The sequence below is a fragment of the Hyperolius riggenbachi genome, chromosome 3, assembly GCF_040937935.1.
Source record: "Hyperolius riggenbachi isolate aHypRig1 chromosome 3, aHypRig1.pri, whole genome shotgun sequence".
NCBI classification, from domain to species: Eukaryota; Metazoa; Chordata; class Amphibia; order Anura; family Hyperoliidae; genus Hyperolius; species Hyperolius riggenbachi.
The window spans coordinates 177,546,518-178,699,950 of record NC_090648.1 but is presented as its reverse complement, the minus strand read 5'-3'; the positions used below and the strand labels follow the sequence as shown (position 1 = coordinate 178,699,950).

The window sequence follows — 1,153,433 nt, the reverse complement described above, 5'->3', positions numbered from 1 at the left end:
GGCACATTTGACTCATGTAATAGGTATCTTGTCCACCACTTTGCTACTATACTCACTCCACTGCACAAAAAGACTCTCCTTCTTCCTCACTGGAACAAAAGTCCTCCTCCATTCATAAAAAGTCTTTCTTTCTCATACAATACTCCATCCTTATTACATAATAGGCCTGAATTACAAAGCTGAAGGCTCTTGTATGCCAATCCTGATGGAGGGGGTTTGACTTGTGGAATCTTCAATAAGGGGGCTTCCAGATAATCATCAGCCCAAAGGGGTTTGGTATAAATATAGAAGTACATTATACTTCTTGTCCATTTCTGTAAATAGGTACAAGTTAAAAGACAAAACAATGAGACGCTGTGGATTTTTTAAATATAGTTTTTTCCTAGTGTCTGTTGCCATTATCCATGTCTAAACTGCTGTTACAATCATTGTAACCCACCAGGTCTTTTTAAAATCTTGATTGATTACAGTACTGAAGAAAGCTTAGTAAAAGCCATAGAAATTGCCCACCAATAAGCTTAAAAATAGCATCCTAATACTCAGGCCAATTATTTTAACACAGCAGACAAGTTAGAAATTAGCCAGCTTTTACAAGTGTTAAACCTGTATAATTTTACAATGCAAAACTGCTAATTTTTGTCTGTTTTACGGGATCACAACGGATTGCAAAAACTCACAGTCGGGGGATCCCATGTTATTAAAGTGGACCCAAATTAAAAATACAAGATTTCAGAAAGAAAATCTATTTTCTAAATTATAATAATAAATAGCAGACTTTTTTTAGCTGCATGATGACAAATATAAAATATTTTACATTTATTGGAGGAACCCCTCCCTTCCTTTCATATTGCCGGGACAGAATCCGTCAAACTGGTGGAGTAGATGGTGTCCGGCAATGGAGGAATTGCTAATGGCTGCCCCCAGTATAACCCTAGCTATGAAAAGAGAAGGGTGAAAAGCATGCACTGAAATGCTCATAGGATTGAAGGAGTGTTTATTTATCTATGTATGTGACAGAGTGGTGCAACTAAATATTTTGAATTAAAAACATTTTTGGTTTAAGTCCGCTTTAATGGGATCTGTTGACAGATTACTATTAATTACTGCATCAGTAACAACAACACAGAAATCCAACCTGCTTAATTTTTCCGGATGCATTTCTCACAGAAGGCAATGGTGGAAACGCATCTGCTCTGGACTCTACCGGACCACAACGCACCATTAGTGAAGAAGCAATGTGAATCTGTGGATGTGTGGATACACCTTGAGACAAGCAGTCGTTTAACAACCTGACTGGTTCTTGGACAAGCATCAGGTTGGTAACTAAACAGGTTCTCAGACTGGCTGGAAACATTATCAAGGTAGGCACGTTCTCTGACAAGCAAAGGTTTGGCAACAAAGCAGTCTTCAATACAGAAATGAAGATCTACTGTATAGTGTATTCTATTACTGTTTTTGTTTGTTTGATTCTTGCTTTGTAAGTGACTATGGGGTGTATGCTCTAAACTGCATTAAGCAGTAGAGCATGTGTAAAGTCTCATTGCACAATGGGGTGTATGCACTAATCTGAACTAGGAATAATTATGTGCATAAAGTCTTACCCCTATGATGAGTAGTTCAGAATGCAATACATTATATGCAATGCATTACGCTCTACTGATCATACATAATACTTTTTCCACCCTGTGTTGTGCACACTGCATACTCCCCCCTTCATTTGTTTTCAGAGGCGCTTCAGGTCCTGTTTAGTTCCAATACCAACTCTACTGGCCAATAGCAACCTGCATGGTTTTTAATACTGGAGGTATCTTGTGGATGTGTTGTGGGAATGGGGAAAGAGGGGACGAGAAGGTGGCCAATCTTTCCCCTTTGCAAAGCACAGCAGTCCACATTTCTGAACCAAAACCTGTTTTTGCAAAGACTTAAACTGAAAAAATAACATAATAAATCATACTTTTTCTATAATCCAGTGGTGCAATCCTCATCTATTTCCCAATAATCTTTTTCTTTTCTTCTTCTGATATACTCTTGCTTGTCTGGAGAATACTGCATTGCCGACCATACTCCATGCAGTCCCCACTGCAACTGACTGGGAACCCTGTCAGCAACATATTTAAATTTGCCACCAGGACCTGTCATTGGTCCATCTGTCTGGAGTCTCTGGACCAACAAGAATCCTTAGACAAATTCAGATAAGTTCTGGCAGAGAATTAAGAAAACCTTTCATATTGGAGATAGGTTGGTCACTAATGCAAGTAATGGTATTATTATTACTAATAGTCATGCTTACAGTATAATGCTAATAATAGTGGGAATAATGTTATCAATGTTGTCTACAATGTGCATGCTCAGACTACTGCTGCTTATAATTGTGTTAATTATTTTAATAATGGAACCACTATTGCTAATAATGCTGATAACAACTGTAATAATGCTAATAAAAGCGGTATTAGCCATCAAAGTAATAATGCTATTAGGAAAGCCGTAGACACACAGTAAATAATCCTCATTCAGGATAATCGCTTTGAACTGTCTAGGCTGAGAATCTAGCATGTGTGCGCTGCCCCATCATGTCGTTTAGTGACACCATGGCAGATTGCTAAATGATGAATGTCGAACAAGCTGCATTGTCCTCTTTGTTTACCACCTAATGTCCCTCCTCCCCTCTCCACAGCACAATGCACACCACTCAACTGTAGAGAGCATTGTGTCATTGCAGCATATTCCCCAAACTGTCACCATGGCGATCAATTAACGGACATGAAGACAAGGGGAAAAGAAATGTATGTATGGAGCCTAAGGGGGGTTTTCCACTAAGAGGCGCAACGGCGCTGCAATGCGATCTCGTTTCTTCTATTTTCCGCTACTGCGATCAGCTGTGTTCCCTCGAGTGTATGGCGCAATTGAAGAGAATTTGTGATATCCAACGGGAGGAAAAATAAACATCCAGGAAAATAATTTGAATCACTAAAAAAAAAAAGTCACACAGCGGCGCAATTGCTATGCGATATTGCTGCACCCCTAAACTTTCTGTGCACAAAAAATGCAACAATGCAACAGACGTGATGATTGCAATTAAGGAAAATAGTGTTGCAAGCAGCACACTAATGGAAACATCCCCAAGCAATTTTTATTAGCAAAAGGAGTACTTAGCGTCGGATCGTAAGACACAATTAGTGGAAGAAAGCCCTTAAAGAGAAACCATAACCAAGAATTGAACTTCATCCCAATCAGTAGCTGATACCCCCTTTCCCACTATTTTTTTCCTCAAACGAATCGTTAGGAGCCTCTGTATGGATGATTTTGTGGTGAAACCCCTTACATAGTGTGATGTCAGCGCCTCACAGTATTGAGGTACTGACATCACATTGTGGAATGATTTGTTGCACATTGTTGCATTGTGGGAAATAACAGCTGTTTCCAACTGCCAAAAAAGCAAGCAGAATCTCCTTCCACTGACATCACTTGCCAGCAGTAAAAATGTCACATGTGATAAATGTGAGAATGTAAATCATGGAGTGGAAAGATTTTACAATGGGCAAACACTGACTAAATCATTTATACATAATTATTGTAAAAATTAAGCACTTTTTTATTATAATATTTTCACTGGAGTTATGTATATGTATTTGCATATGTATTAGTAGGCTGCCGGTGAGCTGGGCGCAGGGTGAGCCCTCAGCCCAATGACGGCTCACCTTGCTGTCGCTCAAATTCCCGGCGGTGTTAAATACTATTCCCCCTCTGAGTCTAGATAACTTGGAGGAAGATATAATTTGGGGTCCGGTGATCGCCGGAACCTAGAATTACCCTTACGTGCCCCGCGTAGTATAACATTACTGCTATGGCGGTGCCTAGTTTCAGTACTAAGCATTTAATAAGCAGCCTCCCGCACCAAAACGGATGGAAATGACGGCGGAATCCCTAGCGCAAGCGATTCGTTAGGCGGCAATATTGTATCCTATGGCAGAGTTTCCCCGCGCAATTTGCTTGCGGAGAAACTCTGCGGAATTGGCATGGAAACCGCGCCAGTGGAAATGGGCCCTTAGTGGCGTGTGCCGGAACCACCTGCTTTGCTTAAGGTGCCCACTTATGAAGCAATCTTGATTGTACAATCTTACAAAATATATGTAATAAAAGGGTAAACTGAGTGACTATACCTTGCACAGATATTTTAGGTAGTCTCTCATATTACATAGAAGTGGTAAGATTGTACAATCAAGATTCTATCATTAGTGGGCACCCTAAAGGGCAACTGAAGTGAAAGGTATTTGGAGGCTGCCATATGTATTTCCTTTTAAGCAATACCAGTTGCTTGGCTGCCCTACTGCCTCTACAACTTTTAGCCATAGACCCTGAACAAGCATGCAGCAGATCAGGTGTTTCTGACCTTATTGTGAGATCAGACAAGATTAGCCGCATGCTTGTTTCAGGTGTGATTCAGACACTACTGCAGCCAGATCAGCCGGGCATCCAGGCAACTGGTATTGTTTAAAAGGAAATAAATAAGGCAGCCTCCATATTCTTCTCACTTCAGTTGTCCTTCAAGAGCAAATCATTTTGTTAATGATAATAATTCTGTAATTAATGTCAATAACAAAATAATAATCAAATACCACTGTAAATCATTTAATAAGGCAAATATCAATATTTCTTCTAATAATCTTTCTAATTTAAACTGCAAGCCAAGATAATCGCCATTACTAATGCCAATAATTGCAGGTCACAAGCAGGTAATCATAATAGTAAAGTTAGTAACGCAATACGGTGATGATTAGATTGTGAGCTCCTCTGAAGGGCAGTTACAGACATTCCTATGTGCTCTGTAAGATGCTAGCACTATATTAACAATAATAATACATTGTTTATAATTTCTTTCATAATGCAAATTTTAATTACTGCACAAATAAATATAATTATAGCACTAATATTGGCAATTTGTTTTTGAATAAGGCTAAAAAAAAGTATGAATTATAATATGGTTATAAAGATGGTATTAATACTAATAATCACAGTCATTTGGATAGGAGTGCCAGTACAGTATTAGTGTTATTTGTGACATTTTTTGCATCATTACGCTTTTTTGTGTTTTTCCTGCCATTATTGCCATCGTTGATTAAATTCCACGCACTAATAACACTATGATTAGCCTAATTATTAACAATAATATCATTAATAATGCTGTCATAAGCGCTATAGATAAATTTATTATCACAAAATATTACCATTATTATCAAGTTTACTATACTTTTAACAGTATTAGTAGCTTGAATATTAGCATTCATATGACTACTAGCATAACTGATAGTATTGATAATGCCATTATTAACAGTAACATACATATTAGCAATATCAGTGCTATTACTAATGTTAATGCCCATTTCCTAATATTTCTTATTTTAGTTCTGAATAGTGAGAAAAGCATTTATGCTGGGAATACACGGTTCGTTTTTGCCTTCGTTTAAACCTTCGATTCGTTCGGTAAACGAATCGAGTGTTGAAAACGTATGTGAAAATAGTCATAATCTCATTATAGTTTCGATTAATAGACCCCAAAAACGAACGACTAGTGATCGAACATGTTTGATATTATCTCTCTTTATCCATCTAATCGAGCCATTGGTAGGCTTGATGGCTGTTCAGATCGATTATATATTCGTTTATGCTAGTCCGTCCCTGTAAAAAAAGATTTTCGTTTCGTTTCTTTGCAGCCTTCGATCATTGGAAAAACGAAACCATCAGAATCGAAAAAAAAAACGAAACCGTGGGTGGTGATATTAACCGTATGACCGATTATTTCGGGATCGAAAAGGACAAAAGGCACAATCGAAACGAAGGTTTAAACGAAGGCAAAAACGAACCGTGTATTCCCAGCATTACTCTCACATAGGACACTCCCAATGGCCAATGAGACCACCAACTTGTACAGAACTCTCATGTACTTATTGTTATATCTCTTAATCCATAAGTGACATAGCTTAAGATCTTCGGATCTCAATGCAGAATCTCTGGGCCACCTTCTGAAATTTGTGAGCCCCATACCGGGCAAACTTACTGACCCCCCTCACTCCCAGTGCCCTCCGCCCCCCCAAAAAACAGTGTTCAACATAAAAGAAACATGATATCAGTACTATATAAATACATAATAATAATATGGTAATACATTAGGCTATGACTATGGTAGGAATAAGATAGAGAGCTCCTCTGAGGACAGTCAGTGACATGGCTATGTACTCATTTAAGTGCTGCAGAAGATGTCAGTGATATATTAATACATAATAATAATATGGTAGGGCATTAGACTATTACTATACTATATAAATACTTATAATAATTAAGGTGACACACTAATGGAATTCTATTATAGAGGGAGATATCAAGACGAATGAAAGGAAAAATAGGGTGAGAGAAGGACAGAGGATAAGAGAGTGTAAAGACCGGGGCCCCTATGCAATTTACTTTTTCTCCTGAGTTATCAGTGGGGCCATCTATCTATATAACCTACAGTGTGGCCACCTATCTATCTAACCTACAGTGGGGTCATCTATCTATCTAACCTACAGTGGGGCCACCTACCTAACCTATCTTACCTACAGTGGGGCCGCCTATCTATCTAACATACACTGGAGGCACCTGCTTATCTAACCTATACAGGGGGAGCCTACCTATCTAGCCTATACTGGGGCCACCTATCTATCTAACCTATACTGGTGGCAACTATATGGGCTATACTGGTGGCAACTGTAGTGGAGGCAACTATGCCTGGCTACCTATACTGGGGGGGGGGGAACTTATACCTGGGGGCAAATTTGACACCCTCGCCCTGGGTGCAATTTAGTCTAGAAGCTGCCCTGCCCTCCCCCCGCAGTGTGCCAGCTTTCAGTACCTGCTGCCTCTGCACTCAGACCTCAGATCGGCGGCGACCAGACAGGCACATGCTACCCGCGGACACGGAGCACACAAGGGGCTCGATTCACAAAGCGGTGCTAACAGTTAGCACCCTGGTGAAAAGCCCTTTATCATGCCTAAACTCAGTTTAGGCATGATAAGTTTAGGTGTGATAAGTTTAGGCATGATAAGTTTAGGCGTGATAAGTTTAGGTGTGATAAGTTTAGGTGTGATAAGTTTAAGCCCAACTGCGTTAGCACCGCAGTGCACAGTTGATCAAAAGTTTTACGCTAGCAAAGACTGGTGCACTTCGTATAAAGTTTAATGGCGCTGCTTTGCGTGCGGGACTTTGCAAGTGATCTAAACTTATCTAAACTTAGCATGCCTAAACTTATCACACCTAAACTTATCATGCCTAAACTTATCACACCTAAACTGGCTTTTCACCAGAGTGGTGCAATGGTTATCATGCCTAAAGACTCTAACTGGGTTAGCACCGCTTTGTGAATCGAGCCCAAGGTCAGCATAACCGCCAGAGTACAGCACACAGGCCAGCCAGCCAGCCAAAGACAAGACAGAAGCCAGGTGAGGGGCTTATTTATGTGAAATACTATAAAATGTAGAGAACCGAGAGCCCAATATAGTGTAGTATGTTAAAACATAAACGAAGTAAGGCAAATCATTGAGAAGAATATACTCACAAACGTGGGTTACCACACAGGCAACCACTGTATAAGCAGATGAGGAGATTAGACCTGTCCTCACTCAGGGCTAAGAAGTCGCTCTCTGTAGATGAGAAAAAGGGGTGGATCACCCCTCCACCAGGGGTGGACACGATTTAGCAGTAGGAGAACAGAGGCGCCAGCAGAATAAGAGTGGATAAAACCGTTAAAATTTGCTAGGAGGAAGTGGTGGACTTACCTCCATAAAGCAGACACGAAAGACTGTCTGAAAAGTAGCAATCACATTTATTATATAGTACCCCAAAAGTGCAACGCGTTTCGCAGGCCAAGCCCGCTTCATCAGGCAATAAACGTGGGGACAAAACAGAATTTCAGCAATAGCAGGTGTAGCGCCTTATGTGAAATACTGACTATTTAATATATTTAAGTTACACTACTGCTATGTGCATGTACATTTGACCCCACCTATGACCATGCCCACTTTCCAGTGATATGACCACTCCCATTTTTGCCACGGCACGCTGTGCATGCCGCACATTCATTCCCTCTTGGTGTGCGGGGCTGCCCCAGATCTCCAGGACCTGTACCTGGCTACCTATACTGCAGCACCTATAGCTCACTACCTAAATTGATGGCACCCCCTGTACGCTATATCATTTGTTAATCGGGAAATACCTGTATTCTGCTAGTATTTGGTTCCACCCACATCACACCTTGGCCACGCCCGTTTTTCGGCTTTTGTGTTGGAGCCACAACCATCTTTTTGCCGTAGCTAACTTTGGGGATGGGGGGGGGCTCAAGTCATGGGCTGCTTGGGGCCACCAATACCTTAGCTGCACCCCTGCTTCCTGATTACCAGGAAGTAGAGCTTGTATAAGTGGCAATGCAGATGGAGGAGATCAGCAGCAAGTGAGCGGCGATTAGAGTGAGAAGGGAGGCGAGTTGCTGATATGAGGCTTCTCGCTGCGCTTACTCTGCAAAGGGGTGGGAGCACAGAAGGGAGCCCTATTGAGAGGGGAGGGAGAAGTCAGGCTCCCCTTCCCGCAGCTGAGTCCCAGTGAGGAAGCGGCTCCCCCCTCCATCACTGCGCCCCCCAACAGGGCTCAGGGTCAGTCTCCCTCCTGGCTGGCCCCTAGAAATGGGGCTGGTATTAGGTAGCCATGTGGGCCTAACATTTAGTAGTATTAGGTAGTTGTGTCTTCTCCCCAGATATCAGTATTAGGTAGCCATGTGAGGCTTTCTCAGATATTAGTATTAGGTAGCCATGTGGGCTCACCATTTAGTAGTATTAAGTTACGGTGACCATACGTCCCGCTTTACCCGGGACGCGTCCCGCCTTCGGGGGGCGCTGTCCCAGGCTGCATGGGGTCCCGGGAAACGTCCCGCTTTTAGCAGCGGGACGTCCCGGCCTCGGGACTTTGGCCACCGTACAATGAACTAGCTAGACGCTGCGCTAGTTCATTCCCAGCAGCCCCGCTCCAGCCTGCAATGTTCTCCTCCGGCAGGCACAGGCAGAACAGGTCTACGGGAAGATGGCGTCCGGAGGCGGAGCCCTGTATTGGAGACTATTTGTCTCCAGTACAGGGCTCCGCCTCCGGACGCCATCTTGCCGTAGCCCTGCTCTGCCTGTGAGAGGCTGAGCGGGAGATTGAAGATCGTCCAGGCCAGGGGCCTGCTGCGTGAGGGGACGTCTTCTGCCAGGTGAGTAAATGCTTTTTCTTGCAGGTGAAGTGTTTGCCCACATTGTGTTCATTTTGTACTGACATGTTTGCCCGCAGTGCATTTATCTTGTACTGACATGTTTGGCCGCATTGCGTGTATTTTGTACTGACATGTTTGCCCGCAGTGCATTTATCTTGTACTGACATGTTTGGCCGCATTGCGTGTATTTTGTACTGACATGTTTGCCCGCAGTGCGTTTATTTTGTACTGACATGTTTGCCCGCAGTGCGTTTATCTTGTACTGACATGTTTGCCCGCAGTGCGTTTATCTTGTACTGACATGTTTGTCCGCAGTGCGTTTATCTTGTACTGACATGTTTGGCCGCATTGCGTGTATTTTGTACTGACATGTTTGCCCGCAGTGCGTTTATCTTGTACTGACATGTTTGGCAGCATTGCGTGTATTTTGTACTGACATGTTTGCCCGCAGTGCGTTTATCTTGTACTGACATGTTTGCCCGCAGTGCGTTTATCTTGTACTGACATGTTTGCCCGCAGTGCGTTTATCTTGTACTGACATGTTTGCCCGCAGTGCGTTTATCTTGTACTGACATGTTTGCCCGCAGTGCGTTTATCTTGTACTGACATGTTTGTCCGCAGTGCATTTATCTTGTACTGACACGTTTGGCCACATTGCGTGTATTTTGTACTGACATGTTTGCCCGCAGTGCGTTTATCTTGTACTGACATGTTTGGCCGCATTGCGTGTATTTTGTACTGACATGTTTGCCCGCAGTGCGTTTATCTTGTACTGACATGTTTGCCCGCAGTGCGTTTATCTTGTACTGACATGTTTGTCCGCAGTGCGTTTATCTTGTACTGACATGTTTGGCCGCATTGCGTGTATTTTGTACTGACATGTTTGCCCGCAGTGCGTTTATCTTGTACTGACATGTTTGGCAGCATTGCGTGTATTTTGTACTGACATGTTTGCCCGCAGTGCGTTTATCTTGTACTGACATGTTTGCCCGCAGTGCGTTTATCTTGTACTGACATGTTTGCCCGCAGTGCGTTTATCTTGTACTGACATGTTTGTCCGCAGTGCGTTTATCTTGTACTGACATGTTTGGCAGCATTGCGTGTATTTTGTACTGACATGTTTGCCCGCAGTGCGTTTATCTTGTACTGACATGTTTGCCCGCAGTGCGTTTATCTTGTACTGACATGTTTGCCCGCAGTGCGTTTATCTTGTACTGACATGTTTGCCCGCAGTGCGTTTATCTTGTACTGACATGTTTGCCCGCAGTGCGTTTATCTTGTACTGACATGTTTGCCCGCAGTGCGTTTATCTTGTACTGACATGTTTGTCCGCAGTGCGTTTATCTTGTACTGACATGTTTGGCAGCATTGCGTGTATTTTGTACTGACATGTTTGCCCGCAGTGCGTTTATCTTGTACTGACATGTTTGCCCGCAGTGCGTTTATCTTGTACTGACATGTTTGCCCGCAGTGCGTTTATCTTGTACTGACATGTTTGTCCGCAGTGCGTTTATCTTGTACTGACATGTTTGGCCGCATTGCGTGTATTTTGTACTGACATGTTTGCCCGCAGTGCGTTTATCTTGTACTGACATGTTTGGCAGCATTGCGTGTATTTTGTACTGACATGTTTGCCCGCAGTGCGTTTATCTTGTACTGACGTTTGCCCGCAGTGCGTTTATCTTGTACTGACATGTTTCTCCGCAGTGCGTTTATCTTGTACTGACATGTTTGCCCGCAGTGCGTTTATCTTGTACTGACATGTTTGCCCGCAGTGCGTTTATTTTGTACTGACATGTTTGCCCGCAGTGCGTTTATTTTGTACTGACATGTTTGCCCGCAGTGCGTTCATTTTGTACTGACATGTTTGCCCCCATTGCGTTTATTTTGTACTGACATGTTTGCCCCCATTGCGTTTATTTTATGCTGACATGTTGCCCGCAATGTGTTTATTTTGTGCTGAAATATTGCCCATTGCGTTAATTTTGTGGTGTCTGGGGTAACTGTTGCTGCATTTATTATTTAATGGTCATAGTTGGCTGTGTTTGCTGCTTTGGGGTTATGGCATACTATTAAATAGCATCACACAGTTTCTGCACACCTATGATGTGAATCCACGTTTGACCACATCACGACGTAAACACTGCTGTCTTATGCCTCGCTGTTGCATCATTCTGTTAGCTCCGCCCATAGAATGTCATGACCACGCCCATTTTTCGCGCGCTCTGCAGACACCAAATTTTTCGGCGCGCCGCACCCCCTATTTTTCAACGTGGCGCGCAGCCTCCCTCCCCCCCCCCCATTTCCCCCCCGTCCCAGGTTGAGCCTACAAAAATCTGGTCACTCTAATTAAGTAGCTTTGTCTGCCTCTCAGATAGCAGTATTAGGTAGCCATGTGTACCCCCAGATGGCAGTGTTCAGTAACAATGTGAGGTCTCCTCAGATATTAGCATTAGGTAGCCAAGTGAGGCCTGCCAGATAGTAGTGTTAGGCCTCTTTTACACTATATGCTGAAAAATTGATGCATTTTAACTTCTCATAGCAGTGCATTGTGAAAAAGCTTTCAGTTAAAACCCATGTAGTAGTAACTGATCCATAGGAAAACATGGACATTTCTTTGAAAATCATTTGTCGTTTCAGTTATAACTGAGAGCAACTAATTACGTGTAAGAAGACCGTAAGGCAGTCATATGGGACCTTCCAGATAGCAGCTTGTCTTTGTAAATTCCCCCTCCCCATAGCCTTTGTACTCAAATAGCACTGTTAGTATTAGGTAGCCTTTGTGCCTATCGGAAAGTGGCATTACATAGCCCCTTCCTAATGCGGAGTAAGTGCAGCGAAGTACTGTAAATAAGTGAATCACTCTATGCTTCTTTTGCTATGCTGCCTCCTTTAGTTCATCATTATGCCCAAACCTCCTGTGACTTCCTGTTGATGACCGTCTCACTGCTTCCTAGTGGCATGTATGATATAATGTCACACACTGGGCAGTCATGTGCGTGGCTGCATGGGGATCCATGAAGATAAGATGCTCATCAAACGAGGAAGGAGGAATGCACAAACAGGACAGGTGAGTTACCTCTCCAGTATGCACTAATCAACATTCTGAATGGAGCCCTGCACAGGTTTCTCCCTAGCAGCACAGGCTCGGCTGCAGCTGTGGCCTCTGATCCTACCCCAGTGCCACTTAGAATGTAAACTTAAGAAGAAAGGTAGGGCTCTCACCCCTACTGCTGTGTAATGTGAGTACATATTTTCCACCTTTATATATACCGGTAATCCATTAGTGTTCTCCAAAGGCTCTTTTAGCCGGGTGCTCCACCCGGCTAGTTTTGATGGGCACCCGGCAGCCATCGGCTCACCTCCTCCAATACTATAAGCAGGGTTGCACACAGAAGCACCGGCCCTGCATTTCTCACATTGCCCCACCCGGCTACTTTTTCATGCCACCCGGGTACTATGTCATGCCACCCGGCTGGAAAAAAAATTCTGGGGAGAACACTGCATTAGTTTACGTGTTCCGATTTGTATTATCTGCATCTCGCCACTGTTTTTATATCTGAAAATACTATGTATTGTACAACACTATGGAAGACACTGGCGTTATAAAAAAATATAATAATAATATTGGGAACAGAAAGGGCTTAGACACACTATAAGGGCTTTTCTGAGCGCTTTTTGGTCTCTAGAGCTTTCTGAGAGCTTTTTTAAAAAACGCTCTTATTGACTTCCATTAAAATCACTGGAAAATTGCGATCACAGCAAAATTGCGGGATTTTATCATGATTTTACAGCGATTTTACAGGAAGTCAATGGGAATGTTTTTTTTTTAAATCTCTAAAGGGCAAAAAACGCTTAAGGGGAAGGTTCAGGGACAGTTAAAAAGAAATACAAATCCAAATCCACTTACCTGGGGCTTCCTCCAGCCCGTGGCAGGCAGGAGGTGCCCTCGGTGCCGCTCCGCAGGCTCCCGGTGGCCGACCTGACCTGGCCGGCGGCCAGGTCGGGCCTCTTCTGCGCTCCATTGTGCGTTCCACGCCGGCGCGCTGACGTCATTGGATGTCCTCCGGGCTGTACTGCGCAGGCTCAGTAGGCTCAGCATAACCCTCACTGATTAGTAATTATAGCCATAAAATACTTTCCTTTCAGTAAATGGCTTCTGAGAGCAGAAAAGAGATAAAAAGGGTCAATAATTCATCGATGTGAGCTCTGGCATTCAATGAAGGTGTCACTGAGCAGAAACAATGAAACAGTATAAACTTAAAAACTAGATTTAAATATAAAATACAACTTTGGGATATCTAAAAAAGTCATTTTTAGGAGGAGGATGGATACAATTATTTTTCTCATCAGTTTATTTTCACCTCGGATGTGATTTAAGAACAATAAAAAGGATTATTAACATTACTCATTATCATCATAAACACAATTGCTAACATTACTATCAACATTAGTAATAAAGCATTATGTATATTAATGCCATTATCTACATTACTGACATAACTAATAACCTAATAAAGCTTATTTGGCAGGGCCCTCCTCCCCAGGTGCTCTTCTCTGCCACCATATGGACTCAGTGACATCTGCTATACTTTGTTTACATCACTATTTTGTGCAAAGGTGGATCAGCGCATCACCAGGCCGCCTCCGAATGGCCACCAATCAGAGGTGCGCTGAACCCCCCAAAAGAAACTACAAACGCAACTTGAAACAAAACAGAAGCTCTGCATAAACATCAATAAGCAATGCTATTACATGGGAGCAGCTGACCAAAGTTACTTACATTTGTACATGGCAAGGAAAGGAACAGCGTTACTTAAAAACAGATTGCATACTTATGACTACCTGCTTGAGAGTGCAAGCCCCACTAGTGGGATAAAATACACACCCAGCATTCAAATAAAATGCACCTGTCTACCATTGGAGGATGTTGGTTTCCGTAATAGCTTGCATGCAACTTATTAGGTGCTCGTCCCGCCCACTGCGAAGAAGTCATCCCCCGTGGGAGGGGCCCTAACACTAACTAATCCTAAATTATGCGTATGCATAGCCTGGGTGCGCTACCAAGTAAAAATTTTAAATTGCGCAAATGTGGATCAGCGCATCACCAGGCCGCCCCTGAATGGCCACCAATTAGAGGTGCGCTGAGCCCCCCCCCCCCCATTTTATTTGAATGCTGGGTGTGTATTCTATCCCACTAGTGCGGCTTACACTCTCAAGCAGGTAGTCATAAGGATGCAATCTGTTTTTAAGTAGCGCTCTTCCTTTCCTCGCCATGTACAAATGTAAGTAACTTTGGTCAGCTGCTCCCATGTAGTAGCATTGCTTATTGATGTTTATGCAGAGCTTCTGCTTGGTTTCAAGGTGCGTTTGTAGTTTCTTTGGGGGGGCTCAGCGCACCTCTGATTGGTGGCCATTCTTGAGGCGACCTGGTGATGCGCTGATCCACCTTTGTGCAATTTTAAATTTTTACTTGGTAGCACACCCAGGCTATGCATATGCATAATTTAGGATTAGTTAGTGTTAGAGCCCCTCCCATGGGGGATGGCTTCTTCGCAGTGGGAGAGACGAGTACCTAATAAGTTGCATGCAAGCTATTACGTAAACCAACATCCTCCAATGGTAGACAGGTGCATTTTATTTGAATGCTGGGTGTGTATTTTATCCCACTAGTGGGGCTTGCACTCACAAGCAGGTAGTCATAAGGATGCAATCTGTTTTTAAGTAGCGCTGTTCCTTTCCTCACCAATCACTATTTTGTGTACTATTGTTAAACCCCTGTAATGTCCCTGTGTTAAGGCTGTCATACACTGGTCGATTGCCACCAGATCGACTAACAGATACATCCCTCTCTGATCGAATCTGATCAGAGAGGGATCTATTGGCTGCCCATACACTGCACACAGATTTTGAATCGATTTCAGCATGAAATCACCTTAAAGAAAACCTGAACTGAACATTAAATGTCAAAATTAACATACACAAGTCATACTTACCTCCTGTGTAGTCTACTCCTTAATCTATTTTTCCTCTCCTGCATCCTGTTTGGCCACTGTGATCAATAGAATTCTCCGTCCTCCATTTTGAAAATGGCTATTACCCCGTAACAGCTTCCTGGTCAGCACACTGTTAAACTGTAACATCGCCCACTTGAGCCATAGGGAAACATGGACACATCAGTTCTCCTCTCAGCTGTAACTGACAGCAACTGATATATAACTGACAGCAACTGATATATTTCAATTCTGACAAAATGTTGTCAGAACTGGAAGGGATCACTGTAAGAAGAAAATGGTGAGCTTCTGAGAGGAACTGATGGCAAGGTAACTATGTAATGTTCATTTGAAGTTACCTCATGTGATTATTTTAAATAATTTTACTCAGTACAGGTTCTCTTTAAGGCTTAAAGAGAACCTGTACTGAGTAAAAATATTTAAAATAAACACATGAGGTAACTTCAAATGAACATTACATAGTTACCTCGCCAGCAGTTCCTCTCAGAAGCTCACCATTTTCTTCTGACAATAATCCCTTCCAGTTCTGACAATATTTTGTCAGATCTGAAATATATCAGTTGCTGTCAGTAAAATATCAGTTGCTGTCAGTTATAGCTGAGAGGAAAACTGATGTACCAGGTAATGTCAATGTTTCCCTATGGCTCAAGTGGGCGTTGTTACAGTTTAACTGTGTGCTGACCAGAAAGCTGTTATGGGTAATGGCCATTTTCAAAATGGAGGATGGAAAATTCCCTTGATCACAGTGAACAAACAGGACGCGGGACAGGAGAAAGACACTGAGGAGTAGACTACATGGAAGGGAAGTATGACTTGTGTATGCTTATTTCGACTTTTAATTTTCAGTTCAGGTTTTCTTTAAGGGCGCGTTTCCACTTGAGCGGAAACTGCCGCGAATCCGCAGAGTTTCCCCACAGGCGAATAGTGCGGGGAAACTCTGCCATAGGGTGCAATGGTAACACCGGCCGAATCGCTATCGCTAGCGATTCGGACGGCTTTTCCATCCGAATCGGCGCGGGAGGCTGCGGATCCAATAGCCGTGCATGGCACGGCTGATGGGTTTCGTCTGCTTTCCCCGCAGACCCGGAAGAGCCGGCGCGTGTCTCGCAGACGCGCGCCGCTCAAGTGGAATCGCTCCCTAAGGCTCCCTGCACACTGCAAATCCGATTTGTGATTCCGATTTACAATTCCAATTTTCCCTGGATACTATCAAAAGAAAAATGCAGAAAAAACGCAGCATGCAGTACCAATTAAAAATTTGGAAATCGGAATTGCAAGTGAAAATCGATTAAAAATCAGAATCGTATGTAGTGTGCAGGAGGCCTTATGCTGTAATGTCTCTCCTATCTACTGTACAGCGCTATGCAATATGTTAGCACTTTATAAATAGAGTTTAATAATAGCTGTACTACCACAATTATAAGGAATACTATTAGCATTATAAATGTGATCATTTTCATTAATAATGCTATTGTTAATGCTGGGTACACACTATGCAATTTCCTATCAGATCGACCGGTCAAACCAATAATTTCCATTTCCAACATGTCTGATCTCCTCCCAATTGATAACGGGCTCGATATTCAGATCACTTTTACACAAAATTGATCCCGTTATCGATCAGGAGCAGATCGGACATGTCAGAAATTATCGTCTCAACATATTGATATAATGGAAAATTGCATGGTGTGTACCTTAGCATAATACTAATACAATTATAACCCTGAATAACTACATTTTTAGGATTATAAATAGAATTATTATCATTGTTATCACCTGTAGGCAAGAAAGAAAATGATAAATGATGCTGAAAAGAAATAAGTAAGGACAGTAATGACTACCAAGGACAAATATGACTAGCATAAAGGACTATAGGGCCTGAGAACGGGCGTGAGCCAGAAACAGCAGTCCGTTGCCATTAGCCCAGCAAAGCTTTTTGACATCTTGCTAATGCAATACAAAAAGCATAAATACTTATTGGTGGCGCCAGCCTCCATCTTTTTTCTGGATCATGGAGTACGAGGGTCTTTTGGATTTTTTGTGAGTGCCACTCCACTCCACTGTTTTTCAAATGAAAAGAACTGTGGAAGAAACAATGTCAGTACTGTATAAACACAATGGGCTCATTCACACTGCACAGCACATGCACAAATGTGATTTTGTACGCATGCGTTTTCGACGCATGGAATGCACTTCATGTGTTACAACATGGACGTCACGATCAAACTTGGGATGGGAAACCACTTGCGTCATTCGCTAAGATGTTCCCCTCCGCATTACAATACAATGTGTGGGAACGCACGCTTGTACTGTGAATGGTAACATGAAAGTCTATGGACTTTCATGTTACCATGTGCATCTTGCATAATGCTGTGTGCATCATAACTAACAACAACGCACAGCGTAAATTAAAAAGAAAACAAAACTAATGAGCACAATAACAAGTGAATAGGACAACCTCACAGGATATGGACAAATGAACCCATGTCCATATCCTGTGAGGCGAAGCAAGCCAGTATAAACATTGTGCAGGTTGCCACCTGTGTTATCATGTGATATTGATGACAGAACTAGTGGGTAGCAGAATCCTGTGAGAGAGGAAACTGCTGCCGAGGGCTCATGTTCCCTGAGAAAAAAATGAAAAGAGAGCCTGAACTGAAAATAAAAAGTCAAAATAACCATACACAGGTCATACTTACCTCCTGTGTAGTCTACTCCTCAATCTCTCTCCTCTCCTGTGTCCCATTTGTCCACTGTGATCAGTGGAATTCTCCATCCTCCATTTTAAAAATGGTCATTATCCCATAACAGCTTCCTGGTCATCATCACACTGTTCAAGGGTAATATCACCCACTTGAGCCATAGGGAAACATGGACATTACCTTGCACATTCAGTTGTAACTGACAGCTGCTGATATATAACTGACAGCAACTGGTATATTTCAGTTCTGACAAAATCTTGTCAGAACTGGAAGGGATCACTGTAAGAAGAAAATGATGAGCTTCTGAGAGGAACTGACTGTGAGGTTAGTATGTAATATTCATTTGCAGCTATGTCATGTGTTTATTTTAAATAATATTAATCCCTTCAGGCTCATTTTAAAAATTGTACAGACCACACATAAGAAAAAAAGATAGCAGTCCAGTCTTTAAAATCATCCATAATATAGCTATATAAATTAATAATAATTGTGTATGCATGCAACTTCTTGTTACACAGGTTTGCTTTCATCTTTTCTGAAGATCACAGTGATTGTATGTGAGCCTTGTGAGGCGGTAGGATGGACTGAGCTAGTGAGCTGAGTGAGCTCCGTGTAAGGAGGAGGAGAGCTTTTTTCAGTGAGAGGAGGGAGTTTTGTGCGGGGAAGAGGAGGAGAGAATGTAATGGGGAGGAGGAGGAGGTGGAAGTAGGCTGACTATGTCTGGCCGTCCGCTTGTGTCTTCTGGCTGATCTCACTGTACACAGACACCCTAACAACCAGCTTCTCTGTGATTAGTAATTTCCCCCCTCCTCGTTACAGCTGTAGACTGGACCCACAGATGACAGGATGTCAGTGGCAGGACTAAAGAAGCAGTTCCACAAAGCTAGCCAGGTAAGGCAATGCATGGTTCTCACATTCCCCCTCTCCTACAAAGGAGTGGGGAAGGAGCATACATGGAATTTGCTAGTAGCCACCCCCATGGAATCCAAGTGCATCTGTATACAATGAAGCATCTGGCTAGTGTAAATCAGAGCTGGTACAGAGTGGAGCTCCATGCTTAATACTATGCTGTATGGCGTTGTGTAGTCACGTATACGCAGCTCTTATTTTTCTGCCAACAGTTATAAACAGTTTTGTTTCCACTTTTACTTTCTTCATTGTGATTGCTGAAGCTTTGTTATGTAAGTCTGACCATCTCAGCATTCTGTCCCAGAAATCTGCCTGCCTGATTAATGTTAATCAGTGGTCGACTATCTCCCTCTGAAGTCCACATGTTGTATATTATAAGCAGGGATTGTTCTTGTCTAATGTTATTGTATACAGGGCTACAGGCTCATATAATGCATGTGCTGTACTTTTGTAGCGACAATCATGTATGCATGATCAGGCTATGAGCTGCTGTAAAGGTACTATGTTGTGTCACTGTACAGACCTAACATTTTTTTTAATAAATGACCCCTCTGTTCAGAATGAATCTAATACAATTGACTAATGAGTGTAATTACAGAGGGCTTCCATTAAGTGGTTAAGTAACTGAACATTCTGTGTCGATTTGTAAAACTGGAGTGTTGTCTTATTTACTCAAATGTCATTGCTTTAGAACAGGGTCATCCACAGAGGTATAACTATTGCAGCTGCAGGGGACCCCAGGATTATGATGGTCCCCAGCTCCTTACCCACCACCTCGCTGCCTCCAATAAGGGGCACCCCTCGCAAAGCAGGTGTTGTGACCACACTTCTGCTTATGGGTGGGGAAGTCGTAGTGGTTGCACTGTTATATGGGGAGGAGAGGGGTTGTGAGGGCCGCACTTATTTAACCCTCGGCATCTATGACCTCTGAACTGGCAGAGACATGAGAAGTGAGGGTGTGTGAACTGGGGTGGCATCAAAAGTTTGCAGTTGGGGGGTCGCCGACTACATCTATTTGTAGTTATGCTCCTGTTATTTGTAGTTATGCCACTAGTTACCATTTTTTTTTCAGGGGATAATGTTTACTATTTGTATGGGAAATATTGAGGTGTATACAGTTTATGATGAACCTACCTAACATATAGACTTTGTATCTGTGAATATATAACCAAAATGCTGCTATATGTCAGTAAACAGATGATTAAACTGACATGTTATATGTGAGTCAGTGACTACTACAATACTATTGGAGCATGAGAGCACTATGACCATGTGACAGGAAGCTGCATGACCAGTGCCATGATACAGGAGGCTAAGTGACTATAGGTAATTAACAGAAGAAGGGCCCTTTCCCACTAGCAAATGCATGCACAAACCTGATTTCACACATGCAGATCAATGGTGCAAGTACTAATTAACTCAATGGGAAATCAATTGCATTGTGCGATTAAATGTTCTTGGTGACGTTACATCGCAACGAACACTAACTCATTTCTAGATGTGAAAGGTAGAATGAAAGTCTATGGACTTTCATTTTACCTTGAAAATCGCCCATGATACATGTTGTGCCAAAATGGGCATAACCATGCGTGGTGTGAAAGGGCCCTTAAATAGAACCCTAGGTGTTTTTTTACAAAAGCTAATAGGACACAGAAGCATGTGCTCCGTACAATGACATGCCTCTGTGTTGTTACTGCGCGCTGCTAGTCCCCCCTGAAAATAGCGGCAGGCTAGCGACAATCTGCTTGTCTCTAGCCTGCTGTTTACCTTGCGCTTGTCAGTGGCTGTCTCCTCCGCCGCCCCCCCCCCCTCTATTGCATTGCTTCCCACTTCTTTCAGCTTTCTCCAATCGGAAACTAAGCCACGACCCAGGAAGTACTACATTTCTCCTGTCAAACTCAAAGCGATTGCGAGGCAGCCACTGGAGTGCACTCAGCAGGCAGTAGCAATGTAAGGCCTAGTGCACACAGAGCGGTTTTTGGAGCGATCCGCCGGCCGAATCCGCCTGGAAAAACGCTTGGCTAATGTATTGCAATGGGATGGTGCACACCGGCGGTTTGAGTTTTTTGCCAAGCCGCAAACACGCCTCCTGCTGCGCATTTGCGGATTTCGGAAGCGTTTCGTCCTCAATGTAAAGTATAGGAAAAACGCAAACCGCTCTGAAAAATGCTACTTCAGAGCGGTTTGCCAGGCATTTTTGTTACAGAAGCTGTTCAGTAACAGCTTTTACTGTAACAATATGTGTAATCTGCTACACAAAAACGCACCCAAAACCGCTAGGTATGTTTAGAAAACCTCTCTAAACATACCTAGAATCGCTCTGAAATCAGCTCCCAAAACCGCTAGCGTATTGCGGATCTGCTAGCGGTTTTGGTGTGCACTGGGCCTTAGGGAGACTTGCCCTACTGATTAGGTGCTGGCTTACTGAACAGGAAGAGATGAGATTCGAACCCTGGTCTCCTGTGTCGTGTCAGAGGCAGAGTCCTTAAAGGGACACTTAAGTCAAACAAAATAAAATGAGTTTTACTCACCTAGGGCTTCCAATAGCCCCCTGCAGCTGTCCGGTGCCCTCGCCATCTCCCTCCGATCCTCCTGGCCCCGCCTGGCAGCCACTTCCTGTTTTGGTGACAGGAGCTGACAGGCTGGGGACGCGAGTGATTCTTCGCATTCCTGGCCACAATAGCGCCATCTATGTTGCTATAGCATACATCATATACCATATAGCAGCATAGAGGATGCTAATGTGTCTGGGAACGCGAAGAATCACTCGCGTCCCCAGCCTGTCTGCTCCTGTCACCGAAACAGGAAGTGGCTGTTGGCGGGGCCAGGAGGATCGGAGGGAGACGGCGAGGGCACTGGACAGCTGCAGGGGCTATTGGAAGTCCTAGGTGAGTAAAACTCATTTTTTTTTTGTTTGACTTAAGTGTCTCTTTAACCATTATGCTGGGAATACGCCATGAGATTTTTTTTTTTTTTTTGCAGATAGATGGTTCGATGGATAATTTCTGAAAGGTCCAATCTTATTTTCGATTGTTCTTCTGATCGATTTCTCATAGAAGTGAATGGAAATTGATTAGAAAAATGATCAGAAATTCGATAGGAGAGACGATTGGAAAATCGTTCAGAGAGTAAATCTGCTGAAAAATCTCATCGTGTATTCCCAGCATTACACTAATAACAATAATATTTATATAGTGCTTTTCTCCCTGGGGACTCAAAGCGCTGTGAGAGCCTTGAATGTCAGCAGGCAGATCTTAAAATTGATTCTCCATTTTACTGGCAACCAGTGAAGAGTTTGCAGTACTGGGGTGATGTGTGAGCTGCGGGGGGCATTGGCTAGGAGTCTGGCTGCAGCAGAAAATCTCATCGTATGTACCAGGCATAACACATGATAGCAACTGCCATAATTAAAGGGACCCTGAGCAGTGATTAAAAAATGAAACTTCCCTGGGGCTTCCTCCAGCCCCTGTAGCCTGCGAGGGCCTTTTGAGTCCTCTGGGTCCCCTCCGTGGTCCCTCTGGCAGCTCCGGTGGATGCGTGACTTTGGCAAAAGTCGTGCATGCGCAGTACAGAGATCCGGCCGTCCATCACCTGTGGCATCATCACACGCATCCCCATAAGGGTCCTTCGTATGTGCGGTACTAGAAAGACTGTACTGCGCATGTGCAGGACCCTTACAGCCCCATAGTCCGACACTTTATATTCAGCTAGCACATGATAGAACACTAGTCCTTACCACGGCCGTCATTTTTAAGGTGACCAATAACGGTACAGTTTTTTCAGATGTGAAATTTTTCATCAGATAATCAATCTTGTTCAACACAATTTTTCCAATCATAAGTAATCGGAAGGTTATTATCAATTGTTCCCATAAACAAGATGACTAGGGCATCGTAAAATCCAACATTCGGATTGATATTTTCTATTTCAATCGCCCATAGAATGGTTTTACATACATTTTTGCCACACACTGTACAGTTTTCTGTACAATTCGGTTTTAAAAATTGCATTGAAAGCTCGCACCTGAGGAAAAAAAAATGGTACCAATAATGGACACCTATAGATAGCCGCCGCATCTCGAGTCCTTATTTCACCTTGCATCAACTATTCCCATCTGCCTCATGAGTCACTGAACTTCGGCTTCTCACAGCAAACCATGACATATGGTAACTAGCCTAAGTGGGAGGAGCCAGGTAGTGGCTCCTTGACCATGTGTTGGGCAAGCTATATTTTGGTGAATTGATATGTACAGGTATGCATTTATCAGTGTAGTTTGAATGCTCAGCGTAGTTTGCCTTCTTAGAACAGAAGGTATTTGCTATAATTCAGTTTGTGAGCGACTGTGGTCTCCTACAATGCATCGCTACTGAAAATGCAAATGATCTCTTTATGCCCCTGAAGCCATGCTTACATCCAGTCTCGCTGGTGCATAGCAAGCCTGTAGCTTTTATTTACAGAGCCACATCAACCTAACATGCAGACTGCCTGTTCTCGGCTGTCTGCATGTTGTGTAACATGTTGTGTAAGTAGGCACCTTTAGTACTATATGTACCCGTTTTCTCATCATGGCCAATATGCAATTTGCTTTTTCTCCTGAGTTTTCTCCTAGGAGATAATTTTTTCATCTTTGTTTTAAAATAACTTTGTATCAATTTGACGTGGAAAAAGTACCAAAAAGTTGGTGGAAAAGTACTATCAAAATTATTTTGAGCATTTGTTTGCTTGGCAGTGGTTTTAAAGGTATATTATTGACAAGTTTGAAAATCTCACTTAGGAGAAAACTCAAGAGAAAAGGTTAATTACATATGGGCCCATGTCACTGTTAAGCATACTTTAAAAGTTAGCTAGCTCCTAATTGTTGCCAATGGAACAACCTCCTAAAATGTCCTGCTGATTCCTGAATTGGAAGATGAAACAACAATATTGCACAGCTTAGGCGTATATTCATATCTTGGTGCAAACATAATAATGTGATGAGTATTGACTGACTGGCTGCCAAGCAAATGCATTGGCCAAAGATTGCGATTAGACAAGCGGCTGTAATGAACCCAGAAGCCGTGGTGATGCAGCAGCTAACCAGAACCAGGGCTGTGGAGTTGGAGTCAGTCATTTTGGGAACCTGGAGTCGGTGGTTTCATAAACTGAGGAGTAAGAGTCGGATGATTTTTGGACTGAATCCACAGCTCTTGGCCACATTGTGGGACACGCGATGTAATGGGATGCTGGATTGGTGCGATCCCTTCTTGGTCTGGTGCTTTTTCTAAGCGCTTGTGATTTGAAAAGCTCTTGCTAATGTAATGCTAGGCGTTTGTTCTCACTTGAGCAATGCGATTTTATAAAAATCACCCATAGCATTGCATTAGCAAGAACCTTTCAAATCACTAGTGCTAAAAAAGCTCTTGCAGTGTGAACCAGGCCTACCTGCAATTTGGGCAGCAGAGTAATTGTTATCTTTAACACCACAGCTTACCTTTCATGACCACAAAGTTGAAACCAGGGAAGGGGTATAATTGCAGGGTTTGTGAAGTGTGGCTGTAGTAGGGTGTTAAGCAAAGAGGTGCTCCTTAACTTGGTACATTTTTTTTTTATACCAATACTAGTAAAAAGCCCCGCCTGTTAAATAATGGCCAATAGACGCCTACCGCACACGTCCACAACCCACGTCCGTGTATCGCCCTGTGCCTATCCCGACCACTGCCCAAAGCCCGCCCATGGCCACGTGCCACACATGCGTGCCGGGCACAACGCACGGACACAGGAGGATGCAGGGACGGGGTTTATTATATAGCACTAGTAGACCAAAGCCCATTTAAAAACGGGCTCTAGGTCTGTGCCAGAACGCCTCCTCCTTCCCCTCTCCTGTCCTCCTTCCCCTGTGACTGCCGCCACACGCCCGGTGGCCCCCTGGCCTGTCCTGCTGTGGGCAAGCTAAGCAGAGCTCTTTCTTGAAAACTTAAACTCATAAATCCCATTGCATGTGACATGTAAGGGATGTTATAGATGTAGCAGATAACTTGTGATTGTCCAATATTTGCTGTATCAACTACAGCAGAATCTTGTTAAAGCAAACTCTGATATAGTAAACCTCTGGCTATAGTAAACTCATTCCCCAGGTCCCAGCAAACGCACCTGTATTCATATAAAACGTACGACACATTCTGGTGTAGTAAACTACTTGCCCAAGTCCCTTGAAGCTCACCATAAAGGGATTCTACTGTATAGTGACTTTTAAAAAGGACAACTGAAGCAAGAGAGATATGGAGGCTTCCTAAACTTGTCAGATCTGACAATAATGTCAGAAACACCTGATCTGCTGCGTGCTTGTTTAGGGTCTATGGCTAAGGGCCCATTCACACTTGAAAGCGCAAAACGCCGGCGCCTACTGTGGCGATTTTTTCCGCGATCGCGTTTAGCACTTCTATAGCACTGAAAATGGTGCAGGCGACGCTTTTGCGATTTGCGGCGATTAGCGCAAATCGCCCTAGTAAGAACGGGCCCATAAGTTTTAATTACACTAGCGCTTTCAAAAGCGCTAGTGTTTGAGCGCTTTGCCAAAATCGCCGGTGTGAATGGTCCTTAAAAGTTTTAAAGTCAGAGGATCGGCAAGATAGCCAGGTAACTGGTATTGCTTTAAAGCCTCTTTGACAGTGCAACGTTAAAGTCGCACGTTAGAAAATGTTTCAACGTGGACTAACGCACAGCAATACTAAGTCTGTGCAACATTCACAGTGCACACGTTGCGTTGTGTGTAACGTGTAGCAATATTTAAAGAGTGCTGCATGCTGTGCGTTTAGCAATAAATATGCTGCATTATGTGTGTTGCACATGCTCAGTAATGTTTCTTTTTTTTTTTTAAATGTAACGCATGCGCCGTTTTCGTTTCATCAGTATGCAACGAAAACGGCGCACCAAGAGACACAACGCTATGCAAAATAACGTCCAGTTTCATAACCTACATGTGCTGCATTAGGGGCACATTGTGCGACTTTAGCGTTGCATCAAACGCAACGTCCCACTGTGACAGAGGCCTAAAGGAAATAAATATGGCAGCCTCCATATCCTTCTTGCTTCAGTTGTCCTTTAAGATGTTAGGTTCTTGTTTATCATACTTTGACCATGATCAATTATTTGTTTGTAACAAAGTTAGATGACTAGTGGTAATCTTGAACCGTGTAAGCAGAGGTTGTAATATACACAATTTACTAATGTTCATAACATACCTGATGTGTATGCCTGCTAATGTCACTGGATGACAGACAATGCTAGCAAGGATAGTAGACTGCACTCAGAGTATCCAATACTCTATGCAGCAGCCTTGGAGAGTGAAATTACCAAAAGATAAGATTGTTACCTCTGTTGAAGTGGACCTGAACTCTTGCAGGGGACAGATGGAAAACATATATAAATTCCCCTCTGTGTATTTAGAGAGTTTAGCCTGTCTAATTCCCCCTCATCTGTGACTAATAACAAGTGTAATTCGATCTCTCAGCTGTGACAGCTGGCTGTCTCAGCAGAGTAGCTAATTTGTAAACATAAGATGTTAACAATATGTCGGTTTCCATGAAAGCAGGAAGTAGACACACTGCAGATTTATTGCAGGATTTGTATCAGCTGTAACAAACACATTTTTTTAAAGGCCATTATGTTTTGCTTATCTTCTAGAGCAGAGAGGAAGTTTTTGAGTTCAGGTCCGCTTTAAGAGACTTTTTTGTTTTATGCAATAAGAAAACATTTACAGAATTGGAGGCAAATGATTACGTATAATGTTTATGAAAGCCAAACCAAAGCCGCATCTATCAGCAGTTCTGTAAGAACAATTGGTGCTCCTCTACAGCAGTAAAACACAGTCTTGCTTTTATTTATTGTCTCTTTCCTGTACAGATTTCAATTTGTTCAGTTGTTTTCCAGCACCAGACTCTGTGGATGGACCACCATGTGGATGGCTTGGTCACTGAACGCTTGGTTACAGAATACCCCAATAGCTCAGGGTGTCCCAGAACCACTAGGAGAGTATAGGGGGCTAAAAGAGAACGAAAAACCCTCCTACTAATAAGCAACCCCTGAAGCCAGACTCGCATCCAGAACCGCTGGTGTATAGCAAGCCTATAGCTTATGAATTTTACATTGCCACAACAACCCAACATGCTGACAGCCTGTATCGGACTTTCTGGTCCTCATCACAACATGTCAGGGATTTATATGACTCTATGGGATAGGGGCTTGGACCAGTACTAAGGAATACCCAGATAGCTCATGGTGACCCAGGAGCACATAGTGTCCCTTCATTTACTGCAGGCATTATATGACATATATAGGAGTACATTTGAAATCGGCGCCGGTAGACTTGGGCGCAGGATACAGCGGTATATAGCTGATCCTACTTCTGCACAAGTCCGGGCCGATTTATTTACTATTCCCCCTCCAGGCCGCCATGGATAGTGGGGGAATGAAATAATTCGGCTTCCAGCGATTGCTGGAGGCCGAATTATTATGTTTTTAAGCAACCTCGGCTCCGTCTGCTGACAGAGCCGATGTTACTCACTGAGCGCTGCAATAGGAATGATTCCTATTGTAGTCTGTGGAGGCGCCGGCTGCGCCCAAATCTAGCAGCGCTGAAAAGCACTGCTCCGATGTATAGGGCTTATGCAGATAAGCTCCTGGGGGCAATTAGTGGGGCAGTATATGTTCCAATGGATACCTCCTGCATGCTGCCCACAATGTTTGTTGAACCCTGTGAGCAGTAGTGTGGCTCTAAATGCACGCTAGGCAAAGTGTTGTCTATGCCTACAGAGAAGTAGTCAGTTAGCTTGATTGACTCACTTGGACTTTGTTTTTTATTGCTAAAGATTGACTAGATCAATCTCTCCATTATTCATGTGTTAAGTAATTTATCTGAACACAATAAAGGACTTCCATGCAGTTGCACTCCTATTAAAAGCATGTTTACTGTCTGATCATCATGAACAGTGTCAACATTGTTTGCTTGGTTTAGAGGCTAGGATAAGTTATCAGTCTGATGCTAAGTACACACATGCGACAACGATCGTTCGTTGATGACGAACGAACTTTTAATTGATGAAAGAACGACCTAAGTAAAGTTAGCTTTAAAAGGTGTGTAACGATCTGATCGTTAGAACGAACGTTACATCATGTAAAGCAACTATTGCGCCTGCGCATAAAAATGAGAAGTTTCATGGAGAAATTGTGAAATGCGCATGTCAAGCCTAGTACGAACGACCGTTTCCAACGATGTACTACTTTTGCAAACGATCGTCGTTGGTTAAAATCCGCCGAGACAGAACTTTTTTTTGTAGCGATTTGGCTCGTTCGTCGTTTGCCTTAATAGTCGGTGGTTCGTTTTTTGTAACGATCGTCGTTGGTAAAGATCGGGGAACGATCGTTACAAACGACTATAGTTGCATGTGTGTACGCACCTTCAGTCTAGGGGAGACTTTCCATAGCTATAGGGTAATTCAATAGTGAAGCATTATCACACAGTTGAGAAATATGCTTATTCGCAAGTATGCTTGTGACTTGGGAATTCATTGTGTGATTCCTGGTCATTGGCACTGAGCTTCATGCTGCGTCTTCCAGCTGATAGCTGAAGATTCTGCTTTTTAAATATGCATTTTTGTCATAGATAATACTTATAAAATATCTTTGCGATGTTAGCATTTAATATTGTTTTAGAAACATTTCTGAAAGCATACCGCTAGATCCCCTCCCCAAGTTAGCATATTTAACAGCCTTGCAGGTTGTGCAGCCAAGAGGGCAAAGCTACAGTGTGGGGCTCCACCCCTTGACTGATACTAACTCACATGGCTTTTACCATTCCAGAGATCTTGCAGGGGGAGCCAGATAAGAAGTAGGTTAATGCCCCCCCCCCTCTATTACTGTAAAGAGTTAACAATATTTTAATTCGTGTTTTTTTTTTAAATGGTGTATTACAATCCAGTGCCATAATCCACACGTATTCTTTTCTCCTGCCTTGGTTGGTTTCTTCTGCCTTGGTTGCAGAACTGTCACCACCGCCCGCCCTGCTCTGTCCCATGAACACTTGGACTACGTTTCCACTAGTGCGGTGCGATTCCGCTGTGAAAAATGCGTAAACGAATTTGCATGCAAATTCGTATGCGTTTGTATGCAAATTGTAATGCGAAAATGCACACGTTTTCACATATTTTGTAAGTATGCGGTTTTAACCATGTCAGTGCCTGTGTGCTTTTACATTAATTTTACACGTCAACTTACTTGAATTCGCATGTAAATTTGCATGGCGAAAATGCATGCAATATTCCTATTACATTACAGGCGAATCGCACACTATGCTTGTGGTGTGCAAATTCTGATGGCTCTGCTGTGCAGATTTTGTTCTGCACAGCCCAGCGTGCAGATTTATTTACGAGGGGAAACAGGCCCACTGACTTGTATTGGTATTGCGAATCTGCATGCAGGAAATGCATGTGAATTTGGGCTCAGCCACACTATAAGCGCTTTTCTGAGTGCTTTGTGATAGATTAGCGCTTTCTGAGCACGTTTTTAAAAATCAATCCCATTCACTTTCATTAAAATCGCGGTTAAAAAATGTTTTACCCAATTAGCGCTCAAAGTGCTAATCAATCACAAGCGCTCAGAAAAGCACTTGTGTGGCTGAGCCCATAGAAGGAGAATTTAGATAAGAATATCTGAAAATAGGCGTGGGTTACTGCTGCACTGTCTTTTGATACCTCATTTTTTAACTATTAACCCTTTATGGTAAGTAAGTTTGTGATCACAAATGATGTCTTTTACCTATTTCTGCGGGTGGGGCTGGGTTTTTGATCGCCCACTTACTAAAGTGTGAGCAGATAAGACCATATGCTCCCCCATTCGAACACCTCCTTTTTGGAACGCATGAAGGCAGGGAAGAGCCTCTTGTCCCCAGCATGTGAACATACTTTGCCAGGGTACTGTACACATCCCTTGCAAGGTACCCCTTGAATTGTACAAGCCATGGTATTGGTCAGAGGACCTTTCACTTTATGGCTCTGCCTTTTTAGCCATCAAACCTGCATGGGGAGGTAAGGGTTAAGACCTTCAACACACAGCTCATTCTCAACTGCTCAGTTCTTAAAGTGGATCCGAGATGAACTTTTAGGGATTGTTTCCACTGTAGCGGTGCGGAATCGCCTGGATTCCACCGCAGAAGAAATCGCATGCAGGTGCGTTTTTTTACGCGTTATTTTACGCGATTACGCATGCGATTTCGCATAGGTTAGGCTATGTGCGTTTTTAACCATGTCACTGCCTGTGTTAATTTACATTGGTTCCTATGCGGAATCGCATGCGTAATCGCGTAAAATAACGCGTAAAAAACGCATGCGATTTCCCTATTAAATACATTAGCGGCGATTCGCATGCATTCCACTAGCAGGCGAATTCGTTGGCTCTTTTGTGCGTTTTTTCACCGCTCATAAAACGCACCACGCAAACGCTACAGTGGAAACAGGTCCATTCACTTGCATTACATGTGCGAATCTGCATGCGTTGGACGCATGCAGATTCGCGATAGTGGAAACGAGCCCTAACTCATTGCATAATTGTGTTCCTTTCCTATTGTTTATAGGGCATTTCTCAAGCCAAATACTTTTTTGTTTTGTATTAATACTCTAATTACCTATAAACTAAACAAGCCTCGCTAACAGCTTTTCAGAGTGCCTCTGGGCAGGAGGAGGGGGAGGTATTACTAGCCAGAGATTTCAAGAGGCAGAGAGAAGGAGGAGGATGATGAGGATGAGGATGATGATGATGAGGAGGGGGGATTAGGTTTATTTCACAGGCTGAGTGCTGAAGATGCAGATAAGCTTGCCTGTGTGTAATGTTTACCAACAATATGGCATTGTATCACAGAAAGAAATAATCTCATTCTATTGAAGCTGTTTGCAGCTAGATTTGCGGAGTAAACTATCTAAACTTTAGATAAAATATATAGACAAGTTACTTGTTATAGTTAGTTTTTCATCTCTGATCCGCTTTAACCTATTTTCCTATTTCCAAGACATTGTACTGCAGGGCAGCAGCACATTTATTCCATAACTACTTCATTTAGCTCTGCAGCCAGGCTGTATGATGTCCAGCAATGAACATGCGCCTATATGTAAATGTACATGTGCATATTGGAACTCCTATGCATTTCGATGTGTCGCAGCCCCTTATGTACAGATAGCCACAGCCTTGTGTGGTTTCTGCACATCCTGGCTGCACTGCTGCATGGGCAAAGTGTGATCCTGTCCGCAGCAGGCATACTAAGCTAAAGGATTACAAATGACAATCCCGTGGCTTACTAAATCAATGTACTCTGATACTTCCCCTGATTGCTAGAGAATGTAATCAGACCGGTAGCTTTATTTTACCTAATCCTTCAATACAGTTGTCTATTTTGTTTCTGCGTATGCCACAAGACTCTAGTGGGCAAACCATTGCGTTCTCGCTTTCCATTATTTTCAATGAAAGGAACTTTATAATACATTTTATGATAGTCGGTGTATCAAGTGTCAACACCTTTTTTTTTTTTTTTTTTTTTTTTTTTAATTTTTAGGAATTTGGAATTTTTCCTGTATTATAGCAATTTTTCACATCCACAGTATTCAATGCATATCAATCTATTTGTGTTTCTCCTTTATTTAGGGGGATAGTTCATACTGGTCTTATTTATTGGCCTGACTCAGAATCGGGTATTTATAATATCTGAGTTACATCACTAGGTAAATATGGGAAGTTTTGGTGAATTTTGTGAGTTCTGCGTACATCAAAGCTTGAAACTTTTTCCCTCATGATGGCCAGAAATTTCAGCTTCACAATACTGTTATATCAATATATATGTATATTTTGAACAAATATTTGAGGCTTGGGGCGTTAGGCATGCTGTTTGGATTGTATAACATCATGATTCAATTTCCTATGGTGCTCATAGGAACATCTGCATTGGGGTGTGACCTTTGGCTGTTTATTATACTTTTTATTGGGCTTGTCAGTGTTAAACTGTAGTACTTAACATTCCATCATGTTTCTCCAAAATTGCTTTATACTCAGCACAGTACGACCCAACTGCCTATACACACACAGAATATAGCAATAGGTAACACTAAATGGGGGTAATTTACTAAGCCTTAAGGCTTAATATGATTTTTTTTTTCAAATGACAAACAATTTTTTTTTTTTTTTGTGATGTTGCACAACATCATTTAAGAAAAATTAGTTAACTGATGTTTCCTGATGCACGCCACCTGCTGCGATCATTCGTTTTTGAACGACGGAGGGTCGTTACGATCCTCATTGACTTTCGTGGGTTGTCGCGATCGTGTAAATGATCGTTTACACGATTGTTAGTTCACGACGGTGTCAATGACGCTGACAAATTAAAGCCATATGAATCGGAAAACGATGGTTTGGCAGGGATCCCCGATCCATCTGGCCGTGGGGACTTAGCTCTACGGTCACCAGAAGTATCTCTGGCAGGTTGCTTGCATTATTTATTAGAAATATATTGCAACAATGCATTTCAAGGCCTGGTGAGCACACTTTCAAATGCTTCCAGATGCTTGTGGGCTCGCCCCACTGGACTATGCAATCCTACATGGCTTTCAGCATCAGGTGGGAACCTTGGGAGTGGGACGAGGGCAAAAAACCTCTCTTGCCTCGCAAAGACACCTTGTCACATTGAGGAAGTGGTTCTGCAGTCTTATTGTGCTCTCTGGTTAGCGCCCCGAATAAGGTAGCCCCCCCGAATAAGGTAGCCCCCGGCCATGTGAAAAGGGGTTATCCTCTGAGCCTTTTTTTTTTTTTTTTTTTTACAGATGACGGTATTATATTTTACTGTTTTAAAACACACACTTGTTGGGCTGAAAGTTCATTATTGCCTCAGAAAAGTGTTTTTTTTAATGTATGCATTCTTGCTTTATTTCCCTTCTGGCCCTCTAAAAGGCTAATTAGTGATGATGACTTCACTGCAGCAGACAGAGCATTGCCGTACAGTCATTTTAATATTTATCCCTTTCCAATCCTGAATCCCTGATTGATCATCACACCAGTCTCCTTCTGCTTCCATAGCAATCTCTTCCTCCCACCCCTATGGTTATATGACATAATTTCACAGTCAGGTTGGGAACTGGTGTAGAATTGGAAAGAGTCTGGTGCAGAGGAGTGTGGTGATTGAGACTCTTTTTATATTGTCGTATAGTAATATTTTTGAAATGAAGTGATGTTTTTTTATTTAAAGTCTAGAGATAGCCAATGAATGGTTGACACTTCCTCCATGTGGACAGGCACGCATGTTTGGTTTTTATTTTTGTAAATAATGTAATTGAGATTTTACTCCCATCAATAGCCATCACTGGTCACTGCAGCTTTAGTGAATCACTATTTACATGGCTGCTATTAAACCACACCGGTATGTGTATGATTTCCCTGCTTGGGGACATTACCCAGCTTGTACTATACACTTAACAAGCTGTACATTTTAGCATACGGCTCACTGTCATCGCTTTTTATGTTGTGAAGTTTAAAGGGAACCTGAAGTGATGGAGGCTGCCATTTTGTTTCCTTTTAAGTCATACCAGTTTCCTGGCTGTGCTGCTGATTTTCTGCCTCTAATACTTTTAGTCATAGACCCTGAACAAGCATGCAGCAGATCAGGTGTTTCTGACATTATTGTGAGATCAGACAAGATTAGCTGCATGCTTGTTTATATGCTTGCTGCCAAATAGACCAGAAGGGCTGTCAGACAACTGGTATTGTTTAAAAGGAAATAAATATAGCAGCCTCCACATACAGTGGCTTGCAAAAGTATTCGGCCCCCTTGAAGTTTTCACATTACTGCCACAAACCTGAATCAATTTTATTGGAATTCCACGTGAAAGACCAATACAAAGTGGTGTACACGTGAGAAGTGGAACGAAAATCATACATGATTCCAAACATTTTTTTACAAATCAATAACTGCGAAGTGGTGTGTGCATAATTTTTCGGCCCTCTGAGTCAATACTTTGTAGAACCACCTTTTTGCTGCAATTATAGCTGCCAGTCTTTTAGGGTATGTCTCTACCAGCTTTGCACATCTAGAGACTGAAATCCTTGCCCATTCTTCTTTGCAAAACAGCTCCAGCTCAGTCAGATTAGATGGACAGCGTTTGTGAACAGCAGTTTTCAGATCTTGCCACATATTCTCGATTTAGATCTGGACTTTGACTGGGCCATTCTAACACATGGATATGTTTTGCTTTAAACCATTCCATTGTTGCCCTGGCTTTATGTTTACGGTCGTTGTCCTGCTAGAAGCTGAACCTCCGCCCCAGTCTCAAGTCTTTTGCAGACTCCAAGAGGTTTTCTTCCAAGATTGCCCTGTATTTGGCTCCATCCATCTTCCCATCAACTCTGACCAGCTTCCCTGTCCCTGCTGAAGAGAAGCAACCCCAGAGTATGATGCTGCCACCACCATATTTGACAGTGGGGATGGTGTGTTCAGAGTGATGTGCAGTGTTAGTTTTCTGCCACACATAGCGTTTTGCATTTTGGCCAAAAAGTTCCATTTTGGTCTCATCTAACCAGAGCACCTTCTTCCACATGGTTGCTGTGTCCTCCACATGGCTTGTGGCAAACTGCAAACGGGACTTCTTATGCTTTTCTGTTAACAATGGCTTTCTTCTTGTCACTCTTCCATAAGAGCCAACGTTGTGCAGTGCACGACTAATAGTTGTCGTTTGGACAGATTCCCCTACCTGAGCTGTAGATCTCTGCAGTTCATCCATAGTCACCATGGGCCTCTTGACTGCATTTCTGATCAGCGCTCTCCTTGTTCGGCCTGTGAGTTTAGGTGGACGGCCTTGTATTGGTAGGTTTACAGTTGTGCCATACTCCCATTTCTGAATGATCGCTTGAAGAGTGCTCCGTGGGATGTTCAAGGCTTTGGAAATCTTTTTGTAGCCTAAGCCTGCTTGAAATGTCTCAATAACTTTATCCCTGACTTGGCTGGTGTGTTCTTTGGACTTCATGGTGTTGTTGTTCCCAATATTCTCTTAGACAACCTCTGAGGCCGTCACAGAGCAGCTGTATTTGTACTGACATTAGATTACACACAGGTTCACTCTATTTAGTCATTAGCACTCATCAGGCAATGTCTATGGGCAACGGACTGCACTAAGACCAAAGGGGGCTAAATAATTACGCACGCCCCACTTTGCAGTTATTGATTTGTAAAAAATGTTTGGAATCCTGTATGATTTCTGTTCCACTTCTCACGTGTACATCACTTTGTATTGGTCTTTCACGTGAAATTACAATAAAATTGATTCATGTTTGTGGCAGTAATGTGACAAAATGTGGAAAACTTCAAGAGGGCCGAATACTTTTGCAAGCCACTGTATGTCTCACTTCAGGTTCCCTTTAATATGTTGGAAAGTGCAGAATTCCTCAGTTTTCTTTTTTTTTCTTGTAGGGTAAATTTAACAAAAAATAATGTTGCTTCCATTCTGAACACTTCAAGGTAGTCGGGTTCTGAAGACTTCATAGGGTGAATAATGAAATTATACTTCTCAGGAGCTTTCACAGTGAGCTGTGTGTATTACAGGCTGTTATGGAGAAGTCTTACTCAGCCAGTAGGATTTTTATTGCATAACATGCATCACGTGAACTGAAATTCCTGCGGCACCAGGAACAGATGATACATAAGATATGTGAAGCCTCTGTGTGATTAATGCTTAATTACAGGCTTCCGTGTTTTTTTTCCTGTGCATGTAGACCTATGATTACCTGACATCACATGTAAAGTACTTGGTCAGGTGACCAGACATAGGATGAGCATGCATGCCTACCCTTGCTTGTATTATCAGTCTGTGCCTGGCCCCTAGAAGAATGAGGCCCTGTTCACAGTTACATAGTTACATAGTTATTTTGGCTGAAAAAAGACATACGTCCATCGAGTTCAACCAGTACAAAGTACAACTCCAGCCCGTCCCCCACATACTCCTGTTGATCCAGAGGAAGGCGAAAAAAACCCCACCAGGCATGGTCCAATTAGCCCCAAATGGGAAAAATTCCTTCCTGACTCCAGATGGCAATCAGATAAAATCCCTGGATCAACATCATTAGGCATAACCTAGTAATTGTAGCCATGGATGTCTTTCAACGCAAGGAAAGCATCTAAGCCCCCTTTAAATGCAGGTATAGAGTTTGCCATAACGACTTCCTGTGGCAATGCATTCCACATCTTAACCACTCTTACTGTAAAGAACCCTTTCCTAAATAAATGGCTAAAACGTTTTTCCTCCATGCGCAGCTCATGTCCTCTAGTCCTTTGAGAAGGCCTAGGGACAAAAAGCTCATCCGCCAAGCTATTATATTGCCCTCTAATGTATTTATACATGTTAATTAGATCTCCTCTAAGGCGTCTTTTCTCTAGACTAAATAAACCCAGTTTATCTAACCTTTCTTGGTAAGCGAGACCTTCCATCCCACGTATCAATTTTGTAGCTCGTCTCTGCACCTGCTCTAAAACTGCAATATCTTTTTTGTAATGTGGTGCCCAGAACTGAATTCCATATTCCAAATGTGGCCTTACTAGAGAGTTAAACAGGGGCAATATTATGCTAGCATCTCGAGTTTTTATTTCCCTTTTAATGCATCCCAAAATTTTGTTCGCTTTAGCTGCAGCGGCTTGGCATTGAGTACGATTATTTAACTTGTTGTCGATGAGTACTCCTAAGTCCTTCTCCAAGTTTGATGTTCCCAACTGTATCCCATTTATTTTATATGGTGCTAGACCATTGGTACGACCAAAATGCATGACTTTACATTTGTCAACATTGAATTTCATCTGCCATGTATGTGCCCATATAGCCATCCTATCCAGATCCTGTTGCAATATGACACTATCTTCCTGAGAGTTGATGATTCTGCACAATTTTGTATCATCTGCAAAAATAGCAACATTGCTCACTACTGCATCTACTAGGTCATTAATAAATAAATTGAAGAGCACTGGACCCAGTACAGACCCCTGTGGGACCCCACTGCTAACAGTCTCCCATTTTGAGTACGATCCATTGACCACAACTCTTTGTTTTCTGTCCATTAGCCAGTTCCCTATCCATGCACACAAACTCTTCCCCAGTCCTTGCATCCTCAACTTTTGCACCAGACTTCTGTGGGGAACAGTGTCGAAGGCCTTTGCAAAGTCCAAGTATATCACATCTACAGCATTCCCAATATCCATATTAGCATTCACTACCTCATAAAAGCTGAGCATGTTAGTCAAACAGGACCTGTCTTTAGTAAACCCATGTTGATGCTGAGAAATAAGATTATTTTCTACTATGAAGTCATGTATAGTATCTCTTAGTAACCCCTCAAATAGTTTGCATACAACTGATGTTAAGCTTACAGGTCTATAATTTCCTGGATCAGATTTTTTGCCCTTCTTAAATAATGGGAAAACGTGGGCTGTACGCCAATCCACTGGGACTCTGCTAGTTGCAAGAGAGTCACAAAAGATAAGATAAAGGGGCTTAGCTATAACTGAACTTAATTCTCTTAGGACCCGAGGATGCATGCCATCCAGGCCAGGTGCCTTGTCTATTTTTAATTTATTTAGTCTTGCCTTTACTTCTTCCTGCGTTAAGTATTTAATATTACAGTTAGAAGATTGAGACTCTTCTGCCTCTGTAATTTGCAACAGTGCTGTTTCCTTTGTGAAGACAGAAGCAAAGAAAGCATTTAATAACTCTGCCTTACCTTGGTCGTCCACCATTAAGTTCCCACCCTCATCCTTTAGGATTCCTATACAGTCAACCTTTCTTTTTTTAGAGTTGATGTACTTGTAAAACTTTTTTGGGTTAGATTTGATATCCCTAGCGATTTGATTTTCAGCTTCGATCTTTGCCAGCCTAATTTCTTTTTTACAATTTTTATTGCACTCCTTATAATTGCTTAGTGCAGCCTCAGTCCATTATGTTGCAGAATAATTCTGCATTACACCTCACTACCCATACAATTCTGTGGGGCTGTTCACAGTGCTGCATTGTAACTGATCGCGTTATTCTAACTGGCTGCATGCAGGCTTTGTATTAACCTTCCTGGCGGTAACCCCGAACGTAGTTCGGGGTAAGCCACGCAGGAGGTTATCTCCGGCCCTGCTGGGCCGATTTTCTTAATTTTTTTTTGCTGGACGCAGCTAGCACTTTGCTAGTTGCGCCAGCACACTGATCGCCGCCGGCCTGCGCCCGATCGCCGCTATCCGTTGCGGCGCGCGGGGCCCCCCCCGGACCCCGTGTGCTGCCTGGCCAATCAGTGCCAGGCAGCGCCGAGGGGTGGATCGGGACTCCCAATGACGTCACGACGTCGGTGACGTCATCCCGCCCCGTCGCCATGGCGACGGGGGAAGCCCTCCAGGAAATCACGTTCTTTGAACGGGATTTCCTGATCGGAGATCACCGAAGGCGATCGAAGAGGGCGGGGGGATGCCGCTGAGCAGCGGCTATCATGTAGCGAGCCCTGGGATCGCTACATGATTTAAAAAAAAACAAAAAAAAAAAAACTGCCGCGCTGCCTCCTGGCGGAATTTTTCATACCGCCAGGAGGGTTAAAGGCTATGTCCAGTCTCCATTGCAGTTCACAGTCATTATAACACATGCGTTATGCAACTGACCACTGTGAACCCAGCCTGAGCCACCAGCAGCTTTCCTATCAATTATATCCATGAGTGTCCATCAGTGTAAGAAAAAGTATTTGTAGTTAAGACTTTACAGATACTTTGCTTTGGCTTGGGACAGGCACTATAAACAAGACTGGACAACTCCCTGTTGTGGTCTCTTACAGTGCCATCCAAACGTGGTCTGCCAGAGAACCCCAGTTTGGGCGGCTGCATTCTGACAAGTGTCTAAGTGCTTGGTGGCTTTCTTGAGTCCCATGTTGCTTTTTATATGCACTAGACTTAAGGCCCATTAACATAACTGGCGTTAGTTCTCCCTCACAAACCCCCTTCCACTCCTGCCCCTGTCAGCGCGCATGCCCACCCTGTCCTCCTCCTGTCCCAACGGCTGCCTGCGTGCCACGCCTGCACAGTTCAGCAAAAGCAGGGACACAGGAGGAGGACACCGGGGTTTTATTAGGTAGAATAGCATATGATTTTTCACCAAATTGTGGTGTTAAAGCCTTTCTTCTTTAAAGCACACCTGAAGTGAGAGGTGTGTGGAGGCTGCCATATTTATTTCCTTTTAAACAATACCAGTTGTCAGGAACACCTGATCTCCATATGTTTGTTCAGAGTCTGTGGCTAAAAGTATTCGAGGCAGCAGATCAGTAGGCTAGCCAGGCAACTGGCATTGCGTAAAAGGAAAGGGGCATGGCAACTTCCATAGCCCTCTTGCTTCAGTTGTCCTGAATAGCCCTATCTGATTAAAGTTTTTTTTTTTTTTTTTTTGTTAATCCCAAGTGCTTTGTTGCTGCTCACATTTTGCACACTATCGTTGACCACTGTCTATTTGTGTGGGATTACCTTCTTCTTACGATAGCTAACTTAATAGGAACCTCATATATGGTCAGCATGCACTCCAGCTTTGCGTATAGCTGCAGCTATATGCCTGCGTCACATAGTTTGCCTGTGTAGGGACATTTCAAGGGCTAATAGACAGACAGCACTTGCATAACCATGAATCGGATGAACCCCCACAGGTTCTCTGCAAACCAGGGCTGTGGAGTCAGTACAAAAATCATCCGACTCCTCCGTTTATGAAACCTCCGACTCCAGGTACCCAAAATTGCTCCTCGACTCTGATTCCACAGCCCTGCTGCAAACACCTGTTGTACAGGTGTTAAAGGAAACAGCGCCCTGATACCTGCTACTCTGTTACAGTATACTGTCATGATATAGCAGCTAGTTATGATGTTGGGATAATACAGAAGCCATATTTTCACATTTTCTGTCTGCTGTGTATTATGTCAGATGTGTATGGCGGCTGGCTTCAGGGTATAATTGGTCACCTAGCTGATGGAAGCTGCTAATGTGAGTTTCTGTATGTCAATGTAAATGACATTTCCATTCAGTGTCCAGCAAGGAAGCTACCATTGTCTGCATTGAATAGACCAGTTACATTGAATAGGCAAAGGAACCTGGACATTTAATTAGACAATGTCTACCTAGCCTCTAACAAGGAAACGCTTAATTAGACAATTACCCGACCACTTTGAAGCCTATACAGGTGATCGGCTACCTGTTGGTCTGAATATTGGGCTGGAAGTGTTTGAATTGCTTTGAAGTCTGTACGTGTAAACAGGATACTTGTTGTTCTCAAAATACAATCGGACTAATTGAGTCTGCAAAGTTCAAAGTGGGACAGGAAAGCATTGGAATTTGCATGTCACAGCTAGCCCAGATGTGACAGGGGGCTCGGCAGACGGTGATGTCACACTTTGGGGAAAATTGCATTAGTTGTGGGGCTGAGCATCAATTGCCTCGGGCAACAAATCGGCCTATAAGAGCCAGCATAAGACCTTCACAAATCATCTTCTCTTGGAGGTAGCGCATAGCTAGAGATGATCCTGATCGAAACAGAAATTTGTGTCTTCCCACGACCAAGTTAGACCTCGTACTGGTAACGTTTACTCCCGTTTTTTATTTTTGTGAACTGTCTTGTGTGTACAGTGATGTGAAAATCTATTTGCCCCCTTCCTGATTTCTTATTCTTTTGCATGTTTGTCACTTAAATGTTTCTGCTCATCAAAAACTGTTAACTATTAGTCAAAGATAACATAATTGAACACAAAATGCAGTTTTAAATGATGGTTTTTATTATTTAGTGAGAAAAAAACCTCAAAACCTACATGGCCCTGTGTGAAAAAGAAATTGCCCACTGAACCTAATAACTGGTTGGGCCACCCTTAGCAGCAATAACTGCAATCAAGCATTTGCGATAACTTGCAACGAGTCTTTTACAGCGCTCTGGAGGAATTTTGGCCCGCTCATCTTTGCAGAATTGTTGTAATTCAGCTTTATTTGAGGGTTTTCTAGCATGAACCGCCTTTTTAAGGTCATGCCACATCTCAATAGGATTCAGGTCAGGACTTTGACTAGGCCACTCCAAAGTCTTCATTTGTTTTTCTTCAGCCATTCAGAGGTGGATTTGCTGGTGTGTTTTGGGTCATTGTCCTGCTGCAGCACCCAAGATCGCTTCAGCTTGAGTTGACGAACAGATGGCCGGACATTCTCCTTCAGGATTTTTTAGTAGACAGTAGAATTCATGGTTCCATCTATCACAGCAAGCCTTCCAGGTCCTGAAGCAGCAAAACAACCCCAGACCATCACACTGCCACCACCATATTTTACTGTTGGTATAAAGTTCTTTTGCTGAAATGCTGTGTTACTTCTACGCCGGATGTAACGGGACACACACCTTCCAAAAAGTTCAACTTTTGACTCGTTGGCCCACAAGGTATTTTCCCAAAAGTCTTGGCAATCATTGAGATGGGTTTTTTTTAGCAAAATTGAGACGAGCCTTAATGTTGTTTTTGCTTAAAAGTGGAAGTGAGGTTTCCCTGGTTTGCGCCTTGGATATCTGCCAGGCAGGCCGTTTTTGCCCAGTCTCTTTCTTATGGTGGAGTCGTGAACACTGACCTTAATTGAGGCAAGTGAGGCCTGAGTTTTTTCTCTGCGCTCTTGGGGTAATTTTGGTCGGCCGGCCACTCCTGGGAAGGTATCACTGTTCCATGTTTTTGCCATTTGTGGATAATGGCTCTCACTGTGGTTCGTTGGAGTCCCAAAGCTTTAGAAATGGCTTTATAACCTTTACCAGACTGATAGATCTCAATTACTTTTGTTCTCATTTGTTCCTAAACTTCTTTGGATCTTGGCATGATGTCTAGCTTTTGAGGTGCTTTTGGTCTACTTCTCTGTGTCAGATAGCTCCTATTTAAGTGATTTCTTGATTAAAACAGGTGTGGCAGTAATCAGGCCAGGGGGTGACAACAGAAATTGAACCCAGGTGTGATAAACCACAGTTCAGTTATTTTTTAACAAGGGGGGCAATCACTTTTTCACACAGGGCCATGTAGATTTGGAGTTTTTTTTTTTCTCACTAAATAATTAAAACCATCATTTAAAACTGCATTTTGTGTTCAATTATGTTATCTTTGACTAATAGTGAACGTTTTTTTGATGAGCAGAAACATTTAAGTGTGACAAACATGCAAAAGAATAAGAAATCAGGAAGGGGGCAAATAGTTTTTCACATCACTGTATATTTGTTTCTTGTATTTTGTAATTTTTACTTTGTTTTGTAAATCTTTTGTATATATTCTTGTCTGCACTGTTCCACTTTTTGGAATATTAAATATTTATTTAATAAGCCTGACTTCTGATGTACTAACAGCTCATAGCCTAGAAAGAGACTGCAGTGTAATTTGTGTTACAAGTTCAGTGCCTGATTGTGCCTTGCTACTGTGTGTGTGTGTGTGTGTGTGTGTGTGTGTGTGTGTGTGTGTGTGTGTGTGTGTGTGTGTGTGTGTGTGTGTGTGGCGCGTTCCCGTATTTGGCCTAAGCACGAAGCTGACCCAAATACGAAAACGCTGGAGTGCAGACCACTCGACAGCAGAGTGGGAATTGTCAAAGTGTCTAGCAGCAGCTAGTGGTGGCAGTGAGAAGTGTTTCGAGGGGCAACAGCCTTGTGTTAGCTTGAATAAGGCTACTTCCCCTCTCGATCTGGTCAAACCCGCAGTCGGGAACTGTATCTGCAGGCGTGCCGTGGAGCCGGTTCCTGACATATACAATTATTTATTTTAATTAGGTCTGGACCTATTAAAGCTGTCGTTTGGAATGCTATGTGTAAGTAAAGTGTCAAGGAGCAATTCTGTGTACTCTGCAAAGCTCAGTATAAGATATGAATGCTACATATATTACAATATCGTATACGGTAATAATAAACACTTCTGTACAGCGCAGGAAACAATGAGATCTTTGGGCAGTTTATATGCTAATTGCTATTGCAGAACACTCCATAATAATCTGAGTGGGAAAGCACCTTTTTATAAGACCATTCAGCTTTCGTCCGGGCTATGATATGAATGATGGATTGTTCAATTTTACTTAATGGTTCTACTTTATAGAGAAATTTAATTAGCAAGGCAAGTCACATCATTGTACCACGAGTTTCTTCAGATCTTGAGGTGATAGAAGAACACCTTTTTAAAAGAACAGATCTCGACAAAGCGAAGCTAACACTGAACATCGTGTGTTTTTACAACCTGTTAATACGTGACTGTCACTAGGCCTGTTATTACAGTCACCACAGCAAGACAGGAGCGCATATACTGGGCTTTTCTCAGGGCATCATAGTCAGTGCATTCACACATCAGGGATGTGGCATCAACTGCTATTCATTATTAACAACTTGGTGTCATCACATGTAGAAATCCAGGCCTGCTGAAAGCTTGCGTTTTTTATGAATGTTCATGGCAAATTGCTACATTAACAAGAGTCTCCATTCAGCAGCTGTTCATCATGGCTTACGCCTATCTTCTATTCAGAAGGGTTTTTAATCCTCTTTTCAGCCCCTGTGCATATATTAAAAGCAGGAAGAAATATACAGAAGAAATGGCAGGCATGATTTTTTTTTTTCCTGCTGTGACTGTTTTAGTTTGTTCTATAGGATAGGAATGCTGTTATTGGTTTGGCAGAAGACATCACAGAGGTAATACCGAACACAGAACCATGGATTAATTTGTGCTGCCTTAAAAATGAATAAAATGTGTGTTGCATTTGGCAGAGCTGCCTGTATTGTTTTTCTCTTCACATGCTGGTGCTGGAATATTGTATAAAAGGAATCTCCCAAGGGACCAATCGGCAGGAAGCTGCTCCCTCACTTGTCCCTGGAATGCCTCTTGCCAAGGCTAAATTATTACTTTTTCCACATCTTTGCCAACTTTATTGAGGCTCCTCTTTCTCATGCTGCAGCCCCCCCCCCCCCCTTTCATGTGTAGCCCCCTCTTATGTGTGTAACATCCATGTACAGCAGCTTCGGGGATTCCCTCCCCTCCTTCATGTGGTGTTCCCCATTTGCCGGGTGACTTTTTCATATGCAGCAACCCATCTTCCATGCCCAGCTGCCCCCTTTTTTTGCAGTAGCCACCCAAGGCCCAGGCCTGTGTGGCATTTTCCAGAAAACCTTCTCTGCCCCTTGCTATTCTGTCTCCAAACATGTCCGTTTCTGTACTAAGTCAACACTGTATTTCAGGATTGTTTGAACAGCAGAACTCTTCAGTATTCCAGAACCTCCACATTCTGTGACTGGATCACATACAAATCCATGGAATACACATGTGCTCAGGTTTTTATTATTGCAAAGGCAAGGAGCTGTCATGTGACTTCTCATTGCTAGGCACAGGTAATTTAGAAATCTCACGATGTAGGTAAGGGGAGTAGATCCCTCTCTGTTATCAATGTCTCTGTGAGTGAATGTATTATTATGCATTCATATAACATTGGAAATCTTGGTCGGATCTAATCAATTTATTAGAACAAACTTTTGCTATCTGTAGTTTCATCCCACTTTAACTCCCCAAAATGGAAAAGTGTACTAGGCATTTCAGGTATATACGGTAATAGCTGACTTCCAGCAGAGGAGTGAAATACGTGTTCCAGTGTAGATGTCACAGGAAACCGCTGCCTCCCCTCCCCCCCCCCCCCCCCCCAAATGTAAGTGTGTAGAAACGTTCTAGGAAACATCATAGGGAGCCTCATTTGTCAATATTCCTTTAATATCTGCTGCTCCGGAGATGGCAGTCAGACTGAACATCCTGCCTGCCTTTCCATTCAGGCACGGTGGAGACAGTAGAGCCACCCTTTCACAGAGAACTGTTGTTCTACAGCTAATGTTACTCTGTGCTGCCTTCTTCTTCCAGCCATGTTTTTATGTTAGCCTTTCAGCAGAAGCATGGTAAAGGAAATAAGGGAGAAATGATACACATTGTCACTAGATCTATAACCTTATTTTCCATCACTTTCATGTCCACTGACCTGGATAAAGCACAATTCAATGATCAAAATAAATGATTTCATAGACGCCACAAACATCCCCATGTTGCATTGCAGAAACCACTCAGTATGTTTAACATTTCATCATGAATGTACACAATATATGTGATAAATTAACATCTGTAAGGAGAATCATTCCTGTTAGAAGCAACAGATGCTTAGCAGATGGTTTGAAAACTGGAGAATCGAGTGTGGGTTTTTTTTTTTCTTTTTTCTGCGTACTAGACTAGGTGGTAGCGTTTACAGCCATCTTGATTTTGAAAGATTTTCCTATTGAGGCTATAGATATCTCTGTTCCACGGATGTATGCAGATTCATACAGAACTCCAGGCAAAGCATAAAAATACTTAATAATGTATTCCTTACAATTATTAAAGGTGCTATTCCAGGCACAGGTGTTTTCCTAGATCTGTGTGGGTGTTATGCTTGTTGTCCCATCTGTCCCCTACTCGCACTGCCTCGGGTTCTCTTTAAAACAGAGTTCTTGGTATGTATATAAAGTGGGGTATAGAACCATATTAGCTAAGCCTATTTTTAACATTGAGTCTCAGGCAACCAGAAAGCACACTTATCCAGCACCAGCCGATCCCCACCAGTGCCTAAAAGTGACTCTACTGTATTATGTTATCACCTCAATGCGGAATAGTTTTGGCAGTGGCAATGTGATCGCATTCATGATTGTGGCTAAACGGTTGTGTTTTCTATGGTCTTGCAATCGCATCACAGTCATGTTTGTTGCTTGTGGAATGTTCTTTTATGAAGACCCTTAGGCCTCTTTCACACCAAGACGTTGCGTTTTAGGGGATGTTAAAGAGACTCCGTAACAAAAATTGCATCCTGTTTTTTATCATCCTACATGTTCCAAAAGCTATTCTAATGTGTTCTGGCTTACTGTAGCACTTTCTACTATAACAGTCTCTGTAATAAATCAATGTATCTTTCCCCTGTCAGACTTGTCGGCCTGTGTCTGGAAGGCTGCCAAGTTCTTCAGTGTTGTGGTTCTGCTATGAACTCATCCTTTCTGGCCCCTCTATGCACACTGCCTGTGTGTTATTTAGATAAGAGAGAAGAGAGAAGCTGCTCTAATCAGCTGGATAAATCGTCCTCTGAGCTGGCTGGGCTTTCACATAGGGCTGGTGCACACCAAAACCCGCTAGCAGATCCGCAAAATGCTAGCAGATTTTTAAAGTGGTCTAACACCCAGCATTTCAACTTTGCTTTAAAAGATTGCTTACAGCTTATAAACTATTATGTCAGATTTTTTTTTTTAGCAGAAATTCACTGAATGGATTAAACATGACATTTTAGTGCTGCATTTAGCTAGAAATGCTCCTCGTGCTTGCTTGTTTAGTTACAAATGTATCTATCTACAATGTAACAAACAAACACTGCTCTGAGAGAACAAAGAGGGCTTCCCCGGCAGGCTTTTCAAAGGTCTATTTGTATTACAAATAAAGATACATTTTGTAACTACAGATAAGAACGGATGCGGATTCCTAGTTAAATCCAACACTAAAATGTCATGTTTAACCCATTCAGTGAATTTCTGCTTAAAAAAAAATCTGGCATAATAGTTTGTAAGCTGTAAGCAATCTTTTAAAGCAAAGTTGTAATGCTGGGTGTTAAACCGCTCGCTTTTTTTTATTTTTATGAGGCGTTTTGCTAGCGTTTTGCGGATTGCTGCTGCGGTTTTCAGTATAGTAGATTTCATATATTGTTACAGTAAAGCTGTTACTGAACAGCTTCTGTAACAAAAACGCCTGCAAAACCGCTCTGAACAGGCGTTTTTCAGAGCGGTTTGCGTTTTTCCTATACTTAACATTGAGGCAGAAACGCATCCGCAATCCAAAAAATTCCTCACCCAGGCATTTTTCGTTTCTGCAAAACGCCTGCCGCTCTGGTGTGCACCACCCCATTGAGATACATTGACCAAGCAGATCCGCAGCCGCAAGCGGATCTGAAAACGCCCAAAAAGCCGCTCGGTGTGCACCAGCCCATACTGAGGAATTACAAACAAGGGCAAAGCTGTTTGCAAGAAGAAAAGAGCAGCCTGAAACTTCAGTGCATGGGGGAAAGAAACACACAAATGATCTCTTGAGATTCAAAAGGAATGCTGTATACAGCCTGCTTATGTATGGATGTATTTTCTATGTGTGGACATACTGTACATCAACCTACTTCCTGTTTTGGTGGCCATTTTGTTTGTTTACAAACAAACTTTTTAAAACTATTTTTAACCACTTTTAATGCGGCGAGGAGCGGCAAAATTGTGACAGAGGGTAATAGGAGATGTCCCCTAACGCACTGGTAGGTTTACTTTTGAGCGATTTTAACAATACAGATTCTCTTTAAGGTCGCAAAACGTACCCCTAACGCAACGCCTGGTGGTGTTGGAGGGGGATCGGTTGAAAAGGGCGCCCGAGCTGCCTGTATGAAAAGGGCGCCGCCATAGACATCAATGTTATTTCTGGAAATATGGGCTACAAGGTGTAGAAAAGGGCGCCCGAGTTTTGATATAGGCTACAAGTGGGCTCCCCTTTTGTAGTCCATATTTTTTCGGCTACAAGGTTTTCGGCTACAAGCGGGCTCCCCTTTGTAGCCCATATTTTTTTCGGCTACAGTAAGGTGCCCCTCTGTAGCCCATATTATTGACCTTTTTTTGTAGCCGAAGTTTGTATATGGGCTACAAGCACTGTAAGCCGAATTATTTCATTCCCCCACTATCCATGGCGGCCTGGAGGGGGAATAGTAATTAACACATCCCGGAGTTTTTTTTCTAGCCGAAGTTTGTATATGGGCTACAAGCGCTGGAAGCCGAATTATTTCATTCCCCCACTATCCATGGCGGCCTGGAGGGGGAATAGTAATTAACACATCCCGGAGTTTTTTTGTAGCCGAAGTTTTTATATGGGCTACACCAGGCACCTTGTTTTTTTTTTGTAGCCGAAGTTTTTATATGGGCTACACCAAGCGTCTTTTTTGTAGCCGAAGTTTATATGGGCTACACCAGGCGCCTTTTTTGTAGCCGAAGTTGGTATATATATGGGCTCCACCAGGCGCCCTTTTTTACCGGCGCCCTTTTCATGTAGACCCGTTGGAGGAGAACGCCAGAGTGAGCCACGTTGTGCAGCTGTTGATGCGCCTTTTTTGTCTGATACTCTGTGGGGACCACGTGATCGGAACACTCCGCATCACATGGTCCTGCCAGCCAATCAGCGGCCGCTCCAGGAAGTAAACACTGCAGTAGTGATGGGAAGTCCAGCTCTTTTCAATGAATCGATTCAATGAATGGAGCCGAACTTCCAATCACTACACTGCAGTGCAGTGAATATTAATTAGCCATGTGGCTAACAATAGCGGACTCTCCCATCCTCCTCTCCTGCTCAAAAAATAAAAACGCACAATACTGAGCATGTGCAAACAGTCTAACAGAACGCACAGCATGCTGCACTTTCAAATAACGTGCAGCGTTACACTGTTACGCAACGTGGGCCCTGTGAACAGCCCATTGATTTTTCATTACTGTGAGTTGGGCTGCGTTACAGGCTGCTCTAACGTGCGCCTGTAACGTCCCAATGTGAAAGCAGCCTTATAATCTTGGAAGCTTTCTTAGGCCTGGTGCACACCAAAAACCGCTAGCAGATCCGCAAAATGCTAGCAGATTTTGAAACGCTTTTTCTTATTTTTCTGTAGCGTTTCAGCTAGCGTTTTGCAGTTTTGTGTAGCGGTTTTGGTGTAGTAGATTTCATATATTGTTACAGTAAAGCTGTTACTGAACAGCTTCTGTAACAAAAACGCCGGCAAAACCGCTCTGAACAGGCGTTTTTCAGAGCGGTTTGCGTTTTTCCTATACTTAACATTGAGGCAGAAACGCATCCGCAATCCAAAAAATGCCACACCCCGGGAGTATGTGTTTCAGCAAAACGCCTCCCGCTCTGGTGTGAACCACCCCATTGAGATACATTGATCAAGCGTATCCGCAGCCTCAAGCGGCTGCAGAAACACTGAAAAAGCCGCTCGGTGTGCACCAGCCCTTAATGATGGGAAATAGGAATCACAGTGTTCCAAAAATGCAATGTACTGCTGCAGGAGTCCAATAGACAGTGTGTTTCTAGTACCCGCAACAGACGTGACGGATGCTTGGAACGCAGTGTTGTGCATCTGTCCTAATGTGAACGGAGACTTACAGGTCACTGTGACCATTTTAATGGGTAATGCCCACGGCTTTAGTGCATCTTATTTTCTTCACATTGCAGTCACTCTTATGATCATGCAGATGAAAGACAATAATGCTAAATTTACAGCACAGGCATAAAAAAACTTCACTTTACCTAATATAAAATTACGCTCACTTGCAACAGGGATAACACAATTTTACTGTAAACAATGCATTAACTAGTGCCGGGTTTATTACCATGAATAAAACTTCATGCCATGACTTGTATAGACGACAGTTATACATAATGTACTGTATTGTTTAGTGAATCAAGGCCAACGTTTCTGAAGACAGACATTGTGTTTTTATAGTGATAAAGCAGCGTGTTTCTAGGAATGATTACAGAATGCAAGAAGCAACACAGACAGTACATGATAGAGACACTATCCATACAACATACCAGGACTGAGCTGCAGATTCTAGTACAATTATTGAGCTCCTCCTCATTCTACTTCTACTAGCAGAGAGGAGAGTACATTATTTCCTCTGCAGGCACAAGACAAATCTATTGGTTTGGTGCTGTTCTGCAGGGAAATCATTGTGCTAGGCCAGTTACATAGCTTTCTGTTTGTGTGTTGGATTTCTCTCTTGTTTCTTGCAACATGTCATACAACAGCTGTGGATCTGAAACATGAACGCAAGCTTGGCAGTGTTGGATGTCAGGGGAAATATGGCCTACTTACTATTCCTACTAATCTAAAACAGGATTGGGGCCAAGGAGGAGCAATCTAGAGAGCAGAAGCATTTCTTCCTGTGCACTCACACATGGCACATTTTAAATGATTGGTTAATCGGTAATCATTCACGTGGGTCTTTTGCCATAATTGTTAGTTTAAAGTTGCACTCTCCTGATTTATTTTATATTTGTGTGCATTATACAATGTTTTTTTGCAATCGATAGGGATGGTCAATGGGATGCAAAGAATTCTGAGTTCATGCAGGGTTGTACAAATTCGGCATTAATTGTATGCAGTTTGAAGACCAATCAGATCCTGTCAAGGTGGAATTTAATTGGTCTATTTTCAAGCTGCATATGTTGGCATACAGAATTTGCAAAATCTTGAATCATTTTGTAATTATTTGCTTCCTGGTGACCATCCCTAGCATTGAATTTTTTGCATTTCTTCCAATTATTTGGCTGGGTGTGTTTGCATTGTTGACTTCCTGTATAGGAAAGATGCTGTTAGTCTGAGGGCTCATTTCCATTATAGCGAGGGATTCGCATAGGCAATACAAGTGGATGGGATTGTTTCCACTTGTGCGTCATGAGGGTGCGTTTCCGTGTGCGGGGAAAATCTGCACGGCAGAGCCGTCAGATTTCGCGTGCGGCAGGAATGCGGGCGAATCGCCCGCAATGCTTTTAATAGGGAAATCGCATGTGGCTTTGTCATGCGGTTTTCCCCGCAGTTTCGCGTACGATTTCGCATGTAAGGCTATGGAACTCACAGGCAGTAATATGGTTAAATTCACCTGCTTCCTAGCCATACGAAATCGCAGGGAAAACAGTATGCGGAAACGCATCCGCATGCGATTTCGTCCGCGGTGGAATCCAGGCGATTCCGCACCGCAACAGTGAAAACGAGCCCTGAGACATCACTTCTCCCGCTTTCGTATCGCCCATGAGTCAGGCCGCTTTCATATGGATGGCTGAACTGCAGACTTATTGATCAGTTCAGCTTTCCATCTGCTGACCATGACCACCACCTTTCGGTTGCAATTTAATGCAGCTGATTGGCAGCGTTTTTAGACCCATTCCTGTCAGCGTCTAACAGGAGGTGTAGTTACCTGGCAAAAAAAAGCAACTTGAAGCATCTGAGCAGGGCCACACTCAGATGTGACTCTGATGGGACCACATCCCATTTGCCCTTACCATGTGCAAGGGTGGAGGGGAGCAGCTGAAAGGCACCTTTAAACTCTCATGTAAAGGATGTCTAACTCAGGAGCAAGGAAAGGCCACTAGCTAGTCCTTTATTGTGAGCATAGAGGTGAGCACACCTACTTCCACTTTATTCCTAATGAGAATGACTCTTTGTAGCCAGCACTGCAGCTACAACTCTACACATCTCCTCATAACTTCTGTCTAGTTCATCCATGCTCAGTGTGCAAGCATTTACCTTCCCACGGCATCCCCAGTGTGCAAGCATTTACCCTCCCACAGCACCCCCCAGTTTCTTATTGAAAGCAGATCAGGGTGATTAGAGCTTCATGTGTACCTTTTTATAACCTCTATATTACATATTAAGCAGGAAGAAACCTAAGGCTTCTTGTTTATAACATAAACCAGCTGATGGAAGTGTCAATGGATTAGTACACCTATTGAAAATATGTAACAATGGTGGTTGTTCTATGCAGCTAACTACTCATTCAGCAAGGTGAGAGTCTGTGGACAGTCTCATGGCAACACTACTCCTAACAGAATACAGCTAGCATGGCTGAAAAAAAGTATGTATGGAGCATACTGCCAGTGCAATAAGCTCTTACCTTGCTGTAAATTGATTTTGCTTTTATAGGAGGTTTTAGGGGGGCAGAACATCACAACCGTGCTTTTGTCCTGGTATGCATAAATCTCCTGGGGGTCCCCTTTCAGATGCTGTACCATTGGGGTCCTCCACAAGCCTCTTGAAATCTTCCTAGAAGCCTTAATCTATTTTCAATTCAAAAGCTGTGCATATCATACTTATTATATAATTTTTTTTCTAAATATATATTACTATATATATAATATAATCTTTTTATAAGCATTCTGTTCCTTATTTCTTTATTTTTGAATATTGGCATTCAGAATCTCTTCAGGTCTTTTAACGATAAAAAAGGAAGAATATAGTGTTGGGTAGATTCTCAGAATTTTGGTAAAATTTCTGAGCACACAAGAAAAGCACATAACATTTACTGGGCTTTATGCAATCTACATTATGCAGATATCACTCGCGTTATACCTGCCACGCCTACATTTGCCAGTTATACAGGGATTGCATGTATTGTATAATGTAATTTGTGCAGAGCCTGGCGAAGTTTATATGCATGATCTGCGTAAACTTTGTCTGCAGATAGTCCATATATGCCATGTTGCTACCATACATGTAGCATGATCTGTCAACTTGTATGGGCCAAAAGCTGTCATGAATGACTCAATAATACCAAATAAGTTAATTTATGCATGGTTTTATTGTGCAAATGTTTGTTTATGTGCATAATTAAGCACAGAATCAGTGGAAATAAACACCTTTTGTCATGTGTATTTATGTAAAGGAAACCTAAAATATAGTTAGACCAACATCTAAAAATAGGGTATAAAAGTGAAACTTTACTGAATCTAACTTTTTAACTATAACTTATTTATTCAGTGTTTATCCATTTTAAATTTACCATTACCCAGAATAACATTATTGATACATTCTTCAATGTATCCGTAATGCTGGCATCTTTACTAATGACAAGATAAGCCACTGTGGCATGATTGTTTTGTTTTTTTCGCCACCATCTGAGGCTGCACATCACATGATCTACCAGAGTGCCCTGGGGCAGAAGGCACAGTGCCATCATAGTCTAGTCTAAGCTTCATACAGTAATATATAGTTATACACAGCGTTTCTGATGCTGAAACCAAGATTTTTAGTGTAAATACCGATATCCTGACTCATAATGTTCTGGTATGAGTTGTTACATGTCCTCTTTAAATAAGCTATTGTAAATCCATACGACTTCTTGTGGCAGAAGAGAAGTATTGTGGGCGAACAGGAGTGCCTGCTCTGCCACAACTATGTGTTGCATTGCCATTTTTACATTTTCTGATCTTCTGTTAATGGATATCTTTATTATACAGTTTAATTTCTCTATCCCCTGAATTATTTAGGTGAGCCCATCATTAATAAATAATAATGCAATAGTTATTAGTACAGAAGACGATTAGTGTGGTGAGGGAAAGTGAATTACATTATACCTCATACAAAGCTTCTAGCAGGGATTCTTGTCCAGCAGAAGAATTTGAGGAACGTGTGAGGAGAAGCTCTGGCAGCAGCCTTGGAACACACATATCTGTGGGAGCAACAGCAGGGAATGGATACATTGTACTGCATCTGAACTTTAGCAAATATTGTATTTCTCACTTTCTATACTAAACAAGTAAGGTTTATTTGCCAAATTCATAGTATTGGAACACCACATTCACCGCAAACTGAAAACTGCCCCCTCCTTCACCAGACAGTCAACGCAGCTCTGGTCTAAATATCGCTATTATCTGCAGCTTCAATCTCAAACCTCACTCATGAATGAGATTTTCTACAACCCGGATTTTGTACCAGGCCTTAAACAGCAGCCTTTAAGTGGTGGTTAAAGTGGGACTACGTCACAGTAAGCGATTTAGTCACCAGTTTCTCCATTATTTTGCATGCCCAATTTGTGCAGCACCACCATCCCCTTTCTGTTGAGTTATTCCGCTCCTGGCAGATTTTCAGTTTTTTGGCCTCCTTTAGAACCACTGATGAATTTTTTACTCCTGGTTTGAGTCCTGGTGCTAATCTATACACTTGGAGGGAGGTCTGATCTCTCTTCTGTACCGATCCATATTATGCCCCCCCCCCCCTTCCTTTATAGATCCTTGTCTAGTTTTTATTAGTAGGTAGGAAGAAGAAATGGGCAGCTCGCTTTCTCCAGCTAGATGGTCAAGGTGTTGTTTAAAGTAAACCCGAGGTGAGAATGATATGGAGGCTGCCATGTTTGTTTCCTTTTAAACAATACCAGTTGCCTGGCAGCCCTGCTGATCTATTAGGCTGCAGTAGTATTTGAACAACACCAGAAAGAAGCATGCAGCTAATCTTGTTAGTTCTGACAATATTGTCAGAAACATCTGAACTGTGTAAGCTTGTTCAGGGTCTATGGCTTAAATTATTAGAGACAGAGGATCAGCAGGATAGCCAGGCAACTGGTATTGCTTAAATGGAAATACATATGGCAGCCTCCATATCCCTCTCACCTCTAGTTCAATTTAACTATCTCAAAAGAAAGAAATTACTATTTCATGTTTGGAAAATTCAGTTACATTGTTATACTGTGTATCCATTACTCCCTTGAGGCTCCACCAGATAGATCCCACCAACTTCCCACTCTGTTTTAGGGGTTGTGGGAGTCTGGGCTCCTTGTGGCACACTTGGTGGACATGTCCTCAGACTCAAATGTTTGGCAAGCAGTATGGAACAAAGTTCAGCCTGTGGTGGGCCTGACCCTACCCCTCAGTCCTTACATAGCTCTCCTGGGTGACAAACCTGATGGAGTGCAATATCCGCAGCACAGATTGATCCAGCATATTGTTGGTCTGTTTAGGGTTCACCTTGCCTCTTGTTGGAAACTGCCCTCTTTCAATCCAACTGCAGTATGCTCCAGAATTATTGAGGTAATGCTAAGTGAGAATATCCTAGCCAAAGTTAATGACACTATGCTCAATTCCCAGAGGACTTGATCCCCATAGATTATCTCCCTTAAAGGACAACTGAAGTGAGAGGGTTATGGAGACCGTTTATATATATATATATATAAGCAATACCAGATGCCGGCTTTCCTGCAGATCCTTTTCCTTTAATACTTTTTGCCATAGACCCTGAACAAGCATGCAGCAGATCAGGTGTTTCTGAAATTGTCAGATCTGACAAGATTAGCTGCATGCTTGTTTCTGGTGCTATTCAGAAACTACTGCAGCCAAATAGATCAGCAAGGTGGCCAGGCAACTGGTATTGTTTAAAAGGAAATAAATATGGCAGCCTCCATATTCTCACTTCAGATATCCTTTAAATAACCTAGAGCATTGGGTCTACTCTGTTTTCTTAAACTTCCTAGATGGTGAATCCTTTCTCTAACCTGAACTAACTTTTCTCTGACTAGGACCTGAATACAGCTCTGTGTGGTCTGTTGACCTTCTGTCTGAGATTATGTTCAACTATCTTTGATAGATATGTCTTGAAGCTTTTCTGCGATTTGGTGTATTATTTTCATATATTAAAAATCCTTGTAGGGATTGCTTTTTGGAAATGTCTGTATTCATATTGGTAGCTCTCCTCAATAAAAATCTTTGAACCTAAACGGATGTACTGCTCCTGTATTGCACAATAGAGATATTTCACTTTAGGTGCTGAGCTGTGTACAACTGGCCACATGTAGAAACTGTTACTGTTTTTAATATTGTAGTGCCGAAGCCTGATGCTTAAAGTGAACCTCCGGACTAAAAATCTACTCAGCAGAACTGAAAAAAGGCTTGGTGTTTCTTTAACAGTTCCACAGCATCAGAACTTTGTTTTTCTTACCAAAGCATAATTTTTAGCTGTATTTTTAGCTAAGCTCCACCCATCAAAGAAAACTGCCCGGGCTTTTTTTCCCCTGATGCTGTGCAAAGCATGATGGGATTTCCTATGTTATTCATGTTGCCTAGCAACTGGGAGGGGTGATCAGCACACAGGACAGTTGGAACTGTGTCTCATGCTTCCTGTCACCTCCTTTCAACCAAAAAGATGGCTGCCCTCATGAAATCAAACATTTGCCTGCTCTTTTAAAACAGGGTGGGTAAGAGATTGTATTACCGATCTATTTTAATTAACATAACTAATGTAACTTAATGACAGTATGTTTGTTTAGGCTGAAGTTCCTCTTTAACTCATACACAGGTCCCAACAATCTGCCCAACCATCTTCTAAACTTGGTCTGCTGGAAGATAGTTGGGTGTGTGTATGGCTGGCGAACAACCAGATGACCAACTGATAACAGGTTGTTTGTCAGATCCAAACGGGATCAACCTGCTATCATGCAGGTTAGAACGTGTGTACAAGACTTTTGAACAACTGTGTTGTATTTGAGTGCAGACATGTGGTGCAGTTTGTTGTTTAGCTGGCGTGCATACTATTTAAGTGAGATGGTTGTTTAGTTGGTTGGCGCATGTTTACTTGTCAGTTAAACAACTTGTTGTGTGGTTGGTCATGTTGTACGTGCGTATGAGCCTTAAAGAAAACCTGTACTGAAAATAAAAGTCAAAATAACCATACACAAGTCATACTTACCTTCCATGTAGTCTACTCCTCAGTGTCTTTCTCCTGTCCCGCGTCCTATTTGTTCACTATGATCAAGGAAATTTTCCGTCCTCCATTTTGAAAATAGCCATTACCCCATAACAGCTTTCTGGTCAGCACACCGTTAAAGAGAAACTCCGACCAAGAATTGAACTTTATCCCAATCAGTAGCTGATACCCACTTTTACATGAGAAAAATGATTTTCACAAACAGACCATCAGGGGGCGCTGTATGACTGATTTTGTGCTGAAACCCCTCCCACAAGAGGCTCTGGTACCGTACGGTACTCTGGGCAAACTGTCACAATGTAACAATGTTCAGACAGGAAATAGCTGTCTGTTAAAGCCAGACCAGCTAGAAACAGCTCCATAATCTGCCCACAGTAACAATGTCACCATGTAATACAAGTCAGAATGTGAATCTGGGAGAGGAAAGATTTTACAATGAGCAAACACTGACTAAATCATGTATACATAATTATTGTAAAAATGAAGCACTTTTTTTATTACATTATTTTCACTGGAGTTCCTCTTTAAACTAACATCGCCCACTTGAGCCATAGGGAAACATGAACATTACCTGGTACATCCGTTTTCCTCTCAGCTATAACTGACAGCAACTGATATATTTCAGATCTGACAAAATATTGTCAGAACTGGATGGGATTATTGTTAGAAGAAAATGGTGAGCTTCTGAGAGGAACTGATGGCAAGGTAACTCTGTAATGTTCACTTGAAGTTACCTCATGTGTTTATTTTAAATATTTTTACTCAGTACAGGTTCTCTTTAAAGCTCACATGAGGTAATTGTTGTCCTGAGATGGCTTGCTTAGTGAATTCTTGAGATAAGTTTCTGCCGTGTGCTGACCTTGTTAGTTTGAGCTGTGTTGTCTCAGTAATGGAGTATGGTGCAGGCTTGATCCTCACTGATGCTGTCAGATGCCGTCTTGTGGCCCTCTCCCACATGTATACTGCCTAGCAATCCCTTTGTAGAGGGTCACCACAAGATAAGTACATCAAGGTACTTAAACTTTTGTCAGTTTTCAAAAATTAGTGGACCTTTAGAAAGCGGCGCCGTATGCAGCTAAAAAACATATGTGAGCTTTATTACTTATCGGAGATTTATTAATTCTGTTCAGTGGGAGACATCTATCAAGTGCCTGAGACAAAATATTAAGGCAGGGAACACACTTGACTTTCAGTTTTCCGTGCGCGTTTTCCTGCATACTTTTTCTGCACATTAAGTGTGTTTCCATGCAGGAAAACGCGTGCGTTTTTTCACAGCAGCTGATGTAATTGATACAGAAAACTGCCAAAATGTGCAGAGTCATGATGCAGAATGTCAGTTTTTTTTTCTGCGTGCGAGCAACACATTAAGTGTGTACTAGCCCATTGATTAACATGAGTTCTCAGTTTTTCTGTGCAGAAAACACGCACGAAAACAGTCAAGTGTGTTCCCTGCCTAATAGGTTTTTAGAAGGCCGAGCAAAATTGTCTCAGACATCCTAAGAAATCACTAAACAGTGCAGATTGAACTTAAACTGTTAGGATAAGGAGGAGTTAGGAAGTTCTCTCAGAAAGTGCAGTGTGTGAAGGAAATTGCTGTTGCTGAGGTAACCAATACATCTGCTGTATTGTATCAATGCCCAGCACTGGAATGATTAAGCACAAAATAGCTTCACAGGACACCTGGCAGCAAATGGGAGGAGCACTTCAAAAATCACGCCTAGCATGCACTGCTGCACGATCTGTAGAACTGCTATTCAAAGGGATCGCTTGCACTTTTTAAAAAACAAAAACTGCCACTTACCTGGGGCTTCTATCGGCCCCCTGCAGCTGGAATGTCCCGCACCGTCGTTCCCCGGCACCGGTGTAATTATTTGTCTTATTAGATAAATAGAAGTGCGGCTGTGCAGCCACGCACGCTCTCTACCGCGCGCATTAGCGGGAGCTTGGGTAATGGGTGATCGGAGGAGGATGGCGTGGGACATTACAGCTGCAGGGGGCCGATAGAAACCCCAGGTAAGTGGCAGTTTTTTGTTGTTGTTTTTTTAAGTGCAAGAGGACCCCTTTAAGCACTTCTTATTCTGCAGCAGTTTAGGGATGGATTTGCACTTAACTGTAGTGCAGCTTTAGAAATCCACACTCAATGGCCGCTTTTACGTAGGATTTGAGAAGTTTCTTATCATGCAGAACTGTCCCTCTGCTGGTTAGAACAGTTTAAGAAGAAAAAACCTTGATAAATGCCTTGATAAATCTGGCCCAGAGAGTCTCTCATTGTTCATATACCCCAGTCACACTGCATGGCCAGGCAGTCTAGGGCCAATTTAGGGGGAAGCCAATTAACTTATCTGTATGTTTTTGGGATGTGGGAGGAAACTGGAGTGCCTGGAGAAAACCCACACAGACACGGGGATCACATACCAACTCCTTGCAGATGTTGACCTGGCTGGGATTCGAACCGGGGACCCAGCGTTGCAAGGCAAGAGCGCTAACCACTATGCCACCGTGCTGCCTAGTGGGATATTAAACCTGTACTAAAGTCAGAATTAAAAAAGAAAAAAAAATGAAGCAAAAGTAGGTGCCGCTGTGGTGCTCAGTCACTGTGTTCTTCCACCTGGGACCTTTTTTTTAATATTTTGGGCAACATTTGAGAGAATAGCAGCAGGCAGTGCGGGGGTCTGTACTACTTCATGCACTAGATGTAGCATCCCTACCTGTCCCGTGGGCAATGTGTTTCCTTGCTCTTTACACACAGCCTTCAGTGAGTGAATGTGCAGAGGAGCAGGGTGAGTAGAGAAAATGATTGCTGTGCTGCACCTGGGACAGTAGCAGGGAGAGGTGGCAGGATGTGTTTAGTGCTTCAGAAGTTGCCTGTCATTAGTAGCCAGGTGCACTGGCTGCTGTAATACCAGAGTGCCATAGACTATTGATTTTTTTTTTTATCCTGATCAGAGTAATTAATCAATAATGCAGGGCAGTTTGCTGTTGCCAAAGCCAGTGATACAGGTGCTGACAGCCAGGTTATGTAGTGAGCAGAGAAGCAAGCTCCAGGCAATTTAGGTTAGCTTGATTTCAGGTTATCTTATCTCCTTCCCCCAGTTCCCACTCCCACCCTGTTGTCTTCCCCATGACCCTTTCCTCTCTTCAGATTTTAGTGGCTTCTTTTAAAGTGAACTAAGCAGCTCCTGGCTCCAAATAGCTGCAAGGGCTGCCATTGTTCAGAAGCTCAACCCCTGCTGTTTTACAACTAGCATTGTCCAGGCTAGGTGTGAAATTCTTTAACTGTAACTGATGTTTTCTGTTTGAAGTACAATGGGGTTTGTTTGTGGTCAGTTAAGTCTAATGAGGTGATTTCTTATCTGTGTTCCACAATCTCCTGCTCAGCGACCTCAGGTCCTTGACGGACAAAGTGGCTATTTTAACCCTTAGATGTAAAAAAAATGAGGTAAATTGAAAGGTTTTTTTTTTAATAATAAACCACATTTTTAGAATGCATTTTTAATTTGCTATAGAGCTGGGTGTTAAAAATGATGCTCGGTTAACTTTAACAGCATGTCCCTGCCAAATAGCTGGTTGTGTCTGCAGTCCTGGTGAGAGGTCTTCATGCCATTTCTCCTCCTACCAGGCTCTGGCTCTCTGTCTTGTGCCTCTACCTCTTTATCCCTATGCATCCCCCTCTTTCGTATCCCCCCCCCCTCCTTTTCTGACTGTCCTCAGAGGAGCTCACAATCTAATCATACCATAGTCTGTCCTACCATATTATTTGTATTTATATAGCACTAGCATTAGTATTTATATAGCCACTATGCAGCTATATTTATGTATGTTTAACAATCCAATAAAGTAATTTCTGACAAAAGAGCTGTGCTGGATCATCTTGGAGGAATTTATATAGCACTGACATCTTCTGCAGCACTGTATAGAGTACAGTTTCATAACGGTTAGCTCCGTCCAACATCCTGATGACCCCTTTTCACCTAAAATCCCCCAAAATTTGCAGTGACACGCTCGGCACCCCAACCAGTCAACCCTCCCATCAAAAATATTGGTTGCTTGGGGGAAGGGGGGGGGGACGGACGGACGAGTGTGTGTGTGTGTGTGTGTGTCTGTAAATCAGCACCTGGTGTTAAATTCCCTAGGTACGCCACTGTGTACTGTGTGTACAGTGGGATGTGAAAGTTTGGGCAACCTTGTTAATCGTCATGATTTTCCTGTATAAATGGTTGGTTGTTATGATAAAAAATGTTAGTTAAATATATTATGTAGGAGACACACAGTGATATTTGGGAAGTGAAATGAAGTTGATTGGATTTACAGAAAGTGTGCAATAATTGTTTAAACAAAATTAGGTAGGTGCATAAATTTGGGCACCAAAAAAAAGAAATGAAATCAATATTAGATTGTCCTTTTGCAGAAATTACAGCCTCTAAACACTTCCTGTAGGTTTCAATGAGAGTCTGGATTCTGGTTTTGGACCACTCCTCTTTACAATACAGCTCTAGTTTATTCAGGTTTGATGGCTTCCGAGCATGGACAACTCTCTTTTACTCACACCACTTGTTCCTCTGCATTAATGCTTTAGTGGATTTTGAGCAGTGTTTAGGGATGTCTTTTTGGATGATCCAGCATTGGTGCAGATTCAGCTTTGTCACTGATTCCTGGACATTGGTCTCCAGAATCTACTGATACTGAGTGTAATCTATGCATCCCTCAACTTTTTGACAAGATTCCCACTACCTGCAATGACCACACTGCCCCTAAGCATGATGGAATCGCCACCTTATTTTACTGTACGTAGCAGGTGTTTTTCTTGGAATGCTGTGTTCTTTTTCCTCCATGCATAACGCCCCTTGTTATGCCAAAATAACTCATCAGTCCACAGCACCTTATTCCAAAGTGAAGCTGGCTTGGCCAAATGTGCTTTAGCCTACCTCAAGCGGCTCTTTTTGTGGTGTGGGCTTCCTCTGCATCACTCTTGCATACAGCATCTCCTTGTGTAAAGTGCGCCGAATGGTTGAATGATGCACAGTGACTCCATCTGCAGCAAGAGGATGTTGTAGGTCTTTGGTTCTGGTCTGTGGGTTGACTGTGACTGTTCTCACCATTTGTCGCTTCTGTCTATCTGAGATTTTTCTTGGTCTGCTACTTCGAACCTTAACGTGAACTGAGCCTGTGGTCTTCTATTTCCTCAGTATTTTCCTAACTGTGAAAACAGACAGGTGAAATCTCTGAGACAGCCTTCTGTATCCTTCCCCTAAACCATGATGGTGAACAATCTGTCTTCAGGTCATTTGACAGTTGTTTTGAGAGCCCCTTGTTGCTACTCTTCAGAGAAAATTAAGAGGAGGGAAACTTACAATTGACCCCCTTAAATACTCTTTCTCATAACTGGATTCACCTGTGTATGTAGGTCAGGGGTCAGTGAGCTTACCAAGCCAATCTGAGTTCCAATAATTAGTTCTAAATGTTTTGGAATCAATAAAATGACAACAGTGCCCAGATTTATGCACTTGCCTTATTTATTTAAACAATTATTGCACACTTTCTGTACATCCAATAAACTTACTTTCACTTCTCAAATATCACTGTGTGTGTGTGTCTCCTATATGATATATTTAACTGACATTTTTTTATCGTAACAACCATTGATTTATACAGGAAAATCATGCCGATTAACAAGTTTGACCAAACTTTTGCATCCCACTATATATTCTACCCAAAGGATGCATCTGAATATAGCCATAGAACCATGGCTGATGTTGGCAGTATGACCTACTCCTACTCCAATATGTCATGCAAAATGTCATTGTGGCACCATAAATGTGCTCCTTCAGGTGTGTGCTGATCTCTGGCAGACCCAGACTATGCTTTCTATTTGGGTCCTTTCACACTGCATCAGTTGCGTTGCAGGATGATTCTGCATGTCACTTCATTCTGCATACAATTCTATGGACCTGTTTACATCTCTGCATTATAACAGATCACATTATTCTAATTCACTGCATACTGGTTTTGCAAGTAATGTGCACTCTCCATTGCAGTTCACACACATAATGCAGTGTATACCCAGCCTTACTGTTTTTGCACTATTGAAAAGGTCTTCTGATGTCTATGGATGGATGACTCTCCAGCCCACATTGGCAGTATAGCGAAGGGAGAGTGGCTGCTCATGTCCTTAGATAATGAATGACTGCAACACTCACATCTTGTAAAGTGGAAGGAGGGTGAGTGACTTTACACACCACACTCCCTCCAACAAGGCATTGCTGTGATGATGCTGCAGCTCACCTCCAGAAGACCCTAGGGACCAGGCTGGAAGAGTCCAAATGACAACACTATGGGACTCTCCATTTTGTGAGAATGGTTTGGTTTTATTCTGGTGAAGGGGAGGTTTTTTTATTTGTGGGGGAGGGGTATCAGAAGGGCTGGCTTCAAGCTCACCAATCCTGACCATCTGCTGTCAGTGCCATACCACTGCTTATTCACTGGTAGGGAAAGGACTTGGACAGTGAACTGTGGTGTCCTCTCCATATCTGTTAGTCTCATGTTTCTTGCACTGTCATTGTTTATACGTTTGCTTCTTTTTATGTTGGGACCAATGATAGACGCAAGGGCTGTATGCAGCTAAAGAGAATATATATTTGTAAGCAGGGTACAACATAACATTTTAAAAATAGTTTTAATCGCTAGATTCTTTTATTTTTTTTTTTTTCCCCTTCGGTTTCCTTGGTTGAATGTTATGGTTTATATCTGCTGGTTATAGAAGTTTATATATTGTTGACAACGTTTGTACTGGTATGAGGATTTTCTATATAGGGTGTGGTACTGTAAGCTTGGCTTGTGTTTAATGTGTTCCTGCCAAACCTCTGGCTTGTTTTCACCCTTGTGTGTCCTGATTATTTCTCAGAACATCAAGGGCTTATATATAACACATCATCCAAATCGTCTTGTAACAGGTTGGAGAAATGTATGGTGTTATTTATATCTAGGTCCTGATGAAGGCCTCTTCCCCACCCACACACTTATGCGCAGGGCTGTAAAGTGGGTGACAAAAAAAAATCATCCGACTCCTCAGTTTATGAAACCACCGACTCCAGGTACCCAAAAAGGCTCCGACTCAGACTCCTTGACTCTAACGCCTTAGTTTAATACTTACCAGGGCTGTGGATTTGGTACAAAAATCATTTGACTCTGACTACTCAGTTTATGAAACTACCAACTCCGACTCCGGGTACCCAACATGACTCCAGCTCCTTAGTCTAATACTCCGACTTCACAGCCCTGGTTATGCGATCAGCAAATACGCAGATGCCGTGCGATGCCATTATAAATGAATGATATAGCGACAGCTTCGGGGAGCCACCACCTGCGGCGGCCACCTGCATCGCATGCAGCGTGAAAGTGAGGAAGGGGCCTTATAAGGCGGTACAGATAAAATTGGCACACAGCGCCGGGAAAATAGAAATAGCCGCATTGACTTCAGTTATATAACGCTATTTAGCGGTATAAGTGTTAAAAAATGGCGCATGCAGTGTTCCTTACACTTATAACGCTAAATAGCTTTATATAATCTAGGTCAATGCAGGGGGCTAGTGTTAGGCTGCGAGAGTCGGGACAGAGAGGCATCGGGACACTGGAGGGAGCATGTGCATATGCATAGATTACCTTGTCCTGGCCGGTGATCGCTCCTTCACTCCACTCCTTCACCTCTTCCGTTAGTTTGCTGTAGTCCTGCATCCAGCCAATCACCATGTGGCTTCAGTCCCCGCATGGTGATTGGCTGGCTGCAGACCTACAACAAACTAACGGAAGAAGTGGAGGGAAGGAACGATCGCCGGCTGGGACAAGGTAATGTATGCATATGCACACATCCCACCACATAATCCTACACCGTCCAGTGTCCCGCTGCCTTTCTCCCCACCTCCCCTCCCTGACTCCCACTGCCTAAAACTAGCCCCCCTTCATTTTTTTATGGCGCACCGGTTTGCCAGTAAATGTAACATAAAACTTTATTTACCGTTTGAATGTATTTAACAATGTATTTACATTTAAAACGGTAAATAGCGTTTTATTCTACATTTATCGGCGGAACGGTGCGCCATTTTTCACCCTGCTGCATTTTTAACTGTACGCCTTATAAGGTACTCCAAAGCTGAACACACTAAAGGTACAAGCTTGTATATCCGTATTTATCATTTCATTATTGCAACAAGGGGGCCTGGCTTCTCATGCAAGGTGGCCTGGCTGATGCTCCAGCCCTCAGCCTATGTTAAGTATATCACTTCCACCATTGCACACTATGTAAATCATCATGCTGGATGTGCCCGTGGTAGCTCTTGGCTGTTCTGCAGGCAGGGCAATGCTTTAGATGTATACGGCTCCTGAGGAAGAAATATTTCACTGTGTGATATCCAGGGCTTTCAATTTGTGCACTCACAAATTGTAGTAAGTCCCAAGTTATCCAGCATTTATAAGGGGGTAAAAAAACATATATAAATAAATAAATAAAACTCTTGCAGCATGCAGTCACATGGTTTCTAGTTTACTAACTTTTCAGCAGTCCTGGCTGTTCAGATACTGGACTGAAGGCTCTCTCCACAGGTCTTCAGCCCTAAAGAACCATACGGTCAGGATTATAATTAAACTGCTTTAAATGGCATGTGTTGATTGTACTCAACTAGTTAATAGAAAAATCACATAAAAACTCCCGTTGAGCCAAAGGAAGTTGAAATGCTCTTAAAAAAGGGGACCGCTTTACAGTAATAATAATAATTAAAAAAAAGCTTCTTGCCACTGCATGGCAATTAGATAAACACTTGGTTTTAATTAACATTCTACTATATATTCTGATAAGTGTAATAAGCCCTCTGTATTTCAGCTCATCAGGAAAACATCCATTTTCTTTTTGAAAGTACTATAGCTGCTAGAACCGGTTTGGATTGAAGGCTATTCTGCTGTCCTCTGATCTGGGGTATTTTTATAACAGAGTGGTGCAAGAGGTGACACCATTCTTAGTCAGGATTATTGTTTCTAATGGCTCATATTATGAATAATGGTCACAACTTGGAAGGCTGCTTCTCACTTCTGAATGGTTGTATTACATTACCCCAAAATTCTCTCCCTTAGATTTTCCTCCTTACTTTTCACCAGGCCGCCTGGCCCTCAGACTGCACATTGTGCCTGATGCCACGGGGCCTTATAAATGCATGGATTAGAACACAAGGATTTATGCAAGCAAAAGTTTGAATATGCAGCAAAAGTGTCTTTCCCTGCATGCAGTTTGCCCCCCCATGGTTCCGCTGAGGTTGATGGGTCAAGGCTCAGAGGCCCCAGCATGTTGTGTCTCTGTCATATGAATGAATTAAAGGATACCCGAGGGGACATAATGAGATAGACATGGGTATGTACAGTGCCTAGCACACAAATAACTATGCTGTGTTCCTTTTTTTTCTTTCTCTGCCTGAAAGAGTTAAATATCAGGTATGTAAGTGGCTGACTCAGACAGGAAGTGACTACAGTGTGACCCTCACTGATAAGAAATTGCAACTATAAAACACTTTTCTAGCAGAAAATGGCTTCTGAGAGCAAGAAAGAGATAAAAAAGGGAATTTCTTATCAATGAGGTTCACACTGTAGTCACTTCCTGTCTGAGTCAGGACTGGGTCAGCCACTTATGCTTGGGCATACACGGTAGGATTATTCCTTATCAATCGAGCCACTGATGGCTCGATTGATAATTTCTGACAGGTCCGATGACCTGCCGGATCGATTCCCCGCTCGATCCCCGCGGGTGGACAATAGCGGGGAATCGAGCGGAAGATGAGGAGCGCCCGCGGGAATTGATCCGGACGGCGGCGGGGATGCAGCAGGAGTCGATCCGGCGGCTAATCGAGCTGCCGGGTCGACTCGTGTATGCCCAGCATAACATACCTGATATTTAGCTCTTTCAGGCAGAGAAAGAAAAAAAGGAACACAGCATAGTTATTTGTGTGCTAGGCACTGTACATACACATGTCTATCTCACCATGTCACATGTCACTTTGGGTATCCTTTAAGCAAGGTGGAGAGAAGACAAGGAAGTGATGCTGCAGACCTGCACTGGCAGCCATTGCTGGCTGAGTGATTGCAGGACTCAGAACAGAGTGATGGCATCATGGCAACGAGGCAGGGGTGTGTGTCTTTAATTGGTTTAATTGGGGAGAGCATAATGTAATGGGATAGGGGGGGAGGGGGGGGGGGAAGTATCTAATGCTGATAAAATGTGTGAGGAGGAGGGGGGGATTAAATTGGGGAGCAGAGTGCAATATATTATGTATGGAGGTGGTGAGGGGGAGATAGGTTGGGGTGTATTACATGAAATAAGTGTATGGAAGTGAGGGGGAAAGACATTGGGGAGCACAGTGGAATATGGGGAGGAGGGGGTTGGTACACAAGTGTCCACATAACTTTTTTTTTTTTCCCCCGCAATGCTTTGGGGGTGGGGGCTTTCTCTATTGGAAAAGGTTCATTGTTCTATATCTAAAAACTAGTTCATTTATAGACCTATTTTAAATACATTTCAAGGTTGGCCCGCAACTTCGAGTTTTCAGGTTCAGCCCAATGTGTATTTCAATGTGACATCTCTGCTCTAGAAAGTTAAAAAGGTTACTTCTATAGCAGCAGACCCCACTTGTCCTATAGGCATATCCTCTCATCACATGCAATTTGTGATTTAGCTGAGCTTCCTATTCTACTTTACAAACAAAATAATTGTAAAAGTAAACAGCCAACTTCCTATGGCTTGCCATATAGAGGCTGTCCTGTGACTGTGGACAGAATTTAAAGCTCACTGCCTCATCTGCTAATCCCTTTGTATACTCCTCCAGTGTCTCCAACCCCACTACCATCTAGACCAGGGATGGGCAAACTACGGCCCGCGGGCCTCAATCCGGCCCCCCGAAGCCCGCCAAAGCCTGCAGCATGATTTTTTTTTCCAACTCAATCTGCCCCCGGAGTCTGCAGCGTGTTGCACGCACTCCACCGGCCGATCTGCCTATCCAATCAGACAGGGGGACTGAGGCGGCCGGCCGTGGCGTGCCCTGGTGCGTGGCTCTGTCACGCTGCTTGACTCCGCCTGGAGCCATTGCCACAAGCCCGCTCTGCACTGCCCGCCTGTTGGAGCGAGCCGAGCTTCAGCGTTCTGTGTGCTGGGGCCTGGGGGACCTGCCTGGGGCTGCGGCTGCCTCTAGGAGACATCACGCCATTGCCACCTGCCTGGCTGCTGCTGTGGAGGAGGAGTAAGAGACAGGTCCTGAGAGGAGGTTGGGTCCAGGTCGCCAGAGGAGATTACAGAAGAAGGTATTACTTTGCCTGCCTGCCATTTGGCAATGTGCTGCCATTAAGATTGCATTTGTGGGGAAATGTGCTGCCATTAAGATTGCATTTGTGGGGAAGTGTGCTGCCATTAAGATTGCATTTGTGGGGAAATGTGCTGCCATTAAGATTGCATTTGTGGGGAAATGTGCTGCCATTAAGATTGCATTTGTGGGGAAATGTGCTGCCAATAAGATTGCATTTGTGGGGAAATGTGCTGCCAATAAGATTGCATTTGTGGGGAAATGTGCTGCCAATAAGATTGCATTTGTGGGGAAATGTGCTGCCATTAAGATTGTATTTGTGGGGAAATGTGCTGCCAATAAGATTGCATTTGTGGGGAAATGTGCTGCCAATAAGATTGCATTTGTGGGGAAGTGTGCTGCCATTAAGATTGTATTTGTGGGGAAATGTGCTGCCAATAAGATTGCATTTGTGGGAAATGTGCTGCCATTAAGATTGCATGTGTGGGGAAGTGTGCTGCCATTAAGATTGCATTTGTGGGGAAGTGTGCTGCCATTAAGATTGCATTTGTGGGGAAATGTGCAGCCAATCTCATTGCATTTGTGGGGAAATGTGCTGCCAATCTCATTGCATTTGTGAGTAGATCTGCTGCCAATAAGATTGCATTTGTGGGGAAGTGTGCTGCCAATAAGATTGCATTTGTGGGGAAGTGTGCTGCCAATAAGATTGCATTTGTGGGGAAGTGTGCTGCCAATAAGATTGCATTTGTGGGGAAGTGTGCTGCCAATCTCATTGCATGTGTGGGGAAGTGTGCTGCCAATAAGATTGCATTTGTGGGGAAGTGTGCTGCCAATCTCATTGCATTTGTGGGTAGATCTGCTGCCAATCTCATTGCATGGCCACACCCTTTCCTGCTATGTCACCGCCCACATCCAGGCATGGCCACACCCTTTTTTTGTTGCGGCGCACTCCGGCCCCCGGCCCATTTTCAAATCTCAATGTTGCACCTTGACTTAAAAAGTTTGCCCTTCCCTGATCTAGACTGTAAGCTCGCAAGGGCAGAGGCCTCCCCCTTTTGTTTCCGGTTTCTGTGCAAATTATCAAATAAACCTCTCAGTATTGGAGGTGATATTCAAACTACACATCAGTTGTATGTATCTGTACTTGTCACTGGTTGTCCTGATTGTGTAGCATGTTGAACTGCTCAGGAATCTATGCTCCCCATTGTTGTATGTTTTGCATGTTGTACAGAGATACGCAATATGTTGGTGCTCTATAAATAAAAATAATAATGTGCCATTATGCCAGTGATCTGCCGCTTAAACAAAACTGTGATACTGTAAAAATCCATACTTTTTCCAGCCCTGAGGGGAGGACACATTTATCATATCCATCTCATGTAAAGAGTACATGCTTATGACAATTTATTGGTAGGAAGACGTGTGGTCACTGTAGCATAACTCCTTAGCAGCATTAATACTCTATCATGTTAATCATATCTTCATGAGGGAAAGTAATAAAAGAAACTAGGTGTACACTCTGTAATGTCTTGCTACACGATATGGTGGAGTTATTTTTTGTATTACACATAATTTTTCATAATTTTTCTATTCATGAAAAGCTAATTGCAGAAGTTATCTTGCAATGTATACTGGATCACCCCTAATTTGTCTGCTTATTGATAATACATTTATATTGTTACATTGCCAATTTTGCCCTCCTGAACAGTCCTAAGTAAGGGCCTGAGCCCACTAACGCAGCTGTGTCCACTTCTGTCTGCTTTTCAGCATCTGTAACATTGATGTGTAACTGAAAAGCGGACACATCTGCATCAGTGGGCTCAGGCCCTAACCTCTGGCTGAACATTTTTTCAAGTACTCCCAACTACTAACTGCACACTGTTAGTCTATCAGTTTTCTCTGCCTCTCAATGTACCCTGATAATAATCTTATTTTTCCCTTTGGTTGTGTAGGGCTGCATTACTTAGTGAGCCCGAGGTAAGAGTGATATGAGGCTTCCATATTTATTTCCTTATAAACAGTACCAATTGCCTGGCAGTCATGTTGATCTTCTGGCATCAGTAGTGCCTAAGTGACAACCCTGAAACTGGCATGGGGCTAATTTAGTCAGAGTTGGATCTGAGCACCTGATCTGTATGCTTGCTCAGGATCTATGGCAAAAAAAGCAGGATCAGCCAGGCAACTTACCACATCGCACTCACCGTCTGATGTGGTCATGTACAAGAAGAGAATATCAGACTTTATGGAAATGTCTACGATTTTTATTTTTCTTCTAAATTTCTTCTAAATTCTGAATTTTGTTTTTATTAGAAAAGCCTTTGTGGAGTTCTCTGCTGCTTGCTTTCAGTGATGTTTTCTTGAAGCAGATTAGGATACTGAAGAGCTGCTATGAAACTCTATACACTAATTGTGTGTCAAGACCAGGCTAACTGCATTGTCACTAAAATGAAAACCAGACATTGAAATCCTGTGTTAAATAAACAGTTCATGAGATTGGGATTATGCTGCATCTGTACTTGACGTAACAACCTCTTATTAATACAGGCTATTTGATGACACTTCAGGCACTATGAAAGCCAAAGTATGGTTTGTTTCACCAGTATGTCAGTCAGTGACGGCAAACTTTATCTTTACGGATTAAATGCTACAAAAACTGCAATAATCGCCAGGAAAATTAAATTAATTTTGTAAGTTTGATAATTTCATGAGCAGAGTCTGTTGCAGACATTGGGTAGGGCATGTACAGATGTATGATTTGTTGCTCAGTCTTGCCGTACGTCTCCAATAGGATTTAAAGTTAATGAGAGAAAAAAACGGACAGAGTATAAAGTCCCCATCTGTATTCCCTTGTACTGAACTGCAGCTGATTGTCTGGCATGCTCAACTTTCAGATTTAATAGTGTCTGAGTCACCCCCCCCCCCCCCCCCGAAATACAATGCGAGGTTGATTCATTACACATCGGTAATGTTACCATGCACACACAGCACACGTGACTGTAGTAGCAGCCGCGCTATTAGACTACCGCAGGTCATGCTACTAGCCTATCTCGCGGTACTAACACGAGAAAGTAGCAATAATATTGCCATCCATTAAGCGAGGACAGTTTTGTGAAATTCAAACCTGTCCCGGAATATATGGGGTGGAGGGGGGGGGGGGGGGCATAAGCTGCATCAGAGAGGATTAACTTTCCCCTCTCCCCCTGCAATGTATGCTACTCTCTATCCTCCCGACAATTTGGGAGGATGGAGCACAGTGTACAACACAGTGGCGAGTGGTGGCGACATGAGTAAGATAACCCTCTCTGCTGCAGTGCGCACCCTCCAAACACTCCAGTACAGTTTTGCTTTTTGTGAAATTAATCTCGTTCATCCCTGGCTAGAGCTTCCTAGCCTACTTATATGCTTTTGTTCACCTCATGTGGTTGATATGTGAGTGTTGTCACTACGGGCAGCTTTACATTAGCAATAAGGAATGTAAATAGTAAAAACACAATAAGAATATAAATAGCAGGCAGGTGATCTGAAAGTGTTAGGGCACACTCTACAAGAATGCTAACTATGTTAATACCATTTAATGGTTGTCATATTGAGTACATAAACTGTGTAAAGAAAACCTCACTAACTGCTTAAGCAGGCAATGTCATTATACTGTATTATATCTGATTTTTAACGTACACTGAATGAAATGGAAACACCTTTTTTTTTTAAGTTAAAAGTAGAACTCCCAGTTTCATTAAACATGTATTTTTTTTTTTTTTTTTTTAAATCTTTTTTACATGTAATAGACACAAACCTTTCAGTAGGACTACTGCTGCCGCTCATGAACGTCTAAAATTGTCCAGAAACAATTTTTTTTTTTAAATTATAAAATCAGTATATCTTATGGAGTACTTTCTAAATGCATATAGATATCTTTGAATGAATTACTTGGCCCAGAGATCAGCTTATAAATAGTTTCTTCTTGATATGGGAAAGTGTAAACTTGTATTTGTAGAATGAACTGAATTCACAGACAATGGCCTCAATTCACTAAGCTTATCTCCTGTCTTTAATAACTCTTCTAGAGTTGTTACCATGGTGATAAGGCATGTAGTATTCAGGAAACATTTTACCTCAGGCAAACCTAAAGTTAACTCTTCTGTCTTTAAGTTAACTCTTCAATCCTTAAAATAACTCCAGAGGTAAAGACAGGCTGTTCATTAACTGCGTGTGAAAATAACTACAGAGGAGGTAAATTAACTACAGAAGAGGTAACGTAAGGAATGAAGAGATAAGATAACTCTCTTACTGTGTGGAGGTAAGTTTTATCTTGCCTTATTATCTCCAGCATGATCTTAGTGAATTGAGGCCAATGGCTTTCAAAAGTGTTCCTGGGCCCATGCAGGGGTTTCCATCCTATATAATAATTTACAAGTGTCCCTGCGTCCTGTCCGTGTGTCAGTGCTTTTGTGCTACTGAGCATGTCAAGCACAGACAGCCATTGGGACAGGATGTAGTGCAGGCCGGCCGAGCACCGTGGGTGCGCGCGCTTTGACTGGCGGCGGTGGCAGCATGACGAGACCTAGAGCCCGTTTTTAAACTGGCTTAGATCAACTAGTTACAGAATAAAGTTTATTGTAATGCAGTGCTTCCTTCTAGATCATGGCCATCCAGTATTGGCTTTCATCTGACCATTGCAAGAGTTCTCCTAGTACTCTGAATCTTTTCATGATATTATGTACAGTAGATGCTAATCTACTGCAGCATGGTGGTGTAGTGGTAGCATGCTTGCCTTGCAGCACTGGGTCCCTGGTTTGAGTCCCAGCCAGGGCACTATCTGCAGAGTTTTTTTGGTTTTTTTTGTTTTTTTGTTCTCCCAGTGTCTGCGTGGGTTTTCTCCAGGCACGCCGGTTTCCTTCCCATCCCAAAAAATACAGATAAATTGGCCCTAGACTATGATTGATACATGCATACATACACTACTCAATACATGAATAGAACATATGACTATGGTAGGGATTAGATTGTGAGCTCCTCTGAGGGACAGTTAAGTGACAATATATACTCTGTACAGCGCTGCTGAAGATGTCAGTGCTATACAAATACATAATGATAATGAACCCCCCAAATCCTTTCCAATTTTATGCTGACATTTTTTATTCATAAATTATTCCACTATTTGCTTATGTTGTGTTTTCCAGAGTGGTGACTCCTCCCCATCTTTATTTCTGAGAGACTCCTCTTCTCTGGGGTGCTGATTTAAGGCTCAATCATCCTATTGACCTCTTGGCACATAACCTAATTACTTGTGCGATTACAACAGGTGGGGGTTTCTCATTAGCATTACCCAATTCTTCAGTCATGGAACAGTTGCCTCTGTCCCAATAACAAAATGTCCTTCAGATATCTGCCCCCTACCAGGGTAATGAGTACAGGGTACATTAGGACCCATTCCCAGAAAAAAACTGACATAAAATAATTATTTAGGGCGGGTTTCCGCTGAGCCGGCATGCGTCTTGTAGTGATGCCAGTACGCATCTGAATGGCTTAGCCATTCCATGCACGGCTATAGTGAAGACTGGCCTTTATTAACCATTTCTATACCAGCAGTCTCTGCCCCCATAAGGATCAGAAACTGCTGGTACTGTAAAAAGCCACCTCCCGACGAATCGCCACACATACCTGCCAGTCACGACGCTGTCCCATCGGCGCAGGTTCCTTTCTCTGTCATCTCTATGACGGCAGAGCGATGTCAGCCGGTCAGGAGCTGCTTTCATTGGCTCCTGACGCTATCTATCAATGTAAGCCAATGTGATTGGCACACAGTGATCACACGATCAGTAGCCAATGAAAGCGGCTCCTGACCTGCTCACAGAGCTCTGCCATCTTATAGACGGCAGTGCGAGGGAATTGCGACAGGTGTAGAGCAGCGACATCGGCGGTAGCGCAGAGTGCAGAAGCAGTAGAATCTACGTCCACTCAGAGCCGCAGCACCACCTGCTGGACGTAAATTCGTACTGCTTCGGTCCGGAAGCAGTTAAGGGGGCACTATGGTGAAAAATTGTAACATTTAAAATGTGTTCACATATACAAATAAGTACGTTTTTTTTTTTCCCAGAGTAAAATGAGCCATAAATTACTTTTCTCCTATGTTGCTGTCACTTACAGTAGGTAGTAGGAATCTGACAGAACCGACAGGTTTTGGACTAGTCCATCTCTTCATAGGGGATTCTCAGCAAGGCTTTTATTATTTATAAAGATATTACCTAAAAAGGATTTAAACAATGATGCTGGCCAGCTTCCCTGCTCGCTACACAGTTTTTTGGCAGTTAGACAGAGCAACTGCCATTCACTAAGTGCTTTTGAAAATAAATAAATTCCTGAGAATCCCCCCACGAAGATATGGACTAGTCCAAAACCTGTCACTTCTGTCAGATTTCTACAACCTACTGTAAGTGACAGCAATATAGGAGAAAAGTAATTTATAGCTCATTTTACTCTGTAAAAAACATACTACTTGTTTGTTTGCACATATTTAAAATTTTACAATGTTTTGCCATAGTGCCCCTTTAAGAAATGACACACAGTTGAAGAAATCAAGGCTTTTTTTTTAAATTCCATAATCAAGGTCAGACCGTGCTTTCCCAATTGTTGTAATCATCTGGGCTCTTCAAAAATCTTTTGAAGAAAAAAAAAAGAACTTTGAGTTATGTTAGGGTGCAGATAGATGGGTTCTGTGTGTTTCTTTAAAATATTTCAATCCAAACTACTCTGAGCTATAGATCGATAGATGGGATATTCAATATACAGAAAAATCTATCTGAGTTGGTGTTGAGTCACACATTTAACAAATATCTTCAAAAATCTTGACTAGAGTCCTTTTAATGCCTGTCCAGACTTCTGCAGCATTACAGTAATGGTAATAGCTGGATAGCTTACTGGTTAAAGCTGTTGCCTTTGATGCAGGTTTAAAGGGACTCCGAGCAGTGCAGAAACTATGGAAAGATGCATATCATTTTAAAGCTCTCTTTCTCCTCTTTCCAATAATATATAAACCGCCACCCTACGCCTTTTAGTTTTCGCTATTTTCGCGATTGAAATTGCTGCGGCCGCGATTTCAATCGCGAAAATAAAGAAAACGAAAAGGCGTAGAGCGACGATTTAGGTGTCGCCAGAAAGAGGAGAAAGAGATCTTTAAAATGATATCCATCTTTCCATAGTTACTTGTATTACACAGGACGACACTTTCCCCAGTGTCAGCAGCTCCATTCAGCAGAAAAAGTCGGCCTGTGTAATACGATATAACTATGGAAAGATGGATATCATTTTAAAGCTCTCTTTCTCCTCTTTCTGGCGACACCTAAATTGTTGCCCTACGCCTTTTAGTTTTCTTTATTTTCGCGATTGAATTCACAGCCGCGGCAATTTCAATCGCGAAAATAGCGAAAACTAAAAGGCGTAAGGTGGCGGTTTATATATCATTGGAAAAAGGAGAAAGAGAGCTTTAAAATGATATGCATCTTTCCATAGTTTCTGCACTGCTCAGAGTCCCTTTAAGGCTAGGGCCACACTAGCTCCGGGTGCGGGACGCATCCGCGGTCCTGGCTCCGATTTTCAAAAACCGGAACGCAAACTGATCCGTGCTGCCTTTTTTGCAGCACACGTTCTGGATCCGTTTGCGTGTTTTTTTTTTTTTTGGTTTTTTTTTTTTGCTAGAGGGGGTAGCAGCCAGGACGGGGGGCTGCGGGGAAAGCCGCGACCAGGGGGGTCACACCCCTCCCTTGCTCACCTGGGTGCCGCACATAATGTAATAAATTGTACCTAAGGAAGTTTGGCGAGCCGGGCACTTCCGCCCACACCGCTCGAGTCACTTCCTGCAATGCCGCCCTCTGTATTTCAGTGGGCGGCATCGCAGGAAGTGACTCGAGCGGTGTGGGCGGAAGTGCCCGGCTCGCCGAACCTCCTTAGGTACAATTTATTACATTATGGGGGAGCGGGGACGGGGGGGCACATTATGGGCAAGGGGGGGGTGACTCCCCTGGCCGCCGCTTTCCCCGCAGCCCCCCGTCCTGGCTGCTACCCCCTCCAGCATGGCGGCCCCATCCTTCACCAAGGGACACTGGAAACTGATCTGTTTCCAGTGTCCCAAAATGTCAGTGAAGAGGGAGGCCCGTTTCTCCATTGATTTTCACTACCCGTACGTGTATACGGGTCCGTGAAAAATGCTGCAAGTCCGGACTCTGTGTTCCGGGTTTAAAAACTTATTCCGCGGATCGCACGCGTATACGTTTTTAACTTGTGTGTACTGTTCCTATTTTTAACATTGGTATCCGTGGCTCAGTTTTTTTGTCCGTGACAAAAAACGTAGCTACGGATACGTTTTTAAAGCAAGTGTGAACTAGCCCTAAGCCTTTGACCAGAGTTTGAATCCTGGCTCAAGCCAGTATGTAAAACAGTACAAGGCAAGGCTCTATGATGATCCGCCTGTGGAGTGTGCCCCAAGTGGCCGCAGCCCTGAACCGCTTTGAGTCTATCTTGTCTTGTCTACAGAGGAGAGGATTCTGGGCATAAGCATCTTTTAATTCTCTGCTGTGGTTTACTTTCGGGCTTTTTATCTGGACAAGTGAGACTTTTCAGCAATGAGTCCTCACTTGATTTGCTTCATTAGCACAGACAACAGCAGGAAGGGTTATTTATAGAACATAGATCAGACCTGACTACAGATCACAGAACGGTTAGTAATGCTTTCACAGAGATGGGCAGCAGTAAGGGAATTTCAGGGAGAGGCATGAAGGCAGGTTGCAAAGATAAAGAACAGATGATATAAAGGCTGCTTTGGAGAATAGTTTGTACATGAGTGTCAGTGGGTCCCCCCATCTATTCAAGGCCACATAATCAGTAATGCATAATAATATTGATCAGGAAGGAATTCCAAGCAGATTGGATGCGTCTATATTGTAAATGCACGTAAGCTTACCTTTCAATATGTCAAGATAAGTGTTAAAATCTGATTCTCTCATTGATCCAAAGTCTGCCCCCTTTTATGAGACTTAAAGGGACACTGTAGGGGGTCAGGGGAAAATGAGTTGAAGTTACCCGGGGCTTCCAATGGTCCCCCACAGACATCCTGTGCCCGCGCAGCCACTCCCCAATGCTCCAACCCGCCTCTGGTTCACTTCTGGAATTTCAGACTTTAAAGTCTGAAAACCACTGCGCCTGCGTTGCAGTGTCCTCACTCCCGCTGATGGCACCTGGAGCGTACTGCGCAGGCCCAGTATGGTCTGTGCCTTCGCTGTGCGCTCCTGGGGAAGCGAGGACACGGCAATGCAGGTGCAGTGGTTTTCAGACTTTAAAGTCTGAAATTCCAGAAGTGAACCAGAGGCGGGGCCGGAGCATCAGCGAGTGGCTGCGAGGGCACAGGATGCCTGCTGGGGACCATTAGAAGCCCCAGGTAACTTCAACTCATTTTCCCCTGACCACCCTACAGTATCCCTTTAAGTCGATTCTTGACAAATGCTGCAGCTCTGCTGTTATATTTGAGACTGCTGAATGTCCAGTATAAGGCCTCTTGCACACTGCACGCGATTCCGATTCAGATTCCGCTTTTTAATCAGTTTTTACATCCGATTCAGATTCCGATTTGCAGTGTGCAGGAGGCAAACTGAAAATCGGAATCTGAATCTGATGTAAAAACTGATTAAAAAGCGGAATCTGAATCTGAATTGCTTGCAGTGTGCAAGAGGCCTAAAGGCCACATAGGCGACACTTATGTACTGCCCAGGTGAGTTGTTATATTCAATATGATGTATGAAAAGTTAAAATCCAGATATTCCATTCCTCTGAGCTACCGATTATGAAAGCTGTTGGAATGTGTAGCGCCTCATACACACGGTCCAGTTTACCTTCAGATCGACCAGTGATCTGATAAGAAATTGCATCGTGTGTAAATGTCCAAATTGTTTCCAATCGATTTTGTGTTTAGATCGAACCGGTCGGAAATTATCGAATAGATCTGTCGATCTGACGGAAAATTATACCATGTGTACCCAGCTTAAGGTTCGGTTGTGTAGGAGAAAATTCTATGAAAATGTGTTTAAGCTGAAATAATTGTTGGAAGGTAAGAAAGTGTATCTACTCTAATGAAAACATATCAGATACATTTATTGCTTGTTCTTCTGCGTGAGTACCGGTATTACTGATTGTGATAGGTAAAAGTGAAGTACTAGGTGCAAACTTTATGAGAGAGAGAGAGAGAGAGAGAGAGAGAGAGAGAGAGAGAGAGAGAGAGAGAGAGAGAGAGAGAGAGAGAGAGAGAGAGAGATTGATTTAATTGAGCAGAGCCGCGGGGAGACCGGACACCGTTAGCCCATACTAAGCCCGGACAGACGCTGAGGCCTGGCAGACCCCGCTGTTGGCCCATTGATGTGCTTGATACACTACTGGAGATGTGAGTGAGCAAAATATAATGCAGGTGGCTTATTTTTTAATAACGTTTTATGCTATGGTTTGTTTTTTATTTTATTTGGCAAGTGACTGGATTATTAAAGTAAAGATTTGAAGAGCCAGTGAGTGTTTCTTCATAGAGTGCGTGGTCGAGTACTATTTACCACTGACTGAATTGGAACAGTGTGACCACGAACCCACTGTGTGGTTATTGAACTGTAGTGGTATCAGTTGGCGCAGCCTGGTGTTTGAACAATAAATTGTGTTCAGCAGTTTGTAAAAATCCCATAGGCCTGGGGCCCACTAGCACCGGTTTTCTGAGCACTTGTGATTTTAGAAATTCACATCTCTCAAGTGGAATCACACCCATAGCATTACATTAGCAAGAGCGCTCAGAAAAGCTCTGCTAGTGGATCCCTGGCCTATATACTCATATACTCTGTATCTGAACTACTATTTCTGAGCCTGTCTGTAATAAAAACAAATGACTTCTATTTATTTCATATTGATTAGCAGCACGTGAGGATAGAACAGGTCTTGCTGACTCATGATGCCAAATGCGGCACTTAATCAGATGTGCTGGAAAGTGCTTACTGGCTGCTACAAGCAATCCAAGATGACATCCACAAGGTGTGTGTTTGAGATCTTGGATCTGGTACACGCCATGCAGCCTGTCAGTTGTCAGTGACCAATATCTTGCTGCTGGGGGTGGGTGGTCATCAGCTCTTAAAGAGGAACTCCAGTGAAAATAATGTAATAAAAAAAGTGCTTCATTTTTACAATAATTATGTATAAATGATTTAGTCAGTGTTTGCCCATTGTAAAATCTTTTAAATCCCTGATTTACATTCTGACATTTACTACATGGTGACATTTTTATTGTTGGCAAGTTATGTAGCTGCTGTATGCGGTTTTGGCAGTTAGAAACAGCTGTAAACAGCTATTTCCCACAATGCAGCAAGGTTCACAGGCAGGAAACTGCCAAGAGTACATACTTGTCTTGTTTCTTGTGGGAGGGGTTTCACCACAATATCAGTCATACAGCGCCCCCTGATGGTCTGTTTGTGAAAAGGAATATATTTCTCATGTAAAAGGGGGTATCAGCTACTGATTGGGATAAAGTTCAAATCTTGTTGGTCGAAATTTCTCTTTAAGGGGTGGTGTACTATGGATTTTTATTACATTTCATGATGAAATGGTTAAAAATCAATGTGCAGTGTATGGAAGATGCCAGTCAGAGAGGGATTTGTTACTTGGGTATGTTGGTGAAGGTCTGCCAGTGTATTGCAGGCTTAAAACAATCAATGTCAGATCTGAATATGGATCAGATCTGTTGCTCGGGTAGAATCTGAAGTGAAAATTGCTTGGTGTGTACCAGGCCCTGGAGATGTACATATTGTAAGCTAGCACCGAGTGTCCTGGTAATTAAACACTCTTGTTGTATTTCCAGTTAGAAAAAAAAGGTGGGTGCACAGATGGGAGTGAACTCATTTGTGCAGGTTAGGCCTCGTTCCAGGGGCGTAGCAATAGGGGGTGCAGAGGTAGCGACCGCATCGGGGCCCTTGGGCCAGAGGGGCCCTGAAAGGTCCACCCTCTATCACAATATTAGCTCTCTATTGGTCCTGTGCTGGTAATAATCACTTCTATAGATGCTTTGAATAGTAGTAATCCTTAACACACTGTTCCCCATCCCCTTCTTGCACCTCTGACACTGGGGTTGTCCTTGGCAGGTTTTGGTGCGCCGTATCAATTGTTATGTATAGAGTGCTTGGGGGGGCCCCATGTAAAATTTGCACCGGGGCCCACAGCTCTTTAGCTACTCCACTGCCTCGTTCACATCATGGCCGTTTCTGTGCGCTTGCAAGTTATTCATTTTCCTATGTAATTGAATGTGCCTGGCTCACATCTATGCGCTGCAATGAGCTGCGTTACAAGAGCGTAGTGTTGCATGCATTTCTGTGCGTGGAGCTGTAAAGCGCACATCAATGCAAGTGAATGGGTGCGCTTTTTTAGCGCATAGAAGCACATGCAGTTTTTACCCATTATTGGAAAAAAAAAGTTTCAAATGAAAGTGAGTCTTTGACAACTGCTACAATAAGCAATACGTGCTGAAAAAACCCCCGCGTTTAAGTGCATGTAGATGCATGGGTCCGCCTAAAAAAAAGTGGAATGCACTGAAACGCACACCAACGTATGCATTTTTTTTTTTTAAATCATGCGCTTTTACACGTTTCTGAACGCACCCAATGTGAACGAGGCCTAACAATCCGGAACTCCAATGCTGCTGTACAGACATGTTGCTTGGCAACAATAGTTTAGTGGGCTTTTTTTTATAATGTAGTCTTTGAAAAAAAATGTATACTGTGTTCCAATCATAAGACTTACTAACCAGTTCAGGCATTTTTTTTTTTTAACAGAAATCTTTTCTTAGCCATTACAGTCTTCTGGAAAATCTGTTGCAGAAGAGGAGGGATTTTCACTGTAATTCCACTTTATGTAAAATAGTAGACAGTGGGTTGCATGGGACTCTTCCTCCATCATCGGTTAATTTCATTCAAGGCCAGTCTCCAAAATTCCTATGAGTGCCTCATCTATCTCTTGTAATTAGCTTATCTGAGCAGCTGTTCAGCAGAGGGTTCTGTGGGCACTGCCTGATACTGCCACTAGAACATCTAAAAATCTGCATCCTATATAATAATTCCAGTATTTGTATAGCCCTATACTGTTGGACTCAAAGAGCTTGTGAGACAGCCACTAGAGCACACTCACTAGGCTGTAGCGCAGTGTTAGGGAGTCTAGTCCAAGTACTCCTTACTGAATAGGTGCTGGCTTACTAAAGTAGGGAGAGGCAAGATTTGAACCTGGGTCTCCTATATCAGAGGCAGAACCCTAACCATTACACTAAGTAATCTCCCTGTCCTGTGTCCTCCTGTGTCTGTGCGTCATGCATGTGCGGCTTACAGACGGACTTCAGCCAGAGGAGGGAGGATGGGTGTGGGTGGTGGTTATGACTACTGGGTCAGGGCTGTGCCAGTGTTGCTGGTCGAGGCCTAGCGCCTAATTTTTCAATGGGCGGGCCTTTCTACTAGTTAGAAATAAAAAAAAACAAGCTGGCAAGGCCAAGAACACTAGTTAAAAATTACTTGCAGATAAAGTTTATGATAAAACTTTAAAATGAGTACAACTGAAAACACACTATTGTATCCCTAGCATAAGCCATTACAGGTTACTTATCTCACCTGTGAATCTATTATGTCAGTAAAGCTTGTCAGCTTGTGGAAACCGTTGGCATTTATGAAGGCAATAAGCTTTCCTTGTATTCAGTGCAATCCTGTGATCATTGCTTTGTGTACAGTGTAATCCTCTCATGAGCACTGCACGCATTCTTCATTGGCTTGCTGTGTTCATTGATCTGCAGACATAGGTTTCTCTGTGTTTTTACTATAGCTTTATAGTAAATATGGTTTGCTGTATAAAGGCAGCCTGAGGTGACATGTGACATGAGATCCCAGCGGGCGACAGTAATTGTATGCGTATGCACCTTTAGGGCTGGTGCACACCGAGCGGCTTTTTCAGCGTTTCTGCAGCCGCTTGCGGCTGCGGATACGCTTGGTCAATGTATCTCAATGAGGTGGGTCACACCAGAGCGGGAGGCGTTTTGCAGAAACGCATACTCCCGGGGTGAAGCATTTTTTGGATTGTAGATGCGTTTCTGCCTCAATGTTAAGTATAGGAAAAACGCAAACCGCTCTGAAAAAACGGCAGTTCAGAGCGGTTTTGCAGGTGTTTTTGTTACAGAAGCTGTTCAGTAACAGCTTTAGGGCCCGTTCACACTTAAAACCGCAGAACGCCGGCGATTACCGCCGGCGTTCTGCGGGAGTGATTTTCCCGCGATTAGCGCGGAAAAATCACTGGACACTGCGGCGGGTTTGGAGCGATCGCGATTAGCGTGCTATGCACGCTAATCACAATCGCAAATTGCGGAACGCTTGTCGCCGGCAAACCGCTGCATGCAGCGCGGTTGCGGTTATCGCTAACCGCAACCGCAGCAGTGAGAACACTGCCACTCGCTACATTGTGTAGCGCCGCTAGCGGTTTGCCGTGAGCGAGAATCGTGCGATTCCCGCTCAGGTGTGAATGGGCCCTCACTGTAACAATACATGAAATCTACTACACCAAAAACACTTCCCAAAACCGCAAAATGCTAGCTGAAACGCTACATAAAAATAAGAAAAAGCGTTTCAAAATCTGCTAGCATTTTGCGGATCTGTTAGCGTGTTTTGGTGTGCACCAGGCCTGACTCTCACTGATCATTAATTAGAGCATTGTGGCAGAATGCCTACAATTTTAACAAGTGTGAACCCTGCCTCAATCAAGATATTTAACCTTCAGAATCAAAACGCATCTATGGGAAATGTCCTATTTAGGATTGGGACCATAGATACAGTTGTTTATCTCATTGGTTTATTTTAAAGTACACTTGAATCGAAAAAAAAAAACAAAAGTTACATACCTCAGTAGCAGAAAGCCTCTGGCTGGCCCAGAGGCATTCCAGATCCTCCTGCAGCCAACCAATCCTCACCAGCACCCTCTATACTGGGGTGTCAAACCCAAATTAAAAGTGGGCCGAAACTGAACACTGGGACCAAGTTGCCGGCCACCCTCGATGTCTAGTGACCATCTCCCTCCCTTAGAAAGTTCCCTGCTGTCCAATGTCCTCCCTCCCCTATACACTTCCCTGGTATCTAGTGCCCCCCTCCCCTATACAGTTCTCCTGTGTCTAATGGCTCCCATTCCCTGGTGTCTAGTTCCCCCCCCCTCACACCTCTAAACAGTTCCCTAGTGTCTAGTGATCTCCTTCCCCTATACAGTTCCCTAGTGTCTAGTGCTTCCCCCCCTCCCCCATATGGCTTTCCTGGGGATCTAGGGCATCACCCCCAATATAGTTTCCCTGGTGGTCTAGAGTGGGCCATACATAATGCAAAGTGGGGAAACTTGATGGCTCTGAGGGCCAGTTTTGGCCCACGGGCCAAAGTGGCCACACACCATATAATTTGTAAAATATCTTCTCAATGTAAGAATTGCAATACATTTTTCTGACTCATTGTAACATTTAAAAAAATCTGACCATTGTACCACAAATTGAAAACCCTTATATATATATATATATATATATATATATATATATATATATATATATATATATATATATATATATATATATATATATATATATATATATATATATATATATATATATATATATATATATATATATATATATATATATATATATATATATATACTTCCAAGCAATCTACCACACACCATTCAGTTTTCATAAAAAAATTGATCAGAAAAAATTCAGCACTCCCAATTAGACTTTTATCGAATAAAAACAGGAAATCTGATCGGATTTCTTGCTCGAATTAAAAAAAAAAAAAAAAAAAAAAAAAAAAAAAAAAGCTTTGGATTTTTCGGCAATTGCCGTAAAATCAAATCATTTTATAGTATAGTGTGTGACCATCTTTAGAGAAAGAGGGCTGAACATTGCCTATGCTGATGCTGGCTAGGTGGCTAAACATTTCTCATTGATCATAATTCTATGAATTTGTGATAGAAATCTGATATAGATTGGCTCTTGTTTCAACCTTTGGGAGGCAATATGGTTCTTGGCCGCCACTGCAGTAAATTGAATTGCCTTATAGGTGCAGGTATATGTCTTAGCAAGAAAACTTTGGGGTCTTTAGAAAAAGGGGACTGAAAGAAGTTTGATAGTAGGTTGGAGAAAACAGTTTTCACATCAAAAACAGGAGAGAGGAGATAGAAGTATGTTGTGGATGTCTCAATAGGAAATCATGCTGAATTACAGCATAAGGGAAATAAATGGCCCGATAAGAGGGAAACAGCTGTCTGGGAAGAATACTGTAAATGACTTCATAGTCAGGAAAGACAAGAATTCCATGTATATCACAAGTATTGGGACTTGACAGAGTGAGCATGATCTGTAGATGTTATGTTCAGCAGAAAGGTTACAGCTAAGGCAGTGACAACAAAAACATAACACCATAGTGCTGCAAATTATAAACAGCTCACGAACAGAAATTCAAAAAATCAGGTTGTCAACACTTCTCAGTGTTCTCCCCAGGCTCTTTTAGCCGGTTGCTCCTCCAGGCTAGTTTTGGTGAACACCAGACTGTTATCGGCCCACCACCTCCTGTTCAGTTGCACACAGAAGCCCCGACCCTGCATTCTCTCTTCTCGCCCCACCTGGCTACTTTTTTAAGCCACCCGGCAGGAAAAAAATTCTGGGGAGATCACTGCATCTGGTAGTCCATATGATTGTACAGAACATGGATTCGTAAACCTCTGCACATTGAATGCAGTCATTCAGAATCCTGAACCAGGAGCCAGAATAAAGTGTTACCTGTTATCCGCTCTGAGAAGAATTTAAAGCAGTTTCGAGTAGCTGAATGACAGAGCTGGCACCACAATGACTGGTGCTCAAATCAAAGAAAGCTAGTGGTGAGACTACACAGATGTAGCAATACATTAGATAGAGCCTGCAAATGTTTTTGCACACTGTGCACACTCCATTTATAGACAAAAGTTTGCCTTTTTAAAACAGAAGGTATTTGCGATTATTCAGATTGGCGTGAACTCTGAGGTGTCCCACAATGCATCACTGCTGAATATGCAAACCGTCTTTGTTGCCCATGTAATCAATTTGTCGTTTCTGGAATGCCTTTGTCACCCCTTTGTTGTCCCAAATAATCCCTTTGTTGCCACACCTCCAGAACCAATGGATTGCAATGATGTAAAATAGTTGTACAGAGCCACAATACTCCAACATGCATAGAGTCTGTTTCGGGTTGGTTTATCCTCATCAGTGCATGGCATGGATTAATGTGGCTCTGCTGGGTAGCAGTTGAAGCACCCACATTTACAGATTACCCAGCAACTTTTGGTTAATTGATAGGTTGTATTGCACCATTTGCAGTGCAGTTTTGTTTTCCATAGTTCTTACCTTCATAAAACATCTCGTTATCAGGAATGATGCTATACTTTCTATTGTTTTCCGCTGAGGAAGTGTTCAGAGGATTTATCAAGCCAGATATTCACTTGCTCCTGTGCCCTTGACTGTACTCCGCTGCCCTTCCATCTCTGCTCCTCCTCAGCTATAAACGTGACAGAGCAAATCGCTATCGATCACATTTTTAGTAGCATTATTTATTCACCTGCCATGGGAGAACTGTTCAGTAAGACAAAATACAACCCAGAACTATTAGGGAAGAGGAAACCGTTCTAAAGCTGAGGACCTGTACAGAAGTAGGAAGCTTTATTTATAAAACGCAACATAACCGAGAAGTTGTAAAAACAAATAGACTTCTGTGTTCATAGACATCAAAAACCACACACTCTACAAGAGTTACATAACCTCCAATAATAGGCGTCGGCTCCATGTTATAATTACCAGCCAGTAATAAGTACTTTTGGTATTATGCTCATATCTAACATAGTAACCATAAAAACAATAAGGCATGTTTGTAAAGCCGTCAAAAGCGATTTTCATCACTGCCCAAATAAATATTGGTCAGATTGCTGTGGTAATCAATACATACCACTTTGTATTTTCATGCAGCCACAAAAAACACATGTAGCCACCAATGCCAGTTTATAGCATCTGTTTGCTTAGAATAGCACATTCAGCCTATGTGCTACTGGTTGTAACATATGCTTACCTAGTTTGATATTCACACTGCTGCAGCAGAGCCTTACAGCCTGGAAATCAAGGTGTATTCCGCTAAATGCAGGCCTGATGCACTCATGCTCTTTAATGTCTTTGACGCTTGTTTTATTTCAGTTTTTAGAATTTTCCTTACTTACATTATTTCATGATTCACGACACAACACCCATGGGGAAAGCTTTTCTGTAATTGTGTGCCTAATTGAGCACGTAAATGCATATGCGCAAAATCAGAAATAAGTGATCTCACTCCGTATTAAAAAATGACTCATGGTGCGTACGAGAGAGACCTGGGCACAATATACAGCCGGTATGGCTTATCCTGCTCCTGCACAAGTTCCCGGCAACATTAAATACTATTCCTCCTCCAGGTCGACGTGGATGGTGGGGAATGAAATAATTCGGCTTCCAGCAATTGCTGGAGGCCAAATTATAGTGTTTTTATACGCAACTTCAGCTCCGTCTTCTGACGCCGCTGAAGTTACTCACTGCTGCGCCCAAGTCTCCTGCGCTGGTATAAAAGTGTTCACTCATGGCAGTTTTTCATTTGTTTTACATGGCTCACTTAGGTCTCTTTCACATGGGAGGCTGAAGGCGGTGAATCCACTGCCTGCTAACTGCTCCGAACGGGCACTTGCTAGCTAACATGCATACAGACTGTTTCGGACTGGTTGATCCTCATCCTACCCCATAAAGCCACATTAATCCATGCCATGCACTGATGAGGATCAACCAATCCGAAACAGTCTGTATGCATGTTGGATTATTATGGCTCTGCACAATTAACAAGCTGACACTTCATTGCATTCCAACAGTTCTGGAGGTGTGGCTAGTTTACAGGGACAACAAAGGATGATTTGCATATTTAGCAGTGATTCATCGTGGGAGACATTCTAACTCCTTGGAGTTCCGGTTCACCAAGAGTGTGCTGGGAAATCTGTAGCTGCAAATGAAACTATTCACATACATGTAGGAAAAAGCACTGAGGCTTCATCATGACTGCTGAATATGCAATTCTGCAACAGGAATTCCTCTGGGAACAGAAGTTCATCTGAACTATAAATCCCATCATCATATCACACAGTACTTACTTCACTATCTGCAGTCACAAGGCAGCTTCCTCTTCACATGTCTCAGGCATTAATCATCTCTATTACTACTGCACACAGCTCCACCTAATGCTTATCTTCTCCTCTTTCTTGCTATGCTCACACAGTGATTCAGGTTCACAAATGGGAAGTACAGTAGGAAACGGGTAAAACTATAGTGACTATCTATAACAAACAGTTTACTGGCACTGTGCACACCAGAAATATTTACTGTGCAAAACATGGAACACGTTTATAAATCATACATGTCAAACTTTAGCCTGCGGACTAAATCTGGCCTGCAGAGCCATCAAATTTGGCCCGCAAGTGGTTTCTCCACTTTGCATTATGTTTGTCCCACTGTAGACCAGCAAAGCTACTGTATATTGGTGGTGAAGCCCTAGAACACCAGGGAAGCAATAGACACCAGGGAACTGTTTAGGGGTGCAGGGGAGCATTAGACATTAGGGAACGGTTTAGGGGTAGTAGGGAAACAACTAGACAATCGAGATGGGGGTCACTAGACACCTGGGAACTGTATAGGGAAAGTAGTGAGGACCACTAAACACGAAGTGATTGTATAGGGGAAGGAGCACCTCTAGACACTAGGAAACTATGTAGGGGAAGTAAGAGGCATTAGACACGAGGAAACTGTATGGGGGGGGGGGGGACATGAGACACCAGGAACTATATAAGGGAGAAAGATGACCACTACACATTGAGGCTGGCCCGCAACTTAGTCCCAGTGTTCAATTCCAGCCCACTTTGTATTTAAAGAGACACTGAATATATGATATGATTTGTATGTGTAGTACAGCTAAGAAATAAAACATTAAGATCAGATACATCAGTCTAATTGTTTCCAGTACAGAAAGAGTTGAGAAACTCAAGTTTTTATCTCTATGCAAAAAAGCTATTAAGCTCTCCGACTAAGTTAGTCGTGGAGAGGGCTGTTATCTGACTTTTATTATCTCAACTGTAATTGAACTGTTTACTTTTCCTCTGCCAGAGGAGAGGTCATTACTTCACAGACTGCTCTGAAAGACTCATTTTGAATGCTGAGTGTTGTGTAATCTGCACATATTATAGAATGATGCAATGTTAGAAAAAACACTATATACCTGAAAATAAAAGTATTAGAATATTTTCTTTGCTTCTAATCTTCTAGTAATTATTCATAGTACACAACCAATTCATTATATCATATTTTTTTTTCGCTTCAGTGTCTCTTTAAGTTTGACACCCCTGCTTTAACAGGACAAAGCTGAATATTATATAAGACTTACCTACTCTGATACCAGTATTAATGTTTATTAAATTACATTTTGAAGCCATACCCTTCCTTTTCTTATCTAGTTATTACCCATAATTTTGTTGCCATAGAGACACCAGGGAAACAGAAAACTATTATACTCAATAGCAATTTTCCTTTCCTTGTGTATCTCTATGGCTGCATACAGGCCTTCCTAATTGTTGGTGGCTTGTAATATTAGATTCAAATACTGGGATCAGAATCCTATATAATAAAATCCGTCACTGTGTCCTTCTGTGTTCCTGTGCCTGTGCTTTGTGCCTGGCGCGCATGCGTGTCACGCGGACGAACTGCAGAGAACAGAGGAGGATAGGCTGGTTGAGGAGGGGGGTCTTAACGCCCGTTACGAGGCTTTTTTTTTTCAGTTGGTAAGCCGAGGCCCGGATTTACCTCACAGGAGGCTATAGGCACTGATGTCCTGGCACCTTAGACTTTGCCTTCATGAACCTAGATGTTACTTCCTCCTTAGGTCTCTTGCCCGTCATATGTAGATACAGGTGCCCCTTTGTATTTGGTAACAAAAGGTACCCTCAGTACTAAGTAGCTATTGGTGCCCCCAAGTATTAGTTAGCTAGAGGAACCTCAGTATTAAGTAGGTAGAGGTGCCCTTGATCGAAGGGAGATCACATAAGGGGAATGCCAAGAGCAGGGCGAGTAACCTCTCATTTACACTGTCATTATAGGGTAGGAGGGAGAGGGCACTGGGGGAGTGAGCCGCCTTTGCATCATCAGGCGCCTGTAGGCATATGTGCCTACAGTGCCCTATGGTAAATCCGGCCCTGGGTGGGCCTTTTATCTAATTGTATAATATTGAGTTTGTCCTGTCAAACAAGGAAGCGGAATATCATATGAGGAAGTAGAATATAATATTAATATTGCCCATAGGTGTGTTGCCATGGAGACAGGGGCGTAGCAATAGGGGTTGCAGAGGTTGCCACTGCATTGGGGCCCTTGGGCCAGAGGGGCCCCAAGGAGCCCTCTCTTAACTGCAGTATAAGCTCTTTATTGGTCCTGTGCTCATAATAATCACTTCTATTGATGCATTGAATAGTGGTTATCATTAACAAACTGCTCCCCATCCCATTTTTGCATCTCTGACACTGTAGTTGCTATTGGCAGGTTTTGGTGCGCTGTATCAATTATGTATAGAGTGCTGGGGGGGGGGGGGGGGGCGTTAAATGTAAAACTTGTATCAGGAGCAACAGCTCCTTAGCTACTCCGCTGCATGGAGATAAACCAGAAAAGGAAAATTACCATTCGCATTTCCATTGATTAAATCTGTATAAGTAATAGTCCTCTGCTAAAACTGGTTGTGCTCTGCTAAATTTTATGCTCAGTTTTTTAATTATTGTCTTGCTTATCTCCAAATACTAATATAAAGGAAGATTATTGATACTGGTGTGATTAGAAAAATTAAAATAGGTTTTGCTCATTCTTCACGGTGTGCCTGTTTGTAGGTGCGATAAAAGGTGTGGCTAGAGGTGTGATAAAGGTGTGACATAGGCATGACTAGAGGTAAGATATAGGCTATCACACATGCTTGCAGTGCATATGTACTTCAGCAAGGATCGTATTGCACTAATGGTAAAGTACTGCAATCTACATTATAAAATGAGTGTCCCTGCAGCTGTCTACATGCATGCACCCTGCAAAATGCGGTTGAGTCACATGGACTGAGAAAAAGACCAAAGTGACTATGTTGTCCTATATGCCTCTCCTCATGTTATGAAAGCTGGATTGGGTCGGGTCATAGTTTGTACATGCTATAAATTTGTAACTTTTACTGCCTATTATTTATTTTACAGGGTAGCATAATATGTTGCTCTTTTTGAGTAAATAAATAACCAAATATCAATAATATTCTAGATTGTGAATGGAATTAAAGGATTAGGCCAGGGGTTTCAAACTCGCGGGCCATTTGCGGCCCTCGATACAATATTTTGTGGCCCGCGCCGGCAAAAGCTTCCTTATAGTTCGCTTCAGTGCTCCCAAGTAATCCGCCGCATCCCCGCCGCTAAACGAGGGCTGCAGAGCCCCCAAATCGCCCGGGGGGCAATCCGTTGGCATTTCCTGGAAGGAGCAGAGCTTTCAGCTTCAGCTCTGCCCCTCCTGACATCAATCGCGGCGCATCGCCGCCTCTCCCCGCCCCTCTCACTCTTCATACGCAGAGAAGGGCGGAGAGAGGCGGCGATGCGCCGCGATTGACATCAGGAGGGGCAGAGCTGAAGCTGAAAGCTCTGCTCCTTCCAGGAAATGCCGGCGGATTGCCCCCCGGGCGATTTGGGGGCTCTGCAGCCCTTGTTTTGCGGCGGGGACACGGCGGATTACTTGTAATGGGAGCACTGAAGCGAACTAGAAGGTAAAATAGGCAAAATAGTTTGCTTCAGTGTGAATTTGATTTTGAAATAAAAATTAATGCAAGGATCGGGGGGGGGGGGGGGGGGGGGGGAGCTGCTGATTGACTTTTTTTTTTTTTTTTTAATCCCTTATGCGGCCCAGCCTCATCCTGACTTTGCCTCCTGCGGCCCCCAGGTAAATTGAGTTTGAGACCCCTGGATTAGGCCTTGTTCACATTACATTTGTTGCTGTCTGCGTGTGGGAGGCCGACACGCACTAACATCAGAAGTGCATAGACTGCACTGTCTGATGTTCACATTGCATGCGTTGCGTACCAGTGTGGTGCTCGAACGCATGCTGCACGCATTTTTGGGCAAAACCCGCGGCTGACCTGTTCACTGCAGTGAATGGGATCAGCCATGCAATGCATAGAAACGGAGATGGCGTGCAATTGTACTTTTGCCTTTTTAATAAGGGTTTTGCAAAGAATATACATGACCATTGTACAAAACCATTGTCGTGTAGACAGCAGCACTGGTCTGTGGAGGATGGCTGCTCACAAAGGATAATTCAGTTATATTTTGTGCTGTGCTGCAGTTCTTACATGACCTTGCTTGTTTTTGTCCTCTTGTATCACTCAGCAGCAGCTGAAAGGTTAACGTGCATTGTGGAACTAGAGGAAACTGGGACTGAGGTGCAGCAGGATATGTGAAATCTTTGTAGGACAGTAAATAGGAAATACATGTTGTGCAGGGGATGTGCAGAGCCGTGATCTCATAGCACAACAGAGATGTATGAAGCCACCCACTACCCATATCACTGTCGCTTAATATGTAGTATGATATTCAGAACAGATGATGTATAGGTGTGTGTATTAATGGTGCAAGCACAGCTTTGACAATAGGTAATGGAGTATCAGTATTCTGTCCAAAAAAATGAGACTGAGCTAGAGAACAGGTAGCCATAATTTTCCAGCTGTGACATTAATGCGGATCTGAACTCAGAACTTCAACTCTGCTCTAAAAGATATGCTAAAGGCATAATAACCTTTAGGCTGCTTTCACAGTGAGACGTTACAGGCGCACATTAGTGCAGCCTGTAACGCTCCCCAACGCACAGCAATGTAACTGCAATGGGCTATTCACAGTGCCCACGTTGCATTACATTGTAACGCTGCACGTCAATCTAAGGTGCAGCATGCTACGGCGTTAGAGCGGCTTTGTCGCGTTAGCCTGCTTTCACAGGCGCAGTGATTAGCCACATGGCTAATTAATATTCACTGCACTGTGCTGATGTCACTGGCGGGACCACGTGATGCGGAGTGTTCCGCTCACGTGGTCTCCACCAGTGCATGCGTACTATAGTACGCATCACGGACACATCAAAGAGCTGCTCAACGCGGCTCTTTGCTAACGTCCTCTGCCACCACCACCATGCGTTGCGTTAGGCGCACGTTATGCGACCTTAACGTAGCACCTAACGCAACGTCTTAGTGTGAAAGAAGCCTTAACGAAAAACATTTCTTTGTTACAAATCCTGCAGTAAATTTGGAGTTTGTCGACTTCCTGCTTTCATGGGAGCAGACATATTGTTTCAAATGAGCTCTCTGCCGTGGCAGTCAGCTGACACAGCTAAGGGATTAAATTACAACTTGTGCTTAGTCACAGATGAGTGGAAATTAGATAGGCTAAACTCTCTAAGTTCTTACAGGGTGCATTTCTCTGTTTTCCTTCTGTTCAGTGCAAGAGTTCAGGTCCACTCTATCTCTGATTGTACCCATCCCTCAGTGTGATCATACTTATACCCGGGGATTGGCCGTGTGTCATGCAGTGGACCGGAGGAGGGGCCTGACATGTAGAACTGAGGGGTACTGCAGATTGGACATGTACATTGACATAGGACATCACATTTGGAAAGCTGTCACTGACAGTTGTGCCAACTGTGTTTATTTGTAATTGACAGGGCTGTGGAGTCGGTCCAAAAGTCCACCGACTCAGACTCCGACTCCTCAGTTTAGGATTCCTCCGACTCCTCTAATTTGCATATTACAATTTTGTTGATTAACAGTATGCAACGTGAAATTCGTCTCTTAACTGCCAACACTTAGGAATTTTACGAGACAACTGAAGTGAGAAGGATATGTAGACTACTATATTCATTCCCTTTAGACTAAAACTAGTCCTTGGTAAGATTACTTGTAAAGGGGCCCATACACCTAACGATTTTCCCGCCGATATACAGCCGTTTCGATCACAGTGATCGAAACGGCTGTGAAATCGCCACTCACACCGCTGACAGAACGATCGATTTCCGTCCGAAATCGATCGTTGCCGTCGACCCATCCGTGCGGAAGATTTTTCTCGGTCGCCGGCGGGCCGGGAGTGCTTTGTTAGCGGCGTTCGAATGCCCGACGACCGACGCAATACAGCGGGTATACATTACCTGCTCCGACCGGCGCGAATCCCCGCTCACTGCTTTCTTCTCCGCTCTGGTCTGGGCTTCGGCATGCTTCACTTCTTCCTGCCCGGCAGGAAGTTTAAACAGTAGAGGGCGCTCTACTGTTTAAACTTCCTGCTGGGCAGGAAGAAGTGAAGCATGCCGGAGACCAGACCAGAGAGGAGAAGACAGCAGTGACAGCGGGGATTCGCGCCGGCGGAGCAGGTAATGTATGCAGGGGGGGGGGGGGGGGGGAGCGGCGGCAGCACCATTACCACAGATTGTGAACAGTTTCAGGCTGAAATCGGTTCACAATCTGTTTGCAGTAAAGGTGACTATACAATCCCTCTCTGATCAGATTCGATCAGAGATGGATCTATCTGTTGGCCGAATCTGATGGCAAATCGACCAGTGTATGGCCACCTTTAAAGGTACAGACCGGAATAAAGAACATCCATCAGGCCCTAGGCAATGTAACTGTGGGTACATGTAAGAATGATGTGCAGGTACTCTGCAGGGGAATGAGGATATTCTTCCTCTATTACACATCTGAACATGGATCAGGCCCTAGGCAATGTGACTGTGGGTACATGTAAGAATGATGTGCAGATACTCTGCAGGGGAATGAGGAGATTCTTCCTCTATTACACATTCTTCATGCACAATCTGAACAAGGTTTATGGGTGATAGACAACACCTCTGTGTTCAATGTGCACAACATTCTCAGTAGATTCCCTGCAGCTCTGTGGGTAGTGCATATGTAGAGTATAGTACTACTGTGTAACAAAGTAAACCTGAGACAGATGAAATTAAAGTTTTATACATACCTGGGGCTTCCTCCAGCCCCCTTCAGGCTAATCAGTCCCTCGCTGTCCTCCTCCGCCACCTGGATCTTCTGCTATGAGTCCAGGTACTTGAGCCAGTCTGGTGTAGTGCGCATGCACACACTCCGCCGCCGGGAGCGTACTACACCTGCGCAGCACTATTGCGCAGGTGCAGAATGCTCCTGGCTGTGGAAGCGGCACGTAGCCAGACTGCTCTGACTGGCTGAATTACCTGGACTCATAGCAGAAGATCCAGGTGGTGGAGGTGGACAGCGAGGGACTGATTAGCCTGAAGGGATTTGGAAGAAGCCCCAGGTATGTATAACACTTTTTTCTTTTCATCCGTCTCAGGTACCCTTTAATTTGTAGTCCCCAAACCAAATTTGAACAACATATCAAATTATTTGATTTCATGAGCAAAGAGAGTGCATACATTTGCATAAACCAGAATCAACGCAGAATTATTTCCATCTCATTGACCATCTCTATTAGTGACACTGCTACACATCAGGCTTTATACTTACAGCATAGATGATATTTCGTATATATGAGATTCCTGTGTACACATCATATATACTGTACAGTCACAATCAGATATGTATATCTGACTTTAAAAATACGGGGACTGCTTTATTGAAGCAACACAAGTAACTAATTTTGATTGGTTTATTTCATTTTTGTGGACTGAACACCGCTATTACTGTATATATACTGTATATATACATTGTTTTTAGTGACTATTATCTGAGAAATAGAACATTTTATCATATTTTCTATTTTAAATAGTTACAAATTCATTAGGAGTCGGAGTCGGTGTATTTTTTTCCGACTCCAGGCACCCAAAATTGCTCCGACTCCACAGCCCTGGTAATTGACCTTTTTTTCGTCCGTTCAGAATTTCTTTACATACATCTATGTTGATTGTTTGAGATGCTTTTATAAAAATTGGCAGACTTATCTCTGATTATGCTGGCGGTTCCATGCTGATAAACTGGTTCTGTTCAAGATTGTTGTTTTGTAATTAGAATTGTTTACAAGTCGAGTTATGTGTTATACAAACCGGAACGTGTGGATAAATCATATACTAACTTGGACATTGTATATACAGTATATACTGTATTATGAGCAAAGTTTTTGCTTGTTTTCTATTCTTTAAAGGAACACTATCGATTAACATGTTTTTTTAACCTGGAATTGAGAGAGTTCATGAAGAGCTGCTAAGTAGTGCTGTATACATTTCACTTGCTTATCTCTGTTTACTGTAACAAATTCATTTCACTCTTAAAGGAGTGATCCAAGCACTTAAAAAACAAAAATCCACTTACCTGGGGCTTCCTCCAGCCCGTGGCAGCCGTCCTGTGCCCTCGCCGCAGCTCCGGTGGCTCCTGGTCTTCTCGCCAGGTCGGGTCCAGGGTCGGCTTCTTCTGCGCTCCATTGCTCTCTCCGACGTCATCAGGACGGCACTGTGTGTCTCTCTTAGCATGCAGGGAGGCGGGGGAGTGGCAGGAGGCGCAGCCAGGGGGAGAGAGCTGCCCAACGGCAGCTCAGGAAACCCTGCAAGAACGCCCCTGGCGGGTATTTTAAACAGGGAATTCCTCTCCCCTGTGTTTACCTCCGAGTTGGCGACAAATCTTGTCGCTACACTCTGGGGCCTAAAGTGCGGAGGCGGTGGCAGAGAGCGGCGGTTGGAGGACGCAGAGCCATGTCATTAGGCAAAGAACATGGCTCTGTGCCATATCTGCCCCCGAAGATCCACCTCGGGTTCTCTTTAATATGTTTGAAACAGTATATTTTATACAGGAAGACAACTTTGTAAGTAGTAGAGGTTTGTAACTCAAGTTGTTTGTAAGTAGGGGATTATCTGTATTGGTCAGCCTGCGCTCCCCCACCTATGAGCCTGACTTGAGCTGCATGTGATAACTGAAAGCACAGAATTACAATCGTGAGTGGCAGAATGCCATGAAGTGAGGTCACTTTGTAAGATTGTGGACATTGTCATTGTGATGTGGTGAGTGGAAGGATGACCTATGGACATTTGGGCTGTGTTTATTGATCTGTCTCTGTAGTTTCATAAGACCTATTGAATGCATGTAGCAATAGCTAGATATTTGTTTACTGCTCTCCATCATTCCACCCTGTGCAGATACTACAGAAATACAGAAAGTGCTGCTACTACGTGAAATTTTTTTCTGCTTTTTTGTGAGCCTATAAAATTATGGCAAATTAAACTTGTTCATAGTAATATAGTTAGTTTGGTTGAAAAAAATGTGCATCAAGTTCAACCAGAAAGAAACCCCGCTCCTATCCCAGTTGATCCAGGGAAAGGTGAAAAAAACCTTACAAGGCCTGGGCCAATTGGGTCTGAGAAATTAAAAAAAAAATCCACTTACCTGGGGCTTCTTCCAGCCCCTGGCATCCATCCTGTGTCCTCGCCGCAGCTCTGGTGGCTCCCGATCCCCTCCAGCTTCCTCTGCGCTCCAGCATGCGGCTCACTGATCGTGCTGACATCATCTGGACTGTACAGCGCAGGCGCAGTAGTTCTGCGCCTGCGTTGTACAGTCCAGATAATGTCAGCATGACTCTGAGAGCCGCTCAAACAGGCGCAGTAGGAATCCTGCGCCGGAGGGGACCCAGGACCACCAGTGGTGAGTGGAGCTGCGGCGAGGACACAGAATGGCTGGTAGGGGCTGGAGGAAGCCCCAAGTAAGTGGATTTTTTTTTTTTTTTTTTAAATTGCTCGGATGTGTCCTTTTTAAAAGGGAAAAATTCCAGATGGCACTCCAGATGGCACTCCAGATGGCATTCAGATAAATTCCTGGATCAACTCTCCCATCAATTACCTAGTAATTATAACTGTGGATGCCCTGCAATGCAATGGGCCAATTGTCCCAATTGTCCCCTTTACCTCTATGACAGCTTAAATGGAAGGTTCAGGGACTATTAAACAAAAAAAAAATCCGCATCCACTTACCTGGGGCTTCCTCCAGCCCGTGGCAGGCAGGAGGTGCCCTCGGCACCGCTCCGCAGGCTCCCGGTGGCGCGCCCGACCTGGCCAGGCCGGCAGCCAGGTCGGGCTTCTTCTGCGTTCCAAAATGCGCCTCACGGCGGCGTGCTGACGTCATCGGACGTCGTCCGTGCTGTACTGCGCAGGCTCAGTAGTTCTAAGCCTACGCAGTAAAGCCCGGAGATCGTCCGATGACGTCAGCGCGACGCCGTAAGGCGCATTTTGGAACGCAGAAGAAGCCCGACCTGGCCGCCGGCCTGGCCAGGTCGGGCGCACCACCGGGAGCCTACGGAGCGGCGCCAAGGGCATCTCCTGCCTGCCACGGGCTGGAGGAAGCCCCAGGTAAGTGGATGCGGATTTTTTTTTTTTTTTAATAGTCCCTGAACCTTCCCTTTAAGCACATACTGTGTCCGCATCTTCAGTGTCCCTAGAAGTGTGCTGCAGTTTCACAGTGTCTTACATTAGACATTTATGTCAGCAATCACATTTGATTAGCTATACCATCAAAGTTCCCAGTATGCATTCCTACCACACACATTACACAGCACACAACACAAGTCACACTAAACAGTATTCACATGTTACAATGCATACAGTGATCTACAATTAAAGGAGAACTGTAGTGAGAAGTATATAGAGGCTGCCATATTGATTTCATTTTAAGCAATACCAGTTACCTGGCAGCCCTGCTGAGCTATCTGCCTGCAGAATCACACCAGAAACAAGCATGCAGCTAATCTTGTCAGATCTGACAAAAATGTCAGAAATGCCTGATCTACTGCATGCTTGTTCAGGGTCTAGGGCAAAACGTATTAGAGGCAGAGGATCAGCAGGATAGCCAGGCAACTGGTATTGCTTAAAAGGAATCCAATATGGCAGCCTCTATATACCTCTCACTACAGTTCTCCTTTAATAAACGTTATGGTTGCTTGGCATTGTGCATATGACCAACACAATTTAATTACTACTTTAAAAAAATAAAAAAATGCACAGAGGCCAAAAACAGCTGAAAAATGTAAAGGACACATACAAACAAAATAACACTTACTTGCCCAGTCACAAACTATTCTGAAGCAGGTACTGTTGATCAAAGCTTATATAGGCAAACAGCTGACAAATGTTAACATTACGTGCATAAACTTCTACGCGCTCAAAGTAATTCGTGCCATCTAGTTGAAGCCACGCTGTGTATCCCCACTGTGCTTTGTGTAGTTATACCACGCAGAAAGTTTTACGCGCGCAATAATGCACATAAGTCATGCAGCACTATAGCACTATTAAAATGTTTAGTGAATCAATCCCCAAAAGCTCATCTGCCAAGCGTTTGTGTTGCCCTCTGATGTTCTTCTACATGTTAATCAGGTCACCCTTCAGTCGCTAGGCAATTCATGCTAAATGAGGTAGAGTGTGAACAACTCAGTCATATAGTGAGTTGAAGGCATCACCTTGGTAAAGACAGAGAAGTAAAGCAAGCATTTAAAATGACTGCTTTAACAAAAGGACAAAAAGCTCATCTGTCAAGCTTTTATGTTGCCCTCTGATGTATTTTTACATGTTAATTAGATCTCCTCTAAAGGTGCATACACGCCTTAGTAAGTGGCCTGCTGGGCATCGGAAGCTTGGCATCGCTGGGCCGGGCTGCACAGATGCAGCTGTGTAGCAGACTATGCACTGTGTTGCTATGCGGGGTGGTGTAGGGATGATGAAGCATGTGAATGTCACACCGCAGGTGGGGTGTGGCGCACACAAAAGGGTCGTCTGTCTTGCAGCAGGTGGAGGGTGGAGGGGTTGGCATGCACAAACTGATCGTCTGTTGCGTGGGGTGAGTTGATCCACTGAATGGATCGCCGGTCAGGGGCTGGTGTAGACACGCCTGATTAACGGCTGCGGCGCTCGTTATCAACGCCTCAGCCAACTTTATTCAATAATCATGAGTACAAGGCTTTAGGTGTCTTTTCTTCAGACTAAATAAGCCCAGTTTATCTAACCTTTCCTGGTAAGGCAGACCTTCCATCCCTCTAATTGATTTTGTTGCCTGTCTCTGCACCTAAAAACTGCAATGTTCCTCCTGTAATGCGGTGCCCAGAACTGAATTCCATATGTGGCCTTGCTAGAGACTTAAAGCGGACCCAAACCAAACCTTTTTTTTAATTCAAAATATTTAGTTGCACCACTCGGACACATACAAAGCTAAATAAACACTCCTTCAAGCCTATGAGCATTTCAGTGCATGCTTTTCACCCTCCTCTTTGCATAACTAGGTTTATACAGGTGGCAGCCATTAGCAATTCCTCCTTTGCTGGACACCATCTACTCCACCAGTTTGCCGGATTTTATATTTGTCATCATGCAGCTGAAAAAGGCTGCTATTTATTATTATTATTATTATAATTTAGAAAATAGATTTTATTTCTGAAATCTTGTATTTTTAGTTTGGGTCCACTTTAAAGTGAACCTTAAGTGTCCAAAAAAAATTGAGTTTTACTCACCTGGGGCTTACCTCAGCCCCCTGCAGCTGATCGGTGCCCACGACGAGTCGCTCTGATGCTCCGGGTCCCGCTGGCGGCCACTTCCGGTTTCGCCGTCAGGACCCGTCAGGCTGGGGAACGCGGCTGATACTACGCGTTCCCAGCCAAAATAGCACCCCTATGCGGCCATATGTCCGCATACGGGTGCCTATGCGGACATATGGCCGCATAGGGGTGCTATTTTGGCTGGGAACGCGTAGTATCAGCCGCGTTCCCCAGCCTGACGGGTCCTGAAGGCGAAACCGGAAGTGGCCGCCAGCGGGACCCGGAGCATCAGAGCGACTCGTCGTGGGCACCGATCAGCTGCAGGGGGCTGAGGTAAGCCCCAGGTGAGTAAAACTCAATTTTTTTTGGACACTTAAGGTTCACTTTAAAGAGGGGCAGTGTTATGCTAGCATCCTGAGCTTTTATTTCCCTTTTAATGCATCCCAAAATTTTATTTGCTCTAGCTGCAGCTGCTTGGCATTGAATACGATTTAACTTGTTGTAATATGTCACTAGCTATTTTAGTGATGACAATTCTGCATAATTTTGTATCCTCTTCAAAGATGGCTACATTACTCTGTATTCTGTCTATTAAACCATTAATAAATTGAAAAGAATTGGACCAAGCATTGACCCTTGTGGTACGCCACTGCTAACAGTTTCCCATTAGGAGTATGTTTTATTTAACACCACCACTCTTTGCCTTCTTTCCCTTAAAGACGTTCCGTGTGTGTGTGTGTGTGTGTGTGTGTGTGGGGGGGGGGGGGTTGAAAATAAAAACTGATACTCCCCTGGGGCTTCTATAGGCTCCCTGCAGCTGTAATGTCCCACGCCGTCCTCCAACAATACTCCGTTCCTCAGCTTCTGCGCTAAACCCATGCTGTTAAACGGAATTTAGATTAATCTGTGCTACATAATGTTGAATAGCATCTCTTTGGATATCTTCAAACAATTTACAAACAACTGGTATTAAGTGTCCCTTCTTGAATAAGGGGAAAGCATCTGCTGTATTCCAGTCATTGGGAACTAACTGACCATATTTCACTTCATATATGTGTTAATTTCATACTTGGCTTTTTCCATGTGTCTTTCAAACTTGGCTGTGGATACATTCAGAATCAGGTCAAGTTGCCAGATATTACCATAAATGGCAACCTTCTGTGTGCATAGCTACTGGCTTGACACTGAAATTACATTTTACTTTGCAGTAACAGTGTTTTGTGTGCCTGCCTGTCACTATAATGCTGCTGCATAGTCTCAGAATTGCACAACACAAGCTGTGTGCCAGAACTACTGCCTTTGTTTCCTTCTCACTACATTTTGTTGAGATTTTGTACACAGTTGAGGTTGGCTGAGACAAACCCATGTGTGCAGATTTGTGTCAGCAGTTAAGCCACTTTCACAGGGCCAGCACTTTCCAGATGCAATTTAATGCAGCCAAATGTCAGTCTTTGACACGTGGCGCGGTTACACAGCAGTGAGAATAAAAGCCACCGCACTCAAGTGTGCCTCCATGGGATGGACACCCCTCCACTGCTCTTGCTGAGATCATGCAAACACCTGGCATGTCCACAGGGGCAGCAGTCTGCCAGGGAAGGCATCACCTGTAGTTGCTCATGTTAAGGAGGTCTTAAAGAGACTCCGAGCAGTGCAGAAACTATGAAAAGATGCATATCATTTTAAAGCTCTCTTTCTCCTCTTTCCAATGATATATAAACCGCCACCCTACGCCTTTTAGTTTTCGCTATATTCGCGAATGAAATTGCTGCGGCCGCAATTTCAATCGCGAAAATAGAGAAAACTAAAAGGCGTAGGGCGACGATTTAGGTGTCGCCAGAAAGAGAGCTTTAAAATGATATCCATCTTTCCATAGTTACATTGTATTACACAGGGCGACTTTTTTCTGCTGAATGGAGCTGCTGACACTGGGGAAAGTGTCGTCCTGTGTAATACAAGTAACTATGGAAAGATGCATTTGGCGGTAGGTAGCCTTCATTCAGCAGAGACTCGGAATAATAGAAATTTTCCACTTCCCACTATACTGCAGAAAATATGCACCTGAGTAGACTGCCTACTTTGAGAGACTCTGCTCACATCCCAGATTTCACCTCCACAGATGAGGTGAGGAAACGCTATGTCCTACTGGAGGAAGGAAACAACAGTGCAAATAGCTGCCTGATGTGTAACTGCCTGCCATTAACTAAGAGCAAAATGACACATCTCTGACATCATGCCCCTCAATCAAACAGCACACTTACTTCTGTCCGATTGTCTTTTAAGTGACAACTTTTGTTGAATGATTTCACGCTAATCTCATCAACAACTGACAGCTGACAAAAAGCATTTAGTTGTGCATTGCCTCAGGTATGACATGCTTCTAATAAGGAAAGCTTGCTTGTATTTTCCAGGGTCTAGTAAGTGAGGCTCTGAAGCTTCTTCCTAAATTGGTGCACTTAGGATAGATGTCATGCCTGCAGCTACCAACTCTTTCCATAATGCTTTTAGTAATAGTTTTCTGTGCTTGGAGAATTGCAGATTACTGATAGTTTTATTGGTGGTTTGTTGAATATGACATAGACTTTGACATACGTAAAATGTACTACTATATTTCATTGCCCAGGTCGTATGTTTGTTGTGTATTAGGTGCCGTTTCTGGGTTCTTGGTAAAGCATTATTGTCTACAAACCGCTATTTACTCCTGGACATCTGGACTGGCCCTGTATCAAGCTGGGAGACAGTAGACGAGTGTGTGGAGTAAAAGAATTGGGGAGAGGGATTCAATGTGCCTCTGCATGTTTCTCCACAACATTCAGTCAGGCTTTCACAACAATTTAGGAATCCTGCAGAGAAAAGTATATAGAGCCTGCCATTTTCTTCCTATTTTTTTTTTTCAGGACAGCCTGCTTGTAAAACAAAAGTTCTCGCTGTGGGAGCATGCCTGCAATCGCACAACTGCCAGTTTGCTAACCTCTCTGCAGTATTAGGTTTCAGTATAGTGAAGGAGTGGGCAGCAGTCTTTTGAGACATACCATAATAGTAGTACCAAACATTAATTAAAAATATCTTAACTAGATAACTTATCTTATTTGCTGGATCACTTCTAATGTGCCTGTTGGAAATCTAAAATCCTCTAGAAATTATTTTTAGTAAACCAGGCCTGCAGTGTAATGCTGGGAATACACGGTACAAACTCGATTGAGCTATTTAGTTGCCTCGATAGAAAATTTCTGACATTTCTGACATGTCCGATCACCCGCCCGATCGATTCCGTTCTCAATACCGCATGGGGGACAATGGAAAAAGATAAGGAAAACGAGCAGAAAATAAGAGAATTGCCCGCAGGGAATCGATCGTGCGGCATAATCGAGCTGCGGAAACGCACCGTGTATTCCCAGCATAAGGGGCCTTTTACACTTAAAGAAAATCTGTAATGAAAAAACCTCCCCTGGGGGGTACTGACCTCAGATGGGGGAAGCCTCTGGATCCTATTGAGGCTTCCCCCGTCCTCCTCGGTCCCACGGCGGCGGCGAAAATCCTCCAGGAGCGGCGGCGATGTAAATATTTATCTCTCGGGCTCCAGCGCAGGCGCAGTATCCGCTCTTCCCACGGAGATAGGCAAGTCGCCTGCGCAGTAGAGGGGACCCGACGGAGATCGGCTATTTTCGACTATCTTCGTCAGAAGAGCCGCAACAGCGCCCCCACTGGAGCCAGAATGTGAGGATCCGCTCGGCTGCCTGCGCAGGCAGGCAGTTTTTTGACCACTGTTCAGGTCTGCATTCTGCAGGTCTCTGGAAGAGAGACCTTTTGTCAGTTTGGCAGCTTGCTGCTGAGGAATTTGCATACGTTTGTCATGCAGATTGCCTAGCCACATCCTTTGTAGGCTTGCTCTATATATACCATGTGATATCACAGACCTGGGCTGGTCATAAGGATTTAGTCCTGTGCAACACTCCTGGAGTATCAGCCTTGCTCATTGTTTGAAGATTAGCTTAGAGTAATTCCTGGGACTGCACTAGGCAGGTTTCCCTAGTGCAGTTAGGATTGCTTATCTGTTTTGTTTGTCTGTTGCGATTGTCCTGTCCCAGCGGTGGTCGACAGGAAATCGTTCTGTGTGTCTGGGTGCTAACCTGAACAGCGGTTGTTACTGGTAGCCCCTTCTGATCTGTCTTGCCTGGATCGCACTCGCCTAGCGCTAGTGCTGTGGATCCTTCTGTCCTGTCTTCCTGGATCGCACTAGCCTAGTGCTGTGGCTCCTATCTCTCGCTTGTTCCTGTTTTCGTGTGTCTGTCTTGTCTGCTACGAACACTTGCTGGAGGCTCGGTGAGGTAACCGTTAAGCAAGTGCTCGCGTCCTCTGTTTCATGTTTGTCTGTCGGAGGTTAGTTAGGCGTGCTTGTCTCTGTTGTGCTTATCACGCGGAGACCGCGCATAAACGCGTGCACTGTTGCGAATGAGTGCGGTGTTCGCGTTTAGCTAGCGTTTGTTATTTTCCTTATCTTCTCATTGTATGATTTGCTGTGCCTTTGCTACTCTCGTGCTCTGCCTTGCTGTAGCCTTGTGTCACCTCTCGCAATCGCCTCTCTCGCGATTGCGTTCCTACTTCATAATCTGCTGTTGTGTATGCACCGTCGCGGGTTGGCGACTAGTTTGGTGTACACACATACAATCTGTCCCTGTGCTCATCCTCTTTCGCAATCGCTTCTCTTGCGATTGCGTTCTTACTTGGTTTCCTTTGTTGTATGTCCGTCGTTGCAGGGTGGCGGCTAGATTGGTGGACATATATACATACATTCCTCATCTGTGCTTATTCAGTCTTGTGTCGCTGTTAGCAATCGCCATCTCTGGCGATTGCCTTCTCTCCTGTTGTTCATGGTTGTGTATGCACTGTCGCGGGTTGGCGACTAGATTGGTGCACACACATACCCTCTGTCGCTTTGCTCTCTCTCCTTCAGGGCTATCTTGCCCTGCGTTTCTTCCCTTCGTACAATTACTGTCTGGCGTCTGTGGCAGGGCAGAGGAGCTGTTCCTCTGCACTCCACAGCTCCACCTGTCGACAGGAATTTCCCTCTACAGGTGCATTGCACCTTTTGCTGGGTTCCTTCAAATTACACGCTTGTGGAGGATTTCCGCAGTGTCAGCGCACGTCTTGTGCGCTGATCACGGAGGGAATGCCACAATCGTTACACAGAAAAGGTAAATATTGCACAGGCCGACAAATTGTCGGCTGTGCATTCCGTGGGCTGCAGCATGACCGCCGTGGGACACAGGACGACAGGGGAAGCCCCGATAGGGTCCAGAGGCTTCCCCCTACCGAGGTGAGTACCCCCCAGGAACTCTTTTTCAGTACAGGTTTTCTTTAATGCTTTTTAATGTGTTGCTATGCATTGTGTTTCAATGCGTTGGTCTTTTTTTCTCTCCTCCATAGCAGTGCATTGAGAAAAAGCTTCAGTTTTTCAGCATATAGTGTGAAAGAGGCCATAGGGAAACCTGGAGACTGGACTGCATATCATTTGTCATTACAGTTACAACTGACAGCAGCTGATATAGTGTAAAAAGGCCCTAAAGGTGGCCACACACCATACAGTTTTTTTAATATCTGTTCAATTCAAAAATAGCAATCCATTTTTCTGACCGATTGTAACAATTCAAAAATCTAGCCAATGTACCACGCACACCTACGTTACATTTTTCCACAATCACAAATAAAAGAATTGAAAGATCAGAAAAAAATTGATTGGAACTGTACATCAAGTAACTGACAATCAATTACACACCATACAATTCTTGATAAAGTCTGAAATTTCCAACATGTCCAATCTCCAAAAATTGAAAAAAAATGGGAAATTCGATCAGATGTATCAATCGAAAACAAAGAAAAGCTCTCGATTTTTCAGGACAACCGATCAAAATTATCGAATTGTGAAAAATTGGATCTTTTAATTGTATGGTGTGTGACCACCTTAAGGCTGCTTTCACACTGGGGCGTTGCAGTACACTGTGGTATAATGTGCGCATGATGCAACTGTAAACAGGCTGGTAGCTCACTTGTCTGTAAACTAAGAACCGGTGTTAATCAATGGGCTAGTTCGCACTTAAATGCATTTTTTTGCATGCAGAAAAAAAACTGACAACAGTGCAGCACTGCTGTGTACGGTACATTCTCTACCAATTACAATAGCTGCTGTGAAAAAATGTGAGTTTTTTTCCATATACAAACACACATGGACCCATATGCAATTAACTTTTTGTCCTGAGTTATCCCTAGGAGATGAATTTTCATCTTCTCTTTAAAATACATTTTCAGCATTTTACTATTTAAACAAGTACTCAAAAGTGAGTGAGAAGTACTATTAAAATTAATTTGAGTATTTTCTTGCTTGCTGGTGGTTTAAAAAGCATGACATGACGTAATTTTATAAACAAGGCGTGGAAATATCACCAAGGAGAAAACTCAGGAGAAAAAGTGAATTGCCTATGGGCCATGGTGTGCTGAAAATGCATACAGAAAAGTGTGCTCCCAGCACTAGTGTGGTGTGAACTATTCATAGACCTTGGCTCACATCACTTTACTGTGCGCAGTGTGTCCTTCTTCTAAAAGTATTCTGAGGGTAGGAACACACTAGGCAGTGAGGGAACGTTTTGGGAGTGTTTTGCTGCATAAGCGTTTGCGTTTTTTTTTTTCTGCACATGCATTTTTCTTTCGTTTTGCATGCAGTTGCGGTTCATATATATAAATCGCATATGCATTTTGTATGCGTTTTGCATGCATTTTTTATGTTTTATGCAAATTACTGGGAAGTCAACAGGAAGGGGGAAATAAATCATCAAAATATTTTTTTCTTAAAGAAAGCATACAAATGCATTAAAACGCAAAACCTCTGCATCGCCTTTGACTTTCATTATGTGCATTTAGATGCTTTAAAAACGCACATTGCAGAATGCAAGCATATGCGTTTTTTTCATGCAGCCCAATAACTTGCATTAATATGCATTTTCTGCAATGCTAGCGTTTCTGCCTAGTGCATTCCTTGCCTGAAAGTATTGATACAGTCTGTCACTACAGACATTTTCCTATCTGCATATTGTATGGTGGGCTGCCATCACCTGAGAATCTGTGTGCTAATTGGACAAATGCACATAGCAATGCAGAGTGTGTTTGTATATCAGCAGTGTCAGCCAGCACTCTGGCAGCTGCTATCATTTTCCATCATAGTAGTGCTGTATTACTCACAGAACTAGACGTTAACTTTTATTACTGTGGAAATTATGACCACTCCAATGCATTTAAAGCCAATGTTTAAATTATTTGGAGAGGGTGGCCGGATAGTAAAATGGTCTCCATAGCAGAGAATCTTTCTGAGCTCTTATTACTGGCTCTCGGCCTAACCCCCCCCCCCCCCCCCCCCCCCCTCTTCCCCAAGCCAGTTACCATACTTAACTGGACGATCCATCAAGTAATATGGCAGGCAGAGCTGTAAATTCACTTCCAGAGACTGCAGGAGACTTGTGTCATTTTTGTCATAGTGAATCACTTTAGGACTATCTGAAGCCTCCTCCAGCAGAACTTTAAAGCGGACCCAAACCCAGGACTTCCTCTCTGTTCTAAAAGAGAAGCAACCGCATAATAACCTTTACAGAAAAAATATTTATTTGTTACTGCTTACAGCTCTCCTCAGAGATGGTGCAGAGTTGTTACTTCCTGGTTTGCTGGGAGCACACACAGGGTTAAACCTCCTGTAGCCTCTGAACTCGGTACTGTGTAGCACAGATCGGAGAGAGGTGTTAGCTCAGCCTTTCTCAAGCTTTGTTACCAGGGAGGAACCCTTCAAACTACTTTTGGATCTCCAGGAACCCCTGCAAACAATGTTTTGATCTTGAGGAACCCCTACATTTATTTTTCAGGAGGCGTGGTCTTTAAAAGTAGGTGAGGCTCTTTATTTCCCTACCCCATATTACACTGACACTCATTATACTGTCTCCTTTTCCTAGTGCTTTTTATTAATGCTCTCATCATTCTGACCCCCAATTTGGTGCTTATTTTTACAGTACCCCCTATTATAATGTGCTCTGTCATACAATCCCCCCCCCCACACACACACAATTGGGGGTAATGCCAAGCGACCTCTGCAGAGTACTCAAGGAACCCTGGTTGAAAAAGCCTGTGTTAAATCAAATTACAGTGATTTATTACCATGAAGATTTATACAGCTTGTTTTCTCTAAATGCAAACAGGGTTAGGTTTTTCTGTGTTTTTCCTTTGTTCCAATGCATACGTTTAGGTCTTCTTTAATCTGAAGAGGCCTACACATCTCCCTCAGCCACAGCACACACCCAATCTGGCTCTGGCTGAGCTCTATAACATGTGATCTCTATTGTTCATCGGTGCTGGCAACTATACAAAGAAATAACGCACTTTGCAACAAGTGGATCATAAACACACTTTTCTTCTAAATCCAGTTTTTGTGGGGAGAGGGAGAAAACAGGAAATCGTGATTCTAATATTTTCTAAAAGGCTTCATATGTTTATACACTATTGTTCTGTTGGAGCTGATGCTATTGAAGAATTCACAGTAATGGTCATTGTAATTCAATGCAGATGCTAGCTGTCTAGAACTGAAATAATAATAATTTCTCCTGTATGCTGTGATCCTGGCATGCTGCCATTATAGAGCAGACTGTGTTCAGATAATATGTATATGATAACATGCAGCAAAACAAAATAGCAAGTTAGGGCTTGTCAGAATTCAGGCTCACGTGAGAGGCGGAGTGACGCTATACATAACCTGCCAGCCTGGCAGCAGAGGTGCCCTTATTACAGCACACTCTGGCTGCTGCATTCATTCTGCAGGTTTACCATTTCAGTAGATTGCAGAACGCCGGGATACATTCATTAAAACTATTCCCCCCCCAATTCTATCAGTTTTGCGGTTCATTTTCATACATCCTTCTCTTAGCAGCAAAAGCAAATTAACTAAATAGGCAGGAAAAAACAAGATACAGGTAGTCCCCGACTTATGAACGACCCGCCGATACGAACGCGTGGATTCTGTGTTTCCATGGGAACAAGTAAAACATTTTTTTCAAATTGGACTTGTAGCTTTTGAGAAAATCTATTTTAAAAAATTAAAAGAAAAAATGGGTTTTAAACTTGTATAAGCAGGTACAGAGGGCAGAAGTGACACAGTGAGGGACACTGGAGGCACAGGGGCACAGAGGAGGTACAGGGGACAGGGATGGCACAATGTTCCAACTTAAGAACAGATTCAGGTTAAGAACGAACCTACAGTCCCTATCTCGTTCGTTAACTGGGGACTACCTTTACTGTATTGTAGAAAAAGATTCTTTTTTTTTTTCTTTTACTGATAAATGTATTGAGTTTTTTGAAAACGGGTACATACGGATAATACAGTCATAACCCCTCCCCACCACCTGTGTTGCACCACCTCCAATTAGTCAAGAAAAAGATACAGATGTCAAACCCCCAGCAGTGGTCTAATATTAACCCAAGCTGTGCCTTGATTTTCTATGTAAGGCCAGCCATGGGTTCTGAGCTCCTCAAACTTCGAGTGGCAGTTGTGATGTAAGTAAACTAATAGAGCGTTGAGGATTGGCTCTCCAAAGCCATCCACATATCAAATGCGATTGTTTTACCCAGTGCAGAACTATGCCTTTTAATGTTACGGGTAGTGGAAAAATCTCCCTCAACAACCACCAGGAGTAGAACTCTAGGAGAGGCGGGATCAACCCAGTATCTTGCTCAGTACATCACTGATCTGAGCCCAGAGAGGGCCAGTTCTAGGACAGGACCAAAACATTTGTAGATAGGACACAGCATCCTTCAAACATCTAGGACAGTGGCTGTCTTTATCAGGAGATATGCGATTAAGCTTCTGAGGAGTAAAATGCAAAGATTGTTACGATGGCTTAAATTTAAAAGGACTTTTAGTAGAGGCTTTACACTTATTGCTATGATAACAATGGTTATAGCAGTTTTGTTCATGCAAAACCTATTCTGTTGTCTTGGGAGAAAACCTTTTCTAGGGTGCCTTTCACTAAAGACAAGACAAGACAAACAACATTTATATCGCGCTTTTCTCCTGGCGGACTCAAAGCACCAGAGCTGCAGCCACTAGGACGCGCTCTATAGGCAGTAGCAGTGTTAGGGAGACTTGCCTAAGGTCTCCTACTGAATATGTGCTGGCTTACTGAACAGGCAGAGCCGAGATTCGAACCCTGGTCTCCCATGTCAGAGGCAGAGCCCTTAACCATTTCACCATCCAGCCACTAAAGAAAGAAAGGAAAAAAAGAAAGAAAAAAAAATATTGCCAAAAATTCTGCTTGCCACTACTGTATTGCCATATTTGTAAAAGTGGGAAAGGTTTTTTTCTGTAGTAGTCAGGATTTCAGAATTTCTGTTGTGTAATTACTCCAAAGCGGGATCAGAAGCTCCATGTACTTGAATGGAGTAGCTGATCACCATTTGTGAACATTAGTTTTCCTTGTGACTGTTATTTTACAAGCAGCTGTAAACGGCTCATTGACTTTCATTGCAGCAACTTGCCCTTATTTCTTAAGTGACAATCTGTGTCAAAAGTGATGAAAAGGGTGTAAAACCTGTAGAAGCAAACAATACCATTCTTCATTGTTTCCTGAGTGTTCTCAGGAAACAAGAGGCAGACTGCCACAGTGCCTATTGGTGTTCCCCTTCTACTGTACTACCCTCTTATACTGTTTACAAAACACAAGTGACCCCCTTTTTGTCTTCCCACAAGTGCTTGCCCCCTTCCTTCTTCCGGCACAATAGAATGGCCATCTATCCTGGCAACTGGCTGTCGTGTTTATAGTCTTCTTTGGCCTCCATCTGTATCCATCACCTTGTTGTGCTGTTTTCCCAACTGCATTACTCTGCATTAGAAAAGTTAGTCAGCCTGGGACAGATATCCAAGATTCAAGATGGTAGGTACAGACCTGGTTGTCTACATACAGTATCTGATTCCCATGTAAGCAGGTAAACTGCTATGATTGTGGACAAGACATTACAAACAGCTAGGCTCCATTATGGACTATTTTTGCACAGCACGTATATTTACACTGAATGCACTTTTTTGATTCCCCTGATGAAGCACCACTGTTTGGGGTAAAACATGTCAGGTTATCTGATGGATAGTTGAATATAGTATCTAGAGGATAGTATGTATACTCATTGACAATAGCTTATCCTTTAGGCAGGCCTGTGGAGTCAAAAAGTTGGAGCAATTTTTGGGTACCAGGAGTCAGAATCAAGTGGTTTCATAAACTGGAGAGTCGGAGTCAGATGATTTTTGTATCCTCGCTGTAGCCCTGCAAGGGCTGTTGAGTTGGAGAAATTTGGGGTACCTGGAGAGGAAGTTGGTAGTTTCTTTAACTGAGGAGTTGGTGTCAGATGATTTTTTTGTACCGATTCCACAGCCAATCAGCCATGCCTTTAGTTCAGGTCAGACTTAAGTGTGAGCTGTGTCCATAGGGATTTTAATATAGACTACAGCCCTGTGATACTGCATCCTATGCATTACATTGAAAGTCTTGGTACTTGACTGAATATCTAGCACTACCTACTTGGTTTCTCCCATACAACCCTGCACCACATCCCATGATTCTCTGCAAGATGGTGGAAAGCTGCTGTAGCCCGTCCCCTTCTGCCTTTCAGAAATGAGAGGGAAGATGATTGGCTCCCCACATAGTGAATAGCAGCAGGCAGTGTAAATTACAGCCTCCAGTAGATCCCAGGGATTAAGCTGAAGCTTGAATGATGTCACATGGTCTTTTGCATTTTGCAAGCTGCTGAAGCATCCTTTTCCTCTAAGGTACAATTTAGACACTATGCTTACTAAGCTGATAGTTTGTTTAAATCTGTATTTGGAAATTATGCTCCAACACATTTTGTGTAGAAAAACTAAACCAAATTCAGTTCTCAATTTCAAATCCAGCCTTAGAATGGGAGCAATTCTTTTTGAGCAAAGAAATGGAGAGGAATGCATTACTGATTCTCTGCTGGAACTAGGGAATTCCATTTACTGTAACAATTTTAATGTGTTTGGCAGCTGAAATAATAAATGATTCAGCCTTGTGAAAGCAACTTCAGGAGGGTGTAGTTTTCCATGAAATGCTACACTTTGCCATAGAATATCATAGTGAATGTGTATTCCACAGACCACAGCTCATAGTCTTTCAGACATTCATGAAGTTTATAAAATAACGATCAACATTCTCTTTCACAAAAAATAAATAAATCACAGATTAGCATTAGTCGATAATAAACGGTGAAAAAAAAACATACAGTAGATAATGGCTACATGGTGATTGATGTCCCAGAACTCGGTAACGCAGCTTTCAGTTATTGCCGGTTATTGCACCTTGATGCCTTTATTCAGGCTTGATTTATTTACAGATTTTTTTTTCCCATGCCAGGCATTGGGAAAAGAGTCAGCACTGCTGGTTTTGTGTCCAGGCTGTATGAGCCATTCTGGCTCACTTCCCACAGAGATTTCCAAGGTGCTGAACATTATCAACTCAGAAGGGACACAACAGCATGGGGGTTCTCATTACCAGCCCACCTGACAGCAGTGGTGAGTTGCCTTGCAAGTGAGGGAACCAAATCCCCTCCCACCTAACAAAGCACCAAGCCTACTGCTAGTAGATATAGACACACTTAATCCCTCCCACTTTGCCCAGTGCAGTTCCCGGGTAAACTGAGGTGAGGGCTTATGGTACTATTCTGTCTCCTCAATAGCAGGGATCAGATATACACCCCTGTCTAGCTCTCTTTTGCCTATCGATATATCCCATTTGTGAAGTATGATTGAATAAACCGTACAGTGGTTGTAACAGGTTTATTTTTATTGTCAATAGAAGTCTTCAGTGTCCTATTCCATTTCACTGCCCAGTATCGTCTTCCACGTTGCTTGCATCTAGTGCTCCTCCAGTATCTTGTCTGCATGTTTAAAGTCTGTTGTGTTGCTTGAAGAGTCACTGCTAGCAACATCCATAATCTTCCAGCTCTGATATTCAACTGATATACCGTAATTAATCCGCCATTGACATACAGTAACTAACTACATCACTCGAATGCCTCAGCCTACTAAGTTTATAAATGTAGACTAGATCAGTCAGACCACATCAATTGAGTGGAAGAGCTCAAAGAGGACAGGCACTGCTGGCAGAGTCTCTTCATGCAACATAGAGAACTTCAAGCAGACACCACAGAAGAGGAGCACCAGTTGCAAACTCCAATGCTTAGATTATGTAACCCCATCAGCCCTGCCTATATTTATAGATCTAGCAGGATGATGTGCCTAGGTTATATCAGAAGACTTAAATCCATGAACGGGCAGCAGATTAAGATGATGTCCCAGACAATCACCTAAAAGACTTCTCTCAACAATATAGCAATGTGTGGTTTATTGACTGCTACTTCACACACAAGGCAAATGGACAAGGGATATACTGAACGATCCTTGTAGTTAGTGTGCCAGTACAGTACACCACTGGCTGGTAATAACTCCCTTTCTCATCAGTGGTGGGGTTGCTGCTTTGTGTGCAAGAAGGCTTTATCCGCTTCCCCCACCTTTGCACTGCACCCCCCTCAAACGCACTTTTTAACAGTGGGTGGTTTTTTTTAAATTTGTCCTGAACAATTATGTATTTTGCATAAAAACGCCCAAGCAGGTCTTAATGCGACACAACTGAACAAAATGCCATGAATCATTCAGTAATACTAAATGAGATTTATGCACAGTTTGGTATAAATTGTGTTCATAATTATGGACTAAACTGATTCAAAACATTTTTCAGAGGTGTTTGTTAGTGAATCATTTGATGAATCAACAAAATACTAAAATAAAATTGGATAAGAGACAAGTTAATGGCACTAAAGACGTTTAGTGCATCAGGCTTATACCATATAGCTGCATAAAGAACATACAGTAGATTATTAACACCGCAAACTAAGAGCAGCTTTTGAAATTGGTATGTTTTTAAGGTGGACCTGAACTATTGCAGAGGACAGAAGGAAGACAGAGAAATACATACTGTATGTATTTTTAGAGAATTTACCATGTTTAATTCCCCCTCATTTGTGTCTAAACACAAGTTGCAGAGATGGCAGATAAGCTTATTTGAAAGCACAGGAGGTTAACAATATGTCTGCTTCCATGAATCAGGAAGCAGAAACAGTATAGATTTAGTTTAGGTTTTGTATCAGCTGTAATAAAGAAATGTTTTTTGTTAAAAGGAATCATCAGGCAAATAATAAAAAAAAAAAAAACTTTACTCACCTGGGGCTTTCTGCAGCCCCTTGCAGCCGACTGTCCCACCGCCGTCCCCGTCTCCGCGCACGGAGCAGAGGCAGGCTCCGAGGTCGTCCTTACTGAACTGCGGCTTACTGCGCAGGCGCAGAACTACTGCGCCTGCGCAGTAAGCCACGTACAATGAGGTTTTGACAGCCTCGGTTTGCGCAGGCGCAGTATGGACGGCCTCAGGGTCGGCATCTGCACCGTGCGTGGAGAGCGGAGCTGTCGGTGTGGGACAGTTGAGCTTTTTTTTTTTTTTTTTTTTTTTTTTTTATGATTTGCTTGATAACTTCTTTAACGGTTATTATGCTGTTGCGTATCTTTTGCAGCTGAGAGGACATTCTGAGTTCAGTCCGCTTTAAAGTGAAACTTTAACAAATACACATTTTTAATTTTAAACGTGAGTAGGCTAGAGTTTGAAATGCTGCCATGGTTTTACTGCAATATTTGCCCCATATTTTCTTTACTTTCTGTTCAATCTGTCAATATAAAAATAAGCACATTTCTCCGATAAATAATTGCTGTTCCATAGACTGTGACAACACTGGTGTCCCTGCAGCTTTAACAGTGTGCTGCACAGCCATACAACTTAGCTCACAAATGAATCTTGCCCCCTTTTCTTGCCACCAACAGAGGTTTCTGTTGTTGGAATCTGATTACTGCTGCAAGGTTTTTTTTTGTTGTTTTTTTTTTTTTTTCATTTTTCGAAAAAAAGGTTTTTTTCCCCCAATAATAATTTCTTTTTTTGTTTTTCCACCCACACTCCCTCCCCCCCGAGAGCCAATCAGTGTGATAGTCTCTCATAGGCATCAGCCTATGAGAGCGATCTGTTTGTGAGTCTCTCCTGGGGACAGCTCAGTGACCGAGTTCTAGATCGCAGTGCTGTACATGTAATTTCGGCCTTTTTTTGATTATTTATTTTACAGCCTGTCAGCCGCAATTGCGACTGGCAGGTTGTTAACGGAGCTGAGCTCCCTAACACACCTGGGATGTGATCCCAGCTAATCTCCGCCCCCAGGACTTGCCGCCGATTGGCGTTAGGCGGTCCGGGGGGGAGCCACCTTCCCGACGCCTATCGGCGTTAGGTGGTCGGGAAGGGGTTAAATTCACTTTTAAGCACTTTACAGTTGAAAAAGAACCCAAAACATGGTAAAAAAATATTATCAAAATTATTTTGAGTATTTTCTCGCTTGTTGGTGGTTTGAAAAGCCATTTTATGACAAGGTGTGAAATTATCACCCAGGAGAAAACTCAAGAGAAAATCTGAATTGCATACGGGCCCTGGGGCTCTTATTTAAAGAGAACCCGAGGTGGGATTTTATTATGTTACTGGGGCACAGAGGCTGGTTGTGCACATCACACTAAGACCAGCCTCCGTTGCCCCATGGTGTGCCTCCATGTGCCCCCGAGCGCCGCTATAACCCCCGCAGTGCTGGCGACACGCAGCGCGTCGCCAGCACAATGTTTACTTATGCGCTGTCAGTCAGCGCTGATCCCCCGCCTCCTCTGCATCGGCACTACCCGCCCATGTCCCTTCCCTCCCGCTGATAGGAGGGAAGTGACGCGGGCGGGTAGCGCCGATGCGGGGGAGCGGCGCTGACTGACAGCGCATAGGTAAACATTGTGCTGGCGACGTGCTGCGTGTCGCCAGCACTGCGGGGGTTATAGCGGCGCGCAGGGGGGACATGGAGGCACACCATGGGGCAACGGAGGCTGGTCTTAGTGTGCTGTGCACAACCAGCCTCTGTGCCCCAGTAACATAATTAAATCCCACCTCGGGTTCTCTTTAAATAAGAGCCCCAGGGCCCGTATGCAATTCAGATTTTCTCTTGAGTTTTCTCCTGGGTGATAATTTCACACCTTGTCATAAAATGGCTTTTCAAACCACCAACAAGCGAGAAAATACTCAAAATAATTTTGATAATATTTTTTTACCATGTTTTTACCATGGAAGTGGATCAATGAAAGGAAGTGCATTTGATTTTGGTTTCATCCCTCTCTTTCTTTGTGCTTGCAACTAGCGGCTCTCACAGGCAGGACCTCCGTGCCATGGCCTTGCCGACTGTCTTGCACTTTTATTCTAGATCTCCTACTGGATATACTTAATCACTGTATATTATCTGTATTACTTTTCTTTGCATCATGTCAATGTCACTGCAATTGTTATGCATCTCTGAATATGCTGGTGCTCTATACATATATAATAATAATCGGGTCTGTGCTTTCACATGCTGAATTAGAGCCACCCCTATGGGTTGTGTGATGAGAAAACTGGATAACAATGACTTGCGGATAGAATAACAATTTTAGATACATTTGCTGAGGGTAGGTATTGAGTCATTATTCTTTATTAGCACACAAATGAAGTTAGGCTGTAACAACTGGCTTGTCAGAAGTGAAATGCATGCAGCCATTATGCACGCAGAGGATGGCAATTACAAAAATTGGAACAAAGTGTTTATTGTGGTGCGTGCGCCTGTGGTTTGTGTGGACTGAGATCCTTTGTTGAGTAGAGTGCTGTCAGCAGTAAAGTTTATAATAGAGTCGGAATATTTATGTGACGTGTCCCTGCCAGGCGCACTCTGACTCACATAGCGAATGATATGCTAAGTGGATGCCTAACGCCATTCAGCTGTAAACAAAGATTTCTTTGCAGTGTCACAGATAAATATCAAATAAATGCACTGGAGACATCATGTTCAAAAAGCAGTAATCCAGGTGTGACCATAACCCACAGGTTGCTATTAAAGCGTTTCTTGTAAACTTTAGAACAAAGAGAAAAGCGGATAATGGTAGGAAACCAGAGAATGACATGTAAAGTGACACACATGCTACATGTAGGGTACACATCTTAGATTTTCAGCACTTGAAACAATTATTCATAATTGTATTGACTGCAAATATACAGTGTATACAGTAGGTGTACCCAGATGTCATTAATGATGTGGATTTAACCGTGCATTAATGATGGTTTTAACAGAAAAGAAAATTCCCAATCTCCATCGTGGCTAGCTTTCTACATGGCAATAGCAGCTGATTATGATGTTCTACAGCCAAGAAGATAGGAGCACAAGCGTTTAGAGTGTGCTGTTGCTGCAATAACTGGCTGCATTAACTCCAGCAAGGCATCAGACGTAACCTGGTAGTCAGGGCTGTGGAGTCGGTACAAAAATCATCAGACGACTCAGTTTATGAAACCACGACTCCGACTCCAGGTACCCCAAATTGCTCCAACTCAGACGCCTTGACTCCGACTCCACAGCCCTGCTTGTAGTTGGCAAACTTCTTGGACTACTGGCAAAGTTCATGCTGATACCCCATGTTTGCAACAAGCTAAATCCTCTGCAAAGCAAAGGTTAGCACCAAGTACTTCCAATGATTCACTCTCGCACTTGCTTCCAGTATTTCCAACGCAACTGGCAGTAATCCTTCTGGACCTGGTCAGTATTGCAACCATCAGCTGAAAAGTGCCATAGAATATCATAGTGACTTAACGCTCGCTCGTGCCTCTTGTCACTGAAAAAAAGTAATGAATTGCACACCAGACTTTACATGACTTCCTGTATTCCCAGAATTCAGTGCACAGGTGATACGTTGTGTAACCATTACATTTTTCAGGTAGCAAAATGCCTGGTGCAGCTGTCTGAAAAACACTACCAACTGCACAGTAAATGGCTAATAATCACCCGGAGAACCTCTGTATCTGCTTTACCAAACCTTGTGCTGGATTGCCTGAAGAGTGTGAACTGCAATGGACACTGGTCATAGACTCTAATACAAAGCCTACATACAGCGAGTTAGAATAAAGTGATCAGTTGCAACGCAGTGCTATGAACAGCCACATAGAATTGTATGGGCAGTGATTTGACATGCAGAGTTATTCTGCAAAGCACCTCAGCACTGTAAACTAGCCCTAAACCTATCAAAATACCCGAAATCTTCATAAATGAGGAAAAAAGAGCAGATCTTACCATTCCATTTTCCTTTTTTTACAATATGGCACTTTCACAAAGACTGGGGCATATTTGTTTCTGTGCATGCCACTGTGGCTATAGTGATTCCCACCTCACTCGCAGTGCTAAATCTCAGCTTCCAATCTTTAGTGGGATAGTATTTGCATGGAGTTTGGATGTTGCTCTCTTGTTTGTGTGGATCTCCTTGAAGTACAGCAATTTCCTTTTACAAACCACAGTGATGGGTGATTCTCCTTGTACAATGGATTCTGGGCTGCTTCACACTGCAACAGCTTTTTAAGCGCTAGTGATTTGAAAAGCTCTTGCTAATGCAACGCTATGGGGGATTTTTATAAAAGCACATCGCTCAAATGGGATCACACACATAGAATTACATTGGTAAGCGCTGTTAAAATCACAAGCACTTAGAAAAAGCACTTGCAATGTGAACTAGCTCTTTAAACTGTTGTAGATTGTGAGCCCCATAAGAGGATATATAATGGTGTGAGTGGTTTTATACTGCTCTGTTGTTTCTGTTCCCCATCTTGCTAAATTTCAAGCTCTTCACCCAGTGTTCTATGACCACAGTACAAACTACTCCAGAATCTCATTGCAGCGATGTATGTGAGTCACTGTGACATTTCATCTATGCTGGAGCAGCTTATCATCATTCCTAGCTTTAGTAATGCATGATCCTGACTCCATAGAATCATAGGCTTGTTAGTCTGCTTCCTCATACTGGGGCTTGTTAGTCTGCTTCCTCATACTGGGATATTTGTCTATTCATAGTATTGAGGTGCTTATCAGTGCCATGTGCAAATCTGTATGCTTAAAGTGCCCATACATTACTTGATTAGCAGCATCAATATCCCGCAGATTCGATCATAATTATCGAATCTGTCAGAGATCGATGCCACAACATTTCCGCCCAATGTTGTTTCAATCAATCCAGTTGAATTTGATCAAATGATCTGGCATGTTGAAAAGATCTATTTGGAAAGGGCTTGGTCAGGTGCACCTCTGCTTTGTCTTTCCCCTTTGTGTTGTGGACCCCCCAGACCAGTGGTCAGAGTTGCAGGGCAGCTTTGGCTCAACCATACACTGGAGCGCCTCCTCCAGTGTCCCATGTCTTCTCTCAATTTGGCAATAGAGATCGCAAGAAAAAAGAAAAAATGAGGGTTTTAAGTCCACAATCCATAATACAGTGATAATAAAACAAAACGTTTAATTGGTCATTGAGTAATAAACAAATATGGCAAAAATGGTAAAAATCCATATGTCCCGTCAATATGCTGTGATTGGCCTGATGCACGTTTCACTGTCTATAGAGCCTCTTCTTCAGAGGCAAACTATTAGAGTTCAAAGGCCATGACATGAAGCAGTTAAAAACATCATCAGAAAGTGCAACATAGAGTATGGATGAAATCCTCTTCTATGCATCAGATATCCATTTCGTCTAGTTCAGTGGTTCCCAACCTTTTATGAGGTATCGCCCCTTAGGGGAAGACGACTCACCCCTGTCGCCCCCCTTCTCTTAGTACGATATACCCTTACGTCAGGTGGTGGTGCCAGTGGAGGGGGTAGCGCTGTGACCTTGCCAGCTAAAAATAGCCGGTGACTCAACTACTTCGCGCCAATTCCCTTACCGGTGTAATGTCAGCTATTGCAGCCCCGCATGCGCAGTAGGAGCCTGCGTCCCATTAAATTGTGCAGCCACGTAAAATGTCCTAAATATCTCCGCTTCCGCACCACGTAGACTCCCGAAATTTTCAGGGGAGGGAGGGGACCCCCAGATCTAGCTCTGTGCCGAATTGCAGCCCCCGAGCCCTCCTGGTTCCCGAGACTGATTGCAGCAAACCTATCTCGGGAACTAGCGGGGCTCGGGGGCTGCAATTCGACACATCTGGGGGTCCCCTCCCTCCCCTGAAAATTTCGGAAGTGTACGTGGTGCGGAAGCGAAGATATTTCAGGTAAATAATATCTAACTTCCCACTGAGCATGCGCGATACTCAGTGAGGAAGGCTGCTTACGGGCTGCAATATCTGACATTACACCGGCGTGTGACCAACGAGCCCTGAGGAATTATGCAACTCTATCATGCACACTTGCATATTTATACAGATCATATTTTTTGCCCATAATTTTCTTAAAAACGAGTGACACTGCGACACTTTATTTTTTCTGCCTTTTCATACTGATCGCCCCCCTGTCGCCCCCCTAAATTTACCGCCCCCCTTAGAACCCAAATCACCCACCTGGGTGGGAACCACTGGTCTAGTTAAACCCGTTGGACAAATAAACAGTTGCCCAGCATAATCACTGGGTTGGTAAATGTATGTAATTAAGCAAAACCTACTGAGCCAGCTCCATGTGTTAAATTCTTTCCAACCCTTGCCTCCTGCTCTCAAGTCTTTGTTAACAAGGCTTCAAAATGAAGACTCTTTTAAGAGCCATGTTTGTGAAGCTGACTCTAAACTCGTTATGGAGCATGTCGAAAATTGCCTCCAGGGATTTTATCTGATTGCCATCTGGAGTCAGGAAGGAATTTTTCCCTTTTGGGGCTAATTGGACCATGCCTTGTGGGGTTTTTTTTCGCCTTCCTCTGGATCAACAGGGGTATGTGGGGGACGGGCTGGAGTTGTACTTTGTACTGGTTGAACTCGATGGACGTATGTCTTTTTTCAACCAAAATAACTATGTAACTGTAACAAGATTGCAAAACAGCAATCACAGGCAAGGTGGCCAGCCGATGTAAATGAGTGTCCAGGGTCAAGGAGATGTAAAAGTCTTCCCTCAGTTACTGTTGGGGCACCTATACCCCATGACCTGACTACAAGTATGAGGACACGCATGTGCCACCACATTACAGGGTATAGGTGTCCCAACTGCATTGAAGAGAAGACACAGAACAATGGAGGAGGGGGGCTGGTGGACAATTGAGCCAAAGCTACACTGCAACACATAGCACAGTTCCAGGGGGTACACATTTCATGGAGTAGGCCAGGGGCTCAGAAGGCACATGGGACCGCACAGATTTTCAATGCATGTCATGCTGGCAGTGGACTGGTATAAATAATTCCCTCTGATCAGATTCAATCAGTGAGGGATTTATCTGATGGCCATCTACAAGTAAATGGGCACCTTTACTTTCTATTCTACCTTTGTGTATAAATGCTGTTGCAATAAAGCATCATTCTGAACTGTATATTGCTAAGTACTGCTTTTTCCAACTATGGCTTTTCAACTCATGGAAGCGCTGCAATGTGGCCTTCAGCTTTTATTTAACAAGTAATTTAAAATGCAAAGAAATACATGCTGTAGCCATTAATGTGTGGCGGTAAATAAAGATATTGTTGTTCCTCCCTTTTATCTGATTTCTGGAAAAAATATATTATTATATTATACAATTCCTGCAGTTAGTTCCTGCAATTCTACTTAATCCATTGACAACCCATGGCCAGCATAGTTACAAACTGACATCAGCTATTGGTATTCAGTGTTGCCATGGTAACACTGAATCCAACAGTCATTTGTATCAGGAGGCATCGTCAGTCTCTTCCAGTGGCCCTACTACTGGAGAGTGCAGCACTGAGAGTGTGGCATTGGCCATCATAAGCATAACAGCTGCTCTAGTGCTCAGAAAGGGTCCATGTTTGTCTCTAACAATACATTAACCTTTTTAATTCATGTGTTATTTTGTGTTCCTCCATCCTCTGACCTCCAGACACCTGGTACTCAGAGGGGGGTCGTGCAATGCACAATTTTGCAGTATTAGAATAGGGAAAATGAGTGGATGGTCACAGATCCAGAGCTAGCAGGGAAGCGGTGTTGTAGCATCTCTCCTGAACACTCAAGTTGAATAGCATAGATTTATCATTTGCAGAAGAGGTTGTTATTTTTAGCGGTGTGCATGAGAGAAGTTCTCCAGCACAGCTTTCTTTCAGGCTCTGGATGTTGGCATCTGTTGGCTGGGGAGGAACTATACATGACTGTCTGTGCATTGCATATAACTGTATGCTGCCATGCCCATTCATATTCATGTGGGAAGGGAAAGGGAGGACGTTATTAAAGCTGGGGGTCTCTTCCAAGCTTTTGAACGGCAGGTCTAGAATATCATCAGGATTAAGGCTTGTACAAACGTCCAACAATTCCACCCTATTATCGTCTGCATTTGGTCTTTTGGAGGACAATCAGGTGTGTGTATGGGTGGCAAATGACTAGACGAGCAGTTTGCCCAATCCATCTGGCAGATCAACTAGCGCGACTCTAAGGCTGATATTGTGCAGTTGGCTACGTGTACAAGTCATTTGAACAACGTGCGTTTGTTTTGAATGCGGCCATATTGCAGTCCGTCATTCCGTTTCCACACACAGTATGCAAATGAGTTAGTCGTTCAGTTGGTTGATGCGCGTAAAATACAAGTTGTGTAATCGCCTGAATTAATCACATTGTTAATGAATCCTATTTAACATTTTCTGAATTAAATACAGTGGATTTCATCATGAGATTTAGACATTCAGTTTTATCCCCATTCTTCATGCCTAGTTGTCAAACTCTGTGCTATATTTGTCAATCGCACAGCTCTGAGAATAACACATAGACATTGTATGGGGAACTCTATGATGGATTGTGCGGTATGCTGAAAAGAAAATCTTTAGGGAAAGATCATCAGATGATCATTCCCTTCGTCATGGTTAAGAGAATATTGGTTAAACCCACTTAGACCCAGTGCACACGAGCAGTTTTAGGAGCGATCCGCCAACCGCATCCGCCTGTGAAAACGCTTGGCTAATTTATTTCAGTGAGATGGTGCACACCAGCGGTTTGAGGTTTTTAGCAAACCGCAAACGTGCCTCCTGCTGCACGTTTGCGGTTTGTAGAAGCGTTTCGGCCTCAATGTAAAGTATAGGAAAAACGCAAACCGCTCTGGATAAACGCTACATCAGAGCGGTTTTCCAGGCGTTTTTGTTACAGAAGCTGTTCATTAACAGCTTTTACTGTAACAGTATTTGTAATCTGCTATACAAAAACGCTCCCAAAAACGCTAGGCATGTTTAGAAAAAGTCTCTAAACATGCCTAGAATCGCTCTGAAATCTGCTCCAAAAACCGCTAGCGTTTTGAGGATCTGCTAGCGGTTTTGGTGCGCACTGGGCCTTACTGCTGCCTGTTGCTCTGGGTGACAGAATTATCTTTTATTTCTGTGCTTTGCTTCCTGGTCATAAAGCATAGACAGAAAAGCAATGGAATGAAGGAAATCGTGGATGGGGTGTCTTGGCACCCTATAGGAAAAAAAAGATACAGGAGACAAAAAAGGAAGCCCGATAGTGCAGTATGTTAATAGTAGGTGTGTGGAGAAATCAATTGATTGAAAGGGCTACTCACAAAGGAGGGTTGCAAGGGGGCAACCGACCACAGGAAGCAGGTGGAGACCATAAACCCGACTCCACTCGGGGTGGTCCTGGACGGACCTGGTTGCGGTCGCTCTCTTAGATGAAAAAGGATGGACAAAACATTAACCGTGGTAAAACAACGGGTGTTCTGTCACCACCCCTCGGACAAACATGTACGGGGGTATAACTATGCACAATAAGGGAAAGGGGCGCCCTGATTTGAATAAAAGCTTTTAAAACCAGTTTAAAAACGAAAAAGAAAAAGAAAAATGAGGTATCTTACCTTAATGACGAAATCTCTGTAAACTTACAAAAGATTTTTATTTGAGCACAGGCAACGCGTTTCGCGGGTCTGAGCCCGCTTCCTCAGGCCAATAAATGTAGCATAGGGAGGCTCCTCCCTATGCTACATGATTTCTGTCATTTGGCACTGTATTGGCCTGAGGAAGCGGGCTCAGACCCGCGAAACGCGTTGCCTGTGCTCAAATAAAAATCTTTTGTAAGTTTACAGAGATTTCGTCATTGAGGTAAGATACCTCATTTTTCTTTTTCTTTTTTAAACTGGTTTTGAAAGCTTTTATTCAAATCAGGGCGCCTCTTTCCCTTATTGTGCAATGGAATGAAGGGGCATTTATCGTACCTGACGTGAAGTGATCATATCAGGGATGTGAGCATCGCTGTCACACACAGCAGGCAAGCATCAGATGGGATAGAAGGGAGAGGCATGGAGAAAGTGTCAGAGCATTAGACTGCAGCCAAAGCACTGCTGGGTATGAATGAAGACTGCTACCAGTGAAGCACAAGTAAAAAAGCAGACAGGAAGTTTTATAGTTTTCAATTGGGGCAAAATGAATAATGCTTTACAATTTCATTTTGGATCATGCAGTATCTGAAGCTGATTTAGTAAAGTGAGGGACACATTACTTTGAAATTAAGGAGGCAGGGTGTCCAATGCCAGAGCTAGCAGGATCCAGTTCCCCTGAGGGAAAATTAAATAGTTAAATGTCAGCAGTCATTTTCTAAGGGGCCTTGGCTACCTGGTTCCTGGAATTTCGACAGCCTTAAAGGACCACTATTGTGAAAATCAGAACATTTAAAATTGGTGTAAACACATTCAAATAAGAAGTACGGTACCTTTTTCCAGAGTAAAAGGAGCCATACATTACTTTTCTTCTATGTTGCAGTCATTTACAGTAGTTAGTAGAAATCTGACAGAACCAACAGGTTTTGAAGTAGTTAATCTCCTCATGGGGGGGGGGGGGGGTTCACAGGGTTTTCTTTATTTTCAAAAGCACTTGGCGAATGGCAGTTGCTTCGTCCAACTGACGAAAAACTGAGAAGCGAGCAGGGAGACTGGCTAGCTTCTTTGTGTAAATCCTTTTTAGGGAGTGTCTTTATACGGAATAAATGCCATGCTAAGAATCCCCCATGAAGAGATGGACTAGCCCAAAACCTGTCGGTTTTGTCAGATTCCTACTACCTACCAGGGCTGTGGAGTCGTGGAGTCGGGCAATTTTGGGTGCCTGGAGTCGGGAAAAAATGCACCGACTCCGACTCCTAATGAATTTGTAACTGTAATTAAAATAGAAGTAGTTTTGAAGTAGTTAATCTCCTCATGGGGGGGGGGTTCACAGGGTTTTCTTTATTTTCAAAAGCACTTGGCGAATGGCAGTTGCTTCGTCCAACTGACGAAAAACTGAGAAGCGAGCAGGGAGACTGGCTAGCTTCTTTGTGTAAATCCTTTTTAGGGAGTGTCTTTATACGGAATAAATGCCATGCTAAGAATCCCCCATGAAGAGATGGACTAGCCCAAAACCTGTCGGTTTTGTCAGATTCCTACTACCTACCAGGGCTGTGGAGTCGGAGTCGTGGAGTCGGGCAATTTTGGGTGCCTGGAGTCGGAGTCGGGAAAAAATGCACCGACTCCGACTCCTAATGAATTTGTAACTGTAATTAAAATAGAAAATATGGTAAAATGTTCTATTTCTCAGATAATAGTCATTAAAAATAATGTATATATACAGTAATAGCTGTGCTTAGTCCACAAAAATGAAATAAACAAATCAAAATTAGTTACTTGTGCTGCTTCACTAAAGCAGTCCCCGTATTTTTAAGGTCAGATATACATATCTGATTGTGACTGTATATATGTGTACACAGGAATCTCATATATATATATATATATATATATATATATATATATATATATATATATATATATATATATATATATATATATATACTAAATAACATCTATGCTGTAAGTATAAAGCCTGATGTGTAGCTGTGTCACTAATAGAGATGGTCAGTGCGATGGAAATCATTCTGGGTTGATGCTGATTTATGCAAATGTACGCACTCTTTGCTGATGAAATCAAATAATTTGATATGTTGTTAAAATTTGGTTTGGTGACTACAAATTAAAGGGTAACTGAGACGGATGAAAAGTAAAGTTTTATACATACCTGGGGCTTCCTCCAGCCCCCTTCATGCTAATCAGTCCCTTGCTGTCCTCCACCACCCGGATCTTCTGCTTTGAGTCCTGGTAATTCAGCCAGTCAGCGCTGTCCGGCCGCATGCCGCTCCCACAGCCAGGAACATTCTGCACCTGTGCAATAGTGCTGTGCAGGTGTAGTAGGCTCCCGGCGGCGGAGTGTGTGCATGCGCACTACACCAGACTGGCTCAAGTACCTGGACTCATAGCAGAAGATCCAGGTGGTGGAGGAGGACAACGAGGGACTGATTAGCCTGAAGGCAGCTGGAGGAAACCCCAGGTATATATAAAACTTTAATTTCTTCTGTCTCAGGTTTACTTTGTTACACAGTAGTACTATACTCTACATATGCACTCCCCACAGAGCTGCAGGGAATCCACTGAGAACGCTGTGCACATTGAACACAGAGGTGTTCTCTGTTTACAATCTCCTCATTCCCCTGCAGAGTACCTGCACATCACTCTTACATGTACCCACACTTACATTGCCTAGGGCCTGATAGATGTTCTTTGTTCCGGTTTGTACCTTTTACAAGTACTCTTACCAAGGACTAGTTTTAGTCTAAAGGGAATAAATATAGTAGTCTACATATCCTTCTCACTTCAGTTGTCTTGTAAAATTCCTAAGCGTTGGCAGTTAAGAAATGAATTTCATGTTACATACTTTTAATCAACAAAATTGTAATATGCAAATTAGAGGAGTCGGAGTCGGTGGAATCCTAAACTGAGGAGTCGGAGTCGGTGGATTTTTGGACCGACTCCACAGCCCTGCTACCTACTGTAAGTGACAACAACATAGGAGAAAAGTAATGTATGGCTCATTTTACTCTGGAAGAAATGTACTTATTTGTGTGTGTTTACATGTATTTAAAATTTTACATTTTTCGTGATAGTTGGTCCTTTAAAGCAAATCTGCCGCGTAAATAAACTAGAGATATTGTACGTGTAATACAGATAATAGAACACAAGTAGCAAAGAAGAGTCTCCTATTGTCTTCCAGTATATGAACGTTGACAAACTTGAGTTAACTATGCAAAAATTGCTTCTCTGAGCTAGTTGACTAAACGTGCCCCCATACATGTTGCAGTGATGGGCAGATTCAACCAACAGACAGATTTCTCCCTGATGGAATCTGATTGCAGAGAAATATGTCAGCTGCTCATTCACCGCAGGCTGATTGACGATCAATTTCAGCATGAAATCTCTCAGGAATCCGACTCGTGACACCTCATCTGCCGCCACAGTCACTGCCCCCTTAGTGTAAATGTGCCCCCCTGCCGTGCATTTATACTTTACCTGACCGCTGTCGCCTGCTGCAGTTTCCATCTGTCTTCAGCTTCCTCCATTTGCGCCTCACACACATGCCAGTGTATAGCACGGACAGGTTTGCTGAGTCAGTTGTGGCGTCCCAAGTGATTGCTGAATCACTTGTAGCAGCCATTTTACTTAGAGACTTGCAAGTACTCCAGGCCAATTTATTTTGGCACATTTTTTTTTATTTCTTCTTTGTTAAATTTCCTTGCTTCTAATTAGTACTGCTGTAATATGTATTTATGGCCAGTTGTCACTAGGGGGCAGTGTGAGACAATAACAGAGGATGTTTGCTTGCAGTTTGTATATTTTATTTTGCTAGTAGAGAGAGATCAAAGCCTGCCATGAGTTCTGCCGACTGAGGTCTTATGGCCCATACTCACGAGGGACTTTTGTCGCCTCAACACGCGGCGCGCGCGTGTTGCGGCGACAGGTCGCCCGTGAGTATGGGCCGTTGCCCGCGCGCGCACCCCAAACTGTCGCCCGTCGCTCATGTCGCCATGCGATTGAAAGTTTCAATCGCATGGCAACAGTCGCCGCCGCACCTCCGCCGCAACTGTCGCTAGTCCGCGTGAGTACGCGGACTAGCGACAGCAACATGATAGTAAATAAACGGCGCTTCCGGCGGGGGGAGGGACAACGGCGACAGCTTCCGTCGCATCAGTTGCCAGGTCCCTCCGCCGTGTGTATGCGGAGGGACCTGGCGACTAGCTGTTGCCAGTATGTCGCAAGCACGCTCCCGTGTGCTTGCGACATGCAAAAAAGTTGCCCGTGAGTATGGGCCATAAAGCACTGCACTTACCTGAAACAAAATACCTCTGTTAAAGATGCTAATGAGTTCATAAACCAGGCCCATTACTGCATGAATACATGTGAGATTTAAACTTTTCAAGGTGTTCACTTTGTTTTCAGTTTTGAAGTGTGTTTTAAAGTGAAATCTTCAGAAGTACTGCTGAAGAGCTGCAGCGTTTACACAAAGTATAGACCTGGTTCTGTAGGTTGCGAATTTCACTGTTAAGTACCATACCATTCACATAAACCAGGGTAGCCCGACCCTTCTGTGCTAATTATTGGATTTTATTTCTTCTTACAGCTTTTAAGTGAAAAAATCAGTGGGGAAGAAGGAACAAAACTCGACAATGATTTCCAGGATATGGAAAGGGTAAGACTGAATTATTTAGCATGGTTTAAATTACAAAGAAATCTAGATATCTGCATTGAAGTTAATGTTTATATCATTGACATAGGGTGAAATGCATCTGTGGGTTTTGCACCACATGTACTATCCAGCTTATGTATATGACAGTTGAAAAGATTATCTGCAGATCATTGTTAATATAACAATCAGCTATGCAGAGTAAGATATACTCACAGCACAATCTATGGGCCAGTGCACACCAAAAAACGCTGGCGTATCTGCAAACGCCAGCGGTTTTTCAGAGCGATTCTAGGCATGTTTGGATCGATTTTTATAAACATGCCTTGTGTTTTTTTTTATATATATATTTTGTTACAGTAAAGCTGTAACTGAACAGCTTCTGTAACAAAAACGCCTGGAAAATCGCTCTGTTCTAGTGTTTTTCAGAGCATTTTTCTATTTTCCTATACTTAAAGGGGCACTATGGCAAAAAATTGTAAACTTTAAATATGTGCAAACATACAGTGGGTTGCAAAAGTATTTTGCCTCCTTGAAGTTTTCCACATTTTGTCATATTACTGCCACAAACATGAATCAATTTTATTAGAATTCCACGTGAAAGACCAACACAAAGTGGTGTACACATGAGAAGTGGAACAAAAATCATACGATTCCAAACATATTTTTTACAAATAAATAACTGCAAAGTGGTGTGTGCATAATTATTCAGCCCCCTTTGATCTGAGTGCAGTCAGTTGCCTATGGACATTGCCTGATGAGTGCTAATGCCTAAATAGAGTGCACCTGTGTGTAATCTAATGTCAGTACAAATACAGCTGCTCTGTGAGGGCCTCAGAGGTTGTCTAAGAGAATATTGGGAGCAACAACACCGTGAAGTCCAAAGAACACACAAGACAGGTCAGGGATCAACTTATTGAGAAATTTAAAGCAGGCTTAGGCTACAAAAAGATTTCCAAAGCCTTGAACATCCCACGGAGCACTGTTAAAGCGATCATTCAGAAATGGAAAGAGTATGGCACAACTGTAAACCTACCAAGACAAGGCCATCCACCTAAACTCACAGGCCGAACAAGGAGAGCGCTGATCAGAAATGCAGTCAAGAGGCCCATGGTGACTCTGGACGAGCTGCAGAGATCTACAGCTCAGGTGGGAGACTCAGTCCATAGGACAACTATTAGTAATGCACTGGAACTTTGGCCTTTATGGAAGAGTGGCAAGAAGAAAGGCATTGTTAACAGAAAGCTCTGGGGATATATGTGCATGTGAATCACCTGTGAGGATCAGAAACACTCGTTTTGGCCATTTAAAGTTTACTGTGTGTACATGGCTTATGACTGTGGAACGCACATTTGGTTTGTAAGCTCATTTGGAGTGAGGGCTGATGTGATTTATCTTTTATGCTGTATAAATACAGCAGGTCTTCATTTTACACAGTTCATTTACATACATTAGAAATAACACAATATGGCAGATAAATAATTTGATTTGACATGCTCAGTAGTAACATACGCTCTGCAGATGTAGCACATCCATGGCATTTAGCTGTAGTGAGACTAGTGCCGGTAGTCTAATATTCCATCCATTTCCCCATCCTGGTGTCTGTACTTAGGCTTTGTGTTTTGTGGTGCCTCACTCTGTGCCCGCTCACATTTCATGAGGAAGGATAGCAGACTCTTCATTATAGTTCCAAGCAATGAAATGTATTCCCTACAAAATTGTTGTAAGCGAGTAAGGAAAATGCACTAAACCTCAGCCAATGGCCACAAGCACAATTCTTATGCAATATATATAACAAAAAATGTTGAATTATATTAGCTTTGTGTTCAGTACAGCTCTGCACAATCACCTTTTAACACTCAATAGTAAGTTAGTCCCTGTTGCAAGAAATGAAGTGCAAAACAAAAATTTGCTTTTTTTAACCATTTACCAGCATTCTAACGTATTAAAACGTCATGTTTTAGCCTGTTAACGGCAACATGACATTTTAATATGTTGCACGTTCCCGCCGCCACTCCGCACATGTGCTCGCTGCTCCTGTCGCCGTTTCCGTCGGGATTCCGCGTTGAGCGATTGGGGAAGAGGACCGAGCGGTCCTCTACCCAATCGCAATGCCTGGAATGAATGGACGTGACCGCGATCAGCGACCACATCCATTCATAAAACAGGAAGCCGTCACATCGAGCAGTGCAGAAAGAGGAGAAAGAGAGCTTTAAAATGATATGCATCTTCCCATAGTGTCTGCACTGCTCGGAGTCCTTTTAAATGTAGGAAAAAAAAAGTGAACACTTTCTATAACGAGGAAAGTGTTCACGAGCTCCATCTTTTGGCCAAAAAGTAATAAATGACACATACAGACACATACTTAACCAATACTAATAAAATAAATAACTTGCAATACCAGAGCCCCTCCCCAATAAAAAAAATCAGTTAAAAAAAAATACATAAATAGTTGCCTTAGGGACTTTAATCTATATTTTATGAGGGAAAATTACTTTTACTTTACTACATAGGGGCTTGTAATTATGGACCGGACAAATGGAAAACAAAACAGAAAAATAACACCTATATTTCAAAATAATATATTGTCACCATACATTGTGAGAGGGACATAATTTAAACAGTTTAATAATCGTGACAACTGGTCAAATAAAATGTCTGTTTGATCCACAGGAGAACGTTTAATTTTAAAACTATAGAGGCCGAAAACTGAGAAATATTTTTTTTCCATTATTTTCTTATTTTTCACATTAAAACACATTTAGAATAAAATATTTCTTAGCAAAATGTACTACCCACAGAAAGCCTAATTGGTGGCGAAAAAAACGATGTATAGATCATTTTCATGTAATAAGTAGTAATAAAGTTATTAGGGAATAAAAGGGAGGAGCACTGATAGGTGAAAATTGCTCTGGTCCGTTAGGGTAAAAACCCTTGGGGGTTAACTGGTTGAAACAGGTTTTGCCATTATTCACATTGGAGTGGGCATATGATGTCTCCCATGATGCATCACTGCAGAATATGCAAAGTATCCCTGTTTTTGTCCCTGTAAGCTAGCCACACCTCCAGAGCCACTGGAATGCAATGATGTGTCAGCTTGTTAGTTGTACAGAACCACGATAATCCAACATGCATACAGGCTGTTTTTGATTGGATGATCCTTATCGGTGCATGGCATGGATTCATGTGGCTCTATGATTTAGGACTTCCTCTCAGTCCCTTACACACTCCTAGGAGTTCTGGTTCACCATGAGCCTGCTGGGTGATCTGTAACGCAAGAAGTAAAGTTTCTTTTTGATTTCCTTGGCGTTAACAGCTCCAGTACACAAACAGATACAGTATATTCACTGTAGAATAATGTAATCATGGCTTCATAAAATAGAAGACATTTTAAAATGCCCAGCTTCATATGAACAGGAAGGTACTCCCCTAATGCATCACTATATTGTTAAGAACTAGTTAAAGCAAATAGTAGCTGTGACTAGAACTCGGTACATACTAAATGGAAATTCCAGCAACAGTAACCGGATTTACCTCACAGGAGCCTGTAGGCACAGATGTCCTAACACTTTAGACTTCGCCCTCCATGAACCTACAACCCCCCTCCAAAACGCACCGCAAGTGGGCTGGCTGGCTGCCACTTCTCCCTTACTTTCCTTGCCCATCATAGGTAGCTACAGGTGCCGCTTCGTATTAGGTAGCCAGAAGTACCCTCAAAGGAGTTATCAGGGAAATTACCTAAAATGAGCTTTACTCACCTGGGGCTTTCTCCAGCCCCTTGCAGCAGATTGTCCCACGCCGACCGCTCTGCTCCCCGCCGCTATTCCAATCTCGCTGCTCTGTATTAAGACCGACCGCGGGGTCGGCCTTACTGTGGCTGCGCAAAGCACCGCTGTCGATCATCGACACGTAGGCCACGGTGAACTGCGCAGTATCTGTTAAACCTACAGATAGAAATTCACTTCTGCACTTTAAGAGCTTTCATCCACCATCTGTCAAGCTTGCGTTTCCCACCGGCCAATTCAAGCGCGTAGAAAGAATTGTAACCGACGATAACGTGTTGGAGGAACAAAAGGTAGTCTTAAAAAAAAAAAAAAAAATTTGAACAAAGCCTCTTACCCAAACGACGTAATTTCCGACGTGACCGGAAACCGCTTCGTATCCCATTTGTGTTGACGTATGACACGTGTAGTGAGTTGGTCGGTGGAGTAATTCGCAAGAATTGGCATTTGTTGCAAGAAGCGTTCCCAAGAATACCTGAGTTTCGGTATCCACCCTTACTGTCTTTTAAAATAGCTCCCACCATACGGGATAAAGTATTTCATCACCATGCCCCCAAAGATCTACTCCCTAGTGATAAAACTGGCACTTTCCCGTGTTTAAGCTGCCATCTTTGTAGCCACATAGTTAAGGGCGGTTTGTTTACGCATCCTTCGACGGGAACTCTCTTTTTTATTAAAGGTCGCTACACATGCGACTCTAGCTATGTGGTTTATCCTATTAAATGTCCATGTGGCTTAGGCTACGTAGGTATGACAACCAAAGCTTCAAAAGTGAGAATGTCTGGCCACAAAACAGCAATTAGGAATAAAGATCTCACCCAGGCAGTTTCAAACCATTTCACAGAAGCTAGGCATAATCTGTCACAATTACGTGTGCAGGTGATCGATAGTGTTCCTATAAATTGGCAAGGACGACTAAGCTCAGCTGGATGGTGTAATGGTTAAAGGGAACCTTAACTGAACGGGGGGTAAAGAGTTTTACTTACCTGGGGCTATTACCAGCCCCCTGCAGCAGTCCTTTGCCCTCGGCGCCGCTCTGGAATCCTCTGGTCCCCCGCTGTCACTTAGTTTCGTTTTTGACGACTCACCAGTCGCCGGCCGCCATGCGTATTATTGGACGCATTCACCGATGCAATTAGCGCTATTGCGGACCGCAACGCGTACAAAAATGCATTCCGCACGCGTTGATATGCGGCAACGCGTATTTTTGTAAGTATGTATTATGTTTCTGTAGTGGGTGGTGTAAATACCCCCATTTTTTTTTTTTTTTTTTTTTTTTTTTTATATATAGCCGTAGTTGTCGATCACTGTTAGTATGACGGGAGATCTTTTAGAGCGCACATTGGCCTTGTCTCACTGAGGGTGCTAAGTGTTGGCGCGCCAGTCAAGGGGCACTTGGGACGCGAGGACGGCCGCGTCGCATGCTAATATGCGCGCAGGCGTTTGCGCGCATGAAGGTTTTGGGTGCGAGGGTGCAACATTTTGCACGCTCCAACTTGGCGCGCGATTAGTAACCGTTTCAGTAGTGCGGACTACTTAGCGCCCTGGTTTGTGCCTCTGGAGCTTTTGGGCGTGCTGGATTGGTTGCCGTTTTTTGGGGGTTGGGCCCAGTGTGTGCGTTATGTCATATGTCATTTCTGTGTACTTTTTTTTGCTGGATATTTTGATCTGGCTTTGTTTATATTTACGCCTGTTGTCATGGCGGGTGGGATTTTGCACGCAATTGTCAGCATCAGATACGTCTGAATTGACGCATGTCTGATGCACCAAAGTCAACGCACATGTGATGCGCCCGAATCGGCGCACATGATGCACCTGGATTGGCGCACATATGATGCACCGTGGTTAGCCTTTTTTTCTATTGGCTGCTTGTACATTATGCTGTGCTTCCCCAGCCCCTCCTGACATCACTGCTGGTGATTGTTGCAGTTATTCAGATGCTCTTGCCTTGCAGCAGTGGGAGATGCCTAATTGGCTTTTTATTTTGCAGGTGTTTTTTTTTTTTTTTTTATAACCTAGTTCCCCATCAGGTCCTCTCCTCCTCTATGTGCTGGGATTGGCTATTGCCTTTTTAATCTGATTGGTTAAAGGATACCCCAACTGAAATGTGACATAATGAGATAGACGTGTGTATGTACAGTGCCTAGTACACAAATAACTGCGGTGTTCCTTTTTTTCTTTCTCTGCCTGAAAGAGTTAAAAAAAAGGTATGCAAGTGGCTGACTCAGTTCTGACTCAGACAGGAAGTGACTACAGTGTGACCCTCACTGATAAGAAATTACAACTATAAAACACTTTCCTAGCAGAAAATGGCTTTGGAGAGCAAGAAAGAGATAAAAAAAAGGGGAATTTCTTATCAGTGAGGGTTACACTGTAGTCACTTCCTGTCTGAGTCAGGACTGAGTCAGCCACTTGCATACCTTCTTTTTAACTCTTTCAGGCAGAGAAAGAAAAAAAGGAACCCTGCATAGTTATTTGTGTACTAGGCACTGTACATACACATGTCTATCTCATTATGCCACATTTCAGTTGGGGTATCCTTTAATATGATCACTTGTGACTATATAAGCAGGTGTGGTTTTGATTGTATTTAGGCTGAGTGGCTTGAGAAAGAGCTATGGAAACAGCGGGCTGTCGCCGGCAAAGCCTATTTTTTTGACTATTATGTCATTTTAATGGCATTTCAATAAAGAGCTTATTTTTATTCTGTGGTACCAGCCCTTTTTGTATGCATGTTGTAAAAATTAAGGATTTTTTTTATTACATTATTTTCACTGGCGTTCCTCTTGAAATGTCTGTATGTCGAGACCATATTTAGCCCTTTGGAAGTGTGCTGTATTAACAGATAATCACACCTTGATTTTGTGGCCATCCTAGCTATCATGGACATTTGTTTTTGTAGCAGAAAGATGGGATATATACTATTTTTGTTATTCAGAAATAGGGAAAAAAATGGCATAAGCTATGGAAGAATTTTTTTTTTCTTATTTTTTTTCCATTTGTGTAGAATATTGTGTTATCAAATATGTGCATTTTTATTACATATCGCTGGATTTTTATGACCTAGATTCCATCATTCCTATTCTAGGAAGGAAGAGCAATCTGTACACATGCTCAGCATTACAATGCCTTCAAACAGTGATAAAATAAAAAATGTGGCAGCAACCCCAAATCTCACTCGACTCGACTGTTCACAAAAATAGACTTTAAAAAATGTAGTGTAGCTGTCACTAATTGCTCTTCAGTGTAAGGCCACTTTTTTGGGGTGGGAAAAGGGGGGGGGGCGCAACAAGAGATACCAATTCACTTATCAGCATGTTTATGGAATATGAGGGAAATTTGAGTGCCCAGAGAAAGGACATGCAAGCACATGTAGACCAAAATAGCATTTTGTCGCTCCTCCTTTTATTCGCCAATAAATTTACCACTACTTATCACAACAAAATGATCTATATATTGCTTTTTTCGGCACCAATTAGGCTTTCTTTCGGTGGTACATTTTACTTAGCATTATTTTATTCTAACTGCATTTTAACAGGAACAATAAGAAAAATTTCTATGTTTTCAGCTATCATACTTTTAAACTAATCCATGCTTCTGTAATTAAAACCCACATATTTTAATTTGCCCATTTGTCCTAGTTATTACTGTTTAAATTATGTCCCTATCAGAATGTATGGCGATAATATTTTATTTGGAGATAAAGGTGTATTTTTTCAGTTTTGCCTCCATCATTAATCACAAGCCTTTATTTGCAAAAAACCCCCCTGTAATATACCCTTGTAACATACATTTTAAAAAACATTGAGTCCCTAAGGTAACTACTTGTGTATTTTTTTTTAAATGACGCTTAGTTTTTATGCATATGTTTTATTTTTGTAACTATAGGGGTTAATTTTAATGTGAGATATATTGTCGTGTAATGTGTTGGGTTGTTGTTTTAATATCTGGCCACTAGATGTCTGCACATCCCTTCCCTGCTAGTTTTATTCCTCCAGTGTATTGTGAACAGAGGAGAAAGTAGGCCCAGTGCACACTGGGCGGATCCGCCGGCCGCATCCGCTTGAAAATCATTGGCGGTTTGAGGTTTTTAGCAAGCCGCAAACGTGCCTCTTGCTGCACGTCTGCGGTTTGCTTAAAACCTCAAAACCGTCGGTGTGCACCAGCCCATAGAGATACATTAGCCACACGGATGCTGATGCGGATGCGGCCAGCGGATCACATACAAAATCCGCTCGGTGTGCACCTGGCAAATATCGGCTCTCTGCTCCCAAAACCACTAGCGGTTTGATGATCTGCTAGCGGTTTTGGTTTGCACTGGGCCGTAGTGTGTGGATGTTTTACTTTCACTTTATCAATTACCACATCATCTCATTAATGCTGGTGTCATTGATCACAGGCACTTAGATCAGTGAATGAGAACTGTATTCCCATTCACTGATCTGTGCACTAATAGGCGGTGACAAGAAGTGGTGCGAGAGCGCGCACATTGGCGGTGGGAGACTAATATCTACGTTCCTAGGACTTGAGATGAAGTCCTGCGGGAAGTAGATATACAGTGGAATGCGAAAGTTTGGGCAACCTTGTTAATCGTCATTTTCCTTTATAAATCGTTAGTGGTTACAATGAAAAATGTCAGTTAAATATATCATATATGAGACTTCCAGGGCAAAAAAAAAACCCACAGTTGAAGCTGCATTTATTATTTGTTTGGATATTTTTATAAGTCCTTACAAACTTATTATGTAACTGTGAAAGTCTTGCACTACTAGAAAATTACTAATGGAAGTAGGTTTGCTGTATTTTCAAAATGTATAATTTATTTTTCAGAAAATTGACACCACCAATAAAGTTGTTGCTGAGCTTCTTTCCAAAACCACTGAATATCTGCAACCAAATCCAGGTAATGACCTCCCACACACATTATCATATGTTTGTAAGTTGTGCTTATAAAAGAATTTCTCACCGCTATCTCCTGCTCACTATGCTCCATTGCCACAAACAGAGAAAGAGTACACACTTGTTCATGTTTCCTTCTACTTTGCCAGACAGAGATGGCAAGCTGCCTGCAAAACTTATTCAACCGATGGACAGCCTTGTCATTTTTTGAAGAAGCACTGTTTTTTTAAGCCTTATTAACCAATTATCTCCATGGTGGCAAATATTGTCTATGAAGTCTGGATCCCACCAAACTGCGCCAGAGCAAAACCAGCCCCCATGGATCATAACACTGGGGGGGGCTTACCATTTACATGCCAGCACATGCACGGTGGAGGAAGAAGTTGGAGCTTCCATATTTCAACCAGCAGATGATTCTATAGCAAATGTTTCACAAGAGTGATGACTAAATATAAAGAAGAGACAAAAAGCAGCAGACTTTATACACCGTAGGAAAGCCATTTTGTGCACACTAATGTATAGTTTGCAGTCTGTAATTTTTAGTAGAAAGATCTGAAGTCCGTAATCCCTTTATCTGACGGACGGCAGAACTGTGTGCTTGTCGGGCATTTCCGCCTCCCGTCTGCTGGTCACCCGAAACAGCCAAATGACACTGTTTGTAAGCCCTCCCTTGCCAGCATTTGATACACGGTGGTGTTACGCAGTGGCAGAAAAAGTATCATGTTGTGTCTGAACATGGCTGCGGCTGTGCTCAGATATAACTCAGTACTGCGGCTGCCTTTCCACCACCCATGCTAAGCACCAGCAAGCGCCCAGCAGGAGGGTCTGACAGGGTGTGAATTAGTCTGAAAGAGACCTGTGCAATATCTACAAAAGATGGATCTTGGTCAAGGTGTCCATTCAAGGCCACTTCTGCCGAGAATCTACCATGTTTACAGTGGACACTGATCCCCCTGCGAAGTGAGCAATCCTTTTTATGCATAGTACACTAATGAAGGCAGTGTTATGCTCCGCTAACTTTTTGTGAGCTTAAAGTACATGTAGTTGTGCAACATAGACCGTGCCAGTTTGTTGAGCTTTCTGATTTTCAGAAATGAGCAGGCATGAGCTTCCGAATTCCGCGGAAGCTAAAATACCGAAATTCCGCCGGTATTGGGGTTTCCGCATTGTTCCACGGAATCCGGAAATGTCAAACCGGAATGTGGAATAATGCGGAATTCCGGCAAAATCGGAATCTGAATGAATTGACCAATCAGGAGATGCGGAATGAGTTGACCAATCATTACAACAAGCTCATGGACGCGAAATTCCGCCTGGGCGCCACCCCCCAAACAGTGCGCATATAAAAAAACAGCATTTCTGTAAAAAAAAGGCTGAAATTTACGAAAGTACACTTTTCAATCACGTTTCCGTAATATACAACAACTTTATTGATAATAGACAACATAGACACAATCATTCGAAGATTACGGAAGTCCGGATAAAAATTATGGAAAATGCATGCGGAATACCGCGGAACACCACGGAATGTGCCGGTATGTGGAATTTCAGTATGACGGTATGCAGAATTGTCCCGGAAACGGAAATGGGCTCTTCCGACCATGCCTGGAAGTGAGTAATCAGCCTGGCGGATTGTCTTGGCTTAGGGTATTTTTCTCCTACTCACTACACCTTCTCCGAGCTGCTCCATTGTGCGCCATGGCGACAGCCCTCCGCTCCTCTGCACAGCAACAGAATGTGTCTCTAGTCCTGAGGCTAGTGATGCATTTGTATAGCATTGGGTCTCAAACTGTTGCCTAATGTGTTGAGCCCTAATCCACGTAGAGATTCATTTTGTACACCTTAAAGGGACTCCGAGCAGTGCAGAAACTATGGAAAGATGCACATCATTTTAAAGCTCTTTCTCCTCTTTCCAATTATATATAAACCACCACCCTACGTCTTTTAGTTTTCGCTATTTTCGCGATTGAAATTGCCGCGGCCGATGATATCCATCAAGCCATAGTTATATTGTATTACACAGGACCACACTTTCCCCAGTGTCAGCAGCTCCATTCTGCTGAATGCAGCTGCTGACTTTGACAAAAAGTCCCCCTGTGTAATACAATATAACTATGGCTTGATTGATATCATTTTAAAGCTCTCTTTCTCCTCTTTCTGACGACACCTAAATCGTTGCCCTATGCCTTTTAGTTTTCTCTATTTTCGCGATCGAAATCGCGGCCGCGGCAATTTCAATCGCGAAAATAGCGAAAACTAAAAGGCGTAGGGTAGCGGTTTATATATCATTGGAAAGAGGAAAAAGAGAGCTTTAAAATGATGTGCATCTTTCCATAGTTTCTGCACTGCTCGGAGTCCCTTTAAAGGACAGATTTGAGCTAAATAAAAAAATATCTACTTACCTGGGGCTTCCCTCAGCCCCTGGCAGCCTATTAGTCCCTTGCTGCAGCTCTGCTCCCTGCCGGTGTCCCGGGTTCCCCTCCGTTGCCGATGTCTTCTGTGCCTGCGTGAGCGTGTGACTGCGCAGAACGCTTCAGGCTATGTGAGCTCAATCGCGAGCGGTGCCCTCGCGTAGGTGCAGAAGATACCAACATGGCGAGGTCGGTATCTGCAACGAAGGGGTTCCCAGGACACCAGCTGGAAGCTTCGCTGTGTCGAGGGGCAGATAGGCTGCCAGGGGCTGCGGAGGTCCCAGGAAAGTATTTTTTTTTTTTTTTTTTTTAAAGCTCACACCTTGCCTTTAAATAATTGTACTGCGTATAGACAGTCTCAATAGTACCATACCTTCATTTAATCTTTTTTCTTTTTTTTTTATATATATGCAGCATATCGAGCGAGATTGGGAATGATAAATACTGTGTCAAAAATCAGAGGACAAGTTAAAAATACCGCCTATCCACAGACTGAAGGTTTACTTGGAGACGCTATGCTGCGGTATGGGAGAGAGCTGGGGGAGGAGTCTGAGTTTGGTGAGTCATCACCCTCTTTGCTTGTCATACTGCTATGAATACCAGAAAGTGACAAATTTGACCAACAGTGCTTCATACTTGTTTGTACAAAGTTATGCTGTGGCAACACACCAGATAGCAATTGCTCTTTGCTAAATTATATATGTGAATAATTATACTATGTCCAAAGGTACAAAACACTAATTTATTGCTTAAACTCCCTGGCGACACAGGCAGCCCAGCATTTACTCACCTCCCTGGGATCCAGTTCTGAAATTCTCCCTCCGTCCTCCGGGTGGCACTGTAACCCTTTAGTGAGATCTGTCTGTCATCATGACGACAGGCGGCGATCTTAACAAGGGATGCAGAGCCTCTGAAGACAGGAAGGAGAATGGCTGCCTGTGTCTGGATCCCGGGGGAGGCGAGTTAAAACGCCCGTTGTGCATAAGGCACTGCACAAGCCTCCCGGCGGCTACCCAAAGTCGGGCTCAGGATTACCGCTCCTGGCTGCTTTTTCCCATCCCAAGCTTGACTTGGAGATACTGCCGGGGAGGTTAAATTATTCTTAAAGGACAACTGAAGCAAGAAGGATATGAAGACTGCCATATTTATTTGCTTTTAAGCGATACCAGTTGCCTGGCTATCCTGCTGATTCTCTGCCTCTAATACTTTTAGCTATAGACCCCGATCAAGCATCCAGCAGATCAGGTGTTTCTGACATTATTGTCAGATCTGTTAAGATTAGATGTATGCTTGTTTCAGGTGCGATTCAGACACTACTGCAGCGAAATAGACCAGCAGGGCTGCCAGGCAACAGGTATTGTTTACAAGGAAATAAATATGGAAGCCTCCATATACTTCTCATTTCAGTTGTCCTTTAACTATTATGGCTTTGTTTCAATTCATTACAGCATGTCCTTATCCATTGGTTATCCCTAAATAATTACTTTCTCCTACTTGACACCTAGCTTTAAAGAGAGTCTAAGCTTAAAAAAATGACCTCTTTTTAATAGCCAGTCCTGTTCAGCAATAATGCCGTAGCTGAAATGGTGCATTCCTGCAGCCTTAATCACCCCGAAATCCTGTGACAAAATTCGGGGTTCCTTCCAGGTAGAGGCAGAGCTTTGTGCAGTAGCTCTGCCTCTACTCGCGTCAATCTTTGCGGATCTCTACCTCCTCAGTCTTCTTTCGCTGAGAGGGGCGGGAAAAGGCGGTAATTGATCCGACTTGAAGCAGAGCTACAGCACAAAGCTCTGCCTCCCCTGGGCAGCAAAATCCACAACCTGAAAAGTCGTGAATTTTTGACCCGGGATTTTGGGGGGACAAAACCTCATTCTGCTGCGGGGATGCGGCGTTTCAGCTATGACATTGCTGAACAGGACTGGCTATTAAAAAGAGGTAATTTTTTGGGCTTCAGACTCTTTAACTTCCCCACTGTACACCCCTTCTAAATGCCTAATCTAAACTCCCACACCCAGTGGAATCCCCTGCCTGATGCATAAAGTATACCCGAGCTTACATGTGACATGTGTATGTACAGTGCCAAGCAAGCGGAATTTGCCATAAGGCACTGTTGGCATGTGTCTACAGGTGCCTGATGGTGGAAAGGCACCGTCTCTCCAGTCAGGACACAGACACACTATAATGTAACCCGTGACTATAATGTAATATAGCTTCTGAGTGCAGGGGATAGATTATAAAAAAAGTCAATAGTTTGTATATTTTAGATCTGGGACACTTGAAATACTGTAGTTAAGCAGAGACATTCAAACATTAAATCTACTTTTACATTTTTAATCTTAAGTTCAAACTGTAGGATAACTAAAAAAAAAAAAAGTTATTTTTAGGGGTAGGAGGGTAGATACAATTATTTATCTCATCATTTCATTATTTCATCTGGTTCCCTTAACGCTAAGTTCCCCTCAACATAAAACCCTTTCTAATGCATACCCATAAATGCCCTCACCATTAAAGCACAGAATAATCACTATGATCCCCATAACAGATGACTAACTGCTGTTTTGGAGAGATGAACACTGACAAGAAAATTGTCATATTGCGCTGCTCTTAGTCCCCTTGCAATGCAAATGCCTAGAACCTCGGGCAGCTCAGATAATGTTCCGAGCATGAGCATTGAAGGGGTAGAGACTGGCAATATTATACTGAAGATCCCTTATACTGTGGCTAGAGCAGTGGGATTTCTTGGTGTTAGGGAGGCATTCACATTTTGCTACAAGGGCCTCAATACACTAAAAGCAGTTTGGTAAAATCATTTTGGTTGGTAAAGCACCATATTCGGTATTTTAAACTTTTTTCCAAATTCACTTAAGATTTTCCGCATGAGGCATACGTTCAGTAATTTACTATACAAACATATTATATTCGAGAACACAGGCGCCAAAAGGATAAAAACAATATTTAAAAGTTTTAAAATTGCTTAGGAGGCAGTGGTGGACTTACCTCCTACAAGCAGTCACAATAAACTGTGTATTCAAAAAAAGGTAAATTTATTGGTACACTCCAGGGGTAGATTGCAACGCGTTTCGCAAGTCAAGCCTGCTTCATCAGGCAAATACAGGAAGAAGTACACAGCAGCATGTCCGGGTAGAACCTGGCGCCTCAGGTTCTACCCGGACATACTGCTGTGTACTCCTTTCTGTATTTGCCTGATGAAGCGGGCTTGACCTGCGAAACGCGTTGCAATCTACCCTTGGAGTGTACCAATAAATTTACCTTTTTTTGAATACACAGTTTATTGTGCCTGCTTGTAGGAGGTAAGTCCACCACTGCCTCCTAAGCAATTTTAAAACTTTTTTTAAATATTGTTTTTATCCTTTTGGCGCCTCTGTTCTCGAATATAATACGTCTAATATCCACCCTTGGTGGAGGGGGATACTCCATCTTTCTTCACATCTACAGAGAGCGACTTCTTAATCCTGAGTGGGGACAGGTTAATCTCCTCATCTGCCTATACAGTGGTTGCCTGGAGGTAACCCTGGTTTGTAAGTATTTTATTTATACTCCTTCTAATTATCCTCCTGCCTGTACATACTACACCATATTGGGCTCTCGGTTCTTCTTTCTTTCTCACTATACAAACATGCTTACATTCACTAAGCCCTGCTCGTTAAGTGGCACCAGCTGTGGAGCAAGTCAGCCGTGAGGCAGGAAACTGTGTGTATAAATTGGGGGTTATATGTCCAGTGCATCCCTGACATCCCTTTAGATGTGTTGCAGCCACCAGGGGGAGCACTTCTGTATAACAGTATACAGATATTCCCATCTAAAGTGTGTAGAAAAGCCTCATGAAATATCTTCTTGCCCTGCTCTGCCAAAGTGAAGTCCCACCTTTCAGGGCATCAGACCAAATCACAGTGTGGCTCTCCCTATTGGCTTTCTGCTACATCGGTCAATATGTTACCGCATGGAAAGAGTGAGTTTTCGGCTGGTCAGAGCTGGAAAAAAATATCAAATGCTTTTGCCAGATTTACTGAATGCGTAAATCTTTGTGAATTGCAATTTCCTGACAGCTTCTGAGGCATTTATTGCACAAGTCGGTAATTTACCTCACTAGTCAGTAATTCTCATTTTCTGTGCGGTAACAGGTTTAGTGAATTGGAGTTTGGGAAGGTGATCAGTAAAATCGTCTGTTTTCAGCATTACCGAATGTGGTAATGCTTAGTGAATTAAAGACAGTCACTTATGTTATTTCGTACCTGAAACTTGGGCCTCTACTGCTTTTTGGGACTTAAGAAAGACTGTAAAGATGTCCTCCAAATTCATCATAATTAAAGGGATACTTAAGCCTGTTAAAAAAAAAAAAAAGTGTTTCACTTACCTGGGTCTTCTACCAGCCCCCTGCAGCTGTCCTGTGCCCACGCAGCCACTCGCCGATGCTCCGCTCTTCTGCCATGGGCTAGTTTCGTTTTTGCCGACTGGGAGTTAGCAGGCCACTGCGCCTGCACAGCTCTGGCCACGCGTATCCTTCTTTGCGTTGCTGTCCGCAATAGTTGCTGTCCGCAACTGCGCAGGATGCTATTGCGGACGAGAAGGATATGCATGGCCAGAGCTGAGCAGGCGCAGTGGTCAGCAAAAACGAAACTAACCCGCGGCAATAGACCGGAGCATCGGTGAGTGACTGCCTGGGCACAGGACAGCTGCAGGGGGCTGGTAGAAGCCCCAGGTACCGTGAGTCTTTTTTCTTTAACAGGCTTAAGTATCCCTTTAAGGCCCAATATCTACAATTATGCCTCTTGCAGACCCCTATTTTTTGAGTGTAGTGCGGGGCCCTCCCGAGAGGCTACTTCTGCGCTACATCACATTGCAGACATTCAACCCTGCTGATTCCTAAAATATGATATAATAAATGTTCTAATGGTCTCTGGGCCCTAGATAAAAAAATATGGCGTTTATACTTTATTCATGTTTGCATGGGGTTTCTTCCACAGCCCAAAACATATTAGAGGATTAACTGGTTACCCCAAAATAGTCTCTAGACTGTACTTTGCATATTACGTTGTGAGTCCTTTGAGTGATAAGTGATAGGAATTATTTAATGTACTTTTGTAGTGTTACGTGTTATGTTGGTACTATATAATTACAGTAAATAAATACTGTAAAAAGAAAAAAAAAGGAATGTCGACAATTGAAAAGTCCTAAGTACAGTATTAAAAGTCCTCCTTTTTTACCCCATAGTTGAGCCCTAGGAACTTTGTTGTAAGAGCTTCTAATTGTGGAGATCAAAGAACTGTAAAATGTAGAAGTATAGTAGTGTTATCTCCATAGTTACATTATGAGGTATGCCAGTATTTGTTTCTATTGTTTGTAGTCTAAGCTGATTGTCAATAAAATCTCCATTTACACCAGGAAGCGCATTGCTGGAAGTTGGGGAAAGTATGAAACAAATGGCAGAGGTGAAAGATTTTCTTGATATCAATGTTAAGCAGAACTTTATTGATCCTCTACAGTCTTTACAAGACAAAGATTTGAAAGAGATTTTGGTAAGTATTTATTTTCTCTAATCTATCATTCTTTCTGGGAGAATTGTAACAGTTCATGAACTGCCTCAGTAAATTACTGTTAAAACGCAGTACATTATAAGTCTACATATCAGGAGAATTAGTTTAACCTGGGTCATAATGTACTGGTTGTGCCATCCTCTCTTCCTCATACAGGCAGTGCTCACTAGAAAGTTCTGTGCTTGAATTGCACTTGGGTTGCCAAGAGAGCACTTTAGTTTCTAAGTGTCCTATATACGTTGTAGATCAAATACAAATGTGCTACAGTACTGCTGAAAAACATGCCATGAAATGGAACTGATATGTGGATAGACTGCCCTGGAAGCCTTATTGGTTCCATATAAAACTTATAGCCAATGTTTCGGAGTAACGTGCTCCCGCTGAGTACACATCGTTCCGCGCAAGTGTCTAGAGGAGTCCTACTCCCATTAACCCCACAGGAGCTTGTTTACAGCAGCAGACAGATTTTTGCCCTCAAGCAAATTGTGCCTTGACAAAGGGGCCCTAGGTGGCTCCGAAATGTTGGCTATAAGTTTTATATGGAACCAATAAAGATTCACTTTGGATGTGCCAGCTCTTTTAGCTAGAGCATTGTACAGGGGGCTTCATATCCCTCATTTTCCAGCTGCTGCACTCCCCCTATAGATAATGGGTTTGATACCTTATGCTGGGCATAAATGGGTCAATCCGGCGGCCAATTAGCCGCCGGATCGACCCCCGCCGCATCCCCGCTCGTCCGCGCGGATCGATTGACGCTCGTCCCCGCCAGCGCTTCCTTATCACCGCTCGATTCCCTGCCATTGTCTGCCGGCGGGAATCGAGCGGGCACGGGTCGAGCGGCATGATCGGGCCAGGTGAATATGATCAGCTGGTCGGATCAGCTGGTCGATACACGGTACAGAAACGTACCGTGTATCCCCAGCATTAGTGTGTGCGAGACAACACAATGGCCTCAATTCACTAAGCTTTATCAAACACTTTATAAAACGTTTAATAATTTACCTCATGGGTAAAATATAATTTTGAATTCACTGTGTTATATATTTATTGAAAGTTTTATCGATTACACATTTGATAAATATATAACCCCTTAGTGCATTCAAAATTAGCTTTTACCCATGATGTAAATTATGAAACGTTTGATAAAGTGTTTGATAAAGCTTAGTGAATTGAGGCCATTAACTCTTATGCCCTGGAAGCCTGCCATGTGGAGAACCTACAATAGCATCCTGCTTTGTGGAGAGGCTAGTAATAGGTAATCGAACTTGACTCAAATGGCTCAATCCTCAGTCGGGAGAGCAGGTGCCGGTGCAACTCCTCCAGGCAGGCACACCACCCCTGCTCCACACAGTGATACACAGTATAGTAGAAGGAGGCACTCCACAGGCAGGTACTTGCGTTCAGTTTTATTACATGTCGATGCACACTACGTGTTTCGGGCTCTGCCCTTGATACACCTGATGAAGGGCGGAGCCCGAAACATGTAGTGTGTATCGACATGTAATAAAACTGAACGTGAAAGTTCCAGCCTGTGGAGTGCCTCCTTCTACTATACGGTGTATCACTTTGTGGAGAGGCTACCCTAAGAACCTGCTGTATGGAGACTCTTAGGTGCTTAGAATGTAAAGAAAATGCCCCAACAGACACAGCATTGGGAAGTCTTCTCTGAGAGAAAGTGCTGTGATTTCAGCTACCCAGCAACTTTTTTCTCTTTTCACTGGAGCTGGGAAGCGGATTGTCAGACTGATTTTTGAAGTGCTTACGCTCCACAAAGCCGGTTGTGTCGCATCTCAGCTGTACTATAGCCAGCAATGTTAATTGTGGCTGTGATGACTCTGTAAGCAGCAAGTATTAGGATTTTGCAAGCGCAAGGAACAAGCTAGTTAGTGTTAGGTGTAGTGGAAGCAAGGTTGGTGTTAGCGGTGTCCTGTTAAGGTGCCCATGAACTGTACAATTTTTTTCATCAGATGTGATCTTTCAATGCACTTTTTACGATTGAACTGTACAGAAAACTGAGCAGTGTGTGGCAGAAATCGAAATGATTTTATGCTCGATTGGAACACAAAATGTAATCGTTCTAAAAGTTGTATTTTGCGATCATATCTGAAGAGAGAAAATTTCCTAATTGACCCATTTATGGGAACAACCGATAATTACCTTCCGAGTTGAAAGATTGCATCTGATGGAAAAATTATACTGTTAATGGGCATCTTAAAGTGTAGCTGCAGTGAGGTTAGTGTTTGGTGCAGGGGTAGTAGATGTAGCAGCAGCAATGATCTGAAAATCAATCCTGTCATTGATCTGGAATAGATCGGACATGTCAGAAATTATTGTATCGATCGGTGAATCTGCCGGGAGGTCGCATTGTGTGCATCAGGCATAATGGGTCTGTCACAAAAAGGATATTTTATTTGGGGAGGGGAGGAGACTCTGTCCCTAAAGAGCTTGTCACTAGGGGATATGTGGCGCTATATAAATACTAAATAATAATATGACACAATGGGTGTGACTCAAGTGGGAGGAGAGGTGTCTGTAATGATAGATCTTTATTACCACAGGCCAGGGTGCTCTGGGGCTTGGTCACTAAGGTGCTCTGTCATCAAGAGGATCAGTCACTAAAGTGTAGAAAAGTAAAAAAAAATCAACAACTTAGATCACATCATTGATCAATAGGCATGAGTGAAGGTGTGATTATAATTTTCATTTAGTGCCATAACGTAAAACCATTATTAAGCTGAACGTGATGTTAAGGAAACGTTTTCTAAAAGATGGAAGTGAGGTGTTTAGAGAGGGACACAATTTCTTCAGTGTTTGCATAGGCGCCATTTCCACTGGATGTGCCACTGTGGACACGCATTCGCATTTCTCATAACTATAGAGGGTAACGTGCACTAGGACTATTCTACATGCCTCTGACACTATTCTCGTACTACACTGAAAAAAATAACTGCTCCATTAACTCTGTCAGTGCTAAGAAGAGTTTCCTGTTGGATTTTCGTGTTATTCTGATGCTACTCAGGTTTCTGAATCCTGTTTCCAATTTGCTTGTGGTTTCTATTGTTTCTGAACTAATTATCTTAGTTTGCGGTCCGCTGGTTCCTGTTACTTTTGTTTTACTTTGCTGGTAGTTCTCAGATCTTCTGGCTGCTTCTGACAAAGTTTTTGTTGGTTACTAGCAATTATTTTCCCTTTGTCTATTGCTTATCATAGCTCTATCTTGCCTAGTTGTCTTTGATGCTGCTTCTTTCAGTTTTTACACATGAAGGACAGGAGGTTAAACCCAAGGGCTGCATCCTGATCTCAACTTGCAGATACAAAGCCTATCCATCACTAGATTATAGAGAATACAATAATTCCGCTGTTTTATGCTGGGTACACACGGTGCGTTCCTGCATTCGATTCCCCGCTCGATTCCAGTCGATTCCCGGCCGCTCGACTATTTCCGACATGCCCGATTCGCGTTTCGATGGATCGTTAGGTCGAATTGGCATACTTTACATGAGAATCATCAAAACGCGATCAGAAATAATCGAGTGGCTGGGAATCGAGTGCGGGAACGCACCGTGTGTACCCAGCATAAGGAACTTCATGTCATCTGCTGATGGCTCTTGGATTTCACAACATCCATCGTAGGCTATATCCACCGACCTGGTCACATGTGTCCATTGTTGCCTCTGCATAGGACTTGTGTATGAAACCAGGCGTACATGTAAAAAGTGTGCTGAGGAAATTTGGGCACCTGAAAATCAGATAGTAGAATGTCAGTACATTTACCGATATTAAAATAGAAAAAACCTAGAGCCCAATATGGTGTAGTGTGTTAAAGACAATTGGTAAGTGGTTTAGTGAGAGAAATTATACTCACAAACCTGGGTTACCATGCAGGCAACCACTCAATAGGCAGGCGAGGAAATTAGACCTGTCCTCACTCAGGATTATGAAGTCGCTCTCTATAGTATAGAAACAAGAAAGGGGGTAGCACTCCCCTCCACCAGGAGTGGACACAGAGTATTTGTATGTAGAACAGAGGCGCCAGCAGGATAAAAGTCAATAACATTTTTAAAAATTGCTTGGAGGAAGTGGTGGGCTTGCCTCCCAAAAGCAGACACGAGATCCTGACTTCATATAAATCAATACATTTATTATGGAAGAAGGAGAAGGAGCAGGAAAGATCGGCACTGCAATGTACATTTATTCTTCAAAAAGTGAGGCACAGTCCGAATGCATAAATACAAAACAGTTTTGCAGTGCCCAGCACCCACCGTCACCATCACACCTCTGAGCACCGGTATGTCCATGTATGCTGCACAACTGTTTTGTATTTATGCATTCGGACTGTGCCTCACTTTTTGAAGAATAAATGTACGTTGCAGTGCCGATCATTCCTTCTCCTTCTTCCATGTATGTACTTCCCTTGGATCAGAGCACGCAAGTTACAACACTGTGGGTGAGGTGTGTTTTACCTGCCTAATCCCCTTCCATGCTGACTACACACTGCTGCAGTGCCAACTGCCTTTCTACTTGTTAATACATTTATTATACGGTACCCCAAAAGCAGTGCAACGCGTTTCGCAGGCCCAGCCCACTTCATCAGGCAATAAACGTGGGGACAAAACAGAATTTCGGCAATAGCAGGTGTAGCGCCTCAGTGCTAACCCTAATAACCCCCCCCCTCCCCATGGCTATCCTTTACCCCATGCCACAGCTAACCTTAACCACCACCAGTATGCCTAAACTCCCCCGCCCCCCCCCCCCCCCTCCCCCCCCCCCCCCCCCTCCCCAATGGCTAACCTTGAGTGTCCCTGCCACCACCATTCCGCATAGAAAACCTGCAAAAATGCAAATGTTTGGGCCCCGCCATAGGCACTCATACAAAAAAGAAATCAGCAATTGGAGAAATTTAGGCTCAGGTTACCTGGTATTTATCGGGTGCCACAAGAGCCCAAATTTCCCCCCAAACTTCCGCCACTAGCGGGCGCCCAAATTTCCAGTCGCTGGAAAGCAGTTGTTAATAGTGCTCTTGAATATTTCACCTGCAACAGCATCCACACATCTCTACTGAGAACACTTTTATGAATAATATGAAGTGGCTAAGCTGAGTGTATTGTAAGTTTACACACCTCCTGTTTGTTATAAATCAAATTATATTCTCTTTTCCAGAAGATGCTGCTAAGTCAGTGCTATAACATATTGAGTTATTTTCTAGCACGTGCAGATGTGCAATACTCCTCTGAAAGCAATCCGCTCCAAGTTCAGTCAATATCGCACCTGTGAGATTAATGAAAACAGATGACTGATTATACGCTGTCTGTTTGTGTGTCTATTTGTGCCTCACACTTATCAAACTGCAATGAGTCACACATCACCTGTCCACTTACAAATGCAAAATCAGATCAAATTAGGTGTGTGTGTGTGTGTCTAAAATTCCTAAAGCAGTGTTAATCTATTTGAATTGATTTTACTAAAGAAATATTTTTACTCATAATCAGTCTGTCCAATAAAGCGCTTTTTTTCATTAAAAATTGATTGGCAGCATAGTGGTTATCAGTCTTACTTTGCAGAGCTAGACCCTTCATTTTGAATCCTGGATAGGATATTATCTGTATTGACTGCATAACAGAGAGGTGGCTCAGCACTAGATTTGGTTGAGCAGGGCACAGGCACGCAACTGATTCCCCCCCCCCCCCCCCCAAAAAAATTGAAGTCTATCTCGCCTGCCTTGCCAGGCAACTGGTGTTATTTAAAAGGAAATAAATATCACAGCCTCCATATCCCTCTTGCTTCAGTTGTCCTTTAAGGAAATTCTATAGTGCCCCACCCAGCCCATAAATCGTGGGCCATCAAACTTCCTTCTGTCAAATAATTTCATCAGGAGATCCAGGTTTCTTGATGCGACACCCATTTCTATGATGGACACACCTCGCCACTTCTACAGCAATGGCACCTGTACCCTCATCCATGAATGTGAAAACTGTACATTTGCATGGTAGCTATATGAAATTATTATGCCAAGAAATAGCAGCATATCCCTGTGAATGTAGATAAGGAAAATTCTTTATTCCACCCTTACAGATCTTTTCAAAGTGCTATTTGGCTGATTCTACTTCGACAACCAAAATTGTTCCAATCTAGAGCTTTCTTGTCTTTGGCTGCATGTTGGTTGTGTAGAGCATTTCCCGATCTATATAATTCTACTAAATCCTTTTGAATTCTGTTTTCTGTGTTCATTTGCTTCTTTTTATTTCCAACAAGTCAAGAAATACAATGATTTCTGATTGTCGTTAAGAGTTAATATGCTTGATAACCATGTGCATACAGAAAAAAAAACAATTGTATGGCAGTGTCAGTCTAATCTTGCTTTTGAAGATATTTTTACTTTTGCTTAACAAAGAGAGTTATAAAGCACCATTTGCTTTTTATTCTAGCTTGAACATCTTTAGCTCCCCATTGAGGCTAATTCACAAAGCTTTTTTGTTTAATTATCTCACCATACGTATTAACTCACAATTTATTTCTCCTTAAATGACTTGTTTATCTCATACATTAGCTCTCTCACCAATTTCTCCAGTCGTTTTACAGCCGATTTGATCGCTCTGATTGAATTGGTTCAGCATTTGGCCTATTCAATGAAACGATTGCGTAATTTCCAGCAGAAATCACTAGATTGGTCTGGGGGAAATTTTCGATTCGATTGCGGGCGGATTAAGGTTTTGTTCCCAGCGGCATATGATTTGGCGCCTGACAAGGTACTCTCATCTGTCTGCCACACAGTTCCAGTAGACTGGGTCTCTGCTTCATCCCGGCGTCGTCTTCACTTTTGTGTCCCCGGGGTGCCTGTGTGATGTAATGCAGGGGATAGACACTAGGGGCTTCTAGTGATCACAGCACTCCTAGTGTCTGTCCTCTGTATTACATCACACAGGCTCCCAGGGACAGGAAGTGAAGAAGATGGAGCAGCAGGCAGGGACAAGCAGAGAAAGGGATGGACCGCTCAGCGGACAGGTGAGAACCTCACAACCCAGGGGGTCCCATCAGGAACACACAGATTTTCAAAGATTAGATGACATGCTGAAATCAGTTGAAAATCTGTGTGTAGAGGGAAATCAAGCAGATAGATCCCTGTCTGGTCAGATAATGATCAGAGAGGGATCTATCTGCTGTCCATATGGACCGTTACAGTTAAGGTGAAAAATAAGTAAGCTTTGTGAATCAACCCCCTTGTCTTGTCACACTGCCCAAGTAGCTGGAGTCCAGACTCTCTAGCTTCCTCATTACTTTCAGGCTACCATCTATATTTACATTTATTATCATCTCCTTTGTATTTCTGTTGTTAATCTTAGGGCTCGTTTCCACTAGGGCGAATCCGCATGCGGGCACTGCATGCGGATTCGCATAGTTAATGTTAGTGGATGGGGCTGTTTCCACCTGTGCGGCGTGCGGGAGCGATTTGGCGGCGGGCCAAATCTGCACGGCGGGACCCACAGTTTTCGCCTGCGTCGGGAATCCGTGCGAATCGCCGCTAATGTATTTAATAGTAAAAACGCATGCGTTTGTTACATGCGTTTTTACCCGCGATTTCGCGTGCGATTTCGCACCCTTCTCAATGTTATTTTGCCCTGGCAGTGTCATGGTTAATTTCGCATGGCACCCTGCCATGCGAAATCGCACGCGAAATCGCGGGTAAAACGCATGCGGAAACGCACCCGCATGCGTTTTTACAAGCGTCGGAATGCCTGCGAAATCGCGTCGCACTAGTGGAAACGGGCCCTAATCCCATGGCAGTTGCTTCTCCCTCTTCCATGTTGTTTATCTCTGAAACATTGTGTCATTGCTCAGATGTCATGTGGGAAGTTCAAGAAAGACACTGTATCTACTTTCTATTTACAGAGTCACATTTTAAATGTTTATTAATACTAAAAGCAGTCATTTTTTTGGGGGGGGGGGGGGTTCACAAAGAAATCAATTGCCGCTTGTGCACTTCTCCTCATTGCTGCATATACAACATTTTGCATCCCCATGTTTCAGTTTGATTTTAATCCACACATTTACTAAAAAAATAAATAAATAATAAAAAGTGTTGCCTGTGCTAATGAGCAAGCCAATTATAGAGCGTACATGAACTTGCATTGCTGATCAAAACTTGGATTTTGCTTAGTACTCGTGTGGGAGAAAGGCCATGTCTGATAATTATATCTTCTTTATTTATGCTGTTTAAATTACAATTTAGCGTTGTAACAAATAGTTGTAACAAATTTAGCATTGTAACAAATAGTCTTACAAGTAATATCACATATTTATAGTACAAAAGGGTCACTTTAAATATAGAAAGAGATGTTTTTACACATTAATGGTGCCCATGCACGGTTCAATTTTTTATTTTTTTAGATCAGAGAAATTTGATCCATTATTCTGTTTGGTTGAATAGCTTTTAAAATACTTTTTGAGGTACCATACACGAACGGTAGATTTCTCCGAAATTCCTAGAAAAGGGGTTTCTTATACAACCTAAGCAGTTATAAATCAGGATTATACAATCGAACAACCAGATTTTTCCAACATGTCCAATTAGATTTTTATCCAATTAATTGAATAATCGTTTGTTTACTTGAAAAAAAATATATATATTTTCGATTTTCACTCTGTTCAATCATTTTGGTCAAATGGGGAAATCGAAGGTTTTAATAGTATGGGCACTATAAAACATTTATAAACAATACATTTTAATAATGAAACTGATTCATGTTGAAATGAAGTGTCAGAAGTATTTTATCACTGTACTACTAACACATATTATGTCATATTACAATGTTTTAATGTTACTCTTTTACCAGCTTTTCTGTAAAGCTGTAAAATATCCAGACTTTTAATGAAGCGTTTTTTTTTTCTTAGTATCATCTGAGAAAGCTGGAAGGCCGCCGCCTAGACTATGATTATAAAAAGAAACGACAGGGAAAGATTCCAGATGAGGAGGTTCGACAAGCTGTGGAGAAGTTTGAGGAATCTAAAGAAATAGCTGAGAGGAGCATGTATAATTTTCTGGAAAATGATGTAAGTATGCAGCAGTTGTGGGTGAGAGCTAGTTCTGTGCTGAAGTGAGGAATATATGCTGTGTGTCTTGTCAGTTGTGTGTAGTTTCCTCTGCAGCAGCCCACATTGATGACACAGCCATGTACAATGCAGCTTAGTAAAAAGGAGAGGCGGAGAGAAGAACAGTGTGATGATGCAACAGATGGGAGATGAGATGACAATGGCTGTGGGGGAGCAGTGATAACACCTCCATGAAAGAGAGGTCATGCTGTGGATTCTGTATTCACTGTTTAAAGCCCAACTTGAGAAAGCGTTTGTATTTTGATAATCAAGTATAGGGGTATGATCAGTTTATAATAACATACGTTATTGCCAAGACCTTCAGTTTTGTAAAAACAAGTGCAATATGGAGTGCTGGGATTGCTTGTTAGCAGTGTTAAGGTGGCCATGCATCTAGCGATGATGGGCAGATTCGACCAAGAGACAAATCTCTCTCTGATCGGAGAGAGCTCTGTCTGCTGCCCATACACCTCATGCCGATTCCCGATTGAAAACTTGCGGGAGTCGGCCTAGTGATGCTGCCTCGCTGTCCCCCCAGTGTAAAATGTGCCCTCCGGTGACCCGTGCATGAATACTTAAGATGTCGGTGTACGCCGCTGCCTCACTCCTTTTCCTCACACACGCCCCATGTGGTTGCTGGTGTAATGTGGGCGCGTCTGTGACACACACACACACGTTATACCTCCAACCACATGGGGCGCGTGTATGTGAGGAATAGTGCCGAGACAGAGCCAGAGGCGCACGCAGACAGGTAAAGTATTCATGCATGGGTGCAGGGAGGGGCGCATTTTACACTAGGAGGGACAGCGCTGGGGCTTCCGTCACATTCGTAACTCATCCCGATATTGCAAGCTGTTACCGCCGGGCACCCAATCAAACGCGTCGGCCTGTCATCTTGCAGCATATACAATCAATACATGTGACTAATTTTGGGCTGAAATTAGTTGGGCATGCAAGGTCCACCCTAAACTTAAAACCCTATGCCTTTGTAATGCGCGTGTCTCATCACATGACCTGCCAATATGCGCCGGCACAGCACAAGCTGATTGCTTGAATACCGAGAGGTGAGTAACCTTGCACCGCAGCCCGGAGGGAAAGGGAGCATCCGGGAAGCATCCTGCCGGAGCCATTGTGCATGTGATGCTCAGGTCAGAGGCTGGCCCTGGTGAGGGAGCACACTGCTGACACATATGTGTTGCGGTATATGGACAAGATTATATATGCAGGTGTGTTAACAGGTAGCTTAGTAAGTTAGAATATTACTCCTCACTACTTGTGACTTTAGGTGGCCATACATCTAGTGATGATGAGCAGATTCGACCAAAAGACAAATCTCTCTAATTGAATCTGAGAGAGAGATCTGCCAGCTGCCCATACACTGCAGGCAGATTACCAATCAATTTCATACTGAAATCAATCTGGAATTGGCCTTACGACATCAGTATGATGTCATACACGCGCCCCCGTTACTCCGGCAACCACGTGGGGCGCCTGTATGGACAAAGGATTGCGCCCGGACCCAGCGGAGGACAAGTTGCGGCCAGGGACAGGTAATGTATAGTGCAAGGGGCACTTAAAGTGAACCAGAGGCGAAGCACCGTTATGCATTTTACCATATATATCAGTGGGAACATTAGAGAAAACACCTACCATGCACTCTATTTCATTCTTCACTGCTCAGCCTGCTTCTAATCAGCCTTGATAAAATCCCCGACTGAGCTTTCAGTCTGGCTCTGCTCAGGAATCATTATAGCTGAGTCATCATAGCAAAGCCAGACTGAATGCTCAGTCGGAGATTTTATCATGGCTGATAAGAAGCAGGCTGAGCAGTGAAGGATAAAACAGAGAGCAGGAGGGTAGGTGTTTTCTCTAATGTTCCCACTGATATATATGGTAAAATACATGAGGGTGCTTCGTCTCTGGTTCCCTTTAAAGAAGGGGGGGGGGAGTAGGGGGGATTTCACATTGGGGGGGCCAGTGTCGGGGGTTTTGTTGCGTTCGTCGCTCGTTCCAATATCATTCGGTTACTTCCGTGCACCCAATTGAGTAAGTCGGCCCTACATCTTGCAGCATGTCCTACCGATTACTGTGACCTATTTCGGCCCCAATATTATTGATATGGTGAGACACTTACATTGATTCTAATACTCTTCCCTTTTCTGTGCACAGAACAATGAGGTAATTAGATTACACATCCCTAAATAGCCTTGAATTGCATCCATAATAAGGTGTTTTTTTCAGGGCGGGCACATATAATTGTCAGCCTGCCAAGAGCAGGCTCAACCTGAGTTACATTTAATCAGGTGGTTTAATTTAAAGTGGTGTGAAACTCAGCATTTCTTTTTGCTCTAAAAGATTATTTACAATATAAAATCTATTACCACAAAAAAAAAAAATGGTTGAAGGACAGCATTCAAACAGTTAAAGGAGAACTGTAGTGAGAGGTATATGGAGGCTGCCATATTTATTTCCTTTTAAGAAATACCAGTTGCCTGGCAGCCCTGCTGGGCTGTTTGGCTGCAGTAATGTGAATAACACCAGAAACATGCATGCAGCTAATCTTGTCATATCTGACAAAAATGTCAGAAACGCCTGATATGCTGCATGCTGGTTCAGGGTCTATGCCTAACAGTATTAAAGGCAGAGAATCTGCAGGTTAGCCAGGCAACTGGTATTGCTTAAAAGGAAATGAATATGGCAGCCTCCATATACCTCTCACTTCAGTTCTCCTTTAAACAGCATTTTCTTGATCAGTGGGCAGCTTCTGGCTGCATCCAAAGATGCGATAATCTTATCTTTTGTTCACTAATTGTAGCTCGTAAAGGAATGTAAACGTTAGCAGTTTGCTGGAACTGAGCCGCCACACATACTGTAGTACAAGTAGAGACAGCTGAGAAATGTTCACTAGATATTTTAATATATATATATATATATATATATATATATATATATATATATATATATATATATATATATATATATATATATATATATATATATGCAATAAAATGCACTGACAGCTTTCAGAGCAGATAAACTGTACTTTGGGAACTTGTAATTTGCTAACAGACAATATTACTTTTGTACAAAAGTGAATATGGTATTTTTATGGGTAATACAAATTAGGAAGACACATTTTCATTTAATGTTATGAGTTTTATCCCACTTTAAATGAACCATTTCATAACACCCTTGATGAGAAATGTGTTGTTTTTTTCCCTAGTAAGTGATTAATAATAATAAGTGTTATAGTTTCACTACTATTTCCCTCATATCCTCCTGCTCCCACAATCCAAAGCACTTTTAACTCAATCCCTCCTTCAAGCTTACCAGCTGAAAACTGAAAATTTTGCACCATACTTTACTGAAAACCTTTACAAAATCCAAACTGTATTTTTCATTCAGTCCTCATATTCCAGCCCCCAAATCGACTGCACTCCATCTGCCCTATTTACTTAAAAAGGCTGTTGAAACACCACTAATCTTTAAATTCTTTAGGCAATGCTTAAAAATGCACTTTTTCAGTCAAGCATACACTCTATCTTAGGCCATTTCCCTTCAGCCTTTGGTCAAGTTGTGCTCCTTACTAAAGATAACCTAAAAACACACTGCCTCTAGGTATACATATTTGTATATTATACCACCTCTTGATTTCTTGTTATTTCTTGAAATCGTAAGCTCACAAGGGCAGAGTTCTCCCAACCTTTTGTGACATGAAATTTGCTGTTCATAGTTCATCATGTTACATTTGTCATTTTAACTAACTACTATGTTTACCAATTCTGAATAATGTACCATTGCCTATATTTTGTGCATACCAGTTCCTGCATTATGTACCCCATTTTTGTTTCTTCACCCAGTACAGCACCACAGAATGTTGGTGCTTTTTTATAAATCAATAATAATAATGAAACTAAAGAGGTAATATTTGCTTGTGGATTGACAACTTTTATTCTTGTAACAAAATTAACCTAAACATTGCCCCCTTATGGACATTATTTGAACTGCTGTGTTTGTTATTAACCGAGAACTTCAGGGTGTGTTCAGTTAAAGTATCTATCTAGTTATTATTATTATTATTGACTTATAAAGCACAAACATATTCCATGGTGCTGTACAAAGTAAGAAACAAACATGGAATACATAATACAGGCAATAGTATACATCAACATGCAAAATACAGAATTGGAATTATGAGAATATGGATACTGTAATTGTAAAGGTAGTTGGTCATTTATTTTATAATACTCATTTTTTTTTTCTTCTGCGATGATTGTACTCCTGTGATCGTGGTACTTATCTGTATTTTATGCATTACAGAAAGTCTATATTTTCTGTGTATGGCAATTTTCTATAAATGATAAAAAAAAAAATATAGTAACACTATGAATAAATTGTATAATACATTTTAAGATACAAAAGGGTGAGAGTTACGTCATTTAATCTTTGCATATTGTTTTTCTCTTTTATATAAATGCTGTGAAATGATTGTGAAAACAGCATTTCTGCTAGAAAAACACTGTATATTGAATGATTTTTAGGTAGACTTCCAGAATGTGGTTTATTTTTACCACCCTCTGGGTCAACAAATGGTAAGCTGCCACCCCCCTCGCTCTCCCAGCCAATTATAGTGTTTAAAGGGAACCTGAGATGGGGGATTTGCAATAAAATATACATACCTGGGGCTTCCTCCAGCCCCCTTCAGCCTGATCGATCCCTTGTCATCCTGCTCAGACTTCTTGATCTTCAACAATTGGCCCCAGAACTTCCTGTGGTCCAGGGCCAACTGTGCATGTGCGGCCGCACTCCCGTTGCCTGGAGCGTTCTGCACCTGCGCAGTACACTCCCTGAGGCAGGGGTGTACACGCGTCCGGACTGTGCCTGCCCAGACTGGGTGATTTACCGGGGCCAGTTGCGGATGAGTCGGGTGGCAACTGAGGACGACGAGGGAGCGATCAGACTGGAGGAAGTTTTAAGGCCCCATCTCGGGTACATTTTAAAGACAATGCTGCTGTCTATAAAGGTGTAACACAAGCAATCTGTTACTATGTTTTTTATGGGACACATGTTATGCTGGTGAGATGGCCATCAAGCTACTGAGTGTTTAAAACTTGTACAACTAAAAACTTTTGAAGGACAGTAACTTTTGTAAAGGGATACATTAAAATATTATTAGAAATATTATTCTAGTTTAGTGTCCAGTCCATTTATATTTCATAGAGTCCTCCTTTAAATTGAGCACAGCTGGATCAGTAAAATATCATTATGTGTCCTTTTCCAACATGGCAAAGCAATGAGAATACTATTGCAGACCAGTATGCATGTTTCACTGTTTGTCATAAAAATCACTATCTCATTGCCGCTGCTCCTCTCTCCTTGACAGATTGAACAAGTTAGCCAGCTGTCTGTATTGATAGACGCCGCATTAGACTACCACAGGCAGTCAGCACAGATCCTGGAGGACTTGCACAGAAGATTAAACAACAGGTATGAGATGTGGATTTAACAGGTACAAAAGGCAAAAATGGGCATTGACCATTATTACGCTTACTTGCACTTACATTAAAAAAAAAATATATATATATTTGAAGCACTCCTGCATTACCTACATAATGTAGAGTTTTTTTTTAGTGCTGAGCACTGACCGGTTTTGATTCTGCTATACTGTACAACTGTCAGTTCTGAGTTGAGAATTTCCGAAAAAGTGAAGAGAATCTGGCACTGGCATGGGGGACTTGGTGCCAACAATGCCATTCTGTTTCTATATAAACTTTCCTCTTGGCAGTACTTAGTGCTGGTGGTTCCTTTCAGCTCTGTGTTGTGCCTAGTGACCCCGTTGTTCTAAATCAGTGGTTGTAAACATTTTTACAGCATTTCACCAAGTACCCTGTGTTTTGAATTATGTCAACCCAAGTACTCTTTAACACATGGATGTCAAACTCAAATGCAAAGTGGGCCGAAATTGTACAGTGGGACCTAATCGTAGGCCAACCTCAATGTCTAGTGGCCCTTTCCCTCCCTTGTACAGTTTCCAGGTGGCCTGCAAACCCTCCCCGATACTGTTCCCCGGTGTTTAGTTTTTTCCCCCTCCCTCCCCCATATCTCTTTTCTGGTGATCTAGGGCTTCACCTCCAGTATAGCTCCCCTGGTGGTCGAGAGTGGGCCAAACCTAATGCAAAGTGGGGAATCCACCAGATTTAGCTCGCGGGCTGGAGTTTGACATGTATGCTTTAATACATGTATATTTGTTAGGCGTGCAAAATATTTGTGTAAAGTTTTTTTTTTTTGTTTTTTTTTTATCAAAGCATTCCTCTACTCTAATGAATTGAAAATACTCATTCAGGTTTGTTTATATATGATTTATATGTGTAGTCTGGCATGGGAAATGGCTGTTTGGGTAAGGTGTCAGCAGTTTTGTCATACATTTCACTGAGCCAGAGTCTAAGGTGTGACCTGGTCTTCAGCAGAGCATTCCTGATAAGATGATGGCTCCAAACTGGGCAAGGAGGCAACTTTTCTGCCAGTCACTTTCAAGTGGCAGTTAAACCAGCTTTTTGACACTGAGACACAGGATGGTAAATGGCAGGGCCAGCCATAGACTTTAAAGTCAAATCAGATACCAGAGGCATAGCATCATCCAAGCTGAGCCAGTCAAAAGCATGGCGTGAACAGAGCCAGGCCAGTTGCTAGAGGATCAATACCAGGATGAGACGCTGAATTATTTGGAATACAAAAATCAGGAAGACCAGAGTTGAGAATGGAAGATCAGGAAGACCAGAATCAAGAATGTAAGTCATAATATCAAAAACCTTGAAATCAGAGGATTAGGAACACAACTGGCACAGTAATGCTATCTGTCACTAGGGTGCTACTGATCTGTGCATTTGTTTATGCCTTGTATTTCTGGATGAGCCGGACTGCTTCCACCGTGCCCTACATGACATTATATCAACATAGAAAGAGTTGAGCATCATATTTATTCCTGCAGAGCATCAGAAGCGCAATCTAGATCCATTTAAAGGGGTATTGTCATCACATTTCATCTATAGTCTAAACTAAAGCATTAAAAAAAGCATAAAATGAACAGCTACAACCATTTGATTGGTTTTCAAGGGTTAAAACTCATGCTTTACACTTTAACATAGCTGCTAACTGATAAGCCTGCCAGAATTTTCAAATTGTACTGGAAGTGTCTACATTGTGTAAAGAAGGCAGAAATGTTCCTGCTGTATCCCGGGGGAGCACAAACACTTTATACTAATAAAGAAAAGATTGGGTATATACAAACAAAAACACTGGGATTATGCTAATCTCTCTTCGCCCTTCTCATTGGTACTATAGTACCTAAAAGTAACTTTTAGTAGTAAACACAGTAAAATTGGGCCATTTGAAAACAACAACCAGGAACTAATAATGGGGGATAGATACCACATGTATGCAATATGAAGTAAAGTGATTGCAAAGCACGTTGCAACAAATATGTCTATGCAAATAATGCTTAAAATGTAGCTGCTTTAGGTGTTAACTGTATACCACCCACACTATAGCAAAAGGTAACCATGCAGTCACTAGGTTGACCTATGTATTCAGATGTGGTCTAAAATAATGTAGCCTGACTGCACAATAAGTGTCTACCTTCACTAACAGTACAGTTGGAATAACACACCTTAAAGCGGAATATAACCCTGCATTTCAACTTTGCTCCAAAATATTATTTACAGCATATTATATGCAAAAAGCATTTTTTTTTACTAGACCAGCATTGGAAGGGTTAAACACAGAGGTTTAAAGTTCCGTGGAGAGATATGCAGAAGTTCAGATTGTTACATTCTATTTAGTTATATGTATCTATTGATAAATGTTACACACTCTTTGGCTGTCCTCCAAGCTCCTTCTCAGTCAGAGAGTGAGTCACATTCAACACTTAGATACATTTATGTAAACAAAATGTATCTATTTCAGCTTCGGATGCGTCTGCAGAAATCTCCAGGAACTTTAAAGCCCTGTGTAACCCTTCCAATGCTGGTCTAGTAAAAAAAATGCTGGTTGCATATAATATACTGTAAATAATGTTTTAGAGCAAAGTTGAAATGCAGGGTTATATTCCGCTTTAACCACTTGAGGACCCACCCTTTACCCCCCCTTAAGGACCAGCGCTGTTTTTTGTGATCTGTGCTGGGTGGGCTCTGCAGCCCCCAGCACAGATCAGGGTGTATGCTGAGCGATCAGATCGCCCCCATTTTCTCCCCCCTATGGGGATGATATGCAGGGGGGGTCTGATCGCTCCTGCTGGCTGTATTGTTGCGGGGGGGGGCACCTCAAAGCCCCCCTCCGCGGCAAAATTCCGCTTCGCCCTCTCCTACCTCGCCCCCTGGTGATCGGGGCTGCACAGGACGCTATCCGTCCTGTGCAGCCTGTGACAGGACGTCCCCTGTCACATGGCGGCGATCCTTGGCCGCTGATTGGCCGGGGATCGCCGATCTGCCTTACGGCGCTGCTGCGCATCAGCGCTGTACAATGTAAACAAAGGAGACATACGTCTTCTACATTTATATTTAGTCTGCGAGCTGCAATCAGCGGCTCGCAGGCTATTCACGGAGACCCGCTCCGTGATCTGACAGGAAACGGCCGCTCACGAGAGCGGCCTTTCCTGATTAATTAGGGAGGCACCTGGCGATGCAGAACTGCGTCGCTGGTCCTCCAGCTACCACTTTGCCGCCGCACGGTATGAGTGTGCGGTCGGCAAGTGGTTAAAGAGAGCCCGAGGTGGGCTTAACAAAAAAAGTAGGCTACCTGATCTGGGGAAAGTGTTTCTGCCACAGTTGTCCTGAGTGGTTAGAAGATGTGGAGGAGCTCACCATTGGGGTTTGCAGGTGACATGCCTTGGTCCGTATGTCAGTACCCCAGAATATCAGCAGTCCATAAACAGCTGTTAAAGTGAACCTGAACTCTTGCATAGGACACAAGGAACGCGAGAAATGCACCCTGGGTGTTTTTATAGAAAAGAGCCTGTCTAATTCCTCCAAATTACACTTGTGATTACATGAAGATGAGATCTATCAGCTGTGTCAGCACAGACATTCTGCACTCCTCGGCAAACAGCTAATATGTAAACACAGGATGTTAACCCTTTGTCTATTTTCATGAAATCAGGAAGTAGACACACTACAGATGTATGCAGTGTGTAAGCTGTAATAAATAAATGTTGTACTTTAACCACTTCAGGACCACAGTGCTAAACCCCCTTAAAGACCAGGCCATTTTTTACTAAAAGGGCCACTGCAGCTTTAAGGCCAAGCTGCAGGGCCACACAACACAGCACACTAGTGCCCTTTACTCCCCACCAACAGAGCTCTCTGTTGGTGGGGTCTGATTTCCCCCCCCCCCCCCCCCAGTTGTTGTTTTTTTAATAGCACCAGGTTAGTGAAGTGAAACGGTTTGTTTTTAACGAATCTTCAGTTCCGCTTTAAATACAACTGTCTTATTGAACAGGGGAAAGTTTACATTTAATAGAACCGAATAGCTTGTTGTACTACATTCAATAGTACACTAGAGAATTTTAGAGGTTTTTAAAATCAGTAATTTAAAGCGGATCCGAGATAAAAAACTAACTATAACAAGTAACTTGTCTATATATCTTACCTAAAGTTTAGATAGTTTACACAGCAAATCTAGCTGCCAACAGCTTCAATAGAATATGATTATTTCTTTCTGTGATACAATGACAGCAGCCATGTTTGCAAACATTACACAGCGGCAGGCTTATCCGTATCTTGAGCACTCAGCCTGTGAAAAAAAACCTAATCCCTCCCCTCTCCTCCTTCCTCCTGAAATCAATGGCTAGTAACACCTCCTCCTCCTGCCTAGTCTGAGCTCCCATGAGCCCTTGCTACTGCCAAGGCTCTCTAAAAACCTGTGGGCGTGGTTTATTTAGTTTATAGGGAATTAGAGTATTAAAACAAAAACAAAGTATTTGGCTTGAGGAATGCCCTATAAACAATAGGAAAGGAGCACAATTATGCAATGAGTAAAAGTTCACATTGGATACACTTTAAAGGGAATCTGAAGTGAAAATAAACTTAATCTATAATGAATTGTATGTGTAGTACAGCTAAAGGTGGCCATACACTGGTCGATTTGCCATCAGATCGACCAACAGATAGATCCCTCTCTGATTGAATCTGATCAGAGAGGGATCGTATGGCTGCCTTTACTGCAAACGAATTGTGAATCGATAAATTGCAAATATTACAGAATTATGCAGTGTTATTAAAAAAAAAAAGCTATAGATCTGAAAATAAAAATGAGACCATTTTCTTTGCTACTAATGTTCTATTAATTATCCGTACAACACATACAATACATTATATCATAATTTTTTTCCGCTTCAGAGTCACTTTAAGAAAAAGCTACGTGAGTCTTGTGAGCATTATTAGCAATGGGCCAGGAAACCCATTTTAGCTACTGGCATCTGGATCTGAGATGAGAACTTCCTCTCTGCTCTAAAAGATTAGGGACAGTATCAAAACAATCAGGGGAAAAAAATCTTTGTTACAGTGCACAGAATAAAAAAAAAACAAAAGCCCTGAAAATTTACTGGATGAACTTTCAGGGAGCAAAGGAAGGGTTAAAGCATCTGTCTTTCCTCTACAGCTAGAGTCAAGCCTACTGATTACACACTTGTTACACTCAACTGTAACTAAATAAACAAATACAACTCTGTGCTGCTTATTTCTACTGCATTTCTATGTGGAACGAATACTTTTCAGTCTGTTGTTTGCAAGAGCTCGGGTCCACTTTAAGATTGCCTGGACCAGAGGTAGGAATAATCTATAGATAATTATTCAATGGAAAAACTATCTGCTTCAGTGGACCATGCTTCTACTGTCTTCTGTTAATTAGTCTCTGAAGGTGACCACTAATGAACCAAGTTGGCGGACGATCAATCATTGCTGATCACTGATATAATTGATCAGAAATGATTGCTCTTGCACACCTCCCCAATGAACCAACAAAGCCATGTTGGCTGATCCGATTAGATTAATGAAGTTCATTGGAAAAATCGGATCAATCCCACTAATCTGATTGGCCAACATGTTTTCGTGTTAGTGTGCAGAATTGATTGTTTCCGATTGATTATATTGGCGATTGGAAACTATCATCCATCAGATTGGCCACCTTCAGCTCTTAAAGTGGGCTGAGCATATACCAACTAGTCATTCTGATGGTTTCAAGGGATACCTGGGCTTTATATGGAGGCATATTTAAGTGTACATTCCGGCATTCTAAATTGCTTCTAATAGTTTATATACAGTTAAGGTGTGAACCTAATAAATGTATATGCATTAAGGTGTAATTGTATAATTTGACCTGTTCCAGGACATACATGTGGCTTTTAATTCCGGACCTTGGTAATTGAAATCTATGCCCTGTTGGGGACCAGTTATCCCTGCCAGGGTGTAGATTTCAATTACCGTGCCGATCTCCCACCGCTACAGCCCACTCGCTCTGCTGTTGGTATGACAGCAGAGCTCTATGAGCCTGTCAGGAGCCGATTTCATTGGTTCTTGACCCTGTGACCACTGTAATTTGCTTACAGGGTCAGGTGCCAATGAAATCTGTTCCTGACTGGTTCACGGAGCTCGGCCGTCATACCAACAGCAGAGCGAGTGGGCTCCAGCAATAAGAAAGCACTGCGAACAGCAAGAGAGACTGGTCCGTGCGCCGTGACGTCGGTGAGACCCTTTTTCTGACCAGTCTCTGGTCCTTAAGGGGTGCAGATACTGCTGCTCCGGAAGCAGTTAAGAGGGCATTTACCAAAATATTATTGAGAAACAGTGGTCTAACACTGATGAGAAGGTTTGTTTTCTGCTGATATGTGTTGATACAGCAAATATAGCAACCAAGTGAGAGTAAAATAGTATGAAGAAATACTTCATGGTCATTACCGGGTGAACACAGCATGTTCAATAGTAATAAAAGCTTTTAATGCTGTTTGATAGTCTGTGAATTATATGCCAACAGCTGGCTTGATCAGTCTTGACCTGATCTTTTCTGTTGATTTGGCTTGTAGAAATGAATAGCAAAGATGTGTTATCAGGAACACCAATGAAGACTTTGTTGTTTGTTTTCGTCCTTCTCAACCAACATTTATTTCAGAGACTGATTACATTCTTCTTACAGTAAAAAATGTTGAAGAATGCAGTTTGGTTTTGCAGAGCAAGCCAGAATTACAGGTCATTTGAACACATTTACCTTCTTGAACTATAAGAACTAGGCATGGTCAATTCGATGTAAAAAATTCTGAGTCGATGCAGGATTATTCATAGTTTTATATGCAGCTTGAAAATTATCCAATCAAATCCCACCAAGGTGGAATTTGATTGGTTTAATTTCAAGCTTCCTACATTTGTATAGAACATTTGCATCAACTCGGAAAGATTTGCATCTCATTGACCATCCCTAATTAGAACATATCCACTTTTGCTTATCATTAAAGTGAATGGGAACCGCATTTAAAAAAAATGAAGCAAATAATTACCTAAGGAGAGGGAAGGCTCTGGGTCGTATAGAGCCTTCCATCTCCTCTCTCGGTGCTCTCTATCCTGTGCTGGCTCCCCCCCCCCCCCCCGTTTCAATCCCCTGCCAAAGGCTATTTGGAAGTCTTGTGTGGCAGTGTCCTCCAGAAGACGTGGGGCTCCATACTGCACAGGCGTGAGCGTGCAAGAGAGCGTGCTTGGGCGGGCGCAGTACAGGGCCACCCTTCTTCAGGAGCACTCTGGCTCCCTGAAGACTTCTGAAGCCTCCTTTGGCCGGTTAAAGCAGTATTCGACTAATTTAGTCAAATACTGCTACTGGGCGAGCCAGCACCGGAACGAGGGGACCAGGAAAGAGCGGGAAGGCTCTATACGACCCAGAGCCTTCCCTCTACTTGGGTAAGTATCTGTCTCATTTTTTTAAATGCGGTTCCCATTCACTTTAAGAGTTGTTCCTATAGTACTGTACACGGTTTTCCTCAACCTTTCAGATACAGTGATGGATTGTGAGCAGTATCGGTCTAAAACTACAAACTGATATCAAACTTTAGACCACCCCCATCTTTTACGGTTGATTTAAAGGATATCCGAGTTGAAATTTTTGCCACAAAAGAAGTCCATACATACTTTAAAATAAATATGAAGTGAGGAAGAAAAAAGACCTGATACTTTCCTATAGACAAGGAAGGCTCCAGATCCTATAGAGCCTTCCCTGTCCTCTCTTGCTCCCTTCGTTCCAGTGTTGTCACCACTGTTGTGTGTATTCGACCAAAGACGGGCGGCTCCATACTGCGCATGTGTGAGCACGTGTGAGCACGCAAGTACATGCTCTCACACATGTGCAGGATGGAGCCACACGTCTTTGGAAACACAGGGACCTGAGTGCTTCCAAAGCCTCCTGAGGCAGAAAATGTAAACAGGGTTGATGGTGCTGGAACGAGGGGAACAAGAGGACGGGAAGGATTTATAGGATCCAGAGCTTTCCCTGTCTATAGGCAAGTATCATACTTTTTGGCTTTTACTCCCTTTACATTTACTTGTGTCAAGTAGTTGAACTGCGCTCTCCACTTTCCTATAAATCAATAGACAGACAGTACATAGCGTAATTCCATAAACATACAGTGTTTCACAGACAGTCAATCACCACTGTGACAAGTGTGCTCTTGCCGCACTCGTGATTCCACTCCCAATTTAGATTGCGCTCACCAAATCACAACCACCTCAGAGCCAGGTGGATCTAGCGTAATTTTCACAGACAAGCTCCAGGCGCTTTAAAATCTTCAGTTCTTAGTTTAATATCACTCTCCGGACTCATAAAATATAAACATATAAAATATCATAGTGTACACTGCATAAAAATTGAAATAGCCCGCGCAATGAATGCGCACTCACTTATGTCTTCTTGAGATATAGTGCATCAAATATACTGGCGGCAGCGAGATCTGTCCTGGCCTCCGGGCATGGGGTGAACGGCGTCCCGTCTCTCTCCTGCTGTCCCTTTCGCCTGGTCTGCGCTGGCTCGCGTCCTCCACGCTATGCTGTTACTCTACCACTTCCTAGTGCAGTGACGTCAGACGCGCCGGCCGTAGCTCCGCCCTACACGTTTCGTCTAGTCAGACTCATCAGGGGCTGACGTGTTTACATTTACTTGTCTCCACAGCAAACTGCGCAGGAGAAGAATATCCAGAGTTTACTGCAGGGAAATTCTTCTCCTGTGCAGTTCACTTTTTTAAACCGCTCTGGCCGTGCTCAGATCTCAGCGGCGCCCCCCGCTCTCAGTGCATGTGATGCCAGGAGCACAACCAGAGTGGTGTCAAAGAGCACATGCCCAACAGAAGAATATCCGGTTCAAAGGTTGCAAATCACCCTGTCATCGCTGTCTGCCACAGGACAATCGCACCACACCATGTGTGAAATTAGCCTAAATGCCAGCAGGAGGTAATCAGCCAAAACTGGACATGTTTGGCCAATTGCTTTCTCCCATGGCAGCTCCTGCATCTCCTCCCACTCCCCTCACCCCACTCATAAGTGGCCATTTGTGCTATTTAGGCAATTTACCTGGGTATCTTCTCTTTACAGATTGAGTTCTGCCTCAAGTCGCCCTAAGAGAGAGCACCAGAGGAGATCGATAATGTCAACACTAGATATAAGTGAAAAGCTGCATCATAATGGGATCGCCTCCAGTTCATTGACCAAATTATCAGGTAGATATTACCTTTTGTCTTACTCACAACAAACCACATTTGTATTGCTGAATATAAAAATTCATGTTCACTGCCTATGATAAATAAGCAAATAAAGCAAGTGTAATGGTGAGCGTAGGTCCACAAACCCTTGAGAGCCACCTCTCCATGCTTCTATTCTCCTACCTAGTGTGCCAAATGCTAAATCTGGCACTGAATATAGTAACACATCCACAGCCCTAAATAGGACAAAGCGGTAGCATTCATGTAATAAACTTGTCCTAAAGCTGCACTGAAAATAAGAGAATTCATGCAGAACACCTTACATATAATAGCAGAGAGGGGTGTCTGTACCCCACCCAACCTCCTAACTGTTGCCCAAGGATTTGCATCCTAATCCTTTGGATAACAGCCATTGTGTATGTGTACGTACCTTTAGGGAGAGGTATCGGTTTGCTTTGGAGTTGAACAATGAGGAACATTTTTTTTACTTCTATAACAAGCTGATAATGGTGATCTCAACTTTGGCTCAATAAGGCTCACCCAGCTGTGTTGGCCTTTTTTGATTGCCATCAGCCAGACCCTGCAGTGGAATGTTCATGCCCCCTCTGACCCAGTCTCAAAAATATGGGTATAATGAACTCACCAAAATGATTATGGGATGCAAAAAGCTCCTAGGATACTATTCAAGGAACAAACGAACTATCCAACAACATTGTCTCCAAGAAATAAAACCTACAATTGTATTACAACATATTAAAATGTCTTTAACCCCCCCCCCCCCCCCTCCCCCATATTGGGGTAATTAAACAACCTCTTCATAGTGCACACTATTTCAAGTTCAAGCATAAGATCTCAATGTAAATTATTATTATTATTATTTATTAGATTTTTATAGTGCCATCATATTACGCAGCGCTGTACAATAAATAAGGTTACAGACAATAACAGGGGTTACAGAACAATACAGGTAATAGACAATAGATAGAACAATACAGGATACACAACACAATGCAGACAGTAGTACAATGCCAGATCATAAACTGTAGAAGTAACAAGTTCCAAACTCTGGGTAAAGTGCACACAGTCAAGTATGATACACAAGGGGAGAGGGCCCTGCCAAAGACTTACAATCTAGAGTGAGGGGATGGTGACACAAAAGGAGGGGGTGCAGCAAGAAGTTATTGGCAGAAAGGATTAGGGCAGTGTTGAGTTGATGTAGGCCTCCTTGAAGAAGTTAGTTTTGAGTGCTTTTTTGAAGGTGGGAGCGAGCCTGATGGGCAGTGGGAGAGAGTTCCACAATTGATTGTATATGGTCAAAATGTCCCTGTCTGATGCCTGAAGACACAATCAAAAATGAAAGTTTAAAAATCTGATATCTAATATTATATGTTCCAACAAAAAGTGACAAACAAGCATCCGCTAGAACAGGGGTAGGGAACCTATGGCTCGGGAGCCAGATGTGGCTCTTTTGATGGCTACATCTGGCTCCCAGACAAATCAGTACGGGTTGATTCATTAAGCTACACTGCTCAAGCAGCATAGCTTAGTGTGGCAGGGCAAGTAAAATTTTCAAAGTAGCGCACACTACTGCTGTAGCATGCACTACTAGCTTACTGCCCCCCCTCCCGGAAAAAAAAAAAAATCGCCGCTCCATTTGTCTCACCCAGGACCCTGTCCACTCCGGTGACTTTGTAGGACGAGATCCCAGCACTTTGATTGGCACAATAGGCTGCCTGTCACTTGACAGGCAGCCTATTGGGCCAAAGTGTGGAGATCTCGTCCTACAAAGTGAATCAACCCCCAAGTCAGCTGGCTAATTGTTCAAGCTGTTAGTCTGTATTTCTCCTGTCTGGCTCTCTGGGAAATTGCTGATGTTGCTGAAACCCAAGAGAAGCTGAAGATTTGTCTGACCCTTCCGCTGCCCAGAGGATCAACTTTATACACATCTCCATGGCAACAGGGACAGTCCTCTGCTGTGCATGCACACTGTCCCAGTTTGAAACCTATTGTATGGCTCTCATGGAAATAATTTTAAAATATGTGGCGTTTATGGCTCTCTCAGCCAAAAAGGTCCCTGACCCCGGCGCTAGAATGTCCCTTGAATAGCTTTATGAACTCCATACTTAGGAAACAAAACATAGGATAATATGAACCTTGCAGCCTTATTCCAAAATGGATTCAATACATTTTTTTCCTCAGAATACTACACACAGCACCCCAAAATGGAAACATAAAAAAAGTGTACTAGAGTTTTGCAAATGTATTAAAAATAAAAACATTGAGAAACCACATGTACGTAAGTATTCACAGCCTTTACCATTAAGCTCAAAATTGAGCTCAGGTGCATCCTGTTTTCCCTGAAGATCCTTGAGATGTTTCTGCAGCTTTATTGGAGTCCACCTGTTGTAAATTCAGTTGGACATGATTTGGAAAGGCACACACCTCTCTATATAAGGTCCCACAGATGACATTACATGTCAGAGCACAAACGAAGCATGACGTCAAAGGAACTGTCTGCAGGCCTATGAGACAGGATTGTCTCGAGGCACAAATCTGGGGAAGGTTACTGAAAAGTTCTGCTGCTTTGAAGGTCCCAACCGGTACAGTGAATTCCATCATCCGTAAGTGGAAGAAGTTTGTTACCACCAGGACGCTTCCTAGAGTTGGCCAGCTATCTAAACTAAGCGATCGGGGAGAAGGATCTTTATAAGGGAGTGACCAAGAACCTGATGGTCATTCTGTCAAAGCTACAGAAATCCTCTGTGGAGGGAGAGAACACTTCCAGAAGAACACCCATCTCTGCAGTAATCCACCAATCAAGCCTGTATGGTAGATTGGCCAGACGGAAGCCACTCCTTAATAAAAAGTACATGGCAACCTGCATGGAGTTTGCCTAAAGGTGCCTCAAGGACTCTCAGACCATGAGAAACAAAATTCTCCGGTCTGATGAGACAAAGATTGAAGTCTTTGGTGTGAATTTTGTAACAGGCGCCAATAAAGTGTAAAACATGCTTTAAAACCAGTTTTGAAATGGGGCAATCAAGGTGGACTTACCTCCCCACAGATGTCACAATAATATGATTTCGATTTAAGAAGTAACATTATTGTATTTCTTACTCTAATAAGTAAGAGTTACCGTATGCTCGACTACAAGTTGAGAAATGTAGGTCTGATCTACTTCTGTGAAGTATGGGGCCACTTGCAATCGCATCAGACCTAAATTTCTGACTTGTAGTCGAGTATTAAGCATCCCTCTGCTGTCCCTCCTGTCACCTGTAATGCTGCCCGCTGGCTGCAGATTTTGCCCCCCTGCACTGTTCAGCCCCCTGGCCACTGTAATGTCGTCCCCCCCCCCCCCCCCCTCAAGCTGCGATCCCCATTCTGACAGAATGATGCTCCAACCCCGGTGGGCTGTGGGGGGAGGAGCCGCTCACTGTCCCCGTTACCAGAGCGTGAATCGGCTGTGGGAGGGGAGCCGTTAAAAATCCCCCTTCCAGCCACCAATCATTGCCGCATGCAGCATTAACACATCGGCCCGCAATTGAAGCTCCTCCCCCCGCCAGCAAGTACAGTGCCCAGCCTTTTGGAATCGCCACTCTCCCCGAAGTGTCAGCTCTGCTGTTACAGTGAGAGAGTTGCTATGCAGCTTTGGGGAGAAAGCAGAGTTATAGGTATCCATCCCAGCCAGCACTGAGGCAAGATACTTGGAGAAATTAACCCCTTATGATCTGCAAGCATGTTTCCAACACTGTGCTGCTGTTAATGTTATGTACTAACACATTAACAGCAGCACAGTGTACGGAAGATGCATGGAGATTATAAGGGGTTAGTTGCTCTAGGTATCTTGCCTTATACATGTAAAACATTAACCTATAAAAAATGTACAATAATCTCCTTAGGATACATTATTGCAAAATATATTTTTGAAAAAGGACGACTACTGTCTGTGTGGGGAGTTGTACAGGGGTTGACTTACTAACTTGTAACTTGATACTTGAGTAATCAAAAAATTCCAGCTTAAAAGGGACAAAAATTGGGGTCGACTTATACACGAGTTTGACTTCTAGTTGAGTATATCGAGTATATACAGTAAACGTTTGTACTTATTAAATTGAAATTATATTATTGTCCCCCCCCCACAGTGTTTTAAAGCTGGTTTTAAAACATAATTTACACTTTACTGGCACCTCTGTTCTCATAAACTTTGATTAACTACCCTGGTGAATGAGTGTTCTCTTGCCCTTTTTCTACGGAGAGCGTCTTCTTAGCCTGAGTGGGGACAGGATGATTTCCCCATCTTGCACACACAGTGGTTGCTTTGGAAGCAAACCATTCCAGTAAGTAATTTATTGACTACTATTCCAAGCCTGCTTACTAACAATACTACACTATTTCGGTCTCTCGACTGTCTTCCCTTTTGTCTTTGATGTGAATGCCAGGTGTCGAATTTGGAGGAAATCAGGCACCCCTCATCACCAGGACAATACTGTCCCTACAGTGAAGCATGATGGTGGCAGTATCATGCTGTGGGATTTTTTTTTCAGCAGTAGACATTCTGGATGAAAACCTGCTCCAGAGTGCTCTTGAACGCAGACTGGGGCAACGGTTCATCTTTCAGCAGGACAACAACCCTTATCACACAGCCAAGATATCAAAGGTGTGGCTTCAGGACAACTCTGTGAATGTTCTTGATTGGCCCAGCCAGAGCCCACACTTGAATCCGATTGAACATCTCTGAAGAGATCTTAAAATGACTGTGAACTGATGCTTCCTTTCCAACCTGATAGCTTGAGAGGTCCTGCAAAAGAGGAATGGGCAAAACTGGCCAAGGATAGGTGTGCCAAGCTTGTGGCATCATATTGAGGCTATGATTGCTGCCAAAGTCGAGTCCATCCCTGCCAGTACCACAAGGCGTAGGATCAACTTTTTCCCCACGGCTGTTAGACTTTTGAACTCTGCCCTTTCCCCTCCCATAGCTGTCTGCTGATTGCCATCTGACCGCGGCCGTTGCTGCTCTATTCTCTGTTTACTGTCTTGCTAGAGGTTGTACTAGTATTACTGTTTTTATATTTTGTAACACGTTGCTGCCTCTGTAAATCTGCATTTTCTTACTTCTAATGTTGTCGTATTACTTTCACTGTGCCAAATCTCTCTGCCAAATCCAGTTCTGGGCAGAGCCCAGCCGTGCTTGGCGAAATCTATTCTGAATCAAAGGTGCATCAACAAAGTATTGAGCAAAGGCTGTGAATACTTCTGTATATGTGATTTCTTAGTTTTTTTATTTTTAATAAATTTGCTAAAACCTTAAGTAAATTTTTTTCACATTGTCATTATGGGGTGTTGTGAGTAGAATTCTGAGGAAAAAATTAATTAAAATCATTTTGTAATAAGGCTGTAACATAACAAAATGCGGAAAAAATGATGCGCTGTTAATACTTTCTTGATACACTATAAATATAAATAGACTCAACTCATAAAATAATAACAAATTTATGGCATATTTTTGAAAGAATTGGTGCAATACAGCCAAGTTGTTCCACTACCCCCATTAGTCTTGTGCTTACCACCAACACTACTACCTAATGATAGATACATGAAACATGCAAAGGGGAGCTGTTATTGGACAGAAGTTTGTCTGTTTTTTGGGGTTCCTAGCACAAACTCTGCAATGAATCTTCAAAGGAAAAGAAAAAATGTTTTGTTCACCGTCAAGCTCCAGGGAATTCTATTCAGGGGTTACAGTGATGGCAGACAAAACGGGCATCCCCTGAATACCTAAGGCTTTGTGTCTCTTGGGTACCTGATAGAAACTAGTGGGGAAAATCACCCTAGCAGGACATGTGTAAAGTTTCTTGGAAGTTGATCTAAGCTGTGACAATTAAATAGAATGTTAAGAAAGACTAATTGAAAGATTCAAAGCAGATTCAGAGTAAGCAGAGGCAGTATAACAAAACATGATGTCGGGATGCCTCGCAATGCCCTCACTGCACGGAACAGCTTGTAATAAGCTGTAATGGCAAAGGTTTTTGTCAATGGGCTTCGTTAATTTACCGCACTTCTATGGCACCTGCAAACATTTTTTATGAATTAGTACACAAAAGTCTAAAATACCGAATGCGGTATTTTCCCGACAAGATTTTTCTTTCACACAGCCTTTTATGAATTGACCCAGTGGGTTTTTATTTACTGCATTCCTGGTCAAGTGCATTCCTGGTCTCCTATTTTGCAACATAAATGGTTGGGGCACACTAGAGTGATGAGCCATTTCTGAGAGTGGTTTCAAACTGAGGATTGGAGGTATTGGTGCAGTGCAGCCAGAGGGACGCACCACTAAAAACATGACTTTAGGGGCCTTCGGGGATTACCGCTTTAGTACGCGGTAATCCCCACCTGGAATCCGGCCAAGCAAGAAGTGATGATCACTTCCTGTGGCTGAAGCGATCACGAAAGCATGCACAACGAGAATACTTGCGGCGGACATTTTAACCACTTGAGGACCGTGGCCTTACACCTCCTCTAGTGACCAGGCTATTTTTTTTTTACAATTTAGGCCACTGCAGCTTTAAGGCCTTGCTACAGTGCTGTACAACTTGGCACACAAGTGGGCTGTGATCGCTGCTGGGATGTTTATTTTTTTTATATTTATTTGCTGGGTTTTTTTTTTTTTTTTTACAATGAATGTACCCTGTTTTTATTTCCCTGTCTCCACCTGCCAGCCAATCACCATGATTGGCTGTCATAGGCATCAGCCTCCAGATTTAAAAAAAAAAAAAGAAAAGAAAAAAAATCCTGCATGCTGCTTTTTTTTCTCCTTGTGTTGCTAGCATCCAGTGGTAATCGGAATTGCGATTTGCAGTGTAAAAAAGGCTCAGTTAAGTAAAAACTACAAAGAGATATAAAGTATTAAATTTTAAATAAAACTTTTCAGAGTGCAATGAAAACTTCTCATTCGGTTAAATGACAGAGAGGAATGTCAGCTGAGGCTTACGAGTGGAGAACAAAAAAAGCATTGAAAATTGATTTCAAGGTTAATTAGTTATGAAAAATGTAGAAAATCTCCACCTTTCAGTATTAAAGAGGATTCAGGAAGGATTGAAAATGCCATTAATATCCCAAGGCAGATTTAACTTGGACTACCTAAGGTTGACACAAAGGGCCTTCTTATTTGTTCATGAATTGTATAAATTCTGTCTAGGATATTTGTCATACTAATCTCTTGACACCTGGAAGCCAGGCATGCCCACTCTCTACCTTGTTTTTAACCACTTGAGGACCCACCCTTTACCCCCCCTTAAGGACCAGCGCTGTTTTAGCTGATCTGTGCTGGGTGGGCTGTGCAGCCCCCAGCACAGATCAGGGTGCAGGCAGAGCGACCAGATCGCCCCCCTTTTTTCCCCACTAGGGGGATGATGTGCTGGGGGGGTCTGATCGCTCCTGCCTGGGTTTGCAGGGGGGGGCACCTCAAAGCCCCCCTCCGCGGCGAAATTCCCCCCCTCCCTCTCATCCCTGTCCCCCCTGGCAATCTGGGCTGCACAGGACGCTATCCGTCCTGTGCAGCCAGTGACAGGCTGTCCCGTCACATGGCGGCGATCCCCGGCCGCTGATTGCCGTACAATGTAAACAAAGCGGATTATTTCCGCTTGTGTTTACATTTAGCCTGCGATCGGCGGCCCGCAGGCTATTCACGGAGCCCCCCGCCGTGAATTGACAGGAAGCGGCCGCTTGCGCGAGCGGCTGCTTCCTGATTAATTAGCCTGCAGCCGGCGATGCAGAACTGCGTCGCTGGTCCTGCAGCTGCCACTTTGCCGACGCGCGGTATGAGTGCGTGGTCGGCAAGTGGTTAAGGCAGGGGATGGGCTTTTTGTAACTCACCAACCCCAGCATCCAGACGCTTGCACCCTGTCTTCTTTCTGTGCTCGGGAGGCTCTCTATCCCTCGGGAGAGATTGCCGTTTGTCACATGACAGACAGCGAATGTCACCATAGGGGTAAAGCACCTCTGAACAGACAGGAGATAGAATTGCAGCATTGGATCCCTGGAAGGTGAGTAATGTGCAAGGCTGCAGTATGATTTTTTTTTTCCTCCCCTGCTTTTAGAGTCTAAAAGCAGATGGAAAAATTGCGCCGCTTTTAGACCCTACAATGAGGAAAGGATCATACCGCCAGGGAGGTTGAATAAGATGATATAACTATGATATAACTAGCCATGTTCTATGTTGATGATATTCCCTTAATAATGAGAAATAAGTCCTTCACAGTCCATAGAGAAGAAAAGTCTGGCACTATAAAGGCTTGTATTCTCCAAAGTGCTGGTGCATAATTAGCATAGCAGCGCACCCCCGGCCATCACCCAGCACTTCAGAGTTCATAAGTAAATTGATATCTGCGATGTTTGCTATTGCAGAAGTGTATGGACATACACAACGCTTTTCATTGAATGTCATGGTGCCTGCTGTGCTAATTATGCACCAGCACTTTGTCAGGTTCCACTGCAAGAGACTCATTAACAGTGTGCCTGCTGGGGTCTTCTTGTGTGAGAAATAATTCCTTGGAGCCTGTTCACACCTCTGTGCTCTGCCTCTTCTCAGTAACTGCTCAGTCTACTGTCTTCACTGACTCGGCACCATTCATAGCATAGACTGTGCCAAGCAAAAAATGCTTCCAGAACTATTAAGTCTTTTTTTTGTTTTCTGTACGTCTTACCTTTGCTTTTCTTAGTTATGAAACAGTTGGGGCTTACAGAGGAGCCTGGAGCCAGCAGTCCTCCACAGTACAGCGCATGCTGCTACTATTATGCTTTCTTAGAAAACTGAGAAGGTAATTTGTCTTATTCAGGTGCCCCATGGCATGTTCCTGGATCTTAGACACAGCTCTCGTGTCTGAGGCCACACGTTTCAGATTCATTTCAATGCTCTCCATTTCCCCTCTCGCTCTGTTTCATACATAAGTCTTCTCTGAGTGGCTTATAGCTTTGTTTTTGAACTGCTTGTTAAAAGGCGTCCGGGAGATAATTGTTTAGTTGGTTTGGCAGATAACCCAGACTTGGTCTGAGGTTCTGTCGACTGTACAAGTTATTTTCCTGTGCTGACAGTGAGACTAACTGCCCTGCAATAATAGTCATTCACCTCTGCTTCATCTCTTTGAGACACTTCAACATTCAGTTACTGAAGAGACCTTACTAATGTATGTCTGAAAAAATCCGTCTCTCAGAGCTTGAGAGAGTCTTTACTTGTATGGCCAGCTGTAGGGTAGAATCAATCCTGGCTAAATGTAGCAGCCAGAATTCGAATGACAAAGTAAAGTAGGGATTGGCTCATTTAGCTGCTGGACTGAAGACTTGGAAGAGGAATGCTAGATTCATCCAGCTTGTTTTGGAATCCATTTTCCACCTGAGTAGCTTAGGTGTATTGCCCACCTAGTCTAAACAGCTTCTTTCAGTTCAAAGGAGCAAAGGCAACACTGGAAATTAGTTCTTAAATTAGTGCATTTCTTGTATTAATGAATTCAAAGGAAATGGTGAAAATAGCAAATCAAATGCAATTGTTAGATTTCTCCCATTCCCTGCCTCTGGGAGGACTTCCATGGAGGATTATGGCCTTAAAGGATACCAAAGCTGAAAGAGGTATTTAAAACTGGGGGAGCAGGCATGTATTGGAAGCAATCCTCATGCCCACTTCTTCCCCCATTGTCATCCGTCCCTGTCCTTTGTCACCTAAATCGTTGCCACAGCTCAGGGCAAGCTTAGTCCTGGTTGAGTGATAGTGCACATGCAGCCTGGAGCGCTCTGTGCATGTGCACAATGGCAACATGATGTCACTATGCAGTCAAGGGCGTGAGCAGAGTGCTCCTGGCCACAGGCGCCTGTGCACTACCACCCGACCCGGGCGACCAGACTGAGCTGCAGCGACGATTTGGGTGACAAAGGATAGAAATAATAATAATAATAATAATAAAAAAAAAGAATAGGCCCTACCTCCTTTTGACTCGATTCAAAACAAACAAAAATCCTGGAATTGGGGTCCAGAAAAACAGCATGGGTTACTTTCTAAGAGCTAATAACTTGACATGCAATGCAAGCAGATATCCTATGCAACGTAACCACTTCGGGACCAGAAGTCTTTGACCCCTTAAGGACCAAAGACTTCTGGGTAAAAAAAAACAGGGCTCACCGACATCACGCTGCATGGACCTGCCGATCTCGCTGCTCTCCCGTCGCAGAAGCCCACTTGCTCTGCTGTCGCTGTGACAGCTCTGTGAGCCAGGAGCCGATTTCATTGGCTCCTGACCCTGTGATCACTGTTGAGTCACTGCTGCTTAGCATTTTGTCATCAAGCATCTTTGTATGCAACAGTAGTGTCACCTTCGTATTTGTATTTTTACTTAAAGAGAAACTCCAACCAAGAATTGAACTTTATCCCAATCAGTAGCTGATACCCCCTTTTACATGAGAAATCAATTCCTTTTCACAAACAGACCATCAGGGGGCGCTGTTTGGCTGATATTGTGGTGAAACCACTCCCACAAAGAAATTCTGAGTGTGTACTCTTGGCAGTTTCCTGTCTGTGAACCTTGTTGCATTGTGGGAAATAGCTGTTTACAGCTGTTTCCAACTGCCAAAAAAACATGCAGCAGCTACATGACCTGCCAACAGTAAAAATGGCACCATGTAATGTCAGAATGCAAATCAGGGATTTAAAAGATCTTACAATGGGCAAACACTGACTAAATCATTTATACATAATTATTGTAAAAATGAAGCACTTTTTTTATTACATTATTTTCACTGGAGATCCTCTTTAAAGAGACTCTGAAGCGAGAATAAATCTCGCTTCAGAGCTCAAAGTTAGCAGGGGCACGTGTGCCCCTGCTAAACCGCCGCTATCGCGCCGCACAAAGGGGGTCGCTTCACCCCCAAACCTACCCCAGCACGACTTGGTCGTGAATTTGGTCGCTCCTGGAGGCAGGGCTAACGGCTGCAGCCCTGCCTCCAGTCGCGTCTGTCAGCGGCGCATCGCCGCCTCTCCCCCGCCCCTCTCAGTGAAGGAAGACTGAGAGGGGCGGGGGAGAGGCGGAGATACGCGCTGACAGACGCGCGTGGGGCAGGGCTGCGGCGGTTAGCCCTGCCCCAACCAGGAAGCGCTCCCCCGCATTACGGAGGGGGATGTGGGGTGAAGGGACCCCCGTTAAGCCGCGCTATAGTGGCGTTTTAGCAGGGGCACACATGCCCCTGCTAACTCTGAGGTCTCTTTAAGTGTAATAACTGAGCTGATGCTTAGCACCATTTGCACATTAAAGGTAATTGCTAAACTTTACAGTAAGGAACCTTTAAAGTTATATGAAGGATGAAAACCAGTGCTGTAATGCACAAAGCAGTATTATTACAACTGCTTTATGAATGGTCCTTCTGTATTATGTAATGTTTATTTATATCCTGTGGAGAGGAGAGATCAGTGAGAGGGCACAGAGAGCCACTGCCAGCTTATATAAGCAGCAGCCAAAACATGATTTGGAGCTCTCTGCTGGTGGCACACTGGCCCCTCCCCTTGCTCGTGCTCTGTTAGGGAAGACGCTGGATGAAAAAGTACTTGATCCACATTCTCTAGACATTAACTTATTCTGGCCCGCATTGGTTGAAATTGACGTTCTGCAGGTGGCTGTGTAGCTCTGACAAGACGTGCATTTCAACTCCTACCACTGATCGCGTTGCTCTCTCCCCACCGTAGTTCACTTGCCCTGCTGTCTATATTATGGCAGAGCTCTGTGAGCCGGTCAGGAGCCGATTGCGTGATCAATGTGAGCCAATCCCATTGGGGTTACATTGATGGATAGGGTCAGGAGCCAATGAAAGCAGCTCCTGACCAACACACAGAGCTCTGCCTTCATAGCAACAGCAGAGAGAGGAGCTTGTGTCGACTGCTGGTATGCAAGGGGTTAATTTACCCCATATGCACATATGTGGTTATTTACAAACATATACTTTTGTTGTGATTTGAGGACAAATCTTTAAAAACTTCGCTTTTAAACAAAACAAAACGAAAAAAAAAAAATGTATTTCTCAAAAAGCTTATTCAAACTATTAACTCAAAGGACAACTGTAGTGAGAGTTGTATGGAGGCTGCCATATTTACTTCCTTTTAAGCAATACTAGTTGGCTGGCTATCCTGACGATCTCCTGCCTCTAATGCTTTCAGTCATAGACCCTGAACAAGCATGCAGCAGATCAGGTGTTTTTGACATTATTGTCAGATCTGACAAGATCTGCTGCATGCTTGTTTTTGGTCTGATTCAGGCACTACTGCAGCCAAATACGGTAGACCAGCAGTGCTGCCAGCTAACTGGTATTATAGTAATACAGAATGCGCACACCAGAAGACCAATGTGACTTCTAAATTAATATATGCATCAACCAAGTCCAGAGTATTCGCTATCATTAGTCCACAAAATTGCCTCAATGTCTATAATATGACAGCACTCCTCTTCTTTTAAAGGGGAACTGAAGTAAGAGGTATATGGAGGCTGCCATATTTTTTTTAATCAATACCAGTTGCCTGGCAGCCCTGCTGATTTATTTCTCTGCAGTAGTATCTGAATAACACCAGAAACAAGCATGCAGCTAGTCTTGTCAGATCTGACTTTAAAGTCTGAAACACCTGATCTGCTGTATGCTTGTTCACGGGCTATGGCTAATAGTATTAGAGGCAGAGGATCAGAAGGGCTGCCAGGCAACTGGTATTGCTTAAAAGGAAATAAACATGGCAGCCTCCGTATACCTCTTTCTTCAGTTGCCCTTTAAGGTACAACCAGATGTAGTCCACCTCAAATTTCAGGTGGGTCTATCACATAAATCAGTCGGCCATTGACTTAACAGCAGTAAACATCCATCGGCTTTAATCCAATTTCCACTTAAAAATCACAATAAAAACAGCACATAGTGTAAAACCATAAAAATAGCTGCCAATGCCCTGCGCTGAATTGCACTCACGTAGTTGAAATGAATTAAGAGCATATCAGGCTCAGAAACAGCCTAACGGTGTCACCTCCACTGTGGTTTCGGCGTCCCGTCTCCACTGCAGCGCATCCGCTCGTACAGCAATCCCGACTGGCTCACGTTCCCCAGTCTGCTCTGTGACGTCAGGCGCTCCAGGCTCCGCCTCTGCTATTACCAGTCTAAAATGGCAGCAATTTAAATATTCCACTTGAAAACCAACAGGTGAATTTTGATTGGCTATTATAGAGCACCCACTTCCCTGAATATTAATATGGGCAAAGTTTGGGAACCCTGCCATAAACAGTGTAAGACTGGATGCAGTTTTCATTTTCCCAGTGAAATTTGTTTTTTGCTCCGCCCACTGTTTGTAACCTGGACACGCAATCATTCAGTGACCAAGTTTGTGAGCTTTCGGGTCCTTGGCATCAATAATTTGTATTTTCCCATGAAATGAAACAAATCTGATTCACTGTTTGTGGCTCTGTCCCCTTTTCTGAATTTGAACCCCAGTGACCCAGTTACCAACCGTACCAGGTTTGAAGCTTGTGCCATTAACAGTGCAAGAATGGCAGCAATTTTAATATTCTCCTTGAAAAGCGACATGTGATTTTTAAATTGCCATTTTTAGGCACCACCCACTTTTCTGAATATTAATCCCAGTCACCCAGTAACCAGCTGTGCAAAGTTTGAGAACACTGCCATTAACAGTGAAGAAAGGCTGCAGTTTACAATTTCCCAGAAAAATCTGTTTTTAACTCCACCCACTTTTTGTAACCTTGACACACAGTCACTCAATTCACTAAGCTTTATCAAACACTTTATCAAACATTTGATAATTTACCTCATGGGTAAAATCTAATTTTGAATTCACCAAGGTGTTATAGTTTTATTGAACATTTTATTGATAAAACATCTGATAAATATATAACACCTTAGTGAATTCAAAATTAGATTTTACCCATGAGGCAAATTGTCATACGTTTGATAAAGTGTTTGATAAAGCTTAGTGAATTGAGGCCAGTGTCACTCAATGACCAAGTTTCTGAGCTTTTGGGTTCCTGGCATCAAAATTTTGTGACTGGAAGCAGTTTATCCAGCAAAGAAATCTGGCTGTTTTTGGCTCCGCCCATTTACTGAATTTGAACCCCAGACACTTACAGACGAACTGTAGCAGGTTTGAGGCCTCTGCCATTAACAATGTAAGAATGACTGCAGTTTCAATATTCCCCTTGAAAATCAATAGGTGAATTTTGATTGGCTCTTGTAGGCTCCACCTACTTTTCCGAATATTAATCCTAGTCACCCAGTGACCAACTGTGCAAAGTTTGAGAACCCTGCCAATAACAGTGTAAGAAAAGCTTCAGTTTACATTTTCACATGAAAAAAGTTAGTAGTTTTTGGCTCCACCCACTATTTGTAATCTTGACATAGTCACTCAATAACCAATTGTATGAGCTGTGGGGTCCTTGGCATCAATAAGTTGCATTTTACCCTTGAAAATAAACAAATCTTATTTGCTGTTTTTGCCCGCTCCCTTCAGAATTTAAACTCCAGTCTCCCAGTGACTGACTGAATGTAGCAGATATTAGGCCTCTGCCATTAAAAGTGTAAGAATGGCAGCAATGTAAATATTCCCCTTGAAAATCAAAAGGTGAATTTTGATTGGCTGCTGTAGGCTCCACCCACTTTCCTGAATATTAGTCCCAGTCTGTGACCAACTGTGTCACCTACCCACCCAGTTTGAGAACCCTGCCAATAACAGAATGGCTGAAATCAATCTAACAAATCTGATTGGCTATTTGTGGCCCCACCCCTTAAGTGAATTTGGACCCCAGTCACCCAATGACTGACTGTATCAGGTTTGAGGCCTCTGCCATTAACAGTGTAAGAATGGTAGCAATGTGAATATTCCCCTTGAAAATCAATAGGTAAATTTTGATTGGCTGTTGTAGGCTCCACATACACTTCTGAATATTCATCCCAGTCACCCAGTGGCCAATTGTGTCTTTGGGAACCCTGCCATGTTAAAAATGTAGTTGGCACCGGCCACTTTTTGTAAACTTGACATACAGTCACTCAATTATCAAGTTTATCAGCTTTGAGGTCCTTGGTTTCAATACTTTGTATATTCCCATTGAAAAATAAACAAATCTGGCTGTTTGTGGCTCTGCCCCCTTTCTGAATTTGAACCTCAGTCACCCATTGACCAATTGTACCAGGTTTGAGGCATCTGCTATTAACAGTATAAGAGAATGGTAGCAGCTTAAATATTCCCTTTGAAAATCAAAAGGTGAATTTTTATTGGTTGTTGTAGGCTCCACCCACCTTCCAAAATCTTAATCTCATTCACCCAGTGACCAACTGTGCAAAGTTTGAGAACCCTGCCATTAATGATGTAAGAATTGCTGCAGTTTATATTTTCCCAGTAAATGTTTTTGACTCCGCCCACTTTTTGTAACCTGGACACACAGTCACTCAATGACCAAGTTTGTGAGCTTTCAGGTTCCTGGCATCAAAAATGTGTGAATGGTAGCCGTTTATCCACCAAGGAAATCTGATTGGCTGTTTGTGGCCCCGCCCCTTTAGTGAATTTGAACCCCAGTCACCCAATGACCGACTGTAGCAAGTGTGAAGCCTCTGCCATTAAAAGTGTAAGAATAGCAGCAGTTTAAATATTCCCCTTGAAAATCAATAGGTGAATTTTGATTGGCTGTTGTAGGCTCCACCCACTTGCTTGAATCTTAATCGCATTCACCCAGTGACCAACTGGCAAGTTTGAGAACCCTGCGATTAGCCGTCTAAGAAAGGCTGCAGTTTACATTTTCCCATTTAGAATTAATGGCTGAAATTTGATTGGCTGTTTTATGCTTTGCCCACTTTTCCTGGATTTGTAACCTCGGTCACCACCTGTGCCAAGTGTGGGGACTCTGGCTTGATTACTGTGAGAATGGCACCCATTTACATTTTTTCCATTGACTTGAATGGGTGAAATCTGAGTTGCTGTTTTTAGCTCCGCCCACGTGTGCAGGGGGGACCCGAGACCCCCAGAACATATCATCCCAGGTAGTAAGGGATCCGCATACCAAGTTTCGTTCAAATCGGTCAAGACACGCACGCACGCACACACACACACGATTTTATATATATATATATATATATATATATATATAATGGCATTCAAAAGTATCTTTGCATATAAGTATGCAGATTGTTAGGCCTCGTTCACATCTGCTGCGCTGAAAAACATGTTAAAGCACGTGGTAAAAACCGCATGCGCTTATGCGCGCTTTAGTGCGCGGTTCTGTACGTTGCGCTGCGCTTCTTTAAAGCATGTTTTGCTTACTGTAGCAGCAGCAGTTGTCAATAACTTTGTTTTTGTATGTAAATGTATTTTTTTCTCCAATTAGGGGTAAAAAACGCATGCGCTTGTACGCGCTTCTATGCGCTAAAAAAGCGGACCCATTCCCTTGCATTGCTGTGCGCTTTACAGCTCAGCGCACAGAAATGCATGCAACACTACGTTTTTGTAACGCTGCTCAGCGCAGCGCATAGATGTGAACCAGCTACATTTAGTTACATGGAAAAATCAATACCTTGCTGATCGCACAGGGTAGTGCGCTGTGGAAAGCGCACAGAAACGGCCCTGATGTGAACGAGGCCTTATGCATGTCTAAAGCACCAGTAAGCTCAAACAGTATTTTTTTTCACAACTATAGAATCAGCACTTTTTGGTGCATTTTCTGTCTGCACACATGTTGCTCTCCATCCTGATGTACTCAGAAAGCCATCATTTGTAGAATACGAACAAGAATCCTACTTATCTATTAGTATTTCGCTATCCATCTTTTGGGCGGAGGACAGTGTCTGGTTTTCCCAGATCCTCCCTACCCTATGCAGATACTTCGAGCATCAGGGAGGATACTCTAGTGCAACGTCTGTATGATACTTTGGTTTTATCTCCATCTTCATGGATATGGTTTTACATTAGCAAACCGCAAATGGATTAAAACGCACACAAAACACATCTACGTTAAAAAAAAAAAAAAAAAAAAGGTAACGCAAAACACACCAAATACGCGGTAAAAACACAATAGAAAAATTGAAACGCACCATCCTTAAACGCTACTTTTTCATGCTTTATCACATGTCAACCCAGCCTGATACAAAATCTGACAGGACTACTCATTCATGAAAGGAGGGGGGATTCCCTCACTCTGCATCTGTTAACCCTGTGTGTGAGAGAAAGCTCTCACTGCATGTCTCTGATAGAGATGTTAGGAACTGTTCGCTCGATCATGACGTCACGCACATGCGCAGAGAGTGCCCGGCAACAGGAGCGCGATATAGGACGCGCTTCGCCGGGCAGCGCAGGCGTACTACTCCGGTTCAGAGCGACCTGGAAGTAGTAAAAGCCCCATGTATTCAGAGATGTTCGCCGGCGAACAGTTCGGGAACCGTTCGCTACATCTCTAGTCTCTGAGTGATCTGTAATAAGCAGAGGAAATGTAACTTGTTTTGAATTGTATGTGAAACCTGACACCCCTTTTTATATGCAGTCTGACATGCAAAAAAACAGTGTAATATTGAAGCAGACTTTTGCAAATGAAACCTTCCAACTGAACTAAAATCTACACACAATGAATTTTGCCTCTGATATTTAACATGAAAAATAGGGAAATGTTTACATTATTTGCACTTTGTCATTTTAGAAGAATTGGTTTGATACTGTTCCTTTAATGAAGCTCTGCCGACAAGCAGTTTTACAAATGTTATTTTGAGAATGTACAGGAAATATTTAAAAAAATTACTTCAGTACTTACCAACGCCTAACTTTTCTTTGCACATTGTCTAGGTTCCACCATTCATTTGGACCAGCCCTGTTGTAAAGCTGTGTATGACTTTGACCCAGAGAATGAAGGAGAATTAGGATTCAAAGAAGGTGACATCATTACTTTAACCAACCAAATTGATGAGAATTGGTTTGAAGGCATGGTCAATGGGGAATCTGGTTTCTTTCCCATTAATTACGTTGAAGTTGTGGTACCTCTTCCACAGTGAACAATCCACTGGAACCCCAGAAATTGTTCAGTCATGATTACACAGACTCTTAAGAACTTTTGAATGTGGCATTCTGTGAACGCCTTGCTACTTGAGTGACTTAACTTTTATGTGTCATCTCTTTTATATGTATTTATTTTGTATCAATTTTATTTTTTAAGAAAACATTGACACTGCTACCCACAGACATACAAGAAAGAATATATATATTTTATTGTCCTATGAAAACCACCATACTGTATTGTTTCATATGTGAACTTTGTGGCTTGTCTGTGTCAACTATTTTTAGAGTCTTTTTTGTTTTCTTTTTAACGTTCACTAAAAAGTATTTTAAAACAAATAAGTATAGTCTGTTTACAAAGGTAACTTGTTTTATTACTTCACTTTACAAATAAATCTTTAACTGTGAATATTCTAATGTATGTTGCACAATATTTGTCAACAATGTCATTATAAACTTGTGGTAAGTTGTCAAATATAAATTGCTGTCTACATGACCAAATATAATAAATATATTGCAAATGGCTTCCTCTATTTTACTGCTATAGTACCTAACCATTGATCTATAGAAAGGGAGTTGTTGTAAACCCCACAGTCAAACATGTAGGGGGAGCTCAGAACATGTATTCCAAGTCTAAAGGAACCTCCAACGGTTCTGGAGGTGTGGTTAGTTTACAGGGACAACAAAGGATGATTTGCATATTCAGCAGTGATTCATTCTGGTAGACATCATATGCGCACTCCATCCTGAATAATCAAATACCTTCTGTTTTAAAGAGGAGCTGCCAGCCATACTATCTCAGAAAAAATAATCTAATGTACCCAGTAATGATTTCTGAGCAGTGAATCACAAAGACACAAGATAATTTTATCACCAGTTCTGATGCAGATCTCCCTGGGAGCTTTCTATTGAAAGAGGAGCGGTCAGCCATACTATCTCAGGAAAAAAAACAACAAATACTTGTTCTACTTACATATGTATTGCACTGTCCACATTTTGATTTTAGTGATTTTTCTATAGTAAAAAGAAAATTCTTCTTAGGATTCTCCATTTTAACTGTCTATCTTGAAGCCAATCCTAATGTAATTTCCTCCCTTACTCTTCTCTGCCTGATTGTGTATGCATTGGCTGCCCCCCTCCCAGTCTTTAGGCACTCCCACCCAGCTCTGCAATAAAAAGTGAATTGTCTCAGCATGAGAAATATTGGCCAATCAGAGAGGAACAGAGGTGTGGGAGGGGAAAACAGGAGGCAAAGAGGCTTCAGCCAATCAGGCTGCATTAGTGAAGTTTGAGAGGAAAGTAAAGAAGCGAAAAAAGATAATACAGCATGCCCCGCAACTTCCTTTGTGTGGCAATGTACCAAATAAGTCGGGTAAACTTGGGAATGATAGTTTATCAACAAGAAAAGTACTAGTGTTTTTTAACTTTTGGATTCCCTAGTTAGCGTCCTTATTACTTGTTTTGATTCTATGCCCAACAGTTACACTTTCAGAATCCAAACTTATTTTTTGCTTTGCATTTTAGTAAGAGGCCTTCCTGGTCCTTTGTAGTCCCTTATACACTCCTTGGAGTTCTGGTTCACCATGAGCTTGCTAGGTAATTGGTAACTGTAGGAGTAAAGGAAAAAATGACAGGTTTTCAGCCACCTGTGAGAGAATTCCTATAGTACCTGCAAAAAAACAAAATGGAGAAGCAGATCCTAGGTGTAACCTAATGGTGAATACACACTCAACTGCTAATACAGAACTCCTAACCTATAGAGAAACTCCGACCAATAATTTAAACTTTATCCCAATCAGTAGCGGATACCCCCCCCCCCCCCCCTTTAAATGAGATCTATTCCTTTTCACAAACAGACCATCAGGGGGCGCTGTATGACTGATAGTGTGGTGAAACCCCTCACACAAGAAACTGAGGACCCGTGGTACTCCTGGCAGTTTTCTGTCTGTGAACCTTGTTGCATTGTGGGAAATAGCTGTTTACAGCTGTTTCCAACTGCCAAAAAAGCATGCAGCAGCTACATCACCTGCCAACAGTAAAAATGTCACCATGTAATAAATGTCAGAATGTAAATCAGGGATTTAAAATATTTTACAATGGGCAACCACTGACTAAATCATTTGTACATAATTATTGTAAAAATGAAGCACTTTATTACATTATTTTCACTGGAGTTCCTCTTTAAACAAATTTCATACAGCAGAAATCGGCAAATGTGCTTGTACTGTATATATCATGTAAAAGTTACCCGATGTAGGAGAAGATAGACCTTGGTGGAAGGATTTTCTGTGGTTCTGCCAGGATCATAAGGGAAGTCTGTTATCAGACATCAATGGAGCTCCATAAGTAAATAGAAGGTTGTATTGTGCAGTCAATAAAAGGGAATTACAATCATGAATGTGTTTTATGAGGGTCACCCGTGCTTTTTTCTTTACCATACCACAGTATCAGTATTTGTTTTACAAATTAGCTGTACAGTTTGTAGTGTATGTATTATTCAGGTTACACACGGAGCACCTCTTTCCATTCCCCCCCAACCCCCCCCCCCCCCCCCCTTAGCTAATGTATTTATGAGTTCTGTTCCCAATAGCTTTCATTTTCATCCATGAGTCTGATTCTGAAATTAACTAGTTTTGGTGATTTAAAAAAGAAACAAAACACTGGGCCCGGTATACTTAAAGCCAATGGTTACCACTTTAAAAATAAAAAAGTCAGATACTCACCTAAGGAGAGGGAAGGCCCAGTCCTAATGAGCCTTCCCTCTCCTCTCCCGGTGCCCTCGGTGCTGCGCTGGCTCCCCCATTCGCGTCCGCCGCCACAGGGACTTCGGAGGTCTTCAGGAGCACTCGGGCTTCCGAAGACGGGCCACTCCATACTACGCACGCGTGAGGCTTCCGAAGGCTCCCTTCGGCTGCGGAAGTGGCAGTATTTGACCGAACTGGTCGAATACTGCTACGGGGGATCCTGCGTGGGACTGGGCACTGGGAGAGGAGAGGGAAGGCTCATTAGGACCGAGCCTGCCCTCTCCTTAGGTGAGTATCTGACTTTTTGATTTTAAACTGGTAAACATTCAGTTTGTCTCATGGTGCCTCTGTACTATTGGCCTGGCCACGCAAAGACAGAAAATATCCACAGCACTGCAGTGATGATCTGTAACAAGAAGAAGGCACCAAGAAATCCACGAGTCAAGCAAAAACGGCGCTGGAAATTTGGGCACCTCCCTAGGCTATAATGTGAATTATGGTTATAATTGTGAGCATAATTGTGATTAAAAACAGCAAATTAGCCCGCCAGCAATAGCTGGAAGTCGAATTGCATCTTTCCCCAGTGTCAATTGCGGGCTGGAGGGGAATAGTAATTAGCACCACTGTTTGAAAGTATGTGCAAGCTTTATTTTTGTTAGAGCTTTAAATGTCACATCAGCTTTGTAACAGTCATTTCATGTGTTTTTGAACTTCAGCTCTTGAATAGAGATGGCCCGGTTCGCCGGCGAACGGTTCCAAGCGAACTTTGGGTGGTTCGCGTTTGCATGCGATTGCGAACTTTCCCTAAAGTTTGTTTTGCCCCCATAATGCTCCATTAGGGTCAACTTTGACCCTCTACATCACAGTCAGCAGGCACATTGTAGCTGTGCATCAGGCTACACTCACTCCTGGAGCCACTCCCCCCCCCCCTTATATAAGGCAAGGAGCGCCGGCCATTACACTCACTCTTGTGCCTGCTATAGTGAGAGAAGGGCAAGCTGCTGCAGACTGTTTCTCCTAGGGAAAGATTAATTAGGCTCTTGGCTTGTTAGCTTGCTCCTGGCTGATTCTTATTGCTATAATAGCACCCCACAACAGCTCTTTTGAGAGCTAATCTTGTTCTTATGATCTAATTTTTTTTTCTGTATGTCCCACTGATCTGACACTTGTGCTGCATAGACAGCTTTTGTAATTCATACTGTGTGTGTGCCACTGCCAGGCCCAGCACATTCAGTGACTACCTGTGTGTATAATAGGCAGCTGCACATTGTAATAACCATTACTGCATATGCCAAGCTGTTGTGTTGAGTGAACCCACCTCATCACTGCATATACCTACCTTTTGTGTTGAGTGAACCCACCTCATCACTGCATATACCTAGCTGTTTTGTTCAGTGAACCCACCTCATCACTGCATATACCTAGCTGTTTTGTTCAGTGAACCCACTTCATCACTGCATAAACCTAGCTGCTGTGTTCAGTGAACCCACCTACCTACGTGAGTGCACGCAGTGTGATATACCACTCCGTGCATACCTGTTAACTGCTGCACCTGTATGACTGCTCTTTGTATTAGTCAAATCAGTGCATACCTTTCACTTTATCCTCCCCGATGTGGACAAAACAGGTAGCGGAAGAGGTAGAGGCAGACCCAGAGGAAGGCCACCCGGAAGGTCTGTGCGAGGTCGTGTTGATGTGATTTTGTGCGGCAATGCTCAGAAGAAGGCACGTCCCATCACCTCCCAAGATTGTCAGGACGTGGTTCACTAACACAGAACACCTCATCTTCCGCAGCCACCAGCGCTACTACAAGCACCACATCCGCTGCATTTGACACTTCGCTGGAGTTATTTGGTGGTGAAATCACAGATTCACAGCCACTACTGCTACAACAAGATGAAGGCACTATGCAAGTTACACCACCTCATATGTCTGAGTTAGGTGGCGACACTATGGACGTGTGACAAGGAGGATGATGAAGTATCTGCTGTTGGTGCCGTTTTGGAGTTGTTTGAGGCAAGCGAAGCTGGGCAGGATGATTATGATGATATGGATCCCACGTATGTTCTCAATAGAGAAGATGAACAGGGGGACAGTTCAGAGGGGGAGTCAGAGAGGAGTAGGAGGAGACGAGTTCCTGAAAGAAGCAGAGGGAGCTCGTCCTCAGAAACAGCTGGTGGCAGTGTCTGGCGCCATGTATTGCCACCTATGGACAGCCAGCCAACATGCCCTTCAACGTCAGCTGCTGACGCTACCATAGTGCCCACACCCCAGGGTGGCTCAGCTGTGTGGAAATTTTTTGATGTGTCTGCCTCAGATCGGAGTAAAGCCATCTGTTCTCTTTATCTCCAAAAATTGAGCCGTGGAAAGGCCAAAATTCCCTTAGGGACAAGTGCCTTACGAAGGCACCTGGAGAAAAGGCACACACTGCAATGGGAAGAGCACCTGAGCAAAAGCAGCAAACAAAAGAAAAGCCACCCTCCTTCTCCTCTTCCGCCTTCAGGTGCAGCATCTTCAGCCGCTTTCTCCCTTGCACTTTCACAACCACCCTGTTCCACTCTGCCTCTGCCCTTGAGCGGTTCCTGCTCCTCTGCCCACAGCAGCCAGGTGTCCATGAAGGAAATCTTTGAGCGGAAGAAGCCAATTTCTGCCAGTCACTCCTTTGCCCGGCATCTGACAGCTGGCGTGGCGGAACTGTTAGCTCGCCAGCTGTTACCATACAAGCTGGTGGACTCTGAGGCTTTCCGTAAATTTGTGTCCATTGGGACACCGCAGTGGAAGATACCAGGCCGCAATTATTTCTCTAAAAAGGCGATACCCAAACTGTACTGTGAAGTAGAGAGGCAAGTGGTGTCATCTCTGGCACACAGCGTTGGGTCAAGGGTCCACCTGACCACGGATGCCTGGTCTGCCAAGCATGGTCAGGGTCGGTACATTACTTACACAGCCCATTGGGTCAACCTGGTGACCACTGACAAGCAGGTAGTACATGGCTGTGCAGCGGACCAACTTGTGACACCTCCACGGCTTGCAGGCAGGCCTCCTGCCACCTCCTGCTACATCCTCTTCGCTGTCCTCCTCCTTGGCTGAGTGGCAGTTCAACTCTACTGGTGCTGCCATCTCCTCTCCAGCTACACAGCCCCACCTCCCCAGAGCCTATGCTGCATGCCAGGTACGACGGTGTCACGCCATCTTAGACATGTCTTGCCTCAAAGCGGAGAGTCACACTGGAGCAGCTCTCCTGGCTGCTCTTAACAAACAGGTGGATCAGTGGCTGACCCCGCACCAGCTGGAGATCGGCAACGTGGTGTGTGACAATGGCAAAGGCATCTCCTTTCCGCTTTGAATTTGGGAAAGCTGACACGTACCCTGCATGGCACATGTGCTGAATCTAGCCGTTCAAAGATTTGTGTCAAAGTACCCTGGCTTAGCGGATGTCCTGAAGCAGGCCAGAAAGTTGTGTGGGCATTTCAGGCGGTCTTACACGGCCATGGCACGCTTTGCGGACATTCAGCGGAGAAACAACTTGCCCGTGAGACGCTTGATATGTGATAGCCCAACTGGCTGGAATTCGACCCTGCTCATGTCCGCTCGCCTGCTAGAACAGGAGAAAGCCTTCACCCAGTACCTGTACAATAGAGTAGAACGGTAGAAGAGCACAATCTGGGGAGATGGGGATGTTCTTGCCACCGAACTGGACACTGATGAGAAATGCATGCAGGCTCATGCAGCCGTTTTGAGGAGGTATCCAACCTGGTGAGTCGCAGTAAAGGCACCATCAGCGACTTGATCCCCTATGCTTACTTCCTGGAGCGTGCCGTGCGTAGAGTGGTGGATCAAGCTGTGGAAGAGCGTGAAGAGGAACAGTTACGGCAGGAAGCATTGTGGGATCAATTCACATCAGAACCAGATGTTTCCTCAACATCTGCGGCAGCACAGAGGGGGGGGGGGGGGAGGAGGAAGGAAAAGAGTCGTGTGCGGAAGGAGTCAGACTCAGATGATGTGGAAGATGTTTCTGTGGAGGAGGAAGAGGCGGCGGCAGAAGTACAACCGCAGCAGGCTTGTGCTATTAAATCCCGTGGTATTGTTCATGGCTAGGGGAAGGAAGAGGACTTGCATGACGTCACTGAGGAAGAGCAAGAGGAGATGGATAGTACTTCTGGATCCAACTTTGTGCAGATGGCGTCTTTCATGCTGTCCAGCCTGTTGAGGGACCCCCGTATAAAAAAAAAAACTCAAGGGGAATGAGCTGTACTGGGTGGCCACACTACTAGACCCTCGGTATAGGCACAAAGTGAAGGACATGTTACCAACTCACCAGAAAGCAGAAAGGATGCAGCACATGCAGAACAAGCTAGCAACTATGCTTTACAATGCGTTTAAGGGTGATGTCACACCACAACGCAAAGGTCCCACTGCCAGTAATCCTCCTCCCATGTCCACGCAGGAAAGTACAGGATGCTCCAGTGATCTCATGGTGATGTCGGACATTCTTTAGTACAACGCCTTGCCTTAGCCATTCCAGATCCACCCTCCACCAACGCCTGGACCGGCAGGTAGCCGACTACCTGGCCTTAAGTGTGGATGTAGACACTGTGAGCAACAATGATGAACCCTTGGACTACTGGGTGCACAGGCTTGACCTGTGGCCAGAGCTGTCCCAATTTGCCATCCAACTTCTGTCTTGCCCTGCCGCAAGCGTCCTGTCAGAAAGGACCTTCAGCACAGCTGGAGGCATTGTCACCGAGAAGAGAAGTCGCCTAAGTCACAAAAGTGTTCAGTACCTCACCTTTATCAAAATGAATGAGGCATGGATCCCGGATGGCTACTGCCCGCCCCAAAACTAAGTCAGTCCCCACACACAGCATCTCTGCCTGCACGCCGTGTGACTGACTGCCTGCCCCAAGACTAAGTCACTCCCCACACAGCATCTCTGCCCGCAGGCCACTTCCCTGCCTTCTCCGCCACCACCAACAGGGTCCAGGACTCCAGGTGGATTCCTGAATTTTTAAGGCCGCTGCTAGCAGCGGCCATTATACTAATTTTTCTGATGCGTGTACATGCCTGCCTAATTTTTCTGGCTGCACTGCAGCTGCAACAACAAAACAAAAGGCATGTACATGTGCCAAATTCCCCTTCGTGATCATTACATTGCCGCGGTGAAGGGGCTTGCGTATCACAATGAAGCAATGACCGCCGTCTATATGAGTGTCTCGGGGGTTGGCACACCAAAGATAAGGTTGTGGCTTCATTGTGGTCAGACCAAATTTTATCAGCTGGACAGTCACTGTTCTGTCATTCAGCTACCTCAGCCCGGCGACCAGATGGGCTGGAAAGCCGAGATTACCTACACTCTTGTCATGTTGCGCAATAGTCCAGCATGGCCGTCACTACACAAACAGCTGTTTGCGGTGCGTTACACAGTGAGTTTGATGTGTCAGTGTGAAGCAGTACACTAATTACACTACCTGATGGATGTATACACATGCAAGATGTTTTAAAGCACTTTAGGCCTGCTATTTAGCATTCAATGTGATTTCTGCCCATAAAACACTGCTTTGCGTCAAAACCTGTGTATGTCTAATAATTTCGATTTTTTGTATTTGATCACTTTTGCTTTCTTGAGCTTCCTATGTAATAGTGTTAGCACCTGAGTAACATTACAGACATTATTGTGATTGCTATTGAATTCTGGCTTTGTTTGATCACACTTTACTTCCTGGTGGCTGGCCTGCAATTTCCATCAAAGCCTGTATCACATACAGATCTGTTTGAACTTGCAGGAGACAAGCCCACCTCTATTAATTAGCATATTGTCTGCCAGCTGACCAGGCCTTCCTGATTAGCTCTGTGTATCTAAGGAGAGCTCATTCTTTTGTCGGTTCGCCGACAAATAGGTTCGCTTTCTAAGGGCAGCTTTCAAAGGGTGGAAAAAAACAAATTTACCCGAATTCACCAGTAATTCAGCAGAAATAAGCACCACATCAAGATAACATTATCTTTGTTGTGATTTACTTGTATTGCTGAACACTATTGCTGTCTAACTAGATCATCTCTGCCTTTGAATCTGAACTGCACAGCCCACAAGCCACTCCACCAAATAAAAACAAACATGAACGATTGCAGGACTTCACCAGGGCTGCCCCTACTCTCTGGAACTCACTCCCTCCAGCCACCAGACTCGCCCCCACCTTTAATACCTTCACACAAGCTCTCAAGACTCACCCTTTTTTTTATGCTCGCATACCCCCCTACACCAGCACCATAATATGTTCTGTTAGACACCCTCTCAAAAGATGCACCTATTGTCTCCACCCCCACCCTTTAGATTGTAAGCCTCTGACAGGGCCCTCTCCCTTAAGCAGGCCATACACTGGCTCGATTCCCGGCCGTTTCGACAGCAGATTCGATCCTGGGATCGAATCTGCTGCCAATTGTTTGCGGTAAACGCAGCCGCCGATCCGATTTCCTCCCGAAATCGGATCGGTCCGTCGATCGCGCCGTGCGGGAAATTACCCTCGATCGCCCGCGGGTAAAGTGCGCGTCGCTAGCGGCGGCCGATCAAGTATACATTACCTGAGGCTGGCTCCCGGGCGTCTTCTCCACGCTGCACGGCTCTGTTCCGGCTCCATCCATCCCGGCGCTTCCTGTGTCACTGCAGTGACCAGGAAGTTCAAATAGAGGGCGCTCTATTTGAACTTCCTGGTCACGGAGTAACACAGGAAGCGCCATAATGGAGCCGGAACAGAGCCGTGCAATGCGGAGAAGATGCCCGGGAGCCAGCATCAGGTAATGTATACGGGGGGGGGGGGGGGACAGGCGGCAGGAGCAGCTCAGCAGATGGTGAATCGGTTTCAGGCTGAAATCGATTCACAATCTGTTTGCAGTAAAGGCAGCCATACGATCCCTCTCTGATCAGATTCGATCAGATAGGGATCTGTCAGCTGGTCGATCTAATGGCACATCGACCAGTGTATGGCCACCTTTAGTGTTTCCAGCTTGATTATGCAATCTTACTGACAATCACCCCTTTTGTGGACTAGAACAATCTCTATTTTGACCTATGACACTGTATTATCAAATCATTTGCATGATCTTGTTTTGTTGTTAGTTTCCTGTATGTCCTACCTTGTATGTTAACCCTTTTATCTATTGTGCAGCGCTGCGTAATATGTTGGCGCTATATAAATACAATAAATAATAATAATAATAATAATAAACCAGATGTTTCCCTCTGGACTTTTGGCATGTATCCCACTCTGTCATGCCCCCCTGCAGGTGTTAGACCCCTTGAAACATCTTTTCCATCACTTTTGTGTCCAGCATAATTTTTTCTAGTTTTCCAAGTTCACCTCCCCATTGAAGTCTATTGTGGTTTGCAACAGTTTGCGCAAACCGAAATTTTGCGGAAATTCGCTAACCCGGTTCGCAGACCGAAAATCGGAGGTTCGGGCCATCTCTACTCTTGAACACCAATTGCTGTGCAGATTAATTATGACCACCCAACTCTCCCATCTGCCTTGTGCAGCAATATGTATAACAGAAAGGTCAGAATTTTCCCTCATAGACTTTTCATTATACAGCAGAATCCCTTTATAGTAAACTCTGAGGGACCAGGAAATGTATTTTACTATAACAGAATTGATCATACATTGTATATTTATACACACGCATTTGCTGGGACCAGAGCACTGAGTTTACCATATCAGAGTTAAAGGTAACGAGATTCTACTGTAGTTTCATGAAACTGATAAAACATATAAAAACATATAAAGTGGCTACGGTCTCTTTTGCATTATTATGCAAATGCATATTTCAAAAACTTAGTACAACACTATTAGTCAGTTAATATAGCAATAGAAAACACTGCAGCCTTTTATGATATAGTATCTCATGAAAGTGAGTACACCTTACATTTATGTAAATACTAGTAAAAAGCCCGCCCATTTAAAAATGGGTGCTAGGCCACGCCCCCACAACGCAAGCACAGATGTGTCCCGCTCGCCCGTCCTCCACCACTGTCTGCAGTATATGCACAAAGGGAGATGTTGCTTGCTTGGCAGTTGGAAAAAGCTGTTCCCACAATGCAATGAGATTCACAGACAGCAAACTGTTAAATCTGGAAGCAGGGACACACGCACACACAGAGACAGGACGCAGAGACACGGGTTTTATTAGGTAGGATATTATATCTTTTTCTAAGACAACACAGTGGTATCCCATTAAAACTATATACTGTATATTTACAAAAATGTGAGAAGTGTACTCACTTTTATAATATACTGTAAATAAAACAAATTATATTGTGAATGAAGGCTGTTTTATGACTCCTAATCTTGTTATGAGGAAATGGAAATAATTTGAAAGTACCTGCAGCAGTACTCTGACACATTGTAAAAGATAACCGCGTTGTGAAATCTGGGAGCTGGTTACCTAATGATGGCCGCTGAAGTCATGCTGTGCTTACTTTACACATCAAATCGTGCTGAGAAGCCCTTATTTTCTAATAACATACACTGAGCTTTGAAGTGAACAGCGCTTTTCTCCATTGGTAAATCCCCCCCAGTGCTTTACATCCTCCCCATCGCTCATACAGCTTGTGGAAGCTATAATTATTTCAGCTAATATATGCTGACTGAATTTAACCTATTAATATCCAATACCACTGACTACCTGCATTAGCATACCGTACTATACCATACCGGTCATTTGTAGCTGTCCATCAGTGGCGTAGCAATAGGGGATGCAGAGGTTGTGACAGCACTGGGGCCCTTCTCAACCACACATATGAATGGTTATGTATAGAATACTTGGGGGCCCAATGGAAAACTTGTACTGGGGCGTCACGGCTCCTCAACTACATCACTGTTGACCACAATATGTTTATATAAAAAAAATACTAATATCTTTGGTAAGTATACATTTTATCTTACTTAGTAGAACACAGTAGGAGAAAGAGGAAGCCTCTGCTCTACACAGCGACACACAAGTCTTGTTCGCGACCAGAATGTTCAACAGTGGCCTAAATTTATGACTGGTTCAGGGGAATAGCTAGAAATCATGGGGCCCCATAGCAAAATATTGATAGAGCCTCCTTCTAAAGAAAATAACGCACCCTTGTGCCCCAGGTAGTCCCCAAGTATAGGAAGCGACAGATAGTTACCCAGTAAAGGTAGCCCTCCAAAATATAGGTAGCCAGATTAGCCTCCAAAGTACAGGGAGTGCAGAATTATTAGACAAGTTGTATTTTTGAGGAATAATTGTATTATTGAACAACAACCATGTTCTCAATGAACCCAAAAACTCATCGATATCAAAGCTGAATATTTTTGAAAGTAGTTTTTAGTTTGTTTTTAGTTTTAGCTATTTTAGGGGGATATCTGTGTGTGCAGGTGACTATTACTGTGCATAATTATTAAGCAACTTAACAAAAAGAAAATATATACCCATTTCAATTATTTATTTTTACCAGTGAAACCAATATAACATCTCATTCACAAATATACATTTCTGACATACAAAAACAAAACAAAAACAAATCAGTGACCAATATAGCCACCTTTCTTTGCAAGGACACTCAAAAGCCTGCCATCCATGGATTCTGTCAGTGTTTTAATCTGTTCACCATCAACATTGCGTGCAGCAGCAACCACAGCCTCCCAGACACTGTTCAGAGAGGTGTACGGTTTTCCCTCCTTGTAAATCTCACATTTTATGATGGACCACAGGTTCTCAATGGGGTTCAGATCAGATGAACAAGGAGGCCATGTCATTCATTTTTCTTCTTTTATACCCTTTCTTGCCAGCCACGCTGTGGAGTACTTGGACGCGTGTGATGGAGCATTGTCCTGCATGAAAATCATGTTTTTCTTGAAGGATGCAGACTTCTTCCTGTACCACTGCTTGAAGAAGGTGTCTTCCAGAAACTGGCAGTAGGACTGGGAGTTGAGCTTGACTCCATCCTCAACCCAAAAAGGCCCCACAAGCTCATCTTTGATGATACCAGCCCAAACCAGTACTCCACCTCCACCTTGCTGGCGTTTGAGTTGGACTGGAGCTCTCTGCCCTTTACCAATCCAGCCACGGGCCCATCAAGACTCACTCTCATTTCATCAGTCCATAAAACCTTAGAAAAATCAGTCTTGAGATATTTCTTGGCCCAGTCTTGATGTTTCAGCTTGTGTGTCTTGTTCAGTGGTGGTCGTCTTTCAGCCTTTCTTACCTTGGCCATGTCTCCGAGTCTTGCACACCTTGTGCTTTTGGGCACTCCAGTGATGTTGCAGCTCTGAAATATGGCCAAACTGGTGGCAAGTGGCATCTTGGCAGCTGCACGCTTGACTTTTCTCAGTTCATAGGCAGTTATTTTGCATCTTGGTTTTTCCACACGCTTCTTGCGACCCTGTTGACTATTTTGAATGAAACGCTTGATTGTTCGATGATCCCACTTCAGAAGCTTTACAATTTTAAGAGTGCTGCATCCCTCTGCAAGATATCTCACTACTTTTCTGAGCCTATCAAGTCCTTCTTTTGACCCATTTTGCCAAAGGAAAGGAAGTTGCCTAATAATTATGCACACCTGATATAGGGTGTTGATGTCATTAGACCACACCCCTTCTCATTACAGAGATGCACATCACCTAATATGCTTAACCACTTGAGGACCTAGGGCTTTCTACCCCTTAAGGACCGGCCACTTTTTTTCCATTCAGACCACTGCAGCTTTCACGGTTTATTGCTCGCTCATACAACCTACCACCTAAATGAATTTTGGCTCCTTTTCTTGTCACTAATAGAGCTTTCTTTTGGTGCTATTTGATTGCTCCTGCGATTTTTACTTTTTATTATATTCATCAAAAAAGACATGAATTTTGGCAAAAAAAAATGTTTTTTTTAACTTTCTGTGCTGACATTTTTCAAATAAAGTAAAATTTCTGTATACATGCAGCGCGAAAAATGTGGACAAACATGTTTTTGATAAAAAAAAAAAACCCCATTCAGTATATATTTATTGGTTTGGGTAAAAGCTATAGCATTTACAAACTATGGTGCAAAAAGTGAATTTTCCCATTTTCAAGCATCTCTGACTTTTCTGACCCCCTGTCATGTTTCATGAGGGGCTAGAATTCCAGGATAGTATAAATACCCCCCAAATGACCCCATTTTGGAAAGAAAACATCCCAAAGTATTCACTGAGAGGCATAGTGAGTTCATAGAAGATATTATTTTTTGTCACAAGTAAGCGGAAAATGACACTTTGTGAGAAGAAAAAAAAAAAGTTTCCATTTCTTCTAACTTGCAACAAAAAAAAATGAAATCTGCCACGGACTCACCATGCCCCTCTCTAAATACCTTGAAGGGTCTACTTTCCAAAATGGGGTCATTTGTGGGGTGTGTTTACTGTCCTGACATTTTGGGGGGTGCTAAATTGTAAGCACCCCTGTAAAGCCTAAAGGTGCTCATTGGACTTTGGACCCCTTAGCGCAGTTAGGCTGCAAAAAAGTGCCACACATGTGTTATTGCCGTACTCAGGAGAAATAGTATAATGTGTTTTGGGGTGTATTTTTACACATACCCATGCTGGGTGGGAGAAATATCTCTGTAAATGACAATTTGTTAATTTTTTTTTACACACAATTGTCCATTTACAGAGATCTTTCTCCCACTCAGCATGGGTATGTGTAAAAATACACCACAAAACACATTATACTACTTCTCCTGAGTACGGCGATACCACGTGTGGCACTTTTTTGCACCCTAACTGCGCTAAAGGGCCCAAAGTCCAATGAGTACCTTTAGGATTTCACAGGTCATTTTGAGAAATTTCGTTTCAAGACTACTCCTCATGGTTTAGGGCCCCTAAAATGCCAGGGCAGTATAGGAACCCCACAAATGACCCCATTTTAGAAAGAAGACACCCCAAGGTATGCCGTTAGGAGTATGGTGAGTTCATAGAAGATTTTATTTTTTGTCAAAAGTTAGCGGAAAATGACACTTTGTGAAAAAACACAATTAAAATCAATTTCCGCTAACTTTTGACAAAAAATAAAATCTTCTATGAACTCGCCATACTACTAACGGAATACCTTGGGGTGTCTTCTTTCTAAAATGGGGTCATTTGTGGGGTTCCTATACTGCCCTGGCATTTTAGGGGCCCTAAACCATGAGGAGTAGTCTTGAAACGAAATTTCTCAAAATGACCTGTGAAATCCTAAAGGTACTCATTGGACTTTGGGCCCTTTAGCGCAGTTAGGGTGCAAAAAAGTGCCACACGTGGTATCGCCGTACTCAGGAGAAGTAGTATAATGTGTTTTGTGGTGTATTTTTACACATACCCATGCTGAGTGGGAGAAAGATCTCTGTAAATGGACAATTGTGTGTAAAAAAAAAAATTAACAAATTGTCATTTACAGAGATATTTCTCCCACCCAGCATGGGTATGTGTAAAAATACACCCCAAAACACATTATACTACTTCTCCCGAGTACGGCGATACCACACGTGTGGAACTTTTTTGCACCCTAACTGCACTAAGGGGCCCAAAGTCCAATGAGTACCTTTAGGATTTCACAGGTCATTTTTGTTTCAAGACTACTCCTCGCGGTTTAGGGCCCCTAAAATGCCAGGGCAGTATAGGAACCCCACTAATGACCCCATTTTAGAAAGAAGACACCCCAAGGTATTCCGTTAGGAGTATGGTGAGTTCATAGAAGTTTTTATTTTTTTGTCACAAGTTAGCGGAAATTGATTTTAATAGTTTTTTTTCACAAAGTGTCATTTTCCGCTAACTTGTGACAAAAAATAAAATCTTCTATGAACTCACCATACTCCGTACGGAATACCTTTGGGTGTCTTCTTTCTAGAATGGGGTCATTTGTGGGGTTCCTATACTGCCCTGGCATTTTAGGGGCCCTAAACCGTGAGGAGTAGTCTTGAAACCAAATGTCGCAAAATGACCTGTGAAATCCTAAAGGTACTCATTGGACTTTGGGCCCCTTAGCGTACTTAGGGTGTAAAAAAGTGCCACACATGTGGTACCGCCGTACTCAGGAGAAGTAGTATAATGCGTTTTGGGGTGTATTTTTACACATACCCATGCTAAGTGGGAGAAATATCTCTGTAAATGACAATTGTTTGATTTTTTTACACACAATTGTCCATTTACATAGAAATTTCTCCCACCCAGCATGGGTATGTGTAAAAATACACCCCAAAACACATTATACTACTTTCCTGAGTACGGCGGTACCACATGTGTGACACTTTTTTGCAGCCTAGGTGCGCTAAGGGGCCCAACGTCCTATTCACAGATCATTTTGAAGCATTTGTTTTCTAGACTACTCCTCGCGGTTTAGGGCCCCTAAAATGCCAGGGCAGTATAGGAACCCCACAAGTGACCCCATTTTAGAAAGAAGACACCCCAAGGTATTCCGTTAGGTGTATGGCGAGTTCATAGAAGATTTTATTTTTTGTCACAAGTTAGTGAAAAATGACACTTTGTGAAAAAAACCAATAAAAATTAATTTCCGCTAACTTTTGACAAAAAATAAAATCTTCTATGAACTCGTCATACACCTAACAGAATACCTTGGGGTGTCTTTTTTTTCTAAAATGGGGTCACTTGTGGGGTTCCTATACCGCCCTGGCATTTTACAGGCCCAAAACCGTGAGTAGTCTGGAAACCAAATGTCTCAAAATGACTGTTCAGGGGTATAAGCATCTGCAAATTTTGATGACAGGTGGTCTATGAGGGGGCGAATTTTGTGGAACCGGTCATAAGCAGGGTGGCCTTTTAGATGACAGGTTGTATTGGGCCTGATCTGATGGATAGGAGTGCTAGGGGGGTGATTGATGGGTGTCTCAGGGGGTGGTTAGAGGGGAAAATAGATGCAATCAATGCACTGGGGAGGTGATCGGAAGGGGGTCTGAGGGGGATCTGAGGGTTTGGCCGAGTGATCAGGAGCCCACACGGGGCAAATTGGGGCCTGATCTGATGGGTAGGTGTGCTAGGGGGAGACAGGAGGTGATTGATGGGTGTCTCAAGGTGTGATTAGAGGGGGGAATAGATGCAAGCAATGCACTGGCGAGGTGATCAGGGCTGGGGTCTGAGGGCATTCTGAGGGTGTGGGCAGGTGATTGAGTGCCCTAGGGGCAGATAGGGGTCTAATCTGATAGGTAGCAGTGACAGGGGGTGATTGATGGGTAATTAGTGGGTGTTTAGGGTAGAGAATAGATGGAAACACTGCGCTTGGGTGGTGATCTGATGTCGGATCTGCGGGCGATCTATTGGTGTGGGTGGGTGATCAGTTTGCCCGCAAGGGGCAGGTTAGGGGCTGATTGATGGGTGGCAGTGACAGGGGGTGATTGATGGGTGGCAGTGACAGGGGGTGATTGATGGGTGATAGGTGATTGGCAGGTGATTGACAGGTGATCAGTGGGTTATTACAGGGAAGGACAGATGTAATTAATGCACTGGCGAATTGATAAGGGGGGGGGGGGGTCTGAGGGCAATCTGAGCGTGTGGGCGGGTGATTGGGTGCCCGCAAGGGGCAGATTAGGGTCTGATCTGATAGGTAACAGTGACAGGTGGTGATAGGGGGTAATTGATGGGTGATTGATGGGTAATTAGTGGGTGTTTAGAGAAGATAACAGATGTAAACGATACATTTGGGAGGTAATTTGACGGCGGGTTTGCGGGCGATCTAATGGTGTGGGTGGGTGATCAGATTGCCCGCAAGGGGCAGGTTAGGGGCTGATTGATGGGTGGCAGTGACAGGGGGTGACAGGGGGTGATTGATGGGTGATAGGTGATTGGTAGGTGATCAGTGGGTTATTACAGGGAAGAACAGATGTAATTAATGCACTGGTGAATTGATAAGGGGGGGTCAGAGGGCAATCTGAGCGTGTGGGCGGGTGATTGGGTGCCCGCAAGGGGCAGATTAGGGTCTGATTTGATAGGTAAAAGTGACAGGTGGTGATAGGGGGTGATTGATGGGTAATTAGTGGGTGTTTAGAGGAGAGAATAGATGTAAACAATGGATTTGGGAGGTGATCTGATGTCGGATCTGTGGGCGATCTATTGGTGTGGGGGGGGGGGTGATCAGATTGCCCGCAAGGGGCAGGTTAGGGGCTGATTGATGGGTGGCAGTGACAGGGGGTGATTGACAGGTGATCAGGGGGATAGATGCATACAGTAAACAGGGGGGGGTGGTCTGGGGGGGGGTCTGGGGAGAATCTGAGGGGTGGGGGTGATCAGGAGGGGGCAGGGAGCGGGGGGGGGGGGATAAAAAAAAAATAGCGTTGACAGATAGTGACAGAGAGTGATTGATGGGTGATTAGGGGGGGTGATTGGGTGCAAACAGGGGTCTGGGGGGTGGGCAGGGGGGGGTCTGATGGGTGCTGTGGGCGATCTGGGGCAGGGGGGGGGGGGGGAGAAATCAGTGTGCTTGGGTGCAGACTAGGGTGGCTGCAGCCTGCCCTGGTGGTCCCTCGGACACTGGGACCACCAGGGCAGGAGGCAGCCTGTATAATACACTTTGTAAACATTACAAAGTGTATTATACACTTTGTATGCGGTGATCGCGGGGTTAACATCCCGCCGGCGCTTCCGTATAGCCGGCGGGATGTTGCGGCGGGCGAGCGGTGACAGGCGCCGGCGGAGGATCGCGTCACGGATGACGCGATCGCTCCACCCATGCCCTTAGAAGGACCGCCGCCTCTGTGGGTGAGCCGGTCCTTCAGGGCTCCACTTCCCGGCCGCCTCTGTGCGTTAGGCGGTCGGGAAGTGGTTAATTGGTAGTAGGCTTTCGAGCCTATACAGCTTGGAGTAAGACAACATGCATAAAGAGGATGATGTGGTCAAAATACTTATTTGCCTAATAATTCTGCACTCCCTGTATATGTAGCCAGATAAGCCCCCAAAGTACTTTCTGCAAACGGCAGCCTTCAGCCGCTGGTGGCATAGTGTGCTATCTGATGTGACCTCTCCTCTTTAGAGTCCAGCTTGCCACCAGGTGAGGTGGGGCACTGGCAGGGACAGGAGGCAGATAACTGAGGTCAAATGAAGTTAGGCTGAGGCTCACAGCAAAGAACATTGTCCTGCTGAACAGGGAGTCCCACTGCAGCTCTGTCTGTGCATTCCACAGCCACTGCCCTCTCTTCCAGGTGCTGTGACCAGTTAGACTGGTGAAAAGGGGCAGGGAAGCTCATCTGGCACCATAGCCAGGAGTGGGAGGGGCAGAACGACATGCAGAGCTGGGAGGAGGGTAGGAGCCACAACCAGCACTGCTTTTCTGTGTCAACATGCAGAGAGACGGCAGGTATAAAAAAAAAAAAAAAAAGTCCCATTTCACCTGCCCGTGCCTCTGCAATAAGGGGTAGTGGGGGGGGGGGGGGGGGTTAACATCACTCCGGCAATCCTGGCCAACCATGGACCCATGACAACAGGACAGACAGGCCCCCTGTTATGGCTAAGGGCTGTAGTCCCCATTGCAAAATGCTATGGTGATATCTATATCCCCCTGGACTGGTTTCATCCTCAGACTACTGGTTTTCTATGGCTAGTGTTCTGGCCTGCATGGAGGTTCTTATTTCATTTCTGATTTTTTTTTTTTTTTTACCCATTCAGGTTCCGTCGTTTTCACGTGAAAAATGTTCACCTTCCATTCATTAGCCTATAACTTTTTCACTACTTATCACAATGCACTGATCTATATCTTGTTTTTTCCACCACCAATTAGGCTTTCTTTGGGGGGTACATTTTGCTAAGAGCCACTTTACTGTAAATGCATTTTAACAGGAAGAATAAGAAAAAATGGAAAAATTCATTATTTCTCAGTTTCCAGCCATTATAGTTTTAAAATAATACATGCCTCCATAATTAAAACTCGCGTATTGTATTTGTCCATATGTCCCGGTTATTACACCGTTAAAATTATATCCCTATCACAATGTATGGCGACAATATTTTATTTGGAAATAAAAGGTGCATTTTTTCCATTTTGCATCTATCACTATTTACAAGTTTAAAATAAAAAAATATAGAAATATTTAATCTTTACATTGATATTTAAAAAGTTTAGACCCTTAGGTAAATATTTACTTTTTTTTTTTTTTTTTTAATTGTAATGTTTTTTTTTATACTAAACATTTTATTTGGGTACTTTTGGGAGGGTGGGAGGTAAACAATAGATTTATAATGTAAATGTGTGTTAATTCTTTTTGTTTTGTTTTTTTCAGGTGTAGTATTACTTTTTGGCCACAAGATGGCGGCCATGAGTTTGTTTACATGACGTCACTCTAAGCGTAGCACGCGCTTAGAGTAACGCATCGGGAAGGGGACGGCCAGAAAAAGCTCGGCTTCCGAGAGAAGCTGTCGCTTTTTCAGCGGGGGAGAGGAATCAATGATCGGGCTCTATAGCCCGATACATTGATTCCTTGGCTACCGAATCCGCGGCCGGGAGTGCGCGTGCACGATCGGCCGCAGGGGCGCGCATGGTTCCTGGACGTAGAAACTACGTCCAGGAACCAAAATAGGTTAAGTATAGTTATTAGGACACAAACAGGATACACTTAGAGCAGGCATGGGCAAACTTAGCCCTCCAGCTGTTAAGTAACTACAAGTCCCACAATGCATTTACCTTTATGAGTCATGACTGTAACTGTCAGACTCCTGCAATGCATTGTGGGACTTGTACTTTCATAACAGCTGGAGGGCCAAGTTTGTCCATGCCTGACTTAGAGGGACAGACATACCTATATACACAAATAGTATAGTACTGTAAAGAAATGTTTCAGGCTGTAAAGTAAATACGCTTTCAAAAATTAAAGGCCTCTTTCACAGTGCGACGTTTAAGTCACACGTTAGAAAAGGTTTTAACGTGGATTAACACACAGCAATACTAAGTCTCTGCAACATTCACAGTGCACACGTTGTGTGTAATATTTAGAAAGTGCTGCATGCCGTGCGCTTAGCAACAAATCTGCTACATTGTGTTGCACATGCTCAGTAATTTTTTTTTAAAAATGTAACGCATGCGCCGTTTTCGCTCCATCACTGTGCGACAAAAACGGCACACCAAACGCAGGGCTAAATAATGTACTAGAACGTCCAAGTTATAGTCTTTCAATGCGTTGCATTAGGGGCACGATCTGAAGTCTCCCTATAATGAGGTTTTTAGTTTTAAAACCTCAATAACATAGTCCGGCTGAAAACCACCTCGATCACCCCAAACTCACGGGTGTACACAGAGGCAATGTCTGCATAGAGGCAGCGCAGCTCTGCCTCTATGCACGTCAATCAGTGCGAATTGCCATCTCTCCCCCACCCCTGTCTTCCTTCAGATACGTGCTGATTAACACACAGAGGCGGCAGCAAAAGTCACAACCAAGAAAGTCGTTGATTTTGCCTGCCCTGTTCCCCCATGAGTTTGGGGTGATCGAGGGGGTTTTCAGCCACGGTTCTGCTGCGTTTTAGGTCGGACCATAATGTTAATGAGGTTTTTAAAATAAAAACCTAATTTTAGGGAGGTTTCAGTCTCTTTAACGTTGCATCAAGCGCACCATCCCACTGAGAAAGAGGCCTAAATGAACAGATTAACAAGGCAGGTATGAAGAATAGTTGGCAGGCATTCAGCAACCTCCACAGTAGATTCCAGGTTACCAAGCACTTGGTTGTCTACTCAATCACATCAACAGAATAAAATGTCTTCCATTGGATTGCAGTTGCTGAGCTGTTGGAAAGTGTTTGACATTTAAGAGGACTGGCATTTAGAGGAATTGAAGCAGAATTCTTTGAGGAGGAAATGGCAAAATGGACTTGAGGGAATAAGGAGAAGGTATGGGATGTAAGCAGTGCTTGCTCAGAGGATGTCTGCTAACAGGATGCTAAGGGTCCTTTTACACTTAATCCGCTACATTGGGCATGCGTTTGCATTAGTGTGCATTTTTTTTCCCCAAATGTAATAAAAAAAACCCTGTTTGTTACAATCCCCACACGCTGGCATAAAAGAGTACTTTTTTTGCAGATGTGGCGATCGTAAAAAATAGGTTTTCTATTACATTTGGGGGAAAAACGCACACTATTTGGTACAATCTCCACATTCCGGCATCTGGAAAAAGAGAAACAAAAACAAAAACAGTACTTTTTTTTGCGGATGCCAGCGTGTGGGGTTTGTAACAAATACATTTTTTTTAAAATTACATTTAAGGAAAAACACATGCAAACGCATGCCCCACGCAGCGGATTAAGTGTAAAAGGGCCCATGGCATCCTCAGAGGAGGGTGTCTGCTAACAGATATGCTAGAGCAGGCATACCCAAAACAAGTCCAAGAATTGGCCACATAGGCAGTATTGCTTTTGCATGCACTACATTTGCCCTGTGCCCTCAGATATCAGAATTCAGCAGCCACATGCCTCCAGATACTGGTATTAAAGAGAAACACTAATGACATGGTTTTAGCATCAGAAACATTCAATTTGAATTTGCATCTCATAGACCATCTCTACAAATCACATTCAATAATAGTAAAATGCAGTTTAATATTGAAAAACAAGGGGAAAATCTGAACCTAGCTTTTAATTCAAATAGCAATATAATTATTAAGTTACATAGTTATTTTGGTTGAAAAAAGACATATGTCCATCGAGTTCAACCAGAAAATAAAGTACAACACCAGCCTGCTCCCTCACATATCCCTGTTGATCCAGAGGAAGGCGAAAAAACCCTTACAAGGCATGGTCCAATTAGCCCGAAAAGGGAAAGAAATGCCTTCCCGACTCCAGATGGCAATCAGATAAAATCCCTGGATCAACATCATTAGGCATTACCTAGTAATAGTAGCCATGGAGGTCTTTTAACGCAAGGAAAGCATCTAAGCCCCCTTTAAATGCAGGTATAGAGTTTGCCATAACGACTTCCTGTGGCAATGCATTCCACATTTTAATCACTCTTAGGCTACTTTCCCACCAGGACATTGCGTCTTAGGGGACGTTATGGTCGCATAACGTGCCCCTAACGCAACGCCTGGTGGTGTTGGATGTGGACGTCAGAGCGAGCCGCATTGTGCCGCTCACTCTGGCGTCCGTGATGCGTACTCTTGGACGCATGCGGCATCACGTGGTACCGCCAGCCAATCTCCGCACAGAGAGGTCGCTCCAGGAAGTAAACACTGCACACGTCACAAAGTGCAGTGAATATTAATTAGCCATGTGCCTGGCTGCTCTCCCCTCCTCCCCAACATTACTGAGCATGTGCAAGCAGTCTAACGCGGCTTAGCCACGTATAAAGTACTGCATGCAGTACGTTGTCTTGACGTCTTGCGTTACAATGTAACGCAATGTGGGCACTGTGAACAGCCCATTGATTTGTCATTACTGTGCGGTGGGCTGCGTTACAGGCTGCACTAACGTGCGCCTGTAACGTCTCACTGTGAAAACAGCCTTACTCTAAAGAACCCTTTCCTAAATAAATGGCTAAAACGTTTTTCCTCCATGCGCAGATCGTGTCCTCTGGTCCTTTGAGAAGGCCTAGGGACAAAAAGCTCATCCGCTAAGTGATTATATTGCCCTCTGATGTATTTATACATGTTAATTAGATCCCCTCTCTAGACTAAATAAACCCAGTTTATCTAACCTATCTTGGTAAGTGAGACCTTCCATCCCACGCATCAATTTTGTTGCTAGTCTCTGCACCTGCTCTAAAACTGCAATATCTTTTTTGTAATCTGGTAAAAAACAAAATCATCTTTAGGAAGCATTCTAAATAAGATGTCACATTTTACCTAGGAGGGGAAAAGAAAGAAAAAAAAGCCCTATTCAATAATGCTCCATTTTTTTTCTACTAATAGTGAACTCAGATATTCCAGTGGAAATAGGTCTGCAACGCAGAGCAAGAGCTAATGCCAGAGCCTTGCAAGTCTTGATCGCTATTAGACATTCCCATAAAAAAGCCCAAATAACCAAGGAATTGATATGTGAAGAAAGAAGTGGATTAACAAAAAGGAAAAAGTTGAAATTCTACACTACTTTATGAATAGTTATTACAAAATCAGCATCACCCAGAGTATATGCAATTCATTTTTAGAAGTAAACTTTGTAATCCAGCTAGACTTTTTTTTTTTTTTTTAAATCGCATAAAATTAAAAAAACTGGTACAGATTACACTTTTACAAAAATTGGGTGCAAGATGTAGAAAAAGGTCTATGCAAATGAATGTATATCTGCTACAAGCTAGCAAATGTTAGAATGTCTCTCTGGACTTCAGAAATGCGGGTAGCTCATTCACCTCTATGGACGATGTTAACTGGCGATTTTCATGGTTTTTCCCCCCACATCCAGGTGCAAGTATTAACAGGTATCTGTATTTAAGGTGTACTGATGCGCAAATTCATGGGCATAGATGTGGGAAGAGAAGATGTTCAATATACTATAGAATATGTGCTGCTTGGGTAAGAAACTAACAATAATGGCCATGTTTTTGTAAAACCGAGAAAGCTTCAGTCCAACATTTTAAAATAACTTAGTTTAAGAAACTTAGCTTTGAGCTTGTCTTAGGCGTCTTTTCCTTGAGCATCTAAAGGCAGTGAATTCACCACCTGTCAGCTGCTCCCATCCACCAGCCAGACACTTGCTAGCGCTGGGCACAGGCAGTGGACAGCCCCCCTCAGATCAGCAGTCTGTAGAAAAGAGGCCTAATGCTGGGTACACGATACGTTTTTCTGCTCGATCTTCCACCCAATCATTTTTTCCGCTCGATTCTGCACTCAATTCTCTTATCTTCCGCTCGTTTTTTTTTTATTTTCCATCCACTTCAATGAGAAATCGAGCAAAGAATCGATCAGAAGGAATATCGGACATGTCAGAAATGATCTATCGAATCCATCTATCAAGAGGAAAAACTTGGTGTACCCAGCATAACACAGGTTGATAATGACCCAATATGGCTAGCGATCAATCACTGCTAATCAATCTTAGGCTCCCGACAAGAAAACAGAGTAAAGCTGAACCACATAGACCAGTTGTGGGAAACGAGGCCTAGGGGTTTTTACACGACACACGATTTGCTGTGATTTGTGATGCAATTTTAAGATGTCCTGCATGTTGCGTTTTCTCCTTGTGTTCCTCGCATCAGAATTAGATTACGATTTGCAGTATAAAAAGCAGCAGACTGGCAAAAAGTGATCTGGGTGTTTTTTGTTTTTTACTGTATTTAATGGCAGCAGTGACATGTCATGTACACACTACTTTTTCACTTCTCAAAATGATAGTTTGTGATCATTTTGGATGAAGATCTGTTGAGTGCAGGTTTCCCCAGTGTAACCGGTCTAACCTCCAGTGAGATTATATTGCATCCTACACAGCTGAAGACCAGTTTACACTCTGCGCTGCAGCTCCTACCTTTTCTCCCTTTACCCTCTCCATAGGGCAGAATGGTCTGTTCAGCAGAGAGGAGAGCAGCACATTTGTGCACTGATCAGGGGTCAAATGTCATCAAAAACAAGGTTTACAAATTGATTTTAGCATGTGATACACATCAGGAGTCACCAAGTGTCAGTAATGGCACCAATGGTCCATCACTGTAGTCATTACTGTCACTCAGGCTTTGTGTTGGCAGACTGATGTGGCTTTCGGCATTCCTTCTTAATGGGAAATCACCTATAAACTTCAAGTTTTCCTTTTCACTTTAAAAACTGCATCCATCCTTTCCAAGTAGGTAAACGAAATACAGCATATACTCCAAATTGTGGGTCCCAAAAAGTGGGGTTCTTGGCTTATACTGGAGGAAGGGACAGTGTGTACTGAGTGGTGAGAATCCGTGTATTCCTATATCAGGCTTTAGATACATGACTATGTGGCTCTACATTCCTTGCTTTATCTTTATGCCAGCTTAAACTTTGCAACAGGAGTTCTGTACATGTCTATCTCCATTGTAGGCCTATGTTCTGGCATATTATTGCAATCCTCTGAATTTATGCTGCTTTGTTAAAATATCGTTGTGGCCGGCCATGGCTTTGAGTAGTATTGTGGCATTTCCAGAACCCCACCCCCACCCCGCCGGACTTATACTCCGTTCAAACATTTTTTCCAGTTTTTTTTTTTTTAAAGGTAAAAGCTGAGGGGTCTATTTATACTTTGGTCAGCTTATAAGAGTATACGCGGTAATTCATCCCTTGATGCCCACAAACAGACAGCGATGCTCAGTCTACCTGTTGGCACCACAACAAACAAGTTTATGAAAGTAAACTTTATTGTGTAATGGAAAAAAACATAGCATAATACCCTGTGTATCTACCAACTTGCCTGGAGACCAACATCTATAAATAAAAATGAGCAAATTGCAGTCTACTGCCAGTCACTTTAGTGCAAATTCCGTCTACAAAGCCATTTACACTGCCTTGAGAAATGTACAGTTTTATTATAAACAGGAATTATAAATATATTAAGCAATATACAGCGCTTCCAGTGAAGTTCTTTTCTCCTCACACTTTATGAATATGAGCAGCAGACATGGAAGGGCTACATATTGTAGATAACTTTTAAACAGAAGTATCCTCCAGCACTTGTGCAAATTAACACCCCGAACAGTCTCCAGCCCATTTGAGAGCAGAGCTAAAGCTAAATTCTGGGCTCAGAAAGTCTTACCTCACATTACTCACATCCCATTTCTACTGATGACAAAATTTAAACCCCCTACAGTCCTGTTAACTGAAAACTAAATGTTGTGGTGATATGACTGCTGATGATGAGACTTTCAGCCCTTTGATCTGCCTCTCTATAGCAAACCCAACACCGCTGGGCAAGGCACCCCCCATCTTGGATGACCTCAGCATTATGTCACATGTGAAACGATAAAAGAAAGTAGCAGAATCAGCAGTCATGACAGCAACTTCAAATATTTTTTTTTTTCAATCTAAAAGACAGAAAGGGAAACATAAGTGGGTGGGGGTAATTCTAGTTAAAGTGAACCTGAGGTGAGTGATATGGAGGCTGCCATATTTATTTCCTTTTAAACAATACTAGTTTCCTGGCAGCCCTGCAGATCTATTCGGCTGCAGTAGCGTCTGAATCACACCAGAAACAAGCATGTAGCTAATCTTATCAGTTCTGACATTTTCAGAAACAGATGATCTGCTGCATCCTTGTTCAGGGTCTATGGCTTCAATTATTAGAGACAGAGGATCAGCAGGACAGCCAGGCAACTGGTATTGCTTAAAAGGAAATAAATATGGCAGCCTCCATATCACTCTCACCTCAGGTTCACTTTAACTTTAGTGAATTTGAGTGCAGAATTAAATATTTTATACTAGACCACACTTCTACATATCTTGTGGGTAATAAGGAGGTCTAAAGCTAGCACTCAAAGATTAAGGCAGTTTACCAAGTGCATCAAATACAAGAGCTACAAAAACTGAACAGAAATCTTCACTTGGAGTTGCAGTTGGGTCCGGCTCTTGATTCTATTCTCCAACTGATTGGATTACATAACAGAACAGCTGGGATCCACAGTTTGACGAGACTAATAAAAATGAAAAAAACAAAAAAAACAAACACATGAGGAAATCCCAAATATCAAAAATCTCTTAACCCTTCGCACTCTCGCATGCAAATGTTCAAACAAATGCATTCACAGATTCACTCATCCAGGCACCACTATTATCCCTACAGCCAAGTTAAAAGCCGGGGTCTTCGTTCACAGAAGAATGCATTCTTATGCTTAGTCACCTATACTGCGCAGAAGTACCCAGGTAAACATAGGTGTCCTAACTCTGGTCCTGTAACATGCATAGTGCAGACATGCAAACATTCATTGCATCAAACCTATCTAGGGATTAGGAGCACATCCTGACGTCCTCTCCTGGGACAGATAGTGCATCTTACCAATCGCACAAGGGAGCTAACGCAATGTATCCATGCGCACCATGCACATACACCAGCATAAGCTGTGTGCATGCTGACAAACACATACAAGGGGAGGAGGGAGTGCACTGAATTAAAACTCTAGCCACAGGGGTCAGTAACAAGAAAAAAAAACAAAAAAAAAAAAAAAAACACATATCCAGGCACATCGCCTCTAGTTAGGACATGAAATAAGTTATTAAGGAAAGGGAGGTGCTGAAGGGGGTGTGGCCAGAAAACAGCAAAAATCTATTAACCTTTCGCACTCGCGTATGCAAATATTCAAACAAGTGCATTCACAGATTCACACATCCAGGCACCACTGTTATCCCTACAGCTAAGTTAAAAGCCGGGGTCTTAGTTCACAGAAGAATACATTCTTATGCTTAGTCACCTGTACTGCGTAGAAGTACCCAGGCAAACACAGGTGTCCTAACTCTGGCCCTGTAACATGCATAGTGCAAACATTCATTGCATCAAACCTATCTAGGGATTAGGAGCACACATCCTGACGTCCTCTTCTCGCACAAGGGAGCTAACGTAATGTATCCATGCGCACTATGAACATACACCATGCATGTTACAGGGCCAGAGTTAGGACACCTATGTTTACCTGGGTACTTCTGCGCAGTATAGCTGACTGAGAATAAGAATGCATTCTTCTGTGAACTAAGACCCCGGCTTTTAACTTAGCTGTAGGGATAACAGTGGTGCCTGGATGAGTGAATCTGTGAAAGCATGTGTTTGAACATTTGCATGCAAGAGTCCGAAGGGTTAATAGATTTTTGCTGTTTTCTGGCCACACCCCCTTCAGCACCTCCCTTTCCTTAATAACTTATTTAATGTCCTAACTTGAGGCGATGTGCCTGGATATATGTTTTTTTTTCTCGAAAACCCAAATATGACATTCCATAACCTCAATGTGCATATCCACAAACTCATAACGCGCGTCGGCAAAGTGGTAGCTGCAGGACCAGTGATGCAGTTATGCGTCTCCGGCTGCAGGCTAATTAATCAGGAAACACCCACTCGCGCGAGCGGCTGCTTCCTGTCAATTCACAGTGGGGGGCTCCGTGAATAGCCTGCAGGCTGCCGATCACGGCTCGCAGGCTTAATGTAAACACAAGCGGAAATAATCCGCTTTGTTTAGATTTTTACAACGCTGCTAACAGTAGCAGCGTTGTACTAGATCAGCGATCCCCGGCCAATCAGCGGCCGGGGATCGCTGTCACATGACAGGCAGGAGCCTGTTAGAGGCTGCACAGGACAGATCCGTTCCTGTGCAGCCTTGGATCTCCGGGGAAGGGAGGGAGGAGAGGGAGATAGGGGGAATCCTGCCGTGGAGGGGGCTTTGAGGTGCCCCCCCCCCCCCCCAACCCACACGCATGCAGGAGCGATCAGACCCCCCCCCCCCAGCACATCTTACCCCTAGTGGGGAAAAAAGGGGGGCGATCTGGTCGCTCTGCCTGTTATTTGATTTATGCTGGGGGCTGTAGAGTATGGGCACTTTTACTCTTGCTATACATACTGCTAGACTAGTCTACAACACGCTGTACCCTGGGGGCTCACCATTTGGGAGCATTCTCCAAGCTACAGGCTGTAGTGTGTGAAAGACATTAACATGGCTATTAACATGGGGTTTTGCCGAAACAAGGCAAAACAAAAACTGGCCAAACAGTCTAGTACGGTCTTCTTAATTTAGACTGAATTGTAACTGCTTGTAGCTAAAAAAATGCAAGGTCACATGCTAATACAGTTTTATAAAAATGTAGACCATGCAACAAGTGATATTCGCTTTAGTAAAAATAAAAAAAAAATAAAAAAATCCACTTTCCTTTCCATTCTACTTGCATGTTATCAGACGTTTTTCTATTTCAGCTTAAGGCTGGCTATGAATTTTGAAAACTGTAAGATGCTGCACTTCTATGCAGGCATGGAATCGTTCTCTCAGGAGCACAGACGGCCCAGAATTTTCCATCTTTCTGAATGGCTAATAAGTTGTACAGTTTGCATTTGCCATTAATCCTTGAAGTCCAAAAGTGGAGTTTCACAAAGTACAGTGCATATTATGCAAATATTCACCACATTTGCAAGCTTTTAATAATCTGAATCCCCATTTGACTGCCATAACAGAGGCCACTTACCGCTGACAGAAGGCTGTATGTGTGTTTTATTTCACCTGTTATCAGTACAGGAGTCCAGAGTGTCATCTCCAGCCTAGCATCATTAAACATAAGACAGCCATAAAAAATTACTTTTCAAAATGAATGTTTGAAAGTTTATTCTTTTTTAAAATGCAAAAGGAGATTGAGAAGAGCAGGTTATCAGTAGGGATGTCAGTAATCACTGTAGAGCGTTCTGTTAATTAAGCTGGTATTCACAAGGATGTTAAAAAAAACAGGCAAAGCAGGCAAAACGTCACTTAAAGAGCAGTTCAGAGTGGGGATTCAAATTATTAACATTACAGTATTAGAAAGCCAGCAGCCTGCAGAGTTTCCTTTCACATAAATGAAGCTTAGAAGCTGTAAGATGGATTTCTGTAAGTGAGGAAATCCTCATGCTACACAGATTCATGCATGTATAGTACATGCTCAATAGATGAGCCATGCTTACTTTGCACACTAGAGGGCAGCAGCATGCACACCATGTTCCACCTGAGTGGCCTCACCTGACGGAGATCGCTTCCTGCATCAGGATAATAAGCAACATTTCTTTTTCTTTCGCTTTGGCTGACCCCAAAGAGAAACAGCATGGCACATAAGAAAATGCTCAAGACCAGAAATGAAGCCTGAACATAAAAAAAAGGAGCTGCTAACTCACTTTGACATGATATTCAGTGATTTCCTCTTCCAGGTATTCATCTTCAGTTTCACCCTCTTCTCTCCGTATTCTAAAAAGGGTCCGCTCAGCACATTCCTTGAAGAAATAAAATATATGTGTAACAGCAAGCACTGGATGGAAGCAATGGTAATATTCTACATCAGCGACAACTGCACAGTGCACACAGTTCACAAGCTTCACAGCACATTTCTCAATACGCAATGTAAGGGGGCAATGAGATCTACTACAGTGACTTGCCACTCGGGAGTGCTGTCTGCTATAATTTAGACCCCCTTCACCCCCTCCTCCCAGCTGATCACAGCAGCCATTAATGTCAATGTGACATGACACACTGTCTGCAGTGAAACCTGATATGATGAAAGTAACAGCAGTAATGCAGGACCTGCATTGCATTATAATGTGTCATGCAACTTTTCGGCTGCGGTGTGATTGTTCCAAATCACACCACTGCACACCAACGTAAAAGAGGCCTCAGGACAAACTGATGCCTGTGCCTTGTTAATACAAATTGGCTGTTGAAACCAAAACAAGCCAAACTGGGGACTAACAGGCTCAGAGCTTCATTGGCAAGAGCAGCCTATAATGCTGAGTTAGTAATGGCTTTACTACAGACTCAAGGCTGGTTCAAACTGCAAAAGCTTTTCTAAGAGCTACTAATTTGCAAAGCTCTTGCTAATGTAATGTTATGTAGGTGTTCTCACCTAAAGCAGAATATAACCCAGCATTTCAACTTTGCTCTAAAACATTTACAGCATATTATATGCAACCAGCATTTTTTTTACTAGACCAGCATTGGAAGGGTTACAAACAGAGCTTTAAATTTCCGTGGATAGAAATGCAGATGCACCCCAAGTTTAGATAGATACATTTAAGTAAACACAATGTAACAAGTGAGGAATGTGACTCACTCTCTCTCTGTGTCCGGGAGCTCCTGCACAGTCAGAGTGTGTGTCACATTCCACACTTGTTACATTGTGTTTACTTAAATGTACAGTGGAGGAAATAATTATTTGACCCCTCACTGATTTTGTAAGTTTGTCCAAAGACAAAGAAATGAAAAGTCTCAGAACAGTATCATTTCAATGGTAGGTTTATTTTAACAGTGGCAGATAGCACATCAAAAGGAAAATCGAAAAAATAACCTTAAATAAAAGATAGCAACTGATTTGCATTTCATTGAGTGAAATAAGTTTTTGAACCCTCTAACAATAAAAGACTTAATACTTAGTGGAAATACCCTTGTTTGCAAGCACAGAGGTCAAACGTTTCTTGTAATTGATGACCAAATTTGCACACATTTTAGGAGGAATGTTGGTCCACTCCTCTTTGCAGATCAGATCTAAATCCCTAAGGTTTCGAGGCTGTCTCTGTGCAAATCTGAGCTTGAGCTCCCTCCATAGGTTTTCTATTGGATTAAGGTCCGGAGACTGACTAGGCCACTCCATGACCTTAATGTGCTTCTTCTTGAGCCACACTCCTTTGTTGCCTTTGCTGTATGTTTTGGGTCATTGTTGTGCTGGAACACCCATCCACGACCCATTTTCAGTTTCCTGGCAGAGGGAAGGAGGTTGTCGTTCAGGATTTCACGATACATGGCTCCGTCCATTTTCCCGTTAATGCGATTAAGTTGTCCTGTGCCCTTAGCAGAAAAATACCCCCAAAGCAAAATGTTTCCACCCCCATGCTTGACGGTGGGGAGGGTGTTTTGGGGGTCATAGGCAGCATTTTTCTTCCTCCAAACACAGCGAGTTGAGTTAATTTATTTATTTATTTATTTATTTATTGTACTTATAAAGCGCCAACATATTACGCAGCGCTGAACATTAATTTAGGTTACAGACAATATTTAGGGGTGACATACAGCAATATGACAATACAGGATACAAGAAAACCAGATCACACACCATAGTATGAGTACCAGGTAATGCTTAGTCAGTCACTGGATGGAGCATGGAGATTAGGCAAGTTAGGTTCACTCAGATGCATATCATGGGTTCACAGTAATGGAGGTGCATGATCAGGTAGGACACAAAAGGAGGAGGACCCTGCCCAAAGGCTTACAATCTAGAGGGAGAGGTAAGGACACGAATGGTAGGGGACCAGAGTTCAGCTGTAGGAGTTAATGCCAAAGAGCTCTATTTTGGTCTCATCAGACCACAGCACCTTCTCCTAGTCACTCACAGAATCATTCAGGTGTTCATTGGCAAACTTCAGACGGGCCTGCACATGTGCCTTCTTGAGCAGGGGGACCTTGCGAGCCCTGCAGGATTTTAATCCATTGCGGTGTAATGTGTTTCCAAATGGTTTTCTTGGTGACTGTGGTCCCTGCTAATTTGAGGTCATTCACTAACTCCTCCCGTGTAGTTCTAGGATGCTTTTTCACCTTTCTCAGAACCATTGACACCCCACGAGGTGAGATCTTGCGTGGAGCCCCAGAGCGAGGTCGATTGATGGTCATTTTGTGCTCCTTCCATTTTCGAACAATCGCACCAACAGTTGTCACCTTCTCTCCCAGCTTCTTGCTAATGGTTTTATAGCCCATTCCAGCCTTGTGCAGTTCTACAATTTTGTCTCTGACATCCTTGAACAACTCTTTGGTCTTTCCCATGTTGGAGAGTTTGGAGTCTGCTTGAATGATTGATTCTGTGGACAGGTGTCTTTTATACAGGTGACTAGTTAAGACAGGTGTCCTTAATGAGGGTGACTAATTGAGTAGAAGTGTCTAACCACTCTGTGGGAGCCAGAACTCTTAATGGTTGGTAGGGGTTCAAAAACTTATTTCACTCAATGAAATGCAAATCAGTTGCTATCTTTTATTTAAGGTTATTTTTTCGATTTTTCTTTTGATGTGCTATCTGCCACTGTTAAAATAAACTACCATTGAAATGATACTGTTCTGAGACTTCATTTCTTTGTCATTGGACAAACTTACAAAATCAGTGAGGGGGCAAATAATTATTTCCTCCACTGTATCTATCTAAACTTCAGATGCGTCTGCACTTCTCTCCACGGAACTTTAAAGTTCTGTGTGTAACCCTTCCAATGCTGGTCTAGTAAAAAAAATGCTGGTTGCATATAATATGCTGTAAATAATGTTTTAGAGCAAAGTTGAAATGCAGGGTTATAATCCGCTTTAAACAATGTGATGTTTTAAAGGAGAGATCAAAAACACACAAAAAAAGTCAGACGTAGCATTACATTAGCAAGAGGTTTTTAAATCACGGGCAATTAAAATGCGCTGGTAGAGTGAGCCAGCCCTTATCGTCAAGTAAAGGAAGTAAACCCATTACAATGTTATTTTGAAGCTCAATTCCAGCCCCGACCTTTTTTGCCAGGTCTTTTGCTCCATTCAAGACCACACTGAGTAGCATTTCTCTCCACCTTGCAGGGGTTACAAAAGACAAGAAATGAGATAAATTTCTTCAGTAGTGACACAGACAGCAATAAACTGACAACTCCGCCCACTCTGTCTAATGGTAAAAGTATGTTTTGACCATAAACATTTCACTATACATATTCTTAAGAAAACAATGTATATCTAGAGGTAGTTCCTGCTGGTTTCATCTCACCTCACCAGTGGAATCCAGAAGAGTTACTTTAACATCGTCTCCTGTTCCCCAGGACTTCTGTGATTTCCAGACCAGGTCAGTGGGAGGATTGTGCACAGCTCCGGATCCAGCAGCCCATATCTGCCAAATATATATAGATTATGTGCAAGTGTCCCCATGAAACCCTACCTCACTGTCTGCACACATTCTACCACACATGTACCATACAGATGGAGAACAAAGCAGAGTTATACAATACAAAACACAACTGGGAATAAATGGTTCTTGCCATAAAGGAAATCTGTAATGAGGGAAAAAAAAGAAACAGCCCCTGGGGGTACTTACCTCAGGAGGAGGAAGCCTCTGGATCCTAATGACTCCCCATCCTCTTCAGCCTCCTGGATCCAGTGCAGAAAGCCCCCGAACTCCACGCATGGCAATATTACCTCTTATGCTGCAGCGCAGGCGCAGTAGAAGCTTTCCCTTCTGGCTCTGGCGGAAACAGCCAAGCCCTATCTGGCTCACTATACTGCACATGCGAATCGCGCCTGTGGTGTAGAGCAGACCAGATTGGGCTCCTTCGGAAATAGCCAAGCCCTATCGGAAAGCTTCTATTGCACCTGCGCGGGAGCATAAAAGGTAAATTGCTGCGCAGTGCTTGTAGGGGGAATTTTCGGGGGAGCCAGAGCTAGATCCCCAAGGCTACAGAGAAGGGGGGGGGAGAAGGAAGCCTCATTATGATCATAAGGCTTCCCCCTTCTGATGCCCCCAATGGGTTTTTTTTTTGTTTTTGGTTTTACTTGAGCTAAATGTGTGGCCAGGATAAATTATTGCACATCTACATCTTCTGTGGTGCTTAACAGATTTTTGGGGGTGGAAGGGAAGGGGTGTTGGAGTGCTGCTGGGGAGTTGTGAACAAATTAATCCATGTGTATGATTTAGAGAAAAATGCACACAAACACAGGGAGGACATATATTCTCCATGCAGATAAAGTCCTGGCCCAGAGACCCAGCAATGCAAGATGCCAGTACTAGCCAAACCACCATCATTTTATACCTTCACCAGAGAAACATTTACCAATGGGAGGACAGCATAGTCACAGCATATACCATGGTTTAATTATTAGCCAGCATTTGAAGAACATTTTACACCTCGTACACATGGCAGATGGTTCGGGGCCGAGGGCAGTCTCTGCTGACAATCTAGCATATCTTCAGCAGTCTAGATGCTCCCCAGATACCTTGCTAAGAGATCTGGAGTGCCGGATCATTTTGGCTGAGTGCAGGCAGAGCGCATTAGTCTCCTCCTAACCTATCCTGTGTCACATGTTGTCCCTCCTACCCCCTCCAGATAAATGGTCACTAGTCTCTAGCGACGCGTCTGTACAAAATTTGGCCATGAACTTTCACCAGAGGGATAGAGTCTCGATCCTTGTGGGCGACACCAACTGTGCGCATGTATACACCTTTAATTAAGGGTTTGACTTAAAGCAAATGCCTATATACAGGATCTTCTCAAAAAATTTGCATATTGTGATAAAAGTTCATTATTTTCTGTAATGTACTGATAAACATTAGACTTTCATACATTTTAGATTCAAATACACACAACTGAAGTAGTTCAAGCCTTTTATTGTTTTAATATTGATGATTTTGGCATACAGCTCATGAAAACCCAAATTCCCTATCTCAAAAAAATTAGCATATTTCATCCGACCAATAAAAGAAAAGTGTTTTTAAAAACAAAACAAAAAAAGTCAACCTTCAAATAATTATGTTCAGTTATGCACTCAATACTTTCAGGTCGGGAATCCTTTTGCAGGGATTTAAAGAAATTTTTTTTTTTAAAAAAAAATGTGTGGAAGCGTATTTTTACAATATGCTTCTGTACACTTCCGCATACCCCGAAGCAGGAAGTGACCGAAAGCACGCGCCACTTCCTGCTTGGCCCAATGCCAGATGGTTCCACAATTATCTAGCGCTCTGGTCAATAATATAGTACTTAAAGGATACCACAACCGAATGGTTGTGGTAAAATTGATTGCCGCACTGTGTAGGGGGTGATTAGCGCAGACCTGCATTTCCTCCCGCCTCCCTCCGTCTGCCGCCGTTCATACTTTATACACTCCGGTGTGCGGCGACTTGCTTGACCTCTGCCCCGGACATACTGCGCCCTGTGTGCGCAGTATGTCCTTCCCCCTTCGCTTCTGGCCGGCGCATAGTGCCAGGCTCAGAAGCACGCTGTCCCCTTTTTGCTGCGTGTGCGCTCCATTACACCGAGCGTCACATGCTAATCATGTGACGCTCTGTGTATTGGAGCGCACATGCAGCAAAAAGGGGACAGCGTGCTTCTGAGCCTGGCACTATGCGCCGGCCAGAAGCGAAGGGGGAAGGACATACTGCGCACACAGGGCGCAGTATGTCCGGGGCAGAGGTCAAGCAAGTCGCCGCACACCGGAGTGTATAGAGTATGAACGGCGGCAGACGGAGGGGGGCGGGAGGAAATGCAGGTATGCGCTCATCACCCCCTACACAGTGCGGCAATCAATTTTACCACAACCATTCGGTTGTGGTAACCTTTAACCTAACCACCAGTGGGTGGGCGATACTGGTAATGGCGTGGCCTAGAGGCTAATGTCATCTGAGAGAACATACCAGCAACCAGCAGCTACAGCTCAACACGCTGCTTAGGCGGCTGAGAGCGGCAGGGACGCGGCGAGAACACATACAGCGGAGAAGCTGAGCGTGGTGGAGAGCCAGGGGAGGAATACTGTTGCAGCCCATGGAGGTGGTGAGAGCCCTCTCGGGAATAACTATAGTGCTGTGCCTCCAGCAAAGCAATTTTGGACTTGGCTAAGTGCGCAGTTGGGAAACTCCTGTGATGTATATCTAGATGGAGAGAGGCCTATTGAAGCAACTGTGACTGTATAGCCAATGAGTTCAAAGCTTATATATAGTAACTAAGCTGATGCTGTGGGAATGAACTGCATTTTAAAATGAGACTTTGCAATAGCTAAGGGCAATGAACTGGCAGCTGCAGAAATTGAATTGCTCCCGGAAGTAGTGTGAACTTTCAGGTTGAGTGCGGTGTGAAAGTTGAGTAAAGTTGAGTAGCTGTGTGCGCAGCCTGGGAGTACTTATTGATGGGAAATTAAGCTTCAGGAATCAAATCTCAGCTGTTGTGAAACATTCCTTCTTTCACCTAAGGAATATTGCAAGGATTAAACACCTAATTCCTTCAGAGGATCTTCCAACCCTAGTTCATGCCTTCGTCACATCAAGGTTAGACTACTGCAACGTCCTCTACACAGGCCTGCATAAGAAAGACTTACGCCGCCTGCAATTAGTACAGAATACCGCCGCAAGGCTGTTAACGAGCCAACCCCGCCATTGCCACATAACACCAACCCTGAGCTCACTCCACTGGCTACCGATAAAATGGAGAATTCTGTTTAAGATTTGCTTACTGACATTCAAATCCTTGCACAATCTGGGCCCTGGATACCTGAAGGACTTGTTGCAACTACATCACACCCCCCACAATCTTAGATCAAAAGGACGTAACACCTTGGTCACCCCCAGAGTCCACCTCAAAACCTTTGGAGACAGAGCCTTTTGTCATGCTGCCCCTACACTTTGGAACTCCCTGCCACACCCAATCAGGACAGCCCCATCCCTGGAAGCATTTAAGTCTAAACTGAAAACCTACCTTTTCAGTCTGGCATTCATGAACATCTGACTATCTCCTCTGTAACACAACCCAGCCTGAAACCCTGTATTAATCTGAGACACAGCTATGCGCTTTGAGTCCTATGGGAGAAAAGCGCTTTACAAATGTTATTGTATTGTATTGTATTGTAAATGACACAGCCGGCTGTGTATGGCTCCAAAAGAATACAGCCCAATTTAGGCCATTTTAATGGGGGTTGAGGGTACTTGTATGCAGAATGTGCAATAATAAAGATTTGTATTTATAAGCAGACATCGGTGTAAAAATTTGATATAGTATACCAATGCCAGATGGGGAATACCGCCCCAAAGGCCTGTTTCTGGTGATGCGGCAGAAGTGACGCACCGCATCGCTGTCGCCAGTTTACAGTGTGAAACTGGCCTCGGGGTTAAGGGATTGGAACTTGTGCAAATACAGCAAGAACTTCATTATTTTCCTAAAACACATTATTTTCCTAAAACACAGACTAAACAGGCCAGGTTTTTAAAATTGCTTCTGTTCTCTCGCCATAAAAAAACTTAATAAAATCAAGCCCATTTTTTAAATAGAAGATCTGACTTCAATTAAATACAACAAATGTCACCAATTGCTCATTTTTCCCATATCTGTGTAAATGCTTACAGATCTGAATGGTCCCATGACAGCAAAATGGGTGACCCCAGCCAAGTTTGGGTTTCAGTAAAGCTTGGGGTGTTTCTACACTGAAGTGCACTCCAGGAGCTTCCCATCCGTTGGGTGCCCCTCATGATTCGCTGACGTGGAAAAGCAAGCAGCTAGGGAAGGCCAAGTTCTGAAACGCAGTCCTGTATGCTTGTTTCAGGTCCGTGACTGAGGCTTGGTTCACAAATAAAAAGGTGTCCACTCCTGTCCTGTCAGTTTTTGACACTTGGCATCCGTTTTTTATACGTTTCTATGGGTGTTCACATAAAAGGTGTACATTTCAGGTCCAGTCAGGTAAAACTGATAGAAAACTGATGAAAAACTGACAGGACTGGAAATTTTAACGTGGCCATACATCCAATTGCAGATTCGACCAAGAGACAGATCTCTCTCCGATCAAATAGAGATCTGTCAGCTGCCCATATACTGCAGGCCGATTCCCAATCAATTTCAGCAAGAAATCTTGTGGAAATCGGCCTAATGACACCACCAGCTCAGTCTCCGCACTGCTTTACATGCGTCCCACATGGTTGTCGACCTAACGTGGTTAACGTGCCCACGTTATGCCGGCAACCACATGGGGCGCGTGTATGTGAAGCAATGCGGAGACTGAGCCAGCAGCGCACACTGGGGGTGGAAGGGGACACATATTACACTAGAGGAGACAACACTAGTTCAGTCGATTTTGCACGCCGTTACAGCCACGCACAAGATTAATAGTCGAATCGATACATGCAATTGCACCATCGATCAAACAGGCTATTGGCACCACCGATTTTCATCCGATTCCATTATGATCATCAAATCAAAAGGTCAATTGGCCGCCAAGTTGCCTGGTGTAGGGGAACTTTTATGTGTCAACTAAGCCTAAGATGCCCCTACATCAGCATGAAAAACTCAGAGCATACGTTAGAAAAAGAAGGCAGCTATTGCAGCACTCCTAGAATATTTTCAGATTAATGTTAACTTTGGCAATAAAAAGAAGAAAAATGGAATGGACAGAATGACCCACTAAAGCTCCAATCATAAATATCTGTTAACGAGTGGAATTCCAATTGTTCGCTTTCAGTTTTAGAAAGACTGGAAGGGTTAAGAGAGCAGTGCCTGTAAGAGATATACATTTACATCTTTTGGTGTTACCAGAGGGGGGGGGGGGGGGTTGGGTTATCCCTCTGCTGTAGAAAGCTTACAAAAGTTATAACCTCCTAGTGCTTCATCTAAAACCTAAAATCGTTAGCACTGAGGTGGGATAACGTGCCAATTCCCTGTAGGTCTACTTACGGTAACATGCTGGCCAGCTTTTAGGGTGAATCGACCTGGCAGTTTAAACCCAATTTCTGGCAGACTTCCATGCTGTCTTTTGATTGTCCAGCCACTTAGCTGATGATCCTACAAAGCAGATTGTTTTATGATAAATATTTACTGAAACAGGTCTAAAATAGCCAGACGTATGCTATTACAGGGGTTAGTTCAAGTAATAATAAAAAAGAATATAGACTACCCAGCAAGCTTATAATGAACCAGAACTCCTGTGTAAGAGGCTACAAAGAACTAAAAACTAAAATGTTATGCAAAACAAGAAAAAGTTTGCCTTCTTAAAACAGAAGGTATTTGCGATTATCCAGATTGGAGTGAGCATATGATGTCTCCCACAATGCTTTACTGTTGGATATGCAAATTATTCCTTGTGGTTCCTGTGAGCTAAACACACCTCTAGAACCGCTGAAATGCAATGATGTGTGAGCCGGTTAATTGTACAAAGACATACTAATTTAACATGTATACAGACTGCTTTGGATTGATTGATCATCAGTGCCCGGCATAGATTAACCTCCCTGGTGGTAAGCCGCCAGGAGCTCACTGCAGAGTATATCGCGCAGCGGACGTTTTTACTCACCTCCCGGAGGAGCGAGGAGTCTGTAGCCATTCTCCTTACTGTCCTCCGAGGCTCTGAATTACTCTGGTGAGATCACCGTCAGAGATCTCACTACAGAGTTACAGTGCCACCCGGAAGAGTACAGAGGGAAAGTTGCAGCACCGCAGCCCAGGGAGGTGAGTGAGAGCAGAGGCTGCAACAGGCATTCTAGCGGCATTATTTTTCCCCTGACTTTAGGGTCTGAAACATGCTGAAAAGACCCTGAAATCCAGAAATAATCATACATCCAGGGAGATTACTATGGCTCTATGGGGTAGGATGAAGCATCCAGAGTTACAGATTACCCAGCAAGCTCATAGTGAACCATAACTCCTAGGAGTGTTAAGGGGCTACAAAGGACCACAGCATTAGAAAGCAGCACCACAGAATGTGAAAAAAAGTCAGCCACCACTTAAAACTCTGGCCTTAAACAGCTGTGGCTCTTGTGATATGGCTGAGGTCACTGGGAAGCAAGATACGATCCATCTACATCCCAAAAATACTTTGTTAGCCTTTCTTTAATAACTTGTGGATGTAAATAAAAATGTGGATCGTATTTTTACCTCCTAGCGAGCTGCGGCCTCTCTTGTTGCTTTTTCGTTTCAATTGTTTTTTATTGAAAAGTTTTGTAGGTAATACAGTTCAATTTTCAACAAGAACAAGTTTTAACATCAGTGAACAGAAACAGCATAAAGAGTTAACAGTCGACTCATCTTAACCTGAGCAAGTAAAAACCAGTATGACACTAGTGATCTCAACATATTGATCTGTGGGTATAGCAACTATTACAGTGAATAGTCAGACAAGAAGTTCCTAAATGCTGTCTTACAGGATAGTCCATCTACCAACTCTAACCCATAAGGGGTCGGGAGAGGACTAGTCTACAATACCTGTCCAGTACCTATAGCTATGAAACCTAAGCTCCAGCGAGATAGGTTTTGCTAATTGCCTAGCATAAGCTAGGATCAGCTCATTAGGTTCTAGTTGCAACAAAAGTGCCAAAGTGTGCAATAGAAAGAGAAATACATTCGCATGCAAACAGATTCACAGACATAGTAATGTAAAAGTCTAGTGTCTTAACAACTGCAATGCTGTCATAAGTAAAGACGAGTTGAAAGATAAACCATGGCTGTATAGGAAATAGTAGAAAGTAGAGGAGGAGAGAGTTAGAAAGAGGAGAGAAGGGATGGTAGGAGAGGGTTCCAGGGACGAGGGATGGTAAATCTGGCATATCATCTTTACTTGTGCGAGCGACCATGATCAATTCATTGATTACGCACCATAGCTATTTGTTCAGGAGTTAATAAGTAGGATATCAATGGGTCCCAGATTTTATGGAATTTTTTCATGTTATCATTCATACGGGCCCTCAATTTTTCAAAGAACAGGATATTTCCGAGCCTATTTTTGACCGCCTCAAACGAGAGAGATTGAGTATTCCAAGCTGCTGCTATTTTAATTTTGGTTACTGTGAAGATGTAGTTAGTGAGAGCATTTTGGGCCGGGGAGAGTGATGGGTACGGACAACCTAGGAGAACATGGAGAGGGTTCCGCGAAACTGGGGCGTTGATCAGGGATGAGGCCCAGCTGCAAACTCTAATCCATAATCTACGTACTTTTTTACAATTCCACCATATGTGAGCGAAGGATGCTATCATTTTGCACCCTCTGAAACAGTTCCCTGAACATTCTTTATTGTTCTCTTGTTGCTTTTATGTACTACCTGCATTTGTCCAGTACTGCCATGGATGGGAATTGGGGTCCAGTACCACACATTATGGTCACATTGTGTCATACAGTTAATAAAAAGTATGCTTCACTTTTACTCTTAACATGTGCATTTAGCTGTAACAATGAATACAGTGCTTTCCCATACCACAACCCATTATACCGCAACACTACTGCCGCACTGTGAACGCCACCATTGGTAGTGCATTGCAGTGCGGTGCGGTAAGATGCGTAAAGCTGCAGCCATTACAATGCACCACTGAATGAAGCCTTAGGCATGTTTCCAACAGTTTGAAGGTTTTTTTTTTTTACTTCTGGCGTGTAAAGTGCAGCAGTGCTTTGTAGAGAACAAAACCAGTACATAAAAAATGTTCTTCAATAGAGCTTTGAACAAAATGTCCTTACCACAAGCCAATTTACGGCCGTGATGGTGGACTAGCACAGCCACATAACACAATGGTGCCATCCAACATGGAATAAACTAAATACTCTGAACGTAAGCTAGAATGTATCAAAGTGTTACCTCATCTGAAGTGTTCACCAGTCTCAGGTACCTCCCCTCTGGGTCTATTTCTTCTACAGATACAGGTCCTGAAGAGGAGGCCTCCTGAACAAACTTATATCCAGGCCTGCTTGCCGACCTCTCACCCGCTTCCAGCTTCCTCTTCTTTCCTCGCCCCATCCGGCTTGTTTGACTTGAGCTGGTCCGAGAAACTGTACCCCTCTGAGCTGGGCTTGGTGACAGTTTCAGCCTACATTTGAATGCAGATATTAAAAAAAAGGTAAAATTTACTAACTACCTTGGCTAAAGTCCTGGCAGCATTAACCTCCTTAGCGGTATTGACGGTTATACACGTCCATACAAAACATGCTGTGAACACGTCAATACTCTCCTGCACTGTATACTAGACCCTTGCTTGACACATTTTGGTAAGTTACAGGAAAAAAAAAAAGTTATGAAAATTAATTGGATCACTTTTTGCATAGAAATCTTTGGAAATTAAACGCCAGGGAGGTTAATGTCGTAATAAACACATTCATACTGTGCACAAAAGGCTTTTATAGAATTGGGCGGAAAGGTGGGAGGGGAGAAAGGAAGTATGCATCCTGATGAAGTAATGCCACACACACAATTATTTTATCAATTTGACCAATCAGAGGGGCAGGCACAAGTGCTGTAAGATCAATTGCAGCATAACTTTCTACAACTGTTGCACCTGACAGTGATTGCTTACTCAGATACATGAGCCACAGAGTCACACGGTCACCTTAATTAGCATAGTACTTCTCTAGGCAGTACAAAGCTATGCAGCAATTGAGGTGCACCGCTCCCACCTATGTCCCCCCCTTTTATTGACTAAGGTGCCTTTAGCCTTACCAGACATCTCATTCAAAGTTATTTTACCGAGCTAATGGCACAGAATCCACATTTTCTGATCACCAGCAAAATAATACACGGCTTGCATCACCGTACACTTGCCTTTGCTCTTCTCCTTCCAGCATTTTCCTGTAGGCATTTATCTCCATATCTAAAGCAAGCTTCACATCCAATAGCTGTTCATATTCTTCCAGCTGTGCTTGTAGTTTGTGCCTCATATCAGATACTTCTCGGTCTTTCTCATTCATCTGTCTCCTGTGCAAATCCCGTGAGTGGTCCAGCATCTCCTGCAACTCTCTCACCTTGTTTTCCAATACAGAGTTCTGTCAAACGAATCCATTAGAACATGGTTATCCTTTATTACAACTATGAGACTCCTGCAGTACTGCTGTGCACTTATAGACTGGCAAGCTGAATTGAACCAGGTAAGATCATGCTGAAACAATGTAAAGTGGTAGTTTGTACACTTAGTCACCCTCCAGTAAGAGGAATATAGAGGCTGTCAGTTATTTTCTTTTTTAACAGTTCTGATTGCCTGGCTGTCCTGGTGGTCCCTGGCTTCAGTAATATCTGAATCACTCACCTGCAAACAAGCATACAGCCAGGGCAGTCACCCGATGTGCATACCTATTCTGGGTCAGTGGCTAAAAGTATTGCAGGGAGAAGGTCAAGAGGACAGCGAGGCATCGGGACCTCTATATCACTCTCACTATAGGATCACTAAACTACTGAAATGGTGGAATTTGTCTTCTTAAAACAGAAGGAAATTTGCAATAATTCAGCTATAAGTGAACATGTGTAGTTACCCACAATGCACCACTACTGAATATGCAAATTATCCCTTTTTGCCCCTGTAAGCAAGGCAAGCATCTAGAACCGCTGGTGTATAGCAAGCCTATAGCTTTAAATATTACACAGCCACACCAACCCCACATGTAGAAAGCCCGTTTCGGAGTTTTTGGCCCTCATCAGTACATGGCAGGGATTGATATGGCTGTATGGGATAAGGAAGGCTTGGACCAGTACAACAGTAACCAAGCAGCTTGGGGTAAACTATTGAAAGGAATTAAAAACAAGACTACTGAATACTCCAACGCATCCTGTATAAATGATTCTCATTGTCTTGTAAGATACAACCATATTTACTACCAAATAACCAAATTACAAATATATTCCAGGAGTAGCCCATCTTCAACACGCGCTAGATCTCAAACATTCAATATATATGCTGATAACTCTAGAGGTTCAACTTAAAGTGACAATGAAGTGAAAAAAAAAAAGTATGATGTAATGATTTGTAGGTGTAGCAGGATAATTAATAGAACATTAGTAGCAAAGAAAATAGTCTCATTTTAATTTTTAGATATACAGCATTTTTTCGAACATTGCATAATTCTCTAATATTACAAGCCACACTTTGTATTTTAACCACTTGAGGACCGCCCCCAGCCGATGGGCGGCGGCAAAGTCCGGGCCCAAACGACCGCAATACGCCAATCGGCGGGGGCGGCTGCGTGGGTGGCTATGCGGCGATCGCGTCATTCGTGACGCGATCAGCCGCCGGGGACTGGCTCCGCCCACCGCTCGTAGTAACCCGCCGGCCGTTCGGAAGCGCCGGCGGGTTACTAGCACCCGGATCGCCGCATGGAAATAGTATAATAGGCTTTGTAATGTATACAAAGCCTATTATACTGGCTGCCTCCTGCCCTGGTGGTCCCAGTGTCCGAGGGACCACCAGGGCAGGCTGCAGCCACCCTAGTCTGCACCCAAGCACACTGATTTCCCCCCCCCCCCTGCCCCCTGATCGCCCACAGCACCCCTCAGACCCCCCCCTGCCCACCCCCCAGACCACTGTTTGCACCCAGTCACCCCCCTAATCACCCATCAATCACTCCCTGTCACTATCTGTCAACGCTATTTTTTTTTATCCCCCCCCCCCTGCCCACTGCCCCCTCCTGATCACCCCCCCACCCCTCAGATTCTCCCCAGACCCCCCCCCCCCGTGTACTGTATGCATCTATCCCCCCTGATCACCTGTCAATCACCCGTCAATCACCCGTCAATCACCCGTCAATCACCCGTCAATCACCCGTCAATCACCCGTCAATCACCCGTCAATCACCCGTCAATCACCCGTCAATCACCCGTCAATCACCAGTCAATCACCAGTCAATCACCAGTCAATCACCCCCTGTCTCTGCTACCCATCAATCAGCCCCTAACCTGCCCCTTGCGGGCAATCTGATCACCCACCCACACCAATAGATCGCCCGCAGATCCGACATCAGATCACCTCCCAAATCCATTGTTTACATCTATTCTCTCCTCTAAACACCCACTAATTACCCATCAATCACCTATCAATCACCCCCTATCACCACCTGTCACTGTTACCCATCAGATTAGACCCTAATCTACCCCTTGCAGGCACCCAATCACCCGCCCACACGCTCAGATTGCCCTCAGACCCCCCTTTATCAATTCGCCAGTGCAATATTTACATCTGTTATTCCCTGTAATAACCCACTGATCTCCTGTCAATCACCTATCAATCACCCCCTGTCACTGCCACCCATCAATCACCCCCTGTCACTGCCACCCATCAATCAGCCCCTAACCTGCCCCTTGCGGGCAATCTGATCACCCACCCACACCAATAGATCGCCCGCAGATCCGACATCAGATCACCTCCCAAATCCATTGTTTACATCTATTCTCTCCTCTAAACACCCACTAATTACCCATCAATCACCCCCTATCACCACCTGTCACGGTTACCCATCAGATTAGACCCTAATCTGCCCCTTGCGGGCACCCAATCACCCGCCCACACCTCAGAACGTCCTCAGACCCCAGCCCTGATCACCTCGCTAGTGCATTGCTTGCATCTATTTCCCCCCTCTAATCACACCTTGAGACACCCATCAATCACCTCCTGTCACCCCCTAGCACACCTACCCATCAGATCAGGCCCTAATTTGCCCCGTGTGGGCTCCTGATCACTCGGCCAAACCCTCAGGTCCCCCTCAGACCCCCTTCCGATCACCTCCCCAGTGCATTGATTGCATCTATTTTCCCCTCTAACCGCCCCCTGAGACACCCATCAATCACCTCCTGTCACCCCCTAGCACTCCTATCCATCAGATCAGGCCCAAAACATCCTGTCATCTAAGAGGCCACCCTGCTTATGACCGGTTCCACAAAATTTGCCCCCTCATAGACCACCTGTCATCAAAATTTGCAGATGCTTATACCCCTGATCAGTCATTTTGAGAAATTTGGTTTCCAGACTACTCACAGTTTTGGGCCCGTAAAATGCCAGGGCAGTATAGGAACCCCACAAGTGACCCCATTTTAGAAAGAAGACACCCCAAGGTATTCTGTTAGGTGTATGATGAGTTCATAGAAGATTTTATTTTTTGTCACAAGTTAGCGGAAATTGATATGTATTGTTTTTTTTTTCACAAAGTGTCATTTTCCGCTAACTTGTGACAAAAAAAAAATCTTCTATGAACTCACCATACTCCTAACAGAATACCTTGGGGTGTCTTCTTTCTAAAATGGGGTCACTTGTGGGGTTCCTATACTGCCCTGGCATTTAAGGGGCCCTAAACCGTGAGCAGTAGTCTAGAATCCAAAGGCCTCAAAATGACCTGTGAATAGGACGTTAGGCCCCTTAGCGCACCTAGGTTGCAAAAAAGTGTCACACATGTGGTATCGCCGTACTCAGAAGAAGTAGTATATTGTGTTTTGGGGTGTATTTTTACACATACCCATGCTGGGTGGGAGAAATCTCTCTGTAAAAGGACAATTGTGTGTAAAAAAAAAATCAAACAATTGTCATTTACAGAGATATTTCTCCCACCCAGCATGGGTATGTGTAAAAATACACCCCAAAACACATTATACTACTTCTCCTGAGTACGGCGGTACCACATGTGTGGCACTTTTTTGCACCCTAAGTGCGCTAAGAGGCCCAAAGTCCAATGAGTACCTTTAGGATTTCACAGGTCATTTTGCGACATTTGGTTTCAAGACTACTCCTCACGGTTTAGGGCCCCTAAAATGCCAGGGCAGTATAGGAACCCCACAAATTACCCCATTTTAGAAAGAAGACACCCCAAGGTATTCCGTTAGGAGTATGGTGAGTTCATAGAAGATTTTATTTTTTGTCATAAGTTAGCGGAAAATGACACTTTGTGAAAAAAAACAATTAAAATCAATTTCCGCTAACTTGTGACAAAAAAAAAAAATCTTCTATGAACTCACCATCCTCCTAACGGAATACCTTGGGGTGTCTTCTTTCTAAAATGGGGTAATTTGTGGGGTTCCTATACTGTCCTGGCATTTTAGGGGCCCTAAACCGCGAGGAGTAGTCTTGAAACGAAATTTCTCAAAATGACCTGTGAAATCCTAAAGGTACTCATTGAACTTTGGGCCCCTTAGCGCAGTTAGGGTGCAAAAAAGTGCCACACATGTGGTATCGCCGTACTCAGGAGAAGTAGTATAATGTGTTTTGGGGTGTATTTTTCCACATACCCATGCTGAGTGGCAGAAATATCTCTATAAATAGACAATTGTGTGTAAAAAAAATAAAACAATTGTCATTTATGGAGATATTTCTCCCACCCAGCATGGGTATGTGTAAAATACACCCCAAAACACATTATACTACTTCTCCTGAGTACGGCAATACCACATGTGTGGCACTTTTTTGCAGCCTAACTGCGCTAAGGGGCCAAAAGTCCAATGAGCATCTTTAGGCTTTACAGGGGTGCTTACAATTAGGCACCCCCCAAAATGCCAGGACAGTGAACACACCCCACAAATGACCCCATTTTGGAAAGTAGACACTTCAAGGTATTCAGAGAGGAGCATAGTGAGTCCGTGGCAGATTTCATTTTTTTTTGTTGCAAGTTAGAAGAAATGGAAACTTTTTTTTTTTCTTTTTTTTGTCAGAAAGTGTCATTTTCCGCTAACTTGTGACAAAAAATAAAATCTTCTATGAACTCACCATGCCTCTCACTGAATACTTTGGGATGTCTTCTTTCCAAAATGGGGTCATTTGGGGGGTATTTGTACTATCCTGGAATTTTAGCCCCTCATGAAACCTGACAGGTGCGCAGAAAAGTCAGAGATGTTTGAAAATGGGAAAATTCACTTTTGGCACCATAGTTTGTAAACGCTATAACTTTTACCCAAACCAATAAATATACACTGAATGGTTTTTTTTTTATCAAAAACATGTTTGTCCACATTTTTCGCGCTGCATGTATACAGAAATTTTACTTTATTTGAAAAATGTCAGCACAGAAAGTAAAAAAAAAATCATTTTTTTGCCAAAATTCATGTCTTTTTTGATGAATATAATAAAAAGTAAAACTCGCAGGAGCAATCAAATAGCATCAAAAGAAAGCTGTATTAGTGACAAGAAAAGGAGGTAAAATTCATTTAGGTGGTAGGTTGTATGACCGAGCATTAAACCGTGAAAGCTGCAGTGGTCTGAATGGAGAAAAAGGCTCTGGTCCTTAAGGGGCGAAAAGACTGTGGTCCTGAAGTGGTTAAACTATAACACAAGCAGAGCTAATGACCCTTTCAACTTCCCAGGAGTACAAATGTTATATAAATCTGTCCCTGAATCTGATGTATAAATGCTCCAGAAAGCAACAACCAAATACAGTAGGTTGTGAAGCTCAGATAAGCTCTTTTGTATAGATAACTGAAGTTTCTTAACTCTTCCTGTACTGGAAATAATATCTGCGCTGCTAATGTTCTACAGTATTTTTTAGATGTACTACACAAACTATATCATAAGTTTATTTTCACTTCAGAATCCCTGAAGAAGCAGCGGGGACTGTTACAAAGCACATTATTAAGAGACCACCAAATCAGTGTAATAGCTTATACTATACACACTGGGGTAGACATACCGTACTTTTTATCTTAAAGAGAACCTGAGGTGGGCTTCTGACAATGCTATCTGCACACAGAGGCTGGGTCTGCCTTTACTGCCCAGCCTCTGTTGCTATACAGTTCCCCCCTAAGTTCCCCCTGCGCTCTGTTGTCCCCCATAAATCACAGCTGTGCTGTCAACACAGCGTGTCGCAGCGGGCTGCGTTTACCCATGTAGTGTCAGTCTCGGCGCTCCCCCCCCCCCCCGCCTCCTGCATAGCTCATGTCCTCGCCTGCGCCCCTTCCCTCCCCGCGAGCGGGGACCGTAGCTATACAGGAGGCGGGGGAGCGGCGAGTGTGACAGCTGCAGATGTAAACACAGTCCGCTGCGTGTCGACAGCGCAACTGATTTATGGGGGCCAGCAGAGCGCAGGGGGAACTGTATTGCAACAGAGGCTGGGCAGTATAGGCAGACCCAGCCTCTGTGTGCAGATAGCATTGTTAGAACCCCCACCTCGGGTTCTCTTTAAAGTGGTATTGTCACCATAAAAATCAAATTTCAACAGCAACTGGTCTGAGTGTATTAAGTGATAAAGATGCTAATCCTGCATTCAAAACTTGCAAAACTTTTTCTGCTGTTATGGTTTGTAGTTATCACATACTTTAGAAGCACTGGCCCTAGTGCCAAAGAGTTGAATGCTGGGAGTTCTTTTTATCTAGAATATATTCCTCCTCTTCCATTTAGTTCCCTGCCTAGCTGCTTATCAGAAACACCCTCTGATTACTTGTGTTTACAAGCACGGCTGAGGTGACTCAGTGATTGGATGTGTAAAAAAAATGTTAGTATACACCTCAGTGGGAGTGTCTGAAGACTCTGGGAGGAGGGCAGCTAATGAATACACAATGAGCAAGAGAAGGGAGGCGGGAAAACCAGAGTCAGGGAGGATATGAGGTCAGTGTTAGCTTGGCAAGATGGCTACTGCCTAGAATAGGATTTTCTGCTTTTCCTTTATAAAATTCACAGGAATCAATACATGGATAGCACAATACATCTGTTATGTAAGTAGAAGTAGTATTTATCTACTTATATATGTGTTTTTTATTTCTAGGTTAGCATGGGTGTCGCTTGTTCTTTAAAAAAGGAAGTATATTGATTCGGGCTACGTTTCAAAACACACTTCAGTATCCTATATAACTAGTGACCTTAGCCCGTTTAAAAAAAGGGCTAGGTCTGTCAACACACACACACACACACACGGGATGCAGAGACACTTGGGTTTTGTTATAGAGGATAGTCAAGTGTCTCTGTGTCCCTGCAGTGCGTGTGGTGTTTTGCGCTACTCCGCATGTGCAGGGATGGACAGAGACACTGAAGAGCTGAGGGAGGACGGGGCTGGAAGGGGCAGGCGTGTGCACGCGATGTGCATGCACAGTGGGTGCACACGAGCGGGTGCACGCAGCAATGTGGTGACAGACCTAGCCAGTTTTTAAACGGGCTAAGGTTACTAGTAAGTACATAAAAGAAAAAAGTATTGTAATCAAGATACTTCGAAATGGCCAACTAAAAAAGACCTCTTTACTTACGGTAAAGTCTTTTCCGGTAGTCATGAGGACAGCACCCCTGGATGAGACCCATCTCCTTCCGCACTGTGGACAGGAAACTGTTAAAACAAACATTTGCATAAGCAATAGGCAGCAGTACATAAGATACATTCAGGCCATAGTACCTCAGTTAATACAAAAGATGACACGGACATAAATCCTGCTTACACAAATACTTATCTTCTTTTCCACCCAATTAAGGGCGGGTTGCAGGGGTGCTGTCCTCATGACTACCGGAAAAGACTTTACCGTAAGTAAAGAGGTCTTTCCCAGAACGTCATTTCGGACAGCACCCCTGGATGAGACGATATACAAGAGATAAAGGTTTAGGGTGGGACCACTGCTTGCAACACCTTTCGCCCAAAGGATAGATCTGTGCTTGCAGAAACGTTCAGACGATAGTGCTTCACAAATGTATTGTGACTTGCCCAGGTTGCAGCTCTACAAATCTGATCTATGGAGGCCCCTGCCCTCTCTGCCCAAGATGTTGAAATACCTCTGGTAGAGTGAGCCTTAATAGTTGTCTTCAGTTGTTTTCCCTGAAGTTGGTATGCTGAAACAATTGTTTGCCTAATCCATCGTGCCAACGTAGTTTTGGAAGCTCTATTACCTCTGGATTTTCCTGCGAACAGAACGAAAATTGCCTCTGTTTTCCTCCAGGAAACAGTACGCTCTAGGTAGTGAATAAGACACCTTCTGACATCCAGATTATGGAGCTTTTTTTCCTTGTCATTCGATGGATTCTCACAAAAGGATGGTAGGAAAATTTCCTGATTCCTATGAAACGAAGACACTACCTTTGGAAGGAACAACATATCTGGTCGCAGTGTTATCCTATCCTCAGAAATCATGCAGTAAGGTTCCTTTATGGATAGTGCTTGTAATTCCCCTATTCTCCTAGCACTAGTAATTGCTAGAAGAAAAATAGTTTTAAGCGTTAGATATTTGTCTGAAATCTGCTCTAAAGGCTCAAACGGAGACTCACATAAGGCTTGAAGGACAGTATTCAAGTCCCAGGCTGGAACTCTAGATCTAGTTGTAGGTTTCAACCTTTTTAATGCTTGAAAAAAACGGATCACCAGATCTTCTTGTGCCAATCTTCTTTCCAAAAAGACACTTAGGGCTGAGACCTGTACCTTAAGTGTACTGACACTGAGACCTTTTTTGTACCCACACTGAAGGAATTCCAGAATAGACTTGAGTGAAGATGTATTGGATGATCTTTCCAAACACCAGTTATTAAACACTCTCCATGCCTTTTGGTAAATCACACGGGTAACCTTCTTTCTACTTTGTATTAAAGTCTGTGATAATTCGTCTGAGAAACCCTTCGATTTTAACATCTCCCATTCAGGTTCCATGCTGATAGGTGAAGGCGACCCAGATCTGGATGGACAATTGGTCCTTGTGTCAATAGATTCGGTAAAAGTGGAAATGTGACTGGTGCTGATACTGCTAGTAATTGAAGACCTGTGTACCATGCTCGTTTCGGCCATAGAGGAGCAATCAGTATAACCTGTGCTTTGTCCTGAATAACCTTCCTTATTACTCTTGGGATTAACTGAATTGGGGGAAATGCGTACATTAATGCATTCCCCCAATTGATCGTGAAGGCATCTATTACCCAAGGAGCATCCTCTGGGTAAAGGGAACAGAACCTTGGACACTTTGCATTGATCCTTCTGGCAAAGAGATCCACCTCTGGATGTCCCCACTGAGCAACAATCTCCTGGAATATCCCTTGATCCAGGGACCATTCTTTCTGGTCCAGCCTTTTTCTGCTGAGACAGTCTGCCGTCTGATTTGACGTCCCCTTCAAGTGTACAGCAGTTAGAGAGCTGAGGTTTGCCTCTGACCAGAAAAGGATCCTTGCGGACTGCTTCCATAGACTCCTGCTCCTCGTACCCCCCTGTCTGTTCAAGAAGGCCACAACACTCCTGTTGTCCGTCTTTATTAGGACATGAGAATCTCTGATCTGTGTACTGAAATGTTGTAAGGCCCGCCATACAGCCTCTAACTCCCTGTTGTTTGAGGATTGCAAACTTACTTCCGTAGACCACTGACCCTGTGCTGGTAGGAAATTCAGGTGGGCTCCCCAGCCCCATGAACTGGCGTCTGTTGTTATTGTTGTCTGAACTGGGTAACTCCAAAGGCGTCCCGTGGATAGATGAGTGTGGTTCTGCCACCACATCAAAGACACTTTTATGCTGTGAGGCACTAATACCTTCCTGTCTAGTGCTGTAAGTGACTTGTTCCAGGATCTGAGGATCCACAGTTGAAGGAACCTGGAGTGGAACTGTCCCCACTGGACCGCTGGAAAGGAAGCGGTGAGAAGACCTAGTAGAGCCATAGCCTTTCTCAATGATATGCTTCTTGATTTCTGAAATGAAAAGACAGTATTAAAAATCGTGCATTTTTTTCTGGAAGGCAAAAACAGTCTTTCCTCCCTAGTAGATACGTCAAACCCCAAAAATTCTATAAGCTGGGAAGGGATTAATGAAGATTTCTCCCAGTTAATAATCCAGCCCAGATGCTGTAGGAGGTCTATCGTAGTTTCAATATGCCTGTTAACCTGATCAGGTGAACTACCCCATAATAGGAAATCATCAAGATAACCAATAATGTTAACGCCTTTCTGTCTAAGAACTGCCAGGACCTCAGACATCACTTTGGTGAATAACCATGGGGCTGAAGATAATCCAAAAGGTAAAGCATTGAACTGGTAATGTCTTACCTCTGTCTCCATCTGTATAGCGAACCTTAGGTACTGCTGTGAGGATAGATGTATTGGCAGGTGGAGATAGGCATCCTTTAGGTCTAGGGATGCTAGATAATCCTCCCTTTGTAACACACGAATTACTGACTGGATGTTGTCCATCCTGAATCTCCTGTACTTTACTGATTGGTTCAGATTTTTTAGGTTTAGGATAAAACGAAACTTGCCCTGTGGCTTTTTTACTAGAAAAACCGGGGAATAGAAACCCTGTTCCCTTTGGCATCTTGGAACCTCTCGAATTACTCTTTTCTGTAGAAGGGAGAGAACTTCCTGTTGCAGAGCAAAAGCTTTTTCTGGATTCTTTGGGCGGGGAGTAAGACAGAACTGAGTTGGGGGCAGATGACTGAATTCTATACTGTAACCCTCCAATATTACCCTTAGCAACCACTGGTTTGAAAATAGAGGTTGCCACAATTCGAAGAAGTTTGCAATTCTCCCCCCTACTGGGATCCTGGCGTCATTGTTTATCTGGCTTTTTTGAGGGAACAAAATTGGATCTGGGCTTTTGTGGTCTATAAGGGGCCCATCTTTTACCCTTAGAGGACCTGGGATCTGGCTCGTTTTTGGGTGAAGGACGAAAGGGACGTTTGTTCTGAAAAGGTCTCCTTTTAATTGGAAAATTTTTCTTTTTATCTGCTGTTCTGTCCAAGGTATCATCCAACTTTGAGCCAAAAAGCAAACCTCCCTCACATGGGATGCCGCACAACTTTGACTTTGAAGCAGTGTCACCATTCCAAGTTTTCACCCATACTCCTCTTCTTGCTGAATTAACTAAAGCTGTAGTTCTAGCAGTTAACTTAACTGTATCATCTGAGGCATCAATCAAATAATTAGAAGCATTCAAAACTTTAGGAAAGTCATTTAAAATCTCCTCCCTAGGTACTCCTGAAGCAATCTTGTTCTGTACCTCCAAAAGCCAGGTCCTTAAAGATCTGCTTACAGCTGTGGAGGCTATGGCAGGCTTAAATGTTAGAGAAGAAGATTCCCATGCTCTTCTTAAGATATTGTCCATTTTCTTATCAATTGGATCTTTAAGATTCCCAAAGTCTTCAAAGAGCAAATCAGTCTTTTTTGACACCCTTGAGAAAGATGGATCCAACTTAGGCGGAACACCCCAAAACCCCTGGTCCTCCGGACTGAAAGGGTACCGTCTGGACAGGGATTTGGGCCAGAAGGCCCTCTTTTCAGGGTTATCCCATTCCTTTTGAATCATAAGCTTAAGAGTATTATGGACTGGGATAAACCTGGACTGGGGATCCGCCAAGCCTTCATACATCTCATCCAGAGGTGTCAATGATTGCTGCTCAGACCTGATACCCATCGTGTCATGCATGGCAATTAATAAGTCCTTCATTAATTCGGGTGAAAATGCAAACTTAGGTTTATCTGGCCTAGATAAATCATCCTCCTCATTAGAAATCTCCTCAAAAGGTGAAATCTCCCCTTCTGATAAACCCGAACCCTCTATATCGCTCTCTCTTCTCAGTCTCCTAGGAGGTACGGAAGGAACTACAGGTACCTCTGGAGAAGACGGATTAATTACTATAGGTATTGGATCTACAGCAGTACTGGTTCCAGCGATATCTGAAGCAGCTGAAGCGGTAGAGGCAATGGCTGACTCCTTAATTTCTTTAATTGCTGAGGACATCTCGGCCCGCATCCAACCCATTAAGTCCTTGAATATAACAGGAGACTCCTCCTTAACAAGCTTATCTGTACAATGTCGGCACAACTTCTTAGTAGAAGAAGAAGATATATGGCTGTTACAAAAGGCACATTTCTTATCCGTCTTGCTAGATCCATGCTGGCTGGGATGAGCAGAGGATTTGTCAGACTCTTTAACTTTATCACTCTTATCTTGTCTTTTAGGCTATAAGACATAATAAGAAATAACCAGCCATTAGATCATTCCCTCCAGATATAAATATGTATATCAATGTATATCTAGTTAAGTAGAATATCATTATCCATCTACTTGCCAGAGAGGGTTCCTGGGCAGTCTTAACAGATTGTGTAGAAGCTGACCCAGCGGCGTCCTCCATGATTCAAAGTCACAAACCAACTGAATCATGTCCTGATATGCTTTAAATAGATGCTGCTTACCTCCTTAATTAAGCGGCAGCTGCCGCTCATTGTATGCAAATATCGCCTCCAGGAAACAGCTGCCTGCTGTTTCAATCACCGCCGCGGCCCCTGCCGCATAGCTCAGACCTCAGATCACGCGGGACGCCATGCGCGCGACTACTTCCGGTTCAACCGGAAGTGACCTTTCTTCCATGCGCGCGCCTGTGCGCATAAATCCGCTGCCACCAATGGAGAAGCCTCCTACACGCTGCAGGGCTCCAGACTGTCTCCCTGTACAGCTGCACCTGGAGCCCTGAGAACGCTGCCCCTGCCGCCTGACATGGATGGCACCTCTGGAGACATCTCCCCACGCATTCCGTCCGGGACAGGAAACTAAACTGAGGTACTATGGCCTGAATGTATCTTATGTACTGCTGCCTATTGCTTATGCAAATGTTTGTTTTAACAGTTTCCTGTCCACAGTGCGGAAGGAGATGGGTCTCATCCAGGGGTGCTGTCCGAAATGACGTTCTGGGAAAAGATTCATAATGGTACCTTTCTAATCTATTCCTTTTGGTATACTTACGGATGAAAGGTGAGAGGTTTGTGCCATCTTCTCCTTACAGATGCAACTTCACAAACACAAATCAGAATGTTTACAATATATCACTGCTTGAAATGCCTCTCCTGCTCACAAGACACTTGACAAGCAATACATTGTTTATGACAATCCTTCTATAAATGTGTGTAATAAAGGGTTTTGGAGTTTGGTCTGGGAAATACACAATACCAAACAACCCATCTTTCATTAGCAAAATACCATACAACCCGTCTTTCATTATATTCTTTATGAACTACATCTCCCTGACATTCCAGGGCAACTGCCAACCACAGTTTATAAATCAACTATGAAAACAAAAGCAGTACCTGTTTCTGATACTGGCTTAACTGTGAAGCCAAGGTGTCTATTCGGAGCTTTGTAGACATGATCTCCTCCCTGGTTGCACTGGCATAATCGCTGTTCTTGGCGGCTGAAAGCTGTGCATTCTCCAACTGTGAAGAGGCCATAATACACCACATTATTATAGTGAAACAGAATTATAGTGAATGAAAGCTTGCACAAGACCTTCTATAAGAAAGTCAGGATTCACGGCTATAATGGACCACTGGAAATGATCCAAGTCTCTTAGATCAGTTTTTCGTGACCTTATTATTATAGCATGCACTTCTTCATGAATACCCGTTAGACAAGGATCCCCAACAGTAGGAAAAATAATTGTTGACATTTGATGTACTGTATTATTGTGTATAAAATGCCTTTCAATCAATCATTCATGATTTTAAATTTCCTACAAATACTATTCAGGAAGAAAAAAAAAAAAAAAAAAAAAAAAAAAAATTGGCATGAGAGGCCTCCCAATGCAGGGAGGAGGGGGGGGGGGGGGGGGGTGCAGAAAGGGATACAGTGGTATACTGGAAGTATCCCCAACAGTAGGAAAAATCATTGTTGACATTTGATTTATGTACTGTATTATTGTGTATAAATGCCTTTCAATCAATCATTCATGATTTTAATTTGCTAAAAATACTATTCAGAAAAAAAAGAATGGCATGAGAGGCCTCCCAATGCAGGAGGGATGCAGAAAGGGATACAGTGGTATACTGGATCAGCACATACACACATAGAAGGACTGAGTATTTGCATTTTCACCTACTACAGACAGTTTTCGTTACATTTGAGGAGTGTTTTCTGCAAGGTCTACTCTAGTTCCCTGCATGTGCTCACAGGTCATAGAGCGGATTAGGGACCGTGAGTGAGATGCAAATAATTCCAGCTGATGCAAGGTTATGCAATTTTTTTATGCAGAATGAAAATGGACAACATCCCTGCTGAGGTAAAATTGGATTGGTCCATTTTCAAGCTAAATAAAATGTGTATACAGCGTTTGCATAATTCTGCATCAACTTTGCATATTTGCATCTCATTGCCCACCCCTAGTGCTAATAAAGACCTGTACTTGGCACTAAATTACAGTGACACAAAAATTCAACACACTTCCTTACAGTAACCATATGGGAAAAAAGCTCCATCTTCATAGAAGAAATTGGGCCAAAATGGATTTCCCCCTTTACAATTAGGTTGCTATGATTATGTAATTATATAACAAAGTGAGTCTTTTACTTTAAAGTACCACAGTACAAATAGAAAGCATACTTCTGTTGTATAGCACTGCCAGAACTATATAGGGCCACCATCATCTGGTACTCTCTGTATGCTCCCATTAGGAATAGCTTTCTGATGCAATGGCGGGAGAGCAAGGACAGTGTCAGCCCCATCATACAAGACAATACCCCATCCTCTTCATGTTACTTCCCTGTCCCTACGGAGATAAACACTAAAGCCTGGTACACCCTTTCAATTATGGTGGGTCAATCACGGACCAATTTTACCACCTCTGGTAGTATGAGGGTCAATTTTTCATATCCATCCCAGTGGATCAGATCCCCAGAGGATTGTTCGTTAAACAAGGCGTGAAAAGAACTAAGTAAATAGACTACAGAAGCATTTCTTGGTTCTTTTGCATGAACTGATCTTTTGCATTGCAGGTGTACAGAATCTTTCGAATGATCAGTCTTTCCAATCTTCCTGACAAACCTCATGTGTGTACCCAGCTTTATTTCCAAACAACATTGCTGAATTCAAAAGGAGGACCTTTAAGTGGCCCTGAAGTAAATGTAAGCAATATAAACTAGCAAAGGATTATAGACTACATATTCAGGATACCTACAGTAAAAATAGTATGCCTATATGTTTAGCACTTTAGAGCATGAAGCAGATGTTAACAGGAGAATAGAAAGAGCTACACTAAGCCATCTATTACATGAAAAAAGACCAGACAGGAAGCAAAAAAGGTCAAAGAGGAAGGACTTCCTCCAGAGAGAGTACGTGTCCCGAGCATAGCTGTATACCATTACTATATACTGGTTTTACTTCAGGGTAAGGCATGTAACAGTCTGCAGACTCCTTACAAACACTAATATTAGAGTCCTATCAAAAAGGACTGAGGAAGCGATTAGACACTTTGGAAAACCTTAACCAATACCTAACCCTTACACTACCCCTAAAAAAATCCACCTCTGAGTGTGTGCACAGTTCCACCCAACTCTCTCTACACAAGGAACAGCTCATTTACGGTAAGCCAAATGCACTGTTAAAAGCCTATAATTAAGGTGTCCTGAGGACAACTGAGCCAACAATCTAGAAAGTTTAGTCTGCATAAAAGATTGGCAGGCAAATGCCTAGCACTTACCTAATATCTACAGACCAGCCCACAGAGAAATGCAATGGAGTTTGCTATGGATATGTAAGGCTACACTAGGACACACACACTAGCAGAACCCCAGGATTAACATTACTATACCAGTCTGCATGGAGGGTAAAACAAAAGAAAAAAAAGGCACCATCCCCATCCTAATCTGAATTCTATGTTTTAACACCAGAAGTAGGCAGTAAAGGAGACAGGTAAATTAACCTGCATTGCTCCCCCAGTTCTAGTAACTTAACTGCAGTGCGCTCTTTGTGCATGGCAACTTTACTGCTGTGTAGTGCATCAAGCCCATGGGGAGGAGGAACAGTCTGCATCCTGCTGTGATGTGAGAAGTTGAGAACTATAATAGCAGTCAGAGGATTTCCAGGCCATGGACTGCTGCAGATGAAGTAGACATGGCAGACTGTCACCCAGAACTAAATAAGAGGCTAATTTTTTGGTTAGTGAAATTGTACTGTGTGCACGTCTTTCCAATCTAGCCATATTTCAAGCAAAAGTCACCTTGGCACAAAAGGTCTTTTCCAGCTGCTCCTTGTAGTCCCTGATTTGTTGCTCATGGTCACTCCTGAGCTCCTGAAGGGCCTCAGCCAATTTGCTCTCAAATTCTATCCTTCTACCAGAATCTATTTCCACAATCCTGGAATCGTGACGCTTCCTCATCTCACACAGCTCCTGCAAAACACAGACAAAGGGGAACATTTTCTGTGGTCATTCACATAATGGGCCCAATCCAATTCCATTTTTCTCCCAAGTTTTCTTTTAGGAGATAATTGTTATCTTTTGTTTAAAATAATTTTTCAGCACTCTAGTATTTTCTTGCTTGCTGGTGGCTTAAAAGGCATTTTACTGATAAAATGTGAAATCTCACCTAGCTCCTAGGAGAAAACGGAATTTGATTGGGCCCAACAATCCTTATTCACTTTGCATTTTCTCCTAGGAGATTTTTTCCCCACCCCATTAATGAAATGCCTTTCAAGCCACCAGCACACAAGAAAATGCTATGAATAATTTTGACTATACTTTTTCACCTACCGTACTTTTTCAAATGCAGCGTGCGGAAAAGCTTTGCGAGTCCTCCATGACATCTCCCCTTCATGCAAATGATATTGATCACCCACTTCACATTCAGATCTTACTTCCCACTTATGGACCTGAGCAGTTTTTAGCTATGTCCCTATTTAATCAGCAATAACGTTATCCCTGCTTATGACATCTAAATGAAATCTATATCTTTTTTTCAAAACTAACTAGGCTTTCAATGTATGTTATTTTTTCCCTCTAACAAGTATGTTTTGTATGCATTTTAATAGGGAAATTTTTTTTTAGTTTTACCAATTTAAAAATAAAAAGCGCTATTGTAGATTAAAAAAAAAAAAAAAAAAAAACACACACACCCCACAACATTTTGTTTGGCTATTTCTACTGTTATGTTCCTGTCACAATTTATGGTGAAGATATTGGATTCTGAAATAATGCCACTTTATTCTTCACTATGAACTGAAAAAATAAAAGTATTTTAGACGGTAAAAATCAATCTTATTGGCTCAGGGAAGATATATTCTCTTTCAACAATTAGTGCTGCAGCAGATAGTGCCGGAGGTTTTGCACAAGAGCAAGTCCAATCGTGCACAGCTGTGCTTCAGCGACACGACAGATCTACGTCCTAGTGGCTTAGATGACGTCACAGAGGACGTAGATATACTGTAGTGGTGGAAAAAGTGGTTACTAGAACCTCTCCCTGGGTATATAGCTAGACCCCTCATTACAGCCCCAGTTCTTAACCAGTTTACATTCCGCATACAGTATAATCACGTCATTGCAAGTGGCTCCTGAAAGCCACATGACGTGATTATAAGTTGCTGTCATTTAATGAGCACAGCGGGCGTGCTAGCACGCTCCTGGGCTCATTAACCCCCCTCCCCCTAACTACACTGGCATCCCTTCCCGGGTCTCCGATCCCCCCACCCGATCCTCTGTAATACCCCCCTCCATGCTGCGATCGGGCAGCATGGAGGATTACAATGTAACAATCTTTACCTGACCTTGTTTCTGCGCCGATCGCGATCCTCTCCCTGTAGTCCCGCTGTCAGCCTCACCATGCTGAGTGAATTGGGTCCCGGCTTGAGGAAGGGAGGAGATCGTGATCGCCAGTGGAACAAGGTCATGTGAGAGATTCTTACTTCTAATGCTTCCCTGCGCCTAGCTCTGCAGAGGTCGTGGAGGGGACACAATTTGAGGAGATAATATATCTTAAAGGGCCAACACCTGGCTATCCATGGGGGGGGGGGGGGGGGAGAGATACAAATTAAAAGGGGCACACAGCTGGCTATAAATGGGGGAGGGGGAGGCATAAACCTGGCTATGAATGGGGGGAGGGGGGTAATAAAAAAACACATCTGGCTAACTATGGGGGGGGGGGGGGGGGATAAACAGGCACGTCTGGTTTACTGAAGTGGGGGGGGGGGGGTTACAGAGGCACATCAGGGGCTGGGGAAGGGTAACGGGGCACATCTGGCCAAGTATGGGGGAGGGGGGGTATAAAGGAGCACATCTTGCTAACTAGGGAGCAGAGAGGATTAAAAAGTGCCACAACAATTAAAGAAAAATCCAAAGCCGCAAAATGGAAAAAAAATGCACCTTTATTTCCAAATAATATATTGTCGCCATACATTGTAATAGGATCATACTTTAAACCCTGTAATAACCAGGACAAACCGGTAAATCAAATGTGTAGGTTTACTCTACAGTACCACTTATTATTTTCAAATTATAGTGGCTGAAAACTGAGAAATAATTCCTTTTTTCATTTTTTCCCCCCTTATTACCATTAAAATCTGTACAAAATTAAATAATTCTAAGCAAAATGTACCACTCAAAAAAAAGCCTAATTGGTGGCGAAAAAAAAAAACAAGGTATAGATCATTTATGTGTGATAAGTAGTGATAAAGTTATTGGCTAATATATGGGAAGAATGTGAAATGTAGAAAATTGTTCTGCTTTTTTAGGGGGAAAACCCCAGGGATGCGAAGTGGTACGAAGAGTACATAGTTCACCCAGAAATATTTTGTATATTACACATATTTATATCTAAAATTATACCAGTGTGGGAAGGGAAATAAAGCAGCAGTCCTCGGTAAGTAGCTCGGCCTTTCTCTCATCGTCCTCTGAGAGAGCTCCCCGAGACCAGCAAGAAACAGATCTTACCTTAGGGAGGGATAACTGCTTGAAGCATTTTGCAACCAAACGCTTGATCCTGGCTTAACAGAAATTCGACCCAGTACAGTATTATCTCGTTATAGTAAAGTAAACTCCAAGGGACCAGGAATAGTGGTTTACTATAGCAAAAATTGTCCTAGAAATGGCCCAGCATGCCCTGGTACATTATCTGCTGCAAAGGAGCAACTCTGTCCTCCTATCAGGGCCGGATTTCTGAGCAGGCCCCCAAGGACGGTTCCTAGGGCGGGGAATTCTTGGGGCGACTGGGGAGTCACTTGTGTCCCACTGTCACCTCAGTTCCATCTGTCTGTAGCCGCCCGCACTGCTTTGCACATTGCAGCATGTTTGTGTGCTAGGTGGAACACCAGGGAAGTTAGCATGATCAGATGATTGCAGGCAGCGGCAGCATAGAGGAACAAGTGCTGCACGGAAGTGTCACCATACCACTGGTGCAGACATACACGAGTCAGAAACCCCAGGGCACATGCAGAGAAGGAGACAGACCTCTGTGCACAGTGACAGCAGAACTTATCAGGACAGGAAGGCCATAGCAGCTTTGTGTATTATGTATACACTCCCTCCTTTGAGTCCCGATAGCAAAGCACGGGGGAGGGAGAGAGTGCTGAAATCATCCGAAGTACTGCACGTTGGGAGAAGCTGAAGCAGGACTCTGTACAGATTAGAGGTCAGGAAGCTGAAGGATCGGGTGCCTGGCTAACTTCTGCTGCAGACAGTGACTTCAAACCTGTGTGAGTACCTGGTCCTGACCTCACACCCAGGAAGCAGCATTAGATGGTGACCCCTTTGTCCCCTCCACCCACCATAGAGGCACTACAGCTCATAGCATGCTCCCCTGTATAGAGGCACTACAGCTCGCAGCATGCTCACCTATACAGAGGCACTACAGCTCCCAGCATGCCCCCTCTATAGAGGCACTACAGCTCCCAGCATGCCCACCTATACAGAGGCACTACAGCTCCTAGCATGCTCACCTATACAGAGGCACTACAGCTCCTAGCATGCTCACCTATACAGAGGCACTACAGCTCCTAGCATGCTCACTTATACAGAGGCACTACAGCTCCCAGCATGCCTACCTAAACAGAGGCATTACAGCTCCCAGCATGCCCCCCCTCTATGGAGGCAGTACAGCTCCCAGCATGCCCACCTCTACAGAGGAACTACAGTTCCCAGCATGCCCCCTCTATAGAGACACTACAACTCTCAGCATACTCACCTATACAGAGGGACTACAGCTCCCAGAATGTCCACCTATATAGAGGTACTACAGCTCTCAGCATGCACCTCCTTCTCCTCATAGTACTGGGGTGTCCCCCATGTCCCCAGAGCCAGCTGGTAGACCCCTTCCCTCTATGTGTATAGTCGTCCATGATGCCTTTGCGGAGTGTTCGCAGCGGAGTACCCTCATCTGTCCCTCTGACGCACTCTTCTGGGTGCCTCAGTCTTCATCCACGCAGACGCCTTATCTCCATGACCCAGGTGCACATGAGTAATGTACATGCTGCCAGGTCATGGAGATGAGGCATCCACAAGGATGATGCACACAGACTGAAGGAGGAGCATGCCGATTGGACAGGTGAGTGCGCCCTGCTGTGAATAGTCTGAAGGGCACTGCAGACCACTATACACATTGGGGGATGGGTTTTGGCAGCCCGCTCTTGGGCCCTGGGGACACCTCAATACTATATGGAGGAGGAAAATGCTGGGAGCAGTGGTGCCTATATGGAGAGCTGGAACATGCTGGGAACTGTAGTGCTTCTATGGAGGGGCAAACTGGAAGCTGTGGCGCTTCTATAGGTGGGAGGGGGGCGCATTCTGGGAACTGTTTGCCCCTATGGAAACAGGGGCCCTGGCTAGCCCTTCAATTGTTACCATTCCCTACCCTGGCTGACTTATTTACCATGAACACCCCCTCAGTTCTGACTGCCATTCTCTTTTTTCTTTATCCTTTCTTACCTCACCCCAGCCTGACTGATCTCTCCTCACCATGACCACCTCTTCAGTTTTAACTGCCCTTCACCTACCTTACACCAGCCCTTCTGACCCTTATGCCTGGTACACACAATGAGATTTTCTGGCAGATTTACTGTCAGATCGATTATCTCCAACATATCCAATCTGATTTTTTCGATCGATTTTCCATAGCCGTAAACGGATAATTGATCAGAAATCATATTGGACATATTGGGAATAGTCAATCATACAGGAAATCTGACAGAAAATCTCATTGAGTGTACCAGGCATTAGTTCTGTCCCTCTGCATGCATACATCTCCTCTAGTTGACCTTCCTCAGTTCTAACTGCCTTCTTCCATACAGATGCACACACACATACACAGTTGCAGTGCTGGGTCCCTTTCTGGTTCAAAAGGTTTCTTCAGTGCGCAAGCAGGGACTGTGGCCAAGTGTATCTGTACTGTGCACGTGCAAATAAGGTTCGCATATGCTCAGTAAAATGAAATGCTTGTGCATGGAGGAAAAAAAGCAGTACACAAGTGACTTAGTTCTACTGAGCATGTGCCAGCTTTACTTGTGCATGCCCAGTATGGACACACTCGCCTGCAGCCAAGCTCGAACACTGCAGAAAACCATTTGACCAGAGAGGGACCCAGTGCTGAAACGGTGGTGTGTAAGATGATTTTCTACAGTAGTTTCAGTTAAAGTTTTGTGTTTGCTGGGGGGGGGGGGGGGGGGGGGGGAAGTGTGTGTGTGGTGAGGCTGCTGTTAGAGATTGGGGGGGCTGGTGGACAGTGGGCCTTGGGCGTCAAGAAGTAGAAATCCGGCCCTGCCTCCCATTGGAGGTACAGTACTAGCACCTGCAGATTTGGTGGATTCCAAGGTTAAGTATACCCTAGGGCTACATAGCCAGGCTGGACAAATCGCTAGCACAGTATCCAGGGCTCCTTAAAAATGGCAGCCATCACTGAACAGCGGCAGTCACTAGCCTCCTGCGAGTGGCTCCGATACCTCTGTGGGCAGGACTTGCAGCAAGTGCCCTGCAAAAACTTTCTGCTTGCACTTGAGCCAATCATGAAGCTTCTCTTCGAAATGGAGCCAATAACGATAAGGCACTCACATCTGTTATGCAAGTGGCTCCGATACCTCAACCTGGGTGACTTAGCACTCTCCTCTCTACTCAGTTTTGCAGCAAGTAGGCCCCGCTAATGATCTGCACTACAAGTGAAAGTAGCCTGTACTCCACAAGTTACCAGAAGCGTCATCGCTAATAAGGGAAGAGATACCCGGCAATGTGTACAATCCTGTGGGAGGACTGTGACAATACTCTTATCAGTGATTGCAAAATAGACATTTTGTTTACGTTCACATTATTACTCATTTTCCCCAGGCTGCACATTTGTACAGTATATCCAGCACCGGTGCCATTCTTCTTGTCTTACAAATGTTATCAGGCATCAAATCACTTGCAACCAGCCAGAAGAGAGCATGGGTTTCACAGTAACATATGATGCAAGCGCCACCCACTGTTTACTATTTACAGAGTCAGCATTACGTAGGGGCCAAAAAACAGGTTTACTATAACAGAAGTTTTATTATATCAGTGTTTACTATACCAGGCATTGCTCCCATAGACTTATAATGCAGATTGGCCGGGACCTGGAGAGGTAGTTTACTATACCCAAATGTTTACTATAGCAGAGTTTATTATAATGAGATTATATACTGCAATGCTTCACAAAGGCTGTGTGTCCAGACCACGTTGCAGCTTTGCATATCTGGTCTAACAAAGCTCTGGATCTCTCTGCCCAAGAAATTGCCAAGGATCTGGTAGAATGAGCCCTTATATTTGTAGGTATATTACTACCTACACTCTGATAGGCCAATGTGATAAGTTCTCGGATTCATCTGGCTATTGAATTTTCTGAGGCATGTAAACCCTTACGGCTCACCGCAAATAAAACAAATGACTAGATCTTCTCCATGGTGTTCTCTAGAGGTAAGTAATGACTGCTTTCCTGACATCTAAACCTCCCAGCTTTCTTTCCCTCAATACGTGGGTTAGTGGAAAAGGATGGTAGCACCACCTCCTGAGGTCTGTGAAACTGTGAGGCTACCTTAGGAAGGTAGGTTGGGTCTGGCTTAAACACTATCCTATTTGGATGGATCCTTTATGGATAGCCCTTGAATATCACTCACCTCTCTCGCAGTTGTAATCGCTACCAAAAAAAGCCACTTTCAACGTCAGTAGCTTAATAGGCACATCCTGCTAAAGTTCTAACTTCTCTGACATTAAGAAATCTAATATCACTAAAGATAAAATCCCATGGGAAAATACTTTAACTGAAACTGTCTGAGCCCTGGCAACTGCCCTCAAAAATGTTTTTACATGAAGTTTCCCAGATAGTGGTCTATTTATAAATACAGATAACACTGAAACCTGTACATGTAGCATACAGGCAAACTGCAAGAATTCCACAACAAATTCAATCTCATGCCATCTGATATTCTTCCTGTCCTACTTTACTGTAAATGTTTCTAATACTTTTTTTCTGCATTTTAGTAGGGTAGCTAGGACATTATGCAAAACCCTGTTCTTTTAGACTCTGTGCTTCAGGATCCATGCTGTTAGGTTAAAATGAACTGGGTCGTCATGTGCCAGGTCCCCCTGTTTCAACATATCCGGTCTGTCCCTAAGTACCATGGCCCCCTCACTTTTAGGGTCCGCAGAAAAGGGAACCAAGCCCTTCTCGGCCACCACAGGGCTAAGAAGAGCTTGTCTGAGAAATCCAACTTCCTGAATTGGAAATTGAAGCCGGGATGTTTTCCTCCATGAGGCTTAAAGGTGCAACTACTCTATTACTCTATAGGTGTGATCTGGATTCCCTACAAAAAAAAAAAATTAAAAAAAAATATAATAATAATAATAATAATAAAAAAAAAAACAAGCAGTGTGACCACGGGTGAGAGGAAACAATGAAAGAACTGGGGATGTAAGGAAGGGTCGAGCTCTATACCCAGGGAGAGGTTAATTGTGAATCACAATCTATTAAACATTTTGATTTGCATGCATTTCCATATGGGAGGGACCAATGTTACTCTCAGGGGGGCCTTTCCTGGTGGATGAGAAGAGAAAGATTTTAAACAGATGTTAAATGACCCCTTAGGAGAAAACGTGACTTGAATAAGGGCCAATGTGTCTTCTTGGAAAAAGCAATACAGAAAAGAACTTCTCTACTTATATTTGCCAGTGTCACCAGCAGATGGAGAACTAACAAGACAATTTATGCATTTCATATTTTCTTAAACCCCCCCCCCCCAAAAAAAAAACTGATCATTGTATTTTAGTTCTAAACATAACCAACATTAAATATGTTACCGATTGCAGTCTGTCATACTTGAATAGGAATTAAGGTAAATTCTAACAGAGGGAGTAACACTCTGGAATAAATATCCAATTGAGGTTCTAACCCCTCACCGCTATCCAAAACCTACAACATTTATTTAGTTAACCTTTAATACTCATTTATTCCCAAAATGTACTTTACCTGACTATGTATGTTTTTTTCAAAATCCAGCTGCTCTTTAAGCGTTTGCATCTTGTTTTCCAAGTCCACTCTCCACAGCATTTCATCGTGCAGCTGTTTTGTTGTGTCTTGTAATGTGCACTCTAGCTACAGAACACAAAACACATGACAAAGGTTTTCAATTACACTTTACAAATAGTTAGAAATTCTACTAACCAAAACAAACAAAAACACAAACAAACACTTTCCTAACCTCATACAACACCTTTAAGGCAGCTAGAGAGCAAAAATGTAATCAAATATATTGATCCAGCTGAACTAAGGGTCAAATTTGAGATCTATGGTCTGCTGACATGTATGATCAGAGCAACTTAAAGAGTAACTATACCAGTTGCCTGGCAGCCCTGCTAATCTATTTGGCTGCAGTGGCGTCTCAACAACACAAGAAACAAGCATGCAGCTCATTTTGTCAGATCTGACAATGTCAGAAACCCCTGATCTGCTGCATGCACCATAGTCTATAGTTAAAAGTATTAGCGGCTGAGGATCAGCAAGATAGCCTGCTTAAAAGGAAATAAACAGGTCAGCCTCCATAGCCTTCTAGTTACAGTTGTCTTTTAAGCCTTGTACACACGTATGAGGCATGTCATCCAACTGGTATCAAGATCTGATCCCTCCGACAACACTGCAGGGCTGAGACTGTACTCCTGCTAAGGGCTCTTTCACACCAGAGCTGATTTCTGGCATTTTGATGCAAAGTCAGTATTTTTTGTTTTCCAAGGTAAAATGAAAGTCTATAGACTTTCATTTTACCTTTGTTACGGTGTGACACACCCGGGAGAGCTTTGAATCGTCCGGCACTAGCGGTTTCCCGTCTGGTGAATTATAACTACCGCCGCTAATCAGCGTTGCACCGCAACTTCCCAATGTCACTCAACACGTGCAGGAACTTGAGTTTGTGCATGCGTTGACTAACGTGAAAGAGACCTAAGGGATGACACACACTTGCGTTTTGCGCTGCTGCGATTATTCAAGTGAATGAAAATGTGGTTTTCAAAACCTGAACACAGGGCAAACACAGCCAGTGTAGTGGCGGGAGGGGAAGGGCGGAGAGGCAACAAATGGCACAGAAGTGATGTCACACAACCAGCAGCGAGGTGAGTGGGAAGAACACTGCTCTTGGCCGGCGCTTGGTCGAATTGTTTTCGCCTGGCTTCGAGGTCGCTGTACACACGCTAGATCCTTGGCAGAAAAACATTCAGCAAGAAACCTATTCCAAGCCCAGCCCTATGGATCATGGTAAGGCCACAGAGAGACAAATGAGCACAACATATCCCAGAAGGTTGTCCCACAGAAGAGAGCACATGGCAGTATTCCAACATTTCCCCACTAGAATACAGGAAGCGCTCTGAAATACCATTTCATGTTTGATATATCTGTTCCCTCTTTACATACTATTCGGCTATTTCCTATAAAGACTGAGACAATACCAGAAAGTAAAATCTCATACTCCAGCTATCTGTGCCTTCAGATCCTGGATCTCCTCTTCTAAATCTCTTTTGGCGCTCAGAATAGTGGCGATCTCAGCGTCCTTCGAGTTCAGCTTTGATCCCGCCTCCCTCAGCTGGTTCTGAGCAAGACTTAAATCAGATTCTTTCTTGGCATTCCTGCAAAAAAATTACACATAAACTATTAAACATTAGGTCATCAGATAAATCATACTCCGCATCAGCCATCAGTTTGGGCTTTAGTGACAGCAAACTTGGGCTGAATTTACAGTGGGGCGAAGTTATCGTACTGCAATTGGATGTCTGTGCAAAGTTTAGAGTGCATCCGCTGTGAAGCGATCCAACGGGCTCCGATAACCCAATGCAGTGCAAGCGGTAACAGTGAGGCATACTTTTTATTGACTGTATGCAACACAACACTGGCATACCATGTGATGCCACTTTTCCCCTCAATTGGGTTCTTGTTTTTACAGGAAACACAATGCAGTTCCCACTGTGCACCTATCCTAAAGCAAAATATAAGGCCATTTTATACAAGTTCCTGTGCAACCAAAAAAAAGTAACCATTTCTGAATTTTTTGGGACCACCATTAGCAATAATTAGGCCAATAATCCCTGACAGCTGTATTAGATAGTGAGCTGTGGAGGTGTCTTACCATGCCTGCTCTGAGGTGAAATTATTTTATGTTTAATGAGATGCATGTGGCATAAGGTGCTGTCATATGCACGGTACAGCAATACTTTTAATTGTGCGTGAATCAAGTCCATTATCCAATAAAGTGCCCTCCTCAGAGATACTGTGAGCTCTATCACATTGGCAGAGGTAGAGATGGACAGCACTCCTGTATGTAGATACAATGATGTGCCACGGTCAAAGAGTCAGGCAGCACTCCTGACTCGCAGATCCAAGTAGTATAGAGACCGGCACCATCAATATGTAATTATGCTCTTTATTAGATAAAAAGACACATAGACATAAGGCATATACTACTACTACTATACTACTACTTGTGAGCTCTTTCACAAAAACAAGTATATATACAGTCACAGCTATTCCACGGCATCAGATGTACTATACTGCCAGTAAATATGTCCACATTTGACTCAAAGGAGAGGTGTTTGGAGTAAATGGCTCACGATTTGGCATAAAAATTGGATGATCCCGGATATTGATCTCCAGCTTACCCAGTACAAGACCACTGCTAGATGGTACATTACCCCGGAACGTATACAAAAATTTTCCAAACAAAGAGAATTGTGCTGGAGGTGTGGGCAGGAGGACGGGTCCGAATTGCACATGTGGTGGGCATGTCCCATATCAAAGACCTTTTGGGATAGTATAATAAGCTTTTGTAAAAACCTGCTAGAAGGGGGCTTTAAACTTTCTCCAAGTGAAGCTATTTTTGGCATATCTGAAGCAGGCGATAGTAAAGAAAGTGCTCTAATTAAAGAGCTAGGAACAAAAGTCGCAAAAAGAATGATAGTAGAAAAATGGAAAGACTCGACTCCCCCCCCCCCCCCATCTCGATGACTGGTTGAGCAGAATGGATCGGTTGTGTGGCAGCGAAATCAACGGCGACACAGCAGATCACACACCTGACTTAGATTGTACTCAGTGGGTCAGATCCTATAGGGATACCTGGCTGTCAATTACAAAAAATTATATGGATAAGCAATAAGTATACATATAATAAGATGGGTTAGGGGCTACGCTGTATAACACGAGTGGGGGTAAGAGTGGAAAAGTGGGGTGGTCAGGTGGGTTGGGCCAGGTTAATATGGATGGGTTATGGGTTAAGGAAGGGTATGCTTGGTTGAATGTAAGAGTTTCTGAATGTGTATACATACTCGGTTGCAAGAACAACAGGTTATTACACCTCCCTTTCATTTAAGATATAGGGGATACAGGATATGGTAAGACATGGTTAATTCTGGAATGGGGAGGGTTGCGTAAGGGAAGGGGGGAGTTTATGGTTTTTGAAGCACGCATAGACATAAATATAGTGAAATAAAGTTTCAACTATGTATGGCTCAAACAATGATGAAAGCATTTTTCAGCGCTGGTTTGGGCGTCCAAGCGACTAGACCATAAGCTGATAAACTTCCCATATCAAAAATGCATCTGAGTTTGAAAAAAATAAAAAAAAAAAATTAAAAAAAAAAATAAAGGAGAGGTGTTTTTTTACTATATTTGTAGGAAAATGGTATTTAAACCTCTTCTGTGTCAGTAAAGCAACCCAGCACATTCATGCACTGCCTTCACATCCACCCAGCCCAACTGCAGGATTATGCCTTAATTTAGAATAATTTGGAAAGTTGTCAGAAAACTTTAATGGTTTTATTGCAGTCTGTGTCTCTCTGGATGGAAGTTTGACTTCCTGTCCATGACACCTCGATGGAGCTTTGTGACTTTACTATGAAAAATGGTTGTCTGGTAAACAAGAAATGAGGGACAATGAAAAAATACAATTAAAAAAGGGCAACAGAGGAGTGTCAGTAGATTTACACTGCAGATTGATAACTTTTCAATAGATTGCACACAGATTTTCACTAGATTTCAGTGTGCACTGAGTAGGAGGATTCAATCCCTGTCAAATTGGGTGGCAATCTATGTGTGTATGGCTAGCATAACACAGATGCAGATTTGCTCACCGCAACCTCTGTATTTAGGTTATCAAAGAATTACCGTACATATTTATTTAGGCCCCATTTAACCACTTGAGGACCCACCCTTTACCCCCCCTTAAGGACCAGCGCTGTTTTAGCTGATCTGTGCTGGGAGGGCTGTGCAGCCCCCAGCACAGATCAGGGTGCAGGCAGAGCGACCAGATCACCCCCCTTTTTTTCCCACTAGGGGGATGATGTGCTGGGGGGGGGGGGGGTCTGATCGCTCCTGCCTGCCTGGGTGTTGCGGGGGGGGGGACCTCAAAGCCCCCCTCCGCGGCAAAATTCACCCCCTCCCTCTCCTCCCTCCCTTACCCGGAGATCCGAGGCTGCACAGGAACGGATCTGTCCTGTGCAGCCTCTAACAGGCTCCTGCCTGTCATGTGACAGCGATCACCGGCCGCAGATTGGCCGGGGATCGCTGATCTGGTACAACGCTGCTACTGTTAGCAGCGTTGTACGACTGTAAGCAAAGCGGATTATTTCCGCTTGTGTTTACATTTAGCCTGCGAGCTGCGATCGGCGGCCCACAGGCTATTCACGGAGCCCCCCGCCGTGAATTGACAGGAAGCAGCCGCTCGCGCGAGCGGCTGCTTCCTGATTAATTAGCCTGCAGCCGGCAACGCAGAACTGAGTCGCTGGTCCTGCAGCTGCCACTTTGCCAACGCGCGGTATGAGTGCGCGGTCGGCAAGTGGTTAAACAAAGGTTTTCTTAAAGAACAAGTGACACCCATGCTAACCTAGAAATAAAAAACACATATATAAGTAGATAAATACTACTTCTACTTACATAACAGATGTATTGTGCTATCCACATAATGATTCCTGTGAATTTTATAAAGGAAAAGCAGAAAATCCTATTCTAGGCAGTGGCCATCTTGCTGACATCATATCCTCCCCGACTCTTGCCCCCCCCCCCCCCCCTCCTTTGCTCATTGTGTATTCATTATTAGCTGCCCTCCTCCCAGAGTCTTCAGACACTCCCACTGAGGTGTATACTAACTGCACTTTTTTTTTTTTATTTACACATCCAATCACTGAGTCACCTCAGCCTTGCTTGTAAACACAAGTAATCAGAGGGTGTTTCTGATAAGCAGCTAGGCAGGGAAATAAATGAAAGAGGAAGAATATATTCTAGATAAAAAGAACTCCCAGCATTCAACTCTTTGGCACTAGGGCCAGTGCTCCTAAAGTATGTGATAACTACAAACCATAACAGCAGAAAAAGTTTTGCAAGTTTTGAATGCAGGATTAGCATCTTTATCACTTAATACACTCAGACCAGTTGCTGTCGAAATTAGATTTTTATGGTGACAATACCGCTTTAAATGCCTGGAAACCAACATGTGGTTTCTCAGGCGCTTGCAAGCTGGGTGGCAATATTTGAGGCTTCTAAATCAGGTGCCTGGTGACATAACAGCACTTCCATATTAAACTCTTTAGTTAATAATTATTTATAGAACGCTGGCACCTTCCACAGCACTTCATAGACTATATAGTCTAAATGGTCCCTCAAAAGGAGCTTATAATCTAATCCTACCATAGTGATATGGCCATTATAGTCTAGGGCCAAATTTCAGGGGAAAGCCAATTGACTTCTTTTTAAGTGTGCAAATTCCTTGCTCACTACAAGAGACAGGCCGAGAAAGGCCATGCCTAGGCAAGCATATGTAGCTGAGGGTAGTTGGTGTTACAAAGAAGCTGCTTCTTCTGAACTGCCCTTAATGCCCCATAACCATGTCTACATGTTTCTGTCTATAGGTCAACACTGCTGCATTTTTGTCAAGGAAGAAAAATGTTTTTCAAAAATGTACGTATAAATCAAGGCCATACATACAGGCCATGGTTGGGAGAGTTTCAGAAAGTCAAAATAACAGGCCATCAAGTGTTGTACTAGTTTTATAAACAGAGCAGTAGGTATGGTCAATGAGATGCAAATAATTCAGAGTTCGTACATGACTATGCAAATTTTTATTGCTCAAACTTTGACCAAATGAAGCCAAGGTTGGATTTAACTGATCCACTTTCAAACGGCATTAATTTACATAATTCTGCTTGAACTCAGATCTGCATTTTATTGACCATCCTTACACAACAGTAAAGATATTTTAATTTCAACTCAGTCGTTTCTATTGCTCCAGAATGAGAACCATTTCCCTGGGCCAAACATGAACTTAAGATTTATACCCAATAGCTGATAATTCAGATGTCACAATCAATCATCAGCCTTCTGAGTCTGATTAGTTACATGCAAAGTTCCAGCTCAGCCCAGAGGAGCATGGATGGTCAGTGAGATGCAATTAATTCCAAGTTGGTACAAGAACCTGCTCCAGAGTCAAATCTGTGGTCTCTATACACCAGCACCAATGTCATAAGGGTAGGTTTCCACTAGGCATGCTTTATGATTACAAGAGCTCCATATTAAATTGTGAATCAAGCACATAGCTTCCACTAGCACAATCTGAATCTTGCCAACATGCAAACACATTGCAGGTTTCATTCCAGTGCAATTCGCATTTCATTCCCATGCAATGTAATGGAGCATGATTTGCAAGTGTACAAAAAATGGCACAGCAAGATATAAAAGGGCGAGGAAAAAAACAAAAACAAAAAACGTTTGTGCATTTCCTGTGCGATTTGTGATAGTGGAAACCCTACCTTTGGTTTCTAGGGGAACCCAAGTGAATTAGAGGCGATGTAAGTGGGTTTACACATGTACAGCTACTTTCCAGTGTTTTTGTATACCAATGTAAACCTATAAAGATGTGAAATTTAGGTAGAGATGGGTTGCCACATATTAATGAACTCATCCCCAGGTAAGCCTAGAACCACACAGCCTGGCACAGTGTAAAGAGGGGCATGAAAGTCTGTGCACACGCACAGGGAGGGGTGGGCACAGGTGAAAGGGCCTAGGTGTCTGTGGGAGGGAAAGGGACAGAGAGATGTGTGCACAGGATGTAGGTGACATGTAATAGCACAGGAGAAGGTAGATGCCATAGCTAGCCTGCAGCCTGGCATTGCTCCTGCGGGCATTGAGCGTGCAATGACCTGGCCTGCAGCTGCCGGTGCTCCTCCCGGATCTTGCCGAGCTCCACCTGCAGTCGGGCCCTCTCGTTAGCAGTGTGGTCCAGCAGCTTGCGGGCATCTGCCAGTTCGGTCTCATAGAGCAACCTGAGATTAGAGACCTCCCTGCTGGTGACCTCCTCCTTCTCCTCCAGCTGCAGCTTCAGCAGAGACTTATCCGCCTCCAGAGACCTCACCCTCTCGATGTAGGCGGCCAGCCGATCATTGAGATGCCGCAACTCCTCCTTCTCCTGCAAGCGGGAGAGGCGGGTCGGGCTGCCCGGGGACTGAACTCCTGCTGGCGGAGTGCGTGGTGTGCTTCTAGCGGTAGTAACGGGAGTGGAGGCGGCCATGTCTAGTCCTCCCTCCTGCGTGCGGCGGAGTAGCGGAGGCCGAGCTGCGCCCCTCTATATCAGCTCCCCCTGGAGATCGGTGCTGCCCACCCAGCGCCTGTACCGGCCGGAGGGAGGAGGAGAGCTGCGTATACCGTGTCCAGCCTGCTGCTATCTACGCCACACTGACCTACGCACACTACGTTATGACCCTGACACAGGCTGCCTGGCTCAACAACATGCTACACTGATAACTGCTATGATGACCCCATCACAGGCTGCCTGGGTCAGCGACATGCTACACTGATAACTATGCTATGATGACCCCCATCACAGGCTGCCTGGCTCTGCAACATGCTACACTGATAACTATGCTATGATGACCCCCATCACAGGCTACCTGGCTCTGCAGCATGCCACACTGATAACTATTAACTATGGTATGATGACCCCATCACAGCCTGCCTGGCTCAGCAACATGACACACTGATAACTACTATGCTATGATGATAATAATAATAATCTGATTACCCCATCACAGGCTGCCTGACTCAGTAACATGCTACACTGATAACTATGGTATGACCCCATCACAGGCTGCCTGGCTCTGCAACATGCTACATTGATAACTATGCTATGACCCCATCACAGGCTGCCTGACTACGCTAAGACCCCCATCACAGACTGCCTGGCTCTGCAACATGCTACACTGATATCTTTGCTATGATGACCCCCATCACAGACTGCCTGGCTCTGCAACATGCTACACTGATAATCAGTGGTGTAGCTAGAGATTATGGGGTCCCCATAGCAAAACTTTCATGGGGCCACCTGTCCCTACCCTATGCATAGGAGTTAATTGGGCAATTGACATTCTCATGCAATCTACACTGCATGTGTGGGCCCTGAAACAAAGTCAGAGGGTGGAGGAACACAAGAAAGTTAATAGTGAATACATTAAGTACTGCCTGGGCCCCCTCTGCTTCAGGGCCCCATAGCAGCCGCTATGGCTATTGCTACGCCCCTGCTGATAACTTTGGTATGATGACCTCCAACACAGGCTGCTTCGCTCTGCAACATGCCACACTGATAACTATGCTATGACCCCATCATAGGCTGCCTGCCTCTGCAACATGCTACATTGATAACTATGCTATGACTCCCACCACAGGCTGCCTGACTACGCTATGACCCCCATCACAGACTGCCTGGCTCTGCAACATGCTACACTGATAACTATGCTATGATGACCCCCATCACAGGCTGCCTGGCTCTGCAACATGCTACACTGATAACTATGCTATGATGACCCCCATCATAGGCTGCCTGGCTCTGCAACATGCTACATTGATAACTTTGCTATGACTCCCATCACAGGCTGCCTGACTACGCTATGACCCCCATCACAGACTGCCTGGCTCTGCAACATGCTACACTGATAACTATGCTATGATGACCCCCATCACAGGCTGCTTCGCTCTGCAACATGCCACACTGATAACTATGCTATGACCCCATCATAGGCTACCTGGCTCTGCAACATGCTACATTGATAACTATGCTATGACTCCCATCACAGGCTGCCTGACTACGCTATGACCCCCATCACAGACTGCCTGGCTTTGCAACATGCTACACTGATAACTATGCTATGATGACCCCCATCACAGGCTGCCTGGCTCTGCAACATGCTACACTGATAACTATGCTATGATGACCCTTATCACAGGCTGCCTGGCTCAGCAACATGCTACATTGATAACTATGCTATGACCCCTATTACAGGCTGCCTGGCTCAGCAACATGCTACACTGATAACTATGCAATGATGACCCCATCACAGGCTGCCTGGCTCAGCGACATGCTACACTGATAACTATGCTAAGATGAACCCATCACAGGCTGCCTGGCTCAGCAACATGCTACACTGATAACAATGCTATGATGACCCCAGAACAGGCTGCCTGACTTAGCGACATGCCACACTGATAACTATGCTATGATGACCCCATCACAGGCTGCCTGGCTCAGCAACATGCTACACTGATAACTATTAACTATGCTATGATGACCCCCATCACAGGCTGCCTGGCTCAGCAACATGACACACTGATAACTATGCTATGATAATAATAATAATCTGATGACCCCATCACAGGCTGCCTGGCTCTGCAACATGCTACATTGATAACTATGCTATGACCCCATCACAGGCTGCCTGACTCAGCAACATGCTACACTGATAACTATACTATAATGACCTCCAACACAGGCTGCTTCGCTCTGCAACATGCCACACTGATAACTATGCTATGACCCCATCATAGGCTGTCTGGCTCTGCAACATGCTACATTGATAACTATGCTATGACCCCATCACAGGCTGCCTGACTACGCTATGACCCCCATCACAGACTGCCTGGCTCTGCAACATGCTACACTGATAACTATGCTATGATGACCCCCATCACAGGCTGCCTGCCTTAGCAACATGCTACACTGATAACTATGCTATGATGACCCCCATCACAGGCTGCCTGGCTCAGCAACATGCTACATTGATAACTATGCTATGACCCCTATCACAGGCTGCCTGACTACGCTATGACCCCCATCACAGGCTGCCTGGCTCTGCAACATGCCACACTGATAACTGCTGTGATGACCCCCATCACAGGCTGCCTGGCTCAGCAACATGCTACACTGATAACTATGCTATGAAGACCCCCATCACAGGCTACCTGGCTCTGCAGCATGCCACACTGATAAGTATGCTATGACCCTCATCACAGGCTGCCTGGCTCAGCGACATGCCACACTGATAACTATGTTATGACCTCATCACAGGCTACCTGACTCTGCAGCATGCCACACTGATAACTATGCTATGACCCCCATCACAGGCTGCCTGGCTCAGCAACATGTTACACTGATAACTATGCTAAGATGAACCCATCACAGGCTGCCTGGCTCAGCAACATGCTACATTGATAACTATGCAATGACGCCCATCACAGGCTGCCTAGCTCAGCAACATGCTACATTGATAACTATGCTATGACCCCTATTACAGGCTGCCTGGCTCAGCAACATGCTACACTGATAACTGCTATGATGATCCCATCACAGGCTGCCTGGGTCAGCGACATGCTACACTGTTAACTATGCTATGACTCCCATCACAGGCTGCCTGACTACGCTATGACCCCCATCACAGACTGCCTGGCTCTGCAACATGCTACACTGATAACTATGCTATGATGACCACCATCACAGGCTGCCTGGCTTTGCAACTTGCTACACTGATAACTATGCTATGATGACCCTCATCACAGGCTGCCTGGCTCAGCAACATGCTACACTGATAACTATGCTATGACCCCTATTGCAGGCTGCCTGGCTTAGCAACATGCTACACTGATAACTATGCAATGATGACCCCATCACAGGCTGCCTGGCTCAGCGACATGCTACACTGATAACTATGCTAAGATGAACCCATCACAGGCTGCCTGGCTCAGCAACATGCTACACTGATAACAATGCTATGATGACCCCAGAACAGGCTGCCTGACTTAGCGACATGCCACACTGATAACTATGCTATGATGACCCCATCACAGGCTGCTTGGCTCAGCAACATGACACACTGATAACTATGCTATGATAATAATAATAATCTGATGACCCCATCACAGGCTGCCTGGCTCTGCAACATGCTACATTGATAACTATGCTATGACCCCATCACAGGCTGCCTGACTCAGCAACATGCTACACTGATAACTACCGTATACTATAATGACCTCCAACACAGGCTGCTTCGCTCTGCAACATGCCACACTGATAACTATGCTATGACCCCATCATAGGCTGTCTGGTTCTGCAACATGCTACATTGATAACTATGCTATGACTCCCATCACAGGCTGCCTGACTACGCTATGACCCCCATCACAGACTGCCTGGCTCTGCAACATGCTACACTGATAACTATGCTATGATGACCCCCATCACAGGCTGCCTGCCTTAGCAACATGCTACACTGATAACTATGCTATGATGACCCCCATCACAGGCTGCCTGGCTCAGCAACATGCTACATTGATAACTATGCTATGACCTCTATCACAGGCTGCCTGGCTCTGCAACATGCCACACTGATAACTGCTGTGATTACCCCCATCACAGGCTGCCTGGCTCAGCAACATGCTACACTGATAACTATGCTATGATGACCCCCATCACAGGCTACCTGGCTCTGCAGCATGCCACACTGATAAGTATGCCATAACCCTCATCACAGGCTGCCTGGCTCAGCGACATGCCACACTGATAACTATGCTATGACCTCATCACAGGCTACCTGACTCTGCAGCATGCCACACTGATAACTATGCTATGACCCCCATCACAGGCTGCCTGGCTCAGCAACATGTTACACTGATAACTATGCTATGATGACCCACATCACAGGCTGCCTGGCTCTGCAGCATGCCACACTGATAACTATGCAATGACCCCTATCACAGGCTGCCTGGCTCTGCAACATGCTACACTGATAACTATGCTAAGATAAACTAATCACAGGCTGCCTGGCTCAGCAACATGCTACACTGATAACTATGCTATGATGACCCACATCACAGGCTGCCTGTCTCAGCAACATGCTACATTGATAACTATGCTATGACCCCTATTACAGGCTGCCTGGCTCAGCAACATGCTACACTGATAACTGCTATGATGATTCCATCACAGGCTGCCTGGGTCAGCGACATGCTACACTGTTAACTATGCTATGATGACCCCATCACAGGCTGCCTGGCTCAGCGACATGCTACACTGATAACTATGCTAAGATGAACCCATCACAGGCTGCCCGGCTCAGCAACATGCTACACTGATAACTATTAACTATGCTATGATGACCCCATCACAGGCTGCCTGGCTCAGCAACATGCTACACTGATAACAATGCTATGATGACCCCAGAACAGGCTGCCTGACTTAGCGACATGCTACACTGATAACAATGCTATGATGACCCCATCACAGGCTGCCTGGCTCAGCAACATGCTACACTGATAACTATTAACTATGCTGTGATGACCCCCATCACAGGCTGCCTGGCTCAGAAACATGACACACTGATAACTATGCTATGATAATAATAATAATCTGATGACCCCATCACAGGCTGCCTGGCTCAGTAACATGCTACACTGATAACTATGGTATGACCCCATCACAGGCTGCCTGGCTCTGCAACATGCTACATTGATAACTATGCTATGACCCCATCACAGGCTGCCTGACTACGCTAAGACCCCCATCACAGACTGCCTGGCTCTGCAACATGCTACACTGATATCTTTGCTATGATGACCCCCATCACAGGCTGCCTTGCTCAGCAACATGCTACACTGATAACTATGCTATGATGACCTCCAACACAGGCTGCTTCGCTCTGCAACATGCCACACTGATAACTATGCTATGACCTCATCATAGGCTGCCTGGCTCTGCAACATGCTACATTGAAAACTATGCTATGACTCCCATCACAGGCTGCCTGACTACGCTATGACCCCCATCACAGGCTACCTGGCTCTGCAACATGCTACACTGATAACTATGCTATGATGACCCCCATCACAGGCTGACTGGCTCTGCAACATGCTACTTTGATAACTATGCTATGATGACCCCCATCACAGGCTGCCTGGCTCAGCAACATGCTACACTGATAACTATGCTATGATGACCCTCATCACAGGCTGCCTGGCTCAGCAACATGCTACATTGATAACTATGCTATGACCCCTATTACAGGCTGCCTGGCTCTGCAACATGCTACACTGATCAATATGCTATGATGACCCCCATCACAGGCTGCCTGGCTTATCGACATGCCACACTGATAACTATGCTATGATGACCCCATCACAGGCTACCTGGCTCTGCAGCATGCCACAGTGATAACTATGCTATGACCATCATCACAGGCTGTCTGGCTCAGCGACATGCCACACTGATAACTATGCTATGACCCCATCAAAGGCTACCTGGCTCAGCGACATACTACACTGATAACTATGCTATGATGACTCCCATCACAGGGTTCCTGACTCAGCAACATGCTACACTGATAACTAGGTTGACCACATCACTTTACATTGTAGACTAGAGTCGCTAGTTGCCCCTAAAAGGGTCTCGCTATTTAACGTCCTTACGTCTTTCTATTGTCAGTTGTTTGGGGAAGTCTACTAGTCTGTTTTGGGATGTAAGAAGAAACCCATGAAAGCATGGAAAGAATATTCAAACTCTATGTATAATATTGCTCTGCTGGGGTTGGAAACTGGAACAGTAGTGGTACAAGAAAGAGTGCAGACCACATTTCCACCATGCTACCCAGAAAATGACTTGTTTAAAAGTAGCGATGGCAGGACCACTTGCCAGACGAACAGTTGACGTTTGCCAGCTTGTCTTTGTGGTAAACAGTACAGGTCATTTGTGTCTGTCCTATACTTTCCTATAGGGCTTTTCTTTGACCCTTGAAGTCAGGTGGGACAGGACCGTCAATCTGACCTGATCACCATCCGGGCCACTCACCCCTCTAGAAAAGGCACAATTCTGTCAGCCATTTTTATTTTCCCTGTAGTCAGTGTAGTGTGAGGAGCTACTGCTTCAGATACAGGGACAGGCCCATTAACGGTACAATTTTTTCACCAAATGCGATCTTTCGATGCAATTTTTATGATAGAATTATATTGAATATTCAATGTTTATAAAGGCAATCGATAATGATTCTTTGGTTGATTGCTAACTAGGATAAAATCTATCCGAAAGTTGGATTTTATGATCGAATTTGAAGAAAGAATCATTCAGTAAATGTGAACAATCGATAATTGCCTTCAGATTACTTACAATCATTTAAATCGCACCGAAAGATGGCATTTAGTGAAAAAATTGTACCGTTAATGGGCACCTTTAGATATGCTGTACTGTGATATTGTACTGTGTAGTAGCTGCTTCCTAGGTGCACCAGGTGGGGACCCCCGAGACTCATCCTGACCCAAAATGTAATTTAGTGTACTAACATTGACCCTCCTGTGTGCTGTTGCTGTACAGATATTTTCCAGTGGTGCTCGTATGCGCCCAATCACGGATCCGAGTAATTCCGATCACGGCAGTATCGGATTCCGGATGAGCCGTGATTGTGATTCTGACTTGACTCGTCGTAACGGCCATGATTCCAAGTGAAATCCGTGATCATGGCCGTGATCTGGAATTGACTTTAAAGAGAACCCAAGGTGGGTTCTAAGAATCCTAATAGGACACAGAGGCTGGGACTGCATATAATACCCAGCCCCTGTTGCTATACGGCGTCTCTCCATGGCCCCCCTGCACTCTGCTCTGCCCCCCATAGATCAAACACTGTGCTGGCGACACGTAGCGTGTCGCCAGCCGGCTGTTTATATCTGCCTATCAATCTCGCCACTCACCCGCCTCCTCTAGGTCGCCACTCCCCGCCTGCGTCCCTTCCCTCCCTGCTGATTGAAGGTACCATTTTTTTGCAGCGACAGCAATGACATGGCAGCAGAGTTGTCCGTGAACCCTTGTGGTAGGAACACAGACTGCAGGAGGGAAATGCGGCAGCAGGAGGACTAAGGTGTGTCATCAGCACTCAGCAGCTGCACAGAAGGCCATGGCACCAGATGGGTGGTACCACAGCATGAAAATGCCACCCAAAAATTACATCATCCGTGGACCCTGGCGGTGGGAACACAGACTGCAGGAAGGAAATACAACAGCAGCAGCAGGAGGACTAAGGTGTGTCATCAGCAGCAGCACAGAAGGCCATGGCACCTGATGGGTGGTACCACAGCATGAAAATGCCCCCCAAACATTACAACATCCGTGGACCCTGGCGGTGGGAACACAGACTGTGACAGACGGTGCAAGTACTGAAAATAAGACCTGCTGTCTACAAATACAGTCACGCTGTATGTAGGAACAAGTGAACTACACAACAGTTCACACTGTCACACTACAGGGCGTAGCAGATTCAGACACTGACAAGGGGACACAGTGCTGGGCTGCTGCTGCTGGATAATAGTAGAGTAGTGTGACAGACGGCACAAGTACTGAAAAGACGTGTGTCTACAATTTAAATACAGTCACGCTCTATGTAGGAACAAGTGAATTACACAACAGTGCACACAGAGTCTGACTGTCACACTACAGGCAGTAGCAGATTCAGACACTGACAAAGGGACACAGTGCTGGGATGGTGCTGCTGGATAATAGTAGAGTAGTGTGACACTACACTGAGTACTAACAGTACACTGACTAACCCAATCCCTAACCCTACCCTCCATACCTACAGGCCTAGTGCCTGCCTGCACCAAGCACAGCTAAGCTACTGCACACTACAGTACAACTCTGTCACCGACTACACTGACTAGTGACTACAAGTTCTACAACTAACTTAAAGCACAACTGTAGTAAGAAGTATAAGGAGGCTGCCATATTTATTTCCTGTTAAACAATACCAGTTGCATGGCAGCCCTGCTGATGTATTTGGCTGCAGTAGTGTCTGTCTGAATAACACCAGAAACAAGCATGCATCCAATCTTGTCAGATCTGACAATAATGTCAAAAACACCTGATCTGCTGCATGCTTGGTATATATATATATATATATATGGTCTATATATGGTCTATAGCTAAACATATTAGAGGCAGAGAGTCAGCAGGATAGCCAGGCAACTGGTATTGCTTAAAGGGAAATATGGCAGCCTCCATGTCCATCTCGCTTCAGTTGTCCTTCAAGTAGTTAAGTTAATCACTGGCTGGCTAACTAAATACAAGTATCAAATACAGTAATATTGCAATACAATGAATTAAAACGCTGTGTTTTACACTAAAAGCGCTCTTGCTGTGTAAAAATATGGTCTGGAGATGCTCTCAGTCCACAGAGTCTAGCAAGGACGGAGCTCCTGCAAGGGCCGCCGCTTTATATACAGGAGGGGAGGGCAGAGCCTCCTCTCCTATGATTGGTTGCTAGGGCCTAGGCTGGGGGCCTCTGATTGGCCCAGTGACGTCATTTCCCCAATCACGGATTCCAAGTCGTGATCACGGCTAGAATTCGAGTAATACCGGCTGAATCCGTGATCAGAACCCATGATTGCAGCCGATCACGGATTCGGATCACGATATCGGAATTGGGAAAAAGGCCTCGTGATCATGGCTATGCCGTGATTACGAGGCCGTGATGAGCACCACTAATTTTGTTGTTGCATTGTGGTGTAGCAATACCTGTATACAGTGTAGTGTGCAGTTGACTGTGTCACAATTCTATCATGCTGTCACTAACTGTCACCTAACTGTGCGTTACTTTCAGTCCTATCAGTCAGTGCGTGGTAAAAAAAAATGAATTTAGTGTTCCGCACATTTTTGTTCTTGCTTACTGATTGTTGAATAGCATACGTAGTTACAGAAACACTCCTTATTGTGCAACTGTGTATTACTTTCAGTCATATTAGACAGTCAGTGTGTGGTAAAAAGAATAATACTCATTTACAGTGTCCCGCACATTTTTGTTCTCTGTTAGGGCTGGTGCACACCAAAACCCGCTAGCAGATCCGCAAAATGCGCTAGCAGATTTTGAAACGCTTTTTCCTATTTTTCTATGGCGTTTTGCTAGCGTTTTGCGGATTGCTGCAGCGGATTTCAGTATAGTACATTTCATGTATTGTTACAGTAAAGCTGTTACTGATCAGCTTCTGTAACAAAAACGCCGGCAAAACCGCTCTGAACAGGCGTTTTTCAGAGCGGTTTGCGTTTTTCCTATACTTAACATTGAGGCAGAAACGCATCCGAAATCCAAAAAATGCCTCACCTCAGCATTTTTCGTTTCTGCAAAACGCTCTGGTGTGCACCACCCCATTGAGATACATTGACCAAGCGGATCCGCAGCCGCAAGCGGCTGCAGAAACGCTGAAAAAGCCGCTCGGTGTGCACCAGCCCTCAGTGATTCTTGATTGGCATACGTAGTAAAATCTAGAAACTATGGGCTTGATCCACTAAACCGTGATAACTCATATCATGGCAGTTTTCGCATAGCCAAAACCGAAGCCATTTTTGTGCGAAAATTCGTGATTGCGCACAAAAATTTGCGATTGCACACAAAAATTAGTGATTGCGCGAAAACGCACGCGAAAACGGCCATGATATGAGTTATCACGGTTTAGTGAATCAAGCCCAATATGTGATTTTTGGCATTTACACATGAACAGAAAGCCTTTGTGTAAAATACAATATTTGCGGACTATTTAGCCCTTGATCCACCTCCGCCATGCCACTGCTCGGGTTTTGGTACACTTTTCTTAAAAGGGAAGGTGCGAGCTGGATAAAAAAAAATAAGATCTACATCTACTTACCAGGGGCTTCCTCCAGCTCCTGGCAGCTTTTGTGTCCCTCGCCACAGCTCTGCTCCCAGGCTGCCAGGAGCTGGAGGAAGCCCCAGGTAAGTAGATCTTATTTTTTTCCAGCTCGCACCTTCCCTTTAAAGAAATTGTGGCTGCAGAGATGCCAGAAATAAAGGTTCCAGAAGTTTGCATGCAATGTTAGTTATGGAAGAGAAATGGAATATAACCAGTTAACTGTACTGTGGATATGCTGAGGTTTTTCCATCTTTAGTTACCATACATACTAGTTATTAACTTGATATCTTATCAAACCGCAGGAAACATTAAAACTTGAGGCCGCTGCTGCCATGCTGCTCCACAGCCACACCACAGCTTACTGGGTATATCGCCTCTTCCTTTTTACTGTGCATCATGCTCTATGAAGAGCCAGTGGAATAAAGCTATTTTACTTGTGCAGACCAGCCATGCCCAATCAAATTTCCCCTCTGCATGTAAATGCCATTAGAACTTGATTATTGTTCTAATTGCTGGATGTCATGCTTTTATTACATTAATTCACACTATAACATTTTCTTTATATTATTTTAAGGCTAAATTCAACCCATCTTAATCTTAGTGAGTGGCTGACTAGAAACTAACATGCAGGACAAGAATTTGGGGCTGGTTCACACTGGGCGATTTTTCAGCGCTTTGCTGATCGCCGATGATCAGAAAAGCACTGCTACTAATGTATCCCTATGGATACATTCACACAGCAGTGTTTGTAATTTCGACCAATCGCAAATGCACTGCATGCAGCATTTCAAGGGCGATTGCGCTGTGATTCGCATTCTATTGAACGGTATTCACAAGCGCAAATCGCGCTGAATTGCGAGACTTTGCCTGTAAATCACGATGGCGGAGCGGAACATGATTGCGGGCAAGCAGCGCTCCAAACGCCGAGTGTGAACCATCCCTTAGAGTTTTTGGACTTCACTGGCTACATGCTTGTTCAAGGTCAAGTGACTTACTAGGTAGATTGGCAAGGAACAGGTTAGCTGCCATGGAGCCTGTACCAGGAATTACAAATATAATCATGGCAGATCCTGTAGTTTAATCTTCAGATTACTGATAGTGTGATCACTCTGTGTACAAAAGACAAGGCTGAAGGTTAGAAGTGTTACATATGCCTAATGCTGACTGCATCATGTTTATAGCAGCAGTAGTATATAAATAGCAGATTATATCATGATGGGAATAAACTGGGCAAAGGCATCCACTAATTTCAACAATAGACTACACTGATAAAACAAAAAGTTTAATGGCCTGTATAGTTTGTACCATCTACGAGTACATAATAGTTATTGTTGACTAGATGCAAAATCTGGATTTTAATTAAACGTTATCGCAGATGTCCATTTTAAATATTTGTCTTCCCACTGGTGATATTTAAAGGGAACCTAAACTGAGAAGGATATGGATTTTTCCTTTTAATAATACCAGTTGCCTGACTCTCCTACTGATCCTGTGTCTCTAATGCTTTCAGCCACAGCCCCTCAACAAGCATGCAGATCAGGTGCTCTGACTGAAGTCAGACTGGATTAGCTGCATGCTTGTTTCAGGTCTGTGATTCAGCCACTACTGCAGCCAAAGACATCAGCAGTATGGTCAAGCTACTGGTATTGTTTAAAAGGAAACATCCATATCCCTCTCGGTTTAGGTTCCCTTTAAAGAGTAACTGTTAGCATTAAAATACACAATTAGTTCTACATTGCAGGCTGATATATTAGTAAAAGGATGTTAATCAGGCAATTTAAAAGTTTAAAATCATTCCTACTTTTTTTTTTTATGTGCAGTTTCTCTCTCTATGCCCCAAGGCTCTAAGAGCGTACGCACGGCCGCAGAAGAGAAGTGCCAGGCTGAATCAGCCTGATTGGCTGATGCCTCTGTCACTCACTTCTCTGCTCTTTGATAGGCCCCCTTGGTCTCCCCTTCTCTCCGTTGTCCAACTGCTGTAAGAACGCAGGGAGGGGGGCCAGAGGCCATCTACTGTCACTGTCCTCTGCCCCCTATCCTCCAGTAGCATGTCCGCGCCCCCCCTCAGCCCTTCTGCTGCCGCCGGATTCTCTCTCTTCCCCGCGCTGAACTTCGAAGAAGGATAAAGGTGACGCACACAGAGTGCCTGAATAATGGTTCCAGGCACTGCAGTATCCTTTTATACTCTCTGCACTGCCTCCGGTGGTAGTGCAGAGAATAGATGGTGAGTTTTTGGCTGCTGCATTTATTCCTCTCTGCTGTGCACAGAAACAGTGCGGGGGGAGGGGGGAGGGGGAGGGAAGGATCCAGCCGGAGGATACAAGATGGCCCCTGCCAGGAACAGGAGTCATCTAATTTTACAATTCAAAAAACACAGGAATAAAAACGTGGACACTACAATACATCTGTTATGTAAGTAGAGCAAGTATTTATCTACTTACATATGTGTTTTTGGCGGAGGGCATTTTTTAGCTAATAGTTCTTCTTTAAGTAGTTCAGACCATGCTCCAGAAAGAAAGATAGAACAAAGTACATTGTGGGACCTAATAATAAACTTTATTTTACAAGCCAGGGTGAGTGATAAATGAAGAGGACAATTTAAATCAAACACCACCATTATCTTGTACTTCTATCGTATATCCACAGAATTTTAAAGACAGGGTTCTATGGGACTGTGGGGTTTCATGTCATTTTGTCATGCTATGGTTCCCCTATTGCCACAGGACAAGATGGTCCCACTTCCCGGTTTCTCAAAGCAGCTAAAAGGGGTGTGTTAGATTCTATTCTAAATCACCTTACTTCGACACCATCAACTTCTTCTAATTGCGTCTCACAGACTGTGAGATAACTTGACTCTCAACTTAGCAAGCAGGAGATAGACTTTACCCAGGCTTCTTCAATGTTTACGGAGTTTATTCAGGAAACAGAAATACAGATAGATACAGATCATCATATCCTAGCCACGCCAATCTTCATGTTGCGTTACAAGCTTCTTGATTAGACTTCCTGCTGAAGTCAATCAGGTACTTCTTTCTAACCTACGTTACACTAAACTACCTATGTACAGCATACATTATATCAGATTACAGAAAGGAATGAACATACTTAGAGGTCCCAGTCAGCCTTGCGAGCTAGTGCGAAACTAAGAAGCAGAGTGAGCTCCCATAGCTCACTCAGATTTTAATACTGACTAGGAAAGAGTTAAATATGACATCATCTTCGCCATCCCCTAGATCAGACTATTGGTGGACCCACTCGTGGTGTCATCATACACACCTACTCGATTAATATTCGATGAGGCATTTGACATACATACAGGAATGTGGATATTTACAAAACATGGTTGATGTTTATTGTTCTAGTGGCGGTACATGCCCAGGTCAGGGAGACCTGTGGCCTTGTCCATAGAACAGCTTCTTGGTATGTTCTAGTTCTGCTGACAGAACTGCAGATTTTCTCTCTAAGAGAAAATCCCCTTAAAGGGCAGGTCTGCTCCTCAAGCCTTTTTGACTAACTCAGTCCAAATAACTGAGGCCTACTTAAATTATAACAATTTCCCCTAAAAAGGCTTGACCCGCAGATCCCAGCTTCTGAACCTAACCGTACCTGGTTTCTTTCCTTTATGTTTCACTTTTCGATGTTCGTGTTCACACAACTTCTCTGCTCTCGGCGGTTATCCCTGGAAGAGAGAGAGCAAGACCTCTTGGTCTTCCTGTAATCAGGCTCTCTGGGGAGGCCCTACTTCTAAATCCCTCTATACCACATGCTCAGCATTTGCGTCACTTGCTTATCACTCACAAACTTGCATGACCACAGAAAAGTGAAACTCGTTTGTTTGTTACTTAATGGAGCAGTGCTAGGTGCCTTCTAAAAGAGCGCCTTTATACAATCAACTCCATCATCGGTACTACTAAACCTATACCCGTAACCCTGTATATCCCTTAATTTAAAAATATTGGTTCATGAGATTGTTTATGAGGCACCAATCTCTTGACCAGGTTAATTTGTTTTACGTAATTTTAACACGCAACCTCACCTGGATAATGATGCCTAAAGTTGTCATCCCCATCCAGACGACCAGTGGGTGTAGGAAGAACTTTTGAACTGCAGAGGCCCAGTCCGAGTGTCCCTGGAACATCACCGGAAACCTTTTCCACCAGGTCAGACTGGAACTCACCTGCTTATTTTTGTGTTCTACCTCGTTAAGATCACCTGGATCATGGTGAAATCTTACCTCTAACTTAGTGTACTGTTTGTTTAACCGTCGTATCAAAGTGTGGTCGTCTTGGATCAACCCCTGTTCCCCTTCGTCCCATGTCGTGTTCTCTAATAGGACGGGAACTACCCGTGAAACTTTGACCTTAAGAGTTCTCTTAACCATTTGAGAAAGAACGTCATCAAACCTGGATGGCTGGATCCATATGGGATCTCCGCTCACCCAATATGTTCCCCTTGACAGATCCCCCTTATCGGAACCATTATGAAAATGTACCTTGAATGTGTCCTTAGACATAATGCTAAAAAAACAAACCTTTCCTTCAGCCACCGGGACTATCGGTTTGGCTTCAGGGTGGATCTTTTGAATGGTAGCCTCGCATTCTGCATTATTGAGCCTGCAGGCTTCTTCACTAAATTTGACTTGCCCCGGCAAACACAGGTACCTCTGGGAGAATTGCCCGCATGAGGACAATTCTACTCGTTTCACCTCCCCATCTAGCACCAAAAACGGTTGACCTCTCAGTTCATGGTGTAAGACATGTGTTGAGGTGGGAACTAAGGAAGTGGCAGTGCCTAAAGGAATGTTGCACCGTTTCCATTTGTTCACCCAAACATCTTGAAGCTTCCATGCAAAAGATCCTTCTCCAGAAAAATCGATATACCTCCCCTTGTCCAATCTCAGTTGGACAGGATCTTTAAGCATCTCCCTGACAAAATATGTCCCCAACTGTCCTGATTGGACCTCTTCCCCCCTTATGTCCTGAGGCACAATATGTACCAGAGGTTGGGAAGACTGTACTCTCTGCAATCTTTCAATTAAGAGTACCTCTTCACTTACCCCACTAGCATGAGGATAAGCGGCTGCATATGGACTGTGTAATATCGTCCCCTGTTGTGACCCGTGTAGTGTGGATGGGGTTCCCTGTGTTGGCTTTCCCTCCCCCGGGACCGCTCTCCCCACCCTCTTTGTCACCTGGAAATGTGGCTCAATCTCGATTTTTACTTCTTGTTTCTAGAACCACCACCCCTCGGCATCCCAGCCTTTACGTGTGTATAGTTGTTTCAGAGGCACTCTCTGTTGGTAGTTCCAGAGTGTGATGTTGTCCCTCGCGTTTCTCCGGCAGGAGAATTGACGCCTCCTGCTCGTTCCTCTCCAATCTGGAACCATCTCACTCTGGATAACCAAGACAAGGTACCCCTGAATCACACACTCCACCTTTTGCATGTACCCATTGTACTGCAATGTACCTTTTAACCAAACTTTGGATCGGTGCATCGATTCTGGGAGTGTGGCATTCAATAGCAGATTTACACTGCCATTCAATTCCCACTGCCCGCACACCTGACCCTTCAGACCTTTCACCCACCTTGTGCCATGAAATTTGTTTTCACCTGGCACAAGTGCTCTTTTCCTCCGTCCCTGCATGGTCCATCTGTGCCAAGCGGAGGGAGGTGTGAAAGGATTAGTACCTTTGTCACCAAACATTAACATGCTTGGGCCTTGCATTCTCATTAACCCCTTATTATACATGAGAATGTCCTCTCTTCGTTCTCCTAGGACGAAATGGCAACCTAGGATCACCATCAGCACGGTACTCTTCATAATAAAAGCACCACCTTGGGAAAGAAAAACATTAGCAATTTGCACTGTGCTTTGCTCAGTCAGTTTTTTTAGACGTTTTCCGATCTCAGGAATCTCGTGTTTTAGTCTCTTTCCAATTTCAGGAATCTCGTGTTTTAGTCTCTTTCCAATTTCAGGAATCTCGCTGTTCTCCAACCTCAGATTGGCATCTGGAACCTTTCGCTTATTCGACTGACATCTCCATCTTTGCTGCCAGCACTGCAGCTGTCTCGAGTCCATATTGCCAAACTCCTGAAATCGAAATACAAACAAATCAATTCTTATTAATGATTTGGGATTCGCCCTGCGGCTTGTACTCGGTACACTTTAACTTGATCAATATATGCCGTAATTGATCTCGTTGCTTTATGGGTCTCATGAACTCTGTTTACTCTTTTTGGTAGATTGGAGTTAAACCTCTCTCCCCTACCTAAGTACTATCCAAAGTACTTACCTGTGTAAAATATGCTCCCGCGGACTTCACCTTTGGAAGCTCTCACCTCATTGCAAGCTCCCTCCACATCCCCCCCTATCTGTCCATGCGTGGCCGTCGCATGCACAGATTACGGATGCCACACCTGTTGTTGCTTTGCCAGTGAGCCTGCAATGCTCTTACCCATTATTGCATTTACTTATCTAGAACCTCATTGCGATACCAACTCTGCTAGAAGTTCTGTGTATTGTACCCTCTGACCCATGTTTGCCGCGTTCCCGGCCGCAATAGCGCCTTACTTAATGCTATTGCGGCCGGGAACGCGGCTAATTAGCCGCGTTCCCAGCCTGTCGGCCGGTGACGGCCGAACCGGAAGTGGCCGCCGGCGAGTCCAGCTGCATCGGAGAGACACGGCGAGGGCACCGTTCAGCTGCAGGGGGCTGAGGGGAGCCCCGGGTAAATACAAGTCATTTTTTTTAGGACACTTAAGTTTTCCTTTAAGAGGGCGCACACTTGTATAGGGAGCTACACGGATTGCACTTTTCATAAAGTGGGCCACATTTAGAGGGCACACAAGCTACATCTTGTCAAAAGGAAGCACAACAGTTATTACAATGGCATAAGGGCCACACTTGTGACAGGCATGTAGTGTACACTTTTATGTAGGAAAATTGTTAACTGCACTTGTTACATAGGCATTATGACTGCTGCATTTGTTATTTAAAGGTAATGTTTACTACTTTTGTTATATGGGGGTGATATTTGATGTATTTGATATTCAGGTGTAATAATTGCTGCATCTGTCGTGTAGGGGCTTATGGTTGCTGCATTAGTCATTTGGGGGTTTACAATTGCTACATTTGTCATTTATGCCCTGATTAATGAATATGGTAAGATTGCCATTTGCAGGTAGAGCACGGAAATGCATAACAATTTTGCTGACTACCTAGGGCAGTGTACTTGCCTAATAAGTGCAACCCATGCTACCTAACTAACATGCGGAGCAACGCACGTTAACCCTAACATTGTGAGCATTACTGCATAATGTGGGTCATGCTAATTAGGCAATGTGCATTCATTGCTGTCATCTGTATTAACGGTAAAATTGCCATGTGCTGCCTGCATCATGAATCAGATCCTTGGAGGCATTTATCGTTTGGGGACTCCTGATTACTGAACAGCAGGCTAACAGGCAAAAAAGGTTGAATAAGCTTGTTTGAATAATTGAAGTGTTAGCTGTAAGCGTACACTCATAAACTGGCATCTGCAGCTCTCCTGTTTTTTAATAATGTCTCTTCCACTGTATAAATGTTATTGAATGGAAAGAATGATCAAGAAGTTAAGTTTGTTACTTAAAATACCGGTAGTCCACATGCAAGCCCCAAAAATGTGCCCAAGTGAATGAAACGTCTGACGTTTCAGCTACAGTCTGCTGCCAGCTATCTAAAGTGGTGATTCAGATAGTGAATTAAAGTATAACTTCTCAGTAGTTTATGTAACTATGAGCAGGTTTTAGAACAATATCTACAAATTATTACCTGCATGACTAAAGGAGAAAGGACTTTCAGGTGTTCCTGTTTGGCAATAGAGGGTGTTTCCTTGAATATCAGCAGGAAGAAAGACTGCATCTGTACTGGCCAGACAAAGCATAGGAGCCAAGTTTTTTAATAGCAGTTTTAGGGGCCCTTTTCCACTCGCAGTCGCTAGCGTTCACGCTGAACGCTAGCGACTGCTGAATCGCAAAGGTAAAAAATTATGGGCGATTTCCCGACGTTTGCGGCCGTGATTTTGCTATGCTATGCACTGCATAGCAAAATCGCGGCAAATATCGCTCCGCGCCGCGATCGCGTTTCAGGCAGAAACGAATCGCGGTAGTGGAAACATCCTACCGCGATTCCTATGTTATTTAGCAAACCCTAGCGATTGTAAAATCGCTAGCGGTTTGCGGTTTTGCGCTAGTGGAAAAGGGCCCTTAGGTCTATATCTGTGGAATCAAACAAACACAAGTTACTATAAATTTAGACTGAAACAATTACTCCAGGGAATACAGCAAACAATGCTCAATTAATTCTGTTGAGAGTTGCATTTTAAAAAGGAATTATCTAAAAAGATTTGCCTGAAGAATAAAAAGTTACCAGATTGAAGCTAGTTTACATTTTCATTGGCTGTACTGACAAATGAGAACTTGTACATTAATATTTAAAAAGATTGCATTATTTCTCCAATAGATGTTTGAAAATTCATATTCAATCTAAAAATGTACAAAGCCTACAATCAGACTTCCATTTCTCATTGAGGTCCACTTATTTCTCATTGTTTTGTCCTCTCTTATGATCAAAAAATATATTTATCTTATTGATTTGATTTATTATATCAGTGCGTTCTGTTGTCATTCTGGTATTGGTTCAGGAACCAGCAACATTCTGTAAAATAATAACAAGTAATGTTATCTTATGTCTTTCTTACACGTTAGTATTACATGTCAGAAAGTATAGCATCTGTTCAATAGCATCCAAAGGCTCTGAAACAATATCAAGATAAAGAGTCCAGACCTTTTTTACCTTGAGAAATTTAACCTCATGAGAAATCCTATTCTGTTAAAGTCACATTGTAATATAATCTATTTATTTTCATGTTTGTTTACCTTGACAACACATTATTAGAACATTTTGTAAAAATGCAACCGATGATCATCTTCAGTATAGTCGTCAGCCTAGGTCACAGTCAAGCATCCAGTGACTACATCAGGCAGCTCATACTCCATCAGTTTTTTTCCTGGACCTCCATTTGCTTCTTCTGCTTGGTTCTTATACTGTTAAAGCGTTATTGTCACCATAAAAATCAAATTTCAACAGCAACTGGTCTGAGTGTATTAAGTGATAAAGATGCTAATCCTGCATTCAAAACTTTTTTTGCTGTTATGGTTTGGAGTTATCACATACTTTAGGAGCACTGGCCCTAGTGCCAAACAGTGCCAAAAAGTTGAATGCTGGGAGTTCTTTTGAATGCTGGGAGTTCTTTTTATCTATAATATATTCCTCCTCTTTGTGAGAAAACGCGGAAAAGCCGCCGCATCTGCTGAAAGCAAGGCGGCTGATTCCACATCCAACGCGGCGGTTTGCACGCGTAGTGTGGCAGAGCACGGAAAAGCCGCCGCATGTTCTAAAAGCAAAGCGGCTGTTTCCGCGTCCAAGGTGGCAGTTTGTACGCAGCAGCGTGCCTTTGGAGTGGCTGGATCTGTTAGTCCACATAGATGGATGAAGAGCGTGCGGGCCAGAAGTCAGGACCTTTATACCAGCAGGGGAAGTGTCAGCTGATCAGGACGATCAGCTGATTCCTGCTGGACTCATGATTGGCTGAGTGGCTCGGGCGGGGCAGCAGAGTTCAGCTACTAAAATATTCTGCTTGCTTGTCAGTTGCTGGTTGTCTGCCATTGCAAACACTTTGTGGAAGCATTCAGACCATAGTCAGATCATTATAGTGTGTCTGAACCAAGAGGACTTGGGAATTCACACTGAGCTAGATTACCTTGCACTGTTTATTTGTTAGACCTGTTCCAGGGTGTTGAGATCAAGGCCCTCACACCCCAGACTAGGAATACTGTGTATCTTCTGTGTATTCTCTAGCATAGTTCCAGGGTGTTGAGATCAAGTCCCTCACATCCAAGACTAGGGAACTGTATTGTCTTTGTGTTATATTCCAGACTAGTTCCAGGGTGTTGAGATCAAGGCCCTCACATCCAAGACTAGGGAATTGTATTATCATTTATGTTATATTCCAGACTAGTTCCAGGGTGTTGTGACTATGGACCTCACACCCAGACTAGGATTGTGCTATTACTGTATTACATTAGCCCAGTCCAGGGCAATACCTTTCATATTCGCTGCAGGGCTTCCTGAAACCCAGCCTCAATCCCTCGCCCAGGGGTCCACCGGCTACAGGAATATCACCCACAGTTAGGGGTGAATTCCTCAGGAGTCTTAGGCCGCCAGCTCCTCTGGTGGTCTCCACTCAGAGTTGTTACTGTTACACCAAACACTTTCACATTCTGGTGTCCAGAGGTTAGTAATACATCTGTATTATCGCTGATTCTGCAGATCATCGATAATCAGGCGTATATCTGCATTCTTGGTGGTGCTGCAGATCGCCAAGAATCAGATTCTCTCTGCGTGCTGACACCAATCGTTACACTCTTCCTTTTATTTCCCTGCCTAGCTGATCACTTGTGTTTACAAGCAAGGCTGAGGTGACTCAGTGATTGGATGTGTAAATAAAAAAAAAGACTCTGGGAGGAGGGCAGCTAATGAATACACAATGAGCAAGAGGAAGGGGGGGGGGGAAGAGTCAGGGAGGATATGATGTCAGCATTAGCTTGGCAAGATGGCCACTGCCTAGACTAGGATTTTCTGTTTTTCCTTTGTAAAATTCACAGGAATCATTACGTGGATAGCACTATACATCTGTTGTGTAAGTAGAAGTAGTATTTATCTACTTATATATGTGTTTTTTTATTTCTAGATTAGCATGGGTGTCGCTTGTTCTTTAAGGTCCTCTATATCTCTATCCCATTATGAGTTTGTGCTACTTAGAGGACAATGCTAAGAACTCATCTGCCTTGGTACTGGTCCTGAAGGGTAATACATTTTTAAATCTTCACAAACTGACCAGTGTTTAACACTCTTAGGTATGACTATGTTCTCTCTCTCCTTGCTTAACCTGTTTGTTTGATGTTTGCTGATGTGGCAATTGCAGGGAAAGAGTTTCTGGGGAAGTGATAGATGATGTTGCTGCATTCGTATATCCCAGGATTTGTTATTTTAGCAAATCCACTTGGTATTTGCCATTCTCTGTGAAATAAGTGGTCAGGTGAGATTGAAAAGCTGATGTGGTCTGTCCAAGCAGTCTGTGTGAACCACTGCCTACTGTGTGAACCACATGCATGTGGTTGACTGAACAAAAATGTAAATGGATTTTGTACTGTTCATTTCTACAGCTAAGCTATGCATTGAAGGAGATAAACCATCCCTGGCCATGTTTGCTTTACCATGTGTTAGTTGTATTTTGCCCCAAAGCTATTTACATGGTGCAGTAACAGGGTCAAATTCACATTGCATGTCACATGGTCGTGCAGGGACAGACTTCTTGGAGAACTAGTATTGCCCTATGAAGTACTAGAGGTCAATAGTTGTAAAGTGCACAACATCTAATATACAATACACGTGAAGAGACCTCCCCACATGAGTCAGTGTTGGAGGCTCACATGCCCCACAGGTGTGCTCGGGTTCTCGCTGATCTCTGACTTGGGCTGTTGCTGCTGGGAATTTTGTTGGTGGGGGGGTCTAATGTCTCTATTGTATATTGTTGCACTGTACACTATCTTTTCCTGACAAAGCCTTTCGGGGTAAAACATGTTGAAACTGGTGTCACTGTATAAATGTGCACCCTCTTATGTTATTCCCTCAGTTTAGTGAGCAGTAGACTTTGTACAGGGCCTTGTTGTGTCCAATTGGGGCAGTTATCTTGGTTACACTGACCTGCATCTGTCACTGCTCAGCCCTACATGTGTGTGAGGTAGCTACACCCCTGCTGACAAATTCACATATTAGGGAGGTGGGGGATCAGCGAGAACCCGAGCACACCTGTGGGGCATGTGTGCCTCCCACACTGACTCATATGGGGAGGTCTCTTCACGTGTATTGTATATTAGATGTTGTGCACTTTACAACTGTTGACCTCTAGTACCTCATAGAGCTGTCCTTTGGACTTAGATTAGTAGTATTTTCCCCTGGTACTCCATTCAGAAACGTTTGCAGACATAGTATTGCCTGGGCATCTGGTATGGGAGAGGAAAGAGGGGTGGGGGGTACAGCACAGGTCACAAAGTGATTGATAGTCAAGTCAATCAAGCAAGCAGTACGGCAGTAGGTAGGAGGAGTAGGTTTGAGTTGACCCACACATGGTCATCCATTTTAATGGATCTTCAACATAGTTAGTTTGGTTGAAAAAAATACTTCAATCTTTTAAGTTCAATCAGAAACAAAAACACTTTCCTGAACCTGTACATATCCTGGTTGATCCAGAAGGCAAAAAAACCTTACAAGGCCTGGGCTATTTAGCCTTAAAGGGGAACAGTTCCTTCCCGACACCAGCTGGCAGTCAGATAAATCCCTGGATCAACTCTTCTGGGAATTACCTATTAATTATAGCGGTGGATGCCCTTCAATGCAAGGAAAGAACCCAAAGCCCTGTTTAAATGTGGATATAGAGTTTGCCATAACTACTTCCTGAGGTAAAATATTCCAGATTTTAACCATGTATTGCTGCATGTTAATCAAGTCACCTCTCAGCCGCTAGGCAATTCATGCAAAATGAGGTATAGTGGAAACAACCCAGGGTCATGTGATGAGTTGATGTTTTAACTTGGTCCTCCACAATCAAGTTTCCCGTCTGATCTTGTAAAAGTCCTATATTGTCTACTTTCTTTCTTTTTAAGTTTATATATTTGTAAAACTTTTTGGGATTAACGTTATATTATTGTCCTATTAAAGGACAACGGAAATGAGAAGTATGTGGAGGCTGCCATATACAGTATATGCATCCTTTTAGGCAATACTAGTTACCTGGCTGTCTAATCCTCTGCCTCTAATACTTTAAGCCATAGACCCTGAAGAGGTATGCAACAGATCAGGTGTTTCTGACATCAGATCTGACAAGATTAGGTGGATGTTTGTTCCTGGTGTTATTTGAACAGTACCACAGCCAAATAGATCGACAGGGCTGCCAGGCAAACGGTATTGGCAGGGCCGGATTTGTACTTCTTACCGCCCAAGACCGACTATTACCAGCCGCCCCAACCGAAACCGTATCCTACCACCTCTCCACACACACACACACACACACACAAAATTTTGGGCCGCTGGTGTCCACTATTGCGGCTAGTGCCGAGGTCTCCATGGCAACATGAAGTGAATCAATCACGTCACACGGGGGAACTGGTCAATAAAACGATCTACAGGTGATGGGTGTGGTGGGAGCCATCCACCACACACACATTGTCAAAAGTGGCTCACAATTGGACATTGGGTGGGGTCAGCAACACGTAAAAGTGAGTCCTGTACCCACTGCTGTCTCCAGGGTAACAGCGCTGGCCAATCAATAATTAAGAAATGGGTACTGTGAGAGGCTGCCTTCAGTATTCTGTACTATTTGCTGGTGCTGTCCCTGGTCCTTTCATCCCCCACACCAAGTGCGTGAGACCCGGCCTTCTGTAACTGCCTGCAGCTGCTGCTATGTCATTGGACAAGGTCTGGCTTTTTGCTAGTCACACACTCTTCACAAACATTTAATTAATGGACTGCAGCTGCCTGTAGCACTGCACAGGCAGATGCCAGCTAGTACTAATAGTGCAGTTATCCTGACCCCTTTCATTTGTTTGGACACTTGCAAACAATGCCCTGCAAATAATGCCCACTGTCTGCAGGCCGCCTCTTGTTTATCTGGTGCCCTAGGCCATGGCCTATGTGGCCTTGCCAGAAATCCGGCCATGGGTATTGGTTAAAAAGAATTAAATATGGCAGCCTGGCAATAGTATTATATGCAAAATTAATCTTTTCACCTTTAAGAATCCCATCTGACAATACCCACCACACAGTGAAAGTCTAACTAGCCAGGCCAGTAAGCAATATCCTTTTGTGGTAATATGGCCGGTTTTTAAAGGCCCTGGGCAAGGTTATGATCAAACATTCAAGAGGATTCCTGCCACCACAAAAACAATGTCCGGGTTCCATTTGGAAAGTCGGGTCTTTCCTCATACAGGATTCCATGCTCCTGCTGATCTTGCTTGGCCCTGCAGACTAATTAGCTGCTGTGTGGCTTGGTGCATTATAGCTTTGCCTGCGAAACTCAGTAATGCAAACCTTGCAGATTTCTGGTTCTAGATTTCCAAACTAGAATCTGCAATGTTCTTAATAAATATAAAGTTAACCTGAACACTGAAGGGGATGGAGTTTATTGTTCAGTGCACTAGTTGCCTGTCTGTTATATGTCATATTCTGTTGTTTTGTAAACAATTGTATGCACAAAACAGCAATAAAATTTACCTTTAAAAATCTGAACATAAAGAGGTACCCCTAATAGGTAATGTTACTCGTTTCATTTTTTAATTTTTAATAGAAATGATACATGACATATTCATTTTGATACAAATGGAACATAATACAAATGAATTGCAATGTGTGCTGCTTCCACTAGGTGGTGGTATACAACCAAACACTGAAATCTATGCATGTAGTTCCCCCAGGTTACGCAGTGCAAGCATCTGAAGAAATCATTAGCCATTTCTAAATATATTGAAATCATTGATCACTTTGTCTCATGGCGGTTGTAAAAACATTAAGGCAACTTTAAGCCTAAAGTCTTTGTTCTTCTGGAAAATGATGTGCATTCTTCATCTTTTCTTATCATACCAGTGCGGCATCTTCTATTACAAAATATACTACTCCACTTATGTTTTGTTTTTTTTATAAATCTGTTTTAAGCATATGATAATATTCTGGCAATTTGGAATTTTCTTTCATTAGATAATTTTGCACTGGATTCATTAACGCAAACTCCTCTAAAAAAAAACCTTGTTTCCATGTATCAATCTTGATGTGCTGATGAAAAGCAAAAAAAGAAGCGGATAGAAGTGCACTGTTTGCGTTAAGGTTATGTGTTCTGGTTCATGGTGACCACAAAGTTCATTTTAACTGCATCTCTGCTGGCTGGCTGGGGGCACCATGACATTTTAGTGACATGTCATGAGTTAAGTTATGTGGTTGGCCATATACTTTCTGATCTTTCATCAGTAGTTGGGTGCATGGGGAACATGTCATTAGCTCTGTAACCATGCAGCTATAGGATCATGGGTTCAATACCTGCCAAGGACACAATCTACATTAAGTTTACAATTGAACTGGTTTCCCGAGAACTGGCCCTACTTTTATGTATATACCATACAATAGATTGTGCGCTTCTCTAAGGCACATTTACTGATATGAATTCTTGAATTTGTTGTGTAGTGGGGTTGTAAGTTGTAACTATAGCTCTAACAGCTGATAGAAGGTCCAGCAGCAGGAATATGGTGCACACACATGCCCAACTCCTGCCATCTGCATTGAACCGATCCCTTGGGCGACAGTGCGGGGCCGAGTGTTGTGTAGATACTTTGTTAGCCTACACTCTACTGATGCATTTTGTTGCTATGGAGAGGGGGAGGAGGGTCAAAAGGGAGCGGTGTGGGGTGAGTAGGGAAATAATGGGCTCAACCTGCACTCAGCGGAGACAACAATGTGCCAGGGATGCTGTATACACACTAGATTTTCGGCAGAGGTGACCCTCGGCTGAGAATCAAATAGGGGCTCCTTTGCAATTCACCTTTTTCCTAGGAGATAATTTTCATATTCTCTTTAAAATAACTTTTAAGCATTTTACAATTTGAAAAGTAACTTGAAGTTGGTGAATTAGGCCCGGTTCACACTTGCGGTTGTTTGCCAAACGGACCGGATGACCTGACCGGATCCGGACCGGATCCGGATCCGGTCAGGTTGCATCAGGTGTTCATCAGGATGCGATCCGGATCCGTTTGGCAAAAGTAACGTAAAAAACAAAAAAAATGTTGGGGTCTGGGAGGTCAGCAGAAGGGGGACCTGTGGAATCAGGCCCTCTGCTGTTTAGCACTCACCTCCACCTGCGACATGCTGCCAACATCTCCGGATCCGGATCCAGCTGTGCTGCTCCACTCCAAAATGCTTGCCCATGTGTCCCCATCCAATATCGCCGCAACAATCCGCATAGGAAGTGGGGTAGAACATCCGGATTTCTCAGCCAGTGTGTTGTGCGCTCTCCGGTTCCCATTGGTTTGTATTGGCCGGATGGTGCAGTCCGGCTCCGCCCCGGATACGGCTGCCGGAGGAGCCGGATCAAAAAATAGCGCATGTTGGCTCCGGTCCGGCAGAACGGACGCATGTGAACGGACGCATAGGCTTTCATTGCTATGCCGTGCGTCCGTTCCGTCCGTTCTGCAAGCGGTGCGGCTCCGGCACGGCGATTCCGGACGGCCACCGCTAATGTGAACCGGGCCTAAGTCCTATCACAATTATTTTAGTATTTTATTACTTGCCGGTGGTTTTAAAGGCATTTTATGACAATATGTGAAAATTTCACCTAGGAGAAAATTCAGGAGAAAAAGTGAATTACATATGGGCCAGCGAGTGTAAAAGGCTTTGCTTGTTTATCCTTTATCTTCAGAAAACCTAGGGTAAATAAAGAAAGCCTGTGACAGGACAACGAGAAAGGGGTTACGATCTGGAAACTTATCTTAGTACTGGGAGGCCTCTGGATGGTCCAGAGGCTTCATGGATCCTCTTCTGGCCCTCCATTGCTGCCCAGGACCCACTATAACAGTGGAGTTAGTATATAATAAGGAGCACTGTAACAGAGGGCACTGTAAGGAGCACTATAGTGGGGGGATTTAATGAGGAACACTCAAATATGGGTTACTATAACTGGGAGAGTAATAAAAGGAACTATACTGGGGACACTATAACAGGAAGTACCATAATGGAGAACATGAAATCGTCACACTGTAACGGACAAATGGAGAGTGGTCTAAACGATGACAAAGTATTTAACACCCACTTTTATAACCATGTCTCCTGCAAAATAATTTCCTTTCCTACAATATAACTGTTATGCTTGAGGTCGCTGAGATCCTAATACTATTTAATGTTGAGAAGTGGATGAAACATTCTAAAAATGCCACAGAGTTAAAGAGTCACTTCAAAGAGGAACTGCAACCAAGGAACTGTAACTGTAACCATTTGAATTTTATCCTAATCAGTAGCCGATACCCCCCTTCCCAGAAGAAACCTTTACCTTTTCTCAAATAGATCATCAGGGGGGTCTGTATGGCTGATATTGTGGCAGCATGGCTGTAACAATCACCCCGGCGGCCCCTACCATCACAGGGGGCCCAGAGGCTTTGAGGACCCCCTTCATCTCTTTCCTCAACCGCAAGTGCAGCCAATTAGCAATAAACTTCCCTGTTTGCTCACAAAAACCGTGTGCAGGAGCGTGTATAATTTTTTCCTGCTTCCAGACGCTGCTTTACAGGAGAACACTCTGCTGCCAATCGCTGGCTCCCAATCCTGTGACCCACATGGGGTTCGAGGACCAAGGGGGCCCCATGCTATTAATCTTGCAGGGGGTCCCTATTAACCACTTAAGTACCAGTGGTCTCTGCCCCCTTAAGGACCAGAGACCGCTGGTACAATAACGATGGAATCCCGATGAATCACCGCATATACTCGCCACACGCCGGGATCTTCAGGAAATCCACTCTGCCGTCTCTATGACGCCAGAGTCATGTGAACCGGCCAGGAGTCGCTTACACTGGCTCCTGACCGTGTCTATCAATGTAAGCCTATGACAGTTGCTTACATTGATAGACACGGCCAGGAGTCAATAAAATCGACTCCTGACTGTCTCACAGGGCTCTGCCGTCATAGAAACAGGCAGAGCAAGTGAGCTGCAACGGGACACGTCAGGGATTCAGTGCCGGGATCGTCGAAAACGGCGGATGCGCCATGCAGCGGTGAATGAAATCTACAACCTGCCAGCCAGGTAACCACCGAAACAGGGCATAGATTTCAATCACCTTGGTCCTAAAGTAGTTACACCCCTGTGTGGCAGTTGGTGCTGTCTGTTTTTTTTTTTCTTGTCTGCCTGTAGTAAAGATGATTATGTGCAGGCTGATTATGGATCGAACAATATGAACAAATTATATGGCTACGTATTATCCCATCTGGAAAGATTGGCAGCTTTTTGTTAAAGTTTTGTTTGACCCCCTAGCTAGATCTAACCATTTTTGGAAAGCTGAAAGTCCCAGCTTTACTTTGCACTGGGTCCCGAGTCAATGTGATGCCCTATTCCCAAGTTAGGGGGACGGGTGTCCACTGCACTTTGCTGCAGAGAGCACAGTGGAATTAAGTCTCCTGCCCATACCAGTAAGTCAGAGAGGAGACAAGGGTGCATAGCTGCGCTGCTCCTTCATCTGTAATGAGAGACCCAGGGCACTTGACATAAGTTTTGAAGACACAGATTTATGCTGCGAAGAAAGAAGAAGACCTACCGGGTGTGCTGCTTATCATCATGTCGGGTTCATCCCGTACTTCTGTAATTGCACTTTCTGCAGCCAAGTTCAGGGGACACCCCTCCTTCAAAACCCCATAACTTGGGAACTGAGCATCATACCAACTCAGAACCCAGTGCAACAGAAAGCCGGGATTTTTAGCTTTCCAGAAATAGTTAGATCTTTCTGGGGGAGCAAACCAAACTCTAACAAAAAGCTGTCAAACTTTCCAGATGGGATAATACGTAAGCACTGGCTAATATCAATCATTTACTGATCTCTTTTTTATTTTTTAATTTCTTACTTTGCAAAGTATTCATTTATTTTTTTCCCTTTTCACTACAGTTTCTGTTTAACATCGCTGCCAGGTAACTGACAGCAGTTGGTGACTTGGATTAACCAACACATATTCCAATTCCTGGTTAACTAGAGGCTTGCATGTTAGAGGAATTGTCTGCTCGTCCATGGTGCTTTCTATCCAAGACAGACAGAAATAGTGTCTGCAGTGAGATAAAGTGTACTTCTGCAGAACCAGCTCTTCAAAATAATAAAACACTCGAAAGTACATTCATTTTATAATTTAAAAAATCTGTTCCTTTATACCCCAAGAGGTGTTTCTAAAAAATATTCTTGTCTGATCCTCCGTTTCCATCTGCTTTGGGTCAAGAGGGATGATGGGAATCCATGTGCAGCGCAGAAGAATTTTCCTTACTAAACAGAGACATTTCACATGTCTAATATTAGACAATATGAGCACTACGCACCGGGCGACACAAAATGTTAGCCTTAAAATAAATGTTGGCAAAGCGTGGCTAACAACTGCAGGGCAATATCCAAGCCGTACAACGTGTTGTGACTCATTTACAGAGCTCCGCTCTCTCTGGTTAAAGGAAGACATGTCAACCATGAAGGTGTTTCCTTGGCCTTGGTACAAATCTCACATTTAATACTTTATTATTAGGCGAACTGAGCGAGAGAGTGGAGAAAAGTGATTTATCAAGGTTCCCCCTGAGATTGTGGCCAATAAAAAACAAGTCCTTTCTCGTACTCAATTTCCATGGCAAGCATCAGCTATTTCCAAAGGCAAATCAAATTAGCTTTACTGCTTGGTGAAACTCTACTACAGTACAGTAGCATATTGCTATAACATCCCTTGAAGGCACAATGAGTATAAGGTTCTGTGTGGTAATTAATTCAATCATTTAGAAATAACACACAAGTAATCACTAAATCCGTAAAGGTATCTGCCACAAATCCATATTTTTGAAAGGATGTTGATCTTCCTTGATCCCCAAATTACAATTCTTTGCTTCTGCCTCTATTTTTAACTGTACTGCTAGTAATATGAAGTATGCCATTGCTGATCTTCTTTACAAAGGCTGCTTGTCCGGACTGTATGCTGCTATATTTTGGCTTTAATTGTTCAAAAGTCAAACAACCAATCATGTATAAGCCTCTGCTCATAGCAGCATGTTTAAAGTCGCCATAAATGCATTGCACACTTATTTGAATGGTTTATTTATTTATTTATTTATTTATTTGTTGTATTTATAAAGCGCCAACATATTACGCAGCGCTGGACATTAATTTAGGTTACAGACAATATTTAGGGGTGACAAACAGCAATATGACAATACAGGAATACAAGAAAACCAGATCACACAGCACAGTATGAGTACAAGGTAATGCTTAGTCAGTCACTGGATGGGAGCATGGAGTTAGGCAAGTTAGGTTCACTCAAATGCATAGCATGGGTGCACAATAATAGAGGTGCATGATCAGGTAGGACACAAAAGGAGTGAGGACCCTGCCCAAAGGCTTACAATCTAGAGGGAGAGGTAGGGACACGAGAGGTAGGGGACCAGAGTTCGGCTGTGGGTTTAGAGCAATTGTGAGGGGTGGTAGGCAAGAGTGAAAAGGTGAGTTTTGAGGGCCTTCTTGAAGGTGATGGTTAAAGTGTGTACCTTCTGTATGTATTGTAATATGCAAAATAATGTAACCCTTTTCTCCCCTGAGACTGAATTGTATTTACCTTTGTTTAATTTATTGTGTTGTGAGTTTAGTATTTTATCCTTTTATTTAAATAGGAACTTTACTGTATACAACTTAATGAATAGAATTGCTTATTTTTACAATATTCATTTAGTGAATTTTATTGCAAACGTTTTTTTTTCCATTTATTATTGGCATGCTGCTTTATTATTAACTGAATTGCTGCACTTTGCAGCTTTTATTAGGCTTTTCACTACTTATGTCATTGTTTGTAATATGAATTATTGGCTTGTTCTGCAACTTTGCACAATATTGCAAGAGACACTTTAAATTTAATGACTTATTGATTTGCTTGAGTATGGTAGCGGTCAGTAATTATTTAATCTGCTTGGTAGCAAATAATCATGGAATAATGTAGGCTTACTGATCATTGGTGTGAACTATTTATGTATGAATTTATTTTCGTATTACGATTGATCAGTTTTGGGCGTGGCAGTGTGCCCCTCATTTCTTTCAATTGTTTTTAATAGATTTTGTGTTCCTCAATACATTTTGATTATCTAATTTATAGATAATATATATCTATAATTTTATAGATAATTGATATATCTAATTTAATTTGATTATCTACTTTATCTATTTATAAGCTCAATAGCTTTGGGTCTTCATGGACATCTTGTTGTTGGTTATTACTTATTCAGTGTTTTGCATAATGTAAAGTTTTATTTTACCATAATTTATATTCTTAAAGAGACACTGAAGCCAGGCTAAATTCCTTTTTTTAACTTGTATTTATGTTCATAACTATAACCCAAGCTAAATCGCCGCTATCCCGCGGTAAAACGAGGGGTTAATACCCCCAAATACACCCTGCAAAATCCACAACTTTCTTGGTCGTGGATTTTGCGGCTCATGGAGGCAGAGCTTACGGCTGCAGCTCTACCTCCATGCGCGTCAATCGCCGCACGGATCTCCGCCTCTCCCACGCCCCTCTCTGTGAAGGCAGATTGAGAGAGGCGGGGAGAGGCGGCGATCAGCCAAGATTGACGTGCTGAGAGGAACAGCTACAGCCATTAGCTCTGCCTCATTCAGGAAGCGCTCCCCGGACTGAACAGAGGGGATTTGGGGGGTATTTACCCCTCGTTTTGCCGTGGGATGGCGGCGATTTGGCTTGGGTTATAATGATGAACATAAATACAAGTTAAAAAAGGGAATTTAACCTGGCTTCAGTGTCTCTTTAAGTCTATCAGATGCCAACATTTTTACTGCTGGCAACTTGGCAAGGTGAACAATTGTGTTTTGTTTTTTTCCTGTGACGTGAGCAGGAATATTACTTAATCTCCCAAAGTGGTCTTGGGTAGAAGGCTGCATAACATAATCTGGGCTAAATATCAATGGAAGGGTGGGGTTACAAACCAATATGCAGCAAGTTATACAGTAGTTATAAGAAGCAGTTCTGATGCAAAACCAGTTTAATTAGGGTAAAGTAGCTTGAATGATTAATTACAGTGTACTATATGTCATTACAGTTCCTGTTTAAAGAGACTCTGAAGCCCTCAAAAGAACCCTGTTTTTACTTCAAAGTCTTCTTTAGCATTAATGCCCTACCTGAAATGAATCATCCCTGCGGCTAAACTCTCAATTTAAACCCCCCGAAATCCCCAGGGAAGATTTGGGGCTCCTTCCGTGTAGAGGCAGAGCTTTGGGCAGTAGCTCTGCCTCCAGTCCAGTCAATCAGCGCTGATCGCCGCCTCTCCTGGCCTCTCTCAGTGAAAGAAGACTGAGAAGGGCAGGGAGAGGCGGCGATCAGTGCTGATTGACGTGAGTAGAGGCAGAGCTACTGCCCAAAGCTCCCCGGGGATTTCAGGGGTATTAATTGAGAGTTCAGCCGCAGGGATGTGGCGTTTCAGGTTGGGCATTCATGCTAAAGAAGACTGAAGTAAAAACAGTTTTTTTTTTAGGCTTCAGTGTCTCTTTAACTAAAATTATTGTTATTGTGTGTTTGTGAATTATTTCTTTTATGTTATAATATGTTTTGATAGACTGGCTGTGAACGTTTAAGTACTTTCTGAGCAAAACATAAGTACCTTCTGCGGTATGCAAACCACATGTTGAAAATGAAGGTTCTTTCTGACAGACAATGCTTCCTTTAGCCATCTATCCTTTCCAAAAAGGTATACGTGGCATTAGCCACTTGCCTATTAGTGAGGAATTCCAATTCCTATTAGTGGGGAATTCCTAGAGTTTAAATGAATCAGGATACCTTTTTGTGTACTACTTTTTGTATATGGTTTGCATATACAGTGATGTGAAAAACTATTTGCCCCCTTCCCGATTTCTTATTCTTTTGCATGTTTGTCACATTTTTGTTTCTGCTCATCAAAAACCGTTAACTATTAGTCAAAGATAACATAATTGAACAAAAAATGCAGTTTTAAATGATGGTTTTTATTATTTAGTGAAAAAAAAACCTCAAAACCTACATGGCCCTGTGTGAAAAAGTGATTGCCCCCCTTGTTAAAAAATAACTTAACTGTGGTTTATCACACCTGAGTTCAATTTCTGTAGTCACCCCCAGGCCTGATTACTGCCACACCTGTTTCAATCAAGAAATCACTTAAATAGGAGCTATCTGACACAGAGAAGTAGACCAAAAGCACCTCAAAAGCTAGACACCATGCCAAGATCCAAAGACATTCAGGAACAAATGAGAACAAAAGTAATTGAGATCTATCAGTCTGGTAAAGGTTATAAAGCCATTTCTAAAGCTTTGGGACTCCAGCGAACCACAGTGAGAGCCATTATCCACAAATGGCAAAAACATGGAACAGTGATGAACCTTCCCAGGAGTGGCCGGCCGACCAAAATTACCCCAAGAGCGCAGAGAAAACTCATCCGAGAGGCCACAAAAGACCCCAGGACAACATCTAAAGAACTGCAGGCCTCACTTGCCTCAAGGTCAGTGTTCACGACTCCACCATAAGAAAGAGACTGGGCGCAAACCACTTTTAAGCAAAAACAACATTAAGGCTCGTCTCAATTTTGCTAAAAAACATCTCAATGATTGCCAAGACTTTTGGGAAAATACCTTGTGGACCGACGAGACAAAAGTTGAACTTTTTGGAAGGTGCGTGTCCCGTTACATCTGGCGTAGAAATAACACAGCATTTCAGCAAAAGAACATCATACCAACAGTAAAATATGGTGGTGGTAGTGTGATGGTCTGGGGTTGTTTTGCTGCTTCAGGACCTGGAAGGCTTGCTGTGATAGATGGAACCATGAATTCTACTGTCTACCAAAAAATCCTGAAGGAGAATGTCCGGCCATCTTTTCGTCAACTCAAGGTGAAGCGATCTTGGGTGCTGCAGCAGGACAATGACCCAAAACACACCAGCAAATCCACCTCTGAATGGCTGAAGAAAAACAAAATGAAGACTTTGGAGTGGCCTAGTCAAAGTCCTGACCTGAATCCTATTGAGATGTTGTGGCATGTCCTTAAAAAGGCGGTTCATGCTAGAAAACCCTCAAATAAAGCTGAATTACAACAATTCTGCAAAGATGAGTGGGCCAAAATTCCTCCAGAGCTCTGTAAAAGACTCGTTGCAAGTTATCGCAAATGCTTGATTGCAGTTATTGCTGCTAAGGGTGGCCCAACCAGTTATTAGGTTCAGGGGGCAATTTCTTTTTCACACAGAGCCATGTAGGTTTTGAGTTTTTTTTTCCTCACTAAATAATAAAAACCATCATTAAAAACTGCATTTTATGTTCAATTACGTTATTTTTGACTAATAGTTAACGGTTTTTGATGAGCAGAAACATTTAAGTGTGACAAACATGCAAAAGAATAAGAAATCAGGAAGGGGGCAAATAGTTTTTCACATCACTGTATATGGTTTGTATGCTATAGTGCTGAACAGAGACTGGGGTTATTAAAACTTGTTTGATCACACCAATAGCTTTCTATAGACTATAGTTGGCCATGATAGTAATAACTATGGATGGTAAACGAACTGCAGAATGTTCCAAGTTCATACAAGATTATACAAATTCGGTATGCAAATGAATGTTGCTTGTAAATAAACCAACCAAATCCTTGCAAGTCAGAAATAGATTGGTGCATTTTCAAGCTGCACACAAAATTTGCATAATTCTGAATGAACTTAGAATTATTTGCATCTCATTAACCATCTCTAGTCATAACAACCTGCAAATGGTAGGTTGGCAAGCACCTATAGCCGTCCACTACCTTCAGATTCACACATGACAATGCATTGCAATATCTTCGGACACACTGCTATGTCTATGAAAATAGGTTGTGTTGTCCATATTTCTTATGATAAAGGGTGTAAAAGTGGATAGAGCTCTCACCTTGCAGCCCAGCTCTTGACCTTGGTTTGAATTCCAGCACTATTTACTATCACTATCATAGGGATTAGGTTTGGAGCCGCTCTGAGGGGCTGTTAGTGACAGGCAGAGCCGGGCCAAGGCATAGGCTAGAGAGGCTCCAGCCTCAGGGCGCAGTGCAGGAGGGGGCGCACAATTCATTCAGCTGTCATTCCTAATTGTGTATGAAGCAGAAATAAATAAGAAAAGGGGATACATAGCAGTGACTGCAAGCCAGATAACTAGATATTAAGGTGTTGGGGAGGTTGGGGGCCCTGTGGCCCTCTTAGTCTTAGTCTAATAGCAATCAGTGTGTGACAGCTGGGGTTGTAGGGATGGAGGGGCGCACTTTGGTGTCTCAGCCTTGGGTGCTTGAGGACCTTGTCCCTGCTCTGGTGACAGGACTATATACTCTGTAAAGCACTGCGAAAGATGTCAGGGCTATATGAATACTAAATAATAATACACTTCAGTGAGAGGTCTGATGATACAACAATCTGTGGATTTAATGCTGGGTGAGGTTGCTATAGAAATAAGATGCCAATCCATTGTTTGGACTCAAATGGACCTTTGCCAACAGATCTTTCACTTTGACAAGATTGAAAATTATTTCTTGCTATGAATAGTTTGGCCCAAACAGCCTGTATCTGTTTCAGCAGACCAAAGTGTCAGTGTTCACGTACTGCAGACCTCAACACAATTTATCTGCAGTAAGTATTCACACAGTCTTCTACATTCAATTCTAATGTATGTAAGATCTGAAATACAATTTATCGTGAACTGAACCTGAACTGAAAATTAAAGGAATACTGTAGGGGGGTCGGGGGAAAATGAACGAACTTACCCAGGGCTTCTAATGGTCCCCCACAGACATCCTTTGCCCGCGCAGCCACTCACCGATGCTCCGGCCCCACCTCCAGTTAATTTTTGGAATTTCAGACTTTTTAAGTCTGAAAACCACTGCGCCTGCTTTGCTGTGTCCTCGCTCCCGCTGATGTCACCAGGAGCATACTGCGCATACGCAGACCATACTGGGCCTGCGCAGTACGCTCCTGGTGACATCAGCAGAAGCAAGGACACGGCAACGCAGGCGCAGTGGTTTTCAGACTTTAAAGTCTGAAATTCCAGAAGTGAACCGGAGGCGGGACCGGAATATCGGTGATTGGCTGCGCGGGCACAGGATGTCTGTGGGGGACCATTAGAAGACCCGGGTAAGTTCAACTCATTTTCCCCTGACCTCCCTACAGTATTCCTTTAAAAGTCAAAATAAACATACACACATTATACTTCCCTCCAGTGTAGCCTACTCATCAATTTCTTTCTCCTATCCTATGTCTTGTTTGTCCACTGTGATCAATGGAATTCTCCATTCCTCCATTTTGAAAATGGCCATGACCTCATAACAGCTTCTTGGTTAGCGCACTGTTAAACTGTAATATCGCCCACTTGAGCCATAGGGAAACATGGACATTACCTTGCTCATCAGTTGTCCTTTCAGCTATAACTTACAACAACTGATATATAACTGGCAGCAACTGACATGTTCCAGTTCTGCCAATGTTTTTTCAGAACTGGAAGGAATCATTGTAAGAAGAAAAGGTTGGACTTCTGAGAGGAACTGACGGCGAGGTAAGTATGTCATATGCATTTGCTGGTACATCATGTGCTTATTTTAAATAATTTTACTCAGTTCAGGATCCCTTTAACCCTTTCCACTCTGAGTTCTTTCCTAAAGGGAGTTGTTTCTGCTCGGAGTTTTTTTTTTTACAGAAATGCACTTTCCCTCTTACTCTCTCTCCCATTTTAACATGGAACGTAACACAGTAACATGGTATATCTTATTTTAAAGAACACATTATAACGTTTAATTTGATACCTTATTTGGACAGCTTGGCATCTTCTATTGGCTGGTAGCAGAGGAGAAAGCCAAGGTATGGTAAATTATAAAACAGTTTCCTGGGTGTAATCCAGGCCTGCGTGAGCAAGTTTCACAATAATAGGTGGTTTTATGCCTGCCACCCGGGTGCTTACTGTCCCTACACACAATGGAATCTTTGGTATTTCGATTGGGCATATTAGCAATAAAATACTGGCTACTATTTACACTCTCCCCCAGTCCATTCCATAGGATGCCATTGATTCTCTATGCAACTTTGCAAGCAATCTGCAGGAAAACTGCAATGTAATCTGCAAGTATGTTGCATGTAATTTGCAGAAAGGAATCTGCAAAAAGGAACCAGCAAGGAATCAGTATGTTAAAAAAAAAAAATCTGCAAAAATTCTGCAAGACAGATGCAATTAAATTTCATTGCATCTGTTACTTCCTGGTGCGCCAATCACGCTCCTCCGGTTTTCAGGCAGGGGGGTACTGATTGTGTGGGCATGTAGTTTTACATGCCCACTAATAGCCAGGAGAGGATCGGGCATTGCGGGGGGTCCTGAAGCGCCGCAAACTGCCACACGGAAAATGTCCCGCATTGCGGGACATACGAGCGCAAGCGGAAATTCGTAATGTCCCGCTATGCAGGACATACGAGTGCAAAGGGTTAATGATAAATAACAAAACTGTTACAACAACTGAGAAAAGGGCAAAGAAATTCCTGAAAGGTGATTCTTGCAAAGTACATACATTTTTCATTGATATTACTGAAATTGTTCATTGGATAATACCAGTAGTGTTAAGCTTTTGTTGTTGACTGGTAGATAAGACCCCTTCTTCCTTAGTGTATCCCAACTCCTTGTTGCCTCACAGCAGGTTACTTATCAGTAGTTATTCTTTAAAGCGGAATATAACCCTTCATTTCAACTTTGCTCTAAAACATTATTTACAGCATACTATATGCAACCAGCATTTTTATTTTTTACTAGACCAGCATTGGAAGGGTTACACTCAGAGCTTTAAAGTTCGTGGAGAGACATGCTGCCCGCAGCCGAAGTTTAGATAGATACATTTAAAGCGGAATATAACCTTGCATTTCAACTTTGCTCTAAAACATTATTTACAGCATATTATATGCAACCAGCATTTTTTTTTATTAGACCAGCATTGGAAGGGTTACACACAGAGCTTTAAAGTTCCGTGGAGAGACATGCTGCCCGGAGCCGAAGTTTAGATAGATACATTTAAGTAAACAGAATGTAACAAGTGGTGAATGTTACACACTCTTTGGCTGTCCTCCAGCTCCTGCACAGTCAGAGAGAGTGTTCGTGGAGACACAATGTAACAAGTAAGTAATGTGACTCACTCTCTCTGACTGTGCAGGAGCTGGAGGACAGCCAAAGAGTATGTAACATTCACCACTTGTTACATTCTGTTTACTTAAATGTATCTATCTAAACTTCGACTGCGGGCAGCATGTCTCTCCACGGAACTTTAAAGCTCTGTGTGTAACCCTTCCAATGCTGGTCTAGTAAAAAAAAAATGCTAATATGCTGTAAATAATGTTTTAGAGCAAAGTTGAAATGCAGGGTTATATTCTGCTTTAATAGTCATATTGGTTGCATTATATTCAGCAATATGCTGGTTACACAGCATGAACGTCTCTCCTGTCTTCTGCTGCTGTTTTCCTCCCACTACATTGCTATCGGTTGTACTTAATAACATTACAGGCTGGAACCAACAGCAATATAGTAGTAGAAACTAGTACTTGAGAGTAGAGGTGGCCAATGAGATACAAATAATTCCAGTTAGCACATTTCAGAGCAAATTGTGTGCAGCTTGGAATTGGGCCAATAAAAATCAACAGGAAGTTAATTTGACTGGTTCTATTCCAAGCTGCATTACATTTGCATGCCAGACAGAACTATTGGCATCTCATTAAACATTTCTACTTGAAAGTAGAGAAGAGCAACAAAATGCAAATATTTCCTACTTGATGCAAATTTTGTTTCAATTATTGGAAATGATTACAGCACAATTTATACTAAAATGTTTCCATTAAGTATGGCAGAAGGGGTGAGGGGTAACAATGGTCTTACCCCCTCTCAGAAGGCTATGCAGTGACACAGAGCCTTGCACCAGAACAGACTTCTGTCATACATTCACAAATACAGTACAGGCTCCCCACATTACTGATTCTTTATAGCAGAGTGTACTGGATTATAGCACCTCTGAATAAAAGAAAAAAACATTGAAATAAACATATATTCTAAATACTTACCTCCCGCAGAATCAGTATGGCATCCTGCATTGTTCCTGCCTAGTTCAGCAGCTGTCCGGCTCCTTCATTTTAAAAATTGTAACTGCTTCTGTGTCAGTGTTTTCACGTGCAGCGTCTATGCATCTCGCCTATCTCTGTGCATTGAGAGCTGGAGACTTGGGAGCAAGCATGAAGAGGGCGTAAACTGGGTGGGAAAGAGGTGTCAGGTTGGATGGCCTGGGCGCGTATATAGGAGGAGGACCATCTCTTCATCCTTGTCCATATTCAACGGGCCTACCAGTCGAATATTTAAGAGGAGGATTGCAGGAACCCGAGGGGGCGCACAGAAGTAAGGAGGTTGCTGTGAGGTGTGTCATAGCACTAACTTCACATGGATATATTTGCCTGCAAATAATCAATCTTGGTTCAGGGGTGCTTTAAGACAAACCTGAGAAATTGACATCAAAAGGATTTACACTTACCTGGGGTTTCCTCCAGTCCTTTGGACTCCCTCTGTGTTGGTCTGATCCCTTGCACTCTCCTGCTGTCAGCCCTGGTAGTTGGTGAGTTCTGCGCATGTGAAGCCTATTTGGTCTCGCTCCCTTAGATTGGAGCATTCTGTGCCTGCACAGTTAGTTAAGGCCTATAACTGCTAAGGTGCAGAACGTCACCAAGGAAGGACGGGACCAGAGCCGCACATGCGCAGTAGACCCTGACTGGCTCAGTTGGGGACTTCACCAGAGCAGACAGCGGCAGAACAGACAGGAATGGACAGGCACCTAGGGAGCCCACAGATTACAGCAGGCTGGAGGAAGCCACAGGTAAGTATAAATCCTTTTGATGTCAATGTCTCAGGTGCACTTTAAGTAAGGCAGTTGCTACTGTATTGACCAGAGTGGGATGTCTCCTGCACCATCCGCTCTTCTCTCCACTGACTGTTGCTTACACACTTCATCTGAAGACTTCACAAAATATCATTTGGACTACAGCTAATAACATTTCAAAGACGACATTTAAATAAGGATGAATTACAAATGCAATTCTCATTTAAATGCCCAATCCAATGAAAGTTAACTAAGCTTTTTTTAAATGAACTTGTTAACAAAATTGCCTGCTAGTAAACTGGCATCTCCAGCTCTGGCGGTAAGCAGTTTTTCCTTTTTCACATTCTAAAATGTCCCATAAAAAAAAGCAAATGAGAAATGTAATTACATATGATTGATATAATAAGAAGTGCACAAAGTGCTGAAATAAACTTGGGAAGCTTGGGATTCCCCTCTCTAAATAGAAAATGTAATTTTAACATTGCTTGTGTCATTAATCTTGTTTTATCCTCTTACGCTGCTATATTTGTGATGATTGTGGAAATGTCACAGCATGGCACACTAAACGTCTATTCATTCTCAGAGAAAGGCCCTTCTCCTGTTGCCAAAGCACAAATGTCAGCTAGGTAACATAATGGAAAATACCCTGCCCAGCCTTATAGGTCACAAATGTCCCTCATGTGGAAGGACAGCCCCCTCTCTTGGGACCTAATTTAGTTGTCCATCTTTCTCCTTCACTTGTCTCTCATTTGAACTTACACATAGTGCTAAATATACACATCAGTCACAACGTTAGTACAGTAAAGTCCCTGGTATCCGGCACCGGCTGGGATCGCCTGGTGCCGGATTCACGCACTTGCCAGTTGCTTGAGCAACTGGCCTGAAAAAGCAAAAACCTCCCTCCCCATGCTAAATCCAATACTCACCAAGTGCCCAGTGACGTCCTCTAAGCTTCCTTCTCAGTCGTAGCAGCTTTCCAACGTCCTTCATGCACTGCTACCGGCGTGCCACCTGACCCGGGTTGTGGCACATGACATGTCGTGAGCCATTCACGGACGCCGAAAAGCCACTAGGATCGACAAGAAGGTTAGAAGACAGTGCTGGACACTCGCTGGACTCACTGTGAGTATTTTAATCACTGCACCCCCCCCCCCCCCCCCCCCCAATACAGTCCCAGTTATCCCCTCAGGCATGCCGGTTAGTTGTGACTTCCGGTTGCCTTAGTTTTAATGGGGACTTTATTGTACCATTGACAGACAAACTCAGGAAATGTGCTGCACCAATCAAGTCACTACAATACATGCCATGTCATAAAGAACGTAATGCATTGAGAAAAGAGACAAGAATGGCTCATCAGCACTGCCTGTTGTATAAATGTATAACAATATTTATTAGGTCTACAAAATCATACATATGTAAAATCACTTAAAATGACAATTAACCTGTATCCTCCCCTGATATATCACTTGTATAACTTATTAGCAAGTGAGGACCTCTATATAATTATGTACTTTGGATAGGTTCAGTATTGAGCCCCCCAGTATTGAACCTCCCTAGTACTGATCCTGTCAATTCAAGGTCGGTCGGCACACCAGTTCAAATTCCCAAGCACATTTATTGAATGCACAGCATGACAATTGTTTCGGGGCCACGGAGGGTCCCCTTCATCAGATAAGTGCAGACATATGAGTGATACAAGATACAAGCACATATATATATCAAAACCAGCAGTGATCAATCACCTGGCATCTAAGAAACAGAGCCTCCCCCTTAATTACCATTCATAATCTAATTATACTGCATCAGTTCCACAATGAGATCTATAATCTTTACCCCATGACTGACCTGAATAAACAGTAGCCTCCAATCAGAGTGTGCATCTGCCCCATCATGTCCACAAACCTCATAAGATCCATAGCATAAATGTTGCAAACTGTAAGATGACAGTTTGCAGCTAGAAATCCGCGCTATCCGCATACCCGGAAGTGCCAACGGCAACCTGACAAGCAGGTCGTCATGGCCAATCAAAGTCACTACAATACATGCCATGTCATAAAGAACGTAATGCATTGAGAAAAGAGACAAGAATGGCTCATCAGCACTGCCTGTTGTATAAATGTATAACAATATTTATTAGGTCTACAAAATCATACATATGTAAAATCACTTAAAATGACAATTAACCTGTATCCTCCCCTGATATATCACTTGTATAACTTATTAGCAAGTGAGGACCTCTATATAATTATGTACTTTGGATAGGTTCAGTATTGAGCCCCCCAGTATTGAACCTCCCTAGTACTGATCCTGGGTTCAAGAAAGTGCTTAAGTGCTGTAGAGCATGGTTCCCCAACCCAGTCCTCAAGGCCCACCAACAGTACATGTTGTGCAGAAAACCACAAACATTCACAGGTGAGGCAATTAGTGTCTCAGCAGAGCTGATTAACTACCTTTGGGGATTTCCACAAAACATGCACTGTTGGTGGTGGGCTTTGAGGACAGGGTTGGGGAACACTAGAGCATATAATCATATAATTTTCCATTGAATACAAAACAGTGAAAAGAGTACATATGAAACATTTATATGACACCAACACATCTACAAGGGCTTGTTAACACTAAGGACGTTTTTGCCCTTTTTTAAGCGCAGGCGATTTTCAAAATCGCCCTAAAAATGCTTGTGCAATGAGAGAGTTCGCATCTGAACGGTTCATTTCCGATGCGCTCAGCAAAGAGCTGCCTGTACCTTTTTTGAAGCGATTCTGCCTCAATGGAAGGTAAAGGAAAAACACAAAATGCTCACAAAATCGCTTTGTGCAGCGATTGCATTCGTGTTTTTAAGAATAAATACATTGTATTTATTATTTTCCGGGTGAAAGAGTTCACTTCCTGACTTGCGTCAGGGAGTGAATTAAAAAAATGCTCTGGAAAAGCATTTAGAAAAGCGCTTTTAACAAAAACACACAGCCCACCCAGGCGCCGGGAATCGTGCAAAAAAATGCCCAAGCGAACGCTAACGCAATCGGAACGCAATGTGAACAAAGCCTAAATCTCAAAAACCATCAAAAGCAACAACTAGTGCTGAATACAATTGGACAGCATACAGATGCATAAGGGCCTGTACACACTGCTGCGCTTTTAAAATTGCATGCGATTTCTAAATCGCAAAGCCTTCATGAGAATAGAAAAATCGCATCGCACCAGTGTGTACAGGTCCTCACGATTTTCATGATTTTTCAAAAGACCTTGCGATTAAAAAGCGCATGCGATTTTAAAAGTGCAGTGCAAGCGTAGCAGTGTGTACAGGCCCTTAGGTGCAAACTAATGTGCATGGAGATACAACTCCTCCTCCCAGACGATTAAATATTAACCCCCTTGGCGGTATGAAAAATACCGCCAGGGGGCAGCGCAGCAGTTTTTTTTAATTTTTTTTTTTAAATCAGCGGCATCCCCCCGCCCGCTTCGATCGCCTTCGGCGATCTCCGATCAGGAAATCCCGTTCAAAGAACGGGATTTCCTGGAGGGCTTCCCCCGTCACCATGGCGACGGGGCGGGATGACGTCACCGACGTCAGCGACGTCGGGACGTCATTGGGAGTCCAGCTCCAACCCTCGGCGCTGCCTGGCACTGATTGGCCAGGCAGCGCACGGGGTCTGGGGGGGGGGCCGCGCGCCGCACCGGATAGCGGCGATCGGGCGCGCGGCGGTGGCGATCGGGGTGCTGGCGCAGCTAGCAAAGTGCTAGCTGCGTCCAGCAAACAAAAAAAATTATTTAAATCGGCCCAGCAGGGCCTGAGCGGCACCCTCCGGCGGCTTACCCCGTGTCACACACGGGGTTACCGCTAAGGAGGTTAAGCATTAGTATCAGTATTTAAAGGCACTGCTCTCTCAAATTCCAACATTATGCAAAAGTTCTCTTTTCGGAAACAGTATTGCAAGTACAGTTTCACAAAGTCCAAACATACTTTATTCAGTGTTTTTGGTTTTAAAAGGTCCAACTTACTAGACCATGCTTCAGTATTAAATAAAACCTGAACTGAAAATTAAAAGTCAAAATAAACACACACATCATACTTGCCGCCTGTGTAGCCTACTCATCAAACTCTTTTTCCTAACCTGCATCCTGATCAATGAATTCTCCATCCTCCATTTTCAAAATGGCCAATACCCCATAACAGCTTCCTGGTCAGCACACTGGTAAATTGTAATATTGCTCACTTGAGCCATAGGGAAACATGGACATTACCTTGCTCATCAGTTTTCAGTTATAACTGACAGCAACTGATGTATAACTAACAGCAAGTGATATATTTCAGTTCAGACAAAATCTTGTCAGAACTGTGAGGGATCATTGTAAGAAGAAAATGGTGAGCTTCTGAGAGGAACTGACGGTGAGGTAAGTATGTGATATATATTTGCAGGTACATTATAGAGTCAATTCATCAAGCATTACTGCATTCGGTAATGCTAAAAACAGCAGATTTTTCGGAGCATTTTTAGAAACTGTCAATTCATCAAGCCTGTTACCGCGTGAAAAGCTGAAATTACCAATCAGTGAGGTAAATGACCAACTTGTGCAGTAAATATCTCCAACACATGTCAGCAAATGTCAATTCATAAAAATCAGAGCATGTGGTAAAGCCCAGGAACATGTTCGCTAATTACCAGCAGCTCTTATCTATTGAAAACCAGCTTCGAATGCCTTCTATGTGGATATCCCCAAGATTGACAGGAGCAGAGAGCCAATAGGGGACAGCCTGTCTCTCCTGCAAGTCCCTGTGATAGGACACAATGCCTTCTCAGGAGGGTGGAGCTTTTCTACCCCCCCCCCCCCAGGCAGCGCAGGAGAGATTCAGAACAAAAGAGGTTTCCCCTGAAACTGTTCTGTCCATTTAACCCTTTAGGTTCCTGTTTGAAGAAGCGTAGGAGCAAGTGGGGAACTCACCTAAACATGGCACGTGTAATGTCTTTCGGAAGTTCATCTAAGTTGTGGCAACAAAATAAAATGTTAAGACTAATAGACAGATTCAGAGGGAGCAGAGGCAGTATAACAAACATGTACATTCTAAAAGGATGTCTGGGATGCCTTTTACTAGAGGAATGGGGTCACTGCAGGGAACAGCATGTAACAAAACAGATAACTCCACACTGCTCTGCTGTTACCGAACAGGTTTTTGTGCATTGAACCATAATATTTCGGTAAATTAGTGAACTTCTACCGCACCTGCGAAAATATTGATGAATTAGCAAAAAAGAAAAAGTCTAAAATATTGAATACGGTATTTTCCGACTTTTTTTTTTCTCGCACAGCCTTTGATGAATTGGCAAGTAAATACTTTTACTCGGCCCAGGTTCACTTTAACTAGTATTTTTTTTTGTTACTAAACTATATCCTATCTATAGATAATTACATCATTTGTTCACAGTTGTGATAAAAGCAGTTTTATGTCTATATGAATTATATTTGTGCATTATATTTCTTATTTTTTTATGAACATTATATAATCATTTCTGGCTGTGAATATGAGATTTGGTCATGGATTTTACATGTAAGAACGTGGCAAGAAATGTGTTTTTACCTTAATATTTTTACATTGATAGTTGTCTCTCTTCCCCATCTCACAAAGTTGTGAGGCAGCCATCACTGTGCCCGAGCATAAAGCAATCCTGCTGTGCTGCAAATTACCTGCAAATCATTTTTCTTTGTCCCTTTTTGTCAGCTGGAGGTTAAAATGGAAAAATGTAAAGAAGCTGAGATGGAAATCCGTCAGATCAGGTTGCCCCTGGGCCTCTTAAAGTCTAAGAGCTACCAGGAACCCTGCCTTTTTATTTTGGCTTCAGCTACTGTATTACAGGAGCATGTCTGTCTGCTCACAGCTGCTTTTCCACAGGGAACCCTAAAGCTGTGCCTCCCTGTACTTCACTAAGACATCCAGTAGGTGGTGCCAACCGGCAGCTGTCGGCTTCTCCTGTGTCACCGAGAGACCTGTTGCATTTTCATTCAGCTGCTTGACTGGTGCAACGGGCAGGCAGCTTTCAGCTGTATCCAGGAACTGTGCAGGTCTCCCGCTGTCATGATAATGGTGCCCTCTGCTCCCAGCCAAATCCTGGTGGATCCCAAGAGCTCGTGAAGAACTGAACCCCCCCCATTGCCCCACTTTATCTGTGCACTTTCTGGACATTGTTTTTCCTCTTTAGCAGATACATATAGATTTATGTGGAATAGACGTGGGAGAAAGTTCTGAGGAAGGTGAGTTGTCAAGATATGTCACTGCAGAAAAATGTGTCCGTACAAAATAAAAATGTAAGTAACTTAGCTGAGTTCTTTTCCAGCAATGCAGGGAGTTTATACACTGTGACAGATCCATTGGCAGTTTTGTATTTTTGTTGTTTATGTGCAAACATATTATTTTAAAGTTTAGGGCTGCAGCCAATTTGAACCTGCAGTAATTCATTTTTTTTATAAGTTGAGTTTCTAGACTGTATATGCTGTGTGTTAAGGTGCCCACTAATGATACAATCTTAATTGTACAATCTTACCATTTCTATGTGATAGGAGGAACTACCTAAATTATCTATACAAAGTATATTCACTCAGTTTACCCTTCTGCTACACACAAGTAGTAAGATTGTACAATCAAAATTGTATTATTAGTGGATACCTTTATTCATGTGCCAGTGCATGGCACAGTTTCTTGCCTATATCTCTAGCAGGAGCAGATAGGTGTTGGAGGAAATGCAATCAAAGCTGGGAAATGAAATGATATATGAGTAGGCTTTGGGATCCTCTACTGTATATGCTGTGTGTGTTACTGGTGTGTCAGTGCATGGCAGAGCTCCTTGCCTATAGGTGTAGCAGGAGCGGATAGGCTTGTGTGCCGGTGCATGGCAGGGCTCCTTGCCTATAGCTGTAGCAGGGGAAGATAGGCTTGTGTGCCAGTGCATGGCAGAGCTCCTTGCCTGTAGGTGTAGCAGGAGCGGATAGGCTTGTGTGCCGGTGCATGGCAGAGCTCCTTGCCTATAGCTGTAGCAGGGGAAGATAGGCTTGTGTGCCAGTGCATGGCAGAGCTCCTTGCCTATAGCTGTAGCAGGGGAAGATAGGCTTGTGTGCCAGTGCATGGCAGAGCTCCTTGCCTATAGCTGTAGCAGGGGAAGATAGGCTTGTGTGCCAGTGCATGGCAGAGCTCCTTGCCTATAGCTGTAGCAGGAGCAGATAGGCTCATGTACCAATGCATGGCAGAGCTCCTTGCCTATAGGTGTAGCAGGAGCGGATAGGCTTGTGTGCCGGTGCATGGCAGAGCTCCTTGCCTATAGCTGTAGCAGGGGAAGATAGGCTTGTGTGCCAGTGCATGGCAGAGCTCCTTGCCTATAGCTGTAGCAGGAGCAGATAGGCTCATGTACCAATGCATGGCAGAGCTCCTTGCCTATAGGTGTAGCAGGAGCGAATAGGCTTGTGTGCCGATGCATGGCAGAGCTCCTTGCCTATAGCTGTAGCAGGGGAAGATAGGCTTGTGTGCCGGTGCACGGCAGAGCTCCTTGTCTATAGCTGTAGCAGGAGCAGATAGGTTTGTGTGCCAGTGCATGGCAGAGCTCCTTGCCTGTAGCAGGAGCGGATAGGCTTGTGTGCCGATGCATGGCAGAGCTCCTTGCCTATAGCTGTAGCAGGAGCGGATAGGCTTGTGTGCCGGTGCATGGCAGAGCTCCTTGCCCATAGCTGTAGCAGCAGCAGATAGGCTTATGTGCCAGTGCATCTCAGAGTTCCTTGCCTATAGCTGTAGCAGGAGCGGATAGGTTTGTGTGCCGCTGCATGGCAGAGCTCCTTGCCCATAGCTGTAGCAGGAGCAGATAGGCTCTTGTGCCAGTGTATGGCAGAGCTCCTTGCCCCTAGCTGTAGCAGGTGCAGATAGGCTTGTGTGCCAGTGCATGGCGGAGCTCCTTGCCTATAGCTGTAGCAGAAGCAGATAGGCTCATGTGCCAATGCATGGCAGAGCTTGTTGCCTATAGCTGTAGCTGGAGCAGATAGGTTTGTGTGCCAGTGCATGGCAGAGCTCCTTGCCTATAGCTGTAGGAGGAGCAGATAGGCTTGTGTGCCAGTGCATGGCAGAGCTCCTTGCCTATAGCTGTAGGAGGAGCAGATAGGCTCGTGTGCCAGTGCATAGCAGAGCTCCTTGCCTATAGCTGTAGCAGAAGCAGATAGGCTTGTGTGCCAATGCATGGCGGAGCTCCTTGCCCATAGCTGTAGCAGGAGCAGGTAGGCTCATGTGCCAGTGTATGGCAGAGCTCCTTGCCTATAGCTGTAGCAGGAGCAGATAGGCTTATGTGCCAGTGCATGGCAGAGCTTGCTGCCTATAGCTGGAGCAGATAGGTTTGTGTGCCATTGCATGGCGGAGCTCCTTGCCTATAGCTGTAGCAGGAGCAGATAGGCTCATGTGCCAATGCATGGCAGAGCTTGTTGCCTATAGCTGTAGCAGGAGCAGATAGACTCGTGTGCCAGTGCATGGCAGAGCTCCTTGCCTATAGCTGTAGCAGGAGCAGATAGGCTCGTGTGCCAGTGCATGGCGGAGCTCCTTGCCCATAGCTGTAGCAGGAGCAGGTAGGCTCATGTGCCAGTGCATGGCAGAGCTCCTTGCCTATAGCTGTAGCAGGAGCAGATAGGCTTGTGTGCTAATGCATGGCAGAGCTCCTTGCCTATAGCTGTAGCAGGAGCAGATAGGCTCATGTGCCAGTGTATGGCGGAGCTCCTTGCCTATAGCTGTTGCAGGAGCAGATAGGCTCATGTGCCAGTGCATGGCAGAGCTCCTTGTCTATAGCTGTAGGAAGAGCATGTAGGCTTGTGTGCCAGTGCATGGCAGAGCTCCTTGCCCATAGCAGTAGCAGGAACGGATAGGCTCATGTGCCAGTGCATGGCAGAGCTCCTTGTCTATAGCTGTAGGAAGAGCATGTAGGCTTGTGTGCCGGTGCATGGCAGAGCTCCTTGCCCATAGCAGTAGCAGGAGCAGATAGACTTATGTGCCAGTGCATGGCAGAGCTCCTTGCCTATAGCTGTAGCAGGAACAGATAGGCTCATGTGCCAGTGCATGGCAGAGCTCCTTGCCTATAGCTGTAGCAGGAACAGATAGGCTTGTGTGCCAGTGCATGGCAGAGCTCCTTGCCCATAGCTGTAGCAGGAGCAGATAGACTTATGTGCCAGTGCATGGCAGAGCTCCTTGCCTATAGCTGTAGCAGGAGCAGATAGGTTCGGGTGCCAGTGCATGGCAGAGCTCCTTGCCTGTATGTGTAGCAGGAGCGGATAGGCTCATGTGCCAGTGCATGGCAGAGCTCCTTGCCTATAGCTGTAGCAGGAGCAGATAGGCTCATGTGCCAGTGCATGGCAGAGCTCCTTGCCTATAGCTGTAGGAGGAGTATATAGGCTCGTGTGCCAGTGCATGGCAGAGCTCCTTGCCCATAGCAGTAGCAGGAGTGGATAGGCTTGTGTGCCAGTGCATGGCAGCGCTTGTTGCCTATAGCTGTGGCTGGAGCAGATAGGCTTGTGTGCCAGTGCATGGCGGAGCTACCTGCCTATAGCTGTAGCAGGAGCAGATAGGTTTGTGTGCCAGTGCATGGCAGAGCTCCTTGCCTATAGCTGTAGCAGGAGCAGATAGGCTCATGTGCCAGTGCATGGCAGAGCTCCTTGCATATAGCTGTAGCAGGAACAGATAAGCTCATGTGCCAGTGCATGGCAGAGCTCCTTTCCTATAGCTGTAGGAGGAGCATATAGGCTCGTGTGCCAGTGCATGGCAGAGCTCCTTGCCCATAGCAGTAGCAGGAGCGGATAGGCTTGTGTGCCAGTGCATGGCAGAGCTCCTTGCCTATAGCTGTAGCTGGAGCAGATAGGTTCGTGTGCCAGTGCATGGCAGAGCTCCTTGCCTATATGTGTAGCAGGAGCGGATAGGCTCATGTGCCAGTGCATGGCAGAGCTCCTTGCCCATAGCTGTAGCAGGAGCAGATAGGCTCATGTGCCAGTGCATGGCAGAGCTCCTTGTCTATAGCTGTAGGAAGAGCATGTAGGCTTGTGTGCCAGAGCATGGCAGAGCTCCTTGTCTATAGCTGTAGGCGGAGCATATAGGCTTGTGTGCCGGTGCATGGCAGAGCTCCTTGCCCATAGCAGTAGCAGGAGCAGATAGACTATAGACTTATGTGCCAGTGCATGGCAGAGCTCCTTGCCTATAGCTGTAGCAGGAACAGATAGGCTTGTGTGCCAGTGCATGGCAGAGCTCCTTGCCCATAGCTGTAGCAGGAGCAGATAGGCTCATGTGCCAGTGTATGGCGGAGCTCCTTGCCTATAGCTGTTGCAGGAGCAGATAGGCTCATGTGCCAGTGCATGGCAGAGCTCCTTGTCTATAGCTGTAGGAAGAGCATGTAGGCTTGTGTGCCAGTGCATGGCAGAGCTCCTTGTCTATAGTTGTAGGAGGAGCATATAGGCTTGTGTGCCGGTGCATGGCAGAGCTCCTTGCCCATAGCAGTAGCAGGAGCAGATAGACTTATGTGCCAGTGCATGGCAGAGCTCCTTGCCTATAGCTGTAGCAGGAACAGATAGGCTTGTGTGCCAGTGCATGGCAGAGCTCCTTGCCCATAGCTGTAGCAGGAGCAGATAGACTTATGTGCCAGTGCATGGCAGAGCTCCTTGCTATAGCTGTAGCAGGAACAGATAGGCTCGTGTGCCATTGCATGGCAGAGCTCCTTGCCTATAGCTGTAGCAGGAGCAGATAGGTTCGGGTGCCAGTGCATGGCAGAGCTCCTTGCCTATATGTGTAGCAGGAGCGGATAGGCTCATGTGCCAGTGCATGGCAGAGCTCCTTGCCTATAGCTGTAGGAGGAGCAGATAGGCTCATGTGCCAGTGCATGGCAGAGCTCCTTGCCCATAGCAGTAGCAGGAGCGGATAGGCTTGTGTGCCAGTGCATGGCAGCGCTTGTTGCCTATAGCTGTGGCTGGAGCAGATAGGCTTGTGTGCCAGTGCATGGCGGAGCTCCTTGCCTATAGCTGTAGCAGGAGCAGATAGGTTTGTGTGCCAGTGCATGGCAGAGCTCCTTGCCTATAGCTGTAGCAGGAGCAGATAGGCTCATGTGCCAGTGCATGGCAGAGCTCCTTGCATATAGCTGTAGCAGGAACAGATAGGCTCATGTGCCAGTGCATGGCAGAGCTCCTTTCCCATAGCTGTAGGAGGAGCATATAGGCTCGTGTGCCAGTGCATGGCAGAGCTCCTTGCCCATAGCAGTAGCAGGAGCAGATAGGCTTGTGTGCCAGTGCATGGCAGAGCTCCTTGCCTATAGCTGTAGCTGGAGCAGATAGGCTTGTGTGCCAGTGCATGGCAGAGCTCCTTGCCTATAGCTGTAGCAGGAACAGATAGGCTTGTGTGCCAGTGCATGGCAGAGCTCCTTGCCTATAGCTGTAGCTGGAGCCGATAGGTTCGTGTGCCAGTGCATGGCAGAGCTCCTTGCCTATATGTGTAGCAGGAGCGGATAGGCTCATGTGCCAGTGCATGGCAGAGCTCCTTGCCTATAGCTGTAGCAGGAGCAGATAGGCTTATGTGCCAGTGCATGGCAGAGCTCCTTGCCTATACCTGTAGCAGGAGCAGATAGGCTCATGTGCCAGTGCATGGCAGAGCTCCTTGCCCATAGCAGTAGCAGGAGCGGATAGGCTTGTGTGCCAGTGCATGGCAGAGCTCCTTGCCTATAGCTGTAGCTGGAGCAGATAGGCTTGTGTGCCAGTGTATGGCGGAGCTCCTTGCCTATAGCTGTAGCAGGAGCAGATAGGCTCATGTGCCAGTGCATGGCAGAGCTCCTTGCCTATAGCTGTAGCAGGAACAGATAGGCTTGTGTGCCAGTGCATGGCAGAGCTCCTTGCCTATAGCTGTAGCAGGAGAAGATAGGCTCATGTGCCAGTGCATGGCAGAGCTCCTTTCCTATAGCAGTAGCAGGAGCGGATAGGCTTGTGTGCCAGTGCATGGCAGAGCTCCTTGCCTATAGCTGTAGCTGGAGCAGATAGGCTTGTGTGCCAGTGCATGGCAGAGCTCCTTGCCTATAGCTGTAGCAGAAGTGGATAGGCTTGTGTGCCAGTGCATGGCGGAGCTCCTTGCCTATAGCAGTAGCAGGAGCGGATAGGCTTGTGTGCCAGTGCATGGCAGAGCTCCTTGCCTATAGCTGTAGCTGGAGCAGATAGGCTCGTGTGCCAGTGCATGGCAGAGCTCCTTGCCCATAGCTGTAGCAGGAGCAGATAGGCTTGTGTGCCAGTGCATGGCAGAGCTCCTTGCCTATAGCTGTAGCTGGAGCAGATAGGCTCGTGTGCCAGTGCATGGCAGAGCTCCTTGCCTATAGCTGTAGCAGGAGCAGATAGGCTCCTTTGCCAGTGCATGGCAGAGCGCCTTGCCTATAGCAGGAGCAGATAGGCTTATGTGCCAGTGCATGGCAGAGCTCCTTGCCTATAGCTGTAGCAGGAGCAGATAGGCTCATGTGCCAATGCATGGCAGAGCTCCTTGCCTATAGCTGTAGCTGGAGCAGATAGGCTTGTGTGCCAGTGCATGGCAGAGCTTCTTGCCTATAGCTGTAGCTGGAGCAGATAGGCTCGTGTGCCAGTGCATGGCAGAGCTCCTTGCCTATAGCTGTAGCAGGAGCAGATAGGCTCATGTGCCAGTGCATGGCAGAGCGCCTTGCCTATAGCAGGAGCAGATAGGCTTATGTGCCAGTGCATGGCAGAGCTCCTTGCCTATAGCTGTAGCAGGAGCAGATAGGCTCATGTGCCAATGCATGGCAGAGCTCCTTGCCTATAGCTGTAGCTGGAGCCGATAGGCTTGGGTGCCAGTGCATGGCAGAGCTCATTGCCCATAGCTGTAGCAGGAGCAGATAGGCTTGTGTGCCAGTACATGGCAGAGCCCCTTGCTTCTAGGTGTAGCAGGAACAGATAGGCTTGTGTGCCAGTGCATGGCAGAGCTCTTTGCCCATAGCTGTAGCAGGAGCAGATAGGTGTTGGTGTTGTGGAGTAGAGAAGTGTGTCCTTCACATGGAGCTAGCTGCTAGCCTGCCTTCCAAAAGGAGTTCAACTCATAGGAGATTTCATCAAAGCTGTGAAGTGAAATGATGAATATCAGTAGTCCTGTCACCGGCTGCCTGTTTGTTAGCTTGAGGAATTTCCAAATGATCCCTTGTGTTTTCACATCAAACATCTTTCAGACCTAGCAGTCTATCAACATTTTGTGAATGGCACATAAGGTGCTGGAACATGTCTCACTGCAGATGCTAAATTCAAACCAGTGACTTATTTACACTCGTTCATAATGTGAAACTGAGGAAAATATACCACATTCTGGCTATTCGTTTGGCACTGGGCGTCCTTCTCAGCCCATAGATGACCGTGGGCAAACTTTGTTTTTCCTCTGAAATATGCATGCAGGTCTCAGTCTTAAAGGGATACTGTTTTAGGCAGAAATCCTTTAGTTTACCAGCTTTTGGGCATACTGTGGGACTGATTTGTGGAGACTGGATCAAATAAAGGGGGTGCAGTTACCCCTATCAACCAATCACAATCTCTGTTTCTTGACTGGTTGCTCAGAGCTACAGTTTTGTTTCAGGCTTCTCTGCACCTGTCTTGCTCAATCATCCTGTGTTTGCCGCTACCAATCCTCAGTCTCAAGCCATTGTAATGGCTTGAGACTGAGGATTGGTAGCGGCAAACAAGATATTTTAATTAGAGGAATATCAAAAAGATATTTTAATTAGAGGAATATCAAAAAGTGCAAATGTAAACACAAGTGATGATTCTGCTTCTTAAATTGTACTTTATTTGCAAGTTTAAAGAGGATCTGTAGTGAAAAATAACATTATGAATAACATCGCTTTTAGTTTAAAATATTCATTTATAGATTATTTAGTCAGTGTTTGCCCATTGTAAAACCTTTACTCTCCCTGATTTACATTCTGAAATGTATCGCAGGAGGTGACATCTTTAGTTCTGCCATGCAATCTGTACGGAATGTTCGTTACTGAGAGTTCTATGCACAGAGGGCTATATTGCTTGCTTGGCAGCTGGAAACAGCTGTTATTTCCCACAATGCAATGGGGTTCACAGACAGCAAACTGTCAGGACCATGGTCATGACCTCACACTGTGGGAGGGATTTCACCACAATATCATCCATACAGTCCCCCCAAGATGATCTATTCGAGAAAAGGTAAATTTGTATTGAGGGAAAAGGGGTATCAGCTACTGATTGCAAAGGGGGATCAGCAACTGAATAAACAGAGGTTATATACAGGTGGAAAAGATTACAGACCAGCCCAGAAAAGGAACTGGTCAATCAGCAAAGGTTCCAGCAGAAAAGAGTCAGCTGACCAGTGTGTCAGCTGACACCCACTAGACCCGCCTCTTCAACCTATAAGAACTGCTCTGGGAGAGGCACTTCCCCCTGGAGAGGCTGGAAGAACGTACATGCTGAGTCACAGCCGCAGGGGTGCTGGGGATGCCGCTGCAGAAATCGGAAGCTTTCTGCAGCAGCCCAGTGCTGCCTGAGCCCTTGCTGGAACCATTAGCAGGTAAGAGCGTTACAAGCATGTTGAGTCATCCCATGCCTGATGGGACCTGTGCTGATTTACATATATGATAAATAGAACATAAGTAAAGTAGTATGGAAAATATTTTTGTTTTCAGTTTTATAACTTTTATTTTTAAGACTGCCTCTGGCTGTCACTGTTGCTGTTTAGAATCCACACTCTGCTTTGTTTAGCTGGGGGAAGGAGACGCCCCCTTTTAACATCATCCCCTGTTTTGGCCAACACATGCGCAATTTACTTAGTCCATACTGGAAGATTAATACACTGTTTGGAGCCTTGGATTATCACTCTACCATTCTGGAATTGCTCAAGCTTTTATGCACCACTTTATAACGTGGGTTTTTTTTTTTTTTGGCTGATCAGCCTTAACTCCTATATTTGGTGATGATGAGCATGCGTTTGTAATACCTGAAGATATCACATGACAGAACAGTAGCATGTTGAGTCATCCTATGCCTGATGGGACCTGTGCTGATTTACATATATGATAAATAGAACATAAGTAAAGTAGTATGGAAAATATTTTTGTTTTCAGTTTTATAACTTTTATTTTTAAGACTGCCTCTGGCTATCACTGTTGCTGTTTAGAATCCACATAACCATTTGATCTTTCCTGCAGTAAAACTTCATTAGAATCCTTATCTCACTGATGTTGCTCTGTTTTGGCTTCTATCCACTGTTCAGGAAACTGGGCTAAATTTGACAAGCTGTCAAAAACCACTTTTTCATAGATAACAACTCAACTCTTGCTGTACTTTAAAACAGAAAGGGACTTCTGGTAGTTTCTTAGTGGGGATAGTACTATATGTGTTTATGTTTATCTCATCATGTCACATGTCACATCAGGTACGCCTTAAATTTGTATTCAAGTTCAAACTAGCAACTCATTCATCATCTGCAATATTGTCTCCAAAGGAATTATCACTTACCGTATTTAAAAAATATTTATTGAAAATAAATTATGTCTGCAAAAATATGAAAAACTAACTTTTACAAGAAAACTAAAATCTGGAATTCAGAGCCCTTTCCAATGCCTAGTCACATGCCTATTGGTCAGCGTCTCATACTGCCAAACGCTATCATGGAGGGGATATTCAAATAGAGCAGGTCTGACAACAGCTCCACCTGAAAAGCCTCCTGATGTCAGTAGCCCACAATTCATTGCATTGTATTGGGCACACGAAGTGTGTGTTTAGGTATCTGTAGGTGCTTGCACTGCATCAAGACACACAGCAGATTCTTCAGATACACTATAATACAGCTGTTAAAACCCTTCTGCAGACAGTTTTTATTAAGGTAAAGTAAAGTCCATGCAGAGGTAAGTATAGCTCAGTAGTTTAAATAAAAAATGGGCACAGCCAGCGCTGAGGCCAGCCATGTGCCTCCTCATTGCGTCCCCATGCATGGTATGCAAAGTACAGGGAAAATTGCTACTGCGCAATGGGAGCTTGATCAAGGTGTGAGCGGCTTGGGTCTCACATGCGCAGTAGCCTCAGACTGGCCAAAACAGGCCAGCTTTAGGGGGGTCATCACTGCTTGATGGAGGATTGCGGAAGGACAGCACAGGCACAGGATAACTGCGGGGGGCTGCAAGAAGCCCCAGGTAAGTTAAACTGCTTTCTTTTGAGACTTTGAGGAACTGTAACCAAGGATTGAACTTTATCCCAGTCAGTAGCTGATACCACCTTTCCCATGAGAAACCCCTCCCACAGTGTTATGTCAGAACCAGGGTGCTGACATCACACTGTGAGAACCTTGTTGCATTGTGGGAAATAAGCTGTTTCTAACTGTCAAAAATTCATCATATCCTTCCACAGACATCACCTGTTAGCAGTAAAAATGTCGCCATGTGATAAATGTCAGAATGTAAATCAGGGAGAGGAATGATTTTACAATGGGTAATTATTGATCAAATCTTTTATAAAATAATTATTGTAAAAATTAAGCACTTTTTTTCATTACCTTATTTACACTGGAGTTCCTCTTTAAGTACCCCTATAAAAGAGACATTTATCAAGAGTGTCTGAGACAAAATATATTGGTAGGTTTTTAGAAATCCGGGCAGAACTGTCTCAGACATCCTAAGAAATCACTAAATAGTGAAGATTCCTTCTTAAACTGTTGGGAATAGAAGGAACTGGGAAGGTCTCTCAGACAGTGCAGTGTGTGAGGGAAATTGTTGTTGCTGAGGTAACCAATAAATCTGTTGTATTGCATCAATGCCCAGCACTGGAAGGGTTAAACACAAAACTGCTTCACAGGACATCTGGCAGCAGGGGGAGGAGCCCTTCACAAATCATGCCTAGCTAGAGATGTGGCGAACGGTTCCCGAACCGTTCGCGGGTGAACATCTCTGAATTCCTGGGGGGGTTTACTACTTCCGGGTTGCTCCGACCTGGAGTAGTACGCCTGCGCTGCCCGGCGGAGCGCGTCCTAGATCGCGCTCCTGTTTCCGGGCACTTTCTGCGCATGTGCGTGGTGTCATGAACGACGTCACGCTCATGCGCAGAGAGTGCCCGGCAACAGGAGCGCGATCTAGGACGCGCTCCGCCGGGCAGCGCAGGCGTACTACTCCGGGTCAAAGCGACCCGGAAGTAGTAAACCCCCCAGGGATGTTCGCCCGGCGAACCGGTCGCCACATCACTGTGCCTAGCCTGTGCTGCTGCACAATCTGTCGAACTGCTATTAAACGCTTCTTAATCTGCAACCGTTTAGGGATGGATATGCACTTTTCTTAACTGTAGTGCAGCTCTAGAAATCCACGCTAAACTGCCGCTTTTATGTAGGATTTGAGAAGTTTCTTATTTTTTATTCAGAACAGTTCCTCTGCTGGTTAGAACAGTTCAAGAAAAAAAACTGTCGGTTATCCCATATATTTAAAACCCCTGTGTCTCTGTGTCCTCCTGTGTCGCTGCTTCCAGACACGACCGTTTGCTGTCTGTGAACCTCCTTGCATTGTGGGAAATAACAGCTTTTTCCAACTGCCAAGCAAGCAACGTCTCCCTGTGTGCATATACTTCGGAGAGCGGTGCGGGATGGGCGAGAAGGGCGCATCTGTGCGTCCATTGGGGGGGGGGGCATTTTTACTAGTGCATTGATGAATCTGGCCCACAGTTTCTACTAAATCACACCTATAGCAAGCTAATATTTTAACAAGCTATATTATTCGATATTCTTATAACTGCTCTTGGTCCACTTTTATGTTGCACTGCGATTACTTTCTTGTCTTCCTAGCATTAGGTAGTGATTGTGAATGATCTCTAGTATCCCGTCAGGTTTTTTTTTCATGGTCTGTGTAATCAAGAGGCTGAACCCAGAAAAAGGGAAGGCAATGTAGGAGTTGTAAAGGATGTGTGAAATTTTACTTCCTGCTTTGTCCTGGAAACTTTCCAAGACAAACTCCATTTAAAAACTGATAGGTCACTGTGAAATCAGTCTAAAAACAGATAATTCATCATTTAGTGAGCCTTGGGCAGAGAACTAATGATTCATCGTTGAGTGAGCACTGGTCTGAAAGCTGATAATTCATCAATCACTAAGCATTAGTAAAATAAAAATAGTAATTCATCGATGAGCTATCATTGGTCCAAAACTCAACAATTCATTATTGTGGAAGCACTGGTCTGAAAACTGACAATTCAGCGTTGAGTGAGTGTTGGTGGGTTAGCACACGTTCTCTTCTTGAAGCAGTAGAAATTAGCATTTTAACCACTTTCCCCACTGCTACAGTATATCTACGTCAGCTGTGGCACCCTCCAAGCCACAGCGACGTAGATATACTGACCTCCTTGCAGCCCTGCTGTGCACGGTCGGGTGCGCTGCAGAGTGCACCCTCCGGCACTGTCAGCTGCATTACTAATTGGTGGAAGGGAACATGTTCCCTTTTGGCCAATTAGTCCACCCCCCTCCCATGAACGATCGCTGCAGTAGTGAACTGCAGCGATCCTTCATCTGTCCCTCTCGGCGCACAAATAGTTAATAAAAATGCACAAGCAAGCAGCCACACTCACCTACCTCGGTCCTGCGACGATCCTGAAGCCTGATCCTCCGATCACCGCTCTGAAGTCAGCCGCATATTGCCGGAAACCCGGGTCCCGGCTTGATGACGTCATCAAGCCGGGACCCGGGTTACCGGCAATATGCGGCTGGCTGCAGAGCGGTGATCGGAGGATCAGGCTTCAGGATCGTCGCAGGACCGAGGTAGGTGAGTGTGGCTGCTTGCTTGTGCACTTTTTTTTAACTATTTCTGCACGGAGGGGGCTGCCTGGTGGTGGTGGGGGGGGGGGATCTGGCTATGGATTCTTGGGGGGAGGGGGGGATATGCAAAGGGGGGTATACAAAGTTACTGGGGACATCTTATTAACAAAGGGGAGGGGGGTTACAAATTTTGCACATCTGGGCACCTGGGGGGGGGGGCCCATAACGCAATACTGGGGGCACATTTGGCTATAATGGCGGGCAGCACTAATCCTGGGGGTACATCTGGCTATAATGGGGTAATCCTGATGCCGGGGACACATCTGGATATAAAGAAGGGCACTATTCCTGGGGGCGCATCTGTCAATCTATTCTAGGGGTGGCAAACACAGGGGACTCATCTGGCTATGCTGGGGGGGCTGATATTAGGGACACATCTGGCTGTACGGGGGGGGGGGGGGTTGATACTGGGGACACATCTGGATATCTATACTGGGGCGACTTTAACTGGTGGCACCGTTTTTATGTCAATCGCAATTTTTATTTTTAAACAGAAATTGATCAAAATTGAGAAATAATGAATTTTTTTTATTTTTCCCCCCTTTTTCCCATTAAAATGCATAGAGGGGAACATTTTATTTGGGACCAAATACCCCCCAATGAAAGCTTAGTTTGTCTTGAAAAAAACGATATATAGATCATTTAAGTGGCACGAGTACAGGTGAAGTTATTGGTGATTAAACAGGGACACCGCTAAAGCGTAAGAACTGCTCTGGTCAATAAGGGGAAAACAAGGTCTGGATGCGAAGTGGTTAAATGGATTTTGGCTCTTCACTAGCTACCAGCAACACAACAAAATGTAAATGTCAGTTTCGGTTGGAGTTGGACTTTACAATAAAACCAAATAATAAACAGGGATGGTTCTAGCTCCAGCGGGGCCCCCGGGCAAAAGTAACTTGGGGGGGCCCCCTTGACACCCTGAACGATTCCACCCCTGCGCTGCCGTAGGTAGCCCCCCCCAAGTATAGATAGCCAGATCTGTCTCCCAGGATTAGACAGCTCCTCCAACTATAGCCAGATGTGCCCTTAAAGGATACCACAACTGAAATGTGACATAATGAGATAGACATGTGTATATACAGTGCCTAGCACACAGATAACTATGCTGTGTTCCTTTTTTCTTTCTCTGCCTGAAAGAGTTAAATATCAGGTATGTAAGTGGCTGACTCAGTCCTGACTCAGACAGGAAGTGACTACAGTGTGACCCTCACTGATAAGAAATTCCAACTATAAAACACTTTCCTAGCAGAAAATGGCTTCTGAGAGCAAGAAAGAGGTAAAAAAAGGGAATTTCTTATCAGTGAGGGTCACACTGTAGTCACTTCCTGTCTGAGTCAGGACTGAGTCAGCCACTTACATACCTGATATTTAACTCTTTCAGGCAGAGAAAGAAAAAAAGGAACACAGCATAGTTATCTGTGTGCTAGGCACTATACATACACATGTCTATCTCATTATGTCACATTTCAGTTGGGGTATCCTTTAAGGGTTTTTTAGCCCCCCAGTATATATAGCCAGATCGGCCCCCAAGGATTATGTAGCCCCCCCTCTAGTAAATATAGCCAGATGTGCCCCCAAGGATTATGTTGCCCCCACCCCAGTGTATATATAGTCAAATGTGCCCCCATGCATTAGGTAGCCGTATGTCCTCTCTGACTCCTCTAGTGGCACAGTAATAAAAGGCACCAATAGGGGGCAGCAGAGAGGAGACACTGAACTCTGTGATGGGGAGAAGACTTGGAGAAGTTCCCGGAAGCGATGGCAGGTGAGTTGTAATGTTGTGCTTCCGCTCACATCACTCTGCATATGGGCAGGTGAGGGGGGACACTCAAGGAGACTCTTCCTCCTCCTCCTGCATGCCGCTGCCTGCCCAACTATGGCCGCGGTACCTGGCAGCCCAGCTGTCTGAATTACATTTAGAAATGCTGAAGATGGGACAGGCTTGGGCCCCCCCAGGCCCTCCTTGCCGTAGTGTTAGCGCTGGCCCTGATAATAAAAGCAGCCCAGCTCTGCATACAGTCAGGGCAGGCCTTAGGTTTCACAGCGCCCTGAGTGTAATCAGATTTTGGTCGTCGCCCCCCCCCCCCTCAATTTATCCTCTTCGCGTGCACGCACACACACCCGCCCATGTGCAAGATCCCTTTTAGTGTATATAGGCAGAACCCCCCTTTATTATATGTAGGCAGATCCCTTTTGGTGTATATAGGCAGATCCCCCTTTAGTATATATAAACAGATCCGGCTCACACAGATTAAGCAAGAGGCAGCAGGTTCCTGGAGTCTTCGCCCCCAGCGGCACCAGGGGGGTGGAGCTACCACTCCCAGCAGCCACAGCCAGCAGGTAGAAATGCAGCCAGGGCCAGTTGAATGAACATCACGTGCGCCCCCTAGAAGCTGGCGCCCTGAGTGACATTTAGGCAGTGGTTTATGTAATAAATAATAACATATGGATGCTGACCTTGGCTGGGATTGAACGCTGGTCTCTCACGTCAGAGGCAATGTTCTTAACCGCTATGCTATAGCTGACACACAGTCAGGATGTTTTGCTGGTTAGTACTGGTTACTCAGCTGACATGTATTGCCACCCGTGTCAGCTGATTTCTCTCTCAGCTGATACTTAAACAAGATTAATGCCTGCATGTGATTGGCTGTTGTGTGCATGTGGCCTGCCACTGATTGGATGCTGTCAGTATTTAAACCTCGCTGTGACAGTTGCATGTTGCCCGTGATAGCTCTAGCTTGCTGGGTGCTCTGTACTGCGTTGCCTTGTTGGATTACCTGGATTTTGACCTCTGCCTGTTATTGGACCTTCCTTGCCTGCCGCCTGAACCGACCTCTTGCCTGGATTATCGTTACGACTGTTTGCTGCCTGGTTTGACCTTGGATACGTTTTTGACCTCTCTTTGCCTAACCCACCTGTACTGCAATATATCTGATCACCCGTATATGACCCTGGACTGTTACTGGACTTTGCTGATTCTGAATCCTTGTTTGGCCTGGAAGTTTATTCGCTCACCCTGCGTTCAGCTCCAATACCTTGCACACTAAAGGCCTGGGTGTAACCGAAGTTGGGTAGGTGTTGTCTCCTCACCTCCCGTTCAAGCGGGGACGCGCCACATAGGGTGAAACGTGTGGAGGTAGATTGGGGCATTGGAGCTGATTCATGGGTGGATATTCCTACAGGCCTGACAGTAACAATGTGACTGAGGATCCCATGGGTGTACACAGGTTTGCTTTAAAAAATGACAGTGCCAGGCTATGTGGCACTTGTGTCGCTATCATGTACCTTTTTTGTAACTTTGTGGAACTGTTTTTGTAACTTTCTGGAAATGTTGTCAGCAGGTAGTGCTAAATGCTGTTTAATTATTGCTTGTTGAAATGGAAAAAGTGTTGTCCACTGCTTGTACTAAATGCTGTGAAAAGTGTTAATAGAATCTTTTCAAAACTCCACTATATTCCATAAACACAGCTGTTCCGCGCTATATCAATAGATTACATCTGAGCAAGACCAAATGTGCACTGGATATGTATTACAAGGTTTGGGACAAGTTCTAGAGTTCCAGAAATATATAAAAAATAGTCCATCCTGACAGCCAATAGAGGGGTATAAATACTGGAAAGAATAAAAAGAACATAGATCCTGCCTTCTTTTCAGAAACCTGAAAATTGTACATACATTGAAAAAGGGGGACAGCATATTGGTCAAGTAGTTACATGGTAATCAGACTTTATCAATAATGTGGACATAACAGGGCTGTGGAGTCGGAGTCGTGGAGTCGGGCAATTTTGGGTGCCTGGAGTCGGAGTCGGGAAAAAATGCACCGACTCCGACTCCTAATGAATTTGTTACTGTAATTAAAATAGAAAATATGATAAAATGTTCTATTTCTCAGATAATAGTCATTAAAAATAATGTATATATACAGTATATATACAGTAATAGCTGTGCTTAGTCCACAAAAATGAAATAAACCAATCAAAATTAGTTACTTGTGCTGCTTCAATAAAGCAGTCCCCGTATTTTTAAGGTCAGATATACATATTTGATTGTGACTGTATATACAGTATGATGTGTACACAGGAATCTCTTATATATACTAAATAACATCTATGCTGTAAGAATAAAGCCTGATGTGTAGCCGTGTCACTAATAGAGATGGTCAATGAGATGGAAATAATTCTGCACTGATGCTGATTTATGCAAATGTATGCACTCCCTTTGCTGATGAAATCAAATAATTTGATATGTTGTTAAAATTTGGTTTGGTGACTACAAATTAAAGGGTACCTGAGACAGATGAAAAGTAAAGTTTTATACATACCTGGGGCTTCCTCCAGCCCCCTTCAGGCTAATCAGTCCCTCGCTGTCCTCCACCACCCGGTTCTTCTGCTATGAGTCCAGGTAATTCAGCCAGTCAGCGCTGTCCGGCCGCATGCCGCTCCCACAGCCAGGAACATTCTGCACCTGCGCAATAGTGCTGCACAGGTGTAGTATGCTCCTGGCGGCAGAGTGTGTGCATGCGCACTACGCCCGACTGGCTCAAGTACCTGAACTCATAGCAGAAGATCCAGGTGGTGGAGGACGACAACGAGGGACTGATTATCCTGAAGGCGGCTGGAGGAAGTTGTTACACAGTAGTACTATACTCTACATATGCACTCCCCACAGAGCTGCAGGGAATCCACTGAGAATGCTGTGCACATTGAACACAGAGGTGTTGTCTGTCACCCATAAACCTTGTTCAGATTGTGCATGAAGAATGTGTAATAGAGGAAGAATCTCCTCATTCCCCTGCAGAGTACCTGCACATCATTCTTACATGTACCCACACTTACATTGCCTAGGGCCTGATAGATGTTCTTTGTTCCGGTTTGTACCTTTTACAAGTACTCTTACCAAGGACTAGTTTTAGTCTAAAGGGAATAAATATAGTAGTCTACATATCCTTCTCACTTCAGTTGTCTTGTAAAATTCCTAAGCGTTGGCAGTTAGGAGACGAATTTCATGTTGCATACTGTTAATCAACAAAATTGTAATATGCAAATTAGAGGAGTCGGAGTCGAGGAGTCGGAGTCGGAGTCGGTGGAATCCTAAACTGAGGAGTCGGAGTCGGTGGATTTTTGGACCGACTCCACAGCCCTGCATAATAATAACTTTAGTCAGGGGCGTAGCAATAGGGGTTGCAGAGGTTGCGACCGCATTGGGGCCCTTGGGCCAGAGGGGCCCCAAGGGTCCTCCCTCAAATGCAGTATTTAGCTCTCTATTGGTCCTGTTCTCATAATAATCACTTCTATAGATACTTTGAATAGTGGTAATTATTAACAAGCTGCTTCCCATCCTCTTCTTGCACCTCTGGCACTGTAGTTGCCATTGGCAGGTTTTTGTGCGCTGTATCAATTGTTATGCTCGGGGGCCCCATTGTAAAACTTGCATCGGGGCCCACAACTCCTTAGCTACGCCACTGACTTTAGTCAAAAGCTCAAGACAGTGGTGACTTTCCAGTGTCACCTTAGTCAATATGTATCGTGGCCATTACAGCATAATGATGAGGTAGAACAAACGCGAAGCCCCAATGGTGTGACAAAGTGGGTATAGAATTCACGATCCATAAGTGTCTTAATATGTTTTTGTACAGCTTCCCAAAAGGGAGTTATGAGTGGACAACTCCAGAAAATATGTAGAAACATGCCACTTTCTAGACCACATCTCCAGCACATGGGATCAGCTGTCGGGTACCTCGTATGGAGGTTGTCTGGAGTCAAATACCATCTACTCAAGATTTTAAAGTTTGACTCCTGTATTCTAGCAGAAATAGATGATTTCTTATTTAATAATAGTATTTTTGCCATTGTTTGTCAGTAAAAGTGTAGCCCAGGTCAATCTCCCATTTGTTCCTGAGTTGGCATGTCCAGGAGTCATCTGATCCCAGTAACTGATACATTTGAGAAAGGGGTCTTTCCGCCCTACCGCTTTTCAGGCATAGAGACTCAAAAGGTGTGAGTTCACGAGACAGCTGATCCCTTGTGCCCAATGATCTTAGAAAATGTTGGAATTGGAGAAGACTCCAGTAGTCTATAAGTGGAATTTTTCTTGAAGAGCGTAGAGCAGCTAAAGGGGTCCAGTTAGATTGGGTTATTCGGTCCTTAGCTCTGAGCAAAGGGCCTTTTCTCTACTGCTGATAGCCCTTTTGAATACAACCAGGTGGAAACATAGGATTATTCAGGAGAGGGATAAGCGTGAGAAAAATGTATCAGCACACCGGGTTTGATGGTGTGCCCTCCAGAACCTCCTTCTTTGAGAGGGATAAGCGGAGACGGCCAGGGTGAGATCTCAGGTATATGGCGTGCTTTAGCAAGCGATAAGAGTGTGGACTGTATTGAGACAAAGTTAGCAGAGACTCTAGAGAAGGACCAAGGAAGGGCCAGTAAGTCAGATCCCAGCATATCAGATTCCAGTTGTACCCAGCGTTTGTGTTCAGCATGTCTGTGCCAGTCAATTAGACGGACCAGAGAGGCTGCGCTGGGGTATCTTTTAGGGTCAGGAACAGCTAATCCATCCTGGGGCTTTGGTAGGGTTAGTGCACTATATCTTATTCGAGGAAGTTTTTTTATGCCAGATGAATTGCGTAAAGTGTTTTTGAGAACTTTAAAATGTTCTGCAGGGGGAACAATGGGAAGGGCTTGATATAAGTATAATAGTCTGGGCATTATATTCATTTTGATAATATTAATTCGGCCTAGCCACGAAAAATGTGGGTGGTCCCACCTTTGGAGATCCTGTATGATTGTGTGGACCAAGGGAGGCAAGTTCAACTTATATATAGTTGAGGTGGTGGAGGGTAGTTGGGTCCCTAGATATGTAATGGGGCGGGGCGTCTACTTGAAGGGAAAGTTAGACTGGATGGTAGTACTAAGGGGTTCTGGTAATGCTATGCCTATAGCTTGGCATTTATCAGGGTTAATTTTATAGTTGGCTAGGTTTTTATAGATCTCTAACTCTTTCAATAGGTTCGGGAGGGAGATGTGGGGGTCTGTAAGGAAAAAGAGCAGATCATCTGCGCAGGCTGCCACCTTGTGCTCCGAGGCTGTGAAAGATAGTCCCGTGATATCATGGTTATTACGAATGGTATGCAGACAGGGTTGCAGGGTCAGTGCAAAATAAGTGGGGATAGAGGGCATCCCTGTCTGGTACCATTGCTGATAGGCAGGGGATCCGATACTATCCCGTTGACCCTGACACAGGCTGTGAGCTTAGAGTACAGAAATAGAATTGTCACGAATGGGGCAGCTGCCTGTCTGCCTTATTAGTTGCTGAACTTCTGCCTGATTACTGATTACTCTCTTGCCTCACGATTCTGTACCGATACTTACCTCTCTGTTGCTGAACCTCTGCCTGATTACCGATTACTCTCCTGCCTCACGATTTTGTACCGATACTTACCTCTCTGTTGCCGAACCTTGCCTGTCAGACCATTCTACTCACCAGTGGGCCCTCGCCACTGGTGAGGTGCTAGCTTCACCAGCTCCTCTGGTGAAGTTATTCTTTAGTGCAGTACTGTTTGCGTTTTCTGCTCCTAGGCTGCAGTACACTCTGAATCACCTTCTCCTTTTGAGATTCGGTCTCTTCAGTATTGTATCTCCAGCTTGCTGGAGCTTGAACCCTATTACACGGTCAGTGTACCGATAGTACCTCACCAGCCCCTCTGGTGAGGTCTCATAAAACTATTAAAGTTACGGTTGCACCAAACACTACACACTCAGCTCTTTGTGCTGCTATATTGGTATTATTGGTGATTCTGCAGATCACACATAATCAGGTATAGCGTCTGTATTATTGGTGATTCTGCAGATCACCAAATAATCTGACATCTGAGTTGCAACGCCCAACCGTTACAAGAATCCATTGCAACATATGGGTGCCCAAACCTATATGTTTAAGATTATGTGTGAGGAACCCCCAATCTACTCTGTCAAATGCTTTTTCAGCATCTGTTGACAGAAGCAGAGTGGGGGTATGGGTTGTGTGTGCCCACTCGATGAGATTGATTGCTCGAATAACATTGTCTCGGGCCTCCCTTCCTGGAATAAAACCAAGGTGGCACATAAAGTGAGAGAATCTGTTTGCAAGAATCTTGGCAAAAAAATTTAGGTCAGTGTTTAGTAAGGAAATAGGCCTATAGTTAGAGCACAAGGTGGCGTCCTTTCCCTCTTTAGTAGGGATAACAGTGATCTGTGCCAGTAGCATGTCTGTAGGTAGCTGTGCCAGTTCAATGTCTTCTGGAGCTAGGCTATTGAGGGCTTTTGTTAAAAAAAGGGATGAGGTCATTTTTGGGAGAGCCCTTTATTGCTAACCTGATTTCATCTTCTGAAATGGGCTTTTCTAGTTTCTCTAAGACCTCTGTTGACAGGGTGGGCATACCTGAATCAGTAATATATTGTCTAATCAGTTGGGTTTTATCAGCATTGGGTATAGCTGTATGGGGGGGGGGGGGGGGGGTAGATTATATAGAGATTGATAGTAGTCCCGGAAGACTCTCGCAATTGACTCATGTTTATTCCTTTTATTTCCTCTAGAGTCTTGTATACAGGAAACATGTGTAAGGGCTTGTTGATCTCTTAATGCTTTCACCAGGAGTCTACTACATTTATTGCTGTATTCGTAAAAGCTTGCTGGTCAGGGAGCTCTTACCAGTGTAGTTGTCCCAAGATGGATCAAGTACAGCATTTAAATCACCTCCTAGGACTAAACTTTCTTCAGCAAAAGAGTCTAGGGCTTCGAGGGCCCTGAACCGGAAAGGCAGGTTGCCCACCATTGGGGCATAAAAAGTGCCTAATGTAAGCTTTCTGGAAAGGTATTCTCCTTTTATGAAAAGGAAGCGACCCGTAGAGTCCTTACATTCCTGCAGGAGGGTGAGAGAGACATCTTTTGAGAGAAGAATAGTTACTCCTTTAGATTTGGAGTCTGGATTATTGCTATAGAATACCTGTGGGAAGTGTTTATTGGATAAGTTTGGGTGGATATTCCCTTTGAAATGTGTCTCCTGCAGGAATGCTATTTGAACCCCTTGTGTAGTTGTCTAAGCAAGGCCCCGTGCTTTTCAGGGATATTGAGGCCCCTGGTGTTCAAGGATTGGATTTTAAGGAATGTTATCAAAAAAAAATTCCAGCAAATATGAGGATGGGGGGGAGCTGGCAGGGGTGTAAAAACAAAAAGAGAGAACAGGAGAGAGAAAAACAGCCAGGAGTAGAGAGTGTAGTATGTTGCCTGTCCCAAGGCAACCAGGTTCTGGTAAGTATAGATATCATACCTAAAACAAAAAGATTTATAACACTGTTTATAGCCCGGTAGGCCATCGTGGATCGGGAACACAGTCACTGCATGCAGAGCCCACGAGCCCAGAGGGTCTGAAGAAGTTGCTGAATATATGTAATATGAAATAAAGGAATGGACAATAAGCGAACCGCTGCAGTCATATCCTTTTAGTGGACTGTCTAGGCTTGTGCGACACTGATGCAAAAGTATATTCTATATAGAAATGCAAACATTTTCTGAAATATACGATAACTTAGAGAAGAACAACATAACGGTAAATATAGGTGGTAATACAACTTAGATCCATCCGGGATCAGTAAAGGGGGTAGCCCGGCCATATGTCCCTCGTTTAGTGCCTTGGTGGTAGGTAGAGGGTGGCTTAGTAAATGTTCCATAGGTGTCAGGCTGACTCGGAATGTCACGCTCATCTTTATAGCGTATATATCCTGTGAGGTAGAGTCAGACATAGAAGGGGTAAATAGGCAGTTAATGATGGGATGAGGGACCCTCGTGGGGAAAAGAATTGGGAGCCCCTCGGACTGGAGGGCACTACTGGTTTCATAGAGTCGGCCTGGTTGCGGGATATAACAAAAGTACTCACGGATCAGCGGGCCGATTTGGGTGTTCTCGCCAAGGCTGCTGCGGGCCTTTGATTAGCAGTAGGTTCGGGTCCCAATCAGGGAGGCCAATTACTGGCAGGTCCATCTTTGTGCGGAATTCAGAAATATCTTCAGGGTTCCGAAGGATCGCCACTTGCGCGCCCTTTTTAGCATGAAGATGAAAAGGGAAGCCCCATTTGTATATGGCTCCGGCATCACGTAGTTGTTTCAGGAGAGGGTGTAGAGCTCTACGTTGTGCTAATGTGAACGGGGCAAGATCTTGGTACAGGGCGATTTCTGCGCCATCGAAGTCCAAAGTACCTTATTGTCTGGCCATGGCCATGATGGCGTCTTTGATTTCAAAGTAGTGCACTCGGCATATCACATCTCTGGGTGGGGCATTTCCTTTCGGCAATGGGCGAAGTTCCCGATGCACTCTATCTATGCGGACCGGGGGACCTTGCGTACTGTTTAAGAGTCTACCAAAGATGGCTCTTACCGTGTCCCGAAGATCTTCCTGCCGCAAGGCCTCAAGTAGGCCTCGGATGCGCACAGTGTTGCGGTGGCTCCGGTTTTGTAAATCCTCTATGTGTGATCGGAATACTGCGTTCAGTGAAGCTTGTCGCTCTTTTGCAGCCTTGAGGTCTTGAAGATCTTTCTGCAGGTCAGAGACGCCTGTCTCTACTGCTTGGACTCTCTGCCCGAGACCTATGATGTTGTCCTGCAGCGCTGAGATTTCCTGCCTCATGGTGGTGAGTATCATATCTCTTTGACTTAGCATGTCGGCTTTTGTTAGTAGGCCTCTTAAGAAGTCCCAGATAATCTCTAGGCTTTTCGCAGAGGTATTTCCTGCTGGAGTATCTTCTATTTGCTTAGCAGAGGCCTGCCGATCCGACATCTTGTCCGTGGCGTTGCGGGTCTGGGGGCCTGTGAAATACTTGGAAACGGAGTTCACCGCCGATCCTGAGGTCCCAGGTTGGGTTTGCCGGGGTCCTCTCTTGGTGGTCTTTGCTACCGTGGTATCAGCAGCGGGGTTTGGTTGAGTAGTTTGGTCCATATTAGCTCAAATCTGTGGTTAGGCTCGGAGCTCTGATGAAACACGTCTTTACAGCGCCATGTCCAGCTCCGCCCGCACCAGAACATTTTTTGAATGAAGTATAAACCTAGGGTAGAAACTTAGTCCGTTATATTTAGCATCTCCATATCACTTTTCTGGTTGTCTAGTGGCACCTATCCTCCATATAGCATTCTCTGGTATCTAGTAGCCCCACTTCCCCTATGTAGCATTTTATGGTGTCTACTTCCACCATACAGCGAACCTTATCGATTTAGCTGCAGTAGTGTCTGAATAACACCAAAAAACAAGCAAGCAGCTAATCTTGTCAGTTCTGACAATAATGTCAGGAACACCTTATCTGCTGCATGCTTGTTCATGGTCTATGGCTGAAAATATTAGAGGCAGATGATCAGCAGGATAGCCAGGCAACTGGTATTGTTTAAAAGAAAATAATTATGGCAGCCTCCATATTATATATGTATATAGAGTGGGGTATAGTACTGTATTGGTTAGGCCTATTTTCAATTTTAAGCCTCAAGCAACCAGAAAGCACACTTATCCAGCCTCAGCAGTACTAACATTTCTACAATTGTATTCTGACAATATGGAGAACAGGAAGAACAATCAGTAGCTGAAAACAAGTTAGCTCAAGTGGCATTGTACATGTCATGTCCACTGTGCATGTTTGCTCCAAGAATAGTTTTCTGACCCTGGAGGGAATAATGCTTACACAATAAAATCCATACTTACCTACTATGAATCTTCTCTGGCACTGCTCATTGTTTTCATACTGTTGCACAGCGGCCAGGGCCGGCGCTACCATTAAGGCAAAGGAGGCAGCTGCCCCATGGCCCTAGAGCTTGTAGGGGCCCCCAGTGGCTACAAGAGGAAAACAACATTTTTTCAAATCGGCCTTATAGTTTTTGAGAAAATCGATTTTAAAGTTTCAAAGGGAAAAAAAAAACACATTTAAAAACCTGCCGACTTTAATGGTTAATAGCAAATCCACCTTAAATGCTAGAAATCCTAAATTTACAGGATATGTTAAGGAGATCATTAGGAATAAGAGGAAAAAACAATTTTTCAAAAAGACCTTATAGTTTTTGAGAAAATCGATTTTAAAGTTTAGAAGGAAAAAAGTATAGTTTTAAATGCGGTAAATGTCACTTTTAGTAGCAAACCTAACGGTAGTGTAATTTTACATGCATCAAACGAAAGCGCAATAAATTTCCTGACGGGGTTTCCAGGGGGTCTATACGCAGTCGCAGTGCTTTGGCCAGGGATCGCTATACAGGCGCAATATGGCTGTATGAAGATCCCTGGCATTTTTTCCTATTTTCCCAATTTTTTTTTATGTTTAGAGTGTGGGAATTAAAAAAAAAAAAATTATGTGGGGTCCCCCCTCCTGAAACTTTTTAACCCCTTGTCCCCCATGCAGGCTGGGATAGCTAGAATGTGGAGCTCTGACCGATTGGGACTTCACACCCTGACTATACCAGCTGCAAAAAAGGTCCCCTAATGCCGATTTTTGTTCCGGGGTATATGTTGAGGGGGGCCCCCCAGGTTTATTTTGCCCTGGGGCCCCATTGTTGCTTAAACCGGCCCTGACAGCGGCATCTGGTTCATGGCATGCTCTGCAGCTTTGCCTGCTACCATGACCACCATTCTGCCTGCACCCTCTCCACACATAACTGCACATCTACCCTCTGATTCTGTAGGCTGGGCTGAACCACCGATAAGCTGACAGCACCATGCCTTCTCCCACACATCATTACATTAACGTGTACACACAGAGGATACCTTAGGATATAGAGGGGGTGCTGGGGTAAGAAACGTAGTGACTGGAGTAGCACCACACACAAAAAACAGTACCATTGGATTCCTTTTCTCAGTTGACAATTCTACTTTCACACCTACGGTAACAAACTTAGTCAACAAGCAGCTGCAATCCTTTTCTTCTCATCTATAAAGCCTCAAAGTGGTAGCAGATGTAATTTTCCACTTGGGATGTGACATATCCTCTGACTTTAAGACTGAAGCAGTGTTTTTGTGGTCACATACATTATTTTTTTTCTCTCTTTTTTTAATGAGAGTAGGGAGGAATTGTCACACAGTTGCAGTTTCAGTGTTCATTTGGGCACGTATAGCCTTCTAAAACACAAAAATGAAGTGTTATCAGATGAGTAATAAGAATCATTCCAGATTGCAGATGATCATCGTCCAGTTTTGCTCTCAGTGGACCACCCAACCTCCTTATTACTTAGCTGTTCCATAATTGTCTAAAAGCTCCATATGTCTGATTACATAACAGATTGCATCATCAGCTGTTTGTACTGGTCATGTTTCCCTAAATATTTCCTGAAGTCACTTATAATGGAAGCTGTGATGCTTCATTCAGCTGCCAAGAAATAATAGATAACTCAGGCAGGGCAAACTTTTATTCTCATCTTTAATGTTTAGTACACTATTTTGCCTGGATTTGATTTTTTGTGAGGTTTAGTTGACTCGTTTAAAATAAATTTGTATTAAATTGGCCTGATTCATTTGCAGTTCAAACAGCAGCTGAGAGAACTGCTAAAGGGGTCCTTTAGAAGTTAAGAAACTCTCCCAAACTTACCTTGGAAGCAGAATCCAGTACTCGTATGGTATACCCGCTTCCACCGCCCACACTAGTTTTCAAAATCTTTTTTATTTTGCAAAAGATCTGATAAAATAATAGCATTTTGTTAGCAAGCATGTAAGGAACATATCCATATTACTTCACAACGTGGTAAAGATAGCACAAAACAGGTATGGAAGACACTGAAATATACAGAACATCAATCAAAAAGAACATAGATTGGTCAGCAGGTGTCAGTAATCAGCAGCATATAACAAATACTGAAGGACTTACAGTGGGATGCGAAAGTTTGGGCAACCTTGTTAATAGTCATGATTTACCTGTATAAATAGTTGGTTGTTACGATAAAAAATGTCATTTAAATATATCATATAGGAGACACACACAGTGATATTGGAGAAGTAAAATGAAGTTTATTAAATTTACAGAAAGTGTGCAATAATTGTTTAAACAAAATTAGGCAGGTGCATACATTTTGGCACTGTTGTCATTTTATTGATTCCAAAACCTTTAGAACTAATTATTGGAACTCAGATTGGCTTGGTAAGCTCAGTGACTCCTGACCTACAGGTGAATCCAATAATGAGAGAGTATTTAAGGGGGTCAATTGTAAGTTTCCCTCCTCTTTTAATTTTCTCTGAAGAGTAGCAACATGGGAATCTCAAAACAACTCTCAAATGACCTGAAGACAAAGATTGTTCACCATCATGGTTTAGGGGAAGGATACAGAAAGCTATCTCAGAGATTTCAGCTGTCTGTTTCCACAGTTAGGAACAAATTGAGGAAATGGAAGCCCACAGACTCAGTTCAAGTTAAGGCTCGAAGCAGCAGACCAAGAAATATCTCGGATAAACAGTAGCGACGAATGGTGAGAACAGTCAGAGTCAACCCACAGACTAGCACCAAAGACCTACAACATCATCTTGCTGCAAATGGAGTCACTGTGCATCGTTTAACCATTCGGCGCACTTTACACGAAGAAATGCTGTATGCGAGAGTGATGCAGACAGGGGAGGACTGGCCCAGGGGGACGGGGGGCAATTGCCCCCCGGGCTGCCCGAATCTTAAGTAATTAGGGCTGGCCGCTGCTATACGCAGCGGCCGCAGACATACCACAGGTGACAGGTTCGCAGTGGGGATCGCAACCTCGCGCGATATTTCCCGGCAAGTTGAAGTATTCAATCAAAGAAGGGGCTGAGGCGGCCGGCCGTGGTGTGCCCTTGTGCGTGGCTGCGCCTGCGGTGGATGTGAGCGGCACAAGGACACAAATAGCTTAGGTCCTCTCCGGCCAGGTGGGTTGAAACTGCTTGACTCCCCCCCCCCCCCCCCCGCCTGGAGCCATTGCCGCCCGCAACGTGCTGCTGTGCCTGCGGTGTCATCGGAGTGAGCTGTCTCACTCTTCAGCTTTCTGTGCTGGAGGCCTGGAGCTGTGGCTACGTGTGGCTGGCTGGAGGAGTCGGACACAGTCCTCCCCTGTGCTGCTGTGCCTGAGGTGTCGTCGGAGTGAGCTGTCTCACTCTTCAGCTTTCTGTGCTGGGGGGGCTGGGGGCCTGGAGCTGCGGCTACGAGTGGCTGGCTGGCTGTCCTGGCTGGAGGAGTCGGACACTCTTGGGGCTGGGAGTTGGAGATGCCACCTATAGCTGCTTGCTGCTGTGGAGGAGGAGGAGGTGTAGGACTGAGGAGACAGGAGGATAGAGGAGGTCGGGTCCAGGTTGCCAGAGGAGAAGGTGGTTTTTATAAATTTTGTTTCTGTACTTCTTCTCCCTTCTTGTCACTGAGTTACTCACACTTTGCTGCCTGCCTGCTACTGCTGTCAAATTCAATTCTCTGCCCAGGCCAGTGCCCTCTGAGGTTTTTTTTGTGTGATAATCATCCCCATTCTGACCCTGGCCTGAGGGGGAACGTTTTTTCTTCTTGTGGTGTGATTGGCGGCAGGGGAGGGGGGAGGCAGGCAGTTAGGCACTGTCAAACAGGTAGTTGGAGGGGGGGGGGGAGTAGGTGTCAGACAAGTAGTTTGTATGGTGGGTGGGCAGGAGTGGGGTTAGGCATCACCAGGTAGGTAGGTTTGTGTGTGTGTGTGTGTGTGTGTGTGTGTGTGGGGGGGGGGGGGGGTTATTTAAAGGAGTTATCAGTGCTACTTACCCGGGGCTTCCTCCAGCCCCACGCTCCCAGCATGTCCCTCGCCGCAGCTCTGCAGTCAGCCATTCGCTGCCGCTGCCTCCCAGTCCTTGGCGATGGCACCAGTCCGACCTGGATGTCGGCCTGTACTGCGCCTGTGCGAGCAGCACTGTCAATCACCGCCACTTGGACCGGAGTGTACTGCGCAGGCGCAGTAGTTCTGCGTCTGTACAGTACGCTCTGGTCCATGTGGCGGTGATTGACAGCGCCGCTCGCACAGGCGCAGTTGGCCTGACGTCATCGCCGGGGGCTGGGAGGCAGCGGCAGCGAACAGCTGACTGCAGAGCTGCGGCAAGGGACATGCTGGGAGCTTGGGGCTGGACGAGCCCTAGCACTTATTTTCATTAAAAAAAAAAAAAAGCCTGATAACTCCTTTAAGGTTAGGCATCAGACACAGACAGGTAGATTGTGCGGAGAAATGGGGTTAGGCATCAGGTACATAGTGTGTGTGTGTGTGTGTGTGGCTGGGGCTGTTAGTCATCACAATTTGAAGATTTGCACACAAGAAAGATATGGCTTTGGGCTGGGGATGCCGTGAAACGGGCCTCTAGTTTGTGTTGTCCCCCCAGGCCAAAAGGTCCCAGTCCTCCCCTGGATGCAGAGGACGCCTTTTCTCCACCCACAGCACAAACAGAGACGCTTGAGGTATGATAAAGCACATTTGGACAAGCGAGCTTCATGTAACGATCGATGTCAGCAACCAGAGAGAGAATTTGATCCTTGGTGATCCGCAGTATCCCCAAGAATACAGATATACCCGATTATTGAGGATCTGCGGAATCGTCAATAATTAGATATGTCTAACCTCTAGACACCAGAGAACGTGTAAGTGTTTGGTGCAACAGTAACAACTCTGAGTAAAGACCACCAGAGGAGCTGGCGGCCTATACTCCTGAGGAATTCACCCCTGAGCGGTGGGTGATATTCCTGTAGCCTGTGGACCCCTGAGCGAGGGACCAAGGCTGGGATGCAGGAAGCCCTGCTGCTAATATGTAAGGTTTTGCCCTGAACTGGGCTAACGTAACACAGTAATAACACAACCTAGTCTGGGGTGTGAGGTCCGTATTCACAACACCCTGGAACTAGTCTGGAGCATAACATAAATGATAATACAGTTCCCTAGTCCTGGATGTGAGGGCCTTGATCTCAACACCCTAGAACTATGCTAGAGAATACACAGAAGATACACAGTATTCCTAGTCTGGGGTGTGAGGGCCTTGATCTCAACACCCTGGAACTGGTCTAACAAATAATACAATTCAATTAGTACTTTAAGCTATCAAGAATCTGACTCAGTGTGGATTCCCAGCTCCAGACGGTTCTGGCACACTGTCGGGTCTAGCTAAGGTCTGAGTGCCTTCACGGAAGTGTTAGCAATGGCAGACAACCAGCAACTGACAAGCAGCAGAATATATATAGTTGCTGGACTCTGCCACCCCGCCCGAGCCATTCAGCCAATCATGAGTCCTGCAGGAATCAGCTGATCTTCCTGATCAGCTGACACTTCCCCTGCTGGTATAAAGGTCCTGAGTTCAGGCCCGCACGCGCGTAGCTCTCCATCTGCCTATGTGCACTAACAGACCCAGCCACACCAAGCGCATGCTGCTGCATGCAAACCGCCGCGTTGGACGCGGAAACAGCCGCTTTGCTGTCAGGACATGTGGCGGCTTTCCCGCATTCCACCATACTACCAGACGCGTGTCCATGCGTGCAAACCGCCGCTTTGGACGCGGAGTCAGCCGCCTCGCTCTTGGCATATGCGGCGGCTTTTCCGCGTTTTCTCACACTTAATTTTGGAATAAGGTGCTGTGGACTGATGAAACTAAAATTTAGTTATTTTGGCATAACAAGGGGCATTCGGCATGGAGAAAAAACAACACAGCATTCCAAGAAAAACACCTGCTACCTACAGTAAAAATGGGGGTGGTTCAATCATGCTGTGGGGCTGTGTAGCCAGTGCAGGGACTGGGAATCTTGTCAAAGTTGAGGGGCACATGGATTCCACTCAGTATCAGCAGATTCTGGAGACTAATGTCCAGGAATCAGTGACAAAGCTGAAGCTGCGCCGCGGCTGGATCTTTCAACAAGACAATGACCCTAAACACTGCTCAAAATCCACAAAGGCATTCATGCAGAGGAACAAGTACAATATTCTGGAATGGCCATCTCAGTCCCCAGACCTGAATATAATTGTAAATCTGTGGTGTGAGTTAAAGGGAGCTGTCCATGCTCAGAAGCCATCAAACCTGAATGAACTAGAGATGTTTTGTAAAGAGGAATGGTCCAAAATACCTTCAACCAGAATCCAGAATCTCACTTACAGGAAGCGTTTAAAGGCTGTAATTTCTGCAAAAGGAGGATCTACTTAATATAGATTTCATTTCTTTTTTGTGGTGCTCAAATTTATGCACCTGCCTCATTTTGTTTAAACAATTATTGCACACTTTCTGTAAATCCAATAAACTTCATTTCACTTCTCAAATATCACTGTGTGTGTCTCCTCTATGATGTATTTAACTGTCATTTTTTATCGTAACAACCAACGATTTATACAGGAAAATCATGACAAGGTTGCCCAAACTTTCACATCCCACTGTAATTGAAGGCAGGGACTGAATAGGCTAATGAATTCATCAAGTGATGAGATAAAAATAACCTCCTAATATAATCCTCTCAGCATGCACCATGCCAAAGAGTAAACAGAAAAACCAGAAGAAAAAGGATTGGTTCTTGGGTGCATGCTAAAAAAATTACTTTATTAGATAGATCAATAAAACCAGTTAGTAAAGCAATATAATCAGAAGACATTAAAAAGCCACACACAAAAAACGAAAAACACAATACCAAAAACAAAAAAAACAGAAAACCCACTAATCCATGTAACCTTTAAAAGGTCCCCCCTCCCCACTGTACCAATGCAAAAAAGTGCAGTGAGGCTGCTGTCCTCACTGGGTGCATTGTCCATCCGCTAGACCATATCAGATAGAAAAAAGCACAGTCACTATCCTGGAGTGGCCATGTGAATCCACCAAAATAGCAGCAAGCAGAGACCTGACGCAAGTCGCCACAATTAGCCAATGAGTTCAGAGAGATGATGAACAGACTTCTGTGTCTTTGGAAGATATATTTTCTTTTTTTGAGGGGAGAATGTGTATTTGATTATGTAGCAACCTATGAAAAGTACAGTATATTTATAGGCATCCCCTATACAAAAAATCCAGTAAATATTTGGAGTTTTATTTCTACTATTCCTTTCTATTACACACCCTGAATAGGATCTCCACTAATACAGGAATAGGAACACCACTAAACTGCAAAATGCATACAAATTCACTTTACCGTCAGGTACAGGCAGGTCTCAAACTGATCAGTAAATTATGTGCTAACATACCCTCAGATTTCCATGAGAATAGCGATTTTCGGTAAAATTAATGCAAATTGCCACACAAATTACCGGATAATTTACCGCATGAGGTAAAACGTGACTAAAATCTACCAGAATTGCTACATGTCACTACTGCATGCTGTAAATTACCGTAATGCATAAATTTGCTTGAAAACCCGACCAGAATTGAAGCCATTGGGTTTGCTTTCCAATTGACAGTGTAATCGCAACCTATTAACCACCTTGGCGGTAATGACGAGCTTAGCTCGTCCATTACCGCCGTGGTGGATTGCTCAGGCCCTGGTGGGCCGATTTTCAATTTTTTTTTAAAACACGCAGCTAGCACTTTTCTAGCTGCGTGTTGTGATCGATCGTCGCCGCCAATGTGCATTTACCTGCCGCGTTACAGGGCCCCCCCCCGAGACCCCTTGTGCAGCCTGGCCAATCACCGCCAAGCTGCGCTATGGGGTGGATCGGGACTCCCTCCGACACCATGACGTGGATGACGTCATCCCGATCATCGCCATGGCGATGGGGGAAGCCAAACAGGAATGCTTGCTCTGATCGCCGGAGGCGATCAGAAGGGGTGGGGGAATGCCGCTGCACAGTGGCTATCATGTAGCTAGTGCTAGGCTAGCTACATGATTTAAAAAAAAAAAAAAAATGCTTTTCCGCCACCCCGGCGATTTTAATAGAACGCCAGGGTGGTTAATAACATAGAATGTGCTTTGGAAAACACTGCGTTTTTTACAGCTGTGTGAACAGGCCTTTTGGGAAGTATTTCCTCTAAATGTGAAGCAATTCTGTGGCATCACAGAGGAAGAAAAGCCATAATAACTTTAAAATTTCTCATGTTCCTTGTGTTGTAGCCCTAGAGCCATAGTTTGCGTCAGTGGGCCGTGGAGAGAAGAATCTGGGTAATGCACTGTTGGTGTGGCCATAACCAGTATGACTTCACACTGAGCTGTTATAATTTGAGTAGGAACAGGTGAGCTGCACTTATAGCTGTTTTTTCCGACCCAGAAGGAAATTAACTATGCAGGCACTCTAGGAAACAATACCTCTCATTATTTTTCTTGTATATTTATTTTTTCTTTCATAATCCACATTTTGATATAATCCTTTTAATAAACGCAAGTTCTGCTCCAGTCCCTGAAGATGATCTCCTGTGAGCAGCGATTAGGGGGTATGATAACTTCTTGACAAGTTGTTTTACTTATTGAAGAGTGACCGCTAAGCTCATATGTTTTCATTTCATTTGTCTAGACGGCACACTTATCTTTTTTTTCTCTCCCTCTAAGCTCTAGACTGTGCGAGAATTCTTGATGACCATTTTCCACAATAGTTAGGGTGCAAATAAAACGCTGGCGGAGCTGTTAGCTTTCAGACTGGTGGAATGTTACTGAGACGAAGGAATAGTGGATGGCTCTGTGCAGCATTAACCAGCTATGTTTGGCAGTCTTCATTTTTCTGTTATTCATTAACAATTACTTTGCATGTGATTAAATGTAGTAATGCTTATGTTAGCCGTAGTCGGGAGTGTGCTTTCTTTGTACTGCTTTGCTTTCTGTCTTTTACCTAGACTCCCCCAATAGCAGAGGCTGGATCATAGACATTGTGGGGAAAGGGAAGAGGTACGATTACTGAAAACCTTGACTCCCTCCTGCTTTGGCGGCATACCAGGGCTCTTCAGAGTTATTTAACAGATGCCAGGGAGACGTAAGGTGTAACATTTAATTGGGAAGGTTTAGTAGAAGTTCAGGTCTGAAAGGGGCAAGAATGTGTTTTATGTAATCAAATAACGTGATGATGGATTTCCCTAATCAGATTACAGTTAAGTGAAGAAACTGGTTGTGGGTTTGAACATACCCACAATTAGTGGGATATAATTGAGGAGCATAAATGTTTGAGGATAAACCAAGTCTGATTAATATCACAATAGGACAGGTCATTGATAGCCTTGCTCACATGCTAGACGGTTTTTAGCTGATTATGTACAGTGGTCCTCAATACCCCTCAATGTGTCAGCAAGAGATGTGCTTGGTGGATCTTCCTGGCCGAGTGCAGGTTGAGGTAATTTTTTTCTATTCTACTCACCCATCCCACTCCATGCCACTCCATCATTGGCCCTCCTCATCCCTCCTTAGCAGCAGAAAGGGTTGCTAGCCTGTAGGCAAGCGACATGACTGTACAGCCCCAAACTATCAACCGAGGGACCAAGTTCCCATCCCTGCCAGGCAACATTCCCCATACATGTGCATAAGGCTTTTGTTAAACAAAACCTAACTTAATAAACCTGGTTTATTAATTTTTTCTTCATTAATACAGTAGAATCTCATTATAATAAACTTTGATATAGCCTCTGGATTTAGTAAACTCAGTCATTAGGTTCCAGAAAATGCGTCTGTATACTGTAAATATATACAACGTATGACCAATTTTGATAAAGTAAACTACTTTTCCTGGTTCCTTGGAATTTACTATAAAGAGATTCTACTGAATATTAATTCATTAGTCGGATAAAACCTGCGCTTACGCCTCTCACAGTGGATCTAGGTTGCACCAAAGACCTTAAATTGCACAAGTGAGTGGGAGTGGTGATGATCTTGTATGAGAGATATCAGTTAGAGTTTAGTTAACATGGAACATGTAATACTACATTCTAGCACTATTATACCTTGGAATAGGAAAGTGTCTCACTGAGCCTATTCCTATTTTGTAGAATATATCTTAATTTAGGATGCAAAAAGTTTTCTGTACAGAAATCATTTCTGCATCTTTTTATTACCTGGCTTGTTGGGTCTGCATTGCTACCTGTGCTAATGTCAGATACCATTTGTTTAGCCTTAACAGCAGTCCGTGCACTGCCCAAACTCCACCCCCATCTCCCCATAACCAAGAGAAGGTAGTCAAGTAGCAGCTGGGAAGGGACACCATCCTGTCTTCCACTTTGAACACAGAGGTGACCCTGCCCACAGGGGGGATCAGAAGGAGAGGGTGGGTAGGGTCAGGTGATGGCTCTGTGTTGAGGAAGGAACTGCCACTATTGGCAGCTCCATACTCTGTGCACTGATCTCTGTTCAGGTGACTTTTCCAAGAGATATATCTCTGAAACCGCTGCATTAAATATAAAAAATTGTGAGTAATGATATAGTCCCAGTTCACTTTTATTTACGATGAAATCTCTGAGAGGATGAACTAGGGCTTTAATCCTGGTTGTTGAAAAGGTTGCTTTGCTCTGTATTGTTTTACAGGGCAAACTACTTTCTTTGACAAGTCAGGATTTCTTACTGTAAAAAGTGTAAGTTGCTTGCCCTAGACTGCAATATGTGCTAGACCAAAGTTCTGGAGGCAGGAAATTTGGGCGCATGAGGCAGGTGGACAAAAAGGGCGCCGCCATTCACTCCCATAATAAATATAGTTTAATGGGCGCCCAACAGGAAAAAAGGGCGCCGGAGAAAAATAACATTTTACAAGCGGCGCCCGGAGACTTTTAATGTTTATAACTGTTTCTCATGATTACACATTATTTAATGATAATTTTTTAAACGAAAAACAGTACTATATTTTTTAAAACATTATTTTTAAACGAAAAACTGCACAATATTTTTTTTAAAACGTTAATAATGCTTATCACAGGGGGGTCTTAGGTTTAGGCACCACCAGGGGGGGGTCTTAGGTTTAGGCACCACCAGGGGGGTCTTAGGTTTAGGCACCACCAGGGGGGTCTTAGGTTTAGGCACCACCAGGGGGGTCTTAGGTTTAGGCATCACCAGGGGGGTCTTAGGTTTAGGCACCACCAGGGGGGGTCTAGGGGTTAGGGGTAGGTACAGGGAGGGTTCTGTGTGAGAGTAGGGTTAGGTATATTTTTAGTAAAACTCTTATTAATCTTATTAATCTTTTATAAAACGTTATTATACATTTCACTTTTTAAACAGGGAAGATTAACGTTTTTACAATTGCTGATTTCATACACTTTATTTAATGATTTATAACTTTATAAAACATAATTTTTAAACGAAATATAGCACTATTTTTTTTTTAAACGTTATTCATGCTTATCGTTTAAAACCCTGCACCCTTTTTTCCCGACGCCCTTTTTTAACGTACGCCAAAGTTCCATGGCAATATTCCCGCTGCTGAGAGAGGTCTCAGTTGCTGTGGTGAGTAATTTGTGAATGTACCTCCCCAGCCCCTCTGAGCCCTCTTCACACACTTTCTAAAGTTCCAGCCGCCCTACTTGTTCATCACTGACATAATGGTCATGTGACTATGTTGGGGTGTTGAACGTATGAGCTGAAGGCCGAAACTGAGAATGGGTGTATGACAGATTAAAGTGAACCTCTGGACTAAAAATCTACTCAGCAGAACTGAAAAGGCTTGGTGTTTCTTTAACAGTTTCACAGCATCAGAACTTTGTTTTTCTCACCAAAGCATCATTTTTAGCTGCATTTTTAGCTAAGCTCCACCCATCAAAGAAAACTGCCCAGGCTTTTTTTCCCTGATTCTGTGCAAAGCATGATGGAATTTCCTATGTTGTTGTTCATGTTGCCTAGCAACTGGGAAGGGTGATCAGCACACAGGACAGTTAGATCTATGTCACATGCTCCCTGTCACCTCCTTCCACTTTAAGAGGAAATAGAAAAATCAAGCAGATAGCCAATGTCTGCAAGGAGTGTTGCTCCATATTAATAAGGAGAAATACAATTATGAGCACTATAATCAGGGGGGCAGAGTAATAACAATCATAAAAAACCTAATCCCTTATCCCCACATTAATGTAAAAGCTTTATGCTGAGGTTCCTTGAGATCTGAAAATTATTTGTAGAGTTCCTCTGGAGAAAAAGGCTTGCTAGACTGTTCACCTCAGTATATGCTGGTATACAGACTTGTTCAGACCAGCGATGCAGTGTATTACTTAGCTCTTCATTTTACACTACACGGGCTTCTCTGACAGGCTTGTCTCTCTGGATGAGCGGAACTACCATACACACCCATTATGAGTAAGTACAGGTGCAGACATCTACCATCAAAATCATACTAGAACGTGCCTTTGTTAAGGATAGATTCCCTTCTTGCACTTACCCTTAGCACTCAACTTGACCTTTCTGATATGACATGCAAAACTCCCAATTCTTTATAAACCAAACCTGTAGGCGTGGACTACTAATAAGCAGAATATTTGCTAGATTTTAGCTGGAGAGTTCAGCATTTCAGTCAATCCTGGGTCATCAATTCAATTCCCTCAGTCTCTGGCTGTTCCATCCACTACCGCTATCTTTGTACAACCCCAAACGACACACCATAGAGTCACGGATCTAACTTAAAAGGAACCTAAACTGAGAAAGATATGGATTTTTCCTTTTAAAATAATACAAGTTGCCTAACTCTCCTGATCATCCTGTGTCTCTAATACTTTTAGCCACAGCCCCTGAACAAGCATGCAGATCAGGTGCTCTGACCTAAGTCAGACTGGATTAGCTGCATGCTTGTTTCAGGTGTGTGATTCAGCCACTACTACAGCCAGAGAGGTCAGCACGGCTGCCAGGTAACTGGTATTGTTTAAAAGGAAACATCCATATCCCTCTCAGTTAAGGTTCCCTTTAAGAACCTTAAGGATTCCCCATAGAAAATCTATTGAGGAGCTATTGAACCACAGTGTTGATTGGACATCTTAGGGCATAGATTTTTGGCAGATTCCCTCAAACTGTATACAGTAACAAAAAGTGATACACAGCTGACATTTGAACACTGTTGATGCATAAGGCATAAAGGTTTGTAAGGCACTGTTCACCTCTCTGTGTGGAAAATGCATATTTCTTTTCATGCACAAATTTTCTGTGTTAAAACTTATGTTTTGCCAGAGTAACTACATGATTGTTAATGAGAAAATACACATGGCGTGTAAAATTATACTGCCGCATGTGAAATAACGCATTGGTTGTGAATGAGCCCATTTACTTACATTGGTTGTAGGTTCTAATGCTAATTTGCACCCTGCCTTAGACTGCACATAGATTGTAGACCTTCTCCTCCTTGGTGAAATTGTTCAATCTAAGAGCCTCTAAGAGCTTTTTCCTCCACTTAGGTGTAGCTGGATAGTGTAATGGTTAAGGGCTCTGCCTCTGACACAGGAAACTAGGGTTTGAATCTTGGCAGTTCCAGTAAGCCTGCACCTATTTAGTGAGGAGACCTTGGGCAAGATTTCCTAACACTGCTAGTGCCTATAGAGTGCACCCTAGTGGCTACAGCTCTGGAGCTTTTAGTCCACTAGGAGAAAAGCGCAATATAAATGTTCTATGTCTCATCTTGTAAATTTTCCATCGTGTGTAGCAGAAAATCTCTGCGAGTGATAATAATCTGAAAACTATGCAAACTTTGCAAGGGTTGAACTGTATCTTTGCCGCTGGTTATGATCATTCTGACTCCTGATTATTTAACCAGCAGTTTCTGAATCTGATTATCCCTCAGCAGTATTATGGTTCAACCTCCACAAATTCCAAGTCTGGTCATATAAGAATTTAGCTATTGCCTGAATTATGTGCCTGGTGACTGATCATGGGTACTTTGGATACTCAGGTTTATCATATAATACTGGACTGTTTTGCAATGTTAGTAGTAGGTCAGTCATGTGGATGTGTAGCCCAGGGTGTGACCCAGAGACCCATAATAATGACATCACTTTCATCTTCTTCTTGCAGCATCAGTGAGGATGAGGAGGAGCGCTCACAGCAAGCTGCCCCTTGGAATGCTGGCCGTGTGGATAGTGATATCACTGACTGCTCCACCTACAAGATATCAGGTCAGTGAAATGATTCCCGTGCGCACTTAAGAACTATGGACACGCTACCAAAGCAATTACTGCAATAATTCCTGGATACTGAAGCATATTCATCACATTCATTATTATAGGCAATGCATCTTCTCTACAAAAGTGAACCAGACAGATAAAGTTATAACTTTAACCGTCTGGTTCACTTTTGTAGAGAAGATGCCATGCCTATAATACTGAATATGATGAATAGGCTGCATAATATGAAATGAGCAGGAGGCATTTTCTTTAGCTTTGTGTAATATGTACAGCTCTCTCAGCTAGGCTTCCAGAAAATATAGCTTCCAGGAGCCAATAGACACAGTTCTCTGCCATATCTATGTGTGGCAATTTCATTGCTGTCCTTTAGGCTGGAATAACAGCCAAAAAGAACAGTCTCTAGCCACATTAAGAGTCTCCAGCTGTAATTATAGACAAAGCTAATTTTATGCTTGGCGTCTCCGAACGCCGAAAGTAGAAAATGTTTCATATCAAGACTATTGAGACGGTGTAGTGTTATCGCAATAAAATCCTTTCGTTGGCTTTGTCTGAGCTCCAGCAGTGCCCCTCCTTTGACCATGTTTGATGTTCATGCCAGCTCTTGACTGGGAAAAATACAAGTTTCACAGTGTCTTTGCCACATTTGCTAAATGTTTAATCCAGCAAGACGTACATACCATATCTCGAAAGTAAATAAAGACCTTCAAATGACACACCACTAGAGACGCTGCCATTAATACGTTGGTTTGTAAACTTGTGTAGACTGGTGATAGGTGTATTCACAACCCAGAATTCCAGTTAATCCATCGTATAAAAAAAAACTACAGCAGAGACAGTAAAATGACTATGGACATTGTCAGTGGCGTAGCTAAGGAACTGTGGTACCCGATGCAAGTTTTACAATGCCCCCCCCCCCCCCCCAAGCACTCTATACATAACAATTGATATGGCGCACCAAAACCTGCCAATGGAAACTACAGTATCAGAGGTGCAAGAAGGGGATGGGGAACACTTTATTAACCACTTGCCGACCGTGCACTCATACCGCGCGTCGGCAATGTGGCAGCTGCAGGACCAGCGACGCAATTCTGCGTCGCCGGCTGCAGGCTAATTAATCAGGAAACAGCTGCTCGCGCGAGCGGCTGTTTCCTGTCATTTCACGGCAGGGGGCTCCATGATTAGCCTGCGGGACGCCGATCGCGGCTCGCAGGCTAAATGTAAACACAAGCGGAAATAATCCGCTTTGTTTACATTTTCACAACGCTGCTACAGTAGCAGCGTTGTAGTAGATCAGCGATCCCCGGCCAATCAGCGGCCGGGGATCGCTGTCACATGACAGGCAGGAGCCTGTTAGAGGCTGCACAGGACAGATCCGTTCCTGTGCAGCCTCCGATCTCTCGGGGAAGGGAGGGAGGAGAGGGGGAATCCTGCGGTGGAGGGGGCTTTGAGGTGCCCCCCCCCCCCCCCACCACCCACAGCATGCAGGAGCGATCAGACCCCCCCCCCCCCCCAGCACATCATCCAAAAAAGGGAGGCGGTCTGGTCGCTCTGCCTGTCATTTGATCTGTGCTGGGGGCTGTAGAGCCCACCCAGCACAGATCTGAAAAAGCAGCGCTGGTCCTTAAGGGGGGGTAAAGGCTAGGTCCTCAAGTGGTTAATGATTACCACTATTCAAAGTATCTATAGAAGTGATTATTTTGAGCACAGGACCAATAGAGAGCCAATACTGTAGTTGAGGGAGGGCCCTTCGAGGCCCCTCTGGCCCAAGAGCCCCGATGCGGTCGAACCTCTCCAACCCCTATCCTTGGACATTGTTTAAAAATAAATAAGAATAAGTATATTCTGGCGTATAAGACTACTTTTTAACCCTTGAAAATCATCTGGAAAGTCAGGGGTCGTCTTATACGCCGGGTGTCATTGATGCCAGGTGATATCCTGTTACCGACTCTCAGATCTCGCTGCTGAGGACTGTAGTGAAGCGGCCCAGACGTACATGTGTGAGATCTGAGAGGCAGAGAAGCAGGTAAGTAGGGGTGGGCCAGAAGGGTGAAAGAAGCGTGTTTTATGGGCACAGCACAATCTATTCTTCCATGCTGCTCTGATAAACAGGTAGACAAGGAGAGCTGACCAATCCACTTAGGGAGAGGGAGAGTTGACCAATCCAACCAGTCACCTATATACTGTCATGTACTGGGTACCACATACAGTACAGCACCAGTATCTGTTCATCCATAGCACCAGTATATGATGTTTTTTTAATTTTTATTTGGTGTGTATTGGAAGAGGTGTTGTCTTATACGGCGAGTATCTCCCAAACTCTATATTTTAACTGGAAAAGTTGGAGGGTTGTCTTATACGCCCAGTCGTCGTATACGCCGGAATATACGTAAATAACTTATTCCCCATATTTGTTTGTATGATCCTTTCTAGCATTATTTTTCCTATGTGAATGCAGTTACTGGTACTACATGAGGGAATGAGAGCTGAGACAACAGCTGTCCCAATGATTAACAAAGATGGTTGGAGTCGCATGTTTGCCTGACCAGACTAAACTCGGTCTACTCATGAGTAGTGTTGGGCGAACAGTGTTCGCCACTGTTCGGGTTCTGCAGAACATCACCCTGTTCGGGTGATGTTCGAGTTCGGCCGAACACCTAATGGTGTTCGGCCAAACTGTTCGGGTTCGCCCGAACTGCTCAATGGCCGGCCGAACAGGGCCCTGTTCGGCCGAATACGGCCCCCCTATGGGGTCGGTTAAATAGTACCGGTGGCTGGCAGTGGAGTGAGGAGGAGGAGTCCGAGTAGGAGAGTGACGCGTTGAGGCCGGGCAGCGGGCGGTTCACCGGTAGTACCCTTGTGGTACTTCCGCCCTTTCTCTGACCTCACGTCCTCTACGTGATGACGCATACGAGGGTACGCGTGACGCGTACCCTCGTATGCAGAGGACGTGAGGTCACAGAAAGGGCGGAAGTACCACAAGGGTACTACCGCTGAACCGCCCGCTGCCCGGCCTCAACGCATCACTCTCCTACTCGGACTCCTCCTCCTCACTCCACTGCCAGCCACCGGTACTATTTAACTTGCATTAAACTTTTTTTATGGGGAAGCGGGCAGAGGGGGGAGCGCTAGCGGAGGGGGTGGAGGGAATTTCCGTCCCCCCCCCCCCGCGCGCGATCGGGGCATGCTCCCCCCTTATGCCTGCGACCCCATAGGGCCCCCAAAATGGGCATGTTCGGGGGTCCCATTGACTTCCATTGAGTTCGGGGTTCGGGCCGAACATCCCGAACATCTGGCCCATGTTCGGCCTGTTCGGCCCGAACCCGAACATCCAGGTGTTCGCCCAACACTACTCATGAGTTACCACCTTCCACAGCTCTCCTTGTAGCCTGGAGTGGGTTGGGTACTGACAAGAAAGGCTTACCATTATTTCATAGGTTAGTTGTTGGGCAGCAGTCACAACTATTGGCAGGTCAGTGCGGCATTATCGTAAATATTACTTTACTGCTTTTCATGAATTGGTACAGACATCTCTGATAAGCCTATGGTGGCCACTAGTGATCCAATCTTTTTCATACAACCTTACCATTTCTATGTAATATAAGGGAACTGCCTAAATTATGCATTCAATAGATTCACTTAGTTTACCTTTTATACCTTATATACTCACGTATAAACTTAATATTTCAACACAAAAAAATGTGCTGAAAAGTTACCCTGACGGCTTATATGCGAGTCAGTGGAGCAGAACAGATGGTGGAGCAGGTTTTAATACTGGAAAAGGAGCGTTGGACCTTGCACTAGCTATCCTGCTCTTGCCAGCTGGCTCCCTGCTGTGTCCGTGCCCCCATCCCCTGCAACATGTGCAGAGTGCACTATTCAAGACTACCTGTGTCCCCCGGCTTGTCGAGTGGAGCTTGCAAGCAACATGTCAGCGGTGCAATGATCAGGGATTCTTCCTGTGTAGCAATCGCTGTGTCTCATATCTGTGATGCCATCTAGTGGTGTCTTGAGACACAGCTGTATCATCCTTGAGGCACATCTGGCTATGGGGGGCTGACGTGTACTGAGGGCACATCTTGCAACTGTGAAAGGGGTGTTATACTGGGGAGGGGGCTAATACATGAGTCAATCACTTTTTCCTGGTTTCTGAGGGGAAAGTGGGTACCTTGGCTTATATGTGGGTCAGCTTATATGCAGGTATATACAGTACTACATAGATTTGGTAAAATTGGATGAAAACAATATGGATCATTAGTGGCCACCTTTAAAAGAAATGTCAGGCAAAATACCCTCCCCCCCCCCCCTCTACTTACTGGGGCTTCCTCCAGCCTCTTGTATCCGACATGTCCCACGCCGCAGCTGCGCTCTCAGCCGCCGGTACACAGGCCGTGAACACTGCAGTGCACCTCTGGAACATTACAGCCTAGCTATCTGTACTATACAGATACATTACCGGCTGCAACTGCCTGAGCCATAGTTGTGGTCAGAGCAGATGCTTTATTGACAGTAATGAACAAGTGAGAGTGGATCATGAATACTTTCTTAGCTGTCAGTTATGTGAACAGGTTTTAAGTATTTCAGCATTAGCAGAGTATGAAATAGAGCTATAACAGAAACCGCTTACAACAAAGTGTAGATCCAATAAGCGATGAAAGGTACAATGGTTATATTCATAGGCGCTGAAATAGGTTATCTAGATGCTGAAAAAGAAGTATAAGTAGATATTTCAATGTGTTCTTCATTTGAAGGTACTCTTTTCCTTGAGTGTCTTTGCTGGAAAATATGTGACAGTCGAACAAAATGTTGTTATCTGTACAGATGTCAGAAAGGAATTCTTTTACAAATCAAGCATAAGTAAACAAGCCATCTATAAACAGCTCATTGTAAGGTTCTGTCAAGGACTGCTGGACTCCACCATCTGCTTGGAAAAAAGACCAGCATATGAAACAAAAAGCACATTTTGATCAGTATCAGAGGGATTTTGTTTTGACGTTTTTTTGAGTCTGTTCTCCTCCCCCACCAATTGTTGACTGTCTGAGTTTCAGCATCTGACATCATTTTCTTTGAACGCTGGTAGAAAGGCAGACTTTTTCTGGTTGGTTGGAGAGTTGAGCTTAGCGGAGCCCCAGGATAACCTGCTTGCTGCTCAGAACAGTATCCAGATATGATGTCATAAATTGAAATTGCAGGCGGTATGAAACTGAAGAGCAGAGGCTAATGAGAGGGCATACAGAGTTAAACAAAAATGCTGTGATGAAACCGACTTTGTAGCACTAGGAGCCATAAATTGCCCATGTGCACCTGCTCCTGCTCTAATCTTTGCACATAAATCTTTAACCCCTTAAGAGCTGCACACATTGCGAATGCCTTCACTGTACCCATCCCATCCTTTCAGAGCACCCAAAATAGATCTTTATAGGAATAGGTTACAGTCAGGCTTTGCACAGTGAAACAATGAGCAAAGATGGAGACACAGGCTTTAGCCAATGGCCACAGAGAAGCAGACCATGATAGACTGGGAAAGACCTTCAAAGGCAGATAGACAGATAAGATGGAGATTCACAAACTGATATTACCCATGGCAGGCAACACACAATGTATGGCCAGATCGACCGTTAAATAGATCGCCGCCCATGTGCTGTGTTTTTAAGTCTCGCCTCTATGCTGGCGCAACTCCTCTGCTCTTCGTGGTGTCCATGGTCAGCGAGAGCATCGGTACATTTTGGGACGTCACACATGTGCCAGTGCCACGTGGTACAGGCATTTGCAGGGGCGGTGGACACCGGGAAGGGCAGGAGTTGCGCCAGCAGAGAGGTGAGATCGGAAAGGGATTGAATCCCACCATATGCTGCACACGGATTTTCAATGAAATCGTGAAATCTACTGAAAATCTATTGAACTGCAGCATTACACTGTTTAATTGAGTGCAATGCTATGGGCCGTTGATCTACCACCGCTTCTCTGGGCGGGGTGCATAAGGGGTGCGATAGCCGGACCCCGGAATACTTCTCAGCTGCAGCAGAATGAGCCATCATTCAGCTCACCCTGCGCCCAGCTCACCGGCAGCATACTAATACATACGCCGCTCCCTCGCTGCATGATATGTTTCAGTAATTGTTTGTCTTGTGCTCTATTGCTTTATTGTGTATCTCTGAGTAACATATTTGTGCGTTATACATAAATGATAATAAAAATGATTTAATAACAATGATTCTTGCATATTTACAGGCGCCTTTAGCATGGTCTTTACAGAGAACTTTAAACCTTTTGCCTGAAATGTCCCTCGCCCAGAACAGGTTGATCCAGTACCCGCAGAGTTTTGGCACTGGATCTGTTTTCAGTGCTGGGAGCTCCATTCAGTTGAATGGAGCGCCAGACAGCTGAGCCACAACAGACCTAGTGCTATCCACTTTAAGTAATGAGTGTTGGACCTTTTACACTGTCAAACCCTCATTCTCCAAGATTACATTGCCGTCATAAGTACAACCTCGGTCCTGATTAATTCCAGTATTATGACATTTTTGTGCCAGCTTCTGCGTCTCCAAGGATAAAGCCAATGAACTTTTCCGTTAGGTGAGTATCTCGGAGATTTTAGGTGTTTTTCTTCTTTGAGTTTACGGGGAGGTTAGGGCTGGTTCCTGGACGGTAATGCAGTGGTATAGAGGGGTATCAGTACTTTTCCGTTTGAATGCTCTGGGTAAGGGGTAAATACGAATTTATGGAGAAGAAGGGTGTGGAGGGAATAATATTTTTTATTAGGTAGTAGTAGTATCAAACTTTGAGGTAAGAGAATTATTGCTAGATTTCGGGGAAATTAATAGTGTATTACTTTGGATGGTTCAAATAATTAATAGCCTTTGATAATATTCACTGCAATGCTCAGGAACCAAAACCAACAAGTGGAGCTGTCAGTGCCCAGCCGAGATCTATATTATTATTATTACTGTTTTATAAAGCGCCAACATATTCCATGGCACAGTACAGAGTAAGAAACGAACATGGGGTACATAATAATACAGACAAATGGCATACACCGATATACAAAATACAGAATTGGTGACAAAATACTAAATCGATACAAAATACAGAATTGGTAATTACACCGACAAAAGTAACATGGTGAATAAAATGTATAGTGGAACCTTGGTTTGCGAGCATAATTTGTTCCGGAAACATGCTTGTAATCCAAAGCACTCTTATATCAAAGCAAATTTCCCCATAAGAATTAATGGAAACCCAGTCGATTCGTTCCACAATCCAAAAATAGTTATGTAACGATCGGTGTAACAGAGAGGATCTGATTACCGGCGATCTGCAGTATCACCGAGAATGCAGATATATACCCGATTATAGATGATCTGCAGTATCACCGATAATCAGATATATCTCTAACCTCTGGACACCTGAGTAATATATGCATGGGCGTAGGGCCCGTGGTCGCAGCGGTCGCCTTGGCGACCGGGCCCGGCTCCTGAGGAGGCGGGGGAGGGGCCCGGGGGGCCCATCTCCGTTTGGAGGGCCATGCGACCGTGCGCGCTGGTAGGAGGGAGCCGCAGCCGCGGGGAGGGCAGCCCGACCTCTCCCTCCCTTCCTCTCCCCGGGGCCCCCCCCTCAGATGCAGAGTGCAGCTCACGGAAGCGCTGTAGGCAGAACTCACCTCCCTGCGTTCCACTCGCCGCTGATCTCCTCTCTGGCTGGCTCTGCATAGATGTTGTTACACACGCAGCTTCCGGCTAAACAGGAAGCTGCGTGTGTAAGCATCTATGCAGAGCCAGCCAGAGAGGAGATCAGCGGCGATTGGAACCAGGGACGGAGGTGAGTTCTGCCTACAGCGCTTCCGTGAGCCGCTCACTCTGCATCTGAGGGGGGGGGGGGGGGGGGGGCCGGGGAGAGGAAGGGAGGGAGAGGTCGGGCTGCCCTCTCCGCGGCTGCGGCCCCCCCCTCCATTATGGGGACGGGGCACCTACCTACCTGCCCTATCCTGGGGGGCAGCTACCTAATCTATCCTGGGGGGCACCTACCTAATCTAACCTATACTGGGGGGCACCTACCTAATCTATCCTGGGGGGCAGCTACCTAATCTATCCTGGGGGGCAGCTACCTAATCTAACCTATACTGGGGGGCACCTACCTAATCCTGGGGGGCAGCTACCTAATCTATCCTGGGGGGCAGCTACCTCATCTAACCTATACTGGGGGGCACCTACCTAATCTATCCTGGGGGCAGCTACCTAATCTATCCTGGGGGCAGCTACCTAATCTATCCTGGGGGGCAGCTACCTCATCTAACCTATACTGGGGGGCACCTACCTAATCTATCCTGGGGGGCAGCTACCTAATCTAACCTATACTGGGGGGCACCTACCTAATCTAACCTATACTAGGGGGCACCTACCTAATCTAACCTATACTAGGGGGCACCAACCTAATCTAATTTATACTGGGGGCACCTACCTATCTAACCTATACTGGGGGCACTTACTTATCTAACCTGTATTGGGGGCACCTAGCTAGCCTATACAGGTGGCAACTAAACTGGCTACCTATATTGGAGGCACCTACCTAACTAACCTATACTGGGGGCACCTACCTATCTAACCTACGCTGGGGGCAACTATTCTGGCTACCTATAATAGAGGCACCCACCTAGCTAACCTGTACTGGGGGCACCTATCTATCTAACCTATACCGGCGGCGCCTGCCTATCTCACCTATACCGGGGGCAACTATACTGGCTTACCTATGCCTGACTACCTATACTGGAGGTACCTATAGCTGGCTATAGGGATTTTGATATGTGTGTGCATCCGTCGGGTGTTGCCGGGGGAGGGGGGGCTGTTGTTGCCGGGGGGGCCCACATCCAGATTCCGCATCGGGGCCCAGAGGTTTGTAGCTACGCCACTGAATATATGAGTGTTTGGTGCAACAGTAATACTTTGAGGAGAGCACCCTACAGTGGGAGCGAGGCAGTAGGAGGTACTGCCCTGAAAACAGATTCCTTCCAAGGCCTGAGGCTCCCCAAGGGGCGGAGCCAGGCTGAGAGTAGAAAGGATCAGAGAGTGAGTGACACCAAAGGTGAAGTGTCACTGACAGGTCTGTGAACTATTTCCCAGCAGGAGAAATAGTTCTCAAAGTCGGACAGGCCAGGTCGGCAACAGACTGACAGATCAGGTACAGAGACAGGAGACAGATGCGGAATCCTAAGACTAGCCGAGTTTGGCAACAGAGTATCAGAATGACAAAGGTACAGAATCAGAGATCAGAAGAATGGTCAGGAAAGCAGAAGGTCATAACAAATAATCAGCAATTCCTAGACTAAGGTGTGAGTTCCATGGTCATCAACACCTTGAAAACTGGTCTAATATAACACAGATACTGACAGGGTCTGAGTGCTACCACGTAGTGATCGCAACGCCAGACACCAGAGGAATGACCAGCTCCCAGTATATGTACACCAGCGCTCTCCAGCGCCTCCCCTAAGTGCTGGACCAATGAAAACTGAAAGAATTGTCAGCTGACCGGCCTAGTCAGCTGACACCCCTCTGACTGTTATAAATGCTCTGCCTCTCCGCGCGCGCACGCGTCCTTCTGAACCTGTGTGGACTATCAGTCCCAGCCACACCAGACATGTGTTGTAATGCCTCTGCTGTTTTGGATGCGGAATCTGCCGCACCGCTGTCTGAGTGTGCAGCGTTTTCTCCGCGTTCAGCAGTACAGACAGGAGTAGGCCTATGCGTGCAAACCGCCGCGTCGGACGCGGAATCCGCCGCCCTGTTCTCTGGGCATGCGGCGGTTTCTCCGCGTTCCGTCAGGCCAGTACTTGCGGCGGCTTTTCCGCGTTTTCTCACAAGTTATAGTAAAATAGTGTAAAATAAAAGTGTAAACATGACTTTCATTAAAACTAACAGAATCATTGCCATCTGTTGGCTCGCACCAACTTTTTTTCTTCGTGTGTTTTTAACAAGGAACTTATCCAATGACAGTTACTTTTGAGGATTTCATGGAAATGTCACTTTGCACAGTCTCTACACTAAATACAAGTAAGTACAATTCTGCAGCGCCAAAGGGAGAAGAACTATCGGATCAGCTGTGATGACGCGACACATTTATACTTTTCTGCTTGTATATCAAGTCAAAATTTCGCCAACATTTTTTGCTTGCATAGCGAAGATTTTACTGTATAATGAATTCCAAGACACAAAAAGAGGAAGAGAGCCCTGCCCTTGCAGGCTTGCAATCTAAAGGAATTGGGGGGAAACAAGAGGTGGGGTAGTATACAATAAACATACCTAGAGGTGAGCGCTGTAATAACAGCGCATGAGATTTGGGCGCAGTCGGCACAACCATAGACCAAAATAGGAATTACGGCTGTAGTATCGCACAGTGAGTAACCTCGGTGCCATCAGAAGACGGAGCTGAAGTTACTTTTAAAAAACTGTAATTCGGCCGCCAGCAATCGCTGGAAGCCGAATTACATCATTCTCCAGCATCCACATGGGCCTGGAGAGGGAATAGTAATTAACGCCGCTGGGACTTGTGCAGGAGCAGGGTTAGCCATATAGCAATTATATCCTGCGCCCAAGTCTCCCGGCGGTGATGTCATAGGTATGCATCTAAAGGCAATGTGTTTTAGGATATCTAGTAGGAGTGCAACTTGGCCTTAGGACAAAGGAGAAAGAGGAAGTGGCCTAAGGTAGAGCATGCAAAAGTGACTTTTGAAAGAGCATTTAACCACTTGAGGACTCAGCCTTTACCCCCCCTTAAGGACCAGCGCTGTTTTTTCCATTCAGACCACTGCAGCTTTAACGGTTTATTGCTCGCTCATACAACCTACCACCTAAATGAATTTTGGCTCCTTTTCTTCTCACTAATACAGCTTTCTTTTGATGCTATTTGATTGCTGCTGCGAGTTTTACTTTTTATTATATTCATCAAAAAAGACATGAATTTTGGCAAAAAAATGATTTTTTTAACTTTCTGTGCTGACATTTTTCAAATAAAGTAAAATTTCTGTATACATGCAGCGCGAAAAATGTGGACAAACATGTTTTTGATGAAAAAAAACCCATTCAGTGTATATTTATTGGTTTGGGTAAAAGTTATAGCGTTTACAAACTATGGTGCAAAAAGTGAATTTTCCCATTTTTAAGCATCTCTGACTTTCCTGACTACCTGTCATGTTTCATGAGGTGCTAAAATTCCAGGATAGTATAAATACCCCACAAATAACCCCATTTTGGAAAGAAGACATCCCAAAGTATTCACTGAGAGGCATAGTGAGTTCATAGAAGATTTTATTTTTTGTCACAAGTTAGCGGAAAATGACAGTTTGTCACAAAAAAAAAAAAAAAAAAAGGTTTCCATTTCTGCTAACTTGTAACAAAAAAAAATGAAATCTGCCATGGACTCAACATGCCCCTCAATGAATACCTTGAAGTGTCTATTTTTCAAAATGGGGTCATTTATGGGGTGTGTTTACTGTCCTGGCATTTTGGGGGGTGCGGAATTGTAAGCACCCCTGTAAAGCCTAAAAGTAGTCATTGCACTGTGGGCCTCTTAGCGCAGTTTGGCTGCAAAAAAGTGTCACACATATGGTATCGCTATACTCGGGAGAAGTAGTACAATGTGTTTTGGGGTGTATTTTTACACATACCCATGCTGGGTGGGAGAAATATCTCTGCAAATGACAATTTTTTGATTTTTTTACACACAATTGTCCATTTACAGAGTTATTTCTCCCACTCAGCATGGGTATGTATAAAAATACACCCCAAAACACATTGTACTACTTCTCCTGAGTACGGCGATACCACATGTGTGGCACTTTTTTGCACCCTAACTGCGCTAAGGGGCCCAAAGTCCAATGAGTACCTTTAGGATTTCACAGGTCATTTTGAGACATTTGGTTTCAAGACTACTCCTCACGGTTTAGGGCCCCTAAAATGCCAGGGCAGTATAGGAACCCCACAAATGACCCCATTTTACAAAGAAGACACCCCAAGGTACTCAATTAGGAGTATGGTGAGTTCATAGAAGATTTTACTTTTTGTCACAAGTTAGCGGAAAATGATTGTTATTGGTTTTTTTTTACCAAGTGTCATTTTCCGCTAACTTGTGACAAAAAATAAAATCTTCTATGAACTCACCATACTCCTAACGGAATACCTTGGGATGTCCTCTTTGTAAAATGGGGTCATTTGTGGGGTTCCTATACTGCTCTGGCATTTTAGGGGCCCTAAACCGTGAGGAGTAGTCTTGAAACCAAATGTTTCAAAATGACCTGTGAAATGCTAAAGGTACTCATTGGACTCTGGGCCCCTTAGCGCAGTTAGGGTGCAAAAAAGTGCCACACATGTGGTATCGCCGTACTCGGGAGAAGTAGTACAATGTGTTTTGGGGTGTATTTTTACACATACCCATATTGGGTGGGAGAAATCTCTCTGTAAATGACATTTTTTTGATTTCTTTACACACAATTGTCCATTTACAGAGATATTTCTCCCACCCAATATGGGTATGTGTAAAAATACACCCCAAAACACATAATACTACTTCTCCTGAGTACGGCGGTACCACATGTGTGGCACTTTTTTGCATCCTAACTGCGCTAAGGGGCCCAGAGTCCAATGAGTACCGTTAGCATTTCACAGGTCATTTTGAGAAATTTGGTTTCAAGACTACTCCTCACGGTTTAGGGCCCCTAAAATGCCAGGGCAGTATAGGAACCCCACAAATGACCCCATTTTAGAAAGAAGACACCCCAAGGTACTCAATTAGGAGTATGGTGAGTTCATAGAAGATTTTACTTTTTGTCACAAGTTAGCGGAAAATGATTGTTATTGGTTTTTTTTACCAAGTGTCATTTTCCGCTAACTTGTGACAAAAAATAAAATCTTCTATGAACTCACCATACTCCTAACGGAATACCTTGGGATGTCCTCTTTGTAAAATGGGGTCATTTGTGGGGTTCCTATACTGCTCTGGCATTTTAGGGGCCCTAAACCGTGAGGAGTAGTCTTGAAACCAAATGTTTCAAAATGACCTGTGAAATGCTAAAGGTACTCATTGGACTCTGGGCCCCTTAGCGCAGTTAGGGTGCAAAAAAGGGCCACACATGTGGTATCGCCGTACTCGGGAGAAGTAGTACAATGTGTTTTGGGGTGTATTTTTACACATACCCATATTGGGTGGGAGAAATACCTCTGTAAATGACAATTTTTTGATTTCTTTACACACAATTGTCAATTTACAGAGATATTTCTCCCACCCAATATGGGTATGTGTAAAAATACACCCCAAAACACATAATACTACTTCTCCTGAGTACGGCGGTACCACATGTGTGGCACTTTTTTGCATCCTAACTGCGCTAAGGGGCCCAGAGTCCAATGAGTACCGTTAGCATTTCACAGGTCATTTTGAGAAGTTTGGTTTCAAGACTACTCCTCACGGTTTAGGGCCCCTAAAATGCCAGGACAGTATAGGAACCCCACAAATGACCCCATTTTACAAAGAGGACATCCTAAGGTATTCCGTTAGGAGTATGGTGAGTTCATAGAAGATTTTTTTTTGTCACAAGTTAGTGGAAAATGACACTTGGTAAACAAAACCCAATAAAAATCATTTTCCGCTAACTTGTGACAAAAAGCTAAATCTTCTATGAACTCACCATACTCCTAATTGAGTACCTTGGGGTGTCTTCTTTCTAAAATGGGGTCATTTGTGGGGTTCCTATACTGCTCTGGCATTTTAGGGGCCCTAAACCGTGAGGAGTAGTCTTGAAACCAAATGTTTCAAAATGACCTGTGAAATGCTAAAGGTACTCATTGGACTCTGGGCCCCTTAGCGCAGTTAGGGTGCAAAAAAGGGCCACACATGTGGTATCGCCGTACTCGGGAGAAGTAGTACAATGTGTTTTGGGGTGTATTTTTACACATACCCATATTGGGTGGGAGAAATATCTCTGTAAATGACAATTTTTTGATTTCTTTACACACAATTGTCCATTTACAGAGATATTTCTCCCACCCAATATGGGTATGTGTAAAAATACACCCCAAAACACATTGTACTACTTCTCCCGAGTACAGCGATACCACATATGTGGCACTTTTTTGCACCCTAACTGCGCTAAGGGGCCCAGAGTCCAATGAGTACCGTTACCATTTCACAGGTCATTTTGAAAAATTTGGTTTCAAGACTACTCCTCACGGTTTAGGGCCCCTAAAATGCCAGAGCAGTATAGGAACCCCACAAATGACCCCATTTTACAAAGAGGACATCCCAAGGTATTCCGTTAGGAGTATGGTGAGTTCATAGAAGATTTTATTTTTTGTCACAAGTTAGCGGAAAATGACACTTGGTAAAAAAACCCATTAACAATCATTTTCCGCTAACTTGTGACAAAAAGTAAAATCTTCTATGAACTCACCATACTCCTAATTGAGTACCTTGGGGTGTCTTCTTTCTAAAATGGGGTCATTTGTGGGGTTCCTATACTGCTCTGGCATTTTAGGGGCCCTAAACCGTGAGGAGTAGTCTTGAAACCAAATTTCTCAAAATGACCTGTGAAATGCTAACGGTACTCATTGGACTCTGGGCCCCTTAGCGCAGTTAGGGTGCAAAAAAGGGCCACACATGTGGTATTGCCGTACTCGGGAGAAGTAGTACAATGTGTTTTGGGGTGTATTTTTACACATACCCATATTGGGTGGGAGAAATATCTCTGTAAATGGACAAATGTGTGTAAAAAAAATCAAAAAATTGTCATTTACAGAGTGATTTCCTCTACCCATCATGGGTATGTGTAAAAATACACCCTAAAACACATTGGTCTACTTCTCCCGGGTACGGCGATAGCACGTGTGGCACTTTTTTGCAGCCTAACTGCGCTAAGGGGCCCAACGTGCAATGACTACCTTTGGGCTTTACAGGGGTGCTCACAATTTAGCCCCCCCCCCACATGACAGGACAGTTAACAAACCCCACAAATGACCCCATTTTAAAAATAAGACACCACAAAGTATTCCATGAGGGGCATGGTGAGTTTATAAAAAAAATTCTTTTTTGTCACAAGTTAGCAGAAAAGGATACTTTGTGAAAAAAAACAAAAAACAACAATTTATGCTAACTTGTGACAAAAAACAAAATCTTCTATGAACTCACCATGCACCTCACGGAATACTTTGGGGTGTCCTCTTTCCAAAATGGGGTCATTTGTGGGGTCTGTCCTGGCATTTTAGGGCCTCTGCAATCATTACATGTATGGCCAGTATTTCTGCTATACTCCTTATATTGGGCATACAGGTAGTGCATTCTGGGCTGAAAGGAAAAATGAACGGCAAACATCCCTTCATTCGCATCGATCAATGTGGATGAACAAATATCTGCCAAAAAATGTGAAACAAAAAGAAAAGAAAGAGAGACATAGGAGCTGCCACCCCAAAAATCCAAACCCACCAGCTCGTATGCCCAGGCAATCCTGATTTATTCATCCACATTGATCGATGTGAATGGAGAAATCATTGCTTGAGTTCTTTTTTGATACAAAGTGCTTGCCAAAGCATATGAATCCCCAACACCACACCTTGGCCCATATGCCTCGGCAAACGTATCTTTTTTACTGTGGAGGAGAAATCTCGTCCTACAGCGCTGCATGCACCGATTTTGTGTAACCTGACAGAAGCGCAATGCTTCTGTCAGGATGCACCATCAGTGCTGCAGCTGATTGGTCGGTCGGTCGGTCGGTCGGTCTGGATAGAAAAAAGAGAGAAGAAAAACGAAAAAAACAAAACAAAAGGAGGGGAAGGCGTCCGCCTGGACATAGGAGCTGCCACCCCAAAAATCCAAACCCACCAGCTCGTATGCCCAGGCAATCCTGATTTATTCATCCACATTGATCGATGTGAATGGAGAAATCATTGCTTGAGTTCTTTTTTGATACAAAGTGCTTGCCAAAGCATATGAATCCCCAACACCACACCTTGGCCCATATGCCTCGGCAAACGTATCTTTTTTACTGTGGAGGAGAAATCTCGTCCTACAGCGCTGCATGCACCGATTTTGTGTAACCTGACAGAAGCGCAATGCTTCTGTCAGGATGCACCATCAGTGCTGCAGCTGATTGGTCGGTCGGTCGGTCGGTCTGGATAGAAAAAAGAGAGAAGAAAAACGAAAAAAACAAAACAAAAAGGAGGGGAAGGCGTCCGCCTGGACATAGGAGCTGCCACCCCAAAAATCCAAACCCACCAGCTCGTATGCCCAGGCAATCCTGATTTATTCATCCACATTGATCGATGTGAATGGAGAAATCATTGCTTGAGTTCTTTTTTGATACAAAGTGCTTGCCAAAGCATATGAATCCCCAACACCACACCTTGGCCCATATGCCTCGGCAAACGTATCTTTTTTACTGTGGAGGAGAAATCTCGTCCTACAGCGCTGCATGCACCGATTTTGTGTAACCTGACAGAAGCGCAATGCTTCTGTCAGGATGCACCATCAGTGCTGCAGCTGATTGGTCGGTCGGTCGGTCGGTCTGGATAGAAAAAAGAGAGAAGAAAAACGAAAAAAACAAAACAAAAAGGAGGGGAAGGCGTCCGCCTGGACATAGGAGCTGCCACCCCAAAAATCCAAACCCACCAGCTCGTATGCCCAGGCAATCCTGATTTATTCATCCACATTGATCGATGTGAATGGAGAAATCATTGCTTGAGTTCTTTTTTGATACAAAGTGCTTGCCAAAGCATATGAATCCCCAACACCACACCTTGGCCCATATGCCTCGGCAAACGTATCTTTTTTACTGTGGAGGAGAAATCTCGTCCTACAGCGCTGCATGCACCGATTTTGTGTAACCTGACAGAAGCGCAATGCTTCTGTCAGGATGCATCATCAGTGCTGCAGCTGATTGGTCGGTTGGAAAAAAAGAGAAAAGAAGAAAAAAAAAAAAAAAAAAAGCAAGCAAGCAGCAAAGCACTTCAATAACATTAACTTTTTAAACTTTATTAAATATGTTCAAACCAAACAATAACATTGGTAACCAAATATTAACTTTTTTGCTTACCTGTTTTGTTTTTTTTTGTTTTTTTTTACCTGCGAGCTGAGGATAAACTTCTCCTCCCCCATGGGTCAATGTGCAAAGTGCAAATCGCACAGATATGTGGCGAAGTACATTATGCATTCTGTCCCAAGTGAAAGGAGAGGTTTCTGGCAGGCCAGTGTATTTGGATCTCTCAAAACCTGATGTTTGGGTTCACACTGCATACTGGCCTATCCGGTCGGTCGAGCCCGCCGCACCGTCTCGCCCAAAATAGATCTTCAGGGAATACCACAAGAGTAGCATTCGGCCTAGTAATTAACTGCGTCGCCGTAGACTAACATGACTTCCGGGCCGACCCAAATTGCCGCAGAAGCCACGCAGTAACGTAGGCATGCACTAGCGTTAAGTCAAGCACTTCCGGCGTAGGGGGGGACCGCAAAGTGTGACTTTTGCTAGGCAATTTGCCCTAACGCATCGCGCCAGTGTGAAATAGCACTGAGAGACCCTTGTGTGCCTACTGCTGTGTCTGTAGTTCCCTAGGTTCTAAAAGTGTGCCTTCTCATGGTACCTCTCATAACACTCCCCTAGGCATAGGCCAGGCTGGTCAGGACAGCGGGGACAGTAAACGGGGGTGTCATGCCTTATTCCAGCCTTGCTGCAGACACGACATCTTTTTCTGGGGTTGCGTTGAGTTGGGGTACTGGGAATTGGGTAGGCGTAATGCCTTCCATGCAGCCGGCTAGTTGCATTTGGGGGTTGGGCTCTGTCACCTTCTGGATAGAGGAGTGCCGAAACAATGTCTTCCTGGAATTGAAGGAAAGATCCAGTTCTCCCAGCCTTACTGTAGAGAACAAAGCTGTTGTACATCGCCAATTGAATTAAATACACAGACACTTTCTTATACCAGCGTCTGGTTTTCCGGGAAATTAAATAGGGCCCTAACATCTGGTCATTGAAGTCCACCCCTCCCATGTTGGCATTATAGCTGTGGACGGCGAGGGGCTTTTCAATGACCTCTGTTGCCCGTGTAATTTGTACTGTCGTGTCTGTGTGAATGGTAGACAGAAGGTAAACGTCCCTCTTGTCCTTCCATTTCACCGAGAGCAAGTCATCGGTACACAAGGCGGCCCTCTCCCCCCGTTGAAGTCTGGTGTTAACGAGCTGTTGGGGGAAGCCCCGGCGACTAGGCCGCACGGTGCCACAGCATCGGATTCCTTCTAACTTTAAGTGCTGAAAGAGGGCCACACTTGTGTAAAAGTTGTCCACATAAAGATGGTACCCCTTCTGGAACAAGGGTGACACCAAGTCCCACACAATCTTTCCACTGCTCCCCAGGTAGTCAGGACATCCGACCGGCTCCAATTTTGAGTCTTTTCCCTCATAGACCCTAAAACGAGATGTATAGCCTGTGGCCCTATCACAGAGCTTATACAGTTTCACCCCATACCGGGCGCGCTTGCTTGGGATGTACTGTTTGATGCCAAGGCGCCCGGTAAAATGTACGAGGGACTCATCTACACAGATGTTCTGTTCAGGGGTATAAGCATCTGCAAATGTGGATGACAGGTGGTCTATGAGGGGCCGAATTTTGTGGAGCCGGTCATAAGCTGGGTGGTCTCTTTCATGACAGGTGTCGTTGTCATTGAAATGCAGGAAGCGCAGGATGATCTCAAATCGCGTCCTGGACATGGCAGCAGAGAACACGGGCATGTTATGTATTTGGCGTGTAGACCAATAAGAGCGCAATACATTTTTTTTAGTAATACCCATGTTGAGGAGAAGGCCCAAAAAAATTTTAAGTTCGGAAACTTGGAGTGGTTTCCACCGAAAAGGCTGGGCGTGGCAGCTTTTCGGATGGGCGGTTATAAATTGTGTGGCATATAGGTTGGTCTCAGCCACAATTAAGTCAAGGAGATCCTGGGTGAGGAACAGTTCAAAAAAGTCTAGGGCCGATCCTAGTTCAACTGTCTCCACCTGGACTCCAGACTGGGCGGTGAAAGGGGGCAGTATGGGTGCGGCGGGATCAGGGGAATGCCAATCAGGGTTTGCCAGCACCTCTGGAAAACCAATGGGAGTACGGGCCCGTCTACTTGGTGGCTGCGGATCGGATCTTAATTCACGTACCACCGAACCAGTTTCTACTTCCAGGATGGTGTCCGCCACTTCATCAGGGTCTTCTGCGGAAGTACTGGTGTTGATAGGCCCAGGAGATGCTGCGCTGCTGGTGCATGCCTCACCAAGAAAAATCAGATCAGCGCCACTCTGCTGCCCTTGAGACTGATCTTCCGCCACCTGCAGTCCAGTGACATGGGGTGTGGTACGCCTGGCTCTAGCCGGGACCTCAACCTCGTCATCGGAACTATCGGTCTGAGAGCCACTGCTGTCTACAGGATCGTACTCTGAACCCGAAGATTCGTCGAATAAGTCGACCCAATCATCCTCATCCGACTGGTCCATGTACCTGTAGATGTCTTCATTGGAAAACCTCTTTTTTGCCATGGTGGCCTGCTAAATTTAGGAGGTATTCCTCTGAGACTACCCAGGAAAAGAGCACCTACCTAGCGAAAGGGAGTACTTGAGAGGTAGAAAGCTGTGGTCACTGAGTTTAGATAAAAAAAATCAAAACTGATGTTTACAGTGCCACAGCTTGTGTAGTGTTTTTTGCAGTGATCAGAAAAAAGAAATTTCTGTCACTGCGGTGGGGCGGGCTGAACGCAGTGCAGGCGAACGATCAGGTCTGATCGGGCAAACACTGCGTTTTTTTGTGGATCCTAGAGACCCTAATATAGATCTGACTGTGATCACTAATAATCACTTACAGATACTATATAGTACCAATGCTGATTAGCGACAGTGATGACGCTAATTAGTGACTGTGGTGCAGTGGGCTGAGCACTAACTGACACTAACAACCCTTTTGCTTAGATAACTGGCCTAACTGTTTGTTACCACTAGTGATACTAAAAAAGTTTTTAGATCACTAGGATAGTGATGGTGAGGGGGGGGGGGGGGGGGGGGGGGGGTTGGGGATCAGAGAGCAATCACAAATAATCAAAAACAATCACGAGACAATTACAACACAATTACAGCGATCGGCGCAATCAAAGCCAATCACGGACCAATTGAATCCAATAACGTGACAATCAAAAACCAATTACGTGACAATTGAAGCCAATCACACGACAATCGATGCTAATCACAGGGCAAAACAGCCAATCAGTGGGCAATTGGCACAATCAAAACCAATTACGGGCAATTGAAGCCAATCACGCGACAATCGAAGCCGAATTACGTGACAATCGAAGCCAATCACACGACAATCGATGCCAATCACAGTGCAATTGAGACAATTGTAGCCAAACAAAGCACAATCAAGCCTTACAGACAGGAGATAAGATACACAATGGCAGGGGGGAGAATATACGCAATCAATGAACTAGGACGGTGTGGGGAGGATCGGAAGGGGTGGGGGGTGATCAGATACCCCTAAGGGGTAGTTGGGGGTCTAATCTGATGGATAGGAGTGACAGGTGGTGATAGATGGGTTATTGACGGGTGATAAGTGGGTGTTTACAGGGAAAAACAGATGTAAACAATGGACTGCTGATGTGATCAGGGGGGGGTGTCTCGGAGGGATCTGAAAGGGTGGGTGGGTGATCAGAAGCCCCTAATGGGCAGTTGGGGGTCTGATCTGATGGGGGGCAGTGGCAGGTGGTGACAAGGGATGATTGACAGGTGACGGATAGGTGATTGACAGCTGATCAGCGGGCAATTACAGGGAAGATAGATGCAGTATACGGGGGGAGGGGGGGGGATCTGAAGGGGTGGGGGGTGATCAGATACCCCTAAGGGGCAGTTGGGGGTCTGATCTAATGGGGGGCAGTGACAGGTGGTGACAAGGGATGATTGACAGGTGACTGATAGGTGATTGGCAGCTGATCACTGGGGAGATAGACAGATGCAGGGGAGATAGATAGGTTCAGTATACGGGGGGGGGGGGGGGTCGGGGGGAGATCTGGAGGTGTGGGGGGTGATCAGATACCCCTAAGGGGTAGTTGGGGGTCTGCTCTGATGGATAGGAGTGACAGGTGGTGACAGGGATTGATTGATGGGTGATATGGGGGTTGGTTGGGTCTGATCTGCGGGCTGCAGGGGGGTACAGGGGGGTGTCTGATGGGTGCTGCGGGTGATCGGGGGGTCTGTGGGGCTCCTAATGTGTGCGTGTGTGTGTGCTTACTGTGCCTGCTCTCCTCGCTGGTGGTCGATCGCTAAGTGTGACCACCAGCGGGAGGCAGGCAGTATAATACAGTTTGTTACGTAAACAAACTGTATTATACCTGTTCTATTGGCCGATTTGAATTTTTACAGCCCGCCGGCGCTGCTGATTGGCCGGCGGGCTGAAGTCACATGGGGGCCGAAGAGTGTGACGTAGCGATCGCGCGGCTACAGCCGCGCGATCGCTCGTTAATTAGGCTGCAGCCGGCGACGCAGTACTGCGTCGCTGGTCCTGCAGCTGCCACTTTGCCGACGCACGGTATAAGCGTGCGGTCGGCAAGTGGTTAAAGGTGACAAAGGTTGGAGAGTGAGGGATGACTCTCTCTCTCTCTCTATCTCTCTCTCTCTTATATATATATATATATATATACAGTGTATACACTCCTAGTGGAACTCACAATCTAATGCTCTTACACAGACAAATATGAATTTCCATCTGTAAAAAGTCAGCCCATCTATATGTTTTGAGGTGTGGGAGGAAACCAAAGTACCTAGAAATAGCCCAAACAAACATTTGGAGTATATTCAAACTCCACGTAGATAGTGTCTTGACCAGGATTAAGACCTGGGACTAACATGAGAAGGCAAACCACTTAGCCACTGTGCTGTCCATAGTATTCATGGCCTTTTCTAAATCCTAAATACCAAGAGCTGTAATTAATTTAGAGTGAATATTCATCAAATGTGGCTTAGTGCCCAGTAGGGGCAAAACTGCATTCTTTTCAGCCTTACCAACCTTTGTGCAGAGACTTACCATCTTTGTGAACAGCCTTACCAACCTTGTGAAGAGACTTACCAAGCTTTGTGCAGAGACTTACCAAGCTTTGTGCAGAGACTTACCAAGCTTTTTGCAGAGACTTACCAAGCTTTGTGCAGAGACTTACCAAGCTTTGTGCAGAGACTTACCAATCGTTGGGCATAGACTTACAATCTTTGTGCAGAGACTTACCAAGTTTTGTGCAGAGACTTACAATCTCTGTGCAGAGACTTACCAAGCTTTGGGATTAGATTTACCAATCTTTGCGCAGAGACTTACCAATCTTTGGCATAGACTTACCAAGCTTTGTGCAGAGACTTACCATCTTTGTGTACAGCCTTACGTACCTTGTGCAGTGCTTACTTGTAGAAAGGCTTAGTCAGGTGGCTGGGTAGAGGTGTTGCCACAGCCTACAAACCGACACCATTAGCTCAGTGAAAACACCGTTGTTTGCTTTCTACAGCATTAGTGAAGGACTAGGCAGGTGGGCAGTAGTGGTGCTCAAATACCCCTTTTCAAAATTCGAGTTAGGTCGAATTCGAATAGTAAATTATTCGAGGTCAGTCGAATATTCGAGTCGAATAATTTTTACTATTCGATTCGACCTCGGAATTCGAGCTCACTATTCGAGTCGGTATTCGAGCTCATTATTCGAGCTGACTATTCGAAATGGCCTTAAATAGCTTCCAACACTTGTTTTGAGGGTGAATGATGCAAGAAACCTCTTTTTTTCCAAGTAACAACAGCAAGTGATTATGTGGGGATGTTCCTTTAAAAAAAAAAGTTGAAAAGAGAAGTTGTGTCCAGAAATTTGTTCAGTACTGTATATACTTCTTCTTCTTTATCTTCTATATCTTCTTCTTCTTCTATATCTTCTTCTTCTATATCTTCTTCTATATCTTCTTCTTCTTTTATATTGTCTTCTTCTTCTTCATCTTCTTCATCTTCTTCATCATCATCTTCTTCTTCTTCATCTTCTTTTTCTTCATCTTCTTCATCTTCTTCATCTTCTTCTTCTTCATCTTCTTCATCTTCTTCTTCATCTTCATCTTCTTCATCTTCATCTTCTTCATCTTCTTCATCTTCTTCTTCATCTTCTTCATCTTCTTCATCTTCTTCTTCTTCATCTTCTTCATCTTCTTCTTCTTCATCTTCTTCATCTTCTTCATCTTCTTCTTCATCTTCTTCATCTTCTTCTTCTTCTTCATCTTCTTCATCTTCATCTTCTCCTTCATCTTCTTCATCTTCTTCATCTTCTTCATCTTCTTCTTCTTCTTCTTCTTCTTCATCTTCTTCATCTTCTTCTATATCGTCTTCTTCTTCACTTATTTCTCTTTTCAAATTTTTTTTTTAAAGAAATGCAGCTATTTTTGAGCGTAACAAATAGCTGGTGGCGCACGCATGTTGGAAGCGCCATTGTATGTGCTCCCTGGCAGTGGAAACACACAGACAGCAGGAGGTAAATTCAGCAGCAGGAGGAGGAGGATGAGTGTGTGGCAGCAGGCAGTCAATGAGGCAGGCAGCGTGACATAATAGCCCTGGTACCTAGCGGTGATACCAGGGCTGTAAATAAACACAGCAGGCAGGAGGTCCCAGACAGCGGTCGTGCAGCCCACATTGTGTCCAATACACAACTGGGGACAACACAGTTTTCAACCCGGGCACCTCAGAAAAATTAAACCTTTTTTTTGGGGGGGGGGTTTGTTTTGTTTTTACAACAAATTACACAGATATAGCTATTTTTTGACGTAATAGCTGGTGGCAGAGTGGCAGCAGAAGGTAAATCTGTGTACCCTGGCAGTGGGAAACACAGACAGACAGCAGCAGCAGCAGGAGGAATGGAGGAGTAATTATGTGTGCAGCTATTGTTTGACGTAATAGCTGGTGGCAGAGTGGCAGCAGAAGGTAAATCTGTGTACCCTGGCAGTGGGAAACACAGACAGACAGCAGCAGCAGCAGGAGGAGGAATGGAGGAGTAATGTGAGCAGCTATTGTTTGACGTAATAGCTGGTGGCAGAGTGGCAGCAGAAGCTAATTCTGTGTACCCTGGCAGTGGGAAACACAGACAGACAGCAGCAGCAGCAGGAGGAATGGAGGAGTAGTGTGAGTGTGGCAGCAGGTAGGCAGCGTGACATAATAGCCCTGGTACCTAGCGGTGATACCAGGCCGTAAATGAACACAACAGGAGGTCCCAGACAGCGGTCGTGCAGCCCACATCGTGTCCAATACACAACTGGGACAACACAGTTTTCAACCCGGGCACCTCAGAAAAATTAAACCTTTTTTTTTGTAATGGTTTTGTAGTTTTGGTTTTACAACCAATTACACAGATATAGCTATTTTTTGACGTAATAGCTGGTGGCGGAGTGGCAGCAGAAGGTAAATCTGTGTACCCTGGCGTTGGGAAACACAGACAGACAGACAGCAGCAGCAGCAGGAGGAATGGAGGAGTAATTATGTGTGCAGCTATTGTTTGACGTAATAGCTGGTGGCAGACTGGCAGCAGAAGGTAATTCTGTGTACCCTGGCAGTGGGAAACACAGACAGACAGCAGCAGCAGGAGGAATGGAGGAGTAGTGTGAGTGTGGCAGCAGGCAGGCAGCGTGACATAATAGCCCTGGTACCTAGCGGTGATACCAGGCCGTAAATGAACACAACAGAAGGTCCCAGACAGCGGTCGTGCAGCCCACATCGTGTCCAATACACAACTGGGACAACACAGTTTTCAACCCGGGCACCTCAGAAAAATTAAACCTTTTTTTTTGTAATGGTTTTGTAGTTTTGGTTTTACAACCAATTACACAGATATAGCTATTTTTTGACGTAATAGCTGGTGGCAGAGTGGCAGCAGAAGGTAAATCTGTGTACCCTGGCAGTGGGAAACACAGACAGACAGCAGAAGGGCAGTACACAGCAGCCCACTGTAGGTGTAAAATGTGTGGCTGCAGGCGACGTAATAGTCAAAGTGAACCAGGCTGGCTTAGTGAGCAGGAGCCAGGAGGTGGTAAAGGGTGGTAAGGCACATTAACGATGGTTCTTAGCCAGTTCATGTCCCCCTCTCGCCGACAACAGGGGCCAGGAACTCGCCTTCCACCCACGCCTGGTTCATCTTGAGAAACGTCAGTCTGTCCACAGACTTGTGAGACAGACGTGAGCGTTTCTCGGTGACCACACCACCAGCTGCACTGAAGCAGCGCTCGGACAGCACGCTGGAAGGGGGGCAGGACAGCACTTCCAGGGCGTACTGCGCCAGCTCACTCCAGATCTCCAGGCGCTTGACCCAATACTCCATGGGATCAACAGGGGCATCGCTGTCAAGCCCGCTGTAGGACCCCATGTAGTCCGCCACCATGCGGGTCAGGCGCTGGCTGTGACCGGTGGAGGATGCTGCTGCATGCACCTCCTCTCTAGTCACTGCTGCCGGAGCCTCTACAGTCCTGTAGAGCTCGTGGCTGAGAGACAGCAGGTCTGTGGGGCGCTTGCTGCTGGATGCAGGCACCTGCTGCTGCCTCTGTGCTGGCTGCTGGACAGTGGGGGTGGAAGGCTGGGGGAAGGCTTCCTCCAAGCGCTCAACAAGGGCCTGCTGCAAGCTCCTTATTTGTTGCGCTGGGTCTCCTCCTGCAGGCGGCAGGAACTGGCTCAACTTCCCCTTGAGGCGTGGGTCCAACATCATGCTGATCCAGATGTCCTCCCTCTGCTTCATCTGGATCACCCTGGGGTCTCTGCGCAGGCACGTAAGCACATGTGCGCTGCCATTGGGAAGAGGCGGGCCACGTCTGCTGGCACATCGACGGCAGTGCTGCTGTCCTCATCCTCCTCCTCTGCCTCGTCAGCCTCATCCTCTCTCCACCCCCGCACCAACTCAGCTGCACTGTGCTGCTCCCCCTCATCAGCAGCAAGGTCAGGGACCTCCACCAAGTCCTCCTCCTCCTCCCCCTCAGAGGTGGACTGTGCAGCTGCTTGCCGCTCCTGCTGGTCCAAGGCTGCCGCTCCCTGTTCCAGCAAAGCATCGAGGGCCCTGTTCAGCAGACAAACCAGGGGCACCCACTCGCAGACCATAGCATGGTCCCTGCTCACCATGTTAGTGGCCTGCAGAAAGGGAGCCAGCACTAAGCACACCTGCTGCATGTGCCTCCAGTCATCATCGGGGACGATGGACGGGATGTTGCTGGTCTTGTCCCTTCTCTGAGCGGCGAAAACAGTGGCCAGGGCAAGGTACTGTTTGACAGCGCGCTTCTGTTCAACCAGACGCTCCAACATCGCCAGGGTGGAGTTCCAGCGAGTCGGAACGTCAAGGATCAGCCGATGGCGTGGCAGATCCAGCTCCTTTTGCACGTCTTCCAGGCTCGCACAGGCTGCAGCCGAGCGCCGGAAGTGACGCACAACGTTCCTTGCCGTTTCCAGCAGTTCGCCCATCCCCTGGTAGGTGCGCAAGAACTTCTGCACCACCAGGTTCAGCACGTGGGCAAGACAGGGGATGTGGGTCAGGTTTCCCCTGTCTATTGCGGCAACCAGATTGGCCCCATTGTCGGCCACCACCTCTCCGACTCTGAGGCCTCTGGGGGTCAGCCAAATCCTCTCCTGCTCCTGGAGTTTGGCCAACACATGGGTTGCCGTCAGCTTGGTCTTCCCAAGGCTGACCAAGTGCAGCAGCGCTTGGCAGTGGCGGGCCTTCACGCTGCTGCTGAGGCGGGGGGTTTGGCCAGGTGTGCCGGAGGATGGCAGAGGATCGGAGGAACCTGCTGCAGTTCCCCTGACCCTGCGGGGTGGCACCACCCACTGTGTTGCTGCTGCTGCTGTGCCCGCTGCTGCTCTCCCATCCTCACCCCCTTCCACCAAGCTGACCCAGTGGACAGTGAAGGACAGGTAGCGGCCTGTCCCGAAGCGGCTGCTCCAGGAGTCCATGGTGACGTGGACCCTTTCACCAACCGCGTGCTCTAGCCCTCGCTCCACATTGGCCATCACAAAGCGGTGCAGTGCAGGAATGGCCTTGCGGGAGAAAAAGTGTCTGCTGGGGAGCTGCCAGTCTGGGGCTGCGCAAGCAAGCAGCGCACGAATGTCGCTCCCCTCCTGCACGAGCGTGTACGGCAGGAGTTGGGAGCACATGGCCCGTGCCAGCAAGCCGTTCAGCTGCCGCACGCGACGGCTGCTGGGAGGCAGAGCCCTAACCACCCCCTGGAAGGACTCGCTCAAAAGGCTCTGGCGTGGCCTTTTGCTGGCACGGGAATCAGCAGACACAGCGGAGGAGGCCACTGAGGACTGGCTGCCAGAACAGGCCTCAGTGTCGGCGGCAGGAGTTGCAGAGGGGGGAGGAGCAGTGCGTTTCCGCACTCCTGCTGGTGCTGCTGGAGGAGCAGGAGGGCGGGTGGCTGCTGTTGCTGCTGCTGCTGCTGCTGAAGGCTGTGCAGTGATGGGTGTGGTGCCACTGCCAGCACCAGATGCCTTCAGCCTCTGGAACTCCTCATGCTGGTGGAAATGTTTCGCAGCAAGGTGGTTGATGAGCGAGCTGGTGCTGAACTTTAAGGGGTCTGCACCTCTGCTCAACTTCCGCTGACAGTGGTTGCAAGTGGCGTACTTGCTGTACACAGTGGGCATGGTGAAATATCGCCAGATTGGTGACAGAAACATCCCCCTACGGCATGGAAGCGCTGCTGCCTGTCTCCCTGTGGTGGTTGGGGGGGGGGCTTGGGTGCGGCTGGTGGTGGTACTGGCAGATGCTGCTGCTGCTGCTGCTGAGCCTGAGACACCAGCAGGCTGTGGGACCTGCCTACTGCTGCCAATGCTTGCAATGATGCGCCTCCTTGCAAGGCCCACAAGCGCATCCTCCTCCTCCTCCTCAGAGCTGCTGAGGACGACATCCCCTGGAGGTGGTGGCACCCAGTCTCTGTCTGTCACCGGGTCATCATCATCCTCCCCCTCCTGAAACATGTCCTGCTGGGATGATGACCCCCCAAACTCCTCTCCTGATGCATGGATGGGCTGCTTGACTGTCGCCACAGTCTTGCTGTCCAATCCCTCATCCCCCAAAGTGCCCATCAGCATCTCCTCCTCAAGATCGCCAACAACAGCAGACAATTTACTCATGATGCCTGGGGTCAAAAGACTGCTGAATGACAGGTCGGCGAGTGACGGTGAACTGGCCTCCTCCCCAGACCCTGCTGGGCGGCTGCTGCGAACAGGGGTGGTGGTGGTGGTGGTGAGGGTGGAGGCCTCGGATGCAGAGCTGATGGCGGGCTGCTCATCCTCCGTCATGAGTTGCACCACAGTGTCTGCATGCTTTTCCTCAATGGGACGTTTCCGACCCGGCTGGAGGAAAATCGGAGCAGGTGCTACACGCTGCTGCTGCTGTGTCTCTGCAGCGTGAGTTGCAGATGCTCCTGCTGGGCGGCGCCCAAGGCGTCCACGGCCAGTGGCTATGGGAGGAATGTTAGCCACTGACGCTGCTGCTGCTGCTGCGGAACTGTGCATGGTGGCGTGGCCGCGGCCTGCCACAATGCTGCTCCCTCTCCTCCTGATTCCCTTGCTGCCCTTCCCCTTGCCCAAACCGCGCTGGCTGCCACTTCCAGACATCTTCGATGTTTTGGGCGTATAGACAAAAGTTTTTTAAAAGGGCGGGTGAAAAGTGGGGTACTTTAATGGAGTGGGTTGGTGGGTGAGGTGACTGAGTGAGTGTCCCTAGTACAGTAAGTAAGTAGTAACTGTCAGGAAGTACAACTAGCAGTTACAATAATCAGTAGTAATCACAAGTAAATTTAGTGTGTGTACACTACAGACAGTGAGTGCACGCACGCGCAAACACACGCAGGAGCTAGCCTATGAACAGTGACTGAGTGAGTGTCCCTAGTACAGTAAGTAAGTAAGTAGTAACAGTCAGTAAGTACAACTAACTAATTACAATAATCAATCAGTAATCAGAAGGAAATAGAGTGTGTGTAGTGTGTGTACACAGACAGTGAGTGCACACACGCAGGAGCTAGTAGCCTATCAACAGTGACTGAGTGTCCTAGACTCCTAGTACAGTAAGAGTAAGTAGTAACAGTAAGTACAACTAACTAATTACAATAATCAATCAGTTATCAGAAGGAAATAGAGTGTGTGACTGTGTGTAGTGTGTGTACACAGACAGTGAGTGCACACACGCAGGAGCTAGTAGCCTATGAACAGTGACTGAGTGTCCTAGACTCCTAGTACAGTAAGAGTAAGTAGTAACAGTAAGTACAACTAACTAATTACAATAAGCAATCAGTTATCAGAAGGAAATAGAGTGTGTGTAGTGTGTGTACACAGACAGTGAGTGCACACACGCAGGAGCTAGTAGCCTATGAACAGTGACTGAGTGTCCTAGACTCCTAGTACAGTAAGAGTAAGTAGTAACAGTAAGTACAACTAACTAATTACAATAAGCAATCAGTTATCAGAAGGAAATAGAGTGTGTGTAGTGTGTGTACACAGACAGTGAGTGCACACACGCAGGAGCTAGTAGCCTATGAACAGTGACTGAGTGTCCTAGACTCCTAGTACAGTAAGAGTAAGTAGTAACAGTAAGTACAACTAACTAATTACAATAAGCAATCAGTTATCAGAAGGAAATAGAGTGTGTGTAGTGTGTGTACACAGACAGTGAGTGCACACACACAGGAGCTAGTAGCCTATGAACAGTGACTGAGTGTCCTAGACTCCTAGTACAGTAAGAGTAAGTAGTAACAGTAAGTACAACTAACTAATTACAATAAGCAATCAGTTATCAGAAGGAAATAGAGTGTGTGTAGTGTGTGTACACAGACAGTGAGTGCACACACGCAGGAGCTAGTAGCCTATGAACAGTGACTGAGTGTCCTAGACTCCTAGTACAGTAAGAGTAAGTAGTAACAGTAAGTACAACTAACTAATTACAATAAGCAATCAGTTATCAGAAGGAAATAGAGTGTGTGTAGTGTGTGTACACAGACAGTGAGTGCACACACGCAGGAGCTAGTAGCCTATGAACAGTGACTGAGTGTCCTAGACTCCTAGTACAGTAAGAGTAAGTAGTAACAGTAAGTACAAACAACTAACTAATTACAATAATCAATCAGTTATCAGAAGGAAATAGAGTGTGTGTAGTGTGTGTACACAGACAGTGAGTGCACACACGCAGGAGCTAGTAGCCTATGAACAGTGACTGAGTGTCCTAGACGCCTAGTACAGTAAGAGTAAGTAGTAACAGTAAGTACAAACAACTAACTAATTACAATAATCAATCAGTTATCAGAAGGAAATAGAGTGTGTGTAGTGTGTGTACACAGACAGTGAGTGCACACACGCAGGAGCTAGTAGCCTGTGAACAGTGACTGAGTGTCCTAGACTCCTAGTACAGTAAGTAGTAACAGTAAGTACAACTAACTAATTACAATAATCAATCAGTTATCAGAAGGAAATAGAGTGTGTGTAGTGTGTACACAGACAGTGAGTGCACACACGCAGGAGCTAGTAGCCTATGAACAGTGACTGAGTGTCCTAGACTCCTAGTACAGTAAGTAGTAACAGTAAGTACAACTAACTAATTACAATAATCAATTACAATAATCAATCAGTTATCAGAAGGAAATAGAGTGTGTGTAGTGTGTACACAGAAAGTGAGTGCACACACGCAGGAGCAGCTAGTAGCCTATGAACAGTGACAGTGAGTGTCCTAGTACAGTTACAGTATATAACTACAATACTAATACAATCAGTAGTAAAGGACAGCAGAAATACTGGTATAGAATAGAGAGAAATAAACAGAGGACAGGAGGACAGCTGCCCACACAGGCAAGGCCCTGAGGCCTAAAGCTGTAAGCCTGCAGCAGCTGGCCTGTCTCTATGTAACACAAAAGCTACTAACTAAAATACAATGTCTAACTAACAACAATATAGGTGTGTATAGGAGGTGTATGTGAGCAAAAACGCTAGGTAAATGACCACAATAGAGCTCTTGCTAAGCCAAAGCACAAAGGAGCAACTCTCTCTCTGTACAAGTCTCAGGCAAGCACGGAGAAACCTAACATGGCGGCCGCTATTTATAGGGTAGGGGCTGGCCAGGGTCCCCCTCTGTGATTGGCTGCCGTCAGAGGGCCTGGGAGCCCTCTGATTGGCTCTAAGGACATCAATCTGGGCTATGACGCTATTCGAGCTCGGTACCGAGCTCGAATAGCGCCGTTTTGCTCGAATAGCTCGAATAGTGAATGGGCTATTCGAGTGTACTCGAATAGCCCATTCGAATAGCTACAGCTATTCGGAGCTCGAATACCGAGCTCGAATAGCTGGAAAAGAGCTCGAATATTCGAGCTACTCGAATATTCGAGCTCTGCTGAGCACCACTGGTGGGCAGAAAGGTGTGTTGCTTTGTGAGGAGGGACCTCTTTAGCCTTGCACCTAACCTTATCTTCTTAATTTCCAATACTTAGCTTCTGTACAATTCCCTTTTGTCTGTGTGGGGTATGTTACACAGGAACTTTACTGAATATAACAATGAATAAAATTGCTTAGTTTTTACAATATTTTTAGTCAATATTGTAAGATTGTAAGATTTACATTCTTACATTTATCAGAGGTGCTGGCAAATTTACTGTTTGCAAGGTGGATCACTAGGATTTTCTTCCTTATCTCTGTAGAGTGATGTAAGGCCAGTTCATCTCCCAGACTGCTGTGGGGTAGAAGGTGGAATGACATCAAGTCTAGGCTAAACATCACTGGAAGGGCGGGACTACATGCTCCTATACAGCAGTATATAGTTATGCAAAGCGTTTCTGATTCTGAAAGCAGTATAAAGTTAAAGGTAAAGATGGGTACCTTGAATCATTTTGGTATGAGTTGTTACAGGTGCTCTTTAAGCCATAGGCTGTGCCCTCCACAGTGTCAGACAGGGTGTTCTGCTTTTTTATAACCAGTGTTTTATTTTCCCTTGGAGATTGTGATCGCCCGGCAGCCCCCTCATCTCCTACCACTTTTAATCCTTCAAGCCAGTCCTGCTGCCAAACAATTGATTAAATTTAGACATGCTGTCAATTTTAATAACATCTGTTAACATCATCTATCTCTTTCAGAACTTATATTTATAGCAGACTGGGAACTTTCCATTATACACTTTGCTTCTGCCTCTCTAGCACTTCGTTATTTTCTTCTGCTATGCATGGGAATATTAGGTCTTATCAGCCGCCTAAAAACCCCAGCTTTGAATAGAATAAGAAAGTTCAAAGCTTCTGGTGACTTTTGCTATAACAATTATGAGTCTCCCCATTTCAACTCTCTGTGGTGTTTTTGTAAGAACACACTGACGTTCCCCCATATGGACAGTATAGCAGTGTTTATATCATTAGCTTCTGTTCTGCTAAAGCAGTAAGAAGACATGGAGCCCATGTGGTATTAGGCAGTGCATTGCTTTCCGTCTCTCTGATTTCACAGCGGAAAGGCTGCTGTTTTTCCCTGTGTGCTCTGTCCTGGCCCCCTTCCCTATGTCTTGATATATAGGGCAAATGCATAAAAGAAACACACTGAGAACAAATTTGCAACTTTTAGACCTGTTATATTTTTTTATGAGACTGTCTCGTCTTGTTTTAGCTACATGTGGTTTCTTAAAACAGCCTTTACATGTTAACTGGTAGACGAGAAAGATTTCATCTCAAGGCAAGGTCTTGCTCTTCTTTAAAGGACAACTGAAGTGAGAAGAACATGGAGGCTGCCATATTTATTTACTTTTAAACAATACCAGTTGCCTGGCTGCCCTGCTGATATATTAGGAAATACATATATCCAGGCACATCGCCTCTAGTTAGGACATTAAATAAATTATTAGGGAAAGGGAGGTGCTGAAGGGGGTGTGGCTAGAAAACAGCAAAAATCTATTAACCCTTCGCACACTCACATGCAAATGTTCAAACAAATGCATTCACATATTCACTCATCCAGGCACAACTGTTATCCCTACAGCTAAATTAAAAGCCAGGGTTTTAGTTCACAGAAGAATGCATCCTTATGCTTAGTCACCTACACTGCGCAGAAGTACCCAGGTAAACATAGGTGTCCTAACTCTGGCCCTGTAACATGCATAGTGCAGACATGCAAACACATTCATTGCATCAAACCTATCAATGGATTAGGAGCACACATCCTAACTTCCTCTCCTGGGAAAGACGGTGCATCTTACCAATCGCACAAGGGAGCTAACGTTATGTGTCCACGTGCACCATGCGCATACACCAGCATAAGCTGTGTGCATGCTGACAAATACATACAGGGGAAGGAGGGAGTGCACTGAATTGGACCCTAGCCACAGGGGTCAGTAGTAAAATGGAAATACATATATCCAGGCACATCGCCTCTAGTTAGGACATTAAATAAATTATTAGGGAAAGGGAGGTGCTGAAGGGGGTGTGGCTAGAAAACAGCAAAAATCTATTAACCCTTCGCACACTCACATGCAAATGTTCAAACAAATGCATTCACATATTCACTCATCCAGGCACAACTGTTATCCCTACAGCTAAATTAAAAGCCAGGGTTTTAGTTCACAGAAGAATGCATCCTTATGCTTAGTCACCTACACTGCGCAGAAGTACCCAGGTAAACATAGGTGTCCTAACTCTGGCCCTGTAACATGCATAGTGCAGACATGCAAACACATTCATTGCATCAAACCTATCAATGGATTAGGAGCACACATCCTAACTTCCTCTCCTGGGAAAGACGGTGCATCTTACCAATCGCACAAGGGAGCTAACGTTATGTGTCCACGTGCACCATGCGCATACACCAGCATAAGCTGTGTGCATGCTGACAAATACATACAGGGGAAGGAGGGAGTGCACTGAATTGGACCCTAGCCACAGGGGTCAGTAGTAAAATGGAAATACATATATCCAGGCACATCGCCTCTAGTTAGGACATTAAATAAATTATTAGGGAAAGGGAGGTGCTGAAGGGGGTGTGGCTAGAAAACAGCAAAAATCTATTAACCCTTCGCACACTCACATGCAAATGTTCAAACAAATGCATTCACATATTCACTCATCCAGGCACAACTGTTATCCCTACAGCTAAATTAAAAGCCAGGCTTTTAATTTAGCTGTAGGGATAACAGTTGTGCCTGGATGAGTGAATATGTGAATGCATTTGTTTGAACATTTGCATGTGAGTGTGCGAAGGGTTAATAGATTTTTGCTGTTTTCTAGCCACACCCCCTTCAGCACCTCCCTTTCCCTAATAATTTATTTAATGTCCTAACTAGAGGCGATGTGCCTGGATATATGTATTTCCATTTTACTACTGACCCCTGTGGCTAGGGTCCAATTCAGTGCACTCCCTCCTTCCCCTGTATGTATTTGTCAGCATGCACACAGCTTATGCTGGTGTATGCGCATGGTGCACGTGGACACATAACGTTAGCTCCCTTGTGCGATTGGTAAGATGCACCGTCTTTCCCAGGAGAGGAAGTTAGGATGTGTGCTCCTAATCCATTGATAGGTTTGATGCAATGAATGTGTTTGCATGTCTGCACTATGCATGTTACAGGGCCAGAGTTAGGACACCTATGTTTACCTGGGTACTTCTGCGCAGTGTAGGTGACTAAGCATAAGGATGCATTCTTCTGTGAACTAAAACCCTGGCTTTTAATTTAGCTGTAGGGATAACAGTTGTGCCTGGATGAGTGAATATGTGAATGCATTTGTTTGAACATTTGCATGTGAGTGTGCGAAGGGTTAATAGATTTTTGCTGTTTTCTAGCCACACCCCCTTCAGCACCTCCCTTTCCCTAATAATTTATTTAATGTCCTAACTAGAGGCGATGTGCCTGGATATATGTATTTCCATTTTACTACTGACCCCTGTGGCTAGGGTCCAATTCAGTGCACTCCCTCCTTCCCCTGTATGTATTTGTCAGCATGCACACAGCTTATGCTGGTGTATGCGCATGGTGCACGTGGACACATAACGTTAGCTCCCTTGTGCGATTGGTAAGATGCACCGTCTTTCCCAGGAGAGGAAGTTAGGATGTGTGCTCCTAATCCATTGATAGGTTTGATGCAATGAATGTGTTTGCATGTCTGCACTATGCATGTTACAGGGCCAGAGTTAGGACACCTATGTTTACCTGGGTACTTCTGCGCAGTGTAGGTGACTAAGCATAAGGATGCATTCTTCTGTGAACTAAAACCCTGGCTTTTAATTTAGCTGTAGGGATAACAGTTGTGCCTGGATGAGTGAATATGTGAATGCATTTGTTTGAACATTTGCATGTGAGTGTGCGAAGGGTTAATAGATTTCTGCTGATATATTAGGCTGCAGAAGTGTCTGAATAACACCAGAAACAAGCATGCAGCTAACCTTGTCATATCTGAAAATAATGTCTGAAACACCTGATCTACTGCATGCTTGTTCAGGGTCTATGGCTGAAAGTGTTATAGGCAGAGGATCATCAGGGCTGCCAGGCAACTGGTATTGCTTAAAAGGAAGTAAATATGGCAGCCTCCATAGCCCTCTTGCTTCAGGTGTCCTTTAAGCAAGTAGAAGACATTCAAGACAAGGAACAGGAAATTCAATATTTTCTGTTCTGATGTTAAAGATCATTTCAGTTCAAAAACCAGTCTGGTTGTTGTTTACATCAGGGGTCCCCAACCTTTTTAAGCCCGGGGCCTACTTTCCCGACCAAACTTTTCTCTGGGGCCCCCCGGGAAGTGGGGGGCGTGGTTAGTGGTCGGCAGCAGCCCCCCCCCCCTCTTTTCCCTGATTTTACACAGTATAGCTATTACAGTTAGCCCAGTATAGCAAGTACAGTTACCACAGTATAGCAAATACAGTTACCCCAGTATAGCAAGTATAGTTAGCCCACTATACCTAATACAGTTAGCCCAGTATACCTAGTGCAGTTAGCCCAGTGTAGCAAGTACAGTTACCACAGTATAGCAAGTACAGTTAGCCCAATATAGCAAGTATAGTTACCCCAGTCCCCAGTATAGCAAGTATAGTTAGCCCAGTATACCTAATACAGTTAGCCCAGTATACCTAGTGCAGTTAGCCCAGTATAGCAAGTACAGTTACCACAGTATAGCAAGTACAGTTAGCCCAGTATAGCAAGTATAGTTACCCCAGTATAGCAAGTATAGTTAGCCCAGTATACCTAATACAGTTAGCCCAGTATACCTAATACAGTTAGCCCAGTGTAGCAAGTACAGTTACCACAGTATAGCAAGTACAGTTAGCCCAGTATAGCAAGTATAGTTACCCCAGTCCCCAGTATAGCAAGTATAGTTAGCCCAGTATACCTAATACAGTTAGCCCAGTATACCTAGTGCAGTTAGCCCAGTGTAGCAAGTACAGTTACCCCAGTATAGCAAGTACAGTTAGCCCAGTGTAGCAAGTACAGTTACCCCAGTATAGCAAGTACAGTTAGCCCAGTATAGCAAGTATAGTTACCCCAGTATAGCAAGTATAGTTAGCCCAGTGTACCTAGTACAGTTAGCCCAGTGTAGCAAGTACAGTTAGCCCAGTGTAGCAAGTATAGTTACCCCAGTATAGCATGTATAGTTAGCCCAGTATACCTAGTACAGTTAGCCCAGTATACCTAGTGCAGTTAGCCCAGTGTAGCAAGTACAGTTACCCCAGTATAGCAAGTACAGTTACCCCAGTGTACCTAGTACAGTTAGCCCAGTGTAGCAAGTACAGTTAGCCCAGTGTAGCAAGTACAGTTAGCCCAGTGTAGCAAGTACAGTTACCCCAGTATAGCAAGTACAGTTAGCCCAGTATAGCAAGTATAGTTACCCCAGTATAGCAAGTATAGTTAGCCCAGTGTACCTAGTACAGTTAGCCCAGTGTAGCAAGTACAGTTAGCCCAGTGTAGCAAGTATAGTTACCCCAGTATAGCATGTATAGTTAGCCCAGTATACCTAGTACAGTTAGCCCAGTATACCTAGTGCAGTTAGCCCAGTGTAGCAAGTACAGTTACCCCAGTATAGCAAGTATAGTTACCCCAGTGTACCTAGTACAGTTAGCCCAGTGTAGCAAGTACAGTTAGCCCAGTGTAGCAAGTACAGTTACCCCAGTGTAGCAAGTACAGTTACCCCAGTATAGCAAGTATAATTACCCCAGTGTAGCAAGTACAGTTAGCTTAGTGTAGCAAGTACAGTTAGCCCAGTGTAGCCAGTAGTTACCCCAGTATAGCTGCCCCAGTGTAGCTAGCAGAGGTGCTGCAAAGAGGAGAGCCGTGGCTGAAGGAATATAAGGAAGGAAGCGGACGCCCGCTCATAAGGTAACAGGAGCGGCGGCCGCGGGGGGAGAGGGAGAGGCCGCGGCCCCCCAGAAATCTGCCCAAGGACCCCCAGGGGGCCGCGGCCCCCAGGTTGGGGACCCATGGTTTACATCACATTCTTTTTTCCTCCAGGATGAATTAACTGGCCATCCTGTGTTGATGCAGTAGCTTCCCAAATCTTCAATGACTTTTTATATATATATGCTGATTTAAACGGAACCATTAACTGAGAGGGATATGGATGTTTCTTTTTAAACAATACCAGTTACCTGGCAGTCCTGCTGATCTCTTTGGCTGCAGTAGGGGCTGAATCACACACCTGAAACAGGCATGCAGCTAATCCAGTCTGACTTCAGTCAGAGCACCTGATCTGCATGCTTGTTCAGGGGCTGTGGTTAAAAGTATTAGAGACTCAGGATCATCAGGAGAGTCAGGCAACTGGTATTATTTTAAAAGGAAAAATCCATATCCTTCTCAGTTTAAGTTCCTTTTTTTTAAAAAAAAAAAATGTTAATAGCCAAAGCAGGTCTATTTGTTTTCTACAGCTTTGGTGCTGATTACTGATGAAACGTTTATCAGCAGGTGTGTATAGCCCATGCCACTAACCAAGAAATTAATCAACAGGAGCATGACTAAACAAGACATGTGTCGGCCCACCTCACTAAATGAACAGGTATCACCTGGATGGATAGTAGATTTTGTGCTGAAGGGAAGACAATTAAAAGCGAGTATCAGGATATGGCATCAAATAGCATTGTTAAAGTGCATACACATGCACAAGTACTGCCGTCTGCTGGCACCAGGATAAATCTTGCTAGCCTGTAGGCTAGCGAAGCATACTGTTATTATTAATCAGGTAGAAGGAACGATGTACAGTACACAACAGAGTGGTTGGGGGAAAGAGGTAAATAAATGCCTTTATATGCCATAAAGGTGTTGCCGTTAGGTTGGGGGATTGGGTTCGGTTCAGGAAGGAGTTAACAATAACGGGATTAATAAAAAATGTGTTAAAAATAGTGTTTTGAATGGAATTCAAACCTGAGACTGGAATATTACAGGGTGACGGTGCTAACCATTTATCTACCATGTTACCTAATAGCTACAGTAATCCATTCCATCACACAATCACAATCTATTCCATATTATTATTATTATTGATTTATAAAGCGCCAACATATTATGTGGTGCTGCACCTGGTAAGAAACAAAACATGGAGTGCAAAACCATACAGACAATAGTGCACACCAGTGATTCTCAACCTTTTCAGCACATGTACCCCTTTGTGGTTCATCTTTAAGCAAATTTACTCCTTACCGAAGGTGAAAAAAGTGGGTGTGGCCATGACATGATGTGGGTGGAGCCAAATACTAGCGAAATACAGGTGTGCTAGTCACGCAGTATAACAGCACACACAATGAAAATCTATGGGCCTCAGCAAGGAGAAATATTGAAAAAAGAAAAATTGTACACGTTTTACGGTAACAACACACACAATGAAAATCTATGGGCCTCAGCAAGGAAAAAGATTGGGAAAAAAAGAATAGTTTTTTTCCACTCCCAGCCTATCTGTCCACTTCACTATTAACACCCCTCCTTCTCCTAATAATAGCTTTTATAAAAGCTTTTGGGAGTAGTATTTTTTGTTAGTGAGAGCTCCCTCTCACACGTCCAGCCACATACAGCAACAGTCTGCAAATGGCGCTGGACGGAAGATCCTCTGCCACCTCCATTGCCTTCCCCTCCCCTTCCCATGGCCTGCTCCTCTGCTCAACTATCCTGAAAAACTATATTTTCCATATACAATATACATACTGTGTCTGCAGCACAGTTTAGAAATTATTATCCACTGTTAAATCTCCCCGTAGCGCCACTATGCTCCATACACAGGCGCTCATGGGGAGATGTGTAGTTGCCTAGCAAGCTCTCTTATTGGCCCAAATGCTGCCTGCCACAGCAGCGGCTCTAATTGGCCACGATGGTGGTGCGGGCGGGTGTACGCGCTGCTGTGACAGACAGCATTTGGGCCAATCAGAGAGCTGCTAGGCTACTACACATCTCCCCATGAGCGCCTGTGAACAGAGCATAGCGGCGCTACAGGGAGATTTAAGAGCGGATAATCAATTCTAAACTCTGCAGTGGTTCTCCGCCATTTTGTCCACGGCCCCTGGGGGACCCCCTGACAGGCAACGATGTACCCCCAGGAGTCTGCGGACCCCAGGTTGAAAACCACTGGTGTACATCAATTTACAAAATATAGAATTGTTAATTACAGTGACAAAAGTGACATGATGAATAAAATCTATAACAAATTGCAAGACACAAAATGAATAACAAATTATAAGATACAAAAGGGTCAGAGAGCCCTGCCCTTGCGAGCTCATACTGATAGCATCTCCAGCCCCAACCCTGTGGAAAATTTCAGTCCTCCCCTCTGCCTCTGAAATCTCTGGCTAGTAACCTCCTCCTCCTCCTGCCCAGACTGAGCTCCTATAAGCCCTTGCTACCTGAGACTGAGTGCCAAGGCTCTCTGAAAAGCTGTGGGCGAGGCTTGTTTAGTTTATAGGGAATTAGAGTATTAAAACAAAACAAAAAAAGTATTTGGCTTGAGGCTCTATAAACTATATGAAAGAAACACAATTATGCAGTGTGTAAAAGTTTATCTCGGATCCACTTTAACCACTTTGTCCTCCTTGACGTATAAAAACATCAAGGAGGACAGGCGCGCTCCCACGGCCGATTGCGCGCGTGCACGCGCACTCCCGGCGGCAGATTCGGTAGCCACGGAATCAATGTATCGGGCTATGGAGCCCGATCACTGATTCCTCTCCCCCGCTGAAAAAGCGACAGCTTCTCTCGGAAGCTTCGCTTTTTCTGAAGCTATGTCCCTGTAAACAAACTCAAGATTGCCATCTTGTGGCCAAAAAGTAAAACTACAAGTAAAAGTTAACAAACATTACAATACACAAATATTTCCCCAAATAAAACACTTTTATATCCCACCCTCCCAAAAATGCCCACATAAAATGTTTAATAAAAAAAACAAAAAACATTACTATAAAAAAAAACCACATAAATATTTACCTAAGGGTCTAAACTTTTTAAATATCTATATAAAGATGAAATATTTCTCCATATTTTTTTTTTATAAGCTTGTAAATAGTGATGAATGCAAAACGGAAAAAAATGCTCTTTTATTTCCAAATAAAATATTGTCGCGATACATTGTGATAGGGACATAATTTAAACTGTGAAATAACCGTGACAAATGGGCAATTACAATACGTGGGTTTTAATTATGGAGGCATGTATTATTTTAAAACTATAATGGTCGAAAACTGATAAATAATGAATTTTTTCATTTTTTTTCTTATTCTTACTGTTAAAATGCATTTACAGTAAGGTAGCTCTTAGCAAAATGTACCCCCCCAAAGAAAGCCTAATTGGTGGCGGAAAAAACAAGATATAGATCAGTTCATTGTGATAAGTAGTGATAAAGTTATAGGCTAATGAATGGGAGGTGAACATTGCTCGGATGCATAAAGTGAAAACGACTGAGAGCTTAAGTGGTTAAAGTGAACCTTAAGCCAGAAAAAAAAAATGTTTTACTCACCTGGGGCTTCTACCAGCCCCCTGCAGCAGTCCTGTGCCCTCGCAGTTACTCACTAATCCTCTGGTCCCCCGCTGCCAGTTAGTATCGTTTTTGCCGACAGGCCCGTCAGGACTGGCCACGCGTAGCTTTTTCCGCATTCCCGACTGTAATTAGCGCTATTGCGGGCCGCAACGAGTACAAAAATACGTGTTGCCGCATATCTATGCGTTAGGAATGCGGCAACGCGTATTTTTGTACGTGGTGCGGCCCGCAATAGCGCTAATTACAGTCAGGAATGCGGAAACAGCTACGCGTGGCCAGTCCTGACGGGCCTGTCAGCAAAAACGAAACTAGCTGGCATTGGGGGACCAGAGGATTAGTGAGTGGCTGCGAGGGCACAGGACTGCTGCAGGGGGCTGGTAGAAGCCCCAGGTGAATAAAACTCATCTTTTTTTCTGGCTTAAGTGTCTCTTTAAGTTGAAATGGGGCCCTAGGCAAGATAGCAGTTTTTGCCCACCACTGATGGCCATCTAGCTTTTTTTTAGTAAGATTTGGTGGGGGCTAGCATCCACCAGACTCCTAGACTATCTGCAGGCCCTAGGTAATTGCCTATAATTGCTTTGTGGATGATCCAGCTCTGATGTTGGTAGGGAGCATAGCTGACTGGCCGAGAGGTGAGTGAGAAGGTAATTGGGGTAGGGCTTCTGTTAATTGGTACATCCATGGGCGTCCGCACATACGGCAAAACCGGGCATCTGCCCGAGCCTGGCCGCCCACTGCCCCCCCCTGGCCGCGTGCCCGTGCAGCCAGAAGGAGGGAAGCAGCGCAGAGAAGAGAGAGAGCTATGGGCACAGTGGGGAAGGGCGGACGTCTCCCCCCCCCCCTTCCCTCACCTTAGGGGGCTCTCTCTCCCTCGCTGTCCCCTCCGGAACGAAGTGTGCAGCGGCTGGCAGCGGGCGGAACTTACCTCGTCTCGCTCCTGCGCCGGAAGTTCTGGTGCCGCACTCTGGTCTGGATCAGACCAGAGTAGCGGCTAATCCATCCGGCGCGTGCGACAAGAGGAGGTAAGTTTCGCCCGCTGCCAGCCGCTGCACACTTCATTCCGGACTCCGGAGGGGAGAGCGAAAGAGGGAGGGAGAGCCCCCTAAGGTGAGTGCCCATAGCTCTCCCTCTTCTCTGCGCTGCTCCCCTCCTCCTGCACACATGGCCACTTTTTTTCTGGGGACATATACCCCTGGCTACATATACTGGGATATATCCCCCTGGCTACATATACTGGGACATATACCCCTGCCTACATATACTGGGACAGATCCCCCTGGCTACATATACTGGGACATATCCCCCTGGCTACATATACTGGGACATATACCCCCTGCCTACATATACTGGGACATATACCCCCTGCCTACATATACTGGGACATATACCCCTGCCTACATATACTGGGACATATCCCCTGGCTACATATACTGGGACATATCCCCCTGGCTACATATACTGGGACATATACCCCCTGCCTACATATACTGGGACATATACCCCTGCCTACATATACTGGGACATATACCCCTGGCTACATATACTGGGACATATACCCCTGCCTACATATACTGGGACATATCCCCCTGGCTACATATACTGGGACATATCCCCCTGGCTACATATACTGGGACATATCCCCCTGGCTACATATACTGGGACATATACCCCTGCCTACATATACTGGGACATATCCCCCTGGCTACATATACTGGGACATATACCCCTGCCTACATATACTGGGACATATACCCCTGGCTACTTTTTCAGCTGTCACACACTGATTGCTATTACACTAAGAGGTGCCCCAGGGCCCCCACCCCCCCCCCACCCCCAACACCTTAATCTCTACTTATCTGGCTTGCAGTCGCTGCCATGTATCACCTTTTCTTATTTCTTTCTGCTTCAAACACAATTGGGAATGACAGCTGAATGAATTGTGCACCCCCTCCTACACTGCGCCCTGAGGCTGCAGCCTCTCCAGCCTCAGCCTTACTAGTGGGTAAGACAGATACCTACTACCATGCAGTGTGGTTCATGGTCTAGAGGGTAAGACAGATACCTACTACACACTAGGTCCTGGGTTCAAATCCCAGCTATGGTATATAAGCATGCTTTTCAAAAAGTACAAATCCTTAATCATGCTACTTTTTCTATCGAATTGATCATAATGGAAGTATGGTTTATGCTACCGCCAGCTTTAGCATGTAGTGTGGGTCATGGTCTAGAGGTTAAGACAGATACCTACTACACACTAGGTCCTGGGTTCAAATCCCAGCTATGGTATATAAGCATGCTTTTCAAAAAGTACAAATCCTTAATCATGCTACTTTTTCTATCGAATTGATCATAATGGAAGTATGGTTTATTTATGCTACCGCCAGCTTTAGCATGTAGTGTGGGTCATGGTCTAGAGGGTAAGACAGATACCTACTACACACTAGGTCCTGGGTTCAAATCCCAGCTATGGTATATAAGCATGCTTTTCAAAAAGTACAAATCCTTAATCATGCTACTTTTTCTATCGAATTTATCATAATGGAAGTATGGTTTATTCTACCGCCAGCTTTAGCATGTAGTGTGTTTCATGGTCTAGAGGGTAAGACAGATACCTACTACACACTAGGTTCTGGGTTCAAATCCCAGCTATGGTATATAAGCATGCTTTTCAAAAAGTACAAATCCTTAATCATGCTACTTTTTCTATCGAATTGATCATAATGGAAGTATGGTTTATTCTACCGCCAGCTTTAGCATGTAGTGTGGGTCATGGTCTAGAGGGTAAGACAGATACCTACTACACACTAGGTTCGATTTGACTACCGGAATCGGAATTAACCTAATTCCGGCCGGAATCACGGAATTCATAATTCAGCGGAATTTGGCCAGCATCCCTAGTCTTGATGGGGGGGGGGGGGGGGCCTCATGATTGCTGAATTTGTCTTGTTGGGGGTCACATGATTGCTAACTACGAGACTATGGAAAAAGCTGAATCATCATCATATGAGACAATAGCATTAAACCTACTTTTTCCGCTTTTTAAAACAGAAAATGAAACTGGGAGGTTTTAAAAAAAAAATGAATAATTTTTTCAGGAGTACGATGGATGAAATTGTTTATCTTCACAGTTTATTTTCAACTTAATTTTCCATAATGTTCATGTATGAGTTAAAACGTTTGTATTTAGTTTAAATTGCTGTTGGCACTTTGTGATAGTAAAGTGACTTTGCAGTTTGGACACTCGACCTCCAAAAGGTTCGCCACCACTGTCCTAATCTAATGTCCCACCATTGCTTAGTTCATGTAAACTTGTCTCCACCCACGACCACACCCACATTCTGGTTCATGACCACACCCATTTTTCGGCGTGGTGCGCTACGCGCGCCGCATGACGTAGCTCCATTTTTTGGGTACATCACCTATTTTCTCTTTCTATTTATCGAACCTTTAACTTTAGGTTGTAAGCTCACAAGGGCAGGGCTCTCTCACCCTTTTGTGTCTTGGATGATGTTACATATTTATTCATATTAATTTTGTCACTGTAATTACCAATTCTGTATTTTGTACCGATTCTGTATTTTGTACCAACTTTGCATTTTGTATATTGGTGTATACCAGTGTCTGTATTATTTGTACCCCGTGTTTTGCTTCTTACTTTTTATAGCGCCATGGAACATGTTGGTGGTTTATAAATCAATAATAATAATCAAACACTCCCAACATCTTTACAAAACTGTAGATAATAATTTGGTAAATATTTTATGACGTCCATACAAAGTAACTTTGCCCAGACCTGAGCGTTGAGCTTCCCAAGATATGTGACAGCAAATTTTATTTTGAAGTGGACCTGAACTCTTGCACAGGACAGAAGGAAAACAGAGAGACATGCACCCTGTATGTACTTAGAGAGTTTAGCTTGTCTAGTTCCTCCTCATCTGTGTCTAATAACAAGTTGTAATTTGTTTTTTCCCGTGTCAGCAGACAAGCTCGATTGAAAGCACAGGATGTTAGCAATATGTCTGCTTCCATGAAAGCAGGAAGTAGAAACACTGCAGATTTATTGCAGGATTTGTATCATCTGTAACAAAGAAATGTTTTTTTCTTAAAGGTTATTATGCTGTTGTGTATCTTTTAGAGCAGAGAGGAAGTTCTGAGTATAGGTCCACTTTAAAGACATAACTCTAATATCATCTATAATACTAACGGCTACAGTTTTTTATATATAATTGTAAAAACTAGGGCCCCAAATTCATGCTTTATTCTGACATTACCAATAAGCAGCATGTCCAAACATTGTTAGTTGCTGGCAAAGATCTTTCCTAAAAGTGTTCTTTATGCAGAATTTCGTAATTGTATAAGGTGTCTGTTTCCGTGCCATATAGTAACACGGTGAGCACGTAATAACTGAAAAGCATGCTTGTAAGTACATGTAGCTGCTGACAGTCTGATAACAGATTAATACTTTAGTATCAAACCAAACACAACACACAGTACTTGGCCTCACTATTTTGTGACGGCCTTTTTCCTGTACTGTGAAGCTGTGCCACAGAGGAAATACTTGGGAAAAGGGCTCAACTCAACTGAACATAAATCTTTCGCAGTTGGTCACAAAAACACAAATAGAGAGTTCCTCGGCCTGGTTTCACATGAGAGTAAGGTCAGCAGCTGAGTAAAGCATAACTTCTCTATCATCTGAAAGTTGGAGATATTAGGAAATGCCATTTCAAAGAGTGCCAAAACATAACAGGTTCTTGACTCCCTCCTCTAATTTAACTCGTCTGGGGAAGATAAATCCACACTTAGTGGAACAGAGTGCTGCTTGTCTGCTTCTGAAATCCATCTTCACCTGTTTGGTTTGTGTAAATATACAGAAAAATGCCATAATTACAATTCTGAAGTAGTTTGTTTTGAGTAACTATTGCAGAACTTCTCATCTCAGTATTGCCATGAGGACAGTTTGGCCCGGAGATAGATTAAGATGTAATGGGACCCTTGGCAAGGTAGTAGATTTGGGCCCCCCTTGTGGTCTTTTTGGTAAGCTGAAGTGGAGATGGGCCAGAGAAGGTAGCTGGTGGCCCCCTTGACACTCACTAGGCCCCAGGCACCTGCCAACGTGCCTGGCGGATGATCCTGCTCTGGGGAGGCCTATTGGACCTAGTATTAAATTTTCTACTAAATACATAAAGTCATTTTTAATCTTAAGATACAAATTCAGTGTGAATTCTGCTATTTCTACATAAAAGGAAAAATTAAAATATATATGTATATATTTAAAAAAAATGTTCAGCTTTTTGTTCTTGTTAAAAAAAATCCTTAGGTTTCCTATAAAACAATGTAAATGTGCACTTGTTTTACAACCAAGGACATCAAGGATGTACTAGATAGATGTATCCTTTATTGTTTTGGTTACATATGCTGTGGATCTTTTTGAAGAGTGATGTAAGTGTTACCCTCTCAGTTAAAGTAACATTTAACTCCCTAAAGTATCTACTCTTAGGTACATAAAAGAAGCATTCCCTGTGTGTAAAAATGTTTATTTTCAATGCAGAGAATAGTAAATATTTGTAATCTCTGCTAATGTAATAATTGCCGGCTAGAATGTTACTGGTCTCTTCACTTTGTTCCTCCTCTCTTCTCTGCTGAAGTGACTCAGGCATTGCCATGGTGATGTGTCTATTTAGTTGAGGAGGGAGAAGAAGCTGAGTAAAGAGACCAGGCAGAGAGCTTATCTTGGCAAGCAATGATTACATTTGCCAATTCGCTTTGAAAGTACTGCTTTCTGCATTGATAGTAAACTTTTTTACACAGGGAATGCTTTTAAATGTTCTGTTATGCACCTAAGAGTAGGCACTTAAAGGAATACTTAAGGCAAAAAAAAAAATGACATTTACTCACCTGGGGCATCCCTCAGCCCCCCGAAGCTGGATGGTGCCCTCGCAGCCCCGCTCCGATCGTCCTGTCCCCGCCGGCGGCTACTTCCGGTTCGGCGACAGCCGCCGACAGGCTGGGAACGCGGCTGATTTTCCGCGTTCCCAGCCGCTGCTATCACCCTCTATGCTGCTATAGCGTATATATAGACGCTATAGCAGCATAGAGGGTGATAGCAGTGGCTGGGAACGCGGAAAATCAGCCGCGTTCCCAGCCTGTCGGCGGCTGTCACCGAACCGGAAGTAGCCGCCGGCGGGGACAGGACGATCGGAGCGGGGCTGCGAGGGCACCATCCAGCTTCGGGGGGCTGAGGGATGCCCCAGGTGAGTAAATGTCATTTTTTTTTTTTGCCTTAAGTATTCCTTTAAATGTTAGTTTTGGTAGTTTAATCCCTCTTTAAGGCTACTTTCACACTTGGTGGGATGCAATAGTCCTGCTGCAGGGTAGCCCGGGGCAGGGCCATTGCACCACACCATTGGTTGCTGATTAAGCATGCAGATAGTAGGGGGAGAATTTGGTGTCAGCATCGTGAATTTAGGGCACTTGGTGGTGTGGGATATGATAGAATGGACAATCTATAGCATAAATGTACAGCGGACAAAACTGCAGAAAATGGATGATGCAGTCATATTCAAGAGCGTGACTAGAAATCACTGGGCCCCCCTGCAAACATTTGGATGGCACCCCCCAGGCCTGCTCAGGGCCGTTTTGGGGGGGGGGGGAGGGGGCGGAGGGGTCACAGCATGAGGGGAGAACTTGGCCACACATCAGCAGGGAGGGGGGAGAGTCGTCCCCCTCCTCACCTCTGTCTTTCCCCTTAGCGCTCCCCTTCGGCATCTATCAGCAGTAGCAGAGCGGGCAGGAACACATACCTCCATCCATCACGGAGGTCTGATCTCTAAGTGCCTCATGCTACTTCCTGTTTAAACACTTAGAGAGAGGAACCTCTGGCGGTGGAATGAACGCATGAAGGTGTGTGTTCCTGCCTGCCGCCTGCTACCTCTGATAGATGCTGGAGGGAAGCGCTGAGGGGAGAGCCCGAGGGGAGGGAGGGAGGGGGGGACTGTCCTCCCTCCCCGCCGATGTGTGCTCATGCTGTGACCCCTCCGAGCCCCCCAAAGCGGCCCTAGAGCGGCCCCAGGCCCCCATTCGGGTGCATGGGCTGCAGCCCCTATTGTTATGCAACTGGTAATATTGACATAGACCTGACTGACCTCAATGCCTCTTATTCTGTCTTTGCTGATAAATGAATCAAGCCCATAGCCTTTAACTTTCTTGTTTCACATATTCCTGAAAACCAGTTTGCAGAAGTGACAGTTTTACGAGTGTCTGTGAAAGAACACCTGAACTAAACTTTCCTCCCCGTGATTCCATCTCTGCCATGCTCTACATACCCTAAATAGCTTTGCTTTATTAGTGCATACGGTCACCTCATTTTGCTGGCAAGTGCTGCAAGATCTTCTTTCTCTGTTTTATGGGGGCTGCCGTTTTTTTCTCAATTCAGGCAGGAGTGAGTGAGTGAGTGCTGAGAGTGGCAGCTGAAATGAAGGGGCAATGCTCCCTTGTCAGAAGTGTGTTTACATTTGAGTGGCAGAACAGGGTCATATGGTCAGGCAGTCCTGTTGTCCTTGCAGAGGCAGTGCAAGAAATAAATCCTACTGAACAAAGCTGCAGCTAGGATAAAAAAAAGTGTTTGTATTTCTTAGGAAAGTTTAGCCATATCATCTGTTTGCATCAGGATTCCTGAGTTCAGGGACGCTGTGGTGAAGGGGATATCCTATTTAGTTCCTTTGAATGGTGCCAGTAGCCTGGCTGCACTATGGATCCCTCTGGCACCAGTAGTATCTCACCACTGAAATAACTGTGGGCCGCATGCAATTCACTTTATCTCTTAAGTTTTCTCCTAATAGATACATTTTCATCTTCTGTTTTAACTAACTTTTCTGCACTCTGCAATTGAAAAAGTAGTACAAAGTTGGTGAAAAGTACTGTTAGAATTATTGTACAGAAAGGCAGCCCAGGCACTGTCTCTTTAACTGCTTTATTTCCCATGGATAGCCACGCTTCATGTAAACACATTATTATTATTTATTGTATTTATAAAGAGCCAACATATTACGCAGCGCTGGACATTAATTTAGGTTACAGACAATATTTAGGGGTGACAAACAGCAATATGACAATACAGGAATACAAGAAAAACAGATCACACAGCACCGTATGAGTACAAGGTAATGCTTAGTCAGTCACTGGATGGAGCATGGAGATTAGTCAGGTTCACTAAGATGCATAGCATGGGTGCACAGTAATGGAGGTGCATGATCATGTAGGACACAAAAGGAGGAGGACCCGGCCTAAAGGCTTACAATCTAGAGGGAGAAGTAGGGACACGATAGGTAGGGGACCAGAGTTCAGCTGTGGGTTTGGAGCAATTGTGAGGAGTGGTAGGCCAGAGTGAAAAGGTGAGTTTTGAGGACCTTCTTGAAGGTGTTGAAGGAGGGGGCTGCCCTAATGGGTGGAGGTAGGGAGTTCCATAGTGTTGGAGCGGCTCTTGAGAAGTCTTGCAGGCGTGCATGGGACTGGGTGATGCGGGGGACGGTCAGGCGAAGTTCATTGGAGGAGCGGAGTGAGCGGCTTGGTGTGTATCTCTGAGTAAGATCAGAAATGTAGGTTGGACAGGTTTTGTGGACGGATTTGTAGGTCAGACACAATATCTTAAATCTGATTCTGGACTGGATAGGAAGCCAGTGGAGGGATTCACGGAGGGGAGCCGCCCTGGTGGAGCGATGGGAGGAGTGGATAATTCTGGCTGCCGCATTCATGATGGACTGCAGTGGGGCTATTCGGGTCATAGGGAGACCAGACAGAAGGGCATTGCAGTAGTCGAGGCGGGAAATTATGAGGGCATGGATGAGGAGTTTGGTGGTGGCAGGGGTCAGGAAAGGGTGAATCTTGCAGATGTTATGAAGGTGGAAGTTGCAGGACTTTGTGAGGTTTTGGATGTGGGGAGTGAAGGAGAGTGCGGAGTTCAGGGTGACACCCAGACAGCGGGCTTGAGAGGTAGGGCGAATGGTAGTGTGGTTAACAGTGACCTGCACATCTGGGAGGTCCAGGGATGACCGGAGTGGGAAGATCATACATTCCGTTTTGTCTAGATTTAGTTTCAGGAACCTAGCGGACATCCAGGAGGAGATGGCAGATAGGCAGGAGGAGACCTTGTCCATGATAGTGGTGGATATGTCAGGGGTGTGGAGATAGATTTGGGTGTCATCTGAATACAGATGATAGTTAAAACACATGGAAGAGATAACCTTGCCAATGGAGGATGTGTATAGGGAGAACAGTAGGGGGCCAAGGACCGAGCCTTGGGGGACTCCCACTGAGAGGTGGTTGGGGCTGGACGAGGACTCATTGAAGGAGGTCGTGAAGGAGCGGTTGGAGAGGTAGGATGAAAGCCAGGTCAGGGCGAGATCGTGAATGCCCATGGATTGGAGGGACTGGAGGAGTAGGGGATGATCTACTGTATCAAAAGGTGCTGAAAGGTCAAGGAGGAGGAGAATGGAGTATTTACCTTCAGCTTTAGCTAAGGCAAGGTCATTGACCACTTTGGTGAGAGCCGTTTCGGTTGAGTGGGCAGGCCGAAATCCAGATTGCAGTGGGTCTAGTAGTTAGTTGGCATTGAGGTACTGGGTCAGGCGTTTGTGAACCAGACGCTCAAGGAGTTTTGAGGTGAAGGGGAGGAAGGAGATCGGGCGGTAGTTGGAGGGTAGCGAGGGGTCGAGGGAGGGTTTCTTGAGCAGGGGCAGTACTGTAGCCTGCTTGAAGTCTGAGGGGAAGGTGCCTGTGGATAGGGAGAGGTTAAACAGGGTAGTGAGGACTGAGGCCAGATCCGTGAAGTGAGGCTGAAGTAGATCAGAAGGGATAGGGTCAAGGGGGGGAGGTAGTGGTATGGGAAGTCTGCAGTAGGTGGTTGACTTCCTCAGTGGTAGTAGGAGTGAAGGAGGTGAGGGGAGGATAGGGTGGAGGAGGAGTTGGTTGTGAGCGGGTGGGAGGTGAAGATTGAAGATTGGACATTTCCTGACGGATGGAGACTATTTTTGTTGGTGTTGGTGAAGTGGGTTGCTAAATCTGTGGCAGATAGGGAGGAAACAGAAGGTGGGGGGGGGGGGGTTTAAGTAGGGAGTTGAAGGTGCCAAAAAGACGCCGGGGATTGGAAGCTTGTGCTCCGATGAGCTTGGTAAAGTATTCCTGCTTCGCATGAGTACAGGTATTGGGAGAACTGGCAGGCACTCGGGGTTCACTGAATTGATAGGTGACTGTGCTTCATCACCCAGGTTACAAAACTATGTGTTCAAGACTGAAGCAGTACATTCAGCATAGTCCAAATGAGAAAGAGAAAGTCTGGCACTATAGTTTATTAGCAGCAAACGAGGATACAAAAACTTGTGCAAAATGTTGCAATACAGGAAGCAAGTGTACAGTGCAAAACTGACATGCATGAAAAAATCATCTGTTAAGTGAATCCAATTGCTGTACCTAGGAGGTGGCAGGTGTGGGCGCCATTGGTACACCTGCTTCGCATGAGCAAGGGCAGTGTGGAACTGCAGCAGGTTAGTCTTGTACAGTAAGAAATCCTGGTTTAGTCGAGTTTTCCTCCATTTTTGTTCAGTGGCACATGTTTCCCTCTGGAGGTTGCCAGTATGGGTAGTGTGCCAGGGCTGGTGGTTAGGGGTCGGTTGCGGCGTAATATTGTTGGAGCAGCTTTCTCTAGGGCTGATGAGAGAGTTTGGTGATACTGAGCTGCAGCAAGATTAGGACAGGTTAGGGTGGGGAGAGTGGAGGAGAGGCCATGGAGGGAGTCAGCAAGGACGCCAGGGTTGAGCTTGCGTAGGTCTTGCTGCCATCGACCAGATGGGTGGGCGGGTAGTTTGAAGGTGCCTTCCATGAGGAGGTTGAAGGTGAGAAGGTAATGGTCTGAGGGTGGAAATGGTGCGGTGTCTAGGTCTGCAATGGTGGTGGATTTACTGAATATAAGGTTGAGAGTGTGACGTGCAGTGTGAGTGGGGGTCGTTGGTGTGTTGTACAAGGCCATGTGAGCTGGCTATGGTGAGTAGCCGGGTCACAACAGAGTTCTTGGGTTCAATGATGGGAATATTGAAATCCTAGAGGATGATGGTGGGGAGGTCAAAGGAGAGGATATGTGGGAGCCAGGAGGCAAGGTTGTCGAGAAATTGTCGTATGGAGCCCGGAGGGTGGTATAAGACTGCAACAATGGCTGGGAGCGGATTGTAGAGGCGGATAGCGTGGGCCTCAAATGATGTGAATTGTAGGGAGGAAGGTGGAGTGAGGACACGGAATGTGCAGGATGGGGAGAGGAGCAGACCCACCCCTCCCCCTGGCCTGTTGACTGGTCTGGGGGTGTGACTGAGGTGAAGCCCCCCGTAGGAGAGGGCAGCCTCTGCGGCAGAGTCAGAGGGGGTGAGCCATGTCTCAGTGAGTGCGAGGATGGTGAGGGATTTGGAGAGGAAGAGGTCGTGGACTGCTGTAAGCTTGTTGCAGACGGATCTGGCATTCCAGAGACCGCAGGGTAGGGGGGGCATGTGTTTGTGGGTGGGATGGATGGAAATAAGGTTGGGGCAAGGATGGATGTTGAGGTTATTTGTGGACAGAGATCTGTGAAGCGGGTCAGCAGGGGATGCTTGTCTGGCATCAGGCTGTGGCCCAGGATTGGGTGATATATCACCAGCAGCAAGTATGAGTAGGAGGGAGAGAGTAAGCAAATGTGAATGGGATTTGAGGCCTGGTGCACACCAAAAAACGCTAACAGATCCGCAAAATTCTAGCAGATTTTGAAACGCTTTTTTTTATTTTTCTATGGCGTTTTGCTAGCGTTTTGCGGATTGCTGCTGCGGTTTTCAGTATAGTAGATTTCATATATTGTTACAGTAAAGCTGTTACTGAACAGCTTCTGTAACAAAAACGCCTGCAAAACCGCTCTGAAGTGCCGTTTTTCAGAGCGGTTTGCGTTTTTCCTATACTTAACATTGAGGCAGAAACGCATCCGCAATCCAAAAAATGCCTCATCCCGGCATTTTTCGTTTCTGCAAAACGCCTCCCGCTCTGGTGTGCACCACCCCATTGAGATACATTGACCAAGCAGATCCGCAGCCGCAAGCGGATCTGAAAATGCCCAAAAAGCCGCTCGGTGCACACCGAGCGGCTTTTTCAGCGTTTCTGCAGCCGCTTGCGGCTGCGGATCCGCTTGGTCAATGTATCTCAATGGGGTGGTGCACACCAGAGCAGGAGGCATTTTGCAGAAACGAAAAATGCCTAGGTGAGGCAGTTTTTGGATTGCGGATGCGTTTCTGCCTCAATGTTAAGTATAGGAAAAACGCAAACCGCTCTGAAAACGCCTGTTCAGAGCGGTTTTGCCGGCGTTTTTGTTACAGAAGCTGTTCAGTAACAGCTTTACTGTAACAATATATGAAATCTACTATACTGAAAACCGCAGCAGCAATCCGCAAAACGCTAGCAAAACGCCATAGAAAAATAAAAAAAAGCGTTTCAAAATCTGCTAGCATTTTGCGGATCTGCTAGCGGTTTTTGGTGTGCACCGGCCCTAAATGTTTGTGAGGTTTTTGAGCTGCTGGAGGGAGAGAGAGATTTCAGGAGAGCTAACAGTTCATGAGAAGCTGAGTAAGGTGAGGAAAGCAGAGCAGGTGAAATGAATATGGAGTGAGGTACACTGGGAGGATGCATATTGCAATGCAACTTGTAGATGTTTGCAGATAGGCAGAACATAAGAAAAAGTGCAGTAAACATGGTAAGTATCAATGATTATCAGCAGGAAATTTCCAACCCCTAAACAGTTTATATGAATATGCAGTTAGTGCAAGCAAACCGGTGTACATAAAGAGTCTACTTGGTTGTGCAACATATGTCCAGCAGTGGCATTTTGAGCAACAACATTGGAGGCAGTTCTGGATGCCGAGTAGTAGTTTCCAGCAGAGTCCTTTGGCTGTTGAATCCTGTTTGAATTCCTGGGTGAATTCTTGGTAAATTTTTGGTAAGTTGTTGCAAAGCACTTTGTAATAAATGGCACCAAATGACCTAGGTCACAAGTGACCTTCTTGCAGTGTTTTAATAGGTATGATAGCTGCCATGGCTGAAATGGAAGTGATTCTCAATTAGAAATTGAGAAAACAGTTCAGCTGGGGATGGGAGTGGCTACCAAAAAACAGGCCTGTAATAAATAATTGGTGGTCACTGGGCTGGAACACAAGGATTCACAGGATGTAATATGGGAATTTACAAACATTCCTGAACTACTTAAATTTATATTAAATAATTTTAGTAGCAATGTATGCAGCAAGCGTACCAATTAAACGTGGAGATAATGATTGCAGTCACAAATTGTAAGGCAGAATTTTGCAAGGAATTAGCAAGCGTACCAATTAAACATGAAGATAATGATTGCAGTTACAAATTGTAAGGCAGAATTTTGCAAGGAATCAGCAAGCGTACCAATTAAACATGAAGATAATGATTGCAGTTACAAATTGTAAGGCAGACTTTTGCAAGGAATCAGCAAGCGTACCAATTAAACGTGAAGATAATGATTGCAGTCACAAATTGTAAGGCAGACTTTTGCAAGGAATCAGCAAGCGTACCAATTAAACGTGAAGATAATGATTGCAGTCACAAACTGTAAGGCAGACTTTTGCAAGGAATCAGCAAGTGTACCAATTAAACGTGAAGATAATGATTGCCGTCACAAATTGTAAGGCAGACTTTTGCAAGGAATCAGCAAGCGTACCAATTAAATGTGAAGATAATGATTGCAGTCACAAATTGTAAGGCAGACTTTTGCAAGTTTTGCACATAACAGCATACTATATTGGATGAAACCTGTATTGTAGATCGTGCAGGGATGATTATGGTGAGGTGACCAGGCAGTTAAAGAGACAGTGCCCAGGCTGCCTTTCGGTACAAATGTTCTAAAGTGTGTTTCATCTCTGTTATCCGGTTGCACGTCATCTTGCCAAATCCCTGAAGCCATCGTGCTTTTGGGTGAAGTTTGATTGAATGTTTAGCTACCAAGGTGTATTTATAGCCTTCACCCCCAGCGTCGAGTGCTGAGAACCATCTTCTTTGTGTACTTAACTGTTAGAATTATTCTGAATATTTTCTTGCTTGCTGGTGGTTTAAAAGCCATTTTATTACTAAGATGTGAACATTTCTCCTAGAAGAAAACTTTGGAGAAAAAGGGAATTTCATATGGCCCAATGTGTTTAGTGTCATCAAACTTCATTCAGAGTACCTGATCTGCATACTCGTTCTCGGTTTGTGCTTAAATGATTAATCCCTCAATTCACTAAGCCCTGCTCGATAAGTGTCACTTACCAGCTGCAGAGCAGGGCAGTGGCCAGGCAGGGAGCTCCGTGTATGACTCAGGGTTTTCCTTCCAATGCATCTCTGATATCCCTTTAGATGTATTACTTACAGACAGAAGTAACCAACGGTAACCTGCTCAGGTTAGGTTATCCTGAGTTGCCGGTTCTCGATCCTCCAGTGGGTCACCTATCCACTTCAAGTAATCCAATAAACAAGGGAAAAGGCACACAACAGGCTTTTCAACTTTAGCAAATACATGACATGTTTCGGGGTAACCCCCTTCATCAGGTGTACTGGTATTGATTTACTGGTATTGCTTTAAAAGGAAATAAATATGGCAGCATATCTATCGCCCTTACTTCAGGTGTCCTTTAAAGACCAGGGGGAAGAAAACTAGAACAAAAGTGCAGCAGTTGTAGAGATCCAAGTCAGAATCCATGTTTCTTCTGACCACTAAAGTGAATGCTTGTTCTTGGCAACTGCCCCACTCACTTTTGCTCCTGTTTTCCTTGTACTAGTCATAATAAATCAGCCCTATTGTGCTGCTGCTTCTGTGTTTACACACTTCTCTCCTCATTCCTTGAGTGTTCACACAGGTCCCTCCCCCATACCGTGCTTCAAGAGAATGGGGTGACTGACCTGATGAAGGGGGTTACCCCGAAACATGTTGTGTATTTGCTAAAGTGTAGATAAACACAAGTTGAAAAGCCTGTTGTGTGCCTTCTCCCTTGTTTATTGGATTCCTTTAGATGTGTTGCAGCCACCAGGGGGGGCTCTTCTGTATGCCAGAATACAGATTTTTCACATCTAAGGGGATGCAGAAAAGCTGCTCTGCAACAGTGAAAGACCCACTGGAATCCCTGTCGCATCAAATCAGTGGAGAAGCAGGGCTGTGTAGCTCTCCCTATTAGCTACCTGGCTCTCCCTATTAGCTCCCTGGCTCTCCCTAAAGGCTGTCTGTCAAGTTACTACACAGAGATCATGGAAAAAGTAAGTTACCGACTGCAATGAGCTGGCGAAAAACATTGCCAGGTTTTGCCTGCTGGTGGCAGTGTAAATGTGAACGGTGGTGGACTTCCTCTGCCCACCAGCAGGTGACCTTTTCAAGTTTGTGGACTAGAACTGCTACTCTCTGTATCACCTGCAGGTGGCATTTGGAGCTCAGAGCCACCGTGAGCTCAGTTAGTTAAGCACCATCTGGAGATCTTCTTTATAAGGGTTCATTTTACAGTCAAACCTTGCCAGAATATAGTGGTTTAGCCCTGAGTGTTGCTGAACCAACTTTACAGCACTGTCTCTGCAATCTGACTTGATCTCATCTGTTTATGATTTTCGGTCCTGGTCTTTGCATTCTTCCTTATGACTTCACTATTCTCTCCCCACACTATATCTCCCTTCCTTGTATATGGATTACAATCATAGTGAACCAGAACTCCTTGTGTAAGGGACTGAAAGTGATCAAAAAGCCTCCTTACTAAAATGCCATGTAAAGCAGAATTTTGCCTTCGTAAAGCAGAAGGTATTTGCGATTATTCAGGTTGGAGTGAGCATTTGAGGTGTTGCACAGTGCATCACTGCTGAATATGCAAATCAACCCTTTATTGTCCCTGACAGCTAACGACACCTCCAGAACCGCTGGAATGCAATGATGTGCCAGCTTGTTAATATTACCGAGCCAAACTAATCCTACATGCACACAGTCTGTTTCTATGAACATATTCAGCATTGCTGACATCCTCTTCAGCGTTCCGATCACATGATATGACATGTAATCATAACACAGGGGATAGTGACAGCGTTGCAGCACCGCCCAGTGTGGAAGAAGGATGATGGAAGAGTCTCTTTCATCACCCCTCTTCCACCACCAGGCGGCGCTGCATAAAGTATGTTTTAAAGCAGCCTGAATAGCCTCATTGAAATTTTTCAGAAGCTTGAGAAATATGTAAAAAAAAAAAACCCAAAACATTAAAAACCTAGACACTTCTTTCAATAATCACTCAATGCAATGCTTTGTCATGCTACAATGATATATATGCAAATCAAGGTGACGCTGAATCCCATGGGGTGAGAACTCTGTTGCTTTCAGTCAGTGGCGTAACTGCAATTCATGGGGCAACACCAACAAAACTTTGATAGGATCCTCCAAATGTTCACACCCCTTCCCTTGCCTCCCCTTTATGGCCTCTGATCCCATCTTGCCAGGGTCATAAAACAAGCATGGCCATAAGGATCTTCACACCCATAACAAGTGTAGCCACACAAGCACCTGATCTGAGGTATAGTCCCCTGTATTGGAGGAAGGGAAGGTTAGTAGTTGGGGTCCGCCACAGCTCTGGGCACCCATGTGATCGCAGGGGCTCCTCCCTTCTAGTTACACCTTTACTTTCAGTATGAGGTGTTGGCCGTGCACATAGGCCTTGTTCACATCTAAAATCGAAATTGCTGACACCAGTGGTTGTGCAATTTTGTTTTAGTGCCTCTCGGAGCTTACCTGCATGCTGGGATTTTTTATAAAGCGCTTTTCTAAGCACTTTTGCAGAGCGATTCTGTTTTTTCAGTTCCTGACGTCAGTCAGGAAGTGAACTCTTTCACCCAGAAATGAATAAATACAATGTATTTATTCATGAAAACGCTGGGGAAATCGCTATACAAAGCGTTTTTTCAAGCGCTTTGCGATTTCCCTGTACCTTCCATTGAGACAAATTGCCTCAAAAAAGGTACAGGCAGCGCTTTGGAATCGAACCGCTCAGATGTGAACACTCTCATAGTGAATCATTGCACAAGCACTTTTAGGGCGATTTTGAAAACCACGCTTAAAAAAAGGTGAAAATGCCCTAGGTGTGAACAAGCCCTCAAGGAATATTTTGCTGGCCAAGCACGTATCTGTGGCTAATCACTGAAGGATCTAGCTTTGAATGAAGCAGTAATGATTTGTCGATGCCTGTGTGAATTAACGTCATGATCAGAATGGGATTCCTGCAACTACATTGTATGAAAGTGTCACGTAAACAACCTTGGTTGACCTTAGTTTCCATAGCTACCCTTATCCATTAACAAGAAACTAGTTCTGCTAAAAGTGCACTTACAAATATAATTATACGAATGTGTAACAGGTCATGGTAAAAAGAGAGTAACGGGAACAAGTTATATGGAATGATTAGAACAATGATCATATAAAAAAATCTGTGAAACAGGATGACAATGAAGACAGAATGTAGCCCTGAAATTGCAGCCAGGAGCTCCACGTCCTAAGAAAAACATCATGAATATCAGCAATGCCACTATTCAGTTTCTCGTTAGACATGATGTAATTTAATTTATTTGAACTAGCGAGAGCTGCAGTTGAAGTCATCGTTTGGTAAGGACAATACATGTGGCTAAAAAAGCCCATGAATCAAATCTGCAGCTAACATGGGTACAGATATTGTATATAACAGAAATGATTGTTGTTTTATGTCCAGGAAAAAAGTGATACATTAGGACCCTGCTAAGAAAATATTTGTTAAACTATATGGATAGTGTACTGGTTAACAGCTCTGCCTCTGACACAGGAGAGCTGGGTTTAAATCTCGGTTCTTCCTGTTCAGTAAGCCAGCATCTATTCAGGATGGTGAACTTGGTCAAGACTTCCTAACACTGCTACTGCCTACTGAGCTCGCCCTAGTGGCTGCAGCTCTGGCGTCTTGAGTCTGCCAGGAGAAAAGCGCTATATAAATGGTCTGTGTCTGTTTAGTACGGCGGTAGTGAGGCGTTTTGTTTTGCATGGTAATTTCCCATAGAGAATTTGATGACCATAAGATGGCTAAAAGAAGCTGCAAATAGCACATAGCCGATGTCCATCGCTAGTGTTAACCCTAATGCTTTCACTGATGAAAACTCTTACATTATCTGCAACCTTTTACCTTTGCTTTTATCCCAATCTTAACCCATTCTGCTCAGTAACTAGTTAACCCTAACCCATTACTTTACCTAACCCTAATCAGTAACCTTATGCCCGGTACACATTGTGCAATTACACTTCAGATTAACGGGTCGAATCGATAATTTCCGACAGGTCCGATCTGATTTCCGATACTCGTCATTCTGATCGATTCTGTACAGAAGTGATAGGAAAAACAATTCAAAATTATCGATTCAACCTGTCGATCTGACAGAAAATTGCATGGTCTGTATCAGGCATTTCATTATTTGACCCCAAAACTGACCTTAACACTTTCCAAAAACACTACACTAACATTCACTGGATGGAACTGAATTGCCCTTCTCAATCCCAAAAAACAGTGATACTTATTTATCAGCGTGGTGACTACTACAATACTGTAATGTCCCTGGGGGGGGGGGGGGGGGTACTGTAATGATCTCAGACAGCTGTTTGACCATTCTTTAGGTCTGAATGCTACAGGTCTCTGGAAAAGAGACCTGTCTTCCCATTGCAAGTTTCAGAGTATCTGCTGGTGAGGAATTTGCATACACCTGTCATGCAAATTGCTTAGCTGATTCCTCTGATGGCTTGCAGTATAAAAAACATTTCTTCCCAGAATTCCTTGCTGGTCATGATGGTTTGTTCCTGCTAACTCTCCTGGAGTATCAGCCTTGCTATTGTTTGCTAAGATTATCTTAGAGTAATTCCTTGGGACTGCACTAGGCATCCCTTCTAGCGCAGTCAGCTCGTATTATCTGTTTTACCTTGTTCTGTCTATCTGTTGCGATTGTCTTGTCACCAACGACGGTCGACAGGAAATCGTTCTGCCTGTACCCTGTCTTAGGGGTGCTAGCCAGAGCAGCGGTTGCTACTGGTAGCCCCATCTGTTTGTCTGTCTGGATCGCATCCGCTCGAGGGGCAGTAGCGGTGGGTCCTTCTGTGCTCTGTCTGGGAGTGTAGGCCAGAGCTGCGGTTGCTGCTGGCTGCTCCTTCTGTCTGTCTTGTCTGGTACAAACGCTTGCTGTAGGCTCAGGTAACCGTTTAGCAAGCGTTCGCGTTCTCTATTTTGTGTTTGTGTTACTTTGGTTAGTTAGGGTGGCACGCTTATCACTGGGCGACTAACGCGCGGTGATCGTGTCTTAAACGCGTTCACTGTTGCGAATGAGTGCGGTGTTCGCGTTTAGCTAACGTTTGTTATTTTCCTTGTTGTTCTGATCGTTGTTTTTTGCTATGTCTTTCTTGCTACACTTGTGCTCTGTCTGATTCGGTCTTGTGACACTATTGGCAATCGCCACTCTTGCGATTGCGTTCCCACTTCGGTTCCGTTGTTGTGTGTTCACCGCCGCTGGGTGGTGACTAGATTGGTGGACACACATACATTCTGTCTTTGTGCTCTTTCTCTTTAAGGGCTATCTTGCCCTGCATTGCTTCAACTCGTACAATTCCCATCTGACATCTGTGGCCGTGCAGAGGCTGTGTTCATCTGCACTCCACAGCTCCATCTGCCGGTGGGAATTGCCCTCTACAGGTGCATAGCACCCAAGCTAGGTTCTGTCAAATTACACGCTTGTGGAGGATTTTCGCAGTGTCAGCGCGCATCTTGTGCGCTAACCACGGAAATAATTCCGCAATCGTTACAGATACCTACAATAAAACAACAACCTCAATCTACAACACTGAGCACACCAACAGCATTCTTGTAAGCATAGGAAAGAATACATAAAGGTTTAGCTTCATATGTCTTTTATGCAATACCAAGTTTGTCATATTAGTACCACCCAATCATCCATACTTTATGGCAAACTAGCTTCAAAATGCCTTTAATAGAAGTGCAGGGGATATGCTCATTTACTTTGTACCCTTGTTCGTGTTTGAAGCTTTGAACCTCTTCTGACCTCAGGGAAGTTGATTAGTTTAGATGAGCACGCAATATGTACAAATTCTCCTGCTCTTCTGGAAAAAAAAACTCTTGTGCTTTGTAGTTTCTGCAGTAGCAGCCAAGTCACGTGAATGGTTATAGCTGCGATTGATAAAATATGGAGTAAAGACAATGACATATCATGTTTCTTTGGGGCAATAACATAGAAGGTTTACTTGCCAATACTGTAAGCAAACAAACTATCATTGGATAGAAAAGCAGTACTATATATATTTCTCTGTGTTAAAGAGGAACTGTAACCAAGGATTGAACTTTATCCCAATCAGTAGTTAATACCCCCTTTCCCATGAGAAATCGTTACCTTTTCTCGAATGGATCATCAGGGGCCTCTGTATGGCTGATATTGTGGTGAAACCCCTCCCACAGTGTGATGTCAGCACCTAGGTACTGACATCAGGGCTAGTACACACTGGGTGCTTTCAGGGCCGGATTTGTACATTTTACCGCCCAAGGCCAACTATACTGTCTGTATGGTTGTTATCTCTCTGCGTGCCCCAATGAGAATTCTACTTACATTCCATCATTGGATGTCACAGACAATAACTATTTTAGTAATACATGTATAGATTATAAATTATGTTTTCCTTAAGAACAAGCACTTATATGCTATGTTTGCCATCTCTTTAGTGATGGACCCATTGTGTCTCCATGAGAGTTAGGCTGATGTGTACCTGCTGCAGGATAGAGCTTGCAGGGACAACACAAGTACAGGACAGAGAGTTCAAAGGTTAAAGCTGTCTTTGTAGATGGCTGCATAGAACAGCTTTACTGCCCCTCACTGAGCCGCCCCTACATTTCTGGTGCCCTAGGCCATGGCCTATGTGGCCTTGCCAGAAATCCGGCCCTGGGTGCTTTGGCAGTGCATTGCTGATCACCGGCGATCAGCAAAGTGCTGCTGCTAATGCAAGTCAATGGTAGTGTTCACACTATAGTGATCGCCAGTGATTAGCGAATTGCTGAAATCTCAAACATTGTGCATGCAGCATTTTTGGAGCGATTGCATTTCAATGTTGAAGAATCACAAAACGCAATCACTCTAAAATCACTTTCATGGACAGTGAAATACAGCGTTTTGCTGATCGTTGGCAATCAGAAAAACACTACCAAAGCGCCCATTGTGAACTAGTTCTCACAATGTGGGAGCCTTGTTGCATTGTGGGAAATAACAGCTGTTTCCAACTGCCAAAATAGCAGGATCTCCTTCCACAGACATCACCTGCCAGCAGTAAAGATGTCGCCATGTGATAAATGTCAGAATGTAAATCAGGGAGAGGTAAGATTGTACAATGGGTAAACACTGACTAAATTATTTATAAATAATTATTGTAAAAATTATGCATTTTTTTCCATCACGTTATTTTCACAGCAGTTCCTCTTTAAATTTACTGTGGAAGACAAACTTTTTAAAACACATACTGTATCTTCATTTAACTTTTAATTCTGTAAGAAGCATATATATGTTTCCTTGTGAACCAGTTATCTGTAACTTCATGAAACAAAATAGATTCAGAGGAGTGTCATGCTAATGCTTAAAGCCACACCCAGTGCTTACCAAATTTTTGCCATGTGGTTTTTTTAATGCAATAACTGCATTTCTATGAAATGCAGAAATATAAAAAATTTGCATGGCCTTGGGATTGGAAGGAAGGGAACATATAACGTCATGAAAACCTATTGCTGGTGTCCTTCAGAGATATAAAATGTTTGCTGCAACCCATCACCTATAACCCTTAACTTAAATACTGCTTCTGACTAGACTGACTACTTAACCTTTTACCACTTGTCCTTTGATCATGGCAGTCACATGATAAGAAACCACAATGCGTGGTCCGTGATTAGTCGCTTCAGTCACGGTGGTCACATGATGAGAAACCACAATGTGTGGTCTATGGTTAGTCACTGGTTGCTTAGGCTGTAAGCTGTAATGTGTCCTCAGAGACAGGTTTCCACTTTCCACAAGGGATGGCTCAGTGCACAATGGCAGTAAAGTAACATTCTTGCAGTAGGGAAAACATGCTGTAGAAACATTAATTTGCTGTAGAAACATTAAATTACTGTGTAAAGAATGCAGGGATTAAAACCTAACTTCAGTTTATTAAAAACGGACACAGGGGGTTCTCAGTTTATACTAGTTTTGTTTTCTTGGACAAAGGCGTGTAAGTCAAATTTTGCATACTGCAAGTCAAATTTTGCATAACTGCTTCCCATTGAACTAAATGGTAATTCCTATATATGTGTTTCATGAGCTCTCTTTAGACCTCGTTTTCACCATATAGATGGTATTTTGCTCCTTCCTGCAGCAGTGGAAGAGGGTGGAGGGGTAAGGCTGCTTTTTTTACTGTGACATTACTACATCTTTTAATGTGCATAGCAGGAAGTACACTGTGGTGTGTTCCTACTTGGCCTTGCTCTGTGGAAGCTCAGACAATAGCTTCCCTAAAGAAATTGACACCACAGGAAACAAACTATTTGAACTGTCTTTAAAGTGTCAGAGACTTAACTGACAGAATTGCATTGTCCATAGATGGCATTAACATCCACACCATGGCACTCTCAATGTGTCCACAAGTGGGTGCAGTCATCTTTGTGTGGAGAGTGTCATTATTCAGGGGAAAACCCAGGCAGCACCACACCCAGGAACCACATTGGACCAATTCACTTTTCCACCTGAGTTTTCTCCTAGGAGATCATTTTTCATCTTCAGTTTAAAATAACTTTCCAGCACTTTTCAACAAAAAAATTACCAAAAAAAGTAAGTGAAAAACTACTATCAAAATTATTTTTAGTATTCTCTTGCTTGCTGATGGCTTAAAAGGCATTTATTGACAAGTTTAAAAATATCTCCCTAGGAGAAAACTCAGGTGAAAAGTGAATTGCATATGGGCCATTGTGTTGTGGACAACTACTTTCACAGAATGATTCATGTTATTTTAAAACCATGAATGTTAAATATAAAGAAGAAACAGTATTAGTTTTCTTTTGATGAGAATTTGATTATATATATATATATATATATATATATATATATATATATAGCGATCCAAGTCATTTTATTTAAGTGTTAGAAAAGACACCCTCCTCCAACTTATGTTTGACATACTGTATGTTATTGTGGCTTGAAATGACTAGAAATATAACCGGCTATTGTGCACACCTTCCCATAATGCTTTGAGAAGTCCCTGTATTTGGCATTGGAAGGATCCTAGCAAGGGAGGGTGGGATAAAATATGCTTCTCCCCTCAAAACTCCCCTCAAAATGCCTAGTGCCAATGGGCAAAATTCGTGTGTGGGGGATTATGTCATAACTGCCTGCTCCCACTTCATCAATCAATTAGCAACCCCTTCCCCAGTGAAAAGTTACAGTGGTCTTTTGTCAAATCCCATAACCACTCCTCCCCGCCCCCCTCCCCCCCCCCCCAAAAAAAAATCAACTTCAAATGTTGTAAATGCTTGACATAAAAGCAGAACAGTGAATCACATTACTGTTATAGACCTGTTTATAGTAAGAGGAAATGTCTTTGTTTCTGTTCAGAAGATGGTTCACTTCCTGTCCCATAAGTAGGTTCACTTAAAACAGGAAGTTCTTATTACAACTGTCAAGGGTTGGGATATACAGTATTAGGCAGCAAGTTTGAATTTGCCGTGGAGCCCATGCTGCCCTGGTGCACTGCCTAACATAACTACATAGGGCATGTGGGCACCAGGACTGCACTCTACAGTAATGGAAGAAGGTAACCTGGTCTCATGAATGACATTTTTTATACTACAAATTCAATAGATCTTGACCTGATCGAACCTTCGTGGGAGGTGCTAGAAAAGGAAGTGGGATCTATGAAGGCCCTCCCTCGCTACATGCTGCTGCCACAGGATGTAGAGTGGATTGCAATACTCAGATGGGCGTAATATGTCGGCGCTATATAAATACTAAATAATAATAATAATAATAATGGGCGAGAGCTGTATTCTGGTGGCATAAGGTGGACCCACATAATATTAGGCAGTTGCTTTTAATGTTTTTAATGAATTACTTATTAAACAAATTAATTGCATTATTATTTACTTATCATTGCAATAAGATTCTCTTTGATTTAGAGCTACAGTACAGTAAGAAATGGAAGACATTCATATCTGTGCATCGGCAATGGGGTCCAAAACTACTAGGTTTTAGCAAGAACGGTATATGAAGACAGTGATATGGACAACCCCATGTGAATCCTCATTCAGTGAGTTTTCAGCAAGGGAACTGTTACAGGTCCAAGAGCTTCATTATTAAAATAGAGTCCCTGTTATCCAGAACTCAACTAACCAGCAGTCTCAACCAGCCAGAACAAATCACTGACAGTACTCACAGTGGTGAAGGCCAACTTCATAGGCTGTTTATGGGTCTGGCTATGCTTAAAGACTGTATTCCATGGCTCCCCCAAGGTTAATATACTTTCAGTTACTGTATTCTAACATTAATACAGAGCTCCTGGTATGTATATAGAGTTAGGAATAATGTTGTTTTAGCTAGGAATATTTTTAACATTGACTCTCAAGCAACCAGAAAGTACACTTATCCGACATCCATCCGATCCCCGTTTCTGCCGGATAAGTGAGACTCTACTGTAGTAATTACTCCTAGCCTGCACTCTGCACCATTTTCAACTGCATTAGAAGACGCTAAGTGAAACTATGAAGTGTAAAAAGTCAAGTCAAGGACAAAAGATTAGTTCTGGGTGGACGTGGCAGTGAAACAATATGTGTAGTGATTGTGTAGTGATTGTTTTCAGTTTTGTTTTTTATTTGCTAGGCCTGCTAAATTTTAAAAGTTCTTATCTGAACTAAACAGGAAAATATTATAATGTCTATCCAGTCACAGAAATATGACTGCATTGCTTTCCCATATCCTGAATTTTTGATAAGCAGTTCATGAATGGGTGTCCTTTGACCTGCCTGAACCTGAATCTTGCCTCGATAGACACAAATGCTCCTCTGCATTCACCTCTTTTCATTATCTCTTGACTATGCATCATCTTTATTCTTTATAGCTACTGTATTTTAGTTTATTTATGTAATTTAAATATTTTTGTACACAGTTCAAGATGAAATTTAACTGTAATTTGCATAAATTATACAGTGTTTAGACTTTTTATTTAGGGCTCATTCACACTAGTTAGTGAGTTGTAATGCATTCAAATACATGATTAAAAACTCACTGTTCAGCAACTCACTGTTGTAGTGTGAAAGACAATGAATTTTCATGTTACATGTTTCATGTAAAATGCACACTATGTTTCATGTAAAATGCACACTATGTGCAGTGCGCCTAAACTCACTGCATCTCACATAGTGTGAATTAGCCCATATTCACTAATGTTTTTACCTCAAACATGCATTATTTACCTTCTGTGGGGGTGGAATGGGGTGAAGTAAGGGAAACAGAGCCCTGTCTGCTGGTTTAACTAAAGGTCCATACACATGCCAGATGAAACTCGTCCGAGGTGGGCGATAATGAACGACTCTGTCAGAATACAAAGTGTCTACTGCACCCCCGATGCCCCATGACTGGCGGATTACTTCGGCCGAGCGATGGGGATAACATTGGTTTCCCCCACTTACCCCGCCCATGAAACAGCACTCCCCTGTCATTAACTCCCCCCTTCACCCCCATAAAGCAGGACATGTTGCTTGAATCATCTGGACAGCCTTGGTCCTGCAATGTTGCCCAAGGTGTCAGGTCCAGATCCCCATTTGGCGACATATGATTGTGAGTGTGTACGGCCTTAACATGATCTGTACATTCATGAAGTGCCTTGTTTTACTGCAGTGTACATTGATTACGATAGTGTCCAAAGAGATCATTGGGGCCTAATTATCAAACACAGTGAATGGTCATCTAGCAACAGCTCCATGATTGTTCACTCATTGGCATGTGTAATCTCTAATGACCACCTATGAACAGCTGTTCTGATTGTTCATCATTTGCCAGAGGTCATCATGAAAAGTTGATGTGTGTGTGCTGAATCTGACAGCATCATAGAGTGAAATGTCCCGAGCCCACTCACCGGTTAATTCAGAACTAGGAATACATCACTCCTTGTATGCTTTCCATCAATTGTTTATTGCATGTTGTTAGTCATGGATGAATGTTTTGTCTAATGAAGTCTATACATTACAGCTAATGGAATAAATGATGTTCATCCTCTGTCTGAGGGAACATTAAAGCCCCAGTTCAGGCTTGTGTTTTTAAAGCATTTTATGTGGAATATATTATGATTCTCTCACAAAAGTTTATGAATTGTTTGTAAACCATTTTTGCATTGTGCAGTCTATGAACTGTCGAAACGTCTCACTTCATCACATCAACACCCCACATGAGTTATTGTAGGGGTAAGCGTATTTAAAGAGGCACATCAATGACATATAGTAAAATATAGTACATCATTCAGGATACCCAATTTTATGTTAATTATCCCAGTTTTGGCATCAGAAACACTTCCTATATGTATATATTTGTAAGGGATCGCTCCTCTCGGCCACAGTATGGTCTGAGGCGGCGACAGAGGTAGAGTCAGCTGACACTTAGGCAGGAGTTTTTGTAATAAATAGTAATATATGATGCTGACCCTGGCTAGGATTGAACCCTGGTTTCTCACGTCAGAGGCAGTGCTCTTTACCACTATGCTATAGCTGACACAGCTGGTTACTCAGCTGACATGTATTGCCACTCGTGTCAGCTGATACTTAAACGAGATTAATGCCTGCGTGTGATTGGCTGTTGTGTGCATGTGGCCGGCCACTGATTGGATGCTGTCAGTATTTAAACCTTGCTGTGACACTTGCATCTTGCCCGTGGTAGCATCTAGCTTGCTGGTTGCTGGTTGTGCTGTTACCTGCTGTTTATATTGGATTATCTGGACTTTGACCTCGGCTTTGATTACTGGACCTCCCTTGTCTGCTGCCTGAACTGACCTCATGCCTGGAATATCGTGACGACCCTTGCTGCCTGGTTTGATTTCGGAAATGTTCTTTGACTACTCTCTGCCTTGCCCTCTGGTACTGTGATATTTCTGCTTACCCGTGTATGACCCTGGACTGTTGGTGGACTTTGTTATTTGGTATCCTTGTTTGGCCTGGAAGTTTATTTGCTCACCCTGCATTCAGCTCCAATACTTTGCACACTAAAGGCCTGGGTGTAACCAAAGTCGGGCAGGTGTTGTCTTTTCACCTACCGTTCAAGCGGGGACACGCCACATAGGGTGAAACGTGTGGAGGTAGATTGGGGCATTGGAGCTGATTCATGAGTAGATATCCCTACAGGCCTGACAATATTGCTGTATATGGGTATGTAAATCCACCCTCACAATGAAGTCTAGCCTCGATTGTATAGTTATGCAACCAGGTGTTGTTTCTGCTCACTTTGGAACACACAACAAACAAACATTCCACAGTGACGTTCCTTGCTAGTAGTGAAGTTGTCGCCATCTGTTATAAGAGTATAAATCAGGGTGAGGAAAGATTTTACAATGGGCAAACATTGTTTCAATACTTTATAAATTAGTAATCTAAAATGTAAGCAATTTTAATTTTTAAGTTACATTCAGTAAAGCCACTCTTTAATTGGCCAGCTGATTGCCTGAATCTAAGCTGAGTACTGCTGTAATGGACACAGAAGGAGGACTAGACAATGAAATGTAATGGACTGAAATGCATTACTGGGGCGCAGGAAGAGACTAGTGAACTTGTGTGTATTGCATACACGTACCCAACATCACTAAAATGGTAGTGTCATTTGCATGTAGTCTTTAAGTATGAAATGAAAAATATGCTTGCAGTCTTCATACAGTCTCTCCATAATCGTGTGAAACTGGGAAGTCAGAGTTTCTCAGCATCTGTTCTTATTCCTGTACCATAAAAACACTTTTTATCAGGTGCACCAGACCATCTCTCTTGGCAAGATGCTGACTCTGAGCAGCCATACAGGCTTCTCCCTCCAAAAAGATATAGAGACAATAAAATTTGACATATTTGGTTCTTATGATGTCTTTGTATTTTACTTTACAACTTAATCTCACAAGTTTGTAGTTAAATTGGCATATTGCCTGCTAGAATTTTAGAATGTAGACAGTCATAGCTGTTACGGAGTCCAGAATCTTTTCATAATTTTATATACGCCAGAATAATATAGATGATATATTTTAATAGTGTTACCTCTGTATGGGTCGGTATACCATGTAAGACAAACCATTTTCTTCCCTGGTTCGTGAGGCTCACATATTCAAGCATGGCATAAGCGTTGTATCCAGCAAGTGCTTTGCTCAATAATTTTACCTCCGTATCATATGCCAAGTAGATCCGCTGTCTAAACCTTTGGACAGGAAAATGCCAAAAACAGGCCCCAGAGAAGCGTTCTGAAACTGTGAAAAGGCAACATGGAAATTCACTTTAGCTGACTGCCCAGTTGTGCACTGCAATGTATGTTTCAAGGGGTAAATAAGAAAGGCTTGAGCAATGCACAGTATATGCTGATCCGGTAGGGGTTAAGGTCTAGGTTTACTGCCAAAGGCATAAGAATTTATTAGGTTGGAATGCTGGCAGAGTGTAACCATTTTGTCACTTTTTTTCTTTAGAAAGGGCGTGTGTTGCTTTATAGTGAATGGTGGATTATTTTTTATGTTGTGCATTAATAAAGAGAAAAACACTACACTTTGCAAACACCGAGACTGAACAAAAATACATAATTACGTTAAAGTACCTGCACTCAGAAAACAGGCATTGAAAGGTGATTTCACCTGTTTTGTGTGATTTCCCATTTTTATAAAAGTTCTTAGTGTTGCTTAGTTTTAGAATGGAGAATCCTAATAAAGTCACTGCTTATAGGGTGAGCACTGAATAATTATTATAGATTTAAATAGCACGGAAAAGCCAAATGACTACTAATGAGCAAGTTAGCCTGATTTAATAGTGAAAATTGATAACATTTCACAAAAAACAATCTTTAACTTTTTGAAAAATCCAAATACACTGCCATCAGTGGGGCTACTAAAGGTTAATAAAGGCTAATAAAGGTTTTACTGCACTCTGGTAAACTTTAGCACAAGCTGGATTTTTAAAAGCTATTGACAGATGCCTGAAAAAAAAATCAGTTTTTTTAATTATTAAACTAATTGTGTGCCTGATATCCCATAGTGATTTGGTACACTGAATTAAACAGAACCACCATAACTGGGACAGTTGCAGTAGGCCCACAGTGCTGGTTAGCTAGTCACTGTCTTATTATTTATGATGGTGGTTTGTTCTTGTCTCTTAAAAGCAACCACAGCAGCTCAGTATACCAAGGAGCGGTGTTCCCCAACCCTGTCCTCAAGGCCCCCCAACAGTGCATGTTTTGTGGAAATCCACAGAGGAAGTTAATAAGCTCTACTGAGACAATAATTACCTCACCTGTGCATGTTTGTGGTTTTCTGCAAAACATGCACTGTTGGTGGGCCTTGAGGACAGGGTTGGGGAACTGTGCCAAGGAGGACGTTTTGACGTTCAGTGAATTGGCTTTTAGTGCAAAATACTGTGGTGCTTTTCTCCATTTTCAAAACCTTTAGAGACAATAAAACTTGGCTAGTGTTTCATTCTGTACTATTAAAAGGGGTGTAGGGAGTGGTGTGGCGCACAACAGAGCCTGTGGCAAAGAGAACAATGGCCTTGACCTGTGTTCTAATAGGATAATCAGGCATACCGGATCATTTGCCAACACATCATAGAGAACTGGATGCCACTGATTCTTTGCAGAGGTAACCCTGCACAGCTGCATCAACTCAGAACCATCTAGTGTATGAATAAAGCCTTAAGTCTGGTACACATTGAATTTTGATTGGCCAATCACTGACCAACTTCATCATATCCATGTAGCTACCTCCATAATCTGTTCATCGTATTGAAAATCTGTTGCCCCTCATACTACACGGAGGTGGTAAAATTGGTCAATCATTGACCAATCACAATTGAAAGTGTGGACAAGGGTTACCGTATTTTTCGGACTATAAGACGCACTTTTTCTCCCCCAAAAGTGGGGGGGAAAAGTCAGTGCGTCTTATAGTCCGAATGTGCCTCAAAGCATCAGGTACTTGAGAAGTACTGGTAGTGCATCCCAGCATCTCCCCCTTTACTTGCGGCAGTCGGCAGGCTCAGTGCGATCATAGCATATTCCCCTTTACTTGCGGCGGTGGGCAGACTCAGCATGATCCCAGTATCTCCCCCCATAATGGCGGCGGTCGGCAGGCTCAGCGCGATCATAGCATCCCCCGGTACTTGCGGCGGCTTGTGGGCAGACACAGCATGATCCCAGTATCTCCCCCCGTAATGGCGGCGGTCGGCAGGCTCAGCGCGATCATAGCATCTTCCCCGGTACTTGCGGCGGCTTGTGGGCAGACACAGCATGATCCCAGTATCTCCCCCCGTAATGGCGGCGGTCGGCAGGCTCAGCGCGATCATAGCATCTTCCCCGGTACTTGCGGCGGGCAGGCTCAGCGCGATCCTGACATCTCTCGGTGGGATAGAAGAGGGTCAATCTCAGCCCTAGCTGCGGCTGCTATCAGGAGTCCCGATGTCTCTGTACTTCCGGTACTTGCGCCGCACGTCATTAGGGGGCGCATGTAAACAAGGAAGTGGTCTGTCCCGCCGAGAGATGTCAGGATCGCGCTGAGCCTGCCCGCCGCAAGTACCGGGGAAGATGCTATGATGGCGCTGAGCCTGCCGACCGCCGCCATTACGGGGGGAGATACTGGGATCATGCTGAGTCTGCCCACAAGCAAGTACCGGGGATGCTATGATCGCGCTGAGCCTGCCGACCACCGCCAGTACCGGGGGGGGGGGGGGAGATGCCTGGGTCATGCTGAGTCTGCCCACCGCCGCCAGTACCAGGGGGGAGATGCCTGGGTCATGCTGAGTCTGCCCACCACCGCAAGTACCAGGGGGGAGATGCCTGGGTCATGCTGAGTCTGCCCACCACCGCAAGTACCAGGGGGGAGATGCCTGGGTCATGCTAAGTCTGCCCACCACCGCAAGTACCAGGGGGGAGATGCCTGGGTCATGCTGAGTCTGCCCACCACCGTAAGTACCAGGGGGGAGATGCCTGGGTCATGCTGAGTCTGCCCACCACCGCAAGTACCAGGGGGGAGATGCCTGGGTCATGCTGAGTCTGCCCACCACCGCAAGTACCAGGGGGGAGATGCCTGGGTCATGCTGAGTCTGCCCACCACCGCAAGTATCAGGGGGAGGATGCCTGGGTCGTGCTGAGTCTGCCCACCACCCCAACTACCAGGGAGGAGATGCCTGGGTCATGCTGAGTCTGCCCACCACCGCAAGTATCAGAGGGGAGATGTCTGGGTCGTGCTGATGCTGCCCTGCTGCCCCAAGTACTGGGGGGAGATGCCTGGATCATGCTGATGCTGCCTTAGTACCAGGGGGAGATGCATGGATTGCGCAGCTTCTGGATGGGTGCCTGGACATCTGGATAGGTGAGATCAGCACCCTGTAATGTTTAGTTAGTGTTAGTGGTGGGGTAAGCAAAGGTTAGTGTAGTGTAGTAACTGGTGGGGGCATCAGGGGTTAGTATGTGGTGTAGCTCAATGTTACTGGCGAGGCATCAGGGGTTAGTGTAGGGTACTTAGTCTACCTAGTGGTCGCAGCAAGGGTTAGTGTAGCTGGGCAGTGAAGCTTAGACAGAGACCGCTTGGGAAAAAAATGTCTACAAGATGCCCCTGCACTATAGACACATCAGGTTTAAAAACTATTTTTTTTCCTGGTTTTTGTCCTCTAAACCTGGGTGCGTCTTTTATAGTCCGGAGCGTCTTATAGTCCGAAAAATACGGTAAGTGTTCTTGCTTATATCTGGTATTGTATTTCAGATATTCATAACTACATGTCCCATTGTGGCTATTGATCAACGTTACTTTTATGAAGGTTTTAGAAAATATAAAGAAAATAATTATTTTACTGGAAAAATTAACTGCTCCTGCTTGAGGTCATCCTGGGAGCATAAACATATAGATCCTTAGACAGAGGACAGAGTTCATACAAACAGTGGAATTTCCTCTGTGTCCAGTCATACGGTCATACCGCTGATACTAATACAGCCATGATAAAATAATGAGTCTGCTTTGAGACAGACTCCGCTGCATCTTCCCTTCAGAATCCAGGAAGATACAACTTTATGTCCTGGCGTGTTTAAACAGCTGTCAAAATTAGGTTAGAAGAAAGTAGTTGTGTGCTTCAGGCAAACTCCATTAGGTAGCAAGAATATTTGTTATGATTTGTCTTTGGTTTACTTGGCTCTGACTCTAAGACTGACAAATAAACTCTGTATCACCTGATCAAATGGAAATTTCCTAAATGATAGTGGTTCTTTTTTCTGCAAGCCTAAAACGAAATAACAAGATACGAGATTCACCTGCTTCACAGGAAAAAAAGGCAATTGCATGCAATGTGAAAAGCTTGTGCAAATCCAACATTAAGACAAATAGAGGCCCTCTTTTGTTTCAGTCAGTCCTTAGTTTTGTGTAACCAGTAAGACAGTTGCTATGCTCCCACAGTTTATGTCCTGATAATGCAAAATGCAAGATAATGCAAGAATAAAGACACACATAGTTCTTTTTTTAGATTAGCCCTGGATATTTGCTAATAATAGTTAACTGCTCCATTCTTGCTTCTTGCAGTGTTTGTAAATGAATGTGTTAATATATGTTTGTTGCTTATGCTACACCTCCCTTTGCAGCTGTGCTACAATTAGGGAAAATTGGTTTATTTGCTCTTCTGTAGGATCACCTCACCATCTCTTTTACTTCCTTCTAATGATACAATCTTGATTGTACAATCGTACTATTTCTACGTAAAACCTAAAGTATCCATTCAAAGTATATTCACACACTTTACCCTTATACAATTGGTAAGATTGTACAATCAAGATTTTATCATTGAAGTGGTCAATATTTTCATCCACTTCCATTCAATTCGGCCATTTTGATTGATTCACATGATTGAGCCAGATGGAAGATTTTGCTTGATCACGGAAACAGGAAATTTGGGCGCATGAGGCAGGTGGACAAAAAGGGCGCCGCCATTCACTCCCATAATAAATATTGTTTAATTGGCGCCCAACAGGAAAAAAGGGTGCCGGAGAAAAATAAAGTTTTAAAAGCGGCGCCCGGAGACTTTAGGCACCACCAGAGGGGTCTACGGGTTAGGGATAGGTACAGGGAGGGTTCTGTGTGAGAGTAGGGTTAGGTATAGCTTTAGTAACATTCTTATTAATGTTTTATAAAACGTTATTATAAATATCACTTTTTAAACAGGGAAGATTAACGTTTTTACAATTGTCGATTTCATACACATTATTTAATGATTTATAACTTTATAAAACATTATTTTTAAACAAAATATAGCACAATTTTTTTTTAAACGTTATTCATGATTATCGTTTAAAACCGTGCACCCTTTTTTCCCGGCGCCCTTTTTTAACGTACGCCTTGATCACTGCATGTTGGGAGGGCATCCATTGCAGCGTTCAATTTCACGACAAAAAAAGTGTGGAGTACAAAGCGAAGTTTACACTCACCTGTCCTCTGGCGCACCTCCTCCTGTGTCTTCTCTCCACTGCTGGGAGCTCCTCCCTGTCTCTTCTATGCAGTCCATGGGCTGTGAGAGGGCACATCATCAGATGGGTTGGGTGCTTGATATAGTGGTGTAGGCAATGCCACAAAGTATCAATGTTCATGAGAGATATCAGCACACCAATTTGCAAAGTAAAGCACATCCGTTTATTGTGCTCAAGCTCCACAAGATACCAAATGGTTATCCTGTGGAGCTTGAGCACAATAAACAAGCCTACTTGGAGCTTGAACACAATAAACAAACATGCTTTACTTGGGAAATTGGTGTGCTGATATCTCGCATGAACCCTGTCTCTTCTATGTGTCATGTCACAACGGCTAGAGGCCAATTACTAAAAGTAACTAATGATCATGTAAGCTACGTGCCACAGTGCCCCTAGTGTTTGGGCTACAGCATTTGTCATGGATCACAGGCACCCCAGACGTGGAGGAGAACCAACACTGAAGAGAAGACATGCGCTTGTGGACAGGTGAATGTAAGCTCAATTTCCTACCCTCTGCATGGCCTGGTGAAGGGAGCAACTGAGAGACTGACAGGCAGTGTGCACAGATTTTCAATAGATTTCATGTTGGGGGGGTTTAATCAGATAGATCCCTCTCTGATCAGGAAATGACCTAAGAAGGTTCCATCTGTTGGTCACATCAACCAGTGTATGGCCAGAGAATGTCGGGTATTATTGCAGTAGATAAACAAACCTCCTTGTTTTTTAGGGATAATGGGACAGATGTAAGTGGAGCACTGTCTGTGTATGTTAAGTTTACCAACCTTTTGTGTGTATAGCCGATAGATTGCTAGACATGTTGCAAACAAAACATTTGGAATATTATCTGTAGACAGTAAACCACTAAAATCTGATTTACCTTTTGAAATAGTGTAATTTTGGATGTAAGTTGTACAGATTTAAGTATCTTGTGTTTGAAGAGGTTTCAAGACACACATATATCATCAAGCTATATAAGAAAAATATAGTTTATGCCTTGTAAAATATGACAAAAGAAAACACAATTTTCCTTCAACTCATGTAAATTCAAAGTAAATGTGTTGAGTTTGGCAGAGGGCCTCATAAGTCTGAAAGAACTGAAAGTTTTGGTAATCCACATTTAATCAATCTTACTTGAATGTTGGTTCACTGTTTGTTGAGTTATAATTTATGTTGTGCTAGGTAAATGTACATAATGTGAGTAATCATCCTTGAGGTCAGTCATACTTTTACAAATAACAGTAGTTAAGAGGCTGAGCGAGTCGCATTTATTACTGTAGATGGAGCATCTTGAGTGTGTATGCTTACTTTTTGCTGAAAGTGAAACTCTGTTAGGAAAAAAGTAGTCTTGTACAGGCCAGCTTAATAATGGCAAAAATGGAAATAGAAATAGAGGTTGCAGCCCCCACTGACACGCGGCCTTGTCACACAGTAGTTGTCTCTCAGACTTCTACTTATGTGACACTGCAGGGATAACTCAATCTCCTCTAATATGACAGTGGTGTTAGGAATCCTGCAACTAACAGTCCTGCCTGCTGGTGGCATCGCACATTTAAAGTACTTTGAAATTCTGCTCAGAAGCAGGTGGCACTCCTGAGTATTTTGAACTAAGACTGCTGTGTCCATTCACTAACCACCACCAGGTGTCCCCAGCAGTACTTGCCAGCAGTAACCAGGCAGCAGCTATGGACTTACTTGAAAGGTGGCAGAGCTTTAGTTGTCCTAGGCCTCTGCGTGCTGCTAACTGCCTGAACTCCTGGTCCCTATACCTGTTTCTGAGATCCCTGGTTTGACCCCTTGCCTGTTTATCCCCTTGTCTTTGGGTCCTGATTTTGTACTACATTGTCCTCCTGGTTCATGATATTGTATTCTGTTCTGACTTGCACTTGGTTTATGATTTGGTCCTGCATACTCGGTTCTGTATATTGTGTATATAGTTTTGACATTGTTAGGTACTTAGCCTTGTGTGGTGTCTGTGTGGGATTGTTTCACTGTGCTTGTATTTATCCATTTGTTCACGTTTCACAATTGTATATACTGGACATTATTTTCAATAAAACCCTATTGCCATACCCTCTGTCCTCTCTCATGTATATGCTGCACAAAGTGGTCACCAGCTGCCCTGTCAGTGAGGCTTGTAACAAGTGGTCACTCAGCCTTGCATTGTAGTGTTCACTCAGCATCCTGAATTATGATAGCGGTTACTGAGCCACTTGTAATATTGTAAGTCCTATTGTTAAACTGGCAGTACACCGGTTGATTGTGACCCGATATAGCAAACTGATCATTCCCTAGCCAACTGGAATTCGATCAGATAGTGAACAATTCCTTCCCTACTTGGCATGTTCAGTTTCAATACATTTCAGCAGAAATCTATTGAGAATCGATCAAACCCAGGGCAGCCATCAGGGGGGGGGGGGGGGGGGGGACAACTGACACTGCAGTGAGGGGCCCAGGACTTCTGGGGGCCCCGGGCCCCACCAAATTGCTGTAAGGCCCGCATGTGCTGGCTCCGGGCCTGTGGCTCACTAACCAGCACACCGCGTTCTAGCACTGAGAGGAGAGTGACATTAGCGCTTTAACGTGGGGATCAGATGGGGCACCATCTAGCTACAGGCTGCCTATACTGGGCCACCACCTATACCTGGCTACCTATACTGGGTCTGGAACCACCTATACCTAGCTACCTATACTGGGGCACCACCTATACCTGGCTACCTATACTGGGGCACCACCTATACTTGGCTACTTATACTGGGGGGCCTATAGCTTGCTACCTATACTGGGGGCACCTCTACCTGGCTAATCTATACTGGTGCACCACCCATACCAGGCTACCTATATTGGGGGCAACTATACCAGGCTACCTATAGTTGAATCCCTACACTGGGGCACCTGTATCTTGCTGGCCTATACTGGGGCACCAGCTATACCAGGCTACCTATACTGGGGGCATCTACACCAGGCTACCTATACTGGGGTACAACCTATAGCTGGCTATTTATACTGGGGGCACCTATGCCTAGATACCTATACTGGGGGCACCTATACCTGGCTAGGGCAGGGGGACGAGCTGAGACAGAAGGGTACAAGAGGTAACACAGGGGTATAAAAGAGGCACAGGGAGAAAAGAGATGAGACGGGAACATGAGGTCACACAGAGGGACACAAAAGAAGCACAAACTGAGGTGAGACAAAGGGACACAAAAGAGGCACAGGAAGAAAAGAGGGGGCAAAAGAGAACGGATAAAGGATAAGAACGGACCTACACGTCCCTATCTCATTTGTTAACCGGGGACTACCTGTATTTTGATAGTATTTGGCTCCACCCACAACATGCCATGGTCACACCCACACAGTGGAACACTTTGGAGCATTAATCCCTCACCCCTTCTGCCCCACCTCGTATGGAGATTTTCCAACATGCCTAATTATACTTTTAATCAATACATTTCTTAGAATTGATCAATTAAAAGGTAATTGATCAGACATGTTGGGGTAGTAGATGACCAGCAGACTTGAACAGAGTGGCTGATTGGGGTTGGGTGGATTCAATGAAGTCAAGCCTTCCAGACATGTGAGTCCTCAACCCCTTCCTGTGACATCATTCCTTCTCTCTGTAGTCAGCTTCTGTAGTGATCACTCCATCCCTTCTGGAAGCCTCAGTGGTCAACCTAAAAGAATGGGCTGTGTTTAGGGCCAAGGAAGCAGACCTCATTGGCTCCATTTTGCCACATGGTGGCAAAAAAACCCTGATAGATTAGACTTGTATAAAAACATGCTACGATCATGCCATCTCCAGATATATATATATTCACATATATATTTAGTGTATATTTATATACAGTATATACACACAGTATATACATAATCTTGGCAGCAACCTAAGAACATGAACATTCCAAAGTAGAATCATTCTTTGGCCTTGTCAGGAAAGTGCACAACTGGCCAACAGTGAGTAATCTCCTCTGTTTTCCTTGGTGAAATTATTCATGCTCCTGTATTCAAAAGGAACACGGGCTTAAATGTTTGTAATGTATTGAGCCTCGCACAATATTAGAAGGGTGTGCCGCATGATCTGCAGTACTGAAAGTTAACCATAGGGGATTTATTTTTCTACGCTCCCATGTGGCCAGATCAGCCTGATCTAATGTTAACGATATGTCACAATGGTGGTACTTTGTGCCAACTTGTACCCAAATGAATTACATTTTTCCGTTTCTTAAAGCACAGTAAGGTATACAGAGAAGCCTGCTAACACAAGGCTCAGTCCCATTTCATAGTGTATAATTTCTTAGCTAGAGGAGCAATGTTCTCTTAATACCTTCTGCCTCAGTCTCAGATGTATGTGTAAAGGTTAAGTAGCACATGTGTCGATACTGTAAAAAGGCAAAACACAAGTCCCACTACACAAAAGTACTAATGTACATTTGTTGACTGTTATCCTCTACCTGTAATTTGTTTTTACAGTACTTGTGTATTAGCTGACAGCCTGGTGTTTAAATTGTTTACATATTGTTTAATTATTTCTTATATCACAAAAATAAATCATTCACTTTAAAATGGGACATAACCTTGTGTTAGCAGGCTATACAAATGTCTGGATTATTAATATTATTATTATATATCTCAGTACACCTAACTGTGCTTACAGGTTACAGTTGAATCAGTGTTAGACTTTTTAGGAGTTGCCCTTCATACCGCAAACCACTTGTTCTTCTAAGACTAGCTTTGCTTTTCAAGCTTGAGTGATGGTATATAAAGTCGAAATGTAAAGAGGAACTTTAACCAAGGATTGATTAGTAGCTGATAGCCCCTTTCTCATGAGAAATCTTTACCTTTTCTTGAATAGATCAGCGGGGGTGGGGGGGGGGGGGGGATGGGGGTCTGTGTGGCTGATATTGTGGGGAAACCCTAACACATAGTGATGTCATGGCCATGGTCCTGACAGTTTGCTGTCTGTGAACCTCATTGCATTGCGGGAAATAACAGCTTTTTCCAACTGCCAAGCAAGCAATATCTCCCTTTGTGCATAAAACTTTCAATAACAAACATTACATACAGATCACCTGGCAGAACTAAAGCTGTCACCACCAGGGATAAGTTTCAGAATGTAAATCAGGGAGAGGACAGTGGGCAATCACTGACTAAATACCGGTAATCTGTAAATGAATATTGTAAACAATAAACAATTGTATTCATTATGTTATTTTCACTACAGTTCCTCTTGAAGTATGCAATTCTATGGCTTGGTAAAAAAAGTTTGCAAACGTCTCTGATCAGCCAAGTAAAAATGTCAACAGTATAAAAGTGCGTAATTATTATATCCTGTGCGATCATTAAAAGCCGTGGTGTGTCATAGAAAGTTTATGTTTACACTAAAAAGAAGTGTAAGAAGGCTGAAATGTCTACAGAGCAGAACTGGCTACATTTGCTGTGAATTATCTCTGCTCCGTGCACAGTGCAGAACTCATCATCAAGACAGTTGCTCCTATTCAGGCAAAAAGCAAACACAAAAACAACCCAAATCATTCAAGACCTACTATGAGACACAGGTCTGTTAATTCAGGATGCAGATGATGTCACCTTTATTTGAAGTGCGCATTAAGTTAATGAGGCTTGTTTGCCCACTTCTCTTACTTGACCTGCATGATGACAGCATACGCCGCCTTTAGTTTCTTAGCCTCTATGTCATTTCTTCCAGTTTTTACATATTACGGTACTTGTATTACTGTTGTTTTCTAATTGATTGGTTACAGTTATTGTCTCCCCGTTTATGATCATATTCATGTTTTCCATTTTTAGTCTAGTTTGTCACGCCTATAATTATCACATGGCAGGCTGAACTTTTGCCTCCTCAGAGCAAGCTTAACTAGTACGTTTTGGTGTTTGGCCGGATCTAGGCAGATTTATCATGCGCAGTTTTAATATTTCAGGATATACAATTAATAATCCCCTTGCCTGTTTTATGTCATCACAATTGTAAGCTCCGCATCTCATTTGCCAGAGGTTAACTGGAAGTCTGACTCACTTTCCCAATATGCTTAACGATTGGACTCAAGCTGTATGACTTAAAACTCTTGCCTGCCCTCGGCCAACAATTTGTTGGCTTTATTTTTTACTATGGCAGCTAGCTGCTGATACTAGAGCTATTTCCATCTTTTGGAAATATTTGGGTTAATGCAGCAGTCAGGAGATTGTGTTTTGCTCCCTGTAAAATGTACTTTAAACATTAGTCATTGTGGGAGAGTTTATCAGGAAAACACTGTCCCTGCAGTATAAACTCTCTGTTCCCAGGACAAAACAAAGAACAGCCTGCTTTGTACCTCTTCCAAAGTTTGAATATTAAGAAAAGTACATTTTTACCTGAATCATGTATTGTGTTTTGATGCTAAATTATTTTGATGCTAAAGGAACTTCAAAGCCAACCTCACTTTGTGGATCAGCCACGGTTTGCCAGCTTCCTCATTGGTATAAGGAGGGGAAGCATTTTTTTAAAATTTTATTTATTTTAGTATTTATATAGCGCTGACATATTACGCAGCGCTGTACAGAGTGTATTGTCTTGCCACTAACTGTCCCTCAGAGGGGCTCACAATCTAATCTCTACCATAGTCATATGTCTATGTATGTATCGTGTAATGCATGTTTCGTAGTCTAGGGCCAATTTAGGGGGAAACCAATTGACTTATCTGTATGTTTTGGGGATGTGGGAGGAAACTGGAGTGCCCGGAGGAAACCCAAGCAGACACCTGGAGAACATACAAACTCTTTACAGATGTTGACCTGGCTGGGATTTGAACTGGGGACCCAGTGCTGCAAGGTGAGAACGCTACCCACTATGCCACCGTGCTGCCACCATGAAGCATTTACAAAATAACCTGTCTTTTTTTCTCCCTGATGCTACCCTAATTTTTAGCAGTGTTTTTCTATCGATAAAAAGGCAGCCACTTTTGAAAAATATACATGAATGGTGATAACTGCACTACTTCATGTTATTACACAGAAAGCCAGTGCAAAGGGATTAGATTACCTGACTTATTACAGCATGAAACTCTGTTTAATGTTCAGTAAGTCCAGGGGCGGTTCTACACTTTTTTGCTGCCTGCAGCGATACATTGTGAGGATTCCCCCCACGTGTATGTGCAAAGCCAGACTGGAGAGGAGAGACACATCGGGCTGTGCATTGCAGGTACTTAGCTTCCTCCAAGCTTCCTTCTCTCCTCCATCTCCCCGCTGCTGGCCCACACCACCTGATCCCCAGGATGCCGGGTATGTGCTGCACCAGCGCCTTATCACTCACCCACAGTCAGCAGATTAGCGATGGGATCACCAGCCACACATGAAGTACTGTTTCCTCTCTGACTACTGCAGCTCCATGTAAATGGTAACATGAGGCACAGCTGTAGTCATGGATACAGGACGCTGGACAGGCAGATGGAGATCTCATTGCTGGAAGCTGAGAGCAGGTAAGTGAAGCAGCGCCGCGCATTTAAGGAAGGTGAAATGGGGAGTGTGAGGAGTGGAAAATTTTGGAAGGGGCCCGCCTCTTGCCTCCCTCTAAATTTTGCCGCCGTGAAGCACGTGATTCACATTGCTTCATGGAAGAACCGCCCCTGACTAAATCACGCAAAGGTTTAATAGCACAAAACACACCTTTATGCTTTTGAAAATATGTGCTTAAAATCCAGTGTTGTAAAATCCAGGTCTGTTTTTCAAAATCTGCATCGTCTGTGTTCTTCTGGTTTTCCTCAATGTCCTTCCAACTTGATTGCTGAATGCCACCCCAATATTCTAAATTTGGGCGCAGGCTAAAGCTGAAAAATGGCTCACCCTCCTGTGGCAAATTTCCTGGCGGCGTGAATTACTATTGCCCCTCCAAACCATTGTACAGTTGGATAAGGCGCATTTTGGCTTCAGCTATTGCTGGCGTCTGAATTACGCTGTTTTTATTGTAATTTGGGATCCGTCTTCTGCCAGCCCCCAAATTACTCACTGAAAGCCACTATATTTGTAATCCACATTACGGCCTATGCCGGCGCCCAAATCTCCTCAGCCACAAGGCACCCAATTTACCTGACTCAGGTAAAAAGTCCCTTGTCTCTCAGCATTGGGAAAAGGTGCCCTAAAAGAAGAGGAGAATTTTACACCTCTCCCTTGCAAGATATCGACCATGTTGAAAGCCATGTGGGTTGGCTATGGCTCAATTGTGCAGCCTCACATTAGATGGCTTCTCCCACTTGGCCACTTAACCCGTGTGCATGGCTAAGGTGTTCATTTGAGTTGAAGGGGAAGCGTTGGTATGCCGGTTTCAATACTTTTTTATGTTTTGTATTTTTTGCTGAGTTCTTTTTTCTTTTCAAAATGAAAAACCTGGTATGATAAAAGGTTTGTGTTGTACCACACTGCACCACACTGCACATCTTTTAAATCAATGATGTGAGAAGCATGCAGGCAAGGCAGTGTGATGCTTAATGATACTTGATACATTTTTCAACAAAGGCATCGGATTAGAATACAAGTAATTAAGACCAGTTTATCCCCTTAGCAGCCAATTTATTTAGAGGTTTGCAAGTGCTCCAGGCCAATTTATTTTAGCCCTTTTTTATTTCTTATTTGTTACATTTCCTTGCTTCTAATTAGTACTGCTGAAATGTGTATTTATGACCACTTGTCACTAGGGGGCAGTGTGAGACAATAACAGAGGATTTCTGCTTTCAGTTTCTATATTTTCTGCTAGCAGGGAGACATCAAAGCATTCCAAGAATTTGCAGCACAGCGAGTTCTGCCGACTGAGGTCAAAAGCTCTCTGCAATCTCTCTAGTTAGACTTGGTAAACTCACATCAAGCTCTCTGACAGTCAGTACTGGGGCACCCCAGGGCTGTGTGCTTTCCCCACTGCTCTACTCACTTTACACCAATGACTGCATCTCCACAGATCCATCTGTTAAGGTTCTGAAGTTTGCAGACGACACAACAGTATTTGGTCTTATACAAAACGGGGACGAGTCTGCATACAGGCATGTGGTGGGACAGCTTTCCTCCTGGTGCATCAGCAACAACTTGGAACTAAATGCTTTAAAAGCTATGGAGATGATAATAGACTTTAGGAGGTCTTCCCCCAAGCACCTCCCCTTAACCATAAATGGATCCACAATAACCCAGGTAGAGTCATTCAAGTTTCTTGGATCCACGGTCTCAAATGACCTAAAATGGGACAACAACACTGCCACTATTGTCAAGAAAGCGCAACAGAGGATGTACCATCTACGGCAGCTGAAAAAGTTTGGCCTACCTCAAAATCTAATGGTGCAGTTCTACACTGCAATCATCGAATCCACCATAACATCATCTATGACTGTATGGTTCGGCTCCTGCTCAGCATTAGAAAAGGGGAGGCTGCAGCGCATCATCCGATCAGCGGAAAGGATAATTGGCTGTAGCTTACCTCCCCTGCAGGATCTTTACGCTAGCAGGTGCAAAAAGAGAGCAACCAAAATGGCCTCTGACCCCTCTCACCCAGCTCACTCCATCTTCCAGCGCATGCCTTCAGGAGTAAGATTCCGGTCATTCGCTACCAAAACCTCTAGACACAGGAACAGCTTTTTTCCTCAAGTGGTAGCCATACTTAATGCTGAACCACGTTAGAGCTGCTAGGACTTGAAAGTAATCAGCACAGAACTGAAAATGAACAATTCTCACATCGCTTACTGCCACTATACTTATAATGTCCTTGACTTGTAATATACACACTGTCTGTCCTTGTATTGTTTTTGTTTGTGTTTGTTAAGCAACTGCCAAGACAAATTCCTTGTAGGTGCAAACTTACTTGGCGAAAATAAATTGATTCTGATTCTGATTCTACCCTGTACATCTCCTCACTAATTTCCAGATACCAAGCCAATCACAATCTCAGATCTGCACATGATCTTCTGTTGTTCTCCTCTAGAATTCCCTCCTCACATTCGTGTTTGCAAGATTTTGCATGTGCTTCACCCCTCCTCTGGAATTCCCTCCCACAACACATCCGTCACTCGCCAACCTCTGTTACCTTTAAAGGACAACTGTAGTGAGAGGTATGTGGAGACTGCCATATTTACTTCCTTTTCAGCAATACCAGTTGCTGGCAGTCCTGCTGATCCTCTGCCTCTAATACTTTTAGCCAGAGACAATGAACAAGCAGAAACAAGGTGTTTCTGACGTTATTGACAGCAAGGGGGTTGCTGAGCTGGGCTCCTACACCAGGTATGACACCTGGTTTGCCGGTGCACAATCCCTCTGTGAGTCACCACTTCACAATGGAAATATACTATATTGAATGAAGGAGGCACTCAAATGGCGTATAAACTTGCGTTTATCAAATCGGTAGCAAAACACTTTTCTTTTTTTTTTTTTTTACATGTTTCGGGGAAATCCCCTTCCTCAGGTGTACATGCAACCACGACTAACACAGCAAACTTATGAACAACAGTAGTGCACCACACCCAATTGAAAGCTCCTCCTCCTTGGTCACATGACCAGCATACATATTAACCCCTCAGGGTAAGTCCAAGTCCAAATTAACCCATCAGGGTTAAGTCCATCTTGTTGGGCACTACACATAGGTGTCTACCCAAAAGAAATAAACACCTAAGCATCATAAGTGTAAGCAAACATCAGGTAAAACCTAGTTAATACACAGGCATAACAGCAGTACTATGCATAGACTCACTGCACCACGGATGCAGATGTTCCCTCTTTCCACCACCCACCATAGCGATGACAAGTCATCATGACCTGGAAGAGAAGACATATACCAGCATTAGTTTACAAAAAGCATTTCATGCTAAACATTTCATTCAAGCTCTTAGGCGCAATAGAATCGAGTTTCCTCATCCACCTTGCTTCTTTCTGTAATAACAGCCTGTCCCTGTCTCCTCCTCGTTTCGGTGGTGGTACGTGATCTAATACCATCCACTTTAGCTGCGATACTCCGTGTCCTCGGGCATGAAAGTGTTTGCCCACCGGAGTATGGCTGCTTGGTACTGATGGTTTAAATCCCCGGATCGAGCCTCTGTGTTCCTGTACCCTGGGTTTGACGTCTCTTGTCGTCTTCCCCATGTACAGGAGACCACACGGACATTTCAAAGCATAAACAACAAATGTGCTATCACAGGTGTACATGGAGTTAATCCCAATCTTTTCACCTGTATATGGGTGACTCACATGATCCCCTTTAATGATCGCACCACAACAGTTACAATTCAAGCAGTGTTTTGCTACCGATTTGATAAACGCAAGTTTATACGCCATTTGAGTGCCTCCTTCATTCAATATAGTTTCTGACGTTATTGTCAGATCTGACAAGATTAGCTGAATGCTTGTATCTGGTGTGATTCAGACAGGATTGCAGACAAATAGATCAGCACACCTACCAGGCAACTGGTATTGTTTAAAAGGAAATAAATATGGCAGCCTCCATATACCTCACACTACAGTTGTCCTTGAAACGGTCACTAAAAACTCACTTGTTCCGACAAGCATATGCTCTACCTCAGACCACTTCCCCTGCGTTTTAAGACCAAATGTGTACTCCTACTAGATATCCTAAAACACAATGCCTCTATGTGTTTGTTGTATACTACCCGACCTCTTGTCCCCCTCCCCCCTTCCTTTAGATTGTAAGCTCACAAGGGCAGGGCCCTCTCACCATTTTATTCATTGTGTTACTTTTTCACTGTCATTACCAATTCTGTATCTTGTATTCTGTATTTTGTATCGTTTTTGTATTTTGTCACCAATTATGTATTTTGTTGTATATTGGTGTACCCCATTGTCTGTATTATTATGTACCCCATGTTCGATCCTTACTTTGTACAGCACCACGGTGCTTCATAAATCAATAATAACAATAAAAGGCAGAAATTTGAAACAAGATAATTCTATTGAAGCTGCTAATGGGTCAAAAAAGGAGGTAGTGGTGGACTTACCTCCCCAAGTAGACTCAAACAGTCAATTTTCAGGAGAAAAATGTTTAATAGTAACTTCAAAAATGCAACGCGTTTCACAAGCACACAGCCGCTTCATCAGGCTATAATAGGAGTAACTGATTAAAGATTCTCAGCCAGCAAAAGCACCTCGATCTAATGCTCAATGATGAGCCACTAGTGTGCACCAATCCCTGTTCTGCGCAGCCAATAGTGGCTTATTGCTTGCAGAAAGTCCAGACAGTACTTTGTTTTCTGCACTTTGCAGGACAGTCAGGATGCAGTCAGATCCCATTTGGACACTGTAGTCCTTTAAGCATACTAGACTGAACTTTTGCCATTTTTAATCTTTTGGCCTAATAAATCAGATTCTATATGTACTGATTCTGTTCTTGCCAGCCAAGCAACTAAAAAGAGCAATGGCAGCCGTACTATTTTTCTCACGACAAGGTTTTCTTTAATGTTCTTATGTAAATCTTCGTAATTTAAAACGTGTTGTGCCTGGTGGTCTTAAATGGATAAGCTGCAAATGAAGAGGATTGAATGCCTACTTTCCTTGCACTCTGCTGCTACCAGCTGCAACCCTGCAGAACAGATAGTAGATATATATTACTGGGTATTAACTAAGTGAAAACAGATGAAGGAATGTGAATCATTTGGAAGTTATGATGTGAACATAAAAATAACATATTCTATTTCTTTTCTTGTGGTTGTGTGGTATAAACATAGATTGGAATCTGCAGGTGAGCAGGGCTCTCATTGTCCTAGTTAATAAATACATTTCAGTGTTCAGTATGAACAAGTAGTGTAACTGATTGAACAAAAACAGAGTGATGTAGACTTGCATAAGTATTAGAATCAATTGCGATGTTCACATATATAATAATGCAAAGTCACATGTGTGCCTGATGTAGCTTTATTACTCAAGATTCTCTACTCACATGTGATCTCAATGTCAGTGAATGTGAAAAGATGTGTGTGTTGTACGAAAAGTTGAGGGAAACCATTTATCATAACAAAGTAAACTTGTGTATGTACAATCCCAATCCTACTTAGAACTAATCTGTGTTCCTTTTTTTCTCAACCTTCCCGAGTGTTATTTAAAACTATATCAGAACTTTTGAATGGAATATATAAGTTATTAACTTCTCATGTACTGTCTAACCCCTACCCTTCTTTTAAAGCAGGGGAGTAAACTCAATTACAAAGTGGGCTGAGATTGAACGCTGGGACTAAGTCACGGGCCAACCTCAATGTCCAGTGACAACTTCCCTCCCTTGTAAAGTACCCTGGTGTCTAATGGCCCCTCTCCCTCCCCTAAACAGTTGTCCAGTGTCTAGTGGCCCTTCCCCTCCCCAAAATAGCTCCTTGGTGTCTAGTGGCCCCCTCGCTCCCTACACAGTTTCCTGTTGTCTAGTGCCCCCCCCCCCCCATATGGCTTACCTGGTGATCTAGGGCTTCACCTCCAATATAGCTTCCTTGGTGGTCTGGAATGGGCCAAACATAATGCAAAATAGGGATAACCACTTGCAGGCCAAATTTTGAGGTTTCTGCAGGCCAGAGTATGACATATATGTTTTAAAGAGACTCTGAAGCGACATTAAAAATTGCTTTTTAACTTATAATTAACATGGGCATGTTTGCCCCTGCTAAAACGCCGCTATCCCACGGCTGAACGAGGGGTCTTTACCCCCCAAATTAACCCCATGCAAAATCCACGACCAACTTGGTCGTAGATTTTGATGCTCATGGAGGCAGAGCTAATGGCTGTAGCTCTGCCTCCATGCGTGTCTATCAGCCGGCGGATCTCCGCCTCTCCCCGCCCCCAGGGCCGGATTTCTGGCAAGGCCACATAGGCCATGGCCTAGGGCACCAGAAATTTAGGGGCGGCTCAGTGAGGGGCAGTAAAGCTGTTCTATGGAGCCATCCCTATCTACAAGGACAGATTTACCCTTTGAACTCTCTGTCCTGTACTTGTGTCATCCCTGCAAGACCTGTAAGCTCTATCATGCAGGTACACATCAGCCTAACTCTCATGGTGACACAATGGTTCCATCATTAATGAGATGGCAAGCATAACATAAAAGTTCTTAAGGAAAACATAACATAGTCTATACGCATATTACTAAAATAGTTATTGTCTGTGACATCCAATGATGGAAAGTAAGTAGAATTCTCATTGGGGCACACAGATATAAAAACCAAACAGACAGTATAGTTGGCCTTGGGCGGTAAAAAAGTACAAATCCGGCCCTGCCCGCCCCTCTCAGTGAAGGAAGACTGAGAGGGGCGGGGGAGAGGCGGCGATCAGCGCTGATAGACGCGCTGAGAGGCAGGGCTGCGGCCATTAACCCTGCCTCAACAGGAAGCGCTGCCCGGGAACAACGGAGGGGATTTGGGGGGTAGAGACCCCTCATTCAGCCGCGGGATAGCGGCGTTTTAGCAGGGGCAGACATGCCCATGTTGATTATAAGCTAAAAAGCGATTTAAAATCTCGCTTCAGAGTCTCTTTAAAGCAAATGTTTTGGTAGCTCTAGACCAGCCTTTCTCAACCTTTTTAACACAGAGGAACCCTGCAAATTATTGTTGGATCTCAAGGAACCCTAAAAATATTTTTTTGATCTCAAGGAACCCATGCATTTATTTTGCAGGCGGCATGGACTTTAAAAGTACGTGTGGCTGTTTATTTTACTACAACTTATTACAATGCCCCATCATTATTCTATTATGTCCTTATTCTAGTGCATTTTATTAATGTGCTCATTATTATTCTGACGGTGACCCCCAATTTAGTGCTTCTTTTTACAGAAACCCCTATTATAATGTGCTCTATGATACTTCCTCCGCTTTGGGGGAAAATGTCAGGGAACCCCTGCAGAGTACTCAAGGAACCCCGGTTGAGATAGCCTGCACTAGATCCTGCTTTTTTGTAACCTAAGTATAGTTGCGTGTTAAATTTTAGGCCACTCAAAAGTTTTGTATAATTGAATAACACAGATCAGTTTTTTTTAAACAGAATAATATTATGATTAATAGCTACTGCAAAAATGTCAGTGCCTCACACAATTTTAGCCCACTATGCATTATCTTTATAGCTAAGTGTGACCAAATTGACTCAAGCCCCATCTACACCATACTATTTTTTTATGCGATTCGATTAATCGATTTGATTAAATCCAAGAAGTGTGATCGGGATTCGATTCGATCGGTAGTGTGATCAACTTGCCATTGTTTTGCAATGACATTCGACCACACAATCGAATCCCAATCGGACATGCCGGATTTAGTTCAATCAAATAATCAAATCGAATCGCTCAAAAAATTGTATGGTGTATGGAGCTTTACAGCTGAAAAACCTGTTTGGGTTTAGAATAATTGGTTGTCTATTACTTACCAAAACATCAATTTTAGTTCAAATTTACTTAATCACTTCAGCCTTCTGTTGTTTTTCACCTTATGCATCCGAGCAATTTTCACCTCTCATTTATTTGCCAATAACTTAATCACAATGAATTGATCTATATCTTGTTTTTTCCACCACCAATTAGGCTTTCTTTTGGTGGTACATTTTGCTAAGAATTATTTTTTTCTAAATGCATTTTAACAGGAATATAAAAAAAAATGGAAAAAAATAATTATTTCTCAGTTTTCGGCCGTTATAGTTTTAAAATAATACATGCTACCATAATTAAAACCCATGTATTTTATTTGCCCATTTGTCCCGGATACACCTTTTAAATTATGTTCCTATCACGATGTATGGTGCCAATATTTTATTTGGAAATAAAGGTGCATTTTTTCAGTTTTGCGTCCATCACTATTTACAAGCTTATAATTTAAAAATATTAGTAATATACCCTTTTCACATGCATTTTAAAAAAGTTCAAACCCTTAAGTAATTATTTATGGTGCAGTGGGTAGGGGGGTATAAGCAAATACCGCACCTCTCGTTATTATCTTGACGACTCCAAACTTCATTCTGCTCCCCTGTGGCCGCACAGTGATGTCACAAAACAGGAGTGCGCTCGCTCCCCCCCACTCCTGCGTCCTGGCATGCACGCACCTTTGCAGTGATCATCACATGCTGAGTGGAGATGTGGGGGGAGCGATCGCGCTCCTGTCCTGTGACATCACTCTACGCAGCCACAGGGGAGCAGAACAAACATACTGCACATGCGTGGCGCTCTATAGGAGAACGGTAAGTGACAGAGGGGAATGGGAGGCACGGAATATATTTGCTAAAACCCCACTGCACTTTAAATTTTTACCAGAGTCTTTCAGCTCTGACATCCTTTAAGATGGCCATCCTCTTATACTCTTATAGATTTCACAATGTTCCAAAATGATCAATTCCTTTCAGAAAGGAATAGATTCAGAAGGAATTGATTCCTACCACACACAGCGCATCAATTTTGGATTGAACTGCAGTGTTGCACTGTTCAATTCAATGCAATACTATGGCCCAGCGATTGCCAACTGCTCCTTCCCCATCCCCAATGTACCTAAATTTTCTGTCCTGTCCGATCGATACTTTCAATAGATTTTTGGTCAAAACCAATAGAATTAAACATTCAAAGGAATCGATGCCCGTCCGATTCGATCAAGGAGTCTGCAGGGAATCAAATAGGAAACTCAGTATGTGTATGGGAACCACTCTGTATTTTGCTTGTCGCTAGCCTCCGGAGGCTCCATGCAAGTCAATGGAGGGCAGTGGGAGCTTTTACTCACCTCCCGGGGGATCCAGACGTCGGTAGCCGTTTTTCTTCCTGTCCTCGGAGGCTCTGAATCACTCTGGTGAGATCGCCGCCATTGATCTCACCAAAGTGTCACATTGCCACCCAGAGGACGGAGGTAAAATTGCAGCACTGGAGCCCTGGGAGGTGAGTGAGTGCAGGGGCTGCTGGCTTTCTGGCAGCATGATTATTTCCTGATTTTAGTGTCTGAAATGTTCAGAAAAGACCTTAAAATCTGGAAATAATCATTCCGCCAGGGAGGTTAAATGAAAGATAAAAAAATCAGCGTTACTCACCTGGGGCTTTCTCCAGCCCCTTGCAGCTGACTGTCCCACGCCGACCGATCCGCTCTCCGCTACCGCCCCGGGCTCCCCGCATAGTGCAGAGGATGACCTCGAGGTCATCCTTACTGCGCCTGCATGAAGCGCCGCTGTCAATCATGGCCACGTTGTGCGAAGCGCAGGCGCAGTAGTTCTGTGCCTGCACAGTGGTGTGTGGACAACGTGGCCATGATTGACAGCGGCATTTCACGCAGGCGCAGTAAGGACGACTTCGAGGTCGTCCTCTGCACTATGCGGGGAGCCCGGGGCAGTGGTGGAAAGCGGAGCGGTCGGCGTGGGACAGTCAGCTGCAAGGGGCTGGAAAAAGCCCCAGATGAGTAACGCTGATTTTTTGTTTTTGCCTGATGATTCCTTTAAGGTAGACCTCAGGATACCAGAAAATAGAAAAAGAATTTTGCTGCATTACCACCCAGCTGCCATTGTTCTAACTGAAGCAAAATCAGAGACGGTATCTGAATGGTGTTTTCTCTCCGCATCACTGTTTTTCCATTCCTTCGATATTTATCCATCTGGCTAAGTGTATCTTGAATGGAATACAACATAGGGCATTGTTGTGTGAAGCCAGTGATACCAAAGTATACACAATTCTGTACACATACACACAGAGAGAAGAGTATCAGCTTTATGCGTAGATCTGTTATCCACTTGCTGCCAGAGACCACTTGGGCATACTCACAGCTCTGTGGAGATGATGGGCCAGTCACTTCTATGGCAGCAGCTCAAATTCAACTGAGTATATCTGTTTCTGCTGCCATTAGAACGTTGCGGTGCATAATTGCCTGCTGAACGTGTATCAGTTTGTATTAGTTAAACATATCCAGACACTGTGGAATAATCAGCGGAGAGAGAATTGTAACATTCTTTCTTTATGTAGATGTTGTACTGCTTGTTACTGTTAATTATGGCGTGATCGTTTTCATATAAACTAATGTCCACTTAATGCGAGGATGTGTTTATACAAGCTTAGTAATGTTAACTCAGGACACCAAGAACCTTGAGTCATTTTGACATCAGTCTTAGTAGACATCCGCTCTGTCTACACTCTGTCATGACTAAAAGGAAGTTTGAGAAACCAATGCTTTTATCTGCAGACTATATGTGTGATGTTCAGAACAGTCCATACTCTCGCACTTAATCCTCTCATTACCGCAGGGACTGCGTTACTGTGCAGGAATGTCCTGGTGACCTGTCCTGGGACTGCCTCTCATGTTCCTCAGATTGATCCATATTTCCTGTGATTTTGTATTTCTCCTAAATAATTGCTATCAGTCATAACCTCTAGGGTACTCTACTTCTGATGTATGGAAATACATTTTTGGAGTATTTAATAAGGCTGTGGTGTCACTTTCATTTTATTTAGCTATATAACCACTTCACTTAGTAGAAATGTCATTGCTTTGCTGCACAGCTTTACCTCACATGCCCTATTGTTTCAAGACAGTGTGACTTCACGCTGCTATTATTATGCCTTGCTTTGTCTTTTAAGCCTGTGTACAGAAGGCTGGTGCCCAGCTTGCTGTTGACAGAAGTTGGAGACCACAAAAATACTTTTCCTGCTTACACTAGGTAGGCTCAGATCCATTTACTGCTACTAAAGATCTTCCACTACTCCAGTCATTGCGTAAAAAGCTGTTGTGTTTTGTTTTGTTTTCTATGCAAAAATTTTGCTGGTGTACTGTATATGTCAAAGCTTTCACTGGCACTTTTTTTTTTCTGGTGAGGATTTATATTGGTTTTAGAAAATTTCTCTCAGAATTAAGTTCATCCAATATTTTAACTTAATTTTTAAACAGAAAATCGATGTAGAAAGAATTTTTACTTTTGGGTTCCTTTTACACTATATCAATTGCTGTCAGTTGTAACTGAAAGGACAACTGATATGCAGTCCAGTGTCCATATTTTCCTATGGCCCCTTTCACACTTTATACTGAAAACTGAAACTTTTTCACAACGCACTGCTATGAAGAAAAAACATGCATTAAACTGCAATGCATAGCAACGCCCTTAAACACATACTGTAAGGGGGGCAGGGGGAAAAAGATTTGAACTTACCTGGGGCTTCCAATGGTCCCCTGCAGAAATCATGTGCACGGGCCGTGACTAAATGATTCTCCGATCCCCGCCAGCGGTTCACATCTTGACCTGGGCAGGCCCCATACGAGGCCAGAAGTACTAACAAAGAGACTGTGACAACCATTGGCATTAAAAGGCCACAGCTTTATTAGTACACTTATAATTCATAACAAAATATTTGCATAATACTTTCCATGTAAAATGATATCATAAGAGTCCATGACAATGCTTCTTTATTATTTATAGATAACAATAACCACCGTACCAGCCACCAGCCGCAGTTTTTCTAGCTCGGTGGGTACACCAACTGCTCATTAGCCAGGACACAAGTCCCGCCACAGCCATAATCAGTCCAGCCGGCATTGTCAAGGACCCGCCACGCAATTCGGGGTTGACCTTTCAACCCCGAATGCCCCCACCTCCTCTAGGGCTGCTTCCAGGGCCTCCTTGAGCCCAAACAAAAAAGATGTCGCACTCAGTCATTTAAATGTTACCTGTCCTTCTGAAAATAACCAGCATCTTTCTCCAGTAACTTGTGACGTACCGCAATTATCCCCCTTAGGCAAATGCATTTTGCTATGGCTCTGTTTATTTTAATTCCTGCTCTGTATATTTTCACGTGTTCTATTGGGGGCTGCCATTGAAACCTTGGAACCATCTCGGACCCAATAACCATTAAGTTGGGGAACAGTTCCCACGTTCTCCTAAATAATTTTTATGAAAACGTACAAACGTCGTGCAGATAGTATTCTGGGATTCGAACCGAGGACGCAGTGCTGCAGGGCTAGAGTGATATTCATTGTGCCACCATGCTGCCCTCATCTATCAGGCTGTGCATGGGAGACCACCCGACATGCACCATCAATTTATCAGGTGGACCCCCCCTAGACACACTATCCTACAAAATTTACTACAAACCAGTCAAATGTGAGGCCCGAGTGTCCGAACCAACGCACCTCCACGTTACCTGAGTCCTGCCCAAGTTCCCCTCCCCAACCATACGCTGACGCTCTCCATTCCGCCCGCACTATGTACGAGTGTCCCATAATCCAAATTTATTTTATTTTTTTGTTCTGCCTGTGCGGGAGGGAGAGGGGGGGGGGAAAGGGTTGGGATTGGTTTGAGAATGAAGGGAGAACCAAGAAGCTTCATTAATTAAAAAATAAAAAAATAAAAATCCAGCACATTTTCTATTATATGCTGTTCAAAATGACAGGGCCAGCCATGCTAATGCTCCGCCCAATGAGATCATACATAGGTCTTAAATCTGTTTGACTCCTCGAGCCTTCCTCAAGGTCTCATTACTTAGATTGAACCCAAATCACCTGTGTCAGCGGCAGAGCCCTCAACCAGTACACTATCCAGCCACTGTGTGTGGCCACTGAGCTCTCTGCTCCACAAGTTGCCCTCCCAATGCGCTTCCTGAGCTGCCAGTTCCACAGAGGCGTTCCTGAATGGCACCTGAAAAATTAAGGCAGAAACTCAAACATTTGCATAATACATTTTGTGTAAAATGATATGAGTCCATGTCTCCATTATTCAGAGATCTCAATAAACCACCGTACCAGCCACCAGCCACAGTTTTTCTAGCTTGGTGGGTACACCAACTGCTCCTAAGCCAGGACGCTAGTCCCGCCACAGCCATACTCAGTCCAGCCGCCATTGTTAAGGACCCGCCGTCCTTGCTGTTACAACTGGTTAGCGGCAGCAGACCAAACCTTACAGGGCAGATGAATTTGCTATGGCTTTGTTTACTCTCCGCATTCAGCCACTCCGCAAAGTGCTCCTATATTGGAAATACGATATAACATATACTATGCCCCGATCAGTCTCTATACTGAATACTCTATCTGATTTAGATAACCAAAACGTACCTGAACTCAGAACGTCCTCTCTGCTCTAAAAGATAAGCAACAGCCCAATACCCTTTTCAGAAAAAACATATCTTTGTTACAGCTAATACAGCACCAGCAATGAATCTGCAGTGTGTCTACTTCCTGCTTTCATGGATGCAGACATACTGTTAACAGCACGTGCTTTCAAATGAGCCTACCTGCCCTACCTGCCGTGGCAGTCAGGTGACCCTGGGAAGAGATTGTATTATAACTTGTGATCTACATTAATTAACCACTTGTGATAGACACGAGTGAGGGGGATTCGTCAGGCTAATCTCTCTAAATACACACAGGGTGTATGTATCCATGTTTTTCTCTTTTCCTGTGCAAGAGTTCAGGTCCATTTTAAGTGTAATCCTGTTCAACGTCAGTGCAGGTTCACTGTATAAATAACTGTATGTTTAGGGTTGCCTGAATCTAACTGCATTACAAGGACTGTAACCAAAGGTATATTTAGCTAACCTTATACAAGACTTATATAGTGCTCTACATTTCAATTGAGTGCATAAATCAAGGTACCGGTACACATCGTGTATTATCTATGCTTATGTATCATAATAATAATAGCAATAATAGTAATAACAATAACATTAACAGTAACAATCATCATAACCATTGTCATCATTACTGTCATTATCATTGATAATTTGCTCCTTATTATTTAAATATACACACATACACATATATACACACCCACCCCAATCATTTCTGTGTGGAAAGGAATTCCTGGCCCAGGTACCCTCCCAATAAGGCCATGTGTTTTCTCACCTCTCCATCCTGTACACTTCTTTTTTCCACTAGTGGCGGGGGATGGGATGGAGTAGAGAGGATAATCTCCTCCTTCTAGCAATGATCCCAGAATTAGTGTGAACTTATGAACAATTGCAATAATATTTGCTCTGCACATTTGTGCATTAAAGGTTGTGTACTTTCTAACTTACCCCCCCCCCCCCCCACACACACACACACACACACACACACACACACACACACACACACACTTATCAGATCCAAAGCATTTTGAGGCATATACCACATTTACTGTATATGTAAATATTGCCCAATGATGAGTATATCGCACCTTTAATGCAAGGATCAGTCTATATACTATATGGTACAAATAGAATAACCGGCATGAAGTGGGGGAGTAATTGTTTCAGCTGATGGAGATTATTATTACGTATTGTTTTTATTAAGCGCCAACCTATTATGCAGTGCTAGGCAATAAAACAAGGTTATACAGGCAAACGGGGTATAAGATGCAATATCATGCGAATTAACAGACTCCACTAGTTAGTATAGGGGACAGATGGTATTGGTGGGGTTTCCAAACCGAATAGGACCCACTAAGGGCGGGTGCAGGGCGGGGGTCTGATAAAGGCGTTTAAAGATTAAAAGTACATGCAGTTTTTTTTTTTTTTAAAGCACAAATTTACACTCAATCCTAGCTTGAGTTGATAACCGCTTCAGTGAACAATATCTATTTACACCGGAAGGGGAGGGGGCTGTTGTCTCTGAAGGATATAGCTTTGCTCCCCCACTGGGTAACATCCCTCCCCCCCCCCTCACTGTAGTAAACCCACATGGCTGGCTATCTTTCCTCCATCCTGTGCTGAGTTTGAAATGGAGGTAATATACAGTCTTTTCAACTGGAGAAAAGTTACTTCTATGTTACTTCTTGCCATAGACCCATTTTGCTCTAACATGCAACAAGTTGTTTACCTGACAAACTTCTATACCCACGCCAGCCAACCAAACGACCATCTCACTTAAATCCTATGCGTGCCAGTCCAATGACAAACTGCACAACATGCCTGCCTACAAAAAACAACAAAGTTGTTCAAAAGACTCGCACACCCGTTCCAACCTGCATGCTAATTGGGCAGATTGATCCACTGGTTGGAACTGGCAAACGGTCTCATATCAGTTGGTCATCTGGCTGTTTGCCAGCCATACATACGCCCAATTTATCTTCCAACAAACAAGCTCGGAAGATAGTTGGACCAATTGTTGGTACATGTGTATGAGCCCTTGAACCTCCCATATGCCTGGCCAATAGCTGGTATGTAACCCTTCCTGTGGTACAGCTGGGGTAGTCATACGCTGTGCCAATTTGTGTTCAATTAAATAACAGCTGGTCGATTGTAAATGGATGTGCATTTAAGAATGGATCACAAGTACAAAGAAAGGCAAACTGTATTTTAGCTCAGTGGGAAAGAGCAGACTAGATTGCAACTTGCCACTCTGTGTAAAGAAGAAGATTCTTGATTTATGATATACGGAGTAAATATTAAATATACATATGCCTTACTGCAGCAACAGTAATGTGAAACTTCCCTATCCTTGCTATGTTGCTAGTCAATCCAGGGCATTCTCCTGATTTATTAGATAACCTAAAGGAACAGCTACCCACTTACCTAGGAAACTGTGTCCATGTGTCTGTTCTATATGAAGCCATTGATTTACCAAACGATTGCGTGGTTTTGCTATATACCTGACCTCCGCCTATACTTGTAAGCCCCTGTACTATCTTATACTGGAAACCTCTGCCTGCTCCCTAATTCTGCCTAAAAGATGCTTTTATGCTGATCTAAAGCAAGAAAGCCATTGTCTGAACAGGGACTTGAATCCTAGACCCTCAGATGAAAAGTCTGATGCTTACCAACTGAGCACTCCAAGCTCTAACATAGCTCAACAGTAAACATAATTAATTAGCTAACAATTTACATGATTCTGCTTAAAAACTTCCTCCTTCCACTAGAATAAATGCTAATCACTTTATCTAGGGATTGAAACCTTTTGCCCTGGGGTCCTGCTCTGTGTAACTCAACTGATTCTTTTTCCTCATTGTTCTATACAGACAGGGCCTTTGGGAGGTGAGTTAGGTTGTTCCAGCACCCACCCCTCCCCCTACAGCCTGAGCTCTCCACCAGCAGCTGCAGTGAGGATTCCATTGTTACAGAAAACAGGCAAATGTTCACTCCTGTGTTATGGTGGGAACACACAACGAGATCCTGCAGCAGATCTACCATCTGATAGACTTTACAATCGACTCTCCTATCGCTCAAACCATCTAGCAAGCAAAATCACATGGTGTGTTCCCAGCCTAAAACAAAGCCCCTGAGGGCCTGGCTGAGGAAAGTATAATACAGCAGCAGACCAATATGCAATTATTTGTTGTGCAAACCCCCCAGGGCCTAGCTGGGGAAAAGGTAGCATAACTGGCTACGCAGGTATGAAAACCCCTCTGCCGCTACTGTGAAGCTAACCCAGAAACCCTAAGTTAAAAACCACTCACCGACCATGGATCCAGCGTGTCGCTCTGGAGTTCAAATTTAAAGAGGAAGTTTCCCTTTGTTGCCCCTGTTTTAACATTACCTGGCTGCCCTGCCCCGCCTCCTGGCCCACCTTTACCTGTCCGGCCTATCAGCTCCTGCCCCCAGGCCTCTATTCTCCGCCCATGTCATGCCCCCCGTCGCTTAGCAACGGCTGCTCTGGGGGCTTCCTGGAGTTTGCAACTTTAATTGTCGCAAACCACTGCACCTGTGTGACTGCATCCTCGTTCTTGCTGACATCACTGGGAGCGTACTGCGCAGGTTTGCGACATTAAAGTCGCAAATTCCAGAAGTGAACCGGTGGTGGGGACAGGAGCATCGGTGAGTGGCTGTGCAGGCACAGGATGTCTGCGGGGGACCATTAGAAGCCCCAGGTCAGTTCAACTCTTTTCATCCCTACCCCCCTACAGTAGTCCTTTAAGTGTACACCTCGGCTGGTCTCTCTCTTTGTTGGTGCTTTTGTTTTTTGTTATTTCCAGCAACATTTAGAGGCTACTTCAAGGTCTTCTTTGCTTTAATATGGACACTTCCACAGCGTTCACCCATACTGGACTCTCCCTATTCTTTGTTCAAGGACAATTTATAATGCGGGTCTTTTCTTACAATTACTGTATGTCTTTGACTATAAGTTGTCTATATGCCTTTTAGGCCTTTTGACCTGCTAAGACTTATTGTCTCTGTATGGCCATTCTTATTCATTATGCTAGTTTGCACATTTGGTGTTTCATGCTGGAACAGATGATGTATTCTTCTCTGATTGCATGTTTGAAGCTAATAAAAAACAGTGGTACAAAAAAACACATTAAGTGTAAAAGGACCTTTAGGGCCCGATTCGGAGGGTGATGTGTTTAAATGCAGCATGCCATCTGATTTTTTCCACGCATGTAAATGGGATGGCAACCTATTGATTTCAATAAGCTGTGTCTCCCGGTAATTTTTAGCTACGACTGCATGTAGCATTTTGTGTTTGTCCTTTCAATGTATAGAGTTGACCTGCAGAGGATTGATTTTTTTTCCATTGACAAAAGTTGGAGTTGGATTTTAAGTTACTTACAGACCTCCGAATATTATCTCCAGTATGATAACTTTTCTAGTCCTTTCCTGCTACGTTCCCCCAAGATGGACTGCTGTTGTGGACATCTCTTGGTTCTCTCCTTCTGCTATTCCATAGGATTGAGCATGGGCATATAGGCAATCTCAGTGGACATATTCATAGAAATACATTTCATAAGACATATCTTTTGGCATTGACATTCTGTCTGTTTGTCTTACAGCTGTATAGTTAATGTTAGAATGGGATTATTTTAGCAAAATGTGGGTGTGGTGAAGCGGTCTTTCATTTAAAAAATGTACATACTTTAATGTTACCCAAGTAAAACTGAGATATACAGCGCTCACTCAAACCTCCCAGTTAATCCTGCATTTAAAGAAAAACTGCAAAATCTCCATCCCACCACAATCAAGACTTGGCAAAATAGTAAGATGGTGTCGTGTATCAGGTCCTTTTGAGCAGGTTAGAGGAGTTTACATAGTTTCCTTGCAGTTTTTTAATGCTAAGAGACACAGACCCAATCATTGTAGCTAGTTCTCCATCTGGATAAAAAAACACATCATTGGACCTCTAAATGTGTGGCCCCTGGCTGCACAAAGAGAATCAAAATAATAAAATGCACAAAATAAAAGACGGAATACATCTCTTTAAAAAAAAAAAATCTGCATGATTTAAGTTCCAAGTGAGTCAAATGTAAAATTACTCACCAGACTGGAAGCTGAATGAGGCAGCAGTACATTACAGCGTATGGAAAACCCTTTATAAAATATAAGCATTACTGTTATTTTGTCTACTTCTAAAAAAAGACAGACACATATGGTAAATCTGCAAAATACTACAGAAGTGTAGCCTTGTTTAGATAGTTTGGGAGTCACATGGGAAATTCAGGGTCATGTCTGCCAAGTTCAGGAATTAGGCAGTAGCTCAGACCCACACACTGGCTATGGCAATAAATGACTGGAGAAGGATCTACTGAGCACTTTCACAATTATTCCAAGCTCCTTTAGGCTATCTGATATGAGTGACTGTCTAATCTCTTACTATGTGCAGGAGTAGCCACCAATGACTGTAGAAGAGAAAATTAATGAAATATCATCAGCTGGGAAATATTTAGACAGGCGACTATGCCTAGCTTTTAGATGTCGGGCATTTAGTTATCTCATGAAAAACAGTCTCCTCCTCGGAAGCTGGGATAACGATTGGAAACTGTGTCTCTGAAGCTGATATAAAGTACATTATGCTTTGCGTAATTGTCTCTGTGTTGACAAATGGCAACAATGACAAATGGCTTGTAGATATTGTGTTGGCAGAAGAAGTGCATGGAATCACATAGCGCTACAACCATATAGATGGCTCTCTGTGGCGTCTGTCTGCTGTATTTATAGATGTCTCGATATGATGGTCATGAGATCTGGTCTGAAGTGCAGTCAAATACAGATAAGCCAGAGTGCCAGAAGATGTAGTTTAAAATAAATGGCTGCTTCCATATAATGAATATATTCTATAAATTACTTCAGCTTCCTGTTCCTATCTCCGAAATTTCCCCAATACATTGCAATAGAGACATCTCCAAGGGCCGCCGACAGTAAGAGATAAGCTATCAGAATTATGCTCACAATGTTACACTGCCTATTTATCTACATTATAAAAAGGCATCTGTGATCAAGACTTTTTTTTACAGCTCTAATTTTTCCATTTAGAAATGTTAGTAAAGAATATGAGTTCTGTAAGAATTGTAAAATAAAGTTTGTATATCCACTGCATGGTCTGTATTAAGTCCAGAAGGTTAGTGTGATCAGTTCTGCAGTCAATAGCAGTAAAGTGATGTCAAATCAAAATTATGTTTATTAAATGCAGATGGCATAATCTGATGATGTCTCTATGTATTTGATCATTTTCCTTACATATGCCCTCAAAAGGTGGCCATACATGTGTAGCTTGTCACCCAATGTGGCAATCAGATCAATCCCTCTCTGATCTGAATCCTTTCAGTGAGGGTTCAAATCCCCCCATACACAGCACACAGATTTTCAATACAGTAGATTTCACCATGATATCTATTAAAAAAATCTATCCAACTGCAGCGTTGCACTGTTCAATGCTATGGGCTGTTGTTCTGCTGGTGCTCTGACTCCATGTCCGATTGATTGAAATGTACCATTCAGTCTATAGATTTTTGCTGCAAATTGATCAAAATGATGATTGATTTGGCTCGTTGTGTCATAGATAACCACCAAATACCATCAAATGATTGAATTTGCCAGTAGAAATTGATGTGTTTTTGGCCTGTTTTAACCTTTACCAGCCATTCATTATTTCAAATGTAGGTTGTAGCACTTCTATTTTTGTTACATGCGGGTCAGTGCGCTAATTTTAACTCAACTTTTCAAGCCTTTTGTTGCCCCTTTTCAAAACATTTTAAGATTTCAAGTTCAAAAAGTTGAGCAAGTGTTTTTCATAAAACAATAATATTTCTCAGTTAAAACATTTGATATATTAACTTTGTACTATTTTAACTGCTTGCTGTCCCTATGCCATGAAAATAAGTCTCTGCACTCTTCATCCTACAAAATCCTAGATAACACTTGTGATGATTTGCTCAGCTGCCTGTGCAGGCAGGCAGCTTTTTGACCATTGTGTAGGTTTGCATGCTGCAGGACTCTGGGAAGAAGAGCTTCTGTCAGTTTTGCAGCTTGTGCTTGCTGAGGAATTTGCATACGTTGTCATGCAAATTGCCTGGCCACATTCATTGGAGGCGTGTACTATAAGTACTATGTCTTTCCCACAATGCTTCGCTGTTCATAATGAGTCTTCCTGTGAAACACTCTGGGGTGTCAGCCTTACTCTCTGTTTGAAGATCAGCTTAGAGTAATTCCTGAATCTGCGCTAGGCAGGTTTTCCCTAGTGCAGTTAGGATTGTTTATCTGTTTGTTTGTTCTGTTGCCATTGTCCTGTCCCAACGGTGGTCCACAGGAAATGGTTCTGATCTCTGTTCTTGGAGTATAGCTGGTGCAGCGGTTGCTACCAGCTATCTCTTCTGATCTGTCTCTTTGGATCGCGCTAGCCACTTTTTGCTAGCGTTGTGGATCCTTCTGTTCTGTCTCCTGGGATCGCGCTAGCCACTTTTCGCTAGCGCTGTGGATCCTTCTGTTCTGCTACTCTGTATCTGGATCGCACTAGTCTCTTTTCGCTAGTGCTGTGGATCTTGTCTCTCACTTGTTCCTGTTCTCGTGTGTCTGTCTTGTCTGCTACGGATGCTTGCTGGAGGATCGGTGAGGTAACCGTTAAGCAAGCGTTCGCGTCCTCTGTTTCATGTTTGTCTGTCGATGGTTAGTTAGGCGTGCTTGTCTCTATTGTGCTTATCACGTGGAGACCGCGCATAACCGCGTGCACTGTTGCGAATGAGTGCGGTGTTCGCGGTTAGCTAGCGTTTGTTATTTTCCGTATCTCCTCATTGTATGATTTGCTGTGCCTTTGCTACTCTCGTGCTCCGCCTTGCTGTAGCCTTGTGTCACTTCTGGCGATCGCACCTCTCGCAATCGCGTTTCTGTTTCGTATCTGCTGTTGTGTGTGCGCGGTCCCGGGGTGGCGACTAGATTGGCGCACACACACACACAACCTGTCCCTTTGCTCGTTCTCATTTGCAATCGCTTCTCTTGCGATTGCGTTCTGCGCTTCGTACAATTCCTGCCTGGCATTTGTGGAGGTACAGAGGATTGATTCCTCTGCACTCCCCAGCGCCATCTGCCGACAGGAATTTCCCTCTACGGGTGCGTAGCACCTTTTGCTGGGTGCCTGCAATTATACGCTTGTGGAGGATTTCCGCCGTATCAGCGCACGCGTTGTGCGCTGCTCACGGAGAAAGTTCCACAATCGTTACAGTATGAACAGCCCAACCCAAAACCCCAGTGTAGACGGAATTTCTGATTTGTACGATTTTGTTGAGTTTGGGTCCTGTGTCTTTAAGAGCTTTAAAAGGCTAAATTCAGAGACCAAGGCGGAATTTCTTTTTGAATGTGTGAGGTTTTGTCTGAATTCCACCTTTCAGATTTCTGATCCGTCCACGTCGGCTCTTCTGTTTGCCTATGTGCTCTTAAAAGACGATTTGTTCACCTGGGCATATGATCTGTTAAAAATCAATTCCTGGAATGATAATCTGTATCAGTTTCTTGCAGTGATATTCTCTCACTGGTTTAAACTGCCTGGCTTGCCACCTGCTCTGATTGAGTGTGTAGCTGCTGATAGGTCAGCTGATCTTTCCCTTCCATGCAAAACCTTTCAGTATGACAATCAGTTCAATGTGTCTGTTGCCACTTCAGGTTTTAAACAGCAGACATGCAAAGTTGCAAAAAAGGGAAAAACTAAAAAGCGCAAGCATCAGAATAAAACACTCCCTATTGATGTTTATAATGATGTTGTTCAATCTCCAGGTTTTTTGCCCCAATCCAAAGCTTATGTGGATCCTGCTATAGGTAGGATCGCACACTACATTAAAGCAGTTAAAAAATCTGTTCTTGTTCCTGAACTCCACCCCTATGGAGAGTATCTGGATACTGGCCTGTTTGAACCCCCATTTGCTTCCTGGGATGTTGGGGCCTTGCTGGAGGAATTCGATTTTGATTGGAAAGCCTTTTGCGATTTTTACATCGCAAAAAGCGAATATGTCTTGAATGCTTGTCTCGATTCTATGTACCTTCTGATTCATTCCGATGAATGTGACAAGTATGATGTGGATCTGGTGATCTATGTATGGCAAACGATTTTGGATGAGTTGCACACACACCAACCAATTGATTCCAATAAAGAGACATCGTTGTCGGATGATTGTTCCTGCCTTTCTGGGGTAAAGCATGTGAGTCTTGACATTGTGAAATCTGAAATGAATGAGTGTGCCGCTGTGGTTGATTCCTGTGCGAATCCTGAAGGATTCTCTCCTGACAGTGTGCAGTTTGAATCTGTGCGATCTGATGCCTGTTTCTCGGATTTTCCTGCAGATTGTGATCGGCATGAGTCTGCCGGTTTCCTCAAGGATGTGTGGGATCCTTTTTCATTTAGAAACAGATCTTTGAGATCTTCCGTCTGTGACCCTGCTATCAGGAAAATTCCTCGACTATGCAGCGTCAAAAGTAAAATTAATATGCCTAATAAAGTTTATCCTGTTGATGTCGCTATTTCTTCTGCAAATGAGTCTCTGTCTCACCCTGTTCACACCTGTAAGGGCCCGTTGCCTGGGGACAGTTGCTCCAGTGTTTCGGTCCTAGATGCCTTGCAGTCTGCTCCGCAGATCGCGGAGGTTTGCGCTATGGAAGCGTCAGTTTCACAACCTAAAGCGATTTTTGATTCGCAGGTTTTGCGTTCTGGCTCCTCGGATTTTACATTGTTAGCCGAATCTAAGAGTGAGACAGCGCTTCGGTTTTGCGAATCTGACTCTGAAACAGCTCTGCTGGGTCCAGAGAAAGTTTCTCTGAGCCTGCCCTGTACCATGAATAACAAAATGATGTCCAATCACACTGACATTTGGGAGTCCCTTTCTTGCTTTGAAGAAAGTTCTGACTCTCCACCCTGTACTCTGGATGAGTCAATATTGCCTTGTACAATATCTCCTGCCCTGCCCCTAGAGGCTCGTCCAGGTATTGCTGCTATTTTTACCTGTTTTTCTGCAGTTTTGGAGTTGCAAGCTAGTTTGACTGCTACTCAGAATTCTGGGTGCAGCGAGATTAATGTTAGGGAGTCAGTGTGTGGTTCAGTGAATATTCCTGTACGTTCCACTCATGATGATGAAATTCAGTCTCAATTTATGGTGGAACCTTCCCTGGGACATCTGCCCTGTTCACAAAATAAAGTTCCAGTTTTGCCCTGTAACATGGATAGTACAGAATCCTTCTTAGAAAACTTGAAAAATGATGTTCCTGAGGTCTTGTTTGATGTTCTGGAGGTCTCCGAGTTCCTCCCAAAGGGTGCAGAACTTGTAGGAGATGTCTCCTGCCCCCCAAGTCCTTCTGAGGTGTTGCCCTCTTCCGTAGGCATTGCTGCCTTGCTGGCTACCTTTTCAGCTCTGGTGGAGCTTCAGTCATGTGTAGTCAATGATGATATTGCAGTCACAGAAATTTCCGAATTTGAATCCGAGTCTTTTGAAAGTCCAGTGCTTGAGACCATTGCTCGTGATGATTCTCTGCCCGGTCCTGGTTTTGGTCTGGTCGTGCCGGACTCTGAGGTTGGCAGTTCCCCGACATGTCCTGAGGTTTCTTCTGTGCTGGTGTACCCCAGTGTGCTCTGTGACCCAGAAAGCCCAAGTGTGCCTCGGTTACCAGCGTACTCAGATGCTTCCTCGCTGGAGACATGTTCTGATTTAGCCTGCCTGCTTGCATGCCCAGAAGTGGTCCCTGAAAGTCTTGATCTTGATGGGTGTCCTCGTAATTCTGAGTCTGGAATTGTCATTGGTTCCATAGGGGTTCTTGATAGTTCTCCATGTGAGCCTGGTGATTGTTCTGCCTTCTTGGGAGCTTCAAAAGGTTCTGGGAGATTCCGGGAGAAATTTTGCTTGGTACCCTGGATAAGATCAACGGTGGCTTTTGTGTTGTAAGGGACACTTCGAACAGGTTTTGTTGCAGATTTGGTATTTTCGGACGCTCCTTGGAAGGTGGTGGGTATTGTCTGGAGGGTTTCGGTGGCTTCTTCTCTGGTATCCACAGTCCTGATGGGTGTTATGCTGAGACTTGTAGTGCTGATGGGCATGTTTCGGTGGCTTCTGTTTCCGATGAGGTCGGTTTCGGGTGGACTGACTCTGGAATTGGACCTTGTCGGGCTGTCCCGACCTTCATGAGTCTTCAGTTTGAGTCTGTTGCTAATAGCACTTTTGAGGGTCGTCTGGAATTCGACCCTGGAGGGGAGGGTACTGTGATGATTTGCTCAGCTGCCTGTGCAGGCAGGCAGCTTTTTGACCATTGTGTAGGTTTGCATGCTGCAGGACTCTGGAAAGAAGAGGTTCTGTCAGTTTTGCAGCTTGTGCTTGCTACAGAATTTGCATACATTGTCATGCAAATTGCCTGGCCACATTCATTGGAGGCGTGTACTATAAGTACTATGTCTTTCCCACAATGCTTCGCTGTTCATAAGGAGTCTTCCTGTGAAACACTCTGGGGTGTCAGCCTTACTATCTGTTTGAAGATCAGCTTAGAGTAATTCCTGAATCTGCGCTAGGCAGGTTTTCCCTAGTGCAGTTAGGATTGTTTATCTGTTTGTTTGTTCTGTTGCCATTGTCCTGTCCCAACGGTGGTCCACAGGAATTGGTTCTGATCTCTGTTCTTGGAGTATAGCTGGTGCAGCGGTTGCTACCAGCTATCTCTTCTGATCTGTCTCTTTGGATCGCGCCAGCCACTTTTCGCTAGCGCTGTGGATCCTTCTGTTCTGTCTCCTGGGATCGCGCTAGCCACTTTTCGTTAGCGCTGTGGATCCTTCTGTTCTGTCTCCTGGGATCGCGCTAGCCACTTTCCGCTAGTGCTGTGGATCTTGTCTCTCGCTTGCTCCTGTTCTCGTGTGTCTGTCTTGCCTGCTACGGACGCTTGCTGGAGGCTCGGTGAGGTAACCGTTAAGCAAGCGTTCGCGTCCTCTGTTTCATGTTTGTCTGTCGATGGTTAGTTAGGCGTGCTTGTCTCTATTGTGCTTATCACGTGGAGACCGCGCATAACCGCGTGCACTGTTGCGAATGAGTGGGGTGTTCGTGGTTAGCTAGCGTTTGTTATTTTCCGTATCTCCTCATTGTATGATTTGCTGTGCCTTTGCTACTCTCGTGCTCCGCCTTGCTGTAGCCTTGTGTCACTCCTGGCGATCGCACCTCTCGCAATCGCGTTTCTGTTTCGTATCTGCTGTTGTGTGTGCGCGGTCGCGGGGTGGCGACTAGATTGGCGCACACACACACAACCTGTCCCTTTGCTCGTTCTCATTTGCAATCGCTTCTCTTGCGATTGCGTTCTGCGCTTCGTACAATTCCTGTCTGGCATTTGTGGAGGTACAGAGGATTGGTTCCTCTGCACTCCCCAGCGCCATCTGCCGACAGGAATTTCCCTTTACGGGTGCGTAGCACCTTTTGCCGGGTGCCTGCAATTATACGCTTGTGGAGGATTTCCGCCGTATCAGCGCACGCGTTGTGCGCTGCTCACGGAGAAAGTTCCACAATCGTTACAACACTGTTTATTTATCTCTGACCTGATAACATCACTACAGAATGTAAAATAATGACAGCAAACTTCTCTCCTCCTCCCAGGGAATTCAATGGCAGAGTTAATTAGTAAACAAGTGTAAAATACACATTCCAGGAGCAGACAGTAGCAGATTGTATACATTACTTAATTGTTACATCTAATACATTATCAAAACAAATGAACTGTTTAAATAAACAGGAGGGATAGACAAATAAAATGTGTGTGTTTAATGTACAATAGAACTGTTTACATTAAAGCTAGAATGTATTAGGCTCCCTGCACACTGCAAATCCATTTTGCGATTCCGATTCTGATTTGCAATTCTGATTTTCCCTGAATACAAATAACAGAAAAACAGAGGAAAAAACGCAGCATGCAGTAACGATTAAAAATCAGAATCAGTTGTAAAAACCAATTAAAAACCGAAAGCAGAATCGCTTGCAGTGTGCAGGGAGCCTTAAAGTGGATTAATTCTGTATTTTTTCATTTTTCTCCTTGTTTTCCTTTTAAAGTGCATAGAAAATAAAGTAATTGCTAATAACAAATATCAACCACAAAAATCTTTATTTGTCCTGAAAAAAACTATATAGATTATTTAGTTGTGATAATTATTTATAAAGTAATTGCCAAACTAATCACAGCTGAGCTGAACTGTGAAAATTACCAGGGTAGTGAAGTGGTTAAAATATACACAGGGTTAAGATGGTTTATAAGCCATTATATTCTGTTTTTATTTAAATACATAAATAATAATACATAAAATCCATGAGTGGAGTGTGGGCTTCAAATATGTACTAATATGGTAGATGGAAATACAGTTGTAAACCTCTGATGAGGGACTCCCTACTTAGCTCACAGCCTGGGTGGTGGATATAACAAAATCTTAAATATAGAAGCATTAATAAATTATACTTAAGTGAAAATATTATTTTGCAGATGGCAAGATCAGTGGAATCATTGGATGAAGGAATCTAGAAGGATTCACTGCACACTTCTTAGATTATTAAATAAAATACATTTTTTTAAATTTCCTTCCCTACCACAGTGCTGAAAATGGCCATTTTTTGCATGCGTATTGCAGTGTGTGAATGGTAGGGTGAAATAAAAGGTTTCCAGAAACACCCGCTAACCTCCCCTGTTACCATCTTTGTCGGACTGGTTTGTGGTTTCAGCAATTTGGGCTTCCTGTATGGTTATATAGGCTTTTTCTGTGCTGTGGCAAAATGTTTATTATATCATAAAACGTGTGTGAGAAAGGAAAGCCGGGCCTCTTGCTCTATATGGGAGATGTGTGTAGATTTATAGTTTTAGAAAGATGTGTGGTAATTTATAATTAATTGGATAATAATAAGTTATATTTTTACAAGGTTATTTCAGTTCTAAGGAGATCTTTATAGTCTGTGGCGTTTGTGCAGACACCTCCGGGATGGAATGTTAGTTATTCATTTATTAGGTCTATCTGGGGAATACCACACAGAATAAAGCAGAAGAGGTTGTGCCTCATACAGTGGCTATGGCATTTGGTATGCAAATTTCCATTTGGTTCATATTGCCAGAGCTAAATGCTGAATATATTTTATGGCTTGATCTTTCCATCAATAAAGGTAATAGAAACACAAATTGCCTATATTTAGAAGTTGAATGTTGTACTCAGGGCTTCACTACTCAGTGAGTCTCAGAACCGGAACAGGAATCGCCCATTAAATCTAAAGCCCTATCTTTTTACCTTTATTGAATAATGAGTCCTCTATGCTGAAAAGGAGAGGAGCGTGAGAGGGAGTAGAACCAGAGGCAACTCTGGTGAGGTAGGTTTGTATTGAAAGTGGGATGATCCTGTGAGAAGAAATGCATTCACAAGTTTTCACTTGCCAGAACTTGACAACTAACTTCAGCAACTAAGGAAAGAATATGACCACCCCTTTGCAGGCAGTGATAAGTAGTAGCTGTGCTTCTCTTACAGAAAGGATTGGATAATGTGTATACCAATGGCTTCTCGTATATATAACCATACATAGTACTAACTAGACTATGTGAAAGAGGTACCAGTTCAATTAAAGCGGACCTGAACTCAGAACATCCTCGCTGCTCTAAAAGATAAGCAACAGCATAATAACCTTTTAAAAAAACATTTCTTTGTTACAGCTGATACAAATACTGCAATAAATCTGTAAAACAGAGATAAATTCACCCTGTAGAGTTTAGCCAGTCGTATCCCCCTCCTTTGTGTATAATCACAAGATGTAATCTGATCTCTCTGTGTCACATGACTGCCACGGCAGAGATGGCAGATAAGCCCATTTGAAAGCACTGAATGTTAACAATATGTCTGCTTCCATGAATCAGGAAGTAGAACCTGTACAGATTTATTTTAGGATTTGTTTTAGCTGTAACAAAGAAATGGTTTTTTTTTGTTTAAAGGTGATTATGCTGTTGTGTATCCTTTAGAGCAGAAAGGACTTCTGAGTTCAGGTCCACTTTAAAGGACTACTGTAGGGAGGTCAGGGGAAAAGGAGTTGAACTTACCCGGGGCTTCTAATGGTCCCCCGCAGACATCCTGTGCTTGTGCATCCACTCACCAATGCTCCGGCCTCCGGTTCACTTCTGGAATTTCCGACTTTAAAGTTGTAAAACCTCTGTGCCTGCGCAGCCGCGCCCTCCCTCCCACCGATGTCACCAGGAGCATACTGCGCAGGCCCGGTATGGTCTGTACCTGCACAGTACGCTCCTGGTGACGTCAGTGGGAGCGAGGATGCGGCTGCACAGGCACAGTGGTTTTCCGACTTTAGTCGGAAATTCCAGAAGTGAACTGGAGGCAGGGACCAGAGCATCGGTGAGCGGCTGCGCGGGCACAGGATGTCTGCAGGGGACCATTAGAAGCCCCGGTAAGTTCAGCTCATTTCTCCCCGACCCCCTACAGTAGTCCTTTAACATCCTGTGTTAAACCTATGTCTGCAGATGAGATTCCTGTGCTGACACAGCTGAGAGATCAAATTGCAGTTGGGTTTAGTCGCAGATGAGGGAGAATTAGACAGGCTAAAATCTCTAAATACATACAGGGTGCATTTCTCTATGTTTTCCTTCTCTCCTGTGCAAGAGTTCAGGTCCACTTCAAAAAATATATATAAAATATATATAAAAGCTCTTAACTAATGTATATGAAGTATAACAGCTAGTGGAGGAGCTAGGATAAGTTTAAAGAGGAACTCCAGTGAAAATAATGTAGTAAAAAAAGTGCTTCATTTTTACAATAATTCTGTATAAATGATTTAGTCAGTGTTTGCTCATTGTAAAATCTTTCCTCTCCCAGATTCACATTCTGACATGTATTACATGGTGACATTTTTACTGTGGGCAGGTTATGTAGCTGCTCCTAGCTGTTTTGGCTGTTAGAGACAGCTGTAAACAGCTAATTCCTGTCTGTGAACATTGTTACATTGTGGCAGTTTGCCCAGTGTACCGCGGTACTCAGAGCTTCTTGTGGGAGGGGTTTCAGCACAAAATCAGTCATACAGCGTCCCCTGATGGTCTGTTTGTGAAAAGCATCATATTTCTCATGTAAAAGGGGGTATCAGCTACTGATTGGGATAAAGTTCAATTCTAGGTTGGAGTTTCTCTTTAAACTGAGGAAGCAGGTCCCATGAATCCCATTGTTTTGATAAATGCAGTAATCTCCACCCCTCTATTAGCTGGGATACTATTGATGCAGCAGGTAAAACGTTACCTCTTACGCTTTTTTTATTTTAAAGAGACTCCGTAACAAAAATTGCATCTTGTTTTTTATCATCCTACAAGTTCCAAAAGCTATTCTAATGTGTTCTGGCTCACTGCAGCACGTTCTACTATCACCATATCTGTAATAAATCAACTTATCTCTCTCTTGTCAGACTTGTCAGCCTGTGTCTGGAAGGCTGCCAAGTTCTTCAGTGTTGTGGTTCTGCTATGAACTCCCCTTCCAGGCCCCTCTATGCACACTGCCTGTGTGTTATTTAGGATTAGAGCAGCTTCTCTCTTCTCTCTTATCTTTTACAAGCTGGATAAATCGTCCTCTGAGATGGCTGGGCTTTCACATACTGAAGAATTACAGACAAGGGCAAAGCTGTTTGCAGGAAGAAATGAGCAGCCTGAAACTTCAGTGCATGAGAACAGGGGGAAAGAAACACACAAATGATCTCTTGAGATTCAAAAGGAATGCTGTATACAGCCTGCTTGTGTATGGATGTATTTTCTATGTGTGGACATACTGTACATCAACCTACTTCCTGTTTTGGTGGCCATTTTGTTTGTTTATAAACAAACTTTTTAAAACTGTTTTTAACCACTTTTAATGCGGCGGGGAGCGGCGAAAATTGTGACAGAGGGTAATAGGAGATGTCCCCTAACGCACTGGTATGTTTACTTTTGTGCGATTTTAACAATACAGATTCTCTTTAAAAGCTTTATTAAAAGAGGCACTATAGCAAAAATATGTATTTATAAAAAATCACAGCAGAAAGGTAACAGCAAAATTCCAAGTGTATTTTGTAAGCAGAAATCATATTTGAAAAATATGTTTTGCCTGTTATCATTTTTATTGACAAAATTCTTACTGATTGGAAATCAATATATATTTGGTCCAGTAAAAAAAGACATTTAACCTTCTTAACAATATTCCCTCATGAGGCTGAGGAAGAAGTGTTGGATTATTCCCACAGTCTCCCACAGCTTTCACTGGAACTAATGAGTCAGCAGCACCTTGTACAGCTTGCTAGGTTGCCTGTACTGTTTTAAACACCAAATAAATTAGGGTTTAACAGGTTTAACATAGCATTGCCAGTGGCGTAGCAATAGATGATGCAGAGGGTGCGACCGCACCGGGGCCCCTAGACCAGAGGCCCATTAGGGACTCTCTTCCATCCATCTTGTTAGCTTTTCATTAGTATTATTATTATTATTATTATTTATTGTATTTATAAAGCGCCAACATATTACGCAGCTCTGAACAATAAATATATATACAATGATACAAGGATGACAGACATAACAAGGTTATACAACATAGAACAAAGTTATACATGCAAATTGTACAAAATACATGATCATGCAATATGGGCTGGTTAGGTAGACCCAGTAATACAAGTACAGGCTGTCATAGGACAGGAGTACATGATCCTGTAGATTACACTAGGGAATGGAGGACCCTGCCAGAGGCTTACAATCTAAAGGGTGAGATGGAAACACTAGGTGGGGCTGTTAAATAATCAGTAGAGAGTTACTGTGTGGTAGGAGGTGGGTAGGCCATCATAAAGAGGTGGGTTTTGAGGGCTTGCTTGAATGTGTTGAAAGAGGGAGCAAGTCTGATGGGTGGTGGAAGGGCGTTCCAGAGGGTGGTGGCAGCTCTTGATAAATCCTGCAGGCGGGCATGGGAGTGTGAAATGCGTGGGGTGGTGAGGCGAAGGTCGTTGGAGGATCGGAGGGGGTGACCTGGTGTATACCTGTGAACAAGCTCTGAGATGTAGGTAGGACAGGTTTGGTGCTATGCTGGTAATGAACACCTCTAGATGTGCATTAAGTAGAAGGAATCCTTAACAAACGGTCTCCTTACTCTGATTATGCTTCTCTGACACTGAAACTGTCCTAGGTAGGTTTGGGGGCTTCATATCAATGGAGTGCTTGGGGCCCAATGTAAAGCTTACACAGGGCGGCCGAAGCTCCTTAGCTACACCACTGGTCATTGCAAGACGTAAATTAGCAATTGTCTCTACAGATACAGTGTGTGTCATGCAGGGCAATAGTGCACTTTTGTGAGATGAGGTTTTTTTATTGACTAAGCCCCAAAATTTACATTTGGTTGAGCCCTAAATCAACCTCCAAGTAATGAAGGTGTTCTCATCATCATGATAATGGGCAAATGATAAGGATGGGTGTTTTATTTCACACAGTGGCCCTTATTCAACCTACTTTTTGAATGAAGGCACAAATAGTAACAACCAATATAATCCAACATGGTACATTTGGACTGGTACATAGGCAAGTGAATTATTAAACACTTAGGACTCTTTTACACTTAATCAGTTGCTCTCAGTTGTAACTGAAAGAAAACTGATTTTCAAAGTAATGCCCATGTTTTCCTATGGCACAGTTCACACTTAACGCATTTTAACTGATATCTTTTTCACAAAGCACTGCTATGGAATAAACGCGTACTAATGCACACTAAGGCCCCGTTCACATCACAGAACGCAGGCGCGTTCCGTTCAGAACACAACGCACAGGAACGCACGTCATGTGCGTCCCTGTGTGTTGCGTGGCTGATCCCATTCACTGAAAGTGAATGGGACAGCCGCGCGTTTTGTTAGGAAACGCGTGCAGCATGCGTTCCCGGACCGCACAGGTCCGGAACGCATGCAGTGTGAACATCAGACAGTGTAGTCTATGCACTGTCTGATGTCGTGCGTGTCGGCCTCCCGCACGCATTCCCGAAATGCGGACGGGAACGCGTGCAATGTGAACGGGGCCTAACGCATACCAACTGATTAAGTGTAAATGGGCACTTACTGTACTAAACTAGTACTAAAGGAAGAAAAAGAGAAGAAGAGACAAGATGATAAGAAGTGAAAGTGGTCCACTCACATATTATTGGTGGTTGGACATTTATTCAAATTGAGTAAAATTAAACCATACTAAATGACCCCAGCTGCAATAGCATACCTCAAAAAAGACATCTAGTCCTCCTGATATAGGACAGAACCCTCCCATACTTAATTGAAAAAGCCCCAATTGACCTGCAATCTGGCCATAACTTTCTTCATTTTATAAATTAACTGCACTCTGGCAAGTACTTCCTTAACTTCTGGGGCTCGAGAATCCTTCCAGTGCTTTGCAATCAAACACCTAGTTGCAGTCAAACAGTGATTGACCTTAGGCAAAGGAAGAGCTTGCAAACAAATCCAAGGTTCCTTTTGGCAAAGTTATGCTCATATGGTCATTGATTAATTGAAGAATTTTATCCCAGTAGGACCGGATGCAAGGACAAAATCATAAAATGTACTGTATGGATCGGATTGACCACATTGTGTCCAACACAAATTGACACCTGTGGAGACAATCTATGCAGTTTTTTCAGGTCTATTGTACCATAATACCAAGATCTTGTAAATGTTTTTCTTGGATAGAACACATATGGAAGTTTTTGCAGCATTCATCCATATTTTAGACCATGATTCAAGCTTTGTAGTGGTGTTAAGAGCTTTATCTCAGTGCTCCATATACTTATATTGAAAGATGGGGGATTTCCCAGTAGGTGCATTGAACCATGAATAAAACAGAGATAAGTCCTTTTTGAAACGAGCCTCCATCGCATATCCGTTCAAATTCTGATTTAGTGGAAAATTCAACAGATGGGATGAAAGAGAATTGAGAAAATATAAATCAGAAGATATTGAAGTAATAGGAGTCCCCCAGTTCTAGCCTTTCTTTAAGAGTCTTGAAAGAGTACAGTTTATTAGTAAACAGATCCAGGACATCCTCAACAAATCAGCTATCCCTGTGAGACCAGACTGAACCTGGATCCTATGGAGGCCAGTACAAATGCCGGCTTTCCAAATATTAATATCTTGGCTACTCTGCAAAAGGGGGAGGAGCAGGCCCCCATGGTTGCTATAGTTATACCACTTAGTTGGAGACTGTTCAATAAATGTTAAATCTTAATAAAAAGTTTGGCCCGCAACTATGTTTTAGATTTTGGCTCCTTATGTGATTGAGTTTGACAGCCCTGGTTTAGAGGATTCAGCACCTGCACCAAAGTTATTGGTCATGAGATGCTTGGATTGGGTTCTGCTTAGGATGAAATGTACTCTATGTGTAAATATTACTGTATCTTGAGCACTGCAGATGCTTCTGATCTCTCTTTTAACAATAAGAGGAGAGATCAGCACCGCACAGATGCAGCTTTCTCTGTATTGTGATTACTGTGACTGTGAATCTCACAAATATTATGTGACTAGGAGCCTCTTGATTGGCTCCTATTTGTGCTTTTTCAATTCCCGCCATTATTCAACAGCAGGATTGTGGGAAAGAATGGTGACAACTCATTAAGAGACAGATGTAACAGAGCTCTGCTTTACCCACATAGTTATCAATGCGGTAGCAACAAAATTCAACCATGAAGTAAAATAACATTAGTTGTGTTTTTACATGTTTACTTATGTGAGAATCGTGAGAATATCTTATTACTAGGTTTGGCACCTCAGTTGTCATACTGGATTAGTTTGCATTTAATATCTGCTGATAAGCCATTATATAATGTTTTTACTGTGTTTATTTGTAGTTTAAGCAAGTTTTATTTGAACAAGCTTTGCACAGAAAGGAATGCATTAAGGTTCTCTTTCTTGCCAATTCCTTTCATTTCTTCTGCACTTTCTAGTAACTACTTCCTGTTTCCTTCCTCCTTTCTGCATTTTGTTTTTATTGTAACCTTATAGCAGAAGGCTAGCATAAATATAGCCCACAAAAAACAGGCTAGTTTTACCTATTTTCTCCTAATAACCAAGAGGTTTGTTTATGGACGTGCAAATGTGCAGGTCTACAATACAGAGGTCACTTGTGAATTTATTTTTTCACATTTTTCTTCCAGTATTTGTTTTTTTAAGAAAAACCCTGCATGTCTTTACTGGCTTTTTTGGAAAGATTACATATTGAGGTACCCAGCAGATGTAAAGATGTTTGTTGATTTTGTTTTATGATTAAATATATTTAAAATAAATTCAAAAGTGGTGATTTACTACAAGAAGTAGCCACTTTAAATAGCTATGATATTACATTTTTGGCCAAATTTGTGTTAAAAAAATAGAACTTCATAAGAGTGGTAGCTTGAAGTGAACTTATTGGATCTTCCCTGTATTGGTCCTCTCTGCACAACTCATTTAGTGAGTCACTCCTGTAGACTAGAAATTGTAGATTTACAACTTGGTCTTCGAAAAAAAAATCAAGAGGCTTTTGGCCTTTTAAAATGGTTGTGGGTGTTTTGGCATATTTGTTCTGGCACTCCTATTTTCAGCACATAAAATCTAGACTCAATAAAATGTTGGCACCCATGTGTAATGGCCATTGGCATGAAGAATTGATAATGTCTTTTCTTGTGTTGGTACCTTTAGTAGCTAGCTAAGGAGGATTAATATTCAGCAATTCTCCTCGACTAGAATTCATTGTTTGATGTGTAAGTCCCTGATTTTCTGTTTGTGATCATGTGATGATGTAACTTTACTGCAAAGGTTTACTTGACCTTAGACTTAAGTGTCTGGTGAGTAAAAGCCTTGTACACTCGCTAGATTAAAGACACATAATGAGTGTACAGCTGCCCAATACCCCATGGTGCATCAGCGAGCGATCTGACTGGTGGATTGACTCAGCCAAGTATTGGCCAAGGGCATTGTTCTCCCCGCTGATTCTGCCCCCTCAGTGATGCTGTTTGTGCACTACACCAATGGCTCTTACCCCGCCAACATAGCATAGCAACTTGTATTTTTTAAGATACTTGTTTCATATTGTACCCAACTTAAAGAGAATCTGTACTCTAACATTTTTACAGCAAAAAGCATACCATTCTATTCATTATGTTCTCCTGGGCCCCTCTGTGCTGTTTCTGCCACTCTCTGCTGCAAACCTGGCTTGTAATTAACCATTTTAGGCAGTGTTTACAAACAAACTAACCAGCTTCTGATAGGCTCACATAAGCAGAGTGTGTGAGTCATACAGAGTCTGCAGGGGGCCTGGAGGGGGTGTGTATAGCTTCTACCAATCACAAGCAGCCCTGCACATTCCACACATTCCAGCTTTAGCCCGACTGTGCCGACAGAAGGAAACAGATTAGATCATATAACAGAGATAACACAGCCACTGTGCAAGTAGGAAAGGCTGCAGTAAGCCAGAGCACATTAGAACAGGCAAAGAAACTTATAGGATAGAAGAACTAAGGCTGAAAGGTTTGTTACAGAGTCTCTTTAAGTAGTGGAGTTAAGACATCATTACAGGATAGCAACCAGCAAATCAGAGATCTACAACTTAGTCACTTAATCAGATTAGACAGTTTGCTTGTTTGATATATTAGTAACCTACACTTTTAGCTACTTTTCTGGTGCCTGGGAATTTTCATGTGAAATTTAAGGTTGAAGCTGTAATGATCTTTACATGTTGGTTTATCATACGAAAACTGGACTTTAATGTAGGTCAAAGGCTGCTATCACAGCCATGTACCTTCCATTATACAGGGTTACTGCAGGATGTATGTTAATACAAAAATTAAAATCAAATGACCCTTTTCCTTGTGAGACCAGCAAGCATGCACCTTTCTGCCCTGTACATACCATGTAAATGAGCTGCACCAGGGAGCGGTACTATCAGATCACTGAACAATTAACACATGTGCTGGTTAATCAAATCATCTGGACTAGCAGCACGGTGGGGCCATGGCCCATAAAAATAAAGACCATAACAGCTAATCATACATTTTTTTAAATTTTTTTTCCCTCAGATTAGTCACCTGCTCAACAGCTTCATTGCTGTGCTCCTGTGTTGAGCTGTACTATCATCATTGGTTTTCTCTCTCTTATATCTTCTTCATTATGCTTTTTCTAAGAAAAATTTTCATCCATCAACATAATCAAACATTCACTTCCTCCTGTCAATCAACATTCTTTTACACTCAAACATTCTCCATGCTACCTAACCCATAGGTCTAATTTTGCCCATAGATCGTCCATAATCTCCCCACCATGCTTGGACCTTCAAGTTTTGTGGATTACGTATATAAGGTTATATAAATCAATTTTGTATCTGCTTCTCCTTTAATATTTCAATATTTCAATATTTCAATTTTAGACCAAATTTGACGCCAGATATATAATCTCGTGTTTGAACTAGTTTCATTTAACTCATTTGACTCCTTTGACTCCCACTCTTCTAATTCAAGGAAGCTGGTTAATTCTTGTATCTACTCTTCTATTTCTAAAGGGTTCTGCTTTTTCCAGTTTTGGGCTATTAATCTTTTAGCAACTGTTACTGCTGGTATAGTTATAGTGTTCTTTAGTCCTGCTTCCCCCTCACCTATATCTCCAAAGATTATGGTATAATTATTCAATCTGCATGAATTTGGAACACGTCCATTACAAAATGATTCGATTTCATTCCATTTATTTTCAATAATTGGACAAGTCCACCACATATGATTAAGTGATCCAGTCTCCGCATTGCATCTCCAACACAGTTTGTCTATATTGCTTTTTTTTAATTTTCCCTAGTCTAGTTGGTGAAATGTACCATCTTGCTATTATCTTATAATTGATAAGTTGGTATCTGGGATTCTGTGTTATCCATGTGTACTTAAAAATGTTTGTCCAATCGAGTTCCTTTCCTAAATCTAGTTCTTTTTCCCTAAATCTAGTTCTTTTTCCCATGAATTACAATAACAAGGGAGAGTTGAGTCGAAAAATTCACTAACAAAACCATACATATGGGAGATTGATTTTTTTTGTTTTATAGCAAAGTGAAAACATTTTTCAAATAAATTTAGTTGTTCACTAATTTTCCCTCTTATACTTAATAAATAATTGTGCAGTTGATAATACCATAAATTACTATTATTCTCTATTTTTGATTCAATATTATCTTGATTTACAAGTTCACAGAGTGTTGTGAACGGACTGAGCCCACTCCTTCTATACCAGCATTTTTCCAGACCGGGTACAAAATCCGGGTTATTACCTATAGTGGTTAATAAAGAAATAGCCTTTTTTTTCCATCAAGGCTAATAATTCTATAAAAGAGTGGAGAGTAGGAGCCAAAAGAGGGTGAGATACCTTGGTTAACACTTTCTGGACTGTAGTTAAATGCCAAGATTCTACTAGGGAAAAATTAATTAAATCACTTTCCCCCTGACACCACATTTTATTCGGATCATTTATTTTTATCTCTAATAATCTGTCGAGCTGAATACTTCTATAGTAATGCTGAATGTTTGGAACTCCTATCCCACCCATGTTCTTTGAAAGACAGATCACTTTCCAGGCTATTCTATGTCTACTTTTTCCCCAAATAAAATTCTGGAATACACTACACCAATTGGAGAACCAGGATTGTGGGACCGCAATAGGGAAATTTTGCATAATAAAATTTATTTTAGGAAGTATTTTCATCTTAATGTAATTTATCTTTCCAATAACATTCAATGGGGATTTTTCCATAATTTGCATTAAATGTATACATTGATTTTGAGTTGCTATATTATTTTCTTGAAATAGATCTTTAAAATCTACACAAATATTAATCCCCAAATATTTAATTTTTGTATTACCCAAGTTGAATTGATATTCAGTCCTAATTCTTTCTAATTCATCAAAACTACAGCCTAAGTTCAACAAAATTGATTTAGAGTTATTTATTTTAAAATTAGAAAAGTAACAAAACTGATCTATGATATTGCAAATTCTCAATTGACGTAGAGGGATCACACAAGGTCAACAATAGATCATCGGCATAGGCCAACACTTTTTTTTTTCAGTATCTCCGATCTTCCAACCCTTAATATCTGGATCCTTCTGTATCAACGTAATTAATATTTAAATCGCTAAATTAATCATACATTTTCAACATTTCTAAAGCATGTGCATTCATTTGCAGTTGCTACCACTTTTGCTATTGCAATGATTTCCACTGTTTCTGAAAGTTTTACACCAGAGTGTGAAATATGGTGAAAGAGACGTTTCATTCATACAGCAAATCACCAGTGACCCCAAGCACATATGGGAGCGGTGCAGCCGGTTTGCAGAGGATGTCCCACTTAAGGTCTGAATCTGTACAGGCCAGCCAAGTTTCTCTACACCAGAATCAGCACAACAGCATTGTCATGTGGAATTACAAACAATGCCAAAAAGATGGAAGTGTAGGAATCTCCAAAATAGAAATTGATGCTATAGGATCAGGACTGTGCTCCATTGGAGTTAAGACACTTGGTCCAAACCATGGAAAACAGACCAAGAACCTCTAAACCAAACTTAATAATTGGCAGTGTGAATCCAGACAGGCAGCATTCTCCTGGCATCTGCACAATTCTAATTTGTCCTTCATACTGCCAATGGTAAATAGTGTTCTGTACTTCCAAAGAACATATTTCCACTGCTTCTGAATCCAATGGCAGCAAGCAGCTTGCACCACTTCAGCTAGAGCTGGATATTGCATATGGTGGTCTTAGGTTTTTGTGCAGCTGTTCAACCACAAAAATCCACCTAATTAAGTTTATGACGACAGTTGCTTTCAGAGGTAGTTTGGAATTTGGGCAGCATGTTGACTAAACGATTAGTACTCTTGTTTTGCCACATTAGAGACGAGGAAACTTTTAGTGTGGAGTTCTATGTTCTTCCTGTGCTTTGCTATGCATTACCTCCAGGGACCCCAGGTTCCTTTCTCAACCCAAAAACATGCTAATCACTTAACTGGCTTACCTCAAAATTGATCCTATAATTTGGTTGGAACATTTGATAGTGAGATCCACTCACTGAAATTGATGTTAAGAGCCCGTGGGCTCTCCTCCACAGGGAAGCGTGAATGCAAGCGCAATCGTGCTGCATTGCGATCGTGCAAGCTGCAATTTCCACTTGCTGTGTTTGTGCTACAATAAATGGAAAAACAAATCACACCAATGGAAAATGAGCACCAATATGTAAATCGCTGTGCTATTGCGATTGGCAAAATGGCTGTAATACGCATTTAGAAGTGGATCACAGCTAGTGGAAAAGGGCCCAAAAGCACTGCAAAAAACGTGTCAGTATAATATAAACAAAAGGAATAATACAATTCGGTAATAAGTGATGCAATTGGGGGTGGATGATTTTTACATTGTACACTTCTGCTGTGGGCCCTGTGCAGTGAGCTTGTGTAGCATACTGATTTTTGTTGTTGTTGTTGATGTTGTAGTTGTTGGTGTTTCTCGCTAGAACTCCTCCACTCCACTTCTCTATAACAGATGTAATGGTTGACTGAAGAAGATCTACAGTAGGAATTATTAATCTAAGGGGACTGCATGACTTTATGCAGTCCCCTTACCTAGGACCTAGTTAGACTATAGTGTAACCCTCACTGATATGGAATTACAGCCACAAAACACTTTGCTTGCAGGGTACAGCTTCTGAGAGCAGGAAAGAGATAAAAAGGGTCAATAGGTCATAGATTTTAGTTCTGGCATGCTTCAATGACTGTGTCAATGAGCAGAGACAATACATAAATAAAACAGTGGGATATCTCAAAAATTAATTTTTAGAATCAGTTTATTTTCACCTCAGCAGTGGTGCTCAAATACCCCTTTTAAAAATTCGAATTTGGTCGAATTCGAATAGTAAATTATTCGAGGTCAGTCGAATATTCGAGTCGAATATTTTTTACTATTCGATTCGACCTCGGACTTCGAGCTCACTATTCGAGTCGGTATTCGAGCTCACTATTCGAGCTGACTATTCGAATTGGCCCAAAATAGCTTCCAACACTTGTTTTGAGGGTGAATGATGCAAGAAACATCTTTTTTTCCAAGTAACAACAGCAAGTGATTATGTGGGGATGTTCCTTTAAAAAAAAATGTGGAAAGAGAAGTTGTGTCCTTAATTTGGTTCAGTAGTGTAGTGTTACTGTATATACTTGTTCTTCTTCTTCTTTATCTTTCTTAATCTTCTTCTAGATCTTCTTCTTCTTCTTCTTCTTCTTCTTCATCATCTTCTTCTTCTTCTTCATCTTCATCTTCTTCATCTTCTTCTTCATCTTCTTCTTCTTCTTCTTCATCTTCATCTTCTTCATCTTCTTCTTCATCTTCTTCTTCTTCTTCTTCATCTTCTTCTTCTTCTTCATCTTCTTCATCTTCTTCATCTTCATCTTCTTCATCTTCATCTTCTTCATCTTCATCTTCTTCTTCATCTTCTTCATCTTCTTCATCTTCTTCATCTTCTTCTTCTTCTTCTTCATCTTCTTCTTCTTCTTCTTCATCTTCTTCATCTTCTTCTTCTTCTTCTTCTTCATCATCTTCTTCTTCTTCTTCATCTTCATCTTCTTCATCTTCTTCTTCATCTTCTTCATCTTCTTCTTCATCTTCTTCTTCTTCATCTTCTTCTTCTTCATCTTCTTCTTCTTCTTCTTCATCTTCTTCATCATCTTCTTCTTCTTCTTCATCTTCATCTTCTTCATCTTCTTCTTCATCTTCTTCTTCTTCATCTTCTTCTTCTTCTTCATCTTCATCTTCTTCATCTTCATCTTCTTCTTCTTCATCTTCTTCTTCATCTTCTTCTTCATCTTCTCCTTCTCCTTCTTTTTCAATATCGTCTTCTTCTTCTTCTTCACGTATTTCTCTTTTCAAATTTTTTTTTAAAGAAATGCAGCTATTTTTGAGCGTAACAAATAGCTGGTGGGCGCACGCATGTTGGAAGCGCCATTGTATGTGCTCCCTGGCAGTGGAAACACAAAGACAGCAGGAGGTAAATTCAGCAGCAGGAGGAGGAGGATGAGTGTGTGGCAGCAGGCAGTCAATGAGGCAGGCAGCTCGCCGTGACATAATAGCCCTGGTACCTAGCGGTGATACCAGGGCTGTAAATAAACACAACAGGAGGTCCCAGACAGCGGTCGTGCAGCCCACATTGTGTCCAATACACAACTGGGACAACACAGTTTTCAACCCGGGCACCTCAGAAAAATTAAACCTTTTTTTTTTTTTATTGGTTTTTTTTGGTTTTGGTTTTACAACCAATATAGCTATTGTTTTGACGTAATAGCTGGTGGCAGAGTGGCAGCAGAAGGTAATTCTGTGTACCCTGGCAGTGGGAAACACAGACAGACAGCAGCAGCAGGAGGAATGGAGGAGCAGTGTGAGCAGCTATTGTTGTGACGTAATAGCTGGTGGCAGAGTGGCAGCAGACGGTAATTCTGTGTACCCTGGCAGTGGGAAACACAGACAGACAGCAGCAGCAGGAGGAATGGAGGAGCAGTGTGAGTGTGGCAGCAGGTAGGCAGCGTGACATAATAGCCCTGGTACCTAGCGGTGATACCAGGGCTGTAAATAAACACAACAGGAGGTCCCAGACAGCGGTCGTGCAGCCCACATTGTGTCCAATACACAACTGGGACAACACAGTTTTCAACCCGGGCACCTCAGAAAAATTAAACCTTTTTTTTTTTTTATTGGTTTTTTTTGGTTTTGGTTTTACAACCAATATAGCTATTGTTTTGACGTAATAGCTGGTGGCAGAGTGGCAGCAGAAGGTAATTCTGTGTACCCTGGCAGTGGGAAACACAGACAGACAGCAGCAGCAGGAGGAATGGAGGAGCAGTGTGAGCAGCTATTGTTGTGACGTAATAGCTGGTGGCAGAGTGGCAGCAGACGGTAATTCTGTGTACCCTGGCAGTGGGAAACACAGACAGACAGCAGAAGGGCAGTACACAGCAGCAGCCCACTGTAGGTGTGAAATGTGTGGCTGCAGGCGACGTAATAGTCAAAGTGAACCAGGCTGGCTTAGTGAGCAGGAGCCAGGAGGTGGTAAAGGGTGGTAAGGCACATTAACGATGGTACTAAGTTCCGGCAGCCAGTTCATGTCCCCCTCTCGCCGACAACAGGGGCCAGGAACTCGCCTTCCACCCACGCCTGGTTCATCTTGAGAAACGTCAGTCTGTCCACAGACTTGTGAGACAGACGTGAGCGTTTCTCGGTGACCACGCCACCAGCTGCACTGAAGCAGCGCTCGGACAGCACGCTGGAAGGGGGGCAGGACAGCACTTCCAGGGCGTACTGCGCCAGCTCGCTCCAGATCTCCATGCGCTTGACCCAATACTCCATGGGATCAACAGGGGCATCGCTGTCAAGCCCGCTGTAGGACCCCATGTAGTCAGCCACCATGCGGGTCAGGCGCTGGCTGTGACCGGAGGAGGATGCTGCTGCATGCATCTCCTCTCTAGTCACTGCTGCCGGAGCCTCTACAGTCCTGTAGAGCTCGTGGCTGAGAGACAGCAGGTCTGTGGGGCGCTTGCTGCTGCTGGATGCAGGCACCTGCTGCTGCCTCTGTGCTGGCTGCTGGACAGTGGGGGTGGAAGGCTGGGGGAAGGCTTCCTCCAAGCGCTCAACAAGGGCCTGCTGCAAGCTCCTTATTTGTTGCGCTGGGTCTCCTCCTGCAGGCGGCAGGAACTGGCTCAACTTCCCCTTGAGGCGTGGGTCCAACATCATGCTGATCCAGATGTCCTCCCTCTGCTTCATCTGGATCACCCTGGGGTCCCTGCGCAGGCACGTCAGCATGTGCGCTGCCATTGGGAAGAGGCGGGCCACGTCTGCTGGCACATCGACGTCAGTGCTGTCCTCCTCATCCTCCTCCTCTGCTGCCTCATCCTCTCTCCACCCCCGCACCAACTCAGCTGCACTGCGCTGATCCCCCTCATCAGCAGCCAGGTCAGGGACCTCCACCAAGTCCTCCTCCTCCTCCCCCTCAGAGGTGGACTGTGCAGCTGCTTGCCGCTCCTGCTGGTCCAAGGCTGCCGCTCCCTGTGCCAGCAAAGCATCGAGTGCCCTGTTCAGCAGAGAAACCAGGGGCACCCACTCGCAGACCATAGCATGGTCCCTGCTCACCATGTTTGTGGCCTGCAGGAAGGGAGCCAGCACTAAGCACACCTGCTGCATGTGCCTCCAGTCATCATCGGGGACGATGGACGGGATGTTGCTGGTCTTGTCCCTTCTCTGAGCTGCGGAAACAGTGGCCAGGGCAAGGTAGTGGTTGACAGCGTGCTTCTGTTCAACCAGACGCTCCAACATCGCCAGGGTGGAGTTCCAGCGAGTCGGAACGTCAATGATCAGCCGATGGCGTGGCAGATCCAGCTCCTTTTGCACGTCTTCCAGGCTCGCACAGGCTGCAGCCGAGCGCCGGAAGTGACGCACAACGTTCCTTGCCGTTTCCAGCAGCTCGTCCATCCCCTGGTAGGTGCGCAGGAACTTCTGCACCACCAGGTTCAGCACGTGGGCAAGACAGGGGATGTGGGTCAGGTTTCCCCTGTCTATGGCAGCAACCAGATTGGCCCCATTGTCGGACACCACCTCTCCGACTCTGAGGCCTCTGGGGGTCAGCCAAATCCGCTCCTGCTCCTGGAGTTTGGCCAACACGTGGGCTGCCGTCAGCTTGGTCTTGCCAAGGCTGACCAAGTGCAGCAGCGCTTGGCAGTGGCGGGCCTTCACACTGCTGCTGAGGCGGGGGGTTTGGCCAGGTGTGGCGGAGGATGGCAGAGGATCGGAGGAACCCGCTGCAGTTCCCCTGACCCTGCGGGGTGGCACCACCCACTGTGTTGCTGCTGCTGCTGTGCCCGCTGCTGCTCTCCCATCCTCACCCCCTTCCACCAAGCTGACCCAGTGGACAGTGAAGGACAGGTAGCGGCCTGTCCCGAAGCGGCTGCTCCAGGAGTCCATGGTGACGTGGACCCTTTCACCAACCGCGTGCTCCAGCCCTCGCTCCACATTGGCCATCACAAAGCGGTGCAGTGCAGGAATGGCCTTGCGGGCGAAGAAGTGTCTGCTGGGGAGCTGCCAGTCTGGGGCTGCACAAGCAAGCAGCGCCCGCATGTCGCTCCCCTCCTGCACGAGCGTGTACGGCAGGAGTTGGGAGCACATGGCCCGTGCCAGCAAGCCGTTCAGCTGCCGCACGCGACGGCTGCTGGGAGGCAGAGCCCTAACCACCCCCTGGAAGGACTCGCTCAAAAGGCTCTGGCGTGCCTTTTTGCTGGCACGGGAATCAGCAGACGGAGCAGAGGAGGCCAATGAGGACTGGCTGCCAGAACAGGCCTCAGTGTCGGCGGCAGGAGTTGCAGAGGGGGGAGGAGCAGGGCGTTTCCGCACTCCTGCTGGTGCTGCTGGAGGAGCAGGAGGGCGGGTGGCTGCTGTTGCTGCTGCTGCTGCTGAAGGCTGTGCAGTGATGGGATTGGTGCCACTGCCAGCACCAGATGCCTTCAGCCTCTGGAACTCCTCATGCTGGTGGAAGTGTTTCGCAGAAAGGTGGTTGATCAGCGAGCTGGTGCTGAACTTCAAGGGGTCTGCACCTCTGCTCAACTTCCGCTGACAGTGGTTGCAAGTGGCGTACTTGCTGTACACTGTGGGCATGGTGAAAAACCGCCAGATTGGTGACAAAAACATCCCCCTACGGCATGGAAGCGCTGCTGCCTGTTTCCCTGTGGTGGTTGGGGGGGGGGGGGGTCTTGGGTGCGGCTGGTGGTGGTACTGGCTGATGCTGCTGCTGCTGCTGCTGAGCCTGAGACACCAGCAGGCTGTGGGACGCTGCCAATGCTTGCAATGATGCGCCTCCTTGCAAGGCCCACAACCGCATCCTCCTCCTCCTCCTCAGAGCTGCTGAGGACGACATCCTCTGGATGTGTTGGCACCCAGTCTCTGTCTGTCACCGGGTCATCATCATCATGCCCCTCCTGAAACATGTCCTGCTCTGATGATGACCCCCCAAACTCCTCTGCTGATGCATGGATGGGACGCTTGACTGTCGCCACAGTCTTGCTGTCCAATCCCTCCTCCCCCAAAGTGCCCATCAGCATCTCCTCCTCCAAATCGCCAACAACAGCATTCAATTGACTCATCATGCCTGGGGTCAAAAGAGTGCTGAATGAGAGGTCGGCGACTGACGGTGAACTGGCCTCCTCCCCAGACCCTGCTGGGCAGCTGCTGCGAACAGGGGTGGTGGTGGTGGTGGTGGTGAGGGTGGAGGCCTCGGATGCAGAGCTGATGGCGGGCTGCTCATCCTCCGTCATGAGTTGCACCACAGTGTCTGCATCCTTTTCCTCAATGGGACGTTTCCGACCCGGCTGGAGGAAAATGGGAGCAGGTGCTACACGCTGCTGCTGCTGTGTCTCTGCAGCGTGAGTTGCAGATGCTCCTCCTGGGCGGCGCCCAAGGCGTCCACGGCCAGTGGCTATGGGAGGAATGTTAGCCACTGACGCTGCTGCTGCTGCTGCGGAACTGTGCATGGTGGCGCGCCCGCGGCCGCGGCTTGCCACAATGCTGCTCCCTCTCTTCCTGATTCCCTTGCTGCCCTTCCCCTTGCCCAAACCGCGCTGGCTGCCACTTCCAGACATCTTCAATGTTTTGGGCGTATAGACAAAAGTTTTGTAAAAGGGCGGGTGAAAAGTGGGGTACTTTAATGGAGTGGGTTGGTTGGTGAGGTGACTGAGTGAGTGTCCCCTAGTACAGTAAGTAAGTATTAACAGTCAGGAAGTACAACTAGCAGTTACAATAATCAGTAGTAGTAATCACAAGTAAATTTAGTGTGTGTACACTCAGACAGTGAGTGCACGCACGCAGGAGCTAGTAGCCTATGGACACAGTGACTGAGTGTCCTAGACTCCTAGTACGGTAAGAGTAAGTAAGTAGTAACAGTAAGTAGAACTAACTAATAACAATAATCAATCAGCGATCAGAAGGAAATGGAGTGTGGGTGGTGTGTGTGTACACTCAGACAGTGAGTGCACGCACGCAGGAGCTAGTAGCCTATGGACACAGTGACTGAGTGTCCTAGACTCCTAGTACAGTAAGAGTAAGTAAGTAGTAACAGTAAGTAGAACTAACTAATAACAATAATCAATCAGCGATCAGAAGGAAATGGAGTGTGGGTGGTGTGTGTACACTCAGACAGTGAGTGCACGCACGCAGGAGCTAGTAGCCTATGGACACAGTGACTGGGTGTCCTAGACTCCTAGTACAGTAAGAGTAAGTAAGTAGTAACAGTAAGTAGTAGAACTAACTAATAACAATAATCAATCAGCGATCAGAAGGAAATGGAGTGTGGGTGGTGTGTGTACACTCAGACAGTGAGTGCACGCACGCAGGAGCTAGTAGCCTATGGACACAGTGACTGAGTGTCCTAGACTCCTAGTACAGTAAGTAGTAACAGTAAGTAGTAGAACTAACTAATAACAATAATCAATCAGCGATCAGAAGGAAATGGAGTGTGGGTGGTGTGTGTACACTCAGACAGTGAGTGCACGCACGCAGGAGCTAGTAGCCTATGGACACAGTGACTGAGTGTCCTAGACTCCTAGTACAGTAAGAGTAAGTAAGTAGTAACAGTAAGTAGAACTAACTAATAACAATAATCAATCAGCGATCAGAAGGAAATGGAGTGTGGGTGGTGTGTGTACACTCAGACAGTGAGTGCACGCACGCAGGAGCTAGTAGCCTATGGACACAGTGACTGGGTGTCCTAGACTCCTAGTACAGTAAGAGTAAGTAAGTAGTAACAGTAAGTAGTAGAACTAACTAATAACAATAATCAATCAGCGATCAGAAGGAAATGGAGTGTGGGTGGTGTGTGTACACTCAGACAGTGAGTGCACGCACGCAGGAGCTAGTAGCCTATGGACACAGTGACTGAGTGTCCTAGACTCCTAGTACAGTAAGTAGTAACAGTAAGTAGTAGAACTAACTAATAACAATAATCAATCAGCGATCAGAAGGAAATGGAGTGTGGGTGGTGTGTGTACACTCAGACAGTGAGTGCACGCACGCAGGAGCTAGTAGCCTATGGACACAGTGACTGAGTGTCCTAGACTCCTAGTACAGTAAGAGTAAGTAAGTAGTAACAGTAAGTAGAACTAACTAATAACAATAATCAATCAGCGATCAGAAGGAAATGGAGTGTGGGTGTGTGTACACTCAGACAGTGAGTGCACGCACGCAGGAGCTAGTAGCCTATGAACACAGTGACTGAGTGTCCTAGACTCCTAGTACAGTAAGAGTAAGTAGTAACAGTAAGTAGAACTAACTAATTACAATAATCAATCAGCGATCAGAAGGAAATAGAGTGTGTGTTGTGTGTGTACACTCAGACAGTGAGTGCGCACACGCAGGAGCTAGTAGCCTATATGAACAGTGACAGTGAGTGTCCCTACGGGTACAGTAAGAGTAAGTAGTAAGTAAGTACAACTAACAATAATCAATCAGTAATCAGAAGGAAATAGAGTGTGTGTACACACAGACGGTGAGTGAGTGCACACACGCAGGAGCTAGCTAGTAGCCTATAAACAGTGACAGTCAGTGAGTGTCCTACTCCTAGTACAGTATAACTACAATACTATTAGTAAAGGACAGCAGAAATACTGGTATAGATGATGAGAGAAATAAACAGAGGACAGCTGCCCACAGAGGCAAGGCCCCCCTGAGGCCTAAACCTGTAAGCTTGCAGCAGCTGCCTGTCTCTAATGTAACACACAAGCTACTAACTAAAATACAATGTCTATCTAAATAACAACAATACAGGTGTATATGGCAGGTGTAGGTGAGCAAAAACGCTAGGTAAATGAACACAATAGAGCACTTGCTAAGCCAAAGCACAAAGGAGCAGATCTCTCTCTGTACAAGTCTCAGGCAAGCATGGAAAACCCGAACATGGCGGCCGCTATTTATAGGGTAGGGGCTGGCCAGGGTCCCCCTCTGTGATTGGCTGCCGTCAGAGGGCCTGGGAGCCCTCTGATTGGCTCTAAGCACATCAATCTGGGCTATGACGCTATTCGAGCTCGGTACCGAGCTCGAATAGCGCCGGTTTGCTCGAATAGCTCGAATAGTGAATGGGCTATTCGAGTGTTCTCGAATAGCCCATTCGAATAGCTACAGCTATTCGGAGCTCGAATACCGAGCTCGAATAGCTGAAAAAGAGCTCGAATATTCGAGCTACTCGAATATTCGAGCTCTGCTGAGCACCACTACACCTCAGTATTCCTTTAACGCACTTTTTTTTTGAAGAAACCCAGCATTGCTTAAATGGAACCTGAAGATGGTAAAACAACAACAACAAAAAAAAAGGATTTTCACTTACCTGGGACTTCTGCCAGCCACTTGCAGCCGCCCTGTACCCGCACCGGTTCTCAATGATCCTTTGGTCCCCCGCCGCAGTGCAGTTCCGGTATCGCTGACTTGCAAGTCAACGGCCACTGGCGCATCCTCATTCGCGCTCCTGGTGCCAGGAGCATTCTGTGCAGGTGCAGTGCGAGAAAATATCTATTGCGTGAAAGATACGCAGGCGCATTAGACAGCAACATTGAAGAGAGCGAAACTGAGCCACGGCGGGGGACCAGAGGATCATTGAGGACCGGTGCGGGCACAGGGGGGCTGCAGGGGGCTGGCAGAAGCCCCAGGTAAGTTTTTTACTATCTTCAGGTTCCCTTTAAACTGGAACCCATGTGACCCCATCTTGCACTAATGTCAATGATAACTTACATTATATTTTCCTTCTTCTCAGCATAATACTGGGTTAAGGAAATATGTATAATGCATAGTGCAATACTGATTATGAAATGAGCTGTACCATAATATTAAATGATGCTCATCATATATTATCCTACTATACTCTTGCAGGCTGCAGCAGATCAAGAGCAAGGAGCATACTTTCTTCCAGAGTTTGCCCTGTCTCCACAAGGGAGTTTCCTGGAAGATACTACAGGAGAGCAGTTTTTAACGTACCGCTATGATGACCAAGTAAGTACCATAAACATTTTTCTTATACCATCCTTAACCATTAATATGCAGGCATAACCGTTACACCATAAGCGCACTATTATTGCATTATTATAAAGTAGTGTTTCTTTATTAATGGAAGCTGTGTTTATCCATATTTCTTCATATGCTATGATTTGACACAAACTGGTAAATTATATGTATTATTAAAGTGAGTTATATTTATTGAATATTGTTACTAATTATGTCCCATTGCATATCACTGGTGCACAGTGTGATATTAGTTACACGTATCGTTGTAGATGACTATTCTTTAAACTGTTCATAGATGTTGGGTTAGTCTGTCCCTTACCAAACAGTTCAGCAAGTGGCAGCTAGGCTTCCAGCGAGGTTTAGATTTCTCTCTCAGGGTCTAGAAGTGTCAAAAATGTGGGTCCTCTGATATACAATAGAGAATACAGGTATATAAGCGCTTCACAACAAATAAATATTGATAAGGCTAAACAATACACCAAGATAGAGGTGGAGCGCTATCAGTAAACAGTTGAAACAGAAAAAAACAGATAAGCGCTCAAACAGTTCAGTCCTAAGGTGCAATAGAGGCACCCCTGGTGTGGTCTCAGCTGGTCAAAGCAGGTATAATTGGAATGGCGTCCAGGGTTAGACACAGATCTCCCCCCAATAATGTAACGACTCACCAGATGGTGCGGCCTAGAGGGCCCGTCTGCGCAGCAGGGGTATTGGCCACCCCTCAGCCTCTCTGGCGAATCTCCACTGCTGATCCCTCTTGCTGAACCTCCAAAAAAATATATAAGAGACGCTTCACATAGCGTAAAAGGGATTAATCCCGTATTTATTAAAAAGTAGGTTAGGTTTAAAAGTGAGCGTTGCTCGTGTTACAGTACTAAAACTGCGGTGTGGGACTTAGGCTAACATGCAGCCAAATGCTCAGAGGCAACCACCGGAGATGAACTCCGCAGAGCAAAATCCCTGCCGCCAGATCAAAAACAAAGATGGCGCCCGTCAGCCAATCACCGCGTCCGGTGACGTCAGACGCAACGCTGCTCCGTAGCTCCGCCCTGCTGGCTGCATGTTAGCCTAAGTCCCACACCGCAGTTTTAGTACTGTAACACGAGCAACGCTCACTTTTAAACCTAACCTACTTTTTAATAAATACGGGATTAATCCCTTTTACGCTATGTGAAGCGTCTCTTATATATTTTTTTGGAGGTTCAGCAAGAGGGATCAGCAGTGGAGATTCGCCAGAGAGGCTGAGGGGTGGCCAATACCCCTGCTGCGCAGACGGGCCCTCTAGGCCGCACCATCTGGTGAGTCGTTACATTATTGGGGGGAGATCTGTGTCTAACCCTGGACGCCATTCCAATTATACCTGCTTTGACCAGCTGAGACCACACCAGGGGTGCCTCTATTGCACCTTAGGACTGAACTGTTTGAGCGCTTATCTGTTTTTTTCTGTTCCTCTGATATACAGTTTATAATGACTTTGGGGTGTAGAACCAAGCTCCTGCCTGGCAATTCCCTCCTCTTAACCATTTTTTGTTCTTAATTATGATTTTTTTTTTCAGTGTCTCTTTAATTATAAAGTGCAGAGCTTCCCTTTCCAAATTAAAGTCAGTATGTCTGTATGTGCCTGCTTATGCAACATTCCTCAGGTTATTTTATGTGCTGCCTCACTCCCAAATATGCATGCTCTGCTTAGGCAAGTATAAAATAATCTACCTATTAAATGGGAGACAGGGGCACTGGTGGAAGTTTACAGCTCTGAAGTACCTTGTAATCAGTAATAAGTATCAGATAAAGTTTTCCTATATGTCCAATTTTATTTTCACCAAAGTCAACAAGTGGTGTACACAACTGTCTAAAGGCACGAGCTTTATCTGGATCTCTGTTCTCTCATAGATGGATCCATAATATCTGCAGAAATTACATTTACACCTTGGCAAAATAATGCCATTCATATCACTGCAGCAGGAACACATTAAAGGCGGCCGCACATTATGCATTAAAAAAAATCATTTTACCGCAAGTCAATACAAATTATCGGTTATACAGATAATGCAACAATTTTTTAAGTGAGAAATCTGATTGAATGTCCCTTTTTTATCTAAATAAGTTGATTAGAATTGGCTGCATTTTTAAATCAATTTTATGACAGTTGAATGGTGTAAGATAGATGAATTTCTTGATTTATAGACCCAAGCAATTTTTTTTCTGAGTTTTTAATCAATAGTCCCAAGCAGTTTTGTTTTATGCCATTAGGTTTTTTTTTTCTAATTGGAGAAAAAACTGAATGCGTGTGTGATACAAATGCCAGATTTTGTGACTGTTACTATCACCCATGGTCAATCCACAATATCTGACTTGCTCTTGGCTAAGGCCAAACCTTTTTGTGATTGGCTGGAAACTTGAGACACTGCATGCTCTCCAGTCCCTCAGACATCCATGGTAAGCCTCTGGCCAACTAACTCTGCGGTGGCAATCTTGTTGTTAAAGGTTACAGACTGGGGCCCATATGCAATTCACGTTTTCTCCTGAGTTTTCTCCTAGGTGATAATTTTTCATCTTCTATTTTTAAATAACGTTTCAGCATTTCACAATTGAAAAAAGTACCAAAGTAGTAGAAAAAGTACTGTCAAAATTATCTTGTGCATTTGTTTAAAAGGCATTTTATTGACGAGGTGTAAAAATATCAACTTGGAGAAAACTAAGGAGAAAAAGGGAATTGCATATGGACCTGGGTCTCTGCAGAGAATTCAGATAATATAAGGTACAGACATAGATCTAATCTGGAATTACTGAACTGGACTTTAACATCTGGAATGTTCAATGCTGAAACCAGGGTAAAAAGGGAATCAAGGATTCTTGTTTCTTATGTGTGGTAGTGGCAGAAATCTGCACATGTACAATACAGGGTCGTTTAAATTCATTTGTGAGGCCTTCTCACTGGGCTGGGAAAATCTATGTGCATGGTAAGGCAGAACCAGTGCAGGTCAGTAGCTTTTAGGTGATAACAGGTGCAGCCTCCTTCCCTACACAGCAAGTTTTTAAATCCTTGAACTAATGTGCTGCTTCCTAGACACTGCTGTTCTCCCATAGGCTAATGCACCTACCGTTAATCTATGGGAACTGGTATCACTGGTGCTGGGTGCTGGACACTGTGCTACCTGCAGAAAAATGTGGTAGGGATAAGCACCACAGTTTGCTACAGAACTAGTGAAGGCTAGCAGTGATATCTGTTTTATTATGTATGGTTTGGATGGGCATTAATATAAGATTAAAGCTACCACCACATGATCACTGAAGCTACTTTCTTCTTCATCTCTCGGAGGAGAGTGGGTGGAGCAATACCTCATGCCAAGAAGAGAAGGGAAGCTGCCCATAAGAGTTCCAGTAAAGCAAAGAGTTGTGACAGGCTTGGAAGCAACATTACCAGTGATCACATGACTAAAGATTCATACTCCCCCTCCAGACAGTGGCAAGAAGGGGTTAATGGGGGAGATAGTTGCTGGAATTATTTTTTGGCTGAGCTTTGAGACCAGCTTTCATGTAGTCATGTTGCATTTCAGTGTGGTCCTATTCATTGTATTATTTTAGCCAAGTATCAGATAGGATGTAATTTCAAAATTTCATGAAAAGAACTTCTCCACTCTGCCATAGAAGTCTCTGCTGTACAACGTTCCCAAAATAATAGAAATGAGCCTCCACGTAGCAGCTGTATATTTGCCGTATTTGTAATGGAATAAAGTGAAAGGAGGTTTTATTCCATGTTTTTATTTCCCACTTTGTTGGTGGTTTCCTTTTTTCTTACCTACCGCAATAATTTTTATCCAAATTCATGCTACAAAAGATTGGTTTTCCTATAGAAATTAAGAATTCCTATATCCCTGACACTTGAGGTGTCGCTTCCAAGCTTTAAACTGTTCCATGCTGTAGACCACCAAGTAGGAGAGCTGTCAGAAGCCTTATGTAAGCAGCTTGTTCACTAGTTTCTCTTATAGTTGGATAACCTCTTTGTGGTCAGCTAAGCCTGCTCTGTGCTGGTCTGCCACTGTAGCATGGTAATAAATGAATTAACATGTTCCCCGTCCATTAGTATGTTCCTCTTAATGGATAGGCATTGCTTTTTTGGATATACGTATTTTACAAAGTACTTGTTTGAAGTATATAACACTTTTATCCAGTTCCATTGATTGTTGCTTATTATTAAAAACTGTGGCTAATGTTGACTTTTTTGTTGACTCTGGTCACCTTGGCACCAGGTGAGTTCTTTAAAGGACCACTATTATGAAAATCATGAAATTTAAAATAAATGTAAACACATACAAATAAGTACATTTCTTCCAGAGTTAAAGAAGCTGTAAATCACTTTTCTCCTATGTTCCTGTAACTTAAAGTAGGAAGTAGAAATCTAACATTTCTGTCAGGTTTTGGATAGGGATGGCCCTGCTTAGGGGAACTCATGGAGAAGCATGTGATCAGTTTGATCAGCTGATAGATTTGTAAGGTTCTGATTTGCTGGTCAAGATCTTGTGTTAAACCAGGAAGTCATCACTGCAAATCAGGACCGTACAAGTGTATTAGATGATCAAACTGATCACATCCTTCTCCATGAGTTCTCCTAATCAGGGCCATCCCCAGTTTTGGACTAGTCTATCTCCTCATGGGGGATTCCCTGGGATTTATTTCAAAAGCACTTAGTGAATGGTAGATGCTCTGACCAAATGCTGAAATAATTTGCAGCGAGCAGAGAGTCTAGCCAACATATTTGAATAAATCCTTTTCAGGGAGTGTCTTTATAAAGAATAAAGGCCATGCTGAGAATCCCCTAAGGGGAGATGGACTAGTTCAAAACCTGTCAGTTCTGTCAGATTTTTACTACCTACTGTAAGTGACAGCAACATAGGAGAAAAGTAATTTATAGCTCATTTTACTGTGGAAGTACTTCTTCCTTGTTTGTTTTTACAAGTATTAAAAATGTTACAATTTTTTGTGATAGAGGCCCTTTAATCTCACAGGTTTTTACATGAGTTACCCAGCCACCCAATCAGCTTTTTCTGAAAAAAAAAAAGATAAAAATGTACATCACAGGTAGCACGGTGGCGCTCTCGCCTGGCAGGGATGGGCCTCGGTTCAATTCCAAGCCAGGGGCCTATTTGCACAGAGTTTGTATTTTCTCCCTGTGTCTGTTTGATGTCTTGAGGGCAGCCATCTTTTTGGTTGAAAGGAGGTGACAGGAAGCATGAGACACAGTTCCAACTGTTCTGTGTGCTGATCACACCTCCCAGCTGCTAGGCAACATGAATAACATAGCAAATCCCATCATGCTTTGCACAGCATCAGGGAGAAAAGCCTGGGCAGTTTTCTTTGATGGGGCGGAGCTTAAGCTTTTGTGCAGCTAAAAATAAGCCTTATGTAAGAAAAACAAAGTTCTGATGCTGTGAAACTATTAAAGAAATACCAAGCCTTTTCAGTGCTGCTGAGTAGATTTTTAGTCTGGAGGTTCACTTTAAAGTTAGGTGTTGGGGAAAGGTTAGGGTTAGGCATCAGAGGGGGGCGGGGGGTTAGGGTTAGGCATCGGAGGTGAAAGGGATTCTGTGTGAGAGTAGAGTTAGGTTTAGCTGTAGTACTGTAGTAAAATATCAGTAACGTTTACCGATATTGTTCTATCGTAATTACAATTGTAAAATAGTAAAATATCGGTAGCATTTACTGATCTTTTACTATTGTAATTACCACTGCTACAGAGTAGCATATTGTTAAATGCTACCAATATTCTAGTATCGGCTATCCCCGGGTGCCTACATTTCCTGGCACCTTTATTTCGCAGACGCGTCTCCAGGCCCTTGTAATTGTTAAAAAATACTGATCAAAATAATGAAACAGTTTTCTTTTAATTGTCAGTTAGGGGCCTATTATTGTTCCGTTGCTAATATTATATAACTTAACAGTTGAAAGTAAGCTGCAAAGTACAATAGCCTCCACCTTCAGGGAGCTATCTGGTGACCATTTGTTTCCTCTGATCAGAGCTGCTTTTTTATTCCAGGGATGCAGGCAGGGAATGCTCATCTCTCTGATTGACTGCAGCTCACCTTTGCCAGTAAATAGTCTACAGTTCTGGTATCCAATGCTCTGTTGTGTACTGTGTTTCCTACATCCTGATGAAATGTTAAAATGCTGATAGCTTTAGTTATTTAATATATGCCACACTGAAGAGTGCAGATGATGTAAATTATAGAGGTCTTTATTGAAAGATTGCCTGTAAATTGTCAAGCATTCGTGCACCACTGCATACATGGATCAGTCCGCTGGTATGTAACCTCCTGAATCCTTCCTTTCTTTACAGCAGAATTCAGTAAAAAGAAGTTTACACTTAAGACTTTTGTAAACTGTATAGTTTGTAGCTTGTAACTGTGTAGCTTGTAGCTTCAAGGTATGCTTTTCTAATCAGACTTGGTGATTAAAGGTTTTGTGTTATTAACATGGCTGTATACACAGTATATACATGTAACTGAACTTAAACAGATAAGTTACATTTTGGAACAGACAACCATTATGTGACATGTTCCTAGCTCTAGTCATCACAAGCGTTATTACACTGAGGCTTGGAATCAGATCCCAGAGACGCAGCTTGCTGTAGCGTGCTCTGTTTGTACTTATGCAGCCTGCTAGTTGCAAGGTAAATGCTGTTCACTTCCATTTCATTCTGCTAAGCTTCTGGCTAGGTGCTCACACTGGTAACCAGTGGCGTAGCAAAAGGGGATTCAGAGGTTGTGACTGCACCGGAGCCCATTAGTAGCCCTCCTTCATTGGTGCTATGCTGGTAATAAACACCTCTATAGGTCCATTGAATAGTAGTAATCCTTAACTAACTGTTTCCTTGCTCATATTACACCTTTCTGTCACTGAAACTGTCCTTGGTAGGTTTTGGGGCTTTATATCAAAATAATGCTCCGGGTCTCTTTTAAAGGTTGCACTGGGGCCCCAAGCTCCATAACTATGCCACTGCTGACAACTTATGTTGCCTTAAATGATCATTAAAGTTAGACACCTGAAAAAAACACCCTTATGCTCACATCTGACACCACCCCCTGGCTGAACAGTCCAATTGAAGCACTTCTGAGCTGCATTAGGTTCATATGGTGCTGTCCCAACTCCTCCTCCCACAATCCCCTGTGCCGCATCTCAGGGACTGCCATGTCACTTCTACATTACTGCCCCCTTTTTGGCTACATCACTAGCTAAAACCACTCCCCTGAACGATATAGTAGAGGGAGGTTGGTGGCTTTAACAGCCACGCCTCCGCTTTAATCAGCTGCCACGGCATCCTCCCAGTACATGGGTTAGGCACTGGGATGACAAGGATTAAAAAAGCTATTTTTAGTGCCAGGTCGTTCTGTGTGAGTTTTAGTCATACTTAACCCTCCTGGCGGTTTGCTAACAATCCGCCAGGGGGCAGCAAATGCGGTTTTTAAAAAAAAAAATTTCTTTTTCATGTAGCGAGACAAAGTCTTGCTACATGATAGCCGCTGCTCAGCGGCATCCCCCCAGCCCCTCCGATCGCGATTGGAGATCAGGCGATCCCGTTCAAAGAACGGGATCTCCTGGAGGGCTTCCCCCGTCGCCATGGCGACGGGGCAGGATGACGTCACTGACGTCGTCTACCTTGTGACGTCAAGGGGGACTCCGATCCACCCCACAGCGTTGCCTGGCACTGATTGGCCAGGCAGCGCACGGGGTCTGGGGGGGGGGGCGGCTGCGGCGCGACGGATAGCGGCAGATCGGCGGGTAGCAGCGGCAATCGGGCAATGCACGCAGCTAGCAAAGTGCTAGCTGCACGCAGCAAAAAAAAATTATGCAAATCGGCCCAGCGGGGCCTGAGCGGTGCCTCCCGGCGGCATAGCCCGTGCTCAGCACGGGCTTACCGCCAGGGAGGTTAAAAGGAAAGGTAATGGGGCCAGCCCATTTTCCAAATTCCTGTTTTTTGTTTTTTTTTATTCTTTTTATTGAAGAATGTATCAAAAGATAACGCTTGCAAACAGTGCATTGATCAAAGAGTCATAAAAGAAAAAATAATAAATGCTTAATACAAATTCTCAAAGCAATATGAGATCATATTCTAAAAGGAACTGTTGGAGGCAGATGTCCAGATAGATAGTTCCAAAATTACAGCCCATAAAATAGTAGAGAAGGTCAAGGAGTATAGAAAAACATATGAACTGTAGTAAAGTATTGATTAAGCACTGTAGTAAGGATAAAGTCAGGAGAAAAACCTTTACGAAATAGCAGTATAGTCTTACAACATTAACTAACAACTAGCACCTTGGGCATTTTTGCTAACCCATCCAGTAGGTAGAGAACTACTCATCCAAATCAGACTAAGTTGGCAGGGCAGAGAGCTGTAAACAAAGGTATACACATACAGTGGCTTGCAAAAGTATTCGGCCCCCTTGAAGTTTTCCACATTTTGTCACATTACTGCCACAAACATGAATCAATTTTATTGGAATTCCATGTGAAAGACCAATACAAAGTGGTGTACACGTGAGAAGTGGAACGAAAATCATACATGATTCCAAAATTTTTTTACAAAGTGGGGTGTGCGTAATTATTCAGCCCCCCTGAGTCAATACTTTGTAGAACCACCTTTTGCTACAATTACAGCTGCCAGTCTTTTAGGATATGTCTCTACCAGCTTTGCACATCTAGAGACTGAAATCCTTGCCCATTCTTCTTTGCAAAACAGCTTCAGCTCAGTCAGATTAGATGGACAGCGTTTGTGAACAGCAGTTTTCAGATCTTGCCACAGATTTTCGATTGGATTTAGATCTGGACTTTGACTGGGCCATTCTAACACATGGATATGTTTTGTTTTAAAACCATTCCATTGTTGCCCTGTTTTTATGTTTAGGATCGTTATCCTGCTGGAAGTTGAACCTCCGCCCCAGTCTCAAGTCTTTTGCAGACTCCAAGAGGTTTTCTTCCAAGGTTGCCCTGTATTTGGCTCCATCCATCTTCCCATCAACTCTGACTAGCTTCCCTGTCTCTGCTGAAGAGAAGCACCCCCAGAGCATGATGCTGCCACCACCATATATGACAGTGGGGATGGTGTGTTAAGAGTGATGTGCAGTGTTAGTTTTCCGCCACACATAGCGTTTTGCATTTTGGCCAAAAAGTTCTGTTTTGGTCTCATCTGACCAGAGCACCTTCTTCCACATGGTTGCTGTGTCCCCCACATGGCTTGTGGCAAACTGCAAACGGGACTTCTTGTTCTTTTTGGTTAACAATGGCTTTCTTATTGCCACTCTTCCATAAAGGACAATTTTGTGCAGTGCACGACTAATAGTTGTCCCATGGACAGATTCCCCCACCTGAGCTGTAGATCTCTGCAGTTCGTCTAGATTCACCATGGGCCTCTTGACTGCATTTCTGATTAGCGCTCTCCTTGTTCGGCCTGTGAGTTTAGGTGGATGGCCTTGTCTTGGTAGGCTTACAGTTGTGCCATACTCCTTCCATTTCTGAATGATCGTTTGAACAGTGCTCCGTGTGATGTTCAAGGCTTTGGAAATCTTTTTGTAGCCTAAGCCTGCTTTAAATTTCTCAATAACTTTATCCCTGACCTGTCTGGTGTGTTCTTTGGACTTCATGGTGTTGTTGCTCCCAATATTCTCTTAGACAACCACTGAGGCCGTCACAGAGCAGCTGTATTTGTACTGACATTAGATTGCACACAGGTGCACTGTATTTAGTCATTAGCACTCATCAGGCAATGTCTATGGGCAACTGACTGCACTCAGACCAAAGGGGGCCGAATAATTATGCTTACCCAACTTTGCAGTTATTAATTTGTAAAAAATGTTTGGAATCATGTATGATTTTTGTTTCACTTCTCACGTGTACACCACCTTGTATTGGTCTTTCATGTGGAATTCCAATAAAATTGATTCACGTTTGTGGCAGTAATATGACAAAATGTGGAAAACTTCAATGGGGCCGAATACTTTTGCAAGCCACTGTATATATCAACAGATCGTGGCAAGAAGTAGCTTAGGAAACCGTGGGATCAGACACTTATCAAACTATGGAATTTATAAATTACTGCCTACTTATTGTAAGTAGGCTACCCAGCCAAGGGAACCAAGTAAGTAAGAATTTACCTATACATCCTCTATTTTTAAATGTTACCTGTTCCAACGACAGATTGGCATTAATGAGACTTTTCCATTTCTCAATTGAGAGAGATCTGGGGCTCATCCAATGAAGGACAATTGTTTTATTTGCAAAGTAACATGGTTTTCTAATAAGGGATCTATGCTGTTTGGACCATGTCTCAACATCCAGATCTCCAAGGAGAGCAATTTGCGGAGAAGGGTCAATCTGGATCTCGATAACTTGTGAAAGTAAAATGAGTACCTCAGACCAGAATTTACTCAGAGGTAGACAGTTCCAAATCATATGGAAGGAATTGGGTTTTAAGTTCAAAAGTTCTAATATAGCTTGCAAGCCAGCACCTATTCAGTAGGAGACCTTAGGCAAGTCTCCCTAACACTGCTACTGCCTATAGAGCGCGTCCCAGTGGCTGCAGCGCTGGCTTTTTGAGTCCGCCAGGAGAAAAGCGCAAAAAAAATGTTATTTGTCTTGTCTTGTCTTGTCTTGGTACCCTAACAGTCTATCTACATGTGACTTCTGTTAACTACAGTGGGAGTGATTTTACATCCTAAGAGCATCCAATCAGGATTCCAGTTATTTCAAGGAATCATGTCAGACTAAAGGTGCCCATTAACGGTACAATTTTTCACTAAATGCGATCTTTCAATGCAATTTGAATGATCAAAACTAATCTGAAGGTAATTATTGTTCACATTAACTGACCAATTCTGTCTTGAAATTCGATCACACTATCCAACTTTCTGATCATTTTTATCCTACAAGGCAATCGACAAAATAATTGTTTCTTATCGATTGCCTTCATTAATAGTACATTTTCTATACAATTCAATCATTCAAATCGCATCGAAAGATCACATTTGTTGAAAAAATTGTATTGTTAATGGGCATCTTTAAGGTGGCCTCACACAATACAATAAAAAGATCGAATTTTACAGCAATTCGGTAAAACCAATCAGTTGTACAAAGAAATCAAACACTTTTTTTTATTTATTTAAGTGAAAAATATGATTGAGTTTCTCTTTTTTGGGGGGTATAAAACTTAATCAGGAGTGGTGGATATGTCATTATTCAGTTTTTCAGAAGATTTGTAAATTATGTAAACTTTAGATAAGATATATAGACAAGTTACTTGTTATAGTTAGTTTTTCATCTCGGATCCCCTTTAAAGAACAAAAAAAGAGTTGTGTCCAAAAATGTATATAGTGACATGACCATAGACATATAAAATGCCGTGGGAGTACTATATAAAGAAATAATACAATTAGTAGGTTGTGTTGATATTTGTGCCATGTAATGCAGCATTTTGGTAGCACACTGCTGACAATACATTTGTTTGTGCTGCAGTTTGTCTTGGACTTGGCCCACAAAGGACCCTTAACACAATGAGCACTTCATAGAATGCACATAAAGGTAACTCCATCCAGAGGAAGTCTCAGCTGGCTGATTAATGGAAGTCAAATGGAAGAAGTACTTTTTCAGTGTTGCTGAAGCATTACGTGCTGATTTGGAAAAAATTCCTTGCATTCACTTTAAATGACTGGCTATCTTCTCAGGGCTGTTGTGACGCGAGTGTCCCAATCGTCCCTTGGAGAGCCATTGTGGGCTTCGTACGCGGCATTTACAGTCCACATAAAAATAAACTGGGGAAAGTCAGCTGTGAGCTGCCTTAACTCATCAGATGCACTAAAAGCTTGTGTGAGTGTCCTCGGTCAGATTCCTCGCTGTGCAAACACCGCTGGGCCGCTGAGCCAGCGCCTCTCTTTACTTTAGCCAACAGAAATGTGGGAAGCTCCTTTTTACCAAATGCTTTATGGACCCTAATTAGTTGGCAAGGTTTTGGACAGGGATTAATTGCAGCATTTTCTGTCAAGGAAGGAAGTATTATTAGTTTGTTACAGTCCTGCAAAGTATTCTAGAATGTTGCCAATTTAGGAAACAGTTTCCCTATCTGTCAGCATTGCTTGTGGAAGATTCCAAAGCAGTGCCCAGCTTCAATCTCCGGCCAGATTGGTGTGACACTTACTTTCCTCGGGCTGCTTGTTTTTCCATATTTTCCACAGTGAGAGATATTTATCAGCACGTGGAATTCATTTATTGTCTTTGGCCTCTCCTTTGGTTTAATCATTTTTACCCCACAGGGAGATGGATTACACACTTGTAACCTAGTGCTGCTGGCCAGGCACCAGATGTACTGATCAGATATTTTTTCTTACTTGATTATTAGTACTTGATGAAAAGCAGCTTTATTCTCTTATTACTGGGCCAGGGCAGACTAATATGTGTGCTAAGGCACCCATTTGTAACTTGGGATGGATCAGTGTCAGTCTATTATGTCAGGATAATGTAGTGGCATTTTTACTATGGACAGACAGGACAAGATATGAGTAATAGGATTTTTATTTCAAAAGGCTGCTCTGCTGTTTGCTAAACTTTTATTCATTAGGTTTCCTGCAAACTATATAAAGGTAGGATTTTTTCCTCCACTGACATGGCAGTGGTCACTGGAAGGTCCACAGTTTTTCATACACGGAATGCAAAAACATTACGTTGCATGTGAATTTTGGGACACTATGGCCTTAATTCACTAAGCTTTATCAAACGTTTGATAATTTACCTCATGACTAAAATCTAATTTTGAATTCACTAAGGTGTTATAGATTTATTGAACACTTTATCGATAAAACATTTGATAGATCTATAACACCTTAGTGAATTCAAAATTAGATTTTACTCACGAGGTAAATTATCAAACGTTAGATAAAGTGTTTGATAAAGCTTAGTGAATTGAGACCTATGCGTATTCCCGTGTAATACAACATGCATTTTGCCACAGTAGCTATTGATTGTCAGTGAGAAAATGCACAGGATGTGCAAAATAATGCTGCACTGCTGTGAGGTTTTTCTTTTCCTGCATGTAAAATTTGCTTTTTCATGTGAACAATCCCTTTGACTTTCATTTGTTTTAAGTACCAATGGGATTGTGCATGTGGGAAAAGGCATGTGAAGCGTGAACCTTGCCACAGTCATAGCAGCAATAATTCCGTCTTCTGGAACAGAGATGTAATCTTCAATAAGATGGCAGATGTCACTCAGTTTGCTATACATGACAGCAGTCACTAATGCTCTGTACTCAGTTTTCTACATATGGCATAAGTAACTTAGTTACTGAGTTACTGATGTAGTGTTAGTAGCTGTACATTAGTAGTGCTAGTAGGTGTGCATTTCAGAAAACAATCATGGTAGCAGTTAACATGGTAGCTGTTGCAGTAGCAGTTTCTCTGATTTCTGTACATGGCAGCGATCACTCAGTCTTTATACACTTTAGTATTCATACACCTTTCTGTAATATGCCAGTGGTTACCAAATTTTCTATAACATGCCTGCAATTACTCATTTTCCTGTGTAAGCCATCAATCATTCATTTTCTTGTTCATGGCAGCAGCCACTTTTTTGACATGATGTGACATGGAAGCAATCAGCTTACTATGCACTTTAGTTACCACTCAGTATCTGTACATTTTAGTAGTTCCTCACATTTTTTTGCCTCTCTACTGTTTCATGACAGTGGTCACTCAGTTTTCCGAATCATGATACTGGTCACTCAGTGTTCTGCAGCATGGCATTAATTGCTTTTTCTCTAGATGTCTGTAGGCAACGGCACTAGCTTAAGCACTAATTCACATACCTGAAGGTGACAAATCCTACCCACTTAACAGCAGATAAGTTTTAATGAAACCAGTGAAGATTTGCTATATAGCTCATAGTACCCCACTGGGAATGCTCAGGAGTCACTGGAGATTTCTGGGTAAATCAGACTCAGAGTCTAGCTTCTACCATCACAACTCTTTTGCTCTGTGACCCAGTCAATGCATTGTTCTCCATCCAAATGAGTATACAGTAATCCTAGGCCTGAAATTAGCCCAAGACTGGTATGAAGTCAGATCATTCCTATGCTTAGCTACTGCCTTCTAAGTCCTTTAATATGATCTTTGTCCTTGGCTCACCACTTTTTTGCACCAGCAATTAATTTTGAAATCTCTACTATCAACGTTCAGGGTTAAGTGCATGTAAATAGCATGACTATTGGCTATAAAAATAGTAAAGGCTGTGCTAAATGAGGCGGTGGAATTATAGAGTGTTTGGAAGGTGTGGATTCTGACAAGTAAAAGATCCTTAACAATGACATCTTCATATTTGTTATTTTGTTTTTTGAGCTAGCAATAGCTGTCAAAATAAAGATGTGTTGACACAGCCATTTCCTGGATGGAATGTGCTTGAAGCAACTTGCCTGTGTGTTCTTCCTATCTAGCAGCCAGATATGCTTTGTCATATTTAGAAAGTCAAGACAACTTTGACAGCAGCATTATGGCCCATAAAAAGAACAGTATTTTCAACTATAGAACTGTTTTATCATATTTTAAAGTTACATTTATAAACTAATTTAAAAAAGTGCTTGAATGTAATTTATCTCAGTTTTATGCAGGTGTCATTTAGGCATTGGGTAGCTGGACAAATGCCAATTTTGAAAAAGCCTTATTTACTGTATTTTGGTTATATGGGCATTCAGAAGAAACATCTGACAGGTGTTCATCCAGGAAGACATCAAATACTCCATGCCGTTAGATCTGATGTTTACATAGCATCTGAAAAGCTGCAGCACATTGGGTGCTGCCCTAGGCTTCAATGTTAATTTATTAAATAACTGGCTACAGGCTGTAATTTGGCCACCAGAGGCTCCGGATTTCTGTACGACGCTGGAGTTCTTTTGACTACTATGTATTGCATTTGAACTCCAGGTAGCAGTGAGAACACTAGGTTGCAGTGGTGATTACGTGGATAGCAATGGTGGAGTTCGGATTACTGTGTAGCTGAACTACAGGCAGCAGCAGTGACTGTGATTTACGCCGTTTTATAGAGGTGGTGCTACTTTATGCGTAGGTCTCCTACCTATGCCTAAAGTAACACCGCCGCTATGAAATGCCGTAAGTTAGTGCCAGGTGTAGCTAGGGGGTAAGTTAGTGTTAGGTGTAGATTCCTTTCATTAAACATAGGTGCTTTTTTAAGAGAAGGAAAATGTATTTATTTATTTATTGTATTTATAAAGCATCAACATATTACGCAGCGCTGGACATTAGTTTAGGTTACAGACAATATTTAGGGGTCACATACAGCAAAATGACAATACCTGAATACAAGAAAGACCAGATCATGCAGCACAGTATGAGTACAAGGTAATGCTTAGTCACTGGAGGGGAGCATGGAGATTAGGCAAGTTAGCTTAACCCTGATGCATAGCATGGGTTCACAGTAATGGAGGCGCATGATCAGGTAGGACATAAAAGGAGGAGGATCCTGCCCAAAGGCTTACAATCTAGAGGGAGATGTAAGGACACGAAAGGTAGGGGACCAGAGTTCAGCTGTAGGTTTAGAGCACTTGTGAGGGGTAGTAGGCCAGAGTGAAAAGGTGAGTTTTGAGGGCCTTCTTGAAGATGTTGAAGGAGGGGGCTGCCCTAATGGGTGGAGGTAGGGAGTTCCATAGTGTTCTTCTGTTGAGAAGTCCTGGAGGCATGCATGGGACCGGGTGATGCGGGGGGGGGGGTAGGCGAAGTTCATTGGAGGAGCGGAGTGAGCGGCTAGGTGTACCTCTGAGTAAGATCGGAAATGTAGATTGGACAAGTTTTGTGGACAGATTTGTAGGTCAGACACAGTATCTTGAATCTGATTCTGGACTGAATAGGAAGCCTGTGGAGGGATTCAAGGAGGGGATCTGCCGTGGTGGAGCGATGGGAGCAGTGGATAATTCTGGCTGCCACATTCATGATGGACTGCAGTGGGGCTGTTCGGGTCATATGGAGACCAGACAGAAGGGCATTGCAGTAGTCAAGGCGGGACATTATGAGGGCATGGATGAGGAGTTTGGTGGTGGCAGAGGTCAGGAAAGAACGAATCTTACAGATGTTACGAAGGTGGAAGTTGCAGGACTTTGTGAGGTTTTGGATGTGGGGAGTGAAGGAGAGTGCGGAGTCCAGGGTGACACCCAGACAGTGGGCTTGAGAGGTAGGGCGAATGGTAGTGTGGTTAACAGTGACATGCACATCTGGGAGGTTCGTGGATGGCCGGGGTGGGAAGATCATAAATTCCGTTTTGTCTAGATTTAGTTTCAGGATCCTAGCGGACATCCAGGAGGAGATGGCTGATAGACAGGAGGAGACCTTGTCCATGGTAGTGGTGGATATGTCAGGGGTGTGGAGGTAGATCTGGATGTTATCTGCACACAGATGATAGTTAAAACCCATGGAGGAGATAACCTTGCCAATGGAGGATGTGTATAGGGTGAACAGTAGGGGGCTAAGGACCGAGCCTTGGGGGACTCCCACCGAGAGGTGGTTGGGGGTGGACGAGGACTCATTGAAGGTGGCCGTGAAGCAGCGGTTGGAGAGGTAGGATGAAAGCCAGGTCAGGGCGGGATCGTGAATGCCCATGGACTGGAGGGACTGGAGGAGTAGGGGATGATCTACTGTGTAAAAAGCTGCTGAAAGGTCTAGGAGGAGGAGAATGGAGTATTTACCTTCAGCTTTAGCTAAGGCAAGGTCATTGACCACTTTGGTGAGAGCAGTTTCGGTTGAGTGGGCAGGCCGAAATCCAGGTTGCAGTGGGTCTAGCAGTGAGTTGGCATTGAGGTACTGGGTCAGGCTTTTGTGGGCCAGACGCTCAATGAGTTTTGAGGCAAAGGGGAGGAGGGAGATAGGGTAGTAGTTGGAGGGTAGCAAGGGGTCGAGGGAGGGTTTCTTGAGCAGGGGTAGTACAGTGGCCTGCTTGAAGTCTGAGGGAAAGGTGCCTGTGGATAGGGAGAGGTTGAACAGGGTAGTGAGGACTGGGGCCAATTCTGTGAAGTGAGGCTGGAGTAAATCAGAAGGGATGGGGTCAAGAGGGGAAGTAGTGGTATGGGAAGTCTGCAGTAGGTGGTTGACTTCCTCGGTGGTAGTAGGAGTGAAGGATGTGAGGGAGGATAGGGTGGAGGAGGAGCTGGTTGGGAGGGGATGGGAGGTGAAGATTGGAGATTGGATATTTCCTGATGGTGGAGACAATTTTGTTGGTGAAGTGGGTGGCTAAATCTGTGGCAGAGAGGGAGGAAACGGAGGGTGGGGGGTTTAAGCAGAGAGTTGAAAGTGGCAAAAAGACGCCGGGGGTTGGAACATGAAGGCAGCAGAGATTGATGACACTATGTGAGTCTTAAGCAGTTCTGTGAAAATAGTATTGTATCTGAATTTATCTTGGGTTTTTTTTTCCCAAATCGTGGGATTTTTATCTGAATCATAGAGCTCTTGTACAGAACTTTGGAATGTCAAATTAGTTTTTTTACCCTACAATTATAACCATACTTTTTAGGTGAACACTTAATATGCATATAGTAAAATTCACATAATTAGTATGCACGTAATAAATGAGCCAGACAGGAAAAAACGAAAAAACTTTCATAAACTTAGCGATTAGGGTCTGGGCCCAACCTACCGTAACATACATTCAGATACCTATACTATCTGGATAACTAAACTGCTACATAACTAAACCAGGTGGAAAAAATAGTTATGCAAGTAATGATGCACCTATTGCTACTCTCAAATGTTGAAAATAACACCATATATTTTTCATCTCAATAACTACACTCTTTAAATAATTACTTTGGCTGGAGTTTTTGATACTTAACATTGGTGCTTGCTCTGGATGTTACAAATCAGTTTACAGCAGGTAAAGAAGAGGGATGGGGAATATTGGTTCCCTGCTGAATGAGCTTATATCATGTGCACTGGAAAAGTGAAGTGTGGAACTCTGCAGACCTTGCAATGCTTACATTAGTGCAGAGTGCATTGATATTGTTTTACTAGTTCTGTCTGGCATCACAGGATTTCAGTCTATCATATCATATGTAACCAATAACAAAACAAGAAATTCCTCATTCTGCCCTTGTATACTGTTAGGTATACACCATACAATTTTGTGTTAGATAGATGGTTCAATAGATAATCTCCGACATGGCAGATCTTATTTTCGATCGCTTTTCTAAACGATTTATCATAGAAGTGAATGGAAATAGATGAGAAAAGATAACAGGATTGAATCGGAAATCGATCGGAAAATCAAATTGAAAATCGATCGGACGGAAAATCGACCGAATAAAGTTATCGTGTGTACCCGCCATAAGGTAGCAGTGAGAAGAAAGCAAGTTGTGATGTAATCTCACTCCTTTTCTGGGAGGGGTTTGTGCTCAGCCTAAGCACAGCCTACAACGGTGACTTAATTTACACATTTAAAGGCTCCATGAATATTATGATCACTAGAACTGCTAAAGCTGAACAGTTGTCATGTTACAGCTTTATAAACAAGCCCCCCTTTTAAAAATATTTTACGGACCTTATTTATGTCTGTAAGAAGTTTTGCCTGTGGAATGTTCTTCATGGTTAATGAATGTCACTGGACACTAAAATGTTAACCGCCCAGGGCCTGTCCTGCTAAGGCAGCCTGTCATAGCATCTCATCGGCTAAACTTTATGATCTGTGTAATTCCTTCTACATGCCCTGTCATGAAATATAATAAATCTACTATAGGTAAGTTTTTTAAACAAGAGCGTATTTATTGAGACACTTTAGATCATATCACATTTTCCTGTGTAAGTTACGCAGTAAGTGGTTATTTTTCAACAGAGCATGACAGATGATCTGGAGTTAACCTGCATGAATTGCGTCTCTGATTGCTTCTATTTTGTTCACAGTGCTTTATATGTCATACCTTTACTTTCTCTTGTCATTGTGTTTACATGTGAATGTCAGGGGTTACCTGAAAACATTAAAGGTGCAATGCAAAGCAGACTGAAAATAAGGTTTTCTGTAAGTTGCTGAAGAGGTGCTCTGTCTCACTGTAACCTGGATAACCTTGTGGTAGATAGTCACCTTGGCTGGGTAGTCAGCAAACAGTTTGTCAGGCAGAGGATATGTTACATGCAGGTGTGAAATGGGATGCAAAATATACCCCCAGACGAGAAGGATTCCTGATTGATTGGCTTGGAATTTACCTTTAACAAATATTTCCATTTCTGTAAGAATTTCAGCAGTTTAGCACACATATTGTAAGATTTATAACTTTATTATGACAACCCAATTAGTATGGGGGTGCTGGATAGTTTGGCCATTGATGTAAGTATTGGACTACTTTTGTAACCTGAGACCAGCAGAGCATATTCACACTTGGTATAAGAGAAGATTGGCTGGCACTGTAGCTTCCAGTGTTTTAAATTCAGGTGTTGCTTTGAACCTTGGCAGCACGGTGGCGTAATGGATAGCACTTTCGCCTTGCAGCACTAGGTCCCCGGTTCGAATCCCAGCCAGGGTAATATCCACATGGAGTTTGTATGTTCTCCCTATGTCTGCGCCAGGCACTCCGGTTTCATACCACATCCCAAAAATATACAGAAACAAGTTAATTGGCTTGCCCTAAATTGGCCCTAGACTACAATACGTACACTAAATTATCTATACATAGACATATGACTATGGTAGGGATTAGTTTGTGAGCCCCTCTGAGGGACAGTTAGTGACAAGACAATATACTCTGTATATGTCCTTCTGGTGCTATGCACTCCACTGCGCGCTCATCCACAGAACCTATATAAAACAGCTCCACATAGCATAATACTGTATGACCAACAGGTATATCATACTCCACGGGTGCGGTTGATAAAAGTGCTCACACGTGATCCCCACTGCCCTGGAAGTTAAAAGGCTCACCAGATGAAAACCACCGCATCACAGGTGGTAATCTCACATCAGTTTATATGTATCACTCAGGACATCAGTGACCATATCCAATTCCAGTTATAAAAGTACTGGGGCGGACCCAGTACGCCTGACGCAGGTCTCGTGGTCTGAGACGCGAAAGTCCGGAGGCGCGGGAGCCGATAGAGAGGGGGACGCCCGCGAACGGCTGATAGAAAGACAGCGCATCTAAACTAGAGAGACTTGCCGCTATGATACGCTAACCTATTGCCATTGGGATCTTGTAAGTTACCTGAGTGCGCGAGAGGCGCAGTGTGTTTTTTACTTTTGGACTGACATGCTGCGCGATGATTTTGTCATATATGTTTTATTAAAGGCTTTTTTTTTACTGGAATTGGATATGGTCACTGATGTCCTGAGTGATACATATAAACTGATGTGAGATTACCACCTGTGATACGGTGGTTTTCATCTGTGAGCCTTTTAACTTCCAGGGCAGTGGGGATCACGTGTGAGCACTTTTACCACCCGCACCCGTGGAGTATGATATACCTGTTGGTCATACAGTATTATGCTATGTGGAGCTGTTTTATATAGGTTCTGTGGATGAGCGCGCAGTGGAGTGCATAGCACCAGAAGGACATACAGTATACTCTCAACAGGAGGAACCACAGCGCACTTGTTGGACATGATGTGATTAAGTTGGTCTTTATTGGAAGTAGTGTGGATAATAGCTGGGCAGCGCAGCATTTTTTAGATATGAATATACTCTGTATATCGCTGTGGAAGATGTTGATGCTATACAAATACTAAATAATAATAACCTTGCTTGCATACTCTGGACTATGTCTAAGTCAGGATGAGTATGCAATGATACTGATACTTGACAAACCTGTCATTCTGACACAGGTATTGTTACTGAGTCCTGCCTGTCAGTGGCAAAGTAGAGAAAGCTGGATATAATCTGTTCCACAAACACAAGGTCCTGGAAGAGCAAAGAAAAAAAAATGACACAAAAATCATCAAAGGCCATCTAGACTTTAAAACAAAAAACAACCATCTTGAGTAGAAAGTACTCCTGAGTTACAAACAAGGCAGTTTAGTTCTAGGTGTCTTTCACATCGCAAATAATTTCAATCTCCTTAGCTAGAATACAGACTGCAATAAAATCTTCCTTGCTCTATGCCAGTGCTGAAAAAAGACTTTTGGCTCGATACATGGCGTTCCACCGCCTGGTCACTTCGACAGTGTGAGCTGAATGACGGCTCACCCTGCTGCCGTTGAAATACTGGGGCAGTGTTAATTACTATAGCAACTCAGAGGGAGAAGTAATTTGGGGTCCGGCAACCTCCGTCACCCAAATTACACTGCTGCGCGGCCATAGACATAATAACATTATGCCTACTGTGGCGCCCAGATCAGGGAAGTGAGCGCACTAAAATGACCTGCCTCGCTTTTGGCTTGCATTCCATGTATAAGCAAACAACATCTGTGGCAGGAATCACTATGTTTGTTTTTTTTTGGGGGGGGGGGGGGTTGAGTTGATGTCCTTCCAGTGTCCGTTAGTCTTTTTTATGTTTACAGAGATAAAATCATTGAATGGAATTTGCATATTCATCCTGTATGAATAGGTTGCCATAGCTTTAGCAAGCTATCAAGCAGTCCAAAAATAGGTAGCAGGTAAGTATGTCTGTAGGAACATTAGACTGTAGTCCTCCTTCTCCTGTTCTTAAATCTGAGAAGGCTAAAGCTTAGCTACGCCACTATTTTAATAGTATCCTGGAACATATATTAACTTAACGCAAAGATAAAAACCACCCAATAATTTATAAGACAAAAAAAGCGCTCTGTACAAAATTAATTGAAATGGAGCACCAAAACCTGACAATGACAGCAGCAGTGTCAGTGAGGTGTAAGCAGTGGAGGGGTATAGATTGTTAACAACTACCACTATTCAAAGCACACATACTGGTGATCATTATGGTGGCCATACATGATACAATAAAAACGTTCGATTATTCAGTTTTTTCGATCTAAATGATCGAATTAAATGAAAGTTGAAAATTATTTTTTTTTCGATCAAGAAATTCGAACAATTATCCCGTTTTTTCGAGAAAAATCTGATCGGACATGATGGAAAAATCGTAATATTCGATCTAACGGAATAATCGAACTAAATTATCTAATCGAAAAAAAATAAAAAATTGTACCATGTATGGCCACCTTTACTCTCATAGCACCAGTATACAGTGACTACAGAGGCTGAAGGAGGGCGTCTTTTGGAGCCCTGTGGTCCAGGGGCCCTGGTGTGGTCGCAACCCTTGCTTCCCCTACAGCTACACCACTGCATTAAAGTATTTATTGTAGAAGCCAAATCAATGTCAATAGTTCACTACAGTCTGTAAAACTTTGTGGACAATGCCTGTGCTTTACAGATGAATAGTATCAAATTATGATGGAGATAGATGAATATGTGGGGAGAAATGCTTCCCTACACAAAAAATGAGTTCCTACAGGCAGTCTCCAATACCTACAAAGAACAATAGGTTCTGGTTAACCACATATCAAATACCAACCAGATCAAGTTTTATACACACACAAGAAACTTTAAATACACATTTGTGGAAGTCAGAAGCTGCTTTGCATAGTGATAACTTACATTCAAATTGGGTGAAATGAAATATCCTTCCTCCGAGGAGACTCAGTAAAAACAGTCAGAAGGTCATATATTAGTGATACGTGTTAATGCGAGGAGGGGTTGCTATATAAATCTTCAGCAAATATTTTTGAACATGCAAATAGCACATCACAGTAACTCAATCCCCCTGATTACCACATGCGTTAGGTCAAATGCTGGAACGTGATATCAAATGAAAAAGAGCCCACTGACCACAACTGGAAATTTCACACAATACGGACATTCTCTTTTTTTTTCTGTGTGGGGAATTGTATGCTCCTATATACACAAATATGAAGCATAAATAATATCCCATTGGGCTTCACCCAGTGCTTAAATACATGTATTGAAGGATTCCTTTGACCGACAAAGTCTGCACAAATATAGCTTAAGCACTCCTGAAAGTTTTCAGGCATATCACTTCATCAGATAATAGTGGTAATACTTGAAGCATACCACAAATGTCTTACACTAGCAAACACTGGCAGATGAAATTACAGCGCTGGATCCTGTGAGTGACATTCTTCAATTTCCTCTGGACGACCAGTAACTAAACATTCTTAGCAGATGGTGTGGAGCCTGTATAAACCTTTGTGTTGGATAAACAATCAGAAATGAATACCTTTCCACGCAGACCGAAAATGGATCAACCTCACCATTAACACGAGTGGCGAATTCAGTTATCTGTGTAACCTCTATCCAGGATTAGTGTTAAGACACATGTTCATCATTTGACTATTCAAACAAAACATTGTACTGTACTTCCCTTTTTAGTAAAATCATGTAGAGCACCAATTCTCACCTCCCTCAGTTTGGAGGTCACTAGGTTACTTGCTCATTGGAATGAGTCCAGTAGGGTCAGGTTTATTATTGGACACAATAAGCAATTTCAAAGTGGTGTCAGAAGTCCTGTATGGTGAGTATTCCATTTTTTTCAAGAAAAATAAATGAGTTACGGGGATCAATCAACTGAGAAGAAGGGATACAATGGGGTGTGTGTGAATGCAGGAATGAAAATAAAGCACGATGGGTTCTGCTGCTGGGTATACCTTCACAATTTTTATATGACCAAAGAGATGTCAGTTTTTAACCTTATTCATCAACAGCTTTAGTAGTCGTATGTGGTGGGAGATGCTTGAGGTAAAGGGACGGTTCTGCCTCAGGTTTGATGGATAGTACTTTGAGGACTGAGGAAGCCATAATATGAAGATTATGGCTCTATCACTAAAGATCCCACTTTATATAATTCTCGTGAAAGAATGGTACCAGGAAGGACCAGGAACAGAAAAAATACAAAGAAAACCAAAAGTCAATGGAAAAGTATGTAAATGTTCTATGTGTCATTATAAAGAAACAATACTCACACTTTTTAGGTTGAACCTTTTTGCAACCACCTTCAAGGCCTGCAAAGAAATATCAGCCCATACTCAGATTAGGATAATTATCCAGACGGATCGCCCTCTTGGGTTTGGTAGAATAGTAACTGGGAGGTACTAGGCTAAAATTACAACCTCCTTCCAGAAGTGTAAAACTTGATATAAAGAGGGGGTGGAGGACCTTAAAAAGATTAAAATTAGTTAAAATGGTTAAAAAGAAAAGTTATGGGATGGCTTACTTTTTCTGTAAGATCATCAGGCAATTTAAATCTCAAAAGATTACTGTACATAAGAAAAAGCTATGAACCTAAAAAAAAACCAGTACAAAACATTTCACTGGTATTAATTCATAAAAGCAGGAAACAGAAAAAGCACCTTCAAAACGCATTGTCCAGTTCAATTTTGGGAAAGAGGCGCCCTGTTAGATAAAAGCCTTTAAAAGCAGTTTAAAATCGAAATGAAACGAGGTAGCTTACCTCAATGACAAAATCTTTGTACCGGTAATAACAAAAGATTTTATTTTAAATAAAATCTTTTGTTATTACAAAGATTTCGTCATTGAGGTAAGCTACCTCGTTTAATTTCAATTTTAGACTGCTTTTAAAGGCTTTTATTTACCAGGGCGCCTCTTCCCCCAAATTGTGCTTTAATACCCCCCAACATATTCTGTTCGAGGGGTTGTGACAGAACACACATGGCCTACACCATGGTAGACATCTGTCCCGTTTTTTTCTTCAGGAGTGCGACCGCATCCAGGTCCGCAAGGACCACCTCGAATGGAGTCGGGTTTATGTTCTCCACCTGCTTCCTGTGGTCGGTTGCCCCCTTGCAACCCTCCTTTGTGAATAGTGTCTTACTTACTTACCATCACTTTTTGCACCTTAACATACCACACTATCGGGCTCCTGTCTTTTGTCTCCTGTGCCTTTTCCTCTAGGGTGTCAAGACATCCCTACCATACTACTCATCGTCCAATTGTTTATGTGCAGTGCATTTTTTATGTACAATAACTTTTGAGATTTAAAATGACTGATGGTCATACAGAAAGGTAAGACTTCCAATGCCCTTTCTTTTTAACAGGTTTAACTCATTTTATTCTTTTTTGGCCCCCTCCCTTTATATTACTTTATGTAGTTGCCATTTCTGTGGTACTGTCCTCTGGATAATTTATCTTTAACTACAGTGATTTATGTGTGGAAGCAATGCTAAAAGACTGAAGAAATGTTTAGGAAATACTAACAGGCTTTTTCAGCCAGGCAAGGAGGACACAGAAATAAATTTGAAAGCTTACCAAAATCTGTTTATTCTGAGAATGAAACATATTGAGTTCCATTTAAATATATTTTTCACTTACACCCTAAAAATGTAATACAGGATGACTGGAATTTTGGGCACCGGAGGCTCCACAGAAGTTTGGGTGCCCACTGTTTGTAGCTGCAGTTTGCATATCAAACAGCTCCAGCGCCTACATTTCCCTTAATTGCTGATATTAACATAGGTGCCTATGGGGCTCCTGGACTTCTGCAGTGCCCTATATTTATCATGTACAGCGGTGAATGTGGCACAGTTATTAGTGGGTTTGCGGGGCGCATTTAGGGTTAGACATAGGTGGGTGATAGGTTATTATTAGGTTATTTTTAGGCATCAGTGGGAGTGGCAGTTAGTGTTAGGTATCGTTAGGGGGGTTGGTTAGCATTAGCCATTGGTGGATGGATTGGTTAGGGTAAGGCATTAGTAGGAGGATTGGTTAGAGTTAGCCATCGGTGGTGGTGGTGGGGGGGGGGGGGGTCGGTTAGGGTTAGGCATTGATAGTGGGAGTGAGTGCTCGTGTAAGAGTAGGGTTAAGTTTAGCAATAGTAAAATATTGGTTATATTTTACTATCAAAATTATCACTACCCAATAGTACAATATTGGTTATTTTATTGATATTTTACTAGCGGCTAGTTTCTGTGCCCAAATTTCCAGAGTGCCCGTTTTGCATGTACTCACAGCACAGTGATAAACAAGGCAATGTATTGTGCTTTCTCTCTACACACAATATAACATTGATAATGTTTCACCCTTCTTTGGCAAAATTGATGTATTGTTATAGCATTAGTATTTGTATGTAACATGTCTAAGTAATTTATATGTAATAAAACAACTTTATCTTGGTGATGAAAAACATATTTATTATACAGTTAGTTAGAATGATAATGATGTAATTTGAAAGAAAATAGACCAGATCTGAAAACTGAGCTTGTACCTGGAGTTATGTGGTAGAACACTGTATACCAATCAAGCCTTCAATTGGATCCAACCCTATAACCTTGATTGCATAGGAAGAAAATTCAGCTATGGGCTGTTGCAGAGGCGGCCTTAAAGTATGCGGGGCCTGGGGCGAGTGTCATATGCGGGGCCTAGAGACAAGTTTTGTTACACACACACACACACACACACACACACACACACACACACACACACACACACACACACACACACACACACACACACACACACACACACACTCTTTCTAGATAGACAAACAGACAGACACACACTAGACAGACAGACAGACGAACAGACAGATACACACACACACTAGATAGATAGATAGATAGATAGATAGATAGATAGATACATACACACACACGCCTAGTGGTTAGCACTCTCGTCTTGCAGTGCTGGGTCCCCAGTTTGAAGCCCAGCCAGGTCAACATCAGCAAGGAGTTTGTATGTTCTCCCCGTGTCTGTGTGTGTTTCCTCCAGGCACTCCGGTTATGAATGATAGGGTTAGATTGTGATCTCCTCTAAGGACAGTCAGTGACGTGACTATGTACTCTGTACTGTGCTGCAGAAGATTCCAGTGTTATATAAATACATAATAATAATATAGTAGCACATTACACTATGACTATGGTAGGATTAGATTGTGAGCTCCTCTGAGGACAGTCAGTGACATGACTATGTACTCTGTACAGTGCTGTAGATGTCAGTACTCTATACATAATAATATAATAATAATAATAATAATAATATATTAGGACATTAGACTATGACTATGGTAGAATTGGATTGTGAGTTTCTCTGGGGACAGTCATTGACATGACTATGTACTCTGTAATGTGCTACAGAAGATGTCAGTGCTATATAAATACATACGAATAATATGGTAGGACATTAGACTATGACTATGGTGAGATTCGATTGCGAGCTCCTCTGAAGACAGTCATGATTGACTATGTACTCTGTTATGTGCTGCAGAACATGTGTGAGAGAGGGGGGTACAGAATGTAAGATAGGATAGAAAAGAGAGCACTAGATAAAGAGAGGAAAAGACAGAGAATGTGATGGTGAGGATAGTGGAAACAGAGGAGTGAAAGGGACATTCCTTACCAGGATTGCAGCCTGAGCTTGTACTCTGATATGCAGGGAAGGACACACAAGTGAACAATTAGCAGAACCCCCATTCACCTTTCCTCCCATTAGTGGACATATATTTATTGCAGCTATCTGACTCTTATCTTGTTTATTACTTGACTGTGACAGGCAAGCTTCTTCCAATATGTACCACTGATAGCAGCTCTCTTGAATCTCCTGGCAGAAGCTGTGTGTGAGGACCTGAGGAGCAGCCTGGAGAGGAAGGGGGCGTGGCTGCAGGACACACATCTTCGTTACAGGGGGAGAGGAGGGAGAGGAGTCGGAGCGACAGGCTGCAGGCATAGACGTCCCTCTCTGTAAACAGCCTGCAGCGTCATCACCTCCCTCTGCCTCCTTACATCCCCGACTGCTAGATACAGCTGCCGTAGCCGCCCCGCAGCTTTGTGCAGCAAATTCAAGCAGGGCAGACGCGGATGGATAGGGTCTGGCTGGCTGCACTGGCCCCTCAGAGGGTGCGGGGCCTTTTCAGGTGCGGGGCCTGGGGCGATTGCCCCACTTGCCCCCCCCAAAGGCCGGCTCTGGCTGTTGGCTCTTGTTCACATCTCAATTTATAAATCCTTCTGGGAATAGTGGTACTCTGCTGTGCACAAACAAAAATGTCAGCTTTGCTGCAACAAGAATGTGAATCACATATTAACACCTAGATTTTCTTTCATATCATGCCTCTGCCAAATGTACAGCTGCGATGTAATGTCTCTGTTATAACCCAATAAGTGCAACAGAAAGCAGAACTTTCTTCTGTTATGAGTAGAGTAAGTCAGGGCTAGAGCCTAAACCCTGCCCTCTATCCTAGAATTCCCTTCACTTCTGCCCTCCTGACAACCTGCCCAGAAACAAGAAGACATCCTAATAACACCAATACAGACCATTGCACAAACCCATGTTTTACTATTAAACATTTGGTCCAAAACTGAAAAAAATAAAATAAAAAAGTTTTGCCTGAAGCTCAACATTTTTTGTATCTTTACTGCAGTTGTAAGTTACTGAAGAAGTGTCTCATCTCCTGCTGCTATATTTTCATTTTATTATCCCTTTTCTGATCAACTTTCTTTACTCTAGATCGCTTGTGTCTGATAAATCTGTAGTTTGATTTCACACATGCCTGAGATGTAGAATATATAGATTACTGGCATGCTCTACCATCAGTGTGTGGCAGTGTCCACTGCTTTCAGCAATGGATGTGTGCCATTGTATTGGATAATGTGTTCCATCCTATTGGATGATGGATATTACCATGTGCCATTATCCAAATATCCAAAAGCTGGATATGTTATAATGTGAATGGGCCCATAGGAAACCACAGGCCTTTTCAACATGTCTGTTGGTCTGCTACTGCCCCCTCTGGGAAATGGCCCAACATCGGTCTCAGTGTGAACAGAGAGTTTTTATTAAGGTAATAAGTAAAACAGTGATAAACTCTAGCCAAGCAAAGGGGAGGACTGAGAAAATGGAATGAGTTAAGTTCAATATCAACTTCAGTTTAGATTACTTCTTTTGATTTTAAGTGAGATCATATAAGAGTGATGGAAAATGTTTTAGATATATATTCTTAAACTCACAATAGCGCTATTTATATTACTATTGGTATGTAGTGGATGGTTTGGATGCTTATTGTTGCAGAAAGTACTATTGGTGACACATGGAAAATCCACTATAGGAGCTATGAACACTGAAGACAAGTAACTGAAGAAAGTATTGGTTAGGATTATTGGCTCAAGCTTGGTATAGTTTAGGAGGATAAAGCTTAAAGAATAGAATGGGGAGAATAAAGAGGACCTCAACACTTGCACAAGAGACAAGTAAAACACATAGACATCCACCATGAGTTTATATACAGAGAACAGCCTGTTTAATTCTCCCTTATCTGTAAGTTATCAGAAGTGCAATTTGAGCTGTCACCTCTGTCTGACTTTTGTTGCGGATCTGCGCTGACTGTGTGCTCATTTGTAAACACAGGAGGTTAAGGCTCCGTTCACACTTGCGTTTTTGTGAAAAACGGACCGGATGTCCGGACCGGATCTGGACCGTACCGGACCGGACCCGTACGGTTCCTATCCGGTCCGTTTGCATACGTGTTCAATCAGGTATGAACACGGCTGCGATCCGGATCGGTTTTTTTAAAGAGAGATACACACTATATAAATTCCTGGGGTCTGGGAGGTCAGCAGAAGGTGCACCTGTAGAATCAGGTCCTCCACTGTGTAGGGCCTCACCTCCACGTCCGACATACTGCGAAACAGCTCCAGCACAAAGTCACTGCTGCTCCACTCCAGAAATGCTGTGCCCATGTGTCCCCATCCAAAATGGCTGCTAGAAAACTCTTAGGAAGTGGGGTAGAACATCCGGTTTTTATAGCCAGTGTATTCTGTGCTTTCCGTTTCCCATTGGTTTCTATTGCCGGATGGTGCAGTCAGGCTCCGGTCCGGGTGCGTGGGCCGGATGATCCGGACCCATAAAATAGCGCATGTTGGATAAGTGTCCAGAGTCCGGATTCGATCCGGCTCCGGTCAGTACGGAACGGACGCGTGTGAACGGACGCATAGACTTTGCATTGCTATGCCAAACGTCCGTTCCGTTTGTACAGTATACGGTCCGGATCCGGCACGGCAAATCCGGACAGTGAATGCTAATGTGAAGCAGGCCTAACACTGTGTGCTCCCAGCTAACCAGGAAGTAGGCACGCTGCACATTTATCACAGGAGCTCAGTAAGCAGTACAAGATAAATGTTTTTTGTTGAATGGTTGGGATAAGTGATATTTGTTGACAGTGTCGGACTGGGAGGTGGAAAAGCTGAGAAAATCCACCTGCTGGCCAAGCAGCAGAAACCCTGTGTTATCACTCCCAACAGAAACCTGCAGCAAGTCTTCACTGTGAGCAGCAACACCTGCTTTGCAACACCTTCTGCTTTGCCAGCAAGTGGATTTCCTCAGCTTTTCCAGCCCCCTGTCCAACACTGTTTGTTGATATGCAGTTTTATTGTTTCATTGTTAGGAGATTGTTATGGTTAGAAGCTCATCGGGGAGATGCACCAAAACAAAGATGAAAATTGAACCAGAAAACTAGAAAAGCTGAATTGTAACATCTGCAACTATGGCGGCTGTGGACATGCAGGGTATGCCCGCAGCCGCCTTTGTTCCCTGTTCTCAGGCCTCATTCGTTCCGTCGGTGTCTAGCACGCCGGGAACGGTACTGTCTCGTGCTCATAGGGTCGCTGCATCGCGCGGGCGCGCGTGGAGACAGGACCTTTATGCTGGAAGAAGGCGCGTCAGCTGACCTGCCAGTCGGCTGACGTCAGAGATAACTCACGCCACTCGGATTGGCTGATTGGTAAGGGTCGCGGCTGTGAGCTCTCCTCGGCTTCTTAAGCCTTCACTGGTCATTTGCAACATGTCTGCTGTTGCGAATACACTCGTGTTAGCGCTCAGACCTTAGACTAGTATCCGGTGTGCTTTGATCTGGGAGGAAACCAGGGATTTCACACAAGACTAGGACTATTGTTATTGTATTACTGATTACCTGTGTATGATTCTGGCTATACTCTGACCTTGCTATTGCTCATCGATTCTGTACTTCTGCCTATCTGACCTTAGTTGCTGAATCTCTGCCTGATAACTCACTATTCTTCTGCCTCACGTTTCTGTACTGTATTCGCCTCTCAGTTGCCAAACCTTGCCTGTCTGACCTCTCTACTCACCAGTGGGCCCTTGCCACTGGTGAGGTGCTCTATTGATTATAATACCCACCAGCTCCTCTGGTGAGGTTTAGTTTCAGTTATACAGCTCCTGTGACTGATAGTACCTTACCAGCTCCCCTGGTAAGGTTTAGCCAAACCTTGTTGTCACTCCTGTTGTTAGTACTTTACCAGCTCCTCTGGTAAGACCTATTATTTATTCTACTGTTGTTGCAGCTAGTACCCACCAGCTCCCCTGGTGAGGTCTAGCACTGTTGTTTCAGATAGTACTCACCAGCTTCTCTGGTGAGATCTATCCATTTAATCTCCTGTTGCACAAAGCACTTTACACCTCTGTTTCTCAGCCGTCTATACTTGCATTATTGGTGATACTGCAGATCACCACATAATCAGGTATAGAGTCTGTATTATTGGTTATTCTGCAGATCACACAATAATCAGACGTCTGTGTGCTACACCAATCGTTACACGAATAAACACTTTAACAATATTCTTCTTGTCAGGCGCTTGCACCAAATCCCCCGTGCTGGATTCAAACATACGCAGCAAAAGTAGAAAAACGTGTCCATATTCCTTCACATTTTACTGCTTCCTCTTAAAGACATAGCGACTACTTGCAGTTGTCAAATGTATGAAACACATTTTCAGAGATTCTGTAATTAATTGTCAAGACAGCAGGAGAGTTATAGTTTATAAAGCTTTTCAGTATACAGGAAACCCAATACGCACATCTCATATGAAGTTAGTAGTAGTATAAATCAAATGTAACTGGCCTTTTTCCATAACAGTTTGGTGTAAATATGCTGCGAAGACAAGTATTTATGGGTTTAGGGGGTTGTCACTTTTTTAGGAGCCTTGTAAATAGAAATATTTGTCCAGCGCTGGTATGATGGGAAATACTATATGAGGAAAGGGAGAAAATTAAGAGGCACCTTGTGGCCTTTACAGTAAACTAGTTTTGGTGGTAACTACACACAGTATACATATATACCATTAAAAATGAGAGTTTTTGCCAAGATGCTTCATATTTATACAATGTTATGCATGTAAGGTATGACATGGTGTCCAGTAGGGAGTAAGAGAAAGTTGCAATGGAGATCTGTATAAGCACAATATTTATTTCAGTAATAAATCTAGAGCTGATTTTCAACTATAGCCAGTGACTTGGACAAGAAAGGTCTGTTAGCTGATAAATCATCTGATTGTGATAGCAGTATTCTGGCAGAAGGCATTGCTGAAGTGCTTGTTTTAGATGAGAAGATAGCTGGTTTGTTATATACCATAATGGGAATGGGCAAGACAAGCTGGAGTGTCCAGCACTAACCAATCACTGTAAAGCCTCATACACAAGCTAGACAAAACTCAGCTGAGACAGACAACAACCAATGCCAAGAATGTAGGGTTAGTACAAGGGCCCGAGATGCCGTTTGACGCCTGGGCCATCGATCAGTCCGGCACATCAATTTGACAAATCACTGGCTGAGAGCATTGTTCTCCCCACTCACCCCAGTGATGTTACTTTCGCACCGCTCCATTGGCACTCCACCTACCTGCATAGCAACAGAACACGTTGCTAGCCCACAGGCTAGTGACACGCCTGTTCTGCCTTGGCCCTGCAATGTCCCCCAAGGGATCAGGTCCCAATGCCTCATATGTGTGTACACAGATTAAGGCATGAAATGCATTCTTAGGATTAATTATGTGACCCAGAAGTGTTAAACTACAGTCTTTATAATTCTACTGAACAGATGGGAATCCAGAGAGGTTCGCTTTCTCAAGTAACCATATCAAAATACTGGCATGGATACATTACTTAGAGAATGGAGTTGGACAGCCATAGTTGTGACCTACCAATTCCATTCCTGTGATAGAGTAAGCTGGACCTTCTCTAATATTTGACCACTGATTTACAAAACAAATGACCTAGGACTGTGTCTGATGAAACTAGTGTGATCCTTGGTAAAAGCGTTAGGCCACTTCATGTATTTTCTTTCTTGTCCAATAAATGTTTGTTACTTACCTATTGGTGCAAACAGCCAGCGATTTACCAACATCCCAGTCCAGCTGAGGATTCATCTGGATAGCTTCAATGGCTTCCATATTGGATCCCTGAACGGTGCTTCCACACAGACCGCACAATCGTCATCTAGGATATATCACCTGTGGTTTATCCACAAATACGCTCATATGCTGAACTATCAATATCAGCATTTTTCCATTGAATAAGGTGAGCAGCTCTGCATAGAGGAGAAAATGTATCTTATACTTTTAAACACAAGGAGCACTGCCTTCTTATTTTTTTTACATACAAGGCATGTCACCCAGTGGAGATCGGAACCCAATCTCGCGGGCAACATTACAGGGCAGAGGCCGTACAGACATGCTAGCCACTGTTACCCTAGCAATGCCCACATTACTTGGGCAACACTGATCGTGCTAATTAGGCAATGGGCACTACACTGTCACTGATAGTAATGGTAAAATTGCTGTGTGCTGCCTGTGCATGCAAGTCTTACCGCAGTGCATCAAGACCCATATCAAATGTCACTTAAAGAGACACAAACCATAAAAAAAGGAGTTGTACTTACCTGGGGCGTCTACCAGCCCCCTGCAGCCATCCTGTGCCCTTCGCAATCTCAATGGGATCCTTCAGTCACCACCGCCAGCTACTTCCGTTTTCGCCGACCGGCCTGGCCACACGCCTGCTTCTCCACGTTCCTGTCTGCGAAAGCGCCCTCTATTCTGCTATTGTGAACAGGAACACGAAGAAGCAGACGTGTGGCCAAGCCTCTCGGGCCTGTCGCTGAAAGTGAAAGTAGCTGGTGGCGATGACAGGAGAATCCCATCGAGACTGCGAGGGCACAGTATGGCTGCAGGGGGCTGGTAGAAGCCCCAGGTGAGTAAAACTCATTTTTTAAAGGCTTAAGCCTCCCTTTAACTAAAAATAGCATTTAACCAAGGCATATAGGATGCTTTATTTCAGTTGATGATGTTTTGACAAACTCAGCCTTTTGCTCTTTTGTCGTTAAATAGTTCCGTTTGCATAGTGGCATCTTGATTAACACCACTGCTTATTGGCTCCAGCTATCCTGTAACTTTACTTGCCCACAAAAAGTACAATTGGGATTGAGCCCTATTTTTCTTCCCATTGGATTATGTCACTGGATCTTTTCTTTTGAAAATGTGATCCAAGAAAAGAACGTTTACCAAAACCTCAGTCGCTAGGTCACGCCCATAATCTAATATTGGACAGACCACAAAAGAATACTAGTCTGACATCACAGACTCCAAGGCACTGTGGGGAAAGGACCTTACTGGAGCCAATTGTTAAACCTCGGTAAAAGTACAGGGAAATGCTAAATTATGCTAAATGACAATCTATATGGAATGACACAAGCTTTCACTGACAGAGAAATGTTTTAATGGTAACGGATTCCATTTAGTTGCAAAATAAAACAAAAAACTTGATATTTGGGATGCTAAACCACAACAATGCAATAAAACACATTTCAACGTGTCCAATTATGACAGATTTTATGGCTGCAGTTGGCAACTGCTAATCCCTAGTACAGCATTACTTTTAGCTTTTTTTTTGCCAAGAGAGCAAAAGAGGCCTTTTTACTAGGCGGCTAAATTTGTCATTCACAGAGCATGTGTTTGGAAAGCCGGCATCTCTGTGTCCCTACGGATGTGATGTGAAGTTTTTGAAGGTGAATCCAAAAAACATAGCTGAAAGTTTATGCATTGTTTCAAGATGCTGCAGATCAGAAACACAGCCCACCCATTCAGCCCCCTCTTCGTGTTCTACACAACCTCTTACCATGTTAAGTATTTTCAGAGGTGAAAAGGGAAAATTGAGGGATTGGAGAAGTAAAAAATGATTTCATGCATGACAGTACCTGGAAGAAGAATTGTTTGTGCTGCCTGTTTCAAACAGCTTGTAGTAGCATAGTGCCTTTAATTTAAAGTTGAACTCGAGACAACTAAATACACAGATGAAATACAATATTTGAGATATGTCTTGCTTGCCAAAACATTTGTAATTCTGTCCATCCGAATCCTTAATCCAGATGGATTAGCAGCATAGAACATCCAGCATGAGCAAATATGTGCCCACCTCTTACTCCCCTCTGTAACTGAGAGATGCCACCTGGATGACAGCTTGCTGACAGTACAGTGGGGGTCATCAGAGCACCATTGTGTTCTTCCCTTTTATGATCAATCTCAAACCATTAGTATGGAAGCATTGTGCAATAAAGAAGGTGGGGAGGAGCTTTGGGTCTGAAGGGGCTCAGTCCTGGGATGCAGATTAGCACAGCACAGAGCTTCATACTGTATCCCATTCCGGCTGTGGGACAGGTCCTTTTCACTTCATTTTCAGTGTAGCCTACATGTAAACCTATTACCTAGTGGTATGCAGTTTTGGGAGCTGCCTGCTATTTGTTCACTGAAGAGGAAGTGAAGAGGACCTGTCCTGCCACTAGGACAAAGTACAGCGCGGACCTCCACTGCCATGGTACTCAGTAAGATCTGTGGGCCGAGGGGGGATTTCATCAGCATCACATAAATTGGTGGGGAGTAGTGCATGCATAGCACCATGTGAGGGCCCAGACTGCCAATTTTGATTATTTTCGGGGGGTGGGGGGCAAAATAGTTAAGTTATGGCCCCTGAAGAAGAGCCTGATAGGCTTACTATGCGCCCCTCTTACTTCCAACTTGTGTGTAATTTGTCTAATTTGACTAATATAAAAATATATTAAATAATTTATAACTCAAACTAATACTGGGTTTAATGATTTCATTTTATATTTGCCGGCAATTAAGCATTAATTTATAGAATTACTGTATTCTTTCTTTCATGGAAAGACTATTTACTAAGGCTGCTGACATACTTCCTTTGCGCTACCTGTCTCACCTAACACAACTGGTGTACTAGTAACTGGTAAGTTACAATAATTCCCTGTATATAACTGACACAAACAATATGTGTTTGTTGTTGAAATTAGAGTTACATTTTAAGTTTAGCTATAAATTAGGGGTGGAGCTAGGGGGAGCTGCCCCTGTGACTGCAGAGGGCCCAGAGATGTGGGTGGGGCCACAACTGCTTACCATCCCTTTCTCTGATACTCCAGATCAGGTGTCTCTGTGGCTACACATGTTATGGGTGTGAACATCCTAATGGCCACACTTTTTTATGAGCTTTGAGGGTTACCAAGAAGAGGCAAAAAAGGATTGTAAACATTAAGGGGCCCCATTAAAATTTTGCTGAGGGGCCCCATGATTTGTAGTTACACTTCTAAAAGATATTCCTTATCATGTGATGGGTTTAAGTAGCTACTGTGTCAAGTAATGCCAAGGTACATAATGTTTCAGCACTGGCACTGAGCATTTATGAGTAACCCTTTGGGGCCAACTTGTAGTGCTTTAAAAATATTTTACAATATAGGAATCACGTTCTACCGTCTTGTTTCTGGAATACTTATAAAAGTGTGGAAATAATTTTCTCACCAGTGGAAACATCAAAGGAATGCATTAATTATCTTAAACAACCATAGAAGGTGTGAGAAATTGCAGCAAAACTGATGAAAATGATGTAAGTGGATTAAGATTATAAAAGTTTAATGAATTGACAGCGCTAATAAGAAGCATGCACCCTACAAAAGCAGACCTTGAATAATAAGATATAGAAATCAAGTACTGAATATACTCGAGTATAAGTCTAGAAATTTAGGTCTGATTCACTTTGTAAAAGTATAGGGGGTCGACATATACACGAGTCCCAAGCATCATGTGTGTACTAATAGTGACATTCCTATTTGCAGCAATTTACCCTGTGGTAAGTGATATTTTGAGGAAAGGAAACGTCAAGAAAAACTGGTCTGAAAGTCCGGGCTCCAACAATGAAAGGGAGAGAATAATTGCAGCACTCGGAGGCTTGGTGGAGGTATTGGCTACTCTTAAGTGACAGGGGGGGTTAATGACTGCAATACTGCATGCAGTGCACTCATTAATACCTCCTGAGCCCCAAGTGCAGCCATTAACTTTGCTGGGTAGACTTATACTTAAGTCAATAAAACATTCCAGCTTAAGAGGGTTGAATATTGGAGTCGACTTATACACGGGGTCGACTTGTAATCGAGTATATACAGTAGTTTAGTAGGATAATAGGAGAGTACAAAAGGTAAAGGCGAGTAGTGAAGACTAAGAGGTAGGGAAAATCTATCCGTCTACTGAGCATTCTTATGAGGAGTCTCTCATAGCAGCCTGGAAAAATAACTGAAACAGTCTTACCTCAGTAAGAAGGAAGTTAACTATAATAAGTTTATTGAACACTAAAAGACAAGGTGTTTTTATGGGTATTGCCTGCTTCCTCTGGTGAAACACGTCCTTATTTTGTGTCAATAAATCAATAGTACATTGAACCTCTGTCCTCCCCCTTACTGAGGTAAGACTGTTTCATCATACTTCGAACCAGCCTTTCAATATATATTGTGGTACCTCCTCCCATTATGCTTAATTATTGTCCCTTACTAGGGGCAACCCCTGTGATATCCTATCCAGTGTTTTTTTGTTTTTTGTCCTCAAAGTGCGACCTACCATATTTTGAAGAAGCCTCTTATCCGAGTGTAGATGGAATTTGCTACATGCCTGTTGCTGTGGTTGCCTGTTAGCAACACAGCTTTGTCAGTAGTATTTTTTGTGACCTTTCTTTTTTATTGAAATTAAGTCTACTGAGCATGCCTATAACCTGTACCGGAAACAATGTCCAGAGAGCTGCATATAAGACCACAGGTTATGTGTGACACAGAGGTCTCCGTGGTCTACAGAGGAGCAAAGAAGCTGCATTAAATTGCATATAACATTGCTTGACAGAAAAAAAAATAACATTTTCGCCCAAAATATTACACCTTTCTCTGGTGCTGAAAATGCCTCTTCACCCTTTTTAGACTGGCTGCAAAAACTCCTCTGTCTTTAGAATGAAAATATTCTTGGCCACTTCATATGGCAGAATTAAAAAAGTAACAGAAAATACAATATAGGAATGCAGAGCCATAGCCAAAATAGAAATGCAGAGCCAATTTATTTAAAGGCTAGCAAGTGCTCCAGGCCAATTTATTTTAGCACATTTTTTATTTCTTATTTGTTACATTTCCTTGCTACTAATAAGTGTTGCTGTAATGTTTATTTATGACCACTTGTCACTAGGTGGCAGTGTTAGACAATAACAGAGGACTTCTGCTTTCAGTTTCTATATCCTCTGCCAGCAGAGAGACATCAAAACATTCCAAGAATTTGCAGAACAACGAGTTCTGCCGCTGATGTCAAAAGCAGTGCACTATCTCAAATGAGATCATTCCTGAAGCTGCTAATGGGGTAAAAACAATATCTAGGAAGGTGCTAGAGAACATTTTCTGCCACTTGATGAATATGTCCGTACAGTGCATTCTTTTGAAATACATTTATAGGAAATTGATTTGTGTAATTTTCATTTTTTAGAATTTAAATTCATGATAATTTCACATTTCTTTATACTAATTCAAATATTTTTTTAGAATGAAGTCCTGGAAATGAAGCTGCTGGCTTTCCTTCAAACACATCTTGCTGTTCTATGTTGTATAAATAGGAGTTATTTCAGTGCCAGGCCTGTTGATTGGATATTAAAGTGATTGGATGTTGACATTGTACAAATCCCAGTCAACCCCACTCTTACTGGTAAATGGTAAATGGCTGTGCGGCTTATGATTGATTACACTGTCTTAAGCAGGGCAATTTTTATGACTGCTTTTGGCATCGGATAGATGATTATTTGATCTTGGCTTCATTGTTTCCTTTGAGAGACATATAGCCAAAGCCTAAGAAAGAACTACAAAAAAATGTAAGGCTGGAGGCAAGCCTTGGGAAATTCTGAAACCACAACCTGGACTAGGATACTTATAACCATTTAAGTACTGGAAATAACTTTTGTATAGTGACATAATTAGTATAAAATTATATGGCGAAATAAAAGGTTTTGTTGTGAGGCCAACAGAAAATATGATATATATATCTGATTGGGAGACAATAATATGTTCCACACTATTCTTGCAGCAGGAAACCGTAATATTAGCAGAAAATAATAAACTTTATGTGAACACAGTAAAAGGCCAGTACATAAGTGAACAGTACATAAATCATGTATATATAAGCATGAAAAAAATCAGTTCATGGACATTTTTCATCTATAATGGGATCAGAGGCAGATCCAATGAACCGTTAGAAGCAGAGAAGAAGCAAACCAGGAGCCTGCTAAACACTAAGATATACAGTATTATAAGTGGGTACACACAAACTTAGGTTGCACGACAGCAACCAATAAATAAGCTTTGAGATTCTCCCCCATCCCCCCTTAGGCACTGTGCTGTCAGTCAAGATCCTTTGGCAGTCTTACTCCAAGACAAACAGTAAAACTGTGGATAAATTCACTAGATTTGGGCAGAGACATAACTGATATGTAGAGATTGTCATTGAGCTGCTAATAATTTAGACTTGCATACAAATTTAATGCAAACTGCATGGGGCCTAACAATAACCCCTGCACCCTTTGCCGTCATGGGAGGAGCCACCCTGGGGGCTGGAAGGGCCCACTCCGGTACTAAGCAGCAACAGCAAAACATTATACATTACTGTCAAACTAAAACAGTGCTCCCCAGCTCTGTTTTAGTTTGTATACATTTTCAGAATGTTATCTGTCTTTTTCACACACACACACAACACACGCGCACACACACACACACACACACACACACACACACACACACACACACACACACACACACACACACACACACACACACACCCTGTGTGCGTCTTCCCTCCAGCCTCTCTGAAACCTTTGTCTCCCATACATGCTGGCATTACAAGGATGACCAAGCCAGCCAAGGGCCACTGTCTGGATAAGATCAACCCACATAGGCCATGATGGAGGGTGGAAATCTTTTCCCCTTTTGCAAAGCCCCCTTGTCCATAGTAAAGTGAGGGTACTCATCCTTACCTTGTGCTCGGGGAGGTGGGAGTAACTACTCTAACACCAGTGGAGATAGATACTGGACAAAGGGAAGGGGGCGTGACTTATAGTTAAAGAGAAACTCCAACCTAGAATTGAACTTTATCCCAATCAGTAGCTGATACCCCCTTTTACATGAGAAATATAATGATTTTCACAAACAGACCATCAGGGGGCTCTGTATGACTGATTTTGTGCTGAAACCCCTCCCACAAGAAGCTCTGAGTACCGCGGTACTCTGGGCAAAGTGCCACAATGTAACAATGTTCACAGACAGGAAATAGCTGTTTACAGCTGTCTCTAACAGCCAAAACAGCCAGCAAACAGCTACATAACCTGCCCACAGTAAAAATGTCACCATGTAATAAATGTCAGAATGTAAATCGGGGAGAGGAAAGATTTTACAATGGGCAAACACTGACTAAATCAAATTATGGTAAAAAATGAAGCACTTTTTTTACTACATTATTTTCAATGGAGTTCCTCTTTAAATAATGTTGAAAGCGGATTCCACACTGCTACTGACTTTGATTACTGGACTGTTATTGAATAGCAGAAAAATTGGACACGCCTACCTACTAATTTCTGTTAGAAAAACTGTGGGTCAAAGGCATTTCATATGCATCTAAAACAAAACAGGTAAGCTGGAAAAGCTTTTGCTATTAATTCTTGCAATATACACAGTCAGTCTGAAAGCACTGATATGTTCTTAACAGAAGTGGATTATCGCTTTGAATGTCTTCACAATATAATCAAGTTTGCTTTTGGACTAATTTCAGACTGCTAAACTGTGATGGAATGCCAAAAAGTTCCTACTTGCACACAGATCTAATGCGGCGCTATATTTTTGTCTTTGTAGCACCAATACCAACACGCTCTTCCTCCTTTTTACCTTCTTTCCTTTTCCTCTTCTTTGGTTCTCCTCCTCTCTCTCTTTTTCTTCTTCTTTTTCTCCTTTTTCCTTTCTTCTTTATCTTTAGATAAATGTTCACATTACAAACGCGGATGGCCACGCATGCGGAACGCAACGCGTACGAATGCATGCCATCCGCGTTTGTATGCGTTGCGTGGCTGATCCCATCACTGAAAAGTGAATGGGACAGCCACACGTTTTGGCAAAAAATGCGTGCAGCATGCGTTCCCGGACCGCACAGGTCCGGAACGCATGCAGTGTGAACATCAGACATTGCACTCTATGCACTGTCTGATGTCGTGCGTGTCGGCCACCTGCACGCGTTTCCAAACCGCGGCTGGAAACGCGTGCATTGTGAATGGGGCCTTAGATATACTCATGCATCTGGAATTAGAAAGCTTGTTTTGGTCACATATGTTGTCCTATGTATGGTGATATGGTTGTAAGATACAACACAGGGCATCTACACACTTTTGGTAAGCATGTAAACTTAGCAGAAAATCTACATTCATTCACATTTTTGGTTGTTAACATTAAAATTATATTTTCAGAAAGTGTAAGTTGGAAGAAGATGAAGGTAGATTAATAAAAGCCTTCTAGCAACCACTAACATTTTAGGATAATTTATATCCAGTGGTCTATTTTTAATTTCAGTATTATTGCTCTACCTCACATCAGCTTTGTAGAAGGTCCAACATTGCTTTTGCTCCAATATCCCACCAAACTATGGATTAAAAAACCAACAATATGCTTTGCTGAATTTTCCAGTTTCTGAGATTCCTTCTCAAACGTTTTGGGTCTAATGTAGATTGTGCCAAGAATCAGTTAAAGAGGCACTATGATAACATTTAGTAGAATGTAATATATTATTCAGAATACCCAAATTTAAATATGAGTTAACCTAGTTTCAGCATCTGAACATTTCCTATAGTTATTTATTGCTGTATTTTATTTAGTATGTAACCCTGCCCTTCCAGCGATGGTTAGCCTAGGCTATGATGTCACAAATCCTTCTTCTCTCAATGCACTCTGGGAGAAGAGCTGTTGTTTCTGCTCACTTCGAAACACACATGAAACATTCTGTAGTGATGCACCTTTCCAGCAGTAAAGATGTCGTCATCAGTGACACTATAGACATTTTATGTTTTCTCCCAGGTTTGCCTAAAACTATCACCAATTTGTAGGCATAGATTGGCAGCTTTTACTAAGTGGATTTTCTTAGGAATTCAGCAATGATGCTTCATTTTATCCAGTAAATGGCTTGATAAAAATAGCACACATAAGGCCATATTCACTAAATATCAGAAACATTTCTGTGCGCCCATTACCTATACAACTACATAATGCACATTGTGCAATTAGGACCAGCACTGAAGTAACCGTAGGTTAGGTCTACATTTGTTTTGTGTGGCACATGCACATCTCCTGCTCTTGCTCACAACTAGTGATGTGCAAAAAAAAAAGAAGAATGTATTGCTCTTTTTGTGCCTCTGATGATGCAGACTGAGTCTGTGAAAGAGCTGTAAGGTAGTGGGGAAAGGCACCTGACTCTTAGTTAAAAAAAACAACAATATTTTACATTAGACCATTTCTGTTCTTTATGAGTGGGCAGGGGACACAATTGACTGTTTTTGTGTGTGTTTTCTGTTTTCATGTTAATCAGTTCAAACTTAATGCGTTTTTCGTGAACATCATGGAGGATAATTTTGCACATTTTGCAAGTTTTCTTTATCAATTACATTTGCTGCTGTGAAAAAACACACACGTTTTTCTGCATACAAACAACACTTGGTGTGCAGAAAACGCATTTAGAAAAATGCGCGCAGAAAACTGAAAAACAAGTGTGTCTCCTGCCTAAGCAGTAAAATAAAAGAGAAAACTGAGAGAACAAACCTGTGCTGTAGACCTGTTCATAGCAAATTGGAAATTACATGGTAGGACAACACCTCAGTCCCTTGATTAAAATTGAAGTTAAATTGGTGGACATTCTCATATATGTCTTACATTGTATGGATAAAACCATTATTGCGCTTGATGTTTTGATGAACAAAACACATTTTATATCATTTTCTATTTACTTTATTTTAAAAATAAAATTATGTATTGTTTACATATAAATGTATAGATTATTTAGTCAGTGTTTGCCCAATGTAAAATCTTTCCTGTCTCTGATTTACATTCTGAAATGTTTCACTGGTGGTGATATCTTAGTTCTGCCAGGTGATCTGTATGGAATGTTCGTTACTGAGAGTTTTATGCACAGAAAAAGTTGTTATTTCCCACAATGCAATGAGGTTCACAGACAGAAAACTGTCAGGATCTTGGTCATGACATCACACTGTGGGACCTCCTGAGATCTATTTAAGAAAAGGTAAATATTTCTAATGGAAAACGGGGTATCAGCAACTGATTGGCATGAAGTTCAATCCTAGTTTAAAGTTCCTCTTTAAGAGAAAGGGTTATTGCACACTGTTCTAATTCTAATGCGTTTAAAATTGTTCAACATATGTGAAATCCTAATAAACTATTTTGGCCGCAACTTAGACTGTGCTTTAGATTGTGGTACCTTATGTGATTAAGCTTGACACCCATGATCTAATCTATAAAAAATGTCTTGTAGAGTACGTATGTGTCTCACATACTCTATCTATGCATTAATCCTATCATTCACATTTCTAACTTTATAAGGACTTAGCTCTCCAAGTACCATTTGTACTTCAGTAAGCTGAAGAATGTTGCTGGCATTCGTTGTGGAGGTAGTGGAGGTTACTTCAAACTGGATTTCAGGAATGTAAGAATATGAGAGTCAGTATAAATCTGTGCTGTTTTATGTGGTTGTTGAACAGAGACATGAAAGCTATTTATCATCAGGTAACCTCTTCACATCTTTAGCAGCCTGCAGGGTTAATAATCTGAAATTCTACAATATATGGTGAGGGAAGAAAGTCCTTTCAGACTTTCAGAAGACATCTTGTACTCAGAAGTTGTGCCATTGTGTGATTTATTTGTTTGGTAATATTTCTCTAGTATGGATTATCAGTTCACTAAACTGTAGCTACTGGGAGCACTAGTTGGATAAATTGAAATATTCTAAATAATGTGTTATTTTAGTAGACAGGAAATTAATTTCTGACAATGCCCCATCTGGAATGCTTTGACCCTGAGTTACTAATGAAGAGTTACTCATCTTATCCCCCCTTTCCCACTATGAGCAGGCAGAGGTCATTAGATAGATGACATATTCTGCCCTATTCCATAGGGATGTTAGGGTCAACTGACTAGGTGGCAAGAGTGCAAGGGAGATAGCTTCTCTCTCTACCTACTCCATGTTGCTGTAATCATTGTGCAGTTAGAGGTGTTAGCAGTGGTTGCACTTCAGCTGGCATCGGGCTTCTCCATGCTGCAGGGGTGATCTCAGTAGAGAAGGATGAGCTGTCTCTTTGCTGTCTGTACTGTAGCAGCTGGGATCCATAGAACCAGAAACTTTGAGAAGCCACATGGAGGTCAGCTGGGATGTTGGGAGCTGCATGTGAGTTAGAGCTGTTGTGTCTGGCCTGGCATTTACATATCGCTTCCTTCTGTCACTACCGATCTATTACTACCTGCTGCTAGTACTACTACTGTACCTTTACTATTTGCCTGTTGTCTGTATCATCTGCATGTCAATGATATTATCTGTTCGCCATTGCTATCGACCTATTGTTGGTATTATCTGCTCGCTGTTGGTAATACATGCCTATCGCCAGTTATAGCTGCATTTTATTGGTACCGCCTGTCTGTCATTGGTATTCTCTGCTTGTCAGATCTGAGACCAAAGCAATGCTGGTGAAGAGCTTTTGTGATCCATCAAACCACTGGTTTCTTTAAAGAAAAAGTTCTGCCATGATGTAGCAAAAGTGTAAGACCCTCACCTGCGTCATACCTGATCATAGTAATTATTGCTAACTGATGGGCGAAATCGTGGCAATTACAATAACATACTCATACTAGCGCTACCTGCAGATATTTGAAAAATGTAAGGGCTGCATAGGACTGCAATTGTATGAATGCCATTTTCACTAGTTTTTTTTAGCAATCTCCAGCAGTCTTCAATACAATCTGATATGACACGTGTGATGGTTGCAGACTGTACTGATTTGTCCCATAACTGGCAAACTTGATTACATAAGAGAGAAACATGATAATATAATAAACTGCAGCAAATTCTCATACCTGTCTATTACTTTGTACAGTCTTGCCAAAAAGTGGGTCTGAACACATATAGAATACATTCTGCATACCCTGTTGTGTGTTTTCCTGGGGACAGTTCGGTTAATAAAAAATTGCATTGTGTGATTGTCTATACAGACTGATTAGTTTCTGTCAAACAAATATGGATCTCAATCTGTTTCAAATTAAAGCCATCTGCAGAGTTTATAGTCATATAAACTAGTCAGAAATCACATGCTTATTATTTCATTTGGCATGTTGCCTATACTTGAATTAATTGAATCCAATTTTAACTTTATTTCATTTTTTTTGTTCAAATGACAGAACTTCAAATTCTATTTATCAATCCGTTTTGCTATTGGAACATTTACTTTGTTTTTAGTTTTATCAACAGAATGCTTCCCAACCATGTTGCAGTAATCTCGCAGCCAAGTTTCAGGGCAAAGAAAACCAACATTTTGAATACAGCTGTTGCGAATTCTGTCAACAAATACATAACACATCCACATTATCTGTTCCGTTCACAAAGAAACACGAGGTATCAATAAAGGCTTCACAAAAGGTCTTAGACAGCGTAGGTGTGTCTGAAGGCCACTCTACAAATGAATGCAATAACTTTGCCAGAGAAAGCTCATTACAGTTTTCCACCCTCTGTAAATTTCTTCCAGTCGGTTGGATGGATTTCACCATTGTCAATGGTTATATTGTCCTGTAACACATCCAGAGATGAGAAGTCCCTTGGATGCCTTCATATGCTAATGATGTCAGTGTAAATCATTGAGGAAAGAGTAGTCACATTGCCAGCACAGATTATATGTGTGTGTGTGTGTATATATATGTATATATATATATATATATATATATATATATGTATGTTATATATATATATATATGTATGTATGTATGTTATATATATATATATATGTATGTATGTATGTATATATATATATATATATATATATATATATATATATATTAATAATAATTGCAGTATTTGTATAGCGCCTTTCTCCTGTCGGACTCAAAGCGCTTGCGAGGCAGCCACTAGAGCGCACTCAGTAGGCAGTAGCAGTATTAAGGAGATTTGCCCAAGAAACTCCTTACTGAATAGGTGCTGGCTTACTGAACAGGCAGAGCCGAGATTCGAACCCAGGTCTATATATATATATATATATATATATAGTGGCTGGATAGTGTAATGGTTAGGGCTCTACCTCTGACACAGGAGACCTGGGTTCGAATCTCGGCTCTGCCTGTTCAGTAAGCCAGCACCTATTTAGTAGGGCAAGTCTCCCTAACATTGGTTGTTAAGATTTCAAACTCATTGGTTGATTGTGTGGTTGATTGTTGACCACTATTTAAAGGAGGTGTGTTTTATGGTTAGTGATAGCAGTATGGCTTAACAAAGGACGTCAAGTACGAAACAGCGGGCTGTCGCCATTGCTACATTTTTTCACTTTTGATTACTGACTGAATGTCATTTTAATGACGTTTGAATAAAGAGCTTTTACTTCATCTGGTGGTGCCAGCTCTGTGGAATTTTTGTTACTGGGTCACTAGGTACTGTGACCATGAGCTAAGGCACACTGAGGTCTTCTTGCATGGGTGCTTCTCCATTTTTGTGAATAGTGACTTTTCTACAATGTAATATTAATGTGACTAACAACACAAAACCAATAATGATTAAATTGGTCATGCATTTTTTATTATAAAAAAAGTGCAACAATGACTGCAGCTAAACGGTTGTGGTTACTGTTGATTTGATGGTTAGCAGTATTTTGGGGGAAGAGCAGTAGGTTTCTTCCTGCTGCCCTGTTATACATACTGTTGCTGTTTAGTGTGCTTGTGATGGTGGACCCATTGGCATCAGCATTCGCCAAAGAGAGACAGACTGTCAGTTGCTTAGATGTCACCCTGGACTCATGGACATATTATACACCTTGCAGTTGGAGTTATCATTGATGGTTGACCACTTCTGGATAGGTTAAAACAGCCTTGAATTTACTCCATTTGCACACAATCTGACAACTGGTGGAGTCATCACTCTTTATCTTAGAGGGTAGTTTTCTGGGGCAAAGGGGATTACGAACCCACATTTGCATCGGGTTTTATGGGTTTGCGAACCTGTGTGTATCTAAATATTCAATATGGGGTCCACTGTTTGAGCCTTGGACCACACTGCAAGTTTTTTTCCCATTTCAGCTAAGCCTCACTTCAGTGTAGTATATGTTGTGACATACTTGCAAATGCAATAGGCTTCATATATACATATTAACTTCCTGTGTAATGTTCACAGTACACAGGAATAAACTGGCAGGGGGAAGCATCTGGTGGCCAAATAGTGAAAGTATACCCTAATACAGTAAATAAAAAAAAATAACATCCCCCCCCCATTAAATGAACCCCTTACCTCCCCCACTCCTCCATAGTTAAAATAATAAAACATTTGCAAAAAAAAAAGACATTTAAAAAAAATACATAGTTACCATAGTTATTCAACTCTTTTAATATGTATGTCACAAGGATATACAGTATTACTGTTATTTTTTGCAAATAAGGGCTTGTAATTTACGCAAAACTGAAAAAGATACAACTTTATTTTCAAATAAAATATTGTCGCCATACTTTGCGCTAGGAACATAATTTATGTTAACATATATACATTTTTGTAATAACTGGGTAAAAATGGGCAAATAAAATGTGTTGGGTTTATCCACAGTAGCCGAAAACAGAGAAATAATGTTTTTTTTTTTCAATTTTTTTTCTTATTATTCCCATTAATATGCATATAGGATAAAATATTTCTTAGCAAAATGTAACAACCAAAGAAAGTCTATTAGGTTGCGAAAAAAAAAGATATAGATCATTTTGTTGTGATAAGTAGTCATAAAGTTATTGGTGAATGAAAGGGAGGAGTGCTGAAGGTGAAAATTGCTCTGGTCCATAAGTGGAGAGACCCCTCAGTGGTGAAGTGGTTAATCAGTAACGGATGTTACCTGATCTGCATTAGTATAGTGTAACACCATTCCGTGCAAGCATAGTCCAGTTCAAATGAAAACAGGAATGCTCAGCTTTGCCATGCATTCCTACTTATCCTACAGGCAGATAGCTTAGGATCATATTTTATAAGACTAGGGCCGTGATTCAATAAACTTTGCTATCCTATCTAAGTACATAAGCTTAGCCACAGCAATGCATAAGGGTGGTTTGTTTGTGTAGGTGTAAAGCCTTTAGGATTACTGAAAAGTGGAGCAATTCTTCACTACATCTTCCAACAAAACTGTAGAAAGAGAATGTTCTGAATGTGGTTTGGTAGAAAGTCTTGTCACTTTCATGTAGAAAACTCAATAAAAATGTGTAAGCATCTCAAAAATTGGATAACCGTTTTTCTGTCACGCTGGGCGAACCGATTTGTGCCTTTCCTTCGTTTAACCACATGTTGTAACCAATGGTGATTTGTAAACATTTTAAAGACAAATTCTTCAATCATAAATTTTCAGATAGAACAGAGCACTCAAAACATCTGCAAAAGCCTTTTTCTCAACATTGACATCCAGATTAGGAAGTAGCATTGCCAGGCTGTGTTTTTCCTACTGTTTTGGTTAAAAAGGAATTCTAAAATAATAATACAAAATTGGAAAATATCGAGGTCTGTGGGCTGGCATTGCTGGCTAAGCATGCCCAAAATTCTTTCTAACAAATGTTTTCAATTATTAATAAAGCAAATGTTTGTTATAATACTAAGTACAGAAAACGTTTCTGTAGAAACAAAGTAGCAGCACTAGAAATATATATAAATAACAATATTAATAGAGTTTTCAGAATGGTTTTTCTGTGAATAAGACTGTATTTATTATTTTATTATTGCTATTCACATAGCTCACACTAATAAGATTCACTTTCATGACCTAACCAGCACTAGAAACATGAGTTTTTCCACAGAGTCCTGCTAAATTTGTTTTGTAGAAGTTAACAGGAAGCAGCGAGTGATTGATTTGCGAATCTCTCTGATAGGCTGCTCCACCCTACACAGGAAATAGAATTGACACATGACTGCACACATCGAGACCAGCAAATCACAGGCATTCAAATTTTCAACCTGACTAAATTAATGACATTTCTCCATGATGCCTTGTGTTGCAGAATTTATGCAGGAGAAATTATTGTCCTCTTTATCCACCCAATAAAGGGCTATCTATTCTTTCACCCAATAAAGGACCATATATTTCAAGTGCCTGCCTGGGCCCATATGCAATTAACTTTTTCTCCTGAGTTATCCCTTGGGAAATAATTTTTCAAACTCCTTTTAAAATACGATAGCTTTTCAGCACTTCAACATTTGAAAAAGTCCTAAAAGTAGGTGAAAAAGCACTGTTAAAATTATTTTGAGTATTTTCTTGTTTGCTGGTGGTTTAAAAGGCATTTTATTGAAACTGTGTAAAAATATAACCTAGTAGAAAACTCAGGAAAAAAAGCTAATTGCATATGGGCCATGGTGTCTTTTTTTTTAGCCATGTTATTGAGCATTCAGATGTATGGGAATCTGGTCAAGGAGTGAAGGCGACATTGTTAAAAGGAGAGCTTGCTTAGATTTGTTTTGCCAGGCCACTGCTGCAGATACTTATGTTTGTATGGTGCCTGATACCTAGCTTTTGTAGATTAGAGGTCAAGAAATTCTTTTCAGCGTTTTGATTTAGTGAGGAAGCACTATGTTTGAAAAGAGTCCGACATTAGAGTCCAGTTTGTTGCTATTTACCTAAGTTAGTGCTTGTCAGGTTTGGATACATAGTTTAGGCCCATAAACTCATTTACCTAGTTACAATTAGCTGAAAGCTTTTTCCCACCAGTCAAATATTTAACAGTTGGTGCGGAAGCAAATAACTTACAGCTTTGCTGTACTTTTTGGTAGCATGACACCTCCTCAAACATCTCTGTCTGCAAACATGCGTCATGAGTAAAATACTGTTGATTCTCTAGTCATGTGTGTTAGTGTTAGATTTATATATTTTATTTCATCTTTTACAAAATAAAAATGTTTTTAATAAAAATCAAAATACTCTACAATTTGTTAGGATACATTTTTATTTCCAATGCAAGATTTTTCTTTATATCACTCAACGGGCCAATGAAACCACCCTAAACGATATTGTAAAAGTTAGATCTCAGGAACGTTAAAATATGACAGAGGAGACAAGAAGGTCAATGTAATTTAGGCTCCCAGGCTCTGTTGCTTTGAATGTAGTACTCTCAGTTCTGTTCTGGTTGTCTTTAAAGTGATCCTGAACCAAGTAAAATTATTTAAAGTAAACTCATGATGTACCTGCAAATGAATATTGCATACTTAACTCTCCATTAGTTCCTCTCAGAAGCTCACTATTTTTCTTCTTACAGTGATTTCTTCCAGTTCTGACAAGATTTTGTGAGAACTTAAATATTGCAGTTGCTGTCAATTATAACTAAAGGGACAACTGATGAGATAAGAGAGAAGGAACGCATTGCAATTTACTAACCATCTAGGACCTGGAGCAGGAGTGGATAGTCCATGTTTCTAAAACTGTACTCTGCACACATGCTGGTAACTGCTGTACAGGACTTCAGCCTTCATCCGTATTGCCACAGCCCAGTTCTGACATGATTTCAGCCTTTACAGTGGTGCAGAAACCAGAGCATGAAATGCTCACATTTCTGAATATGTTGTCCATCATTATAAAGTGAGTAAAGCGAGTGACACTGATTTGCGAAAGGGGACTTGCTTATGTCAAATTAGTAAAACATCATTCATTCCTCACTTGCAGAAGATGAGTGAAGTTACTAGTCCAGAATTTTCAAGCCAATTCTAGGCAATCATACACAGAGTTAATTTAGTGGTTATGAGTTTTCCTAAAACAAGTTCTGGATTGTTGCCACTTTAGCATTTCTCTTGTAATCTATAGCTTTATTATGAACACAGCTGTTAGGTGTGTGCCAAGCAGAGTGAAGCCGGTTGACAGTTGTGGCTCATCTACTGCCTATTACGTCTTCTCAAAGAGTTACTAACATTTTAGTGCAAAATATTTACAACTTATTGTAAAGCTTATTTTTGAAATTGGAATGAGCCAGTAAGAGTTATGTATTCAGAATGATCTCCTCTGTTGAGTAGTCAAACAAGGCATTACCTCATCCCCATTTAAATTTCAAGCACTGTAATTAACTTTCCGGTATGTTCATACATACAAAAGTCATAAGTCATATGGATGTCATAATGAGTTTTCTATGTGTTAAGATGAAGTGTATGTGTGTGTATGGGGATCTGCATCTTGTGTTTGTCCAAAGTTTACGTGTTACGTGGTGCTGCACTTAAAGAAGACAAGTCTCTTTAATTTTGGTAAAAATATTCAGCATTAGATGAAAAATGTGTGAGTAAGACAGCACAATAATGCAAAAACAATTTCTGCCTAGGCGAAAAATTTTTTTGTAAATATTGCTAACTTTACGTTCTTTGTGCACTTCTAACTACAGAAAACATTTTAGTTACACTATCATTTCCACAGAAAATCAGAACACTGATTCCCACTTTAGAGCCGTATGATATGTTTCTCACATTTATCAGTTTGTTTTATAGTTCTGGGTAGTGTGAAAATGAGCTAGAACTCCTTCTGGATTCCCGAACTTCTTTTTCTGTGACCTACATGCCTTTCATGTGAAAACTGATGGTCCGTACAACAGGAAAAGAGGGAACAATACAATGTGAGGGAACTGTAACTCCTCCCCTATGCAAAAAAAAAAAAAAGGTTTTATATGTTGCTACGGTAAATTGGTTCTTATAGCGAAGATTTATTTCATTAATGTCACAACAGGAGCTATGCATTCTCACAGGTGAAGTCACAGATTTCTGTAAAACCCAGAAAAGTTGTAACTGTTTTCTGTGTTCTCTAAAATGATGTTTTTTTGATTTATCTTTTGCAACTGTATACTTGTATAATGATACAGACTGCGCCCACCGTAAGTCAACCACAGAAAAGTCTTTTAAATGTCCTCTATCAACCAAACCAGAGTGTTCGCTATCAAAATCCACCGGATTGTCTTTAGAAATTATGCAAGCTGTGACAGCGCTCCTCTTTCCTTATAGTGCAACCTGCAAGATCAAAATCTCAACATAGTGCATTACTGCAAGATTAAAATTCATCCACTCAGAACACCCAGTGCAAATCGTGTTTCACTCGTGAGTCAATCTTTGTGCGATCAGTCATGCGCCCCTTATAAATTACAGGCTCACCAGATGTTAGCCACCTCAGTTCTCAGGTGGGTCTTGCGCATAATTCAATGTTACCACTCAGGCACTTTAAAATTTCCAATGGCTTTAATCCGCTGTTTTCCACTTAAAAAATCACAATAAAATAGACATAGTGTAAAACCCTAAAAACAATTGGCCAATGCCCTGCGCTATATCGCACTCACATGAGTAAATATTTCAAAAGCATATCAGGCTACAGAGAGCCTTACGGTGTCACCTCCACAGTGGTTCCGGCGTCCCGTTTCCACTACGGCGCATCCGCTGTATGTAATGCTCCCGGCCGGCTCTCGAATCCCCGTCTGCTACCAGTGACGTCAGGCGCTCCAGGCTCCGCCTTACGCGTTTCGTCCGCAAGGACTCATCAGAGGCTGACGTCACTGGAGCGTCCGACGTCTTTTGTATCCAAAGTTTCCTACGCTGAACCACCGCGACCCCTCGGTCGCCCTGGCCGCGTCATTGGTTTCTCTCTGCTGGAACGCATACTCGGCGGCCATTTTCACGCATGCCTGAAAGGAAGCTTAAATGCTTCCATAGAAGCTGTTCACGGATCCGTATCTGTTTCATGCAATGGGTCTCTGGTGCCCTCCATAATGGATTTACACCCTCTAGTGGCTCTCCCTGGTATCAATTAGTTTTACTCAGGCTAAATTCTACACCTCCTCTCACTGAATATATTAAACTTCAACCAATTTCTCCTAGATAGTTTCCTAAAGCCCCTTACTGGCCACCAGCAACCCCCTTGCATGAAAACCTTTTCACATGGAAGTGTCCCCTTGGCCTCTCAATTAGTTACCTTCAATTGTCAATCAGTGCTAGTTTTCTAATGCATGACTATCGCATCTCTATTAAACAACATTATATTTGCAACTGTGCCCTTAAATGCCCTCGTTTACATGTGTACCATCCCCAGATGGTCACCCACGGGGGAGAAGCCTGCAGCCAAGGGCTGTTAATCCCTGTGCCCCTAAATCCATATACCCCAACATACCCCTTTTACATGTCTTAGTGCATGTGCCCCTCTCCTAGTGTATTCTAACACTGCAGGATTCTCAGCACACTGTTATATTATTGCTATAATACCCCTTCTACCCTATAATTTCTTCACCTTACCCAGATCCTATTACCTGGGAATTTTTTACAAATCATTGGTTATAAAACAGTTTAAATCAAATTCCACGTTCAAACCCCCCGGTGTCATACTTTTTAAATTATATATCCACCGTCCCTCTGCTTGTGATATATCCCTCACTAAACTGGATCCTCTCCACCTCTTGACATGGGCCTCTATTCCCATAAATTTTAAGCCTGTGGGGTTACATCCATGCACCAAACGAAAATGGTTTGACACACTATGTGTTGCCAAACCCTTCTTTATGTTGGCTACATGCTCCCCAATCCTTTTATGTAATTTTCTAGTCGTCCGGCCTACATATTCCATGTCACAGGGGCATTTCAACAGATATATTACCCCTGTTGTATTGCATGTGATACACTGTTTTAGTGTCATCACTTGCCCAGTGTTATTTGCCGTGAAGGTTATTCCTCTTTGAGGCATGGCCTCTTTGCATCCTCTACACTTACGACATGGAAAGAAGCCTTTTTGGCCAAGCATGTCCCCTGTTTTTACTTGGGGTGGGTTCACAAAGCTTGGTACTAATTTAGATTTCAAATTGGGGGCTCTTTTGTATATAAACCCTGGTCTCTCAGGTATGACCTTTTTCAAGCTCCCATCCAGTTGCAGGATGTTCCAATGCTTCCTGATTATGTTTTCTACGTCCTTATATTGGCCATTATAGTTTAATAACATGTCAAACTCCCTATTTCTCTGAGTTTGTTGCTCTTTATGTTTTGTTATCAACAAATCCTTCCTATTCATATTTGCCACCTGCTCCACTTGTGTATTGAGGGCATCTTGGTCATACCCCTTCTCTATAAATCTTTGCACTATGATTTGGCTCTGGCTCCTAAAGGTTTCAATCTCAGAGCAATTTCGCCTTATCCGCATTAGTTGTCCCTTGGGGATGTTTTCAAGCCACTTTCTATGGTGGCAACTTCCTAGTGGGATATACCCATTTTTATCCGTGGTTTTGAAAAAAGTTTCTGTACTTAGAACATTATCTTTTTTCTTTATGACCAAGTCTAGAAATTCCACCTGGTCATATGATTTATTAAAAGAGATTTTAACAGAGTTCCAATGATTGTTTATTTTATTGCAAAAACTCTCTAGGAGCTCTTCTGGTCCCCTCCATATGAAAAATAGGTCGTCAATGAACCGATTCCATGTAACCACATACTGCGCTCCCTCTATTGATAAGAGCTGTTGTTCCCATTTGGCCATATATATGTTAGCCACTGACGGTGCAAATTTTGCCCCCATGGCACATCCAGTTTGTTGGACATAGAATACATTTTCGTACCAGAAATAATTGTGCTCCAATGCATATCTGAGAAGTTCCATAATGAACTCTATTTGTTTAATTCTTAGATCCCCCTGTTGCACCAAAGCCTCTTCCAAAGGGGCTTTAGGAAACTATCTAGGAGAAATTGGTTGAAGTTTAATATATTCAGTGAGAGGAGGTGTAGAATTTAGCCTGAGTAAAACTAATTGATACCAGGGAGAGCCACTAGAGGGTGTAAATCCATTATGGAGGGCACCAGAGACCCATTGCATGAAACAGATACGGATCCGTGAACAGCTTCTATGGAAGCATTTAAGCTTCCTTTCAGGCATGCGTGAAAATGGCCGCCGAGTATGCGTTCCAGCAGAGAGAAACCAATGACGCGGCCAGGGCGACCGAGGGGTCGCGGTGGTTCAGCGTAGGAAACTTTGGATACAAAAGACGTCGGACGCTCCAGTGACGTCAGCCTCTGATGAGTCCTTGCGGACGAAACGCGTAAGGCGGAGCCTGGAGCGCCTGACGTCACTGGTAGCAGACGGGGATTCGAGAGCCGGCCGGGAGCATTACATACAGCGGATGCGCCGTAGTGGAAACGGGACGCCGGAACCACTGTGGAGGTGACACCGTAAGGCTCTCTGTAGCCTGATATGCTTTTGAAATATTTACTCATGTGAGTGCGATATAGCGCAGGGCATTGGCCAATTGTTTTTAGGGTTTTACACTATGTCTATTTTATTGTGATTTTTTAAGTGGAAAACAGCGGATTAAAGCCATTGGAAATTTTAAAGTGCCTGAGTGGTAACATTGAATTATGCGCAAGACCCACCTGAGAACTGAGGTGGCTAACATCTGGTGAGCCTGTAATTTATAAGGGGCGCATGACTGATCGCACAAAGATTGACTCACGAGTGAAACACGATTTGCACTGGGTGTTCTGAGTGGATGAATTTTAATCTTGCAGTAATGCACTATGTTGAGATTTTGATCTTGCAGGTTGCACTATAAGGAAAGAGGAGCGCTGTCACAGCTTGCATAAAAACTGTATACTTGTGCAGCTGTAAAGCTGCATTTGAATATGCTACATTCTAGTGAACAAGTCTATCCTCCACCAGCAGGTACCAGGTCCATCATAAAGTACTTCAGGTGGCACTTTTATGTTCAGTCAGCATAAGAGATGGAGCAAAAAGGTTTTGGCAAAGTGGAGTACTGGGTACTGTGTTCAGTATACCATTGCTATAGTGTAATGATCGCTGCTGCAGCAGGTGTTGCTGGAAGTAGTAGTGCTGCAGCTCAGGCAGTTCTGATCTCTTTCCATGCAAGCTGCATAGCTGTGTCTGCCTTTCCCTGCTGTCAGCTTGTGACTGATTATTATTCACCTGTGTGGGAATCTGCATGTCTGCTCCCATTGGATGACCTCAGTATAAAGATCTGCTTCCTGCAGGACTCCTCGGGTTTTCATAGCTTCAGTTTAAGCCTGTCTTGCTGTCGCTTCAGCCCCCGATCGTGTTTCTTGTTCTAAAAGATACTTTGCTGGTTTTGCATCATATATTGGTTCATTGCCCATATACATGCATACCAGCACGTTTATTATTTTCCTTGTATTCGTGTTACGTTGATACATCAGTGTCGCTGATGTATACGTACACGAACTGTTTATATCCTGTGTGCAGTTAGTCAGCTTTCCAGCACGTTTTGGTAGTTTGCGCGTATCGTGAGCACCCGTGCTGAGCTAGTATCCTGCTCCTGGTTCTGTTTGTGGATTGCGTTCATCTCTGCGAAGAGATAACGAATCCTTCTGAATCCTGTTCTGTTACTGTTTGTGGATTGCGTTCATCTCTGCGAAGAGATAACGAATCCTTCTGAAATCTGTTCTGTTACCGTTTGTGGATTACGTTCATCTCTGCGAAGAGATAGCGAATCCTTCTGAGTCCTGTTCCCTGTATTACTCCAGTCCTAGTCAGCGTTCCTGCTTATGTCATATATCGGTTCATTGCCGATATATACATATGTTAGTCAGACGTTACAAATAGCTTCATTGATAGCTGTAATTGTAATACGCTAGGAAAACATACTTATTGTATATTTATCTGTGTTACGTTCATCTATTTTGATCCTGCTATTTCCTGACTATCCTGTCCTGTCTTTGTGAGGCACGCCATCGCCGCAACGCATTGGCTGCCTCATTCCAGTCTGTGTTATTGTGGACGCTTGCTGTCACTAAGTAGTGGCTAGTTAAGCTAGCGTTCATTCTGTCTACCTGTCCTGATCTCCTCAGTTCTGGTTTATGCGCTCAGCGCTACTTTGCGCTGAGACGTTATAGCGAAAGTATTGTTTGTGGCTGTCGGATCTGCACCGGCTCTGTGCGCCACAATCTCCTATTGGAGTCAGTCCTCCCCTCCACTATACTAGGGATAGCCTGTTTCCTTGTGCTAGTGTGTGTACCTCCTCCACGTCAGCTCATGCGTTGCATGCTGACTGTGGAGATTACACCACCAAGCCTTACATATAGTAATACTTATTTGAAATAACACATTGGCCCATATGCAATTAGCTTTTTCTCCTGAGTTTTCTTTAACCATTTAAGCCGCCTGGACGTGATAAAATAAAATAAACCCACATTATTACATTTAAAATTAATTGTTTTCCTCCCACATCAAAAATTACCCAAATAAAATGTTTAATGAAAAAAAAATTACAATCAAAAACAAAGAAACAAAAACATAAATAGTTACCTAAGGGTCTGAACTTTTTTAATATGCATGTGAAGAGGTTATATTACGAACAATTTTTAAATTATAAGCTTGTAAATAGCGATGGACGCAAAACTGCACCTTTATTTCCAAATAAAATATTGGCGCCAGTTATTGTGATAGGGACATCATTTAATGGTGTAATAACCAGGACAAGTGGGCAAATAAAATACATAAGTTTTAATTATGGTAGTATGTATTATTTTATAGCTCTAATGGCCGAAAACTGAGAAATAATGAATTTTTTCCATTTTTTCTTAATATTCCTGTGAAAATGCATTTAGAAAAAAATATTTCTTAGCAAAATGTACCACTTAAAGAAAGCCTAATTGGTGGTGAAAAAAAACAAGATATAGATCAATTCATTGTGATAATTAGTGATAAAGTTATTGGCAAATGAATGGGAGGTGAAAATTGCTCTGATGCATAAGGTGAAAAATACCTGCGGGCTGAAATGGTTAAACTAACTTCTGAGCATTTTACAATTGAAAAAGAACCCAAATGTTAGTGAAAAAAGTAGTATCAAATTTATTTTGAGTATTTTCTTGCTTGTTGGTGGCTTAGAAGGCATTTTATGACAAGTTGTGAAAATATCACCTAGGAAAAAACTCAGGAGAAAAAGTGAATTGCATATGGCCCCTTGTGTCATCCTATACATACATTTTAAATAAATGCAGGTTTTTTTAGACCCCTTACACATGTGCATGCTGCGTTGCCCCGCGTTATGCTTCCCTGCCGCATCCCCACCACAAGGGCCATGCAAGTCTATGGAGACTTGCACAGTTCGCACGATTTGATGATTAACCAGAAGTAGCAAAATTGCCACAATCCTGACGCAAAGTCTGCAATGTGTTACCGCATGTTCTATACCTACCGCACACATTATGCGGCAATGCAATTCAAGGGATGATGCAGCAAGTGTAGATGATGGTACTGCAGTGCGCCATGGTGCACTAGGTGTACCAACTGGAATCCCATTGACATACTACCTGCCCAGCAGGGAGTACGTCACTTGTCAGGGGGTGGGCCCATGCATAAGACCCTGTAACCACATGGCACAAGGTCATATGAAGCCTGATTCCTGCGCTTTGATGCAGTGCTCACACCACACTGGTACCAATTCCTAACTACTTATCTACTGTATAGATTAACCATAGCCAAAGAGATATCAGGCACTATTAAACTCTTCACAGAATAACCCAGTATGTTCAATCCTCATTCCTCTTGGACACATACTGTCTGCACTGTCTTATAACAGTCCACACTGTCTTATAACATCCTGACAGTTCATATATTGGCTTCACATAATATCAGCACACGTTTGTTGAATCATACCTCCAAATCATAATATAGCTGAGCTAATGAATTCAGTCTGTTTTTAAATAAACAGAATTAAGACAAATGTGAATAGGATGTTACACTGCAGTCCTTTTTTGTGCCTCCTAGAGAAACATTTCATACTTAGAATTACTATTTTTTTTTTAGCTTTTTTTAAGAATTTCACGTAATTCTATTTTCCCTCTTTATATCTATAATACCTTACAGGAAGTTTGCCTGATCTGCAGACAAGTTCTGATAATAGGTTACAGATAAATAGGTCATTCTGTGTGCTGCACTAAGCTAGTAGCTCTTCAAATGTTCTAAAAATGTGTTATTCTGAGGATTCTAAGGGTGGAGTACAGAATGACTGAGCGGACTGTGCTTCACATAAACAGCAATGAATTACACAAGAATCTCCCACTGCAATCAAACACACTAGGAATATTGTACAGGGATAATGAACTGCCCAGTGAGGTTGGGAGCCCAGGACTATCTGTCTACTATCTATCTATCTATCTATCTATCTATCTATCTATCTATCTATCTATCTTGCTAGAGACATAATTTAACCGCTTCACATCCAGACCTTGTTTCCCCCTTATGGACCAGAGCAGTTTTTACATTTTAGCTATGTCCCTTTATAATCAGCAATAACTTTATCTCTCCATTGACACCTAAAGGAAACCTAAATGAAACGTATATTGTTTTTTCATGAAAAACTAGGCTTTCATTGTATAGCATTTTTTCCCTCAAACAATTCTGTTTTCTAGCATTTTAATGGTAAAAAATAGAAAAAAACCCCATCATTTCTCAGTTTTACCAATTCCGGTTTAAAAATGAAAAGCACTACTGTAGATAAAAAACACACATTTTGTTCGGCTATTTCTACCCTTTATCACAAAACTTAGATTATGTTCCTGTCACAATTTATGGTGAAGATATTTGATTCTGAAATAATGCTACAGTGTGTATTTTTCACTATGAACTGAGAAAATAAAAGTATTTTGAATGGTAAAAATAAAAAGTATTGGTTCAGGAAACAAATGATATATTCCCTTTCGCCAATTAGGACTGTAGCAGATAGTGCCAGAGTTGTGCACAGGAACAAGCAAACAAACAATCCTGCACAGCACTACTTCAGCTACAATATCTACTGACTCATGGCTTAGATGAAGTCACAGAGGACATAGATATACTGTAGTGGTGGATAAAGTGGTTAAGGGCTGTGTCTCAATCTGAACATTTGGTGCTCTGAATTGCATTTATCTGGCTCATTTTCAGCGTGCATGGATTTTCGCGGTCACTTTGGCGCAGGGCGAGCCGTCTTTCAGCTGCTCAAATTCTGGGCGGCATTAATTACTCTTCCCCCTCCAAGTCATATCAACTCAGAGGAAGAAGTAATTCAGGGTCCGGAGATGGCTGGCACCCTAATTAAACTGCTGCACAGCCATATACATAATAATGAAATGACCTGCTTCGTGATTTCACAGTTTGAACGCCATATTTTTATTTAGAGTTGGGCATATGCCGTTACTTTTCAATGTGTTGATTACAGTGTGATATTTGTAGAATGGATGTACAGTAAAACAGCAGTTAGCACAGTAGCTTTTATTAATTTGGTTACTTTATTACTATACTATTCATTTTTTACCTGATAACTAACTGTATTTTCTATCACCTTTACCTCTTGTTATCTTCCTTATGGATTGTATTGATGGTTCCCCAGTATATTAGAGTTTGGCACTTTTATGCAGTCTGCCTCTTTTTTATCTCGTGTGTCATATAGTTTAAAATACCTACAGTTTTTATATCATTCCCTACTTATATACAGTTCTGTGTGAAATTAAATGATCTATCATTTGAAAACAATGCATGGGCAGCTAAGGAGCACTGACCACATAGAGCACACTCTTTATGCTACCCTAGTTATGTGTGTATTCCATGTATATGTATCCCAGTCATAATCTGCTATCTCTGCCATTAATCTAGGGTGATTGTCTTAGGGCAGGGGTAGGGAACCTACGACTTGGGAGCCAGATGTGGCTCTTTTGATTGCTGCATCTGGCTCGCAGACAACTCAGTAGGGGTTGATTCACTAAACTGTGCCGCTCAAGAAGCACAGCTTAGTGTGGCAGCGCAAGTAAAATTTTCAAAGTAGGCACACTACTGCTGTAGCAGCTTACCCGCACTACCCCAAAACTAACAGCTGCTCCAATTGTACTTGTATTTAGTTTGAAACATATTGTATGGCTCTCACGGAATTGCATTTTAAAATATGTGGCGTTCATGACTCTCTCAGCCACAATTCAATACACCCAGGGGCATAACAATAGACCCTGCAAGGGATGTCTCCGCAGGGGGGCCCTGAAACCACAGGGGACCCATAGGGGAAAAAGTTTGATAGACCAATAACTAAGTGCATGGAGAGAAAAAACGTATTCTGCTCTCGCACCATTGTTATATTGACTGCATGTGTCCACCACACAGATAAGGAATCATACACACTTTGGAATTTGTACACTGTCCCTGTTCTCTAGGGTTCATAAAAAACATCTTTCTCTCACTGCTGCAAAGTTCTGATGACTTCATGTACAACCCTACAAACAAAGGAGTCACATTTTGAAAAAAAGTTGTATACTGTCCCTTATTCAGCAATCACTCCAAAGAGATTCCTAGATTCTTATCACACACAGGCTAATGACCTTATGATGTCTGATTACTATTACAACACAATGAAGTGGGTAAGATTGATATCTGACTGTAGCTGCCTCATTGAGAGCTTGTTGTCTCATACTGAGTCCAAGATCCCATAATGACAGTATCAATCAGTAACATTCTGAATGTTTTGCCAAATTTACAGTAAATACTATATCTTATGTTCAGCATGTCATTGTTGTTCCTCCATATAGCATGTGCTCTCATGTAGTAAAATAATATGGCTGTGTGTGTAGGTATGTACTGGGAGCAGAGCTGTGACAAGGGACTTGTCGGCTGCAAGGGGCTGGAGGAAGCCCCGGGTAAGTAGATCTAGAGGTAGCATAGATTGGCTGACGTTTCCTTTAAGGCTAAGTGTTTTTATCTGCATGGGGAAAACACATTGGTCCTCAGTTTTCCTGTGTAGAAAGCTAGGGAGGTGGGAGTGTGGTGCATCCAAAGTTTCGCAGGGGGGCCCAGTGATGTCTAGTTACGCCCCTGAATACACCTACTTATATGGTTTTAGGAAGGAAAATGGAGTGCTGGGAAGAAACACACAAACATATAAGAACATATAACTTCTATGCCAGTAGTGTCCTAACTAAAATTCAATCCTGGAAGTCTCAAACTACAAAGTAAGAGTACAGACATGTATGCACTATGCTACCCATATGCTGGGTATACTGGAACCTTTTGATTAAATCTGTATATGCATATTGGAAATACTGTATTTGATTGTGATGAGCTGATGTAGATAAAGTAATAATAGGCCAAATAGTCACTGGGCCTGATTTATGAAGCCATATCTTCACTTCTGCTGCATGTAGTTACACTTGGCCCACTAGCGAACAACTGCATTCTTCAGAACCTGCAAACCACCATGGCCTTCTGAACTTTGGAAACTGGCTGTGCCTTGTGCCTAGCTTCACCGAACCAAAATTCTTAACCGAACACCACACCGCTTGGTGAATGTGCTGTGACCATGCAGAGTGATGTCTGCCGATCATTTTTTTGTATAAACTTTGTGCCTGCAAATTATTTTTAGTGCATGAAAAGTGGGTAATTTCTTTTAAATGCCAGTTTTTAATTCGTATTAAAAGCAACTTGGACTATCCTTCCATGTATTCTTATCTTCTTTGCCACCTTGCATTCCGGTAGCTGAGCCAATACCAAAATACATGGCTTTTAACACAAGGAGGTACCTTGCAAAGAGGGACAGAAAATCTGCCCTCTTACAAAGCATCTTTGTTCTTGTTAAACTCTGGGGTTTCTGTTATGTTCTCCTGTCTTCTCCACCTTCATTTATGGACTCAACTGGATGGTGTGGCAGGGTGATGTGACTTTATTACTTAAGAATTTTATATTTGAATTTTGTCATCCAGCCAAGCCTATAAATAAAGGCAAGTTGGTGGTAGAACATCAGCTAAGCACAATAGCCCAAAGAAACAGAGGCTTGGGATAGATTCTGTTCAATCAAGGATGCTAGCAAGGCAAGCTGACAAGATCTTCAAGCAATGTTAGAAGAAGACTTTCCTGAAAATGTCTAGTAACATTATGCTTGCTGATAGACCCTCTTTACCTATTTACCTGAATGATGGTTGCTATTTCATTACCTTTTCTATAATAACATGAAGACCAGACAGCAACTCTTTTTGTGCTCACAGAGGTTGGCCTGAGCCATTTCGCATTATCATTAGGACTTGAGCACTCAGTATGGGGAGGGCTTTTACATCTCCTGTGCGAAGTACATTTCAATGTTAAGTCATATGTATGTGTTGATATTGAGCAGGAAATGAAGCCCTGCATTCATCTGCTTTCCTTCCTGGCCAATCACAGCCTGCATGTTGGATAAGGGGCTAGGATGGTGGGGTGGGGGAGGAGTACAAGTAAAAAGATAAATATTTTATGAGTAATTTTCTCTTGTTGTCTGGACTTTGTTGTCATGAAAACCATTTTACAAAACATTCCTGTAAACCTTTACATGCAGAGAAAGCAGCATTGCTGGCTACTAGCAGGCAAACGTTGCAGGCATTGCCAGACACTGCCATGGCCAGGAATGTGACATTGCGGGCTGTGGGCATGACTGAGGCCTGTCAAGTAAATCGGGCAATCAGGATTCTTTTTCCCAAATCCTGGATTTCTACAGTGTTGATAAATCAGGCCCCCTGTGTTGCAGCACTTCTGCGTTAGACATTTGCTGTGCAACTGAAAAGATCTTGGCAGATTTGTCTGTCTCACCTTGTAATAAAATGATTGTAGAAAGCCTGGAATGAAACATTCTGCAGTGGTAACACTTTTATTTCTCAGTACATTGATATTGCTGCAAACAGACCAGTGGATAGAAATGATTAAAACTTGGAAGTAAGATTATACACACACACCAAGCTGGCATAGTAAAAGCACTAATGAGATAAGCATGCCGTTTGAATTATGACTGCGCTCATGCAAATAAGGTCATGTAAGGTGAGCAAAGCAAGAGCCATCTGCTACAATGTATAGACTCTCTGAATGCATCACATAAATGTAAAGTCAAAGGTCACACGGATTTTCCCTTATTCTCTCTGGTTTCTTTTGGTAGCTCTGTTTTTGTAGCTTTTTTTTGTAACAGATTCTTAATTTGCGTTATGTTTTTAAACAGAAATTGGAAAAATATTTTTTGTGTCGCAGATTTGTTGTTTTTTGTAAACCGTTGGGATGCTTTAAAGGACAACTGAAGCGAGAGGGAAATGGAGGCTGCCATATTTACTTCCTTTTAAGCAATACCAGTTGCCTGGCTAGCCTGCTGATCCTCTGCTTATAATACTTTAAGCTGTTGACCCTGAGGCCCGGTTCACATCAGCGGTCACCGTCCGGAATCGCCGTGCCGGAGCCGGACCGCATGCAGAACGGATGGAACGGACGCACGGCATAGCAATGAAAGCCTATGCGTCCGTTCACATGCGTCCGTTTCGTCCGGACCGGATCCGGACTCCGGCATAAGACCCAACATGCGCTATTTTTTGGTCCGGCTCCTCCGGCAGCCGTATCCGGAGCGGAGCCGGACTGCACCATCCGGCCAATACAAACCAATGAGAACCGGAGAGCGCACAACACACTGGCTAAAAATCCGGATGTTCTACCCCACTTCCTATGCATATTGCGGCGATTTTGGATGGGGACACATGGGCAAGCATTTTGGAGTGGAGCAGCAGTGACTTTAAACGTGCGGAGATGTTGGCAGTATGTCGGAGGTGGAGGTGAGTGCTAAACAGCGGAGGGCCTGATTCCACAGGTCCACCTTCTGCTGACCTCCCAGACCCCAACATTTTTATTCGGTTTCTACTATCTTTTGCCAAACGGATCCGGATCGCATCCTGATGAACACCTGATGCAACCTGACCGGATCCGGATCGGATCCGGATCAGAACCGTACGGTTCCGATCCGGATCCGGTCCGGATCCAGTCAGGTCATCCGGTCCGTTTGGCAGGGAACCGCAAGTGTGAACCGGCCCTGAACAAGCATGCGGCAGATCAGGTGTTTCTGACATTATTGTCAGATCTGAGGAGATTAGCTGCATGCTTGTTTCTGGTGTTACTCAGACACTTCTGCAGCCAAATAGACCAACAGAGCTGCCAGGAAACTGGTATTGTTTAAAAGGAAATAAATATGGCAGCCTCCATATACCTCTCACTACAGTTGTCCTTTACTGAAAATGCATTTTCATGAAAGTGAAAATTATTTAAAGGGATACTGTAGGGGGGTCGGGGGAAAATGAGCTGAACTTACCCGGGGCCTCTAATGGTCCCCCGCAGACATCCTGTGCCCGCGCAGCCACTCACCGATGCTCCGGCCCCGTCTCCGGTTCACTTCTGGAATTTCAGACTTTAAAGTCAGAAAACCACTGCGCCTGCGTTGCCGTGTCCTCGATCCCGCTGATGTCATCAAGAGCGCACAGCGCAGGCCCAGTATGGTCTGTGTCTGCGCAGTACACTCCTGGTGACATCAGCGGGAGCGAGGACACGGCAATGCAGGCGCAGTGGTTTTCTGACTTTAAAGTCAGAAATTCCAGAAGTGAACCTGAGGCGGGGCCGGAGCATTGGGGAGTGGCTGCGCCAACACAGGATGTCTGCGGGGGACCATTAGAAGCCCCGGGTAAGTTCAGCTCATTTTCCCCCGACCCCCCTACAGTATCCCTTTAAGTTATTATAGAAGAAAAAACTACTTTATAAACTTCCCAATGAGGTCCTGAGTCAATCTCAGTGCAGGAATCCCTATCAAACGTTCACATGTGCAGTTTTGGTCATCATGACACCCATCTTGGACAACAGTCCTTATTATTCAATTCACTTTTTCTCCTAGGAGATAATTTTTCATCTTCTGTCTAAAATAACTTTTCAGCACTTTGTAATTGAAAAAGTACCAAAAGTAGGTGAAAAAGTACTGTCAAAATTATTCTGAGTATTTTCTTGCTTACTGGTGATTAAAATGGTATTTATTGATCAGATGTGAAATATCACCTAGAAGAAAACTTAAGAGAAAACGTGAGTTGAATATGGGCCATATGTTGCGACCCAGAATGATACCAAAAGGGCGCTCATGGGTTCCTTGTAATATTTATGGTCCTGCAAGCCCTGTGCAGTATTTAGTAGGGAGAGTGACCAGTCAGATTGTATATGGATAGTCTAGCTCAGCAATGGAAAAGCTATAATTCCCTGCAGCAATATACCGGTACACAGACGACAGTCTGCTAATCATTACACAATCTCTCCTTTGGCTGAAAGTGTAGCTAGCACATTTATAGTGAAAAATAATTCAAGGTGAACGGTAAGAATGTAATGGTGAGGTCATGATGTGTGAGAGCAGTGGTGACTTGCCTGAAAGTGAACGTAATGTCAGCAACTGCATAAACATATTATTACAGCACAGATGTCTGCTAGTTCCTTGACATTTTTCTGAAGAGCCCTTCAGTGCAGAATTCATTTACATCCCAAATTAACATTACAAATGTGTCTGCAGCAAATACTTATTTCTGTAAATATTTTAACATATTCACCTCTGTACTTTCCTTCCATATCTCAAATGTAGTTTCCTATTACTAAAAATCACAATTTCCAAAGGTCAGGCGAGATATTTAAAACTTCTAGGCGAGTGTGTCACCTGCCATGATGGAGACACATTAGAAGTAATGAGACTGCATCATATGCCTGGAGAGATTTCAAATATACGTTTCGCCACTTTTAACAGCAAAAAATGACTTAAAAGCCCTCAAAAGCCATTTGGGATTGCCTGTCAAGAGGCCAGAAATGCATCCAACACTGGCATTGAGCAATTTGTTTCATTCTTTCTCTGCAAGTATTTATGACACACATTTGCTTTCATTTTAAGAGGTTTTGGCACTTTATGCAGCTATTAGGACAATTTATTATTGAAACTTTCTGAGCCTTTGCCTTGCAGGCAGAGAGTGGCGAGTCACGGTTCAGCGCTCAGTTCCGTCTGACACCTGCCATATCATGCCTTTTTTTCCCTTTAATATGAGTCTGTCCCACCGGACAGCAGTCTCAGTAATTTTATTTAAGCATCATTAGATGTGATGGAGCCCCTCTCTTGCTCTGTCAGGTGTTTTCCATTAGGATGTCATTTTGGGATCTGCAACACCTTGGTCTTTCTCAATTAGCAGCCTGATCTGTTCAAAAGCATACAGTAGAGTACATTTTCTGTAGCAGTGCTTTCTGGGATCAGAAATGCATTCCTTTTACAGGCATGCCTATAACATCTTACTTGATTGTCAAAGCTTTGGAGTAAAGGTGGCCATACATGGTGCAATTTTTCAATTAGATAATTTAGTTTGATTATTCAGTTACATCGAATATAAAGATTTTTCCAGCATGTCCGATCATTTTTCCTGAAAAAACGGGATAATCGTTCGAATTTCTTGATCGAAAAAAAAAATATTTTCAACTTTCATTCAATTAGATTATTTAGATCGAATAAACAGGAAAATCGAACATTTTTATTGTACCGTGTATGGCCACCATAAGGAAGATAGCAGATATTGGCTAAGGCCTGGGGCACACCAAAACCGCTAGCAGATCCACATATATATATAAAGTGTTTCTGATGCTGAAACCAGTGTAATTAATAAAAAATTGGGTATCCTGAATAATAATATATTACATTTTACTATATGTCTTTTCAGTGCCCCTTTAACTGGATAAATGTTTCTGTAGAAGATATTTCATCTCTCCCGCAGAGTAGTTTCTTCTGTTTTATATGTAAAGGAGATTCATAGGCAAGTTATAAGTATATTTAATTCACTACTTCAGCCAATAGTCCAGGTAATTAACATTACTGTGTAGATAACCCGATCCGAAAATAAATTCAATAGATATTTGCATGCGGGGAAAACACAGATGGCCAGCAGCATTTGATGCCTACCCACATCAACACAAGTGCCAGGTGTACGTATATATACTCCACCGGTGGGCTGGGTGAACGGTGGCCCTGCTGCCGGCGGCTTTAAATACTAGTCCCCCTCCGAGTCATAGCAGCTCATTCACCAGAAGCCTGAATTAGCCTTGCACAGGGAACGTAGTATAGCACCAGTGCTATAGTGGCGCCCAGTTTTGGTGCTCAGAGCACTGAAACAACCTACTTTGAGTGCCGACGCGCATCTCAGAGATCAACACCAGCACAAGTAGAAACTGACCCTATAGTTTGTTTAAGACATGGGAGAGTTAAAAAGTTAAGGTTAGACATGGAGGGGATTGGGAGGCGCTGGTTAGAGAAATATCAGTCATAGCAGGGTGTCCTTGGCACATCTTTCTATTGCCATTATCATGGATTAAAACTGTTGCCCAGTTACCCATGGTGGTACATGTTGTATGCCATGAAATTTCTGTCTATATGTATTACTATAATTTACTTCTCTTATTTCCTTCTGCCCTCACCAGTCTTTCACAATGTCAGGCATCCCACAGCAATTGCAACTGACAGGTTGAAGCTATTAAATTATGTGCAGGCCAGTGGCGGACATACGGCCGTGCAGGCCGTGCCGCCGCACAAGGGCCCCTGAAGTTCTGCTGCTTCAGGGGCCCATTAAGTATTGCAGGTTTTTTTTTTTTTTTTTTTTTTTTTTATTTATTTTTTTTTTTAACCTGGGGGGCCCAACTCCTGTCCTCCCCCCCTCACCTCGCCCCCCCCCCCCCCTCATGCGGCGGGAGAGCGGAAAATACAAGAAGTCTCCGGCCGGGGCGGCAGCTGCAGCTTGGTCTCCAACTTTGGAGACATATCGGAAACTAAGCAGCAGCTGCCTCTAGCGTCTGCTGCAGCCCCGGCCGGAGACTTCCTGTATTTTCTGCTCTCCCGCCGGCTGCAGCGCATACCGGGAGGGGGGCCCCGAGGTGAGTGAGGGAGGATAGGAGTCGGGCCCCCCACCCGGATAGCTACCCACCCGGCTACCTTACCCACCCACCCGGCTACCTACCCCGCTACCTAACCATCCACCCGGCTACCTACCCGGCTACCTAACCAGGCTACCTACCCACCCACCCGGCTACCTAGCTACCCACCCGGCTACCTAACCACCCTGCCGGCTATCTACCTGGCTACCTACCCACCCGGCTACCTAACCACCCTGCCGGCTATCTACCTGGCTACCTACCCACCCGGCTACCTACCCACCCGGCTACCTAGCTACCCACCCGGCTACCTAACCACCCTGCCGGCTACCTACCTGGCTACCTACCCACCCGGCTACCTAGCTACCCACCCGGCTACCTGACCACCCTGCCGGCTATCTACCTGGCTACCTACCCACCCGGCTACCTAGCTACCCACCCGGCTACCTAACCACCCTGCCGGCTATCTACCTGGCTACCTACCCACCCGGCTACCTAGCTACCCACCCGGCTACCTAGCTACCCACCCGGCTACCTAACCACCCTGCCGGCTACCTACCCACCCGGCTACCTAGCTACCCACCCGGCTACCTAACCACCCTGCCGGCTATCTACCTGGCTACCTACCCACCCGGCTACCTACCCACCCGGCTACCTAGCTACCCACCCGGCTACCTAACCACCCTGCCGGCTACCTACCCACCCGGCTACCTAGCTACCCACCCGGCTACCTAACCACCCTGCCGGCTATCTACCTGGCTACCTACCCACCCGGCTACCTACCCACCCGGCTACCTAGCTACCCACCCGGCTACCTAACCACCCTGCCGGCTACCTACCCACCCGGCTACCTAGCTACCCACCCGGCTACCTAACCACCCTGCCGGCTATCTACCTGGCTACCTACCCACCCGGCTACCTAGCTACCCACCCGGCTACCTAACCACCCTGCCGGCTATCTACCTGGCTACCTACCCACCCGGCTACCTACCCACCCGGCTGGCTACCCACCCACCCGGCTACCTACCCACCCACCCGGCTACCTACCCACCCGGATACCTACCTACCCACCCGGCTACCTACCCACCCACCCGGCTACCTACCCACCCGGATACCTACCTACCCACCCGGCTACCTACCTACCCACCCGGCTACCTAACAACCCACCCGGCTACCTAACCACCCACCCGGCTACCTACACACCCACCCGGCTACCTACCTACCCACCAGGCTACCTACCTACCTACCCACCCGGCTACCTACCAACCCACCAGGCTACCTACCCACCCACCCAGCTACCTAACCACCCACCTACCCACCCACCAGGCTACCTACCCACCCGCCTACCCAGCCACCCACCAGGCTACCCACCCGGCTACCCAGCCACCCACCAGGCTACTTACCCACCCGGCTAAGGGCTACCTACCTACCCACCCGGCTGCCTACCTACCCACCAGGCTACCTATCCACCCAACCACCCATGGGAGCTGCGCGCCGGATGGAGGCTGGGACAGGAGGTCTGCTGCTGCAGGTGAGTAAATGTTTTTTTTTTATTATTTATTTTAGCAGGTGTATGTTCTGGGCAGGTCTGCCACATGATTGCGTGTATGTTCTGGGCAGGTCTGCCACATGATTGCGTGTATGTTCTGGGCAGGTCTGCCACATGATTGCATGTATGTTCTGGGCAAATTTGCTACATGATTGCATGTGTTTTCTGGGCAAATCTGCCGACATGATTGCACGTATTTTCTGGGCATATCTGCCGACATGATTGCAGGTATTTTCTGGGCATATCTGCCGACATGATTGCAGGTATTTTCTGGGCATATCTGCCGACATGATTGCACGTATTTTCTGGGCATATCTGCCGACATGATTGCACGTATTTTCTGGGCATATCTGCCGACATGATTGCACGTATTTTCTGGGCATATCTGCCGACATGATTGCACGTATTTTCTGGGCATATCTGCCGACATGATTGCACGTATTTTCTGGGCATATCTGCCGACATGATTGCACGTATTTTCTGGGCATATCTGCCGACATGATTGCACGTATTTTCTGGGCATATCTGCCGACATCATTGCACGTATTTTCTGGGCAAATCTGCCGACATGATTGAATGTATTTTCTGGGCAAATCTGCTCACATTATGTGTATTTTCTTGAGAAAACCTGCACAATTATGTGAATTTTCTGGGGAAAGGGTCACCAAAACTTGGGCCCACTGTCTTTGCGTTGCACTTTTCAAGGGAACCTGAGGTGAGAATAATATTGAGGCTGCCATATTTCTCTCCTTTTAAGCAATACCAGTTGCCTGGTTGCCGTTCTGGTCCTCTGCCTCTTATTCTTTCAACCATAGACCCTGAACAAGCATGCAGCAGGTCAGGGGTTTCTGACAATATTGTCAGAACTGAGAAGATTAAGCTGCATGCTTGTTGCTGGTGTAATTCAGTTTATTACTGCAGCCAAATAGATCAGCAGGGCCGCCAGGCAACTAGTATTGTTTAAAAGGAAATAAATATGGCAGCCTCCATATCACTCTCACCCCGGGATCACTTTAAATTACAGTTAGCTCCGCCCTTATCCGGTCATTGCCACGCCCATTTTTTGTCAGAACTGAGAAGATTAAGCTGCATGCTTGTTGCTGGTGTAATTCAGTTTATTACTGCAGCCAAATAGATCAGCAGGGCCGCCAGGCAACTAGTATTGTTTAAAAGGAAATAAATATGGCAGCCTCCATATCACTCTCACCCCGGGATCACTTTAAATTACAGTTAGCTCCGCCCTTATCCGGTCATTGCCACGCCCATTTTTTGCCGCGGCGCTACGCGCCGCAGGTTCTATCCACGCCCATTTTTTGCCGCGGCGCGCTTCGCGCGCCGCAGGTCAGGGGGGCCCACAATTGATATTTTGCACAGGGGCCCACTGCTGCCTGTGTCCGCCACTGGTGCAGGCCTCAGATGATTGCTGCCATATCTGATTATTTGCAGAAATTTACTGGCTATTTGCTATTTTTTAATCTCCAGAGATGAATTGCTGTGAGGGTTGTTCCACACTTAAAATCACTATCACGATTGCATCTATACTCACTGTACACATTGCAACACAATTACTATCTGGGTTCCAGCAGGGAAATCTCATTCACTTTTGGCTATTTCATGGATACCACAAAATGAAGAGAAATCTCCCCTACAGAGATACTGACAACAATACTAAGCCAAAATGGTTCTAACCCTCACTATTCCATGTTTTTTATGGACTTGGCTTCCCCCCTTCCTTACCACCAACAGGGAATACAATTGTTCTACATTGTTTAGCTGTAGGGCCTCAAGAACACATACTCTGAGTGCTAACTATTCTGATAATCTCCTTTTTTATTAAACCCTGTCCCTGACATGTTTCTTTCATTTACTGTACATTTCTACATTTCTCCTAATTAACCATAGATAATGCCTGGCTTCCACAACAAGGCTTTTCGATCCTCGGGAGGTTTGCCTGTATGTTATTTTATTTTGGCAACTCATTTCTACTGTATATGTGTAAACAGTGAACATCTCCCCATTGCTATATCCTCATACTGTATCCCTTGTCTGTACTAGTCATCATCCATATTTTCCTCATCTGATCTCTTTCATTCTATGCAGCTCATTGGAATGTGAAGGAGATGCTGTTCCATCAGCTTACTAGAAATATGTGTGAGGGATCCCATCTCCAAGTGTTGAAAGGCTGTCTGCTCCCAGTCATCAAATCTGTCATCAGACTCCCAGGCTCTGAGACAATACCAGCATGCTGGAGATAGTAGCTAGCTGCATGCTGAGTATCTTGCTGAGAAAGTTTGATGTTTTTTAAACAGAATTTTGTGTACAGCAACTACACTGCAAGACATACAAATGTTTAGTTTTATTTCATGATGCTGGGAAAAGCTGTATGATAATATGCACTTTTCAGTAAAGGTGCTCATTAACGGTACAATCTGTCTATCAGTTTGGTTACCGTTAATGGTGCCAAATGATGGCGAGCGATAGTTCTATTGATCGTTCCGTCAATCCGAATTTTTAGAACCATCCATGGGCGTAGCTACAGGGAGAAACCCTTGCAACTGCGGGGAAGCCTAGAGCTGTGAGGGGGCTCCAACTAGAGATGATCAAAGAGATGCAAATTCTTCCGAGTTGATGCAAATGTATGCAGTTTGAAAATTGACCAATCAATTTAAACCCAAGTTTAAATTGATTGGTCCTTTTTCAAGCTGCATATATTTGCATAAAAAATTGCATAATTTTGGAAGTATTTGCATCTCATTGATCATCCCTAGCTCCAACTACTAACCTTCCATTTCTCCAATAAAGGGGTCCATACTTCAGATCCACTGGTTTTATGGCTAGTCTTGTTATGGTTGTGAAGATTATGATGGCCACACTTGTTTTATGGGCCCCCAGGCTGTGGGGGTCACCAAGGGAAAGGGTGTGAGCATTGGGGCCCTATCACAGATTTACTGGGGGGCACCATGATGTGTGGTTATGCCTCTGAAACAATTCTTTCAGTCTGATTGGATTGCTTATCATTTTCCCCTCCGTTGGTGATGATCAGATTGGATGGGCGTTAGTTTGTGAAATTGGTTCGGAAATGGGCACCCCAAGTATCAATCAATCATCCAAAAATATATTCAGTGCACTGTTATCTGCTCAGTGTAAAAGGAATTTTGATTGGTTATAATGGGTTATCGTATGTTGTAATTGTTCATTGCCTCATTGAATATACTCATAATATATTGAGTATATTCAATAATGAATGCATGTAAATGGAATTATGCTATCTGTTACTGCCCCACTTAAAATATGCTTATGTTAGGGTTGGGGGGGCAAATGGTTTTTCAAACGCTTGCACTATAGTCCCTACCGCACTCCCTGGGGGTTTTATCTCCAGCCACACTGTATTCCCACTCTTTAAAACTAACACATCACTTTACCCCCCCCCCCCCCGAAAAAAAACCTCCCTGACCTCAGATTAAGACCCCCCAATCTCTGGAAAAATGGAAAGCGGTCTTCAGGATGCAGAAAGCTGGAGACCCCTGCTCTTTCACGTTGAAGGCTGAACTGCACACTTGTTGGGAAGTTAGCACAGGTAACTACAGTAAATTCTTATCCACTGGCTACCCCAGCAAGTTTCTCTCAAACCAGAATAAGTAGTAACAGGCCGAAGTCCTCAATATCATATTTTAAGGTTGAAGTGTTAGAGATTCTGAAATGTAACATCTATAATATGGGTAATTACCATGATCTAATTTACTAAAACTATCCACTGATTCATACTTATGCCAAACCCAATACGTTCATTCTTTTGTAATCTACATTGACTGTATTAACAGTATGATGCCACAATTATGTCCAATTTAGTATTTGATATATGGATGATGAAATTCCCAGCGTACTGCATATCTCAGAAGCTTTTAATAGGGAAAATACATAATGCATTTACATTTCATCTAATTATTTTGCCACGGTGCTTTTAATATTATTGTGGCAGATGTTGAACACATTTAGGCGCAATATGTGGTTGCTCACCATAACCAGATTGGATTTCCTTTTTCCTGAAATATTTTTAACCAAATACTTTTATACTGGTCTAAACAGTTTAAGGAGAAGCTGTCAGCCATACCATGCCAGATAAAAAAACAGCACATATAAGTAGGTAAATACTAGCTCTACTTACATAACATGTGTATTGCACGGTCCAAGTGTTGATTTCAGTGAAATTATAAAATAAAAAAAGGTAAATGGAGAGAATGCTGTTCACTGGCAGGGGCCATCTTTACTCCCTCCAACTGAAGCCAATGGTGAGGTCATTTCCTCCCTTACTCCCCCCTCCTCCCCACACCAATAACGAGCGTTGATTGTAAATGCAGTGAATCCCTAAGGAAATGGTAGCAGGGACGAGGGTCCCCATGGATGCGATGCGATGGTGGCAGCCACTGCCCTCATGAATCGGCTGAGATGCCTGAGTGTGGGGAGGCAGACACAGACAGTCATGGAAGGCAGCCAATGAGAGGAAAAGGAGTGAGAGTGCCACAGGTTGCAGCCAATCAGGCTGAACTAGCTGTGTCTGTGCAGAAACTCCCCCCACCCCAGCCTGCACTGCAACTTCTCTTTTGCGGCTGATTACTGGCTGCGTACTAAGGAGCTAGGAACATGAGGATTACTCTCTGCAATAAGAAAGTAAGATTGATTTTAAAGGAATACTATCGATTCACATATTTTTATCAATTGACACAGGAATTGTTTGGGAAGTGCTGCTAAGTACTGGTGTATACATTTTAGTAGCAACTTCTTTGTTTACTGTTAGCAAAATACATTCAAAGTTTACTGATGCCAAAACTGAAGGCTGACTGAGCCATGAGGAGAAGGGAAATTCCCCTCACACTTGATCAGTTAACTCTATAATGTGTAGCTCTGTGTGTGACAGAGAGAGACAGGACACAGGAGCTGCAGCTGTTGGGAGCTCTGTTTCTGACTGAAGTGTCTGAAGAGAGCAGAGGAAATGTAACTAATTGTCACAGCTTTTTCATATTGTTTTTGCTTTCAGAGTTTGAAATGTTTGATATTTGCTTTCTGTAGTCTGATATGCAACTCTGGCTGTACATTGAAGCAGACACCCCTTCTGCAATTGATTTGTCCCAATATAGCTAAATCCTACCCTCTATAAATTACAGATTTTGCCTCTGATATTTAACATGAAAAGTAGGAAAATGTTTACACAGCTACTTAGACATTATTTGTACATTGTTATTTTAGAACACTTGGGTATCGATAGAATTCCTTTAAGGTTATGCATTGCCTTTTTAGCATTCCTTTTATATGATCAACAGATAGATAGAAATAGATAATTGATTTTGTTTTTCAACAGTTACTCTTTAAGAAAAAAAAATCCTAAAATAAAGATACAGATAGGAATCTTTTTATGGGCATAACACTTTGTACTCAGGACTGGTGCTTTCATAGAGTCAAATAGGTCCATTACTGAGGGCTCCATGCTCCTTAGGGGCCTCAAAAGTCAGGAACTGTAGAAGTCACATCATGTTTACTGTCAGAACAGTATTAAAATGTAATAATAATAATAATAATAATCCAAACATTTGTATAGCACTTTTCTACTGTTGGACTCAAAGCGTTCAATAGCTGCAGCCACTAAGGGAACGCTCAATAGGCCACCCTGCAGTGTTAGGGAGTCTTGCCTTGAACTCCTTACTGAATAGGTACTGAACCTAGCCAGGATTTGAACCTTGGTCCCCCATGTGAAAGGCGGTGCCCTTGACCAGTACACTATCCAGCCACTTGTTTATTATTATTATAAAATGGAAGGGGGGGGGGCCTACATTCATTTTTGACCAGGGACCCATTTTACCTACCTGGCCAAACCACCCCTGTTTGTGTTGTAAGCTGCAAATATTGTTTGAAAATGCCATTAGTATACCAACTGTCCTGGTCTCAACATTTCTGTACCTGTAATTGTTTGTTTAACTATGGTAGGTATACTACTGTGTAGTGTAACTTTTTGGATGCTGAAAACTGAAAAATGGATGACATAAGGTGAGTATCAGTTAGCCTTAGGTGCAGATTAAGAGGGTTATGGAGAATGTTTCTGACTAATCTCAGACTGAATTAGGTATGTGATTCAGACATTATCGCAGCCAAAGAGATAAGCAGGACTGCCAAGAAATTGGTATTGTTCAAAAGGAAATGAATATGGCAGCCTCCATATCCCTCTCAGTTCAGATATGCTTTAAAGCGTATACTTACCTCCATATTATATAAAGTGTCCCTCCAGACACCTTGAGGCTCCTTATTGTGTCCAGCCGTTCCTCAATATTGTTGCTATAACCTGTTTGTAGCTCCGACTGATCCCAGTTGGAGCCCAGCACACGCGCTGTCCACTACACATGCACTTGTGGATTGAGCACTTTAATGGCTGTGCGCATCAGAAACATTAAGAACTGTGCATTCCTAACTTGCTTCTGGTGATGGCTGCTACACACAGCCATGTAGGAATGCATACAGAGAGGGGGCACAATTTGCCAGAGCTACAAATAAAGGCAGTAGTGGCAAGGCAGAGGGGAGGTTGGGCACAGTAAGGAGCCTGGGGTTGTCTGTAGACCTTATATATTATAAAGGTAATTACATACTCTCAATATACTACTAAGGTACCCATACAGCTAGTGATTTTGGCGGTTAATCAACAAATACACAGATCTCTTTCTAATCTGATTGGAGAGAGATCTGTTGGCTTCCATAAACCGCAGGCCAATTCCCAATCAATTTCAGCATGAAATATTTCAGCAATCAGCCTTGTGACTCCGCCTCAATGCCCGCGGCCACTGTCCCCATAATGTACATGTACCCCCCCGGTGCTCCTGCATTAACACTTGACCTGCCGTGGTCTGCTGCTGAGTCCAGACCCCTTTTCCGCATTCACGTCACACATGGTTGCCAGCATACTGCAAAAAGGGCACGTGTGTGACGTCAAGATTGGTGGCAGATGGGGCAGGTAAAGTATAAATGCAAGGGCACTGGGGGGTACATGTAAATTAGGGGGGCAGAGGCCGGGGGATTTCATTGTGTTTGTAATTTGTGATTATCGCACCCCATCACCACCACACACCCAATCGAGCATGTCGCCCCAAGATTTTCCAGCATGTCCGACCGATATATGTGACCAATTACGGCCTGAAATTGGTTGCATTATGGTTCTGGCATGCTTTTGGTGGTTCCACTTTTCATCCAATTCGATAATAATTTGTGAGAATTGGATGGTCAATTGGATGCCAAATCTACAGATGTATGGTCACCTTTAGCCTCCCCCTCCCGGTTTACTTTAAAGACAGGCATCAGAAAGGGAATAGTGTTAAGGGAAATGATCAGGGCTAAGCATCAGGAAGATTAACTTTAAGAGGGAAGATTAGCGATAGGAATTAAAGGACCACTCCATCAAAGAAAGTAAGCAGTTAAAATCTGACAGAACCGACAGGTTTTGGAGTAGTCCAGCCCCTCATGTGGGATTCTCAGGGTTTTCTTTGTTTTCGGAAGCATTTCCTGAATGGCAGTATAATTGCCAAAACAGATACCAGCCAGCTTCCCTACTCACTTGCACACTATTTTGGCAGTTAGACTTAGCAACTGCAGTTCAGGGAATGATTTTGAAATCTAAGAAAACCCTGAGAATGCCACATGAGGAGATGGACTAGTCCAAAACCTGTCAGTTTTGTCAGATTTTAACTGCTTACTATTTTCGCTGGAGTGGTCCTTTAAGGACAGAGGTTACGGTAAGGGGATTTTTATTAAGTGGATAAGCTGTGATTGGGCAATTGACAGTGAAATACACCGAACACACCTCTTGCAAACCCCAAATCTCAGAGTATCAGCTATTGCTTTGCTAGTTCTCAGAGTATTAACAGTCATTTTGTCTTTTTTGTATGGATCCAAACCTCAGCTAGGTTTGTATCTTAATAGGAGGGACACTCCTCCACTCTTACCTGCTCCTTGTATAAGCTCTTCCAAGCTGTAGCACTTTATTGCTTGTTACACTGTCAGTCAAGCCTTAGTATGGACTCCTGGATGTATAAAGTGGTTCTCGGTTCCATCCCATTTGTGGCATGACCTAGAGAGGAACAGTGCCTAGACACTTTATTGGCCAGATGTCGCCAAAAATTGTGCTGTAACAAGAGAGCTCCGATTCAGTGCTTTGGGTCAATAAGATGAATTGAGAGCATTGGTTAGGGTTAGGGGATTTTTAAGTGAGTTATGGTTAGGTGACAGGAAGGAGTGATTGGTATTTGGGGATGTTAGGTTTGAAGGTTGGGACGGATAGTTAGCAAACAGGATGTCTTTTAATGAAGGGAATAATGCAAAAACACCAACCAAGAATGTGGTGCACTAATTAAGCAAGGGAGTACTCAGCACCAACCCACCATTATGTCTTGGTGGCTAAATACATTTTTTTCGAAGCGAAATCACCTTATTTTTCTCCCTCAGTCATGATTTTCTTTGCAAATAACTAAGACTATATTTGATAAATTCTTATCTTATGATAAATTTAAAGAAAATGAAGTAAAATAAAGTGGTAAAATAATTCATTGACTTAACCCTGCAAGAGAATCAACTCATCACAAGGTCATGAAGGGCTGTTTGCAAGTAGCACCTCTTGCTCATTGTGTTTACTTGGTTCATGTGATACAGTCTATACTTTGCTCTGGGCTTTTTGGTCCTTTGTAGCCCCCTAGGAGTCCTGGTTCGCCATGAACTTGCTGGGTAATCTATCACTTTGCTCTGTCGTGTTACCTTATGACAGCCTTTTTCAATGGCATGCTGGGTTATGAATGATGTAACCTGTTAGAATAAGACTGATTGTTTCTGTTACCAAAATTACTTTTTCTCAGAAAAAAAGTTATAATTGGTATGTATTTTTGTTCTGGAATTTGATTTAATTAGGATGAATGTCCTCTTATATAAAAAGGTTTATTTTTGTTTAATAAATCTTTCCTTATGTATATAGGCTGTGGCAAAATTAATTAAAGATGACAAACGTAACTGGTAATATAATATAACTATGGAAACTATTTTAGTGTCCCAAGCAACTCCTGTTTCAAAATAAGCCTGCGATTCACTGCCTCTTTTGTATAGCTTATCACCTTGAAGCACAAGAGGGCTCTTGATGAAACTTTTGTCTGTCAGTCGCTGGATGAAGTTTAATGAAAATACTTCTGTATTAAACTCTTTTTCTTTAATCAACCACCTACATTTTCCAAATGTAGTCTCATGAAGAAAACTGGAATGTTCAGGAATTGAAGTTGTGCACGCAAGGTTGGATTTAGGGTGCCATATTTCATGGCGGTACATTTTTTGGAGTCTGCAGTTTTTTTTTCTACAAGCCTTTTAGCACAGTGGAATTACAAAAGTTCTGGGGATTAAATTCACATTTTATAGACAAAAAAAAAAAAAAAAACACAAACTACAGTCTCCTTACAAACTACTTTACATTTTACTCTCATCTTGCTAACCACCTTCTGTTATAGTTTTAAAGGGAACTGTGCACTAGACTCTTTTATTAAATGTACCTCCCCATGAGGGAGGTTTATATTGGAGTATGCCATTGGAAAGGGGGGGGGGGGGTTGGGGTGAGCGTCGCTACTTACCAAGGGGGTGTTTCTTCTCTGGCCCCCAGTTCATATGGGATTTGCCATGTTTTTCAGAGAGAGACTGCAGGAAGTGAATTTTCTAGTTCCTGGCCGTGCCTCTCTTGCATGTGCACTGCAATGCATGCAGGGAGATGTAGTCCATGGAAGCGAGTACAGAACTGTTCTCGCATCCATGGACTACACCACCCATTGATTGTGGTACGAGAGTAAAAGAGACACTACTGCAAAGTTAATCTGAAAACATGGCAGATCCCGTACTTACTGGGGAACAGAGGAGCAGCACCCTTCAGGTAAGTAATGATGCTCACCCCGCCCTCTCAACTCCATTACGGACCTCCCTTATGGGGACGTTCATTATAAACCTTTTTTGTTTTTGTTGCTCAGTTTCCTATAAATGGTTTGTGCAGGTAGAGAATGGCACCATCTGTATTTAAAGGACATCCAAGGTGAAATGTGACATGATAAGATAGACATGTATATGTACAGAGCCAAGCACACAATTAACTAGGCTGTGTTCCTTTTTTTCCTTTCTCTGCCTGAAAGAGTTACACCTCAGGTATGCAAGTGACAGTTTCTGTCTGAGTCAGGACCGGGTCAGACTGTCAGACTATAGCATAACCCTCACTGATTAGCAATTATAGTCATAAAACACTTTCCTGTCAGTAAATGGCTTCTGAGAGCAGGAAAAGGGATCAATAATTTATAGATTTGAGCTCTAGCATACTTCAGTGAAGGTGTCATTGAGCAGAGACAATGAAACAGTAAATACTTAAAAACTAGATTTAACTATAAAAAAAATCTAAAAAAAAAAGTCATTTTTAGGAGAAGGAGGATGGATACAATTGTTTTTCTCATCAGTTTATTTTCACCTTGGATGCCCTTTAAAGCTCCTTTATTGAGTAAAGATAGTACATCACAGTGATGTTACTGAACAACCTCCATTCTTTTTTCCAGCTACAGTATGTCAAGCCCATATTGGTTTACATGTTTGTAATTATTTGTTGTTATTATTTATTGATATAGCACCATCATCTTCCATGGCGCTGTACAGACTAAGAAGCAAACATGGTACATCAAGGCATTGGCACATAATTCAGTCAATACAAACAGTATATATGACACGTAGTGGACAATAATCTGCTCAAAATATTATCATCCAATCTTTATTGCAAATGTATACAGACACAGGCTTAGGATAAAATCGCTCATATAAATGACACATTGACTACTACATTGTGATTAACAAAATGTACACCAAGTTACAAGAAACAAAATGGAAAGAACCCTACAATTAATTCAGTTTTAACATTAAAAGTCAACTGATGTCTAGTGCTCCATGATATAAGGGTCACCGGAGATGAGCAGCGGAGTGGTAGCCATGTCACACCTAGGCCAGAATCAGTAAAGGGTGAATTTGCTGCTTCAGCTCTAGATTTCAGTTTATTTGCAGTGAAGTCTATAGTACCATCTTACCAACTCAAAGCACACCTCTGTTGAATCATAGACTCATGCCATCAATGCCTTGGTGCAATCTGTTACCATTAAGACCCACCGGTAGTTAGGAGCACAAATTTTGCACAAATGTAATTTTGCATCATAATTTCGAATTACAATACAAAATCGTATTGCTAAATTTGAGAAACATTGTAATTCATGTAATTTGTAACCATAAACAGTAACCGTAATTTCGCTATTTCGCATAATTTTGGGTCACTTTTAGCAGTTAATACCACCAAAGCCCCCATACATTCTATTGTCATTGCTAAGTACAGAATATTAAAGTACACCTGTACGAAAAAAACCCAGCCCCTATGGGGTACTTACCTCAGGATCCTAATGAGGTTCTGTAGCCTCAGGGATCCAGCGCTGGCTCCCCTGAAAATTCCCCCGACAACCTCTAACTGCTCAGGCCGGGCAATATTTGTCTTTAGGGCTCCAGCGCAGGTGCAGTAGCGGCTTTCTGATGGGCTCCGGTGGAAATAGCCAAGCCTGATAGGGTCTGCTCTACAGACTCAGTGGAGTGGACCCAATCGGGCTTGGCTATTTCCTGGGCCGAGCCAGATGGGAAAGCCACTGCTACACCTGCGCTGGATTGTGATAGGTAAATATTTACCTCCCTGGTGTTTGGGAGCTTCCAGCGCTGGATGCAATGTGCTGAACTGCAGGTACAGACCAGTGCCAGTAAGGCCTCATTGCCATATAGCGCGCTTTCATGCACATTGATGGAAATGCGATCGCAGGGACATCAGAGAGTGCATAGACTGCACTGTCTGCCATTTCCATCCATGCGTTGTGATTCAGCACTGAATTGCAGAGCATGGTTTGCAGCATTTCAGGGCGCTTCAGCCTGCGTTCCCATTCATTAATGAATGGGATCGCAAGCCCCGCCCATGCCGGGAGTGGCGCAGAGCCGTGGGGCTATGCACTGCAATGGAAACAAGCCCTAACAGGGCCCTAGGCAGAGTAACCAGCTTGGGCCCCAACCATACCTGCCCATTTTTGTTTGCCTGGTTGTCAAAGTAAAAACAAGCATAGAGTGTTAAAGTTCTTTCACCCAAAACAATGTTTATGTCTTAGGTGACAAATTGCTAGTGAACCCACTACAGAAATGTTTGTTTAGCGCTGTGCCAAGAAGCATGTGCAATGAAGAAAAGAGCAGCAATTAATCAAACACATCAATTTTGGCTGATAGCTTTTTCCCAGGTAGGGTCAGTTTTATATGATGAGACATCTGTATAAACAGAACACTAATCTCTCTGCTAGGCTTTATGGTTGGGAAAGAGACTAGAGTAAAGACAGAGGGTCTAAATGAGAGAGGCAGTGATCGTTTAAGTGTGAGGAGCCAGAGGAGATGGGAGTGAGTGCATAAGAGGAGAGGATTGGAAGGTGAAAGAAGCAGAGTGCATGATAAAGGAGAAAAACAACTCACAAACTTTAGGGCCCCTATTCATTGAACTTTTCTCCTAGGAGATAATTATTTTATCTTACATAAAATAATACTATCATACACATACTGCATGCGGCAGTATTACCCTTAATATCGGCCGCTAGTACCATGAGTTATGCTGTTAGCACAAGCCGCAGTATTCAAGTTGCATGACCGTTGCTACGGTACCATGCGTTACTAACATTAACTGTTGTTAGTTAGACACTTTACTGTTGCAGCGCTCGTGCTACTCACAATATAAAAAAAGAAAAGGGAGACGGGAGAGTGACGATACAGAAGACAGAAAAAAGAGATGAGAGACAAGTAAGGGTGAGAGAGAGGAAGGAGATAGGAGAGTGGGGTTGTAGTGAGAGACATGAGCAGGAGTGCACCCTGCAAGACCCACACCAGCTCAGTGGAAACCGGCCCTTACAGTATATAACAAGTAGGCCAAGAGACTTGCAAAACAGAACACAGAGTAGGGACACCAAGAACCAAATATAACGTAGTATGTACTGGTAGTTGAAATGAAGTATGATACAGTAATAAGCTATACTCACAAAGCAGGGTTACCTCAAAGGCAACCACTGTATAGGCAGGTCCCCCACCTGCCTATACAGGGTGGACCTGCCTATACAGTGGTTGCCTTTGAGGTAACCCTGCTTTGTGAGTATAGCTAATTAGACCTGATTAAACCTGAACCCACTCAAACTTATGAAGTCGCTCTCCGGTAAATGAGGAAAAAAGGGGGTAACACCCCTTCACCAGAGGTGGACTTAATATAGCGTAGTATGGATACAGAAGCGGCAAAAGAATTAAAAGAACCTAAAACGTTTAAAACATGAGGAGGCAGTGGTGGACTTACCTCAGACAAACACATTGGCAATGTTTGTGTCTGCTTGGAGGAGGTAAGTCCACCACTGCCTCCTCATGTTTTAAACGTTTTAGATTCTTTTATCCTTTTGGCGCCTCTGTATCCATAAGTGTTTTTTTCTTTTGTAGTACTGGACAACAAGTGGGTGAGGGGAGGGGCACACATGTCGCTCTGCATTTAAATAAGCATCAGCAGTTGTTATGCTTATTTGTTCGCCATGAGCATATTTAATTTGATGCACGTTTGTTCTCCATCCATTTCTAATATTCTCTCTTAAGTTTGAAATGCTTCTGTCCTATTGTGATTGAAAGCACTTTGTTCTTAGAAACAGTTCCATTATATAACCAGCTGCAGCCGTGCTCCCGTAATCTCCAACAGCCAGTGGAAGATCTGAGTCATATTCCATGCAGGTCAGGAGCAGGAGCAGGTGAAGATGGAAACAAATGTAGGCAATCTATACTCAAACTGTTCCAGCTTGTCGTTCGCCCTCTTCAGAAGACCTACACAGATTTTATTCCCGTTTTAATGAGCGTCATGAATCTATGGCTACTTGCTTTGTATCAGTCCTGTGCTGGGTCCTTCGCCTGCCTATCCTATAATTTCAGAGACATTTGGAAGAAATCTGTTTGGACAGAAACCACAGTACAAGAGAGGAAATAATGTGTGTTATTATAAGAGGTGCACATTTGTTACTACTGAAATGATGTGAGCAGTTATGATAAACAGGTGTTGTACATGTACCGCATTCAGAAATTTGGTCTGGATTTAAACCAAAGGGGATAATGTTTTCTGCACAAGCTTTAATACACAGATGGGATTTTCTGAAAACGCCTGTTGTACCCCAAGGTCTGTTTGTTGACACATAGGGGTTGATTCACTAAACAGCGCTAACTAATAGCATTATGGTGCTACATCAATAAAGCGCGTTAGTAGGCGTGTAAAAGTTAGCACGGGTTGCATAAACGTTTATGCACGATAACTCTTTTAATGGCCATTGCTCCTTAAGGCACACAATTACTTATAACGTGCGTATTGTTAGAATTATGCGCATATTTTGTTCAGGTGGTACTCGTTAACATTTTTCAGCTGTTTTTGGCCTATATAAGCTTTGCTCATCAGCACCTGCTTCACAATAGTTTGAGAGTGGGCACGTAAGTGTTCTGTGCTTGTATGTGTATTTTTCATAGTTTTAATTAGTAAGTAAATTGTGTTGGGCATATGTACAGTACCAAGTAAGCATAATTTTAATTGATTGTATAGCACTATAGGCAATGTAACGTGGATGTTGTGTAGTGTGACTTGTTTGTTGTGTAATGTGTGTGCAATGAATGCATACTTGGACCTTTCATGGTATAGTTATTGAAATGTGATTGCTGACATAAATGTCTAATGTAAGACACTGGGAAGCTGCAGCACACTGTTGGTGGCACACTGAAGCTGCAGCACACTGTTGGTGGCACACTGAAGCTGCAGCACACTGTTGGGGACACTGTGAAGTTGCAGCACGCTGTTGGGGACACACTGAAGCTGGGACACAGTCTGACCTGGAGCTGACATAGAGCCAAAGGGGGCAATTGCTGTCAGAGCCCCTGAGCTCTGCGGGGGCACTTGCACTGCAGGACCGCAAGTTGCCTCCCCCTCACTGCACCCCAGGTTCCCCCCCCCTAGGGAACATGTATTTACATGGTGTTGTTGGCCCTATACAGATGATTAAATGTGATTGATCATCACATGATTACATAAATTATTATTTATAATGTTTTAAAACTGAATAGTTATGGTCAAATGTTTTTTTTTTTCCCTTCAGAGATGGCACCGTTTGAGGTTTGACTGGAGGAGGCTGAACGTCTAGACAGCATGCGCCGCTATGAGCGGCGCAGGAGACCCATTCCACGCCCTTTTTTAGGAGCGCAAGGATGTGTCCTTGCTCACCAATACTGAACTTGTGAGGCTGACAAGGCTGAACAGGGCAGCCTTTGATGAGCTCTATGCTCGTTTGGACCCCTGTCTCAGGCCATTAACCACTGTTAATCTAGACAATATTGAAATTGCTAACATATATTTTTATGCACGTAAGTATTATGCTCATTAAATCAAGAACGTGCATAATAGTAATTAGTACTCGCTATTATGCTGCTACCGAGTGCTATCTATTTAAAGCGTGCTATCCCATATTCCAGCTATAATGCGCCTTATGCGTGCAGCGTTACACCTTACGCGCGTTATTAAGTAGCGCTGCTTAGTGAATCAACCCCTTAGAGAGCTTATGGTTTTGTTCAAATGATCAAATACTTGACCATTTTATTTATTATCATTTGTTGAAACTTAAAGAGGAACTTTAACCAAGGATTGAACTTCACCCCAGTCAGCTGATACCCCCTTTCCCACGAGAAATCTTTACCTTTTCTCAAATAGATCATCAGGGGGGTCTGTATGGCTGATATTGTGGTGAAACCCCTCCTACAGTGTGATGTCATGACCATGGTCTTGACAGTTTTCTGTCTGTGAACTTCGTGGTATTGTTTTAAAAAACATATTTTTCCAACTGCCAAGCAAGCAGCATCTCCCTTTGTGCTTAGAACTCTCAGTAAACAACATTCCGTACAGATCACCTACCAGAACTAAAGATGTCACCCCCAGTGATAAATTTCAGAATGTAAATCAGGGAGCAGATTTTACAATGGACAAACACTGACTAAATAATGTATAAGTGAATATTGTAAAAAATAAGCAATTTTATTCATTATGCTATTTTTATTACAGTTCCTCTTTAACTTATTCTTTCCACTATAACAACAGTGAGTATGAGAATGGCATGTACCCTATCTGTACAGTGGCCACACTGTATGACTGGAGCTGCAGGTGACAACAGCTGTTTATTTAAACACAATCACAAGTAGCATATATAACGTTTTCCTCTATAAAATGTTTTATTGAAAATAAAGAAACATAAAAACTAGATATAGATGTAATGATTTAAGTATTAAAGCCTTTAATCATAGACTTAACCAGTCCACTAAGGGCAATAACAGCTGAAACCAGTGCTTTGGACTCACCAGTAAACGCTTATAAGTTTTGTGGTTAATACAAACATATGGAAAAACTGGACTCTAGTTTATACATAAAGAATAACACCTAATAAAATGTATCCTTTAGAGTGTGGGGGCTAAAGAAGGGAAAGTCCTCAAAGTCCACTCTACTATGTTATACTACTATGAAGTAGTACCATAAAAATAACAAAAAGTTTTTTTTTCTGCCATTTTCAAAACCCTACGGTAAAGTCACCTGTAGCTGACATAGGACCTTAAGCCTCCAAACAGGTCCTATCTTCTCTGTAATCAATCTCTAGCAGGCAACTTGATTAACTATCAGGTAGGATGCATACCCACATCTAACTTTGATTTGCCAATGATTTGCCAATGTTACCACTTCCATGTAGAAAGAGAACTTACCTACACAATATGTTCATAGTATTCAAAATCTGTTGCCCATCATACTATTTAAAGTGGGAAAATAGGCAAGTTATTTTGATAAAGGTGAGGTACTGAACACTTTTGTGACATGTCTGGCACTTTGTGCCTATACCGAGGGTCTACCCAGTACAGCTCATTCCCCTTGAGTTTTTTTATACGGGGGTCCCTCAACAGGCTGGACAGCATGAAAGACGCCATCTGCACAAAGTTGGATGCAGACGCACTATCCATCTCCTCTTGTTCTTCCTCGGTAACGTCAGGTAAGTCCTCCTCCTCCCCCCAGCCATGAACAATGCCACGGGAACATTGAGCAGCACAAGCCCTCTGTGACGCCTGCTGCGGTTGTTCTTCTGCCGCCGCCTTCTCCTCCTCCTCCTCCTCCAAAGAAACACCTTCCTCATCATCCAAGTCTGACTCCTCTTCCCCACACGACTCTTCCTCCTCCTCCCCCCTCTGTGCTGCCACAGGTGTTGAGGAAACATCTGATTCTGATGTAAATTGCTCCCACAACTGTTCCTGCCATAACTGTTCCTTTTCACGCTCCTCCACAGCTTGATCCACCACTCTACGCACGGCACGCTCCAGGAAGTAAGCGTACGGGATCAAGTCGCTGATGGTGCCTTCACTGTGACTCACCAGGTTGGTGACCTCCTCAAACGGCCGCATGAGCCTGCATGCATTTCGCATCAGTGTCCAGTTGTTGGGCCAGAACATCCCCATCTCCCCAGATTGTGTCCTTTTACTGTAATTGTACAGGTACTGGGTGACGGCTTTCTCCTGTTCTAGCAGGCGAGAGAACATGAGCAGGGTCGAATTCCAGCGAGTCGGGCTATCACATATCAAACGTCTCACCGGCAAGTTGTTTCTCCGCTGAATGTCCGCAAAGCGTGCCATGGCCATGTAAGACCGCCTGAAAGGCCCACACAACGTCCTGGCCTGCTTCAGGACGTCCTCTAAGCCTGGGTACTTTGACACAAATCTTTGAATGACTAGATTCAGCACATGTGCCATGCAGGGTACATGTGTCAGCTTTCCCAAATTCAAAGCGGAAAGGAGATTGCTGCCGTTGTCACACACCACGTTGCCAATCTCCAGCTGGTGTGGGGTGAGCCACTGATCCACCTGTTTGTTAAGAGCAGCCAGGAGAGCTGGTCCAGTGTGACTCTCCGCTTTGAGGCAAGACATGTCTAATATGGCGTGACACCGTCGTACCTGGCATGCAGCATAGGTCCTGGGGAGATCGGGCTGTGTAGCTGGAGAGGAGATCGCAGCACCAGTAGAGTTGAACTGCCACTCAGCCAAGGAGGAGGAGGACGACGACAGCGAAGAGGATTTAGCAGGAGGAGAGGAGGTGGCAGGAGGCCTGCCTGCAAGCCATGGAGGTGTCACAAGTTGGTCCGTGCTTGCCATCGTTCACCAGGTTGACCCAATGGGCTGTGTAAGTTATGTACCTGCCCTGACCGTGCTTGGCAGACCAGGCATCCGTGGTCAGGTGGACTCTTGACCCAACACTGTGTGCCAGAGATGACACCACTTGCCTCTCAACTTCACGATACAGTTTGGGTATCTAATTGTGGCCTGGTATCTTCCACTGCGGTGTCCCAATGGCCCCAAATTTACGGAAGGCCTCAGAGTCCACCACCTTGTATGGTAACAGCTGGCGAGCTAACAATTCCGCCACGCCAGCTGTCAGACGCCAGGGCAAGGGGGTGACTGGCAGAAATTGGCTTCTTCCGCTCAAAGATTTCCTTCACGGACACCAGACTGCTGTGGGCAGAGGAGCAGGAACCGCTCAAGGGCAGAGGCGGAGTGGAGGAGGGTGGCTGTGAAGGTGCAAGGGAGAAAGTGGCTGAAGATGCTGCACCTGAAGGAGGAAGAGGAGAAGGAGGGTGGCTTTTCTTTTGTGTGCTGCTTTTGCTCAGGTGCTCTTCCCATTGCAGTTTGTGCCTTTTCTCCATGTGCCTTTGTAAGGCACTTGTCCCTACGTGAGTGTTGGCCTTTCCACGGCTCAATTTTTGGAGGCAGAGAGAACAGATGGCAGTGCTCCGATTTGAGGCAGACACATTAAAAAATGTCCAAACCGCTGAGCAACCCTGGGGTGATGGCACTATGGTGGCCTCAGCAGCTGACGTTGAAGGGCATGTTGGCTGGCTGTACATAGGTGGTGATACCTGGCGCCGGACACTGCCACCAGCTGTTTCTGACGACGAGCTCCCCCTGCTTCTTTCAGAAACTCGTCTCTTCCTACTCCTCTCTGACTCCCCCTCTGAACTGTCCCCTTGGTCATCTTGTCTATTAGGAACCCATGTGGGATCCGTATCATCGTAATCATCATAATCATCCTGCCCAGCTTCGCTTGCCTCAGACACCTCCAAAACTGCACCAACAGCAGGTACTTCATTATCCTCCTCCTCACACGTTACATCCATAGTGTCGCCGCCTAACTCAGACATATGCGGTGGTGTAACTTGTTTAGCGCCTTCATCTGGTTGTAACAATAATGGCTGTGAATCAGTTAATTCCCCACCAATTAACTCCTGCGAAATGTCAAATGCAACGGATGTGGTGCTTGTAGTAGAGCTGGTGGCTGCGGAAGATGAGGTGTTCTGTGTTAAATAGTCAACCACGTCCTGACAATCTTGGGAGTTGATGGGACATGCCTTCTTCTGAGCACTGTACTTTGGGCTAGGGCTGCACGAAATCACATCAACACGACCTCGCACAGACCTGCCGGGTGGCCTTCCTTGTCCGTTGTGTCCATATCGGGGGGGATGAAGTGAAAGGTATGCACTAACTTGACTAATACAATGTGCAGTCACACAGGTGCAGTTAACAGGCATGCACAAAGTGGTATATCACACTGCGTGCACTCACATAGGTAGGTGGGTGCTCTGAACACAACAGGTAGGTATATGCAGTGATGAGGTGGGTGCACTGAACACAACAGGTAGATATATGCAGTGATGGGTTCTGCACAGTGACACTGCGTGCGCTCAACTCACATAGGTAGGTGGGTGGGTGCACTGTGAACAACAGGTAGGTAGGTATATGCAGTAATGGGTATTACAATGTGCACCTGTCACACGCAGACAGGTAGCGGACAGGCACAGTGACACTGCATGCGCTCAAAAACACAAAACAAATACTGGGGAGCATATACTGTATACATAAATACTACATCTTTGCGATATGTTGGGCTGCTTTCTTTGTTTGAATCTTACCCAGCAGTGTGTATTGTATCTTTCATATCCACCTGCTGAAGCGGAGAAAGTTACTTATATGTTCCTACTGAATAGATGTAGTTGCTGACAGATATGTGTTCCATTTCAGAACTCTTTTAGAATGAGTCATGTGACTCAGGTTATTCAACCGTATTCCAAATGAAAATGCTGACATCACTGCTCTCCGTATATTTCTAGTGAATGTCTTTACTTTCCATATACGAGAGGTTTATGTATTGTGATGGTAACATATACACAAACGGCTTCATAGTAAATCATTCTACAGTAAAGTACAAATTTAGTTTACAGTTATTGTTTGGTTTTCCTTTGTAGTTATTTATAGGGAGCTGTTAAAATATTTGAATGTAAGATGTATCCTAATTCCTGGAGATGTTTCAATATTGTATACTGTTTTCTGATTGAAGTGTTCCCAGGTTTTCCGTCAAGCAATTATTTAACCATTTCTGCCGCCCGGACGTGATGCTCACATCCAGGCGGCTGCTCTGCTGCAGTGCCGCGCTTCGGCGCGCTCCCCTGCACGAACGCGGGCGTGCCCCCTTGCTGTCCCTTGGTAACCCTGGGATCAGTGAACGGGAACATGGTTCCCGATCACTGATCCGTGTCCCCAGCATAAAAACTGAAGAGCTCTGACTAGAGGCTTCAGTCTTTCTGCAAAAAAAATGTCCCCGTCCCCCGTGTGCTTCCGGATAGCGAGACGCACAAGGAGAAAAAAAATAAACTCAAGGAGGCCATCTTGTGGCCAAATAGTAAAACTACATCTACATATTTTTTACATTACAATTTATACATATAATAACATTAAAAATGAACTGTTTATTTCCCACACCAAAATATTACCCAAGTAAAATTTTTAATGGGAAAAAAAAAATTACAATTTAAAAAAAAAAAAAAACATAAATAGTTACCTAAGGGTCTGAACTTTTTAAAAATGCATTTGAAGGGGGTATACTACGAACATTTTTTAAATTATAAGTTTGTAAATAGTGATGGGTGCAAAACGGAAAAAATGCACCTATATTTCCAAATAAAATATTGGCGCCATACATTGTGATTGGGACAAAATTTAAATGGTGTCATAACCGAGACAAACAGGCAAATAAAATACATAGGTTTTAATTATGGTAGTGTGGATTATTTTAAAGCTATAATGGACGAAAACTGAGAAATATTTTTTTTTCTTATTAATCCTGTTAAAATGCATTTATAAAAAAATAATTCTTAGCAAAATGTACCACCCAAAGAAAGCCTAATTAGTGGCAGAAAAAACAAGATATAGATCAATAAATTGTGTTAAGTAGTGATAAAGTTATTAGCGAATGAATGGGAGGTGAAAACTGCTCTGATGCATAAGGTGAAAAATCCCAGCGGGCTGAAATGATTAATGTAGAAGTATCGCATATTCTGCTGGTGAGCATTTTGCAGCTTAAATGCTAAGCATCCATGTTTAGGCCTAAGTGAAAGCCATTGTGCTCCTTATGTGTTTTTGAAGGCCAGATTTATAGTTTTTGTGTCCCTGGGCCTGGTATGTTGTGGCTCCCTTTTCTAGAGCAGTAGTGCCCCTCCCATTCCATGTACAGCTCCTCCTCTATCTGTATCATTGATGTTCTGTAGCCCTCTCTTTCATGAAGAGCTCCCTTGGGCATCATTTTCCCTTTTTCATGTGTTGATCCCAATTTTCAGTCTCCTCTTTCATGTTTAGCAACCTATCTTCCGTGTTAGGGTGCCCCCTTTGGCTGCAGCCGCCCAAGACCTGGGCCTTTGTAGCCTTTCCAGAAATCCGGCCCTGAAGTCATCTCTACATGACTTTCAGAAAATAGGTATTTGCAAAATAAATATATGGGGTTTGGTGGTAGAGTGAGGGGATGTGGAGAAAGAATAGACCATAAAAGCAGATATTTTGTCTCAGCGCCTGAAGCTACCTGTTGTGCGCCATTTTTTTGAGAGGTACAAGATCTTATGGATTGGGTTGGAGAAATATATTAACACAACAAGCAGTAATTTTGACCACCTTCACTGCGAACCAAGAGAGGCATGTGTGATTGCAGTAGCACAGTTCAGTTATCTTACTCAATAATACATACACTACCACAACAAGCAGTGCTTTTGTGTATGCATGGAATGTGTGTACTGTACAGTCTGATATGTATTTAGATTGTAAATAGAAAGATCTTGGAGCACAACATGTGAATGCTTCACCAATCAACCTTTGAATAACTTAAAAAATTACAAAACATTTGGGTGCTCAACCATATACAGGAAACCGTATTCCACTTATTATTGAAATGAAAATCATTTGCAGATCTACAATGGACAGAAACAAGAAGTCTGTTCTCTCCACTGCTAAACACAAGCACTGCATCAAAAAGGGAACTTGGCCAAAGGCCCGTTTCCTGATCCAATGGGGCCTTGGGGCAAAGGTAACCTGGGTCCCCCATAGCAAAGCCAGCTCGAAGGGGCCTCCAAACTGATCTCCCCCCTTAACCTCTATGTGCTCCCCGGGGCCCCTGCACAATACAAGCATCGAAACTTAACTGTCCTGGCGGCCAGTGCACCGCGTGTCTGTCTTATTCCTGCTGTCTGCCTCTTGTGACCAGCGCATGTTATGCATAAGCGCAATGCCATGCGCTTACCTCATCTCTAGGCAAAGATCTGAAAATACCATTTAATAGCTAAGCTTAGTAATCAGGGAGTGAAGATGTTATTTTGTGTGAAATTAGGCTTATGCAGCCGGAATTATATCTTGATCGCATAACAAGAAGAAGAGGAGTGCAGAACCATTGTTTTAGACTTTATGGCTACGGCTGCGACTGATGTCTGGATTGCATCAGCTATACTGTTCACACTGTAAGGGGGAGGCACAGACTGGTCCTTTCTGAGAAAATTGCAGCTTATGGCAATCACAACATGCAGAGCAGGTTAACCAGTTCGCATTCAGTCGTTTTTCGCTTCATGCATCCGAACAATGTTCACCTCCCATTCATTAGCCTATAACTTTATTACTACTTATCACAATGAACTGATCTATATCTTGTTTTTTCCGCCACCAATTAGGCTTTCTTTGGGGGGTACATTTTACTAAGAGCCACTTTACTGTAAATGCATTTTAAAAGGAAGAATAAGAAGAAAACGGAAACAAATCATTATTTCTCACTTTTCGGCAATTATAGTTTTAAAATAATACATGCCTCCATAATTAAAACCCACGTATTGTATATGCCCATTTGTCCCGTTTATTACACCATTTAAATTATGTCCCTATCACAATGTATGGCGACAATATTTTATTTGGAAATAAAAGTGCATTTTTTCCGTTTTGCATTCATCACTATTTACAAGCTTATAATAAAAAAAAAAAAGAAATATTTCATCTTTACATAGATATTTAAAAAGTTTAGACCCTTAGGTAAATATTTGTGTTTTTTTTTTTTTTTAATTGTAATGTTTTTTTTTTTTTTTAATTAAACATTTTATGTGGGTATTTTTGGGAGGGTGGGATTGAAATTGTATTTTTTTTGTAAATATATGTGTATTTTTATTTTTATTTAACATTTAGATGTAGTTTACTTTTTGGCCACAAGATGGCAGCCATGAGTTGTTTACAGTGACGTCACTCTAAGCGTACCACGTACGCTTAGAGCGACATAGGAGGCAGAAAAAGCGTAGCTTCCGAGAGAAGCTGTCGCTTTTTCTGCGGGGGAGAGGAATCAGTGATCGGGCACCGTTGCCCGATTCACTGATTCACTGGCTAACAAACCGCCGGCCGATCGCGTGCGTGCACGCGCGCGATCGGCCGCGTGGACGCGCAGGAGCGCACATGGCTTCCTGGACGTGAGTTTCACGTCCAGGAATGTGAAATAGTTAAAGTAGTACGCAGTGTCTGTGCACATAACTAGCTACTTTAAAAGTGATGTATTTGACATCAGTTAGTCAAGGAGTTTCTACATAGGCAAGAACAAGTTCTGCAGCAAAATGTCCAATATCTAGAGTGAGGTTTTAAGTACCTTAAAGAGGAACTGTAGCAAAAAGGGGGAAAAATAAATCAATACATTGCAAAATGAGAAGTTAAAAGAGAGACCAATAAATGATTGATGTTCGCCATGTAATTTGCTCATATGCTTGATTCACAATCAGCTTGCACGTACTGACAGGCAGGAAAAAAAAACATACAGAACCAACTGCCATTATCTATAACTACACCCCCTTAACAATGCGATAGGCTAAACATTTTTTTTTATTTTTTTAATAGATATACTGTACATATGCACAGAGGGAGATACGGTTGCTTGGCACTTGGAAACCGCTGTTATTTCTCCCAATGCAATAAGGCTAACAGACAGCAAACTGTCAGGACCTAGGTGCTGACATCACACTGTAGGAGGGGTTTCACCACAATATCAGCCATACAGACCGCCCTGATGATCTATTAGAGAAAAGGTAAAGGTTTCTCATGGGAAAGGGGTATCTGCTAATAATTGGGATGAAGTTCAATCCTTGGTTACAGTTCCTCTTTAAGCTTTTGAAAGGGTTGGTTCAGACTATGGTACATACAATGCAATCCGTCATTTAAGAAATTTCAGTAATTCAGTAACATTCAAAAAATGCCCCCCATGACTGCTATTTCACCTTCATGATTCGTGGAACGGTGCTGAACATGTCTAAACCATAGCACAACCTTTTGCTGTACAAACTAGGAATGGTGTTCTCCTAATTGAGCATGTTGAACTCCACAAGCCTATCTGTGCGTTGACATTCTCCTGAGCTGTATGCGTGTTCCAGGCTGCTTTGTGTCAAAAATGTTAATGTTTTGGCTGTTGAAGGGCAATGCTGCATCTGCTGAACAGATGTGGCAAAACTGGGTGTACCATTTGAATAGAAACCTGACAGTAATAGCATTATCCCTTTATTTTAACTAATGCAAGATGTCGAAACCTGCAAAACCGTCCTAGGAGAGCAGTTTATAATAGTCCTTCTGCAGTGCGATTGCACGTAGTAATATGCTTTTACAAAAGCTGAAGCACACTCAAGCAGATTCTCTTGTAAATTGTTTTTGGCTGTTTGCAGTCATTGTAATTGATTCCAAGGATTTAAGCAGCATGCAAAAAACTCCTCTAACATTTCATTTCTGTTTTTCTCAGGGTCTCACAGTGGCACAGGTGTTAAGTAGCCATTATTTGGGAAAGAGTTATAAGTGTGTGACCTGTATAGAACGCCATACAATAAACAAGCATGTGTATAGGGAATTTACTTCAAGGATAAGACAGGATCATAAACCTTCTCTCCCTGCTCTGCCCATTTAAAGTGTATCTGAGGCGAACCTTAGGTCAAAAAACACATAGTAACGTAAGAAGAGGGAAGCCCATGGATCATGTAGAGGTGTCCCACGCCATCCTCTGGTCCTCCGTTGGCACTTTTTGACCCCCCACAGAAATCTGACAAGAGCTTGTGGGATTAAGGATGCGGGCCGGGATCCTCTTTATGCATGAGTGCAGCAATACTGTGCTTGTGCAGTAAGCTCGGGCTGATCATGCATGAGCGACTCCATGCTACTGTGCCATGCTTGGGAGGGTGCAGCATGGCCATGCACGTGCATGAGGAGGAGTCCCAGCTAATGGCAGCAGCGTGGATGAGGACATGGGAAGCCTCTGCAGGATCTAGAGGCTTTCTAGTGGCTGGATAGTGTAATGGTTAAGGGCTCTGCCTCTGACACAGGAGACCTGGGTTCGAATTTCTGCTCTGCCTGTTCAGTAAGCCGCCACCTATTCAGTAGGAGACCTTGGGCAAGACTCCCTAACACTGCTACTGCCTATAGAGCGCGTCCTAGTGGCTGCAGCTCTGGCGCTTTGAGTCCGCCAGGAGAAAAGCGCGATATAAATGTTTTGTTTGTTTGTTGTTTGTTTGTTGTTGTTTGTTTTTGTTTGTTTGTTGTTTGTTTGTTTGTTTTCCTCTTCCTAGGTAAGGATTCGTTTTAAGGTCCGCCTCGGGTTCTTATCTCTCTTTATATTATTTACAACAAACACTAACACAAACATATTAAAATTCAGAAATTCAGCTAAAATTAGAGGATTTCTTTAAATATATATATATATATATATATATATATATATATATATATATATATATATATATATATATGTACGTACAGTATGTGCGTGTCTGTGTGTGCCTCCCTTCCCCTCCATAGATCAGTACACGCTGCTTGGCCAACACAGGATTGTTACTGAAACCAAAAACAATCTCTAAAGATCATTTCAGACACTAGAAGTTGACTGGTTGAAAAATGTATATGTTGCCTAAAGTAAACCGGAGACTAAAAAAATGAAAGCATTTATATGTGCCTGGAGCTACCTCCAGCCCCCTTCCCTCGCCCCAAGCCACTGGATTTTCTGCTGGCTGGCTGGACGTAAATCCTCCAGTTGCCCTCAGTCACACTGCACTGCACATGCGCGAGGTGACCGCATGCGCGTCCCTTTCGCTCTCCCTTCGCCGGGAGCTTCCAGCAATGGGTGTGTGGTAAGGCACGTGCCTATGAGAAGTTTGGCATGACTGAGGACAACTGGAGGATTTACTGGGACAGCCAGTGGAGGACGGCGAGGGAGCCCACGGCCTGAGGGGGGCTGGAGGAAGTCCCAGGTAGGTATAAATGCTTTTATTTTTTTAGTCTCAGGTATTGAAGATACAAGCAAAAAATTTATTATTATTTTATAAAATAAATTATTTTATTATTATTTTATAAAATAAATTATTATTATTATTATTTTATTATTATTATATTTATATGTTACTCAAATAGCTACATCTAAATCTTTAGGTGTCCTGTAGAAACTGTGAAAATACAGAAAAATTGTATGGATGCCTGTAATGCCACTAGTGATGACGAGTATTCGAGTTACCCTTGAAACAAAATAAGTTGTAAGCAAACTTCACCCTAATTATTGATGCCGCAAGCTGTTTTACTGCAAACCACCGTTACCCTTACAAGTCCAGGATTCCTCCTCTATATTATAAACAGAAGTGAGACTTGAGAGTCTTATTCCTCTTTGTGCATCCTATGAAGGATTCCAGCGCTTGTCCTCTGTTTTCTTTCCCCCAAGATCAAATGGAATCAAGCAGGTATGAGGAACATCAAAACTGTTCAGTAGTTTTTGTTTTGTCACAGATGTGTGCTGAATATGTAATGGTAATATGGAAAGATAGAAAAATAACAGACTGCTCTTAAAGAGGCAGTGTAGTGACATAGTAGGATGAAGTAAATTATTCAGGAAATCCACGTTTATGGTAATTTTCCTAGTTTCAGCATCACAAACACTTTCTATATCTATATATTGTTGTTTCTTAGGGCTGGTTCAGACGGACGTTTGGAGGCGTTGCGTTTGCTGGCGTCGCGTTCAGCAGCGTTTGTGTGCGTTTGGATGCGGTCGCGTTTTTTCTTCCCCTAGGGGGACATTAGCCGTCGCGGTTAACCTCCCCTGGAAGCTACATGTAGCTTCCAGGGGCTCCTTGAACGCCAGGGAAAATCGGGACCCAAACGCTGCGTTTGTGTAAACGCGCTTGAAAGCTTGGTACAAACGCTCCCATTCACTTGAATGGGAGCGTTTAACACCAAGCCCTGAACGCTGGCTGTAAACGCTCTGCAAACGTCCGTCTGAACCAGCCCTTAGTGAAGTTTATCATTGGCTGTTTAGCAGTGTGGAATTCTCCTCCCCAGAGCATTTTTGGCATTATTTTCATTTGGCTTCGGAATTCTCAGCAAACAAACCTTCTGCAGACATCCATGCAAAAATACTGAATCCTGCGCTGCCTAAACACTTAAGATGTGAATGCTTCCAGGTGCAGCTCCAGGTACTGGGTGGCGTCAGTGGTCTGTGCAAAAGTGAGAAGAGACAGGAGTGCCTCTCTGGTGCATTAACTTTTTAATCACAGTGGTTGCACATACAAATTACACTTACAGTGTTCAGAAGATCACTGCGCACTTGAAAGCCTGCCGGCAACTCCTCTCCTGACTCCCACGCTTGGCCAGAGTGACGGGAGCGGTTGTACAGCATGGAGTGGGGTCTGGTGGGCGGGGCCTCGTCACGCCGGAGCCGTGTGACGTCACTACGTGTTTCGGTGTTAACCATGCCTTTGTCAGGTCTGACCTGACGAAGGCGTGGTTAACGGCGTGGTTAACGCACCAGAGAGGCGCTCCTGTTTCTTCTCACTTCTGCAGCCATCACCTGTGTTAAGCTTGGAGGTGTATTCTCCACAGTCAGCATGGAACACATAAGCTGACGTGAAGGAGGTACACACACTAGCACAAGGAATCAGGATATCCCCAGTTTAGTGGAGGAGAGGACTGACTCCAATAGGAGATTGTGGTGCACAGAGCCGGTGCAGATCCGAACAGCCACAAACAACACTTTCGTAATAACGTCTCAGCGCAAAGTAGCGCTGAGCGCATAAACCAGAACTGAGGAGATCAGGACAGGTAGACAGAATGAACGCTTGCTTAACTAGCCACTACTTAGTGACAGCAAGCGTCCACAATAAAACAGACTGGAATGAGGTAGCCAATGCGTTTGCAGCAATGGCGTGCCTCACAAAGACAGGAAAGGATAGTCAGGAAATAGCAGGATCAAGATAGATGAACGTAACACAGATAAATATACAATAAGTATGATATCCTAGCGTATTACAATTACAGCTATCAATGAAACTATTTGTAACGTCTGACTAACATATGTATATATCGGCAATGAACCGATATATGACATAAGCAGGAACTCTGACTAAGACTGGAGTAATACAGGGAACAGGACTCAGAAGGATTCGCTATCTCTTCGCAGAGATGAACGCAATCCACAAACAGGACCAGGAACAGGATACTAGCTCAGCACGGGTGCTCACGATACGCGCAAACTACCAAAGCGTGCTGGAAGGCTGACTGACTGAACACAGGAAATAAACAGTTCGTGTACGTATATATCAGCGACACTGATGTATCAACGTAACACGAATACAAAGAAAATAACAAAATGCGCAAGTATGCGTATATATTGGCGATGAACCAATATATGACACAAGACAAGCAGAGTAACAACTTCTAGAACAAGAGCAGAACTAGGAGGACTCGCTGACCCCTTCGCAGGAGTCAGCGCAGTCCACACGGACTAGGAACGAGGTGGGGCACGGGCAGAGTAACAGACAGAATCTGAGACTATGGTAGCCCATGAGGCATTGCAGGAAGCAGTTCTTTATACTGAGGTCATCCAATGGGAGCAGACCTGCAGATTCCCACACAAGTGAATGGTAATTAATCACAGGCTGATAGCAGGAAAAGGCAGACAATGATATGCAGCCTGCAGGAAAGGGATTGCCCCTCCATTGCAGCAGACAATGTTTGTTTACACAAAAGCATATTAAACTGTCATTAACTTCAGAGCGACTGCAGATGGAATCAGCAACTAGTTTAAGTGCAAACCAAACTATGCAAGCAAATGCATGTAATGACATTAGAACTGCTTGGTTTGCAATACCACTGCAGTCAGCAGTAAACGCTGCAGAAGCGATCATAACAGTACCCCCTCCCTTAAACGCGGCCTCTGGACGCCTATAAAAACTGACATATTTCTCCTGAACCACCCAAACCAAAAAATCAGAAGTGGGAAATCCAGCAAACTGATCTGACTGAAAATTCATGAAGGTCGGATCAGCCCGACAAAACCAAATTCCCGAATCAGTCTCACCAAAACTAGACCAATTGGAACCAGAACCTACCAAACCATGCCCGTCAGCACTACAAGCCTCAGTGTGACACCCATCAGAACCACGACTTCCAGAAAACAACCCCAAGAAACTCTCTGAGCGATACCCACCGCCTTCCAAGGACTGTCCAAAAACGTCAAAGCCTTTGCAATGCCCACCGGAACTGTCCTTACCAACACAAAACCCACTGTTGAACCAGTCCAAGGTACCAGGACAAGTTTCCTCAGAGATCTCCCAGAACACTTGGAAGCTCCAAAGAGATCCCCACAGGTCAGAACGCCCCTTAGGCTCACATGGAGAACTATCAAGAACCCCTATGGAACCCAGGGCAACTCCAGAGTCAGGGTCACAAGGACAAACATCAAGATCAGGGCTTTTAGGGACCAGAACCATCTCCGGGCATGCAGGCCAACCGGCAACATCAGAACATGTCTCCACTAGGGAAGCACGTGAGCATGCTAACACAGACACATCTGGGCACTCTGGCATACGAAGCACATCTGGGCACACCGGCACAAGAGAAACCTCTGGGCATGTCAAGGAACTGCGAACCTCAAAGTCAGTCAAGACAGGACCGAAACCAGAACTGGGCAAAAAAAAATCATCATGACTAGACTTCACAGTTACTGGATTCTCACTAAAAACTGCAGGATCAGACTTAGATGTCGCTGATTCCAGCAGGGTTATTAACAAATCATATTCAGGGGCATTTACAAGACAGGGCAAATCTTCTGATGTATGCACTGAACTAGACAGGGTTCCCATAGCTTCTTCTGGACTAGACAGAGACTCATCAAATACACTGGATTGGAGCTCATGAAGGGCTGCAAAACAAGTCAATATTGCAGCAATCCCCACTGAACTAGGCAAAACTGAGAAACTCACTGGACAGGAAGGGGACTCTGGAACTACTGCCACACCGGGCAGAAAACCAGAATTTTCCAGGATACAGGGCTGGGTTTCAGAAACACTCATTAACCCGGACTGAAATTCTGAGATTTCTACTATTTTTTCCAGCGAGTCAGAATTATCCATGTTACAGGGCAAGACTTCTGAAACATTCAGAGGACAGGGCTGGAGTTCCTCGGCTGTTACAACACTGGAGAGGGACTCAACAATATTGGTTAAATCAGACTGTGTACAGGGCAAGGTATCTAACACACTTGCTGACGAGGACAATATTTCAATGGCTTCTGCTTTGCTGGGCAGAAATTCATCAAGTTTTGTTAGAGCAGACTGTAATTCCAAAACAGCTGCTAGACAAGTAAATATTACTGCAACACCAACTGAGGTAAGCAGTGCCTCAGACTCCTCTGCTAGAGGGTTTGAAGTATCCAAAGTACTGGGTGAAGCATAAGACTCTGCGACCACAGCTTCACTGGACAGGATCACTGGACAGTCCATATTGCAGGGCAAAACCATGGAAGCACCTGCTGGACAGCATAATTATTCTGTGACCTGAGTTTCATTGGAGAGATCTACTGCACAATTCATGGTACAGGGCAAATTTACTGGAACATTTTCTGAACAAGGTAATAATTCTACGATTTCAGGTTCACATAGCAGATGCTCTGAGCTATTCACGAAACTAGAGCAAGGTGTAGAGACAGGAAGATCAAGACACAAAGTTTGTGCATCTGAAGCACTATTCAATTGTAAAATTGGAAAATTCAGATGCTGGGGTTCTGAGGTTTCTAGACAGGATTGCTGGGACTCAGAAACTAATGTAGTGCATCTATTGGCATCTGCTGGATCAGACAGGAGTTGAACTTTATTAACATGGGTAAATTCTACAGAAGTGTTTGCAGAGGCAGGCAAAGATTTTCTAATGTCTGTTTCACTGAACAAAGACTCATAAGTACTGGCTAGGCTGGACTCAGAAGTCAGCAGGACCTCTGGATTCTCTGCTGAGAAATTTGTGCAGGGCAAAGTTAAGAAAGTATCAGTGGCTTCTGTTTTACTGGGAAGTAACATTGAGTTATCCATGGTACAGGGTGGAGTTACAGGAACATTCACAAGACATGGCAGGGACTCAGTAACTGGAGAAGTGGGACAGTCACCAATTGACAGTGTGTCTTCCCTGGTATCAACTGATTGAATCGCATAAAAATCGTCTAAAATCATCTTCCACACATCGATCAATGGAGCCACAAAGTCATACCCACACACACCAGTTTTTATTAGGTTATAGGCAGACTTAATGCATGCATTCAATACTAATTCACTTTTTGCACTGTAAAACTGACAAAATGAACTTGCATCTTTCTTCCATTCATAGACCAGGGCTTCCATCTCTCCTTTCTCAAATGGAGGATCCCATGCATATTTAACAGCTGAGCATTCCGGCTGATCATAGTTTGCAAATGTGTTAGTGGCAGAAACATACATTGGGTTATTTAGCAGGTGATTGGCCGATTTCTTATTCCTAAGGATCTCCAATACCTGTAGCAAGTGTTGAACTGTAGTGTATGCAAATTTCCCTTGCTGCACGAATAAATTGATCTGTTCAATACTCTGTAATATATCTTCATAATCATATTCAGATAATTCATTTAAACAAGAACTTTTATTTTCCCTGGCTAGCAATGAAAGTTCATTAGTAGTTTCATAGGTCCATTTGACTCCCCTGAATGGTGACTGAATTTCATTATCTGCTACTGGCGGAGTCTCATTACAGATCTGATGCGCAGTCGCCAAGGGCAACGACTCCGCTGATTGTAACGCTTTTCTTTTGGAGCGTTTACGTTTGGCTTTAGACCCTGCTGCCTTAGCAGAAGAAAAGTTATCAGAACAATTATCTGCTTGCTGATTATTTTTGTAGGCAGTAGAAGGAGCAGCTGATTGACAAGCTGCCAGGAGCTTATCAAAAGGGCTAGGCAAATCGGTTTTGCGCAGCCAGTTATGGATCACAAACGCTAGAAATTCCAGTGGTCTCTCTTTTAAATTGGTATGATCCAAGACATCGTAGGCCCACTGAAACAATCTTCCCTTAAATAAAACATAAACTAGCTGGGGGGCCCACGTTGAAACAGGAGTAGCCTGGAGCTCGGGATTGGCCAGGAACCTGGTACATTCAGAAAAAAACTCATTTTCTGTTTCAGAATTGAGTTTCTCAAATTTCTTAAAGGAACAGGAACCATAACAAACAGTGTAATTTTTGCTGGGAACCCCCCCCCCCCCACAATGGGAATTGGTAATGGGGCTACCATAATGTTAAGCTTGGAGGTGTATTCTCCACAGTCAGCATGCAACACATAAGCTGACGTGAAGGAGGTACACACACTAGCACAAGGAATCAGGATATCCCCAGTTTAGTGGAGGAGAGGACTGACTCCAATAGGAGATTGTGGTGCACAGAGCCGGTGCAGATCCGAACAGCCACAAACAACACTTTCGTAATAACGTCTCAGCGCAAAGTAGCGCTGAGCGCATAAACCAGAACTGAGGAGATCAGGACAGGTAGACAGAATGAACGCTTGCTTAACTAGCCACTACTTAGTGACAGCAAGCGTCCACAATAAAACAGACTGGAATGAGGTAGCCAATGCGTTTGCAGCAATGGCGTGCCTCACAAAGACAGGACAGGATAGTCAGGAAATAGCAGGATCAAGATAGATGAACGTAACACAGATAAATATACAATAAGTATGATATCCTAGCGTATTACAATTACAGCTATCAATGAAACGATTTGTAACGTCTGACTAACATATGTATATATCGGCAATGAACCGATATATGACATAAGCAGGAACTCTGACTAAGACTGGAGTAATACAGGGAACAGGACTCAGAAGGATTCGCTATCTCTTCGCAGAGATGAACGCAATCCACAAACAGAACCAGGAACAGGATACTAGCTCAGCACGGGTGCTCACGATACGCGCAAACTACCAAAGCGTGCTGGAAGGCTGACTGACTGAACACAGGAAATAAACAGTTTGTGTACGTATATATCAGCGACACTGATGTATCAACGTAACACGAATACAAAGAAAATAACAAAATGCGCAAGTATGCGTATATATTGGCGATGAACCAATATATGACACAAGACAAGCAGAGTAACAACTTCTAGAACAAGAGCAGAACTAGGAGGACTCGCTGACCCCTTCGCAGGAGTCAGCGCAGTCCACACGGACTAGGAACGAGGTGGGGCACGGGCAGAGTAACAGACAGAATCTGAGACTATGGCAGCCCATGAGGCATTGCAGGAAGCAGTTCTTTATACTGAGGTAATCCAATGGGAGCAGACCTGCAGATTCCCACACAAGTGAATGGTAATTAATTACAGGCTGATAGCAGGAAAAGGCAGACAATGATATGCAGCCTGCAGGAAAGGGATTGCCCCTCCATTGCAGCAGACAATGTTTGTTTACACAAAAGCATATTAAACTGTCATTAACTTCAGAGCGACTGCAGATGGAATCAGCAACTAGTTTAAGTGCAAACCAAACTATGCAAGCAAATGCATGTAATGACATTAGAACTGCTTGGTTTGCAATACCACTGCAGTCAGCAGTAAACGCTGCAGAAGCGATCATAACAACCTGACAGGACTAAAGATGTTGCACCTTGCGATAAATTTTAGAATGTAAACCAGGCAGAGGAAAGACTTTACAATAAGAAAACACTAATTTAATTTATAAATTAATCATACAAAATAAACAATTTTATTCATTATGTCATTTTCACTACAGTTCCTCTTTAATTTTTGACAATCAATATGAATATTTCTATCCCAGATTTTAAAACTAAAACAACTAATAAGCATAGGTGATCAGTCTGCATAAATTAAAATAAGTTATGTTCCTTGGCGCCTTTATTTGATGCTGATAAGCTGTATGCTCCTTTTTGATTGGCCTGATGAAGCGGGATTGAGCCCATGAAACTAGTTGCCTATTTTTACTGTGGAGTATAAATAAATTGTTGTTTGACTGTTGATGCCACAGTCTTTCCTTTGTTTGCTTTGTCCGCATGGATGGGATAGGCCCACCACTGCCCCATCGGTTTTAAGCTCGTTTAAGTGACTTTTATTCTATTGGCGCCTCTGGAAAGCTTCTACATATTGCTAAGTCCACCCTTGGTGGAGGGTTGTACCCATTTTTTTCCCATCTACAGAGAGCGACTTTTAATCCTGAGTGGAGTCAGGTTAATCTCCCTACCTGACTTCACAGTGGTTGCCTAATGGTAACCCTGGTTTGTGAGTATTAAATTGTTATATTACTCGTTATTAATTTTCATCTATACAATATCACACTATTGGGCTCTTGGTGTCCCCCCTCCCTTTATGTTCACATGTACGGAAGTTTGTAACCTATCTCTTGTAAATCTGTACCATAGTTGCTGCTAATGCTAATAATCCTCTGCTGTAGGAGCAGATTGTTGATACTACAATATCCATGGAGCTGCAAGCCATTGCTGGTGTGACATTGCTAGCAGCAAGTCCATTGGGTAACATTAAAATGGACTGTACCAGGGGATCTAATAGCGATATGTTGCTGCTACATGCATGAGAGCCACAAGGTTCAGTAAGCACACCATGCATACAGGGGAGATTGTCTCTGAATTTCCCTTCTGTCTACCACTTTTTACTAAAAACCATGTAGAAATGAGAGAAGAAGGAGCAGCAGCTGTGTGAGCCTGGCCAGAGCAGTGCGCAGATAAACTAGACCTGCAAAACAATATGAAGCTGCACTTATTAAAAGTCACAGCTGTAGCTAAATGATAAACATAATTGGTATTAAAAGACCAGCCCCGTTGAGAACGAACTGCACGATAAATATGTAAATATAATATAGAAGCATAGATCATATTGCTAGTAAAAATAAAAGCTCTTGTCCATGCTGCCAGTGTGAATTGTGCCTTGGAGTTGTGAGGTTCTACCTCTATACATTGAAGTGTAGGCTAAATGAGACACAGCTGTGCTAAATTTATAGGCAAAGCAAAACTAGGTTGCTCTGAAATAAATCTAGCGACTTCGTTAATCTTTGGCCTGCCTTGATAAATGATCCCTTGGGATGTCAGCTTTTCAGTGAAAATCTCCCTAACTCAGCAACTTTCACATAACTTGAATTGTAATAAGGCTGTTGAATTGCAAGCCAAATTAGGGGTTCCAGGTTTTACCAACTCCCAACTCCAGCTCTGCAAGATACTTGGAGGTTAAGTCGAAAAAGATGAAAAGACATAGAGAGCATGGAGCCTTAAGTACTGCATATTCTACATACATCGCTCTCCTCTTAAAGTGAAAGGGGGTTTATATATCAGCATTTCCATATCCAAAATATAACGAGTGTTTACCTCTTTTAAAAGTAGTGTTTCGTATGGAAGGATTGTTAGTTTCCTTAGGCCTGCCTCACCATCCTCTGACACTTGAAGATGATCAATTTATTCTGCATACGTTTATGAAAACCTCAGGGAGGTGCATGTAATCAGTTCTGAATGGCTAATCATCATGTTGTGATGTAATGTTTTCCTTATGCTTCCTTCTTAGGCCTATTTATGTAGAATTTATTGATCTTCTGTCTTCTGCAGTGCAACTTCTTTTCTTTAAATGAAAAAGTTAACAGATAACTATTTATAAAGTACAGTTATCCAAAATGCCCTCTTAGCCTCTGGAATACCCCCTGAAACACCCAGTGCCTTCTCCCACGTTATCCCTGCCCACATGAATCAGGTCTCTTGTGATCTGAAACTTGTGTTTTGTTACAGCCCACATCATCATTCTCTTTCAGCAACTTGTAGCTTTGGAGTAAGAATAAAAAACCCTCTTTATTCATTTTGATCCTATGGGATAAAAACACTTTACACATGTTTTGTTGTTATCTACTTTTTAGTGCAAAGTATATTGCAGCTATCTTTTAAAGGGGATTTGTACACTTTTCAAATCTGGTGGGCTAATATCTTTTTTGTTATCCAGCACAGTTCATTTTAGTGATCAATGAATCATTCTTGGGTTATGACCATTTGTTGATAAACTGTGTTGGTTCTCTGACACTTAGATATGGCTTTTTTCTTCTTTGTCTACATTAGACATGTTTAACTTTAGACAGTGGGCCAACTTTGGCCCTTAGAGTCATCACATTTGGCCCTCAAGTGCTTTCTCCACTTTGTTTGGCCCACTCTAGATCACCAGGGAAGCCATATTGTGGATGAAGCCCTAGATAACCAGGGAAGCCATATGAGAGAGGGAGGGAGGGAGGGAAAAATTACTAGAGCTGTATAGGGGAGGGAGGAGGCATTAGACAACAGGGAAATGTTCAGGGGAGGGAGGAGGGCTACTGTACTCAAGGGAACTGTGTAGGGAAGGGAGGAGGCATTAGACACCAGAGAACAGTATATAGGAGGGAAAGGGCCACTAGACACCAGGGAACGTTATAGATGTGTGTGTGTGAGTGTGTGTTTGCACTAGACACCAGGGAACTGTATGGGGAGGGAGGAGGCCTTTAGGCACCAGGGAACTTTATAAGGGAGAGGGGTGGCCACTGGACATTGATGTTTGCCCGTGACTTGGTCCCAGTATTTAAAGGTGTTAAATGCGTTGGTGGGCAGAGGTCCAAACATGGCATGCCGTACAGAGCGTGGAAGCTGATGTCACATGCTATCCCCACGACCCGCATGACAGGCGGCCAGGAAATTTAGCCGCACTGCTTTGCAAAACTCTCTCTGCATTCACAGTGGACACTAATACAACGGATGGCTCCCGCTGATGGGACTCCCGGATACAGTACCAAGCAGTTACTGAACTTACGGTGGGGAGTTTACAACGGGACCTAAAATATGTCAGCACTGGTCACGCTGCTATTGCCCTATGGATTGCATATGATGGATATTTCCTCAATAACTACGATCAGAGGCTTAATATATGATATGAATAAAGAAACAAAACCACTAAATATATATATATATATATATATATATATATATATATATATATATACTGTATATAGTTTGACCACATCATGTAAAATTGATATCTTTAATTGCATTGCCCGCCCAGCCCAGGTCCTAACTGCAATTGAATTCATCGACAGTGCTGTTGGTGAATTGGCAGCTAGTGAAATGCATAGGGCCCAAAGTGTCTAGTGATCTTCTAGTTAACTGTAATAGGGAATATAGCACTGGATGATGAATAATTGTTCTGATACTGATATTGCCATATTTTATGAAAACAGTTTCAGTGAACATGATTTTAGATTTTGCTGTACCTTAATCTGACTGACGGTATTATACATACTATACTATACATCTTTTATTAAAAAATCCTGAGCAGATCTGAATGATTAGGATCATTATAATTGCAGTACGCTATACAGTATTTGTCTCTTATGCTGACAAAAATAACCAAATAAATTATATTCTGTTTGAAGTTAGACTGTAATGACTACTACATCAATAAAAACACTCCTATCTGTGGTCTGTATTCTCCCCCAAGAAATAGATTTGTAGCTCAGTTCACATTCTTTATATGCTTTGGCTCCGTGGACTATGTTATATGAAATAATTATTGGTGCAATGTTCTGGCATCCCCTGGTAACAGGAAAACAGCTTGTTTTTCTTATCTCTGAAAGGCACATAAAATTGGCCTAGGTAATAGAATAGATATGTCAGGAGCTGCAGCAGATCTGTTGTACCATGCACAGGCTGTCAGTAAATGTGTCTCTAGATTACTCTTCACAATGTGTATGTGCAAAGTAATACCCCTTGGATGTTTTTGATTTGCACGTTTTTTTTTCTTTTCTTTCTAACTTGCATTATTGAATGTAGCAGCTCATTCCTCTCACTAAGTGCTCACATTGTGAAACTGATGACTTTTAATTAAAATGATGAATTTAATCAATTCTATTTCAATGGCTGGCAATTGTGTGTTTGGAAACATCAAGCGTTGGATATTATCCAACTTGTACGTTCTACCTATACCTGCTGCTGCTGCAGAGATCAGTAACAACTGAGCTGCATTCCAGTGTAACAGATGCCTGGGATCTGGGTTTGGAAAAGGGAAATGGCAGAATGTATGGGATGTTTCAGAGAGTAAGAATATTCTAAATCGAGTTCAAAATTATGATAGGAGAAATGTTTTATAAATGTGATTTTAACCTGTTCAGAACCATAGGCTTACACCCCCCTAGGGACCTGGCTATTTTTTTGCAATTCAGGCCACTGCAGTTTTAAGGGCTCGCTGCAGGGCCGTACAACTCAGCACACAAGTGATCCCCCCCCCCCTGTTCTGCCCAGCGGCTGGCAACAGGTTAATGACATATATATGTATATATGTATCTGGTACCAGCGCCAGAGCCATCTGAGTAACAAGGGCACAGCCATAGACTTCAATGCTATTTGCTGCAATTAACGGCTATAACTGGTGAAGGGGGTGCCGTTATTTTATATTGGCTATATCATGCTTATATCGGCTGTATCTTGGAAATGTTTGCGGTTACAATAAAGGACCCGATTTCAGTTGCACTATATGCCCTTAACCTTTTAGCAGCCACAGTAAAACGTTATGTGTCTGCAGGGCAAAATTATTTGTGCCACTGGGAAGTGTGCATTTCCCTGCCTGGCATGGTAGGCAGGGTGGCGCATGGGGCTGTCATAGTTACCTGTCCAGATGCTGGTTTGGCTTCTCCTCTTCACCCTCCCGCAACAATACACTTCTAACATCCTCTTCTGGCTTCCAATCACATGTTATTTCTCAAAAGATAGTGTCCGCGATGCAGCACCACATGGTGATGGAAGAGGGGAGATAGAAGAGACTCACCCATTACCCCTGTTCCACCACCAGGTGGCGCTGCCCCACCAATCACATGTAATAACATGTGATCGGAAGTCGGAAGAGGATGTTGGGAGTGCAGCGCCGCTGGTGGAGGAAGAGGCGAAACCAATCCAGCTGCCCGGAACAGGTAACTATAAAAACTGCTCCCTGCGCCACTCAGTATGACCTCAGTAAGCAGAACGACTTCTGGCAGCTGAGGCTAAAATGGGTGCAGCATCTTTAAATGAAATATTTTGTTTGAAAATGCTGACAGGTTAATATAATAACGGCTATATTTTTACAACTGCGTATTTGTAACTTTTTTTTTTTTTATGCAGCTACTACAATTGATATCAATATATTGATATTGATGACACAACATCTGTTTAAAGAAACCTCCTCAAAAACATACTATTGCATGTATGTAGATAAAAAAGTTAATGAATCAACTCTAGATAGGTAACAAGTCGTGTGCCATTACCTACCACAGTAACTGTCATTATACTTATTACAAATGGAAACCTGATCTGTCCGTTCTCTTGGTTCAGAAGCCACAAGCAGATTCATTTTCAAACTCTCTACATTTATCAGAGTTTGTTTTGAAAAGCGAATCTAGGCCTGAAATTCTTCCAAATATGTGACCCACTATGCTCAGGATGGTCAAGATGTACAGTTTTGGGTGGAAACATAGTAATGATGAGCACTTAATTATAGCCTGGGCAAGACAGATCACACACTTAATATATACTTTGTTATTTCAATAAAGTATTTGCAGAACACCTGTACAGTAGTTTGTAGGGTTTGTGAATTACACATGGTGCTTTTGATACTTGTACTTTTGAATTACATTGTACAGCCCCACGGAATATGTTGGCGCTTTACAAATAAATAATAATAATAATTGTCAAAGGGCAAAGCGGGTAACTTCAGAGCTCAGCGTCGAGTGCTGAAGCTGAGCGCCGTCATAGCAGCAATGCTATGATGCGCACCCCGCGCAAGAGTAATTCGGGGATCCTGGAAATACTGTACATCTCCCTTCAAGTTGCTACAACTCGGAGAGGGAATATTAATCAATGCCACCGAGGAGTTTAGCGGCAGCAGGGAGAGCCTTCATTTGGCACCCAACCTATCAGCAGCCGACCAACACGTCCCCCCAAAGAGCATGTGCTCTCTTAAAATCTTCAGGGCCAGGGTAACACTGGACAGCATTGGTGAACTTAAGGAGTGAGGGTTACAGTTGAACTAAAAGAAGTTAGGTGGCATGTTGGCATATTGGATAGCACTCAACCCCTTGCAGTGCTGGGACACTGGTTTGAACCCCAGCCAGGGCACTATCTGCATGGAGTTTGTATGTTCTCCTTGTGTCTATGTGAGTATCCTCCAGGCACTCAGGTTTCCTCCCACATCCTAAAACATACAGATAAGTTACTTGTCTTCCGTTTAAAATTTGCCCTAGACTATGACAGACTATGGTATAGATTAGATTCCGAGTCCCTCTGAGGGACAGTTAGTGACCAGACTAATTTGTTAAAGATGTCAGCCCTGTATAAATCCTAAATAATAATAAAAGGAAGCTGTAAGAATATAATCGGGGAATAGTGCTATATGAATCCTAAATAATAATACAAGGAAGGAGTAAGAATGTAGTCGTGGAACAGTGCTTGGAATAGTCTTTAAAAAATGTGTGCTGTCAAGTGTCAGCAATCTGTGATGATTTCTAATAGACTGTAGTGAGGATTGTTAAATCAAGTCATTAGGCTCCATCTATTGAAATTAACAAAGCCAATCACTGTCATATATTGTAATGTTCTCAGCTAAATAGCATTGGATTTTGTTGGGACAGACCAATTACAGAACAATAGCAGAAGTGTGCTCACTGACATGTCTGATAAATCACAAATAACTCAGCTTGTTTTTACAAGTGAAAATTGTTAACAGATTTTCAGACAAACCCAAGTGCGCTGGAAACTCGCCATGATAGCATCTTGTCCACTGCATGCTTTTAATATTGATTTCATCATGATTAATAAGAAACAAGTTTTACTATATTTTTCTATATTTCTGTGTAAACTATTTACATCACCCCTCTGTAGGCTTTATAATATATTTGGATTGTGGACATCATGCTCAGTGGCGTAGCTAAGAAGCTTTGGGCCCCAAAGCAAGTTTTACAATGGGCTCCCAAGCACTGTATACATAACAATTGATACGGCGCACCAAAACCTGCCGAGGACAACCACTGTATCAGAGGTGCAAGCAGAGGATTGGGAATGGTTTGTTAATAATTACTACTATTCAAAGTATCTATAGAAGTGATTATTACCAGCACAGGACCAATAAAGAGATAATACTGCCGTTGTGGGAGGGCCCCTCTGACCCAAGGGCCCCGGTGCAGTCACAACCTCTGCATCCGCTATTGCTACACCACTGATCATGCTCAGTTTGGCATAGGGAGAAAATGAAATTCTGATTTAAAAATATTCCTTTGCTAAACAACTTTTAGGAAAAGACTGATAATATTAAATAACACTGAGATCTATCTGCTGTTAGATCCAGTATTTCTCATATTTTACCTCACATTCATCCTGTCTAAAAGGACATCAGTCAATAATACTTCATTGCAAATAACAATGAAATGTTGTAATAAATAGTATAATTAGATTTTTTAAATAATAAATGGTTTTAATTAAATATCCTTAGATAGTCAATGTAGGGCAACATTTATGCCTGACAGGAAGTTGGCAGAACCAAGTGTAGAGGGCATTTGATATATCTTTTTTTTTTACTTAAATGAACTGCTGCCTATTTCTAGATGATGGTACAATCCTGTATACTTACAAATCGCCGTTACCGCTGTTGTAAATAACTGCAGCAAGCACATGTAGTACTCTGCAAGAGAGGAACCTGCAGATAAGTTTCAGACGTCAATGTTACCATACATTAACTATCTAATGATATTTTATTAAAACCATTTATTGTTTAAAAAAATCTAATTACTCTATTCCTTATGATGTTTCAATGCTTTTTACTTTACCCACTTTATTTTTTTTAAAGTATTTTTGGCTGATGTCCTTTAATTAGTGAGCAATATTCAAAGTGGAGTGTTGTGCAACGTTAGTAAGCAAATGTTAAGGCAGGTACATACTCGCATATAAGCCGACCCGTGTATAAGCCGAGGTACCCACTTTTCCCTAAGAAACAAGGAAAAAGTGATTGACTCGCGTATAAGCCCCCTCCACAGTAGCCAGATGTGCCCCCAGTACAAGTCATCCCCTCTCCCCATAGCTAGATGTGCCTCAAGAGTGATACAGCTGTGTCTCAAGACACCACTAGATAGATATAAGACACAGCAATTGCCACACAGGATCCCCAATCATTGCACCGCTGACACATTGCTTGCATGCTCCGCTCCACATGCCAGAGGGCACAGGTAGTCTTGAGTAGTGCACTCTGCACCCTATGTTACAGAGGATGGGGGGCACAGGCACAGCAGGGAATCAGCTGGCAATAAAAGGATCACTAATGTTCAATCCTTTGCCGAGGGGGTAACTTTCCAGCACATTTTCATGCTGAAAAATTAGGCTTATATGCGAGAATATACAGTAATTAGGAATTAGGACGATAATATTTAAAATGAACACTGAAGTGAATAGTAGTATTTCCATCAGACTCTACATCTTGTTTACCCACAAATAATTGTAATGGAATAGCAAAGGATATTTTCCTTGAAGGTGTAAAAGTATATGCTCTGTATTTTAGGAGGTTCATTATTACTGACATTAGTTTCAAGGATATCAGTTTTAAAGCATAAGCGCCAAGTCCCAACCGATGCGTACACATATCCCATTCCCATTTTGAAAGGCCAATTTAACCACCTCCATGTTGTATGAGGGCCAACAGATTTTGTATACTATGAACAAACTTTGTAGGTAAGCTGTTGTTCAACGTGGAGGTGGTGAAATTGACAACACTGGAAGTGTGTACCAAGCTTTACAGTCAGTAGTATTGATTGTATACTTTTAATATAAAGTAGTTCCAAATAAAATTTGTAGGAGTTGTAAGATGAATTTCCCTCTGGGGGGCTTTTCAACACAAATATGGCAGCGTGGTGGCATAACGGTTAGCACTCTCGCTTTGCAGCTCTAAATCCCTGGTTCAAATCCCAGCCAGAGCTCTATCTTCAAGAACTTTGTATGTTCTCCCTGTGTCTGTGTGGGTTTCCTCTGGGCACTCCATTTCCTCCCACATCCCAATAACATACAGATAAGTTAATTGGCTTCCCCCCAAGCTGGCCCTAGACTTTGATACATACACTATACAATACATACATAGACATTTTTGTACATCACTGCAGAAGATGTCGGCGCTATATACAGTAAATACTAAATATGATCTAATAAAAAATATTTAATTTCGTCATTGCTAAATATTTTATATAAAAATATTTGTGACTTTTCCATTAATATTCAATTTGCTAATGTTTCAATTTGCTCGAGTTTAACCTTCCTTACTCCACTTCAGGGATATAAAAAACATTTCCTGCACTCCTTTATGAGACTTCATCTTTGATTTGAAAACCATGCAGATACCCAAGAGCCCCCCACGGGACGGGGCCATCATTCCAAGGAAAGTGTTTGGGGTTGTTGCATGGCGTGATCACTGGATTTTGTGTATGGGACGGTTCCAAAGAAACGCTATTAAAAGATATTTCTTGACAGCAAATGTTGGTGCAGACTCGTTGGCTTCGGAAGGTATTGTTTTGTTTGGACTCCAGTCTGCCAGAGAACAGAATTTGGAGACAGTCATTTTACGTTTAATGGCTTGCATAGCAGAATACTTCACTTACAGTTAGGGATCCAAGTGCCCAATTTATGATATGTCCTGTACCTGGAAAATACATATTCAGAACATAGACTTTTTAGAAGGAAGTGAGCACACAAACCAGCAGGAAAAATGAGGTCTGCCAGAATTGAGTTACATCAGGCTTATGGCAAATGGGGTCATGTTTATCAAGCATATTCATACAGCCAGTGCACTGATGTTTCCCATCATTATTAATACACACAATACATAGGGATGCATGTATGAAAAGACTGACTTTTTTGTTGCCTGTAACATTTGTGAGTGCAGTTTTGTATGTTCAAGAATTTAAATTATTTCTGAACAAAGCGATTTGTGGTGGGAGTGTGCTAGAGGGTAAATATGTTGAACAATTGTTTTTGTCAGACAGTCATTTTCCCTGACAACGGAAGAACCACCACAGCATACAGAGAAAGCTGCAGAAATATCTCAGTTTACTTATTACCACAGGTGAGGTGAGACATCATAAACAAGTTACTGTAAACGTGTCAGTTTGCTTAGGCTCCTATCCCGAACTGCACTTTGCCTGATTTGGGCGCCACCACAGATTGTAATGTTAATTACGGATATAGCAGCACAGGGGGAAGTCTGCTACAAACACTGTAGTATGGGTACCGGATCCCAAATTACGCCACAAAAGGTGTAAATTATATAATTAGCAGGGGAATACCGTATATGTGTTATATTCCCCTAGATTACCTAGCACAGGGAGAGCCTTATCTTGGCTACTCCCTCCACCCAAATGACAGCAATCAGGAACATACCTTTGCGCTGTGAAGTGGAGAAGTTATGGTTAGGTGCCAGGAAGTGGTTAACAACAAGAGAGGAGTTTAAGGTTGAACATCAAGAAGGGAGATTTGTTTTATGGGACAATGGTTAAGGCTAGGGGTCAAGAAGGGATTTTTGTTAAAGGGAAAGGTAAGCATCAGGAATCAGGTAATGGTTGACATTGAGAGGGCCTGATAAGGTTAGCCTCCAGGAAGGATGGGGTAAACATCAAGCAAGGCGGTTAAAGTTGGGCACCAGGAAAAAATTTTCATTCAGAAGAAAAGTTAGGGTTGACCATATGAAAAAGGTCAACAGAAAGAAGAGAGGTGAAGGAAGGCATCAGAAAAAAAGGGGATACTGGAGTTAAGTACGAGGATGGGGTTATCAGTAAGGGGGAAGTTTAATGAGGAAGGCTTTCTTGCCTCAATAGTCGCATAGGAGGTGCTATTGTGGCTGGGAACGCGAACAATCACTCACGTTCCCATGCCTGTCGGCCGGTGACGGTGAAACCGGAAGTCGTCGCCGGCGGGTCCAGGAGCATCGGAGCGGAGCTGCGAGGGCACCGATCAGCTGCAGGGGGCTGAGGGACGCCCCAGGTGAGTTAAACTCATTTTTTTGCCCAGACTTAAGTATCCCTTTAAGGTAAAAAAAGAAAAAGCAAATGACTTATCTCATACACATCACAAAAGGCAGTGACAGTTGTTTAGACAAAAGCTGACACTGGTGAATCTTGCAGCGCACCCTGCTGACTGCTCTTTTCAAAAGGAACTAGTATTAGACAGCAGGACATAGGATGCCCACACAGCAACTGAAGGATGGTTTAAACTTACAGGATATAATGAAGACACTTTCTGAAGACAACGGTGTGTTGTAATCATTGTACAACTGGAAACAGCTATTTCTGGAGAATTCTAGTGCATGGAAATGCAACTGAAAGCAAACAATGAACTATTGGAGGAAAGGCACTGTCAAAAGATGTCAATTGTAAAGTTATAGGTGCAGGTTACATTTCACATGTGCTGTAAAACATAAATCTATAATATTATTACCGCATGTGTTAAAATCTTAGTAAATACCCACAAAACCCCCAAAATGTTACAGCACGAGGTAAATTACTGAACATAATATTTTTACTAAACAGAAAATGAGGGAATGATGTTATATTGGATAATACAGCTCACCAGCCAAAGAACATACAGTACAGTAAATCACAGAGGTGGTTTTATTCAATCGTGGTATGTTTCTTTGCAGCAAGGTCTGAGGCTCGTGTTAGGATTGTTAGGAAGAATGGATGGGGCGAAACACTGTCAATTTTTAAAGAACATTCTGTGCTCTGTAAGAAAATTGCTAATGTGAAGAACGTTAATCTTCTAACATGACAATGACCGATGCACTGCAAAACTGACCACACAATGGGCTTGATGCAGTAAACTCTGGTAAAGTTGCCGTGTGCAATTTTACTGTACAGGGGAACCACCTGCCGTTAAGCCATTAGCACCACGTGCACAACTGGTTTACTGCATGCAGTGCGATGGTAATGCATCACATAATGCACATTACCATAGAAACATGAACATTACCGCTGTGGCGCTAAAGGGTTAACAGCTGGTGCTTTGACTCAGCTTGAAAAGTTTAGTAAGATTGGGCAAATATTGCAGTTTAGACGTACAAAGATGATAGAGAAGTCTCCCAGAATCAGGTGTGTGTGTATGTGTGTGTGTGTGTGTGTGTGTGTGTGTGTGTGTGTGTGTGTGTGTGTGTGTGTGTGTGTGTGTGTGTGTGTGTGTGTGTGTGTGTGTGTGTGTGTGTGTGTGTGTGTGTGTGTGTGTGTGTGTGTGTGTGTGTGTGTGTGTGTGTGTGTGTGTGAGGGGGGAGGAGATATATGAAAGGGGACTCTTTATCTGTCTCAGTGATTTAATGTTTTTGATTTGTATTGTTTTGAACTTTTGCTATCATACCTTCCTTCACTTGTCTGTAATGAGTTACATCAAATGCAGTAAATACAGCTAGAAAAATAGTTTTTGCATGTCTGTTCATTTCAGCCTGCCGAAACTGGTTAGTCTTTTTTTATTACCACTGTGAATATTAAAATAAATTATTTTATCATTTATCCTAAAATTATATTTGAAGTTTGGCTCACAAGATCCTTGAGTTGGGTGGCTGCTTGCAGAAACCTTCAGCACTGTGAGAAATAAGTAACAGAAATCAGTGCTTATTCAGTACCCCAAGTAAACTGGCAGAAACCCAACTCACTGCTCACAGTGTACTCAGCTTAGACTGAAGTGTGTGTGGGGGTGGGTTGGGGGAGGGGGGAAGGGGGGGGGGCTGCGGGGGGAGAAACATGTTACCAACAAGTTTTTGTGTATTTTTCAAAATCTAGAATCTCATTAAGAAAAACTTTTGAAACTCCGTTACAAAAGTTCTTTAAAATTCACGTGTGTAGTGGTGCTTTAAATATATTGTTTTAAAGGCCTGTTACTTTTTTTTTCAAAGAGCTCTATGAAGCTGTAAGCTTTATCCATTGTAATTCTAAGTTTTGTGTGATGATTATTCTATTTTACCTCTTTCATAACTGTCACTTATTCAGATCTGCATGGGACATTAAGGGACAGGAAATCACATCACAAGTCGGGTATGCGACTTGACTTGCTTGTTTTGGCATTCTCCATTAGCCACATAAACACTCTTCTTACATGCTGTTACAAACCAGTCAGCAATAAAACTGAGCCATGATTTATGAGGGAAAAAATCAAATACGTGTTACCAAAACAACATAGGAGCGAAATTATTGACAGGCTAGATTGAGTGGAGTGCTTGGACTACTGCTCGGCTAGAAGTGTTCTTCCTATTGTTGTGTATTTTGGCATCAGCTTGAAGGCTATGTGCACACAGGCATATTTGTATCCATATTTTCTATTTCTGTTTGTGAATGATGTAATATGTTCAGTTCAGAGAAGAGTAGGTCTGTATGCATGTATAGATTTGCTGAGTAGCACCATTCTAAAGAGAATAGTTTTTCTCTGGACTTTTGTACAGTTTTTCTCTGGACATTGACCCATTGGGAAGCAGGACATTTGGACACCCACGGCAAACAGGCCATAGGAGTTAATGCAAATATTGACTATTGGGTGCTGAAAGCAGAAATTTGGGTGCCCAAAAAATATAGTTTGGGAAACTAGAACATTATAGTTTTTGAAGTTCTTATTGTTTTGAAAATTAGAACATTATAATTATTAAAAATGTTTGGTCTTTTGTATCAATTATTTTGTTTTTTGATGTACACGGTTTTAGGGTTAGGCGTCAGGAAGGGAGGTTTTAGGGTTAGGCGTCAGGAAGGGGGATTTTAGGGTTGGATGTTAGGAAGGGGGGGTTTACGGTTAGGCGTCAGGCGTCAGGAAGGGAGGTTTTAGGGTTAGATGTTGGGAAGGGGGGTTTTAGGGTTAGGTGTCAGGAAGGGGGGTTTTAGGGTTAGGCATCAGGAAAGGGGGTTTTAGGGTTAGACGTCAGGAAGTGGGGTTTTAGGGTTAGGCATTAGGAAGGTGGGGGTTTAAGGTTAAGCATCGGAGGGGGTAGAGTTTGGTGTGAGGGTCGGGTTAGGTTTAGCTGTAGTAAAACATCAGTAAAATTTACCAATGTTTTACTATCGTTATTACTACTGTATGCCATGATAGATAATAAATAATGTAATCAATAAGGATATAATGTTACCCAGAGTGGTAAAGCACAAGTTCAGCTCACAATGGCTGTTCGGGAAATAGGAAATGAAGGGCCTCACCAAAATGGAGGCATACAATACCCCACATAAAACAAAAGGAGCAAAAAACTCTTTTGCTGCAGTTCCACTTTTATTGCTAAAGTGTTATTCTCCAGGGCAAGTTTGACTGTAACTGGTTGCTATGAAGCATACCGTACTGACTGAGACAGTTCTTCCATTAGACACAAGCTTAAACAGGGCCATTTATTGTCATTCCACTCAGACATCAGAAGACATACAGTTTAGATAAAGAATTTAAGAGTTCTGCTAAATCTCCTTGAAATGATAAAAGTGTGTAAATGACCAAAGCAGCTACTATATAAGATTTTAGTGCTACTGGATGGTTGCTACTTACAAGGACATTTATTGGTGATTAGGGATTTCTTGTGTTTTCCTTTGCTCTAATAAAAACTGTACACGTTGGCATGCTGTGAAGTTAGTTCTTGTTGCATTAATGAGGTCGTTGTGGAGAAGAGAATTATTTGGTGACTATGACTAGTACAGCTGGCACCCAGTCAAGGCACATGACCTGTCACATTGAAAGTAATACCCGGCTGCTAGTATGCAAAAAGGTAGCATTAATGGCCTCTCAGTCACCAGTAATACCAAAATCCTCACCATTCCAGCGTAGGTTGGAAGAAAAAAAAACAAAATATTTGTACTCTATTAGGTTAATTCTGTGAATTTATTAGAATAGAACAGAATATAGAATAATGGGAAATGCTCACCAAATATTATATGTGTCATTTTATGGATGTTGTAACATATAAGGCTGATTATGAAAATTATGATATATGCACTTTATTTATACACAGGGTAAAAGTTAGGATATCCCACTTCTATCCATTTTTGGTCAGTAATTTGTGTTTATCTTTGTCAAAGCTTTGATAAAAGTTTGTATGTGTGCACCTAGGACATATTTTGGGCTTGCATTGTCCGTGCACCCTTGGGTGTTGTTGAAACCAAAAACTATAGTGCAAGGACACAAGCAGGGACGTAACTAGAGGGGAGCAGCCCCTGCATTCACAAATGGGCCCAGAGCTGTGAGGGGCCCCCACTACTAACCTTCCCTTCCTCTGATACAGGGGGCTATACTTTAGATCAGCTGTTTTTGTGACTATACTTGTTATGGATTTGAAGATCATGATGGCAAGACTTGTCTTATGACCCTTGTGAGATGGGCCCCAAGGCGGTGAAGGGCACCAAGGGGAGACAAGGGGCATGAACATGGGGGGCCCCCATCAAAGCTTCGTTGGAGGGCAGCATGAATTGTAGTTAGACACTGGACACAAGAGTACAGTCTTCCTCCGATTATTGCCTAATGCCCAGGCCCTCAAGTTGTAAATAGGCCTATACTCAGTTTGCTTTGAGTTAAAGTTTAAAGCGGAATTGAAGATTGCCCTAAAACAAAGAATTTCACTTACCTGGTGCTTCTGCCAGACCCTCGCAGCCATCCTGTCCAGCACCGGTCCTCCACGATCCGCGTTTTCCTGCCGCCAGCTAGTTTCGCTGCAGCCAACTTATCAACAGCAACTGCGCCTTTGCAGCCCTGGCCATGCGTATCCTTCGCATAGGTGCAGGATTCTGTTGTAGACGGGAACTTGAAGAAGGATATGCATGGACAGAGCTGTGCAGGTACAGTTGCCGTTGACTTACAACTCGGCGGTAATGAAACTAGCTGCCCGTGGAAGTATGGAGGATCGTTGAAGACCGGCGTGGGACAGGACAGCTGTAAGGGGCTGGCAGAAGCCCCAGGTAAGTAAAATTATTTTTTAGGGTAATCTTCAGTTTCGCTTGAAGTCTCACATGTGTATTTTTAAATGGACTGTTGGGCAGCACTGAGCTTCATGTCACATAATAGTATTTTGTTTAGTATGTCTTCTGTAAAATCACTAGCAGTTGCAGTAGTGCGAGTTTTATTTAGACCCTGTGCACACTATGCTTTGCTCTGCAGTACAGTTGGGCGTGTGTTTTACCATAGCACATAGCATCCGTGCTTCTTTCCGTTGCAGCGCTGCTCTGTTCAACTATGCTCAATGGGACAACTCTATGCAATGCTCAAAATGCATGCAGCAGTGTGTTGTCATTGTCAGAACTCGCTGATGCACAGTGCATTACTGTTTCCTTCAGACAGTGCTGTCTATGAACTGATTTGCATGAGCTATGAGTACTCATCTTAGCTGCCCAATTTAGAGCATGCAGTATGCAACACCTTCAATTTACACAGATGAGTAACTGTTTTTTTTTTTGAGCTGTGGATAAAAGGATCTGTGTTGAAAATTCCACGGGGAGACATGGAAATTGTGGGAGAGGGTAGAGACTCGTTGGTGGAACATAAATTGGGAAAAACTGCATATTATGGACATATTTTTACTGTTGTGACTGCTTACAAAGAATACCCTTGGATGGGATGGTCGAGGGATACAGAATGAGAGGTAGATAAACATTAAACTGCTTTTAACCCCATTGAGTGGCTGCCTGTTTTTCTTCTTTTGAGATAAAAATTGAACTGGGCAAAAAATAAATAAATAATTGATGAATGGACTTAGTCCTTGGTATATGAAAAAATGCTGAAAACAAGTAAAAACAGAACATGGTAGCTGGTAGAAGACACTTGAGAACTCATGATTACTGGCTAAAATAAAATTTAACCACTGGAGGATAGCTGCTTCTTTTTTGCCACCAGTTTTTGCTAAATGATGTACATACTGTATAGGTCTGGAGATGCAATGAGCACAGTACATGTGCTACCTCACACCTGTGCCCATTACTCAGGGATCTTTAGAGGACTAATCAGGAAAGGGTTTCCTGATGTCTAATCTACCCCTCTCCCAGGGGCAAACCCAGGATTTTCAAGGGGGGAATCCTGAAAGGTCTCTCTCAGCCATGCACAGTACAGTATAATAATATGGTAGGACATCATGCTGGATACACATAACGCAATTTCTCGTCTGACCGACCGACAACGGGATTGATCAGGAGCAGTTTGGTACAGATAATAATGAGGAAAGCCGACATTGTTAATGAAGGGGAAAGTGAAGCATTCAACCAGCAGGGGCACAAGGCTGTGCTCATACCTGACTCTGTTAAGTTCCCCAAAGCTTCTCCATGCTCTGTGCACATACTGCTGTACCATCCAACTGTAGCAGGGAAAGAAAGGGGGCAGTGCTGTGAGCTGCAGGATACCTGCATATATTCTGGTGTCTCATCTTGTGCCTTTCCCCAGACACGGCACCAGCCCTGGTCTAAGGGGGGATTCTGGACAGCTATAATTCCCCCCCCCCCCCCCCCCCGCGTTTGCCTATGTCTCCCCTGCAGAAATAAGGAGAGGGATGTTATGCTTAAGTAAGTAGTATCTCATCGTGGCTCTCCTGTGTCCCATACTGTGGCTGGCCTCCTCCAGCTACATGTCTCATGTCCCTAGTGGCTATACATTAAGGGGGTCTGGTTATACACAGGGTGGGTCTGGCTATACATTAGTGGGGTCTGGCTATACACAGGAAGGATCTTGCTATGCATTAGAGGGGTCAGGCTATACACGAGGGGATCTGACATTAGGGGGGTCTGGCTATACACAAGGGGGGTCTGGCTATACACAAGGGTGATCTCACTAAACCCACAAAATATAAAACCTCCACGAAACTAAGCCCTAGCACATCTTTTGATGGAAAAATTAATGTAAGACAGTGTCTTATTTTCAGGGAAACACGGGTATGTTGCTTTCGTCACTCTGGCGCAGCTGCATCCACTTGCTCAGGTGTCCTAGTGAAATTTTATTGGCTCCTGATCCTGCAATCACTGTGAGCCGATCAAATGTCAATGGGGAAAAGACATTTCTGGTCCTTAAAGGATACATGAGGCAACTAAATCATATTTACTTCCCTGGGGCTTCCTTCAGCCCTTAAAATCCTATGTGTCCCTTGACACAGTTTCGCTCTCAGCCAGTGTCTTGGGGTCTCCTCTGTAGTGGCCGCCATCCCGGCCAGGTCGGTGGCTTCTGGGTATGTTCGAGGGCCGAATGGGCCAAACTTGCCACTCTTTTTGGGGATTTCCACAATTTCTTTTCACCATATATATAAAAGTGGTGGATAAGTGGAGGGAAAAAAACCCTAACAATCTGCTTTAAACAGTAGGATATGTATGAGTGATACCGCTAAAGCATTATGTGCAAACCAAATGCCTCATGTCATTATTTTCAAATAAAATTCTTATTTTTCAACACCACCGAGTACAGGGATCATTTTTAAGGCAATGAACCTCTATATTACATAGCAGAATACGTATTGCAGTTCGCATTTTTCATAGTAAACAAGTAGATGATCAAAGCCGAGAACATTGTCAAATACATTAATCCCCAAACTACCCCCCCAGAACCCCCCCCCCAACCCTCCTCCCCTCTGTCATCTCTGGGTATCACCGTCATATACTTCTTAATCAAGATATGTCAAGCCGCCCCAACGATCCCTGCATCTTTTCTAGGAGATACCACTTGGTATAGGTGAAGTGGTTCATCAGTTCCCTTATCTCCATGTCCGAGTGGGATGACAAGATATAGAGCTTCCATTTTTTGAAGAAACTGCTGTTTTTTTTGTCCTTGTGTATTATAGCTTCTAGCTTGTCCTGGTAGAATAGATGATTTAGTTCCTCTTTTACATCCCAGACTCCGGGTGCACTGGGGTATATCCATTTATTAAAGATTACCTTGCGTGCTGCAATAATTATGAGGTGAGCTAGTTTGCTTAAGCCGGGTATGCATTGATTGCCTGTGTCCATGATTTGGGGGCTGGATTCAAAGTAATTGAACAAGAGTAAAAGCGGTGACAACTCTAGATTGATTTTACACATTAACTTAATGAAAGCAAGCACTTCTTTCCAAAATTTAGTTATTACCGGACATAACCAGAGACAATGAAAAAGATCAGCATCCTGTAGGGAGCACTTGGGGCACCTCGGGACGTAATGCGAAGGAGGAGAGCGGTATTTGATATTAAAGGCATATTTTGCCCTATGGATTAGCTTGAGCTGGGATTCTCTCCATGTTTCCCCTGGGATGAGTTTATGGACTAATCTATAGCCTTCCAAGATCTTATCCTCTAGGTCCTCTATCATAATATTCTTACCCCATTTTGTCAAGTTTCTCCAAGCTTTTATTTGTAAATTAATCTCTTGCAATTTAGCGTGTATTTCTGATAGTGATAATTGTGATATATGAGGGGCCAGAAACCTGTCAAAAGAGTCCAGTGTGGCTATATTAGATATGGTCTTTATTTTGCTCCCTACGTATGATCTTAATTGACCATAGTACAGGAAGTGGTTCTTTGGCAAGTTAAATTTGTTTCTTATTTCTTGAAATGTCATGAGTCTCCCCCCTCGCACATCACAGAGGTGCCCCAAACACTCCACTCCCCTTTCCTGCCAAGAGAGAAAACCTCCATGCGATATGCTAGCTGGAAACCCCGAATGGCCCCATAGTGGCATATATTTGGAGATCTGTTGAGGGGCAGAGTACATCTTCCTTAAAGCTCTCCATGCCATTATTGTGTCTTTGATCACTCTGCTATTCTTTAATTTAGGTGGCATATGTCTCTGGGGTGTGTGAAGTAGGCCCGTCAGTGACCAGGGTTCAGAGAATGATGCCTCTAATGCGTAGTTGGAATAAATACTGGATTTGTGCAACCAGTCTCTCACATGTCGGGTAAGACAAGCCAGGTTATAGCGTCGAATGTCAGGTATCGCTAATCCCCCCCCAATCCCTGGGCAGACAAAGTTTTGAGAGAGCTATCCTTGGTTTTCTATTCTTCCATAGGAACCTATTAAACGCTCTGTTTAAATCTTGGATGTCTAAGTGCTTCAGTAGCAAGGGAATTGTTTGGAGTGGGTACAGTAGTCTCCCAAAGGTTACCGACTTAATTAAGGCTGCTCTACCCATTAGATTAATTGGTAGGTTCTCCCAATTTAGCAATTGGCGTTTCAGGTCCGCGATTAATGGGGTATAATTTAGTGAATGTAGGAGATTAGGATCTTTATGGATCTTTATACCCAGATAAGTAAAAGAAGAGCAAATTTTCACCGGTAGGTGCTCCAATCCTGTTTTTGGTGCTAGAGGTGACAAGAATAGCAGCTCACATTTAGATATATTCACTTTAAATCCACTAGAGGCCCCTATTTCACTAATTAGATTTAGAGTCTTTTCTAACTGGGATTCTGGGTCCCTTAGAAAAATTAAAATGTCGTCAGCAAACATGGCCTGAGAAACCACCATATCTCCAATTTCCATACCATGGATAGTTTGATCTAGAATCTTAGTTAGGGGCTCCAAAGCAAGATTGAATAGAAGTGGCGACAAGGGGCACCCCTGCCTTGTCCCCTTTTCTAATAATAAGGTTTCTGATAGAAAGCCTGGGGTGTAAATACGGGCTGATGGGTTGGTATGCATAGCCCTGATCAAGTTTCTGATATCCCCTCGGATATTCATCTTGTCGAGCACCCCCTCCAACCACCCCCAATCGACGTTATCAAAGGCTTTTTCAGCATCTATCATTAATAGTGCATAATTTCTGCATGTCTTGGGATAGGCTCTTACATAATCTTGGGTTAGGAGGACTTTACGTATATTTGCTATTGCTGAACGACCCCGTACAAATCCTACTTGGTTAGGACTAACAAGCTTAGGGAGTAAATCTGCCAGTCGATCTGCCATGATTTTAGAAAGTATTTTTAGATCTTGATTAATCAAGGATATGGGGTGGTATGATCCTGGGTGTTGAGGATCTTTCCCAGGTTTGGGTAGTAATTTGATATAGGCCATGTTTGCTGACATCGGATAGCGTCCCTCTTTTAAGATTTTATTGAAAAAGGTTGCTAAGTAGGGTGCAAGCTCTTGCTTTAGCATTTTATAGAATTCTGGGGTAAGCCCGTCTGGGCCTGGGGCTTTTCTATTGGACAGTCTTTTAATCGTACCGCTAACCTCTTCTGGGGTGATTGGTGCATTTAATTCCATCAAATCGGTGTCCGACAAAGTAGGTAGTGAGACCCGGTCTAGCCATGAAGTGTTTGACTGAGACACCTTGTGACCTTGTGATTTTGTATATAATTTTTTATAGTAAGCCTGGAATATTGAGTTAATACTTTTAGGGTCGTTTTGAAGCTGACCTGATTCAGAACGAAGGCTAGTTATTACTGTTGTCATGTGTGGTGGTTTAGTCATTCTTGATAATAATGAGCCCATCTTATTCCCATATTTATAGTAATAGAGATCTCTGTAGGATCGTAGGTATCTCTCTCTCAGTTTAAAGTTGGAATCAGCTAACTTTTTTGCTGCTAACCACTTCAATCGTGCTTCTGGATTGGGATAATTAAGAAAGCTTTTATGTGCATTACGTAATCCTTCCATTGCAGTCATATAGGCATCATGTGTTTTTTTCTTTTTGCTCGCTATATAGCCGATAATTCTCCCCCGCAAAGTCGGTTTGGCTGCTTCCCAAAACAAGAAAATGTCTTGTATATGAGCCTTATTGTCATCCTTGTATTCCCACCACCACTGTGTGAGGAGTTGTACAAAACCTTCATCTTCGTATAGGTAGGATGGGAAGCGCCAGATTATATCTTGACCTCTAGGTATCATGTCATTATTTTCATCACCAAAAGTCTGAGTATTTCCTACAGTACATTAAAAATCGATTCAACATTTTCATAGCCTTGCCTATTAAAATAGCTGAATATCAAATAAACAATAATAGCCTTTCCAAAAATGTATGCATTGCTGTAGTGACAATGACAACATTGTAGGCAAACCATTACATGCAGCCTACTGAGTAGTGTTGTCCTGATCATGAACGATTTGGATCTTTGATCCAAATCTATTTTGTGAGTCGAATCATCCGAATCATCAAAATGAATGATTCGGATCACAAAAGGGGCGGGGCTAGGAGCGACACGCCCCCTCTCAGCGGGCAGCGGGGTCCTGGAAGCAGAGCTGAGATGGATCGCTCTGTTGGATGGGAGGCAGCCTTGCAGGGAGACAGGTAGATGAGAGAGAGGGGACATGGATGCCACTGCCAGATATGTGTAGAGCACACATACTGGCTATAACGTGCTGCTCATTATAGGCTGTCTGTTCCGTAGTTGTGCACAGTGAACACATTGGAAGCTTTTGGCTCAGCTCAGCTCAGTAACTTTGCAGGCACTGTGATTACAGGGCAATATGATCCTCCTGCACTCGCTCTAAACAGCTGCACTTTACTTCTGGGAATGCTTTGCGAAATGCTTTCTTTCACTGTGCGACGTTTGCATTCAGAGTACACAGATGAGCATATAGGTGAAATACATGTAAAGCATATGATTGCAGCATGTGGGTATTGTGTGCAAACAAACATTTCTGCTCTCTGCTCGTCCCTCCTCCCTTCTCTGTCCACTCCCTGCCATCTGTCCATCTTCTCCCCTTCTCTGTGTGTCCACCCCCCTCCTCCTCTCCTGTCCACAGCAGGGAAAGACCTGTCCTGCTATTCATTTCACCCCCGAATGCTTCGGTAGTAAAATGATCCGAGATTCGGATCAAAGATCCGGATCTTTTCAATGATCCGATTCGAATCATCCGGATCATTGAAAAGATCCGAACTTCCCATCTCTACTACTGAGGGAAGTTATATTGTGTGAACTGTGAGGACCCAGCAAGCTATCTAGTAACTGGGCGTGTCTGGGGTGGGGAGAGTTCAATCAAGTGTTTGAGCTAAAGTGCAATGAAAGAGAATAGGCACTAAGGGCCCTTTTCCACCAGCGCGTTTGCGCTGGCTGAATCGCAAAAACGCAAACCGCTAGCGATTTTACAATCGCTACGGTTTGCTTTTTAACATAGGAATCGCGGTAGGTCATTTCCACTACCGCGATTCACTTTTGACGGGAACGCGAACGCGCGGCGGAGCGATATTTGCCGCGATTTTGCTATGCAGTGCATAGCATAGCAAAATCTCGGCCGCGAACGTCGGGGAATCGCCGGTTTTGCGATTCAGCAATCGCTAGCGTTCAGCATGAACGCTAGCGACTGCAGGTGGAAAAGGGCCCTAAGTACCATTTTCACAACAGCACAAGGAGGAGCTTTCTGCTTTCTTTTCTCTCAGTAGGTTCCACAGTGTACTGGGACCTGCATATGGGTGTGTGAAGTAAAACAGGCAGTACTACAAAACACCCATTCCACTCATTTATAAGACTATAGACGTTCCACCACAGATTGCTTGTGCTTTGTGCAGTGCTATTTTAAGTGTAGGCTTGTATGCCTTTTACAATGTGGCAGTCCCAATATAAACCACGGTTTTATATTTACCTAAAATGTAAACACTGAGCGTCAGCCCTTTTGTAGATCCGTTTTATTCAGGAACTGTTATGTAGATGTGTGGAGTGACCTGTCCACACACACAAACCTTTGTCAGATCCAGATGTACAAAGCTCAGAGGAAGCAGCTGGGACTTCTGAGCCACCACTTTAACTGCTGAAGCTTGAGAGACAACCTTCTGGCTGTCGGAGATGTATTTTCCAAGCATTACATGCTTCGCAGCCATATAATCCCTTGTAAACTAATAAAAGGGTGAACAGATAGATATGCAATGCTTTCCGTATGTACAAAAGATTTGGCTTGGTCGCAAGAACAACGTGATGGGTGAATATATTCAAGGTTATTTTAACGGCAAGAAAAGTTGTAAAATTTAAGGACATGCTGGCAGGACACAAAGTGAGTCCATCCAGTACAAAACAAACACAATTACCAGTGTGATACGTAGCCAGGTATTGGCAGTACCACGCTAGACAAAAAGTAATGTCTGATTTTCATTTTTTTACTTCATATGTGCTGGTAAAGCGTTAGAAGGAACCCAATTGAGTTATTGCAGGAATGTTCAATTTAAATGTCCTATCGTAGATCCGTGGTTTCCAAATTTTTCCTGAGGGAATAAGAGCCTGCACTAGAAGCCAGTCTGGCCGCATGTCTGTTATATCCTAGGCTTTAACTCCCTTTGATAGCTCGTTATTGGGAGTTAAATCACGGGCTAATAGTTCTGCATGTGCATCATTTTTGTGTCTGTTTGTGAAGAATGTATGCCTCATATTTAACCCCGGTGAAATCAATCATCCGGAGGCACCACCATGGCTTCAAACGCTTTCTTCTTTTTGAACACTTAATTTATGCTAGTTTTTTCTCAAAGATTCCATGTGTAGGAATTGCAAATGCATATTGTCTGCTACCTTTCAAGGCAGATAATTGATCCATTAATTAGGAGCTCTTTCATTTTCTAATGTCGTGTGATCTTTAATGGCATCGGGAAATAACTGCCTTTTTAGATGAGGTGATTACTAATGGGCAAATTGGTTTGTGACGCCAGCTGGCGCCTTCATCAGCAGGTATCTGCACAATGATAGGCCTGTTGTGCCCCCTTGAAAAATGGATTGTGAATTATAAAATAAGGAATGTAAGCTGTATAACTCTTGGCAAGTCTTTGAATTTGGGTGAAGCCTGAAGAAGATGTAAATGATAAAAAGCAACTGCTGAGAGAGACACCTGAGTTCTGCTTTCCGTGGCAATTTTCAGAACTGTGTCCAGTTTGCTTTGCAGTGGAATTTGCATTGCTAGAGCGTGACACTGTTACGGAGGGAGCACACATATTAGAAATGCAGGCATTGTGCCGCATAGTTGGAAAAACGCACCACCGCAGTTTTGTTTGTGCATTTTTTTCCACAGTAGCAAAGAAGTTTGTGTACCGTGTTAGCCAAACGAATTGTGTTGGTAGAAAAAACTAAGTTTTATAAAAGTAATACCATTTCAATGGCTAACTGGTAAAGTTAAATTGTGCAAGCTTTCAGGGATCTAGTCCCCTTCTTCAGGCATATTTCCAGATGTTAGCTGAAGTAAAACACTGTATGAAGGTAGATGGTAAACACGAAGCTGACAGTTGTGCTGGTTACTATTTAGCAGTTAGATGTTAGGTGGTCAGTCAGTAGGCTGGTACCAGTGAGCTCATGCAAATATGTATAAGGTCCAGCAAGCTGTTGAAAATCGTGCATTTAAAGAGAACCTGAACTGAAAATAAAAAGTCAAAATAACTATACACAGGTCATACTTACCTCCTGTGCAGTCTACTACTCAATCTCTTTCTTCTCTCCTGCATCCCATTTGTCCACTGTGATCAATGGATTTCTCTGACCTCCATTTTAAAATTGGCTATTACCCCCTAACAGCTTCCTGGTCAGCACGCTGTTAAACTGTAATATCACCCACTTGAGCCATAGGGATAAATGGACATTACCTTGCACATTCAGTTGTAACTGACAGCTGCTGATATATAACTGACAGCAACTGGTATATTTCAGTTCTGACAAAATATTGTCAGAACTGGAAGGGATCACTGTAAGAAGAAAATGGTGAGCCTCTGAGAGGAACTGATGTTGAAGTTAGTATGTAATATTCATTTGCAGCTACGTCATGTGTTTAATTTAAATAATTTTTCTCGCTTCAGGTTCCCTTTAAGTCAATGATGTTAAATAAGGTGTCATTAAACCCATTCCACAATTCAAACCTTCTGTTAATGTCTTGAACATTTTCATAATTTTGTTCTCAGAATTTTTTTTAAATTACCCTTATGAATAAGTACTTTCAGACCTTGCATGCTGTGTCCTGGTTCACGGAAGTGTTGGGCCACTGGTATGTCCATCATTGATTTTAAAGCAGTGATGGTTTATTCTTGTGCACAGATTTTGTCCTGTTTCTCCTATATACAGCAAAGTCTCATTTATACAGCACAAGCGGGCATTGCCAAATGCCGGGTATGTGTGCTTGAGAAGTCAAGCAACCGGCGTTAAAGAGACACTAAAGCGGTAAAAAAATTATGATCTAATGATTTGTATGTGTATGATTTGTATGCGTAAGAAATAAAACATTAGGAGCAGAGACATACAGTGGTTTGCAAAAGTATTCGGCCCCCTTGAAGTTTTCCACGTTTTGTCATATTACTGCCACAAACATGAATCAATTTCATTGGAATTCCAAGTGATAGACCAATTCAAAGTGGTGCACATGTGAGAAGTGGAATGAAAATCATACATGATTCCAAACATTTTTTAAAAATAAATAACTACAAAGTGGGGTGTGTATAATTATTCAGCCTCCTTTGGTCTGAGTGCAGTCAGTTTCCCATAGACATTACCTGATGAGTGCTAATGACTAAATAGAGTGCACCTGTGTGTAATCTAATGTCAGTACAAATACAGCTGCTCTGTGACAGCTTCAGAGGTTGTCTAAAGCCTCATCTACACACGTAGATGAGGCTCCGATGTGTGTTATCAATCGAGCCGCATCAGCTGATGCGGCTCGATTGATAAGATCCGACAGGTCGGATCTTGCTACCGCCGATTCCCTGCTTCTTCCCCGCGAGGGGACAATGGCAGGGAATCGAGCGGAAGATAAGCGCAGGGACGAGCAGGGACGAGCGGGTATCGAATCCGACGCGCGGGCGAGCGGGGACGCAGCGGGGAAGCGGAAAAGGCGATCCGGCAGCTAATCGAGCCGCCAGATCGGAGCCTCATCTACACGTGTAGATGAGGCTTAAGAGAATATTGGGAGCAACAATACCATGGAGACCAAAGAACACACCAGACAGGTCAGTGATAAAGTTATTGAGAAATTTAAAGCAGGCTTAGGCTACAAAAAGAAGGGTAAGGGGAGACAGAGAGCGCTCCGATGGTGCATTACCACAAATAGATGCTTTAAGCACACAACAATATTTGCACTTACAATATATAAAATAATACGTCAGACAGCAGTCACTGCGCACCGCTCCCCGCAGAAGGACGCTCCTGTGTGATTCCATCCACACCTCCAGCCCTGGCCAGGCTGGAATGTACTGAGGCGACCAACTGACGGGCCATGCAAGGCGCAGTATTATTTTATATATTGTAAGTGCAAATATTGTTGTGTGCTTAAAGCATCTATTTGTGGTAATGCACCATCGGAGCGCTCTCTGTCTCCCCTTACCCTTCTGTTTTTACCAGTGACTGGCCCCATCCAGCACAAGAGAGCTGCACCGAGGGTTCATTTAAAGGGCCAACACTGTACTGTTGAGCGCAAGTGTTCAAAAAAACTTTTGCTTAGGCTACAAAAAGCCTTGAACATCCCACGGAGCACTGTTTAAGTGATCATTCAGAAATGGAAGGAGCATGGCACAACTGAAAACTTACCAAGAGAAGGCTGTCCACCTAAACTCACAGGCTGAACAAGGAGAGCGCTGATCAGAAATGCAGTCAAGAGGCCCATGGTGACTCTGGATGAGCTGCAGAGATCTACAGCTCAGGTGGGGGGAATCTGTCCATAGGACAACTATTAGTCGTGCACTGCACAAAGTTGGCCTTTATGGAAGAGTGGCAAGAAGAAAGCCATTGTTAACAGAAAAGCATAAGAAGTCCCATTTGCAGTTTGCCACAACCCATGTGGGGGACGCAGCAAACATGTGGAAAAAGGTGCTCAGGTCAGATGAGACCAAAATGGAACTTTTTGACCAAAATGCAAAACTCTATGGGCTTGATTCACAAAGCCGTGCAAACTGTTTCGCACGGGTGTGCTAAACAGTTAGCACGTGAAGTGCCGTTCGCGGACTTTTACGCGTGCAAAATGCCACGATTCGCGCAATCGCGGCACTTTGCACGCACAAAAGTCCACGAACGGCACTTCATGTGCTAACTGTTTAGCACACCCGTGCTAAACAGTTTGCACGGCTTTGTGAATCAAGCCCTATGTGTGGTGGAAAACTAACACTGCACATCACTCTAAACACACCATCCCCACTGTCATATCGACAATATCGAATCAGCTCTGAGAGCTGAGCGCCGAAACTGGGAGCCATCATAGCAGCAATGCTATGATGCACACCCTGCGTAGCGGTAATTCGGGGCTCTGGCGGCAGCCAATTACATCTTCCTCCGAGTTGCGACAACTCGGAAGGGGGGAATAGTATTTAACGCTGCCTCGGAGTTTAGCAGCAGCAGGGAGAGCCATCATTCAGCTCTCCCCGCGCCGAACTGAGCGGCGCCGTATTGACGTGCACCCGTCAAATATGGTGGTGGCAGCATCATGCTCTGGGGGTGCTTCACTTCAGATGAGACCAAAATGGAACTTGTTGGCCAAAGTGCAAACCGCTATGTGTGACAGAAAACTAACACTGCACATCACTCTGAACACACCATCTCCACTGTCAAATATGGTGGTGGCAGCATCATGCTTTGGAAGTGCTTCTCTTCAGCAGGGTCAGGGAAGCTGGTCAGAGTTGATGGGAAGATGGATGGAGCCAAATACAGGGCAATCTTGGAAGAAAACCTCTTGGAGTCTGCAAAAGACTAGAGACTGGGGCGGAGGTTCACCTTCCAGCAGGACAATGACCCTAAACATAAAGCCAGGGCAACAATGGAATGGTTTAAAACAAAACATATACATGTGTTATGCTGGGAATACACGGTTAGATAGTTTCTTATCAATCAAGCCGCTGATGGCTCGATTGATCATTTCCGACAGGTCCGATCAGCAAGGCGCTCGATTCCCCGCTCGATACCCGCGGGTGGACAATGGGAAGAAAACAAGCGGAAGATAAGGAGCGCCCGCTGGGACGAGCGGGGATCGATCCAGGCGCCGGCGGGGATGAGCGGGGATGCGCCGGGATTGAGCCAGCGACTCGATACGGTGCATAAATCTAACCGTGTATGCCCAGCATTAGAATGGCCCAGTCAAGGTCTAGATCTAAATCCAATCGAGAATCTGTGGCAAAATCTAAAAACTGCTGTTCACAAACGCTATCCATCTAATCTGACTGAGCTGGAGCTGTTTTGCAAAGAAGAATGGGCAAGGATTTCAGTCTCTAGATGTGCAAAGCTGGTAGAGACATACCCTAAAAGACTGGCAGCTGTAATTGCAGCAAAACGTAGTTCTACAAAGTATTGACTCAGGGGGCTGAATAATTACGCACACCCCACTTTTCAGTTAATTTTTTTTTAAATTGTTCCACTTCTCACGTGTACACCACTTTGTATTGGTCTTTCACGTAGAATTCCAATAAAATTGATTCATGTTCGTGGCAGTAATATGACAAAATGTGGAAAACTTCAAGGGGGCCGAATATTTTTGCAAACCACTTTAAGTCTAATATTGTTTCCAGTACAGGAGGAGTTAAGAAACTCCAGTTGTTATCTATGCAAAAATGCCATTGAGCTCCACGACTTTCAAAGTCGCAGAGAGCTATGTCTTCTGAAGCTTGTTATCTCAACTGTCAGTTATTGTATCTTACTTTTCTCTCCAGAGGATAGGTCAATAGCTCACAAAACTGCTCTGTAAAAACATTTAGAATGCTGAGTAGTGTGTAAACTGAAAATATTAGAGAATGCTGCAATGTTATAAAACACTATATAACTGAAAATAAAAATATGAGAATATTTTCTTTGCTACTAATCTTCTAGTAATTATTCATACTACACAAACAATTCATTATATCATAATTTTTTTTCGATTCTGTGTTTAAATATAGCACTAACATTCACGCATTGATTTAAGGTAGAGTATTGCGCAGACGTCCTCCATGCATGGCTCCGATGTGTCAAGTGATGCATTGTCAGGTGACATGTCGGGGAGCCATACGAGGACATCACAAAGCTTTTGGGAGCTACAGGAGAGAGGAAGAAAGATACCCAGAGCATTCGTAAGTCGCTACTGCTACGCAATCCTATGAAAACTGCGGTAGGAATGCCCCCATTCTTACTGGGAAAACATTCTATGTGAGAGTTACTAATTTAAGGTAGTATCCCTTTACTACAAATTCCTTTTACTTTTTTACAGATTAGATATACTTTTCTTTTTTGTGGGGCGCCTCCTACCATCTCCTTAGCAGGTAGATGAGTTGTTTCTGACTGAAGTCTGACTAGATTAGCTGCATACTTGTTTCAGAAGTGTGATTTAGACACTACTGCAGTGAAAGAGGTAAGCAGAACTGCCAAGCAACTGGTATGGTTTTAAAGGAAATAAATATGGCAGCCTCCATATCCCTCTCAGTTCAGGTGTCCTTTAACCCGGTTATGCACGTGGCCCACAAACATGGGCATTTTGAGACAAATTTCCCTTGTGTGGCTTATAAACACAGACATTTACATTTGCCATTGCTGAATATTTGTTCATGGCCATCCCAGCAGTGTACCATCTAGTGTTTACGGGTAGCTTTACATATTCCTCTCACTTCTGCATTCCAATGAGCAGAACAATGAAAAGTTATGCCTGATTTTCGCAAGTCTTTTATTGATTTTCCAGTCTCTGGTGTATAACAGGCTAAACTGTTAGTGTAAGCTGGTATTTTGTACGCCCCGGGCATCTTTGCCCTTCTACTTGACATTGTCTCTCCAGACATCATTTTGGCTCAGTGTGTTTTGTCACAAGCTGGATTTGACCTGTGGTTAAAAAGAAGGGAAAAAACATTTTCCTAGGATTTTCTTCAATATCATGTGCATGTGTTGGAATTTTCCAAAGTATGTGGCGAGTCGTCTAATTGGTTATGAGGTTTAGTCCCATAAGACCTCTTCTTGTATCTTTGAAATAATTTAAATTTCAATAATTTCCCCAAGACATGAGGTTCAATTGTCTATGTAGCTCAGATCTGTTTCATATTACGTGTTTCAGTGCTTTGATTCTGCAGACAGAGAGGGGATGCTCCTTGTTTCTGTTAAAAGCCAGCTATTGATTGCTAAAGAGTAGCTTAATATGTCATGTCTATGAGCAGATATGTGCAGAAGACTATAATTGTGTATGCATCTTTATTTAATTATGAGCAGAAGCATTAAAGTATTCCTAGAGGAAAGTGGGGTGGAAGATGGGTCACGGGTTTATTAGACAGACAAAACAGTCACTGTGTATCAGCAGAAATACCATCACCATAAACTCACACAGAAAAAGCTCATGGGTAGGAGTTTAGATTTTAAACTACATGCTATAATTTATAATCCTGAAAATTCAGATTTAGTTCCTTATTTAGACTCAAGTGGTATCCTACTTTACACTGTACTGTATACAGCCCCCCTTGTGTACTTTGTTAGTTAAGAGTGACAGTCTTTGGCACACTCTTCTATGGGACATCCTTCTTACTCACACCTTGTTCATGTTTACAATGGGGCTCTAATTATAAGATGTGACCGACAAGAGCAGTTGTCCATCCCTTGATCCAGGGTTCAGGATTATAAAGGTGACTGTGGATATAAGTGCTACCTCCACCACACTTTTGTAAGAAGTGACTCACCCAGATGAAAACACAAAATGAAGAGCCTTTCCCGTCACATCTGGCTTTTCCCAATATTATTGCACACACTGTATCTTTCATCTAAGGGTTTCAGATGGTTGATATACACCTCAAATGAATATACGGTAAGCTTCATATGGTGTAAAAACATTTAACAAAAAAAGAGTTAAAATCAGCTATTGCACTTACTTAGGTCTTCAATAGCTTTACATTTAGAGTTTTTACAGGACTGGCTCTCTCCTTGTGCTGGCACATCCCCCTGCCCCCCATTCCATCCACCTGTTCCCCTCGCGGTAGCAAGATGCTGCTGAGCTGTCCGTACGTCTCTGTTGCTGTAACTTCATGCACCTGATTCATGCCCAAAGATGTTGGGCAAATCCACCTGCGGTTGATGAAGTCAATATCTAGCTGGCTACTGCAAGAGTAAATAAAACAATGGCATGTATACTACTGATATAAATGCAACCCCAGTGCAGGTTAATGTAGGGAACACTCCTCCCCATCCAACTCAGTAGAAGTTGGTAATTGGGGTGCTTTATCATACTACTGTCATAGATCCTCTTCCAGAGCCAGGAGGAGGTGCAGGTCAAGCTGCTCTAGTTTTGTAATTTCCACAAGTTCTACAATAGAATAAATGTGATTTGGTGTGTTTTTAAATAAATTTATGGTCAGCTGTTGATGATGAGGAAGGCTGTGGAGAAGCTCATTTTAGTTAAACCAAAATTTCTAGTTTAACACACTAGTGGGTACTGTGAATGGTTTTACTTACAGCTTCTGCACAGGTTATTCTTACAATTATGAGCAGTGAGATGAATACTCTTCGTGGTGCTGACCTGCTTATATTTTTAGAAACCGAGGTGGGATCATGCAATATCCTGTATATAAAATTAGCAGATATTAAAACAATGCAGCAACTCAGAAGTACGCCACACAAAGTTCATTCTAATTCTAGATAAGTAAAAATTCAAGGCATGTTAAAAGGTGGAAATTGTCAAGTACATTTGGAAGTTCTCCAGAGAAACTTGATGTCACCAGTTAATTTCAGGCATGTTTCCCAGTTATGTGCCAAAACGTCTGCACAAGGTTTTCTTGTTTGCAGTTATTCCTCCAAGATCCTATTCACCTGCAGCCGGTAATGTACTCCTATTTCTACTGCCTACTGCCGTATTTCGGCTATGCCTGTAGGAGGCAGACACACACGAACATCAGAAGTGCATAGACTGCGCTGTCTGATGCTCACATTGCATGCGGTCAGTGCGGAAGAGAGAAAAGAAAAAACCCGCAGGGGTACCAGGAGCCCTTTTGGTGTATTATCTTCAGATAATGAGATAGAGATTAAAAAGAAATATACTCACAAGTGTAGGTTGCTAGAGGCAACCACTTGTATAGGCGTGTAGGGAAGTCCCGTCCCCACTCGGTCTTTATGATCGTTGGTCGCTGCTCCTTAGAAAAAGGTTTCGCTTCTCGTAAGTCGCGAAGAACCCCACGAATGGGGTGGTACAGGATCGATTTCCGAAGAGGAATTGGCCCCAAGCAAACTGAAAAACAAACAACCTAAAGGGCCCCAGGAACAACAAGGGAACCCAGGAGTCCAAAAATGTAAACAAAAGATGTGTCTATGCTGCCAGATGATATGCAATCACCAAAAAACATTTGAATCTACGGCTACTGGGGATACGTATAACATCACACAGAGGATGGATTGCTCATCAGACTATATTATCTACTTACTAACATGTGGATGTGGCCTGCAATATATAGGACGAACTACACAACAGCTAAGAACAAGATGGGGACAACACCGGCGAAACATCGACAAGGGATTCACCAAACATGGACTATCTAGACATTGCAAAGAAAGGCACAATCAAGACCACAAAGGAATCAAAGTCTGTCCGATTGAACACATACCCCCAGATATCCCTAATAGGAAAGAAAGATTGAAATCACGAGAGATGTACTGGGTCTTCAAACTCAGGACCTTACATCCTGAGGGGCTCAACATCTGCCTCGAGCACAACTTATGACAACTCTACCCCTTGTCTCCCCTTCCACCCCCTTTCCCCCCCCCCCCCCTCTCCCATCCTTCCCTCTACCCCCCCCCCACACCTGTCCTTCCCGTACCTCTCCCTTCCCCTTGCACCTCCCCTCCCCCCCCAAAACCCCCCCCCCCCCTTCTACCCCTCCACCTTCCTTTTTCCCCCCCTTTCCCCCCCCCCCCCTCCCCCTTATCCCCCACCTAAACCCCCTCCCCCCCCCCCCCCTATGGAATACAAGAGAAAACCAATACCAATAGAATCTGAGAAATCCAGGAACACAGCTACATATAAGTTACTACCAAAAATCTGAATTTAGAATCAGCACTACAACTCAATTTTATCACACTATCGGTCTAGCCTACCTACTCTGGTTGCAATTACACTATATATACATATACACTGGGCAGCATATATTCTCCTAATCCTATTAATGCTCCTGACATAGGTGTAATCTATATTGGCGTATGAGAACTGCCTCTATACTAAGGTTTCCCACTAGGTTCATATCAACAACTAAATCTCTATATACTCCACTAGTTTGCCATTCAGCTCCCTAATTGTATATGGGAGCGCAATGAGACCAAATCTCTATATACTTTACTAACTTGCCATTCCGCTCCCATACCGTACATGGATAGCGCAATTTCTGTACTGACAGCACTTACCCCACAGATCCCAGAAGCAATATGGGGAAACTATTTATGATGATCCCTACCTTACTACATATGTATAAGCCTCATCTCAACATATATAGTACATATATAACTATGATATCTTTGCTGAAATAATAATGCCATTCTTACTGTAAACACTGCATTAAGATTTTCAATACTGACTTTGTATATAAATTCCTTATTCGCCCACAAGAGGGCAGCAACACAGTGGATCCGACTGACCTCACGGATCTTCTGCCTATACTATCCAGCGTTTTCAGAAATGTTTGAATATATTCCTAAGCTCCTCCATTGATGGTATGATATACCTATATACCATATTCTCCCCCCCCCCCCCTCCCTCTTGTCCCCCTGGTAATGTACGACCCCCCTCGTCACTTTGCCCTTTTTGCCACACACCAACATGGCGGAATGTAATTTACGCGCATGCGCGCGCCCTCTAGCCACACGCAGATCCTCTCCACCAGAGGCCCCGCCCCCTCCCTCGCATGGAAGCGAGTCCTGGCTCGCAATGCGCTTCTTGGCCAGTACGCCTATCGGTGTGCGACACAAACCTGGAGCACGCCCCCTACCTCAACTGTCTGGCCCCGTCATACCCACGCCCCCTGACCCTCCGGAAACCACGTACATTTAAACCGCTCGTATCAGAGCCCTCGTCTTGGCGCTCAGGCTATCCTGACATTATCCCAAGGTAAGAGACCTCCTCATATCGTCCCATACGGACCTTACCGTTTCCGAGCACTATCCCTCCTACCCTCCTTCAGTCTCAGACCCCTGCAATATGACCCCACTATTACCTTCCCATGGTGAATATTATTTTGGTCCCTATCTTGTACCCAGGACTCTTCCTGGGTTCCTCATAAAAACCACCAGGATCGTTCCTGGCGCTCACACCCTCCGCTATTACCCTGCGTATCAGTCCTTTCCTTCCCCCACCCCCAGTCGCCCCCCCCCCCCCCCTCCTGACATCCCAGATTCATAGTCCTTATACTACCTAGTCCCATCACTGATACAGACCCCATCCATATATTACCTCCTTTTCCATCTACACCTATCACCACAACCACTTGGGCTTACTTTAGATCCCATCCTTCCAGCTACCTCCCCCTCATCTTCCCATATACATACCACCTGACTAAAGGTGGGACCGTATAGATCGCTTCTAACCTATACATACAATGTGTTACTCACATATTGCCACATAATTGATTGTATATGTTTTTAAGGTATAGGTCGTATGATTCTACTTTTATTGATATGTTTTTTATCATCAACTGTTCCTTATGAATTGTCTCATCATCTACCTCCCTTGTACATGTATATTATCTTAACAGAGAGCGTGACCACATAGCTCATAACTGGTTTGTGACCCTAACTCACACGTATAATGTTAATATCATATCACGATACGTTTGTTTTTATGTTTATGTTTTATGACCCCGAGCGCCCCCCTTTTCTTTTTTTAGAAAGCACCTGTCACTGACCTGAGGAAGCGGCTTGGACCGCGAAACGCGTTGTCTTTTGTGCTTAATAAACCTTCTTAAACTTTTTATCAAGTGGAGTCTCTTTGTACTAAGAGAACACCCAATACACCATACGGGCGCCTCCTATCCTCTTCGGAAATCGATCACATTGCATGCGTTCTTTACCAGTGCGGTGCGAAAACGCATGCTGCACGCATTTTTTAGCAAAACGCGTGACTGGCCCATTCACTACAGTGAATGAGATCAGCCACACAACTCATGCAAACAGCCATCTGTGTGTGGGAATGTGAATGAGGCCTAAGGTTTTGTGGTCTAGTTTTTTCTTAGGGATAAACTTGGCACCATCCAGCTCCCAGAGATATAGCTGTTGCTGGAATTTGTTGGACTGTTCAATCTTTCACACTATTTCTTTAATCAGTTTTATGCGGTTCATCATGAAGGAAGACACATTATCCTGTCCATAGAAGGATTGTATCTGATTTAGTGAAGGTTTATTATTTATCAGGAGAAAATAATTAAATGTATTTATTTTTCAGGAGAAAATAATTAAATCTTATTTTTAATTTTATGTATATATATATATATATATATATATATATATATATATATATATATATATATATATATATATATGTATATATATATATATGTATATATATATATATATATATATATATATATATATATACATACATACAGTAGGTTCCAGGTTATCCAGAATTCTAACTAGCAGTCTCATCCAACCTGAGCAAGTCACAGGCACTACTCACAGTTGGGAAGACCAACTTTTTAGGCTGTTTGTGAGCACTGCTGTGCTTAACAACTGGGTTCCAAGGCTCCCTCAAAGTTAATATACTTTCACTACTACATTTCACTTACTACATTTTAACATTTACTACAGAGTTCATGGTATGTTCTGTATATAGAGTGGGGCATTGTACTATATGCAACCAGAAAGCACACTTATCCAACATCAGCCGATGCTCATCGGCGCCAGATAAGCACGACTCTAACGTGTGTATGTATATATATATATATATATATATATATATATATATATATATATATATATATATATATATATATATTGTGATATTCTGGGGTTTTTTAACTCAATAGTAGAGTAGGTCAGCAGCATCAAGGGTCATAACACACCAGCCAGTGAGTCTTTTTAGGGTAAAAATAAAACAATCCAGCTTTATTGTCAGTCAGACAGTGTCCATAAACAGCAACAAAATAAATCACTCTGTATATTCCGTAAACACACTGTAGGCACAGCACAAAAATATACAGCCTTCTTCAGCCACACTGGCTTTTCAGTGACACCCTGCCACAGGCCTGATGGCAGTCCTGGTGCCACTCACCTTTCCCAGGCTTCTCCTGGTTTTTCAGTACTGGAGTCCAACTCCCCTCCAGCACTTCCGCATCAGCAGCTTACCTGCTGCTACAGGCCTGGCAGCCCTCTTGGCTACACTGCCTTCCCGGAGCCTGCTTGCTCCACATACAGCCCACTGCATCCTGCCTGATGCAGGTACTTATGCAAATCCACACAGGTGAATCCATTAACCCTCCGCCTGCCAGACTCAGGCCTGGACTTGGAGGAGTGGCGTGTAAGGCCCACCCTTCTCCCAATACACGCCAGCCCTGGATCCCAAACTATTCTACCAGATAATGTTGTTGCTAAATTGCAACAACAGTCATTATCCAGGACCTTTTCCTTCACATCCAGACCTGAAACGAGCAGACATCTGCTCTGACCATCACAATATATATATATATATATATATATATATATATATATATATATATATATATATATATATATATATATCCTCTATAATAAAACCCCTGTCTCTCTGCGTCCCAGGGGTTGCGTATGTGGGTCTGTGCTGCTCTGTGCATGTGCAGGGACGCAGAGACACAGAGGGCAAGTGACACGCTACTTGCAGGGGAGGACAGGGCCAAGGGGAGGGCAGGCATGTGTACGCACAGGGCGAACATGTGTGCAGCTGGCGTGTGCGTGCACGCAGCGGCAGCGTGAGCGGCGGACGTGTGTGTGCGGTGGGCGCATGCGCTGAGACAGGCCCAGAGCCCGTTTTGAAACGGGCTCAGGTCAGCTAGTATATATATATATATATATATATATATATATATATATAGTGTGTGCCCCCCCTTAAATTGTAAGCCTATGGCAGGGCCTGTCCCCCAAGTGTGTCCTTCTTGATCTTGCGACCTCACCAAGATTAGTGGCTGTTATTCAATCCTCTTTTTCTCCAAAGTTTTCTCCTAGCCAAAGTTTTATCCTAGGTGGTATGTTCACCAACAAGCAAAGAAATACTCAGGATAATTTGGGCAGTATGTTTTCACCTTCTTTTCGGTACTTTTTCAATTGCAGAGCACTGGAAAGTTATTTTAAACTGAAGATGAAAAATTATCTCGTAGTAGAAACTTAGGAGAAGGAGTGAACTTAATAAAGGCCAGTCTCAATAAAGAGGATGGCTTATATATAAATATATTCTTAAATGTACTCACAGATGTATTTTAGAGTGGTCGTTGCCCTGTAACAAGTTTGGTATGGAGTCTTGGCACTTCTAATTACCCCGTCGGCAAACACACTTGATAAGATGTAATAAATGGATGGATTTTTATTCTCTGCCAAATTCTGTGGCATATTGCCACTTTACAATATACCCTAAGCACGAGTCCCTTATATGTGAAACCTGACATTATTCTTTCTCCGCTAACTGGAAAGAGCTTCTGAGAAAAGGAGAGCTGTGCTATGAGCTTTGGCACAAACAGGGCTATGCAATCAGATATCGTGCAGAGAGCTGGTATAAAACACTCATCAAAACAGGCATCCTATACTGTTCAACCAAGCCAAATTGTACTCGCACTCAAAGCCTACAAAATGGCAAACAGCTATTATCTATTTACTTTGCGTGGCAGCTGATGTATGGTTGACTTGAAGAAATGCATTGTAAATTAAGAACATCTACTTATAGCATACTAAGGCTATTGCTTGAAGGTTATGTTACTTTTCTGTAAGCTGCCCGCATTGGAATGATTCGATTATGGTGATGTGTCTTTCAGCGTCTCTACTAATTTTGCTTGTAAAGCAAAACAAATGTTTTCATGAACTGTACTAGATCAGAGTTGTAGGGAGCACAGACTTAATAGAATATTCATGTTATAGTAGCAGCAGAGCATCATGAATAATAACAATTCACTAAATGATGAGAAATGCTGCTATGCTCATCTGATGTGAAGGGTGAATTGCATGCACAGTTTCCAATCTGACAACGCCATAGACCATGCTGATAATAATATCCAATAGCTGCAGAACTAATAGACAACTAGCATCGGTTTTGCTGGGCAAACACAGATAGATTTTCCCATTCTTATAATTACACACATTCTTTTGGAAACATAATCATAATCATAATTTTGGTAACTAATTGATTACTCTCAAGATTGTAGTTTTAAATGACAACTGTAGTGAGAGGGATATGGAGGCTGATATATTTATTTCCTGTTAAGCAATAACAGTTGCCTGGTAGCCCTGCTGATCCTCTGCCTCTACTACTTCTAGCCATAGACCCTGAACAAGCATGTTGATCAGATGATTCTGACATTATTGTCAGATCTGACAAAATTGGCTGCATGCTTCTTTCTGGTGGGATTCAGGAACTACTACAGCCAAATACATCAGCAGGGCAGCCAGGTAACTGGTATTAAGGTTAGAAAAACTGAGAGCCCAATATAGTGTAGTATGTTCAGCATAAAATTAGTAAAGATAATTAGTGAGAAGAGTATACTCACAAACGTGGGTTACCACAAAGGCAACCACTGTATAGGCAGGTGAGGAGATTATACCTGTCCTCACTCAGGATTAAAAAGTCGCTCTCTGTAGATCAGAAAAGGGGTAGATCACCCCTCCATCAGGGGTGGACACGGTACAGCAAACGGGGAACAGAGGCGCCAGCAGGGTAAAAGTGGATAAAATCTTTAAAATTTGCTTGGAGGAAGCGGTGGACTTACCTCCATAAAGCAGACATGAAAGACTGTCTGTATAATAGTAATCACATTTATTATATAGTACCCCAAAAATGCAACGCGTTTCACAGGCCACGCCCGCTTCATCAGGCAATAAACGTGGGGACAAAACAGAATTTCAGCAGAAGCAGGAGTAGCGCCTTACTTAGTCAACTCAATATTGAGGCGCTACTCCTACTACTGCAGAAATTCTGTTTGTCCCCACGTTTATTGCCTGATGAAGCGGGCTTGGCCTGAGAAATGCATTGCACGTTTGGGGTACTATATAATAAATGTGATTACTATTATACAGGCAGTCTTTCGTGTCTGCTTTATGGAGGTAAGTCCACCGCTTCCTCCAAGAAAATTTTAAAGGTTTTGTTCACTTTTACGCTGCTGGCGCCTCTGTTCCCCGTTTGAGGTAACTGGTATTGTTAAAAAGGATATACATACAGTATGATATTCTCCATATTCTTCTTACTTCAGTTGTCCTTTAATTTACATAGGTGCAATCATCTTATTAAATCAGAATGCTTAATTGGTATCATCCTAATTCAATAAGAGATAATGTGAAATAATGTGCGTATTCAGGAGTGATGCATCATCGGAAACCACAATTGCTCCCTTAAAGCTGAATTATCACAAATACTGTCTGTATTAAAGGAAACCAGATCTGAGATAAACTAAAAGTTGTTCTACATACCTGGGGCTTCCTCCAGCCCCATGTGCAAAAGAAGTGCGCCCTCTACATATCTATCTGGCAGCCGCCGGAGAGATACGTAGAGGGCGCACATCTTTTGAGCACACTGGCGACTGGCTGAAGTTACGGATCCTGGTACCGAAGAGGGAGAAGACTGGGGACAGCGGCGTGGGAGCGATCCGTGCGCATGGGGCTGGAGGAAGCCTCAGGTATGTATAAAACTTTTAGTTTATCTCAGCTCTGGTACACTTTAAAGGGACTCTGAGCAGTGCAGAAACTATGGAAAGATGTGTATCATTTTAAAGCTCTCTTTCTCCTCTTTCCAATGATATATAAACCGCCACCCTACGCCTTTTAGTTTTCGCTATTTTCGCGATTGAAATTGCTGTGGCTGCGATTTCGATCGCGAAAATAGAGAAAACTAAAAGGCCCGCGGTTTAGGTGTTGCCAGAAAGAGGAGAAAGAGAGTTTTAAAATGATATCCATCTTTCCATAGTTACATTGTATTACACAGGGCGACTTTTTCTGCTGAATGGAGCTGCTGACTTTGAGAAAAAGTCGCCCTGTGTAATACAATGTAACTATGGAAAGATGGATATCATTTTAAAGCTCTCTTTCTTCTCTTTCTGGCGACACCTAAACCGTGACCCTACGCCTTTTATTTTTCTCTATTTTTGCGATCGAAATTGCGGCCGTGGCAATTTCAATCGTGAAAATAGCGAAAACTAAAAGGCGTAAGGTGGCGGTTTATATATCATTGGAAAAAGGAGAAAGAGAGCTTTAAAATGATATGCATCTTTCCATAGTTTCTGCACTGCTCAGAGTCCCTTTAAGAAGGCAAATTACACTGACCATTTATTGGCTAACTTAAGTAAAGGAGTAAGCTTTCGGGACATACCTTTCTTCAGACTCAGTTCCTGTATGCTGACTGTGTTTTCTTACATCTTGTCAGCATACAGGAACTGAGTCTGAAGAAAGCTTTTTAGACCAAAAGCATGCTACCAATAAATGGTACTATCCCGATTTAAAACGTTTTATTTTACTGATGGCTTACATGATGGTACAATAGCTTTTACCCTCTTTTTGGCACTCTCCCTACCCTCCTGCCTAACTCTAAATGTCCTATGTATCACCTAACCCTTCTTAGGGCCCAGGTATACACTCACATTACTGTGCAACACAGACGGCCGCGTGTTTTACAGAAACACACAGCACATGCATTGCTCAGTGTTTCAAGTTAACCCCACTGAAACTGAATGGGACAGCTCTGCTTTGCACATAGACATGCATGCAGTAGTGCATAGTCGGGGCTCATTGCTGCATAGCACAGGAGTGTGCCCATGAGACAGGGCTGTCTAGGCACATTCTTATGTCCTTGCATATCGTGCACTGATATGGTTTTCTGAAATCAACTCAGCAATGTGTAAGTGTGTGCAGGCCCTTATAAGTATCCAACTTGTATCTTCCAACTGTGTCTTCTGCTAGAGTTTTCCTCCTCTCCGATAAAGCCATGGCATGACCCGATGTCTGATGCCATCTGGCGCTCTGACTTCCAATTGGTACAGAGGGTGGGGCAGAAATAGTAGAACAGCCTGACATCCCATACTAGCCCACACATATGCCTGTATAGAACTGGAGGGACATACAAGCTGCAGAGGGGACCATGAAGTGGACCCCTAACACAGAAGAAGGCTAGAGGTGGTGACTTAGAGGGAGTAAAACTGCTGGGTTGAGGTGGATGGTTAAAGCATAATGCTGGGAATACACGGTTTGTTTATGAGGTGATTAGATAAGATAATTTCGGACATGTCCGATCTCCCGTTTGATCGTTTTGCCGCTCGATTTCTGATTGAAGTGAATGGAAAAACATAAGAAAAACGAGCGAAAGATAAGAGATAAGAGAATTGAGCAGGGAATCGAGCAGCAAAATCGATCAAGCGGAGAATCGAGCGGAAAAAACGAACCGTGTATGCCCACTATGAGACATAGGCAAACTATTTATTTATTTATTGTATTTATAAAGCACCAACATATTATGCAGCGCTGAAACTATGCATAGTTGTATTAACTCTTTGTAAAGGATTAAGATGTATGTGTATTTTTTGACTATGCAGCAACTCCATAATACAAACATGTGGGCAGCACCAGTACATATGAGTTAGCTCATTAAAGTATCACTTAATCAACTATTGTGTGTGCAGAAAAGGATTCTAAGCATTAAATCAATTTAAACAACAAAGATGAATCCTAGAAGGACCGCACCACACAAAAATAGTGTATCAATAGTAAATTAGCTTTATTGTAATATATAGTTACACAAGAAAAATATAAAAACAATTAAAACCATGAAACCCAAGTTGACACATAATAATTCATTAGGCCAATGGCTATAGTGTTGTATGATAGTCAATTTAAATAAATGAATAAATAAATACAGCCCGACCCTTCACTCAAACCACAATAATCCCTCGGTAGAAAACTCTGTAAAAAACAAGGATGAGAAAGTGACTAAGTACTTTAGCACTTGTCACTTTCTCATCCTTGTTTTCTACCGAGGGATTATTGTGGTTTGAGTGAAGGGTCGGGCTGTATTTATTTATTCATTTATTTAAATTGACTATCATACAACACTATAGCCATTGGCCTAATGAATTATTATGTGTCAACTTGGGTTTCATGGTTTTAATTGTTTTTATATTTTTCTTGTGTAACTATATATTACAATAAAGCTAATTTACTATTGATACACTATTTTTGTGTGGTGCGGTCCTTCTAGGATTCATCTTTGTTGTTTAAATTATTTTTTGACTATGTCACACCCCTTTAGCATCTTCCTCAAACCAACTTACTTAAAATTCCCTAAAGAAGTGAACAAAGTCTTGTTTGAAAGTATCCATTAGATATCTTGTGGCCTGGCTTCTGGCTGTTATGCATCCAAATCCCCGTTCCATTGTAAGCTCATTTGTTTTTTATTTATTTATTTATGTATTTATATAGGGCCGACATCTTCCACAGCACTGTACAGAGTATACTGTCTTGTCACTTAACTGTCCCTCAGAGGGGCTCACTAGTCCCTACCATAGTCATATGTCTATGCATATATATTGTGTAGTGCATGTATCATAGTCTAGGGCTAATTTAGGGGGAAGCCAATTAACATATCTGTATGCTTTTGGGATGTGGGAGGAAACCAGAGGAATGCCACGCAGATCCGGGGAGAACATACACACTTGTTTCAGATAATGACCTGGCTGGGATTCAAACCAGGGATGCTGGCTTAGATATATGCTGGCTTAGATATATGTTAGCTCCCTTTGTGAAAAGTTAAGAACTGTTGAAAGCTGCCAATTAGGTGTTTTGCACTAGATTTCTGCCTGCAGTACTATGCATGGTACAGGGCTAAAGTGAGGACTTATCAGTAGAAAGAACCATAATGAGGATAATGAACATCAACAACTTTCTGCAGTCTTTTGTTAACCAATTATTTATTATTATTATTATTGCTACTACTACTACTACTACTACTACTACTACTACTACTACTACTACTACTACTACTACTACTACTACTACTACTACTACTACTACTACTACTACTATTACTACTACTACTACTTGTATTATTACTACTAGTAATAACAATACCTTATATTAATACAGTTTTAAACAGCACCTATCAGCACTTTTATTTGTGTCTGTGAAAGTTATGTGTATTAGTTTAATTGTGCAGAGGGTTAATATCCACCAACAGGAATATTGGGCCTCTTTAACCAAATACGTTTTGAATTTTAAAATTGCTGGCTTTGATACTTTAATAATTCCCAGAATATTGTATTGCAAGTTCATGCTAATTTTAACTTGTGGCCTATAATGGCATTCATATTTTAAATGGCTCAGTTTCATAGCCTAAGTATGGGCACCAATACAATTGGAGATTTAAATAAGCACCGACTGGCATGTGTTATTATTGGTTTAGTCATAACATATTTCCTTGCATAATTTTTATATGTGAATATTATTTCCATTCTTACGGTGTAGTTCTCAGTCATTTGTTTAGCGCTCTTGTTGATGTGAGCATACATAGAGGCAGGAACAGAAACACATTTAGCAAATCTAAACTTCAATTTAAAAAAAAGTAATCTGGTATGCCTTCATTACTTACCTTACTGCTAGGATTCTATTTTTTTCCAAAGACGACCCCCCTCTAAGCTATAGTTAGGGGAGTGACTGTTTTTTGGCCAGTAATATCTGATGGTTACTTTGGTAAACACAGCATTTCTTCAACATATTTTAATAAACAAAGTCCAATGGAGTAAGCCAAAATCCACATTCTTTCCACAATGCAGCAGATCAGATATCTGTTACCGTGTTATAAAAAGACACCCAACAGTGACCTCTGTTGTAAGGATGTTCGTTATTCTAAAAGTTAAAAAACAGACAAAAACAAGGTTCTGCTTACATGACACTCATTGACCTTAATTTATTTTTAGCCCTAGTTCTCTCAGATAATGATTTTCATATATATTTTAGTGAAGAACCTTGCAGATGTAAATGGTTTCTTTATAGTGTAGTATTAACTTTTGCTACTTACAGGTGAAACTCGAAAAATAAGAATATTCAACTTAACCTACCTGGCGGTATGATTATTTCTGGATTTTAGTGTCTGAAAGCAGTGCAATTTTTTCACACTCTTAGACCCTAAAAATCATACTGCTAGATTGATCTGCCGCAGCCCTGAATATTTTTCACCTCCCATTGATCCAGCTCGGGGTTATCGCTCTGTTCTGCGGATTTCATGCTGGAGCCTGACTCAGGGTTACCGCTAATATGATTAAAAGCTGAAATTAATATATGAAATAAGAACCCTTTGCAGATGTTTTGGATTCATTAGCTGATTAAAGTCAGACACTTTGAGCCTGTAATATTGAATATTTTCACTATATTCTAATGGTCTGAGATTTTGATTTTGGCGTTTCATAAGCTGTAAGCCATAATCATTAAAATTATAACAAATAAAGACCTGAAATATCTCGCTTTGCATGTAATGAGTCTATTTCATATATTAGTTTCACCTTTTAAGTTGAGCTACTGAAATAAATACAATTTTGACTGATATTCTAATTTTTCGCGTTTCACCTGTATAGTGTAAAAGTTGTTAGATGGTAGTAGTTTAAGGAAACATAAAAGAAAAGAAAACATTGGCTCCATTGCAATGCCAACCACATAACTTCAGGTCACCAGGCTGCCTTGATTTTTAGGAAATTAATTAATAGGGCTGCCATCTTATTTCTTTCTATAAAATACTTCTCTCTTTCCTGTTGTGCTGACCTTCTTTTTCTATCACCTTTGGAGTCACTGGCTTAAAACAAGTATACAGATCAGGCACTCTAGTTATGGCATGCTTTTTCCAGGCAACTCAGACACTACTGCAGCAAAAATCATACCTACACAAAAGATTTACAATGGATTTCTACTTGAACGGGCATCACTTGCCTTTGTGGCTTTTCTTAGAAGAGCTTGCCTTGTTTAAAGAGGAACTCCAGTGAAAATAATGTAATAAAAAAGTGCTTCATTTTTACATTAATTAGGTATAAATGATTAAGTCAGTGTTTGCCCATTGTAAAATCTTTCCTCTCCCTGATTTACATTCTGAGATTTATCACATGGTGACATTTTTACTGCTGGCAGGTGATGTAGCTGCTACTTGCTTTTTTGGCAGTTGGAAACATCTGTAAACAGCTATTTCCCACAATGCAACAAGGATGACAGACAGGAAACTTCCAGGACCATGGTCCTCAGAGTTTCTTGTGGGAGGGGTTTCACCACAATATTAACCATACAGAGCCCACTGATGATCCGTTTGTGAAAAGGAATAGATTTCTCATGTAAAAGGGGGTATTAGCTACTGATTGGGATGAAGTTCAATTCTTGATCACGGTTTCTCCTTAAGAGCATCTATACTCATCTAGCTTACTAGATTTATTTGGCAAGTAAGCATGATGCTTTATAAAACTAGGGGTGATGTATCTGGTGGATGAACTATACAAAGTGAACTCCAGAAAAGGGGGGGGGGAGACAGAGAACACCAAGGGCCCCAATATAGTGTAGTTTTTTTAAGCGACGGGGTAAAGTAACTAAAGCAATACTACTTATAAAACTGGGTTGCTGCTACAATGCAACCTCACAGATCTGTTGAAGAATCTTATTAAATATGTTGTCAATCACTCTACAATCAACAATCAAAACAGAAAAACATTTATTTAGCTCACAGAGGGGACCCCTAACTAGAGGAAGCAACTAGGCTAGGTGGGAGGAGGCACCTCAAACATATTAAAGGTTTAAAAACTGCTTAAAATAAACAATCTTACCATTAGATGAGGAATGGGATTAGGTGTTAAATAGGCGGTCCAAGTCCATAATGTTCTGCACAAAGACTATGTGATATTGTCATGAGGAAACCGATATGACCCATAAAACGCATTGTCTTTTAAGTGTCCAATACAGTACAGAAAAATTATTTTATACAGTTTTTAAACAATTGGGGTGCTTCCTCCCGCCTATCTTTTACAACGTTAGGTCCATTTAAGTGTGTCACATACTGTATGTAGGTTACTGGAACTAATTCTTAATATTTTGATGGGTGTGGTAATAGTAAATAAGATAGTAAACTTGCAGAAAGGTCAGTACAATCTCAATGCAGAAAAATTGTTAAACACAATCTGAGGGCAGCGGAAGAGCCACAAGTTTGTAAAAGATCCATGCCAGTCAGTGGCATAGCTACAGAGCTACAAGCTCACAAATTCCTCAGCACTATGATTTCAAATACTACACCAATGTGGGCTCCCTGCAGTGACCAGCTCAGAAAATCAGACGGCACACAGGCGGTAACACTGACCAACACCACAAGGGGAATCTCAAACGAGTGTTTAGAATTATATTCAAATGCATTGGTATTTTATTATTATTATTCGGGATGATCATTGCCCCTACAGCTAATAAAGAGCTAATGCAGACAAACAATGTGCTTTGAAAGTAAATATAAGAAGTGATATGCAGCATAACATTTGTGGCATTAAAACAGAGCCAGTGATTAGAGCACTTCCCTTTGGTTCTTGAAGCCTCTCCCTTGTTTCCAAAGTCTGGTGCTGTAGGTCAGATTGTTTAGCAATTGAAATCCACATACACTTGGCTTTCTAGAACAGCTCAAATATTTGACAAATCAGCGTCAGATCGTGTGGAGCACGTCCAGCTTTATATCTCATGTCAGCTGTACTCCTGACGAATGGCAAATTAACAGAGAACATATGGTGTTTAACTGGTAAAAATCTGAAAGCTGCGTACCTTTGTAATACATCTATCTGTCTAGTAAATGGCATTTGGAGTCAAAAGGTTATGATTAATGTATTTTTACCAGTTAGATACCCCCTATCAAGAGCTGGAATGGAATATTCCACATACTTCCTGTCAAACTGTTTCATGTCAGGCTGTCAGTGGGATCTTTTGATCTCATCCAATCAGAACGTTCTTTGTGTTTGCACTGCAACAAGAGAGCACACGGGGGAAAAGATGAAAAGTGGTCCATGAGTTCCTCTTAGAACTATACTGATAGGCTAATTGTACATGGCAGATTTATATTGGGCAGAAAAATGGACGCTGTAGACATTTTTTCCCTCAGTAGTAGTAATTTATTGGTACAGAGCTAGTAGCAACTGGTATTAAAATATATCTTAGCTGATGGCACTTTAGGAAGCAGAGAGTTGTTTTTGACCTTTCAATTTTAAATGTCAAATCTTTGTGGCAAAACACGATACATTTGCTATAAACTAGCTTCACAGGACATTTTTATTAGAGGAGTTCAAATAAGAAATAACAGCATGTTTATGAGCATTTAATCCTATTAAAACCAGATGTACAAGATTTAGATTTTGTTGTATAAAACTGTATCTAATATTGTTATGCAACATTTTTTTGCTTTTGATTGGTGAATGTCCCTTGTTAACTTTTTACTGGTATAGGCTGTGTTTATAAGTGTGAATTTTCACTTTTCATTTATGAGCTCTCCAAAAAGATGGAGTAAATACAATATATTTCAGTTTGCTTTTAAGTAGTAATGATGTTCTCTCATAACTGGACAGTGAAGGCAGTATTTAGTTCAATTTTCTGCAGAAATGTGGTACATACTCCGGAACATATTTACCCTGGAGCAAAATAACAGAAACAGCCCTTATTTTAAGCCAAGTACAATTGACTGTGTGAAGTGAATATGTCTATGCACATTGCAGCAATCTCACAATGGTAAATCTAGTGTTACAGGGTACCCAGTAATGTCATGGTGAACCACATTCACTAGGAATTTGTAAGGGACTAAAATGGGCCAAAAAGTCCCCTTACTAAACAAAACAAGGGTACAATGGTTAATTTGCATATATTTAGCAGTGTTGCTCTGGGAGACATCTCACGCTCACTCCAACCTGAATTATTGCAAATTCTTTCTGTTTTAAGAAAGCAAACTTTTGTTTTTCTTAAAGTGAACCAGAGACGAAGCACCCTCATGTATTTTACCATTTATATCAGTGGGAACATTAGAGAAAACACCTACCCTGCTGTCTGTTTCATTTTTAACTGTTCAACTTGCTTCTAACCAGCCCTGATAAAATCCCAGACTAAGAATTCAGTCTGGCTTTGCTATAATGACTTAGCTATAATGATTCCTGAGCAGAGCCAGAAGGGGGCAGGCTTGGGCTTGAAAAGACAGCACAGAAGACAGACTGAGCTATAAATACAGGCAAAAAAAGATGGAAGGAAAGACGGTACTGCTGCGAATGTTCAATTTATTGCTGAGCTATCAAAACGGCACTTCTACGGGTAGCCTCTGTAGAAACACTGTTTAGTGCGAAACGGCCATCAGGCATCCAGTGCCCTGCACCCACCACCACCCACGCCTCTTCTCACATGGTATGTGCACCATTAATAGCAGTTTTACTATTTGCACCGTTTTGATATCTCAGCAATAAATTGAATATTCGCAGCAGTGCCAGCTTTCCTTCCATCTTTTTTGGCTTGTATTTATAGCTCATTCTGTGTTCTCTGGTGTATTTTCAAGCCCAAGCCTGCCCCCTTCTGGCTCTGCTATAATAACTCAGCTATAATGATTCCTGAGCAAAGCCAGACTGAATGCTCAGTCGGGATTTTATCAGGGCTGTAACAGGCAGGCTGAGCAGTGCAGGATGAAACAGAGAGCAGGGTAGGTGTTTTCTCTTATGTTCCCACTGATATATATGGTAAAATACATGAGGGTGCTTCGTCTCTGGTTCACTTTAACATCTTAGTAAGGGGGCTTTTAGGGCCATTGTAGTCCCTTACACACTCCAATGAGTTCTGGGTCACCATGAGCTTGCTGGTTAGTCTGTGCCTCTCGGTGTTACAAGCCCTACTACATAGAGCCAAATTAATCCATGCCATGCACTGATGAGGATCAAACAATCCGAAACAGTCTGTATGCATGTTGGATTATTATGGCTCTGTACAAATTAACAAGCTGACACATCATTGCATTCCAGCGGTTCTGGAGGTGTGTTTAGCTTCTAAGGGTACAATGGTTAATTTGCATATATTCAGCAGTGTTGCCCTGGGAGACATCTCAAGCTCACTCCAACCTGAATTATCGTAAATTCTTTCTGTTTTAAGAAAGCAAACTTTTGTTTTTCTAAACAAAACAAACAAACAAACAAACAAAAAACTATGGTAAAGAAACTTGTTTTCTTAAAACTCAAGGTAATTGCAATTCTTCAGCTTTATGTGAGCAAGAAAGATCTCCCATGATGCACCACTACTGAATATGCAAATGATTCTTTTATGTCCCTAAAAGACAGACACTAAAAGACAGACACACACATCACACAACAGCTGGTGGGCAGTGCCTCCATAGCCTATTATTTAACAGAGCCATACTGAATGTGTCACACGCGAGCGCTTTTTGCTCAAGATTCTTTGCTAAACACCGGCGACGCAAGTAATCCTACAGGATTACTCACACTGCTGCAATTGCTGCACATTTACGTTTTCCGATGTGCAGCATGTTGCATTTTGCCGGTAATTGTGTCCCGATTCTCATTCACTGGATTGAGAAACGCGATTGCCGATTGCTGAAAATTTGCGGAGCAATGTTAAATCGTGATCTTTTGCATTGACAAGCGTGAACGGAGCCTCAGACTTGTTGGTCCTCATCAGTACAGGCTTGGATTAATATGGCTCTACGAGGTTGGACTTGAATGATGTCCTAGTCCTACCTAATAGGAGTTAAATAAATGCAATAAGTTTACGTGTGTACGGCTGTGTAGTAAGATCCATTTTACAACCCAAACACTGATTTGAAGAGCCTTGATAAATGTGTATCTGAAACAAACTTAATGACAGTGTACATGAGCAATAATACATACAGTAAAATTATAATACAGAAGCACTATGTTCTATTCAGTGTTTAAAAATGTTGCATTCATGAAGACTAGCTCTTTATTCAGTGAACAATGTCTTCCTTTAGACTTTGTCTGCCTCATGTTCAGCTTTGTGGCTTGTTCAGGCATTGGAGTCTTCACTTCACAAATTCCTTAAAACTCCTAAATTTGGCTTCAGAAAGTAAGTGCCTGGTATTCAGATTCAGTGGTATTTTTTATTGCTTATTAATGAAAGTTTCCATCTTTGCCTCCTGTTGTTCTTTGCTTGGTTTCCTTACCTTGTGGCAGACTGTTTGCATTAACACCTTTGGCTTTTTTTTTCTTTTTACTCTACGTCTTTGAATTAAAAAAGTTCATAAATGTACTTACATGCAGATATTGGTAGCGGGTTGCGATGCAGTGGTTTTTTTGCCTGTTCATAGCATAGGTCTATAATTATAGCCTTCCCTTGAGAATTCACAGGATAAATAACTGTAAATATGGATTGAAATAAAGTGCAGTCTACAGACAATTGGGCCAACAAGCTCTTATTTATTCATTGTGTTTTTGAAATGAATGAAATGTTGCTGTTGAATAACAGCTTGGTTATTTAAGTAATAATAGTTCTTCAGTTATGGTTTCCAGTCATTTTCATTCTAGAAAAAGTTTTAATAGTTTATGTAGTTTTAAATCAGGATGATACCATTTATTGGCTAACTAAAAAGAATAAGAATAAGCAAGCTTTCGGCCTTGCAGCCTTCGTCGGGCTTACATCCTGTTTGTTTGTAGGCTGATGGTACAGACAGCTATATACATGCAACATCAAAAGGGAAAACATAGATTTTTTTCAAGCATAAATACATGTCATTAAGATGCCTTACGTGAAACAGAACATCTAAATGGGGTTAGAGGTTGTTAGCTGAGATAAGGATCCTTGTTTACACCATGCTCCCAGACCTGGAAGTTGGACTGACACAGAGGTATCGTAAATTCTGAGTTCACAAGTTTAGCTATATAGGCTGAGAAAGAGTTTAAATATCATCAGCCTCATACCATTATAAAAAGTTTGTGTCCTTATTCAAGCCCTTGTCCACTGCTTTGAACCAATTTATAAATTTTGTTTCTGCTATTAATCAATCATTTGACATTTTGAAACCACCCTTTAGGGCAGTGACACAAAGATCTAGTTTATGTAGACCAACTATATCAGCAATTTTCATCAGTGCATTATTTTTATCTATGTCTTAATCTACCATGTATTTATATATGATTAGCAATCAGTCAGAGACCTGTTGGAGGCCTATGGGCCAATGTGAGCACACATATACCATTGTTACCAGTGATCTGGGCACAGGGCGAGCTGAATGATGGCTCTCCCTGCTGCTGCTAAACTCCACTACATGCTTTAAATCTTATTCCCTTCTCCGAACTGTAGCAACTCGGAGAGAGGTGTAATTTGGAGTCTGGCGATCGCCCAAATTACTCTTACAGGGGGCACACATCATAGCACTGCTACTATGACGACGCCCAGCTTCAGTGCTTGGCACTGATCGCTGGGCGCCGAGATTACCTGCTTCACAATGTGAATCTATTTGGGATTCCAGGTGTACAGTACATTAAGTTGTACTCACTGAAATCCTGAATCAATGGCCTAGCAGTGCCGAGAGTCAGAACTGAGGAATGTGAAGCACCATCATGCCAGGATATTCACTTCCCCGGTTTAGTTTGTATTTGTAAATGCATTAGGCCTGATTTAATTTAAGGTTGGAATCATCAGAGAATATTTGTGCTTCTGAAATCCTGGAGTGTATTTATGAAATGTTGCCTGCTAGCAGGGGACAAATGTTTGCATTAGGAATAACCGGAAGCAGGAAATTTGGGCACCTGCAATTTGGACGCCCCATTGGCACTAATGCAAATATCAGCTGTTGGGCGCCAAAAGCAGAAATGTGGGTGCCCGATCAATATGAAGCGCCAGGCCCGTCCAACCTAAATTTTTCATTTTTGAAAATTATTTTTTATTTTAAAATTGATCATTTTTTAAATGTATTGTTTTTGAAAGCTGTTGTTTTTTTGTATTTACCTTATTTGTGCTGGGGGTAGGGACATGGGAGGCGATTTAGGTTAGGCAACAGGAAGGAGAGGGAGGTTAAGGTTAGGCGTCAAAAATGGGAGTTTTAGAGTTAGGCGTTAGGAAGGGGGGTTTTAAAGCGGAACTGAACTCAGAACTCCTCTCTGCTCTAAAAGATACACAACAGCATAATAACCTTTAAGCAAAAAAACATTTCTGTGTTACAGCTGATAGAAATCCTAAAATAAATCTGAAGTGTTTCTACTTCCTGATTCATGGAAGCAGACATATTGTTTATAGCCTGTTCTTTCTAATGGGCTTATCTGGTTATCTGCCATAGGCAGTCATATGACACAGTGGAGGATCAAATTACAACTTGTGATTAGACACAAATGAGGGGGAATTAGACAGGCTAAACTCTCTGAATACATATAGGGTGCATTTCTCTCTATTTTTCTTCTATCCAGTGCAAGAGTTCGGGTCCACTTTAATTTTAGACATCGGAGGGGGAGGGGTTCTGTGTGAGAGTGGGGTTAGGTTTAGCTGTAGTAAAATATCGGTAATATTTACCAATGTTTTACTATTGTCATTACCACTATAATATATATTTTTTTGTTTTCATTTGGTGCACAATGGTATTTATTATTAACCTCCCTGGCATTCTGATAATGCGCAGCCGCACGGCTGCGCATGGTTTTTTAAACTTAATTTTTTTTTAATCATGTAGCTAGCCTAGCGCTAGCTACATGATACCCCCCTCCCAGCGGAATCCCACCCACCCTGCCGATCGCCGCCGGCGATGATGGCCGTCAGGAGATCCCGTTCTGAACAGGATCTCCATCAGGGCTTCCCCCGTCACCATAGCGATGACCGGAATGACGTCAATGACGTTGTGACGTCATAGGGAGTCCCGATCCACCCCTCAGCGCTGCCAGGCACTGATTGGCCAGGCAGCGCACGGGGTCTGGGGGGGGGGCGTTCGTTACGCGGCGGATAGCGGCGCATCGGTGGCGAGCGGCGGCGATTATCTATAACACGCAGCAAGCAAAGTGCTCGTTGCGTGTTTTAAAAAAAAATTATTAACATCGGCCCACCAGGGTCTGAGCCAGGGGCGTAGCATTCACTATAGCAACCATAGCGGTTGCTATGGGGCCCCTGGCAGCCCTACGTCACAGGGGGCACGTAGATTAGAGGACTTTTTTTTTATTATTATAATTCTGGGCCGGCCCGGGCCCCCCCACCACCCATAATGATAAAAAAGTGGGCCCCCCAGGCCCCCTCCTGCGCCCCCCCCCACTCATTAACATGGCAGCCTAGCGTGTGGACTGGCGGAGGGGGACTAGTTCGCATTGTGCACCGCGCATTGATCTCCCTGGCAGCCGGCCCGACTATTAATCTATAGTTCCGGGTTTCCGCATTCCGGCCAGCCAGGGAGGAAGGAGCCAGCCCAGCGACGTCGGACTCGGAGTGGACCGCGGACTGAGTGTGCTGGAGCCTGCCTGCGTGCGTCAGTCACCCGAGGAGGAGCGGCGCAGAGTGACCCGACCTGACCCCAAGCTGCAGGATTGCGTTTGGGTATGTATGCTGGAGGTGTCGGAGGGGGGATGGGTGCCGATGGGGGGGGGGGGGTGCCGGGTGAATGCTCCCCACACATAGCAATTATTTTCTGGTTATTGCTCCCCCCACATAGCGATTATTTTCTGGTGAATGCTCCCCCCACAGCGATTATTGTCTAGTGAATGCTCCCCCCACAGCGATTATTGTCTAGTGAATGCTCCCCCCACATAGCGGTTATTGTCTGGTGAATGCTCCTCCCACATAGCGATTATTGTCTAGTGAATGCTCCCCCCCACATAGCGATTGTCTAGTGAATGCTCCCCACATAGCGATTATTGTCTGGTGAATGCTCCCCCACAGCGATTATTGTCTGGTGAATGCTCCCCCCACAGCGATTATTGTCTAGTGAATGCTCCCCACATAGCGATTATTGTCTAGTGAATGCTCCCCGCACATAGCAATTATTTTCTGGTGAATGCTCCCCCCACAGCGATTATTGTCTAGTGAATGCTCCCCCCATAGCGATTATTGTCTAGTGAATGCTCCCCCCACATAGCGATTTTTGTCTGGTGAATGCTCCTCCCACATAGCAATTATTGTCTAGTGAATTCTCCCCCCACATAGCGATTGTCTAGTGAATGCTCCCCAGATAGCGATTATTGTCTGGTGAATGCTGCCCCACATAGCGATTATTGTCTGGTGAATGCTCCCCCCACATAGCGATTATTGTCTAGTGAATTCTCCCCCCACATAGCGATTGTCTAGTGAATGCTCCCCACATAGCGATTATTGTCTGGTGAATGCTCCCCCACATAGCGATTATTGTCTGGTGAATGCTCCCCCACAAAGTGATTATTGTCTAGTGAATGCTCCCCCCACATAGCGATTATTTTCTGGTTATTGCTCCCCCACATAGCGATTATTGTCTGGTGAATGCTCCTCCCACATAGCGATTATTGTCTAGTGAATGCTCCCCCCACATAGCGATTATTGTCTGGTGAATGCTCCCCCACATAGCGATTATTGTCTGGTGAATGCTCCCCCACATAGTAATTATTGTCTAGTGAATGCTCCCCCCACATAGCGATTATTTTCTGGTTATTGCTCCCCCCACATAGCAATTATATACTGGTGAATGCTCCCCCACAGCGATTATTGTCTAGTGAATTCTCCCCCCACATAGCGATTATTGTCTGGTGAATGCTCCCCCCACATAGCGATTATTGTCTGGTGAATGCTCCTCCCACATAGCGATTATTGTGTAGTGAATGCTCCCCCCACATACTGTAGCGATTATTGTCTGGTGAATGCTCCCCCCACATAGCGATTATTGTCTGGTGAAAGCTCCCCCGCATAGTGATTATTGTCTAGTGAATGCTCCCCCCACATAGCGATTATTTTCTGGTTATTGCTCCCCCATATAGCGATTATTGTCTGGTGAATGCTCCTCCCACATAGCGATTATTGTCTAGTGAATGCTCCCCCCACATAGCGATTTTTGTCTGGTGAATGCTCCCCCACATAGCGATTATTGTCTGGTGAATGCTCCCCCACATAGTAATTATTGTCTAGTGAATGCTCCCCCCACATAGTGATTATTTTCTGGTTATTGCTCCCCCCACATAGCAATTATTACTGGTGAATGCTCCCCCCACAGCGATTGTCTAGTGAATGCTCCCCCCACATAGCGATTATTGTCTGGTGAATGCTCCCGCCACATAGCGATTATTGTCTGGTGAATGCTCCTCCCACATAGCAATTATTGTCTGGTGAAAGCACCCCACATAGCGATTATTGTCTGGTGAATGCTCCCCCCACATAGCGATTGTCTAGTGAATGCTCCCCACATAGCGATTATTGTCTGGTGAATGCTCCCCCCACATAGCAATTGTCTGGTGAATGCTCCCCCACATAGCGATTATTGTCTGGTGAATGCTCCCCCCACATAGCGATTATTGTCTGGTGAATGCCCCCCCCACATAGCGATTATTGTCTGGTGAATGCTCCCCCCACATAGCGATTATTGTCTGGTGAATGCTCCCCCCACATAGCGATTATTGTCTGGTGAATGCTCCCCCCACATAGCGATTATTGTCTGGTAAATGCTCCCCCCACATAGCAATGATTGTCTGGTGAATGCTCCCCCCACATAGCGATTATTGTCTGGTGAAAGCACCCCACATAGCGATTATTGTCTGGTGAATGCTCCCCCCACATAGCGATTATTGTCTGGTGAATACTCCCCCCACATAGCGATTATTGTCTGGTGAATGCTCCCCCCACATAGCGATTATTGTCTGGTGAATGCTCCCCCCACATAGCGATTATTGTCTGGTGAATGCTCCCCCACATAGCGAATACTGTCTGGTGAATGCTCCCCCACATAGTGATTATTGTCTAGTGAATGCTCCTCGCACATAGTGATTATTGTCTGGTGAATGCTCCCCCCACATAGTGATTGTCTAGTGAATGCTCCCCCCACGTAGTGATAATTGTCTGGTGAATGCTCCCCCCACATAGCGATTATTTTCTGGTGAATGCTGCCCGCATAACGATTATTTTATGGTGAAATGCTGCTCTTTCTACACACCTACACACCCACACACCCACACACCCACACACCTACACACTCACACACCTACACACCCACACACACATTTTTTACATTTTTTTATTCCTGTTTTTAAGATTTGACACTTTATCGGTTATGGTTTTCCATTTACATTAAAATGTTCATATACTTATTTGGTTTTTCCTTTGAGTTTTGTATTGTCATTGTGGTGGGAAATCTAGGATGGGCGTGGGGGTGTTAGGTCTTGGAGGGGTGTGAGAATGTTTAGGTGGGAAGCCCGAGAGATGCGCTTGGTTGGGGGGGGGCCCATACAAAAATTTTGCTATGGGGCCCAGTCATTTCTAGCTACGCCCCTGGCCTGAGCAGTACCCTCCGGCGTCTCTGGACACGCTCAGCTCGTCCAGAACGCTAGGGAGGTTAAGACTAATATCGGCTTCACTTCGTTTTTTCTCACGCCTCTATTTCATGCACACGAATAACCACTAAGGGATACTATCAACACTCAGGCACAAACTGAAAATGCATCTGTTCAGACAAGCATCAGGCTAGTGAAAACACAAAAAAAAAAACGACGACGGGAGCCCGATATCGTGTGATATTGTAACACAGAGGGTCAAAGCTTTAGAGAAAATATACTCACATTTGTGGGTTGCTTTCAAAGGCAACCACTCATATATGCATGTGGAGAAATGCCATCTCCACTCGGCCTAAGTGGTCGCTGCTCCAGAAGAATTGCGCCCTATATAGCTATAGTGGCGAATACTCCACCAGGTAGGGTGACACTGATTCAACAAGCAAACATATTGGAGGTGCCCATAGAAGAAAAAGATTTTTTACAAAGAATTTTCTGTTACGTACTGTAAGAATTACTGTTCTTACCTTGTAAGAAGACTCACAAGACTGAAAAAAAGTTAACAATTTAATAATGTGGCCCACACTCCAGCTACACAAAAATAGGCACAATACTTGACCTGAGGAAGCAACTTTACGGTCTCGAAACGCATTGTCCAAGTGCATAATAAATTGTTAACTTTTTTTGTCAGTCTTATGAGTCTTCTTACAAGGTAAGAGCAGTACTTCAGACAAGCAAGCATATAATGTCACCTAAGACACTGTAACTGGCTATTGACCAGCACACTGCCACTTTGTACACAGCTTCCCTTCATCTACCTCTTAGCCCCTTAGAATGTAAACTAAGATGATCAGGGCCCTCTTTCTCCTTATGTGTTATTACTGCTGTGTAATGTAGGTACCCATTTTTTACCTCTATATACAATTCATTAGCTTACCTGTTCGATTGTGTATTATTTGTATCTCATTGTTTTGCATGTGTCTATAGTCTGTATTCTCTATTAGTGTTAGTGTTCCAATTTGGGAGAATGAATTTGGAATTCTCCCGCATTTGATAAACTGGACAGGTTCACAGGGAGTTCACTCACTTGCGTTTCACACTGTGCATCATGTGACTACCATGCTTCCTGCTTTCCTGGAAGGTGGAAGCATCTGAGTCATATGAAGCACAACATGAACCGCAAGTGCGTGAACTCCCTGTGAACCTGTCCACTTTATCAGGTGCTGAAGTAAGGTGTGCCAAAGAATTCAGGATTCCAAACTCATTCTCCCAAATTTAACCACCGACACTATTCTCTGCTGTGCAGCGCTACAGAAGACATTAGCGCTATATAAATCCAAACTGTTAATACCCCCCAATCGATTTACAATCAGGGAATTATTCATGATGTACCAGATTGGGGGCCTATCGTGTAGTGTTTGGTTAGCTGTAGGTGAGACTTGAATTTACCCATATTTATGCTACATGCCATTGGACCTTGTAGGTACATTTCACAACTATGATTCTAGTAAACTATGAGCTCACATTGTCTGGAGAGCAGGTTGATTTGTTTAAAGGATACCCGAGGTGACATGTGACATGATGAGATAGACATGTATATGTACAGTGCCTAGCACACAAATAACTATGCTTTTTTTCTTTCTCTGCCTGAAATACAGTGGTGTGAAAAACTATTTGCCCCCTTCCTGATTTCTTATTCTTTTGCATGTTTGTCACACTTAAATGATTCTGCTCATCAAAAACCGTTAACTATTAGTCAAAGATAACAGAATTGAACACAAAATGCAGTTTTAAATGATGGTTTTTATTATTTAGTGAGAAAAAAAACTCAAAACCTACATGGTCCTGTGTGAAAAAGTGATTGCCCCCCTTGTTAAAAAATAACTTAACTGTGGTTTATCACACCTGAGTTCAATTTCTGTAGTCAGCCCCAGGCCTAATTACTGCCACAAAAAACAGTGTTATTACTTGCGCTCAACAGATCAGACCACACAGATTTGGTCAGACCACTCCTTTAAATCCAATCTGGTGCTATACACCAGGTACATCGATGACGTCTTGTTAGTCTGGGAAGGGACAAAAGAAAGGTTTGAGGAGTTTGTTACCTATTGTAACAGCAATGATTTTGGGCTTGAGTTTACATGTGTTATCAACAAAACTGACCTAACATTTCTGGACTTAGAATTCTTCATTGATCAGGATCTCAATATACAAACCAGGACACATTTCAAGCCGACAGCCGGCAATTCATATCTCCATGCAGATAGCTGTCACCACCCAGGATGGATAAATAACATTCCAAGGAGCCAGTTCTGTAGACTCAGGAGGAATTGTAGTCAGGACACAGACTATGAAAAACAGTCAAACATCTTAAAAACCAAATTTAAAGAGAAAGGCTATAAGGAGGACTCTATCCATGCAGCCATCTCGGAATATCACAGCACTAATGACGATAAAAAAGAAGAAGAATCTGACCTAACCAATTCAAACAAATACAAAAATAGTACAACAAATGGACACAAAAATAAAACCTCTAGAGGTGGACCCACTTTCATCACCAAATATACTAGAAGCTCAAAAAGGATCCAGGACATCATTAAGGGGAACTGGCCTATTCTGTTGCAGGACCCTATAATGAAAGGTTTATTGCCCGAGACACCTCAAATTATCTATAAAAAAGCAAAATCTCTAAAAAATGTAATCGCACCAAGTAAGGTTGACATCAAAAAACCAACCACCTGGTTGAAAAATAACGTGATAGGAAACTTCAGGTGTGGTTCTAGTAGGTGTGGATGCTGCCAGTTTATGCAGCACAGGCTAAAAAGTATCCCAAACTCGGAGGGCCCTCCTGTGTCTCTTAGGCAATTTACCAACTGTGCCACCAAGTTTGTCATTTACTTGTTGCAGTGTGGTTGCAACAAGAGATATGTGGGTAGAACCACCCGCGAACTGAGAACTCGCCTTGGTGAGCACAAGTGTAACATTGTGGCAAAATCTGATAAACACAGCGTGCCACGTCATTTTCAGCAATACCATCATGGGGACCCCGGAAGCCTAACTATTACTGGGTTGGAACACATACCAGATTCTCTCCCTGTGGGCCTAAGATACAAAAGGTTATGTGAGAGGGAAGTGTACTGGATTTTCCGTCTAGACACACTTTCCCCAAGAGGTCTAAATGAGGACTTAGAGGTTCAGAGCTTTATGTCATAGAGTTTTTTGTCACCAGGAAGCTTTATGTCATAGAGGTTTACGTCACCAACAAGCCTTAGGTCACTAACAAGAAATTGATGAATATAATGTCAGTAATGTCAGCCATATCATTGTTATATATATATTTTGCTCTAAAAAAGTGCTGTAGGTCTGTGGGTGTAACCACAGAAATACAAGACGCTAGCTAGATGGGGATGTGTCATTGCGGCATGTGTCTCTGATCACGGGATGAGTCATAATGCGGTGGTGATTTTTGCCGTCTGGTCTTGTATCTGCATGGAGTAGGTGCGCATGGTGTGCACACATGTTTGTAGTTTTGCGTGTGTATGCAGAAGGTATAAACAGGCTGGTATACATACAACCATACACCTGAAAATTGCCTGTCTATGGAATAATCTTGATGTGGTGACGACCATAACATGTGTATAAGGCTTGAGGTGGTGGTGATCGCAATATATGTTTTTGGTTTGATATATGGAGCACATATGACCATTTTTGACCGCAGTAGAGTCTGATATGAATGCTGGAGTTAGTGCTTTATTCACAATACAATAGCCTTGTACCACGTGGGATCACCTAAATACATTAGTATACCGATTATTAATAGTGGAATATACCTGATAGCTTATGATAATCCGCAATGTTTTTCCATCCATGTACGATATACCAGTAGCAAGTGTTGTCTGCTGGTTGATAGTTTTCTAAAGTTAAGTTTTTCAGTGTCCAGTCCTGTTGGGATCAGCTAAATGTTGAAGGTAGATTGGGTTGGAAGGTGATTGCTGAATATATAGAATATTACCTGCAGTAAGGTCTTAACCTTTTCTTCCGAGAATTGAAGAATCAGGGATTAACAATATTATTTAGGATTTATTATACGGTCCAGGGTATGTTTAAATATTGTCTGAGCCCTAATGCAGGACCTGTTCTTATGTACTTTTTAAGTTTTTTATTGAGCAGAAATATTTTAATATACCTAGATGTATCTGGTGGGGGTTCTCTTCCAAAAAAGGGTTAAAACCTCTCCCTGTACCTGCAAATCAGTGTAAATCAAGGAATAGAAAGCACGTGAATGACCTGTGTGATCACCTTGAACCTCGCACAAATACATGTTTCTACATATATATTTTTTTACACATTTTTTATATATATATTCTTTATATATTTTTATGAGTTTCCCTTTTTTTCTAGTCCTCAGTAAGGTCTGAAAAGACATTGCTGTGGCGACGAGATAGCGATGAATGTGCATAGTGATAAGAAGTACCCCAAAGATATGTATGTGTATATATATATATGTATAGTCCTTTGACAGTTGGCAGGGATGCAGAGTGCCATCTAGCTATAGGATGTTTATATTTGGATGTTGTTCCTTTAATATCTAGGAGCTGTCAGTTTTTAAGTTAGTAATGGTTCACGTAAAAATGCTTTTTAAAGTTGTTATAATAAAGTTGGTTGAATTTTAATTGCCGCCCACTGGCAACAGTTGCCATGAGGGCGCGTCTATATAGACCCAGCCGCCTGCTGCAAACGTCACCTGAGGAAGGCGTGGTTGTTCGCCGAAACCGGTAGTGACGTAAGGTGGCAGAAGCTAGGCGCTGCTCTCCCCGGACGGTCGTTCCCTAGTGTTACCATCTACACCGCCAGCCCTGGCCAGGCTGGATTAGGCTGAGAACAACCACCGGACGATTTGAGCGAGAAACGCCATACAGCTACTAAGACATTGTAAGTCTAATTATTTTAAAGTGTGCAAAGTAATACTTGGTTAATGCACCATCGGAGCGCTCTCTGTCTCCCCCCTACCCTCTTGTTTCTAATTACTGCCACACCTGTTTCAATCAAGAAATCACTTAAATAGGAGATATCTGACACAGAGAAGTAGACCAAAAGCACCTCAAAAGCTAGACATCATGCCAAGATCCAAAGAAATTCAGGAACAAATGAGAACAAAAGTACTGTAATTGAGATCTATCAGTCTGGTAAAGGTTATAAAGCCATTTCTAAAGCTTTGGGACTCCAGCGAACCACAGTGAGAGCCATTATCCAAAAATGACAAAAACATGGAACAGTGAAGAACCTTCCCAGGAGTGGCCAGCCGACCAAAATTACCACAAGAGCGCGGAGAGGCATCCGAGAGGCCGCAAAAAGACCCCAGGACAACATCTAAAGAGCTGCAGGCCTCACTTGCCTCAATTAAGGTCAGTGTTCACGACTCCACCATAAGAAAGAGACTGGGCAAAAATGGCCTGCATGGCAGATATCCAAGGCGCAAACTACTTTTAAGCAAAAAGAACATTAAGACTCGTCTCAATTTTGCTAAAAAACATCTCAATGACTGCCAAGACTTTTGGGAAAATACCTTGTGGACCGACGAGACAAAAGTTGAACTTTTTGGAAGGTGCGTGTCCCATTACATCTGGCGTAGAAGTAACACAGCATTTCAGCAAAAGAACATCATACCAACAGTAAAATATGGTGGTGGTAGTGTGATGGTCTGGGGTTGTTTTGCTGCTTCAGGACCTGGAAGGCTTGCTGTGATAGATGGAACCATGAATTCTACTGTCTACCAAAAAATCCTGAAGAAGAATGTCCAGCCATCTGTTCGTCAACTCAAGCTGAAGCGATCTTGGGTGCTGCAGCAGGACAATGACCCAATACACACCAGCAAATCCACCTCTGAATCGCTGAAGAAAAACAAAATGAAGACTTTGGAGTGGCCTAGTCAAAGTCCTGACCTGAATCCTATTTAGATGTTGTGGCATGACCTTAAAAAGGCGGTTCATGCCAGAAAACCCTCAAATAAAGCTGAATTACAACAATTCTGCAAAGATGAGTGGGCCAAAATTCCACCAGAGCGCTGTAAAAGACTTGTTGCAAGTTATCGCAAACGCTTGATTGCAGTTATTGCTGCTAAGGGTGGCCCAACCAGTTATTAAGATCAGGGGGCAATTTATTTTTCACACAGGGCCATGTAGGTTTTGAGTTTTTTCTCTCACTAAATAATAAAAACCATCATTTAAAACTGCATTTTGTGTTTAATTATGTTATCGTTGACTAATAGTTAACGGTTTTTGATGAGCAGAAACATGTAAGTGTGACAAACATGCAAAAGAATAAGAAATCAGGAAGGGGCAAATAGTTTTTTACACCACTGTAGTTAAATATCAGGTATGTAAATGGCTGACTCAGTCCTGGCTCAGACAAGAAGTGACTACAGTGTGACCCTCACTGATAAGAAATTCCAACTATAAAACACTTTCCTAGCAGGAAATGGATTGTGAGAGCAAGAAAGAGATAAAACGGGGAATTTCTTATCAGTAAGGGTCACACTGTAGTCACTTCCTGTCTGAGTCAGGACTGAGTCAGCCACTTACATACCTGATATTTAACTCTTTTAGTCAGAGAAAGAAAAAAAGGAACACAGCATTGTTATTTGTGTGCTAGGCACTGTACCCATGTCTATCTCATCATGTCACAAGTCACTTCGGGTATCCTTTAAGTGTTATGTGTTTTAAGCTCTGTTGTGCTCATTTAGAACAATTGTATACCTGTATTAAAATGCCTCAGGCGTCCATATTTCACTATACTTACAGATACAGACAATTCTAATGACATAATTGTAAGGTTGTGACACTGGATATTGGCTGGGGGCCCTCCACTTCTGTAACCTTTATTTCTTCTGAAAGGCACATGAATGGTAAGCCTTTAGCAAGCTTTATATAAAACACTGAATGTTTTTCTTTCATTATCCTATGAAGAAGCAAGGTCATATTTTTCAATTTACTTTTCAACATGTTTGCTGAAAATAGAAGCCTGTTAAGCCCAGGATGAGAACAAATATATGACAAATGTTTTTCCTACTGTTGCAGACGTTTCTTTCTAATCCAGCGGTTAACCTCTGGTCATGACATCCAACCAATACATCCAAAAATAGGGACTCCTCTAGCTGAATGAGACCCTTTACAAGAACATATAAAAGTGTGCATGTTGTAGGTGGGGAAATATTTAAGGTTTTATAAATCCAAGAGTAACCACATTGTATGAGAAGTAAGGAATGATTACCATGACAGTCTTCTTGTTAAACATTAGCCGGGCGAGTTTCTCCGAGCTGAGCATCACTTGGCAGAGTCAGAAGACCCAATTTACTCCAACCACCCTTTAAAAGGTGGGTTAGATCGCTGCTGGAATTTATAATGAGCTGTAAAATTGCACATAAAAATCCTTTTCAAAGTGAAACCACACAAAAATATATATTTTTTTCCTTTTGGATGTTTTTTTTTGGCTTTTTTTATATTGCTGTCAATGTCAGTTTTTGCCATTAGGACAGGAAGTGAAGGGATAGCCTTTCAGCTTTGACACCGACAGCAATTAAAACAATTTAATTTAATTTAAGTAGAGTGGGACAGTTTTTGTCAGCTAGTTGATTTTAGCACCAAAATCTAAAGCATATCTAAAAAGTTAAAAGGATTAAGTAGCAATATACTATAATAGGCTAGAAAAAAAAACTAAAGAAGTCCAATATGTTTTAGGACACTTTAAATTTTAATCGCATTTTAAGTCTTTAAGATGTTTTTCATACTATCAGTTCTGACAGAGATAGTGTTGACCTCTTTATACACAAAATGGTTTAATAGCAGTTAAAGAACGTTTTTTTTCCCAAAAGGGGCTGAACACATTAGCACGCTTCTGTTCACTTTTCAGCAACACATCAATTTTTGGACTGATATGTGTTGCTGAAAAGTGGACTGAGGCGCCTTGGTGTGTTCAGACCCTTAGATAGAATGTAGAAGTACTTCTCCCTGTGTGAGGTAGCTCCGTGTCCAGTAAGTTAAAGAAACAGCTCCTGTCACTTTCTGTAAGAGTTACACATACTCCTCACTTGTGTCCTGGAGCAGCCCAATAGTATTCTTCTGCCAGTACGTGTGATAGCTTGAATCCTCATTTTTTATATAGTATTCCTCTCTGGGTCTGTATGCTTGGACACAGAGCTACAAAGATAGACCAACTCTAATATCTCATACACACAATTTGACTGAGACAATCGTTTTGAACTGCCTCGGTGAACATCTAGCAAGTGTATAGCTGCCCCACAATGTTGTTTAGTGATTCACCAAGGCAAATAACTAATACCAAACAAGTACATTTTCTTCTTCCCCTCTCCATCAAACTGCACATGCTGCTTAGCTATAGCTCCCAAAACTATCGCCTTGGCGATCAACTAACGACTGCTTAGGGCAACAGAAACTGAATGCACATGGCTTTAAAGTAAGTAGTAATCCATGTGGATGATAAATTTAAGGTTATTTCACTGTATGTAAACCTATTTTGTAGCTCTTGACATAGTTTTACTGTTTGTTCACAGCATTTGGACAGCATTCATGTTGTTCAGTTTACCGATGCAGCAAGAAATAGTTGTGTCACGGTATCATACTCTACTGCAGCAAGAAATAAGCTTGATTTGTGAGCAAATAGAGCAGAGACACAAGAAGAGACCAGCCTTTGGTGAGACAGTCTGAGCAAGGCAGAGCCACAGACAAGTGAGCACATACTGAAAACGAAACTAAGGAAGAGAAAGAGAGCTGCAGACATTACAGGGGAGGAGAGAGACCACTCACAACTACAGGCCAGTAAAGAGCAGCAATACTGGAGAGATAAGCCAGAAGAGAAACAGTAAGGGCCTGTTTCCACTACACGCAGATTGGATGCAGAATGGATGCAGAAAAACTGACTCCAATGAATGTCTATTGGCCTGTTTCCACTAAATGCGATTTTTCTAATGCAGATTTTCCCATAGGCATTCATTGGAGTCAGTTTTTCTGCATCCATTCTGCATCCAATCTGCGTGTAGTGGAAACAGGCCCTAAGCAATAAGAAAGAAAGACCAGGATATTTAAATTCACCTGTAACAGAGAGAGAGAGATAACAGAAAATAGCAGAGATACGACAGTGACACAGGGACAACAGGACAGCAATGCAGACAATAGTGAGACAGAGAAACAAGTAACAGGATTAAAGGGACTCCGGGCAGTGCAGAAACAATGGAAAGATGCATATCATTTTAAAGCTCTCTTTCTCCCCTTTCCAATGATATATAAACCGCCGCCCTACGCCTTTTAGTTTTCGCTATTTTCGTGATTCAAATTGCCGCGGCCTCGATTTCAATCGCGAAAATAGAGAAAATTAAAAGGCGTAGGGCGACGATTTAGGTGTCGCCAGAAAGAGGATAAAGAGAGCTTTAAAATGATACCCATCTTTCCATAGTTACTTGTATTACACAGGACGACTTTTTCCTAAAGTCAGCAGCTCCAATTTACTGAATGGAGCTGCTGACACCGGGGAAAAGTCGTCCTGTGTAATACAAGTAACTATGGAAAGATGGATATCATTTCAAAGCTCTCTCTCTCCTCTTTCTGGCGACACCTAAATCGTCGCCCTACGCCTTTTAGTTTTCTCTATTCAATCCGGCCACTGCAATTTCAATCGCGAAAATAGCGAAAACGAAAAGGCGTAGGTTTACATATCATTGGAAAGCGGAGAAAGAGAGCTTTAAAATGATATGCATCTTTCCATAGTTTCTGCACTGCTCGGAGTCCCTTTAAAGAAAAAGAGTGAAGACTGCAGTGCAGTGTCTGAAGAGATTGTGTGATAACAGCTGGCAGACAAAATACAAAGGAGACAGCGGTGCTTCTTATATGTTAAGTGATCATTCACAATCAGCAATTCAACATATTTGTCTCATCCTGGATGTTGCTAGGTAACCGCCAGACATTTCTCAACTTTTCCTTCTGTCCTGTGCAAGAATTCAGGTCCACTTTAAAAAGACAGCGGTGAAGAAGTTGCAGACAGTGGAGTTCTGTGTGAGGAAAATTCTGGCAAGTAAATGCTAATAAACTGAATTACATATATGGTTCCTGAACTAGCCCTGATCCGAAAAGGCTGAAGATATACTGTATAATAGGCCTACATATACTCATTCTGCTAAAAAGAAGTTTATGAATGTTTTGTCACTGAACTTTTTTTATCCATATGATTTAATACAAATATTTCTTAAAAATAATTTGATTGGTATCTGGAAGATTTCTTTACAGTTTAAGCATTATAGAGGTGTTACACATGCAGTGGGTTTCTCAGGTTCAGCTTCTTGTTAGTATGATCCAACTTTGTCAGAATTGCTCAGAACTGCTCAGCAGTGTCCAGTCTTACTTGGCTTAGATATTTACTGAAGCAAAACCTCATCTGGTCTTGGAAGCTGATTTCCTTTGATTTATGATCCTCCTCTAGCTCCAACAACGCATGGCTTGCATTTTCATTTGATGTGTGTTCATTTAGTGTATGCTGGGGGTGTGTTTATTTAGTGTATGCTGGTGGTGTGTCTTAATTTAGTGTATGCTGGTGTGTGTTCATTTAGTGTATCCTGATGTGTGTTCATTTAGTGTATGCTAGTGGTGTGTGTTCATTTAGTGTATGCTGGTGTGTGTTCATTTAGTGTGTGCTGGTGTGTGTTCATTTAGTGTATGCTGGTGGTGTGTGTTCATTTAGTGTATGCTGGTGGTGTGTCTTAATTTAGTGTATGCTGGTGTGTGTTCATTTAGTGTATCCTGATGTGTGTTCATTTAGTGTATGCTGGTGGTGTGTGTTCATTTAGTGTATGCTGGTGGTGTGTGTTCATTTAGTGTATGCTGGTGTGTGTTCATTTAGTGTATGTTGGTATGTGCTCATTTAGTGTATGCTGGTGTGTGTTCATTTAGTGTGTGCTGGTGTGTGTTCATTTAGTGTATGCTGGTGGTGTGTCTTAATTTAGTGTATGCTGGTGTGTGTTCATTTAGTGTATCCTGATGTGTGTTCATTTAGTGTATGCTGGTGGTGTGTGTTCATTTAGTGTATGCTGGTGTGTGTTCATTTAGTGTATGTTGGTATATGCACATTTAGTGTATGCTGGTGTGTGTGTTCATTTAGTGTGTGCTGGTGTGTGTTCATTTAGTGTATGCTGGTGGTGTGTGTTCATTTAGTGAATGCAGGTGTGTGTTCGTTTAGTGTATGCTGGTGTGTGTTCATTTAGTGTGTGCTGGTGTGTGTCCAATTAGTGTATGCTGGTGTGTGTTCATTTAGTGTGTGCTGGTGTGTGTTCATTTAGTATATGTTCATTTAGTGTATGCTTATGTGTGTTCATAGTGTACGCTGGTGTGCGTTCGTTTTGAACCCATTGTGTGTATGCAGTGTGTGCATGTTCATCCGTACAGTGCTCGGGATATTACAGACTGAAGATTTTGCATTCCAGTGTCTCTACCTTGGGTGCTGGGTCCTATCATACCAGTTCTGATAAGTCTGAGGACAGACTTTTTAACATTTTCGAATTATACTTAAAGAGGAACTCTAGTGAAAATAATGTAATAAAAAAAGTGCTTCATTTTTACAATAATTATGTATAAATGATTTAGTAAGTGTTTGCCCATTGTAAAATATTTTAAATCCCTGATTTATATTCTGACATTTATCACATGGTGACATTTTTACTGCTGGCAGGTGATGTAGCTGCTGCATGCTGTTTTGGCAGTTAGAAACAGCTATTTCCCACAATGCAGCAAGGTTCACAGACAGGAAACTGCCAAGAGTACATACTCAGAATTTCTTTGTGGGAGGGGTTTCACCACAATATCAGCCATACAGCGCCCCCCTGATGGTCTGTTTGTGAAAAGGAATAGATTTCTCATGTAAAAGGGGGGTATCAGCTACTGATTGGGATAACGTTCAATTCTTGGTCGGCGTTTCTCTTTAAAGGACCACTAACACCAAACATTTACAACACGTAAAACACATACTGTATATACAAGAAATATGTAAGAAGTCAATTTGTTTTACAGTTAAATACACAAAATTACTTCTTCCCATGTCACTCCCAACATAGGTTTTATTTATCTGACAGGTTTTGGACTAGTCCAAATCCTCTCATGTGGGATTCTCATGGTTTTCTGTATTTTTAAAAGCACTTGCTAAATGGCAGCTGCTCAGTCAAATTTCCAAAATAGTGTGCAAAAGAATAGGGAGGTCTTTGTATAAACCCATTCCAGGGAGTTGTTTTGTAAAGAATAAATGAAATGCTGAGAATCCCTCATGATGAGATGGCCTAGTCCAAAAAACTGTTAGATATTTACTGCCTACTGTAAGTGACAGTGCCATAGGAAAAAGGTCATGTATAGTACATTTTACTATGGAACAAAGGAGGGCTTGTTCACACGCAGGGCATTTTCGCCTTTTTTAAGCGCCGGCGATTTTCAAAATTCACCATAAAAGCGCTTGTGCAATTATTCCCTATGAGATTGTTCACATCTGAGCGGTTTTGATTACGTTCTGCTCACCAAAGCGCTGCCTATACAATTTTTGGGGTGATTTGCCTCAATGAAAGGTATAGGGAAATCGCAAAGCGCTTGAAAAAATGCTTTGTATAGCGATTTCCCCAGCGCTTTCATGAATAAATACATTGTATTTATTCATTTCCAGGTGAAAGAGTTCACTTCCTGACTGATGTCCAGAAGTGAAAAAACAGAATCGCTCTGCAAAAGCGCTTAGAAAGGCGCTTTATACAAAATTGCAGCGCGCAGGTAAAAGCTTAAAAGAAATAGTGCTAAAAATCAATGGCGTCAGCGATTTCGATTTTAGATGTGAACAAATCCTGAATATTTAGGTACACGTGTATTTTAAAATGTCCAATATTTCTTGGTAGTAGTCCTTTAAAATCCTTTTAAAATCCGATTGTATTATTATCATGCCTGATATTATTTCTATCACATGCTCATTGCAGACATGTTATCTAACAAAGGTACAGTATATTTAGTTCTTTATGTATGAGATAATATGCATATCTGCAAGAGAATGTGTATAAATCCATTTGTACAATATAGCTATGGTGACAGAGACTCCAGGAACCCTATTTTAGGCATCGGGTCTGTTGATATGAAATTCCGCGCTGAATAGTTAATGGTACTTTGACAATCAGTAGCTGTCTGCCTCACACACTGTAACATTGTTTTAGAAGTAGTTGGAATTAAAAAGAGACCTTTTGGCTTTTGCCTTTTACTTTCAAGGGCAGAAGTTTCCACTTCTTCTGTCTGTCAGCAATGTGCCCTTAATGCTTTTGGCACAGGCAGGCATTTATTCTGATACTGTTCCTCTGCCACCACTGAAACATTATGTTTTACTTGGAAGATCACAGCTTGGAAACTTTGAATGCATGCCATAGTATGTTATTATTGTTGTTATTATTATTAGATTGGAATTGCAGACACACCCCCTGCTGACATTACACTTCATCTGGAATATGATGATGCTGGCCTGGGCTGAGAGCTGTCAGAACTCCTCAAGATTTATCCAGTTGGAGAACTGTTAGGGAACCTGAGCTGAGAAAGATATGGAGGCTGCCATATTTATTTCCTTTTAAACAATGCACAATGCCTGGCTGTCCTGCTGGTCCTCTGCCTCTAATACTTTTAGCCATAGACCCTGAACAAGCATGCAGATCAGCTGTTTCTGACAAAAATATGACAAGATTTGCCAGATGCTTGTTTCAGGTGTGTGATTCAGACACTACTGACTTATATCAGCAGGAAACTGGAATTGTTTAAAAGGAACTAAACATAGCACTCTCCATACCCCCCTCACCTCGGGTTCCTTTTAAACAACAAACTTATACCTTTTGTTTTATACTTTACATTTTAGCTAATGACACGTGTAAAGAAAACTTGTATTATTTTTAACTATTATTTATACAATGCTAACTAAAAGTAAGTATGCGTTCCATGCGTTGTTACTGACTGTCTTTTTTGCACCCATTATGGGAATGAAGGCTGCAAATAGTTCTGATCCTTTTCCATCTGGTCATCTGACTCCTCTGACCATCTTAATGCCCTCCTATAAGCCAGCCTGAGAGTCTGTATAGTATGCGGGCACTTAGAGAGGAACTTTAACCCAGGATTATATCCTAATCAGTAGCTGCTACTCCATTTCCCATGAGAAATCTTTACCTTTTCTCGATTAGATCATCAGGGGTATCAATATGGCTGATATTGTGGCGAAACCCCTTCCACAGTGTGATGCCAGGACCATGGTCCTGACAGTTTGCTGTCTGTGAACCTCATTGCATTGTGGGAAATAACGTTTTTTTCCAACTGCCAAGCAAGCAATATCTCCCTCTGTGCATAGAACTCTCAGTAAACGAACATTCTGTACAGATCACCAGACAGAACTAAAGATGTCACCACCAGTGATACATTTCAGAATGTATATCAGGTTGAGATAGTTACAATGGACAAACACTGACTAAATGATCTTTAAATGATTTCCCTCTGCAGTTGAGCTTTATGTGAGTCTTATCCATGCTAAAAAAAGGATAATTTTCCGGCACTTAGCAGCCACAGTGAGTAGAGGAAAACTCCGTAATACTAAAAGCTTTCCTGTGCTCATTTCCTACTCTGCACCCTCTAGTGGTTAGAAGATTCAGAGTTTATTTTCTCCAAATTGAGGATAACAGCAGGCCTCACAAAGTAAAAATAGTATTCTTCAGGGATACTGATCAGTCTGGCTGCTTTACGTCTTAAGCTTCAACACATGGAAGTATTTATTTCACCTGGTAGGGATAGGTACATGACTCCTTGGGTGACAGTGCAGTGCCGATGCTGTACTGATGCGTCTGTCTGTTGCTATGGGGGAAGGCAGAGGAACAACTGTAGCTGCAAGTGACAGAGCCCGTTGTTGAGGCAGTGATGAGAATGCATCAGGCGGTGCTTGGGCGTTGGGATCACTAAAGATCCAGCATGTCGGACGTTTAGCAGACGTTGGGCGGCCACTGAACATGCGCTGGTTTCTTTCAAGATTCTCAGCCAAGCTGGTCTTTATCATCCCAACCTGTGTATGTACATAGCTTTAGGAAGATCATATAAGCTGATGATCAGCCACTAGAAACACAGAGGGGGAGGGTCAGGATGTTCACCATAGAGTTCAGAAACTGATTGGTTAGTCAGGTTGAGAATAACATGATGGTCAGAATGTTTAGCCACACACATCTGAACACTGGCTGCCGATATGGCATGCACATAGTATAGGTAAGTATAGGATGCAATAGAAATGAGTATAGACTGAATTAATCTAAATACATTACCAGTATTTATATTATCTGCTTCAAGAAGCTATCCCCTCTCTCACTGAGGGAACAAGTGACACTTTTCAGTTTCAAAGAAATGATATGAAAAGGAAATGCATGCTCATCCCTATGAGTGATGTTTCTTGCTCAGCCTCTGCCACTCTACCAGAGGTCTGCACAGTATCTTACCTGTCGCCTAGCACTGCACTATTCTGGACTCAGAGCTCTGTGTTGGCTTCAATGGCAATGGCAGAGCAATTGGAGATGCAGAGCTTGCAACCGCACCGGCACCTCTGGTCCAGAGGTTCATTAGGGGCAAATTCCGTCATCCATCTTATTATCTTTTCATTGATGCTATGCTGGTAATGATCACCTCTGTATGTGCATTGCATAGAAGTAATCCTTAACTAGTTGTTTCCTTACTCTGATTACACCTCTCTGACACTGCAGCTGTCCATGATAGGATTTGGTGCTCCATATCATTAGAGTGCCTGGAGCCCTGTGTAAAACTCACACTGGGGCCCCAAGCTCCTCAGTTACACCACTGTCCATTGGAGTCATTGTCCCAGCTTAGGATGTCCTACCACATCCTCACTGGTTCTTCTTTCAGGTCCTTGGACCCATCCTGCACTCTTCTTCCTGATGTAGTTGACTGTCACTTGGCAGCATTGCTACAAACATCAACACTGTTTTCTTCCGGTCCTTGTGTATCGCCATAATACTTTATATATTGTGATGGTCAGAGCAGATGTCTGCTTGGTTCTGGTCTGGATTTGAAGGAGAAGGTTTTGGATGGTGTCAGTTGTTACATGTTTGCAACAATGCTATCTTGTAGATTAATATGGGATCCAGGACTGGCGTGTATTGGGAGAAGGGTGGGCCTTACACGCCACTCCTCCAGGTCCAGGCCTGAGTCTGGCAGAGAGGGGGTTAATGAACTCACCTGTGTTATTTGCATAAAAAGCTGCATCACCCAGTGTGCAGTGGGCTGTGTTGGAGCAAGGAGGCTCCTAGGAGTCTGGAAGCAGGGAGGCTGCCAGGCCTACTGAAGCAAGAGAAGCTGTGTGAGGTGTTGGAGGGGAGTTGGACTCCAGTACAGAGTATCCAGGAGAAGCCTGGATAGGTGAGTGGCCCAAGACTGCCATTAGGACTGTGGCAGGGTGCCACTCACAAGCCAGTGTGGCTGCAGAAGGTTGTATAATTTGTGCTGCGCCTACAGTGTGATCACTGAACACCAAGAGTGGTTTATTTTTGTTGCTGTTTCTGGACATTGTTGTGACTGACAATAAAGCTGTATTGTTTTATTTTTACCCTAAGAAGACTCACTGTCTGGTATGTTGCGACCCTTGATGCTGCTGACCTACTCTACCAATGAGCTAAAACCCCCAGAATATCACAATATGTATTGCATATATGTTATACAGTACATAAATATGCACACACACAGACACACACACTATTAGATGCTGTATTTATTCACAGATCCACAAGCTAACAGATTCTATTATTTTTTCATGAATTGTCCTGCATTAGCTTGACACTGATCACAAGGTCGCAGAAGAGTTCTGTCAATGTTGATTCAAGGACTTGAGCACTTGTAAGCTTAAAAACAATTTGTCCTTGGACTAAATTATCCCACCTATTTACCAGGCTTATTCTAAATTGCAGTGAAAAGTATTGCTAAAAACCCCAAGAGGCAGCAGGGTTAAACGTCAGCTGATTCAATTGGGAGGAATCAGAACACATATGATTTCTTCACAGAACACAAAATACCAAAAATAAAACCAGCATGCCAATAAAAACACATTGTGATGCTTCAAATACCACTTGGATTAGTGCGCAGATTGGCAAGGGAAATACGCTTCCCTTCAAACCCCAGTTTTATGTTTTTTTTAAGCTTTTAAGGAAATCTTTGAAAAATGCGAGTGTCTCAGTGAAAATATGCGTTTAAGGAATGGACATTTGACATCATGACAAATACTTTTACCCTTTATTGCAAACATTATTGAAACTATTGGAATTCATATTTTCTAACTAAACTATCTGGTGTATAACTTCTCTTTTCTATATTTGTAAGGGGAATTCAGCAGCTGTTTAACTCAAATTGCTCCCTAGTTAGTTATTATTGAGTAGTCGGATTTAAAAAAATATTACATGTCTTGTATAAGAAAACCTCCTTGCAAGACTATTAAAGTAACTTAATAAAGTAATCCTAAGCTAAAATAAACGTATGACATATTTAATTGTACCTGTAGCAGCAATAGAATGTAGAACCTCCTCGCAGTCTCATATTCAAGGCAGGATTTCTTGAAAGACCACAAAGGCCGGGGTCTTGGGCGACTGCTGCCCAGGAGCGGTGGGTTGACATGGACAAGCGGTTCCTACATATGGAAGAGAAGCCTGGAAATGGAAAAGGGAGTCTTCATATGGGGATTAACATATAGAAGAGGAGAGATGCTGCTCAAGGGAGCTGTACATGAAAGAAAGAGACTGCAGTACATGGATGGTAGATATCGAAGAGTAGGCTGCACATGGAATGAGAGGAGCACTGTTGAAAGTTGGCATGGGGTGGAAAAAATATGAATGTGGCCTTGCACATATTCCTATATTTAATTTCAGCGGTTTATTTTGATCTCTGAAGTTTAAATATCAGCCATTTCAGTGTGAGATACAACCCGGTTCACTCAGCTGCTAACAAAAAATAATAAACCTTTAAACTTTTCAGTTCAAGTTTTCGCAGCATGTCCGATCGATACATTCAACCAATTTCAGCCCATAATCAGTCGAATTGGCAATTGATTGTACTAAGGTTGTATGTCTCGCATTCAGTGGTAAAAGGGACCAAGAAATGCCCAAGATCCAGCTTCCAGCAACCCTTATTTCAGTTCATGCATACCATCCGGAAGGCCAAGATCAACAAAACATGCAAATACACGGCAGATCTATCTAAGTGTAACCCGTTTATTGGTAAGACATAGAATATGGTCATAAAAGGAAATTTAAAGTCAGTAAAACTTACATACGGGGCCCAAGCACCGGGAACTCCAGATAAATTTTGCGGTTGTATGCTGGTCCACAACCAGCAAGACAGTATAAAAGGAGCCGCCTGTCTCTTTCCTGACCGGTTTCGCAGTCTTGCGTTATCAGAGGATCTTGCAGTCTTGCGTCCAGACTGCAAGATCCCTAAGAACCCCCCCCCCCCTCGGTGGTTTCTAACCGTAAGACTCCCCTGGTGGCTTCTAAGCCTAAAACCCTCCTGGTGGTGCTTAACCCTAAGCCCCCCAGTGGTGCCTAGCCTTAAGAACCTCCCTGGTGGTGCCTAACTCTAAACCCCACAGGTGGTGCCTAACCCTAACCCCCCCCCCCCCTAAACCTTTCTCCATCCTCCATCCATAAAGTCGCAATGTGTGGCAAACAAGGTAATCCCGGGCAAGGTAATCCCAATATAATCCCGGTCCCCGAGGATTGTGGAAATGCAAATAGCAGCATTGCAAGGCGCTTATGGCGGCTCCGTTTTTTCTGAAAGGGCTCATGCGCCTTTTTATCCTGCTTCGACCTTTGATCGACTGCTTCTGAAAAGTATAGTTGTCATACTATAATGCTGATCCTGTTGATTTGATGCTTTTGGCTTCACTGAGTTGGAACAATATGCAGAGGAGGAAAGTGTTACCACTTGCATAGTCTTCATTTATAAAAGTGTGAAAAAAGAAACTGAGAACATAAATTGTTGCCATAGCAGCCCGTAGACAACCAATTAGATGTTACCATTTTCCTTTCTATAGGCAAATAAAACAAAGAAATCTCATAGGCTGCCATAAGAATCTTTTTAAAGGCTGTTAGCACTTTTTTATATCATCTGATTGATAAATGAAACATTTCATTAGCAAATTTGTTCCAGGCAAAAAAATCAGGAAGCATTTCCATCAGAGGACCAGCATTAGAGGCGACTCTGCGACAGTGGTTGAGACATGGTGACTAATACCTGCAACTAGACTTCAGGATATGCTAATAGAGTTCTGAGTAAAAGCAACTGGTTTTCAGCACCAGCAACCGGTCGCTGCCAGCAGTTAGTGAGATTATTGACTACTTGCACCTACCATTATTTTAGCAAGAGGTCACATTGAAATTCTCCATAGTTTTGTAATTAATGAAGTAAATTTGTTCTGTAATAAACCACATGTACTTGTGCAACATAAAACAGCAATTATTGCACTGAGTTTTCAGAAAAGTGTCTGCTCTCTTTCACAGCATGCTATTTAGTTGAAACCATACATTTCATGAAATACTTGTGAACAATAAATCATTAATTTCATACTGTTTAGGGCAATCTGGTTCTTGTCAGCTGGTGACGGCCTAGCAAGAAATTCTGAGTTCTCTCACGAGATGGCTGGCTGGGTCGTGCATGATACAGGCAGTTCTGGGCACTGAGAGGAAGGCCTTGCTGCCTAAATAAACACTAACCACCACAATTAGCAATAATTAGGCCACTTAATAATTTCCAACTAAATACATATACATGTTCGCTGTGTCCGTGCTTTTTCTGGGCTATAAAGCACTCATCAGTGGGATTTCCATGTGATTATGCTATAATTATAACTGAAGTGTAAGTATAACAATAGGCAGGAGATCTTTGGCCTTAAAAGTGAAAATAATAATGTACTAAAACAGAATTTGCAGTATTAGGCTCCCTGCACACTGCAAATCCGTTTTCCGTTTCCGATTCCGATTCCGATTCCGTTTCCGATTTTCCTTGAATACATTCAACAGAAAAACGGATCAAAAAACGCAGCATGCAGTTAAGATTAAAAATCTGAATCGGAATCGGATGTAAAAACAGAATAAAAAGCGGAATCGGAATCTGAAATGCATGCAGTGTGCAAGAGGCCTAAATCGTATTACTCTACTAGCTGGTGGTGAGCTACGCTCCTCTCTCACATCGTTGTGCGCGCCTTTTTGCAGTGCGGGCAAATTTGCTGTGCATCCAAGCCCTCTGTGCCTGCATGCCATCCAATCAGCGCTGCAGCCAATCACAGCAGGGTGAGTGCTAGGAAGACAGACACAGCCTCGCAGCCAATCAGAGCAGAGGGGGTGTTTTGGGGAAGGAATGACACACATACACACAACGGAAAGCTTGGAAATTATCATTATAGATACACTGAAATTGGATTGATACAGTACAATGACAGTCCAGATTTACACAGAGCAGAATAAGATAGCTGCTACTGAATTATGAGAGGAGAGCAATGCCTCCTCCTTAGCTATCAAAGCTGAGAAGAAGAAATAACCACATTTGGCCAATCTTTATCTTTTCTTTGTAATTCTTCCACTGGTGCCTGACTGCTGTTGGCCTTTCACTGAGAAAGTTGTAGTTTATTTTCTCTAAAGGTTGCACAAGAGAATCCGTATAAAGCCAGTTTAGGCACAGTTAGAACTCAGCAGAGAAATTCATGAAAATAGTCATGGAAAGTATCAAAACGAAATGTGTTTTTTTCCTCACAGACATCAAGAATTACCCGATCGGACAACGATAAAGATGTTGGCTGGGATGCCTGGGGAAGCTGGAGTGACTGCTCTCGTACCTGTGGGGGAGGCGCTTCTTACTCTTTAAGAAGATGTTTGAATGGGAGGTAAATATTTTACTTTGACGTACATCTATGTGCATACATAGAGTAAGTGATACAAGCGATATCAACAAAAATGTGAAGAAACGTTCTCTGTCCACCCTCCATACAGTATTGCTCTATATACAGTACATACAAAAAGGAGGTTTCAGTTGGACACAGTCTCCTTTCATGTGCGTACAAAAGAATATGTAATATTCGTTAAAAAATAACCTCTGCTTCTTTTGTTTAAAACATACAAGTTCAATATATCCATGTTCACAGTTCCATTCTAAAAACAATCTTGCTCCTAGTTGCAAACTATATTTTTCTTAAATTGGGATACAATTCTAACACAACTTTCAATAAAAATGTGTTTTCCTACTTTTTATTACCTATTTAGTTACAATATTTGCTTTTTTGCACAAGTAATATTGCCTGTTACACATTACAAGTTCCCAAAGTACAGTTTATCTGCTCTGAAAGTTGCCATTGCATTGTATTGCATAGCTGCTGTATTTATACATTAAAATCTTTCTAACGATCATTTCTAACCTCTGTCTGCTTCTACGCTCAGTACAGTTCTGTTTCAGCATGCTGCTGGTGTTATCACCTCTTCCAATGCAGCCAGAAAGCAAGGAGCTTTCCACTGAAGTACTGTGTTTAACTGTTTGAATGCTGTTATGCTACACATTTTTTTTTGGGTGGTAGTAAATTTTGATGCTGTAAATAATCTTTTAGAGCAAAGAAGAAATGCTGAGTTTCATACCACTTTAAGCTTAATGTGTGTTTTGCAGCTCTCAGACCACTTCATCAGAGGCAGTGTAAATTTGTTCTTTATATCACGAGTCTCCAAGGAGCATTTAGTTCCAAGGACTTGGATATCAAAAAACAGGGGTACTTTATTAGAGTGTGGATATCACCAACACTGTAAGTACATACATGTGCACCTCACATCCAGTATGCTAGGTGTAGTAAGGGTCCTCCCCCGCTGGCCTGTGTCGCTCAGACTTCTGCTCCTGTCAGTTGTAGCTTGACCCATTCTTCCTGACCATACTGCTCTACCTGTGTCAGGTTTGAATGGTGCCTTCTCCAGACCTCATATTTCACTTCTTTCCATAAATGTTCCATAGGATTCATATAAAGGCCTCTACAGAATAGCCCAATGTTTTGTTCTTAGCCATTCTTGGGTGCTTTTAGCTGTGTGCTTTGAATCTATATTCTGTTGGAAGATTCATGCCATGTGAGTAAGACATCGCTATCTGATTCTGATAAATACGTGTCGTTCAGAATGTCTTCATAACCTCGGGAAATGTAATGCTTTATTAGTATTCATATTAGACTCCTTTATTAGTATTAGACTCCTTTTTGTGCTTTAACATGGAGGTCCCTTGTACTATCATTGATTTTTTTTCCTGCAATCCAACATCATACTGTCAGGATGTCTGGCCTCTTCTCAGAATGAACTCAAGAATGGCGTCAATTCTCCAAGCATTACCGCATGTAAGGATTCTCAGGTCTGCCTGTCATTGCAGCGATAAGCTAGCAATGAATTTCATCCCTTTTGCATATGCATGTGTCAGGGCTCTCTGCGGCTGTAGACATCAGCTAGCAGCAGGGCTGTATCTATTTGCATATGCATGGGAGTGTTCCATCATCTGCAGGGTAACTGCTTAATTAGTGGAAGCATTTAGCATCCTGAGTTCCCAGCAGGCTTTGCTGGTGCATTGCATTGTCTAAGCCTAGCTCAGGGCAGTTAGACTTCAGCTTTCCCTGATAGCTGATTCATGTATCTAGTGTCATGTCATGAGTTCCTGTATCCTTGTTCCTGTTCCGAGTGTTTGGATTCCTAGCCTGTGTTCCTGTTAATGTCCTGAGTACCTGGATTCCTTGCATGAATGCGTGTTCCTATTTAACCTGTATACCTGCTCCTTGATTACCTGCATGCTTGTTCCTGGTGCAACCTGCATATCTGTTCCTGGACTGGTATCCGTTTGCCAGTCTCTGAGTAATATTCCTGCATATTGTTATTGAACTCGTGTTGCAAAACCTGTTCCTGCATTATGTCCTGGAAATCCTGCTTTGAACATTGCATGTACCTTTCACTGTAAATAAACATCACTTGCATCAAATCCTGGACATCTGCATAGATTTGGGAGTTACCAACTGCACCGAGTATGGCCGAGCCTGATAACGCATTTGTTAATGCTGAAAACAGCTGAGTTTATGGAGCATTTAGTAAAATGTCAATTCATCAAGGCTGTTACCGCATGGCAAGCTGAAATTACAGAGCAGTGAGGTAAATTACCGGCTTGTGCGGTAAACACCTCCAACGCATGTCAGCAAATGTCAATTCATAAGGATCAGTGCATGTGGTAAAGCCCAGGAACATGTTCTCTGATTACCGGCAGCTCTTATCTGTCAAAAAACAGCTTCAAATGCCTTCTGTGTGCATATCCCAATGATTGACAGGAGCAGAGAGCAAATAGGAACAGCCTCTGTCTCCTGCAAGTCCTTGTGATAGGACGCAATACCTTCTCCAGAGGGTCCAGCTTTTCTACCCCCAGGCAGCCAGCAGAGAAATCAGAACAAAATTGGTTTTCCTAGCGGTCGTTCAGCCCTTACATTCCTGTTTGAAGATGCAGAGGAGCTAGTGGGGAAATCAGCTAAGCATGGCATGTATAATGTCTCTTGAAGTTCATCTAAACTGTGGCAATTAATTAAATTGCTAAACACTTATAGACAGATTCAGAGTGAGCAGAGGCAGTATAATAAACGTGCATTCTAAAGGGATGTCGGGATGCCTCTTACTATTGTAATGCCCTCACTACACAGAACAGCTTGTAATAACACAAAGACAGCTCCACACTCTTCTATTGTTACCGAACAGGTTTTTGTGAATTGAAGCATAGTATTTCGGTAAATTACCAACCTTCTCCTGCACCTGTGAAAATATTGATGAGTTAGCAAAAAGTCTAAAATACCGAATGTGGTATTTTACCGACTTGTTTTTTTTATTGTACAGCCTTTGATGAATTGCCGCTAATGTGATGGCTACTGGCTATATTAGCTGATGTGATGGCTACTTACTATTGTGAATCATACCATTTACTCTGTAAAGTGCTGTAGTAAAATTGTCAGCACAAAATAAATAAATGTCATGCCTTATCCATTGCCCAATACCACCGCTGCTGAGAGCAGTCCTTCACTTTCAGATATGTTTACTCGTAAAAAAAGTCTTCCTTTTTCACGTATACACTCTCACCTGATTTTTCTGTTTATAACCGTGAATGGAAAAAAACTAAATCTGTAAAAGAATTATGAAATAGCCATTAATTAAAATAGATAGATAGTATACCTATATATGGGGCTTGCCTCACATAGAGCTGAAAGTAGTGCAATGTGCCAAAGCCATGCTGCGCAACATTACAAAAGTGAATTGCCAAAATATCCTATCTTACTTTTTTCTGTGTAGCTACTAGGGGCCATATGCAATTCACTTTATCTCCTTCGTTTTCTTCAAGTTGATATTTTGACACCTTGTAAATAAAATGCCCTTTATACCCCCAGCAAGCAAGCAAGAAAATACACAAAATTATTTTAATAGTACTTTTTCTACCACTTTTAATACTTTTTCAATTGCAAAATGCAAAAAAAAAATATTTTAAGGAGAAGATGAAAAATTAACACCAAGGAGAAAACTTAGGAGAAAAAGTGAATTACATATGGGCCAACTCACCTGAGTTTTCTCCAAGGTGGTATTTTTAAACTTGTAAATAAAATGCCTTTTAAGCCACCAGAAAGCAAGAACATATTTAAAATAATTTTGATAGAACTATTTCACCAACTTTTTAGTACTTTTTTAGTTGAAAAGTGCTGAAAAATTATTTTAAATAAAAAATGAAAAATTATCTCCTGGGAGAAAAGTTAGGTGAAAAAGTGAATTGCATATGGCCCTATGTGTTTAATTGTTACACTGGGGCCCATATGCAATTAACTTTTTCTCTACAGTTTTCTCCTGGGTGATATTTTTAAACTTGTCAATAAAATGCAATTAAAGCCACCAGAAAGCAAAAAAAATACTCAAAATAATTTTGATAGTACCTTTTCACCTATTTTTGGTGCTTTTTTAGTTGAAAAGTACTGGAAAGTTATTTTAAATTGAAAATGAAACATTATCTCCTAGGTGAAAACTCTGGTGAAAATTTGAATTGCATATGGCTCTGGAAGTCTTCTCCCTCCCCATGGGGTGCAGCTGGACAGAATGTTATGGGTTTACCACATAGAACAAATTTCTTACTTCTTGAAATCTAATCTGGTAATATTCAATCTGATTTGGGCAGACTGGATAGCTAGCTTTCTATTGGGTCAGATCTCCCACTGTTGGCCCCTAAGTGACGTATGATATAATGATTTGTATGTGTAGTAATCTATGAAATAGAACATTAGCAGCACTTCTCTGAGCTCCACAACCAATTTGGTCATTGCTTTATGGAGCATTTGTACATCAAAGAAACTGTCAGAGACATATTTAGATACCATTTTTACTCCTGGAAAGTTGAAAGGGTCATTAGCTCTGCTTGTGTTATAGTTTAAAATACAGAGTGTGACTTGTAATTGCAAATTGTACAGAATTATGCAATGTTATTTAAAAAAAAAAAAAAAAGCTATATATCTAAAAATTAAAATAGGAAACTATTTACTTTGCTAAAAATGTTCTATTAATTATCAGTATTATCTATTAATTATCAGTACTACACATACAAATCATTATGTCATAAGTTTTTTTTGCACTTCATTGTCACTTTAAGCATTTTTTATATGCTGTTTGCCGCAAATGCGTCAATGCCGCAAAATTACTAATAAAATATTAGAATGTAAAGAAGAAAAAAGTCGTATTTCTATGTTTTCCCGCAACCACCTGTTTTTTTTTTTCAATGGTTCTCTCTAAAACACTTTAATGTAATCAATCTGCATGTTTAACCAATGTATGGCCAGATGGCTGTAATATTGTGTTTTGCTTTAGCTGGTAGGGTAACAATCAGTAGTTTGGTTAGGCAGTAGTTCGGTTGGGCACCGATACTATGAAAACATACTTTTCTGTACGCCCTTCTGTGTAAATAGATAACTGTTTTCTGGGCAAGTCAGTTGTAATTCACTTGAAATGAAGGTTTTGGAATGAGACACAGTAAAATGCCAGAAACGCTAGGACTGAAATCATTATTACAAATAAAGGTTTACGGAAAGAAACCGGTGGGACATTTTCGATGCATATTATAACTGACTCTGACAAAAATATTTAGAACTGGTTTTGTGTTAAGCATTCCTAGTAAATTTATTGAATCTTACGTTAAAGTGAACCTGAGGTGAGAGGGATATGGAGGCTGACATATTTATTTTCTTTTAAACAATGCAAATTGTTTGACCTCTAATACATTTATCAATAGACCCTGAAAAAACATGCAGATCAGGTGTTTCTGACTGAAGTCTGACTGGATTAGCTGCATGCTTGTGTCAGGTGCGTGACTCAGACACTCAGACACTACTGCAGCCAAAGTGATCAGCAGGACTACAAAGCAACTGGTGTAGTTCCAGAGCCTGGACAAGGTCCTCCAGCACCCAAGGCTGAGACACCAAAGTGCGCCCCTCCGTCCCTCCCACCCCAGCCATCACACACTGATTGCTATTAGACTAAGTGGTGCCCCAGGGCACCTAACCCCCCCCCCCCCAACACCTTAATCTTTAGTTATCCGGCTTGCAGTCACTGCCATGTATCCCCTTTTCTTATTTCTCTCTACTTCAAACACAATAGAAAAATGATAGCTGAGTGAGTTGTGCGCCCCCTCCTACACTGCGCCCAGAGGCTGGAGCCTCTCTTGCCTCGGCCTGGCCCTGTACAGTTCAAAAGGAAATTAATATTGCAACCCCCATATCCCTCTCATTTCTGGTTCACTTTAACCTTTCTAAGCCTGTTGGTACTTGGTTTCAATAACCTAGGTTATTGTGTCACACCCATATGTCCATCCCAGAACCAAGACAAGAACTGTTGCTTGTTGACTACAGACAGCAAGCTGGTGAAATAGGGACTAAACTGGAGAGTGAATATGTGTTGAGCTCAAGGGCATAACTCGACCCTACAGCGCCTTCTGGCAAAAATAGCATAGGCACCCTCCCTAAGACCCAAGCCACATTAAAGAGTTGCGCAGTGCAGTAGTATATTTACCTGTTCCAGTGCTGTGTTGGGCCTTCTTTGTTCTTTCTGGCCGCCATGCGCTCTCTGCTTGTATATCTCAGGGTCCAGATACAGTTTTGGGTACCACACTATGCAAAGGACATTGACGTACTAGAACTGATACAAAGACGAGCAACTAAATTAATCTGCGGTAAGGACATTTTAAAGGGATACTTAACCACTTGAGGACCGTGGGCTTTACCCCCCTTAAGGACCAGGCACTTTTTTTCCATTCAGACCACTGCAGCTTTCACGGTTTATTGCTTGCTCATACAACCTACCACCTAAATGAATTTTGGCTCCTTTTCTTGTCACTAATAAAGCTTTCTTTTGGTGCTATTTGATTGCTGCTGCGATTTTTACTTTTTATTATATTCATCAAAAAAGACATGAATTTTGGCAAAAAAATTTTAACTTTCTGTGCTGACATTTTAAAATTTCTGTATACATGCAGCACGAAAAATGTGGACAAACATGTTTTTGATTAAAAAAAACCCCATTCAGTGTATATTTATTGGTTTGGGTAAAAGTTATAGCGTTTACAAACTATGGTGCAAAAAGTGAATTTTCCCATTTTCAAGCATCTATTACTTTTCTGACCCACTGTCATGTTTCATGAGGGGCTAAAATTCCAGGATATTATAAATACGCCCCAAATGACCCCATTTTGGAAAGAAGACATCCTAAAGTATTCACTGAGAGGCATAGTGAGTTCATAGAAGATATTATTTTTTGTCACAAGTAAGCGGAAAAATTCCATTTCTTCTAACTTGCGACAAAAAAAAAAATGAAATCTGCCACGGACTCACCATGCCCCTCTCTGAATACCTTGAAGTGTCTACTTTCCAAAATGGGGTCATTTGTGGGGTGTGTTTACTGTCCTCGCATTTTGGGGGGTGCTAATTTGTAAGCACCCCTGTAAAGCCTAAAGGTGCTCATTGGCCCCTTAGCGCAGTTAGGCTGCAAAAAAGTGCCACACATGTGGTATTGCCGTACTCAGTAGAAGTAGTATAATGTGTTTTGGGGTGTATTTTTACACATACCGATGCTGGGTGGGAGAAATATCTCTATAAATGACAATTTTTTCATTTTTTTACACACAATTGTCCATTTACAGAGAGATTTCTCCCACTTAGCATGGGTATGTGTAAAAATACACCCCAAAACACATTATACTACTTCTCCTGAGTACGGCGATACCACATGTGTGACACTTTTTTGCACCCTAACTGCGCTAAGGGGCCCAAAGTCCAATGAGTACCTTTAGGATTTCACAGGTCATTTTGAGAAATTTGATTTCAAGACTACTCCTCACGGTTTAGGGCCCCTAAAATACCAGGACAGTATAGGAACCCCACAAGTGACCCGATTTTAGAAAGAAGACACCCCAAGGTATTCCGTTAGTAGTACGGTGAGTTCATAGAAGATTTTATTTTTTGTCACAAGTTAGCGGAAAATGACATTTTGTGAAAAAAACCAATAGAAATCAATTTTGTCTTCTTTCTAAAATGGAGTCATTTGTGGGGTTCCTATACTGCCCTGGCATTTTAGGGCCCTAAACCGTAAGGAGTAGTGTTGAAACAAAATTTCTCAAAATGACCTGTGAAATCCTAAAGGTACTCATTGGACTTTGGGCCCCTTAGCGCAGTTAGGGTGCAAAAAAGTGCCACACATGTGGTATCGCCGTACTCGGGAGAAGTAGTACAATGTGTTTTGGGGTGTATTTTTACACATACCCATGCTGGGTGGGAGAAATAACTCTGTAAATGGACAATTGTGTGTAAAAATATCAAAAGATTGTCATTTACAGAGGTTTTTGTTTCAAGACTACTCCTCACGGTTTAGGGCCCCTAAAATGCCAGGGCAGTATAGGAACCCCACTAATGACCCCATTTTAGAAAGAAGACACCCCAAGGTATTCCATTAGGAGTATGGTGAGTTCATAGAAGTTTTTATTTTTTTGTCACAAGTTAGTGGAAATTGATTTTAATTGTTTTTTTTCACAAAGTGTCATTTTCCGCTAACTTGTGACAAAAAAAAAAATATTCTATGAACTCACCATATTCCTAACGGTACTTAGGGTGTAAAAAAGTGCCAAACATGTGGTTAGCGCAGTTAGGCTGCAAAAAAGTGCCACACATGTGGTATTGCCGTACTCAGTAGAAGTAGTATAATGTGTTTTGGGGTGTATTTTTACACATACCCATGCTGGGTGGGAGAAATATCTCTGTAAATGACAATTGTTTCATTTTTTTTACACACAATTGTCCATTTACAGAGATATTTCTCCCACCCAGCATGGGTATGTGTAAAAATACACCCCAAAAAACATTATACTACTTTCCCTGAGTACAGCGGTACCACATGTGTGACACTTTTTTGCAGCCTAGGTGCGCTAAGGGGCCCAACGTCCTATTCACAGGTCATTTTGAGGCATTTGTTTTCTAGACTACTCCTCACGGTTTAGGGCCCCTAAAATTCCAGGGCAGTATTGGAACCCCACAAATGACCCCATTCTAGAAAGAAGACACCGAAAGGTATTTTGTTAGGAGTATGGTGAGTTCATAGAAGATTTTATTTTTTGTCAAAAGTTAGTGAAAAATGACACTTTGTGAAAAAAAAAAACAATAAAAATCAATTTCCGCTAACTTTTGACAAAAAATAAAATCTTCTATGAACTCGTCATACACCTAAGAGAATACCTTGGGGTGTCTTTTTTTAAATGGGGTCACTTGTGGGGTTCCTATACCGCCCTGGCATTTTACGGGCCCAAAACCGTGAGTAGTCTGGAAACCAAATGTCTCAAAATGGCTGTTCAGGGGTATAAGCATCTGCAAATTTTGATGACAGGTGGTCTATGAGGGGGCGAATTTTGTGGAACCGGTTATAAGCAGGGTGGCCTTTTAGATGACAGGTTGTATTGGGCCTGATCTGATGGATAGGAGTGCTAGGGGGGTGACAGGAGGTGATTGATGGGTGTCTCAGGGGGTGGTTAGAGGGGAAAATAGATGCAATCAATGCACTGGGGAGGTGATCGGAAGGGGGTCTGAGGGGGACCTGAGGGTTTGGCCGAGTGATCAGGAGCCCACACGGGGCAAATTAGGGCCTGATCTGATGGGTAGGTGTGCTAGGGGGTGACAGGAGGTGATTGATGGGTGTCTCAAGGTGTGATTAGAGGGGGGAATAGATGCAAGCAATGCACTGGCAAGGTGATCAGGGCTGGGGTCTGAGGGTGTGGGCGGGTGATTGAGTGCCCTAGGGGCAGATAGGGGTCTAATCTGATAGGTAGCAGTGACAGGGGGTGATTGATGGGTAATTCGTGGGTGTTTAGGGTAGAGAACAGATGTAAACACTGCACTTGGGAGGTGATCTGACGTCGGATCTGCGGGCGATCTATTGGTGTGGGTGGGTGATCAGATTGCCCGCAAGGGGCAGGTTAGGGGCTGATTGATGGGTGGCAGTGACAGGGGGTGATTGATGGGTGGCAGTGACAGGGGGTGATTGATGGGTGATTGATAGGTGATTGACAGGTGATCAGTGGGTTATTACAGGGAACAGAAGTAAATATTGCACTGGCGAATTGATAAGGGGGGGTCTGAGGGCAATCTGAGCGTGTAGGCGGGCGATTGGGTGCCTGCAAGGGGCAGATTAGGGTCTGATCTGATGGGTAACAGTGACAGGTGGTGATAGGGGGTGATTGATGGGTGATTGATGGGTAATTAGTGGGTGTTTAGGGTAGAGAACAGATGTAAACACTGCACTTGGGAGGTGATCGGATGTCGGATCTGCGGGCGATCTATTGGTGTGGGTGGGTGATCATATTGCCCGCAAGGGGCAGGTTAGGGGCTGATTGATGGGTGGCAGTGACAGGGGGTGATTGATGGGTGATTGATGGGTGATTGACAGGTAATCAGGGGGATAGATGCATACAGTACACAGGGGGGGGGGGGGGGTCTGGGGAGAATCTGAGGGGTGGGGGGGTGATCAGGAGGGGGCAGGGGGAGGGGGTAAAAAAATAGCGTTGACAGATAGTGACAGGGAGTGATTGATGGGTGATTAGGGGGGTGATTGGGTGCAAACAGGGGTCTGGGGGGTGGGCAGGGGGGGTCTGAGGGGTGCTGTGGGCGATCTGGGGCAGGGGGGGGGAAATCAGTGTGCTTGAGTGCGACATAGGGTGGCTGCAGCCTGCCCTGGTGGTCCCTCGGACATTGGGACCACCAGGGCAGGAGGCAACCTGTATAATACACTTTGTAAACATTACAAAGTGTATTATACACTTTGTATGCGGCGATCCGGGTGCTAGCAACCCGCCGGCGCTTCCGAACGGCCGGCGGGTTACAGCGCAAGGGGGGCGGAGTCAGGTGCCGGCGGCCGATCGTGTCACGAATGACGCGATCGCGCCGCCCATGCCCTTACAAGGACCGCCGCCATTTGTCAATACGGCGGTCCTTGCGGGGTCCACTTCCCGGCCGCCAATTGTCTATACGGCGGTCAGGAAGTGGTTAAGTAAAGGGGGAAAATTCGTTTAACTCACCTGGGGCTTTCCCCTTCACTTAAGTATCCCTTTAACTTACAAAGAAAGGTTGGACAAGGGGACATGATCTGCATTTTTGCCATCTCTTTAAAAGGAATCTGAGGTGAGAGACATATGGAGGCTGCTATATTTATTCCCTCTTAATCAATACCGATTGCCTGGCAGCCATTCTAGCCATTCAGAAATTGCAAATCAGTCACCTGACCTAAGGCATCACATACTCCTCCATGAATTCTCTTCAAGGATAATTCATATGGAGTAAATGGTTTTATAATTTCTCATCTTTTCCAAAATTTATACTTTTTTTCTTTTAACCAAGGTTTCCATTTTACATATACATAATACAGTATGCTTTTATGTTTTCCGAGTCATGTGTCCCTTGTGTTTCATTTTAGGAGCTGTGAAGGCCGAAATATTCGTTACAGAACATGCAGCAATAATGTAAGTTGGAAAGCCACTATTAATTTCCTTTCCTCCATTGTCTCCAAGTTCCAGAGTGTAAAGCCCATGCAAGTCCTTGTCTGTTTTCCTGTCCTGCTCCTTCCTCTGCTTCATTAGAAGTAATAATTGACATCTCAGGGCTTTGAACTCCCGCTTCCAGTGCTGTCTTTCCTCATCGGAGTCTTCCTGCCAAACCGCAATTCACAATGTTTTATGTGTGTAACATCTCGCAAGGAAGTTGCACTTTGCAGAGGATTTACAAAACACTATTCGTATCTGGAAGCAGCCAATGTTTATACTTGCATTGCTCACAAAAAGTGGGGCATTTTTTGTCCATTAAACGTGAAGGAATATCTTTGCGAGAATTTTAGAAAGCTCTGTGTTAGTAATTTATTACACTCACATTAAAAACGTCCTTCTGTTTTTGCAATGAGAAAGAAATAAATGCCTTTTCCATTTATTATAACACAACACTGGCCTCCTGTGGACGAAATCTGCATCAAACAGGAAGCATCTGGTTTAACACAGGTGCAGTATTAAAGCCATATGTTAGAACAGCATTAAAGAAGCAGACATAAATACTAGCGTCATGCTTACCCCAGACTATGATGAGCCAACGCCTAGGGCATCAGGTTAGGAGAACTATCAGAGTAATTCTTTTGTGTCTTTTTGTGTCTGTGAAACTTGGTTGGTGCTTTCAGAAGCAGAACTGAGTGCTGAAGGCATGAAACAACTATTGATAAACATCACAAGATTTTCTGGTCAGCAGTCAACTGATGTTTATCTGTAGTTTCTCCTTGTTAAGGTGGCCATACACTGGGCAATTTGCCATCAGATCGACCAACAGATAGATCCCTCTCTGATCAAATCTGATCAGAGATGGATCGTATGGTTGCCTTCACTGCAAACAGATTGTGAATCGATTTCAGCATTAAATCAATTCACCATCTGTGGAGCTGCCGCCCCCCCCCCCCCCCCCCCCCCCCTGCATACATTACCTGATCCGGCCGGCGCGAGTCCCCCTGTCTCCACTGTCTTCTTCTCCACTCTGGGCTCCAGGGCTGCAGCTTCACTGTATTTCCTGTCTGGGGAAGTTTAAATAGTAGAGGGTGCTCTACTGTTTAAACTTCCTGTCTGGACAGGAAGAAGTGAAGCCTGTCTGAGCCCAGCGGAGAAGGAGCAGCGGTGACAGCGGGGATACGCGCCGGCTGGATCAGGTAATGTATTGGCGCTGGTGTTGGTCGTCGGACATTTGAACGCCGCTATCGACGCACTCCCGACCCACACTCCCGATGGAGCGAAATTTTCCGCATGGACGGTTCACTGGGAACGGCCGATTACGGACTGAAATCGATCGTTCGGTCAGCAGTTGCGCAACGATTTCACAGCAGATTCGATCACAGTGATTGAATCTGCTGTATATCAGTGGGAAAATCGTTAGGTGTATGGGCCCCTTTAGATTGCATGGTCCAGTTTGAAGTAAACCTGCAGTGAGAGAAATATAGATATATGCTATCTTTATTCCCTTGCTATAGTACTTTTCTGACTATCACAAAGATCTTGGGTGCAGTAAATTCTGTGTCACACACTTTACATGCAAAAAGAGCACCTGGAAAAACACACACATAACTAGGCTGTGTTCCTTTTTTTCTTTCCCTGTCTGAAAGAGTTGAAAATCAGGTATGCAAGTGACAGTTTCTGCCCGGGTCTGGATCGGGTCGGCTTGGGTCAGACTATAGCATAGCCCTCACTGTTAAGTAATTACAGGCATAAAAAACTTTCCTGTCAGTAAATGGCTTCTGAGAGCAGAAAAGAGATACAAAGGGTCAGTAATTCATAAATTTGATCTCTTGCATACTTGATACTGATACTCAATGAACAAGATTTAAATATAAATTTGTGGGATATCTAAAAAAGTATTTTTTTAGGAGATACAATTGCTACCTAACCACCCGCACCCTGCGATGCCTAGCTCGAACCGACCGCTCCCACCCACAAATGCCTAAACTTAAAAAATCCACCAGTGGTGCCTAGCCTTAAAAGACAACCCCTGCCACCACCGATGCCTAACCTTAAAAGACCACCCACCGACTCCTAACTTTAAAGGTGCGTACACACATTGGACTAACACATGCTACCAGTCATCAGACCCGCCGGCGGGGCGGACGTTCTGACGACAGTTTCCTTGTGTGTACAGTCTGTTGGCCGGCTGATAAGGCTGGTTTTGACTGATCTAAGCAGTGCAGCTGGCTGAGCAGTGCGGGGGCCACAGGGGGGCGCTGGAAGGTGCAGATGGTGCTGGGACATACCACCCTCCACCTAGCCTGACATGTTTCACTCCCATAACTACTGGAAGCTTCATTAGAGGACAATTACAGTGCAGTAGTGCAAAGCGTGCAAAACATACAGTTAACATACATTCATATTGTCATTATTCTTCAATATAGCATGACCTCACAGCCATATGTACAAGCCAAATGACTCACCTGTCCTGATTGCTCTTATATAGTGAGCAGGTTGTCCATGGCAGTGTCAGCAACGCGGGCGGACGTTCTGACAACAGTTTCCTCATGTGTACAGTCTGTTGGCCGGCTGATAAGGCTGGTTTTGACCGATCTGAGCAGTGCGGCTGGCTGAGCAGTGCGGGGGCCACAGGGGGGGCACTGGAAGGGGAAGATGGTGCTGAGACATATGTCACACACCCAGGCCCAGATTTACGTCGCAGGAGCCTATAGGCACAGATGTCTTGGCACCCACCCAATACTTCGTCCTCCATGAGCCTACAAACCCCCACTGTAAGTGTGCTGACTGGCCCAGCTGTCACTTCTCCTTTACTTCCCTTGCCCGTCATAGGCAGCTTCAGGTGCCCCTTAGTATTAGGCAGCCAGAGGTACCCTCAGTATTAAGTTGCATAGATAAGGAAGAAGGAATGCACTCAAAGAGCAGAATGAGCTGCCTTTCTATCATCAGGCACCTGTAAGCACGTGCCTATAGTGCCTTATGGTAAATGCACACACCGCACATAAATAAGAATTAAAATTAAGTTTAAAATGTTCTGGTTCATGGGTACTTTAACACCTCAGCTCTACCTTTAAAGCATGTGTTGGTAAAACTACTCTAGCTTTACCGACATGTCATAATACTGTCAGGTCGCTTTGTGAATAAACAAGATTTAATGATGAAGTACACATCGTTAAATTGCAGAACATACTAAATGGAAAAGATGCTATTCACATGTCTTTAGTGAATAGAGCCCAAACTCTCCAGTTCAGTTAAATGTGATGGCTGACAAGTATGGACAGTCTGCTTCAAATCATCCCAAAGATTTTCAATTATATCCATGTCAGGGGACTGTGATTACCAGTCCAGAACTTTTGTACTTCCCTCTGCATGAATGCCTGTGTAGAGTTTGACCTGTGTTTTGGATAATCGTCTTGTTGGAATATCCAGCCCCTGCCTAACTTCAGCTTTGTGACATATACATTATCCTGCAGAATGTGTTGATACTGGGTTGAATTTATCAGACTCTCAAATTTGGCAAAAGTAAATATATAGGAAAATAAAATTCCTAAAATAGGGATTAAAGAAGAGGTTACAATAGAGAACAATGGTAATTAATTCAGATGTCCCCGTATACTAGTTTGCAATTTAAAAAATAGAGTACATGGGTCTTATACTGCTACCTTTCTGATTAAAATTGATTGTTGCAATAGGCGATCTACCAAAGGGAGCTGCGGATCGCAAGTTTAGATTAATTATTGAATTATTGATTATCATACTGTAAATCTGATCACCCTTTCTGAAAACTGAAAAATAGAAATGGGCAATTCTCTTGGATAAGTTAGTTGTGGTGACATAGAAAAAAATATTATAATGCACTTCTAATGCCTTTGCTAATGTCATCTTGGTATTATTATTTATTGTATTTATAATGTGCCAACATATAATGCAATGTTGGACAATAAATCGGGATGCAATGTTAACAAGGGGTGTCAAACAGAGAGGTAGCACATGGTTCTACAAAGAAGCACAAAGCTACACACGCAACCAGGGTATAAGGTATGGAGTACTGGGGAAAAAACACAAAGACAACGGGAGCCCAAATGGTGCAGTATGTCACAAAAAGATGAAAATTCGAAAAGGGGGGGTTGACAAAGGAATACTCACAAAGGTGGGTTGCACGAGGGGCAACCGACCACTTTAGGCAGGTGGAGTAGCTTTCCTGACTCCACTCAGGTATACCAGCAGTCCTGGAGGCGGTCGCTCTCTTGGAATAATCCCATACACTGTAGACCTATGAGGTGGTGGAATTCCACCTTAGGTTAGATGTGTGGGACTCCCCTCACTTTGGAGCGGGGGTAGTACGGTACAACAGAAGGTGAAGAGGCGCCCCAAACGCGGCTTGATAGACAGAGTGGCACTTTACTTGGCCTGAGGAAGTGGGCTGGGTCCCACAAAACGCGTTGCCAGTGCGTAATTACTATTAAAATTATTTTTCTAAAGTGATTTGTCGTCTATGAGGTAAGCCACCTCTTATTTTTGAATGTTATTGTTTTTATATACCTATTGGTCGCCTCTTCACCTCCAGGGTATAAGGTGCATGACTATGCGATTTTGCAGAGATCCAGCAGTTAAAGTCTGAGTTAGTCCCCGGGGAATCTTTATTACAATACATATCTAAACTTTGAAGAACACCAGTCAAATCCCTGAACAAAAATCAAGAGAAAACTGTTAAGGTGGCCATACATCAGGCGACTTGGGGGCCGATCAACCATCTGATTAGATTATTATAATCAGAATCAGATGAAAATCAGTACTGCTAAGTGCATGCTCAATTGACCATGCAACAAATTTTGGGAAATTGGTTGCATTAATTGGTCAGACATGCTGCAAGATGTTGGGCTGTCGTGTTCGGTCAAGTGCACGGCGGTAACAGAAAACTATATCAGGACGAGCAATGAACGCAACAAAACCCCCAACGCTGCCCCCATAATGTTCCATACTTCCGCCCCCCGCCCCGGTGCCCAGTGAGCTGTGCATTACCTCTCTGCTTCCTCCGCTCCCTCCTGGCGCTGTCCTCCGTCCATACACATGCCACACTGGTTGCCAGCATACACCAGGGTGCATGTGAACACAAACACATACGTTACTCCGGCAGCCATGTGGGCGTGTATGGATGGATTTCAGCGTGGAATTGATCAGGAATCGGCCTGTAGTGTATGGGCAGGCAACAGATCTCTGTCAGATCAGATTTGATGAGAGAGATCTGTCTCTTGGTCGATCCGCCCATATATCGTCCGATGTATGGGCACCTTTAGTCACCTACACATGCACTGCTGATTAGCATAACAAAGAAGGCTTGAATAGCATAACAATAACATGACAGATGCTATTAATGTGCTACTTAAAAGGAAATAGTTTTAGATTCCCAGAAATGGCCCTGACTGAATCATTCCCACAGAGATTATGTAGGGGGTGAGATCAATATAGGGTATACGATTCATATAGGGAAGATAGCCAGGGCCATAAGTAAGGACTAATATTTGTCATTTAAAGCATTTAACTCTTTCATTTATGCATAAAGTAATTATCTTTTCTAGATTTTTGGCAAAACAAATTAGGGGTTTTCCAAATGTGAGACTATATATATCCTGACTGCAGCAGCTAGCCTAAAAATAACTTGTCCTTGTGTGTGTTAAGCTGATGATTGTTTTAAACTAATGGATCATTCAGTAGAAAAGGAATTATCACTCTATGGGCTCGATTCACAAAAGCATGATAACTGCTATCACAGCAGTCATCACGCGATCTCGCGCGCGCAGCGCTTTGTGTGTGTAAAGCATTACTCCGCATGATGAACAACCATTTGTGCGCGATCACGCACGTGAAACACACGTGATCGCATGCAAACATTCGTTTACCATGCAGAGTAATGCTTTGCGCGCACAAAGTGCTGCGCGCAGCAGAACGTGTGATAACTGCTGTGATAGCAGTTATCACGCTTTATGAATCAACCCCTATAAGTTCAAAAAATACTTTCAAAATGATCTTCTTTACCTAGTTTACATTTCTACATGTTCATATGTAAAACATCACTGTTGTCACCAGTTTCATAACTAGAATGTACAGGTCCCCCAACAAACCTTTGGATGGGCCCCTCTCTCTGAAGCTGTTATTTCGGCACACCTTCTTCCTTGCGCTGCACCTGACCTGGATGCCGCCATAGACATTTGGGTGCCAACGATCACCGGACCTCAAATGACTTATTCCTCCGAGTTGCTACAACTCTAGGCTGGTGCACACCGAGCAGCTTTTTCAGCGCAAGCGGCTGCAGATACGCTTGGTCAATGTATCTCAATGGGATGGTTCACACCAGAGCGGGAGGCGTTTTGCTGAAACGCATACTCCCGGGGTGAGGCATTTTTTGGATTGCGGAGGCGTTTCTGCCTCAATGTTAAGTATAGGAAAAACGCAAACTGCTCTGAAAAACGCCTGTTCAGAGCGGTTTTGCCGGCGTTTTTGTTACAGAAGCTGTTCAGTAACAGCTTTACTGTAACAATATCTGAAATCTACTACACCAAAACCGCTCCACAAAACCGCAAAACGCTAGCTGAAACGCTACAGAAAAATAAGAAAAAGCGTTTCAAAATCTGCTAGCATTTTGCGGATCTGCTAGCGGGTTTTGGTGTGCACCAGGCCTCAGAGGGGGAATAGTAATTAATGCCACCTGACATTTGAGGGGCAGCAGGGTGATTTGGGCAGCAAAAATCTATGCACACCAACTCTCTGCCCCAGACCAAGTTACCTGCGTTGTGTACCCCCTCCCCCTGCAGAAAACGGTATTAGGTAGGTTTTGTGCACTCCAGAAATCAATATTAAATAGTCTTTGTAAATCCCCTATTATCAGTATTAGGTAATCATTGTGTTTCCCCCTTCCGGATAGATTGCATTAGTTAACCTTTGTTTGTCCCCACAGACAGAAGTATTAGGTAGCCTTGGGACCCCCAGATATATAGCACAGTGGAGCATGGTATGTCACCTGCTTCTAGCGACAGGTCAAGTTCACACTGCTCTCTTCAGTGCAGCCGTGTGCTGTAAAGTTTCATACTTTCCCTCAGCTCCAGTTACTTCATTTTATGTGACATACACCAGGATCCACCAGGAGATAGGAGGCTGCCCAGTGCCCAGCTGCCATGAGAAGCATGAACATGGATGAAGGTTCTGCATATGCACACCTGAATTAATTATAGCTCAATCAGCAAATCAGCTTCATTGACAGGGTGCTGTGTAACAACCTATACAAAAGAAATCTTAGAGTAAATACCTGCACACCAACATATTCAATTGCATAAAGTGAATTGTATTAATATTGGAAAAAGAAACAGCACTTAGCAGTTTATATCTGCAGAGCACATTGCAAGATATTATATATGCTCACAAAAAGATTGACAGTATCAATGAACACGATTACTGATTTACAGCAACTTTTGCATGCAACAGCACAATAGTAATGACAGCAACAAGTAGGCTGTGAGGCCTAGTACAGCAATGCTAGATCAAACAATGGAATAGTCCCATTTAAACATTGGCATAAGAACAGTACGCAACTTATTACCCAAACAATATTTTTTGGGGGCTTAACATCCTTGGCTGTAAAGCCGAGTCATGCTCGGAGTAAAAGAAAAAGGTAGCTGGGAGCGGTAATCCCGAGAAGGTGAGTCTCTGCAGGGGCTCTTGCAGATATCTCTGCGGTATGTCTTTTTCCTGCTTTTAGGGTCTAAAAGCACATTTAAAAAATTGTACCGTTTTTAGACCATTAAAGCAGGAAATAATCATACCGCTAGGAAGGTTAAGAGCCCCTTGATCACAGGCACTGAGTTTGGTTTGCAAAAGAACTGGAGCAGCTACCAACAAGGGGTGAGAATGCAGTGTTCCTCACTAAAGTCCATCACGGTCACAGTTTAAATACAGCAGCCGGCATAACCTAACCTGATTGGCCTGATTGCACTGAGGCCGGCCCTGTAACGTCATGACGTCATGCGGCGTGTATCACTGCTTCATATGTGTTACTTCCGCATCTGCCTGCCGCAGTATTGCTGCCAATAGAGTGGATGGCAAGCTTGCTCTTGATTCAAAGTACTGTAATTATGTATTAATATATGTAAAGGAACAATGAAGGAATAAATCTACCAATATATGTGTCACACATATAGGGAAGGGAGGAGACAATAGCGCGGTGCAGGAGGAGGCAGCTTCCAATAGTCAGGTGAGTATGAGCCCAATGGGCTCTTTCATCAGTTAAATTTCAGCTAATAACTACCAAGTAAATTCTTTCTGAGTCATTCCCGGTGTAAATCTGGTGTTAAGGGTGATAGAGAGAGACTAATGCTGAATTATTGTTAGAAAAATCATATTTATATGCAATTTTCAACCATAAGCGTAAAGCATTAATATTAAAGCTATAGGACTAAATGGATAGTTCAGTGAGTTTTCAATCATGACCCATATAAGTGTTTCCTGGAAGAAATGACTTTGAAATATACATTTCCTCCGTTTTCCACTGATTACTGTGCCAATTGCAGCTCATTATAGGCAATAAAATTGTGTCATATGTGAATTTGTTTTACACACCAATCCACAGGGTTAGAGCCATAACCATACCTAAACCCAGGTTTTCTGCTCCAGGCTTAGCAGCAGTACAACCCTAGTTACATACACATGGACCAGTAACCCCCAAATACACAGTGGTAGAGCCCCGTATCGGGCAACTGAGCAGCCTAATATACAGTTGCTGCTTGCCCATTACACAGTGAGACCAGCACAATCAGATCTGGAGCTAAACAGCTTTACAATTACAGTTTACAAATCAAGGTTTCTCATTGGTTGCACTCAGCAGTTGCTCCATTTCAGCACCAGTTTTGCTCCAATTTCCTTTGCACCATACATGATACATACATCTGCTCTGCCCAAGTATGCAGTGATTTTCCTGTACCTATCTCCATTCACTGCAGCGTGCCAAGAGAATGTCTGGAAGACCTTATGAACATTTTACAAGCGTCCATATACAGGCCCCTACTATGGCAGGGATTTCATAGAAAAAAATCACTTTTCTTTCCATTTGATACAAGCTTATTCCTATTTGTTATATACCGTCTACTGAAATGTTGGACGCCTGTTGATTGAAAGTCGTTCTACCCCTTGAAAGTCCTATCTTTAGGTTTCCACTAGACCATTATTTAATTGTTTATTATTATTAGAAATGCAGGAATGATACATTCCATGCAAATACATTAAGCATGACTCATTCCTATACAGACTGTGAAAGACATTTTTGTAAGCTTGCTCAGAAAACTTGGAACTCTCCAGCTGCTGTGAACTTGCAATATTCAATATCCCTTTTTGAAAATCAAATACTAATGCTACATGATAGTAGAGGTTGCAGATCACTGTCTCATTCAATGATCTGATCACATTTGCAACTATATAGGAAACATTTCTGATGCTGAAACCGGATAATTCATGTAAAAATGGCTATTTATTTATTTATTTATTGTACTTATAAAGCGCCAACAAATTACGCAGCGCTGGCTATCCTGGATAATACATTTGTATGGTCTGCTATAAGTTGTTACAGGTCCTCTTTAGCTGACTTGGGTAAGTAAATCTTCCCTTTTTCTTCTGTACCCGACTTTTAAAATCAGGAAGCGACAGATTCTCTTTAAAGTGGACCTGACCTTTCGCACAGGGCAGAAGGAAAACATAGAGAAATGCACTCTGTATTTATTTAGAGAGTTTAGCCTGTCTAATCCCCCCTTATCTGCGAATAGTGTAATTTGATCTCTCAGCTGTGTCAGCTGGCTGCCCCCGCAGAACAGCTAATTTGTACACAGGATGTTAACGCTATGTCTGTTTCCATGAAAGCAGGAGGTAGACACACTTCAGATTTATTGTAGAGTTTGTATAAGCTGTAACAGAGAAATGTTTTTCTTTAAAGGTTATTATGCTATTGCTTATCTTTTAGAGCAGAGAGGAAGTTCTGAGTTCAAGTCCGCTTTAATGAGTCCTTGCTCATTTGACAATCCATCATCAGCATAACTTAAAGTGGACTTAAATTAAAAATACAAGATTTCAGAAATAAAATCGATTTTCTAAATAATAATAATAAATAGCAGCCTTTTTTCAGCTGCATGATGACAAATATAAAATATTTTACATTAATTGCAGGAACCCCTCCCTTCCTTTCATATTGCTGGGACAGAATCCAGCAGACTGGTGGAGGAGATAAAAAACAAAAACAAAACACAGGCTGCTACTGATGATGTCACAGGGGAGGTGATCTCAGCTTGTGTGAGATTTCACATAGACGACACCCCTGTGAGGGAGGGTAGCTGATGACAAACACACCCATGATCTAATTCCTCCTACTACACTCAGAAGTATTAGCTTCCACCTGTATAACCCTAGTTATGAAAAGAGAAGGGTGAAATGCATGCACTGAAATGCTCATGGGCTTGAAGGAGTGTTTATTTATCTTTTTATGTGTCAGAGTGGTGCAACTAAATATTTTGCATTAAAAAAATGTTTGGTTTGGGTGCGCTTTAACTACTTTAGCCTTTTGGAGGAATCTGATACGTCCAAAAGGCTGCAGCCGTGCTGCCGTGCTCCCACGTCCAATCGTGTGCATGCTCACGTGCTCCCGTGCTGCCGTCCGTTGGTTTCGGAGATCAATGAATGGGAATGCAGTTCCCATTCATTGATCTAAGTCCCCATTACAAAGACCGACGTCTTCTATTAGAAGCCGCAATCTTTCTAAAGAAAAAAAAAAGTTTCACGTCCTCCTTATACTTTTTGGGAGAGAGAGCGCTCACTTACAGGAAGAAAAAAAATTGACTGAGGCCATTTTGTGACCAAATAGTAAAACTACATCTACATACATTTTTTAATAAAATCACAAACAATTACATTTAAAATTAACTGTTTACCTCCCACACTACAAAAAATACCCAAATCTAATTTTAAATAAAAAAGAAAATTAAAAAAAAAAATACAATTAAAAAATAAATAAAAAAATAGTTACCTAAGGGTCTGAACATTTTTAATATGCATGTCAAGAGGGTATATCACTAATATTTTTTTTTAATTATAAGCTTGAAAATAGTGATGGACGCAAAACTGAAAAAATTCACCTTTATTTCCAAATAAAATATTGGCACCATACATTGTGACAGGGTCATAATGTAAATGGTGTAATAACTGGGACAAATGGGCAAATAAAATATGTCAGTTTAATTATGGTAGCATGTATTATTTTAAAGCTATACTGGCCAAAAACTTAGAAATAATGATTTTTTTCCATCTTTTTCTTAATATTCCCGTTAAAATGCATTTATAAAAAAAAAAATTCTTAGCAAAATGTACCACCCAAAGAAAGCCTAATTGGTGGCAGAAAAAACAAGGTATAGGTCAATCCATGTGATAAGTAGTAATAAAGTTATCAGCAAATGAATGGGAGGTGAAAATTGCTCGAATGCATAAGGTGAAAAATGACTGAAGGCTTAACTGGTTAAATTTTTAACTTGTCCCGCAGGCATGGGGAAGTATAAACTGCTACAGCTACCATAGCTAATATACTAAGTATGATAACTTAAGAAAAATGTAGCATGATAAGTCCTTTGTGTCACTTTTAATCTAGATTATTTCCCTTTGAAAACAAGTTTTATTTCTTTTGATTATCATATTCCTTTATTTGCTAGTGAAGAGAATGCCGTGAGTACCTTGCCAAGAAAATATGTCCTTCACCATAACATTTGGCACGATCGCAGGAATAATTCTGCAGTACATGTACTGAAGCACACTTGCCAAGCAGACTTTGATAAAATACTTTTCAATGACCCTTAAAGTCCTTTAATGACTTTATTTTTCAATTAGTTGTCACAGGTGTCATTTTCTTGAGGATGCCTTGACAGGGTTAAGAGCAGTGAAATATTGCACTGATCAAAACGGTAATGTTATTTAATGACGGGAGGCAGCTTAAGTTACCGGCCACAGGTTAAGTAATATCTGCCCGATTGTGATTCTCAGTTACAGTAATAATAAAGTCTATTTATTCCAGATGTTAGCACATTTATTGAAGAGTCAAGCAGCTCAGTGGCAGCACACAACATCTCTCACTCTCGGCCTGTTCGGAGATGTTAACCTTACTGAAAGGCCAATGTCATATAGATCTACCCATCAGTAAGGCTCTGCCTATATGCATTAAGTTCATATTTTCACTAGACATTTTTTTCTTCATTTACTTAAAGGTTAGTTCATGTTTTTTCAGCTACTTTCAACAGAATCCATAATGGAACGTGAAATAAAATCTGACCAAAGTAATGTGCCTTTTTCTGAACACGATTAATATGTGCTTAGAAGCTGACAACAGCAACAGTGAGTTCTTTGCACGACCTCTAAATGTTTTGGCTGCCATTTATCAAGCTGTGATTCTTTCAAATTTAGCTGATTGCTAACTTAAAAAATACCTATGAAATATGGATTCCTTTCTTTGCATGGATGCTAAGTAGTGGAAGATTGATAGATCTTAGTTAGCCAGACAGACAGTTAAGAATGTTTCAGCCTTTACCTTTCTATAACATGTTAATGGATTATAGAGTTGTTCTTTTACTATACATGACTATACATTTCATGTGACATAGGTCATTATATCAACACAGAAGTTCTTTCATCCATAATTAGAACATCTTGTGATGTAAAGGACCACTAGTGATGCTCATCCGGAATCCGGATATCCGGGTTAACCCGGATATCCGACCATTTTTACACTATCCGGACCAGATTCCGGATCCCGGATAGCTATAGAAATCCGCATAGCTATCTGCAGATAGTTTGATGCATGACCCGGATATCCGCGGATATCCGCGGATATCCGAATCCGAAATACTGTAACTAAGGTGATGACGTCCTGGAGCCAATCAGAGGGCTCGCAGCAGAAGCCCTAGCAACCAATCACAGAAAGGAACACTGGCCAGCCCCACTGTATAATAAGGAGGGCTGCCATGATGAGACAGATCGTTCTGGCTTGCTGAATGCTTCCTGAGAGACATGCTGCAGTGCTGGTGGCCTAGCGAGGGCTGCCGGTATACAGTTATAAACCTAAAGGTGGCCACTAACTGTCCAATTTCTAGCGAAAAATCGTTTGAGCGATCAGAAATTCTGATCGGACGAAAAATCGTTCACTACACCATCAACTAACCAATCTTTGCTTCCTATCTATCACGACCACCAAGAAAATCCAAATTTTCGTTCGACAAAAATTCATTCGGGCAACATTTCTTTCACTCGTTCATAATCGATTGTGTCCACCAATGGAGATTATTTACAACCAATCCGATCAGAATTTCTGATCGCTCGAACGATTTTTCGCTAGAAATTGGACCGTTAGTGGCCAGCTTAAATCTGTTCATTGATTAACCCCCTCACTACTCTATAGTAATCGTTATTTAGCTTGATTGATTATCTCATAGTGTGACAGAGTGTGTGCTGCACAGCTGCAGTACTGTTGCTGGGGCAAGGGCTTTACACAGTGATAAGCTCAGTGATTAACCCCTTCACTATCACCACACTATAGTTAAATCGTTCGTTAGCTTGATTGATGTCTCATAGTGTGACAGTTAGTGTGTGCTGCACAGCTGCAGTGCTGTTGCTGGGCCAAGGGCTTTACACAGTGATAAGCTCAGTGATTAACCCCTTCACTATCGCTACACTATTGTTAATTCATTAATGTGTTAGTGTGCACTAGTGTCTTCTCCTCTGCTGTCTGACTGTCACTTGGCACGTGTCTCTTCACACGTGGCACGTGGCACTTGGCACGTGGCATGTGTCACTTGGCACATGTCACTTGGCACGTGGCCCTTGGCACGTGTCACATGGCACGTGGCACGTAACACGTGCCACTTGGAAAGTGCCACATGACACGTGCCAAGTGACAAGTGCCAAGTTCCACGTGACACTTGGCAAGTGACACGTGTCACGTGCCACATCCGGCAGGCTCCTGGCATACGTTACACCTGCTGCTGCTGCATTGCCCTGCTCCTGCTGCCTGTGCAGCTCCCACCGCCAGGCCAGGGTGCCACAGGCCACTGATACCACCTATATTTAATCCAAAACACAATTGCTGCATAATTTTTTGGAGGTGTCTTGGCTGAAAACTGTCATGTCCCAGTTGTGCGGTTGGACTTTGGACACAATGTGGGCTGCACGACCGCTGACTGGAACCTAGGCCTGATGTTAATTGACAGCCATTTTTTTTAAGTCCCCACATCATCAATTAGTGTTCCCCTTTGCAAAATAATGATGATACATGCCTCATTTACCCTAAAAACACCCTTTGAAGCTATTTAAAGGGCACTTCTGGTTTTTCTATCCAGATATCCCAATAGCCCGGATATCCGTGGATGATGCAACCGGATATCCGCGTTCACGCACATATCTAAAAGGCTGGATTCGGATATCCGAACCGGATCCGGATATCTAGGTATCCGGATCCGGATCAATTCGGATTTTAAAAAGCACTATCCGAGCAACACTAAGGACCACTATCGTGAAAATTTGATACCACTATTTGGACAACTACACATGAAAACACATACATAAAAAGTACATTTCTCCCAGAGTATAATGTGCTATAAATTACTTTTTTCCTATGTTGCAGTTGCTTACAGTAGGTTGTAGAAATATGACAGAATTAACACTTTTTGTACTAACCCATCTGCTAATAGGGGATTCTCAGGGTTTTATTTATTTTCAAAAGCACTTAGTGAATGACTACAAGACAGTGGAAAAAACAATGGCACTAGATGTCTATTGGCAAGGTGGCCCCAGATCACTGGTACTCATGAAACATGCACATCAGAAGGAACATCCAAATATGTGAGAACAGGAACAATGGCACTGGATCAGACGAAACAGTACTTTTATCATGGTTCACAGGTGCAGACACCGTGGTATGCAGGATCGGTAAGAGGAGCCTGATGGCCGTTTCATGGTTACCAGCTTCTTCAGAGGCTAAAGCATATGCTTTATTATTATTATTTAGTATACACGTTTCGCTATATATAACACATGACTCAACTTAAAAACAAATTCAACGTACAAACAATCTTCTGGATTGTTACCTGTTTGTAAGTAGGGGACTGCCTGCAGTTTAATAATTATGTAAAGATACCTATTGCTACTCCTAAATGTACATTTTGCTTCTTTCTTTACTTTCAATATTTTATTAAAGTTTCTTCTTTTACAGCAGAGCAAGGTCACATAAACCAAAAAGTAAAATTATGTGACAAGGGGGCTCTTTCTCTTTGGCTAGTAATTAGACTCCTTTTCTATTCCATTATAAATGTGGCTCCTCTGTTTTGCAGGATTGTCCATCGGATGTTGGAGACTTTAGGGCTCAGCAGTGTTCTGCGCACAACGATGTCAAGTACCAGGGGCAGTATTATGAGTGGCAGCCAGTCTATAATGATGCAGCAGCTCCCTGTGCTCTCAAGTGCCAAGCTGTGGGGAAAAACCTGGTTGTAGAGCTTGCTCCTAAAGTCCTAGATGGCACCAGGTGTAACACAGACTCTCCAGACATGTGCATTAGTGGCATATGCCAGGTAAGTGTTTCATGTTTTCTGTCTGTGGCAAATGAAAAAAATGTAAACCCATGATTATTAAGTCATATGAAAATGCCAGCTAACAAAACATAAAGCTATTATTCTTATAGTTTTATTTACTGTAGTCTGAATTCCCTTTATTGCCTATTATGGTTTAGAGAGTGTAATATGATCCAACCTTTCCCCAGCATTCCTAAACTACATAAAAGCAACAAACCTAAAATGAATAGTAGGGACTTTTTTGGGGGGTACCGTAAAGAGGCAGTGTACCAGATCAAAGATACATGGAAACATATAAATAAATATTTTTTATTTTTTTATAACATATTGGCCCATATGCAATTCACTTTTACGTCTGAGTTTTCTCCTAGGAGGTAATTTTTCATCTTCAATTTAAAATAACTTTCCAGATCTTACCAACTGAAAAAGTACCAAAAATTTAATGAAAAAGGACTACCAAAATTATTTTGAGTATTTAATTACTTTCTGGTGTCTCTAAAGGCATTTTATTGGCAAGGTTAAAAATTTCGGGGGTCCGTTAAAAATGGCGCCAGTTATCGTAGTCAAAAACGGCGCCCCATAGAGAACCACTTTCGGTAGTTATTTTTCGTTTTTGACAGCTAAAAAATGGTGCCGGCTTTAAAAACGATATTTATCGTTTATATTTATATTTGTATTGCTCCCAAACGATATTTATCGTTTTAACCCTTGCTTTGCTGCCGTTTGGAAAATATCTGCCCGCCGGCTTTAATGTTTAATAGCAAAGCCCCCTTAAAAGCTAAAAACACCAAATTTGCAGGGAATGTTAAGAAGAAAATTGTGAACAAGAGGAAAAATTTTTTTTCCAAAAAGACCTTATAGTTTTTGAGAAAATCGATTTTGAATATTCCTCTTCTGACCATGGGAAAATTAAACGCCCGCCGACTTTAGCGGTTAATAGCAAAGCCCCTTTAAATGCCAGAAACACCAAATGTGTAGGGAATGTTAAGAAGAATAGTGGGAACACGAAGAAAAAAAAATGTTCAAAAAGACCTTATAGTTTTTGAGAAAATCGATTTTAAATCTTCAAAGAGGAAATGTATCTATTTAAATCGCGTACTGACATTTCCGTGGAAACTTTTTCCGCTGACTTTAGCAGTTAATAGCAAAGTCCCCTTAAATCCTAGCAACACCAAATTCGCAGAATATGTTAAAAAGATACTGGGAAACAATATTTAAAAAAAAAAATTGAAAATTTTTATTTATTTATTTTTTAAATTAAAATTTGTGGGTTATGTTCTGAGTGTGGGAATTTTTTTGAAAAAAATGACGTGGGGTCCCCCCTCCCGAGCCTCTGTAACCCCTTGTCTCCCATGCAGGCTGGGATAGCCAGAATGCGGAGCCCCGGCCGACTGGGGCTTCGCACCCTGAGCTATACCAGCCCGCATGGTCCATGGTATGGGGGGGCTTCGGGGGGGAGGGGCGGCCAAGCCTTCCCCTCCCCCCCGGAGCCCTTGTCCAATCCATGGACAAGGGGCTCTTCCCCACCTCCGGTGCCCCAGGAGGAGGTGGGGGCGATGACTCCCTGGGGGGGGGGGTTCATGGTGGCATCTGGGAGTCCCCTTTAAGAAGGGGACCCCCAGATGCCCACCCCCCTCCCAGGAGAAATGAGTATAGGGCTACTTTGTACCCCTTACCCATTTCCACAAAGGGTTAAATGAAATAAAAACACAACAACGAGAGAAGTCCTTTAATGTTCTAAATTAACCAGAAATACTTACCTGTACCTTTAAGAAAAAAATCCCATGTCAATTAGGTCCTACGACAGTATCCTCTGTCTTGCGATCTTCTGTTACATGTTGATTGAAGATCTCCGCCGCCCCGACGCCACACACGCCGCCTCCGCCGCACTGCTCTTAGCTATACTTAGTATAGCTAAGAGCAAAAAGCATCTTTAAATTTTAGCTCCAATGGTCCCCATTGGTTCCTTAACAGACCAATGGGGATCAGGAGGATCCATATTGGTCGATAAGGAACCAATGGGAAGCCTTGGAGCCAAAATTTAAAGATGCTTTTTATTCTAAGCTATACTTAGTATAGCTGAGAGTTGCGTCTATGCATCTATCTAGACGCATTAGCGCTAGCTGCTGCTGCCCTCCCTGCCTCCCCCCACCTGTCACCCTCACCCATGCTGGCACCCATGGGTGCATTGGGTGCCAGCATGGGTGAGGGTGACAGGTGGGGGGAGGCAGGGAGGGCAGCGGCAGCTAGCGCTAATGCGTCTATATATCTATATAGACGCATAGACGCAACTCTCAGCTATACTTAGTATAGCTGAGAGCAGTGCGGCGGAGGCGGCGTGTGTGGTGTCGGGGCGGCGGAGATCTTCAATCAAGATGTATCAGAAGATCGCAAGATGGAGGATACTGTCGTGGGACCTGATTAGCGTGGGATTTTTTTCTTACAGGTACAGGTAAGTATTTGTGGTTAATTTAGAACATTAAAGGACTTTTCTCGTGGTTGTGTTTTTATTTCATTTAACCCTTTGTGGAAATGGGTAAGGGGCACTTTGTACCTCTATACTCATTTCTCCTGGGAGGGGGGTGGGCATCTGGGGGTCCCCTTCTTAAAGGGGACTCTCAGATGCCACCATGAACCCCCCCAGGGAGTCGTCGCCCCCCGCCTCCACCTGGGGCAAGGGAGGCGGGGAAGAGCCCCTTGTCCATGGATTGGACAAGGGGCTCCGGGGGAGAGGGGGAGGCTTGACCGCCCCTCCCCCCCGGAGCCCCCCACACCATGGACAATGCGGGCTGGTATAGTTTAGGGTGCGAAGCCCCAGTCGGCCGGGGCTCCGCATTCTGGCTATCCCAGCCTGCATGAGGGACAAGGGGTTACAGAGGCTCGGGAGGGGGGACCCCACGTCATTTTTTTTTAAAATTTGGTATCAATTTTTATTTTTTTAATGTTCTGAGTGTGGGAAATAAATTTTAAAAAAAACCGACGTGGGGTCCCCCCTCCCGAGCCTCTGTAACCCCTTGTCCCCCATGCAGGCTGGGATAGCCAGAATGCGGAGCCCCGGCTGACTGGGGCTTCGCACCCTGAGCTATACCAGCCCGCATGCTCCATGGTATGGGGGGGCTTCGGGGGGGAGGGGCGGCCAAGCCTTCCCCTCCCCCCCGGAGCCCTTGTCCAATCCATGGACAAGGGGCTCTTCCCCACCTCCGGTGCCCCAGGAGGAGGTGGGGGCGACGACTCCCTGGGGGGGGGGTTCATGGTGGCATCTGGGAGTCCCCTTTAAGAAGGGGACCCCCAGATGCCCACCCCCCTCCCAGGAGAAATGAGTATAGGGCTACTTTGTACCCCTTCCCCATTTCAACAAAGGGTTAAATGAAATAAAAACACAACCACGAGAAAAGTATTTTAATAATCTTAATTAACCACAAATACTTACCTGTACCTTTAAAAAAATGTTCCCACGCCAATATATCCTCGGAAATGATCCAACGAATAACAATATCCTCTTATCTTGCGATCTTCAATTAACTTGATTGAAGATCTCCCACGCCAATTAGAATACTATACCTTACAATGCGTCCTGCGTAGGGACGCATAGCACGGCTCCCGCTGTCCTCCCCGCCTCCTCACCTGTCACCCTACCTAGCCTGGCACCTGGTGCACCCATGGGTGCCACCCTAGGTGAGGGTGACAGGTGCAGGCAGACGGGGGGAGACAGCGGAGCTGGCAGCTATACGTCCGCACAGGACGCATCCTAAGGTATAGCAACCGGCTCTTTAGTAGCCGGTTCTTTTTGTATTGAATCAAATGAATTTTGAACTACTAAAGAGCCGGTTACTATCCTAAGGTGTAGTTACCGGCTCTAAATGAGCTGGTTCTTTTTATATTGAATCAAATTAATCGATTCATTTGATTCAATACAAAAAGAACCGGCTCATTTATGAGCCGGTTACTATACCTTAGGATGCGTCCTGTGCGGACGTATAGCTGCCAGCTCCGCTGTCTCTCCCCGTCTGCCTGCACCTGTCACCCTCACCTAGGGTGGCACCCATGGGTGCACCAGGTGCCAGGCTAGGTGAGGGTGACAGGTGAGGAGGCGGGGAGGACAGCGGGAGCCGTGCTATGCGTCCCTACGCAGGACGCATTGTAAGGTATAGTATTCTAATTGGCGTGGGAGATCTTCAATCAAGTTAATTGAAGATCGCAAGATAAGAGGATATTGTTATTCATTGGATCATTTCCAAGGATATATTGGCGTGGGAACATTTTTTTAAAGGTACAGGTAAGTATTTGTGGTTAATTAAGATTATTAAAACACTTTTCTCGTGGTTGTGTTTTTATTTCATTTAACCCTTTGTTGAAATGGGGAAGGGGTACAAAGTAGCCCTATACTCATTTCTCCTGGGAGGGGGGTGGGCATCTGGGGGTCCCCTTCTTAAAGGGGACTCCCACATGCCACCAAGAACCCCCCCCCAGGGAGTTGTCGCCCCCACCTCCTCCTGGGGTTGGCCACCCCTCCCCCCGAAGCCCCCCCATACCATGGACCATGCGGGCTGGTATAGCTCAGGGTGCGAAGCCCCAGTCGGCCGGGGCAACGCATTCTGGCTATCCCAGCCTGCATTGGAGACAAGAGGTTACAGAGGCTCGGGAGGGGGGACCCCACGTCATTTTTTTCAAAAAATTTCCCACACTCTGAAAATATTGTTTCCCAGTATCTTTTTAACATATCCTGCAAATTTGGTGTTGCTAGGATTTAAGGGGACTTTGCTATTAACTGCTAAAGTCGGCGGAAAAAGTTTCCACGGAAATGTCAGTACGCGATTTAAATAGATACATTTCCTCTTTGAAGATTTAAAATCGATTTTCTCAAAAACTATAAGGTCTTTTTGAACAATTTTTTTTTTCGTGTTCCCACTATTCTTCTTAACATTCCCTACACATTTGGTGTTTCTGGCATTTAAAGGGGCTTTGCTATTAACCGCTAAAGTCGGCGGGCGTTTAATTTTCCCACGGTCAGAAGAAGAATATTCAAAATCGATTTTCTCAAAAACTATAAGGTCTTTTTGAACAATTTTTTTTCTTCGTGTTCCCACTATTCTTCTTAACATTCCCTACACATTTGGTGTTTCTGGCATTTAAAGGGGCTTTTCTATTAAACATTAAAGCCGGCGGGCAGATATTTTCCAAACGGCAGCAAAGCAAGGGTTAAAACGATAAATATCGTTCAGGCAGGACAAAAAAAAAAAGTTTTAAAACGATAAATTTCGTTCAAAAGGTCTGCACTATTTTAACCTTTAAAACGATAAATATCGTTTTAAACATATATCGGGCAGAAGGGGGCGCCATTTTTTTGCCGGCGCCATTTTTAACTAGACACAAAAATTTCACCTAGGAGAAAACTCAGGAGAAAAACTGAATTGCATATGGGCCATTATGTTAAAATAGCATGGCCCATGTGCAATTCCATTTTTCACCTGAGTTTTCTCCTAGGTGATATTTTGAAACTTGTCAATAAAATGACTTTTAAACCATCACCAAGCCAAATAATGCTCAAAATAATTTTGACAGTACTTTTTACATACTTTTTAAAAGTTTTTCCATTGCAAAGTTCTAAAATGTTATTTTAAATAGCAGATGAAAATGTTTCTTGTAGGAGAAAACTCCCCATGGGCTATATGCAATTCACTTTTTCACCTGGGTTTTCTCCTAGGTGATATTTTTAAATGTATCAATAAAATGCCTTTTAACCACTTGAGGACCCACCCTTTACCCCCCCTTAAGGACCAGCGCTGTTTAATGGGATCTGTGCTGGGTGGGCTCTGCAGCCCCCAGCACAGATCAGAGGGCACACAGAGCGATCAGATCGCCCCCCTTTTTTCCCCCCTATGGGGATGATGTGCAGGGGGGGTCTGATCGCTCCTGCCTGCAGGCATTTAGCGGGGGGGGGCACCTCAAAGCCCCCCTCCGCGGCGAAATTCCCCCCTCCCTCTCCTACCTGTCCCCTCCCCGGTGATCCGGGCTGCACAGGACGCTATCCGTCCTGTGCAGCCAGTGACAGGACGTCCCCTGTCACATGGCGGCGATCCCCGGCCGCTGATTGGCCGGGGATCGCCGATCTGCCTTACGGCGCTGCTGCGCAGCAGCGCCGTACAATGTAAACAAAGCGGATTATTTCCGCTTGTGTTTACATTTAGCCTGCGAGCCGCCATCGGCGGCCCGCAGGCTATTCACGGAGCCCCCCGCCGTGAATTGACAGGAAGCAGCCGCTCGCGCGAGCGGCTGCTTCCTGATTAATCAGCCTGCAGCTGGCGACGCAGTACTGCGTCGCTGGTCCTGCAGCTGCCACTTTGCCGAGGCACGGTATAAGCGTGCGGTCGGCAAGTGGTTAAGCCACCAGCAAGCAAGAAGATACTCAAAATAAAGTTGATAGTACTTTTGCACTTACTTCTCAGTACTTTTTCAGTTGAAAAGTGCTGGAAAATTATTTTAAATAGAAGACGAAAAAATTATCACCTAGGAGAAAATGTAGCAGAAAACTGGAAATGCATAAGGGCCCATGGCCAATATGCAATTCAGTTTTTCTCCTGAGTTTTCTCCTAGGTCAAATTTTCATACCTTGTCATAAAATGTTTTTTTTAACCACCAATATGCAAGAAAATGCTCCAAATAATTTTAATCGTACTTTGTCACCAACTTTTTGGTACTTTTTCAATTGTAAAATGCTGAAAAGTTATTTTTAAGAGAAGATGAAAATTATCTCCTAGGAGATAACTCAGGAGAAACAAATAATTGCATATGGGCCCATGGCCCATATGCAATTCACTTTTTCACCTGAGTTTTCTCCTAGGAGATAATTTTTCATCTTCTATTTAAAACAACTTTCCAGCACTTGTCAACTAAATAAGTACCAAAAAGTAATTGAAAAAGTACTATCAAAATTATTTTGAGTATTTTCTTGGTTGCTGATGGCTTAAAATGAATTTTATTGACAAATATAAAAATATCACCTAGGAGAAAACTCAGGTGAAAAAGTGAATTGCATATGGCCCAATGTGTCAATAAAGTCATAATCTAAAATACCCTCTTATGTCAAGAAGATATTACACATACAAATACTAGATCATAACATGGCATGAATTATGAGTGTTGTAATAAATAGAAGGGTTTGAGAGCTTTATCACCCAAGTAGACTATTTAGCCACCCACAAGAACCAAGTCAAGTACAATTTTGCTGATTATTACTGTCAGGCGTGGACTTACCCCCGCCGCGGCCAGCGGCGCGAACGCCGCTCTCGGGGCTGACGTCACCGGGACTCCTAACTTCCGGCCTGCCTCGGCTGCTGCCGCTGCCGGTCAGCGTTCCAGTCGCAGGTTGTCCCAGCAGGGCAGGGCAGCACGCTCACGCACGGAGCGTCATGCCCTTTATGCCCTAAGAAGGAGGCTCCCATGAGCGGCTTGCTGGGACACTTCCCGCCCCCTCTCTGACGTCACCTGGGGGGTGGGGGTTGCTGGTTTGACAGCCTGCATTTAAGCAGCAGGCTGCCAGTGCTCTTTGTCCGCTGTAGCGATCACACCCCTGTGCTAGCTCTCGGATCCACAGTATACTTATATATTGGTTACGCCAATATATAAGTACTGGAAGACCATACCATTGTGATTTACCTGTGCCTTTGACCTTTTGCCTGTTCTTGACCTCGATTTCTCTTGATCCTCTTGTACCGCTGCCTATCTGACTTCCCGTTGCCAACCTTGCTATTCTCTCGTTCATTCTCTTGCCTGTGTGTCTCTGTGCCTCGTGTATCTGATTTCTGTTGCCGAACCTTGCTTGTACGACATTTCTCCGCCAGCGGGCCCGTGCCGCTGGACGGAAGTTCCTGCGCTCTGTGGGCCCTCGCCACTGAGTAGTACGAGAATTACTGTTGCACCAATCACTACATCTTTGTTATTTTCATTACCTGACTGTGGGTTCCTTTTCCACAGCCAGAGAATTGTGTATCCCGTTATCTTTGCTAAGCTTTGCAGTTAGCTTACAGAACGTGACAGTACAGCGGACCAACAATATGGATGCTCTGGTTCAGCAGGTTAATACTCTGACGACAGTCGTTACTCAATTGGGCCAGACCGTTAAAGATCAGAAGGTCCAGCTCAATCGACTAGCAGAGGCTGTGCAAAATCTGCAGGCGCCAGTTATTCCCGCTCCAATATTGCCTGTCGAACCTAAAATGCCGTTGCCCATACAGTTTTCAGGAGAACGTTCTGATTTCCGTAATTTCCGGGATCGATGTCAGTCATATTTTCAGATGCGTCCCACTTCTTCTGGTTCTGAATGACAAAGGGTCACGCTCATAAAGACCCTCCTACAGGGCGATTCGCAGACCTGGGCCTACAGCCTACCCTTGGGTCACGAGGCCCTTACCTCTGTTGAAAAATTTTTTGAAGCCATGGCGGTCGTATATGACGATCCAGATATTTCCGCCACGGCTGAGAGGAAACTGAAAAGACTCAGACAGGGTCAGAACTCAGTGGAGACTTATGCTGCGGAATTCCGCAAATGGTCATTCTCTACCAGGTGGGAGGCTCAGTCTCTTCTGGATAGGTTCCTAACTGGGTTGTCTGATTCCGTGTCGGAATTGATGTTAAGTCACCCTGAACCCAGAACTTTGGATGAGGCCATAAGTCTTGCTATTAAGATAGACCGCAGGGTACGTTTTCACAGGTCGGCCAGGCAGCGACCCATCATGCGGTTTCAGCCTTCCACGAGTCTTCCTAATTCCTCTTCCACTGACGAACCCATGCAGCTGGGCCACTCCAAGCTATCTGAGACAGAAAAGTTGAGAAGAAGAAAGGAGGGTCTGTGCCTATATTGTGGGGAAAAAGGTCATATCGCGTCCGTTTGTACCAAGAAGGCGGAAAACTTCTCCGCCTAGGGTTAGTCGGGGGTACTACCCTAGGCGAGAATTCTGTACCTCCTAAAGATAAAGTCTTATTTCCCATTTCCATTTCTTGGGACAAACAAGATATTTCGCTGCAGGCTTTTGTTGATACGGGCGCTGCAGCCAATTTCATGGATTTAAATTTGGCACTTAAGTTAGGCATACCGGTTATTCCTTTAGAAAGACGTATTATAGTCACTGCTATCGATGATTCACCATTACAGGATAGTCAACCTGTCTCTCTTACACCTGAGTTAATTTGTACCGTTGGGGTTTTACACTGTGAAAAATTACGATTTTATCTCATTAAAATGCCGTCATGCTCTATTATTTTGGGCCTACCCTGGCTACGTCTGCATTCTCCACAGATTGATTGGTCCTCTGGACAGTTGCTGTCTTGGTCATCATACTGTCAGAAGCACTGTATATCTAAGTGTCCTCTTCGGTCTGCTCACTTAGCTCCTCAGGGCCTACCTCAGCATTACATCTCTTATGCCGATGTTTTTTGTCCACGGTCTGCTGATTCGCTACCACCTCACAGACCTTATGACTGCCCGATTGAGCTCAGACCTGGAACCATGCCCCCCAGGGGTCATCTTTATAATCTTACTGGCCCCGAAAAAGTGGCTATGAGGGAGTACATCCGGGAGAATTTAGATAAGGGGTTCATTCGCCCCTCCAGGTCACCCGCCGGGGCAGGATTCTTCTTTGTAAAGAAAAAAGATGGGGGTCTACGTCCCTGCATTGACTACAGAGCTCTCAATGCCATAACGATTAAAAACCGTTACCCGCTTCCCCTGATTGATGATCTCTTTACTCAGGTCACGGGTGCTCAGATATTTACTAAGTTGGATCTCAGGGGAGCCTACAACCTGGTCAGGATTAGACAGGGTGACGAATGGAAGACAGCATTCAACACTCAGGATGGGCATTACGAATACCTGGTCATGCCTTTTGGTCTGTGTAATGCCCCCGCTGTCTTCCAAGAGCTAGTTAATGACATTTTCAGGGATGTAGTGGGGAAATTTGTGGTCGTCTATTTGGACGACATCTTGATCTTTTCTCATAACATCAGCGAACATAGGTCTCAGGTTCAGTATGTGTTACATAAGTTGCGTGAAAATTCATTATATGCCAAGTTGGAGAAATGTTTGTTCGAGGTCACTGAGGTCCCATTCCTCGGCTATATGATTTCCAGATCTGGGTTATCAATGGATAACAGTAAAGTCGCGGCAGTTTTGAATTGGCCTCAACCGGTTGGTCTGAAGGCTTTACAACGGTTTCTAGGTTTTTCTAATTATTATAGAAAATTCATAAAGGGGTATTCCTATCTGGTAGCTCCTCTTACTGACATGACAAAAAAAGGGGCTAATATTAGCAACTGGTCTCCCGAGGCCATCACTGCTTTCTTAAGTCTAAAATCAGCCTTCTGTTCTGCTCCCATTCTGCACCATGTCGATTCTTCCAGGCCATTTATCGTGGAGGTAGACGCATCTGAGATTGGTGTTGGGGCAGTCTTGTCGCAGTATTCCGGGTCACAGGGGAGACTCCATCCCTGCGCTTTTTTCTCAAAAAAATTTTCTGAGGCGCAGAGGAATTATGATATCGGGAACAGGGAGTTACTGGCCGTAAAGTTGGCTTTTGAGGAGTGGCGACACTGGCTGGAGGGGGCGGAGCATGTGATCACGGTTTACACGGATCATAAGAACCTGGAATATCTGAAGGGGGCTAAGAGATTAAACCCCAGGCAGGCACGTTGGTCCTTGTTCTTTTCTAGGTTTGACTTCATCATCACGTTTAAACCCGGAAGCAAAAATTTAAAGGCAGATGCTCTTTCCCGATGCTTTGACATAGAGTCAGTACTACCCTCTGAACCAGATCCAATTTTATCTGAAAAGGTTGTGTTAGCCAGTATAGACTCAATTGAAGATCTTGCTTCTGCCCTTCTCCCTTACCAACCGGACAGTCCGGCAGGAAAACCTCCTGAGCTCATGTTTGTGCCTTTACAGTTCAGATTACAGGTACTGCAACTCTTTCATTCCTATAAACTAGCTGGTCATCCTGGAGTGGCTCGAACCAGAGAGTTGTTATCCAGAAGTGTCTGGTGGCCCACTTGGAGGAGTGACGCCGAAGAGTTTGTTGTCTCTTGTGCAGTGTGCTCACGGAGCAAACCCTCACGAGTATCTCCGGTGGGTACCCTCCAGCCTCTGCCCATACCCTCCGAGCCCTGGACTCATGTATCCATGGATTTCGTGGGAGAATTGCCCCCCTCGGATGGTAATACGGTGATTTGGGTCATTGTTGATCGATTTTCTAAAATGGCTCATTTCGTGCCTTTAAGGAAATTTCCCTCCGCTAAAGAACTGGCAGATCTTTTCGTGATCCACGTTCTTCGCCTTCATGGGGTTCCTGAGAACATAGTGTCTGACAGGGGGATGCAGTTTGTCTCAGAATTCTGGAGAGAATTTTGCAGGGTACTGGGGATAACCCTCTCTTTTTCGTCCGGTTTTCACCCCCAGACCAACGGTCAAACAGAGAGGGTGAACCAGTCACTGGAACAGTATCTTCGGTGTTATGTGGCAGACAATCAAACGGAATGGGTTCAGTACTTACCATATTCCGAATTCGCCCATAACAATCTTCGGAGTTCTTCCTCAGGGTTTTCGCCCTTTCAGATCGTGAATGGAAGATCACCTAGGTTTTCTCCCCTTCCTGTCAGTGCTTCATCCTTTCCTGCCCTGGTAGCCTGGCAGGAGACGTTAAGATCTCTTTGGAAGGAAGTAAACGCTAATTTGAAAAGAACAGTTGCTCTCCAGAAACGACAGGCTGACCGAAGGCGTTCACCCGAGTGGGAGTTCTCTCCCGGAGATCTTGTCTGGATCTCTACTCGGCATATTGCCTTACGACAGCCATCAGCAAAACTTGGACCTAAATTTATAGGTCCATATCCTATAGCCAAGAAGATCAATAGGGTATCTTATCAGGTGACATTACCCCAATCTATGCGTGGAGTGAGAACATTTCATGTGTCTTTGCTAAAGCCCGCGGTACATGTGGACTCTTACCCTCCCCCCGTTATTGTGGACGGTGAACCTGAGTATGAAGTCGAGAGAATTCTGGACTCTCGTTTGGTTCGGAGTTCTCTCCAGTATCTGGTTCATTGGAGAGGATATGGTCCTGAGGAGAGGTCCTGGGTACCAGCACATCAATTCCACGCACAAGAGCTCATACAGGACTTTCATGACTCCCATCCCGATAGGCCTTCTTTAGCGCGTTCGGAGACCACGCCTCAGGGGAGGGGTAATGTCAGGCGTGGACTTACCCCCGCCGCGGCCAGCGGCGCGAACGCCGCTCTCGGGGCTGACGTCACCGGGACTCCTAACTTCCGGCCTGCCTCGGCTGCTGCCGCCGCCGGTCAGCGTTCCAGTCGCAGGTTGTCCCAGCAGGGCAGGGCAGCACGCTCACGCACGGAGCCCTTTATGCCCTAAGAAGGAGGCTCCCATGAGCGGCTTGCTGGGACACTTCCCGCCCCCTCTCTGACGTCACCTGGGGGTGGGGGTTGCTGGTTTGACAGCCTGCATTTAAGCAGCAGGCTGCCAGTGCTCTTTGTCCGCTGTAGCGATCACACCCCTGTGCTAGCTCTCGGATCCACAGTATACTTATATATTGGTTACGCCAATATATAAGTACTGGAAGACCATACCATTGTGATTTACCTGTGCCTTTGACCTTTTGCCTGTTCTTGACCTCGATTTCTCTTGATCCTCTTGTACCGCTGCCTATCTGACTTCCCGTTGCCAACCTTGCTATTCTCTCGTTCATTCTCTTGCCTGTGTGTCTCTGTGCCTCGTGTATCTGATTTCTGTTGCCAAACCTTGCTTGTACGACATTTCTCCGCCAGCGGGCCCGTGCCGCTGGACGGAAGTTCCTGCGCTCTGTGGGCCCTCGCCACTGAGTAGTACGAGAATTACTGTTGCTCCAATCACTACATCTTTGTTATTTTCATTACCTGACTGTGGGTTCCTTTTCCACAGCCAGAGAATTGTGTATCCCGTTATCTTTGCTAAGCTTTGCAGTTAACTTACAGAACGTGACAATTACATTATAAGATCAAGAATCCCATTGGTTGCAATTATTAGAAGATTCAAAACTTTTTGTAAACAGTAATAACTTCCCCAGGAGTACAGTCGTAGTATACAAGCCAAGGTAATACTAGTAAAGTGTGGCACTGCTAATACAAAAAATGAAGGATAACTGAATCCATCAGTGTGGTTGCCCCATAAAGACAGTATATAAATATGCATGCTCTTTTTTGTCACAGCATCTGTGATGAGCAAAAATTCTAATGTTCTTTTTTTTTTTTATTAATTCTCGCAAAAGCAATGGTAAATTTGACCTTTCGTGTGAAAATGCCTGCGAAAATCATTTTTAAATAAGTTTGGTATTTTTCACTTTTTTTTGAGAATTTTCGTGCTAAAATGATTGTACACGTTTTCACAGTAAAAATAATTATTTTCACATTTTTGTGGTAAAAATAAAAAAAAAATTTCAGTGAAAATAATGATTTTACGTTCTTTTGTAAATGTTGCTATATTGCAAAAATACAATGTATTTGTAAGGATCCCTCCTGTAGCATATTCTGTCCATTGCAGTGGAGCTGCAAGCGAACAGTTTTGGCTTATCTGCTTGCATTCGGTTGTGCATTCGCAATAAGTCTCATTGTCATTTGCAATCGCTCTGCAGTTCTGGGCAGCTCAGGATGCTGTCATCATTCCACCAATTGCTTGTTGCAGCTGAGCTGCGGCCAGATAGCCCTGAATTTCCTGCATGCATGTTATTACATAATTCTGCATGTATTTCTTATGGGGGTCCTTTGCATTCACAGCCAGCTAGCAAATGGTAATCAAGCCAGCTCAGGATTTAGTGATTATCATTCAGCTGTGTGGAGATTTGCATACCTGCATCCTTTGGCTGATGCCAGCATAAAAGTCTGCCTCCCATTTCATACCCCGCCCGTCATAGGGGTCAGTACGCTGATCTACTGGGCACCTTGTTACTCTGTATAGTTCTGTTATTGTAGTTCTATGTGACCTTATTACTTTTGCTTTAGCTAGTTCTTGATAAAAATATATGCAGACTTGCTAATCTATATTTATCCGTTAGTTGAGCCGTTTGTTATTTTTCTTATCATTGTGTATTGCCTAGTTCCATGCTTGATGGACGTTCGCTGCATCCGCAGTGGATCAGTGAAGTCCATTATCCAGATAGCTTGGATTCTGCCATCACCACATTGGTGACTAGTAGTATTCCTGCTACTCTAGTTTCTGGGAACGTAACTATAGGCTGCAGTTGCTAATGGTTACATTCTATCCTGTAGTCTTGCCTGGGTGGATGCTTGCTGGTGACTGTTGTTAGCCAGCTTGCTCTGCTTCTGTGAACGTGACTGTGAGCTGCGGTTGCTACTAGTTACGCCCCAATCTATAGTCCTGTCTTGTACCTGTCTGAATACTTGCTATCGCTAGGGCAGCACAGTGCGAACTAAGGCAGTACAACATCGCATAGCGCTGCCATTGTGTTTTATTTGTAGCGATATCGGAAGCCCAGAGCTGCAGTTGCTCTGGGCAGCCTGTGTAACCTCTTCCATTATCCAGCTCTTAGCCTTGTTGTGCTGGGTGGTCAGAAAGTATGACCCGCCAGCATTACAGTATTTTTGCTAAAATTTTCTCTTAATCAAAAATGCCATTTTTGATATGAAAATTACTTTGGCGAAACTTCACAAGCAACACTGCATAGCATGCTGCGCTCACACAAAACATTTCTATTTCGCTATGTTCTCTCTATACCCATACCCACTTTTGTTCAGGGGTAGGTGTGCCAAATAGGCGAGATATATCCCTGATTCTACTGAGGCTTAAAATTCAAGCTACTTAGCCTAAATCTTGTAGATCTTATCAATTGTTAACATTCTTTACTAGCCTGAGTGATGTTTTTCTTACATTCCAGTATAGAATGTGAAGTGTGAACTGTTTAAAGCATCATTAGTGGAGAGTTATTAGTTAAGAACTTCAATTACATGTACCGTTTCAAACCTTAGGGAGCCCAAGCATTTTTCTTTTGTACACTTCTCTATAATTTCTTGCCAAAGATTTTATATACTTAACATTAGCCAACAAAGAAAAAAAGAAGCGGAGGGGGTTTCCATTTCAGCATTGGCACTCATGTCTGGTGTAACTTTGTCAGCAAATACACGGGTTTGGTGATATCAGCCAATTAAATGGACCATAAAACTGACACCGCTTGAAAAAGCAATTCTCAATCATCTCCCTGACATCAGGCCTTTTTTCCTTTTCTGGAGTGGAAAATATGACAGCCCCCCTTTTTTAGCTTTATTCAGAGAAGTTTTTTTCTAACTAGAATCCTAAGTTGTAAAATGGTGGTGTGCATTGGCCGGCACAGAACCAATTGAAACTGCATAAAGAAGACCCTATTCAGGAGGATATAAGATATACATGCTTTAGAACTGAGATGGAAATTATATTTATGCAGTATTGCCAGATGTCTCAGTAGCGTTGAATGAAGAGGTTAATAGTAGGTACGCAGAACTGCAGAAAGATTAAGACCCAACCTCAAGACAAAAAAATTGATTTATCTTTTTGGTTATACAAAAAAAAACCTATTTAGGTTATTTATTTCTCTTTCTTTCCAGACCTGAAGGAATTTCTCTCAATTATAAGAGGAACAGAGACAATGGGCCTGACCTACGGTAATATTGCTATGTGTAGGCAGCACACGACAATGTTAACAGTATTAATGTCAGCAGATTGCTGCATATTGCGCAATTAGTATGACCCATAGTACATGTGTAACATGAGCGTTGATATGGTAGTGCGTGTTAAGCAATCGTAATGTGCATCACTATAGCAATGCTCACGTTACCCTTGTGCTAATTGCACAAATACTCTGCTGGCATTAGTACTGGCAATTTTGCCATGCACTACCTGCGTACAGCAATATTACCTTAGGTTTATGCATCAGGCCCATGCAGCTTTCTGTGTAAAGCTGGTAAGAGTTACAATCCCTGTCAAGCTTTTATTGCTGTCCCATGCTCTATGCCCCCCTTGTTAACTGTAGTATGCACAGTATGATCTCTTAGGGTCCATTTACCCTTGACACTTTTGTGTGTTATTCTTCATGCAAAAAAAGCATAAGGTCTAACAGTCCATATTAACAAATGTAGAAAAAACTTGCCGTTTGCTGTTTTTATTTGCATGTCAGGTGTGTTTTTTCATTGCAACATTTTGCACTACCACCAAAACCGTCGATGTTCCATTCACTTGCACAGTAGCCAAATAAGTTAAAATGGTCTTGAAAGGCCATGAACCAATCACTATTAAAGTCAGAGGAGAAAACTCTGGTGGTTTGTTTGGGCCCCTGGAAGGCAGCATCCAAAGGCACTAAAAGGCATGTGAAGTTATACTTTGTATCGTAGGGAGAAGGGGCCATTTTATACAGCTTAATAGGCTGCATGGGGTAAAAAATGCACTTTACCGCTTTTTGAGTCCCCTTAAAATTTCCTCACTGCCCCAAGAGATTAGCAGCACTATTATTACTTAAATACAAGACTCTGGTTTAGGCTGCTTTCCCACCAAGACGTTGTGTTTTAGGGGACGTTATGGTCGCATAACGTGCCTCTAACGCAACGCCTGGTGCTGTTGGAGGAGGACGCCAGAGTAAGCTGCGTTATGCACTTCTTTGTGCGCACTGCACAGTACAGACTGCGGAGAGCACGTGATCGTTCCGATCACGTGGTCTCCGTGCAGCTGATTGGCTGGCGGGACCACTCCGCATCATGTGGTCCCGCCAGCCAATTAGTGGCCGCTCCAGGAAGACAACACTGCAAGTGCAGTGAATATTAAGTAGCCATGTGCCTGGCTACATTAGCGGACTCTCCCCGCTTTCTCTCCGGCAGCATATATTAAATAAAAAACATTACTGAGCATGTGCTCACAGTCTAACACAGCTAAAGCCGCATATAACGTACTGCATGCTGCACTTTCCCAGAACAATGTAACGCAACGTGGGCACTGTGAACAGCCCATTGATATTTCATTACTGTGCGTTACTCTGCGTTACAGGCTGCTCTAACGTGGGACTTTAACGTCTCACTGTGAAAGCAGCCTTAAACTATGCTTAAAATGATTAATAGTTTTATTGTCACTTTCCCTTTTGCAATCTTATCTGTCACTGAGCTAAAATGAATCTGAATCTTAAGGAACCCTCCATGCTGGGAGGATGTTGTTTGATCTACTAAAGGTGTCCATACACTGAAACGTTTTCCCGCCGATAGACAGCAGATTCGATCACTGTGATCGAATCTGCTGTGAAACGCTGACCAAACGTCTGAATTCCGTCCAAAATTGATCGTTCCTGACGATCTGTCCGCGTGGATTTTGCTCAATCGCCGGCAAGTCGGGAGTGCGTCTATAGCGGTGTTTGAATGTCCGACGACCGACGCTAGCGGCAATACATTACCTGTTCCGCCGCCACGTGTCCCCGCTCTCCCCGCTGTCTCTTCTCTGCGCTGGGCTCCGGCTGGCTTCACTTCTTCCTGCCCTGACAGGAAGTTTAAACAGTAGAGTGCCCTATACTGTTTAAACTTCCCCCGACAGGAAGTAAAGTGAAGCTGGAGCCCAGAGCGGAGAAGGGACAGCGGAGACCGGATGGACTCGTGCCGGCCGGATGAGGTAATGTATGCAGGGGGTGGCAGCACCGGCAGCTCCACAGATTGTGAATTGGTTTAAATCGATAGTGAAATCGATTCAAAATCTGTTTGCCGTGTAGGCAGCCAATAGATCCTTCTTTGATCAGATTCGATCACAGAGGGATCTATCTGCTGGTCGATCTGGTGGCAATCAACCAGTGTATGACAGCCTTAAGAGGAGAGCTAAAATGTTTACTAAAAGCAAACACATCAGGGTGCTTTTGTATGCAAACTATACTGATTGTAAGCAGCACTGTGCCTTCTGACTGATATGGATATAGCTGCATACCTACACAGTGAGGCATTTTACAGTACTAACTGGGTGGACTAACTTCATGGGTGGATTGTGATTTTTACACAGTTAACTCTTCTTTGAAATAAATGGTGTTAGGATAACTACTGTATATGAGCAATAGGGAAACGGGACACAGGATTGCAGTGCATGTTACGCCCCATTGCAAATCCACTGTAATTTTGCACACATATCTTGGATTGCCGATCATGAGTAATGCTGTACCTTGACAGAGCAATTTTGCTCTATATATTATTTTTTAAAAGTTCGGTTTGATCACAACATTGGCAGCATCTGAAAACATTTTAAATGAAATATCAGTCAAATTAATACTGTTCGTCCATCTATGCTGTCTGCACAACAGCAGGACATGCTTCCACTTTCAATATACAAAGACATCCGAAACCCTTGTTTTGCCAGAAAAAGATTTCATGATTTTGGGCGGAGAATTCAAGTGGAAAATGCCTTTAATGTTGCAGTAGTAACAGGATTAAATAAATTAAAAAAGTGTTTATTAATACAGTGGATGTGTTTTGGATTTTTGGTTGAGTAAAACCTTTGGCAATGTAGACTGACTGAAGCAGGAAGCAACACTTTCATTTTGCATTAAACATTTAAGCCCATTGTATATCTCTTTGTTCCTTAGCCTTTGAACAGCAATGATGTGTATGTTTACTGCCTAATAAAGCATTAATAGTATACCATTCTGGTTGTAATATATGGCTGAATGGAAATTTCAATGGATTAGCCCCACTTTCAAATGTGTAAACATTGCTTTAGCTTTCAAAATCTCCCAAAAAAGGTTTTGTTTTTCAATTATAAAATACACTACAATATCATGCTTTTTCCATGGCTATTATTTGCTGAATTAACATAATTTCTTTACACCCAGCTATTAAGTTGCCTGAACTGTATAAGGCTCCCTGCACACCGCAAATCCAATTTGCGATTCCGATTTGCAATTCCGATTTTCCCTGGATGCTATCAAAACAAGAAGAAAAACGCACAAAAAACACTGCATGCAGTACCGATTAAAAATCTGAATCGTATGTAAAATCGCGTCAAAATCGCAAATTGGAATCACATATAGGGCTTGATTCACAAAGCGGTGCTAACCTACTTAGCACGTCTAAAGTCTTTAGACGCGCTAACCAGGGTGCTAAGTAGGTTAGCACCGGATTTCTCAATCAGATCGCGCGCTAACTTTGTTTTACGCGCGCTAAGTCCCATAGGCTTTAATGGGCACTTCGCGCGGAGCGCCCTGTGCTCTGTGCAGTACGCGCGTAAAGTTTTACGCGCATAAAGTTTTGCGCGCGTAAAGTTTTATGCGCGAAAAGCTTGTTTAGACGTGGTAAGGGGGTTTTCACAGGCGTGCTAACAGTTAGCACCGCTTTGTGAATCAAGCCCATAGTGTGCAAGAGGTCTTATATTCAGAGCAGATCTGTAGCGGAACAAAAAAAAAAGTCACACACTCACCCATGAAGAGGGAAGGCTCTGGATCCTATAGAGCAGAGTTCCCCAACCCTGTCCTCAAGGCCCACTAACAGTACATGTTTTGCAAAAAACCACAAGCATGCACCGGTGAGGTAATTAGTGTCTCAGCAGAGCTCATCAACTACCTCTGTGCATTTCCACAAAACATGCGCTGTTGGTGGTGCTTGAGGACAGGGTTATATACACTATACACTATAGAGCCTTCTATATCTCTCTACTTCCCCGATGTCCACCATTTGAATTTTCTGACTCTTGGAGCCTTTGGAAAGCTTTGCGAGCACTTGTGTCTCTGAGTGCACCTGAAGACAGGTGGCCCGGTACTGCATACACACACGGGTGTATTCTCACGCATGCACAGTATGAAGCCTTTGACTTTTTGGGGGCATTTAGACACACAAATTCAAAACTAAAATATTTTCTGTCCATGAAGTGGACATCCAGAATTTATTTAGTATAAAAAACAAAACAAAAAAAACCTCACTGGTTGCTGCTGTTAAGCAACCACACTAAATTTTGACAGGACCCAGATGATGTTGACCCAATGAAAGCTGTTATTCGTTGTGTGTAGATTTTAGTTCAGTTGGAATGTCTCATTTGCATAGGTGAATCTCTGCAGTCTGACATGCTATTGAAGCAGAGTTCACATACCATTACAAATGTTTATGTTGCACGTAAGATACATTTCCTCTGCTCTCTGTAGACAGCTCTCCGAGAGCTTTCTCTCTCACACATAGGGTTAACAGATGTATTGTGAGGAAATCCCCCTCCCCTTATGGTTCACTCAGTGTCAGATTTGGTGACACTGAAGTGTAGTATACACCAGTACTTAGCAGCACTTACCAAACTACTCCTGTTTCAATGTAAACAAACATGTTAATCAATTGTGTTCCTTTAACTACAGTATATACTGATTGTCCCCAGGAGGCCACCTAAGTAATTCCATTTGTATTAACGATATAGAGACTGCAAGGGTATCTTTTAGCAGATAAACTTCTCAGACGTGCTGTTTCTTGGATACTGTAACTAATACATTGGATATATGAAGACAGAAGCACTTCATACCATGTGGTGGGGTTCTGCCGCCTTATTATTTTAGATAAGATTAATTGCAATATACACTTCATAAACAACAGATCTGAGAATCGCATTTGATAGAACATGGAAATGAAGCTAAGGAGCTTGTTGCAAGCTGAACATAATGAATGAATCCCTGTTTAGTGCATCAGTAGTGACATGTTTTTGGCATGAGCTGCTAATGGTTTGGCAGGTGTTTTGACTCATACACTAAACTCATTTAAACAAACATGTCATCATGCTAATGTGCAGCGCTTTTCCTTGTTGGCTGATAGAAGCAAGGTCTTGTTTTAGAAGACCTTCTGTCCATGATACTAGTCAGAAGTGCCTTCACAATATGAAATAGGTGCTCCGCAATTTCTGCAGTCACTGTGTCTAGATAGTAGTGTTGGAAATACATTGGACAGGATGGGCTGTGTCTTTTGAACGCTGATTGGTAAATCCACAGCGACTCAAACTATTATTTTTCTGCTGAAATTAAATTCTGTATCGCAATTGTTTGCATCAAATATTATCTTATTTGATATTAACTTATATTTTATCTTAACAGTTTATTATCCATGTTAAGCTAAGTACACTGTAATTTGTGATAAATCAATAGACCAGTAAACAATACATATCTTCTTGATATCGATCATTTACCTGTTCTACCACTTTTCACCTTTAGATATGAGACACACAGAAATGTAGACATATATATGTTCACATACAGTATATTAATCATACTACTGCTGCAACCCTATCACAGTAATGCCCAGTGCAGTACAAGAGGCATAGACAAAGGATATAGGAGTATATTTACAAAATGCTGGTAAATGTTTAGTGCACGGGCAGCACATGTAAAATTTGCTGGTATCTGCGTAAACTACATTACTTGTTTTATGCAAATAGTGTAACTCGCGTTATACACACATCGTCTATATTGCTTGCATAAAGTAAATTACTGACTGACTTAACCACTTAAGGACCGGGCTCTATTTCAGAAATCTGTGCTGCGTGGGCTCTCCAGCCCACAGCACAGATCAGCAGGCACGCAGGGCGATCAGACTTCCCCCCTTTCTTCCCCACTAGTGCCATGTCCTGCTGGGGGGTTCTGATCGCCGCCGGCTGTATGTGTTTAGCGGGAGGGGGCTCCTCAAAGCCCCCCTCCGCAGCGATTCCCAGCCTCCCTCTCTTTCCCTCCCTCCCCTCCTCTCTCTGGGCGGCACAGGACGGTGATCCATCCTGCACCGCTTCTGATAGGCTTCAGCCTATCAGATGCCGGCGATCCCCGTCCAATCAGAGGCGCCGTATGATGTAAACACAGGGGATTTCTTCCCCGCATGTTTACATTTAGCCTGCGAGCCGCAATCGGAAGCTCGCAGGCTGTTCACGGAGACACCCTCCGTGAACTGACATGGAAAGGCCGCTCGAACGAGCGGCTGTTTCCATGTAAAACCACTTACGACCTGCCGCCGCCTATCAACGTTAGGCGGTCGTTAAGTGGTTTTTAAAGTGGCCAATAATGATACAATTTGCCGAATGATCAATTATGAACGATTCTTCTTATGTACAATCATAAATAATTGTTTGGGAACACTAATGGACAAAAATCTCTTTTCCAATGCGATCAGATTGATGAAATCGGCCCGAATTTAAGTTCAATCCCGTCAATCTGATTGGTTAGGAGATTTTTGTCCATTAGTGGTCCCAAATGATCATTTACAATCATTCATAAGTAGAATCATTCGTAATTGATTGTTATGCAAATTGTATCATTAGTGGCCACCTTCACATTGACCACGTCACCCAGTAATGCACAGCTTGCATCTTCTCCCCGGCAGCTTCTGAACTGGCTGCTAGAGTTCCAGTCTCACTGTCATGTCATCGAAGCCAACCTGGAGCTCTAGCAGCCAGTTCAGAAGCTGCCAGAGAGAAGCAAAGATGTGAGCTGGAGCAAGAAGTAGCGTTCCATTCATCAGCACTCTGCATTGGGGGTCCCCACACATATATACCACTGCAGCTAAACCAACCCTAATCACACTCATGCACTTTACACCCCAAAATAGTCTTATTTGCAGTGATATATGGTAATCAATCTTTTTGATGCTTGCATTGTTACATTCTTCATGTCATTCTATATATAGATTTGTAGTTTTGGCCTCCACTGTCTACATTTAGGAAGATGCAGTCAGTGCCTTATTAATGACTTTTTCCAGGTGGATAGCCTATTGGCAAGGCCTTAGATGTGGGATTTGAACCCTTGACCTGAGTTTGAATCCTGGCTCAAGCCAATGCGTAAAAACAGTAAGGTGTCTTTGGGCAAGGCTCCCTCATGACCCTGGTCGCCCATGGAACATGCCCTTAGTGGCCTCAGCCCTGAAGTGCTTTAAGTCCACCATGAGAAAAGCGCAATATAAATGTTCTGTGTCAGTGTAAAGGTCTGTAGTAAGCTTTCCACTGAATTAAGGTAACATAATACGCTGTCAGCTCATCCACAAGAGCTATTTAACTCAAGCATTACATAGACCAGTTATTAGCCTAAGTATATCTTACTGTGTAGAGTGCGGAGAGCCCTTTTGCTGGTTCTCGCACTTAAAATGAGGGAATTGGGGAATACGTTTCCAAATGCTTGCTGGAATGGGGAACTACAAATAATAATTTGGTGTGACATTTGTGTCACAATACTCATTGGCTCATGTCTTTGTTTATAGCAGTTTCATACCTAAAATAATTTTCCATTCTGTTTTCTTATTTTGTTATGCCATGGTATTCATTATACGTTTTTCTTTGAATGCTGTCTACTAGTGTTTATGAAGCTCCACAAGAATCCTTACTTTTATTACAGTTTCTTTTTACGAGAACAGTAGCTTTGCTGGTTGTATTTTCATGTCAAAATAACTGTGAGCATAAAGGAAGTGAAATCAGTCCAACAGACTCTACTTTATACTTTTTAGCTTTTTTACTATTTTGGCTTTTTCAATTGAGGTTCTATTTTATATTTCTTTCCACAATCCTAGCTTCTTTCCACTTTTCCTGTCTCTTTTTTTTTAAGTATTTAGGAAAAACCAACAGCAAAAATTACTTTCTCAGGAGATCATTCGTTACAAGCTCATCATCAAGACCCTGTAATATTTCTATGAAAAATGTACATACTGAACCGAAGTGATGCATTTTGGGAGTAACTTCCTATTTAAGTGAAGCCAAATATGTGAAAACCTTTTTTGTTTTAAGAAAGCAAAATTGCATGTGGCATTTTCAATAGGCATGCTTCCTAGTGGTCTACAGAAATCCTAGTGTATCTGGTTCTCCATAACTTAACTGGGTACCCTGCAACAATAACAAAGGCGCCTACAAAAAAGAGTTCCAGATATTGCCGCTATAGAATATCTGTAAAATTACAGATGTTCTACTTCTTAATCCCGATAGTAATATATTGGTTATCTTTACCGATATTTTATTATGACCTAACCTATCTCTACTCTCCCTCTTCTGATGCCTAACCCTTAACCCTCCCTCTACCAATGCCTAACACTTACCTCTACCGATGCCTAACCCTTAACATCCCCCCGGGGTGCCTAACCTTTAACCCCCCCTCCCCGCGCAAAGCCACAACTAGTGGCATTACTGGAGAATGTGATTTCCGCATTGAGGTTTCCTATTGCCATTATATGGATTTCCCTATGTTTTTTTGTACTAGGCCTTTTTTTGTACTGAGACTTCCACTATATGATGTTTACAAGGGATCCCTGGCACTTTTGTTGTCTAGCCCTTCAAGGTCCTTTAAGAAGGTTGATTAAGTACACTGGTTCTGCAAGAGTAGTATGTTATATCCATCATTACTGATCTGAATGACAGCAAGATTTAGTATACACTCTTGCTTAGAAGGAACTTGTGACTTGGCAGACTGTTCCTGTGTACATAGCCACAGTAATTAGATCATTTATTGTAGGTGATTTGTATCTCGTGTCTCTTGGCACCTTTATGTTTTACTAAAATAGGTCTACATACATTCAACGATTCTGGCCTCAAACCCTGTGATGGACCTTTCTAGGTTACATCATATTGTTGCTCAGCACAATGTAGTTAGATAAGCTCCAGTATGTTTGTAACACTACATCCATCCTTTGCTAGAATTGTTAATCAGGTGCCATTGGAAATTGTTTCCAGAGGGTTGTAATTAAACTTTTGGCTCCTCCGTTCTTCAAGCTACAAAAAAAGAGCACATTCTTTTTCTTATTTACTGTGTTATTATTCATGGCTGCTGGCCAGTATAAGCAGAAGGACATTTCAACCACTATTCAGCTTTGGAGCCAAGTCTTCTATCTCAAAAGAGTAGTTTGCTAAAATGTTTATATTTCATTTCTTTCTGAAATATTTAACTTGGTTATTAGTAGGCGTTTTGTCTTCACTTCCACTCTTCAGCGGATGATGTAAAGTCCATCGTCCACAAGGCTAAAAGCCTTTTAATTGCTCTCATAAACTTGGATATTCTCACTTCAGACATCTAGAACGTTACTTCTTTGAGCCTCATTCATTGCAAGGGCTTATATAATTTCACTGTACCTAATTATGGTGTTTGCTGTAGATCGCTATCTCTGCAGCTCATAAGTCAGCTATAACACATCTAAATCATGCACTTATCAGCCCTGACAAAACAGTGACAGCGGCTAAGGCAGATCTTTCATAGTGTCTGTAACCTGTATCTATGAAATCTATGAAATTGGTGAGAAAACTAAATAAGCTATATTTTGGTCAGTGATGACATTGACAGCAACTGTTCCTGATGAAACTGGATAGGATGCATATGGAGTACAGGACTAGCAAAGGTATAACAAAGGTCAGCAGACGAAAAGTGCTAGCTGAAATTCACAGTAATAAGTGACAGGAGCAAGATGTATCCAGCCAGTTGGAACTGAAATGAGAAACTGAACGTTAGGAATACAATATTCGTATTTTTCAGGAGTGTTAATTTAACCGGTTCAGCACCGCAGTGCCGAAAATCTCATGCATCCGAGCAACGTTCACCTCCCATTCATTCGCCTATAACTTTATTGCTACTTATCACAATGAATTGATCTATATCTTGTTTTTTCCGCCACTAATTAGGCTTTCTTTGGGTAGTACATTTTGCTAAGAATTATTTTTTTCTAAATCCATCTTAACAGGAAGATTAAGAAAGAAATGAAAAAAAAATAATTATTTCTCAGTTTTTGGCCATTATAGTTTGAAATTAATATAAGCTACCGTAATTAAAACTCATGCATTTTATTTGCCCATCTGTCCCGGTTATTACACCATTTAAACGATATCCCTATCACAATTTATGGTGCCGATATTTCATTTAGAAATAAAGGTGCATTTTTTCAATTTGCGTCCATCACTATTTATAAGCTTATAATTTTAAATAATATAATAAAATACTCTCTTGACATGCATATTTTAAAACTTCAGACCCTTGGGTGACTATTTATGTATGTTGTTGTTTTTTTTTGTTTTTTTTTTTAATAAAATATGTATGTGGGTAATTTTTGGTGTGGGAGGGAAACTCCTAATTTTAAATGTAAAATAATAGAATTGTTTTATTAAAAATGTATGTGGGTGCAGTTTACTATTTGGCCACAAGATGGCCACAGTAAAAAAAAGTCCTGAATGCGAACAATCTCGCATCCAGGAACTAAAGAACACGGAGAAGTTTCCTGGGGGGCAGAAATACCGCGCTCTCTCACTAGAAAGCGTCGGTTTTTCTGCGGGGAAATTAGATTGGTGAATGGGAATTACATTCCCATTCACTGATCAGGGGACTAGCGGCGGGCGGCGGGAGCGCGCCCAATCGCGCGCACCATGCAGCAGAAGCAGCAGTGCCTATCTGGATGAGGAAGCTCGTCCAGATAGGCCGAACTGGTTAAACAAAACACAAGGTGAAAATAAACTGATAAGATAAACAATTGTATCTATTTTCCTACTAAAAAATAACTTTTTTTTAGATATCCCACAGTTTTATTTTATTTTTACATTTACTTTTTAAGTTGTTACTGTTTCATTATATCTGCTCAATGAAACATGCATTGAAGTATCCCAGAGCTAAAATCTAATGACTGCTGACCTATTTATCTCTTTCCTGCGCTCAGAAGCCATTTTGTGCCGGGAAAGTATTTTATGGCTGTAATTCCTTAGCAGTGAGGGTTACACTATAGTCCAACCTGGTCCTGACCCGGACAGAAACTGTCACTTTTATACCTGATCTTTAACTTTTTCAGGCAGAGATAAAAGGGGCGGGGGGGGGGGAAGGTTTTCACCCTAAACGAAAAAAACAAACAGAGACAAAGAGAGCCCAAATGGTGCAGCACATCACACTCAACAGATGAAATAATAAATAGTATATGCAGGGTACTTACAAAGGGAGCGCCTTCTATCCCTGGTTCTGAACATAGCGTGGCACTTGATTTAGCCTGAGGAAGTCGAGGAGACCCACAAAACACATTGCCAGTGCTATTAAAGTTTATTCATTGATACTTTTTATAAAGTCTATTCATTTATATATGAATTTGTCTTCATTGAGGTAAGCCACCTCAAACCTTGTTCATTTTATAGCTTTTAATTCATTTTATTATCCTTTGGGCACCTTTTTATCCTGTTTGTGCATTTTGCAGGCAGAGAAAGAAAAATAAAGGAACACAGCATGATTACAGGTCCTTCTAAAAAAATTAGCATATTGTGATAAAGTTCATTATTTTCTGTAATGTACTGATGAACATTAGACTTTCATATATTTTACATTCATTACACACAACTGAAGAAGTTGAAGCCTTTTATTGTTTTTCTTATTGATGATTTTGGCATACAGCTCATGAAAACCCAAAATTCCTATCTCAAAAAATTAGCATATTTCATCCGACCAATAAAAGAAAAGTGTTTTTAAAACAAAAAAAAGTCAACCTTCAAATAATTATGTTCAGTTATGCACTCAATACTTGGTCGGGAATCCTTTTGCAGAAATGACTGCTTCAATGCGGCATGGAGGCAATCAGCCTGTGGCACTGCTCAGGTGTTATAGAGGCCCAGGATGCTTCGATAGCGGCCTTAAGCTCATCCAGAGTGTTGGGTCTTGCGTCTCTCAACTTTCTCTTCACAATATCCCACAGATTCTCTATGGGGTTCAGGTCAGGAGAGTTGGCAGACCAATTGAGCACAGTAATACCATGGTCAGTAAACCATTTACCAGTGGTTTTGGCACTGTAAACAGGTGCCAGGTCGTGCTGAAAAATGAAATCTTCATCTCCATAAAGCTTTTCAGCAGATGGAAGCATGAAGTGCTCCAAAATCTCCTGATAGCTAGCTGCATTGCCCTTGCCCTTGATAAAACACAGTGGACCAACACCAGCAACTGACATGGCACCCCAGACCATCACTGACTGTGGGTACTTGACACTGGACTTCAGGCATTTTGGCATTTCCCTCTCCCCAGTCTTCCTCCAGACTCTGGCACCTTGATTTCTGAATGACATGCAAAAGTTGCTTTCATCCGAAAAAAGTACAGTCCAGTGTTGCCTCTCTGTAGCCCAGGTCAGGCACTTCTGCCGCTGTTTCTGGTTCAAAAGTGGCTTGACCTGGGTAATGCAGCACCTGTAGCCCATTTCCTGCACACGCCTGTACACGGTGGCTCTGGATGTTTCTACTCCAGACTCAGTCCACTGCTTCCGCAGGTCCCCCAAGGTCTGGAATCTGTCCTTCTCCACAATCTTCCTCAGGGTCCGGTCACCTCTTCTCATTGTGCAGCGTTCTCTGTCACACTTTTTCCTTCCCACAGACTTCCCACTGAGGTGCCTTGATACAGCACTCTGGGAACAGCCTATTCGTTCAGAAATTTCTTTCTGGGTCTTACCCTCTTGCTTGAGGGTGTCAATAATTGCCTTCTGGACAGCAGTCAGGTCGGCAGTCTTTACTCAAATGTCTAGTTTATAATGCTGCACTTACCCTTTCGTGTTAAGGTTACACTCATATGAAAACTACAATGTCCTATTATGGTGGATCACTCCACTTTCCAGTTACCAATCTGTACAAATCCACTTTATTTCTATAGTAGTGTGATCACTCCCTCCAGAATCACAATGCCATCCCCAGGCTGTGCTGCAAGAAAACACCTTAAAGACAAAGAAAACACATATAGTGCAACCTGTTTCAATCTGATTTTATCACCCTGAAGTGACAGACACTCATCAAAAACCGGGATGTGACAACATGGAAGGGGTCCACCACCTGCGGGCTCAGAGGTGATGAGTCATGTGATGTGACGAAACCGGTAGGGCGGAGCTACAGGACACGGAAGCTGAGTCCATGAGGTGGTCTAGAGGCATAGGAGACGCGAGATGTTGAAATCCTGCCCGACCAGAGGGATGGTGATATACAATGCTATGTTTGTTTTTTAACATGTACGGGCATTACTTGATTTTAATCTAAGTATTAAAAGTGGTTTTACACATAGTCCGCTCTTCGTAGTTTGCTTACAGATAAGTCCATGCGGAAGTGCCCTGGTGGCAGAATCTATACGCTGGGTCAAGCATAAATCTGGTGAGCAGGGACACAAAGGGGGGGGGGGGAGCGCCTGAGCCCGCAGGTGGAGGACCCCTTCCATGTTGTCACATCCCGGTTTTTGATGAGTGTCTGCCACTTCAGGGTGATAAAATCAGATTGAAACAGGTTGCACTATATGTGTTTTCTTTATCTTTAAGGTGTTTTCTTGCAGCACAGCCTGGGGATGGCATTGTGATTCTGGAGGGAGTGATCGCACTACTATAGAAATAAATAAGGTCGGCAGTCTTACCCATGATTGCGGTTTTGAGTAATGAACCAGGCTGGGAGTTTTTAAAAGCCTCAGGAATCTTTTGCAGGTGTTTAGAGTTAATTAGTTGATTCAGGTGATTAGGTTAATAGCTCGTATGCCAAAATCATCAATATTAAAACAATAAAAGGCTTGAACTACTTCAGTTGTGTGTAATGAATCTAAAATATATGAAAGTCTAATGTTTATCAGTACATTACAGAAAATAATGAACTTTATCACAATATGCTAATTTTTTGAGAAGGACCTGTATTTGTGTGCTTGTCACTGTACATACACATCTCCTCATGTCATAAGTCACCTCGTGTATCCTTCAAGATCTCTTACTCCGAGGACACATTGCCTGGCTTTCTGTATTCCATAAGTTACTGTATAGATTAAGCACAAAAACTTAAAACATTGTTTTTTTTCTCTTACTGTGGGATGATCAGCTGAGATTGTGCTACATAATCAATCCAATTAAAAAAATTGCAACTGGTGGTGGAATGAATAAGAAGCAAACTAAGAGAAGGCAGTGTAACCAGTACTTATAAGTAAGATAAAAAATGACAAAAGCAAAGCCAGAGAAGGAGGCGAAAAGAAATGCCTTGTGATGTGTGAGAGCCCTGCATGCGCATCAAAAGACAGACTAAATGAGGTCAAGTGGCAGGTTGGAGTTAAAGAGACACTGAAGCGAAATAAAAAAAATTATGATATAATGATTTGCAAGTGTGGTACAGCTAAGAAATAAAACATTAGGAGCAGAGATATAAGTCTAATATTGTTTCCAGTACAGGAAGAGTTAAGAAACACCAGTTGTTATCTATGCAAAAGAGCCATTGAGCTCCACAACTTTCAAAGTCTCAGAGAGCTCTGTCTTCTGAAGCTTGTTATCTCATGTGTATGGCACTGTATTGTGTTTTTTCCTGCAGAGAACAGTTCAAAAGTTCACCAGCCTGCTCTGTAAAATAATTTTGAATGCTGAGTAGTGTGTGAACTGCAAATATTAGAGAATTATGCAATGTTTAAAGAAAAAAAACTATATAACTGAAAATAAAAATATGAGAATAGTTTCTTTGCTACTAATGTTCTAGTAATTATCCGTACTACACATATAATTCATTATATTATTTTTTTTTTTTGCCCTCAGTGTCTCTTTAAGAAATGTTAGTTAGGTAGTTTGGATGCATATGGAAGAAGAGAAATGGAATAGTAATTAAGAGTACAGAAGGAGTAGAGGGATGATTTCTTCAACATTAGAAGAACAACCGAATTAACATTTCAAGGAGCTAGGTGAAGGAGTGGGTACAGAGCCTCGAATACAAGCTAGATTGAACTTGGCCAAGGCAGCTTTTTGGGACCATGTCAGGTGAGAAGCTATCATGTGTAAATAACAGAAATGACCATGCCCATTCTTCCCCTCCTCACCCCGCCTTTCAGAAGCCTCTCCATCATGTGCTGTGCCATGGTCATCGTGAAAACAAGGGAGACAGGAGAACAAGAGCAGGGAGCAAGGGATACAGAACCAATAATGAGATTCACAAGGTTGCAAGTAACAATGAACTAGTAGTCTCTTGATGCCAAAAGCAGACCTTAAAGTGAACAGATCACAATTTTTAGCACCCAGGCCATCTCAATTGCACATTAAATATGTTTGCCAACAATGGGGCTCATTAATACAAAAAATTCAAAATTAACTCTTCTTTTTACATTTAAAAGTTTAGCAGAAGGGTTCATTACCCTACTTCCATGGCCTGCCCGACTGCAGAAGTTTCAGGCAGATAAGGACTGATGTAATTATTTAATTGCTCAGATTAGCATGCAAAAAAGCTTTCATCAGTAGGGGGGGGGGGATATATAAAACACTGTACTTCAAAGAGTTTACAGAAGTCACAGATGCTATCTGGATAAATAATGAGCAGCTAGAAGGGGAGGGGGAACATGGCAGCTCCTATAGCTATTAGAAACCATGGGGAAAAAGTAGTGCTTGGTTCCCTTTAAATGGCCTATTTGTTGGTCATATGACCACTCAGAAAGTTCAGCGGTCCACCAGCAAGTGGGCCTAAGTACTGCACAATACCAAAAGAAAAGCAGGACATTTGCTAGTGGACAGCAGAAATTCACATAACATTTCACAAATGCTGCCACCACCAGGAATGCACAGGCAATATTCATGACAAGGAGACTGCATTTTGTGTAGTTTTACTTTCAGTCCAGTATTGTCATATTACCCATGCTTGTTTTTCATTATGCGTGTAGAATATCTTCTGTATGTAATGAATCATCCTGCTCACTAGAGTTATCCCATACAAAATTGATTCCTGGTTGACTTCCGAAAAGCACTAGTGACAATTTGAGTGCATAGGCAGCTTTTTATGAGAACCATAATTTCCTCTGAGCATTACAGGGCTACATTCCTTCATTTTCAAAATGTGTAAACGGATTTATGTTTCCTTGTCAGGCAATGTAATCATTGTGCTACCGCTAGCATGCAAATAGCCAGATTCCTCCGCTCTCATCTCTGCTTCTTTTCCTGAAGTACAGAGTAAACAAGGGAGATTGAGATGTAATTGAAGCCATTCAAGAATATCAAGAATATCAAGAATATCAATGCTGCTGAAAACAAAAATCATTTTTGTAATTACTATTCCGGTGTACCTATGAGCAAATGAAAGAACTAGAATACTGGATATATAATCATGTAGCATCAGGAAGACTTGCTATTTCAGTGGAAATGTTTCTGCAGCTTATAGTTGGATTTTAGGGGCCTTTCCCTCTTCCTGTGCGCATTTTGCAGATCGCAAGGGCACCGTGATTATCATGTTAATATCGGTGCCCCATTTCGGTGCAATTTGATTTGGTGTGATTTGGGAAAGCGCTCCATGGTGAATTTTTTGTGCTTTTGCCCCTATTAGCTTTTTCACTGACTGACAAAAATTGTGGTAAAAAATGCACTTAATATAAATGCAGAAAATTGCGATTCCAGTGTGTTTGCAATATCGAATGCGATATTTGGTGGAGAAGGGCGCTCATGCAACCTCTCTCCACCCTGTATTCACCTGCCCTAGGTCCCTCCTGCAATTTAAACGATATGTTTATACTGTCAGTAAAAAGTGATTTGTACAGTAAATATTTCTGTCCCATCATCAATAACAACTAAGTGTAAAATAAAAAAAAAATTGTTACAGTACCTTACTTATATTCACACTATCATTCAAATTGAACTATACACATATAATTAATAGGTTGTCATATTTACTTCAAAAATAAATTAAATTCACAACGTTGTCAAGTTTGCTCAAAATGTATTTAAATCAAAGATATCAAGGGTACAAATGAGGCTAATTGCATACATGGTTACAGCAATAAAAAAGCAAGTATAGGACCATCAGACAGCAGATGTTCACACAGCAAGTAAGTAACATACAAAGGCCTCAGGGGACTGGTATACACGTATAGTAATGATTCAGTGAAGTGCATGTGCAATCTCACTCTATGAGGGAGATGTATTGGAGAACCAGCCAGTCAGTTTTAAATGGTAGACAAGGACATAATGCACATAAGTACAGCATACAGCGTAATAATATGCAGCTAACTATTAACCCTATGATGAACACGTGTATTTTACCTTTTCTATTTTTTTGACATAGTGGTCCTTTAAGCTGCACAGGCCAGGCAGGAAGTGTTGATTCTGTGTTGTAAACCTGAGACTGATAAAGTAGTTACAGCACACTGACACTCCCATCTGGCACTGTTGTATGTTAAGATGTCTTTGTACTATCTAATAAAATATAGTTTATTAATATATTTTATAAGATGAGAACCTCAGAAAAGACATAGCAATATTTACTAAAATCCATGCATTACATTGAGATGTCTTAAATAGGAAGTTGTGAACATCCTTCATTGAACTGATAATCAAATGCATCATTGCTACGGGTGTAACAATTGACCCCCATCATCGCGGGTAGGCCCAGAAACTTGGGGGGCCCAGTCCTGTGGGTATGCAGAGCGACAGCAGAGCATTATATGCTAACTGCTCCTGCCGGCGATACAGGTCCTCTTCACTGCCCTTTGGTGTGCAGGCAGGGGCGCCTTAACCTACTGACCACCCAGGCAGTGGCTTGGAGCGGGCTTTGATGGGGAAGGCGCAATAAATTACTGTCAGTCCAAGGGGAAATAAAAATTCCTGTCCTGAAAGACCGTTGTAAGGGACTGGAGAGAAATAGATTTCCTTCTGTTTTAAGAAGGCAAATTACACCAAGCTTTGCTTTTTTAGTAAGAGGGCATTTTGGTAACTTTTATCTCCCTATACATTCCTAGTAGCTTGGGTCACCCTGCGCTGCTTGGATACTCTGCTCTTTTCACAAATAGCATTCTGCTAAGTCAGGGATAAAGAATCATTCAGAGTTCAGATTTATAGATACTCCCTAAGAAGAAGGTGTCTGGTTTATAACTGTTCTCTGCCCCCACCTTTCTGAGCCTGAGTGACTGACTGCCGTTTAAGGGTATGTAGAGAAAGTTTTCTACTCTCTGTTTTAAGAAGGCAATTACACCTAGCTTTGCTTTTTTAGTAGGAGGGCTTTTTGGTTCCTTTTATCCCCCTATACATTCCTAGTAGTTTGGGTCACCCTGAGCTGCCTGGTTAGTTACTCTGTTCTACTCTCACAAGTGTTTTTAGGAATGCATCTAATAAGGATTCATAGAAAGATTGGAGACAGTCCCTCACTATTCAGCGTACAGAGGTGACAGCGCCCTACCCCCAAATGTTACTGAGTCTGCAGAGCGAGCAAGACAAACAAACAAACAGTAAACTCTGCAGACAGCCTGTGTGCTCTGCTAGAATGTCCTGCATGTCTAGATGTCAGGACGCTCTCCAGCCATGACTAGCTATGGAGCGGTAGGATCATCTGATGCTCTCTCCCTCTGACTGGGACACACACAGCCTGCACTTCTCCCTGAGTTCCCAAGGACAGTGTGTGAAGTGTGTAATGGACACAGTGGGGGTTGCAGGTTTTGTCTTTCATTGTGAGAGAGTGAATAGGAGGGCAGCATCTAAAGCTCAAACAATGATAATGGACATGTAAGCAATGTGTGTAATTACATCCGCGTACGTTAAAAAAGGGCGCCGGGAAAAAAGGGCGCAGGGTTTTAAAAGATAATCATGAATAACGTTTAAAAAAAATTTGTGTTATATTTCGTTTAAAAATAATGTTTTATAAAGTTATAAATCATTAAATAATGTGTATAAAATCGGCAATTTTAAAAACGTTAATCTTCCCTGTTTAAAAATTGAAATTTATAATAACGTTTTATAAAACATTAATAAGAATTTTACTAAAGCTATACCTAACCCTACTCTCACACAGAACCCTCCCTGTACCTATCCCTAACCCCTAGACCCCCCTGTTGGTGCCTAACCCTAAGACCCCCCTGTTGGTGCCTAAACCTAAGACCCCCCTGTTGGTGCCTAACCCTAAGACCCCCCTGGTGGTGCCTAACCCTAAGACCCCCCTGTTGGTGCCTAAACCTAAGACCACCCTCTTGGTGCCTAAACCTAAGACCCCCCTGTTGGTGCCTAAACCTAAGACCCCCCTGTTGGTGCCTAAACCTAAGACCCCCCTGTTGGTGCCTAACCCTAAGACCCCCCTGTTGGTGCCTAACCCTAAGACCCCCCTGTTGGTGCCTAAACCTAAGACCCCCCTGTTGGTGCCTAAACCTAAGACCCCTCTGTTGGTGCCTAAACCTAAGACCCCCCTGGTGGTGCCTAAACCTAAGACCCCCCTGTGATAAGCATTAATAACGTTTTAAAAAAATATGGTGCGGTTTTTCGTTTAAAAATGTGAAAAAGAAAAAAAATGTAAGTACGGTTTTTCGTTTAAAAGTAATGTTTTAAAAAAATATTGTACTGTTTTTCGTTTAAAAATAATGTTTAAAAAATTATAAATCATTAAATAATGTGTAATCATGAGAAACAGTTATAAAACATTAAAAGTCTCCGGGCGCCGCTTTTAAAACGTTATTTTTCTCCGGCGCCCTTTTTTCCTGTTGGGCGCCGATTAAACGATATTTATTATGGGAGTGAATGGCGGCGCCCTTTTTGTCCACCTGCCTCATGCGCCCAAATTTCCTGCTTCCATTACATCCATCACTACTTATAATTGAAGATGGCATAATAATGTATTTCCATTAATGCTGTCTGTTTGCCCTCTCTCTAATGCTATGTACCCACCTCACGATTTTTCCAACGATTTTCCCGATGTCCATTAATTATTTTTTTTTTGAGCGACAAGTAGTCATTTACACGATGTCGTGACATCCCTTAGCGTTGTGTGGTGAAAAGTGACCGTCACTGAGGACCGGATCTTTAAGATCCTTGACGACACCCCGTAAAGTACTGCGGTCGCTTGACTTCTCGTTCGCGCCCGTCCTGTAATGTCACGTGACATCTCGCATACCCGCTGGCAGGAAGATGAATCGCTGGACGCTTGTCATGAGGGGACACCTCGCTGGATCCATCTTCCTGTGTTGTTGCAGTCACTGTGGTGAGTGTGGAGCTTAACTTTGCTCGCCCTCACCCTCTGCTCATGCTCCCTCTCCCACTGTCTCTCTGACCAAACAACTGCTACTTGGGGAACAATGTGCACAACTATGTACACTAGTCTGAGCACTCTTCAGAGGAGCCAGTAGCATTTGGAACTATTATTGTGTATTTATGTAGCACTGACATCTTCAGCACTTTACAGAGTACATAGTCATGTCACTGACTGCTCACTGGAGCTTACAATTTAATCCCTACTATAGTCAAACTGTAATGTCCTACCATATTATTATTATGTATTCATATAGCACTGACATTCTGCAGCACTTTACAGAGTACATAGTCATGTCACTGACTGTCCTCAGAGTAGCTCACAATCTAATCCAACCATAGTCATAGTCTAATGTCCTACCATATTATTATTATGTATTTATATAGCATTGACATCTTCTGCAGCACATTACAGAGTCATGTCACTGACTGTCCTCAGAGTAGCTCACAATCTAACCCTACCGTAGTTATAGAATAATGTCCTACCATATTATTATTATGTATTTATATAGCACTGACATCTCCTGCAGCACTTTACAGAGTCATGTCACTGACTGTCCTCAGAGGAGCTCACAATCTAATCCCTACCACAGTTATAGTCTAATATTTTCAATATAGGATTGTTTTGGGGTAAACCAGTTGACTTATTGGTATGTTTTTTAGGATGCAGGAAATGTCTGAAGTGTCTGAAGACAGAAACTCCATGCAGATTTTGCCCTGGCCAATGTTCAAGCCTAGGACCAGGGCCGGATTTACAGCTCAGGAGCCTATAGGCACAGAAAATCTAGCGCCCTAAACTCCGCCCCTCTGCACAGACCACGCCCCCAACCACTCCCCCATCCTTTATGAATAAAACCACACAAGGTAATGCAGATATTGCCAAAGACAAGAATACCAACAATATGCAGATATTATTAATGACACACAAAATGTACCAAATATAGGCCAACATTACCAACAACAAGCAGACAGTTAATGGTAGATTTAGTGCTAAGCAGGTAATAACAATTTGGAAAGCAGCAGGTGACAGATAAATAGTGGGTACACAATTAGCAATTAGTTGGTGGTTGCTGTCCCCTTTACCCTGCATGGTCAGTATACAATTTAATCCCCGGACACAGGGGTGCAGCTAAGTTTTTTTGTGGCCCCAAGCGGACTGCAGGAAGTGGCCCTATGGACGTGGCTATTCTGCAGAAAATGGGCATGGCCATGACATGTGGGTGGAGCGGGAGGAGGGGCGCGCCGCGCTGAAAAATGGGCGTGGCCATGACATTGTATGGGCGAAGCATAACCGTAACCCCAAAGCAGCAAATATAGCCAACTATGACCATTAAATAATAAATGCAGCAACAGTTACCCCAGACACCAGAAAATAAACACAATGTGGGCAACATTTCAGCAGAAAAACACAATGTGGGCAACATTTCAGCAGAAAAAAAACACAATGTGGGCAACATTTCAGCAGAAAACAAACACAATGTGGGCAACATTTCAGCAGAAAACAAACGCAATGTGGGCAACATTTCAGCAGAAAACAAACGCAATGTGGGCAACATTTCAGCAGAAAACAAACGCAATGTGGGCAACATTTCAGCAGAAAACAAACGCAATGTGGGCAACATTTCAGCAGAAAACAAACGCAATGTGGGCAACATTTCAGCAGAAAACAAGCGCAATGTGGGCAACATTTCAGCTGCAAAAAAAAAGAATTTACTCACCTGACAGAAGTCCCCTCACCAGGCCTGCCTCTGGTGTGCAGCTCCCTGGACGATCTTCCTGCAGTCTCCCGCGCTTAATGGAATAGCAGGGCTACGGGAAGATGGCGCCCGAAGCCCTGTACTGAAGACAAATAGTCTCCAGTACAGGGCTTCGGACGCCATCTTCCCGTAGCCCTGCTCTGCCTGCCGGAAGACTATGCAGGTTGGAGCTGGGCTGCGGGCCATGAACTGCGTCTATTAGACGCCGCGGCCAGCCCAGTGCGGACAACAGTGTGACGCCACAACGACGTCACAGAGCCTCAGAGGCCCCTAAATACATGAGTCCCCAAGCGGCTGCTTGGTGCCTGGCGGCGCCCCTGCCTGGACACTACGGTGGAATGGAGGGGATGGGGGGGTTAATGTGGGTGTCACCTCTTCCATCCCATAAAAAACAGCAGAGTGGCGGAGCACAATTACCTACTGAAAGTCCAAGTACTCTAGTCTCCTATTCACTGCAGCCATTCAGCAGGCAGTAATGTTTCTACATAGGCTCCCGATGTCACATGACTAGAGATGTGGCGAACGGTTTCCCGAACCGTTCGCCGGCGAACATCTCTAAATCTCTAAATCCATGGGCCTCTTACTACTTCCGGGGCCCGCAATGACCCGGAGTAGTACGCCTGCGCTGCCCGGCGGAGCGCGTCCTAGATCGCGCTCCTGTTGCCGGGCACTCTCTGCGCATGTGCGTAACGTCATGAGTGACGTCACGCTCATGCGCAGAGAGTGCCCGGCAACAGGAGCGCGATCTAGGACGCGCTCCGCCGGGCAGCGCAGGCGTACTACTCCGGGTCATTGCGACCCGGAAGTAGTAAGAGGCCCAGAGAGGTTCGCCAGGCGAACTGTTCGGCCCAACACTACACATGACATGCATTTCAAACCCTGATGGAGGAATGCAGCAGCATGAATGGCGGCAGTAAAAGAGACAAGTGGACCCAGAACTGAAGTTGGTATTTATTCTCCACTGGATGGGGAGAGAGGTGGGCCCTCTTAGTCCCTAGGCCCCTCTGCAGTCACTAAACTAGTGGAGGCTATGGTTATGCTGTTGTCTGCCTGGGGCCTAGATGATACCTGCCCCTTATAAAGCTTTACTGTGGCCTAGGCAGCAACCCCCTCCCCTGCCTGTTAAAGTACAGGGTGGCGCACAAAATACTGGCCCAGATGTCTGTCATGAGCGCAAGTATACAGGCAACATCTCGTGTACCTCTTGCTTTATCCCTGCTGTGAGTGCCCTCTTTATTGAAGCCTGTTTCGTTTTTATTTGCATATGAGACCGATAGCCATACAGCAGCAAATACAAGTGACACAGGCTTTAATATAGCCAAACAGGACACACAGAAGGGATTGAGCAAGAGGTGCACAGGGACTTACCAGCGTTTGCCTGTAAAGTCATGCTCGAGCAGGTAGCTGTACCCGTCTTTTGCGCGCCAGTGCCCCCCTGTACAAACCCAAATACCCTAGGCAAGAACGCCCCATAAAGCCTACCTCCTTCGGCCCCCCCTTACTCTCTTAGGGCACAAAGTAGCCCCTGGCCTAGGCAATACCCAGGCATGATGCGGCCAGGCACACATGCACACACAAAAAAACACAGGCACGCACACAGACACACATGCACACTCGCACGCATACAGACACACAGAAAAACACAGGCAGACACATATACACACATGAACACAGAAAAACACATGCAGACACACATGCATACAGAAAAGACACACACACACACACACACACAAAAAAACACATGCACACACAGACACAAGCACACACATGCACACACAGGCAGACACACACACACACACACACACACACACACACACACACACACACACACACACACACACACACACACACAAAGACACACAGAAAAACACATGCACGCACGCACACACAGAGGCATGCACACCCATTCAAGCAGATAGCGAGGAGAAACATACTTTGTCACAAACTTGTGTTCCAGGTGTCCTGTCACAAACTTTCTTTCCGGCTGGGGCTGCAGCTCCAAAAGGATGGATGTAGCCTGCTGAGCCCAGCATGAAGGCAGCTGCTCCCCCACACAGATGGTTTCCGGCAGCAGAGAAGCTATTACCCAAGCGGCCAGCGCAGGCTTCCCCCCTCCCCATGCCCATGATTCCCGGCGGGCGTTAGCAGGTAATTATTTGCACGAGCGGCCACCGGCCAGCGTGCGCTCTACCGCCCCATGCCCACACACGCTCTGCAGGGCACTGCAGTGCCAAGTGAAGTGCACCTCTGCTACCGCGGTGGATATTCGGGCGGCTGCAGCTACTAAGGTCCCCATCGCATGCAGAGTGGGCTGGTGAGCGAGCGGGCCAGGGATGAGTCACATCGCACTCCCATGTGGCTTTAAGGAGACTCGATGACAGAGCACGCGGGAGAGCAGGCAGGCGGGCGGACGTGAGAGCGAGCGGGCGGGAGAGTGAACGGACTGGGGCAGGGATGAGTCACATTGCTCTCCCCACTTTCCCAGACATATGGGGACATTTGGGGAGCCGCCTCTGACCAATAAGGCGCCTGTAGGCACGTGCCTACAGTGCCTTATGGTAAATCCGGCCCTGCCTAGGACTCAGCACTAAAATGCAGTAGTGCTACCCACTGAGCCTCTATTCTACTCATAGATATCTGCTCATCCATGTCATCAATTCTGACCCTCTACTACCCTCCCTCCCTCCATTCTACTTCTCTTCTCTTGTATCACTTACACTACAAACACACTGTGCTTATCTCCAGAATGGATTATGAATCAAACCATTAGGCCCAGTGCACACCAATACCGCTAGCAGATCCTCAAAACGCTAGCGGTTTTTGGAGCAGATTTCAGAGCGATTCTAGGCATGTTTAGAGACATTTTCTAAACATGCTGAGCGTTTATGTGAAGCAGATTACAAATCTTGTTACAGTAAAAGCTGTTACTGAACAGCTTCTGTAGCAAAAACGCCTGGAAAACTGCTCTGATCTAGCGTTTTTTCAGAGCGGTTAGCATTTTTCCTATACTTTACATTGAGGCAGAATCGCTTCTGCAAACAGCAAATGTGCAGCAGGAGGCACGTTTGCGGTTTGCTAAAAACCTCAAACCGCTGGTGTGCATCATCCCATTGAAATACATTAGCCAAGCGTTTTCACAGACAGATGTGGTTGGCGGATCGCTGCTAAAACCGCTCGGTGTACACTGTGCCTTAAACCACCTTACCATATCAGCCCTTCAATGTCATGATATACCCACTCCAGTCTTACCCTAACAGGTGGTAACATATCTGCATATCTCATAATGTTTGTGAAAAATTATTCTGAAAGGAAGAATGTCTTGCTTGATAATCCAATCTTGCAATGTGACTGACATTGGAACTTGTAGTGTGGATGCTGTATTTATTTGAGGTGCATACTGGCAGCATGTGCTGTATGGCATACAATGCTGATCATCCACAAGGTAAACTTAGGCAGCTGCCTAGGGTCTAGAGAGAGTTTAGGGGCCTGGTGGTTGCTAGCCCCCACCAAATCTAACTAAATGAGCCAGGTGACCATCAGTGGAGGGCAAAGTGTTATCTTGCCCAGGGCCCCGTTTCATAGTTATCCTTCTCTGATGGCTTATATCATGTGTGAAGTGTTCTATAATGTATATGATTTTTGTTTTATTTTTATGGGGGGGGGGGGGGCGCCACAGGATTTCTTGCCTGGAGTGACAAGAAGGCTAGAGGCGCCCCTGTGTGCAGGTGCCATGCAGCCAGCCAATCACTATCCGGCTTCTGCCCCATGTCATCAGACAGAGATGGAAGCCGCATAGTGATTGGCTGGCTGCGTGGCACTTACATGCTGAAGGGGAATGAAGAGGACCTGTATCTCCGCCAGGAGTAAGTAACATATAATGCTCTGCTGCTACTCGGCATACTCACCGGAGCGGACCTCACTAGTTTCCGCCCGCACCAAATGGGTGACGGGAGTTTGAGGGGAGGCCCGTCTGCCAGATCTCTGCGGGGGGTCCGCCACTATGTAACTATGCCTCTGATCATTGTCAACAGGAAACTGTGATATGGTCAGACAATGTATCGCTAGTACAGCAGAAATGAAATGCTCTTGTATGGACAAAGCTTTATGCCTTGAACATCCATAACATGAAGATTTTCTGCAGAAATTAAAAAAAAACTCCTTCTCTTGGCTGCTCCTAGTGTTGGGCGAACAGTGTTCGCCACTGTTCGGGTTCTGCAGAACATCACCCTGTTCGGGTGATGTTCGAGTTCGGCCGAACACCTGACGGTGCTCGGCCAAACCGTTCGGCCACATGGCCGAACTAAGAGCGCATGGCCGAACGTTCCCCGAACGTTCGGCTAGCGCTGTGATTGGCCGAACGGGTCACGTGGTTCGGACCCGAACGCGCTCTGATTGGCCGAACGGTCACGTGGTTCGGGTAAATAAATACCCGAACCACGTCATATCTCCGCCATTTGTCTGTGGGTTTAGCTTTGGGTAGGCAGGCAGGGTAGTTCGCGCTCCAGCCACGCTAGCCAGGGTCCCCCCCAGTCATTGTGTGTCACTGCTGGGAACAGTAGTACACCGCTCGTTCAGCCACACTATATAGCATTCTGTGTACTGTTCTGTGTCTGCTGGGAATAGTGGTACACCGCTCGTTCAGCCACACTATATAGCATTCTGTGTACTGTTCTGTGTCTGCTGGGAACAGTAGTACACCGCTCGTTCAGCCACACTATATAGCATTCTGTGTACTGTTCTGTGTCTGCTGGGAACAGTAGTACACCGCTCGTTCAGCCACACTATATAGCATTCTGTGTACTGTTCTGTGTCTGCTGGGAACAGTAGTACACCGCTCGTTCAGCCACACTATATAGCATTCTGTGTACTGTTCTGTGTCTGCTGGGGATAGTGGTACACCGCTCGTTCAGCCACACTATATAGCATTCTGTGTACTGTTCTGTGTCTGCTGGGAACAGTAGTACACCGCTCTTTCAGCCACACTATATAGCATTCTGTGTACTGTTCTGTGTCTGCTGGGAACAGTAGTACACCGCTCGTTCAGCCACACTATATAGCATTCTGTGTACTGTTCTGTGTCTGCTGGGAACAGTAGTACACCGCTCGTTCAGCCACACTATATAGCATTCTGTGTACTGTTCTGTGTCTGCTGGGAACAGTAGTACACCGCTCGTTCAGCCACACTATATAGCATTCTGTGTACTGTTCTGTGTCTGCTGGGAATAGTGGTACACCGCTCGTTCAGCCACACTATATAGCATTCTGTGTACTGTTCTGTGTCTGCTGGGAATAGTGGTACAACGCTCGTTCAGCCACACTATATAGCATTCTGTGTACTGTTCTGTGTCTGCTGGGAATAGTGGTACACCGCTCGCTCAGCCACACTATATAGCATTCTGTGTACTGTTCTGTGTCTGCTGGGAACAGTAGTACACCGCTCGTTCAGCCACACTATATAGCATTCTGTGTACTGTTCTGTGTCTGCTGGGAACAGTAGTACACCGCTCGTTCAGCCACACTATATAGCATTCTGTGTACTGTTCTGTGTCTGCTGGGAATAGTGGTACACCGCTCGTTCAGCCACACTATATAGCATTCTGTGTACTGTTCTGTGTCTGCTGGGAATAGTGGTACACCGCTCACCCGCCACTGTATAGCATTGTGCTCTGTGTCGCTGCTGGGAATAGTGGTACACCGCTCACCCGTCACTGTATAGCATTGTGCTCTGTGTCGCTGCTGGGAATAGTGGTACTGTATAGCATTTCTGTACTGCCACTGTACTGCTGCCAGTCAGCGTGTACTGTAAGGATAAGTGAAATGAGGAAGAAATCCGGTGAAAGAGGGAGGGGCAAGGGAAGAGGTGTTTCCCCTGACGGTTCACGTACAGGCCACAGGGGAGCACCCAAGAAAACCCACTCAATACCGCCCATGTTGTCCAGGACAACAACCCTCACAAATCCAAAAGAACAGGACCAGATAATTACTTGGATGACCTCTCAAGCGTCCAGCAGTGGGTTAAGCAGCACCAGCACATCACGCACGAGGTCCGAGTCCTCAGCCAGTTACAAGGAGCCAGTGGGCACAAAGCTGACACAACCGGCAGCGACACCACGCACACAACTGCCAGATAACCAGTCCGATGAATTACCTCAGGACACAATGGGGTATTCGCAGGAGCTATTCCCAGCCCAACAAACTTCCACCTTTCAAAGGTCAATGGAGGAACAGCCAGAAATGTTGTGCCTGGATTCACAACCGTTAACTGTGGGAAATGCACCGCGCACTGAAATACAAGGCGAGTCCGAAGAGGACTCGGAAACCCAAATCCCAGAGCAATTTGGGCAGGAGGGGTTGCAATTGCAGGAGGTCGGCCGACAAGATCTGGAAGACGACGTTGGAGTGTGCTGCGCAGAGGTTGTTGTGGGGAGCTCTACTCCACGGCGGCGGCCCACAATGACATATGACGAGTTTGAGGAGATGGAAGAGGAGGGTATGGACAATGTGGACAGAGACCCAGATTTTGTTTGTGAACGAGAACATCGCCGTCGTAGCAGCAGCACAGATGAGTCTGTTGAAGAACCCACTGCTGCACGAGCTCGCCTTGTGCCACAAGGTAGGCGGCGCGCAATTTCAGGCACCACAAGCGTGGAAGTTCAAGTGAGAGGCAAAAGAGGAGCAAACAGAAATCGCCAGCAAGGAGGCAGGTGCTCCAAAGTCTGGGCTTTCTTTGAAGACTGCACTGAGGATGTTACCATGGCGATTTGCAAGGTGTGCAAGACCCGCCTGAGCAGGGGGAAAAGTATTAACAACCTCTCCACCACCAGCATGAGCCGTCACATGCTATCCAAACATCCCACTCTTTGGGCAAACGCGTCAGGACAGGGTACCAGAAACAACACTGCCTCCCTTGGGTTCACCAGACCCGCCTCAGCAGCAGCAGTAGCCCAGCCATTGCGTGGTTCACAACATTCACAAACATCAGACGACGCTGACACTGTCACTTTCCGGAGTAGTGCTCTTGAGGTCTCCCAGTGTTCTTCAAACACAACAACCAACAGCCCTTCCGTGTGCAGCGCTACGGTTCAGTTGTCTGTGTCGGAGATGTTTGAGCGCAAGAGGAAATTGCCAGCAAATGACCCCCGGGCCGTGGCAGTAACAGCCAGCATAGCCAAGCTTCTGGCCTGCGAAATGCTGCCATATCGATTGGTGGAGACAAACAGCTTCAAGGGCATGATGTCAGTGGCCATCCCACGTTACGTGGTTCCCAGCCGCTACCACTTTGCACGCTCTGCAGTGCCTGAGTTGCATGAGCACGTGGTCAGCAAAATAACCCGAAGCTTGAAGAATGCCGTTGCCTGCAAGGTTCACCTCACCACTGACACCTGGACGAGTGCGTTCGGCCAGGGTCGATACATCTCCCTTACCGCGCACTGGGTGAACCTTGTGGAGCCTGGCAGCGATTCCTCACCTGCTACGGCACGGGTGTTGCCCACGCCACAAACAGCTGCACCGCCGTCCCTCCCACTGGATAACAGCAGCACCTACCTCTCTGACTCCTTCTCCTCCAACGCATCTCAAAGCTGTACCTCATCCGGAAACGCTAACCCAGCAGCAGTAGGATCGTGGAAGCAGTGCAGCACAGCTGTTGGCATGCGTCAGCAAGCGTTGCTGAAGCTAATCTGCCTTGGGGATAAGCAGCACACAGGGGAGGAAATTTGGAAGGGAATAAAGGAACAGACGGATTTGTGGCTGGCACCGCTGGACCTGAAACCGGGCATGGTTGTGTGTGATAATGGGAGTAATCTCATTCGCGCTTTAAGGTTGGCTAAGCTGACACACATCCCTTGCCTGGCGCACGTGATGAACCTAGTAGTTCAGCGGTTCCTGAGGACATACCCAGGCGTGGCCGATCTTCTGTTGAAGGTGCGTCGAGTGGCCAAACATTGTAGAACTTCCAGTACTGCTTCGGGGGCACTCGCCAAGATGCAGGAGCGCTTCAATCTCCCCCACCATCGCTTGCTGTGTGATGTCCCTACGCGCTGGAATTCTACGCTGCACATGCTAGCCCGCTTTTGCGAGCAGAAGAGTGCAGTGGTCCAGTACATGACGGCGCAGTACCGAGGCGCATCCGGCCAGCTGCCAAGCTTCTGTGGATCCGATTGGGCCAACATGTTGGACCTCTGCCAAGTCCTCCAAAATTTTGAGCAATCCACGTTGCTTGTGAGCAGTGACAACTCTTCAGTCAGCATTACCATACCACTGCTGTGTTTACTGAAGAGGTCGATGTTAAAAATCAAGGAAACAGCTGTCATGATGCAACTGGGGGAATCTGAAGGAGAAAACGATCAGCGTGATGGTACCAACATCAGGCCATCCGCCTCAGGGAACGCTGGCCCCAGCAGCTATGACGAAGAAGAGGAGGAGGAACAGCTGGAGTTGGAGCAGGAATTTCATGCCACCACTGACGAGGGCCAGAGCGGTGCACGTTGGACTTCCACAATTCAACGCGAATGGTCAGCAGAAGCAGACCAGGAGGAAGGTGACGACTATGATGCATCACAACAACTATCACAACGCTCACAAGAGGATGATGAGGATTCTGGTAGGACTCTGGCACACATGGCTCAATTCATGCTAGACTGCATTGAACGTGACCCACGCATTGTGCGCATTCTGGACAACACCAATTACTGGGTTTATACCCTTCTGGATCCACGGTACAAACACAATGTTCCAAAACTGCTTGAAGAAAGAGTCAGACAGGTCAAAATGGAAGAATACCAGCAGGCCCTTGTGGAGACTTTAGAGAGGAGATTGACATCCTCCCCCTCCTCTAGCCAGTTGTACGCAGACAGACTGACTTCCGCAAACCCAGGACGACCAGGAGGGCAGCAAACAACGCAAGCCGCAGCTAGTACCCAAAAGGGAATGGTATCGGCAGTGTCCTTGGAGTGGGAAAATTTTCTGACACCCATGCAGCAGCAGCCCACAGAACAGCAAGCGTGCAGATCCACCTCCAACACCGATCGCCTGGAGAAGATGGTCAAGGACTACATGTCAGATGACGTAGCTGTGTCTAACAATCCATCTGCACCCTTCAACTATTGGGTATCGAAGCTAGACACCTGGCACGAACTGGCAATGTACGCAATAGAGGTGCTGGCTTGCCCGGCAGCCAGCGTTATGTCGGAACGCTGTTTCAGTGCTGCCGGAGGCATCGTCACAGATCGGCGTATCCGCCTCTCCACAGAAAATGCAGACCGTCTGACTCAAATTAAAATGAATCAATCCTGGATTGGAAACGACTACGCAACACTCCAGGACCCCAACCAAGTAACATGACCAATGAACATCTGGGATGGTTTAGCGTTTCCGGTCCCTGTTTATTGAACCTCTCATCTGTATTACACTTATGACTGCATGGCGGCAAAAAGCATTGCTATATCCGCACGCTTTTTGTCCTCATGCAAGGCCTGTGTTGTTGTGTCTCAAAAAGCTTGGCCTTCTCCTCCTGCGCCTGCTCCTAGTCCTGTTCCATCACGTCTGCTGCTGCTGGGTTAGCATTTCCAGTCCCTGTTTATTGAACCTCTCATCTGTATTACATTTATGACTGCATGGCGGCAAAAAGCATTGCTATATCCGCACGCTTTTTGTCCTCATGCAAGGCCTGGGTTGCGTCTCAAAAAGCGTGGCCTTCTCCTCCTGCGCCTGCTCCTGTTCCATCACGTCTGCTGCTGCTGCTGGGTTAGCGTTGCCGCTCCCTGTTTATGGAACCTCTTATCTTTATTACATTTATGACTGCATGGCGGTACAAAGCATGCTATCCGCACGCTTCTTGCCCTCATGCAAGGCCTGGGTTGTTGTGTCTCACAAAGCGTGGCCTTCTCCTCCTGCACCTGCTCCTGTTCCATCACGTCTGCTGCTGCTGCTGCTGCTGCTGGGTTAGCGTTGCCGGTCCCTGTTTATGGAACCTCTTATCTTTATTACATTTATGACTGCATGGCGGTACAAAGCATGCTATCCGCACGCTTCTTGCCCTCATGCAAGGCCGGGGTTGTTGTGTCTCACAAAGCGTGGCCTTCTCCTCCTGCGCCTCCTCCTGTTCCATCACGTGTGCTGCTGCTGGGTTAGCGTTACCGGTCCCTTTTCCTGGAACCTCTTATATGTATTACATTTATGACTGCATGCCGACAAAAAACATGTTACCTGTGCAAAGAAAACAGACATTTCCCGCATTTAAAAGACAGTTTTCCCTTTGAAACTTTAAAATCGATTTTCTCAAAAACTATAAGCTCTTTTTGCAAATTTTTTTTTTCCTCTTGTACCCACTCCCAAGGTGCACATACCCTGTAAATTTGGGGTATGTAGCATGTAAGGAGGCTTTACAAACCACAAAAGTTCGGGTCCCCATTGACTTCCATTATGTTCGGAGTTCGGGTCGAACACCCGAACATCGCGGCCATGTTCGGCCTGTTCGGCCCGAACCCGAACATCTAGATGTTCGCCCAACACTAGCTGCTCCTCACATCAGATTATATTCTTTCATCACCAGTAAACAGAAGTCTTTCACATTCTCAGATGAAAGGGAGCTTTTTAAGTAGCATATTTTTAGCTGGAGAGCAAGGGCCAATGAAACAGCATATGAAATTACAGAGGCGTGCCGGTGAAATACTTCTTTTTATTCTAGGAAAGTGTATACAATAAGTCAAAAACTTTTTTATGTGATTTTACATTTTATGTGTTTGGCTGTCTGCAGTATCTTTCACTGAAGGGTTTTTATAAGGATACGCCTGACTATGGTTTACAGTTTATTTTTCCACCTCTGCTACTGTACTCATTCCATAATCATTTTATTGTGTACCTGTACTCAAGTAAGCACAGATGTGCTGCTTTTGTGCTAAAACTAAAAACTCTTTCAGTTATAAGAATTAAAGAGTTTGCTAAATGAATAATATGAGGTGAGGACATTTCTCCAATGTAATCTTAAAGGGAACCTGAACCGAGTAAAATTATTTAAAATAAACACATGATGTACCTGCAAATAAAAAATGCATACTTACATCACCATCAGTTCCACTCAGAAGCTCACCTTTTTTTTTTCTTACGATTCCATCCAGTTTTGACCAAATCTAGTCGTACTTGTCCCTCCTGGAAGCTGGAAGCCGTAGGGCCCTTTTACACTATATCACTTGCAGCCAGTTATAACTGAAAGTACAACTGATGTGCAAGGTAATTTATGGCTCATTTTACTCTGGAAAAAAACATACTTCTTATTGTTTATGGTTGGACATATTTTACACGTTACAATTTTTCACCATAGTGCCCCTTTAAGCTCTTCTGCATCCACGCTGAAGCTGGTGATATTACAGGTTAACGGCGGGCTAACCCCGAAGCTGTTACCGGGTCATCAACATTTTTACTCTTGCCTTGCAGCGCTATTGCGCTATCAGCAAGGATTTTGTATGTTGTCCCTGTGTCTTCCTGGGTTTCCCATAGACATTGGTTTTCTCCCACATCCTCAAAACCTACAGATAAGTTGGCTTCCCCCTAAAATTGGCCGTAGACTAGGATGGACATATGACTATGGTAGGGATTAGATTGTGAGCCCCTAATATCTGATAGGACTTTGCTACTGAGGGAGTGCAGTAACTGGCCCCAATGACGGAGCCATGGTCCTGTCTGTGAGACCATCAGCGCCAGTTAAGTAGGGGAGCAGTGAACTAAGCAATCACAAAAGAATCCATGGCTCAATAACTAAATCACACACATATGTGTAATAAAAATAATCAATAATTGTATTAAGGACGTATCCCAAACCATGACAACAATTAACTGCCAGTAACACTGAGGATTATAAATATACAGGGGAGGAAATAATTATTTGACCCCTCACTGATTTTGTAAGTTTGTCCAATGACAAAGAAATGAAAAGTCTCAGAACAGTATCATTTCAATGGTAGGTTTATTTTAACAGTGGCAGATAGCACATCAAAAGGAAAATCAAAAAAATAACCTTAAATAAAAGATAGCAACTGATTTGCATTTCATTGAGTGAAATAAGTTTTTGAACCCTCTAACAATAAAAGACTTAATACTTAGTGGAAAAACCCTTGTTTGCAAGCACAGAGGTCAAACGTTTCTTGTAATTGATGACCAAGTTTGCACACATTTTAGGAGGAATGTTGGTCCACTCCTCTTTGCAGATCATCTCTAAATCCCTAAGGTTTCAAGGCTGTCTCTGTGCAACTCTGAGCTTGAGACTGACTAGGCCACTCCATGACCTTAATGTGCTTCTTCTTGAGCCACTCCTTTGTTGCCTTTGCTGTATGTTTTGGGTCATTGTCGTGCTGGAACACCCATCCACGACCCATTTTCAGTTTCCTGGCAGAGGGAAGGAGGTTGTCGTTCAGGATTTCATGATACATGGCTCCGTCCATTTTCCCGTTAATGCGATTAAGTTGTCCTGTGCCCTTAGCAGAAAAACACCCCCAAAGCAAAATGTTTCCACCCCCATGCTTGACGGTGGGGATGGTGTTTTGGGGGTCATAGGCAGCATTTTTCTTCCTCAAAACACAGCGAGTTGAGTTAATGCCAAAGAGCTCTATTTTGGTCTCATCAGACCACAGCACCTTCTCCCAGTCACTCACAGAATCATTCAGGTGTTCATTGGCAAACTTCAGACGGGCCTGCACATGTGCCTTCTTGAGCAGGGGGACCTTGCGAGCCCTGCAGGATTTTAATCCATTGCGGTGTAATGTGTTTCCAATGGTTTTCTTGGTGACTGTGGTCCCTGCTAATTTGAGGTCATTCACTAACTCCTCCCGTGTAGTTCTAGGATGCTTTTTCACTTTTCTCAGAACCATTGACACCCCACGAGGTGAGATCTTGCGTGGAGCCCCAGAGCGAGGTCGATTGATGGTCATTTTGTGCTCCTTCCATTTTTGAACATTCGCACCAACAGTTGTCACCTTCTCTCCCAGCTTCTTGCTAATGGTTTTGTAGCCCATTCCAGCCTTGTGCAGGTCTACAATTTTGTCTCTGACATCCTTGGACAGCTCTTTGCTCTTTCCCATGTTGGAGAGTTTGGAGTCTGCTTGATTGATTGATACTGTGGACAGGTGTCTTTTATACAGGTGACTAGTTAAGACATGTGTCCTTAATGAGGGTGACTAATTGAGTAGAAGTGTCTAACCACTCTGTGGGAGCCAGAACTCTTAATGGTTGGTAGGGGTTCAAAAACTTATTTCACTCAATGAAATGCAAATCAGTTGCTATCTTTTATTTAAGGTTATTTTTTCGATTTTCCTTTTGATGTGCTATCTGCCACTGTTAAAATAAACCTACCATTGAAATGATACTGTTCTGAGACTTTTCATTTCTTTGTCATTGGACAAACTTACAAAATCAGTGAGGGGTCAAATAATTATTTCCTCCACTGTATAGAGTACAAAACAAAACACAATCAAAAATATGTACACAAAGTGCACTGGGGGCAAGTAGGGGAGCAGTGTGTGGCCGTGATTGGCGGGTCTAGAGCAGCGCCCTCACCTGATTGGTAGATGGCTTCCCGAAGCCTGTTGAAGGCTCTCTATGTGGCTCCTTCCACACCAGCTGATCGGGAGCAGTGTGCATGCACCATACTGGCTGGACTTAGTGTACAGAATGTACAATATTCAGGGGACACAGGAGGACACAGGGTCACAATAGGTAAAAGGAAGGCACAAGGTGGCATAATAATTGGGGGGAAAGATCTCCTGCACCATGGATGCACCAGGTTTAGTGTCTATTTTTTCCCAGTTTTTTTGTTCTCTAAACCTAGGTGCGTCTTATAGTCTGCTTCGTCTTTTAGTCTGAACAATACAGGATTTTTTTCCACTCTCTGCAAAATACATTTTATTTGTTACTGTTTGTCACTTTTGAAACATTTTCCTAGTGAGTAAAAATACCGAAGATGGTGCAACAATAATAAAAAAAACAAATACAAAAGAGCCCCCCCTTTTTATCCTGGAGTAGGCCATTAACCGAGTACGTGTTGTGGCAAATATCACTAATTCACATTACCGATATTTTACCATGCACTTTCTCAGCACCCATTCTTAGTTGAACTCCCCCTCCTAGTCCCTAACATAACCCCCACACCTAACGCCTAACAATAACCCCTCCCCCTCTCTTCAAGTGCCTAAAACTAACCCCCCACTCCTAATTCCTAACACTAATCCTTGCACCCAAATAACTGCTAGTTGTAGCTGAACATCTACTCTCCGCATTGTGCACCCAGCTTACCGCTGGGACGCCTGATTACCGATATTTTACACAGGTGTCAAGTGACCTGATCTGCCTTTAGCTACCCGTAAAAGACAGACATCCCTGTTTCATTTCATGATGAATTAGTATTGTTGAGGCAGTTTTGTAATACTAGACTTCACCATTTTTCTCTGTGCTTGCCATGTATCAACTGATAAGCAATCTACTTTATTAACGCTGTAGAAATGATACCGTGCTGCAGGATGTGTCTAACATCAACTGAGAAACAATGTGTTCTCTGACAGAATCAGGCCAGCTCATAAAGTGAAAAGCATAACATAATAAATAACATTCCAGAAACCTGAGCATGTGTACTACAAATCTGCCCTCCTTCTGACTTTGCTATTGGTCTTGGCAGGCTGTGGGCTGTGATCGGCAGCTTGGGAGTAACGCCAAAGAAGACAATTGTGGAGTGTGTGCCGGAGATGGGTCAACTTGCAGGCTGGTGAGGGGACAATCCAAAACTCATCTTTCTACTGAAAAACGTAGGTATTACTTTATTGTGTAAACTTTACATTCGAGAATAATGTTATTCCTAAATATAATAATCGGTCTTACAAAGTGCTTCTGGGGAAATAATTGGAATTGAAATCCCATTGGAATAACATGCTTATACTAGGTTATTGTGTTACAGCCCAACTTCAGATTGAAATATACCATCTGATAATAAACTGAATACTACCTCTTAACCATTTTGGCTCGCAGGTTGTTTTCACCTTCTGGACGAGAGGAATTTTCACATTTCAGCGCTCCTCCCTTTTATTCCCCAATAACTTCATCACTACTTATCCCAACACAATGATCAATAGCTAGTTTTTTTTTGCCACAAATTAGGCTTTTTGTGGATGATATATATATTTTTTTTAATAATTATGTTATTCTTTATGCATTTTAACCCCTTCCTGATCGCCTAACACCGATAGGCGTTGGGAAGGTGGCAGCCCCAGGACCTCCTGAAAGGTGTCAAGTTCTGGGACGGGGTTTTGCATGGGATCGCGTGCGCATTACCGCTTGAATGACGGAGGTCCGCTCTGTCATCAGTCTACCAGCGGTGATCGCCGCTTGGCAAAACCGCCATCTATTTACACTGTACAGAGATGCAATCTACGGCATCGCTGTATTGGGGACAGCCATGTCACTCGGCTGTCCCCTAGAGAGGCTCACAGAGCGATCCCCTCTCATAGGCTGATGCCCATGAGTGAGGATTGCTGGGATTGGCTGGCGGGGGGAGGGAGGGATGGGAGCTATAGAAAAAAAAAATAGCGACATTTATTAAATAAATAAACCAAATAATAAAAATAAATAAATAAACATTGCAGCAGCGATCAGAGCCCACCAACAGAAAGCTCTGTTGGTGGTCAGAAAAGGGGGGGATCGGTTTGTGTGCTCAGTTGTATCACTCTGCAGCAAGCTTTTAAAGCTGCAGAGCACTAATAGTAGGGGGTGTAAGCTTATGGTCATCAAGCGGACAAAGGTAAAAAAAAAATGAAAAAATACACTGTTTCTCCATTTCCATCAACTATGGTTTTAAAATAAACAATGCTACCGTACATAAAACCCACACATTTTATTTGTCCATTTGTCCTGGTAATCCCAACATTTAAATTATGTCCCTAGTGCAATGTATGGGGATAATATTTTATTTGGAAAAAGGCTGGCACAATGATTAGTTCAAGGACTTCCTGATCCCTTTTTACACTAATCATTGCCGCCTTGAGAGGGCGGAGGGCTAAAAAGGGGGGGGCATTCGAGAAAACTTAGGAGAAAAAGTGAATTGAATATAGGCCATTGACGGGAAGAGTATAAGGACATGGAGAAGGTGGGATGAAGTAGTCACAGGAGGGGTGTGGGGACTTGGCAAAATAGGGATGAAGTAATGAAGTAGTTACTGAAGGTGTGGAAGGTGTGGTGGAGGTGTGGCTGAAGGTGTGAGGCTGTTGTGAGTGGATGTGAAGTGAGCTTGTGTCCTTTGCCTAAATATGTTTGCACTACAAACTGTCCCTCTCTCTTATCTCAGGAAATGTATGCTGGAAATTCTCTCACCATTTTAGGTTATGGGGAAAACCCTTTATTCTCTGTGTCTCTTTTCCTCAAAAAAGAGCAGTCACTATTTTATAATTCACAAACAAATAGTATTTTTAGTAACTAACTTAAAACAAGAGAACATCAGTCTAGATGAGATATCATTGAGCACTAAGGCACAACCTTAAAAGCACTACTTGAAAACATGGCATTCCCAGCTTTGGATGTGTATGGTGGTGTCTTAAAATGCTATTTATCTAGGTCTACTTGAAGCTTTTAGTATTGCCATAAATTATTTGTGATTAGAGTGGTAAAAGTATCATTTGTGTAGAAGCATGTTCTCTCTGTGCAGAGCCTACACTATCCTTCACTCCTCTGTCTATATTACAGAACACACTCTTGGCTAAGTTAATACTGCATGTCTGTATGAACATGAATGTTCACACTAGAAATAATAGTTACGTAGTTATGGTGTATTCTTCTCTGCACCATTAAAAGAAGACCTGCAAAGGAAACATTCATATATTTCAGAACAAATTTTTCTTTAAGATGTAGGTCCCACCGATTACATTGGCACACCTTTTTCTGAGATCCACCACTTGTTTTCTGCTGCTTTTGGAATTTCAATTCCAGTTCCAGAGTTGCAAGGTTTTTATTTTTGTTTTCGATACTATGGAAAGTAACTTTTTGGTGGTTATTCCCAGTGGAATGATTGTTCCTCACTATATAAAGAGGTTTGGACTCCATCACACTATCCAAAATGACTATAGCTCAGTTGTGTCCATCTATGTGGTTCCTAACAAAAACAGACAAAATGAAGTCGTAGTCATAGGCTTCAATTCACTAAGGCTGTTCAGTAAAAAAAATAGGTCTGTAAAATACCGCGTTTGGGAATTTAGAATTTTTACCCCTAAATGCACTAAGACTTCCACACATGCGTAATTTATTGAAAAATTTGGTCCAATTCACTAGGATCTTCTCAGTAATGCAGAAGTCTCACAAGCTGTGGAGTAGGTCTCAGCAGCAAGTTGTGATTCTTCTCCTACAAGTGGTCTGCATGAGCTGTTGCTGTGTGACAGCTTATAGTAAAAGATTTCCTGTATCCCTTTAGATGTGTATACATGCCACCAGAGGGCCTTCTTCTGAGTATCAGTATATAGATCTGCACATCTAAAGGTATACAGGAAAGCCTCTTTGAATGTCTCCTTCTCCTGCTCTCCTGTTTTGTTTTTTGATTTTCTGCCCAGCAGTGCATTGGATCAAATGGGGTAAGTAGCTGTTCCTATTGGCTATCTCCTTAGTGGTAACAGCCTCAGTGAACTGGTGTTTGGCAAGAGGTTTGGTAAAATCTGCTGTTTTCAGTGTTACCGAATGTGGTAATGCTTAGTGAAATGAAGCCTTAGCGTTGCCACTTAGTAATAACAAAGCTGTACAGACATGCCACTTATCAAAAGTGCACATACATGCATTAATTCATGTAAGAATACCTGCTAGCTATGATAATATACATTAAAAATGCAACAGCGATACAATAACTCTAGTGGCTAACATAAGGAATTACAGGAATATTTCCCAGTGAAATGAAAGCAACTTATGTGGTTTGTGAAAAATTGCTGAAATGCCACTGGAGATAATTTACAGTCCATTGCTCATACCATATCTATAGAAGGTATCAGATTATTTTGCTTCGAAGTTCATTTTTTCTTCCTGTTTAAACATCTCAGTGTTGAAGTTATAAAATACAAGGTCATGCGCTGCTTATGACTCCCCTAGGATGAAGGGAACGGAATTGAAAAGAATAAAGAGCCAAGATTTTTCCTGAAAGAAAGGAATTAATCCACTGAACAAATCTGTAACACTTCGAAGAATTGGATATTTGGCAGCCTTATATTAATAGCCAGTAGTAAGAAGAAAGTCAACACTCTTGTCTTTCACCTCCTGACTGTTCACACTGGTACTGAAAAGGTGTAAGAGTTATCACTGTTGTAATCTAGGGCTTGGTGCAAAGAGCTTGCAGTACCCTGCACAGCTGGCTCCTCCTCCATTTATAGCTGTGTGGCCCAGACAAGTCTATAAATAGAGGAGGAGCTAGCAACAAGCTGTTAATTGAGTGTAAGACCTTGGACAGGGCGAACAGACCACAGTCAACCAAGGCAGAAGACAATGCAGGAAGAAGCCATCTATATAGAAGACAGGAGACACTCTGCAATTAAGGCTATTGATGAAGACAGGGGTCCTGGAGAAGAACCTCTAAAGGTGCCCATACACTAATGTGATATCCCGCCGATAGACAGTAGATTCGATCACTGTGACTGAATCTGCTGTGAGATCGATAATGCAAACATGGACCGATCGACCAATTTCCATCTGAAATCGATGGATTCCATAGATGGAAAATTTTGCTTGATCGCCAGCTGGTCAGGAATGTGTCATTAGCAGCGCTCGATACGGTGACGACTGACGCAGCAATACATCCGCCTGGCACAAGTCCCTGGGTCCCTGCAGTCTCTTGCTTCTTCCAGCTTCTTCTCTTTACTTCCTGTCCCATCCTGTGAGAAAGCGAAGTTCAAACAGTAGAGGGCGCTCTACTGTTTGAACTTTTTGCTTGTCACAGGACAGGAAGTGAAGCGAAGATGGATTACACTAGAAGAAATGAGACTTTGGGGACCCAGGGACTTGCGCTGGCGGACAGGTAATGTATTGTGGCTGCCCAGGGGAGCAGGGGCGCAAGGAAGGCGGCAGTGGCAGTTCCACAGGTTGTAAATTGATTTCATGCTGAAATGGATTCAAAATCTGTTTGCAGTGTATGGGCAGCCATTAGATCCCTCTGATCAGATTCGGTCAGAGAGGGATCTGTCTGTTGGTCGATCTGGTGGCAACCAGTGTATGGCTGCCTTAAGACTTCAGAGTAAAATCTTACAAACCTTTGTGTGTTTTATTTACTCAACCTTTACACATTGGGTCAATTTTTATACATACCTCCCAACTTTTGAGATAAGAAAGAGGGACACTTAAATCACGCCCATGCCACACCCCTAATCAGGCCCTATTCACACTTACCATAAAGAATTCATATCAAAAATATGTTGTTTTATAATTCAAACAACACTGGTTCTTTCTATCCTGGTTCATTTTCCTTCATAATGAACATTTGAAAATAAGAAATATATCAATGTAACCACTTGAGGACTGCAGTGGTAACCCCCCCCCCCCCCCTAAAGACCGGGGCAATTTTAAGTAAATAACTTTAACTAATAATTTTAGCTATTTTTTTTAATAAAATGTGTTCTTTTTGTTTTTATTGTCCCCCTGCTCCCTCCCTCCTCCCAGCCAGCCACTGATGCGATCGGCTGTCATAGGCTTTAGCCTATGAGAGCCGATCGCCATCTTGTGTGACAGGGGGACACCCGATCACAGTGCTGTACTCAGTAGAAAAACGGCTGTTTCGCCGTCTGACATTCTCCCGAGCGGCTCAGAGACGGAAAGTGGGGCGAAGCTCCGCCCCCAAGCAGGAGATGCGCGCGCAGCCTGCGTGTGATCTGCAAACTGCAGCCCCAGGACTTGACGCCAACTGGCGTCAGGCAGTCTTGGGGCTGCCGCCGCGGTCACGCCCATGGGCATTACCCGGTCTTTAAGTAGTTAAAGGATGGGAATAAAGTTTACAATCAATTAAACACATTTTTCGGTAGAAAAATACATATATTTACATCTGATCTGTACATCAGTCCTAAAGAAGGAACACATGAGGGAGACATAGGGAAAGAGGGATTTGGTTTCCAAAGAGGGACAGTCCCTCCAAAAGAGGGGCAGTTGGGAGCTATGGCTTATAGATCCTTAGAAGAGCCCTACTGTATACACAGGAGCTGGAGTAAGTGGCGGAACTAGGGAGCTTGGGGCCCAAGTGCGAGTTTGACATGGGGCCCCAAGCACTCTCTGGATGTCAAGCCCCAAAACCTACCTAAAGGTCTCTGATGAAGCAGGGTTAATCCCTGCGAAAAAGCCAACAGATATCTTCCCCCTCCCCCCCACTGCTGTAACCATTGTGTCTACCCAGCCACAATAAAAGGTATTTTATACAGCTGTACCCATCTTCTCTCCTTCTTTTGCTGGAATTTGTGGCCTTGCATTGGGGCACGCTGCAGGTAAGCCCAATGTGGTGTTAATCCATCCCTGCTGCATTTAATGCCAGTTTTGTGCTTCTCTTACATTTTAATCTGATTGTACATCTTGAATCAAAAAGAAATATAAAAAATTGTATTTTATGAGGTCACCTTTAGCCCAGTTAAAAAGATGCACAGAGAATCACTGTTACATTTACTTTGTTTACTTTATTTCTGCATAGGGTGAGGATTTTTTTTATGAAAATATGTGCCTTAACAAACTTCTAGTATTGGTCTGATTATCTGCGTGTTGTTTTTTTTTTAGTTAGTAGATTTTATAACTGAACATTTCATAAATAACTCATTAGTTTTCATTAGGTTTACCCATCTCCATCTCAGTTCACAAATCTCATTGACAGTTGAGGACCAACCAAAAGGATATACCCGGAGCTGTGGGAAGACTTGGTTGCTTTAATCAATAATATTGCAAGCTTGGAGTATTTTTAGATATCTTTTGGCAGTATATCCTTCCATGAGACAATGAAAGGACACAGAACTCTTGATGAGGTAATTGCTCTGACGTGTAGCTGTCCTGACCCAGTTATTTGAAGGTTATGTAGAAAGGATTCCCTCCTGCATTGATGGTGTTGGAGGAAATGGGCAGGAACTCTAAAAGCGTTGTGATATTGTGGCACTGGCAGGATTTCCTTCTTGGGACCAGAGAGGATGATCTTGTAGGTGTCTGGCAAACACAATAACAGCTGGACCAGCCCTTGTACTTCCTCTTACACAAGTGTGAGAGTAACATCTGAACAAGTATTTTTGTTTGGTCAGGATTTGTTTTTCCTCCTCAAAACAAAGCTGGAATTGTTATTATAATTTTTTCATGATGCTTAAATTTTTAAAGAGAAATTTGACTTTCATTTGACTTTTTATTTATAACACTACCTTGATTGTATATTATATTCAGCCAGGCAACTGCTATTGCTTAAAGCGGACCCAAACCAAACATTTTTTTAATTCAAAATATTTAGTTGCACCACTCTGACACATACAAGGATAAATAAACACTCCTTTAAGCCTATGAGCATTTCAGTGTATGCTTTTCACCCTTCTCTTTTCATAACTAGGGTTATACAGGTGGCAACTATTATTTCTGAGCTTAGTAGGAGGTTTTAGATCATGGGTGTGTTTGTCATCAGCTACCCTTCCTCACAGGGGCGTCATCTATGTTAAATCTCACACAAGCTGAGATCACCCCCCTGTGACATCATCAGTAGCAGCCTGTGTTTTGTTTGTGATTTTTATCTCCTCCACCAGTTTGCCGGAAAAATCCAGGCAATTTGAAAGGAAGAGAGGGGTTCCTCCAATAAATGTAAAATGTTTTATATTTGTCATTGTGTAGCTGAAAAAAGGCTGCTATTTATCATTATAATTTAGAAAATAGATTTTATTTCTGAAATCTTGTATTTTTAATTTGGGTCCACTTTAAGTAAGTCAATATGTCCCCCTGCTTATTCCTCTCACTTCAGGTGTGCTTTAAGGTTTCCATGTCAATGGAATTACAGACACTAAAATATGCTTAGTCTTGTTACTGCATTAAAGTCAGTTTTATAGACATTAATATTTTTTTAGAAAGAAATATAAATATATGCCCCTAATTCATCCAGTAATTAATACTAAATTAAGAATGGGGTTTTCAGTGGTTTTTAATGAATCAGGCAATTAGCAGGATGAACCCAAACACAGAGACATATGTTATATTCAGAGCGATCTCATATTTTATGCAGGAACATTTACAGTAACAGTCCTCTGTGTAAAGAGAATCTGTACTCTAAAATTCTTACAATAAAAAGCATACCATTCTATTTATTATGTTCCCCTGGGCCCCTCTGTGCTGTTTCTGTCACTCCCTGCTGTGATCCTGGCTTGTAATTGCCAGTTTTAGGCAGAGTTTACAAACAAAAGACATGGCTGCTAACTAGCATGTGATAGGCTGAGAGAAGCTCAGTCTGTGGCTCATACAGAGCCTGGGGGGCATGGAGAGGGTGTGTATAGCTTCTTCCTATCACAAGCAGAGCAGCACATTCCAGCCTGAGCCGACAAAGCTGACAAAGGAAAGAAGATTACATTATATAACAGAAATAATACAGCCACTGTGCAACTAGAAAAGGCTGCAGTAATCCAGACCACATTAGAACAGGTATAAGAACTTATAGGATAGAAGAAATAAGGCTGAAAATTTTGTTACAGAGCCTCTTTAAACAGGAATAGTTCTTGGAAGAGTTGATAGCCACAAATAATGTCATGTTATTTTATTGTAACAATGTTACTGTTGATGTTGTTGCTTTCAAAATAGGAATATTTCTCTGCTGCGAGACCACTTGTCTTAAATGAACACAATAAACGCAAAAAGATCATGTGACAAAACTGTTATTATCACCCGTGTATTGTCATTTGTGTGCATAAACATTTCACACTTCCTCTGGAGTAAACCAGCTTGATTCCTATTCACTCTTTTGCTGTTTAAAATTCACACGCATTTTACACACATTTGTATACCCGTAACATGCATTTTACATTGATAACAATAGTCAGTGCGGAGGAGCAGGAGAAAGCATGTAAAGGGCAGAAGTGTGAACCTGTCTCCTAGGCCCATATGCAATTCACTTTTTCTCCTGAGATTTATGCTTGGTAAGCAAGAAAATACTCCAAATACTTTTGAAGCCCCTTGCACACTCGACATGTTCCCCACTACAGCTCTGTGCAAGGGACTTGCAAGTCTGTGGACTATGCAGTAATGCATGCACGGATTATGCAGTACTGCATGCACGGATTATGCAGTAATCCAAGCCAATGGGCAATGCAGGCAGTGTGCACAACAGGAGCGCGGTGCGACATAGTGCACAGCATTGCACCCATGGAGTGTAAAACCGGCCTGATAGTACCTTTTCCCTCTTCTTTCTGGTACTTTTTGGTACCAGGCCACTGTCCTCCGCTGCCCGCAGCTTTGGGAACTGGGCTTTGTCACTGACGACAGTTGCGGACAGCTACGCAGGAGAAGTGCGCCCTCTACGTATCTCTCCAGCGACTGCAAGAGCTAATAATGTCCTGGAACCAATGACCTCGCCAATAGTTTTTGATCATTTCCATGAGTGTTTCTGTGAAAAGAGCTGCTAATAATGTGGTACCTAAATCAATACCAATAATATTGGCGGGGTGTGCCAAATCTTTCTATGGAAATGACCTGCTTCTGGGAAGCTGGGAGTTAATTTTTATATGTATCATTGTGCTGCAATTTCACTTCCCTTATAGACTTCATAGTGCTTTGCTTTCACACAGAAAAATCCTCCAGTTCTATTTATCTCTAGCTACCATACTTAGCATCTTGTGCTGCTTACTGATTAAACTCAACAGGCTGATCTTCGCATCTTCAGTTTTTTTTCCTTGCCTTTCCTATGTAGGTCTCTAGGAATAAATATTAGCTAAGCATCATTTAACAATGTGAACAGATTTATTTATGCTCTTGGGGACTACGTAGTAGAATTCGCCGGGAGAGTCGCCTAATTGTATTCTGTAACCCAATGTTCACTTCCTAGTAGTCGCGTGTGAATGCAGACAACGTCATGTGCTAATTGTGCATTACGGCACACCCTGCGTGCAGAACCGGAAACCATCATTGGATCAGTATGCAGCAATGATGGGAAAATGATCATATTGCACAACAAACAGACCTTCTGCTGTCCACTAGTATTTCCTTTTTTGGCCTTCCTTTAGCAAGGTTCCCATCTGTAAGCATGAGCATAGCCTTACGTCAGCTAGAAAACATTACAACACAAGTGAGTCAGTCTGCCGAGGCCCTCAGAGCGGTTGTGTCAGGTGATAAGTTTGATAAATACTGTGTCTGTTGTATTGCCATAACTCCAGCAAGCTAAATACAGCAAACCCAGACCTTGTCAAACAAAATATTTTTGTGTTTTATGCAATGTGACATATGAAGTGATTGTTGTAATTAGCTTGTCTGGGACTCCCAAAGCATTTACATGTAATATCCAGAGTATGAACATGTGTAAATGTTCCAGCCATAAGAGGCACGTTGGCCTCATTTTGACTGCTTTTAGGGTGAATGGTAGTTTACATCCAGTATATAAAGGTAAACACTGATATGAAGCAGTAAACATGACCACCTAAATATCCAGAACTTAGCTCATGAAGATCGTCATTTTCTAGACTATAAATAGAGTTAAGCAAAACTAAGCATTGTTTGGCCAAATTTGGTCAGCTGGTCTAGAAATTACATGGATCTTTAGGTGAAACTTATTACATTTTAGGGCCCTTTTACACTATGGCATTGCGGTAAGCTTTTTTACTGCAAGAGGCCGCTATATCAATGAAAGTCTATGGAGACTTTCATACTTAATGTGATGCGATACGACAGAAGTAGTCAAATCGCGGCAATCCTGTCACTAAGTCAACAGTGTGTTACCACATGATCAGTGCCTACTGCAGGGATTATTCAATAATGGAAGTCTAAAGCAACGCAGTAAGTGCAAACGGTGGAACATTGTGCGGCGCACCAACAGGAATCCCAGTGATGTGCTTCCTGTCCTGCAGGGAGTATGTCACTGAATGGGGGTGGGCCTGTGCATATGACCCTGTTGGCGCACTATGCCGCAGGGTCATTTAAAATACTAGTTGGTGCAGTGTGGTGATCCCATGCTGCCAATGCCATGGAATCACCGCACAAGTGTAAAAGCAGCTTCAATCTTCTTTATTTGCAGCTGTTAGTTATTATGTGTCAGCATTGTTAAACATCCCAGTATGCTGATAAACATGCATTTCTGTTTTAATTCCATATTTATTCCACATCCTTGAACAACCTATTCTAATCAGTCATAACATAAAATTATAATGTGATAATATTATTATTATTTTTTATTTATATAGCGCAAACATCTTCTGTAGCGATGTACATAGTACAAACAAATAATGGGGAACAAATATACATAAGAAATACAAGACACTGTACAGTCATGACATTGAATAGAATAAATACAGATACATACATAGTTGATGTGTAGTTGGTACATGTACTTTTGTTAAAATTACAGCAGTATGAGAAACACTAGGAGGAGGTCCCTGCCCTTCCGAGCTTACAATCTAGAGCAGTGGTTCCAAACCTTTTATGAGGTATCGCCCCTTAGGGGAAGACGACTCACCCCTGTCGCCCCCCTTCTCTTAGTACGGTATACCCTTACGCCAGGTGGTGGTGCCAGTAGAGGGGGTAGCGCTGTGACCTTGCCAGCTAAAAATAGCCGGTGACTCAACTACTTTGCGCCAATTCCCTTACCGGTGTAATGTCAGCTATTGCAGCCCCGCACGTTGTGCAGCCCCGCATGCGCAGTAGGAGCCTGCATCCCATTAAATTGTGCAGCCACGTAAAACGTCCTCAATATCTCCGTTTCCGCACCACGTACACTCCCGAAATTTTCAGGGGAGGGAGGGGACCCCCAGATCTAGCTCTGTGCCGAATTGCAGCCCCCGAGCCCCGCTGGTTCCCGAGACTGATTGCAGCAAACCTATCTTGGGAACTAGCGGGGCTCGGGCGCTGCAATTCGACACAGAGCTAGATCTGGGGGTCCCCTCCCTCCCCTGAAAATTTTGGGGGTGTACGTGGTGCGGAAGCGGAGATATTTCAGGTAAATAATATCTAACTTCCCACTGAGCATGCGCAATACTCAGTGAGGAAGGCTGCTTCCGGGCTGCAATATCTGACATTACACCGGCGCGTGACCAACGAGCCCTGAGGAATTACGCTCTATCATGCACACTTGCATATTTTATACAGATCATATTTTTTGCCCATAATTTTCTTAAAACCGAGTGACACTGCGACACTTTATTTTTTCTGCCTTTTGATACTGATCGCCCCCTGTCGCCCCCCACAAATTTACCGCCCCCCTTAGAACCCAAATCGCCCACCTGGGGGCGATCGCCCCCAGGTTGGGAACCACTGATCTAGAGGGTAGTGGGGAGGAAAGAAAAGGGAAGGAAACACAAGGATTAGTGGGTGAGCCCGTGTGCCTTCAGTGCTGCCTATAGCAAATTATAATAATAAATTATAATAATAGCACTTTTCTAGTGCAGTTGCGTTCATAAGCTTACATTGAGAAGAGCTCACCCGTAGCTTTTGTTTGCAATATAGTTCCTCATTTCAGATACACTTTATGACCACTGTTCAGCATTTTAGCCATCATAAAAACATGCACAAACATGCTCCATAAAATAATTAATTTTGTGCATCCTGCCAGTTCATCTCTACTGGTGACCCAACTCACAACTTGCTTGATAACTTAAGAGTAAAAGAGGAACTTTAACCCAGGATTGAACTCTATCCCAGTCACTAGCTAATACCCCCTTTCCCACAAAAAATCTTTACCTTTTCTCCAATAGAGCTTCAGCGGGTTCTGTGTGGCTGATATTGAGGTGAAACCCCTCCCACAGTGTGATGTCATGACCAAGGTACTGACAGTTTGCGGTCTGTGAGCCTCGTTGCATTGTGGGAAATAATAGCTTTTTCCAACTGCCAAGCAAGGAATATCTCCCTCTGTGTATAAGAACTCTCAGTAACAAATATTCCGTACAGATCACCTGGCAGAACAAAAGATGTCACTACCTGTGATAAATTTCAGAGGGAGGAAATATTTTACAACGGGCAAACACTGACTAAATAATCTATCAAGGAATATTGTAAAAAAATAAACAATTTTATTCATTTTGGTATTTTCACTACTGTTCCTCTGTAACAGTAAAATTTTAGCTTTCTTGTTTTGGCATTTGTTGCAACTTGTTATAAGCAGAAATTCTTATTTGATATGAATGGCTCTTCCTGAAGTTTAATACTGCTGCTCTATGTAATATATGTGATATATATTTCATTATGCCTGAAATAATTCTGAATTTATTTTGGATTTACTTTATAGCATCATTCATTTTCCTGTCACTTGTTGAAAGAAGTGAGTTTTTATAGTGTTTATCTTGTGGGTACCCTAATCTCTGGTTTACATTAAAGTGCAGGATTATTTTGAGGGTAAAACTGCTTGTGAAATTTACTTAAGTGAATTAAAGTGGAATCTAAGCCTCTCAATTCACTCAATGTAAATTGCATGCCCAGTGCAGAAATAACAATATTTCCATTGAATGTTATTTTTAAAAATGCAGCATAAAGTATATATTATACCCCTCTTGGCCTGTCAATCAGGGCACTCCGCATCCGAACTTCAGGATGCTGCTCTGCACCTTAGCATTCTGGGAGCTGTGTTTTTTTTATTCTGCCCAGAGTCTGCCCTGCAAGTCTCGTGAGACTACTGATGACAACCTGTGCGTCATCAGGAGAGGACGCGAGACTTGCAGGAGGATTGCTCGCTGATCGCTGCACACGGAAGAGCTTTACCGCCGCTGCCCGGATCTCTGCCGCCGCCTTGATGCCCGCCGCCTGGAGGAGCTGCCCGGATCTCTGCCGCCGCCTTGATGCCCGCCGCCTGGAGGAGCTGCCCGGATCTCTGCCGCCGCCTTGATGCCCGCCGCCTGGAGGAGCTGCCCGGAGCTCCGCCGCTGTTCGATGCCTGCCACCTGGAGGGGCTGCTCGGATCTCCGTTGCTGCCCGGATCCCCGCCTCCAGATTTCTCTGCAGCCCGGATCTCCGCCTCCCAAGGATTGCTGCACACACCCACTATCTGTGCTATGCAGAACGGGCAGAAGCACCTTGAAACCTATGGGAGGTGGGGGAGGCAGATGCTAAGAACCTGGCTAGCTACAGGGATGGGTCTCTCTTTGCACCCTTTGTCTCCTGTGCCTGTTTCTTTCCCCCCACAGTGCCTCTCTGTGCCCCCCCCCACAGTGCCTCTCTGTGCCCCCCCACAGTGCCTCTCTGTGCCCCCCACAGTGCCTCTCTGTGCCCCCCCCCCACAGTGCCTCTGTGCCCCCCCACAGTGCCTCTCTGTGCCCCCCCACAGTGTCTTTCTGTGCCCCCCCCCCCCACAGTGTCTCTCTGTGCCCCCCCCCCCCCCACAGTGTCTCTCTGTGCCCCCCTCCCCCCCCACAGTGTCTCTCTGTGCCCCCCCCACAGTGTCTCTCTGTGCCCCCCCCCCCACAGTGTCTCTCTGTGCCCCCCCCCCACAGTGTCTCTCTGTGCCCCCCCCCCCACAGTGTCTCTCTGTGCCCCCCCACAGTGTCTCTCTGTGCCCCCCCACAGTGTCTCTCTGTGCCCCCCCCCCCCACATTGGCTCTGCGTGGCCCCCCACTGTGTCTTTTTCTCTCTCTCTCTCCCCCTTTGCCCCTATGCGTTTCTCTCTCTCTCTCTTTCTCCCTTTGCCCCCTCTTCGTCTCTCTCTCTCTTTCTCACTTTGCCCCCTCTGCGTCTCTCTCTCTCTTTCTCCCTTTGCCCCCTCTGCGTCTCTCTCTCCCTCTCTTTCTCCCTTTGCCCCCTCTGCGTCTCTCTCTCCCTCTCTTTCTCCCTTTGCCCCCTCTGCGTCTCCCTCTCTCTCTCTCTCTCTCTCCCTTTGCCCCCTCTGCGTCTCTCTCTCCCTTTGCCCCCTCTGCATCTCTTTCTCTCTCCCTCTGCCCCCTCTGCGTCTCTTTCTCTCTCTCTCCCCCTTTGCCCCCTCTGCGTCTTTCTCCCTCTCTCTCCCTTTGCCCCCTCTGCATCTTTCTCTCTCTCCTTTGCCCCCTCTGCGTCTCTTTCTCTCTCCCTCTTTGCCCCCTCTGTGTCTCTCTCTCTCTCTCTCTCCCTTTGCCCCCTCTGCGTCTCTTTCTCTCCCCCCCCCCCCTTTGCCCCCTCTGTGTCTCTTTCTCTCTCTCCCTTTGCCCCCTCTGCGTCTCTCTCTCTCTCCCTCCATTTGCCCCCTCTGCGTCTTTCTCTCTCTTTCTCCCTTTGCCCCCTCTGCGTCTCTCTCTTTCTCCCTTTGCCCCCTCTGCGTCTCTCTCTCTCTCCCTTTGCCCCTCTGCGTCTCTCTCTCTCCCTCTCCCTTTGCCCCCTCTGCGTCTCTCTCTCTCTCTCCCTCCCTTTGCCCCCTCTGCGTCTTTCTCTCTCTTTCTCCCTTTGCCCCCTCTGCGTCTCTTTCTCTCCCTCTCTCTCTCCCTCTGCTCCCTCTTCGTCTTTCTCTCCCTCTGCTCCCTCTATGTCTCTCTCTCTCTCCCTTTGCCCCCTCTGCGTCTCTTTCTCTCTCTCTCTCTCTCTCCCCCCCTCCCTTTTCCCCCTCTGCGTCTTTCTCCCTCTCTCTCCCTTTGCCCCCTCTGCGTCTCTCTCTCTCCCTTTGCCCCCTCTGCGTCTCTCTCTCTCTCTCTCTCTCTCCCTTTGCCCCCTCTGCATCTCTCTCTCTCTCCCTTTGCCCCCTCTGCGTCTCTCTCTCCCTTTGCCCCCTCTGCGTCTCTCTCTCCCTTTGCCCCCCTCTGCGTCTCTCCCTCTCCCTTTGCCCCTCTTCTTCTCTCCCTTTGCCCCCTCTTCGTCTCTCCCTTTGCCCCCTCTGCGTCTCTTTCTCCCTTTGCCCCCTCTGCGTCTCTTTCTCTCTCTTTATCCCTTTGCCCCCTCTGCGTCTTTCTCTCCCTCTCTCTCTCCCTCTGCGCCTCTCTCTCCCTTTGCCCCCTCTGCGTCTTTCTCTCTCTCTCTCTCCCCCTTTGCCCCTCTGCGTCTTTCTCTCTCTCTCTCTTTCTCCCTTTGCCCCCTCTGCGTCTCTTTCTCCCTTTGCCCCCTCTGCGTCTCTTTCTCTCCCTCTCTCTCCCTCTGCGTCTCTCTCTCTCTCCCTCCCTTTGCCCCCTCTGCATCTTTCTCTCTCTCCCTTTGCCCCCTCTGCGTCTCTTTCTCTCTCTCTCCCTTTGCCCCCCTCTGCGTCTCTTTCTCTCTCTCTCTCCCTCTCCCTTTGCCCCCTCTGCGTCTTTCTCGATTTCTCTTTGCCCCCTCTGTGTCTCTCTCTCCCTTTGCCCCCTCTGCGTCTTTCTCTCCCCCTTTGTCCCCTCTGCGTCTCTCTCTCCCTTTGCCCCCTCTGCATCTTTCTCTCTCTCCCTTTGCCCCCTCTGCATCTTTCTCTCTCTCCCTTTGCCCCCTCTGCGTCTTTCTCTCTCTCTCCCCCCTTTGCCCCCTCTGCGTCTTTCTCTCTCTCTCTCTTTCTCCCTTTGCCCCCTCTGCGTCTTTCTCCCTTTGCCCCCTCTGCGTCTCTTTCTCTCCCTCTCTCTCTCCCCCCTCTGCGTCTCTCTCTCTCTCCCCTTGCCCCCTCTGCGTCTCTCTCTCTCTCTCTCACCCCCTCAGCGTCTTTCTCTCTCTCTCTTTTCCCCCTCTGCATCTCTCTGTGCCCCCTCCGAGTCTCCTGTGTCTGTCTCTGTGCCCCCACTGTCTCCGGTCTCTCTCCGTGCCCCCTCTGAGTCTCTCTATGCCCCCTCCGAGTCCCCCTGTGCCCACTCAGCATCTCTCTGTGCCACCTCCATGTCTCCTTTGTCTGTCTCTTTGCCCCCACTGAGTCTCCTGTGTCTGTCTCTGTGTCCCCACTGTGTCTTCTGCTTCTCTCTGTGCCCTCTTTGGGTCTCTGTGTCCCACTGTGTCTTTGTGCCCCCACTGTGTCTCTGAGTCCCCGTGTGCCCACTCAGCATCTCTGTGCCCTCTCCGCGTTTCCTCTGTCTGTCTCTGTGCCCCCCTGCTTCTCTCTGCCTGCTCTGGGTCTCTATGTGCCCACTTTGGGTCTTCATTGTCTGTCTCTGTGCCCCCTCAGCATCTCTTGTGTCTGTGAGCAGCGTCTGGTTTCCTGTGCGGGAGAAGGGAAGCAGCATCTGGCTACCTGTGGTGGTGGTGGTGGGGGGGGAGGTAGAAGCACATGACTACCTACAGGGAGGGGGGAGCCACATCTGGCTACCTTAGGGGTGGGAGGAGAAGCACATTACAGAAGGGATATAGGGATTTGGGAGCAGCATCTGGCTACCTGGGAGGCATCTGGCTACCTGGTTGTGATGGGGGAAGCATTTGGCTACGTGGGAGGAGTGGAGAAAGGCATTTGTCTACTGGTTTTTTTTTTCTTTTATACCAGGAGTTCAAAGATCATCAGCACCACCGCCCGCAGGTTCACCGCCGCAGCCTTTTTCCCTGCCGCCTGGAGGTTCTCCGCCTCCGTCTGGGATATCACTGCTCCACCTAACTACCTATAGGTAGTCTGGGGGGGGGGGGGCATAAACGCCTAACTACCTAATGGGGAGGAAACAAACGCCAAACTAGCTACAGGGATGGAGGGGGAAGCCAAAACACCAAACTACCTATAGGGAGGGAGGGGGGAACCAGAATCACATGACTACCAACATAAGCAGCGATGGGCTTCTGAGTAGGAAGTCATTTGAATTCGGAATGAAAATGAGGCTTAATTGCCTCAGGTGTGAGCACGGAAGACAGTTGGGTTACTTAACCGGAAGTCCAACGGCTTCTATGCGTCTCAATCCCTACCAATCCCTCAATCTATGTGTTCCAAGACTCGCTACCACACTTCCCCTTTCAAGCTGGAAGGAGGAAATGCGGTAGTGAGTCTTGCAACACGTCCAATAGGTCGTGTACAAGGTGGATTGAGATGCATAGAAGCCGATGAACTTCTGGTTAAGTAACCCCCTGTCTTCTGTGCTCACACCTGAGGCAATTAAGCCTCATTTTCATTCCGAATTCAAATGGCTTCCTACTCAGAAGCCCATCGCTGCATCTAACTACCTACAGGGAAGGGGGGGAACCAGAATCACCTAACCACTTACAGGGACCAGGGAAGGGGCAGAAGCATCTGATTACCTACAGAGAAGGGAAGAGTGGTAAGCATCCGGCTACATATAAGGATAGAGAGGGGGGAAAGGATGAAGCACTTGACTATCTACACGGGGGGGGGGGGGCGCAGATTCACCTACCTACCTATAGGAATGGGGGGGAGAAGGGAGAAGTAATTGACTACCTACACGGAGGGGAGGGGGGGAGAGGAAAGGCAGAAGCACTTGACTACGTTCGGTGAGTGTGGAGAGGCATCAGGCTACCTACTGAGAGGGGGGGGGGGGATGCATTTGGCGAACTACGAAGGAAGGGGGTGAAGGCATCTAGCTACTTGGGAGTGATGAAGCTTTTTATACTAGAAGAGTGAAGTCTAATTTGGTATATGGCGTTTTTTAGGAAAATGAAATGAAAAATGAAATGTAAACTTAAACGATGCACAACACTTTTGTTGTCACATTTATTTTATTTATTATATTTATAAAGCGCCAACATACTACACCGCAGTCGCATAACTTTTATATACTTCATATAGATTTCTTTGTAACTTATTTTTAAAATAAACTGTAAATTATATTTGTATTGCACATTTTATTTCTTTCAAATATTTCCTACATTTTCATGGGGGAACTGTAATAACTTGTTATTGACTATGAGTTTGATTGGGTAGTGTTTTGGAGGATGTTTGGAGTGCTAATAAACCATACCATTTTCTGGCAGATTTACCTGCCAGATCGATTATTTCCAACATGTCCGAACTGAATTTTGATCGATTTATCATACAACTGAATGAAAATTGATCGGGAAAAAACGATGAAAGAAAAAACGCTAGAATAATCAATTGAGATTCAGATCAGACATGTTGGAAATAATCGATCTGGCAGGTAAATCTGCCAGAAAATTGTATGGTGTGTACCTAGAATTAGAGTAGAGTGGGTGGATGTGTGAGTGGGGAAAAGTTGGAATGAGTGGAATTGGCTGTTTGATTTTAATTGTTTCATTACTGCATGGAATAAGTCAAGTACAGCAAAGTCCCCCTTATCTGGAATTCAGGCATCCGGAAGTCTCAACTAAATGGCATGCCTGATGGATAATGGGGACCTCTTTTGTGGGACTTTCTGAGGGGGCTGACAGGTAGGGAAATACTTACAAAGACTCCAGCGAAGTCTGGCAGCCCTCCTCTATCTCCCCCTGGGCTCCTAGCGGCTTCTAGGCATCTGTGTACGGAAGCTGAAGTGTCACATGATCTGCTGCAGGTCAGCTGACACCCCAGCTTCTGTGCACTAGGGAAGCTGGAAAGCCGCTCCAAGCGGGTGAGTGTGGCAGTTGGGCAAATGCCCCAGGCCCAGTGTTGGAGGGGGCAGTAGCGCTGGAAGTGGGAGCAACATGCTCACAGCAGGGGGTAGGAGGACCGACTACCCACCTCCCTCATCTGTAGCCCCCCATGCTACCCATACAGAAATTAGAAATTACGCAGTGGCAGCAGGCGGGGAACGGATCACCCCTTCCTGGCTCCAGGCATTGGAACTCTGCGTGTCACTGGTCTTGTCATTCTCACTTCCACTGGAAGTAAATGAGCAGCATTGCAGACCAGTGACACGCAGAGATCTGGCGCCTGAAACCAGGAAGAGGTTATTCTTTCCACGCAGGCTGCTGCTGCCACTAGGCTTATTTCTGGAGGGAGGGAGCACTGAAGGGAGGGGGGCATAGGTGAGTCTGCCCCTCCTCCTGCTGTTTGCACGCTGATCCCCCTTCCAGGCTAACCTATACTGGAGGCCCCTATGGCTGGCTAACCCATGCTGGAGGTACTTATGGCTGGTTAACATATACTGGAGGCACCTATGGCTGTATAACCTGTACTGTAGGCACTTATGGCTGAATAACCTATATTAGAGGCACTGGTGGCTGGTTAACTTATACTTGTGCACCTATACCTAGCTAAACTATAATGGGGACACCTATGCCTGGTTACCTATACTGGGGTCACATATTCCTAGCTAACATGCAAGGTTGAGGGAGTGGGTCACATCTGGCTACAACATAAGGGGGGCGGGTACAGATATTATAATACGGCATACTGTGTTACCTGTCATAATGTGGTATTTTGGGAAACGGTAATAAATTCCACCAGGTCCGTTTTGATTTATGATCGTTTTTCTGATCAGTTTTGTATAGAAGTGATATGAAAACAAATCAGAAAAACGATCGAAAATCAGATTGGATCTGTTGGAAATGATCTATTTGACCAATCGATCTAATGATAAATTTCATGATGTGTACAAGGTATTATGCTAGGTACACATGATGCAATTTTCCTTCCAACAAGAGTCCAACACTGTCTGCACTCTTTTGCCAGCTCGGCATACTTCCTGTATGTCAACTGACATCCAAGAACCAGGAAGTATGCCGTACGTTAGAGCCTGCAGGAGGTGAAGTGGATAGATGTGCTCCCTCCAATCCTTCTCCCAGGCACACACACTCCGATGTTCTCCACAATCATGGATATTTTTTTTTACTACTGGGCAGACTCGCTCTGCTGCACCACGCTCAATGAGGTCTGTGTGCCTCCATCAGGGCCGGATTTACCATAAGGCACTGTAGGCACGTGCCTACAGGCGCCTTATTGGTCAGAGGCGGCTCCCCAAATGTCCCCATATGTCTGGGAAAGTGGGGAGAGCAATGTGACTCATCCCTGCCCCAGTCCGTTCACTCTCCCGCCCGCTCGCTCTCACGTCCGCCCGCCTGCCTGCTCTCCCGCGTGCTCTGTCATCGAGTCTCCTTAAAGCCACATGGGAGTGCGATGTGACTCATCCCTGGCCCGCTCGCTCACCAGCCCACTCTGCATGCGATGGGGACCTTAGTAGCTGCAGCCGCCCGAATATCCACCGCGGTAGCAGAGGTGCACTTCACTTGGCACTGCAGTGCCCTGCAGAGCGTGTGTGGGCATGGGGCGGTAGAGCGCACGCTGGCCGGTGGCCGCTCGTGCAAATAATTACCTGCTAACGCCCGCCGGGAATCATGGGCATGGGGAGGGGGGAAGCCTGCGCTGGCCGCTTGGGTAATAGCTTCTCTGCTGCCGGAAACCATCTGTGTGGGGGAGCAGCTGCCTTCATGCTGGGCTCAGCAGGCTACATCCATCCTTTTGGAGCTGCAGCCCCAGCCGGAAAGAAAGTTTGTGACAGGACACCTGGAACACAAGTTTGTGACAAAGTATGTTTCTCCTCGCTATCTGCTTGAATGGGTGTGCATGCCTCTGTGTGTGCGTGCGTGCATGTGTTTTTCTGTGTGTCTTTGTGTGTGTGTGTGTGTGTGTGTGTGTGTGTGTGTGTGTGTGTGTGTCTGCCTGTGTGTGCATGTGTGTGCTTGTGTCTGTGTGTGCATGTGTTTTTTTGTGTGTGTGTGTGTGTGTGTGTCTTTTCTGTATGCATGTGTGTCTGCATGTGTTTTTCTGTGTTCATGTGTGTATATGTGTCTGCCTGTGTTTTTCTGTGTGTCTGTATGCGTGCGAGTGTGCATGTGTGTCTGTGTGCGTGCCTGTGTTTTTTTGTGTGTGCATGTGTGCCTGGCCGCATCATGCCTGGGTATTGCCTAGGCCAGGGGCTACTTTGTGCCCTAAGAGAGTAAGGGGGGGCCGAAGGAGGTAGGCTTTATGGGGCGTTCTTGCCTAGGGTATTTGGGTTTGTACAGGGGGGCACTGGCGCGCAAAAGACGGGTACAGCTACCTGCTCGAGCATGACTTTACAGGCAAACGCTGGTAAGTCCCTGTGCACCTCTTGCTCAATCCCTTCTGTGTGTCCTGTTTGGCTATATTAAAGCCTGTGTCACTTGTATTTGCTGCTGTATGGCTATCGGTCTCATATGCAAATAAAAACGAAACAGGCTTCAATAAAGAGGGCACTCACAGCAGGGATAAAGCAAGAGGTACACGAGATGTTGCCTGTATACTTGCGCTCATGACAGACATCTGGGCCAGTATTTTGTGCGCCACCCTGTACTTTAACAGGCAGGGGAGGGGGTTGCTGCCTAGGCCACAGTAAAGCTTTATAAGGGGCAGGTATCATCTAGGCCCCAGGCAGACAACAGCATAACCATAGCCTCCACTAGTTTAGTGACTGCAGAGGGGCCTAGGGACTAAGAGGGCCCACCTCTCTCCCCATCCAGTGGAGAATAAATACCAACTTCAGTTCTGGGTCCACTTGTCTCTTTTACTGCCGCCATTCATGCTGCTGCATTCCTCCATCAGGGTTTGAAATGCATGTCATGTGTAGTGTTGGGCCGAACAGTTCGCCTGGCGAACCTCTCTGGGCCTCTTACTACTTCCGGGTCGCAATGACCCGGAGTAGTACGCCTGCGCTGCCCGGCGGAGCGCGTCCTAGATCGCGCTCCTGTTGCCGGGCACTCTCTGCGCATGAGCGTGACGTCACTCATGACGTTACGCACATGCGCAGAGAGTGCCCGGCAACAGGAGCGCGATCTAGGACGCGCTCCGCCGGGCAGCGCAGGCGTACTACTCCGGGTCATTGCGGGCCCCGGAAGTAGTAAGAGGCCCATGGATTTAGAGATTTAGAGATGTTCGCCGGCGAACGGTTCGGGAAACCGTTCGCCACATCTCTAGTCATGTGACATCGGGAGCCTATGTAGAAACATTACTGCCTGCTGAATGGCTGCAGTGAATAGGAGACTAGAGTACTTGGACTTTCAGTAGGTAATTGTGCTCCGCCACTCTGCTGTTTTTTATGGGATGGAAGAGGTGACACCCACATTAACCCCCCCATCCCCTCCATTCCACCGTAGTGTCCAGGCAGGGGCGCCGCCAGGCACCAAGCAGCCGCTTGGGGACTCATGTATTTAGGGGCCTCTGAGGCTCTGTGACGTCGTTGTGGCGTCACACTGTTGTCCGCACTGGGCTGGCCGCGGCGTCTAATAGACGCAGTTCATGGCCCGCAGCCCAGCTCCAACCTGCATAGTCTTCCGGCAGGCAGAGCAGGGCTACGGGAAGATGGCGTCCGAAGCCCTGTACTGGAGACTATTTGTCTTCAGTACAGGGCTTCGGGCGCCATCTTCCCGTAGCCCTGCTATTCCATTAAGCGCGGGAGACTGCAGGAAGATCGTCCAGGGAGCTGCACACCAGAGGCAGGCCTGGTGAGGGGACTTCTGTCAGGTGAGTAAATTCTTTTTTTTTGCAGCTGAAATGTTGCCCACATTGCGCTTGTTTTCTGCTGAAATGTTGCCCACATTGCGTTTGTTTTCTGCTGAAATGTTGCCCACATTGCGTTTGTTTTCTGCTGAAATGTTGCCCACATTGCGTTTGTTTTCTGCTGAAATGTTGCCCACATTGCGTTTGTTTTCTGCTGAAATGTTGCCCACATTGCGTTTGTTTTCTGCTGAAATGTTGCCCACATTGTGTTTGTTTTCTGCTGAAATGTTGCCCACATTGTGTTTTTTTTCTGCTGAAATGTTGCCCACATTGTGTTTTTCTGCTGAAATGTTGCCCACATTGTGTTTATTTTCTGGTGTCTGGGGTAACTGTTGCTGCATTTATTATTTAATGGTCATAGTTGGCTATATTTGCTGCTTTGGGGTTACGGTTATGCTTCGCCCATACAATGTCATGGCCACGCCCATTTTTCAGCGCGGCGCGCCCCTCCTCCCGCTCCACCCACATGTCATGGCCATGCCCATTTTCTGCAGAATAGCCACGTCCATAGGGCCACTTCCTGCAGTCCGCTTGGGGCCACAAAAAAACTTAGCTGCACCCCTGTGTCCGGGGATTAAATTGTATACTGACCATGCAGGGTAAAGGGGACAGCAACCACCAACTAATTGCTAATTGTGTACCCACTATTTATCTGTCACCTGCTGCTTTCCAAATTGTTATTACCTGCTTAGCACTAAATCTACCATTAACTGTCTGCTTGTTGTTGGTAATGTTGGCCTATATTTGGTACATTTTGTGTGTCATTAATAATATCTGCATATTGTTGGTATTCTTGTCTTTGGCAATATCTGCATTACCTTGTGTGGTTTTATTCATAAAGGATGGGGGAGTGGTTGGGGGCGTGGTCTGTGCAGAGGGGCGGAGTTTAGGGCGCTAGATTTTCTGTGCCTATAGGCTCCTGAGCTGTAAATCCGGCCCTGGCCTCCATGGAACACCCTGCAGCTTCTATTTCCTTTCTAGATTGCCACATTTTCTTCTGATTGGAAGCCCGCCAAGGGAATCGGATCTTCCGTGCCATCAGGGCTCACAATTCATGCAGTGAGGCAATTGCCTCAGACCCCATGCTGGAGGGGGCACCAGTGCAGGAAGTTGGAGCAGCAGCCACACAGTGGTGGTGAGGGGGGGTTGACCCCCTTCCCTCACCTGTGGTACCCTCTGCTGCGCCCCACCCAATAAATTAGCACAGTGGACACACACACCTCTTTCTGGTTCCAGAGCTCTGCCTGTCACTGATTTTCTCAGTCGCCTATACTGCTCCCTGTACTTCTGCTAATTAGGAAGTACAGGGAGAGGCATTGGAGACTGAGAAGACCCATGACACGCAGAGCTCTGACACCTGGAATGCAGAATAGGTATGTAGTTCCCTGCCAGGTCACTACCACTGCACACATTTATGGACGGGGAGTGCAGAAGGGTGGGACACAGGTGAAGAAAAGGAGGTAGTCACCCTCCTCAATGCTACTTTGTGCCCGCTGCTCCCAGGCTACCTATACAGGGGGCAACTACACTAGGCTAACCTATACTGGAGGAACCTATGCCTGGTTAGATATACTGGGAGGCACCTATTCCTGCCTAACGTAGAAGAAAGGGGGGGGGGAATCTGAGAGGGTGGGGCACACCTGGCAACTATTCGGGGGGGGGGGGGGGGGGGGCACAAAATTGTGCTATACTGTGGTATTTCTTGAGACATTATCATACCATGAATGTATCATACCGAATGTATACACCATGCAATTTACCGTTCGGTTGATTGGTCCAATAGATCATTTCCAACAGGTCCAATCTGATTTCCAATTATTTTTTCTGACCTATTCTGTATAGAAGTTCTCGGAAAACTCATCAGGAAACTGATCAGAATACAGATTGGACCTGTTGGAAGCTATCTATTTGCCTAATTGATCTTACGTTAAATTGCATGGTGTTTACAAGGCATTATGCTAGATGAACACGATGCTATTTCCTGATATATTTAGTGTCAGATCGATTATTTTCAGAATGTACTATTAACGTCTGTATAAAATCCATAAGAAATCATATTGAGCATGTTAGAAATAATCAATCTGACAGTAAATCTGTCCCAAAATTGCTTCATGTGTACGTATCTGGGGTATACATTTTTAAATCTCCCAGGAAGCAGACCCTAAGAAAAAAATATGATCCGCTCCCACTTGTTCAAAAAATCGATCATAACACTGGGCATAAAAAAAAAAAAACGCAGAGTGTGGATATGGCACCTTTTCCCAAAGTGGATGGAAAAACGTGCCCAATGTAAGCCTATGAAAACAGACACTGTTTCTTACTGGTCTAGTCGCCACATCCAGGTCAGTTGATCGCCTTTGCGTCACCACAGTGATGTCAAACCGACGTGTGCCTCCGCCCATCCCTGCTGCTCAGTCCCTTCTAAACAGCCCGGTGGCCAAGGGATCTCCATTGGGCTGAAAATACCAAAGGAAATCCTTAGCAAGAAGAAGAACCTGCTGCAGCCTATGTAGAGCTGCATGCATCTGACAGCATCTGATGTGTACAGGCCGATGTGATTGACATGGAGTTCGTACGATGAGGAGAGGAAAAGGAATGGACGGGGAAAATTGTTGCATGAAGAATGGACGGTACACATACGCCTCGCGGATGCACATACCATTTTCGTTCTGCATCCGCACAAGTGTATAAGGATGTGTGATGATGTGCAGATTAGACCAAGAGACACATCTGTCTTTGATCGAATCTGATCGCACTGCAGCCCAATTCACGTTTAATTTCGGCATAAAACGTCTCGGGAATCGGCCAAGCAAGCCGCATCCTCCTCCTTGCTGTATGTGAATGTATGAATGTGCGTGTGTGTATATGTGTAACGTTTAAAGTTGCATTACGTGTCCTGTGATAATTGAAGATAGGCGAAAGGGAGAAGGAAGGAATGTGAACACACATTCTGGCAACAGTGCCGGAGGTTTCATCGCATTCTTCACGATATCGCTCGCCATTACCACCGCACACCCGATAGAGCAAGTCGGCTCTACATCTTGCAGCATGTCCAATCGACTAAACCAATCACTTTGGGACCTATATATCGGTTGTATCGTCAGTCGGGCATACCCTATGGCCGCACCGATTTTCATCCAATACAGATTATGATCATATAATCAAATGGTCAATCGGCAGCCAAGTCGGCTGATGTATGGCCACCTTTACACAAACAGCACACCATATACAACGTGCTGATGCATATCAATTATAGACACTAGTTGCACTGTTATCACCCTTTCACAGTTTATGCATCAACAGCTCTATATTTAGGCTGCTGTCAAGTGTTATTTATGATCGTTCACAGAGAGAGGGGGAGAGAACAATCACATAGATAGTCAAAATAAGTCTCAGCTTCTCCGGTCAAAAGTTTATCTAACTTGTCATACAGATAAGATAAATTACAGCCAGTGTAGGAGTTACAGGGCTTACAGGGGCTAGCAGGGTCACAGGACAAATAGCAGAGGTGCAGGAATGATTTCAAGCCAGCAGCCTGCTCTGTTTCTCAGCTACACTATCTTGTGTCTCATCTGAATGACATCAGCCTGTTACCAAGGCAACTTGCACAGACTGGGAGGGATTGTTGGCTCAGAGAGAGGGGCGGGAAAAGCCAGTAATGTTCTAAAACCAGGAAACAAAAGGCAGGGAGGAAATGATGTAATCTTCAGCTTCAGGAGAGGAGCACTAAAGATGGATGCCTCCATCAAGTGTATTTCTTTTTATGATTAAAATTATCGAAATTTACCATATGGAATCTATCCTAAACATGATAGGTATGTGATTCTAGTCATTTACTATCAGCTGATGTGTTTTTTGTGTTTCTGGCTTTATATGGGGGTTACAAACCACTTTAAGGAAATTTCAGCCTGCAATAGGAGTATTGTATGTGTCATGCTGCAGGTTGGGGTCCTATAAAAATCCCCAGCGTTGGGCATTTCTCTCCCAAGCAAAATATTTCGACAATAAAGCAACATGTCTTACTGGGTGTCGGTAGGAGATTAGTATCATTCACATGAAAGGGGATTACTACTGGGACCATCTGTATGATACATTTATAGTCCACTGAAGCTCTGGAACTAGCAGTCTTTCTTGAAAGTGGTCTAAGAAAGTGGCTGTGCTGAGCGTTTAGCCAGGACGTATCTTTGTAGTGGCAACATTCCTGCTCTTGACTGGCATGTCTCTGGTGAACGTGACTCTTTGCCTATTGCTAAAAGCCTGTTTGTTAAAATCTAACAGCATGGTAAGTGCCCAGCAAGAGCTTTAGGAATGAGGTCTGCCTGCAGATCAATAGAACGGTTAGTGGAGGAGTGTTTACTGAGGGCATATGAGATGTGTGTTTTCCTTATTAAACTCTACAAAAGTTGGCACGCTCATATAGGGTTACAACAAGCTTAGCGGTGTTAGCACCAGTCATTTCTTACTTGTAGAGGGTTTTAGACCTCTATCAGATTTTCATCACTGACTGCATTATGATTGAGGGGATTTCTGTTCTCTATGACCCCCATCATAGGAACAAAAGAGAACAGAGAATATTTGCTGTCTGCCAGCATGAAAGTGAATTTGTGAAGTGGTTCTTTGGACTACCTACCAGTTTTTATCTTTACCAGAGTGTGTGTATCCGAGTCCATACTGTTGTCCAGGCTCATACACACGCCCAACATAATGCACAACCAACCGCACTACATGACTAACAAGTAGTTAACACAGCAATTACGTACACACACCAACCAACATAACAACCAACTAACTTAAATACTATGCACTCAAGCTAAACGACAAACTGCATAACATGTCTGCATTCAAAAACAACAAAGTTGTTAAAAAGACCTGTATACACGTTCCAACCTGCATGATAGTTGGGAAGGTTGAACCACTGGTTGGACCTGGTAACCAACCTGTTATCAGTTGGTTATCTTGTTGTTTGCCAGCCGTACACACACTCAACTTATCTTCCAACAGACAAGTTTAGAAGATAGTTGGGCAGATTGTTTGGACATGTGTACGAGCCTATTGAGGAGGAAGCAAAAGGAATGTTTACTTTTGTGTTTGCCTAACAATAAATTAATGACAGTAATTATCTGCTTCACACTATTCAGTTAAATATAACATTTTCATTGGTTTCATTGCTTTTTCTTACTAACCTGGTTACAGCTGCCATGAAGGTGTCCAGTGGAGGTGGCAGCCTCAGGTAGCAGTTACCTGAGATAAGTGTTGAGCAAGGTGCTCTCTTCTCATTTATTCTTAATTACCGGGCAGCGTTAAATACTATTTCCTCTCGGTTGTTGTAGCAACTCGGAGGAAGAAGTAATTGCGGTAACGCACTGCATGCAGTGTGTTATGATGCCACACACGACTGTACTGCACCGCACCCGCCACACTGTGAAGGTCACTTTGTAGTGGTGCATTGCAGTGTAGCAATTTGCGTTACAAAGTGGCCATCATGTTGCACCGCAACACACCACTGTGAAGATAGCCGTAAACTGAATACTCACCTAATAACGTAGGAAGATGGATCACAGCGACGTACCACGACAAAGAGTGTTCCTTGATCCATCTACCTTCCAGCGGGCACACACGATGACACACGACTCGCGCGAAACAGAGTTCAAAGGATTGCAGCACTTTGCACAGGAGTCGTCAGGGATCTTAAAGATTTGATCCATCATGATGGTCATTATCATAGTGTGTCACCAAACATTGTTTGTGTAATTGCCTGTACCCACGTTGTGAGATCACGGAAACAATTGTTTGTCGCTGCAAAAATCACCGGCCGACTGAAAAATCGTTTGAAAAATCGCATAGTGAGTAGAGATGGGTTATTCACACTTACTTCCTGAGATCTGATCCTCTCCTCACCGAATTATTATTATTATATCTATGTTTATTACCTCCATTATAATGCATGTCTTCAAACAAGTAATCTGTATCCCTTTTACCTGTGTAATGGCCTTTTGCAGGAGTCCAGAAAATTAAGGCAGACACACACACACTTGCACGCACGCACGCACGCACGCGCACACACACACACACACACACACACACTTTGTAAATATTTCTACTAGCTCTTCATATGTTCTGATTGTTTAAGCTGCACAGCTGGAAGTGCAGATGTATACTTGGTTTAACAGAGAAAAAAAAAGAATAAAACAGCTGTCAGTTGCACCCTGTATGATTACTATACAAAGGGTACGTATGTGACTTCTTCATGCCCAGTTTGAAGGGAGTACTGTACTTAAGGTGCTATCAATAGCACATAACCCTGGCTTGCTTATTTAACAAGCTGAATTCTTTCCTCTGTCTATTCAGCAGTTTGGATCTGAGGTAGGGTGGTGTTTCATAGGATAGGAAATAGGAAATAAGCAACAGGTGTGAGAGATTAATTACTTCCTCAACAGCACTGATAATAACTGCAGAGCTGCAAAAGAATCCCACAATTTTTTTTTTTTGTAATGACAAAAAGAGGGAAACTGAAATTGCTGACTAAAAGCATTTTGTTCTCTTCCTGAGGTTCTCGGGCTACTTTAAAAGGGAAATGTACAAACACACTGTAAGGTGTGTACTCTGAAAAAGGGTGTATACACATTAATTAAGCAAAAACAGCTGCATGCATGTATTGGGCAATGTGTAACCGGGAATGGCTGTAGTGTACATTTACAGCTAGCCATTTACCATGAGGCTTCAGTCCCCACATAGTAATCGGCTGGCTGCAGTACACCTGCAAACTAACCAGGAAGTAAAGGAGACACGATCTCCAGGAGCAACGCAAGTAATGTATAATCACAGCCCCTTCCTATTCTCACAAAGGACCCTCCCTATCCCTAAAGACCTGGTTGCTGACCATTAAATCCTCCACTCCCTCTGACTAATCTTAACCATTCCAGTCCCACAGCCTAACCTCAGCCAGCCCACTCCCGCTGCCTAACCTTAACCACTCTACCCCTGCTGCTTAACCTTAACCCCTTCACCCCTTGCCTAAACTTAAAGTGAACCTCCAGACTAAAAATGTACTCAGCTGCACTGAAAAGGCTTGGTGTTTCTTTAACAGTTTCACAGTATCAGAATTTTGTTTTTCTTATTCAAGCCTCATTTTTAGCTGCACAAAAGCTAAGCTCTGCCCATCAGAGAAATCTGCCCGGGCATTTTTCCCCTGATGCTGTGCAAAGCATGATGGGATTTCTGATGTTGTTGTTCTCATTGCCTAGCGCGCGCAGCTGGGAGGGGTGATCAGGACACAGGACAGTTGGAACTGTGTCTCATGCTCCCTGTCACCTCCTTTCAACCAAAAAGATGGCTGCCCCCATGAAATCACAAACATTTGCCTGTTTTTTTAAAAAAAAAAAACAGGGTGGGTAAGAGATCTATTTTAATTAATATAACTAATGTAACTTAATGACACTATGTTTGTTTAGGCTGAAGTTCCTCTTTAATTACCCTCTGCCTAACCTTAACCCCCCCCCCCCACCTAACATTATGCTGGGAATAGACGTTACGTTTGTACTGCTCGATTATGGCGCCTGCTCGTCCCCCGTGCGTTCCTGAATCGGTTCCCGCTCGTCCCCGCGGGTGCTTCTCTAATCTTCTGCTCGTTTTTCCTTATCTTTTCTAATTGTCCCGCCTGCGGTATCAAGCGCGGAATTGATCCGGCGGGTCTATTCCCAGCATTAGCTTTTACTATGGCCCCCTATGGCAGTGCTCGTCCTGTGCCGTTTTTATCTGCTTAGTGGCTATATGGGATTTCACTAACTGATCCCAGCCATCAGCAATAGGGTAGCATTTGCCTTCTCAGTACTGGTCAAAGCTGCTGTGGGCACTCATGTAGAGTGTGCTAGGGTGGATTCTTAACTTTTTCACTGACATATATGTCTTCTTCTTGAGCTATGCATTGTGCTAAACCCAATTCCGGGCTTGACCCTGTCATGCTTGGCAAAATAAATGATTCTGATTCTGACAGTATCAGGCAAATAGTATATAAAACTTTCTCACAATGTTTGGACTTTTAATATAAAAAAAAATGTGTGTGTGTGTGTGTGTGTGTGTGTGGCCTCAATTCACGGAGTTTTATCAAACACTTTATCAAACGTTTGATAAACGTTTGATAAATTACCTCATGGGTAAAATCTAATTTTGAATTCACTAAGGTGTTATATATTTATCGAATATTTTACCGATAAAACGTTCAACAAATATATAACACCTTAGTGAGATTTTACCCATGAGGTAAATTATCAAAAGTTTGACAAAGTGTTTGATAAACGTTTGATAATGCTCCGTGAATTGAGGTGTGTGTGTGTGTGTGTGTGTGTGTGTGTGTGTGTGTGTGTGTGTGTGTGTGTGTGTGTGTGTGTGTGTGTGTAAAGTCCTTTACAGGTGTTGTTATATTTAAAAAAAAGTTAGCTACTTTTTTATATTAAAAAAGCACCATGCTCCCCACTCTCTAATCCTCTGTAACTCCATGTCTCCCGTATTAGCTAATATAACCCAGGGATTGTGGAGCCCATCATTACAGGGTTTTGCTTCCTGAGCAGTACCAACCCATGATCTAGCAGGAAACCTCCCCCACTTTGAATATTGCCCTTGTCCAGTGTTACAGACAAAGGGCTCATACCTAGAAAAGATGGAGGTAACGACCAACATACATCTGAGGTGGGCTTAGGGTGGACCCTGGGAGCCTTTTTTTAATAATAAAGTGGCCCCCTGGTGAAATAGGTAAGGGTAGCCATTGTTGACCCCAGGCTATTTATAATAAAGTGCAAAACTACATATTTATTTAAAGAAAATCTGTGAGGGAATAAATAAATGTAAAAAATAGATCCTTACTGTGATGATCCGCTCAGCTGGCTGCACAGGCAGACAGCTGTTTGTCCATTCCTCTAGTCTGTGGGCTGCAGGTCTCTGGAACAGAGACCTGTTTTTCCATTGCAAGTTTCTGTTCTGTTCTCTTGCTGGGGAATTTGCATACATTCGTTATGCAAATCCCCTACCTGCCTTCTTTGATGACTGGCACTATAAGAGCTTTATGTTTCCCAGAATGCTTCGCTGGTCATTTCCCTTCCATGCTCAGTTCCTGATGGACACTGCTGGAGTGTCAGCCATTGCTATCTAGTATAGTTAATTCCTGGGGGTTGCTTTAGGCTCCCCTTCTAGCCCAGTCAGGTTGTATTATCTGTATTTCCTGTTCTGTCTTGTCTTGCCTGTTTGCCATTGTCCTGTCCCTATGGTGGTTGACAGGAAATGGTTCTGATCTATGTTCTTGGAGTATAGCTGGTGCAGCGGTTGCTACCAGCTATCTCTTCTGTTCTGTCTCCTGGGATCGCGCTAGCTACTTTGTGCTAGCGCTGGGGATCCTTCTGTTCTGTCTCCTGGGATCGCGCTAGCTACTTTGTGCGAGCGCTGGGGATCCTTCTGTTCTGTCTTGTCGGTCGCGATTGCGCTGTCACCAGCGGCGGTTGATAGCGAATCGTTCTGTCTTGCTGAGATCGCACTAGCCGCTAGCGTTAGCGGCTGTGGATCTTTCTGATCTGTGTTCCTGCTTGGATCACACTTGCTCTGGCGGAAGAGCGGTGGATCCTTCCTGCCTAGTTCTTGTTTTTCGTGTGTCTGTCTTGTCCGCTGCGCTTGCTACAGGCTCGGTGAGGTAACCGTTAAGCAAGCGCTCGCGTCCCCTGTTTCATGTTTGTCTGTTTATGGTTAGTTAGGCGTGCTTGTCTCTATTGTGCTTATCACGTGGAGATCGCGCATAACCGCGTGCACTGTTGCGAATGAGTGCGGTGTTCGCGGTTAGCTAGCGTTGTTATTTTCCATATCTCCTTATTGTATTTGCTGTGCCTTTGCTACCCTCGTATTCTATTCTGTTCTGCCTTGTGTCACGTCTCGCGATCGCACCTCTCGCGATCGCGTTCCTATTTCGTTTCTGCTGTTGTGTGTGCGCGGTCGCGGAGTGGCGACTGGATTGGCGCACACACATACAACCTATCCCTTTTGCTCAATCTCATTCGCAATCGCCTCTCTTGCGATTGCGTTCTGCGCTTCGTACAATTCCTGTCTGGCACTTGTGGAGGTACAGAGGATTGGTTCCTCTGCACTCCCCAGCGCCATCTGCCGACAGGAATTTCCCTCTACAGGTGCGTAGCACCTTTTGCTGGGTTCCTGCAAATTATACGCTTGTGGAGGATCTCCGCCGTGTCAGCGCACGCGTTGTGCGCTGATCACGGGGAAAGTTCCACAATCGTGACACTTACCCAAGTAGCAGGAAGCCTCTAAATGCTCATTAATCCCACTGCTTCTCCTTAGGACCCTCTTCTTCTTTTTACATGCTAATGCATGAGTGGTGGCTGCCATATTTACTTTCTTTTAAACAATACCAGTTACCTGGCAGCCCTGCTGATCTATTTGGCTTCAGTAGTAACTGAATGACACCAGAAACAAGCATGCACTTAATCTTGCCAGATCTGATAGTAATGTCAGAAACACCTGATCTGCTGCATGCTTGTTCAGGGTGTATGGCTAAAAGTATTAGAGGTAGAGAGGATCAGCAGGATTGCCAGGCAACTGATAAAATAAATATGGCACCCTCCATATACCTCTCATTTCAGTTGTCGTTTAAAGTGAATGAGATCCAGAAATTGGCCCAGAGGGGGTGCATTTGCACAGCATCAGATGGGTGTTAAAGGAGTCATGGCTCTTTGAAAAGTGGTATTTTCCAATTTCCAAGTCTTTGTGAAAATGGTGGCAAAGCAAAAAAATGTCAAACGTACTCATTATCGTTTGCTAAAATATTCTACCGACATTCCGATTTCCAAATATGCATTTACTTTGAAGAAATTGTGGGAGGCCTGGATGTTATTTCCTCTGCAGCTTCATCTGTGGAATAAAATGGTATTTTCTGCCACGCTTAGACGTTCTTCTAATGTAAAACGCATACACCTGTGTTTTTATTCAGTCACATAGCCCACAGCACTGCCCCAGTCACACGATACTCTCAACATCTGTCTCCATCAGTGTAACGTCTTGGCTCTTTTTTCTTTTTCTTTTTTTCCATAGGAGAAGAGACAGTAATTGCTGTACCGCATGGAAGCCGCAGCGTGAGAATTACAGTAAAGGGACCAGCCCACGTTTGTATGGACTATTTTAAGTCGTATTTCATGTATATGTTTTACTGAAGATGTGTGCGCGTATGTAAATGTGTTGAAGTAATTCATACGCTTGCCCTCTTAGAAGGAGCGCTCAAGCATGTGATGTCTGATTTTGCTTGTAGCAATGGGTTAACAGTAACAATCTTGAGGACACCTGTTTTCCAGCTCCACTGGAAGTTCTGAGGTTAGATGGATTACTTCTAATTACCAAACAGTGATCTGCCATGATCTCCTGTCCTTGGGAATATCCAGCAGAATTTTCAGCAGAAGAGAAATTACTTTTGTTAATTTGGACCACAATGTTTTGCCATTCCACACTTGGCTTCCAAGCCTGGTAAATGAGAACTTTATAAAACCTTGGCAGTGGTGACCACTGTATGGGTGGCAAGACCAGTGTTACCAGGACTGTGAATGAATGGACACAAGCTGCATGCTTTATATCTTATGCTCTTTTTTCCAATAGATTTCTTTTCCATGTGAAAGGCCACCACACCCTTGTTCCATAAGAGAACGCGCCAGAAGGTCTTTCCTACAAAACACTGCTGACCTCTCGTTCTGTAGAACAGTTAGAAGTGTCTTCATATAACCTGTATATGTGTACGATGCATGATCACCACTAGGAGAAGCTAATACGTTTACAGTGACTCCATGTTTAGGTATAATAACAACTAGCAAATAGACTAACTTGAGTTCAGACAGGTTTGCCTTTACTGATCTCCATGAACAAACCCACAAGCTAACATTGGTCCGTACTCAGTTTTATAGCATGGTTTGTATCTGAGGAATTAAATGCTTGAAATCTTTTCTAAAGTATATAACGTTGGTTTTAGTTAGTTACGGTGTTATCAGAATGATCGGTCTTATGACACCGTTAAAGACTTTAAAGGGCATTTAAAAAAATGGATTGGATTACAGTAAAACCTTGGATTGAGAATAACTTGGTTTAAGAGCGCTTTGATATACAAGCAAAAATTATTGTGAAATTTTGACTTGATATACAAGCAAAAAAAGTATACATGCGTCACGTCATCTAAACTGAGCCGATAGTTCTTTTCTCTTTTGGTGCTGCAGGATTGCACTTAATTGTACTTAGTCTGACTGTAGAGATTGTGCTAAATCATATTTCCATGTAATCCTCAAAAGTAAACTCTCATTGGATAAGTTCCTTGTTAAAGCCACACCAAAAAAAGGTTGGTGTGAGCCAACAGATGGCAATGATTCTTTTAGTTAAAGTGAAAGTCTTGTTTAAATTTTTATTTTATTCTTTTTTTATTATAACTTATTGGATTGTGGAACAAATCACCTGGGTTTCAATTAATTCTTATAGGGAAATTTGCTTTGATATGAGTGCTTTGGGTTACCAGCACGGTTCCGGGAACTAGTTATGCTCATAAACCAAGGTTCCACTGTATTTGCATTTGAAATGATAGAAATGACTAACAGATTTTAAAAGAGGAGAGCAAAGAAGTGGCAGTCTGTTTTTAGATTGCTACTCTATTAATATACCCCTACGCTTTTCAGACATTGGTTACTATTTGATAAATGTAAATTTTTGCCGTTATATGTTTGTTCAGTTTGAAAACATTAGTTCTTCTGAGCACAAATAAATAGTTGCACATATAAAAAAAACAAGTTATACCATTCAAACCCAGGATTGCACACAGACACAAAACATTGTAAGGATCCAGCAACCAGACATAACAAAGCAGCTTGGTGCATGTAGTTCAGCGTACATAGGGATGTCTTGTACTCTGGGGAGACTTTGCAACTCCTGAAGTACTGATAATATCATGGCTCTAAATTTGAGGGCTTACTCTGCAAGTCAAGGCGCTACAGCCTTCCTGCACTGTGAGGATGGTAAAATGTAAATTACACCTAATGATGATGTGTTCAGCAAAATAGTACAAGACTGAATCCTGGTATGGAAAGTACAGTGAATTATATTTTCATTTACAGAAGAGGGGTGAACGTTGATTACCACAGGCTACTGCTCTTTGTACATTGTTCTTTGCTTTATTGATTGTGCGTGTTTTAGATAGTTTGCCAACTTTTTAATCAGATTTAGTGGATTTAATGAATAAAAAGAACTGCAAAGTTAGTAACACCAAATCTGCAATAATTGTTCATTGTTCTGGCTGCTTTAAATTAATGAATGTATTAAAAAAATGAATTGGTCTGTAGGAGTTTTGGCAAGCTATGTCTAATTAGCCCGGTAATGCATAAAATAAGACTAGTAAGGCACTGGTGGTTTGGAAATGATTACCATGTGCAGGATAATCTCACTGGTTGCCTTAGCACGCATGACAATTGTTCAATTGCATACAAATTAAAATTCAAGGATTCCTAGGACACTTGGGCCCATATGCAATTATGTTTTTCACCTGAGTTATCTCCTAGGTGATAATTTTCATTTTTTTCTTTAGACTAAATTTTCAGCATTTTACAATTGAAAAAGTACCCAGCTGCATCCCTTGCAGGGTCTATTGTTGTGCCCCTGTGTGTGTGAATGTAGTATTTTATGATCAGTGCTTGGTCAAGGAGCAACGTTTGGTGCATGCATGAAAAATAGGAAATTTAGGTGCCCAATTTCGGCAAGTAGAATATCATAAATTTACCAATATTCTACATTGTTAAGGTGGCAATAATGATAAGATATCAGTAAATAATACTGAAATTTTACTACAACTTAGTCTAACCCTATCCTCACACTGAACCCTCTCTCTACTGATGGCTTAAAATCCCCTCTGCCAATGCCTAACCATAAATCCCCCCCCCATGCCTAACCTTAACCAACCTACCCTGCACACCTAACCTGAACCTCCCCCATGCCTAATCTTACAATCCTCCCCATGGATGCCTAACCTTAAAGAGTAGCTAAATTATAAATTACAGTTTGCTTTAAACCTAATAAGTTGCCAAGATATATACAATCACACATAATAAAGTGTGATTTTCTCAAACCCAGGGTCTGTATTCTATATATGGTCTTGTTGTAATCCCTGCACCCAGTGTAAAATTGGGCCAGGGTGATTTGTTTTTCTTTCCAAATCAGAGGTGCAAAGGATGCTGGGGGATTGATGTCATAACTCCACCACCCATGTCCATGTGATCTAATCCAGGCAGGCAGAAAGGCATATGAAATAAGAATTATAGCAAACAGACATGATAAGACAGGCTGCATCAGTTCTCATGCCTCTTCTCTCTGTTACACACTATGAAAAGAGAAGTAATCTGATCCAGGCAGGCAGAGAGCAGAGGAGGGATAGGCAGGGGAGGGAACCAGGCTGGAGGGGAGGACACAATGCTTTGGCAAGGTTTCAAGAAATAAGGAAGTGCTTCTACAGATATAAATGTGAGTCTGTTCTATTTACTGATGCTTGGATACCCCCAATCACGGATTCGAGTAAATCCGGCCATGGTAGAATCGAAATCCGGATATGCCGTGGTCATGATTTGTATCGACGTTCAGAATTCGACTCGGATTTTAGCCGTGATTGCATGTATAATCCGTGATCACAACCATGATCACGGATTAGACTTTAACGTTAATAGCGAAAGCCCCCATACATGCTACAATCACCAAAATTGCGTGAATTATAAAGGTGATCAGTGGCTACAACTTAAAAAATTTTTTCAAAAAGACCTAATAGTTTTTGAGAAACTCGATTTTAAAGTTTCATATAAAAAATGTATTCGTGATTAAAAACCACCAAAACCCGTCGACTTTAGCGGTAAATAGCAAAGCCCCCTTACATGATAGAAACACCAAATTTGCAGGATATGTTAAGTAGAACAGTGAGAACAAAGGGAAACAAATTTTTCAAAAAGACCTTATAGTTTTTGAGAAAATCGATTTTAAAGTTTCAAAGGAAAAAAGTATACATGTGAATGCGGTAAATACATTAACTGTCATTTACCGCATTTAAATGTATCCTATTTACCTTTTAAACCTTAAAATCGATTTTCTCAAAAACTATCAGGTCTTTTTGAAAAAAAAATGTTCCCCTTGTTCCAAATTTGGTGTTTATATCATGTAAGGGGGCTTTGCTATTAACCGCTAAAGTCGTCAGGTTTTGGCGGTTTTAATCACGGATTTGGACCACGATCACGGGCGCATTCAGAACTGAATTCGTGATCGAGAGGTGATCACGAATTCGGATGACGATGTAGTAGAAAAATGCTCGTTAATCACGGCTATTCTGTGATCACGAGGTCGTGATGAGCATCACTGGTTCTATTCACTACTATGTACCAGATGTACCAGATGTAATCTTTATATGTTTATCTAACTGTACACAGTGCATAGACTACATATATGTTTTGCCATTCAAACCTTTTTTTGGCCGGAGGTGCTCTTTAACACCAAACACCAACACCAATTAACAATGATTTTTTTTTAGCCTCAGATATACTTTATACAGTATGTATTTAAAAATCAAACAAACAGAAAACCTGAAAATGAGTATTTTTATCTTAATAAATAAGGATTTAATAACACTGATCCTTCCATGGTTAAAGGGCAGCATACAATATCTAGAAGATGATTGACTGACCAGAATTCATCCCAGACAGTTTTTTCTTCAGACACTTATTTTTGGTTATGAACATCATCAGTATCCCCCCAGCCATATGTCTGAATGAGGGTGACTCTCGTGTTGTGGTTCTCTTTTTTTCCTATAGCACCACCAAGATATTTCCCCACCTTCAGATCCTAGATTCCAGAGTATGAATTGTATTAAGACTGCAATGCACTAGGTGACTGCAACTTCATAGAGAGGATATATCCGAGCATAATAATATTGCTCCACATATTGTAAGAGCTATATATGTTTCAGCCATTTACAATAATTGCTTTATATGCTTGCTTAAACTTCAACTTTAATTATATACTTTCCACCTGAAAAATAATAGGAAACTTTGTTTTAAGCCTAAGTGGCTCTGTAGACCAGTGAAAAATATTTAGTGTCTACAAATCTGCAAAGTATATTACACATACTGATGTGTTCCCCAGAACTGATCTTGAGATGATGGAAAAATGTACAAAAAAATTATGTGCCCTATTTGCAAAAGGTTATTCCCTTTTGTGTATTAAAATGGTTTGAAAATTACAAAAACTCATGTGAACAGACTGAACGCGAGATCAAAGATTGTGTAATTTAAATATGATGTTATATGGTTGTAGTTCTCCCAGGACTAAGTAGCGCAGGTGTTCTGAAGAGCAGAAAGGGTCATCTTTGTGGACTTCTGGTCCTACCATATTCCCCCCCCATCCTCTTTTGGTTCCACCTCCCACCCAGTGCAGTCATAGTTTCTTTAGATCATAAAATATAATTTAAAATTAATTATGCATAAAAGATTATAACAAAAAGTTTGAGTTTTGACAATATAAAATGAAAGCCTAAACCCCTCCTTTGTTTGTCACATAGTCATTTTCTGTCAACTGAATCCATTCCTTCCTGCTGACTGACAGTTATTCACAATTGTGGATATCAATAAAATGCCTTTTAAAACTCCAGAAAGAAAGCAAATACTCAGAATAATTTTGACAGTAATTATTCACCTAGATTTTGGTACTTTTTCAATTGCAGATTGCTGAAAAATTACTTTAAACTGATGATGAAAATGTTTTTTCCTAAGAAAAAAGTGAATTGAATAAGGGCATATAGTTTCATTTTTCATCTTTTGTTTAAAACAACTTTTAACCACTTGAGGACCACAGTCTTTTTGCCCCTTAAGGACCAGAGCCTTTTTTTCCATTCAGACCACTGCAGCTTTCACGGTTTATTGCTCGGTCATACAACCTACCACCTAAATGAATTTTACCTCCTTTTCTTGTCACTAATACAGCTTTCTTTTGGTGCTATTTGATTGCTGCTGCGAGTTTTAGTTTTTATTATATTCATCAAAAAAGACATGAATTTTGTCAAAAAAATGACTTTTTCAACTTTCTGTGCTGACATTTTTCAAATAAAGTAAAATTTCCTATACATTTGAGTGCGAAAGCTATTCTGCTACATGTCTTTGATAAAAAAAAAACATTCAGTGTGTATTTATTAGATTGGGTAAAAGTTATAGCGTTTACAAACTATGGTGCCAAAAGTGAATTTTCCCATTTTGAAGCATCTCTGACTTTCTGACTACCTGCCATGTTTCATGAGGTGCTAAAATTCCAGGATAGTATAAATACCCCCCAAATGAGCCCATTTTGGAACGAAGACATCACAAAGTATTCAGTGAGAGGCATGGTGAGTTCATAGAAGATTTTATTTTTTGTCACAAGTTAGCGGAAAATGACACTTTGTGACAAAAAAAAAAAGTTTCCATTTCTTCTAACTTGCAACAAAAAAAAAATGAAATCTGTCACGGACTCACTATGCACCTCTCTGAATACCTTGAAGTGTCTACTTTCCAAAATGGGGTCATTTGTGGGGTGTGTTCACTGTCCTGGCATTTTGGGGGGTGCCTAATTGTAAGCACCCCTGTAAAGCCTAAAGGTGCTCATTGGACTTAAGGCCCCTTAGCGCAGTTAGGCTGCAAAAAAGTGCCACACATGTGGTATTGTGGTACTCAGGAGAAGTAGTATAATGTGTTTTGGGGTGTATTTTTACACATACCCATGCTGGGTGGGAGAAATATTTCCGCAAATGACAATTTTTTGATTTTTTTTACACACAATTGTCTATTTACAGAGATATTTCTCCCACTCAGCATGGGTATGTGTAAAAATACACCCCAAAACACATTATAATACTTCTCCTGAGTACGGCGATACCACATGTGTGTCACTTTTTTGCACCCTAACTGCGCTAAGGGGCCCAAAGTCCAATGAGTAGCTTTAGGATTTCACAGGTCATTTGCGACATTTGGTTTCAAGACTACTTCTCACGGTTTAGGGCCCCTAAAATGCCAGGGCAGTATAGGAACCCCACAAATGACCCCATTTTAGAAAGAAGACACCCCAAGGTATTCTGTTAGGAGTATGGTGAGTTCATAGAAGATTTTTTTTTTTTGTCACAAGTTAGCGGAAATTGTTTTTAATTGTTTTTTTTCACAAAGTGTCATTTTCCGCTAACTTGTGACAAAAAATAAAATCTTCTATGAACTCACTATACTCCTAACAGAATACCTTGTGGTGTCTTCTTTCTAAAATGGGGTCATTTGTGGGGTTCCTATACTGCCCTGGCATTTTAGGGGCCCTAAACCGTGAGGAGTAGTCTTGAAACCAAATGTCGCAAAATGACCTGTGAAATCCTAAAGGTACTCATTGGACTTTGGGCCCCTTAGCGCAGTTAGGCTGCAAAAAAGTGTCACACATGTGGTATCGCCGTACTCAGGAGAAGTAGTATAATGTGTTTTGTGGTGGATTTTTACATATAACCATGCTGGGTGGGAGAAATATCTCTGTAAATGACACATTTTTGATTTTTTTTACACACAATTGTCCATTTACAGAGAGATTTCTCCCACCCAGCATGGGTATGTGTAAAAATACACCACAAAACACATTATACTACTTGTCCTGAGTACGGCGATACCACATGTGTGACACTTTTTTGCAGCCTAGGTGCGCTAAGGGGCCCAACGTCCTATTCACAGTTCATTTTGAGGCATTTGTTTTCTAGACTACTCCTCATGGTTTAGGGCCCCTAAAATGCCAGGGCAGTATAGGAACCTCACAAGTGACCCCATTTTAGAAAGAAGACACCCCAAGGTATTCTGTTAGGTGTATGGTGAGTTCATAGAAGATTTTATTTTTTGTCACAAGTTAGTGAAAAATGACACTTTGTGAAAAAAAACAATAAAAATCAATTCTGCCCTGGCATTTTAGGGGCCCAAAACCGTGAGTAGTCTGGAAACCAAATTTCTCAAAATGACTGTTTAGGGGTATAAGCATCTGCAAATTTTGATGACAGGTGGTCTATGAGGGGGCAAATTTTGTGGAACCGGGCATAAGCAGGGTGGCCTCTTAGATGACAGGTTGTATTGGGCCTGATCTGATGGATAGGAGTGCTAGGGGGGTGACAGGAGGTGATTGATGGGTGTCTCAGGGGGTGGTTAGAGGGGAAAATAGATGCAATCAATGCACTAGGGAGGTGATCGGAAGGGGGTCTGAGAGAGATATGAGGGTTTGGCTGAGTGATCAGGAGCCCACACCGGGCAAATTAGGGCCTGATCTGATGGGTAGGTGTGCTAGGGGGTGACAGGTGGTGATTGATGGGTGTCTCAAGGTGTGATTAGAGGGGGGAAATAGATGCAAGCAATGCACTGGCGAGGTGATCAGGGCTGGGGTCTGAGGGCGTTCTGAGGGTGTGGGCGGGTGATTGGGTGCCCTAGGGGCAGATTAGGGACTAATCTGATGGGTAACAGTGATAGGTGGTGATAGGGGGTGATTGATGGGTGATTGATGGGAAATTAGTGGGTGTTTAGGGTAGAGAACAGATGTAAACACTGCACTTGGGAGGTGATCTGACGTCGAATCTGCGGGCGATCTGTTGGTGTGGGTGGGTGATCAGATTGCCCGCAAGTGGAAGGTTAGGGGCTGATTGATGGGTGGCAGTGACAGGGGGTGATTGATGGGTGATTGACAGGTGATCAGTGGGTTATTACAGGGAAGAACAGATGTAAATAATGCACTGGCGAATTGATAAGGGGGGGGGGGGGTCTGAGGGCAATCTGAGCGTGTGGCTGGATGATTGGGTGCCCGCAGGGGGAAGATTAGGGTCTAATCTTATGGGTAACAGTGACAGGTGGTGATAGGGGGTGATTGATGGGTGATTGATGGGTAATTAGTGGGTGTTTAAAGGAGAGAACAGATGTAAACACTGCACTTGGGAGGTGATCTGATGTCGGATTTGCGGGCGATCTATTGGTGTGGGTGGGTGATCAGATTGCCCGCAAGTGGCAGGTTAGGGGCTGATTGATGGGTGGCAGTGACATGGGGTGATTGATGGGTGATTGACAGGTGATTGACAGGTGATCAGTGGGTTATTACAGGGGGATAGAGGCATACAGTACACGGGGGGGGGGGGCTGTGGGGGGGGGTCTGGGGAGAATCTGAGGGGTGGGGGGTGATCAGGAGGGAGCAGGGGGCAGTTTGGGGTTAAAAAAAATAATAGCGTTGACAGATAGTGACAGGGAGTGATTGGGGGGTGACTGGGTGCAAACAGTGGTCTGGGGGGTGGGCAGGGGGGGGGGGTCTGAGGGGTGCTGTGGGCGATCAGGGGGCAGGGGGGGGAAATCAGTGTGCTTGGGTGCGACATAGGGTGGCTGCAGCCTGCCCTGGTGGTCCCTCGGACACTGGGACCACCAGGGCAGGAGGCAGCCTGTATAATAGGCTTTGTATACATTACAAAGCCTATTATACGTAATCCATGCGGCGATCCAGGTGCTAGTAACCCGCCGGCGCTTCCGAATGGCCGGCGGGTTACAGCGTGAGGGAAGCGGAGCCAGTCGCCGGCGGCTGATCGCGTCACGAATGACGCGATCGCCGCATAACCACCCCCGCCGCCGGCGTATTGCGGACGTTTGGCACAGCCCTTGCCGCCGCCCATCGGCTTAAGGCGGTCGGCAAGTGGTTAAGTATTTTCTTGCTCGCTGGTGACATAAAAGGGAATTTATTAAAAATGCTGAAAATATCACATAGGAGAAAATTCAGGAGAAAAAGTTAATTTCATATGGGTGTGAAAATATCACCTAGGAGAATACCCAGGATAAAAACTGAATGCAATAAGTATCTCCTATACTGCTATGCACCCTACTGCATTGATCTTCACTGCAGCGCTAACCCCTTACATTGGATAAGTGAAGCATGCAAAAATGTATCCAGATGGGTGATAACTCTACACAACAATTATGGCGCTTTAGTGTGACAGTTAAAAAAACTTGTTTTGGTCTTTTTAATGTCCTTGTAGATTGCACACCAGCGTATTGTATAAGACAGTACTGCACATGGTGCAATCAAGCTTTTGGGGCACATTCACACTACTATATAAAATGGTCATGTGCAGCACTGCAGTGCATTGCCATAGGTGTTCCATTGTGCTTTGGCATACACATAACAGTACACAAAGCATAAATACCAACATCCCACAACGCTGTTAAACAACACTGACATGAACAATTAGCATTGACTTCAACGTGATGGTGTCTGATGTTCTTGAATATCACTTGTGATAAGTGTTGCATTTTAATTATAATTGTATGAATACACTCCTCATGTGTTTTGGCAGTCAGATTGTGCTCACTTGTCTACTTCGTTTCTCAAGGGTTACCTATAGTTTAATCATGTCTAGTGTATTTATTAAAAGACAGAGGATATTTTTATGTGTGTTTCTTCTATTTTGTGCACTCTTGTTTTACTGTTTTTAACTAATTTTTTTTAGTCATCGAGTCAAAAACTTTGCAAGGGGAAACTGGGGAGCACAGCTTTATCTCACCTGGGAGCTACACTATAGAAAACACAACAGTGGAATTTCAGAAAGGATCTGAAAGAGAAATTTTGAAAATGCCAGGTCCACTTCGAGCTGATTTCATCATTAAGGTAACTAAATGTTTTTAGGAGTTCCAATATGTAGCTCCCACTGGCGTAACAGTAGCCCCCGCGAGGCCTGTCGCAGGGGGCCGAAAGGCTAAGGGCTCTTTCACACCAGAGCCCTTTTTCAGCGTTTTAACGCAAAGTCTATACTTTGCGTTAACCAAGGTAAAAGGAAAGTCCATAGACTTTCATTTTACCTTTCACACCCGACGCTGTGTTTCAATGCGTTGCGGTACGACGCACCCAGGCACATTTTATCGTCAGGAATCTGCGTTTTCCCATCGGGTTAATTGATACTACCGCCGCTACTCAGCGTCGCACCGCAGATTCCCGATGACAGCCACAGGCTAGTCAACGCGTGCAGGAGAGCGGCTCTTGCACGCATTGTTAGATGTGAAACGAGCCTCAGGGGCACAGCAGTGGCAGCTCCTTGTGTGTGCTCACTCCCACCATCCAAACTCCTCTTCTCCCCCCAACACCTCCAAAACCATGCAGAGCAGCGGCAGCTGCAGTGAACTGTTTACTTTACCTAATACCGGTGAGACAGATCCTCTTCACTACTCCATGTAGCCATGTCATGCAGCCTATTAGCTTGTGACTTCCCATCACATGACATGCAGTGTCAGGAGAGCCACAAGCTAATAGGCTGCACGCAGCAGCTACAAGGAGTAATGAAGAGTACATATCTAGACGTAATTAGGTATATGCAGCAGCCTTTGCTCTGCACAAGTGCGTGGGGGGCTGGTGGTGGTTGGGGGGGAACCGCCTGCCGAATTTGCGGGAGGCGGGGCTGTGCAAGTTACACCCCCATTATACTCCCTGCTTGATAACCATGCAGTTATTTTCAGCTGTGTTTGACTTCAGGAAGATTGAGTGCACTTTTCTAAAAAAACAACCCTAGGGTAATTTTTCCATTTTATTCTACATAAGTATACACCTGCACACTAGGGAAGCCAGCGGGGCCTATTTGTAAAAAGTGTTAAAATACAAATTGTCACGTGCTCTTCAGAAAGTACAGGCCATAAACACTGACAAACTGCAGGCCACGAGCTATGAAAGTCCCACTTCTGTTCATAGGTAATGCTTTCAACTAGTTTTTTTCTATAACATTGGGACAAGTACTTACAAGTGTACATATTCCTCAACTAATTATCTTAATAAACACTCCGTCATTCAGAGGCCTGAGTTGGGGCACTTTGATTGCCAGCACTGCTCTTTACTCTAGCCGAGACTAGCCTGTCAAAATTAAAATTAAATCTTTTTAATTCACGAAAGTTATAACATTTTACTTTTAAAGTACAGTTAAAAATATAACAAAGGGTGTATAGTACCCTAAGGAGTGACTTTAATTCAAGGATGCAGTCTACTATGGTGAGTCTTCCTTACTTCCTTACATTACGTTTTCTTGTATTTTCCTACAAATATACTGAGCTCCTTTGCCATATTTCCATAAACTTTTTTTTTACAGCTTCTAATTAGGAACTAAATTAGGTTCTCTGAGCATAAAGGTTTCCAAAATTGTCTCTAGAGGTACCTTGGAAAGGATATATCTGGCAAACCTGTTTGGACGTATGTGCATTATCCTCCATAGTAAATTAAATGCTTTTCTATGTGTAATTCTTAATTACAGCCTAACTATTAAAAGGAAAGCACAATTTTCCAATCCTTGAGAAACATTTTCCAATTGTTACTATCACTTCCAATTTTTATTATTATTATTTTTTTTTTCATTTTATTGCGTGACGCAGAAATATTGTTGAAGCATGGGCTTTCTTTTGATGTTTAATAAAGAAACTATTTACTCAAAATTCTTGGCACTGGAGTGTATACATTCAGATTGATGTCTGGGCTTAGGTCTGGTTACACTCATAACATTCTGAAGTACTGTGCGGTTACTAGAATCAACATTCAGGAAGGAGCACTAGATAGGTAACCTGCAGTTTATTGAAGGATTTTTTGTAAACATTTCATATAGCTATGTAATAATATATATGCAATTAGAAGAAAGTAGAATAAGAAAAACATGCCTCAAACAAATAATCATTTAAATTCCATAAAACTCAATTTTAAAAAAAATAGTGATGATGGAAGTGGTGCTTTTGCTGCCAGCAATATCCTACCAACCGTCCCTACCCAACCATCCCCTCACAGTTAACCTAGCAGTGTAACCCCCAAATCCCTTGTATACTCAGCTACAGGGTTCCTTAAATTTGTGGACCCATCCTCAGAGTATAAAGACCCATTCCTCTGAGGAATATCTGAGGAATGAGAAGTCACAGGGAAAATGTAAAAGTATGTGGTACCTCCTTCAGCCATACTCTTGTTTGCATGCTGAGAAAAGCAGCCTACCAGAATCCTGATCTCTCCAGGACCACCTCTGTCCTATCTTCATTGCTCCCCGCTGTTCTTCTGATTTAAAATCAGATTATAAAATGTGATTTTATCTGGAAAGATGGCTGCAAACCTGAAAGTAGTTCCTGGGTCGCGGCCACAAATAAAACCACGTTTTTAAAAAATTGGTTTTAGATCAAATAAGAACAGAGAGTGTGTGGAGCAGCAAAAATGGGACAGAGGGGTTCCCAAAAACATCATCATTCTGGCAGTATTTGTTTTTCTAGGTTTAGAAAACTCATAGGTTTGCTTTAAATTACTCTTTATTGACCATATAATTATGCTTTTGTAATGTCATCTGTATAAAAATTACAAGTCCACCCAGCTCAGAATACAGCAGTGCTGGGAGATGCCATTGCATAGATGTGGTATTTCATCATGTTCATTCAAAGAGTTCTACAGTGAAAAAGATTCTCTCTCTTCTGTGTATAGTCACTGAATCCTGTAAAGAAAAAGCCCCTGCTATGTTTGTGCCATCATATCTACTGAAATTAGTGCTCAAAGAATAATCTGAGAGCGGAAAGCAGGAAATTTGGGCACCGGAGAGCTGCGGAAGTTTGGCCACCACCGTAGGCACCCATGTAAATATAGTTTCTAGCAGGAAATTTGGGCGCCCCGGCACCTGATAATTAATGCATGGCGAGGTCTGCCCTATGTGCTATAAATGATATTTAGTAACTTCTAGAAACAATATTTAGAATTTTACAGAAATTAAATTTCACTCTTCTTGTCCCTCTGGTTTGCAGCCTGGGGGGGTTGAGGGGCAGTTAAGGTTAGGCGTCCTGGGGGAGGGGGGACTCTGAGGTTAGGCGTTCGTGGGGGAAGGTTAAAGGTAAGGTTCAGGAATCAGAGAAAGGGTTTGTTAGGGTTAGGCATCAGTTTGGGGTGGTGGTTAAGGTTAGGCATCGTTGGGGGGTTAGGGATAGGCATCAGTGGATGGGGTGGTTATTGTTAGACATAGGTAGTGGGAGAGTTCTGTGTGAGAGTAGGGTTCTGTTTAGCTTTAGGAGAATAAGGTATCATGAACCGACATTGAAGTAGGATACTGGTATATTTATTGATATTCTACTAGCCGATCGCTCAAATTTCTGGGCGCCCTTTTTGCATGTACAGCACGGTGGCGTAGTGGTTAGTGCTCTGGCCTTGCAGCACTGGGTCCCTGGTTCGAATCCCAACATCTGCAAGGATGTTTCATAAGAAGCAAGGAATGTAAATATTAAGAGCAAACACCTATGTCCATTTGTCTCTTGAAGGTAATGTTGAATGATACATAAATTAATTACAATTTGAGGGTCTTGGATTTTATCCCATTAATTTTGCTTTTACTTTAAATGTTCTATAATATATTTATTATTTCATTGTTGAAATGACTGACAAATAATGCCTTCTCCCAGACCAGGTACGTGTCCCCCAAAGACAGCGTTGTGCAGTTCTTCTTCTACCAACCTATTAGTCACCAGTGGAGGCAGACAGACTTCTTTCCATGCACTGTAACCTGTGGGGGAGGTGAGTAACTGGGAAACATTTATTTTAACATCATGCAACAGCTGAACAAGTTGGACATATTTCCATGTATATTGTATGTCTGTAACATTTAGGACCATGTCACCCCACCACACCCCACCCAAGGAAAAAAAATGGTTAAAATGATGGAAACGGAGAGTTATCCAAGCATGGTGTAAAACTCTTGTAATCAGTGTGTGTGGTAATTTGTTTCACATTGCAGTGTTCACCTTGCATTATGCAGGGGCTTAGTTCATGCAGCTTGATTCATGAATGGGGATTGTGCTGTAACTGTTTGACGTCAGTAGACTTTACAGTGTCACATCAGTGCAGAGCGCAGGAGTTGCTCGTACTAATTAGGTGGTGTGCTTAAGACATGACAGAATACTAGATGATAGGTTCATTAGACACATTCCCTATGAATGTGACAAACGCTTGGCAATTACAAAACCGTATTGCCTCACAGGTCCATATGTATTACATTAAACATTTCTCATCATATTTTCATTTCTTACTACCTCTGTATGACAGGTAAGTCGTCAAAATTATAATAAGCTGTAAAGGCAAATTCCATGAAGTGTCATTGGATAGGAATTCTGTAGGAGTAACATTCACAATATATACATTTTTAAAAAAAGCTGCACAAGCTTTAAACACACTCCAACCTACTAGTTGATTGGCTTATTAAGGTGGCCACTAATGGTCCAATTTCTAGCGAAAAATCGTTCAAACAATCAGAAATTCTGATCGGATTGGTTGTAAATAATCTCATTCGTCCAATTGGATTTTTGTCAAACCAAAATTTGGATTTCCTTGTTGGTTGTGATAGATAGGAAGCAAAGATTGGTCTGTTGTTGGTGTAGTCAACGATTTTTCATCCGATCAGAATTTCTGATCGCTCAAACGATTTTTCGCTAGAAATTGGACCTTAAGAATGATCCAGGATATGCATAGAGAAACAGATTAATGGGCCACATCCTATTCAACGCAATAAGTCGTTTTTAGCAGTGTGCAAGAGACTTATCACCTGGCCATCACACAAGGATTACCGTAAAAATGCAATTGCTGGTGTCACACCTGTGCAATGGCCGAACGTAAACAGCTTTGAACAGAACAAATCACATGAAAAATGTAAACGCAGGAAAAAGACACCGAAAGACATGCAGCAGAAAAAGCATGGTTTTCCGCCCAGCCTTATTCAGCACATCCAGAAGTACTTCTTTAGGGTCTGTACCTTTTCTAGCAACACATCAATGTTCTAGACTGACACACACTGCTGAAAAAAATGTACAGAAGTGTGCTCCAGCCCTTAAAGCTCTTTCCACTGCAACGCATTGCCGTGTGGCTCTGTGTAGATCGTCACTCCCGGGGGGCGGAGCTTGCAATCCCATTCATTATACTGAATGGGATCACGGGTGCAATCCCCCAAAATGCAGGCAACCATGCGCTGCAATTCAAAAGTGAATCACTGCATAAATGGAAACAGCAGACAGTGCAGTCTATGCACTGAATGCTTTCCCTGCGATCGCGTTTCCATATGTGCGCCGGAAAGCGCGTTATGTGGAAACAAGCCCTAAGGGTTATTGAAAAATGATTTTTTAAATTCATTTTATTTTCTTATTCTTTAATCTGCATTTCTGAAGCACTTTGAATAAATATGAGAAGCAAGTTGAATGGGTTGTTATCCTGCACTTCATTTTTTTTACCTGCACAGTCCTATTCGGCTGTGTTTGGAGCCAGTTCCTGAACTCAGTGGATGGATGACTGGCTAAGACCAAGCTTGTTGTGTTGGCATTGCATTGGAATAAATGTTAGCGTACAGTGAGCCTTAATATATTGGGGAAACAAGGTTCTGAGAATTTCGGCAAAACTCCACAGACTCTTTGTCAGACAGCCATGCTTTCTCCTGTATTAATTGACAGTTTTCCTAAATATTGAGTATGTTGTAATGATTAGAGTGCACATTCTATATGTTAAAAAAGTAGCAATATGGAATCAAGAGTGGAAACTAGAGGCTGAGAACATATAGGTGAGTAGAAGCACAGTCAAGAAATACCTCAGGACGGTCAGACAGACAAAGGAAAGAAAATATTAGCCAAGCTGCTGGGCCCCCAATTCAAATCCCAGCCAGGTCAACATCTGCAAGGAGTTTTTATGTTTTCCCCGTGTCTTCTTGGGTTTCCTTCGGGCACTCTGGTTTCCTCCCACATCCCAAAATCATAAAGATAAGTTAATTGGCTTTCCCTACACGATATAGACCTATGTCTATGGTAGGATTAGATTGTGAGCCCCTCTGAGGGACAGTTAGTGACAAGATAATATACGCGCTGCGTAATATGTTGGCGCTATATAAATACTTAAATAAATGACTAAAATAAATAATAATGAGACAAAGACTGAGACTTCAGAGCACAAAGAACAGAAGAGAAGACAGGCAAGGCAAGAACAGGAACAGCTACAGTGTAGGGCTCTACCAGAAGCCAGGAATCCAGACATAAAACAGGACAATGCAAGCCAGTAAAGAGCATCAGAAAGGTTGCAGGGTAAAATGAAGCAAGATAGGTTGAAGGCTCCTCCGCATGTACTACTTTCCTTGAGGGAAGACACATTCTTATTATATCATGAGGCATTGGTGAAAGATGAAGAGAGGTTAGATACACAGGGTATGGGAAGGATGTATGCTACCAGGAAAAAAAAGCACATTTTTAGAAAAGGGCATAAAGACAATTATCTGTAGCTTGGTGACAGATACGTATGGTCAGTGAGATGCTAATAATTCTGGCTTGCATGAAAATTGAATGCCAATTGTTGTGCCAATCAAGATCAACAGGAAGCGTATCAGGTATATAATGTATATATATAATTTGCATTATATTTGCATACAAGCTGGAATTATTAGTCACATCTCACAGACCATTTCTAGTGCCAGTGAATCACATAGTAAGATACAGGTAAATAATCAGATCCAGACATTTGCCATGCAGTTGCAATCCAGTAGATAAAGAAAAAAATCAGAAATAATATTTGAAGTCGCAGCTAAACATAGCAGTCAGTGAGGGATTTCTAAAGGTGATCTGTAGACATTGGTCAAGGCAGCTGTCCTCATATCCTAACCTAAGCTAAGACTGCATAGCTTTTGCAGTATATACTGCATGAAAGGGATGGCAGCTTCCAGATAGGCCTGGGTTGCACTTAGAATAACAGAGCTGAGCAGAGTATAAGCAAGATTCCTGGCTTACACAAGAGCAAGATGAATGCATTTTATATGGTTTCAGATGTTGTAATGCCTGCACTCATTATCCAATTTTGAATGCTTTTTTTACATTTTGTGTCATATTTTCAGGATATCAGCTGAACTCTGCAGAATGCACTGATATCCGGTATAATCGCACCGTTCCAGATCACTATTGTCATTACTATCCAGAAAATAAGAAGCCTAAACCTAAGCTGAAGGAGTGCAATATGGATCCTTGTCCATCTAGGTTGGTACACGCCTGCACACCCATTCATGAGCCTGATTCCATTTCTACTGCATACTTCCTCAGTCTGTCCTGGCAAAGGCTAGGTTAATAAGCTGTAAGCACGCAATAGCTGGAGCTGTGTAGGCTGTCACACTGCCCATCTTGGTGGAATTCTAGAACCTGGGAGGAAGTGGAGCCTGACACAATAACAGCCAAGGAAACACTCCAGAATATTTCCACTTCCTTCATCATTTCCTTAATTCCACACTGAACACACTTTGGGCCTGTGCTTATGACACATATGTGGTTTTCCTGAGAAAATGCAAATTATAAATAGCTCTCACTTAAGATTTCTTCAAGCCATGAGGTAAGACCACCTCTGTCTGGACATTATTGTCTGCTGGGAAGCACGCATGGCTGCTTAGTCAATCCAAATTGTAATCTCATTCATTACAATTTTTGCTGAATTATGCTCTATTTGGGTGATCAGACGTCCAAACTGACTGCTGTTTCCTCTCAAGAAAGAGAACATTGAATCCTGTGTCTGCGCAGGTTTAACAGAATGTAGCACAGGTCCCATCAATCTTCTGCTTTAAAGCTTGGGACTTTTGATGTCAATTTGTCAGGCCCTCCACCCATATACTGACTGACTATTATAGACTTCATTATTTCCTTTCAATGCCCAGGAGGAAAAAAAAGTATCACATGGGCGAGGCAGAGAAAACATTGCAATTAACTCTAGGTGATGAAAATATATGTTGTTTATATTTTCATGACAGCAAGCTTAATTTTAATCTTGTACATGGTTCTCCCCAGCTATAGGGCTAGCTTGAAGCCTTCGATTCTTGGTGCAGTGAACCTCTGCAGTCACTCACCCACCTCAGCAGAGTTGTTTTAAGTAAGGGGATGTAGAGGTTGTGGCCCTTGGACCAGAGGAGCCCACTAGGAGCCCTCCCTCAACCGTAGTATTAGCTTTTTTAATGGTGGTAGGCTGGTAATGATCACTTCTATATATGCTTTAAATAGTGGTAATCATTAACAAAATGTTCCCCACCCCCTGCATACACTTCTCATACTGTGGCTATCCTTGGCAGGTTTTGTTGGGCCATATGAATTGTTCTGTATAGAATGCTTGGGAGACCCAGTGTAAAACTTGTACTGGGGCCCAAAGCTCCTTAGCTATGCCACTGGTCATATTGCTTTATTATTTGCTTGTTCATATGTTTAACTTCTTGCCAACCGCTCCAAGCCGATTAGCGTGAACGCGACGGCAGCCCCAGGACCGCTCCACACCGATTGGCGTGAACGGCCTTTTATGGAGTTAGCAGGAGGCGCGTGCATCTCTGCTTGGAAGGTGGAGCGGACCTCCGCCTTCAGTCTTCCAGCGGCGATTGCTGCTCAGAGACTGTTACATGGCGAAACCGCTGTCTAATTACCCCGTATAGCGCTGCGATCTAAGGCAGCGCTGTACTGGGGACAGCCGTGTGACACGGCTGCCCCCTTCATAGGCTGGGGAGTGATTGGCTGTCATAGGCTGAAGCCTATGACAGCCAATCACGCTGATTGGCTGGCGGAGGGGGAAATAAAAAAATACATAAAAAAGCATATTTTATTAAAAAATAAATACATAAATATTTATTAAAGAAAAAATAAACAACTGTGGAGCGATCAGACCCCACCAACAGAGAGCTTTGTTGGTGGGGAGAAAAGGGGAATCACTTGTGTGCTGAGTTGTACGGCCCTACAGCTAGGCCTTAAAGCTACAGTGGCTATTTTAGTAAAAAATGTCCTGGTCACTAGGGGTGGTTTAACACTGCGGTCCTCAAGTGGTTAAACATATGCTTGCACATTTGTTCAGTTAATGGCTTTCCTGCTTTTCTTGTGCAGGTTAGTGGCTGAAATCAACTATTTGATTGTTTGATTTGTATAATAGCTGTGTTTTGCTCGGTCCTAGTATTATATAAAAAAATAAGTTTTACAGTGTTTATCTTTAAATATGAATGTACAGAATGAACAGACCATCATAATTAGTTTAGTCTGCATTCGATCATAGGGAGGTAATGATCTATGCCTGGGCAATGTTGGCGTATGGTATTTGTAATGATCATTTTTGTTTTATATGACATTCAACTTGCTTTTCTTGTATGTTTTTATAGTGATGGATTTAAGGAGATAATGCCCTATGACCACTTCCAGCCTCTCCCACGGTATGTAGCAAATATAAATATCATAAGGTTTTCCTGGCACAAGCTGTGTTTTTGTAGGTCTGTGATGTTAGTGATATTTGAAATATCACATTAATCTTTTATTGATCTTATGATGTTTTAATTCAACACGCTGTGGATGTTTTAATATAAACCAGAGTAGTCTGACATGCTTTTATCTATGTGAAGTTTCAGTAATCAATCCTACTAAACCGGGGTGTCAGTGTTGGTTAGGACCATGTCACAGGAAAACTAGTTGCTGCTACTAGTTGCAGCCGCTAAGATGGGAATAAACTACTACTAATAACTGATGCAGTTACTAACAACTATGACACAGATGTGCAGCAGCAACTAGTTGGTATTGGCCCTGATTCACTAACCAGCGCTAAGACCTAGTGGGCGCAAACCACAGAGTTAGGTGGTGTGCGCACAGCCCAGTGCAGTGCGCACACAGCCGGTAATAGTCGAAAATGTTAGTGCGCCGCTTTAGGGGCACCCGATGCGCCATTTTTGACGCACCGATTGCGACGTTTACAGGGCAGCAGGTGCGACATTATCGTCGCACCGCGCACTATTACCGGCTGCGCCCGCACTGCACTGGCCTGAGCGCAATGTAGCTTTGTGCGGCTATTACTGCCCGCAAAGCTACTTTTCAGGCACTAAGTGGGTTTTCACTCTGGCGCTAATACTTAGCGCCGGTTAGTGAATCAAGCCCATTGTGTGCAGTCAATTTTAGCAACAGCAGTGGATGTTAGTAGCACCTGCTTAGCATTTTATTCCAGGACCAATATCGCAAAAAAATTGAACATTTTAAAATCCATGCGTATACATATGAGTAAAATGCACTATCCCTTGTTCAGACTGTCTCTGTTGTGTCCAGTGCATTGGACATGCAATATACATGGTATTGCATTGGGAATGTCCAATTTCCATTTAATGTCCATAAATAAATCCAGCAGGTAGGGACTTTGCGTTTCGTCACTGCAATTGTCACAATGGACCCTGAACGGAATAAACATGACAGCACATATCTAAATGGGCCGTATGTTTAACAAAGGATCTGTTGACATGTTTGTCCCTTTTGGTCTGTTCCATGTATTGGACCATTTTAGGGTCTGGTGTGAGCTGAGTTGCCGACTGCTCCACGCCAATTGGCGTGAGCAGTGCGGCAGCCCTAGGACCACTCCACGCCCATTGGCGTGAACGGTCTTCTATGGGACTAGCAGGAGATCGCGCGCATGCTGCGCGCACATCTCCTGCTTGGGGGGGCGGAGCTCTGCCCTGCCTTCAGTCTCTGTGCAGCAATCGCCGCTCGGAGACTGTTAGACGGTGAAACCGCCGTCTATTAGGGCAGTACAGCGCTGCGATCTAAGGCAGTGCTGTACTGGGGACAGCCATGTGACACAGCTGTCCCCTCCAGAGTGTCGGCAGTGATCCGCTGTCATAGGCTGAAGCCTATGACAGCCGATCACAATGATTGGCCACCGGGGGATGGGTGGGCGGGGTATTCAAAATGAAAAAAAAATATACACATTTTTATAAACAAAAAATAATAATAATAATATTTATAAAAATAAAATAAACACTGGAGGGGATGATCAGACCCCACCAACAGGAAGCTCTGTTGGTGGGGAGAAAAGGGGGGGGGGGGGGGGGTGGATCACTTGTGTGCTGTGCTGTGCGGCCCTGCAGCTTGGCCTTAAAGCTGCAGTGGCCCTATTAAAGAACAAGTGACACCCATGCTAACCTACAAATAAAAAACACATATATAAGTAGATAAATACTACTTCTACTTACATAACGGGTGTATTGCGCTATCCACGTAATGATTCCTGTGAATTTTATAAAGGAAAAGCAGAAAATCCTATTCTAGGCAGTAGCCATCTTGCCAAGCTAATGCTGAGATCATATCCTCCCTGACTCTTGTTGTCCCCCCTCCCTTCTCTTGCTCATTGTGTATTCATTCACTGCCCTCCTCCTAGAGTCTTCAGACACTCCCACTGAGGTGTATACTAACAACTGCACTGTCTTTTTTTATTTACACATCCAATCACTGAGTCTCCTCAGCCCTGCTTGTAAACACAAGTAATCAGAGGGTGTTTCTGATAAGCAGCTAGGCAGGGAAATAAATGGAAGACGAGGAATATATTATAGATTAAAAGAGCTCCCAGCATTCAACTCTTTGGCACTGTTTGGCACTAGGGCCAGTGCTCCTAATGTATGTGATAACTCCAAACCATATGTCAGACTCACCGTCAGGGTCCTTCTCGGAGCTCTCGGGGTCGTCCTCTAGCGCGCACGCGCGGGGGCTCTCTGGTCCTTGTAGTCCCTCTGCCTGCACGGCGTTTGGCGCTGCGCGCAGTGCGCATGCGCACAGGCGCCTGCGCGCGCACCGCCATGTGCACGCGCGCGCGTGCGCAGACAGGGACGCGCGCTCTGCGCATGCGCAGAGCGCTAATTTCGGCGCCAATTCAACAGTATAAAAGCAGCACTGCCCCTGACTGCAGTGCTGCTCGTTCTGATCAGTTGGCTAACCTGTTGGTGAACCATTGTTCCAGTTTCTGCTGATATCCTGATCTGATCTCCTGTTGTGACCCCGGCTTGTGACCCCGACTACTCCTGATCTCCGCCTGCCCTGATCCTTGGCTTGTCTTCTGGATTACCGTTGTCTGCCGCCTGCCCTGACCCCTGGCTTGTGACCCCGACTACTCTTGATCTCCGCCTGCCCCGACCCCTTGGCTTGTGACCCCGGATTGTGTTGATCTCTGTGTGCCTGGATTTCCGGATCTCATCGGACCACTTCTGCTCCACTATTTGTGTCTCTGTTCTCCCAACCACTTGCTGAGACGATCCCAGTAGTGACCTGGTAGGGCACTAGGCAGCGAAGTTCCACATTCCCCTCCTGGGAGTGTGGTCCTGCATCCCCCTCAAGGGGGTGTGGGTGAAGACCCGTGGTCACCTAGACTCCACTACTGGGTAAAGTCTCTTCCATCGGTGGGAAGGTCAACAGGGACTGAAGAGAACTCTGACCTGTCTTTAACAGTAACGAGCAGCCATAATGGAGTCTAGTGGAGCTCGTACCCCGGTGGAGATCCTGTACGACCTAGTTACCCAGCTTCGAGTTTCCATGGACGAAGTACAGAAGGGATATCAAGAGATCCGCGACCAGCTGCGTGCCCCTGCTCCAGTCTTGGTTGCCCCTGCAGTCCCTGCTCAAGTAGTCGTTCCCCCGGCTCATAACGAACCTGTTCCGGGCCTAGGAGAAGGAGCCGCAGCATTGCTTCCAGAACCCAAGCTACCCTTACCGGAACGATTTTCAGGAGACCGTTCCAAATTCAGATGGTTCCAGAGTGCTTGCCGGCTTCACTTTTCGCTTCTGCCTCGCACTTTTGCAAACGAGGAGGTCAAGGTGGGAGCAGTCATCTCCCTCCTGCAAGGAGAACCCCAGGCATGGGCCCTTCGCCTGGTGGAACAGCGGCACCCGGCTCTACTGACCCTTGACGCCTTCTTTGAGACCATGTCTGAGGTCTTTGATGACCCTGGAAGAGCGGCGTCAGCTGAAAACGCGCTCCAAGCCCTGCGACAAGGAAGGAGACCGGTCGAGGACTACGTCTTGGACTTCCGTCGGTGGGAGGCAGATGTCGACTGGAACGACTCCGCTTTGAGCTTCCAGTTTCGCCAGGGTCTCTCAGAAGCCCTTAAAGATGAACTGGCCAGAGTTGGGGTACCAGACACTTTAAAGGAGCTTATTCGTCTCTCTATCCAGATAGACAGGAGACTGAGGGAGAGACGAGCCGAACGCTCTGGTTCAGTCAGACCGGCCTGGAACATACCTACCCCCAAGGCTTTACCTGCTCCTATTCCCCCCGTTCCCGTGACTTCGGATGAACCGGAACCCATGCAGATCGGCCTTGCCCGACCAGCGATCTCACAAGAGGAGAGGCAACGTCGGAGATCATCCAACTTGTGCATGTATTGTGGGGCTTCCGGACACTTCCGCAACAACTGCCCAGTCAGACCATCTAGTGAGCCTGAATTTGTGGTATGTGCTAGTGGTTTTCCTGTTCCTCCACTGGCCTCCTCTCATGTCCCGCTTACTCTCTCATTGCAGGGCCCACACGGAGAGATCGCAACTATTGAGGCCATAGTAGATTCCGGAGCCTGCTCTTGTTTCCTGGATGTTCAACTGGCACAGCAACTATTCCTTCCTGTCCGCCGCAAGAGTCAACCTTTATCCATCCAGTTGGCAGATGGATCTGCCATTTGCTCCGGTCCTATTCTCTCCGAGACACTACCACTCCTTGTTTCCATCCAGGGAGAACATCAAGAATACTTGAGTTTCGACCTTCTGCCTTCTCCCCTGTTTCCGGTCATCCTGGGGATGCCCTGGCTAAGGACTCACAACCCTAGTATTAACTGGGTTTCTCGGGAGGTCTCCTTCAGTTCTAGCTACTGTCTTCGTTCATGTTTTCCCCGAGCTGGGTCCTTGTTCTGTATGGACTCACCCAAGAAGGACATTATCCCAAAGGTCTATCATGACTTCCTAGATGTCTTCGACAAATCCAAAGCGGATGTTCTTCCACCACACCGCCCATATGACTGCCCAATTGACCTCCAGCCAGGGGCTCCTATTCCTTTCGGCAGAACCTATCCACTCTCAGAACCCGAAACCCAGATCCTCAAGGAGTACATAGAGGAGAATATCAAAAAGGGGTTCATCCGACCTTCTACATCCCCCGCCGGGGCCGGGATTTTCTTTGTGGAAAAGAAGGATGGCTCCCTTCGTCCGTGCATCGATTATCGGGATCTGAATAAGATAACCATTAAGAACCGATACCCTCTACCGTTGATGCCTGACTTGTTTCAACGACTCGGATCAGCTTGCATCTTCTCCAAGCTTGACTTAAGGGGGGCCTACAACTTGTTTAGGATCCGCAAGGGAGATGAGTGGAAGACGGCTTTCCGTTCTCGCTTTGGACATTACGAATATCTTGTGATGCCGTTTGGCTTGTGTAATGCTCCAGCCACTTTTCAACATTTCGTCAATGATATCTTCAGAGATTATATTGATAACTTCATGGTGGTCTATCTAGACGACATCCTCATCTTCTCACCTTCTCAGGAGATTCACTACAGCCATGTAAAACGGGTCTTGGCCCGTCTCCGAACCCATGGACTTTACGCTAAGCCCGAGAAATGTGAGTTTCACAAGACTAACATCCAGTTTCTGGGCCTAAAGATTTCTCCGGGAGGAGTGGAGATGGATCCCCAGAAAGTCTCGGCGATCCTGGACTGGCCGGTGCCTACTGATAGGAAGGCCATACAGCGTTTTATTGGATTCGCCAACTTCTACAGACGGTTCATCAAGAACTTCTCACGGATTGTCACACCCATTACTCAACTGACCAGTACCCGTCAGTCTTTCCGCTGGACTCCAGAAGCCCAATCAGCTTTTGAAAAACTGAAGTCGTGCTTCACCTCAGCACCCATCCTTAAACACCCTGATCCGGCCAAAGCATTCGTCCTGGAGGTAGACGCCTCCGAAGTCGCTATTGGAGCAATCCTCTCCCAACGCTTTGGTCCTAAGGCGGTCCTCCATCCCGTGGCCTTCTTCTCCCGGAAGTTGAACCCTTCAGAGAGGAATTACGATGTGGCGGATCGGGAACTCTTGGCCATTAAGGCCGCCCTGGAGGAGTGGCGATACCTTCTAGAAGGCGCTGAACATCCCATACTGGTACTTACAGACCATAAGAACCTGGAGTACCTCAGGACGGCGAAGAGGCTCCGACCGCGTCAGGCTAGGTGGTCACTCTTCTTCTCCCGGTTTACTTTCCACGTGACCTATCGTCCAGGATCCAAAAATATTAAGCCAGACGCCTTGTCCCGCATGTACCAGTCCGAATCAGGTTCTGAGTCAGTACCCGAGAACATCTTGTCTCCCCAGCATTTCCTGCTCATGCATTCTAACCTGATGGATTCGATCAGACAAGCATCTGTGGGTCTGAGCACTCCCCCGGATTTACCATTTAAAGAAGGACTCTACCTGTTCCAAGGGAAGATCTTCGTACCCTCCGAGACCCGCTTGCCAGTCCTGCAAGCCTGTCACGATAATCAACTGGCTGGCCACTTTGGGGTTCATAAGACGCAAGACCTTGTACAGAGGAGCTTCTGGTGGCCCGAACTGTTTAAGGACTGCAAGTCATACGTGGCCTCTTGTGAGGTCTGTGCCCGTTCTAAGACCACCCGGGGCCGACCATGGGGTCTTCTAAAACCTCTTCCAGTACCAACTCAACCTTGGAAAGCCATTGCAATGGATTTTGTGGTGGATCTGCCACCTTCAGAGGGGTATACCACTATACTGGTCATCATCGACCGTTTCTCCAAAATGGCTCACTTCCTGCCTTTTAAACACGTTCCATCAGCTGCAGAGACAGCCCAAGTTTTCGTGAGAGAGATTGTCAGACTCCACGGGCTACCTGAAGACATCGTATCTGACCGGGGCACCCAGTTCACTTCCAAATTCTGGCAGGAACTCTGCAGGGGTCTGGGAATTAAAGTCTCCCTCTCTTCAGGTTACCATCCACAGTCCAATGGACAAACTGAAAGGACAAATCAAACCTTGGAGCAGTACATAAGGTGTTTCACTTCAGCCTCTCAGGACGACTGGTACCCACTGTTGGCCACGGCAGAATTTGCATACAATAACTCCACTCATACCTCTACTCAGCAGTCACCGTTTTTTATCAATTACGGTTATCATCCTTCATTCCTACCTGATGTAAACTTTACCTCTGTCTGTCCCGGAGCCCAAGAAAGGATTTCTGCCATTCATGACAACATTAACATTGTCCATAGTGCTTTAAAACAGGCCCAGGAGAAGGGAAAAAGATTTGCTGACCGTCGACGGAAGGAGAGTCCAGTCTTTGTCCCTGGAGACCTGGTCTGGCTATCCACCGCAAACCTTAAGTTGCGTTGTGCATCCAAAAAGCTGGCGCCCAGGTACATTGGACCTTTCCCAGTATCCAAACAGATTAATCCAGTAGCATTCAGACTTACCTTGCCTACTTCACTGCGGGTGCATCCCGTGTTCCATGTCTCCAGTTTGAAGAGGGTAACCCCAAACAGCTTCCCAGGCCGTTCCTCGGATCCACCACAACCAGTTGTTATTGATGGTATGGAAGAGTTTGAGGTGGAGAAGATACTGGACAGCAGGAGGATTAGACAGTCGCTTCAGTACCTCATCAAATGGAAGGGATTCGGCCTGGAGGAGAACTCATGGGAACCTGCTCGGAATGTACACGCTCCTAGCTTGGTCAAACAGTTCCACAAAAGATTCCCGGACAAACCTGGCCCTAGGGGCACCCGGAGGTTGCCCCTGGGAGGGGGGCAATGTCAGACTCACCGTCAGGGTCCTTCTCGGAGCTCTCGGGGTCGTCCTCTAGCGCGCACGCGCGGGGGCTCTCTGGTCCTTGTAGTCCCTCTGCCTGCACGGCGTTTGGCGCTGCGCGCAGTGCGCATGCGCACAGGCGCCTGCGCGCGCACCGCCATGTGCACGCGCGCGCGTGCGCAGACAGGGACGCGCGCTTCGGCGCCAATTCAACAGTATAAAAGCAGCACTGCCCCTGACTGCAGTGCTGCTCGTTCTGATCAGTTGGCTAACCTGTTGGTGAACCATTGTTCCAGTTTCTGCTGATATCCTGATCTGATCTCCTGTTGTGACCCCGGCTTGTGACCCCGACTACTCCTGATCTCCGCCTGCCCTGATCCTTGGCTTGTCTTCTGGATTACCGTTGTCTGCCGCCTGCCCTGACCCCTGGCTTGTGACCCCGACTACTCTTGATCTCCGCCTGCCCCGACCCCTTGGCTTGTGACCCCGGATTGTGTTGATCTCTGTGTGCCTGGATTTCCGGATCTCATCGGACCACTTCTGCTCCACTATTTGTGTCTCTGTTCTCCCAACCACTTGCTGAGACGATCCCAGTAGTGACCTGGTAGGGCACTAGGCAGCGAAGTTCCACATTCCCCTCCTGGGAGTGTGGTCCTGCATCCCCCTCAAGGGGGTGTGGGTGAAGACCCGTGGTCACCTAGACTCCACTACTGGGTAAAGTCTCTTCCATCGGTGGGAAGGTCAACAGGGACTGAAGAGAACTCTGACCTGTCTTTAACACCATAACAGCAGAAAAAGTTTTGAATGCAGGATTAGCATCTTTATCACTTAATACACTCAGACTGTTGAAATTTGATTTTTATGGTGACAATACTGCTTTAACAAAAAATGGCCTGGTCACTAGGGGGGTTTAATAGTGTGGTCCTCAAGAGGTTAAGGCTGTCCTAAAGTAAGATGTCTACAATATAAGTTTGGCAGCACAGTGCTACTTATGTCTTTTTAGTGATAATTGGCTAATTGGCTTGATTTACTAAAGCGTGATAACTTCTGTGATAGTGCTATCACAGCAGTTATCACGTGATAAGTGCTCTCACAGCAGTTATCACGTGATAAGTGCTCTCACAGCAGTTATCACGTGATAAGTGCTCTCACAGCAGTTATCACGTGATAAGTGCTATCACATATCATAGCACTTATCACATGATAACTGCTGTGAGAGCACTTATCACGTGATAACTGCTGTGAGAGCACTTATCACGCTTTAGTGAATCAAGCCCAATGGCTTGCACGCACGTTTGCACATGTAAAGCTTTTAGGCTTTGTGAATCAATCCCCATTTGTTCAGGATATATTTAACATAGGTAAATCACATTCTCACATAAATCTAAAAATAAAGTTTTAAAAGATATGTATTCCTATGATCATTTTGGCTGTTGCTGACTGTTTCAGATGGGAGTACAATCCCTGGACAGCGTGCTCAGTGTCATGTGGAGGAGGAACTCAGAGACGTACCATTGTATGTGTAGAGGAGACAATACAAGGAGAGATACTGCAGGTGGAGGAATGGAAGTGCATGTATGCCCCCAAACCTGCTGTCATGCAAACCTGTAACCTTTTTGACTGCCCCAAATGGATGGCTATGGAGTGGTCACAGGTAAATGTTATTTAAGTTAATTTTTTTATTTCCTTCATATGAGGAAGATAACCGCAGCCTTTTTGTACACCCCTTTGTATGAAACCAGAGCCTTGACATAATGAACTTTTTTTTCCCTGAGTTTTTACTCAACAAATGGTTTTGCATCTTTTCTAAAAACTACCATATTTTTCAGACTGTAAGGCGCTCCTGACCATAAAGGTGGCCATACATGGTACAATTTTTCAATTAGATAATTTTGTTTGATTATTCCATTAGATCGAATATATTTTTCCAGCATGTCTGATCATTTTTCCAGAAAAAAACGGGATAATTGTTCGAATTTCTTGATCGAAAAAAAAAATATTCTCAACTTTCATTCAATTCGATCATTTAGATCGAATAAACGGGAAAATCGAAAGTTTTTATTGTACCGTGTATGGCCACCATAAGACACACCAAGGTTTAGAGGACAAAAGCCAGGGGAAAAAATATATACTAAACCTGGTGCATCCATGGTGAAGAGGCATCTTGTGGATTATGCTCCCTTTGAACCTCATGCCTCGTTGTAACTCTTGTGTCTCCCTATGTCCTCCTTAGTCCTCCTTGTGTCCTCCTGTGTCCCCATGTGTCCGCATCTATCCTCCTACATGCCTCTTTGTGACTCCCTTGTGTCCTCCTCCTCTATGCCCCTTTGTGCCCCCCATGTCCTCTGTTTGTCCCCCTGTGTCCTCCTCTACATGGGCACAGTACAGGAAGTCCCCGACATTGCGGTGGGTTGGTGGTTTGTGTTGGCAGGCATTCACAAGTCAGGAACTCCCTGCATTTGGACTATAAGACGCAGTGTCTTTTTCCACCCAGTTTTGGGGGAGAAAAGGTGAGTCTTATAATCCAAGACTATATTACCTTTTCAAGTCCTAAAAAAATGAAAAAAAAAAACAGTTATAAGTAGGTAAAAGAAGTAGTATAACATTTATTTTTGGTACTTTTTAAAATTTTGGAGAAAAATGGTTCTTACCTCTAGTCTCTACCCAAACTTTAAGCATCTTTCATTGTGAGATTCACCTTATCATCACCTATTTCTCTTCATTAGTGTATTATGATCTCTGGGTGGATATTTTGTTGATTTTTTTCTGCCATCAATAAATGGTGTGCAGAAGGCAGGCGGCTGCAGATGACACTGTTGTTAACTGCCAGCAGCGAGTCACACAGAAGCTGCAGAGACTTGCTGCAAGGCTTATGTACCTGGTGGTTTCAGCTGTATTTGTTTTTTTGTTTTCCACATTTTGTATTCTATTCTGCTGTATTTGGAGTTTGAATTTACTGTATAATGGTATACAAGATGTGATATGAACACGATGCATTCACGTGTTGCATTTGCATTGCATTTTGTTAGTCACATTACTGAAAAAATGTTCCATTTGAGTGTGGCTCTCTTTTCAGAAAGATGGGTCATAATTGGGGATGGTAACGTTTTGATCACTATTTATTATTTTAGCTTAGAGCAACATGTTTTGCCCTTATTTAGAACCATAAAGAAAAGAACAGAGCATGGAAGTGTATTCTGCTTTCTGATAAAAAAAAAAACCTGCCATTTTTGAAATGTAAAATCTTTTTTTACCTGGAGTGTTAAAAAAGTCCTTCAGCTGTGTGGATACTATGGGGTTGATTTATTAGCCACTATCATTGGACCAATGAGAATCTCATTGGTGCACATGGTGGAGGAATGGAGAGCTCCAGCGGTACATTCAGAGATGCTTCTGCCAGGGCTCCCAGTAAGAAGAGGATAACGGCGGCAGCGACTAAGGTCCCGGCGGTTTCGTGGGCAGTGACAAATGGCGGGTAAGTGTTGCGGCGGACGTCTCACGGGGGGAGCGAGGCAGCAATGCTGTAGTGTTGAAGGACAGCTCCATGGCACAAATTCCTCGCTCCCTATCCCTCGGCACACAGGATCATCGCAAAGGCGAATGCCTAGTATTCACCTGAGTTATGATCTTTATTTACTTATTGTATTTATACAGCGCCAACATATTACGCAGCTACAACATTGCTCAGGTGAAACTGGCAATTGAATTTGCCGGTAAATCCCGAGCAATGTGAAGTGATAAGAAACTTGCACGTTTTGAGCTTCTTATCACCTTGAACTGCATATGGCCTCATGTGTCAAACATTGCCACACATGTTTTTACAATTGCTGCCATTCAGCTACATATAGATGCAGCTGGAAGGATGAATTGACCTACAAGCTTGCAGTTCAAATTCCAGTGGAAAAGAGGTCTTACTTAGGTGAGGGTTGCAAACTGTTGCTATCAAAAAGACATCTGTGAAATATTTAGTCCCTGTTTAGTACATGAATTATGATCTGCACTGTTTGTACAGCTCCATTATTTGTGTAGTCAGCAGCCAATAGCTGTCCGTGCCTGAGAGTAATCACTTAGGGCCCTTTCACACTAGCGTGGTGTGGTGCGTCAAATGAAACCCTATGGGGAGGTTCATACTTCCCATGTTGCGGTACTATGCACCGGAAATGCCTAATCTAACGGTAGGGCAGAACTACGTTACGGTGCAGGATCTGCAACGATCTGCGTCGACACGGAAATCATGTTAGTCTATGGCGACGTGGGGTTTTTAAAAGAGTTGATGTCGCAGTGCATATGCGCGGAATCGTATTTTTACAATATGCTTCCACATACCCAAAGCAGGAAGTGACTGAAAGCACATGTCACTTCCTGCTTGGCTGGTGGCGGTGTTCGCTGAATGCCTGTTTTTGGCGGTACAATACGGTGCAGTGGGTGCAAAGCCAGTTTGCAGGGAAACAGTAAATTCGGGCGCCTGAGGCAAGTGGACAAAAAGGGCGCCGCCATTCACTCCCATAATAAATATCGTTTAACCACTTGCCGACCGCACGCTTATACCGTTCGTCGGCAAAGTGGCAGCTGCAGGACCAGCGACGCAGTATTGCGTCGCCAGCTGCAGGCTGATTAATCAGGAAGCAGCCACTCGCGCGAGCGGCTGTTTCCTGTCAATTCACGGCGGGGGGCTCCGTGAATAGCCTGCGGGCCGCCGATGGCGGCTCGCAGGCTAAATGTAAACAGAAGCGGAAATAATCCGCTTTGTTTACATTGTACGGCGCTGCTGCGCAGCAGCGCCGTAAGGCAGATCGGCGATCCCCGGCCAATCAGCGGCCGGGGATCGCCGCCATGTGACAGGGGACAGCCTGTCACTGGCTGCACAGGACGGATAGCGTCCTGTGCAGCCCGGTTCACCAGGGGGGCCAGGTAGGAGAGGGAGGGGGGGATTTCGCCACGGAGGGGGGCTTTGAGGTGCCCCCCCCCCCCCCGCAACACCCGGAAGGCAGGAGCGATCAGACCCCCCCCAGCACATCATCCCCCTAGTGGGGAAAAAAGGGGGGCGATCTGGTCGCTCTGCCTGCACCCTGATCTGTGCTGGGGGCTGCAGAGCCCACCCAGCACAGATCAGCTAAAACAGCGCTGGTCCTTAAGGGGGGGTAAAGGGTGGGTCCTCAAGTGGTTAATGGGCACCCAACAGGAAAAAAGGGCGCCGGAGAAAAATAACGTTTTACAAGCGGCGCCCGGAGACTTTTAATGTTTTATAACTGCTTCTCATGATTACACATTATTTAATGATTTATAATTTTTTAAACATTATTTTTAAATGAAAAAAACAGTACAATCTTTTTTAAAACATTATTTTTAAACAGAAAACAGCACAATATTTTTTTTCAAAAGGGGGGTCTTAGGTGTAGGCACCGGAAGCAGGAGATTTGGGCGCATGAGACAAGTGGACAAAAAGGGCGCCCCATTCACTCCTATTATAAATATCGTTTAACCACTTGAGGACCCACCCTTTACCCCCCCTTAAGGACCAGCGCTGTTTTAGCTGATCTGTGCTGGGTGGGCTCTGCAGCCCCCAGCACAGATCAGGGTGCAGGCAGAGCGACCAGATCGCCCCCCTTTTTTCCCCACTAGGGGGATGATGTGCTGGGGGGGTCTGATCGCTCCTGGCTGCCGGGTGTTGCGGGGGGCACCTCAAAGCCCCCCTCCGCGGCGAAATCCTCCCCCTCCCTCTCCTACCTGGCCCCCCCTGGTGACCGGGCTGCACAGGACGCTATCCGTCCTGTGCAGCCAGTGACAGCCTGTCCCCTGTCACATGGCGGCGATCCCCGGCCGCTGATTGGCCGGGGATCGCCGATCTGCCTTACGGCGCTGCTGCGCAGCAGCGCCGTACAATGTAAACAAAGCGGATTATTTCCGCTTGTGTTTACATTTAGCCTGCGAGCCGCCATCGGCGGCCTGCAGGCTATTCACGGAGCCCCCCGCCGTGAATTGACAGGAAGCAGCCGCTCGCGCGAGCGGCTGCTTCCTGATTAATCAGCCTGCAGCTGGCGACGCAATACTGCGTCGCTGGTCCTGCAGCTGCCACTTTGCCGACGCACGGTATAAACGTGCGGTCGGCAAGTGGTTAATGGGCGCCGAACAGGCTGTCCCCTGTCACATGGCGGCGATCCCCGGCCAGTGACAGGCTGTCCCCTGTCACATGGCGGCGATCCCCGGCCGCTGATTGGCCGGGGATCGCCGATCTGCCTTACGGCGCTGCTGCGCAGCAGCGCAGCAGCGCCGTACAATGTAAACAAAGCGGATTATTTCCGCTTGTGTTTACATTTAGCCTGCGAGCCGCCATCGGCGGCCCGCAGGCTATTCAACGAGCCCCCCGCCGTGAATTGACAGGAAGCAGCCGCTCGCGCGAGCGGCTGCTTCCTGATTAATCAGCCTGCAGCTGGCGACGCAATACTGCGTCGCTGGTCCTGCAGCTGCCACTTTGCCGACGCACGGTATAAACGTGTGGTCGGCAAGTGGTTAATGGGCGCCGAACAGGGAAAAAAAGGCGCCGGAGATTATTAACGTTTTACAAACGGCGCCCAGAGATTTTTAAGGTTTTATAACTGTGCTTGTGATGATTTAACTTTACAAAATGAGCCCGTGACGAATAACGTTTATAAAGATACTAAATCACTATTTCTAAAACATTTCTAAAACATTATTATCCACCCAACAAAATTATTTACATTTTTTTATTTACATTTTTTATTTATTAATGTTTGTAAAACATTATTATCCATAGGGGGTCTTAGGTTTAGGCACCACCAGGGGGGTCTTAGGTTTAGGCACCACCAGGGGGGTCTTAGGTTTAGGCACCAACAGGGGGGTCTTAGGTTTAGGCACCAACAGGGGGTTCTTAGGTTTAGGCACCACCAGGGGGGTCTTAGGTTTAGGCACCAACAGGGGGGTCTTAGGTTTAGGCACCACCAGGGGGGTCTTAGGTTTAGGCACCAACAGGGGGGTCTTAGGTTTAGGCACCACCAGGGGGGTCTTAGGTTTAGGCACCAACAGGGGGGTCTTAGGTTTAGGCACTAACAGGGGGGTCTTAGGTTTAGGCACCACCAGGGGGGTCTTAGGTTTAGGCACCACCAGGGGTCTAGGCGTTAGGGATAGGTACAGGGAGGGTTTTTAACAAACGTAAATATAAGTTTCAGTTTAGAAACAGGGAAGATTAATGTTTTAAGAATTGCCGATCTCAAACACATTATTTAATGATTTATAAATTCTTAAAACACTATTTTTAAACGAAATTCTACACAATATTTTTATAAACGATAATACTGCTTATCGTTTACACCACGCGCCCTTTTTTCCCGACGCCCTTTTTTGATGTACGCGTAGGCACCACCAGGGGGGTCTTAGGTTTAGGCACCACCAGGGGGGTCTTAGGTTTAGGCACCACCAGGGGGGTCTTAGGTTTAGGCACCACCAGGGGGGTCTTAGGGTTAGGCACCATCAGGGGGGTCTTAGGTTTAGGCACCACCAGGGGGTCTTAGGTTTAGGCACCACCAGGGGGGTCTTAGGGTTAGGCACCACCTGGGGGGGGTCTTAGGGTTAGGCACCACCTGGGGGGTCTTAGGGTTAGGCACCACCTGGGGGGTCTTAGGTTTAGGCACCACCAGGGGGGTCTAGGGGTTAGGGGTAGGTACAGGGAGGGTTATGTATGAGAGTAGGGTTAGGTATAGCTTTAGTAAAATTCTTATTAATCTTTTATAAAACGTTATTATACATTTCACTTTTTAAACAGGGAAGATTAACGTTTTTACAATTGCCGATTTCATACACATTATTTAATGATTTATAACTTTATAAAACATTATTTTTAAACGAAATATAGCGCAATCTTTTTTTAAACGTTATTCATGCTTATCGTTTAAAACCCTGCACCCTTTTTTCCCGACGCCCTTTTTTAATGTACGCTCTTTGCAGTGCTAACAAATGCCTCTTCAAAACCCAGTAATCACAGTGAATGGAATAATATTCAGTTTCTGTATGTTCTGTATAGTGATATATATATTATTGTTACAAAGTACATACTTTTCTGTTTGTATTGCACCTTTAAGTTTCAATTAGTATTATACTCAAATTTCATCTGTGGCTTAAAGGATACCACAACTGACATGTGGCATAATGAGATAGACATGGGTATGTACAGTGCCTAGCACACAAATAACTATGCTGTGTTCCTTTTTTTCTTTCTCTGCCTGAAAGAGGTAAATATCAGGTATGTAAGTGGCTGACTCAGTCCTGACTCAGACAGGAAGTGACTACAGTGTGACCTTCACTGATAAGAAATTCCAACTATAAAACACTTTCCTAGAAGAAAATGGCTTCTGAGAGCAAGAAAGAGATAAAAAAGGGGGAAATTCTTATCAGTGAGGGTCACACTGTAGTCACTTCCTGTCTGAGTCAGGACTGAGTCAACCACTTACATACCTGATATTTACCTCTTTCAGGCAGAGAAAGAAAAAAAGGAACACAGCATAGTTATTTGTGTGCTAGGCACTGTACATACCCATGTCTATCTCATTATGCCACATGTCAGTTGTGGTATCCTTTAAGCATTAAACAGCGTAAAACCATAAACTTCTAAAACCATCTTTCTTTGGAAGTGCTTTGCTTTGAAAGTGTAATAAACTGTGTAAACAAAGTAAAAAAAATCCTGCTATATTCAGAGGGGAAGAAACTTTATCTCCTTTTTGTAAAGAGAAAAAAATGCTAGCCGAATCATGTAGCGTCAATAACCACTGTTCCCCGCCAATCCTGCGTCCCACAATCACTGACTTGTGGTGGAAAAAAACAAACAAACATGGCCATGACCCCTAGGTTCATGACATTGCACCTCTGGCTCTGTGTGTCTCAACACAGAGCACAGAGCAGGGAGGCAGGGGAGCGGTGTGAAAGAGGCAGGGGAGAGGCAGAGCTGGGGAAGAGGCATTCCTAACATCCGAGTGGGTACTTTGCAGGAGTGCCTCTCCAGCATGGGACTCCCCTTCCCCTTGAGATTGCCGAAAAGCAGCTTGTTGCCAATTTTGGCAGGTTGACAGGGATGGCAGACAGGGATGGTAGAGAATGGCGCCTAGGGGACGCAGAGGCATGGTGTAGAGCAGTGGTCCTCAAACTAAGGCCTGCGGGCCGAATGTGGTCCCATGAGGCTTTTTTACTGGCCCCCCACACACAAAATGTATTACTCATAGATGCGGTCAGTTACATCTTTAAATATTGTTGGTCCACATATAGAATAGCAGTGCTGACACCACCCATCCACATGGAAGCCAGAAAACAGTAATTCACTGGTTTCCAATCAAATTCCACATCAGGTGGGACACTGCTGTCCAATTGGACTGCAGGTTGTCACCTGGGTATGATTCACTGTCGGGCCCTCAAATACTTCTACATCATTTTATGTATACTCCGGCCCCCAGCAGTCTGAAGTTTGTTGACCCGGCCCTCGACCCAAAATGTTTGGGGATCCTTGGTGTAGAGCATGGAAAATGCCTCTCTGTCACATCTGAACCCCCCCCCCCCCCCACCCACCCGTAATGTCTTGGGTACACTTTCATTAGGAGTCAATATGTTAATTTGTCTTGCAGTCCTGCAATGATATCTATTAGGTGTAAATATGCATTGAAATAACATCAGACCAGTCTTATAGTGTTTCATATTAATTTTTACTCTGTTTAATCATTAGAGCAAAAATTTAATTTCAAGTGTCACCCCACTTTAAAGCACATGTATACTCTAGTATAAAATAGATTTTTTTTTTTAATCTATACATTATTTAGGCAGTGTTTGCTTTTGCGCATTGTAAAATCTTTCATCACCCTGATTTACATTCTGAAATTTATCATAGGTACCAACATTTTTAGTCCTGACAGGGGATCTCTGCCGAATGTTTGGTTACTAAAGGTTCTAAAGCTAGTACAAAATATACCTTGTCTCTCAGAATGTGTGGGGGGAGGGGGGAATTCCACATAGCTAATCAGCCTAGGCTAAACATCTTTGGGAGGGCAGGGCTGCATTCATTATACAGCACTATAAAGCTCTTATCTGCTGCTAAAACCAGAAAAATGACCGTAAACTTATCAAATAGTCACTACAGTGCCTCTTTAACCATCACATTAATAAAGCAGGCAATGATGTGTGTTTCTATATTTATGCAGTGCACGGTGACGTGTGGACGAGGCTTGCGCTACAGAGTGGTGTTGTGTAATGACCATCGTGGGCAACACACAGGGGGCTGCAACCCTCAGCTAAAGCCACATATAAAGGAGGAATGTATTGTACCGGTACCATGTTACAAGCCCAGAGGTAGCAAAAGAGCTTGCTTTCATTTCTAACTTATTGAAGTTCATAGATTTTATAAAGACGCCTTTATTGGTGTACAATGAAGATTTTTGTCATTTGTCTGCTAGAAAAGTTCCCCGTGGAAGCTAAACATCCGTGGCTGAAACAAGCGCAGGAACTAGAGGAGACGAGAACAGCATCAGACCAGCCAACGTAAGTAGAATTTCTGTTTATCCCAGTAATCTCAGCAGGATTAGAACATTCTGTAGACACTTTGCTTCTTCATACTATAACAATGTAGAGTTTGTTAGCTTCAGCACAGAACTCTAAGGGCCTGTTTCCACTGATGCAGTGCGAATTAGTTGCGGAAAACGCAAAATGAATTTGCGCGCGTATGCGAATTTTACCGCAAATTCGCGGGCGTTTTTGCATATGTTAGTAAGTATGCAAATTTAACCATGTCAGTGCCTGTGTGCTTTTACATTGATTTTATGCGCAAAACGCCTGCAAATTCGCACAAAAATTTGCATACGAAAACGCATACAAATTTCCTATTAAATACATTGTATGCGAATCGCATAACAGTATGCGGTATGCAAATTCTGCGGGGTCTACCGTGCAGATTTTTTCTGCACAGAAAAACACTCAGAAATCCTGACAAGTGGAAACAGGCCCAGCCACTTGTATTGTCTGTGCGAATCTGCATGCAGGAAAAGCATGCAGATTGGCTCTAGTGGAAACGGGCCCTTAGGCTACGTTCACAGTGCTCAGTTACGTTGCGTCATAATGGAGCTTTCTTAATGGAGAATATATGGCACAGCAACGCTAAGTAAATGCGACCTTCACAGTGCATGTGGTGCAATACCCGTTAACAGGGTACGTAAAAATAATGCAGATCCTGCTCTACAAATATGTGCGTTGATGCACTCATTGTTTGTCTATGGTAACGCTTGCATGTTTGAATATTTGCATTGTGACACACTACGTTATAGGCATTGCACATCCACAAATCTGTTTTTAGAAAGGGTGGAGCTTTATACTCTTAAATGTGCAACACAAACGGCGCACATCTATGATGCAATTTTGATTCTTTTGTCTCTGTTACATCGCATATCACCTCAACCACATTACTTGCTACTTTGCGTTGCATTTTATCTGTGTTGTGCAGCCAGAGCCGGGACAAGGTCCTTCAGCACCCAAGGCTGAGACACCAAAGTGCGCCCCTCCATCCCTCCCACCCCAGCCGTCACACACTGATTGTTATTAGACTAAGAGGCACCCCAGGTCCCTCAACAGCTTAATCTCTCATTATCTGGCTTTCAGTCACTGCCATGTCTCCCCTTTTCTTATTTCTCTCTGCTTCAAAACAGGGGAATGATAGCTGAGTGAGTTGTGCGCCCCCTCCGACACTGCGCCCTGAGGCTGGAGCCTCTCCCGCCTCTGCCTCGGCCCGGCCCTGTGTGTAGCAACACAACGTGCTTCTCCACTCAGTCAGACTCCAACTACTACTATATATTATATGTATATAATAGGTATGTTAGGAGGGTATATAATTGTGAATTTTTTTAATTTGCGGGTTTATAATTAGTGATGGACGCAAAACTGAAAAAATGCACCTTTATTTCCAAATAAAATATTGGCGCCATACATTGTACTAGGGAACTATTTTAAACGCTGCAATAACTGGGACAAATGGGCAAATAAAATGTGTGCTTTTATCCACAGTAGAACGTATTATTTTAACACTATAATGGCCGAAAACTGGGAAATAATGATTTTTTTCAATTTTGTTCTTATTATTCCAATTAAAATGTGTTTAGAATAAAATAATTCTTAGCATAATGTACCCCCCCCCCCTCCCAAAGAAAGCCTAATTGGCAGCAAAAAAAAGAAGATATAGATCAAGTTGTTGTGATTAGTTGTGATTAAGTTATTGGCGAAAGAATAGGAGGAGCGCTGACAGGTGAAAATTGCTCTGGTCCTAAAGGGATAAAAACTCTCAGTGGTCAAGTGGTTAAGGTACCTTGTCAGAAGTCCAGACACTGACCAATTCTTGAACCCCAGACTGTCATTACTATAGTCTTCTCAGAGAGAATAAGTTGTCTCCACACTAGCACAAACCAATCTCAGCAGTGCTAATTAACCATTATTATGGTGCGGAGCTGCTTTTATGCCCTATTGTGCCTTTTCCTTGCCACTACTGGTGGAATAGGAACCTGTGTGCAAATCTGGGGAGGACCTCAGCCAGGGCCTTCTGCTACCATCTCATATCATCATTACCTCCAACAACTTTTCACAGTGCTAACCATTAGTATACCATAGATACTCTTGTTCACTTTAATTTAGCCTGGTGCCTGTAAACATTTTTGCTGGAACATGTTTCTGTATGCAGTCCACTTATGTTACACTCTGTATCACTTATGTTACATTCTGTATAATAATAATAATAACTGCAGTAATTGTATAGCGCCTTTCTCTTGTCGGACTCAAAGCGCTTGTGAGGCAGCCACTAGAGCGCACTCAGTAGGCAGTAGCAGTGTTAAGGAGACTTGCCCAAGAAACTCCTTACTGAATAGGTGCTGGCTTACTGAACAGGCAGAGCTGAGATTTGAACCCATGTCTCCTGTGTCAGAGGCAGAGCCCTTATCCAGTACACTATCCAGCCACCAGCCACTATAGACAGAAACAGGAGAAAAGTAAATGGCGTATGGGCCCTGTTCTCCCAGAGTGATTTAGGGCAGAAGGCTGTGTGACCTCAAAGCCTAGGCTAAACAACACTGGGAGTGCAAAACAACATATCAATATAGAGTAATATAGATAGATAGATAGATAGATAGATAGATAGATAGATAGATAGATAGATAGATAGATAGATAGAGGATGTGTTTCTAATGCTAAAACCAAAATATTTAACATAAAATTGCGTATTTGATGCAAATTTATGAATATTGCAAGTTTTATGCAGACTTAAGACTTAAGACTTCATAACACTGATTGCATGTTGATTTATCTTTAAGAATGAGGGTACTTTATTATTAGATTGATTTTTGCAATATATGAATATTTCAAGTTAAAAGCAAATTAATGAAAATTTCAAGTTGTATGCAAACTTTTGTTTTTTCTTTAGTAGTACACCGATTGTTTGTTGATTTATCAACAGTTTTTGATTTCTTTGCGTGCATTTGCTCGCATAGTTTTGCGTGCGCTTACACTGAGCGTTGATTTCATTTACAGTCACTCTGAAGTTAATGACAGATTAATATGCTTTTGTGAAAACAAACATTGTCTGTTGCAATGGAGCTGCAATCCCTTTCTTGCAGGCTGCATATCATTGTCTGCCCTTTCCTGCTGTCAGCTTGTGATTGATTACCATTCACCTGTGTGGGAATCTGCATGTCTGCTCCCATTGGATGACCTCAGTATAAAGGATTGCTTCCTGCAGTGCTCCATGGGCTCTCATAGTCTCAGATTCAGTCTGTTACTCTGTCCGAGGCCCCCCGTTCTTAGATCTCATGTGGACTGCACTGACTCCTGCGAAGGGGTCAGTGAGTCCTTCCAGTTCAGCTCTTGTTATCAGTAATTGTTACTTTGCTAGTCTTGCATCATATATCGGTTCATCGCCAATATATACGCATACTAGCGCGTTTATTATTTTCCTTGTATTCGTGTTAAGTTAATACATCAGTGTCGCTGATATATACGTACTCGAACTGTTTATATCCTGTGTTCAGTCAGTCAGCTTCCAGCATGTTTCGGTAGGTTGCGCGTATCATGATCACCCGTGCTTAGTTAGCTCACTTCTGCTCCTATTACCTTGTGTGGATTGCGCTTACTTCTGCGTAGAAGTAGCAAATCCCTCCTAGTCCTGTTCCTGTTGCCTTGTGTGGATTGCGCTCACTTCTGCGTAGAAGTAGCGAATCCTTCTGAGTCCTGTTTCTTGTATTATACCAGTTCCTAGCTAGCGTTCCTTGCTTATGTTATATATCGGTTCATCGCCGATATATACATATGTTAGTCAGTCATTTGTAGCTTCATTGATAGCTGTAATTGTAATACGCTAGGAATATCGTTTCCATTGTATTTAAGTATTGTTTGTGGTTGCTCGGATCTACGCCTGCTCTGTGCGCCACATCTCCTACGGGAGTCAGTCCTCTCCTCCACTAAACTGGGGATATCCTGGTTCCTTGTGCTAGTGTGTGTACCTCCTTCACATCAGGATATACACCACATGCTGACTGTGGAGGATATACCACCAAGCGTAACAATACCCATGCCTGTACTACCTTATTTTTCGGGCCATAAGCTGCACTTTTTCTCCCCAAAATGTATGGAGAAAAAGTCTGTGGTCTGAATAATACAATTTGGCTCGGCCAGGTGTCTGCCCTTAGATGGCAAATTTGTCCTATACCTGTTGCTGCTGTCCGCTGAGCACAACTTCTCTTTCATGTTTCATGCAATTTTGCATGCATGCATGTTTTTGCATGCATTTTTGTGTGCCTGCATTTCTTACATTTTGTAATCCTGCATCTGGACATTATTGCCTGGCTCATCTACGCACTCGCTTGTCTTTCTCATAGTTGCGTTTTTTGCATGCATATATTTCTACCTGCATTTTTGTGCGCCTGCATCTATATGCTCAACGTTCTTCGTCATATTTGCACTTTTCTGCATGCACAAGTATTTTACATGCATCTGTTCTGCATGCATGCATGTTTTTTTGTGTGCATCCTTGTGAACCTGCATTTCTTGCATTTTACTCAGAATCTGGACATTTTTCCCATGTGTGTATAGTGGCTGGATAGTTTACTGGTTAAGGGCCCTGACACAGGCAACCTGAGTTTGAATCTTGTCTCTGCCTGTTTAGTAAGTCAGCACCTATTCAGTAGGAGACTCCCTAATGCTGTTACTGCCTATAGAGCATGTTCTACACATATACAGTATACTGTGTGTGTATATATATATATATATAATATATATCTATACTGTAATTGGATAGACAGATAGATAGATAGATAGATAGATAGATAGATACTGTAGATAGATAAAGTATAAATGTCTACTGTCTGCTAGCTATGCTCTCAGGCCATCATTTATCACTTTTGTGTAATGCTGGGTACACACGTTGAGATTTCCTGCTCGATCAGCGGGATCGATCGATTATTTCCGACATGTTCGATTGCGTTCGATTGATACAGCCGTCGATTTTACATGTTAAGTATGCAAACTCGACGGCTGTATCGATCAAAACGCAATTGAACATGTCGGAAATAATTGATCGATCCCAGCATTAAGAAGATGCATCTTTCAAGGTTGATTTATAAAACACTGTGAAGCTACTATTCATTGTAGCCGGCCAGTTTCTGCGTTTAGGAATGAGAGCCAACATCTGATTGGATCTTTCTGAGTGTTCTGTTTTTCCTTCTCCTCAAGTTTTACAAATGCACGGGGAAATGTCATCATTCTTTTTTTTTCATTATGGATTGGTTGTTTTGTACAACACACATCTGAGACATGGCAGGAAATGGTGGTGTGATGTAGCATACTCTGTCACTTCATGCAGAGATATATCAGTCTAGTTCTGGCCTCTTAATAGGAGTGAGAGCAGAAACTGAATAAGTACGGATGTACTCAAGCACAGACCTGAGCACTGCCAAACCAGCCTCGTGCTAGATAAATACCTTGGCCTTTGCGGTCTACCACGGCTAGTGTCCTACATTTATATTACCGTGCAGTATTCAAAGAGCTTTTTTTGACTCTACTGGCAGAATATAATATGAGTTGTTTGAAAAGCAGAGCCAAGGAAAATGTAAGCCTGACCTTTTTTTGTTTTTAGTTGAGGAATGTGATGACAGTTGAAACCCATCATAATTTTAAATGCTGCCCCCCTGGGGCTTCTCTGTTACAGGATAGACTTCAACAATGTTATGGATTATTATTTCTTAATAATTTTCTTTATGTGCGCCATGATTGAGCATTGTTCAAGTGTTTATGATACTTATGGAATTAATAGCTAATCAGAGCAGCTGGTTTTACAAATACTATATTGTTGATGCATACCGGTAATTATTATTATTATTAATTTATAAAGCACCAACATATTCCTTGGTGCTGTACAATGTAAGAAGACAAACAAGGGATACATAATGATACAGACAATGATGTACATCAGATATGAACACTGGTACAAAATACAGAACTGCTGATTACAATAGCAAATTTAACATGATGACTAAAATGTATAAATGTATAACAGAGTGCATGCAATTAAATGAATAACATTCCAAGACACAGAAGGGTGAGAGCCCTGCCCTTACTGAGCTTACAATCTAAAGGAATGGGGTGGAAACAAGAGGTGGGGGAAATATACAGTATATGTACAGGCAGTGCACAATTAGGATATTTAGTAAGGAGTAAATGTAGACGCGAGGTTGAAGGGTGCATGGCCTAAGCTAGAGAATATGCTTGTCGGAAAAGGTGGGGTTTGAGGGATCATTTAAAGTTTTCAAAGGTAGGAGAGTGGCAGATGTGTTGGGGAAGGGCATTCCAAAGGAGGGGTGAGGCACGTGAGAAGTCTTGTATACGTGAATGTGAGGAGGTTATTGTAGAAGAGGATAAAAGAAGCTCGTGTGCAGATCTGAGATTGCGGTTGGGTTGGTACCTGGAAACAAGTGAGGAGATGTACAGGGGAGTGCGACTGTGTAGAGCTTTGTAGGTTAGGGTTAGGAGTTTAAACTGGATCCTTTGGTTGATTGGTAGCCAGTGAAGAGCTTGACAGAGAGGAGCAGCAGAGGAAGAGGAGAGATGAATGAGTCGAGCAGCAGAGTTCAGTACAGATTGGAGCAGTGCTAGTCAGTTAGTTGGAAGTCCACCAAGCAATATATTGCAATAGCCTAAACGAGATATAATAAGAGCATGTACTAACATTGTGGTTGTGTCATGAGAGAGAAAAGATCGGATGCGTGATATGTTTTTCAGCTGGAGATGACAGGAGCTGGTTAGGGAGTTAATGTGAGGAATAAATGAGAGAGAAGAATCAAATATTACCCCTAAGCACGTGCTTTGGGAACTTAAGTTATAGGCGTGTTATTAACATTTATTGTAATCAGGCAAAGAGGTGGACAGAGATGGTGGAAAGACTATTTGTTCTGTTTTATTCATATTAAGTTTTAAGAAACGAGAGGACATGAAAGAGGAAATAGCGGACAGACAGTCGGGAACCCATGTGAGGAGGGAGTTAAGGTTTGGGGCCGAGAGGTACAGTTGTGTATCATCTGCATATAGGTGGTATTGAAAACCAAATAAGTTGATTAAGATACCAAGACCGTGCATGTAGATGTAAAAGAGGAGTGGACTGAGGACAGAGCCTTGAGGTACCCCTACAGACAGAGGGTGTGAAGAGGAGGCCTGATCTGAATAAGAAACAGTGAAAGGCCTTCCAGAGAGGTAGGAAGATATCCAAGAGAGAGCGAGATCCTTTATTCCTATAGATAAAAGGATCTGTAGGAGTAAAGTGTGGTCGATAGTGTCAAATGCTCTGTATAATCTATACTGTATTGCTGATCTGAGCTGGATCTTCAACAAGGCAAACCTAGGCAGTTGCCTAGGGTTTGGAGAGAGTCTAAGGGGCCTAGTGGATGCTAGCCCTCACCAAATCTATCTAAAAATGCCAGGTGACTATCAGTGCTGGGCAAAAAGTGTGATCTTGCTTAGGGCCCCATTTTGTTTTAATCCATTCTGCTGTAGGTATTCTAATTCTAGCTTGAAATCTCTGATGAAGAGATTATCTTTTCTCCTAAGTTTTCTCCTGTTTAAAATAATATATAATTGTATAAAGAATAGGTGTATGAACAGAATAGGAAAGTACTAACAATATTATTCTGAGTATTTTATTGCTTGCAGGTGGCTTAAAGGGCATTTTATTGATAGGATGTGAAAATATCACCTAGGAGATAACTTTGAGAAAAACTGAATTGGATCGGGCCCAATGTATCTCTCCTCATTCCTTATTAACTTATGATTTATCTCTTCTTATCTATTTAGCTCATTAATATCCCTCCTCTCATTTGTGTATCTCATGGATTAATCTCCTTGTAGTTAAGGTGAAAAATAATGTGCAAATTTGGACAGAGGCGCCAGGCAGGTTAAAATGATCTAAAAACAACTAAAAAGGAGGAGTACAGGTGGACTTACCTCCTGAAATGATGGACAATCGAGATTGTTCAAATCGCAAATAACAATTTATTTTGGCACTCCGCAACGCGTTTCGCAGGTATAACCCGCTTCATCAGGCAAGGAGTGCAAGCTAAAAATCAAGCATACAAACCATAAACAATATACAATAAACAAAACACGACCCTAAGAGCTTGCCATCATAATACAAAAAGCAAAAATGACATATTATGTCTGTCACAGAAGGGGCGATCTGCTGTGACAGGAGACGTGTAAACACCAAGGGCCTGATTTACCAAAGGACGATATGCCCCTTTGCATGTCTAATTGTTTGTTTGCTCCTCCAAACATCCGCGAGAGCTATCGCGGACGCCCGGACGCAATGCGCCGCCCCGGATGCGCAAAGCCCATAGAACCGTATTGGGCCCGCGCATCCAAGAAGACGCACCCCGCGCAAACGAAGCGCGCGCAAATGTATGCGCGCGCAAAAAACGCTTCGCGCGAATAAATCGCGCCAAGCATTAGCAAATCAGGCCCCATGTGTAATGAGGAATACGACCAAAGTAGTACAAGAATCTATCATGAAACAGCACATAAATAACTTTTCATTCAATTGTCAGCATAAGTTATATATATCAGCGTAAGTTATTATATAGTTACAATACCCGTGTGTCCATAGTGGTGTAATAACTATCTGCATAGCCGCAAAAGTATCATCCATAAAAGTGAAGTATAGCTCTTTGAATAAATAGGGAGTTCCATCTTACCTCAAAAAGGTCCAATAGTGGCAATGCGCCTCTGTAACTCGCGCTGCTGCTGTCTGCTGTTTATAAAGGTGTCTATGTGCCTAAATTAAAGGTAGGATGTCAGGTGAGTACAGCGTGACATCACATCCCCCACCCGGGGCTTATACCGGAAGTGATGCGGGGAAGCATGGGCGAGGTTGCGTCGGCCATGTTGATTGTGGGCAATTTTGCCAGTAGCTGTAAATATGTATAAAATGTGGCGTTTTTGCCACACTATGCATCTAAACAATATTTCCATGCCTATGCGACCATATAGTGGCACTGATAGCGTTACTGGCTATCATTAGATTGTGATCTCTATTTGTTGTTCCTGTATTCGTATAGTCTATGTAGTATATATATATATATAAATGCTGCCATCTAGTGGTCAGAATATGGAATGGCAGGTAAAAATAGTTCTACTCCTATACAAATGCATAAAACTGAATTAAATCCAATAACAGAGATAAAACAACAGTATTAATATGGTTAAGAAGAAGTAACATCAATAAAATATATATAAAAATATATATAAAAAAAAATATATATATATCTAATACAAACAATTATAAGAAATGTATAAAAAGTATATAAAAAAAAAAAAAAAAAAAAAAAAAAATATTTTTAGAGGCAGAACAAACAACATAAAAGAGAGGACTATCATAATAAAACATTGTTTGCTATTAGCAAGTGACTGTTTGGAGTAATAATAAATAATGAATCATTAAAATGCTTTTTCTAAAACCTCATTCAGACCATTGGGTATCAGGCACTTTAGAATTTGTATCCAATAAATTTCCTTTTGGCGCAGTATCTCGAAAGCATTTGTGTGGGATGGGGAAACTGATTCGATGAAAGTGATTTTAAATAAGAGAGGATTATTGTTGTGATGGTTACCAAAATGTCGAGAAACGCTGTGTAAATTGTAATTATTTATGATGTTTCTCTTGTGCTGGCCAATCCTGCTGCGAGCCTCCTGGGTCGTACGACCAACGTATTGAGGCCCACATGGGCATGAAATAAGATAAATAATAAAACGAGAGTTGCAATTGATATGTTGCGTGATAGGATATTCAATGTTTGTAGTGTGGGACTGAAAGGTCTTAGTGTTCACCACGAACTGGCAGGCTGTACATCTCGCTTTGTGGCAGGCATGTGATCCTGGTGGTAGGCGGGGGCCGGTGGATTGGGAGAATGTCCTCAGTTTGCTGGGAGCTAATAAGTTACGCAAATTAGGTGCACGTTTAAATGTGAGTGTTGGTTTGTTGGGTAATAATGGTTTTAGATAGGGATCTTGTGTTAATATGTCCCATCTAGACTGCAACGTGGTTCTAATAATATTGTGTTGTGAACTGAAGCGTGTGATAAACCTGGGAAATGGATCGTTAACGTTAGTAATATTGGAATTAGGGGCAGTCTGGGATGTAGTGGTGGGGGTGTGAATTGCTTTGTATTTGGCGTCTTTGATTAGTTTGTTTGGGTATTTTCGTTCGGAAAATTTTTTTGTCAATATTGTCGACTGTGTATGGTAGTCATTTATGTCAGTACAGTTCCGGTAAATCCTTTTATATTGGCTGTACGGGGTGTTGGTAGTCCAAGGTCGATGATGGTGACTGTTGAAATGAATGTAATTGTTGGCATCTACTTTTTTGAAATGGGTTTTGGTTTTTATATTGAGTAATTCGATGAACAATACCAGGTCCAGATATTCTATGGTGGTGGGATGATATTGGAAAGTGAAAAGTAGACCAGCCGGATTGTTGTTGAGGTATTGCACGAATAGAGGAATATTGTTGGGGTCGCCTTGCCATATGAAAATCAGATCATCAATATATCTACGGTAAAACTTAATGTTCTCTGTAAAGGGATGCTGGGAATGGAATTTTAAATGCTCTAGGTAACCCATGGTGAGGTTCGCAAAGGATGGAGCAAACGAACTCCCCATGGCTGTACCTGTACGTTGGTGGTAATATTTATCCTGAAAACTGAACGTGTTATGTTTAAGTATGAATTCTGCACAGTGAATAATGAAGTTAATCTGTGGATGAGGCATGAGCGGATTGTTGTTTAAGAAGAAAGATAAAGCTGTAAGTCCAAAGTCGTGTGGTATATTGGTGTAAAGCGAGGTGACATCGCAGGTTAACCAGTAATAATCAGATTTCCAATGGATATTTTTAATCAGTATTTAATCAGACACTACCCTTACCACCACGGCTTTTTTAGACCTCCCCTCCACACTCACACAGAGTACCCTAGTCCTTCCGTTACCCAGCCCCACCATAAACCGGGTCCTCCTCAAACCAAAACACAACATGAAGAGGCCCCTCCCAGACCTCGAAAAAGAGGCCGTCGGGGCAAAGGAAAAAAGAAAAAAAGAAACCTCGAACACGATACTACCACTACCAATCCTCAAATGAAAAGTATCTTTAATTTATCAGATTATGCATTAAATTCATATGAAACCCGACTTTTAAACAAAGGTTTATCTTTTTGTCCCACTAATTCATCCAAATTATCCGAACTTTATACCGACCTTAATACATACATACGTAAATTGACACTGAAGAGACACTTTGCCCTTAAAAAATACCAGAAATCCCTCAACGATTTGGACCCTAATTTTATCATTACTAGCAACGAAAATATACCCATCTGTTCTGTTAACCCCACTGAAGTAACTATGGAGAAGTATATTACTACACAACTTAAGGGCCGCTCAAGGTTTTACCCGACTGCATCAAAAGGTAATTTTATCCAGACATTTCATTCTCTAGTGCTCGAGGATCTACAGAAAATTGACCTCAATTCATTCCCGACTCAATCCAACCTTACTAACAAAGAACAGTCTGCACTCCATACCCTCAGACGTACTCATGATATAATCATCAGACCAGCGGACAAGGGAGGGGGGGTGGTCCTTCTGAACAAAGTAGACTACCTCGAAGAAGCTTCGCGTCTACTTGATGACCCCCTACATTACACCGTACTTGATCATGATCCCACTGAAGAGTATAACTCAAAATTAAAAACCTTTATCAATGAGCATTATCTTAAGGGGATTCTCACAAAAAACGAAAGGGCATTCATCATTAATCAACACCCAAAAACCCCCTTCTTTTACTATTTACCTAAAATACACAAGTCACTCATCAGACCACCGGGTAGACCAATCATATCGGGCATAGACTCCACCACCAGCAATTTATCTGTATTTGTGGATAAACACTTACAACCACATGTACAGTCCCTCCCATCTTTTTTAAAAGACTCCCAACACCTCATTCATCTGATTAAAAATATCCATTGGAAATCTGATTATTACTGGTTAACCTGCGATGTCACCTCGCTTTACACCAATATACCACACGACTTTGGACTTACAGCTTTATCTTTCTTCTTAAACAACAATCCGCTCATGCCTCATCCACAGATTAACTTCATTATTCACTGTGCAGAATTCATACTTAAACATAACACGTTCAGTTTTCAGGATAAATATTACCACCAACGTACAGGTACAGCCATGGGGAGTTCGTTTGCTCCATCCTTTGCGAACCTCACCATGGGTTACCTAGAGCATTTAAAATTCCATTCCCAGCATCCCTTTACAGAGAACATTAAGTTTTACCGTAGATATATTGATGATCTGATTTTCATATGGCAAGGCGACCCCAACAATATTCCTCTATTCGTGCAATACCTCAACAACAATCCGGCTGGTCTACTTTTCACTTTCCAATATCATCCCACCACCATAGAATATCTGGACCTGGTATTGTTCATCGAATTACTCAATATAAAAACCAAAACCCATTTCAAAAAAGTAGATGCCAACAATTACATTCATTTCAACAGTCACCATCATCGACCTTGGACTACCAACACCCCGTACAGCCAATATAAAAGGATTTACCGGAACTGTACTGACATAAATGACTACCATACACAGTCGACAATATTGACAAAAAAATTTTCCGAACGAAAATACCCAAACAAACTAATCAAAGACGCCAAATACAAAGCAATTCACACCCCCACCACTACATCCCAGACTGCCCCTAATTCCAATATTACTAACGTTAACGATCCATTTCCCAGGTTTATCACACGCTTCAGTTCACAACACAATATTATTAGAACCACGTTGCAGTCTAGATGGGACATATTAACACAAGATCCCTATCTAAAACCATTATTACCCAACAAACCAACACTCACATTTAAACGTGCACCTAATTTGCGTAACTTATTAGCTCCCAGCAAACTGAGGACATTCTCCCAATCCACCGGCCCCCGCCTACCACCAGGATCACATGCCTGCCACAAAGCGAGATGTACAGCCTGCCAGTTCGTGGTGAACACTAAGACCTTTCAGTCCCACACTACAAACATTGAATATCCTATCACGCAACATATCAATTGCAACTCTCGTTTTATTATTTATCTTATTTCATGCCCATGTGGGCCTCAATACGTTGGTCGTACGACCCAGGAGGCTCGCAGCAGGATTGGCCAGCACAAGAGAAACATCATAAATAATTACAATTTACACAGCGTTTCTCGACATTTTGGTAACCATCACAACAATAATCCTCTCTTATTTAAAATCACTTTCATCGAATCAGTTTCCCCATCCCACACAAATGCTTTCGAGATACTGCGCCAAAAGGAAATTTATTGGATACAAATTCTAAAGTGCCTGATACCCAATGGTCTGAATGAGGTTTTAGAAAAAGCATTTTAATGATTCATTATTTATTATTACTCCAAACAGTCACTTGCTAATAGCAAACAATGTTTTATTATGATAGTCCTCTCTTTTATGTTGTTTGTTCTGCCTCTAAAAATATTTTTTTTTTTTTTTTTTTTTTTTTTTTTTTATATACTTTTTATACATTTCTTATAATTGTTTGTATTAGATATATATATATTTTTTTTTTATATATATTTTTATATATATTTTATTGATGTTACTTCTTCTTAACCATATTAATACTGTTGTTTTATCTCTGTTATTGGATTTAATTCAGTTTTATGCATTTGTATAGGAGTAGAACTATTTTTACCTGCCATTCCATATTCTGACCACTAGATGGCAGCATTTATATATATATATATACTACATAGACTATACGAATACAGGAACAACAAATAGAGATCACAATCTAATGATAGCCAGTAACGCTATCAGTGCCACTATATGGTCGCATAGGCATGGAAATATTGTTTAGATGCATAGTGTGGCAAAAACGCCACATTTTATACATATTTACAGCTACTGGCAAAATTGCCCACAATCAACATGGCCGACGCAACCTCGCCCATGCTTCCCCGCATCACTTCCGGTATAAGCCCCGGGTGGGGGATGTGATGTCACGCTGTACTCACCTGACATCCTACCTTTAATTTAGGCACATAGACACCTTTATAAACAGCAGACAGCAGCAGCGCGAGTTACAGAGGCGCATTGCCACTATTGGACCTTTTTGAGGTAAGATGGAACTCCCTATTTATTCAAAGAGCTATACTTCACTTTTATGGATGATACTTTTGCGGCTATGCAGATAGTTATTACACCACTATGGACACACGGGTATTGTAACTATATAATAACTTACGCTGATATATATAACTTATGCTGACAATTGAATGAAAAGTTATTTATGTGCTGTTTCATGATAGATTCTTGTACTACTTTGGTCGTATTCCTCATTACACATGGGGCCTGATTTGCTAATGCTTGGCGCGATTTATTCGCGCGAAGCGTTTTTTGCGCGCGCATACATTTGCGCGCGCTTCGTTTGCGCGGGGTGCGTCTTCTTGGATGCGCGGGCCCAATACGGTTCTATGGGCTTTGCGCATCCGGGGCGGCGCATTGCGTCCGGGCGTCCGCGATAGCTCTCGCGGATGTTTGGAGGAGCAAACAAACAATTAGACATGCAAAGGGGCATATCGTCCTTTGGTAAATCAGGCCCTTGGTGTTTACACGTCTCCTGTCACAGCAGATCGCCCCTTCTGTGACAGACATAATATGTCATTTTTGCTTTTTGTATTATGATGGCAAGCTCTTAGGGTCGTGTTTTGTTTATTGTATATTGTTTATGGTTTGTATGCTTGATTTTTAGCTTGCACTCCTTGCCTGATGAAGCGGGTTATACCTGCGAAACGCGTTGCGGAGTGCCAAAATAAATTGTTATTTGCGATTTGAACAATCTCGATTGTCCATCATTTCAGGAGGTAAGTCCACCTGTACTCCTCCTTTTTAGTTGTTTTTAGATCATTTTAACCTGCCTGGCGCCTCTGTCCAAATTTGCACAGTATATAGTCCACCTTGGGTGGAGGGGACTGTCCCCTTCTTTCTATCTACAGAGAGCGACTTCTTAAACCTGAGTGGGGTCAGGTTCTAATGCTCCCCACCTGCATTTCAAGTGGTTGCCTATGTGGTAACCCGTGTTTGTGAGTATATCCACATCTGTTAATTATTTCGCCAACAATTGTTAGACTTACTGCACTATATTGGGCTCTCGGTTTTTCTTTTTGTTTCAAGTGCAAGGTGAAAAATAAGTAAGATGAGGTAATTCAAGAGAAAAACTTTGTGAATCATCCATGTGACTGTTTAACATGACCAACCATTAGAGATGGCCCGAACCGTTCCCGGTGAACTTCGGTGGTTTGCGTTCGCGGTGAACAACACATTTTTTCAAAAAAGTTTGTGTTCGCATTTTTCCCATAGACTTTAATGCCCGCCGACTTTAGCGGTTAATAGCAAAGTCCCCTTACATAGTAAAAACACCAAATTTGCAGGGTATGTAGAGGAGGGCAGTGACTACAAGAGGAAAACATTTTTCAAAAAGACCTTATAGTTTTTGAGAAAATCGATTTTAAAATTCTCCTTCTGACCATGGGAAAATTAAACGCCCGCCAACTTTAGCGGTTAATAGCAAAGCCCCTTTAAAAGCTAGAAACACCAAAGTTGCTGGGAATATTAAGAAGAACAGTGGGAACAAGAGGGGAAAAAAATACCTTATACTTTTTGAGAAAATCGATTTTAATGTTTCAAAGTAAAAGAGCCGATTCATTAAAAAAGAGCCGATTCATTAAAAAGGACCGGATCATTCATGAACCGTTAGTATAGCTTAGAAAGCGTCCTGTGCAGTTCGTATAGCTTCCGGCTCCCACTGTCTCTCCCCACCTGCCTTCACCTGACACCCTCACCTAGGCTGGCACCTGGTGCAGTGCATTGGGTGCCAGCCTAGGTGAGTGTGGCAGGTGGGGAGAGACAGTGGGAGCCGGCAGCTATGCGTCCCAAAGGACACATTCTCTGCTATGTGGGGGGCGGCGGAGATCTTCAATCAACTTAATTGAAGATCGCAAGATAAGAGGATACTGTATTCGTGGGATCATTTACCGAGGATATTGGCATGCAAATTTTTTTTAAAGGTACAGGTAAGTATTTCTGGTTGATTAAGAACATTAAAGTATTTTTTTCGTCGTTGTGTTTTTATTTCATTTAACCCTTTGTGGAAACGGGTACTTTGTACCCCTATACTCATTTCTCCTGGGAGGGGGGTGGGCATCTGGGGTCCCCTTCTTAAAGGGGACTCCCAGATGCACCATGAACCCCCCCCCCCAGCGAGTCGTCGCCCCCACCTCTTCCTGGGGCACCGGAGGTGGGGAAGAGCCCCTTGTCCATGGACTGGACAAGGGAAGGCTTGGCCGCCCCTCTCCCCCGGAGACCCCCATACCATGGACCATGCGGGCTGGTGTAGCTCAGGGTGCGAAGCCCCACATGGCCAGGGCTCCGCATTCTGGTTATCCCAGCCTGCATGGGGGACAAGAGGTTACAGAGAGCTCAATACGGGGGACCCCACCTCATTTTTTTTTCAGATTTTCCACACTCAGCACATAATAATAATTTAATTTTTTTTAATATTGTTTCCTGCTATCTTTTTAACATATCCTGAAAATTTGGTGTTGCTAGGATGCAAGGGGCCTTTGCTATTAACTGTTAAAGTCGGCGGGTGATAACTAACCAGAGTTATAGGGGTGCAAAAGTGCTGAATTTTGCCATTGGCTTTCATTGGGCCCCCTATTTCACTTTCAAAAATCTCAAATCTTTTCAAAGGACGATGGCTCAGCAGTGGCAAATTTTCTAGCATTGTAGGGACTTTTAGGAGGCTCAGGACTGGTGAGTTTGGGGCCCCTAGGCCAAAGAGGTCATAGCCTAGGGTCACAAAAGCTTGTTTTTTTGGCAATGATGGCGGTGAATCTCCACCATGTCCGTTAGCAAAGTCTGAAGCTCACGACATGTCGCATGCTGGTAGAAGGCATATTGTTGTACTTGCACTCCAATGTTAGGTTCCCTACATCTCTGCAAACCAGAGTTATGGGGGTGCAAAAGTGCTACAATCTCCCATAGGCTTTCATTGGGGTACAAAAGCACAGGTTTCTGCTGAAGGGTAAGGTAAGGGCCCGAAACTCACCAGCCCCGAGCCCCCTTAAACTCTGTGCACAGCCTGAAAATTTGGGGCCGCTCAGCCGTACCGTTTGGCAGAAACCTGCGCTTTTGTACCCTTAAAACCTAGGCCCCAGTGAAAGCCTATGGGAGATTTTAGCACTTTTGCACCCCCATAACTCTGGTTTGCCTTCCCCTCTCCCCCGAGCCCTTGTCCAATCCATGGACAAGGTGCTCTTCCCCATCTCCGGTGCCCCAGAAGGAGGTGGGGACGACGACTCCCTCGGGGGGGGGGGGGTTCATGGTGGCATCTGGGAGTCCCCTTTAAGAAGGGGACCCCAGATGCCCACCCCCCTCCCAGGAGAAATGAGTATAGGGGTACAAAGTACCCCTTACCCATTTCCACAAAGGGTTAAATTAAATAAAAACACGACGACAAAAAAAATCCTTTAATGTTCTTAATTATATTCACAACTAAGTACCTTTTGGAGGAACCAATAGAATAAAACGTAACTTTTACTTATTTATTAGATAAAAAAGGAAATTGGCGCAGACATTACTAATAGTGAACATGTGAAACAATTGGGTTGGCGGACAAAGGTTAGTTGTCACACGGACAGGCCTGCCAAGATCCCAATAAGAAATTATTAAACCCCTACACCCAGAAACCCTACATGTTTCGTTTCATTAATAGAAACTTCGTCAGGAGTGAGCAGTAATAAAGTGTTAGAGTGCCAAACAAAGTGCTAAAATAATAAAGACATATTAACAATCACATGATACACATATTAGAGTAGTAGCTAGTATGGCCCCCAGTTGGCAGCCAAAACTGGGGGCCATACTAGCTACTACTCTAATATGTGTATCATGTGATTGTTAATATGTCTTATTTTAGCACTTTGTTTGGCACAATTCTTATTGGGATCTTGGCAGGCCTGTCCGTGTGACAACTAACCTTTGTCCGCCAACCCAATTGTTTCACATGTTCACTATTAGTAATGTCTGCGCCAATTTCCTTTTTTATCTAATAAATAAGTAAAAGTTACGTTTTATTCTATTGGTTCCTCCAAAAGGTACTTAGTTGTGAATATATTGAATTCAGGTGTGTTTAAATGTTCTTAATTAACCAGAAATACTTGTACCTTTAAAATAAATTCCCACGCCAATATCCTACGAATACCGTATTCTCTTATCCTGCGATCTTCAGTTAAGTTGATTGAATATCTCCGCCGCCCCCCACATAGCAGAGAATGCGTCCTTTGGGACGCATAGCTGCCAGCTCCCGCTGTCTCTCCCCACCTGCCTTCACCTGTCACCCTCGCCTAGGCTGGCACCTGGTGCACCCAAGGGTGCACCGGGTGCCAGCCTAGGAGGGGTTGACAGGTGAAGGCAGGTGGGGAGAGACAGTGGGAGCCGGCATCTATACGTCCTGCTCATTACGCATTCTAAGCTATAGTAACGGTTCATGAATGATCCGGTTCTTTTTAATGAATCGGCTCTTTTTTAATGAATCGGCTCTTTTTTCTTTGAAACTTTAAAATCGATGATCAATCAAAAATTATACTTTTTTTCCCTGTTGTTCCCACTGTTCTTCTTAACATCCCCAGCAATTTTGGTGTTTCTAACTTTTAAAGCGGCTTTGCTATTAACCGCTAAAGTTGCGGGGGTTAATTTTCCCACAGTCAGAAGGAGAATTTACATTGAAACTTTAAAATCGATTTTTTTTCAAAAACTATGTTTTTTTTAAAAAAAATTCCTCTTGTTCCCACTGTTCTTCTTAATATTCCCAGCAATTTTGGTGTTTCTAGCTTTTAAAGGGGCTTTGCTATTAACCGCTAAAGTCAGCAGGCGTTTAATTTTCCCATGGTCAGAAGGAGAATTTTAAAATGGATTTTCTCAAAAACTATAAGGTCTTTTTGATTTTTTTTTTCCCTCTTGTAGTCACTGACAAAACTCAGGTGTTAGACCCCTTGAAACATATTTTCCATCACTTTTCTGGCCAGCATAAATGTTTCTAGTTTTCAAAGTTCACCTCCAAAGTTCACCTCCCCATCTATTGTGGTTCGCAAAAGTTTGTGCGAACCGAACTTTTGCGGAAGTTCGTGTTCGAGGTTCGCAAACCGAAAAATCGGAGGTTCGAGCCATCTCTACCAACTATTCAATAATATAATTATAGCATTGAAGCTATTCAAATATATCATATCATTTAATACAGGTTTTCTTTTTATTGGTGCTGAATGGTTGAGACACAGCAAATGCGTTGTTAAAGAACTACTATGACGAAAAACTAGTAAAGGGGCACTATAGTGAAATTAATAACATTTTAGAAATGTATTAAAAGTTACAGTAGATCATTTCCAATCTCTTATAAATACAAATTTGTATATAAATGCATATTTTCTTTTATTCACTGTAAAATAGGAATAGTAAATTCTTCCACAGGGGAGGATAAAGCATCTGTTTATGTGTAACATGAGGAGATGGACTAGTCCAAAACCTTTCTGTAAAAACTTCATTATATTGTAATATCTACTGTAAGTGACAGCCACAAAGGGGAAAAAATTACAGAGCATTTACTTAGGGACTAATGTATTTTAAAGTTTACAGTGTTTACAGGTTACAGGTAGCTGAATAGCAGGAAGAGAAACGCTGAAACTGCTGATGAACACAGCTATGTTGGCTCTAAATGTCAAGCTGTCCATACACATAAAGATTTCTTCCCAATTTTCCAAAACAATCCATTCTTTTCTGAAATGAATAGATTCAGAAGGAACCGAACTCTACTCCACAACACTTCGATTTTTAATAGACTCCAGCAGGGAATCGCAGCTTTGCACTGTCCAATGCAGTGCAACTCTATGGGCTGTTCCTGCCCCATCCTTAATCGACCTAGATTTTCCGTCCTGTCCGATCCATAATTTCGATCAATTTTCACCAAAATAATTAAATTGATCACACATTTAAAGGCATTGATTACCATCCAAGTAATCAAATCTGCAGGAATTTGAATGGGAAAATCGATGTGTGTATGGGCATATTTAGATAAGTAGATAGACAAAAGGACAGATATAAAGAGAGACAGACATGTAGCTCACTAGATATGGCTGGACTGTACATATAGGCAAATATAAATCAGTGCATCATTCATATTAGGTATGTGTTTGGTAAAGAATAGTAAAGTCTTTTGATCTTGCTGTCTGCTACACTCTTGCTTAATAGAAGTTAAGTTTCTGTGCCTGGTTGATCTGAGGTCAGAAGGGTGATGTGTAGATTCTACAGTGTGAGTTTTGTCCACACAGATTCATCCCTGAAGCCTGGTCGCCCTGTAGCGTCACATGTGGTCGGGGCATACAGCGGAGGGAAGTCAAGTGCCGAATTCTGTTGACATTTACCCAGACTGAACTAGAATTGCCAGAAGAAGAATGTGAAGATGAAAAACCAATACTGGAAAGGCCTTGCTACATGCCAGCATGCTATGGGGATACTGCTGTCCAGGCCTCAGAACTTCCACTAGAAGAGGAGGATTCCGCTGACATGTATGACTGGGAGTATATCGGATTTACACCTTGCTCCAGCAGCTGCTCGGGAGGTACACAACACATTACTTATTTCTATCACTGAATGTCTTTTTGTTTGATAAACCAAAGCATGTTTGAGATTGGAAGGTGCCAGGGGCCTGTACATCCAGGCAGGCCCGGATTTACCTCACAGGAGCCTATAGGCACAGATATCCTGGCACCTAAGCCTTCCATAAACCTACAAACCCCCACCAAACTGCATGACAAGTGTGCTGGCTGGCCCAGATGTCACTTCTCCCTTACTTCCCTTGCCCGTCATAGGTAGCTACAGGTGCTCCTTAGTATTAGGTAGCCAGAAGTACCCTCAGTATTAAGTAGCTAGAGGTGCCCCAACTGAAGGGAGATCTCATCAGTGGAATGCCGAGAGCAGGGTGAGTCACCTCTTATTTACACTCTCATCAGGACTCTGCATAGGAAAGGAAGGAGGGAGGCACTCAGGAAGAGGAGTGAGCCACCTTTCAATCATCAGGCGCCTGTAGGCACGTGACTACACTGCCTTATGGTAAATCCGGCCCTGCATCCAGATCATAGAAGGATATTGGCCTCTGTACATTTTCAGTTTTTATTCAAAACATTGTTCATTTACTATGTTCTCTGGACAACATGTACATTTATACCGAGGTGGTTAATGGCTTATTCTTAGGCTCAGGAAAACACTTTTACCTAAAATGGACACTGTCCGCTTCACACCATGCACGCTAATTTAAAGCCAACATGCAGCGAGTTAGAATAACGCGATCTGTTACAATGCAGAGATGTGAACAGGCCCATAGAATGGTATGGGCAGTAGCTTGACACGTAGAATTATCTAATGCAATGTGAATGCCCCCTAACTAACTCCTTTCTTATGCCTAACCCTAAAGCCTTGTACACACATTATACCCTCAGCCAAGAATCTAGCGTATGTACAGGGCCGGATTTACAGCTCAGGAGCCTGTAGGCACAGAAGTTCTGGTGCCCTAAACTCCGCCTCTCAGCAATGGCCACACCCCAAATTTATGCAGCTTGAAAAATGGACCAAGTCCCACCCAGGTTTAAATTGACTGGTCCCTTTTCAAACTGCATAAATTTACATAATCATGCATAAACTCTGAACTATTTGCATCTCATTGATCATCCCTAGTTTGGAAGGTAGCAGGTAACAGATGACAAGCAGTGATAAATTGAGGCCTAGGCAACAAACCCTTTTATAAAGTACAGAGTGCTGCACAAAGGACTGTCCCAGTTGCCTGTCACAAAGGCAAGTATATAGGCACACGCTGGCCAGCCTGCCCCCGTGCATCTCTTGCTCAGTCTCTGCTGTGTGTGCCCTCTCCAACTTTATTGAAGCCTGTGTCACCTGCATTTGTGTATAAGAGCGTTACTCATACAGCAGCAAATACACAGACTTTAATAAAGCTGGGGAGGGCACACGGCAGGGATAGAGCAAAAGGTGCACAGGGGCTGGCCAGAGTCTGCCTGTAAACTCATGCACATGACAGGTTAGAGTCTTTTGTGCACACCTTTATAAAGCCCCCTTAACCACTTGCCGACCGCACACTCATACCGTGCGGCGACAAAGTGGTAGCTGGAGGACCAGCGACGCACATCTGCGTCGCCAGGTGCCTCCCTAATTAATCAGGAAAGGCCGCTCGCGCGAGCGGCCGTTTCCTGTTAGATTACGGAGCGGGTCTCCGTGAATAGCCTGATCGCGGCTCGCAGACTCAATGTAAACGCAGGAGACGTTTGTCTCCTTTGTTTACATTGAACGCCGCTGCTGCTACAGCAGCGCCATAAGGCAGATCGGCGATCCCCGGCCCATCAGCGGCCGGGGATCGCCGCCATGTGACAGAGGACAGCCTGTCACAGGCTGCACAGGATGGATAGCGTCCTGTGCAGCCCCGATCACCAGGAGTGAGAGGTAGGAGAGGGAGGGGGGAATTTCGCCACGGAGGCGGGGGCCTTTGAGGTGCCCCCCTCGCAACATTCAGGCAGGCAGGCAGGAGCGATCAGACCCCCCCTGCACATCATCCCCATAGGGGGGATAAAAGGGGGGCGATCTGCCTGCAACCTGATCTGGGCTGGGGGCTGCAGAGCCCACCCAGCACAGATCATAAAAAACAGCGCTGGTCCTTAAAGGGGGGGGGGGGGGGGTAAAGGCTGAGTCCTGAGTCCTCAAGTGGTTAATTGAGTCATCAGGTAAAAATATGGGTCCCCCGCTCTACTTACCCGGGGCTTCCTCCAGCCCCTTGCAGAAGACACGTCCCACACTGCAGCTCTGCGCTCAGTTTTTGGCCCGGGGACCCCGCGGGTGAAGACGGCTACCTTCTCTAGTGCGCCTGCACCGCTGTCAATCAAGTCCACGTTGTCCGTGGTGTAGTGCGCAGGCACAGTAGTTCTGCACCTGCACATTACACAGAGGACAACGTGGGCTTGATTAACAGTGGCGAAGACACAGTAGAGACAACCTCGATGTCGCCCTCAGCACCGGCAAGGACCCCGGGCTGAAAATTGAGCGTGGAGCTGTGGTGTGGGACGTGTCATCTGCAAGGGGCTGGAGGAAGCCCCTGGGTAAGTAGAGCGGTAGACCCATATTTTTTGCCAGATGACTCCTTTAAAGCCTAGACAAGAACCACCCTTCCCAGGTCACTTCGCCGAAACAGCCCCTGGCCTAGGTATTAATACCATCCCCCCAGGCAAACTGCAGCCTGGGCAATAGCCATTCCATTAGCCCCCCCTTCCCCCACACAATAAAGCATGCTTGTTTAAAGCAAACTTGCGAGGTCATGGGCTCCCTATCTTCAGGGCCGCTCTTTTGTCCCCTAGTCACCTCTGCACGTGTGCCCTCCCCAGGCACAGAACACTCCCAGCCACAGGAGTGTGACAGGGATGTGTACACAGTAGGGTTGCGCATGTGTAGCGAAGCGCAACTGGCCAATTTACCGGAGGTGACAACGGAGTGACTGGTGATGCGGCGAAGAAGCGCAAGGCCTACATGGGACTAAAGGAAGCCCCAACTAAGTATAAAATGGTGCAGCATTTATGCTCTCAATAACACTTTAAAAAAACAAAACAAAAAAAAAAACACCTTACACACACGCACGCACGCACACACACACACCTCACAGTGCACACAGGGAGAGAAAGCTCCCAGTACACACGCACGCACGCACACAGACAGAGCTCACAGTATACACACACACACGCACAGCTTACAATGCACGCACAGCACACACATACATATATAACTCACAGTACACAATCACACACAGCTCATAGGGTGTACACACACACACTCTCACCAATGTCAGCAGAGACTGGCTGCATCTGTTTTCTCTGTGTCCCCTCACCTGAACACAATGCTGCCACTGGACCTGTTCCTCCATTCCTGCACCAATTTAGTTTATTGAAAGGGGGGGAGGGGCAAGGCAGAGTTGATCAGCCGGCTGCCAGCCTATAGGGGCAAGCCTTTTTCGGCTCACAGGAAGATGCTGCTGAGCTAATGCCTGCACTCTGGCTGGCCACAATATACACACACACACACAAAACACACAATCACTTACTCCATTGCCAGCAGACTGGCTGCATTCATTTTGTCTGTGTATCTGTAGGGTCCAGCTAGTGTGTCCCCTCTCCTCCAGGGCACCATGTCACACGTGCGCAGACAGCCTCAACTTAAGCCCCAATAGTATACACACAGGGGGCGGAGCTGCAGTGCATGCATGGCAGAGCTATATCTCCTACAGGGCTGTTTCCTACGCCTCCCTCCCTGCCTGCCTGTCACATGAATACACATGCTGGTTGGCTGCTTTTGTGCACAGGACAGGAGAGGTGGGGGCAGAGCTTTTTGCCCACCTCCGCTCCCCCCGATTCCTCCTCATTCTGGGCGCAGGCAGGCTAAGTTCACTGTATGCCTGAAAAGCGAAGCCTGCCTTGCCGGGTGTCTGCCCACGTGTTCTCTCCCAGCCAGGAGTGGAGTCCCAAGCAGCCCAGTGGGCAGCGGCAGCAGAGAGTAACAAGCGCCCGCCTCCCCCGATGTGTATGCACGCAGGAATAGGCGGCTAGTGGGCGGGGAGAGCAGGACGCACTGACTGCGTGTTTGACTAGCCGCCCGCCCCTTCACTGTAGTTGCAGCTGCGGCTGCCAGATCATGACGCGAGTGGGCGGGGCGAGCGGCGCTTTCATGGACGATGACTTCTAAGGTTTAAAATAAAGAAGGGGACCTTATTAAGACCCGCCCTTGCCCAATCAGGCGCCTGTAGGCACGTGCCTACAGTGCCTTATGGTAAATCCGGCCCTGCGTATGTATGGTGGCCTAGATGTGTCACCAAGTGACGGGTAATCTCACCCGGGAACTTCGACTTTGTATATCTGAACACAATTTAAACACCTGGAGCCATCACACTGGCAGTGTCTATTGCTCAGGACCTAAATTAAGCTGATAGTGGAAATGTTGACATTGGCTATCCAGCAGCCGATTGTCAATGCCAAAATCAGTAGCTCTGAAATGAACTGATTTTGCCCCATTTATAAACATAGATGGAATACTGCAGTTACAGATATCAATTACATTGTCCCACTGTTAATTACTGACATAACAACATGAATGTATAGAAAGAACGGTGTGTCTTTACAGGGGCCATTGCATTTTTATGCACTTCAATCTGCAGCTTTTTCAAATGACAACACGGTTTGTTTTTGGTGTCATTCACAATTGAAAACTTAAAAGTTTACATCCCTTACAACATTCCAACTATTACTAATGTTTATGGATGAGTTGCAGTCTTGCAGACTCACAGGGCTTAGATCAAATCATGCTCTTCCTAAATTTCTGGTTCATCACAATGCAGTCTCAGCATAGTATAAAGTGGAGATAATTCTGCTGTATAATAAATGTAAGAACCAACATCCATGTGGAGTAGGGAGGAGGACAGTCATTGAGATGTCTCATTTTATTGAGAAATGCTGGAATAATGCATCTGTAAATCTTACAATAACTCCCTTCACTCAGAGCTAAATGCTCCTTTTCGGCTAAAAGGAATATCATCAACCAAAACAATGCTTGTTTCTTGTATTTTCAGGAATTCAGGAAGCCATAGCTGCATGTCTTCATATACAAACAAAGCGGATAATGAATAGCTCCCTGTGTGACAGCTCACTGCGACCACCTGCAATGACCAGGGCATGCAACACCAAGCTCTGCCCTCCAAGGTATGGGCTGTACATTCATTGTAAAAACACACTGATGAATATCAATGTTTTACTTAACTCTGTGAACTGACCACATTCTGATTGCTCAGTAATTCTGGCTTTGGTTACTGTTGTTCTCACCACTCATTGGCTTTATATGCCTATAAGTAATTACAGTTATATAAAGATGCTGATTAGTTCATTCGCTGCTGCCTAGGCTGCTGTGTTAAAGTGTACCCTAGGCAACATGTGACATGATGGGATAAATATGCCACGGAGCAGAGACATCAAAACATTCATTCTACTTTGGAAATGTTTAAATATTAAATAAAACCATAGGATATCTAAAAAAAGTCATTTTTAGAAGTAGGAGGATAAATACAATTGTTTATTAAAGATGGGCCGAAGTATTCCCCAGGCGAATACTTTGCAGCGAGCCTGCAGTATTTGAAATTCGCGTTCAACACAATTTTTTTTACTAAAAATTGCGTTCATATTTTTCCCATAGACTTTAATGCGGGGGTGGAACCCCATTGGCGTACAGAGTATAGCTAGAGCTGTGCGACAGGGAGTGGTGGTGTGTAGCATCGGGTGTGCGTCTTTGATCTTTTGCTACAATCAAGCTCGCAAGATGAGAGGATATTGGCGTGGGACATTTCCGAGGAAATTGGCGTGGGAACATTTTCTTAAAGGGGAACTTCAGCCTAAACAAAAATACTGTCATCAAGTTACATTAGTTATGTTAATTAGAATAGAGAGGTAATATAATCTCTTACCCACCCTGTTTTAAAAAAACAGGCAAATGTTTGTGATTCATGGGGGCTGCCATCTTTGTCATGGGGGCTGCCATCTTTTTGGTTGAACGGAGGTGACAAGGAGCATGAGACACAGTTCCAACTATCCTGTGTCCTGATTACCCCTCCCAGCTGCATGTGCTAGGATTCAAATGTCAAATTCAAAATGTAAAAAAAAAAAAATTTGCACCAAAACAGCAGAAAGAGAGCAACAAAATCAGAAATCCCATCATGCTTTGCACAGCATCAGGGGAAAAAAGCCCGGGCAGTTTTCTTCTGTGCAGCTAAAAATGAGGCTTGTATAAAAGAAACAAAGTTCTGATGCTGTGAAACTGTTAAAGAAACACCAAGCCTTTTCAGTGCTGCTGAGTCGATTTTTAGTCCGGAGGTTCACTTTAAAAGTACAGGTAAGTATTTATGGTTATTTAAGAAAATAAAGGACTTTTTTCGTGGTTGTGTTTTTATTTCATTTAACCCTTTGCACCCCTATACTCATTTCTCCTGGGAGGGGGGCAGGCATCTGGGAGTCCCCTTCTTAAAGGAAAGTTTGTGGACTATAGGTGTATCAAAAGGCGCCTGTTTAAAAGGATGCAGAATAGCAGTAGTAGAATATCAGTAACTTTACCGATATTGTACTACATTCATATAGTACAATATCGGTAATATTTACCAATAGTTTACCATGACCTAACCTTTACCTACTCTCACACAGAACCCTCCCATGGGGGAGCCTAACCCTTAACCTTCCTCCTGGTGGTGCCTAACTCTTAATCCCCCTCATGGTTCCTAACCTTAACCCCCCTCGTGCTGCTTAACCTTAAAGCGGATCCGAGATGACAACTAACTATAACAAGTAACTTGTCTATATATCTTATCTAAGGTTTAGATGGTGTACACAGCAAAAAATAACTGCAAACAGTTTTAATAGAACATGATTATTTCTTCCTGTGATACAATGACAGCAGCCATGTTGTTTGTAAACATTACACAGAGGCAGGCTTATCTGTATCTTGAGCCATCAGCCTAATCCCCTCTCCTCCTCCCTCCTCCCCTCTGCCTCTGAAATCAATGGCTAGTAACACCTTCCCCTCCTCCTGCCCAGACTGAGCTCCCATGAGCCCTTGCTACTGCCAAGGCTCTCTGAAAATCTGTGGGTGTGGCTTTTTAAGTTTATAGGGAATTAGAGTATTAAAACAAAAACAAAAAAAGTATTTGGCTTGAGGAATGCCCTATAAACAATAGGAAAGGAACACAATTATGCAATGTGTAAAAGTTCACCTCGGATCCACTTTAAACCCCCCTTGTGGTGCCTAACCCTTAACCCCAAACTAACCTTAACCCTTTGCACCTACACCTGCGCCAACTTTAAGCTATGTGGATTGCAGCACCAAATAGCGGGTATAAAACTTGATCTGTGTAGCGGGTGGCCCTGGTGCCCACTATCATAGCAGGCGCCCTTTTAAATAAGACATGACTTACTCCCTTTTTATCTGCTCCTCTCAAAAGACCCCTTATAGAGGTTTACATAGTGTACCAGATCTATAATGCTGAACAAATATATTATTATGAAAATAGAGGTATGAGAAGGCTATATTGTTATGAAAAATTAGGCAGAGACACAAAAGTTGTTTTGTTTTGGCAGCTACATTGATCTTGTATTGTATGCCAGCATTCCTAATCAGAACTAGCATTCAACCAGCTGCGTCTGTAAGTCCTGGCCTTGTAAAAAGAAAAACAAAAATCAGCAATGGCTAGTTCCATATTTCTCTGATCCTAACTTCAATGTGAATGAAAATGGTTTCATTAAACATGGTTATAGCCTTACATTTATTCACAAAGAAATCTTGTTGTCTGAACAAGAAGCAGATTCTGGCGTGGCTCTGAATAGATGGGATCTGTTTTGCAGTGGCCATTCTGATTATTTTAGTCCATCCTTTTTAAACCTGTAGGCAGTGAGCCTGGTAACAGTGAGAGGGTTGTGGGAGAGAAAACACCAGCTCACCTTCTCGCAGGAGCAATCTCTTCAACATGTTGCTGATTAAACCTAGTTTAAACCCAAATTGACATTCCAAACAGGAAGTGGTTATAGACAAAGCAATAAAATGGAAAAGTCTGAGAGGGACAGGCTTGAAAGTAATATAAGATATCTCATCAAAAAGATCTATTTGAAGCTGTGGGATGTTTGAACAGGGCCTCTATACATGATGCGTAAAAATCTAAACAATGCTGTAGGTATGCACGCTTATTTGGGGCTGGTCCAGCTGTACAGAGGGAAACTACCAGGAAGACTTCTGTCATTCTAGGTTTATATAATTGTTATGTACAATTGGCCTCATAGAAGAAGACAAATACTGTATTCCCCTCTAGCATACATTTGAAAAAGTTGCAAGCTAATTTAGGCGCAACGTAAAATAGCGATATTACTAGCAATATCGGTAAATAACAATTTAAGTGCAACATTAAATAACAAAAACGGTAAATAACAATTAAACTGCTGTATAACATTATCGGTAAATTTACCGATAACGTTGAACCTAACTATAACCTATCCTCCTCCTACTCTCACACAGAACCCTCCCCTGGTGGTGCTTAACCCTAAGAATCTCCTGGTGGTGCCTAACCCTAAAACCACCCTGGTGGTGCCTATGCTTAACCCTAAGACCCCCCCTGGTTTTGCCTAACCTTAACACCCCCTGATCCCCACTAACAATAATACGATACATTTCAATTTAATTGCAGCAGCCCAATAAATAGCGTAACAGCTTTCTATATAATGATAAATAACAATTGCGCCCACATACATCGATCAATAACAATTGCACCCATTTTTACCATGACTTTCTCAACTGCTCTCTCCCCTCTAAATAGCATTACGATTAGTTATTTTCTTTAAGGGCCGTTCCTAGAGATGAGCCGAAATTTTCGAAATTTCGAACTGCTTTTATTACGAATGCGAAATTTAACATTACGACCCAAATTCGTAATTTCGTAATTAATTTTCAAATCGTAATTTACAATTTCGTAATCGAAATTTCACTCCCGTAATGACGAATTTCGTAGCTCCAACCGAAATTTTACTTTTTCAGGTTTGTAAGGGTTTCTATCCCTCTAGATGCCTAAAATGAATAGCACAGCCTCCTCCACCTCCTCCACCTCCTCCTCCACCCTCCCTCTCTCTCTCTCTCTCTCTCTCTCTCTCTCTCTCTCTCTCTCTCTCTCTCTCTCCAGAGATCTGTAGTATTTCAAAACCATACTCACATTCATGACATGTCCAGGGATCAAACCCAGGCCAACCACATGGAAGATAGATATGCTCACCACCATACCACCAAACACACACTAAATAGACTGCTAACCTAAATCTTACTTGTAGACAGTCATATGAGACACATGCTGGGTGCAGGGCTTTGTGATTGGACCATGGACCATGCGATAGAGTGAGGTGCAAAAATGAAATCATGCCTAGCAGAGGATGGTTTCACAATGCTAAATGCTAGGCTGGCTGTGGTGCAATTGGTTAGTGCGTCTGGCTGGTAACAGCAAGGTTACAGGTTCGATTCCATCCAGGCATGTCTTTTCCTTTTGCGTTCAACAGTTGTCCAAACAGAGCCAACAGAGCCCCAGATAGCCATGTAGAGTTAGGTCACAGCTAGCCTGGCTGTGGTGCAATTGGTTAGTGTGTCTGGCTGGTAACAGCAAGGTTACAGGTTCGATTCCATCCAGGCATGTCTTTTCCTTTTGCGTTCAACAGTTGTCCAAACACCGAGCACAAAGTTTTGCATGCGTAAAGTTTTACGCACGCAAAATACCCCATGGGGTTCAATGGCGCAGCGCGCGCACGCAAAAGGAAAAGACATGCCTGGATGGAATCAAACCTGTAACCTTGCTGTTACCAGCCAGACACACTAACCAATTGCACCACAGCCAGGCTAGCTGTGACCTAACTCTCCATGGCTATCTGGGGCTCTGTTGGCTCTGTTTGGACAACTGTTGAACGCAAAAGGAAAAGACATGCCTGGATGGAATCGAACCTGTAACCTTGCTGTTACCAGCCAGACACACTAACCAATTGCACCACAGCCAGGCTAGCTGTGACCTAACTCTACGTGGCTATCTGGGGCTCTGTTGGCTCTGTTTGGACAACTGTTGAACGCAAAAGGAAAAGACATGCCTGGATGGAATCGAACCTGTAACCTTGCTGTTACCAGCCAGACACACTAACCAATTGCACCACAGCCAGGCTAGCTGTGACCTAACTCTACATGGCTATCTGGGGCTCTGTTGGCTCTGTTTGGACAACTGTTGAACGCAAAAGGAAAAGACATGCCTGGATGGAATTGAACCTGTAACCTTGCTGTTACCAGCCAGACACACTAACCAATTGCACCACAGCCAGGCTAGCTGTGACCTAACTCTACATGGCTATCTGGGGCTCTGTTGGCTCTGTTTGGACAACTGTTGAACGCAAAAGGAAAAGACATGCCTGGATGGAATTGAACCTGTAACCTTGCTGTTACCAGCCAGACACACTAACCAATTGCACCACAGCCAGCCTAGCATTTAGCACTGTGAAACCATCCTCTGCTAGGCATGATTTCATTTTTGCACCTCACTCTATCGCATGGTCCAATCACAAAGCCCTGCACCCAGCATGTGTCTCATATGACTGTCTACAAGTAAGATTTAGGTTAGCAGTCTATTTAGTGTGTGTTTGGTGGTATGGTGGTGAGCATAGCTGTCTTCCATGTGGTTGGCCTGGGTTTGATCCCTGGACATGTCATGAATGTGAGTATGGTTTTGAAATACTACAGATCTCTGGAGAGAGAGAGAGAGAGAGGGAGGAGGAGGAGGAGGAGGATTGGTTGGTTATTCATTTTAGGCATCTAGAGGGATAGAAACCTTTGCAAACTTTAAAATACTAAATTTCGTAATCGTAATTACGAAAATTTGCGTAATTTGCGAAAATTACGAAATTTCGATTACTGCTAAAATCGTAATTGTAGTAATTTCACGAAATTTCGGAAATTCGTAATTAGGTCATTACGCTCATCCCTAGCCGTTCCACACTGCAATCTGCATTTGTAGTCCGGTGATTTTCACTAGTTGACAAGCACACATTTTGCTGTAATTATGAGTGTGATCAGCTGGTGCGATTGAGATTCCCAACGTGAAAAAAAAAACAGGGAAAAGTTTTTTTTTTAAATGGGAGATTGCAAAGCTAATTGCATAGCACCAAGTTTACTATGCAATTTGCATGCTCTGCCATTCATTTAACCCAATAGCAGGAAAAATACAGCAGGCAATACATTTGCGATTGAATAAAAAAAAATATTGCACTACTCTATACATAGCACTGCAATTACTATGTTAATCATGGTGTCCTTGCGATTGGCAAGATGCATGCGCTTCAAAAAATCTTTTTCTCCTTGCATCATTAACAGGTATACGTTATTCAAATGTACAAATGTGATCTAAATAATATCAGCTGTTCAAATGTTACTTATTAGCTACCAACAGTCCCATCTTGGTTTCTGTTTTAAGACAAGAGTGTGATCTCCTGCAGGTGCAAAAACACTGCTGCATGTGACTGACCAGTCAATTTCGCACAGACCCTAAAACAATGTCTAACTGTGAGAATCCGCTTAGCTGCCTGTGCAGGCAGGCAGCTTTTTGACCATTGTTTAGGTTTGCATGCTGCAGGACTCTGGAAAGAAGAGCTTCTGTCAGTTTTGCAGCTTGTGCTTGCAGAGGAATTTGCATACGTTGTCATGCAAATTGCCTGGTCACATTCATTGGAGGCGTGTACTATAAGTACTATGTCTTTCCCACAATGCTTGGCTGGTCATAAGGAGTCTTCCTGTGAAACACTCTGGAAGAGTGTCAGCCTTACTTTCTGTTTGAAGATCAGCTTAGAGTAATTCCTGGAAAACTGCACTAGGCAGGTTTCCTTAGTGCAGTTAGGATTGCTTATCTGTTTGTTTGTTCTGTTGCTATTGTCCTGTCCCAGCGGTGGTCGACAGGAAATGGTTCTGATCTCTGTTCTTGGAGTATAGCTGGTACAGCGGTTGCTACCAGCTATCTCTTCTGATCTGTCTCACTTGGATCGCGCTAGCATCTTGCGCTAGCGCTGTGGATCCTTCTGTTCTGTCTCCTTGGATCGCGCTAGCTACTTTCCGCTAGTGCTGTGGATCCTTCTGTTCTGCTACTCTGTACCTGGATCGTGCTAGCCACTTTCGCTAGCGCTGTGGATCCTTCTGTTCTGTCTTCCTGGATCGCGCTAGCCACTTTCGCTAGTGCTGTGGATCATATCTCTCGCTTGTCCCTGTTTTCGTGTGTCTGTCTTGTCTGCTACGACCGCTTGCTGGAGGCTCGGTGAGGTAACCGTTAAGCAAGCGCTCGCGTCCTCTGTTACATGTTTGTCTTGTCTTGGTTAGTTAGGCGTGCTTGTCTCTATTGTGCTTATCACGTGGAGACCGCGCACGAACGCGTGCACTGTTGCGAATGAGTGCGGTGTTCGCGTTCAGTTAGCGTTTGTTATTTTCCTTGTTATTCTCATTGTATTATTTGCTGTTATGCTCATTGTATTATTTGCTGTGCCTTTGCTAACCTCGTATTTTGTTCTGATCTGCCTTGTGTCACTTTTGGCAATCGCCTTTCTTGCGGTTGCGTTTCTGTTTCGTATCTGCTGTTGTGTGTGCGCTGTCGTGGGGTGGCGACTAGATTGGCGCACACACATACAACCTGTCCCTTTGCTCGTTCTCATTCGCAATCGCTTCTCTTGCGATTGCGTTCTGCGCTTCGTACAATTCCTGTCTGGCATCTGTGGAGGTACAGAGGATTGGTTCCTCTGCACTCCTCAGCGCCATCTGCCGACAGGAATTTCCCTCTACGGGTGCGTAGCACCTTTTGCTGGGTGCCTGCAAATATACGCTTGTGGAGGATTTCCGCCGTATCAGCGCACGCGTTGTGCGCTGATCACGGAGAAAGTTCCACAATCGTTACACTTACCCTAGCCTTATCCCCTTAGCTGTACCTAACATTAACTTTCCCCAAAACAATAACTAACACAAAACTTAACTTCTTCTGAATCCTGTCCCCTTATTATATTTAACACAAATAGTGTAAATATAAACACTGTGAAACAATAAACAGGATAATCCAAAGAGAAAAAAAAGGATTTCTCCTTCAGATTCAAATCACATGCCCAAAGAAATTGAGCGCAATCCTAGCACATAGAATGTGGATGAACGTGAAAAATCTGCAATTCCCAAATGCGCCATTGACTTTAATGACCAGTGTGGCAGTACAAGAAACATCAACTGAGCATACCAAAGTATCACTATTCACCATAAAAGAGCAATCAAAATTATGATATCCCAGAAAAGAGCCCAAAAAGTGAAGGAATAATCGTACTACAATTTCCATATATATTGGATAATAGTATCAATTTTATTTAAACAGTGCCAGACAAAGAACATTCAAAATGTATAAAAGATCACCACAAACTGATTGTAATCAGAATCCCTAGTGTCCATATGCACAAACTGATATACGGTAATAAACTTAGGACAAAAAGTCTATATGAAAAAGTGCAAGGTGCTGTACAAAAAGGGTCCCTTTCTTTCACAGTCTATGTGCCATATAGAATCCCAGCGCTCCCAGTGCCCACAACCTCTTTATGGTAAGCACCTACAGCACAGCACTTTATTATTTTTTGTATTCATTGATGCCCGTATACTACACAGTTCTCTATACACTTTTACTAATGGGCAACTTTTGGCCCAGATTTGCCTCTACACGTTTTTTGTATTGTAATTTTTTCTTATTTGATTTTTGTGAATTACATAGTGTTTTTATTCTACATGGCACATAGGGGTTGCTTCACTATAACAAATAGGGTGCCTTATCAGAAGCCCACTATACATGCTCAACAACGGGCTAGAGTTAGCATGCCTTATCATTGTTAACATGCCTTATCAGAGTTAACATGCCTTATCAGCGTAGCATAGAGAGCACTACGAACTTATGCCTGCTAATTGGCAATGACGAGAGCTCCACTCGTCCTGCCCTGAGCCCCTGCGGGTCCAATCACTTTAAAATACATCCCTGCACTTTGATTGGCCCAATAGGCTGCCTGTCAAGTTTCCTGTCAAGTGACAAGGCAGCCTATTGGGCTGATCAAAGTGCAGAGATAATGTCCTTTAAAGTGATTGTACCCGCAGGGGCTCAGGGCAGGACGAGTGGAGCTCTCGTCATTGCCAATTAGCAGACATAAGTTCGTAGCGCTCGCTATGCTACGCTGATAAGGCATGTTAACTCTGATAAGGCATGTTAACTATGATAACGCATGTTAACTCTGATGAGGCACGCTATTTGTTATAGTGAATCAACCCCATAGACTGTGAAAGAAAGGGGTTTTATTGTACAGCACCTTGCACTTTTTTGTATATGCTTCCATGAATCTGAGACTGTATATTCTTATAGACTTTTTGTCCTAAGATTATTATATCAATTTGTGCATATGGACACTGGGGATTCTGATTACAATCAAGTAGATGTACAGAGGCGCCAAAAGGATAAAATATGCTAAAATGTTTAAAATATTCGGGTGGCAGCGGTGGACCGGCCACTCAGAAATAGACTCGATGCTGTTGCTTAATATAAAGACAATTTATTCACATACTCCATGAACAGAACCGCAACGCGTTTCATGGGTATTTTTCTGCCCCCCCCCCCCGTTTTTTCACTACGATTTTTAACTCTTATAACAATCTCCGCACAGCCCCTGACCCCCTCTCCCAATATACCTCTAACCACAGCATTGTTTACCCATTATTCACGTTAACATAACTATGCACCAAAAATCATCAGCACACGTATACATTGGTATAAGGACACGCTATCTGTCTCTGTCTTTACAGTGTACTCCTATCTGTTTATTGCGTGAGGAAGCGGGAATATACCCGTGAAACGCGTTGCGGTTCTGTTCATGGAGTATGTGAATAAATTGTCTTTATCTTAAGCGACAGCATCGAGTCTATTTCTGAGTGGCCGGTCCACCGCCGCCACCCGAATATTTTAAACATTTTAGCATATTTTATCCTTTTGGCGCCTCTGTACCTCTACTTGTCAAGATATCCACCCTTGGTGGTTGGAAGGGTGACAAACCCTCCTTTCCTTCTTCTGAGAGCGACATCTTATTCCTGAGTGGGGACAGGTCTAATCTCCCCACCTGCCTATATAGTGGTTGCCTAAACGGTAACCCATGTATGTAAGTATAATACTTACTCTACACTAATTCTCCCTGATCCAATACATACTACACTATATTGGGCTCTCGGTTTCTCTGCTTTATCTGATTACAATCAGTTTGTGGTGATCTTTTAAACGTTTTTAATGTTTTTTTGGTACTGTTTAAATAAAATTGATACTATTATCCAATATATATGGACATTGTAGTACAATTATTCCTTCACTTTTTGGGCTCTTTTCTGGGATAACAGTGTGGCAGTACAGGTTTTGCAGCATGCAGCAAAATGTGTGCAAATTAAATAAGTGTGCTCCCTATGAAGAAGACGACAACACTAGTTAACCTCTTGAGGACTTGGCGTGTCTGGCCCCTTAAGGACCAGATACTTTTTTACAAATATGAGCAGTATTCAGTGTGGTTGACTCACAGTGATCACAGGGACCTGACTGAGATACGGAGCTCTGCCGAATAACAGCAGAGCAAGAAGCTCCAACAGAAGGAAGCTAGAGATTTGATGTTTTAATACTGGATATGTCCTAATAATAAAGAGGATTCGTGGCAAATTGGTGCGGACCTTCCTTCTGTTGGAGTGTCTCTGAGGTCTTTCTAACCTGGTCCATCACAACCATCCACTGGTGGGGTAGAGCGGTGTTCCCTCTACTAACAAGCAGAGCAAGACGGTTACAGTGTTGCAGCATTGGCGCGGACAAGGGAGTGGCATGTACACGTGAATGTGGAAGTTCAAATTTACATCCTGGCAGGGATAAGTGGACATAAACAGGGCATAGATTTCAACTAGTCCAGTCCATAAGCAGTTAAATATTTGACCTTTTCTTTTCCCTTTGTTGTAAACAACCATTTTTTGTAAACAAACTTCTGTGAAGGGAGCTGCAGAAGCAATAATTATTGTTTAGCATCTGCCACAGCAAACACTCTCAAAACTTAGGTTAGCTAGGAATTTCCATAATTTCCAAAAAGCGAGGTGGCAGTCTTGATGAAATAGCAACATTTTAAGCTCTGGCAAGTGAATTGTGATGGCACAGAGATGGGGTCAAGAAGAAGAACATTTATTTCTGGTTTCCATTAGGTTTTGTAGAACCACCAGCATTTTACTAACTGAGCCAAAAAGAATATAAGCTTTACCGAAGGTACCATATTGCCTTCTTTTTTAACACATTGCTTTGTGGATGTGAGCTGGAAGCAATAACCTGCTTGCTGAAAATCCTTGTTTTTGTTCCTGAAAGTAGAGCGACCCTTCACATCACTGAGTTTCCTACAACCTCGTCTTCCAAAACCACAACTGTTTCATGAAAGTTTTCAGGTTTTGACTATTAAGAAGGGATTAAAATACTCATATCTCTCTCCTCTAGGTGAGACCCATTGAAAAAAAAAAGAAACAACTTTATTGACCTTCTTTAAGTTACACATTAATCAGAGTTCCTTACACTTACCACATCTGGCAGACATATAATGAAAAGATCTTCATATTCCACTACCAGGTGCCAAAGGAAGGAAATTCAAGAACTGCTGTAAAACTGAGAATAGACTGAGATAAAGTAAAGAAGCCCGGTGCACATTGTTTCTCTGTAAACTGTCTATTTATATCTTAGCCTTCTGAGCACCATTCAAAGTACAGCATATAAAGGTGAGGTGTTAGGTGATTAGATGTAACACTTTTCGAGCTTTTATTTATACTTAGATCATAGCTTCTCTAGGCAGGGTACTATAAGAACTTGTGATGTGGACATAAAATAATGGTCTGCAATGTGTCCAATAGTTGGGGCAAGTCTGTAACATGTCCTGGCAGCTCTCTCCTTTCTTCCTCCGCCAGAAGTCAGAAAAAGGTCTTTTTAATAATGATTCAGGAAATTGTTTCACATTGAAGCTGAAAGAAGATTTCATGTCGGCCTCATAACCATTTCTCAGGTTTTGCGGCAGACATTGCTCTTAAATGTTCTCTTTGAAACTTGGTAATAAGCTCTGAATGTATTTATTTTCATGGCTCAGGGTTTTTTAAGCGCGTGAGCCTGCACAGGTCCTCTTCCTGAGTGGAAAGGGGCGCAGGGGAGGGCTCGGAGCAGCACTAAATTTCTGTTTTTCTTCTTATTACATGTTTTATACCCTGGTAAGACCTATCAGTTTGAGAAACAGCATTTCTTAGATCTGTCCTCAAGACCCGCCAGTTGCAGGTACTCTCTTGTTTCCAGCTGGTTTCATCAGTATCTCAGTGATAAGACACAGATTGTCCAGCAAGCTCATGGTGAACCAGAAATTATAGGACTGTGTAAGGGGCTAAAAGCCACCAAAAAGCCCTCTTACTAAAATGCCATGTAAAGCAGAAATTTTTGCTTTACAGCGATAAGATACTTGTGTGTTGTGTGAAAGTCACCAGATCGGAACTGCTGGTGGGATCTGTGGACCATAGTCTGTTAGAAGCATACTGCCTGCTGAGGTTCAGTGCTAATGTAAGTTCACTGTCACACAGCATATTAACCACTTGAGTGATGCTGCTGTCAGCAGATAGTGGGTAGCTGAATAACAGAACCAGGATCCAGTTGTGTGGTGCTCAGCTACATAATTAAAAGAACTGATCGCAAATTCGCAATGACCATGGTACAGCTTTTCCCCAACAAAATGTAAACTGGACCCTCCTGTCATTGTAGGTTCTGTGGGAGGTAATAGAAGCAAGCAGATAATGAAGCACATACAGTGTCCTGCCACAGTGCACATCATACACATTTTTCCCTTTTTACCCCTTGCCCCAAAATGACATGGGCCATTGGGATTAAAAGGAAGTCATTATTAAGAGTTGGTAAGGATCACAGAAAGAGCATCCTTTGTCCAATGGGTGGTTGGTACAGGAGACACAGCCACGTGGGATACAATTATAATACCATTAGAATGTTGAAAACTATTTTAAGTTGCCTGCAAGCCTTGTTTTTTTTTTTTTTTTTTTTGTAAAGTGTGCCTTACCTTAAAGGATAAATGTAAAATGATGAGATAGATGTATATGTACAGTGCTAAACATGCAAATAACTAAGCTGTGTCCTTTTTTGTGCCTGAAAGTGTTAACATTTAGGTATGCAAATGAAAGTTTCTATAAAGTCAGGACTTAACTGTACTAAAGAGTCAAGGCCCATACACATGCTTAACAAAACTGCCTGATTGTCGTCCAACTTTAGTCCGTTTTAATCTGTTGGACGACAATCAGGTGTGTGTATGTGTGCAAACGACTTGACAAGCGACTGATAAAAGGCGTTTCACCCGATCCAACTGTTGGATCTATGTTGGCCTACAGTCGTCTGATATTGTCCGTGCAGATGGTCCGTGTGTACAAGTCGACTGTTAAACGACTTGTATTGTTTTCAATGTGTAGTCTGTTGTTCTGCTATTGTACGCAGTATGTAAATGAGTTGGTCATTTATCCGTCCAGACGTGTGGACATATAGGTCATGCGGGTATGTCAGGTCATTTGGTTCCTCGTGTCATGTGGGTGGTTGTTTGCACGTTGTACACTTGCTGAACGTGTGTATGTCACTTAACCCTCACTGATAAGAACTTACAACCATAAAACTCTTTCCTGGCTGAGAACAGCTTCTGAGAGAGGGGATAGATAAAAAGGTCAATAGTTCATATATTTTAGCTTCTGGGACACTGAAAGACTGTGTTAGCATATGAGACAATACAATATTAAACATTCTTTTCTTAACTGATACACGGAAAATAATACTGCAAGATTCTAAAACAAAGTCATGTTTAGGAGTAGGAAGATAAATACAATTGTTTAATATCAGTTTATTTTTCCTTATAACCTTTGAGCAATAGGTTACAACACGTTTACTAAAAACTATGAAGAGTCACATTAATGGCTGGACTGTCCTGTGTATTTTCCTCCCTGCTACAGTATTGTTACTGTGGTTTATGCAACTACACATTATATCCTTAACAGGCAATACAATGGAGAAATCATAATCAAATATTTATACATTTACTTATTAGTATAATGTGCCCATTGTGGAAATTCATACTGTATTAGGCTGTGGTCTAGGTCTAAGTGTCATATTTAACTGTGAATGGCCTCAATTCACTAAGATCATGCTGGAGATAATAAGGCAAGAGAAAACTTAACTCCACGCAGTGAGAGAGTTATCTTATCTCTTCATTCCTTAACCAGTTCGCATTCAGTCGTTTTTCGCTTCATGCATCCGAACAATGTTCACCTCCCATTCATTAGCCTATAACTTTATTACTACTTATCACAATGAACTGATCTATATCTTGTTTTTTCCGCCACCAATTAGGCTTTCTTTGGGGGGTACATTTTACTAAGAGCCACTTTACTGTAAATGCATTTTAAAAGGAAGAATAAGAAAAAAACGGAAACAAATCATTATTTCTCACTTTTCGGCAATTATAGTTTTAAAATAATACATGCCTCCATAATTAAAACCCACGTATTGTATATGCCCATTTGTCCCGGTTATTACACCATTTAAATTATGTCCCTATCACAATGTATGGCGACAATATTTTATTTGGAAATAAAAGTGCATTTTTTCCGTTTTGCATTCATCACTATTTACAAGCTTATAATTAAAAAAAAAAAAGAAATATTTCATCTTTACATAGATATTTAAAAAGTTTAGACCCTTAGGTAAATATTTGTGTTTTTTTTTTTTTTATTGTAATGTTTTTTTTGTTTTTTTTGATTAAACATTTTATGTGGGCATTTTTGGGAGGGTGGGATTGAAATTGTATTATTTTTTGGAAATATATGTGTATTTTTATTTTTATTTAACATTTAGATGTAGTTTACTTTTTGGCCACAAGATGGCAGCCATGAGTTGTTTACTGTGACGTCACTCTAAGCGTACCACGTACGCTTAGAGCGACATAGGAAGCAGAAAAAGCGTAGCTTCCGAGAGAAGCTGTCGCTTTTTCTGCGGGGGAGAGGAATCAGTGATCGGGCACCGTTGCCCGATTCACTGATTCACTGGCTAACAAACCGCCGGCCGGGAGCACGCGTGCACGCGCGCGATCGGCCGCGTGGACGCGCAGGAGCGCACATGGCTTCCTGGATGTGAGTTTCACGTCCAGGAATGTCAAATAGTTAAGTTACCTCTTCTGTAGTTAATTTACCTCCTCTGTAGTTCTTTTCACACGCAGTTAATGAACAGCCTGTCTTTACCTCTGGAGTTATTTTAAGGATTGAAGAGTTAACTTAAAGACAGAAGAGTTAACTTTAGGTTTGCCTGAGGTAAAATGTTTCCTGAATACTACATGCCTTATCACCATGGTAACAACTCTAGAAACGTTATTAAAGACAGGAGATAAGCTTAGTGAATTGAGGCCAATGCCTGTTATTTGTTTCTAAGAGAATTATATTGTTGCAGTGAAATTATTTTAAAGATAACACAACATGTAGTTGCTTTACCCTGCTAATTTTCATTATCTTTTACTTGTATTTGTAATTGGTACATTTTTGGCCAGATTTGGCCAGATTAACACACAATTTGGAGAAAACCCAGATCACAGATTCAACAAAGAAAACTAGCCCCATGAACGATTCATGTTGGCGTCTTTGGAATTAGCCATGTGATTCCTGACCACTGCTATGGTCCGGGCAGTTGCTTCAGTAATTGCCTACTAATAGCTGGCAATGCAGATTTTAAAAAGGAGAATTTTTATAAAATATCCCTACAAGCTCAAATAGGTATGAATTTAATATTTGTTTTTTGTTTGTGTAAAAATACCATGACTCCCCCCTCCTCCACCCCTTCCAAGGTATATTAACCCTTTCATCCCTTTATTTATAGAGGTGGTAAAATTATGCAGGGTTAGCCAGCTGATTTATCTAAGAGGTGGTGGAAATTCAAATAAATTCCAAGCAAGGTGTATATTATGAAGGTAGTTGTCATGCTTCATTTATAAGTCTCATAAAAAGTATGGATTTTCCAATATACATAAACCAGTTTCATAAGGAAATAATTTTTTAGCTAAAACCTAATGTTATCCTGAACACCTGATTTGCTAAATTTGGTTGTGGCTGTGGATTTTTTAAACACAAAAGCCATGCATATGCATGTAACATCGGCGGGCACAGTCCTTGGTGGCACATCAGGAGGTCACAAAAAGAATTTCTTGCCGTTACACCTCATCTGAGGTTTATTATGCTTTTCTCCTGCATGGAGGCTAGTATTGGCCAGGATGGCAAAGCCAGAGAGCATGGGGCTCCACCTCCTGAACAATACCAGTCTGTATTTACTAATAACATGCTCAGCAGGACATTCAGATAAGTCTTCCTGGAGATGATTTAAATTTCCCACCTGAAGTTTATTTAAATGTATTTCTGTCAATTCCCATTGGTCTAGATGCAGATAAATGAACCAATGGAAAGCCCGGGAAAGAAATCAAATATCCCATTGATAGAACCTTTAAACACTGGGCCATTATTATTGTGAGTGCAATAGGAAGCTTCTAAGGATGCAGCCACTGAGCAAGTGACCTAAGCTTGACTGTGGCTCCTATTCAATGTAACGTTTTCTTCCAGGAGATCAGTTTTCACCTTATCTAAAAAATAACTTTCCAGCACTTAGCAATTAAAAATTTCTAAAAAGTACGGTAGTTAAAAAAGTAATATCAAACTTATTTTAAGTCATTTCTTCCATGGTGTGAGCTTTAAAGGTATTTTATTGATAGGGTTTGTAAATATCTCCTGGGAGAAAACGTAGGGGAAAAGTTAATAGGATATGGGCTGTATGGACTGATGCAAAAAAGTGTGGTGATATCACCCTGCAAGACACAGTAATATGACCCTTACTAATGGCACTGTGTACTATGAGTTACCCTATTACCGTCACCCATGGTACCTGACTAGTGCAACCATTGCTATGGTAGCACACATATCTAACAAGCGTTACCAGTAGTAGCGCGCATTGCCTTAGCAATGGTCATACTAGTTGAGTCCTGCGGGTAGTGCTAATGGTGTAACTCGCGGGATACAGTGCCGATAGTAAGGGTAATATTGCCGGGCGATGTCTGTGCACTGCAATATTACCACACTTTCCTGCATCAGGCTCATTGTGAGCATACTCAGGCTCAGGGGAGATACACCTAATGCGGTTTTTTGTTGGTGTTTTTTTTAATATTTGGCATAAACTGTGGGACCTGCCAGTAGTATGCGTAAAACGTACACAACTCACTGCACTGCTTTTGCATTTGCATTTACAGTAGTTTTGAAAACAGTTTTCTTTTTGTGCTTTGATAGATGATAGTATGCAACAATTAGAAATGTAGATCCATCCTGTGGAGCTCCAGGTGATCACCGGCTTGCTGCTGGGAGTCAGCCAAATATGGGAATGCACCACCCCTGTTGACAATCTGTATACAATAAGATCGCTCAACTAGACGTTTAGCTTTTACGTTTTGCTTTATTGCATCTTTCTCAAAGATAGGCTCTACAGAACTAGAAACCCAGCACTTTGGGCCGTGTGCCCTTTGTCAAGCATCTGAAAAAGATGCAATTGTTAGGTTCCTCTTTAGTCCCTGTTGACCCTCCCACGAAGGAAGAGGCGTTACCCAGTAGTGGAGTCTAGGTGACCACGGGTCTTCACCCACACCCCCTTGAGGGGAGTGCAGGACCACAACCCCAGGAGGGGGATGTGGAACTTAGCTGCCTAGTGCCCTACCAGGTCACTACTGGGATTGCCTCAGCGAGTGGTCAGGAGAACAGGTGACACTAATTGTGGAGTATGCTTGGTCAGACGATGATTGAAGATCCAGGCCAGGCAGAGTACAACGGAGGTCGAGGTCACAAGCCAAGGGTCGGGGCAGGCGGCAGACAGCAGGAATCCAGGAAACAAGTCAAGGGTCAGGGCAGGCGGCAGACAGCAGGAATCCAGGAAATAAGCCAAGGGTCAGGGCAGGCGGAGATCGGCGGTAGTCGGGGTCACAGGCCTAGGTCACAACAGGAAATCAATCAGAATCAGTAACACAGGAACACGGTTCACCAACAGGCTAGCCAAACTGCCAGAACGAGCAGCACTGCAGCAGAGGGCAGTGCTGCTTATATAGTTGAAATTGGCGCCGAAATTAACGCCCTGCGCATGCGCAGAACGTGTGCAGCACTCTGCGTATGCGCGTGCGCAAAGGCGCACGTGCATGCGCGCGCAATACTTTGCGCGCATGCGCACTGCGCACGACACCGCGCGACGCACCTGAAGTAAACACAGGACGGAGAATGAGCCCCTGCGCGTGCGCACAAGGGAAGGCATACTCGAATGTCGTGACCGGCCACCAAGGTGAGTGTGACAGCAATAAAGCAAAGAGTAAATCCGCTGAAAGTCTGGTTTAGCAAGCTTATTGTATACAGATGGTACTATGCAGCATTGGATGAGTCTGGATGATGTATTACAAAAGTAGAATCAAGTAGATGCCTCTGAAGGATAATTGGTTTTATAAATATGCCAAATGAACTCTAAATTGCCCATTATTGATAATGCAATTATAACGCACTACTGGTTTTGCCTCCTTCAATAAATCTACTCATCAGATCTAGTTAGGGCTATCTGTTATTCCTCTCCCATATTCACTCAAATCAGACCTGACGTGCAGACAAAAGAATGTGAAAATATATGAGTAGCATTATCACGCACCATGCCACAATTGGGAGGATTATACAGAGCAAGAAGAGGCAAGAGAAATTTGTAGGCAAACAGATTCAGGGCCGTTTTACACGGGCTGTGATTTTCTGCATTATGCGGATGAACATTTACAATCCACAAAGCGCAAGGACATGGGTTTGCTAATGAAATTGCATAGTTACATTTTTATTAATGCTATTGTGTCATGACTTTACTTGATCACAAATGCCAGTCATTTTTTTATGCGTTTGCGCTTGTGTTGAAAGTATAGGGCCACAGGAAAATGGCATAGCAAATCACAATGTGGCACCTCTCGGATTGTGTGTTAAATGCATGGGAAACATGTGCAGTGCGTGAATGTAGAATCACAGCTGGGGTTGCAGTTCCCAGTGAAAAACAGCCCTCACTGTAGTGGTGTACATTACACAGGCTGAAGTGTTTGTAAACAACAGACACCTAATTGGTTCACAATCTCTCCATGGAGGCAACATTAGTGCCTGGTATTATTCATTATACAGTAGATCACCAGGTCATGGAGTAATTTGGAGTCAGTTTGACATTCTAGCGTTAAAGGACAACTGTAGTGAGAAGAATATGGAGGCTGACAAATTTTTTCTTTTAAATAATAACAGTTGCCTGGCAGCCCTGTCGATCTATTTGGCTGCAGTAGTGTCTGAATAACACCAGAAACAAGCATGCAGCTAATCTTGTCAGATCTGACAATAATGTCAGGAACACCTGATCTGCTGCATGCTTGTTCGTCGTCTATGGCTAAAATTATTAAAAGCAGAGGATCAGCAGGATAGCCAGGCAACTGTTATTGCTGAAAAGGAAATAAATATGGCAGCTTCCATATCCTGCTTGCTTTAGTTGTCCTTTAAAAGTACACTTATTCTATATCATATTAAAATCAAGGCAGATATAGAATTAGAAACACACATAGTGTTTGGTCCTGTACTCTGTACAGCTGTGAGTAGCTTTTACTGTTATTTGTAAAATGGTAAAACATGACCTTTGATGATATTGGTTCATCATCCTAAGAACGGAAGCAGAACTTTAGATGTGCTGAGATACTTTTTGAGGGTAATCTTGAACAGATGGAAATGCAATTACAGGAGCTAGACATGCACAGATTCATTCAGCAGAAAGATGCACAGGTTCATTGGAAAGTTTACAAAGGGAATTCTGGAGGCCCCAACAAGGTCTTCCAGCTTTAGGAGGGATTTGTTAAAGTAGTGATACAGGTTTAGGAAAAAAGCACAGTCTACTCTTCATTTTTAAGTCTCCGTTTTACACACACTGCTTTTAAAGAGGAGCTGTCACCCATACTATCTCAGAAAAAAACCCACATATATAAAGTAGATGAATACTTGCTCTACTTACATAACATGTGTATTGCACTGTCCACGTTTTGATTTTAGTGATTTTTCTACAGTAAAAAAAGAGAAAATTCTTCTTTGCATTTCACATTTTACGTGTGGCTATTATGAAGCCAATCCTGATGTCATTTCCTCCCTTACTCTCCTCTGCCTGATTTTCCCGCCCTTAGCTATAAAAAGTGCATTGTCTCAGCATGAGAAATATTGGCCAGTCAGAGAAGAACAGAGGTGTGGGAGGGGAAAACAGGAGGGAAAGAGGCTTCAGCCAATCAGGCCGCATAAGTTAACCACTTGAGGACCTAGGGCTTTCTACCCCTTAAGGACCGGCCACTTTTTTTCCATTCAGACCACTGCAGCTTTCACGGTTTATTGCTCGCTCATACAACCTACCACCTAAATGAATTTTGGCTCCTTTTCTTGTCACTAATAAAGCTTTCTTTTAGTGCTATTTGATTGCTCCTGCGATTTTTACTTTTTATTATATTCAGCAAAAAAGACATGAATTTTGGCAAAAAAATGATTTTTTTAACTTTCTGTGCTGACAGTTTTCAAATAAAGTAAAATTTCTGTATACATGCAGCGCGAAAAATGTGGACAAACATGTTTTTGATAAAAAAACCCCCATTCAGTGTATATTTATTGGTTTGGGTAAAAGTTATAGCGTTTACAAACTATGGTGCAAAAAGTGAATTTTCCCATTTTCAAGCATCTCTGACTTTTCTGACCCTCTGTCATGTTTCATGAGGGGCTAGAATTCCAGGATAGTATAAATACCCCCCAAATGACCCCATTTTGGAAAGAAGACATCCCAAAGTATTCACTGAGAGGCATAGTGAGTTCATAGAAGATATTATTTTTTGTCACAAGTAAGCGGAAAATGACACTTTGTGAAAAAAAAAAAAAAAAAAAAAAAGTTTCCATTTCTTCTAACTTGCGACAAAAAAAAATGAAATCTGCCACGGACTCACCATGCTCCTCTCTGAATACCTTGAAGTGTCTACTTTCCAAAATGGGGTCATTTGTGGGGTGTGTTTACTGTCCTGACATTTTGGGGGGTGCTAAATTGTAAGCACCCCTGTAAAGCCTGAAGGTGCTCATTGGACTTTGGACCCCTTAGCGCAGTTAGGGTGCAAAAAAGTGCCACACATGTGGTATTGCCGTACTCAGGAGAAGTAGTATAATGTGTTTTGGGGTGTATTTTTACACATACCCATGCTGGGTGGGAGAAATATCTCTGTAAATGACAATTTGTTAATTTTTTTTACACACAATTGTCCATTTACAGAGATCTTTCTCCCACTCAGCATGGGTATGTGTAAAAATACACCACAAAACACATTATACTACTTCTCCTGAGTACGGCGATACCACATGTGTGGCACTTTTTTGCACCCTAACTGCGCTAAAGGGCCCAAAGTCCAATGAGTACCTTTAGAATTTCACAGGTCATTTTGAGAAATTTCGTTTCAAGACTACTCCTCACGGTTTAGGGCCCCTAAAATGCCAGGGCAGTATAGGAACCCCACAAATGACCCCATTTTAGAAAGAAGACACCCCAAGGTATTCCGTTAGGAGTATAGTGAGTTCATAGAAGATTTTATTTTTTTGTCAAAAGTTAGCGGAAATTGATTTTAATTGTGTTTTTTCACAAAGTGTCATTTTCCGCTAACTTTTGACAAAAAATAAAATCTTCTATGAACTCACCATACTCCTAACAGAATACCTTGGGGTGTCTTCTTTCTAAAATGGGGTCATTTGTGGGGTTCCTATACTGCCCTGGCATTTTAGGGGCCCTAAACCGTGAGGAGTAGTCTTGAAACGAAATTTCTCAAAATGACCTGTGAAATTCTAAAGGTACTCATTGGACTTTGGGCCCTTTAGCGCAGTTAGGGTGCAAAAAAGTGCCACACATGTGGTATCGCCGTACTCGGGAGAAGTAGTACAATGTGTTTTGGGGTGTATTTTTACACATACCCATGCTGGGTGGGAGAAATACCTCTGTAAATGGACAATTGTGTGTAAAAAAATCAAAAGATTGTCATTTACAGAGGTATTTCTCCCACCCAGCATGGGTATGTGTAAAAATACACCCCAAAACACATTATACTACTTCTCCCGAGTACGGCGATACCACATGTGTGGCACTTTTTTGCACCCTAACTGCACTAAGGGGCCCAAAGTCCAATGAGTACCTTTAGGATTTCACAGGTCATTTTTGTTTCAAGACTACTCCTCACGGTTTAGGGCCCCTAAAATGCCAGGGCAGTATAGGAACCCCACTAATGACCCCATTTTAGAAAGAAGACACCCCAAGGTATTCCGTTGGGAGTATGGTGAGTTCATAGAAGTTTTTATTTTTTTGTCACAAGTTAGCGGAAATTGATTTTAATAGTTTTTTTTCACAAAGTGTCATTTTCCGCTAACTTGTGACAAAAAATAAAATCTTCTATGAACTCACCATACTCCGTACGGAATACCTTTGGGTGTCTTATTTCTAGAATGGGGTCATTTGTGGGGTTCCTATACTGCCCTGGCATTTTAGGGGCCCTAAACCGTGAGGAGTAGTCTTGAAACCAAATGTCGCAAAATGACCTGTGAAATCCTAAAGGTACTCATTGGACTTTGGGCCCCTTAGCGTACTTAGGGTGTAAAAAAGTGTCACACATGTGGTACCGCCGTACTCAGGAGAAGTAGTATAATGCGTTTTGGGGTGTATTTTTACACATACCCATGCTAAGTGGGAGAAATATCTCTGTCAATGACAATTGTTTGATTTTTTTACACACAATTGTCCATTTACATAGAAATTTCTCCCATCCAGCATAGGTATGTGTAAAAATACACCCCAAAACACATTATACTACTTTTCCTGAGTACAGCGGTACCACATGTGTGACAATTTTTTGCAGCCTAGGTGCGCTAAGGGGCCCAACGTCCTATTCACAGGTCATTTTGAAGCATTTGTTTTCTAGACTACTCCTCGCGGTTTAGGGCCCCTAAAATGCCAGGGCAGTATAGGAACCCCACAAGTGACCCCATTTTAGAAAGAAGACACCCCAAGGTATTCCGTTAGGTGTATGGCGAGTTCATAGAAGATTTTATTTTTTGTCACAAGTTAGTGAAAAATGACACTTTGTGAAAAAAAACCAATAAAAATTAATTTCCGCTAACTTTTGACAAAAAATAAAATCTTCTATGAACTCGTCATACACCTAACAGAATACCTTGGGGTGTCTTTTTTTCTAAAATGGGGTCACTTGTGGGGTTCCTATACCGCCCTGGCATTTTACAGGCCCAAAACCGTGAGTAGTCTGGAAACCAAATGTCTCAAAATGACTGTTCAGGGGTATAAGCATCTGCAAATTTTGATGACAGGTGGTCTATGAGGGGGCGAATTTTGTGGAACCGGTCATAAGCAGGGTGGCTTTTTAGATGACAGGTTGTATTGGGCCTGATCTGATGGATAGGAGTGCTAGGGGGGTGACAGGAGGTGATTGATGGGTGTCTCAGGGGGTGGTTAGAGGGGAAAATAGATGCAATCAATGCACTGGGGAGGTGATCGGAAGGGGGTCTGAGGGGGATCTGAGGGATTGGCCGAGTGATCAGGAGCCCACACGGGGCAAATTGGGGCCTGATCTGATGGGTAGGTGTGCTAGGGGGTGACAGGAGGTGATTGATGGGTGTCTCAAGGTGTGATTAGAGGGGGGAATAGATGCAAGCAATGCACTGGCGAGGTGATCAGGGCTGGGGTCTGAGGGCATTCTGAGGGTGTGGGCGGGTGATTGAGTGCCCTAGGGGCAGATAGGGGTCTAATCTGATAGGTAGCAGTGACAGGGGGTGATTGATGGGTAATTAGTGGGTGTTTAGGGTAGAGAATAGATGGAAACACTGCGCTTGGGTGGTGATCTGATGTCGGATCTGCGGGCGATCTATTGGTGTGGGTGGGTGATCAGTTTGCCCGCAAGGGGCAGGTTAGGGGCTGATTGATGGGTGGCAGTGACAGCGGGTGATTGATGGGTGGAAGTGACAGGGGGTGATTGATGGGTGGCAGTGACAGGGGGTGATTGATGGGTGATTGATAGGTGATTGACAGGTAATCAGTGGGTTATTACAGGGGAGAACAGATGTAAATATTGCACTGGCGAATTGATAAGGGGGGGTCTGAGGGCAATCTGAGCGTGTAGGCGGGCGATTGGGTGCCCGCAAGGGGCAGATTAGGGTCTGATCTGATGGGTAACAGTGACAGGTGGTGATAGGGGGTGATTGATGGGTAATTAGTGGGTGTTTAGAGGAGAGAATAGATGTAAACGCTGCGCTTGGGTGGTGATCTGATGTCGGATCTGCGGGCGATCTATTGGTGTGGGTGGGTGATCAGATTGCCCGCAAGGGGCAGGTTAGGGGCTGATTGTTGGGTGGCAGTGACGGGGTGATTGATGGGTGATAGGTGATTGGCAGGTGATTGACAGGTGATCAGTGGGTTATTACAGGGAAGGACAGATGTAATTAATGCACTGGCGAATTGATAAGGGGGGGGGGTCTGAGGGCAATCTGAGCGTGTGGGCGGGTGATTGGGTGCCCGCAAGGGGCAGATTAGGGTCTGATCTGATAGGTAACAGTGACAGGTGGTGATAGGGGGTGATTGATGGGTGATTGATGGGTAATTAGTGGGTGTTTAGAGAAGATAACAGATGTAAACAATACATTTGGGAGGTAATCTGACGGCGGGTTTGCGGGCGATCTAATGGTGTGGGTGGGTGATCAGATTGCCCGCAAGGGGCAGGTTAGGGGCTGATTGATGGGTGGCAGTGACAGGGGGTGACAGGGGGTGATTGATGGGTGATAGGTGATTGGCAGGTGATTGACAGGTGATCAGTGGGTTATTACAGGGAAGAACAGATGTAATTAATGCACTGGTGAATTGATAAGGGGGGGTCAGAGGGCAATCTGAGCGTGTGGGCGGGTGATTGGGTGCCCGCAAGGGGCAGATTAGGGTCTGATCTGATAGGTAAAAGTGACAGGTGGTGATAGGGGGTGATTGATGGGTGATTGATGGGTAATTAGTGTGTGTTTAGAGGAGAGAATAGATGTAAACAATGGATTTGGGAGGTGATCTGATGTCGGATCTGCGGGCGATCTATTGGTGTGGGGGGGGTGATCAGATTGCCCGCAAGGGGCAGGTTAGGGGCTGGCTGATGGGTGGCAGTGACAGGGGGTGATTGATGGGTGATTGACGGGTGATTGACAGGTGATTGACAGGTGATTGACAGGTGATTGACAGGTGATCAGGGGGATAGATGCATACAGTAAACAGGGGGGGTGGTCTGGGGGGGGGGGGGGTCTGGGGAGAATCTGAGGGGTGGGGGGTGATCAGGAGGGGGCAGGGAGCAGGGTGGGGGATAAAAAAAAAATAGCGTTGACAGATAGTGACAGGGAGTGATTGATGGGTGATTAGGGGGGTGATTGGGTGCAAACAGGGGTCTGGGGGGTGGGCAGGGGGGGGTCTGATGGGTGCTGTGGGCGATCTGGGGCAGGGGGGGGGGAAAAATCAGTGTGCTTGGTGCAGACTAGGGTGGCTGCAGCCTGCCCTGGTGGTCCCTCGGACACTGGGACCACCAGGGCAGGAGGCAGCCTGTATAATACACTTTGTAAACATTACAAAGTGTATTATACACTTTGTATGCGGCGATCGCGGGGTTAACATCCCGCCGGCGCTTCCGTATGGCCGGCGGGATGTTGCGGCGGGTGAGCGGCGCCAGGCGGAGGCGGAGGATCGCGTCACTGATGACGCGATCGCTCCGCCCATGCCCCTACAAGGACCGCCGCCAATTGTCAATACGGCGGTCCTTGCGGGGTGCACTTCCCGGCCGCCAATTGTACATACGGCGGTCGGGAAGTGGTTAAGTCTGAGGGGAAGTAGAGAAGCAAAAAAGGACAACCCGGCATGCCCTGCAACTTCCTTTTTGTGTACCAAATTTTGTGTGTACCAGTACCAAATAAGAGTCCAGTTAAATGGAAATGATCAATTATCAACAAGAAAAGTAATGATTTTAACTTTTAAATTGCCTAGTTAGCATCCTTATTACTTGTTTACCAGATAAAAATAAATAATTGCTTTATGATTTTATGCCTGACAGTTACACTTTAAAAGTGCTTCATTTTTACAATAATTATGTATAAATGACTTAGTCAGTGCTTTCCCATTGTAAAATAATTTTAAATCCCTGATTTACATTCTGACATTTATTACATGGTGACATTTTTACTGTTGGCAGGTGATGTAGCTGCTGCATGCTTTTTTGGCATTTGGAAACAGCTGTAAACAGCTATTTCCCACAATGCAACAAGGTTCACAGACAGGAAACTGCCAGGAGTACCACGGTCCTCAGAGTTTCTTGTGGGAGGATTTTCACCACAATATCAGTCATACAGCGCCCCCTGATGGTCTGTTTGTGAAAAGGAATAGAGTTCTCATGTAAAAGGGGGTATCAGCTACTGATTGAGATAAAGTTCAATTATTGGTCGGAGTTTCTCTTTAAAAAGTAACTGTTAGGCCTAAAATCAAAAATCATTCTCTATTTTTATATGGTAAACAATAAGGATACTATCCAGGCAATCCAAAGTTAAAAAATCACTCTTAATTTTCTTCTCAATAGAATATAATTTTTCAGGTCGCCCTGGCTCTTATTTGGTACATCTGCCGCAAAAGAGAAGTTGCAGTTCATGCTGTTTTTTCTCTTCTTTTTTACTTACCTCCCCTTCTCTCCTCAGACATAACTATTGCAGCCTGATTGACTGAAGTTTCTTTCACTCCCGGTTTCCCCTCCCACACCTCTGGACAATATTTCTTGTGCTGAGAAGCTGACTCAGCTGAAATCCGATCCATATGAATAAACCAGGTCTGCATAGTCACACAATGATTTGTGAGGATGCACTTCTTACTGCAGATCTGTGTGGGAGTGTCTGAAAACTGGGCAAGCATACTAAATCAGAAAGAGGAGAGGAAACAGAGTAAGGGAGGAAATGACATCAGGATTGGCTTCAGACACAGGGATTCCAAAATGGAAAGTGACAGAAACAGAATTCTCTTTATTTACTATATAAAACTCACTGAGATCAAAATGTGGATAATGCAATACATATGGTATGTAAGTAGAGCAAGTATTTATACAATAATAAATGTTTTTTTTTCTGAGATAGTATGGCTGACAGCTCCTCTTTAAAAGGAGATACATTTTTCTGCAAACATAAATACATGTCAGGGGCACTTCTAGCCTTTTAGTCACTTCAGGCAAGAAAACCTGTGGTGCCCCCCATCCCCCGTGATGCCAGCTAATGGGAGTACAGGGGACAAGGGGTAGTCTCATAGCATGCCATGGGCATGGGCATGACATCACGTGCACTATAACAGCTAACTAATGTAACAGTGAGGAAGTGGCCAGAGTTTCCTCCCAAAACAGTTGGGCAAAGTGACCCGAAGGGTAATTAGACAATGTTCCTTAAAGGAGTTATCAGGCAAAAAATAAATAAAAAATGAGTTTCACTTACCTGGGGCTTCTACCAGCCCCATGCAGCCATCCTGTGCCCTTGTAGTCACTCATTGCTGCTCCAGTCCCCCGCCTCCAGCTAGTTTTGTTTTTGCCGACCTCTGGGTCGGCGGGGCGCATTGCGTACATTTTTACGCATTCCCGCTGAAGCAGGAACATCAACACATACATTTTTACGCATTAGTGTGGTTCAATACGTAAATTTTTACGCATTGAACCATCAACACGTAAAAATGTATGTGTTGATGTTCCTGCATCAGCGGGAGTGCGTAAAAATGTACACAATGCGGCCCTCTAGCTGGAGGCGGGGTACTCGAGCAGCAGTGAGTCACTATGTGGGCAGAGGATGGCTGCATGGGGCTGGTAGAAGCCCCAGGTACGTGAAACCCATTTTTTTTTGCCTGATAACTCCTTTAAACACATAAGAAAGCAGCGTTTTCGCCAAGATGTGGTGAAATGGGATATTGACATCATGGATGTGCAGACAATAAATCTGCAGATACTGTGTGATACTATTATTTATTAGCATACTATTTAGTAAAATGCCAAATGCTGCAACAATAACCCCAAAGTGGCAAATGCAGCCACTATGACCATAAAATGATAAATGAAACAACTGTTACCTCCGACATAAAATGCAACAACCGGTAACTCAGACACATGAAAGGCAACAACCGTTACCTCAGTGCAATGAGACACCACACGAGGTAAACATTGTACCTGTGCATCTGCTGCTATTGAGAAAGGGCCGGACTAGAGGAGAGGGAGAGGGAAGAGCAGTGTTGAACACTGCTTCTATTGGCCAGGGATGGGCGGAGGGGGCATGTAGAGGTGGCAATGGAGGCTTTCTGGCCCAGGCACCAGAGAGCACGGTGCCAACATAATAAATGGTCCTGAACGGTAGTACTGGTGGGTGGCCTTGGTCCCGCTGCTGCCATGGGGCCCCAATTGTACTGCCTATTACTGAAGGCGCCCCTGATACATGTCATTGGATGCCTAATTACAACATCAGGAGGGTCTCACAGGGATGCTAGCTAATTTTTTACCAATATCAATGGTGTCATTCTGTTTCAAAACATCTTTTTTATTGTACAATTAATTCATATTTCAAACATAAATTGCTTAATGAAAATGCCTATAACTTTTTCACACACTTGTTATTTTATTAAAGCAGCTCATGTAAAATGTCTACCAAAAGTTATGTTTCATTTTCTGATGAACAGCTTGTTAAGGTGCACAAGAGTTTGCTTTCTTAAAATAGAAAGAATTTGCGACAATTCAGGTTGGAGTGAGCTTGACCTTATTAAGGTGCCTAACATTTCTTACGTGCCTGCAGAAGTGAGATCTTTTGTCATGTGTCCTAAAGCCTGCAGACTCTACAAGAGGGTCCCCCCCCCTCACAGCATAGTTTTAGAACACTTTATATTAGAGGGATCAGCGCAAGAGGAAAGGAAAATGCCCCAGTAAAGACATAAACCTAACATGATTTGTGTCTACGTGTAAAGGTCAGACTATTAAACAGAGGCTTGACGTCTGTCTTGGGAGAGGATCCTAATGCTTGTGACATCACTTGCAGCAAATTAACTATACTGGAGTTGCTAATGTGTCTGTGATACTAGAAGAACAGCCAGAACGCTTAGCAGAAGGTTAAGCTGCAGTGACAGATGAGTTATTGACATTACACTGTATTCTCAATCGGTTTCTCTGTGCTTTGGTGACTCCATTTCATTCAACTAAATGTTTTTGTTTTTTTTAATGGGATCTCCTCCACACATTGGGTTAGCAGGTTCTGCACTTTAGGCTGATGGACCAGGTGGCATTGTACATATTCACATGCACAACACTGCCTCTGCTCACCAAAGTACCAAAAAAAACACTAAGCTTCTTTGCACCAATGTAGTGGGGCGTAAATTTATAAGAAGCACCAAGTAATTTGAGATGGATGAGGGTGATAGACAGTGAGAACATTGGTAATGTGCTGTTCACGATATTCTTTTAATGGCTTTACAATGATACCTTGTCAGGTTTTCTGTGCTATTTCAGGTCATCCCTGAATAAAGGTGATTTCTGAATCCCAACTCCTAGCCCTAATATCCCCCCAGGAAAACCACTTCTAAAATATCTAAACCTAACCTTCTAAAACTAACTGGTATGCTAACTTGCCCCTACCCCATCCCATAACACTAACCCTCCTAAAACTACACCTACCCCTAACCTGTGGCATTTGATGATACTCACCCTCTGTGGTCTTCTTTCACCTATTGAATAGCAGAGCACTTGCAATTCACTGTGAAATTGATAGACAGAGCATATTTATTTATTTATTTATTTATTGTATTTATAAAGCGCCAATATATTACGCAGCGCTGGACATTAGTTAAGGTTATAGACAATATTTAGGGGTGACATACAGCAATACAACAATACAGGAATACATGCAAACCAGATCACGCAGCACAGTATGAGTACAAGGTAATGCTTAGTCAGCCACTGGATGGAGCATGGAGATTAGGCAAGTCAAGTTCACTCAAGAGTTCACTCAGATCCATAGAATGGGTGTACGGTAATGGAGGCGCATAATCAGGTAGGAGACATAAGGAGGAGGACCGGCCAAAGGCTTACAATCTAGAGGGAGAGGTGGGGACACAAAAGGCAGGAGACCAGAGTTTAGCTGAGCATCAGTGCCCAACTACACTGTAGAACTAAAAGTTGGTGCACAACTAGAAAATAGGCAAACACCAGTACACAAATAAAATTGTCCTGAAACGAACAGCCAGTGCTTGAGTTTGGCTATAGAATTGGTGCTCAAATTAAACAACTGCACCTTTAAGCTGTAATATTGTATTGTGCTCTATGCAGTAATGAGGCAGCCATTTTTTTGTTTTGGACTGTGGGGTCACAGCAACAACCTTCCACTCTATAAACAACTTTTCTCAGTTGCTGGTAGTGTTGGGCGAACAGTGTTCGCCACTGTTCGGGTTCTGCAGAACATCACACTGTTCGGGTGATGTTCGAGTTCGGCCGAACACCTGATGGTGTTCGGCCAAACCGTTCGGCCACATGGCCGAACTAAGAGCGCATGGCCGAACGTTCCCCGAACGTTCGGCTAGCGCTGTGATTGGCCGAACGGGTCACGTGGTTCGGACCCGAACGCGCTGTGATTGGCCGAACTGTCACGTGGTTCGGGTAAATAAATACCCGAACCACGTCATATCTCCGCCATTTGTCTGTGGGTTTAGCTTTGGGTAGGCAGGCAGGGTAGTTCGCGCTCCAGCCACGCTAGCCAGGGTCCCCCCAGTCATTGTGTCGCTGCTGGGAATAGTAGTACACCGCTCGCTCAGCCACACTATATAGCATTGTGTTTACTGCCACTCTGTGTACCTCGCTCAGCCACACTATATAGCATTCTGTTTACTGCCACTCTGTGTCTGCTGGGAATAGTAGTACACCGCTCGCTCAGCCACACTATATAGCATTCTGTTTACTGCCACTCTGTGTACCTCGCTCAGCCACACTATATAGCATTGTGTTTACTGCCACTCTGTGTCTGCTGGGAATAGTAGTACACCGCTCGCTCAGCCACACTATATAGCATTCTGTTTACTGCCACTCTGTGTACCTCGCTCAGCCACACTATATAGCATTCTGTTTACTGCCACTTTGTGTCTGCTGGGAATAGTAGTACACCGCTCAATCAGCCACACTATATAGCATTGTGTTTACTGCCACTCTGTGTACCTCGCTCAGCCACACTATAGCATTGTGTTTACTGCCACTCTGTGTCTGCTGGGAACAGTACTACACCGCTCGCTCAGCCACACTATATAGCATTCTGTTTACTGCCACTTTGTGTCTGCTGGGAATAGTAGTACACCGCTTGCTCAGCCACACTATATAGCATTGTGTTTACTGCCACTCTGTGTACCTTGCTCAGCCACACTATATAGCATTGTGTTTACTGCCACTCTGTGTCTGCTGGGAACAGTAGTACACCGCTCACCCGCCACTGTATAGCATTGTGCTCTGTGTTGCTGCTGGGAATAGTGGTACACCGCTCAGCCCACCACTGTATAGCATTGTGCTCTGTGTCGCTGCTGGGAATAGTGGTACACCGCTCACCCACCACTGTATAGCATTTCTGTACTGCCACTGTACTGCTGCCAGTCAGCGTGTACTTTAAGGATAAGTGAAATGAGGAAGAAATCCGGTGAAAGAGGGAGGGGCAAGGGAAGAGGTGTTTCCCCTGACGGTTCACGTACAGGCCACAGGGGAGCACCCAAGAAAACCCACTCAATACCGCCCATGTTGTCCAGGACAACAACCCTCACAAATCCAAAAGAACAGGACCAGATAATTACTTGGATGACCTCTCAAGCGTCCAGCAGTGGGTTAAGCAGCACCAGCACATCACGCACGAGGTCCGAGTCCTCAGCCAGTTACAAGGAGCCAGTGGGCACAAAGCTGACACAACCGGCAGCGACACCACGCACACAACTGCCAGATAACCAGTCCGATGAATTACCTCAGGACACAATGGGGTATTCGCAGGAGCTATTCCCAGCCCAACAAACTTCCACCTTTCAAAGGTCAATGGAGGAACAGCCAGAAATGTTGTGCCCGGATTCACAACCATTAACTGTGGGAAATGCACCGCGCACTGAAATACAAGGCGAGTCCGAGGAGGACTCGGAAACCCAAATCCCAGAGCAAGTTGGGCAGGAGGGGTTGCAATTGCAGGAGGTCGGCCAACAAGATCTGGAAGACGACGTTGGAGTGAAGACGACGTTGGAGTGAACAAGATCTGGAAGACTCGTCCATAAGCATTTATTGTGTGGGCAAACTCCTCCGTATGTGCAAGACTGAGGAGCAAACAACAGTTTGCCTTCTGTAATCAAGCTGCCAGGCATTATAAAATAACGTAATGGTAAAGGTTAGGAACATTGGTACAGATTTCCAGACAAGTGTTTCGAGCGTTGGTAGTGTTATTTAGCTTCAAGCTTCATTGCTTACTCTGAGTGCTGGAAAGATACATTTCTCTCACATCAGGGATATCAATTTTCATCTGCAGTTGTGTAGTGATTACCAATTTCATGAGTAATGGACACATTTTACTTGGGCACACTGTGCTGGACCTTTTGGGGAGCATTGATGATGTGCAAAGTGCTTTACTCCATAGCAGCCAGATTTCAGTCCACTGATGAAAAGCTTGCTTTGGTTGTATTGGGTTACTGCCTTTAGCATACTGCCCTTTTCTTTTTACATAAGTCTAGTTCTTTTTTGGACATCTTTCCATATTTGTTTACTTTTCTATTAGCAAGTATAAAACTAATAAAAGTAGTAATAAATTCCTTGACTGTGTAGAACCTAAATCTGATCACTTTCTTTTTTATTTGTTAAGAACTTCTATGAGCTTTAAAGCGGACCTGAACTCAGAACTTCCTCTCTGCTCTAAAAGATACGCAACAGCATAATAACCTTTAAAGAAAAATATTTCTTTGTAACAGCTGATACAAATCCTGAAATAAATCTGCACTGTTTCTACTTCCTGATTCATGGAAGCAGACATATTAACATCCTGTGCTTTCAAATGAGCTTATCTGCCTTATCTGCCATGGCAGTCAGCTGATACAGGGGGTAGATAGAATTAGACAGGCTAAACTCTCTAAATACATACAAGGTGCATTTCTCTATGTTTTCCTTCTCTCCTGTGCAAGAGCTCAGGTCCACTTTAAAAGAGACAGTCCAGGTGAAAAGAAAACAAAAGTGCACATGTCCATTTCTTTCTTTCTTTCTTTCTTTCTTTCTTTCTTTCTTTCTTTCTTTCTTTCTTTCTTTCTTTCTTTCTTTCTTTCTTTCTGTCTGTCTGTCTAACATATACAATAGCTGTGCATATTTATTTTTAAACAGGTGGCAGACTGGACCCTGGAGCAGATGTTCTGCTACATGTGGAGTAGGAATACAAACAAGAGACGTGCATTGTTCTGGCTTGACTGAGTCTAGCAACAACTCTGAACAAGACTGCAGTGGCAAAAAGCCTTCAGCACTCCAGCCATGCAACCAGATAGACTGTCCTCCAGCCTGGCATGTGGAGGACTGGCAACAGGTATCTATATACAACTATAGGATACATGTTTAAGTCATCTGCACTTGTGTTGTTGTTTTGTTCATATATTTTGCTATATGGCAAACATGAAACACATACTAATGCAGTGGCGTAGCTAAGGAGCTGTGGGCCCCGATGCAAGTTTTACAGTGGGGCCCCCCAAGCACTCTATACATAACAATTGATACGGCGCACCAAAACCTGCCAATGGCAACTACACTGTCAGAGGTGCAAGAAAGGATTGGGGAACAGTTTGTTAATGATTACCACTATTCTAAGTATCTGTAGAAGTGATTATTATGAGCATAGGACCAATAGAGAGCTAATACTGCAGTTGTGGGAGGGCCCTTCGGGGCCCCTCTAGCCCAAGGGCCCCGATGCGGTCGCAACCTCTGCAATCCCTATTGCTACGCCCCTGCTAATTAGTGCTTGAATAATGCCAGTGCTCTACTGCAAACATCACAGCTTGAATGGGATGAGAAGAGATTATAGGATTCCTTGAAGGCTAGGTTCACAGTGGGCATTATGTTGCATTGCATGTACGTAACTGCGGGAATGCAATGGAATGGGAAATCTGTGCTGCACATTATCTGCAAGTGGCTTCACATGCCGTCAACAGGTACTAGACTTTAAAAGGAATGAATGCAAAGCTTTCTTAAAGGACCACTACCGCGAATCATTTAATTTTCAGCCATCCCACAGTAGATATAATAAGTATATAGAAGCCTTCCTGTGTCTTTTTTTTTTTTGTGATGGCCCTTTAATTTTACATAGATCACTGTAATCTGTGGCCATCAGTGCCTTTCCTTTCACTGAGTGTCTGACAGATATGATGGGCGGCTAATGAGTCGCTCTGCTGTCCATCCCACGGCTCTCCCCCTGATGACGTACGGCTCATTGAGCCGCTGTGTAATAATTCATTTGCTGAGGAGTTGCTCACAGCGGCTCAATGAGTCGTACGTCATCAGGGGGAGAGCCGCGGGATGCAGGGCTGGCCTTAGGTTTCACTGCACCCAGAGCGAAACCAGATTTTGGTGCCCCCCCCCATCCTCTTTGCTCATGTACACACATACGCACGCACACACACAGGCCTATAATATAGCACCAACAATTTGCAACACTCGTTATAGCTGTGGTGCGTCCCTCCCCAAAAAATGCCCTCAGACTCAGCATAGGTAGGTAGGTAGCCAGGTATAGGTGCCCTCAGTATAGGATCTCATGTGTAGGTGCCCTCAGTGTAGGTAGCCAAGCATAGGTAGTATAGTTGCCACAGTAAAGGTAGCTAGTATAGTAGCTCTCAGTATAGGTAGTATAGTTGCCCCAGTATAGGTAACTAGTATAGTTGCCCCCAGTGTAAGTAGCATAGTTGCCCCCATATTGGTAGCATAGTTGCCCCCAGTGTAGGTAGTATAGTTGCCCCATATAGGTAGCATAGCTGCCCCCAGTGTAGGTAGTATAGTTGCCCTCAGTGTAGTAGCATAGTTGCCCCCAGTGTAGGTAGTATGCCCCAGTGTAGGTAGTATGCCCCCAGTGTAGGTAGTATGCCCCCAGTGTAGTAGCATAGCTGCCCCCAGTGTAGGTAGTATGCCCCCAGTGTAGGTGGTATGCCCCAGTGTAGGTAGTATGCCCCAGTGTAGGTGGTATGCCCCCAGTGTAGGTGGTATGCCCCTTGTGTAGGTGGTATGATGCCCCCAGTGTAGGTAGTATGCCCCCAGTGTAGTAGCATAGTTGCCACCAGTGTAGGTAGTATACCCCCAGCGTAGGTAGTATGCCCCCAGTGTAGTAGTATAGCTGCCCTCCGTGTAGGTAGTAGTATGCCCCAGTGTAGGTAGGATGCCCCCAGTGTAGGTAGGATGCCCCCAGTGTAGGTAGTATGCCCCCAGTGTAGTAGCATAGCTTCCCCCAGTGTAGGTAGTATGCCCCCAGTGTAGGTAGTATGCCCCCAGTGTAGGTAGTATGCTCCCAGTGTAGGTAGTATGCCCCAGTGTAGGTAGTATGCCCCCAGTGTAGGTGGTATGCCCCCAATGTAGGTTGTATGCCCCCAGTCAACCCCGCCCCCTTCTGTGGCAGCGGGCCGGGCAGAGACTGACTCACCTGACTTCCACGCTCCAGCGCCGACGTCACTCTTCTCCCGCCGCCTCCGCTCCATCTGTAGTTAGAGCTGAGCTAAAAGAAAATGGGCGCCGATTGTCCGCATTTGTGGACATCGGCGACCATGTTCTTGTAGTCCTGCTCTAATTACAGACGGAGAGGACGCAGGGAGAGACAGCAGTGCGGCGAGGGGCGACAGGGCGCATGCGCCCTTGATAGCTGGTGCCAGGGCCGGATTACCGACCAGGCAACAGAAGCAGTCACTTCGGGCCCCTTTCGGAGTCAAAGCACATAATTCAGCCCTCGCCATCCTGTCAAAGAACGCCGCCCGCTGCTGACTGTCTTCAGAGCCGGGCTCTCCTCCTGGGTCCCTCTCCTGCTACTGTGTGCTCTGCCGCTGCCCGCTCCTCCCTCCCTTCCCACAGAGAACCACAGCTGCAGCGGGCAGGAATGATAGCAGCAGATGACAAACGCCCACTCACCTATCCGTGATACAAGCGATAGAGGTCCCATCACCCGAAACCAATCTGTCTCTTCTACGGTGCTGCCGCTTGCTCTGAACTTCCTGATTCTCAGATCAGACAGGAAGTAGTAATAGTAGTAGTAACAGAGCAGTGGCACTCTAATGGAGACAGATGTGCTCCAGATGATGGGACCTCTATTGCTTGGATCGCAATAGGTGAATGAGAGTCATCTGGTGCTGTCATTTTCCCCCACTGCGGCTGCCCTTCTCTGCAGGACTACCGTATTTACGGGGGTGGAGGCTACATGGTGGATGTGGCTGTCTAGTTTGGGAGGAAATTGGTTGTTCGGTGGTGGTGGTGGTGGTGGGAGGGTTATGTAATTCTGTCTGGGGGTGCGGCTATCGGGTTGGCGGTGTCCAGAGCGTTCTTTTATTGCCAGGCTGGAGATGCAGGGGGAAAGTGCTCCTGCTGTGATAACTGGCACCCTCTTTACAGGGGTGCCCTGAGTGACAATGTCCCGGCCATTCATCTCTCCCTCTGCACGTTGGCGCTGCTATTCCATGCATTGTGCACCCGCAGAGGAAAGCGGGCTGTTGCCCATAGCAACCAGTAGAGCGGCTGCCCCGGTGTGTCCGGGATGTTACTGTGCACACAGCAGCTGCATCTTCCCATTCTAATATGGGGGGGTGGTTGGCCCAAATCAGTTACTTTGCTTAGGGCCCCATTTAGCCTTAATCCGGCTCTAGCTGGCGCCCTGAGCGATCGCTCCGGTCACTCATATCAAAGGCCGGCCCTGGCGGGATGGACGGCAGAGCAACTCATTAGCCGCCCGTCATCTTTGTCAGACACTCAGTGAAAGGATGAGGGAGAGGGAGAGAGCGGCTCATTGTGCAGCAGAGTCTGCGCTGACAGCTGTCTCCCTCAAAGCCTGCTGATGCCTGAGTACGGTAGTCCTTGGCTGTCACATGTCATGATGGGGGGGGGAGGGCAGCAGGTGAGCTGTACAGTGCAGTTTTCAGCAGTTGATAAAAGCAGGGCTAAACCATCTGGTTTGTTTTTTTCCCCCAAAACCTGAAAGGCTCCCCCTGCTGTTACTGCTGGTTACAAAAGTCCGTCAGCGCTATGTCAGGCACTGACTGCCAGGGCTGTGGAGTCGGTACAAAAATCTTCCGACTCCAACTCCGACTCCTCAGTTTCTGAAACCACGACTCCGACTCCAACTCCGACTCCGGGTACCCAAAATTGCCCCGACTCCGACTCCTCGACTCCGACTCCTTAGTCTAATACTTAACAGGGCTATGGATTTTGTACAAGAATCATGCGACTCCGACTCCTGACACCAACTCCTCAGTTTCTGAAACCACGACTCCAACTCCGACTCCGGGTGCCCAAAATTGCCCCGACTCCTCGACTCCAACTCCGACTCAACAGCCCTGCTGACGGCCACAGATTACAGTGATCTATGTAAAATTAAAGGGCCATCACAAAAAAAAAAAAGACACAGGAAGGATTCTATATACTTATTATATCTACTGTGGGATGGCTGAAAATTAAATGATTCGCGGTAGTGGTCCTTTAAGCAGATTGCACATCTCACACTTGCCCTGCCATGTATATCACATAAATGGACAAATCGCAAGAGGTAATTATCCAGGCTAAATATAACATGGAAATTACGTATAGTTTCAACCAATAGTGGCCAATGTGTCACAATAAGATATCTACATCTGATTGGTAATTGTGATTATAAGTAAAATGCAGATGCCCTGATGTGTTTTGTGATCAAAGACATATATCATCATAAGAGGACCATTAGCTTTCTAAAATATTCATGTTAATTCCTGTGATATATACTCATAGTTTCTTTTTATGCATATCAGTTTGCATATAGATTTCAAGTGATGTGAGTAATTTGTTGTTTTGGAGATATCCTTAGAGCACTGATTAATCCATGTGTTGCACTGATGACCAGTAAGTTGGAAACAGCTGTATGCACATAGGATTAGTATGGCAAAGTATTACAAGTATTCTCTGGTATTAACATAGTTTTAAATGCAGTCAATTGTTTAATGTGGCTGAGAAGCTTTAGAAAAGTAACCTGTTAGAATCCGTTTCCTCTTTGGTTGAACATCTTTGTGGGATCCAACATCACACAGGTTGACCATTACAGGTTGTGATCCAACATCACACAGGTTGACCATTACAGGTTGTGATCCAACATCACACAGGTTGACCATTACAGGTTGTGATCCAACATCACACAGGTTGACCACTAGCTTAGAAGATAATGTTGTAGAATCCATCCAGTCCCACCCCAAGTGTCCTCACTTATGACTAATGTACTTAGTAATAGAAGAACATTTTTGTTTAGCATAAAAAATCTATCTTGTGGTTAGAAATCTTGTAAAGCAATGAACAGATTGCTTTTTCAGATTGCTAAAACATGATGTTGATGTATTGCTTTTAATTTATTTTGCATTGTCAGTAGTGTGGATGAGATCTTATGGCTGCTCTGCAGCAGGCAGGAAAAATGTGACTGCATGCCATTCAGTTCAGTAAAGGTGTCTGGACAAGCAGCGCTGTTGTATAAAGATACGCTAGCTGTGTGCTGTGTAGTTGTAGTTGCAATACCTTGTGACTGAAGTGATACTGATGGCCTGAACAATGCTGTGCTTGTGTTCTCAGTGTTCTCGGACGTGTGGTGGAGGTGTCCAAAACCGCAAAGTGAGCTGCAAACAGTTGTTGGCAGATGGGAGCTTTATGAAGCTTTCAGAAGAACTCTGCCAGATGCAAAAACCGGCTAGTCATAAGCCTTGTGGGAAAGTGGATTGTCCCCTGCAGCTAACTACAGGAGAATGGTCCAAGGTCAGTGATATTTACAAATGCTGCCACAATAAATACTAAGGTTATGCAAGTAAAAGTTTCTCAGGGGTCATCGCTTAACATAGCCTCCTGAAGATAGTTTTTCAGAACTCTGACTGATTGAAATAACATCGTTCCATTGCAGCACACTGTTACCTTAGAAGAACCTCTGGTATTTTCTTGCTTCAGCTCAATCTTCTTTTTAGTCTCTTGCTCTCATTAATACTTTCGTATTCTCAATTAGGTTGGTCACATTACAGTAGACATATTGCTGTGGAGTGGTGCTGTAATTCACACATACATTTATTTAGCTCCTTGTTATGATGTTTTATAATTAAAAGATGTAGTTCATGTTGTTATATTATCAATGTAGTTAAAGCAAACCTGAAGCGAAAATAAACTTATGAGATAATAAATTGTATGTATAGTACAGCTAAGAAATAGAACATTACTGGCAAAGAAAATAGTCTCATATTGTTTTCCAGTACAGGAAGAGTTAAAAACTTCAGTGGTTGTCTATGCAAAGGAGCTTCTCTGAGCAATTCAACTCACTGGGTCAAATACAGTCCTGTTTTCTGGAGCACTTATACATCAAAGAAACAGGGAGAGAACACTTCAGATAAGGTTTTACTGCAGGGAAGGTCAATGGGACTTTAGCTCTGCTCTGTTTTATAGCTTAACCACTTGCCGACCGCGCACTCATACCGCGCGTCGGCAAAGTGGCAGCTGCAGGACCAGCGACGCAGTATTGCGTCGCCAGCTGCAGGCTGATTAATCAGGAAGCAGCCGCTCGGGCGAGCGGCTGCTTCCTGTCAAATCACGGCGGGGGGCTCCGTGAATAGCCTGCGGGCCGCCGATGGCGGCTCGCAGGCTAAATGTAAACACAAGCGGAAATAATCCGCTTTGTTTACATTTGTACGGCGCTGCTGCGCAGCAGCGCCGTAAGGCAGATCGGCGATCCCCGGCCAATCAGCGGCCGGGGATCGCCGCCATGTGACAGGGGACGTCCCGTCACTGGTTGCACAGGACGGATAGCGTCCTGTGCAGCCCTGATCTCCGGGGGGGGGAGCAGGTAGGAGAGGGAGGGGGGAATTTCGCCGCGGAGGGGGGCTTTGAGCTGCCCCCCCCGCCAGCCACATGCAGGCATGAGAGATCGGACCCCCCCAGCACATCATCCCCCTAGTGGGGAAAAAAGGGGAGTGATCTGATCTCTCTGCCTGCTACATGATCTGTGCTGGGGGCTGCAGAGCCCACCCAGCACAGATCACTCAGCACAGCGCTGGTCCTTAAGGGGGGGTAAAGGGTGGGTCCTCAAGTGGTTAAAAGACAGATTGTGGTTTCTGCAAATATGATAAAATGATGCACTGTTATTTGGAAAAAAAAAAAAAAAAAAAGCTATATAGCTGAAGATAAAATATGAGACTTCTTTACTACTAATATTCTATTTGTTATCTGTACTACACATACAATTCATTATATCATAAGGTTTTTTTCGTGTCAGGTTTGCTTTAATCCTCCTTGAAGCGTTACAAATTTTCTAGTGCAAAATTGTAACGATTGGTGTCAGCACACAGAGAGAATCTGATTATTGATGATCTGCAGAATCATCAACAATACAGATGTATACTTGATTATGGATGATCTGCAGAATTACCAATAATACAAGTATGGCTAACCTCTGGACACCTAATGAAGTATAAGTGTTAAGTGTAACTGTAGGCTATCTACCGAGAGGCGGGAGATACGGGCAGTTCGGCCAGGAACCACCTGAGGGGCAGGTGGCCCTGGACTGTGCAGCGACTATCTCCTTGAGAGAGGAGATAAAGATAATCTGGCAGCCAGTGATCCCCTGGTAACTGGAAATCAGACTGTACTGCAGCCAGGGGGCTCCAATGGGAGAGAGGCCACTGGCTGTACTGTAGGAAGGACTCTCTGAAGAGCAAGAGGTCCTTGCAGCTAACTGACACTTGGTGGAATAGTGTCACGGGTAGTACAGACAGACTGAACACTTAAGGGATGAGTGACAGCCAGAAGGGTCGGGCAGGCCAGGTCAGCAACACCCGAGCAAATGATCATAACAGATATAAATCACAATCTTAGTCTGGGGTGTGAGGACCTTGGTCTCGACACCCAGGACCTAGTCTAAAGAATAACACAGTATCCTATGCTTGGGTGTGAGGTCCTTGGTCACAACACCCTGGAACTGGTCTAAAGTATAACACAGTAATGACACAGTAACCCTAAGCTTGGGTGTGAGGTCCTTGGTCACAACACCCTGGAACTGGTCTAAAGTATAACACAGTAATGACACAGTAATCCTAAACTTGGGTGTGAGGTCCGTGGTCACAACACCCTGGAACTGGTCTAAAGTATAACACAGCAATGACACAGTAATCCTAAGCTTGGGTGTGAGGTCCGTGGTCACAACACCCTGGAACTGGTCTAAAGTATAACACAGTAATGACACAGTAATCCTAAGCTTGGGTGTAAGGTCCGTGGTCACAACACCCTGGAACTGGTCTAAAGTGTGAATTCCCAGGTCCACCTGGTTATAACACACTGTAGGATCTGACTGAGGTCTGAGTGCTCACACATAAGTATTCGCAACGGCAGACAACCAGCAACTGACAAGCAAGATCTATATATACTTGCAGTGCTGTGCAGCTCCGCCAGAGCCACTGAGCCAATCCAGAGTCCAGCTGGGATCAGCTGATCGGCCTGATCAGCTGATTCCCCTTCTGCTGGTATAAATGTCCTGTCGCCTGGCGCGCGCACGCGTAGCTCTCCATCTGTGTGAACTAGAAGGTCCAGCCAAGCCAGCCAAGTGTCGCTGCGCGGAAACCGCTGGTCTGAACGCGGAGATAGCCGCCCTGTCACTAGACCACGCGGCAGCATCTCCGCTGTTCATTACAGTACCTCCCATGAGGAGTGTACTCCGGACACTTCCCACCCGGCTTCTCAGGTTGTGAGTCATAAAATTCTTGCTTTAATACTTCTGCACGCAAGCGACAATCTGGCACCCAAGCTCTTTCCTCCACACCATAACCTTTCCAGAGGACCAGATACTGCACAGAACCTTGCACTAAGCAAGAGTCCAGAATCTTTTCGATCTCATATTCAAGTTGGTTATCAAAGACCACAGGGGGGGGGGGGGGGGGGGGAGAGGAATCCACTACACTTCAACAGAGACACATGGAATGATCTCACACCTCTCATACTGGCTGGGAGATCAATCGCATAAGTGACATTATTGATCTTTCTGATCACGGGGAATGGTCCTATGAATCTAGGTTCCAGTTTGGGTGACGGTTGCTTCAAGGCCAAATGCCGAGTGGACACCCATACCATGTCCCCTGGGGAAAACTTCCACTTTACAGACCGTCTCTCATCTGCCTGTTTTATCTGCGGTAGAATGGTCTTAGGTTAAAAACCCCCTATATAGAGCATCTGCTTTGGAATTTTTACTACCTGGTATATGCGTAAGAAGTGACCGTGAGGGACAGAACCTGTCAGAAAAATCCGCACACTGCACTGCCACTCCTCCGACCTGTATCTTGGTAGTACCAACAGCAACTCTCCCCAAACGATGCCAATGGCAATGGGCTGACCATTTCAGTAGCTGTCCTGAAGCCCAGTCAATCTGCGGAGAGTGGAGTTGTAACCAGGTCATACCAAGAACCACAGTAGAGTTTATCATTGGCAGGACCAGGAACTGTAAACTCTCTTAATGCAACGCCCCTAAACAACATGACAACAAGGTCTTTGGAAAAGAGGTTGACTACTCTGCAACGGAGAGTCATCCACTGTAGTGACCAAAATCTGCCGGTCTAGTGGGAACAAAGGTATCCCCAATTTTTTTACGAAATCGTAATCTATGAAATTCGCTGCAGAACCGGAGTCTACAAAGGTTTCTGCGGAACTAGTCCGACCCTCCCATGTAATAGAGCAGGGAAGGAGCAGACGATTATTGTTTACAGATAAAGACCGCTCGCCTATGGTATTGACTAACCTCAGGCGGCAGCATTCTCCTGGCCCTTTAGCACCATATAGACCGCGTTTTCTTGGCCTTCTGCGACTCTTTTTCACTTGACTCAGCCCTGAATATCCGATTTGCATCGGCTCGTCTGGGGGTGATGAAGGTCGAGAAGAGTCGTATAAGACAGACCTTATAGCATTCCTACCACGAATCTGTTTCTGGTAGCGCAAACGGCGAGCTATCTGCACGGCCAAAGAAATTGCCTCGTCTACAGATTTGGGTTCAGGATGTCCTATCATCACATCATGGATTGCATCTGACAATCCTGCCAAAAAACAGTCTAATAAAGCATATGCTCCCCATCTAGCCGAGACAGCCCACTTCCTAAACTCAGCGGCATAAACCTCAACCGATTTACGACCCTGCCTGAGCATCTTGAGCTTCTTTTCAGCAGTGGAAGAAATATCCGGGTCATCATATATAATGGCCATGGCCTTAAAAAATTCTTGAACTGATGATAACGCCTCATGCTCTGCATGTAGGCTATATGCCCATGTTTGGGAATCACCCGACAGCAGGGTCTTTATAAAAGTTACTCTTTGGTTCCGGACAAGGTAGGCCTCAACTCAAAATAAGACAGTACCCAATCTCTGAAATTCCGAAAGTCAGTTCTATGGCCTGAAAACTTTTCAGGTCCGGACATACGAATGTCCATGACTGGAGGGGATCGCACTGAATTTATAGCTAATTGAAGTTCCTGAATAGCCCCAAATAGCTGGTTGATCTGAGTCTGTTGGTTCATGATTACCCCGGAAAGATTGTTTACTGCGGTGGTCAGGACTTCAACATGACTATACAGTGCGTCCATAGTGTTTTCGGTCTGCCGTTCTGTAACGATTGGTGTCAGCACACATAGAGAATCTGATTATTGATGATCTGCAGAATCATCAACAATACAGATGTATACTTGATTATGGATGATCTGCAGAATCACCAATAATACAGGTATGGCTAACCTCTGGACACCTAATGAAGTATAAGTGTTAAGTGTAACTGTAGGCTATCTACCGAGAGGCGGGAGATACGGGCAGTTCGGCCAGGAACCACCTGAGGGGCAGGTGGCCCTGGACTGTGCAGTGACTATCTCCTTGAGAGAGGAGATAAAGATAATCTGGCAGCCAGTGATCCCCTGGTAACTGGAAATCAGACTGTACTGCAGCCAGGGGGCTCCAATGGGAGAGAGGCCACTGGCTGTACAGTATTAAGGACTCTCTGAAGAGCAAGAGGTCCTTGCAGCTAACTGACACTTGGTGGAATAGTGTCACGGGTAGTACAGACAGACTAAACTCAAGGGATGAGTGACAGCCAGAAGGGTCGGGCAGGCCAGGTTGGCAACACCTGAGCAAATGGTCATAACAGATATAAATCACAATCCTAGTCTGGGGTGTGAGGACCTTGGTCTCGACACCCAGGACCTAGTCTAAAAAATAACACAGTTTCCTATGCTTGGGTGTGAGGTCCTTGGTCACAACACCCTGGAACTGGTCTAAAGTATAACACAGTAATGACACAGTAATCCTAAACTTGGGTGTGAGGTCCGTGGTCACAACACCCTGGAACTGGTCTAAAGTATAATACAGCAATGACACAGTAATCCTAAGCTTGGGTGTGAGGTCCGTTTTCACAACACCCTGGAACTGGTCTAAAGTATAACACAGTAATGACACAGTAATCCTAAACTTGGGTGTGAGGTCCGTGGTCGCAACACCCTCGAACTGGTCTAAAGTATAACACAGTAATGACACAGTAATCCTAAGCTTGGGTGTGAGATCCGTGGTCACAACACCCTGGAACTGGTCTAAAGTATAACACAGTATAACAATAGCGTAATCTGGCTAAGTGTGAATTCCCAGGTCCACCTGGTTCTAACACACTGTAGGATCTGACTGAGGTCTGAGTGCTCACACGTAAGTATTCGCAACGGCAGACAACCAGCAACTGACAAGCAAGATCTATATATACTTGCAGTGCTGTGCAGCTCCCCCGAGCCACTCAGCCAATCCAGAGTTCAGCTGGGATCAGCTGATCGGCCTGATCAGCTGATTCCCCTTCTGCTGGTATAAATGTCCTGTCGCCTGGCGCGCGCACGCGTAGCTCTCCATCTGTGTGAACTAGAAGGTCCAGCCAAGCCAGACGCATGTCGCTGCGCGAAAACCGCCGGTCTGAACGCGGAGATAGCCGCCCTGTCACTAGACCACACTGCGGCATCTCCGCTGTTCATTATAAAAATGGTGTTGTTAGGCTTGGAGGTGTATTCTCCACAGTCAGCATGCAACGCATGAGCTGACGTGGAGGAGGTACACACACTAGCACAAGGAAACAGGCTATCCCTAGTATAGTGGAGGGGAAGACTGACTCCAAAAGGAGATTGTGGCGCACAGAGCCGGTGCAGATCCAACAGCCACAAACAATACTTTCGCGATAACGTCTCAGCGCAAGGTAGCGCTGAGCGCATAAACCAGAACTGAGGAGATCAGGACAGGTAGACAGAATGAACGCTTGCTAGCTAGCCGCTACTTAGTGACAGCAAGCGTCCACAACAAGACAGACTGGATTGAGGCAGCAATGCGTAGCAGCGATGGCGTGCCTCACAAAGACAGGACAGGATAGTCAGGAAATAGCAGGATCGAGATAGATGAACGTAACACAGACAAAAATACAATAAGTATGTTTTCCTAGCGTATTACAATTACAGCTATCAATGAAACTATTTGTAACGTCTGACTAACATATGTATATATCGGCAATGAACCGATATATGACATAAGCAGGAACACTGACTAGGACTGGAGCAATACAGGGAACAGGACTCAGAAGGATTCGCTATCTCTTCGCAGAGATGAACGCAATCCACAAACGGTAACAAAACAGGATTCAGAAGGATTCGTTATCTCTTCGCAGAGATGAATGCAATCCACAAACAGAACCAGGAGCAGTATAACTAACTCAGCACGGGTGATCACGATACGCGCAAACTACCAAAACGTGCTGGAAAGCTGACTAACTGAACACAGGATATAAACAGTTTGTGTACGTATACATCAGCGACACTGATGTATCAACGTAACACGAATACAAGGAAAATAATAAACGTGCTGGTATGCATATATATTGGCAATGAACCAATATATGATGCAAGACCAGCAAAGTATCTTCAGAACAAGAAACACGATCTGGGGCTGAAGCAACAGCAAGACTGGCTTAAACTGAAGCTATGATAACCCGAGGAGTCCTGCAGGAAGCAGATCTTTATACTGAGGTCATCCAATGGGAGCAGACATGCAGATTCCCACACAGGTGAATGATAATCAGTCACAAGCTGACAGCAGGGAAAGGCAGACAAAGCTATGCAGCTTGCATGGAAAGAGATCAGAACTGCCTGAGCTGCAGCACTACTACTTCCAGCAATACCTGCTGCAGCAGCGATCATTACAGGTGTGAGATGATGGACTGTACAGCCTCATCAGGCTCCATTCCTTCAGCACAAAGAGTCACTTATCATCATGATTTGTCTTATTTAGATATATACTTTATATACAGGTCCTTCTAAAAAAATTAGCATATTGTGATAAAGTTCATTATTTTCTGTAATGTACCGATACACATTAGACTTTCATATATTTTAGATTCATTACACACAACTGAAGTAGTTCAAGCCTTTTATTGTTTTAATATTGATGATTTTGGCATACAGCTCATGAAAACCCAAAATTCCTATCTCAAATAATTTGCATATTTCATCCGACCACTAAAAGAAAAGTGTTTTTCTTTTTTTCAATATTTTTATTGAGTTTTCAAAAATAGATATATACAACAATGGTCATGGACCAATATAGTAAGAAGACATTGCTCAAGTATAGTAGAGTCTTTCAATTAAAAATAAAAGCCTCGTTAGGTTAGCCCTAGGCAACTCATCCAACAATAATGTAATATGTTACAGCAAGGCACAGCTTAACCAACTTGTTCTGTCTTCTTATACTGTTTGGAGGGCAGATGCCCTAAAAATTAAGATAGAGGTAGAAAATAGAAGAAAAGAAAAGTGTTTTTAAAATAAAACAGTCAACCTTCAAATAATTATGTTCAGTTATGCACTCAATACTTGGTCAGGAATCCTTTTGCAGAATGACTGCTTTCAATGCGGCGTGGCATGGAGGCAATCAGCTTGTGGCACTGCTAAGGTGTTATGGAGGCCCAGGATGCTTCGATAGCGGCCTTAACCTCATCCAGAGTGTTGGGTCTTGCGTCTCTCAACTCTCTCTTCACAATATCCCACAGATTCTCTATGGGGTTCAGGTTAGGGAGTTGGCAAGCAAATTGAGCACAGTAATACCATGGTCAGTAAACCATTTACCAGTGGTTTTGGCACTGTGAGCAGGTGCCAGGTCGTTTTTAAAAAAAATGAAATCTTCATCTCCATAAAGCTTTTCAGCAGATGGAAGCATGAAGTGCTCCAAAATCTCCTGATAGCTAGCCGCATTGACCCTACCCTTGATAAAACACATCGGACCAACACCAGCAGCTGACATGGTACCATCACTGACTGTGGGTACTTGACACTGGACTTCAGGCATTTTGGCATTTCCCTCTCCCCAGTCTTCCTCCAGACTCTGGCACCTTGATTTCCGAGTGACATGCAAAAGTTGCTTTCATCTGAAAAAAGTGACCACTGAGCAACAGTCCAGTGCTGCTTCTCTGTAGCCCAGGTCAGGCGCTTCTGCCGCTGTTTCTGGTTCAAAAGTGGCTTGACCTGGGGAATGCGGCACCTGTAGCCCATTTCCTGCACACGCCTGTACACGGTGGCTCTGGATGTTTCTACTCCAGACTCAGTCCACTGCTTCTGCAGGTCCCCCAAGGTCTGGAATCAGTCCTTCTCCACAATCTTCCTCAGGGTCCGGTCACTTCTTCTCGTTGTGCAATGTTTTCTGACACACTTTTTCCTTTCCACAGACTTCCCACTGAGGTGCCTTGATACAGCACTCTGGGAACAGCCTGTTCATTCAGAAATTTCTTTCTGTGTCTTACCCTCTTGCTTGAGGGTGTCAATGATGGCCTTCTGGACAGCAGTCAGGTCGGCAGTCTTACCCATGATTGCGGTTGAGTAATGAACCAGGCTGGGAGTTTTTAAAAGCCTCAGGAATCTTTTGCAGGTGTTTAGCGTTAATTAGTTGATCCAGATGATTAGGTTAATAGCTTGTTTAGAGAACCTTTTCATGATATGCAAATTTTTTGAGATAGGAATTTTGGGTTTTCATGAGCTGTATGCCAAAATCATCAATATTAAAACAATAAAAGGCTTGAACTACTTCAGTTGTGTGTAATGAATCTAAAATATATGAAAGTCTAATGTTTATCAGTACATTACAGAAAATAATGAACTTTAACACAATATGCTAATTTTTTGAGAAGGACCTGTATATGTTCATTCTTTTTACTGCGTTAGAATGGTCCATAGTGAGAGCTGTATGGAGTATACAACAATACAGGTGGAAGATTTTGTGTGATTTGTTTCTAGTAATCTTGCAGTTTCAGTTACTTTTTATGTGCCTGTACTTGAAGTCTACAAAAACAAACATATGACCCAAGCCTATGCAAGAGAAATAAATGTCTTATGTACCTTGATATATACCCCAATCTGTTGCAACACCTTGCAGCTGTAATAAAGCACAGATATACAGTAACTATACTGATTATCAGTCTGGTCACATGATCACAGCTCTGCTCTTCATTCAAATACTGCCATCTAGAGGGCAGAACTATGTGTGTTGCAGCCTAGCAGGCCTTGTATCTGCTGAAAGTCAGGCTGGAAATGAGGTCTATTTTCAGAATGCTGCCTACTGTCAATCACAATACTGTCTGCATAAAGCTGCTGAGTCTGGCTTAAGGTGGCCACTAATGGTCCAATTTCTATACGAAAAATCGTTCGAGCGATCAGAAATTCTGATTGGACGAAAAATCGTTCACTATACCATCAACTAATCAATCATTACTTCCTATCTATCATGACCAACAAGAAAATCCAAATTTTGGTTCGACGAAAATTCAATTGGACGATTGTTTTTATAATCGTTCATTATCGATTGTACCCATCAACTGAGATTATTTACAACCAATCCGATCAGAATTTCTGATCGCTCGAACGATTTTTCGCTAGAAATTGGACCGTTAGTGGCCAGCTTTATAGGGACCAAGCCTTTCCCAAATATGAGTTCCTACCATGCTTAGCTCTGTTACAGTAACCCAAATACTGTATATTATGGATGTTAGAAGTCTGGATTTCTGGACCTGGAAACAGTTGATACATTTGAAGAAGCTTGATGAAACTATTAACTGTATAATCATAAAAGACACCAAGGCCCATATGCAATTACCCTTTTCTCCCGACTTTTCACCTAGGGTATACATTTTCAACTTCTTTTTAAAATAACTTTTCAGCATTTTACAATTACAGAAGTACCCAAAACTAGGTGAAAAGCACTATCAAAAGTACTTTGAACATTTTCTTGCTTGTTGGTAAAGGGCATTTAATTGACAAGGTGTGAAAATATCACCTAGGAGAAAACTGAGGAGAAAAAAGTGAATTGCATATAGGCCCAAAATGTCATAGAAAGGGATTCCATCAGCTAAGTTTTGTTTCTGCCTGCTCTGCACACCTAACAACTGGCATTGGCCACTCAGTGGTGCTCACCAGGGGCGTCTCTAGCCCTATTTTGGGGGGGCCGTGCCCCCAATCTGTCCTGGGGTGCCACGGATCTCCCGGCCGCCGCTGCCCCACTCTGCCCTGCTCCGCTCCGCTGTCCCCGCTGCCATTCAGACCTCGATCAGCGCCGGGCACCAGATAGAGCGGGCGCTAGGACCTAGCGGACACCGCTGATATGCGGAAGTGACATCACCTCCGCATATTTGTGCCCGGCGCCCGCTCTATCTGGTCGCCCGCTGATCCTGAGGTCTGACGTGGCAAGGTAGGTGGGGTGGGGAGCGCGCCTGTCACTCACTACCTAACGGGGGTCCCTGTCACTCACTCACTACCTAACGGGGGTCCCTGCTGTCACTCACTACCTAACGGGGGTCCCTGATGTCACTCACTACCTAACGGGGGTCCCTGCTGTCACTCACTACCTAACAGGGGGTCTCTGCTGTCACTCACTATTTAACTGGGGGTCCCTGCTGTCACTCACTACCTAACGGGGGTCCCTGCTGTCACTCACTACCTAACGGGGGTCAATGCTGTCACTCACTACCTAACGGGGGTCCCTGCTGTCACTCACTATCTAACGGGGGTCCCTGCTGTCACTTACTATCTAACGGGGGTCCCTGCTGTCACTCACTACCTAACGGGGGTCCCTGCTGTCACTCACTATCTAAACGGGGATCCCTGCTGTCACTCACTATTTAACTGGGGGTCCCTGCTGTCACTCACTATTTAACTGGGGGTCCCTGCTGTCACTCACTATCTAACTGGGGGTCCCTGCTGTCACTCACTATCTAACTGGGGGTCCCTTCTGTCACTCACTATCTAACTGGGGTCCCTGCTGTCACTCACTACCCAACTGGGGGTCCCTGCTGTCACTCATTACCCAACTGGGGGTCCCTGCTGTCACTCATTACCCAACTGGGGGTCCCTGCTGTCACTCACTACCGAACTGGGGGTCCCTGTCACTCACTACCTAACTGGGGGGTGCCTGTCACTACCTAACTGGGGGGTGCCTGTCACTACCTAAACTGTGGGCTCCTGTCACTGCCTACACTGGGGGGCTCCTGTCACTAACTGAACTGGGGGGGGGGGGCTCCTGTCACTACCTAAACTGGGGTACTCCTGGCGCTACCTTAACTAGGGGGCACCTGTCACTACCTAAACTATCCAGGCCAGCCAGCCCAGCATCACCACCAGCCAACCAGCCCAGAATCACTATCAAAAAGGCCACAGCATCACCACCAGTCAGGCCAGCATTTACTTCAACCAGCCAAGCACAGCCCAGCATCACTGCCAGCCAACCCAGCCACAACATCGGCCACAGCATCACCGCCAGCCAGGCCACAGCATCACTGCCAGGCCTTTCAGCTCACACATCATCCCCAATCCAGCCAAAAAGAGTATTGCCAGGTACAGCAGCCAGTAGAGGAGAATTCAGAAGCCAGGTGAGAGGTGTCTACCATATTAAGGGGGCATTCTGCCTATTTATGTGAAATGCTGTCTATTTATGTGCCTCATGACTGCTGAATTTGTCTTGTTGGGGGCCTCATGATTGCTGAATTTGTCTTGTTGGGGGCCTCATGATTTCTGAATTTGTCTTGATAGGGGCCTCATGATTGCTGAATTTGTCTTGTTGGGGGGTCACATGATTGCTAACTGCGAGACTATGGGAAAAGCTGAATCATCATCATATGAGACAATAGCATTAAACCTACTTTTTTAGCTTTTTAAAACAGAAAATAAAACTGGGAGGTTCTAAAAAAAGAATATATTTTTTTCAGGAGTAGGATGGATGAAATTGTTTATCTTTTCAGTTTTTCAACTTGGATTTTCCATAATGTTCATGTATGTGTTAAAACGTTTGTATAGTATTTAGTTTAAATTGCTGTTGCCACTTTGCGATAGATAAGTGACTTGTAGGTTGCAGTTTGGGCCTCCAAAAAGTTTGCCACCACTGTCCTAATCTAATGTACGTTTGGCCCCACCCATGGCCACGCCCACTCACTGCATGACCACACCCATTTTTTTGCTGCAGCGCGCTGCGCGCGCCGCACAAAGCCCCCACCTGGTGCCCCCAGGCGCCACCGATCTCCAAAGACCCTAGGAACGCCCCTGGTGCTCACTGTTCTTCTATTGTTGTCTGCCTTTTATGATGAAAGGTCAGGATATTCTCCATAGATTATTTTTAGCAGTTCTCCTCCAACTGAAGAAAAACTATTGTCGAACAGACTGTTCTTGGTAGAGAATCTAGCATGTGTACAGGTGTCCCCCAAAGTCTGCTGAGGACACTTAATGATCCGAAATGCTGCATCTTTATGCGACAATAAGCGACCAGGTCTATTGTTCCCCTCCTTAGCCTATGCCGCTTGGTTATTCCTGTTGCTGTTATTGGATTACGTAATTTGGGTGCTGGGATATGGTACTTTAATAGATGCCACTGAAGATTATCGGTAATCAGGTGCCTGATTTAGTACTAGTAGCTAGTCAGCTGCTATGTAGGGAAACATTAGAGGAGCTGATCATCTATTTTGTAGACAATCGGTTACAAATAGCGGCTTTTTGGCACAGGGGGTTAGAGTTAAGTACTAGGAGGGGGTTAGTGTTAAGCATTAGGTGGGGGGGGTAGTGTTAGGCACTAGGAGGGGAGTGGTAGTGTGAGGCATAAGGTGAAGGGGTAGTGTTAGGCACTAGGAGGGGAGGGTTAGTGTGAGGCATAAGGTGGAGGGTAGTGTTAGGCACTAGGAAGGAAGGGTTAGTGGGAGGCATTAGGTGGGGGGTTAGTGTTAGACACTAGGAGGGGAGGGTTAGTGTGAGGCATAAGGAGGAGGGGTAGTGTTAGGCACTAGGAGGGGAGGGTTAGTGTGAGGCATAAGGTGGAGGGGTAGTGCTAGGCACTAGGAGGGGAGGGTTAGTGTGTGGCAATAGGTGGGGGTGGTGTTAGGCACTAGGAGGGGAGGATTAGTGTGAGGCATTAGGTGGGGGTAGTGTTAGGCACTAGGAAGGGAGAGTTAGAGTGAGGCATAGGGTTGAGGAGTAGAGTTGGGCCGAACCTCCGATTTTAGGTTCGCGAACCTGGTTCGCGAACTTCCGCGGAAGGTTCGGTTCGCGTTAAAGTTCGCGAACCGCAATAGACTTCAATGGGGATGCGAACTTTGAAAAAAAAAATAATTATGCTGGCCACAAAAGTGATGGAAAAGATGTTTCAAGGGGTCTAACACCTGGAGGGGGGCATGGCGGAGTGGGATACATACCAAAAGTCCCCGGGAAAAATCTGGATTTGACGCAAAGCAGCGTTTTAAGGGCAGAAATCACATTGAATGCTAAATGACAGGCCTAAAGTGCTTTCAAACATCTTGCATGTGTATACATCAATCAGGTAGTGTAATTAAGGTACTGCTTCACACTGACACACCAAACTCACCGTGTAACGCAGCGCAAACAGCTGTTTGTGTAGTGACGGCCGTGCTGGACTGGTGCGCACCATGGCGAGAGTGCAGGTTTTGGTGGCTTTACAGCCCATATGGTCGCCTGGCTGATGTAGCTGAATGACAGAACAGGGACTGTCCAGCTGATCAAATTTGGTCTGACCACAATGAGGCAACGACCTTATTATCGTGGGTGTGCCCCCCGAGACACTCATCTAGGCGCCGGTCATTGCTTCATTGTGATACGCAAGCCCCTTCACCACGGCAAGGTAATGATCACGAAGGGGAATGGGCGCATGTACATGCCTTTTCTTTTGTTGTTGCAGCTGCCCGCAGTGCAGCCAGAAAAATTAGGCAGTCATGTACACGCACCAGAAAAATTATTACAGCGGCCGCTGCTAGCAGCGGCCTAAAAAATTTAGCAATCCGCCTGGAGTCCCGGACCCTGTTGGTGGTGGCGGAGAAGGTAGTCAAGCGGCCTGCAGGCAGACATGCTGTGTGGAGGGACTGGGAGCGACTTAGTCTTCTTGGGGCAGGCCAGGCAGCCAGTCACACGGCGTGCAGGCAGAGATGCTGTGTGTGTGCGGGGACTGACTTAGTCTTGGGGCGGGCAGCAGCCCTCCGGGATCCATGCCTCATTCATTTTGATAAAGGTGAGGTACTTAACACTTTTGTGACTTAGGCGACTTCTCTTCTCTGTGACAATGCCTCCAGCTGCGCTGAAGGTCCTTTCTGACAGGACGCTTGCGGCAGGGCAGGAGAGAAGTTGGATGGCAAATTGGGACAGCTCTGGCCACAGAACAAGCCTGCGCACCCAGTAGTTCAAGGGTTCCTCATCGCTGTTCACAGCAGTGTCTACATCCACACTTAAGGCCAGGTAGTCGGCTACCTGCCGTTCCAGGCGTTGGTGGAGGGTGGATCCGGAAGGGCTACGGCGAGGCGTTGGACTAAAGAACGTCCGCATGTCCGACATCACCATGAGATCGCTGGAGCGTCCTGTCTTTGACTGCGTGGACACGGGAGGAGGATTAGTGGCAGTGGTACCTTGCTGGCGTTGTGCCGTCACATCACCCTTAAAGGCATTGTAAAGCATAGTTGACAGCTGGTTCTGCATGTGCTGCATCCTTTCCACCTTCCGGTGAGTTGGTAACAGGTCCGCCACTTTGTGCCTGTACCGAGGGTCTAGTAGTGTGGCCACCCAGTACAGCTCATTCCCCTTGAGGTTTTTTATACGGGGGTCCCTCAACAGGCAGGACAGCATAAAAGACGACATCTGCACAAAGTCGGATCCAGTACCCTCCATCTCCTCTTGCTCTTCCTCAGTGACTTCAGGTAAGTCAACCTCCTCCCCCCAGCCGCGAACAATACCACGGGAAGGTTGAGCAGCACAAGCCCCTTGCGATGCCTGCTGAGGTTGTTCTCCTGCCGCTGTCCCCTCCTCCTCCCCCAAAGAAACACCTTGCTCATCATCCTCTGAGTCTGACTCGTCTTCTGCACACGACTTCTCTTCTTCCTCCTCCTCCCCCCTCTGTGCTGCCGCAGGTGTTGAGGAAACAGCTGGGTCTGATGAAAATTGGTCCCATGCCTGTTCCTGCCGTAACGGTTCCTGGTCACGCTCATTCACAGCTTCATCCGCCACTCTACGCACAGCACGCTCCAAGAAGTAAGCGTAGGGAATTAAGTCGCTGATGGTGCCCTCACTGCGGCTCACCAGGTTGGTCACCTCCGCAAACGGCCGCATGAGCCTGCATGCATTTTCCATCAGTGTCCAGTTGTCGGGCCAGAACATCCCCATCTTCCCAGACTGTTTCATTCTACTGTAGTTGTAGAGGTAGTGGGTCACGGCTTTCTTCTGTTCTAGCAGGCGGGAGAACATGAGCAGGGTCGAGTTCCAGCGAGTCGGGCTATCGCAAATGAGGCGTCTCACCGGCATGTTGTTTTTGCGCTGAATTTCCGCAAAGCGTGCCATGGCTGTGTAAGACCGCCTCAAATGCCCACAGAACTTCCTGGCCTGCTTCAGGACATTCGCTAAGCCAGGGTACTTTGCCACAAATCTTTGAACCACTAGATTCATGACATGTGCCATGCAGGGTATGTGTGTCAGCTTCCCCATATGCAAAGCGGCAAGCAGATTGCTGCCGTTGTCGCACACCACGTTGCCTATCTCCAGGTGGTGCGGGGTCAGCCACTCATCCACCTGTTTCTTAAGAGCAGCCAGGAGAGCTGCTCCAGTGTGACTCTCCGCTTTGAGACAAGACATGTCTAAGATGGCGTGACAGCGTCGTACCTGGCATGCAGCATAGGCCCTGCGGAGCTGGGGCTGTGTAGCTGGAGAGGAGAACTGCCATTCAGCCAAGGAGGAGGAGGACAGCGAAGAGCATGTAGCAGGAGGAGAGGAGGTGGCAGGAGGCCTGCCTGCAAGCCGTGGAGGTGTCACAATTTGGTCCGCTGCGCCCTGCTTGCCATCGTTCACCACCAGGTTCACCCAATGGGCTGTGTAGGTAATGTAGCGGCCCTGCCCGTGCTTGGCAGACCAGGCATCCGTGGTCAGGTGTACCCTTGACCCAACGCTCTTCGCAAGAGATGACACCACTTGCCTCTCAACTTCACGGTGCAGTTGGGGTATGGCCTTTCTCGAAAAATAAGTGCGGCCTGGCATCTTCCACTGCAGTGTTCCGATGGCCACAAATTTACGGAAGGCCTCAGAGTCCACCAGCCGGTATGGCAACAGCTGCCGAGCTAACAGTTCCGCCACGCCAGCTGTCAGACGCCGGGCAAGGGGGTGACTGGCCGAAATTGGCTTCTTCCGCTCAAACATTTCCTTCACGGACACCTGACTGCTGCTGTGGGCAGAGGAGCAGGAACCGCTCAAGGGCAGAGGCGGAGTGGAGGAGGGTGCCTGTGAAGGTGGAAGGGAGAAAGCGGCAGAAGCAGATAATGCACCTGATGGAGGAGGAAGAGGAGAAGGAGGGTGGCTTTGCTTTTGTGTGCTGCTGCTGCTTTTGCTCAGGTGGCCATCCCATTGCTGTTTGTGCCTTTTCTCCAGGTGCCTTCGTAAGGCACTTGTCCCTACGTGAGTGTTGGCCTTTCCACGGCTCAATTTTTGTTGGCAGAGCGAACAGATGGCTTTGGTCCGATCTGAGGCACACACATTAAAAAATTTCCACACCGCTGAGCCACTCTGGGATGTGGGCACTATGGGGACCTCAGCAGCTGATGCTGAAGGGCAAGTTGGCTGGCTGTACATAGGTGGCGATACATGGTGCCGGACTCTGCCACCAGCTGTTTCTGACGAAGAGCTGCCCCAGCTTCTTTCAGCAACTTCTCTCCTCCTACTACTCTCTGACTCCCCCTCTGAACTGTCCCCCTCTTCATCTCCTCTATTGGGAACATACAGAGGATCCCTATTACCGTCATCATCGTAGTCATCCTGCCCAGCTTCGCTTGCCTCAGACAAATCCAAACTTGCACCATCAGTAGGTCCTTCATCCTCCTGACACGTTACATCCATAGTGTTGCCGTGTAACTCAGACATATTAGCTGGTGAAAATTCATCTGGCTGTAACAACAATGGCTGTGCATCAGTGATTTCAACACTAAATAATTCTTGCGAAGTGTCAAATGCAGCGGAAGTGGTGCTAGTAGTAGCGCTGGTGGCTGAGCAAGATGAGGTGTTCTGTGTCGCTAAATACTCAACCACGTCCTGACAATCTTGGGAGGTGATGGGACGTGCCTTCTTCCGAGCACTGTACTGTGGGCCAGGTCCACACGAAATTACATTTACACGACCTCGCGCAGACCTGCCGGGTGGCCTTCCTCTGGCTCTGGCACTACCTCTTCCTCTACCTGTTTTGTCCATATCGGGTATGCACGGAGTGGTATATCACACTGCGTGCACTCACGTAGGTAGGTGGGTTCACTTAACTGCACAGGTATGCGCACTGATGCGGTGGGTTCACTAAACAGAACAGGTATACAGTGGCGGGTCCACTGAACAGAACAGGTATGCAGTGGCGGGTTCACTAAACAGAACAGGTATACAGTGGCGGGTTCACTAAACAGAACAGGTATACAGTGGCGGGTTCACAGAACAGGTATGCAGTGGCAGGTTCACTGAACACAACAGGTATGCAGTGGCGGGTTCACTGAACAGGTATACAGTGGCGGGTCCACTGAACAGAACAGGTATGCAGTGGCGGGTTCACTAAACAGAACAGGTATACAGTGGCGGGTTCACTAAACAGAACAGGTATACAGTGGCGGGTTCACTAAACAGAACAGGTATACAGTGGCGGGTTCACAGAACAGGTATGCAGTGGCAGGTTCACTGAACACAACAGGTATGCAGTGGCGGGTTCACTGAACAGGTATACAGTGGCGGGTCCACTGAACAGAACAGGTATGCAGTGGCGGGTTCACTAAACAGAACAGGTATACAGTGGCGGGTTCACTGAACAGGTATACAGTGGCGGGTCCACTGAACAGAACAGGTATGCAGTGGCGGGTTCACTAAACAGAACAGGTATACAGTGGCGGGTTCACTGAACAGGTATACAGTGGCGGGTCCACTGAACAGAACAGGTATGCAGTGGCGGGTTCACTAAACAGAACAGGTATACAGTGGCGGGTTCACTAAACAGAACAGGTATACAGTGGCGGGTTCACTAAACAGAACAGGTATGCAGTGGCGGGTTCACTGAACAGGTATACAGTGGCGGGTCCACTGAACAGAACAGGTATGCAGTGGCGGGTTCACTAAACAGAACAGGTATACAGTGGCGGGTTCACTAAACAGAACAGGTATACAGTGGCGGGTTCACAGAACAGGTATGCAGTGGCAGGTTCACTGAACACAACAGGTATGCAGTGGCGGGTTCACTGAACAGGTATACAGTGGCGGGTCCACTGAACAGAACAGGTATGCAGTGGCGGGTTCACTAAACAGAACAGGTATACAGTGTCGGGTTCACTAAACAGAACAGGTATACAGTGGCGGGTTCACAGAACAGGTATGCAGTGGCAGGTTCACTGAACACAACAGGTATGCAGTGGCGGGTTCACTGAACAGGTATACAGTGGCGGGTCCACTGAACAGAACAGGTATGCAGTGGCAGGTTCACTGAACACAACAGGTATGCAGTGGCGGGTTCACTGAACAGGTATACAGTGGCGGGTCCACTGAACAGAACAGGTATGCAGTGGCGGGTTCACTAAACAGAACAGGTATACAGTGGCGGGTTCACTAAACAGAACAGGTATACAGTGGCGGGTTCACAGAACAGGTATGCAGTGGCAGGTTCACTGAACACAACAGGTATGCAGTGGCGGGTTCACTGAACAGGTATACAGTGGCGGGTCCACTGAACAGAACAGGTATGCAGTGGCGGGTTCACTAAACAGAACAGGTATACAGTGGCGGGTTCACTAAACAGAACAGGTATACAGTGGAGGGTTCACTAAACAGAACAGGTATACAGTAGCGGGTTCACAGAACAGGTATACAGTGGCGGGTTCACAGAACAGGTATGCAGTGGCAGGTTCACTGAACACAACAGGTATGCAGTGGCGGGTTCACTGAACAGGTATACAGTGGCGGGTCCACTGAACAGAACAGGTATGCAGTGGCGGGTTCACTAAACAGAACAGGTATACAGTGGCGGGTTCACTAAACAGAACAGGTATACAGTGGAGGGTTCACTAAACAGAACAGGTATACAGTGGCGGGTTCACAGAACAGGTATGCAGTGGCAGGTTCACTGAACAGGTATACAGTGGCGGGTCCACTGAACAGAACAGGTATGCAGTGGCGGGTTCACTAAACAGAACAGGTATACAGTGGCGGGTTCACTAAACAGAACAGGTATACAGTGGCGGGTTCACTAAACAGAACAGGTATACAGTGGCGGGTTCACAGAACAGGTATGCAGTGGCAGGTTCACTGAACACAACAGGTATGCAGTGGCGGGTTCACTGAACAGGTATACAGTGGCGGGTCCACTGAACAGAACAGGTATGCAGTGGCGGGTTCACTAAACAGAACAGGTATACAGTGGCGGGTTCACTAAACAGAACAGGTATACAGTGGAGGGTTCACTAAACAGAACAGGTATACAGTGGCGGGTTCACAGAACAGGTATGCAGTGGCAGGTTCACTGAACACAACAGGTATGCAGTGGCGGGTTCACTGAACAGGTATACAGTGGCAGGTCCACTGAACAGAACAGGTATGCAGTGGCGGGTTCACTAAACATAACAGGTATACAGTGGCGGGTTCACTAAACAGAACAGGTATACAGTGGCGGGTTCACAGAACAGGTATGCAGTGGCAGGTTCACTGAACACAACAGGTATGCAGTGGCGGGTTCACTCAACAGGTATACAGTGGCGGGTCCACTGAACAGAACAGGTATGCAGTGGCGGGTTCACTAAACAGAACAGGTATACAGTGGCGGGTTCACTAAACAGAACAGGTATACAGTGGAGGGTTCACTAAACAGAACAGGTATACAGTGGCGGGTTCACAGAACAGGTATGCAGTGGCAGGTTCACTGAACACAACAGGTATGCAGTGGCAGGTTCACTGAACAGGTATACAGTGGCGGGTCCACTGAACAGAACAGGTATGCAGTGGCGGGTTCACTAAACAGAACAGGTATACAGTGGCGGGTTCACTAAACAGAACAGGTATACAGTGGCGGGTTCACAGAACAGGTATGCAGTGGCAGGTTCACTGAACACAACAGGTATGCAGTGGCGGGTTCACTGAACAGGTATACAGTGGCGGGTCCACTGAACAGAACAGGTATGCAGTGGCGGGTTCACTGAACAGGTATACAGTGGCGGGTCCACTGAACAGAACAGGTATGCAGTGGCGGGTTCACTGAACAGGTATGCAGTGGTGGGTTCACAGAACAGGTATGCAGTGGTGGGTTCACAGAACAGGTATGCAGTGGTGGGTTCACAGCACAGGTATGCAGTGGTGGGTTCAATGAACAGGTATACAGTGGCGGGTCCACTGAACAGAACAGGTATGCAGTGGCAGGTTCACTGAACAGGTATGCAGTGGTGGGTTCACAGCACAGGTATGCAGTGGTGGGTTCACAGCACAGGTATGCAGTGGTGGGTTCACAGCACAGGTATGCAGTGGTGGGTTCACAGCACAGGTATGCAGTGGTGGGTTCACAGCACAGGTATGCAGTGGTGGGTTCACAGAACAGGTATGCAGCCAGACAGGAACAAGTTAAGCCTAACTAATCTTTCCCTGAGAGACAGTCTGCAGCAGCTCGCCCTACTCTCACTAACGCAGGCAGCACACGAGTGACCGTAATGGCCGCCGCTGCCTGCCTTATATAAGGGGGGGTGGGGCTCCAGGGGCTAGTGTAGCCTAATTGGCTACACTGGGCCTGCTGACTGTGATGTAGAGGGTCAAAGTTAACCCTCCATGTGCATTATGGGGCGAACCGAACTTCCGCAAAGGTTCGCCTGCGGGACGCGAACGCGAACCACTGAAGTTCGCATGGAACCGTTCGCAGGCGAACCGTTCGGCCCAACTCTATTGAGGAGTAGTGTTAGGCTCTAGGAGGGAGGGGTTAGTGTGAGGTATAAGGTGGAGGACTAGTGTTAGGCACTAGGAGGGGAGGGTTAGTGTGAGGCATTAGGTGGGGGGTTAGTGTTGGGCACTAGGAGGGTAGGGTTAGTGTGAGGCATAAGGTGGAGGAGTAGTGTTAGGCACAAGGAGGGAGGGAGTAGTGTGAGTCATAAGGTGGAGGATTAGGGTTAGGCACTAGTAGGGGAGGATTAGTGTGAGGCATTAGGTGGAGGAGTAGTGTTAGGCACTAGGAGGGAGGGGTTCGTGTGAGTCATAAGGTGGAGGATTAGGGTTAGGCACTAGGAGGGGAGGATTAGTGTGAGGCATTAGGTGGGGGGGGTAAGGTTAGGCACTAGGAGGGGAGGGGTAGTGTGAGGCATTAGGTGGGGAGGTTAGTGTGAGGCACTAGGAGGGGAGGGGTAGTGTGAGGCATAAGGTGGAGGGGTCGTGTTAGGCACTAGGAGGGGAGGGTTAGTGTGAGGCATTAGGTTGGGGGTTGGTGTTAGGCACTAGGAGAGGAGGGTTAGTATGAGAATATGGGCCTGGTAAGTCTATAGTAAAATATCAGAAATGCAAATTACTGATATTTTTACTATAGGTACCACCTGGCATTTAACTCACATGGTGGCACTGTAATATGCACTCGCTAACGGCCATTCTTCACATCTGATGAACATGTCAGTACAGTAGTGGGGCAGACACATTGTATCATTGTGGGTAACACAAACTGAGAAGAAAGTGTGTGTGTGTGTGTGTGTGTGTGTACCTTAAGGGTTAGCAATTAGTAATTTTTCTGTAAATAATGGAATTAAAATGCTAATATCTTAAAATGCTTTAAAATTAATCATGTAAGCTTATTGTGTTATGGATCAGAGAAGTATCTGAGATTTTTTCAGATAATTTTAAGACATGTATCCATATTTAATTTTACAGACAGGCACTTAACTATTGAAGCATAACTGCACTTTTATACATCTTTAGTTAGTAAAACAGCTTTACGTGATGGCAAAAATGATGATGCAATATGCAATATGCAATGTCTGTTACTGAAATTTCAGCTCTGCAGTCACACTAGAGCAATTGTGCCCATATAGTCTGTTTAGTTTCAAACAGCCGGTTGTTCTACATCTGCACAATTCCCTCTTGCTGCTCCAATGTAGCTGTCCTAACAAATTAAAACTACATTTCCCAAAAAGGCAGGACGCTATGTAAAATGTAAATGAAAACAATACATTGGATTACCAATCAGGTAATCTCTATATTTGATTAAAATTGTACAAAGACAACACAGTAAATGAATGCTTAAACTGTTGTTTTTAAAAATACAGGATCTTCTCAAAAAATTAGCATATTGTGATAACGTTCATTATTTTCTGTAATGTACTGATAAACATTAGACTTTCATATATTTTAGATTCAAATACACACAACTGAAGTAGTTCAAGCCTTTTATTGTTTTAATATTGATGATTTTGGCATACAGCTCATGAAAACCCAAATTTCCTATCTCAAAAAATTTGCATATTTCATCCGACCAATAAAAGAAAAGTGTTTTAAAACAAAAAAGTCAACCTTCAAATAATTATGTTCAGTTATGCACTCAATACTTGGTCGGGAATCCTTTTGCAGAAATGACTGCTTCAATGCGGCGTGGCATGGAGGCAATCAGCCTGTGGCACTGCTCAGGTGTTATGGAGGCACAGGATGCTTCGATAGCGGCCTTAAGCTCATCCAGAGTGTTGGGTCTTGCGTCTCTCAACTTTCTCTTCACAATATCCCACAGATTCTCTATGGGGTTCAGGTCAGGAGAGTTGGCAGGCCAATTGAGCACAGTAATACCATGGTCAGTAAACCATTTACCAGTGGTTTTGGCACTGTGAGCAGGTGCCAGGTCGTGCTGAAAAATGAAATCTTCATCTCCATAAAGCTTTTCAGCAGATGGAAGCATGAACCCACTTTTGAACCAGAAACAGCGGCAGAAGCGCCTGACCTGGGCTACAAGCAGACACGACAACGACTGCGATTCAGACAGTCAAACACAGTCAAACACATTTATTAGGAACTCCAAAAAGAAATGCAATGCGTTTCGCAGGTTAAGCGCTTAACTTGAATCCTTGTGCAGATTGTTTGATACTCCTCGCTATATTGCCTGATGAGGTGGGGTTGAACCTGCGAAGCGCGTTGCATTTCTTTTTGGAGTTCCTAATAAATGTGTTTGACTGTCTGAATCGCAGTCGTTGTCGTGTCTGCTTGGGGGAGGCAATTTTGCCATTTAAGTTGGTTTTTAAGCTCATTTAATCTAATCTTATACTTTTGGCGCCTCTGTTCATTGTATACAATTTTGAGTCCACCCTTGGTGGAGGGTTGCTACCCTTTCTTCCTGTCTACAGAGAGCAACTTCTTGATCCTGAGTGAGGTCAGGACAGTCTCCCCACCTCCCTTTACAGTGGTTGCCTGCTGGTGACCCTGACTTGTGAGTATCTAGCAATACAAACTTATCGCCACCTTGTCCAGTACGAATTACACTATTGGGGCTCTTGGTGTTCCCTGTTTTTAAACTCTTAACCCTAACCTACAAAACTCTCCACAATCTCTCTCCTCTGTACATCTCCTCACTAGTTTCCAAATAGCAACTCAATCACAATCTCAGATCTGCACATCTTTTCTCCTCCTCCAGAATTACCTCCTCGCATTCACGTATACAAAACTTCTCACGTGCCTTACACCTCCTTTGGAATGCCCTCCCACAGCACATCCGTCACTCTCCAACCTTTGTTACCTTTAAACGCTCTCTCAAAACTCACTTTTTACGACAAGCATATGCTCTACCTTAGGCCACTTCCCCTTTGTTCTAAGGCCAAGTTGCACTCCCACTAGATATCCTAAAATACACTGCCTCTAGGTATGTTTATTGTATACTATATCCACCTCACCTCTTGTCCCCCCCCCCCATTCCTTTAGATTGTAAGCTCGCAAGGGCAGGGCTCTCTTCCGCTTTTTGTGTCTTGGAATTTATTATACATTTTATTCATCATGTAACTTATGTCACTGTCATTACCAGTTCTGTATTTTGTATAGATTCTGTATTTTGTCACAAATTCTGTATTTTGTATATTGGTGTCTACCATTTGTCTGTATTATTATGTACGCCATGTTTGTTTCTTGCTTTGTACAGTGCCACAGAATATGTTGGCGCTTTATAAATCAGTCATAATAATTGTTTGCTTAAATAACGCCTTTATCATTTAATGGTATCTTCCCTGATCTAAGCTACCCATACAGTATCACTTATGTATCCCCATACCATCATGGATTATGGCTTTTGAACTATGTGCTAATAACAAGCTGGATGGTCCATCTCTTTTTCTAAGAGGATACTGCATCCTTAATTTTAAAAACATTTCAAATTTTGATTTTCCCAACCCCAAGACAATTTCCATTCCATTTCAGTCCATCTTAAATTAGATCAAGCCCAGAAGAAGGCTCTGTTTATAAATCAAATGTATAAATGGTTTCCTCTTTGCATGGTAGATTTTTTACTTTTATTTGTGGATACAGAGAACAGTAATGTGGATTTTGGAAGTGTTTCTAAGCCTGTGTGGTGATTTTCGTTATGAAACTATACTTGATTTTAGGTCACAGTCATCCAATAACAGGTTTAAGCCTTGTCCCTTATGATTCTCTGAATAATTACATTTATTATTTGTACCAGAGATGATGAAATACTGAACTTCTTTGCAACTTTTATGCTGAGGATTGTGTGATGGATGATCAGAGCAGATGTCTGCCTGTTTCTGGTATGGACTTGGAGGAAAAGGTCCTGGATAGTGACTTTTGTTGCACATTAGCTATCACTATCATGCAGATTCGTTTGGGATCTGGGACTGGCATGTATTGGGAGACACGTGGGCCTTGCACGCCACTCCTCCAAGTCCAGCCCTAAGTCTGGCAGAGAGAGGATTACCAGTAATTGGCTCACTTGCATGAATTGCAGAAGTGGCTGCAGCTCTCAGAATGCAGTGAGCCAGATGTGGAACAAGGAGGCTCCTGGGGAGCTGTGCAGTAGAGAAGCTGCTGAGGTGCTGGAGGGAGTTGGGCTCCAATGCTTGTAATCCAGGAGAGGCCTGGAAAGGTGAGTCACCCTGGAGTGTCATTCGGCCCATGGCACGTTGTCACTCATGAGCCAGTGTGGCTGTGTATTGTAACAGGGATGGCACGCAGTGACCCTGAACCCGAGGCAGGGTTGGTACAGACACAGAAGACTGTATATTTTCTTTGTGACAACAACCCTGCAGAATACGCAGTGTGGTCTATTTCGTTGCTGTTTGGACAATTATTCCAGGACACAAAAGGGTGAGAGAGCCCTGCCCTTGGAAGCTTTTAATCTAAATGATCTAAGGGGATGAACATAAATGGACAGACTGCCTGGCAGAAGATTTGCTTTCCCCAGACACTGCCATTGTGATCTAACAGAAGAAGTCAACACCAACCAACTAGTTTAATAATACACTTCAATTTGTATGCCTCTCTGCCACTGTTTTTGCAGGGTAGAGGTGTTCAGCTTTCTCCCTCTGCCAAAATGGAGGAAAGACACATTACTATACTGTACATTGCAGGGCAGTGCTGAACTAGTCTTTATGCTTTGTTTTATAATTTAATTTAGTGAGGCTTTATTGCAGGAGACCAATTGTTGATTTGCCTGTACATAACATACAGTAGGTTTGAAAGATTATAATAGAGTCCACCAGGTAGGAAAAATCATGTAGTAAATAGCAAAAATCATGTAGTAAAACATTGACTTAAAGTGGACCTGAACTCTTGCACAGGACTGAAGGAAAGCATAGAAAAATGTGCCCTGTATGTATTTAGAGAGTTTAGCCTGTCTAATTCCCCCTCATTGTGTCTAATCACAAGTTGTAATTTGATCTCTCCCCTGTGTCACAAGACTGCCATGGCAGAGATGGCATATAAGCTCATTTGAAAGCACAGGCTGTTAACAATATGTCTGCTTTCATGAAAGCAGGAAGTAAAAGCAGTCCAGATTTATTGTAGGATTTGTATCAGCTGTAACAAAGAAATGTTTTTGTTTAAAGGTTATTATGCTGTTGCATATCTTTCAGAGCAGTGAGGACGTTCTGAGTTCAGGTCCACTTTAATATACAGTATAATAGTTTTTTCATGCCTATATTTGAAAGGGAAAGCCTCCTCCGTTGCCTACATTATGAGCAGTTTAATTGTTCTGTATGTGTGCCTTATTACAGTGCTCTGTGAGATGTGGCATTGGAATCCAGAGACGAACATTGGTTTGTCAGAAGATAACAGCCAAGGGACAATTGGTCATTGTTAATGGATCTTTGTGCAATGGACTTCCTTCCCCAGCTCATGTGAGAACATGCCGAGTTGTAGCTTGCCACAGTAAGTATATTCTAATATCTAGTAATATGATTTATTGCTCATAAGAGATATGTGAATCGGTCACTGATACAGGTAACTCTCCTGCTTTTATTTAAAGGACAAACCATGTAGTAGAATTGATCTAGTCTCTCAGCTCACATAGTAGCCAGGGGCGGTTCTTCCATGAAGCAATGTGAATTACATGTTTCAGGATGGCAACAATTAGAGGACGGCAGGAGGTGGCTCCCCCTTCTTGTTCTCCTCGTCTCCTCCTCCCTAGATGCGCAGAGCCGCTTCACTCACCCACTCTCAGTGTTCCAACGATGGGATCCCCATCCCAGCGTCCTGCATCCTGTATCCATGACTACAGCGTTGCCTCATGTGACCTGCTACGTGCTGCCGAATCACATGAGGCGCTGCTGTATTCAGAGAGGAAGCATGACTTCACATGTGGCTGGTGATCCCATTGCTAATCTGCAGAGAGCAGATGCTGTGGGCCAGCAGGGAGTAGATGTTGTCTTGGAGGAAGCAGAGGGAGGTAAGTGTAGCGCCGGTTCCTGCCATGCACAGCTTGATGTGTCTCTCCTCTCCGATTTTGCAAACACACGTGGGGGGGGCGGTTCCTCACAATGTATTGCTTCAGGTGGCAAAAAGTCTAGAACTGGCTATGGTAGTACCCACTGAACATGCAGATCAATAGCGATAATAAAGCCATACTAAAATAAATGACATTTTAACTAGACATTAAATATAATACAAACCATGACTTCATAGAGAGATATTCGCAACATATCTTGTTCAGTATTTACAAAGCAGGACTAAGCAGGCACCACATGGCAGATTCAGTTTATAGGGTGTTGAATGGCTTAGCACTGTAAAGTGTTATAAATATGACACATGGTGGCCTGGGGGTCTTTGAAAACATTAAAACAAGCTACAGGTGCAATGAAATGTGGATTTAATGATTTGAGTATGAGAAGAATGTGCAAATGAAAGCATCACAAGTTTTTGCTTTTGATGTGAAAAGTTGACAAATTAACTATGCCTAAATCCGAGGCTTGGCTGTGGAACGGTTATTATGCCTTCATATGAATATATAGTTAGTTAGAAAGAAATTCTAACGGCTTCTGCATAATAAGAGACTTTCTTCACTTGGGCTTTATTTGAGATTAAGATGCCAGCCGTCTGAGACTGTAACACATTTAAAAACCCAGTGGAGTTCCAGGAATGTTCTTGGCATGAGGTTAATATAAGTGCTACATATCTTAGTTAATGTAATTAATTGCAGAAAGCCAAATGGCAAGGCAGTGACTTTGAAATGTGTGCTGCTTGGTGAAGATTGATTTTCAAAAAGCTGGCACCTTCGCATCAATTCCCGTGGTGGAATGGGGGGGGGGGGGGGAGGGAGGGTGGATTAAAGTTGAATGCCAGGCACACAGTTAAAATGTTAGTGTACTTTTATTTAAATTTGCTTAAATGTCTTCAAATAGGCCCCCAAAAATAATGCACAACATTTACTTAATTGATGTGGGAGAAAACGCTGACATAACATTCAATGAACATGTTTTTTCCTACTTTTTATTACCCATATTTACCATATTTGATTTTGTGCACAAATAATATTGTCTGTTAACAAATTGCAAATTCCCAAAGCTGCCATTGCATGTTACTGCATAGCTGCTGTATTTATATATATATATATATATATATATCTAGTGATCACTTCTTAGCTCTTTCTGCTTTTTAGCTCCGTACAGATCAGTTTCAGCAATTTACCAATTTACTTATATTTACTAAATGTATCTGACAAAGGAATGTGGACAGAAGCTTTTCAATGAAGCAAGGAGCTTTCCACTGAAGAACAAAGTGTTGTGTTTAACTGTTTGAATGCTGTTCTGCGTCAATTTTTTTAATTTGTGGTAGTAGATTTCATGCTGTAAATAATCTTTTAGAACAAAGAGGAAATGCTGAGTTTCATATCACTTTAATAATATTAATCTTCTTTTGTAATATTAGCATTTGCCCTTCAGTGCTTACAGGATGAGCTGGAACTCACTGCTCATAATGATAATAAACTAGCTACAGCTAGCGAGCACTGATCCCGGTGTCACAAATGTGCTTAGAAGATTTTACACATGATGCTCCTTTCTTTCACTCTTGTTGCAAATTGCCCTTATACTTTTTACCACCTCTACACAAGTCTTATGAGCACTTTAGAAAAAAATGGATAATGATGAGTTATTTGTGAATGTAAACAAGGGCAGTGAAATACCAGAATGTAAAGACAGAGCTACAATCAGTAATGCGAGTATACTGCATTAGTGATGAGAGCAACATTATAAAACATTTATACCACACATATATTAAAACCACTTAACGACCGCCTAACGCCGATAGGCGTCGGCAGGTCGCAAGTGGTTTCCCATGGAAACGGCCGCTCATTCAAGCGGCCTTTCCATGTCAGTTCACGGAGGGTGTCTCCGTGAACACGGCTCGCAGGCTAAATGTAAACACGCGTGGAAGAAATCCCCGCTGTTTACATCATACGGCGCTGCTGCGTAGCAGCGCCGTAAAGGAGATCGGCGATCCCCGGCCTCTGATTGGCCAGGGATCGCCGGCATCTGATAGGCTGAAGCCTATCAGAGGCGGCGCAGGACGCATCGCCGTCCTGTGCCGCCCAGGGGACGGAGGGGGGGAGGTAAGCACAGGGAGGCCCGATATCGCTGCAGAGGGGGTGTTTGAGGAGCCCCCCCCCCCCCCGCTACACGCAGCAAGCCGGCGGCGATCAGACCCCCCCCTGCAGGACATCCCCCTAGTGGGGAAAAAAGGGGAGAAGTCTGGTTGCCCTGGCTATTCTACGATCTGTGCTGTGGCCTGGAGAGCCCACGCAGCACAGATCCGACCAGCATAGCCTGGTCCTTAAGTGGTTCAATAAAAAACTATTTGAAAAATGTGTTTCTTGCAAGGGAACATATAATTATGCTCAGCAAGTGTTATAATTCTCATAACATAACGACACATCAGAGCCAATATACTCAGCTCTGTGACCACATCATTCACACGCCTGCAGTTGAGCAGCACAGCCTTTATGCCTATGCCTTAGTCTGGCTGACAGTGTTCCCAAACTGTTGGCTACACCTGAAGATACATAATGGCGGTATTTGTTAAGGGGAAATAATGGCTGCACTTATGCACTTACTGGTTGGGGGTAGATAATAGTTGCCCTTTGAGGGAGCATAATGGTGGTGCTTGTTAATAGAGGACGAGAACAGCAGCACTTGGAAGAACATATTAATGACATTTGTTATAGATGAAGGCTGCACTTAGTAGATATAATGGTCAAAAGTTGTTATTTGGGAAAAAAGATGTTTGAATTTCGACAGCCCTGTTTTAGACAGTATTACACTATGGGAGCATTCCTTTACAGGGAGTGCAGAATTATTGGGCAAGTTGTATTTTTGACAATGTTCTCAATGAACCCAAAAAACTCATTAATATCAAAGCTGAATATTTTTGAAAGTAGTTTTTAGTTTTAGTTATTTTAGGGGGATATCTGTGTGTGCAGGTGACTATTACTGTGCATAGTTATTAGGCAACTTAACAAAAAACAAATATATACCCATTTCAATTATTTATTTTTACCAGTGAAACCAATATAACATCTCAACATTCACAAATATACATTTCTGACATTCAAAAACAAAACAAAAACAAATCAGTGACCAATATAGCCACCTTTCTTTGCAAGGACACTCAAGAGCCTGCCATACATGGATTCTGTCAGTGTTTTGATCTGTTCACCATCAACATTGCGTGCAGCAGCAACCACAGCCTCCCAGACACTGTTCAGAGAGGTGTACTGTTTTCCCTCCTTGTAAATCTCACATTTTATGATGGACCACAGGTTCTGAATGGGGTTCAGATCAGGTGAACAAGGAGGCCATGTCATTAGTTTTTCTTCTTTTATACCCTTTCTTGCCAGCCATGCTGTGGAGTACTTGGACGCGTGTGATGGAGCATTGTCCTGCATGAAAATCATGTTTTTCTTGAAGGATGCAGACTTCTTCCTGTACCACTGCTTGAAGAAGGTGTCTTCCAGAAACTGACAGTAGGACTGGGAGTTGAGCTTGACTCCATCCTCAACCCGAAAAGGCCCCACAAGCTCATCTTTGATGATACTAGCCCAAACCAGTACCCCACCTCCACCTTGCTGGCGTCTGAGTAGGACTGGAGCTCTCTGCCCTTTACCAATCCAGCCATGGGCCCATCCATCTGGCCCATCAAGACTCACTCTCATTTCATCAGTCCATAAAACCTTAGAAAAATCAGTCTTGAGATATTTCTTGGCCCAGTCTTGACGTTGCGGCTTGTGAGTCTTGTTCAGTGGTGGTCGTCTTTTAGCCTTTCTTACCTTGGCCATGTCTCTGAGTATTGCACACCTTGTGCTTTTGGGCACTCCAGTGATGTTGCAGCTCTGAAATATGGCCAAACTGGTGGCAAGTGGCATCTTGGCAGCTGCACGCTTGACTTTTCTCAGTTCATGGGCAGTTATTTTGCGCCTTGGTTTTTCCACATGCTTCTTGCGACCCTGTTGACTATTTTGAATGAAACGCTTGATTGTTTCGATGATCACGCTTCAGAAGCTTTGCAATTTTAAGAGTGATGCATCCTTCTTTTGACCCATTTTGCCAAAGGAAAGGAAGTTGCCTAATAATTATGCACACCTGATATAGGGTGTTGATGTCATTAGACCACACCCCTTCTCATTACAGAGATGCACATCACCTAATATGCTTAATTGGTACTAGGCTTTCGAGCCTATACAGCTTGGAGTAAGACAGCATACATAAAGAGGATGATGTGGTCACAATACTCATTTGCCTAATAATTCTGCACTCCCTGTATTGCGTTTCAGTGAAACCTGAAACTTGTTCTTTGTGAGGAAATTATGGCCAGCTTGGTGGAGGACTTCTCTTGAGCATAAGGAAATATTATTGCGCATGGAAGGTGTTGTGTTTGGGATTTTGAAGTATAGCTAGCAAGAAATAAGGATCCCAACCTTATTTTACAGTGAACCACTAGAACGGACTTACTTTGTATTTGTTTAGCTTTATATTGCATTTAAATTGAAGGGGAGTTTGAAGTTTCTTGATAATTTAGATTTTCTTGGCTTGACTTATTTTTTACATGTATATGTAACACTGGATTGAGCAACACTGTTGTAATTATGTTTATTTATTTTTTTGCAGAGGTCATAATTGTTATACTTGTTATTAGTGATGAGCAAATAATTCCACCAATATGCTAATTCCAGTTTGACTTGTTGAGTAGTGGCAGTATATTCCCTTATGACAGCAATCTAGAGGGGGACAAAACCAATTAAATCAAACTACTATTTTAAACAGGTAATAGTATTTGATTCTTTCTGTCTGCACTCCAGGCAAAAGGTAAAATCTTCCAGCAGACAGTACTTATCTGTGTAAAGTAAAGGCATATGCTGGTATAAGCAGCCCAGCATGCTGCCAGAGAACACAGAAGCACAACCTTCAGATACAGATCAACAGCTCTGTATTCAGTATGATGTTTATACATCATTCAGAAAGCTGTGAGCCTTGAAAGTGGGTTGAGGCTTCTCCACCCCTAACTCTGACCAGGATGTCAGCCAAAGCATACTAGCAGAATGCAAGTGACGCCCCTCATATTGCTGCATTTGCCAAACAGCAGGACAGGATATTTGGGACTGTTTTCTTGAAGCTATAAAGTGTATAGAATAAATTGTACTTTCTGTTGTTGCAATCTAGGAGGTATGACAAAGTGGCTTTTAGCAGTAGGGGTAAAGAGATGATTTGATCATAATGATTACCTCTGGCAAATATCGATGCCGCAATGTGGCAACCCCATTGATCGTATTGATTAGTTTTAGGCTGGAATCAGTTGAATAGTTTGATCGGACATGCTCCTGTATCCAACAACACCACAAGCGCATGCACCATGTGACACTACATGCGCCAGTGTCACATGATACAGGTGCTGACGGTGTCACCGGACACATGAGTCAGGCCAATGGACAGGTGAGCCTTTAACACTCACTACAGGAGATGGGTGGCCTACGAGCAGGGGCATTGCTAGCCCCAAAGATCAGTGGCATGTGCCCCGGATATATTCTGGGGTGCCCCAGATGTCCCCCAGGCAGAGTCAGCTGTAATGCATCAATGGCGGGCATGCTGGGAGCTGTGGTGCATCAATTGGGGGTATGCTGAGTGCTGTGGTTCTTCTATGGGGGCATGCTGGGTGAAGTGGTGCCTTAAAGGGAGGCCCATGGGAGCATCAGAGGCGGTCCACTAGAAGGTCAGGTAATGCTATGGGGGGACTGGCAGACAACCTGGCAGCAGGCCAGTCTGCCCAGCAGAAAGCCATCACAGAAGTCAAGTAACTCTGCCTAGTAATGTTTAAAGGGAAGGTTCAGGGAGGGTATTGAAAAAATAAAAATCAATTTCCACTTACCTGGGGCTTCCTCCAGCCCGTGGCAGGCAGGAGGTGCCCTCGCCGCCGCTCCGCAGGCTCCCGGTGGTCTCCGGTGGCCGACCCGACCTGGCCAGGCCGGCTGCCAGGTCGGGCTCTTCTGCGCTCCAAGGCCCGGCACTTCTGCGTCCCACATGGGCGTGCTGACGTCATCGGACGTCCTCCGGGCTGTACTGCGCAGGCGCAGAACTACTGTCCCTGCGCAGTACAGCCCGGAGGACGTCCGATGACGTCACCGCGCCCGCGTGGGACGCAGAAGTGCCGGGCCTTGGAGCGCAGAAGAGCCCGACCTGGCAGCCGGCCTGGCCAGGTCGGGTCGGCCACCGGAGACCACCGGGAGCCTGCGGAGCGGCGGTGAGGGCACCTCCTGCCTGCCACGGGCTGGAGGAAGCCCCAGGTAAGTGGAAATTGATTTTTATTTTTTCAATACCCTCCCTGAACCTTCCCTTTAAGTGACACTGGGCTTGATTCACTAAGACAAATAGCATGCCTTATCCGAGTTATCACTCCTTATCAGAGATAACACACTTTATCAAAGTAGCATAGGGAGTGCTAAGAACCCGCAGGGGCTCAGGGCAGGACATGTGGAGCTCTCATCATTGCCAATTAGCAGGCATAAGTTTGTAGTGCTCGCTATGCTACTCTGATAAGGGTGTTAACTTTGATTAGGCGCGTTATCTCCTATAAGATGTGATAACTTGGATAAGGCATGCTATTTATCTTAGTGAAGCAAGCCCACTGTCTATGTATGTGATATGCTGCCTTGTTCCTTGTATTTATGGAGGGGGGGGGGCTTCATCCAACATTTTGCTGGGCAGGCCTACGTAGACCGCTGTTAAGTTCATGTAAATGTGGCCCCACCCATGACCACACCCACATTCTGGTGTGTGGCCACACCCATTTTCCAGCTGAAGTGCCCCAGATCTCTTAGGATCCTAGCAATGCCCCTGCCCGCGAGGTGGTGATTCTAGGACTATTTGCAATAGATTTCATGCTAAAATCTATTGGAAATCTGTTTTGAGTGTATGGGCAAGCAGTAGACCCTCTCTGATCAGATTCAATAAGAGGGGGATTTATCTGATGGTCGATCTGGTGGCAGATCGATAGGTGTATGGCCATCTTTAGCGATGCATCAGGATGGCTCTACACACAATTCTCAGTAGGGTAGAATCAAAAGAACAATGCTGTAATTAAATCCTGCAAGAAATTGGTCCTTTAGATGTAACTAGAAAGATGTCTGGTATATGATTAAGCCCTTTAAATGTAAGGTTCCAGTCTAGCTTACTTGGCTGTTTGTCTTGTAATAAACACATATCATGTTTATCTGACCCTATTTCTAGAGGTTATGTTTCAGCACATGTAGGTGGTGGTATTTTGCTCATGACATCAAGCAGTGTAAAAATAAGCACTTCTACCAAATGATATTTATTTACCGAAAATTAATGTTTGTCTTTATTTATTTCTCAAAGAAAACAAACAGCATCTGTCAAAACAGGAAGAAGGGTTTGGCCCCCCAGAAATTCTCAGCATCCATCGTGTTTACATTCAGACCAGACAGGAGAAACGTATTAATTTTACAATTGGGAGCAGAGCCTATTTACTTCCCAAGACATCTGTTGTGATTAAGTGCCCTGTGCGCCGCTTTCAGAAGTCGCTGATTAAATGGGAGAAAGATGGACAACCAATCAGAAACTTCAAAAAGCTTGGAATAACAAAATCAGGCTCGCTGAAGATCCATAACCTGGAAGCACAACACATAGGCGTGTACAAGTGCATCGCTCACTCCGTTTATGACACCTTTGTTCTGAAGCTTATTGGCACTGATAACAGACTCCTAGAACCTCCGAATTATGAAAAAAATGCCAACGAAGCAAATACATTGGGAGTAAAATGGCATAAAATGAGTAAAATGTGGAAGTCCTGGAATAAAAATAATAATTTACAGCATGAAGACAGTCAAGGACAAGAGGCTATGGTTTTGCGCAACCTTGAAACTCTAGTGACAAACTCTGCTGAGATGTATGGTTCACAAGAATTTAAAGACAGGAGACTGGAGGCTGCGGCTTTACAGGGTGCTTATAGTATGGACACTGTTCAGTTTGAAGCCTTGGTTAGGAACATGAGTGAACTCATTGAAGCTGGTGAAATCAGCGATGAGTTTGCAAGCCAGATCATATCTCATGTAGTGAATGAGCTGTCTAAGCCACCTGCACCTCTGGAGAAATGGAGGGGTCCCAATGAAGATAATGTGTCAGATCATAAACTAACAGTCAAAGTGCCAAATAACGTTGGGCGTTTTAGTACCAAATCCATAGAAAAGGATAGTAGAAACAAACTGCTAATCATCCGCAAGCAAAAGAATGGAAATATATTGTCATTTAACAAGACTGTACATTTGAACATTGGAAGCAATGCCATCATCAGTAATATTACACAGCTCATTTTTATCCACTGTGATGCTGATAGTGAAGCTACTACAACATTTTCCTGGAGTAAGGATGGAGAAGCTGTGAAATTCTCTGAAAGGTAAAGTAACATATCACCTTTGTGTTTCTTTTTGATTCTTGGTTTGGTTTCAAAAACATTGTTTTAAAGTCCAATTCACAAAGCAGTGTTATGCTGTAATGCATGGCTTTACACACATTTACTGCATACATGTAAAAAAGGCGTTCGGAAAAAAGGGCGGCGGGTTTGCCGGTAGTAGAATCATGCTAAAATGAGTGGTATTCTACTACTAAATATCCTTAGTAGAATATCGGTATTGTGTACCAATATTAGACTATTGCTAAACCTAACCCTACTCTCACACAGAAGCCTCCCCTAACCCTAATACTCCCCCTGGTGGTCCCTAACCCTAAAATCCCCTTGGTGGTGACTAAACCTAACTCCCCCAGCGGTGCCTAAACCAACCCCGCCCCCCCCCCCCCCCCCCCCCGCCCGGTGCCACCAAGCCAGGATATGCAGCTATGAAGGTAAATTTAGGCACCCGGAGGTGCCTAATTACCTGCAAGAGGGCATACTTTTGTCTGCACAGGCTTGCCGAAAAAAACGGCTTGCAGATATCTATATTGCGGCATTGAATAACGGGTGCGGAGCCCTATGAAGCTGTTTAGTCACTGTCAAAACAGGATTCATATTAAGGATGCTGCTGGAAAGCTTAAAGATGAATGTTACATTTACAGTTTGAGATAAGGTTAGTGTGTGTTGTGTCAAAGTTGTAAGGTCTATGTTAAGCCTGCCGTAGGTTCTACAACCCCTTAGAGTAATGATTGATATCTTTCTGATAAGAAATCATGGGCAAGTATTGATTGTTTTACCACCTTTCACCACTTGATTTTAGATAGATTCAGAAGAAATCAGTTTGAAAATCATTTGAAATGTTGCCATTGCTAGTATTGTACCAATGCAGTACATAGCTATGCTCCTGTTAATCCTCTGACACTCCCACCCCCAACCAACACATAATCAACAGGAAGAAAGACCTCACCCAATCAGGTTTTGATCAATATATTTAAAGGACAATTAAATTAGCCAAATGCTGCCATTATGTATCTTCAAATTAGTTTAAAACGAATTTTACATTGTAAAATTACACTGATTTACATTATGTTGATTTAATAGAATATGTAATTATTTCAAATCATTGCACAGTATATGGCTAGTTTCAGGGATCTTTGTGGCCCAGCACTACTGCATGGAGATCACACGGACTAAATCTAACATATCATTTTTGACGTGTTTGATTTTTACTCTGCATTTTCCTTGTCTGATGTTTTTGGCTCTTTAGCAGCGCCTTTCCATTGCATGCATGTAACTCTCCCCACTACTTTCCCTAGTGGATTCTCATACCTCGCAACCAGGGGCGTAGCAATAGGGGGTGCAGAGGTTGCGACCGCATCAGGGCCCTTGGGCCAGAGGGACCCCGAGGGGCCCTCCCTCAACTGCAGTATTAGCTCTCTATTGGTCCTGCGCTCATAATAATCACTTCTATAGATACTTTGAATAGTGGTAATCATTAAGAAACTACTCCCCATTCCCTTCTTGCACCTCTGACACTGTAGTTGACATTGGTAGGTTTTGGTGCACCGTATCAATTGTTATATAAAGAGTGCTTTGGGGGCCCCAATGTAAAACTTGCATCAGGGCCCACAGCTCCTTAGCTAAGCCACTGCTCCCAACTTTTTAATAAAAGAAACAGAGACACTTAAACCATGCCCCTGCCACACCCCCAGCCACACATACCATAAAGGTTTCATAAGAAAAAAATATTGTTTTATAATTAAAACCACACTGGTCCTTTCTATCCGGGTTCATTTTCCCTCATAGTAACATTTGAAAATAAGAAATACAGTATATCAATTTAAAGTATGGGAATAAAGTTTAAAGTCAATTAAACACATTTTTCAGGAGAAAAATACAGATATTCACATAGATCTGTACATGCGTCCTGAAAGAGGAACAAACGAGGGAGAAAGAAGGACAGAGGGATTGGGTTCTCAAAGATGGACTGTCCCTCCAAAATAGGGACACTTTGGAGCTATGGATTCTGCCTGAAAAAGGATCATATATGATCTGAAACAGATGTGTACCATCACAATTACATTTCTATGGCCAAGGATTGAGTGGATTTTTTCTGTGCTGAAGTGAGGCTTATGGCATACTGTAGAAAGATTTATGTTATTGCAAATCAATAAAATTGTTGATTGGTAAAAACTTTTCTGCAAGACTCACCAGTTAATTGCATAATTTGACATTTGCTGGCCACTTGTTAGTAAACTCAGGAGCAGAGCTAAAGAGGAAGGGAATGTAGTATCCATGATAAGTAGCTGCAAGACTCTGCTGCTTATGTAGTATTCAGTGGTCTGTCCTTTACAGACTACCAGATGGGGAATAGTTCATTCCTGTAGGTTCACAGCACATACAGCAGCTTTCTTCGTCCAACACTGTGCTCTGGACTTGACTTTTTTTTCTGCATAATAAGAATGTGATATGCTAGGCGAGAATAGTGACGATCTCGTTCAACAGGGCACCATTACTTGCACATACCGAGAACAGCAAATAACTATGAATGCTTGATTTTTTATGGTTCCATAATGCAAATGTTTCAATGTTAGTAGTTCTGGATCAGGCGAATTTACTGCAGCTCCTAGCGGCATAAGAAGAAGGAAGTGTTTTCAATCATGGGCCTGTATCATATAAATCTTCATCACAAGTCTACATTCTGTTCAGTCTCTCGGCCAATACAAATAACACATAAAGCACATATCAACAGAAGAAAATGTAAGATTAGACATGACTGTCTTTGTAAAATATTGCTGCAGTAAACTTAGTGTCCATAGAATTCTTATTAAATCAGTGAGCTGTATGACCAACTGCTGTCTCTGCAGTAAATACAGGGAATTGGGTAGGATGGATGTTTCTCCATTGTGCCAGTTTGTATAAAACACTGAAGCGTAACAGGAAGAGTAACCATAAAAATGAATATAAATCAAAATGGGCTTTCTAGTGAATATGACAGAATGTGTGAGTGGATAACGAGAGACAAATGGATTTTTCTGTTGCTCCAATGTCTAATGCTGTCTAATGGTTGCTAACTTGCTATATGTGTTGGAGTGGCCATTTCCTCCTATTTTTATATTATTATTTAGTTTATTTAGTATTTATATAGCGCCAACATCTTCCACAGTGCTGCACAGAGTATAAAGTCTTGTCACTTAACTGTCCCTCAAGAGGGGCTCACAATCTAATCCCTACCATAGTCATATGCCTATGTATGTATTGTGTAGTGTATGTATTGTAGTCTAGGGCCAATTTGGGAAGAAGCCAATTAACTTATCTGTATGTTTTTGGGGTATGGGAGGAAACAAGAGTGCTCAGAGGAAACCCATGGAGACACGGGGAGCACATACAAACATTGTGCAGATAATGCCCTAGCTGGGATTTGAACTAGGGACCCAGCTAGAGAGAAAGAACAACCTACCTGTCATTTCGTGTTGTTTGTGAAGAGCCGAGGGAACCAGATTCCATTTAGAGCATGTGTCGCTTAGAAATACTCTTTTGTTTTCCTTGCAGTAACAAACAGTATCATCCATATCTTGTTAATTAAAATATTTTGCTTTGGAGTTTGTTGTTTCCAAGATACTGCCAAAAATGCACTTGGCAGATAGACATACTTGCGCACCAATTCATTATGATGTTTCAGAAACACCAGCCTATGATTATAACACAAATACATCCAAATATTTTTGAGAAGGAAACAACTTAGGAACACAAGCTGTAATGGCATAATCAGTGGAAAGGCTCTGATGGCCAGTAAAACTCATGCCTGCTACACAACTCAACAACTTAGGAACATAAGCTGTAATGGCTTAATCAGTGGAAAGGCTCTGATGGCCTGCAAAACTCACACCTGCTGCACAACTCAACAACTTAGGAACATACGCTGTAATGGCTTAATCAGTGGAAAGGCTCTGATGGCCTGCAAAACTAACGCCTGCTACTCAACTTGCATCTGCTTTGTACTAATAGCAGGAAAGAGGCTTTACTTGAAAGAATTGTCGTGATTGTTTGACTTACCTTCATGTTGCAAGAAGACACAGTAGCTGTCAGGCTTGTCTGGTCACCTGCTATGAGTCAGGCTGTATGCCCATATGACTGACATATAACCCAGCCCTAATGCCTGTGAAAGCTCCAGCCTAATACAAACTACAATACCCTGCAGGCAGATGTAGCATACAAACTGGCAGACAGCAAACACCAAACACAGCAATGGCAATATAAACACAGTAAGCTAAAAAAGCCACCTGAGACCTATAGGCTGAGGCAATGCAGATGATGACAAGGTAACAGGTAATGGTTGAAGTATAATCACTAGACAGATGCGTGGTCAATCAAGCCAGAGTCTGTCCAGGCAGCGTTCATGCGAATCCTTTAACAAGCCGAGGTCGGTAACAGGTGATCAAATAGAGAAATTTGGTCAGGTTCAAGCCAGGCCGGTAACAGGTAATCCAATCTGGAAGCAGCTTAATCAAGAGACAGACACAAGTCAGCAGCAAGACAAACACTTGGTGTGAGCGCAATCTCAGTAACAAGCCCAGCGATGACTGAGGCCGCTCACCTTTCATTTATACTAGAACTAATCAATCAGAAGTAAAGGAATCCAAAGTAGCCAATCAGCAACAAGCATGCCAGCATAGATGCTGACACGCAATACACAAACGTGGTTAATGTTTACAGCGGCGGAGCGAGTACTAAGAGTGCATCCGCGGCTTATCCAATAGGAGCTGAGCGCATTGCACTCCACCACCGGATCTTACAGTAGCTATTGAATCATTTTCTACCTCCAGATACATTGCAGATTCATAATTCACATGCAAGTATCATCGATAGCAGCATAATGTTGTCTGTTACAGGATGTTGTATCATTGGTGTACAGTGGGAACTATTCCTGTTGTTCAGAAAATATATTGATGTACAGTCTTGAAGTGTTATGGATTCTCTTGACTAAATTATTCAGTACATTTCCTAACGTGTACCTGAGGTGACATGCCTGGAATTGAAGAGCTTCTGAGTGCAAGGGGATAGATAAAAGAAGTCAGTAGTTTATATACTTTAGCTCTAGGACACAGAAAATATGTGTCATTGAGCATAGACAATAAAACATTAAATCTACTTTTTAAGTTTTTAAACATAACGTAAAACCATGGTATATCTAAAAAAAGGTCATTTTTAATTAATAATAAGAGGATAGACACAATCAGTTTATTTTGACCTCAGGTTCACTTTAAGGCTTTTACAAACACCAAACATCAGAGTATCATTTGATGACATCACTTTTATGTCAAGTCATGCCTTTAATATTCTAGTTAGTACAGACAAAAATGGCATCTGCATGTCCTGATATTGTAAGTCACCACATGTATACCATGAACCATGCAGTGCTGCACTGCCAAAATGTCTTCTTTATTAAGCCACATCCCAGCAATCTTTGGGGTAAGACTTTGAGACAGAAAAGCAGCTATCTTGTGTTCTCTGTGCACGTCAACTGAGTATATATGCTGTTGTGCACTAGCCCATCTGCACAAAGAATAGCCTTCCAATCTGCACATTCATAATTACTTTATTATACATAATCACAATTGTCTTTGTTAACAGACCAGGGCCCATATGCAATTCACTTTTTCTCCTGAGTTTTCTCCTAGGTAATATTTTTAAACTTGTCAATAACATGCCGTTTAAGCCACCAGAAAGCAAGAAAATGCTCAAAATAATTTTGTTAGAACCTTTTCAACTCAGTTTTGGTACTTTTTAAGTTGAAAAGTTCTGGGAAATTTATTTAAAATTGAAGATGCAAAATTATCACCTAGGAGAAAACTCAGGTGAAAAAGAGAATTGCATTTGGCCCCAGATCTTCAGAAGTTCAGAAAAGTCTAGATTTTACAAAGTATATTTTGGTTTTGGACAAATTTTGAATACAGTTTGGTACTGGCTTAGGCAGACGGCTTATTCCCGTTATCTGTCATAGAGGGTTTGGGGTCACTGCTGCCTTTTGAAAGTTACAAATGATTGGCCTGTACATGAATGCACTCATCCAGTTAGCTCTGTTTGGTGTATTTACCAATCACATAATACTGTGCTGGATGCTGACGCTGCAGTTTTTCTAAGTGCTGTTTTCAAAACAAGCTCCAGGCCTGGGCAACAGCAGAGGAAGGACATAAACCAGAAATCAATCCGGATGCCTAGGCTTGACAGCAATTAGTCAGAAGCATTAGGCCCATGGACTTGGGCTCCTGGAGGATCTTTTCATGTACTTTTAGCATGTTTCCCTTTATTATAGTCATCTTACTTTAGCTTGGAAGAATTCCCTGTTATGCATCCCTTGAGCCATGTGATTAAATGCAGAATACCAAAAGCCTACAGCAAATATTTTCATAAATGAATCTTAACAATTCAGCAAACCTTGTCAAGGCTTTCACTGCTGGCATGATATGTACCTTACTGTATTAGTGACACACAGGGGACTCTGCTAAGTTCCCCTTTAGCGTGCCACAATGGTAGCTTTAAAATGGCACAGAGAAAGCATTCTCTGCCAGCTCTGAATCCCTCTGTAATGCCCCGTGTAATGATTGATGGCCTTGTTCTGTAGTCTCCCTGTTCTTTCAGAGAATTAAGAGATTAGGCTTTGTTTGGTTTTGGCAGCACATTGGACCCAGACATATAGCACTCTGTGGGGATATAATACACCTCATATACAAAGAGGTTGGGGCAGCCTTTTACACTTCTCAACCTTGAGACAACAAGACTGGATGGAAAGTAAAAGTGACAGGACACTGGGAACTCACTCTGTAACAATAGAAGTTCACAGTAATAGGCTTCCACACCAAAAGCAGAAGCAGACAAAGCAATATGGCAAGTCTGGCCAGATTGCCAGAAGGACCTGTGTGTCTGAAAGCATTCTTCAGCTTAGCTGTTAACAGTTTATACCAAATCTTCTCGGATTTATTCAAAGGTATTAGGAAGAAATTCGCTTTGGGCTGATACCTGTTGTACTTTTGGCCCAGGCTTTTTTTTTTTCTAAAACAGCAGTGGTGGCAGTTCACAAACATTATTACCCCGCAGGGCACAATTAGTTAAATTGCACAAATTAAATTGAAATATTTTTCCTATGCCAGGACTGTTTAGAATTGGCCACAAATGAAGACGTTCGTGATTTAAAAAGCTTTTCTGTGAAGTTAAAGGCTCTCATCCAAATGAAATGCAAGTCTGTTGTGTTTATGCCTCTGTTAAAGGACCACTCAAGCGAAAAAAGTGAGCAGTTAAAATCTGATAGAACCAACAGGTTTTGGACTAGTATATCTCCTCATGGGAGATTCTTGGGGTTTTCTGTATTTTCTAAAGCATTGCCTCAACAGCAGTCTAACTGCCAAAATAGTAAAATGCCAGCCAGCCTCTCTACACTCTATTTTGTCAGTTAGACTTGGCAATTGCCATTCAGGAAATGCTTTACAAAAAAGAAAACCCAGAGAATCCCCCATGAGGAGATTGACAAGTCCAAAACCTGTGAGTTCTGTCAGATTTTAACTGCTTACTTTTTTTTGCTAGTGTGGTCCTTTAAGGCAATATTTCCTGAAAATACACAAGATCTACGGTAAATATTTTTTGCGATATAGACAAAATGTTCTTCTGGTTAAGGCATATACTTGTAAACTGCATTGTCTAAGCATTGCATTCAGTAGAATAGAACCTGTAAATCAGCTCTCAAATTTAGTCACACGTTACATACTTAGTTTAGCTGAAAAAGAACATCCACCCATCAAATTCAAGCAGGAGAAAAAAATAAATAAAGAAAGAAAAATGAGGTGCATTTCTGTCCAGCAGCACCCCCACATGTCGCAGTTAATCCAGGAAAAGGCAAAAAACCTCTCATGGGGCTTCGGCCAATTAAAATAATTCCTTCCCAGCTCCAGATGACAATCAGATAAAATCCCTGATGAGAATTAACCAGTAATTATAACCATGGATGTCCTTCAATGCAAGGAAAGCATCTAAGCCCCCTTTTAAATGCAGATATAAATTAAGTACTTCCCGTGGAAAAATAAGCCACATTTTAGCCACTTTTACCTCTAAAAAAAAACAACCCTTCATACATAGATTGCAAAACCATTTTTTGTCTGCCATATGCAGAATGCAACCCCTAGTCCTTTGCAGAAGCCTAGGGAAGAAAAGCTCATCTGCCAATTTTTTTGTATTGCCCTATGATATAATTCTACATGTCAATCAGATCACCCATTAGCCATCTTTTCTATTCAAGCTAAATAAACCCAGTTTGCCCAACCTTTCTTCCCCCTGGTATGTTTAGAATCCATTACATTGGTTATTTACAGTTTTCCTTTGAGCCTTCTACCTCTGACTTCTGCCTTTTGTTTTGAAGTTACATTAGGGATTAGAGCACAGGCAATAACATGCAAGTGTGATGCAGCGTGCTGTAAGACAACCTCTGACTCTTACAGTGAGTGATTTACTATAAAGCCGCATCTACACGAGTAGATGCGGCCGCGATGCTCCTTATCAATCGAGCCGCTGATGCGGCTCGATTGATAAGATCCGACAGGATGGATCTTCGCACCACCGATTCCCTGCTCGATCCCCGCGAGGGGACAATGGCAGGGAATCGTGCGGGAGATAAGCAGCGCCGGCGGGGACGAGCGGGCACGAGCGGGGAATCGAATGCGGCGCGGCAAGCGGGGATGCGGCGGGCACATGGAAGAGGCGATCCGGCGGCTAATCGAGCCGCCGGATCGCTTCAATGTCCCATGGTGTAGATGGGGCTTAAGAGAAGTAAGTACATAGAAGGGCAGTTAAGCAAAATATAGTCAATTAAACCCTGGTGCGTTTAAAAAAAAAAAAAAAAGTCTCCAGCGCAGCTTTCATTGTCTACACTTCTTCTTGGTAAATTGATTCCACATTATTCTTAGAGAGAACCCCATGAGCAGTTTTTCCACATTTATATTTTCACTCAGATGGGCAGGGTGCAGTGAGCAAACTTGAAGTATGAAGCTTGATGCTTGTACAATGGGCCACACCGTTGTCCTGGTATTATAAAGAAAGACATTTTCACTTCAAATATTCACCCCGATCCCTGAACATGTTTGTTTTCAAATTCTCTTGAACCAGACCATATACTATAGTGAATAAGGATCAAGTTAAATTCTCCCTCTGTTACATTAAGTGAAATGTCATTTTGTAAATGGTTGATTTCCGTCAACCCAATCTGAGCCTTAATTATCCAAGCAATCCTGTTCAATAAGTGGAGTAAGTTCATGTACGCTCTACCCCCTAATTAATCATACCGGTCGGTGCAGGATCTGGTAGGCCAGGCCAATCCACATGAACAAGCGAAAGAGGATCCGCAAACCAGACTTGGCTGATGAAAAAGTGACCGTTCTTTATTAGAAAATCCACAAGACAACGTGCAATAAAACCACAGGATCAACTGACGCGTATCGGGCCTACAATCTGCCCTTAGTCAACTATGACTAAGGGCAGACTGTGGGCCCGATATGCGTCAGTTGATCCTGTGGTTTTATAGCACGTTGTCTTGTAGATTTTCTAATAAAGAACAGTCATTTTTTCATCAGCCAAGTCTGGTTTGCGGATCCTCTTTCGCTTGTTCCTGTTCAATAAGTAGGTGATGGATACTTTGTAGATGCCAGTATAAAAATGATTTAGTCCCTTCCACCACATCAGGCTTTCCCCCTTACTTAAACACATGCAAGCAAGTCTTAAAAACCCACCTCTTTAAGATGGCCTATTCACCCCCTACCACACAGTAACTCTCTACTGAATACTTATTCTACAGCCCTACCTTGTGTGTCCACCTCCCCTCCCCTTAAAGGGAGGCTGCCATGTTTTTTTTTCCTTTTGTGCAATAACAGTTGTCTGGCTATCCTGCTGATCCTCTGTCTCTAATGCTTTTAGCCATAAACCCTGAACAAGCATGCAGCAGATCAGGTGTTTCCGACATTAATGTCGGAACTGACAAGATTAGCTGCATGCTTGTTTCTGTTGTTATTCAGACCCTACTGCATCCAAATAGATCAGCAGGGCTGCCAGGCAACTGGTATTGCTTAAGGGGGAATAAATATGGCAGCCTCTATATACCTCTGGATTTAATTTGTAAGCCTTTGCCAGAGACCTCCCTTCCCTAGTGTATTCTACATGATCGTGTGCCCCATCATTGTGCTCCTTTCCTATGACCACCTCGTACTTGTATTACTGGGCCTTCCTAACCAGCCCAGAAATCACATAATCATGTAATTTGTACCCTGTTTGCCTTTTATAGCTTTGTTCTATGTTGTATAACCTTGTTACATTACATCTGTCATCCTTTGTATCGTTGTATGTATTTATTGTCCAACGTTGCGTAATATGTTGGCGCTTTATAAATGCAATAAATAATTATAATTTAGTCACTAGAATGTGGGAAGTGAGCAACATTGTCTGCAGAGGCTAGATAATTTCACGCAAGTAACACATCTCCCATGACTGTATCACTGCAATGCTATAATGTGTGTTCATTAGCCCAACAGCATTACATTTTATAAAGGGTGGGGCCTCATGATACTGAAGCCAATCATTCAGGGCTGCGGAGTCAGTACAAAAATCATCCAACTCCGACTCCCCATTTTTAGAAACCATCGACTCCAGGTACCCAAAATTGCTCCTATTCCTTTACTCCGACTCCTTAGTCTAATACTTACCAGGGCTTTGGAGTTGGTATGAAAATCATCCGTCTCCGACTCCTCAGTTTATAAAACCACCGTGTCCGACTCCAGGTACCCAAATGTTGCTCTGACTCCTCGACTTCAACTCCACAGCCCTGGTATGAATACAGTGTTTTGATTATAGTTTATTACAACCTTCCAGATAACAGATAAAAATATCCCTAAATAATCAGAGGATTGAGGTAAAACAGAAACTTTACATTAACAAACAAGTAGAACCATGTTGTTATCAACCATTGTCTTGTTTACAACTCACAACTTGTTATTGCCTCATTGCAGGCTTGTTTTGGAAAACAGTAGAAAGTTGCTCATACACAGTCCAAGTGTGGAAGATACGGGCTTGTATCAGTGTGCGGCTGTTAATGAACAAGGATCTGATGCAGAATATTCCTACTTGTACATAGCAGGTAAGTTGCCCATAAAACGTTTTACTGTCCAAAGACCTTGCACAATGCAATGTAATGGGTAGAAAGTAGCCAGCTATAAACACTACTGTTTTATCAGCTGCAAAGGTATGGCAATCAGATCAGGTTTTCAAACCTGTTAACAGATTTATTTTGGAAATACCTGCAGGAGTTCTACACAACAGTCACATGAGGTTGTCACTTATCTGGCTGACTATAAGTACCTCATTTTATGCCTGTGGGGTACCTTAGATCTGCTGGCCATAAGCATGTAGAGAAGGTGGTTACACACGAACACCCAGCAGATCTAGCTATAAGCACTATTCCCTTTTTACATGAGAAGCCTGAAGTTTGCTACTTGTGACAAATCTCTTCTTCCTGTGGGTGGCAATTGAAGCAGAACCTCAAATTCATACTGATGCATCTCATGTACAAATTATTTGTTTGGGCTTTCAGCATATTCATGATATTTGATAGGCCATATGCCATTTTTTTCTTAATATTCCTGTTAAAATGCATTTAGAAAAAAATAATTCCTAGCAAATGTTCCACCCAAAGTAAGCCTAATTGGTGGCAGAAAAAACAAGATATAGATCAATTCATTGTGATAATTAGTGATAAAGTTATTGGCGAATGAATGGGAGGTGAAAATTGCTCGGATGCATAAGGTGAAAAACGACTGAAGGCTGAAGGGGTTAAGTTCACATATCAGCATTCCTAAACTCTTTACATACCGGTAATTATTTACTTCCACGCACTGAAATAAGGTAGTTGGAAACTAACATTACTTTTGTGTAATAGTTTTTTTTAAGTGTCCTCCTTTTAAAAGTCTATATCCTTCAAACAAGCTACTGCTGGGAGTGGTTTTGAAAGACCAAGTCTTTAAAAATTTCCTGCCAAGCATAGCCCCAAATTCTGCATGAGGCCCATAACATTATTAGATACATAACTGGCACTGACCTTGATTGCTGAACTCTCGTCCTGTGTCACACATCCACCAAAAGTCAATGATCTCTAATCGTCCTCATATTATCATGGCCCAAGTACAAGTTATGTATTTTCAGACTATGTGATATTTCAGTGAACTCATAGCGTAAACACTCATGTCTCATTTTTTATTTCCAATAAAGAACCACCTGTCATCCAATCCTCCAGAAGGAACATCACCAGCCTCAGAGGAGACCGAATATCAGCTACCGTGGGTGACAATGTAACGACCAGAACAGGAGTGACTGTTACTCTGGATTGCCCCATGAGAGGTAACAGACGTGGGTTAATTCATTATTCATAATATAATTGTAAGGAATGGATCTCTGAGGAGAATATCACACATATATCTCACTGCAGTCCACATAAATAATGAATTTATTATTTAGAAAAAGGTTGTTTTTTCTTAATGTTGGACTATAGTCACAATGCCCCTCTGCTCCAGTAGAGAAGCCACACTAATAAGTCCTAAGTACATTTTTTTTAAGTGCCAGAATACATGCTGTCCGTTATCATCTGCTAGCATTGATTTCATTGTCATCCACCGCCATCTGCTTCATCTGGCTGATCTATAAAAACTGTGCAGGACCCAAACTTGTGTAAACGTGTCGGAACGAAACATGTGGATCCACTCCAGATGGACCGATATAAATGATCCTATTACTTTACATAGGACCATTAGCATCTGTTCGGATCCGTTCCATTCAGTTCTGATAAATTGAACGTTTTTATGTGCAGTGTGAAAGGAGCTGTTTGTGGAATAAAGAAAACAGTGTGCTGCAGCAGTATCTTTGATGCACAAGAAGAGAGAATGGAGGTGTAAATTTAAGCTCTGTTATATTATTTTCTTTACTCTAGCCTTTTCTCCCCATTTTCTCTGAGGCCTCTATTAGTACTGTTGCTCCACATCAATTCATGTCCAAAAGCAAACTATGAGTGTGGCAATAAAAGTTGACTTGGATTTCACCTACGCATTTTTAGTTCTCCACTGTAGTTACAGATTGATGTCTCGTATTGTAGCAATCCATCTGTTGCATAAAACTAGTTACATAATGCTAAACACATCTGGGGACCAAGTGTTTCTCTTCCACCTAATGACTTTGAGCAGTGTATACAAGCTTAATGTAAATCAAGAGTCAGAACAAGGCTCCTCTGTGGGGATGGGAATTTACATCTGAAAACATTAGGTATGTAAGCATATTTTTATGCAGAGTGTGCACGCAATACAACTCCAAATTGAGTTCTGTGCTTCTCCATACTAAAAACTAACATCTGTTAATCCAGCATGTTTAAGGAGCCCAAATTATATATTTTGATGAGGAGTGTAAACACTAAAGACTAACCTTCATATGAAAACCAGAAACCTGCATGCCTGACTGTTAAACACGGCTACACTCCACTTTCACTGGAAATTAGAGGAAAAGAAATGTCTTTTGCAACTTAAAACTACATATGCACTTATATATCTGTATGGTATGTTGGAGACTGGAGCCTCCAAAGTTCTATCAAACAGGTTTACTTAGTACCCCTCATTCTTTCCTGTGCACTCAGGAAGACTCTATGCTCCTGGATGCAGCACTATATGGCTGTAGTTGCTAAATGCAGCACTATATGGCTGTAGTTATTGGATGCAGCACTGTATAACTGTAGTTACTGGATGCTGCACTACATGACTGTAGTTACTAGATGCTGCACTGTATGACTGTACTTACTGGATGCTGCACTCTATGGCTGTCGTTACTGGTTGCAGCACTATATGACTGTAGATACTAGATGCTGCACTGTATGGCTGTAGTAGTTACTGGTTGTTCCACTGTATGGCTGTAGTTACTGGATGCAGTACTATATGGTTGTATTTACTGGATGCAGCACTATATGACTGTAGTTACTGGATGTTGCACTGTTAGAAACTGTTCTAAATCACCTTGCTTCGACACCATCAACTTCTTATAGTTGCGTCTCACAGACTATGAGATAACTTGACTCTCAACACAGCAAGCAGGAGATAGACTTTTCTCAGGCTTCTTCAATGTTCACGGAATTTATTCAGGAAACAGAAATACAGATAGATACAGTTCATCATATCCTAGGCGCGCCAATCTTCATGTTGCGTTACAAGCTTCTTGATTAGACTTCCTGCTGAAGTCAATCAGGTACTGTTATGATCGCTTCTGCAGCGTTTACTGCTGACTGCAGTGGTATTGCAAACCAAGCAGTTCTAATGTCATTACATGCATTTGCTTGCATAGTTTGGTTTGCACTTAAACTAGTTGCTGATTCCATCTGCAGTCGCTCTGAAGTTAATGACAGTTTAATATGCTTTTGTGTAAACAAACATTGTCTGCTGCAATGGAGGGGCAATCCCTTTCCTGCAGGCTGCATATCATTGTCTGCTTTTTCCTGCTATCAGCCTGTGATTAATTACCATTCACTTGTGTGGGAATCTGCAGGTCTGCTCCCATTGGATGACCTCAGTATAAAGAACTGCTTCCTGCAATGCCTCATGGGCTACCATAGTCTCAGATCCTGTCTGTTACTCTGCCCGTGCCCCACCTCGTTCCTAGTCCGTGTGGACTGCGTTGACTCCTGCGAAGGGGTCAGCGAGTCCTCCTAGTTCTGCTCTTGTTTCTAGAAGTTGTTACTTTGCTTGTCTTGTGTCATATATTGGTTCATCGCCAATATATACGCATACTTGCACGTTTATTATATACATATGTTAGTCAGACGTTACAAATAGTTTCATTGATAGCTGTAATTGTAATACGCTAGGAAATCATACTTATTGTATATTTATCTGTGTTACGTTCATCTATCTTGATCCTGCTATTTCCTGACTATCCTGTCCTGTCTTGGTGAGGCACGCCATCGCTGCAAACGCATTGCCTACCTCATTCCAGTCTGTTTTATTGTGGACGCTTGCTGTCACTAAGTAGTGACTAGTTAAGCAAGCGTTCATTCTGTCTACCTGTCTTGATCTCCTCAGTCCTGGTTTATGCGTCTCAGCACTACTTGCGCTGAGACGTTATTACGAAAGTGTTGTTTGTGGCTGTTCGGATCTGCACCGGCTCTGTGCACCACAATCTCCTATTAGAGTCAGTCCTCTCCTCCACTAAACTGGGGATATCCTGATTCCTTGTGCTGGTGTGTGTACCGCCTTCACGTCAGCTTATGTGTTGCATGCTGACGGTGGAGATTACACCTCCAAGCTTAACATTATGGTAGCCCCATTACCAATCCCTATTGTGGGGGGAATTTCCAGCAAAAATGACACTGTTTGTTATGGTTCCTGTTCCTTTAAGAAATTTGAGAAACTCAATTCTGAAACAGAAAATGAGTTTTTTTCTGAATGTACCAGGTTCCTGGCCAATCCCGAGCTCCAGGCTACTCCTGTTTCAACGTGGGCCCCCCAGCTAGTTTATGTTTTATTTAAGGGAAGATTGTTTCAGTGGGCCTACGATGTCTTGGATCATACCAATTTAAAAGAGAGACCACTGGAATTTCTAGCGTTTGTGATCCATAACTGGCTGCGCAAAACCGATTTGCCTAGCCCTTTTGATAAGCTCCTGGCAGCTTGTCAATCAGCTGCTCCTTCTACTGCCTACAAAAATAACCAGCAAGCAGATAATTGTTCTGATAACTTTTCTTCTGCTAAGGCAGCAGGGTCTAAAGCCAAACGTAAACGCTCCAAAAGAAAAGCGTTACAATCAGCGGAGTCGTTGCCCTTGGCGACTGCGCATCAGATCTGTAATGAGACTCCGCCAGTAGCAGATAATGAAATTCAGTCACCATTCAGGGGAGTCAAATGGACCTATGAAACTACTAATGAACTTTCATTGCTAGCCAGGGAAAATAAAAGTTCTTGTTTAAATGAATTATCTGAATATGATTATGAAGATATATTACAGAGTATTGAACAGATCAATTTATTCGTGCAGCAAGGGAAATTTGCATACACTACAGTTCAACACTTGCTACAGGTATTGGAGATCCTTAGGAATAAGAAATCGGCCAATCACCTGCTAAATAACCCAATGTATGTTTCTGCCACTAACACATTTGCAAACTCTGATCAGCCGGAATGCTCAGCTGTTAAATATGCATGGGATCCTCCATTTGAGAAAGGAGAGATGGAAGCCCTGGTCTATGAATGGAAGAAAGATGCAAGTTCATTTTGTCAGTTTTACAGTGCAAAAAGTGAATTAGTATTGAATGCATGCATTAAGTCTGCCTATAACCTAATAAAAACTGGTGTGTGTGGGTATGACTTTGTGGCTCCATTGATCGATGTGTGGAAGATGATTTTGGACGATTTTTATGCGATTCAATCAGTTGATACCAGGGAAGACACACTGTCAATTGGTGACTGTCCCACTTCTCCAGTTACTGAGTCCCTGCCATGTCTTGTGAATGTTCCTGTAACTCCACCCTGTACCATGGATAACTCAGTGTTACTTCCCAGTAAAACAGAAGCCACTGATACTTTCTTAACTTTGCCCTGCACAAATTTCTCAGCAGAGAATCCAGAGGTCCTGCTGACTTCTGAGTCCAGCCTAGCCAGTACTCATGAGTCTTTGTTCAGTGAAACAGACATTAGAAAATCTTTGCCTGCCTCTGCAAACACTTCTGTAGAATTTACCTGTGTTAATAAAGTTCAACTCCTGTCTGATCCAGCAGATGCCAATAGATGCAAAACATTAGTTTCTGAGTCCCAGCAATCCTGTCTAGAAACCTCAGAACCCCAGCATCTGAATTTTCCAATTTTACAATTGAATAGTGCTTCAGATGCACAAACTTTGTGTCTTGATCTTCCTGTCTCTACACCTCGCTCTAGTTTCGTGAATAGCTCAGAGCATCTGCTATGTGAACCTGAAATCGTAGAATTATTACCTTGTTCAGAAAATGTTCCAGTGAATTTGCCCTGTACCATGAATTGTGCAGTAGATTTCTCCAATGAAACTCAGGTCACAGAATCATTATGCTGTCCAGCAGGTGCTTCTATGGTTTTGCCCTGCAATATAGACTGTTCAGTGATCCTGTCCAGTGAAGCTGTGGTCGCAGAGTCTTATGCTTCACCCAGTACTTTGGATACTTCAAACCCTCTAGCAGAGGAGTCTGAGGCACTGCTTACCTCAGTTGGTGTTGCAGTAATATTCACTTGTCTAGCAGCTGTTTTGGAATTACAGTCTGCTCTAATAAAACTTGATGAATTTCTGCCCAGCAAAGCAGAAGCCATTGAAATATTGTCCTCGTCAGCAAGTGTGTTAGATACCTTGCCCTGTACACAGTCTGATTTAACCAATATTGTTGAGTCCCTCTCCAGTGTTGTAACAGCCGAGGAACTCCAGCCCTGTCCTCTGAATGTTTCAGAAGTCTTGCCCTGTAACATGGATAATTCTGACTCGCTGGAAGAAATAGTAGAAATCTCAGAATTTCAGTCCGGGTTAATGAGTGTTTCTGAAACCCAGCCCTGTATCCTGGAAAATTCTGGTTTTCTGCCCGGTGTGGCAGTAGTTCCAGAGTCCCCTTCCTGTCCAGTGAGTTTCTCAGTTTTGCCTAGTTCAGTGGGGATTGCTGCAATATTGACTTGTTTTGCAGCCCTTCATGAGCTCCAGTCCAGTGTATTTGATGAGTCTCTGTCTAGTCCAGAAGAAGCTATGGGAACCCTGTCTAGTTCAGTGCATACATCAGAAGATTTGCCCTGTCTTGTAAATGCCCCTGAACATGATTTGTTAATAACCCTGCTGGAATCAGCGACATCTAAGTCTGATCCTGCAGTTTTTAGTGAGAATCCAGTAACTGTGAAGTCTAATCATGATGATTTTTTTTGCCCAGTTCTGGTTTCGGTCCTGTCTTGACTGACTTTGAGGTTCGCAGTTCCTTGACATGCCCAGAGGTTTCTCTTGTGCCGGTGTGCCCAGATGTGCTTCGTATGCCAGAGTGCCCAGATGTGTCTGTGTTAGCGTGCTCACGTGCTTCCCTAGTGGGGACATGTTCTGATGTTGCCGGTTGGCCTGCATGCCCGGAGATGGTTCTGGTCCCTAAAAGCCCTGATCTTGATGTTTGTCCTTGTGACCCTGACTCTGGAGTTGCCCTGGGTTCCATAGGGGTTCTTGATAGTTCTCCATGTGAGCCTAAGGGGCGTTCTGACCTGTGGGGATCTCTTTGGAGCTTCCAAGTGTTCTGGGAGATCTCTGAGGAAACTTGTCCTGGTACCTTGGACTTGTTCAACAGTGGGTTTTGTGTTGGTAAGGACAGTTCCGGTGGGCATTGCAAAGGCTTTGGCGTTTTTGGACAGTCCTTGGAAGGCGGTGGGTATCGCTCAGAGAGTTTCTTGGGGTTGTTTTCTGGAAGTCGTGGTTCTGATGGGTGTCACACTGAGGCTTGTAGTGCTGACGGGCATGGTTCGGTAGGTTCTGGTTCCAATTGGTCTAGTTTTAGTGAGACTGATTCGGGAATTTGGTTTTGTCGGGCTGATCCGACCTTCATGAATTTTCAGTCAGATCAGTTTGCTGGATTTCCCACTTCTGATTTTTTGGTTTGGGTGGTTCAGGAGAAATATGTCAGTTTTCATAGGCGTCCAGAGGCCGCGTTTAAGGGAGGGGGTACTGTTATGATCGCTTCTGCAGCGTTTACTGCTGACTGCAGTGGTATTGCAAACCAAGCAGTTCTAATGTCATTACATGCATTTGCTTGCATAGTTTGGTTTGCACTTAAACTAGTTGCTGATTCCATCTGCAGTCGCTCTGAAGTTAATGACAGTTTAATATGCTTTTGTGTAAACAAACATTGTCTGCTGCAATGGAGGGGCAATCCCTTTCCTGCAGGCTGCATATCATTGTCTGCTTTTTCCTGCTATCAGCCTGTGATTAATTACCATTCACTTGTGTGGGAATCTGCAGGTCTGCTCCCATTGGATGACCTCAGTATAAAGAACTGCTTCCTGCAATGCCTCATGGGCTACCATAGTCTCAGATCCTGTCTGTTACTCTGCCTGTGCCCCACCTCGTTCCTAGTCCGTGTGGACTGCGCTGACTCCTGCGAAGGGGTCAGCGAGTCCTCCTAGTTCTGCTCTTGTTTCTAGAAGTTGTTACTTTGCTTGTCTTGTGTCATATATTGGTTCATCGCCAATATATACGCATACTTGCACGTTTATTATTTTCCTTGTATTCGTGTTACGTTGATACATCAGTGTCGCTGATATATACGTACACGAACTGTTTATATCCTGTGTTCCGTTAGTCAGCGTTCCAGCGCGCTGAGCTAGTTATCCTGTTCCTGGTCCTGTTTGTGGATTGCGTTCATCTCTGCGAAGAGATAGCAAATCCTTCTGAGTCCTGTTCCCTGTATTACTCCAGTCTTAGTCAGAGTTCCTGCTTGTGTCATATGTCGGTTCATTGCCGATATATACATATGTTAGTCAGACGTTACAAATAGTTTCATTGATAGCTGTAATTGTAATACGCTAGGAAATCATACTTATTGTATATTTATCTGTGTTACGTTCATCTATCTTGATCCTGCTATTTCCTGACTATCCTGTCCTGTCTTGGTGAGGCACGCCATCGCTGCAAACGCATTGGCTACCTCATTCCAGTCTGTTTTATTGTGGACGCTTGCTGTCACTAAGTAGTGACTAGTTAAGCAAGCGTTCATTCTGTCTACCTGTCCTGATCTTCTCAGTCCTGGTTTATGCGTCTCAGCACTACTTGCGCTGAGACGTTATTACGAAAGTGTTGTTTGTGGCTGTTCGGATCTGCACCGGCTCTGTGCACCACAATCTCCTATTGGAGTCAGTCCTCTCCTCCACTAAACTGGGGATATCCTGATTCCTTGTGCTGGTGTGTGTACCTCCTTCACGTCAGCTTATGTGTTGCATGCTGACGGTGGAGATTACACCTCCAAGCTTAACAGGTACCTTCTTTCTAACCTAAGTTACACTAGACTACCTATGTACAGCATACATTATATCAGATTACAGAAAGGAATGAACATACTTAGAGGTCCCAGTCAGCATTGCGAGCTAGTGTGAAAGTAAGAAGCAGAGTGAGCTCCCATAGCTCACTCGGGCTTTAATACCGACTAGGAAAGAGTTAAATATGACATCATCTTCGCCATCCCCTAGATCAGACTATTGGTGGACCCACTCGTGGTGTCATCATACACACCTACTTGATTAATATTCAATGCGGCTTCTGACATACATACAAGAATGTGGATATTTATAAAACATGGCTGATGTTTATTGTTCTAGTGGCGTACATGCCCAGGTCAGGGAGACCTGTAGCCTTGTCCATAGAACAGCTTCTTGGTATGTTCTAGTTCTGTCAGAACTGCAGATTTTCTCTCTAAGAGAAAATCTCCTTAAAGGGCAGGTCTGCTCCTCAAGTCTTTTTGACTAACTCAGTCCAAATAACTGAGGCCTACTTAAATTATAACAATCCCCCCTAAAAAGGCTTGATCCGCAGATCCCAACTTCTGAACCTAACCGTACCTGGTTTCTTTCCTTTATGTTTCACTTTTCGATGTTCGTGCTCACACAACTTCTCTGCTCTCGGCGGTTATCCCTGGAAGAGAGAGCAAGACCTCTTGGTCTTCCTGTAACCAGGCTCTCTGGGGAGGCCCTACTTCTAAGTCCCTCTATACCACATGCTCAGCATTTGCGTCACTTGCGTATGACTCACAAACTTGCATGACCACAGAAAAGTGAAACTCGCTTGTTTGTTACAGAACGGAGCAGTGCTAGGTGCCTTCTAAAAGAGCGCCTTTATACAATCAGCTCCATCACCGGTACTACTAAACCTATACCCGTAACCCTGTATATCCCTTAATTTAAAAATATTGGTTCATGAGATTGTTTATGAGGCACCAATCTCTTGACCAGGTTAATTTGTTCTACGTAATTTTAACACACAACCTCACCTGGATAATGATGCCTAAAGTTGTCATCCCCATCCAGACGACCAGTGGGTGTAGGAAGAACTTTTGACCTGCAGAGGCCCAGTCCGAGTGTCCCTGGAACATCACCGGAAACCTTTTCCACCAGGTCAGACTGGAACTCACCTGCTTATTTTTGTGTTCTTCCTCGTTAAGATCACCTGGATCATGGTGAAATCTTACCTCTAACTTAGTGTACTGTTTGTTTAACCGTTGTAACAAAGTGTGGTCGTCTTGGATCAAACCCTGTTCCCCTTTGGCCTATGTCGTGTTCTCCTCCAGGAGGGGAACTTCCCGTGAAACTTTGAACTTTAGAGTTCTCTTAACAATTTGAGAAATAACCTCATCAAACCTGGATGACTGGATCCAAATGGGATCTCCGCTCACCCAATATGTTCCCCTTGACAGATCCCCCTTATCGGAACAGTTATGAAAATGTACCTTGAATGTGTCCTTAGACATGATGCTAAAAAAACAAACCTTTCCTTCAGCCACCGGGACTATCGGTTTGGCTTCAGGGTGGATCTTTTGAATGGTAGCCTCGCATTCTGCGTTATTGAGCCTGCAGGCTTCTTCACTAAATTTGACTTGTCCCGGCAAACACAGGTACCTCTGTGAGAATTGCCCGCATGAGGACAACTCTACTCGTTTCACCTCCCCGTCTAGCACCAAAAAAGTTTGACCTCTCCGGTCATGGTGTAAGACATGTGTTGAGGTGGGAACTAAGGAAGTGGCGGTGCCTAAAGGAATGTTGCACCGTTTCCATTTGTTCACCCAAACATCTTGAAGCTTCCATGCAAAAGATCCTTCTCCAGAAAAATCGATATACCTCCCCTTGTCCAATCTCAGTTGGACAGGATCTTTAAGCATCTCCCTGACAAACTATGTCCCCAACTGTCCTGATTGGACCTCTTTCCCCCTTATGTCCTGAGGCACAATATGTACCAAAGGTTGGGAAGACTGTACTCTCTGCAATCTTTCAATTAAGAGTACCTCTTCACTTACCCAACTAGCATGAGGATAAGCGGCTGCATATGGACTCTGTAATATCGTCCCCTTCGGTGACCCGTGTAGTGTGGATGGGGTTCCCTGTGTTGGCTTTCCCTCCCCCGGGGCCGCTCTCCCCACCCTCTTTGTCACCTGGAAATGTGGCTCGATCTCGATTTTTACTTCTTGTTTCGAGAACCACCACCCCTCGGTTTTCCAGCCTTTACGTGTGTATAGTTGTTTCAGAGGCACACTCTGTTGGTGGTTCCAGAGTGTGATGTTGTCCCCCGCGTCTCTCCGGCAGGAGAATTGACGCCTTCTGCTCATTCCTCTCCAATCTGGAACCATCTCACTCTGGATAACCAAGACAAGGTACCCCTGAATCACACTCTCCACCTTTTGCATGTACCCATTGTAATGCAATGTACCTTTTAACAAAACTTTGGATCGGTGCATCGATTCTGGGAGTGTGACATTCAATAGCAGATTTACATTGCCATTCAGTTCATACTGCCCGCACACCTGACCCTTTAGACCTGTCACCCACCTTGTGCCATGAAATTTGTTTTCACCTGGCACAAGTGCTCTTTTCCTCCGTCCCTGCTTGGTCCATCTGTGCCAAGCGGAGGGAGGTGTGAAAGGATTAGTACCTTTGTCACCAAACATTAACATGCTTGGGCCTTGCATTCTCATTAACCCCTTATTATACATGAGAATGTCCTCTCTTCGTTCTCCTAGGACGAAATGGCAACCTAGGATCACCATCAGCACGGTACTCTTCATTATAAAAGCACCACCTTGGGAAAGAAAAACATTAGCAATTTGCACTATGCTTTGCTCAGTTTTTTTAGTCGTTTTCCGATCTCAGGAATCTCGTGTTTTAGTCTCTTTCCAATTTCAGGAATCTCGTGTTTTAGTCTCTTTCCAATTTCAGATTGGTATCTGGAACCTTTCGCTTATCCGACTGACATCTCCATCTTTGCTGCCAGCACTGCAGCTGTCTCGAGTCCATATTGCCAAACTCCTGAAATTGAAATACAAACAAATCAATTCTTATTAATGATTTGGGATTCGCCCTGCGGCTTGTACTCTGTACACTTTAAATTGATCAATATATACCGTAATTGATCTCGTTGCTTTATGGTTCTCATGAACTCTGTTTACTCTTTTTGGTAGATTGGAGTTAAACCTCTCTCCCCTACCTAAGTACTATCCGAAGTACTTACCTGTGTAAAATATGCTCCCGCGGACTTCACCTTTGGAAGCTCTCACCTCATTGCAAGCTCCCTCCACATCCCCCCATCTGTCCATGCGCGGCCGTCGCATGCACAGATTATGGATGCCACACCTGTTGTTGCTTTGCAGGTGAGCCTGCAATACTCTTACTCATTATCGCATTTCCTTATCTAGAACCTCATTGCGATACCAGCTCTGCTAGAAGTTCTGTGTGTTGTACCCTCTGACCAATGTTTGCCGTGCTACTACCCCCATACTACACAAAAAAAATGGCTGCCTCCCTATAGGAAGGAGCACTTTGCACTGAAACTACACAGGGAGCAGGGCTAAGCATACCAGCGTCACATGCCTGTATGCAGATCCCTGAATGCCCACGTGGTAGGTAGTCATATGGCAAACACCGTACTGATACACTGTCACTCTGTAAATGGCAATTCTATCATCTGTATAATTGCCCCATGAACTGCTGTTAGTTCTTGTTCTTTGTGCTACACTTGATAGGAGCTGGAAAAAAACATATTTGACCAATCAGTGGACGGAAAAAACGCACAAAAAAAACAGCCCCAGCCCAGCATAGACCTCTTCAGGTCCAACTCTGGACCTGTCCACGACAAAAACCGGAAAAAAAAACGTTACCGCTCTGCAGCAGCGGCGACGGATACCTGGATTGGTCAACTCCCTTTTTTCCAACTCCGGCACCCCCCTGATGCACTGTCCCCCCTTTTCTCTATTGGGAACTCATGCTGCATCACCCATTAAGGTGCCCCACTTACAGGAATAATCCCATAAGCAACTCAGTACAGACCTTTTCCTGATCTGCGCTGCTGCGTGTCTCCCTGCATCTAGCTGGGAAACACTTCCTATCCGTGACCATGCTAGTCTTACAGTAACAGCTTGGTGCACGTATTCTGGCATTCCCATCCCTGGACCCAGGCTATGGGGAAATACTTTGGAATCCGAGATACTCAGTAGAATGTCTCTGTATTTCTACCCCCCTTCCTTTCAGCTGATCTGCCCGGAGCCGCGAGCACAGCCTGACGTGACGTGGATCCCCCAGCCCCTCCTCCCCCCCCCCTGCCATGACGTGTGGAAGCCATGACTCTTGGGGGCGGGCCCTCTCCACTGCCGCCATTTTAAATCCTGGACTGCCAGCTAAGATGGCTGCTCCCATAGCAACCTCTCGATCCTATAAACCGTAGGAGAAAAAACAAACTCAAACAGAACAAACATTTGATGCATCATTACACCTAGCTTCGATACACAGTGCAAAAAAAAAAATCAGCATTCCGCCACACACACTGTCTTCAAAACTGGAGAAACAACTTTGTCCCAGCTGCAATTCTAAATGCCATACATCGTAGTATCACCCAGGGACGTGGAGAGTTCTCTCTTCACAAACCACCTGCTGCTTATCTCAGCCATAACTCAGACCTACTAAAGCGCGCAGTATAACTCTAAACCACATTAACTGTTACCATCCCAGCTAGTACTTCTGAGACGAACATTTATCAGCCGGAGCTGACCAAACAACATTAAACATATGCAGACATTTAGAAACATTTTAGCAGCACTGACTGGAAACGCACCGAGGAAAGACAAACAAAAAACAACTCACCCATTATCTCAGCTGTAGCTATAACCTGCATCCTACTGTCACAGCGACCCAGAGCCATGGACTGTGCCTTCCTGTCTCCCCAGCTCACCGACAAAAAGAGAGAAAAAAAAAACCCAGCTTACCACTGTCTCTCACTTGCTTTCCTCTTCTCTCACCCTTCCCTTTCCCCCTCATCCACTACTAACAGACTGAAACACTGCTGGCTTCTCTCTGCCGCGGGGGACCCCCCCCCCCCCCACACACACACACACACACACACACACACACACACATCTGGCATCCTTCCCAGTCTCTGGACAGGAAGAAAGAAAAACAAAAACAAAAAACAGAGAAGGAAGAAAGAACGAAAGGAAAAAAAAAAATGAAGCACGCAGCCTCCAAGCTGCAATTAACACAGAATGTACATATTAACAACTCCATTGTTATAACACCAAATACAACACAGATAACGCCATATAACAACGCAAATCATACATGCCTGATCTGTGGACTCTTCGCAATTCACCAGCTCTCGCAACTTTCCCTCCACAAAACTCAAATTGGACTCCGGAACGTCTGGGGGGGGGGCCTCCCACCTCCCCTCACAGCGGATCGATCTCCAGCGGCAGTTGCGAGCAGCCGTAGCCTCGGAGGGTTCCTTCCGACCCAGGTTTAGGCTTGTAACTGTGTGCACATTCAGTTACAGTGTAACGTCCAAGAGTTTCGCCGCTGATTCCTCGAATTGCAGCCCGTGTGCTCGGCTCACGCACACTCCCCACACCAGCTTATCAGGTTGATAAGCTTTTCCAGTCCGCGTCTATTCCGCTTGTGTCGCTGTGGACTATCTTGAAAACTTCTTCGGCCCCTGGCCCCGTCTGCCTGTTTTTCTAGGCGAAGGGTTAATCGGCACGATTGTTAGAAACTGTTCTAAATCACCTTGCTTCGACACCCTCAACTTCTTATAGTTGCGTCTCACAGACTGTGAGATAACTTGACTCTCAACACAGCAAGCAGGAGATAGACTTTTCTCAGGCTTCTTCAATGACTATGGAATTTATTCAGGAAACAGAAATACAGATAGATACAGTTCATCATATCCTAGCCACGCCAATCTTCATGTTGCGTTACAAGCTTCTTGATTAGACTTCCTGCTGAAGTCAATCAGGTACCTTCTTTCTAACCTAAGTTACACTAGACTACCTATGTACAGCATACATTATATCAGATTACAGAAAGGAATGAACATACTTAGAGGTCCCAGTCAGCATTGCGAGCTAGTGTGAAAGTAAGAAGCAGAGTGAGCTCCCATAGCTCACTCGGGCTTTAATACCGACTAGGAAAGAGTTAAATATGACATCATCTTCGCCATCCCCTAGATCAGACTATTGGTGGACCCACTCGTGGTGTCATCATACACACCTACTTGATTAATATTCAATGCGGCTTCTGACATACATACAAGAATGTGGATATTTATAAAACATGGCTGATGTTTATTGTTCTAGTGGCGTACATGCCCAGGTCAGGGAGACCTGTAGCCTTGTCCATAGAACAGCTTCTTGGTATGTTCTAGTTCTGTCAGAACTGCAGATTTTCTCTCTAAGAGAAAATCTCCTTAAAGGGCAGGTCTGCTCCTCAAGTCTTTTTGACTAACTCAGTCCAAATAACTGAGGCCTACTTAAATTATAACAACTAGATGCTGCACTGTATGGCTGTAGTAGTTACTGGTTGTTCCACTGTATGGCTGTAGTTACTGGATGCAGTAATATATGGTTGTATTTACTGGATGCAGCACTATATGACTGTAGTTACTGGATGTTGCACTGCATGGAGGTAGTTACTGGATGCTGCACTACATGGCTTTAGTTACTGGATGCAGCACTATATGACTGTAGTTACTGGATGTTGCACTGCATGGAGGTAGTTACTGGATGCTGCACTACATGGCTTTAGTTACTGGATGCAGTACTATATGGCTGTAGTTAGTGGATGCTGCACTACATGGTGTTGAGGAGATATTTCCCCCACAATCCTTGGTAAGGGTAACAAACAGCAGGAAGGAAAAGAACAGTGGAGGATTATTGTGAAAGGTTTAGGCAAGTAGTTGTGAAAGTAAGGGGAAGTTTTGATGATAAGGGAATGGGAAAGATGCTGACAGTCACTTTAGTGTCTGCCAGCTCTATCCATAGAAAGGAAGAGAAGGTGAAGGCTGGGAAGGTTCAGAAGGTTATAATAGTAAGTGACAAGCAACAGGAAAGGCCACCCAGGGGACGAGGTAAAAATAACCATAGCAGTGTCAAATGTTATAATTGCAGGTTGTATATAAAATAATGCAGGAAAATGCTTCAACCATTCCAAACCCTCACACTATTCTAGGAAAAATCCCTCCACCAGATGCCTCCTGGTTCACTGTGGTGAAGTTGGTGGATGTGTTATTTTTGTTATGTCTGAAGGGCAGTTATAAACTTGGATTCTAATGTAGATAAAGCAGCCAAGAGAGTCACACCCATTCTCCTATAGAGAATGAAAAGGGTGAGCAAAGCTCAAATTCTCTTGACATCATAACAGGCAGATATCAAACACTTAAAAAATTCAGAAAGAGAACTATTGTATACTAGAGAATGTTGTTTGGAAACATGAAGATGGTAGGCCCTGTGCTCTCCCAATACTGTTCCGGCAATAGCTGTCATCTTCCATCTCATGTTTCCAAAGGGAGGTTGATTTGAATTAAACAAGTTTCAACTTTGTATCCTCCAAAGTAAAGTTACGGTATACACTTTACGGTATACACGTCACTTTACTTTGGAGGATACAAAGTTGAAACTTGTTTAATTCAAATCAACCTCCCTTTGGAAACATGAGATGGAAGATGACAATACTGTTAAGGAAATAAATCAACAGTGAAACAGTTGTTCCAAATTGTAAAATACATTATGATATTTATTAATTGCTTAAGCAAATGGAAGCTACCACAGAGTGACACATGGCGGTGACACTCTTAGGTGAGATCAGTAACTTCTGATCTTCCAAGACAAATGATGAGGTTTATATACTGTTTAAGCCTGCATTACACCAATGGTACAGTAACAGAAAATCTGGAAAAACAAGAGTAATGGCTTGGGAACTTTTACCAACAATTCCAGCTTATATGAACATAACAAAAGGAGGTTTGGTTCACATCGTAAATCAATTAATACATCAATAGTGAGTTTCAATCACATCCTTCAAAACTGGAAAAGCGATTCTGAGATGATTGCAGTTGGGAGCTGTGTACGTGTGTTCTCAAAGAGGGTCCCAGGCTGTCCTTCTGCATTCCAGTGACTTGCAGTTTCACATGCAATTATGTTTTTATCCACATTATATAAGAATATAGAAATCATAGGACATAATGCTAACCTCATATTGCAACATGGTCTTATAACAGTATAATTCCTCAACATTCGCTATAGTTACTAAATGCTATGTATGGCTGTAGATACTGGATGCTGCACTGTATGGCTGTAGTATTTACTGGATGATGCACTACATGACTGTAGTTACTAGTTGCTGCACTGTATGACTGTAATTATTGGATACTGCACTGTATGGCTGTAGTTACTGGTTGCAGCACCATATGACTGTAGTTATTAGATGCTGCACTATATGACTGTAGTTATTAGATGCTGTACTGTATGGCTGTAGTAGTTACTGGTTGTTGCACTGTATGGCTGTAGTAGTTACTGGTAGTGTTGGGCGAACATCTAGATGTTCGGGTTCGGGCCGAACAGGCCGAACATGGCCGCGATGTTCGGGTGTTCGACCCGAACTCCGAACATAATGGAAGTCAATGGGGACCCGAACTTTTGTGCTTTGTAAAGCCTCCTTATATGCTACATACCCCAAATTTACAGGGTATGTGCACCTTGGGAGTGGGTACAAGAGGAAAAAAAAATTTAGCAAAAAGAGCTTATAGTTTTTGAGAAAATCGATTTTAAAGTTTCAAAGGGAAAACTGTCTTTTAAATGCGGGAAATGTCTGTTTTCTTTGCACAGGTAACATGCTTTTTGTCGGCATGCAGTCATAAATGTAATACATATAAGAGGTTCCAGGAAAAGGGACCGGTAATGCTAACCCAGCAGCAGCACACGTGATGGAACAGGAGGAGGGTGGCGCAGGAGGAGAAGGCCACGCTTTGAGACACAACAACCCAGGCCTTGCATGAGGACAAGAAGCGTGCGGATAGCATGCTTTGTACCACCATGCAGTCATAAATGTAATAAAGATAAGTGGTTCAATAAACAGGGACCACGCGGCAACGCTAACCCAGCAGCAGCACACGTGATGGAACAGGAGGAGGCGCAGGAGGAGAAGGCCACGCTTTGTGAGACACAACAACCCAGGCCTTGCATGAGGACAAAAAGCGTGCGGATAGCATGCTTTGTACCGCCATGTAGTCATAAATGTAATAAAGATAAGAGGTTCAATAAACAGGGACCACGCGGCAACGCTAACCCAGCAGCAGCAGCAGCAGCAGCACACGTGATGGAACAGGAGGAGGCGCAGGAGGAGAAGGCCACGCTTTGTGAGACACAACAACCCAGGCCTTGCATGAGGACAAAAAGCGTGCGGATAGCATGCTTTGTACCGCCATGTAGTCATAAATGTAATAAAGATAAGAGGTTCAATAAACAGGGACCACGCGGCAACGGTAACCCAGCAGCAGCAGCAGCAGCACACGTGATGGAACAGGAGGAGGCGCAGGAGGAGAAGGCCACGCTTTGTGAGACACAACAACCCAGGCCTTGCATGAGGACAAAAAGCGTGCGGATAGCATGCTTTGTACCGCCATGTAGTCATAAATGTAATAAAGATAAGAGGTTCAATAAACAGGGACCACGCGGCAACGGTAACCCAGCAGCAGCAGCAGCACACGTGATGGAACAGGAGGAGGCGCAGGAGGAGAAGGCCACGCTTTGTGAGACACAACAACCCAGGCCTTGCATGAGGACAAAAAGCGTGCGGATATAGCAGCAATGCTTTTTGCCGCCATGCAGTCATAAATGTAATACAGATGAGAGGTTCAATAAACAGGGACCGGAAACGCTAAACCATCCCAGATGTTCATCGGTCATGTTACTTGGTTGGGGTCCAGGAGTGTTGCGTAGTCGTTTCCAATCCAGGATTGATTCATTTTAATTTGAGTCAGACGGTCTGCATTTTCTGTGGAGAGGCGGATACGCCGATCTGTGATGATGCCTCCGGCAGCACTGAAACAGCGTTCCGACATAACGCTGGCTGCCGGGCAAGCCAGCACCTCTATTGCGTACATTGCCAGTTCGTGCCAGGTGTCTAGCTTCATGCCCGGTTTCAGGTCCAGCGGTGCCAGCCACAAATCCGTCTGTTCCTTTATTCCCCTCCAAATTTCCTCCCCTGTGTGCTGCTTATCCCCAAGGCAGATCAGCTTCAGCAACGCTTGCTGACGCATGCCAACAGCTGTGCTGCACTGCTTCCACGATCCTACTGCTGCTGGTGCTGGGTTAGCATTTCCGGATGAGGTACAGCTTTGAGATGCGTTGGAGGAGAAGGAGTCAGAGAGGTAGGTGCTGCTGTTGTTATCCAGCTGTTTGCGGCGTGGGCAACACCCGCGCCGTAGCAGGTGAGGAATCGCTGCCAGGCTCCACAAGGTTCACCCAGTGCGCGGTAAGGGAGATGTATCGACCCTGGCCGAACGCACTCGTCCAGGTGTCAGTGGTGAGGTGAACCTTGCAGGCAACGGCATTCTTCAAGCTTCGGGTTATTTAGCTGACCACGTGCTCATGCAACTCAGGCACTGCAGAGCGCGCAAAGTGGTAGCGGCTGGGAACCACGTAACGTGGGATGGCCACTGACATCATGCCCTTGAAGCTGTTTGTCTCCACCACTCGATATGGCAGCATTTCGCAGGCCAGAAGCTTGGCTATGCTGGCTGGCTGTTACTGCCACGGCCCGGGGGTCATTTGCTGGCAATTTCCTCTTGTGCTCAAACATCTCAGAAACAGACAACTCAACCGTAGCGCTGCACACCGAAGGGCTGTTGGTTGTTGTGTTTGATGAACACTGGGAGACCTCAAGAGCACTAGTCCGGAAAGTGACAGTGTCAGCATCGTCTGATGTTTGTGAATGTTGTGAACCACGCAATGGCTGGGCTACTGCTGCTGCTGAGGCGGGTCTGGTGGTGAGTCTGGTGAACCCAAGGGAGGCAGTGTTGCTGGTGGTACCCTGTCCTGCCGCGTTTGCCCACAGAGTGGGATGTTTGGATAGAATGTGGCGGCTCATGCTGGTGGTGGAGAGGTTGTTAATACTTTTCCCCCTGCTCAGGCGGGTCTTGCACACCTTGCAAATCGCCATGGTAACATCCTCAGTGCAGTCTTCAAAGAAAGCCCAGACTTTAACTGGCTGAGGACTCGGACCTCGTGCGTGATGTGCTGGTGCTGCTTAACCCACTGCTGGACGCTTGAGAGGTCATCCAAGTAATTATCTGGTCCTGTTCTTTTGGATCTGTGAGGGTTGTTGTCCTGGACAACATGGGCAGTATTGAGTGGGTTTTCTTGGGTGCTCCCCTGTGGCCTGTACGTGAACCGTCAGGGGAAACACCTCTTCCCTTGCCCCTCCCTCTTTCACCGGATTTCTTCCTCATTTCACTTATCCTTAAAGTACACGCTGACTGGCAGCAGTACAGTGGCAGTACAGAAATGCTATACAGTGGTGGGTGAGCGGTGTACCACTATTGTCAGCAGTGACACAGAGCACAATGCTATACAGTGGCGGGTGAGCGGTGTACTACTGTTCCCAGCAGACACAGAGTGGAAGTAAACACAATGCTATATAGTGTGGCTGAGCCGTGTACACAGAGTGGCATTAAACACAATGCTATATAGTCTGCTATATAGTCACCCCGAACAGGGTGATGTTCTGCAGAACCCGAACAGTGGCAAACACTGTTCGCCCAACACTACTGGGAGGGAACGCAGATTTTAGTACCTAAACACACGATACAACATGTTTTCCGGGGTCGGACTCTGAGGCACATACAGATGGTCCCGATCATCATCCTCATCATACAACTCTTCTCCTGAGTCTGACCCACCCACCACCTCTGCCACCCCAACATCCCCAGACACAGACCCCTCATCGTCCTCAACATTAACTTGGGATGCTGGCCTGAGCCAGACCTCCTCCTCCACATCAGGCCCCATCATCTCCTCAATGGCAGCCCTCATTAATCGCTCTGGCGACGGACTGATGGACACAACGTTCTCCTCCGGGGAGGGCTGCTGCTGACCACTGGCTGCTGGGGTGGATGTTATAGCTTGCGTGGGGCGTTGGCTGTTGCTGTTGTTGGGAGTGCTGCTCACAGCGGAGGTCTCTGGGGAACTCATGTTGAGCTCATATAGTGGTTGACGGTGAGTGGAGTATTACTGATCCCAGCAATATACACACTGACTGGCAGAGTACGCAATGCTATATAGTGTGGCTGAGCGGTGTACACAGAGTGGCAGTAAACACAATGCTATATAGTCTGGCTGAGCGAGCGGTGTACTACTGTTCCCAGCAGAATCAGAGTGGCAGTAAACAATGGTATATAGTCTGGCTGAGCGGTGTACATAGAGTGTCAGTAAACAATGGTATATAGTCTGGCTGAGCGAGCGGTGTACTACTGTTCCCAGCAGAATCAGAGTGGCAGTAAACAATGGTATATAGTCTGGCTGAGCGGTGTACATAGAGTGTCAGTAAACAATGGTATATAGTCTGGCTGAGCGAGCGGTGTACTACTGTTCCCAGCAGAATCAGAGTGGCAGTAAACAATGGTATATAGTCTGGCTGAGCGGTGTACATAGAGTGTCAGTAAACAATGGTATATAGTCTGGCTGAGCGAGCGGTGTACTACTGTTCCCAGCAGAATCAGAGTGGCAGTAAACAATGGTATATAGTCTGGCTGAGCGGTGTACACAGAGTGTCAGTAAACAATGGTATATAGTCTGGCTGAGCGGTGTACACACAATGCTATATAGTCTGCTATATAGTGTCAGTAAACAATGGTATATAGTCTGGCTGAGCGAGCGGTGTACTACTGTTCCCAGCAGAATCAGAGTGGCAGTAAACAATGGTATATAGTCTGGCTGAGCGGTGTACACAGAGTGTCAGTAAACAATGGTATATAGTGTGGCTGAGTGGTGTACACAGAGTGTCAGTAAACAATGGTATATAGTCTGGCTGAGCGGTGTACACAGAGTGTCAGTAAACAATGGTATATAGTCTGGCTGAGCGAGCGGTGTACTACTGTTCCCAGCAGAATCAGAGTGGCAGTAAACAATGGTATATAGTCTGGCTGAGCGGTGTACACAGAGTGTCAGTAAACAATGGTATATAGTGTGGCTGAGTGGTGTACACAGAGTGTCAGTAAACAATGGTATATAGTCTGGCTGAGCGGTGTACACAGAGTGGCAGTAAACACAATGCTATATACTCTGGCTGAGCGAGCGGTGTACTACTGTTCCCAGCAGACACAGAACAGTAAACAGAATGCTATATAGTGTGGCTGAGCGAGCGGTGTACCACTATTCCCAGCAGACACAGAACAGTGAACAGAATGCTATATAGTGTGGCTGAGCGAGCGGTGTACCACTATTCCCAGCAGACACAGAACAGTAAACAGAATGCTATATAGTGTGGCTGAGCGAGCGGTGTACCACTATTCCAAGCAGACACAGAACAGTGAACAGAATGCTATATAGTGTGGCTGAGCGAGCGGTGTACCACTATTCCCAGCAGACACAGAGTGGCAGTAAACAGAATGCTATATAGTGTGGCTGAGCGAGGTACACAGAGTGGCAGTAAACAGAATGCTATATAGTGTGGCTGAGCGAGCGGTGTACCACTATTCCCAGCAGACACAGAACAGTGAACAGAATGCTATATAGTGTGGCTGAGCGAGCGGTGTACCACTATTCCCAGCAGACACAGAACAGTGAACAGAATGCTATATAGTGTGGATGAGCGAGCGGTGTACCACTATTCCCAGCAGACACAGAACAGTAAACAGAATGCTATATAGTGTGGCTGAGCGAGCGGTGTACCACTATTCCCAGCAGACACAGAACAGTGAACAGAATGCTATATAGTGTGGCTGAGCGAGCGGTGTACCACTATTCCCAGCAGACACAGAACAGTGAACAGAATGCTATATAGTGTGGCTGAGCGAGCGGTGTACTACTGTTCCCAGCAGACACAGAACAGTACACAGAATGCTATATAGTGTGGCTGAACGAGCGGTGTACTACTGTTCCCAGCAGACACAGAACAGTACACAGAATGCTATATAGTGTGGCTGAACGAGCGGTGTACCACTATTCCAAGCAGACACAGAACAGTGAACAGAATGCTATATAGTGTGGCTGAGCGAGCGGTGTACCACTATTCCCAGCAGACACAGAGTGGCAGTAAACAGAATGCTATATAGTGTGGCTGAGCGAGGTACACAGAGTGGCAGTAAACAGAATGCTATATAGTGTGGCTGTGCAAGCGGTGTACTACTATTCCCAGCAGACACAGAGTGGCAGTAAACAGAATGCTATATAGTGTGGCTGAGCGAGGTACACAGAGTGGCAGTAAACAGAATGCTGAGCGAGCGGTGTACTACTATTCCCAGCAGCGACACACAATGACTGGGGGGGACCCTGGCTAGCGTGGCTGGAGCGCGAACTACCCTGCCTGCCTACCCAAAGCTAAACCCACAGACAAATGGCGGAGATATGACGTGGTTCGGGTATTTATTTACCCGAACCACGTGACAGTTCGGCCAATCAGAGCGCGTTCGGGTCCGAACCACGTGACCCGTTCGGCCAATCACAGCGCTAGCCGAACGTTCGGGGAACGTTCGGCCATGCGCTCTTAGTTCGGCCATATGGCCGAACGGTTTGGCCGAGCACCGTCAGGTGTTCGGCCGAACTCGAACATCACCCGAACAGGGTGATGTTCTGCAGAACCCGAACAGTGGCGAACACTGTTCGCCCAACACTAGTTACTGGATGCTGCACTACATGACTGTAGTTACTAGATGCTGCACTGTATGACTGTAATTATTGGATACTGCACTGTATGGCTGTAGTTACTGGTTGCAGCACCATATGACTGTAGTTATTAGATGCTGCACTATGACTGTAGTTATTAGATGCTGCACTGTATGGCTGTAGTAGTTGCTGGTTGTTGAACTGTATGGCTGTAGTTACTGGATGCAGTACTATATGGCTGTATTTATTGGATGCAGCACTATATGGCTGTGAATATTTATGAAAACTGAGTACTCTCTATAGAAATGGTCCATTATATTTACCTTTTAAACCTAATTTACCCATTTGATGACTTCTCTCTGATCAGCCGTGCTTTAATCTCTCTACCACTACGAGATCTGCCATCAATTCACATTTCAGGAACCAAAATATATACTCCCCAAGAGATTTTAACTTCAGTGGACTTTAGATCCCGACTTCAAAGTTACAGGACTTCTAGAGAAAAACATGCTATCGAGATCTGATCACTGCATAAGAATGTCTGCAATTCAGAGCTGTTAACCCTCTATGAATCCTTCCAGTATTTAGAAAACATCAGGCACTAAGGTAACATTTTCATAGGGCTCAGTAAATGTCTAATTCACCTTTTCCTGCGACTCATCTAATGTGGTATACGTGATCATGTGTGCAAAATGCCCCAAAGGAATTTATGTGGGAGAAACAAGTCAACCACTGCGTGATCGCATGACACACCACAGATCCACTATTAACAGCAGGAAAAAGGATATTACAAAATATACTGATCTCCCAATACCAACACACTTTTGTTTACCTGGACACAGTTTAAGCAATTTTCGCGTCACTGTATTAATGGGTGGCTTCAAATCGGGAAACATGAGACTAACACAAGAAACAGTTATACATTGGTTCAAAACTGTAGAAGATGGTTTAAACAAGGACTCTGACTTCTTGTGCTGGTACGATGGGTTTTAAATACTACAATTCTTTTAATTTAAATGTTTCTATATTTTCGTTCATTTGTGTGCCATATGCTGTGTAAGATGGAATTCACTGTCACTATTCATTTTATTTGCTTTTAGGTGCTGGCTTTAAAGAGACACTGAAACAAAAAAATAAAATATATGATATAATGAATTGGTTGTGTACTATGAATAATTACTAGAAGATTAGCTGCAAAGAAAATATTCTCATATATTTATTTTCAGGTATATAGTGTTTTTTCTAACATTGCATCATTCTATAATATGTGCAGATTACACAACACTCAGCATTCAAAATGATTCTTTCAGAGCAGTCTGTGAACTAATGACCTCTCCTCTGGCAGAGAAAAAGACATTTGTTTACTTACAGTTGAGATAATAAAAGTCAAACTTTGAAAGTCGTAGAGCTTAATGGCTTTTGGCTTTTTTGCATAGAGATAACAACTGGAGTTTCTTAACTCTTCCTGTACTGGAAACAATTAGACTGATGTATCTGATCTTAATGTTTTATTTCTTAGCTGTACTACACATACAAATCATAATATCATAATTTTTTTTCGCTTCAGTGTCTCTTTAAATGCCACAATTCTCTTAAAGAGACTCCGTAACAAAAATTTCAACCGGTTTTTTTCCATCCTACAAGTTCCAAAAGCTATTCTAATGTGTTCTGGCTTACTGCAGCACGTTCTACTATGACCATCTCTGTAATAAATCAACTTATCTCTCTCTTGTCAGACTTGTCAGCCTGTGTCTGGAAGGCTGCCAAGTTCTTCAGTGTTGTGGTTCTGTGATGCATCTCCCCCTCCTGGCCCCTCTATGCACACTGCCTGTGTGTTATTTAGATTAGTGCAGCTTCTCTCTGCTCTATTATCTTTTACAAGCTGGATAAATCCTCCTCTGAGCTGGCTGGGCTTTCACATACTGAGGAATTACATACAGGCAGAGCTGTCTGCACTCTGCAGGAAGAAACAGCCTGACACTTCAGTGGAAGATAGCTGCAGGGGAAAAGAAACACACAAATGATCTCTTGAGATTAAAAAGGAATGCTGTATACAGCCTGCTTGTGTATGGATGTATTTTCTATGTGTGGACATGCTGTACATCAATCTACTTCCTGTTTTGGTGGCCATTTTGTTTGTTTATAAACAAACTTTTTAAAACTGTTTTTAACCACTTTCGGATTTCCCAGACGCATAACTACGCCCCTATTGACTTAATTAGCGGATCAGGGGCGTTTATAAACGCCCCTGCCGCTACTGTGCTGTGCGGGCGCGATCGCGCGCGTGCACGCGCGCGCTCCCGCGCGCCCCCGCTCCCGCGCGCTCCCGCGCACCCGCCCGCGGGTGCGCGCCCCCGTGCGTGCACGTGCACGTGCACTAGCTTCATTTATTTCTGGGTGGGATTGATGAATGGGAGTAATTACTCCCATCACCAATCAGATGCCTGTAACCATGAATGAGCACTGCTATAAGCCAATAGCAGTGCTCATTCATTTGTGAGGTTTACAAACAATGTTGCCAGCACTTAAGAAGATACAGTTACCTTGTAATCACTCCTGAGAGGATTACAAGGTAACTGGATCTTCTTTTCTTGTAGTCTGACTGCCACCTAGAGGATTTTATAAATATACCAGGACTTATAAATAAATATACCAGGACTATATACCCCTGATCAACCCTGATTAACCCTGATCAACCCTGATCTAATCCTAGCCTCCCTTGCTTTTTTTTTTATGGTTGGAAATATAGAAATAGTGTATCTTTTAATTTTTTTCTCTTTTTTCTTTTTAAAATGCATAGAGAATAACATTATTACTAAAATAAAATATCACCCTTGAAAAGCCTAATTTGTGGCGAAAAAAACAACCTATAGATCATTCACATGTGATGAGTAGCAATAAAGTTATCAGTGAATGAATGGGAGGAGCGCTGAAATGTAAAAGTTGTTTTGGTTTTAAGGGAAGAAAACCTGTGATCCTGAAGTGGTTAACCACTTTTAATGCGGCGGGGAGCAGCGAAATTGTGACAGAGGGTAATAGGAGATGTCCCCTAACGCACTGGTATGTTTACTTTTGTGCGATATTAACAATACAGATTCTCTTTAAACTTAGAATTAATGGTGCATGTAACCAGGCCAGTTACAATTTGAATTCGGAATTTACGATGTCTCCCCATCACCAGAGTCTGCTTTATGTCATGTTGAGGATTCTATTGATCTTATCAATTTAGATAGGATGCCTGGGAAAGCCTCCTCAGTAACAGTTAAGGCATCTAATTACATTTATGTTTGCTAAAGAATGTTTCTCCTCTGTATGTCAGTGTATATAAGCTGTGTTTTTCAGTTTTGGTCTGATTCTGATTCTGACCAGTCCGACGAAGGCTTTTTATAAGTCGAAAGCTCACTGTTTATCCATCTCTAAGTTAGCCAATAAATGGTATCATCCTGATTCAAAACTTCTTGCTTCTACAGCTTAGAACTGGTTCTGAACAGAGCTGACCTGACACCTGTGCTGATATGTGGTTACAACAATACACTTTAGATGTGTCCCACTGCAGAACTTTCCAGTAGCCATTCAGCTTATTGGAGAGGGAAGATGTGATAAGTCTTAAAATGCAGAATGCAGGAATTGTTCTCAATAAAACATAGGGAACTATTGAGAACATACCCCTTTAAAATCATCCGGGGGTTAATTCATAATATCTATTCCATTAATTATGTCACCTTGTTTATTAACTCTCTTATATGTTTATCTCATGATTTATCTATCCTTGGACCTGATGCACGAACTGTCAGTAATTTTGCCATTTGTAGGCAGGAAATATTAGTGGTTCTAATGCCAGCAGAGTACTGCACATTGCTCAATTAACGCAGCCTGCGGTACAAGAATAACATCAGCATTGCTATGGTAACATGTATTAACCTTCCTGGAGGTGCATTTCTGTCTGGATTTATGGGTCTAAAAGTGATACATTTTTTTCAAGAATTTTAGGCCTCCAGTTCTTAAGTCTTAACTCACCAAAATATATCAGAATAAAGGCCTGGTAGATATCCTGCGAATAATAGAAGACTGTAACACAAAATTGTTGAAATAATTAAATTTATGAATACGATAAAAAAATAGTGAAATTGTTCCAGCGTGTGTTATATTTTGAAACGGATTGGCATAGAGGGCGACATCACAATTGGTGCAGTAGAAGCATGATTCCTTTCAGACTTTATTCCCTTTGCTATCAGTCTTAGGCAGCAGGTAGAGAGTAGTCAAAACCCAGGCAGAGGTTGGTGCAGGCGGCAGGCAGAGAGTAGTTAAAACCCAGGCAGAGGTCGGTGCAGGCGGCAGGCAGAGAGTAGTTAAAACCTAGGCAGAGGTCGGTGCAGGCGGCAGGCAGAGAGTAGTTAAAACCTAGGCAGAGGTCGGTGCAGGCGGCAGGCAGAGAGTAGTTAAAACCTAGGCAGAGGTCGGTGCAGGCGGCAGGCAGAGAATAGTCAAAATCCAGGCAAAAATCGGTAACAGTAAGGCAGAAATACTCAGAAGTACAGAAGTAACTCAAAGGCAGTTGGGAACCAAATGGCTATATTGTTAACATCCTGTGCTTTCAAATGAGCTTATCTGCAATCTCTGCCATGGCAGTCAGGTGACACAGGGGAGAGATCAAATTACAACTTGTGATTAGAGACAAATGAGGAGGAATTAGACAGGCTAAACTCAAGGTCCAGATGGGGGGATCAGACAGGCTAAACTCTCTATATACATGTTGGGTGCATCTCTACATTTCCATCTCTCCTGTGCAGCAGATCAGGGTCCAGATGGGGGGATCAGACAGGCTAAACTCTCTATATACACTCCGGGTGCATCTCTGTTTCCTTGTGGTCTGTGCAGTTCAGGGTCCAGATGGGGGGATCAGACAGGCTAAACTCTCGATATACACTCCGGGTGCATCTCTGTTTCCTTGTGGTCTGTGCAGATCGGGGTCCAGATGGGGGGGATCAGACAGGCTAAACTCTCTATATACTGTACATACAGGGCACATTTCTCTATGTTTTCCTTCTGCCCTGTTCAAAAGTTCAGGTCCACTTTAAATTTTAGTGCTGTCCCCAATGATGTCACAATGTACGTGTACGACACTTCACCGCTGATTGGCCTCCGGGATCCCGGAAGAAGAGCGAAGGTGAAGGGAATCCCAGTGGGCGGGGAGAGAAGCCTGGAGCCCTGCTGGCCAGTGCTAATCCCAAAAATCTAGCACAGTGCCTTTACACATATCTGGTACAAACAAGCCCTACGGCAGGTCAATATCAATGCCAGCTTACTTGTCTTTTGTATAAGTCACATCACCCCCCCCCCCCCTACCTTAAATTTGCGCTCAGTGACAGCTGTAATGGAACTCTTTTAACATTAGTGGCTGTTACAGCAGTGAACTTCTGTTTCTCCTAGTTAGGGGTAGCTATAATGTACTTTTCTGCTGCCCTGATATGTATGTCAGTGGCAACTATTTCATGCAGCGCTGAATTTACCATAAGGCACTGTAGGCACGTGCCTACAGGTGCCTGATGAAGGAGGGGTGGCTCACTCCCCTCCTCAAGTGCCTCCCACCTGCCTTATCTATGCAGAGTACCAAGTGGAGTGTAAATGAAAGGTTACACGGGTCTCGGCATTCCACTGACCAGATCTCCTTTCAGTCGGGTGCACCTTTAGCTACCTAATACTTGGAGGCACCTCTAGCTACTTCATACTGAGGGTACCTCTGGCTACCTAATACTAAGGGGTACCTGTAGCTACCTATGATGGGCAAGGGAAGTAAGGGAGAAGTGACAGCGGGGCGAGCCAGCACACTTGTGGTGTGGTTCGGTGTTGGTTTGTAGGTTCATGGAGGGCGAAGTCTAAGGTGCCAGGAGATCTGTGCCTAAAGACTCCAGTGATATTAATCCGTGCCTGATTTCATGTATCACGTAATGGTGTTCTTCAGTGTAGTGATGAACTTATCTTCCCCTTAAAATTGGTGGTTAGTTGTTGTTGTGCTTTTCCTGTCCCTTTCCCCTAGGTAGTCAGCATGAGCTGCATCATTTGCCTTTAGGCAGACTAAAGTCAGACAGGCTATTCCCAAACAGCTTAGATTATGGCTTAGCTTCCTTCCTCCCCATCCCTCCAGATGCTGCTGGATGTGACACCAGATGCTTCTCTCCACGCTCACACCCACTATGGCCTTGATTCACTATTCTCATGGGAGATGCCTAGTCAGCAATAAAGTACTCAAAATAAGTTGTTTCAAATTAAGTTTGATCTTACTTTTCTTGCCCATGTCTTGATACCTTTTCCCTTGCTAGGTGCTGAAAACTGAGTACTTCCTCCTGGGAGAGAACTCATGAAAAAGTTAATTGAATCAGGACCTCTATGTTATTAGCAAGCTGTTTTTATATAACATTTTACTTCCCGTTTTGCTCTTCTTGGCGAGATTGCTCATTTGGAGCTCGATCCCTAACATACTTAATTATGCTGTGTTCGTACGGCAGGATAACTTGCATGTTTACAATGAAGTCTGAGAGTTCATCAAACACAACAGCAAAAGTTCTGCCATATTGCATCAAAGAAGGGTAAAGAGCAGAAACATATTTCCATATGCAATTATGCCATATGCCATATGTATATTACCAGAGTCTGGTATAGTCAGGATGGCTGAGTCAATCTGCATTGGGCTCTGCCATACTAGTTATACCAGCCCACACGGTCCATGATATGGGGGGCTCTGTAGGAGAGGGGCGCCAAATCCTTCCCCTCTGATACAAAGCGCTTGTCCATATAATGTACAAGGGGGTCTTCCCCACCTTCAGTGCCCAGGAGGAGGTGGGGGGATGCGCAGAAATCCTGGGGGACTTATGTGGAATCTGGGAGCCCCCTTCAATAAGGGCACTTCCAGATGCCCTGCCCCTTCCAGGTTAATTAGAATAAAGGGTCAAATTTGACCACACACCTATTTAATGTATAAAAGTAAATAAAACATACAAATAAAGCTTTACTAAGATGGGAAAAAAATGTTTCTTCCATTTTTTATCTGTCACTTCTTTTTTCTTACACTTCCTTCTTCTCCTTTAATTCATCTTTCACTTCCTTCTTCCTTCTTCTCCTTTAATTCATCTGTCACTTCTTTCTTCTCCTTTATCTTGATTAATGGGCCCCCTGTTCGCCGCTGCCACCATCCTCTTCTTACTGGGAGCCCTGGCAGAAGCATATTTAAATGTCCTCCTGGGGCTCCTCATTCATCCACTAGGTGGCCCAATGGGAATCAACCTGATTCTCATTGGACCACCTAGTGGACAAATGGGGAGCCTCAGCGGGTCATTTAAAGATGTTTCTGCTGGGGCTCTAATTAATAAGAGGATGGTTGCATAAGTGGCGGTGGTCCCAGCAGGTACCATGGGCAGCGCGAGCGATGGGTAAGTGTTGCGGTGGACGTCAGCTGCATGTGCATCTCCTGGGTGAGTGAGGCAGCAGTGTCGTGGTGCTGAAAGACAGCTCCATAGCACAAATGCCTTGCTTCCACATCACTAGGCACACAGAAGCATCGCTTAGGTGAATGCCTAGAGTTATGCTCTTAAATGCTCCAACATCACTCAGGTGAAATTGGCAATTGAACTTGCTGGTAAATAGAGATGGCCCGAACTGTTCGCCGGCGAACGGGAACCGCAAACTTCCGGGGTTCGCGATCGCGGAGAACCGCAAACTTTTCCGCAACTTCGATTTGCATCATTAGGGCCCTCTACATCACAGTCAGCAGGCACATTGTAGCCAATCAGGCTACACTCCCTCCTAGAGCCCCACCTTCCCCTTATAAAAGGCAGGCAGCGTCAGGCATTGGACTCACTCGTGTGCCTGCAGTAATTAGAGAAGGGAGAGCTGCTGCTGCTTCTGCAGAGAGAGCTATAGGGAAAGCTTAGTTAGGCTCTTGTAGGCTTCTTAGCTTGCTCCTTGCTGATTCTTATTGCTAAAAAAGCACCCCTCAAAAGATCTTTTGAGCGCTAATCTTGTTCTTGTGATCTATTTTTTTTGTGTGTGTGTCCCACAGACACTTGTGTTGAATAGACAGCCTTTGTAATTCCTACTGTGCCACTGCCAGGCCCAGCACATTCAGTGACTACTTGTGTGTGTGACAGGCAGCTGCACATTTGTAATCCCAATCACTGCACCTGTTCACTGTTCAGTGCACCTACTTACCTATACTTATTTGAGCGCACGCATTGTTAATACCACTAGTCATTTCACCTGTTCACGGTACCTGTGTGTGTGTGTGAGACAGGTGTACATTTGTAATTCCAATCACTGCAGTGCATACCTGTAACCTGTTCAGTGCACCTACATGAGTACACACAGTACCTGTGTGTGACAGGTGCACGTTTGTAATACCAATCCCTGCATACCTGTTCACTGCACCTGTGTGATCACACGTTGTTTAGTATACCAGTCCATGCATACCTGTTAACTGAACCTGTGTGACAGCTGCACAATGTATTATAATACCAGTCACTGCTACCTGTTCACTGCCCCTGTGTGACCGCACGCTGTTTAGTATACCAGTCCGTGCATACCTGTTAACTGCACCTGTGTGACAGCTGCACATTGTATTGTAATACCAGTCACTGCTATCTTTCACTGCACCTGTGTGACTGCACATTGTATTAGTCAAGTCAGTGCATACCTTCCACTTCATCCCCCCCGATATGGACAAAATAGGTAGAGGCAGAGGCAGGGGCAGTCCCAGAGGCAGGCCACCCAGCAGGTCTGTTTGAGGTCATGCTTACGTGATTTCGTGCGGCCCTGGCCCAAAGTACAGTGCTCATAAGAAGTCCCATCAAGTCCCATCAACTCCCAAGATTGTCAGGACGTGGTTGACTATTTAACACAGAACACCTCATCTTCCGCATCCACCAGCGCTACTTCATGTACCACATCTGCTACATTTGACACTTCGCAGGAGTTATTTGGTGGGGAAATCACTGATTCCCTGCCATTATTGTTACAACAAGATGAAGGCGCTAAGCAAGTTACACCACCTCATATGTCTGAGTTAGGCGACACTATGGACGTAAGGTGTGAGGAGGAGGATGATGAAGTACTTGCTGTTGGTGCAGTTTTGGAGGTGTCTGATACAAGCAAAACTTTGGAGGATGATGATACTGCCATGGAAGCCAGGCGGGATCCTAAGAGACACGATGACCAAGCGGACAGTTCAGAGGGAGAGTCAGAGAGGAGTAGGAGGAGACGAGTTGCTGAAAGAATCAGTAGGAGCTCGTCGTCAGAAACAGCTGGTGGCAGTGTCTGGCGCCATGTATCGCCACCTATGTACAGCCAGCCAACATGCCCTTCAAGGTCAGCTGCTGACGCCACCATAGTGCCCACACCCCAGGGTGGCTCAGCGGTGTGGACATTTTTTTGTGTGTATGCCAAAGATCAGAACAATGCCATCTGTACTCTCTGCCACCAAAAATTGAGCCGTGGAAAGGCCAACACCCACATAGGGACAACTGCCTTATGAAGGCACATGCTGAAAAGGCACAAACTGCAATGGGAAGACCACCTGAGCAAAAGCAGCACACAAACGCAAAGCCACCCTCCTTCTCCTCTTCCTCCTTCAGGTGCATCATGTTCAGCCACTTTCTCCCTTGCACCTTCACTATCACAGCCAACCTCCTCCACTCCGCCTCTCACCTTGAGCGGCTCCTGCTCCTCTGCCCACAGCAGTAGCCAGGTGTCCGTGAGGGAAATCTTTGAGCGGAAGAAGCCAATGTCTGCCAGTCACCCCCTTGCCCGGCATCTTAAGCTGGCTTGGCGGAACTGTTATCCTGCCAGCTGTCAGACCAGCTGGTGGACTCTGAGGCCTTCCGAAAATTTGTGGCCATTGGGACACTGCAGTGGAAGATACCAGGCCGCAATTATTTCTCCAAAAAGGCGATACCCAAACTGTACCATGAAGTTGAGAGGCAAGTGGTGTAATCTCTGGCACACAGCATTGGGTCAAGGGTCTATCTGACCACGGATGCCTGGCATGGTCAGGGCAGGTACATTACTTACACAGCCCATTGGGTCAACCTGGTGACCGCTGGCAAGCAGGGAGTACGTGGCTGTGCAGTGGGCCTAGTTACACCTCCACGGCTTGCAGACAGGCCTGCTGTCACCTCCTCTCCTCCTGCTCCATCCTCTCCGCTGTCCTCCTCCTCCTCCTCCTTGGCTGAGTGGCAGTTCAACTCTACTGGTGCTGCATTCTTCTCTCCAGCTACACAGCCCCAGCTTCCCAGGGCCTATGCTGCATGCCAGGTACGACGGTGTCACGCCTTCTTAGACATGTCTTGCCTCAAAGCGGAGAGTCACACTGGAGCAGCTCTCCTGGCTGCTCTGAACAAACAGGTGGATCAGTGGCTGACCCTGCACCAACTGCAGATCGGCAACGTGGTGTGTGACAACGGCAGCAATCTCATTTCGGCTTTGAATTTGGGAAAGTTGACACATGTACCCTGCATGGCACATGTGCTCAATCTCATAATTCAGAGACCTGTGTCTAAGTACCCAGGAATACAGGACATCCTAAAGCAGTCCAGGAAGGTGTGTGGGCAGTTCAGGTGGTCTTACACGGCCATGGCACGCTTTGCCGATATTCAGCGGAGAAGCAACTTGCCGGTGAGACGCTTGATTTGCGATAGCCCGACTCTCTGATATTCGACCCTCCTGATGTTCGACCGCCTGCTACAACAGGAGAAAGCCATCAAACAGTATCTCTACAACTACAGTCAAAGGACACAGTCTGGGGAGATGGGGATGTTCTGGCCGAAGTACTGGACACTGATGCGAAATGCCTGCAGGCTCATGCGGCCGTTTGAGGAGGTGACAAACCTGGTGAGTCGCAGTGAAGGTGCCATCAGCTACTTGATCCCATATGCCTTCTTCCTGGAGTGTGCTGTGCGTAGAGTGGTGGATCAAGCTGTGGAGGAACGTAAATAGGAACAGAAACAGGAGGAAGAGTTGTGGGATCAATTCTCAGCAGAAGCAGATGATTCCTCAACACTTGCGGCAGCACAGAGAGGGGAGGAGGAGGAGGAGGAAAAGGCGTGTGGGGAAGAGGATTCAGATGATGAGGAAGGTGTTCTTTTGGAGGAGGAGGATGAGACACAAGAACAAACGCAGCAGGTGTCTCAGGGGGCTTGTGCTGCTCAACTTTCCCGTGGTATTGTTTGTGGCTTGGGGGAGGAGGAGAACTTAGTGGTATGCGCTGGCGCTCTCCTCGCTGTCCAACAAAAGGAGGAGAACTTAGCTGACATCACTGAGGAAGAGCAAGAGGAGATGGATAGTACGTCTGCATCCAACTTTGTGCAGATAGACCTTTCATGCTGTCCAGCCTGTTGAGTGACCCCCGTATAAAAAAACTCAAGGGGAATGAGCTGTACTGGGTGGCCACACTACTAGACCCTCGGGTATAGGCACAAAGTGGCGAAGATGTTTCCAAATCACCAGAAGGCAGAAAGGATGCAGCACTTGCAGAACAAGCTGGCAACTATGCTTTACAATGCATTTAAGGGTGATGTCACAGCACAACGGAATAAAAGTACCACTGCCAGTAATCCTTCTCCCATGTCCACGCAGGCAAAAACAGGACGCTCTAGCGATCTCATTGTGATGTTGGACATGCAGACATTCTTTAGTCCAACGTCTCGCCTTAGCCCTTCCGGATCCACCCTCCACCAACACCTCGACCGGCAGCTAGCCTACTACCTGGCCTTAAGTATGGATGTAGACACTGTGAGCAGCGATGAACCCTTGGACTACTGGGTGCGCAGGCTTGACCTGTGGCCAGAGCTGTCACAATTTGCCATTCAACTTCTGTCTTGCCCTGCCTCAAGCATCCTGTCAGAAAGGATCTTCAGCGCAGCTGGAGGCATTGTCACTGAGTAGAGAAGTCGCCTAAGTCAAAAAAGTGTTCAGTATCTCACCTTTATCAAAATGAATGAGGCATGGATCCCGGAGGGTTACTGCCCGCCCGAAGACTAAGTCAGTCCCCGCACAGCATCTCTGCCTGCACGCCGTGTGACTGCCTGCCCTATGACTAAGTCGGTCCCCACACAGCATCTCTGCCTGCAGGCCGCTTAACTGCCTTCTCTGCCACCACCAACAGGGTCCAGGACTCCAGACGGATTCTTGAATTTTTAAGGCCGCTATAATAATTTTTCTGGTGTGTGTACATACCTGCCTAATTTTTCTAGCTGCACTGCGGCTGCAACAGCAAAACAAAAGGCATGTACATGTGTCAATTCCCCTTCGTGATCATTACCTTGCAGCGGTGAAGGGGCTTGCGTATCACAATGAAGCAATGACTGCCAGCTATATGAGTGTCTCGGGGGGTGGCACACCAAAGATAAGGTCGCTGCTTCATCGTGGACAGACCAAATTCGATCAGCTGGACAGTCACTGTTGTTCTGTCATTGAGCTACCTCAGCCTGGCGACCACATGGGCTTGAAAACCGCTATCGCCTGCACTCTCGCCATGGTGCGCACCAGTCCAGCACGGCCATCACAACACAAACAGCTGTTTGCGGTGCGTTACATAGTGAGCTTGGTCTGTCAGTGTGAAGCAGTACTCTAATTACACTCCCTGATTGATGTATACACATGCAAGATGTTTTAAAGCATTTAGGCCTCCAATTTAGCATGCAATCTCATTTCTGCCATTAAAACGCTGCTTTGTGTCAAATCCAGATTTTCCCCAGGACTTTTGGTGTGTATCCCACTCCCCCATGCAAAAATTCAGATGTTAGAATCCTTGAAACATCTTTTCCATCACTTTTGTGGCCAGCATAAATGTTTCTAGTTTTCAAAGTTCACCTCCCCATTGAAGTCTATTGCGGTTCGCAAAAGTTTGCATGTTCGTGAACATTTGCGGAGGTTCGCGAACCGAAAATCGGAGGTTCGGGCCATCTCTACTGGTAAATCCTGAGTGATGTGAAGTGATAAGAAGCTCGGTCGTTTTTAGCTTCTTACCACCTCAAATTGCATATGGCTCATACTGCTTGGGCTCCGTATTGGATTAAACAGGCCAATATGACTCCCTATTCCAGGGAGGATTCTCATTGGTTCACCACTCAGTTAACTGTGTTCCATGTCAGGTGATAAAAAATCTCACTCCAAGCAAGTCATATATCCCCTGCAATTGCAGATGACCTAGTATGTGAACCTGAAGTAGTGCTTTAAGCAAGAAATTCCTTAGGTTGACAATTCTACGATAAGCTATCCTGTCTTGTTTGAGCCCAGGATATCTCAAGTCATTCAACTCCCACCTCTCCTATCCCAACTGTGAGTTGTGAACCATATTTACCTTCATGGACGTTCTTACCATTAATTTCTTGATGCCTATCTGTAAATTATTTTAACAGTTACTCACAAAGAACAGTTGAATGCTATATGGATTGTCTCCGCAGTCACTGTTCATTGTAAATGTATTTCATATGGTTAAAGTGTTAATTCCTGCCATATTTAGGAGAAGCTTTGCCTTGACCTTGTAGCAGTCCACTAGCAAATGCTGGCTTTATAAATGAGTTAGGTAACCCAGTTTTAGTGTGAATAATTTACCTAGCTTGAATTTCTAATCTAAACTCTCTGTGACCTTGGCAATATTACAGGAACATTAGGGAATAATATTTTTGCAAGGATAAACCGCTCTTTAATAATTTACTCAGTGTGTTAGGCACAAACAAGGCCTCTTTTTTTCACTGTAGTATCAAATTGTCTGTTCCATTAAGGGGAGTTTTTTTCGATGGCACTGCATAAAAGACACTCTTTCAGATTAGTGTGAAACACTTCTGTTTATGCAAGAATCCTAGGAAAGACGTGAGCGTTTCTCAGGGAGCACTTAGAATTCATTATACTCTTTCCGATTTTATGAATTGGCTTTTGCATGTTTGAGGAGGATCTCCAACTTGCCATCAAAACATCTTAAAAGTGTGTTTATATACGTTCTTTCTATATTTAGCCATCTGTACACAGATTCTTAAGATTAGGGATTGTTATAGCATCTGTTGCTAGATTGTGGGTTATTTTTCACTTTCTGCATGCATGACACATGACTGATGAAGACAAACTAGAAAGTATACACCTCTTAAAGGAATACCAAATACCAAATGCTAACCTAAATAAACCTTCACACTTTGATATAATCGTAGTCAGCTCAGTGGTCTATAAATTTATTTCAAGCACCTTCAAAAAATGACATATATGCTAATTAGGAACTATCTCTTAAAGTGGCCAAACCATAGACAAATTATTTGTTCATGTGATTTATAGCATGTGCTAATGTGCTATAATTGAACACTGCAGTTCTCTTAATTGATTATAAGCAATGGAGAGTGAGAGTGAAATTTCGCTGTGTACACTCAAACTCTTTGTATGTGTTGTGTTTTGGGTGGGTTCAGTAAAACCTTCCCTTTTAGTAACAGACCCCATATGTCACAATGAACCTAGCCTCACAACGTAAAGTACTAATGTTTAGGTAGATCACATTGCATGCAGTGGTGTAACTAAGGAGTTTGGGGCCCCAGTGCGAGTTTTACATGGGGCCTCAAGAACTCAATTGATATGGATCCTCAAAACTTACCAAGAACATCTGCAGTGTCAGAGAGGTGTAATCAGAGTAAGGAAAAAGTTAAGTTTGTTTAGGATTACTTATGCACTGCACATATAGAGGTGTTCATTACCAGCATAGCACCAATAAAAAAACGAATAAGATGGATGAAGGAGAGCTCCTAGTGGTCCCTTTGCTCCAGGGGCTCCGGAGCAGTCATAATCTCTGCATCCTCTATCTGGTATTACTATAGTTTTGCTTGAAGAAGTGCTGGACAGGAAGTTTCAGTGGTTTTGTTTAGCCTAGCCTGAATAGGAGGGATGGACAAAAATCTTTCCAATAAATACATTGACCCAAGGAGAAAATGGAATTTGCGCTTGGTTAATTTACCAGCTGCCATCTAATTTAGAAACAACTTCTGATTTTATTAGGAACAAGGTCAGTTTCTTTCCCTCCCTGAGTCAGCTTAAATTTGCATGTTAGGAAAATATTTTGGCCATCTATATTGAAAGTATAGGAATTAAGTCACCACTACATTTTGTGCAATGTGTAGACAATAAAAACACCCTTAGACCAGCTGAAGAGGCTTTGCACCTATGCCTCAACATTTACATGTTATGTCAAGAGCAATAAAATGTACTCTAGTCTTTACCAACGCCCCACAGACTGGGGATAGAAGACAGTGCATTTGGTGATGTGAATAAAACATTTTCTACCTATTATGCAAGACAGTTAGTATAGGGGAAGGTCAAATAATTATGCAGGATTACAGGAATTCTGCATGCAAATGTATTCAGTTTTCAAAATGTATCAGTTGAAACCTGCTGAGGTGGAATTTTATTGATCCATTTTCAAGCTGCATAAATTTGCATACAGCATTTGCAAGTGCTAGAAAAAAATTGTAGTTGTGAGATTTGATCAAGGCAAGCGAACTTCATTGGAGAGGGTCAAATGGGCTTTATACTTAAAGTGACATGAAAAAAGATACTTAACTAGGTATGGAGAAGCCTCTGGATACTCCAGAGAGTTTCTATGCCCTCCTCGCCCCCACCCTAGCCGAGCACAGACCCCTGGAACCTATCTGACAAGAGCTTTTTATTGTTGCCACACAGTAAGCCAAAGCCGCTTGTCCACAAGCAGCTCATTGCTATTGTGCACAGTATGGCCATACTCGCAAAGGCACAGTATGGCCACCTTCGTGCACAAAGAGGAGTGTGGCTGTGATGTTCCAAAGGGTCCAAGAAAGCAGGGTAGGTATGCCACACTCCACACTCCTTGATAAAGGGGGACTCTAAAGCCCCCGAAACAATTGTTGGACACTCTGTGTGGATACTGGCACAATAAAGAGAGTGCTATAAACTGCGAAGCTGGTGTGCTGATAATATTGGCTTATCGATTGTACTCCTTTGTGGATTGCTTACGCCTTTTATTAAGCAGCTTTGAATGATTGATAGTATGCCGACTCCACCTCTGGACTTTTAGTAAGCAGGGTAGGGTATTATAACTACCGTAGGTAAGTATCTGCTTTTTGTAGCAGCTTTCATCTCAATTTCTTTTTAAATCGCAAGCAAACAGGCAACAAAACGCCTCTTCATTTAATCCAAAATACTCACAGATGATGCATTTGCCACTGGATATTAAAAAAAAACTTTGATTCGCTGTGGTGGAAATATTTTTTTTTTAAATCAAATGCAAGATTTGGCATTATTTCATCACGGGAGTTTGGGCTTTTTACCAGCATCTGTAGGCATATAACTATGCAGTGGAGGTGGCTAATATCATAAAATAATTAAAAACTGTTTAAACTGAGAGGTGTCAGTTGTCTTAGCTCTTACAAAGATACAACCAATGATCAATAGTTTATAAGTACACACAGAAAAGGACAACACATTTTATATGGTTTTACTCACTTTTTTCAGGTCAAACAAAATGGTCTATATGTACCAACTATTTTACTTCCATAACACCCCCATAACGCATTTGTCACGGGATATTAAATAAAAAAAATCCTTTGATTCAATATCATGGTGATATTTACAAATAACAGGAAATCCAGTAATTAAATTGACAGGCACAGGACTATAAATGTAATATATATTTGCTGATAACTATCTGTTACTAACATGGATAGCAATGAATTTCGGCCTGTGACTCTGTACTACTTACAATCTTCTATTGGTTTTAATGGATATCTTTGATGACCATGAATTTTAACAATGGATGGGAGGAGGCGTTCCAGGGTGTATACGGCTCTTATAAACTATAAGTAGTAAATAAACAAGTCTTACCTCTGATGAAGAGTGATTTCTAAAAAATAACTTTATTGGACACAAGTGACGATGCGTTTCACGAGTCCTATGCACTTCCTCGGGTCAATAAAACATTGTTTATAAATAATAATAATATAAAAGCTCATAGAATAATAAAATATGAATACATAGCAATAAAAGATAGTAATCCACAAATGAACAATAAAAGGTTTATAAATGATCAATAACTAAGTTTATTTATCAAGTGAGAGTACCCCAAATAAATAAATAAACAGGTAAGCTCATGTGAATGGATGGGGATATACAAGAATATTTCATAAAAATACTACATTTTAAAAACTAATAGAGTAATTTCACTAATACTATTATGGCAATAGAAGCAATAAATAAAAGCTCATAAATTCATAACAATCATAAGAATCAATAAAAAATAATAAACCATAATAAGTATGATTATCATAATCATGATCATAATGTGTGCTCCCCATTGGGACTATTCTCTTGTATTGTAGTCTGTGCTAAATGATTGCAAATCAATTGGGTTAGTTAATAAGAATTAATATAAATTGATGGATTAGTAACAATAATAAAAGGCAGCGATGGGCTAATTATTGTGGAAATGTAGCTGTCAACAATTGGCTCTTGTACTGAATTTTAGCAAATGCTGCACTGACATCTGGATACATTTGACTATAGCTTGTCTATATATTTAATCTACACCTCTTTAGTGTGGACAGCACACCCGCTCACCCCAGGTTTCTTACTAGCGGTGTTAATCTTATTCATTAATATATAATGTTCCTTGCAATGCTGAAGTCAAGCCCTGAATGTGTAGGTGTGTGAGTTATATAACTTAAAACATTTAGTAACTGTGAGAATCTGACTTCCTCACAGCAATGACCTTTTGCCTCCCCCAGAAGTAATAATTCTAGGAAGCGTTTCAGGGATTGATAAATCAGGGGAAAATTCTACAAATATTAGAGCACAGCTGCATCCCCTCATCCCTTGTAGCCAAACGTCCCCCATTCCCCTTGGTATATATTTTGTTTTGTTTGCAGGTTTGGTAATAACATTTGTCCAGCTTGCTTGTTGAAAGTCATTGTCCATTGAGTCCACGTAGCAGAAGCTGGGATATATTTACAACGTTCAAGGCTTGATTTGTGTTTCATTTTTACAGCCAAATGCTTTTCAGTCAACACATGTGGTATAAATATCAATAGTGTCTCTCCTCCAAGTTGCTCTTGGATAGGATTTATGGCATTCATAAAAAGGACCTTTTGTTTTCAATGAAAAAAACCTGCAACACTGCCAAGTTATATCAAAACTTTTAGAGTGACATCTAAAATATTTTCTAATTGCAGCTTGCCTTGTGCTGTGTGGAAATTTACATGGATTAATCCTAAACTGTTTGTGTCTTCTGTTTGAGTCATGCCACCTTCTGGTTAAGGATGAAAAGCCTCCATTCTGATGGTGTGTGATCTCCAGCTGTCCTTTTATTCTCTGTCTTTCACCTTCCATTGTAGGCATCATGTGAATTAAGAGCACATGTTATGGTTGTCATCACCTCGGCCTCTGATCTCTGCTCGTTGTCTGCATTGTCGTATGTGGTCCAGGTTTTCCCTGTTCTAATATTTGGCAAGGAGAATTATTTTCTGAATTCACGATGTGGTTATGTGGTTTAAGGAGTATGTTGAGATAACAGTTTGGAGAATAAAATAAAATGTTGTCAATGCATTATAGTAAATCATCTGTGCTTCCATCTGAGTCACAAATTTGAAAGGGAATCTGAAGTGAAAATAAAGTTATGAGATCATTAATTGTATGTGTAGTACAGCTAATAAATAGAACATTAGTAGCACAGATATGAGTCTCATATTGTTTCCAGTACAGGAATAGTTAAAGAGACTCCGTAACAAAAATTGCATCCTGTTTTTTATCATCCTACAAGTTCCAAAAGCTATTCTAATGTGTTCTGGCTAACTGCAGCACTTTCTACTATGACAGTCTCTGTAATAAATCAATGTATCTTTCCCCTGTCAGACTTGTCGGCCTGTGTCTGGAAGGCTGCCAAGTTCTTCAGTGTTGTGGTTCTGCTATGAACTCACCCTTCCTGGCTCCTCTATGCACACTGCCTGTGTGTTATTTAGATAAGAGAGAAGAGAGAAGCTTCTCTAATCAGCTGGATAAATCGTCCTCTGAGCTGGCTGGGCTTTCACATACTGAGGAATTACAAACAAGGGCAAAGCTGTTTGCAGGAAGAAAAGAGCAGCCTGAAACTTCAGTGCATGAGAACAGGGGGAAAGAAACACACAAATGATCTCTTGAGATTCAAAAGGAATGCTGTATACAGCCTGCTTATGTATGGATGTATTTTCTATGTGTGGACATACTGTACATCAACCTACTTCCTGTTTTGGTGGCCATTTTGTTTGTTTACAAACAAACTTTTAAAAACTGTTTTTAACCACTTTTAATGTGGCGAGGAGCGGCGAAATTGTGACAGAGGGTAATAGGAGATGTCCCCTAACGCACTGGTATGTTTACTTTTGAGCGATTTTAACAATACAGATTCTCTTTAAAGTGGATCCAAGATGAACTTTTACTCATTGCGTAATTGTGTACCTTTTCTATTGTTTATAGGGCATTCCTCAAGCCAAATACTTTTTTGTTTTTGTTTTAATACTCTAATTCCCTATAAACTAAACAAGCCTCGCCCACAGCTTTTCAGAGAGCCTTGGCATTTTCAGACAATAGCAAGGGCTCATGGGAGCTCATTCTGGGCAGGAGGAGGGGGAGGTATTACTTAGTCAGAGATTTCAGAGGCAGAGGGGAGGAGGGAGGAGGAGGGATATTAGGTTTTTTTTCACAGGCTGAGTGCTGAAAATGCAGATAAGCTTGCCTGTGTGTAATGTTTACAAACAACATTACTGCTGTCATTGTATCACATGAAGAAATAATCATATTCTATTGAAGCTGTTTGCAGCTAGATTTGCTGTGTAAACTGTCTAAACTTTAGACAGTTTTTCATCTCGGATCCGCTTTAAGAAACTTCACTTGTTACCTATGCAAAAGAGCTTCTCTGCGCTGCTAATGTAGTCAGAGGGCAATGCTATTTTCTGAAGCACTTATTTCAACCTGCCTTTCGCTATTTCTTGTGTGTTTTAGGTTTGTCTGCCAGTGAGGTCAAAGAGTCATTAGCTCTGCTTTGTTTCATCATTTAAAATACAGAGTGTAATTTGTAAACTTCAAATATTAGAGAATGATACAATGTTATAGATCAACAGCTATATAACTGCAAAATAAAAAATATGAGACTTTTTCTGTGCCGCTAATATTCTATGAAATATCCTCACTACACATACAATTCATTATATCATAACGTTTTTTTCACCTCAGTGTCACTTTAAGTACTACCCTGGTTCTCACCAGAGCTCCTGTCCTGATGGTGGTGATGTTGCCAAGCAGGATGATAGTCTTCAAGCTTGTCTAGCAGCTGACAGCAGACAAGACGCAAAAGGTCACTATCAAGGACTCAGGTAGACATATTACCAGGAACAGCAGACTGTAGTTAAGACTGTAGTCTTAACCTGTAGTCTTAACCAGAAAAAAAAACATTACCATTCCACAGAACATAATTGTTAGGCAGGTGTCTAACAAGTGTGGTTAAAGGACACCCGGGGTGAAAATAAACTAATGAAATACACAATTGTATCTATTCTCTTTTTCCTAAAAATGTATTTTTAAGATATTCCAGTTTTATTTTATATTTAAATCTACTTTTTACGTTTTTACTGTTTTATTGTTTTTTCTCAATGACATATTCATTGAAGTATGCCAGATCTAAAATCTATGAACTGTTGACCCTTTTTATCTCTTTCCTGCTCTAAGAAGCCATGTTTTTGCTAGGAAAGTGTTTTATTGTTGGAAATTCTTATCAGTGAGGGTCACACTGTAGTCACTTCCTGTCTGAGTCAGCCACTTACATACCTGATATTTAACTCTTTCAGGCAGAGAAAGAAAAAAGGAACACAGCCTAGTTATTTGTGTGCTTGGCACATGTTGATAGGAAGGAAAACAAACCAGGATAGAAAGGACCAGTGTGGTTTAAAAACAGCTTATTTTTCCTGTGAAATCTTGTGTTGGGGGTGTGATTAGGGGAGTAGCTTTAGGGCCCGTTCTCACCTGAGCGGGAATCGCACGATTCCCGCTCACGGCAAACCGCTAGCGGTTCTGCAAGAACCGCTACACATTGTAGCGAGTGGCAGTGTTCTCACTGCCGCGGTGGCGGTTAGCGATAACCGCAACCGCGCTGCATGTAGCGGTTTGCCGGCGACGAGCGTTCCGCGATTAGTGATCGCGATTAGCGTGCACAGCACGCTAATCGCGATCGCTCCAAAACCGCCGCAGTGTCCAGTGATTTTTCCGCGCTAATTGCGGGAAAATCACTCCCGCAAAACGCCGGCGGTAATCGCCAGCGTTCTGCGGTTCTAAGTGTGAACGGGCCCTAAGTGTCTTATCTCAAAAAGTTGGGAGGTATGTTTAAACAGAATCTGTAATAAAAAAACAAAGAAATGTTAGATACTTACCTCTACTGAGGGAAGCTTCTAGATAGTCCAGAGGCTTCCTGATCCATCCACAAACCCATCGTTATGCTTGGCAACTCTTTCATGCACTGCCTATTCATATTCATATGTTCCCTATGCTTTGCTGTTTCACGGTGCCCTGCATTAGGAGGAATGATCATTTGTCCTGTTTCAGTGTCCAACAGCATTTGTCCTGTTTTAGACACTACTGCAGCCAAATTGATCAGCAGGGTTGCCAAGCAACCGGCATTGTTTAAAAGGAAATAAATATGTCAGCCTCCATATCCTTCTTATTACAGTTGTCCTTTAAAGCGGAATATAACCCTGCATTTCAACTTTGCTCTAAAATATTATTTACAGCATATTATATGCAAAAAGCATTTTTTTTTACTAGACCAGCATTGGAAGGGTTAAACACAGACGTTTCAAGTTCCGTGGTGAGATATGCAGAAGTTCAGATTGTTACATTCTATGTATCTATTGATAAACAGTTACACACTCTTTGGCCCCGTTCACATCACAAACGCGGATGGCCATGCGTGCGGAACGCGTGCGGACCGCAACGCGTACGAACGCACGCCATCCGCGTTTGTGTGCGTTGCGTGGCTGATCCCATCACTGAAAAGTGAATGGGACAGCCATGCGTTTTTACAAAAAATGCATGCAGCATGCGTTCCCGGACCGCACAGGTCCGGAACGCATGCAGTGTGAACATCAGACATTGCACTCTATGCAATGTCTGATGTCGTGCGTGTTGGCCACCTGCACGCGTTTCCAAAACGCGGCTGGAAACGCGTGCAGTGTGAATGGGGCCTTAGGCAGTCCTCCAAGCTCCTTCTCAGTCAGAGAGATGAGTCATTCAACACTTAGATACATTTCTGTAAACAAAATGTATCTCTTTTCAGCTTCGGATGCGTCTGCAGAAATCTAAAGGAACTTTAAAGCCCTGTGTAACCCTTCCAATGCTGGTCTAGTAAAAAAAAAATGCTGGTTGCATATAATATACTGTAAATAATGTTATAGAGCAAAGTTGAAATGCAGGGTTATATTCCGCTTTAAGGAAACAGAAAAACTGAAAATTGTGCTTCATCTGATTAGATGTTTGAATTGTGTCAGAATGCGTTTACTGAATTTCACTGTATGTCTCCATTAGTAAATCCCCCATGACAGATTTTTATTTATAGTATGATAGTGTAACATTAGTGTGTGGACTATCTCATATGCTTCTCTTTTCTCAATAGGTTTGCCAAGTCCTAAAGTAACATGGCTGAAAAAAGACCACCCCTTGCCAAGTAATTCATTTGTGCGTTCAAATGGCTCTCTGCTGCTGACAAACATCACAGCTGAAAATGAAGGGACCTACATTTGCACTGCAACAAACGTGCTTGAAAAAACAGTAGCAATGACTGCTCTGCACTTATCTGGTTAGTATCACAATTTGTAACGGCATTCTTGCGTTATGAGCTAGTGTGTGGTTAACTTTTATAATCCTATCAGTTTTTATAGCATTCCTGAGATATAATAGCTGTAGCAAAATGCAGGGGCTCTATTTTGTAAATACCTTATTTTAATGAAAAAGGAAAAAAACATTATTGGATTATTTTCAAAATTGTAGCCTTAACTGAGCATGTGGTCTGAGTATGACGTCTTTCTGATGTCTCTGTTCCAGCTCATTATGCTGTACTGTATGTTAAGGTAATGAAACGCTAACCATAATGTTTATATGTGTATATACGTGTGTGTGTGTATATACGTGTGTGTGTGTATATACGTGTGTGTGTGTGTATATACGTGTGTGTGTGTATATACGTGTGTGTGTATATACGTGTGTGTGTATATACGTGTGTACGTGTGTGTGTATATACACGTGTGTGTGTGTATACGTGTGTGTGTGTGTGTGTGCGTGTGTGTGTGTATACGTGTGTATACGTGTGTGTGTGTGTATGTGTGTGTGTGTATATACGTGTGTACGTGTGTGTGTATATACACGTGTGTGTGTGTATACGTGTGTGTGTGTGTGTGTGTGTGTGTATACGTGTGTGTGTGTATGTGTGTGTGTGTATATACGTGTGTGTGTGTGTGTGTGTGTGTGTGTGTGTGTGTGTGTGTGTGTGTGTGTGTATGGGTATGTGTGTGTATGGGTATGTGTGTGTATGGGTATGTGTGTGTATGGGTATGTGTGTGTATAGGTATGTGTGTGTGTGTGTGTGTGTGTGTGTGTGTGTGTGTGTGTGTGTGTGTGTGTGTGTGTGTGTGTGTGTGTGTGTGGGTGTGTGTGGGTGCGTGTGTGGGTGTGTGTGTATGGGTGTGTGTGTTGTGTGTGGTTTTGAATCCAACTTCATGTGCTTCCGATTCGACCATAATCGAGATTATGGATAGAATTGCAGTTCTGTTTCGAATTCAAATTCGAGTCGGAATTCCGCGTTGTAGACGTAATTACGACTGCCATTATAGATATAATTAGTGGTTAATAGCAAAGCCCCCATACTTGCTAGAAACACCAAACTTGCAGAGTATGTTAAGAAGTACAGTGGTAGTAAGATGGAATTTTTTTTTCTTTTCAAAAAGACCTTATAGTTTTTCAGAAAATCAACGTTAAAGTTAGAGGGAAAAAGTAGCAACGTTACCGCGGTAAAATTACAGATAATGTATTAACATGTATATAAATGTATTTATTTTAATTTTTTTTATATATGTTCAGAGTGTGTGAAATATAAAAGAAATGAGGTGTGGTCCCCCCTCCTAAACCTCTTTAACCCCTTGTCCCCCATGCAGACTGGTATAGCCAGAATGTTGAGCCACGGCCCTGTGGGGCTTCGCAACCTGAGCTATACCAGCCCGCATGGTCCATGGTATGAAGGGTCTCTGGAGGAGAGAGGCAGCCAAGTCTCTCCCTCTCCCCCGGAGCCCTTGTCCAATCCATGGACAAGGGACTCTTCCCCACCTCCGGTGCCCCAGGAGGAGGTGGGGGTAGAAAACGCCCTGGGGGGTGTTCATGGTGGCATCTGAGAGTCCCTTTTCAGAAGGGGACCCCTAGGAGAAATGAGTATAAGAGTACATAGTATCCCTTACCCATTTTCACCCATTCTCACGAAGGGTTACATAGTTACATAGTTATTATGGTTGAAAAAAGACATACGTCCATCGTAAAAACGCAACATTGAATAAAGTCCTTTATTATTCTTAATTAACCATGAATACTTACCTTTTAAAAAAAGTTCCTACTCCAATATCCTCTATCTTGCATCCCTGCAGCACCCACGTCACACACCGCCGCTCCCAGCCACACAGCTCTAGCTATAAGAATAGCTAGAGCAAAAAAGCATCTTTCAATTTTGTCTACAAGACTACCCATTGGTCCAATACCAGACCAATGGGGATCCTCCTAATCCAATGGCATTGGAGCCAAAATGAAAACATGCTTTTGGCTCTGAGGCTCTGCTCCATCCTCCTGTGCGGTTCCCGCTCTCCTCCCCACCCACCGCACCTACAGCGCCCACCCATGCTGTCACCCTAGTGCACCTACAGCACCCTGTTTAACTTTGGATTTGCACTGCTGTAAATCTTCTCCAATTGTCTTTTGATCACTCATTGCAGTTGATAGGGGTGAGAAAACATAGCATTTTTACAGGGCTCAGTGTGACTGTAGACATAGTGTAGAGGCATATAGAGTGTTCCTTACTGTTATGCTGGGAATACACAATGAGTTTTTTGGGCAAATAGATGGCTCGATAGATAATTTCCAACAGGTCTGATCTGATTTTCAAGAAAAATGATCGAAATCAGATCAGATCTGTCTGAAATCCTCTGTTGAGCCATCTATCTGCTGAAAAAACGTATCATGTATTACCAGCATAAGAGTTTTCTGAATGAAAACTTGCTACAGGATATCCACTACAATTGCAGTACCCAGCTATATTCTGTACTGGGGGAGCTTGTTATGTTAACACAGTTGACGTTACTTTGGAACAAAAGCACGTAGGAAAACTATAAAGGCAATAAAGAGTAGGGAGACAAGAATTTGTTGACTCTTATGACAGACTGTTATTCCACTTTAAACTGAAATGTAACTTAACTGCTTCTCTTTTTTTGATAGGCCAAAGAGAGCAGAATACTACAGAGGACCAGCTAAAGAAAGTAAAAAGACGTGTCCTGATGGCCTCTGCAGTGGGCACTAGCGTGGCTGGTAAACCTGGAGACCTCTTACGGATAGGTACTGTAAATCTTGTTGTCAAGCCTACAATGTTTATATTAATGTGCACAGCAATAAGTTGGAGGCTTATTTAGTTTTCATTTTTAAACCATAAAAGATGGATTGATGGGCCAGCTGAATTCATCCATCATAGAAAATCTCTTTCTGAAAGACAAGCTGAATACATTGCATTCTGGGCTGATTAGAGCAAGATGGGAATCAACTGAAGAAATCCTGATGGGGCTGGCCAGCTAACAGAGTTTTCTTATGTTAAAAAAAAAAAGGATATTGTAGACGAGCGAATGTAAGTGTATTGTACTCAGGATGTGTATTGTTTTGTTCATGATCTCAATTCTACAATGCAAAAAGGCAGCCCAGTGGTGTTTATATATTACAGAGCATGTCAAGTTAACCAAAATTCTGGACCAGTAGAGTAGTATGCAAGTGATGTGTCATACCATCAGCATTTGATTTATATTATTCAGTTCCATTGTATTCTGGTTGCAAAGGGGCAAAACATGCGTATTGGTTTCTACTGCAAGGAATTTACTGGGACCCTAATGCCTGGTACACACGATGCAATTTTCCCATCAGATTGGCAGGTAGATCGACGATTTCCAGCATTTCTGATTTGGGAGAAGACCGAACATGCTGAAACTTATCGGTTAACTCTTTGATCTTATGGGAAAACTGCATCATGTATACCAACCTTTACATTTTCCCTGCCTCAAAAACAACCCCACTAAGGCTTTTTGTTTCTGTAAAAGAGACCTAATATAACCTAATACCATTGTAAACCAGAATAAACACTGCAGTTGAATATCGAAAATCAGAAATCAGAAATCTTTTAATCGCCAAGCACGACTGGGTCGTGCCCGGAATTGGGTTTGGCACATTCAGTTGCTCAGAGAGAGAAGTAAAAGTAGTATCAACATAAGAAAAGGGCTTAGTCATACAATCATACAACATAATCAGTGGTACATATTAATAGTTAGATGTACAGCGGTATAACGGTAGTCTGCAGGGTGCGGTTTAAACAGTTTTACACTAGACAGTCCATCAGGTCAGCAACTGCAACATTAGGCGGGGAACAGCGCTAGAGATGGGATGGCCTGAAGGGAGTTCAGGAGGTTGACGGCAGAGGGGAAGAAGGAGTCTCTATGCCTCGAAGTTCTGGTGTAAATGGCTCGAAACCTGCGGCCTGAATGGAGCCGGCTGAAAAAGCGGTGGCCCGGGTGTGAGGGGTCGCTGGCTATCCTCAGTGCTCTAGATCGTAATCTGGAGTTGTGGAGGAGGTCGAGTGAGGGGAGAGGTCTACCGATGATTCTCTCCGCCGATCTAATGACCCTCTGGAGCTTGTATCTGTCGTTGTTGGAGGAGCCAGCGTACCAGACTAGGATGGATGAGCAGAGGACGGACTCAATGGTGGCTGTGTAGAAGTTCGTCAGCAGCTCCTGAGCCATGCCAAACTTCTTCAGTTGTCGGAGGAAAAAGAGCCTCTGTTGGGCTTTCCTCTGGGTCAAGGCAGTGTTTGCCTTTCATCTCAGGTCCTTAGAGATGATGGTGCCCAGAAGGCGGACGCTAGCCACTCTTTCAACCTCTGTGCCATCAATGTAGATTGGCGATGGGGTGGGGGCCTGCTTCCTGAAGTCCACTATCAACTCCACAGTCTTGGCTGTATTGAGGACCAGCCTGTTCTCCTTACACCACTGGCAAATTCTGTCAACCTCACGGCGATAGTCCTGCTCGTCATTGTTTGTTATAAGTCCCACAATGGTGGTATCATCAGCGAAATTGATGACTTTTACCGAGTCCGCAGAGGATCTGCAGTTGTTCGTATAGAGGGAGAACAGGATCGGTGACAGGACAAAGCCTTGTGGGGCCCCTGTGTTTGTTGTCCTAGGATGAGAGGCGATATCCCCCAGTTTGACAGCTTGGGACCTGTTGGTCAGGAAGTCTGTAATCCATACGTGAAGGGAGGGATGGACATTCAGTGCCATGAGATTGTTTTGGAGTATGCGGGGGCAGATGGTGTTAAATGCTGAGCTAAAGTCCAGGAGGAGGAGTCTGACGTATGAGTTTGGTTTGTCCAGGTGGTTGTTTGTAAGCTCCAGGCAGATGTTGATGGCATCTGCCTGGATCTGTTCGCTCTATACGCAAATTGTAATGGGTCCAGTAGGGCCAAGGTAGAAAGCTTAAGGTGGGACAGGACCAGCCTCTCAAAGGTTTTCATGATGACAGATGTTAGTGCCATGGGCCTGTAGTTGTTCAGGTCAGAGATTCCCTGCTTCTTGGGGACAGGGATGATGGTGGACCTTTTGAAACACACAGGGACTTTGCCTTCCTGGAGGGACCTGGAGTAGATGTAGGAAAGAATGGGAGTAAGCTGCCGTGAACAGGTTTTTAGGCAGGCTGGTGACACACCATCAGGGCCGGAGGCTTTTCTGGCGTTCAGAGTTGTCAGGTGGGGTAAGACATCTGCCTCGCTCACAGCTGGAGGTGGTGTGCTCAGCCCTCGGACATTATCATCAGCAGCTGAGGACTGAGTGTCTGTAGGTGTTGCTAGCCCCCCCCCAGTGCATCCTGGTTCTCAAACCTGCAATAGAAATTGCTGAGATTCTCGGCTAGCTCAGTGCTAGGCGGCGCATGTTGAGGGGGAGGCTTGTAGTTTGTGGCAGCTTTTAGACCCTTCCAGACAGTGCATGGGTCATTTGAGTGAAAGTTGTGACGCATCTTCTCTGCATACTCCCTCTTACTATTGGAAGCCGGTGGGGACACGCGTGTCCCCTCCGGAGTCGTTCGTCGTGGCAGGCTTCCCTGCCGTTCTTGCAGAGCGGGTGCTGGCAGAAGCAATGTCTGCAGCCTCCCTGATCTGCTTACCCTGGCGCGACGAACAACTCTCGGGGACACTCGTGTCCCCCCTCGGCTGCCCATAAGAAAAGGAGAGAGAGAGGCGGGGGGGAGGAGAGAGAGGCGGAGCAAAAGCCGGCGGCTTCATCTGTTTCATTGCCGCCGGCTTAATGTCATTAAATTAACTAGGTTGCGATACATTTGGCCGCTGCGCTGCGGCCAGAAGATACATTCATTTTACATGAATCATTCCATTCCTCACATTGGCCACAGCGCAGCGGCCACTTCGCACATTGGCCGGCCAGAACCCGAAGTGGCCGGCCAGAACTAGAAGTGGCCAAACTTTGGGTTCTGGCCGTAACATATATATCTTAAGGTGCGCACACACCTTTGACGGATGTCCAGGGGCGTAGCAATGGGGGTTGCAGAGGTAGCGGCTGCATCGGGGCCCTTGGGCCAGAGGGGCCCCATGGGGCCCTTCCTAAACCAAAGTATAAGCTGCTTATTGGTCCGGTGGTGGTAATAATAACTTCTATAGATGCTTTGAATGGGAGTAATTATTAACAAACTGTTCCCCACCCCCTTCTTGCACCTCTAATACTGTAGATGACCTTGGCAGGTTTTGTTGCGCCATATCATGTGTTATGTATAGAGGGAATGGGAGGCCCAATGTAAAACTCGCACCGGGGCCCATAGCTCCGTAGCTACGCCACTGCGGATGTCGACCGTCAGGGATCAGGACCTGATCCCCTTGGGGGACATTGTTGGGCCAGGCTGCACACACACGTGTCAGCTGTGTAGCTGGCCATGCACTGTATTGCTATGCAAGGGGGCACCGGAGGGCCGACGAACGACAGGTGCGTGACATCACACAGTGGATGGGGGAGCAGCCCAAACAATGGCATCAGCGAGGGATCGCGTTGCTGGGGGGTGAGTAGATCCGGGGGTCGGTGGCTGCCGTACACACACCTGATTATCGGTTAAGGCGGTCGTTATTGGCCACCTTAGCCGACTTAAGTCAGGCGTGTGTATTCTATCTGTCCGTCCATCTTTCTATCCATTTATCCATCAGTTTTTTTTTCCACAGGCTGTGCTTTTTGCCTGTATACTATTTGTTACATTGCTTTGTTGACATAGACTTTATGTATATGATGCTGGTACACACCATGGCACAGTGGATAGTGTTTTTGCCTTGCACTGCTAGAAACCAAGGTTTTAACTGAGACCTGAACACTATCTGCATGTCTGCATGGAGTTTATATTGTGGGTTTTCTCAATTTCCCCTGGTTTCCTTCCACATCTCTAAAGCATACCAATAATTTAACTGGTTCCAATGAAACTGGTCTGAAATTATGGTCGGGAATAGATGTTGAGCTTCTCTGAAAGTAAATTAGTGACATGGCTATGTTGTTTGTAAAGTACTATGAAATTTATCATATAAAATACGTAATAATAACAATAATCTCCACTAGGCAGATAACCTTAAACAAGTCTCCACAGCTAAAATCCTTCAGGTGGAGAGCAGTAGCACTGCAATGCTACTGTAATAAAGGAACTCGGAACTCCTCGTGATCTGCCGCCTTTGTTTGCCTAATAGTGGGGATACTATTCTGCTAAATATGCCATGTGATACTACCACCGTGTCAACCATATTGTTACCAACTTTTTTGTGTATTTATACAGAGCTGTAAAAATAAGCCCACATATTTCCATGTTTAAAACTTACCCAGACCATTGTAGCTCATGGACTTTCATAGACCGGTAATAATTTGTCTGGTCTGTGGCACAGCCCCTGAGATTTTCCTCCTATAAGGCTTTGCTGCAGTGATACCCTCTTGTCCCTATCAGTTGCAGAATAAGAAAAGCTTCATGCCATATCAGAAGCCTGATTGTATTGTTTATGTATATTAGAGTAAATAAAGGTAATGCAATGTCTCATAAAAGACTATGGTCCAACACAACAGTCATCGTGGGGCCAGTATGCAGACAGATGATCATGCACTTTAAAGTTTTCTAGGTTTAAATGAAAATGGTAATGTCTTGAGCATAGTTCTTGGGCTTCATACTAGCTTAGTTCTCATAACTGATTTATTTGACGTTTTTTGCCTCTACCCTGCAGGTTGTCCAGTGCAGACAGGCCATAAGAATACCATTCAGTGGTTTCTAGACAAACAGCCAATAGAACAAATAAAAACTCTTAAATACCGCATATTGGTCTCTGGGCGAGTGTTGGAAATAAACCCCTTAACAGAGCAGAGTGCTGGAGAATACAGATGCTGGACTTCAAACAATTCAAAGATAGTATCTGCTACAATCAATATATCTCTTGAAGGTGAGAATTTCCTTCCCTACTTCACTTCATGTTACTCTCCTTCTGGAATAGTGTCTCCATGACAACCCCCATAATGTATTCAGAATCAGTAGAGATGGCCAAGGAGATGCCAATAATTCTGCTTTACACAGAGACTTAAAGTGACCCCGAGGTGAAAATAAACATGATATAATTAATTATATGTGTAGTAAAACTAAGAAATAAAGAGCATTAGTAGCAAAGAAATGATTCTCATGTAGTTTCTAGTACAGGAAGATCTACGCAAAAGAGCTTTTCTGAGCTCTTCCACCCAACTTGGGTCCTTCATTGCTGTTTTCTGATGCAATTAAACATCAAATAAATATTTCTAAAGGGTTTACTGCAGGGAAGTTCAAAGGGTCATTAGCTCTGCTCTGTTTTAAAGGTTAAAATACAGAGTGTGCTTTGTAAATTGCAAATATGACAGAAAGATGCAATGTTATATAAAAAAGGCTATATATCTGAAAATAAAAATATGAGAATCTTTTCATTGCTATTAATGTTCTGTTAATTATCCCTACTACACATGGAGTTCATTATATCATAAGTTATTTTAGCTTCAGTGTCACTTTAAGGCCTGGCTGATACAGACTTTGCTGAAGATTCTTACAGACATACAACACAGGCTTAGAAAACATAAAATAGGCTTTTTAAAAAAAAACTTGAAGGACTTTTGGAAAGAGCCTTTCATCATTGTAGGTGGCTATGGAGATTTATGGCCTTCTCATGGACATTGCATAGCAATGACTGTGACCAGCATAGTAGTTTCATGTTTGCCCTGAGTACGACGAAACATCTCCAAACCTAGAAAGTGCAGAGAAGACCATTTATTTTCTTTATTTCTAGATAGGATGATTTCCCTTAGCGCTCATTTGAATACATCCCAGCTGATTTGATTCTACGAAAACATTATCAACGTGTTTCAAGCAAATGCAAAATGACTTGCACTAATTAGCTAAGAAAATAAAAGAAAACATACAGAACATAAAATAGTGAAAAACAATGAAATAAGAAGTGCCTGCTGGTTTGCAATAATTAGTCTGTGGACACAGCTGGGAACTATTACTTGTTGCTGGTTATTGCTGCAAATCCCTGACTGTTTCTGCAATCACACAAAGTTTTGTAGAAGTGTGTAATACTTCATCTCCGGTGGAGTGTCAAAAGAGGGATGGGAATCTTTTATGCTGGTTGCTCATTGGTAAAGCACAATGGCATCCCAGATTTTTGAAATATCTTTTTGAACAAAATGTCTGTGTACATTTTTAGTTGAGGGGAACCTGAAGTGAGATGAATATGGATGTTGTTGCCTTGTTCTCTCATAAGCCTCGTACCCACCTGGCGATTTTCCCGACGACCGGCGATTTTTAAATGACAACGCGAGGTGGGTACAGGCGCAGGATTGTGAACGTTGTCTAGCATTGCGCCGATGACGACGGACCGACACAGAGATCGTAGAAGTCTTGCTCGCGCCGCCGTGTGTCACATGACCTTGCGCTATAACCGCCGACAGGAAGAAGCATTGCTAGCAACCATTGTCAAGGGGACGTCGCTGGATCCGTCGAGTGGTGAGTACGCAGCTTTAGGATATCCGAGGTAAAAGGTAAACGTTAAGCCTTACTTACCTGGGGCTGCAGGAGTGTTCTGCGCTTGCGCAGTTTACAGAGATTTTTAAACTGTGCAAGCGCAGAATGCTCCCAGTAACAAGAATGTGGTGAAAAAACATGTGCGGATGCACACGAGCATGTACGCCAGTAACCACTTGGGGTGCGTGTATGGACAGAGGATGGAGCCCTGAGCCAGCAGAAGACACGGACATGCAATGTGTAGTGCAATGAGCACCGGTAGGGGGACATTGAAAATTAGGAAGTGACAGCATCGGGAGTTTCGTTGCATTTGTCACTCATCCCGATAATGCTCACCGTTACTGCCATGTACCTGGTCAACCACAATGGCCCGACATCTTGTCCCATCTACATGCTCGGCACGAAATTGGTCGCATCGTCGATCGGGAATACACTTGGTGGCACTGATTTTCACCTGATTTGATCGGCCTGCCAAGTCTATAGATGTATGATCACCTTTAATTCCTGTATATAGACTTATCTGAGATGACACTGTTTACATAAGAGGAGGGGGTAGTGTAGGGAGGCAACTTACTATTGCCAGTGGCTATCAGAATGGACAGCAGAGGAAAAGAAGATAACTGGAGTGTGAGATATCAATGAAGCAAACTAAATATAATTCTGGCTCAGAGGAGAACGTACATTTTATTTATTTAAAAATATTCAGAGTTTAGGTTGACTTTAAATAAGCTCCCATATATTTTGTACAGTTTACAGGCTAGAGTATGATGAATGGACTCCTTGCACAGCATCATGTGGAGACATGGGCTCCCAGGCCAGAACTCAGAATTGTGTGAACAAAGAAGGAAAAAAGGTTGACAATTCACTGTGTGAGCATCTTGGACCATTAGCAGCCATCTCTCAACCTTGCAGCATACTGGACTGTCCTGTACGGTGAGTCCCTTCTCTATTACTCAATCTTCTGAGGTGCTTATAAGTAAAGTCACTCATTTTTTTTAAGTACAAGCAAGCTTGCATTTCTTCAGCAGTTGCTAGGCAGAGGGTAAGACAGCTGGGGATATTGAAGAGACAAAGGTGAATGTAGGTGCTTCCAGTGTAGTAGAGGTCATTAGTAGCCCAAAGAACAGCCACAATGGGAAGCAGTGCCACAGAATTTACAGGCCTGCAAGTCTTAAAAAAGTTTGTTTGGCTATGGTGACCGCACTGCACAGACAGGATAAATAATGAGCAGATCACAATAGTGGGTGAATAACTTTGCAGATCTGATCATAGGTTAAATATATACTTTATTTTCATTTCATTTGCCATCTTCTTAGCTATGTGGCTACAGCATTATTCATTTATTAATTTAATTATTTATTTTTTAGATGGGCCACAGGTTCATGGTCTGAATGTTTAGCATCCTGTGGAACAGGATTCCAGCTGAGACAAGTGGCATGCCAGCAACTTATGTCAGATGGCAGCATAAAGGTGCTTCCTTTACACCACTGTGGATTCACTGACCGCCCAGCATCACGGAAGCCATGTTTTACTGATGCCTGCGTGGACTGGGTTCCTCAGGCCTGGGGACAGGTAAGGTTTGGTGCTGAAAATGTGTGTTTGTAGATATTCTATTAGCAATTAGTACAGCCAACATTCTTCTGTCCTGCCCTGACACCTACAAGCCTTACCTCCAACTTACCCTTATAGTAACTTTACCAAATGCTCTATGCCTAATATTGCTGATCTAACCTTCACCCCCTTTTGTTTTACTCTTTAACCTTTCCTTACTACTTTGCTTTTCTCCCACCAAATCCTAAACTTAACCTTGCACATAGCTTAACACTTTTCCTGCTCAAGGCCCAAACCTTGATCTGACATTTAACATTCATGTATCTTTAACTCTTTACGCAATGTTTAATACTAACCTATATACCAATCTATTGCTAACTCTAATATACCACTAACTTATAACAATGATACTGACTGAGCCACACTGACCACGCACGCTCACAAACGCACACCAGCATGAAAGCCTGTGTAACGAGCAGTGTGGTGCTTACTCATTACCCATATTGTCTAAATATATCCCAGAAAAGTAGATTTCAGCATCCCATTGAAATAACAACACTATACAGCTGTATTGTAACTAGTGACATCTAGTGGGAAAACAGAAGAAGGCAGGGCACCCTCACCAAGTATTCAGATCAAGGGTTCTGATTCCTTGATTTGCCTGCTTGTTCCAGAGTATTTGCTTTACAAGCAGGACATTCATTTTATTTTGAGGGTGTATAATTGGGCCTCTGAGCAGGGCCGGCCTTAGGTTTCACGGCGCCCTGAGCAAAACCTAATTTTTGTGCCCTCCCCCTTCATCCTTTTACCGCATGCGCGCACACACACACAGGCCCATATGCAATCCACCTTTTCTCCTGAGGTACCTCCTAGGACAGTGGTTCCCAACCTTTTTGACATTGTGACACATCATGCCCAAATGCTCAGATCTCCGTGACATCACATATGTATGATAGAAAAAATACTATCAATAACCATGAATGGATGGAAAGAGTGCATTATCCTGAATACACTTAAAATGAAGGCTAGAACCTTTCAGGAATATTAATAAAAAAAAAATCAGTGGGACAGTTAGCCGCCCCCCCCCCCCCTCATTTAGAATGACAGCACAGCACCAACAACTTGTGCGCCCCCCTCCCCCCCAAAAAAATTCCCTCAGACTCAGTATAGGTAGGTAGCCAGGTATAGGTGCCCCCAGTATAGCATCTCATGTATAGGTGCCCTCAGTATAGGTTGCCAAGCATAGGTGCCCCCAGTATAGGAAGTCAGTTGAAAGTCTCCATCCCCCTCATAGGTAGCCAGGCGTAGGTGCCTCCAGTATAGGTAGCCAGGTGTTGGTGCCCTCAGTAAAGGTAGCCAGCTATAGGTGCTCCCAGTATAGGAAATCGGGTGTAGGTGCCCTCAATATAGGCCACCAGCTATATGCGCCTTGGAAGCCAGCACCCTGAGCGACTGCTCCAGTCGCTCAGGTCAAAGGCCGGCTATGGGCCTCTCACATAGCTCTTTAATGACAGGTATACTTGTCTTTAAATCAAAACTTACCTTAAGTGTTCTAGACCCTGGAAACATTTGCACACGTATGTAATGCTTGTCACATTTCTTTCCATTTTTAATAGAAAACTAAGTTCTACAAAGATACTCAGGCTCTGCACCCAAAAAAATGTTTTTGGACCATGTTTTAAGCTCACTAGATCCTGAACTGTTTTACTCAAATCTGAAATAATTTGTGTACATTAAAGCCTTGGACTGTATTAACTTAATCCAAACATCTCACTAATACATTGCACTGATACTTGCAGAAAGTAACAAATCCAGTATCACTGATGTCAGAATGTGACAATATTCAGGCACTCTGCAATGACAGTGGATGTTTATGGGGAATGGTACTCTTTAAAAGTTCTTTTGTACAAACTTATCCTGATATAATTTTTAAAGGGAAATGAATCAACCCAAATTTCAATGAGTAACTGTGTTAAATCCCCCTTGGCAAGACCGGCATGATGACTAAGAAAGCTTGGCTCGACTTATGCACCTTGTGTCATTTGATGATTGTGCATAATTAAAATACACAGGCCAGAGCTTAGAGCAGAATTACCACAGATGTGTCCAGAGAAGCAGTAACACCTGGAAAGCTCCATAGAGTCATATGAATTTAGAGGGGTCTGCACAAAACTCATTAGTCAAATAAAATTATGTTTTTCTGCCAAATAAAATAAAAAGCATTTAATATTTTATCTAGAGTAAAACCTGTTGATCTCCAAAGGTATTAATTTCTCCATCATAATCTTAATTTTAGCCATCCATAACTTCTGTACTGCAAAACCCCTATCAAGATAGCTCTTCTATGACAAGCAGTTCAGACACAATCCCTTCATTGACACTGCTGTCTGTCATAGACAACAACCTTCTTTGTAGTACAATCATTAGTTGTCAACAGGGCCAGCACTAAATTAGAGGCAAGGGGGTAAAATTGAGTCCTTGAGCACTGTCGCCCTCCAGGTCCCCTTGACATGCGCTCCCCGTGGTCCCTGCAAAGTTTTGTCGACATACCAACTCACCTGTCCCGTTGCACTGCTCCATCTGTACTCCCCGTCTTCATCCCCGCTGGCTGGTTCCTCTACAAGACTCTTTGCACGTCATTACACAATGACATGCAACAGATGAAGAGGTGCACCTGCATAGATGAAGATGAGAGATCACAAACCGGAATAGTGCGCCAGGACACGTGAGTTGCTATGCTGACAAAACTTAGCAGAGGCCCTAAGAGCACAGTAAAGTTGAGAGGGAAATCTGTGGGCCCCAAGTTAATTTTTTCCTGGGGCTCCATTGTGGCTTAAACTAGCCCTGCTTGTTAACTATTACATCTGTAATTGTGTGTTCCTCTTACCCAATGTAATGGATATATAGTATGCCCACCCCACCACCTCCATCCCATGTTAGCAGTCAAAATGTACTTTTCTCCTCAATACCTGTATGTTCGTTCATCTCTCTTGTCTCTTACGAGACATTACAGCATGAATATGAATTACCAGCACTGATAGTAATGAAGTTCTAGAATGATTTTGTACTGCGCCAGAAAAGTATATACTCAAATACCAGGAAAGCAGCTGCCGATTTTACTTCATAGTCAGAATATCACATCAGAGGAAGGATGGAGCAATGGTACCTCAGAAAGTCAGGAAAGTCTCCATCAATTCTTAGTTGGGTGAACTAACAACTCAGAAAACTGTATTAATGTGGGAACTGTGAAAAGAGATTGATAATAAACATGTATGTGTATCCAAGTATTCATACGCCAGTTAGATGGGTACGCCTGCCAGGATAGTTTTTAGCTGGAGAAGCATGAAGAATACAGTCCATGTACACAGGTAGGGTTAGAGAAGAAAAAACCCATTGGCTGACAGAGATTATACTGTAGTTATAATAATAATCAGATGGAACTAGGTCTCATGGGTCATAATGAATCAAACTTTAATGTATTATCCAGACTTTTGAAAAATGTCATAAAAGTATACTTGTTTTCTCTTTTTCCTTCCAGATTTGAAGTTGGCAAACTTTATGTCTCCTAATTTGTGGTCAGGCGTCTAGTAATGTGTCACATATTTAAAGTGCCCTTAGTATTGTCTCCCAGCTCTACTGTGCCTTCAGTATTGTGACCCAGTTGCACAATGCTCAGCTATGCCCAAAATTTTACACTATACACATTTTTTGCAATGCATGTTACAATTTTCTTTGTCGCACCACAGCAATGAGGCTTCATATGACCCTGCGCCATGGTGCACCGACACCCCCCTGGCCAGTGCCATACTCCCTGCCGGGCAGGAAGTACGTCACTGGGATTCCCAGTACATCTGCGCATTCACGCTGTCGGTCCACACAGGCACGCCACGTGGCACTGCACTCCCGTCATGCACATTGCCTGTGTCACCCATTGACTTGCATTACATGTTCCGTGTGGTAGGCATGGTTCCTGTGGTAATGCACTGCAGACTTTGCTTTGATTTTGAAAATGGCTGTAGACTTGCATCTCCCTTGCGACGAGCTGCGAAGCAATGCAATACAGCCAGTGCACATGGGGCCTTAAACCCTGAGATACTTTGTGCACACACTTTTTTATCCCTACTGAGGAAATCAGCAATGTAGCTGTGTGTTCCTGGGTCAGAAGCACTGAATGCAAAAGATAGAAGTCCTCTTGCTGAACGCGTTTGTAAAATTTTGGTAACTTTTATTTGAGCTCCCAGTTTTTTTACATTTTTCTTCAAATGTTGTAAAATCAAAAAGACAGTAGAAAGTGAGGGAAAAAATGTTGCGCTTCAAAACCACAGAAATGGATTGGAAGTCTTATGTTACCTCCGAAATATTCATCCAGATGTAAGACATAGGTATGGCCCAGCTAAAATTAGAAAGAGGGAGAGAACATAATCCTCCATTCACTGAGAACAATGTCTTTCCTTTCAGTGTTTTAATCGCTGCACCGGACAAGGAACGGGCTTACAGCATCGGCACATCGTGTGTCAGAACCGGAATGGAACCGTTGTGCCAGACGCTTACTGTGACAGAAGGAAGAGGTACTTGAATCCATCCACAGAACACATTAAGGAGCCAGTAACATATTACAGATGTAATACTTACAGGCATGCCAGTTTTATAGTGGAAAAATCATACAAATCCAAAAATCTGCAGATTGTTTTTTTTTTCTTGTCATTTAGCTGTTAAGATTTTCTGCCAAGATCATCTGAAGGCCTTTATGGCTTTCACCATTTGAAAATACTCCGAAAATTGAATGCAGTATCACAATCACAGCTGTGAGAGTGAGTTATAAAGAAAGAAGCACAAACATCTAGAATTTATAATCTGTGTGGAGCAGGCGGGATATCTGTAAAGACAATTGATTTTGCTTCTAACTCTACCAGAGGAAAGCTGTGGGGTTTTCAGTCAATCATTAATGCACTGACATTATGTAACATTGGATCTGCTAGCATCAAGAGACACACATTGCGGGCACATATAAGATTACTCTAGGGCAGTGTTCCCCAACCCTCTCCTCAAGGCCCACCATCAGTGCACATTTTGTGGAAATCCACAGAGGCAGTTAATCAGCTCTGCTGCAACACTAATTACCTTACCTGTGCATGTTTGTGGTTTTCTGCAAAACATGTACTGTTGGTGGGCCTTGAGGACAGGGTTGGGGAACTCTGCTCTAGGGGACCACTACCAACTGCCATTCCATGTTTTTCAATTCTTCTGTGTCACAGAAGAGATGCGGTCACATGTTGCTTTGCCTTCTGGTTAAATGTATCTTTATATCTTTACATAAGTAACATATAAATTTCAACAAACAGCATCAGCAGTAGTGTTCAATAATCAGTAGATACAAACCATAAGTCAAGTCCTACAGGACAAGAGTAAAGAAATACACCGCTCTACCTCTCTCTACCTGGCTGAAGGTGCTGGAGACCAAGGTGCTGCAAAATTGTAATGTAGATGAAGTTCTCACACTTCAGGGATGGAAAAAGTTCAAAAAGCTTTATTGACGAATCACGAGCACAGCATAAAATCAGCTGACACGTTTCGGACTAAAACGTCCTTACTCATAGTCTTGACTCAAGTCCTACAGGAGAGCAGGGTGAAAATGTATATCTATTTAAAAATACAGAAAGTGATACAAATGCTCAAAAAGATGAACACATAATAACAGAGTGATCAAAAACCACAATTATGTCATACATAAAACTGCCATTTAGGAACAGCACAGAAGGTAGAGGAAAAAGGGTGGAAAGGAAAAAGGGGGAAAGGAAAAACGGGGAAAGGAAAAACAGACTAGGGTAAATTATCGAGACGTACTATATGTTGTAAAGTAGTACAGAGGGCCCCATTACTGAGGCAAACGTGTAAACTCCTAACTCAACACTAGTGATGGGCGAACAGTGTTCGCCACTGTTCGGGTTCTGCAGAACATCACCCTGTTCGGGTGATGTTCGAGTTCGGCCGAACACCTGACGGTGCTCGGCCAAACCGTTCGGCCACATGGCCGAACTAAGAGCGCATGGCCGAACGTTCCCCGAACGTTCGGCTAGCGCTGTGATTGGCCGAACGGGTCACGTGGTTCGGGCCCGAACGCGCTCTGATTGGCCGAACGGTCACGTGGTTCGGGTAAATAAATACCCGAACCACGTCATATCTCCGCCATTTCTCTGTGGGTTTAGCTTTGGGTAGGCAGGCAGGGTAGTTCGCTCTCCAGCCACGCTAGCCAGGGTCCCCCCCAGTCATTGTGTGTCGCTGCTGGGAACAGTAGTACACCGCTCGCTCAGCCACACTATATAGCATTCTGTTTACTGCCACTCTGTGTACCTCGCTCAGCCACACTATATAGCATTCTGTTTACTGTTCTGTGTCTGCTGGGAATAGTAGTACACCGCTCGCTCAGCCACACTATATAGCATTCTGTTCACTGTTCTGTGTCTGCTGGGAATAGTGGTACACCGCTCGCTCAGCCACACTATATAGCATTCTGTTTACTGTTCTGTGTCTGCTGGGAATAGTGGTACACCGCTCGTTCAGCCACACTATATAGCATTCTGTTTACTGTTCTGTGTCTGCTGGGAATAGTGGTACACCGCTCGCTCACCCACACTATATAGCATTGTGTTTACTGTTCTGTGTCTGCTGGGAATAGTAGTACACCGCTCGCTCAGCCACACTATATAGCATTGTGTGTACTGCCACTCTGTGTACACGGCTCAGCCTGACTATATAGCATTGTGTGTACTGCCACTGTGCACCTCGCTCAGCCACGCTATATATAGCATTGTGTTTACTGCCACTCTGTGTACACCGCTCAGCCAGACTACATAGCATTGTGTGTACTGCCACTCTGTGTACACCGCTCAGCCAGACTCTATAGCATTGTGTGTACTGCCACTCTGTGTACACCGCTCAGCCAGACTATATAGCATTGTGTGTACTGCCACTCTGTGTACACCGCTCAGCCAGACTATATACCATTGTTTACTGACACTCTGTGTACACCCCTCAGCCAGACTATATACCATTGTTTACTGACACTCTGTGTACACCGCTCAGCCAGACTATATACCATTGTTTACTGACACTCTGTGTACACCGCTCAGCCAGACTATATACCATTGTTTACTGACACTCTGTGTACACCGCTCAGCCAGACTATATACCATTGTTTACTGACACTCTGTGTACACCGCTCAGCCAGACTATATACCATTGTTTACTGACACTCGGTGTACACCGCTCAGCCAGACTATATACCATTGTTTACTGACACTCTGTGTACACCGCTCAGCCAGACTATATACCATTGTTTACTGACACTCTGTGTACACCGCTCAGCCAGACTATATACCATTGTTTACTGACACTCTGTGTACACCGCTCAGCCAGACTATATACCATTGTTTACTGACACTCTGTGTACACCGCTCAGCCAGACTATATACCATTGTTTACTGACACTCTGTGTACACCGCTCAGCCAGACTATATACCATTGTTTACTGACACTCTGTGTACACCGCTCAGCCAGACTATATACCATTGTTTACTGCCACTCTGTGTACATGGCTCAGCCAGACTATATAGCATTGTGTGTACTGCCACTCTGTGTACACCGCTCAGCCAGACTATATAGCATTGTTCACTGCCACTCTGTGTACACGGCTCAGCCAGACTATATAGCATTGCGTACTCTGCCAGTCAGTGTGTATATTGCTGGGATCAGTAATACTCCACTCACCGTCAACCACTATATGAGCTCACCATGAGTTCCTCAGAGACCTCCGCTGTGAGCAGCACTCCCAACAACAGCAACAGCCAACGCCCCACGCAAGCTATAACATCCACCCCAGCAGCCAGTGGTCAGCAGCAGCCCTCCCCGGAGGAGAACGTTGTGTCCATCGGTCCGGCGCCAGAGCGATTAATGAGGGCTGCCATTGAGGGGATGATGGGGCCTGATGTGGAGGAGGAGGTCGGGCTCAGGCCAGCATCCCAAGTTAATGTTGAGGACGATGAGGGGTCTGTGACTGTGTCTGGGGATGTTGGGGTGGCAGAGGTGGTGGGTGGGTCAGACTCAGGAGAAGAGTTGTATGATGAGGATGATGATCGGGACCATCTGTATGTGCCTCAGAGTCCGACCCCGGAAAACATGTTGTATCGTGTGTTTAGGTACTAAAATCTGCGTTCCCAGTAGTGTTGGGCGAACAGTGTTCGCCACTGTTCGGGTGCTGCAGAACATCACCCCGTTCGGGGTGACTATATAGCAGACTATATAGCATTGTGTTTACTGCCACTCTGTGTACACGGCTCAGCCACACTATATAGCATTGTGTTTACTGCCACTCTTTGTCTGCTGGGAACAGTAGTACACCGCTCACCCGCCACTGTATAGCATTGTGCTCTGTGTCGCTGCTGGCAATAGTGGTACACCGCTCACCCACCACTGTATAGCATTTCTGTACTGCCACTGTACTGCTGCCAGTCAGCGTGTACTGTAAGGATAAGTGAAATGAGGAAGAAATCCGGTGAAAGAGGGAGGGGCAAGGGAAGAGGTGTTTCCCCTGACGGTTGTGCTGGGGAGCTGTACTCCACGGCGGCGGCCCCCCACAATGACATATGACGAGTTTGAGGAGATGGAAGAGGAGGGTATGGACAATGTGGACATAGACCCAGATTTTGTTTGTGAACGAGAACATCGCCGTCGTAGCAGCAGCACAGATGAGTCTGTTGAAGAACCCACTGCTGCACGAGTTCGCCTTGTGCCACAAGGTAGGCGGCGCGCAATTTCAGGCACCACAAGCGTGGAAGTTCAAGTGAGAGGCAAAAGAGGCGCAAACAGAAATCGCCAGCAAGGCAGGTGCTCCAAATTCTGGGCTTTCTTTGAAGACTGCACTGAGGATGTTACCATGGCGATTTGCAAGGTGTGCAAGACCCGCCTGAGCAGGGGGAAAAGTATTAACAACCTCTCCACCACCAGCATGAGCCGCCACATGCTATCCAAACATCCCACTCTGTGGGCAAACGCGGCAGGACAGGGTACCACCAGCAACACTGCCTCCCTTGGGTTCACCAGACTCACCACCAGACCCGCCTCAGCAGCAGCAGTAGCCCAGCCATTGCGTGGTTCAAAACATTCCAAAAAATCAGATGACGCTGACACTGTCACTTTCCGGAGTAGTGCTCTTGAGGTCTCCCAGTGTTCATCAAACACAACAACCAACAGCCCTTCGTTGTGCAGCCCTACGGTTCAGTTGTCTGTCTCGGAGATGTTTGAGCGCAAGAGGAAATTGCCAGCAAATGACCCCCGGGCCGTGGCAGTAAGAGCCAGCATAGCCAAGCTTCTGGCCTGCGAAATGCTGCCATATCGAGTGGTGGAGACAAACAGCTTCAAGGGCATGATGTCAGTGGCCATCCCACGTTACGTGGTTCCCAGCCGCTACCACTTTGCGCGCTCTGCAGTGCCTGAGTTGCATGAGCACGTGGTCAGCAAAATAACCCGAAGCTTGAAGAATGCCGTTGCCTGCAAGGTTCACGTATCCGCCTCTCCACAGAAAATGCAGACCGTCTGACTCAAATTAAAATGAATCAATCCTGGATTGGAAATGACTACGCAACACTCCAGGACCCCAACCAAGTAACATGACCAATGAACATCTGGGATGGTTTAGCGTTTCCGGTCCCTGTTTATTGAACCTCTCATCTGTATTACATTTATGACTGCATGGCGGCAAAAAGCATTGCTGCTATATCCGCACGCTTTTTGTCCTCATGCAAGGCCTGGGTTGTTGTGTCTCAAAAAGCATGGCCTTCTCCTCCTGCGCCTGCTCCTGTTCCATCACGTGTGCTGCTGCTGCTGGGTTAGCGTTTCCGGTCCCTGTTTATGGAACCTCTCATCTGTATTACATTTATGACTGCATGGCGGCAAAAAGCATTGCTATATCCGCACGCTTTTTGTCCTCATGCAAGGCCTGGGTTGCGTCTCAAAAAGCGTGGCCTTCTCCTCCTGCGCCTCCTCCTGTTCCATCACGTGTGCTCTGTGCTGCTGCTGCTGCTGGGTTAGCGTTACCGGTCCCTGTTTATTGAACCTCTCATCTGTATTACATTTATGACTGCATGGCGGCAAAAAGCATTGCTATATCCGCACGCTTTTTGTCCTCATGCAAGGCCTGGGTTGCGTCTCAAAAAGCGTGGCCTTCTCCTCCTGCGCCTCCTCCTGTTCCATCACGTGTGCTCTGTGCTGCTGCTGCTGCTGGGTTAGCGTTACCGGTCCCTGTTTATTGAACCTCTCATCTGTATTACATTTATGACTGCATGGCGGCAAAAAGCATTGCTATATCCGCACGCTTCTTGTCCTCATGCAAGGCCTGGGTTGTTGTGTCTCAAAGCGTAGCCTTCTCCTCCTGCGCCTCCTCCTGTTCCATCATGTGTGCTCTGTGCTGCTGCTGCTGCTGCTGGGTTAGCGTTACCGGTCCCTGTTTATTGAACCTCTTATCTTTATTACATTTATGACTGCATGGCGGTAAAAAGCATGCTATCTGCACGCTTCTTGTCCTCATGCAAGGCCTGGGTTGTTGTGTCTCAAAGCGTGGCCTTCTCCTCCTGCGCCTCCTCCTGTTCCGTCACGTGTGCTCTGTGCTGCTGCTGCTGCTGGGTTAGCGTTACCGGTCCCTGTTTATTGAGCCTCTTCTCTTTATTACATTTATGACTGCATGGCGGCAAAAAGCATTGCTGCTATATCCGCACGCTTCTTGTCCTCATGCAAGGCCTGGGTTGTTGTGTCTCAAAAAGCGTGGCCTTCTCCTCCTGCGCCTCCTCCTGTTCCATCACGTGTGCTGCTGCTGCTGCTGGGTTAGCGTTACCGGTCCCTGTTTATTGAACCTCTTATCTTTATTACATTTATGACTGCATGGCGGTAAAAAGCATGCTATCCGCACGCTTCTTGTCCTCATGCAAGGCCTGGGTTGTTGTGTCTCAAAAAGCGTGGCCTTCTCCTCCTGCGCCTCCTCCTGTTCCATCACGTGTGCTGCTGCTGCTGCTGGGTTAGCGTTACCGGTCCCTGTTTATGGAACCTCTTCTCTTTATTACATTTATGACTGCCTGGCGGTAAAAACCATGTTACCTGTGCAAAGAAACATGACATTTTCAGCATTTAAAAGACAATTTTTCCTTTGAAACTTTACAATCAATTTTCTCAAAAACTATAAGCTCTTTTTGCTAAATTTTTTTCCCTCTTGTACCCACTCCCAAGGTGCACATACCCTGTAAATTTGGGGTATGTAGCATGTAAGGAGGCTTTACAAAGCACAAAAGTTCGGGTCCCCATTGACTTCCATTATGTTCGGAGTTCGGGTCGAACACCCGAACATCGCGGCCATGTTCGGCCTGTTCGGCCCGAACCCGAACATCTAGATGTTCGCCCAACACTACTCAACACACTAAAACATGTTCAGAAAATATGAGGTATCATGGTAATCTATCCAGCGAGACCACATTATGATATAAGATTCCACAGTATCTTTATCAGTAGCCATAAATTCATCCATTCTTATGGGGACTTCCAGTATCTGGCCACAGTGGTTCTGGCAGCAGTGTTTAAAAATGCTCTTCTTATGCTAGGTACGCAAGATGAGATTTTTCTGGCAGATTTCCTGCCAGATCGATTATTTCCAACATGTCCGATCTGATTTCCGATCTGATTTCCGATTGATTTTCGGATTGATTTTCCGTTCAGTTCTATGAAAAATCTATCAGAAATTGGATCGGACATGTTGGAAATCATCAATCTGGCAGGAAATCTGCCAGAAAAATCTCATCGTGTGTACTAGGCATTAGCTTTAGCCAAGAAGCCAGGAACCAGGGATAATAAGGGTATTTCAGAAGAGTTAACAATTTTGGAAAGAATCATAAATCTGAAGGCTAAAAAGACCTTATCCTAAAATACATGGATCCGAGAGTACTGCCACCATATATGAAGGGAAGTGCCAACATCCTGCAAGCACCACCAACATAGATCTGAGGTGTTTGGAAATATATGCTGTAGGTGGAAGGAAACCTATACCAAAGGATCAGGATCCTGAAGTTCCTCTCTTAAAGATGGTTGCTTCTGGTTAAAGTATCCACGGCAAGCGCTACCATAGAGGCAAATGAGGCAATTGCCCCAGGACCCCAGAGCCTGTAGGGGCCCCCAGTGGTTACAAGAGGAAACATTTTTTTTTTTTTTAGAAAGACCTTATAGTTTTTGAGAAAATCGATTTTAAAGTTTCAAAGGAAAACAAAATACACATTTAAAAACCCGCCGACTTTAACAGTTAATAGCAAATCCACTTTAAATGCTAGAAACCCTAAATTTGCAGGATATGTTAAAAAGATCATTGGGAATAAGAGGAAAAAAACTATTTTTCAAAAAGACCTTATAGTTTTTGAGAAAATCAATAGTGTAATTTTACATGTATCAAAAGAAAGAGCAATGAATACGGGGTTTCCAGGGGGTCCATAAGCAGTACGTATGGACCTCCTGGAAACCCCTCCGCAGCCGCAGCGCTTTGGCCAGGGATCGCTATACAGCCGCAGCCCGCAATATGGCTGTATGAAGATCCCTGGCATTTTTTCCTATTTTCCCAATTTTTTTTATATATTTAAAGTGTGGGAAATTTTTTTACAAAAATTATGTGGGGTCCCCCCCTCCTGAAACTTTTTAACCCCTTGTCCCCATGCAGGCTGTGATAGCCAGAATGTGGAGCTCCGACCGATTGGGGCTTCACACCCTGACTATACCAGCTGCAAAAAAGATCCCTCAATGCCGATTTTTGTTCCAGGGTATCTGTTGGGGGCCCCCCCCCCAGGTTTATTTTGCCCTGGGGCCCCATTGTTGCTAAAACCGGCCCTGAAAGTATCCTCAGAGGAGAGTTGTCTATTAATGGCAGATTCCCAGGATCTCATATAAAGGAGTAGACCTCTGTAAGTGCTGTCTCTCAACAAAGCATAGGCTAGTGATAGCTGGTGATTCGGTTTCTCAGGAGATGAATAGAGGAGCTCAGTCAGAGACCTTTCTGCCTACTGTATATGGAATGACAGGAATTGAGTAAGCCCTTAAAGCTAACCTTAGGTGAGAGGTATATGGAGGCTGCCATATTTATTTCCTTTTAACCACCCTGGCGTTCTATTAAGATCGCCAGGGCGGCTGCGGGAGGGTTTTTTTTTTTATTAAAAAAAAAATATTCCATGCAGCCAACTGAAAGTTGGCTGCATGAAAGCCCACTAGAGGGCGCTCCGGAAGCGTAACTCCGATCGCCTTCGGCGATCAGAATTAACAAGGAAGGCCGCAATGAGCGGCCTTCCTCGTTTTGCTTACCTCGTCGCCATAGCGACGAGCAGAGTGACGTCATGGACGTCAGCCGCCTCCGATCCAGCCCTTAGCGCTGGCCGGAACTGTTTGTTCCGGCTACGCTGGGCTCGGGCGGCTGGGGGGACCCTCTTTCGCCGCTGCACGCGGCAGATCGCCGCAGAGCGGCGGCGATCAGGTAGCACACGCGGCTGGCAAAGTGCCGGCTGCGTGTGCTGCTTTTTATTTGGTCTAAATCGGCCAGGCAGGGCCTGAGCGGCACCCTCTGGCGGTAATGGACGAGCTGAGCTTGTCCATACCGCTAAGGTGGTTTTAAGCAATACCAGTTGCCTGACTGTCCTGCTGATCCTCTGCCTCTAATACATTCAGCCATAGACCCTGAACAAGCATATGCAGATCAGGTGTTTCTGACATTATTGTCAGAACTGACAAGATTAGCTGCATGCTTGTTTCTGCAGCCAAATAGATCAGCAGGTCTGCTAGGCAAATGGTATTGTGTAAAAGTAAACAAATATGGCAGCCTCCATATCACTCTCACCTTGGGTTCACTTTAAAGTGAACCTGAACTCAGAACTTCCTCTCTGCTCTAAAAGATAAGCAACAACAAACTAACCTTTAAAGCAAAACATTTCTTTGTTACAGATAATACAAATCCTGCAATAAGTCTGCAGTATGTCTACTTCTGATTTCATGGAAGCAGACATAGGGTTAACAGCCTGTGTTTACCAATTAGCTGCTCTGCTGTGGCAGCCAGCTGACTCAGCTGAGATCAAATTACAAAGAGAGGAAGTAAAGGGCTAATCGAAGGGGTTAGTTGTAGTCTAAGCTGTAATTGATACCAGCATCATCATCTTTTAAGCCCTGTAGTGTTCACCTCTCCTGACTCTCACCCTCCCACCTTACATGTTTCTTTCTATTCTCTATATCTCCACTTGTGACAATACCCATTATCTATTTTTCCCCTAAGCATGTCACCTCTTCTGACCCTTACCTATCCCCTATCTACCCCTCCACCCTTATGATCCTGACCCTTACCTTTCTACATGCCCTTTCACCTCTCATGTCACTTCTTTTAACTCATCAATTTACAGAAAATCTAACCTTCCAACAAATTGAATCCTCCTCCACTGTGCCCCCCTCATCTAACCTACTAACTCATTACAACAACAACCCTTTTGTTCACCTCTCTCTGATCCTTACCAATAATGAACTCACCATTGCTCACCTTTTTTACCAGCGTGTCCACCCTTGCTTACTAATCCACATTGTCTGCAGACCCCATCCATTCTGCCAGTATGACTTGTGCTGTGACCCATGGGCACTCACTTGTGACTTGTGCTGTGCCTTGTGGGCACATATTTGCTAGCTGTAATAGAAAAGCAGAGGTAACCGTCTCATCAGTCCTGCAGAAACTGGCTATATTGTGGTCATGAAGTACTTTGCATTCACAGTTTGCTGCTGTGTATGTGCTGTTTTGGAAGCTGGAAAGCTAAGGGGAAATGTTCTGTGGTGTGCTTTCTCCCTAGGCTGGCTTCCAGAAGGAACTGTTCTTCAGAGATGTGCGATGTGTACTGGAGGACAGGCCCCTGGAGACCATGCACTGCAGCATGTGGAAATGGTTTTCAGTCTCGGAAAGTAGACTGTGTACATAGGAAGAACGGCAAAGTCTTGGCTGATCAATACTGTGTGTGGAAACGGAGGCCCATGACTTGGCAGCGCTGCAATATTACATCCTGTGGAAGTATGCAAATATTTGGCTATTACAATCATTGACAATGGTATTAAAAGTAAAATCTCCCTAACAGATGTGTATAATTGCCAATAGAGAGCACAACTTGTAAGAAGGCATTTAAAGTGTACCGTTCACATACAAATAGCAGAAGCAGTCCTTTTGTCTGCAGATCTGCCACACAACCTGTAAACTGCCTAGTCACATGATGTGGCGGTGATTTCCTGTCCTTACAAAATGGCTGCTTTTACTGTAAGTACCAGCAGCACTTTATCATGGTATTATGTTCTAAAGCTTGCTGTGTATTGACTTTCCACCGTTGTGTTTTTAATTAGATCTTTTATTTTACAGAAGGAGAATGCAAGGATACAACACACTACTGTACATTTGTAAATCAGCTTAAGCTGTGCTTATTAGAACTCTACAAACAGAGATGTTGTGAATCGTGTAAAGGAGCATAACTTCTCCTGAAAAACCATGCTCAGCGGTAAACTGAAGAGATGAGAAGGATCCTCACAAACATGTATAAAGTTTGTACATTTAGGTTTAATATTTAGAAATTAAAGTCTATTCAATGGAACACCCCTGACGCTGGCCAAAACAAATATGTGAATGAAACTGGTTTGGAGCTTATAATTCCGTGAAAAAGTTCCAGTAAGTGGAAGGAAGTTACTTTATGTGAAGGACAATGCAAATAACATTCACATCTATTTATGTAAGTCTGCACATGTGATCAGGATGTTAGTTATTCATCATTACTGTCACTTTGCAGTGCAGTCTTTGCTGCTAGCCAGTTAGGCTAAAAGAGGCTGAACAGTAACAGTTAAAGAGGACCCACCCTGTTTACATTTAGAGATAGCAGCCTGTGTAATTCTCCCTTATCTGGAAGTAATGAGTCACTGTAATTTGAGCTGTCATCTCTGTCTGAACTGTGCCGTGATGTGCCATTTAGATAGGCTATATGTAAACTCATATACCACAGCATCTCTTAGGAGCTCAATTTTACTGGTCCTCATTATAATAGTAGAATATCAGTATTATAAACAATAGTTTATGTTTATCATTTTACTAAATGTTAACTTTAACATTGTTTATATCTGGCGCCCTATTATATGCACACAGTTATATGCCTACAACTGCTGGTAAAAAGCCAGAACTCCCGTGATGAAATTATGCAAAATCTTGCATTTTAGAAAAAGAAAAAAATATTTCCATTACATCGAATCAAAGGCTTTTTAATATCCAGTGGCAAAGGCATCAGCTGTGAGTATTTTGGATTAAAGTGGACCTGAACTCTTGCATAGGACAGAAGGAAAACATAGAGAAAGGCATCCTGTATGTACAGGTATTAGAGAGTTTAGCCTGTCTAATTCCCCCTCATCTGTGACTAATCACAAGTTGTAATTTGATCCCTTAGCTGTGTCACCTGACTGCCACGGCAGATAAGCTCATTTGAAAGCACAGGATGTTAACAATATGTCTGCTTCCATGAAAGCAGAAAGTAGAAACAGTGCGGATTTATTTCAGGATTTGTAGCAGCTGTAGCAAAGGAATGTTTTTCTATAAAGGTTATTATGTGGTTGCTTGTCGTTTAGTGCAGTGAGGAAGTCCTGGGTTTAGGTCCGCTTTAGAAAGTTTATATGGGATTGCTGGACAGGAAGCTCATTGTGTGTTGGAAAAAAATTGCCCCACGTTGCCATTTTTATTTGAATGGTCTGTTCACATAAGCTGTACCGTTTAGACACAGTGAACGTTACACAATAATTCCAGGCTTCTGCCTGTGGTATAGGATACAAGTGTGGTACATAAAATGCAAAGTTGATGTTAGCTGTCGCTTTGCTTAATAGATAATCCATTATCCCTGATTATTTTCAAACAGGATGGGGATTTCCATTGAATAGAGTTATAAAACAAAAGAAGGGAGATATTAACTGACGCAACATCAAAGTTCATTTGATGGATAGAATTATTTCCAAAACTTGTTATAGTGCATCTTTTATAGAGAGTTAGGATGTCGTCAGCTGAAAAATCAGATATGAAGACTGTGTGAAACATGAAGGTTGGATATGTGTAGAGATCTCAATTCTGGCTGTAGGCTGTGTGACTAGTAGTTTCTGCAGATGTCAGCATAGTAAATATGGCGATGTCATAAGGATCTATGGCCCATATGCAATTCACTGTTTCTCCTGAGTTATCTCCTAGGAGGTCATTTTCATATTCTCTTTAAATTAACTTTCAAGCATTTTACAATTGAAAAAAAGTACCAAGAAACTGGTAAAAAAAAAGTATTATCAAAATGATTTTGAGCATTTTCTTGCTTGCTGGTGGCAGGGCCGGAGCTACCATAGGAAAAAATGGGAAATTGCCCCAGGGACCCAGAGCCTGTAGGGGCCCCCAAAATGTCCCTCCCCCATCTTAACTGTTGCTCCCCAGGGACTCTGCAGAGTCTGTTAAGTTGAGAGGTGATTGGGGGAGGGTCAGTAGCCAGCTCAGGGGCCCAGGAGGGATATTTGGCTGCAACAAAGGGCCTCTAATGATGCTTTTTGGGCGGGGGTGTCTGTTGGGGGGCCCCTAGGCTAATTTTGCCCTAGGGCCCAATTGTTACTTGAACCGGCCCTGGCTGGTGGTTTCAAAATAATTTTATGACAAGTTGTGAAAATATCACCGAGGTGAAAAGTGAATTGCATATGGGCCTATGGGGTAGATTTATTATAGATAACGTGCTCAAGCACCATTGCTTAAACCAGCAAGCGCAGCGTAGCGCGCACTCTTCAGCTACGCATGCTCCTTTGAAGTTGATGTGATTTTGTTTGACTGCGATACTTTACTAGCGTGGCCACTACTACATTAATTAACGTAGTACCAGCCATGCTGGTAAAGTATCGCGGTCACGCTACATCACATCGCGTGACACTTAAAAGGAGCAGGCGTAGCTTAAGAGCGCACTCTACACTGCTAACGCATGCTGCTGAAGCGCGTCATCTATAATGAATCTACCCCTATGTGTTCTAATTTAGCATTTTATGTTTTAACTATACATTTTCAATTCTTTTTGTCATTGTGTGTATTTTAAGAGCTTGTGTAAATGAGCGCTGGAAGGGGTAATATAATGCAGTTTGAGCAAGTGCACTGTATGGCAGTTGTGATGTAAAGTATACTGTGGATTATTGACAATCATATGGAGTTGCATATAGCTAGGATCACACTAGTGATAGACACCACAGTTTCCCTGACCTTCCCATCACTGGATAAGCAACAGGGAAACATCAGCTAAAATGCAGTCACGATCTTCAATGACCGCGCTCACACTAATGTTGGACTTTAATCATCAAAAACGACTTGCAATGTCTGTTGCCCATGCAGAGATGGATTAAGATGTTATGGGGCCCCAGGCAAGGTAGTAGATTTGGGGAGCCCTTGTGCTCCTTTTAGTAAGCTGAAGTGAAGAGAGGTCAGAAGATGGCAGGTGGGCCCCTTGACACCCACTAGGCCCCAGGCACCTGCCTATGTTGCCTGGTGCATGATCCTCCTCTGTGGCCATGGTATAGGCACCCTGTGGGAAAATACCATGAAAAACGAATACTGCTCTACCACTACACTAAACAATGGGTTCCACCATGCGGCAACAATGATACAGCTTACCTTTCTGGCATGTTCAAATGCTACTGTGAATCAAGCCATACATAAACAGCACATCACAGTAAAGATCAAACATCAGAAATGCAGCTGTTCATTACAGAGTTCCCCAGCCCTGTCCTCAAGACCCACCAACAGTACATGTTTTGCAGAAAACCACAAACATGCACAGGTGAGGTAATTAGTGTCTCAGCAGAGCTGATTAACTACCCTTGTGGATTTCTACAAAACAAGCACTGTTGGTGGGCCTTGAGGACAGGGTTGGGGAACTCTGCACTACAACACCAGCAGAAATTAATTGTTCCAAAAGTTTGCATTTTTAATGCATTCTCAATGACAGTTAAATTCAACTAAATTGGGAGTAGATGGATGCTCATATACACAAGATCTAAGTCTTGAATGCAAAGTTCCTGCCGTTATAAGTAGGCATTAAACCATGCCTGATTCTGCACATTTTAAAACTGGCAAATATTTTGCCAAGCTTTTTAAACATATGAGTATTTACTTTGGCAGGGCGGTTATACATCCCTGTCTCCCATCTTTTACTACCTGTATAGCAGAGTACAGTAATTCACAATAGTCGATGTATTCTCATTACATTAAGTCTAGCGCTACAGCATTAGTACCTGCTGTGGTGAGCATATATTGTGTGTGTGTGTGAGAGTGTGTGTGTTGTATAATGTGAGTGTAAATTTATCATCAGTATTAATTGTGTCAGCTGGTTCAATAACACATAGAAGCACGGATCACTGAACAGCATACAGGCTTATAGAATAAGGTATTACAACATGCATTGACCCATAGGAAACAAAGTTAAACTTTAGTGGGAAAAAAATAGATGTGGTTTATTCCTTTGAGTTACTACACTTTGCATTATAGGTCTGGAGGTGTCCTACTTACATGATAAAGGCACGTTTCTGACAAATCAACATATACCCAATAGAGAAATGAGCTTTGGCTCTTCTATGGCTACAATTCACAAAGGGCTGTTCAATAAAAAAAAAAATAAGGTTGTAAAATACCACATTCAGTATTCACAAAGATTTCCACAGGTGTGGTAGAAGTTCGTCAATTTACTGAAAAATGTTGCTTCAATTCACAAAGCCATGTTCGGTGTTTAGAAGTCTCACCATTGGAGAAGTTTTCTGCAGCAGGCTGTGTGGACTGGACTGCATCAGCTGTTCCTGTGACAGCTTGTTAGAGAGGAAAAGGCTTCCTGCATCACTTTAGATAGGCTTGCAGGCCACTAGAGGTCTCTCTTCTGTGTATCATTTTATAGATCTGCACATCTAAAGTGGTGCAGAAAAGCCTCTTTGAATGTTTCCTTCTTCTCTGCTACTGTCATGTCCCGCCTGCAAGTGCATCGGATCAAATGGGGTGAGAAGCAGGAAAGGGAGGCTCTTCCTATTGGCTCTCTGCTTTCTGCTGTCTGTCAATGCTATCACATGCTATTTGCTCATTTATGACAGATCATAGCTAGAGGTAAATATCTGAGCTTTACTGCATGCTGAATTTTTTCTGAATTGACATTTACTGACATTTGTTGAGGTATTTACCCCACAAGTCAGTAATTTACCACACTGGTCAGAAATTTCAACTTGCCATGCGGTAACAGCCTTAGTGAATTTTACTAAATATTTGGTAAAATCAGCTGTTTTCTACATTGCCACATGCGGTAATGCATTGTGAATTGAAGCATAATAAGTACCTAGCTATCCCATGATCCATGTACAAATGTTTGAAGCATCTAAACGACATGATGCAGACAATGCAGTAGCTCCTTATTTGAGAATCATGTAGACAGTTTAATTCTATAGATACAATCCTTAACTAAAGCTTTGAATATTTTAACATTTGTAATCTGCTCCAGTAGATGCCAATGTAAAAAATATTTTCAGATATGTGAGAAGAGTGGAATTAAGATTGTCAGTGGCAGTGATTGTAATATCTGGTAGGCAGCAAAGGCATTCTGTCTGTAGTCATGTAGGAAACAAATAATAATGAATAACTAAGACATAATAAATGGATATATAGGACCCATTCACAACTTTGCAATTGCACATGTGTGTACAGTTTATGATGCACTTATGTGGCAGTGTGCTCAGTTTAATTCACATAGAAAGGAACTAGTCACATAAGAATTGATTGGATATATTTATCATCAAGCCTAAATATGTGAAAGGGCTCTTAGTCATAAACAGGCTTTGAATAGGCATACTCCTTGCTGTTTATCCAGCCTACCAGTGACATTTTACAGCTGACTATGGTTTGGCTTTTCTCATTTGTCGGTCTGTTTATCAGTCCAGGATGTTCATCTTTGTCCTCTGCCATTCATGGAAATAGCATCTTATCTTTTACTAATTAATAAGGCAGAGGCATACAACTGGAATACTGCAATGCTCAAAATGTCCAATTTAATGGGCAGGGGTGTGTCTAGCACCAGATATTTCAGCTGAAAGGGGCAGAGCATCAATGTCCTGGCTTTGGGGGGCGGGAGCCTGCCAGTGGAGGGGGCCTGACACGAAAAAATAGTCTGGGCAAGTGAGTGAGGCCTGGGGGCCACATCCTGCCTTGGTCTAGTTATAAGTTATATGTTTCCATCCTGACAATGACCAGAAGTTTGAAAAGTGCAACACAAAAAGTGGACATCCCTTTGCAGCCAAATTCCCAGCCAAGTGCTGCTCAGTGACCAAAATGTTCATTTGATATTCAAACCACTTTTGCAACAATACTGTAGTTGCAGAGTTTAATAGAAAAAAACTAGCATTGGTAGTTCCCAATACAATGATTTTGATCCTGAAAATCACGTTAATGGCTCTATTTACAATGGGCAGGTCGGCAAAATAATTGTCTTTCATAAAATACCTCATCTGGTATTTTACACTTTTTTTTCCAAATTCACTAACATTTTCCCTCATGAGGCAGAAGTTTGGTAATTTACCGAACAAACATGCCCCTGCTTGGTAAGCGTGACTTACCAGCATGTAGCAGGTCAGCAGGCAGGCAGGGGAGCTGTGTGCGGGACTCAGATGTTTTCCCTACAGTGCAACCCTGTTATCGCTTTAGATGTGCTGCAGCCACCAGAGGGAGCTCTTCTGTATGCTACAATACAATTAAGCACATCTAAAGGGATGCAGGGATGCCTTTTAAAAATGTTCCCCTCTGCTTTGCTACACTGAAAGTCCCACCCGATTACCCTTCCCTTCAAATCAGCATGAGAAGCAGGGCTATGTGACTCTCCCTATTAGCTGCCTGGCTCTCCCCAAAGGCTGTCTGTCAAATCTACCGCACAGAGACAGCATTGGGAGAGCAAGTTATCAGCTGCTGTGAGCTTCAGAAAATTGCCGAACACTTTTGGCCGGTAAACTTAAAGGGATACTGTAGGGGGGTCGGGGGAAAATGAACTGAACTTACCCGGGGCTTCTAATGGTCCCCCGCAGACATCCTGTGTTGGCGCAGCCACTCACCGATGCTCCGGCCCCGCCTCCAGTTCACTTCTGGAATTTCTGACTTTAAAGTCAGAAAACCACTGCGCCTGCACGCCCGTGTCCTCGCTCCCGCTGATGTCACCAGGAGTGTACTGCGCAGACACAGACCATACTGGGCCTGCGCTGTGCGCTCTTGATGACATCAGCGGGATCGAGGACACGGCAACGCAGGCGCAGTGGTTTTCAGACTTTAAAGTCTGAAATTCCAGAAGTGAACCGGAGGCGGGGCCGGAGCATCGGTGAGTGGCTGCGCCAACACAGGATGTCTGTGGGGGACCGTTAGAAGCCCCAGGTAAGTTCAACTCATTTTCCCCTGAACCCCTACAGTATCCCTTTAATGCGGAAAGTTTTGTGAATTTCAGTTTCTTGACACTTCTTGAGGCAATTATCACACAAGTCAGTAATTTACCTCACTAGTCAGTAATGTCTATTTTCTGTGCGGTGATGGGTTTAGTGAATTGGAATGTGGGAAGGTGATTGCTAAAATCAGCTGTTTTCAGCATTACAAAATGTGGTAATGCTTTGTGAATAGAGCCCATTGTATGTTTCCGCCAACCTACTTAAAAGTATGGAGGGGCCCTCCCCCCTAAAATACTATTATACTTATATGAGCCTCTGAAGCTCCAGCAATAATGTAATGCTGTGTTTTCATCCAAATCTCTGTTGGCCTCTGGAGTTTAGTGCTCACAACCCTCCCCGCCCCATACTGTGCGTTGGGCAAGTGCAGCAATGTCTAGTGTGGGGATTTCTGGGATGCATTGCTATGGGTTGTGAAAGGGAGCATGGTCAGGACACTGTCAGACTCAATGTGCCCCTGTAGGTAAGGACCAGTGTAGGTGAATATGAAAGGGGGGTTGACAATGGTAAGTTAGTAAAGGAGGGGTTAGTTAAAGAAAAAGATTTAATGATAGAACTGGGATTAAAAAAATGTTAACTACTCACCTAACAGTAACCTTTCAGTTGAGGCCATAATTCTTAAAGTAAGCTTATCCTTGCATTTATTTATCGTAACACAAATTTTACTCATAGTACGCCTATCATTAACCTCAGGCAAAGTGTTTGGCATGTTATTAGTATCATGCTTACTGGGATTATAGTCAATTGAGGGCCCTTAAAGAGAACCCGAGGTGTGTTTAAAGAATGTTATCTGCATACAGAGGCTGTATCTGCCTATACAGCCCAGCCTCTGTTGCTATCCCAAACCCCACTAAGGTCCCCCTGCACTCTGCAATCCCTCATAAATCACAGCCGTGCTGTGAGGCTGTGTTTACATCTTTAGTGTCATTCTCAGCTGCTCCCCCGCCTCCTGCATAGCTCCGGTCCCTGCCCCTGTCCCTTCCCTCCAATCAGCAGGGAGGGAAGGGATGCAGGCGGGGACTGGAGTTCTGCAGGAGGCGGGGAGAGCAGCAGACTGACACTATAGATATAAACACAGCCAGCTCTGACAAGCTGTTTGTCAGTAGCGGGGCTGTGATTTATGAGGGATTGAAGAGTGCAGGGGGACCTTAGGGGGGTTTGGGATAGCAACATAGGCTGGGCTGTATAGGCAGATCCAGCCTCTGTATGCAGATAATATTCTTCAAACCCACCTCGGGTTCTCTTTAAAGTTTTTTTTTAAACAATATAGACTGTTACAGACTGCAGGAGGTAGTTCGCTGTGCAAAGTTTCGACAACTGTTACGTCAGACCAGCTTGGTCAAGCATGGTCAAGGAGGCAAAGTGGTGGCATATGCTTTGTTTAGGGAGAGTACATTTGCATTTAGGGAGGACAAACCAACCCAGTGGACCACCACTAAGCCTCTAAACATGGTCAGCCCTAGAGGACTGTAGAGCTGCATACAGACATAAGACTAGTGCTCAGCCTGACTGCATGTGATTGTATCCAGTGCCACTCATATGAAGTCTGTACTCTACATAGTTTTAAACTATAACGTTGCCTTATCCCAACATTAATCCTGCCTTCACACTAACCTCATTATACCATAAAACTTTAGGTTTACCTTATTATACAGTATGGCGCTAAGTGTGTCAGTGCTGAAAGCCAACAGACCTGCGCTGAGATCGATCTGCGCCAACACCTGTGTCTTTTCCGCAAAGTGTAAGCCGTAGGGCTTGTATCAGTGAATGTTATACAATAACTACTGTATGCAAATATTCCAGTACATTTGTTGTGTTAATCAATCATGGGTCTTGACTGTTATTAGAGATTTATAAATTAAGAAATAAAGTTTGTAAAATACTTTTTGTACATATTTATGGTCTGATTTCAAGTGCAATATTTTGTTCTGTACAGTGTTTAATAAAGATTTTGGGACATATATTTTCTTATTACCAAATCATTTCATTTGTTTTCCTTCTTTAAAATGAAACTATGACAGCTTAAAGAGAACCCGAGGTGGGTTTGAAGAATATTATCTGCATACAGAGGCTGGATCTGCCTATACAGCCCAGCCTCTGTTGCTATCCCAAACCCCCCTAAGTTCCCCCTGCACTCTGCAATCCCTCATAAATCACAGCCACGCTGCTGACAAACAGCTTGTCAGAGCTGGCTGTGTTTATCTCTATAGTGTCAGTCTGCTGCTCTCCCCGCCTCCTGCAGAACTCCGGTCCCCGCCTGCATCCCTTCCCTCCCTGCTGATTGGAGGGAAGGGACGGGGGCAGGGACTGGAGCTATGCAGGAGGCGGGGGAGCAGCTGAGACTGACACTACAGATGTAAACACAGCCTCACAACACTGCTGTGATTTATGAGGGATTGCAGAGTGCAGGGGGACCTTAGTGGGGTTTGGGATAGCAACAGAGGCTGGGCTGTATAGGCAGATCCAGCCTCTGTATGCAGATAACATTCTTTAAACACACCTCGGGTTCTCTTTAATAGCACTTTTCCCTTTTGCTTTGACAAATGTGTCTTTGGTTAAGCATGCATGCAATATGGACTCATCATTGCTATTAATACCAGTAAATTGACATTCCTAAAGAAGCTTGTTATTTTTATCCTACGAAATAAGGAAAATGTTTTTATGTCTCATGAACAGATTTACAGTATTTTGGCAATAAAATATACGTGAGTTATTTTGACAGAGATGATTATTTTAATCTTCCTCAAATTCTTTCCTATGTATCAAATGATTTTACCTCATTTATATGGGAAAAAAAAGCATTGCTGCAAGTAAAAGATGATTTTAAGATGGTGAGTAACACAGCGGCAATATCATTTTATGTGCAGATAAAGCACAAGGTTGCAAAATAATCTGTGATGACAAAAAATGTGTCTACATATATTCTGTAATAAAAAATTACAACCTCCTACGAGTGCTCAGAATACTGATTCAAACCACAAACTATTTGGGTCATATTCTGTATAAATGATAATACTTCAATGTGTTATAAATCAAAATGAGTAATAGGATATGTCCTGTAGCAAGGAAATCCATAACATGACTAGCAAATGACCTGGAAACATAATGATATCACATTGCTGAGAACAGTGCGTATCCGGAGTCTGCAAACTTCTCTGGGTATGTAAAGGTTTCAGATCATTCTTATTTACAGCAGAGGCCTCCTCCTTCCGTATGCACGCAATCAATTGCGGAAATGTATGTGTACTATATAATGTGTCATTGTATTTGGGCTTATTGTCTCTGAGGAAGCAAGCGTGTGGGCTTGTGAAACGGCTGTTAGACCAGCCCTATGCACATGTGTCTGTCTCTTTGTGGGATGAAATAAACGTGGTTAGTTGCAGCTACTGGTGCCCGGAATCTATCTTCTATCGAATTGATTACAGCAGAGGCCGATGGGAAGCCCTACAAACCCACTTCATTGTACAAAGGAGCTCAGTGCCTTCACAGAAGATAACAGCACCAGCATTCTATGAAGTTATCTCTCTCTATATAGCATTCTATGCATATACCTATGCAGAAGCCTCCTAACCCCCCCCCCCCCCCCCCGACCCCCTGTGATGGATTTGCCATTTGCACAAAAGTCACTGCTCAAAGACTCGCTCTAGAGAAAGGAAACAATCAAGCCATAAAATCCTTCCTGCAACAAACTAGCTGAGCAACAGGCTGGCACCAGGTTAGAGCTGAGATACGAGAAGCTGGCACCAGGTTAGAGCTGAGATACGTGGTTGAAAGGCTTACGTGGTTGAAAGTTCTAACCAACTCACCCAGGTAAATCTCCTCCCCCCTGACAGCATCAAAGAAAGCAGGAAGAAGCCGCCAAGGATTGCAGAGGGAAAGGGAATTTGATGTCACTCAATTCAAAAGGAAATATATAATTTAGGTTTTCTATCATTTCATATTTTCATTTATCTCGACAGTACAAAACTGGTTAAAACATGAAAGTGTCAAGGTGACAATCTTTATTATAGCACCTCCAGCCACAGAGATATGTCTCTCGAGAGATCATGGAAAGTCAGAATTTGTTGTCATGTTCATTGGTGTATGTACTATCAGGGTACTATGGTATTTCTTAATATTGCAAACTGATTTCTCACTCTAATGAGGAGGGCGGAACTGTATCAAATGGCAGTCTGCACATCTCTCATTACAATCCCCACCCCAAAAGAAAAAGGGTTAAAAAGTCTGAACACAGACTGTTCTTGATCCTTTAATGCTGATCCATCCATCCTGGATCCATCTGCCAGCCCAATTTGTATTAAATGTATGCACTATTTTGTATTAAATAATAAATTAAAAATTGTTTCTCTAAGTGCTTGTTCTGGATAACCTCTGCAAAAAATCCTGCCTTTTGGAAAGTACCATAACTGTTTTATTAATATATACTGTTATATCTAGTGAGGTTGTTGAAATAACCCTTTTTTCTACAGAATCAAAGTTAACCCTTCTACACACTTACATGCAAATATTCATACAAATGTTTTTACAGAAATCGATCATCCAGGAACCACTGCTAAGTTAAAAGCCGGAGTCTTGATACAAAAGAATGCATTCACTTGTGTAGTCACCTACACTGTGCAGAGGTACCCCAGTATTTAGGTGTCTTAACTCTGGCCCTGTAACATGCATAGTGCAAACCTGAAAACATTAATTTCATTAAACCTTTCTAAAGATTAGGAGCACACATCCTGAGGTCCTGTCTTGAGAGAGATAGTGCATAAAACTAATCGCATAAGGGTGCTAACAAAATATATCTATGTGCACTATGCGCACACCAACATAAGCTGTGCGCATACTGACTGATAATGATCACAGACAGGGGAAGGGGGAGTGCACCAGATTAAACAGTGGCTACAAGGGTAAGTTGCAAGAAAAAATACACAGATCTGGGCACATCACCTCAAGTTAGGACATTTAATTAAGTTATTAGGGAGGTGCTACAGGGGTGTGGCCAAAAAAAGGAAATGTGAATGGGACTGCACTGGATTACACCCTGGCCAGAGTTAGGACACCTACAAATACTGAGGTACCTCTGTGCGGTGTAGGTGGCTACACAAGAGAATGTATATTTTGTACCAAGACTTCGTCTTTTAACTTAGCTCTAGGGATAGCAGTGTTTTCTGGATGATTGGTTTCTGTGAAAACTATGTATGAACATTAGCACATGAGTGTGCGAAGGGTTAACTTTGACTATTTTGTTGGCCACACCCCCTCCCTATTAACTTATTTACAGTAAATGTCCTAACTTGAGGCGATGTGCCCGGATCTATGTGTTTTTTTCTTTTTCCTACAGGACTAGCTAGAGAGTTAGCATAGCGTCTTCTCACGCTCAAATGAGAAGTGGTGGCAGCTTACCCGATCTATGAACAAGATTGTTTGTACATACAATTGAAATTGTATTGTGTGTAGACTCAACAACCAATCTAAAAGGTTACTTTGTCTGCAGTTGAATCCCGTCAGAATACCCTCAGCGTCTGAGGGCTGTATGGTCAGCTGTGGCAAAGGACACAGGAATTGAAGTGTAATGTCACCCTCCCCCCAACCATTCTTGTTCAAGGTTTTGGAGGCGGTAAGGGTAGCTACCACCATGTGTGCGGTGATATGCATGAATCAGGCCCCTAGATCTCCACCCTCCCCCAGGTGTAATGAGAATATGGGTTTATTAGTAACCTTACCCATTCCCACACTGAGTTGAAAGTGCAGAAAACAAAATACACTTTAAAACATATAAATAGTAGTAAAACAAAAAATATTTTCCAATTCTTAATGAACAGTTTCTGATCCCACACCAATACCCTCTTGATGTTAACTGAAGAGCCACTCAAAGCACGTCTGCACTCCAGTCCAGCGAAATCGATAACGTTTTGTGCGAAAATTCGGGTTTGCGCGTGAAAACGTTATCGTTTAGCGCAGAAATTTGAGATCGCGCGCAATGCGAAAATTCACGCAAAAACGGCCGTGCTAACAGTTAGCACTCTTTTATGAATCAAGCCCAAAATGTAATTGGAAGGGTGGGGGGAGACCAGACCTGTCACTTATCAGTAATTGATGATATAGCCAAACCTGTGTTGTTGAGATGTGTTCACATAGTAGTGTGTAAGGTCTTCTTTCCCAAAGGATTTGAATAGAGACAATTTTAGGACTTATGCATTTGTTCTGTTTCTAAAATATTTTGGATGAATCTAAAACACAGATCTTAAATGAGAATGTATGGAGCAGTGCTACCCAACAACAGCTTTTTATTCCTTTTATCTAAAATCACCATTCTATTCCCCTATATTTCAAAGGCAACTAAACACCTGTAACTAAAAATATATAAAATGAACCTCTCCATAAGGGAGGCTTGTAATAGAGTGTACTATTGGGGAGGCATGGGTTGGGGTCACTCTCATTGCTTAGCTATGGGGTGCTCCTCCTCTGGCCCCCATTTCTATGGGATCTGCCATCTTCCCTACAAGAGACTGCAGCTCTTCCACATTTTGAAGTTCCTGCCAACGTCATGCAACCGTTGCAATGCACGTGGGAGATGTAGTCCATGGATGTGAGTACCAGCAGAGATGTACTCGCATCTGTGGACTACAGCTCCCAGCATGCATTGCAACAGTCATGCAAAGTTTCCAGGAACTTCAAAATGCAGCACAGCTGTGGTCTCTATGATCACCCCATCCCCCAGTTACAGGTAAGTTCTGTTTTTGAACATAGTATGTAGTTGGAAAGTTAACAGCAAAAGCAATTCATCAGGAAATCCAAAACTGCAATTCAAGTACATCTTTTGGAAGGACAGTCTATGTTTTGGAAGCCAATTCCTTAGCCCTTCTTCACTCCTTTGTTCTCTCACTTTAAGGGCCAATGTATAGGTCGATATAATTAAATGTATATTATAACTAATAGAAGGTCTCACCATATATGTATATAGGGAGAGTAATTCAAGTATTGTCAGGATAAGATTGTGAGCTTTTAGTTGAATCTTTTAGCAGAGTCATAAGACTAGCTGAGCATCAACTGTATGCTTCAGAAATGACATGACGATGAGTAACACATCTACAAATATCTCAGCACTGGCTGCTGACATAAGAATAAGACACACACTGATATTCTGTGGTGAGTATACTCTGTGTAGTGCAAAGCTTATTTTATTTTTGTAAAGAACCCAGCAGGCTTATTTAATAGATATTATACTTGGTACTGAATGATAAACTATGTCTCAGTAAAGCGCTAAAAATAGTAAATAGTACAGTGCAATAACCCATAACGAATCAGACATAGCACAGCACATTTCCCTACAATAATAGCATTCTGGTGACCTACTATAGGTAACGCCATTTGCAGATCCTCAGATTTTGTCTTATGAAATAAATCCGGCTTGTTTTGTATTTGTTTTACAGAAATAGCAGCTTTTTTCATAGACCAGTTTGCTTCACATTGCTGAACAAACAATTGTGCCGTACTGAGAACCGACTGTGATGGAACAGCTTCTGACGCAGAGCAATAGAGACGCCTCAAACTGCTAAGCGATTCATTTTCCTTCTGTTTGACACTCAGTTAATAAATTACAGTTCCTCTGTTATGTTATTCTGGGGGTCGTGTACTTTTCTGTCCAGTGTTAAGGAGAAGGCAGTGACAGTCATGTTATGTTTGGCCTAGATTAGAGGCTTTACATTGGGTTCATTGTCTTTAGTTCAATATCCTTAATTTCCTACTACATGATCCGGACACTGACTAACAGCTCCACAACCAGCTTTAATAAAAACATGTCAGCGTCTGGACCTGCCTCCTATATTCAGCCACAGTTAATTCTAATTTAGCGTCCCAGAAACTTGAAGCCGATTTGGTGAAATGAATTTTGAACACAAAGCTGGAGCTGAAACCAGTGTTTTATTAGTGAAAGTCAAATTTAGATGTGTTACAGTGATAGAGTGCGAAAGTTTCATACACAAAGATTTCATTGTTAGATGTGCTAAAGCTGAAAAGATATGTAATTATCAAATGCATTGTACAGATTCATAGAAAGTAAGGTCACAATTAAACATTCGAAACTGAGTAAAAAGATGTATCATTTTTATCTAAATGTTAAAAAAAAACAACAAACACTAGGCTAGTGCAGTGCTGACTAGTTCAGCATTCCCTCATTACTCTCACTGCCTGTGCACGGTATTTCTTTGGGTACTGGCATGTGAATCTTTCTTTCCTGCTCCGGCAGCATTCACAAATACAACATAGGGCCACATCATCTGTTTCGGTGTTAAACTCCCAAAGACTATCAGTGGGTGGCGTGTACATGCATGCACGAGAGTGAGAACAGTGAATACAGAAGTACTGCCATAGTCCTGAGCTCTGCGAGTGACAGGTACTGGTGGGATGAATATTAGACCACAGTTTACACTATCTACAGAATATAGTGCTGAGGGGAGTGATGGTTTTGAGCTTATACTAAAAGTCAGCATTAGCCTAGTTAGCCCAGTGGTTTTTTTTTATTATTATTTTAGCATTTATGTTCTAAAGCTGAACTTCAGGCAGATGGCTAAATAAAACTCTGAAATATATGTGAAATGCTTCCTCCTCCTGCAATCAATAATTTGTTCCACTATTAGGGTCCGTTCACACAAATAATCGCAAAACGCACTTGCAGGAGTGATTTTTCTGCGATTAACGCGGAAAAATCACTGGACACTGCGGCGGTTTTAGAGCGATCGCGATTAATCACAATCGCTAATCACGAAACGCAAATCGCTGGCAAACCGTTGCATGCAGCGCGTTTGCGGTTATCGCTAACCGCAAACGCAGCAGTGAGAACACTGCCACTTGCTACAATGTGTAGCGGTTTTTACAAAACCGCTAGCGGTTTGCCATGAGCAGGAATCGCGCGATTCCCGCTCAGGTGTGAATGGGCCCTTAGACTCACAGCACTGTGCAGTGCAGCAGAACCGATGATCTTTTGGTGACTTGTCAGCTTGCTTGCAGTCTGCTATCTTTAAGTGTACCCAAGGCAAAACTTAGGTCAAAAATCAAATACTTACCTAAACAGAAGGAAGCCTCTGGATCATGTAGAGGCTTCCCACACAATCCTCCATTCCTGCTTGCGGACCTTCAAAAGAAATATGCCAAAAGCTTGTTGGATTTCAGATCTGAGTCATGCATGAGTGTGGCCGCACTGCGCCTGTACAAGTATGGCCGCGCCTGCGTAGTAAGTAACTGCTTGTGCATAAGTGGGATCGTGCTACTGTAAAGTGGGACCGTGCTTAAGCTGGTGCAGCTCTGCAGTGCCTTCTTAGGTAAGTATCTGTTTTTGACCTGAGATTCACCTTGGATTCACTTTAAGTGCTAAAGGAACTGGTGGCAGCATCTCTCTTCTTCAAGCTCTGGTACTGGACTGTAAACCTGCCAGCTCCATCTGTTTATCTAGATTTCACCACATGATGCAGTAGAGGGATGCTGTGGTAGCAGGAGATGCAAATAAGCTCCACTTACTATAAACAAAAGATTCATCTAATCTTAGGAGACTTCTAACAAACAAGATGTCTACCAACCAAAAGACACAGCGAACAAAGATGGGGCTGCCAGAGAAAAAACCTGAAGACTTAGCAACATAAGGGGCTCTATTCATAAAACATTTGCGGTAAAAAAAATCTTGGAGGGTAAACACCACATCGGTATTTTACACTTTTGTGTGCTCATTCATAAAAATGTTTACACTTGCGATAATAGGTTGGGGAATTCCCGCACTAAACTGGCGGTGCTGCTGAGTTGTTAGATTTGCTGGCTGAGTTGATACATTTTCTCCTGCAGAGACAGCCTTAGTATAAAGGAGGCAGCCCCAGCATCCCTTTACATGTGCATTTTTCTGTCTCTCCTTCTGGATCTGCACTAAATCTGTGTATTAGTCTTCCTAAACAATCTATTTAACTGCTGCAGCTTAGAAGAACTTCAATAAATGTTACACATGCAGGCTTTCTAATGTGAAATTTATCTGAAAACAGGTACCCAAGGGGTTAAAAAAACACAGCCTTGGTATTCCGGAATGCCTTGTCTGCTCTCCTCTCACTGCAGCTGCCTGGGAGGTCTTTCTCATTCACTTGCCTGTTATCTTGACTGTTACCCCTGGCTTATCACCTTATCTAAACAGCCGGGTTTCTCCGCACACATTCCGCCTGCTCTAATCTTTATGAATTAACCTTCAGTGACATGTGTTGTGATAATCTCCGCACAAGGCTGTAATTTCCCGCACTGCTCACGAATTGTATCTTTTCATGCGGAAACAGCTTTTAAGAATGAACACATTGCTAAATAGGTCGGGAAAGTCAGCTGTTTGCAGCGGTACACATGCGGGAATGTTTTATGATTGGAGCCCAAGGAGGGAAAAAAAAACTTAAAAGCCTTACGTGGTTTACTGACTCCTGTTTAACCCTTTATGGTAAATAGTTGAGGGTGTTGCTAAAAGCCCCATTTAACCTGTTTTATCTTTTTTTTATCTTCAAAATTTCATGTGACAATGCAGTATATATGTCCCCCAACCTTTTTAGCAAGCTGTTGTGCTGGGTGACTAAAGGATTGTCCATTGCTCATCACCCCCGAATTCTCTATCTGTAGAACAGTACATGTTGCTTGGCTGTAGCCTATCGATCTGTCTGAGGAGCAGATGTTCCCAAAACTGTCACCCAAAACCTTAGCTGTAGAAAGCTAACTATTTGCATGGATTTGTATTACAGAAGACGTCCTGAATGGATATTGACAATATAATTGGTACATGCAGTCTTTAATACTACGGGTGGCACTTTGACACAGCAAAGACCTTGATGGTTGTACACTATACAATTGGTCATTTGGGAAACACTGTAATGCATAGCTTATAGTAAACCATGAACATTTACATACTGACCACAGCAATGTTTACAAAACTTCATGCAAACATAAAAGCTTGCCAAGAAAACAGAAATAAGTATTATCATCCCTCTGTGGCAATGTGACAGCTGACAGCTCTACTGATATATCTTCATCTGATGCTTTTCAAGGTTTCAGACAGCAAAATATGGGAGATCTATGCTCTTGTCCAGAGCTCAATCAAGTCGATCCTAAGAAGGGATCGCTCACCGTGGTGCCGAGGGGAATTTGGGACTGCTATACACATGCTTAATTCTCAGAGGCAGTTGTTATTGGGGACCTTGGCCTAATTTAATCGAGCGTGTGCGTAGCTTTAGTGAAGGCGATTGTGAAAAGAGAGTTCACAGATTTCAACATCTTTGCATAACGAAGAGAACCGTTTACATTTACACACTCAAATGGGTTATCTGGAGAAAAATACAGTAGCTTTAAATGGACACATTTCTTGCCTTTTTCAAGATGTTTCTTCACCCTTATGAACTTTGTGCATTGATCTCTGTGTTGTTTAGTATTTATGATTCTCTTCTGTATTCCTGGGTCTGGTACTTTCTTCTGACCTTGCCGTTGTTCTTACAAAGGGTCATCCCATGTAGCTAAAAAGATTAAAACATCTTTGGGGTGTTTGTATTCCTTATTATTTTGCTCTGTGCTGGTAGGTAGCATTAATTTCTGTTGTGTGGACTTCTGAAAACATTCAGTTCATGCTCTCCTGGGTGTTGGGACATAAAAGGGAGATAATGGTCTGTGAGCAGAGATTTGCTGTAGACTTATTTGACTAAACATAAGACTCCTCCAGCTTTGAGCAATTTGTTGTTTTGAGTGTCTTCTTGTGTTAACTTAAAGCGGAATATAACCCTGCATTTCAACTTTGCTCTAAAACATTATTTACAGCATATTATATGCAACCAGCATTTTTCTTTACTAGGCCAGCATTGGAAGGGTTACACACAGAGCTTTAAAGTTCCGTGGATAGAAATGCAGATGCATCCGAAGTTTAGATAGATACATTTAAGTAAACACAATGTAACAAGTGGTGAATGTTACACACTCTCTGGCTGTCCTCCAGCTCCTGCACAGTCAGAGAGTGTGTGTCACATTCCACACTTGTTACATTGTGTTTACTTAAATGTATCTATCTAAACTTCGGATGCGTCTGCATTTCTATCCAAGGAACTTTAAAGCTCTGTGTGTAACCCTTCTTGGTGGTCTAGTAAAAAAAAATGCTGGTTGCATATAATATGCTGTAAATAATGTTTTAGAGCAAAGTTGAAATGCAGGGTTATATTCCGCTATAATATTGTTATTTTTTTTTATTTATGTGTTTGGTAGAGGGTCATACATCATAAGTCTTGATTTTACCACTGTGTCCTACACATATCCCTGAACCAGTGCCTAGGTGTTGGTCTCTTGAATGTGTTCACAGGTCTCCTTTTCACCTCTTCTATGGTTTTTTACTATAATGATGCCATTGCACAGCCATATGTTTGCAGAAGCTATTTGTATCAAGTAAAGTGATATTTATGTAAAAATATAGGAAGGAATGTAACTGGTCAGGATTAAGTTTTATTTGGTGTTATTGGGTTGCAAGTGTTTCTAACCATCTTAGTTGTCGCTGCACTATTTATGTGGAGGTGTAGCAATACCCATAGCAGCTGCTCCTCAAGGGTTCCTTGTCCAATGTTTACTACCCTTTAAGATTCACCTTGATTCTTTAATCTATGTATACACTGTACACTGCATTTCTGTGTATGTTGTAATGTTCACTCATAACTATGGAGTCTGGAAATGTGTCTTTGTACATGTGTTCTTAGGTCAGGGGGCCTCATCCAGATTTTGCTATGGGGCTCCAAGATTTCTATCTATGGCACAGGGTTCTGTGTGAGAGTAGGGAGAGGTTAGGTCATAGTGAAATATCAACAAATATTACCAATATTTCACTATATCAATTAAGTAGTAGAATATCGGTAAATGTACTATTTTATGCGCCCTGAACCGTGCAGCGTTTTCAAATGTACGCCACACAGAAATGTGTACATAGCTTCTGCCACTGTTACTGGACTACAAAAAAGGCTTTATACAGTGTGCATATGTAGGTTGTTAATTTTCTCATTCAGAAGACAGTCGTTAGTTTTCAGTGCTAATTAACATAAAACCGTAATACTTTAATCAATTGTGCACTTTTTGGTTTAAATACAATGGGTCCTGATTTAAGGAAGATCTCCCAAGTTGGAGAACAGGTAGCAATACTGAGGAGCATAAGTTATCCCGAACACCTTGTCCGAGTTTATTGAAAAGTGACTATAAGGTGATGAAAGTGATTGTAAGGTGATGAAAGTGTGCCGCTTGTACCTGGGACATATCAGGCCATATGAAGCATTGTTGAAAGGATACTGCATTGTGGGTGGTGCAGTGATGTGTATGCACCCACAAAATGCAAGTAACCTAGTTATCAATATTTGGGTAATATCCTGCTCCTATACTGTATGCCACAATAAGCACCTGTGTATCAATTGAAGGAAAAAAATACTTCTACAGTTTTTTTGAGAATGATACATAATGATATAATACTTAATTGTCTGATTTCAGAATGATTATATAAACAATATGCTTTTTAAAAGTGGGGAAAATTAAGTTAATGTAATAATATAAATTTGTTGTTAAAGATTTAGAGAAATATTTACTTAAATACTACCAAGCTAAATTATATTTTAGGACAGCCTAGCAGAAGAATATATGAAATGACAGAATTTTATTTTTTGGGGCATTGTGGTAAACATTGGGGATAATAATCAGTTCATATGCTGAAGACAGGACAGCTACCCCTTATATGCCATTAAATGGAATGGGAAAGCATTATCATTTTTGGTCACTTTTACCTTATTGATTTTTATTTTTAAAATAAACTTTAAAAATAAACAATTAATACAGAGTACATTGGGCCAAGGCTATAACTAATAGGTACATAGCTTAAGTAAACCTGATGGTATATCTGGTTTACTATGCTAGAAGTGGGACACAGGTGAGTATATCTCAGGTGTGAGTGAATCATACAGCATAGTATTCTGAACTATTAACACAGTTAATTCCTATATCTGTAAAGCGCTTGTGAGGCAGCCACTAGAGCGCACTCAGGAGGCTGTAGTCGTGTTAGAGAGTCTTGCCCAAAGAACTCCGTACTGAATAGGTGCTGGCTTACTGAGTAGGAAAAGCCAAGAATGGAACAGAGCCCTTAACCATTACACTATCCATCCAATAGTTGTTGGTCTTGCTTGCATTTTCAGACATGCGTGCTTCTAATTCTTACATTGAATTTAAAGTATAAAACACTGCCCACACACTTTGCGCACCTAGAGGTGAAGATGGCTGTTGTTTGTGCAGAAAATACTATGAGGGTATAATATGAATGGATAAGGTTCTACTTTAGCCTTTTTCTAATTTTCACATACTTTGCATGAACATACAGAACAATTATTTAAATGATTAAACCTTAATAAACTGCCACGTTCTGCATGCTAATTTGAGCATTGATGCACTTTAAGTGGAGGATTCTGGGTCCATGTAACCCACTCTCTGTACTTAAAGGATACAAGAACTGACATGTGACATGATGAGATAGACATGTGTATGTATAGTGCCTAGCACACAAATAACTATGCAGTGTTTCTTTTTTTCTTTCTCTGCCTGAAAGAGTTAAATATCAGGTATGTAAGTGGCTGACTCAGTCCTGATGCAGACAGGAAGTGACTACAGTGTGACCCTCACTGATGAGAAATTCCCCTTTTTATCACTTTTCCTCCTCCTCAGATGCCATTTTCTGCTAGGAAAGTGTTTTATAGTAGGAATTTCTTATCAGTAAGGGTCACACTGTAGTCACTTCCTGTCTAAGTCAGGACTGAGTCAGCCACTTACATACCTGATATTTAACTCTTTCAGGCAGAGAAAGAAAATAAGGAACACGGCATAGTTATTTGTGTGCTAGGCACTGTGCATACACATGTCTTAAGGAACACAGCATAGTTATTTGTGTGCTAGGCACTGTGCATACACATGTCTATCTCATCATGTCACATGTCAGTTCGGGTATCCTTTAGCTATGTGTGATATGTGTTTTCTTACGTTATTACACTTAAAAGTAAAATAATGGCTTATTTTGAGGATTTTATAGCTTGCTCTAGCTCAGCAATTGTGTGTTTATTTCAAATATCCAATTAGCTTAAACGTATTTTGTGTTCATTACTCATAAGCCTGATTGGATATTTGAAGAAAACACAGTCACTGAGTTAGAAAACAGCAACTTATCTCAGTAAATGATTCTGTAAGCTGACCTAAGAGATAACTGCTATTGCTTTTGCAAGGTTATCTTCATTACGATTGGAAAAGGAATTAATTTCAGGGGTGAGGACTTTCCTAAACAACTTGTGACCTCGACTATCAATGCTTTCAAAGACGTATCCAGGAGGAGATGCGTAATTTGCAGGACAGATTTCATTTTTCTTGGGTGTATAATCAGAGCGGTAGAGGGTACCACTTTCAAATGGGGCAGAACTACGTAAAGCCGCATTTGCAGGTTTGAAGCTCTGCGTTGGATGTATCTCATGAGGAAGATAATGGGATTTGAACGTTGTCAGGTCTTCAAACTTTCCTGTAGGCCTTGGAATTTCATGATTCTTCTTGATCATATCTTGACGCTTACTATCCCAAGGTTGAAAATCTTCCTTCATTGTAGAACTTCCCTGGAAGGGGACATTGGATCTTCTACCATGGGATACTGGCCGAATCGGGGCATTATAGCTTAGCTGGTGCTGTACGTAGTCCAGATGAGTAGTAGTGTCCGTCTCCATGTGAGTGGTAGGTGGATTATATTCATGAGATTTCTGGACAAAATTTGGAGCTACTGACCAGGGCTGAAAACTATCACGGAATTCAGTGTTGCCTTGAAATTGAGCATTGCTACCCACTTTGCCATTATCAGGTTTGCAGCTCTTTGTTTTCTCTCCAAGGGCACCCTTGAAGTTGATACGATGGGTGGTAAGATCATCAAATGGTTGGCTGCTTGGTTTATATTCCTGCTTTTCTCTTGGTTGCCTTCGCTCTACATCATAAGGTATGTAAGATGTACGGTGACTTGTGGTGCCATCAAATGGGACATTGCTACGTTTAGCCACACCAGGAGGCTTGAAACTCTCTCTTGGCATCATTTCCTTTGGAAAAAAGTCATCTTGGAATGTAGTCGAGTTCCCAAATTTAACAGTTGGAGGTTGGTAAGTATGGTCCTGTTTGGCAAGTTCTCTTTTTTGAAAGTCCCATGCTCTGTAGTCATCTTTGAAAATAAATGAACATTTATTAATTATCCTCATATTGAACCACAGTCTAGGAGTAGTGCAAGGATGTTTACTGACTAGAAGTTATTTACTTAAGCTGAGTAAAGTGAAGAAGATCATTGGGGTGTGTGCTAGAAACTGCATTAAGCATAATAACATAAGTAAACCCTTACTGCATGATGAGTAGAGCAGAATGCACATTACATGCAAACCATTATGCTCTACTCATCGTGCGTAAGAATCTATGCATGTTATTCTGCTTAATGCAGTTTAGTGCATACTAATTGAGACAACTAACATTGAGACAGGTAAAATATGTAGCAAAATCAGCGTATTCTAATATACAGTATAAGCTGCTGATAAAAGCACACTTATAGTAAAGCTACTATACACTGCATTGATGAATGATAAAACCACACTTGTTAAAAAAACGAAAAAGAAAACAAAAACAATGAATAAGGAAGTGGGTTATCTTATTAGCAATTACACCTCATGAGTTTGAGATAGCAGCAAGGGAGGGGTGATTGGCAGTCAGGAAAAATATACTGAGGATTGGAGGGAAATGCAACTTAAAATAATTCACAGAGCCTATATCCCCATAAAAGGGCACAAAAAGCATGCAGATACGCATAGGTCAGTGACGGCTCCAACACGCCCAACATGTGCTGATCCTGACCATAGATAGATTAAGATGTATTGGTGCCCTGGGCAAGGTAGTAGATTGGGGCCCCCTTATTGTCCGTTTGGTAAACTGAAGTGGAGAGAGATAAGTGAAGGTGGCAGGTAGGCCCCTTGACACCCATTAGGCCCCAATCACCTGCCTAGGTTGCCTGCTGGATGATCCTGCTCTGATCCTGACTAGACCACATGTCATGGTTTTGCCCAGAAATACAGAAGATTTAGAGCGAGGCCCTGGCTCGCCTACAGAGGACCACAGGATTTGAGAGAAAAGTAAAAATCCTCTATTGTTTGTTTCTTAGCCCAGACCTGTTTTAAGAGTCAGATCATCCTTTTAGCAACACATTTGATCATCTGCTACTATTAGCCACAAAGAAGGCTATAATGAAACATTGGATGTCCCTGATCCTCCCTCATTAGGGCTAGTAGTGGAGATTATGAATCATATTATGAAGATGGAAAGATTAAATGTAGAGCAACACAAGACACAGCAGAGCATTTATTTTTGAGACATGGAGAAGCTTTATTGAACATACATTTACCATAAATCAGATTGTGCTTCTGATGAATCCATTTGAGTTCACACAGCGGTACTTGACCAACAAGATTGCTGGTCAGCCGGGGCTCTTGGAGATCTGATTTTTTTTTGCTATGATACTTGAGTTGGGGATGGAAATGTAGGGGGTGAGGTATGGGTGGGGGGCTTTAAGGGATTGAGGGGATGGGCAGGCCAGGATTTACCTTACAGGAGCCTATAGGCACAGATGTCCTGGCACCTTAGACGTTGCCCTCCATGAACCTACAAACTCCCACCAAACTGAAACACGAGTGTGCTGGCTGTCCTCCCTTACCTGGCATAGGTACGGTAGCTACAAGTATTAGGTAGTAGGGGAACATCAATATTAAGTAGATAGAGGTGCCGATGACTGAAGGGAGATTATAAAAGATAATACGTACATGTCAGCGTTATAAGTGCCTTGAATTATATTGCGGGCATACTGGACCTTTTGTAATTGATGGCAAGACTTAATGCTTGTTACGTTCAAAGAAATTATGGTGCATATACAGCCATACGTGATGTATGTCATTGTTTTCGCCTGTTTGAGTGCACCAATAAAAATTGTCATAAAAAATAAAAACCCGACAAAAGGAAAACTATCCATCCACAAAATAACCTGTAAGGAAGTTTACTAAGGCCTAAATAAACAACTTAGTTTTATAGCTGCACCACAGTGGGTTCAGCCAAGTATTTTTCCCTCTCAAGCTTTAGGCTAGCATATTCCTCCTGGATGTACAGACCTTTCTGTACATATGATCTCTCTTTGCATGCAGTTTACATGGTGCAGATGGCACTACTATCCTAGAAATGCACTTTATTCACTATCACTGATTCAGGAAATGCATCTGTTTTGGAGATTGCATTTCTTTTTCTTGTAGCACAAAATTTACTACAATGTACATTACTGTATCATCTAACTTTAAGCTTAAAGAGCACTCCAGTGAAAATAATGTAATAAAAAAGTGCTTCATTTTTACAATAATTATGTATACATGATTGAAGTTCACAGTGGGACATTAAAGTTTCATGTTAAAACAAAATTTAACGCAGAATAGCGCACTGCAATGAAAAATCAATGCGCTGTTCACAGTGCACACATTGCGCTGGTGACTAACGCTGCACATTAAGTGAAAGTACTGCATGCAGTGCGTTATACATGTTATTAGCTGCATTAGACTGTTTGCACATGCTGCTTAATAATGACTTGGATGCATACTTTTCATTGCTTGTATGCTCAACTACTGTATCTGCTGTACGCAACGGTAATGCTGCGTTGCAACTTTTTTGGCACGTTACGTCACATCAAAACGCAACGTTCCACTGTGAATCTAGCCCGAGTCACTGTTTGCTCATTGTAAAATCTTTCCTCTCCATGATTTATATTCTGACATTTATCACATGGTGTGACATTTTTACTGCTGGTAGGTGATGTCAGTGGAAGGAGATGCTGCTTGCTTTTTTGGCAGTTGGAAACAGCTGTAAACAGCTATTTCCCACACTACAATGAGGTTCACAGGCAGGAAACTGTCAGGACCATGGTCCTGACATCATACTGTGGGAGGGGTTTCACCACAATATTATCCATACAGATCCCCCTTATGATCCGTTTGAGAAAAGGAATAGAATTCTCACAGGAAAGGGGGTATTAGCTACTGATTGGGATGAAGTTACATTCTTGGTTATGGTTTCCCTTTAACTTTTTCTGCTACGTAATACCAATAAAACTGTCTCCTAGCAAGCTAAGATTTCCAAAAATTTAAAATGGAATTTAAAAAAGGTCATATGTTATAATCAGGATGGGCTAATTTACTTCATATTTATATATGAAACTAAACTTCTGGGTTGGACATTTGTAGTGTGGTTACTAGCACCTTACACTGAAATTATACACTAGAACTTTGAATTGATAGAATTGGAATTGGTAGATGAACCCAGGATTGTTTGCTTACCTTTATAAGTAGGGTTTGTGTCAAATTTTCCTGTATTCATCTGTCTTTTTTCCAAAGGCCTTGCAGGTGCCACTGGCTCAATTTTATGAGGATTAAAATCTTGATTGTAAGTTGTTCCAAGCTCAATCTGTCCTGGTTTTGGTATGTATTCTTGTTGGGGTCGTACAGGACGGTTAGTTACATCATATGGGATGTAATCTGATCTGAAACAAACCAACATTATATACAAAATGTAAAACCAGGTGCTTATATAATTATCAGGTCTATATTCCTATTGAATTACTATTATCATATGATGGCTAGACAATAATACCATAATTATGTCAGCAAATGTTTAGGGCACAGTCCATTTCAGTTTCGACATACTTAGCAGTATAAGGGCAAAAAAGGGCTATTTAAGTCAGTTTTTGTTAATCTTGTACAAAATACAGAATATTTGGACCTCTATAACATTGGTAGTAGTGTCTGTCTGTGTGCCCATACATGGTACACTTTTTTCATTTTTTTGATTAGATAATTTCGTTTGATGATTCCGTTACATCGAATATAAAGATTTTTCCAACATGTCCGATTATATTTTTATTGAAAAAATGGGATAATCGTTCCTTTTTCTTGATGGAAAAAAATATTATTTTTGACTTTCATTCGATTCAATCGTTTTGGTTGAATAAATGGGAAAATTTACCGTTTTTATTGTACTGTGTATGGGTACCATACCATTTCCTGATTATTGTGTACAATTTGAATAGCTATGGACACCAGGGTCATCACTGTTAGTGATTTTTAATAGTTTTTATTGTGCTTGTGGTTGGAATCTAATAAAGTTTATTATACCCTTGATACTTTTGCCAGTGTGGTGCTGTTTAGGGGCATCTTTTTCTCTTATTGTTCATTGCGTACCATTAGAGGGGTGCCTGTTTTTTCCTGTCCATATGGACACTACAACAAGTGATGGGAATCACTGCAACAGAGAAAGAACAAATGCTGTAGGAAGTGATGGAGTTTCTACAGCAGATAAGGTTTCCACTAAGAACACTTTGATCTCATTGTTGATTTTGTACAACGAACGACAGAGTTTGCTGCTTCGCATGACAATTGTAAAAAATGTAGCTAAACAAACAACCGATATCAGTTATTATGCCCAATCCAACTGACTGATCAATTCAGATGACTATTGGGCAGACAACGCGCAGTCGAATGGTGTCTGCGAGTTGTTTAAATGTCAATTATCCATGTCGTGTGAAATGTCACTTCCACTTGCCTGTGCAGTATTCAAACTACATAATCATTTGGAATATCGGTGTGTAAACAACATCTTTTTAAAGGGAACCCGAGGTGATAGGGATATGGAGGCTGCCATATTTCCTTGTAAACAATGCCAGGTGCCTGGCAGCCCTGCTGATCTTCTGGCATAAGTAGTGTCTGAGTCAAAGCCCTGGAAAAAGCATATGGCTAATCCAGTAACACCTGAGTTAGCCAAGTCAGAGTATCGGTTCTGCTGCATGCTTGTTCAGGGTCTATGGCTCAAAGTATTAGAGACACAGGATCAGGAGGACTGCCAGGCAACTGGTATGTAGCCTCCATATCTCTCTTACCTCTGGTTCCTTTTAATTACTTGGTTCTTTTTGTTGGGTCTTTTTGCCCAGTTAAAATATGAACAAAATGGGTTATGATTGGTCTTATGCTGGTTCCTGCTATGGAGGAATATATGATAACTTTAGTGATGAGGTCAGTGATAAAAGTGACTATATTATTATTACTATTTATATAGTACTGACTCTACATCTGTAGAGCTTTACATGGTACATGCAGTTTTGTCACTGACTGTCCTCTCACAATTTTATATCTGGTGTAAGGGGGGGGGGGGGGGGGTGTTTGCAATTATCTGCATGTTTCTGGGATTTGGAAGGAAACCCACGCAGACACAGGGAGCACTTACAAAGTCCTAGCGCTGTAAGGCGCCCACTCTGCTGGTTTTTTTTATGTTATTTCATGCTGTTTTGTGCATGTTTTTTAAGTCACAATAATGTTTTGAAGCACACTTACTTAAAGGTTGTTACTCCTTCCATTTTCCCACGGTTTCCTTGGTATTCATGCTTTGGTTTCATGCTTTCTGGTGGTTGAACAATGTCATATTGAGGATATTTCTCCACGTATTCAGTTAGTACACAAGGCTTCCCAGATTTCTCAAAAATCTTTGTAGGGTTATGTGGGCAGCGGTGCCTCCTGCAGGAGGAATAAGAAGGAAATCAAGACTATTTTAGAGCGTTGTAACCTGAGATTACAGAAATATTACTGGCATTCAGAAATCAATTCATAAATTATTTGTCTTGTACTATATACAGCACTACAGGAGATGTTGGTGCTATATAAATAAATAATAATAATAATAAATTAGCTGCTGATGCTCTTGGCCAGTGTTGCCTAGAGTATGTGATCAGTATTATTGGTGGAACAGAAGTGGTGTACACACATCCAATCTTGGGTGGCCAATTTGACCACTTCACAATATGTTCAAAGTATTCAACATCTGTATGTCTTCCTACTGTGAGGAAGTGGTTTAATTGGCCAATCAGGAGTGGATGTGTGTACGTACCTGTACACTCAGTTTAGATGGGATGCAGCAGGGCTAAAGCCTGGTACATACTTTCAATTCTGATTGACCAATCACTGACCAATTTTACCACCTTCATGTAGTATGAGGGTCAAGAGATACTGAATTCTATGAGCATATTGTGTAGGTAAACCCTCATACTACATAGAGGTGGTAAAATTGGTCAGTGATTGGCCAATCATAATTGAAAGTGTGTTCCAGGATTCAGGGCTTTGGTGCAGAATTGCACTGTGGCAAAATATCCTCCATTAGGAGCAGTAGCCTAGCTATGGACCCAAATGCAAATGTTACCCTACCCCAGCACTGTATGTATACTAATCACATTGTACAGTCCAACAAACCAACTTTCTGGGACAGCAACTGTGTGAGAGAGGTGTAAGCAGAGAAAAAAATAATGGTTTGTTAATAAGAACCATTATTCAATGCACATATGGAGGTCATCATCACCACTACAGCACCAGTAAAGACCTAATAGCAACTGAATCAGTGCCCCATGCAGGACTTTTAGGTTGCTGCACTACTGGTCTAGAGCCAGGTGCCCGCATGAGTGTGGGTTTGCATGGAGTCCAGAGAAGACATAAGTGGAGTCAACCAGTAGATGATGTGGTAATTTTACAGGCAGTACAGCAATGACTGTGATGGTGGTACATACTTAGGATAAGGAACGGATAAGAAATAGTGCTCTAGACTACATGCTTGGCGGATCTTATTTACCAGAGCCAATACAAGAAAAATAGATATGTTTCTGGGCATGCTAAGTGTATCTGATTAGTCACGTGTGGGAGTAAAGGTGGTCAGAGCTCTGAAGTCCCAATCGGTCACCTGGAAGGGCAGGAGGCTACAAACACACTGCTCTATGGAAAATAACAGTTTTGATTCATTAAAGAGGAGCTGTCAGCCATACTATCTCAGAAAAAAACCCCACATATATAAGTAAATAAATACTTGCTCTACTTACATAACATATGTATTGCACTGTCCACGTTTTGATTTTAGCGATTTTTCTACAGTAAAAAAAGAGAAAATCCTTCTTAGCATTTCCCATTTGAACTGTGGCTATTTTGAAGCCAATCCTGATACAATTTCCTCCCTTATTCTTCTGTGCCTGATTTGCCCACCCTTCAGTATAGAACGTGCATTGTCTCAGCATGAGAAATATTGCCCAATCAGAGAGGAACAGAGGTGTGGGAGGGGAAAACAGGAGGGAAAGAGGCTTCAGCCAAATAGGCTGCATTAGTTAAGTCTGAGGGGAAGTAGAGAAGCAAAAAAGGACAACCCAGCATGCCCTGCAACTTCCTTTTTGTGTACCAAATTTTGTGTGTACCAAATAAGAGTCAGGTAAACTGGGGAATGAACATTTTTCAACAAGAAAAGTAATAGTGATTTTGACTTTTGGATTGCCCGGTTAGCATCCTTATTACTTGCTTACCAGATAACAATAAATAATTAATTTTTGATTTTATGCCTGACAGTTACACTTTAAACATGCAGGGCTGTGCTGAATGTGTCAGCATTAGCCCTGCTGTCTTTAACCACTTGAGGACCGCAGTGTTAAACCCCCCTAAAGACCAGGCACATTTTCATTAAATTGGCCACTGCAGCTTTAAAGCTAATGGGAACCGGGTTTTAAAAAAAAAAAGTCAGATACTCACCTAAGGAGAGGGAGGCTCTGGGTCTCCTCTCCGTCCACCGAGCAGGAGATGCGCGTGCATCCTGCGTGCGATCTCCTGCAAAACAGAGCCCCAGGACTTTACGACAATCGGCGTTAGGTGGCCCTGGGGCTGCCGCCGCGGCCACGCCCATCGGCGTGACGCGGTCGGCTAGAGGTTAAGCCTTCTTAACACTGCAAATCACAATGTGATTCTGATTTGCGAATCACATTTTCACTGGATGCTCGAAACACAAGCATCAGAGGAGACAGCACTGAAAAGATGGCGTACTTCCCTTAAAGAGAAACTCTGACCAAGAATTGAACTTTATCCCAATCAGTAGCTGATACCCCCTTTTACATGAGAAATCGATTCCTTTTCACAAACAGACCATCAGGGGGCGCTGTATGGCTGATATAGTGGTAAAACCCCTCCCACAAAGAAATTCTGAGTACGTATTCTTGGCAGTTTCCTGTCTGTGAACCTTGCTGCATTGTGGGAAATAGTTGTTTACAGTTGTTTCCAACTGCCAAAAAAGCATGCAGCAGCTACATCACCTGCCCACAGTAAAAATGTCACCATGTAATAAATGTCAGAATGTAAATCAGGGATTTAAAATATTTTACAATGGACAAACACTGACTAAATCATTTACACATAATTATTGTAAAAATGAAGCACTTTTTTATTACATTATTTTCACTGGATTTCCTCTTTAAATTCAGCCTTTCTGACAGTTTGCTGGTGCAAGAGGGTGATTTGAGAAAACAAACATTTATCAAAATGCTGCTCCTAATGACTCTTACTTTTCTGCTAGTGCTTGAAAAATTGCAGCATCATTTTCAAAACTGGACTGAGATAAAGTTAGCACAAAAAGTTTAAAAAAAATAATTAAATTTGACTAACCTGCACATTAGGCACAAAAGGGTTAATCGTGAGAGGGACAGAGTAATTTGGGTACCACATGATGACAATGAAGAAAGGTGAATATGAGTTTGATTATTTCTTATAGGTAAAATGCAGCAAAAAAAAGCAACACTATTTTGATTTGTTCATCTCATGCATCCAGTCAGGGCCAAGAAATGTAAAAAAATCAGTAACTTCTGTGTACATGCACTGCACATCTTTAGTAAATCAACCTAAGGGCCCTTTTCCACTACAGCGTTTGCGATTGCTTAATCGCAAAACCGCAAACCGCTAGTGATTTGTCAAATCGCTACAGTTTGCTTTTAGCATAGGAATCGCGGTAGGTCATTTCCACTACCGCGATTCGTTTTTGACCGGATCGCGATCGCGCGGCGGAGCGATTATTGCCGCGATTTTGCTATGCAGTGCATAGCATAGCAAAATCGCGGCCGCGAACGTCGGGGAATCGCCGGTAATTGCGATTCAGCAATCGCTAGCGTTCAGCGTGAACGCTAGCGATTGCTAGTGGAAAAGGGCCCTAGTTACTATTTTGCTATGTAGAGTGCTTCTGAGCCACTAGCATAATGTGCTTCCATTTAGGCAGTCTTGGACAAATATGCATGTACATTGTAAAAAAACACAGTGTCTGCTGACCCCTGATGGACAATGCTGGTATGAGCTTTGTTTTATTTGTCATGCTATTCACACGAAGACGAAAACACATATGCAATATTTACTGTAAATAAATGTTTACTTGTAACCTTATTAACCAAAGACATACATTTGTAATACACTAATAAACACCAAATGGAACTATAAGTCATTATATTTTATTCATTACATGCAAATTATTTAGGTCTAAATTTGCCATCGATTAACAGTTTGAAAATATGTTACTGGTAACAAGAGAAGATTGCTGGACACTTGTCACACAACTGTAGTATGAACCTCACACGCACACATGTATATTATAGAAGTGACAAGAAAAGAAACAGCACTAATATCAAACTCATCATAATGACAGCCATATAGGTTCTTTAGTTTTTCTGTTATGGATGGAGAAGTAGGGGCAGTGGGAACACCCAAGTGTTGGTGGGAACAGCTAAATCTTCAATTTGTGCATAAGAAAGTCAGGAACAAGGACAAGGAGTTCTTATTAATTGACTACAACAGATACATGGGAAAAGAGGATGGGGGATTGAGGTGAATAGAGGTTACAAAGTTGGGGACACGCTAAAATGGGCCCAGTAAAACTAGAACACAGTTACAGTAGAAGCACTAGAAATCTGGGATCGATTTGAGGTTGTTGGTACTGGGTTATAGTATAGGGGCACTAGAAAACTGAAATATACTTTGAAAAGCATTATATAGCTCAGGAAAGGATAACCAACAAATAGGAGCACTGGGACAATTACACACTAAATATGTCATTTGTGGCTCCAATGACTATTGACCACACCTAATTTTTGACCACACAGCTAAGGCTTCATCTCAGCCGACTAAGATACATTTTTAAGAGAGAACACTGCAGATGTTTGCAGAGGGGAGGGACCAAAGACCGGAGAGGGTGGATGCCAGCCGAAGAGGTGAGATATTATGATCTGCTGTGCTTACTCTGCATCGAACACTGGGTGTCACCCCTGTGGCAAGACCCAGGGTGCACTGCAACCCTGTAATGACACTACTGAAAGGGTTGTGAGTTTAGGGTCCCTACAGGCTCTGGGGCTCAAAGCAATTGCCCAGTTTAACCTATTTTAAGTGATGGCCCTGCCTCCACCTTCTCTACACAGGGCTTTCATCTAATAAACTTCTATATCTCCATTCTCACCTTAAAGAGGAACTCCAGTGAAAATAATGTAATAAATAAAGTGCTTCATTTTTACAATAATTATGTATAAATGATTTAGTCAGTGTTTGCCCATTGTAAAATCTTTTAAATCCCTGATTTACATTCTGACATTTATCACATGGTGACATTTTACTGCTGGCAGGTTATGTAGCTGCTGCTTGCTTTTTTGGCAGTTGGAAACAGCTGTAAACAGCTATTTCCCACAATGCAACAAGGTTCACAGGCAGGAAACTGCCAGTACCATGGTCCTCAGAGTTTCTTGTGGGAGGGGTTTCACCACAAAATCAGCCATACAGCGCCCCCTGATGATCCGTTTGTGAAAAAGAATAGATTTCTCATGTAAAAGGGGTATCGGCTACTGATTGGGATGAAGTTCAATTCTTGGTCACGGTTTCTCTTTAAAATATTTAGGTATTTTGTAGCAGTAGCATTTGTAACTGAAAGCCATACTAACTATATAATACACTGTACATATAAAATCCCACATTAACACCAACTGTTTTAAAATTTCATAGATGATATAAATATATCGGAAGCTAGCAGATGCCCTAACTGATCACACTTTTAAAATGGAAATGAGTAGACTCAAGTACAAGTCGACACAAGAAACACCTACAGCTCTGGCAAAACATATGAGACCTCTGCAATTTATTTTTAAATCAGTATCTCTATGAGTATAACAACCATTCTATGCTGATTATGTTAAATTCATATACCAGAACACATTATTTTTCTTTATGAGGTACTAATTAGTTGGTCCTCTTAATCAAGCCTTATTCAATAAAATAAAAAAGTATAAAAAAAAACCACACTGTAATCAACACTCTCCTCTTGTAGTGTGACCAATTGGATGGCAAAACACTGCTAGAAGTACATCCACAGTAATTGAAAATTTAAAAATTCCTATTGACCATGCCAAAACTGGTGCAAAGAAAAGTTCTGAGTGAGGGAGATAAAGGTGCAATTCTGGATTTACTGTTTCAAGGATACAGTGAGCAGCAGGGTGCTTCTAGCCTTCAAAATTCAAAAATGGCAGCACACAAGAAAAAATTCAAGCAACAGGCCCTGGAGATATGAAAGCTACTTGGCAGAGGGTAAAAATGAATGAACACTTATGCCGAGTACACACGATACTTTTTTTCTGTCAATCGACGGGAATCAGAAGATTATTTCCAACATTCTGATAACAGGATCGATTTTCTGAAGCTATCACGTGAAAATCGATCCCATTATTGATCGAGAGCAGTTTGTACTTGTACACACGTGCAACTTCCTGTCACATTACCTGTTGATCGGACAGGAAATTACATTGTGTGTACCCATCATTAGAGGGAAGACCTCATACGCATTTTTATGACACTAAACAACCATAGGCTGACATCAAATGACCTTCAAACACAGCAGCAAACAGAGACGGGTGAAGAGCACGGCAGGAACAGTTCAAAACAGGCTCCTAGAGGCAGGACTGAAGTCATGCAAAGCCTGGAAAAAGTCCTACATCAGTGAGAAGCAGAGAAGAGTCAGGCTGAGGTCTGCCAAAGAGCACAAGAATTGCGATTGGAGTAAGGTCATCTTCACGATGAGTAGATTTTTCAGCTTTCCCCATCACCTGGTCACTTTATGGTGAGACTGAGACCAGGAGAAGCTTGTACATGCCACAGTATCTTGCACCAACTGTAAAATATGGAGGAGGGTCAGTGATGGTTGGAGGGGCTTTAGTAAGGTTGGAATTGGCCACTGGCCAGATGTGTCTTTGTGCAACATGTATGAATTAAGCCACATATTACTAGATACAACCATACACTGTCCCACTGGCGACACAAGGAAAGTGCTGCTGCTATAGGGAGTGTCATTACACTCCCCATCGCAGCAGCATGTTTCCTTGTGTGGCCAGAGGGACGGTGTATAGTTGTATCTGGTTGATGCAGATGCCCTATAAGGTTTATTCATATGCAACTGATTTGGTCTGAGGAGAATACATTTTATTACAAAGACCTAATTGCCTTGTCCGAAACAAACTAGTGTCTTTGCCCAGATATACGTGCTCATTGCTCCAAGCCAGACTATACATTCCTGTCAGCCTCATGAAAAAAAATTCTATTTGTATGTTATGAAGACTCTCCATCAGTAGTATCTATGAAAATGGAACAATTTGATAATTTTTAATTTAATGTAAAGGAAGAATCACTTTTTGTACAATCAAGATTCAAGCTATTTTTGTAACTACAAAATAATTATTGTGGTATTTCGGAATTAAAACTATCCTTGTTAACATATTGTTAACATATGAATTGCTTTTTTTGGGTGGAGTGGACCATCCTATTAAGGATAATGTTTTTTGCCCTCATTGTTGAATGGACTTTATCCCAATTACTATATAACAGTGGAGATGGAGATTAGAAGAGCTAGCTGGAGACAAAGGCGGATGGGAGGAGAGAAAGAATTACCACTAAAGTGACAACTAAATACAGTATAGCCCATTCTAATCAGCTGTTCTATGTCACTCCCCATGGGAAAATAAACTCATGTGCTTTTTAAGAAAGAAGGATATCCTAAGCATAAGTCACTTTGTTTTTCATTAACATTGAGTATACAGTACTGAACTTTATTTTGAGTATATGAAGTACTCAAAATACAAATTGATTCGGGTGCAGGGAGAAACAATGACAGCTTGGATCAAAAATACATAGTGTGGATGTGACTAATATGCCTCTGCTGCCTTCTGTGTCTGTGGTGGTGTCAAGCTGGAATTTCTGCATCTCATTGACCATTTCTAGCCATTAGCGTGACTGAACCACACTTTTTTTATAAACTTTTTTTTCTTTTTGTAATGATAATTATGTCCCTGGTTAGACATCCAAATGAACAAGCCGGATAGTTTTTATCTTTTAACCTGGACCAAGTAAATGACAACTGTGATGTGACGTGCAGCCACAGGGAAGAGGTGATCTTCCCATTTGTGTGCTCTTTTTTTCATACACGTGTTTGTTTTTTCTTTGTTGAAATTTGGTGTGGCACTTTTTTAATGAATTGTCTCTGTGTTACATGGATCCTTCCGATATACTTTGAGAATGAATTTGTAGTTCCTGGATGCCATTACAACACTAGCCTTGTGTGTGTGTTTTCCTTAGTAATAGTAACTATTAGTAATGTGTACAGAACATCATAGACACTCCCAGGTTACGCTCCTAGGCAACTGCTCAACATACTGCAAATGGACCACTCCATGGATACCTACATCTCCTCAGGCTGAAATGATAGCGCTGCTAGAGAGATGCACACAACAGGAAGCAAACCATGACAACTATTCTCACTAATAATGCATCTCTATAAAGAAGAACTTGTTTCATGAAAGCCAAAAAGATCTTGACCTGAGTTTAACATATTCCCAGGAGTTCATTAACAAACAAATGTTTTAGCAACAAGATATAACTTTGCCAAAGCTAACACGAGCCTTCTGCAAGCAGTTCTGTGTTTGTCAATTATAAAATAAAGGTTATACCCAGAGAGAAGGTATTAAAGGAAAATGCCACTGCTGAAAAACTATAGCAATTGAAGTAGTTTGGTGTTGAAGCAGGTCATTTCAGTGTGTGCTCTGCCTCGCGCTGCACCTGACCTGGACACTGCCATAGATTTAATGTAAACACATCTATAGTGGCGCAGCAGGATTTCAAATGTAATTTGTGTTGCCGGTGAGTGCTGGACCTCAAATTACTTTCCCTTTCAAGTTGCTATGATTGGAGGGGGAATAGCATTTAGGACTGACCTGTATTTCAGCAGCAACAGGATAGGCCACCATTCGACCAACTCACCAGGTGACAGGATGACATGTACTGGTTTGGCTACAACAGCCCCACTAAGCCACCACCCTCAACTGCATGGATGGACGAATAACTGTCATGTGTAACTGAAGACTATAACAACAACGCCATGTTTGAAGTGCCGAGTCTTTAAAAGGAAATAAATATGTCAGCCTCCATAATCTTCCCACTTCAGTTGTGGGTCCAAGATAAACTTTTACTCATTACATAATTGTGTTCCTTTCATATAGTTTATAGGGCATTCCTCAAGCCAAATACTTTTTTTGTTTTGTTTTAATGCTCTAATTCCCCATGAACTAAACAAGCCTCACCCACAGCTTCTCCAGAGAGCCTTGGCACGCTCAGCTTTAGTAGGAAGGGCTTAGGGGAGCTCAGTCTGGGCAGGAGGAGGAGGTTACTAGCCATCGATTTCAGAGGCATAGGGGAGGAGGGAGGAGGAGAGGGGAGTGGAGTTTTCACAGGCTGAGGACTGGAGAAGTAGATCAGCTTGTCTGTGTGTAATGTGACAGACAACAGAACATGCCCGCTCTCATTGTATCACAGAAATAAATAATCATAAACTGTTGAAGCTGTTTGCAGCTAGATTTGCTGTGTAGACTATCTAAACTTTAGATAAGATATATAGACAAGTTACATTGTTATAGTTAGTTTTTCATCTCGGATCCGCTTTAATTGACCAGGCACCAGGCCCGGATTTCTGCAGAGGCCACAGAGGCCACGGCCTAGGGCGATAAAATCAGATAAGATCAGAAGGGCGGCATGACTTGGAGAGAGAAGAGGTCATATGTCAAAGTAAATCATCTCATCTGTTCCCGCAGCGCAGCCAGCCAGCGCCCTGCTCTGCACTAATAGAGGAATTCCAGAGTTCCCCAATCCCTGCACCTCTCACTTCCTAATGTGTTATAACAATCAGGATCAATCATAACTGTCACCTGATGATCCAATTATTTATATGGATCGACATACAGTACAAGTGGATGTGAGAAATACCAGGGATTTACATTACAAACCAGATAAAACTAAGTTCCGCTGAGTTCTAATGCAGGCATTCACAAACATTTCTGCTAGTTTCTTTGCCTTCTCTTTTAGAGCCGTGACACTGTCTGACCCCAGCAGTTGTAAATTACACTTTCTTATCTAGGCCTAATTTATTGCTTTTTTTTCTTCCTAGCCAGTGATCTCCTCTCTGCTTAAGTTAACTCTTTCCTGACTCATTTTCTGTCCATCTCCGACCATCTATGAGAACTGCTGCAGCCTGGAATAAAAATGCTGTATGCTTCCCTTTCATTGCTAAACTGTCACTGTCACCTGAGCTGTTACTACCTCTATGCTAGTGTGTATGAATTGGCATCCTTCTGCTTTCCTGTAGCAGTAGAACATTGTACCATCTTAGCCATCAGCAAAAGCAGAGAGTTTTGAATCAGGGTGATACCATTTATTGACTTAAAAGAAAAAGAGTAATCTTTCTGCTAATAAGCCTTCTTCAGACTTTGTTCCTGTATACTGCCTATATGTTAGAGCACACCACCATATGTACATTCAGCATTCAAAAGAGATACGTAGATTTTTCAGCAAATATAAATAAATGTCATTCAGATGCTTTAAAGTGGAGCTGAACTCTTGCACAGGACAGAAGGAAACCATGCAGAGACATGCACCATGTATGTATTTAGAGAGCCTTTCGGATTCTTCCACATCTGTGTCTAATCACAAATTTGATATCTTCCCTGTGTCACCTGACTGCCACAGCATATAAGCTTATTTTAAAGCACAATATGTTAATATATTTTCTTCCATGAAAGTAGGAATTAGACACACTGTCTATTTATTGCAGGATTTGTATCAGCTGTAACAAAGAAATGTTTTTTCTTTAAAGGTTATGTTGTTGAGTATCTTTTAGAGCAGAGAGGAAGTTCTGAGTTCAGGTCCACACTAATTACAACCAAACATCCAAAGTGGGTCTTGACAGGATGTTTGCTACTTACCTGTTCTCTGTTTTGTTTGGGCTTTTCTCCATTGCACTGCCCTGCTACCTGTTTGTGGCTCCAACTGCAGTCAGCCGCACAGAGGACAAAGAAGCAGTGCATGCTCTGGCCACTTGCTCTCCCTGTAATTTTCTGCTCCTGCCCAGATGTGCACAGCAACCAAGGCCGGTACAGTGTTATGCATTCTTGACGAGTACCGATCATACATCAGCGTAATTTCTCAAGTATGCATTCCCAGAACACTATCGGCTGCTGTGCACATTCGAGCAGGAGCGCAAATTTCCATCGTGAGAGGACAGAGCATCCACTGATTCTTTGTTCAATGAGGGGCACAGCAGCACAACTGAAATGGGCCCATTCAAACCAGTGATCGCTAGTCAGATAGTTGGACAGAATGTTTTTTGGTGGTGGTGGTGGCGGGGGGGGGGGGGCGCTTGGTGACAGCAGGCCTAGGGCACTGGTAAGTACAAATCCGGCCCTGCCAGGCACCCCACCACAAGAAATTTGCAAAAAGAGCTCCTATGTCTACCAGGAGCAGAGGTGGTGCTCTGGAAAGATGAGTTAGGCCATGCTGCATCTCCAATTTGGGACCATGCTGCCACTGCCTATGGGAGAAAAGCATAGTATAGTTTGGGGTGGACATACTATTGTCTTTTTTATTTACAGCTGTAGGGAGGTTCATTTTACATAACAAAAGCATAAGTCTGCCATATGTTAGTAAATACATGCTGTGTACAGGTCTTCTGTCTCTCAGTCCGTAAGTCATGCATGCATTTGTACATTACAACAAATAATTTATGCACAGCTTATGCAAATGAGTTTGCTTAAAGGATACCCGAGGTGACATGTGACATGATGAGATAGACATGGGTATGTACAGTGCCTAGCACACAAATAACTATGCTGTGTTCCTTTTTTTTCTTTCTCTGCCTGAAAGAGTTAAATATCAGGTATGTAAGTGGCTGACTTAGTCCTGACTCAGACAGGAAGTGACTACAGTGTGACCCTCACTGATAAGAAATTCCAACTATAAAACACTTTCTTAACAGGAAATGGCTTCTGAGAGCAGGAAAGAGATAAAAAGGGTCAATGGTTCATACATTTTTAGCTCTGGCATACTTCAACGGATGTGTCATTGAGCAACAACAATAAAACAGTTACAACTTAAAAAGTAGGTTTAAACATAAAATAAAACTGTGGAATATCTTAAAATGTCATTTTGAGGAGAAGGAAGATAGATACAATCGTTTATTTCATTTGTTTATTTTCGCCTCGGGTGTCCTTTAAGCACATGATTAGGTAGATCATTATTCTTAAACTTTGCTCATAGTTAAGCTAAAGTTGAGACAGCAAAACCTTTAAAACAAAAGTTATAACAGGTGTTCATGGCACTTGACAAGTTTGCTGTATCAACCCCTAGTTAGCAGCGTTAATAGTTATTAGATAGCAAGCTAAAATGGCAAAGTCCAGATTACATCCTTGCTTGAAAAAAATGAGTTGTAAAGTTACATTTTTTACATAACCAAAGCTGGAGAATATCAAATTAGTTAGGGAAGCTGTACCAGAGGAGGGGCTAGGCATGTAAGAAGGAAGTGACTCGTCTAGATGGTCAAAAAGACGCAAAACACTTGGAGCTGATGCAGGATTATGCAAATGTTAAATAAATCGACTAATCAAATTCTGCCAACTTTAAATTATTTGAATCTCATTACATTGACCATCCCTAGTGACTAGTGGGTAGTTGAGAGTATTCTGCACCAATTAATAGAAATCAGCGGCTTAGCAACAGGGGGTGCAGAGGTTGTGATCACATGGGGCCCTTGGGCCAGAGCCCCCCCTTATCTGCATTATAAGTTCTTTATTGGTCCTGTGCTTGTAACTACCATTTCTATAGATGCTTTGTCAAGTTTTGGTGCGCCATATCAAATGTTATGTACATAGCGCTTAGGGGGGACCAATATAAAACTTGCACTGGGGCCCATAGTGCCTTAGCATACGCCACTGATGGAAATGGTACCTTATTCATACTGAAAATATGTGAATGATCCCCAATGATATTATAAAATCTGCATTCAGTGTTCGTGTCTGATAGCCTCCTCCAATGAGAAGCAACAATTACAGATGTGCAATTGTGCACATGAAAGAAACAAAGTTAAACTGTTTTCACTTTAAAAAGACTATGAAAAAGAGAAACTTGTGAACATAACTAGATGTTGAAATGATCAGTTTCACTGCACTTCTCTTTACTCCACATTCCTTAAGTCTTTAATCCTCAACAATGAAACTTTGCTTGTCTGTCTGATGAACATATTTTTTCTTCACGTGTCTTGTATTGAATTACAATTTACATGTCACAGTTATCCACCATTTATACTGTGCAATTGTGCCAATGAGGGTGCCCTGAAATGTGTATAACAGATTTGGCAAGTGTAGATATGACCATCACTTGCAATCACATTAAATTCTGATTTGCATGGAAAACATTTAGAGGACATAAGATAGCAGCAGCATTCAGTGAAGGAAATAAATCATCCTAAAGTGTCTAAACATGTGTCCCCTGGTTTGGGGACAGACACCGGCCAGGAGCTGCTTCAGACACAAAGCCAAGTAAAGTGTATGGCTTGAGAATGGACATGGCTGTGTTTGAATCAGCTCCTGGCCAAACCAAGGGACACATGTTTAGGCACTTTAGGATGCTGTCTCTCCTTCACTGAATGGTGCTGCTATTGCTGCTATCTGATGTCCTTTGTCTCTTAAATGTTTTCCTTTCTGCTGGATAAATCAAGTTTCCCTGTGGACTATGATTCCATTTGCTCATGGACTGTGAAGTTTGTGAATACTATTGCAAGCTCCTATTATCCCATCAATCAACATACATCTAGCGTGTGTATGGACCCTTGAGCATGGGGGGAGGAATTAGTGTTAAGCCTCATCTACTAGCGTAGATGAGGCTCCGATGTTCCTTATCAATCTAGCCGCTGATGCGGCTCGATTGATAAGATCCGACAGGACGGATCACCCCACCGCCCGCCAATTCCCTGCTCGTTCCCCGCGAGGGGACAATGGCAGGGAATTGAGCGGAAGATAAGCGGCGCCAGCGGGGACGAGCGGGGAATCGTATCCGACGCACGCGCAGGCGAGCGGGGACGCGGCGGGTATGCGTGGGGATGCGGAAGAGGCGGTACGCGTGTAGATGAGGCTTGAGGCATTGGGGAGGGTGAGGTTGGTGTTTGGCAGGGAAGAGGTGGAGATTTTATTTACTGTTAAGCACTGGAGAGGAGGAGATTAGTGTTGGGCATTATAGAGGAAGAAGGCTAGTGTGAAGCAGAAGAGAGGTGGAGATCAGATTAATCACCGAGCATATATATGATAATTGGGCAGCATCTTTCTGTTGGTGTCTGTGCAGAACGCCCCAGGCCACGTGAATGTGATTGCAAGTGACGCAGCCGCGCACTCACGCAGGCACAGAAGATGCCAACCTGGCAAGGTCGGCATCTGCAGCTGAGGGGATCTCGGGACACTAAAGCTAGGACGAGAGACAGATCAGCTGCCAAGGGCTGGAGGAAGCCCCAGGTAAGTAGATCCTCTGTTTGTTTGTTTTTAAACTCATACCTCGCACTCCTTTAAAGAGGAACTCCAGTGAAAATAATGTAATAATAAAAAGTTCTTTTTTACAATAATTATGTATAAATGATTTAGTCAGTGTTTGCTTATTGTAAAATAATTTAAATCCCCAATTTATATTCGGACATTTATCACATGGTGACATTTTTACTGCTGGCAAGTGATGTCGCTGCTGCTTGCTGTTTTGGCAGTTGGAAACAGCTGTAAACAGCTATTTCCCACAATGCAACAGGGTTCACAGACAGGAAACTGCCAAGAGAACATACTCAGAATTTCTTTGTGGGAGGGGTTTCACCACAATATAAGCCATACAGCGCCCCCTGATGGTTTGTTTGTGAAAAGGAATAGATTTCTCATGTAAAAGGGGGTATCAGCTACTGATTGGGATAAAGTTCATTTCTTGGTAAGAGTTTCTCTTTAAGTCTATTTCTGATCGTATTATCCAGAACTAAGGTCTGTAGAGTCTTAGATGCAGCTCTTCTTTTCTTTCACTTTCTCTGAGCATTGAACAGCCTGACCTAGGAGTAAATTTGGTGGCATGTCCACTACTAAGAAAACAGGCAAACTGTCTTGGATGTTCTCCACTTGTAAATGATCTTTCTAATGGACTTCAAATTGTTTGGAAATGGCCTTAAAACCCTTCCCAGATTGATGGACAGCAACAATTGCTTCTTTAAGATCACTGTAGATACTGTATCTTTGTCCTTTGGCACTGTGCCACAGACCTGAATGCTTAGTTCAGACCAGCAACCTGCCACAACTTCATACTTGCTGATGAACAATTTATGAAGTGCATTTGATTAGCTGCACCTGGCTACTACTTACCCTCTTAATTCTTATGGAAGTGATAGAGGCATGCTTTATTTTTTTACACACTGCTTCTGTATTCTGACTTAGTCTTTGCTAAATAAATAATGACATGGTATAATATATCACTAAGCAGTTCATTTTGGTGGTGGCTTCAACAGACATCTAATAGATGCCATGTTAATAGCAGTTATAAGGTACCAAGGTGGTGAGTTTGGTCTATGATACTAGCCGATCAGCTATAGTTCGGCTAACCAATTGGCTGATAGTGGTGGTGGTGTAATGGCCCATACTCACGGGCTACAAATGTCGCCGCAACACACGGCGCGCGCGTGTTGCGGCGGCAGGTCGCCCGTGAGTATGAGCCGTTGCACGGGCGCGCACCCCGAACCGTCGCTCGTCGCTGCTGTCGCCAGGCGATTGGCGCGGTCAATCGCCCGGCGACAGTTGCCGCCGCATCTCCGCCGCAACTGTCGCTAGTCCGCGTGAGTATGCGGACTAGCGACAGCAACACCCAGGGAATACCATCAACTTCCGGCGGGGGGAGGAACAACAGCGACAGCTTCAGCCGCATTAGTTGCCAGGTCCCTCCGCCGTGTGTATGCGGAGGGACCTGGCGACGAGCTGTCGCCGGCCTGTCGCGCACACGCTCACGTGTGCTGGCGACAGGCCACTTTTGCAGCCCGTGAGTATGGGCCATTAAAGTTAGGGATACATTATTAACCACTTCGCGCCCCTGGTCATTTTCACAGTTCAGCTCAGTTCTGATTACTTTGGCAATAACTTTATCAATAACTATCACAACTAAATTATCTATATGTAGTAGAGAGAAACTCTACCTCTGATACCTGTGCAGGGTGCTAAATGATCTATATATTGTTTTTTTTAGGACAAATTTGGCTTTTTGTGGCTTATTGTTGTTTTCGGTAATTACCTTTTTTTTCTATGCATTTTAAAATGAAAATAGGGAAAAAAGTGAAAAAAATACACAATTTATCTACTTTCAACGTTATAGCTTTAATGTAAACAGTCCTATTGTACATTAAACCCACACATTTTATTTACCTATCTCTCCAGCTATTTTAAACAGTTCTTTTGTTTTGATAATGTATTAGTAACACATTGTATACACTGCCTAATTGTTACATTTGTCTGTTCCTAAAATGTTTATGTTTTCACTTGTTAATTCATTAGGCTTTACATTGAATTCCCTAGGGGAAGGAGAGTGCTTTGCTTTCATTGGCCTTAATTTACTAAGCTTATCTCCTGTCTTTAATAACGTTTCTAGAGTTATCACCATGGTGATGAGGCATGTAGTATTCAGGAAACATTTACCTCAGGCAAGCCTAAAGTTAACTATTCTGTCTTTAAGTTAACTCTTCAATCCTTAAAATAACTCCAGAATTCTAACAGGCTGTTAATTAACTGCGTGTGAAAATAACTACAGAGGAAGTAGCTTAACTACAGAGGAGGTAACTTAAGGAATGAAGAGATAAGATAACTCTCTCACTGTGTGGATGTAAGTTTTCTCTTGCCCGATTATCTCCAGCATGATCTTAGTGAATTGTGGCCATTCTGTTATAACTGTGTAGCATTTTATCAGCTCAGAGATAACTAAACAGTGTTATCTAGGATTTTGTAGGGAAGAGAGTGCAGAGACTTATTTTAACATCATGAAGCTTCAACTGGGTTAATGTAAGTAATTAGAAGGGGAGTTAGTGATAGGTATTAGAAGGCGGTTAGTATTAGGCACCAGGAGGGTAGGTTATTGTTAGGCATTAGCCAGGCGGGTTAGTGTTAGAGTAGGGGACAGGATAAATCTATAGTAAAATACTACTGTAGTAATATTACATGACCAATATTCTAACTCAACAGGCGACGCTGCTAAACATACTCATACATTGCTGTTCATCTCAGCTTGTATGTATCTAATTTAAGGACCAAATTTTTTTTTTTTTTTATCATGCCCTAATACTCAAAACCTTAACACTGAAAACTCTGTACTTTCTTTTTCACATGGCTATGCATCTCAAACAATAAACTGATCTGTTATTATCTATCGATCTACAATATAACACTCCAATCAGATGTTACCTGTATTCTCATCCAAATGTGTCAGAACCAAAACTCTGCAAAATGTTGTAGTGCTTCATGCATTTTTTGCGTTACCTGTCAAACTTTCAATCTACATGCTCTGGCACTTCTGATCTAGCTACTGATCGACCCAAATGCCAACATCAATCAGAATATATCATACACATCTGGTGGAGTGCGAAAATTCAGGAACATTCAATCAAAATAAACAGATCTATCTTAAAATGTGATTGAGTCATGTACAGCTTAAAAGACGTATAACCATAACACAGAGTGCCTCTTATTACTTCTGGCATCATTGATTGCTATCAAGTTTTATGCTGTACCGATGAAACTAAGTAATCAAAAAATAAAAAGACAGGAAAACAAAGACAAAGAACAAAAAATTTTTTTCAGTATTAACCACTTGCCGACCGCACGCTTATACCGTGCGTCGGCAAAGTGGCAGCTCCAGGACCAGCGACGCAGTACTGCGTCGCCAGCTGCAGGCTGATTAATCAGGAAGCAGCCGCTCGCGCGAGCGGCTGCTTCCTGTCAAATCACGGCGGGGGGCTCCGTGAATAGCCTGCGGGCCGCCGATGGCGGCTCGCAGGCTAAATGTAAACACAAGCGGAAATAATCTGCTTTGTTTACATTTGTACGGCACTGCTGCGCAGCAGCGCCGTAAGGCAGATCGGCGATCCCCGGCCAATCAGCGGCCGGGGATCGCCGCCATGTGACAGGGGACGTCCTGTCACTGGCTGCACAGGACGGATAGCGTCCTGTGCAGCCTCGATCACCGGGGGGGGGGGGGGGGAGCAGGTAGGAGAGGGAGGGGGGAATTTCGCCGCGGAGGGGGGCTTTGAGGTGCCCCCCCCCCGCCAGCCACACGCAGGCAGAAGAGATCAGACCCCCCCTGCACATCATCCCCATAGGGAGGAAAAAAGGGGGGGCGATCTGATCTCTCTGCCTGCACCCTGATCTGTGCTGGGGGCTGTAGAGCCCACCCAGCACAGATCACTAAAAACCACGCTGATCCTTAAGGGGGGGTAAAGGGTGGGTCATCAAGTGGTTAAAGGACTACTGGAAACTAAAATAAAAGTTGGAGACTAACCTAAGAAGAGGGAAGGCTTTGGATCCCTCAGAGCCTTCCTGTTGCTCTCTGCATCCCCTCGTTCCACTGCCAGGCCCTCCCATTCCAGCCTTTGACTTTAAAGGATACCACAACTGACATGTGGCATAATGAGATAGACATGGGTATGTACAGTGCCTAGCACACAAATAACTATGCTGTGTTCCTTTTTTTCTTTCTCTGCCTGAAAGAGGTAAATATCAGGTATGTAAGTGGCTGACTCAGTCCTGACTCAGACAGGAAGTGACTACAGTGTGACCCTCACTGATAAGAATTTCCCCCTTTTTTATCTCTTTCTTGCTCTCAGAAGCCATTTTTTCTAGGAAAGTGTTTTATAGTTGGAATTTCTTATCAGTGAAGGTCACACTGTAGTCACTTCCTGTCTGAGTCAGGACTGAGTCAGCCACTTACATACCTGATATTTACCTCTTTCAGGCAGAGAAAGAAAAAAAGGAACACAGCATAGTTATTTGTGTGCTAGGCACTGTACATACCCATGTCTATCTCATTATGCCACATGTCAGTTGTGGTATCCTTTAAAGAGTAACTGTTAGCCCTCAAAGTGAAATTTAAATCTCTACAGCAATGTTTTATTTAGTATTAAAGTGATCCAAAAAGCCAATGCAGAACTTAAAAATCAATATAATTTTGTTACTATGTAGCCTTTTGCCCAAGCTAATGACGCAAAGCCGCATATCTGATACTGATGAGCATGCAGAGCATGCCTATGTCTGCCCGACCCCCCTCTCCCCCCTCTCCCCCCCAGGACCAGGTGCCGATCTATTCGCACCACAAACAGCTGACCGCTCTGACAGGGAGAGAGAGCGGCAGCACTTCCAGCGCAGCCACGGCAGAGCAGCCGCCACCGTGCATCTCTCTCACATGTCTCACATGTGACTCGGCGGCGGCTGCTCTGCGTGGCTGCGCTGGAAGTGCTGCCGCTCTCTCTCCCTGTCAGAGCGGTCAGCTGTTTGTGGTGCGAATAGATCGGCACCTGGTCCTGGGGGGGAGAGGGGGGAGAGGGGGGTCGGGCAGACATAGGCATGCTCTGCATGCTCATCAGTATCAGATATGCGGCTTTGCGTCATTAGCTTGGGCAAAAGGCTACATAGTAACAAAATTATATTGATTTTTAAGTTCTGCATTGGCTTTTTGGATCACTTTAATACTAAATAAAACATTGCTGTAGAGATTTAAATTTCACTTTGGGGGCTAACAGTTACTCTTTAATGTTGAAGAGGCCTTCAGGTCTCCTCAGAAGGCCATGGAAGTATATGGGTCTCCTAGTACTTCCGAAGACTAGTGGCTCCCTACTGCACAAGCATGCAGCAGGAAGGCTAAAGCTAATTCCAACAAACTTAAAGGACCCAGCAACATACGTAACCCCAAAGACTGGACAGACTGAAACTTAAGTCAGGGCTGGTGCACACCAACTGCGGTTCTGAGCGCTTTAAAAGATGCTTTCGGGCTGAAAACCGCTTGGCTAATGTATTGCAATGGGATGGTGCACACCAGAGTGATTCGTTTTTTCTTGAAATGCAAACTTAAGTCCTGCAGTATTTTTGAGGATTTCTGAAGCGTCTCTGCCTCCATGTTAAGTATAGGAAAGTGGAAAACCTCTCTGAGAAACACTAGATCAGAGCGGTTTCCCAAGCGTTTCTGTTACAGTAGCTGTTCAGTTACAGCTTTAATGTAACAAATTATAAAATCTGCTACACAAAAACGCTCCAAAAAACGCTAGGCATGCTTAGAAAATTGCTCTAAACATGCCTAGAATCGTTCTGAAAAACCTCTTCAAAAATCGCTAGCGTTTGCAGATCCGCTAACGGTTTTTGGTGTGCACTGGCCCTAACTTCTTTCATGTTATTCCCTTTAATTTACTGTGGGTTATATTCTTTAGGTCTATATGTTAATTTTTATTTGTTCTTTTTAGAATCTTTTAATGCACTATTTTAACTTTCTTAAATAAATGATATAAAATCATTGTAGGCCATCTCCTGCTCTCACAATTGAATCCTCCTCTAAGCGCTACCATTGAAATATAGTGTTTTACATAGAGTAAAGGGTTGAGAAAACTTTGTTTTGCATAACTGTTCCTTTCAGCCATTTTGTCACTCCAGGCGAGAAAAGCCTGTGGCGCCCCAAAGCCCCCCCCCCCCCCATGAAAATAATCGTACTGTGGCAATGTTTCACCAGAAAATAATCGTAATGCAGCAGCGGTTCACCAGAAAATAATCGTAATAATGCGGCAACGTTTCACCAGAAAATGATCGGAATGCGACAGTGTTTCACCAGAAAATAATTGTAACTCGTCAGAATCTCACCAGAAATATACATGTAAATGCGGCAGTGTTTCACCAGATAATACAAAATGCGAGCAGCGTTTCACAAAAAAATACACGTAATTTGGGCAGCGTTTCACTAGAAAATACACATAGGCAGGGGTTCACGTTCATGAGGCCCAAAGGGAGACAGAAAGAGGCACAGAAGGAGGCAGAGGTGGCACAGGGGGACTGAAAGAGGCACATGGAGACAGAAGGAGGCATAAAGTGAGATAGAAGGACAAATAGGGGGTCAGACATGGCACAACGGACTAAAGGAGGCACAAGGAGACAGAAGGAGGCACAAAAGGGAAGGAGGCACAAAGTGGGAGAAAGGGATGCTCAAGGCACAGAGGGAAACAGTGGCAGCTGCCTGCAACTTACGCTAAGCAGATGCAGCAGAAGCAAATAATAGAACACCCACGGGGGTGGGGCTTAGTCAGGGGATGGGGCTTAGTTCAGGGGGCAGGGCTTAATCCAGCAACATGGCGCCCCCAGGACCAATGGCACTCCAGGCAAAGGCCTGTACTGCCTATGCCTAAAGGCGCCCCTGCATTTCAGGTTGTGTCCCTGTATAGAAATGTGGTGGCAAGCGAGTGGACTGAGGGCCCGTTTCCACTACAGCGTTACGAAATCGCCGGCGAATCACCGCAGGCAAATCTCATGCGGGTGCGATTCCGCATGCGTTTTTTGCCGCGATTTCGCATGCGATTTCGCATAGGTAAGGCTGTATGCGATTTTAACCATGTCACTGCCTGTGTGAATTAACATGGGTACCTATGCGAAATCACATGCGAAATCGCGGCAAAAAACGCATGGGGAAAACGCATGCAATTTCCCTATTAAATACATTGCGTGCGATTCGCCTGCATTCCACACGCAGGCGAATTCTGAGGCCCCTACCCTGCAGATTTTTTCTGCACAGAAAAACGTGCGGGGAAACGCACAAGTGGAAACAGTCCCATCCACTTGTACTGACTGTGCGAATCCGCATGCGGGCAACGCATGCGGATTCGCGATAGTGGAAACGGGCCCTGCATGTGTGTTAGCACTGGTTTTCTGTTCGCCTGCTTTTAGCAAGCTGGTACATAGATTGCAGTCCTGAATACTGGAAAATCGGTATGCAGGGTGAGGCTGTGAGAGCTGGGACAAGGAACTGGGGTGTGTCTGTGACAGCATGGACTTGGCCAAACGTATGCCAAGGACATTATTCTTCTTCTCAGCCTCAGCCCCACTCCATAGCAACAGAATGCATAGCTAGCCTGCAGGCTAGTGATGCGCCTGGACAGCAGCTAGCCCTGAACTGTCACCTGATTTGGGCAGGTGACAGAATTGTAAGGTATGTTGTACACAACTTCAAGGCCAATTAGTGCTGTGACTACAGACACTGTAATGTGCTGTAGTAGATGTAAGCGCTATATAAATATGTAATAACTATAGTTCTGTCTAGGCACTCATTTGAACAGCTTGTGTTTATCTGTCTGTAAGCTCTTTAAAGAGAACCTGAAGTGAGAGGAATATGCAGGCTGCCATCTCAATTCCCTAATAAACAATGCTAGTTGCCTGGCTGTCATGCTGAGTTTTTTTATTTTAGTTGTTTTTGAGTCACACACCTGCTACAAGCTTGCAGCCAGTGAAATTACACTAGAGCAGGGGTCTCAAACTCAATTTACCTGGGGGGCCGCAGGAGGCAAAGTCAGGATGAGGCTGGGCCGCATAAGGAATTTCACAATCGCGGCGCATCGCCGCCTCTGCCCGCCCCTCTCACTCTTCCTTCACAGAGAGGGGCGGGGAGAGGCGGCGATCCGTGCAGCGATTGACGTCAGGAGGGGCAGAGCTGAAGCTGAAAGCTCTGCCCCTTCCAGGCAATGCCGGCGGATTGCCCCCCGGGCAAATTGGGGGCTCTGCAGCCCTCGTTTAGCGGCGGGGATGCAGCGGATTACTTGGGAGCACTGAAGCGAACTATAAGGAAGCTTTTGCCGGCGAGGGCCACAAAATATTGTATCGAGGGCCGCAAATGGCCCGCGGGCTGCGAGTTTGAGACCCCTGCACTAGAGTCAAAGCATCTTATCTGCATGCTCATTGTGGGCCAGTGACTAAAGGCGCCAATTTGATACAATCTTGCCATATCTATGTACAGTAGACTCTCCTTGTGGATGCACTTTTTTAAAGTATTAAGCCCAATCTACACGTTACAATTCCCCGTGCGATCGATCAAATCGATTAAATCTGACATAACCGATCGGGACCTCGATCGATAGTGTGATGGATTTTGGTTAGTTATCAATGCAAAATCGATCACACTATCGATCGAGTCCCGATCGGACCTGTTGGATTTAATCAATTTGATCCGTTTATTAGAGAATGAAGATGACAGGCTCTGTGTTCCTCTCATCTCACTTCATGTTCCCTTTTAATTAGTTAATGTCAAATAAATCACAAGTAAAGTACCTGGCCATAAATGCAGACACTGGCAACGTTCTGCGTGACTGACAGTCTGTTCTACCAGCTGCAGTCTTCTCATACAGGTTCAGTCTATGCCTTCCACCTTGCAGTCTGAACACCAAGGATTGCATCATCGAAACAACTGCAGCAGCCACTTTTCAAAACCTAAAACAGCACGCCTTGCTTTTGGACGTGATCAAAACTAAATAACACCATTTTAACCTGCGTGTGTGAAGCCTTATTTCACACAAAAGGGGTAACATTTGAGCACTCTTATTACTAAGCTGTTAGATCATATTCTTAGATCTATGCCTGGCATGGGCGTATTGATCATAAAAGGTGAATACAGTTTCCTCTATAAGTATATTTTTCTGGATTGATCTAAATGTCTTTGTTAGCAGACTGAAAACAAATACTTTAATTATGTGTTCTTGTGAGGTAATATAATACAGGCGGTGTAAACATAAACAATGGAACAAATGCTACCGTCTCCTGCTTCATATCATGGAGTCTCAATGGTGCTGAAGTTAAATAGAAGTGTAATTTGTGGTATAGCATCTTACATAATGTAGAATATGGGTTGAACTTGAAAAACCACATAAGGAGATTCTCATGCAAAACTCCCAGTAACAGAACCCAGTAAATGATCCAGACTTGCAGTTTCTTCCCATTATTGAAGTATTAGCCTGGGTTCACAGTGGGCCAGTGGTGTAGCAATAGGAGATGCAGAGGTTGCAACTGCACCGGGGCCCTTGGACTAGAGGGGTCCATTAAGAGCCCTCCTTCATCCATCTTATTAGCTTTTCATTGGTGCTATGCTGGTAATGAACACTTCTATATGTACAATGAATAGTGGTATTCCTTACCAAATTGTTTCCTTACTCTAAATACTCCCCTCTGACCCTGCAGCGGTCCATGGTAGGTTTTGGGGCTCTATGTCAATAGAGGGCTCCATGTAAAGTTTACCCTGAGGCTCCAAGCTCCTTAGTTGCACCACTGCAGTGGGTGTTACTTTCCCTGGCTGTGACAGCACAACACGGGGTAAAGCGGCACCGTACATTAGCTGCGTGTTGGGTCCCATACAGTGAAACATACATCCATTGTAATGTATGCTTCACTGTACTGTTAATGCCGACGTTAAAAAGCACTCTGACCAAACGCACTACAGCTGCCGCACTGTGAACATCGCATTGCTTTTGTATTTCAGTGCGACATTCTGTGTAACACTACAGCTGTGTTGCAACACACTGCAATCTGCACTGTAATCCTGGCCTTAGTCTTGGAATGGTTAACCCTTCAGGCAGGGCTCAGACTTGCATGTGCAGAAAATGTACATGTATTTTCACAAGCATTTTTTAAACACTACGTGTGTTCATATGGGAAAACACGTTTGCGTTTCTCCACAGCAGTCAATGGTAAACATAGAGTAAAAGCCTGCCGGAAAAAATGCACCAGGCTGACAGTTCCCCCCATGCCAAAATATGTATAAGACATGAATTAACCTATTGATTTACCTATTCTAATGTGAATTTGCATTGCAGAGAAAAAAAAATTGTGCAGATCAGTCTGGTTCCTGCCTCAAGCTCCTGTTCCTCAATCCTCACATTTCTCACAACATTGTAAATGCTTGCACAGGAAATCATATTTGGAAATCAGGGTGTCATACATCATGAATGGTGACGCACCACATACAATATCTATGGGTGTATGGCAGTGGCGCAATCCTGGATAAGCTGCCTAGAGAGACCAAGTCTGTCCCAAGACTCAGCACAGGAAAAGCAGTAGACAATTATCTCCTCCCGACACTCAGTACCTATAGTCTTCCCTCCCTTCCAGATGAGTGTAGAGTGGAAAGTCCACTGATCATTTGGGGATGGTAAATGATTCCCGGTTTATTTACTATCAGGGTGGTTCTCGGCTGCGTGCTATATTCCAGAGTCTGTATACTCCGCTCTGATCTCCATCACCAAGAAAGGCAGGGCCGGACATTTCTAAATGTATGGTAAGAGTACAAGAGATATGCAGACTGTGCCTATAGTTGACAACGCTGCAGACAACTGCACTTACTTATAACAACTTGTTTTATTGCATGTAATAGACAATGTACCTACCCGGGCTTCATCCCCTCACAAAAGTATTTGCTGAAACCCAGGTCAGGACATTGTCTATTACATGCACTGGTATGCACAATATTTTAGTAGATGGACTGAGCAGCTGCCATTTAGTAAGTAATTTTGAAAATAAAGAAAATCCTGAGAATCCCTGTGAGATGAACTAGTCCATAACCTGTCAGATTTGCACTGCCTACTGTAAAGGTGCCCATTAATGGTACGTCCATCAATGGTGCCGATCCACGACAAATGATCGTTCTGCAGATCCAAATTTCGGATCGATTATTTTAGTCTGATCGGATTGCTAATCATTCCCCCCTCCTTTGGTGGGAGAAATGTACTCCTTATAAGTATGTGCACAAGTGCATTTTAATTTTTACAATTTTTACACTATAGCAGATGATACTGTTTGATCAGATTTTGAGTGTAAGTTTGTTAGATTAATACTCTGTAATGACTCATTTACACTATGAGCCTTTGCTGGTTTCTTTAAGCGTTGGCGAATTTAGAAACCGCCTCAAAAGCGCTTGTGCAATGATTCCCTATGAGAGTGTTCACATGTGCGCGTTATGATTTTACTAAAATTGCAAACGCGTTACATGTACCATTTTTTGAGTGCTTTGGCTCAATGGAAGGTATAGGGAAATCGCAAAGTGCTTGAAAAAAAGCTTTGTATAGCAATTTCCAGAGTGCTTTTATGAATACATTGTATTTATTAATTTGTGGGTGAAAGAGTTCCCTTCCTGACTGACGTCAGGAAGTGAAAAAAGGAATCGCTCTGCAAAAGCGCTTAGAAAAGAACTTTTCTAAGCGCAAAGCGCAGGGAAAAGCGCTTTAAAAACTCTCAATAAAACACTGACCGCTTTCGATAGCGATGGCGATTTATAATGTGAACATAGCCTAAATGTCAATGCTGTGTACTGTATAATAATCCTAATTGATGATGTGGAGTGGACAACTATTGCCCCACAAATCAGCCCCTATACGTCACTATGGTCAGTCTGGGGCCCAAGTGCAGCACACGGTATTCCTACCCGCAGGTGCAGATCTCGCAGATACACTTGCGCTTCATGTCCTCCGGCTGGTGTAGGAGCTGAGGGTCGGTGATCAAGCGAGCTGTACTAGGTCGATGCTGCTACTTGGACTGTCACACTGCGCACGGGGCCCTGGTAACTAGGCAAGCGAAAGTCTCCTAGCAACCTCCGAGCGTCCTGTCAACAGCGCAGCAGTGGCGTGATGACGTCGCAAGTAGGCTGAGCCCAGAGTACGCGGAATGCTGTGTGACTTCCGGGTATGGGTTGCACATGCACATGCTGGATCAGTGTGACGGTGAGTGATAGGGCTGCCTGCTGTGTCACTGGACATTTCTATGCTGTGTACAATGTGACAGTGATTGTGATAGTTAGAGTCTTGTTATGTTGCCTGCTCTCTGCCTCTGCTCCTGCTCATAGGCTGTGTCAGTGTTTATTACTGTAGCTGAAATTAAAAGGGAGTTGTTTCAAGAACTTATCCAACTGCTATCTGCTTTTCCTAACTTCTAGAGAACCATGATGAAAGGATAGTCCCCTTACTTACCACTGTTACAGTGCATGTTAGTTTCCCTGAGCACTGTCTGTATGGAGTTTGTATGTTCTACTGATGTATGCATGGCTTTGCTCTAGGCCAGGCTTTCTCAACCAGGGTTCCCTGGAACCCCAGGGTTCCTTGAGGACTCTGCAGGGGTTCCTTGGCATTTTCCCCCCATCGTGGGTGAAGTATAATAGAACACATTATAATAGGGCTTACTGTAAAAAGAAGCACTAAATTGGGGATTAGAATAATAATGAGCACAGTGTAATGAGTGGCAGTGTAATAGGAGTTAGTGAAATTAACAGCCTCACCTACTTTTAAAGACCATGCCTCTGGAAAAATAAATGCAGGGGTTCCTCAAGATTAAAACATTATTTGCAGGGGTTCCTTGAGATCCAAAAGTTATTTGTAGGGTTCCTCCAGGTTAAAAAGGTTGAGAAAGACTGCTCTAGGCACTACAGTCTCTTTCAAACACACCTGATAGGTTGTTGTGGGCCCCACCAAATTATCATCAGGAGTATGTAAAGATAAAATAAGATAGTTTGAAGTGACATTGTTGTGTTGAAAGATGTCTCTAGTAAAAGCAGCTGCTTCATTTCAGAGAGCTAATTTATTCCAGGCAATAAAGTACCTAGTATTATTGTGACTCATTATGCAGATGCTGAAGTTTGCCTGTAGCAGGTTGAGCCATCTTTCAGCTTCACTCTGCACTAAAATTTGGTCGTGGCCATTTCTAGTAAAGTGCACATTGTGAACAGAGTACAAACTGGGTTCAAAAGATGTTATGTGTCAGACTGGAATATCCAACCATAAACAGGGAGGGATCACTTCAATACAATTTTTAATCAACATAGTGTACAGTGTTCTGCCGTGCTTGCCCTGCATAATGAGTGACAATAATACTAGGTGTACATTTGAAATGGCTGCAGCCAAATTTCGGCGCAGGGTGAAGGTGAAAGACGGCTCACCCTGCTGCTGGCAAATTCCAGGGTAGTACTAATGATTGTGTGTGTGTGTGTGTGTGTGTGTGTGTGTGTGTGTGTGTGTGTGTGTGTGTGTGTGTGTGTGTGTGTGTGTGTGTGTGTGTGTGTGTGTGTGTGTGTGTGTGTGTGTGTGTGTGTGTGTGTGTGTGTGTGTGTGTGTGTGTGTGTGTGTGTAATACTTAATTTGGGCAACACTATAGCTCTATCGGTGGCGCCCAAATTAGTCACTGAGCACCGCTGTAGCTGTAATTCTCATTAGGAACTATGGCGGCACCCAAAGCAATGCACCAAAATTAGCTGATTCCCTTTACTATCCTCAAAGAGTGTTGCTTCATATTTCCGTAATCATCTGTGATGTGGTTCAGTATGGTTTTTAATGTAATTTAGAAAGCGCACTCTAGTGATGGGAAGTAAGGAGACTTCTCAGAGGTACACAGGAGGAGCTTTTTCTTTATCTATTGCTAGGTATACACTATGCAATTTCCCATCAGATCGACAGGTCTAAATAATAATTTCCAATTTGTCTGTTCTGCTCCCGATTGATAACGGGATTGATTTTGTGCAGTAGTCATCCTAATATCAATCCCATTACTAATTGGGAGCAGATCAGACAATTTCAAAAATTATAATTTTGACCCGTCGATCTGGTGTGAAATTTCATAGTGTGTATCTAGCATCAAAGGATACCCGAAGTGACACGATGAGATAGACAGGTGTATGTACAGTGTCTAGCACCCAAATAAGTATGACGTGTTCCTTTTTTTTCTTTCTCTGTCTGAAAGCATTAAATATCAGGTATGTAAGTGGCTGACTCAATCCTGACTCAGACAGGAAGTGTCTGTCTCTTTCTATCTCTTGCTCTCAGAAGCTATTTTCTGCTTTCTTATTAGTGATCACTTCCTGTCTGGATGCTAGTGTAACTCATAGAGGTAACATTAAAACCTGACAGATCCTAAAGCCTTTCTTTTCTGTCCTTTCACCAGTTATTTGCCAGTGTACAAACAGCACATTCTCACCTAATCCTTGCAACTCAAAGTCTGCACCAGAGTGTTATTTTTTTTCTCCATCATGCTTATTGAGTATGTGTGTAACATTATACTGTCTTTTTAGGTATAGCACAATGGGACTTGTAAGTTTGGAAAAGATAATTGCACTACAGAAAAATGCTGCTAACATACGGAATATCTGTATACTGGCTCATGTAGACCATGGTAAGTCTTTTCCAGACTGTTGCTTTAAAGAGGAGCTGTTATGTATAAGGTCTCAGAGAAAAAAAAACACATATATCAGTAGCTAAAGATTGGCTGTACTTACATTACATATGCATTTCACTGTCCACGTTTGGATTTCACAGAATTTTTATATAGTATTTGCAGAGAATGATGCTCCTGACAGCTCATGGCAGGTTCCATGTTTGTCTGTCTCCTATGAAGCCAAATATGTCGTCATGTCCTGCCTGCTTCCTGATGATTCCACTCAGAAAAAATACAACACTACTGTGCAGTGAATATTAATTAGCCATGTGGCTAGGAACAATAGCGGACTCATGCAGTATACTCTGCCCGGAGATTTTTCAGTGCTGGCTGTTGTAACATGAGACTGTAACTTCTCACTAGCAGCCCAGGGGAGGACCCAAGCAGCCCCAGAATGCTTTGCAGTATGGTATGCGGCCTGTCGTCCTTTTAAGAGCTTGGGTCTAACATCCTTGCTGTTCAGCACACATCAAAAGTAAGAGAGATTTTTAACTTCAGTATTGCCTTTTTGACTTCCTTCTAAACTGTTTAACACAGGAGAATAGAGGTATAAATTAGCTTTTGCAGCCTGACAGTTACTCTTTAACTGTTTAGATAATGGGGTTTTGTGTCCCTCATTATAGCATAATGAGGGGCACATTATCCATAATTATCCTACACAATTCAGCCACTATTACATTTAAGTTTTCTTGGCTGTGTACAAATGAGTGATGTTTTAAAGGAGTACTGTAGAGGTGTAGGGGGAAAAAGAGTTGAACTTATCTGGGGCTTCTAATGGTCCCTCGCAGCCACTCACTGATGCTCCGGTCCCCACCGCAGGTTAACTTCTGGAGTTTGCGACTTTAAAGTCGGAAAAGCACTGCGTCTGCCCGGCCGTGTCCCGCTGGGAGTGAACTGCGCAGGTGCAGACCGTCCTGAACCTGCACAGTAAACTCCAGGTGATGTCAGAGGGAGTGATGACACGGCCGCACAGGTGCAGTGGTTTTCCGACTTTAAAGTCGCAAATTCCGGAAGTGAAATGGTGGCGGGAACCGGAGCATGGTTGAGTGGCTGCATGGGCACAGGAAGCCTGCGGGAGACCGTTAGAAGCCCCAGGTAAGCACAACTTTTTTTTTTCCCTACCCCCCCCCCCCCCCCCCCCTCCTTTAAAGTCTTTCCAAACTACGATGAACCATCCAGAGCGGGTAGTGTACCACTTGTGTTGTACCCACTCTGATGCTCCGTTTAAGGTGCTTGCTCTGTCTTTGGAGCAGAAGCATGCCATATGATTGTAAATGAGTGCTCATCTGCTATCTATTACTAATTGTGCAGGTTGGCAATGTTTATTGTGGTACTGCAGAACCATTTACTGTGAATGAGTATATATAAAACTATAGGTCAGTTCACCACATCTGGTGGTCTGCTGCTGTATGTTATGGAAGATAAGTCCAGCAGCAGCATTGGTGTGAACTGATCCTCATTGGAGTATTATGATGAATCCATGAACATATCACTAGATATTAAAGAGTGCAAGTGAATGCACATTTTGAGAGATTACTGCTTTATTGTGGTTTTGGGGAGACTTCCTAATTGTGTTTTAAGAGACACACTGCCTTATTGTTTTGTGGGGGGCATACTGCTTAAAGTGGACCTGGACTCAGAACTTCCTTGCTGCTCTAAAAGATAAGCAACAGCATAATAACCTTTAAAGAAAACATTTATCCATTACAACTTAAAGAACTTCCTCCGAGATTCCTGCAGAGTGGTTACTTCTGGTTTGCTGGGAGCACATAAAGGGTTAAAGTAACCCAGAGCTGAAGAAATAACAAAAATCTATACTTACCCGCTGCTTCCTCCAGCAGCATAAACACGTGTGAGTCCCTCACCGTCCTCCTGTGGTCTGCCGTTCAGCCACTATCATCCCTGGTAACTGTCTCAGACTGTCGCGTGCAGTCTGGGTCTTCTGTGCATGCACGGGAGGTCCGCGCTGGAGGAAGCAGCGGGTAAGTATCGATTTTTGTAATTTCTTCAGCTCTGGTACACTTTAACCCCTTGTGTTTGCATATTAACTGAGAATTTGTCAGAGAGCTGACAGCTCAAATCACACTTGCTCATTAATTGCTGAGAAGGGTGAATTAAACAGACCGTTCTCTACAAACACACATGGCAGATTTCTCTGTGTTTTCCTTCTCTTCTGTGCAAGAGTTCAGGTCTGCTTGAACCTCCCCGGTGGTATGATTATTTCCGAATTTTAGGGTCTAAAAGTGGTACATTTTTTCACAAGCTTTTAGACCCTAAAAGCAGGAAAAAGTCATAATGCAGTGAGATCTGTAGCAGCTCCTGGACAGACCTGCCTCCCTGGGATCCTGCGCTGCAATATTTCATCTCTACTCCGATTGGTACTGTACCCTTATAGTAAGATCACCACCTATTATCATGATGACAAACTGTGATCTCACCTAAGGGATCCAGAGCCTCTGAGGACTGGAAGAAGAATGGCTGCCAGCGTCTTCATCCCGGGGGAGGTGAGTAGTTAGAAACATTGCCGTGCTGTCTGCATGCCTCCCAGTGGCTACCCCAAGTCAGGCTCGGGATTACCGCTTCTGGCTTCCTTCTCCCCCCTGAGCCTGATTCGGGGTTACCACCAAGTAGGTTAATTGGTTTTAAAGTATTCACTTCCTAGTTATGTTATGGTGCGATGGTGATTTTGAGCAACAAACTATGGATTTTAGATTTGTCTTTGTACTTGAAATAAGCTTTGTTTACCTTGTTCAGGGATCTTGGGAAACGTATAGAGGGAAATTGGTAAAATGTCAGTGAAATGCAAACATTACTTCAAGAGAGACTTGAGACCTTTTTTTATTTTGCTTTACTGATGTTTCAAGAAAATTAGGTTTCTACTACATAAATTGTTTTGTAATTGCAACAGCACTGTAATATGCTTACTATTGTTTCTTTTTCCTTTTCATTACACTTTTCATGTTTGTTCTGCAGGGAAAACTACATTAGCAGACTGCCTTATATCCAGCAATGGGATTATCTCAAGCAGACTGGCTGGGAAGGTATATTATAGTATCTTTATCTGATATGCCATTTGAAGTATTCTTTCCACTATTGAAAATGAATTTGCTTCCTGTTTAATGATTTATGGCTATAATTGCAGTTACGCTATTTGGACAGTCGAGAGGATGAGCAGATACGAGGAATCACCATGAAATCTAGCGCCATTTCCCTTCAGTACATCTCTGGTAATTCATTTCACTTTCTTAGTAATTTAGTAATTACAACACAACTGAACATTTAGTACAACTTAAATTAGTTTATTTAGTACAACTAAATAAAAATAAGTGTCTGTTTGAGTGTCACTGTAGTGTGTGACACTGAGGGACTGATGGAAATGGTTCTAAGTACCCTGTAAAACTCTGCATTGGGTGGTGTATAAAAATGGGGAGTATAATCTCATTATCGCACAAAGAATGGTGAGTTGCATGTACTTAGTTTTTCCTTACAGCATGTGTTCTGTAAAACGTGTGTTAACAGGCATGTTATCATAGCAGTGTTCGTCCTATGAAAAATATTCCTTTTTCATTTACACATTGGCACTTCAGTCTTAGGGCTGGTGCACACGGGCTTCTGCTCAGCGTATCGTTCAAACACTGTTTTTTTTTTTCCAAGACTACCAGCATTTAACAGCTTAGCTTTTAATGGACCACTGTAACAAGAGGGATAAGGAGGCTGACATATTTATTTCCTTTTAAACAATACCAGTTGCCAGGTAGCCCTGCTACCGTAGTGTCTGAATCACACCAGAAACAAGCATGCAGCGAATCTGGTCATATATGACAATATTGTCAGAAACACCTGATCTGCATGCTTGTTCAGGGTCTGTGGCTATAAGTATTAGAGGCAGAGGATCAGCAAGACTGCCAGGCAACTGGAATGGTTTGAGGCCTTGTTCACATTGCGTTCAGCTCGCGGGGGGCTTTTTTTGAGGCGTCTTCTTTTCCCGATTCCCGGCGCTTGAGTGGGCGATTCATTTTTGTGCTTTGCGGTTTTCTAAACGTTTTTTCCGACCGGTTTTGTAATTCACTCCCTGACGCAAGTTAGGAAGTGAACTCTTTGACCTGGAAAAGAATAAATACAATGTATTTATTCTTAAAAAAGCGAATGCAATTGCTACACAAAGCGATTTTGTGAGCGTTTTGCGTTTTTTCTCCTAGACTTTCCACTGCGGCGGAATCGCCTCAGAAATGGTACACGCACCACTTTGCTGAATGGACAACGCACGACACGCCCTGATATGAACCTTCTCATAGACATTTATTGTTCACGCGGTCAGGGGGCTATTTTAAAAATCGCCCGCGTGTAAAAAAAAAATCCCAGAAAATGCCTGCAGCGTGAACAACCACCTAAAAGGAAATAAATATGGCAGCCTTCATATCCCTCTCACTTCCACTTTAATGGCTTTTGAAGGCTTTTAATGGCTTTCAGGAGAGCGGTTAATTTTCTGTGCTTTTGGTGCCTTTTGCAGGAAGTATAGGGAAATGCTGGGCTTTTTTTGTGCTTTCATTGGCTTTCAGTGGCTTTTGCTGGCTTTCACACAACTTCTAGAAGCTGCATGTTGCTTTTTGAGATGAGACAAGACGCCGGGATCAACTGCCAGGCTTTCATGAAAGCCTGCAAAACTTTGTACTCGCATGGGACGGCGGTAGATTCCTAAATCATTACATTTAAAACGCCACCTGTAATGCCAGCAAAACGTCAGTGTGAAGCAGCTGTTACCCACGTAGCAACTAAATGCAGAGGTGGGAAAGTAGTTGTAATTTGAGCATTGGAGATAGCCACTAGTAAAATTATAGATATTCTACTATTGGGCAGTGGTATTTCCGATAGTAAAATTTACCAATGTTTTAATAACACCATCCCACTACCGATGCGTAACGTGAACTGACCCCCTCACCGATGCCTAATCCTAACTCACCCACCCCCACCACCGATTTCATATATATATATATATATATATATATATATATATATATATATATATATATATATATATATATATATATATATATATATATATATATATTGTAACGGGAACAGGGTATGGGTTGCGTTTTGCCCTCTGGGGTGGGCTTTCAGAGCTGTCGGACAGACCACACAGTTCTTTTCAGGTTCACCACACCTTTATTGGCACACGTGCAAGGCTATTTACAATAAATACAGGCAGGTAACAAAACCAAAATAAAATCCTAGCGGTCCGGCTGCTAACTAACTTAAACAAAATAAATGAGGCTGTCTATTGCACTATGAACAGAAAAGTAACACACGGACCGAAACAATACTTGTTTAGGTTTCTCTGAGTTTACAGAGCAGACCTGCAAAAGCTCCTGCTCTAACACCAGCAGCCCCAGAGTGAGCCGCTGCCCGCCCACTTTTCCTTTCTTTTAACTTATCTCCCAGGTCAGCTCCTGCTGCCCTAATTATGCAAACAGACCTGCATAATAGAGAGACCCGGGAGAGAAGTACCTCCCCTCCAGCACTGTTCCCATTAACTCTTTCTTCACCATGCCACAATATATATATATATATATATATATATATATATATATATATATATATATATATATATATATATATATATATATATATATATATATATATATATATATATATATATATATATATATATATATATATATATATATATATCTTGATTGCAATTATAATTTGCCATAGGTAAGCAGCAACATGGCTCCTGGCAAATAGACAAATCTTAGGGAAGGCAGGAAGAGACACAACCCACTCCTCCTCATTACTTTAGTCCACTCTGACACCTCGTGACCATATGCATTTTTACATGCCAGATGTGTCTGTTAATCACTCTTTAGAGCTGTAGTTTTGCAGTGCCAGCCGCAAGACGGAAATAGTCTGAGCAGCACAGAAGAGGTGGGCAGGTTCAGCTTGTTGTTCAGTTAAAGACTAGCTGGTGACCCTCCCAGCTCCTCCCTTATCACCTCACATGAGTGATGAGACGAGAGGTTGGACATTAAACTCTTCATGCAATTCAGTCTAAAAAATCTGCAGCAGATATTCACATGTAGGAAGTCCATTCTGCAAGTAAGATAAATAATAATGTAAAGACATAGACCATAGACCATACATAGACCATACATACGGTATATCTCACTTTTCTCCTGGTGAGCTGCAGCCACTTTGATGCGCTCTATAAGCAGTAGCAGTGTTAGTCTTGCCCAAGGTCTCCTACTAAATAAGTTCTTACGGAACAGGAAGAGCCAAGATTGAAACCCCGGTCTCCTGTGTCAGAGGCAGAGCTTTTAACCATGGTCATGTTTTGTGTGCACTACATAAAACTTTTTGCATCACAAGTTATGATATGCAGTATTCTTCAGAATAAAGTATACATTAAAAAAGAGGGAAGGATCCTGAACTAGGGGTGTAAGGGTATTTTTCCCTCTGTTTTTCGCTGTTATCGATTTTTTTTTTCCCTCTTTAGTTTAACCTTCCTGGCGATAGCCCCGAACGTAGTTTGGGGTAAGCCTAGCAGGAGGTTTTCTCAGGCCCTGCTGGGCTGATTTGCACCATTTTTTTTTTTTTTTTGCTGCACATAGCTAGCACTTTGCTAGCTGCGTGAGCACACCGATCGCCGCTGCCCCGCGCCGATTCGCCGATATCCGCCGCACCGCCCCCCCCCCCCTAGACCCCTTGCGCAGCCTGGCCTATCAGCGCCAGGCAGCGCTGAGGGGTGGATCGGGACTTCCGATGACGTTGGTGATGTCATCCCGCCCCACCATGGCGACGGGGGAAGTCCTCCAGGAAATCCCGTTCTTTGAACGGGATTTCCTGATTGCCGATCGCCGGAGGCGATCGAAGAGGGTAGGGGATGCCGCTGCACAGCGGCTATCATGTAGCGAGCCCTAGGCCGTGGCGGAATCGCTTGCGGGAGCGATTCGCCCGGAACCCCCCGCAAAAATCGCCGCGGAGGCTGCGAATCCCATAGCCGTGCATGGCACGGCTCATGGGATTCGCCTGCGATCCCGCTCAGTGCGGTGTGCGTCTGCGAGACGCACGCCGCACTAGTGTAGACGAACCCTAAAGGGGAACTATGGCGAAAAATTTTAAAATATGGGCAAACATAGACAAATAAGAAGTACGTTTCTTCCAAAGTAAAATGAGCCATAAATTACTTTTCTCCTATAATGCTGTCACTTACAGTAGGCAGTAGAATTCTGACAGAAGTGACAGGTTTTGGACTAGTCCATCTCTTCATAGGGGATTCTCAGCAAGACTTTCATTATTTATAAAGATATTCCCTAAAAAGGATTTAAACAATGACGCTGCCCAGCTTCCCTGCTCCCTACACAGTTTTTTGGCAGTTGGACAGAGCAACAGCCATTCACTAAGTGGTTTTGAAAATAAATATATCCATGAGAGTCCCCTATAAAGAGATGGACTAGTCCAAAACCTGTCGCTTCTGTCAGATTTCTACAACCTACTGTAAGTGACAGCAACATAGGAGAAAAGTAATTCATGGCTCATTTTACTCTGGAAAAAATGTACTTCTTATTTGTATATGTTTGTGAATATTTTAAATTTTACAGTTTTACGCTGTAGTGCCACTGTAAGCAGTGTATGGTATACGTAGGGCTGATGACATTCTATATGCAGAGATGCAGAGATGACACTTGCATCCTTCTGCACTTTTTATTTGGCAAGCTCAAGCTCTGTAGTAATGCTGAATTTCCCTTATTGGGTTGTAATATTAGAAGGATTAGAGGGGATGAGGAGCTGCCTCTGCTCACTATGCTATGCAAAATTAATTTCTTGCCAGTAAGATTTTTTTTTCATTCCTGTTAAGAGTTGGGGGACCTAGATTCTATTTCACATTGAAATGTCACCTTTCCTGTAGTCACATAGTCGGTGTTTTACGTTTATCAGTTATATCTTATTTTTGATTTTTCTATTCTTTAGGGAATGAAGAATATCTCATAAACCTTATAGATTCTCCTGGACATGTTGATTTTTCTTCTGAGGTCTCAACTGCAGTGCGTCTCTGTGATGGGGCCATTGTTGTGGTTGATGCAGTAGAAGGCGTCTGTCCACAGGTAAACTCTCACTGTTTTCATGAGCTACTGCAGGAGCCTGAATAGCTTGCTTTTTCTGTGCTTGTTAGAAATCCTTTAATGGAACCTGGGACATGCCCATGATGCCATATGCCAACTTTTCCATACATAGGGATTTTACAATAAAATAAAACATATTTACATCAGAATGTTCCACACATGCACAGAATACTCAGACTAAAACTTGTCAAATGTTTTTGTCTCTATTGGACTATGGACTCTTTTATACAATTACATAAAGGTAATGATGTTTGTGGACATTTGTGTATCATTGGATCTGTGCATTTATATAATTATTTGCATTAATAATAATACTAGCGGACCCGCGGCATAGCATATGCCGCATAAGAGAGTAGCGGGCAGGAAGGGGGTATTGGGCACAGCGGCGGGGAGGGGGTCAGACCCCCCCCTCACCTGGGTCCTCCATCAGCGCTCCCTCTCCAGCTTAAGCGGTGGGGAGGGGGGTTGGACCCCCCCTCCCTCACCTGGGTCCCCCATCTGTGCTCCGCCCCTAGCTTCAGCTGCAGCCGTATCTATCTATCTAAGAAATAGTGCCCTGCCCCCAGAGCCGGTGCTAGACTTTTTCGCCCCCCCCCCCCACGCCCAGCAGTGGATGGGGGACCGCCGAGCTGGAGGGGGTAGCATGCAGGAAGGGGGTATTGGGCAGAGTGGTGGGGAGGGGGGTCGAACCCCCCTCCCTCACCTGGGTCCCCCATCTGCGCTCCCCCTCTAGCTTAACTTCAGCTGCAGCCGTATCTATCTAAGAAGTAGTGCCCTGCCCCCAGAGCCGGTGCTAGACTTTTTCGACGCCCCCACGCTCAGCTGTGGGTGGAGGACCACCGAGCTGGAGGGGGTAGCGTGCAGGAAGGCGGTATTGGTAGAGCGGCGGGGAGGGGGGTCGGACCCCCCTTCCCTCACCTGGGTCCCCCATCTGCACTCCCCCTCTAGCTTAACTTCAGCTGCAGCTGCCGCTATTACGAAAAGGCAGTGGGCGGGGATGACTAGCCTCTTCCGCGTTCCAGTGTGCGTTCCACTGTCATCACTTCCTGCAATGCCGCCCACTGTATTGTAAGTGGACGGCATTGCAGGAAGTGACGACAGTGGAACGCACGCTGGAACGCGGAAGAGGTGAGTCATCCCCGCCCACTGCCTCTTAGTAATAGCGGCGGCTGCAGCTGAAGTTCAGCTAGAGCATAGGCAAACGCAGGGGGGGATTACAGCTGCCCAGAATCCCCCTTAGACCAGGGCTGGTGCAGTGTCTGGGCACAGGCACAAGTTGAGACACCAGAATATCTGCAGGTATCCTCCCGCTCACAGCACTGCTCCCTTTCTTTCCCAGCTACAGTTGACTTTGGATGGAGCAGCAGCATGTGTACAGAGCATGGAGCAGCTCTGGGGAACTTAACAGAGTCAGGTATGAGCACAGCCCTGTGCCCCTGCTGTGTGAAAGTTTCACTTTCCCTTTCATTAGCAATGTCGGCTGTCCTCATTATTATCTGTATCCAAACTGCTCCTAATTGATCCTGTTGTCGATCGGGAGCAGATCGGACATTTAGGAAATAATCCTGTCAGTCGGACGGGAAATTGCATTATGTGTACCCAGCATGATGGATGTCCTACCATATTCTTATACTGCAATGTGCGTGGCTGAGGAAGACCTTTCAGGAATCCGCCCCCCCCCACCCCCTTGGAAATCCTTGGTTTGCCCCTGTAGAGAGGGAGCGCAGATGGGGGACACAGGTGAGGGAGGGGGGGGGGGGTCTGACCCCCCTCCCCACCGCTCTGCCCAATACCCCCTTCCTGCACGCTACCCACTCCAGCTCAGTGGCCCCCCACCGATGGCTGGGCGGGGGGGGGCGGTCGGTGAAAAGTCTAGGACCGGCTCTGGGGGCAGGGCACTACTTCTTCTTACTTGAAGGTTGAGACACTTAGCCTTATATATAATTTTATATACTGTATAATACTAATATTTGCAGCTATATTAATAATCTAGAATTCAGCGATAGTTGTTCATTCACTCAACTGCAATATTTCTTGGTTCTTTTGCAGACCCAAGCTGTATTACGACAAGCCTGGCTAGAGAACATACGACCTGTTCTGGTAATCAACAAGATTGATAGACTGATTGTAGAATTGAAGTTATCACCTCAGGAGGCATATGGCCATCTTCAGAAAATACTGGAGCAGGTAACCATTATAGTCGCCACATGTGAGCCAGACGTTTGACTGGCTTCAGGAATGTCTTCTCTTGAAGTATCTTTTGGCTTATTTTTCAGGTAAATGCAGTGACGGGGTCCTTGTTCACCTCCAAGGTCCTGGAAGAAAGAGCTGACAAAGATACCACAGAGACCGCTGAAGGAGAGCAGCTGTATGATTGGAGTGCGGGATTAGAAGAGACAGATGATTCTCATCTCTATTTCGCTCCAGACCAGGGCAATGTGGTTTTTGCCAGTGCCGTTGATGGCTGGGGATTTACGTAAGCTCCTTCTTTTTCTCTTTGAATTGATGTTTGGACTCTTTCATGTTCTAGTCATTCTAGTAATTGGGATCAGATGAGAAAGAGGTTATGTGAACATTTTTTTTTTCCAGAAACGTTCCTTAAATTGTAACTGGTCTTGAAGTGATGCCGGCAAATCTATATAGCCATTCTAGCTGAAAACATGTTAAAACTAAGATATTATGAACCAGGAGGCATATAGACCCTCTGTCTCTTAATAATGGCAGTATTTGTATAGCGCCTTTCTCCTGTCGGACTCAAAGCGCTTGCGAGGCAGCCACTAGAGCGCACTCAGTAGGCAGTAGCAGTGTTAAAGAGACACTCAAGCAAAAAAAAAAAATGATGATATGATTTGTATGTGTAGTACAGCTAAGAAAAAAAACTATAAGATCAGATACATCAGTCTAATTGTTTTCAGTACAGGAAGAGTTGAGAAACTCCAGTTGTTATCTCTATGCAAAAAAGCTATTAAGCTCTCCGACTAACTAATGCTGGGAATACACGGTTCGTTTTTGCCTTCGTTTAAACCTTCGATTCGTTCGGTAAACGAATCGAGTGTTGAAAACGTATGTGAAAATAGTCATAATCTCATTATAGTTTCGATTAATAGACCCCAAAAACGAACGACTAGTGATCGAACATGTTTGATATTATCTCTCTTTATCCATCTAATCGAGCCATTGGTAGGTTTGATGGCTGTTCAGATCGATTATATATTCGTTTATGCTAGTCCGTCCCTGTAAAAAGGGATTTTCGTTTCGTTTCTTTGCAGCCTTCGATCATTGGAAAAACGAAACCATCAGAATCGGAAAAAAAAACGAAACCGTGGGTGGTGATATTAACCGTATGACCGATTATTTCGGGATCGAAAAGGACAAAAGGCACAATCGAAACGAAGGTTTAAACGAAGGCAAAAACGAACCGTGTATTCCCAGCATTAGTCGTGGAGAGGGCTGTAATCTGACTTTTATTATCTCAACTGTAATTGAACTGTTTACTTTTCCTCTGCTAGAGGAGAGTTCATTACCTCACAGACTGCTCTGAAAGACTAATTTTGAATGCTGAGTGTTGTGTAATCTGCACATATTATAGAATAATGCAATGTTAGAAAAAACACTATATACCTGTAAATAAAAATATGAGAATATTTTCTTTGCTGCTAATCTTCTAGTAATTATTCACAGTACACAACCAATTCATTATATCATATATTTTTTTTTCGCTTCAGTGTCTCTTTAGGGAGACTTGCCCAAGAAACTCCTTACTGAAATAGGTACTGGCTTACTGAACAGGCAGAGCCTAGATTTGAACCCAGGTCTCCTGTGTCAGAGGCAGAGCCCTTAACCATTACACTATCCAGCCACTTGTAGACTGTATGAGCTCACTAAGTGAATGATCCCTGTTAGAGAGAGATGCCAGCAGACAGGGACAGGCAAGGTACTGCAGTGGTTGAAGTTCAGGGCTGTAGTCTGCTCGATGTGGTCAGTAGCCAGCAGTAGTCCAGGGGTTCTAGGTGACTCAGGTGTAGTCCAGGAACCAGGGGCGTAACTAGACTTAAAGGCCCCCCTGCAAAAATGATTTCATGGAGCTCCCTTAGTCTCCAAACCTCACGGAATTGGGAGCTGGCGAATGGCAGCAGAGAGTGCTTTGCTGTAAAGCAGCCTCTGGAAGCAGGAAAAAATTGCTCACGCTCCTGCACACAGTTTTTGTATATGAATGGGGAGGTTTCTTTGCTAATTGGCTGCACTTGCGGTTGGGGAGAGAGAGGTGGAGGGTCCCTCAAAGCCACTGGGCCCCCCTGCAATGGCAGGGGTGATTGCTACGCCTATGCCAGGAGCAAAGCCATGTTGTACCCAGGAGATCAGTCTGCAGTGCAGGAAATAGGAACAACAATGCAGATATATGGACAAGGTGGTAGAATAGTGGACCAGGTTACGTAGCTTTGAATAATCAGGAATAACACCAAGACTTAGGGACACTGAGGACCTGTTTTCTCAGGCAGCTTATTTCTGTCGATTTCTTATGTACAAGATGCCTAATTCGCAACCAGTGTGCGAGGCTGGAGGCATGGGGCTCTATTCACAAAGCTCTCATAAATTACTTATCACCTAATTGATTAAAAGAACCTTTCAGCACATTTACAAGCAAAATAATCACTCAAAGTAAGTTGTTCCTGATTAACTTCATTTCAATATTACTTTTCTTACCTTAACTATATTAGTTTTTTGCTCTATGGGGAGCTTAAAAATGTAACATTGATATGGTGAAAACAGAGGAAAACAGGTGAAAAGGCTTTGTGAATCATGCCCAATGTCAGGCAGCAATACTAGTTGTATGAAAGTATGCTAGGTTTGAACCTGGGGGATTCATGACGCATATCTCTCACATCTCTTTACCTTGGCAGTTGAGTGGTGTACTGGTAACTCAATCATACTTAGAGGTCATCATCAATGGCAACCCACAGTCCACTCTAAACACCACTATGTTTCAATGGTTTTTATTGGGGTTTGAAAAAGACAGTACAGCCAAATATACGGGCATTAATACAGTTTTTGTACATGAGTTTTTACATTGGTATCAATAACATGACAATAATTATAACAGCCAGTAGAGTCTGTTTTTTTTTCTGGTCTCTAAATACAACTAAATAGCTGTGGAATGTTAAGACTAAATTCTCAGAAACCAATTTATTAAGTATGTTGTGAGTCAAATACAACTCATGTGGTGTGCTCAGCAGGAGCATAACTCAGCAGGATGGTTTCTGGACTTTTTCGTGCACCAGGCAAAACAAAGAGTGACCAGTGGACTTTCATATGCAGGGGCGTCTTTAGGCATAGGCACTACAGGCCACTGCCTGGAGTGCCATTAGTCCTGGGGGGCACCATGCCCCTGATTAAGCCCTGCCCCTGTACTAAACCCCACCCTGATCTAAGCCTCACCTTTCCAAACGAAGCCACACCCCTACGGGTGTTTGTACCTTTTGTCTCCTTGTGCCACCTTCAGTCCCCATGCTCCTTCAGTTCCCCTGTGTGTCCCTCTGACCCCCTGTGCCTCCTTCTGTCTCCTTGTGCTACCTTCAGTCCCTTTGTGCCACCTCTTCCCCCCCCCTGTGCGTCCAAAGATGGATTAAAGTGAAATAGTGGCCTAGGCAAGCAACGACTTGGGCCCACACTTGATGGCCACCTAGCTTTTTTGGCAACATTTGTTGGGGGTTAGCATAGACCGGGCCCCTCTCCATGCCCTAGGCACCTGCCTAAGTTGCCTTGTAGATGATCCTGGCTTTGTGTGCATCCCTCTGTGCCTCACTGTGCCTCCTCCTGTCCCCCTTTGTGCCTCCCTCTGTCCCCTTGTCCCACTATCTGTCCCCGTCCCCCTTATGCACTCTTCCAGTCCAGTGTGTAAAGGCAGAGTATTGCGCAGCAGAAGCTGTGCTCTAACCTCACCTCTGGAATCCAGTGCTGTGCGATCATCCTGTCTGTTTTCTGCTCCCTCTAGTGTTGGCTCTCCTCATGTAGTGTGTAAGCACGCTACATGCGGTAAGAGATGCTTGTGCACTAGGGCAAGTGGTGAGCAGACAGACTGAAGCACAGCACTGGACTCCAGGGGAGAGGTGAGAGCGCAGCTTCTGCTGCACTATAGCCTGCATGTACACACTAAGCTGGGGTAGTGCAGGAAGGGAGCGTGCAACGAAATGCAACAGAATCAGTGAGTTGCTTGTATCTCAGGGACTCCCTCTATTCTGCATCCACCCTATACAGCATAGTTCCTCAACCTTGTCCTCAAGGCCCACCAACAGTGCATGTTTTGCAGAAAACCACAAACATGCACAGGTGGGGTAATTAGTGTCTCAGCAGAGCTGATTACTTATCTCTGTGGATTTCCACAAAACATGCACTGTTGGTGGGCCTTGAGGACTGGGTTGGGGAACACTGCATAGCACTCAGTTTATATGCTCTGGTGAAGTGTTACCCAACCCTGTTCTCAAGGCCCACCAACAGTGCATGTTTTGTGGAAATCCACAGAGGTAGTTAATCAGCTCTGCTGAGACACTAATTACCTCACCTGTGAATGTAGGTTGGTTTTCTACAAAACATGCACTGTTGGTGGTACTTGAGGACAGGGTTGGGGAACACTGCTCTAGTGTGTTTTGTCTTTTTTTCGGGGAAAGGGAGAATGTGACATAGCAGCAGTGGTACTGTCCACCTGCAAGAATAATGAGCATTTGAATAGGCAGGCTGGTGCCTTTTTCAGAGGTCCTTACCAAGGAATACTTTAAAAAAATAAACTTTGAAAATCCATAATGGGGAAATATACTAATCAAAAACCTATATAATTACCTTATAAGAGTGAGCCAGTTGATAATTTGCTACAAATGATAGGTACATAGTTAACCTTTTCCGGACCGCAGTAGTTGAAATCTACATCCTGTTTGTTTCCGCTTGTTTCTGACAGGGCGTAGATTTCAACATCACCGCACGTGTTCCCACCGCTACTGCCGGTGCGCCGATCTGCACCTGCCGCAGCTCACTCGCTCTGCTATCTCTATGAAGGCAGAGCCCTTTGAGCTGGTCAGGAGCCGATTTCATTGATCCTGTCATCAGTGTAAGCCAATCTCCATGTCTCACATTGATCACTGGGTGAGGAGCCTATGAAATCGGCTCCTGACCGGCTCACAGAGCTCTCCCGTCATAGACACGGCCAAGTAGGTGGGCTGAGGCAACGGTGATCGGCGGTAACAGTGATTCTGTGCAGCATAACATCGGCAAGCCCCGGTTTTTGGTACCAGTGGTCTCTGATCCTTAAGGGGCCAGGGACCGCTGGTACTGAAGTGGTTAAAGTCATTTAAAGGACATTTCACTCTGGGACTAATGCACAGTTTGTTTATATGTGTACATAGTGCATGTATTTTACTCAGATAGATAAGGTGAATACAGAGGAAAAAAGGTGAAAAAGCTTTGTGAATCATGCCCAATGCATCAAAGTTCACAGAAAGGAAACGATCATGATCATGATCATGACATCATCACACTGCAGGAGGGGTTTCCCCACAACATCAGCTATACAGGCCCAGCTGATGATCTACAGTGGCTTGCAAAAGTATTCGGCCCCCTTGAAGTTTTCCACATTTTGTCACATTACTGCCACAAACATGAATCAATTTTATTGGAATTTCACATGAAAGACCAATACAAAGTGGTGTACACGTGAGAAGTGGAACGAAAATCATATATGATTCCAAACAATTTTTACAAATAAATATCTGCAAAGTGGTGTGTGCGTAATTATTCAACCCCCTTTGATCTGAGTGCAGTTGCCCATAGACATTGCCTGATGAGTGCTAATGACTAAATAGAGTGCACCTGTGTGTAATCTAATGTCAGTACAAATACAGCTGCTCTGTGACAGCCTCAGAGGTTGTCTAAGAGAATATTGGGAGCAACAACACCATGAAGTCCAAAAAACACACCAGACAGGTCAAGGATAAGGTTATTGAGAAATTTAAAGCAGGCTTAGGCTACAAAAAGATTTCCAAAGCCTTGAACATCCCACAGAGCACTGTTCAAGTGATCATTCAGAAATGGAAGGAGTATGGCACAACTGTAAACCTACCAAGACAAGGCCGTCCACCTAAACTCACAGGCCAAACGAGAGCGCTGATCAGAAATGCAATCAGGAGGCCCATGGTGACTCTGGACGTGCTACAGAGATTTACAGCTCAGGTGGGGGAATCTGTCCATAGGACAACTATTAGTCATGCACTGCACAAAGTTGGCCTTCATGGAAGAGTGATAAGAAGAAAGCCATTGTTAACAGAAAAGCATAAGAAGTCCCGTTTGCAGTTTGCCACAAGCCATGTGGGGGACACAGCAACCATGTGGAAGAAGGCTCTCTGGTCAGATGAGACCAAAATGGAACTTTATGGCCAAAATGCAAAACTCTATGTGTGGCGGAAAACTAACACTGCACATCACTCTGAACACACCATCCCCACTGTCAAATATGGTGGTGGCAGCATCATGCTCTGGGGGACAGGGAAGCTGGTTAGAGTTGATGGGAAGATGGATGGAGCCAAATACAGGGCAAACTTGGAAGAAAACCTCTTGGAGACTGCAAAAGACTTGAGACTGGGGTGGAGGTTCACCTTCCACCAGGACAACGACCCTAAACATAAAGCCAGGGCAACAATTGAATGGTTTAAAACAAAACATATTCATGTGTTAGAATGGCCCAGTCAAAGTCGAGATCTAAATCCAATCGAAAATCTGTGGCAAGATCTGAAAACTGCTGTTCACAAACGCTGACCATCTAATCTGACTGAGCTGGAGCTGTTTTGCAAAGAAGAATGGGCAAGGATTTCAGTCTCCAGATGTGCAAAGCTGGTAGAGACATACCCTAAAAGACTGGCAGCTGTAATTGTAGCAAAAGGTGGTTCTACAAAGTATTGACTCAGGGGGCTGAAAAATTATGCTCACCCCACTTTGCAGTTATTTATTTGTAAAAAAAAAAATGTTTGGAATGATGTATGATTTTCGTTCCACTTCTCACGTGTACACCACTTTGTATTGGTCTTTCATGTGGAATTCCAATAAAATTGATTCATGTTTGTGGCAGTAATTTGATAAAATTTGGAAAACTTCAAGGGGGCCGAATACTTTTGCAAGCCACTGTATATGGCTGTACTTTGTTTTCCACACCGCAACACTCTGTGGTAACTAGAGCATGAGCGTAAGGGCTGGTGGAGAACGTTGTGCTTTTCTAGTAGTGTGAATGATCCCTAAAAGCGGGGAGAGGGAGACACTGTGCAGGAGTATTGCCCAAATGTTATGCTTTTACTTTTAATAGTTTTCAAATTTAAATTGCAAAATCACAAACAACCCCAAAAGACTGAATTAGATTAATTAACGATTATTCGGGTTGGAGTGTGCTCCTGAGGTGTCCCACAGTGCATCACTGCTGAATATTCAAATCATCCTTTTATATCCCTTTTGGTCCTTTCTAGCCCTTTACACACTCCTAGAAGTTCTGGTTTCCCATAATCTTGCTGAGCAATCTGTTGCTTTGAATTCATTAGCAAATACTGACTTATGCTGAAAAGGGAATGTCTTTCTTATCGGGACACTCTGGAAGGGTGCTGCACTTATAAAATTAAATTGCTTAGATATAACTAAATTAAGCACGGTTCTGAGCATTCACTTCTAACATTTTACGTAATATTCACTATAAGCCACTAGATGGAGCTGTGGCTTTTTGTTTTTTTCCTCTCAGAGTTCATTTTAGGTGATCATTTCTGTAATGCTGATTCAGAGAACTTTTTCAGATTTTATTGAGTAAAGATACACTTGTCAATGGGTTTATAGAAGGTGTATATCTTTTTAATGAAGTAGCCTCTTCCTTGCAGTCACATGCATATATTTATTTTGTAGAATTTACCTGAACTCTGCGCTGTTGGAATAAGAATTTAGAGTTTTACTAATAACTAAATTGCTTGGATTGATTCTCACCTTGTCTGAGTTAGAATTGTAGTACTATATGCAAAGGGAAGGGCGATTAAAAGTAAATATTTTGATTTACTTTCTTTTATGGATTATTTTTTGCGTGGCTATATTTTACTGTTCAGTACGACAAGCCAAAACACCAAAACCACAGTTTGGTAACTCTCTAAAGCAGGGATGTCAAACCGGTCCTTCGAGGGCCGAGATCCTCACACATTTTTGACACAGCTCAAATGAATTGATGGATCTGAATCAGGACAAGTGTGGTCCATCAGGTAGAACCCATTCCTCTCTTTCACAGTCCATCATAAACACCGGCATGGATCTGGCCCTCCAGGACTGGAGTTTGACACCTGTGCTCTAAAGCCTGGCACACACTTTCAATTATGATTGGCCAATCACTGACCAATTTTACTGCCTTCGGCTGCTGGAGAGCTATGCAAACAGCGGACTTCTCTTATGTTAGACTGGCTCTGACTGACGTAAGTGCGGGGACCTGGTTCCCAAAGCTGCAGGCAGCGGAAGATGGAGGTGTGGGAGCGATCGGAGCAGATGGGGCTGGAGGAAGCTCCAGGTATGTATACAATCTTTTTATTTTTTCAGCTCTGGTACACTTTAAGGGTAAATAATTGAGATTTGATACAGAAGTCTAATAATTATGATGAAAATCTATGCATTGTGTAAATGGGCTAATCCAAGCTTGGAAGCATGGTATTGGTCTATTTTCAAGCTGCATACATTTTCAACAACCTTTGCATAATTCTGCTTCAGCTAATTTCCATATCTCTAACCAACTTTGTCAAAAACAAACATTGGAAAAATAGAATTGAAAGCAGAAAACAAAAAGCTGAAATTCATCAGTTTTGGCAGAAAGGCCTTTAGACGTCATAGATGGGGAAATTCCGCAACTAAACGTCTAAAGACGTCAGCGGCAGGCAGAAGTGATTTTGGTGCAAAATGTCTTTAGACATCCACAGCATACAGAGATGGCAATTTCAAAACGTCTAAAGACGTTGGCAGCAGTCCTTTTAACCCTTTAAGGGTTAAAGGATCCTTTAAAGGGAACCTGAGGTGAGAGTGATATGGAAGCTGCATATTACTATATGCAAAGGGAAGGGTGATTAAAAGTAAATATTTTGATTTACTTTCTTTTATGGATTATTTTTTGCATGGCTATATTTTACTGATTAGTACGACAAGCCAAAACGCCAAAACCACAGTTTGGTAACTCTCTAAAGCCTGGTACACACTTTCAATTATGATTGCCCAATCACTGACCAATTTTACTACCTTTTAAACAATAGCAGTTGCCTGGCTGTCTTCCTGGTCCTGTGTCTCTAATACTTTAAGCTATAGACCCTGAACAAGCATGTGCAGATAAGGTACTCTGACACAGCTGACTCTGGATTAGCCATATGCTTGTTTCAGGGTTTTGACCCAGACACTATTTATGCCAGAATATTAAATGGGCTGCCAGGCAATTGGCATTGTGTTTACAAGGAAATAAATATGGCAGCCTACATATCCCTTGTAACCTAGAGTTCCCTTTTAGCATCTCATTGTGAGTCCAAGCTGTTGTACAGAAAAAGGGGAACCTAGACAGACAGTTTTAATGTTTTGGCTGAACAGTGTGAGACATATTCTGCATTGATAAAAGTGACATCTTTTTTTCTGGGACTAACATAACAGCCCAGCATGAGGGTTATTTTGCCATGACAAATTCCCTTTCAAGACCTACCGTTAGCCCTTATTTTTAAATAAAAATAAATAAACTAACATGTAAGCTTCTTCAAATGCTCAGGTTGTGCGTTAGAAAGGTTAGAAAGTCATTTGGCAGTTTTGTAAAAACAGCAGTAAATAATTTAAAATCCATTTACGAGATGAATCAATCTAAACAATCTCTATTTTCAAAGTCTCCTGCTTGACTTGAAGCATGTAATGAGGGCATCACATCATTATCATCCATCTATTTTTTTCTTCATATCCCTTTAATGAAAACTGTCTTTTTAAATGAAAGGTATGATAATGATGGATCTGAATGTAACATTTACAAAACATGCGTGAAATAATTTCCAGATTGTCTCTTATCTGCACATATTTGAAGCAGTTTGTGTTTTACATTATTTCACGATGATTTACTGTCTTCGGAAATGCCTTGGCCCAACTACTGTAGGACATGGTAAGGAAGTGTTTTGTGTGCATTATGTTCTTCTGTATAGTAAAGCCTCTAGAATTTCAGGGAGCTGAAGAATGGCAGACACACTTGAAAGAAAGATTCCACAAAGGGCAAGTGAGAGACTCGTGGAGATGATTGGTCTTAATGCCATCAAGAGGAAATGTAACTTTGCCTGTTTTTCACTTCAGTTACTCAATTCAGTTTCAGAGCACTTAAATGCAGATACTTTAGTGCACAGGTGTCAAACTCAAGGCCCGTGAGACGAATGATTTAAAAGATTACTGAGGCTTGTTTCACACTTTGTTGTGATGCAATATTTTAGAAAAGACCATACAGTAAGCCATGCAGTACCTTGAACGTATGCCTAACTGCCAGGGTAAACATTCATGCTGCCGTGTAAACATACTGCATGTAGTGCATTATTGCGTCTGAACCTGCCACACCCGGATCAATTTGATAGCCTAATAGGACTATTATTGTGTTTGTGCCACCATGTAGGGATTTTGTCTATTGTGGCACAACAAACAACAAGGGAAAGGTCCCTTAAGGCCCATACACACGTCTGATTTTTTTAAACGACCCGTCGTTTGGACGTCCCGTCGTTCAGTCGTCCGGACGTCAAATCGGGCGTGTGTACAGTCCGTCGTTCAGGTGATAAGACTGGTCTTAAGCTATCCGCCAACCTGAACAACGGACTGTACACACGCCCGATTTGACGTCCGGACGACTGAACGACGGGACGTCCAAACGACGGGTCGTTTAAAAAAATCAGACTTGTGTATGGGCCTTAAGCCTCCAGTTTTCATTTTACAAGAGTTGTGTATGGCCATGTTACCCTGTCCTTTGCTGACTATTGCTTCCTCTAAAACAACAGGAAATGTTCAAATGTCCGTGCTGGACAAGCTGACAGGCTTTTATATGTATTTACTTTGATTGTCTTGATTTTTTTTTTTTTTTTAGTATCCTTTGTAGAAAAAAATGTGTGTTTTTTGTTTTCTTGATTTTTAGAATTGATCACTTTGCACAGATGTATAGCCAAAAAGTGGGTATTAAATCTGCTGTTCTTCTAAAGACACTCTGGGGAGATTACTTTCTAAATTCCAAAGCCAAGAAGATCATGAAAGGAGCTCAGGTAAGTCGTCTCAATATTGTGGCATTATGTCATTTTCTTTAAAAGTGTACATTAATCAAATTTGGCATAGTGCCCCTCCCCTTTTTCCCAGGCTTGTTAACCCCTCATCACTCATGCAGCGTAGTTTCCTCCAGGTCTTTTGGAGCACACAAATATGGGGCACTGCCCACTGAATAAAACATGCCCACATGGTCCTAAACACGTGCTTTCCATTGTTGTGCTCAACATACAAAGTTATATTCTATTTAGAACATAGTGAGGTAGATTGGGGAATACACTCCAAAAGCAGCCTGTGGTGGCAGCATAATACCCTCTCTACTTTCCTCTTTGTATAGCACCATTGTTTAGTTTTATAGATGAAGGCCTTTTTCCACCACGAGCCAGAACAGGTGGGGAATGATAACTTTTCGTGAAATCTGAATGCCACCTTTAATAATATGGGTGCTGTAGTCAGCCATGTTTTCCAAGGTAAATGTCTTAAAGAAGTCCTTTGTGGCCCCTCATGTATTTAGTAAACTAAAAAACAAACAAACACTAATATCTTATTTGATATAGAAATATAAAACATAAAAATAGAAACATAATAAAAATATAAAAAATGTAATATAAACATACTTTTTTTTTCTCTGCAACCTTCTTTCTTCAAAGCTGTGTACATGCATTACGCATCACAAGCTCATTTGCATTTTTCTAACTTCCTATTGGTCTATTGGTTGTGTGGACCAATAGGAATCTCTGGTGGCTACCATAAATTCAAACAAGACCTTCAAACAAGACCTTAGTGTGTGAATTTACCACTTGACATTCCTTTTGGTCCCAAAAGTAAACCAAAGGAAATATGTGAGCAATAATGTTCACAGCTCTGGGAAAAAATAATACAGATGAAAAGAATAACACATACTACAAGTGAAAAGTTTGATTGTTCTTTTTAAATATTGTTTTTAATGTATTTTCACTTCAAATTTACCCCTTCAGCACCCGAGCAATTTTCACCTTTCAGCACTCCTTCCATTCATTCGTCTATAACTTTACCATTACTTATCGCAATTAAATGAACTATATCTTGTTTTTTTCCGCCACCAATTAGGCTTTCTTTAGGTGGGACATTATGCCAAGAATTATTTTATTCTAAATGTGTTTTAATGGGAAAATAGGAAAAAATGTGGGAAAAAAATCATTATTGTTCAGTTTTTGGCCATTATAGTTTTTAAATAATGCATGCTACTGTAATTAAAATCCATGAAATCTATTTGCCCATTTGTCCCGCTTATTACACCGTTTAAATTATGTCCCTATCACAATGTTTGGTGCTAATATTTTATTTGGAAATAAAGGTGCATGTTTTTAAGTTTTGCATCCATCCCTAATTACAAGCCCATAGTTTATAAAGTAACAGTGTTATACCCTCTTGACATAAATATTTAAAGAGTTCAGTCCCTAAGGTAACTATGTATGCATTTTTTATTGTCATTTTTTTTTGTTTTTATAAAAAAAAAAAAAAAAGGGGGGAGTGTGGGAGATAATGAGTTAATTTATAATGTAACACTGTGTATTTATATATGAAAAATGTTTTTGGGTGTAGTTTTACTATTTTGCCACAAGATGGCCACAGTAATTTTTTGTGCAAGCGTCCTGTATGCGTAGGAAGTACGCTTACTGGAAGTGCAATGAGGCTGCGAAAATCACAATGTTCGCGCTGCTTCTCATAGAAGCAGCCGATCATTGCTGGGGGGCTTAGATCAACGAACGGGAATGGTTTTTCCCTTTCATTGATGTCCAGGCGTGCGGGCGGCAGTGTGCATGAGCGCTCGCGGACAGCGGCGGGGGGTGCGTGTATCTACACCCCTGGTGGGGAAAGGATGTTAAAAGGGGCGTAGATACACGCACCCGCGGTGGTAAGGTGGTTAAATATTATTGTGGGTTTTTATTTACGTAACTGTTATGGTAAATAGGTAGGGAATCAAGAATGAAAACTTTTACCTATGTACCTTGGAAGGGGTGGAAATCTGAAAGTACCCTTGTAATTAAAGAGAGTTTAAAGATTCTGTTATCACCCCTACCTGGTCCTGGGCATTGAGGCTGTGGAATAGAACCTTGTCCATAACAATGGGGCTCTGCAAATGTTTTTGTTTGCCCCCTTTATAAGCATATGCACCAATGTAAGTCAGTGTGTGTTGGTGTTGGCTCCTAATTATTTACAAAAAATATAAACTGTACTTTGCAGTGTGTGTAGTAGCAGCCTTGTAGCTTTCATTTAGTCCTCTGATACAGCTGTATATAAGCTGAATGTATGATTCTCATTAGTTAAGGGCTATACGCCTGCTATGCACCAGCAACTCTGGTTGTATGCCTAAGTACTCGTGCACAGACACTATTCCGTGCATGCGTTGCAACTCACAGAATCGCGTGTCGCAGCATGCAATGTTGTCAGCGGCTTTAATGTATTGACCCTGACAGGAAAATGCATGCATAAGTGTGAATCGGCCCTTACTGTCAAATACAACAAGGAATGGCTTGCATGACTTTACCCACTGTCCTGAATGTATGCATTAGCAGCATTGCGGACAACTATCTTCCATTTTAAGAAATCAAAACTACTTTGCATTGTTAAGTTCAAACTCATTCAATGATTTTCTGTTTAGAAAAGAAAAAAGAAAGATTTTGGGCCCAATTACACTGCTAGCGGTTCATATTGCTACACACTAGTGATGGTAATGCTTAGAACTCATGGATAAACATGTAATCAGTTTGATCACCTGATAGATTTGTAAAGTTCTGATTTGCTGTGATAACGTCCTGGTTTAGCACATGATCATGACCAGCAAATCAGAGCCTTGCAAATCTATCAAAAATGATCACATGCTTCTCCTTGAGTTAAGGCCATCCTTATTCCACAATTTCCCCTTGCTACCACTGCCCAGGGTTTCCCTTTACATTTAAGGACATCTCAAGTGAGAGGAATATGGAGGCTGCCATATTTCTTTCTATTTTAAACAATACCAATTGCCTGGTGACCTGCTGACCTTTCATGCAACAGTAGTGTCTGAATCACCCACCTGAAAGAAGCATGAGGCAAATTAACATGGTCAGCAGCAGTTACCAAATACTGTATACTATATACTAGCAGTGTAAAAAAGGCACTTATACTAATTTAAGGTGTTAAAACGTATCCAATTTGCCACACTCCTCTTTCCATCAAACCAGTATTTCAAAAAGTGCTGGAATTCTGCAGTCTGCAAATCCACACTCCAAGTGTTTGTTTCTGAACCACCAATCTTTCCTTCTCTTTCTATTAGTGTGTATTATGTGGCCGGCATGTTTCTACTCATTTTATTTTTGCTGGTTTATTGGTGCAGATTGTATCTGTAAATGGAAAATGCCCCAATAATTGTACCTCATAGAGGATTTCCCTTTGATGTTTGTATAAATGAAAATTTGTTTGTAGAGGTTTTTGTTTTATCCCTTTCTCTTACACTAATGGTTTCTTGGAGCGGTAACCGGTGTTAATAAAAGCTGCAAGCTAAATTTGTGGTGATTGATTACTCCTGTAAATGGCCTTTGTCATTGTTCTGATAAAAATAGCAGTGTTAATGTTTTCCATGGAGATTTCTCATTTATGTGGCCCACAGCCAAAGTCCAGGTTTGTGCGCAACAAACGATGAACAAAGACTCTATGAGGAAAAAAAATACACGCTCTTCTTTGTCATAACTCTAAAACCTATTCTGCTTGTAAAAACACACATTGACTACTTAGGTATAAATGGCTCAGTGATCTTCACTAGAGCTCTCTGAAAAATATGTGACCTTACTCAGGGGTGAACGTGGGTGATGTGATTTTGCGTATCATCTCTTCCTTGCTTGTACAGCAATCCCCTGGTGTGTTTGCGCTTTTTTTTATAATGATTGGCTGATGCTTTATATGATTTTCTTGCTACAATTGAAGAGATTCCCTTCTATTTCCTATCCAGGTTACAAGGTTGCAACCAAGGCTGAATATACTCTTATATGGCTTTTACTCCATAGTACAAGCATTCTTATTAGTCAATAACAGATCCTGCTATTACATTTTCTTATTGGGATACATTCAGCTGTAAAAGCCTAGAAGAGGTTATAATCTGCCCACTGTCCAACATGAAAGTGGTATGAAACTCACCATATTTTTCCCTGATATAAAAGATGAATTACCTCATATAACCTACTAGGACTAACATTGGGAGCTGAACGGCATTCAAACACAGCACCTTCTTCAGTGGGAAGCTTAGCAACCTACGCCGAGAAAGTGACTACCTTGGTTTCTATTCAATTCCACTTTTCTCCCAAGGTTTTCTCCTGGGAGATACTATTTCATCTTCTTTTTAAAATAACTTTTCAGCACTCTGCAATTTAAAAAATATACCAAAAGTAGGTGAAAAAGAACTGTCAAAATTACTGTAAGTGTTTTCTTGCTTGCTGGTGGCTTAAAATGCATTTTTTTAATAGATGTGGAAATATCACCTAGGAGTAAAAGTGGATTGAATAAGGGCCATTGGCCCATATGCCATTAACGCCTGAGTTATCACCTAGGAGATAATTGTTATATTTTCTGTAAAATAACTTTTCTGCCTTTTATAATTGGAAAAGTACCCACAAGTTAGTGAAAAACTACTATCAAAATTATTTCGAGTATTTTCTTGCATGCTGATGGTTTAAAAGGCATTTTATGACAAGGTGTAAAAATATCATCTTGGAGAAAAAGTGAATTGCGTATGGGCCATTGGCCTATATGCAATTCACTTTTTCTCCTGAGTTTTCTCCTTGGTGATATTTTTTAACTTCCCAATAAAATGCCTTTTAAGCCACCAGAAAGCAATAAAATGCATTTTAATCCAGCAGAAAGCATTTACTTTTTGGTACTTTTTTAGTTGAAAAGTGCTGGGAAGTAATTTAATTTTAAATAGATGAGGAAACATTATCTCCTAGGTGAAAACTCTGGTGAAAAAGTGAATTATGTATGGGCCATTGTCTATAGTTTTTCCTTAGCAGCCATAATAGGTAAACATTCCTGTCTGTGCTTGAACTCCGCTGCATGCTTTTCAGAAGCTGGAAATGGAGAGACATTTTTCTAGATACAGCAGCTATTCAATAACATGCAATGGTAGCTTTCAGGGCAGATAAACTGTAAATGGGGGAATTTGTAATTTGTAAGCAGAGGAAATTACCTGTGCACAAATGAAAATCTAATAACGGTATGGGTAATAAAAAGTAGGAAAACACATTTTTATTAAATGTTATATTAGGGTTTCATCCCGCCTCAAAAAATAGAGGCTGGAACAGCAATTTGCTATATATCCTTGTGATTATGCTACTTTTTTACCCAAATTAGAGTAAAAACACAGGGGAGTTGACTTGTACTTGAGACATCTTATTTTCTTAATGAAAATTAGGGCCGAAGTACTTGACTTCCTCCTCACTATGTAAGACAGAAGGAGAGGGAATGTAGCCCATAATGTAACCAGTGACTAAGGTATATAACTCCTCCCCAATAAACACCCCTGTACTGACTTCCAAATAAAAGGGTTGAAGGTAACAGGACTGACTTTTTTTTTATTCCAGGTCAACTTTCCTTTGAGTAGGTGTGGGAATTAATAGTAGATAGCACACTCAATTTGGACATAAAATTCTTTTCCACCAAGATAAATTTGTCCCGCAAAACCAACACTTTAGTAGGAATTCCAGTCAAGCGTGCATTGGAGGTGATAAAAACAAGTTGTAAGTGTTGTCCTTGAAAGTTTTAAGCATCCAGAAATATAAAATGTCCTAAAATGAGAACTACTTCAGCTGTATACTACTGACGATCAATGAATTGCAGTCTTTTTCTAGGTCAAGTTTTGTTGCAGTGTTTATGCAGCTCGGAATTGGAGCAATCCAAATCAGCAGCTGGTTGTGTTTGATTAGTCCAGTTTAAATTTAGCATATTTTGTGCATACATCCGATGTCTGCAGGTCTTGCAGTTAGTTGCCCACCCCTTTATACGCATGAGGATGTTCAAAACCTAATAGACATTTCTCCATAGTATAAAATGCCAAGTCATATGCTGGGGTGAGATTTAACTGGCTCATTTCCTACCCCAGTCTCCTCCTGTGTCATCCATTGTCAGATTCTTCAGCTCCATCACATAGAAGCAATGAATGGAGCGAAAGGATGTCTAAAGTAGGGGTGGAGGTGACGTACATGGAGAAGCATCACATAGGAGTGGACTAAAGTAGCAATTCTGCCAAAGGTACACTTATTTTATCAGTGCAAACTCTGTAAGGCTAGTCACCAAAGCAATGGCTTTACACTGTGGACAAACGTTCACTCTTTCTCAGAGGAGTACCCCCGAGGATGACCTACCGCCCACACCTGGTGACATCTTATGTATATCACCATTTCCAGAAAGTAATATTAACCACTTTACTATTATTAACCACTATTTACTTATCACAATGAGGAAGTGAGTGTATTGCTTGTGGGTGTTGGTGCTGGTGAAAATGTCATGTCCTATTGGTAGGAGTAGGGGTTTTGTCACTGATGTTGCATATCTGCAGTTTTGTGCACCATGTAGATTTGTATAACTAGCCATTTTTATATTACTGAATGTTTAAATTGATTTTTCCAGGAGGTCTCTGACAGCTTGTTAACAATTTTCTATAAATATCTTGTTGTTGTATGATCCTTTATAGGAAATGTACCCCCAGAAGATTTGCCCCAAGTGGTGTTTGCTCTATTTTTCAATTGCTGTAGTTTTGCAAAGGCTTACTCTCTGTCTATCCATCTGTCTAGAAGTGTACACTACATGCAGCATGTCCTTATAATAAAAAAGGATGGTGAAAAGGGACACATGGGCTCTCCTCAGTGCTCTCTTGTCACCTCATACATTTCCATATGTGATGAGTTGCAAAATGTGGCTGTAGGTAAATTCCCAGCTGCTGGCTGCGTAAGAAGGCCCATATCAAGTCTTGGCAGCATAGGGCGCTGTTGGATGTGCAGGCAGTACTGCCTCACACATCATGGCATCCTTGAGCTTCAGCTGATGGACAGGTTGTTTTTACATATCCCTCTGCTGTCCACTCCGGGAGCCAGGAAAGAGGAGCAGGTGGCGGACTGTTGGTAGGACTGCTGAGTACCGGGATGCAGCTTCAGAATACGGCCACTTCGTAGGGAAAGTATGAGAGACAAGACACCAGGATAGGGTGCATACACACATCCAATTTTGATTGGCCAATCACTGGCCATTTCTACCACCTTCATGTATATGCTAGCTCCCCTACACAATCTGTTCTTAGTTTTCAAAGTCTGTTGGCCCTAGTACTACATGGAATTGGTTAAATTGGCCAATCTAACTTGGATGTGTGTGCGCACCCTTAAGGCCCGGCGGATCGCTCAGAAACAGCCGTATCAGTCCGCCGACAGTGCGTACACACGCCAGAATGTCGTTGGAACGCCCACCCAGCGGGAGGTGACGACGGACCCGTCGTTGCCTCCAGTCCGGCGTGTGTACGGACCTTTAGAGACACACTTCATGTTCTCATGTCCCTTATATGGCTTTGTATAGCCCTAGGAATATAAAGCTAATTTGCCAAGCTTCTATATTGCCGCTGAGTGTAATTATACATGTTAATTGGATTTCTTCTAAACCTTCTCCTTTCCAAGCTAACTGAGTATTTTGTCTAACCTTTCTTGAGGTGCGTACACAAGTCCAACTTTACGCCTGATTGACGTTTAAACCAGTCGTTTGAACGACTTGAAGTGCAAACAACAAATTGTTCAGAAGTCATGTACACACTGACCGACAAAGTGGCTGATATGCCAATTTACCTAATTTACATGTCATTTAACCAACTTGATAATGGACAATGGACTGGGTAGAACAATGGACTATGTTAAATGACTGATCAAACGACTTGTTGTTTGAATGTCTATTAGTTGAACAAATGACTATGAGTCGTTTGTACACATGTACAGACCTAACAGTCGTTTGAATGACAGTTGGTCCAACGGATCCGCTGAGCGAATCAGGCAAACCGGCTGTTATCGGTCGATCGACAACGCGTACACACGTCCAACCTGTCGTTCAAACGCCAAGTCGGATGACGAGTTGTTTGAAAAAGTTGGATGTGTTGAATTACCTTTGGCAATTGAGATCTTCTACTGCTTTGATTAATTTAGGTTACTGTTTCTGTACGCATTTTAATACGTCAAAGTCCTTGCTCTGGTATGGTGCATAAAACTGTATTTCAGTATGTGCCTCACAAAGGATTTATACAGAGCAGGGGCATAACTATAAATGATAAGTCCCCCCAGCAAAATCTTGAGGGGTCCCCCAATGTGTACACTCTCTTTTCCTTGCCTACCCCTGGTGACCCTCACAGCTTAGGGGCCTATCATGCAAGGGTCATGAAACAAGTGTGGACATCATTATCTTCACTCCCATTACAAGTGTAACCACAAAAACATCTGATATGAAGAATGAACCACCATATCGGAGGGAGTGACTTAGTAGTTGGGACCCTCGTACAGCTCTGGGTCCCCCTATGGTTGCAGGGGCTGCTCCCCTGTAGTTACACCCCTGCTACAGAGGCAGTAGTATGTTAGCCTCTTGTGTTTTTTATTTCCCTGTTTACATATTTGACAATGTTATTCAGTTTAGTTGCTACTGCTTGGCATCGCTTTAAAGAGTAACTGTCAGGCTGCAAACGCTAATTTAAACCTCTATTCTCCTGTGTTAAACAGTTTAGAAGGAAGCCAAAAAGGCAATACTGAAGTTAAAAATCTCTCTTACTTTGATGTTTGCTGAACAGCAAGCCTCTTTATTCCCAAGCTCCTGAGGAGGCCGACAGGCCGCATAACAGATACTGCAGAGCATGCTGGGGCTGCTTCTTCTCCCTACTGCACTCCCTTGGTCCTCCCCTTCATTTCCCTATCCCATCCTAATGCTACGTACACACATGCGACAACGATCGTTCGCTGAGAACGACGAACGAACTTTTAATTGATGAAAGAACGACCTAAGTAAAGTTAGTTTTTAAATGTGTGTAACGATCTGATCGTTAGAACGAACGTTACATCACGTAAAGCAACTATTGCGCTTGCGCATAAAAATGAGAAGTTTCATGGAGAAATAGCGAAATGCGCATGTCAAGCCTAGTATGAACGACCGTTTCCAACGATGTACTACTTTTGCAAACGATCGTCGTTGGTAAAAATCCGCCAAGCTAGATCGTTAGTTTTTAACGATCTAGCTCGTCCGTCGTTAGACTTAATGATCGTTGGTTGCTTTTTTTTAAACGATCGTCGTTTGAAACGATCGGGAAACGATCGTTTCAAACGACTATAGTCGCATGTGTGTACGCACCTTTAGGCTGCTTTCACAGTGAGAAGTTACAGGCTCATGTTACAGCAGCTTGTATCTTGCAGCCCAGCTCACAGCACTGAAAAATCAATGTGCTGTTCACAGGGCACATGTTCCGTTAGAGTATACTGCATGAGTCCGCTATTGTTCCTAGCCACATGGCTAATTAATATTCACTGCACAGTGTTGTCCGGATCATGAACGATTAGGATCTTTGATCCTGATCTTTTTTGAGAGTCGAATCATCAGGAAGCAGGGTAAGGGAGGATATTACATCCTAATTGGCTTCATACTAGACAGTCAAACATGGAACCTGCCATGAGCTGTCAGGAGCATCAATCTCTGCAAATTCTATATAAAAATTCTGTGAAATCCAAACATGGACAGTGAAATGCATATGTAATGTAAGTACAGCCAATATTTAGCTACTGATATGTGTTTTTTTTCTCTGAGACCCTATACCTAACAGCTCCTCTTTAAAGAAACCCGAGGTCAGAGACAGATGGAGGCTGACATATCTATTTCCTTTTAAACAATGCACATTGCGTGGATCCCCTGCCTCTAATACTTTTAGCCATAAAGGCTGAACAAGCATATGCAGATCAGATGTTTCTGACAAATCTGACAAGATTAAGCTTCATGCTTGATTCAGGTTTGTGATTCAGACAGTACAGATGCCAGAATAATCAGCAGGACTTCCATGCATAAAATAAAAAATCAATTATTTTTTTTATCTTGTAAACAACTAATTAGGATGATAACCAGGCAATCCAAAAGTTAAAAATCACTCTATTTTCTTATCCATAAAACAACATTCCCCAGTTTCCGTGGCTCATATTTGTTCCATCTGCCACACAAAGAAGTTGCAGGGCACCCTGGGTTGTCTTTTTTTATGTTTCTTTACTTTAGCCTCAGACTTAACTAATGTAGCCTGATTGGCTGAAACCTCTTTCCCTCCTGTTTTCCCCTCCGACACCTCTGTTCCTCTCTGATTGGACAATATTTTTCATGCTGAGACAATGCACTTTCTATTGCAGAACTGTGTGGGAGTGCCTGAAGCCTGAGACAAGGGCGGGCAATGCATACACAATCAGGTAGAGGAGAGTAAGGGAGGAAATGTCATCAGAATTGGCTTCAAAATAGACACAGTTAAGATAGAGAATCCTAAGAAGGAATTTTTTTATTTTTTTTACTATAGAATAATCACTAAAATCACAATGTGGACAGTGCAATACATACGTTATGTAAGTAGAGCAAGTATTTATTTACTTAAATATGTATTTTTTCTTAGATAGTATTGCTGACCGCTCCTCTGAGTGGAAGAACTCTTGCACAGGACAGAAGGAAAACATAGATAAATGCACCCTGTATGTATTTAGAGAGTTTAGCCTGTTTAATTCTCCCTCATCTGTGACTAATCACAAGTTGCAATTTGATCCATCAGCTGTGTCAGCTCCTGCCACGGCGGAGAGCTAATTGGTATACACAGAATGTGAATATGTCTACTTTCATGAAAGAAGGAAGTACAAACAGTACAGATTTATTGCAGGATGTTTTTCTTTAAAGGTTATGATGCTTGTTTGCATGTTTTAGAGCAGAGAAGAAGTTCTGAGTTCAGGTCCGCTTTAATGTTTTATATAAACACTACAGCAGTACCATGGCTAAATATTTAGCATATTTGCCTTGCAGTCAGGGCTGTGGAGCTCGAGTCAAAGTCAGAGAAATTTTTGGGTCCTGGAGTAGGAGTAGGTGGTTTCATAAACAGAGGTGTCTTAAGCTGGCCACTAATGGTCCAATTTCTAGCGAAAAATTGTTCGAGCGATCAGAAATTCTGATCGGACGAAAAATCGTTCACTACACCATAAACTAACCAATCATTGCTTCCTATCTATCATGACCACCAAGAAAATCCAAATTTTCGTTTGACGAAAATTCATTCGGGCGACATTTTTTTCACTCGTTCATAATAGATTGTGTCCACCAATAGAGATTATTTACGACCAATCCGATCAGAATTTCTGATCGCTCGAACGATTTTTCGCTAGAAATTGGACCGTTAGTGGCCAGCTTTAGTTGGATTCAGATGATTTGTGTACTGACTGCACAGTTCCGCTTGCAGTGTTGGCTTCCTGAATAAGATCCCTACTAGGAGCAATGGCCTCAATTCTGGTAGGGTTTTCAAACAAATGACCTCATGTAATAATAATAATAATAATAATGTACTTTAATTTACCTCATGAGGTAATTAAATTTAGCAATTCTGGTAGGTTTTAGTCAAGTTTTACCTCAAGCTGTAAATTATGAGGTAATTTGTGAGGTCATTTGCATTAATTTTACAGAAAATTGCTATTCTCATGGAAATTAGGAGGCGTGTTTTACCGATCAGTTTAAGACCTGCTTGTACCTGGAGATAAAATCAATTCCTATTTAGGCTGTGTAGTAGAGAAAAATGGTAGAAATAAAACTCAAACATCATGAAAAAGAAATAAAACTACAAATATTTACTGGATTTTTTATTTATAGAGAATGCCTATAAATATACCTTCCATAGGTTGCTACATAATGAAATACACCTTCCCCTCCCTCAAAAAAAACATCTTCCAAAGACTTTCCTAACTTATGGAAGGCAAATAAAGACTATTATTATTATTTTCTGCTGAAATACCACACTTTATGCATTTAGCGCATGTTTTACCGCATGTTTGGAAATGCAGAAACCTCTTTCAGAAAATGCCGCATGAGGTATTTTATCCACAAAAAATATTTACGTCACATACCTACCAGAATTGAAGCCAATGTGCGGAATTCTTATGCTCTCCCTGCGTATGGCTACCAGCTCTGCGAGTGGTTTTATTTCTTTTACAGTACAGAAGAAAGTGTAACCCACTAGTTTGTTTTTGGATTGGGAGGGGCCGTAGTATGACAAAACTGCCATTAGGGTCTGATTGGATGTACATTTAGGAATTAATCCCAGTTGTTATAATGTAAGCCTTTGTTGCAAGGACTGCTCTATGTACTCTTAAGATATATCATCCTATTATTATAGATTAAATACAATGTTATTCCTTCCCATACAGAACAAAGGGAAGAAGCCTTTGTTTGTCCAACTCATATTGGATAACATATGGAGTCTATATGATGCTGTCATGAACAGGTCAGTATAAGTCAAAGTGCATCCAGTGTGTAATGTGTGTTTTTCCCAGTGAGATTTGCTTGCATTACTGTTCTATTTGTTTTTGTTTCTTACTAGGGACAAAGAAAAAATGGACAAAATCATTTCATCACTGGGGCTGAAAATCAGCACTCGTGAATTGCGCCATAGTGACCCAAAAGTTCATGTGAATGCAATCTGCAGTCAGTGGCTTCCCGTATCGCAGGCTGTGTTATGTATCCTTTTTATATGATGCAGTCTCATGCAAGTCAGTAGACCAGTGGAGTCTTTAGCAGTTCAAAAATATTTTGAATCAAAAAGCAACTTGCCAAATGTATCATACAATGTTACCTTGGGGAGATAACTATATAACAGTGCTCAGATACAGGTGTTCTCTGTTAATCGCCTACAATTACATTTGAGGTTTAGTGAGTACAATATATTGCATTATTTTGCAATTGTTTTCTGCTGCCTGAGGATAGGTATTTTTTTTTTAAACTATTCAGAATTGTTCTGGTGAGCAGAGGTCTTTTTTTTAGAACTATGTAAAATTTTGGGTTGCATTAAACAAGAAATAAAATCACGGGATGCTAGTATACTACTCCCTCTGTATAAGTCACCTGTGAGGACATATCTGAGGTATGGGATACAGTTTTGGGCACCACACTATAGGAAGCAGTGTTCTCCACAGGCTCTTTTAGCCAGGTGCTCCACCCGGCTAGTTTTGGTGAGCACCCGGCTGTCATCCGCCCGCCTCCTTATCTGCAGTTAGCAGAGTTGAGCAGAGACGCGCCAGCCCTGCATTCTCTCATCTCACCGCACTCGGCAACTTTTTCATGCCACGGCCTACTTTTTTATGCCACCCGGTTGTAAAAAAATTCTGGGGAGAACACTGAGGAAAGATATTGACATGCTATAATGGATACAAAGAGGGGCAACTAAATTATTTGGATGGGATGTCTTACTTAACCAGAAAGGTGGGACAAATTGGGCTTATTTAGCCCAGAAAAAAAATGAGGTGACCTGATTAACATGCACAAATACACCAGAGGGCAATACAGAAGCTTGGCAGATGAGCTTTTTTTCCCTAAGCGGGTACAAAACATGAGGGGGTATAATCTGCATATGGAGGAAAAAAGGTTTTGCCTTCTGCTGCATTTTTCTGAATATTAGACGCTCCAGCATATTAGACACACCTAGGTTTAGAGGGCAAAAATCGGGAAGGAAAAAATAAAATAACTAAACCTAGGTTTGTCTATAATGCAGGGGCATCTTATGGACCTTCTACCCCCCCCCCCCCCCCCCCAAAAAAAAAGAAAAAAAATGTCTCTAACCTACTCTATCTACACTACACTGGCCAGCTACACTACACTAATCCCTGTTGCTCCTACCAACTAAACTACACAGCAATACACTACACTAAACTACAATTAAGTAATCTACACTTCACTGCACTTTCATACTTAACCTGATCCTGCTGGCGCGATCCTCTCTCTCTGGGTCCTGCATCTTCTGCCGCGATCTTCTCCAGCATGCCTTCTTCCATCTTCTTCTCCTGGCAGCATGCGTGCCTCTTTAGTGGCAGCGGTAGGCAGGGCCACCGGTCACCTACCGCTAATCAGAATAGCGGGGTCCTCCATACTGCGGCCTCCATACACACTCTCCCTGTACACTAGCCGCACATATGCGCCGTGGTCACGCATGAAGAGGAGCGTGCTGCCAGGAGAAGAGAATGGGAGAAGGCATGCTGAAGAGGATTGCAGCAGAAGATGCAAGACCCAGAGCCAGTGGGTGAGGGTCGTGGCAGCAGGAGCAGGTAAAGTATGGCAAAAGCTTCGCTGCACGCCCTGCATACATTTTTCCATATCTTTGGAATATAAGATGTGCCTACTTTTCTCCCCAAAGAAAAAGTGCATCTTATATTTCGAAAAATACAATATTTAGATAGTGCTTATTTACAGTAAGAGTGGTTAAATGTGGAATATCTTACAACAGGAAGTAGTTAAAGCAAATTTTATATCTGCATTCAAAGGGCTTGGATGTTTTCCGTGCATTGGACGACACCCACGGCTATAATTACTTGATAAGTCCCAGCAATTTTGATCCAGAGATTTTATCTAACTACCACTTGGAGTAAGGAAGGATTTTTTTTTTCTTTTTAGAGCTAATTGGGCCAAGGTTAAAGGCCTTCCTCTGGATCAACTGGGATATATGAAGGTGGAGTACAGTGTTTTATAAAGTATTTTAAATTTATTTTTATACTTTTTTCCCCTGGTTGAACTTAATGGATGGATGTCTTTTTGACCAAACTCTGTAAATGTACAGTTGTGTTCAAAATTATTCAACCCCCAATGCTGTAAAAGGTTTTAGGCAATTTAGTGTACATTTGTAATTGTGTTCAGAATGGAATCTTACAAGGACTTTTTAAAGAACCAAATGCAACTAAAATAACATCAGTTGTTTTTGTAATACATTAAATGTTTTTTTGTGTGATTGACAAAATTATTCATCCCCTTAAAGACTACCACTCTTAAGAACAGAGGTTCATTCAAGTGTTATCGATCAGGTATTGAAAACACCTGTGGATGTTAATGAGCAGCAATCAAGCATAATAAGCACCAATTAGGCAGATTTAAAATGAATGTGATACTCAGCTCCTTCTAGACATTTACTGGTGTGTTTACAAACATGGTGAAGTCAAGAGAATGGTCCAGGAAGACAAGAGAAGAGGTGATTTCTCTTCACAGGAAGGGCAATGGCTATAAGAAGACTGCAAAGATGTTAAACATACCAAGAGACACCATACGAAGCATCATTCGCAAATTCAAGGCAAAGGGCACTGTTGAGACGCTACCTGGTCATGCCAGAAAGAAGATGCTGATTTCGACTGCTGTGCGCTACCTGAAGCGCAAAGTAGAGAAAAGTCCCCGTGTGACTGCTGAGGAACTGAAAAAAGATTTGTCAGATGTAGGTACTGAAGTTTCAGCTCAGACAATAAGGCGCACACTGCATAATGAAGCCCTCCATGCCAGAACTCCTAGGCGCACCCCCTTGATGTCTCCAAAGAGAAGAGTCGACTGCAGTATGCCAAAAGTGTGGACAAACCACAAAAGTTTTGGGATAGTGTTCTGTGGACTGATAAAACAAAATTAGAACTGTTTGGGCCCATGGATCAACGCTATGTTTGGAGGAGGAAGAACAAGGCCTATGAAGAAAAGAACACCTTGTCTGCTGTGAAGCATGGCGGGTGGTCAATCATGCTTTGGGGCTGTTTAGCTTCTGCAGGTACAGGAAAGCTTCAGCGTGTGCAAGGTACCATTAATTATCTTCAGTACCAGGAGATATTGGATGAAAATGTGATGCAGTCCGTCACAAACCTGAGGCTTGGGAGACGTTGGACCTTTCAACAGGACAATGATCCCAAGCATACCTCCAAGTCCACTAGAGCATGGTTGCAGATTAAAGGCTGGAACATTTTGGAGTGGCCATCGCTGTCACCAGACTTAAATCCAATTGAGAACCTCTGGTGGGACTTAAAGAAAACAGTTGCAGCGCGCAAGCCTAAGAATGTGACTGAACTGGAGGCTTTTGCCCATGAAGAATGGGCTAATATACCCGTAGTTCGCTGCAAGACACTTGTGTCAAGCTATGCTTCACGTTTAAAAGCTGTTATAACTGGAAAAGGATGTTGTACTAAGTACTAAGAATGAATGTCACTTGGGGGTTGAATAAAACTGATAATGAAGTGAGCACAGAAAAGACATTTGCGGTTATTTATTTCTTTTTAAATGTTATGTTATATTTGTCTCACTTACAACTGCCTCTTTGATTTAATTGTAAACAAGATGACTGAAATGATCAAAATCAATGTCAAACTGGCCAAAACACTCAATTTCAGTGGGGGTTGAATAATTTTGAACACAACTGTATATTAGTAATGTACATGTGATGTGGACATTAGACTTTTCTGTACAATATCAAGTAAAGGTTACATGTGGCTAGTTAGCTTTACTGATTAGTTTTATTTTTAAAGAATCCTTTACTAGATCAAACTGACAATTTCATAATGCTCTATTTAAACAGTATTATTGTGGGAAAGCTGTACGTGTAATATAACCAGTGAGTAAAACGCTGGTCGCGATGGGAAGCTGCCAAAAGCCCGCATAAGCCTCCGAACGAGACGCCGTCAAAAGGGACGATGCTAGAAGCCCGTGTGAACTGGCCCTTAACCAATACAGACTGGCCCACATTTATGTTGCAGTCCATTACTCTAGTGCTGTTATTTTATTATTATTAGTATTATTATTTATTTATAAAGCGCCAACATATTCCGTGGCGCTGTACAATGTAAGAAAACAAACAAGGGATACATAATGATACAGACAATGATATACATCAAATATGAACACTTGCAAAAGTTAAGAGAAAGAAAGCCCATATGACTAGCACCACTCAAAAGTATAACAAAGTTTATTCACAAATTGTATATATAACTACAAATACATATGACATATTGGAGTGTCAAAGACATAGATAAAAACAATTAAAACCGACCTAATGGTCGTATGTAGTAGCAGCTGCAAACAATCATGTCCATATAGGTGATGAAAATAAGGTTATAAAACCACCATATATATCACAAGACAATGGCAATATATGCCCAAATAATTGCCTCAGTGTGCATCTAAATAGAGCACACAAAAGGTTGAACCCGGGTTCAGTAAAGTGCAACATGTACAAATAAACACAAATACATACACATCAATACATATATAGCGTAACGTGCAAGTTGTCAATACTGACATATATCATGTGCAAAATGGACAAGGAGGCTGCTATATAAACCAATCACCCAGAGGCAGCCTATATTCTGGAGTGCATAGAGAAAAGAGAAGTGCCAAAAAATGGAAGAGAAATACTTAGCCCGGGTAGACCAAGGAGGCTGGAACAGTGCAGCTGCAGATATGAGGGAGTCCCTTCAAGACAGTCCCGCAAGCTCCGCGGGCGTCACCCCGCTTTGGAAGGAGAGGAGAGGGATACCATGCTGACAAACGCCAGATCGGCGTTTAAATAGAAGAGATGGAGAGCGGGCGTGCACCCCAGAAGTCTCCGGGCAACCACCGGAAGTGACAACGCGGAAGGGGAGGTAGAGCGAGGTGAGGAGTAAGGAAGTGAGGACCACGCTGGAGCGCAAGCGGCAGATGCCGGAAGGTGAGTCATAGCCATCAGCCAATAGTGAGCAGGCAAACCTGGAGACAATAGATAGGTAGACAGCCACCAGAGAGCAAGAGAGTAACCACCAGAGGGAGCCAGACCCAAAGCCGCTCACAATGGCTTAGCTGACAATGCAATAATACACATAATTCAATATACTTAATAGCTTGATAATAAAAGTACATACATTTGAAAATATATAAATATATATCATTATCCATACATAGCAATATATAAAGATTTTACATACATCAAATATGAACACTGATACAAGATACAGAACTGCTGATTACAATTTGATTTAACATGATGACTAAAATGTATAAATGTCTAACAGTGTGCAAGCAATTAAATTAATAACCATCCATGACACAAAAGGGTGAGAGCCCTGCCCTTGCGAGCTTACAATCTAAAGAAATGGGGTGGAAACAAGAGGTGGGGATGTATACAGTATATGTACAGGCAGTGCGCAATTAGGTTATTTAGTGGGTGCATGGCCTAAGCTAGAGAATATGCTTGTCGGAAAAGGTGGGTTTTGAGGGAGCGTTTAAAGATTTCAAAGGTGGGAGAGTGGCGGATGTGTTGTGGAAGGGCATTCCAGAGGAGGGGTGAGGCACGTGAGAAGTCTTGTACATGTGAAAGTGAGGAGGTAATTGTAGAAGAGGATAGAAGAAGCTCGTGTGCAGATCTGAGATTGCGGTTGGGTTGGTATCTGGAGACTAGTGAGGAGATGTACAGGGGAGAGAGATTGTGGAGAGCTTTGTAGGTTAGGGTTAAGAGTTTGAACTAAATCCTCTCATTAATTGGTAGCCAGTGAAGAGCTTGACAGAGAGGGTCAGCAGAGGAAGAGCGAGAGGAGAGATGAATGAGTCGAGCAGCAGAGTTCAGTACAGAATTGAGCGGTGTTAGTCGGTTAGTTGGAAGTCCACCAAGCAATATATTGCAATAGTCCAATCGAGTTATAATAAGAGCATGCACTAACATTTTGGTTGTGTCATGGGAGAGAAAAGGTCGGATACGTGCTATGTTTTTCAGTTGGAAATGGCAGGAGCTGGTTAGGGAGTTAATGTGAGGAGTAAATGAGAGAGAAGAATCAAATATTACCCCCAAGCACCGTGCTTTGGGAACTGATGTTATAGACGTGTTGTTAACATTTATTGTAATATCAGGCAATGGGGTGGACAGGGATGGTGGAAAGTTCAGTTTTATTCATATTAAGTTTTAAGAAGCGAGAGGACATGAAAGAGGAAATAGCGGACAGGCAGTCGGGAACCCGTGTGAGGAGGGAGTTAAGGTCTGGGGCCGAGAGGTACAGTTGTGTATCATCTGCATATAGGTGGTATTGGAAACCAAATGAGCTGATTAAGTTACCAAGACCGTGCATGTATATGGAGAAGAGGAGGGGACCGAGGACAGAGCCTTGAGGTACCCCTACAGACAGAGGATGTGAAGAGGAGGCCTGATCTGAATAAGAAACAGTGAAAGACCTTCCAGAGAGGTAGGAAGATATCCAGGAGAGAGAGAGGTCCTTTATTCCTATAGATGAAAGGATCTGTAGGAGTAGAGTGTGGTCGACAGTGTCGAATGCTGATGACAGATCTAGAAGGATGAGTATGGAATAATAGCCTTTGGATTTAGCTGTGAGGAGATCATTAGCTACTTTGGTGAGGGCTGTTTCTGTGGAGTGGTTTGGCCGGAAGCCAGATTGGAACTGATCAAGCAAGGAATTTGCAGATAAATACTGACTTAGTTCAGCATGAATGTGGCGTTCAAGTAATTTAGATGAAAATGGAAGAAGTGACACTGGGCGGTAGTTAGCAAGTTCGGTGGGGTCTAGAGATGGTTTTTTAAGTAGTGGTGTTACAACAGCCCTCTTGAGTGAGGATGGAAAAATTCCGGTGGAGAGGGATAGGTTAAACAGCGATGTTAAGGCAGGGATGAGGAATGTGGATAGCTGTGGAATGAGATGTGATGGGATAGGATCCAACGAACAGGTGGTTAGATTGGATTTGGAGATGAGGGAAGAGAGCGAATGTTCGGAGAGTGGAGAGGAACTGGAAAGAGAGCAGTCAACAAGAGGAGTGGAGATGGAGTTTGATGTCTGCGTGGAAAACACACTACGGATTTTTGCAATTTTATCTGTAAAGTATGTTGCAAATTCTTCAGCTGATAAGCATGAAGGAGGAGGAGGAGGGGGTGGACGGAGAAGGGAGTTGAAAGTACTGAACAGGCGCTTTGGATTGTGCAAGTGGGAGGATATGAGGGAGGAGAAGTATGATTGTTTTGCAGAAGAGAGAGCGGTTTTAAACTTGTTCAACTCTTTTTTTGTAAGTAATGAAATCCTCATTAGTGAGGATGCTGGAGAAACACCGTGGTGTACTGCTCAGTGTCACTGCGGATGGATACAGCCGGATCTATTTTCACCCAAGACCCAAGCAAGTGAGTGTGGAGCCACTGATCCAGGAAGAGGATCCAGACACAGCCTGCAGCGTGTCTGTGATGGTGTCTCCATAACATTACACAACACTGTGTTATACTGCAGGAGGAGCTCATTGACGAGCAAGGTGCCCATACTCTCAAGGAATCTTCTGGCCACAGTGACTGACCCCCATCAATACCCAGGAGTGGTGAGTGAGTGCCCCGCACTTTCTATCTACTTACCATGAGTGACGTGGACAGTCTGTCTGTATCTTTGGTGGGTTTGCACCCTGCACCACCTGAGGATTTAAATAGAGAAGCGGATGCTTCAATAATAGAAGAAGACGACATAGATGTTGTTATTGAGGGGGTCTCATCTTTATTATCAGCAAGGGGGGCAATGGTGGATCTATTGCCTGCTTGTAATTCTGTAGCAATAGAGTACAAGTTTTGTAGTTTGAAGATCCTGGAAAGGACTTTGTATGATCTCTCAGAGCAAGAGGTCAAAGTGTATTGGACTGTACAGACCCTCTCCAGGTACAAAGAGCTTCAGTATGTTACCAGGGGGTTTCGTAAATATTCAGAGCCTGCACAGTATCAGGATGACCCGACCTTTATGAAGGAGTGGCATGAGGAGCACATCCGCCATTCTCAGAGAAAAATGGAAATAGTTCTATCTCGAACTAAACTAGAGTATAATCAAGTTATGGAAAAATTGAAATTGTTGAAAAATGAGTTGAAGACTAGGGTAGGGGATGCTCGGTTTAAGAAGCTTATGAAAGAAATAGAAAAACGTTTGATCCCCATCCAGAATGAGATTCGTGACAGAAAGCAGAGGAAATTTATTCGGGATAAAGAGGACTACCTGGGAAACAAGATCTTTTGCTGGGATAAGGGAGTACCCAAAAAGAACTGGCCAAGACCCGGGAAACCAGGCAAACCAGATCAACCCTCTAAACCCCATAAACCTCCAACTAAACCTAGGCTAGGCCCTAAAGGGAGAGGGGGATGGACCACTGAGTCAGGTTCAGAGGGGAGTGGGGCAGAAGAGGAGTCTCCACCTAACAATGGGAGTGGTGGTAGTGGGAGTCTAGGAGCCCAAGGTAAAGAGGGTCACCGCCCTTTAGGCGCAGGCAAAGCAGGGGTAGGGGGAGCCGTAGGAGGTGTATCCAAGAAAAGGAAACAGATACAGTGGAAGGGTCAGGAGTAGTGGGTGCACCCAAGTTGGGGAATACCATTGTGGATAAAGAAAAGGAACTGAGAGTGATTAATCTGTCTAACGTGGAGTTATCAGAGGACTGTCTAACACTGCTTTCTAAAGGTCTCAACTACTGTATTACCAGTGATTTTGATATATGTCGTTTTGAGGTGGATCTTTTGGAGGCTGTTAGAAAAATAAATGTGCACAAATTCTTTAAGAGCAGAAATGAGGCAAATGTGATCTATTCAGGGGTAGGTCCTTTGGGTTTCAGCACCAGTGCCGCCTTTGATGCCAAGGATAAAGAAATGTTAGGGATTCTAAAAGAACTCCTGGAAGAGGGTGGGAGCCAAGAAAGAGAGGGGGAGGAGGATGAGGGGATGACAGGGATCATAAGTCCTTTCGCAAGTCCACATTCAATCCACCGATTACCCCAGGGAGCCCGATAGATGTATTTCACAGGGGTATCCTTGATGAAATTAAGGCTTGTTTATACCCTTAAGATGTTATATCACATCACTGAAGGCGAGAGGAAGGCACTGGTATGGCTGAGATCCAGGACCGATATTGTGTGTAAACCCGCCGATAAGGGGGGAAACCTGGTAATCTTGTCCATCGAAAAATACTTGGAAGAGGCGTATCGCCAACTGGGGGACACTTTGACCTATGTGGAATTGAAGTCAAATCCAGTTGAGAAAGATAAGGGGAAACTAAGAGCTCTTTTGAAAAGAGGGATGGAACTGGGATTCCTAAGTCGGAAGGTGGGGGAGGAGCTGTTTGCGGAAAAACCCAGGTTCCCCCTTTGGTATTATCTACCTAAGGTGCATAAAACATTGGAGAACCCACCCGGGAGACCTATTGTCTCCGGGGTGGGCTCTCTAACTGAAGCTCTCTCAAGATATTTAGATTATAGGTTAAGACCTTGCCTCAGAATGGTGAAATCATTGGTGCAGGATACAGTGGACATTTTGAATGTCCTGGAAAATTTTGAGTGGAAGGACGGCTATCATTTGACCACAATTGACGTGGTCAGCTTGTATAGCCGCATTCCACATACAGCGGGACTTATAGCGTTGCGTAGCGTTTTGGAAAAATACGGTAAAAGCGATGAATTCTCTGATTATCTATGTGAATGTATGAGCTTCATTTTAGAACAGAACTCCTTTATGTTTAATGGGAAGTGGAACAAGCAGGTATCAGGGACCGCCATGGGGACCCCGGTAGCACCCACGTATTCTAATCTTTTCTTGTCTGTGTGGGAGGATGAAACTATCTGGTCCGCCGTTAACCCCTTTCGTGCTAAATTGAAGTTATGGCGTCGATATGTGGATGACGTCCTTGTAGTCTGGGATGGTGACAGCATGGAGTTTGCTCAATTCATGGAGTGGATTAATTCCAACCAGATAAATATGAGCTTTACATCACATTTTGGGGACAGGGAAGTGGAGTACCTGGACCTCAGGGTGGTGATTGAGAATCAGGCGATTACTACTAAAGGGTTCAGGAAAGAAACCGCCACTAATAGTTTGCTCCATTTTGCTAGTTACCATCCCAGACATGTCAAGGACGCCATCCCGTATGGCCAATTTCTGCGCCTTCGGAGAAATAATAAAAATGACACTGATTTTGAGAGACAAGCGGAGGAATTGTATGACCGCCTCAGGAATAGAGGTTATGAGGTAGAATCAGTGGGCAAAGCCCTTGATAGAGCTTGTGAGGTCCCTAGAGAACAACTTCTCACCAGAAAGAATCGATCATTTTCAAAGACAAATCGGTGTAACTTTGTTTTTGATTACTCTCCCCTATCTGAAAAAATTAGACAGGCTATTAGGAATCAGTGGCGTATTCTAAAGTTGGATAGTACTTTGAAGGATCTAACTATCATGCCCCCTAGGGTCAGTTTTAGGAGGGGGAAAACTATTAGGAAATTACTGGTACACAGTGATGTTAGAGTTAGAGAGGAAAGTTCGGTAAACTGGTTGTCAAAGAAAAAATGGGAAGGCAATTATGGATGTGGACACTGCAGTGCGTGTCGCTCTGTTAGAAAGGGTAAGGTGGTCCAGATTGGACCAGTCACCTGGAGAATTAGAGAATTCATCAATTGTCGGACAAAATATGTTGTGTACTGTGTTTGGTGCCCCTGCGGTCGTTATTACATCGGGAAAACAGTCCAGCCCCTAAAGGAACGATCCCTCCAGCATAAAAGATCTATCGGAAACGGGGTAGGTGCTACCCATCTGATAGAGCATGTAAATGAGAGCCATGGTGGCAATGCGGAGTGTCTCTCCTTTGCAGGCTTGGAAATTGTACAAGGTGACGGCAGGGGAGGTTTGAGAGATGATCGACTCTCTAAAAGGGAGGCCTGGATGATTTCACATACTGAGGCTCTGGGGAATCTGGGTTTTAATGAGAGGGATGAGGTTAATGCATTTTTTAAGTAAAAGCTCTAGGTAGGATTTCAAGTTATACTACACTGTCACCTTAACCCTCCTGGCGGTTTGTAAAAATCCGCCAGGGGGCAGCAAATACGTTTTTTTTTTAATTTTTTTTTTTTCATGTAGCGAGACGAGGTCTCGCTACATGATAGCCGCTGCCGAGCGGCATCCCCCCAGCCCCTCCGATCGCCGCCGGCGATCGGAGATCAAGAGATCCCGTTCAAAGAACGGGATCTCTTGGAGGGCTTCCCCCGTCGCCATGGCGACGGGGCGGGATGACGTCGCCGACGTCATCGACGTCGTGACGTCAAAGGGGACTCCGATCCACCCCACGGCGCTGCCTGGCACTGATTGGTCAGGCAGCGCACGGGGTCTGGGAGGGGGGCAGCTGCGGCGACGCGTATAGCGCCAGATCGGCGGGTAGCGGCGGCGATCGGACAATGCACGCAGCTAGCAAAGTGCTAGCTGCGTGCAGCAAGAAAAAAAAAATATGCAAATCGGCCCAGCGGGGCCTGAGCGGTGCCTCCCGGCGGCATAGCCCGTGCTCAGCACGGGCTTACCGCCAGGGAGGTTAACCTGTAATATGTTCATGGTTGTCTCCCCCCCGCCCCCTTTGTGAGAGAGAGGTGGGTGGTGGGAGGGGATACCTGGATATAGGTGGGGTAGGAAGAGAAGGTGTCAGGCCCCACGTGTCCTGAAGAGGCGTGGTTACACGTGAAACAGCTGTAAAGACATAGGGGCTTTCGTTTGTACCTGTGCTTTGTGGCTTCAATAAAAGAAGATTCTATGAGGAGTGCCGGAGTCTGTCAGTTCTTTCAGCTATACAGAAATCCTCATTAGTATTAGTTTTTCTCCAACGGCGTTCAGCTACCCTAGAGCACCCCTTTAGCTGTTTAGTAGCTTTGGTCAGCCAGGGTTGCGCATACCTTAGCAGTAGATTAGCTACAAGCTGTCTCCCTTTGTTGCCATGTGTGGTTGCTACTGCACTGATACAAGTTGGAAACAGATCACGCATATTCACATTTCCCTATGCATAGCCAGCCAGTTTTGGCGGCCCACATGCATATTTATCCAATACATCTGCAGCAACCATGCAGTAAGATGGCAGGTAATGCTGCTTTGTACAGCATTGTCCAAGTACAGCTTAAATACATTGCATATTGCATGCAATAAATGCTATGTAGCAAGAAAGAACTACACCATTGCCAATAACCAGGGTGCCATTAGTGAACTCTTGTATGCCTCAAGGGCCATGCGTGTGCTTTTTTTGGTTTATGAATTGGTGATTGCACTGTTAAAATAATACCAGTTGCCTGACTCTCCTGCTGATCCTGTGTCTCTAATACTTTCAGCCACAGCCACTCAACAAGCATGCAGATCAGGTGCTCTGACTGAAGTCAGACTGGATTAGCTGCATGCTTGTTTCAGGTATGTGAATCGGACATTATTGCAGCTAAAGAGATCAGCAGGGCTGCCAGGCAACTGGTATTGTTTAAAAGGAAACATCCATATCCCTCTCAGTTTAGGTTCCCTTTAAGATTGAATGCTGAATCAGCCTCCCTGAACATAACCTATATAACCAAATAAATAGCAATCACAAGAAATTGGTGAGAGAATCCTTCCCTTATCAGTTTACAATCTAAAAGTATAGGTAGGAATCTGTAATTTCCTGAGTTGCTTCTACAAGAAGCAGAGCTCAGTCATTGGCTTGAGATAATGACCCAAGTCAGATTGGGGGTTTACCTGAAAATGGGGTCTTTTAAGGGTGTGCTAAAAGTGGGATAGAGTAACCAAGCAGCTCGGTTTGACCCAAACCACTAGGAAAGTATATGCGGCCAAAAGCCTTCCTGCTAACAAAGCAATGCTTGGTGTGATTTACCTTCTTAACACAGAAGGAAACTTGCAATAATTTAGCTATAAGCGAAAATTTGTCATTACCCACAATGCACCACTACTGAATATGCAAATTATCTCTTTATGCCCCTGTAGCCAAGCTAGTATCCAGAACCGCTGGTGTATAGCAAAATGTGGTTGTGTAAAATTGAAAGTTATAGGCTTGCTATACACCAGTGGTTCTGGATTCTAGCCTGGCTACAGAGTGGCATAAAGAGATCATTTTACATATTCAGTATTGGTGCATTGTGGGTAACCACAAATGTTCACTTATAGCTGAATTATTGCAAGTTTCCTTCTGTTTTAAGAAGGCAAATCACACTAAAAGTGAGATGAAACCATAAATGGAAAACATTTGTACCTATTCTTAGTTACAATGCAGTAGTTTAACATAATCTCCCCTTTCAAAAATGTTTTTATTTTCTTTTTGAGATTAATATAACTACCTAGTTCATCATCCTCTAATACACAGCAAACAGGAAGTTGCCAGGCGAGTGGAAGCTCTCTGCCTGGCTTTCTCCATTTTAGTGATATGTTGACATTGACATGTTGACGTGACAACAGCTGAAGTGTCACTCGCGAATGGTCCCATTTGCGTGGCTTTCACTGGCCTGACAGGGACTTGTTTGCTACGGCAATGTGTCACTATTTGGGAGAAGGTTGGGGAGCAGAGGGAGACAGCCAGGCAGTGAGCTCCTGCCTGGCAACTTTCTCTTTGCCATGCAAAAGAGCAAGGTCAGCCAGGTAATTATATTAATCTTAAAAAAAGCATATAGGGACACATATATTCTATTTAGCGTGTCATCCCACTTTACAGGTTTCAAGGACTGGGCAGGGACAAACGTTTTTTTGGTGTGGAATACCAGAGAAGGGAAGAGGCTTGAGAATTTTTATATACATAAACGTGAGCAGGTGAACCTGGTGAGGGATAACAGCAAATTCTGAGCAGGGAAGAGGTTCCAGTTGGGGTGGAGTCCTAAAATAAATGAGGAGCTATATTACAAAGCAGACACCTTGTGTAAAGCTTTGCAGATTAGAGTTAGGAGTTTGAACAGGATCCTCTGAATAATTGGCAGCCACTGGATAATTCAAGCATGATTTTTATTTCCGTTTGGCAAGGGATTTTCCAGTTTCCGTTATTATATTTCAGATGTATTAGAGATGTTTGCCTTTTAAAGTTCACTAGTAAATCATTATTAAAATCCTAATTAACTCGGTGTGTGACTTCTGACACCTATTTTACCAGAAACCGTCCAGGGCAAGGTTATTATTTGTTTAATCAATATTATTTTATGTATATTGCCAAGCCCCCCTGGAGTTGCAATATAAACACTGGAAACTCCTCACGCAGCCCCTGTTATGCTGAACTTAATAACGGCAGTAATCTCATTCCCAGCCTGAGGCATATTAAACAGGTTTTTGTGCAGCGAGGCTGTGTTTTATGCATGCCTATATAACATCCATGGTGCAGACAGATCTGTGCCAGCTACAAGTGAGTACATCATTTGAACTGGAATATCTTGGCTACTGCTCTCGACCAACAAAGGTTAGACACATTTTCTTTCTCTCTATTTGGCACCGTGGATTTTCCGCACTTATCTAGAAAATGAATGATAAAAGTCTGTGCTAACAGCTGGTGTTATTAAAATATAAATTCACTGCCACTAAATCCTAGCACCACGCCAATCCACAGTCTGGATGAAGCTGCAGCTACTGCCAGACCGTTTCCATAATTAAACTACTATTTTCTTTGCTTTATTCTTTGACTGAGCTGACACTTTTTTTTAATCAACTACCACTGTTAGCCTCATGAAAGGACTTTATTTTATTAGTTTTGGCTAGAATCTTCTTGTGTCACTAAGTGCCTGGGGACCAGTTCAAAGTGCGTTAAGCAGGTCTTATTCCTCTTTTGGTACAATGATCAACAGTGTGTGTCCTTGACCAAATATCTGTGAAGGTATGGTATGCAAGAAGCTCCCCAGCCCCCTGGACATGTCAGCAGAGAGGGTGGAAAAGCTGCTCTGTGCTGGACCTCGTCGCTTCGACACACTGCCCCCGCAGACACAACAGCTCAAAGATGGTGAGTACGGTTTTATATTTTTGCCCAACATATATAGCGTTATTTAATTTTTATATTTCATAACGTATTCAGAATTCTGCATGGGCTAAAGGTAACCTTATGTGAGGTGTGTGTAAATATGCTGTGTTGTTGTTGTTCTTTTTTTGCCTGAAAAGTTAATATTCAGCTATGCAATAGAACATTTCTCTCCAGTCAGGGCCCAGTCAGACTATAGCATCCCTCACTGATAAGGACCTATGTTATGGGTTTTTTCTGGGTAGTGAGGGGAGACTGGAACCGCGTGCCGGAAGTCGGGGGACAAAGCAGCGCAGTTAACATTTTTACATTTAGGCTGGAGATCCACTTTACATTTTATCATAGGTGGTGACATCTTTACTGCTGGCAAGGTGCATCACTGCAGAATGTTTCTTGTGTTTTCCGAAGTAAGCAGAAACACCAGGTCTTTCAGAGTGCATTGGGAGGAGAAGTCTTCCTGACCTCATAGCCAAGGCTAAAAATCACAGGGAGAGCAGGTTATGATGATGATGATGTTATCCATTCAGTCGTATCCAACTCATGGTGATTCTATGGGTTAGCTCTCTCCATGCTGTCTGATCTTGTACCATTTCTGTCAGTTGCCTTAAAGAGACTGTGAAGCGAGTCTAAATTTATTAACATGCAGTCATGTGAAGCAATATAACCCATGCTAAAATGCCACTATCCCGCGGCAAAACGAGGGTTTTTTACCCCCCAAATCCCCTCAGTGGTTCCTGGGGAGCGCTTCCTTTCAGCTGCAGCTCTGCCTCTCAGCGTGTCAATCCCCTGCTGATCGCCGCCTCTCTGCCCCTCTCAATCTGCCTTCACAGAGAGGGGCAGGGAGAGGTTAAGATCCGTGCGGCGATTGACGCGCATGGAGGCAGAGCTACAGCTCAAAGCTCTGCCTCTATGAGCAGCAAAATCCACGACCAAGAAAGTTGTGGATTTTGCAGGGGGGATTTGGGGGGTATAAACCCCTTGTTTTGCCGTGGGATAGTGGCGTTTTAGCATGGGTTGTACTGCTTCACATGACTGCATGTTAAAGTAAATTTAGACTTGCTTCAGAGGCCTATATGCAATTATTTTTTTCTCCTGAGTTTTCTCCAAGGTGATATTTTCATAACTTGCCATAAAATGCCTTTTAAGCCACCAGCAAACAAGAAAACACTCAAAATAGATTTAATGGTACCTTTTCACCAACTTTTGGGTACTTTTTTCAATTGTAAAATGCTGAAAAGTTAGTTTAAATAGAAGATGAAAATTATCCCCTAGGAGATAACTCAGGTGAAAAATATAATTGCATATGGGCCAGAGTCTCTTTAAGCTCAATCCTGTGTCATCTTTAATGGTGTCAAGCCAATGTGTCCTGTGGCATCCTTGTTGCCTTTAGAGCAGGTTATATACCAATATAAAAAATATATAGATATGGGAAGTGTTTCTGATGCTGAAACCAGAATAATAAATGTAAAATTGGGTATCCTGAATAACCGATGGACAGGTAAGTAAAAACGCTCTGTACTACACATGCTGTCATTTGTGTTTTACAGATTCATTCTCAGGTCAGGTGCACTTTAAGCAAAACTCAAGTAAAATGAGATTGTTTCTACCTATAGCAATAAACTACAGTTCAATAAACGTACTGTCTCCTGTGAGGGTTACTTTATTTTTTTTTAAATGACTGAATATAGCTTTGACGAGAACACTCAAAACTATAAAAATCCATCTTATCTGTGCAAAGCAAAAGTTTCCCCCCCCCCAACAGTGTTCACAAACAGTTACACTTTTTACAAATTATCACACTGTACTGGGTAAAAGTAGTGTATAGTGTACTGGTTAAGGGCACCGCCTTTGACATGGGAGACCAGCGTTCGAATCCTGGCAAGAGTCAGTACCTATTCAGTAAGGAGTTCAAGGCAAGACTCCCTAACACTGCAGGGTGGCCCCTTTAGCGCATCCCAGTGGCTGCAGCTCTTGAGCACTTTCAGTCCAACAGGAGGAAAGTGCTATACAAATGTTAGGATTATTATAATTATTATAATAGAAAGTGTACATACACTCTGTTAATATTTGTTTGTTTAACTTGATTCAGCGTTTTGGGTTGGCTTCCATAAGCTTCTTACAAGTTCCGAGGAATGTGACCCAGTTCCAGACAAATGTGGGGGCCCATACACCTAGTGATTTTCCCGCCGATATACAGCAGATTCGATCACTGTGATCGAATCTGCTGTGAAATCGTCACGCAAACGCTGACAGAACGATCGACTTCCATCCGAAATCAATCGTTCCCGTCGATCCGTCCGTGGAAAAAATATTTTTCTCGATCGCCGGCGAGTTGGGAGTGCGTCAATAGTGGCGTTCGAATGACCGAAGCGGAGATGCATTACCTTTTCCGGCCGGCGTGACTCCCCCAGTCTCCGCTGTCCTCTCCGGGCGCCAGGGCTGCAGCCTCCTTGAACTTCCTGTTCCGGCAGGAAGTTTAAACAGTAGAGTGCCCTCTACTGTTTAAACTTCCCCTGGACAGGAAGTTCAGTGAAGCAAGCCTGCCGAACCGGAGACCAGCGCGGAGAAGAAGACAGCGGAGACCGGGGGGAGTCGCGCCGGCCAGATCAGGTAATGTATAGCTGGCGGGCGGCAGCTTCACAGATTGTGAATCAGTTTCATGCTGAAATCGATTCACAATCTGTTTGCAGTAAAGGCAGCCATACGATCCCTCTCTGATCAGATTCGATCAGAGAGGTATCTATCTGTTGGTCAGATCTGATGGCAAATCGACCAGTGTATGGCTACCGATGGACAGTCTTTGACTTTGTTGTCCTTAAGCCATTATGCCACACCTTTGTAGGTATGCTTGGGGTAATTGTCCATGTGGCAGACCCATTTGTGAATTAAAGGGACACTTAAGCCAGAAAAAAAAATGAGTTTTACTCACCTTGGGCTTCTACCAGCCCCCTGCAGCAGTCCTGTGCCCTCGCAGCCACTCACTAATACTCTGGTCCCCCGACGTCAGCTAGTTTCGTTTTTGCCGACAGGACCGGCCACGCGTAGCTTTCTCCGCATTCCCGACTGTAATTAGCGTTATTGCGAACCGCAACGCGTACAAAAAATACGCGTTGCCGCATATCTATGCGTAGGTAATGCGGCAACGCGTATCTTTAATTAATTACAGTCAAGAATACAGTCAGGAGAAAGCTACGCGTGGCCGGTCCTGTCGGCAAAAATTAAACTAGCTGACAGCGGGGGACCAGAGGATTAGTGAGTGGCTGCGAGGGCACAGGACTGCTGCAGGGGGCTGGTAGAAGCCCCAGATGAGTAAAACTCATTTTTTTCTGACTTAAGTGTCCCTTTAAGGTGCCCCTCATTAATACAGTCTTGGTTACCACTTCTAAGTAGTATGAGGGACTACCAATAAAGTAAATTCTAAGTATATTCATTTAGTTTACCCTTCTGTTCTATAAATTTGGTAAGATTATACAATCAAGATTGTATCACTGATGGTTAACCTTTCTGCTTAGCTGTTGAGATGTTGCTACAGTATGCCTATAGATGGCTTGGGTTTACAGGGTCTTAGCGCAGCTGTACCATTTTAAAGATAATTTAAAGAGAAAAAGTTAGAGAATAGACAAGATAACTCTCCTTTAAAATATTTTGTCATGTGAAAATAAGGTAAACATTTTTTTTCATTTTACATTTATGCATTTTTTTTTTAATGTGTGGAATAAAACCTATAACTTAAAAAGAAACCGTAACCAAGAATTGAACTTCATCCCAATCAGTAGCTGATACCCGCTTTCTCATGAGAAATCTTTTCCTTTTCACAAACGGATCATCGGGGGCTCTGTATGGCTGATATTGTGGTGAAACCCCTCCCACAGGAAACTGTGAGGACCATGGTCCTCGCAGTTTCATGTCTGTGAACCTCATTGCATTGTGGGAAATATCAGTTTACAGCTGTTTCCAACTGCCAAAAAAGTAAGCAGTATCTCCTTTCACTGACATCACCTGCCAGCAGTAAAAATGTCACCATGTGACCACCATCAGAATGTAAATCAGGGAGAGGAAAGCTTTTACATTGGACAAACACTGACTAAATAATTTATACATAAATATTGTAAAAATGAAGCACTTTTTCATTCCATTTTCACTGGAGTTCCTCTTTAAAAAGTAAGCCCTACCCATGTAAATGTATGTAGCCCCACCTTCCCAGTGATGTTTAGCCTAGGCTGTTTAGCTATGCACAATTTTCCCAGAGCATTCTTTTTTTATTCCTATATTATTTTCACTGGCTTTGAAACAAACATTCCACAGAAATGCACCTGACAGCATGATGTCATATTTAGTTTAAGGGAACGCTCCTTTTTGACATCAAGGGTAGAGCAACAATCCTTCATAGGGCAGTCCACTTCAAAAAATGTTTGTATTTTGTGGACATTTTTGAAACATTTTGAACTCTTATTGTAAATATCTTTGTGGTCTCTCTAGAATGAACATATAATCCTTACTACATTATCGTGCACTAAAGATGTCGCCACCTGTGATCATTTACAGAATGTAAATTGGGGTGAGGAGAGAATTCACAATGGACAAATACTGGATAATTTATAAATTAATACTGTAAAAAAGCAATTTTATTCATTACTTTATTTTCACAACAGTTCCTTTTAAATGTCAAAATTGATGTTTAATAGTTTTTATACCGCATTAATTCCTCTACCTGTGGAGGAAAAACACGTAAAGTTTGAACTTTCAGTTCATCTCCAATCAGAGCCTGTCATTTAACTTATGCCTGGTAGCAATCCATTCCTCTGCTGCCTTAATCTCATCGCTGGTGGCTGACAGCCCACCTCCATCCAGCTGTTACAGAACTACAGGTCTCCATTGCTGTTTGGGGTGCTGCATATTGCTTCGCTCTGGTCTTCTGTGCTCCCATTGATTTGTCCTTTTCCCTTGAGATTACCTGTTTTTTCACTGCATCTCGATGATTGATTGAGCTTGGATTGTGGTGCACCATGGTCCCACCCTGAGAATTACCAAAGTTCTTGTAAACCACCGGGACTGATTTTATATCCTCCTGAGTTTGAGGAGAGGACAAATCTCTAGACACAAGTGTTTCATTCAGTGGTAAACAGACCAGCAATTCCTTCTGTGGAACAATACATTGGTTCACATACACTTCTTGTAAACGGCACGGCTTATATTACAAATAGAGAGCATTAAGGGAATTGATTTGTTGCTCACCATGTAGAGCTTCCCGTTAGGTCTCAGCTGGACAGTTATTGAACTCTTAAACCTTTTTAGTTAGGTTTTATCTTGCTCTGCACTGCCATACATCAGTCCAGGCGGTGCTTGTAGTGCAGAGGGCCCTTCATTCTGGGCTGATTGTAAAAGATTATGGGTTTGTGTGTTCAATGTGCTGTACCGACCCCACTGCTAAAATGATGGCTCTGTAAAGGAGGTTATACTCTTCTGTTACATTAACTATTTTCAGCCACTGTACAGTAGTTTAGTTGCTAATTATTTTACTCCGCTTTTTTATGTATGAATGTTTTTTATTGTGCAAATATCATGACCTTAAAGAGGAACTTTATTAAAAAATAGTAGTAGGGGAAAAATTAATAAATCGATACATTGCAAATTGAGAAGTTAAAAATAAAAGCGAGATCAAGATATGATTGAAATTCACCATGTCATTTGTTCCTATTGTTTGATCCGCAGCAAGCCTGTAAGTCAACATATTTACTATTAGCAGACAGGAAAAAAACTACAGAGCACTGTCAGGAACCGGCCCGCGGCACGCCTGCGTATACGATTCCCGACTGCGGGTTTGACCAGATCGAGAGGGGAAGCAGCCTTAGTCAAGCTAAAACAAGGCTGGGACCCCTCAGAACACTTCTCACTGCCACCACTAGCTGTTGCTAGACACTTCCACTCTGCTGTCGAGTTCTCAGCGCGCAATCCGCGTTTTCGTATTCGAGTCAGCTTTGCGCTTTAGGCCGAATTCGGGAACGCCACGCACACACACACGCAATTGCAATCTTACACTGTAGTGAAGCAAAACCACTAACAGTCGTTCCAAACGATACTGTTAGCCACTCTGCTGTCGAGCTACTCGCAACTGGCGTTTTCGTACGTTGGGTCAGTTGCGCGCTTTAGGCCAACGTATGACAAACGCCCCACACACATGCAATTACAATCTCATACGGTAAGGTTGCTCAAACGTAAAATCAGGCATGGACTTATACACAGTTACACTTCAGTCGCTCCTAGGCTATGAGTGTTAGTTTAGTACAGCAGAAGTCAATCTTATTAAATAACAATTTAGTATTCCAGGAAAAAAGTGGAACAATGCAGAAAATATATACAAAAGATTTACAATGATAAAAGTTACAAAGATACACACAAGACAAGTTGCAAAAAAGGGAAAAACGTTACCAGAATATCGATCTGGGAGTTGTTTGTGGGAGGACGCAACTTCTGGTCAGGAACCAGGTTAGCCTGTTATCTCCAAAGACTATGAGTTGTGAAGGACCTGTGCAGGTTCTTATAGACCCATTTGGTGCGTGGGCATTGAATGTCCCATCCCCCAAACTAACGCAATTTCCCCGTTTGTGACATCACGGTCTGCCGAGCAACTTGTCACATCTGGGCTAGCTGTGACATGCAAATGTGAGAGCTTTCAACATTCCCTTCCTCTAATTTCCACAGGCAAAAATTGTATCTTGAGAACAACAAGTATCCCGTTTACACTTACAAATTTCAAAGCAATTCCACTTCCAGCCCACTATTTAGACTAAGAGGTAGCCGAACGCCTGTGTGGGCTTCAACCTGGTCGGGTAATTGTCTAAGTAAATGTTTCCTTGCTAGTGGCTAGGTAGTCAGTTCCTAATTACTGTCCAGGTTCCTTTGCCTATTGAATGTGACTGGCCTATTCAATGAAGACAATGGCAGTTCACTTGATCTCTGCCCCGAATGCAAATCTAATCTACATCTACATACAGACTCACATTAGCCGGTTCCTGGAGCCAGGTGACACCTTCCAAAAGCCAGACTAGCTTCCAGCAGACACACATATCTGAGGTAGTACCAAGCAGACAGAAAAATGAAAGAAATATGTTCCTGTCTTATCCTTAACATCATCAGCATCATAACTAGCTGCTATATTCCTGACAAGCACCAACTTCCATTATCTATAATCACACCCACTAACAATGAGATAGGCTAAAAAGGTTTTTTGTTTTGTTTTATAGATTTACATATCCACAGAGGTAGATACTGGTTGCTTGGCAGTTGGAAACAGCAGTTATTTCTCACAATGCAACAATGCAGAAAATAAACTGCCATGACATTGGTCATGACATCACACTGTGGGAGAAGTTTCACTGCAATATCAGCTACATAGACCCCCCCCTGATAAACTATTTGAGAAAATATTATGTGGGAAAAGGGGGCATTGATTGGCATGAAGTTCAATCCTTGGTTAAAGTTCCTCTTTAAAGAACAAGCGACACCCATGCTAACCTAGAAATAAAAAAACACATTTATAAGTAGATAAATACTAGTTCTTATATAACAGATGTACTGTGCTATCCCCATAATGATTCCTGTGAATTTTATAAAGGAAAAGCAGAAAATCCTATTCTAGGCAGTGGCCATCCTGCTAAGCTAAAGCTGGCCACTAACGGTCTGATTTCTAGCGAAAAATGGTTCGAGCGATCAGAAATTCTGATCGGACGAAAAATCGTTCACTACACCATCAACTAACCAATCATTGCTTCCTATCTATCACGACCACCAAGAAAATCCAAATTTTCGTTCGACGAAAATTCATTCGGGCGACATTTTTTTCACTCGTTCATAATCGATTGTGTCCACCAATGGATATTATTTACAACCAATCCGATCAGAATTTTTGATCGCTCGAACGATTTTTCGCTAGAAATTGGATGTTAGTGGCCAGCTTTACACTGACATCATATCCTCCCTGACTCTTGTTTCCCCCCCCCCCCCTCCCTTCTCTTGCTCATTGTGTATTCATTAGCTGCCCTCCTCCCAGAGTCTTTAGACACTCCACTGAGGTGTATACTAGGAACTGCACTGTCTTTTTTTTTTTCCTCCTGCAATCGCTGAGTCGCCACAGCCTTGCTTGTAAACACAAGTGAGCAGGGATCGTGTTTCAGATAGGCTAGGCATGGAAATAAATGGAAGAGGAGGAATATATTCTAGATAAAACGAACCCTCAGCATTCAACTGTTTGGCACTGACTACTAAAGGGCCAGTGCTCCTAAAGTATATGATAACTCCAAACCATAACAGCAGAAAAAGTTTTGCAAGTTTTGAATGCAGGATTAGCATCTTTATCACTTAATACACTCAGACCAGTTGCTGTTGAAATTTGATTTTTATGGTTAAAATACTGCCCTCCCTGGCGGTACCCAGTTTCGGTGGCTGCATCCACTGGAGGGATTTTTTGAATAAAACTTGTTGTAATACTTGTAGCTAGCACTAGGCTACCTACCTGTCCCCCCCAAGTCCCCCCGATCGCAAGCGCTTATATTTACCCAGCCGCGATCCCCAATCAGCTTCAGTCGTTGCTATGGCGACAATGGGACATGACATCTGACGTCATGCGCAGTTCCGATCCTCCCCATAGCGAAGCCTGAAGCTAATTGGAAGGCTGCGCCATTGCGGGATCCCTGGGGGTATGTATTACATCGGCGATTGGGTGGGATCGGAGCAAAGCGGAGGGACTTGGGAGACACAGGTAGCTAGCCTAGTGCTAGCTACAAGTATTACAACAAGTTTTTTATTCAAAAAATTCTTCCCGGGGCCATGCGATCCTCTGCGGCGGCTACCCCGAGTGTAGGTCGGGGTTACCGCCAGGAGGGTTAATGACTCCTGCCAGAACTGTTGAAATTAAACTCTAGGTATTTTTTTCATGTTTGTTGTGTCCGCAACGTAAAAGACAGTAAATATGAGCTTATCTTCGTTTAGTAATCAGGAAAAAGAGGTGGGCACTGTGGACTTCAGTCTTAGGGAGGGTTCCACTCACTGGTGCTGGGGTGTAGGGTATCACCTCTTGTGTGCTTGGATTCAAGAAATAGATTTCATGTATACCATAAGAAAGAGAAACAATCCTGCACTGCTCCAAGGCTTTTAATTCAGTCAGCTCAATCTTCATACAATGTATTCAAGTCCATTCCATAGAAAATACATTAAGATCTGACATACCCTTCTTGAGTCCTGGCTGTGGGGCAATGTGGGGGCGGCAGCGGCCTGCCTGACGACCGTTTCGCTCAAACGAGCTTCCTCTGAGGCTCCGTGCGCTCTACACATCCCGTTATGGGGGATTATATACTGACAAGCAGTGGCTTAGTGTTCCGGGCACGTGACGCCGCTACGCATCAGTTCCTGTCTGCGTCACCCGCGGGCACGCGTCCATTACGACGCGTGTCACGCGTACGTCTACCACAGGAAGTCCATGCGTTCCATGCTGGATTCCACCATCTCCTGTCCCCGCAGGACGCGCACACGTCTTTCATGACGCATGTCACGACGCATACACGCCTGCCCCCGGACAGGAGGAAAGTGCGATCCCCATCAGATACCTAGGGCCCAAATAATTTGAGTCCCAGCATCTTCCACTGGGTGGTGCTCAAATATACAGGAGAGGACAATCACTATACATATCTTATAGTATCAAAACACAAATTAAAAACTGTATCTTTACTTCAACATTTGTGTAAAAACCTATATCTTAAAACATATAGTAAAAGCTATATTTCAAATAATGCATATTCAATTAAATTCGTTCAATACATATTCCATAGATTCTCTATATATGGAGATCGGGTCGTGGGTTATATAAAGGCTACTCATTTAATGCTAAGCATACATTTTTCTTATTTAATTCTCCATTCCTGGATATTTATGTACCATATATTAAAGATTTCCCACATTCCCCCACCTTTTTGCATTATTTTGTTCTAAAAACAATTCCTCAGGTTTAGCTGGACGAACCATTCAACCCTCTTCTTCATTTATTTATGGATCTAAGAAGCATTGCATATCTAAGTGGTCATTCAGACCCAAAGGTCCCATGGCATCGCTATTCACTATCCATCTACTTTCCTTCCTTAACAAACACTGTTCTCTATTACCTCCTCTATTTGGGATCGGTACTACTTCTAATCCTGCAAAGGAGAGACATGTTGCATCCCAGTCATGTTCGTTCCTACAATGTTCGATCAACCTACTACAACCTCTTCCAGTTCTTACTGACTTCACATGTTCGTTTATACGTTCTCTCATTTCTCTCGTTGTCATACCAATGTAGAACCTATGACAGGGACACCAGATGATATAAACTACGTACTTCGTTCTACACGTTATAAAGTCCTTGGTCTTGTTTTCTATAGGTCCAACTTTTAAATATTTTCCTGGTTGCATCTGGGGGCACAAAGAGCATCGGCCACATCTATAATTTCCCTTTTGTCGTAATTTCTCCAACCACGTTTGTTCCCTGGGTGTTTTAAATTCCGTTGATGTTAATTTAGTACCAAGGGTGGACGCTCTCTTAAAAGTCACTAAGGGGGGTTGTTTGCATATCTCTCTCAGGACCGGATCTCTCTGGATCACCTTCCAATTTTTCCAAACACTTTGTTTCACTTCTTTATGCATGGGAGTATAATCAAAAGAGAAAGTCAGTCGATTCTCCTTCCTCTCTCTATCATCTTTTTCTATCCCTCTATTCTTTTTTATGAGCTCCTTTCTATCCCTTTTTCTTGCTTTTTCTAAAGCTTCCTCTAGCATCTCAGGTTCATAACCTCTTTTCTCCAGGTCTAATTTCAGGTTCATTGCTTGTTCCAGATTTCAGGTTCATTGCTTGTTCCAGATTTCAGGTTCATTGCTTGTTGTTGACTTAAAGGCATTAATATACAAAGAAGTTAAACCAAATTTGAATAGGAATGATGAAAATGCACTGAAATGGTTCAAAGATAGACCCAACCTAATACTGAAGAAGGCAGATAAGGGAGGAGCTTTAGTAGTGATGACAGCACAGCAGTATAATGAAGAAGCAATGAGACAATTGCGAGATGAGGAGACTTACAGACCCCTAAAGGAGAACCCCACATTGAAATTCATGGGAAGTTTAAGGTCTTTGATGAGGAAGGGAGTGGAAAAAGGCTTTTTATCAGAAAAATTAGCAACTGACTTGATACCACAGTTTCCTAAACGCCCAATATGGTACCATTTACCTAAGATCCACAAGTCCCGGACTAGTCCACCGGGACGACCGATAGTCTCCGGTATGGGTTCCCTAACCGAGAGACTGTCGAGGTTTTTGGACCATCTCTTGAGGCCGTTGCTCCGATTGGTGCCATCCTACTTGCAAGACACCCTAGACGTGCTGAGAAGCATAGAAAGGGAACCTTGGAGCGACGGCGATGCGATTATAACGGTTGACGTGGTCAGCCTATATAATCGAATTCCTCATGTGGCATGGGTAGAAGCAGTAAAATTCTTCCTCTTACGGGCAAATAAAGATGAAAATTACACAGAGTTCCTATGTGAATGCCTAATGTATGTGTTAACTCACAATGCCTTTACATTCGACGGGAAGTGGTATTGGCAACAATCGGGCACAGCCATGGGGACGTCGGTGTCATGCACGTATGCCAATTTATTTTTGGCTTGGTGGGAGGAGAAATACGTGTATGCCGCCGGTGTCCCACATGGCAATTGCCTCAGGAGATGGTCCAGATTTGTCGATGATATCCTGGTGTACTGGTCCGGGACTCGTGCTACATGGGAAGAATACTTCTCATATTTAAATAGTGGAAAAGAAAATATGCAATTCACATATAAATACAGCACCGAGAAGGTGAACTACCTGGATTTGGAATTGATTATTAAAGAAGGAAAGGTCATATCAAAGGGATATAAAAAACCAATTGGTGGAAACCTGTTGTTACATAAAGAGATCTATCACCCGGAGCACACGTTCAGATCTCTTCCATATGGGCAGTTCCTAAGATTAAAGCGGAATAATACCCAAGGAAGGGATTTTTTGGAACAAGCAATGAACCTGAAATTAGACCTGGAGAAAAGAGGTTATGAACCTGAGATGCTAGAGGAAGCTTTAGAAAAAGCAAGAAAAAGGGATAGAAAGGAGCTCATAAAAAAGAATAGAGGGATAGAAAAAGATGATAGAGAGAGGAAGGAGAATCGACTGACTTTCTCTTTTGATTATACTCCCATGCATAAAGAAGTGAACCAAAGTGTTTGGAAAAATTGGAAGGTGATCCAGAGAGATCCGGTCCTGAGAGAGATATACAAACAACCCCCCTTAGTGACTTTTAAGAGAGCGTCCACCCTTGGTACTAAATTAACATCAACGGAATTTAAAACACCCAGGGAACAAACGTGGTTGGAGAAATTACGACAAAAGGGAAATTATAGATGTGGCCGATGCTCTTTGTGCCCCCAGATGCAACCAGGAAAATATTTAAAAGTTGGACCTATAGAAAACAAGACCAAGGACTTTATAACGTGTAGAACGAAGTACGTAGTTTATATCATCTGGTGTCCCTGTCATAGGTTCTACATTGGTATGACAACGAGAGAAATGAGAGAACGTATAAACGAACATGTGAAGTCAGTAAGAACTGGAAGAGGTTGTAGTAGGTTGATCGAACATTGTAGGAACGAACATGACTGGGATGCAACATGTCTCTCCTTTGCAGGATTAGAAGTAGTACCGATCCCAAATAGAGGAGGTAATAGAGAACAGTGTTTGTTAAGGAAGGAAAGTAGATGGATAGTGAATAGCGATGCCATGGGACCTTTGGGTCTGAATGACCACTTAGATATGCAATGCTTCTTAGATCCATAAATAAATGAAGAAGAGGGTTGAATGGTTCGTCCAGCTAAACCTGAGGAATTTTTTTTAGAACAAAATAATGCAAAAAGGTGGGGGAATGTGGGAAATCTTTAATATATGGTGCATAAATATCCAGGAATGGAGAATTAAATAAGAAAAATGTATGCTTAGCATTAAATGAGTAGCCTTTATATAACCCACGACCCGATCTCCATATATAGAGAATCTATGGAATATGTATTGAACGAATTTAATTGAATATGCATTATTTGAAATATAGCTTTTACTATATGTTTTAAGATATAGGTTTTTACACAAATGTTGAAGTAAAGATACAGTTTTTAATTTGTGTTTTGATACTATAAGATATGTATAGTGATTGTCCTCTCCTGTATATTTGAGCACCACCCAGTGGAAGATGCTGGGACTCAAATTATTTGGGCCCTAGGTATCTGATGGGGATCGCACTTTCCTCCTGTCCGGGGGCAGGCGTGTATGCGTCATGACATGCGTCATGAAAGACGTGTGCGCGTCCTGCGGGGACAGGAGATGGTGGAATCCAGCATGGAACGCATGGACTTCCTGTGGTAGACGTACGCGTGACACGCGTCGTAATGGACGCGTGCCCGCGGGTGACGCAGACAGGAACTGATGCGTAGCGGCGTCACGTGCCCGGAACACTAAGCCACTGCTTGTCAGTATATAATCCCCCATAACGGGATGTGTAGAGCGCACGGAGCCTCAGAGGAAGCTCGTTTGAGCGAAACGGTCGTCAGGCAGGCCGCTGCCGCCCCCACGAAGCCCCAAAGCCAGGACTCAAGAAGGGTATGTCAGATCTTAATGTATTTTCTATGGAATGGACTTGAATACATTGTATGAAGATTGAGCTGACTGAATTAAAAGCCTTGGAGCAGTGCAGGATTGTTTCTCTTTCTTATGGTATACATGAGCTTATCTTCTATGGGTGAAATTTTCAGCAATAAAGTATTAAATGTCAGTTTATTTTGTATGATATTTTACCCAGTAAAGGGGCCTAATGCAATATACTGCAAAACATTCAGTGCAAAAATCATTTCACATCTCATTGCCCAAAGATTAGTGCCTCAAAAAGAAGAAAAGGGAGGGCAACGTGGGAAGAGACCGAGAGCCAATATAGTGTAGTATGTGAATTAACCACAGGAGGGAGATAGATGTGAACAATTATACTCACAAACATGTGCCATCGCTGTGGCCTTACAGTACACAGGTGGGGATCTCAAACCTGACCCCACTCAGGCTGAACAGTCGCTCTCTGTAGGATAGGACGAAATCCAGGAAAAATATCCTTCACTCTAAATGGTAAAAAAAAACCTGACACTTAAAGGAAACCTGAGACTAAGAATATACACGGATTTATACTTAGATTAACCCATAAATCCTTCACTGCGCAACAGATGGTGAATATTCCTGTAACTCCTGAAGTCTTGCAAAAACATGCTAAACATGCTAATGATGGTGCATTACCTCAGTAGTAATCAGAATTATTTATTTTGCCAAGTACAATGGAGGTTGTCCCGGGAATTACTTTGGCACATACAGGGTTGGTGGTAGTACATTACAGTAGAATATACATATGTACAGAATATATATGGAGTAGGCATATACATAGAGCAGTGAAGAAGGACCAGAGAGGGTGGTCTGAGTGCTATGTGAGTGGAACAGCCATGTGTCCACATTGCTTAAAGTGTAACTGTCGAGCATAAAAAATCAAATTATTTATTTTTATCTGGTAAACAAGTAATAAGGTTGCTAACCAGGCAATCCAAAAGTTAAAATCACTATTACTTATTATGTTGAGAAATGATCATTCCCCAGTTTACCTGAGAGAGAGGTGTGAAAGAGAGGATGAGAATGAGAGGCTAAGAAAAGAGAGAGACAGAGACACAGCCTGGGGTTGCAGCGGTGACTTGGCCGTCTAGTTGCATGGTTAACTGTCCTAAAGTTTAACCCCCGGCTTGCACTCCTAGTCTGGTTCAACCGTGAGTCCTAAAGTTGTCTGCAGGTGGAGAAAAAGCAGGCCTGGTGGAGGAGAGCAGGCCTTCCTAAGGGCCGTGCTGGGATGCAGGGATTCAGGGTTTTGATGCAGCCTGAGGGGTCTTGCATGTGCCATCTGAAGCAAAGTAGCAGGGCTGTGCTAAGGTACTAATGAACTGGGTCCAGGCAGCAATGTAAGGCCTCTTTTCCACGGACTGTTGAGCTGTGTGCTCAGCAAGCAGTTCCCAGACAGCAGTGAGCATTTACCAGGTAGCAACAAGCAGTTACCAGGCAGCAGTGAGCAGTTGTGAGAGTTTGCAAGGCATTTCACTGCCAATCAACAGTCCAGGAAAAAGAGGCCTAAGAGTCATCGACCGCAGCCAGATCTGTTGGTACTCGGGAGCCGGGTGGCAGCGGTGGCTGGAGGTTTCCTTTGTGAGGAGGTTCTGTCGGTAGAGGAGAGCAGGGCTTACTGGAGGCTTGCACTGACCGAAGGCGGGGGTGCCATGGGAGGCAGGGCAGATGGCTGAGGACAGCAGGGCTGGCTGGCAGCTGGCTAATGAGAGGAGCTGGGGGAGCTGCTGTGCAGGCTTTCGATCTGGCAGATGAGGTGGCGCCATCATGTTCTCGAGTCCCGGGAGTCTCTGAAGGAGCTCCCCAGAGGGAGGGAGCTGGAGTACCTTTGGGGCCATGTGGCCATTCCTGCGGAGTTCTGGCTGCCCAGTGTTTAGACATACAATATAAGAACGAAGGCAGCGATGATGGTGCATGGGCCCTCAGCCTTTCGATATGCTAGTCCTACCTAATAAAGTACAAGTGTCCCTGCATCCCATGTCTGTGCCTCAGTGCTTTCGCGCTACTGCACATGTCCTGCACTGACACAGCCGTTGGGACAGGGCACAGGGGCCAGGAGGCGGGCCGGCCGAGTGGGCGGGCGTGTGTGCACGCGCGGAAAAGACCTAGAGCTTGTTTTTAAACGGGATTAGGTCACTAGTTAGTAAATAAACTCCCTAACATTGGAGTACTGGCAATACATTTCTTAGTACCAGTCAGTCTGCAGGAAGGACCATGCCATGCAGTGGAAATGAAAGATGAGTAGGCTGCTGAATGAGTCCAGTTAGCTTGGTTGGCTAATGCATTTTGTCCGCTACAATACAGAGTCTTTTGCTAAAGGTGAGTGAATTTCTAGCACCTGACAAAATGTATGCGTCAATGGTTCTTGTTTATCCAATCCATGGTACCCCACCCAAGATAAAAAATAGCAGTTGATCTGATTCAAATTGGACATCTCTCTTAATTGTAGATTACAAGACTGTTCATCCCTATGATGTGAAGAAAGAAATACCTAGACACTTCCATATATTAGCCACGCCACTCCGAAACTACAGTGTCTTGTCAGTTGACACGCATTATGTAGAAATGAGTGTCTATTGGCAAGACTCTTAATTATACCCTTAATTGTTACTTACACATAATGAATGTCAATCTGCTAGACTCTTTATTGCCTGGAGTAAGTGGTTTATCTGTCTACGCTAGTGTCTGTTTTTTTTTTACTTCATTTATACTTAAACTGTTAAGCAGGCCATACACTCATCGATTTCTCCGGTCAATATATACCGCTGAGTCGATTGCTCTGATCAAATTGGAGAGAAATATTTGCAGCATTTGGCCTAATCAATCGACTGACTGATTTCTGTCCGAAATCCCTGAATTGGGTCAATCGGTCCTGGTGGAAAATGTTGATTGATCAGCAGTGAATCAGGAGCGTGTCTCTAGTGGCGTTCAATTTGGTGACAGACGAAAGGTTCTCTCCCCTATCCGCTGCACGACCTGGTCAACGCTTCTCCCAGTGTCTTCTTCACTTCCGTGTCCCAGGGTGCCTGTCTGACGTAATGCAGGGGATAGACACTAGCGGCCTCTAGTGATCACAGTGCCCCTAGTGTCTGTCCCCTAGATTACATCCCACATGCGCCGTCCTACCATACAGGTGAAACCTCTTGTAGAAAACATTTGGTGTGTGTGTATGTATACCGTAGCAGATAATAATACCAAACAAAATGATATTGCTAAAAGAGTGCACATAATAAATACATTGACCATATAACCAATGAGCATTTTATTGCAGTTGTGCCATGATTATATTCATGAGCTGCTCTGGGTGAGTGCATTTTTTTGCATTAATTTATGGCCTTATTTTATATAAAGAAATCTACGGAATGTGAATCGTGGTAACATTTGCATTTGAAATGAAGTAGAAGCAGCAATCTTTTCCACTCAATCAGTTTTGGTATTTTGGAGCATTATGCTTTTTATGGAAAATGACAGAGGCTGGGAAAGTTATTGTGAGATGAGTACAGTGAGCACAATGTACAACAGCAATATATGCCTATTCCGGTTAGACACAGGTCATTGCTCAGAGTAAATGAGTAGACTTCTCATAATAACACGGAGCAGTTTTCTTATAAATCTGTTAGAAGGAAGAATAAACTGCTGAGACCTTTTCACAGGTGAGTCACTTTTGCTGAATGATTGCACCTTTAAATTTAATCTTTCGTTAAGTAAATAATGCTAGCACAATCCCAAGGCCCCAGAGAAATAATATACTGTGCCGGTACAGTAAGTACAGACAGAAATGATCGATCATTCTTCAATCTTGACCTGTTTTCTTGACACAACTTGTTTTTATCTTTCTGCTTTCAGCTTTTCTGCAGTGTCGCAGTGAGGAGACAGCACCAGTCATTATCTTTGTTTCCAAAATGTTTGCTGTTGATGCAAAGGCTTTACCTCAGAACAAGCAAAGGTAGGGAGCTGAACCTTGAGGTCCAGTAACTCTATTACCGAAAGCACTCGAGTTATTGTGTGATAGATGAATGCCGGTAAATGCACTGGAAATTTGTGCAGGCAGCAGAATAGGTCTGGCCATTGCTGTGCACCTGACTGCATTTCAGCATATAACAGGGCCCAGCAGAGCATTCTTCAGCCTCATATTTGCTGGTGGATTTTTACTGAGCGGTTTTTAAGTTGCACCCTCCTCTTATGTTAACTTTCCGTTACTATCCATGATGTTAACGGGTCGGTTTTGACCCGTGTCTTAAATCAGCCATAAAATACCCTCTGAACAAATATTTATCATCCAATTTGTTTCTTACCTCTTGGTTACCTTGTTAGGCTTCTTTATCCTTGAAAAGATTGGTTTTAATATTTTTGGTGTGACCCCTTTAACCCTTCTTTTGATAGCATACTTCTCATTTTCAAATTTAAAAAATGGTAAAATAAACCTAAATAGAATATTATAAGTAAATAAAAGGTTGTTATGTCACCAGAATGTTGCTGAGGAGTATTTGAACACATCTCTTAAATATTTTTTTTATATTTTTATTTTAATAACATTAACTATAATAACATTGATGGTGTTAGGGTCAATTTTGACGCATATATATTTACTTCAAGAATATATCCAAAAGTCTTTTTTTTTTTTTTTTTTTACATAAAACATTCATAAACAATGAAAAGCAAGTAATAATACAAAATGTAGACTTGCAAGGTCAAACAAACACACAATCAAGCAAGGCAAACCAATAGAAATCAAGTACTAGTTTCAAAGCATCTTTGTGCAAGAACTTGCATGTGTTTGTGTGGGTGTTTTTAGATGCATGTGTGGCAAAAGCTGACACTTTTAGCATGTTCTTTGCAGATATATTTTTTACAGTGGAATCATAATGTGTGTGTCTTTCTGTCCTTTTTGCTGGGGCAGACATGACACATCTTTCTTTTAGAATCAGATGGCATCACTGGAGTTGTGGCTGTGCTGGTTGATGTTGTGGCAAGGCTAGATGATGATGAGGATGCTGGCACGGATTCTCTTTGTGTTGTTGATGGTGTGGATGGAGTGCTTGATGAACTCTGCATCTGTCTGATCATGGCTGCAGCGATTGGATCTCGAGACACCCGTTTCCTTTGCTCAGTGTGTGCCTTGACAAAGGAACTTCCTAGCTCCTCGAGAAATATTCTCCGCTTGTTATTCTTTTTTTGTGTTCCAACCTGGGTGGATTTGGGTCCATAACACAAATGCATTGTATGCAGACACATCTAGGATGTTATAAAACACAACCATCGGCCATCTCCTGGTCATTCGCTGACAAGTATAGGTAGCAGTCAGCTTGTCCAGGTTGTCCACTCCCCCTTTGTTTTTATTGTAATCCAGGATAATTGTGGGCTTTTTGTCACTTCTTGATGACACAGCTGCATCTTTGTGAAAAGTGGACATAAGTATCACATTTTTTTTTTTTTTGGACAATATGAAACAACAGTGGTGGTGTCTGTAAAAGCAAATTTTGAAGAAAGCGGAGCTCTGTCCTTCACTTGCAAAATTTCAGTGTGCAGCTCAGGTTTTTTTTTTTTTTATTGTGCCTACCATGGTAAGTTTCCTCCTGAGAAGTTCTTGTCCAAGGTCATAGCTGGTAAAAAAAATTGTCACATGTGATATTGTAACCCCGCAGTCCAGTAGTCATATCAAGGACTACACGTTGTCCTTGTTTTTTCTCAGGGATGCCACTTTCGGGTTTGCCGGTGTAAATCTGAAGGTTCCATGCATAGCTTGTTTTTGCATCACAGGCTGCCCAGATTTTTATGCCGTATTTGCCTGGCTTCGTGGGCATATACTGCCGGAAGGGGCAATTTCCACGGAAAGGGATCAAACGTTCATCTACTGTTACCTGAGGCCCAGGGTGAAACATTAGTGGAAGGAGCTGAACCCATTTCTCCCAGACATCCCTTATGAGAGCAAGCTTGTCAGATTTTGCTCTAGTATTTCTGTTTTGGCACTTATTAGTGTTCTATAATCCTATATCATAACTGAGTCAGAATTGACCCTAACACCATAAACGTCATAATTTTCACCACAGTATTTTCTAATTTAGTGAAAAGGATTATTTTTCTATTACATTGTTTAAATAGAGGTTCCTGACAAAGTAAAAAAATATTGATGCAATAAACACATTTATGTGATACTTATAGACATTCAAAACCTTAAAACGGGTCGGTTCTGACCCTAACATAAGAGGAGGGTTAAAGGAAAACTGACCTGGGAGGGATATGGAGGCTGCCATATTTATTTTCCTTTTAAGCAATAGCAGTTCCCTGTTCTCCTGCTGATCTTTCATGCATCAGTAGTGACTGAATCACACACCTGAAACAAGCATGCGGCAAATGCAGTCAAACTTAAGTCATACATCTGATCTGTATGCTTGTTCAAGGTCTATGGCTAAAAGTTTTAGAAGCAGATGGTCAGCAGGACAGCCAGGCAAAGTGCATTGTTTAAAAGGAAATAAATGTGTCCGCCTCCATATCACTCTGTTTAGTTGTTCCTTGATTCCGAAACCACTTCATACGCTGGTTTTGACAAGAAGCTGAACTTGGTGTACCCAAATTCAGGAATTATTTGGGGCTCTATAATAAATGGAAGGACTGTAAGTGACTCTATAACAACAGGTACATTATAATTAGTGGAGCACTATGGGAACACTATAATAAATAGACTACAATAAGGGGCACTGTAATGAGCAGGGTACTAACAGGTGATACTGTAATGATGGGAGCCCAAAGCGGTACACTAGAATAAGGGGAACATGAACAGGAAGCACCATAGCATTAGGCACATTATACTCATTGGAGCACTATAATGGGTGAACACTGTAATATACATGCTAAGACCCGACACAGTTGAGAAGTGGTGGTATGGTGAGGTATACATTGCTGATGAGCTGCGACATACTGGGAGACAGTTGTTCTTAACCATAATCCTATTGGCTTGCATTGATAGACAGCATCAGATGTCAATAAAAGCGGCTCCTGACTGGCTGACATCGCTCTGCCATCTTAGAGACGGCAGAAAGAGGGGCCTGCGGCGATGGGAGAGCAGCATAACTGGCAGGAGCGGGGGTATGTGCGGCGATTCATCGGGAGACGCCGTTTTCTGGTACCAGCAGTCTCTGGTCCTCAAGGGGCCAGAGACTATGCAAAGGGTTAAAAAGGTCCAAAACACTAAGGGTGCCTTGACCTTGAAAAGATTACGCTAAGTTAGTATATTTGACTTGCAGCTTTTGAGCCCGGAGTTCCTCCATTGAAGCTATATGCATGAAATCTCTGTGTCCTCCCCATGTTTTTGTGCATTTCTTCTGGAAACTCTGGACTACTCCCACACCCCAAAATCACACTGACTTGTTAATTTGCCTCCCAATAAATTAGCCCTAGACTTTGTTAGGAAAGTAGACTGAGGCCCTTGAGGGGGCAGCTAGTTTGTTCTCTTTGCTGAGCATTGTAGGTATGCTTCAACACAAAATCACAACAAAAATGTAAAATAAATGAAGCAGTATGCATAAATGTGAACCAGTAGTACCTGCTAAAGAAATTATAATTCTGTCCAGATACTCTCGCCTGTACCTAAGGCCCCGTTCATATTACCAAACACAGATGGCTGTGCGATCGGAATGCAACACGTACGAACGCACGCCATCTGCGTTTGCATGCGTTGCATGGCTGATACCCATTCACTGCAGTGAATGGGTCAGCCGCGCGTTTCAGGAAAAAATACGTGCAGCATGCGTTCGTGGACCGCATGACTGGACATCAGACAGTGCAGTCTATGCACTTCTGATGTCGTGCGTGTCTGCCTCCTGGACACGTTGCTGAAATCGGACAGCAACGCGTGCAATGTGAACGGGGCCTTACCCTCTCCTAATGATAATGTACAGACTAACCAGCAAGCTCATGGTGAACCAGAACTCATTGGAGTGTGTGAGGGGCTACAATGGTCCTAAAAGCCTCCTTACTACAATGCTTTTAGGACCATTGTAGCCCCTCACACACTCCAATGAGTCCTGGTTCACCATGAGCTTGCTAGTAAGTCCGTACCTCTGTCTTACAAGCCCTACTCCATAGAGCCAAATTAATCCATGCCATGCACTGATGAGGATCAAACAATCCGAAACAGTCTGTATGCATGTTGGATTATTATGGCTCTGTACAAATTAACAAGCTGACACATCATTGCATTCCAGCAGTTCTGGAGGTGTGTTTAGCTTCTAAGGGTAACACTGCTTAATTTGCATATACTGTATTCAGCAGTGATGCACTGGGAGACATCTCAAGCTCACTCCAACCTGAATTATCGCAAATTCTTTCTGTTTTAAGAAAGCAAACTAATGGTAATGTGTGAAAGAATAAGTGGTACAGTGGGTTGCAAAAGTATTCGGCCCCCTTGAAGTTTTCCACATTTTGTCACATTACTGCCACAAACATGCATCAATGTTATTGGAATTCCACGTGAAAGACCAATATAAAGTGATGTACATGTGAGAAGTGGATTGAAAATCATACATCATTTCAAACATTTTTTTTTACAAATAAATAACTGCAAAGTGGGGTATGTGTAATTATTCAGCCCCCTGAGTCAATACTTTGTAGAACCACCTTTTGCTGCAATTACAGCTGTCAGTCTTTTAGGATATGTCTCTACCAGCTTTGCACATCTAGAGACTGAAATCCTTGGCCATTCTTCTTTGCAAAACAGCTGCAGCTCAGTCATTAGATGGACAGCGTTTGTGAACAGCAGTTTTCAGATCTTGCCACAGATTCTCGATTGGATTTAGATCTGGACTTTGACTGGGCCATTCTAACACATAGTTATGTTTTGTTTTAAACCATTCCATTGTTGCCCTGGCTTTATGTTTAGGGTCATTGTCCTGCTGGAAGGTGAACCTCCGCCCCAGTCTCAAGTCTTTTGCAGTCTCCAAGAGGTTTTCTTCCAAGTTTGCCCTGTATTTGGCTCCATCCATCTTCCCATCAACTCTGACCAGCTTCCCTGTCCCTGCTGAAGAGATGCACCCCCTGAGCATGATGCTGCCACCACCATATTTGACAGTGGGGATGGTGTGTTCAGAGTGATGTGCAGTGTTAGTTTTCCGCCACACATAGCGTTTTGCATTTTGGCCAAAAAGTTCCATTTTGGTCTCATCTGACCAGAGCACTTTCTTCCACATGGTTGCTGTGTCCCCCACATGGCTTGTGGCAAACTGCAAACGGGACTTCTTATGCTTTCTGTTAACAATGCCTTTCTTCTTGCCACTCTTCCATAAAGGCCAACTTTGTACAGTGCATGACTAATAGTTGTCCTATTGACAGAGTCTCCCACCTGAGCTGTAGATCTCTGCAGCTCGTCCAGAGTCACCATGGGCCTCTTGACTGCATTTCTGATCAGCGCTCTCCTTGTTCGGCCTGTGAGTTTAGGTGGATGGCCTTGTCTTGGTAGGTTTACAGTTGTGCCACTTCCATTTCTGAATGATCACTTGAACAGTGCTCTGTGGGATGTTTAAGGCTTTGGAAATCTTTTTGCAGCCTAAGCCCGCTTTAAATTTCTCAATAACTTGATCCCTGACCTGTCTGGTGTGTTCTTTGGACTTCACGGTGTTGTTGCTCCCAATATTCTCTTAGACAACCTCTGAGGCCCTCACAGAGCAGCTGTATTTGTACTGACATTAGATTACACACAGGTGCACTCTATTTAGTCATCAGGCAATGTCTATAGGCAACTGACTGCACTCAGATCAAAGGGGGCCGAATAATTATGCACACATCACTTTGCAGTTATTTCTTTGTAAAAAATGTTTGGAATCATGTATGGTTTTCGTTCCACTTCTCACGTGTACACCACTTTGTATTGGTCTTTCATGTGGAATTCCAATAAAATTGATTCATGTTTGTGGCAGTAATATGACAAAATGTGGAAAACTTCAAGGGGGTCGAATACTTTTGCAACCCACTGTATGAGGCCCATATCCTCATTCAAAATGTGATAAGTAGAAGGCAAATGGGCTGGTCGTAACCATTGTGTTGTTTGCCCAGTGCAAGGCTACAGTTGTCTCTGCAGATACAAAGTAGGAAATCTGAAATAATGTTTTCAAAGTTCCGTATAATATATAGTGTGTTTTTATGCTGATAGGATTGTTTTTTGTTTTTTCACCCAATATGGAAAATCGCCAGAAGGTATTTGCACAGTTTTATAAAGAATACATTTGACGGTTATTTAATGTACAGGGAATGTAGGGTGCAGCCAGTGCAAAATTCCCAGGAAATGGGTAGGTGCTCTTAAAGAGACTCTGTAACAAAAATGTCATGCTTTGTTCTACCATCCTACAAGTTCCTAAACATATTCTAATGTGCTCTGGCTTACTGCAGCACTTTCTACTATCACCCTCTCTGTAATAAATCAATGTATCTTTCCCCTGTCAGAATTGTCGTCCTGTGTCTGGAAGGCTGCCAACTCTTCGTGCTGATCTGCTATGCACAACCCCCTCCAGGCCCCTCTATGCACACTCCAGTGTGTGTGTTATTTACATAAGCCAGCAGCGTCTCTGCTTATCAGTGAAAGAGAGCTGGATAAAAATCCTCCTCTGTTAGGCTGTGAAAGGAGCTAGCTGGCTGACACATACTGAGGAATTACACACACAGGCACAGGCAGAGCTGTCTGCAGGAATCCTGTAATGTTCAGTGCATGAGAGCTGCAGGGGACAGAAGGTAAACACACAAATGATCTTTTGAGATTCAAAAGGAAAGCTGTATATAGCCTGCTTGTGTATGGCTGTATTTTCTATGTGTGGACATACCGTACATCAACCTACTTCCTGTTTTGGTGGCCATTTTGTTTGTTTATAAACAAACTTTTTAAACTGTTTTTGACTACTTTTAATGTGGCGGGGAGCAGCGAAATTGTGACAGAGGGTAATAGGAGATGTCCCCTAACGCACTGGTATGTTTACTTTTGTGCGATTTTAACTATACAGATTCTCTTTAAGGTTATCTATCATAGCAAATAGTAGATAATAAGCCTTTGGAGAAATTGAATTCTGCTACATACTAATGCTAGGGCAGTGATATTACAAGTAGTGATGTCGCGAACCTCCGATTTTCGGTTCACGAACTTCCGAGGAAGGTTCGGTTCGCGGAAAAGTTTGCGAACCGCAATAGACTTCAATGGGGAGGCGAACTTCAAAATTTAGAATAATTTCTACCAGCTGGAAAAATAATAGAAAACATGTTTCAAGTGTTCTAATCCCTGGAGGAACACATGATTGAGTGAAATACACATCAAAAGTTCCAGGCAAAAATCTAGATTTCACATAAACCCCTATTTTAAGGGCACAGATCTCATTCAATGTTCAATTGCAGGCCTACACTGCTTTACAACATTAGGCAGTGTATCCCTCACTCCATACTCCCTCCTCCCTCTCTCCCTCTCTCCCTCCCTCCCTCCTCTCTCTCTCTCCCTCCTCCCTCACCCCTCCTCCCTCCCTCCCTCCTCACTCCCTCCTCCCGGACGGTCTCATCTTCTGGCTTTTTAAAGCCTACAAATCTTTGAGCAAGCTCATTTTTCTCTAGGATATATCATAATGGTACATGCTAGGCTGCCTTCAGTATGTAGTGTTGGTTGTGTTATAGCGGTTAAGAGAGCTGACTACCAAGCACTCAGACCTGGGTTCAATTCCTGGCCAAGACCTGGGTTCAGTTCCCGGCCAAGGTATGTAAGCTAGCTTTTAAAAGCCTACAATTCCCTGGAAGATGTGACCCTCCTCCGGGAGGAGGGAGTGAGGGATGAGGGAGTCTAACTAAACTCTCCCTAGCAGCGTCTGTCAGCAGCTGTCCCTTAACTAATTAGTGCAGGCAGACTAGTGAGTAAAACGGCACAAGGACCTTGCCTTTTATAAAGGGGGGTGGGGCTCCAGGAGTGAGTGCAGTCTGATTGGCAACAATGTGCCTGCTGACTGATGTAGAGGGTCAAAGTTCTGCTCAATAGTGCATTATGGGGTGAACCGAACTTCCGCAAAAGTTCGCCTTCCCTAGGCGAACGCGAACCCCCAAAGTTCGCCTGGAACTGTTCGCCGGCGAACCGTTCGCTACATCTCTAATTACAAGCATCAAAAGTGAGTGTGTTACTCTCAGGAAGCTTAGGAATCAGAGAATAGAAGCTTCAGTTTGTGTTTTCACATGAAGGTATTTGCAGCAGACTGCACTTTACTTAGAAGTGTAAGATCTAATTAGCATTCAGTATGAAACAAGCTGAGTCTACTAATTTGGATTTTTACTACGTGAGATACAGCCTAGATGCACAAAGGAGGTGTTCTAAGCACTTCAAGTTGCGCTGACTGCATACTGTCAGAATCATACTGTCTTACCTGTCCTGCCCCAGTCCTCATGTAGTGCGCAAATGCCTGTGTGCACCAGGGGCCATGGCCTTTTATCTGTTATGTGCAAGGCGAATCTGCACGTGCATCGGCGCAAATGAATATGCTTACACACATAATCTCGACATGAATGTCAATGCACATCCTCCAGGATGCAGCCTCATGAATGCACAAACATTTAAAAGCAATGCACACCAGCATCTGGCTGTCACTTTTGCAGCTGCACAGTAGTACTTGCCACTCAGAGTGTTTCTACTTGATCTTCTGTGTCCCATGCCGGACCTTGTCCAAATCTCTGACTCCTGCCTGTGCTGTAGCAACTTGTGGCTCCCAAAGTCAATAAAATCTGTCCTCTTCTCCACTGGGCACCATTGCTGATGCTGAAAGCTTGAGGACCATTTTACTTGTAGAAAAGCGGCATAAACAGGAATGACGGGGCATGTAGAGCTGAAGTTAAGTTAGTACATGCAAATGATGGTGAAACCCCTCACAGTTTTAGGCCAAGTAGTTAGACATCTCATGCGTGATATCAGTCAAACAGAAATTCTGTTGCTGATGTTACTGTAATACAGTTTTGCTATTATTTAATCCATTGTCAGCAATATGACTATGGTGCTTCGGTTTGCAACTCTGTTATTTCTAAACCCATGCCAACATCTATTTTGCCCTCTCTTAGCTATGTAATAATGGTTTGCTTAAGCCACTGAAAGCATTTGCCATGGAATTTAAGTGCTGTAAATAATTTAATAAACAGCCATACACTCAGGATGCTTCTTGAAATAACACTTCCTTTTGCTTCTACATCAGAAAGGGCTTATGGGTAATGGGCAAATAAATGGCTCTTAGGCCAGTGTTAACCCATTTATGGATTGACATTAGCTCAGCTTTATGAGAGGAACATGTTTTATCTGCAGGGCATGTCCATTTTGTGGATGCTTCTCTTAATTATCAACTTGCAAAGGTAAGTCATGTTAAAACAAACTATTTTTGGAAAACAGGCCAAACTTATTGTTGATCCAGAGTTAATCAAAACATTCAGATTAGCATTAAAGCAAACAAAAAAACATGATAAATTTTACGTGTGTAGTACTGATAACAAATAGAAAATTAGTAGTATTTTAGGTTATATAGCTTTTTTTTTTTTTTTTTTTTTTTTTTGGCGCTGCGTCTCGTCTCGAAAGCAACATGTTGCTTTCATAGTCGGTAAACATCGGGAAACCAGTGTAGGGACCTGAACCGCTTGCCTTGAAAACTTCCCAAAAGCCTTCAAAAGCTAGCGTCTAAATACTGGCGGTAAACCGCTGCCTTTTGAGCAAAAGCTCGGCAGATGTCCGTGTGAACCAGCCCTAAAGGAGGTGGAACTGGGGTAGCTACCAGATCTCTGGCCCCACCTACCTCCTCCCTATTTTGAGACTGTAATGTTGTGGCCAATACTGCAGCACTACAGCTGAAGAGAATATTATCTCCCCGTCTGATGCAATTGCATGCAATTTGAGTTTTTGTCTCTTGCACAGATGACCCCATTCATGACAGTCAATGCTGCATTTAGACCAAAAATGCGCACAGCAGTGCAATAACATAACACTGCTGCGCATTGCATAAGTAAGAACGTCAAACAGTGCAGTTAATGCACTTCTGATGCTCTTGAGCATCGCACATTATACACGTTGATGAAATGTGCATGGCAACATGAATGATATAAACAAGCTTGTGTCCGCTTCTATATGCTTTTCAGCAACTGTATCATTGATGTGTTGCTGAAAAGCACGCTATTGTTTAGCGTGTGAAATACTTTAAACCCTACATCGTATGTATTTATTAAATTGTTAAATAAAAGACAACTGTGAAATTTTTACAGAATCTGAATCATTTTATTATGGCTAAGCACGACTGGGTTGTGCCCAGAATTAGGCTTGGCACGTACAGGGCTTAAGCCTAGAATAGGACACACAATAATGACAACACTAAAATTACAATCAATTCAAAGTTAACAAGGGTAGCATAATCCATAACAACCACAGCAATTGAATATGAGAGCAGTCACAGAAAGTTCAGCAGTGCAAAACATGTTTTAAAAACGGGGAGAAAAACGGCCTAATGGATGGGTGGAGGTAATGTATGAAGAGTGATCAGTGAGTTGACCACTGAGGGGAAAAAGCTATTCCTGTGCCTTGAGGTCTTAGTGGAGATGGACCTTTACCTCCGGCCTGAGGGAAGCTGACTAAAGAAGCTGGAGCCTGGATGTGAGGGGTAGTTGGCGATCCACACCACTCTGAAATGCAGTCTGGTGTTGTAGAGGAGGTCCAGAGGTGGAAGTGGTTTTCTGATGATTCTCTTCTGATCTGATGACTCTCTGTAGTTTGTGTCTGTCACTGGTCGAGGAGCCAGCATACCAGACCAGGATTGAAGAACAGAGAGCAGACTCAATTTTGGCGGAGTAGAAGCTCAACAGAAGTTTTTGTTGCATGTCGAAATTCTTCAGTTAGCGGAGGAAGAATAGTCTCTGCTGGGCTTTCCTCTGGGTGTAGGTGGTGTTGGCCTTCCAATTCAGTTCATTGTAGATGGTTGTGCCTAGGAGGCTGGCACAGGGAACTCTTTCAACTTCTGTGCCATCAGTATGGATTGGAGGCGGGATGTACTTCGAGCGCAGCAAGGTTCTCTTGCATTATTTAAGGGCTGATGATGTTGAACGCCGAGCTAAAGTCAAGTTCGAGGATACTGGTGTATGTGTCTGGTCTATCCAGGTGCTCCTTGACAAGCTCCAGACAGATATTAAAGGGGAACTTCAGCCTAAACAAACATACTATCATCAAGTTACATTAGTTATGTTAATTATAATATATAGGTAATACAATCTCTTACCCACCCTGTTTTAAAAAAAACAGGCAAATGTTTGTGATTCATGGGGGCTGCCATCTTTGTCATGGGGGCAGCCATCTTTTTGGTTGAAAGGAGGTGACAAGGAGCAGGAGACACAGTTCCAACTGTCCTGTGTCCTGATTACCCCTCCCAGCTGCACACGCTAGGCTTCAAATGTCAAATTCAAAATGTAAAAATTGCACCAAATGTAAAATTGCACCAAAACAGCAGAACGAGAACAACATCATCAGAAATCCCATCATGCTTTGCACAGCATCAGGGGAAAAAAGCCCGGGCAGTTTTCTTCTGTGCAGCTAAAAATAAAGCTTGTATAAGAGAAACAAAGTTCTGATGCTGTGAAACTGTTAAAGAAACACCAAGCCTTTTCAGTGCTGCTAAGTCGATTTTTAGTCCAGAGGTTCACTTTGATGGCATCATCAGTGGACCTGTTCACTCTGTACGCAAACTGGTGTGGGTCTAACAGTGGATCCATGAATAATTTTCGGAGGGGCAGAACTGTGCTTTCAAAGGTTTTCATAATGACAGATGTGAGAGCCACAGGTTTGAAGTTATTAATATCAGTGGCTTCTTGTTTTTTTGGGACCGGGATGATGGTCAACCTTTTGAAGCATGCAGGGACTTTGCCTTCCTGAAGATATTTGGAGATGGAGGAGATAATAGGAGCGAGCTTTTGTGCACCTGATTTCCGGCATGCTGGTGATGCTCAGTCTGGGCCTGGGGCTTTCCAAGCGTTTAGCCTTGAAAGGTGCCGCAGGACGTTGCCCTCATTCCAGGCGCGGAGCTGGGGGGGTCGGGGTAGGACAAGTGCCCCGTGACGCCGGGTCCCCAAGGGCGCCCTCCGCCTAGCTGAGCTGCGGGTTTTTTTTTGGGGGGGGGGGGGGGGAGAAGCGCAGAGAAGAGGGAGAGCTGTGCGGACGGCGGGGAAGGGGGGCAATCACCCCCTCCTTCTCTCACCTTAGGTGCTCTCCCTCCCTCGCTCTCCCCTCCATTACTGTCCGGGTGGCTCGTGGCTGGCAGCGGCGGGCGGAACTCACCTCCGTCTCGCTCCAGCGCCGGCCGGAAGTTCGGGTCCCGCAGCCACTGCTCTGGTCTGGACCAGACCAGAGCAGCGGCAGATCCATCCGGCGCTGCGACGAGACGGAGGTAAGTTCCGCCCGCCGCTGCCAGCCACCCGGACAGTAATGGAGGGGAGAGCGAGAGAGGGAGAGCACCTAAGGTGAGGGAAGGAGGGGGGAGATTACCCCCCTTCCCTACCGCTGCTCACAGCTCTCCCTCTTCTCTGCGCTGCTCCCATCCTGCCTACATATATTTGGCACATATACCCGTAACTACATATACTGGGCACATATACCCCTGGCTACCTACTCTGGGCACATATACCCCTGCCTACATATATTGGGCACATATACCCCTAACTACATATACTGGGCACATATACCCCTGGCTACCTACTCTGGGCACATATACCCCTGCCTACATATATTGGGCACATATACCCCTAACTACATATACTGGGCACATATACCCCTGGCTACCTACTCTGGGCACATATACCCCTGCCTACATATACTGGGCACATATACCCCTAACTACATATACTGGGCACATATACCCCTGGCTACCTACTCTGGGCACATATACCCCTGCCTACATATATTGGGCACATATACCCCTAACTACATATACTGGACACATATACCCCTAACTACATATACTGGGTGCATATACCCCTGGCTACATATACTGGGCACATATACCCCTGACTATATATACTGGGCACATATTATACCCCTGCCTACATATACTGGGCACATATACCCCTGCCTACATATACTGGGCACATATACCCCTGACTACATATACTGGGCACATATACCCCTGACTATATATACCAGGCACATATATCCCTGACTATATATACTGGGCACATATTATACCCCTGGCTACATATACTGGGCACATATACCTCTGCTACATATACTGGGGACACATACCCCTGCCTATATATACTGGGCACATATACCCCTGGCTACCTGTTCTGTGGACATCTCTACCCCTGGCTACCTGTTCTGGGGACATCTATACTGCTGGCCACCTATTCTGGGGACACCTATAGACCTGGGGCTACCTATTTTTGGGGAACCACTGCTGTCAGATTGTGTGTATTTTGGGGAACTGCTGCCAGATCATAGGTGTCTACCATATGAAGGGGGCATTCTGCCTATTTATGTGAAAATGCTGTCTATTTATGTGCCTCATGACTGCTGAATTTGTCTTGTTGGGGGCCTCATGATTTGTTGGGGGCCTCAAGATTGCTGAATTTGTCTTGTTGGGGGCCTCATGATTGTTGAATTTGTCTTGTTGGGGGCCTCATGATTGCTAAATTTGTCTTGTTGTGGGTCTCATGATTGCTACATTTGTCTTGTTGGGTTGCCTCATGATTGCGGAGTTGGTCATGTTGGGGGCCTCATGTTTGCTCATGATTGCGGAATTTGTCTTGATGGGGGGGCTCATGATTGCTGAATTTGTCTTGGAACATGCTGGAAGGTACATACTGAGGGAGGGTGGGTGAGCGTGAGCCTGCTAACCTCCATGTACATTTGGCCCCACCCATAACCACGCCCACATTTGGCCACGCCCCTTCACCTTAGGGGGCGCATTAATAGTCTTTGTCCCCGGGCGCTGAAAACCCTAGCTACGCCTCTGCCTCATTCACAGACAGGGAGGGTGAGCTTGGGCAAGGAACAGCTGAGGTAGGGGAGGGAGAAGATGGAACTGGGAGCTCTGCAGGTGCTATCTGGTTCTGGAATTTACAGTGGAAGTTGCTGAGGGCCTCAGCAAGCTCAATGCTGGGAGTTGCATGTTGAGGGGGAGACTTGTAGTCCGTTGCGGCCTTAAGCCCTTTCCAGGCAGCTCGTGAGTCATTTGATGAGAATTTCTGTTTCAGCTTTTCTGTGTAGCTCTTTTTGGCGATACTCCTGGTTACCTGGTGGACTTGTGCACAGGTTCTTTGGTTCTTCGCAGATGTCGTAGTTTCTGGGAAAACCATAGTCTGAAATTTGTATAGAGTTTGAAGGTTTTTGTTGGTATACACTGGTCCTCCAGAAACTGATGTACGAGGTTTGGTGCTTCCAGGGTCTTTCAGTCTGTACAGTCGAAGCAGACTTTGAGTTGTAGCATAGCCTCACTTAACCATACTTTGCTGGACTTGATAACTGGTTCTGCAGTTTCTAAGCGCCTCTTGTAGGTGGGTATCAGGTGAATGAGGCAGTGTTCAGATGAACCTAGTGCTGATCACTGGATAACTTGGTACGCATAGTTTAGGACCATGTAACAGCAGTCAAGGGTGTTAATGTGTCTAGTGGGGCAGGTGGCGTGCTGATGGAGACGTGGCAGCTCTTGGCGGAGGTTGGCATTGTTGAAATCCCCCATGATAATGAATAGTGAGTTCTAGAGGGGCATCTCCCACTTTGTGATGGTATCACTAAGGGCTGTTTTGACATCAGCATTGGGTGAAATGTACATGCCAACAAGGATGTAAGAGGAGAACTCCCTGAGCAAGTATTGCGGCCTACAGTTTACAAGAAGGAGTTTATGTTAAAGGGAACATTTTTATTGGCAAGTATAGAGGTGTTGGAGCACCAGGTGGAGCTGATGTAGAAACAGATGCTCGGATGAGGCTGTATCCTGGAAGATGTAATGCACTTTCGGGGATGTCATCGTGAAGCCACGTCTCTGGGAAGCAAAAGACTGCTGTGTTGCAGCCAAGTTCTCTCTTGTCGCTGAGGAGTCTCGGTTCGTCTAGCTTGTTGGGGAGGGAGTGGACATTTGCCAGGACAACCGCGAGGATGACTGACTGCAGACCTTTCTTCCTCAGCCTCACACTGGCGCCAACCTGGCATCCTCTTCTCCACTGCCCCCAGGTCCCTGGTGCTCGGGCAGTGATTTTCTGGACATGGCTGCGCTTTGTTCCCATTTGAGGAGCTGCGACCTGTCGAAGGTGGCACGTGGGAGGGAGGAATGGTGCTGGAGGCATGGGTGTGAGTGCCGACTCAGCGTCCGAGGGCATAGTGTAATAATTGTCACCACCGGTGATGCAGGACAATGAGAGGTATGCATGACTATTATAAACATATTGGGGAAGGTGAAGGTCTATTACGCTGTATAATATACATAGACATATAATACGCTTTATTGTTATAAGCACTATCACTATTGCTTGTAGCTCTTATGTCACATAGCTCACTCTGTGCTTCAGAATATTCTTGTCATTTCTTAGCTGTGTAACTGCAGAAAAATGATGGTGACCTACAGAGGGTGATCCAGCAACCCCTCATTTTATTTCACAGTAATCAACATGCTGTGATAAACTTTCTATGATGGAAAAAGGGTTAAAAAATATTCCTAACAATTAGAGCTGTACTGCTGAACACTCTTATGGTGCGCAAACCCATTTCCCTTCAGGACCATTTATCCCTTCTCCAGTATGCAGACTGAAACAGTTTGCAAAAAGAAATGATCAGATCTGACTACACATTACAGATATGCGAGTACAGATTTCACACAGAAATGGGGAGTAGTGGAGGATGTGCAGTAAGAGACATAATGCTGGCAGACATTAGGGCTGGTGTACAGTGTACACCGCATACAGGCTGCTCTGGTGCTAAGGAGATCCACATATCTATTCAGAGGATCAAAATCAGAAGTACATTTTTCATTTTTATTTAACCAATTCAGCCTTCAGTGTATTTTCACCTTACGCATCCGAGTAATTTGCACATTTCAGCGCGCCTCCCATTCATACGCCAATAACTTTATCACTGCTCATCACATCTAAATGATCTATTTTTTCACCACCAATTAGGCTTTTGGGGTTGGTATTTATTTTCAGTAATTACTTTATTTTCTATGCATTTTAAAGGGAATAAAATACACTTTACATATTACTCCAATGCAATCACCTAAAGTTTTAACCACTTGGCGACCGCCCACTACCTATGAGCGTCAGCAAAGTGGCATGCCCAGGACCACGTAACGCCGATGGGCGTCTGGTCCTGGGACTGTATCTGGCCGGGGATCGCGCGCTGTTATGCACGCGCATCCGCCGGCAATAGGCTCCGCCCACCCGCGTTGTCAACCCGTTGGCCGTTCAGAAACCCCTCGATCGCCGCGTTAGAAGCATATAATACGCTTTGTAATGTATACAAAGCGTATTATACAGGCTGCCTCCTGCCCTGGTGGTCCCAGTGATCGAGGGACCACCAGGGCAGGCTGCAGCCCTCCCTGTCTTCACCCAAACACACTGATCTGCCCCCCCTTCCCCCTGATCGCCCACAGCACCCCCCAGACCCCCCCCCCCCCTGCCCACCCCCCAGACCCCTGTTTTCACCCAATCACCCCCCTAATCGCCCATCAATCACTCCCTGTCACTATCTGTCAATGCTATTTTTTAGATTAGGTCCTAAACTGCCACCAGGGGGCCCCTGATCACCCCCCCCCCACCAACCAAGATCCTCCCCAGACCCCTAGTGTGCTGTATACATCTATTCTCCCCTGTAATCACCTTTCTATCACCTGTCAATCACAAATCAATCACCCCCTGTCACTGCCACCCATCAGTTCAGACCCTAACCTGCCTCTTGTGGGCACCTGATCACCCGCCCACACCCTCAGATTGCCCGCAGACCCACCCTCAGATCACCTCCGAAAGTGCATTGTTTACGTCTGCTCTCCCCTCTAATCACCCAGTGATCACCCATAAATCACCCATCAAACACCCCGTCACCACCTGTCAGTGCTAGCCATCAGATCAGACCCTAATCTGCCCCTTGCGGGCACCCAATCACCCGCCACACCCTCAAATAGCCCCCCCCCAGACCCCCTCTGATCAACTCGTCAGTGCACTGCTTGCATATATTCTCCCTTGTAATCACCTACTGATCACCTATCAATCACCCCGTCACCACCTGTCAGTGCTAGCCATCAGATCAGACCCTAATCTGCCCCTTGCGGGCACCCAATCACCCGCCACACCCTCAAATGCCCCCCCCCCCCCCGACCCCCTCTGATCAACTCACCAGTGTATTGCTTGCATATATTCTCCCCTGTAATCACCTACTGATCACCTATCAATCACCCCTGTCACCACCTGTCACTGCTACCCATCAGATTAGACCCTAATCTGCCCTTTGCGGGCACCCAATCACCCGCCCACACCCTCAGCCCCCCAGAACCCCTCTGATCAACTTGCCAGTGCATTGCTTGCATATATTCTCCTCTGTAATCGCCTACTGATCACCTATCAATCACTCCGTCACCCCCTGTCACCACTTGTCACTGCTACCCATCAGATCAGACCCTAATCTGCCCCTTGCGGGCACCCAATCACCCGCCCACACCCTGAGATAGCCCCCCAGACCCCTCTGATCACCTCCCCAGTGCATTATTTACATCTGTTCTCCCCTCTAATCACCCATCAATCACCCCCTGTCACCACCTGTCACTGCTACCCATCATACCCATCAGATCAGACCTTCATCTGCCCCTTGCGCGCACCCAAGGACCGGCTCACACCCTCAGATCGCCCTCAGATACCCCCGATCACCTCCCCAGTGCATGGCTTGCATCTATTCCCCCCTCTATTCACACCCTGAGACACCCATCAATCGCCTCCTGTCATCCCCTAGCACACCTACCCATCAAATCAGGCCCTAATTTGCCCCGTGTGGGCTCCTGATCACTCGGCCAAACCCTCAGATCCCCCTCAGACTCCCTTCCGATCACCTCCCCAGTGCATTGATTGCGTCTATTCTCCCCTCTAATCACCCACTGAGACACCCATCAATCACCTTCTGTCACCACCTGTCACCCCCTAGCACTCCTATCCATCAGATCAGGCCCTAATCTGCCCCCCATGCGGGCTTCTGATCACCCGGCCAAACCCTCACCCGCCCCACCGCAGTGACAGAATTTTTTCTGATCACTGCTGGTACAACTTAATTGTGGCGAGACCAACCGTTATGCCACACAATACGCAACCGCCAATCCAAGAAGCTACTATGCCCACCCTTTGCCGTGGAAGGCACTGCCTCAAAATGACCTGTGAATAGGACGTTGGGCCCCTTAGCGCACCTAGGCTGCAAAAAAGTCACACGTGGTATTGCCGTACTCAGGAGAAGTAGCATAATGTGTTTCTGGGTGTATTTTACACATACCCATGCTGGGTGGGAGAAATATCTCTGTAAATGACAATTTTTTTTATATTTTTTACACACAATTGTCCATTTACAGAGATATTTCTCCCACCCAGCATGGGTATGTGTAAAAATACACCCCAAAACACATTATACTACTTCTCCTGAGTACGGCGATACCACATGTGTGGCACTTTTTTGCAGCCTAGGTGGGCTAAGGGGCCCAAACTCCAATGAGTACCTTTAGGATTTCACATGTCATTTTGAGACATTTGATTTCAAGACTACTCCTCACGGTTTAGGGCCTCTAAAATGCCAGGGCAGTATAGGAACACCACAAATTACCCCATTATAGAAAGAAGACGCCCCCAGGTATTCCGTTAGGAGTATGGTGAGTTCATAGAAGATTTTATTTTTTGTCACAAAGTGCCATTTTCCGCTAACCTGTGACAAAAAAAAATCTTCTATGAACTCACCATGCCTCTCACTGAATACTTTGGGATGTCTTCTTTCCAAAATTGGGTCATTTGGGGGGTATTTATACTATCTTGGAATTCTAGCACCTCATGAAACCTGACAGGTGCTCAGAAAAGTCAGAGATGCTTCAAAATGGGAAAATTCACTTTTTGCACCATAGTTTGTAAACGCTATAACTTTTACCCAAACCAATAAATATACACTTATTGGATTTTTTTTATCAAAGACATGTAGCACAATAAATTTGGACAAAAATGTGTATAGAAATTTTACTTTATTTGAAAAATGTCAGCACAGAAAGTAAAAAAATATAATTTTTTTGACAAAATTTTTTGATGAATATAATAAAAACTAAAAATCACAGCAGCAATCAAATAGCACCAAAAGAAAGCTGTATTAGGGACAAGAAAAGGATGTAAAATGCATTTAGATAGTAGGTTGTATGACCGAGCAATAAACCGTTAAAGTTGCAGTGGTCTGAATGGAAAAAAGTGTCTGGTTTTATGACTGCAGTCCTTAAGTGGTTAAAATAAACAAGGCTATTCTAGCTAAAACACACACATTTTATTTGCCCATTTGTCCTGGTAAGCCCAACATTTAAATTATGTCCCTAGTGCAATGTATGGGGATAATATATTATATGGAAGTAAGGGCCCATTCACACTTGAGCCTTTTGCCGCGATTTCAGCAAAACGCTCAAAACACTAGCGGTTTTTAAAAGCGCTAGTGCAATGAAACCCCATGGGGCTGTTCTTACTTGGGCGATTTGCGCTAATGGACGCAAATCGCCCAAAAACGTTAAACGCAAACGCGTAGCCTGCACCATTTTCAGGTGATTTAAGGGTGATCACGTTTCAGTGCTATAGAAGCGCAAAACGCGATCGCTAAAAAATCGCCAGGTGTGAATGGTAATTTTTTGGCATTAATCGCCAAAAGACGCCAAAGCAAAACACTAGCAAAATCGCTAGCATTTTGCGATCAGCAAGTGTGAATGGGCCCTAAAGGTGTATTTTTTCTGTGTTGTGTTTCTTGTTTTCACATTGTACCCTAGCAATAATTACAAGCCCTCATGTGCAAAAATAATAGTAATATACCCTCATGGCATACATATTAAAAAAAAGATGAGTCCCTAAGGTAACGATTTATGTATTTTGTTTTAAATTCTGTCACTTCATTTTATTTTTACAAGCTTTTTGTTTTGGTACTGAATATATGAAAATAAACATTTTCCCAAACCCCAAAAAACCCTAAAATCTATTTTTCAACTTGTTACGGTTAACCCTCCTGGCGGTTTGCAAAAAAATCGCCAGGGGGCAGCAAATCTTTTTTTTTAAATTTTTTTTTTTTTTTTTCATGTAGCGAGACAAAGTCTCGCTACATGATAGCCGCTGCTCAGCGGCATCCCCCCAGCCCCTCCGATCGCCGCCGGCGATCGGAGATCCGGAGATCCCGTTCAAAGAACGGGATCTCCTGGAGGGCTTCCCCCGTCGCCATGGCGACGGGCGGGATGACGTCATCGACGTCGTGACGTCAGAGGGGACTCCGATCTGCCCCATAGCGCTGCCTGGCACTGATTGGCCAGGCAGCGCACGGGGTCTGGGGGGGGGGGCGGCCGCGGCGAGAGGAATTGCGGCGGATCGGCGGGTAGCGGCGGCGATCGGGCACTGCACGCAGCTAGCAAAGTGCTAGCTGCGTGCAGCAAAAAAAAAATTATGCAAATCGGCCCAGCGGGGCCTGAGCGGTGCCTTCCGGCGGCATAGCCCGAACTCAGTTCGGGCTTACCGCCAGGAAGGTTAAAAGGATACCCCATATATGTCATCTGATAACTATCTGGGCATCTAGCATGCCATTAACGAAGATTGTCCATGTGGCTTTGGACATGCCAATTTTTTCCACAAAGTATTTTAGCGCCATACTTTGTTTGCACAGCCCCAGAAGAGTGGACAGCAGAAAAAGGCCACAGATGTCACCATTATGGAAAGCTAACAACTCGTGTAAATTTGCTGAAACTTTCCCAAGTTTGATCAGAACTTTAAAAATGAGGTGTTTTTTTTTCATAATGGATTGAGTTTGTCGCTACTTATTTTTTAAGTGACTTATTTTTATGTGTTTATTCTACAACTCATGATTAAAATGAGGTCACGTATACATAATTTGACAACAAACTGGATGCACAGCAATCCATTATTCTCAAGTGGCGCCTATGGCTTTTTTGCAAGCCATTTTTGCACTAATTGTTAGTGCCATTTTTAGTTTGCATAGCCCCAGAAGAGTCAGGGCATCAGAAAAAGGCCACAGACGTCACCATTGTGGAAAGCCAACAACCAGGGCTATTCAAAAGTGGGTATTTTGTAAGCTACAGACTCGTGTTTGGCTGAAACTTTTCCAACTTTGAGCATGATTTTGAAAATAACATTTTTTTGATTGATGAATTGAGTTTGTCTCTACCTAATTTATATGTGACAGGGGTCCAAGCTATAAGACACATCAAAATATATTCTACAACTCATGATTAAAATGAGGTCACATGCACGTCATTTAATAACAAACTAGATGCACAGCAATCCATTATTCATGAGGTGTACCTATGGGTTTTTTTGTATGCCATTTTTTTTTGCACTAATTGGTACAGCATCATTCTTTGTTTGCATTGCCCCAGGAGAGTCAGGGCAACAGAAAAAGGCCACAAATGTCACCAATGTGGAAAGCTAACAACCAGGGCTATTCAAAAGTGGGTATTTTGTAAGCTACCGACTCATATAATTTTGCTGAAACTTTCACAAGTTTGATTATAATTTAGAAAATTACATTTTTTTCATGATGGATTGAGTTTGTCCCTACCTATTTTTTATGTGACAGCAGCCCAAGCTATAATACACATCAAAATGTATTCTACAACTCGTTATGATTAAAATGAGGTCACATATAGGTAATTTGATAACAAAACTGGATGCACAACAATCCATTATTCTCAAGGTGCACCTATTTCTTTTTTTGCAGTTCTTTTAGATAGGGACTGGTTCGTGTTAGGAGTAATTGAGGGGTGGTTAGGGTAAGGCATAGTTAGCGGAGGGTTCAGGTGAGAGTTAGGGTATGGTGGGGAATAGCAAGATATTGGTTAAATTACTGATATTCTACTATAGTGGATAATAGAATATTGGTAAAATGACTGATATCATTATTTCATGCCCATTTCCATTATTTTTGCACCAATTTTTCTTTACGGTACAAGTATAGCTATGCTCTGTTTATGCTTAGCACTAACTTATATCTATGCATAAACTCAGCCACCCCACACAGAATCCTCTCCAAACTATACCTAACACTAACGGGTGCCATCATGGGCACTCATGTAAAACGCCACTAATAGCAGCTATAACAGTAAATTTGGGTGCCAGAGTCGCGATAAAGTAACATGGCACTGAGACTGCCCACTACAGAAACTGTAGCTATAAATCGGGGTGTCATGACACTGCTATTTTTAGTTTCGAAAATTTTTATTGAATGTTGGCAGAAGAATCAGGCAAGAGTATATCTGGATTCCCCACGCAGGGGGCAAAGATAATAGCAGGAAATCATGAACATACAGTAGCAATAACAGCAAAATTGGGTAAACAGGGTACCAAAGCAACAGGAAGATAGGCTAGAGATGTTGCAAAAATGATACAGAATCTTTACTATACAGGACACGTTTAATGCCAGAAATTTAGGTAAAGAAAGTGGCATAACGAAGACCGTTGTTATCAGCATAGTCAACCCAGGGTGACCACGTGTTGCTAAACTGCAGCATCCGGACATCCGAAATAGCCACCATTCTCTCCAAAATCATAATTCTATGAACTTTGTCGATCACATGATCTAGAGATAAGTGAGGATCCTTCCAGCGTGAGGCTAGGTATGACTTTGCGGAATTTAGGATGTGTTGGATTAGCCTATGGGCTGGGTGTTTTATGTTATTAGGTTTGTCTCCCATCAAAAAGACGGATGGGGTAGGAGAGAATGGTATCTGAAGAACAGTCGCTATCAGTCCAGCAACCCGCGACCAGAATCTGGTAACCAGGGGGCAGGTCCACCACATGTGAACTAGAGTTCCCTTGGAGCCACAGCCTCTATAGCACAAGGGGGAAGCTTGGGGGAAGATGCCAGAGACCCGCTCCGGAGTTAGGTAGGCTCTATGGAGGAGTTTGACGTTGGTCTCTAAAATCGAGTAATAGAGGCTTCCCTTCATCAGGGTTTCAAAACAATGCCCCCACCTTTTGGGTGTAAGGTGAAAGTTGAGGTCGGCCTCCCATTTCTCCAGAACAGTGTCCATGGCAGCTTGAGCCCGAGCAGCCTGTTGAGCATATAGATATGAGATAATACCACCCTCTAGGGGTGAGACTTTGCAAAAATTCTCAAAATGTGTGAATGAGGTGTCAGATGATAGTGGGCCTAGGGTAGACCAGAAATGGTAAACTTGTTGAAGGTGAAAAAGTTGATGAGGCCTGCAGGAAAGTGATTCAGATAGAGTGGAAGAGGGGGTCAGAATCCCCAGCCTTTGGAATTTAGCTAAGTTAGTATGATGGGAAGGGATTAGCCATGCCAAATCGGTGTTTAGACCTGGAGGAAAGTCAGGATTACCAAATGGTCGAGTAGATAGCGAAGGGGTAGCCTGTAGGCTTAATACAAACCGATATCTTTTCCAGATCTTTAAGGTATGTAGAGTGTAGGGGGAGGCGGATAAAAGTTGGGAAGGGTGCACCAGTGAAGACCAAACCAGGGATTCAACTGTGTATGGTTTCAGTAGAGATGATTCAATGTTTACCCATAAAGGTGCATTAGGTCCAGCCTGAGAAGGTGGGATATGAGCTAATTGAGAAGCTATGTAGTAATTGTAGAAGTTGGGGACAGCTGGGCCCCCTGCATACTTAGGGAGTTGCATCCTCTTAGAGGATATTCGAGGAGGCTTATGAGCCCATGTAAATTTAGAAACTTCCCTTTGGAGAGGGGCCAGAGAGTCTTTAGGGACTAAAATAGGGAGGACCCTGAAGTAGTAGAGGATCTTGGGAAGCAAGGTCATACGTACTGCATGAATCCGGCCGCTAAGTGATATCGGGAGTTTGGTCCAGGTAGCGAGTAAGTTTAGAAGGTTGGATAAAAGAGGGGTATAGTTGAGGTGAAACATATCAGAGGGATTTTTAGCAAGTTTCACTCCCAGATATTTTACATATTTATGTTGGATATGGAACCCGAAATGGGAGGCAAGGGCAGAGACGGTGGAGCTAGGGATGTTAAGGGGGAGGAATTCTGATTTTGTGATGTTCAGAGACAAACCGGATAGGTCTTTAAAGGTTGATAATAGGTTCAGTAATAAGGGTATAGATGTAGTAGGGCTGGTTAAAGTTAGGGCCAGGTCATCTGCAAATAACGATAATTTATAGGTACGTCCGCCTATTTGGTAACCCTGAATGTCTGATGCCAGTCTAACCTTGATTGCGAGAGGCTCCATGCAGAGAGCAAATAATGCTGGGGATAGGGGGCAGCCTTGCCGTGTTCCCCTTTCTATGTTAATTGAAGATCGACGTGTGGAGGGAAGTTTGAGAGATGCGGTTGGAAGGGAGTACAACGATTTGATTGCCTGGAGAAAGGGACCAGTGATACCAAATCTTTGTAGAGTATGAAGCATAAAGGGCCAAGATAGGGTATCAAATGCCTTTTCAATATCAAGAAGGAGCACTGCCAAGGGGTGCTTAAGGCGATGAGCATGGTATATAATATTAAGGAGTTTCCGGATATTGTCTGTAGCCTGGCGTTGGGGGATGAATCCCACCTGGTCTTTGTGGATGAGTGAAGGTAGGAATTTATTAAGGCGAGAAACGAGGACTGAAGTAAATATTTTATAATCAGAGTTTAGGAGGGATATGGGGCGATAGTTGGGAGGATTTAAAGGGTCGCGGCCTGTTTTTGGAATAACTGCTATTGAGGAGGCTAAAAATTCAGGGGGAACCGAGGCACCTCTAAGGATAGAGTTAAAGAGTGAGGTTAGATGGGGGATTAAGATATCAGAAAATTTCTTATAATAAGATGCAGCGAAGCCATCAGGACCCGGGGCTTTGTGGCTTTTAAGGTGTTTTATTACCTCTTCGACTTCTTCTAGAGAGATAGGAAGGTTAAGTGAGCTTGCTGATAAAGGTGAAAGGCATGGGATTGGCAGGTTTGACATAAAAGACTGGGGGTCTTGGTCGGAAGAGAGGGGAGGTTGGGAGTATAATGAGGCATAATACTGAAGAAATCTGTCGTGGATTTCATCAGGATTGCAGGCTTCCCTACCATTAGAAAGCCTGATCTTCCTGACGCCGTTTAGCTGTTGTTTCTCCCTGAGTTTGGCAGCAAGCCAACGATCAGGTTTGTTGAGTAGCTTGTGACAGCGGGATTGAGTCCACCGATAGACCTTCTCAGCCTGATGGGAGAGAAGAAGGTCAATTTGTAGTTTGGTGTCTTTAATTAGTTTGTATAGATATAGGGAGGGGGAAGCCTGATGCTCAGCAACGAGTTTGTTGAGTTTGTATTGTAGATTGCGTATAGATTCAGAGTGCTCCTTCTTGATATGTGAAGCTAGCCTGATAATCTGGCCTCTGATATATGCCTTGTGGGATAGCCATAAGGAAGATTTGGCTATATCTGGCGTGTTATTAATTTCAAAGAATTCTGTAAGATGTTGAGATAGGTCAGCCACTACCGTGGGGTTGGTTAAAAGAGATTCATTTAATCGCCAGGAGCGGTTGAGGCATTTTGGGGACTGAGAGTTAAAGGTAGCAAGAACCATGTCATGGTCTGACCATGAACACGGTAGGTGGCGGGCATAGATTAGGTTTAAAATGCTATTGGCGTTAGCGAAGATAAGATCAATGCGTGAGTGTGAGCAATGATGGGGGGAGTAATAAGTGTAACCCTTAACTTGCCCATGAAATTCCCTCCAGACGTCGACCAGAGTCAGAGAGTCTAACATTTTGTGAAGAGATTTTAGCTTGGTCTGGGTCAATCTATAATCACGTGATGTAGAGGAGTCAAGGTTTGGGACAAGGACAACATTGAAATCTCCACACCAGTAGAGGTGCTCGTAATTTAAAGTCAAGAGGTGGTTGGTGCATGCTCTGAAAGTTGCTAGGGGATCACTCGGGTGAGAGTAAGAGGAGACTAGGCAGACTCGTTTTGAGTGAAGCGTGCCAAGCAAAATAAGGAAGCGGCCCAGATTATCAGGGATAGCCTGTTCTATCTCCAGGGGGAATGAGTTGTGAAGAAGTAGTGCAACTCCAAGAGTCTTCCTGGAGGGAGAGGAGGCATAATAAATTCGCCTGTATTGAGCGTGAATACATTTCGGGAAGGAAGCTTGAGTAAAATGGGTCTCCTGCAAGGCAATTACGTCGGGCTTATGAGTCAAGTAGTTTTGCATGGCCTTTCGTCGTTTGGGGGGGGAATTAAATCCCCGAACATTATGGGAGATAATTCTACACATGGGGAGTAGTTAGGTGGTGTATGCTAATACCCATTATAGTAGTGGAAGGTCTAGTTTTACCATAGATTCTGTCATATAGGGGGGACACATCCCATATAGTGCAAATGTAATGTATTGCAGCCTGGTACCATAGATGAGATAAACTAAAAACCAAAAATAACATAAGAGAAACAAAGAAATAGAGGAAAATATTCCTCTTCAGGCGATTCACAGATGTAGGGGACCATATTAAAGGGACCCACATGCGTGAATCTAATTGGGGATCAGCATAGCTATCTCCGGAGAACCTGAAATATGAAAGGTTAATTAGAAACAATGTGAGCCTCTGTGCTGAGGTAAACATATAACAGCATCATAAGCATTATTAGCGGAGTTACTTGCTCTAAGAGGAAGAAACATTAGGAACACTCAAATGCTATGAGGTAAGATAATAACTAAGTAATAGGATCAAGATAGCCAAGTCAAGATAGCTGGAGTGATGCGTCCAAAGTGGCATATTACTGCAAAAGAGAAGCCTCAGGCCGTGAGCGTATAAGGCAGTCATTGATAGGGGTAGTGAGAAAAAATGCAGGAAGCCCGGTGACCTAGCCAGAGGCGTTCCATAAGGATGCGGCATACACTCATTGAGTTCAATAACAATACTTCCAACATGGAGGATAATAACAGAAAAAAAGTAGAAACAGACGACTATCGATACGATACCTAGGGATCAAAGTTAAATTGACTGAGAAGAGTGAGCTGGTGAGGAGGGAGAAGAAGGATTTTCGGAGGTTCTGCGATGTCTGTGATGGGTGACCTCGGTCCAAACTCGGGTCGGTCTCGGGGGACGTTGTGGAAGTGACTCCGCAGCAAGAGGAGGGAGTTGTAGGCCAGACTGTTCCAGAGCTAGGCGCGCTTCGGCGAACGACTTGCAGGAGAAGTTCTTGTTGTTATATTGAAAGCACAGGGAGAAGGGGAATCCCCATTTATATTTGACAGAGGCTGCGGTCAAGGCTTGAGTTGCTGGTCTCATGTCTCTTCTCCTTGCCAGCGTGAGGGGAGACAGGTCTGCAAAGAGGCGGACTGAGTTGGGGAGGCCCGGGAGCTCGTTCAGAGGCCTAGCAGCAGCTAGGATGGTGTCTCGCATCTCCTCAAATTGCATCTTAAGGACAATGTCCCGGGGGAGATCAGTGTTGCGAGGGCGTTGCAAGGCCCGGTGTATTCGAACAATTCTAAACTCCTGGGGATCAAGCTGCGGGAGAAGAGCAGCGAAGAGGTTGAGAGCCATCTCTTTCAGGTTGGTAATGGCCTCCGGGACCCCCCGTATGCGGATGTTCGCTCTTTGGGACCTATTCTCAAGATCCTCTAGCTTCAGTTCCATGGTCTGGATCTTTTCATCCTGGTCGTCGATTTGTAGTTTGTCAGCAGCAACTGCGTCAACTAGAGAGTCGGCCTGCTTTTCAAGGGTAGCCACCCGATCTCCTACCTCTTTGATTTGGTTAGATAGGTCCGTCACAGCTGCCGCCAGCTCTCGTTTGAATAGCCTGCTTATGTCCCTGTAGAGCTGTTGGGATTGTTGGCTCGTAAGAGGGACCTCCGTAGCGGATTGCGGTGATTCAGGTAGGGAGACAGGCGAGCCAGGATCCGGGGAGGGAGGCTGAGATGCAGTCGCAGACGGAGCGGCGGCGGCCATCTTAGAGCTCGTGGCAGCAGGCCCGAAATGGTCCGAGAGCTTGTGTTGCTTGTTTTGCTTCTTGGGGAGCTCTAGCAGGGGCTGCTTATCCCTCTTTCCCCTCCTGGACATTTCACCAAGCGAGGGTGTAAGGAAGATGCCGGATTTTGGAGGGTGTGAGGCTATTGCAGGACGAAATCAGGAACCCGGAGACGGAGTTCAGCCAACTAGCGTCTGCTCATGGCTGCTCCGCGCATGCGCCCCCGACACTGCTATTTTTATATTTATAGTGGCAGTTTCTATGGTGGGTGGTCCCGTTGGCAGCTATTTTATTGGGTGATTTTGGTGCTTAAATTTACTTTTATAGCCGATATTAGCGGTGGTTTACATGGGTGCCTATGGCTGCACCCAAATTTATGAGCGCGAACTGTGCCCCAATTTTAGATGACCCCTCACAGCAGCTCCTGCCACCTCAGAACACAGATGTGAGGTAACAGAGAACTACTGTAAGCGAGGCACAGTTAGAGGGAGGCCACACTTGAGTCTGCTGAAAACACTGGCGTTTTCCCACAGTCAAATGTTTGTGTCCTTTTTGCATTGTTGCACATACACCATTGACTTGCCGGCACCTGCTAGCAGTCTATGGTAATTTAATGCGCGTTATGATTTCAAGCGGTAGGGAATCCGTTTCTTTACTTGTGCGTGTTGCGGCCCGGAAACGAATGTGCGTGTCGCCATTTAAAAGCTTTATGTGCGATTTTGCATTGTGCAAAATTGCATGTGCTTTTCAACAAAGCTTGACTATTTAACCTCCCTGCCGTTCTAAAAATGTGCTGCGCACGGCAGGGAGGGTGTTTTTTTGCATTATTTTTTTTTTTTTAGCATGTAGCTAGCCTGGCGCTAGCTACATGCTTCCCCCGCTCCCTGCGGCGTCCCCCCGTATGCGCCGATCGGCGCCGGCGCATATGCCCATCCGGAAATCCCGTTCTGAACGGGATTTCCATGAGGGCTTCCCCCGTCGCCATGGCGACGGGCGCGATGACGTCATCGACGTCAGAGGGAGTCCCGATCCACCCCTCAGCGCTGCCTGGCACTGATTGGCCAGGCAGCGCACGGGTCTTGGGGGGGCACCCTCTGATGCGGCGGGTAGCGGCGAATCGGCGCGGAGCGGCGGCGATCGTAAGTGACACGCAGCTAGCAAAGTGCTAGCTGCGTGTATAAAACAAAAAAAATATGCAAATCGGCCCAGCAGGGCCTGAGGAATCCTCCGCTGCAGGTTACCCCGAGCTGAGCTCGGGATAACCGGCAAGGAGGTTAACTAACATTGTTGCATGTTTTTATGTTATTACTGGCTGTAACAGTCGTCATTCAAATAAAAGCTAACAATGTTCGCAATATCGCAAAAAAAAAAAAAAGCACACTGATTGGTTCAGGGACCTCATGATTCCTTGCATCAGTCATTGCCTTGGGGGGACATGAACACTTTTTTTTTTTT

The 1,153,433-nt window shown here is 43.5% G+C and overlaps 5 protein-coding genes across 13 annotated transcripts in view; 3 read left to right on the top strand and 2 right to left on the bottom strand.

Moving 5' to 3' along the window:
• Positions 1-18,649: 18,649 nt before the first annotated feature.
• Positions 18,650-186,731, top strand: SH3GL3 (SH3 domain containing GRB2 like 3, endophilin A3). Its single transcript, XM_068275335.1, has 9 exons — positions 18,650-18,879; positions 127,809-127,877; positions 136,484-136,556; positions 139,378-139,521; positions 144,367-144,500; positions 153,408-153,566; positions 158,989-159,092; positions 168,221-168,345; positions 186,167-186,731. The coding sequence occupies exons 1-9, from the start codon at positions 18,835-18,837 to the stop codon at positions 186,370-186,372; spliced, it is 1,059 nt and encodes a 352-aa protein (XP_068131436.1). The 5' UTR covers positions 18,650-18,834; the 3' UTR covers positions 186,373-186,731.
• Positions 186,732-213,470: 26,739 nt separating this feature from the next.
• LOC137563190 (lamin-B3-like) lies at positions 213,471-261,971 on the bottom strand. Of its 4 annotated transcripts, none has more exons than XM_068275333.1 (12): positions 261,412-261,971; positions 255,702-255,858; positions 254,213-254,338; positions 245,974-246,144; positions 243,071-243,196; positions 229,912-230,132; positions 228,955-229,183; positions 226,070-226,177; positions 220,420-220,539; positions 216,830-216,925; positions 216,678-216,738; positions 213,471-213,629 (listed from the first exon to the last, which is right to left on the bottom strand). In XM_068275333.1, the coding sequence occupies exons 1-11, from the start codon at positions 261,777-261,779 to the stop codon at positions 216,700-216,702; spliced, it is 1,761 nt and encodes a 586-aa protein (XP_068131434.1). In that variant the 5' UTR covers positions 261,780-261,971; the 3' UTR covers positions 213,471-213,629; positions 216,678-216,699. The 4 variants fall into 4 exon arrangements, with proteins under 4 accessions (XP_068131434.1, XP_068131431.1, XP_068131432.1 ...); XM_068275330.1 differs by lacking the exon at positions 216,678-216,738 and adding an exon at positions 216,154-216,226; XM_068275334.1 differs by lacking the exon at positions 213,471-213,629 and adding an exon at positions 216,154-216,226.
• Positions 261,972-308,018: 46,047 nt separating this feature from the next.
• Positions 308,019-1,005,899, top strand: ADAMTSL3 (ADAMTS like 3). 5 transcript variants are annotated; one of them, XM_068275326.1, is made up of 31 exons: positions 308,019-308,237; positions 346,679-346,779; positions 478,546-478,665; positions 662,380-662,507; positions 673,642-673,687; positions 689,104-689,340; positions 741,700-741,826; positions 775,522-775,596; positions 785,996-786,153; positions 789,933-790,044; positions 793,385-793,523; positions 795,659-795,709; positions 804,543-804,747; positions 813,290-813,437; positions 813,542-813,626; positions 834,122-834,411; positions 839,461-839,590; positions 873,086-873,281; positions 878,522-878,701; positions 905,700-905,853; positions 913,824-914,880; positions 925,917-926,044; positions 927,172-927,300; positions 972,492-972,674; positions 975,347-975,463; positions 980,412-980,624; positions 982,975-983,158; positions 983,593-983,797; positions 988,235-988,344; positions 998,671-998,885; positions 999,225-1,005,899. In XM_068275326.1, the coding sequence occupies exons 2-31, from the start codon at positions 346,690-346,692 to the stop codon at positions 999,332-999,334; spliced, it is 5,322 nt and encodes a 1,773-aa protein (XP_068131427.1). In that variant the 5' UTR covers positions 308,019-308,237; positions 346,679-346,689; the 3' UTR covers positions 999,335-1,005,899. The 5 variants fall into 5 exon arrangements, 4 of the variants coding, with proteins under 4 accessions (XP_068131427.1, XP_068131428.1, XP_068131430.1 ...); XM_068275327.1 differs by lacking the exon at positions 999,225-1,005,899 and having other exon boundaries at positions 998,671-999,207; XM_068275328.1 differs by lacking the exons at positions 308,019-308,237; positions 346,679-346,779; positions 478,546-478,665; ... (2 more) ...; positions 689,104-689,340; positions 741,700-741,826 and adding an exon at positions 768,220-768,254.
• Positions 1,005,900-1,021,289: 15,390 nt separating this feature from the next.
• Positions 1,021,290-1,054,302, bottom strand: SAXO2 (stabilizer of axonemal microtubules 2). 2 transcript variants are annotated; one of them, XM_068272500.1, is made up of 4 exons: positions 1,054,150-1,054,302; positions 1,027,825-1,028,004; positions 1,025,779-1,025,981; positions 1,021,290-1,022,591 (listed from the first exon to the last, which is right to left on the bottom strand). In XM_068272500.1, exons 1-4 carry the CDS (start codon positions 1,054,185-1,054,187, stop codon positions 1,021,597-1,021,599), a joined length of 1,416 nt encoding a protein of 471 aa, XP_068128601.1. In that variant the 5' UTR covers positions 1,054,188-1,054,302; the 3' UTR covers positions 1,021,290-1,021,596. The 2 variants fall into 2 exon arrangements, with proteins under 2 accessions (XP_068128601.1, XP_068128602.1); XM_068272501.1 differs by lacking the exon at positions 1,054,150-1,054,302 and adding an exon at positions 1,029,351-1,029,375.
• Positions 1,054,303-1,054,359: 57 nt separating this feature from the next.
• The window catches only part of EFL1 (elongation factor like GTPase 1), a 424,348-nt gene continuing 325,274 nt past the window's right edge, over positions 1,054,360-1,153,433 (top strand). Inside the window, exons 1-12 of the mRNA XM_068275325.1 lie at positions 1,054,360-1,054,444; positions 1,056,778-1,056,878; positions 1,059,894-1,059,961; positions 1,060,063-1,060,147; positions 1,064,892-1,065,025; positions 1,067,093-1,067,230; positions 1,067,320-1,067,519; positions 1,078,218-1,078,341; positions 1,090,789-1,090,865; positions 1,090,962-1,091,098; positions 1,105,978-1,106,100; positions 1,123,706-1,123,805. Coding sequence (XP_068131426.1) covers positions 1,056,788-1,056,878; positions 1,059,894-1,059,961; positions 1,060,063-1,060,147; positions 1,064,892-1,065,025; positions 1,067,093-1,067,230; positions 1,067,320-1,067,519; positions 1,078,218-1,078,341; positions 1,090,789-1,090,865; positions 1,090,962-1,091,098; positions 1,105,978-1,106,100; positions 1,123,706-1,123,805 — 1,277 coding nt within the window. The 5' untranslated portion in view covers positions 1,054,360-1,054,444; positions 1,056,778-1,056,787. The remainder of the gene's footprint in view (positions 1,054,445-1,056,777; positions 1,056,879-1,059,893; positions 1,059,962-1,060,062; positions 1,060,148-1,064,891; positions 1,065,026-1,067,092; positions 1,067,231-1,067,319; positions 1,067,520-1,078,217; positions 1,078,342-1,090,788; positions 1,090,866-1,090,961; positions 1,091,099-1,105,977; positions 1,106,101-1,123,705; positions 1,123,806-1,153,433) is intronic.

Bases quoted from the DNA above. Each gene is read 5' to 3' on its own strand.
- SH3GL3 (XM_068275335.1), top strand. From the start codon at position 18,835: ATGTCAGTGGCAGGACTAAAGAAGCAGTTCCACAAAGCTAGCCAG. The intron at 18,880-127,808 runs GTAAGGCAATGC...TTCTTCTTACAG, and splicing joins AGTTCCACAAAGCTAGCCAG to CTTTTAAGTGAAAAAATCAG. The intron at 136,557-139,377 runs GTAATGACCTCC...ATATATATGCAG, and splicing joins ATATCTGCAACCAAATCCAG to CATATCGAGCGAGATTGGGA.
- LOC137563190 (XM_068275330.1), bottom strand. From the start codon at position 261,779: ATGGCCGCCTCCACTCCCGTTACTACCGCTAGAAGCACACCACGCACT. The intron at 216,926-220,419 runs GTGAGATGAAAC...TATTTCTTCAAG, and splicing joins TTCTGGATTCCACTGGTGAG to GAATGTGCTGAGCGGACCCT. The intron at 216,227-216,829 runs GTGAGTTAGCAG...TAATGATGCTAG, and splicing joins TCACTGAATATCATGTCAAA to GCTGGAGATGACACTCTGGA.
- ADAMTSL3 (XM_068275326.1), top strand. From the start codon at position 346,690: ATGAGGAGGAGCGCTCACAGCAAGCTGCCCCTTGGAATGCTGGCCGTG. The intron at 813,627-834,121 runs GTAAGTAGAATT...TTGTCCACACAG, and splicing joins ACAGCATCAGACCAGCCAAC to ATTCATCCCTGAAGCCTGGT. The intron at 878,702-905,699 runs GTCAGTGATATT...GCCTTATTACAG, and splicing joins CTACAGGAGAATGGTCCAAG to TGCTCTGTGAGATGTGGCAT.
- SAXO2 (XM_068272500.1), bottom strand. From the start codon at position 1,054,187: ATGAAGCGCAAGTGTATCTGCGAGATCTGCACCTGCGG. The intron at 1,025,982-1,027,824 runs GTAAGTGTGCTT...GGTTTGTTTCAG, and splicing joins GAAGGAGTAACAACCTTTAA to ATCAGATTACATCCCATATG. The intron at 1,022,592-1,025,778 runs GTAAGCAAACAA...TTATTTTCAAAG, and splicing joins CACAAACCCTACTTATAAAG to ATGACTACAGAGCATGGGAC.